The sequence below is a fragment of the Heterodontus francisci genome, chromosome 2 (assembly GCF_036365525.1).
Source record: "Heterodontus francisci isolate sHetFra1 chromosome 2, sHetFra1.hap1, whole genome shotgun sequence".
Taxonomy (NCBI): Eukaryota; Metazoa; Chordata; class Chondrichthyes; order Heterodontiformes; family Heterodontidae; genus Heterodontus; species Heterodontus francisci.
The window spans coordinates 89,933,353-91,046,504 of NC_090372.1; the positions used below are offsets into that span (position 1 = coordinate 89,933,353).

General features: G+C 44.2%; 6 protein-coding genes and 1 long non-coding RNA gene across 17 annotated transcripts; 5 read left to right on the forward strand and 2 right to left on the reverse strand.

Annotated features, from left to right (window-relative positions):
* Positions 1-185,125: 185,125 nt before the first annotated feature.
* Positions 185,126-198,711, forward strand: LOC137345166 (sterile alpha motif domain-containing protein 9-like). 2 transcript variants are annotated; one of them, XM_068008641.1, is made up of 3 exons: positions 185,126-185,354; positions 186,435-186,560; positions 191,113-198,711. In XM_068008641.1, the coding sequence occupies exon 3, from the start codon at positions 191,127-191,129 to the stop codon at positions 196,092-196,094; it is 4,968 nt and encodes a 1,655-aa protein (XP_067864742.1). In that variant the 5' UTR covers positions 185,126-185,354; positions 186,435-186,560; positions 191,113-191,126; the 3' UTR covers positions 196,095-198,711. The 2 variants fall into 2 exon arrangements, with proteins under 2 accessions (XP_067864742.1, XP_067864736.1); XM_068008635.1 differs by lacking the exon at positions 186,435-186,560.
* A 218,031-nt stretch (positions 198,712-416,742) lies between these two features.
* LOC137380637 (putative uncharacterized protein ENSP00000383309) lies at positions 416,743-465,407 on the forward strand. Its single transcript, XM_068052791.1, has 3 exons — positions 416,743-416,848; positions 420,547-420,630; positions 464,728-465,407. Exons 1-3 carry the CDS (start codon positions 416,743-416,745, stop codon positions 465,405-465,407), a joined length of 870 nt encoding a protein of 289 aa, XP_067908892.1.
* On the reverse strand, positions 448,273-550,970 carry LOC137345183 (syncytin-2-like). The gene is made up of 2 exons (XM_068008652.1): positions 550,045-550,970; positions 448,273-450,451 (listed from the first exon to the last, which is right to left on the reverse strand). Exon 2 carries the CDS (start codon positions 450,325-450,327, stop codon positions 449,131-449,133), a length of 1,197 nt encoding a protein of 398 aa, XP_067864753.1. The 5' UTR covers positions 450,328-450,451; positions 550,045-550,970; the 3' UTR covers positions 448,273-449,130.
* cdk6 (cyclin dependent kinase 6) lies at positions 550,601-928,644 on the forward strand. Of its 8 annotated transcripts, XM_068008679.1 has the most exons (10): positions 552,369-552,591; positions 552,767-553,071; positions 611,219-611,354; positions 631,016-631,033; positions 706,087-706,254; positions 861,920-862,029; positions 903,606-903,656; positions 917,424-917,559; positions 918,754-918,931; positions 927,770-928,644. In XM_068008679.1, exons 2-9 carry the CDS (start codon positions 552,842-552,844, stop codon positions 918,898-918,900), a joined length of 996 nt encoding a protein of 331 aa, XP_067864780.1. In that variant the 5' UTR covers positions 552,369-552,591; positions 552,767-552,841; the 3' UTR covers positions 918,901-918,931; positions 927,770-928,644. The 8 variants fall into 8 exon arrangements, with proteins under 8 accessions (XP_067864796.1, XP_067864769.1, XP_067864788.1 ...); XM_068008695.1 differs by lacking the exon at positions 552,369-552,591 and adding an exon at positions 550,601-550,620 and having other exon boundaries at positions 918,754-928,644; XM_068008668.1 differs by lacking the exon at positions 552,369-552,591 and adding an exon at positions 550,631-550,777 and having other exon boundaries at positions 918,754-928,644.
* A 23,352-nt stretch (positions 928,645-951,996) lies between these two features.
* Positions 951,997-958,409, reverse strand: LOC137379670 (uncharacterized). The gene is made up of 4 exons (XR_010976886.1): positions 958,140-958,409; positions 957,780-958,024; positions 957,379-957,519; positions 951,997-957,251 (listed from the first exon to the last, which is right to left on the reverse strand). It is a non-coding gene; the product is annotated as an uncharacterized lncRNA (long non-coding RNA).
* Positions 958,410-961,857: 3,448 nt separating this feature from the next.
* On the forward strand, positions 961,858-1,008,662 carry fam133b (family with sequence similarity 133 member B). Of its 3 annotated transcripts, none has more exons than XM_068008724.1 (11): positions 961,858-961,972; positions 978,011-978,108; positions 981,318-981,396; positions 988,406-988,500; positions 993,585-993,614; positions 993,806-993,830; positions 995,880-995,978; positions 996,068-996,121; positions 997,278-997,352; positions 1,005,742-1,005,789; positions 1,007,971-1,008,662. In XM_068008724.1, the coding sequence occupies exons 1-11, from the start codon at positions 961,949-961,951 to the stop codon at positions 1,008,052-1,008,054; spliced, it is 711 nt and encodes a 236-aa protein (XP_067864825.1). In that variant the 5' UTR covers positions 961,858-961,948; the 3' UTR covers positions 1,008,055-1,008,662. The 3 variants fall into 3 exon arrangements, with proteins under 3 accessions (XP_067864825.1, XP_067864834.1, XP_067864819.1); XM_068008733.1 differs by having other exon boundaries at positions 993,809-993,830; XM_068008718.1 differs by having other exon boundaries at positions 961,861-961,972; positions 988,426-988,500; positions 993,762-993,830.
* A 39,346-nt stretch (positions 1,008,663-1,048,008) lies between these two features.
* LOC137379672 (progranulin-like) lies at positions 1,048,009-1,069,743 on the forward strand. Its single transcript, XM_068050851.1, has 4 exons — positions 1,048,009-1,048,386; positions 1,051,126-1,051,266; positions 1,068,155-1,068,409; positions 1,069,253-1,069,743. Exons 2-4 carry the CDS (start codon positions 1,051,126-1,051,128, stop codon positions 1,069,394-1,069,396), a joined length of 540 nt encoding a protein of 179 aa, XP_067906952.1. The 5' UTR covers positions 1,048,009-1,048,386; the 3' UTR covers positions 1,069,397-1,069,743.
* Positions 1,069,744-1,113,152: the final 43,409 nt, after the last annotated feature.

The following is a 1,113,152-nucleotide window of genomic DNA, read 5'->3' on the forward strand; positions in this document are numbered from 1 at the left end:
TGCCATCAACCACCACCCTCTGTCTTCTTTCAGCTAGCCAATTTCTGATCCAAAGCACTAAATCACCTTCAATCCCATACTTCCGTATTTTCTGCAATAGCCTACCATGGGGAACCTTATCAAACGCCTTACTGAAATCCATATATACCACATCCACGGCTTTACCCTCATCCACCTGTTTGGTCACCTTCTCAAAAAACTCAATAAGGTTTGTGAGGCACGACCTACCCTTCACAAAACCGTGCTGACTATCGCTAATGAACTTATTCTTTCTCTACTGTAAATACTGACGAAAAATATTAATTTAACGCTTCCCCTATCTCCTCTGATTCCACACACAACTTCCCACTACTATCCTTGATTGGCCCTAATCTAACTCTAGTCATTCTTTTATTCCTGATATACCTATAGAAAGCCTTAGGGTTTTCCTTGATCCTATCCGCCAATGACTTCTCGTGTCCTCTCCTCGCTCTTCTAAGCTCTCCCTTTAGATCCTTCCTGGCTAGCTTGTAACTCTCAAGCGCCCTAACTGAGCCTTCACGTCTCATCCTAACATAAGCCTTCTTCTTCCTCTTGACAAGCGCTTCAACTTCTTTAGTAAACCACGGCTCCCTCGCTCGACAACTTCCTCCCTGCCTGACAGGTACATACTTATCAAGGACATGCAGTAGCTGCTCCTTGAATAAGCTCCACATTTCGATTGTGCCCATCCCCTGCAGTTTCCTTCCCCATCCTACGCATCCTAAATCTTGCCTAATCTCATCATAATTTCCTTTCCCCCAGCTATAATTCTTGCCCTGCGGTATATACCTGTCCCTGCCCATCGCTAAGGTAAACCTAACCGAATTGTGATCACTATCACCAAAGTGCTCACCTACATCTAAATCTAACACCTGGCCGGGTTCATTACCCAATACCAAATCCAATGTGGCATCGCCCCTGGTTGGCCTGTCTACATACTGTGTCAGAAAACCCTCCTGCACACACTGGACAAAAACTGACCCATCTAAAGTACTCGAACTATAGTATTTCCAGTCAATATTTGGAAAGTTAAAGTCCCCCATAACAACTACCCTGTTACTCTCGCTCCTGTCGAGAATCATCTTCGCTATCCTTTCCTCTACATCTCTGGAACTATTCGGAGGTCTATAGAAAACTCCCAACAGGGTGACCTCTCCTCTCCTGTTTCTAACCTCGGCCCAGACTACCTCAGTAAACGAGTCCTCAAACGTCCTTTCTGCCGCCGTAATACTCTCCTTGATTAATAGTGCCACATCCCACTTCTTTTACCATCTTCTCTGTTCTTACTGAAACATCTAAATCCCGGAACCTGCAGCATCCATTCCTGTCCCTGCTCTACCCATGTCTCTGAAATGGCCACAACATCGAGATCCCAGGTACCAACCCATGCTGCAAGCTCACCCACCTTATTCCGGATGCTCCTGGCGTTGAAGTAGACACACTTTAAACCAAGTTCTTGCTTGCCAGTGCCCTCTTGCGTCCTTGTAACCTTATCCCTGACCTCACAACTCTCAACATCCTGTACACTGGAACTACAATTTAGGTTCCCATCCCCCTGCTGAATTAGTTTAAACCCCCCCCCCGAAGAGCACTAGCAAATCTCCCCCCCAGGATATTGGTACCCCTCTGGTTCAGGTGAAGACCATCCTGTTTGTAGAGGTCCCACCTACCCCAGAAAGAGCCCCAATTATCCAGGAAACCAAAACCCTCCCTCCTACACCATCCCTGCAGCCACGTGTTCAACTCCTCTCTCTCCCTATTCCTCGCTTCGCTAGCACGTGGCACGGGCAACAACCCAGAGATAACAACTCTGTTTGTTCTCGCTCTAAGCTTCCACCGTAGCTCCCTGAATTTCTGCCTTAAATCCCCATCTCTCTTCCTACCTATGTCGTTGGTGCCTATGTGGACCAGGACTTGGGGCTGCTCCCCCTCTCCCTTAAGGATCCCAAAAACACTATCCGAGACATCACGAACCCTGGCACCTGGGAGGCAACTCACCAATCGTGAGTCTCTCTCGTTCCCACAGAATCTCCTATCTGTTCATCTAACTATGGAGTCCCCAATGACTAATGCTCTGCTCCTCTTCCCCCTTCCCTTCTGAGCAACAGGGGCAGACTCTGCGCCAGAGACCTGTACCCCATTGCTTACCCCTGGTAAGTCCCCCCCCACAACAGTATCCAAAACGGTATACCTGTTGTTGAGGGAAACGGTCACAGGGGATCCCTGCACTGCCTGCTGGTTCCCTCTCCTTCCCCTGACGGTAACCCATCTACCTACTTCTTTTACCTGAGGTGTGACTACCTCCCTATAACTCCTCTCAATAACCCTCTCCGGATCCCGAATGATCCGAAGTTCATCCAGCTCCAGCTCCAGTTCCCTAACGCGGTCTGCGAGGAGCTAGAGTTGGGTGCACTTCCCGCAGATGCAGTCAGCAGGGACACTCTTTGCGACACTTACCTCCCACATTCTGCAGGAGGAACATTCAACTGCCTTAACCTCCATTCCCACTATTCTAAATTCCCAACAAATCTATTGAAAACCAAAAAAAAAGAGTCAAAACTTGTTAGCTTAGCAATCCGACGGACAGAACTTTTTTTTTTTGGTTAGAGGAGGAGGATGGGTGGGAGACACTACCCGAGTAGTGTTTCGGGTAAAGCAACCGCCCAAATATGTAACCTCACTTACCCAGCAGTCCCGTGTGCGCTCCGCCTATACACGAGAAATGCTCTGCTCCCGCTGTTCTCTCTCTTATGCTCAGAAAGATCCATAGCTCGACGTTCCCATGGTCGAGATGGAAAAGTTAATGACATTAGTGGCTCCTTTGTCTCACGATGATTGACGGCACATGTGATACACCTTGATATCATCTCTTCAATTTCTTTCAATATACCAGGCCACCAATCTGACTGTCTAGCCCTGGCTTTGCACTTTGTTATTCCTAAATGTCCTTGGTGTAATCTTTCCAAGATCTCAATCATAGTCTCCTGGGGATAGCTAATCTCTCATTAAATTTCAACAAATCATTGACAATACTCAAATGACCTTGCTGCTCATATTATTGCCTTAACACTGGGTTGTGTGGCATGTACTCTGGCCATCCATGCAAACAATATTCTCTAATTGCTGCACAGACTTCACTTTCTTTTTGAGCCTTCCTGATTTTGCTCAGTTTCTGGGTTGTAGCAGGTAAATACTCTGTAGTTGTTGGACCAAACACTCCTATTTCCTCAAAAAATAGAATGTCACCTTCATAAGGTGCTGCTTAAGTAATGCATGATAACGCTGTTATTTGCTGTTTCCTAGGAACATATTCGGCTTTAGTGTTGAATCTCATTAATCTTAATCGAAATCTCTGCACTCTCGGAGGTAACTTTGCCTGTTGTTTTGTAATCAGCAACGTAATTAATGGTTTGTGATCTGTTTCAATCTTAAATTGAAGACTTAGCACATAGTCAGAGAAGTTCTCACATGCCCAAGTCGCTGTCAATGCTTCCTTTTCTATGACTGCATCTTTGCTCTGTTTCTGTTAATGAACGACATGCAAAATATACAGGCCTGTGACTCCCATCGTTTTGTACCTGGAACAAGACTGTACCTAGCCCTGTTGCTGATGCATCCACTGCTATAATGGTTGGTAACTTTGGGTCATAATGTGCTAATACTTCTGAAGAAAGTAGTTTCTGCACGATTGTTTTAAAAAGATTCTTTTTGGAACTAGCTCCAACACCAGGCCTTGTCATTCTTTAATAACCTTTGTCGTGGTTCATTTATCATAGCTCGATTCGGCTGAAACTTTCCCACCTGATTGACCATGCCCATAAACCTTTGCAACTCTGTGATGTTTTTAGGCTCAGGAAAGTCTTTTATGATTTCCATCTTTTGAAGGTCTGCTCTGATGCCTGATCCATCAATAATATGACCTAGAAATCTCACCATTTGTTCTGAAAAGATACATTTCGTATTCAATGTTAGATCTGCTTCCTGCAATCTCTGCAACACTGCTCGCTCTCTCACATTGTGTTCCTGTCGACTTGCACCTTGGGTCAACACGTCATCCATGTGGCAGATAATCCCATCTAATCCATCCAGGATTCTGGACATCGTTCTTTGGAAAATTTCCAGTGCTGATGTAATTCCAAAAGGTAATCTGTGAAAACAGAATTTTCCAAATGGTGTTATAAAGTTGTCAATAGTTTAGATTCTTCATCCAAAGGTACTTTCCAAAATCCACTGTTAGCATCTGATTTAATGAAAGTTGTGCTTTTCCCTAGCTTTGCCAGACTCTCATCTACTGATGCCATTGGATGTTTTGCCCTCTCTACTGCCTTGTTTAATTGCGTAAGGTCTACACAAATTCGGATGGACCCATTTGGTTTCTTCACTGGAACCATACCTGAACACCATCCAGTAGGCTTTGTAACAGGTGAAATGACTCCGTGTTTAGTCATTAACTCAATTTCTTTCTCAGCTTTCCCTAGGCGTTGGTGTGGAACTTTTCTTGGTGTATATAAACACAATGGTTCTGCATCCTTTCTTAATGTGATGTGGTTGGCTGCTTTTAGTTTTCCCAATCCTTTGAAAGTTTAGGAAATTCAGCCTTAAAATTCCTTGGCTGTTCCTCTGTACCTTTAAGCTCTTCAACTCTGCATTTTAACTGTAAATCCATAGAAGCTTTTCTGCTTACCACTCTAACTTGGTTAAAATTACTAAAATACGTGACATAACTATGCTAGCATGCAAACGTGGTAAACACAAACACAAATAGATATAGAAGGGAAGAAAACAATAGGGGGATGTTGAAGTAGGGTAGGCAATAAATAGAATTCAGTTACTGTCTTTCGGTTTGGATGTAAAGCCCTTGATTGGAGATGAAGTCTTACAGTTCTCGCTGGGGCCCAGTGCACACTTTCAAACTTGTTTGCCTCTTACAAAGTCAATGGCTCTAAATGTCTTTTGATCATCACTATTGACAAAACCCATCTCGTTAATTGAATCAGGGACTCCCATTGTCTCTCTATGCAACTGTCTCTTGGAATGCAAATGTGCAACCATATTTTCAGCCCTTCAGCTCTGTGGTCTTTTTAAACAAGTCATGTTCAATATCCAGTAAAAAGTTCAAGTAGTGTTCCATATGACGAAATTAATATGTTTTCATTTGGCCGTTGTGGTTTTCATCACAACAGGCAGAATCTCCAATGACCTGCCAGGCTTTGTTCGCAGAGTGGATCCTGTCTGCTGCTGGTAAGATTCTGGCAGCATCCCCAATCTGGTCTCAAGTGGCCAGTTAATTGCCACTAACAGGCTACCTGCCACTGCCAAGCAGGTGGCTGCTTCCATTGCTCACCTGTCTCCGGCAAGATTGTTCAGGAATACAAATTAAAAGAGGTGGGAGGCGCAATTAGTCATAGTTAGTAGTACAAAATAGGCAAGAGCAAATCGGCAGTCCATTTTAGACCCTGCCCAAAATTTCGCCCATTGGTCTAAAATGGACTGCTGATTTGCTCTCGTCTATTTGTCATAGCAATGGGCAAACTGAAGAAAAAGTTCCCCAAAGAACCACATGTTTACTGGAATGCCAAAAAGGGAGCAATTAAAGCAGCACTGGCACCAAGAAAGGACAGGCAATTTTAATAAGCTTTAGGATTTATGAATTAATGGAAATGAATGAGAGAAGTGCATGTTTTTTTTCTGTATCTTACATATTTTCTCTCGACCCTTTTAATGAAATGCGCTTTTCTCAAATCACATTTCGTTCCCCTGGGTATGGAGGTTTCATGCAGGCCCCCACCTGCCAAGAATGAGGCACATTAATTTCGCCACACGGACATTAAATTTTAAATTGTTGCTGGGAAGAAGAGAAGGCCTGTGACAAGGGGTTGCCAGGCCCCTGAATGGAAAGACATTTTTGCATATTAACAGATAGTGCTTGGAACAAAGGAGCTATCACCTGCTCCAATACAATCCACAAACAGACGTGGTCAAACCAGCTCGTCACATGACCAAACTGCTTGGAGGTCTGGGTTTTTTTCTGAATTGTACAGTTTTAACTGAGAATATGAACAAAGCTGTTTGCCGCTGGACTGAGAAGATCTCTCTCCTGTCTGCTCCCATCTCTTTCTCATAAGCCTCTGAATCCACTGAAGACACATGAACCCCAAGAGAGAAAAGTCTCCTACAGTGAACAAGGCTTAAGAAGAATGCTGGGTCAGATCAATCAAGGACTCTACAGTGAGCTCATAGAACTGTAACAACAACTCTTCAGATATTGCCTCAAACCTTTCCACTTTATTTTTTTTCAGCTCTTTTCTGTCTCTATTTGCATGTGTGTATTGCATTTGCATGCTAGCTTGGGCACGTCAGGTATCCGTAGGCATTAACCAAATTAGAGCTTAAGCTTAGGTTTAATAAATTTCAACTTTTTTCCTTTAAACCTGAGAAAGCCTGTTTGTGCTGGTTTCTTTGCCTTGTAATTGGAAAGCGGTAAACAAGGATTCACCTTGGGGAAGCTAAAAAAAAATGGTGAGTTTAAAATTAAACCCTGTTATGGTTAGACCAGGCGAAGGCTGAGAGGGAACCCCTAGCCACCTTTCTCACCTGGCTGCAACAATAGGAAGGACATTATTTTCTTTAAAAGAATGCAGTGCAGGGCACCAAAATCTGGGTATGAGAACCAGTTAAGGTTAACAGGGCCATGTGAGATTTTTTTTCAATTACTTTACTTATTTCACAGTAAGAAATTGATTTGGGAAAATAAAACTATGACCGGTGTCCTGATCAGATCTGTCTTTTTCATTTCATTGCTAGATTGACTGAAAGCTGGATGCTAAGGCATAACTAACCTTTCTCCCTTCAGGTGGTTGCACTGCTTAATCTGTGAAGTCAGCGAGCTTGCAATAGCAATATGTATTCTGATCAACTGTTGCAGCAATTTTTACTGTCACTGGAAAGATTGTGCTCACAATGAAATCCTTCCTAATTGTTTCTCTGCTTCTAACAGAGGTCAAGAACTGCCAGGCGTAACTAGAATCTCTGCAGGTATTGGCTATTTATCAGTCATAGGAATAGATATGAATGCATAGGAGAATTTATATAAAATGTTTTATCTCCAGGTTAGTGTAATACCAGTTTTTCATTGGGTACTGTCAGCTGTTGCATTATAATACCCGTCTTCATGTGCTGTCAGCATCTGCTCGAGTCAAATTTTAATTCATGTATTTTATTTTGAAATAATCACAAAACAGAAGTCTGTCCATCCAGAAGTTTATAATTCTGAACATATCACATTACAATTATCATAATAATAATAATGAAAAGCAAGCATTTCACACATCACATTAAACCAAGGATAATGCAGGAGCATCTCATATCTTTGGATACATTTCCTTCTGTAAAAGTTCGAAAATGTCTTATAATATGATTACACACAGTCAATTCTAGTCCAACAATTTAGTTTTGGGTGTCCTGGTGACAGAAGTGGATATGTGGACTGAGTATTTTTTAGGAACTGAAAAAAGGTGTGAAAATAGTTTACCTTTGTGTTGAACTTATTTTAGTGTCACTTTAAACTCTATAAATTAACATAAAAGGGAACCCAAAGATTTTCTACTGGCATGTAAATAGTAAGCAAGTAGTAAGAGGAGGAGTGGGGCCTAATAATTGACAGAGAGGATACTATATGCTTAGAGGTGCAGGGCAAGGCCAATATACTTAATGAGTACTTTGTATCAGTGTTCACTAAGGAAATGGAGGCTGACAAATTATCAGTAGAAGCAGAGAGAGTAGAGGCAATGGATAGGATAAAAATTGAGAGGGGAGAGGTACTAAAAAGGCTGGCTATGCTTAGAGTAAAAGAAGTGGGGATGGAGATAGCGGAAGGGCTTGCCATAATCTTCCACTCTTCCCTGGACACAGGGGAGGTGCCAGAGGATTGGAGAGTAGCAAAGGTGACACCCCCCATTCAAGAAAGGGTGTAAGGACAGTCCCAGCAACTACCGGCCAGTTAGTTTGACATCAGTGGTGGGTAAGGTTTTAGAAACAATAATCAGGGAAAATATCAACAGACACTTGGAGAGGTTTGAGTTAAATAAGGAGAGCCAGCACAGATTTGTAAAAGGCAGATCATGCTTGACTAATCTAATTGAATTTTTTGATGAAATAACAGTGAAGTATAATAAAGGGAAAGCAGTGGATGTTGTTTATATGGATTTTAAGAAAGCATTTGATAAGGTACCACATAAAAGGCTGGTTAAGAAAATTGAGGCTCATGGAATAAGAGAGCCAGTGTCCAATTGGATTTTAAAAATTGGCTTAAGGACAGAAAACAATGAGTTGTAGTAAATGGGTGTTTTTCAGACTGGAGGATGGTAGACAGTGGTGTTCCCCAAGGGTCAGTGCTGGGACCACTGCTTTTTTTGGTATATATAAATGACTTGGATCTTAGAATACAGAGTAGAATCTCAAAATTTGATGACGACACCAAACTTGGAGGTGCGGCAAGTGAGGATGATATGAACTGCCTGCAACAGGACATAGATAGGTAAGCAGAATGGGTAGAGAGGTGGCAGATGGAATTTAATACTGACAAGTGTGAGGTGATGCATTTTGGTAGAAAGAATAGGGAGAAACAATATATACTTAATGGCACAGTTCTAAAGAGTGTGCAATAACAGAGGGACCTGGGGGTGCACGTGAATCAATCTTTGAAGGTGGTAGGACAGATTGAGAGTGTGGTTAGTAAAGCATATGGGATCTTGGGATTTATAAATAGAGGCATTGAGTACAAAAGCAAGGAAGTTATGCTGAACCTCTATAAAGCTCTGGTTAGGCCACAACTGGAGTATTGCATCCATTTCTGGTCACCACACTTCAGGAAGGATGTGAGAGTGCAGAGCAGATTTACCAGAATGGTTCCAGGGATGGAGGATTTTAGTTACAAGATTAGGTTGGAAAAGTTGGGTTTGTTCTCCTTCGAACAAAGGAGATTGAGGGGAGATTTAATAGAAGTTTACAAGATTATGACAGGCTTAGGTAAGTTAGACAAAGATAAACTGTTCCCATTAACAGATAGTACAAGGACTAGAGGACACAGATTGAAAGTTTTGTGCAAAGGATGCAGGGGGAATATGAGGAAGCACTTTTTTACGCAGCGGGTGGTAATGACCTGGAACTCACTGCCCAAAGGGTGGTGGTAGCAGAGACAATCACTGACTTCTAGAGGTTGGATGGCAACCGGAGAGAAATAGACTTGCAGGGCTATGGGGATTGAGTCAGGGGGAGGAACTGTCTGCATAGCTCCGTGGAGAGCCGGTGTGGACTTGATGGGCCGAATGTCCTCCTTCTGTGCTGTAAATGACTCTATAAGGCATACTCCTATATTTACAGAACAAAAAACATTCACAAAGACAAGACTATACATTGGGCTGAATTTAGTCAGCCTGGCGCCATACCGGCAATGGTATCTGCTTCCAGTGTCGCCGCCTGCTGCTCATGACATATGTGACCAGCCAATCAAGATCATGCTGCGGCCAGCCTATTAGCATAAATGAAGCATGCGGCCTGTTCTATAGCAGGACAGTGGTGAGCAACGAGGCATCAATAGCGGTGTCAGCTGACGCAGGTGCTTGCGCCATACTTAAAATGCTGCCAGCCCTGCTTGAATCATTGATTCTGGAGTGCTGCTGGACCCCACCCTTTATGTGTCCTCCACCACACTTCTAGAGATCTACATCACGCATGGTTGGCATGAGGATATCTGAACATCCTAACCCCTAAATATTTGTAATAAAAACAGAAAGTGCTGGAAATACTCAGCAGGTCTGACAGCATCTGTGGAGAAAGATACAGTGTTAATGTTTCAGGTCGATGACCTTTCATAAGAACTGGCAAAGGTTAGAAATGTAATAGGCTTGAGCAAGTGAACTTGCGGAGGGAGGGAAGAAGAACAAAAGGGAAGGTCATGACAGGGCGGAGGGCAGGAGAGATTAAATGAGAAAGATGTCATGGAATAAAAGGCAAAGGGAGTAGTAACATCTGTAGTGCAAGACAAAGCATTTGTCCAGAGAGAGTGTTAATGGCAGAATAATGAACAGCACTGTCCAAAAGCAAAAACATAAATAACAAGTTGAAGACTTGGTAAATGGTAAAAAAAATCAAAATGATGGTCATGGTCTGAAGCTGTTGAACTCAATGTTGAGCCCAGAAGGCTGTAAAGTGTCTAATCGGAGGATAAGATGCTGTTCCTCGAGCTTGCGTTGAGCTTCACTGGAACACTGCAGCAGGCTGAACACAGAAATATGGGTCTGAGGGCACGGTGGTGAATTAAAGTGACAAGCAGCCAGAAGCTCGTGGTCATGCTTTCGGACTGATAGGAGGTATTCCACAAAGCGGTCACCCAATCTGCGTTTGTAGAGAAGACCACATTGTGAGCAAGGAGCACAGTATACTAAATTGAAGGAAGTACAAGTAAATCACTGCTTCACCTGGAAGGAGTGTTTGGGGCCCTGTATGGTGAGGAAAGAGGAGGTAAAAGGGCAGGTATTAAACCTCCCATGATTGCATGGGGAAGTGACGTGGGAAGGGGACAATGTGTAGGGGATGATGGAGGAGTGGACCAGGGTGTCGCAGATGGAACCATCCCTTGGGAATGCTGAGGGAACAGGAGGGAAGATGTGTTTGATGGTGGCATGTGTCTGTGTTCTCTCATGCCGGTCATGGCACGTTGGAGGGACGCTTAGCTGCAGGAACCTGCACACGTACGTACTGAGGAGGAGGAGGAAGAGGAGCAGTCATAGAATGCACCGTCACATCATTCTCCTGCAACCTCCACCAGTGCAGAGACTCTCACATTGGTGAGTATGTGCTCTGGCTTAGATTCAGGGTCAGAAGCTGGTGAGAGCATCACACTGGCGCATGAGTAGATATCAGAGGCTGTGACAGGAAAGGCCGCTGACTGTGGGAGGCCAGGCCCATGCTGAGCCCCAGGCTGATGATGAGCCTCTGGTATTGGCAGCACAGAACATGCTGGAGTTACACAGAGAGGTAAGGGAACATCTGCCAGAACTACCAGAGGCAATCTGCAGTCATGAGCAGACAATGGAGGAGTCCATCCATGCCATGGGTGCTGCCACATCTCAGGTGTGTGAGCACATGGCTTCCTCCATCGAGAAGTTGGCAACTCTCATGGAGACCCAGATCCCACAGATATGTGAAAACCTACACATGATCGCCTTGGCCATGAACTCAATGCAGTAGTGGCAAGGCAAGAGGAAAACAAGGGGCCTGGACTCATCACCTGTCTCTCGTCCTTCGCTGGTCAGCAGGGCGGGTCAAGTCAGCCTTGGAAGGGAGGAGGAGAGGCTGACCTCCACATCTGGGAGCTCCCCTCAAGTGGCTCTGAGTTTGGACAGCAGCTCCTCAGCCCCTCTGCCAGTGAGCCCAGCTCCAGTAGCCACAATGACTGAGGAGAGTCCTGTACCTGGGCAGGTAGCCAGAGGACGCCCACCAAAGTCATCCAAGGCCAAGGGGCAGCCGGATCAGCAGCCTGCCTTCACCTCAGCTGCCAGTGCAGGAGTTGCACCGTGTAGGAGCACCCGAAAGCACATAAAGAAGAACACCTAGGCACACTTGGGTTTTCACAGGTTTGAAAAATTTGGCCGTGTTGTTGATTGTTCGAATAATGAAAATAAATCAATGTCAAAATCATTGTTGTCATTTGCTCATGCTTTCATTGCCACCTTGGCTGATGTCACCTTCATCCTTGTTCCAAAAATGGATTGCCAGTGTAGGGGCAGGCCGTATTTGGTCAGCATCTCAACTGTGTAAGTGCGCTTGGTGAACCTGGGTGCTAGGCACTGGAGTGCAATATAAGGGAGGAGACAGGTAGACTACACTGAGGTGAGTTTTTGTTGCATTGACTTTGAGAGGGCATCATGGGGGCAGGAAGTGGGTAAGTATGAGATTATCCTGAGCCTCCCTTGCAGATTTCTTAATGCCCCTCATCTCCGGTGCAAGGTGTTCATCATCCAGGATTGCTTGCTCAGCAGCGTCCTCCGCATCCTCCTCATTGGATGAGGACTAGTGATAAATCATGTCCTCTTGATGCAGGGCCTCCCTCCTCTGCAGTGCTAGATTGTGCAGAGCACTGCAGACCACCATGATACACGAGCCCTTCGCTGGAACATACTGCAGGGCTCCACCAGATTGATTGAGGCACCTGAAACTCATCTTCAGCAGTCTAAAAGCCCGCTCGATGGTCGCTCTGGTGGACCCGTGGAAGATTTTGTACCCCACCTCTGCTGTAGTGCAAGGGTTCCTCACAGGCATCAATAGCCATGTCTTCAATGGATGCCCTTTGTCCCCGAGAATCCATCCCTGAAGGCAAGCGGGTGGACAGAAATGCTGTGACACCTGTGACTGTCAAAGTATATAGGTGTTGTGGCTTCTTCCCAGGAAACAGGCACACACCTGCCGGATGCATTTCCAGTGGTCATAGGCCATTTGGATGTTGATTGAATGGAAGCCCTTCCTGTTGATGAAGGCAGCTGGCTCCTCCATGGTAGCTTGATCGCCACAGGTGTGCAATCTATCACACCTTAAACCTAGGGGAATCCAACAATGACCCTGAAGCCAATGGCTCTCTCCGCCTGAATGCGATGGTCGGTCTAGTACTGCTCATATTCGCTGGCCCTCTTGAAAAGGGCATTGTCACCTCCTTGATGCAACATTGGGCTGCTGCCTGGGAGACCTCACACATGTCCCCAGTGGATCCCTGAAAAGACCCAGAAACATAAAAGTTGAGTGCCACGGTGATCTTCAGGGCCACAGGCATTGGGTGTCCATCGAAGTCCAAGGGTTACAGCTCATCCTGCAGCATGACACATGTCTGTGATGGCCACCCTGGAGAGCCGTAGTCTTCGCCGACACTGCTGCTCAAACATTTGCAGGTAGCTGAGGCGAGTCTGGTACATTCCCTGCCGTGGATAAGCCCTTCATAACATGATCAGCTGCTGCCACTCTCCTACTCTAGCTTCACTGGTGTGCACAGCCAGGTTCTGGACCTTCCTCACTCTGAGACTCTGCTGCTGCACTGCACAGGGTCTACAAAGACTGTGTGTATCACAACCATGCCAGTTGGTCTCTCCCCCTCCAGTGCACGGTCCTTTGAGAGAAAGCTTGCCTAGAGAACTTCTCCTTGCTACCCCCTTGAACATGCGATAATGCCCCTCTGTGCCCACTCCTACAAAGAGTCCATCACCCGAGACAGCTCACACTTGAAGAGAACCTTCCACTGAAGGCCGACGATGGCCTCCGTTCCCTCCTCTTCCCCTATCCAGTGGTCACCATGGCTGACTTCCCATAGTGGTACTGAGGCCTCACCTCGGTGCCGCCATTTTTAAATGGCCAGAGACCTGAAGGCATGTGATCCCGGTGCAGCATTCATTAAGTTGGAAATGCCTCATAAAATCCGAGCCAGGCTGATGAAAATACATGCTAAATACCTGTTCAACAATTGTAATTGCAGCCCCGCTGTGTCGTAGTGGCAAGGGGAGACAGTGGCGTTGTTATAATGTCACTAAGCTAGTATTCCAGAGGCCCAGGCTAATGCCCTGGGGACATGGGTTCAAATCCCACCATGGTAGCTGGTGGAATTTAAACTCAATTAATTAATAAAAATTTGATTAATTAATTAAAAACTCTGGAATTGAAAGCTACTCTCAGTAATGATGGCTATGAAACTACCATAAATTGTCATAAAAACCCATCTGGTTCACTAATGTCCTTTAGGGAAGGAAATCTGCCGTCCTTACCTGGTCTAGTCTACAAGTGATTTCAGACCCACAGCAATGTGGTTGACTCTTAATTGCCCTCTGAAATGACCTAGCAAGTCACTCAGATGTCAATGGCAATTAAGGATGGGTAACAAATGCTGGCCTTGCCAGTGACATCCACATTCCATGAAAAAATTTTTGAAAAGGCTGCCTTGGACCTTTCCTGCAGCTGACAAAATCTGGAACCAAAGTCACACACGCAAACACACTCCATCCAGATTTTTTGGCTCCCTCACTCTTTCAACCCCACTCCAGCTGGCCGCACAAAATTCTGCCTATTATGTGCACTATATGATGGATTATACACCTTAAGAGAAATGTATATATGTATTTGAAAGCTCCAAAATATATATATATATATATAAAGGATTTCACTTGCAATTTTTCAATAAACACTATTGATGTTTTCATTTAGAAAATAAAATGATTTCACAAAATGTTTTAATGTACTTTAAGTAATATGTCACTTTTAACTGAAGATCACAATGAGTCACAGGCATTGGAAAGTCATATGGGTAGAAAGTACTATCAACAATGTTACCATATTTAGTGCATTAAGCTAATTTATATCAATTTTACATCACATTTCTCTGTCCACCATTTTAAGAGGTGTTAACCTATGGGTTAAATATTTGTAGAATAGCATAGGCCAGCTGCAATATTTATGCTTCCCTCATCAATATTTGGGGGAATGGCTCCACAAGTCAGAAAGACCCATTGAAGCTCTGGACAACACAAGAAGACCAACTGAAGGTCAAGGTCAACTTCAGGATCCATCAACTGAAACGGAAGCCTATAGACAACAGGCCAAAGAAACTATTGACCAGTTTGTTAGTAGGTGTTGGGAAAAAGGGAAAGATTGTGACTTCTCAGACGCAGAACTCTCCGAGTACCTTCTTTGCTGTTCAGGTCTTTGCATACCTCATGGACATGCCTGTGCTTAAACTGGTCTTGCCACTAGGTGGTGTCTGTTTCTTTTTCAGCTGTGGCTTCTCACTGCTTCTTCACTGTCAGATTTTCTGCACAGTCTTTCCCAGTGTCCCTTTAGACCACACTCCTTGCAGGTATCTTTGAATGCAGGACAGTTGCATGGCTGATGCATGAGACCGTACTTGCTGCATGCCTTGCCCTGTCGAGGTGTCTTGGCTACCTCACCTATGGTTGCTGCTGAACCAAGCGCTTGTATATGTTGCCTGCTCACAGCTATGACTTTGTATTGCCTGCCATCCTTGAGGAGACTGTCAATTTGGTATCCTTTTTCCTTATCAAGCAGAAATTTTTGACACACCTCTCTTGGAATTGAAGCCATTACCAGCTCCATTATTCTCTCGGAGAGTTCTATGCCTGAGAAGTGGTCAATAGTTTCTTTGGCCTGTTGTCTATATGCTATCAGGTCAAGTTGATGGATTCTAACATTGTCCAGAGTTTAGATGGGTCTTTCTGGTCTGCTTCTGACAGTCCAGAAGTGTTGATGCGATGGAGACCTTCATTGCCAATCGCAATCTTTATCTTAATCACTTGCTTGTCGAGTTCTGTGACTGCAAAATCTAAAAAGCATAACTCCATACGCTGCCTAAAGAGTAGGAATTCGTGAAAGATATCTGGAACCTTCCAGTACATCAAGAGACTGTGGGAGACCCTACCACCTCTGAGGGAGAGGACGGAGCCTCAAAGGGTCAAGCATCACTTCATACCCCTGCACCCTCCACCAGTGAAAATACTCACACATCAGTGGGTGTGCACTTGTGGTTAGACTCGGGCACACAACCTGCTGGACACAGCACACACATGCCCAAGTAGCTGACGGAGACTATGGCAGCCCAGGCCTCTAACAGTCGAAGGACTATAGGAGGCCAGGCCCATGCTGAGCCCCAGGTTCATGAGATGCCTCTGGTATTGCCAGCATCACGGGAAATGCTGCAGTTGCAGCAAGAGGTAAGGCAACATCTGGCAGAGATGCCAGAGGCAATGTGTGCCCAAGTGCAGACAATGGAGGAGTCCATCCAGCCTTGAACTCAACACAGTCTCTGACTGGTTCATGAATGGTGTCTTCCATTGAGAGATTGGTGGCTCTGATGGAGAGCCACATCAGCAGAACAATCAACGTCTGCAGGACATTCATGCACACTCACATAACCTAGTCATGACCATGGGCGCAAGGCAGCAGAGACAAGGCAAGAGGAGAAGAGGGGATGTGGAATCACCGACAGGTCCTCTACCCTCACAAATCTTACAAAAACTGCAGGGCTCATAACTGAATTGGAAGTGTCAGCAGCACCACGTGCATTTGTCCCATACTCCTATTTATTGAAACAAAAGCAAAATCCTGTAGATGCTGGAAATCTGAAACTAAAACAGAAAATTCAGGAAATACTCAACAGGTCAGACAGCATCTGTGGAGAGAGAACCAGAGTTAATGGTTCATGATGTTTCACCAGAACTGAGTTATGATGAAAGGTCATTGACCTGAAATATTAACCCTATTTTTCTCTCTCCACAGATGCTGCCTGACCTGCTGAGTATTTTCAGCATTTTCTGTTTTTACTCCTGTTTATTAGAGTCGTTTAAACACAATTCAGAAATGACAACATGAAACAAATTAAAAATTAAATACTATAATAAATGTCTTGAACTTATAGCAGCACCGACCACTCCATTTCGATTTACAGTGGGTCACCATGTGGCTAGAGCACCTTTTTGGTAAACATCATATAATCCTCTAAGACTCAGCGCCCTCTTCCATAAACCACCACCTCCCCGCCAACAACCCACTCCAACCGAGTACACCACCTAGTTGCTGGAGAAAAACTCAAATAATCTTTATATCCTCAAGGTTAAGAGTGGAGGGGAACAGAAACAGAAAACCTAAACATAAGAAAGGACGTCCATGAAGAGTGGCATATGAAAAGGACAAATGTAATAAATAAAGCAATCACTATCTCTGGATAACTGCCAGAAGAATGGAGTATAAATTCCAGGGAAGTGTAACTGCAGCCACTATACTACAGTGTTCACAACCTGGCATTTATAGAGGCAGTACACCAAAAGGCAACGAAATGACAGTTTAGATCAAGACTAGAATTGTGGAGAGGTTATGAAAACCACTGCTTCCTCCAGTGATGTGCAGTGTTATCCCACACTTTAGGGCTTTTCATGGGAGAAACCATCATCCTTGATGTCACTCTTGCGATCTCTGTCCCATGTCGATCACCTCTCTTTGCACGCTGAGATCCTCTGCATCGCTGCTACCTTTTGCGTTCCACTGCCACCATATTATGTGATTGGGTTCACAATACAAATGTGCCAAACACTCTAAGGATGAATGGTAAGTTAAATGAAGGGTTCTCTGTTACTAGATAACAGACTTACAGGAGACCGCTAAGATACACGTGCTGATTGTTGACTAACACTGCTCCAACTAATATATCACATGTTGGCTTGTGTCACTTCCTGTGCTGATGTATATAAACTATTTACATATTCAACAGTATATTAACTAGTACCCAAGCAATTAAAGCAATATCACAACAATTGTATCACTTCATTTCATCAATATTTTCTTTTTGTATGGCTTTGCATATTCGAGAAATAAGATATCGCTCGTAAAGGTTTTCTCTCACTAATTTTTGTTCCATCTTGTCTCTCATTGTTTCAAAAATCCTGGAAGATAACCTGAAAGACAAATGGAAATGTTCTTGCCAACAAAGTGAAATGGTCATATGGCCAGGTATCAGTGAGTTGTAATTTGCCTCATTCAGACAGGTGCAATTATGAACAGTATAATCAACATCATTTCAATTTCAATTGAACTGCTGCTTAATTTGAAGCATTCAAAAATGAGACTCGATTTTGTTATAAGTTTCAATACACCTTGCTTTTTTGACTTATGTTAGATGATCATATCACTAGTCATTTTTTTTTGGCTCAACAATCATTTTGATTCTGTGACAACAGCCATTTTAAAGTAACTTAAGTGCTGATTAGTCCAGCATTCTGTCCATGGTTTGGATCTGCTTGTCTCATCACCAGACTAGCATGTAACTGATCTCATCATTGGTGTGTGTTACTAAGAACCGACTTTAAAAAACTGCAAGAATTTGATATCTTCTACTTTTTTTGGTTTAAAATGGTTCATGAATTGAGTAAGTTTTACTATTGTCCCGTTTCAGTATTCGTTGTGCCTTTTGTTCCTTTATACTGTTTTATGTGTAAATAAATTAGAGTAATTCCTTTTAGCCTGTATGCATTGGTCTGATGTTGTGTTACTTTCCATCTTCATAAAGGATGGGAGACTGTGGTGGGCATCCCAAACATTCTGCATGAACAATATACTGACATTAAGAGATAATTCTTAAAGCTGAGCATGTTGTTCTGGTTTACCAAAAGAGGTGAGAGGAACTGATCCTGCTTGTGGAAGCTGCTGTTGAGCTGTAAACATGTAAGTATTGTCATGCAGACCTCCACCTGCCAAGAATGAGGCATATTAATTTTGTCATATGAACATTCAAATTGGCAGGCAGCACAAAATTTGCATGCTGCCTGCATCAATATGAACGGGCATGAGTTAATCGTGCATCACGATCCTCCTGCCTGTTATCTGGCCTAATCCAATTTTTCCCTCAGAGTTTTCAGTCTAGCCAAAAGTTAAAAAGCTCCTGGAAATCATTTATTAAGGTATAATTAGTCCAAAGATCATTAGTGTTTGAATCCATTTGAAAAGAACCCAGAATGCATCAAGTAACAGAACGTGTTCATCTTTATTTTAAGTACAGTAATTTGAGAATTTGAGTGTCAAACATATGAATCTAATGCTTAATGGCAATTATAGGAAAGATTCAATTAAATGATTCAGGATAGAATGCAATAACCAGCAAAGTCTCAAGGGCTCTGTGATAGGAGTCAGGGAGTACAATTTACAATTGCCATGTCATCAAACAAAATAATCAAACTTTGGAAATGGTTTATATGTACAATCATTAAAGCATAATAAGGTTGGGGTATAAATGCTTAGCTCTTCCCTTTCTAATGCATTGCTAATGGCATGCTTCTTCAATTTCAATTCTTTTAGTTTATTTGGCCTTTATTATGATCATTTAGTTTAAATTTTGAAAGTGATAAGGTGTCAATTTAATTACATTTTCCCTTTCAGAATACATAAAATTAAAGAAAAAAATACCAAGCTGCAGCAATAGGTTGACTCCTGATTAACAACATATGATTTTCGCAATTTATAGAGTAAAACTAGCTAGCTTCAGGCCAGCATAATAACTTGAGAAGATAAGCACTTGACTGTCACCCAGGGGGACTCTGAACTGAACCTCAGGACTGCAAGCTGATATCTGTCGGATAAGTTGATGAGGTACTCTGTACTAACAATTCTAAATACTGGTTCTGAAATGTTCACTGTAATGATAATTCTGCTGTTGTCATTTATTTAATGAAGACAATACTAAAGCCTTCAATACACTGAACAAAGCATAAGTAATATCCATATTTTACCTCCACAAGATTTTAGTACAAAAAATATTTTGGTCTATATTAGATAGTATACAACAACAGGACCAGAGCACAATTATAATGAAGAAAGAATGTTCTTCAGTTTGCTGCTGGTTGATAATAGCATAGCTAATTTTTGGAGGTTACAGATTTCCCATTGTTCTTCACATTTGCTAAAAACCCTGATTCAGCAGGCGATGCTTTCTTCTGCAGTTGAGGAACAGAGGTCCAGGTAATACTGTCTCAGAGAGAGTTCTACAAGCAGGAAGATCAGCGTGTTAATCTTTGCTGCTGATATTCCATGAGGACTTTGAATTACTATGTAATGTTGTTGTTCCTAGCACGGATATGAAGGCTTACTAGAAACTCATATCTCTTGTATTCCTGGTCCAATCCTGACTTGCAGAGTACTGACAGGCTTGCAGTAATCCCTCTCTAATGTTGCAGAAGATGGGTTCTGACATGGAGTAGGACTATTTTGAGGCCTGCAGAAATGGATAGGTTTTGTCTGTAACCTGTCTACAATATTCCATCAGTGGGTGGTTATTGGCTTGGCCTAACATTGAACAAATAGGCCGCGCTTTTCTGAGGAATTTATTTCTGGCCATCTTCATCATTTATTTGCCCTCTAATCTTTCAAATGTGATTATTAAGAAGACTGAGCATTTGTAACTTAAGAAAGCTTACAAGGACCAAATTTCTGAATGAACGCTTCCTGTTTGGAGCCATCTCCACCAGCACATATCAGGAGATTGGATACGCATTCTCCACGATTATCTGTCCCACCAAAACAGTAGAAGCATATATTAGGGAAAACTTCCCTATAGAACACAGGCAATTGGGAAACATCATGGTCAATCTCCCTTGATAGGGTTGTTTACTCGGTGATCAATTTTAACTTTTCCCATTGGGCGGGAAACAGTTAAAATTGACCCTATGATTTTCCCCATACGGAAGGCAAAGCAACACATGCTTACTAATTAATCAATCTTCCCTGTATCTATCTGGCAGAAATTGTATGGAATTTATGCTTAGGATTGTATTGCGGTGCCTAATTTAGATTTAGACCTGTTCCTACATAAAATCAATTCAATTTAAAGACATAGTCAGAGGCAGCATCAGTAGGAGTATAATGTAGAAATGATTTACCTTGTAATTCACTGGGAAGACATTCTGGATTTCTCAAGAATTAATTAATTTTATGCTGCTTTCAAGCTGTTTTATTGTACCTCCACATACGAAGATATTCAGCAGTTTAATTACTATATAAAAGTAAAATGCAGTAAGATATAAGATATAATAACAAAACCTTTGATCTGGCAACAAATTAAATACCTTATTGAAATAGTTCAGTCTGCTTGCGGTGATAGCAATTTCTTGCTGTCTGGTTTGATGTGCTGATGCAACACTCTGGTCCCGGTATTTATGGGGAGGTGGGGAGTGTGCATGAATGAGGTGGGAGACTGAAAATGGCCCAAGAGCCTGTCAAGACCAGGGAAGTGCAGGTCCTGCTGAACTTAACAGCAGAACCTCATTAACATTTTTGTTCCGTTTCCTGCTCGGCAGCAGACCAAATGGATAGCTTGGCCGGTAGGCAAGAGGAGTCACCAGTGGCAGGAGGCTGCAGTCAGGGACCTTTGGGGATGATCAGCAATCAGGTATGGGGAGATTGGATGTGATTGTGAGGTGAGGAGAGAAGCCAATAATTGGGAGGGAGGAGAGAGGTTAGCAATAGGGAGGCCCTGCCTCCCCTCTCAGATGGACGTAAAAGATTCCATGGCACTATTTGAAGAAGAGCAGGGGAGTTCTGCCTGGTGTGCTGGCCAACATTTATCCTTCAACCAACATTCCCTCAAATAAATCTGGCTATCAATCTCGTTGCTGTTTGTGGCATCTTGCTTTGCTCAAATTTGCGGTCACATTTCCCTGCATTTTAACAGTAATTACACTTCAGAAGTACTTAATTGACTGTAAAGAGCTTTGGGACATCTTAAGGTTGTGTAAAACACAATATAATTGCAAATATTTTTAACCACATTGGTCTAACAGCTTGGGGATTCATCCTGCACAAAGAATTTCTCACAGTTATTGGTTAAAAACAATTGTATAATGCAATCCTGCACTGATTTACTACCGAATCTTGCTACACTTGGGGAAACCTCAAGGATGTGACACAAAACTCAATGTACTACTAAAAGTTACTTGATTTAACTACATTTATAATCCTAAAGTAGCAACATTTGAATCTCCAGTCGGCACAGTAGAGGAACTTGATATTTAGCATAATTGACAGATTCTGAATCTTACGGTATCACAGCATTAATACATCCAACCTAGCACTGATAATTATACTCAACTTTGAAAGTTACACACTTGGCAGTGTGCTTACAGGTTAAGTTTGTAAATTTAATGTTCAGTTATAAAAAGGTATGATCAGTTTCATGTAGTTGAAGCTTGGCGGCGCCAAATGCTACAGTCAGTTTTGTTGGCACACTGACTCAGATTTAGTTTTTGTCTTTCTGCCTGATAGTCTTCTTCAATTCCAAAATCTTCAAAAAAAACACTATCTTAAACCTTCCCACCTCAATCTTCAATACTTTAAGCTGACACAATTAAATACGATTTTGGGCAACTGAACCAATCACCACAAATAAGCCTATTATCATCCGTTATTTTAATAGAGATGATTCAACTAGAATAGACACATTACAAAGCTGTAAATGCTGAAATAATTAGTATAATAGCTGTGTTCAGTTTCAAGGATTATATTACACTTTATTATTAGCCGAAAGACTGGAGAGAATAAATTTCTTTTGTTTGTCTTTGCCTGAACTGAATAGATGCACCAAAATCTATGAGGCTGATCTTAACACCCAATGCATTTGAGGGTGGGGGTGGGGGGATGCAGAGCAAGTGCAAAACATGCTGGCAAGCCCAGATCACAGACCCAGGGTATTTTAACCCCTCATCTATAAAGAAAGGCCAGTCATGCTGTGAAATTATTGAACTCAAGTTTGAGTCTGCAAGGCTGTCGAGTGCCTAATCGAATGTTCAGGTGCTGCTCCTCAAGCTTGCATTGATGTTCACTGGAACACTGCAGCAGGACAAGGACAGAAATGTGAGCATGAGAGCAGGGGTCTGTGTTGAAATGGCAAGCAACCGGAAGCTCGGGGTCATGCTTTCGGACTGAGTGGAGGTGTTCTGCAAAGCGGTCCCCCAATCAGTGTTTGGTCTCCCCAATGTAGAGGCGACCGCATTGTGAGCAGCCATTACAGTAAACTAAATTGAAGGAAGTACAAGTAAATCGCTGCTTCACCTGGAAGGAGTGTTTGGGGCCTTGGATGCTGAGGAGTGAAGAGGTAAAAGGGCAGGTATTACACCTCCTGCAATGTATGGGAAGGTGCCGTGGGAAGGGGACGAGATGTTGGTGCAATCAAAGAGTGGACCAGACTGTTGTGGAGGGAACAATCCCTTTGGAATGCTGACAGGGGAGGGGAGGGGAAGATGCATTTGGTGGTCACAACATGCTGGAGGTGGCGGAAATGGTGGAGACTGATCCTTTGGATGTAGGGGCTGGTGGGTTGGAAAGTGAGGACAAGGGGAACCCTCTCATAGTTCTGGGAGGGAGGGGAAGAGGTGAGGGCAGAAGTGTGGAAAATGGGTCGGACATGATTGAGGGCCCTGTCAACCACAATGCGGGGCAATCCTCAGTTGTGGAAAAAGGAAGACATATCAGAAGCACTGTTGTGAAATGTTGCATCATCAGAACAGAAAGGTCAGAGAAGCATCTCCCAGTTTCTCTGTCTCCATTGCATTTGTTCTGGTGATGCAACTTTCCACAACAGCGCTTCTGACATGTCTTCCTTATTCCTCAACTGAGGATTCCCCCCCCCCCCCCACTGTGGTTGACAGGGCTCTCAACCATGTCCAATCTATTTCCCGCACTTCTTTCCTCACCCCTTCCCCTCCCTCCCAGAACTGCGGAAGAGTTCCCCTTGTCCTCACTTTCCAACTCACCAGCCCCTACATCCAAAGGTTCATTCTCTGCCATTTCTGCCACCTCCAGCATGATGCCACCAACAAACACATCTTCCCTTCCCCTCCCCTGTCAACATTCTGAAGGGATTGTTCCCTTCGTGACACCCTGGTCCACTCCTCCACCACTCCCGACACCTTGTCCCCTTCCCACTGCACCTTCCCATGCAATCATAGGATGTGTAATACCTGGCCTTTTACCTCCTCTCTCCTCACTATCCAAGGCCCCAAACATTCCTTCCAGGTGAAGCAGCAATTTACTTGCACTTCCTTCAGTTTACTTTACTGTATTTGCTGCTCACAATGCAGTCGCCTCTATATTGGGGAGACCAAACACTGACTGGATGACCGCTTTGCGGAACACGTCCGCTCAGTCCGAAAGCATGACCCTGAGCTTCCAGTTGCTGGCCATTTCAACTCACATTCCCGCTCTCATGGCACATTTCTGTCCTTGTCCCGCTGCAGTGTTCCAGTGAACATCAGTGCAAGCTTGAGGAGCAGCATCTCATCTTTCGATTAGGCACTCGACAGCCTTGCAGACTCAAACCTAAGTTCAACAATTTCAGAGCATGACTGGCCTTTCTTTATATTTTTCTTTTTTTAAAGACTTGCAGGTTAATAGGTAAATTGGCCATTATAAATTGCCCCTAGTATAGGTAGGTGGTTGGGGAATTGAGGGAAGGTGGGGATGTGGTCGGAATATGGGATTACTGTAGGTTTAATATAAATGGGTGGTTGATGGTCAGCACAGACTCGGTGGGCCAAAGGGCCTGTTTCAGTGTTGTATCTCTGAAGAAATAAAGAAATAACCATGTGCCTGTTTTTCATGTGGAAAGAGCTGCTCATTATTCTACCATTATCACTCTCACTGGGCTAATGCTTTGTCTTTCACCACAAGCATTAACACGCTCATTACCTTGGTCCCGTGACATCTTTGTTATTAATCTCTTCTGCCTCTGCCCTATCACACACTTTCCCTTTCATTCTCTTCCCCACCAACTGTACCCCCCACCCCCTCACTTGCTTAAAACCTAATTCTTTTCTAACCTTTGCCAGTTCTGATGAAAGGACACGGGTCTGAAACATTAACTCTGCTTCTCTCTCCACAGATGCTGTCAGACCTGCTGAGTATTTCCAGCACTTTCTGTTTTTATTTCAGATTTACAGCATCTGCAGTATTTTGCTTTTATGGAATTTGGATGTGTTCGTCACGACCTGATCATTAACTCTATTTCTCTCTCCACAGATGCTGCCTGACCTGCTGAATATGTCCAGCATTTACTGTTTTTGTTTCACCTCTCCAAGCTCTGCTCAGCTCGGCACAGATACTGAACTCTAGGGGCTATCGTTGAGAAGTAGAATGCTAGAGGTGTATCAACAACTTTGTCAGCTACTTACAGACGTACCGCACTCACTGTCCACAATAGTGGAGAGGGTGGAATGTACAAGCTTGATCACTAGGGAATTGGTGGTGCAGAGAATTGCGAAAATGTCTGCAATGGAGAGAGTGGCCGCCTCCCTGGAGCTTCAAGCATGGCTCTCAAATAGATCCATACAGGACATCAGCGCAGTCATGCAGACTTTGGAAACCAACTTGTCTGCTGCCTTAAACAGGATGCCAGATACTTTATCCAGGGTGTACAATGTTTCACTGATTTGCATGAAGCTGCTCTCCAGCAGGATGGTAGGAGTGATGTGGTTCTGGCCCTGGAGATGGATGATGGCGAAAGGGGACATGGAAGTGGCAAGTCCACTCAAAGCCCTTCCATTTCTCACCTGTTGCCCACCCCACCCTAACCAGCCAGTAGGAAGGTTATGTCTGACTAACTTGATTGAATTTTTGAGGAGGCAATAAGGAGGAGCAGTGAGAATAGTGATTTGATGTAGTCTATATGGATTTTAGCAAGGCTTTTGAAAAGGTCCCACACAGCAGACTGGTCACGAAAGTAAAACCTCATGGGATCCAAGGTAAAGTGGCAAGTTAAATTCAAAATTGGCTCAGAGGCAGGAAGCATAGAGTAATGGTCGATGGGTGTTTTTATCACTGGAAGGCTGTTTCGTGTGGTGTTCTGCAGGGCATAGTGAATGTGGAGTCAAGGTTACAATCTGATCAGCCCTGATCTTATTGAATGGCCTACTCCTGCTCCTAGTTCATATGTTCATATGTATGTACTAGATCCTTGCTTTTGTGGTATATATCAATGATTTGGACTTGAATGTAAAGGGTTCGATTGGGAAGTTTGCAGACGATACAAAAATTGGCTGTGTGGTTGATAATGAAGAAAAAAGCTGTAGACTGCAAGAAGATATCAATGGACTAGTCAGGTGGACGGAATAGTGGCAAATGGAGTTCAATCCAGAGAAGTGTTAGGTAGTACATTTGGGGAAGGCTAACAAGGCAAGGGAATACACAATAAATGGTAGGATACTGAGAAGTATAGAGGAACAGAGGGACTTTGGAGTCCACAGATTCCTAAAGGTGACTGGACAGGTAGATAAGGTGGTTAAGAAGGCATAGGGGAAACTTGCCTTTATTAGCCAAGGCATAGAATATTAGAGCAGAGAAGTTATGCTGGAACTGTATAAAGCACTAGTTAGGCCACTGCTGGAGCACTGCATGCAGTTCTGGTCAATGCACGATACGAAAGATATGATTGCACTGGAGAGGGCAAAGAGGAGATTTACGAAGATGTTGCCCAGACTGGAGAATTTTAGTTATGAGGAAAGATTGGATAGGCCAGGGATGATTTCTTTGGAATAGAGGTGGCTGAGGGGAGACCTAACTGAAGCGTCTAAATTATGAGGGGTCTAGATAGAGTGGATAGGAAGGCCCTATTCCCTTTGATTTAGGGGTCCATAACCAGGTGCATAGATTTAAGGTTAGAGTTAGGAGAACTAGAGAGGACTTGAGGGGAAATTTTTTCACCCAGAGGGTGTTGGGGATCTAAAACTCAGTGCCTGAAAGGTGGTAGGAGCAGAAACCCTCATAATGTTGAGAAGGTACTTGGATATGTACTTGATGTGCTGTCACCTACAAAGCTACGGGCCAAGAGCAGAAAGTGGAATTAGGTTCGATGGCTCCTTATTGGCCAGCACAGACACAATGGGCTGTATGGACTCTTTTCGTGCTGTAAAATTCTGTGATTCTGTGATTCTATGAGTCAGTACCCAAAATGCTGCCTCGTTTCCCAATGGCCGAGACTGCTCTTACACAGGTTCATATAGAGCAATCTTTGGCTATGCGCTCAGGAGCTACAAAACCTAGAGGTCATCGGGCAAAAGTAACTCAGCTATCAGGGCAGGGATCTGAGCAGCCTGTCTCTATCTCTGCTGAACCCACACGGGATGTACTACAAGAAGCAGTAGGAAACATAAGGCCAAGAAATTGTAATTCATCAATGGAATACACATGGGATTTGACAATTTGCTATGCTGTTAAGTTTCTTCTTTTTTATAGTGGCACATCAAATCTATTGATTTACACCACTTCTACACCATTCCCATTATTGCATCCAGGTGTCAATTCGCCCTTTCACTTGTTTCATGATGAATGTCAATACATGCCAGGATCCATTAGGTGGATTTGCAATGGGTGGATGAGTAGTTGAAGGATGGTTTAATGCAAGGGTGGCTGGTGGTAAGGTGGGCTGGTGGTGGGTGCAGACCATGGGATTTCATTTCTTATCTTTCACACTAGGTAAACCTTCACGCTATTAAGGCAGCCCTGGCATCCCGGGCAGCAATGTAAGTAATTGGTCTGTGATGGGTGCCCTGTGTTCATCCTCCTCCTGATCCTCCTCCTCTATGTTATCCTCATCCAAAGATCAGTGATGAGCCCCTTCATCCTCTTCCACCTGCGATCCTCTCTGCTGCACACCACTTAAGGGCCCAACTAAGGGTCAATTCCCACCTGCACCACCCTGTGGAGAGACCACCAGGTAAACCCTGGTACCGGGTTCAAGGGGGGGACCCTCCTTGAAGGGTGCTCCATGGCTCATGGAGTGGCCCCCAAGCAGCAATGGCCATCCTGCAGCAATGGCAACACCAGAGCACCACGACCACCTCCCCGCCCACCAATCACCGGGACCTACCTGCCTGGTCCCAGCTTCTTCATAAAAGCCTACCTGCTCTTTGAGGACGCCTCATCATTGAAGTGAGCGGTGGCGTTGCCAAGGCTGCTGATTTGCTGCCCTCTGATTGGGCAGCAGCTCTGTGAAGCAGGCCGCCATCCTCAAGTGACCTGTTAATTGACCACTGCTGGCAAAATGCCGCCCCAAAACCCCACCACTAGTAGGAGCAGGGTCAGCTTCCACTTTCAGCCCCAGCAGCAGGACTTCAGTCTCCGCCGAAATATTCAACTCAAGGTTTCTCACTGGCATCCAGACACGCTAAAGTGGGAGCATTGGTGCCGGGTAGTGCTCCCACTCTAAAAATCTAAAAGTCTAACGCTCAATCCATCTGTTTTTGTGGTTTAAAATTCCACCTCTGTGTGTTGTCCAGCAGAAGCTGAACTGGTTGTTGATTGGGGCTGATGTCTTCTCTTTGAGTGACTGTTTGAATTTGACAACCTCTAAGGGAATCTGTAAACAGGACAAGCAGCAGGGAGGCTGATCAACCAACCAGATTACTGAAGTGATTTATGGCTTTAACCCCTTGTAGGGGCACATCCCCACGAATCTCTGATAATCAAGTTCAAGCCAGACAAATTCTCAGACACTTATTTGGGTCCAAAGAATTGAACCAGCTTTCCCTCAAAGAAAGAAAACCAACAGAGAATTTTACCATCTTTTGGTTAGCCTATTTCTAATATTTTTATGGCTAAATCATAACTATCACAGATATTATAAGGGTCTGGGAAACTCTCTTCAATACGTATCTCTCCACTTAAAGAGGCACAAGGGCGCTCTTGTAGTTGTATACAGAATATTACATGAGGCGATTTGTTAACTTTTATATATTTATTGAAGAATTTAACATGCAATAAACTGCTTAAGTGGATAATTATATCACAATATCAAATATTACTGAGAGATGTAACACACATTCTTATTTCTAACATAGAATCCAAAAGTTTAACCTTGTTAATGTTGCAGAAAAATTATCTTAGAATATCCAGAATATCCATCAAAATTTAAAGTAAACATGTACCTTAAATCCCCGAATAAGGCATGGGATGAGAAGTGTTGTTGAGGATTCAACACCCCTAAGTTTTTGCTTCAGAACCTTGTATTTTTATACTATTTCTAAGGTGTCATATGACTTTTGCATTAGATGTGACCTTCCTGTGTTCTTTTTAAAATCCATATCTTTAATGTTTTACTGGAATTTGAAGTTGTGAGCTTTTATCTGGTCAAAATGTTTATAATTGTGTTTACTTGACCTCTCTTGTTCCTGTGAGTATATTCCACTTATTGTTAATTGCCCTTTCCATGATACCCACACCAACCTCCGGAGCCGACCTGTCTGAACAACAACCCCATAGACTAATTAAGTTTTATTGCTACCTCTTACTGAGGTCATCCAGGATATTTCAATGTGTGTGTTTATCTTCCAATCCCCTGACAACAGCAATTCTATTCTAACAGAGACCTTGAAATGTTTAACTCTACCATCTTAAAGGGGAATGTGAATGAGCTCTGAAAACTAACCATTTATTTAATCTTTAACTCTAAAGGCATAATACACTAACTATTTCCAAATTCTACATAATCAAGCCGATTATACCTGTATTCCATCACAGAATAATCCTCAAGATGGCAAAGCAGTATGTAAAGACAAGAAGTACAAATTATAATTAAATCATTGCACAGAAAGCAAAATAAAGATTGGATTGTACACATGGGATTAAGGGAGAAACAAATAGAAAAGCACAGACATATAAAAAATATACTTTTTTAAAATCTGCAACATATATTTTCTTCTGTGGTAAAGAGCCTCCACAGTTGTAAAATTAATTTTTCAGGGCCAGAGATGTTGTTCATCAGTAATTATGGATGCTAAACTGTGGAAGCTTTCTATAGGCAAATCTAAGCAATCCCATAACCAACAGATCAGATCAAAGCTCGACAGTCCTGCCACATCCAGTCGTGAATGGTGGTGGACAGTTAAACAATAAACCAGAGGAGGAGGCTCCTTCAACATCCTGATCCTCAATGAGGGAGGAGCCCAGCACATGTTGATCAATATCAGCAGATTCCTGAGTTCCTCACCATCTCAGAAGCCAGACTTAATTGAATTAGATTTACTCCACATGATATCAAGAAATGTCTGAGCGCACTAGATACAACAAAGGTTAAGGGTCCCAACAACATCCTGGCAGAAGTGCTGTAGACATGTGCTCCAGAACTAGCAGTGCCTCTAATTAAGATGTTCCACTACAGTTACAGCACTAGCATCTAACCAACAAGGTCAAAATTGCCCAGGTATGTCTTGTCCACAAAAAGCAGGACAATTGAATCTGGCTACTACTAGCCCATCAGTCTGCTCTCAAGCATCAGCAAAGTGAAGGTGTCATTGACATTAATATCAAGTAGCTCTTACCTTTAACCTGCTCACTGAAGCTTAATTTGGGTTCCATCAGGACCGCTGGGCTCCAGATTTCATTACAGCCTTTGTTCAAACATGGAAAAAAAATAGCAGAATTACACAAGTGAGATGAGAGTGACTGCCCTTGACATCAAGGCAGCATTTGTCTGAGGACTCCTCAGGACCTAATCAAGGACCCCTAGAAAACTGGTCAAGAAAATCAGGGGGAAAGCTCTCTGCTGGTTGGAGTCATACCGAACACAAAGGAAGATCGTTGTGGTTGTTGGAAGCCAATTATCTCAGCTCCAGGACTTTGCTGCAGGAGTTCCTCAGGGCAGTGTCCTTGACCCAAACATCTTCAACCTCTTCATCAGTGATCTTCACTGTAAACAACTCACCAAGGCCTCTCCAACAGTACCTCCCAAACCTGCAACCTACCTAGAAGGACAAGGAAATACATGGAACATGGAAATACCACCACCTACAAGTTCTCCTCCAAGCAACCACCATTACTTCATCATCGCTGGGTCAATATCCTGGAACTCACTACTTAACAGTACTGTGGCAGTACCTACACAACACAGACTGCAAAACTTCAAGAAGATGGCTCAATATCACCTTAGCCAGGGCGATTAGGGATGGGCGATGAATGCTGGCCTTGCCATTGACACCCACATTCAATGAATGATTAAATTTTAAAAATGACTAACTACACCATTAAGAACTTAGTTACTGATTGAATAAGGCTTACATTTTTCATTGGTCTTTCTTGCAATAATAATGGGTAATTAGCTTAAGTTCACAACTTAACAGTGATTTCCATGCAAATTCCTTCGCCGAAGACCGCTACAGCATTCTTTTTTTTAAAGAGATACAGCACTGAAACAGGCCCTTCGGCCCACCGAGTCTGTGCCGACCATCAACCACCCATTTATACTAATCTGACACTAACCCCATATTCCTACCACATCCCCACCTGTCCCTATATTTTCCCTACCACCTACCTATACTAGGGGCAATTTATAATGGCCAATTAACCTATCAACCTGCAAGTCTTTTGGCATGTGGAAGGAAACCAGAGCACCCGGAGGAAACCCACGCAGACACAGGGAGAACTTGCAAACTCCACACAGGCAGTACCCAGAATTGAACCCGGGTCATTGGAGCTGTGAGGCTGCGGTGCTAACCACTGCGCCACTGTGGTTCTCTGTGGAGGAGCAGGATATCTCTGACAGGAACTTCCAATTTCCACGTTTAACTGGGCATTTACGGATGCTAGAAGTTGCTGTCAGTTTTACCCAATAATAACAGCTAGTGCTGACAGGTTAAAATTCATCTCTATGAAATTTCCATTCATACATTATTGATGTTTGCAATGGCACTAAGTGGCAGACTACTGGCAATAAGGATTCAAGCGCACAAGATTATTAGATCACCTAGACAAAATAAACCTATCTAGAGCTTTATATGAGAATCAACCGTGAAAACTGAACATATTTCACACGTTTCATGTTATGTGACTCTCAAGTAAAGCACTAGGAGGTTATAAAAGTGATTTTAACCCTACCTGCCCAGTGGAAGCAAGGCGGGTGGGCAGTTAAAATTAGTTTAGCAATTATGACCTCCCACCTGGATCCCATGGACTTATATTTTAACCTGCTCTTCTTGGTAAAGATCAGTCTCTTACAGCTGAGTATAACTTCCAAAACAGTAGCCACAGTTTGAAACTAACCCACCCAGTAGGAACATGATGGATTCAGATGTAAAATAGACATCTGAGACCAAACCTGCCCCATTCTCATTTGGCCAGTTAGGTTCAAATCAGGGCTACATATAATCATAGAAATTTATAACATAAAGGAAGGTCATTTGGCCAAACATGTACGTGTACACCAGCAGACAAGTCGGAATCTAGCCTAATCCCACTTTCCAGCTTGTGGCCCGTAGCTTTGTTGATCACAGCACTTCAAGTGCAAATCCAAGTACTTTTGACATGTTATGAGAGTTTTTGCCTCTATCACCCTTTCATACAGTGGGTTCAAGATCCTCACCACCCTCTGGGTGAAACAAATCCCCCTCCAATCCCCTCTAAACCTCCTTTCTCTTATTGTAAATCTATGTTCCTTGGTTATGGGCCCCTCAACCAAGGGGAATTGGGCCTTCCCAGCCACTCTATCCAGACTCCTCATAATTGTATACACTTCAATTAGGTCACTCCTCAGCCACCTCTGTTCCAAATAAAACAACTCTAGCCTATCCAATCTTTCATCATAACTAAAATTCTCCAGTTCAAGCAATATCCTCGTAAATCTCCTCTCTACCCTCTCTAGTGCAATCACATCTTTCCTATAGCACAGTGATCAGAACTGCATGCTGTACTCCAGCTGCGGCCTAACCAGTGTTTTATACAGTTCCAGCATAACCTCCCTGCTCTTATATTATATGGCTCAGCAAATAAAGGCAAGTATCCCCTCTGCCTTCTTGACCACCTTATCTACCTGTCCAGCCTGGGATCTGTGGACATGCAATCCAAGATCCCTCTGTTTCTCCACACTTCTCAGTATCCTTTATTGTGTATTCCCTAGCCTTGTTTGCTTTCCCCAAATGCATTACCTCACACCCCTCTGATTGAATTCCATTTGTCACTGTTCCACTCATCTGACTAGTCCATTGATATCTTCCTGCAGTCTACAGATTTTTCTTCATTAACAACTACATGGCCTATCTTTGTATTGCCTGCAAACTTCTTAATCAAACCCCTTACATTCAAGTCCAAGTCATTGAGAGATACCACAAAAAGCAAGGATACATCCCTGAGCCCTGCGGAACCCCACTGAAAACAGCCTTCCAGTGACAAAAACACCCATTGAGCATTTCCCTTTGCTTCCTGCCTAAAAACCAATTTTGGATCCAACGTGTCACTTTGCCTTGGATCTCATGGACCTTTACTTTAGTCACTTGGTAGTATAGAACTTGAGTATTGCTGAAAAAAAAGACATGGTGTTGAAGCTTTTCATCTTGCACTCATCAGGACAGATGCAAGAATGCCAAATTTCTCAGGGAGCAACAATTTATACTGCATGAGAAAAGGGTGCTAATGGTCGAGGTTTTGCCATGGAGAATGCACAAGGGAACTATTATCCCCTGTGCTTTTTTTAAAATTCAAAACAGGCACAATGCCTGCACATGTTCCTTTTGCCTGCAGAGGAGAGGTCCCTGCATATGAATATATGTAGCTTCTAGCAAGCGTAAGTGAGCCATATGACAAGCCTGACTGACAATCTTAAATTGGTTGAAAGTATAATTAAAAGCAGACTTGTGATTCTTCAGTAAGTTATGTCCAATCACAGAATCACATCTAACATTAGACAATGTGTCTCAGTTTTGCAAGTACAGGCTGGTTCGGTTTACCTTTTGCGAACAGCTGAAGGGATGTGCTGTTTGATACAATCCACCAATCATTGGGCATATGATCCATGTACCTGGCATGGCACCAGCACTGGAATTCATATCACACATTAGCGCAAAGGAAGATGGTTGTGGTTGTTGGAGATCAATCATCTCAGCTCCAGGACATCACTGCAGGAGTTCCTCAGGGTAGTGTCCGAGGCCCAACCATCTTCGGCTGCTTCATCAACGATCTTCCTTCAATCATAAGGTCAGAAGTGGTGATGTTTGCTGATGATTGCACAATGTTCAGCACCATTCGCGACTCCTCAGATACTGAAGCAGTACATGAAGAAAGGCAACAAGACCTGGACAATATCCAGGCTTGGGCTGATAAGTGGCAAGTAACATTCGTGCCACACAAGTGCCAGGCAATGACTATCTCTAACAAGAGAGAATCTAACCATCCCCCCTTGACAGTCAATGGCATTACCATTGCTGAATCCCCCACTACCATCAACCTGGGGGTTGTCATTGGCCAGAAACTGAACTGGAGTAGCCATATAAATACAGTGGCTACAAGAGCAGGTCAGAAGCTAGGAATCCTATGGTGAGTAACTCACCACCTGAATTCCCAAAGCCTGTTCCCCATCTACAAGGCACAAGTCAGGAGTGTGATGGAATACTCTCCACTTACCTGGATGGGTGCAGCTCCAACAACACTCAAGAAGCTTGACACCATCCAGGACAAAGCCACCTGCATGATTGGCACCCCATCCACAAACATTCACTCCCTCCACCACCGTGGCAGCAGTGTGTACCATCTACATGATGCACTCTAGCAATGCACCAAGGCTCCTTAGACAGCACCTTCCAAACCCGTGACCTCTACCACCTAGAAGGACAAGAGCAGCAGATGCATGACAACTCCACTACCTGCAAGTTCCCCTCCAAACCACACACCATCCTGACTTGGAACTATATCACCGTTCCTTCATTGTCGCTGTGTAAAAATTCTGAAACTCCCTCCCTAACAGCTCTGTTGGTGTACCTACCCCACATGGACTGCAGTGGTTCAAGAAGGCAGCTCACCACCACCTCCTCAAGGACAATTCGGGATGGGCAATAAATGTTGGCCTGGCCAGCGATGCCCACATCCCATGAATGAATCAAAAAAATTACTCATTTGTGTGGTTGGCAGAACGTCTCTTCATCTGTCCAATCTTCTCCAGGCCCACAACCCTCCGAGATTTTTACACTGCTCTTTTTCTGACCTCTTGAGCACCCCCAATTTTAATCACTCCACCATTGGTGGCTGCACCCTCAGCTGCCATGGCCCTAAGCTCTGACATTCCCTCCCGACACCTCTCCACCTCTCTATCTCACTTTCCTCCTTTAAGACACTCCTTAAAACCTACTTCTTTGCCTAAGTTTTTGTTCATCTGCCCTAATACCTCCTTTTTTGTCTGGGTGTCCAATTATGTTTTATAACGCTCATGTGAAACACCTTGGGACATTTTTAAGAACAAAGAACAAAGAAAATTACAGCACAGGAACAGGCCCTTCGGCCCTCCAAGCCTGCGCCGATCCAGATCCTCTATCTAAACCTGTCGCCTATTTTCTAAGGGTCTGTATCTCTTTGCTTCCTGCCCATTCATGTATCTGTCTAGATACATCTTAAAAGACGCTATCGTGCCCGCGTCTACCACCTCCGCTGGCAATGCGTTCCAGGCACCCACCACCTTCTGCGTAAAGAACTTTCCACGCTTATCCCCCCTAATCTTTTCCCCTCTCACTTTGAACTCGTGACCCCTAGTAATTGAATCCCCCACTCTGGGAAAAAGCTTCTTGCTATCCACCCTGTCTATACTTCTCATGATTTTGTACACCTCAATCAGGTCCCCCCTCAACCTCCGTCTTTCTAATGAAAATAATCCTAATCTACTCAACTTCTCTTCATAGCTAGCGCCCTCCATACCAGGCAACATCCTGGTGAACCTCCTCTGCACCCTCTCCAAAGCATGTACATCCTTTTGGTAATGTGGCGACCAGAACTGCATGCAGTATTCCAAATGTGGCCGAACCAAAGTCTTATACAACTGTAACATGACCTGCCAACTCTTGTACTCAATACCCCGTCCGATGAACGAAAGCATGCCGTATGCCTTCTTGACCACTCTATTGACCTGCGTTGCCACCTTCAAGGAACAATGGACCTGAACACCCAAATCTCTCTGTACATCAATTTTCCCCAGGACTTTTCCATTTATTGTATAGTTCACTCTTGAATTGGATCTTCCAAAATGCATCACCTCACATTTGCCCGGATTGAACTCCATCTGCCATTTCTCTGCCCAACTCTCCAATCTATCTATATTCTGCTGTATTCTCTGACAGTCCCCTTCACTATCTGCTAGTCCACCAATCTTAGTGTCGTCTGCAAACTTGCTAATCAGACCACCTATACTTTCCTCCAAATCATTTATGTATATCACAAACAACAGTGGTCCCAGCACGGATCCCTGTGGAACACCTCTGGTCACACATCTCCATTTTGAGAAACTCCCTTCCACTGCTACTCTCTGTCTCCTGTTGCCCAGCCAGTTCTTTATCCATCTAGCTAGTACACCCTGGATCCCATGCGACTTCACTTTCTCCATCAACCTACCATGGGGAACCTTATCAAACGCCTTACTGAAGTCCATGTATATGACATCTACAGCCCTTCCCTCATTATTACATTAAAGGTGCTATATAATTGCAAGTTGTTGTTGTATTTCTTTCATCTCACTCATTGATACATTTTTTTCTGCGCTAACACGTCTACCATTTAGACATCATTATTTTTTTTTGCTGGCAAAAGCAAACCTGACTGTAATTTCGCAGACAGATATACATGATTCAGATTCGTAGAATTATTATTGAACTAATGGGGAAATGTTAATCTACCGTGTCCAGTGGGAAACTGATGGGATGGGAAGAGGCTTGTGTGGAACTGGCATAGATCAGCTAAGTCAAATGCCATGTTTCTGCGCTGTAGATTCTATGTAATTAACACCTCCATTAAACTAGCAGGGAGAGGAATTTGATACAGATGTGTTAGTATAATAAGATCCACTAACAGTAATTATATTCAGGTTTATGTTAGCAGATTTTCCCTTTACCAAAATTAACTGTTACCCCTGTGTTACAACATAACATGGTTTTAAATGTTTGCTGTTTTCAATAGTTTCCAAGTTTATATGTTAAAGTGTATAGTGTAAGAATAGTAATTGATAGAACAAAAGATGCTCTTATGTTAATGGTGAGTCACCTAACTATAGAGTCTTCTCCATGATAACTGTTCTGTAAAAGATGGCAATCTCAATTAAATATAATTTAAAAAAGCAGTGGTAATATATTTTAGAAACACGGGCTTGTTGCGAGCTAAGCACAGGGAAAAAGCCCTGCACCAGAATGGCAGGCCCTAGGCATACCCGATATTAGGCCTTGTTTACATGAGACCCTACACCGGCACTCATTCAGGGCAGACTAATTTCAGGAATAGGGGCTGAAACAGTCGATAGGTCCCTTATTTGCATATGCAAATGATCTAACTCTCGCATCGGTCACGGGCCCTCCATGCCTTTTTTTCCTATCTTTACCAATCTGTCAGTAGCCCATTTCTGGAATGGAATGAGCATGTACATGACATCTGCCATAGTGGATGCTTAGACACCCATAGGGGCAGCATCAGCCAGTTTCCAGGGCTATACTTTTTTTTAAATATTCGAAAAGGAATTATGCTTAATTTCCTGAAATACCAGTATAATTAACACCCCAATAAATGTTACACATCAATTGAAAGAAATAATGATAAGCTTCACACTTTGGTGGATAACTGCTCTTCTGTGTATACGATTATTTTAAGATTTTTCAATTCTTTGGAGTGAAAAGTATATCTTGTTATTAGATTTTATGCAATGTCATGCATACTTTTTTGCATACTTATGTAATTAATTATTGCTTTAGGTACTTGGTTTATTCCAGAATTTCAAATTAATTACTTCAATCTTTTTTTTTACAAAGAAATCACAGAATCACAGAATAATACAGTGCAGAAGAAGCCCTTCAGCCCATCAAGTCTGCACCGATGCATTAAAGACACCTGACCTGTCTACCTAATCTCATTTGCCAGCACTTAGCCCAAAGCCCTGAATGTTATGACGTGCCAAGTGCTCATCCAGGTACTTTTTAAAGGATGTGAGGCAATCTGCCTCTACCACCCTCCCAGGCAGTGCATTCCAGACTGTCACCACCCTCTGGGTAAAAAAGTTCTTCCTCAAATCCCCCTTAAACCTCCTGCCCCTCACCTTAAACTCATGTCCCCTCGTAACTGACCCTTCAACTAAGGGGAACAGCTGCTCCCTATCCACCCTGTCCATGCCCTTCATAATTTTGTACACCTCGATCAGGTCACCCCTCAGTCTTCTCTGCTCCAGTGAAAACAACACAAGCCTATCCAACCTCTCTTCATAGCTTAAATGTTCCATCCCAGGCAACATACTGGTGAATCGCCTCTGCAGCCCCTCCAGTGCAATCACATCCTTCCTATAATGTGGCGACCAGAATTGCACACAGTACTCCAGCTGTGGCCTTACCAAAGTTCTATACAACTCCAACATGACCTCCTGCTTTTGTAATCTATGCCTCGATTGATAAAGGCAAGTATCCCATATGCCTTTTTCACCACCCTATTAACCTTCCCTTCTGCCTTCAGAGATCTATGGACAAACACCCCAAGGTCCCTTTGTTCCTCGGAACTTCCCAGTGTCAGGCAATTCATTGAATACTTCCATGTCACATTACTCCTTCCAAAGTGTATCACCTCAGACTTTTCAGGGTTAAATTCCATCTGCCACTTTTCTGCCCATTTGACCATCCCGTCTATATCTTCCTGTAACCCAAGACACTCAACCTCACTGTTAACCACTCGGCCAATCTTTGTGTCATCCGCGAGCTTACTGATCCTACCCCCCACATAGTCAACTATGTCGTTTATATAAATGACGAACAATAGGGGACCCAGCACAGATCCCTTTGGTACGCCACGGGACACTGGCTTCCAGTCACTAAAACAGCCGTCTGTCATCACTCTCTGTCTCCTACAGCTAAGCCAATTTTGAATCCACCTTATCAAGTTACCCTGTATCCCATGTGCATTTGCTTTCTTGATATTCTCCCATGTGGCACCTTGTCAAATGCTTTGCTGAAATCCATGAAAACTACATCAACTGCACTACCCTCATCTACACACCTGGTCATATGCTCAAAGCATTCAATCAAATTTGTTAGGCATGACCTCCCTCTGACAAAGCCATGTTGACTATTCCTAATCAAATTTTGCCTCTCCAAGTGAAGATAGATTCTCTCCTTCAGAATTTTCTCCAATAGTTTCCCTACCACTGACATGAGACTCACTGGTCTGTAGTTCCCTGGCTTATCTCTACAACCTTTCTTAAATAGTAAAACATTAGCTGTTCTCCAGTCCTCTGGCACCTCCCCTGTGCCAGAGAGGAATTAAAAATTAGGGTCAGAGCCCCTGCAATCTCCACCCTCTCCTCCCACAGCATCCTGGGACACAAATCGTCCGGACCTGGATATTTGTCCACTTTTAAGCCTGCCAAAACCTCCAATACCTTGTCACTCCCTCCGACAATTTGCTCAAGAACCTCACAGTCTCTCTCTCTGAGTTCCATATCTACATCTTCATTCTCTTGGGTGAAGACAGATGTGAAGTATTCATTCAACACCCTACCAATGTCCTCTGGCTCCACCCATAGATTTCCCTCTTTGTCCCTAATGGGTCCTACTCTTTTCCTGGTTATCCTCTTCCCATTGATATACTTATAGAATATCTTGGGATTTTTCCTACTTATACCAGCCAGAGCTTTCTCATATCCTCTCTTTGCTCTCCTAATTGCTTTCTTAAGCTCCATCCTACACTTTCTGTACTCCATTGATTTGCTCTCCTTGTATTTGCTAAAAGCCTCTCTTTTCCTTCTCATCGTACCCTGAATGTTTCTGGTCATCCATGGTTCTCTGGGCTTGTTGGTCCTACCTATTACCCTAGAGGGAACATGTTGGGCCTGTACCCTCCCCATTTCCTTTTTGAATGCCCCCCACTGCTCTTCTGTAGATTTCCCGACACATAACTCTTTCCAGACTACCTTGGCCAGATCCTGCCTTATTTTACTAAAATTCACTCTCCTCCAATCCAAAACCTTTTTTTGCAACTTGTCTATTTCTTTCTCCATAACAAGCTTTAATTGTACCATGTTGTGGTTGCTATCACCAAAATGCTCTCCCACCAACACATCAACCATCTTTCCGGCTTCATTCCCCAGAATTAGGTCCAGCACTGCACCCTCCCTTGTTGGAACCTCTACATATTGAGCTAAAAAGTTCTCCTGTATACATTTTAAGAACTCTACTCCATCTGAGCCCTTAACACGATGACTATCCCAATTTATGTTGGGAAAGTTGAAATCACCTAATATAATTACCCTATTATTATTTTTACACACCTCTGCGAATTGTGCTCATATTTGCTCCTCAATTTCTCGCTGACTGTCTGGGGGTCTATAATAAACACCTAGCAATGTGGCTGTCCCTTTTTTATTCCCAAACTCTACCCATAAAGCTTCATTTGATGCCCCCTCCAAGATATCATCTCTCCTTACTAAAGTAACTGACTCCTTAACTAGTATTGAAATGCCGCCTCCTCTTTTACCCCCTCCTCTGTCTCGCCTGAAGATTCTATATCCCGGGATATTGAGCTGCCAATCCTGCCCCTCTCTCAACCATGTCTCCGTGATGGCTACTATATCACAATTCCACGTGTCAATCCTTGCTCTTAACTCATCCGTTTTACCTGTAATACTCCTGGCATTAAAGTAGAGGCCATCCATCCTGGTCTTACTCCCTTGAAACTTACTTCCGCTGTATTCCCTCTGACTTGTTTGCTTTCCTGTGGTTAGCTGTGTCTCTATTCTGCTCGGAGTCTGCACCCCCTCCCCCTGCCAAATTCGTTTAAACTCCTCCCAACAGCACTAGCAAATCAACCAGCAAAGATGTTAGTCCCCCTCTGGTTCAGATGTAGACTGTCCTGCTTGTACAGGTCCCACTTTCCCCAGAAACGGTCCCAGTGGTCCAGGAATCTAAAACCCTCCCTCCTGCACCAACTCTTCAGCCACGCATTCATTTGTGCTATTCTCCTATTTCTATACTCGCTAGCACGTGGCACTGGGAGTAATCCAAAGATTACAACCCGAGAGGTCCTGCTTTTTAGTCTACTGCCTAATTCCCTGAATTCTTGATGCAAGACCTCATTCCTCTTTCTACCTATGTCATTGGTACCAACATGTAGCATGACCTCTGCCTTATCAAATTAACTCATTTTTATTTTTGGTATTTCTACCTGCTCTTTGCTTACAGGTAATGTCCTTGACTTGAATTTGTTTTCTTGCACTGTGAGCAGCTGGATATGCCATTGTGAATGACATGAAATTGTTTGAATGAGGTGCCAAATTTACCATTATTATACCCTTCACAGCCATGAGTTGCTTGAATAATTCATGTAGAAGGTGAGCAGTTGCCTGATGGTGAACTGAAGCAGAACACCTCTCAGCTTGATTTCCTTTCACCTGGTAGAATTTCCAAGCTATTGCTGTAATGTGAGTCAACTTGCTTCTAAGTAAATTATTCCACTGAGACAGTGGATGAGATTCCTGTGCTAGTGCAAAATGAATAATATTTTAAGCAGATTCTCCTTACAAAAACCATCAATTTAATTTCAGTAGATACAAGAAGGTTTTATGGGAACACCAAAGTTGTTGGATTGCTACCTTGTTTCTGAGATTCCAAGCTCTGGTTTCATAGGATGATGTGATCAGGTCAGATTCAAAACAAAGTGTCATTCAGATTGGAGAATCAGATTTATTCCATTGATGTGAATAGTAATTTCACCATACACAAGAAAAATAAATAATGTGAAATAATGCTTGTGGATTGCATATATGAGTCTCCTTGATGATGCACAGACATGGAATGAAGTTGTTGAGTTACAGACAGTTACATTCACAACAACATAACAAGGGTTATGTTCCCTCATCCTGTTGTGATTATTTGAAAGTTTTTTTTTTACTCCAAAAGACATTGAAACAAACTGGGAACTGAATGCTCAAGGCTTTTATTTCAGGCAATTGCTGTATTTATAGCAATATGTTACAATGGTATATTTCTATTATGAACTCCACAGAGAAAAAAACAGGAGCTGCATGTTCACAAGAACAGCTGTTTGCAATTTTCTTTTGTTGCTGGTTAGAAAACAGAAACTGTTTATATTTTTAGTCAATCATCATTTAAAAATTTTCTCCTGAACATTTTGTGAGGATTAACTATTTTTAATGAAAACCTACAAAGCGGGTAAATAATTATAATTGGCCGGGACATTTACTTCTAATGTCCCACTCCATTGTTTTTCTATTTTAATCTGCTCTTCTGAGCAAGTGACAAGGGCACCTAACTAAACCAGCGAGTCCTTCTTCAAATATGTAGATGATGCCATTGGGCTGGACTGTAATTTTAACTGGTGGCTGGAGCAGGGAATCCATTGTGGCTTTCTCGCCAGGTGAAGACAGTAGGAAGGGGTGTCAGGGCATGAAGTGGCTCAAACAGGGTTAGGTTTCAAAGTTTATTTGGTGTTCCTCCATGCTCCAAAAGGAAAGTAAAGGTTACCTCTGCCCCAGTCACCCCACTTACTGAACGTGAAACCATCTCCGAAGCACCCTTCCGACTTACTTGAGTACCAGCTACATCCCTTTGGTCCCAGCTGTCATGCTGGGCCCCCACCTGCCAAGAATGAGGCATATTAATTTTGCCACATGGACATTAAATTTCAAATTGTTGCTGGGAAGAACAGAAGGCTTGTGACAAGGACTGCCAGACCTTGGCTGGAAAAAAAAAACATTTACATACTGACAGTCATTGAAGGTAGGGAAGTGCATTCCATTCCCTGCTAAGATGATACAATCCACAGAGCCAAGACATGCTCAGACCAGCTAGTCACATGATTAACCTGCTTGGCATCCTGGGGGTTTCTGAATTGGACAGTTTGAACTGAGAAAGCAGAATGCTCCTGGACTGAAGAAGACCTCCTGTTTGTCTGTTCCCATCTCTTTCTCACAAGCCAATGAATCCACTGATGACACATGAACCCCCAGAGAGAAAAGTCTCCTACAGTGAACAAGGTTTAAGAAGAATACTGGGCCCCAACGAAAAGTAAGATCTACCTACAATCAAGGACTCGACAGTGAGCTCAAAGAACCATAACAAAAACTCTTCAGATATTGCCTCAAACTTCTTACCTTCCAACCCGAGGATCGAGGCCCAGTCTCTTACCTTCCGGGAGAGGAGCTCTTCCAGCGCGCCGGAGTTTTGAAAAAACAAAGCCAATAGTGACGTCAGAGGAGAGCTGCAAGGTGATTGGTTGGTGAGTAGCAGCTGTTAGTGCATTTAAATATCTTAAAAAAAGGGGAAAGTTTTTTTTGTTGAAAAAACAAACCTCTGGTGATAAGGTACTATTAAAGTGTTTTTTTTTTAAGGACTTTAGATTGGAGTGGGTAGAACAAGGCCCCTAGAGTAATTAGTATTTTTTAATTAAGGGAATAACTAATTAACCGAAGGGTAAGTCATGACAGGAGAGCTCAGCCCCATGATATGCTCTTCCTGCGCTATGTGGGAAATCAGGGATGCTTCCAGTGTCCCTGGTGACCATGTGTGCAGGAAGTGTATCCAGCTGCACCTACTGGCTACCCGCATTACGGAGATAGAGCTGCGGGTGGATTCACTGTGGAGCATCCGCGATGCTGAAGACGTCATGGATAGCACCTTTAGTGAGGTGATCACTCTGCAGGTACTGGCTGCAAAGGCAGAAAAGAGATAGGTGACTACCAAACGGAGTAGTCAGCACAGGCAGGTAGTGCAGGAGTCCCCTGTGGCCATCCCACTCTCAAACTGATATACCGGGGTACCGATCCTTCCGGCATGACAGAGGTGAAGGTAAGAGAGGAGGGGGAGTTGCACTATTGATTAGGGAGGACATCACGGCAGTACTTAAAGAGGATATCCAGGGGGGAATGTCCAGTGAGGCCATATGGGTAGAACTTAGAAATAAGAAAGGGGTGATCACTTTGATGGGATTATACTATAGGCCCCCCAATAGTCAGAGGGAAGTGGAGGAGCATATATGTAGGGAAAACACAGATAGGTGTAGGAATTAAAGGGTTGTAATAGTAGGTGATTTTAACTTCCCTAATATTGACTGGGACTGCCTTAGTGCTAAGGGATCAGATGGGGAAGAATGTGTTAAGTGTGTCCAGGATAGTTTTCTGAAGCAGTATGTGGATGGCCCTACTAGAGAAGGGGCTACACTCAACCTCCACTTAGGAAATGAGGATGGGCAGGTGATTGATGTGTCAGTGGGGGAGCACTTTGGGATCAGTGACCATAACTATTAGCTTCAAGATAGTTATGGAAAAGGATAGGACTGGTCCTCAGGTTGAAGTCCTAAATTGGGGAAGGCTAATTTCGAAGGCATCAGACAGGAACTCTCAAAAGTTGAATGGGAGAGGCTGTTTACAGGTAAAGGGACGTCTGGCAAGTGGGAGGCTTTTAAAAGTGAGATAGGAAGAGTTCAGGGCCGGCATGTTCCTGTTAGATGGAAGGGCGTGGCTGACAAGTTCAGGGAACCTTGGTTGACAAGGGATATTGAGGGTCTGGTCAGGACAAAGAAGGAGGCATATGTCAGGTATAGGCAGCTGGGATCAAGTGAGTCCCTTGAGGAGTATAGGGGATGTAGGAGTACACTTAAGAAGAAAATTAGAAGGGCAAAAAGGGGCCATGAGATTTCCCTGGCAAATAAGATAAAGGAGAATCCTAAAAGATTCTATAAGTATATTAAGAGTAAAAGGGTAGCTAGGGAGAGAGTAGTCCCCTTAAGGATCAGTGTGGCAATCTATGTGTGGAACCACGGGAAATGAACGAGGTCTTAAATAAATATTTCTCGTCCGTATTTACCGTGGACAAGGTCATGGAAGCTAATGAGTTCAAGGGAGGGAACAGCGATATCCTGGAGCATATCAACATTACAAAGAAGGAGGTGTTGGAGGTTTTGAAGTGCATTAAGATGGATAAATCCCCAGGGCCTGACCAGGTGTATCCTAGAATGCTATGGGAAGCAAGGGAGGAGATTGCTGGGGCCCTGGCAGAGATTTTTGTATCATCGTTAGCCATGGGTGAGGTACTGGAAGACTGGAGGATAGCTAATGTTGTGCCTTTATTTGAGAAGGGCAGCAGGGATAAGCCAGGGAACTACAGGCCGGTGAGCCTTACATCAGTGGTGGGAAAGTTATTGGAGGGGATTCTGAGAGACAGGATTTATATGCATTTGGAAAGGCATGGTCTGATTAGGGATAGTCAGCATGGCTTTGTGCGTGGGAAATCATGTCTCACGAATTTGACCCCTCCCCCCCCCCACCCCCAATGAGGTGGCGAGGTGGGCAAGCCATCACCGGCAACGGTATTCGGCACCAATGCGCAGGCGCCGGCGCCATTTTTAAAGGGCTTACAGCCCAAATAAAACGTTAAATTTTTAAAGGGCCAGTTAGTATACATTGTAAAAATGAATTTAAAAGTCTTCCCATGCCCTCTCCCATGCCCCCCACCCACCCGCCCAATGGCATTAAACTTCATTTTAGCCCTTTCCTCCCCCAGAATACCAACAGTCATTAAATGACCTTCCCCGCCCCCCCCCCGCCAGGTTCAGACCCTTTGTCCTTTACCCCTTCCCATCACCCCCCACAACCAATCCGAGGCGTTTGATCCCACTCCCCCCCTCCCGCGCTGAAATAAGTTCCTCTTCCCCCCTTTCCACAGGAATCGAGCCTCGTTTCCTCGAACAGGGATTTGAAGGTGCGGCATTGCCAGCCGCCCGAATGAGGATCGGTGCAATGATTAAAGAGGCGACAGGACCTTCACTAAATCAGGTACGTAAATTAATTTACATATGGAAATCGTGGTCCCATCGCTGAGCAGTGAGGTAGCCGCCAAGAGGCCTTGCAGCCATCGCTGAGATCGGTACGGGGCCTGTCGGCATCATAGTCAGTGACGGGCCTCCTCCGTTGCTATTTTTATTGCCCCCCCCCCCACCCCGCCACAGTTCCCGGTGTTGGAGAGGCTTTAAAATCTATCCCTTTATGTCCTCTTCACATACTCTCCTACCTATCTTTGTGTCATCAGCCCCAGCACTGATCCCTGTAGCACTCCGCTGGTTACAGTTTGCCAACCTGAAAATGACTCATTTATCCTTACTGTCTGCTTCCTATTAGCTAACCAATTCTCTATCCATGCTAATATGTTACCCCCTACACCATGAGCTCTTATTTTGTGTAGTCACCTTTGAATAGGCACCTTATCAAATGCCTTTCAGAAATCTAAGTACATCACAACTACAGGTTCCCCTTTATCCACATTGTTTGTTACTTCCTCAAAAACTCTAATAAATCAGTCAAACATAGTTTCCCTTTCACAGAACCATGTTGACTGCCTGATCACAATAAGAGTTTCTAAGTGCCCTGCTGTAATAGATTCTAGCACTTTCCCTTTGAAAGATGTTAGGCTAACTGACTGGAGGTTTCCTGCTTTCTGTCTCTCTCTTTTCTTGAATAGAGGAGATACATTCTATTTTCCAATCTGATGGGACTTTTCTAGAATCTAGGGAATTTTGGAAAATTTCAACTAATGCATCTACTATCTCTGCAGCCACTTCTTTTAAGACCATAGGATGCAGGCCATCAGGTCCTGTGGATTTGTCAGCCTTTCGTTCTAATGGTTTTCTCAGTACCCTTTCTGCAAGGTGGTTGCAAGGTGAGCAAGGCTGGGACCTGAATATTCAAGGATACTTGACATTTTGGAAGGGCAGGAAGCTAGGAAAAGGTGTGGGGTAGCTCTGTTAGGTCTTTCTTCACCTCTCAGGATTGCTCTGTTCCTCTTCTGGACCTCTGCTTATCTAACCAGGTGAATAACCAGTTGGGCGGCACAGTGGCGCAATGGTTAACACCATAGGCTCACAGCTCCAGTGACCTGGGTTTGATTCTGGGTACTGCGTGTGTGGAGTTTGCAAGTTCTCCCTGTGACCGTGTGGGTTTCCGCTGGGTGCTCTGGTTTCCTCCCACAGTCAAAGACTTGCAGGTTGATTGGTAAATTGGCCATTGTAAATTGCCCCTGGTAAAGGGAGGTAGTAGGGGAATTGAGGGAAGGTGGGGATGTGGTAGGAATATAGGATTAGTATAAATGGGTGGTTGATGGTGGGCCAAAGGGCCTGTTTCAGTGCTGCATCTCTAAATAAAATAGCTTTGTTCAGGGAGTGGTATTTTTTAGACTGCAATAAATCTGATAGGAATTCATCAGCAATACATACCACAATGCAATCTCTATTAATTCTACTTTTAGGTCTCCATATTCATATCCTTCAGCTAGTCTGTAAAGGTCATTAATAAAAGTATCAACTATTTCACCTGGTTTCTGGACCCTTCTGTTAAAAAAATTGTCCTTTCCAGAATCTTATTGCTCCTCAGGTTGAAATAACTATCAAAGGCTTTTAAAACTTCATCAAATTTGTCTGATGTCACATTAATGCCTTGTCTTACAATAACATCATCTGCTAATGCTCCAATGGGATACTGCAATATGTTAAATGGCTGTCTAATTTGGAAGCAATTCTGTATCTCCAAAATCTTTTACACCAGAGTGACCTATTTTGAGTTTGATTTGGTCCTTCCATGTGTCTAAATCTCTCTAGTATTGTGAATTTAAGATCCATGGCTTTCTATTTGATTTACTTTCATTTTAAAATTTTCCCTCCAGTATTGGAAGTTTCCCTTGCTTTTCAGCCTCATGCTGATTCCCACTATGGTCGCCGTTTCTGCCTGTAATGTCTCCCCGCTAGACTATTTATTTATTTTTTCTTTAAATGCAGTTTTGTAGCATTTTTGCGGCACTGGTACATGAATCACAAAAAGTTAGTATGCAGGTACCGCAAGTGATTAGGAAGACAAATGGGATATTGTTGTTTATTGCAAGGGGAATAGAGCAGAAAGGTAGGGATGTTTTGCTACAGTTGTACAGGGCGTTGATGAGACCACATCTGGAGTACTGTGTGCAGTTTGGTCTCCTTATTTAAGAAAGGATACAATTGCTGTATGAGATGAGTCAGGAGTCTGTCAATTTCCATAGTGGTAGAAATGCATTTCTTTACTGTAAAAGTCTTGGTGGTCATACTAAGGTGGGTAAGGGCAAGAAAATTGCCATTTTTGGATCTGAGCAGTACCCTCTTCAACAAACTGCTCTCAGGGCTGCCTGGGAAGAGGTGACTGAACAAATAAATATAGCTTCGGCAATAAAGAGGCCACCCTCCCAGATGAAGAAGCAGTTTGTTAATTATAAAATATCCAGCTAACCAGTGAATACATATGATTTATCTCAGAGCAATGCAGAGATGACACTAGTTTTAAATCAATAACTAGTTTATTTACAGTACTTGAAAATATCTCAGCATTTTCAAGACATCAGTACAATGTCTCTATTAGAAAACACTGTTTACTAGAACCTTCCAGCCTGTCTCTTTAGTTCCAGTTTCAAAACACTTGGCTTAAGCAATCAAGCACAGTGAACACTGATCACTGCGCAGGCTAATACAATCAAATCCATATTAATTAACCCATTGAACACTACACAGTTCAATACCTTGAAGAAGTTTGTTATAGTACATGACTTGTTTCACGGGTCTACAGCAATGAGATTTCATCAATTGCACAATAGGAATTTGCAGCTGTATAAGGATATGCTTTAACAGATGCACCAGAAAACCAGGGCAATTGAAAAGCTAGCACATAACCTCTGCACTGTCCCAACCCCCACTGTCCATCCTATTGTGTCCGACATCAATAAGGGCAAAGGAGCTGAATTTCAGCCCCTTTATAATGAAGAGTGAAATAAATACTAAAAATGGATACCATATATTTGCGATGATGTTCAAGATGTACTAACAATAGACTCATCAACTGAATTGAGCCTATGATGGGGATTCACGCAACATATTTTATCCTTTCAGGTGCCTTTGTTAATGAAATGTAACCTAACTTAAAAGAGCATTAAGGCAAAATGAAAAAGCTAGATTGCTCACCTTTAGATTGTGTTATCACCCTTTAAATAATACACTCTACTTTAGAGAAGAGACAAGTACAGCTGGGGTAGTCAATGCAAGATTGAAAGCCAGTGTAAACTTACAAAAGATTATTATACTTCTTTAGTTTACAATAATAATAGCCTGTGAGGCACAGTGAGTCAGACAATGGTCCCTCTGTCTCTGGGACCTGGATTGATTCCAACCCAAACTGACAAATGGAAGCCACCTCTGTCTGACAGCTTTAAGAGTTCCAAATGAAATGAGTTTGAGCATTTCCACTCCAGTCTCTATTTGGTGTGAGTACACAGGACAAGTCTTCCCAATAATTAAGCACTAACTGACATTCCCACTCAGAGAAAGCACAAGAATGGCTGGTATGGGAAATGGAAATGTCAGTCAGGCACAATAGGGTTTGTCTTCTGAGATTGGGGTCATGTCACGTTGCTGAAGCAATGTGACAAGAATCTTTACATTTAATTTAACCCATGATAAACATTTCTGGACGTACTCAGATTAAAAGTAGGTATTTAACGAGGAAGAGAAAATATTCCACAGCACTGGTACCACACATTTTTTTTGTTTCATTTTCTTTGCCTGTTATATTTCTCCATCAGTTTTCCATCCTTCATTCCTCTTCTTGCTAGGGAATCATTGTCATTTGGCCTCCAGTACCTCAACCAAATGCCCATTGTTTACTTGTGAGCCTGGAAAGAGTATTAGCAGGCTATTTGTTGCTGGAAGCATCATAACCGACCCCAATCCTGTTCTCACAATTGCATAGTCAACAAGGCAAACCTATGGGGTTTTGCTAGTGCTCTTGGGACAGTTTAAATTAGTTTGGCAGGCAGATGGGAACCGGAGAGTAGATTCAGAAGGGAGCACAAAGGTTAGAACTATAAAGGTGGAAAATTAGTAAGTGTGTTTGGAAGGCAGAGGAAACAAAGGCTAGAAAATAGACAAGGTAGTTTGGCAGTTCTAAATGATGTATACTTCAATGTAAGCAGTATAAGGAATAAGGCAGATGAGCTGAGAGCACAGATTGACACATAGGAGCCTGATATCATAACTATTACTGAGACATGGCTGAAAGAAGGGCAGGAATGGCAGCTCAACATTCTTAGTTTAGAGGGTTTTCAGACGAGATAGAGCGGGGATAGAAAAAAGAGGGGGTTGCAATATTGGTTAAAGAAACAATTGTAGCTGTGAGGAGGGATGATATAGCCAAAAGATCATCAAATGAGGCCATATGGGTTAAACTGAAGAACATAAGAGAGGCAATCACTGCTGGGTGTACTATGGACCCCCCAAACAGTCAGAGGGAGATAGAAGGGCAAATATGTTGGCAAATCTCTGAGAAGTGCATAAACAATAGGGCAGCAATAGTGGGAGATTTCAACTATCCTAATATTAGCTGGGATAAAATTAGGGAAAGGCACAAGGGAGCAGAATTCTTAAAATGCATTCAGAAGAATATTTTTAATCAGTACGTAGCAAGCCCGACAAGAGATAAGTAAGGTTCTGGATTTCGTTTTAGGGAATGAAGCTGGGCAGGTGGAAGGGGCATCAGTTCACAGAATTATTACAGCACAGAAGGAGGCCATTGGGCCTGTCGTGTCTGCGCTAGCTCTCCGAAGGAGTAATTCACCTAGTGTCACCCCTGACCTTCTCCCCATAGCCCTGCACATTCTTCCTTTTCAGATAACAATCCAAATCCCTCCTGAATGCCTCAATTGAATTTGCCTCCACCACGCTCTCAGGCACTGCATTCCAGATCTTAAGTGCTCACTGAGTGAAAACATTTTTCCACATGTCTCTATTTTTTCTTTTGCCAATTTCCTGGAAACTATGCCCTTTCATTCTCAACCCTTCCACCAGTGGGAACAGTTTTTCCCTATCTACTCTGTCCAGGCCCCTCATGATTTTGAATGCCTCCATCAAATCTCCTCTCAACCTTCTCTTCTCTAAGGAAAACAGTCCCAACTTCTCTAATCTATCTAGGTAATTGAATTTCCTCATCCCTGGAACCATTCTCATGAATCTTTTCTGCACTCGCTAATGCCTTCACATCTTTCCTAAAGTATGGTGCCCAGAACTGGACACCATACTCCTGTTGAGGCTGAGCTAGTGTTTTATAAAGGTTCATCATAACTTCCTTATACAGGTTTAACGTAACTTCCTTGCCTTTGTACTCTATTCCCCTATTAATGAAGCCTAGGATACTGTATGCTTTTATAACCGCTCTCTCAACCCGTCTTGCGACCTTCAATGATTTATGCACATATACACCAATTCCCTCTGCTCCTGCACCCTCTTTAGAATTTCAGCATTTATGTTATAATCTCTCAGTGTTCTTCCTACCAAAATGAATCACTTCACACTTCTCTGCATTAAATTTCATCTGCCATTTGTCTGCCCATTCCACCAACTTGTCTATTTCGTTTTGAAGTTCTACACTATCCTCCTAACTGTTCACAATGCTTCCAAGTTTTGTATCATCTGCAAATTTTGAAATTGTGCCCTGTACACCAAGGTCTAGTTCATTAATATATATCAGGAAGAGCAAAGGTCTTAATGCCAATGCCTAGGAAACTCCACTACAAACCTGCCTCCAGTCCAAAAAACATCCATTAACCACTACTCTGATTCCTGTCACAGACTCAAATTTTGTATCCATGATGCTACTGTTTCTTTTATTCCATGAACTATAACTTTGCTCATAAGTCTGTTAAGTGGCACTTTATCAAATGCCTTTTGGAAGTCCATGTACACCACATCAACAGCATTACCCTCATCAACTCGCAGTTACCTCATCAAAGAACTCCGGCAAGTTCATTAAACACAATTTGCCCTTAACAAATCCATGCTGGCTTTCATTGATGAACCCGCATTTGCCCAAGTGACTATTAATTTTGTCCTAAATTATCATTTCAAGAAGCTTCTCCACCACAGATTAAACTGACTGGCCTGTAGTTGCTGGGCTTATCTTTACACCCTTTTTTGAACGAGGGTGTATCATTTGTAGTTCTCTAGTCCTCTGGCACCACCTTTGAGTCTAAGGAATGCTGCAAAATTGTGGTCAGTGCCTCCGCAATTTCCATTCTCATTTTCCTCAGTATCCTTGGATGCATCTCATTCGGTCCTGATGCCTTATCAAATTTAAGTACAGACATTTTTTTCCGAAACCTCCTCCTTATCAATTTAAAACTCTTTGATCACCACAACCTGCACAATATCTTCTTCCTTGGTAAAGACAGATACAAAGTATTCATTTACTACCTCAGCCATACCCCTGCCTCCATGTGTAAATCCCCTTTTTGGTCCCTAATCAGCCCCACTCCTCCTTTTAATATGTATTCCCTTTTATGTTAGCTTCCAGTTTCTTCGCATACTCTGTTTTTGCTTCTCAGCAGCAGAGTACTGTGCACCCGTCTGGCATAGATCAACACACACACACCACACACACACACAAACAAACACCTTGTTGATACTCAATTGAATGCAACAATGCACATCATAACTGTCTGTCTCCGTCTGTTCAACACTCTACCCTGACTTCCTGTCCTTGCAAACATCATTTCCCCACCAATGTGCCAACTAACAAAAACACACAAGCTGGTTGAAACCATCCGTGCTGCACCTCACTTACCACTCCATAATGACATGTTCAATCCACCTACTGCCGACCTTCCATCTCGGCACCCCATATGGAGCAACCTTCCTGAGTAAGACCTACTAGCAGACATCCTTTGGATCAATGAATGGGAAACACAGGAAGTCACTAACAAGTTTCTTGTGACAAACCCCTTCTGTCAAATGGCAGGCTTTGAACTAACATGATGAGAGTGGTCCTTGCTAAACAGGTTCAGGACAAGCCAGGGCCCCTGCGCAGCCAACCTCCACTGCCGGGGCCTCAGTACAAACCCCTTCTGCATTTGTGGAGAGACACACAAACAATGCTGCACATTACCAAGGAGTGTCCCCTCTACAGACTAAGTGGCAGACTAATCACCTTAAATTCAGTGAATGAAGAGCTGTCGCTTGGCTCCAGTGATTCACATTTGCTAAATAAATAAATCTGTTATAAGCACACTTTTTCTTCATCTTAATCTCCATCTGTCATCTAGGGAGTTCTAGATTTGTTTGCCTTACCTTTCCCTTTCGTGGGAATATACCTTGACTGTGCCGGAATTATCTCTTCTTTAAAGGCAGCCCATTGTTCAGTTACTGTTTTGCCTGCCAACGTTTGGTTCCAATTTATCTGGCCGAGATCTATTTTTACCCCATTGAAGTTGGCTTTCCCCCAGTTAATTATTCTTATCCTGAATTATTCTTGTCCTTTTCCATAGCAAACCTAAACCTTATGATGGAATGATCACCTGCCCCTAAATGTTCCCCTCCTGACACATGATCTAATTGGCCCATCTCATTCCCAAGAACAAGGTCTAGCACTGCCTCCTTTCTCATTGGACTGGAAACATACTGCTGTAGAAAATATTCCTGAACACACTCTAGGAACTCTTGCCCCTCTCTGCCCTATACACCACTACTATGCCAGTCTATATTTAGATAATTAAGGTCCCCCATTATAACTACTTTCTAATAATTGCACCTCTGTGCAATTTCCTTGTAAATTTATTCCTCTACATCTTTCCCACTAGTTGGTGGCCTATAGACAATACCAAGCAATGTAATTGCTCCATTTTTGTTCCTTAGTCTAGTCAAATAGATTCTGTCCCCAACCCCTCTAAGACATCCTCTCTCTCCAGCACTGCAATGTTCTCCTTAATCAATACTGCTACCCTTCCCCCTTTCCTATCTTTCCTGAATGCCTTGTATCCAGGAATATTTAACACCCAGTTCTGCCCTTCTGAGCGAGGTCTCTGTTATTGCTACAACATCATATTTCCAGATGGCAATCTGCAACTGTAACTCACCAATCTTATTTACCACACTCTGAACATTCACATACATGCACAGTAACCCTAATTTAGACTTTAATTTCTCCCTTACTCTGCACCCACCTAATAACTTACCATTCCCTACTCTAGTGCTATCTATCTCAGTATTCTGTGCACCTTGGTATTCCTCTGATATTACTTCCTGGCTCCTGCCAAGTTAGCTTAAATCCTCCCACAAGGAAATTGATCCCAGCTACGTATAGGAGCAACCTATCCAGCCTGTACAAGTCCCATCTCCCCCACAGCTGGTCCCAATGTCCCAGGAATCTAAAGCCATCCCTCCTGCACCATCTTTCCAGCCACACATTCATCGGATTTATCCTCCTATTTCTATACTCACTTGGTACTGGGAGTAATCCAGAGGTTACTACTTTTGAGATCCTGCTTGCTAATTTCCTACCTAGCTCCCTAAATTCTGACTGCAGGACCACATCCCACTTGCTGCCTATGTCATTGGTACCAACATGGACCACGTCTGCTGGTTGTTCACCCTCTGTCCTCAGGATGTTCTGCAGCCTTTCAGTAACATTGCTGACACTGACACCAGGGAGACAACACATCATCCTGGATTCATTCTCCTGGAGCACTTTGGTGGACGTGAGCATAATTCAGTTAGATTTAGGGTAGTTATGAAAAGGGACAAAGATAGACCAGGGACAAAAGCTCTCAATTGGGGAAATGCTAGTTTTACTAAGCTAAGATGTGATTTAGCTAAAGTGGATTTGAAACAGCTACCTGAAGGTAAATCAATGCCATATCAGTGGGAGGCATTCAAGGAAGAGATAGTGAGGGTCCACAGCAAGTAGGTTCCCTTAAAGAAAAAGGGTTGGGCTAACAAATCCAGAGCCCTTGGATATCAAGGGGCTTGAAGGAGAGGATGAAGAAAAAGAGGGAAGCTTATGACAAATATCAAGGGCTCAATACTGCAGAAAACTTAGAGGAGCATAAAAAGTGTAGGGGTGAAATTAAAAAAGAAATTAGGAAAGCAAAGAGAGGGCATGAAAAAATATTGGCTCTAAAATCAAGGAAAACACAGAAAAAAATTTATAAAGATATAAAGAGCAAGAGAATAATTGAAGGAAAAGTAGGGCCTCAGACCATAAGGGTAACCTGGGTGTTGAGGTGGAGAGTGTTGGTTTGGTTCTTCATGAATATTTTAGATTGGTTTTCACAAAAGAGAGGGCTGATACAGACAATACAATTAGGGAGGAGGTGAGTGAAATATTAGATGAAATTAACAGTGAGGGAGGACGTATTAAGGGATTTAACATCTTTGAAAATGGATAAATCCCCAAGCCTGGATGAAATGTATCCTACACTGTTAAGGGAAGCAAGAGAAGAAATAGTGGAGGCTCTGATCATAATTTTACAATCCTCTCTGGTTATAGGTGTTGCACCACAGGATTGGAGGACAGCTAACTTTGTACCATTGTTTAAAAATGATCTAGTAATTACAGATCAGTCAACCTAACCTTGGTGGTGGGAAAATTATTCATTATTTAGAAAGATACAGATCAAAAACAGTCAGCCTGGAATTGATAATGGAAGGTTGTGTATAACTAACATGATTGAATTTTTTGAGGAAGTAACAAGGAAGGTCGATGAGGGTAGTGAATTTGATGTAGTCTATATGGATTTTAGCAAGACCTTTGATAAGGACCCACATGGCTGACTGGTCACAAAAGTAAAAGCCTATAGTATCCAAGGCAAAGTGGCAAGTTGGATCCAAAATTGGCTCATAGTCAGGAAGCAAAGGGTTTTTGCCCTGGTGGCTTAAAGGTGGCAGCACAAAGGCAAGGCTTAAGCACCGCCATGGGAAGACAGCCATGGGAGTGTTGGATGATTGCAGGAAGGGGAAAAGAGGTGCAACCACCACAGCAAGAATGGGTGTAGAGGGGTTGCAGCTCACACAACAAGTAGGATAGTGGGCTGTATGCAAGGGTAGGTGCTGAGGGGCATTAGCCTGTGTTCAGAGGAGAGTGGCAAGAGGAGGGTTCCTAAGGCAAGGTCCTCTCTCCAGAGACAGCACGCAGGAGGGAGAGCGACCAGCTGGAATGTATCTCATACACTGTCTTTGTAGATCCCATGCTGTGCAGCAGCGACTCAGAGGGAGACAGGGCCAGATGGCGGCTGGGCAAACCGGTGAAGATTGACTGGGGAGCCAAAGCAGCTGGCCATGCCAAGAAGCCGATCTGTGGCAGAGGGTGCACTGGTCTTGCATCAGCTACCTCCAAATGTCTGAGTGGCAGTGTCAGCCAAGACTGTGGCTCTCCAGAAAGGCCGTCACCGACTTACCCGCCATGCTGCAGGGCGAGCTGCGACCCATGGGCTTTATTTATTTATTCATTCATGGAATGTGGGCATCGCTGGCTCGGCCAGCAGTTATTACCCATCCTTAATTGCCCTTAATTTGGTGGTGAGCTGCCTTCTTGAGCCGCTGCAGTCTTTGGGGTGCAGGTACACCCACAGCGCTGTTAGGAAAGGAGTTCCAGGAGATTGACCCAGCGACAATGAAGGAACAGCAATATAGTTCCAAGTTAGGATGGTGTGGCTTGGAGGGGCACTTGCAGGTGGTGGTGTCCCCATGCATTTGCTGCCCTTGCCCTTCTTGGTGGTAGAGGTCGTGGGTTTGGAAGGTGCTGTCGAAGGAGTCTTGGTGAGTTGCTACAATGCATCTTGTATATGGTACACACTGCTGTCATTGTGCGTCAGTGGTGAAGGGAGTGAATGTTGAAGGTGGTTAATGGGGTGCCAATCAAGTGGGCTGCTTTGACCTGGATGGTGTTGAGCTACTTGAGTGTTGTTGTAGCTGCACCCATCCAGGCAAGTGGAGGGTATTCCATCACACTCCTGACTTGTGCCTTGTAGATGGTGGACTGGCATTTGGGAGTCTGGAGGTAAGTAGACATTCAATGTCCATGGCCCTTATTTTTACAGTGTCACTCTACTTGTACACCCAACTCTTTCCAGGGATCCACTGGGGATATGCGTGGAGTGTCCCAGGCAGCAGCCCACCACTGCATAAAGAGGTGACCAATGTCTGCTCAAGGGATTTGGTGACAATGTGCAGTATTGGACCAATCCTGACAGTCAGGCTGAGAGGACCATCAACTTCAGAGCCTTGCTGGATTCCTCCAGGTGCAAGATGTCATTGATTGCACGCATGTGGCCATCAAGAATCCCATGGAGCAACCAGCCGTCTTGATCAACAGGAAGGGCTTCCATTCCATCAATGTACAATTGGTCTGCAACAACCGAAAGCATTTCTTGCAGGTGTGTGCTTGCTTCCCGGGAAGCAACCAATAGGCCATCGCACTTCGACAGTCCCAGGTGCCACAGCCTTTCTACACCCGCATCCCCCCCGCTCCACCCCCGCCACTCGCCTTCAGGGATGGATTCTCAGACCCAAGGGCTACCCACTGAAGATATGGCTACTCACCTGTGAGGAACCCTCGCACTGCAGCATAGGAGACGTACAACACCTGTCACCCAAGCAACAATAGGGCAGGCCATTGGGCTACTGAGGATGAGGTTCCAGTGCCTGGATTGATCTGGTGGAACCCAGTAGTATGCCCCAGGCGTGGTGGTCTGCTGTGATTTGCACAAACTAGCACTGCAGAGGTGGGTGGCCTTGCATGAAAAGGACATGATTGAATGTCACCCCTCATCACGGGATGATGAAGCTTTTGTACCAGAGGCGAAGACCATTGAGACACACACAAGGCAGGCTCAGGACAATCTCATGCATACCCGATTTTTGCCACCTTCATACCCGTTCCAAGTGAACTCACTAAATACTCACCTCATTGTATTCCACATGTCACCTCTTATACTTCCAATTGCCCAAGTCCTCAAACTTCTTGTTTCTTCCTTCCTACATACTCTCCATTAACCTATCTGGCTTCTTTCTCTTCCTGTCTGGGTATCCTCTGCCATTTCCATTTCCATGAGCTTAACTCTGCTGTCTCAACATCTGACTGTGTCAAACTTGAAAATTGACTGACTACCAACTCCACTTAATGGTTGGGATTGTGGCATTGACTGATTAGTCTTAATTAAAGCACCTGGCTCACTGAGATACCAGCAATTTACAGTTTCTTTGTGACTTATGCTTTCTTCCTGACTTCCACTTTGGACTGTAGGAGGAATTTGGACTATAGGAGGATTATCATGCTCTCCTTTCATCAGACACCCTCATTCAAGCAAATGATCTACCTGACACTGACAGAGTCTCTCTCCAATCTTAACTAGATATGTAAATGCACCTAGTCTCTTTACAACAGCTCCAAACATATACTTCTCCTTACCACCTTGGTGGTTTTTCACCATGACCTACTGACCAGCACTGAACTCTAATTTTTATGCCTGGTATATCATGACTTATCTTCACTTTGTCTTGCTTTTCTCTTACTTTGCTATCGGTCAGGCTAAACCAAACTAAACCTTGTCCTAGGAGCATGTTTAAACACTACCTCATAAGGTTGTAGACTATGGGATTGTTCTGTAAAAGAACAGAAAATTGTCTACCCTGGGTCGAAGAGAAACATGGGATTCACTGACTCGATTGTCACCAAGCAAATACTTTAGTTAAGACCTCTTTACAATTTTCACTCCTTTCTGCAGCACCATTCAATGCTGGGTGCTATGGTGGGATTAGCGTGTGAGTATTTGTTACTCAGAAATATTCTGAACTCTTCTGAAATAAACTGGGGGCAGTTATCTGACACCAACACCTCTGGCAACCCATAAATTGCAAACCAACTCTCAAAATCTCAACTCTTGGCACTTGGGGTATTGAGTATAAACACAACATTTATCCACTTTTAGCTATCGGCCAAAACAAAATACTCTTTACCTTCCACTTCAATGAAATCAGCATGTATTCATTCCTATGGCTTTCTTGTGTTTGACCATGGAATAAAAGGAACTTTGGGTGGATCATTTCTCATTCTGAGACACACTTCACAACTTTTCACCAACTCTTCAATATCCCTGTCTAACAAGATACCCAAACCAGCTTCTTACTACTGCTCTTGTACAGACTATCCCTGTGTACTCTTGATATAGTTCCTCTAACAATCTCTGTAAATCTTGGCAGAATATTGACTCTTAAACCCCAAAGAAGATAGCCTTGAGCTACACTCAGTTCATTTCTACATGTGCAATACTTCTGCAGTCTCTCATCACACTGTTTAGGCTAGCCATTCATGAGATAATTTATCACTTTACTGAGCACCACATCTGTCTGACTTTCTTCAGAAATTTTTCTGGAAGACTCTGTCATTTGTGTATGTAAAGTAATTCACAAGTAACTCTGGCTAAAAATGAATCAGTCTTCATGGGAAATCTTGAAAGAACATCCACATTAGCATAATCTGATGACTTACGATATTTAATATTGTTTTGATGAGGAATCAAAGTCAATGCCCACCTCTAACATCGTGCTGCCACTAGGGATGGTACCCCCTTCTTTGAACCAATTATGATCGTAAGGGCTCGATGGTCAGTTAACAAAGTGAATTTCCTACCGCACAGGTACTTGTGGAACTTTGTAACACTGTATGATTGCTAATGCCTATTTTCTCAACTTGAGTAATTTTGCTCTAACCTTGTTAATGTACAAGTAGTATTTGCTACAGGCCTCTCCACACCATCTTCCATTATGTGAGGTAACACCACAACTAAACCTTGTGGTGAGGCATCACACGCTAAAACCAGTTGTTTCTTGGAATCATAGTGTGCCAAAACAGCATCAATAGTTAGTACATTCTTCACTTCTTCAAATGCTTTCTGGCACTCAACAGACCACTCCCAAGCAATTCCATCTTTGAGCAATTTATACAGCTAAGTCAGGGATGAACTTAGAATAATATACAACAATCCTTATGAATGCTGCAAGTTCTTATTTGTTCTCTAGTCTCTTTGCTTTCAAAATCCCCTCAACCTTCTCCTGCATTGGGTGGATACCATCACCATCTATTTGATGACCCAGGTATGTTACTCTTGACACCATGAAGCAGCAGTTGTGCTTTTTTTACTTTGATGCCATAGTCTTGAAGTCGATCTACGACTTCGTTCAACCTTACAATGTGCCATTCCTCTGTCTTACTATTAATTAGAATATCATCTAAGAAACAGCACAGTGCCTTCATCCCACTTAGTACCTGATCCATGATGCTCTGAAAAACTGTAGGAGCAGTAGACACTACAAATGGTAACCTTTCATACTGGTATAACTGTTTGTGAGTATGAATGGTAAACAATTCCTTGCTCTTGTCAGTTAATTCAAATTGCAAGTATCCATTTGGCAGATCTACCTTACTGAACATCTTCTCATTGGCTACATTATAAAACAAATCTTCACTGGTAGGCAGTGTTTAGGTATCATTTTCAATCACCTTATTTACTGTTTGCTTGTAATCTCCACAAATCTGAATGGACCCATCTGCTCTTTTAACTACCACAATGGGTGCAGCCCATTCACTGCTCTTCATCTTCTTAATTGCCCCTGATCTTTCTAACTATTCACTTACTTCTTGTAACTGGGTGGAAGGCACTGGCCTGGACTTGCAAAATGTTGGCAGCACATTGTTCTTTATTTCAACTAATTTTATCATTTGGTCCTCCTAGCTCAAAAAAACACTTTGTGCTCTCTTAGCACTTCCTCAATGTCAGACATGCTCTTCCTGATCCTACTGTAAATAATGCAGCTCAGTTTAACGGCATCTTCACAAGCCAATTCCTTCCCATCAGGGAGACTTTGTTCTTTCCAACTACTAACAATGACAATAATAAGATGCATCATCATATTCCACCCTAACTTAACCTATCCGTGGAATACTATTATTAGAATAACTAGTCAGTTTCATACCAGTTTTGCATTAGGGAATGTGGCTTAGGGATTTCCTGCACTCTCCTTCTGAGATAATAAACACTGCTGCAGCTGTACCAATGATGAAAGTAAGTTGTGAATCTTCTACTTTCATTTCTACTATGGGCACTGGAATTATGTCTTCAGCCCTATTACTCTCATCTTCCATGTGTTGTTTTTGTTGCTCTCTGACAGAGTATGATTCTTGATCTCCCGACGTGATATCAAATTTTGTTTCCACATCTATCATATGCGCATATGAGGATGTCCAGGCTCCCGAACTAGCTTTTGATCTACCCTGACCTTGACCTGTTCCATGAACCAACACTTGGCCCTGACCTGGTGCTTGACTGCGACCTGGAGCATTACTGTTTCCTTTACTCCTGCATGCCAACTGGATATGACCAACTTTCCGACAGGCATTGCACTTTGACTGGAAATGGAGACATTGAGATGGTTTGTGACTACCATGGCAATGGCAATATCTGAACTCTGAATCAGACTGTGGACTTGGCTGCTATGGCCTGGATCCTGCTGAAACCCAATGGACCTCACCACTGGTTTGGACAAAGAACTCCCTGTGAGTGGTGCGAACTTGGAGATAAACCTTCAACAATTTCATCGGAGGCCTGAAGAACAATAAAATCTAGGCCAAGCTGTTGAGTAAAGCAAATAAGCTGACATGGAGGGAGGCCTGCAGTTAGGCCATGGCCATGGAAACTGCAGAAAGAGATAGCTATAAATTGCAAGGCGAGGGTATGCAGGTCTGCATCTCTGGGATCTGGCTCTCCAGGAGATTCGCCAATGTCTCAGTGGAGGAAGCTATGTGCTCACAAGCCTGAGACATGGAAGCACTCATGGCATGGATGGACCCCTCCATTGTCCACCCATGACTGTGCATTGCCTTTGGTAGCTCCACCAGATGTTCCCTTACCTCTCTGCAACTCTAGCATGTTCTGTGCTGCCTACACCAGTCACTCTATCAGCTGGGGGCTCAGCATGGGCCTGGCCTCCCACAGTCCTCTGACTATCAATGGGTTGACCTGTCATGGCCTCTGTCAATAGCTTGGATGTGTGGGTGATATTCTTACCCACTCATATCCCTGCATCTAAGCCCGAGTGCATACCAATCGACAGGACAGTATATGGTGGCAAGAGCAGGGGAATGGTGTGACAGTGCACCCTCTGAGGATTCTTCTTCCTCATCCTCAGAGGACAATGGGATTTCACCAGACGATCTTCCCTCTGAGGTGTCATGACCTGCAAGAGAAAACAAACATTTAGCAGTTCTGCTGCATGGATCTGCACATAGGAACATGCATGATGTGGTTCTCTATAAGAGTGGTGGTGGGTACATGAACAACCTGCTCCCTAGTTGACTGTAGAAAGTACTGCTCTAAAAAATTGTCCCAAATACACTATGAACTCATTTCCCAGGCTACCTTTGCTAATCTGATTCATCCAATCTACATATATGGTCACCCATGACCTTTGCGGTACCTTTCTTACACAGCCCATTTCTCTTCCTGTATACTCTGTCCTACAGTGTAGCAACTGTTAGGGGACCCATAAACTACACCCACTAGTGTCCTCTTACTTTTCCTATTTCTTATCTCTATCCAAACTAATGCTACATCCTGCTCTTCTGAGCTAAGGTCATCTCTCGCTACAGTACTAATGACATCCTTAATTAACAAAGCTACCCCACCAACTTTTCCTAGTTTCTTGTCTTTTTAAAATGTCAAATACCCTTTAATAGTCAGGTCCCAGCCTTGGTCACCTTGCAACCATGCCTCTCTAATGGCTATCATGTCATACATATTTATTTCTATCAGTGCTAACAACTCATCCATTTTGTTATGAATGATGCACACATTCAGATACAGAGCCTTAAGACAGAGTTTATCATCATTTCTGCAATCTTTGGCTTTCTCGGCTAGTGCAGTCTTACATTTGTATGTGCTGTCACTTCCTTCCACACTCTGATCATTACCCAAATTGCTACCCTGCTCTATTACCTCATTGGTTCCCTTTGTTTCACCACATTTACTCTCACATGATCCTTCCCCCTCACTATTTAGTTGAAAGCCCTCTCTACTGCCTTAGTTATAAGACTCGCCAGAACTCTGGTCCCAGCATGGTTCCGGTGAAGACACAACTCCCACTTTCCCCATTCCTGGTGTCAGTGCCTCATGAATTGAATCCCATTTCTATCCACCAGTCTTTGAGCCATGCAGTCACCTGTCTCATCTTATTTACCCTATGTCAATTTGCTCATGGCTCAGGTAAAAATCCAGAGATTATTACCTTTGAGGTTCTTCTTTTTAATTTATCCCCCAGCTGCTCATACTCCTTCCTAGACCTATCTATGTCATTGGTACTCATGTGGACTATGACAACTGAATCCTCCCCCTCTCACTGCAAGTTCATCTCCAGACCCGAGCAGATGTCCCGAATCCTGGCATTGGGCAGGCAACAGTCTTCTGGACTCTTGTTCTGGGCTGGAGAGAACTGTGTCTATCCTCCTGACTATACTATCTCCTACTACCACTACATACCTACTTACTCCCTCTGCTTGAATGGCTTCCTGTACTATAGTACCATGGTCAGTTAGCACATCCACCCTGCAGCCCTCACTCTCATCCATACAAACTGAAAGAACCTCAAACTTGTTGGACAATTGCAAATGCTGAGGCTCCTCCATTTCAGTCTTCTCAAGCCCTGTACCTGCCTCACTCACAGTCACATTTCCCTCTCTCTGACCATTGACCAAATCAGAAAATACTATCCTATGGGGTGTGACTACCTTCTGGAGCAAGTGCCCAGGTAACTTCCCCCCCTCCCTGATGCATCACACTGCCTGTAGCTCAGCTCCAGCTCATCTACTCTGAGCTGAAGCTCTTCGAGCCATAAACATTTACTGCAGACATGGTTGCCGTGGATCACATTGGTATCAATGACTCCCCACATACTGCAGCTGCAACAGATCACCTGCCTTGCCATCCTGATTAGTTATTTAAAACACAATTATTTTCTTAATTTTTGAATTAGTGCCTCTCCTCACTAGCACTTTCTGTACTAATTTATACCTTGGCAATACAATAACCAATTTTAAAAAAAGTAGACTCACCAGCTTCTTACTTCCCTTCTGCTTGCATGTCTTAATTAATTGGAAGATAGCAACTTAAATTTTTATTTTACACTTTTCTAATTTCAAGCTATTAACACACACACCCTAATAGCAGTGTGCTAACCTAGCTGTTTACAGATGCTCCCTAACAGCAGTTACTCACCAACAAATCACCTTACAGCATTCCTGTGATGTCACTGTGTCAAGGTTGCCCTCTATTTCTGAGAAGCAACTTGCATCTTCTACAGCTACCAAAGGCTGAAAAAGAAACAACTTTTTCCCCCTCTGCATTGAATTCCCACATGCACCAAACTCCCACATGCACCAAACTCCCACCTTTGTACTCTGTCTGCTTCTCACTCAGGCAAAGTCTCCTCTCTGTGCATCCTTAGTCCATGCAGTTTGAAAACTTGACTGCTTTTATAGAGCCTCTGATCAGTCACTAGCTGTTCAGTTTCCTGTTACAGTAATTAACACCTCTTGAACCAACTATTTTCAGCTGATTGGAAGGTAACTGCCACTGGCAGGCAGCTCCCTGTTTAACAAGGCAATTTAACTAACTTGAAGTTTGAAAGTTCTATGTCAAAGGATAGGGTAAACAAAGAGAAGCTATTCCCATTAGTTGGTGATACAAGGACTAGGGGACACAGATTGAAGATTTTGGGCAAGAGATGCTGGGGATATGTGAGGAAGAACTTTTTTACACAGCAAGTGTTAATGACCTGGAACTCACTATCTACGAGTGTAGTGGAAGCGGAGCCGATGAATGATTTCAAAAGAAAATTGGGTGGGCACTTAAGGAAAATAAACTATGGGGATAGAGCAAGGAAATGGAACTGATTGGATTGCTCTGCAGAGAAGCAGTATGGCCTCCTTCTGTGACGTTATGACTCTATGACCTCCAAACAGGAATAGAATCTTGCAAAATAAAAAAAAACTGTAATCCTGGAAACCGGAATTAACATAGACAATGTTAATACTGATAAAGGGTAGAACCTATCTTTGTCTTGAAAGATGCTGCCCGACCAAATGTGCATTTTCTGTTCTTATTTTAGGAATACTTCCTTGTGAGAGATAGGAAGAAGGAACAGAATTTGTAATACTCAATTCCAAACTCTATCACAGGCTCTGCAGGAGGGCAGGCACACCTGCTATCAATTTTTAGCTATCAATTTAAAATTGCCAGAGAAGCTGTTTCAATGATTGGTATGTTTTTTACTGCCAATTTTTACAGAATCTCATTACCATAGTGATGGGAGCCATTAGAAATCACTAGGCTTCCTTTAAACAATACAGAGAAGCACATTCATTATTCAATATAGTCTTGGTCTTTCGTCTTTCATTAAATGCATTCAACTATAGTGTGCATGTTGAGCTGTCTGCCAGCGCATTAGTCGAAAGTGAGACTTAATCCTTGCTTCCAAAACCTTAAAAAGAATTGCATAGTACAAATGAGAACAGAACAGAAATTTTGAAACATTATCATCTGGCTTCAAAAGGCATCACGAAAATTACTGATGAAACCAAGGAATATCTTTGTGTGGATAGCCTAATTTGAAATGTGATATAACACTATTGGCTCCTCTGATGGTGCTGCAGAATTCGCAAAGTGTTTTCAATTTCAACAATGTGAGGTAAAAATTTCAAGTCTTCAGATTATAGAAACCTGCACCTGTCATTATTTAATCCATTCCAAATAAATATTTTGAGTAGCTGTTGTCTGACTGCTCCAACGGTTTGAACAAAGACACATTAGGCACCCAACTTTAGGATGGATGTCAAGTCTATGGAAAGGGTACAAAAAGGATTCACTAAAATGATACCAGGGATGAAAGGCTTTCGTTCTGCGAAGAAACTAGAGAAACTGTGATTCTTTTTTCTACACCAAGTAGGTTAAGAGAAGATCTCATAGAAGCATTCAAAACCACGAGATTATTGACAGGGTAAATAGGGAAAAACTACATCCACTGGTTAGTGAGTTGTTAACTCAAGGGAATAAATTTTGAATCATCATAGACATTAGTAAAGGCACAGAATGCCAGAAACAGTGGAAGAACCAAATATTTGTAATAATTTATCAATAAGAAGTCAATAAATATTTGAAAAAGAAAATTTAGCAGGATGGAAGGAAAGGGCGGGACAATACAACTAAATGGGTAGCTTTAACAGAGGGCTAGCACTCTGTACTATAGAATTAGTTAACCTATTGTTCTATCATATTAAATATTCATGCACAATTTGAAAGTCTAACAACGTGAACTGTCTCTTATAGCTTAGGAATGTAGGAATGAACAGGTGTAGGAAAGATCATTGTCATCTATTTGATCAGTCTGAGTTCTCCACAGAAAATGTCAGCAGGTCAATTATTGAGTCGCTGCGGTTAGCCATTACAGTTTCTGAAGAAAGTAAAGGCAGCACTAGTGAATCTCCTGCAGTACTGCTCATTGGACGTTGAAGGATATGTTGTCTTAACACCTCCTGTGCTTTTCTAGTAAAAGGGTTGATGGATGCAGGATGTTTCCATCTTCATTTTAATATATTAATGCTATCCTGCTTATGTCACTTGTACATCAACTTACTGTCAGGACATAGATTCACATAATCACAGAATCATTACAGTGCAGAAGGAGGCCATTTAGCCCATTATGTCTGCACTGGCACTTTGAAAGAGCAATTCTCTCAGTTCACAGAATCACAGTGGCATTTGTCACTCATAACTGGTCTAACCACTGACCACCTCCAGGCGCGTATCCATTGTCTCTCGAGATAAGGAGGCCCAAAAGAAGAAGAAAAGAACTGGTCTGAGCAACTTACTTCTTTTGGAGGTTCACTCACACTGTCCTTTTAGAGTTCAAATGAATAATATTATTTCTGCTAAACCAGCTTTCATTGTATCCAACACACTTTAACCCTTTGAGTGCAAAGTTTAGTTTTGTGGTTGCATTTTATCCTTTATTACACCAAGTTCCCCTGTGGTGGTATAGTTAGCAATCTCAAAATGTGACAGTGCATAACACTGATTCATTTACCTGCCAGTGTAAAATGAGATGAAACTGTTGTCATGGTCCTGTGTTTTTTTTTCTCTCCTCGGAAATATTGCAGTGCGCCTTTAAGACTGTAAAAAGAACAGTGCACCTTTAAGAACTCTCCAGAGGCACAGTGAGCCAGGGTGCATTCTGGTTTCCAAGCAACAGCCACAGAGAGAGAGAGGACACGAGATTCAGTGTTGCAGTTTGACTTTTGAAAACTGGCTGACTGAGACCGGTTTGCAGAGAGAGAGACTGTTCCAGCAATTGAAGGAAGAAGCAGAGCTCTGAAACAATTTAAACTGAAGGAGGAAAACCTGTGTTATTTCTCTCTCAAAATCCTACAAAGCTTCAAGCCAAATTAATTCCATAAAAAATAAGAAAAAATCTTTTTTCTTTCACAACAAATTATTGATATCTGCTATGTTAATCACTAGGAAAAAAGAGTTTAAGACTATAACAGCTGAACTGTTGAACCCCGATCTTTGGAAGGACCTTCTGTTTTCATCGGGCCTTGGAAGACTGCAAGTGAACTTTGACTGTGTTGTATTGGAAGACCATTTATCAGGAACATAATTTGCAAAGACTTTATTTTTTTCTATTTTGTCGGTCAGCTAATTTAAAACCGAGTGTATGTATGCGAATGCGGGAGATAGATTTTTAAATAAGAACTTATACGGTCTTTAGATATTGGTTATCTTAGTAGTGTCTAAGATTTTAGTTTTTTTAATGAATAGTTTATTTGTTGATCTCCAAAGATACCTGGTTTGGTTCGCTTCATTCAGGGGTTACTAGACTGTTCAATTTGGCTGCTTTTTTCTTCGATTTGGAAAGCTTAAAGAAATATGATGCGACCTGTGGAGCAACAGGACTGAATTAACAGTGTGTTGCTCCCGCCACAATCAAAACTATATATATTGATTGGGGGCTTTGTCCTGAGCAGTCGTGACATATTTTAATTGGGGGCTTGTCAGCCATCGCATCATATTTAATTAGGTGGCTTGTGTCTGGGATCAGAATCAGACTCATTTTGAGAGCTTGCATTTGGAATCATAATTGCTCGTCCCTGGGATCTTGCGTCTGGCATCATAGTAATTGCTCTCGCGTCTGGGATCATATCAATTGGAAACTCTATGGTTCAATTATAAAGAAATAAAAGGAACCAGGTCTCTTGTATAATAAGGTACAGTCTATACCATGGTAATGGCATTAGCAGTTGCAGCAGAGTTTTTAGGAAAGCAGAATGTTTCCCTCAGTAACTTAATAATTTCAACTAAGAATAAATTAAAAGAATTGGCTGCAAAATTGGGGTTAGAATTGAAATTAGGTGCCAAAAAAACAGAGATAATTGACATAATATCCCAACATCTGGAATTAGAAGAATAGGAAGAAGGGGAGTACAAGAAACAAGAAGGTCATAAGTCAGAGAGTGATGCAGTGGTATTGGCTAGGATTCAATTAGAAATGAAAAAACTTGAGGCTGATAAAGAAAAAGCAACAGCAATAAGAAAACTTGAACTTCAGAGAGAAAGTGAAAGAGAAGAGAGAGAATTTAGGCTATAAGAGATGGAACTAAGACAAAGGGTTTGTCTTGAATCCAGGGAAAATTCAGGTCAGGAAGAATCTGAATTTAACTCAGGACACAGCAAAAAGCTGTTTAAATTTATTCAAGTTCTTCCTAAGTTCGCAGAAAGGAACGCAAAGGCATTTTTCATCTCTTTTGAAAAAATAGGCAAAGGGGTGAAATGGCTGAAGGAAAGTTGGACACTGCTTATACAAGGCAGGTTAGTAGGCAGAGCTCATGAAGTTTATGCCATGCTTCCTGAAGAGGCTTCTGCAGATTATGAGATGGCAAAAAAGGCTAATCTCGCTGCGTATGAGTTAGTCCCTGAAGCTTACCGTCAGAAGTTTTGGAACTTACGGAGATTGGCTGGGCAGACATATGTAGAATTTGGCAGGGTGAAGCAAATTAATTTTGACAGTTGGATACAGTCATTAAAGATGGAAACCACATATGAGAAACTTCGGGAGTTGATTCTCTTAGAGGAGTTTACAAACTCCATTCCTTCAGTAGTGAAAACTCATGTAGATAACTTGAAAGTTTTGAAAGCTAGGCAAGCAGTGGAAATTGCTGATGATTTTGAGCTTGTGAATAAGCCAAAACCTTTTGTCTGCCACCCCAATAAACCCGAGAAGGATAGAAAGTGGGATAGTGAAAGGAAGGCAAGTGGCCCGGAACAAGAAGGAACAGCTGGGAATGTCCCAGGATCATCTCCTCAGGTCAGAAAGGAAGGTACTGAGTGTAGAAATGAAGTTCGCAAGCCAAAGTGTTATCATTGCCACAAAATGGGTCATCTTCATTCAGAATGCTGGAAATTGTGAGGTAAACCCATAGGACTTGTTGGAATATGCAAAGCTAGTGCAGAGGAATAGACTCTGACTGAGAGTATAGCAGACTAGGCTATAGCTTTAATGACAGTTGTAAAACTAGATACTAAAACTAAAAGGAGTGTAGAGGTTAAGAATAAAATACCCGAAAGTTGTAATGAATTTCTGTCAAAGGGGAAAGTAACTCCACATCCTGTAAGTGAGGCAGGAAAACCTATCATTATACTCAGGGATACAGGAGCAACCCACTCTTGCTGGGGAAAGATATAACGTTTCTACCAGAGAGTGCCTTGAACGCTAAAGTTTCAGTTAATGGAATTGGCGAGGAGTATATACCCATACCTTTATATAAAGTATGCCTAGAGACTGACTTAATATCTGGGATAGTAACTGTAGGAGTTGTCCATAGTTTGCCAGTAGAGGAAATTGATCTACTCCTTGGAAATGATTTGGCAGGATCAAAAGTATCAGTTTCTCCTATAATTACAGAGGAACCAAGTGAAATTGAGGAAATGGAGCAATTACAGGAGCAAGTTCTGAGAATATTTCCTGTGTGTGTAGTTACCCAAGCAATGGCTAAACAGGATCCATTGTCAGAGATAATAGTGGCACCACACACAGATAGCCAAGTATCTGAAACCTTATTTGGGGATTTAGAGAGTCTAAATGAGATGTTTAACAGATCTTCTATAATCGCAGCACAGCAAGCTGATCCAGAGCTATACCGAATGACACAGATGGCTCTGACAGAAGCTGAGGCGAAAGGAGTTCTGGAAGGCTATTATATGGCAAACGGGGATGTGAGGAGGAAATGGAGACTGCCTTATAGACCTGCAGACGAAGACTGGACAATTTTGGAACAAATAGTGGTAACACCTAAATATAGCCAAGGATTAGTAAGGTTAGCACACAACATTCCTTTTGCAGGACATAGGGGAATTCGGAAGACCAAATCACGCATAAGCCAACATTATTACTGGCCAGGTCTTACAAAGGATGTGAGACAATTTTGTAGGACATGCCATACATGTCAAATGGTGGGAAAGCCACAACCTACCATAAAACCAGCACCACTAGTTCCCTTATCAGTGATTGAGGAACCATTTAGCAAGGTATTAGTAGACTGGGTAGGACCCTTGCCAAAAACAAAAGCAGGACATCAATGCATACTTACTATCATGGATATGGCTACTCGATTGTCAGAGGCCATTCCTTTAAGGAATACTGCTAGACTAGTAGTAGAAAAGTTAGCCCAGTTCTTTATGAGATATGGGTTACCACTTGAAGTTCAATCAGATTAATATCAGATCAGATATTAAGGTTCTAATTTCATATCTAGGATATTTCAAGAAGTCATGGGCAATTTGGGGATTAGACAGATGAAATCTTCAGCATATCACCTACAGTCACAGGGAGCTTTAGAGATATTTCACCAAACTCTCAAAACAATGATTAGAACATACTGTCATGAATATCCACATGACTAGGATAAAGGACTAGACTGTCTTTTATTTGCCACCAGAGACTCATCGAATGAGTCTACAGGCTTTGGTCCTTTCGAATTGGTTTACGGACATGAAGTAAGACACCTGATGATGTCACGTAAGTTGGTCACTGAAATTTGTGCGCTCATTCAGTGTGACCTGCAATCGTGTGGTTCTGGTGGGATTCCCATGCCAGTTGCCCTCAAAATTACTGCTGCACTCAATTTCTTTGCTAGCGGTGCTTTCCAGGGATCAGCAGCTGAAATATGTGGCATCTCACAAGATGCTACTGATAGGTGCATCAAAGAGGTTACCAGTGCCCTATTCTGTCATACCAATGATTTAATCTAGTTCCAAGGCTTCAAGGTCAACGACCTTCGACGCCATCGCTCATTTCCCTAGAGTGCAAGGAGTGATCACTTGCACTCATGAGGCCATTACAGCTCCCTGGCACCGGCCAGGTGCATTTGTCCATCACCACGGCTTTCACTTTTTGAGCATTCAAGGTTTGTGACCACATGCAGGTCTGTGCGCACTTTCCAGAGAGCTGTCACAAATCATACATTTGAGCAATTCACACCTATGAGCGGATATAGGCATAAAAGCCTTAATTATGTAGAATTTGGAAATAGTTAGTGTATTATGCCTTTTAGAAGTAAAGTTGAATGGAAGATCAGTTTTCAGAACTTACATTCTCCTTTAAGAAAGTAGAGTTAAATATTTCAAGGTCCCTGTTAGAATAGAATTTCTGTTGCCACGGAATTGGAAGGTAAGCACACATATTGAAATATCCTGTGTGACCTCAGTAAGAGGTAGCAATAAACCTAATTAGTTTATGGGGTTGTTGATGCAGACAAATCAGCTCCGGAGGTTGCTTTAAGGTACCATAAAAAAGGCAATTATAGAAAATGGACTCACAGGAACAAGAGGTCAAAAAAACACAATTATAAACATTTTGACCAGATAAAGGCTTACAACTTCAGAAAACAGGGGGTTTCCAGTAAAACATTAATTGGAAATGGTAATTAAAGATGTGGATTTTAAACACACACAGGAAGGTCACATAAATACTGGAAGGCAGATGATACCTTAGAAATAGTATAAAAATGAAAGGTTTTGAAAGCAAAGTTTAGGGGTGTTGTATCCTCAAACAACACTCTCATCCTATGCCTTGCTTGGGGGATTTAAGGTAAAAGTTTACTTTACATTTTGATGGATATTCTGGATATTCTAAGATAATTTTGCTGTAACATTAGCCAGGTTAAACTTTTGGTTTCTATGTTATAAATAAGAATGCGTGTTACATCTCTCAGTAATATTTGATATTGTGATATACTTAACCACTTAAGAAGTTTACTACATATTAAATTCTTTACTAAATATATAAACATTTATAAATTGTCTCAAGTAGTATTCTGTATACAACTACAAGAACCCCCTCTCTGTGTTTCTGTAACTGGAGAGATATGTATTGAAGAGAGTTTCCCAGACCCTTATAATATCTGGGATATTTATGACTTAGTAATAAATATTAAAATAGGCTATCCGAAAGATGGTAATATTCTCTGTTGGTTTTCTTTCTTTGAGGGAAAGCTAGTACAATTCTTTAGACCCAAATAAGTGTCTGAGAATTTGTCTGGCTTGAGCTTGATTAAAGAAGATATATAGGGATGTATTCCTGATTTGGTTTAGTCCTTATAAGGGGTTAAAGTCATAAATCACTTCACATCTACCAGGAATTTTTGAAGCAAAAACTCAAGTTGACTGCTGGATCCTGGGTGACAAGGGATACCCCCTTTGGACATGATTAATGACATGAATGCGGCATCCCCAAAGCACAGCTACTCACTCATCCACCTGAACCATCATCGAACACAGCATTGGCTTGCTGAAAATGCACTTCCGCTGCCTTGACTGCTCTGGAGGGGCTCTTCAGTACACACCACAGAGGGTCTCACGGATAACCGTTATCTGCTGTGCACTGCACATCTTGGCAATGCAATGCGGACATATTTTGCATGCAGAGTAACGGAGGAGCAGCACTCCTCCTCAATTGAGAATGAACAAGCAGCTGTCATTGAAGACTGAAAGCACAAATGTCAACTATAGCAACACAATGGTGATTCTCTTAAATCCTTTGAAAGCATAAGTGCGTGCCAGCCATAAGGTGACCATAATCATTATCCTATTCAGATCACCTCAAATGATCAACGAGAATGTATGAAAAAGTAAATCAAATAAATGTATTTCAAACTATTATGCATTGTTTTTACACTATCATAACCACCTATGCCACCATCGTACTCATAATTCCTTTATTTTTATTTTTCTACAACTGCATCTTGGTGCTGCCCTGACATTAGTAGCTGAGGTGGAGGCAGTCTGCTCATTGTGCTGCCTTGTTGCCCTGGATGACTGTGGCGGGTGCCCGCTGAAGGTATTGGGCATTGAGGGATTCATCCTACTAAGGGTGTCCAGCACTGGTGCTTGAGCAGCCCCCATGGCCTCGTCTGCTGGAGGTATGGGGGTCAATGTTGGGGGAGGGAGGGAAGGGGAGAAGCTGCTTACCCTAGGGCTGTCCTGAGAGGAAGTCCCTGGGGCAGCTGGCATGTGCTCCTCCTCCATCTGGGTGCCTGTCTTTCTGAGGGGAAGGGGCAGCCAGAGGGTGGTCAAGTTTCCTTGTCCCCCTCTCGCTTAGCCACTGCTGCATAGAGCCCATGGCCAGAGTGATGGAGTGCAGGTCAAAGTGCTCTTATGAAGATGTGCTATGCCGAATTATGATTTTTTTAATCCATCAGTTGGAAGCCTGAATTAAACTTTAAGAAAACAGGAGAAAAAGGAACTTTTACAAGATGACTGCTAGCTGTTAAAATGGCCAACGCAATTTGCATTACAATACCCTACATTCCAACGTATTGAGGTGGAGATATGAGGGCGGGTTAGTCTCCACCAGAACAATGGCCTGAGAATTTTGAATGGGCTACCTGCCCTACGTTCATTAACAAGACATTAAAGGCAATCTTGGAACATGAACACTGGTGGAGACGGACCACTCAAAGGATAATCACTGAAACAATGGGACCCTGAGAGAGACTGGAATTCTTTGACATGATCTAATTAAGTTGCAAGGGAGAGAATACACTGGGCCATCATGTGACAGACCCACAATCTGTGTGAAACAAGCTGCTCTTTCCATCTCCAAGGAGACAAACACCGGACACTGACCAGTAAAGGACCCAAGTGGGGGAGGGGGTGTCTCTCTCTCACTTTTTCCAGGCCACCTTGCACGTTCAAACCCTGCCTGCTGGCTGTAACCATCCAAGCCTATCATTGCTGCAGATGGAGACCCCATGAAGAAAACCATCTGCTCACTGTCTCCAAAAAAAACCCTGAACCAGTTGGCCACGTCTACAAGCCAGAACCCTCAAGACCACCAAGTTCATCTAGAAGACAACTGAGTTACCAAACTCCACAGACTGTATGCTGTTTTTTTATTGCTACAGACCCTAATCCAACCAATCTACTCTCCTCCACTCTGTAACCTATTTATGAGTGTGTGATTCGCATATGTGTGTGTGTATGTGTGTTTGTGTGTGTGTGTGTGTGTGTGTGTGTGAACGTTGGAGCGTACTTTATTACTTTACTGAGATCAGGTTTTGTTTCTAAGTACCATAAATATAACATTTTTCTTGTGTTACGACCAGGTGAGAAAGAGGTCTAGGGTTTCCTTTCAGCCTTCACCTGGTCTTAGCATAACAGGCTTTTATTTTTAAACATACTGTGTTTTTAGCTCCTCCAGGTGAATTCTTGTTCACAGCTTTCCAATTATAAGGCAAAGAAACCAGCACAAACAGGCTTTTTAGGTTAAAAGAAGAAAAGTTAAAATTTATTAAACTTAAACTCGAATTTGGTTAACGCCTACGGATACACGACGGATACACACATGCAAATAGAGACAGAAAAGAGCAGAAAAAAAATAAAGTGGAAAAGTTTGAGGCAGTATCTGAAGAGTTTTTGTTACAGTTCTTTGAGCTCACTGTAGAGTCCCTGATTGTAGGTAGATCTTGCTTCTCGTTGGGGCACCGTATTCTTAAAGCTTGTTCGCTGTAGGAGACATTTCTCTCTTGGGGTTCATGTGTCTTAAGTGGATTCAGAGGTTTGTGAGAAAGAGATGGGAGCAGACAGGAGAGATCTTCTCAGTCCAGGAGCAAACAGACACTCAATTCAAACTGTTCGCATAATTCAGAAAAACCCAGATTGTCAAGCAGGTTAGTCATGTGACTAGCTATTCTGACCATGTCTTGGATTTTATCACCTTAGCAGTCTCTGGAATGCTCCTCTTACACACAATACCTGGTGATCAAGGTCCATTGTGGGTTGAATGTGTCAGGGAATGGTCCTTGGTTCTTCCAATCACTGTCTGTTAATATACAAATATATTTTCCAGCCACGGCTGATCAGTTTAACAAGTCCTTTCTTCATTCCAGTAACAGTTTAAAATCAACATTCATGACAAAATTAATATGCCTTATTCTTGACGGGTCAGGGCCTAGCATGACACTTGTTTAAACTCAAGAAAACCCGTCCGATTGGTCCTTTTATGATCATGTCACATAAGGGGTTAAACATTCACTGAATTGGTAAGCCTATCCACTGTTCAAAAAAAATAAACCCTGTTGTGGTCAAACAAGAAGAGGGACAAGAGAGGAGCCTTTCGACCCCTCCTCACCTGTAACAGTGCATATGGCTTGAATGCTCAACCAGACTCGCTATGGACTTGCCAAAATCTCCACTTAGGAAGCCATACGCTCATATGCCTGGGACATGGCAGATGTCATGGCTTGCATGGACTCCTCCATGGCACGTGCAATGCCACACATGCCCTCAGGCATCACCAACATATTTTCCCCATGTTTTCTCTGCACTTCTAGCAGACTTCTTGTAGCCTCAAACAGAGGATCATCATCAGTGTGAGGTCAAGCACAGGCCTGGTCCCCAGCAGTCCTGCATTTGTCAGGGGACCTGGCTGTAACATGCTCCCTCAGCTACTGGGACATGTCTGTGTCATGCCCACCAGATTGTGACCCTGATTCTAATCTGAAACCCCACTGCGAACTGTGTGGATGTATCTTTGCTGGTGAAGCTGGAAGAAGAGGCAGGTGACAGTGCACCCTCTGGAGCATTGGCAGCACCTTCTCCAGAGGTGGCTGCTTGTTCCTCGCGGCATTCAGCTGGTTGAGTGCAGGCACCTACAATGGCAAAACAAACAGAGACACATTACATCATGAGGTCAAGACCTTAACACACATTCCTCCTATGTTCACATACGGCAGCAACAGTAAATTTAACAATTCATCCTTACTCCTTTATGATCGTGCCTCGCCATCAGCAGTTGCTCTACCTCCTTGCTCTCCATCCAACTCTGCTGCCTCCTCCTCTGCTAATGTTAGTATTCTTCAGTTGCACACTACTCCACCCGTTCATGCTGATTATGGGATTGTCCATCCTGCAGCAGAAGGTGCTGATTTAATGAGATGTCAAATGATGGCTCAGAAGCATTGTCCAAATGCATCAACATCACTCAATCTGGACTCTCATTCATATGCTGCATCCAAGCACAAATATACGCCACACTTATACAATCTGCACAATCATGTGGTACTTGGTATCAAGGCTGATCACGTATTCAAACGCATGCCATGACTGCCCACTGTCATAAATAAACTCTCACAGAGCCAAGTACAGCTTCAGCAACATCATTTACCCTTGTAGATCTGAGAAAATCATTGACACGTTTCTGACACTGGGCCCAGGTTCTGCGTGCGACCCCTGGTTCAATACCTCCTTCGCCACCTTCATCCAGGCTGCCTTGACCAGGCGGGAGGGTTTTTCTGAGTCCATCCCTTGGGAGGAGGACCTCCTACCTTTTCCTGACAGCCTGGAGAAGTGGGGCGGAATGCTGGCTGCCATGACAGTACTGGTGTGGATGGTAATGGTGAGAGGAGTCAACCATAAAGGGGGTTGGTGCTGGGTGTGGGAGAGATTCTCAGAGATGAATACTTGATTTAAGCAAAATGGAAAACGATGTCCTATGTGAGATGAAAGTCCAGGCAGGCTGCTGAAGCTCCAGGCTTGCACTGTAGAATGATTTATAGCCGTGGCATTAACAGTGCTTTGCAGATTGACAGCGTGTTCCATCAATGTAAATCCGTCCCCGCTGCATGATCGCATGTGTTTCCCATGCTCCCACCGCTACTTAAATTTACATATGTGATCGCATGAGAAATGGCAGAAAGGGCCGAAGCAGAACTGCCCCCAATTTCCGGTTCCGCCATTGAAGCTGCCGTGAGATGCATAAAATACTGCCTTATATTTGGATGAGCTGTATGCAGTCTGTCAGTGCTTATTGCACCTACACAGGCAGCTCAGCCATATTAGAAATATGAACACCGGGCCATTAGCCCCGCTGGCAGTAGCCTGCAGGTAAGTCCCACGCGAAAAAAGTTGAACAGGAGGGGGTCTGATCGTAGGTTGACAGTGGCAATCTGCAGTGTTGTAGAGCTGGGAGGGACATTCATTCTCCTCCCGGCTTTACATCAAACTGAAAGAAAATCTATCTTTTTGGTGGTGGCTGCATCCCAGCAGGAAAGCCTGAGCAGAGCAGAATAGCTTCGCTGAGGTCAATCCAATTGCCCCAAGGGGTCCTAAAACGACTGTTAAATCCCTCATTAGCATATGTAAGAGTCCTAACTCCTGTTTTAGGTCACTGCACTAGAAGCCTACATAATGGCCCGACTCAATATTGTGTCAGGCGTCTTTCAGGTCTCATTGGGGTGTAGAACTTTGATCGCTGAAATTGGCCCCCAATGCACCTGTTTTATGCCTGGAACAACTTTGTACATCACTGGTAATGTAATTTCAATTCAGGAACAGGCATACCATAAAAATTAGAACGTTGCATGTGAGAGGAGGTAAAGTGATAAAAATACTACAATTATATAACTAACTAAAGTTATAAAAGTCAATTATATTGAAATCGGAACATCACAAAGCGGTCTCTCTGTTATGGTGCTCACACAAACTAATTTGGGATTGAGTCCCTGCATGAAGTCATGATATTTCTTCCATAACAAATAGACAGTTGGCAGTATGATTTGTGCAGTATCCATTCAAAGCTTTCTGCAGGCAAGTAGTTGTAAGCACATTTGTTGTAGCGTGCAGTAACAAATTTAGATGTGCAGCAATTGACATTGATCACTAAATCTCCCTGTCTGTCTGATATCACTGTAATGAATTAATACTTAGTTTTAAGTGGAATAATAATGTTGCTTGCCTGCAATGTCCAAGGTTTTGTGGCATTATCAAAGAGTGGCTAGCCATATATTGGCCTGGTTTCATCAAAGGGACTTCAACTGATGGCTGGATCATGATCTTCTTTAATTTCATACAGCATCTTATTTTAAGGAGGATTTTCAGAGAGGAACAGGACATGTAAAGGATTTTAATTCACCTATAACCATGAAAAACTTCATCAGTCAAACCTCTGGCAAGAATAAAAAATACATTGGGCCTGATTTTCCACTTGCTTTGGCTGGTTGTGCTGGAATGAAATAGGAAATCTGGAGCCAGGAAACTTAGCACAGATTGCTTTTCCTTTGTCCTTGCCCATCCTGAAATGAGACATTTAGGGCAACCTAAAGTGCTCATAATAAAATTCTGATAGATTTATTCTTCATTTTTTTTGCCAGTTTCTTTATTTTTGGAAGTGTTTGCCTGCAAAATTTATGATTGCTACAATTAAAGTTCTGAATATGAGAATCCAATCATGATTCCTCTATTTTTGTGTATTTGGAGGAGGAATAAGTGGCTAATTAGAAGGGATACAAAACAAGGTCAATTACAATAAAGGTCCCACCCTAACCCACACCACTGTATTGACAGACACACCTGGTTTCTGGTGAACTAGTTGGAATTTGATAGACTGACTGGTGGCTTTGTTGGCCTGTGAGGCTCAGCTGTTCACTGAATAAAATCACTGAAGTTTGAAATATGTTTCGAGTGCTTCAATCTTTCTGTTAAATTTTGCGATTTGTGATTTAAAACTGAAAAGGACTCCATGGATGTTTTTTTACAAGAGTCACTCAGAAGTCTGGACTGTAAACAATTACTGGAAAGCATGTGTCTTCAAATAATTACCCATCGAGGGTTGTTTTTGACTTGGGGAAGATGTTTACAGAGAAGTGACAGGCCAAGATTTATAGGGGGTCAGGAGGCTTGACTCCTGAGATGTTTTTAGTTTTGCTTTGACAGGCAGTTAGGATATGGACGATGGTTTGAAAAGACAGTTGGAGGAAACTTGCAACCAAGCTCAATCTGTTCCAGCTCTTTGAAAAAGCCTGTCAGTTTTCCATCTCTTAAGAAGCTGAAAAGAAAGAGTATGAAACTGCCAGAAACTCCTGTTGCTGCAGTTTTTCCTGGAAAGCCTACCCAAACTGATTCTTCAATGTCACCTGTCAGGAACTGTTCTAGGAAGATCCCAGTGATAGCTGTCTACATGTATTTAGGGCGCCAAACCAGAAAAGGACTTCTAACATCTTTTCATGCCTTCTCCTTTTTTCTTCAAGAATTAGCAAGTATTTTGGCCAATATTTGTTTTTTTGTTGTACTAGAGTTCTAAAGAACAAATCTCTTTTTTTTGGTTAACTCGTGTGTGTGTGTATGTGTGTGTGCGTATGTGTGCACGTGTGTGTGTGTGTGTATGTGTGTGTGCGTATGTGTGCACGTGTGTGTGTGTGTATAAGGGGCTAAGGTAAAAAGGGAACTTTTATATTTTGATCTGTTTGTTTATGCTTTGCTTCCTTACTGGTTAAGCCTTTTATACTGAACTGACTATTTTGTTGTTTATTAAAGAAACCTGGTTGGCATGTTGTATTCTGGAATAAAAATAGAGTCTATGATTGACTGTTAACGGTAAATGGGAAAACATTTAAATATATTTTGTGACCTGTGGAGGAGTGGAACTAGAATTTCTTTTTTTATTCATTCATGGGATGTGGGCATCGCTGGCTAGACCAGCATTTATTACCCATCCCGAATTGCCCTTGAGAAGGTGAATAAGCAGTGCACTCCTCCCACCTCGATCATAACAATTATTTCAGGTTTTTTTCTCATTCTCTTGAAGATTTCCCTTTTAAAGTTGAATATCTAGGTATTGATTTGTGTACCGGTTTATCTTAAATACCCATAAGGTCATTATTGTCACTATTTATATGTAATTTAGTCACATGGCATAACCAGAAGACACTGATTTAAGGTGTGAAGAAAAAAGCAGCAGCAACATGAGGAAAATCTTTTGAATGCAGTGAGTGGTTAGGATCTGGAATGTACTGCCTGAGAGTGTGGTGGGGACAGATTCAATCAAGGCCTTCAAAAGAGAGCTGGATAATGATATGAAGAGAAAATATTTGCAGGGCTACAGTGAAAAGGCCTGGTATTGGGACTAGGTAAGTTGCTCTTGCAGAGAGCTGACATGGACACAATGGGCCAAATGGCCTAGTTCTGTCCTGTAACCATTCTATGATTCTAGGTTAAACCTGAGTTATCATTAATGGCATCCCTAACACACTAGGTTAGAGTGTACTATATATGCATCATAAATGCATAACACACAACAGCCCTGAATTTTAACAGGCCTTTCAGATTCACATCCGGCATAAGTCTGCCAGCAGTGCAGCAAGAGAATTGGCAATTATGCCATGATTGTCAGTTTCCTGTGGAGCTGTATAGGACTGAACTTCCAACTACCTGAAACATGGTCTATGAAATCAGAGGAGCCAGGGAGGAGGAAGAAATTCCAAGGCCAGAAATTTCATTGGTCCTAGCATGGTTTATAATGGGTAGTTGATATGAGAGGATGAATGAAGTGCACAGGCCTGCTCAGCAGCACAAGTGGGAAGTATTTAGAGATCCAGACCTGAGACCTGGTCTGTAGAAAGGAAGAGATCAGTCGTCTGACGGGCCATCCTAGAGCCAATCATAGAATGAGACAGCACAGAAGGAGACTATTCGGCCCATCGTGCCTTTGTTGATCCTCTGAAAGAGCCATCCAATTAGTCCCATTCCCCTGCCCTTGCCCAGAGCTGTGCAAATTGTCCCCCCCCCCCCACCAAGTGTACTTCCAATTACCTTTCAAAAGTTACTATTGATTCTGCTTCTATCACCCTTTCAGGCAGTGCATTCCAGATGATAACAACTTGCTACATAAAAAAACCCCATCATCTCCCCTTTGACACTTTTGCCAATCATCTTAAATCTGTATCTTCTGGTCAGTCTGTCACTGGAAACAGTTTCTCCTCATTTGCCCTTTCAAAACTCCTCATAATTGTGAACACTTCTAATAAATTTTCCCCTTAACCTGAGCTGCTTTAAGGAGAAAAATCTCAACTTCTCTAATCTCTCCACATAGCTGAAGTTCTGAATGCCTGGTATGATTCTAGTAAATCATCTCTGCACCCTCTCTGAGGCCTTGACTTCCTTCCTAAAGTATGGTGGCCAGTATAGGACATAATACTCCACTTGTGGCCTAACGAGTGATTTATAAAGCTTTAGCACAACTTCCTTGCTTTTATAATCTTTGGGAATGGATTTTAACCCTGCCACATTGGGTAAGAGAGGGTTGGGGGGGGTGGGGGGGAGTGTTAACTCAGAAAATATGGGAAACCCAATCCCAAACTGTCACAAAGACACCTACTGCTATTTAAATTGTGGATGTTTGGCAGTCTTCAGTTAACCCACTCTGGAGAGGTGAGTCCTTGATTATACTATGTTAATAAGGCCCCATTCTTCAAATTTGGGCAGCCATTTGAATTTAACAACTGTGTGTCCCAACGCTCCGGAAATCTGGCAGATAAACAAAGGTACAAGTAGCAGGATTAAGCAGCTAAATGCTTCCTAGAGCACTGCTTGTGAGCCAGGATGAGCAAGAACTCTCCCATCGACCCCTCAAGTAAATCTTCTGCTGCAATCGTCAGCCCTCACCTCCAATCAGGCTTCCCTCCCTCCTGATTGTCAGTCCAATACTCCTCACCAAGCTCTCAATTTTTGCCAGTTGCTGGGGACCACGCCCAATGCACCAAAGAAGGGTGACTAAAGGTGATCCAACAGTAAAAACACAGACGCTCACTCCTTGAAGGGAGCTTGCCAGCCAAATCAATCCCTTATACTTGGCCGCAAATGTGGATGAAATGTGTCAGGAAAAAGGTGAAGGAAAAAGTGCTTTTTACTTCTGCTGACATTTCTTGTGAGACCATCAAGTATAGCACAAAACCTAAGTTGGAAAGTATTGACATATTGGCTGCCTGTCCGAGAAAACTGGACAATTATCATTTCCATAGAAATCAATTGAAAAGAAAATTGATCAGTTTCTACAATTGCAGACCAATCTGCAACAAAGGTTTTGAGTCATAAATTTAACATCATTCAGCAAAAGCAAAAAAAATAGGGCTGAATTTTTAAAAATTGCGAGGCGCACGTGCGAAGTTTACTCCGCAGAGCCGCTGCGATATTTAGCGCAGTGGCTCATTGAAATGGACAGGGCGAACTGACCCCCGCACCCCCCGCACCAACCTCCCCCACCCTGATGACATGCAGGGGGCGGGCACTCCGTCCCCAGCAATGACATCTGGCACCACTGCGCAGGCGCCAGTGTCATTTTTAAAGGGCTGCCAGCCCTTCAGTTTAATTTATATTTTTAAAGTTGCAGGAGTTATAAAATTAAAATGAAATATTTGTTAAAAGTTTCAATTCCCTTTCCCATCCCCCCAATGACTAAACAATTTATTAATTGTCCTCTTCCCCCCAAAAAAAACTTACCTTCTGATCCTGACAATTCCCCCCCCCCCCCCGAACTTTATTAACTTTCAGCTTCAACCCCTTCCCACCATCCACTCCACCAATCACAATAGTTTTCCTCGCTCCCCCCACGCACCCCCCTCCCCCACTGCCCTGAAAACATACCTGCTCTCCCCATCCGAAGGCATGGGAGTCCCGGCAACCGGGCAGAATATGGCAGCGGGACAGTTGGCGCGACGTGGTAAGTATTGATTGAACTTATGAACTCGGCAATGTGTGCAGTTGGATTCAGTTTTAACAGCACCATGTATGCCCAAATAGCTGGTGTTGTCATGGGATCCCTTCTAGGCCCAGCTCTCAAAAACATCTTTGTTGGGTTCCATCAGAAACTTGTCTTCGAAGGAATGACCCCTAACCTCCTACCTCTTGCATATTTCCCGATATGTAGATGATACGCTTGCTACATTTGAATCTGCAGCTGCATGTAATAATTTCCTTACGCGTCTTAATGAGCTCCATCCTGCGCTCAAATTCATCTTTGAAATGGAGCAGCCAAATGAGCTCCCTTTCCTTGACGTACTAGTTGAGAAATCTGCTAAGGGGTTCTCTACCAAAGCCTAGCGCAAACCTACCTTCACTGGTCAATACACATGTTGGGATTCTTACAGTTCCACGCGCTATAAGATTGGCCTTATCGGCAACCTCGTAAATAGGGCCCGTGCCATTTGCTCACCATGAAAGCTTGATGCTGAAATAGGGTGAATCAAAGGCATCCTGTGTGACAATGACTACACTGATCAGACCATTTCTCGCTGTATATCGCGCAAACTTATGAACGGGCCTAAGGGAGTAATATTTGGCCCTGAAAAGTGCCCAGTCTAACTCAGCTTACCCTGGAAGGGAAATGTCTCCTAAAAATGTTAGATGTTTCACACTGCTACTATGCAGTAGCAACACGTGTGGTGTTCACCACTAACAGGATGCTGCCGTCAAGCCAAAAAGGCGTCCTGCCTATCACACAAATGAGTAATGTGATGTATGAATTTCAATGCCAGTGTGATGTTAAGTATACAGGCCATACATCCCAAAGACATGCCCTTCCGCTGTTTGCAATGGGAAAGGTACAGACCGTACCCAACCAGCCCTTGCTTGCAAAACTCAAAACATAGTGCCAAACATCAGATGTGATTCCACAATTGGACAACATTTGCTAAATAATCTTCAATGTGCTGAGAATTACACTGACAGCCAATTTGAGATTATCAGTCAGGCTTGCAGTGTGGCGCATTTGCGTGTACTGGAAGCTACATATATTAATACACAGGGCCCTATTCTTTGCAGACAGAAAGAACATGTACACACATTGCGCCTGTTTCAGCTAAACAAAATGAATTATAGCCATTCGCTGGTTCAGTCCTCAGAGCAATGCCTTGACCAATCAGAGTCAAGCTGCCTGGTTTCAAATTTCAAACTAAGCTTGGCAGTTAACTGTCAGTCACCAAAAACAGGTGCATTCTCCGCGGCAACACTTCTACCAATGACAGTCCACTTGCCAACCAATCATCACTCTCTTCTCATATGGTATAAATTTGTTGCTTTCCCTTACATTGGTATTCTTGTGAATTGTCCTGATAAGTGCAAGACGAAAAGCCTTGACAAAATGTCTTTGTTTTCAGCAATACTTAAGTATTAATTCTTAAATTTATGCAATTATATGCATTAACATATTTTAATTATGTTCCCATTGCCGACTGGTGGGGTGGCCAACATGAGGCCTCGCCACCGCTGGTAATATGGGGTGGGGCCTTCTCGGCATTGAGGCCTGTGGCATGCCTCTCCTAGAGGTATTTTCCAGGCTCCCCCACCCCCCACCCCGCCAGGACCCCCAGCGTGGGGGCCCAGTAAAATTGGCCCCATTGAGGCAGAGGCTAGAAGAACTTTTTTAACATTCCATATTAGGCCAAGGAATAGCCTATGAGAGACATAATTGCTTCTAAAAGGGAAGAAAATAAACACTTGCACAGGAATAATTACGTTAAAGAGTATAGATAAAATGTCGGAGAATGTCTGTAGTTAAAAAGAAAATTGCACCAGCACAGCCAGCTGAAGACCAAGTGACTAGTAAGTGCAATTTTACCTGCCCCCTGCTTTGGCAGGAGACTGAGATGCACACACGGTGGTGTGGGTACCCAGCAGTTAAATTCAAATGAGAGAACCTCCCTCTGAATCTAATACATTGGCAGGGTCAAGAGTGGAAGTTCCCAGCACTAAGATTGGGAAATGCAGCCCGCAGATCTTCAGACCCAGCAACTTCTCCACTACAACAGATTCAGTTGTCTAGCCATGTTGAATGAGATGTAGCTGGAAGGTTTCACTTGAAGTGTTCCAGCTACTCTCTGAGTAACTGAAGGGATACTTTGATTTGTTATGCAGCACCTGCAACAGTGAAGGCCTCAACTTTAATCACACAGGTCTCTTCCCAGGAACCCTTGTGGACTGGTATAGTTCAAGTTATTTCTACAATTTCTGACATGTTTGCAGAAAACTGCAGTTTCCATATAAAAAAAACAACTTATATCTACATAGCACATTTAACAGAGCAAAATGTCCCAAGACACTAAACAAGAGTGATAACAATAAAAATATTTTTGACACCGAACCATAGGAGGAGATATCAGGACAGATGACCAAAAAACGTGAACAAAGAGGTAGGTTTTAAGGGGTATCTTTAAAGAGGAGATAGAGGTTTAGGGAGGGAATTCCAGAGTTGAGGGCCTAGGTAGCTGAAGCTGCCAATGATGGAGCAGTTAAAATCAGGGATGTGCAAGAGGCCAGAATTAAAATAGTGTAGGGATCTCGAAGGCTTGTAGGACTGAAGGAAGTTACAGAGAGAGCGAGGGGTGTGGCTATGAGGGATTTGAAAACAAGGATGAAGACTTTAAAACTGAAGTGTTACCAATCAGGAGCCAATGAAGCTCACTATGCACAGGGGTGATAGGTATATAAAATTTCGAGTGAGTTAAGATATTTTATTATTTTTTTTTATTTACTTAGTGATACAGCACTGAAACAGGCCATTCAGCCCACCGAGTCTGTGCTGACCAACAACCACCCATTTATACTAATCCTACATTAATCCCATATACAGACAGCAGAGTTTTGAATGAGCACATGGAGGTGGAATTAGGCAGCCTTGGGTGATGGTGTGGGTATGTGGTATGCAACTCATCCTGGGGTCAAACACAAAACCAAGCTTGCAAACAGTCTTGCTTAGCTTAAGACAAAGCCAAGAATGAAACAGTGATCAGAAAATGGAGCATGTGATGGGAACCAAAGACAATGGCTTCATTCTTCCCAATATTTAGTTGGAGGAAGTTTCTGCTTTTCTAGTACTAGATGTCAGAAAAGCAGTATGACAAATCAGAGACCCTGGAGGGGGTCCAAAGAGGTGGTGTTGAGATAGGGCTGAGTGTCATCGGCGTACATGTGAAGCCTGATATGTTTTCGGATGCTATCACCAAGGGGAGGCATGTGGATGGGAAATAGAAGGAGGCCAAGGATAGATCCTTGGGGGACTCCAGAGATACCAGGGCAGGAGTGAAAAGACATTCTCTGACTACCATTAGAAAAGACTGGAACCAAGCTAGAGCAGTTCCATCTAGCTGGACGACCGACGAGAGGCATTGGAGGAGGATGGTGTGGTCAACTGTGTTGAAGGCTGCAGAAAGGTCAAGAAGGACAAAAATAGATAGTTTATCACCATCATAGTCAGGTATGACTTTGGTAAGGGCTGCTTCAGTACTGGCCAGAAACCTGATTGGAGAGCGTCAAACATGGAATTGCAGGAAAGATGAGCATGGATTTGACAAGGGACAACACATTCAAGGACTTTGGAGAGGAAAGGGAGGTTGGAAATGGGATGGTAGTTTGCAAGGACAGAGCAGTCAAGGGTAGGTTTTTTGAGGAGAGGTGTCATGACAGCATCTTTGAATGGGGGTGAGGGGAGGGGTGGACAGAACCTGAGGAATGAGAACCATTAACAATATCAGCTAACAAGGGATCCAGGAAGTGAAGTTGGGTGGTCATCAATTTGGTCAGAATTGGATCAAGGGAAAAGGAGGTGGGTCTCTTGGACAAGATGAATTCGAAGAGAGCATTGTAGAAGATCAGATAGAATTTAGAGAAAGACGTGAGTTCAGGGCTAGGGCAGCAGGGAACATTTGGGAAGTTTATCTCAATGAGCTAGGGGAAGGCAGGGAAGTGGCCGAACAACTGGACAGATGGTCTCGATCTCTGTGACGAGAAGTCCATGAGCTCTTCACACTTATTGTTGGAGATGAGGGTGGAGGATTCAGAAAAGGTGGTTTAAGAAGACAGTCTGTGGTGAACTGAAACCTAAGCCTTTACTCTCTGCTATGTGCATGTGTACATCGCATGAGTCTAATTTATCAACCCTGAACATAGGTAAATCATTTACTGGAGAATATGAGGGGTGTCCATCAAATGAACCCATCAACTCAGAAGGTAGAAAGCAACTCAACTCTAGAACACTGCAATAAAAATAGGAAATACTGGAAGTACTGAACAGGTCAGTCAACATTTGTGGAGGGAGGAACAGAGTTAATGCCCTGAATTTTACGTTGGGCGAGAGGCCCTGCCCACCAGCTGAAAAGTCGGGGGGTGATCCCGTCTTTGCCAGGCCTGGGGTGCCATACTGGGATTTTTCGCTCCACAGGCCCTTAATTGGTCTTGGGCGGGACTTCCACCTCCTTGAGGCAGGAAGTCCCACCTAATGGAGCTGCCGACCAATCAGCGGGCCTGCATCTCTTAGTCCCAGCAGTGCCACTGGGAGCAGTGGTCACTGCTAGGACTACACCCAGCCATCAGAAGCAAGAAAGACGGCAGCCCCCGAAAGACGGTAAGTTTTTGGGGCCTCACAGGGGGCAATCGGCCAGGCCCCTGCGATGCAAGGGGGGGGTCAGTTGGGGGCTGGTGTGGAGACTGTTTTGCGGTGGGGGCGGTTGGGGTTTCGGGGGATGCCCTCCATTGGGTACAGGGTGCCCGATCAAGAGGGCCCCCCCCTCCAACCCCCAGCCCACAAGAAGGCTGCCAGGTTTTACATGGCGGTGTTCTTGGTGCCTTTTCCATCCGGCCGCCAAGGGTAAAATACCAGTGGCAGCGGGAGAATGCCCTTAAGTGCCAGTTAATTGGCCACTTAAGGGCTTTGATTGGCCTGGGGCGGGCAGGTCTATTCTTGCTGCCGCCGCCCCATGTAAAATTGCAGCGGGGGCAAGAAGGCATCGGGAATGGCCCCCTCCACCACCCCGCTCTTTTCGGGGTCTGTAAAATTCCAGCCAACATTTCAGGTCGATAGCCTTTCATCAGAACACTGCATATGAACGAAACTACGTGAGCAGATTTATTTTAAAATAAAAGAACATATTAAAGAAAAAGGATTATACTAATGCAACATTATGCCTAAACTTATTGGAGGATTTTCCAATTTTTCCTTTGAATAGCTTGGAAAATCAGGCATTTTGCATGCCCAGAATTCTGATGTACACTGCCAGTGTGTGAAGATGCATATTGAAATGCAAAGTTAGAAAATGACCCGCAATATCTAAACAAATTTGATGTTTACAACAAAGAAAAGACAGTTGGGAGTTCCAACAGCTCTTTGCAAATGGTAGTAATTTATGTGAGATGATTGCCCAGTGTCACATTTTAGGGTTTTTTGATTATTTCTCTAAAGAAATGAATTGGAAAACTTGTTACTTAAAATCCTGGGCTTTAAAGCATAGTGGTTTCAAGCAAGTTAACGTAGAGAGAGCATCTGAGACAGGAGGTTCCTAAAAAGCAAAAGAGTGGGTTTTAGACTAAATAATAAGCAGTTAGTTAGCTTGTCTCAGAAATGAATAATTACCTAACACCCTGATGTATGGCTATTCTTGCTGCAAATAGCCAGAGATAAATTGCATGGAGACAGGCAGTCAGGAGAAGTTTTTAAAACAGAATGCTGCAAGGCAGTCAGCCAGCAGACGGTTGCAAAAAGGTTGGAGTATTGGTGAGAATGTTCAGAAATGATTCTAAGGCAAGCATGGCAACCCACTGAAGTTGCAAAACATGGCATGGTCTTTATTTTGTATTATTTTAAGTTGTTTGAATTAAGAGAATTAATTATACCTGCTTTTCTGTATGTTAAACTTACAGTGGAAAAGCAGCTTCTTAATTTGTATCAAGTTTCTTCTCACCAAGTGCTTGCTCAGTTTGCCTCTGAAGAAATGTTTGCGCAGTCAGTAGGAATAGGAGTGGAGGAATGGGGGACCAAAAATAATGATGGACATGCTCGCCCGGAAACTCGATGTCGTGACATTGGTTCTGGAGTTTGTCAGCAGTGGGAAAGCAGCAAGGCAGCATTGCCAGCCTGACACGGTCGCACTGTAATTTAAATTGCAGAACAGCTAGTCATAATATATTTTCATTTAACTGAACAAAATGTTATGGGGGTTTTAAATTTAGTGGACGACATGCGGGGATCACATGCCTTCTGATCTCCAGCTATTTAAAGGTGAAGGCACCAAGGCAAAGCCTGAATGATGCCACTGGAAGACAGCCATGGGGAGCAGCAGATAAAGGAAGAGGGGGGAGCAGAGGCCATTGTAGGCCTGCAGTGCTGGGCACTCAGCAACAGTGGGCTCATTGCAGGGCGCAATGGAGGGGAGTGGGGTGCGGTTTAAACTAATTTGGTAGGGGGATGGGATACAGAGTGCAGGTACAGTAGGGAGTAATGCACACATGCAAATATAGAACAGAAATTAAGTCACTCTGGAAGGCAGAGCAAATATAGACCTGTTAAGGCGCAAGCAAATAGTGCAGAGCTGGATTGCATCTATTTTAACGCAAGGAGTCTTACAAGTAAGGCAGATGAATTGAGGACGTTGATTAACACATGGGAATATGATATTATTGCTATCGCAGAGACATGGTTGAGGGAAGGGAAGGACTGGCAGCTCAGTATTCCAGGATATAGAATCTTCAGGCGTGACGCGGGCGGGGGGTGGGTGGCGGTGGCAGGTGGTGGTGTAAAAGAGGAGGTGGCATTGCACTATTGATCAAGGAGTCAATTACTGCAGTAAGGAGAGATGACATCTTAGAAGGTTCCTCAAATGAGGCCATATGGGTAGAACTTAAAAACAAAAAGGAGGCAATCAATTGGCTGGGAGTGTACTACAGGCCTCCAAATCGGCAGGGAGAGATAGAGAAGCAAATATGTAGGCAAATCTCAGAGAGGTGTAAAAATAATAGGGTCATAATAGTAGGGGATTTCAACTTCCCCAATATTAACTGGGATAGTCTTAGTGCAAAAGGCTTAAAGGGGGCGGAATTCTTAAAATGCATGCAGGAGAGCTTTTTGAGCCAGTACATAGAAAGTCCTACAAGAGAAGGGGCGGTACTGGACCTAATCCTAGGGAATGAAGCCGGACAAGTGGTAGAAGTGTCAGTGGGGGAGCACTTCGGGGATAGTGACCATCACTCTGTAAGATTTAAGGTAGTTCTGGAAAAGGACAAAGATGGACCGGAAATAAAGGTAGTGAATTGGGGGAAGGCAGATTTCAATATGATAAAACAGGAACTGGCCAAAGTGGACTGTGGGCAGCTACTTGTCGGAAAATCTACATCAGACCATTGGGAGTCATTCAAAAAGGAAATAGTGAGAGTTCAGGGCCATCATGTTCCCGTAAAGGTGAAGGGTAGGACCAACAAGTCCAGGGAACCCTGGATGTCAAGGGATATGGAGGATTGCATCAGGAAAAAAAGGAGGCTTATGGCAGATTCAGAGTGCTGAAAACAGCGGAGGCCCTAGAGGAGTATAGAAAGTGTAGGAGGGTACTTAAAAAAGTAATTAGGAGAGCGAAGAGGGGGCATGAAAATCATTGGTGAGCAAGATAAAGGAATTTTATAAGTATATTAAGGGCAAGAGGATAACTAGGGAAAGAGTAGGGCCCATTAGGGACCAAAGTGGCAATCTGTGTGTGGAGCCGGAGGACGTAGGTGAGGTTTAAATGATTACTTTTCATCTGTGTTCACTATGGAGAAGGACAATGTAGGTGTAGAGATCATGGAGGGGGATTGTGATATTTTTGAACAAATTAGCATTGAAAGGATGGAAGTATTAGTGGTTTTATTGGGCTTAAAAGTGGATAAATCCCCAGGCCGAGATGAGATGTATCCCAGGCTGCTATGTGAGGCAAGGGAGGAGATTGCAGGGGCTCGGACACAAATTTTCAAATCCTCTCTGGCCACAGGAGAGGTGCCAGAGGACTGGAGGACAGCAAATGTGGTGCCATTATTCAAGAAGAGTAGCAGGGATAAACCAGGTAATTACAGGCCGGTGAGTCTAACATCAGTGGTAGGGAAAATATTGGAAAAAATTCTGAGGGATAGGATTAATCTCCACTTGGAGAGGCAGGGATTAATCAAGGATAGTCAGCATGGCTTTGTCAGAGGGACATCATGTCTAACAAACTTGATTGAATTTTTCGAGGAGGTGACTAGATGTGCAGATGTGGGTAAAGCAGTTGATGTAGTCTACATGGACTTCAGTAAGGCTTTTGACAAGGTCCCACATGGGAGATTGATCAAGAAGGTAAGAGCCCATGGGATCCAAGGCAATTTGGAAAATTGTATCCAAAATTGGCTTAGTGGCAGGAGGCAGAGGGTGATGGTCGAGGGTTGTTTTTGTGATTGGAAGCGTGTAACCAGTGGTTTACCACAGGGATCGGTGCTGGGACCCTTGCTGTTTGCAGTGTACATTAATGATTTAGATGTGAATATAGGAGGTATGATCAGTAAGTTCGCAGATGACATGAAAATTGGTGGTGTCATAAATATTGAGGAGGAAAGCCTTAGATTACAGGACAATATAGATGGGCTGGTAAGATGGCAAATGGAATTTAATCCTGAAGTGTGAGGTGATGCATTTTGGGAGGACCGACAAGGCAAGGGAATACACAATGGATGGTAGGACCCTAGGAAGTACAGCGGGTCGGAGGGACCTTGGTGTACTTGTCCATTGATCACTGAAGGCAGCAGCACAGGTAGATAAGGTGGTTAGGAAGGCATATGGGATACTTGCCTTTATTAGCCGAGGCATAGAATATAAGAGCAGGGAGATTATGATGGAGCTGTATAAAACGCTAGTGAGGCCACAGCTGGACTACTGTGTATAGTTCTGGTCGCCACACTATAGGAAGGATGTGATTGCACTGGAGAGGGTGCAGAGGAGATTCACCAGGATGTTGCCTGGGCTGGAGCATTTCAGCTATGAAGAGAGAGTGGATAGGCTAGGGTTGCTTTCCTTACAGCAGAAAAGGCTGAGGGGGGGACCTGATTGAGGTATACAAAATTATGAGGGGCATAGATTGGGTAGATAGGAAGAAACTTTTTCCCTTAGCAGAGGTGTCAATAACCAGGGGGCATAGATTTAAGTTAAGGAACAGGAGATTTAGAGGGGATTTGAGGACAAACATTTTCACCCAGAGGGTGGTTGGAATCTGGAACAAACTGCCTGAAGGGGTGGTAGAGGCAGGAACCCTCACAACATTTAAGAAGTATCAAGATGAGCACTTGAAATGCCATAGCATACAAGACTATGGGCCAAATGCTGGAAAATGGGATTAGAATAGATAGGTTCTTGATGGCCGGCATGGACATGATGGGCCAAAGGATTTGTTTCTGTGCTGTATAACTCTATGACTCTAAGGGTTCAGTGGGCTGTATCACGGGGGCTGGGCTCTCTGCAAGGGTGGGCACTGAAGGGCATTAGTGATGTCCCGAGGGGAATAGCAAAGGGAAAGGTACCAAGACAACTTTGTCTCTGCAAGGACAGTGTTCTGGAGGGGTAATGGACAGATGGCATGGGTCTTAGACATCTGGTCTTTGTAGACCCCCATGTCGCACAGCAGTGGATCAGAGGGAGAGAAGGCCAGGAGGCAGCTGAGCCCATCTGTGTAAAGCCCCAAAAGGTGAATGACAGCAGCCAGCCATGCCAAGAAGAGCCTACCTGTGCCAGATAGGGTAAGGTACTCAACTCAGCTACCTCCAAATGTCTGAGAGGCAGCATCAGCAAAGACTGTGGCTCTCCAGGGAGGCCATCATTGATGTATGCACCATGCTGCAGGATGAGGTGCGACCAATGGGCTCCAGTGGATACCCAATGCCTGTGGCTCTGAGGATCACCGTGGCATTCAATTTCTACATGTCTGGCTCTTTCCAGGGATCCACTGAGGACATGTGTGGGGTATCCATGGCAAGCAGCCCACCACTGCATTATGGAAGTGATCAACGTCATGTTCAAGAAGGCCGGTGACTATGTGTGCTACCGGACCAACTACGGCAGTCAGGTAGAGAGGGCCATCGACTTTGGGGCCATCGCTGGATTCCCCCAGGAGCAAGGTGTCATTAATTGCACGCATGTGGCCATCAAGGTTCCCAACGAGCAGTCAGCGGCCTTCATCAACAGGAAGGACTTCCATTCCATCAACAGACAACTGGTCTGTGACCACTGAAAACATTTCCTGAAGGTATGTGCCCGCTTCCCGGCAAGCAGCCACGACACCTATATACTTCGACAGTCTTAGGTGCCACAGCTTTTCAGGCCCCCGCATGACTTCAGGGATGGATTCTCGGAGACAAAGGCTACCTATTGAAGACATGGCTACTGACACCTGTGAAGAACCCACGCACTGCAGTAGAGAAGAGGTACAACAGCTGCCGTGGATCCACTTGAGCAACCATTGAACAGGCCATTGGGCTGCTGAAGATGAGATTCCAGTGCCTCAATTGATCCAGTGGAGCCCTGCAGTATGCTCCAGTGAAGGTCTCACATATTGTGGTGGTCCACTGTGCTCTGCACAATCCAGCACTGCAGAGGGGCAGGCCTTGCATGAAGAGGACATGATTGATCACCAGTTCTCATCCAATGAGGAGGATGTGGAGGCAGATGCTGGGCAGGCAGCACTGGATATTGAATCCCTTGCCAGGATGATTGAGAGATGCTCAAAGGACCTGCTTGTTGCCACCATAATGGCCTCTCAAACTGAACTCAATAATTCAATAAAGACTCACCTCACTGTATTCAGCCTGTTTCCTGTTTTCTATCTCGATTCCATGCCTAGTGCCCAACTTCACCATGCACTCTGGCACATATGAGACACTGACCAAATGCAGCCTGTCCCTACACTGGCAGCCCATTGAGGGAGCAAGAGTGAAATCTCCTAATTCAGGCTTGAAAGAATTAGCATTTTACAACAATGAATGTGAACTCTACTTATGACACCAAGTGCAGTAAACAATACAAAGGCCACAAATAATATACCTTTGAATCCCCAAGTCCGTCTAGGTGCTTTTCTTTCTGTGCTTTCATGTACTTCTATGCTGTGTGACCCCTGTGCTGGCAGCTGAGGTGGAGGGAGACTGCTGATCAGGATGCCCATTGGCCTGTGATGTCTTTGGCAGTCGTCCTCTGGGTGTCTGAGGTCTGGAGTCCCACAGCTGGCTGAGGGGTTCCTGCATGGGTGCAGGAGCCTCCTCAGTCGTTGCGGCTACTGGAGCTAGGTTCACTGGCGGAGTAGCGGACAGGCTGAAGAGCCACTGTCCACAGTAAGAGTGTCCTTAGGGGAGCCCCCAGATGTGGAGGTCAGACTCTCTTCCTTTTCAAGACTCACTTGAACTCCCTGCTGACCAGAGAAAGACAAGGACCTGGAGACGACTTCAGGTGTCTCACTCTTCTCTCCTCTTGCCACTGCTGAGTTGAGCTCATGGCCAAGGCGATGGTGTGCATATCTGTTCACATCTATGGGATCTTGCTCTCCATGAGGGTTGCCAACCTCTCAATGGAGGAAGCCTTGCGCTCACATGCCTGAAACATGACAGCATTCATTGCATGGATGGACTCATCCAACGTCCACTCATGGCCACACATTGCCTCTGGTATCTCAGCCAGATGTTGCCTTACCTCTCTGTTCAACGCCAGCATGCTTTGCTCTGTCGACACTAGAGGCTCGTCGTCAATTTAAGGCTCAACATGGGTCTGGCCACCCACAGTCCTCCGACTGGCAGAGGCTTCAGCTGTCACAGCCTCTGTCAGCTGCTCAGGCACATGTGTGGGGCTCTCACCAGCTTGTGACCATGAATCTAATCCCAAGCGCATACCCACTAATGTGGAAGTGTCTGCACTTGTGGAGGGTGCAGGGGAATGATGTGACCGTGCATCCTCTGACTGTGCTCCTCCTCAGAGCTTGATGGCAGGCTCCCTGTCCCAGCAGCAGTGCTTGCCTCTGGCATTTAATGAACTGCATGAGAGAACACAAACAATTGTGGGTTAGGTTGTGCAGATCACCTCATGCCAACCATGCATGATGTGGATCTCCAGAAGTGTGGTAGAGGCTTTATGAATGCAATCCTCACAGTCTCACAGTCCATGATTGCACAGCCACCCTGTGCCCCCGCTAGCTCTCGAGCCTCCTCCTCAGCCGACGTTAGAGGATGATGATCAGGGATGCCTCTGCCAGTCCTCAATGTCTCCCTGGTGTTATGAGCCCATTTGTCCTGTAAGTGGAAAGAGGGACATAGTTAGACATCACAGGAAGAGCAACAGAACAGTTATGCCAGTTATGCTATTGGCAGTCCATCGTCTCCTGATTGGGGTTTCCTAAATGGCTCCTCCCCACATCCGCTATCAAGAGAAGTAAAGGGGGTGAGCTGTGAAAGAAGGCGGCCTGTTGCTGAGGTGCAGCCATGCATCTGACACCTACTCCCCTTTTTATCGCCTTTGTGGTCACTCCCTCCCCATGTCGTACTCTCTCCTGCATTGCCACACACAAGCCCCAAAGAGGAGAGAGTTATGGAGGACTCACCTTAGCAGAGCAAAGGAGGTCATTGACCCTCTTGTGATGCTGAACCCAATTCCGGAGAGTGACCCCATGGCTGCTGACCTCCTCTGCGATCTCCATCCAGGCTTGTTTGGTCAGGCGGGAGGATCTCTTCTTGCCATCCCTTGGAAAGATGACCTCACGTCTTTTCCTTGCAGCCTGGAGAAGAATCTCCAGTGAGACATCACTAAACTGTGGGGTCACCCAGTGTCTTGCCTCAGACATGGTCCCAGTTCACTCCCGCTCTGTCCCAATGGTTGACAGTCCTTGTGGCGGGGTCCAGGAGTTCCAAAAAGCATCTGAGGACTCCAGCAGCACTCCAGCTTCACTGCCTTTCTCAAAGGCAGCAGTACAAACAGGGCTGGCTGATTCAGATTAATGAGAAAACACCATTAAAAGCATTCAGAGCAGGCATCCGCAGAGGTGAACACAATTCATATTGAAAAACCCCTAGTATGAGATGTAACTGTTTATCCTTGACCGGTTACTCCAGGGTTCGAACTCAAGAATTACGAGAAATAAGACGATAACACTCAAAGCTCAAATTAAACACTAACAACGTTACTAGGTTTGGTAGGAATACTAGATAACAATACAATACACCCGTCAGCAATGCACCCCTTAGCATTACACCCGTTAGCAATCCAGCTGTTGTTCACAAATGCATTACAAGGAATCATACATACACGATCACCCAGTGAGTGGCCACCTTTTCAGTAGCTGACCAAGCTACCCAACTTAAGCACTAAATCAGTCTTTGCAACGGTTTTTATACCTTTCTTTCCAACTTGGGCAGGAAGTTTCATTGACAGGATTGTACTGTCCTATCAAAATCCACCTTAAGCTATTATTGTCCAAGGAGGCACCTAATTCTTTGTTCAAACTACAATAGCAGAGACAGCCTTGACAATGAGTGTATTTTTAAATTTCTTTCAGTAATTTCATCACTCCTCATGGATATTACAGATGTCTTCAAGATCTTTATCAGTAAATATAACAGCAGCTTCTTTCCTGGTCACACACATGTTTTAAAACCACAGGACAATTAAATAATCCAAGTCCCATAAAGTGATGTCTTCTTGCAAACTGTTACTTGGAGAATTTCTAGTTTCTCTGCATTTCAAAAGAAGGCAAACTCTGACATCATCAATCAACATCAGTTTGTGTCACCATCTCACAGCTTTTCAATACACTTTGGACCACTTAGGCCAGCTGAATTAGCATTCTTTGTAAACGTGTTCAGTTATGTCAATCTTTTATCTTTGTGTTTCCAGACACAATGATTCTATGTTTTTGTGTACATGAAGCTTCTCCAAAGTTCTAACCTGGCCTCAAAGTGAAACATAGCTTTGAAGTATGCCTGTTTATTGGTTTTGACTGGATTTTTATGACTTTTCTGCTTTTTGCTAAACATTCTGTAGCCTTAAAGTGTTTATTTTTACCAGTGACTCTTTATCTGTAATGAAAAAAGCTTGCAGCCATTAACAGGTTACTTTAGTTCAAAGAGCTCTTTTGGTCTTCACAATGCATGCTGGTCATGTTTGGTCAGATTTCTGTACACCTGAAAACAGCATAGCTTTCTGTATTTCATTTAAACTATCAATGCTCCATGGTTGGATAGCCTCACAAGTCTCTGCCACAAATTTTGATTAAAATAATATTAACATCATTTACAGTAAACAATGTTCCCATAGGACCTTTGAATGGTGTCATGCCCAGTAAAGATATATATTCCTATTTTTAAGATATGAATTTTATTCAAGGTGGACTCTTTAAAATTGACTTTACCTTTTTTTTAAAAGTTGAACAATGCAGCAGAAGATGGCTTCCAAAGGATAGACAACCTGGTCTGTGTATTCGAACATTGCCTCATTGTCTTGAAAGGACAAAAGGATACATTCCAGACCAAGAGGTGTCAATTACGCCCATCCTGAAACCACCGAGACATTTCTGAATTGAATGGGTTCTTCTGAAACAAAGAAGGCATAAAGTAGCCACATCACAATAATATTATACTGATCCCAACATTAATGGATGGCCATGAATACCACTTACTGGTCTATTGTGTGGTCACACCAGGGGAGAAGACTATGGGCTAGATTTTGTGTTGGAGGCGGGGTTCCTGGCACCTGCCGAAAAGGCAGGGGAAAACCCATCTCTGCCTTTTCATGCCCTCAACCCGCCGCCCCCCGCCCCCCCCAAAGACAGGTATCCCACCTTCAAGAGATGTCGGCCAATCAGAGGGCTAGCAGCTCAGCAGTATCGGCAGTGCCACCGGTAACAGTGGCCACAGCAGGTATGTCAGGTACCTTGATCCAGGCCCAGCACTGGAACCCCAGACCCAAGGTAAGTGAGGTGGTGTCACCGGGGCCAGTCTGGAAGGCCCCAGCAAAGGGGGATGGAGAATGGTCATGCAGTCCAGAGAGAGGTATGTTCCGAGGGGTAAAGTGGTTCCTGGTGGGGTTCTCTGTAGGCCACAGATTGTCCATAGAGGAGAGACCACCCCACCAAGCCCACCGGGAGTACACTTCATGTTACAAGGCACCCTCCCTGTGTGGCAGAGGCACCCCTCGCCACTAGTAAGATCCCAGTGGTGGCAGGAAGAGGTCTTTAATTGGCCATTAATAGGCCACTTAAGGGCCTCAACTGGCCTCTGCACAGGAAGGCTATCATCGGCCTATCCTGCCCTCGGAAGATCACTTGGCGACAGGAGACAATGGGCTCTTCGCCATCCTATCGCAATACTCCATGCCCTCGCTGCCTCCCTCTGGAGAGAGACAGAGCGAAATCACAAGAACCTGACAGAAGGAGTGCAGCCACAGTCTGTGGAAAGATCCAGCTAAACAAGAAGAATCCCTACTGCTGATTCTACACTTCAACCTGGTTCGGCAGGGAACAGAAAGTGACCGCCACCTCCAATCTGAAATCTTAACCACCAGAAATCTACAACACCTCAACAAGTTCAAGATTACAAACAACCCAGGCCTGCACCTTTAAAAGAGACTTTCTACTTAGAAGATTCAACAGGTTTACCATAAACCATGAATACCTACCACACCATAAACTCTTACCCTTTTCTTTTAATCTATCTTCTCTTGAGAGTGCATGTGAGAATGAATGCATGCATTAGTGGTGAGTGCGAGATTCACAACATATATTAATGCCTTGGGTGAGGGAACTAAATGTAACATTTCCAAATTTGCAGATGACACAAAGCTGGGGGGGAATGTGAGCTGTGAGGAGGATGCAAAGATGCTCCAATGTGATTTGGACAAGTTGTGTGAGTGGGAAAATGCATGGCAGGTGGAGTATAATGTGGATAAATGTGAGGTTATCCACTTTGGTTGTAAAAACAGAAAGGCAGATTATTATTTGACTGGTGATATATTGGGAAAGAGGGAGATGCAACGAGACCTGGGTGTCCTCGTACACCAGTCGCTGGAAGCAGGCATTCAGGTGCAGCAAGCAGTTAAGAAGGCGAATGGTATGTTGGCCTTCATTGCAAGAGGATTTGAGTACAGAAGCAAGGATGTCTTACTGCAGTTATACTGGGCCTTGACGAGACCGCATCTGCAGTATTGTGTGCAGTTTTGGTCTCCTTATCTGAGGAAGGATGTTCTTGCTATGGAGGGAGTGCAAAGAAGATTTACTAGGCTGATTCCTGGGATGGCAGGATTGACATATGAGGAGAGATTGGGTCGACTAAGCCTATATTCACTAGAGTTTAGAAGAATGAGAGGGGATCTCATAGAAACCTATAAAATTCTAACAGGACTAGACAGGCTAGTTGCAGGGAGGATGTTCCCGATGGCTGGAGAGTCCAGAACGAGGGGTCACAGTCTCAGGATACGGGTTATGACATTTAGAACTGAGATGAGGAGAAATGTCTTCACTCAGCGGGTGGTGAACCTGTGGAATTCTCTACCGCAGAAGGCAGTGGAGGCCAAGTCATTAAATATATTCAAGAAGGAGATATATATATTTCTTAATGCCAAAGGGATCAAGGAATATGGGGAGAAAGTGGGAACAGGGTACTGAATTAGATGATCAGCTATGATCTTTTTTGAATGGCAGATCAGGCCTGAAGGGCTGAATGGCTGACTCCTGCTCCTATTTTTTATGGTACTATGTATTGCGAACATTTTGGGAAATGAATATTGTTCAATAAATAGTTAATCTTCTATTTTAAACCTACTTGAAAACCTGTCACTGTTTATTTGGCAAGTAAAACACTCAGGGGCTAACTCATCATCATTGAACAAAACACGGTTGCAGTCATTAGGGAGGTGAACAGTGGGAACCACCCACATCCCTTACAAGCTGTCCGCAACAATGGAAAGATGCCAACAACAAAAACAACTTGTATGTACATCCAAAAGAAAAATACTATGGATGCAAGAAAACTAAAACAGAAACAGTTCTAAAGATAGGTAGTCGGAGCTGGGATTAGTGTCAGGCGGGCTGGGAAAATTGTCAGTAAACCGATATCTTTCTGCCTCTCTCCAGTTTTCCTGGGTCGGGTTGGCAGTATGATTGGGAACGCCTGCGGGTGAAACACGCAGCCAATTATGGCAATTAAAGAGCCAATAAAGAGTCATTTTACGGGTGCCATGGCTCTTTTCGCAAGCCGCATGGGTCGCACGCTGGGACGGCATTGATACATCAAGCCACCATCATTGCAGCACAAAAGGTGGAAACTGGCAGTAAATGGGCCAGCCATTGCACTCTGCAGTTCAACATCTTCAATGGCAAGGGCACCAAGCACCACAGGACCAGCAACTGCAGCATCCAACACAGCAATCGGCATTTGGATGCAGCAGAGGGAATGGAAGAAGGTTTGCACCTAGAAGATGCTGCAGAGGATCTACAAGGGTCAGTTTCTATGACCGCAGCACACAAATATATTAGCCAGGTGACGGATGCCTTGTGTCAGAAAGCTACCCCGTACATCAAGTTTGAAACAGATGTGAGCAGTCAAGCCCAGAAGGCTATAGGCTTCACCTCAAAGGCAGGCTTTCCACAGGTCCAGGACATCATCGGCTGCACCCAGGTGGCAATCAAGATGTCTTTGCTAATCATAAGGGCTTCTACTCATGCAAAGTGCTGCTGGTATGTGTCCACCACAAGAGGATCTTGCAGATGTGTGTGTATTTTCCAAGGAGCTTCCATGACACCTTTATGCTTCAGCAGTCTCAGGTGCCTCAGGTCTGTAAGACCCTCTCTGTGGTCTAAAGGTTCTAGCCTTTACTCTGGATATTAATGGCACACAACAACTTGGATACTGTTCCAATAAATATTGTACATCTTTATTAACCTACAAAGTGACAGCATGTACTCACAATACCAGCTGCTTAGTAATCCCACGTGCTGGAGTTCATCCCTGGGTGGTCGGACTGCAGAATGATGTCTCCGCACATCTTCCAGTGACTGAGCAGGTCACTATTCTTCAGCTGCAGCAGCGATTTCTTCATGGGCTCTGACTTTACTACCATTTTTTGACTCTGGCCCTTGACATATCAGGTAAAACCCAGAATTGGTTACTCCGATTGGGTTTCGATACCTTAGCAATTTAACCAGGGCACCTCATCACCCCCCCAAGACCACCTAACATATGGTCATTTCCTGCTCTCCACATTGGGGGGTGTAGGGGATGGGGCTCTAGATGCACAATAGCAACAGATGTCTTTTGGTTATGATGCCTCCAGTCAGATAAGGCAGGAAGAAAGCCGTTTACACATTTCCATGGAAGCCATTGTCTATAAGGGTTGTTGCAGACAGTGTCTGGTGGTGTGATTATTCTGGGCCGCCACCTTGTTGACATGTCCCGACATGTCCATATGTGTATCCTTGTTCAGTTAAAACTATCCTTATTTTCGAAAGTCCAATGTTTGGCTTGTTCAAAATCCAATTCGGATGCCTTCACCATCCTGTGGACACCCTTCAATATGGGCCCGCAAGGGTGTCACATGTAGTGCTCCCTGCGGCACACTGCACAACTTGGCACTCCAAAGAGGAGTGGAAGTGGTGCCAGAGGATGTTGGGGACAGACAGGATTTCTTGGAGGAGGAGGAGGACAGCCCGGTGGAGCATGAACATTCAGAGGTGTTTGTGATGGCTCCTAGCATAGACCTGCATCACTTACCCATGACACCCTCATCCAGGCACACTTCAACTGATGGCAGTTCACTCATCAATGCCCTCGTGCCAGCCGTTGCTCGCACAGCATCGTCACACACCAGCCCCTACCTGCAAACAAAAGACTCCCCTCCAATAAGTCCCCCACGTGACATTCTCTGCCTTGTATTGAGGACGTACAGGCTTGTGCCACTTCCGTACTTTATCTTACCCATCGTCAATGTGGGATTGGAAATGAGATTGACCATGGCACTTCCCAGGGAGCAACAAGACATGGCTCTTTGAAATAAAAGTTTATCATCCCTGAATAACATTAGAAGCTGCAGCCAAGTGAATTCCTTTGAGCCATTAAGACTTTTTTGACGTCCTCTTTCTCTTAATTCTACATGGTGCTACCCCTTTGGCTGCAACAGAGCTGGAATCAGCCTCCTTGTTTCCTGCTCTGACACCTTAGATGTCCGTGGCAGGCATCCTCTGGGTTGTTGAGCTCCTAAGGGCCCCTCCAAAGACTGCCCCACCTGCGTACACGTAGGGGCAGCCTCGGTCATGGGGCTTGGAGTCAGTTGTTGTGGCTCTGTAAAGGGACCACTGGGGCCGTGACCTGGGGCACCTTGCAGAGAGCCTTCAATGCCATCATCCCTGTCTCCCTCTTCCCTTTCAGGGCTGACCTGCAGCTCCCTGCTAACCAAATGTGGGTGAGCACTTGGATGCATTTGAATGTAGTGTTCGGCCTTCAAGGTGGCAGGTCACTGAATGCTTTTCATGGCCGGGATGGACTTCTTCATCTTCAGTGCTAGGAACTGCACTGCCTCTAGGACTTTTGAAAAATGACTGCATAGTTCACTTTGCTGCTCCACAAGTACATGCTTAGTGTATAACCCCCCCGAGTCTCAGCATCTGTGTCCAGCCAAGCATAGCTGGATGGCTTCCTCTCTCCTCCGAAGGGGACTCTCCACAGCTGTCTCTGCCACCCGCACCTGCTCTTGTTCACATGTGAAGTGCTTCTCACCTTATGCCACCCTTTCTACCTGTGATGCTGGATTGACTGAGGTGAGTAAATCTGTGCTGGTGAAGAATGTGCATGAATCATGTGACGGTGCTTCCTCAGAGTGCTGCTAATCCCCTGAAGACATCCCTCGTCTCTAGCTGCACCTCCAGCAATGCTGCTGCAGGAGATAAAAGACAATTGTCAGTGCTGCATGTAGGTGACAGAGAGATCAATGCCTTGCATTTTGCTGATCATTATATTTCTCATCAGTGAACAGGGCTCTACATAAGTCACATGTCAGAGCCATCTGCAGTGTCATATGTAACGTTTTCACCCACATTCTGCAGAACACACATCTCTCCATCAGCGACAGCAAGCACTAATTCCACCCTGTCAATTTCCAATGCATCCGCCTCCATTGGCATCAGTATGGACAAAGAGGCTACTCCACACTGCTTCTGTGCCTCTCCTGGGAGTTGCATACTCTCTTCTCCTGCAATGAGGAAATAAATAGAGTGAGGGCTCTTGTTAGGTCCATCTTTGTTTAGGACGTAGGCACTGCTTTTGAGGGGCCTCACTGTGCGATAGGGAGTGCTGGGTCAGCAAATTGATGGTGAATGTCATTGCTATCTGTGGAGATGTAAAGTTAAGGTGCAGCCTGGGCAGACATTCTTAAGTGTGGTTGCAAAGAGAGAGCTTCAAAGATTTTGTGTGTTAGAGAAGGCTACGGAGATGAGAGAGTGATGGTTGCCACCTGACACTTGCATGTCCTCACCTTGCCAGACCTGAAGAGGTTATTGATGCATTTCCTGCACTGGATCCATGTTCTCCCCACCACACTCTGGCTGCTCACCTCCTCTGCGACCTCTTTGTCTAGCCAAGGCTGTCTGACCTCCTGCCATCTTCTGGAAACATCCTCCGTGCCTTCACAGCTTCCAGCATCACCTCAAGTGCTGTGTCCATAAATCGTGGGGCGGTCCTTCCTCTTCTGGAATCCATCTTCCTCTTTGTTTTGCTTCTGCAGCTTTGTTGCTCAAAACACACAATTCTGCGTGTGCTGCCTGTGTCTCTTTAAATATTCTGCCCTCAATCGGGCTTCTGATTGTTCCTCCAGAGACGCCAAACCCGGAGGCACCCTCTTAATTGGTTGGACCCCAGAAACTTCACTCAGAAGGCCTGCTACTCACAGCGTCAGGTTGACGACCTGGATATGATCCCCATGCTCTGTCAGAATGCAAGTGCAAGATTCCACCTGTTAACTCTGGCCTGGATTTAGTTCTCAGCCCACCGTCAGGTTTTGTGCTGGGGGGGTGCCCAGAGAATCGGAGCAGCAGCGGCCGGCACAGAACCCCACACCAGGATTGCCGGGTCCGATATTCCGGCGGCGAAGCTTCATGGTGGCCCCACTGCCGCTCAGCGATGGGACCTGGTTTAAATATTTAAAAGACCTCTCTGCATACATTACCATGTCATCCGCCGTGATCTTCCCATCCGTTCTCGATCTTCAGCACGACATGCCGCACTCACGTGCCTTCACTTTCCCATCCAGGAGAAGCTGGCACCCCCGAAGAGGGGAAGGGGTCACCGCTGCATTCTGAGTATAGATGGGGTGGGGGGTGGGGTCAACTCTGCATTGTGTGTAAGAGTAAGGGGGGACAGGAGAAACTCTGCATTGTGTATAAGGATAAGGGGGGACAGGGGAAACTCTGCATGGTGTATAAGGATAAGGGGGGACAGGGGAAACTCTGCATTGTGTATAAGGATATTGGGGGGACAGGGGAAACTCTGCATTGTGTATAAAGATAAGGGGGGACAGGGGAAACTCTGCATTGTGTATAAGGATAAGGGGGGACAGGGGAAACTCTATTGTGTATAAGGATAAGGGGGGACAGGGGAAACTCTGCATTGTGTATAAGGATAAGGGGGGACAGGGGAAACTCTGTATTGTGTATAAGGATAAGGGGGGACAGGGGAAACTCTGTATTGTGTATAAGGATAAGGGGGGACAGGGGAAACTCTGCATTGTGTATAAGGATAAGGGGGGACAGGGGAAACTCTGTATTGTGTATAAGGATAAGGGGGGACAGGGGAAACTCTGCATTGTGTATAAGGATAAGGGGGGACAGGGGAAACTCTGTATTGTGTATAAGGATAAGGGGGGACAGGGGAAACTCTGTATTGTGTATAAGGATAAGGGGGGACAGGGGAAACTCTGCATTGTGTATAAGAGTAAGGGGGGACAGGAGAAACTCTGCATTGTGTATAAGGATAAGGGGGGACAGGGGAAACTCTGCATGGTGTATAAGGATAAGGGGGGACAGGGGAAACTCTGCATTGTGTATAAGGATAAGGGGGGACAGGGGAAACTCTGCATTGTGTATAAGGATAAGGGGGGACAGGGGAAACTCTGCATTGTGTATAAGGATAAGGGGGGACAGGGGAAACTCTGCATTGTGTATAAGGATAAGGGGGGACAGGGGAAACTCTGCATGGTGTAGAAGGATAAGGGGGGACAGGGGAAACTCTGCATTGTGTATAAGGATAAGGGGGGACAGGGGAAACTCTGCATTGTGTATAAGGATAAGGGGGGACAGGGGAAACTCTGCATTGTGTATAAAGATAAGGGGGGACAGGGGAAACTCTGCATTGTGTATAAGGATAAGGGGGGACAGGGGAAACTCTGCATTGTGTATAAGGATAAGGGGGGACAGGGGAAACTCTGTATTGTGTATAAGGATAAGGGGGGACAGGGGAAACTCTGTATTGTGTATAAGGATAAGGGGGGACAGGGGAAACTCTGCATGGTGTAGAAGGATAAGGGGGGACAGGGGAAACTCTGCATTGTGTATAAGGATAAGGGGGGACAGGGGAAACTCTGCATTGTGTATAAGGATAAGGGGGGACAGGGGAAACTCTGCATGGTGTGGAAGGATAAGGGGGGACAGGGGAAACTCTGCATTGTGTATAAGGATAAGGGGGGACAGGGGAAACTCTGCATTGTGTATAAAGATAAGGGGGGACAGGGGAAACTCTGCATTGTGTATAAGGATAAGGGGGGACAGGGGAAACTCTGCATTGTGTATAAGGATCAGGGGGGACAGGGGAAACTCTGTATTGTGTATAAGGATAAGGGGGGACAGGGGAAACTCTGTATTGTGTATAAGGATAAGGGGGGACAGGGGAAACTCTGCATGGTGTAGAAGGATAAGGGGGGACAGGGGAAACTCTGCATTGTGTATAAGGATAAGGGGGGACAGGGGAAACTCTGCATTGTGTATAAAGATAAGGGGGGACAGGGGAAACTCTGCATTGTGTATAAGGATAAGGGGGGACAGGGGAAACTCTGCATTGTGTATAAGGATAAGGGGGGACAGGGGAAACTCTGTATTGTGTATAAGGATAAGGGGGGACAGGGGAAACTCTGTATTGTGTATAAGGATAAGGGGGGACAGGGGAAACTCTGCATTGTGTATAAGGATAAGGGGGGACAGGGGAAACTCTGCATTGTGTATAAAGATAAGGGGGGACAGGGGAAACTCTGCATTGTGTATAAGGATAAGGGGGGACAGGGGAAACTCTGCATTGTGTATAAGGATCAGGGGGGACAGGGGAAACTCTGTATTGTGTATAAGGATAAGGGGGGACAGGGGAAACTCTGTATTGTGTATAAGGATAAGGGGGGACAGGGGAAACTCTGCATGGTGTAGAAGGATAAGGGGGGACAGGGGAAACTCTGCATTGTGTATAAGGATAAGGGGGGACAGGGGAAACTCTGCATTGTGTATAAAGATAAGGGGGGACAGGGGAAACTCTGCATTGTGTATAAGGATAAGGGGGGACAGGGGAAACTCTGCATTGTGTATAAGGATAAGGGGGGACAGGGGAAACTCTGTATTGTGTATAAGGATAAGGGGGGACAGGGGAAACTCTGTATTGTGTATAAGGATAAGGGGGGACAGGGGAAACTCTGTATTGTGTATAAGGATAAGGGGGGACAGGGGAAACTCTGCATTGTGTATAAGGATAAGGGGGGACAGGGGAAACTCTGCATTGTGTATAAGGATAAGGGGGGACAGGGGAAACTCTGCGTTGTGTCTAAGGATAAGGGGGGACAGGGGAAACTGCATTGTGTATAAGGATAAGGGGGGACAGGGGAAACTCTGCATTGTGTATAAGGATAAAGGGGGACAGGGGAAACTCTGTATTGTGTGTAAGGATAAGGGGGGACAGGGGAAACTCTGTATTGTGTAGAAGGATAAGGGGGGACAGGGGAAACTCTGCATTGTGTATAAGGATAAGGGGGGACAGGGGAAACTCTGTATTGTGTATAAGGATAAGGGGGGACAGGGGAAACTGTGCATTGTGTATAAGGATAAGGGGGGACAGGGGAAACTCTGCATTGTGTATAAGGATAAGGGGGGGAAGTGGTCAACTTTGCATTATTTTGAACTGTTTACAGGGCTGGCAGCCTTTTAAAAACCCCAGCACCTGCTCTGGCATCAGGTGACGCCGTGAATGGCGTTGCCAATGCTACCCTCGCCACACTATTGGTGAGGGGCAGCCACTGTCAATATGTTAAGTGGCTGTCAGCCACATAATCACAGCAGTGCGCCTCCCATGCAGGGTGGCCTCAATTTTCTGCACATGATAATCCAGTCCTCTGTTTTTCTCTCCGTAGATGCTGCCAGACCTGCAAAGTATTACCAGTATTTTCAGCTTTTTTTGGATTTATATAGCACCTTTCATGTAGTAAAACATCCCACAGCACTTCACAAGAGAGTTAGCAATCAAAATTTGACACCGAGCCACAGAAGGTATCAGAACAGCTGACAGAAACCTTGGTCAAAGGGGTAGATTTTAAGGAGCATTTTAAAGGAGGAGAGACAGGTAGAGATGCAAAGAGGTTAAGCAAGGAATTTGCAGAGCTTAGAACCAAAACAGCTGAAAGCATGGCCACCAATGGTTGTGCAATTACAATCAGAGATGCTCAAGAGCCCAGAATTGTAAGACTGCAGAGATCTTGGAGTTTAGTAGGACCAGAGGATGCTCAGAGGTAGAGAGGGGTGAGGTCATGCAAAGATTTGTGAACAAGAATATGAATTTTAAAATTGAAGCATTGCCAGATTGGAAGCCAGTGTAGATGGTAAGCACAGGAGTGAAGGGTGAACAGGATTTGGTGCGATTTATGTTACAGGCAGCAGAACTTTGGATGAGCACAAGTTTACGCAGGGTGGAGGAATGGAGGCCACCAGGAGAGCATTGGAATAGTCAACTCTGAGGTAATAAAGGCACATATGAGGGTTTCAGCTGCAGATGAACTGATTCGGAGTCGGGTGATGTTACAGAAATAGGCAGTCTTGGTGATGGACTGAATCTGTGGTCAGAAGTTCATCTTGAGGTCAAGCTCAACCTCAAGGTTGTAAATGGTCTGGCACAGTTTCAGACAGTTACTGGGGGACGGATGGAAACAGTGGCCAGAGAACAGAGTTTGTAGCAACACATAATGCTTTTAATAATAAAATATAGATAGATTGTAAAAGAGAAAGTTAATCTAACAAAATTTGATGGATGACATTATAAATTTTAGTTATTGCAATTTAATTTTCACAAGACCTTGTAATTTTAAGTATTTGGCATACCTTTATTTAAACAGTTTCCTGTTACATTATATTTAACAAAAAGACCAGCTTTCATTAGCTGCAGACTGATTCATAGTGTACCTTGCGATGCGACGATAATGTGTTCTGTGCCAGTGTCAATGGAGACTCTGATCATAAAGCATTGGATTGATTTTGCAGTTGTGTCTCTAAGGATATATACATTAGTACTGTTCAAGTAAGTCCTAACAGGCAATTCAGAAAATAATAAGATTTTGACCTCCAAATAAATACTGTTACATCATAGGTGTTAAAGGGGTCTGTAGGTTATTTATAATGTGGGGATGCAACTCTTTCCAGTTTCCAAGTTGTTAGTTAAAGCCATGTTAAACTAAGAATAAAGGATATATTTTCAGACTATTGGTTATTAAGGCATTTTAGATAAATATTTGTATGTAAACCATTCTGGGCTACTTCAATGTACATGTGATGCATTTATTAAAACATGTTTAGTTAATTGATAGTAATGTTTGTGGGTGGAAGGCTCACCCTCCAGGGCCATGATTCCATACTGTGGGCCCTGCTAGATGTTAAACTCAGCTGTGCTTGTTGCAGAGGCACAAAACGCTGCAGGGGAACCAGCAAACAGGGCAAGCTGGTCTCAAAATATATTTTACATCCAATTTTTTGGGCCTACAATTTTGTGTGCGAAAGTGCTTTGGCACATTTCATGCCTAGCTTCATTAGGAATACATGCAAGAACATATAAATGATTGGCACAGTTTTCCACCTTCAGTGCCAACATTGTTCTTTTTGCCTTCACAGCTCATTTTGAATAAGTGCAAGGAAGCGCCATGTATGACGGAGGTCTCACAGGGGAACTGGTATTGTATGGGTTTTTTTGCTACAATATCTACAGTACCTTTTCAGTACTGTGTTGTTTAGATAAGGGAATTGTTCAATATTTCTGAATTTTTAATTAAGGATATGTATTAATGCAATCATTTTTCAGTGGACAACATTTATACTCATTACAGTAAGTTTGGTTATAAACATCCTCTCCGCCTCCCCACATTCCTATCAAAAAAGAGCATTATTGTCTAGTAAGTTACCAGAAAGAAGATATACAAGTAAAGCATTTACAGGACGTCAGAAGAACAGGAACACATAAAAAAGGAAGCGCATGAAAAGGAGATCTTTCACTACTAATCTTCACAAGAGCTCAGGGGACCATAAGGCATCTCGGTGGAAGCTGCAGAGATGTGTGGCAGGTTGCAAGTGAAGACACAGTTTATAATGGAGGTTGGATTGAGAGCATGCCAAATAAAGGATTGATGCGGAGCAAGACAAAACAAGGCGTGTCAAGCAGATCAGCAGGCACCAGAGGTAGCGTATCTGCATGTCCTGGTAGATGTATCTGGCAACAACCGTAATAAACAGAATCTTCCGTCTCCAAGTCAGCAGGGAGTCAGTCACAGTTCTATGCTGTCTGCTGCAAAGACACCTGCAGCCAACCTACACACTGCTGTAGCAGTGCAATTGACGGTCCAGGTCATTTCTGCCCAGCTCCTGCCAGGCATGTTGAATTGCTGTTCTCTGGGAAGGGCCCCCTGAAGCCCATTATCAACAGTGGGTTGTGTTACTTTGGGGCTTCACTTGCCTGCAGACTCAGTTTCCTGTTTCCACATTTATTTTACCAACAACTGGGTTTTTCCAGCTGCATTCTTTGTGCTCAAGCAGCCTTTGGAAAGTCCAAAAGCCTTCCTAAAGGTTAAAATTGTGACAGCTATGGCCGTTTATTTTTAAGGGCTGCTGGCGCATGCAAATTCCTACCCTTCCCTAATTAGTTCCCTTTCTTGGTATGGGTGGGGAAGCTCGCCATGAATAAATGACAGTGGCCCACACTGGGAAACTGTGAGGCATTGGTCCTACTGAAAACTGGTGAGCAATGCGTCTGCTGCATGAATATTTCACCAGCCCACATGATAATTAACCTTAACATCTGCAATGAAGAGACTAACGAGTGATATTTGATTCCCATAAGAATGGGTTTGCTAAGGTGATCAGTCATCAATGCAGAATGAGATGAGATAGCATTGCCTTTAGTTAACAATGATAGCATCTCAACTTGGTTTACCCAAATAGAAAGCTCAAATTCAGATTGTGAAATTATAATGGCTGTAGTTTCTTATTTTTGGAGCCAGAAGCTCTGAGCTGATTCTTTTTTCCAAGCTGAATTCTAGGAGGCCAGTGTGAAATAGTCCTGCAGATAATTATTTGATTCACATGAAACAACAGCGCCGACTATCATCCGAAAGCATGAACTACAGCTGGGCTGAAATGAGGATGACTCCAGAACAGTTCTTGTGTGCACAAGAGATTGTTGGTAATTGGCCAAAATAGTTGCAAATACTCTTGAAATAGCAAAAGTAACATTCATGTCTCTTAGCAACTAAAGGCATTGCTAACAGATAGATGTTCTTTTCAAATAAAAGTATCTGTAAATATATTTAGCAAATTATGTGAGATATGAAAACACTGACCCCTGTCATTGATGCAGATCCATTATTGTAAATAACAGATATAGGTAGAGGATTATGCAGCTTGCTAGTTTGCTATGGTAATGCTACTCCTGCAACTGGAGGAACACCTTGTAGCAGAGCACATCTACAACCATCATAGAGAAGTTCACAAAATACAAAAGATAAACATATTATAATAGTAAATTGTGTTAAGCATGTAAATTTTATAATGTAATAAAATTAATTTATTTTTAATATATCTTGCAAATTTTTATTCTTCCTTTAGCAGAAAATGTTAATATATGACATTTGTAGCCAAAACATATCGGGGATAGTAGATAGTTCTGTAACTATAATTATTACCAAAATTAAATAAGAGTGTCCTGTTCCAGATTCCTGGAGTAATATCTGTGCCCAGTTGTGGGCTTTTTATTCTCTGTGTGCTTCCAGACACTCGCTCTTCCTTCTCCCATTTACTCTATTCTGATATACATGCTAAAGCCACGACAGCCATATTGTCAATGTGAAAACTCCTTTTAGTGTTCATTTCCCTCACTATCATGGTGATAGTTTCAAATCTCGTCCTTTATTAAGACCAGTAATGCCAGTTGTGATCAGGTGACAAATATTTTACTTCTTGTTGTGATTCAGTAGTTGTGGACATATTCAGCAATAAAGATCTTGAACAAATTAAATTAGCCTTATTTTCATTTTTCACTGGCCACTTTTTTTTGATAGGTAAGAAGTCTTAAAGGGTACGAAACATCAATGATTCATCCTCCGGTGACTTTTTCTAATATTCCTCCATTCTATTCTCTATCATTTCACTAAAATTAGGAAAAAGAGGCTCCAAAGAAGCTCACCATCAGGCTGCTCCCCATGTTGTCCCAACAAGAACAACCACCTACACTTACCTGGCACCTTTAATGAAAAATGTCTGAAAAAACTCCCAGAGTTGTCTGCTTGTTATCACACTTGTGTTTCAGTCTGCCCATTCAGTGGCCCAAAGATTTACTTGGAGCCAGGAAGAGAGTGGGACAAGGGTTTTTGGATGGGAAACCCAGAAGGAATGGTTTCCTGCAGCTATTGCTGAATATTTGTAAAGAAAACACCAATCTAGGAAAACCTAACAAGTTATTGGGTTGTATTAAATGAATGATTCAGTGTAAATTAAAGCACATCATTTTGACACTGTACAGGTTGCTAGTCAGACAGCATTTTGCTCAGTTTTGGCCCCCCACTTGGTAGGCAGCATAGTGGCCTTGGAAAAGGTCCAGAGAAGAGCTGCAGAATGAAAGAACCTTAACTATTCTTTTAGGCTCAACAACTTTGATCCATTTAATTTAGAGCAGTGTAGACTTTGAAGTGGCCACATTGAGGTCTATAAAACAATCAAAGGGATGGTTAGCGTCTCTATTGATAGATTATTGCAATTTAATAGATTGAGGAGAACCAGGGGATATGAACTTATACTGTGTAAGAGTAGGAATAGACCACATATTAGCCAGTTCTTCTTTTCAAAGCGAATTGTGAGTCTTTGTAATACATTGCCGGATGGTGTGGTGGGGGCTGACTGTGTGCTTTCAAGAGAGAGCTGGACTGGTGCATGACTAGGGTAGAGACTGTATTATATCTAAGCAGGTGTCTTTGTAAATAATGGTCATAGAGTCATAGAGTCATACAGCATTGAAACAGGCCCTACAGCCCACCGCGTCCATGCCGACCATAATGCCTATCTATACTAATCCCACCTGCCTGCATTAATTCCATATCCCTCTATGCCTTGCTCATTCAAGTACCTGTCCAGATGCCTCTTAAATGTTGCTACTGTTCCTGCCTCCACCACCTCTTCTGGCAAATCATTCCAGATACCCACTATTCTTTGTGTGAAAAATATACCCCTTTGATCCCCTTTAAACCTCCTCCTTCTCACCTTAAATCTATGCCTTCTAGTTTTAGTCACCTCTACCATGGGAAACAGACTCTGGCTATCTACCCTATCTATGCCTCTCATAATTTTATATACCTCTATCATGTCCCCTCCCAGCCTCCTTCGCTCCAGAGAAAACAGACCCAGCCTATCCAATCTCTCTTTATAACTCAAGCCCTCCAAACCATGCAACATCCTTGTGAATCTTTTCTGCACCCTCACTAGCTTAATCACATCTTTCCTGTAGTGCAGCGACCAGAACTGCACACAGTACTCAAATGTGGCCTAACCAACGTTATGTACAACTGTAACATGACGTCCCAACTCTTGTACTCAATGCCTCGGCCGATGAAGGCAAGCATGCCATACACCTTCTTCACCACGCTGTCTACCTGTGTTGCCACTTTCAGGGAACTATGTACTTGCATCCCAAGGTCTCTCTGCTCAACAACACTCCCCAGGGCCCTGCCATTCACTGTATATGTCCTGCCCTGGTTTAACTTCCCAAAATGCATTACTTCGCACTTGTCTGCGTTAAATTCCATTTGCCAATCGCTTGCCCACTTTCCCAGTTTATTTATATCCTGTTGTAAACTTAGACAACTTTCTCCACTGTCCACTATACCACCAATTTTGGTGTCATCTGCAAACTTACTAATCATGCCCCCTACATTCACATCCAAGTCATTAATATAAATGATAAACAACAGATGGCCCAGCACTGATCCCTGCGGCACACCACTCGTCACTGGCCTCCAATCTGAAAAACAACCCTCCACTACCACCCTCTGCCTCCTATCACCAAGCCAATTTTGTATCCAATCGTCTAGTTCACCCTGGATTCCATGTGTTCGAACCTTCTGGACCAGCCTACCATGCGGGACCTTGTCAAAGTCCTTGCTAAAGTCCATGTAGACAACATTACATTACATTTTAACATTAATCAGCCATTCACTTCACATCCTTTCGTACTAAAATTCATTGCAATAACATGTACTGCTTAGTTTGAAGGTAGTTAGCCTTACAGCACGCCTCTAGGGATATTTTAATCAGTGACGTGTAATTTTACCAAAGCATCCCCACAATCATAACAAAGTATCCGCAGTGCTTTAGTGTTGCTCTTTTTCAATTCTCATTAATATACAGATATTCACAAACACTGATTTGTTGCTAATGGCAATCTAAAATAAATATGCGATGATATTGCAGCTTCCAGCTTGACTCTTTCAGCTAACCTGATCTTGTTCTCAAAAGCAAGTTTGGATGCAGTATCAGTCACAATTGGATAAAAACTTATTGAATCATGGAAAATAATACAGAATCAAACTTGATAATATGCATAATTAGGCCTATGACATGTGAAAGTATGGAATTAGAAAGGTTATTTAGAAAGCTTCACAAATGGACAAGGCAAGTTGAATCATTTAAATATGAAGTGAATTGTGCCCCTCCTCCTGTGGCTGTTTGCCCCTGGTTAATGAGTGTGAGCTTGACCTGCAAGAACTTTGTCAGTGTTCGAGTAGCAAGAACTTATGAGGATGTACATGTGAGTGTAAAATGGTGTTGTGGTGTGTGAAAGATTGCAGAGGTGTGAGTAGGTGAAGAAAGTAATAGTGAAAAGAGTAACAGGCGCAGAGTGCTGCATCAGGAGCAGACAGAGTAATTGAAGGAGAATGCCAGTAATCAAGGGAGGGAAAGGTTGTGAGTGCAGGGCAACAGGTAGTGCATGGTTAAGCAGTGTAATAAGAATTATGAGTTAAAGGAAGTGAAATTTGGATCTGTCAGAGGCCCTCCGAGTGGGCTGCGCAAATCCTCCGGCCACTTCCAACACGGTCACATGGTGCCATGTGCTGGAAAGGGCACTGGTGCAGACATGCTGTACAAGCACCGGAAGCTTTCTAACTGGCCAGATCATGACATCAAACAGTCTTACCGGCTGATTTAACATATGGTTTACAAAATTGGACCATGCAGGCCCATTCAACATATTCACCTGTCACTCACCAAAGAACATGCACATAGCAGTAAGACAGACCCACCACTAGCATTATTTAAAGGAACAGGTACCAAACTTGCAAGTAAGGTGACTTACATGAACTTCTGCTATTGAAAAGTCTCTGGAAATATTATGAAATATTTTTGGAGGTGTTGTGGTGAGTTCCTGGATTTGGCAGTGAGTGTTGCTACCTCCTCGCACAGTGGGGAGAAGATTAGTTGCTCTGTCCGCACAAAGGCTGCAATAGGTATGGGGGCAGCAATTTCAGTGTCTCTGGGTTCACAGCACAACAGCAAGGTGGAGCAGAGGCTGCAGAGAGGGCAAGCTCTGCATGATGGCCTCTGCCAAGTTGGAGACAGACTCCTCTATGTTCCTTGACAGTGACGGGAGGCTGCCTGATGTTATGTATTCGCTGGTTTGCTAGATATTTTATATATCTGATTTATCTCAGAGCAATGCAGAGAGGACACCAGTTTTATGTCACAACTGGTTTACTTACAGTACAAGATTTCTACACATTGTCTTTACTAGAACACTGTCTCTTTTTACCAGAATATGCTTGTATGTAGTTTCAGTTTCAACACCCTTAAGCTCCACCCACAGGCTTAAGCAGTTCTGATGAAAGATCACAGACCTGAAACATTAATGCTCTTTCTCTCTCCACAGATGCTGCCAGACCTGCTGTGTATTTCCAGCACTTTCTGTTTTTATTGTCTTAATACCTTCCTGCTGTCCGGTGAATGGAAAATGTCTGTCTATTTGCTGACCTCCTCCGCCAAAATTTCCAATGTAGCTTCTGCTAGCTTGGCATTGTGTTGAACCTTTAATGACAGTGCCTGCAGCCAAAATGTACCTCACCTTTAGAAGCTACAGGCTGCCTTTTTAAATGGCATCAGCAAAGGGTGAAATTGATACCCTCAATTAGGTAAGCTGTCAATGAACAGCACAAGTAGCACTACCAGCCCACCTATTTAATTTAAGTTAATGAAGTGGCTGAATTTAGGACTTCTTTGCGACCACATGAACAGGTGTGTGCTCCAAGTGTGACACACAAAAACACACTTATAGTAATTTCCCCCATAAAGTCAAGAAGAAACAGTCAGGTCACAGCAGAGATGAGGAGGATTTTTTGTACAGCAAGTCGTTGTGATCTGGAATGCATTGCCTAAAATGGTGGTGGAAACAGATTCAATAGTATCTTTCAGAAGGGAATTGGATAAATACTTAAAAAGGAAACACTTGTGGTGCTATGGGGATGGAGCAGGGAATTGGGCCTAATTGGATCGTTCTTTCAAAAAACCAACACAGGCACAATAGGCTGAGTGGCTTTCTTCAGTACTGTACAACTCTCTGATTTCAAAGTGTTTTGGTAACTCATGCAGAGGCAGACTTTCACTTTTAATAATAGTTTTGCTAATATGCTACTAGAATAAGAATAAATTACTAATACAGATGTTCTCTTGTCTCAGATTGAAGCAATAGGTCTATTGAAATTGAAGAGGTTGTAATCGAAATATTACCTTGATAGTTATTACAACATTCAGTCTGATAAGTAGCTAGTATTGTGAGATAAGGGATTTATTTTTCCAACCAATTGTCTTGGTATGTTTAAAGTGCAACACTCAATAGCAGACATGATTGAGGTTTTCAGCTTTAGAAAGCTACTCGCCTGATTGTAAAGCCATGTTAGACTCTACAGCTATCAGTTTTATTCAACATCCAGCAACAAAAAGCCCCAGAGCTTCCACTTATTCTCCTTGATTTGGTAAAATACTTTTGTTTTATGTTTTTCAGGTTGACAGCTTATTGAATACCTTTCACTTGAAAATTTTCTTTTTAGCTGAATGTGTCAAAGACCAAATGGATGTTTTCAATTTATTAAAGTAAAGGGTTGATGGGTTGTGAGAAGAATGCATAGAATGTGACAACAAAGAGGTTCAATGTGGCTTTTTTCCAATTGCATAGAACTTTAGCAGCTCGCTTCAGACAGTTAAACAATACACTGAGAGCGAATGAAAGGAAGTGAATTCACCACCAAAATCAAAAAGGTTACGTGCTAATGCTGTCAATGTAGGAGTAACACTATTTCTGCAACTAACAGCTTTAGGCCAGCCAGGAAGGCTGCATTGAAAATAAATTCTATGTGGGGAAGCTGCTTCTAACAAGTTATATAAAATACATACCACAATTGTGATAAAATTGTAGGAGTCCATGCTGGGCATAGATGGGGAGGAAGGAGGGGAGGGGGAAATGGAATAGGGTCAAGTGGTTCAAACAAACCCCGAAACTGGCAAGTGTTTGTATTCAAAAGGCAGCTGTTTCCATTATTAGCTCTCTATCCATGTTAGTTTCCAGCTTTAAATCTCAAACTGTGTTGTTCATCTTCAGCAAGTATCACTCTCAGAATAAAATAATTTGTTGATAGAAAATGCGCAATTGAAGTCCATGATTTAAAGGGACGATACAGAAATGGAACTTGGAGGAGCCAAGAGATGTTTAGGATGGATACACTGATTTTGAAATGTGTGGAAATAACTCTAAGGAAGTAGAGAATGAAAAGTATGTGACTATATGAGGTTCAAGAGGAAGAAGAAGCAGATGTAACAATTAAATGAGCTTCTTATCACATCATGCTCATGCTGGCCAGTACTCATTTCTGTTAAATATATGGAATATTTTTGTTGTACTGTAGGTAAGAGAGTGACTTCATGAAACTAGATGCTCTTGGTTCTCCCCGCATAGTCACACTTTTGAAATCAAGACCCTGATATTTATGCGAGGGAGGGGCGGTGTTGTGGTGAGGGACATTACAAGCACGATAAATGGAAATATTACTGGGTTAGATTCTCCAATTTTGAGTTGATTAAATCTTTGAATTCATCCTTCCAACTTTGTATTTCCAAGTCACGCAGTGAGCATTATGTGCTCCCACATGACACAATTTGAAGGTGAATATTTAAAAGACCAATGCAGGAGTGGAATTTGCAGGAGCAAGGAAGTGTTCAGGATGAATTCATGAATAGCAAGGCCAACATCCAGATCCAAAGATATGTCCCTGGAATTACTGCTGGATGTAGTCAGAAGCAGAAGGGCTATCCTCCCCAGCAATAGGAGGAAGAAACCTTCAGCTCTCACCATAAAGATGTGATTGTATTGGCTGAGGAGGTGAGCAGCATCTTTGTGGCGCCCCAGTTTTGGATGCAGTGCCAGAAATGATTTTGTGACATAATTTGGTCAGGAAAAGAGAATATATTTGCTGATCCACCAACATCCTGTGGTGTAAACTCTCACATCACCCAACTCATTCTGTCCCAGCAAGCGCAACTCCTTACTCCTCACACACACACTAAGGGCTGAATTTAATAAAGCTTTTTGGAGTGGGAATGGAGCTGTGGGGGGGCCAGAGAATGCGACAGGACGTGTCTGACTTCGTGACATCAGATCCTGATTTAGTCAGCGCCAGGAAAGCATCAAGGTGGCATCACTGCCCCAATGCAACAGAACTGCAACTTAAATTGTACAACAGTTAGTTTGAATACATTTGCATGTAATTGAAAGCGATTCAATGGGGATCTTTGAATTATGTGGATGACGGGCAGCCCTCACGTGGCTTTGGATCTCCAGCCGTTGAGAGCTGCCGGCACTGAGGTGAGACCTTAATGCCATGATGGGAAGGCAGCCATGAACAGCACTGGATAGGGGAAGAGGGGGAAGCAGAGGCCATTGTCAGCCTGCAGTGCTGTGCACTCTGCATGGGTGGGCTTGGTCTTGAGTGATCGGCACAGGTGGCCCTACTGTTGGACGAGAGGGTTGGCTATCAGCCAGGGTGGGCACTGAGAGCCATCAGCATGTAAGCTGAGAGGAGTAGTAAATGCAAAGATGCCAAGGCAACTTTGTTACTGCAAGGACAGCGCTCTTGAGGCTGACCGATCACCCAGCATGGGTTTCATACACCCTGTTTTTGTGGACACTCGTGGCCTGATGCAGTGTCTCTGATGGAGGGAGGCTCAGGAGGCAAGAGATAGTCTCATACTTACCTGCTTCCAGCCATCATCATGGCCTCTCAGAGTGAAAGCAATAAAGACTTACCTAAAAGCATTCAGTCTGTCACTTCCTTTCTCTTTGGGTTCTGTGCCTAGCGCCCAGCTTAACCACATGCTCAGACACATCTGAGACGCTTACCAAAGGAGAGCTGTGCCTACACTGGCAGCCCACTAAGGGTGAAGTCAGCGTCTCACAATTAAGGCATGAACGAATAAGCATTTTCCACAATGAATGTTAACTTCAAAATGAAAATAACTTTCTAACAGAACACAACTGGCAAATTTCAAGCACCCTTGAAACCCCAAGTGCGTCTAGGTGTTTTTTTTTATATGTTTACGAGCGCTTCTACAAGGTGTGATCCCTGCGATAGCAGCTCGGCTGCAGGCAGACTGCTGATCAGGCTGCCCCTTGGGTTGTGATGACTTTGGCAGCCATCCTCTGGCTGCCTGAAGCCTAGAGGGCCCCAGCTGTCTGAGAGTTTTCCTGCACTGGTGCAGGACTCTCTTCAGGCATCACGACTACTGGAGCTGGGCTCACTGGTGAAGGGGCTATGGAGCCGTTGTCCACACTCAGAGCGCCCTGATGGGAGCTCCCATCTGTGGAGGTCAGCCTTTCCTCCTCCCTTTCAAGGCTCACTTGAACCTCCCTGCTCACCAGAGAAGGACAAAGAGTGGGAGAAGCCTCCAGGCTCCTGTTCCTTCTCTCACCTTGCCACTGCTGCATTGAGCTCATGGCCAAGGCGATGGTGTGCAGGTCTGTGCGCGTCTGCGGGATCTGGCTCTCCATGAGGATCATCAACCTCTCGATGGAGGAAGCCATGCACTCACACGCCTGAGACATGTCAGCACTCATGGTATGTATGGACTCCTCCATCATCCACTCATGGCTGCACATAGCCTCTGGCATCTCTACCAGATGTTGCCTAACCTCTGCAACTCCAGCATACCCTGTGCTGCCACCACCAAAGGCTCGTGATGAGTTTGGGGCTCAGCATGGGTCTGGCCACCCACAGTCCTCCAACTGTCAGAAGCCTCGGCTGTCTCAGTCTTAGCCACCTGCTCAGGTACATATGCAGTGCTTTCACCAGCTTGTGATCCTGATTCTAAAGCTGAGCACAAACCCACTGAGGTGAAAGTATTTGTACTCGTGGAATATGCAGGAGAGACATGTGATGGTGCATCCTCTGTCTGCTGCTCCTCAGAGGTTAATGGCTGTTCTCCTTCTGATGGAGTCACCTGTGGACACCGACCTGCATGAAAGAGCACAAACATGTGTGGGTTAGACCTTGCAGACCTTGTCATGATATCCATGCATTATGTGGATCTCCAGAAGTGTGTTGGATGTCGATGGAAGACAATCCTCATTCTCTTACAGGGAGACTCCAGCCTCACCATCCGCTATTGAGTGGCTGTCCTGGGTCCCTGCTAACTCTAATGCTTCATTCTCAGCTGCTGAGAAAGGCTGTATGTCAGCAATTTCTCTGACGTGAGATCTTCCTGTTGTTTTAGGCCCATTTGTTGTGCAAGTGGAAAGAGGGAGGTCGTCATTCTTCACAGGAAGAGCTGCAGGACAGTTGTGCCCCTCGTCCTGTGCTGGGATTTCCTATATGGCTCATCTCCACGTCAGCTCTCACGGGAGCTAATGGGGGTGAGCTGTGAAAGAAGGTGGTCTGTGGCCAAGATGCCACCATGCATCTGGCAGGATGTGTTGATGCCTAACCCTCTTTGCCAGTGCCTTTGTGGTGCTTCCCTCCCCATGTTGTATAGCCTCCCACATAGTCACATTCAATCCCCAAAGAGGAGAGAGGTATGTAGCGTTCACCTTGGCAGAACAAAGGAGGTCGTTGACTCTCTTCCTGCAATGGGCCCATGTTCAGGGGGTGACCTCCTGGCTGCTGACCTCCTCTACTTGGTCAAGCGGGAGGACCTCTGCTTGCTATTGCTGGAGAAGAGGACCTCCCACCTTTCACGCAGCCTGGAGGAGTCTCCCGGTATCTTGTCTGTGCCATACTACGGTTTCCTTGTCAGGGTAGTGGGAGGTACAGGACTCACTCCAGCACTAGCTTCAGCAGTAAACAGCAAGTGACGCTAAGGCAGCAATGAAAGCAGGGCTTTAAATATGATGCCAGCACCTGCTCCAGAGTCATCCGGCACCGTATTCGCCACTTTGAATCCCGCCCCCGTCGTTTATTTGACCGGGCCCCACACCTCCATTACTACAATTTTCCACCCACTACGTGATTGCGGTGGGCCTGCCACACATGTGATGAGTGGCAACGGCGCCCACTTTCAGATCCGCCATTGGAAGCCATAAAAGGAACACTAAATCCAGCACTACCAATCCTTCCATTTCTGTGTACTTCCTCATCTTTCCATGTATCCATCTACCACTGACCTCAATCCTTTTGCAATGTGATTACAGGGATATACAGGTAGAGGAAAGTACAGTGATACACATATGAGGAAATTACAGGGAGATACAGATGGAGGAGATTATAGGAAGCTACAGGTAGAGGAGATCACTGGGGTATACAGTAGTGGAAATTACAGAGATAAAGAGGTGGAGAAGATAACAGGAACATACAGATAGAGGAGATTTTAGAGATATAAAAATGAAGATCACAGGGGTGTACAGATGGAAGAGATTACTGGGACATCCAGATAGAGGAGATAACAAGGACTTATAAGTAGAGGATAACTAGATAGCTAGAGTGAATAAGGTGCTGATCTTTATTCATAGGGCAATTGATTATAAGATGAGGCATACTATTTTGACCTTGTACAAAACCTAGATCAGACCTCACTTGGAATATTGTGTCCAGTATTGGTCTCCACATGGTGAGTGATAGTGAAGCTTTGGAAAGGTTGCAGAGGTGGACCACAAGACTATTTTCCAATGTACAGCATCTTAGTTATCCAAATAGGTTGAAAGAGTTGGGACGTTACACTTTAGAGAAATGTAATCTGAGGGGTGATCTGATTAGGAACATAGAAACAGGAGTAGATCTTTTTGTCCCTCAAGCCTGTTCCACCATTCAATGAAATCATGGCTGATCTGCAACCTAACACCATATACTCTATTAAGGTATGAACATTAATAAAGGGAACAGATTGTGTTCCAGTTGGCAATTTGTTCCAATTAAATAGATTAGGGAGAACGAGTGGTTATAATCTTAAATTGCATGAGGAAAGATCTAGATTGGATGTCAGGAACTGAAGTGATTTATGATCTTAACCCCCTATAGGGGCTAAACCAAATCAAGCGTACTCCTCTGTTAATCTCTCAATTACGTTTAAACCAGACTGATTCCCACAGACACTTGTTTGGGTCTGAAGAACTGAACTAGCTCTCCCTCAAAGAAAGAAATCAACAGGGAATATTATCATCTTTCAGATAGCCTTTTTTAAATAAGCAATAGCTAGGTCATAAATATCCCAGATATTATAAGGGTCTGGGGTGCTCTCTTCAATAATGTATCTCCCCACTTAAGGCGATACAGAGAGGGCTTCTTGCAGTTGTATACAGAATATTACATGAGATGATTTACTAACTTGTTTATCAATTTATTAAAGAATTGAACATGCAATACATTTTAAGTGGCTAAATATAGCACAACATATAAGATTACTAAAAGATGGAAAACATAATCTTATTTCTAAAATAGAATCCAAACTTCAACCTTGACAATGTTACAGCAAAATGTCTTAGAATATCGATCAAAATTCAAAGTAAACTGTTACCTTAAATTCCCCGAGTAAGCCTCCTAATGTATTAATTATATCAGAATTCTACCTAATTAAGTGCATGTATTAATTATCTATATTCTTCCCTAATTATCCCTATTATACCTATATTTCATCACAAGGAGGTGAATCTTTTCACAGAGAATATCCAGATTGCCATCTTATGTGGCGGATGATGATCACTGAATTCCTTCAAGTGAGATCTGAACCTAATTCTGGCTGGGTCAAATGTCAACTCTTACAAATGTTAGGTAGTACAAGGAGGTCAGGGCCAGAGTGATACCCTGGACTAGTTTTGATCACCTAAATGGGTTAGACAGGAAATTCCCAGATTCTTCTCCCCAAATTGCTAGGAGATCAAACAAACTTGATTGAATTTTTTGAGGAGGTGACTAGATGTGTAGATGAGGAGAAAGCAGTTGATGTAGCCTACATGTAAGGCTTTTGATAAGGTCCCACATGGGAGATTGGTTAAGAAGGTAAGAGCCCATGGGATCCAGGGCAATTTGGCAAATTGGATACAAAATTGGCTTAGTGGCAGGAGGCAGAGAGTGATGGTCGAGGGTTGTTTTTGCAATTGGAAGCCTGTGACCAGTGGTGTACCGCAATGTTGGTGCAGGGACCCTTGCTGTTTGTAGTGTACAATAATGATTTAGACGTGAATATAGGAGTTATGTTCAGTAAGTTCGCAGATGACATGAAAATTAGTGGTGTCGTTAATAGTGAGGAGGAAAGCCTTAGATTACAGGACAATATAGATGGACTGGTAAGATAGGCAGAGCAGAGGCAAATAGAATGTAATCCTGAGAAGTGTGAGGTGATGCATTTTGGGAGAACTAACAAGGCAAGAGAATATATAATGGTGGTAGAACCCTAAGAAGTACAGAGGGTCAGACGGACCTTGGTGTACTTGTCCATTGATCACTGAAGGCAGCAGCACAGGTAGATAAGGTGGTTAGGAAGGCATATGGGATACTTGCCTTTATTAGCCGAGACATAGAATATTAGAGCAGGGAGGTTATGATGAAGCTGTACAAAACGCTATTTAGGCCACAGCTGGAGTACTGTGTACAGTTCTGGTCGCCACACTATAGAAAGGATGTGATTGCACTGGAGAAGGTGTAGAGGACATTCACCAGGATGTTGCCTGGGCTGGAGAATTTCAGCTATGAAGAGAGAGTGGATAGGCTAGGGTTGTTTTCCTTACAGCAGAGAAGGCTGAGGGAGTCCTGATTGAGGTATACAAAATTATGAGGGGCATTGATAGGATAGATAGGAAGGAACTTTTTCCCTTAGCCGGGGTGTGGGGGGGGAGTGCGGGTCAATAACAAGGGGGCATAGATTTAAGGTAAGGGGCAGGAGATTTAGAGGGGATTTGAGGAAAAATAATTTCACCCAGATGGTGTTTGGAATCTGGAACAAACTGCCTGAAGGGGTGGTAGAGGCAGGAACCTTCACAACATTTAAGAAGTATTTAGATGAGCACTTGAAATGCCATAGCATACAAGGCTACGGGCCAAGTGCTGGAAAATGGGATTAGAATAGATAGGTGCTTGATGGCCAGCACAGACACGATGGGCTGAAGGGCCTGTTTCTTTGCTGTATAACTCTATGACTCTAGTTGTGGGAGGGGTGGACAGTGTGTATATTTTGATACGCAAGATCTCACAATTGTGTGGGACAAACTGAATGGACCAGAGGGTCTTCACCTCTCCATCACTAACAAGACAAAGCACTCTTGGTTCAGAGGAGAATTCTTTTGTCATGCAGTCAGCCTCCTTTACCATGGTTTGAGGAGCATTGTTGAGGAATTCAATACTTCTAATTTTTCAATTCAAACCTTTCACTTTTATACTGTTTCTAATCAATTAGCTCATCCTTTGCTAATGTAGGTGTTACCTTTGTGTGAATGTTCCTCCCTCTTTCATTACCCATATATGGTTGTATCATTCACCATTCGTAAGTATTTAATTTGCTGAGAATTTCCTTATCATGAAGTTGTGAGCTTTTATCAGGTCAACATGTTTGTGGTGTTTTATAGTAACACTATGACTTTGTTTTGTTGGTTACTTAACTTCATAAATGTGTTTTATTCTTCAAAGCTTTTTTAAATGAACATTGTGCAGTAACTTTTTTTTTTCTTTTTGGGTTAATTTAGGATGACATGGCATCTGTTTTTTGTATGTGATGTGTTATTTTGTGATTGATCATTCGCAATGGTTTTTTGGTGCTACCTTGTACCATCTTCTCAAGACAGTCTGTCTATATTATATATCATTATCAGGTAATTAGGACTATAGTTATCAGTGTGTACCTTGTACAGTGTGTCTCATTTTCTAAATACTTTATAAATTCCAATGTCGCACAATTGGGGTGGATTTTTAACTAAAATGTGTTTTTGTTACACATTCCAAAGTAGCAGAGATGTTGGGAAGAACTTTTTGACTAAACGAGAATCATGAATTTTTAACTCTGCTCTTAAAGGGGAATCCAGTGAATCTTGAAAACTGACAATTTATTCAATCCTTAATTGGATTCAAGGAATCTTTGTTCCTAAAGTGTAATGTATTAATTATATCTGAATTCTACCTAATTAAGTGTATGTATAAATTATCTATATTCTTTTCTAATTATCCCTATTATACCTATATTTCATCACAAGGAGGTGAATCTTTTCACAGAGAAGATCCAGATTGCCATCTTATGTGGTGAATGATGATCACTGAATTCCTTCAAGCGAGATTTGAACATGATTCTGGCTGGGGCAAGCGTCAACTCTTACAAATGTTAGGTAGTGCAGGGAAGTCGGGGCCAGAGTGATGTCCTGGACTAGTTTCGATCACCTAAATGGGTCAGATAGGAAGTTCCCAGATTCATTTCCCCAAATTGCCAGGAGATCACATGGTTGTGGGAGGGGTGGAAAGTATATTGTAATACAATTGTGTGGGAGAAACTGGATGGACCAGAGGGTCTTTACCTCTCCATCATTATTTGTATGTTTGAAGGAGATTACATGGGAGGGTTTAAACCAATTTGGCAAGGGGAGGGGAACCAGGATGAAGCATTAGAAAGGAGAAACAAGGTGCAGAGAGAACTGGGAGAGACAGACAGATTATAATAAACAGTAGCTCAGAAATAGGAGGAATCAGAGGGAATGGGGAGGAAATGTAAGGCAGAAGATCATGGGCTTAGAATGCATGTGCATAAAAAATTGGAGCATGGTAAATAAAAAGATTGGTATGCTGCAGGCAAAAGTGGCCACATAAGATTATGAGATCGTGGCAATAACAGAGACCTGGCTCAAACAAGGGAAGGAAAAAGCACTTAATATTCCTGGCTACAGTGTATTCAGATAAGATAGGGAAGGAAAAAATGGAGAGGAGTATCCCTTGTCTCCTATCAGCCAGCCTTGAAGTCTGTTTTTTGGCAGGAAAAGGTCTGGAATGTTGAACTGTGTGGTATAAAAGCATCATGAAAGCTGCTGACGCACACCTGCATGAATCGTTTCTTTTGGTTGCACATTCAGGGCTGAATTTAAAAAGCCCACTGGTGGGCCGTGTTGTGTGATTGTCTTTAAGAGTGTTGACCCTTTAAGATCTTATTATGCTAATGAGCTAAGTACCAGGACATGGCCATGTAACTATATGACAGTCTCGCTCTGCTACTGTAACACCTAGAAGCAAGTCATCTAAATAGTTAGCTCTGCACTGTATATACTTGTTAGCTGGTAATAAACCTATTTGAGATCGTCGACAACCTGGACTCCACGCATCTTATTTATGTTGTATCTGACAACATAAAAAGCTTCTCCTTACTTGGTGGAAGCTGTGGTAAAAAAACAAGATCTAAGATTGAAGGCCACAGGAAAACAGCTTTAAAAACTATCTACAGCTAAAAGAGAGAAAGCTAAAGTAACACTGGCTCAAATGGTGCAAAGAAGACACCTCCCACTGTAGAAGACAGAGCTGAATGACAGGCTGCAAATTAATCACTGTGAGCGAGTGAGTCAGTGTGCCGTTGGTACAGGAACTCCGGTTAAAAAAAAAGCTTTGAGGTGCTTGCAAAGTTGATTGTTTTAAAAGGCTCAGTAAAAGAAAAAATAGGGAAAACCTAAGCCCTATCTCAGGCTGATCGATTGTTTTCAAAGGCTCCCCAAACTGATCAGGTCCATGCCATTACAGGAGGCACCCGACAGCAATAAGCACAGGATTCCTCCATTCACACAGCTGGCAGCTGGAGCTATAAAAAGAAACACATTCAATCACTCCAGTGTGAAGAGTTGTCATTCACTCAGCCAGAGTTTTAAAAATAATAAACCACTCAAGCGTGAAGAATTGCCTCTTGAACGACTGTATAAACAAACCCTAGTCAAAAAAACACTTGAACTGCCTGCTCAACAGCTGTATAAACAGACAGAGTGCTGGAAGCTAGATAAACAGACAAGCACTGGTAAACACCTGCTTCGGTCAATCAAAGCAGCCAGTCTACAGAACAGAGAATTTTTTTCAAGAGAAAGCGGTACAGAGTCACAGAACCAGGTTTTAAAGCAAATTCTTAAAGCAAGTTTTAAAGCAAAATAACAGTAGGAACACGGATACCAATTTTCCTGGCATGAACTGGAAAGCCTTGAATATGCTATCCGAGTTCAAACTGTTCCAACAGAGAATGCAAGTATGCTTTACAGACCAAGTAATTGTAGAACAAGAATACAGGCTGTAAACATAATGATAGTGATTGGAAATGAGGGATTACAGGGAATCAACAGCTCAGGCTTATCTGACAAGGACCAGAAAGATCCCACAAAGATATGGAAAGTGCTGTAAGATCAGCTCCGATTGAGAGTGAATTTTTGAATTCACCACCTGGAATTGATATCCAACACCCAACAAGTCCTTGACCTTGCGTCCCAAGCCTTCAGACACAGAGGATGAGGAGAGGTGAAGGACATGCAGTTCCCTGAAGAGGCCAAGGAGGAATGAGTTGAAGCATTGTCTATTGGTTCTTTGAGATGAGGAGCCGGAGCTTTCCAAGCATGACAAGGCCTCAAAAGTGGTCATTTTGAAAAAAGCAACAAAGTATGTTAACAGGCTGAAGGCAGAGCAACAGAAACTGAATGCAGAGGAAGAAATTTCAGAAAAAACAGCAACAGATGAGATGCAAATTCTCCGAGCAAGAGTTGTCAAACCACCGAGACTATATATGGACTTTTGAGTCTCTATACTTGTAAAGTTAATAATCTCTATCCAAGTGTAAATAATTTTGATGTTATCTAATTTTATATGTTTCTTACTTTTAGCATATGAGACTTATATTTGGAAAGAAGGAGATTCTTGAAAAGCAAGGGGGTGAAAGGTTATTGGGGGTAGGTAGTAATGTGGAGAAATCAGTTCAGCCATGAACATTTTGAATGGTGCAGCAGGCTCGAGGGGCCAAGTGGCCTACTTCTGCTCCTAATTCGTATGTTCGTATGTAGTGTGATTGCCTTTAAGTGTGATGTCCCTTTCAGATCTTAGTATGCTAATGAGCTAAGTACCAGGACATGGTCATGTGACTACATGCCAGTCTCACTCTGTAATTGTAACACCAAGAGGCAAGTCATGTAAATAGTTAGCTCTGCACTGAATATACTTGCTAGCTGTTAATAAACCTGTTTGAGATCTTCAACAATCTTGACTCCATGCATCTCATTTATGTTACATCAAACAACATAAAAAGCTTCACATTACAGGCCATTAAATGGATGCCATTTCCATCCATCACCTGTGGTCACGCAGCAGGTGGCCCCTCCAGTCACATGACACGAACAGAATATGAGTTGCCGATTATGGTGTCTGACGATGCCGGTGTAGGTACTGGCGCCATATTTAAAAGCCTGCCAGCCTGCATTCCCTCCTGTCTTTGAGTCATTGTCAGCTTATGCAGCTGAAAATGTTGCTGGACTGATCCCTGAACCACCCTCCCCCTTTCAATCCCCCCGAGGAGGACAGCACAGGATGCAGATTCTCCTCCAGGCTGCAAGGGAAGGTGGGAGGTTCTCCTCCCCAGTGATGGCAAGACCAAATCCTCCTGCCTGACCAAGCAAACCTGGGCGGAGATCACAGAGGAGCTCAGAGCCATGGGGCCACCCACTGGAACTGGGTGCAGTGCAGGAAGAGGGTCAACAGCCTCCTGCATTTGGCCAAGTTGAGTGTTCCATATCACTCTCCTTTTTGGGGAGTGTATGTGACTATGCGGGAGGATGCCTGACATGGGGAGAGTGGCACTACCACAGCGATGGCAGGGGCTCTGGTATTATCCAGAGCAGCAGGTGGCCCCTATCATCCAGATGGATGCATGGCTGTACATTGACCACAGGCCACCTTCCTTCATAACTCAACACCATTAATTCCACTGGCAGCGTGTGTCAGCATAAGATAGATCAAATCCCCCAGTAGGGGATGAGATGCTGTCATTAGCAGAACTGTCATGTTGATCTCTCTGAGAATTTTTACTGTCTCCATCTTTTCTCTTGCAGGACAAGAGGGCCCTCAACAGGAGGGAGACAGTCCGGACTGGCAGAAGAGTTCCAGATCTGCATCCTCTCACCACCGCCGAGGAAGAGGCCTTGGAACAGACAGGGACCCAGGGCAGCCACACAATATCAGAGAGAGAGAGAGAGACCAAAGTCTCTGCACAAGAGAGTGAAGATTGTCTTCCATCAACATCACATATGTTTGGCATGACGAGATCTGCAGAGCCTAACTCACACATGTTTGTGTTCTCTCATGCAGGTCAATATGCGCAGGAGACTGCAGCTACAGGGGACAGCTGTCAACCCCTGAGGAGGAGGACAATTCAGAAGATGCACCATCCCATGACTCTCCTACACCTTCCACCAGCACAGATACTTGCACCTCGGTGGGTAACCACTCGGTGTCAGAATCAGGGTCACACACACCCGAGCAGCTGGCTGTGGGTGGCCAGGCCCATGCTGAGCCCCATGCTAATGATACAGGGCGTGCTGCAGTTGCAGAGAGAGGTAAGGCAACATCTGGCAGAGATGCCAGCGGCCATGTGCAGACATGAGAAGACACTGGAGGAGTCCATCCATGCCATGACTGCTGCCATGTCTCAGGCATGTGAGTGCATGGCTTCCTCCATCGAGAGGTTGTCGACCCTCATAGTGAGCCAGATCCCACAGATGCTCAATGGCCTGCACATCATCGCCTTGGCCATGAGCTCAATGCAGCAGTGGCAAGATGAGAGAAGGACAACACACCTGGATTCTTCTCCAGCTCCTCTTCCTTCTATGGTGAGCAGTGAGGTTAACGCGAGCCTTGTAAGGGAGGAGGAGAGGCTGACCTCCAAACTGGGGGATCCCCTCAGGACGCTCCGAGTGTGGACATCGTCTCCTCAGCCCCTCTGCCAGTGAGCCCCACTCCAGCAGCCGTGACGCATGTAGATAGTCCTGCATCAGTGCAAGAAACCCTTAGGCAGCTGGGGATCTCCAGGCCTCTGGCTGCCAGAGGACGGTTGCCACAGTCATCACAGGCCAAAGTGCAGCCTGATTAGCAGCCTGCCTCCAGCCCAGCTGCTAGCACTGGATTCACACCGCGTAAGAGCACATGAAAACATGCAAAGAAAAGAACCTAGACATACTTGGGGGTTCATGGGTGTTTCATATCTGACAAGTGATGCTTCATATAAAGTTCTTTTGTTCAAGCCATTACTGTTCATTGTGTAAAAGTGATTATTCTGTCATGCCTTCATTGTGAGCTGCTGACTTCACCCTTCCCCCTTAGTGGATGCCAATGTAAGCGCAGCCTCATTTAAATATAATCTCCCATGGGCACAAGCATGTGTTTCAGCTGAGCACTAGGCAAGGAACACAAATGAAAAGGAGGTGACAGACTGCTTGCATTGAGGTGGGTCTTTATTGGTTTCTCTGTGAGTGGGCATCATGGTGTCTGGAAGCGGGTAATTATGAGATTGTCTCTTGCCTCCTTGGCCCATCGTTCAATCTGCATGACCTCCGGGTGCAAGGGCTTCAACATCCAGCGCTGCTTGCTCATCTCCCCTCTCTGCGTCCTCCTTGTCGGTGGAGGAGTGTTGCTCAGGCATCTCTTCGTCGTGCAAGGCCTCCCCCTCTGCAGTGCTAGATTGTGCAGCGCACAGCAGACAACAACAATACAGAAAACCATTACTGGGGCATACTTCAGGATTCCACCGGATCGATCAAGGCAGCGAGATCTCATCTTCAGCAGCCCAATGTCCTGTTTAATGGTCGCTCGGGTGGAGCCATGGCAAGTGTTATCCCTCTCATCTGCTGCATTGCAAGTCTTCCTCACAAGCGTAAGAAGCCAAGTCTTGTCCTCAAGATTCCACCCCTGAAGGCAAAGAAGGGTCCTGAAAATCTGTGGCACTTGGGACTGTTGAAGTATGTAGACGTCATGGCTGTTTATGACAGATGCCAGGTAGAAAATACTATTGGGAATCAGGCTGAATATAGAAAGTCCAGAGGGGAAGTGCAAAGCAAATAAGAGAAACAAAGAGAGAGCATGAAAAGAGACTGGCAGCTAGCATTAAAAGGAATCCCAAAGTTTTCTATAAACATATAAATAGTAAAAAGGTGGTAAAAGGAGGAGTGGGGCCGATCAGGAACCATAAAGGGGATTTACACATGGAGGCAGAGGGCATAGCTCAGGTATTAAATGAATACTTTGCATCTATCTTTGCCTGAGTTGCATCTTCTTCCTTGGTAATGGTGAAAAAGGAGGTAATTCAGACACTAGAAGGGTTTAAAATTGATAAAGAGGATGTATTAGATAGGCTGTCTATACTTAAAGTGGATCAAGCACCAGGACTGGATGAGATGCATCCAAGGATACAGAGGGACGTGAGGGTAGAAATCGCAGAGGCACTGGCTATAATTTTTCAGTCTTCCTTAGATTCAGGGGTGGTGCCAGAGGACTGGAGAATTGCAAACGTTACATCCTTGTTCAAAAAAGTGTGTAAAGATAGGCCCAGCAACCAGAGTCCAGTCAGTTTAACTTCGATGGTGGGGAAACGTCTAGAAAGAATAATTCAGTACAAAATTAATAGTCACATGGACAAATGCGGGTTAATTAAAGAAAGCCAGCATGGATTTCTTAAGGGAAACTTGCTGGAGTTTTTTGTGGAGGTAACAGAGAGGGTTGATGAGGGCAATGCTGTTGATGTGGTGTACATGGAATTTCAAAAGGCATTTTGATACAATGCCACACAATAGACTTGTGAACATGGAATAAAAGGGATGATAGTGACATGGATATGAAATTGGCTGAGTGACAGGAAACAAAGAGTAGTGGTTAATGGATGTTTTTGTGCTGGAGGAAGGTTTATAGTGATGTTCCCCAGGGGTCAGTGTTTGGGACCCTTGTTTTTCCTGATGTATATTAATGACCTAGACCTTGGTGTACAGGGCACAATTTCAAAGTTTGTAGGTGATACAAATCTTGGAAGCATTGTGAACTGTGAGGAAGATAGTGTAGAACTCCAAAAGGACACAGACAAGTTGGTGGAATGGGCAGACAGGTGGCAGATTAAGTTCAATGCAGAGAAATGTGAAGTGATTGATTTTGGTAGGAAGAACATGGAGAGACAATATAGAATAAAGGGTACAATTCTAAAGGGGGTGCTGGAGCAGAGGGATCTGGGTGTATATGTGCATAAGTCATTGAAGGTGGCGGGACAGGTTGAAAGAGCGGTTAATAAAGCATACAGTATCCTGGGCTTTATTACTAGGGGCATAGAGTACAAGAGCAAGGACGTTCGTATGTTCATGTGTTATGTTGAACTTGGATAACACACTAGTTCGGCCTCAGCTGGAGTACTGCGTCCAGTTCTGGGGTGCCACACTTGAGGAAAGACGTGAGGGCATTGGAGAGAGTACAGAGAAGATTCACGAGACTGGTTCCAGGGATGAGGAACTTCAGTTATGAAGATAGATTGGAGAAGTTAGGACTGTTTTCCTTGGAGAAGAGAAGACTGAGGGGATTTGATAGAGGTTTTCAAAATCATGAGGGTTCTGGACAGAGTCGATAGAAAGAAACTGTTCCCACTCATCAAAGGATCGAGAACAAGAGGGCACAGATTTAAAGTATTTGGTAAGAGAAGCAAAAGTGACATGAGGCAAAACCTTTTCACGTAGCGAGTGGTTAAGGTCTGGCATGCATTGCCTGAAAGTGTGCTGCAGGCAGGTTCAACTGAAGCATTCAAAAGGGAATTAGACTGTAATATGAAAAGGAACAATGTGAAGGGTTACAGGGAGAATGCGGAGGAATGGATCTGAGTGAATTGCTCTTTTGGAGAGCTGGTGCGGACACGATGGGCCGAATGGCCTCCTTCTGCACTGTAACCATTCTGTGATTCTTTGAGAGGCGTAGTCTTCGCTGGCAATGCCGCTCGGACATTTGGAGGTAGCTGATTCGAGTCTGGTACACTCTCTTGCGCAGGTGGGCCCTTCTTGGCTGGCTGCTGCTGCTCTTGTTATGGAGTTTCACAGGCAGGCGCAGCTACCTCTTGGCCCTCCCTCCTTCGGAGGTAATGCATCACACCACGAGGGTCCAAAAAGACAGGGTGTGTGAGGCCCCTGCCAGGTGATCAGTAGGCCTACAAAACCCTGTCGATGCAGAGACGACCCTGCCCTGGCAACTGAGCTTTTTCTACCTCTCCCAGCAGAATCCCTGATGACCCTCTGCGCCCACCCTTGCTGATGGCCGACCCTCTCATCCAGCAGTATTAGTAACTACAGATCTCACCTAGCAGTTTGTTCACCCAAACCCAAGCTCCCTACTGCGGAGCGCCGGAGACCCTACCCAACATCCCCCCCACCCCTTGCAGAGCTCCTGAGACCCCAACCCTCCTCCCCTTTCACAGCGCACAACACTGCAGTCCAAACATTGTCTCTATACCCCCTGTTCCCCTATGCAGTGCTGTTCATGGCTGCCTCCCCATCATAGCAATGAAGCCTCGCCTCGGTGCCGCAAGCTTTTAACGGTCGTGCACCTGAAGGCATGTGAGTGCCGCTTGCTGTCCACTTAATACCAAGCCCCCCATTGAATCATGACGTATTAGATGCAAATGCATTATAATTAACTACTCAGCAACTTAAAATACATTCCCATCATGTCGGTGCAGCAATTCAGCCTTGGTGCTTTCCTGCCGTTGACTAAACCTGGAACCGACGTCATGACGCTTGATTTCCAGATAGACGCTTCTGATACGATTCTCTGTTCACCTCACCCACCATTCCCGCTTCAAACAGCTGCACAGAACTCTGCCCAGTGAGTCACCGGGCTCTAGTGGGCTGCAGCCAAGTCGGAGGAAAGGGTAGCTCATGTGCCAGCTTCCCTGAGAGCAAAGTCTCAGACGAGTTCTGCTGCAAGAGGCTCAGATGTGGACTTCAATGGGGTGAAGCACAGAAAAACACTGATGACAATGCACACACTGAGATGCAATGTCCAAAGATATGGCTTTCTCTGTTTTCTGTTGTTTTTCTTACTGTATGAGAAAGTCTGTGGTTTATGTTTAGTTGGCAGCCTAGGTTTTCCATTAATCAAAGAGTCAAAAGTTCCTAACATTTAAATGACCAAACAATTCTGTACCTTACAGAACCCCTGGTTATCTGCCTAAAATAAGTTTCCACCACACTTTCGGTGAAGTAACATCAGTGGAGCAGGAGCAGCTCCATAAAATTTTCCAGCCAATGATTTTCTCTTCACTCTTCTTCAGTCTTTACTGGAGTTTAACTCCTTGCTGCATGGGGTGTTCCTTACATTCCCTTGCCAATTAAGACTCTTGCTCCATTTGAACCACCCTGAGCTAAGCAGCCACTTCTTTAAGATGCTGTTGGAGGCTCACATCAGTCTAAGCTCAACCATCAATCCCACCCTCAGCTCTGGCAGCTTGTGTGTTCTATTGAAAGGGCCACCTGTCAACATCATTGCACCTTATCCTCAGAATCTTCATGTACTTCACTAACTTCACATTTATGATGTTTACTGCTAATAAATATTTACAATGTGTCAGAGATGGTGCAATGATTCATAAAAATATCTAATCAGCTGGGAATACATAATCAGTCATGAAGAGGTGAAATTACTCATTGAAATTTGCAACAAATGCATGAGTGAACTTGCATTAACTTCCTCTATTGAATATTTATTTTAAAGTATTCATTAACCCATGGGTTAAGCCATACTTTAAAATAGTGCAATGAAGAATTATAAATATCTCAATCACCAAAGGGCCAAAGACGGAAAGCAATTATAATTAAAGTGCACCACCCTTTCTAACAATGCTAATGCAATAATGAAAGCGGTGTGACTGAAGTGGCTGAATTTTCCTGGGTGACCAGGGTTACCCTCTTTGTACGTGGTTGATGACACCAGTGCAGCATCCCCAAAGCACAGATGAACAGCATTACAATGCTGCTTAAGCATCCACTAGAGCCATCATCAAACACAGGCAGGCTGAAAATGCGCTTCCGCTGCCGTGACCAGTCTGAAGAGGCTTTTCTGTACATGTCACAGAGGGTCTCATGAATAATCATTGTCTGCTGTGCATTGCACAACCTGGCAATTAGACGCAGCAACATTCTGCAGGCAAAGGGACAGGAGGGACACCAGTCCTCCTCAGATGAGAATGATCATGAAGAGGGTGAGGAGGAGAACAACAATGCAAACAATGCCATTATAGATATTAGGGCCATGAAGAGAAATGCAAGGGACATCAAGGAGCACATTTCAGCCTACAGTAAGCCCCTTCATAAAGGAACACTGGGAGGAGAAAAAATTGCTTTCTCCAAATCTGTTCACATCTGCCTGAGGTCTTATTTATTGCTGTAATCAAAAAGAAGAGCTCTTCAGAACCTGCAGTGCAGATGTGCTGAACAGCCTGTATGTTATCAACACATAGGAAGCTACGATGTTGTAGCACTTTGAAGTGACCAGCCGATCAAATCTTCCCTGGGCTACAATGGAACAGAAAACACACCAATGCAAGGAAAGTAATGGTGCAACCGCAAAACCACAAATGTAAGGTATGTTGGTAGTGAAAAAGTGAAAAATCTTCAAACAACAACCAGCCATCATTGAAGACTGAAGTGTCATGAAGACCTCACCTGCCAGGAATGAGGCATATTAATTTTATCATATGAACATTGATTTTAAACACGAGTGAAGCGAGGACTTGTTTAAAGAGATCAGCTGTGGCTGGAAAACATTTGCATACTAAGAGACAGTGCCTGGAGCTCCCTGATCCAATTAACCCAAATGGACTTCGATCACCAGACATTGAATGTGGAAGAAAGCCAACATTCCAGGGTGTCTGCTAAGATGATGAATCCACAAAAACACAGGAGTTTGTTAAAAAAACAACTAGTTACATGACTAACCTGCTGTCCCAGGCCTGGTTTTGAACTCACAGAACAGTTTGGGTCAGATTGCAACTGAACTTGAAAGAAGAGAGCCTCTCTCCTGGCTAGTTCTCTCTCTCTCTCTCATGAATTTCCAGATCCACTGAAGACACTTAAACATTAAGAGAGAAGACTCCTACATCAAAGCAAGTTTGAAGGCTTCCACTGGGCCCCAAAAAAAGGGCAACATTTACCTGCAATCAAAGACTCTACATCAAACTCAAAGGACAGTAAATAAACCCCAGCTGTTGCTTCAAACTTTTCCCCTTTATTCTTTCTACTTTTCTGTCTCTATCTGCATGTGTGTTTATCGCATATGCACGCTAGCGTGGTCACGTCACGTATTCGTAGCTGTTTTAACTGAATTAGAGTTTTAAGGTTAATAAACTTCCACCTTTCTTGTTTAAATTTAAGAAAACCTGTCTGGTTGATTTCTTTGCCATTTCAATTTGAGAGCAGTGAACAAGGATTCACTGAGGGGGAACTAAAAACACGGTGTTTTAAAAATTAAACCCTGTTGCGGTTAAACCAGGCAAAAGCTGAGAGGGAACCCCTAGACTCCTTTCTCACCTGGTTGTAACAGAAGGCTCAAATGTCAATGATAAGGGGACACTGAACACTTTCTGAACTGCTTCGCAAGCATCAGTGCGTTCCTGCCATAGGCCTCCGATAAACATTTTCCTTTTCAAATGAAACAAAGAAAATAATTCATGAGAGTGCATCAAATATTAAAGTAAATAAATATATATTTAAACTTCAACAATATGTGCACAATATTTACACCACCTGTGCCACCTTCGTGCTCAAAACTATTTCTTTTTATGTTTTCTACCACTACATCCATGTGCTAGCCCAGCTTTAGCAGCTGAGTGGAGACAGTCTGCTCAGTGCACTGCCCCGTTTCTGTGGATGACCATGGCGGGCGTCCTCTGGAGGAACAGAGCCTTGATGGCTTCATCCTACTGGGGGTGTGCAGGCATGGTACAGAGTATCCCCCGTGTGCCCACCTGCTGGAGGTAAAGGGATCAATGTCAGGGACGAGAACGAGACGCCGCTTACCTTGGGGTTTTTCCTGAGAGGAAGATCCCGGGGCAGCTGGCACATACTCGTCCTCCATCTGGGTGCATGATGGCACCTGGCTGACTCCTTGTGGGGAAGGAGCACCTGTAGGGAGGTCCAGGTTCCTCGTTCCCCTCTCGCTTAGACTGTGCTGCATGGATCCCATGGCTACAGCAATGGAGTTCAGGTCAGAGCGCATATGGTTCAACTGCTCAACCAGATTCGCCACGGAGCTCACCAAACTCTCGACTGAGAAAGCCATATGCTCTGGGATATGGCAAATGTCATGGCTTGCATGGACTGTTCCATGGCACGTGCAAAGCCACGCATGACCTCAGGCATCTCCAACATATTTGGGCGGCACAGTGGTGCAGTGGTTAGCACCGCAGCCTCACAGCTCCAGCGACCCGGGTTCAATTCTGGGTACTGCCTGTGTGGAGTTTGCAAGTTCTCCCTGTGTCTGCGTGGGTTTCCTCCGGGTGCTCCGGTTTCCTCCCACCACCAAAAGACTTGCAGGTTGATAGGTAAATTGGCCATTATAAATTGCCCCTAGTATAGGTAGGTGGTAGGGGAATATAGGGACAGGTGAAGATGTGGCAGGAATATGGGATTAGTGTAGGATTAGTATAAATGGGAGGTTGATGGTCGGCACAGACTCGGTGGGCCGAAGGGCCTGTTTCAGTGCTGTATCTCTAAATAAAATTTTTTTTAAAATATTTTCCATATGCCTTTGCTGCACATCCAGTAGACTTCTCATAGCAACAAACAGAGGATCATCATGAGCATGGGCTGAGCAGGGGCCTGGTCCACAGTGGCTCTTTGATTGTCAGGGGTCCTGGTTGGTACCTGCTCCCTCAGCTGCTAAGATGTGTCTGTGTCGTGACCACCAGCTTGTGACCAGATTCTCATCTTAAACCCCCCGCAGACCGTGTGGATGTATCTGCGCAAGCAGAGGTGGAAGAAGAGGCAGGTGATGGTGCACCCCCTGGGGCATTGGCTTCGTCTTTCTCCCCAGAGGAGGAGTCTTGGGCCCAGCAGCATTCTGTGACTCGAGTGTGGGTACCTGCAGCGGAGACACAGACAGTGGCACTTTAAGCATCAGCTGAACATGAGATCACACACTTTCCTTTTGTTTGCACAAAAGGCTACAAGACTGAAGATAACACTTCATTCTTACAGCTTGAGAATCCTGCCTCGCCATCTGCGATAGCTCTGCCTCCCTCCTCTCACTATTTCTGATGCTTCCTCCTCAACCAATGTCAGCACCCTGATGCCTGGTACACCTCCACCTGTCTTTGCCCACTCGCATTGGTTGTGGGTGCATTTATTCTGCAGGAGACAGTGCAGATTTAATGACATGTCAAAAGATGCATCACATCCATTGTAATACATGCATCAACATCACTCATTCCGGAATGGCTTTTGCAGGACACATCCAAGCACATAAAAAATGCCAATCGTCAACTTTGTGCACAATCAGTAAGGGTCTGCACCAAGGCTGCTCACACATTCCACTGTATGCCTTGTCTACCCTTTGTTTTAAAGACATGGAACCCGGGAGAAAAACAATGGAGCAGCTTCGCCAAGACCACTTAACCTAGCCGATCTGAGCAAGTCATTGATCCATTGGTGACACTGAACCCAGGTTCTCCACGTCACCCCACAGTTCCAGACCTCCTCTGCTACCTCCATCCAGGCTGCCTTGGACAGGTGGGAGGGTCTTCTGACTCCATCTGCAGGGAAGGAGACCTCCCACCGGTCCCTGACAGCCTGGAGGAGAAGCTGCTGGAGGGTATCACTGAACCAGGGGGCGGGACATTGCCTGCTGCCTGACATTTTCTTTGTTGTTGCTGCAGTGAAAAAAAAAATGATGGGGAGTTGGTGCTGGTGCAAAATCAAGGAAGGGAAAACTAATAAAAATAAGTGAAAGATTTAATTTTGATAACTCTGACGAAACTTACATAACACAAAGGCTGCTGCTCCTTGATGCTTGAAACACAGGATGCTTTATAGCCGTGGCGTTCATGGTGTTTGACCGAGTGACGGCCGGTTCCACCAATGAAAGGCTGTCCCCACTGCATGATCGCAGATGTCCCCCATGCCCATTGCTGCACCATTCATTTACAAATAGAATTGCATGGGATATGGGAAAAATGGCAGAAGTGAAAGATCACCAACTTCCGGTCCCACTGTTGGGAACGCCACAGGACTCATAAAATCCTGGTGATGTGAATCAGTTTTGCTAACTAATAAGACGCTCAGAGAAAATGATAATCCAACAAAGTCCTGGTCCTGAATGTAGTGTCTTTTATCTCATCACCCTTTTTAAAAGTTAAAGTCACTTCAAAAAAGTTGCTTTCAGAAGTACTTCACATTACTGAAGAAAACACAAGAGAGGTAAATGGGTTTGTGCCCGTTCCCAGGCATGAACTGGGTGGCACGCACACTGCACGCATCAGAAGCGATCGGTCCAACAGCCTCCAGAGACAGCTGACCACTCTGGTCACCTCTAATTTCAGATTTGCAGGCTGAAATTTTTGCACCCCCCGCGGGAATGGGCTGGAGGCGAGGAGTGGGCGCAAAATTGAGTGGGAGGTGGTGGGGTGGGGGGGGGGTTGCCATTCCTGTCGCCTTCCCACCCCCACTGCAATTTCAGGAGCAGCGGTGGCTGCGGTCGACCTTAGGCCAATTAAGGCCTTTAATTGGCCTATTAACTGCTACTTAAGTACTCCTCCTTCTGTCACCACTGGTATGTTACCAGGAGCAGGCTGGTGGCTCAAGCCTCAGGAGGCTGCTCAGTAAAACCTGGCAGCCTCCTTGCAGGCTGTGAGGGGACCTCCAGATCAGGCACCCTATGCCCCACGGAGGGCCCTCCCCCACAGCACAAGCCACCCCCAATGCACTGAATTCCCATATCTCCCAACCGACACCCCTTTCCTCGCCAGGGCTGGGCCAATTGTCCCACACTTACCCTCATCCTGGTGTCCCTCTTCTCCTCTCTCCAGCTGCAGTCCCAGCAGTGGCCACCCCTCCTGGAATCGAGAGCTGCCAGCCCGCTGATTGGCCGGCGGCTCTTGGAGGCGGAACATCCTGCCTCAGAGGGGCTACGTACAATCACAGCGTGGTTTCCAGGTCCGGTGGAGGCGGATTCACCACCAATTTTTTTGGCCAGTGGTCGGGGCCTCCAGCCCAACATAGAATTCCGGCCGCAGTGTCCCGAGGTAAATGCTGGGGGTAAGGGGTTTGGAAGTAGAAAACTGGGAGGGGGTTGGGGTAAGCGAGCAGTTTGAGGAACTTCTCCCCCTGATAATTAAGGTAATTTTTCTTTTTATTACCTGTTTTGTGGTGGCCTCCAGTAGTCACTTTTAGGATCGCTGGTTAGGCTTCATCTAAACCAGATAAATCTGAAAAGCATTTATGGCGCAGGACAAACACATTACTGACATGTGTCCTAAAAGATGTTGGATCCCCATATTCAAGGGACTTAGAAGCAACTCCCCAGGGCCCCAACCAGTATAGTGTCAAATGTATTTCTGATGCTGTTCAGGAGTGGGAGATCTGCCGTCTTAATCGGGCTTCTGTGCTTTCATTGTCCGCCTGGAAAACAGGCACAACAAGGTTTAATTTCATCCTGAAGTAGTGCTCAATTGTAACTCTGCTAGTCACCTGAAGTAAAATTTACTAAAAGGATCAGTGTGTAAACTATCACAGACTTCATACATTGACAATCATTTCTAAAGAGAATGTTCAATTTCGTTAGAACTTCGTAGTTTTGTATTATACAGCAATAGCAACAATCAAGGAAATAAAACAATGAAGAAAAATATAAATTAAAACAAAAAAAAAGAGATCAATATAACATTGTGCGTAGTAGAATAGCAACATTGCAACAAAGATAATTGCAAATTGATAATGGTTAAACACCCGAGGCACTCTCCCTTTCAAAAACTGATTTTTAATGTAGTGTAAGAAGGATTCGGAGGAGTCATGAGACCTCACACCAACTCTACCTAAAGACAAGGCAAGGACCATGTGACCAAGGAACTCAGATCAAAGACCCTTTTGAAAGCAGAATGCAGGGTTGTAACACTTGAAGAACAATAGATTTCGGTCTCCCAGTCTTTCAGATCATAAACAGGGAGCCAGGGTCTCTGAAAGTGCAAACTCGAGTTTAATTTTTTAACACCTGAAAGAAAGCATGGCCTGGATGTTTCTGCTATGGCCACACTTGTGGACTCTGCATATTGAAAAAAGCAAATGACTATTGACTTTTGATTCTGGATAAATTCAACGTGTTTTCAGAAGTCTGGAAGCTGTAAGGAAGACCGAAAGACAAAGATCAGGAGTAGCAACCTTAGAAGAGAGAAAAAAACATCTGTTCTCAGAGTAGTATAAGGTTGTAAAGGGTTAATACTGAAGACAGTGAGAGACACTCCTCCCACAGTATGAGTGATTCTGTAAAAGTCACATGAGATAGGCTTGAGGAGAAGAAGGTATAGCAGCACAAAAGATGCTAGCTTGGGTGGCTCGTGGATAGTATATATAGTAGTTGTAAATAGTAGAATTGTCAGTTAACCTTTACCAGTGTCTAAGGGCTAAATTTTATCAGCTCGCCACCATTCTCGCGCAGGGGCTTATTTAAATGGAGGGGACGGAACGGCCACCCCCGATGATGTAGAAGGGGCAGCCGCTCCGTCCCCAGCAACGGTGTCCAGTGCCATTTTTAAAGGGCTTTAAGCCCTTAGAAAAAAATTGAATTTTTAAAGTTATCTTATTGTGCATTTTCTTTAAAAAATAATTAAAAGCTGGAGGCCCTTTCCCAACCTGCACCCTCTCCCCCTCCCCCTATGTTTTTCTTTGGCCAAAATCTCAAAAATTAACTTTATTCCCAACCCGAACTTCCCCTCCCCCCCCCAACCTTTGCCCTTCAACCCCTTCCCACCATCCCCACAGCCAATACAAAGTGTTTTCCCACTCCAGCCCGCCCTGATAATTTCACTCTTCCCCCTTCCCCACCAGTGTCTCACCTCGGAATTCCGACCGGAGTTCCAAAGGCGTGAGAGCTCTGGCTGGTGGCCGGAATATCGGTGTGTGATGGCTTCTGGGCAAGGTGAGTTCATTTGCATTCATTAATCTTTATTAACATATTGAAATGAAGTCCCCGCCTCTCAGCATTGAGGCCTCACCGCCGCCGGTAAAATGTGGCGAGGCCTTCTCAGTGTCAGGTTCATGGCGGGCCTCTCCTGGAAGAATTTTCCAGGCCCCCCCCGCCACGATCCCCGATGCCAAAGGGCTAGTAGAATTCTGCCCTAAGACTTTCTCTAGAACACCCCACAACGCTACTAATACAAATACAACTAAACCCAACACTAAGAACACTGATACAGTGAATGGCTGCTAAGACTTGAACTCAATTCAAAAGCTGAGGTTTGCAGAGGGAAAAAAGACCAACAGGGTCACCACAGATCGCCTTATTCACAAAAGCCCAGATCAAAAGAGTTCGGAAGAAGTGAGCGAGAAGGACATTAACTTTGAGAAGGACTGGAAGATCCAACCCATTGCAACTGGAAGGAGTTTGAGACTTTTAACTGCAAAGATAGTGCTTCAATGAGGACACTGTGCAATGTATAAATGTGTTGTAGGGTTTCAGCTGTTTTAATAAGTTAAAGGAAAATACCTTTCTCTGTAATTTAGTGTATTTGCTACTTACAAAGTAATGTTTAGTTAATATTGATTCTTAGTTTAGTTGTTATAGTAATAGTCTTAAAACGTGAAATCTTGTTATGTAGTTCTTTTAATTGGTCTGGGGAGTTCATATCTCTTGTTTTAAAGTTAACGGTTCTCACTGAGATAGTAACACTTGCTCTTATTAAAAAAATAATGGATTCTGCTTCTGCTACTGTTTCCAAAGGGGCATTCGTACAGAAAAATTCGATAGCATTGGAAAACAGATGCTGGGATAGAATGTGTGATTCACCCATGCCCATAGCTTCTAATGCAGGGAACATGCAAACGTCATACTGCCTGCTAATTTGCATGATTGCTGCATGCAGCCAACTCTTGGCACGCTGTTGAATGACTGCATGCTTCAGCATGGAGCTAAAATTGTCAAGGCTAGTATCACTCAAAGCTAGCCTGCACTACTACATCTCTTAAAGAGGAGGAGCATTCTGGCTGAAGCAGGTGCTGAAACTGTTTATGGAAGAGAGTATGAGCAGGAAGAAGAGTAAATTATGGTGCAACAGGGAAGAGAGTGCGTTTCAATGTGGAGAGGAGGAGAAATGTGATATATCCACAGAGAGCCAGATGGCCTTCCAGACAAACTTTCCTAAAGTAGTCATACCAGATAGTCGTGGCGAAAAATGCCAGGAGTCAAGCCCGCAGGACCTGGATGGGGTGCTGCAAAAGGTTCAATGACCTCACATGAGAGATCAAGGTCAATGACTGTATGTTCAAAAGTCATATTCTATCAACTGCACCACTAGCCTCACATACTGCTCAATGCGCCACATCTCCATCACTCACCTACCAACAATAATTCACAACCACAGCATACAGCTATTCAACCATGACAGCTACATCACACAAACAGATTGCACCACACTCACTGGCACATTTCCTTCTCACTTGTAGGACAAGACGGTGCATAAGTCAAGGCAGCAGGACCAAACTGGCGAGGGACAAATGCAGCTGCATGCCCTTATCTATTAAGGGTAAATGGTGCTCTCCAGCATTGGAGTTGCCATGAATGAGGCCCTGGCCTGCGGCAGGGCTGAAACCATTGTAGATCACGGCATCCCCATAACTAATCCTCCTTCTCATATCCCACTTTCCCTCATTCCACAATCTCTTCTGATGTGCAAGCGACAGATGGCATAAGTTTGCAGCTCCTGTTTACCCCCACCCCTCATCACAACCCTATTCTTGTGCCTTTCAGATGTCCAAGAACTGCACCCTGGCCAGGCAGTAGTGGACGAGCAAGAAGTGGAAGAGCGGGAAGTCAGTGCTGAAGAAGAAACACCATTAATCCCTCTCACACTCGTGGCTGCCAACTCAAATACTGACACTGTGTGCAATTAAAAACATAGCATAAAGGCCAGATCTGCACGTGGTGAGAGCCCAGACATGAGTGGCCTGCAGTCAGGGCAGAGATCAAGAGTAGTACAGGTGCCAATTTGTCTGAATGGAAGATCTCACGCATGTTCTGTTACAGAGGACTCAGATGAGCACTTCAATGGGGTAGGCTACAGAAGGACATTGATTGAAGAACATGAACAATGAAATTCTTGGTGCATTGGCAAGCCTACCAGAAAGCCTGCATGCAATGTCAAGGAGCATGGAGGGGACTGGCATCAACATTGCACAGAACTTTGTGAAAAACTGGGAGCCCATCCTTTCTGGCATGGAAGTGGTGGGCAACTCCATCAACATATTGGTGGACCCAGTAGATGAGAGGAGGGATGAAAGATAGGACCAATACACTGAAAGAGGCAGATTTAATTGTAATATACATGGTAAAACGTCCCAAAGCACTTCACAGGAATAATATCTGATAAAATTTGATCCTGAGCCACATCAAGATATATCAAGTCAGGTGACAAAAGTTGGTTTTGAAGAGCAACTGAAAGGAGAGAGCGATAGAGAGGTGAAGATGTTTAGGTAGGGAATTCCTGAGCTTAGGGCTAAGGCAGCTGAAGGTTTTACACATGCAGTAATGTCCATAAACCCAGATACCCCTTCCTGATGATGATGAAAACTGCAGCAGGCAGCCAGCGACAGAGTTGTACCGCCTTCTTGAAGTTCAACTGCAGACAGACTGGCTGTCCTGTACTTTAGGTCACAGGCTCATTCCAATCTGCACAGTAACATCAGTCATTCTACAATTCACAGATGCTTCAAGCAGGTGACTGACACATTGGCACGATATTTATGGGGATGTGGTGAGGGAGTAGGGGAGCACAGTTCTGGAGCAAACTGGAAATTTCAGAAATGTGGAGGTCCCTGTTGATTTAACAGCAAGCCCTCATGTTCATTTCTTTATTCTGTTTTCCGCTTGGCACCAGCCTAATTGGCAAGCTGGTTTGCTGCTGGGAAGGAAAGCAGAATTAGAGAGACAGTCCCCTGCAATTGGAAAAGATCAGGGGATAGTGATGGTGGTGGTGGACTGGTGGCCAGAATACAACATCGAGGAGAGAGGCGGCAGGAATGTTTGGGAGATGGAGGGGGGAGGTCTGCTGACCATGGCAATGAGGAGAATCCACATTCGGCAGAAGATTTGCTTAAGGAGCCAGGGGAAATACCCCTGCTCCTCCTGGCCCACAAGCAATGCTATAAAAAGCACTTGCTTGCTTAATCTTGCTGCTCCAGTCTGCACTTGACTGCCGGATTTCCTGAGTCCTGGGAAACCGGGTTGGCCAGTGTTAAATTTAAATCTGTGCAATGGGAGCCTGAGTTAAAGACTGTAATGATCAGTTCCACCTCTCGAGAGTGTGGCACAGACATGCCATGCAACCCACCAGTGTAAAAATGGCAGCAGATAAGTACACAGCGAGTTAGCATCACGTTTCATGATTTTTCATTCTTAACCCCTCCGACTCTCTCCCGCCATCATCAGGGGTTAATATCAACCCCAGTATTTGCCAGGGTTCTTCTAGTGTACAATATTAACTCAGGAGCCAGCAGAGGTAGTACAGGGCCACTTCAAGCACCTCCAACTGAGACCCATCAGCCAGTCATGATACTTGCTGGGAAGTGTCGAGTTTGGGGTATAAAGAAAGACTGCATTTGCTGACAACGATACCGCTAGGGGGCGCTGTTGTGGTACATGCGCAAATGCAGCATGTGCCACTAAAACGTCACAGACTGAGACTTTAGGCAGCTGCCAGGACTAAAGATGGCGCTGCTCAAATAAGCACACGGAGGCAACCTAACAAACACATGTCAGCACACAATGGCGGAGTGAGAGAGTGAACGAGCTGGCCGGGGCGTGGGCCGGTGGGGGGGGGGGGGGGGGGGAGGGAGGGAGGGAGGAGGGGGAGGGAGGGGGCCGGTGGGGGGAGGAAGAGGGGGAGCGGGCCGGGGGGGGAGCGGAGCGGGCCTGCGGGGAGCGGAGCAGCCGGCAAGTGGGCGAGCGAACGGCCCAGTGACGGAGTGAAGCGGAGTGGCCGGAGACAGCAGCGTGAAGGGGGGGGTGCGTTTTTCTACGCATGCGCCATAAATTTGCAACGGCAAAAGACTTACCAAACTTACCCGCACCCGGCGGCACCAAGGTCTTCGGCCGCTCGCTCCCCGCGGCTCTCTACCACCTCTCGCTTCCAGCCCTTTCCATCCAGCCGTTATCTCCAGCTGCAGATCCCCCATCCAGCCGCTTTCTCCCCAACTTCTCAACTGTACTTCAGGCATTGCAGCTCTCTGGTCCCTGCCTTTTGCATCCCTCTCTTCAGGAGCTTCTGAATTTAACTCCCTCCCACTACCCCCCCACACCCCCTCTCTACCTCCCCCCACCTCCCCACTCTTCCCCCACCTCCCCCCCACCCCTTCACAACCCCCTCCCTCTTCTCCCTCACAAGCCCTTCCCTCTTCCCCCTCACAACCCCCCCTCTCCCCCCCCACCCCTTCACAACCCCCTCCCTCTTCCCTCTCCCCCACACCCCCTCATACCCCCCCCCACCCCCCCCAAGGACAACACCACAGTTGAATATCTGAAGTGCAGTTGCAAAGTCGGGAAAATAACATCAAAAACCTCAACATTTCCAGGTTTAATTATTGAGAAATTTTATTAAGTGCATTAAACATTCGAGGCACTGCTGTGCATGGATACATGAGTGTTGTGTTGCCAGCATTCCCGTGAGACAGACAGGCCGAGTCTCTGCTATGCAGAACTAAAGAGATTGTTCCTGGAGAGCCTTGTGGTGAATGAACGCTTGGCTCTCTATTCCACTACTGTATTGTTCATGTGAAGAAGGCAAAGTCACAAGAGTCTGAGCTCAGTCTATTCTTGGTGAATGTTCCCCAAACGCATCCCAATGTGTATTCCCAATTCATCCATAAATGCAAGGTTCCTTTCCGTATCGTGACATGCTCCGCAGCATGATCCAGTTACCTTAGTTGCTTGAATGCTGACCTTAAGTCTCAAGGATTGTTTTCTCAAGGGCATGATTTACATGAAAAGAAATAAGGAAAGAACATCAGTGTCAGAGCTTCCCTCCTCCAATGAAATTACTGTTGAGCATGCTTTATGTTCTGCAGTGAAGGCATGTACTGGTAACACCGCCAATGAATCACTTAGTACCCAACTCAGCTGTAGGAGTCAGGATGATGTAACTGCCCCTATCTCGTGATGGTTCAATGCTGCTCTCAGGGAAAACATGAATGGTGTGAGGGTGCTGGAAAAAGCACATTTCTTTTGGACTATGAACATAAAGCAGGCCATTTAGCCCAGCTGTTCCCTGCTAGTGGTTATGCTACTCGTGCGCCTTCCCATCCACTCCCATTTAATCCTGCCTACTGCTATCAGCATCACCTTCCATTTCTTTCGCTCTTATCTACCTTTGCTTTCAAGCAACACTGAGGATGGAGAACGGTGTGGCTGCACTCCCACCTCACCAGTTGTGTACTCAGCAAGAGCATTCACATTTGTGCTACCACTGGACACGGCATGCTTGTTTCTGTCAGTGCTCAGTCTCTTCTTTCTGAATGTTCCCCAAGTGCTTGACCGCTTTGGATGCCGTCTCTGCTTGACAGGCAGCAGCTGGCAATTGTGGAGTCTCACAAGGCTCTGCATGGTTGTTTCAAGGGTGGATGGGGAAACATGTGGCTGTGTGTCCATGTGCACGGCTCTAATGGGTGCAGGAACAGAGCAACTTACAACAGGGACTGGGGCACATGTACTGCCTGCACACAGCCCCAGACAATGGAAAGGATTTTAGTGCAGTGCAGTGGACTGGAGCACATGCAGTGCCCCAGACAATGGAAATGTTTTCAGAGCAACTTACAACAGCAGAGCAACTTACCTTGGAGCAATCTCCTCTTTCTAATAAAAATGAAGCAGACTGAAATCTCCAAAACGACTAAATAATTGCGATAAAATGCCCGACGAAACCTCTCCTCCTTCCACTTTCAGAAACTCGCGCCGAAGCTTTGATGCATGCGTGCATACCCATTGGCGTTGCATAAAGCGCATGCGCAGAGGCCAACCAGGCGCGTTGCCCGAAGAAGCACATGTCACGCGATGACGTCATCGACGCATGCGCTAACCAGTCCTGGCAAGCTGGAACGCAGCGCATGCGCAGAGACCAGGAGACCGTCTACGCATGTGCGCACCTCGGCGCAGCCTGATGACATCAGTGGCAGGCTGCGTTGTCAGGAATCACTTTGATAAAGAAATGCGCACCTTACACTCTCACTAAGGGGAAGCACCTGAGCAAAAGAGACTCAATTGGTTATGGCTGAAACAAACAACAGAAATTGCAGAAATACATTGATTGCATTTCATTCATCGTTTGACCAGCAAAGGATGGTTACTCAAAAAGCCAGCTCAGGCACTTGTAATGAGAAGCTTTTTATGTTGTCTGCTGCAACATTGATGAGATGTGTGGAGTTCAGTTTGTTGAAGATCTCAAAACAGGATTATTAAACAGCTAAACTATTATACAGCACAGAGCTAAATATTTACAGAAGCTGCCTCTTGGTGTTACAGTTACAGAATGAGGCTGGCAAGTAGTCACGTGACTGCATCCTGGCACATAGCTCATTAGCATACTAAGATCTTAAAGGGATATCACTCTTAAAGGCAATCACACAACAGCACTTAAATGAATTGGCCAGATTTTGCTCTGAGCGGCAAATTACCACTCTCCTCTGCTGAGCTCTCTACAGGGCACCTGAGCAATGTGTGGAATCAGGCATGAAAAGTTTGATCATGTGGGACAATAAACAGTAGATAGAGCCACACCCATCAATTCAGCCAGAAATGTTACAGGGATCTGATTCGAGTCTTCAAATGGCCTCTCAATTATAGAAAGTTGATTGAAATATAAGTAAACTTTTTAATGCTTTTTATGAAAAAGCAAAGTAAAATGAAGTCTTTAAAAACAAAGTGACATGAACGGATATTGAAAAAGAAAATAAGAGAAGCAAAGAGAAAGTCTGAAAAGAGACTGGCAGCTAGCATAAAAGGGAATCCAATAGTCTTCTATAGGCATGTAAATAAGAAAAGGGTGGTAAAAGACGGAGTGGGGCCGATTTGGGACTAAAAAGGGGATTCACACATGGAGACAGGTGGCATGGTTGAGGTAGTAAATGAATACTTTGCATCTGCTTTTACCAAGGCAAAAGATGCTGTACAGGTCATGGTGAAAGAATCAGATAATTGAACAATTTAAAATTGATAAGGAGGATGTTTTGGATAGGCTGTCTATATTTAAAATTGATAAGACATCAGGACCAAGTGAGATGCAAACAAGGATATCGAGGGAAGTGAAAGTGGAAATTGCAGAGGCACTGGCCATAACTTTCCAGTCTTCCTTAGATTCGGGGCTGGTGCCAGAGGACTGGAGAATTGAAAATGTTACACCTTTGTTCAAAAAAAGGTGTAAGGATAAGCCCAGCAACTACAGGCCAGTCAGTTTAACCTCGGTGGTGGAAAAGCTTCTTGAAACGATAATTCGGGACAAAATTAATAGTCATTTGAGCAAATGCAGATTAATCAAGGAAAGACAGCATGGACTTGTTTTGGACAAATCATATTTAACTAACTTGCTGGAGTTTTTTGATGAGGGTTAATTAGGACAATGCTGTTGATGTGGTGTATGTGGCTTTCCAAAAGGCATTTGATAAAGTGTCACATTAGAGGCTTGTGAGCAAAGTTATAGCTCATGGAATAAAAGGGACAGTAGCAAAATTGATACAACATTGGATGAATGACAGGAAACAGAGAGTAGTGGTTAATGAATGTTTTTAATAGAGGAGGAAGGTTTGTCGTAGAGTTCCCTAGGAGGTTGGTATTAGGAGCCTTGCTCTTCCTGATATATATTAATGACCTAGACCTTCATGTACAGGGCACAATTTCAAAATTTTCAGATGATACGAAACTTGGCAGAATTGTGAACTGTGAGGAGGACAGCATAGAACTTCAAAAGGACATAGTCATGTTGGTGGAATGGGCAGACAAGAAGTGTGAATGATTAATTTTGGTAGAAAGAACACAGAGAGACAATATTAAAATAAAGGGTGCAATGCTAAAAGGGGAACATGAGCAGAGAAAACAACACAATCCAGGAGAGTTGGGAAGCCTCCTGACAGATTGAATCTGTGATGTCAGAAACTTGGGGGGAGACGGGTTAGAATGTAAAAATAAAAAAGCATGTAAAAATAAACGTAAGTGAATGTATAAATATATATATAGATAAAGACTTGGGGGGAGATGTAGTATAGGGTTAATGTTGAGGCAGTGTAAGGAATACTTCCCACCATGACGATGTAAAAGATCATGTGTGAGAAAGTCTGAAGGAAGATGCAGCATGGCTTCAGAGGAGTCACATAGATTGGTGTGAAGCTGTCCATAGTTAGAATGTAATAAAGAGTTAATGTTCAAAGTACAGAAGACTCAATAATCTCTCTATGCTAGACTAACTAAGTATATTAATGTGGCAGCAGACAAACCAATACTTTCCATAGGCCAAAGTTGTGTAAGAACAGCAGAACACCACAATCCTCTCTGCTTTGACAGGTGAGCATTGCAAAGTATCCCTGATCTGTCCAGGCACCCGAAACATGATTTCAGCACCATGATTGTTCTCTCCACCACTTGGCGCTACACACGTGTGCACGATGTTACCCGCTCCTGTGTTGCACTATTGGTCCTTTGGTAGGTGTCATCAGTTGCGGCTTTCGCAGGCAGACCTTGTCATCTAGGATCCATCCAGATCCTTGAGTGCTGCAGAATAAAGGTATCATGAGCACTTGCTTGTTGATCTGCATTGACAGTCGTTATCCACAATTTGGCATCACAAAGAATCATCACATTTAACAAATGAAATTTGCAACAAATGCATTTGTGGACTTAACTGGACCAACCATATAAATACTGTGGCTACAAGAGCAGGTCAGAGGCTGGGAATTCTGAGGTGAATAACTCACCTCCTGACTCCCCAAAGAATGTCCACCATCTACAAGGCACAAGTCAGGAGTGTGATGGAATACTCTTGTCACGCACACAAGAAGTACAGCAATGAAAATACAGAAACAAACGGAAGAATTATAAAAAATTAGAACTAATTTAAAAGACTGGTACATTTGCTGTCAACAAAATGGAGGACACAGTCACATGACAAATACCACCTCCTGCACTAAAATACACACCCATGTCTACTAGAACTAAAATTAATTAACCCTGTCTACATGGAAATGAGATAGCTTATCACACATGGATGTGAGCTAAACAGAAAATGAACGAAAACAAAGTCACACCTAGACTTTACATCTCCAGCTACCCTTCACCACAATAGAGTGTGAACAACCCTTATGTTATCAAAATGGGGACATTAAAATGCAACTTCATTCATAATAATACTAATTTCAACAATGAAACTGGTGTGACTGAAAGATTCTTACTATAGCTGAAGTCATGATATGAACCAGTTTTGCTAAAAATTAAGACGCCAAATACAATCCAGTAAAGCTTTGATCCTGAAAAAAGTAGCTTTTACCTCATCACCCTTTTTAATAGTTAAAGCCATTTCAAGAGAAATAATTTCATAACCACTTTACATTATGAAAGAAAACACAAGGCACGATAAATTGGTTTGCACCATTTTTCAGGCACAAACTGCATGAAATATACACTGTATGCATCAGAAGAAACTGGTCCAAGAATCATCCAAAATTGGTCCTTGGGCCTCCAGACACTGGTTACCACTCTGGAAGCTGACAATGGCCCCAAGATAAATCCTGGGGGAATGGGGGTATAGAGGTAGGAAAATCGTAGTGGGGCTGAGCAGCCTGCAATCATGTTAAGGAACCATGAGGAATACTCCTGCTCCTCCTGGCTCCACATTAAGGCAAGTTTCTTTTTAAATTACCTTTATGGTGGCAGCCTCCAGCAGTCCATTATACAATTGCTGGTTAGGTCACATGTAAACCAGATACTCCTGAACAGCAGTCACAATGCAGAGCCAACAAAGTTCTGGAATGGGTCATTGAACAGGTCCCTTATTAGTATATTCAAGGGACTTAGCAGCTATTTCTACAGGGCCCAATCCAGAATGGTGTTGAACGTTTTCCCACTGCTGTTTGGGTGCAAGAGATTTGCTGTCTTAATTGGGCCTCTGTGCTCCCATTTTCTGCCTGGAAAACAAGCACAATAAGGTCTAATTCCATCCACAAGCAGGTCACCTGAGTGGAATTGATTAAAAGGCTCAGTGTGTAAAATATCATGGTCTTTATACACTGGCAATCATTTCTAAAGAACATGCACAGTACTTTTAGTACTTCTTAGTTGTGTATTATGCAACAATAGCTGCAATCAAGGATAAAAAATATAAATTAAAACAACAAAACATAAGATATTAGCACAACATTGTGCACAGCAGAATAACAACATTGCAACAAACATAAGTGCAGGTTCATAATAGTTAAACACCTGAGTCAGGATTAAGCACATTATCATTAATATTGAAAGGTCAGAGAAGCATTATATCTGACTGCATTAAAGGATGCCACTCGGTCCACTGCACCTATACTGGCTCTCTGGAAGATATATCCACTTTGTTGCACTCCCTTGCCCTTTCCCTATACATTGTCATATTTTTCTTCTTCAAATATTTATTCACTTCCTCTTACTAAAAGTAATTAAGGATTCTGCTTCAGCCATTGTTTGTGATAGGATATTCCATGCCCTAACAACCCCCTGTGTAACAAAATACCTTGATGAGGAACAAGTCAAGGAGAATCATCCATCCAGGCCTTTATATAGGAGTGGTTGGAACCAGGTGGGTAAGTCATGTATTTCACATTAAAGAGGTTTGTAGCCACTATCTTGAGGACTCTGAAAATCCAAGGCAGAGTGAGTGTTTGGAGCAGTTAAGTGAGCATAGAGGATATTTGCCTGGGCCTGCTCCATGGCACACCAGGGGCTGGATTTTGTGATGATGGCAGGGCTCCTGGCGTCAGGCTGAAAAGTGGTGTGGATTCTCACCTTGGCTAGCTGTAACCCACCCCGCCCCACCCCCGAGTGATTCTATGGCACCGGGCCAATTAATAGCCTGGCACTAGGATCCCCATCCCTTTAAAGATGAGATCCTGCCACCAAGAGCTGCCAGCCAATTACAGGACTGGCAGTTCAGCAGTATCGGCAGCACCAAGGTAAGTGAGACAGGGTTGCCAAGGCAAGATTGGCAGGACCGCTGTGGTTGTGGGGGGGATGGTGTGGGGAGGGGAGGATGGGCATTTAGTGCAGGGGGAGAGTGGTTCAGGGAGGTGCAGGTTTCCACAGGGGGGCCCTCCATTGACCACAGATTGCCCACAGAGAAGGGTACCTCACCCAAGCTCGCAGGAATGTCACCTCATTTTACTGGGTGACCTCCCCACGTGGAGGAGGCACCCTGCCCGGTACTGGTCAAATCCCAGTGGTGGCAGGAAGAGGCCTTTAAATAGCTGTTAGTAGGCCACTTAAGGGCCTCAATTGGCCTCTGGACAGGAAGGCCATCTGACAAAACTGTGTTGCGACAGGAAGTTGAAGGGCCCTCCAGTCCCTCATCTCCCGTCGCAATTCTATGGGCCCCCCGCCTCTGTACTTGTCTCAGCGGGACCAATAAAATTCAGCCCCAGATCACCTGGGTGCTGTGAATACCGAAATATTGGAAAGCCTGTAAAGGAACTTAATTGATCTTCCTCCATTTTTTTGTGCGAGTTGCTGGGGCCAGTCATGCCTCCACTTTCTGATAGGGGACGTACATCAGGCATTGGGCCCCTTATTTACATATTTAAAGGAAATGATGCTTGTTTTATGTGACTACCAGGGACTCTTGAAAAATGGACCAACCCAATTGCAAGTCGGATATATTCTAGACAACCTTGGGAGTAGGGTGTCAGTAAAACAAGTGGAAAAACATTCAGTTTGTGTAATAGTATTTAGCCAAAAAAACAATATAACTTGCAGTATTCATCCAATAATGTCATTGTAGTGGAGGAAGTATTGGGGAGCAGTGGTGTCTTGATCAAAATTGACTTCTCGGTTTCACATCTCCAAGCTGCACAAGTGCGTGATGCACACCCGCAGGACGCAAGCTCAGCTATATTTAAAGGGACAGTCCACAAATGTACATTGGAGGTGTTCAGGATGAATGATGGACATAGAGCAAAGGCAACACCCCAATTCAATGATGCCTCACTGGAACTACTGACGAGTGCAGTCAGGAACAGGAGGAATTTGCTTTTCCCAGCAATGGGAGGCAGAAACCTGCTGTTCTTCCCAGCAGGCATGGTTAGAGGTGGCTGAGGAGGTAAGCAGCAGGAACATTGTGTCCAGCTTATGAATACAATGTAGGAAGCAGTTTAATAACCTAACCAAGTCAGGCAAAGTGAGTACATTTGGTGATTCAACTACATCCTGTGCTTTAAGCCTGCTTCTTTTTCATTCTGTCTTGCTAAGTGTTCTCCATCACATCACTCCTCACACCCAAATTTCAGCAGCACCCAGCCTTCACTTGCTATGTACTTCATCACCTCCCCATTTATCCATCTACCATTTCCACTCATCGCAATCCTGACGCAATGTGATGCATGTGTCATCTAATCACCCTCACTGAATCTGCTGCAGCCATCGGGTGAATACCTCACCTTCACTCACTCACATGTCTGTTTTTTACTCCTTGTGGAAAAGAGTGCCAAACGCAAGGGAAAAGGATCAGGAATGGAGGTGGATTGGGACAAACAGTACAGCTCACAGAGGAGGACGCTCTGGAGAGGAATGATACACCTGAATCCCTCTCAGAGATAGAGAGACAGGGAGCTCATAGATAGCTGGTGAGAGAATTACAAATTTCCCTGACACAGATATACTGACTTCATTTTGCCAAGGACTGAACTTTTAGAAGAGTGAATATGGTAATCATCAAGATTGTGACTATGCCGGAACTGTTTTATATCTGTTTCTTTTGTCTTCTAGGGTCTTCATGAATATAGCAAGTGTCACAGGACATGCATGAGGACCTCATTCTTTCTGAGGGCGCACGATCAAAGGAAGGACAGTTACGCACCAGCACAGATACTCACACTTCATTGGGTCCTCTTAGACAATTGGTTGGGTTTTCACTTGATGATTCAGAACTCACAAGTGAGCACGAGCAAACACTGGTGACAGAAACAGCTGTGAAGAGTCCACAACTTGAGGTGCAATCTTCTCCAAATGCTACTCAGCTGGACGGGGGTACTGAAGACCAGGGGCTATCATTGAGAAGGGGAATGCTAGATGTGCATCAGCAACTGTGCCACACACACTCTCCACAATAGCAAAGAGGGTGTAGTGCTCCAACTTGATCGCTGATGAATTGGAAGAATGTCTGCCATGGAGAGAGTGACCATCTCCATGGAGCTTCAAGCAAGGCTCCCACATGAGTCCATGCATGTCTTGACCATGACTATGCAGACTTTGGATATCAACTTGATTGCTGCCTTAAATTGGAATGACAGATACTGTATCCATGGCCTTACAACATATCTTTAATCTCTACCAAGCTGCTCTGCAGGAGAGTGGTAGGAGTGACGTGGCACTGACTGAGGAAATGGATGATGATGAAAGGGGACATGGAAGTGTGAACTTCTCTCAAAAATCCCCCACTTCTCTCCTGTTGGCCCGCCCTTCAGCCAATACCCCACATGCTGCCTTGTCTCCCGATGGCCGAGTCTACCCTTGCACAGGGGCAGGTGGAGAAGTCTTTGGTCGGACCCTCACGGACTCAAAACCTCCAGGTCATAGGCCATACGTATCACAGAACTCAAAGCAACTATCTGAGCAGCCTGCCTCTGTCTCTGCTGAAACCGTATGGGATGCATCACATTGAACCGGTAGGAAGCGTAAGTTGAAGAAATTGTAACTCATTAAAGGTATGCTCATGGGAGTTTGACAAAATGTTGTGTTGTTAAGTTTCCTTTCTTTATAATGTTATATAAAATATAATGATTTGCACCAGTTCCGCATCTTTCCTATTATTGCATCCCGAAGGCTTACTTGCCCTTGCCAGTTCTCAGAATCCGGAGCAGTTATGTGTGGACTCAGCTCTATGGAGGCGGAATGCGTGAACTCTGCCTGGGGCATCAATGTCGACCTCATCAAATTTGCAAGAGTCTTCCACTGACGTGGGATAGTTTAGTTTAGTTTAGTTTAGAGATACAGCACTGAAACAGGCCCTTCGGCCCACCGAGTCTGTGCCGACCATCAACCACCCATTTATACTAATCCTGCACTAATTCCATATTCTTACCACATCCCCACCTGTCCCTATATTTTCCTACCACCTACCTACACTAGGGGCAATTTATAATGGCCAATTAACCTATCAACCAGCAAGTCTTTGGCATGTGGGAGGAAACCGGAGCACCCAGAGGAAACCCACGCAGACACAGGGAGAACTTGCAAACTCCACACAGGCAATACCCAGAATTGAACCCGGGTCGCTGGAGCTGTGAGGCTGCGGTGCGAACCACTGCGCCACTGTGCTGGACTGTTCTGATCTGACCTCTATTCCTTTGCAATATTGCACCCATAGAAGTAGTAAGCTCGTACAAATGTGGTTCTGGCCAAACCCTGGTGAACTGTGCAGTACTCCATGTACCAGTTGCAGGATTCTGTATCGTGACCTGTTGTCCCACTGTTAATTTGGAAAGCTCGCTTCCAGCATCTCTTTCATCTTTCCCCATTGCTCCAAAAAAGCGTCCCTAACTTCAGGGTAGATGGAATGATGGAAACTAGGAAGATTAGCAAGCAGCTAGTGCCCGAACATAAGCTTGGCTGGAGATGGAATCGTACAACTCAACGGAATTGCACGTAGATGGAGCATAGCAATTTGCAAATCCTGACCCGTCTGCTGGCATTTATTAACAAGTGATTTGACTGTACAAATCATATGTTCTGCAAGACCATTGGAATGTGGATAATGAGGTGAAGATGTGGTATGCGCAACACCCCATTTCTGACACATGTCACAAAACTATTTCCCAGTGTACTGAGGCTTATTATTGGAAATCATCTCCTCGGGTGCCCCGCAGAGACTGAAGATAGCACTTCAGTAGAGTTTGACGTGTCACTACTGTAGAGTTCGACGTGTCATGTAGCCGTCCGATGATTGGCTATTTGGAGATATAATCTGTGACAACGAGGTAGTCAGCGCTATTAACGGGGAACAAATCTGTGGCAATTTCAGCCCATGGGACTGCAGGAATCTCGTGAGGGCTGAGAGCTTCTCGACGTTGACTTGGATGGTAAGCTTGACATGTCTGAACAATGGATGCAATATCGTCGTGAATACTCAGCCAGTAGACAGTCTCCCTGGCCAACCGCCTGGTATGGTCAATACCCATATGCAATTGGTGGATCTGTTGGAGCATGTCAGCTTGCCGTGATGCAGGGATCATGACTTGTCTGCCCTTGAAAATGACACCGTGTGCGATTCCCAGCTCATCTCTGAAGGTCTAGAACGACCTGATGGATTCAGCCATGTCCTGAATGGAAACCAGCCAGCCTTTCACTATGATCTTTCAGAGCTCCTGGAATGTGGGATCCGCTGCCGTCTCTGCTCGTAGCTGGTCACATTTTCCCTGCCCGAAGTGGACCAGGTCGATATACATTACATCCTCTAGTTCCACATTGACGAGGTCAATCTGCCATTTGACTGAAATACCTTTGGCCAGCGCCAGGTTAGGCAACTGGCTCAGTGTGTTTCAGGTGACCAGTTTATACTTCACTGCACAAACATATCCCTGTATCTTTACCAGCAACCGCTGAAGGCACGGTGGTGCTCTCATCAGTGTTGGGACCCTTGTTTTTCCTGATATATATTAATGACCTTGACCTCGGTGTACTGGGCACAATTTCAAAGTTTACAGATTATACGAAACTTGGAAGCATTGTGAACTGTGAGGAGGATAGTGTAGAACTTCAAAAGGAGATAAAAAGTTAGTGGAATGGGCAAATTGGTGGCAGATGAAGTTTAATGCAAAAAATGTGAAGTGATTCATTTTGGTAGGAAGAACATGGAGAGACAATATAAAATAAAGGGTACAATTCTAAAGGGGGTGTAGGAGCAGAGGGACCTGGGTGTATATGTGCATAAGTAATTGAAGGTGGCAGGACAGGTTGAGCGAGCAGTTAATAAAGTATACAGTATCCTGGGCTTTATTAATTAGGGCATAGAGTACAAGAGCAAGGAAGTTATGTTGAACTTGTAAAAGACACTAATTGGGCCTCAGTTGGAGTATTGCGCCCAGTTCTGGGCGCCACACTTGAGGAAAGATATGAGGGCATTGGAGAGAGTACAGAAAAGATTCACGAGAATGGTTCCAGGGATGAGGAATTTCAGTTATGAAGATAGATTGGAGAAGTTAGGAATCTTTTCCTTGGAGAAGAGAAGGCTGAGAGGTGATTTGATAGAAGTATTCAAAATCATGAGGGGTCTGGACAGAGTAGTTAGAGAGAAATTGTTCCCACTGGGTACTGCCTGTGTGGAGTTTGCAAGTTCTCCCTGTGTCTGCGTGGGTTTCCTCCGGGTTCTCCGGTTTCCTCCCACATGCCAAAGACTTGCAGGTTGATAGGTAAATTGGCCATTAGCAATTGCCCCTAGTATAGGTAGGTGGTAGGGAAGTATAGGGACAGGTGGGGATGTGGCAGGGATATGGGATTAGTGTAGGATTAGTATAAATGGGTGGTTGATGGTCGGCACAGACTCGGTGGGCCGAAGGGCCTGTTTCAGTGCTGTATCTCTAAACTAAACTAAACTCGTGAAAGGATCAAGAACGAGAGGGCACAGATTTAAAGTATTTGATAAGAGAAGCAAAAGTGACATGAGGAACAACTTTTTCACGCAGCGAGTGGTTAAGTTCCGGAATGCGCTGCCTGAGAACGTGGTGGAGGCAGGTTCAATTGAAGCATTCAGAAGGGAATTAGACAGTTATATGAAAAGGAAGAATGTGCAGAGTCACAGGGAGAAGGCATGGGAATGGAACTGAGGGAGTTGCTCTTTCGGAGAGCCGGTGTGGACATGATGGGCCAAATGACCTCCTGCACTGTAACAATTCTGTGATTCTGTGATTCAATGGCTTCCACCAAATCATCTCCAGAGGCTTGTGGTCGGTTTCCACCACAAAATGCTTAGCAAAGAGGTATGTGTGGAAACGTGTAATATCAAAAGCGAGAGCCAGGGTTTCCTTACTGGCCTCTCCTTTTGTAGTAAACAGGCACCCAAACCCTTCTGCGAAGCATCCACCTCAAGTGTGGTAACCTCCGCTGGGTCATAGAACTGGAGATTCAAAGCGTTCTCCATCTGTGAGGTCTTCAACTGGTCAAAGACGTGCTGTTGGCATTCATACCAGAGGAAAGGGGTGTCCTTTTTCAGCCAAAGAAATTGATTTGTTGAACATGTATTTCACACATGCAGCTGTTAAAGACATAGCCTTCCTTCCATGCTGCATGAGAGCATGTAGTTTACAGTCGTTCTCTGCTCTGGTCCTGCCCACCACAGCAATATCGTCGGCACAACACACACACCTTGGCACCTGGCTCGTGATGCAGGCCATATGTAGCTGAAACACATCTTGGCTGGTGGACAAACCAAAAGGAAGCCACTGGAAGCAATACCTACCAAAAGGTGTAGGAAGGTGGTGATCTCTTGGGAGTGTTTAGCTAAGTGTACTGACCAATAGCCACTCTTGGCATCTAGTTTAGAAAAAAATGAGCACCTACGAATTTGAGGTTCAACTCTTCAAGGGTTGGAATCCTATGCTGGCATCTTTTGAGAGCCTGGTTCAGCATACCTGCAAGGAGCTGTTCCTTTCTTACTACTTTTTCAAGTAAGGGAGCTGCATCAGTCGGTGTGGTCCTGGACCTGTCATATGATACCATCCGCCTCCATCTTATCCAGCTTGGAGCTTGGCCTGGATATGGACAACTACACTTATGGGGTGGGCAGATGGTGGGTGTGGCATTGTCCCGGAGGTGTATTGTAGCGTCTCCCTTGAAGCTACCTACCTTGTAGAAACAGTTGGGTAAATTGACATGAGATCCTCAACAAAGCGAATTGTTTTGTCCTCTATGCTTGGTTCATTCTTGTGGTGATGCCCAATGCCATGAATGGTTACCAGGGTCAGATCCCTGTGTGCCTGTAGTTCTGCAATAGCAAGTCCATCCATTTTGACGATGTAAAAAAAGTTGGGTATTTCCAATCTGAATCAATGTATTTGCATTTAATCTTGATGGATCCTACACATGGGATCGGGAACTCATTGTATGCGGTTAGTTGGCCATTTGTCGGTGTCACCATAGCTCGCCATTTACCCCGATACATGATTTTTAAGATGAATAGAGGTAAAATATTCACACTAGCACCTGTGTCCACCTTCACCCAGAGAACATGTGCCCTCCTTTTTTGGCCATCGAACACGAATAGGTGCGAACACCTCGAGAAGAGTAATCGAATCAATGCATTCGGTGACAATGACAGTGTGAAATGACTGTTCCTCTCGTGCACTTCAACTTGGGCTATCACCATCATCATCGCTAGTGTTGACGTCATCAACATCTTTGTGGATGTATGGATTGTGATATGAAGTACAACTGCTAAACTTGCCAGGGCTTCTTACAGTCTGTCTGACTGTGGTCAGGACTCTTATCAGCAGCTGTCTTGGCTTTCCAACACTAATGCTTCCAGTGACCCCTGACACCAGATACTTTGCAAATGTTATTAAATGCTGCGCAACCCTTAGGCATACATAAGAACCCATACCTTTTACATAGTTTTATGTACTTGGAATCCTTACTCATTGCAGCAATGGTATTCACAGCACTGAGGGATTGTAATCTCTGTTGGCCCACAATGATAGATACAGATTTTTGACCATTTTTGAGCAAGACATCCTCTGTATACCCATGGGCTTCTCTAAGAGATCACTCTGGTATGCCTCTATCATTGTGATACAATCGCAAGCTCGATGATGCAGTCTGCCAGCTCAGTCTCAGTGAAGTCATCAACTGACAAACTGGTCAATGGACTCAGTCGGCTGCTGTCGAAAGGACATGAATTCAAGCCGATGGACCCAAAAATTGAGTCTGACATGAAGTTGATCCTCTAATGTGAACCAGATTTTTGCGGGATTCTTCTGCTTTTCTTCGGTGAGACCAGAAGTGTTAAGGCAATGTAAGCCTTCATTGTCAATGGCAATGCATATTTTCACTGTCTGCTTCTCTGATTCCGCGACTGCTAATTCATCGAAACATAGCTCGACTCCTTGCTTGGCATGCTGAAATTCTGATAGCAGGTCAGATACTTTCCAGTTGATGGTAGGAAACTGTGCTGTCATTCTTGTAATGACTCATTCCTTTGCTCTTCAAAGAAATCTGCTATATAGGCAAAGAGAAATAACTGCTTGCAGTTCCACTTGTGAACAGGCTTGGAAGGCGTGGTGCTGTCTCTTCCTAAAGAAACTGGCTGCAGTTCCACTTGGAGGTTGTGGCACAGCTTTTTTTAACTTTTGGCTGGGTCAGAATGGGCTTTGGATGGCGCGATCCTGGAGTAACCTGCAGCAAACTTGGCCAGCATGATCCTGGACCGGCCTGCTTCTTCTTTCAACCACCAGTTCTGCAATTTTAAAACCAGATACTTACAGTTTTAAAGAAACTTTGCCTTTTTCTGTGTGTGGCTCTTCCTGACTTCAGGCTGGTTCCTCTCTGCGACCTAGAGCTGAGGTAGAACACCATGATCCCAATCTTCTGCTCCATGTTTCGACTTTAAATTTTTTAAATTCTGAAGCATGGTCCGGTCTTCAAACACGCACTGTTGCCACCATGCTGCATGTTGTTTTAAACGCTGTGTTAGATGCTACTATACACAAAGCACTGATCACTAAAGACGGGATCAGTAATACAGTAACGTGGACGCTTTATTTAAGGATGGTTCTGCATATACAGTCAGGTTTTTACTGTACAGATACTTCCGAAGACTGCCCCAACCCAGAGGTCGCATTGTGTGTTACATCACAGCTCTTACCCTGTTGGCCTGAAAAAATAGCCACACCTCTTAAAGATGTACACACACAACTGAGTTAAGGCCACAATCAGATCACCCATGATCTTATTGAATGGCAGAGCAGGCTCGAGAGGCCAAATGGCCTACTCCTGCTCCTATTTCTTACGCTCTAATGTTCTTATGTAACTGAAACAGCAGCTGCAATAAGTGAGGTTATGTTCAGATGGGACAATGACAAGTTTAAAACCCACTTGAACTGCTGCTCAAACTCACTTCCATTTCCCTTGCCAGTTAATCTGTCCTGCACAAATAGAATTTGGAGCCAAGATAAACATAATCTAAAAATACATCATTAATGACTCCTAAGGTGCATTAATTGGCCTCATAACTACCCACATGCATCCAATTAGGAAATCCCCAACTTCACCAAGTAGGTTTCTCATTTGTATCCAAACGCACCTACTTTATACCCAACATGGGTGCATCACAGCACTCACTCAATCATTTTTACACTCTAGCCAAAACAGGTCCTTAAACCTTATTAACATTTTGTGTGCGAGTTGCTGGGGCCTGTCATACATCCACAGGCAGCTTTCTTATTTAATTAAAAGTTTATCAAGCTGGCAGCAGCCCAAAGCTAGGTCCTCGGAGGGAGAATGGAGTGGGCAATGGTTGGAGGTGGTGGATGTGATACAATCATGACAGATGTATATTCAGGGGAACACTCCCATTGCTCCTGGCTTCACAGGAACTTTTGTAAAGAGTGATTTCTCAAATACTTACCTTCAGTTGGCGGATGCTGCTTAAGCTGTAAAGGACTGCTGAAGAATCTTGAGTGGGACACGTCCAATGCCTGCCTTATCATTAATTCCCACTTTCTGTGAGGGGATGTAAAACAGGCATTAGACCCCTCATTTACCTATCTAACTGTTTTAGGTGGCCACCAAGGATGTCTGAAAAATTACCTGACCCAATTTGGGGTTAGGCATTTACCAGATGTCCTGGGGTGCCAGTCGTTGGTAAATATCTACCCCTCAAGTTTGTGTAATAGTGCTTAGTTGAAAAAAATGGTACATTTTACAGGTTCCATCAAGTACAAGCTATTGCCTTAATAGGGAAGTCAAAATAGAAGACAATTACCAAATTGTAATTTTAACTCTGTTTCCATCAGATCTGGGTTTCTGAAATCCAGCATCTTTTCCCCAACCCTTGCATTACATTAACGAAATTATTTTTGTTATACTTCAAGCCATTCTACCGGGAAATTCTGTATGCAACTGTTGTTGCTGTGTTCAAAGTTGATGTGGGTGTGCATTGTTTGAAGGCTGAAAAATTCAGTTTTATTCTTTGGCAAATGGCAACTCCCTTCTGAAAAATGCTGTCTCGGTGTGTACACTAAGGAGAGGAAGTACAGGGAGTTGTACAAGCCACAGCATCGAGCTTCTGCATAGCAACTGTAAATGATAACACAGCAATGCTGGGAGCCAAGCGTAATTCGGGCATAAAGCAAGTGGCTGAGCTAAAAGATCAAGCAAACTCAGACATTGTTGGCTTTGTGTCCAATTTTAAACCCTTTATGAATTCATATTATCACAATAGCTGGTCAAGACTTTATGCCCAGCTTGTTTATTTTTACATCATTGATGGCCTGAGATATCATATTTCATAGAATTACATATAATTTACAGCACAGAAGCTGGCCCAAGTAGACCTGCTGGTTTTTATACTCCACACAACCCTCTTCCCACCCTACTTCATCTAATCCTATCAGTTTAACCTGCTTTTCCTTTCTCATTCATCGTGTTTATCTAGCTTCCCCTTAAAGGAATCAATACTACTCACCTGAATTGTCCCTGGTGGTAGCGAGTTCCACCTTCTATCCATTCTCTGGGTTAAGAGGCTTCTCCTGAATTCCCTATTGGATTTATTGGTGATGTGTTTATATTTATGGCCTGATGTGGTGAGGGCATAGAGGAGTTAATTGCTACTTGTCTACCTTCAGCAATTGTCCCTTGGTCCATTTGTAAGGCATTTGGATATCTTTTTTTTTGATGCTGTGAGGCAGTTGTTAATATCTCCTGTATTTCTGTTCATACATAAAATGTAAACAGTTGTAGTGTGGACCAGCGTTTGCAGCTCACCCAGTGGTGAAGACGTGAAGGCGAAGGACATCAAGACGAAGAAAGAAGAATTCTGACCAAAGACATCATCGCTGGGGTTCATATTGGACTTTTAAAAAATAAAAGACTATGTAACTGAACAAGGATCCCCACGTACACACACAGACAGACAATTCAGGACATGCCACTGATGTGGTAGCCTGGGCTGTTAAAACATCAGACAGCCCGTCAACAACAACTCTCATGGAAAATGGCCTGTTGATATATGTATGAATGGTTTCCTTCTTGCCTTATCAAGATGCAGATATCACATCCATGGGTGGTATGCACCTAAGAACGCCCCCTGCTGAGAGCAGGATATGAGCACATGCAGGTGGTCCTGCATAGCCAGGGTGGGATTGATAAGACACTGAAACCCAATCGGATGACCCAATTCAAAACATTACCTGATAGGTCAATGGGCCAGGGTCGGAAAGGGGTATAAGCCACAGCTCAAATGGGCATTGTTGCTGCAGCTGGGAAGTGTGACTTGGTCAGTCACAGGAAGTCATGCGGGAGAAGTCATTCAGCAGACCTGATCACCCGGGAATAAGTCATGTATGCGGGTCTATTAAGCAACTGGTGTTGTAAGTATATGCTATTGCTTGGTGAGTTAATAAAGGTGTTTCACATAAAGTGGAAATTGTATCCAAAGTCTGTTTCATGCGATTGCTACTCAGTACGGGGTCAGGACATTCGAGGGAAGTGAGACCCTCTTTTTAACGGTCTTACAGATTTCTGGTGACCATGATCAGGGACCCCAAAAGATAAAGAAATGGCAATTCAGACTTTGCATGGGCTTGTCACAAAATTATTGCAAGGAAAATTGCCTCTAAACCAGAGGTGAGTACAGGTCATCCTGGGGGAGGGGGGTTGCGGTGGGGGAGTGGAGAACCAGTATAGGGGACTGAACAGTGGACACAGGAGTCCACTTGTAGGCGAGCCTTGGAAACAGCAATTTGACTGATGGCACATCAGCATCAGCATAGGAATTATGAGGCCAAGACAGTAAAAGTTAGTCAGGAGCTTGATGAGAGAGATAAGAAGCTTAGCAGGTATGAGACGGTTATGAAGGGGTTAATAACACAGCTAGAGGAAGAGAGAGGGCCAGAACCCCTGGACGATAAGGTGGGATAGGGAGTTGGGGGTTTCTCATAGTCATAGAGTCGGACAGCATAGAAACAGGCCCTTCGGCCCACCGTGTCCATGCCGACCACAATGCCTATCTATACTAATCCCACCTGCCTGCATTAATTCCATATCCCTCTATGCCTTGCTCATTCAAGTACCTGTCCAGATGCCTCTTAAATGTTACTATTGTTCCTGGCTCCACCACCTCCTCTGGCAGCTCATTCCAGATACCCACTATTCTTTGCGTGAAAAATATACCCCTTTGATCCCTTTTAAACTTCCTCCCTCTCACCTTAAATCTATGCCCTCTAGTTTTAGTCACCCCTACCATGGGAAACAAACTCTGGCTATCTACCCTATCTATGCCTCTCATAATTTTATATACCTCTATTATGTCCCCTCTCAGCCTCCTTCGCTCCAGGGAAAACAGACCCAGCCTATCCAATCTCTCTTTATAACTCAAGCCCTCCAAACCAGGCAACATCCTTGTGGATCTTTTCTGCACCCTCTCTAGCTGAATCACATCTTTCCTGTAGTGCTGCGACCAGAACGCCACACAGTACTCCAAATGCGGCCTAACCAACATTATGTACAACTGTAACATGACGTCCCAACTCTTGTACTCAATGCCTCGGCCGATGAAGGCAAGCATGCCATACGCCTTCTACACCACGCTGTCTACCTGTGTTGCCACTTTCAGGGAACTATGTACTTGCACCCCAAGGTCTCTCTGCTCAACAACACTCCCCAGGGCCCTGCCATTCACTGTATATGTCCTGCCCTGGTTTAACTTCCCAAAATGCATCACTTCGCACTTGTCTGCATTAAATTCCATTTGCCAATCCCTTGCCCACTTTCCCAGTTGATCTATATCCTGTTGTAAACTTAGACAAACTTCTTCACTGTCCACTATACCACCAATTTTGGTGTCATCTGCAAACTTACTAATCATGCCCCCTACATTCACATCCAAGTCATTAATATATATGACAAACAACAGAGGGCCCAGCATTGATCCCTGTGGCACACCACTGGTCACCAGCCTTCAATGTGAAAAACAACCCTCCACTACCACCCTCTGCCTCCTATCACCAAGCCAATTTTGTATCCAATTGGCTAGCTCACCCTGGATCCCATGTGTTCGAACCTTCTGGACCAGCCTACTATGCGAGACCTTGTTAAAGGCCCTGCTAAAGTCCATGTAGACAACGTCCATCGCCCTGCCCTCGTCAATCCTCTTGGTCACCTCCTCGAAAAACTCAATCAAATTCGTGAGACATGATTTCCCACGCACAAAGCCATGCTGACTATCCCTAATCAGACCTTGCCTTTCCAAATGCATGTAAATCCTGTCTCTCAGAATCCCGTCTAATAACTTTCCCACCACTGATGTAAGGCTCACCGGCCTGTAGTTCCCTGGCTTATCCCTGCTGCCCTTCTTAAATAAAGGCACAACATTAGCTATCCTCCAGTCTTCCGGTACCTCACCCGTGGCTAACGAAGATACAAAAATCTCTGCCAGGGCCCCAGCAATCTCCTCCCTTGCTTCCCATAGCATCCTAGGATACACCTGGTCAGGCCCTGGGGATTTATCCACCTTAATGCGCCTCAAAACCTCCAACACCTCCTCCTTTGTATTGTTAATATGCTCCAGGATATTGCTGTTCCCTCCCTTGAACTCACTGGCTTTCATGACCTTCTCCACAGTACATACAGATGAGAAGTATTCATTTAAGACCTCGCCCATTTCCCATGGCTCCACACATAGATTACCACACTGATCCTTAAGGGGACCTACTCTCTCCCTAGCTACCCTTTTACTCTTAATATACTTATAGAATCTTTCGGATTCTCCTTTATCTTATCTGCCAGGGAAATCTCATGGCTCCTTTTTGCCCACCTAATTTCCTTCTTAAATGTAGTCCTACATCCCCTATACTCCTCGAGGGACTCTTTTGATTCCAGCTGCCTAGACCTGACATATGCCTCCTTCTTTGTCCTGACCAGACCCTCAATATCCCTCGTCAACCAAGGTTCCCTAAACTTGCCAGCCTTGCCCTTCCATCTAACAGGAACATGCTGGCCCTGAACTCTTCCTATCTCACTTTTAAAAGCCTCCCACTTGCAAGACGTCCCTTTCCTGTAAACAGCCTCTCCCATTCAACTTTTGAGAGTTCCTATCTGATGCCATCGAAATTAGCCTTCCCCCAATTTCGGACTTCAACCTGAGGACCAGTCTATCCTTTTCCATGACTATCTTGAAGCTAATAGAGTTATAGTCACTGGTTCCAAAGTGCTCCCCCACTGACACATCAACCATCTGCCCATCCTCATTTCCTAAGAGGAGGTCGAGTGTATCCCCTTCTCTAGTAGGGCCATCCACATACTGCTTCACAAAACTATCCTGGACACACTTAACAAATTCTTCTCCATCTGATCCCTTCACACTAAGGCAGTCCCAGTCAATATTAGGGAAGTTAAAATCACCTACTATTACAACCCTTTAATTCCTACACCTATCTGTGATTTCCCTACATATATGCTCCTCTAATTCCCTCTGACTATTGGGGGGCCTATAGTATAATCCCATCAAAGTGATCACCCCTTTCTTATTTCTAAGTTCTACCCATATGGCCTCGCTGGATGTTCCCCCTAGGATATTCTCTCTAAGTACTGCCGTGATGTCCTCCCTAATCAATAGTGCAACTCCCCCTCCTCTCTTATCTCCACCTCTGTCATGCCAGAAGCATCGGTACCCTGGAACATTGAGCTGTCAGTCCTGCCCATCCCTCAACCACGTTTCCGTAATAGCTATAATATCACAATCCCATGTACCGATCCATGCTCTGAGTTCATCTGCCTTACCTGTAAGGCTTCTTGCTTTAAAGTAAATGCAGTTTAGCCTACCAGACCTTCCACGCTCCCTGTCCTGCCCCTGCCTGGCCTGCCTACTGGACTTGCTTGCTTTAACCTTACATTTGCCTCAACTATCTCCTCGGAGAGACTACTACTTTGGGTCCCCCTGCCAGACTAGTTTAAACCGTCCCGAGTAGTACTAGCAAACCTCCCCGCAAGGATATACGTCCCCTTCCAGTTCAGGTGCAACCCCCGTCCCTCTTGTACAGGTCACCTCTGCACCAGAAGAGATCCCAATGATCCAAGTAGCTGAAGCCTTCCCGCCTACACCAGCTCTTCAGCCATGCATTCATTTGCCTTATCCTCCTATTCCTACCCTCACTAGCACATGGCACAGGAAGTAATCCTGAGATTACAACCCCAGAGGTCCTGCTTTTTAACCTTCTGCCTAACTCCCTATATTCATTTTGCAGGACCTCATCTCTCTTCCTGCCTATGTCGTTAGTACCAATATGGACCACGACCTCTGGCTGCTCACTCTTTTCTGTAAAAAGAAAAGTAAAAGCAGTTGAAGGAACGAGGAATCAAAACCGCTCATGTAATTTATTTATCTTCCTTGCTTCTGTTTGAGTTCTGACTTAAGTTTCAAGTTGTCAAGACAAATGTTGTAAGAATGAAGAATGCAAAGGAAGCTTCCAGTAATAATGCATGTATGTGAGTTTTAATGTGTTGTTTGGCACCTTGAGTTAATAACTCACCTAGGAATTCATATGGGCGCATGGGGATATAAAAGTGTGCATGTGTTTATTGAGTGTACCTGTATCAACTTAATGTTCTGTAAAGTTAAGTTGTGGGTGTATGGGAAGCAATTAGTGTTGGGATGTTTATTGTCTTATCACGTCTCGCAGGTAAAAGAAGAGAGCTGCAGTGAAATGTAAGAAGTCCTAGTGTTCTGTCCCTTTAAGAACCTGTGAGGGCAGGCTGCAAAGGCTTTTGTGTGCATGCAGGCTTCCTTTTGTTTTGGACAAAACTCTTTAAGGTGTTTCTTGGGAATTAACCTTTTGTATGGACTTTTAATTACAGGCACTTCAGAAATTTAAAGAAAGAAGATATATGTAATTTGTTTTTTTAAAGCACATGCTATTTTTCTCGGCTTGTGTGTGGATGATATTTTGTGTGCTTCAATCTTCAGTGTTTTCTCTTCCCTTTAATTTTGAAAACTCACTATAAAATTGTGAGATGGATTGGATGGGAAGGTTAAATTAACAGAAGCAGATATTCGAAGTTATGAGATTTGAGGTGGGATTGCTGGCCAGGATCCCAACTCAAATGGGGTTTATTAAACATGTGGGGATTCTAATCTGGATACGAATACAAACATGTTAGTACGATGCAGTTTTAATTTTTTCTTAATTCATCCATGGGATGTGGGCATCGCTGGCTAGGCCAGCATTTATTGCCCATCCCTAATTGCCCTTGAGAAGGTGATGGTGAGCTGCCTTCTTGAACCACTTCAGTCTATGTGAGGTAGGTACACCCACAGTGCTGTTAGGAAGGCAGTTCCAGGATTTTGACCCAGCGACAGTGAAGGAACGGCGATATAGTTCCATGTCAGGATGGTGTGTGACTTGGAGGGGAACTTGCAGGTGGTGGAGTTCCCATGCATTTGCTGCCCTTGTCTTTCTAATTGGTAGAGGTTGCTGGTTTGGAAGGTGCTGTCTAAGGAGCCTTGGTGCGTTGCTGTAGTGCATATTAAACTGCATAAATTAGAATTTTGGTTGGAGACTTTTTCACAAAAGTTAAAAGTTTGTTTTGGGAACCATTGGAGTTCTTGCTCTGACACAATTGGGACAAGGAATTGGTAAAAGTTTAAACAAAAATTCATCTTTGTTCAGAAGGAAACAGGTTGAATTGGTTTATCTAAGCATGGAATGCATTTGTTGTTTGATTTTAAAAAAGAATGGAGAGCTTGGAATTTTGGAGCAAATGAAAGAGTGGTTTAAAAATAGCGAGCAGAACGTTCTAAAATCGGAGGAAGTTGTAGGAAAAGAAGTTTGAAAAAAAGAGTACAGTCTAATAAGAAAGATTTAGGTATTTTCATTGTTTGGAAAAAGACCCAGTTCAAATTAACAACAGCACATGACAATAATTTGTTCTTTTTTTTTAGAAAAAGGAGGGATGACAACGATATCACGAATCAATCTGAGAACTTTTGTCCTGCCCACTTTCAAAGCAGCCAAGAGTTAACCCTTTCTGCTAGCAGCTTAAGCTTATAGATATTGGACATTATAAAAATTTTTAAGTTTTTGTGTTTGTCAGATATTAACCCATTCAGTCACGAGCAGAATGGAACCTTTGTTTTTGTTCAGGTTACAGACAGCTGCAAGTGCAACGAGATTTCCGACAGCTTCAAGAATTTAAGGACATTTGTCACAGCATTGTGGCAATTGGGAGTCTGGGAACAAGAAATTAGAATTAAAAATTACAATCATATGAGCTGGTATTTTAAACATTTAAAGGAAACAACAACAGTACGGACTCATATACTTTCGGTGGTTTTTATGGATAAATAAAAATTTTAAAGTTTCATTTGAAAAGAATTAAATAAATTGATCTTAATGTTAAGTGATCTGCAGGTGGAGAAACCAGTGTTGAACTGAAAGGAATGTCAATCTAAGTAATGCAAATTACAGAAAAGGGAAAAAGAGTGAAAATGTCCCTAAAGCTGCAAGTAATAGAGTCAGGGATAGGGAGGCCGCTAGACTATGAAAGGGTGGGTATGGTTGGCAACACCAGGGGAGACAACAAGACATTTTGTTGGAAGTGAAAGCGCTGGCCTTTACTCGCACAGATAGTACTGCGAGGTGTCTCTAACAGACCCCAAGCCCAAAGAATGGTTTAATTTTGATACCTATTGGGAAAATATTACATCCTGATGTACACCATGAGGTGGCACCAGTGATGTTGAATTCAACAGAGATAGGGTTCCCTAGGTGAAGTGGGAGAAAGAAGCAGAGCCTGTATGCCAAGGTATTGGGCAAAGTGTTGGTACACGGAGTAAGGACCAGTGGTGATGGGTCTGGTCTCTGGAGACAGGTATATCTCCCATTCGAAACAAAAGGGTGCAACACGAAGGAGGAAGCGAGGACTAGCTACCGTCTTTAATACTGGGACCTCGCTGGTGTATAGTTTGGCATCTCTGGACGCAGAGATGAGGGGTTTCAAGGGAAGGTTAAAGTACATTCTTACGAATAAGAATACCAATTAGGATTCCCAGCTGACGATAGATGTAAGTATGACAGTCTATTTAAAGGATGTAGCAGAGCGATTGGAAGACCATGTTAAAACCATAAATGAACTAATCCGGGAGGATAGGAACGCTTCAGATGAGGCTACCCAGAATGGTGTGCAAATTATGTATGGCGTCTGGTCAGTAGAGTAGGACAGGGAAAATCTGAGGCAAATTCACACAGGGAAGTGCCCTCTTGGGTCACTAATAATCATCTGGACATGTTGATGAGGGATAGAACAACATCGCTGTGTGCCAACTCAGAGATTTGTCATGGGCATACCCTGTACAAACAGATTGTAAAAGGGAAGATCTCAAAATAAAGGGTTTGGTGATGTATCTTCCGGTCTCGCTACAACTGTACAGGGTGTTGGTGAGACTACACCTAGAGTACTGCGTACAGTTTTGGTCTCCTTATTTAAGGAGGGATATAATTGCATTGGAGACAGTTCAGAGAAGGTTCATGAAGTTGATTCCTGGGATGAAGGGGTTATGAGGAAAGGTTGATCATGTTGGGCCTATACTCATTCAAGTACAGAAAATTGAGAGGGGTTTTTATTAAAATTTATAAGATGCTGAAGGGGCTTTACAGGGTAGATGTTGAGAGTATGTTTCACCTCATGAGGGAATCTAGAACTAGGGGGGCACAGTTTCAAAATAAGGGGTCTCTCATTTAAAAATGAGGTGAGGAGGAATTTCTTCTCTCAGAGGGCCATTAATCTTTGTTCTCTTCCCTAGAGAACAGTGGAGGCTGAGTCATTGAACATATTCAAGACTGAGTTAGACATATCTTTGATCTACAAGGCAGTAAAGAGTATGGAGGGCAGGTAGAAAGTGGAGTTTGTTGCATGTTGTCTTAACCTCTGTGTTAGATGCTACTATGAACAAAGCAATGATCACTCATGACGGGATCTGTAACGTAGTAACATGGACTATTTATGAATGGTTCTGCATGTACAAACAGGTTTTCACTGTACAGGCACTTCTTAAGACTGCTCCCAACCTAGAGGTCTCATGGTGTGTTACATCACAGATCTTACACTACTAGTCTGATAACATAGCCATACCACTCAAAGGTGTACACATATAACAATCCCCCCTTTCCCAAACACAAACAACTCGCCCCATCAAATAGCTAAAGTTTAACTACATAAAATTCAACAACAGTAATATTAACTATATTGCTATGACCAGGTGAGAAAGGGGTCTAGGTTTCCCTCCCAGCCTTCACCTGGTCTTACCCTAATAGGGTTTAATTTTAAATCCACCTTTTTTTAGCTCCCCCTTAGTGAATCCTTGTTCACTAACTTTCAATTATAAGGCAAAGAAACTGGCCAAACAGGTTTTCTTAGGTTTAAAGAAAAAAGGTTGAACTTTATTAAACTTAAACTCTAATTCGGTTAATGCCTACAGATAAGCAATGCGCCCACGTTAGCATGCATACGCGATACATACATGCAGATAGAGACAGAAAAGAGCAGAAGAAATAAAGTGGAAATATTTGAGGCAATATCTGAAGATGGTTTTGGTTACTGTTCTTCAAGCTCGCTGTAAAGTAGGTCTTGTAGGTAGGTCTTGCTTTTCATTGGGGGCAAGTATTCTTCTTAACCCTTGTTCGAAGTAGGAGACTTTTCTCTCTTGAAGTTCATGTGTCCTCAGTGGGCTCCGAGGCTTGTGAGAAACAGATGGGGGCAGACAGAAGAGGTATTCTCACACCAGAAGCAAACAGTCTTTCTGAGTTCAAAAACTATGTGGCTAGTTCCAAAAACCCTGGACCAGCCAGTTAGTCATGTGACCAGCTGGTTTAATCTGTCCTGGCTTTTGTGGACTGTATCACCTTAGCAGTCTCTTGAATGCTCTTCCTTACACCTTCAATGTCTGGTGGGGGTTGAATGTGTCAGGGATTGGTCCTCTGCCTCCACAAGCACTGTCTGTTAGTATGCAAATATTTTTCAGCTAAGTGTCTGGCAGCCCCTTTAACAGGCCTTCTCTTCTTCCCAGCAACAGTTTAAAATCAATGTTCATATGACAAAATTAATATGCCGCATTCTTGACAGGTGGGAACCTGCATGACACCTCCACACCCAGCAGGATGAAATGTGATTTGAGAAAAGCACATTTTATTAAAAAGGGTCGAGAGAGAAAATATAAGATACAGGAAAAAACATGCATCTCTCTCTCTCTCTCAGTCATTCACATTTATTCATAAATCTTAAAGCTTATTACAGCCTATCTTTTCTTGGTAGCAGTGTTGCTTTAAACTGCCCTTTTTGGCATCCCAATAAACCTGTGGTTCTTTTTCTTCAGTTTGTCCATTTCCATGCCTGTCGAGGATCTTTGTTCCTGTTGAGGTCTGCAAAAAGGTGGGGGGAGGAGAGGGGGTGGTGGGGGGGGGGGGGCGGATTGGATTGGAATTGGATTTCAGTGCTTTGCTGAGTCATGCAAAGGCTTCTGACTTCAGGAGATGGGTGGTTCTCTTTTTTTCTGACAGTGGGGGAGGATTTTTTGCTAATCTCTCCTTTGTCCTCTGGGACACTCCTGCCTGTAGGTATTTGTGCAGACTGCACTGCACTCCCCTGTGACACCTTGACTAGGTGAGGCATCACCTCGATGGTTTCTCTGCCCCCTAGAGGTCTCTCTTTGTCTCTGCAGGTTCGTGAAAATGCTGTTAGCCACTCTGGTGGGGTGCTTCTAGTGTCTATATTTACACAGGAGGATGTGGGATCTAACTTTTCAAATTTTTGGGGGTTGGCTGACCAGAGAGTCGGGGTTTCCATTTAGGATTTCTCCCGGACTTCCTTTAACCTGCTCTCTTCGTCCCTTTTTCACCTTCCCTTTCAGTCTCCAATTCAGTACTAATTCAGTCTCCTCTGGGAGAGCTGGTTTGATCATGGCCTCACTCATTACACATTCAGGGAAACTGCTGGGGACTGTCTCCTGCCACCGCCCTGTCTCTCTGACCTCCTGCGGTCTTTCTTTCACTACTGGGGAGGGCTACCACCTTTACCCCTGCCAGATCATTACCTAGGAGCAGGTCAACCCCGTCCACAGGCAAACTAGGGACAATCCCTATGGTCATCGGTCCCAAAACTAGATTGCACTCCAGGTGCACCCGATGAACAGGTACAGGCATACACTGCCCTCCAATACCATTTGCCACCATTCTGGTGTTCACTGCACTCTCTGGGGGAAAGGTCAGGCCTTTTCCCAGTAAAAGGGATCTAGTGCCCTCTGTGTCCCTGAGAATTACTATGGGTTTGCTTGCCCCACTCGAGGGGTATGGGTTACTTATCTTTCAAACAAAAAACCCTGATAGCTTTCAGGAATCCTATTAACTTTTCCTGCATCTGTAGGAGTAAGCCTCCTGGGTCTCATTCTTACTGCAGTTTAGCTTGCTTCTTGAGTGTTCTAAACTGGTGATAGGCTTTTGGTACTAATTCATACGCCCCGAGGATAGCATTTTTTGTCAGTTCATAATTTGATAAACCTTATGGGCTTTTCTGGTTAGCTTGCTTTGTAATAAAAGAAGCCAGGTCACAGCTGGCCATTTTAGCTGCCTTGCCAGTTTCTCAAAGGACACAAAAAACACTTCCACATCTTCCTCATTGAATTTTGGGATTAGTTGAAATAGTTTTAATAATTCAGTACCCATCCCTGAATTACGCTCCTCCATAATGGCCATTCTGGGTTTACTCTGTCACCCCCTAGTTAACTCAAGCCACTTCAGCTCTCTTTCTTTGCATTTTTTCTGGAAGGTTCTCTCTCTCTCTTTCCTGCCTCTGTTTACCTTCACGTTCCTTCTGGAAGGCTCTTTCTTTCTCTCTCTCCTGTCTCTCTCTTTCTCTTTCCCTGTCTTCTAATTCAAGTTTCCTCTGTTCCAACTGTACCTTTGCTAGCAATACCCTGTCGGAGTCTACTTCTAACCCTGTTTCTGCTTCTTCGGATTCAAGGGAAAAATGGTTGGCCACTAGCCTTAGGAGTTCAGACTTCCTAGCCTTGCCACGTACAATGATCCTACACTGCTCAGCCATTTTTCTCAACTCCTCCATAGACAGTGCTTTTAACTTATCCCAAGTTACTTCACCCTGGCTTGCGAAGCTACTAGCTTCAATTGCAGACCTGGTAGTATTCAATCACACAAAGCAGTCAACCTGGGAAAGGACTCTGCAATGGCAGCCAGCCCTTTACCTTTAGCTGGGTCAGAATGAGCTTTGGACGGTGCGATCCTGGAGTAACCTGCAGCCAACTTGGCCAGCATGATCCTGGACCGACCTGCTTCTTCTTTTGACCACCAGTTCTGCAATTTTAAAACCAGATACTCACAGTTTTAAAGACACTTTGCCTTTTTCTGTGTGTGGCTCTTCCTGACTTCAGGCTGGTTCCTCTCCGTGACCTAGAGCTGAGGTAGAACACCATGATCCCAATCTTCTGCTCCATGTTTCGACTTTAAATTTTTTAAATTCTGCAGCATGGTCCGGTCTTCAAACGCGCACTGTTGACACCATGCTGCATGTTGTTTTAAACGCTGTGTTAGATGCTACTATACACAAAGCACTGACCACTAAAGATGGGATCAATAATACAGTAACGTGGACTCTTTATTTAAGGATGGTTCTGCATGTACAGACAGGTCTTCATTGTACAGATACTTCCTAAGACTGCTCCAAACCCAGAGGTCACATCGTGTGTTACATCACAGCTCTTACCCTGTTGGCCTGAAAAAATAGCCACACCTCTTAAAGATGTACACGCACAACTGAGTTAAGGCCACAATCAGATCATCCATGATCTTATTGAATGTTGCAGCCGGCTCAAGAGGCCAAATGGCCTACTCCTGCTCCTATTTCTTACGCTCTTACATTCTTATGTAACTGAGACAGCAGCTGCAATAAGTGAGGTTATGTTCAGATGGTGCAATGACAAGTTTAAAACCCACCTGAACTGCTGCTCAAACTCACTTCCATTTCTTTTGCCAATAAACCTCTCCTGTACAAATAGAATTTGGAGCCAAGATAAACATAATCTAAAAATACCCTATTAATGGCTCCCAAGGACATTAATTGGCCCCATAACTACTCACATGTATCTAGTTAGGAAATCCCCAACTTTGCCAAGTAGGTTTCTCGTTTGCATCCAAAAACATCTACACCAATCCCAACATGGGTGCATCACAGCACTCACCCAATCATTTTTACACCCCAGCCAAAACAGGTCCTTAAACCTTATTAACATTTTTTGTGGAGTTGCTGGGGCCTGTCATAAATCCACAGGCAGCTTTCTTATTTAATTAAAAGTTTATCAAGCTGGCAGCAGCCCAAAGCTAGGTCGTCAGAAGGAGAATGGAGTGGGCAATGGTGGGAGGGTGGTGGATGTGATGCAATCATGATAGCTGTAGAGTCAGGGGAACACTCCCATTGCTCCTGGCTCCACAGGAACTTTTGTAAAGAGTGATTTCCAAATACTTGAGTGGGAAACGTCCAATGCCTGCCTCATCATTAATGCCCATTTTCTGTGAGGGGATGTAAAACAGGCATTAGACCCCTCATTTACCTATCTAACTGTTTTAGGTGGCCACCAAGGATGTCTGAAAAATGACCTGACCCATTTTGGGGTTAGGTGTTTACCAGATGTCCTGGGGTGCTGGTTGTTGGTAAAACTAGGTCCAATATCTACCCCTCAAGTTGGTATAATTATGTTTAGTTGAAAAAAAAGGTTCATCTTACAGGTTTCGTCAAGTACAAGCTATTGCCTTATAAAAGATTATTGTGCAAAGTAGAAGCTCATGGTGTAGGAGGTAACATATTAGTATGGTTAGAAGATTAGCTGGCTGGCAGAAAACAGAGAGTATGCATAAATGGGTCCTTTTCTGATTGGCAGGAAGTTACGAGTGGAGTCCCGAAGGAGTCTGTGCTGGGGCCTCATCTTTTAACAATTTATATCAATAACGTAGATGAGGGGAGTGATGGCAAATTTTAGATTATGTTTATCTTGGCTCCAAATTCTATTTGTGCAGATGACACAAAGATAGGTAGGAAAGTATGTTGTGAAGAGGACATAAGGAGGTTGCAGACTGATATAGATAGGTTGAGTGAGTCGGCAAAAATCTAGCAATGGAGTGTAATGTGGGAAAATGGGAAGTTGTTCACTTTGGCAGGAAGAATAAAAAAGCAGAGCATTACTTAAACGGAGAATGACTGCAGAATTCCTAGGTGCAGAGGGATCTAGGTGTCCTAGTGCATAAGTCACAAAAAGTTAGTATACAGGTACAGCAAGTAATAAAGAAGGCTAATGGAATGCTATCCTTTATTATGAGAGGAATTGAAAATAAAAGTAAGGATGTTATGCTACTGTTATACACGGCATTGGTGAGACCACATCTCAAATATTGTGTTCAGTTTTGGTCTCCTTATTGAAGGAAGGATATCAATGCATTGGAGGCAGTTTAGAGGAAGTTTACTAGATTGATACCTGGAATGAGCAGGTTGCCTTATGAGGAAAGGTTGGACAGACTGGGCTTGTTTTCACTGGAGTTTAGAAGAGTGAGGAGAGACTTGATTGAAGTTTATAAGATCTTGAACGGTCTTGACAAGGTGGATGTGGAGAGGATGTTTCCTCTTGTGGGTCAGCCCAGAACTAGGGGGCACTGTTTTAAAATTAGGGGTTGCCCTTTTAGGACAGAGATGAGGAGAAATTTTTTTTCTCTCAGAGGGTTGTGCGACTTTGGAACATTATTATGGCGAAGGTAGATAGATTCCTGCTAGGCAAGGGAATCAAGGGTTATCGGGGATAAATGGGATTGTGGAATTCAAAACACAAACAGATCATCCATGATCTTATTGAATGGCAGAACAGGCTCGAGGGGCTGAATAGCCTATTTCTGCTCCTAATTTGTATGTTGTATGTTCGTAAAAGGGAAGTCAAAATAAAAGATTATTACCAAATTTGTAATTTTAACTCTATTTCCATCAGATCTGGGTTTATGAAATCCAGCAACCTTTCCCCAACCCTTGTGGTTGCTAAATTATTTTTGTTATATGTCAAGCAATTCTACAGGTAAACGCTTTACACAACTGTTGTTGTTGTGCTCAGTGTTGATGTGGGTGTGCATTGTTTGAACATTGAAAAATTCAGTTTCATTTTTGGCAAATGCCAACTCCCTTCTGAAAAATGCTGTCTAGGTGTGTACATTAAAGAGAGGTGTTGTGCCTAATACGCACTTAGAACATAGAACAGTACAGCACAGTACAGGCCCTTCGGCCCACGATGTTGTGCCAAACATTTAACCTACTCTAAAATCAAACTAACTACCTACCCTTCATTCTACTATCATCCATGTACCTATCCAAGAGTTGCTTAAATGCCCCTAATGTATCTGCTTCTACTACCACCGCTGGCAGCGCATTCCACGCACCCAACACTCTCTGTGTAAAGAACCTACCTCTGACATCTCCCCAAAACCTTCCTCCAATCACCTTAAAATTATGTCCCCTGGTGATAGCCCTTTCCACCCTGGGAAAAAGTCTTTGACTATCCACTCTATCTATGCCTCTCATCATCTTGTACCCCTCTATCAAGTCACCTCTCATCCTTCTTCGCTCCAATGAGAAAAGCCCCAGCTCCCTCAATCTTTCTTCGTAGGACATGCCCTCCAGTCCAGGCAGCATCCTGGTAAATCTCCTCTGCACCCTCTCTAAAGCTTCCACATCCTTCCTATAATGAGGCGACCAGAACTGAACACAATATTCCAAGTGTGGTCGAATCAGGGCCTTATAGAGCTGCAGCATAACCTCGCGGCTCTTAAACTCAATCCCCCTGTTAATGAAAGCCAACACACCATACACCTTCTTAACAACCCTATCAACTTGGGTGGCAACTTTGAGCGATCTATGGACATGGACCCCAAGATCCCTCTGTTCCTCCACACTACCAAGAATCCTGTCTTTAAGCCTGCATTCCGCATTCAAATTCGACCTTCCAAAATGAATCACTTCACACTTTTCCAGGTTGAACTCCATTTGCCAATTCTCAGCCCAGCTCTGCATCCTGTCAATGTCCCGTTGCAACCTACAACAACCTTCCACACTATCCACAACTCCAGCAACCTTCGTGTCATCGGCAAACTTGCTAACCCAGCCTTCCACTTCCTCATCCAAGTCATTTATAAAAATCACAAAGAGCAGAGGTCCCAGAACAGATCCTTGTGGAACACCACTGGTCACTGAGCTCCATGCTGAATACTTTTCATCTACTACCCCCCTCTGACTTCTATGGGCCAGCCAATTTTGTATCCAGACAGCCAGCTTTCCCTGAATCCCACGCCTCCTTACTTTCTGAATGAGCCTACCATGGGGAACCTTATCAAACGCCTTGCTAAAATCCAAATACACCACATCCACTGCTCTTCCTTCATCAATGTGTTTTGTCACATCTTCAAAGAATTCAATAAGGCTTGTGAGGCATGACCTGCCCCTCACAAAGCCATGCTGACTGTCTCTAATCAAACCATGCTTTTCCAAATAATCATAAATCCTGTCTCTCAGAATCCTCTCCAATAATTTGCCCACTACCGACGTAAGACTGACTGGTCTATAATTCCCAGGGTTATCCCTATTCCTTTTCTTGAACAAGGGAACAACATTTGCCATCCTCCAATCATCCGGTACGACTCCAGTGGACAGTGAAGACGCAAAGATCATCGCCAAAGGCGCAGCAATCTCTTCCCTCGCTTCCCATAATATCCTTGGGTATATCCCGTCTAGCCCCGGGGACTTATCTGTCCTCATATCATTCAAAATTTCCAGCACATTCCCCCTCTTAACCTCAACCTGTTCGAGCATATCAGCCTGTTCCACGCTGTCCTCACAAACGACCAGGTCCCTCTCACTCGTGAATACTGAAGCAAAGTATTCATTTAGGACCTCCCCTACCTCCTCCGACTCCAGGCACAAGTTCCCTCCACTATCCCTGATCGGCCCTACCCTCACTCTGGCCATCCTCTTGTTCCTCACATAAGTGTAGAATGCCTTGGGATTTTCCTTAATCCTACCCGCCAAGACTTTTTCATGTCCCCTTCTAGCTCTCCTAAGTCCATTCTTCAGTTCCTTCCTGGCTACCTTGTAACCGTCTAGAGCCCTGTCTGATCCTTGCTTCCTCAACCTTAAGTAAGCTTCCTTCTTCCTCTTGACTAGCTGTTCCACATCTCTTGTCATCCAAGGTTCCTTCACCCTACCATCCCTTCCCTGCCTCATCAGGTCAAACTTATCCAGCAGTCGCAGCAAGTGCTCCCTAAACAACCTCCACATTTCTGTCGTGCATTTCCCTGAGAACATCTGTTCCCAATTTATGCTCCCCAGTTCCTGCCTAATAGCATTGTAATTCCCCCTCCCCCAATTAAATATTTTCCCATCCCGTCTGCTCTTGTCCCTCTCCATGACTATAGTAAAGGTCAGGGATTTGTGATCACTATCACCAAAATGCTCTCCCACCGAGAGATCTGCCACCTGGCTTGGTTCGTTGCCAAGCACCAAGTCCAACATAGTCTCCCCTCTAGTCGGCCTATCTACATATTGAGTCAGGAAACCTTCCTGGACACACCTGACAAAAACTGCTCCATCCAAACTATTTGCACTAAGGAGGTTCCAATCAATATTAGGGAAGTTGAAGTCACCCATGACAACAACCCTGTTACCTCTGCACCTTTCCAAAATCTGCCTCCCAATCTGTTCCTCCATGACTCTGTTGCTATTGGGGGGTCTATAGAAAACTCCCAACAAAGTGACTGCTCCTTTCCTGTTTCTGACTTCCACCCATAATGACTCAGTAGACAAACCCTCCTCGACGACCTCCCTTTCTGCAGCTGTGATACTATCCCTGATTAACTATGCCACTCCCCCTCCTCTTTTACCTCCCTCCCTATTCCTTTTGAAACATCTAAACCCCGGAACATCCAACATCCATTCCTGCCCATGTGATATCCAAGTCTCCGTATGGCCACAACATCGTAGCTCCAAGTACTGATCCATGCTCTAAGTTCATCACCCTTATTCCTGACACTTCTTGCGTTAAAATAGACACACTTCAACCCATCATACTGGCTGCAACTTTGCCCTGTCAACTGTCTAACCTTCCTCACAGACTCTCTGCACTCTGTATCTGCCTGTTCAACAGCTACCCCATCCACTGATCCGTGGCTCTGGTTCCCATCCCCCTGCCAAACTAGTTTAAACCCTCCCGAAGAGCTCTAGCAAACCTCCCGCCCAGGATATTGGTGCCCCTCCAGTTCAGATGCAACCCGTCCTTCTTGTACAGGTCCCACCTTCCCCAGAAGGTATCCCAATGATCCACATATCTGAATCCCTCCCTCCTACACCAGTTCTGTAGCCACGTGTTCAGCTGCACTCGCTCCCTGTTTCTAGCCTCACTAGCACGTGGCACCAGTAACAATCCTGAGATTACTACTCTGCACGTCCTGCCTTTCAGCTTCCAACCTAACTCCCTATATTCGCTTTTCAGGTCCTCATCCCTTTTCCTAGCTATGTCATTGGTACCGATATGTACCACGACCTCTGGCTGCTCCCCCTCCCCCTTAAGAATCCTATAGACCCGATCCGAGACATCCCTGACCCTGGCACCCGGGAGGCAACATACCATCCGGTACCACTTACTCTTAATGAACTCGTGAACACCGATTGGCGAAGGTTATATCAATAGTTTATTCACACACTAAATTATCAAGTACAAGCTCTCACTAACTTGTACAGTATACTACCCGTCAAGGCATGAGGTGATCAGTCTCGGACTTGCAGCTGCTCTCCTACGTTCTCTGAGTCCCTGACTCAGGGGTACCTTCTTGAGTGTTGTTCCCAGTTTCTCATGCCTCCCTAGATTCGGACAAGGGTTAAATCTTGTTTCCAAGACCCTCCCCTCTTACTTACTCATCGGGGTCTGGTACAATGATAATTCCTTATTTGGTTCAGTGACAGCCTGGTCAGCACTTCCCCTTTCTCAATACTAATGTCTAAATGTAAGTCTAATTATGCCTCGTATCCAAGGTGACTTCTTTGTCTGATACGGGCAAGGACACTGTCTGGTGCCATCATGTTTTCCTGTTATTGTCTACAACTTCTTGGACATCTGTGTCTTGTTCCCCTTTTCTACCCAACCTTCCTGTGTTTCAACACACTATGTAATTATTTATAACTAGCCCCATTCTTATGTGTTTTTACTGGGTCTACAGTTTTTGCTGCGTTTGGTAGTGGCATCACGCTGGACGTGGCAGAAATGGCTTCCAGTTGCTTGCCATTTTAACACACACTCCTGCTCTCATGCCCATATATCTATCCTGGGATTGCTGCAGTGTTCCAGTGAACATCAACACAAGCTCGAGGAACAGCATCTCATTTACCGATCTGGCATGCTACAGCCTGCGGACTAAACATTGAGTTCAATAATTTCAGAGCATGATGGGCCCCCCTTTTTATTTTTATTTTTAGTTATTTTTTCTTTTTATTTGTTTATTTTATTTTTGTTTTTTTATCATTCATTTTTTTACCATGTGCCTACTTTCATGTTTATGCTTTGAGCCAGGGCTGTTCATTTTTCTGTCAATCAATACCCTCTCTGTACCAACGCTTTGTCTTTCAGCACACCATTAACATACCATTTGCCTTTGCTCCATGACCTTCTGGTCAGTTATTCTCTATGACCCTCTATCTTATCAACACCTTCCCTTATGTTATCTCTTGCCCCACCCCCACTTTATTTGCTTAAAAGCTATTACATTTCTAACATTAGCCAGTTCTGATGAAGAGTCACCGATCTGAAATGTTAACTCTGCTTCTCTCTCCACAGATGCTGCCAGATCTGTTGAGTATTTCCAGCACTTCTTGTTTTTATTTCAGATTTCCAGCACCTGCAGTACTTTGCTTTTTTTTTGATGGGGAAGGTGTGTTGGGGAAAACTGTGAAGTGGACCAGGGTATCACAGAGGGTCAGTGCCTTCAGGATGCTGAAATGTATGGGGGTGATGGTGGTGGCATCATGCTGGAGATGGTGGGAATGGCTGAAGACGATCCCTTGAATACTGAGGCTGGTGGGGTTAAAGGTGAGGACAAGGGAACTCTATCTTGGTTCTGGGGGTGAGGGGAAGTGGTGAGAGCAGAAATACGTGAAATAGAATGGACACGGTTGAGGGCCCTGTTTATCAGAGTGGGGTGGGAATCCTAAGTGGAGTAAAAAGAAAGACATATTGGAAGCGCTGATATGGAAGGTTGCATTGTCCAAACGGATACAACCAAGATGGAGAAACTGGGAGAATGGAATCGAGTCCTTACAGGAAGCAAGGTGTGAAGAAGTGTAGTCAGGTAGCTGTGGGAGTCAATGAGCTTATTGTGCTGCCACCATCAAACACACCTTCCCCTCCTCTAGATGTATATAGGTAACTTTCTTTGTGGTCAGTGGTGAGAGCTGTTGCTTTGCTGCTCAGTGCAAACTCCGGGTTGAAATCTTTGTCATGTACAATCTGAGTCAATAACAGCTACTTAAGCTTGAATTATTTCACTCTCCAGCCTTAAACTGTTGAAACATGCAATATTCCATTGGAGTTAATGTACAGAAAACTTGAACTGTTTTTTAACTGTGTCAGGGTTGTTATGACATTTGAAGGAGCACCCACTAATTCAAAATTGGACAAAAATATCTAATTTTTGTCACAAGTTTTCCTTAGGTCAGATCACGACCTAGCATTTGAATTGTGCTGCCACTTTGGAGTGGATACATAGTTGAAACTGTTTTGCACTGATGCAAAAAGCTGCTTTCAAACAGTTTGACAGAAAAATGGAAACATTTCAAAGAGGTGGAACCTTCTTCGCTGACTTGTAAAAACCACAGCCAGGAAATACTGTAGGTGATATTACTGGAAGAAAGCTTAATATTTTCACAAGACATTCCTCTGTCTGTTATTTTCATATAAACAGATTTTTAGATAAACCAAATAATATTATATACAGAGGTGTGCCATATGAACGTGCAACATTTTCATCTGCAAATATTATCAGGAGAAACAATAGGCTCATATATGTAAAACAAAACTGAAACTACTATAATCCATATTACAAAAAGGACAAAGAAGCACAGGAAAATGTGCAAAAATGAGTTACAATGACGATATCGGAACAGACAGGGTACAACTATCAGGAAAAATTGAACAGGTTTAGGCTCTTCTCTCTAGAAAAGAGAAGGCTGAGAGGTGACCTGACAGAAGTCTTTAAAATTATAAAGGGGTTCAATGGAGGGGGGGGGGGGGGCATTGAAAATTAGGGTCCATCAATTTAAGATAGTCACTAATAAATCCGATAAGGAATTCAGGAGAAATGTTGTACTCAGAGGGTCGTGAGAATGTCATTATTACCTGGAGTGGTTTAGGCGATTAGCGTAAATGCATTTAAGGGAAAGCTAGACATGTACATAAGGGAGATAGGAAAAGGATATTTTGATAAGGTGGGATGAAATAAGGTGGGAAGGAGTTTGTGTGGAGCATAAGGACCAGCATAGACCTGTTGGGCTGAATGGCCTGTTTCTGTTCTGCATGTAATTGTATGTAATAGTCCTTAGATAGATCCAAACAGTTGACTTCAACCAGTCGTTACAGTTTCAACAAAATATTTTAATGGATAACTCTGTATTTAATCTGAATTAATACTCGACACAGATACATTATTATTCGCCCATTCAATGATTTGAGCAGCACTTCCGTGTCGTACACTCTCGCAATGTCATCACGCAGTCAAGTAAACTAATGTGAAAGGCGCTTTGTAGGGAGTATGCGGAAACCAGAAGCTGTTTCCAGGACTTCCGCGGATCTGCAGCAGATTGCGCAGCAGAAATACCAGTGAAATAAATCTCTTTTTTTCCTCCATCCTTTAAGGTGATTTGTCAGAGGATAGGAGAAAGACACGAGTCAGGAGGACATGAGCTGGAAATCCAACAACTCACTGGTAACCTGAGAGGATACAGATCTGCCGTAGGTAAATAACAGTGAAATAGACAGGTCGCTACAATTGCCACCAGTTCCGATCCAGCGCTGTATCTGTATTATTTTGACTTTCATTTGTGTGTTAATTATTCATCCATTGTTTTAAAAATGGTGTTTCTTTAAAAAAAAAACACCAATTCCGATCCAGCGCTGTATTTGTATTTTATTTATTTAGAGAGACGGCACTGAAACAGGCCCTTCGGCCCACCGGTCTGTGCCGACCAGCAACCACCCATTTATACTAACCCTACAGTAATCCCATATTCCCTACCACCTACCTACACTAAGGGCAATTTATAATGGCCAATTTACCTATTAACTGCAAGTCTTTGGCTGTGGGAGGAAACCAGAGCACCCGGCGAAAACCCACACGGTCACAGGGAGAACTTGCAAACTCCACACAGGCAGTACCCAGAATCGAACCCGGGTCTCTGGAGCTGTGAGGCTGCGGTGCTAACCACTGCGCCACTGACTTTCATTTGTGTGTTAATTATTCATCCATTGTTTTAAAAATGGTGTTTCTTTAAAATAAACACCAAAAATGGATGGGAATTCATATTTGGCAGGACAGAGGATGTAATGTGTGGGATGAGGAAAGGATATCCCAGCTGTCAGTATGGACATTTTGCCAGACTGTGGTCTCCATTCAGTTTCCTGACAGACAGACAGCCACAGGCAAACACATGTAGTGGAATACACAGCACTGGGCATTTCAACAAAAACTCCGGGGCTGGGAGAGGATAACATTTTTGTTTTGCTTAAAACCTTGGTGTTAAATTCCTGTAAGCAATATTTAACAAATTGGTTGATATGTTTATCTTAAGTTACTATAGCAGCCCACTAAACTCAGTTTAAACTCATCATTACAGGAGGTTAGATGTTACTTAACTGATACTGACTTCATAGGACAACAGAGAATTTTCAATAGTCATAGTGTATCATACACAATTTAAAGAAATGGCTGACAACACTGAACATTGATATGTAGCTATTTGCTGTGGCTGAACCCCAGGTTGTGACAAAATACAGTATTTTATCTTGGGTATATTTATATTCTATTTTTTCATTGCAGTTACCTCTGGGGTTAAACAAGCTGGTTAATACACAACAACCCCAGAGTCAAAGAGTGAATTCTAACTTTCTCTGTTGAGCGGTATACTTGGTGTTGCAGACCAACCTCCTGGCTGGATATTCCTTGGTTCGTACAGCACAGATGGATGCTATTCAAATGAACATAAGAAATAGGAGAAGGAGAAGGCTATATGACCCTTGGCGTCTGTTCCGCCATTCAATAGGATTATGGCTGATCCTTGACCTCAACTCAATTTTTCCATCCAATCCCTATATCCCTTGGTTCCCTTAGAGAGTTCCAAAATCTGTCAATCTCAGCCTTCAATATACTCAGCGACTGGGATCGATAATCCAAGATACACAACCCTTTGAATGAATACATTTCTCCTCATCTCAGTTAAAAATGGCCAACCCCTTATCCTGAAACTATATCCCTTTGTTCTAGACTCGTCAAGGGAAACAACCTCCGAGCATCTCTTCTGTTAGTCCCTCTCAGAATCTGAACATTTCAATGAGATCACCTCTTATTCTTCTAAACTCCAGAGAGTATAAGCCCATTCGACTCAATCTCTCCTCATAGGACAACCCTCTCCCCTCTCACCCCAGGGACCAGTCTAGTGAATCTTCACTGTACCCCCTCTAAGGAAAATATATCCTTCCTTCAGTATGGAGACCAAAACTGTTCACAACATTCAAAATGTAATCTCACCAAAGCCCTGTACAATTGTAGCAAAACTTCCTTACTCTTGTACTCCTTTCAATTTTCTTTCAAAAAAGTCCATGATCTCCAGCATGGCGGTTGGCACTCCCACGCTTTCAATTCCCTGCCCGGGAAAAGGCGATGTGACACTGGTGGGGAGGGGAGAGGAGTGAAGATTTTCAGTGCGGGGGAGGGACACGAGGTCAAATACACGTCATGGGTGTAGGGGATGATGGGAAGTGGTGAACTTCAAACCTTGTGTAGTCTGGGGGTTGAGGGGAGGGCAGATTTGAAAGCTGTGTGTTTTGGGGGGGCAAGAGCAAATAGTTAAGGTAATTGTTATTGGGGGGTGGGAAAGGGGTATTAGAGATGTATTTAATAAATTTTTGGGGGAGTTTTTCTTTAAAAATTCAAATGTGCCAGCAGATTTGCTCCTCTATCGCTCTCCCACCATTTTGAGGCCTATAGAATACCCCCAGTAGTGTGACCATAAACCTTTTGCTTCTCAATTCTAACCAAATGGATTCTGTCCTTGCCCCCTCAAGGACATCCTCTCTTTTCAATACTACAATATCTTTCCTAGTCAGTCTTGCCACCCCACCTCCATTTTTACCTTCCCTATCCTTTCTGAACACTTTGTATCCTTGTATATTAAATGCCCAATCTTCAACATTTTTAAGCCACGTTTCCATTCTTACCACGGCATCATATTCCCATACAGCTATTTGTGCTTGTTGCTCACCAACCTTATTCACCACACTTTGTGTATTTACATGCATGGATTCTAAACCTTTTTATTCCTTGTAGTCCTTCTTAGCCTGCTCCTATCTGGCATGGTACTACTTCTTTTTCTAGTACTATCCAACACTCTTACTTTATGCACCTTAAACCTCTTTACTACTTTTATATGTTAATGCCTACACCCTTGCCAATTTAGTTTAAACCCTCTCCAATCACACTAGTGAACCTCTCCATGAGGACATTGGTCCCAGTCTGTTGAGGTGCAGCGCATTCCTTTGAAATAGGTGCCTCCTGGTCCCAATATCCCAAGAATCAGAATCCCTCCCTCCTGCACCATGCCTGAAGCCATACATTGATCCTCCCTAACTTCCTATTTCAATTCTCACGAGCGCATGGCATTAGGAGATGATTATCTTTGAGGTCCTACTCTTTGACTTCCTCCCTAGTTCCTAAAATTCTGACTGTAGGACCTCAATACCTGTCCTCTCTGTGACATTGGTACCACAACCTCTGGCTCACTCCCATCCCCCTGCAGAATATTCTGCATCCTCTCCATGATGTTCTTTACCCTGGCACCAGGGAGGCAGGACTCACAATGACGGTTACAGAAACGCCTGTCTGTCCTCCTGATTATGGAATCTTCTGTAACAACTGCATTTCTACTCTTTGCTGTGCTCTCCTGTGCAGTCCCTTGCCCATTGGTGCCATGGTCTGGTCTGCTTTCCTTGCCAAGTACCAGTTTGAGAGTGGAACATACCCCAAAGATTTCTGCTCTTCCTAGCTCTTCCTACTTTTCCGGATGGCCACCCACCCAGGGCTAGATTTTGTAGTCCAGAGCCGGGAGCAGCAGCGGACGCAGAACATGGCAGCCAGCCCCTACGGGACCTGCGCCACCGCAATTATATGGCAGGGGGCCATATAGCATATTCCTGGCTGCTGTGCCGCCCCAATCATGTGGCAGGGGCAGCATTGGCGACGCTGTTCACTGCGTCACCTGATGCAGAAGCAGGTGCTGCCGCCATTTTTAAAAGGCTATCACTGAGCTTTCAGGTCATGCATTCCCGATCAGAACAACTCGATGTGTAAAATAATTTTCCTCATCTTCCCCGTTTCTTTTGTCAATTATCTTAAATCTGTGTCCTCTGGTTACCAACCCACCTGCAAGTGGAAACAGTTTTTTCTTATTTACTCTATATTCTATGTTATATATTTTACTATAAATCAGTTGTTTGCCTTTGCTGCTGTTTAACGATTTATTCTTAAAAAATATATACTATAGATTATAGCCTCGACCACGGTTTATCTGACAAGTCAGGAGTTCACAAAGAGGCTCACGACATATCCAAATAACCCCTGTGCATGCTACATTATCAGATATTTGTACATTTTAAGTCATAGTGTGACTTGTAACAAGTGAGGTCTTGCCTATGAGTGCTGAAGATGAAAATAATGTCTTACAGCCCAGTGATGTAATATAGACTCAACCTGAGTTATGTAATATCTCGCTTGGATGGCTGTAAACCTGTCTGGTGGAAGACAAATGATACTCTTGAAATAAACTCATATGAAGACAAATGTTGTGCTGGGCACAACTGGGATTTTTTTCCATTGATCACAAATCTCAAATGTTCCATCAGCAGCTGGAACTGATGGGACAGAATCTTCCCGTTTCCGCGGGGGAATGCTGAAGGCTACAGCTGCAGCTGCTGGCTGTCCTGAGGAAGGGTTCCCTCTCCTTGCAGCTGTGCCCAGAGTCTTTTTTAAAACAAATCCAAGCCTCCTCAGAGGCTGCCTGAAGATGGAGGCACCTGGACATTCCCTATCCTGCAGTGGCAGCGCCCACCTCTTCTTGGGCTTGCAGCCTTGGGAACCCACCTGTTATCCTTAATTGGCTGGCAGGTCCTATGGCGGCCATTCAGGAGGGCGCCTCCCAGAAGATCGGTATGTTGTTGGCAAGTGCGGGGGCGGGACCCAGAAATGGTCCCACCCCTCCATTAGTCTTAAAGGGCACACGATTTCACCTTCAAAGAGTTTTTATATTTGTAAGGCTGCTGCAAAAACCTGCTATCAAGGTATGAGTAGATCTGCAGTTCTTTTTGCCTCAGAAAGGTTGCCACAATCAGCAAGCACTTTATAAAGAATGAAGTCACTCGATTAATGTATTCTGACAATGCATCATGCCAGTGTTGAAGCAGGGACACTTCCCTTGGGTCTTTCCTATCCCAGTGTAAAGATATACATTATTTCAGTGACTGTATTTTGGCTGCAATGCCTACATTAAGATTGAAGGGTTCAGGACCCTGAGGTCAAGAGTCGTGAGTGAGCTTCCCATTTTTCTGGGGAACTACGTATAATGGGAGAAAGAGTCTAAGATTTTTTGGCCTGGTAGAATCCTTTCTGTAACCTCAGCAGTAGGCAGGGGTGATTTGCTTTAGTTGTAGCATTACCATCTCTGAGTTAAGAGGTGCAGGTTTAGAATCCCATTCTAGACAGTCAGGGTGAGTGAAGACCAGAACTCTGGCTCTGCATTTTGAGTTATTATCCAGCAGGATACTTGCACATCGTGGCCTCATCATATGGGTTGTGATTGACCCCAGTAGCAAATAAGCCCCAGAGGCCTTATTAGAGTCTTGTCACTTTCTAAATCACTATATTTTGTTTGTCTTTATTTTATCGAGACAGTACTGCAGTCATTGCTGTTATTTTATTTTTTATTCTTCCATCAGCTTCAACTATAACATCCTACATTTTCTTCTCTACATCCTCACTACTGCAATCAAATATCATTGCACCATTTTCTGTCCATCTCTTCTGTTTGCAGGACCTGAAAACTAAAATTACTAACCTTCAACTTCCCCTTCCTTCTACAATCCATGATAATTTGAAATTCAAGTTTTCCATTAACTAACTAGAACTTAATTGCCAATAATTTCACTGAGGCTTCTCTCAATCTCCTGCTGCAACTTCAGCAGAAGTTAATCAGTAATCGAGGAGAAATGGCATAAATTAAAAATGTTTCCTTTGCTAAATTTACAGTGGGAGATTGGGGAAGTCCCATGAAAATTCTACTCCCCCTGTTTTATCTTGCCATCTTTTTTCAACTTTGATAGTGTCCTAAACTCTCGGTCTTAGAACTACAGAATATTTTCTCAATTAATAATAATATAAAAGAAAACATGATCGTTGCACAAAATTTACATCTTAGTAAATAATGCTACAACTTGTATTTCTATTAAAGGTGAAAAACCGAAGATGAGCAAACAGTGCAATTTACCTGGTACCTTAACTGAATGGACCAAAGAGCACGTGAAAGACTGGGTAGTTGATCAACTGAAACTTGATCAGAAATGTGGTGACATACTGTACAATGAAGATGTCTGTGGAGTGGTATTGGTGGACCTTACTAAAGCAGACATAAATGAAATGGGCATAAAGGCTGGACCGGCTGCTGTGATAATACGTAAACGTGATGAATTCATCAAGGGCTCAAAGTTAGACACAAAACTCGCAACTGTTGCCGATGAGCAGCAAACAAGTTCAGAAAGATTCTCTTCTGCAGGAGCAAATCGTTCAGATTGTAAGGTGGTTGTCAGTAGTGAAACAGAGAGTCTGAGCAGTGAAAGAGATTCCATTGAATCCTTAGAACAAAAACCCAACACAAAGAATAGAAAAGGCAAAACTGAACCTGATGGCATTACCATTAGATGTCGAGTAGACACAGAAACACAATCTAACTTGGCTATTTCTACAAAATCAGAGGGAAACAAAACAAAAGAAAAGCAATGTTCACAGCAGACTTCTGCTACTGATGCAAAGGTACAACCTGCCATAGAATCAGGAACAAGAAACCAGAAACAGCAGAAGGAACAAAATGCATCAAAGCCAAGATGTGAAACATATCCATTTGACCAACGTCACACAGGCACCAGCTACATACAGAATTATATTCTTTCTCCTGAAACTGGACCCTCCAATCTAATTGACCCAGTACATGAGTTTAAGCTTTTTAATTTGACAGAGAATGCAACTGAGGAGGATATGAAGAAGAAGTTTAGCAATGAAGTTTTTAGATTCTCAGCTGCATGCATGAATAGCAGAACAAATGGTACCATCCATTTTGGGGTCGGCGACACAGGAAGTGGATATGCGCATGGTGAGATTATAGGTGTGTCTGTGGATAGCACAGATAAATATGTCGACTATCTTCACAACAATTTTGTTCATTACTTTGAACAAAAAGACATTACAGATGCAAAATTTTCCATTAGACCACCTCGATTTGTGGAGGTTTTGAACCCAAATCAAACATTGTCAGCAAAGTTTGTCATTGAAGTTGATATTGTACCAAGCTACATGACTTGTGGTTCCAACTTGTATCATATTTACATGATGAATAAGACTGACAAAAGATGGATGAAGAGTAAAGAGAAACACCTGTTCATACGTGATGGAAGCAGCTCCAGAGATATTCTGGGAAATAAAAATTTCACAGAAAAAGAGGCTGAATACAGAAGGTTCCTCACTGAGACAGTACAAACCTTGGTGGAGAAACGGAAAACTGCTGAAGAAAAGCCACAAAAGCAGACAAAAAAACAAGAGGGATACAAGCTGGCTAGGATGATTACAGGTGGCTCAGAAATGTTGGACACATCCTATTACCAGTGGTATATATTAGTGACAAACAAATCCCAGCAGACTCAAACTCAAAATTTAGAATTTCTAAAGGAAATGAATTGGTTTTGTGTGCTAGAATTTGATCCTGAGTCTGTTACCAGTGGTGCATGTAAGTCATATCGTGAGGAGAGAATAGCAAATCTTCACTTCCCTAGTCACTTCCAAGATATTGATACAGCAATTAGTGAAAAGATTGAACAACTGAATTTGTACAAGCAAACAAGTTGGATATTTTGCAATGGAAGGTCAGACCTTGAAAATCAGAGCTATATGCCACTACTGCCTAAAGTGTGGTATAAAGAACGAGCTGCAGATGTCAGGAAACTGGTTTCCTTTTTGTGCCGACCAGATATAATGCCAAAAGGGAAATTTCTGGTAGTTTTTTTGCTCCTGTCTAAAGTAGATGATCCTAGAGACCCCATTTTTGAAACTTTCTGTGCATTTTACCAAGAACTGAAAGGAACAGAAGACATAATGTGCATCTGTGAAAGTGAACAAACATTCTTGCGATGGAAGGACGTCATGCTGTGTACGTGTGAGTCACAGGAACTTACAGATAGATGTATTTCTGCCCTAAGCCTTGAGGAAGTCAATGCTACTGTTCTGAAATTAAAATCAGTTACTCGATGTACAAGACGATTCTTACCCTCAGCAAATTTAGCATCTGTTATTCTTCAGAAAAAAGAGGAGGAGCTTCTGACTGCACTTGAAGTCCTGTGTGAAAATGAATGTGAGGGCACCGAAATAGAAAATGATCAAAATCGTTATAAGGAATTTCAAAAAGGCAAAGAGGAGCAGTTTTACAGAGGTGGCAAAGCATCATGGTGGAACTTTTACTTTTCCACAAAAGTCCCTTTTATCAAACGAGACAGTTACAGCAAACTTGATGAACTGATTAATGCAAAATCACCTTCTGCAACATGTGTGAAGATTATCAATTTATTTCATCATCCAGGCTGTGGTGGGACAACTTTAGCCATGCATTTTTTATGGGAGTCAAGGAAAAAATTCAGATGTGCTGTATTGAAGAACAGTAAAGAAGACTTTGTAGAAATTGGAAGGCAAGTCATTCATCTGGTCACTTATAGAGAAACATCTAACTCAGATTACTTACCTGTATTACTTCTGGTAGATGACTTTGAAGAATTAGAAAATGTTCATGTGTTACAGAACGCAATTCAATCTACTGTTGCAGAGAAAGGCCTGCGATTCGAGTGGCCCTTGGTAATCATACTAAACTGTATGAGATCCCAGGATCCAGTCAGAAGCTCAAAAATGAGTGTTTTGGACAGCGTTGCTCTAAAACATAAACTGTCTGTAAATGAGCAACAGTCGTTTGAGTTAAAGCTTGAGGAAATTGAGCAACAACACGCAAAACCTGAAAACTTCTACTCTTTCATGATCATGAAGAGTAACTTTGATAAAAAGTACATTGTAAAGGTGGTCCATAATAGCTTGAAGGACCTGAATATTGTAAGCAAACAAGGACAGCTGATTTCAATTTTGGCTTTGCTGAACTGGTATGTTAAAGATTCTTCAATTTCAGTTTCAAAATGTGAAGAATTCTTGGAATATGGACAAGTGAAAACATCATTCTGGGGTCCAGAAAAGTTTGAGGATGTGATGGGCACTTACTGCAACCTTCTTATTCATATAGAAGTGGAAGAATATGGAAGGTATGAGGGAATTCGAATCATCCACCCATTGATTGCAAGTGGTTGCTTGGAAGAATTGAAGCATTCCTACAATCTTCCCAAGAGTAAAATTGCCACAATGTTGCTCGGTCAAAACATGTTTTTCCAGCGTAGCATTGGAAAAGAAAAACTCCTCCAAGATACATGGAGTTTGTTGATTACCAGGCAGCGAAAAGAACATGGGGATGAAGCAGACACTTTGTTCTCCCCTTTAATTGAAGCAATACAGGTAGAGGAAGGAAATGATCAAGTCACAAATGTTTTGACTGAAGCATCAAACAGGTTTGACCAAAATCCCTTTATTTCCCAGGTCCTTGCAAGACATTTCTATCTGATAGTAAAGGATTTTGATTCTGCACTTAAATGGGCTTTTAAAGCTAAAGATCGGGCAAAAGATAATTCTTACATAACTGATACATTAGGCCAAGTTTTCAAAAGCAAGTTAAAACACAGAATGGAGCGTATTGAAATCGACAAACAAACTGTAGCAACTCCTCATCAATTGAGGGAGCTCCTGGATCTTGCACAATCTGCTTCAGATGCTTTCAGACAATCCCAGCGTCTGACAGAACAGAAAGGAGAAAACAGAACTGAATGGCATGAACAGAGGAATAAACGGAAATCTGATGTGTACAACACTTCTGGTTATTTGGGAGAGATTGAAATTGCTCTGTACGTTATAGATGTCCTCAGAATGATACCATTCTTTAGTAGAAAGGATGAAATAAGTACAAAGCAATTAATGTATTTACTGTCAGGTAACTTGAATCTTGGGCACATTGAAATGAAAAACATTACTGATGAAGAGTTGTGTTCAGTGGTTGAAGAATATAATCGATACCTGATTAATATCCAGATCACTATGAAAACAGCTTTTGACTTTTTTGAAGACTATTTTGTCCATTTCAAAACAAGGAGTATTGAGAGAGAAACAGCAGAATATAAGATTCGCAAAAAGGTTTCAGAAGGTTTTTCAAAATACACAAAAATATTCTGTCCGTCACAGGGTGAAAGTAAGGCTGCAAGGATGAACAAGCCAAAACTCAGTATGCCACTTGAGTTGGAAGAATGCAAAACGTTTCTAGAGTTCCACAAAGCTGACCGCTTTGCGGGTTTGCTTGAGTTCCTTACAAATAATCATGAAAATGGACAAAGAATGGAAGAAATTGTCCGTAAGTACCAATTTATCCTTCAGAATTCAACAATGAAAATGTTATCAAGACAGAAACAAAACTTTATCTTGGCTAACATTGTACTTAACTGTGTTAAACCAAAGGCCAAGAAAATTGAAACTTATGATAAACTTCGAGGCCTTTTGAAAGAAGTACTGCAAGATGTGGGGTTTGATTATGGTTATGTTGAACCATATTTCTTGGCTTCCCTATTATTTTGGCCGACAGACTGTAACAAAATTAATGAAGATTCCAGTTTTCTTCTGAAATGCATGACTGCAATCAAACAGACATTTAGAGGACGATACGGGCGAATGAGTCGTTCCAAACATATTGTTGCACATTTCTATCTCGGCAAGAAAGAAGGTTTGAACAGGTTTGTTCACAAAGCAAAAATTGATTATTTCTTCAATAAAGTGCCACAACTGAACAGCTTGTGGCAATCTGGAGAAATCTGGAAAGAAGAAGAAGTCAAAAAGCTTCTCCTTCGTGTGAATGGTAGAACAGGGGAAGATAACAAGGTGTACGTAGAGTTTGGCAGTGCTGAAAAAATCAAAATCCCTGTGCGTCCTGTATATTTGGGCAAGCTGAGAAGTGGTCTAAGCATTGAAAAAATATCCTTTTACCTGGGATTCTCTATGGATGGACCAATAGCATATGACATAGAAACTACAAATTAACATCTATAGACTCGGACTGATGGATAACATTAGAATACACCTTGTTCTGATGTCTACGGTGTATGTATTTTTCAGTATTACAGTTACATTATTGAGGTCTTGCATATGTATCAGGTCAAATATAGATTTAGGGAGACATTTTTCCAAGTAGTTTCTGATCCTGAAAATCTGTGAGGCCTGTCATTCTCTTCCACTGCTAACCCCACCAAAGTTTAGAGGGTTAAGGGGATAGGGTGGGGTATCAGGCTCTCCAGAAAAAAAATGGGAGCCAGCAGCAGCCCATTAGGGGGTTGCTTAAAAAAAATACAATTTAATGTGCACAGATTCAGTGGTCCAGACCTCAACCCTAGCCGAGTCCCTACTGCCAACATTGGTTTGTGCTGGTATATCTAGTCTGATCAGGTGTTCCTGGGCTAACCATATTTCAGGTCTTTAAGAAGGTATAGGGCGTGGGAACTCCAATGTTCAGAGTCCCTGCCCCAGCTGTTCCCTTACATTGATGGCCTTATAGTATGCTGCTGGGACCTCTGATACCACATAGCCATCCATAATCTTTGGCTCAGTGCTGAAATCGGGCATGGCTGCTGCCAGCCATGTTTCCAGACACTCTGTGCATCCCCACCAAAGTTAGGATGTGAGATTGTGATTTTTTTCAGGGCCTGTATGTCAGCTGTGGCTCAATTTGTAGCACTCTTATCCAGAAGGCTGTGAATTCAAGACTCACTTGAGCACAAAAATCTAGACTGACACTCCAGTGCAGTACTGAGGGTGTGCTGCACTGATCGAGCTGTCTGTTATGGGGTGTTAAATTGAGGTCCTATCTGCTCTCTCAGGTGGATGTACAAGATCCCATGGTATTATTTTGAAGAAGAGCAGGGAATTATCCCCATTGTCCTAGAGAATATTTATCCATCAATCAACATCACAACAAAAACAGACTATCTGGTCATTATCACATTGCTGTTTGTGAGAGCTTGCTGTGCACAAATTGGCTACCACACTTCCTACATTACAACAGTGCCAATACTTCAAAACACTTATTGACTGTAAAGTACTTTGTTACATCCTGAGGTTGTAAAAGGTGCAAGATAAATGTAAGTTTTTTATATGCTTAGAGATGTATGACAGATAGTGTCAAGAAAATAATGACTAGATGTCTATACAGAGTTGGTTAGGGTGTTGGAATATGCAGAATGCGATGTTATATTTGGTTAGTATTCAATACATGTTTCTGTATAACAGTTATAAAATCCTAGAAACATGCAATAGATTAGTCAGCATTTGAAAGAGGAAAGACAGATTAACATGTTGCTTGGAACGCTTCATCATAATTTTATCAGAATCTGGTGAAAGGCCCAATCAGTCATTCTGTATATCTTCAGCATTTTTAGTTTATTTTAGATTTCATAATTTTAATTCTGATTTCAGCACTTTCATCCACAAGTCACTTTAAATGCCAGAGCTTAGGGGAGTAATTTTCAACTTCAGCAGAATTTTCTTCATTGATTTATGAGTTTATTCTGAAAATGATTTCATGAGGTCATTAATGTGATGTGAGCCATCCAATGTCTAGAGCTCCAAAGCTTGCAACATGTCTCAAGTGGTCAGCATCCCAAATGCGGACGACCAGTGCATGCTCCAACTTTGCACAAGGCTCATTGAATATTCAAATTAGACTGCACCAATGGGACTGGAGTACATTAAGCAAAACTATACTCACTCAATGCCCTCTAATAATTGATAGGGAAGCTCTGGGTGGGCCTGGCTTTGCACTTGGACCACCCAACCTACCTTTTCCGTCAGCATTGGCCAATTCTTCCCCAGTGCAGAGCTCTTTCCCCCAACAAAAGGAACTTTCTGGCTTAGTGCTAGCAGCCATTTAGACGCTTCTAGTGCCTGAAATTTTGCCATACAAGTTTGCTACACTCCCAGTGCACCATGTGCTACACACTGGAAGTGTCCAAAGTATATTCAAATGAGCTGACCTCACAATATGGTGCACAATCATTCCTCTGGACATTGAGACAACAGGCTGAATCCTCTCACCTAAGCTCTTTTTCAGATGTCAGGACCATTTTTCAGTTTGTGAATCCAATTGCTGGTGTAGCAGGCCATCGAGTTGTTCTTTACCAGAGGAAACCAATTAAGAGCCCACCTCCGAGCTCCTCGACCAATTAGGGAGGATGGGCAGAGGAAGGATTTCTAATTAAAAGGATCACGGCATGTGTCAGAGAGCCTGACTGACAACAAAGGGAGTGATGCTAATCTCATTAGCCCAATGGAAAAAGAGCTTGTTAAGGAAGAAAACTAGTTCATTAACTCAGGTTAGTGATAAGAGACAAGTTCAGTTACATTCTCCTTATATGGAGTTGCATTGTAACTTTTTGTATAGTCATGTAATGGAGAAATATATGAATTGTCATTTAGAGGGGGTGAGAGAAACATATAAATGTTTTTACAGGCATCTTGGATTCAAAAAACCTATATGCTGAGTTTAAAACTGGATCATGTTTGAGTCCCCACCTATCTATGCCCTGGTGCATTTGTAAATACTATCTGTTAAATGTGTGTTAACCACTATTGCATGTACAATATCTTTAATAAACTATGAACAGTGGTTTCAGGTCCAATAAATTTACTGATTTGAGGAATAAATAGAACATCTATCTAATCATCAATAAAAACCATTCTCTGACCACTACCGTGGCAAATGTTATTCCACCCCAGCAGGGTGTTAAGTACATGTGAGGATACCTTAATTAAAGTTCTGGTCAATTAAAACCTGATTAATAACATTTAAAGGCCAGTAACTTATTGTGGTGCACAATTGCTTTGTTTCATGGTCAGCTCCATCTTCTGTTACTTGTCCTCTTCTCCTGATTGCTCCACAGTCAGTTCAGTTTGCTTGGCAAAGTTGTGCAGATAACAGCCAGCAACTATACTCTTAGAGATCTTGGCAGGGCTGTACAGCAGCATTCTGCTTGATCTGTCTGAACAACATTGGGTGGTGGGACCAGGAAAACACACTCTCAGTGGTGGATGAACAAGTGTTCCCAACTCCATGGGGAAGGCAGATGACAGCAATGCAATAAGTGGCACTTACACTCACATGCTTCATGCTAACTAGGTGCTCTCCTATTAAACTGAAAGCCTCTCCACCACCTGCAAGGCATAAGTCAAAAGGGTGATGGAATTCTCTCCACTTGCCTGGTTGGGATCAACTGCAACAACACCACCCAGAACAAAGCCATCTACCTGATCAGGACATCATCCACCACCTCATTCAGACCTTTGTTACCTTTAGACTTGACAATTCCAATGCACTCCTGGCCAGCCACTCTTTCACTCTCCGTAAACTTGAGGTTATCCAAACTCTACTGCAATGTTCAAACTCGCACCAAGTACCATTCATCCATCACTCCTGTGCTTGTTGACCTATATTGACTCTCGATTGAGCAATGCTTCGATATTAAAATTCTCGACTTTGTTTATCAATCCCTCCATGGCCTTGCCGCTCTCTGGCTCTGTAACCTCCTCCTGCTTACAATCCTCCGCGATATCTGCGCTCATTCAATTTTGGCCTCTTGAGCACCCCGATTTTTATCACTCCATCATTGGTGACCATGCCTTCAGCTGCCAAAGTCCTGGTGACTTGACCACTTTAAGTACAGCCAGCCTTTCTAATATCTCCTCCCTGCCTAGACACCACCTGGTTTATACCCCCATCCAGTCTACAGACCGCCCGGTTTATACACTGCCCAGTCTACACACCACCCGGTTTATACTCTGCCCAGTCTACACACCACCCGGTTTATACACTGCCCAGTTTACACACCACCCGGTTTATACTCTGCCCAGTTTACACACCACCCAGTTTATACTCCGCCCAGTCTACACACCGCCCGGTTTATACTCCGCCCAGTCTACACAGCACCTGGTTTATATGCTGCCCAGTCAACAAAGCGCCCAGTTTATGCTCCATCCAGTCTATAGACCGCCCAGTTTATACTCTGCCTAGTTTACCCACTGCCCAATTTATACCTCGCCCAATCTACACACTTCCCGGTTTATTCTCCATCCAGTCTATAGACCGCCCAGTTTATACTCTGCCCAGTTTGCCCACTGCCCGATTTATACTTCACCCAGTCTACAGACCGCCTGGTTTATACTCCGCCCAGTTTACACACTGCCCAGTGTACACACCGCCTGGTTTATACTCCGCCCAGTTTACACACCGCCCAGTGCACACACCACCTGGTTTATACTCTGCCCAGTTTACACACTGCCCAGTGTACACACCACCTGGTTTATACTCCGCCCAGTTTACACACCGCCCAGTTTATACTCCGCCCAGTTTACACACCGCCCAGTTTATATTCCGCCCAGTTTACACACTGCCCGGTTTATACTCCGCCCAGTTTACACACTGCCCGGTTTATACTCCGCCCAGTTTACACACCACCAAGTTTATACACCGCCCAGTTTACACACCACCAAGTTTATATTCCGCCCAGTTTACACACTGCCCAGTTTATACTCCACCCAGTTTACACACTGCCCGGTTTATACACCGCCCAGTTTACACACCACCCAGTTTATATTCCGCCCAGGTTACACACTGCCCAGTTTATACTCTGCCCAGTTTACACACTGCCGAGTTTATACTCCACCCAGTTTACACACCACCCAGTTTATATTCCGCCCAGTTTACACACGCCCAGTTTATACTCCACCCAGGTAACACACCGCCCAGTGTACACACCGCCTGGTTTATACTCCGCTCAGTTTACACACTGCCCAGTGTACACACCACCTGGTTTATACTCCGCCCAGTTTACACACCGCCCAGTTTACACACCGCCCAGTTTATATTCCGCCCAGTTTACACACTGCCCGGTTTATACTCCGCCCAGTTTACACACCGCCCAGTTTACACACCGCCCAGTTTATATTCCGCCCAGTTTACACACTGCCCGGTTTATACTCCGCCCAGTTTACACACTGCCCGGTTTATACTCCGCCCAGTTTACACACCACCCAGTTTATACACCGCCCAGTTTACACACCACCAAGTTTATATTCCGCCCAGTTTACACACTGCCCAGTTTATACTCCACCCAGTTTACACAATGCCCGGTTTATATTCCGCCCAGTTTACACACGCCCAGTTTATACTCCACCCAGGTAACACACCGCCCAGTGTACACACCGCCTGGTTTATACTCCGCTCAGTTTACACACTGCCCAGTGTACACACCACCTGGTTTATACTCCGCCCAGTTTACACACCGCCCAGTTTACACACCGCCCAGTTTATATTCCGCCCAGTTTACACACTGCCCGGTTTATACTCCGCCCAGTTTACACACCGCCCAGTTTACACACCGCCCAGTTTATATTCCGCCCAGTTTACACACTGCCCGGTTTATACTCCGCCCAGTTTACACACCACCCAGTTTATACACCGCCCAGTTTACACACCACCAAGTTTATATTCCGCCCAGTTTACACACTGCCCAGTTTATACTCCACCCAGTTTACACAATGCCCGGTTTATACTCCGCCCGGTTTACACACCACCCAGTTTTTACTCCGCCCAGTTTATACACCACCCAGTTTATATTCCGCCCAGGTTACACACTGCCCAATTTATACTCTGCCCAGTTTACACACTGCCGAGTTTATACTCCACCCAGTTTACACACCACCCAGTTTATATTCCGCCCAGTTTACACACTGCCCAGTTTATATTCCGCCCAGTTTACACACTGCCCAGTTTATACTCCGCCCAGTTTACACACCACCCAGTTTATATTCCGCCCAGTTTACACACTGCCCGGTTTATACTCCGCCCAGTTTACACACTGCCCAGTTTATACTCCGCCCAGTTTACACACCACCCAGTTTATATTCCGCCCAGTTTACACACTGCCCGGTTTATACTCTGCCCAGTTTACACACCACCCAGTTTATACTCCGCCCAGTTTACATACCACCCAGTTTATATTCCGCCCAGTTTACACACTGCCCAGTTTATACTCCGCCCAGTTTACACACTGCCCAGTTTATACTCTGCCCAGTTTGCACACCACACAGTTTATACTCTGCCCAGTTTACACACTGCCCGGTTTATACTCCGCCCAGTTTACACACCACCCAGTTTATACTCCGCCCAGTTTACACACCACCCAGTTTATACTCCGCCCAGTTTACATACCACCCAGTTTATATTCCGCCCAGTTTACACACTGCCCGGTTTATACTCTGCCCAGTTTACACACCGCCCAGTTTATACTCCGCCCAGTTTACACACCACCCAGTTTATATTCCGCCCAGTTTACACACTGCCCAGTTTATATTCTGCCCAGTTTACACACTGCCCGGTTTATACTCCGCCCAGTTTACACACCACCCAGTTTATACACCGCCCAGTTTACACACCACCAAGTTTATATTCCGCCCAGTTTACACACTGCCCAGTTTATACTCCACCCAGTTTACACAATGCCCGGTTTATATTCCGCCCAGTTTACACACGCCCAGTTTATACTCCACCCAGGTAACACACCGCCCAGTGTACACACCGCCTGGTTTATACTCCGCTCAGTTTACACACTGCCCAGTGTACACACCACCTGGTTTATACTCCGCCCAGTTTACACACCGCCCAGTTTACACACCGCCCAGTTTATATTCCGCCCAGTTTACACACTGCCCGGTTTATACTCCGCCCAGTTTACACACCGCCCAGTTTACACACCGCCCAGTTTATATTCCGCCCAGTTTACACACTGCCCGGTTTATACTCCGCCCAGTTTACACACTGCCCGGTTTATACTCCGCCCAGTTTACACACCACCCAGTTTATACACCGCCCAGTTTACACACCACCAAGTTTATATTCCGCCCAGTTTACACACTGCCCAGTTTATACTCCACCCAGTTTACACAATGCCCGGTTTATACTCCGCCCGGTTTACACACCACCCAGTTTTTACTCCGCCCAGTTTATACACCACCCAGTTTATATTCCGCCCAGGTTACACACTGCCCAATTTATACTCTGCCCAGTTTACACACTGCCGAGTTTATACTCCACCCAGTTTACACACCACCCAGTTTATATTCCGCCCAGTTTACACACTGCCCAGTTTATATTCCGCCCAGTTTACACACTGCCCAGTTTATACTCCGCCCAGTTTACACACCACCCAGTTTATATTCCGCCCAGTTTACACACTGCCCGGTTTATACTCCGCCCAGTTTACACACTGCCCAGTTTATACTCCGCCCAGTTTACACACCACCCAGTTTATATTCCGCCCAGTTTACACACTGCCCGGTTTATACTCTGCCCAGTTTACACACCACCCAGTTTATACTCCGCCCAGTTTACATACCACCCAGTTTATATTCCGCCCAGTTTACACACTGCCCAGTTTATACTCCGCCCAGTTTACACACTGCCCAGTTTATACTCTGCCCAGTTTACACACCACACAGTTTATACTCTGCCCAGTTTACACACTGCCCGGTTTATACTCCGCCCAGTTTACACACCACCCAGTTTATACTCCGCCCAGTTTACACACCACCCAGTTTATACTCCGCCCAGTTTACATACCACCCAGTTTATATTCCGCCCAGTTTACACACTGCCCGGTTTATACTCTGCCCAGTTTACACACCGCCCAGTTTATACTCCGCCCAGTTTACACACCACCCAGTTTATATTCCGCCCAGTTTACACACTGCCCGGTTTATACTCCGCCCAGTTTACACACCACCCAGTTTATACTCCGTCCAGTTTACACACCACCCAGTTTATACTCCGCCCAGTTTACACACCGCCCGGTTTATACTCCGCCCAGTTTACACACCACCCAGTTTATACTCCGCCCAGTTTACATACCACCCAGTTTATATTCCGCCCAGTTTACACACTGCCCAGTTTATACTCCGCCCAGTTTACACACTGCCCAGTTTATACTCTGCCCAGTTTACACACCACACAGTTTATACTCTGCCCAGTTTACACACCACCCAGTTTATACTCCACCCAGTTTACACACCACCCAATTTATATTCCGCCCAGTTTACACACTGCCCAGTTTATATTCTGCCCAGTTTACACACTGCCCAGTTTATACTCCGCCCAGTTTACACACTGCCCAGTTTATATTCCGCCCAGTTTACACACTGCCCAGTTTATACTCCGCCCAGTTTACACATTGCCCAGTTTACACACTGCCCAGTTTATACTCCGCCCAGTTTACACATTGCCCAGTTTACACACTGCCCAGTTTATACTCCGCCCAGTTTACACACCACCCAGTTTATATTCCGCCCAGTTTACACACTGCCCAGTTTATATTCCGCCCAGTTTACACACTGCCCAGTTTATACTCCGCCCAGTTTACACACTGTCCAGTTTATATTCCGTCCAGTTTACACACTGCCCAGTTTAAACTCTGCCCAGTTTATATTCCGCCCAGTTTACACACTGCCCAGTTTATACTCCGCCCAGTTTACATAATGCCTGGTTTATACTCCGCCAAGTTTGCACTCCGCCCTGTTTACACTTTGCCCAGTGTACACACCGTCCGGATTGCACTACGGCCAGTTTACACACCACCCGCTTTATACTCCGCCCAGTGTACACAATACCTGGTTCATACTCCACCAAGTTTTCACACCACCCGGTTTATACTTGGTCCAGTCTACACACCGCCCGGATTATATTACGGCCAATTTTCACACGGCCTGTTTTATACTCTGCCCAGTCTACACACCACCTAGTTTATATATGCCTAGGTCCCCTTTAAGGTTCCTAATTGGCCCACCCCTCCTCTTAATATGCATATAGAAGACTTTTTGATTCCCTTTGATATTAGCTGCCGGCCTCTTCTCAAAATCTCTCTTTGTCCCTCTTATTTCCTTTCTCACTTCTCCTCTGAACTTTCCATATTCAGCCTGGTTCTCACTTATCGGCCTGATATCTGTCATGTGCACAATTTCTCTGCCACATCCTACTCTCTGTCTCTTTCATTATCTAGGGAGCTCTAGTTTTGGTTGCCTTACCTTTCCCCCTCTTGGGAATGTACCTCAAATGTATCAGAACTATCTCCTCTTTGAAGACTGCCCATTTTTTGATTATATTTTGCCCGCCAATCTTTGAATTCAATTTACCTGGGACAAATACTGCGGTATATTGTAAAGATCGGCTACCCGACCAGAAACCGACGGGACCCGACGACATGTGTCGTGTTCGGGTCGGGTCGGGGCGCACTTCCGGGTCCGGCATTCGGGGTCGGGTCGGGCTGGTTCGGACACGCTCCATCACAACCTCAGGTAAGTAGCTGTATGTTAATGTAATTTTTGGACTAGAAAGGTCGTTTTGTTACAGTCATTTTAAGCTTGTGCAGATCAGCAACAAAGTGAAAAACGGAAAGTAGGTTAACTGATGGTCGGGTCCGGTTGGATTGGGTCCGGGAAAAAAATGGAAGGACTCGAGCTGGGTCAGGCTTGGGGTCAGATGTGGTTCTGTCGGGCTCGGCTTGGGTTTCGTTTGCAGACCTGAGCTGGCCTTTAGTATATTGTAATATATTTTGTATATGTCCTCTCTGCTGCCCTCTGTGTTGGGAGGTGTAAATAAAGGTTTCCAGCATGGCTGCTCCCAGTTAAGACCTCATGGTAATTTTACTCTGAATACGCAACAGAAACATGACGATGAAAGAATAGAAATTTTTTTTCAACATTTCATTCAAGAGATTACCATCTGAAGAAGATTCTGACACTTTTTAGAACACTCAAAGTCAATTTAAGGAAGTTTGAGTGATGTTCAGCTACAATTCATTAAGTACATCATTTTAAAAACATGGCACTATGACAATGGGGGAATTCAACCCAAACAAAGAGAACTGGTGTAATTATGAATGGAGGTTACACATTTGGCTTAAAACTAACAAAATCAGAGATCAGGATAAAGTGAATTTTTTTCCTCACGTTGATGGTGCCAGATGAGTGTGAGGTGATGTTTAATCAATGTTGCCCATGAGACCCCAATACTTAGGACTATTCTGAAATAAAATAGATTCGGGACTCATACCATGGCTTGACTAATGTTACGACCGAGGTGGGAGGAGTGCACTGTCTTTTCTTGCCCCACTTCTCTGCAGGTCACAACACATATTTTAAAAATGTTTAACCAGTTACCAATTTATTCAATCATATACTCTACTTTTTATCCCAGAATAAAATACACCAACCAGGTTTCCTTAATAAACAACAAAATTATTGGTTTATTATCAAACAAAACTTATCCAGAAATGAAGCAAAGCATTAACGCACAGATTGAAATATGAAAGTTCCCTTTTTAAATTCCCCGCCTCCTCACACATACACTGAAAAAAATGCAGAAATGCTCTCTGCAGAGATCTGTCACAAAAAAGACCCAAAAAAAATACTCTGGCCAAATACTTGCTAATTCTTGAAGACAAAAGGGAAGATATGGAAGGATAAAAGCAAAGGGTCACTGACCCGAAACGTTAACTTTGCTTCTCTCTCCACAGATGCTGCCAGACCTGCTGAGTATTTCCAGCATTTCTTGTTTTTATTTAAGATATGGAAGGAAGTTAATTGTCCTTTTTGGTCTGGCATCTGAGTATATGGAGACAGGTCACTGGGATCATTTCTAAAGCAGTTCTTTTCAGGCGGCGTTGAGAATTAATATGGCAGGTTTTTCCAGCTTCTCAGCAGAGATGCAGCATCAGGGATTCTAGTTCTCCCACACTGGATCTTTGCAGGGTTTCTTCAAACAGGTAGAGAAAGAGGTGAGCGAGGTTTTTTTTTGACTTGGCAGGCAGAACACCAACTGTCTTCAAAACAGTTCACACCCCAACTGAACAAAAACAATATCTCAGAAGCGAAATCACAAACAGAACGTCAACCTCCTGATCTCCATAAACCTTGGCATGTAAACATCTTCTCCAGATCACCAAGGTTTCTGTTGTTTATTGAGCTTAAAGCACATGATTTCCAGCACAGGTTGTTTTCAAACAACATCTCAAGTGTCCTTTCAGTGAACTTAGTAAAAAAAAAACACATCCATGGAATCTTCCAGTTTTAACACAAGTAGTCAAAAAATAAAATATAAAAAAATGGAAGCACTTTCATAATACTAAGAACAAAATTGCACTCAGGAATTGCATTTCGTGGAAGGAGGCAGTTAACAAATGAGTCTATTGCAGATTATATTCTTAAGAAACTTTCTTGTCACTGCTTCTGGTGCCTTTGTGTTAACCTTAGAGACACATTCATTGGAGGTCTAAAAAGCAGAAAAATCCAGGCTAAGCTTTTGTGTAAAGACATTAAGCAGACATGGCAGGAGGCCTGCTATGAGGCCGCAGCCATGGAAATGGAAGGAAGAGGTAGTGGCCAATTGCAAGGAAGTTCTTTTCCTGAGGTGTCAGGGGAGGTCCACCAGATTTCAGCAAGAATCAGGCAGCCATGTTCATAGACTAAGAGTCAGAAATTTAGATGCTATCGTTGCCATAGTAGCCACCAACTATCCAAAGGCTCCCATTTCTAGTCAAACTGCTATTCCTGTAAGAAAGTTGGTCATATTCAGACAGCACGCAGGAGTAGAGGAAACAGTAATGCTCCAGGTCACAGTAAAGCTTCAAGTCACAGCAATGCACCAGGTCGAGGTCATGGTAGACCTAAAGTTATATCAGGCTCTTTGGAAGCTTTGAAATGCACACATGATTTAGAAACAGAAATGGATGTTATCGAGCAGACAGATCAAGAGTTTTACTCAATCAGAGAGCAAGAAAAACAGCACTTGGAAGTTGTGGGTAAAAGGGTTGAATATAAAATTCTAGCACCCATAGTAAAAATGAAAATTGGAGATTCACAACTTGCTTTCGTAGTCGATATTTCTGCAGCAGTATCTGTTATCTCAGCAGAGTCAAGCTAATGAAAATAGAAGAAGATACCAAGACAAAAAGGGAAAGAAGTCAGATCAGTTAATTTTCGGAAGGAAGAAGAAATAAGTTGTTCTTTTCGTTACTTGTAGTCAATGACAATATTTTTAGGAACATAGGAAGTAGGAGCAGGAGTCGACCATTCGGCCCCTCGAGCCTGCTCCAACATTCAACCAGATCACGGCTGATCTTCTACCTCAACTCCATTTTCCTGCACTATCCCCATATCCTTTGATATCTTTAATATCTAGAAATCTTATCGATCTCTGTCTTGAACATACTCAACGACTGAGCCTCCGCAGTCCTCTGGGGTAGAGAATTCGGCCGATTCTCCACCCTCTGAGTGAAGAAATTCCTCCTCATCTCAGTCCTAAATGGCCCACCTCTTATTCTGAGACTCTGTCCTCTGGTTCTACACATCCCCAGCCAGGCGAAACATTCTTCCTGTATCAACCTTGTCGAGCCCTGTAAGAATTTTGTATGCTTCAATGAGATCACCTCTCATTCTTCTAAACAACAGGCCCAGTCTCCTCAATATCTCCTCATAGGACAATCCCACCATCCCAGGCATCAGTCTAGTGAACCTTCGTTGCACTCCCTCTATGGAAAATATATCCTTCCCTAGGTAAGGAGACCAGAACTGTACACAAATATTGCAGGTGCGGTCTCACCAAGGCTGCAAACATACCATTTGCCTTCCTAATTTCTTGCTGCACCTTTCAGTGACTTATGAACAAGGACACCAAGGTCCCTTTGAACATCAACATTTCCCAATCTGTCACCATTTAAGAAATACTCTGCATTTCTGTTTTTCCTACCAAATTGGATAACTTCACATTTTCCACATTATATTCCATCTCCCATTTTCTTGCCCACTCATTTAGCCTGTCTAAATCCCATTGAAGCCTTTTTGCATCTTCCTCACAACTCACATTCTCACCTAGTTTTGGTGTCATCAGCAAACTTGGAAATGTTATGGCCGGGATTTTGTTGCGGTCCCGATGTTGGGCTCCATGGCGGGGATGCTGCATGGTCGTACCGGCAGCTGCCTGCCACAGAGCCCGATGTTGGGATTGCCGGGGCCCGATCTTCCTCACGGTGGCGAGGCACCGTGGTGCACCTCCCCCGCCCCCCCCACAACTTTACATATTTAAATAAAGGAAATGCATATATTTACATACCTTTCACCACGATCTTGCCGGCTGTGCGCGATCTGCCAAGCGACAGCTGGCACTTCCGTGCCTTCACTTTCCCGTCCAGGGAAAGCTGGTGCCACCAAGATGGGGAAAGGGGGATCTCTGCATTTGTAGTGAAATGGGGAAGGGGTCAACTCTGCATTGTCAGTGCAGTGGCGGGGGAGGGGGGCTGGGGGGAAGGGTTGAACTCTGCACTTAGTGCAGTTGGGATGGAAAAGGGTTAATCTAGGGATGGGTGGGTCAAACTTTATTTTTTTGTTGCATATGTTGGGGGTAATGGGGACAACTTTCATCTGTCACCGCAGGCCTGACAGCCCTTTAAAAATGGCACCAGCACCTGCGCAGAGGCAGCTGACGCCATTGCCGGCATCACAGAGCCCACCCCGACACGAGATTACGGCAGCATGGCAGACATTTTTATTGTCCACTACCTATTCTCTGTTTTCTGTCTGTTAACCAATTTTCAATCCTGCCAGTATATTACCCCCAATCCCATGTGTTCTAATTTTTCTTACTAACCTCCTGTGTAGGACCTTATCGAAAGCCTTCTGAAAATCCAAATACACCACATCTGCTAGTTTCCCCCTTATTTATTCTGCTAGTTATATACTCAAAAAACCCTCACAGGTTTGTCAAACATGATTTCCCTTTCATAAATCCCTGTTGACTGCCCAATCCTACCATTATTTTCTACATGTTCAGTAATAAAATCCTTTAGAATAGATTCTAACATTTTTCCTACTACTGATGTCAGGCTAACAGGTCTGTAGTTCCCAATTTTCTCTCTCCCTCCTTTCTTAAATAGTGGGGTCACATTTGCTACCTTCCAATCTTCAGGAACTGTCCCAGAATCTATAGAATTTTGGATGATGATCACCAATGCAATCACTATCTCTGCAGCCACCTCTTTCAACACTCTGGGATGTAGATCATCAGGACCAGGGCATTTATCAACTTTCAGTCCCATTAATTTCTCCAGTGTTACTTTTTTACCAATTTCTTTCAGTTCCTCATTCTCGCTAGTCCCTTGCTTCTTTAGTGTTTTTGAGAGGTTATTCATATCTTTCTCTACGAAGACAGACACAAAGTATTTCTTTAGTTTCCCTGCCATTTCCTTACTCCCCATTATAAATTCCCCTGTCTGTCTGTAATGAGCTGACATTTGTCTTTGCTAATATTTTGCTTTTTACATACCAGTTTTTACAGTCTGTTTTTATGTTTTTCGTTAATTTACTTTTATATTCTATTTTCTCTTTCTTTATCAGTCTCTTGGTTCCCATTTGCTAAATTCTAAAATGCTCCCAATCCTCAGGTTTACTATTTTTTAGCAACTTGATAAGCCTCTTCCTTTGATCTTATACAATGTTTAACTTATTGTGTTAGCCATGATTGAATCACCTTTCCTGTTGGGTCTTTGTGCCTCAAAGGAATGTAAATTTGTTGTAAACCACTTATTAATTCTTTAAATGCTAGCTATTGCTTGTCCACCATCATACCTTTTAATGTAGTTTCTCAATCTACCACAGTCAACTTGCCCCTCATACCTTCATAGTTTCCTTTGTTTAGATTTAAGACCCTAGTTTCAGATTTAACTATATCACTTTCAAATTTAATGCAAAATTCGATCATTTTATGGTCACTTTTCCCTAAAGGCTTCTTCACAATGAGATTATTAATTAGCCCTTTCTCATTGCACAGTGCCAGATCTAAAAATAGCCCATTCTCTATTTGGCTCCTCAACATACTGTTATGGAAAGCATCTCATATACATTCCAGGTATTTGTCCTCCACAGTATTAGTACTAATTAGGTTTACCGAGTATATATGTAGATTGAATTCCCCCATTATTACTGTATTACCCTTGTTACATGCACCTTTAATTTCCTGATTTATACCATGACCTACATTACCACAACTGTTTGGTGGCCACAAACAATTCCTACCAATGTTTGCCGCCCCTTGCTTTTTCTTAGTTCTACCCAAACTGATTCTACGTCTTGATCCTTCTCTCACAAACATACTGATCTCATCCTTTATGAACAGCGCTACCTCACCTCCTTTTCCTTTTTGCCTATCCTTCCTAAATCGAATACCCTTGAACATTCAGTTCCCAGCCTTGGTCACCCTGCAGCCATGTCTCCATAATGGCAATTCGATCATACCTGTTTACTTCTATTTGTGCCATCATTTCATTGACCTTGTTGTGAATGCTGTGTACATTCAGATAGAGTGCCTTTAATTTTGTCTTTTTATTATTTTCACAACCTCTAGCCTTATTTGCTGATGCAGTCTTAGGTTTGTATGCTCTGTCCCTTCCTGTCACACTCTGATTATCATTAACCTTATAGCTACCTTGCTCTCTTGCCTTCTCCTCTCTCTGTAAAATATCACATCTTCCCCTCACTTGATCCCTCGCCCCCACTATTGAGTTTAAAGCCCTCCCTACTTAGTTGTAAGATTCTCCAGAACACTGGTCCCAGCACGGTTCAGGGTGAAGACCATCCCATTGGTACAGCTCCCACTTTCCCCAGTACTGATGCCAGTGCCCCATGACTCGAAACCCATTTTTCTCAAACCAGTCTTTGAGCACGTATTTAACTCTCTAATCTTATTTACCCAAGCCAATTTGCTCGCGGCTCAGGTAAAAATCCAGAGATTATTACCTTTGAGGTTCTGCAATTTAGCCCCTAGCTACTCATACTCCCTATGCAGAATCACTTTACTAGTCCTTCCAATGTCATTGGTATGCACATGGATCACAACAACTGGATCCACCCCTTCCCACTGCATGTTCCTCTCCAGTCCTGAGCAGATGTCCCAGACCCTGGCACTAGGCAGGCAACACAGCCTTGTGGGCTCTCACTCTTGACCGCGGAGAACTGTGTCTATCCCTCTGACTATACTATCTCCTACTGCCACTACATTCCTATTTAATCCCCCCACTTGAATGACTTCCTGTGCCACGGTGCCATGGTCAGTTTGCTCATCCACCCTGCAGCTGTCGTTCTCATCCATACAAGCTGAAAGAACCTCAAACCTGATAGACAATTGCAAGGGCTGAGGCTCCTCTACTTCTTCCTTCTCGATCCCCTTACCTGCCTCACTCACAGTCACACTCTCCTGTCCCTGACCACTGACCAAATCAGAGGACGCTATCCTAAGGAGTGTGACTCCCTTCTGGAACAAAGTGTCCAGGTAACTTTCCCCTTCCCTGGTGCATCGCAGTGTCTGTAGCTCAGCCTCCAGCTCACTGACTCTGAACCGAAGCTCCTGGAGCTGCAGACACTTACTACAGATGTGGTTGTTGTGGATCACACTGGTGTCCACCTGCTCCCTCAACTTACAGTCACACCACATGGCCTGCCCTGCTATCCTGATTGTGTTTTCATTAATTATTTGATTAATTTTTTTTTATATTTAATTAATGCCTGTACTCACCAACCACTTATGTTACTAATTTAAGCCTTAGTGATACTAATAAATCCTACCACTTACTAGGTAGATACTTTAGGGTTATTTTTAAAAAGAAAATTTTACGTTTTTCCAATTTTCCAGCTATTTACACACAAACCCTAACAGCAGTTACTCACCAACCAATCAACCTACGGCTTTAATGGGATGTCACGTTTAGATTTTTTTTCACTCTTCAAACCCAGTGCACGCCAACTTCCAGCCCTAGTCTCTCGGTCTCAGTCTGTCTCTCCACCTCTCACTTTTGCTGATTGGACTGGCAGTTCTGGACAGCAGCCCCAATGGCAGCTGCCTGATTGGCTGCCGCCAGCAAAATGAGGCCCCGGGTTCTGCTGCCCCTGAAACAGGGTTGCCATCTGCCCCCCTGATTTCGTCCCTGGCAGTGGGAATCCTGCCGACTCCGCAAACCTCCAGTCTATGCTCGGTGAGATCTTTAATAGCTGTGGTTCCTGTGTGAGCCACTTGGTGGCAGCACCATTCTGGATCTGATCACTGATATTAAACACCAGCTTTAATTCATGTAAGCATATCTTTTGAGGACTACTTGAAACCTTCTCAAGGATCCCTAGGGGCTGTTGAGAACCACTGGTTTACAGGGCTCTGATAGTCTAAGTAAATACACTGCAAGCAACATCATAATTTACCCTTAAAGCTGACCAATCTGCAGCAACTTTCTATGCAGTATTGGTAAGGATTTAAACTCAGATTTTATTGCCAATTTAGGAAGCTGCATCTTTTCAGTTTCTATTTGTGGTATAGAAAAAGGGGGAAAAAACCACTGGTGAGCAAACAGACCTCAAAAACTGAAGCAAATTTGTGGAAGATCAGAAAAAGCAGTTTTATTTATTTTTTTATTAATTCATGGGATGTGGGCATCGTTGGCTAGGCCAGCATTTATTGCCCATCCCTAATTGCCCTTGAGAAGGAGGTGGTGAGCTGCCTTCTTGAACCGCTGCAGTCCAAGTGAGGTAGGTCTACCCACAGTTAGGAAGGGCGTTCCAGGATTTTGACCCAGTGACAATGAAGGAACGGCGATATAGTTCCAAATCAGGATGGTGTGTGACTTGGAGGGGAACTTGCAGGTGGTGGTGTTCCCATGTATTTGCTGCCCTTGTCCTTCTAGTTGGTAGAGGTCATGGGTTTGGAAGGTGCTATCTAAGGATCCTTGGTGCATTGCTGCAGTGCATCTTGTAGATGGTACACACTGCTGCCACTGTGTGTCGGCGGTGGAGGGTGTGAATACTTGTGGATGGGGTGCCAATCAAGTGGGCTGCTCTGTCCTGGATGGTGTTGAGCTTCTTGAGTGTTGTTGGAGCTGCACCCATCCAGGCAAGTGGAGAGTATTCCATCACACTCCTGACTTGTGCCTTGTAGATGGTGGAGAGACTTTGGGGAGTCCGGAGGTGAGTTACTCGTCTCAGGATTCCTCACCTCTGATCTGCTCTTGTAGCCACGGTATTTATATGGCTACTCCAGTTCAGTTTCTGGTCAATGGTAGCCCCTAGGATGTTGATTGTGATGCTAATGCCAATGAATGTCAAGGGGAGATGATTAGATTCTCTTGTTGGAGATGGTCATTTCCTGGCACTTGTGTGGCGTGAATGTTACTTTCCACTTATTAGCCCAAGCTTGGATATCGTCCAGGTCTTGCTGCATTTCTACACGGACTGCTTCACTATCTGAGGAGTCACGAATGGTGCTGAACATTGTGCAATCATCAGCGAACATCCCCACTTCTGACCTTATGAGTGAAGGAAGGTCATTGATGAAGCAGCTTTGAACATCATTATAACTGAAACAAGCAAGGGAGTTGAGTTCAAAAAGCTGGAGTTAAGCGAAATGACAAATCATCGTTCACAGGCACCACTTTTATGGGGCTCATCATCAGACTCTCACTTAAAAACAAATCAAAATAAAATTGAAGAACCTGACCTATAAATTCGACAGCTCCTGACGAGGAGGTGGCATTTCAGCGGTACGGGACTTCCATCCCCATTAGGGTCTCACGAGGACCATGTCCTAAATCGCAGCTATAGGTTATTTTAATAATTAGGGAAGGTGACATATTTGCTATAATTCTCAGTGCAATTTTATAAATTAAGCAAAACGCATTACAATTCCACCTTCACTCCCTATTTTATTTCCAGCCCTTGGCAATGCAGCAAATGGAGTGATAGGACTTCTCAAATAAAGCCATTTATTGCATTTATAACAGAGAACGTCCTATTTCTTTCAAAAAGTAGCTAAAACTTCACATAAGGCGAGAGCTGGCCATGCCCAGAAAGTTCCTTGGAAGCAAATCTGAAGTTTTTAAAAACTGCATTTTTACTGGTTTTCTTCATAAAATACTAGAAATCTAACCATGGTTTGAAGCCCTGATGTCAGTTTAAAATGTTTATAGTTGCGGGGGGGGGGGGGGGGGGGGGGTGCGGGGTGTTACTGCAGGGTGCTTTTGCAGTTGCCCATGTGATTCTGTAAAACAGAATATTACTGTTTGCAGCTCTTTAAAAATGCACTAGGTGGCAGCAACATCATTGCAATCAAAACCAAAAATTCTAATTGGTTTGCCAAATATATATGAGGGCAAAGCTAACAAATTTGTATACCAGCTGAGCATATCAGGAATTCGTGCAGTGTGCTCAGTGATCCATGTAGGAGCTTCTGTCCATTAAAATTAGCAGCTGGAGTATCCTGCAGGGTTTGCTTATGCCCCCACCAAGACCTTCCTATGAACTGGCAGCAGGTAAATTTATAAGACCTACCCGACGTAGTCCATTTTGTGAAATTTTTCTCCCGTGGCTACTAACTGTATGGGCTTCCATCTCTGCCCAGTTCTTTGGTTTGTGCTCCGGTAAAAACAAAGGTCTGTGCCCTAGGAACAAAGGCTGCAAAATTGATCCTTGTAATCCTTCAAAAACATCTCTGTGGGTGTGAATGTTTGCTTCCTTCTATAGAATAATGTGAATCTCTGTCAAGTATGGAACAATTCTATATATGAGTTATGGATCACTGTTTAGTATTGAATATATCCTTCTCAAGCTCAGCAGTTTCACTTGGGAGGAGGGTGATGCAGAGGAGAAGCAGGGGATAAGTTATTTTGATTTCTGTCCTGTTAGGTACAGGTACTATTTCTCTGCCCAATGGGTTGGCAATCTGTTCCCAGGTCACTGATAAGAAAAATCTATTAAAGAATCTTTCTCTTTCTTTGGCCTCCTGATCTCGAGAGACAATGGGTAAGCGCCTGGAGGTGGTCAGTGGTTTGTGGAGCAGCGCCTGGAGTGGCTATAAAGGCCAATTCTCGAGTGACAGACTCTTCCACAGGTGCTGCAGAAAAAATTGTTTGTCGGGGCTGTTGCACAGTTGGCTCTCCCCTTGCGCTTCTGTCTTTTTTCCTGCCAACTGCTAAGTCTTTTCGACTCGCCACACTTTAGCCCCGCCTTTATGGCTGCCCACCAGCTCTGGCGAATGCTGGCAACTGACTCCCACGAATTGTGATCAATGTCACAGGACTTCATGTCGCGTTTGCAGACGTCTTTAAAGCGGAGACATGGACGGCCGGTGGGTCTGATACCAGTGGCGAGCTCGCTGTACAATGTGTCTTTGGGGATCCTGCCATCTTCCATGCAGCTCACATGGCCAAGCCATCTCAAGCGCCGCTGACTCAGTAGTGTGTATAAGCTGGGGATGTTGGCCGTCTCGAGGACTTCTGTGTTGGAGATACGGTCCTGCCACCTGATGCCAAGTATTCTCCGGAGGCAGCGAAGATGGAATGAATTGAGACGTCGCTCTTGGCTGACATACGTTGTCCAGGCCTCGCTGCCATAGAGCAAGGTACTGAGGACCTATTAAAGAATAGATTTTACATATTAGCAGTTGATGCAACACCATGTTACAGAGAATGTAGAGCATAGAAATAGCCCATTTGACCCAATTAGTACATACTGGTGTTTATACTCCACACGAGCCTGCATCCATTTCTCTTCAACTAATCCTATCAGCATAACATTCTATTCCTTTCTCCCTCATGTGTTTATCTAGACTCACTTTAAATGCATCTATGCTCTTCTCGCCAACTACTTGTGGCAGCAAGTTTCATATTCTTACCATTTTGTGAATTCAGGCAGGGAAGTTAGTCTGTCTCAAATGGTTTTCTCTCCATTAATTTGAAATTTGGAATGAACTTAATCATCGTTTACTGCCAGAGGAAATCTAACAGCTGGGCACAGTCCAGAGTCCCCAGCTCGATATCCATTGACCTACTCAACAGAAGCAGTTGAAACATGAGGACCAGCTACTGAGCAAGGAGACGTGAAGAGTAAAGCAGGTGCTTGGGAACCAGAAAATCTGACTCAAATCCATATAGCTGGATCAACACGATGTTAGGGCCAAGAATGTTTTTGGCAATTTATCTTGACTGTCCGAAAGGTGTCAGCTGTGGCTCAGTGGTAGCATTATCGTCTCTAAGTCAGAAGGGTGTGGGATCACATCCTATTCTTGAGCACAAAATCTAGGCAGAGACTTCAATGCCCTACTGACAGGGTGCAGCATTATCAGAGGTGTCGTCTTTCTGAGGAGACATTAGACCAAGGCCCTCATTATGACTATATTTCTTGTACCTCTCTGTAATTTCCCTGCAAATTTGCTGTACATTTTTCCCACTATTTGATGGTCAATAGAATACACCCAGTAACATAATGGCATCTCTATTTCTTAACTTTTTAACAAAATAAATTCTGTTCCTGGCCCCTCCAGGACATCCTCTCTCTCCAGCAGTGTTATATTCTCCTTAATCAATGCTGCCACCCCTCCTTCTTTCTTTCCTTCCCTGTCTTTCCTGAATATTCTGTATCCAGGAATATTTAGCATCCAGTCCTGCCCCTTTTTGAGCCAGGTCTCCGTTATCACTACATCATCATATTTCCGCATAGCTATTGTGCCTGCAGCTCACCAAGCTTATATACTGCTCTGTATGTTTGTGAGAAAAGGTAGGTAGAGAGGAAAGCAAAAGGTCCTCGGTCAATCTATCTCCATTTCATGGCACCTTTCAGGATGAGGGTGAGAGGTTAGTGGAGAAGGTGCATAAGGCAGCAACTCAGTATCATCCAGGGTGGCCTTGGCAGTGCAGGGTACCACAGGCTATGTTGCATTATTGCCCATAATCCTGAGGCTGCTGAGGAAATGGATCCTAAGCGATCCTTCATGCATCATCTGCCCCCTCCGCCTTTTGTGGGCCACCTTCTCCTGCAAGAGAAAGGGCAGACTGTCAGTGGCTTTGTCAGTATGGTTGGGTGATGTGGCTGCCATCGCTGAATGGCTATAGGTTTACAGAGTTGTGTATGCGGCTGGCCTGATTGGAGCGTGCATGTGTTTGCTTGAGGTGTAATGTAAGGATGTTAGGTGAGGTGAGTTCTGAGTGCTAGGGTGTGCTGCTGGGTGAGTGTTGGGGTTGTGCTCTATTGAGTAGTGTGTGAAATGGGTAGCGTGGTGAGTCTGAGATGTGATGTGCTGATGCATTCACTGACCTTGACCAGGTGGATGAGGTCATGAAACTTTTTCCAGCAGTGCTGCCACATTTGATGTTGTTTCCGGTGCACAGGTTGATGCTGGGTGGTCCGTTCGGTTTCATTCCTTATTGACATTGTAGCGGTTGGATATAACTAAGTGGCTTGCTGGGGCATTTCAGAAGGTATTTATGAGTCATGCACATTGCTGTGGGTCTGGAGTCACATGTAGGCCAGACCAGCTAAGGACAGTAGATTTCCTTTCCGAAAGGACAGCAGTAGACAATATGGCCTCCGCCATTCAATAGGATCCAGGCTGATCTGATCTTGGCCTGAACTCCACTTTCCTGCCCATTCCCCAAAACCCTTGACTCCGCTGTAGTTCAAGGATCTGTCTATCTCAGCACCGAATATATTCAATGACCCACCCTCCACAGCTCTCTAGGGTAGAGAATTCCAAAGATTCACAGCTCTCTGAGAGAAGAAATAACTCCTCATCTCCATCTTAAATGGGAGATCCTTTATTCTGAAACTCTGCCCCCTAGTTCGAGATATGCCCACAAGGGGAAATATCCTACTCTGTCACAAGCCTCCTCAGAATCTTATATGTTTCAGTAAGATCACCTCTCATTCTTCTAAACTCCAATGAATATAGGCCCATTCTGCTCAACCTTTCCTCAGAAGACAACTCCTCCATACCAGGAATCAACCTAATAAACCTTCTCGCAGACTGGAGCAGCAGCAGTCAACGGCAGACCTGGAAGGAGGCTGATCTGGAGTGGGACCTGGTGAAATAAAGAGCAGGGCTCAAGGCCCTCACCTACCTTAGGCCGGAGCAGCAGCAGTCGGCAGGCTCTCTCGCTGTGTCGGCGCACGCTGGGTTTCAAAAGAGGGAAAAAAACTACCAGTGACATCACTGGAAATCTGTAAGCTGATTGGTTGGTAAATAACAGCTGTTATTACCTGTATATAGCTTTAAAAAATCAGGGAGGAAGTTCTTTTTTTTAAACCCTCAAATAGCTACCTTGTAAGTGATAAGGCTAGTACTACTAAGGTTTTTTAATTGGTGTAATTTATTAATAATTACTAATTAGAATAGTGCTGTCTGGACAGAGTCAGGCTGTGAGTTGTGTCTGAGAGATTTTACTGATTAGGGGAAAGAGGTGCTCTTTGCAGTCTTTCTTTCTTTTCCGCCTTTTCAGCCTCCACGGTACAGGGGAAGAAGTTGATTGGCAAGCAACTGGTAAGGTGTTCCACTTATATAAGCAATAGTTAGTTTGTAAAGCTAAGTAATGGCAGGGCAGCTCGGCCAAGCAGAATGAGCCTCCTGTGGCATGTGGGAAGTCATGGACGCACCGCATGTCCTTGACAAACACATCTGCAGGACGTGTCACCGGCTGCAGAAGCTTGAGCTCTGGGTTTCGGAACTCGAGCGGTGGCTGGAGTCACTGTGGCGCATCCGTGAGGCAGAGAACTACCTGGGTAGCACGTTTCAGGAGGGAGTCACCCCAGAGCTTAAGAGAGCACAGGCAGCGAGGGACTAGGTGGCTGCCAGATAGACAAGAAGATCAAGGCAAGTCGTGCAGGAGTCCTCAGAGGGCATCCCACTTTCTAACCGGTATTCAGTTCTGAGTACCAATGGGAGAGAGGATTCCTCTGGAGAGTGCAGCGAGAGTCATGACCACAGGTGGCTCAGCTGTGCAGGGAGGGAGGAGAAAGGACAAGAGAGCAATAGTGGTAGGGGATTCTATAGTTAGGGGAACAGATAGGTGTTTCTGTGTTGCAGCCATGATTCCAGGACGATATGTTGCCTCCGTGGTGCAAGGGTCATGGAATCGCCGAGCAGCTACAGGGCATTCTGGAGGGCGAGGGTGCACAGCCAGAGGTTGTGGTCCACATTGGTACCAACGATATAGGAAGAAAGAGGGATGAGGTCCTGCAGGCTGAGTTTAGGGAGTTAGGAACGAGATTAGCAAGCAGGATCTCAAAGGTAGTAATCTCCGGATTACTCCCAAGGCCACATGCGAGTGAGTATAGAAATAGGAAAATACACCAGATAAATGCGTGGCTGGAGAGATGGTGCAAGAGGGAGGGCTTCATATTTATGGGACATTGGGACTGGTTCTGGGGAAGGTAGGACCTGTACAAGCTGGACGGTCTGCACCCAAACAGGACTGGGACAAATATCCTTGCAGGAAGGTTTGCTAGTGCTGTTGGGGATGGTTTAAACTAGCTTGGCAGGGGGATGGGAAACTGAGCACAGTCTTAGATAGGACAATTTCAGGGCAGGGAACAGGACGCAGAAAATTAGCAAGTGACTCTGACTCGGAAAGACAGAAGAAGCAAAGATTAAAAAGTGTGCAGCACAGGAATTTGGCAGTGTTAAAGGGTATTGATTTAAATGCAAGGAGTATAGTAAATAAAACCGATGAGCTGAGGGCACAGATAGGCCCAGGGCAACATAATATCGATGCTATAATGGAAACTTGACTTAAAGAGGGGCAAGATACAAATATCATACCAGAAATGTTGGAGAACACAGGGCTCAGTGAGAGAGAGGAAATGAAAGAAATCAGTATTAGTGAAGAAATGGTGTTGGGGAAATTGATGGGATTGATGCCGATAAATCCCCAGGGCCTGATGGTGTGCATCCCACAGTACTTAAGGAAGTGGCCCTAGAAATAGTGGATGCATTGGTGGTCATCTTCCAAGATTCTATAGACTCTGGAACAGTTCCTACGGATTGGAGGGTAGCTAATGTAACCCCACTATTTAAAAAGAGAGGTAGAGAGAAAGCAGGGCAATATAGACCAGTCAGCCTGACGTCGGTAGTGGGGAAAGTTCTAGAGTCCATTATCAAAGATTTTATAGCAGAGCACTTGGCGAACAGTGGTAGAATTGGACAGAGTCAGCATGGATTTATGAAAGGGAAATCAGGCTTGTTAAATCTACTGGAATTCTCCGAGGATGTAACTGGTAGAGTTGATGAGAGGGTGCCAGTGGATGTGGTTTATTTGGACTTTCAGAAGACTTTCGACAAAGTCCCACATAAGAGATTAGCATATAAAATTAAAGCGCATGGGATTGGGGGTAGTGTATTGCGATGGATAGAAAATTGGTTGGCAGACAGGAAACAAAGAGTCGGGATAAATGTGTCTTTTTCCGAATGGCAGGCAGTGACTAGTGGGGTACCGCAGGGATCGGTGCTAGGACCCCAGCTATTCACAATATACATTAATGATTTAGATGAGGGAACTAAATGTCATATCTCCAAATTTGCAGATGACACAAAACTGGGTGGGAGGGTGAGTTGTGAGGAGGATGCAGAGAGGCTTCAGGGTGATTTGGACAAGTTGAGTGAGTGGGTTAATGTATGGCAGATGCAGTATAATGTGGATAAATGTGAGGTTATCCACTTTGGTAGCAAAAACAGGAAGGCAGATTATTATCTGAATGGCTATAAACTAAGAGAGGGGAATATGCAGCGATACCTGGGTGTTCTCGTACACCAGTCGCTGAAGGTAAGCATGCAGGTGCAACAGGCGGTAAAAAAGGCAAATGGTATGTTGGCCTTCATTGCAAGAGGATTTGAGTACAGAAGCAGGGATGTCTTGCTGCAATTATACAGGGCGTTGGTGAGGCCACACCTGGAATATTGTGTGCAGTTTTGGTCTCCTTATCTGAGGAAGGATGTTCTTGCTATTGAGGGAGTGCAGCGAAGGTTTACCAAACTGATTCCTGGGATGGCGGGACTGACATATGAGGAGAGATTGAGTAGGTTAGGATTATATTCGCTGGAGTTCAGAAGAGTGAGGGGGGGATCTCATAGAAACCTATAAAATTCTAACAGGACTTGACAGGGTAGATGCAGGAAGGATGTTGTCAATGGTGGGGGAGTCCCAGAACCAGGGGTCATAGTCTAAGGATACGGGGTAAACCTTTCAGGACTGAAATGAGGAGAACTTTCTTCATCCAGAGAGTGGTGAGCCTGTGGAATTCGTTACCACAGAAAGCAGTTGAGGCCAAAACATTGAATGTTTTCAAAAAGGAGTTAGATATAGTTCTTGGGTCTAAAGGGATCAAAGGGTATGGGGCGAAAGCCGGAACAGGCTACTGAGTTGGATGATCAGCCATGATCATAATGAATGGCAGAGCAAGCTGAAGGCCAACTGGCCTACTGCTGCTCCTATTTTCTATGTTTCTATGTAAGAATGGCAACTCAACATCCCTGGATATAGAGGTTTCAGGCAGGATAAAGAGGGAGATAAAAAAGGAGGGGGTGTAGCATTATTAGTTAAGGAATCAACAACAGCTTTGAGGAGGGATGATATGCTAAATGAATCGTCAAATGAGGCCATATGGGTGGAGCTCAGAAATAAAAAAGGGGCAGCCACACTACTAGGAGTGTACTATAGACCCCCAAATAGTGACAGGGAGGTGGAAGAACAAATTTGTCGGCAGATTTCTGAGTGCAAAAACTGTCGGGCAATAATAGTTGGGGATTTCAACTACCCCAATATCAACTGGGATACAAACAGTGTGAAGGGCACAGAGGGGACAAAATTCTTGAACTACGTTCAAGAGACCTTTTTCAGTCAACACGTAACAAGCCCAACGAGAGGGGGTGCAATTCTAGATTTAGTCTTCAGTAATGAAGCTAGGCAAGTGGATGAAGTAACAGTGGGTGACCATTTTGGAGATAGTGACCATAATACAGTTAGTTTTAGCACAATCATGGAAAAGGACAAAGATAAAACAGGAGTAAAAGTTCCACATTGGGGGAAGGCAAATTTTAAGAAACTGAGAAGTGACCTAGCGAAGGTGGACTGGATACAACTACTTGAAGGAAAATCAGTGGCAAACCAGTGGGAGGCATTCTAAAGCGAAATACTACAAACACAGTGTAGGCATGTCTCCACAAAGATAAAGGGTGGTACTACCACATCTAGAGCCCTCTGGTTATCTAGAAGCTTACAGAGCAAGTTAAAGCAGATAAAGAAGGCTTATGAAGATCACAAAAACACTTGATACTTTAAAAAGCCTAGAGGAGTATAGAAAGTGCAAGGATGAAATAAAAAGAAAATTAGAAAAGCAAAGAGAGGACATGAAAAATTATTGGCAGGTAAAATCAAGGAAAACCCAAAGATGTTTTATCAGTACTTTAAGAATAAGAGGATAACTAAGGAAAGGGTAGGGCCTATCAGAGATGTAGAAGGGAACTTATGCATGGATGCATAAGGCAAAGGTCCCAATGAGTTTTTTGTCTCTGTCTTTACAAAGGAGAGGGTTGATGTAGACATTGTAGTTAAAGAGGAGCGTGAAATATTAGATACAATAAGCATAATGATCGAGGAAGTACTGGGAGGTCTGACATCCTTGTAAGTGGATAAATCACCAGGGCCGGATGGATTGCATCCCAGGTTGTTGAAGGAAGCCAGGGAGGAAATAGTGGATGCGCTGAAGATCATCTTCAAATCCTCATTAGATACAGGAGAGGTACCAGATGAATGGAGGTCTGCAAATGTTGTACCATTATTTAAAAAGGGTGCGAGGGAGAGGCCAAATTATTAAAGGCCAGTCAGTCTGACCTCTGTGGTGGATAAATTGTTAGAATCTATTCTGAGGGACAGAAATAAACTGCCACTTAGAAAGGCACAATTAATCAGGGATAGTCAGCATGGATTTGTTCAGGGAAGTTCATGTCTTACTAACTTAATTGAGTTTTTTGAGGAAGTAACAAGAAAGATTGGTGTGGGTAGTGGAGTAGATGTGGTCTACATGTATTTTTGTGAGGCATTTGACAAGGTCCCATATGGCAGACTGGTCAGTAAAATGAAAGCCCATGGGATACAGGGAAATGTGGCAGGTTGGATCCAGAATTGGCTCAGGGCTAGGAAACAAAGGGTAGTAGTCGACGGATGTTTTTGTGAATGGAAAGCAGTTTCCAGTGGCATTCCACAGGGCTCAGTGTTGGATCCCTTGCTGTTTGTGGTATATAGTAATGATTTGGACTTAAATGTGGGAGGCATGATTGAGAAATTTATTGATGACACAAAAATTGGCCGTGTAGTTGATAGTGAAGAGGATGGCCGTAGACTCCAGAAAGATATCACTAGTTTGGTTGAGTGAGTGGAAAAGTGGCAAATGGAATTCAATCCAGGAAAGTGTGAGGTAGTGCATTTGGGGAGGGCAAAAAAATCAAGGGAAAACACAATTTTGTAAATTGGATCCAAAATTGGCTCAGTGGCAGGAGGCAGAGGGTGATGGTCGAGGGTTGTTTTTGCGATTGGAAGCCTGTGACCAGCGGTGTACCGCAGGGATCGGTGCTGGGACCCTTGCAGTTTGCAGTGTACATTAATGATTTAGACGTGAATATAGGAGGTATGATCAGTAAGTTCGCAGATGATACAAAAATTGGTGGTGCCGTAAATAGTGAGGAGGAAAGCCTTAGATTACAGGATGATATAGATGGACTGGTAAGATGGACAGAGCAGTGGCAAATGGAATTTAATCCTGAGAAGTGTGAGGTGATGCATTTTGGGAGACTAACAAGGCAAGGGAATATACAATGGGTGGTTGGACCCTAGGAAGTACAGAGGGTCAGAGGGACCTTGGTGTACTTGTCCATCGATCACTGAAGGCAGTAGCACAGGTAGATAAGGTGGTTAGGAAGGCATATGGGATACTTGCCTTCATTAGCTGAGGCACAGAATATAAGAGCAGGGAGGTTATGATGGAGCTGTATAAAACGCTAGTTAGACCACAGCTGGGGTACTCTGTACAGTTCTGGTCGCCACACTACAGGAAGGATGTGATTGCACTGGAGAGGGTGCAGAGGAGATTCACCAGGATGTTGCCTGGGCTGGAGCATTTCAGCTATGAAGAGAGAGTGGCTAGGCTAGAGTTGTTTTCCTTAGCGCAGCGAAGGCTGAGGGGGGAACTGTTTGATATATACAAAATTATAAGGGGCATAGAAAGGGTAGATAGCAAGAAACTTTTTCTCTTAGCAGAAGTGTCAATAGCCGGGGGTATAGATTTAAGGTAAGGGGCAGGAGGTTTAGAGGGGAGTTGAGAAAAAAAAATTTCACCCAGAGGGTGGTTGGAATCTGGAACACACTGCCTGAAGGGGTGGTAGAGGCAGGAACCCTCACAACATTTAAGAAGTATTTAGATGAGCATTTGAAATGCCATACAAAGCTACAAGCCAAGTGCTGGAAAATGGGATTAGAATAGATAGGTGCTTGATGGCCCACATGGACACAATGGGCCAAAGGGCCTGTTTCTGTGCTGTATAACTCTATGACTCTTTGACAATAAATGGGAGGATATTGAGAGGGGTAGAAGAAGTGAAAGACCTTGGAGTGCATGTCCACAGGTCCCTGAAGGTGGCAGGACAGGGTGATAGAGAGGTGTGGAAGGCATATGGAATGCTTTCCTTTATTGGCCAAGGTATAGAATTCAAAAGCAGGGATGTAATGCTGGAACAATGTAAAATGCTGGTTAGGGTACAGCTGGAGTATTGCATACAGTTCTGGTCACCACATTACAGAAAGGACATAATTGCTCTGGAAAGAGTACAGAGGAGATTTACAATGTTGCCAGGGCTCGAAAGTTGCAGCTATGAGGAAAGATTGGACAGGCTAGGGTTGTTTTCCTTAGAACAGAGGAGGCTGAGGGGTGACTTAATAGAGGTATACAAAATTATGAGGGGCCTATATAGAGTAGATAGGAAGGACCTGATCCCCCCAACGGAGAGGCCAGTTACCAGAGGACACAAATTTAAGGTGATTGGTAGAAGGATTAGAGGGGATGTGAGGAAAATCTTTTTCACTCAGAGGGTGGTGGGTGTCTGGAGGTCAGAACTGGTATCTGGACCTGCACCTGAAGTGCAGGTTCTGAAGAAGGGTCACTGACCTGAAACGTTAACTCTGCTTCTCTCTCCACAGATGCTGCCAGACCTGCTGAGTATTTCCAGCATTTCTTGTTTTTATTTCTGATTTTCAGCATCCACAGTATTTTGCTTTTATTCAACAGAATCAATCTGACTTTAGAGTTTTTGAGGGAAAAGATTGTCACAGTCTAACTTCCCTTCCTTCAATTTAAGTTACCAGAGATCTCTTTCTTGGCTTGACTTTCTTTTAGAACTTTGAGAGATAATAATTAAAACAGACTAAAATCCTCTTCTATCGGAGACTTTTCTCTCTCAGAGTAAAATATGTCTTCAATGGATTCCGAAGCTGGTGAGAGAGATGGGAGCAGACAGGAGAGGCTGCGGCGAGCCAGCCACGAGAGGTCTTTTCAGTCCAGGAGCAAACAGCTTTCTGAGTTCAAATTCTCTGTGGCCAATTTAAAACTCTCAGTTCACAACTCTGCAACAGCCAGTTAGTCATGTGACTAAACTGGTCTGACCATGTCTTCTGTGTATTGGGGAACAGGGACTGGTTCCTTTTGTTCCAACACTGTCTGCAAGTTTGCAAAAAATGTCTTTCCAGTGAGGGGCCAGGCAATTTCTTGTGTTGGGCCCTCTTTTCTTCCCAGCAACAATTTTAAGTTTCATGTCCATGTGGCAAAATTAATGTGCCTCATTCTTGGCAGGTGGGGGCCTGCATGACACTTTTCTATTCTTCCTACCAAAGTGGATTACCTCACATTTTCACACATTACACTTCATCTGCCAATTTTTTGCCCACTCACTTAACCTATCTATTTCCCTTCGCAGACACTTTGTGTCCTCCTCGCAACTTGCTTTCTCACCTATCTCTGTATCATCAGCAAATTTCGCTACAATACACTTGGTCCCTTCATCCAAGTCATTAATATAGATTATAAATACCATATATACTCATATAAAAGTCGAATTTTTGAGGCTAAAATTTGGAGGTTCGACTTTTACATGAACCATATTTTTGAACTTTTATTAACAAAATAATAGCCACCATGGAGACAGACAGACCGATACTGACATCTAAAGGTTTGACCATGCTGGTAAGGCTGCTGGGAACCACTGCAATATCAGTTTTATGTGATCAAACCTCAGCGACATCATCATCCACTAGGTTCGATTTAAACATGTCCCAGATGAGCAAAATTTTTCCTTTACGTAATCCATCCAGTCTTGTTGTTCTTCCTTGGTGCCATATTGAAAAAATGTGGGGGTCCGGGCTGAATGTTTGGGTATTTATACTCATGCATGATTGGAATGTTCTGTCTGCGCTCTGATAGTTAAGGTTGACATTTACATGAGATAAAGGAAAGATTCAAGATTTTTTCACCTAAAGTCATGGGTCGAATTTTACACAAGATCAACTTTTACATGAGTATATACAGTAGTAGAGGCCCCAGCACTGATCACTGTGACACCCCACTAGTTACAGTTTGCCAACCTGAAAATGACCCATTTATCCCAACACCCTGCTTCCTGTTAGTTAGACAATCCTCTATCCATGTTGTTACGGCCACATGGTAAAATGTGAATGGTTCCCACTGTTCAACTCCCCACCTGACCACACCAAGTATTTTGTTATTAGAGTTTAACTCCTTGGTGTTGAAATTTTCAAATAAATAGAGAGCGACAGGTTTTCTTGTAGGTTTTAAAGAAACAGAAAATCAAATTGTTTATTGATCAATATGCCTTATCCTGAAATTATCACAACAACATCCACGCACAGATTCACTCACGTGTGCACTCATACAAGAGACAGATAGAGAGGGAAAAAAGGAAGGTGAATTCGAGTGGTGGGGAGGTCATGATAAACCTGTTGAATTCTCTTGAAAATCAAGTTCTCGATGGATGCAGGCCGAAGATTTCCCTTTTGATTGAAGGTTCAGTTGAAGACAATGGGACAATTCTGGTTTACTGCTTTCTAATGTAGATGTGGGATTTTACAGCGGGGCATGTGCCTTCTGGCTAGCTGGAACACAAGCTGTTAGATGTTGTTTCACACTCTCTCACCCTCAGCCTCTCTCACTCTTTAGGCTGTCTTTTTATAAGGTAAAGCTGTGTTACTTCTTACCTCCTGGTAGGAGATATTCTGATCTCCTCCCCATGGTGATTGCGCAATGGCCCAGGACATGGCTACTTCACACCTTCTTTATTTCAGAAGAAGACATTCAATTCCAAAATGTTTTTTGGGAAGGAGTGCAATTGGCATCACTTAGCTTTTAAGATTTGTCCTTTGCCTTAGTCAGACAGTTTGAATACAAAAAGGCCAATCCCTTTTTCTTTGGTGGCCATTTTAGACCATTGTTCACTTCTTAAAAATAAAGGTTCATTTTTTTTAAAGACAAAGTCGGTTTTTCATAACTCTTCAGAGTTAGTCTATATTTTGAATCATCACACGTCCGGTGTGCGTGACAATGCTAATATATTACCCCCATGAGCTCTTATCGAACCTTGCTCATTACATCCTCAAAGACTTCTAATAAATTTGTCAAACATGATTTCCCTTTCATAAAATCAAGTTGACCCTGTTTGATTGTGTTATGATTTTCTAAATGTCCTGGTACTACTTCCTTAATAATGGATTCTAGTTTTTTTTCCATATAGATTGGAAGAATCAGGTGGGCAAAGGTACCCTGGATGAAGAGTTCATAGAATATTTTAGGGATAGTTTCTTAGAACAGCACATTCTGCAACCAATCAGAGAGCAGACTAAACTAGACCTGTTATTGTACAATAAGATAGGATTAGTTGATGACTTCATAGTGAAGGCGCCCCTAGATAGCAGCGATCATAATATGATTGAATTTTACATTCAGTTTGAGGGAGAGAAGAATGGGTCCAAGACTAGTATTTTAAACTTAAACAATGACAATTATGAGAGCATGAAAGCAGAGCTAGCTAAAGTGAACTGGCAAATTAGGTTAAGGGATAGGTCAATAGAGATGCAATGGCAGACATTTAAGGGGATATTTTAGAATACACAGGATATATACATTCTAACGAGAAAGAAAAACTCCAAGGGGATCCACCAACCGCGGTTAATTAAAAAAGTTAACGATAGTATCATACTTTTTTAAAAAGCTAATTGCGGAAAGATGGGTGGCAGGTCAGACGATTGGACAGAATATAAAAAACAGCAAAGAATGACTAAAAGATTGATAACGAGGGAAAAATTAGAGTATGAGAGAAAGCTAGTTAGAAATATAAAAACAGATAGTAAGAGTTTCTATAGATATTTAGAAAAGAGTTAACAAAGTAAGTGTTGGTCCTATAGAAAGTGAGTCTGGGGAATTAATAATGGAAAATAAGGAGATGGCAGATGAATTGAACAGGTATTTTGCATCAGTATTCGCTATAGAGGATACAAGTAACATCCCAGAAATCGCTGTAAATCAGGAAATGGAAGGAATGGAGGGACTCAAGAAAATTACCATCACCAGGGATGTAGTACTGAGCAAATTGTTGGAGCTGCGGGCCGGCAAGTCCCCGGATCCTGATGGACTTCATTATAGGATCCTAAAAGAAGTGGCTAGTGAGATAGTTGATGCGTTGGTTTTAGTTTTCCAAACTTCCCTAGATTCAGAGAAGGTTCCATTAGATTAGAAAATAGCGAATGTAACTCCTTTATTAAAAAAGGGAGACAGAAAGCAGACAACTACAGGCCAGTTAGCTTAACATCTGTCTTCAGGTAATGTTAGAAGCTATTATTAAAGGCATTATAGCAGGGCACTTAGAAAAATTTAAGGTAATCAGACAGAGTCAACATGGTTTTGTGAAAGGGAAATCATGTTTAACCAATTTATTGGAAATCTTTGAAGAAGTAACATGTGCTGTGGATAAAGGGGAACCGGTGGATGTACTGCACTTAGATTTCCAGAAGGCATTTGATAAGGTACCACATCAAAGCTTATTGCAGAAAATAAAGGCTCATGATGTCAGGGGCTAACATATTGGCACAGATAGAAGCTTGGCTAGCTAACAGGAAACAAAGAGTAGGCATAAATGGGTCATTTTCTGGTTGGCAAGATGTAACGAGTGGTGTGCCACAGGTGTCAGTGCTGAGGGCTCAACTTTTGACAATTCATATAAATGACTTGAATGAAGGGACCGAAGGTATGGTTGCTAAATTTGCTGATGACACAAAGATAGGTAGGAAAGTAAGCTGTGAAGAGGACATAAGGAGGCTACAAATGGATAGAGATAGGTTAAGTGAGTGGGCAAAGACTTGGCAAATTAAGTATAATGTGGGAAAATGTGAAATTGTCCATTTTGACAGGAAGAATTAAAATAAAAAGCATATTACCTAAATGGTGAGAGATTGCAGGGCTCTGAGATGCAAAGGGATCTGGGTATTGCCATGCTAGGCCCCCACCTGCCAAGAATGAGGCACATTAATTTTGTCAAGAACATTGCTTTTTTAACTGTTTTTGAAGCGAGGAAATGACTTGTAAAACAGATCAGCCGTGGCTGGAAAAAAACATTTGCACACTAACAGGGCCTGCTCAGGAGGATACAATCCACAAGACTGGTTAGACCAGTTGGTCACATGACTACCTGGCTGTTCCAGGGCTTTCTTTTGAACTGGCCCAGAGAGTTTGAAGGCAGAAAATCTGTCTGCTTCTGGACTGAGAAGATCTTTCCTGCCTGCTCCCATCTCTTTCTCACAAGCCTCTGAATCCACTGAATACACATGAACCCCAAGAGAGAAAAGTCTCCTACAGCGAACAAGGGTTAAGAAGAATACTGGGCCCCCATGCAAAGCAAGATCTACCTACAATCAAGGACGCTACAGTGAACATGAAGATCCATAACAACAACTGTTCAGATATTATCTCAAACTTTTCCACTTTATTTTTCTTCTGCTCTTTTCTGTCTCTATTTGCATGTGTTTATTGCGTATGCATGCTAGCGTGGGCACGTTGTGCATCCATAGGTGTCAACCTAATTAGAGTTTAAGTTTAATAAATTTCAAGTTTTCTTCTTTAAACCCAAGAAAGCCTGTTTGTACTGGCTTCTTTGCCTTATAATTGGAAAGCGGTGAATGAGGATTCACCAAGGAGGAGCTAAAAACATGGTGTGTTTAAAATTAAACTCTGTTACAGTAAGACCAGGTGAAGGCTGAGAGGGACCCCTAGACACCTATATCACCTGGTCATAACATTCAGTGTCCTAGTGCATGAATCGCAAAAGAATAGTATGCAGGTTCAGCAAGTAATTAGGAAAGCTAATGGAATGTTATCATTTATTGCAAGGGGAATTGAATACAAAAGTAGGGAAGTTATGCTTCAGTTATGTAGGGCATTGGTGAATGAGTTGGAAGCAGTTCAGAGAAGGTTTACTAGACTAATATCTTCAATAGGCGGGTTGTCTTATGAGGAAAGGTTGGACAGGCTGGGATTGTATCCACTGGAGTTTAGAAGAGTAAGAGGTGACTTGATTGAAACATATAAGATCCTGAGGGGTCTTGACAGGGTGGATGTGGAAAGGATGTTTCCCCTTGTGGGAGAATCTAGAACGAGGGGTCACTGTTTAAAAATAAGGGGTTCCCCATTTAAGAAAGAGATGAGGAGAATTTTTTTTCTGAGAGGGTCGTGAGTCTTTGGATCTCTCTTCCTCAAAAGGCAGTGGAAGCAAAGTCTTTAAATATTTTTAAGGCAGAAGTAGATAGATTCTTGATAAGCAAGGGTGAAAGGTTATCAGGGGTGGAGTTGAGGTTATAATAAGATCAGCCATGATATTGAATGGCGGTGCAGGCTCGAGGGGCTGAGTGGCATACTCCTGCTCCTGATTCGTATGTTCGGATATGGTCGGGGGGAAGGTTGAGACTTAGGGTTGGGTATTTGTGGCCATCATAGGGAGGTGTTTGGGAATCTGTAACTATAACAAGGTGGATTCTTGAAGGCTCAAGGGTGAGAGTCGGCAGTTGGACAGTGACGGGAGTAGGGACGGGGGGAGGGATGGCATTTGTAAATTGATGATGAGCCGGTCCATGGTAATGGGGGGGAGATTCTATTGTAACAGGGGGAAGGGTGAATGTTAATTTGGGTTGCATGTATGATGGGTGCAGGCTGGAAGGTATAGCAGAAGCAATATTTTCTGGAAGAAGAATGCAAACAACATGTCCAATCAAGGAATGCAAGTCGATTGGGAGGAGATTAATGATGGTGGGTGGGATCTCCTGTATGCAAATATAAGGCACATAACAGCGATCTGCTCATGACTTTCATGGTTCTGCTGAATGGCAGAACAAGGACGGTTTTACAACGCTCTTTTCATCTCAACAATTGAAAAGCTGCAAAGACATGAGTCTCATACACGTAATTTGACCTCTAACAGGTGAACAATTGCAGACGGGGGAGACTGAGGAGGTATCTTGGCAATTAATAGATGATGTCTCAACAGGAGCAGCAGACAGCACAGGAGAGGGAGGCTGCTCAGAATGAAGCCATATAGGAAAAGCATTATCAAAGACAGGCACTGGCATGTCATTGCATCCTCAGGACAAGGACACATAACCCTCAGATGTCAGAGAGGCAATGCCAGAGAAACATGAGGATGTGACTTCCAATGGTAACAGTCATGTGTCCGATCCTTCAGCATTACCTGCAGCCATTTTCATTGGGAACCCCATGTCACTTACCCTCAAGGCTACTATTGCACTCAATTTCTTTGCTACCGGGGATCAATGGACGACATATGTGGCATCTCCCAGTCTGCAACCACATCAGCGAGGTAACCAATGCTCTTTTTTTATGTGCCAATGATTTCATCTACTTACCTGTAGACGGGGACAGCCAGGCAGCAAGGTCTGCGACCTTCAGCGCCATTTTGCTGGCTTCCCTGGAGTGCAAGGGGTGATCAACTGTACTCATGTGGCCATCAGAGCTCCCTGGGACCAGCCTGTTGTCTTGTTTAATGGCAAAGGCTTCAACTCTTTAAACGTGCAACTGGTTTGTGACCACAGGAGAAGAATCATGCATGTTTGCGCACATTTCCCAGGGAGCTGCCATGACTCCAACATTTTGAGGAACTCCAGCTGCCAGCAGTTTTCAGGGAACCAGCCGAAGTGGACGGATGGATCCTGTTTGACAAGGTTTACCCCCTTTGTACATGGTTGATGACACCAGGACGTCATTCTCAAAGCGCTGCTGAAGAGAGGTACAATGCTGCACACGCATCCACAAGAGCCATCATTGAGCAAACCATTGGCATGCTGAAAATGTGATTTCATTGCCTTGACCAGTCTGGAATGGCTCTTTAGTATATGCCACAGAGAGTGTCATGAGTAATCATCTTCTGTGCCTTGTGCAACTTTGCAATTAAATGTGGCAACATTCTGCAGGCGGAGGAACAGGAGGAACATCAGTCCTCCTCAGATGAGGATGACTGTGAAGAGGGTGAGGAGGAGGACAACAATGCCGTTATCGATATGAAGGCCAGGAGTGACATCAGGGAGAACCTTATTTATGAAAGTTTCAGCCAACAATCAGCCACATCATCAAGGAATGTTGGGAGGAGAATCATAACAATTCCCCACAGAAATTCCCTTTTGCATGAGGTCTTAATCATCTCTGCAATCTTAATGAAGCATGGCTGCTCTTTCATGTGATTGGCATTTGAAATTATCCATTGGGTACAATGAATGCGACTACACACCACTGCAAGCAGTGTTAATTTATGACCATAGAAAACAAAAGTAAGGCATGACAGTATTGGAAAAAGTTATTAATCATCAACAGGAAAGCAACCATCATTGAAAATTGAAGGCTCAAATTCCAAAGAGATATGGGCACTGGACTTTTCCTGAGATGCTTTGCAAACATCATTGTGTTCCTGCCATAGGCCTCCAAAAATCTTCATTGTCTCCATCTGTAATCAAGTAAAATATGACTGAGGGTGGATCAAATTTTGCAAGAAATAAAAATGTTTTAATACATCTTTGCATTTGTTAACATTTCTACATCACCCATGCCACCTTTGTGCTCAAAACTTGCATGATCGCTTTAAGAGTGTTGTCCCTTTAAGAACCAGGATGTAGTCTTGTGACTAGAAGCCATAGTCACTCTGCGTTGTAAAACCCTGGACAAAGGTTCCGTATATAGTTTGCTTTGTATTATATGTATTAGTTTAGCGGTTAATAACCCCTCTAGAGATCTTCAAGGAACTGGAATCCACATACCTCATTGTGTTGCTTAAGATAAAACAAAGAATCTCATGATATCGTGGCAGCGGTGGTGAAAAGACAAGATATAAGCTTGAAGACTATGGGTAAAGTAGCAAACAAATACCTGAAAAGAATGAAAGAAAGCTACATACCTTAGAAGGCTGAAAAGCAAGTGATCAGGTGAGTCTTTGTGCCAACAATCGAGAAATCCCAGTTTTAAAAAAAGAGCCTTTGAGGAGCTTTAAAAAATTCATTTTCTAAAGGCTCCATGTGAGTGAGAGGGAAAAAAAGGGGGAAACCTTGAAAAGCGTGCGAACTAAAATGAAATAAAAAACTCATTAAACAAGTCAAGCATGAACAAATAAATAAACTCAAAGTAACTTGATCTATGGAACAGTTTTGTGAATTCCAATAAGCAGCTGTGTAAACATTTCAGCAAAGTGTTGAAAGAGAAATAAACAAACAGGAACACTGTCAAGCACTTGTTACACTCCATTAAATCACCCTAGCCTAAAAAAAGAAAATATTAAAGGGGAACAGGGCTTAGACTCTGCTGCATGAAGCCAATTGCAACAGTGATGGAGTGCATGTAAGAGGGCATATGGCTCAAGTGCTCAATTGGACTTGCCACAGAGCATGCCAGACTCTCTACTGAGGAAGCCATATGCTCAAATGCCTGGCAGACGTCATGGCTTGCATGGACACCTCCATGGTATGCATTAAGCCACGCATGACCTCAGGCATAGAACAGAATATAAAACAAAATACAGCACAGAAGGAGGCCATTCAGCCCATCGTGTCCGCACGGCCGAATAAGCTATCCACCCAAACAAATCTCACTTTCCAGCATATGGTCCATAGCCCCACAGGTTACAGCACCTTAGGTGCTGTCCAGGTACCTTTTTTAAAAAATTGAGGGTCTCTGCCTCCACTGGCGATCCTGGCAGTGAATTCCAGACACCCACCACCCTCTGGGTGAAAAAGCTTCTCCTCATGTTCCCTCTAATCCTTCTACAAATCACCTTAAATCTGTGTCCCCTGGAAACCGACCTCCCCACCAGGGGAAACAGGTCCTTTCTGTATACTCTATCTAGGCCCCTCATAATCTTGTACCCCTCAATCAAGTCACCCCTCAGCCGCCACAATTCCAGGGTAAACAACCCCAACCTGTCCAATCTTTCCTCATAGCTGCATCCCTCAAGCTATGGCAACATTCTTGTATATCTCCGCTGCACTCTCTCCAGAGTAATTATGTATTTTCTGTAATGTGCTGACCAGAACTGCACGCAATACTCCAGCTGTGGCCTAACCAGCATTCTATCCAGCTCCAGCATCATATTCCTGCTTTTGTACTCTAAACCTCAGCCAATAAAGGAAAGCAATCCATATGCCTTCTTCACCGTTCTATCTACCTGTCCTGCCACCTTCAGGGACCTGTGGACATGCACTCCAAGGTCTCTCACTTCTTCTACACCTCTCAATATTCTCCCGTTTATTGTATATTCCCTCACTTTATTTGCCCTCCCCAAATGTATCACCTCACACTTCTCAGGATTGAACTCCATTTGCCACTTTTCTGCCCACTCAACCAAGCTATTGATATCATTCTGGAGTCCATGACTCTCCTCATTATTAACTACACGACCAACTTTTGTGTCATCAGAAAATTTCCCATTCATGCCTCCCACATTTAAGTCCAAGTCATTAATATATACCACAAACAGCAAGGGACCCAACACTGAGCCCTGTGGAAAACCACTGGAAACCGCTTTCCATTCATAAAAACATCTGTCAACTACTCCCCTTTGTTTCCTGTCATTGAGCCAATTTTGGATCCAACCTGCCACCTTCCCCTGTATCCCATGGGCATTCATTTTACTGACCAGTCTGCCATGTGGGACCTTGTCAAATGCCTTACTAAAATCCATGTAGACCACATCCACTGCACTACCCTCATCAATTCTCTCTGTTACCTCCTCCAAAAACTGAATCAAGTTAATAAGACATGACATTCCCTTAACAAATCCATGCTGACTATCCCTGATTATTCCTTGCCTTTCTAAGTGGCAGTTTATCCTGTCCCTCAGAATAGATTCTAATAATTTACCCACCACCAAGGTCAGACTGACTGGCATATAATTACCTGGCTTATCCCTCACACCCTTTTTAAAAACAATGGTACAACATTCGCAGAGCTCCAGTCATCTGGTACCTCTCCTGTATCTAGTGAGGATTTGAAGATGATCCTGAGTGCATCTGCTATTTCCTCCCTGGCTTCCTTTAACAGACTGGAATGCAAAACATCCAGTCCTGGCAACTTATCCACTTTCAGGGATGTCAAAACCTCAAGCACTTCCTCTCTCATTATGCTTATCGTATCTAATATTTCACACTCCTCTTTAATTACAATGTCTGCATCAACCCTCTCCTTTGTAAAGACAAAGACAAAAAAACTCATTAAAAACCCTGCCCACATCTTCTGCATCCATGCATAGGTCCCCCTGTACATCTCTGATAGGCCCTACCCTTTCCTTTGTTATCCTCTTACTCTTAATGTACTGATAAAACATCTTTGGGTTTTCCTTGATTTTACCTGCCAATAACTTTTCATGTCCTCTCTTTGCTTTTCTAATTTCCTTTTTTACTTCACCCCTGCACTTTCTATACTTCTCTAGGCTTTTTAAAGTATTAACATATTTGGTGATCATCAGAAGCGTTCTTTTTTTGCTTTAACTTACCCTTTTAGATAACCAGGGGGCTCTAGATTTGGCCGTATCACCCTTTATCTTTGTGTGGACATGCCTACACTGTGCCTGTAGTATCTCGCTCTTGAATGCCTCCCACTGGTTTGCCACGGAATTTCCTTCAAGTAGCTGTATCTAGTCCACCTTCGCCAGGTCACCTCTCAATTTCGTAAAATTTGCCTTCCCCCCATTTAGAATCTTTGCTCCTGTTTTATCTTTGTCCTTTTCCATGATTGTGCTAAAACTAACTATATTATGGTCACTATCTCCAAAATGGTCACCCACTGTTACTTCATCCATTTGCCCAGCTTGATTACCGAAAACTAAATCTAGAATTGCGCCCCCTCTCGTTGGGATTGTTACGTACTGGCTAAAAAAGGTCTCTCAAGAATTTTGTCCCCTCTGTGCCCTTCACACTGTTTGTATCCCAGTTGATATTGGGGTAGTTGAAATCCCCAACCATCACCGCCCTAAAGTTATGGCACTCAGAAATCTGCCTACAAATTTGTTCCTCTATCTCCCTCTCACTATTTGGGGGTCTATAGAACACTCCCAGTAATGTGACTGCCCCCTTTTTATTTCTGAGCTCCACCCATATGGCCTCGTTTGATGATTCGTTTAGTATATTATCCCTCCTCAAAGCTGTTATTGATTCCTTGACAATAATGCTACAACCCCCCCACCCTTTTTTATCTCCCTCTTTATCACACCTGAATACTATAAATCTAGGGATGTTGAGTTGCCATTCTTGCCCCTCTTTAAGCCAAGTTTCCGTTATAGCAATGATATCATGTTGCCATGTGTCTATCTGTGATCTCAACTCATCTGCTTTATTTACTATACTCCTTGCATTTAAATAAATACCCTTTAAGACTGCCAAATTCCTGTGTTGCACACTTTTTAACCTTTGCTTCTTCTGTCTTTTAGAGTCTCTCGCCAATCTTGCTAATTTTCTGCATCCTGTTCCCTGCCCTGAAATTGTCCTATCTAAGACTACGCTCAGTTTCCCATCCCCCTGCCAAGCTAGTTTAAACCATCCCCAACAGCACTAGCAAACCTTCCTGCAAGGATATTTGTCCCAGTCCTGTTCAGGTGCAGGTCATCTGGCTTATACAGGTCCCACCTACCGCACAACTGGTCCCAATGCCCCAGAAATCTGAAGCCCTCCTTCCTGCATGATCTCTCCAGCCACACATTCATCTGGTGTATTTTCCTATGACTAAACTCACTAGCACGTGGCCTTGGGAGTAATACGGAGATTATTACCCTTGTTGTCTTGCTTGATAATCTCTTTCCCAACTCCCTAAACTTAGCCTGCAGGACCTCATCCCTCTTTCTTGATATATTTGTTGGTACCTCTGGTTGTGCACCCTGGCCCTCCAGAATGCTCTGTAGCCGCTTGGTGATATCCATGATCCTTGCACCAGGGAGGCAACATACAATCCTGGAATCACACCTGCGACCACAAAAACACCTATCTGTTCCTCGAATCATAGAATCCTCTACCTCTACCACAGACTCGGTGGGCCGAAGGGCCTGTTTCAGTGCTGTATCTCTCTATGACTCTATGACTGTTGCTCTCTTGTCCTTTTTCCTCCCTCCCAGAACAGTTGAGTCACTCACGATATTCCGGTCATGACCCTCACTGCACTCTACAGCGGAACCCTCCTTCCCATCAGTTCTCAGAACTGAATACCAGTTAGAAAGTGGAATGCCCTCTGGGAACTCCTGCACTACCTGCCCTGACCTCCTTGTCCATCTGGCACCTATCCAGTCCCTCTCTGTCTGTGCTCGCTTAGGCACTGGGTTGACTACCTCCTGAAACGTGCTATCCACGTAGTCCTCCACTTCGCGAATGCGCCACAGTGACTCCAGCCACCGCTCGAGTTCCGAAACCCAGAGCTCAAGCTTCTGCAGACGGAGACACTTTCTGCAGACATGTTGGACGAACTACCCTGCCATTACTTAGCTTTACAATGAAATTTAGCTAGTGTACTAACTTACCAGCTATTTGCAATCAGCTTTATCCCCTGTACCTTTGAGGCTGAAAAGGCAGAAAAGAAAGAGAACAAAGAGCACCTACTCCCACGCACCCCGCCTCCCGCTCCCCCCACTCTGCAAACAGCACTATTCCAGCTAGTAATAACTAATACATTACAGGTAGCTATCCTCGGGCTTTTTTTTTAAAAGACCCTTTTTATTTACTCTGCTCTATCTCAGCTATCCACAGGCAACAACAGCTGCCACCCACCGACCAAACAGCCCACAGAATTTCAGTGATGTCACTTCGGTTTTTTTTCCACCTACCAAACAGAACGCGCGCCGACATAGCCAGAGAACCTGCCGCTGCCCCAGACTTCAAGTAAGTAAGGGCCTCGAGCCTCGCTCTTTATTTAAACAGCTCCGCTCCAGTCCCAGTTCCTTCCAAGTCCGCTGCTGACTGCCGCTACCCCAGACTTCAGGTAAGTAAGGGCCTCGAGCCCTGCTCTTTATTTAAACAGCTCCGCTCCAGTCCTGGATCTTTCCAGGTCCGCCGCTGCCCCGGACTTCAGGTCTCGTATATAACTCCAACATATTTTCCGCATGGCTTTGCGACACATCCAGGAGACGTCTCATAGCAACAAACAGAGGATCATGACCGTGGGGCTGAGCAGAGGTCTGGTCCCCAGCAGTCCTCTGATTGTCAGGGGACCCAGCTGGCATATGCTCCCTCAACTGCTGGCATGTGTCTGTGAAGTGCACATCAGCTTGTGACCCAGATTCTAATCTTAAACCCTCCACGGACCGTGTGGATGTATCTGCACTGGCAGAGGTGAAAGAAGAAGCAGGTGACGGTGCACCCTTTGGGGCATTGGCTTCATTGTGCTCTCCAGAGGAGGATTCCTGGGCCACGTGGTGTTCTTTGACACATATGTGGGCACCTGCAGTGGAGACACAAACAGAGGCACTTTAAGCATGTGCTTCACATGAGTTCACAGAATTCCCTTCAGTTTCCACATATGGCTGCAAGAGCAGAGATGACACTTCATCCTTACGCCTTGTGGCTTCTGTCTCACCATCTCTGCTCGCCCTGCCTCCCTCCTCTCTCACAATCTGTGAAGCCTCCTCCACAGCCATGGTTGGCAGCCTGATGTCAGGGACCCCTCCACCCATCCTAGCAAGCTCACACTGGTTGTGGCTTTGTTTCTCCTGCAACAGGCAATGCAGATTTAATGACATGGCAAATGATACATCACAACCAATGCATACATGCATCAATATCTCTCATTCTGCATTGGTTTTCGCACGACACACCCAATCACATAAACAATGCCAATCTTCATCATTCAGTAGATGATACCGAGGCTGCTCAGCATTCCTCTGCATTCTTTGCGTACCCTGTGCCTTAAAGACACGGAGCCATGGAAGAAATCAATGGAGCAGCCTCGGCAGGAACACTTACACTCGCTGATCTGAGAAAATCATTGATTCGCTTGCGGCACTGCACACACGTTCTGAGAGTTACCCCATGGTTTGAAACCTCCTCTGCTACCTCCATCCAGGCCACCTTGGTGCGGCAGGAGGGTCTTTACACTCCATCTACAGGGAAGAGGACCTCCCGTCTTTCCCTGACGGTCTGGAGGAGAACCTGCAGGGAGGCATCACTGAACTGTGCTGCGGGGTGCTACCTACTAGCTGCCATTTGATTCACTTTGGCTATAGGGAAAATAAATGATATGAAGTTGGTGGTGACTTTCATGAAATAAGGGAGGCAAAAACATTTTCATTTAAATGAAAGCTTCAACAAAGTTATTCTGAAGATACATGAGAAGAAGTCTCCTGCTCCTTGAGGCTGCAAGCACTGAATGTTTTATTTCTGTGGCGATCATGCTGCTTGGGGCAGTGACGGCGGATTCCACCAATGAAAGGCCACCCCCGACACATGATCTCTGTGCCCATTGCCGTACGGCTAATTTACATACAAAATCGCATGGAAAACAGGATTTCTGGCGGGAGCAGAAGTTGCGACAACCTCCGGTCCCAACATCGGGAACACCGCATCGCTCATAAGATTCCACCCGTTAACTTTGTTTTTCTCTCCACAGATGCTCTTTGACCTGCTGAGTATTTCCAGCATTTTCTGTTTATGATTCTGAGCTGTCCTTTTCTTCTCGACAAGACTTGCCCAGCTGCTGCAACTAACTCTTTTGAGAATGTTACTTACAAATGGATCTTGACATCATATTGGTCCAAAAAAGAAACATTAAATTCAAAATTGAAACTGTTCCCCATATATTTACTTTCCTATCTGCTCCATTTGTGGCACACGGCTTCTTGATTATTTCCTTTTCATCCTTTTACCTTTAGTATCATAACGCTGCAGCATCTTATAATACTGAGCTTTATATGAAATTAATATATAAAATAAAATGCATGAATGTGTTTATGTTCAACCTGTTGAATTAGTCTCCTTGAAATGAATAAAGGGCTCACAATGTGTTCCAGGTACTGTGGCACCAGGCCCACTGCTCTTTAATTGTTGCAAACAGCAGTATGCTGTCAGCTGCCCTCATAGTGTTATATGAGGTCAGCTCCTTTACCTAATGTTACAGTGCTCTGGGTGAATGAAGCCAAAGTCCACATTGTGCATTATGTATTGCCAGCTGTTCTCATAGGATTGTTGGCCCCATTAAAGCTGTGTTGCAATGAGGGTAGAAATTATTGCAGCAAGACTAAGACAATGAATAGAAACCTTCAAACGATGCATTTTCAGAGATCCTACTGCAGCGGCTGCTGGAGTGAACTCTAATTTTTTTTGGAGCAATGGAACATTTCCCACTGAAGAGTAGCGTGGAGGCAGCTGGACGAAATGAACAGAAAGATAAAATGCTATCTGACCTGTCACCAGATCCTGAGAGCAGGCAAGGAAAATATTTGCAAAGGTTAATATGTTCATAATTTTCCAATGCTTCCTTTCAGATCATCTTCACAGCACTTCACTGTAAGCTGGATAGAGGATCAGAGAGAATGTACAGCCCTCTTGACAACTGTTCACCTACTTTCTGAAATGACAGTCATGCTCTTACTTTGAGTTGCTGCCTTGTCAATGTATTTTGCCGTATGTCCCATGAAGTGTGGCAAGGAGCCAAACATGAAGACAATACAAGGTACCAGCTTGTTGCAAATTCACAGACTTGCATAAGGTTGCTGATAGCTGGGATCCTCTTCTGTGCATGGGTGATGCTGGTACTCTTCTCCATCTGTTGCAATAGTGCATTCCAAGGCACTGTTGTGCAGAGGACAACAAACTACAATTATCTCTTATATGTAGGCAGCCCTGTACTTCTGTGACTGGGCCCTTCTCCATCCAGAACCAAAAGACAGAGACAGATGGCCTAGCTGTCCTATTTAGGTAAAGCTCAATTGCAGTTCCCTCTGATAGCACCCACAGATGGCGGGTAGAGTGCAGCTCTAATAAGATAGAAATAGCTGCATTTAGTGAAACCCAAAAATACTATGAAATAAGCAATGGCATTTCTGGGTTAACTACCAAACAAACTCTCCTATAAGTAACAGGAACTAAAATGGCTGAACCATGCCCCTTTTTATAATGGTAGCAGCACTGTTTGGGCACTGAAACCACATTAAAGGAAAAAGAGCTCTTTGGAAGCCTTATTGAGCCTCATTGTCACAGTTGTTTCCTCACTGCATTATCTTGTCCTACGTGCCTGGGTATTTGGTGAAACTACTAAATCCAATTTAGTTGCAAGTTAATTAATATGTAGAAGACCAAAGGTAAGGCAAAATTCTGAAGCAACCCAAACTTGAAAATAATTTTTTTTAAAAGAACCAATTGATTAGGAATTAATATATTCCTTTTTAGTATGTGGCTCACCGAGTCTGATAATCAATAGAATTATGGGATTAAAAAGGCATCAGCTCCCGACGATGTGAGTTGCTGACACCAGGTGTACATTGTCACTCTTGGCATAGATCAATGCATTATCGGATTCCAATATTTTTACATCATTTTACAAAAAATATATTAATTGGGCAAATGGGAGTGATATCTTAATGTAAAAATGACTTCTTATAACTCAATCTCCATAACCTCCTTATACTTGTGGCACTTAAAAAGTTATTTGACTTCATTTAATTTTGTAGTGGGTTTCTCAGTTATCCACTGAATCTAAAATAGGAACACTGCCTGCTGTGGTCAGCAGACAGAATACACTTGCCTTAGTTCTTTAAAAGTTATACAATGCAGTGCTTGTTCTGATATTTTAAAGATGCCAAATACAATGACGTGATTTGGAGGTATCAAATAATATATGGATTTTACATCCTATTATTAAAGAAAATCTGCTCTCATTGGGACCCAACTTTTCAGAGACCATTATGTTTTTGGCACTGCTCCTTCACATCTTTGAGTTAGTATTCTTTCACAACATAGCCACTTACAGCATTTAGGTTTCTCCCCATTTACATGGAAATCACATTTCTATCATGTGCAGCCAGTCAGCTGTTATTGTAGGTCAAAGAAATACAAAGCATGATTCTCATCCTCTTGCTGAAAGCATTAAACAGCTGTAATCAATGGCATTTCCTTACTCACTGAAATACTATTTCAGCAAATTTCAGTGTTTTGCTGAAAAATGTTCTCATCACAAAGGACGCTGGACAAAATATGGAGCTTTTTTTAATCTTCCCTCCAAGAATGCACGGTCTTGCTTTGCTTATTTTCCTCCTCAATGTACAATGGTTAATAATAATATAATATTTTAATTTTATTCCTATTTCTTCTTTGTTTCAATAGGGTTATAAAGTGACTATTGCCATGTTCAAAACAGGAATTAATTTTACCTACACTGTGAGATGGGCACCGACATGTTGCAGCAGGGACATTTGAAAAGATTATTGGCTCAGCCACGGACATGGGTGCAATTAATCCGTATATAAAGTGTATAACCAACTAATGCCATCAAAATGCAGTCTGATTTAACACACATTTCTCCCCATTTAGTGAGATACCTGGCATTGATTTTGCTTGCACAAGTAGTCAATGTCTGCCCGCACACTTGATGAGCGACGCAGAGAATTTGGTTAGATGTCCATCTGTCAGGAGAGAACTTAACTTCTTTCTCTCTCTCTTGCTATCCTTCTCCCCTCGCCTTCTCTCATCTCTGTGCCAATCTCTCTCCCCTCTCCCTCTCTCTCTCTTTCCCTTCCCCCCCTCTCTGCCACCGCCCCCCCCCCCGTCCACTCCCTATGCACGAGGAGCAGAAACACATTGCTGCTCAGCGCTGGCCCCACACTCTAAGAGGAACCAGTGTGTTTGGAGAACTGAGAAAGTGGACTGTCTGCCTAAAATAAAAAGCTTGCACTGGCTCAAAGAAGTCTTGCCTTTCCAGTTCTATCATTTATTCCTGTGCGCTATCCGATCAGTTCAGACACGGCCAGGGAGCAGCTGATTGACGGCTCCAGTCTTCCCAGCAAATCCTGCCTCACCTGCACTCCAATTGGACAGAGATCTGCGCACAGGCAAATCATTTGCGCTTTTGATTGGTGGGCCAGATACAAAGCTTTGGTGGGCTGTAGGAACTAGCCCGATGCCCCGATCCTTTGTAATTACTTTCACTCCTGATTATTATAAATGTCTTGCTCCAAGTTTAAAAGCTTGGTGCACGACATTTAAAATTACCATGGACCTCAAGGTTTTTACCACGGACACTGGTGTCCATGTACGGACAAGTTGCTGACCCCTGCTGTGAAATATAAGCTTTTGGTTTGGCTGAGACTCGTACAACTTTTGTAAAACCTTTACAATATGAAGGATGTAGGACATATCACTATAACAACAACTTACATTTATATGGCATCTTAAATGTGGAAAAAAATCCCAGGATACGTCGTAGAGGTATTTGGAAAACAGACGACAAGCCAAAGAAGAAGAGATTAAGTCAAATAAGTGAGTTTATGGATGGTATTAAAGCAAGAGAGGGGGAGGAATTTAAGGAGGGATTTCCAAAGATTGGGACATAGTTGGTTGCAGACAGCCACCAAATGTGTGACGAAAGAACATGGAAAAGAGATGAGACTGGAGTCAAAGGACTGCAGAGTTCAATGTGGGTTGTCAGATTGAAGGTGGTTACAAAGGTAGGAGGGCTGAGACAAGGACAAGAATTTCAAATGTGAGATCATGAGGCACTGGGGGTCAGTGTAGGTCAGCAATGATAAGGTTGGCAGATGAGTAAGACTTAGTCCTGGATAGGATATGAACAGCAAAGTTTTAGAAAAGTTGGAGTTTATAGATGGTGCAGCACATGAGGCTGCCGAGGAGAAAATTGAATTAATTTAGGCTGGACATGCCAAAGACTTGGTTAAGGATTTCAGAGGCAGATGGGATTAGGTAGTGGCAGAAGAGGATTGTTAACAGATGGAAAACAGAGTGTAGGAATAAGAAGCATTTTTGGGTTGGCAGGCTGTTACTAATGGACTGCCACAAATATTGGTGCTGGGGCCTCAGCTATTTGCAACCTATATGACTGAGGCGAAGGGACAGTGTGTCATTTATTCAAGTTTGTTCATGATACAAAGCTAGGTGGGAAAGTAAGCTGTGAGGAAGATACAAAGGGCAGAATCTCATCAGCCTCATGGAGGCAGCTTTGGAGCTGGGGGCGAGAGTCAATTTGGAAAGGTGCACGTCAGGTCGGCTTCCCAAACGCATTCCCATCTCTGCATGCTTTTGCTGGAGACAGGTAGACAATTAAGGTAATATAAATGTCAATTAGAATGGTTGAACTGAGTGCCATGAGACCTTGTAAACAGTGCACGGCCCCCCCCCCCCTGCTGTGTCAGCTCCCCAGTAGGTGAGAGGAGGCGGCCTCAGAGCATTGCTAATGTTTAGGCTGTTGAAGAGCTCACTGGCAGCCAATGACAAGGCTGCTGTTTGCTCCTATTGCAGCCTGGCCACTGAGCTCTGAAATAGTGCAATTGGCTGTCTCCAATGGCCACAGTAATTACACTTTTCAGCTGTTCCAAGGACAGCAGTGTCTCCCTGCCAATTCATCAGTGTGGCCCTCTGTAGTGGTTCCACAGGTCTCATAGTGAGGGCTGCTGGCCTGCATTGGAATGTCCCATGATGTCCTGTGCTCCCACCCCAGGAATTCACCCCCATCCTTAATTGGACGGTGAACGCGGCAGTGACCTCTTAATTGGCCACCTCCCGTAAGATTCCCCCTGTTGGTACACCTCTGACCCATGCAAGTTTGGGACCCAGAAATAGGGCTTGAGCAGGACAGTGGAGCTGAGGTTGAGGATTTTATTAAATGGAGGAACAGGCTCGAGGGACTGTAAGGCCTCCTTCTGCTCTTATTTCTTATGTTCTTGTATCCTTATAACTATCAACATCAGAACATTTACCTCTCTCCATAGATGACAAAAAAGATGGATGGATTATACTCATTCCAAGGTCTCCTTTCCTTGTTGATTAGACATCAAGAATCAGTTTAACATATTACCATCAAATAGTTACAAACCCACAAAACCACAGTTTGCACTCTGTCAGGCTGTCAGAAATTCCTGTGTTTAGGATTGGCATATGTTGGCAATTACAACTTTTCGGGTAGGAATTTCTGGAGGGGTCAATGTATGCTGGGATTTTGCTGGAGAAACACCCAAGCATAAATTCTGTGGATTTTCAGGAAGCATTGAAGGAGCCGCCTGCAAATGACATTAACCAACCTAAATTCCAAAACTTCTTCCTTCCTAACTGCCCTGAGAATTCTGCAGTTAGCCTGGACCTTTCAAAAAAGTGGAAATACTTGTTTGAAGGGATACTGCACAACCAAAATTGTTCAAGAAGACTTTTGTCCAGATCTTGGAAATCACTCCAGACTCCAAATGATTGTCTCCCTGTGTGGACATTCTTCATCATGTAGTGTGGCACTACCAATGTGCTAGGTAGGACAGACTAAGAACAGAATATGACATCCATGCTGCAATGTTGGCCACTATCTTAGAATCATAGAATGATTACAGCACAGAAGGAGGCCATTTGTCCATTGTGTCCATGCTGGCTGTCTGCAAGAGCAACTCAGCTATTCCCACTTTTCTGTTCTTTCCCAAAAGCTCCACAATTTTTTCTCTTCAGCTGCTTACCCAATTCCTTCTTGAAAGCTGTACTGTTGGAGGTGCCGTCTTTTGGGTGAGACGTTAAACTGAGGTCCCATCTGCTTGCTTGGGTGGCTGTAAAAGATCCCATGACACTACTTCGAAGAAGAGTAGGGGAGTTAACCCCGGTGTCCTGGAAAATGTTTCTTCCTCAATCAGCATCACAAAAGACAGATTATATGGTCATTATAACATTGCTATTTGTGGGAGCTTGCTGTGTGCATACTGGCTGCCATGATTCCTGCATTACAACAATGATTACAATTCATAGAGTACTTCATTGGGTGTAAAGTGCTTTGAGATGTCCGGTGGTTGTGAAAGGCACTATATAAATGCATATTTCTTTTACAGAAGACTTTTGGATTCCCTTTTATTTTAGCTGCCTGTCCCTTCTCATGCTCTCTCTTTGCCTCTCTTATTTCCTTTTTCACTTCCCCTCTGAACTTTCTATATTCAGCCTGGTTCTCACTTGTATTATTAACCTGACATCTGTAATACGCATCCAGGGAGCTCTGGTTTTGGCTGTCCTACCTTTCCACCTCGTGGGAATGTACCTCGACTGTACCTGAACCATCTCCTCTTTAAAGGCAGACCATTGTTCCGCTACAGTTTTGCCCGCCAATCTTTGATTCCAATTTACCTGGGCCAGATCTGTTGTCACCCCACTGAAATTGACCCTCCTCCAATTAAATATTTTTACTATAGATTGCTCCTCGTCCTTTCCATAGCTAACCTAAACCTTATGATCCTATGATCACTGTTCCCTAAATGTTCTCCTACTGACACTTGATCCACTTGACCCACCTCATTCACCAGAAGCAGATCTAGCAATGCTCCCTTCCTCTTTGGGCCAGCTGATCAAGAAAATGCTACTGAACACACTTCAAAAAGTTTTCCTGCTCTCTGCCCCTGACACTAATATGATCCTAGTTTATTTTAGGATAATTGAAGTCCCCCAATATTGCTATTTTATAATTTTTGCACCTCTCTGTAGTTTATTCTTCTATATCTTTCCCACTAGTTGGTCACCTATAGAATTCACCCAGTAGTGTAATGGTACCTCTATTGTTTCATAATAACAGAATAAGCAGCAGCAGAGTTGTATAATGTCACAATCTGTAACCTCAAGGCTTGAAACATCTTTCATTCCTTAATAATCATCAAGCCAGGAGACTACCCTAATAACCCTGTTTCAATGCAAAGTGTAGAGGAGCATTCCAGGAACAGAAACAGGCATTGCAGTGTTTTGAAATTGCAATTGCAATTGCTCATTGTGTACTCTAGAGGCTGCTGTAGTACACACATGCTAGCAAAGTGAAACTAAAACAGAGAATAAAAGAGGAGGAGCCTTTATATTCTGCTGCTGCAGTCTTTGTCACTCTGTCTTTGCCTCATACCTTATGCTAAACTCATCTAAACCTCACTCAAGTCCCAAAGACATCGCAATGGTGAAATGGTCAACAGAAAAAGAATGGAAAAAACTGGAAACATTACTTTCAGGTCTGAAAATTTTGGAAGCTTTTGTCTACTTTCACAGTCAGCATTTTAACTTGGAGACTGTATAAGTGACACACAGAAAGATTACAATGTATACTCACACACTGACTTCTCCAAACAAATTACCCAAGCCAAAGAAAACATATAAGCAAGAATTTTACATTGGGCAGGAGGCCCCGTCCACCAGCCGAAGAGTCAGTGGTGAGCCCGCCTCTGCCGGTCCTGGGGAGCCAGGCCAGGATTTTTCACTCCCCAGGGCGGCACAGTGGCGCAGTTGGGTGGCACAGTGGTGCAGTGGTTAGCACTGCAGCCTCACAGCTCCAGGGACCTGGGTTCAATTCTGGGTACTGCCTGTGCGGAGTTTGTAAGTTCTCCCTGTGACCATATGGGTTTTTGCCGGGTGCTCCGGTTTTCTCCCACAGCCAAAGACTTGCAGGTGATCGGTAAATTGGCCATTGTAAATTGCCCCTAGTGTAGGTAGGTGGTAGGGAATATGGGATTACTGTAGGGTTAGTATAAATGGGTGGTTGTTGGTCGGCACAGACTCGGTGGGCCGAAGGGCCTGTTTCAGTGCTGTATCTCTAAATAAAAATAAAGTTAAAAAATAAAGGACCTTAATTGGTCTTGGGCCAGACTTCCAGCTCATTGAGGCAGGAAGTCCCACCACATGGAGCTGCTGGCCAATCAGAAGGCCGGCAGCTCTTCGTCCCAGCAGCTATATAATTTTCTTTGTAATTACAGAGCAACAACTCACTCGACTACTAGAAAACCTCCTGCTACACTCATCCTTGCACATCCTATGCACATACGTCTACCTGAGTCACCCTGTAGAGCTAATGATCAACATGTACGCATACGCAATCAGGAACAGAAGGATCAAATGAATGTACATGCAGAGCAAAACATGAAACTTAGAGTTACACCGCTATAGCCAGGAGATAAAGTACTTGTGAAATGTGAAGGTCATATTGGAAAGCAAACAACCCCTTATGACATCCAACCATTTGTTGTGACCAACACAAAGGGATCAATGATCAGTGCTAATCGCGGTTCACAAATCATCACAAGCAACGCGTCATTCGTCAAAGCACTGAAAACACCGCTCGCAAGCATTGAATCTAATTCCGACATCAACAGTTGAGATGAAGAATATGAGTCAAATGAGACTACATCTGATGTCCTATTCATGAGAGAAAATGCCCACCATACTTAAGTGACTATGTTACGAAATCAACTATTTATGTTTAAGTTTATTGTTTACAGTTTTAGAAACAAACCATTGAAACATGCTATGTCTCTCATTTACTAAGAATGGGAGGGATGTAGTGTTGTAGTGTTTTGAAATTGCAATTATATTGTTCATTGCGTACTCTAGAGGTTGCTGTAGAACACACATTCTAGCAAAGTGAAAGGAAAACAGACAGAATAAAAGAGAAGCCTTTATATTCAGTTGCTGCAGTCTTTGTCTTTCTGTCTTTGTCTCATACCTTAAACTAAACTTGGCTAAAACTCATTCAAGTCCCGAGGACACCACAGGCATCCCGTTGAATGAGATGTAAATGTAATGAAGCTACCACACAGGGCTAGCTGCATACTAAATACCAAGAGCATAAGGCTATAGACAGAGCTAAACTGTCCCACAACTACGGATGAAAACAAGGGGTCGATTTTAACTCCCAGCAAAATGTCCTCCTAGGCCCTGATTTCAAGCCGGGGAGATTTTAACTCGCAGGCCTCATCTGAATGTCACTGGTTGGCTGCCTGCCCAAAATGTGTGGAAAGCAGAAGCTGGTCAGTGGGCAGGTGCTGAAGTTTGAGCAGCTGGAGGCCGCTGGCTAGTACCAAAGGAAGAAATTAGGTGGAGGGGGTAGTGGGAGTCTGGAGCAGAGAAGGCCACGACTTTCCTAGAGGGTCCCGAAGGAGCACTCCTGCTACTGCTGGCCCCACAAAGAAAAACTTCCAACTTGACTTGGATGGCCTCTTCATCTTCCTGACAGTTACTAATCTGCCTTCAACTGGCGGGAAGGATATAGTAGTTTCCTCGCTCAGACCCCAGTTAGCATCCAAATGGTGTCCCAATGAAAGAAGGCGACCTTGCTTTACATAAATCATTCATTTTTTCTTGCAGCGCCCTTTCAGGGTCAATCAGGCAGAGGAGACTACACCCACAAAGCAGGTACATTAATCTCAAATTTCTTTCCCATAATGTCCAGTTTAAGCTGGGCATTTGCAGCTTTCAACTTACACGCTTTAGCATTAATTTGAAAGAGAACTATAAATGGTCACTAAAATTAAACCAGCTGCCAGAACCATCTAAACCGTTAGTCAGTGTTGCTCAAAATAGGTGTTGAATGAATCAGAGGGAAACAGGAAAAGGAAATGCCAGGCTTCTTATGTTGGTGGAATTTTATATGTATAGCTAATTGTTTCCTGCATGTGGACTTGATGCTTCTTCAGCATGGTGCTTTTTAATGGAAATGCCTGTTGATTTTCATAATACATTTCCTGCATCACATTATCAAAACCACAATGCAATGAGCTGGTGAGTTGAGGTTGAGAAAAACAACAAGAATCTGGGAAATTCCCACAAAATTTTGCAGAATTTAATAAATCCCTTCTTTTAAAAAAAGAATATGAGTTTTTTTACCTCTTTTAAATATAAAGTTGGCACAAAAACAAGAACAAAATAGCTGTCCTTTCAGTTTCAATTGATTGTTTTCCAATCTTTCATTTTTTAGTACCAATAGATGGTTGACTAATATAATAAGGGCATTTGAAACAATGTTCAGGTACCTACAGACCTTAGTTATACTACCAGTTCCACATGATTCTGTGGCCAGGGAAAACCAGGGTTTCCAAATGGGAGCCAGCATAAATGCACAGAGCTCCAACTCATCAGCATCTGAATGTGAGTTCAATTTCCAATGTTAGAAGAGAGCCGATAATATACTGCACTGATCGCCTCTAGTGGGTGGTCTCAGTCCACCAGAGCTGACAACACAGCAGAAGTCCAAGTATGAGATTGTCAGTCATGAACCAAATACCTGAGGTGTTAGATATTTACTATTATGGAATTAGAGTGCTTGGGGCTTTCATGACCCCCAAGATAAACTGATTTTTCAGTGTTGAATTCATGTACATAATTTTGGCAGACTCCTTGGTAGCTGCCAATGTGGCTAGTGTCCAGCCCATCACTCTGCAATCGAGTGCAGGCTGTACATTTTGAATTAGAGCATGGCTACCCAACCCGAACCCGACGGGACCCAACGAGATAGAGTCATAGAGTCGTACAGCATAGAAACAGGCACTTCGGCCCACCGCGTCCATGCCGACCATAATGCCTATCTATACTAATCCCACCTCCCTGCATTAATTCCATATCACTCTATGCCTTGCTCATTCAAGTACCTGTCCAGATGCCTCTTAAATGTTGCTACTGTTCCTGCCTCCACCACCTCCTCAGGCAGCTCATTCCAGATACCCACTATTCTTTGTGTGAAAAATTTACCCCTTTGATCCCCTTTAAACCTCCTCCCTCTCACCTTAAATCTATGCCCTCTAGTTTTAGTCACCCCTACCATGGGAAACAGACTCTGGCTATCTACCCTATCTATGTCTCTCATAATTTTATATACCTCTATCATGTCCCCTCTCAGCCTCCTTTGCTCCAGGGAAAACAGACCCAGCCTATCCAATCTCTCTTTATAACTCAAGCCCTCCAAACCAGGCAACATCCTTGTGAATCTTTTCTGCACCGTCTCCAGCTTAATCACATCTTTCCTGTAGTGCGGTGACCAGAACTGCACACAGTACTCCAAATGCGGCCTAACCAACGTTATGTACAACTGTAACATGACATCCCAACTCTTGTACTCAATGCCTCGGCCGATGAAGGCAAGCATGCCATACGCCTTCTTCACCACCCTGTCTACCTGTGTTGCCACTTTCAGGGAACTATGTACTTGCACCCCAAGGTCTCTCTGCTCAACAACACTCCTCAGGGCCCTGCCATTCACTGTATATGTCCTACCCTGGTTTAACTTCCCAAAATCCATCATTTCACACTTGTCTGCCTTAAATTCCATTTGCCACTCCCTTGCCACCTTTCCCAGTTGATCTATATCCTGTTGTAACCTTAGACAACCTTCTTCACTGTCCACTATACCACCAATTTTGGTGTCATCTGCAAACTTACTAATCATGCCCCTTACATTCACATCCAAGTCATTAATATATATGACAAACAACAGAGGGCCCAGCACCAATCCCTGTGGCACACCACTGGTCACAGGCCTCCAATCTGAAAAACAACCCTCCACTACCACCCTCTGCCTCCCATCACTAAGCCAATTTTGTATCCAATTTGCTAGCTCACCCTGGATCCCATGTGTTCGAACCTTTTGGACCAGCCTACCATGCGGGACCTTGTCAATGGCCTTGGTAAAGTCCATGTAGACAATGTCCATCACCCTGCCTTCGTCAATCCTCTTGGTCACCTCCTCGAAAAACTCAATCAAATTCGTGAGACATGATTTCCCACGCACAAAGCCATGCTGACTATCCCTAATCAGACCATGCCTTTCCAGATGCATATAAATCCTGTCTCTTAGAATCCCTTCCAATAACTTTCCCACCACTGATGTAGGGCTCACCGGCCTGTAGTTCCCTGGTTTGTCCCTGCTGCCCTTCTTACATAAAGGTACAACATTAGCTATCCTTCAGTCTTCTGGTACCTCACCATGGCTAACGATGATACAAAAATCTCTGCCAGGGCCCCGGCAATCTCCTTCCTTGCTTCCCATAGCATCCTAGGATACACCTGGTCAGGCCCTGGGGATTTATCCACCTTAATGCGCTTCAAAACCTCCAAACCTCCTCCTTTGTAATGTTGATATGCTCCAGGATATCGGTGTTCCCTCCCTTGATCTCATTAGCTTCCATGACCCTCTCCACGGTAAATACGGACGAGAAATATTCATTCAAGACCTCGCCCATTTCCCATGGCTCCACACATAGATTGCCACACTGATCCTTAAGGGGACCTACTCTTTCCCTAGCTACCCTTTTAATACACTTATAGAATCTTTTCAGATTCCCCTTTATCTTATCTGCCAGGGAAATCTCATGGCCCCTTTTTGCCCTCCTAATTTTCCTCTTAAGTGTACTCCTACGTCCCTTATACTCCTCGAGGGACTAGCTAGCTCCCAGCTGCCTATACCTGACATATGCCTCCTTCTTTGTCCTGACCAGACCCTCAATATCCCTCATCAACCAAGGTTCCCTAAACTTGCCAGCCTCGCCCTTCCATCTAACAGGAACATGCCGGCCCTGAGCTCTCCCTATCTCACTTTTAAAAGCCTCCCACTTACCAGACGTCCCTTTACCTGCAAACAGCCTCTCCCATTCAATTTTTGAGAGTTCCTGTCTGATGCCATCGAAATTTGCCTTCCCCCAATTTATGAATTCAACCTGAGGACCAGTCCTATCCTTTTCCATAACTATCTTGAAGCTAATAGAATTATGGTCACTGGTCCCAAAGTGCTCCCCCACTGACACATCAACCATCTGCCCATCCTCATTTCCTAAGAGGAGGTCGAGTGTAGCCCCTTCTCTCGTAGGGCCATCCATATACTGCTTCAGAAAACTATCCTGGACACACATAACAAATTCTTCCCCATCTTATCCCTTAGCACTAAGGCAGTCCCAGTCAATATTAGGGAAGTTAAAATCACCTACTATTACAACCCTATAATTTCTACACCTATCTGTGTGTTGGGTTCGGGTCAGGTCACACTTCTGAGTCCATCATTCAGGCTCGGGAAGGGCCAGGCCGGGTCGGAAACACTCTCTCACCAACTCCGGTAAGTGACTCCAATGTTAATGTATTTTTTGGACTTGAAAGGTGGTTTTGTTACAGTTTTTAAAATCTTGTGCAGATAAGCAACAAAGTGAAAAACGGAAGCTAGGTTAACTGATGGTCAGGTTGGGGGTCGGGTCGCGTCGGGCGCGGGAAAAAATGAAAGGACTCACGGGCTGGGTCGGGCTCGGATGTGGTTCTGTCGGGCTTGGGTCGGGGTTCATTTGCAGACCCGAGCCGGCCTTTATTTTGAATACCCTTATCTGTTGCCACAGTACCCTGGACACTCTGGAACAATAGCTATCCCCAGTGACCAGCACTGTTACAGTACAATTGAATATTCTTACAATGCACCCGCCCATATATGGATGTATCTCCCATATATCTCCTGACACTTCTGATAGGAAATGGGAGGACTGAAAAAATGGGCAGACATATAAAGGAACAGCAGACAACCCATTTTCCAACCTTTTCTGCTAAGCCCAAGTTCTGACTGGAAATATCATCAGGGGGAGAGTGGAAAATCCCAGCTAAGGAGTCCACTTGTAGTGAAAAATATAAACCTGACTAAAAGTCATAATCTGCATCCCTTGCAAGGGTTAGCCATTTGAAATTAACATATTTTTCTTGCCTCTTTTTTCTCATTCTCTTTTTCCTGTCTTTCCTTTTGTTCTGTTCCAGATGTATGAAGATAAATGTAGGCCAGCATGCCAGCATTCTTAATCAAAAGCAAAACCTTCTACTAACACTAATGGGCCTAGTATTTAACAGAGGCTTTTCATTGTACTTTAAATGCTGGGATAGTTACTCCTTCATATTTTTTCTTGCTCTCCAGCAGTAGAATGCAATACAAATGCAAGTCATTGCTTGCATAGTTCATACTCAGATGATGATCCTGAGGCGAATGACTGTGATCACCCAAGGGAGAGTTGGTAAACCTCCATACCATTTGCTTAATCTCAGTTTCTGCAACCACATGCCCAAATTACACTATAAGTGTAATTATTTTGCATAAACACAAATAGTGTTGTATAATTAGCTCATTACTAATTAATAAATAGCATTTATTAGTAATTTGAATCTCTGAGATATGTGATGATTTGTAATTGTTAATTGTTTTCAACTTGTGTTAATATTGTACTTTACTAATACTTATGCATGTTTTTACCAGATTTAATGTAAGCTGACAACTTCTTTCAAAATATTGTGCTTAATTTAGAACCAGGATCTTCATATCAGTATGCAAATTCAATATTTCAAGACTTAAAGGGAAAATATGTTTTCAAGTTAAAATTATCACTTTCAGTTTCGATTTACTTTAAGAGAGCACAAAAATTGTTTCCTTTTATCATTTATTGTTAACAGGATAGCACTTTCATTAAAATAACAGAGAAATTTCATACAAATGTGTAATACATTGGATGCTAACATCGCACAGTATAAATTCACTCTATAAGAACCTTATGATACTTTGTCACATTTCAGCTAAAAATTTGTTTCAACTATAGAAAATAAGCAGAAACAGTAATAATAAGAAAGAACTTGCAATTATATAGCACTTTTCACAACTTCAGGACATCCCAAAGTGCTTCACAACCAATTAACCACTTCTGAAGAATATCCACTGTTGTAATGTTGGAAACATATATACACCAGGAACAGTACCATAGTGGTAATGTTACTGAATTAGTAATACAGAGGTTAGGACAAATGCTCCAATGCTGCGAGTTCAAATCCCACCATGTTAGCAGACCTGAACAATATTCAGGCTTGGGCTGATAAGTGGCAAGTATCAACAATGTTACATAAGTGCCAGATGTTGACCATCCCCAACAAAAGAGAATCTAACCAACGGCCCTTGACATTCAACAGCATTACATCGCTGTATCCCCCTCCATCAACATCCTAGGGGTTACCATTGACCAGAATCTGAATTGGACCAGCCATATAAATACTGTGGCTACAAGAGCAGGTCAGAGGCTGGGAATTCTGCGATGAGTAACTCACCTCCTGACTCTCCAAAGCCTACGCACCATCTACAAGGCAATAGTCAGGAGTGTGATGGAATACTCTCCACTTGCCTGGATGAGTGCAGCTTCAACAACACTCAAGCTCAACATCAGCACCCAATCTGCCATCTTAAACATTCACTCTCTCCACCACTAGCGCACAGTGGCAGTAGTGTCTACTATCTACATAATGCACTGTAGCAATTTGCCAAGCCTCCTTCGACAGCATCTCCCAAACCTGCGACCTCTACCACCTAGAAGGACAAGGGCAGCAGACATGTGAGAACACCATCAACTACAAATTCCCCTCCATGCCACACACCATCCTGACTTGGAGCTATATTGCCATTCCTTCACTGTTGCTGGATCGTAATCCCTTCCTAACAACACTGTGGGTGTACCTACACCAGAGGAACTGCAGCAGTTCAAAAAGAAAGCTCACCGCCATCTTCTCAAGGGCAATTAGTGATGGGCAACAAATGTTGGCATAGCCAATGATGCTCACATTCCATGAACGAATAAAAAAAATTATATGGCAGCCAATTTGCATGCGGCAAGCTCCCACAAACATCAATGTGATAACAACTGACTAATCTCTTAGTTATATGGGTTGAAGGATGAATATTGGTCAGGACACTGGGGAGAACTCCATTGCTCTTCTTCAAATAGTGTCATGGCATCTTTTAGTCCACTTGAGAGAGAAAGCAGGGCTTCAGTTTGACATCTCATCCAAAATAGTGCACCTCTAAAAGTGCAGCACTCCTTCAGTACTGCACTAAAGCGTCAGCCTAGATTATGTGCTCATGACTCTGGAGCGGGATTTGAAACGAGAACCTTTTGACCCAGAAGTAAGAATTTTACAACTGAGTCACATATGACACCATGTTGTTTGTTTAGAAACAAAGGTTGGAATTTTACGCCCCCCAGGAGCGGCTTGGGAGGTGGGAGGGGGGGTCGTAAAATTGGGTGGGAGGTGGGGGGGGGGGGTCGCCATTCCCGTCATCTACCCACCTTCACTGCTATTTAACCAGTGGCAGGGGAGGTGGAAAATAGGCTGCCTGCCCCAAGAAAATTGAAGACCTTAAGTTGACAATTAATGGACAATTAGGGTCTCCTCCCACCACTGCTGGTATCTTACCAGTGATGGACAGGCACCTCAGCACATGAGGAGGCTGCCCAGTAATACCCAGCAGCCTCCTTGTGGGCTGGGGTGGGCCTCCTGATCGGGCACTCTGTGCCCCATGGAGGGCCCTTCCCGGCAGTTCGGGCCTCCCCCGTTAAAACTACCTCCCTGCCCTACAGTCCAACCCCCACCCCCCTCACTGGGATCAGCTGATTGTCCCCGGCGAGGCCCAAACCCCATTTACCTTTTTGAAGGGTGACATCCATTGTCCTCTTATTGCTGGCTGCAGTCCTAGCAGTGGCCACCATTCTCGGTGGAGCTGCTGGGACTGAGGAGCTGCCGGCCCTCTGATTGGTTGGCAATTTTTGGAGGCAGGACTTCCTGCCTCAGAGGGGTGGAAGTCCCAACCAAGGTCAGGTATTACAATTAAGGGCCTGGGCCACATAAAATTGCTGTGTGGCTTCCTGGCCCAGCAGAGGCAGACTCTCCCATGACTTTTCAGCTGGTGGGCAGGGTCACCGCCTCAATGTAAAATTCCAGCCAAAATTTGAATATACATTAGAAGCTAGCATGTTGCTAACAATGGTGAGGGAAAGTATGATTAGAAGTATTAGTAAAAATGCTGAATTGCGGTAAGAATTAGTTTTCATTTCTGTAATTCAAAACCTGAGAGAGGAAGTGGCTTAGAGCATCCCTTCTGCCTGCCTTTACAAACTGCTTTCATTCCCCTTTTCTGCTGATAGTCTGCAAAATGCAGCAGCGGAAGCTTAATCTCCATATTGGGCTCCAACAGCTGGTGTAAACCCTGGACAAGTTCCAATCAGAAGAAGCTTTGATTCAGTTTGTTGCTAGGTCAATGTAGAAGTGGGTGGGTGCATTGTCTGATGATTGAAAAGTTCCTCGAAAAACTTATCGGAGCTTCCAAATTCATTCATACCAAAGCAAATGGACAAAGAACCATCGACAAATTGTGCACTTTTATGCTGTCATATAGAAGCCAATGCCATGCTTAAGTGACAATTTAGAAAGAAATTCTGATTTCTTAATCCTTCACTAACTAAAATAGCATTTTACTTAGATTAAAGACTACTCTTTTTCAACTGTAATCTGTCTAGTTCAGCATTTAATTGTTACCATATATCATCTTTTCTGTCACATGCCGCTCTTTGCTATAGACGACCAAGAGTATAGATTATATCATTAGATAATGTTGCATGATATATTATGCTGTAGTCTTTTATTAATTACAATACACTCTTATATTAAACCTTTACTAAAATATGTGGTTTAAAACAATGGCCTAGAAATTAATTCCTAAAGGTGGGACTCCCAAATCGAGAGCCTCCTGGATGTCAGGAAGCATACAGATAGGATAAAGTTAAAAAGGGAAGCTTACGTCAGCTGACAACTGAATACCACAGAAAGCCAAGAGCAGTATAGAAAGTGTAGGAGTGAAATAAAAAAGGATATTAGGGAAGCAAAGAGAGGGCATGAAAAAGCATTAGCAAGTAAAATCAAGAAAAACCCAAAGATGTTTTATAAATACATAAAGATCAGGAGGATAACCAAGGAAAGTCCAGGGCCCATTAGAGACCAAAAAGATAATCTGTGAGTGGAGGTGGAAGATATGGACATGGTTCTTCATGAATACTTCACGTCAGTGTTCACAAAAGAGGTGGACGATGTAGACATTTTGATTAAGGAGGAGGAGTGTGAAATATTGTATGGGATAAACATAGTAGAGATGAAATGCTAAGGTGTTTAGCATATCTGCAACTGCACAGATCGCCAGGCCCAGATGAAATGCATCACAAGCTGTTAAGAGAAGCAAGGGAGGAAATAGCGAAGCCTCTGACCATCATATTCCAATCCTCTCTGGTTAAAGGCATGGTGCTGGAGGACTGGAGGACTGCTAACATTGCATCATTGTTTAAAAAGGAAGAAAGGGATAATCAATTAGGTAGCCTAACCTCAGTGGTCGACAAATTTTTGGAAAAAGTTCTGATGGACGATATTAATCATCATTTAGAAAGGCATGGATTAATCAAGGACAATGAGCATGGATTTGTAAAGGGAAGGTCATGTCTAACTAATTTGATTGAATATTTTGAGGAGATAACAAGGAAGGTTCACAAGAGTACTATGTTTGATGTAATCTACATGGATTTCAGCAAGGTTTTTGACAAGGTCCCACATGGCAGACTGGTCAGAAAAGTAAAAGCTCATGGGATCCAGGGAAAAGTGAGAAGTTGGATGCAAAATTAGCTCAGTGGCAGGAAGCCACTGTTTTTGTGACTAAAAGGCTTTTTCCAGTGGGGTTCTGCTGGTCTCAGTACTCGGTCCCTTGCTTTTCATGGTATATATCAATGATTTAGACTTAAATGTAGGGGGTATAATTAAGAAGTTCGCACACAATATAAAAATTGGCTGTGTGGTTGATAATGAAGAAGAAAGTTGTAAATTGCAGGAAGATATCAAAGGACTAATCAGGTGGGTGGAACAATGGCAAATGGAGTTCAGTCTGGAGAAGTGTGAGGTAATGCATTTGGGGAAGGCGTACAAGGCAAGGGAATACACTGTAAATGGTAGGATACTGAGAAGTGTAGAGGAACAGAGGGACTTTGGAGCCCACATATCCCTGAAGGTAGCAGGACTGGTAGACAGGTTAAAAAGGCATATGGGATACTTTCTTTATTAAACAAGGCATAGAATATAAGAGCAGGGAGGTTATGCTAGAACTGTATAAAACACTAGTCAGACCACAGTTAGGACTCTGCATACAGTTATGGTTAGCATGTTACAAGATACGCAGTAGAGAGATACAAAGGATATTTACAAGGACAGAAAACCATGATTTTTCAATAAGCCACTTGCTGCACATGTGGCCCAGACGTTGGTGTGGAGTCTCCAGTAATTTTTGTATGGAAGAGAAAGACCATTTTGCCTAACCTACATCATTTATCCAGAAAAAACCCAAGGAGGTGCACGGGAGTGGGAGGGTGCAATATTGCGTGGGAGACCCAAAAGTAATGTCAGCGCATCTGTCAGAGAATTTTAACTTGGAATCATAAAAAGTTTAAGACACAGAAAGAGGCCACTTGGCCGATTGTGTCTGTGCCAGCTGAAAAACAATCCACCTATTCTAATCCCTACTTCCAGCATTTGGTCTGTGGCCCTGCAGCTTACGGCACTTGAGGTGCATATCCAGAATCCTTTTGAATGAGTTGAGGATCTCTGCCTCAACTACCCTTTCAGGCAGTGAGTTCCAGACCATCACCACCCTCTGGGTGAAAAGATTTTTCCTCATCTCCCCTCTAATTTTTCTGCCAATCACTTTAAATCTATGCCCCCTCGTCACTGACCTTTCTGCCCAGGTGAATAGACCCTTCACCTCCACTCTATCCAGGCCCCTCAAAATGTTGTACATTTAAATCAGATCTCCCCTCAGCCTTCTCTGTACCAAGGAGAACAACCCCAGCCTATCCAATCTTTCCTCATAGCTGCATTTTTCCAGTCCTGGCAACATCCTCATAAATCTCCTCTGTACCCTCTCTAGTGCAATTACATCCTTTCTGTAATGAGATGACCAGAACTGCACACAGTACCCAAGTTGTGGCCTAACCAATGAGTTATATAGTTCCAGCATAACCTCCCTGCTCTTATATTCTATCCTGCATCTAATAAAGGAAAGTTTCCATATGCTTTCTTAACCACCTTATCGACCTGTCCTGCCACCTTCAGGGATCTGTGGACATTCACTCCAAGGTCCCTTACTTCGTCTACACTTCTCAGTCTTTTCCTATTAATCATGTATTCCTTTGCCTTGTTTGACCTCCCCAAATGCATCACCTCACACTTCTCCAAGTTGAATTCCATTTGCCACTTTTCTGCCCAGCTGACCAGACCATCAATATCTTCCTGCAGCCGACAGCTATCCTCCTTGCTATCAACCGCACGGCCAATCTTTGTGTCGTCCGCAAACTTCTTGATCATGCCCCCTACATTTACGTCCAAATTGTTAATACACACCAAAAAAAAGCAGGAGACCCAGTACTGAGCCCTGTTGGAACGCCACTGGAAATAGCACTCCAGTCGCTAAAACAGCCATTAATAATTTTGTATCCACCTTGCTGCATTTCCCTGGATCCCATGGGATTTTATCATTTTAAACAGTCTGCCATGTGGGACTTTGTCAAAAACCTTGCTAAAATCCATGTAGACCACATCAACTGCACTACCCTCATCTATCTTCCTTGTTACTTCTTCAAAATTCGATCAAGCCGACATACCATTTGCCTTTTTTACCGCCTGTTGCACCTGCATGCTTATCTTCAGCGACTGGTGTACGAGAACACCCAGGTCTCGCTGCATATTCCCCTCTCTCAGTTTATAGCCGTTCAGATAATGATCTGCCTTCCTGTTTTTGCTACCAAAGTGGATAACCTCACATTTATCCACATTATACTGCATCTGCCATGCATTAGCCCACTCACTCAACTTGTCCAAATCACCCTGAAGCCTCTCTGCATCCTCCCCACAACTCACCCTCCCACCCAGTTTTGTGTTATCTGCAAATTTGGAGATATTACATTTAGTCCCCTCATCTAAATCATTGATGAATATCGCATCAGAAAACCCTGTAACCAGGAACGTTGAGCTGCCATTCCTGTCTCTCCTTAAGCCATGTTTCTGTAATAGCTATGATATCCTACTGCCACATGTCTATCTGTGCTCTGAGCTCATCTGCTTTATTTGCTATACTCCTTGCATTGAAATAGATACCCTTGAGCCCTGTCAAACTATTTTTTATATTTTCTAACCCTCATTTCCTCTGTCTTCCAGACTCATCCATTAATTTTCTGCCTTCCACTTTCATTTCTGATTTTGTCCCAGCTGAGTTTATCTCCGGTCCCCATCCCCCTGCCAAACTTGTTTAAATCCTCCCCAACAGCACTACTAAAATGTCCAACAAGGAACTCAGTCCCGGGTCTGTTCAGATGCAACCCATCCGGCCTATACAGGTCCCATCTCCCCCAGAGCCAGTCCCAATGTCCCAGGAATCTGAAGCTCTCCCTCCTGCACCATCTTTCCAGCCACACATTCATCTGTCTTATCCTTCTATTTCGATACTCACTTGCGCATGGCACTGGGAGTAATCCGGAGATAACTAATTCTGAGGTCCTGCTTGCTAATTTCTTACCTAGCTCCCTGAATTCTGACTGCAAGACTACATCCCTGTTTCTACCTATGTCATTGGTTCCGATATGGACCATGACTACTGGCTGTTCAGCATCCCCCTTCAAAATGCTCTGCAGCAGCTCAGTGACATCCTTGACCCTGGCACCAGGGAGGCAACACATCATCCTGGATTTACATCTGCGGCCACAGAAATGCATGTCTGTTCCCATGACTATTGAATCACCTATCACGATGGCTCTTCCAGTCTTCCCTGTACCCGCCTGTGCAGCTGAGCCACGCATGGTGCCATGGACTTGGCTCTGGCTGCACACCCCAGGTGAAGCATCACTTTCCTCAGTATTCAGAATTGAGTACCTGTTGGAGAGTGAGATGGACTCAGGGGTCTCCTGCACTACCTGCCTGATTCTTTTTGACTGTCTGTTTTTGACCCATCGCCTCTCTCCCTGCATACTCTTAAGCTGTGGGGTGACCACATCTATAAACATGCTATCCACATATCCACGTATCTGCTGCTCAAGTTCCAAAATTCAGAGCTCAAGCTGCTTCAATTGACAACACTTCCTGCACAAATGGTTCTCCAGGATACGGGAAGCATCCTGGAGCTCCCACATAGCACAGGAGGTGCACTCTCGAGGTTGAAACAATCCTGCCATTCCTTTATTTAGTAGTTGACCCTTTTCTACTGCTAAAAAAAACCTTACCAATACTACAACAGCTTAGAATTATTAATAAAACCTTACGAGTACTGATAAATCCTACTAAAAATCAATACAGTTCACTAGTTAAAATAAACCTTACTCCAAAAAAAAGCTACTCACTAGTTCCTTATTATTAAGCTATTTACATACACACCCTAACAGTAGTGTACTAACCTAGCTATTTACTGATACTCCCTAACAGCAGTTAGGGGCGGCACAGTGGCGCAGTGGTTAGCACCGCAGCCTCACAGCTCCAGCGACCTGGGTTCAATTCTGGGTACTGCCTGTGTGGAGTTTGCAAGTTCTCCCTGTGTCTGCGTGGGTTTCCTCCGGGTGCTCCAGTTTCCTCCCACAAGCCAAAAGACTTGCAGGTTGGTAGGTAAATTGGCCATTATAAATTGCCCCTAATATAGGTAGGTGGTAGGGAAATATAGGGACAGGTGGGGATGTGGTAGGATTAGTATAAATGGGTGGTTTATGGGCGGCACAGACTCGGTGGGCCGAAAGGCCTGTTTCAGTGCTGTATTTCTAAACATAAACAAACTAAACAGTTACTCACCAACCAATCACCTTGCAGCTTTCCTATGACGTCACTGTTCACTTTGTTTTCTAACTCCGGTGCACCTGGACTCCTCTCCATTGCTCTCCGGGTGGGTATGTGCTCTAGGCTGTGATCATCGGGCTCTATTTAACTGCTCCCCGCTCCATGTTCTTCCTGCAGGTCCGCTGCTCTCCCGAAAGGTAAATGCTGTGTTTAGCATCAATTGCATGGCTGCAGGCATGATGAGGACCCAAGGGCCAAGGCAGCGAAGGAATTTGGAGGAGTTTGGAGTTAGAAGAAATAGAACACACGGTGTGCCAATGGATTCATGATGGTCAAAGGTTGTGCCCCCTTCGATGACAGCTCCTCTAATGTGCTGATGGGGGGCAATGAGGAGTCAGAGAGAGATCATCTACCCCAGCAATGGGAGGAGAAAACATGCTGCTGCCACAAAAGAGGCATTCAGTGCAGGAAATGCTTGAATGACTTAACCAGGTCAAGAAAAATGAATACAAATGCAAGTTCACCTACATCCTCCTGTTTCCATCAGCCCATCCCCTTACACTGCCTTCTCAAACCTGCTCCATCACGTCACTCCTCACAGCCACTTACCTTCCACCCATCCGTCTCTTTCTACACAGTTCCTCACATCATCATCTATCCATCCACCACTGACACTCATCTTCATCCTGGAAGTACATTCCATGTGTTGATTACTCATTGTGGTAGATTTTCACTTTCGGCAGAGGCAGAAAGCACTTTGGTTGCCCGTTACACGCCCCATTCAATTTTCCTTTTCATTAACTTCAATCGGGCTGGTATATAACTGGCAGCTGATCGACTATCACTTGTTTCCCACCATCCCCAAAATTGAAAATCTACTCCTTTGTACAAAGAAGAATTTCCTGAAATCAGCCTTAAATTTGCCTTTTGCTAGTATAAACTTGTGCCTCTTTGTGTCCTGTCATAGCCTTTAATGTGAGGTAGTGGTCTCGATTTCCATTTTCTATACCATTTACCATCTTATATAAATCGATTAGCCTCCCTTTCAGTTTTCTCCTTTCAAGACTGAAAAGGTAAAGTTTCCCCAGTCAAACCCAGGTTGTGGATTCCAGCTTCCTTTCCAAGACTTGAGTTTGTAATCTGAGCAGACAGTTTGGTACTACTACTGTAGGGGTACTTCATTGTCTGGGGTCCTGTCCTATGGATAAGACGTTAAACAAATGTCTCCTTTATCTGTAATCCAGGTCTTGTCGTTCAGATAGACATTATAAATCCTATGGCACTGTTTAAGAAGAGCAGGAAAACCTCCCAGTGTCCTGGACGGCATTCTTCCCTTAGCCAACATCACCAAGAAAAGATTGACTAATCATTCATCTTGTTGCTGTTTGTGGCTGTGCAAAATGGTTCCACATTTGCTTACAGAGAAGTAATGTATTGCACTTCAGTGTTATGGCACCTTACCTAAGCTGGCTTACGTGTGACTCTGGAAAAGTATCCTGATAAATGCACCTGCATACAATATGCAACGTAAGAACAAAGAACTCAATGAGTTCAGAACCAGAGTAGCTCACTTTAACTACTTTTGGCAACATATTGGTAAAGGCCCAATATAAGAACATAGAATCACGGAATGGGATAGCAGAGAAGGGGATCATTCAGCCCATCAAATCTACGCCAGCTCTTTCGAAGAGCAATCCAGTTAGTCACACTCAGCACCTTATGTCCCTATAATGTTTTCTCCATCGAGAGTTTATCCAATTCCTTTTTGAAAATTTATTGAATCTATTTCCACCACCACTCTATCAGGCATGGTTCTCCAAATCCCAACCAATTGTTACGTACATTTTTCCTCTTGTCACCTCTGCTATATTTTGCCAACCACCTTAAATCTGTGCCCTCTAGTTATTGACCCTTCAGCCACTGGAAACAGTTTCTCTTTATTGACTCTATCTAAACCCTTCATGATTTTAAACACCTCTATCAGATCTCCTCATACCTTTCTGTGCACTAAGGAGAGCAACACCAGCTTCTCCAATCTATCCACTTAACTGCAATCCCTTGTCCTTGGAACCATTCTAGTAAATCATATCTGCACCCTCTCCAAAGCCTTCACATCCTTCCTAAAATGTGTGCCAAGAATCGGATACAGTACTCCAGCTGGAGTCAGAATAATGTTTTATATAGGTCGCAGCCTTCCCTGAGATTCTTATTACCACACCATTTCTCAATTATTAAATTTCCAAATTTTACAATAGGTTTTCATATTCTTGTTGTCTAGACTAGTGGTTTATATTCAATAAAATAATTTGATAAATTTTGGTGCTGATCTATATCTAATCAACATTATTGGTAATAATAAACAACTGAGAAGTGCCTTTAAAAAATTGAAGGATGGTTCATAGAGAAAACAAAGGGAATATTTTTGCAGGATGAAACTTTCTGATCATTAATGTGCTTAAAGGGACACATTTAACAGAACCGTATGCAAACTCAGGCTATAATAGTTTTAATGTTACAGTAACTGGCTACAATTTGAAAGCTTTGCTTATTTAATGGTGTGACAGTGGAATGTTCGTTAATATCTTTCGAACAGCCTTTCTCCAATGAATAATAAACATCAGGCTGTAAGACTACGTCAGAAATAAGCAATTACCATGGATACTATTCAACCGAAAGCTTACCTACAAAAGAGGTATGAATGTTCTGGATTATAATGATGATATCAATAGCTGAAATGGCTGTAATATCCCTCTTTCTGCTGAGAAATGTTGAAACAGTAGCCTACAGATAGAATATGATTAGAAACATCACCATTGCGGCTTTTGATCCCATGGGACCGATAATATGATCGTGGCCAGACGATTCACTGGATCACATTAGGCATCTGCTCCGTGGAAAATTGGGAAATTATTGGCAATCCATTATTTTGAATGGATGGAATTCAGAATTTGTAAAGAGTTCTCCTTACGATTGTAACTCCTTGCCAGGAGCATCCGACGATGAAATTAACCCTGCCGTTTCTAGAGGTGTGGCACATGTGCATGAAGAGAAGGAAGGACTATAAATAGAAAAAACAATACAATTGGCAAGCCACTGTATTCACCTCTCTCAATTCCCTACCATGATCAACATCTCCTGAAATTCCCTCAGTGATGAATAGGAGAAACGCAGGGTATTCTCCCTCCTTTGTTGAGATGCTCAATAAACGCCTTGACCTGTGTGGAACAACTTTCATTGAGCCAACTGCTGAAGGGGCAGGCCCAAGATGGTGTTGAAAAGTGTGGTATCCTCACTGTGTGGTATCTTGGAGTAGCTGAGTGCTGGAACCTGTGCCACTACTGAGTTCCTAGTGTGAGATGAAGGTACTGTGCTGGAGCTCTGGTCCATTGCAGGTTGTGTGAGTCTGACCCAGACACCACTGTTCCTCTGAAAATAGCTTACTGAAAGTGATGGAGACCAAAAGCCATCACAAAGATTATGTAGGTACTTTTAGTGGGAAAACTTTAAATTATTTTCTTTCATGAGAAATTTTTTGAAAAAGTATAAACCATGGTATACTCATCAATTGGAATTGGACATAATGAGCTGGATCTTGTGCAGGAGGCAGGGGTCCTGGCACTGGGCTGAAAAGTCAGGGTGATCCCTGCCTCTGCACTTTTTCAGGCCCCCGGAGCGATCATTGGCAGTCAAAGTTGAATGATGCAGGATCCTCGTCCTTATTAAGTTTTTAAAGGGACGGGGATACAAACCCCAAGAGCTGCTGGCCAATCACAGGGCCAGCAGCTCAGCAGTATCAGCAGTGCCACTGGGAGCGGTGGCCACTGCCGGTACTGCAGAGACCTCGGACTTAGGCCCAGCGGTGGAACCCTGGAACACAGGTAGGTGAGGCAGGGTTGTCGGGGTGGGAAGAGGACCTTAATTGGCCGTCAATAGGCCACTTAAGGGCCTCAATAGGCCACTGGGCAGGAAAGCTGACATCAGCCTACCCCTCCCCTGGGAAGATTGGGTCCAGCAATCCCGTTGTCAGTTTCCATGGCGGCTGCTGCCACTCCGATTCTCTGGCACCAACCCCCCCACCCCCCCCCCACCACGGAACCCGCCATCGGGAAGACAATAAGATCCAGCCTAATATCCTAGAGGTTGAATGCTTAGCATCGACATGTGGCATTCTACTATCTGCTATTTTTGGATGGATTATTGTGTTCTATTAAAATATCAGATGCAGAATATCACATCAACATATAAAACATTTTGGCAAGATTCCGAAGACAGACATTAAGCTCTCATTTACATATGTAAGGGACCTAATGTCTGTTTTAGGTGGACACAAGGAACTCCTGAAAAATGTCCCAACTTAATATTGGGTCAGGCAGCTTTCAGGATTACTTTACGTATGGAACATTGGCTCTCGTTACACCCATTTTACACCCAATGTCTGTGCAATTTTGGTGATGTATCTTAAATGTCAACAGTCTGATTCCATTACCAGAAACATCTTCAACATATTATTACACATTGTTCCTGAATTAATACAATTGGATCAAAAATTGAATTTTTGGCCATGGAATTGGACAGGCCTGAAAATGGGTGGGGTTTCACAATCAGTAATTAACCAACGCCTTTGCTTCTGATAGTACAGGCAGCCCACAAACTTTGTGCTGCCTTGCATGATAGCTGCATGCAGCCAGTGCTAAATGCACTACTGAGTGGATGCATGACTCAGCAGGGGGCCCAAGTTTGTGAAACGTTAGCACCACTTAAAGCCAGTCTACACCTCTTTGTGGAGGGGTGAATTCTGGCTGGAGCAGGTGCTGGAACTGGTTACAGAAGAGCGTGTGAGCAAGAAGAGCATAAACTATGGCACAACAAAGAGTGTCTGTTCCAGTTTTCTTAAACACTACATTGGATGCCTTGGTGGCAGAGAAAGACGGAACAAGAGAGGTCCACTATGTACAGGGACCAGGAGGTCCTCCAGTCAAACTTTCAGAAGGCAGAGTAAAATAGCCATGCTGGTCAATTCCAGGAGTCCAGCCCCTGGATGCAGTGCTGCAAGAAGTTCAATGACCTCAATGAGTGATCAAGGACAGTGAATTCATCTTCAAATGCCATAATCACTAACTGCATTACTAGCCTCACATGCTGCTCAATGGATCACAAGCCCATCACTCACCTACTTACATTCTCTATCAAGCACAACTCATACCTAACATACATCACTTCACTAAAATAAAAGCAAAATACTGCGGATGCTGGAAATCTGAAACAAAAACAAGAAATGCTGGAACCACTCAGCAGGCCTGGCAGCATCTGTGGAAAGAGAAGCAGAGTTAACGTTTCGGGTCAGTGATCCTTCTTCGGAACTGACAAATATTAGAAAAGTCACAGATTATAAGCAAGTGAGGTGGGGGTGGGGCAAGAGATAACAAAGGAGAAGGTGCAGATTGGTCAGCTATGTGGCCTGGTCCAATCTGCACCTTTTCCTTTGTTATCTCTTGCCCCACCCTCACCTCACTTGCTTATAATCTGTGACTTTTCTAATATTTGTCAGTTCCGAAAAAGGGTCACTGACCCGAAACGTTAACTCTGCTTCTCTTTCCACAGATGCTGCCAGACCTGCTGAGTGATTCCAGCATTTCTTGTTTTTGATACATCACTTCACTTCAGCCTCACACACTTCACACTGCTGCAAGTCTCACACCCACACCTCACAGTTTACACACACTGCCAGCTATTTAAACATGACAGCCACACAACCCAAACTGTTTGCACCACATTCATTGACACACTTCCCTGTCACTTACAGGAAAAGGAGGCGCATAATCGGAGGCTGCAGCACCTAACTGGTGAAGGAAGGCACAGCTGTCAGTCCTAATCCTGAAGGGAGAGTCAGTGGTTGCCATCATTAGTATGGCCATCGCTGAATCAATTAAAGATGATGGTATCTTGACATCTAATCTTACCTCTTACATCCCCTTCATTCCACAATCTCTACCGATATACAAGCTGCAAATGGTGTAAGCATGTTCCTCTTGCTTTCCTCCCTGTCCACATCACAACCTTACCCTTGTGCCTTTCTCCTTTCAGATACCCAAGAACTGCAACCTGATCAGGCAGTGGTGGAGCAGCAAAAAACTGGAGGAGCAGGAAGACACTGAAGAAGAAACTCTATGGCCTGCTCTCACACTTGTGGTCACCCACTCAGATACTGACTGCACATACTTTGGAGGTGGGATCTGGACATGGTGAGACACCAGGCATGAGTGGTCTGCAGCCAAGGCACGGTAAATGGATGGTGTAGGTGCCAGCTCGCCAGAGGGTGAAGTCATAGGAGAGTACTTCAGCAAAGCATTCAGATGAGCACTTTAACGGGGTGACCTAAAGGAAAAGGCAGACGGGTATGCACAGTTAAATCCTTAGTGCATTGGCAAGCCTGCCAGAAAGCCTGTGGTCAATGTCAAGGAACATGGAGGAGGCCGGCACCAACTTGGGACAAGGCTTCCCGCAGAACTTGGAGTTTATCCTTTCCAGCATTGAAATGGTGGCCAACGCCATTAGCACAGTTGCAAACCCAACCATGATGTGATGTATGATGTATGATGTATCAGGATCCATTGCAGCACAAGCAGAAGCCACCCAACATGTGAGTGCTGCAGTGAAAGCTCAGTCAGAAGTCATACAAGGTCAGCTTGCTGCCATGTAAGCTCAGACTGCTGCCATCATGGCTGCATATACCAGTGTTCAAAGGGGTTTGAAGGGTGTCACAGCAGCCCAGCAAACTGTCCTCCAGCACATTACTAGGTTTACTGAGGTGCCAACTCAGGGAAGTAGTAGTGGTTATAATGAGCAGAAACCTGCTGTTCTCTCTCAGGATGACAGCATTCATTCTCCCACCACTGCCTCTCCACCACTATTCTCTCTGCTGTTGCCTGTCAGTCAGCCATCCTAGACTGTTGCCACCACTGCTGAGGTGGTGCAGTCCAAAGCTGGGCCTTCTAGGGCTAGAACTCAAGATTGTTCTGCAGTGCTAGCTCCCCTCTGAAAGTCTGTAGCCTTCCACCAGCCATTCTGTAGGCACAGAGGTGGTACTATGTAGGAGGATTAAGACAAGCAAAGGCACAAGGAACACAGGCACTAAGGGAATGCACAAGGGTGATTATTATCTGTTTGCATACAATAAGGCATGGTTTGATTTATACATTTGGTTTGGAATGTTTATTTTGTGGTAGCTTTTACTTTAGCATTGTAGCCAAGCGGATGCAATGATGGTCAGTAGCAGTGGGAAGGAAAGATGTGGAACTTTTGGTGAATGAAGAATTGAGGTTATATTTACTGGTATTGCCTAGCCAGAAAGGGGCTGTGTTGGCTGCCTCCTCTCTCTCAATACTCCTCCACCTTCTCTTCCTCCTCCTCTTTCTCCCCCTCCTCCTCAGCTGTTCACAGTATAGCTGGAGGCAAGGGCTCTGTCCTCATGATGATGAGGTTGTGCAGCATGCAGTAGATCATCATGACTCTAGACACCTGCTCTGCAGAGTACTTCAAGATTCCTCCAGAGTGGTCCAGGCCGCAGAAGCATTGTTTAAGCACCCAAATGGTTTGTACTATTACATTTCATGAGGTAGCCTGGCTTTCATTACATGCATGCTCCTCATGTGTGTGGGTTGCCACTGAAGTCATAAGCCATGTCACCCAGTAGCCACTGTCTGGTTTCACATGGTGGCTCAAATGCAGATACACAGCAAGCTGCCACAAAGTTAAGGCATAATGGCTGCTGGCAGGATACCAGACATCGACTTGCATGATACACTGCTAAACACCAGCTAGATGTTGAGAGAGTGGAAATCCTTTCAGATGTGGTACATCTCAGAGTTAACATGAGACACCCGCAAAGCATGTGTGTGCAATCAATGGCACCATGCACAATGGGGAAGCTTGAAATCCTCGTGAAGCTGCATGCTCGCTCTGCCTGTTTCTCTCTGGCAAGAGTGGATGAAATGTTTCCAGTTTTCTTGGAATAAAGAGCCTCAGTGACCTCCTTTATGCAACAGTGGTTGGCAAACTGGGAGATGTTGCAAATATCGCCTGTTCCAGCCAGGAAGGAGCCTGACACATAAAAGTTCATGGCCACGGTCACCTTCACATCCACTGGCTGTGCCATCCATGCCCTGCTCTGAGGTTCTAGCTGTGGCTGCAGCAGGTGGCAGATTTCAGTGAGAAAATCCTGACTGAAGTAGAGACATCTGACACACAATTCCTCACCAAGTTTCAGATAAAAGAATTGCTCTGTGAACACGCTGGATCAATGTGATCTCTAGTTGAGAGCCCTTCTCCCACTCCTCCTCCTCCCTCTTCAAGAAACTTGCCCTGCTTTGTATCGCCTCTGTTCATTCTTCCTGTGATGTTATAATCCAAGGGTTATGGAAGCTACTGCACTGATGTCTGGGAGCAACTGGTTTGTGCAGAATCCTTGAAGTCTGGACAAAGTTCTACAGCACGTGCCACACCACTCCCTGGAGACTTTACAACTTTAAACAGCCCTGGAAACTACCAAACACTCCTACCATTACAGCAAGCACCAGTAGAAATCAGTCAGCAACAAACTTGAAACTAGTTGATGATCCCTTTAGATAATTCTGGGCTGGGAGTGGGGGGGTGTTGGGGGGGGGGGCATGCGGGTTGGTGGCGTTATTCCTGCTGCTGAACACATGTTCAGCTGTGCAAGGCTAGCAGAGGGCATTAGCTGGAACATTGAGCTGCAAAATGGCAGTGCTGGCAGCAAATCAGTGTTCCAGTCACAGCCACCCTTAGCACTGCAGAGGACGACACACTGGAGATATCTGGTGACAGAATTAGATATCACACTGCCACAGGGAATACAACACACACTCATGTTGACTTGATGTCAGCAGCCATTGAAAAATGATGATCTGTGCAATGATGACTTTGAACCCTTTCATCTTATCAGTTCTAATTCATGCCTTTCATCTCCCACAGGTCCTGCAAGTGTCACTCAGGAGCTGGTGCTAGAGGAGGAGGAAGAGTCCTCAGAGGAGGTTTCACACTCTGATGAAGCTCCATTACACGAATCATGCGCACCCTCTGCCAGTTCAGATATGCACACCTCGGTGGGGCATCCAAGACGGGTTTTTGGGTTGTCACATGGTGAGCCACCTATCACAAGTGAGCAGGTGTAGGTGTTGGAGACAGGGAACATTGATGGAGAGTCCCCGTCAGAGGGCAGAGGATGCTCCAAGGCCTCAGGCCTTGATGTCTCAGGCCTTTGTGCTGTTATCGACCTCATGGAAAGAGTGGCCATCTGTGTGGAGCAACAGGCAACCAAATTTATGCTGGCCCTAGTCAATGGTCTGCACACTCAGTCTGCCATCTTAAATAGGATCGAGGAAAGCCTCACTTTGGCTATTCAGCCCCCCACCGAAATGCAAGAAAGTTCTCTTCAGCTCTTGCCCAGCAGGGAAGTGTGCATGGGCTGTGGGCCATGGGAGGGAAGATGGAGAAAGGAGACATAGAAGTGAGGACTCTGCTCAAACCATTTTCACTGCTCCCCTCTTGCTCCCCTCTTGCTCCCCCTACTTCAGTCAGAACTGCACATGCTGCCTCGTGTCCCAGTGGCTGAGTCTGCCCCTGCACAGGTACAAGTGGGACAGCCCTCACGGGCTCCAAAACTCAAAGGACATTGGCCATGCGCATCTCAGCAGTCAGAACAGGGGAACATGCAGCCCATCTCTAGCTCTGCAGAAGCTATAGGCGTAGCACCATGTAGGAGTAACAGATAAAGGAAGAGAAAGACTTTGTATCTCATAAGAGAAATCACTTGGGTGTTTAAAATTTTATTAAAGTGTCACTTTTATAGTCAATGTTTATGTAAAATAAACTTCCTTTCAAAGCTCCATTGTCCAGTCATCCACATTGTTGCTTGTCACCTGTGGCCTTCAGTCTTGAGGCAAATGGTACGATAAGAGTAAAAGATGAGCAATGGGTGTCAGTGATAGGGTAGATTGTTGACTGTGAGAATGCTTTAGGATGGGGGTGGGCACAGTGAGTTCAGCATTCACATGTTATATGGCTATACTGCCTCAGATCAGCTAAAGCCTGCCTGAATGAATCTGTCCCTGCATCCTTGGCAGCTAAGCAAGTGGCTGCAGGTACCCTGGCTCCTCCTTCTCTGCCTCCTCCTGTGGCTCCTCCTCTTCCCTCTCCTCCTCCTCAGATGCAGAGTGGTCATCACCATCCTCCTCCTGCAGCTCTGTCCTCTCTGCTGTGCTATGTTGTGCAAGGTGCAGCACACCACAATCATTCTGGACACCCTTGCTGGTGTACACTGAAAGGCGGCCCCCAGGTCTGTCCAAGCACTGGAATCACATCTTCACCATTCCGATGGCCTGCCCAGTGACTACTTTTGTTTTCATGTGGCTTCTGTTGTGCCTTTCCTGTGGGTCAGTGGTAGGGGTTTTCACAGGTGTCATCAGCTAAATCCTTAGAGAGTAGCCCTCCTCTCAAAGGAGCCACCCACTGACTCTGTTTGGAGATGTGAAGATCTGTGGAGACTTGACTGGCACAGAATGAAATCATCTTGGCGCAGACATTCATGATTATCTAATGGTGGTTACATACCAGCTGAACATTAAGGAGTAGAATCCTCTTTGATTGATGAGTCTTGCTGGGGGTGGGAGCAGCTTGATTGCCACATGCGTGCAGTCTATGGCCGGAATCTTCCCAGCCCCTTGAAGGTGGCTTTGAAGGTGGGGAGGTCGGGAAAGTAGCTGAAAATCCCATCGGGATGGCTCCCCGACATGGTCCATCCTCTGGACAAGTTTCCCAGGGGCTGGCTGCCACTGGAATCAGCAATCTGCTTGATGGAGACGGGCAGGTAGTCAACATCATTCAGGCCTCAATCAAGGGCAATTTTCTGACATTAATGGAATTTTCTGACATCACATGGGCCTCCCACTGTGTTGGGAATTCAGCAATGCTTCGGAGGTGGCCTCTTGGCAGGAAGTCGGAGGCCCAACAGAGGCTGAATGAAATGTCGGTATCAGTGAGCTGCAAGGCTCTCTGAAGCCCCTCACAGTTCTGGGCCTTGTATTTTTAAACTGACTTTGGAGTCTTTTGTGAGCGCCTCCATTCTCAGGAGACCTTAGGTCTCCCACTTCTTCAGCAGGGCTCACCTCTTCCGGAGGGGCTGCCAGCTGGACATTGTTGTGGGCCTTCCCATGTCCCTGTTCCACCCACTGTCCTTAATTGGACAATGAATGTGGAGGCAGTCAGCAAATTGGCCACCTCCTGGAAGATCTCCCCGACGCGCACGGCTGACCCGAGTGGGGTCGGGACCCAGAAGCAGTCCAAATTCCCAAACATTTTATGTATAGGAGATTCCGCTCCATGACTCCCTGCACCTGTGGGAATTCAACCACCGCAGAAACTCCAACGGGCCTTTCATTCTGACTGGCCTCATCAGTGGCAAAATACACGTAAGTGGGAGTCCTGGCAAACATAGGGCTGAATTTTGTGCCCGCTGAGAGGTTTCAGAAACAGGTTCAGAAGGTTGGGGGTAACCGCGCCTCGGCCATTCAGGAGACCCCTGCTGAATCTTTTGGTGCTCCGGCAATTAACTGCCTGGCGTTGAGGCTTTTAGCCCTTAAAAAGATGGGACCCCGCCTCCAAAAGCTGTCAGCCAATTGGAGCACCACTGGGAATGGTGGCCACTGCTGGGACTGCAACAGACCTGGATCAGCCAACATGGAGGAGGCCCCAGAATGGAGTGTGTGGTCCTCACTGCGGCCATTCAGGCAGTCTCCGGTACAGCGGCAGGGCGGGTCAGTTGTGAGGGTGGGATGGTGTCTTCCCAAGGAGGCAGCCCTTGCCGCTGGGAAAGCCCCCGGTGGGCCACAGAGTGCCCAATCAGGAGGGCCCCTCCAAATCAAGTCCACAGGGAGGCCGCCAGCTTTTGCAGGGCAACCTCACCGCTGGTAAAATAACAGAAGGGGTGGGAAGAGGCCCCTTAAGTGGCCCTTAATTCACCACTTAAGGGCCTCAAATGGCCACTGGGCAAGAAGGCCATGCTCGAACCTCCTCGACCCTGGTACCATTCCATGGTGTCAGAAAGCCAATGGGCATTCCACCTCTTCACCTTCTCTTGTCATTTTATATCCTCCCCACCTCCCAGCCCATCCTTACAGTGCTGGTAAATCCAGCCCATAGCATGTGTCATAAAACCAATAAGTGATGGAAATACTCGGCAGGTCTGGCAGCATCTGTGGAGAGAGAAGCAGAGTTAACGTTTCAGGTTAGTGAGATGCACTTGTGGACAGCAGATTGTAAGATGCTCCATTTGTCACCAGCAGATCCTTGGAAGGAACCAGAGGCAAAGAAACCTAGAGTTGCAGTGAGCTTGATGGTTACTGACAATGCATGCCACCTGGATCACTTGGCAGGATGTCTTCTTCCAGGAGACTACAAATGTCAGCAACCACCTGATGGGAAGTCTGAACCTCCTGAGGTACTGGTGCTCAGTCATGTCTAGAAAGCTCATCCTCTTCCTGTATTCCGTTTGTTGGGTGTATCACTTCTAGCGAGCTGTAGCTCTGTGTTCATTTCCTCTGTCCTGTGGAGCAGCAGGTATTTGAGGAGAAAGTTGCTGCTGTTCCTGTTGATGGTGCTGTTGGTTTTGTTTTTTTTTTGTTTTTTGGTGCTGCTCTTCTTGTTCCTCATCTGAGGTCCAAGGTAAAGCTCCGTGTTGCGGTGAAGGCTTTCAGCTGGGGAGTACAGATCAAAATCAACAAAGTCCAAGGTAGCAGAAATGACCTCCAAAGTCTTAGAAATCAACTCCAAAACAGTGAAAGCACACTCTCAGAACAAATCCTGTGAGCAAAAGCCTTTCAATTAGGCCATGCATAGTGGGAATGTTACTAGACTCGTAACCCAAAGCGCCAGTCTAATGCTCTGGGGACATGGGTTCGAATCCCACCATGGTAAATGGTGGAATTTGAAATCAATTAAGAATCTGGAATTAAAACACTAGTCTCGTGGTGACCATGAAACCATTATCAATTATTCTAAAACCCATCTGGTATCATGAATGCCCCTAAGGGAAGGAAATCTGCTGTCCTTACCTGGTCTGCCCTACATATGACTCCAGACCCACAGCAATGTGGTTGACTCTTAAATGGCCAAGCAAGCCACTCAATTGTATCAAACTGCTACAAAGTCTAAGAAAAGGAATTAAACCCGAACAGATCACCAGAAATTGACCTTGGCACCGGAAACAGCAATGGCAAACCCAGCCCTATCAACTCTGCAACGTTATCCTTACTAATATCTGGGGGCTTGTGCGAAGATTGGGAGAGCTGTCTCACAGACTAGTCAAGCAACAGCTAGACATAGTCATACTCATGGAATCATACCTTACAGACAATGTCCCAGACACCATGCTCACCATTCCTGGGTATGTCCTGTCCCACCAGCAGACCAAACCCACTAGAGGTAGCGGCACTGTGGAATACAGTCAGGAGGGAGTTGCCCTGGGAGTCCTCAACATTGACTCTGGACCCCTCGAAGTCTCATGGCATCAGGTCAAACATGGGCAAGGAAACCTCCTGCTGATTACCACCAACCGGTCTCCTCAGCTGATGAATCAGTGCTTCTCCAGCTTGAACACCAATTGAAAGAAGCACTGAGGGTAACAAGGGCAGAAAATGTACGCTGGGTGGGGGGCTTCAATGTCCATCACCAAAAGTGGCTCGGTAGCACCACTACTAACCGAGCTAGCCGTGTCTTAAAGGACATAGCTGCTAGATTGGGTCTGTGGCTGGTGGTGAGGGAACCAACAAGAGGGAAAAACCTACTTGACCTCGTCCTCACCAATCTACCTGTTGCAGATGCATCTGTCCATGACAGTATTGGTAGGAATTACCACTGTACAGTCAATGTGGAGACAAAGTCCTGTCTTCACATTGAGGGTACCCACCATCTTGTTGTGTGGCACTACCACTGTGATAAATGGGATAGATTTCGAACAGATCTAGCAATGCAAAACTGGGCATCCATGAGGTTCTGTGGGCCATCAGCCACAGCAGAACTGTATTCAATCACAATCTGCAACCTCATATCCCCCACTCTACCATTACCATCAAGCTGGGGGACCAACCCTGGTTCAATGAAGAGTGCAGGAGGGCATGCCAGGAGCAGCACCAGGCATACCTCAAAAGGAGGTGTCAACCTGATGATGCTACAACACAGGACTATTTGCATACCAAGTAGCAGAAGCAGCGTGCGATAGACAGAGCTAAGCGATCCCACAACCAATGGATCAGATCTAAGCTCTGCAGTCCTGCCATATCCAGTCATGAATGGTGGTTGACAATTAAACAAATGACAGGAGGAGAAGGCTCCACAAATATTTCCCATCCTCAATGATGGGAGAGCCCAGCACACCAGTGCAAAGGATAAGGCTGAAGCATTTGCAACCATCTTCAGCCGGACGTGCCGAATGAATGATCCACCTTGGCCTCCTCCTGAGGTCCCCAGCATCACAGAAACCAGTCTTCAGCCAATCCAATTCACTCCACGTGATATCAAGAAGTGGCTGAAGACACTGGATACTGCAAAAGCTCTGGGCCTGACAACATTCCGGCAATAGTACTAAAGGCTTGTGCTCCAGAACTGGCTGTGCCACTAGCCAAGTTGTTCCAGTACAGCTACAACACTGGCATCTACCAGGCAATGTGAAAAATTGCCCAGGTATGTCCTGTGCACAAAAAGCAGGACAAATCCAACCCGGCCAATTACCGCCCTATCAGTCTACTCCCGATCATCAGCAAAGTGATGGAAGATGTCATCAACAGTGCTATCAAGCGGCACTTGCTCAGCGATAACCTGCTCAGTGACGCTCAGTTAGGGTTCTGCCAGGGCCACTCAGCTCCAGACCTCATTACAACCTTGGGCCAAACATGGACAAAAGAGCTAAACACCAGGGCAGCATTTGACCGAGTGTGGGATCAAGCAGTTCTATCAAAACTGGAGTCAATGGGAATCAGGGGGAAAACTCTCCATTGGCTGGAGTCATACCTAGCGCAAAGGAAGATGGTTGTGGTTGTTGGAGGTCAATCATCTGAGCTCCAGGACATCACTGCAGGAGTTCCTCAGGGTAGTGTCCTTGACCCAAACATCTTCAGCTTCTTCATCAATGACCTTCCCTCCATCATAAGGTCAGAAGTGGGGATGTTCGCTGATGATTACACAATGTTGAGCACCATTCGTGACTCCTCAGATACTGAAACAGACCATGCCCATATGCAGCAACACCTGGAAAATATCCAAGCTTGGGCTGATAAATGGCAAGTAACATTCGCACCACACAAGTGCCAGGTCATGACTATCTCAAACAAGAGACAATCTAACCATCTCCCCTTGACATTCAAAAGCATTATGATCGCTGAATCCCCCGCTATCAACATCGTGGTGGATACTATTGACCAGAAACTGAACTGGACCAGCCATATAATTGCTGTGGCTCCAAGAGCAGGTGAGAGGCTAGGAATTCTGCAGTGAGTAACTCACCTCCTGTCTCCTCAAAGCCTGTCCAACATCTACAGGACACGTCAGGAATGTGATGGAATACTCTCCACTTATCTGGATGGGTGCAGCTCCAACAACACTCAAGAAGTTCAACACCATCCAGGACAAAGCAGCCTGCTTGATTGGCACTCCATCTACAGATATTCACTCCCTCCACCACCGAAACAGCAGTGTGTACCATCTAAAAGATGCACTGCAGCAGCTCACCAAGACTTCTTCGACAGCACCTTCCAAACCCGCGACCTCTACCACCTAGAAGGACAAGGGCAGTAAGTGCATGGGAACACCACCACCTGCAAGTTCCCCTCCAAGCCACACATCATCCTGACTTGGAACTATATCGCCGTTCCTTCACTGCCGCTGGGTCAAAATCCTGGAACTCCCTTCCTAACAGCACTGTGGGTGTATCTACCCCTCATGGACTGCAGCAGTTCAAGAAGGCAGCTCATCACCACCTTCTCAAGGGCAATTAGGGATGGGCAATAAATGCTGGCCTGCCAGCGATGCCCACGTTCCCAGAACAAATTTAAAAAAAGTAGTTGTCAAATCTCAGTATTTAAAAGTTTTCCAGCCTGTCAATTGCTCATCCCATCAATCCCCTCTGTTGTCTCACCTTATTCATCCTGGCAAGTTTCGGGCAGAGTGGGAAACCCGTGTATTGGCAGTTAAAACCAGAATTCATGTTTAAAGATGCTGAAATTTGCCTTTTAACATATGTTAATTGCAGACCCGCCTATTCCACAGGGGTTTCCCCGCGCTAACAAACACATACAAGTCAAATACAGAAGTCAATGGGTTCCTACCGACTTCCTGAAACACTGGCATTTTTTGCTTCTTTAACCACCTCCCCTCTGGACACACTGACACCTGCCCACTCTGGCAGGTTAAAATTAAGCCCTACGTTTCTGACAATAACTTTCAGCCAACTCGGTTCTTAGGTGTCATGGCTCTTCCCTGCCAACAACAAAAAAACAAATGAGCCATTGAACTATAAAAACTTGCAGCCATTCGGCCCATTATGTCTGTGCTAGTTTTTTGTTAGTGTAATGTAAAACTAATATGATCATCCCACTCTCTCCCCATGATTTTATATATTGCACTGTTTCATATGTTCATCACTTTTCCCTTAAATTCTACAATAATCTCTACTCAATTGTTCTTTGTGACATAGCAAACTATGTTTTACTCTCCCTCTGCATACAGAAATTTCTCTTAACCCCTTCGTTCACTCTCAGTGACAATTTTATATTGATAACTCCTCATTTTTGACTCCAAACCAAATGAAATAATTAATTAAAACCTTTCAGACCTTTAACCCATGGAAATAGTTGCAGCATCTCAAGTTTCCCCTCATGACTATATGGGGTGCCCAAAACTGAACGTGATACTCTGTAACCTAGGTCTTGCCTTGAAAATGTTATCATAATCTTTTTGCTCTTGTATCTTTGCCCTTATTTATAATGCACAAAATGCAATTGCCTTTTTATGTCGTTCTATTCCTGCACTCATACGTTCAGATGAGTTTTCTCTTATTCCTCCACATCCGGCAGCATCGCTCCATCTATACTCCCATGTCCTGATTTTCTTCTCACTTCACACACACTTCTCGGCATTAAATTTCATTTTCCCCCATCTTTCCAATCCGCTAATCCAGCTGCCTTCCTGACGTTCTTTATAGTTCTCCTTGCTGTCTCTCAAACCTCCTTACTTTTGTGTCAACAGCAAATTTTGTGATTGTTCTCCCAATGTGCATGGTAAAATCAGCTGCATATCCATACAGCAACTTGATCAATTCTTCCCCTACAATGATGCCTCTTATGGAATACAAGTATACCGTCATACCTACCGATTGGAAAGATGGCAGGCTTATCGTTGGTACCACTTAAATGTTGTGCAAAGCAGTACTGCATTTGAGTCCTGAATTAAGCTGACAGAAGGTTTTCACAATATTTCCTTATTTTTGGTTGTTGTTCATTTTATCGTTATCGAGCAGTTACAGCTATCCCTTGACAATTAGGGAAACCACAGCTCCAAGGTCTTTTCATACGGGCTTATAGATTACTAACTGTATCCCTAACATCTGTGCTCTAAAACAAGCCAACAGTGCTTTAATAAATATAACATTGTATAACTTCCTAAAGATATGCCATTCTCTGTCCTTAATTGACACAGCTGTGTAATAGGTCATAACTTGGAAGAGATTCACATTTTATGCATTGCTATGTTATGATGGATTAGCCAGAGGCATTTTTCCCAACTCTCTTCCCAATATAAATACACATATATTGCACATTTTATGTTTTTATAATTGTGGTTTTTCTCAGTTTGGCATTACATTATATTAGACAAACTATTTGACCAGATCTTATTCCAAACTATCTGCTGATTACTGTATTCATCAATGTTTTGTGTAATGTTTTGTGTTATCATTTGTAAGGCAAACATATTCTCAAGGATAGCTAGTTTATATGTTCACTGGATTCTTTTCTGGCTTGCTCCACATGGAGTAACTTTCAAAAATGTCAGAAATCTTTGGATGCACTGGGGTGAAATTCATCTTGGGTGGCAGCACAAACAGAGGTGACAGCAAATCAGGAGGCCAGTTTTACACTCTGCCAGGTTTTCAGAACATCATGTGGAATGTAAAACGGGCTGCAGATTTGCCATTGCCTGTTTTGTGCGAGTACTAATTATAACATAATCATAACACAATGTATACATTTACAGCAGAAAACAGAAATGCCAAATTGATTTGCTAACATTAGTAAATGGCAGAATATCTATACATAGTAGTTTAACCCAGTCTGCCAGCCAGCACCCAATATGCTATTCTAGCTTTCAGCAAATAACTTTGTGTCACTAATAAATGAAAAGAAATAGTAGCATATAGGAAAATATGTAACAGCTCATTTGATGGGAAATCAAAATATACCTTGCTTGTCTTTTTTGAGCAGTATTTATGATTTTACTACATAGCATATCATAAATCAAATTGGTGGCAGCCAACATAATTTATAGCAATCCATTTATAAACCCACCAAAAAAGCCCACCAACATTACTGTCAGGCAGCAGGAGAAGCCCAAAGAGCACACTGAGAGAATCCAGTGTTTATCTGAGAGTTACACTCAGATTTTCCATGCAGAGATTTCCATAGTGGGGTTGGCTGGACTGCTGGTTTCTGTTTCTACTCTGAAAAGCACTTTTTCTCACCTAAAGCTGGTGCATGTACAGGCATTTATTAACCTAGATTTTCCAGCTTCTGAGGGTGTTGGGGAAAATACATGTAACTTGCACATGTTGAGAACAGTAGTTTAATAGTTATGGTACTGTACTAACAACCCAAAGGTCATGAGCTCAAATTGCACCATGGCAAGTTGTGAAAATCAGTTCAATAAATTTGATCATTTATGGAATAGCACCAGGAAAAATTATTACTAAAACTGGCAGATTGTTATAAAAACCCAGTTGGTTCACTGATGTCCTTTTGAGAACCTTTCATAACATGTGGTTGATTCTTAATGTTCTTTATATGACCTAGTTGACCACTCAGTTATCAAAAAATAATTACCAGAGAGCAAAATTATGAAAGAAAAAATTGGACTAAACAATCACTTTAGACTCAGATAAGACTTAGGCAATCCCAATACAGTCAACACTCACTAACATCTGTGGATTGGTATTCAATTGGGAAAGCTGTCTCATGGACTATACAAGTAACAGCTAACAGTCATACTCAGAGAGTTTTATATATATATATACATAAATATATAATAAACACCCCGGAATAAGTCCTGTCCCACCAGCAGGATAGACTTACCAGAGATAGTGGAACAATGGCTTACAGTTGGATGGATTTGGACCCTGGAGTACTCTGTGTTGACTCTGGTATCCTTAAATACACAGGTTCAAGTGAAAATAGCCAAGGAAACCTTCTATTGATCCCTACCTTCTACCGCTGCAATCCCATCCCCACATCTGCCCACCCCCCCCACCCCCCAACCCCACAAACACACACAGCTGATGATTCAGTACTCTTCCATGCTGAACACCACTATGCCTAAGCTCAGAGGAAAGCAAGAGCACAAGACGTACTCTGGGTAGGGAACTTCAATATCCACCAATTTAGCAGTAACTGACTGAGCGAGCTAAGTGCTGAAGGACACAGCCTTAAGTCCAGGCCTACATCTGGTTGTGAAACAACCAACACAAAGGAATAACCTACTTGACATCATCCTCATCAGCCTCCCTGTCATTGGCACAGCTGTTCACAACAGCACTGGTGGTCGTAGGCACAGAAAGAATGCTTTCCATGTTTTGTGACACTGACACCGTGCTAAGTGCAGTAACAGGCATAGCATAAAATAAGAAACCAATCTAGTGAAGCTACTGCACAGGGTTACCTGCATGATAAACATCAAAAGGAGCAGACTACAGGTGGATCTAAGCCATCCCACAACCAATAAGAGCATAGAAAAGATCTATAGTTTCACCACATCCAATCAAGAATTCAATCAGGTAACAAATGAAAGGAGCAAGCTTGAAGAACATCCCCACTCAACCACAGTAGAGCCCAGTATGCATATGAAAGACAAGGCTGAAGTATTTGCAGTTTCTTCAGTAGACGATTCAACTTGATCTCCTCCCAAAGTCCCCAACATCAAAGTAATCAGTTTCCAACCAATTCAGTGAATTTCACTTGATATTAAAAGGCAGCCAAGTGTACTGGTCACAGTGACGGCTATGGGCCCAGACAACATTCTAACTATGAGGCCTGCACACCAGAACTTGCTTCCCCCCTGCCACAGGGAATGTCATGTTGCTTCAGTACAGCTAATATACTGCCATCAACCCAACAGTGTGGAGGATTGCTCAGATATGTTCTATCTACAAAAGGCAGAAAAAATCTAGGTCAGCCAATTAGCGATCAGGTTCTTTCCAATCATTAGCAAAGTAATGGACAAATCATCAAAATGCTATCCAGTGACACCTGCTCACTGTCAATCTGTTCATCAACGTTCAGCTCAGGTTCAAGCAGAACTATTTTGCTCCAGACCACATCATAGACTTTGTCCCTAGAAAATTTGAGGTTAATGGTGGGTTGGATGAAGGAGAAAACCCTGGAGTCATATCTCACATAAAGGAGAATGGTCATGGTTGTCAGAGACTAATCATCGTAACCCCAGGACATTGCGGCAGGAGATCCTCAGGGAAGCGTATTCAGCCCAACCATCTTCATTTGCTTTATCAATGACCTTTCCTCTGGCATAAGGGCAGGAGTGGGGCTATTTGCTGACAAAGGAAAGTGAAGGAAAGCAAGAAATATTATCTATTGGAGCATCTTCTGGCCCTGGCTCCTCTTCCCACTATCTTCACCTAGCAGGAAAGCCAAAGCGGCTTCCCCACTCAGGCCACCCATTAAAATTGCAGTCAGGTCCTAATGATATCATCAGTTCCTGATATGCATATGCAAAGAAGAACCCTGCCAGATTTAGTTGGGTGTACTTACTGCAGGCTTTCCAATTGATAAGTAACTTGTGTGATTTTGACTGCCCACTTTCCCAGTGTTCACCGGGCAAGAGGGTTAAAATCAGCCCTGTTGTTTAGTTCACTTTTCCTAACCATCACTCTTTTGTATTAAATGTTTATTATAGCGTTATATCTCTTCCTCTATCATCAGGCTTTGAACTATCAGCCCTGAGCTTATAAGGCTTGTTTCAAAACCAATTGAGTTATCCCAGCAGCTCGAACTGTGGCTCTTTCAGGTTTCCATATTCTTGTTAATCATTTGATCGTAACAAGACACACAAAGTAACACACACCTCATGTGTTTTGGGTCAATGCACAATTTGTTGTTACAATGTCTGAAGAAAGAAGGTTTAAGATTTTCCCTTGAGCATGTTTTCACTCACACAATCAGTTGTTATAACCAATATGTCCATTGTCACTCTTCTACGCATTGTCCTCCTGTATACAGATCCGCCATCTCAGCTTTGATCTTATACCTAGTTCCTCTCCATTGACTGTTGTGGTTATAGGTCTTCAGCTATTTGACAAATCTGTCTTCTATCACAATTGGGCAAGGATTCACTATATGTAGTGAAATGCCTTTTGAAGATTTCCTCTGGTCAGAATACATTCTTTCAAAACATGTTTACAATTTTGCTAAGCGTAACAATCGGAGGAAACATCACTGTTACATTACTGATGTCACTATACGTAAGTGATCAGAGAAATTTGTCACTTTGTGTCTTAACCCTATTGACACAATACATTTTACACTTAACAGTGACCTTGTGTGGAAGAAACAAAATATGCCATCACTAACTATGTGTTAGTTATATTTTTTCACTTGTGATCAAGGCTGTCAGATTAAAAAGTGCTTGTGAGTTTTGTATTTTCATACTCCTAAATAAATGTTCATGATCACCATTGTAAGGCTGTGAGCTATATTTCAGAAAGAAGACTTGTGTAAATCCGATAGAAATTACCATCTACTCACCTTCAGGCAGTTTACAATTTCTCTAGGTATGTTAGATAAGCAAATTCAGTGGATCTGTTTTGTCTTGAAATATGGATACGTGATCTTGTATAAACTAAATGCAGAGCAAAGATAAATGTCAAAAACTAAACAGGAAACCAGCTGTTCACTCTAAAAAGGATTTTTTCCCCATACTATCAAGTATTTTCTTACTGTTTCTTGGACAGGTGCTATCACATGGAATTTACTTCAGACATAGTTTACATTTTTGTCAGATAATACCTCTTATGAAAACAGGCCAAAGCATGCAGTCAAACATTTTAAATACCATTTCCCACAGAAAATCATAAAAATACTTACAATTATAGGAGGTATGAGTATTAATAATTGCACCGCAAAAATAAACAACTCAGTAAATGTTTGCATCTTGCATTTGCTTTTTATCATTTATAAATATATGTTGACCTTACATCACACTAATGTTCCACACTTAGTAAACATTGTCATATATTGCAATGTGGGCAATGTAATTCTGGGGCCTTAGCCTCGATTTTTATGGGGGAGGGTGATTGGGTGGTATTGCAGCCAGGTATGTGGGAGCCAGGCAGCTGACAATGAACCTGGCAAAGTCAGTGACCTGTGGGAATGGTCCCCAGCAGTCACTGAGTCTGGGGCTGCAGTGTAATCGTGTTGGGATCAGGGAGAGATCTGAGGATTTTCTTTGCACAGCCAGAAGTTGGGGAAGGCTGGGGATTCCCTTTGTGCTATTGGGGAATACTGGGGTTAAGATCAATAGCCCGGATACTCGTCCTGTTGGCAGATTAGCAGCTGGTGTGTCATCCACCAATGTGGCACTTCCGCTAACCTGCTCAAATTTCTTTAGAACGACTTCATTAAATCGCAGCAGTAGAACCACTGCTGGATAGAGGGAAAATAATTTTTTGCTGCAACTTTTAAAGTGCTCCAATACTGACAAAACCTGTCAGAAGAGGTTCCAAAGGAGGAACCAAATGAAGCTCACATCAGCAGCAACAGTGGGCAGCAGGAAGTCTCACCATCTGTTCTATGCCTAGGGTTAAAATTGGCCCTGCTGTGTTACTCAGTGTTAGGATATCAGTACAATATACCATCGACACCCCTGGAAATGTTCTTTATTTTTAAAAAATGGCGCTAAATTGGAAGAGGTTAGTAATTTCATATGAGCCTCTTTCAGCTGGCAGGGGGGTGGGAACCAGGAGGTAATGGAATAAAAAATGATGAAAGATGTAAAATGGACTGCTGATTCATTATCACTCACCCACTTTACACTGTTGCACAAGATTAAAATTACTCCTTTTGAGTTTAGGAGCTCCAGACAAAAAATAAGGACTACACATTCATTTCTGAATTGTAAAATAAATTGTTGAAATGTACCTCCAAAACTATGTGATTAAATAGATTATTTTTCAGTTTTGTTTCAGTCTACTTTCCAACAAACTAGGACAGTTATACCAACTGCTCCCAGGTTTCCTCCAATGTTAGCCATCAGCAGCTGTGCCAGAAGTTCACTGAAAACTCCCCCTTTGACTTCTTCTTCCTGCAACAGAGAATTCCCTGGGCTTTGCCTCACACCATCCCACAGCAGCACAACTGGAACCAGCAGAGTGACAGATAATGGGCACAAATCCAGGTCTTACCAATTTATGTCATCCTTGTCTGAACAATCATCTATCCAAACCTTGCACTACAACACAAAGCTCATTTAAAATTGATCAGGAATGATATATAAGACACACGTTTTTTAAAAAAAGCTCATGGTAAGAATAAGCATTCCAAGAGAATATGAATACTTTGCTGGGTCAGTAATTCTCTCTGTTACAGCAATTTTATTCAACAGGCCCTGAGCTCAAATCCTGAGTGACAATAACATGATGCCTTAAATGAAACGGTCCAAAATAACTTTCATTTGGTGAGGCTAAAAACCAGATTTACTTACACTAAGGAAGACCATGTTAAATATAATATTCCATTTCTTCGCTGTGAGGCCAATGAATTTAAGTGGAACTCTCTATCAGATAATTGGAGTACTCAGATAGATCTCTGTTATTTTCTACACCTATCCCAGATACAAAATGAAAAGGGGTAGCATCTTTAACGGGAGAAACAAAAGCAGCTTCTTCATTTTTGACAGACACTATGGGCTGGATTTTGTTCCCAGCCCATCGTCGGGCTCCGTGGTGGAGTGTCCAAAAAATCCGATCGGCAGTGGCCACCACAGAACCTGACGGCGGGATTGCCGGGCCAGATATTCCCGACAGGGGGGAAGCTTCAGATTAGATTAGAGATACAGCACTGAAACAGGCCCTTCGGCCCACCGAGTCTGTGCCGAACATCAACCACCCATTTTATACTAATCCTACACTAATCCCATATTCCCAACAAACATCCCCACCTGTCCCTATATTTCCCTACCACCTACCTATACTAGTGACAATTTATAATGGCCAATTTACCTATCAACCTGCAAGTCTTTTGGCTTGTGGGAGGAAACCGGAGCACCCGGAGAAAACCCACGCAGACACAGGGAGAACTTGCAAACTCCACACAGGCAGTACCCGGAATCGAACCCGGGTCCCTGGAGCTGTGAGGCTGCGGTGCTAACCACTGCGCCACTGTGCCGCCCCTTTTTTTTCTTTTCTCCTTTCTTTTTTCATGGCGGCACCTCCGTCGTTCTGCAATGGGACCCGAGTTAGCATATTTAAATTACATAGTTATATGAAGTAAAATCTAAACCGCAGTGATCTTACCTTCAGTTCCCAATCCTCAGCGCGACATGTGGAACTCACACACCTTCACATGCCTATCCTGGGAAAGATGGTGCCAACGAGATGGAGAATGGGTGAAGTCTGCACTCTGATGGGTGGGGGGAAGGGTGAACTCTGCACTCTGATGGTGGGGGAGGAAGGGGTGAACTTTGCACTCTGATGGTGGAGGGAAGGGTGAACTTTGCACTCTGATGGTGAGGGCGGAAGGGGTGAACTCTGCACTCTGATGGTGGGGGAGGAAGGGGTGAACTCTGAACTCTGATGGGTATCGGGGTGAAGGGAAGGGGCGATCTCTGCATTACGCTGTACCATTTGTAGGGCTGGCAGTCTTTTAAAAATGGCACCAGCACTTGTTTCTTCAACAGGTAATGTCGTGAACAGCGTCGGTGAGGCTGCCCCCATCACGTGATTGTGGGGCGGGGGGGTGGGGTGTGGGTGGCTGCAGCCCCTGTCAATATTTAAAGTGAATGCCCGCTGCGTGATCGTGGCAGCGCAGCACACAGTTCCCATGGGGACAGCTGCTATGTTCCACGCCCGCCGCCTTGAGTGGTGATGGGACTAGAAAAATCCAGCCCTATCTATGTACTTGTCTTCATGATCACTATGTTTAGTTTAGAGATACAGCACTGAAACAGGCCCTTCGGCCCACCGAGTCTGTGCCGACCATCAACCACCCATTTATACTAATCCTACACTAATTCCATATTCCTACCTGTCCCCACATTTCCCTACCACCTACCTATACTAGGGGCAATTTATAATGGCCAATTAACCTTTCAACCAGCAAGTCTTTGGCATGTGGGAGGAAACCAGAGCACCCGGAGGAAACCCATGCAGACACAGGGAGAACTTGCAAACTCCACACAGACAGTACCCAGAATTGAACCCGGGTCGCTGGAGCTGTGAGGCTGCGGTGCTAACCACTGCGCCACTGTGCCGCCCTATGTCCAGATAGTCTTGTCCAAAATAAAGCTCCATAAGATTTGGATAGAAAAGTTGAAAAGGATATGATTAGGACCAAACACCATTGAATTTTTTAAAACCATAGGTTCCTTAACCGGTTCAGGATGATTTTGAAAGCACAACATAATCCTAAAATGCCTTACTATTAGCTGTGATAATAGCGAGTAACAAAAAAAGGAAGAAGCAAAGATCATATTGCAGAATCCTTTCGAGAAAGAAAGGCCATTTATTTTCCATTCAGGGCATTGTCAGCTGAGCTTTTGAAGACCATACTTCTTATCAGCCTTTGATTCAGCAGATTATAAATATGCAAGTGCAACAGATGTCGAACAAAAGAATAAGTTCACACATCTATATCTCTGCAGGCTGCACTGTCAATGAATGGAGCTATGAAGGATACCCCAATTCATTCAAACATGATGATTACTCAATGTAATATGCTCTGATGTCTTCTCTATGACTAGAGTTAATGTAATTGCCTGGCCTGCTGCTCAGTATCCTTTACTGCAATAGTAAAGTTTCTGACCCAAATACAATGAAACATTATTAAATCAAACAATTCAATATTGACCAACATAATAATGTTAACATGAGGCATTCTGGAAGTTCACAAGAAACACAATAGGGATACAAGTATCTTCTTCTTCTCAGGCAGTCTCTTGGGAATGAGAATAACTTTCTTCCACTCCAGGGTTGTGGGCCCTTAGATGACTGAACAGTCCAATTCTGGATATGCACACTCTGCCACAGGTGGGGCTGGTGGTGTTTGGTGAGTGAATGGGAACCTCGAAATTCCAAACGCTGTTTCCATTGTTTGCAGGTGGTCGCTGCCTGGGCTTGTCAACGCTGTTCAAAGTGACTGGAACCATCGCTGATGCTTCTTCTCCATTTTGGGTGGTCGCAGGCAAGAGATTCCCATGAATCAGTGGAGATGTCACATTTTTTCAGGGAGGCTTTGAGGACATCCTTGTAGTATTTCTTCTGCCCTCCTCTTGCCGTGACGGAGCTCAGAGTAGAAAGCTTGTTTTGGGAGTCTTGTGTCAGGCATGTGGACGATGTGGCCCACCAAACGTAACTGACTAGACATGACCAGTGTCTCGATACTGGGGATGTTGCTCTGAGAGAGGACACTGATATTAGAGCACCTATCCTGCCACTGAATTTGCAGGATCTTGCGGAGGCACCGCTGGTGATATCTCACTAGGGCTTTGAGATGTCTACTGTACAGTGTTCATGTTTCTGATGCATGCAGGAGGAAAGGTAACACTGCGGCCCTGTAGACCATGAGCTTGGTGCCAGGTTTGAGGTCTTCATCATCAAGCACTCTTTTCCTCGGACGACCGAATGCTGCGCTGGCACACCGGAGACAATGTTGAGTTTCATTGTAGATGTCTGTGCTTGCTGAGAGGAGGGTCCCAAAGTATGGGAAGTGATCCACATTGTCCAGTGGTTTGCCATGGATCTTGATAGTCGGGGAGGGGAAGTGTTGTGCTGCAGGAGCAGGCTGGTAGAGAACCTTTGTCTTCTGATTGTTTAGCTTAAGGCCCATTCTTTCATACACCTCTGTTAATGCATCATCAAGGGTTTGAAGCTTGGCCTCTGAGTGTGTGCATACGCAAGTGTCATGCAGGCCCCCACCTGCCAAGAATGAGGCGCACATTATTCCGCCACATGAACATTAAAAGTTCAAATTGCTGCTGGGAAAAAATAAGGCCTATTTCAAGGGGTTGCCAAGCCCCTGACAGGAAAGACATTTGCAAAGTAACAGACAGTACTTGGAATGGACAAAGGAAACACTCCCTGCTCCAATTTAATCCACAATGGATTTTGTACCAGATGTTGAAGGTGGAGTGGCTAGCATTCCAGGTTAACTGCTAAGATGGCCGAACATACAAACAGACATGTTCAGACCAGTTTAGTCACATGACTAACTGGCTGTTGTTTTTTTTTAATTTGAACTTGCCACAGTGAATTTGAACTCAGAAAGCTGTTTGCTCCTGGACTGAAAAGGTCTCTCTCCTGTCTGCTCTCATCTCTTTTTCATGGAACTGAAGACCCATTGAAGACCCATGAACCCCAAGAGAGAAAAGGTTCCTTCAGTGAACAAAGTTTAAGAAGAATACTGGACCCCAACAAAAAGCAAGACTACCTACAATCAAAGACTAAAGCGAGTTTGAAGCACAGTAAAAACCCCTCTTCAGAGATTGCCACAAACTTCTCCATTTTATTTTTCTTCAGCTCTTTTCTGTCCCTATTTGCATGTGAGTATCACGTATGCATGCTAGCGTGGGGTGCAGCGTGTATCCATAGGCATTTTTCACAGACCTGAAAGTTAACTCTGCTTCTCTCTCCACAGTTGCTGCCTGACCTGATGGGTTTCCCCAGTACTTTCTGCTTTGCTGCCACATACTTTCCTTGCTGTGTCCCAGTGTCCTGTGAAGTTACGATTCTCTTCTTCCACTCAAGTGTAACATTCCTCCTTGTAGTTGTGCCGCACCTGGGTGAATAATTTTAATTTTGCACATTCCAGACATAAGACTTAAATGTACCATAAAAGGCAAATACACAACAAAAATAAAACCATAGAACATCGAACATAGAACAGTACATCACAGTACAGGCCCTTCGGCCCACGATGTTGTGCCGAACATTTAACCTACTCTAAGATCAAACTAACTACCTACCCTTCATTCTACTATCATCCATGTACCGATCCAAGAGTCGCTTAAATGTCCCTAATGTATCTGCTTCTACTACCACCGCTGGCAGCGCATTCCACGCACCCACCACTCTCTGTGTAAAGAACCTACCTCTGGCATCTCCCCGAAACCTTCCTCCAATCACCTTAAAATTATGCCCCCTGGTGATAGCCCTTTCCACCCTGGGAAAAAGTCTCTGACTATCCACTCTATCTATGCCTCTCATCATCTTGTACCCCTCTATCAAGTCACCTCTCATCCTTCTACGCTCCAATGAGAAAAGCCCTAGCTCCCTCAATCTTTCTTCGTAGGACATGCCCTCCAGTCCAGGCAGCATCCTGGTAAATCTCCTCTGCACCCTCTCTAAAGCTTCCACATCCTTCCTATAATGAGGCGACCAGAACTGAACACAATATTCCAAGTGTGGTCGAACCAGGGCCTTATAGAGCTGCAGCATAACCTCGCGGCTCTTAAACTCAATCCCCCTTTTAATGAAAGCCAACACACCATACGCCTTCTTAACAACCCTATCAACTTGGGTGGCAACTTTGAGCGATCTATGGACATGGACCCCAAGATCCCTCTGTTCCTCCACACTACCAAGAATCCTGTCTTTAAGCCTGTATTCCGCATTCAAATTCGACCTTCCAAAATGAATCACTTCACACTTTTCCAGGTTGAACTCCATCTGCCACTTCTCAGCCCAGCTCTGCATCCTGTCAATGTCCCGTTGCAACCTACAACAGCCTTCCACACTATCCACAACTCCAGCAACCTTCGTGTCATCAGCAAACTTGCTAACCCAGCCTTCCACATCCTCATCCAAGTCATTTATAAAAATCACAAAGAGCAGAGGTCCCAGAACAGATCCTTGTGGAACACCACTGGTCACCGAGCTCCATGCTGAATACTTTCCATCTACTACCACCCTCTGACTTCTTTGGGCCAGCCAATTTTGTATCCAGAAAGCCAGCTTTCCCTGAATCCCATGCCTCCTTACTTTCTGAATGAGCCTACCATGGGGAACCTTATCAAATGCCTTGCTAAAATCCATATACACCACATCCACTGCTCTTCCTTCATCAATGTGTTTTGTCACATCTTCAAAGAATTCAATAAGGCTTGTGAGGCATGACCTGCCCCTCACAAAGCCATGCTGACTGTCTCTAATCAAACCATGCCTTTCCAAATAATCATAAATCCTGTCTCTCAGAATCCTCTCCAATAATTTGCCCACTACCGACGTAAGACTGACTGGTCTATAATTCCCAGGGTTATCCCTATTCCCTTTCTTGAACAAGGGAACAACATTTGCCATCCTCCAATCATCCGGTACTACTCCAGTGGACAGTGAAGACGCAAAGATCATCGCCAAAGGCGCAGCAATCTCTTCCCTCGCTTCCCGTAATATCCTTGGGTATATCCCGTCTGGCCCTGGGGACTTATCTGTCCTCATATCATTCAAAATTTCCAGCACATCCTCCCTCTTAACCTCAACCTGTTCGAGCATATCAGCCTGTTCCACGCTGTCCTCACAAACGACCAGGTCCCTCTCACTAGTGAATACTGAAGCAAAGTATTCATTTAGGACCTCCCCTACCTCCTCCGACTCCAGGCACAAGTTCCCTCCACTATCCCTGATCGGCCCTACCCTCACTCTGGCCATCCTCTTGTTCCTCACATAAGTGGAGAATGCCTTGGGATTTTCCTTAATCCTACCCGCCAAGACTTTTTCATGTCCCCTTCTAGCTCTCCTAAGTCCATTCTTCAGTTCCTTCCTGGCTACCTTGTAACCCTCTAGAGTCCTGTATGATCCTTGCTTCCTTAACCTTAAGTAAGCTTCCTTCTTCCTCTTGACTAGCTGTTCCACATCTCTTGTCATCCAAGGTTCCTTCACCCTACCATCCCTTCCCTGCCTCATCAGGTCAAACTTATCCAGCAGTCGCAGCAAGTGCTCCCTAAACAACCTCCACATTTCTGTCGTGCATTTCCCTGAGAACATCTGTTCCCAATTTATGCTCCCCAGTTCCTGCCTAATAGCATTGTAATTCCCCCTCCCCCAATTAAATATTTTCCCATCCCGTCTGCTCTTGTCCCTCTCCATGACTATAGTAAAGGTCAGGGAGTTGTGATCACTATCACCGAAATGCTCTCCCACTGAGAGATCTGCCACCTGGCCTGGTTCGTTGCCAAGCACCAAGTCCAACATAGTCTCCCCTCTAGTCGGCCTATCTACATATTGAGTCAGGAAACCTTCCTGGACACACCTGACAAAAACTGCTCCATCCAAACTATTTGCACTAAGGAGGTTCCAATCAATATTAGGGAAGTTGAAGTCACCCATGACAACAACCCTGTTACCTCTGCACCTTTCCAAAATCTGCCTCCCAATCTGCTCCTCCATGTCTCTGTTGCTATTGGGGGGTCTATAGAAAACTCCCAACAAAGTGACTGCTCCTTTTCTGTTTCTGACTTCCACCCATAATGACTCAGTAGACAAACCCTCCTCGATGACCTCCCTTTCTGCAGCTGTGATACTATCCCTGATTAAGAGTGCCACTCCCCCCCCCCCACCACTTTTACCCCCCTCCCTATTCCTTTTGAAACATCTAAACCCCGGAACATCCAACATCCATTCATGCCCCTGTGATATCCACGTCTCCGTAATGGCCACAACATCGTAGCTCCAAGTACTGATCCATGCTCTAAGTTCATCACCCTTATTCCTGACACTTCTTGCGTTAAAATAGACACACTTCAACCCATCATACTGGCTGCAACTTTGCCCTGTCAACTGTCCAACCTTCCTCACAGACTCTCTGCACTCTGTATCTGCCTGTTCAACAGCTACCCCATCCACTGATCCGTGGCTCCGGTTCCCATCCCCCTGCCAAACTAGTTTAAACCCTCCCGAAGAGCTCTAGCAAACCTCCCGCCCAGGATATTGGTGCCCCTTCAGTTCAGATGCAACCCGTCCTTGTTGTACAGGTCCCACCTTCCCCAGAAGGTATCCCAATGATCCACATAATTGAAGAATATCTGCATACTATGGGCTTCTAATTATCTGACTGTGAAAAGATGCAAACTATTATGCATTTGGAATCTGTATTCATTTCTCTGCTAACTGTTATGTGAAAAGACATGTAACTGCAATTTAATGATCTTTGTGAAAAATAGGAAAATATTGGCTGTATTGCCAACTAGAAATATTACACCAATAATTATGATGAGCTGCTGCAGAAGCAAAGACGTGTCATGGTGTAATAGTTGAAAAACCATGACAACAGCACAGATTTCCTCACTATTCCTGCATTCGTTTCCAAACATGTGCAAGGCAAACCTGGCAGCCAGAAGTTAGAGCAGTTACACGTTGGAGTCACCTTTGCATTTAAAGGACCACGCCAAAAACCAAGGATGGCAGAGGGGTGGCCCCACAGTTCTGCAAAGCCTTCCTGATCACTCTCCTCCAGGCTATGAGGGCAAGGCGGGAGGTTCTTTTCCCCAGCGATGGTAAGAAGTGGCCCTCCCGCCTGACCAAGGCAGTCTGGCTGGAGGGGGATGAACAATCAGTCTCCCAGTTAGCCAGGGCCTTCAAGGCCTTGTGCACAGCCAAAGTCATCCACACTGAAAGGGCAATCATATCCTGCAGTCAGGATGCTAACGCAGAGGTGGCACCGCGTAGGAACATCCGCAAGCATTTCCAAAAAGCACCATGACACAAATGGGTCTGCATGGGTGACACAACAATGTAGAAAGGCCGAAATCAAAATCGTCTTCACTAACATGTGTGTTGCTTTTACTGTGTGAATGAAGTGTGCCAGCATGTACCGATCATGGCTCCTCCCATTGCATCATTGGCCTTTCAGAACTGACATTGAATGGAATAACATCATTGTTATGCCAGTATCACTCATGTGCGTCTCCACGGATGAAGTAACATGGACAATGGCTCAGTCTGCTGCTGCCAGTAATGGTGGATGCAAAGATGTTGCCGATGCAGACTGCTGCACAACAGGTGAATGAGGGTGCTGTGTGGCTTGACGAGCCCACAGTGATTCCTATGGAACTGGTTCCTATGGACCGATATCCTAGGGGGAGTATTTGCTAGAGTGGTTGGGGAGGGTTTAAACTAAAATGGCAGGGGGATGGGAACCTTTGCAAGGAGTCAGAGGAGGGGGGATCAAAGACAAGAATAAAAGACAGTAAGGGGAACAAGAAAAGTGATAGGAAGAGAAATCAAGGGCCAGAATCAAACAGGGCCACAGTGAAAAATAGTGGGAAGGGGACAAGTAATGTCAAAAAGACAAGCCTTAAGGCTTTGTGCCTTAATGCGTGGAGCATTCGCAATAAAGTGGATGAATTAATCGCGCAAATAGATGTAAACAGGTATGATCTCGTCGGGATTACGGAGACATGGCTGCAAGGTGACCAGGGATGGGAAATGAACATCCAGGGGTATTCAGTATTTAGGAAGGACAGACAAAAAGCAAAAGGTGGTGGAGTTGCATTGCTGATTAAAAAGGAAATTACCACACTAGTGAGGAAGGATATTAGCTCTGATGATGTGGAATCTGTATGGGTAGAGCTGAGAAACATTAAGGGGCAAAAAATGTTAGTGGGGGTTGTATATAGACCCCCAAACTGTAGTGGCGATGTTGGGAATAGCATTAAACAGGAAATTAGAGGCGCATGCGATAAAGGAACATCTGTAATTATGGGTGACTTTAATCTGCATATAGATTGGGCAAATCAAATTAGTCACAATACCGTAGAGGAGGAATTCTTGGAGTGTATACGCGATGGTTTTCTGGACCAATACTTGAGGAACCAACTAGAGAACAGGCCATCCTAGACTGGGTATTGTGTAATGAGAGAGAAATAATTGACAATTTAGTGGTGCGAGACCCCTTAGGGATGAGCGACCATAATATGATAGAATTCTTCATCAAGATGGAGAGTGACGTAGCTGATTCTGAGACTAGGGTCCTGAATCTTCGTAAAGGAAACTACGAGGGTATGAGGTGCGAGTTGGCTATGACAGATTGGGAAACATTACTTAAAGGGATGATGGTGGATAGGCAATGGCAAACATTTAAAGAGCGCATGGATGAATTGCAACAATTGTTTATCCCTGTCTGATGCTAAAGTAAAACGGGAAAGCTGGCCAAACCATGGCTTACAAGGGAAATTAGAGATAGCATTAGATCCAAGGAAGAGGCATATAAATTTGCCAGAAAAAACAACAACAGTGATTGGGAAACTATTGGAAAAAATTCTGAAGGACAGGATTAATCTCCACTCGGAGAGGCAGGAAATAATCAGGGATAGTCAGCACGGCTTTGTCGGGGGAGATCATGTCTAACTAACTTGATTGAATTTTTCGAGGAGGTGACTAGATGTGTAGATGAGGGTAAAGCAGTTGATGTAGTCTACATGGACTTCAGTAAGGCTTTTGATAAGGTCCCACATGGGAGATTGGTTAAGAAGGTAAGAGCCAATGAGATCCAGGGCAATTTGGCAAATTGGATCCAAAATTGATTTGGTGGCAGGAAACAGAAGGTGATGGTCGAGGATTGTTTTGGTGAGTGGAAGCCTGTGACCAGTGGTGTACCGCAGGGATCTTTGCTGGGACCCTTGCTATTTGTAGTGTACATTAATGATTTAGACATGAATATAGGAGGTATGATAAGTAAATTCGCAGATGACACGAAAATTGGTGGTGTCGTAAATAGTGAGGAGGAAAGCCTCAGATTACAGGACGATATAGTTGGGCTGGTAAGATGGGCGGAGCTGTGGCAAATGGAATTTAATCCTGAGAAGTGTGAGGTGATGCATTTTGGGAAGACTAACAAGGCAAGGAATATACAATGGATGGTAGGACCGTAGGAAGTACTGAAGGTCAGAGGGACCTTGGTGTACTTGTCCATAGATCACTGAAGGCAGCAGCACAGGTAGATAAGGTGGTTAGGAAGGCATATGGGATACTTGCCTTTATTAGCCGAGGCACAGAATATAAGAGCAGGGAGGTTATGATGGAGCTGTATAAAATGCTAGTTAGACCACAGCTGGAGTACTGTGTACAGTATTGGGCACCACACTATAGGAAGAATATGATTGCACTGGAGAGGGTGCAGAGGAAATTCGCCAGGACATTGCCTGGGCTGGAGCATTTCATCTATGAAGAGAGAGTGGAAGGGCTAGGGTTGTTTTCCTTCGAGCAGAGAAGGCTGAGGGGGGAACTGATTGAGGTATACAAAATTATGAGGGGCATTGATAGGTTAGATAGGAAGAGGGGTCAAAAACCAGGGGGCATAGATTTAAGGTAAGGGACAGGAAGTTGAGAGGGGATTTGAGGAAAACTTTTTTCACCCAGAGGGTGGTTGGAATCTGGAACACACTGCCTGAAATGGTGGCAGAGGCAGGAACCCTCACAACATTTAAGAAATATTTAGATGAGCACTTGAAACGCCCTGGCATATGGCCAAGTGATGGAAAATGGGACTAGAATAGTCAGGTGCTTGATGGCCGGCGCAGACACGATGGACTGAAGGGCCTGTTTCTGTGCTGTATAACGCTTGGCTCTATGACTCTATAACAGACCTGAGGATTGGGAACAGTTTAGAATTCAGCAAAGGAGGACCAAGGGATTGATTAAGAAGGGGAAAATAGAGTACTTGCGGGGAACATAAAAACTGACTTTAAAAGTTTCTATAGGTATGTGAACAGAAAAAGATTGGTGAAGACAAATGTAAGTCCCTTACAGTCAGAAACAGGGGAATTTATTATGGGGAACAAAGAAATGGCTGACCAACTAAATGCATACTTTGGTTCTGTCTTCACAAAGGAGGACACAAATATCATACCACAAATGTTGGAGAACACAGGGCTTAGTGAGAGAGAGGAACTGAAGGAAATCAGTATTAGTAGAGAAATGATGTTGGGGAAATTGATGGGATTGAAGGCCAATAAATCCCCAAGGCCTGATGGTATGCATTCCAGAGTATTTAAAGAAGTGGCCCCAGAAATAGTGGATGCATTGGTGGTCATCTTCCAAGATTCCATAGAATCTTGAAACAATTCCTACAGATTGGAGGGTGGCTAATGTAACCCCACTCTTTAAAAAGGGAGGTAGAGAGAAAGCAGGGAATTATAGACCAGTCAGCCTGACGTTGGTAGTGGGGAAAATTCCATTATCAAAGATTTTATAGCAGAGCACTTGGAGAACAGTGATAGAATCAGGCAGAGTCAGCATGAATTTATGAAAGGGAAAGCATGCTTGACTAATCTACTAGAATTCTTCGAGGATGTAACTAGTAGAGTTGATGAGGGGGAGCCAGTGGATGTGGTTTATTTGGACTTTCAGAAGGCTTTTGACAAAGTCCCACATAAGAGATCAGCATGTAAAATTAAAGCACATGGGATTGGGGGTAGTGTATTGCGATGGATAGAAAATTGGTTGGCAGATGTGGCGCAGTGGTTAGCACCGCAGCCTCACAGCTCCAGTGACCCAGGTTCAATTCTAGGTACTGCCTGTGTGGAGTTTGCAAGTTTTCCCTGTGTCTGCTTGGGTTTCCTCCGGGTGCTCCGGTTTCCTCCCACAGCCAAAAGACTTGTAGGTTGATAGGTAAATTGGCCATTATAAATTGCCCCTAGTATAGGTAGGTGGTAGGGGAATATAGGGACAGGTGAGGATGTGGTAGGAATATGGGATTAGTGTAGGATTAGTATAAATGGGTGGTTAATGATCGGCACAGACTCGGTGGGCCGAAGGGCCTGTTTCAGTGCTGTATCTCTAAAGATAAAGATAAGGATGGGAAACAAAGAGTAGGGAAAAATGGGTCTTTTTCTGAATGGCAGGCAATGACTAGTGGGGAACCGCAGGGATCGGTGCTAGGACCCCAGCTATTCACAATATATATTAATGATTTAGATGAGGGAACTAAATGTAATATCTCCAAATTTGCAGATGACACAAAACTGGATGGGAGGGTGAGTTGTGAGGAGGATGCAGAGAGGCTTCAGGGTGATTTGGACAAGTTGTGTGAGTGGGCTAATGCATGGCAGATGCAGTATAATGTGGATAAATGTGAGGTTATCCACTTTGGTAGCAAAAACAGGAAGGCAGATTATTATCTGAATGGTTATAAACAAAGAGAGGGGAATATGCAACGAGACCTGGGTGTTCTCGTATACCAGTCGCTGAAGGTAAGCATGTGCTAAAAAAGGCAAATGGTATGTCGGCCTTCATAGCGAGAGGATTCGAGTACAGAAGCAGGGATGTCTTGCTGCAATTATACAGGGCGTTGGTGAGGCCACACCTGGAATATTGTGTGCAGTTTTGGTCTCCTTATCTGAGGAAGGATGTCCTTGCTATAGAGGGAGTGCAGCGAAGGTTTACCAGACTGACTCCTGGGATGGCAGGACTGACGTATGAGGAGAGATTGAGTCAGTTAGGATTATATTCGCTGGAGTTCAGAAGAGTGAGGGGGAGATCTCATAGAAACGTATAAAATTCTAACAGGACTTGACAGGGTAGATGCAGGAAGGATGTTGTCAATGGTGGGGGAGTCCCAGAACCAGGGGTCATAGTCTAAGGGTACGGGGTAAACCTTTCAGGACTGAGATGAGGAGAAATTTCCTTACCCAGAGAATGGTGAACCTGTGGAATTCGCTACCACAGAAAGCAGTTGAGGCCAAAATATTGTATGTTTTCAAGAAGGAGTTAGATATAGCTCTTGGGTCCAAAGGGATCAAAGGGTATGGGGAGAAAGTGAGAACAGGTTACTGAGTTGGATGATCAGCCATGATCATAATGAATGGCGGAGCAGACTCGAAGGGTCGAATGGCCTACTCCTGTTCCTATTTTGTATGTTTCTATGGCGTGGAGAACCTATCATTACTGAGTCGCTGCCGTGCATCCCTAGCTCGCTGCTCGCCCTGCATGCGGTGCCTGGTTGTCCCCTCTCCTCCCATTTGCCTTTCCTGCTGTAAGTCCTCAGCATCCTCATAGTCCGAGGATGAGTCCTACTCATGTCTCTCCACATCCTGCAAGGCCTCCCCCCTATTGAGTGTGTCATTGTGCAGAGCACAGCAGATGGCAACGATGTGAGCTACCCTTTCCGGTTCGTACTGCAGGGCACCCGATCTATCCAGGCAGCGGAATCGCATTTTCAGCATGCCCATCACCTGCTCAATGGTGGCTCTTGTAGCTCTGTGACTGGCGTTGTATCTCTCTTCTGCAGCATTGTTGTGGAGTCTCACTGGTGTCAGGAGTCATGTCGGAAAAGGGTAGCCCTTATCTCCAAGAAGCCACCCCTCCATCTGAACCAGTTCAGTGAACAGCAACGGCAACCGGCACTGGCGCAGAATGAAGGCATCACGGCAGCTGCCTGGAAAGCGGACACAGATTTGCATGATATGTTTCCGGTGATCACATACGAGCTGCACATTGATTGAGTGGAAGCCCTTATGGTTTATGTATTCAGCTGGTCACCCAGCGGGAGCCTTGATGGCCACATGGGTGCAATCTATGACGCCATGCACCTATGGGAATCCCAATAAGGAGTCGAAATCAGTGACCCTCTGGGCTTGGCTTTCAGGCTCCGTCGTGAAGCAGACATAGTCACCAGTCCTCTGGAAGAGGGCATCGGTGACCTGTCTGATGCAGTGGTGCACTGCTGACTGTGTGATCCCACAACAGTCTCCAGTGGGCCCCTGAAATAATGCAGAGGCGTAGGTCATCATTCACAGAGATGTGTCACTGCCTCTCTCGACATCCGCAGTTGCTCTGACACTGCTGCTCTGACATCTGCAGGTATGTCATGCGGGACCTGTAGATGCGCGATGATCTGTCGTGGCGAGCTCTCCTTGGAGGCTGCTGGCGCATATGGATCCTCACAAGAAGCGCATCAATGAATTTAGGGTGAACCATAACCATCTCCAAGTTGCAATTCAACTCGGTTCCTTCGAAGGTTCCTGACAGGGCAGAGATTGATGTTGAGTGGTACATCAGGGGCTTTCATGCAGCAGCTATGTGGCATGGCATGGTATTGCCTGTCTTTCTCCCACTAAGAGTGTCACTGCATGACCACATAAAGATTGTACAATTTGCATCGATTAACCCACCAGACATGTAAGCTTCACACGCCCACCATCTGTGGCACTCTCCCCAAATACAGGGTAACTCGAGTTGCCAACCTTTACAGAGGGAAGAGTCGCAGTGGCTCCCTACATGTCTGCAGACGTGGCCCCTGTAATCCCATCCCCCCTCCCTCTTCCCTTCAAGTATGCAGAGTGCAAACCCCCGATTATCTGGACTTAGCTTCACTGTCGAGTACTTCTGCTTCTGATGTCCCGTCGGCTTTTCTGTTCGTGAACGGGACGGCACGTGACGGCCGCCCCATCAACGTAAAATGCAGAAGTATGGAGCCAGAGGCGGCGGGATGCATAATCTGGAGGGGTAAGTAATGTTTTACATATGCTAATTGGGGTGCCACCGCTAAGCGGCAGGGGAGCTACACCGAGGTCCCCCGGCTGCCGGTAATATGTGGCGGGCCCTTCTCGATGTCGGGGTCGAGGCGGGTCTCTCGCCGTAGAATTTTACGGGCCCCCTCTGTCATGACCCATGGCATCGAGGGGCTGGTAAAATTCAGCCCATACTTACTGCACATACTGCAGTGATGGAAGCTTAGGCAGATGCCATCTTGGCTCTGGGTGTCACTGGGTTTCCAGGGCATCACAGCAGTCCAGCAATCTGTTCTCCAACAGATCTCTAGGGTTGCTGAGGCAACCCCCCGGGTGAGTGGCATTGGATCCATGGAACAGGAATCTAGTGTCCCCTCTCAGGATGACAGCATTTGTGCTCCCATATCCTGTCATTCCAACAGTACTCTTGCTACTATCTCTCAGCCAGATAGCTCAGACACCAGTAGCCCCGGCTGAGATGGCATAATCTGAAGCAGAGCCTATAGGTCCAGAGCAGCTTGAGGTCGTCTTCCAAGGCTCTCTGTGATCTCCTCAGTGGAAGCTCAGCAGCTTTCCATCTCTCAAGCTGCAGCCACTGGGAAAGCACCTCATAGGAGCAACAGAATAGGGAAAGGTGCATGAACAAGGATGATTAGTTTCATTTTTGTATGCATAATGCAATAATTACTTCAATAAATTTAGATTTGATATTGCATTTGATTTTTTTTTAATTTCTGCAATCAAAGAACAAAGAACAAAGAACAGTACAGCACAGGAGCAGGCCATTCGGCCCTCCAAGCGTGCGCCGATCTTGATGCCTGCCTAAACTAACACCTTCTGCACTTCCGGGGCCCATATCCCTTTATTCCCTTCCTATTTATATATTTCTCAAGATGTCTCTTAAACGTCGCTATCGTATCTGCTTCCACCACCTTCCCTGGCAGCAAGTTCCAGGCACTCACCACCCTCTGTGTAAAAAACTTGCCTCGCACATCCCCTCTAAACTTTGCCCCTCGCACCTTAAACCTATGTCCCCTAGTAACTGACTCTTCCACCCTGGGAAAAAGCTTCTGACTATCCACTCTGTCCATGCCGCTCATAACTTTGTAAACCTCTATCATGTTGCCCCTTCACCTCCGTCGTTCCAGTGAAAACAATCCGAGTTTTTCCAACCTCTCCTCATAGCTAATGCCCTCCAGACCAGGCAACATCCTGGTAAACCTCCTCTGTACCCTCTACAAAGCCTCCACGTCCTTCTGGTAGTGTGGCAACCTGAATTGCACGCAATATTCTAAGTGTCGCCTAACTAAGGTACTGTACAGCTGCAGCATGACTTGCCTATTTTTATACTCTATGCCCCGACCGATGAAGGCAAGCATGCCATATGCCTTCTTGACTACCTTATCCACCTGCGTTGCCACTTTCAGTGACCTGTGGACCTGTACGCCCAGATCTCTCTGCCTGTCAATACTCCTAAGGGTTCTGCCATTTACTGTATACCTCCCACCTGCATTAGACCTTCCAAAATGCATTACCTCACATCAAGTGAAGGAAGTACCAATAATTGTGTTAAGAAAGAGGGCGATATGCTATTTATTGAAAAAGAAAAGGTACGGAGGGTAGTGAATGGGATGTGCAGTTGCAGTTAGTGGGAGCGCTCCTCAGCGAACTGACCACTTGAGACCTGGCAGAAAATAAGTTGCTGCCTCTCTTCCTCTTTCTAATCGGTTCATCAGCTGGCAGGTGAGGTGGCGAAGCTGGTGGGGTTGTATAGCATGCAGAAGACAATCAAAAATCTGGTACCTGCTCAGTGGTGTACTGCAAGAATCCTCCTGAAGGTTCATGCAGCAGGAACATTGTTTCAGAATACCAGTTGTCTGCTTGATCAGGTGGCAGCATGGCTGTCACTGTACTTCTGCTGTACATGTGCACATAATTTCCTAACCTGATTATGATGCATGTCAGGGATGATTAACCCTTGTCAACCAATAGCCAGCCTTTAACTCAAAGGTCCAGTTGGAATATAGGAAGCACAAAGGATCAGCAATGAACGAAAGGGTCATGATTGCTGCTGGGACAGTGGGCACAGACCTGCACAATGCTGCGCCTGTGGTCGCAAACCAGCTGCACAGTGTAATTCCTTTTCTATTTATAAAGACTGCAGCGTTCTCATGGGGAGCCCATAAGGCATTGTGCATGCAGTCAACGGTGCCTGTAAGATGTAATCTTCTACCCCTTTACAAGTTACTCTACTGTTTGGATATGAGAATTAGGAGAAATAATGAGACCATAGTCAAAGCTCAAGTTAAACACTAGTGTCTTTACTAGGTTTGGTAGGAATACCAGTTAACGATACAATACACTCATTAGTCACAGAAATGTTACAAGGAGTTATACATATAATCACCTAGTGAGTGGTCACCTCCCATTGATCATACTCTTCAGCAACTGACCAAGTTGCTTAGCTTAAGCACAAAATCACTATTTACAATGATTTTTATACCTTCTTTTCCAAGGTAGGATGTTTCATTGACAAGATTGTACTGTCCTATCAAAATCCACCTTAAGCTATAATTGTAGAATGAGGTATCTAATTTTTTGTTCAAACTATGATATTAGAGATTATCTTGACAATAAGCATGTGTTTACATTTCCAACGGTAATATCTTTATCAGTAAACACAATAGCAGCTTCCTTTCCTGATTAAACACACATTTTACAACCACAGAACAATTAAATAATAAAAAATCCTTCAAATTACTGACTTCTTACAAGTTGTTGCTTGTAGAATTTCTAGTTTCTCTGCATTTCAAAAGAAGAAAAACTCTGACATCATCAATCAATTATAGTTTGTGTCACACTCTTGCAGCTTTTCAAAACACTTTGGACCACATTAGGCCAGCTGAATTGGCATTTTTAAAAACATGTTCAGTCTCTTATCTTCATTTTTTCAGAGAACATGACTCCATGTTTTTGTGTGCATGAAGCATCTGCAAAGTTTTAACTCAGCATCAAAGTGAAACATTGCTTGGAAAAGAAGGTATAAAAATCATTGTAAATAGTGATTTTGTGCTTAAGCTAAGCAACTTGGTCAGTTGCTGAAGAGTATGATCAATGGGAGGTGACCACTCACTAGGTGATTATATGTATAACTCCTTGTAACATTTCTGTGACTAATGAGTGTATTGTATCGTTAACTGGTATTCCTACCAAACCTAGTAAAGACATTAGTGTTTAATTTGTCTGTTTATTGGTTTCAACTCGATTTCTACGACTTTCTGCTTTTTGCTAATCATTCCATAGCCTTAAAGTGTTTTTTCACCTCTGACTCTATTTATCTGTAATGAAAAGAGCTTACAGCTGTTAAGGTTACTTTAGCTCGAAAAGCCCTTTTGGCCTTCGCAATTCATGCTGGTCAGGTTCAGTCAGTTTTCTGTACAGCTTCCTGTATTTCATTTAAACTATTGATGCTCCTGGGTTGGATAGCCTCGCAAATTTCAACCACAAATTTTGATTCAAATAATATTACCGTCTCTTACAGCTTTACACCATGGAGAAGCTTATCAAGTGAGAAAAACATTGTACTTACTTCTCCTGCTTCTCATTGGCAACAGGGAAGGATATTAACTATTTTTCTTGGTGCCAGTGACCACCTTGATACATCAGTGCATTGTGATCTGCGAAATGCTGCTAATTTCATTTGTTTCAGCCTGGAATGAGCTCATTGCATATCAGTTGAGAATGACAGTACCTAGACAGCCACAGACAGTGCTGCCCATGCCTTGCTTTGTGGCTGCAGCAGTTGATATATCTCAGTAACAAAGCGAAATTGCCCATCACTGAAGTTGAGGTCGGAAAAGTGCTCCCTGAAGACCCTCCTCTTGCTTCCTGTTGAACACCCTGCTTCTCCATCTCTTTCAGTTTTTTCTGCTCTGTGGTGTCTTCCTTCATGCCCTCTGTCATGCTCGATTCTGAGAGGTAGTCTTGCCAAGCCTCCAATGTCTGGAGATGAATAATTATGAAGGATACAACAGCAACAGGACTGCAAGAGCAGAAAGGCCACTCTCTGTTAATGAATTAAACTTCCAATAGTCCTAGACCTAAAAAAAAAAATTATAATTTGAGCAAAAGCCAAAAGTAATAATACATCAATTTACCTGTATCTCTTGCACAATTCTTTAAATACTGCTGGTGATGGGTCCTTCATGACTTTAACATCATGCCCTGATGTGCAAGGTCAGCAAAGGGCATCTGACTGACTGGGGCCTTCCAAAATAATAACAGCAGCCTCAATTCAGCATGGCACACAGATCCATATCATGCTCTACATATTGCCACCGTTCAATCGGCATGCGCGCTGTTGAAGTGTGCATGCGCATCTTGGAGGCTATTTTTGGACCTTAGGTGGTGACACACTGACTGAAAAATGAGCATTACACAGCCCAATTTAACTCCCAGTACCTCTAACAGTGCAGCATTCCCTCAGTACACCATGATAATGAATTTGTATTCATCTGACTGTCACAGTACCAAAATGGCTCTTATCAAAGTCACAAATGACAACCTATGTGACTATGATAAAGGCAAACTATTCCTCCTCGCCTTTCTTGACCTGTTTGCAATTTTGGCATGGTTGACCACAGCATTCTTCTCCAAAGCCTCTTCACCATTGTCCAGCTGGGTGGGACTGCATTCACCTGTTTCCATTCCTATCTATCTAGTTGTAGTTAGGGAATCACCTGCAATGGCTTTTCTTCCCACTTCTGCAGCACTATCTCTGATGTCCCCCAAGGATCTATCCGTGGCCCCTCCTATTTCTCATCTACCTGCTTGATAAGGAGCATGTTCGTCATGTCCAAAAATGTATTAACCTCTCAGCGTTGTTGTATGATTGCCTTTAAGAGTGATGTCCCTTTAAGATCGCAGTATGCGAATAAGCTAAGCACCAGGATGCAGTCATGTGACTACATGATCATAGTCACTATGCAACTGTAACACCTAGAGAAAGGTTCTGTAAATAGTTTGCTCTGTACTGTACATAATCGTTTAGCTGTTAATAGATGCATGCTTGCCTACATCGGTCGGGGTATAGAGTATAAAAATTGGCAAGTCATGCTGCAGTTGTACAGAACTTTAGTTAGGCCACACTTAGAATATTGCGTGCAATTCTGGTCGCCACACTACCAGAAGGACGTGGAGGCTTTGGAGAGGGTACAGAGGAGGTTTACCAGGATGTTGCCTGGTCTGGAGGGCATTAGCTATGAGGAGAGGTTGGATAAACTCGGATTGTTTTCACTGGAACGACGGAGGTGGAGGGGCGACATGATAGAAGTTTACAAAGTTATAAGCGGCATGGACAGAGTGGATAGTCAGAAGCTTTTTCCCAGGGTGGAAGAGTCAGTTACTAGGGGACATAGGTTTAAGGTGAGAGGGACAAAGTTTAGAGGGGATGTGCGAGGCAAGTCCTTTACACAGAGGGTGGTGAGTGCCTGGAACTTGCTGCCGGGGGAGGTGGTGGAGGCAGGTACGATAGCGACGTTTAAGAGGCATCTTGACAAATACATAAATAGGATGGGAATAGAGGGATACGGTCCCCGGATGTGCAGAAGGTTTTAGTTTAGGCAGGCATCAAGATAGGCGCAGGCTTGGAGGGCCGAATGGCCTGTTCCTGTGCTGTACTGTTCTTTGTTCTTTGTTCTTTATTCCTGATCTGTTTGAGACCGTCAACAAACTGGACTCCACACATCTCATTTATGTTGCCTAAGACAACATAAAGAACATAAAGAACAAATGTCACCTTCCTCAATATCATCTTCAGCCCTCTCTGAGAAAAGGAATCTTGCAAAATGAAGAATTTTCTGAAAACAGGAAGTGCAGGTTAAGCATAAGGAACTGCATCAACACTTTCAATGCTCTGCACAGGAAATCCCAGCCGTGAACTGGGATTCCCAGTGAGCAATGCCAATTGCACAGGATGCAAATACCCACATTCAGCGAAAGGATCTGGGCCCCCACTCTGTGCCAGAGCACAAAATGCAGCATACAGAATGAGCATGGGAGAGAAATGTCAGCCTCAGGGAGATATACAGGAAAGAAAGTTGAGGTGGAAAAACAGACATGAAGAAAGAAGAGCGGAACAGAAAGGAAAATTATGATTAAACTGAAAAGCAAAGACAGGGAGACAAAGGGAAACACAAAACAAAGACATAAGAAAGAGAAATGCAGAATTTTAGATGGATGTCATAAAGTACTTTTTTATTCTTGTTTCCTGAATTACAGTCAGCTAGCCAGCAGGGAGGGTCAGATGATAGCAGATTCTAACCTATTTCGGATCAGCTAATTTTTCGACTTTAAATTATTAGTTTTGATTTTTACAGTTCTGTAATATCACTTTTATCATCATTCACACCCATATAATAAATGTACAGACCTCCCTTATGACACTTTTTGATACAATGTTATCTCATTTACTATGCTGGTTTATGGTTTACTCCCTATTATTTCTTTGACCTTCTGATACCATACATCCGGAATTGGAAGATCAAAGGAGCAATCTGGTTTACATATATTAGCTATAACACAGAGAGCATTGAAGCTATCCCTGCTTTTCTGTTTCATAGATTAGAATGGTATCTTTCCATTTCTCTGATCTCTCCGTGTCTCCAACCCGCAGCAAAATATTTCCTGAAAGGCCTAAAGGGCAGGCAGACCATCTCAATTCAGGTGCAATTGGCAAAAAGAGAATTACAGGGCAAAGTTCCAAGAAAATGTGGTTTTGCTTGACTCAACATGTTTTCCATTTGGAAACTATTGCAAGTTTCTGAAGCATATTCATTTTTAATATTAAAATTATTTAATTTAACAGGGCATAATTTTTTCACCTTGCATCTAAAGTTTCTGCTCAATGTTTCCATATTGGTGAAAACTTTGGTTCTTATAGGGATCAAGAAGCGCCTTTCCAGTTTGTTGAAGTGCTAAAGTGTGATAAATTCTGTTATGTTTGGTTGAAAGCTGTTTCATGAACTTAGTATGTAGTTAATATCATGTGGATAATGAGAGAAAACGTCAGATTTTCCACCCCTTCACCAATTCTATGCATCTGACAACAAGTAGGTCGATGAGAAGCCATAAATTTCTAACATGCCCCCCCAAATGCCAAAAAGAATTCAGTTAGAGACAAGAGCTGATGTGAAAGATGGAAGTTGACCCAATATCGATGTAGTGAGTGGAAGCTTTGCAGGCAGGATGGAAAAATTGACCAGGAAAGCATATTTACCTAACCCAGTGGTGAATTTAATTCTGGTGGAGGTACTGGCCATGAAAGCGTCAGTGCACATTACCTAATTTGTATTTAATAGAAGAAGACTGGGAAGATCAATGTCCTGTCCATGACCCATAGAATGTGTGATGTTAAGCAACACAATGAGATATGTGGATTGCAGTGCCTTGAAGATGTCTAACTGGTTTATTAACAGCTAAACTAGTATGTACAATACAGAGTAAACTATGTACAGAACCTTTGCCCAAGGGTGTTACAGTTGCAGAGTGACTATGGCTTCCAGTCACATGACTATACCCTGGTACTTTGCTCATTAGCATACTGAGTTCTTAAAGGGACATCACTCTTGAAGCGATCATACAACATCCCCTTTCTTTCCAAAGATAAGTCTCATATGCTATAAGTAAAAAGACATAAAATTGTATAACATCAAAGTTAGTTCTACAGGGATAGAGATTATAAAATTTACAAGTATGAGGATAGGGATTGTGAAATTTACTAGTGCAGAAGCTTAAGAGTCCATATATCATTTTGGTGGTTCGACAACTCTCAGATCTTCTTATGGTATAACTTTCTGGGGATGTGGATTTCACCGTTGGCTGTTTATGCAGACATGTTGTCAATGTGTTGGTTGTTGTCCTGTTGTTCCATCACACCCTCATCGTCAGAGCATGTTCTTTCAAGTCCGCTGTGCGCAATTGGAGTATTGCACACTTCTCTTAACTGGTTTCAGTTCCTCCTCAACACTGCTCCACTAGATGTTGTAACCTCATAGGACCTCGACACAGCATACTTTGGATACCTCTGCGGGTAACCATGTTCTCATTGTGGGGTGTATGACCCTGACCTTTTGTTCTATGTGTAGTTGAGGTAGTTCCACCCCTGCATGTTGGTCATGCACCATCTTCATTCTCCCCTGTTTTTCGAGCAGTGTCTCCTGCATCTCGGAGAATTTGGACTGATGCTGGCATGGCAGAATCGTTCGCACTTGTCTGACAAACATGATCTCTGCTGGTGATAGCCACGCCATATCCATAGGTATAGCTCTGTCACATGGCAACATGAAAATCTTCTTTCGTTGCCCTACACTTCAGGATAGTACTTTGACTGTGCGAACCATTTGCATGGCAAGACCTTTAGACCGAGGGCAATGTGGTGAGGACGTCACATGGTTTACGCCCCATTTGGCACGCATATCCCTGAAAGGTGTGCCCGTATACTGTGGCCCGTAGTCCGAAATAATTTCTTCAGGTGTACCAAATAGACTGAATATGGCACTCAATGTGTCTGCAGTGACAGCACCTGAAGTGTTTTTTTCCTGTCTGACAATTGGAAATTTGGAGAAGTAATCGGTGACTAAGATAAAGTCGTCTCCATTCTCGGTAAATGGATCAATGACGATTCTGGACCAAGAGACTGATGGACTCTCGTGAGGGTGTAAAGGTTCTTTATGTGGTTGTGGTTGGTGGTTCTGGTATGCCTCGCACATCCTCACTAACTTTTCGATGTCACCATTGATCCCTGGCCAATAAACAGTGTCTCGTGCCAGTCGTCTCGTTTGCTTTATGTCCATATAGCCTTGGTGACGTTGTGACAAGATATCCTGTCGGAGAGCTTTGGGCACAATCACTTGTTTTCCTATGCCTCTCGCGATATCGAGTTCCTCTCTTTAAGGCCAAAAGCATCTGAGTGTTTCTGGCACCTCTTTTACTGTGTTAGGCCAACCTTCTATGATGACTCTCCACAGTGCCTTCAGTTGTGGGCCATTGGCTGCTTCTGATTGCAGTTGGTCACATTTGTGCTGACAAAAATGCAATAAATCGATTTCGAGCCCATTTTCCACCTAGATGTCTATGCTGTCTACTTTTAGATCCAGAGGAACTTCTTCAGTCTTGCTTGGGTTTGGCCATCTGCTCAGCGTATCCAAGGTGACCATTTTGGTACCTGGCTTGTAGCAGACGTCGAAGTCGTACCCCTGTACTTTCACTGAGAGTCGCTGTAGTCGAGGTGGTGCGATTGTCAATAGTTTGCACCAGATCATCTCCAGTGGTTTGTGGTCAATTTCCACAGTGAACTGCTTACCGAACAGGTAGGTGTGGAACCTTGTGATCCCAAACACCAGAGCAAGTGTCTCACGCTGTGTGTTTGAGTAATTGGATTATGCTGAGGATAAACACTTGGATCCGAATGCAATTGGTTTGCCATCCTGCAGGATGCACGCTTCTAGCCCTTTCTGTGAGGCGTCGGCTTCCAGGATTGTCTTCTTCCTTGGATCATGGTACTGCAGGGTACAGGTTTCTGCTGACAATGCTTATTTGAGTGACTCAAACATATGCTGATGGTCCTTCTCACATAGATATGGTACATCTTTCTTTAAGAGCTCTCTCAATGATGAAGCTTTATTAGAAAAATTTGGAATGTAAGGTGTCAAAAAGTTTAAAAATTCAAGACATCTCTGTAGTTCTTCCTTGTCTTGTGGGGTAGGCATATGCCTCACATCTTTGACTTTGCCTGGGTCAGGACAGATACTGCAACCCGAATAGATGGAGCCAAAGAAATTGATCTGACTTGCAGTTACCTGGCACTCCTTGCTACTAAAAATGAGCCCTTCACGACGAGCTATTGCCGTCAGTGAATGAAAATTTCGATCATTGTTACAATCAGGTGAGAAAGGTGTCTTTCTGAGTATCCATCTGAGTATTCACCTGATCTTACCGTAACAGTGTTTAATTTTAAACACAGTGTTTTTAGCTCCCCCTTGGTGAATCCTTGTTCACATCTTTTCAATTATAAGGCAAAGAAACTATCACAAACAGGTTTTCTTAGGTTTAAAGAAGAAAAGTTGAAATTCATTAAACTTAAACTTAAACTCTGATTCGGTTGACGTTTAAGGATACACGACACACCCACGTTAGCATGCGCACGCGATACACCATGCAAATAGAGACAGAACATAGCAGAAGAAAAATAAAGTGGAAAAATTTGAGGCACTATCTGAAGAGTTTTTGTTATGGTTCTTCGAGCTCACTGCAGAGTCCTTGATTGTAGGTAGATCTTGCTTTTTGTTGGGACCCAGTATTCTTCTTAAACCCCATTCGCTATAGGAGACTTTTCTCTCTTGGGGTTCAATTGTATTCAGTGGATTCAGAGGCTTGTGAGAAAGAGATGGGAGCAGACAGGAGAGATCTTCTCAGTCCAGGAGCAAACTCTCCATTCAAACTCTCTGTGGCTAGTTTGAAAGACCCCTGGAACAGTCAGTTAATCATGTGACCAGCTGGTCCAACCAGTCCTGGCCCCTGTGGATTGCATCACCCAAACAGGCCCTGGAATGTGCTTCCTCGCCCCCTCACTGTCAGGTGATCAACATCCATTGTGGGTTGAATGTGTCAGGTCTACACAAGCACCGTCTGTTAATATGCAAATGTTCTTCTCCAGCCACGGCTGATCTGTTCAACAAATCATTTCCTCACTCCAACAACAGTTAAAAATTAATGTTCATATGACAATGTGCCTCATTCTGGGCAGGTGGGGGCCTGCATGACATCATGCTCTTCATTGGTTTTGCCCATTACCACAATATCATCGGCAATGCATATACATCCAGGCACGTTTTCTATAATACTGTCCATATGCTGTTGAAGCTCATCTTGACTGACAGATAGGCTGTAGGGTAGTCTGTGGAAGCAATATCTTCCAAATGGTGTTCTAAAGGTGGTGACTTCCTGAGATTCCTTAGCTAGGTGTACCGACCAATATCCATGTTTAGCATCCAACTTGGAGAAGAATTTGGCTCCTGTGAACTTGGGATTCAATTCCTCTAGTGTCGAATCTTGTGAGGGCTTATCTTTAGGGAGAGGTTTAGACACCTCAAATCTAGACATACCCTGATTGCTCCATCCTTCTTTAGCATGCACGTAATTGAGCTGCACCAGTCTGTGTGATGATGCATACGACGGACGATGCCATTGCGTTCCATATCATCCAACTCGCATTTAAGCTTTTCGTGTATGTGCATGCTACACTTTCTGGGAGAGTCAATTGACGGAATTGCATTCTTTCTGAGGTGCAGTACGGCATCGCCTTTGAAATCTCCTATGGCGTCACACCCTTGATCTCTTCTGCTGTAGTGAGTACCTTGGTGACCTCGTGGATCATCATAATGTTGAGGCCGTTACATGCTGGTAGTCCTGCCACTGCTGGTCCACTCGTGTCTACCAGGTAAAATATTTGTGGTTTCCATGCCAACTTGCCACAGCTGCATTGCATTGTTAGTGTGCCACTGCAAGGGATGGGTGACCCATTGTATGCAGTTAGCTTTGCAGTTGTCAGTTGTACCATTAATTTCCAATGACCCCAGTACATAGAATCATAGAGTCATTTATGACATAAAATGAGGCCATTCAGATGCTTCAGAATTTTGATTGGGAGGATATTTGCACTAGCTCCCGTGTCAATCTTAGTCCTGAATGTGTGCTTGCCAATTTTCTTTGGGCACATTATATTGATAGTAGCAAAAGCTTCCAGTGTTTGACTTCATTAACACAATGTGTCAGATTCACAATGTGAAATGCCTGATCGTCTTCTGGCTCAGAATCGCTCCACTCTGAGTCTTGTCTCAGGTCTGTTTCACTGTGGACTTCGTGTATCGACTTGCATTTATGCAGGTCTCTGACACTCTCCTTGCTGTTGTTGCCCTGTTGCTGCACCTTGTCTTCTGTTTGTTTGTGTCCTATTGTGACTTCTGGCTGCGTCTTTGGGGCCACATTTCTTGCATAGGCAGGCCCAGTGTCCTTTTGCACTGCACGCCTTGCACAGGTCTTTGAAATGCAGAACAACTTCGTGGTGAGTAGGACAAACCACACTTAACACACAGCTTGTTTACTTTTTGCAACCCGGTTGTTGTGCTGATACTGTTGGCTGAATCTAGTGCTTGCAGATGCTGTTGTTCAGCTACAATGGCTTCGTATTTCCTGCCATCTTCTAGCAGCACATCAATGCTGTGACCTTTCTTTTTCCCCAAGAGGTCTTTTTGAAAGGCTTCAATAGGCATTGATACAATCACCAGCTCCATTATTCGCTCTCACAGCTCAAGTTCTGAAAAATCACTTTTGTTGTCCTTACTACAGCATCTACTGACAAATTGATTTATTGATTCAAGTGGCTGTTGCCTGTAGGACATCAATTCCAGGTGGTGAATACTAAAATTTATTCTTGCCCGAAACTGATCTTCTAGCACTTTCTATATCTTTGCAGGATCTTTCTGGTTCTGTTCAGGTAGACCAAAGGCATTGATTCTGTTCCTCCCCTCATTTCCAACTGCTATCAGTATTTTCACAGCCTGCTTCTCTGGTTCTACAACCGCTTAGTGTATGAAGCATAACTGCATTCTTTGTTAAAAAGTTTGACCTCATATAGGAAATCAATGGCCTTCGAGTTCATGCTGGGAAATTTTCTATCCACCTTTCTGGTGTTTTTTTGCTTTCTGCTCTGTATTTAACTTTGTTCAGCTCTGTGTGTGCCTGCAGCACTGTATTTGTTATGACTTCTATTTGTGGCTTGAAACTGATTTTAAAACTTTTTATATTAACTCTGTACTTTAAGAAATTATCTTTTATTTAGACTAGTTGCTTTGATACAGAGTAACAGGTGCTTGATAGTGTCCTCTGTTTATTTTGCTTTCAGTACTTCAGCTTGTACGTTTGCACAGTTGTTGACTGGCAGTTCAAGGGCTTTCCCCGTTGCTTTTTTTTGTGAGAGTTTACTTATCTTCTTCACGGTTGAGTGGTTTAATAATCTTTCAGCTTGACTGCTTCATTGGATACTCTGCAGCATTTGTGCTTTTCCCGCACTTTTTATTTGGACACCTCCTGTAATGGTGCTGACTTCAATCAACCTGACAGAGGAATTGGGTTTCCCCATAGAGGTTTTTTTAAAAAATCAATCTTTTAAGCACTTCAAAGCTTTTTTTTTAAACAGAGATTCCTCAACCATTGGCACAATGACTCACCGGATCACAGAAATTTATTTACAGCCTTTCGTTCAGTGTTCTGTCTCCTACAGCTGGAGGTAAGTTTTTTCTTCTTTCCACTGTTTGTCCAGTATTTCTTTCACTCTTTTCAGGTACTTGTTTTAAAGTTTATTTACTTGATTACTGTTTTGCCTGTGGTCTTCAAAGTTGTAGTTGGTCTTTTCATCACAGCTGACACCATGTCATGTGTTCTTTGTGCGATGTTAAGCAACACAGTGAGATATGTGGATTCCAGTGCCTTGGAAATCTTTGACAGTTTTATTAACAGCTTCACTAGTATATACAATACAGAGCAAACCATGTACAGAACCTTTGTCTAGGGCGTTACAGTTGCAGAGTAACTATGGATTCTAGTCACATGACCACATCCTGCTACTTAGCTCAGTAGCATACTAAGTTCTTAAGGGGACGTCGCTCTTGAAGTGATCACGCAACAATGGAGGTCCTGGCCATGAAAGCGTCAATGCACATTCCTTAATTTGTATTTGATAGAAGAAGACTGGGAGAATCAATGTCCTATCTATGACCTGTAGAATGAGGCATGAAGTCGGAATAGGTTACTGGTGAGATTTCCCTCATTGTGGCAGAGTAATAAAACTGTGAAACTTCCACCCACCCCTCCGACCCTGGCTTAACCTGAACCATTTTCCTGCGTCAGGTTTCTTAGACATGCATGGTGGGATTCCTGCCATCAAGAAGAAGCATGTTGCTGCATCTGATTGCAATGGTTTGCTGACCTCCCACCCCAGGAACCACAGGAATTCAAGCTGGAACCAATTGTAGCTGGATCCTCCCTCAAAATCTTCCCTCCAACATCCTGATTGCTCCTAATATCCATCCAAAATATTGCAGATTTTTAGTACCACAGATTTAAGGACATAATTTCCATGGGGTCACTGCATATTCAGGGCAAGCACCCATGTCTGAACGACCCCAGCTGGAATTACATTCAACTTGCACCACTTGTTTTGCCTAAATTCTATTCTTACTGTGGAATGCTCCATTATGGTATGGGAGTTAATAGGAAGCTCCAACTGCAGTAGTTTGTTACAGCAGTGGTGACGCAAGTGTGCAGAGTTTAAAAGTACAGTATGTGTAAACACTCCAGGTGGGAGTCATTGTGAGACTTGCCTGAGTTTGGTCACTTGGATTCATGGTATTATAGTCACAAAATGTCACTTTAAACACTGTTGGTCAAATATGTTCAGTGCTTTTTTTGCCACAGCCAGGTGACCTGTTTCTGTTACCACTCTTCAGCATAACTTTAAGAAGACTAGTTCAATATATTTTACTACTCAATGGAGATGCATCCACATTAAGGGCCTTGTGCACTGTCAGAAAAACAAACTTTCTTTTGCAATTTGATCCCAAAAAACTAAAATAAATCCTGAAATCCAATATAATAAAAAGGAATTTAATTCATTCAGTCCCCTTTCAGCAGTGTCCTTGGACATAACCCTTTTATCAACGCTGTTTTACAGGCATCTGTTGTTTTATGATTTGTCAGCTTCTCTGAGTTTTGTAAGTCGGCGTGTGTGACTTTTACACTGTACAGCGCATGTGCGTTCAATGTTTCTTCCCTCAGCCATTGCACTTAGTAAAAATGTGCAGTGTACGTCTGTTACTTTGTAACCGTGGGTGCCTTTTACATGTTCCTCCACTGTGAGGACAAAATGAAGTGGTTATCTGTTGTATATCAGTGTCTGAATCTAGCGATTAAGGTGGTCCTTGTATTTCCTTGTGCTAGGTCAGTAGGTGGCCCTGCAGCGACAGGTACAACATGGGGTGGGGTTGGTGACTGCCTGGGCCTACATGCTTTGTGGCAGATTAATAATGATTGCAGTGAGACGAATGGGTGCTACTAATGTGCTATAACCCTGAGAGATGTTTCCATCATCCATCATCATCCATGCAAGCCCTCGTTGTTGCTGGCCATTCATTTAGCATGGCTAGAGATCTGTGTCAGTTCAGACTGCTGAGCCACAATGGGGTTGCTGAAGCTTTATGTTCTCTGGTCTTTTTTGAACTTCAAAAGCTGCTTGTCAGTCTTAACATGGCTACATGAAATATTGATGCTGAGCTATTGTGCTCTATTTGCAGGCAGACCCTCTGAGGTCTAATTTCCTGCTGATCAAGGCGACTTCAAGCAGGCACTTGAGCCAGTAGGGACTGCGGCACCTGTAATTCCACCTGCACTTGCTCCTCTTTGCACGTGTCCTGTGCTTCATTCAGCACCTACAACTCATAAACTGAACCCCATAGAGTGCATTTATCCATGACTGCTTGTCACAGATTTAAGGTGATTGGTAGAAGGATTAGAGGGGACATGAGGAAACACTTTTTCACCCAGAGAGTGGTGGGTGTCTGGAATTCACTGCCTGAATCAGTGGTGGAGGCAGAAACCCTCAACTCATTTAAAAGGTACCTGGACATGCACCTGAAGTGATGTAACCTGCAAAGCTATGGACCAGGTGCTGGAAGGTGGGATTAGATTGGGCTGCTAGTTTTTTTTTAGCTGGTGCAGACACAATGGACTAAATGGCCTCCTTCTGTGCCGCAACTTTTCTATGGCTCAATGGTTCCACTATATGACTGATTGATCCGGGCAGTGTGGAATGCTCAGTTGAGGCTTGTCAGTGGGTTGTGGCCCATCCTTCTCTTTGTTGCCCATAGGAGCAGAAAAAGAACATATTTTACAATTCTGGCAGCAAGACATCTCTTGAAACAGAGCTTATATGGTAAGACATTCCAGTATGCGAAGCTGCAGTGTGAGCCTGTGTGTGAGAGAAAGAATGAGTGATAAATAGAATAAAAATGCAATGTGAGGATGATACTGCTACAAGCTTGGGAGGCTTCCAAAGTCCCTGACCCTCACACCTTTAAATGCCTGCAGGATCCCCAGTACATTCATCCTTCATAAAGAGCCAAGGGTCGTAGTTTAGGTGACTCGCTTCCTTTCATACAAACATGCAGAAATGACAGGTCCATCCAGCTTGTCCAATATAGTTGTGATGTCTTGTACTTCATAATACAAACAATCCCCACCCACACATTACCATGTAATCTCCAGGGAGGGATGAAAAACCCAGATAAAAACCAAGGCCAATTAGGGGGGAAAAAAAGAAAAATTCCTCCCCAACACCTTTAGGCAATCATAACTAGTTCAGGTGATAGAAAGGGATTTGGGTGTTTTAATGCATCTATCTCCAAAGATTCATAACAAAGCTGTGATTTTTTTTTTATTCATTCATGGGATGTGGGCGTCGCTGGCCAGGCCAGCATTTATTGCCCATCCCTAATTGCCCTTGAGAGGGTGGTGGTGAGCTGCCTTCTTGAACCACTGCAGTCCATTTGGGGTAGGTACACCCACAGTGCTGTTAGGAAGAGAGTTCCAGGATTTTGACCCAGCGACAGTGAAGAAACGGCGATATAGTTCCAAGTCAGGATGGTGTGTGACATGGAGGGGAACTTGCAGGTGGTGGTGTTCCCATGCGTTTGCTGCCCTTGTCCTAGTTGGTAGAGGTCGCTGGTTTGGAAGGTGCTGTCTAAGGAGCCTTGGTGCATTGCTGCAGTGCATCTTGTAGATGGTAAACACTGCTGCCACTGTGCGTCGGTGGTGGAGGGAGTGTATGTTTGTGGATGGTGTGCCAATCAAGCGGGCTGCTTTGTCCTGGATGGTGTCGAGCTTCTTGAGTGTTGCTGGAGCTGCACCCATCCAGGCAAGTGGAGAGTATTCCATCACACTCCTGACTTGTGCCTTGTAGATGGTGGACAGGCTTTGGGGAGTCAGGAGGTGAGTTACTCGCTGCAGGATTCCTAGCCTCTGACCTGCTCTTGTAGCCACGGTATTTATATGGCTACTCCAGTTCAGTTTCTGGTCAATGGTAGCCCCTAGGATGTTGATAGTAGGGGATTCAGCGATGGTAATGCCATTGAATGTCAAGGGGAGATGGTTAGATTCTCTCTTGTTGGAGATGGTCATTGCCTGGCACTTGTGTGGCCGAATGTTACTTGCCACTTATTAGCCCAAGCCTGGATATTGTCCAGGTCTTGCTGCATTTCTACATGGACTGCTTCAGTATCTGAGGAGTCACGAATGGTTCTGAACATTGTGCAATCACCAGTGAACATCCCCACTACAGCTATAGCTAACATAAACAGGGTTCTAGGTTGCACTCAAAGGACAGTTCACTATAAAAAAAATACACCATTTTATCCTTGTACGAGATTACCTCACCTCCCTCCTTCCTCCACCATTTCCAGGGACAATTTCCTTGGGTCTCCGAATGCAGCCTGCAACCATGGGATATCCCACTCCTACTTGCCAGCCTCCACATCATCCCCACTGTCTTCAACAGAAGTTGGTATGGACCTATTGACTGCAGACTATGCTGTGCTGAAAGAGCCATGGTGCCTCTGCACTGCGAAATTATGATACATTTAAGGAAAAGTGAGGTAAGTATATAAGGGAGAAAGAAATTGACGGTTATGCTGATAAGGTGAGATGTAGAAGGAGACTTGTGTGGTGCATAAACACTGACATTGACCAGATGGCCAGAATGGTCTGTTTCTATGCTGTCATTTCTATGTAATCATCCCCATTATTCAGTTCAGGTGACTGTATAAAAGTATTGCAATTCTAAATATTATTTTTTATAGTTGTTTTTGATTTGTTTGCAGTGGGCTAAAACTGAGACACTGACAGATGTCAAGTCGTATGGCCCAATTAGGTTTCAGTTATATTTAAATGTCAGGATATAAATAATAGAAAGTCAGTGTATTGTTTGGCAATGTTTCATTTGTACAGTTATTAAAACTACTGTAGGGAAGCACCTGGTCACACTTACCACAGATGTGTGCTATTATGCATCAAAACATAAGATATAACTAGGGAATAACCAGACACTGTAAGGAGCAGCATGTAAAATAGTGGCCAAAAACCCAATATGTTGGCAGACTAGAGAGCAAATGAGGCAGCCAAAATATTAGTTTTAACTTAATAATGCTGGCCCGAAACAACAATAATCTTTGTTTATTTCTGTTTTTTCTACCTATATCAACGTATTAGAGGTATTAGCAGACCAAAGTGACTGAAAGGCACAAAGTTCTAATTGAAACCTTTCAGCCATGTTGGCTTCTGATAACTGTCCTGTTACTTGCTGAAGTACGTAGATTTCCCCAGTGGCTCAGTAAATTTATCAGTACGTGGCAGAGCTGTACAGACTAGCAACCTTCCAGCTTTGATACCTGTCCGTGCTGAGCTTGCTGATCTTAGGTGGGGGGGTCAGTAACAATGTTGCAAATAGCCTCAGTGTTCCTGAATCAGGGAGGTGGAAGTTAATCTGGGTTCCTGCTCCTGATTGCTATCCATTGATCCCTGCAAGTGTGCATCATGACTGGGTTTCGTTCTGATGTCCAATTGTTAGATTACTCTCCCAGCATTTGCTGTCAATAGACAGTTGCATAAGGTATTGGAGGGTAGCTCGTACCTGTGGAGTTGTATCCCAGACTGAATTAACACCTTCAAGTGAGGAGGTACGTGCAAAATTGGTGATCAAAAGAAAGGAAATAAACTTCTGTTGCAGTGTTAATATAATTATTGTTCAGTTCCATGTGAAAATTTTCTAGGGAAGTCATGCCAATAGAAAATAAATGTCATACGCATCCATCTATCACAAATTTCTAAATTCACTACTAATGCAATTTTTGAGGGGCACATCGCCTTCAGAAGCTGTTTGTTATTATTTATTTAGAGATACAGCACTGAAACAGGCCCTTCGGCCCACCAAGTCTGTGCTGACCATCAACCACCCATTTATACTAATCCTACATTAAGCCCATATTCCTACCACATCCCCACTTTCCCCTACCTATACTAAGGGCAATTTATAATGGCCAATTTACCCATCAACCTGCAAGTCTTTGGCTGGAAACTGGAGCACCCGGCGAAAACCCACGCAGTCACAGGGAGAATTTGCAAACTCCACACAGGCAGTACCCAGAATTGAACCTGGGTCGCTGGAGTTGTGAGGCTGCAGTGCTAACCACTGCGCCACTGTACCACTGTTAGCTCTTGCTGGTTTTCGAGGTGGGTGTGTATACAAAGTTTCAGTGGATAAAAGCACCATGAGCTGTACTACTGAGGCATATGAACCATGAAGGTCCAAGTTCAATCCTAGTCTATTCTGAATTTACTGACCTCAGCCAGGACCTTAAAATTAGAGCTAGGCCATTCAGGAGTGATGTCAGTAAGCACTTCTTCACACAAATGGTAAGGAATATCTGGAACTCTCTCCCCCAAAATGCTGTTGAAGCTAAGTCAATTGAAAATTTCAAATCTGATATTGCTGGACTTTTGTTAGGTAAGGGTATTAAGCAATAGGGAACCAAGGTGTGTTGGCAGAGTTAGGATGCAGATCAACCATGATCTAATTGAATGTTGGAATAGACTGAAGGGGCTGAATGGCCTACTCCTGTTCCAATGGCAGTGGTGCACCAAATGGCCATTACTGTCTCCTGAGATAGAAAAATCACCAGAATTCCTGCTTTGGATTGGTATCTAGTGTCAGGGAAACCCTATATGCCAAATGGGAAATATTAATTTAATCAGTTGGAAACTTACCTTGGACTTTTAATGGGAAAAAAACAAAAAAATAACTTTTAAAAAACTAGCATCCAAGATGGCCACTGCCATTTACATCTGAAATACCAGGAGATTAGACTGGAAATAAGAAGTCTAACAAGAAGCCCAGCCAGGAAAATGGTTTGCTCTAAGTGATTGAATTACCTAGAATGGCTTCATTAACACAGCCGTCAAGGTCATCCCCAACCATTGACTTTGAAAGAGCCAACCCCCTCCAAGTGGTGAATGGACATCCTAGGACATGTAGAAACTTGAATTTCATTAGAAGATTCCAGAAAAACCTCATTGAAAACCATGTGACCACCTGTTCATCTCTGAAGAAACAAGTTTTGCTACACAGACAAGCAGACAAGCAGTAACCGAGTGGACATTAGCTGAGAAGCTGCTGCTCCCCTGTCTCTCTCTCTTCTCTCTCTCTCCCCAGAAAATATCAAGTGAAAATTATCTGCGACTGGGGGACCCTCCAAGCCTGCAGACTGCTATAGCTAGCAACCAGGGGATGAGTGCCAACTACAAATTCTGTCTTTAGGAAAACCCTGAGCAAAGCAAGCCAGCCGAAATACACTTTGACCAGCAAGGACTTCAAGAATACAGTTTCAGCCGAGGACTACTGGATCACCCACTTTACAGACTGTATTTCAGTTCTATTTATTCTGGACTTTAATTCAACCACCAAATCTATGTTTCCCTCCTGTAATCTTTTGTGTGTGTGATTCTTGTGTGAATGTGTGCCTGAATATGTGCCTGAATATGTAGTGTATTTTTAGTACTTTTTAAATTGGGTTCAAGTGTTAAGTATAGTAAACTTACCTCTTTCTTGTTTAAACTCAAGAAAACCTGTCCGATTGGTTCTTTCACAATCACAGTAAAGGAAAAAGGTAAAACACTCACAGAGGTGTTAAGTACAACCACTGTTTAAAAGGAAAAATAAGAGGAAGGGGCAAGAGGGAAGCCTGAGGCCCTCTCCTCATCTGGGCGTAACACTGGTAATCGCGACCCCTCCCACACTGTGTACATGCTCACCCCGGCAACCATCTCCACCTCACTGGAAAATTAAGATGCTCAGATATTGATGAAGAAAGGCTTTGGCTTTCTGTATGTCTCCATGCTAAAGAAGCAAGCTGATACTCACCTTTTAAACTGAAACATGAAGAATGGTAGTAAAGGGCTACCGAGACAAGGGAACCGTACCTCAGCATGAGCTACTTGTCTGCAGTGGAAGAGGGGAAATTGGAGATGGCCTTATTGAAATTCAGCTTAGAGATTTGGTATAGTAGAGGCTGGAGACACATTCTGGACTAGAGATATACGAACATACGAATTAGGAGCAGAAGTAGGCCATTCAGCGCCTTGAGCCAGCTCCGCTATTCAATGAGATCATGGCTGATCTGTTTGTGTTTCGAATTCCACACTCCCATTTACCCCCGATACCCCTTGATTCCCTTGCCTAACAAGAAACTATCTATCTCCGCCTTAAAAATATTCAATGACCCCACCTCCACCGACGTCTAAGGCAGAGAGTTCTAAAGTCGCACAACCCTCTCAGAGAAAACATTTCTTCTCATCTCTGCCCTGAAAGGGTGTCCCCTAATTTTAAAACAGTGCCCCATAGTTCTGGACTCACCCACAAGAGAAAACATCCTCTATACATCCACCTTATCAAGGCCATTCAGAATCTTATAAACTTCAATCAAGTCTCCCCTCACTCTTCTAAACTCCAGTGAAAACAAGCCCAGTCTGTCCAACCTTTCCTCTTAAGACAACCCACTCATTCCAGGTATCAATCGAGTAAACCTCCTCAGAACTGCCTCCAACGCATTTACATCCTTCCTTAAATAAGGAGCCCAAAATAACTGAAGGATAACATCCTTACTTATATTTTCAATTCCTCTCATAATAAAGGATAGCATTCCATTAGCCTTCTTTATTATTTGCTGTACCTGCATACTAACTTTTTGTGCATCCTTCACGAGAACACCTAGATCCCTCTGCACCTTGGAATTTTGCAGTCATTCTCCATTTAAGTAATACTCTGCTTTTTTATTCTTCCTGTCAAAGTGAACAACTTCACATTTTCCCACATTATACTCCATCTGCCAGATTTTTGCCCACTCACTCAACCTATCTATATCAGTCTGCAAGCTCCTTATGTCCTCTTCTCAACATACTTTCTTACCTATCTCTGCAAATTTAGCTACCAAGCCATCGCTCCCCTCATCTAAGTCATTGATATAAATTGTAAAAATTTGAGGCCCCAAAACAGGCCCCTGCGGGACTCCACTGGTCACATCCTGCCAATCAGAATAGGACCCATTTATGCATAATCTCTGTTTTTTGCCAGCCAACCAATCTTCTATCCATACGAATATGATACTCCTACACCATGAGCTTCTACTCTGCAAAATAACCTTTTATGTGGCACCTTGTCAAATGCCTCTGGAAATCCAAGTACTGTATGTCAACAGGCTCCCCTTTCTCCACAGCATATGTCACTCCTTCAAAGAACTCCAGAAAATTGGTTAAACATGATTTCCCTTTCACAAAACTATGCTGACTATTCCCAATTACTTTGAGTTTTTCTAAGTGCCCAGCTACAACCGCCTTAATGATTCTTTCGAACACTTTCCCCATGACAGACTTCAAGCTAACTGGCCTATACTTACCTGTTTTCTGCCTTGCACCCTTCTTGAATAGAGGGGTTATATTTGCTACTTTCCAGTCTGACGGAACCTTTCCAGAATCTAGTGAATTTTGAAAAATTAACACCAACGCATCTATTACCTCACTAGCCACTAGAATGACCCTAGAATGAAGTCCACCAGGATCTGGGGACTTGTCAGCCTGCAGCTCCATCAGTTTGCTCAGTACTGCTTCCCTGGTGATTGTAATTTCACCAAATTCCTCTTTTCCACCTCCTGATTTACAGACATTGCAGGAATGTTTTGTGTATCCTCGGTAGTGAAGACAAAATAAAAATATTTCTTCATTTCATCTGCCATTTCCTTATTATCTACTATTAGCTCCCCATTCTCACTTTCCTTACTCTTTTCATTTTTAACTACCTGTAGAAACTCTTTCTATCCGTTTTTACATTTCTAGCTAGCTTCCTCTCATACACTAATTTCTTTCTCCTGATTAACCTTTTAGTCATTCTCCGCTGTTCTTTATATTCTGACCAATAATCTGAACTGCCACTCATCTTTGCACAATGATATGCCTTTTCCTTAAGTTTGATGCTTTCCTTAACTTCTTCAGTTAACCTTGGATGGTGGGTCCTCCCCTTAGAAATTTTTCTTTATAGTAGGAATATACTTATTCTGAAATATCCCCTTAAATATCTGCTACTGCTTCTCTATTGATCTATCTCCAAGCCTAGTAACCCAGTTCACTTCAGCTAGCTCAGTTTTCATACCCACATAGTTGCCCTTATTCAAGTTTAAAATACTAGTCTTAGACCCACTCTTCTCTCTTTCAAACTGCATATAAAATTCAATCATATTGTGGTCACTGCTACCTCGAGATGCCTTTACTCTGAGGTCATTAATAAATCCTGTCACATTACACAATACCAAGTCTAATACCAGTCCTGTTTGAACCAATTCAGACCGGAGTGCAGACCAGACAAAATGCGAAACTACCTCAATGTGTGTTTAGATCCAAAAATATCCAACAAGGAGCAGAGAATAATTTGCATCAGGGAAAATCCGATTTTACTCGTGCTGCAGTAATAGCAGTTACAGGATGCAACATAACATATAAAATAGGTTTTTCAACTTGTTTATTTCTTCAGCGATAGCAAACAAATACAAGGAGGACAGTAGTGGGTAGAAAGTAAAACCTCTTGTCTGTGCACAGTTCTTTCCAAGTTTGTAGATAAACCACCACATACAAACACTACACATTTCTTGGTAATTTTGTGGACTAAGCAAAACCACACATAAGTCTGTATTAGGTAAATAGTGGAAAGTAGGGTTTTTTCTTCTAAGTACAAAGTAAATGGTGCAGCTTCTAGCAATAGCAATACTCTATAACTAACATCTAAACCTGCTGTCTCTTTGGATTCACTTTATTCTTTAAAAATAAATATCGGCCAAAAATGTGCTGACAAAATAACGACGTATGCCATTTTTAATGTGCAAATCAGCCAGCAGCTTGAGGCAAGGAATAGATACTCCATGAATTGAGAATTGCTACGAGTTGCTGGACGATTTGTGCAACTCTGCCATTAAAATAGCATCTCACCCTTAACCCCTTTGTGAGTTTCATGTTATTGCTGCATTTGCACATTAGTTGTCCATTAAACATATCACAGAAAGGGAAGTCTGGCAATTAATAGCATAACTGCTCTTTTAATGATCTGATAATTGTTAATGACTCACAATCAACCTCTCCATCCCAGAAAGTGAACAATTAAAAGTGTGGAATCTCATTCCTTCAGGTAGTGAATTGTTGTTGGAGATATTGAAAATTTCAAATTTCAAATTTTTAAAAACAATTCTTATTTTACCTTTCTGCCTCTGTTTTCTACTTCAGTGTATCCCATGGTCTGGAGGCCAGCATAGTCACTGTTTGTCTGCCACACAATTTGACAGCTCTTCCTGTGTCACCGACAGCTCATCTTAAAGGAACTGAATTCTGCAGTGAAACCATTCACCACAGTGTAACCTTCAACTCTACTCAGTAATAAAGAGAGCAATCAGGCAAAGGTAATAGCCTCCTACACAGTAGGATTAAAAAAGAAAAATGAATAGAATTAAACTGTTTAGTTTGCAGTACAGAGGAAGTAGAAGTGTCCTTCAGTACTAGCAGTGATTCTAACTTATATTCATTTTGCTACTGTCTCATGGGAGAGAACATAATCTCCCACAGCCCAGCTGAAGAGTTGCAAAGTCACTGTGTAAGTATTTACCAGCATTTTTCCTGCTTTCTCTCATTGATTCATGTTGCAGTGCAGTTCCCTCTGTGCCAGTCACCTTTCCTGACTAACTATTCTTCACATGCAAGCTTAAGCAGTCAGCAGAATTTATTATCATTAGCATTACACCGATGGCTGCCAACTCTGATTGGACATATTCCTGAAGATGTCATCACATGACCGACTGCCTCCAACCACCTGACCCCATGCTCCCGCCATTGGTGCCCTGTCTTTGTATGCCAATCGAAAAGTGAACAGACTCTTCATTATCTCTGGATGATTCTTGACTGTCAGTCAAACAACCTTTTTCCCCATGTTTGATATCTTTGTATCAGATTTTTAAAAAGTGTTCAAAGAATTCATTTGTAAAAAGCACAATTTTTAGTGCCGTAATGATTTTTCTTCTGGGTTGCTCGCAGCAGTGTCCTAGAGATTAATCTTTAATTCTTGGAGATTCCAGAGCAATCCTGGAGGGTTGGCAAGCTTAATCAAAGCCTTACCCAAAACTGCTCTCACATACACATACTTGCATGCTTCTGATCATTAGATAGTGGTCTGGAGCAGGACGCTCCTTAATCCAGGGGCCCAGCTGAGCTCAGCAAACCAAGGGCAGTCGGAGATTGAAAGTAGGACCTTGCTATACTGTAGGTTCAAAAGCACATAGAGCAGTGCATTTATGCATCAAGGCACTGGAGAAGCTGCAGGTCATCTCTCAGTATGATCTAAATATACACGTAGTACTTCATTATTTGTGGTTACACAACAGTACTTAATAATATTTGCTGCTATGTAATGGCATGATTACATTTGTTTAATGGGTGGGCTGTGACTAATTATTCTCCCTATTATTTGGCTAACCCCAAATAAATCCAGTATTATTGAAGAATAGATGGTGGGAGAATTTCCTGTGAATTAAGTGTAGCAAAATCATTCTCAATAATGAGCAGTGGCCATCTATGTACCTAGTTCTAGTCAGACCTTAGCTACATTTCCTATGTTACAACAGTGACAATACTTCAAAAAGTACTTTATTGGCTGTAAAATACCATGGGATGTCCTGAGATCATGAAAGGCACTTTATAAATGCAAGTCCTTCCTTCAATAATCTTGGATGGAATCATTTCTGGTTAGCCAAATAATAGGGAGGAAAATTTGTTACAGCCCACCCATTAAACAAATGCAATCATGCCATTAAATAGGTAGAACTATTATTAAGTACTGTTCTGCACAAATAATGATTATATTGCTGCACTAAAAATAGTTATGCTACATAATACAATATTCTGCATGTATCTCAGGACCTGGGTGAATGTTTCCTCCAGAAAATAAGTTCACTTTACAGTCCTTTAATATGAAATAAAAATGCAAGCAAAAAAAAATTATTTCCCAAGTCATCATATTCTTCTACTATCAACCTTTTATCCAGTGTAGAGACATTTCCCTTGGCTCAACCTCATGCTCAGTTATTGAGCTTTGAGCTAATGCTGCGACTGGTATGAAGACTGTTTGTTGGCGGCACTTTCCGTCTGGGAGCCTGGTATGGCCAACTGCACTGGAGCATATCCAAGCTGAGTGGATGATTTCTCCATTGCTGCATTACCTGAAGGTTCTCAGGCAAGGTTTGCCAAAGAAACGTCATGGGCAGAAATACACAATGTGTGGCCTGGATCTGAGACACCATGTTGACACAAGTGGCGACACACTGGCTCAATCCAGCCACATATTTATTCTATCCTGCCAATCTAAACTGCATGGAGCCTTGTAGAAGATCAGCTTCAGTATGGAAAGAGATTAGCAGGGCAGGTTTTCTGTTGCTGACCTTTTTTTAAAGCCAGATGCTTAAGCCTCGGCATGGCTGACCCTGCAGAATTTCTGGTGTGAGTCCTAATTAAATGTTCACTCTGAACCCCTGATCAGTATTAGGGTTACCACTAGGAGTTTGTTTGATGAGGTGGGTGGGTTCTCCTGCAACTCTCAAAGGGACTGGAGAGGAGATTTAATTTTGCAATCAAAAATTGTATCGATTTTGGAAATACCACCAATGGCACAGCAACAGGCGGGAACCACATAGCTACAGATGTGGAGCTGTTGTTTCAGAAAGTGGACTAAAGGAGGGTTATCTGTTTTGGAATGTATCCTTCTGATAGGGGTGTGCAGCTAATTGTGTGGGAAATGTGGCAGAATAGTGAATGGTGTGACCAAATCCCAGGAAAACCAGACAGAAGTAAGAAGTCGGTTTTCTATCCTGAGAACTTTGCCAACATAATGCTACCAAGCATTTCCTTATACCAAGTAAATAGGCATGGAGTATGTATGCTATAAGGTGTTTCCTCACAACCTATCACACCTTGGCTGCTTTGCACGCAAACAACTAGGACAACCGCATGTCTCTTTTATAACTTCACACAGACCCTACTGCACCTGCACATGTAACAATGCACCATTTATCCCATCCAATATTTCCCACTCTTCCTCCTTAACTACGATGCTATCATTGCCCCTTCTTTTGTGAAGATATCCACAAAGTATTCATTCAGAACCTTATCCACATTCTTTGTCTCCTCACATAGGTTATCTTTTTGGTACCTAATCGGCCCTACTCTTTCTTTAGTTATCCTTTTGCTCTTCATGGACTTAAAAAACATCTTTGGATTCTCCTTGCTTTTACCTGCCAATATTTTTTCATGACCTCTCTTCGCTTTCCTAATTTCCCTTTTAATTTCACCCCTACACTTTCTGTACTCTTCTAGGCTTTCTGCAATATTAATCTCTCGGTATCTGACATAAGCTTTCTTTTTTTGCCTTATTTTAGTCTCAGTGCACCTCGTCATCCAGGCGGCTTTAGATCTGGCTGTCCCACCCTTTTTCCTTGTGGCAACATATTTAACCTGAACCCTTTGAGTCCCCTTCTAGGATGCCTCCCATCGCTCTGACACCGATTTACCTTCAATGGCTGTTTCCAGTCCACTTTTGCCAAATCTCTTCTCAGCCTAGTAAGATTGGCCTTCCCTCAATTTAGAACCTTCACTTCTATCTAATCTTTGTCCTTTTCCATAGCTATGCTAACTTTAACTGAATTATGATCATGACCACAAATATGTCCTCCCACTGCTACTCCTTCCACCTGCTCAACTTCATTCCCTATAACTAAATCCAGAATTGCTCCTGTCCTCTTGTTGGGCTTGCCACATACTGGCTAAAAGGTTTTCCTGATGCAATTTAGGAAATCTGTGGCCTCTGTGCCTTGACCGTATCCCAGTTAATGCTAGGGTAATTGAAATCTGCCACGATTTCTGCTTTATTGATTTTACATTTGTCAGAAATTTGCCAAGAATTTGCTCTCCTATCTCCCTCAGACTGTTTGGACGTCTGCGTACATTCCCAGCAGTGTGATTGCCCATTTTTTGTTTCTTAGCTCAAAGCATATAGCCTCATTTGATTATCCCTCTAACATATCATCCCTTCTCACATCTGTAATTATTTCTTTCATCAATATTACCACTCCGCCTCCTTTTTTATTCCCCTATCTCACCTTAAAACCTTGTAACCAGGAACGTTAAGCTGCCATTCCTGTCCCTTTCTAAGCCATGTTTCAGTAATAGCTGAAAAATCATACTTCCACGTGTCAATCTGTGCCCTCAGCTCATCTGCCTTATTCACTCTACTCCTTTAGATACTTAGGTATATATCATTAAGCACAACCAGACTCCTTTTTTGTCCGACGCTTGTTTGCTCTGCCTTCCAAACTTGCTTGCTAATTTTCTGCCTTTCATTTCCAGCTCTGCTTTTCTCCCTTCTGAATCTATGCTCACCTTCCCATCTCCCTGCCTCGCTAGTTTAAACCCTCCCCAACAGCACTAGCAAACCTGCCTGCAAGGATATTGGTCCCGGCCCTGTTGAGGTGCAACGCGTCCAGCCTGTACAGATCCAAACTTCCCCAAATATGGTAAGCCTTAAGGGGGAAAAAAGGCTGTCATCTAAAAAGAATACCATATAAAGTGATAGATTCAACATTACAAATGAATGTGCAGATAAGCTATGTAAAACTGCAGCAGGGAACAGCTGAGCACTTTATGCATATATGGGAGTACAATGTGATGATAACATTGGAACATTTTATTATGTTAAAGGTGCTATATAAATAAAAGTTGTTGCTGATGTTCAAGGGCAAGGAAGCTAATCTTCTTCAACATAAGTTTTGTGGAACTATCAGAAGCAAAATGGAATTGGTTTAGCAACTATGGCAAAGCTTGTGGATATGAATACCTGTAGCATTGTCAATCTGGCACTGATAGTGCAGGAGTTTTGCAATATTAGATTTGCAATATCAGGCCCACTGTGTGCATGGAACACACATGCCTAGAATTTCGTGCCTCTCAGCTGGGTTTAAACAAAGAGTTCTCATCCTTAAAGCTGAGTTATTTTTCAGGTGTGTTAAGCAACAATGCAGTTGCTGAATTATGGAGCAGCATGGACAAACTGCTTCATTTCCTTCTGAAGTCCTGGAGACCCCTGCCGTGGGAGGAGGAGTGAAGGTTGGCAGAGAGGGATCTTTCATGAGCAGCGAGCAACCTTCCTAAAAAGACAGCAGTGTAAGTTGCGTGAAAGAAGATTACAGAAGCAATCAATGGGCTCGGCAAACCTGGGAGCAAATAAGAAATATGTTTTCGGATATCTGCAGACGTGGACTGTCCTTCACATACATGTACGCCACAAAATTCGACTCCTCAGCACCCGTTTTATTGGCTCCAAAATGGCATCCAGGGAACACAAGCACACATTTCTGGTGCAAGCCGTGTTGGATGCCATTTTGGTGAGGATGTTAGCGTTCGCAAGGAGCATTCATAGGAATAATGCAGAATAGGCAGATCATGATGTCAATCAACATGTAATGCTGATTTGACACCAGCACTTCCATGTGGAACTCAATGCTCCAATTGATGCCTTTACTTAAACAAACACAGCTGAACATGCATTCAGCCGCAGGAAGAACTCCCCACCAATTCTACTTAAAGGTATTATCAACTGCTTACAGGTTAGTTGCTGATTAATTACCACTGACTCTTGCTGCATTTATAGAAGTGTTTAGTGGTCTTTAGAGTTCTTTAGAATTGTGATACATGTTAAAGGACTTTGTCCTGACTTCAAGGATACTGCACAAACCAATTTCTCCCAGATGTCAGTGCAGTGTTTGCATTCCCTTTGGAATATAATATGACAAGGAGAATGAGCCGAGACGGTACTGAGCAGAACAAACTGCTGGAAGAGGGAGGAGGAGGAGGAGAAGAAATTCTCTCAGCAGGAGGCCATATCCACCCAGGGTGTTTATGGAGTAATTTCCCTACCTGAATCTCAGCAAGGAACAATGTGTAAGACATCGGCACTTCACTAAGAATATCCTCACTGAAATCTGCTACTGGCTGCAGCCACAATTGCAACCACAGAGCAAGGCAAGAACCGCTTTGTAGTCATTATGAAGGTGGACTGTGAACAGGTGAACTTTTATGTATCTTGCTTCTTCCAGGCTGGAGTGGGTGATATTTGCAACATCTTCTAGTTTGCTGTCCATTGTTGTATAAAGGGCTCATATTCCAAATGAAGCAGACAGAAGCAGGCAGAGTGAGCAGATGGCTTTGAGAGGAATGCAGGCTTCCTCAAGATGCAGGTTGCCATTAACTGCACGCTGCTTCCTGGGTCTCTCAGCTTACCTGGAGGTCCTGCTGTGGGATCTGAGAGGCTGCAGTGAGGTGAGATCTCCAAGGACGGGAGGAAGAGGACAACTTCTCCAACCAAGAAGGCGAGGATAAAAGTGGCCGAGGATGCGAGCAGCAGAGGTGTGGTCCCTCCAACATGGTGACAGTGCACCGAGCATCCAGGACCTCAGGAGGGCGGGAAAGGTGTGACATCCCACATTCAGGCCCATCTGCTCCAATGGGAGGGAGGTCTTGTTCCAGGAGGCTGCAGATTTCAGCAGCGATCTGCCAAGAGAGCCTGAGCCTCCTGAGGCACTGGTGCTCAGACATGTGGACAAAGCTGACCCTCTGCCTGTAGACCCTGTTTTGGGGTTTCTCCTACTTCCAGCTGGATCTTGGTGGTCATCGCCTCTGCCCTGTGAAGGAGCATACTGCATGGAGAAGTCAGCTGGTGCTGCTGCCTGTATTGCTCCTGCTGCTGCTGGTACTGTTGGTGGTCGTGTGGTTTCTGCTCTTGTCCCTCATCAGTGGGAGGCCTTCACAGGAGCAAGAGCCCCATGACAGCCTCAGACCACCACCACCACAATTAGCCAAGTGGCGGGCAACCCTGTCATGCATGGGAAGCATGGCAGGAAAAAACGGGGTGGGTGTGGGCAGGGGGGGTCCCTAGTTAAAAAGCACTTAGTGCCTGAACAAGGGGCATGGCATCAGGAAGGGGAGGACCCACTGAGAGTCAACCCCCTACCCTTGCTACCGACCCCCTTACATCCCCTTCTCTCATGATCCCCACCCCGCGAGACCCCTCCCGCCCCACCCCACATGTGGCCTGGGTCCAGTGTCACTCCTGCGCCTTGGGTAGGTGCTCCATTGGCAGCATCCACCACCTCCACAGCAGCGCTGCTCAGTTAAAGAGCTTCCAGCCTCTGACTGGCCGGTAGCCTTCAGAGGGCGGGACTTCCATCATGGGGCTCGATCCTGTGAAGGCCTCCAACTGACCAGTTAAGAGACTAATTAGCACTTGATTCAGCAGACTTCCCAAAGAGGAGGTGCCACGGGGTTCTCGGTGTCGCTTTTGACAGACATCGAGACCCCTGTCACCCAGATAAAATCTCAGCCAACCTTTCAGGTTGATGACCTTTCATCAGAACTGGGATAAGTTAGAAATGTAATAGGTTTTAAGCAAGTGAAACGGGGGAGGGTGGAAAAAGAACAAAAGAGAAGGTCTGTGATAGGCTGGAAGACAGGAGAGATTAAATGACAAAAGAGTTGGTGGTGCAGGGCCAAAGGGAGTGGTAATGGGACAACAGCTGCCATCTGACAGAAAACCAAGAGAAAAACGAAAGTAAAACCAAAACCTGCAAAGAAAAAGGAAATAAAATGGAAGCATAGATTATGGTCTGAAATTGTTGAACTTAATTTGAGCCCAGAAGGCTGGAAAATGCTTTATCGAAAGATGAACTCACTCTCGTTTCTCTCTTTTGCTTTCAGACAGTAGCTGTGCATCATTCTGCCATTCACACCTCCTCCAGGCACATCTTTTGTTGTACTTGTTCCATATCCCTTCTGCCTGTGTCTTAACTCACACCAAGTCCCGTTCACCTATCACTCCTGTGCTCGTTGACATACATTGGCTCTTGGTCAAACAATATCTTGATTTTAAAAGTATCATCATTGTTTTCAGATCCCTCCACAGCATTTCCCCTCCTTACCTCTGTAATCTCCCTCAGCCCCACAACCCTCCGAGATAACTGCGCTCATCTATTTCTGGCCTTTTAAGCACCACCTATTTTAATTACTCCACCATAGTTGGCTGCACCTTCAGTTGCCTGGGCCCTAAGCTCTGGAATACCCTACCTACATTTCTCTACCTCTCTACTTCACTTTCCTCCTTTAAGACACAACTTAAAACCTACCTCTTTGACCAAGCTTTTGGTCATCTGACCTAATATCGCCTCATGGGTATCAGTGTCAGATTTTGTTTTCTGATGCTCCTGTTAAGCACCTTGGGACATTTTATTACATTAAAGGTGCTATCTAAATGTAAGTTATTGTTGAAACAGCAACATGAGCTGATGAGCTTAGCATTCAGTGTCAGTGTCATGCTAGGCCCCCACCTGCCAAGAATGAGACACATTAGTTTTGTCATGAACATTGATTTTTAACTGTTACTGGAATGAAGAAGACTTGTTAAACAGATCAGTCATGGCTGGAAAAGGCATTTGCATATTAACAGACAGTGTTTGGAAGGACAAAGCAGCCATTCCTTGACATTCAACCCACAATGGAATTTTGATCACCAGACATTGAAGGCGAGAGAGCTCGCATTCCAGGTTGACTGCTAAGATGACCGAATACACAAAAGGACATGGTCAAACCAGCTAGTCACATGCCCTGCTGGGCAAGCTGAGTTCTTTGAATTTATACAAAACGTTTGGGCAGAAGCTGTTTGCTCCTGGACTGAGATGATCTCTCCTGTCTGCTCCATTCTCTTTCTCACAAGCCTCTGAATCCACTGAAGATACATGAACACCAAGAGAGAAAAGTCTCCTACAGCGAACAAGGTTTAAGAAGAACACTAGACCCCAACGAAAAGCAAGATCTACCTACAATCAAGGACTCTACAGGGAGCTCGAAGAACTGTAACAACAACTCTTCAGATATTGCCTCAAACATTTCTACTTTATTTCTTCTGCTCTGTTCTCTCTCTATCTACATGTGTCTATCGTGTATGCATGCTAGCGTAGGCACGTCGTATATCCGTTGGCGTCAACCGAATTACAGTTTAAGTTTAAGTTTAATAAATTTCTACTTTTCTTCTTTAAACCTAAGAAAGCCTGTTTGTGCAGGTTTCTTTGCCTTATATTTGGAAAGCGGTGAACAAGGATTCACCAAGTGGGAGCTAAAAACATGGTGTGTTTAAAATTAAACCCTGTTACAGTAAGACCAGGCGAAGGCTGAAAGGGCCTTTTTCTCATCTGGTCATAACATTCAGTGACAGCTGAACTGTGCTAACTATTGCTTTTCATTGGTATCCTTAGAACCAGCAAGCCACAATCAGGGACAGGAAGCAGCTAAGGACAAGGTACTAGAACATTAAAATCTGATGCTAGGTGCAGAACCTCACCCTCCCCATCACTTTCATTCAGCAGCCCAGATAGTCTTTGGGGATAATCCTGATAACTATTTATCCTTCATACTCAGTAATATGCCTTTAAAAGTGTTCCACTTATCCTTTACTGAAAATGTTGTTGAACAATCTCAATTTTATTTTATTCCTTCATTTATTTGAGGTTAGCCTTTTTAACATTTCAGGTAGGAGGTAGGAATGACATTTGGGCATGACTAGCTGCACCCCCAATGGGTTCACACTAGCCAGCATTTTAACTCATGATTTTTCAGCAGCATTGAGGCTGCCCACCACAGGATACTGGGGGCCCCAGTAATATTGAAATGTCAAATCAGAGGAGGCAGAAGGTCTGAAAGAGGGAACCCAAGTCCAGAAACAGGCTAAAGATGGGGTAAATTATTATTTTAATTCTCTTCCTATCTTTTGGCCACTCCTCTTAATACCGGGGCCTTCCCTCTATTGAAGTAGAAACCTATGACTGCTGTGAGCAAATGTAGGATCTACTGGGTGTAGTAAAGATGAGCTGAGCCGAATTCCTGAGGTAGTCTTGAGATGTCCACAGATATGCCTCCAAAGCGGGATTGTAATGGGGCAGGTCTAAGAAGTGTACACCTCCCTGCACAATTTCTTGGAGAAAATAAGAAGAGTACGAACCTACCAGATTTATGTCCCACCAACCAGAATTTCTACTCTTTTATTTCTAAGGCTTCTATCATTTGTGAATATACAAGCATACCAACAGGACTCCTGCTCTGTTGTTCATGGTGAATTGGAAGTCTTATAAAAGACAGGAGAATTATGCCAAGCAGTATTACCTGGGATGAAGATAAATCAGCATTAAGTCAGCTCAGAGATCTGAGAGTACTTGGATAGGGGAATTGAGGTGTGACTGTACTGGGATGCAATCTTTGGACCTAGCAGTACTTTGAGGTTGTCCTAGGATCTGGCGCCCTGGGTTTCAGTAACAATAAACAGAAACATTCTACCTGGGATCTGGGAGAATATGGGTAAATCCAGGATCAATGAGCATTCAGAATTTGGTTTAGAGGTTTGTAGGCACAAGGGGTTTCTGGGAGTGGGAAGGGTAATTCTGGGTTGGGAAGGGGCCATGGTTCTAAGCTGTAGCTGAGCTGCCATGGGGCATTTGGAGCATTGTGCAGGGTGGTGTGGTGAGCAGAGTCTGTTGGAATGAGGAGGTTGTTGGGAATTGGAGGGGACAGAGTCTCAGAGGTCTGTGGGTGAATGGGGCACAGGAGGCTAGGTAACAAACTGCCCTTGGACCATCAAATAACATGTTCCCACCATCATTAAAAATTGTTGGGCTATCTCCATCCTGGAAGCCAGCCAAATTGACAGCCTGGCTGGCTCCCAGTTGGGAGGGAAAACTAGCATCAGGAGGATCAGGAGGTCTCAGCAGAGGACCCGTGGGGACCTAGCCCTTTATCATCGAGCCAGTGAGCTCTGGAAAATGACAGCAGGCTGGAAGATCAGGACACAGGGCTTCCAGCAGCGACCCTCAAGAAAGCAATTAAAGGAACAAAGGGATCAATCAGGAAAGGGGGCAATTAGATCAAGAGGTAGCAGTGGCCTTGGGGGAGGTAGCAGTCTGTATTCTTTGAATGTGGGGATTGGGGGAATCACTCTTGGTCCTCTCAGCTCCAGCTGCAGGTAAGTATATTTTAAAATCTTACTTTGTTGATTGTGACTAACATGTGTTTGCATGTACACATGGTTTTCCTGAGTGCAGCTGCTGCCAGTTGCCTCAGGGAAAAATCATTTCTACAGAGGTGACATCAAACAGACATTAGGTGCCTTATTTGCACATGCAAAGTGCCGAAGGCCTGTTGAAGGCACAGGCACTTCACACCAATTTTCTGACCTTTACGAGTATGGTAGGCTCCTCATTAAGAGCCTGCACTTCCTGCCCACCACATTGGAAGGCTAAGGAGGCCATTTAATGATGGGAAAACAGATTCTGCTGCATGCCTCAGTTTCTAGGCCCACAACTTTTATTAAGTTTTCCTTGTAAAATGTTTTATCACTATCTCTCCCCACCCTGTGTCAACAGACATTGTTGCATGTACATTTACTGCCTTCATTGTAGTATCTTGAATCACTTACAAAAATTGCATTTTTATAGTGCTTCTCATAGAAAATAGAAGACCATTTTAGTGCATCGTGCAAGGAAGAAAAGGATGCTAAGCAGAAGATGATAGGAGTTACGAACAGAAAGACTGTTGAAGAGTTAGATTTTTAAATGATTTTTGAAGAAAGGGAGAAAGAGTCAGCAGGATAAATTGGTGAGTTTCCAAAATCAGGAGTATGCTGTTTGAAAGTTGAGTCATTAACAGAGGCAATGTATAATTTTGAATAGTTGGAGAAGTGGCCACTGGTAGCAACTACAAATCATCCTTCTGGGATCAATGGCTATTTGTCTTTTGAACCTTATGCCCCAATATAGGCAACTTTAAAGATTGAAAGATCAGTGTGAAGGTGGGCAGTCTTTCAATATGTGCTGTCAGTATGTACCCTGAGTGTAAAAGCAACCAATTTACTCTTAAATGCTTTGAAACCAGGAATCTAAGCATATGGACTGCTATCAGTGCAAGGGTTGGGTGCAAAAGGGACTGTGGATGGATTACAAAAGAAGGTTGATGGATGGAAACATGGTGGGCACATGTTATTTAATGGTCCAAGGGCAGTTTGTTACCTAGCCTCCTGTGCCCCGTTCACCCACAGACCTCCGAGACTCTGTCTCCTCCAATTCCCATCAACCTCCTCATACCAAGAGTATCAACACGTCCTCGGCCCTGCCAGGTTCTGTGCCTGATTCTGGGCTCCCCTATACCCTCCCTGGCTCCCAGTTAATATCGGGGCCAAAATAATTCATGTCTCCATGTATATGATCAAAGTAGAACTCCATGAGTTAGATATTGGTCCGTGACACCATAAGGCCGTAGCCAAATTTGATATTGGGCCTTGTCTGCATTTAACTAATGAGTTTAGATGTCAAGAAAAAATCTAAAAAACCCACAGCAATGGCCTTCAATTTACGTCCTGCATGGAATGAGAGGTGAAACTAAGAGTGAGTGAGTCCGGGCCAGCCATGGTCCACAACTGTTTTGTGAAGACAGGAGGAGCACTCCTGTTCCTTCTAGTTCAACAAAATACAAGAACATTAAGGACTATTAGTTAAATCACTCCAAACCCAGAAGAACTAGTTGGTGCTTGCACCATCAAAACTCTGCCTACCTCGGTATCCAATTTCACATCAGGATGCTATAAACATTGTTTTATTTTATGGATCCCGATTTGAGTAACCAAATCAACCTGTCACTGGTGATTCAAAGGGATCTGATTCAATTTTGCATGAAACACACTTCCATAGTCAATCTGGCTCCCGAGATCACAATCTAATTTTGGATTTTGTTCACCATATTTCGTGCCTGAAAAATGGGCACGTCGATGTCTAATTTCTTCCCTCCACGAGTCAAGTTCCCTGATGACAACATTTGAAATCAGTTATCCTATCCTTCTATGAAAGCAGTTTGCATCTGTTGAAAGCAAGCAAGTTACTTCCACTATCTAGAGAAGCATAAATAAACATAAAGTTATTTTTTCCCTGCCAAGTTACTGTAATTATGGGCCTCTCAGGCTGTGTCGTGCAAATGGAAAAAAAACGTCTGGCATATGAACTGAAAAGTGGAAAAGGTAGTATTAAAGCAATCTGAGGTATTTGTTTGACTTCACGATGAAGGGTGCCTTGTTTCCAGAGTGCCAAACAGAAAATGCAAAATTCCCAGTGGCTATAATCACTGTCTGGCTGATTATTTTAAGGTTAATGTCAAGCAATTGGCCTCATTCCCAGCCACTGCCTTACCCTGAGAAAATAGATTTAGTCAGACATACAGACATCATCACTGGCCCTCACATTCCTAACATTTCACTACAGATTAAGGCGAAATGGTTCTAGTGTTTACTGAAATCTCCTAGGTGTTGCATTTTTCTCATGGTTTTATTCATCCAGGTCAACTACCTAAGGCCAAGACCTCCGAGAATCTAGTATTCCTTCAAAGCAAAAAGAAATGTATAGTTATTTACACAAACCTTGCATGTAAGTGCATATCAATGGTACTTGCTCTGACTTATCCTACAAAATAGGTAATGCAGCTAAAAAGCTGTTTCCTTGAGCACATAGCTAGGAATAACAAACAATAGTGACCACATACATTCCTGAGAATAGTGAAAAGTTAATCTTCTTAATCGGGATACAAGCTTACAATTGAAAGTGCTTCACATCTTTGAGAAGTTAAAGAAACAACAGGGAGAATGTAATTCCTTAATCTTACTCTGTTGTGAATGCATAGTAATCCCTCAACATGGAACGCCTGGGTTTTGTAATGTGCATTTTTATGTGGACTGCCCACTATTGAAATTCATACTTCCCAGTGCAACCACTAAAGGCCACTGCCACATCCTGGCAACAGCTCTAGCTAATCCAGCTCAGAAAAGAAATCTGGGATATCTGGAAAAATAAATAGCAAATCAAAAAATTCCAAGTTCATTTTACAAATTAGCGGAGTGGGTAGAAAATTATGCAGAGTGCTCAGACTTCTGTGCCTGTGCAAATTGATCTTCTTCACTGGAATTCTGTGTTGATGAAAAAGAAATCTGGGAATTCTAGAAATCAGAATTAAGAACAAACAATGCTGGAAGTATGTAGAAAATCCATCAGTTGACAAAGCATCTCTCCCAAAACATGAATCTATTTTCAAATGCTAGGGCTGATATTGAGCTCCAAGAGCAAGAGCTCTCGGACATGTACTCGTTGGGCGCAGTGCACATTTGTGACACACGCAGATTGCCCTTGCACCATTATGCAAGGTCAGCTCATTAACATATTGTTGTGACAGCCCAGGCACACAGTGGATAACATGCTGGGATTGTGCCAGGGTCAGTTGACAGGTTATCCAGTTCCAGCAGCTCTGAAAGGGCTGTTGGTCACTGTTAAACCTGTTTTCTGACTGAAGAAGGGGGAGAATTGCTGCAAAGGCTTGCATTAGAGCTGCCTGATTCAGTTAAGTGCCTTTTATTGTTGGAGGTAGTAGAGAGAAATGTAGTCTTTAGATTTTTATGGAGCTGAGGCCATTTCCAGAGAAGGCCAACACCACAGAAACCTAGGTGGAGGTGATTAAAGACTAAATGCTGTCTCACCTGTGCTGGGAGGTTGCTATGTTTAGTTGGGAGGTTGCTATGTTTAGTGCCCTTACATTTTTATACATTTTAACTGCCCTCTGAAATGACCCAGCAAGCCACTCAGTTGTATTGAACCACTGCAAAAAAGTCCAGTAAGAATAAAACTGGATGGATGCACCCGGCATCGCCCTAGGCTGCGGACACGACAAAGGCACAGTCAGCATAGTCAACCCTGAAAAGTCCCGCTTACTAACATCTGGGGACTTGTACCAAAATTCGAGAGCTGTTCCACAGACTGGTTAAGCAACAGCCTAATATAGTCATATTTACCAACTCATACCTTTCGGCCAACATCCCAGACTCCTCCATCACCATCCTTGGGTATGTCCTGTTCCACCATCAGCACCGACCCACCAGAGGTGGCAGAACAGTGGGGGTATACAGTCAGTAAGGAGTGGCTCTGGGAGACCTCGACATTGGCTTCACAGTCCTTTCAGTTCTCCTGGCATCAGGTCAAACATGGGCAAGGAAGCCTCCTGTTGATTACCAGCTACTGCCCTCCTTAAGCTAATGAATCAGTACTCCTCCATGTTGAACATCACTTGGAAGAGGTGCTGAGGGCAGCAACGGCACAGAATGCACTCTGGGTGGGGGACTTCAATGTCCATCACCAAGGGTGGCTCAATAACACCACTACCAATCAAGCTGGCCAACTGCTGAAAGACAGAGCTGCCAGATTGGCTTACGGCAGGTGGTGAGAGATCCAACACAAGGGAAAAACCTACTTGACCTCGTCCTCACTAATCTACCTACGCTGATGCATCGGTCCATGATAGTATTGGTAAAAATGACCACCGCATAGTCCTTGTGGAGACAGTTAGGACCAGGTGAGGAGGGGGTCTCAGGCTCCCCTTTTGCCCCTTCTCTGGTTTGACCACAACAGGGTTTATTCTTTTAAACACAGTGGTTTAACTTCCCAACTCAGTGAGCATTTGCTGCTGTTACTCTAATTACAATTGCAAATGAACCAATCAGACAAGTTTTCTTGAGTTTAAACAAGAAAGATGTAAGTTTATTAACCTTATCACTCTAAACTGGTTAAAATTACAAAAATACGTGGCACATCCATGCTCACATGCATACGAGAGGCACACACACATATACAAATGAATACAGAGGGGAAAAGTAGAGTTGGGCGGTTGAAGTAAAGTCTGTAATAAATGGAATTCAAATACTGAGTTTCAATGTCCTTTGTTGAAGTTAAAAAGTCTTGAAGTCCTTGCTGGGGCCACGTGCACAATTCAGGCATGCTTCTCTGGTTCCAGGAGACTGAAGAGAGGCGTTATCTTTCTTCTTGGTTGTTGTCTGTAAAGTTCTGTATTCTTGAGGTTTTGCTGCAGCCGAGGTTCCCCTGGGACTTTGCTGCTGAAGAGGGAGACAGAGAGAGAGGTGCTTTTCTCTTGGAGTTCAGTTGCAATCTTTCTTTCTTTCTGAGGCACAATTCACAAATTCAGTGCTACACCATCAGGTATGTCATGCCACCTCTTTGTTTGAAAACAGAAGTCTCTGGAAGGTTGTTTGAAATTCAAAGTTCTTTAGACATACTTGGTGGGAGGGGGTTGTCTCTTTCAAAGTCAAAGGTTGTCGATGGTTTTTGATCACTACTATTGACAAAACTCTTCTCATTAATTGAATCAGGGAGCACCCCCATTGTTCGAGTTAGACTGGGTAATTTACCTCTATCTCTCAACCACTCTTTGGCTTCTCATATGCAAATTGTGCATGGCCATCTTTCGCTATTCTGCTCAGCTTTTTAAAAGTTATTTGTAATGTTCAGTAAAAAGTTCTCACAGTTTCATATGACAAAATTAATATTTTCCATTTGGCATGTGTGGTTTCCGTCACAAGACGAAGTCCTGTCTTAACACTGAGGAAACTCTCCATTGTGTTGAATGGCACTACCACCGTGCTAAATTGGATAGAATTAGAACAAATCTAGCAGCTCAAAACTGGGCATCCATGAGATCCATGAGGCACCAAGGACCTTCAGCAGCAGCAGAATTGTATTCCATCACAATCGGTTAACTTATGACCCAGGATATCCTTGACTCTACCATTACCATCAAGCCAGGGAATTAGCTCTAGTTCAATGAGGAGTGTAGAAGAGCATGCCAGGAGCAGCACTAGGCATACCTAAAAATGATTAAAGGTGAAGCAACAACACAGGACTGCATACATGCTAAACAGCAGAAGCATCATGCGACAGAGCCCACAATCAACAGATCAGATCAAATCTCTGCAGTCCTGTCACAACTAGTAATGAATAGTAATAAAAACAGAAAGTACTGGAAATACTCAGCAGGTCAGCAGCATCTGTGGAGCGAGGAGCAGAGTTAACGTTTCAGGTCTGTGACCTTTCATGGGAACTGGTTCTATGATCTATCTCAGTCTCCTCCTGAGGACCCCACAAGTTCTCCCTGTGTCTGCGAGGGTTTCCTCCGGGTGCTGCGGTTTCCTCCCACAGCCAAAAGACTTGTTGGTTGATAGGTAAATTGGCCATTATAAATTGCCTCTAGTGTAGGTAGGTGGTAGGGGAATATAGGGACAGGTGAGGATGTGGTAGGAATATGGGATTAGTGTAGGATTAGTATAAATGGGTGGTTAATGGTCGGCACAGACTCGGTGGGCCGAAGGGCCTGTTTCAGTGCTGTATCTCTAAATCAAAATCAATAAATCAATCACAGAAGCCAGACTTCAGCCAATTTGATTCACTCCAGATGATATCAAGAAACAACTGAGTGCATTGAATATGGCAAAAGCTATGGTCTCTGACAACATCGCAGCTGTGGTGCTGAAAATTGTGCTGCAGTACAACAAACATCTCTAGTCAAGTTATTCCAGTACAACTACAACATTGGCATCTACCCAACAATGTGGAAAATTGCCCAGGTATGTCTTGTTCACAAAAGCAGGACAAATCCAATCCAGCCAATTAACAGCCCATCAGTCTACTTTCGATCATCAGCAAAGTTGCTGGAAGGTGTTGTCGGCGGTGCTATCAAGCGGCACTTGCCCAGCAATAACCTGCTCACTGATGCTCAGTTTGAGTTCCACCAGGGTCACTCAGCTCCTGACTTCTTCACAGCTCTGGTCCAATCATGGATGAAAGAGCTGAATTCCAGAAGTGAGGTGAGAGTGACATCAAGGCAGCATTTGACCGAGTGTGTCATCAAGTAAAATTGAGGTCAATGGGAATCAGGGGGAAGATACTCCACTGGTTAGAGTCATACCTAGCACAAAGGAAGATGGCTGTGGCTGTAGGAGGCCAATTATCTCAGCCCCAGGACATCGTTGCAGGACATCGTTGCAGGACATCAGCCAGCACAGACACGATGGGCCGAAGGTCCTGTTTCTGTGCTGTATAACTCTATGACTCTATGAGTTCCTCAGAGTATTGTCGTAAGCCCAACCTGCTTCAGTTGCTTCATCAATGACCTTCCCTCCAACATAAAGTCAGAAATGGGAATGTTCCCTGATGATTGCACAGTATTCAGTTCCATTCACAACTCTTCAGATACTCAAGCAGTCCAGGCCCACATGCAGCAACATTCCGGCTTGGGCTGATAAGTGGCATCACACAAGTGTCAGGCAATGACCATCTCCAACAAGAGAGAATCTAACCATCTCCCCTTTCCATTCAAAGGCATTATCATCGCTGAATCCCCCACCATCAACATCCTGGGGGTTACCATTGAACAGAAACTTAACTGGACCAGCCATTTAAATACTGTGGCGATAAGAGCAGGTCAGATGATGGATACTCTGTGGCGAGTAACTCCGCTCCTGACTCCCCAAACTCTTTCCACCATTTACAAGGCACAAGTCAGGAGTGTGATGGAATACTCTCCACTTGTCTGGATGGGTGCAGTTCCAACAACACTCAAGAAGCTCGATACCATCCAGGACAACATAACCCATTTTATCGGCACCCCATTTACTACCTTAAGTCTTCACTCCAACCACTACTGACACACAGTAGTCGCAGTGTGTACCAACCACAAGATGCACTGCAGCAACCTGCCAGCACTTCTTTTACAGCAGCTTCTAAACCCGCAACCTCCACTACTTAGAAGGACAAGGCAAGAGGTACATGGGAACACCACCTGCAAGTTCTCCTCCAAGTTACGTACCATCCTGATTTGGAAATATATCACCATTCCTTCACTGTTGCTGGGTCAAAATCTTGGAACTCCCTCCTTAATAGCACTGTGGGTGCACCTACAACACATGGATGGCAGCGGTTCAAGAAAACAGATCACCACCATCTTCTCAAGGGCAATTAGGGATGGGTGATAAATGCTGGCCTTATCAGTGACACCTACATCCCATGAACAGATTTTAAAAAATTCACAGTTTTGCCTTTCGCAATGTATGTTGACAGAAATTTGTTACATGCTTGGTGGAGCATCACACAGGAAGAATGTACAACATCCTAACAACAGTTCATGTACTTTCAAATGCACAGGCATGTCCATGTTTCACCACAGATCTCTGTATAGCTGTCCTGCCAATGCCTTTTCCTGTGTCCCATTAAATGTGGCATACAGCAAGCACACTGCCAACTGAAGTTCTGCATAGATCACAGACTGATATAAGGCAGTTGCAGATGGGCCCATTGCTTAGTGGGGAGACCGCCAAGTAAAATCTGGTGGCCTCCCAGCGGGCTTGGAGGGGATGCTCCTATTCGGGCACTCTTTAGTGCAGGTAGGGGCCCCCCAGTGGCACTTACAGCCCCTGTGGCAATGGCACCACCTGCCCTCGCCAACAACCCCCCCCCCCTCCCCTCCTTACCAGGGGCTGTCTGACTGGCCCAGTGCCCCCATGCCCCACTTAGCTGGTTGTGAGGGCACTGTCCATTCATTGTATCCTTTTCTTCCATGTGCAGTCCCAGAAGTGGCCACTGTTATGAAAGTGCTTCTATTTTTTAATATTTTTTGAGGACTCGTGTTTTAGAATTGTGGAGATGGATTCATTGGAGGTCTGAAGTGATTCCATAGATACTCAACTTTGTTTTTTTAAGAGTCACTGGAAGGACTCTGTTTAAAAACATTTACTGGATGTCACATGTCTTCAGCTAAGTAAACAACAGGTGCCTTCTGACGATGGGAGTTGTTTACAAGAGAAGTGACATGTCAAGATGTATGGTGCTCAGGAATGGGTTTTTGAATACTGTTTCGAGCCAGTTTGGAGGTCAGCCTGCTAAAAGAGAAGACCAGTTCATCTTTTCTCCATCTCTTTGACAAACCCTGAGTCTCAAGTGTACGAAATAGAGAAACCGAAACAGCATTTCTCCTGAGAAACTTCTGGAAGACTTCCTCTCGCCATCTTCTGAACGAATTGCTTCTGAAAAAATGCCAGTGACTGCCCCACCCCACCCCCTCATCTACGTGTACTCGGACGCCAGACTGTATGCCATCTTGAACATTTCTTTTCCTTTTTCTTCAAGAATTAACAAGTACTTTGGCCAAAGCATCTTTATTTTTCCTTGTGTGTGTGTGTGTGTGTGTGTGGTGGGTATTTAGAAGGGAATATATATATTTACTGTCATATTTCAAACTGTGTATTAAAGCTTTGCATCTTTATTGACTAAGTCTTATTCAATAATAAATTAATACTTCTGTTGTTTATTAAAGAAACCTAGCTGGTGGATTTTATTCTAAAATAAAAATAGAGCATATAATTGGTCGTATCAGTAACTGGGCAAACATTTAAATATATGTTGTGACTTGTGGAGAAGTGGAACTAGAGAAAGACAGTGCACTCCTCTCGCCTTGGTCATTAGGGCGGCACAGTGGCGCAGTGGTTAGCACCGCAGCCTCACAGCTCCAGCGACCCGGGTTCAGTTCTGGGTACTGCCTGTGTGGAGTTTGCACGTTCTCCCTGTGTCTGCGTGGGTTTCCTCCGGGTGCTCCGGTTTCCTCCCACATGCCAAAAGACTTGCAGATTGATAGGTAAATTGGCCATTAGCAATTGCCTCTAGTATAGGTAGGTGGTAGGGAAATATAGGGACAGGTGGGGATGTGGTAGGAATATGGGATTAGTGTAGGATTAGTATAAATGGGTGGTTGATGGTCGGCACAGACTCGGTGGGCCGAGGGGCCTGTTTCAGTGCTGTATCTCTAAACTAAATTAAACTAATAACAGCACCATTCCCTGTGATGCTGCCAATTAATTAGCCACCGCAAAATGTGGCCCCGGTCCTGCAGACTGCCGAAGCAAGGTTCTCCCCCGCTTTCCGGCTCATTGGCAGGATCCCCTCCATGATGACTAAATCCAGCCCAATGTTTCAGGTCGATGAACATTCATCAGAAGAGTATTTTGCTCTTGTAGAGACATGACATTCCCTTAATAAATCCATGCCTTTATAAATGATGGTTAATACTGCCCTTCAGAACTTTTCTCCAATAATTTTCCCACCAACAAGTTAGGCTGACTGGCTTGTAATTACTCGGTCTATCCCCTTCCCCCTTTTTTAACAACGGTACAATGTTAGCTGTCCTCCATTCCTCTGGCACCACACCTGTAGCCAGAGAGGATTGGAAAGCGATGGTTAGAGTCTCTGCTATTTCTTCCCTAGCTTCTCTTAACAGCCTAGGATATATTTCATCCAGGTTTGGTGATTTATCTACTTTCAAAGATGCTAATACCCTTACTAAAATAAAAACAAGAAATGCTGGAAATACTCAGCAGGTCTGGCAACAACTGTGGAGAGAGAAGCAGAGTTAATGTTTCAGGTCAGTGACTCTTCATCAGAATACCCTTATTTCCCCTCTCAGTATGTTTCTCCCATCCAATACTTCACAGTCCTCTCCCTTAAACTCAATGGGCTGAATTTTACAATGTCCCAGCGGGTCGGATGGTGGCGTGGGGGTGGCGTAAAATTGAGCAGGAGGCTCTGTGAGGCCTACTCGCCCTGCTCTCGCCTCCAATCAACTTTACGGCGGTCGGGCAGGGGAACGGCCCGTCTGCCCGAGGCCAATCAAGGCCCTGAAGTGGCCACTTAACGGCCACTTAAGGGCCCTCACCCGCCTCTACGGGTATTTTACCCATGGCAAGTAGGAGTGCTGGGGACCTGAAAGGCCACCCAGTGAAATCTGCTGGCCTTTCCGCGCCCTGTGGGAGGGGGGGGCGGGGGGGGGGGGGGGGGGAGGTGCATGGCAGTTGGGCACAGGGTGCCCAATTGAGGGCCGACCACACCTCCCAACCCACCCCCGGGACCCAAGACACCCCCCTCCCCCCAAACGACCACTCCAGCCTCACCAGGGACGGACCGATCCCCCGGTGATGCAAGCCCAATTTACCTTCGTTCCTGGATCCCTGTCATCAGCTGGGTTGCAGTCCCAGCAGTGGCCACCGCTCCCGATGGCGCTGCTGGGACTAAGAGCTGCCAGCCCGCTGATTGGCCGGCAGCTCACTGAGGTGGGACCTCCTCCCTCAAGCGGGTGGAAGTCCTGCCTCGGGAAAATTAAAGCCCGGGGACCCGTAAAATACGGGACGGATCCCCGGGCTAGGCGGAAGCGGGTTCACCACCGACTTTTACGTCGGTGGTGAATTCCCATCTGCCTAAGGTAAAATCCAGCCCAATGTCAGCATGTCCCCCTATTTTGTGAAGACAGCTAAAAGTACACTGGGTCCCTGCTATAATGCAGTCCGCTAGAGCATGGAACTTGGTATAATGTGGTTCCATCGACATGTATATTTATCATTTCAAAATGTATTTCAGAATATCATTGAAGTACAAATGCTCCACAAATAATTTAGAACCAGCCAATGAGATGGCAGCCTTGTGACTAATTAAGGAGCCAGTTTTCTCTGTAAGAATACTGGTCAAACTTGCACTGATACCATACACTGAGCAACCCGAAATCATGAGTGCTGAATCACGAAAGAGAAAATCTTACACTATTGCCAAGAAGCTGAAAATCATTACCCAGATCAAGGAAGGTACTACACAAGCATCTGTTTTGCAATGAATGGGGATCATTGAATCAATGCTTCATTATTTATTTAGAGATACAGCACTGAAACAGGCCCTTTGGCCCACTGAGTCTGTGCTGACTATCAACCACCCACTTATACTAATCCTACATTAATCCCATATTCCTCCACATCCCCACCTTCCCTCAATTCCCCTACCACCTACCTATACTAGGGGCAATTTACAATGACCAATTTACCTATCAACCTGCAAGTCTTTGGCTGTGGGATAAAACCGGAGCACCCGGCGAAAACTCACACGGTCACAGGGAGAACTTGCAAACTCTGCACAGGCAGTACCCAGAATCAAACCCGGGTCACTGGAGCTGTGAGGCTGTGGTGCTAACCACTGCGCCACTGTGCCGCCTAGTGACTTAAAGATGAAGAGAAGTTGAGAAGGGTCTCGATGGAGATGGATGAAAGTGGCCAAGCAAGAAGGAAATGCTGACAACACACCTCTTGACAAGGCCGTTCACACTTGTTTCACCCAGAAGAGAACCGAGGGTGTACCCATATCCAATCCTGTTATTGAAGTTCAGGCTAAGACGTTTTGCCATCAAATGAATGTAACTACCAAAACCCCAATGGAGTTTGGAGCCAGCCAAGGATGGTTAGCAAGATTCAAGACAGCACGGCATTTCATAAGTTACTATAAGAGAACAATGGTCTACGGATGAGCCAGCCACAAAATCATTTCCCACTGAATGAAAGAAGATTTTACATGAAGGGGGATACAATAAAAGAACAAATTTATAACTGTGACAAGATGGCCCTGTACTACAAAAAGTTACCAGAAAAGACAGTAGCAACAAGAAATGGCACCAACAAAATGTCTGGATTTAAACAGATAAAGACAAGATTGACAGCCCTCCTTTGCTCCAATAAACCTGGTCTTGACAAGCTTACTCCATTCGTCATTGGAAAATTCTTCAAACCACACTGCTTCCATCATCTAAACCTAAAATCACTACCACGCTAATACTCAAGAAGCACCAAAACCTGGATAACTTAAACAATTTTTGAAGACTGGTTCCACCATGAATTGTACCAAATGTCAGAAAACATCTCAGACAGAACTACAGAAGAAGGCCATCTTGCTGCTTGACAGCTGCCCTGCACAACTACCCCCAGAGAGCCTGATAACACGAGATGGGAACATCAAATGCATCTGTACACAACATCAAAAGTTCAACCCCTTAACCAAGGCATCATATCGACCTTCAAATGTAACTACAGAAGAGAACCGATCAAGAGAATGGTGGTCAGTAAGGACAACATGACAACTTGCCTGAAGAAACTCAATATGAAAGTGGGAATTTACATATGCTGCCATGTCTGGCAAGAAGTGTTAATCAACTGTATCAAAAACTCCTGAAGACATGCCCTGGGTGCTGCATTCGAGACAGAAACCAACAACAATGACATGGAGAATTTTGAAGGCTTCACTGAAGAGGAAATATTTGAAAGCAAGAAGAGAGTCGTGGACTACAATAGATTCAATGCCCAGGATCTAAACAACATCAGGTTCATACCTGGAGCCAAATTAGATACTGACAACATCAATGCATGGCTGAATAGAAACATAGAAACATAGAAAATAGGAGCAGGAGTAGGCCATTTGGCCCTTCGAGCCTGCTCCGCCATTCATTATGATCATGGCTGATCATGCAACTCAGCTGTTCCCACTTTCGCCCCATACCCTTTGATCCCTTTAGACCCAAGAGTTATATCTAACTCCTTTTTGAAAACATACAATGTTTTGTCCTTAACTGCTTTCTGTGGGAGTGAATTCCACAGGCTACACCCAAGATGTTACCAATGAGACGATGACAGATGATCAAATATTGGCCAATGTAACAGATCCAAACCCTAAAGAGGTCCAGCAAACTGAAAAAGACGATGGTGCTGACGCTGCCAAAACCAAAGTCACTGCCATCATCCCATACTGTCATCCATTGAAGAATCGCTGAGATGGTTGGAAGCCAATGAAAAATCAACTGCTGCAAGTGTGACACAACTTCAGAACATAGTACATCTAACAGAGGCAGAGGCGAGGAGTAAATGTGAACAGTTAAAAATTACTGACTTCTTCAACTCACACCCATCTGTTCAATATTGATCAATTGTACATGTATATTCACTTTTTGTTACCAGAAGAAATTAAATTAAATTTATTTAAATTGATTGTCTTCATTTTGTTTGTTTTATTATTCTGGCTACTGGCTTTATGCTTTTGAAAGGACTTTGTTATAATATGGTCTCACCTATAATGCAGCCTCGTGATGTGGACCCCGTGGACCCCAGTATATTCATTGAGAACCATGCCCATGCCTTCCTCCTCCACCCAGGTTACCTTTTTGGCCTCTAATAGGCTCTACTCTTTACTGAGTTATCATCTTGTTCTTTATGTATTAATGAAAGATCTACGAGTTTTCCTTGATATTAGTTGTTCATTAGTGTGAGACTGGAGGCATGTGCAGGCCAGACTGGTTCAGGACGGTAGGTTTCCTTCTTTAATGGACACTGGCAAACCAGTTGAGCTTTATACAACAATCCAAAAACTTCATGGTCCCTTTTATTGATGACATCTTTTTATTTACAGATTTTTTGTTAATAAATGCAAGTTGTTGATATTGTCTTCATCATTGAAATATCATGGAGAAGTGTAGGCCTCCTGCTATCCCAGTGGAAAACCCCAGACAGCACTTCTTGAAAGTAAATCAAGAACAAAGCTTCTGCCCTGGTATTTGGCCCCTGTCCCAATGGCACATTCAATGGACTTCAGCTCCCTGATATTATACCTGGCAGTCATGAGCTGGCCTCGATGAAATCATCTCTGTCACTGAATAAAAGTAATTGTTTTAAAAAGGGCTGATTCCTGTATCCAATCATGTGTGGGCAGGAGAGAAGATAGAGATATGGGGAAAATATTCATTCAGGCCCCTTTTCGGACACAAGGCTTGTGACGCACGATCACCCCACGTCCGGTCCTGTTGAGACAGGCAGCATGCAAATGTCAAGAGGGCTCCCAGGTTTCCGATGTGGCATTGGTTCAGGAGGTAGAAAACAGGAGAGACACCGTGGCCTGATCTTAATTCTGCATAAGCAAATGAGTGTTGAATAAGTTAAAATGTCACCTCATGTTTTCACTTGGGGCCAGGAGGCCCACAAGGCACACCCTGAGAGGGGAATGGGAGCACGTGGACAGAGAGATCAATTCCCGGAGTCTGGCCCCAAGGATCTTGCAGCAGTATCAGAAGTTCAATCATCTCATACAGGTGGTCAATGTCGGTGGATGCATCTTTTAAAGCCAACATTTCTGTTGCTGCATGGCTGTCGTTATGGGCGTCCTGTCCACATATGATTAGGCACAGGTATGACAGGATATCCCTTGTCACCCAGCAGCCAACCTCTGGCTCTTCGTTGTGGGCCAAAAATGGCAGGTATGGCTGACTGCCTTTGGATAAGGCATCGTGGCTGCTGGTGGGATAGAGGGCATTCACCAGGAGGATCTTCTGGTTATGGTCACACACCAACTGGACATTGATAGAGTGGTAGTCCTTGCAGTTATGGAACACACACACCCACCCCCGTTAACATATGGTGCCCGCAGAGCCACATATGCATCTTGCACCATTGGGAATCCCGCCAGCCTGGCAAGTCCACGTGCTGTCTGCTCCTGTTTCTCTCTAGTCAGTGTGAAAACAATGAAATCTCTTTGCTTATATATATATGGCCATTGTCACTGATGGATGGCAAACTGTGAGATGCTGCTGATCTCTATTTTTCAGTTCGGTGCTCCTGTAGCATTGGCACCAGCGATGCCAAGGTGCCCAATTTCGCAAACATATAGGGCTGAATTTAGTGTTCCCGTCGTGGGTCTTGGCGGCGGTCCTGGAAGTGGATGCCGTCGCCGCTCGTGATAAATGCGGCTAGCCGACCGCAATTATGCAGCAGGTGGCTACTTACCATAATGGAGACACATAGGACTTCCAATTACATGATGGAGGTGGGCTTCAAGCTGCTGATTGTGGCGTCAGATGACTCCAGTGCAGGTGCTGGCGCTGCTTGCATTGCTGCCTTTGAGAGAGTTGCTGATTCTGGTTTTCTACTGGACACGGTGGTTTAACTCCTGGATCACCCCACTCCGGAGAAGGACACCACACTATGGCAGAGGCCCCACAGTTTAGTGATGCATCCCTAGAGATTGTCCACCAGACTGCAAGGGAAAGGCAGGTGGTTCTCTTTCCAAATGATGGCAAGAAGAGGCCCTCCCGCCTGACCAAGTAAGCCTGGATGGAGATCACTGAGGAGGTCAGCAGCCATGGGATCACCCACCGAGCATGGGTACAGTGCAGAAAGAGAGTCAATGACCTTCTTCAGTCTGCTAAGGTGAATGCTCCATAGGTCTCCTGTTTGGGGCTTGCATGCGGCTACATGGGAGACAGCGAGACATGGGGACGGAGGCACCACAAAGGCACTGGCTAAAGGGGTAAGCATCCCCACATCCTGCCAGATGCAGGGCTGCATCTCGGCAACAGGTCACCTTCTTTCATAGCTCACCCCCATTACTTCCCCTGAGAGCAGCCATGGGGAGGAGCCATGTAGGAAACCCCAGCAGGGGCTGAGGGGCTTCCACCAGCAGAACTGTTCTCGCGCTCATCCTGGCAAGTCTTACTGTGTCCCTCTTTCCACTTGTGGGACAAATGGGCCAATAACAACAGGGAGACCTTGTGGTCTGGCAGAGAAATAGCCAATATCCAGCCTCTTTCCATGGCTGATGAGGAGACACTGGAGGTAGCGGGGGCCCAGGGCAGCCACTCAATAGCAGATGGTGAGACTCCGCCCAAGCATGAGGATTGTCTCATTCAAATTCCAACACATTTTTGGAGATTCACGCATGGTTGGCAGGACAAGATCTGCACAGCTTAACCCGCACATGTTGTCATGCAGGTCATTGTCCACAGGAGGCTCTAGCTGAAGTGGGACAGTTGTCAAGCTCTGAGGAGGAGGAGTCAGAGGATGCACCATCACATAACGTTCTTGCACCTTCCACCAGCACCGATACTTTCACCTCAGTGGGTTTCCACTCGGCTTTAGAATAAGGGTCACAAGCTGGGTAAGAGCACCGCACACGCATCCGAGCAGCTAGCTGTGGCTGTGACAGCCGAGGCCTCTGACAGTCAGATGACTGTACATGGCCAGGCCCATGCTGAGCCCCAGGCTGATGACGAACCTCTGGGGTTGACAGCACAGGGCATGCTGGAGTTTCAGAGAGAGGTACAATTTATCACACCTTGCACCCGGGGAAATCCAGCAATGACCTTGAAGCCAATGGCCCTCTTGGCCTGACTGTCAGGGTCAGTCTGGTAGCTCTAATTGTTGCCAGCCCCCTTGAACAGGGCATTGGTGACCTCCTAATGTAGCAGTGAGCTGCTTCCTGGGAGACCCCACACATGTCCCCGGTGGATCCCTAGAAAGACGCGTAAAAGTGAGTGTCACGCTAACCTTCAGGGCCACTGACATAGGGTGACCACGGATTCCACAGGCCGCAACATGTCCTTCAGCTTGGCGCTTAAGTCAGTGACAGCCTCCCTGGAGAGTCGCAGTCTTCACTGGCAATGCCGCTCAGACATCTGGAGGTAGCTGATTCGAGTCCGGTTCACGCTTTGGCACAGGTGGGCTCTTCTTGGGATGGCTGTCTACTGTCGCTCTGGTCGTGGAGCTTCATGAGCAGGTGCAGCTGCCTCCTGGGCCTCCCTATATCAGAAGCTCTCTATTACGCCATGGGGGTCCACAAAGATAGGGTGTATGAGACACATGCCAGCTAATCAGTAGGCCTCCAGAGCGCTGTTCTTGCAGAAACAAAGTTGCCTTGATATCTTTGCCTTTGCTACTCCTCGGCTTACATGCTAATGGCCCTTAGTGCCTATCCTTGCTGAGAGCCAGCCCAACACCCAGTAGTATGGCCACCTAACCCTCTCACCCAGTAGTATGGTCACTCGTCCCTCACACCTGAGACCAAGCTCACCCAGTCCTGCCACCTGGGACCAAGCCCACCTGTGCAGAGTTCACAGCACTGCAGGCCAACCATGGTCTCCACTCCCCCACTTCTTTCAACCAGTGCTCATTGTGGCTGCCTTCCCGTCGTGATACTGAGGCCTTGCCTTGGTCCTGAGGCCAGGGATCCGAAAGCGCTTGAGGCCGTATCTCGCCGTTTACTTCATTCCAAACACCCCGTAGAATCGCGATCAGTTGCATGCTAATATGTTCCAACGACATTTTCAGCAATTCAAATGGCAGTCATGTTGCGTTGCAGCGGCAACACCGCCTTGGAACTTTCCCGCCACTACCTAAATCCAGAACCAATGTCATGACAACGTATTTCTGTCCGGGCACATCCAATGCTAGTCTTTGGCCCCTCACACCTCCTTTCCAGCTCCATACAGCCTCACAAAATTCCACCTATAGTTAATATTTATATCATGAGTAAAAACCATAGGTTGGACATAAGCAATTTGCCAAACACAGGAGCAGGCGTGGACTATTTTACCCTTTGAGCCTCTATAGCCATTTAATTTGGCGGCACAGTGGCGCAGTGGTTAGCACCGCAGCCTCACAGCTCCAGCGATCCGGGCTCAATTCTGGGTACTGCCTGTGTGGAGTTTGCAAGTTCTCCCTGTGACCGTGTGGGTTTTCTCCAGGTGCTCCGGTTTCCTCCCACAAGCCAAAAGACTTGCAGGTTGGTAGGTAAATTGGCCATTATAAATTGTCCCTAGTATAGGTAGGTGGTAGGGAAATATAGGGACAGGTGGGGATGTGGTAAGAATATGGGATTGGTGTAGGATTAGTATAAATGGGTGGTTGATGGTCGGCACAGACTCGGTGGGCCGAAGGGCCTGTTTCAGTGCTGTATCTCTAAACTAATTTGATCATGTGGGAGCTGTGTCTCAACTCCATCTGTCTGACATTGTCCTACAGGATACTTCACTGCAACAACAGGTCCCCCTTTCAAGATCACTGTCCCAGAACCATAAGCTCCAAATCCAACGAGTCACAGATTGGGAATTCTAATCAAATTCATATTTCATATTAAGTTTGAAATTACTTGGTAATCATGAAGAAAAGTTATTTCAACTTAATAGCACATTCAAATATTTCAGAACGTTATTTTTCTTTAACCTTATCAAAATTATTTGCCATGCGATACCGTTTTGCTTATTGTATGATACAACCTTACTATAATGTTACGCTTACGAGAAGTGTGACAACGAAAAAAATGCAGACTCAAACTGAACAGTTATAAAAAATTGACTTTACCTTTTTAAAAAATGGGCAATACTACAAAACATGGCCACATGTGTATTTGAACATTGCCACACTGTTTAGAATGCAGGATGTCTAACCACGTTGAGAAGTGTCAATTACACCCATCCTGAAACATTCCTGAATTGAATGGGTTCTACTGAAACAAAGAAGGTATGAGTGGAAACATCATAACTGGATTATTGTCATAAGGGCCATTGTGTGACCACCATGGGGAAGAGACCAAAGCATCTCCTGCAAGGATTTGATGTGACAAACTTTTAACTCAAAAAGGCAGCCCTCGAGACAGACAGAGAGAGACACCCAGAAAGAAAGCTCACCAAAAAGCTTGTCCAGCTAAGAGTTGGGAGAAAATCCAGCAAGCCAGAAGGGAAGGCACCCTGTTGTAAATTCTGCATTTTCAACTTATGCAACAGTGAATTGGAAGTAATCCTCTGTCTTCTTCTGAACTTTCAACCAAGTGAGTTATCCACGAACACCTCAGACCTGCAACTAATAAGAACTTCACTTCTGAGAGAACTCAACAGGTTTACCATGAACCTTGGACCCCTACCTCACTTGAAAACTACTCACCCCTTTTCCTCTTTAGTTGTCGCTTCTTGTGTGTGTGTGTGAGAGTGAATGTGTGAGTGGCTGTGGCTGTGAAAATTTGGGATAAGGCATATCTCTTAATAAATAATTAATCTTTTGCTTTAAACCTACAAGAAAACCTGTCGCTGTCTGTTTATTTGATAAATAAAATACAAAGGGGTTAAATCCTAATAACAAAAAAGACTTGCTGCGGTCAGGTGGGAGTTGAACAGTGGGAGCCACACATACCCCTCACCACGTGGCCATAACAAATTGGGGGCTCGAAGCCAGGATCTGAACCGCCAGACAAACAGGACAAAAATTGAGCTCTAAAATTGTGGAAAAGTATACAAACAGGTTTTCTTGTATTCTTTGGTTAGAACACTCATATGAAAATTTGAGAGAAGTGATGTTGCTGGAAGAATTTAAAAATTGCATCCCAGTTAGTATAAGGACCCACAATGAAGAACAAAGAGTTACAAGCATAAGAGAAGCAACAAAAATGGATGATGATTATGAGTTAATAACAAATCTCTAACTCAGAATAAATTTGGGCCTAATAACTTTTATAGGCTAGGGAGAGATAGCAGGGATGCAGAGGAAGCAGAAATGGGCTGGAAAGAAAAGGAGAGCAGGGAAGGAAAACCAGATCAGCCTCCAACTTTTAAAAGAAGAAATCCAGGTGATAAGCCAGTCGGGATCTGCCTGATGTGCTTCCAGTGTGGGAAATCTAGGCACGTCCAGGCAAATTGTTGGTATGCCAAAAAATCCAACAGGAGGCACTGCAGTCAAACCAGTGTCTGTGGCTATGAAAGTGGGTAAGTACATGTTCTAATATAGCACAAGAACAGAACACATACCAGAACTTTTTACAAAAAGGAGAAACAACTCCTTTTGTATCCCAAGCACCAGGTAAAGAGATAACCATCCTCATGGATACTGGTTGTTTTCAAACCCTACTGGCAGCCAGGTTTACAGAAATGCCACCCAAAAGCAGAACAAATTCCACAGTATTGGTAAAAGGGCTTACTGGCAAATGCTTAAAGGTTCCCTTAGTTAAAGTTTACCTGCAGAGTACGTTGGTCACTGGTGTAGTGACAGTCGGGATCATTCCCAGCTTATCAATGCAGGGGATTGACCTATTGCTGGGCATTCACTTGGCAGGAAGCACAGTATTGTACCCAAAGGCTCCAGAGCAGTCCACAGAGACTGCAGAAGCTGAGGGGAATAAACAAAACACGGCACAGTTGCAAAGGACTGAGGAACCACCCACACTCCTCACCATGTGGCTGTAACAATAACCATAAAGTTTAGTCCATAATTACCTGGTTTATGAATACTTTTAATATTGCTATACAGTAATAGGCATGAATAAAAAAAAACTAAAAATATCTTGTGCATAATTGCAAATACTAGGATAATGGAAGTGGGTCAAAACCAGATGCAGTTTCATAAGATCTGAAGTACCAAGCTTGTAAATTAAGCATCTGGAAGCATGCACATCCGAAACAGCATATGGACACACTTAGTAATCTATAAAATTAAAAAAAAATTCTGTGGCTTAAAAAAATCCGAGGTATAGAAATATGCCGCTAATATCCCTTGTCCGTATACCAATTCTGTGTGTGGGTTAAACATTTGCATGTGAGGAGGTCTTGGCTTGTTTTAATCTCTGCATCACAGCCATTAATTAATAGGAAATTGCTCATGGTCTCTTCTGATTATACACCCTGTGTTTAACTGCACGAATGTCAAATTGTCACTACAGAAAATACATTGAGAAGCCACCCACATATTTAGATCATTGAACTCCAACACTGTAGCATATTATACTTTGCTTTTAAGTATACTTGCAACTAAATATATTAAACCATGGTTATGATTGTGTTCTTATTTAATGCCAACTCCTTTGCTGATCTCTTCTTAAAGAGAATTGTTCCCTGCTTAAGAACATAAGAACGTAAGAAATAGGAGCAGGAGTAGACCATGCAGCCCCTCGAACCTGCTCCACCATTTGTAATGCAGGCCCCCACCTGCCAAGACTGAGGCACACATTATTTCATCACATGAACATTAAAACTTGAAATTGTGGCTGGAAAGAAAAGAGGACCTATCACAAGGAATTGCCAAGCCCCTGACTGGAAAGACATTTACATGCTAGCAGACAGCGTTGGAACAAGGGACTCAGTCCTTGCTTCCCCAATATACAGAAGAAGTGGTCAGACCAGTTTAGTCACATGACTAACTGACTGTTGGTGTATTTTGAATTTGAACTTGCTGAGAGAAAGAACTCAGAAAGCTGTTTTCTTCTGGACTGAGAACACCTCTCTCCTGTCTGCTCTTATCTCGCTCTCACCAGCTTTGAACAAAGAACAAAGAACAAAGAAAATTACAGCACAGGAACAGGCCCTTCGGCCCTCCAAGCCTGCGCCGATCCAGATCCTCTATCTAAACATGTCGCCTATTTTTTAAGGGTCTGTATCTCTCTAAGGGTCTGAACCCCAAGAGAGAGAAGTCTTCTACAGTGAACAAGGTTTAAGAAGAATATTGGGCCCCAACAAAATGCAAGACTACCTATAATCAAGGAGCGTACAGCGAACTCGAAGCACAGTTAAAAAAAACCCTCTTCAGAGATTGCCTCTAACCTCTCCATTTTATTTTTCTTCTCTTTTCTGTCTCTATTTGCATGTGCGTATCATATATACATGCTAGCGTGGGGCATGGCATGTATCCGTAGGTGTTAACCGAATTAGAGTTTAAGTTTAAGGTTTAACAAAATTTCACTTTTCTTCTTTAAACATAAGAAAACCTTGTGTGCTCATTTCTTTGCCTTATAATAGGAAAGTGGTGAACAAGGATTCACCAAAGGGGAGCTCAAAACACATTGTGTTTAAAATTAAACCCTGTTACAATAAGGCCAGGTGAAGACAGTAAAAGTCCCATAGATACCTTTCGCACCTGGTCGTAACGCATTCAATACGATCATGGCTGATCTTCGGCTTCAACTCCACTTTCCTGCCCACTCCCCGTATCCCTTCATTCCCTGAGAGACCAAACCTCTATCTATTTCAGCCTTAAATATCCTCATCGATGGAGCATCTGCAAAATTTCCAAAGATTCACAACCTTTTGAGTGAAGAAGCTTCTCCTCATCTCAGTTTTAAATAATCAGCCCCTTATTCTGAGACTCTGCCCCCCTGTTCTAGATTCCCCAGCCAGAGGAAACAACCTCTCAGTGTTTACTCTGTCAAGCCCCTTCGGATATTGTATGCTTCAATAATTTTAATTCCCATTTTCATTTCAAAGCTGCCAATATTTCTTCTCCTTCACATCTAACGTATTAACAAATAGACAAGTAGTTCTAGTACAACTATGACACTCGCATCTGACCGACAATGCAGAAAATTATCATGGTATATCCTGGTCACAAAAGCAAGACTAAATCTAACCCAGCCAATTACTGCCCAGTCTGCCTCCTTCCAACCATTAGCACAATGATAGAAGAAGTTATCAACTGTTGTATTAAAAGCTGCCTATTCACCAAAAACCTGCTCAACGATGCTCAATTCGGGTTCCGCCAGAGCAACTCAGCTCCAAAGTTAATCATAGCCTTGATCCAGAAATGGGTACAGTATCTGAATGCCAGAGGAGAGATGACAGCAGCTGCCCTGAGCTGGAATGGGTAAGCCTGAAGCTCATCTGAAACTGGGTTTCTGGTCAAAATTACAGCAGACCAGTGAGGTGCAGACACCTGCTGGACATCCTTGGGAAGACCAGAAAACCCCCAGCCACTGTACACCGGCAGCAGCCCTCAGGTGTGTCTTACAAGAGGAGGGTTGATCGGGAAGTCTGGATAACTAGGAGAAGGAGACAAGGGTGGTTGAGGCTGCAATCTGCAGGGGTCGGGTGGAGAAGGGAATGGGACAAGCAGTGGCCAACAATAGCCCAGGGTTTTAATGTGGAGCTGACTAAAGCTCTCATGCGCTTCTCAGTTCCACATTCAGATATCATTTTTTAAAATTTACCTTTTTGGTGTTGGCCTGTGGCAGCCCCTTTCAAGACCACTGGGTAGACCTGATTTTCTTGATCATTGCTGATCTGGCGCCAGCTACTTTCAGAACAGCCCAATTTGCTAAAGAAGACATTAAGCCCTGTAGGTGTTAAGTCCTTTATTTGAAGAAGCAAAGGGACTAACACCTGTTTCAGGCTTGGGCCCTGGATGTCTCTATTGATTCCTCTACCATAATGCGGGGCTCAGAATGTGCACATGCACACCACCCACCATACTTTGAATACTTTGCATTAGAACATAAGAAATAGGAGCTGGAGTAGGACATTTGGCCCCTCAAGCCTGCTCTGCCATTCAGTAAGATCATGGCTGATCTGATTGTGGCTTTAACTCCACTTTCCTGCTGGCCACCCATAACCCTTTACTCCCTTGCAGCCTATTTTTCATCTGTAATGGGCGCAGCCTCGTCACATTTCTAGGCCAATGTGTTTATAGCATTTTCTTTCATATATGATAGTGTCTGTATACATGTGATCCCTAAATGCATACAGATTACATTCTCATTGTGCCTGCCTTAAATACTTGCCATGACCTGTGAATCCACATTGACATACTTATGTGTACTGCTACTTGCCCTGATCCACATGCTGCTCTGAGCAAATGGCTAGGAATTGAGCATGACTATATTGTCTGAAATGATGAGTTTTCTCATATCAGAGCAGTGACTACCCCAAGGTTCACTAGACTGATTCCTGGAATGAGAGGATTGTCCTATCAAGAGAGATTGAGTAGACTAGGTTTATGTTCCCCAGAATTTAGAAGAATGAGAGGTAATCTAATTGAAACATATAAAATTCTTAAGAGGCTTGACAAGGTAGAGGCTGGGAGGATGTTTCCCAAGGTTTGGGAATCTAGAACACATGGTCACACTCTCGGAATAAGGGGTCTGCTATTTAGGACAGTGACGAGGAGAAATTTCTCGAGGGTTGTGAATCTGTAGAATTCTGTAACCCAGAGGGCTGTGAATGCTCAGTCGTTGAGTGTATCCAAGATACAGATTGATAGATTTTTGTATACTAAAGGAATTAAGGATATGGGAATAGTGCAGGAAGGTGGAGTTGAGATCAATGATCAGCCTTGATTTTATTGAATGGCAGAGCAGTTTTGAAGGGCCATTTGGCCTACACCAGCTCCTATTTCTTATGTTCTTATGATGTGCCTTCATCACAGTTAGGAAGCTCCTGTGCTGGAGTCACTGAAGTAGCCTTAATTTCAGAAGTACCCAAGAAATTATCTGTGCAGGACATGGAATTGCCCCATAAATCAAAATAACATTTCAGTCACTCAGCTGCACTTGTGTTAATGCTTTTGGCCACTACTGGAAGTTAACTTCTCAGAAAACATGATCATCTGCCAGAAGGTAGAAGAGTACACAACTCAGATGCTCCCGAATCCTTTCTGGACAGTTTCCAGTAGTCCTTCTTTCATGGGCTTCATGCCATTGACTATTGTGATGGCAGTCTGAAGTCATATATGATGTTGGTACTTGATCACTGGCAGATTCCACACTAGTCAACTGTCTATCCATCCTTCGCATTACCTGAGGGATAGAGTCATGGGTCTTTTCCATTCTGTACATATTTTCGGTCAGATTCAGAAATTCCAACAAAACTCTGAATTCCAGCAGAATATACCTGAATTTGTAACCTGTTTTTCTCATTATAGATGCTGATGGATATGCTGAGTACTTGCAACATTTTTGAGCATTTAGTTCAGTCAGCCTCTCTTGGAATGTTTCCTGTGCCCCCCACTTGCCCAGCAATGGCACGCACAAATTTCTAGGCTCTTAAGTCCTCCACTCCCATCACCTGATCTTCTCCAAACTGTATTGGTTCCCAGTGCCTGAGCAAATTGAGTTCAAGATTCTCATATTTGATTTTAAATCCCTCAAAGGCCTCACCCTACTTTAGCTTAGCAAGGTCCACCAGGCTTACATACCCACACAAGGCCTCCATTCGTCTGATACTCACCCCTCCGAAATCTCATTTTTTTCCCCCTACTGCCCACTGTTTTCTTCCACTTCAATGTAATGTGTTTTGGGATGCTTTTCTGCAAACGAATAGTATTATGGAGATGCAAGCTTTTGTTGGAGGTAGCATGGACTGATAACATACCTGTGTCCCTCTGAACTATTGAGAAGAAGTGTCTTTCACTGTTTCAATATCAATTGTATACCAATATCTTTCATTCAAAGGCTGTCATAGTTGTCATTATGTTACTGTCCCTATTGGTACTACTCTGACTCTTTAGTTTGCCACATTCTTTTCTGTGACATTGACATGTGTGGATACAATTAGTAGGATCATTCAACAAGATCTATGTCATATTGCAGTACATTTTCTGTACTATCATGGCATATACAATGCAAATTTTATTCCAAAGAGTTTATCTTGTTTCTCATGCATGTCTTCGAGAGTTCATGATTAGAAAGTTGTGAGTAGCCTTTGCTTGTGCATTTTGAATTCCACCCTGTCAACCGATTCTTGTTAGGTTAAGGTATCAAGGCATATGGAGTAAAAGCTGGTAAATGGAGTTAAGGTGCAGATCAGCCATGATCTGTTTCTAATGTGTCGATGTACAATTGCAAATACAGCCTCTTTGCAAGTCCTGTTAACCGGGAAGTGAGAAAACCAGCATCAGTCCTGGTGCATACCAAATGGCCATTTTCTGTTGACCACAATTATTGAATTTATAAGATACTAATCCATCTGAAGACTCCCCAGACAGACACGGGGTCTGTCTCATTGACAGGTGGTATGAAGAGAACTGGGTGAGAAATATTTATTTCTGGAAGAGGAAGATATATCCTGACTTGGAACCATTCATTCACTGTCGCTGGATCAAAAATCTGAAACTCCCTTCCTAACAGCACTGTGGGTGTACCTACACCAGATGGACTGCAGCGGTTCAAGAAGGCAGCTCACCACCATCTTCTCAAGGGCAATTAGGGATAGGCAACAAATGGAACAGATTTGTTCAAGTCATGAGGTGACTGGACAGAACAGATAGCGAGAAACTGTTCCCATTGGCGGAAAAACAAAGAACCGTACAGCACAGGAACAGGCCATTCGGCCCTCCAAGCCTGCGCCGATCTTGATGCCTGTCTAAAGTAAAACTTTCTGCACTTCCGGGGACCGTATCTCTCTATTCCCATCCTATTCATGTATTTGTCGCTATCGTACCTGCTTCCACCACCTCCCCCGGCAGCAAGTTCCAGGCACTCACCACCCTCTGTGTAAAAACTTGCCTCGCACATCCCCTCTAAACTTTGCCCCTTGCACCTTAAACCTATGTCCCCGAGTAACTGATTCTTCCACCCTGGGAAAAAGCTTCTGACTATCCACTCTGTCCATGCCGCTCATAACTTTGTAAACCTTTATCATGTCGCCCCTCCACCTCCGTCGTTCCAGTGAAAACAATCCGAGTTTATCCAACCTCTCCTCATAGTTAATGCCCTCCAGACCGGGCAACATCTTGGTAAACCTCTTCTGTACCCTCTCCATAGCCTCCATGTCCTTCTGGTAGTGTGGCAACCAGAATTGCACGCAATATTCCAAGTGTGTCCTAACTAAGGTTCTGTACAGCTGCAGCATGACTTGCCAATTTTTATACTCTATGCCCTGACCGATGAAGGCAAGCATGCCGTATGCCTTCTTGACTATCTTATCCACCTGCGTTGCCACTTTCAGTGACCTATGGATCTGTATGCCCAGATCTCTCTGCCTGTCAATACTCCTAAGGGTTCTGCCATTTACTGTATACTTCCCACCTGTATTAGATCATCCAAAATGCATTACCTCACATTTGTCTGGATTAAACTCCATCTGCCATTTCTCCGCCCAAGTCTCCAACCGATCTATACCCTGCTGTATCCTCTGACAATCCTCATCACTGTCCGCAACTCCACCAACCTTTGTGTCGTCCGCAAACCTACTAATCAGACCAGCTACATTTTCCTCCAAATCATTTATATATACTACAAACAGCAAAGGTCCCAGCACTGATCCCTGCGGAACACCAGTAGTCATAGCCCTCCATTCAGAAAAGCACCCTTCCACTGCTACCCTCTCTCTTCTATGACCAAGCCAGTTCTGTATCCATCTTGACAGCTCACCTCTGATCCCGTGTGACTTCACCTTTTGTACCAGTCTGCCATAAGGGACCTTGTCAAAGGCTTTACTGAAGTCCATATAGATAACATCCACTGCCCTTCCTTCATCAATCATCTTCGTCACTTCCTCAAAAAACTTAATCAAATTAGTGAGACTCGACCTCCCCTTCACAAAACCATGCTGCCTCTCGCTAATAAGTTCATTTGTTTCCAAATGGGAGTAAATCCTGTCCCGAAGGTCGAGAACCAGAGGACACCAATTTAAGGAGAATGACAAAAGAACCAATGGCAACATGAGGAAAATTATTTTTACATAGCAAGTAGTTAGAATTTAGAATGCACTGCCTGAGAGTGTGGTGGAGGCAGATTCAATAGTGGCTTTCAAAAGGGTATCGGATAACTATTTGAAGAGAAAAAATTTGCAGAACTACAGGGAATGGGTGGGAGAGTTGCCATCAATGCTCACATCCCATGAAAGATTTTTTTTAAATGTAAGCCTCTAACTAAACAACTTCTACTGTACTTTATCATATTTATGGAATCATCGGATCATAGAATGGTTATAGCACAGAAGGAGACCTTTTGGCCCATCATGCCTGTGCCAGCTCTCTGCAAGAACATCTCAGCTAGTCCCACTCTCCCACCCATTCCGTGTAGCCCTGCAAATATTTTCTCTTCAAATCTTCTCTCAACCTTCTCTTCTTTAAGGAGAACAACCTCAGCTTCTCCAATCTATTCACATAATTGAAGTCACTCATCCCTGGAACCATTCTCATAAATTTCTTCTGCACCTTCTCTAATGCCTTCATATCCTTCCTAAATGTTTTGTCCAGAATTGGACATACTGCTCCAGTTGTGGCCGAACCAGTGTTTTATAAAGGTTCAGCATCACTTCCTTGCTTTTCTACTCTCTGCATCTATTTATAAAGCCCAGGATCCCATATGCCTTTTTAACCAATTTCTCAACTTGACCTGCCACCTTCAATGATTTGTGCACATGTACCCCCAGGTCACTCTGTTTCTGCACACCCTTTGGAATTGCACCCTTTATTTTATATTGCTTCTCTTCCAAAATGTATCACTTCACACTTCTCTGCATTAAATTTCATCTGCCACATGTCTGCCCATTCTATCAGCCTGTCCATGTCCTCTTGAAGTCTATTACTATCCTTCTCGTAGTTCATTATACATCCGCGTTCTGTGTCATCAGCAGATTTTGAAATTGTGTAATTGTGTCCTGTCTAGGGCATCAATTTACATCAAGAAAAGCAGTGGTCCTTGTACCAACTGCTGGGGAATCCCACTCTATAGCTTCCTCCAATCTGAAAAACAGCTTCTCACCACTACTCTCTGTTTCCTGTCACTCAGCCAACTTTGCTTTTATTCCATGGGATTCAACTTTTCTGACAAGTCTATTATGTTGCAATTTATCAAACGCTTTTTGGAAGTCCATATAAAGCACACCAATCACACTACCCTCATCAGCCCTCTCTGTTACCTCATCAAAAACTCCATCAAGCTAGTTAAACACAATTTGCCTTTAACAAATCTGTGCTGTCTTGCCTTAATTCATCCACATTTGTCCAAGTGACAACTAATTTTGTCCAGGATTATCATAGTTAAAAGCTTTCCACCACCGAGGTTAAACTGACTGCCATGCAGTTGCTAGGTTTATCCTTACACCTTTTTTAAACAAGAGTGTAATATTTGCAGTTGTCCAGTCCTCTGGCACCACCCCACTATTCAAGGAGGATTGGGAGGTTATGACCAGTTCCTCTTGCAATTTCCACCCTTACTTCCCTCAGCATCCTTGGATGCATACCATCCAGTCCTGGTGACTTATCAATTTTAAGTACAGTCAGATGCAAAGTACTCTTTTAGTACCTCCGCCATGCCCTCTGCCTCCATGCGTAAATCCCTTTAATTGACCCCACCCCTCCTTTTACTACCATTTTACAATTTATATGCCGATAGAAGATTTCTGAATTCCCTTTTATGTTGGTTGTCAGTCTGTACTCATAGTCTTCCCTTGTTTCTCTTATTTCCTTTCCCACTTCCCCCTAATGGAAATTCAGCCTAGTTTTTCCACTTTTATTATTGATCTGACATCTGTCATATGCCCCCTTTTTCTGCTTCATCTTACGATCTGTTTCATCATCCAGAGAGCTCTGGTTTTGGTTGTCCTACCTTTCCCCCGCCATGGAAATGTACCTTGACTGTCCTGTGCCAGCTGCTCTTTAAAGGCAGTCCATTGTTCCCTCACAGTTTTGCCTGCCAATCTTTGACTCCACTTTACCTGGTACGGATCTGTTGTCGCCCCACTGAAATTGGCTCTCCTAAAATTAAGTGTTTTTTCTCCAGATTGCTCTGTGTCCTTTCCATGGATAACCTAAACCTTATGACACTATGATCACTGTTCCCTCAATGTTCTTCCACTGACATAGGGCGGCACAGTGGCGCAGTGGTTAGCACCGCAGCCTCACAGCTCCAGCGACCCGGGTTCAATTCTGGGTACTGCCTGTGTGGAGTTTGCAAGTTCTCCCTGTGTTTGCGTGGGTTTCCTCCGGGTGCTCCGGTTTCCTCCCACAAGCCAAAGACTTGCAGGTTGATAGGTAAATTGGCCATTAGCAATTGCCCCTAGTATAGGTAGGTGGTGGGGAAATATAGGGACAGGTGGGGATGTGGTAGGAATATGGAATTAGTGTAGGATTAGTATAAATGGGTGGTTGATGGTCGGCACAGACTCGGTGGGCCGAAGGGCCTGTTTCAGTGTTGTATCTCTAAACTAAACAAACAAAGACATTTGATCCACTTAACCCACCTCATTGCCCAGAACCAGATCCAGCAATGCTTCCCTCATTGGGCTGGAAACACACAGATCAAGAAAATTCCCCTGAACATGCTTCAGAAACTCTTCCCTCTCTCTGCCCTTTACACTATTATCATCTCAGTTTATATTAGGATAATTGAAGTACAATCCAGGACAAAATTAACAGACACTTGGACAAGTGTGGATTAATTAAGGAAAGCCAGTAAGGATTTAATGTACAAGTAATCAACTATGTCTCCTTTTGTTTATTTTTGTGCCTGTGGTTGTACAGTAATCGGACTACTTCCTGTCGGGATTTCCTCCAGCTCCTGAACTCAAACTCACATTGGTGAGGAATTCATTGGTAATGTGAAGCAGATTTTTAATTTATCCCAGTTGAAATGCTCATTGTGCAATGAAAGAAAATGTCTGACTTAGTAATAAAGTTTGGTGACAGTTTGTCTCTTGAATTCAACAAACAGGGAACAATACCCGGAAAACCACAGCTACTAATTGTACTTGATTTGGTATAACAGAAAACTACAGTGCCAGGAATATGCAATGAAACTGAGCCCATTAATGCCATTGCTGCAAAATGATATATCATAGCAAGCAACGGCAAACCAGGACAATGGTCAAAACAGGACATTTTGGCTAATTCCTGGTATATCTCCCATTGCCAACAGAAAACTTTGATTAGCAAGCTTTTTTTTTGAAAGCCTGGAAATTTCTCTTCCCCAACTGGGGGTAAATAGTGCCCTGCAAGTCGCCTCCATGACTGCATACACAGGGTTGCTTAATCCTGATATCCAGAACTTGCACAATTTGTCTGTTCTAGTGCATGGTCTCTCCTCGCAATCCCTACTCCATCCTCTCAACCCAGCAGCTGATGCTGCAGGAAGTGAGGGGCAACAGGACCATCCTCTGGTACCGAGGGAGGTGGTGGAGGATGAACAGAAACCTGTTGAATGAAAATAAAAAGGCTTGCATTTATATGATGTCTTTTACAACCACAGAACATCCCAAATTGCTAATGAAGTACTTTTTGAAGTATAGTCACTCATAACATAGGAAATGGAACAGCCAATTAGTAGAAACCAATTAACAGAAAGCTCCCACAAGCAGCAATGTGATAATGACCTGATAATCTGTTTTTGTGATGTTGTTAGAGGGATAAATATTGGTCAGGACATGAAGGGTAACTCCCCTGCTCTTCTTCGAAATAGTGTCATGGAATCTTTTACATCCAGCTGAGAGGGCAAACAGGGCCTCGGTTTAAGGTCTCATCTGAAAGATGGCACCTCTGACTGCAGCACTCCCTCAGTATTGCACTGGAGGACTGAATTCTGTTCTCAGCACGACGTTGGATTTTGTGGCGGTGGGTGGAGGAGGGTATGGGGGGTGGTGCTGGAGAATTGGAACAGCAGCGGCCACCACAGAGCCCAACACCGGGATTGCCAGGCCCGATCTCCTTGGTGGTGGCGAAGCTCCATGGCGGCACCTCCATCGCTATGCGACAGGTCCCTACTTTAAGTATTAAAAACACCTCTCTGCATAAATTTTAATTTATTTCCCTGCGATCTTACCTTCAGTTCCCAATCTTAAGCATGTCCTGCAGCACTCACACCCATTCACTTTCCTATCCAGGAGAAGTTGGCACCACTGAGGTCAACTCTGCACTCTGTACTGTATGGGGGGAAGGGGTCAACTCTGCATTATTTAACGTATGGTGGGAAGGGGTCAACTCTGCATTATGTATTGTACGGGGGAGGAAGGGCTCAACTCAGCATTGTTTAGTGTATGGGGGAGGAAGGAGTCAACCCTGCACTATTTTGAACTGTTTGCAGGGCTGGCAGCCTTTTAAAAATGGTGCCAGCACCTGCTCCTGCATCTGGTGGCACCATGAATGGCATCGCCAATGCCACCCCCACCACGTGATTGGGTGGGGTGGCTGCCATCAATATGTTAAGTGGCCGCCTGCTGCGTAATTGTGGCGGCATGGAAACACGGCTCCCGTGCGGGTCAGCCACAATTTTCTACACCCACCACCTCTTCTGATGGTAAGTCAACAAAATCCAGCCCTGAGCATCAGCCTTGATTTTTGTTCTCAAGTCCTGTTGGCTCAAAGTCAGCTCATTCCCTTCCACAATTCTAGTGCCTATGGATTTAGACTTCACTCAACATGCTTAAAGATGGCAATTGCTGTATGAGCAGGATTGACACTTAGACTGGTCTAAAATATCCTTCAGGATCTGACCAGAAGTGTAGAAGAGTCCATTAGCCACAGCTGTTTAGTCACACAGGGAGGCTTCTCAGTAATGCATTGAATACATGTCAACTCCACAAAATCATATTCGTAAGATCTCCAATGATACAGGCCTTAGTGCAGTGGACCATCTGTTGTGAATGTTCAGACTACTTCTATGGAGGATTTAGTCTCCAATTTATAAGGGGGTCTCTTGTCCCACCCTTACAGCTTTCTGTTTTTAAATATCCTGTCACTGAGTCTTTTTGTTTCTATGGTTGAATGTAGTGTGAATGCTCAGCTATTGTTGTATGGTGTAGATTTGGAATATTTACACTTTTAGCATCTGCATATGAATTTTAAAAGCAAAAAGAGTGATGGTAATTGTAGTTTGAGTAGGGCCTTACCAAATTCACGGCCATGAAAAAAGACCTTGAAATCTTGGGTCCTCTGTGAAATTGCAGGTCCTCCATAAAATCGGCCCTCGCACATTTTAGTGATTGACACAAGGCTCACCTTGCTAACTGGTAGATGAGGGAGGCCTTCCGGTGCAGTTTTGAGTGAAGCAGTCTCAAGTATTAGCGGACAAGTGAGAATGCCATGATGAGCAAATCAAAAGTAGCCACAACCATTACTGCAACACATTGAGTGAAAGAATGTGGAAGCTAAATTCGGCATGCCAATGGTGGAATACTGTTTTGTACAAACTGCCATGTTTCATTGGATCATACACAGCGGGCAATGGTTTATCACCACTTAGAGTCCAAAAGCCATTGCAGCAGAAAGAGAGCATCCGACACTGCACTGCTAGAAAACGAACGCACAAAAAAACAAGCAACGATTTCATCTCTTTTTAAGAAGTCAACAGAGAGCTCAGAAAATCGTCAATTAGTTACAATGGAATTTTTGCAAGTGCCAACATACCACTGGAAAAGCTTGATCACCCAAAGTTGCAGGTAATCATTCAACATAATGTGCAAAATGGTAGTTGCTTGCCAAGTGCAAATAAACTACGACAGAATTACTTACAGAAGGTTTTTGCTACACATTGTGAGGAGACGAAATTTCAGATTAACACATGTGAGTATTTTGCAATTATTTGTGATGAGTCCACCAATGAGCAAGACAAACTATGTGCTGCATGTTTGTTTTGATTTTATGTCTGGCAAGGCCAAAGAGGTACAGTCAGGAAAACTAACAACAGTGCTCGTAGACTGCGCCCACTTAGAAGCTGTTATTTACACCAGTTTCCCAAGCAATAATCAAAAACGCTTCAAAAAACAGAGCAGATTTCAACAAAGTGTCTGCTTTCATTAGTGACAATGTAACCTACATGACAAAATCTTTCAAATCTGTGCTGCAAGGTGTAATGCCTAATGTTGTCCATTTTACATGTTATATGCATAAAATTTCACTTGTCATTGAGCTGTGGAAAAGCGAGTTTGGTAAAGTCAACAAACTAGTCAGCCAGATTAAAATGATCTTCAAATACTGCCCTAGCTGCAAGCTTTGATGCAGGCAACACATAGCAAATGCAGCTGAAATGGCTGAAATTGGGGAATGAAACATCACCTTTCCTCCAGAGCCAGTAATTCCACAATAGAATTCTTGGTTTCAGACAGTAATGTATTATGCAGCTCACCTGAAATACTACTCAGACTTCATCTCAGAAGAACTCACACTGACACAGAAAACACAGGTTTTAACAGACATTGTAACCCTTCTAAACGATGTTCAGCTGAATGAGGAGATTCAGTTTGTTGCCAAGAATGCTACATGATTGATGGATTTAATCAATTGGTTTGAATCTTGACAAGTCACAATCCACAAAGCTTACAATAAAGTAATGGATGTACTGTTCTGGGCTGAAGCACAGTCAAATGAACAACACTCTGATGATGCTGAATTAATTACCTGTGCTCAACAGTGTTTTCTTGCATGGAAAAAAAGCTCAAACAATGGACGGAATTTTATGCCCCCCCAGCGAGCCGGATGGTGGCAGAGGGGTGGCGTAAAATTGAGCGGGAGGCCTTCCCGACCCGCTCCCGCCTCCGCCCCACTTTACATGGGCTGGCGGGATGGGAAACCAGCTGCCCACCCCAGGCCAATCAAGGCCCTTAAGTGGCCACTTTACGGCCATTTAAGGGCCTTCGCCCACCTCCACGGGGATTTTATCCGTGGCAAGCAGGCATCCAGGAGAACTGAAAGGCCACCCAATGAAACCTGGCAGCCTCTCAGCACACCATTGGGGGAGGGGGGGGATGGTGAGCGGACAAACGGGCACAGGGTGCCAATTAAAGGACACACCCGCTTCCCCAACCACCCCCAGGACCCGAGATGCCCCCTTCCCCCCAAACGACCATCATTGCCTCGCCAGGGTGCAGCAGATTAGCCTGGCGAGGCAACCCTATCTTACCTGGACACCTGGCTCCATGTCCTCAGCTGGGCTGCAGTCCCAGCAGTGGCTACCACTCTCGGTGGCGCTGCTGGGACTAAGAGCTGCTGGCCCGATGATTGGCTGGCAACTCAATGAGGCAGGACTTCCTCCCTCAAGTGGGTGGAAGTCCCGGCTGGGAACAATTAAAGCCCGGGGACTCATAAAATGCAGGTTGGATCCCCGGGCTGGCCGGAAGTGGGTTCACCACTAACTTTTACGTGGGTGGCCAGCTCCCGTCCGCTCGACGTAAAATCCAGCCCAATATTAGTGTTATGGGGAAGAGTCAAGCAGTGAATAAAAAATGGCTCAGAGGTTTCAGCAATCTTCTGTGGTGTTCCCAAAAGCTGTGTGTATCTTTGACCTTGCATAAATGTACATGTTGATGGTGGATTTAAACTTGTTTGATGCGATTCCTGGCTTTGAGAAGAACTCTAGTCTACTCATAAAAGCTTTGCAAAAGAAGCATATTATACTTTGCCTGTGCTGTACTTTTGGAACTCTGTGGAATGCCAAATTCCCCTACTGCGCAAGGCTAGCACGGTACTGTCTGACAATTCCAACAAACTCTGTGGACATGGAGAGAGCCGTGTCTATACACAGGCAGTTGTTCACAGCACAGAGACAGGGAATGAAGAAAGAGACAGATGCAGGTTGCTCCATATTCACGTTCAACCACTGACTTCAGTGATTAAAGAATGTGATTTGTTTATAGACAGCTTTTTACAATCGTTTTTGAGTGTACAGTATATGCCATTGGAAACCAGAAACCTCTCATCTTTTTTTCGTTTTAAATAGATCATTTTCATGGTTTGTTGCGACAGTGAAATTTACGATTTAAATACATGAAATTGTGAAATTCATGAATCTTAAAATGCTGTGACTGAAATTTGTAAAATTTGACCGTGAATTTGGTAGGGCACTGTGTCTGAGGTATGAAAATATGGTACGATAAAGCTTTTAACACAGGCACTTGCAAAAACAATCAAAACAATTTTTGAAGTATGAAATCTTACAAATGATATAATTAAATCAACTCAATGTGGTACTGAGCCCCAAAAGTCAGGAAGGTCCCATATTCACTCTTTTGAAGAAGCTGAATTCATTGTTTTAAGCTTGGACAGTGGTGCAGATAATTAGTGTACAGTGGCTAGAAGGGGGAGAAAAAAGCTCTTCCGGAGATCTCAGTGCTCATTGTTAACTCTAATCCATGGTGGAAAAGTGTTCTATGTGAACATTGGTTGAGGTGGTCTTTGGGATCTGCTGTACTACCTACTTAAATTGAATAGATTTGTGCCATTCTCTCTTTAGGCTCATTCATGAAGAATAAGAACATAAGAAATAGGAGCAGGAATAGGCCATTCCATCTTCGAGCCTACTCCACCATTCAATAAGATCATGGCTGATCTGATCGTGGCCTCAACTTCATCTTCCTCCCTGCCACCCCATTATAGTCACTTTGGCAAGGTTCCAGAGGACTTTACCACAGCATAAGTTATTATATTTCAGAGAGAATGGAAAATATTACATTATAACAAAATAGTAAAGAATTAAATACGAAAGACAAAATATCATTGTGGGGATGGGATTGCATACTTAAATTATTAAACCTTTTCAGTAGTCCCATGTAAAAAGGTAAATTTAAAAAAACAAAGAAATTCAGCTCCTGTCTGTTTCCTTAAAGATAATTTTCTTCTTGCACTGTCTTGCTATATAACACACATATAGCATTTTTAAGTATGCATAAACTAACTCCAGTTCTGAAGATAATTTTTACAGCAGTCTCCAGAACTGGTATTCCTGAAATGTACCAGGTATATGATAAAACCCAGCCTTACACAGGCTAGGTGATAAGATCATGCTGGGGGGAACTGTTGATGGATGGTTTTATAATTCGATCATTATGTATTCTAATTCCCACCCCCACCCCCACGCCGCACAATCCTAGGTGCCAATTGAGGGGCCAGGATTAAAATCTCCCTAAAGGCATCTTCATTTACCAGCTCCTTTGATACTAAGAGTAGGAAATCATGTAGCATTGGAATGCCAAGTATTTTCTCTGGGTTTTGTGTTCTATTTACTTGCTTTTGCCTATTGGGGATACTATTCAAATTTTAGTGTGCTTTGTAACACAAAAGTTAGCTAAAACAATTGCTAATTCATCATATTTAGACCTGATTTCCATTCAGTCATTCAAACAAAATGTTCAGTGAATTAGCAGCCTAGATAATGTGGAAATGTTCTTTTTATATCTTTCTTTCACATAGATGTCATTCTTTCTTTATGGAATTTGAGTTCCGTTTCTTCAAATATTCAGTTAAATCTCGAGTTTAATTGTGGAGAGCAATTGATATTATGACACCTTTGTTATTCATAGCCAGTGACCTAATGGAATAACATATATCTGTCCTGCTGCTCCTCTCACTCCCTCAGACACACAAACTTTTTCCTTATTTGTAAACTTATTTTTGAAGTCCATAATTTTAGACATCATCAAGTAGGACACACTAGGCAAATCAAGCAATAGAATAGCCTGGATTCTCTTCTGAATTACCGCCTGATTTGGGGCAGTAAGCAAAGAAATTGTGTTTTTAAAGCACATACTACATTCAGTGTCTGAGAGTGATCTACACACAGACTGAGAGAGGGCTAAACATTTATTGAGAGAGAGAATAAACATCGACTGGGAGTAAACATCGACTGAGAGAGAGCTAAACACTGACTGATAGAGAACTAAACTTCAACTGAGAGAAGGTTAAAAATGACTGAGGAGCTACACACTCACTCTGAGAGGACAACACTTTGACTGAGAGAACTAAACATCGACTGAGAGAAAGCTAAACATCAACCAAGAATAAGCTACATACCAACTGAGAGAGAACTTAAACACGACTAAGAGCCAAACATCAACTGACAGAGAGTTAAACACGACTGACAGAACTAAACACCAACTGACATATTTTCTTTTCTATCCCCCGCTGACTGTTTGGGGATCTATAGTACACTCCCAGCAGTGTGATTGCCCCTTTTTTGTTCCTCAGTTCAACCCATATGGCCTCATTTGATGATTCTTCTAACATAACATATCTCCTCACAGATGTGATTGTTTCTTTAATCAGTATTGCGACCCCCCCACTCTTGATTATCCTTCTCTCTATGTGTCTGAAAACCCTGTAACCAGGAATGCTGAGCTGCCATTCCTTCCTTTCTTTAAGCCATGTTTCAATAATAGCTATGATATCCAAGTGACTACCTGTGCCCACAGCTCATCTGCCTTATTCACTAGACTTCTTGCATTCAAGTATATACCATCACTGAACAACTCCTTTTGTTGTCTATTTTCCAGCCTTTGTTTCTTTATCTTCCATACTGCTTGCTAATGTTCTATATTCCATTACTAACTTTGCTTCTCTCCCTTCTAAATTTACACTCTGGTTCCCATCACCCTAACCAATAACACTAGCAAACCTCCCTGGGACGATATTGGTCTTGGCTCTTTTGAAGTGCAATCTGTCTGCCTTACATAGGTCCCACCTCCCCCAGAACCGGTCCCAATGTCCCAGAAATCTAATGCTCTCCCTCCTGCTCCATCTCTCTAGCGACACATTCAGCTCCACTATCCTCCTATTTTTGTACTCACCAGTGTACAGCAATGCAGCCCAGTCTCTGCCAGTCATGGACGAACAGTCAACAAAATCGGAACTCAGTGATGCCATTGATTCTCTAGCCAGTGGAAAAGCCCCTGGAAAGGACAAAATTACCCCAGAAATAATCAAGAATGCCAAGCCTGCTATACTCACAGCACTCCATGAACTGCTTTGCCTGTGCTGAGATGAGGGAGCAATACCACAGAAAATGCGCAATGCGAATATCATCACCCTCGATAAGAAGAAGGGTGTCCCTGGTGACTGCAACAACTACTGTGGAATCTCCCTGCTCAGCATAGTGGGGAAAGTCTTTGCTCCAGTCATTTTAAACAGATTCCAGAAGCTGGCTGAGCATGTCTACCCTGAGGCACAATGGGGCTTTCGAGCAGAGAGATCCACCATTGACATGCTGTTCTCCCTTCGCCAGCTACAGGAGAAATGCCATGTACAACAGATACCCCTCTACATTGCTTTCATAGATCTCACCAAAGTCTTTGACCTCGTCAGCAGACGAGGTCTCTTCAGACTACTAGCAAAGATCGGATGTCCACCAAAGCTACTAAGTATCATCACCTCATTCCATGACAATATGAAAGGTACAATTCAGCATAGCCTCATCAGACCCTTTTCCTATCCTCAGTGGCGTGAAACAGGACTGTGTTCTCACACCTACACTGTTTGGGATCTTCTTCTCACTGCTGCTCTCACATGCATTCAAGTCTTCAGAAGAAGGAATTTTCCTCCACACAAGATCAGATGGCAGGTTGTTCAACTTTGCCCGTCTTAGAGTGAAGACCAAAGTACGGAAGGTCCTCATCAGGGAACTCCTCTTTGCTGACGATGCTGCATTAACATCCCACACAGAAGAGTGTCTGCAGAGACTCATTAACGAATTTGGCCTAACCATCAGCCTCAAGAAAACGAACATCATGGGACAGGACATCAGAAATGCTCCATCCATCAATTGCGGGGACCACACTCTGGAAGTGGTTCAAGAGTTCACCTACCTAGGCTCAACTATCACCAGTAACCTGTCTCTCGATGCAGAAATCAACAAGCACATTGGAAAGGCGTCCACTGCTATGTCCAGACTGGCCAAGAGGGTGTGGGAAAATGGCACACTGACACGGAACACAATAGTCCGAATGTATCAAGCCTGTGTCCTTAGTACCTTGCTCTACGGCAGCGAGGCCTGGACAATGTATGTCAGCCAAGAGCGACATCTCAACTCATTCCATCTTCGCTGCCTCGGAGAATACTTGGCATCAGGTGACAGGACCATATCTCCAACGCAGAAGTCCTCAAGGCGGCCAACATCCCCAGCATATACACCGTACTGAGCCAACGGCGCTTGAGAAGTCTTGGCCATGTGAGCCACATGGAAGATGGCAGGATCCCCAAGGATGCATTGTACAACAAGCTCGTCAGGGTATCAGACCCACTGGCCGTCCATATCTCCACTTTAAAGAAGTCTGCAAACACGACGTGAAGTCCTGTGACATTAACCACAAGTCGTGGGAGTCAGTTGCCAGTGATCGCCAGAGCTGGCGTACAGCCATAAAGGCGGGGCTAAAGAATGGCGAGTCAAAGAGACTTAGCAGTTGGCAGGAAAAAAGATAGAAGCGCAAGGAGAGAGCCAACTTTGTAACAACCCCGACAACCAATTTTATCTGCAGCGCCTGTGGAAGAGTCTGTCTGGCCTTTCTAGCCACTCCAGGTGCTGCTTCACAAACCACTGACTATCTCTAGGCGCTTACCCATTGTCTCTCGAGACAAGGAGGCCAAAGAAGAAGAGTGCACAGCCCTGGGAATGATCCAGAGATCCTGCTTATTCATTTCTGTCCTAGCTCCCTAAAATCTATTTTCAGGACCTTATCCCTCTTTCTACTTATTTTATTGATACCAACAGGGACCACGACCTCTGGCTGTTCACCCTCCCCTCTTCAAATGTTCTTCAGCCGCTCAGTGACATCCTTGACCTTTGCACCAGGGAGGCAGCATACCATCCTGGAGTAATGTCTGTTCCCCTCTTGAATCCATGTCATCCTTTATTGGAGATCACATTATAACTGTGTTTGTAGGTTATGTGTTGTGTGTATGTCTTTGTGGCAAAGAGTGAGAAGGGGATGGTACAAGTCCCTAGCTTGTGGGAGACATGCAGTTCCACATTTTCTTATTTCTTCATTATTTCCTGAGGCAATGTTGTCCAAAGAAAGGGTACGCTTACTGTTAACTGGGTTGGCCCCTCGCATAGGAGGAAGAAAGTGGGCATAATGTAGTCTTGGAGGGGTTCTAGGCCATTTGCCTAGTGGTGGGTAGGTGGCGGATTTTCGGATTTTTTAGTTGCATGAAGAAAGTGAGCCCCAGAAATGCCTCTGTAGTGGCCGGGGTGCCCACCATATAGAAGTGTAGTAGTCCAATATCCCAGCACTAAAGTAAGTGAACTGCCAACCAGCAGAAACTTTGGTCTTGCTCTTAAGTCGCTGAATCAGTGCTTGGGGTTCAGAAGTTGAAGCCCATAGAAATTTTAGCTACCTGTCTGCATTGAATTATATCAGGTCAGACACTTGCCTGAGCCCAACAGAAATCACTGCAGATATATTGAAGAGAGATTATTATTATTCATTCCAGAAGCAGGCAAAAGTTGTTCTAGCCATAGTTCCCTAAACCTCTTCCTCCATTAGAGGCAGACAGTTGGTGATGTACATCTTGATGGCCACCACTCCTCAAGCATGGGGCAAGGTATGGAGGCAGGACTCCACCACCTACCACAGCCAGTACAGGGATTGAACCCACACTGTTGGTGTTTTTCTGCATCACACTTGAGCTGTCTAGCTAACTGAGCTAACCAACCCCCCCTGCAGCCAAATGTACACCAAAGAAAATCCCTGTTAAAGATTAACTGATCCAGGCAACCAAGACCACCTGCTGCATATAGGTGTACTTAACCTTCTATGTAAGTAAAATGGTAATAATGGAAATTCTAATGTACAATCTCATACTGTCAAGAGTGCATCACTTGTTGGCATTCGTTCAGAAAGGTGTAGGCAGCTTTGGTCCTTGTCCTGACATCTAGCAGAAATATTAGTAGTAGTGAAACAGGGCAGAAATACATTGTATCCATGTCTCACCCCATAATCCACTCATTTTCAATCCCCATAGATCCTCAAATTCAAGAACGTTTGGACTGGTGAATTAAAAGAAAGCAGAATGAGCTGCCCATTTGAAAATTCTAAAATCTCAGTTCATATTGCTACAGTGTCAGGATCCAAGCATAAAATTGCAATGACAATGCTTACAAACTCAACTACCTCATAACCACTCTGCAAACACTTTTCACAGATTTACTTGTGTATATGTATCTTCAAAATCCTCAGGATGCGATACTGGCAATTCCAAAAGGATCATGCCCACTGATACCTGCCTGCTCTGACATTTCCAGATCTTAAGGGGTCAGTGGGTGAGCATCGAATTAGCAAGCGGTAAGGAGACACAAGCACCACTATGGACATACCTGCCCCATGTGGCCTGAAACTCTGGCATCCACCTGTCTTGGGGGACATGGAGTTGCCAATCCCTCCCAACCCCAGGCACCAGGACAAGAGGACAACCGAGGAAGCATTTTCAAACATGATATACAGTTTCTCCAGGGCCCAGGAAAATTCCTGGAAATAGGGAAAGTATAGTGCAATTGGATCTCTGTCATTTTCCAAGGGGTTCTGCCAGTCTCCCTTACTTGCAAAAAGTTACTTTAGGGGATAGAAGGAATCTCTGAGGAATTGCAGCCCCACTGTGTCCATGTGATCGGTGCTGGTAAAAACTTTTATTTTGAGTCATTTTGACACTTTTAGAGACATGGAAAAGGTAATCTTCTCCCACAAAATGGCAGGCTAGCAGTGGTCATGCTTCTCACTGTACAGCTATGTTTTCTCTCCTGTTATCGAATCAGCCTACTGTGGAAAAATAATTTATTTATACTCTCTAATTCTAAGGAATGTAATATGGCGATTATAGGTTTCTGTGGAAAGATGAGCTAGATGGGCCAAATGGCCTCCATTATCTGTACTTACCTTCACTGAATCCCCCACTTTCAATATTCTGGGGGTTACCATTGACTGTTAATAGACCACAAGGGCCTCAATTGGCCTCTGGATAGGAAAGCCATCAGCAGCCTATCCTGGCCCCGGAAAAATCTCTGGAAGACGGAGTGACGATGGCCCCCCCCTGCTCTGACCCCACCTCGGGGGTCCATAGAATCCAATCCTATATTCAATCTATTTAACAAAAGTTTAAGAAGTAGAAATATGCTCGAAAATGTATTTGGAGTTACCTTAAATATTTCCCTGACAACGACCTCACATTTGTCCACAGAGAGAGAGGCAAGACCCCCAACAGAGGATCTACAGGCAGAGGACCAGCTATCCTGACATGTGCGAGCACCAGTGCCTCAGGAGTGACTCTTGTGGCAGATTGCAGCCGACATCTGCAACCTCATGGGGCAAAACCGCCTTCCCGGTGGATTGGTGGGCATGCACTGCCAGTGACCAACAAGATGCCTGTCACTAGAGGCCTGCCCCCTGCTGCCTCCCTCAACCACGGTTTCTGCCTCTTGCCAAATTGTTTGCTGTCTTCTCCTGTAAGCAGAGAATGCAGGGAGGTGTGAGAGGTCATCATGGCTTGTGTACAGAAGAGTGAAGGCGACTATTTGTGGAGGGTGACTGCAAGGCATGGTGCAAGAAGGCAATAGGCTGACTGTGAGTGTGAGGAGTGCTCACCTTGAAGAAGTCCTACTCTTGTCTCTGATGGGAGTTCCATTTGTCTCTTTTACCTTGTTAACCTTCATTGCTTTCTATTTCCCTTCTCGTGTTGGGCTGAATTTTAAAGAGACAATGTGGACAGGAAAGGAGGCATGAGGGACAGGACATGTTGGACAGGAAATCCAAGGTTGTGACGTCCCATCCTGACTTTATCCATGCAGTAAACACATGGAGGGGGAAGGTCCGACGGCGATGCGGCAGGCAGGTAATTGAGATAGTTGACAAGCCAATTGAATGCAATTTTATGGACTGGATTGGAAGTTATAAACATTGCATGAGTCTCACAAGATGTCAGAGGTTCACCTCCATCAAGCAGGCGACATGGAGGTGGCACAGCATGGCTGGCTGCAAGGGGAGGCCATTGGGAGGGAAACCATCAAGGGCCTGGCAGGGTCATGAAGGGAGGGCTGGGCGCATCGCATCAGGAGTGAGGGGATGGTTGCCTGAGTGCAGGGAGTCCACTACAAGGAAGGCAATGGACAAGTGACATCTGGGCAAGTGTTACAAGTGGGGACAACAAGAGAGAACCACTGGCAGGGAAGAACTGCTTTTCAGGGAGAGGCCACCTATCATGGGCTTCATTCATCCAAGCTTCAGGGACCACGTCTGTTGTATGTTTGGTTAGGATAGCTAGGAGAGATTACTGAGTCTTCGGTAAGTTTTAACAATAACTAGCTTATTACATATTAGAGAACTATATACACCTTTATACAAATATGTCTGACTTCATTGATGCCATGCTGCTTCTCCTTCAAGTCTCTCTCATGTGATCTCTTACATCATCATAGTGGGAGGTATTACCCTTATACTACATCTCCCTAAGTCTTTGTCCATATATTTTTTTATACATTCATCTTTACTTTTACATCCTACCCCATCTCCCCCAAGTCTCTGACATCACAGATTCAGTCTGTCAGGAGGCTTCACACCTCTCTCTGATTGTGTTGTTGTCAAATGCGGAAGATTGGAAGTTTTTCTCTGAACTCTTGGGTCTTGACTTTGATGGCCTTCATTGAGGTTTGTAGTACCTGGTGCTTTCTGAGTTTCAGGTTCAACATCTGGTTCATCCAAATATATGACTGATTGACGTCTTTGATGAATAGAAGTAAGATTTCTCCTGTTTCTTCTTATAGTACCTTCTGAAGTATGTACTAAATAAGATCTCTGTTGATTATCATTTCTTGATATTCCCGGCCACCACATAGACAACTGAGCCCATGCTCTGCATTTCGTGATACCCATGTGACCCTGGTGTATTTTTTCCAAGATGTCTGCCCGGACTGAGACCAGATCAGCCTCTCGTCATATACAAGCAAATCATCCACAATAGTAAAGTGCTTTCTGTACTCAAAAGAAGATTTTCATCACCTTACCACTGGGATGCTGTTGTGGCCACACTTGCGTGCATTATTGGAGAATATGGGTGCATTCCTCATGTTGCATATGAGCATGACAAATTTCTTGGAGCTTTATTGAGCTTGCCAGCCATTGTGATGCAGTGAACTGAGAATATGACTCAATGTCATTAATGAAGTTAACATCCTGTTGTGTAGGATGGTCAACAGTAGCTCTGGACAATGCATCTGCTGTCATTTACTGCTTGCCCTGCACGTATACTGTTTCATAAATAAATCTCATTAGCCTCAACCGGAATCTCTGGATTCTCAAAGGCATTTTAGCGATTTCCTTTTCATCAAGTAAGGAAATTAGGGGTCTGTGGTCTGTCTCTATAATAACCTTTAAACTGATGATATTATCTGAGAACTTTTTGCAAGCCGCTGTGACTGCAAGAGATTCTTGCTCTACGACAGCATACCTCATTTCAGTCTCAGACAATGTTCAAGATGCATAATAAAGTGGTCTGTGACATCCATCTAGCTGTTCTTAAAAAATGGCTGCCCCATCCCTGTAGATAAGGCGTCTGCTGCAATTGTGGTCAGTATGTCCTTTAGGAAAGGAAATCTGTTGTCATTACCTGGTCTGGCCTACATGTGACTCCAAACCCACAGCAACGTGGTTGACTCTTACATGCCCTCTGAAATGGCCTCGCAAGCCACTCAGTTGTATCTAACCACTACGAAGTCAATAAAAAGGAATGAAACCAGATGGACCACCTGGCATCGATCGAGGCACCGGAAACGACAATGGCAAACCCAGCCCTGTCGACCCTGCAAAGTCCTCCTTACTAACATCTGGGGGCTTGTGCCAAAGGTGGAAGAGCTGTCCCACAGACTAGTCAAGCAACAGCCTGACATAGTCATACTCACAGAATCATACCTGACAGACAATGTCCCAGACACTGCCATCACCATCCCCGGGTATGTCCTGTCCCGCCAGCAGGACAGACCCACCAGAGGTGGTAGCACAATGGTATACAGTAGGGAGGGAGTTGCCCTGGGAGTCCTCAACATCGACTCTGGACCCCATGACGTCTCATAGCATCAGGTCAAACACCTGGAATCCTCCTGTTGATTACTACCTACCGCCCTCCCTCAGCTGACGAGTCAGTACTCCTCCATGTCGAACAGCACTTGGAGGAAGCACTGAGGGTGGCAAGGGCACAGAGTGTACTCTGGGTGGGGGACTTCAATGTCCATCACCAAGAGTGGCTCGGTAGCACCACTACTGACCGAGCTGGCCGAGACCTAAAGGACATGGCTGCTAGACTGGGTCTGCGGCAGGTGGTGGGGGAACCAACACGAGGGAACAACATACTCGACCTCATCCTCACCAATCTGCCTGCTGCAGATGCATCTGTCCATGGCAGTATTGGTAGGAGTGACCACCGTACAGTCGATGTGGAGACAAAGTCCCGCCTTCACATTGAGGATACCCTCCTTCATGTTGTGTGGCACTGCCACCGTGCTAAATGAGATAGATTTCAAACAGATCTAACAATGCAAAACTGGGCATCGATGAGGCACTGTGGGCCATCAGCAGCAGCAGAATTGTACTCAGCCACAATCTGTAACCTCATGGCCCAGCATGTTCCCCACTCCATCATTACCATCAAGCCAGGAGACCAACCCTGGTTCAATGAAGAGTGCAGGAGAGCATGCCAGGGGCAGCACCAGGCATATCTCAAAATGAGGTGTCAACCTGGTGAAGCTACAACACAGGACTATTTGCGTAAGCAGCATGCAATAGACAGAGCTAAGTGATCCTATAACCAACGGATCAGATCTAAGCTATGCAGTCCTGCCACATCCAACCGTGAATGGTGGGAGACAATGAAGCAACTAACTGGAGGAGGTGGCTCCACAAATATCTCCATCCTCAATGATGGGGGAGCCCAGCACATCAGTCCGAAAGATAAGGCTGAAGCATTTGCAACAATCTTCAGCCAGAAGTGCCAAGTTGATGATCCATCTCGGCCTCCTCCTGAAGTCCCCAGCATCACAGGTGCCAGACATCAGCCAATTCGATTCATTCTGCGTGATATCAAGAAATGACTGAAGGCACTGGATACTGCAAAGGCTATGGGCCCTGAAAATATTCCGGCAATAATACTGAAGACCTGTGCTCCAGAACCTGCCGTGCCCCTAGCCAAGCTGTTCCAGTACAGCTACAACAATAGCATCTACCCTGCAATGTGGAAAATTGCCCAGGTATGTCCTGTACACAAAAAGCAGGACAAGTCCAACCCGGCCAATTATCACCCCATCAGCCTACTCTCAATCATCAGTAAAGTGATGGAAGGTGTCGTCAACAGTGCCATCAAGCGGCATTTCCTTAGCAAATAACCAGCTCGGTGATGCTAAGTTTGTGTTCCGCCAGGGCCACTCGGCTCCTGACCTCATTACAGCCTTGGTTCAAACATGGACAAAAGAGCTGAACTCCAGGGGTGAGGTGCGAGTGACTGCCCTTGACATCAAGGCAGTATTTGACCGAGTATGGCATCAAGGAGCCCTAGCAAAACTGAGGTCAATGGGAATCAGGGGGAAAACCCTCCATTGGCTGGAGTCATACCTAGCGCAAAGGAAGATGGTTGTGGTTGTTGGAGGTCAATCATCTGAGCTCCAGGACATCACTGCAGGAGTACCTCAGGGTAGTGTCCTAGGATCAATCATCTTCAGCTACTTCCTCAATGAACTTCTTTCAATCATAAGGTCAGAAGTGGGGATGTTCGCTGATGATTGAATAATGTTCAGTACCATTTGTGACTCCTCAAAAACTGAAGCAGTCGTGTAGAAATGCAGCAAGACTTGGACAATATCCAAGCTTAGGCTGATAAGTGGCAAGTAACATTTGCGCCACACAAGTGCCAGGCAATGACCATCTCCAACATGAGAGAATCCAACCATCTTCCCATGGGCATTACCATCAATGAATCCCCCACTATCAACATCCTAGGAGCTACCATTGACCAGAAACTGAACTGGAGTAGCCATATAAATACCGTGGCCACAAGAGCAGGTCAGAGGCTAGGAATCCTGCAGCAAGTAACTCACCTCCTGACTCCCCAAAGAGTGTCCACCATCTACAAGGCACAAGTCAGGAGTGTGATGGAATACTCTCCACTTGCCTGGATGGGTGCAGCTCCAACAACACTCAAGAAGCTCAACACCATCCAGGACAAAGCAGCCCACTTGATTGGCACCTCATCTACAAACATTCACTCCCTCCACCATCTATGCACAATGGCAGCAGTGTGTACCATCTACAAGATGCACTGCAGCAACGCACCAAGGCTACTTAGACAGCACCTTCCAAACCCGCGACCTCTCCCAACGAGAAGGACAAGGGCAACAAATGCATGGGAACACCACCACCTGCAAGTTTCCCTCCAAGTCACACACAATCCTGACTTGGAACTATATCGTCGTTCCTTCACTGTCGCTGGGTCAAAATCCTGGAACTCCCTTCCTAACAGCATTGTGGGTGCACCTACCCCACATGGACTGCAGTGGTTCAAGAAGGCAGCTCACCAGCACCTTCTCAAGGGCAATTAGGGATGGCAATAATTGCTGGCCTGACCAGCGATGCCACAACCCATGAATGAATTTTAAAAAAGTGAGGGGTTATAATGCACTGTTATCTGGAAAAATCAGGACTCCTTGATCATTTGAAATGCCTGCTCCTGATGTGCATCCCAATACCATGCTTAAGCCTTCCTTAATAGTTGTCGTAAGGGTTTAGTAACAGAAATTCTGCCAACTGATTAACCATTCCAAGGAATCATTGAAGAGCTTGGACAGATGTAGGAATTGGGAATTCACTAATGGCTTTCGTCTTTTGTGGGTCTGCTATTATACTCTTGCTACTTACAATGTGCCCTAGAAAATGAATAGACGTTTTCAAGAATTCACACTTTTCATTAAGTGTCTGGCCTTCTTCTTGTAGACAACTCAAAACCGCTTTAACTCTCAGGTCATGTTTTTCGATGGATTCCCGATGGACTAAGATGTCGTCCGTATGGCATATTACTCCTTTAACACCCTGTAGAATGTTTGACATAGTTCTTTGGAATATTTCAGGTGCTGATGTTATTCCAAATGGTAAACGATTAAAACAAAACCGTCCGAACAGAGTAATGAAGGTTATCAATAACCTTGACTTCTCATCCAATGGGATTTGCCAAAAGCAATTATTCACATCGATCTTTGTGAACATGTACTTTTGGATAACTTTGACAAGCTTTAGTCTGATGAGGACATAGGATGGATTTCTCTGGTTACCGCCTTATTAAGTTAAGTCTACACATATGTGAAATGTACCGTTAGGTTTATGAACTGGAACCATTCCAGAGGACCACTCTGTAGGTTCAGTGACAGGAGAAATGACTCCCATCCTGGTCAACTCTTCTAGCTGATGTTGGACTTGCTTCATTAGTGGGTGTAGTATCTTCCTAGGTGTGAAATGACGTACAGGTTTAGCAACTTTTCGCAAAGTAATACTATATTTGGTCTTAAGTCTTCCTAGACTAATAAATAATTTTGGAAAGTCTTTTTGGAAGTGACTCCTGGATTCTTGCTGCTTAACTTCTTCGACTTTCCTGATTAGATGAAGGTCTATACAATCTCTTCTACTTGAGAAAATTCTTGATTCGGTAGAACATAAAATGTTTCCAATATCTGCTTTCCCGTGTACTGGAGTGTTGCCTGTAGCTTTCCGTTGACTATTAGTTCAATTTCACCCATACTGTGTAACTGAGTTTCTGTTGGTTGCAGGCAATGCGTTGATAACCACAGGTTGTTGTCTGATAAAACTGTTATGCTTGCTCCACTATCTAGTTCAAAGTTGACATATATATCTGCAGTCCAAAATATGTGATTAGGATGATTGATCTCACCAAGGAAGTTTTCTGATTTCTCTTCTGATGGAGATTGTTCTACTTCACTAATAGCTCTATGCATGAAGTCTTTTCCTTTAGAATCTGTGAAAGTAGAGGTTTTACTTTGGCACATCTTATCATAAAAGCCAACTTTCTTGCAATGGAAGCATTCTACTTTGTTTGCAGGACACTGTTCACACCTGTGGGTCTTTTTTGCACCATAGCACTGGCAAGGTTTCATGGCATTTTGCACTTTCTTTTACCTTCTTTTACAGTCTTGTGCTGAATGAACTGTATGGTCATTGGAGGTTTCCTGAACCAAGGTTTTCCTTCACCTCTCAGGATTGCTCTGTTCTGCTTACAGACCTCTGCTTGTCTCACCAGCTGGATTGTTTTTTCTATGGTGAGGCCTTCCTTAGACTGCAATAAATCTGTAGGAATTCAACAGTAATACCTACTCCAATCCGGTCTCATATTAATTCTGATTTTATGTCTCCATAATTGCATATTAACCAGCCTGTAAAGGTCATTAATAAAAGCATCTATCGTTTCACCTGGTTTCTGGTCCCTTCTGTTGAATTTGACCCTTTCAAGAATTTTGTTGCTTCTCAGTTGAAATAATTATCAATGGCTTTTAAGACTTCAAATTTATATGATGTCTCATTAATGCCTTGTCTTTCAATGACATTGCTAATGCTCCTATGGAATAAAGTAATGTGTGACTTGCTCTGCTTCAGACTGGCTGTCTAATTTTGAAGCAGTTCTGTACCTCAGAAATCTTTTTCTCCAAAGTGACCAGTTTCGAGTTTGATTTGGTTCTTCCATGTGACCAAACCTCTCTGGTAGCGTAAATGTAAGATTCATGGCTTTTTAATCTCTCCAGGTAGTATACTTTCTTTTTAAATTTTTCTTCCCGTACTAGAAGTTTTCCTGTGCTTTTCAGAAGTTTTCCTGCACTTTTCAGAAGTTTTCCTGTGCTTTTCAGAAGTTTTCCTGCACTTTTCAGAAGTTTTCCTGTGCTTTTCAGATGTTTTCCTGCACTTTTCAGAAGTTTTCCTGCGCTTTTCAGAAGTTTTCCTGTGCTTTTCAGAAGTTTTCCTGCACTTTTCAGAAGTTTTCCTGCACTTTTATTTTTTATTTTGTTTTTATTTATTTTTTTTATTTTTATTTAGAGATACAGCACTGAAACAGGCCCTTCGGCCCACCGAGTCTGTGCCGACCATCAACCACCCATTTATACTAATCCTACACTAATTCCATATTACTACCACATCCCCACCTGTCCCTATATTTCCCTACCACCTACCTATACTAGGGGCAATTTATAATGGTCAATTTACCTATCAACCTGCAAGTCTTTTGGCATGTGGGAGGAAACCGGAGCACCCGGAGGAAACCCACGCAGACACAGGGAGAACTTGCAAACTCCACACAGGCAATACCCAGAATTGAACCCGGGTCGCTGGAGCTGTGAGGTTGCAGTGCTTTTCAGAAGTTTTCCTGTGCTTTTCAGCCTCACAGTCATCTCGTGTAATGGTGCTGACCTTGGATCCACCCTTGCTGAGAATTTTTGGTTTTTCCCAGTGCTGCCTGCCCAGTGCGCCAGAAGAAACAATTTTGTACCTTTTTTAAGGGCTGCTCACCAGATCCCGACCGTTGCTTGGTTCACCAACTCAAAGTCTGCGATTGCTGGACTTGGATTTTTTTCACAGACCACCATACCTCTGTGCTGCAGCCAGAATGCCTCGGCAAGCCAAATCGCTGACTGTCTGTGTCGCACTCGTCCACGGAGCAGCTCTGGAGCTTTTCACAGCCTCTTCTCGAGTTGTGCAGTCTTGGTGCAGTTTTGATACCACTTTTTTCAGTTTAGCCTTCTTCAACGTATTTTTTAAGAACTTTCTGGGTGTTGTATGACAAAAACTATCACTATTCACCAGATTGTATGTTTGGTTAGTCTAGCTAGGAGACATTACTGAGTCTTTGGTAAGTTTTAACAGTAACTAGTTTATTATAAACTAGAAAACTATATACAACTTTATACAAGTATATCTGACTCAACTGATGCCATGCTGCTTCTCCTTCAAGTCTTTCTCTCATGTGATTTCTTACATCAGTATAGTGGGAGGTATTACTCACACTGTCCCAAACGTTAACCCTTCCATACCCATATAACACAGCATTGAAGATGAGGTGCAACTGACTGGGAGGGAGGGCCAGGCAGCTGCAGAAACATCCAACGGCCTGTGAGCCCACCGGAGGGTCATGTGAAGCCTCTGGACATTGCAAAAGGGTGCAGAAAAGAAAGAGAGGGAGCTGCCCTATGTAGAACGAGGTACCCTCCAGAGAGAGTCTACAGGTTGAGGCTCAGCTACCTGATGATATACAAGAGGCTGTGCCAACATAGACTACACCTCTCCAAGGAGGCTGTAACGTACTTGTGTGCCATGATACAGGATGAGCTGAACCCCAGGGGACTTGGTGGGAATCTAATGATGATCGCCGTGCTGCTAAACGTGCACACCACCAGATCATTCCAGGGATCCACAGAGACAGTCGTGGGATCTCACAGTCAGCGACACATTAGTGCATCAAGAAGGTCACCAATGGCCTGTTCAGAGGACCAGAAACAATGTGTGCTTTTGCACAGACCCCATCAGTGGATTCCCCCAGGTGCAGGGGCTCATCGGCTACACACATGTGGTCACCAAGGCTCTGGCACACTAGCTAGTGGTCTCCATCAGAAAGGAGGGCTTCCACTCCCTCACTGTACAACTGGTCTTCAACATCATAAATGGATCCTGCAGGTCTATGCATGCATCCTGGGAAGTTGCCACGAAGCCTACATTTTAAGGCAGTCCCAGGTGCCAGAACTTTTCCGCCCTCCATCCAGCCTTCAGAGAGATAAGAACAACCCACTGAGGACCTGGAAACTGATGCCTGTGAGGAGCCCACACGCAGATGCAGAGGTGAGACACAATGCCTGCCATGGGACAACGCGAACTATCATTGAGGCCATTGGTCTGCTGAAGATGAGATTCAGGTGCATGGATCAGTCAGATGGAGCTATTCAGTATGTCCCAGAGAGGGTCTTGCGTATCGTCGTGGTCTGTTGTGTGATGCACAACCTGGACGTGCAGAGGGTGGAGCTGACGAGCAATGAGGAAAGTAAGGACAAGACTGCCTCCTCAGATGATGAGGATATGGAGCAGAAAGATTGGCAAGCCAGGGCAGATGAGGGACCCCAGGGGCAACAGGAGAGTGACCATGAGAGACGCCCAAAGGAGGCTTGTGATGCCGTTATACATTTGTGTTTCCTTTGATCCTTACTTCCTCTTGTACCTTCACCAATAAAGACCTACCTTTATACAGCCATGTTGTCACCTTTCTTTCTTAAGGCTGATTGGCTTATTGAACATTTGCGCAAGCAGATCTGGTAAGGCTCCAGTGTTGATCCCTCGCAGCATCTTCAATCTCCTCCAGCTTCTTCATAGAGACTGGGATGCAGCGAAGGACCAAGCCCTTGATAGAAGAGAAAGGGAGGGAGTCCATGCTTAGCAGAAAAGATTTATTTACATTCAGACTGCAGACTTCCATTTTCATCTCAAACATACACTCACCTGTGAAAACCCCGTGATTCTACACGCACTTTTTAATTCTCTTTCATGACCTTCTAAGCAATGCTGCCCCTGTGATGTCAGCTGAGGGAGACACTGGCTGCTGACCTTGCTGCTCCGTGGCTATGGATGACCTTGATAGTCGTCCTTTAGATGCCTTGAGCCTGGCGAGCCCTGGCATGTTGAGTGCCTTCTACACAGAAGCAGTACCATCCTCTTTTGGCAGAGGAACTGGCGACACTGGCAGAGGGGCAGAGGAGCATCTCCCCGCAGCAGGAACACTGACAGAAGCTGCGGGGAGTAGCCACTCCTCCTCCTGCGGTTGCAGCATTTCCCATGATGCTAGTGAAACCAGAGGCACACCATGAGCCTGGGGCCTCCAACTGTCAGAGGCCTGGGCTCTCACAGCCTGCATCAGCACGTGTATGCTGCGCTCACCAGGTTGTGCGCCCAGATCTAAACTCACAGTCAAACCCACTGAGATGCAAGTATTTACGCTGGTGGAGGCTGTAGATTATGAGGTGCTGATGAACCCGCTGAGGCTCCTTCCTCCTCCTCGGAGGTGGCAGGCTCTGCCGTGGATTCTGAGGCTCACTGATTTAGCTCCATGTGACCTGCACGAGAGAAGAGAGACATGCAAGGATCAAGGGCCTACCCTCCTGTCATAGCGTACACTCCTACGATGCACCCCACTGTGGGCACAAGATGCCTGTTGAGCAACATGGCTCCATTGCTCCAGATGCAGCCTTGTGCCCCACAGTGACCTTACTTACTGGCTTGGGAAGGTGCTTCTGCCTCTCCGTCTGTGATGCTCCAGCCATCTTGCAGTCCAGCCAGCTCCATGGCCGCCTCCTCCATTGGTGTTGCAATATGCTGCATGGGCAGCCCACCACCGGTCTTGGACTGCCCTCGAAGACTATGTGCTTTATTTACCTGCAGACAGATGGAAGGGAGATGTTGTTCCCCAAGCGACATCAATCCCAATGCACAGGCTGCTGGCAGTTCAGTTACCGCTGATGGGGACACACAGACCTCTCCTATATGTGTTCCCTTTCCTGGGATCTTGCAAGATTGCGCTCTCACAGGGGGCCTCCTTTCAGGGCCAACTCACCATGGTGCTGTCAGTCATCTTGCATCACCTGACCCTTTTACTGCATCTGGGAGGTTGATCCCTCCTCCCAATGAACCCTCCTGCTTCATCAGATGCAAGGGCCAGGAGGATGAAGGCATGAAATGATACTCATTTTTGCAGTCCGAATGAGGTCGTTGAGCCGTTTGCAGCATTGAATCAGTGTAGGTGGCGTGACCCCACAGCTGCTGACCTCCTCCACAATCTGCAGCCATGTCTGCTTAGTTTGGCTCCCAGGTCTCCCCTCCCATTCCTCAGGAACAAGATGTCCATCTTCTCCTTGGCAGCCTGTAGGACACCTGGAGAGAGGCATCAGGGAAGCATGAGGCCATAAGGTGTCTCCTCTCAGCCATCTCTAAATAACCAATATGACCTCCTCCTCTTCCAGGCCTTCCAATGTTGAGTTCAATGCAGGGCTGGCAGCCCTTTAAAAATGGCGCCCAGCACCTACTGAGGCATCACCTGACACCGTGTTCCCTGCCTTCGACCCCAACCACACAATTGATTGGGTGTCACAGCTCATTAGGCTTAATTGACCGGCAGCTGGCTGCTGCTGCCCCCGATGTGGCGTGCCAGTTCCAGTCCCGACAACGGGACCGGTGTCTCTCTAATAAAATCCAATCCATTGTTTCAGCCTATTCCTGACCCACTGACCTGATTTCTTCCTATCTTGACTTTATTTTTCTCCCCTTGTTCAGTCTCTTCCCAGCTACATCCGTGACTCTTCCAATGCCCTCTGTCACTTCAACAGTTTCCAGTTTCCTGGCCCTACCTGTTTCCTTTTCATCCTTTAATCTCACTACACCTCCATCTCCCATCAGGATGGTCTGAGAGCTCTCTGCTCCTTCCTTGAATGGAGACCCTATTAGTTCCCATCCACCACCACCCTCCACCTGGCTGAACTTGTTCTCACTTGCTTGTGATTGAAATGTGTCACTTTCAAATTTAACATGAAATTCAATAGTATTATGATCACTATTTCCCAGTGCATCTTTTATAATTACATTGCTTATTAACCCTGCTTCATTACACAGTGCGAAATCTAACACAGCTTTATCCCTAGTCGGTTCTACAATGTATTGCTCCAAGAAACTGTCACGAAGACATCTACAAACTCATCGTGAACACTGTTGCCGATTTGATTGTCCCAGTCTCTATGCAGACTAAAGTTCCCCACAATTAATACATTACCTTTTTTACACACTCCAATAATTTCCCATTTTATGTTCTGTCCAATAATATAACTACTGTTAGGGGGCCTGTAAACAGCTCCCACCAGTGTTTTCTGACCCCTGCTATTCCTAATTTCCACCCAAACTGATTCTACTTCATGAGGCCAGATCCCTTCTTATTAATATCCTTATGTCATCCTTTACTATTAAGGTCTACCCCTCCTCCTTTGCCATTCTGTCTGTCTCTCCAAAATATTGTGTACCCTGGAATATTCATTTCCCAACCTCGATCGCCTTGTAACCATGTCTCGGTAATGGCAATTAGATCTACATCATTTGCCGCTATTCGTGCCACTAGTTAATCTATCTTATGACAGATGCTTTGTGCATTCAGATAAAGGAACTTTAATTTCATTTTTTACCTCTATTTCCTGCAATGACCTTGTTTGCTGATGTACAATTTTTGTCAAACTCTCTGTCCCTTCCTGTCACATTCTATGGAGAGTTACCCACATCACTATCCTGCTCTGATGCCCTGACCTCTCTCTTTGGATTTCTAAATTTCCCTTTACCCAAACCCTCCCCCACACATGGGGAGTCCTGCAGTACACATTGGAGCCTGTGTCCAAGTTTGAGGTGGTCTGCTTTGTCCTTCACAACCTTGCTTTCATTAGGACATAGCCCTTGTAGGACATTTCAGTAAGAAAAGAAAATGAAGGAGGAAGAGAAGGGAGGAGGCATCTGGGACCCCTTGACTCTGGTTAGGTTGTCCATGACTGACTACTCAGACTCCGGTTCCCCTGAAATCTCATCCCCACATCACCCTCACTCCACAATTCTTTCCATCCCTCTGTAATGGACAATCACAGTGTCCTCTTGGCCAAAATCTTGAAATGGGAGGCATCACAAAAACCATCCCATAACAACTTCATTCAACAACGCTTCCAATAATTATACATTTAATACTCAACTATTCACTCTTGTGCATTTCCTTAGTGCCTGTCGTGCGGGTACGTTTGCCTGTCCAAGTGCTCCTATGCTGTGCTATCCCAGTGGCTGCAGCATTGCTGGTGGAAGGCTACTGACTCTCACTGGGGAAGACTACAAATGGCCTCACAGGACGCCCTCAAGCAGCTTTGGGCATTGAGGGCCCGGCTTCGGACTGCACCACTTCGGCATAGGGAACAGCAGTCTGCACTGGCTGACTGAAAGGCAACAGCAAGTCACTGTCGGAGTGGCAGTGGTGGGAGCACGAATGCTGTCGTCCTGACAGAGGAGTGCAGGTTCATACACCATGGAGCCACCACCACTCCCTGTAGTGGCGCCTGTGCAATCTTGTGAGACACAACATGCCCCTTTGAGCACTGGTATCCTCAACTTATTTTTTATTCATTTCATGGGATGTTGGCATCACTGGCTATGGCAGCATTTATTGCCCATCCCTAATTGCGCTTGAGAAGATGGTGGTGAGCTGCCTTCTTGAACCACACAGATGATCTGCAGATACACTCACAGTGCTGTTTGGAGGGAAGTTCTAGGATTTTGATCCAGCGGCAGTGAAAGAACAGCGATATATTTCTAACTCAAGATGATGTGTGGTTTGGAGGGGAACTTGCAGGTGGTGCTGTTCCCATGTGTCTCTTGCCCTTGTCATTCTAGGCGGAAGAGGTCATGGGTTTGGAAAGTGCTGTCGAAGGAGACTTCGTGAGTTGCTGCAGTGCATCTTGTACATGGTACACACTGCTTCCACTGTGCGTCAGTGGTGGAAGGATGGAATGCTTAAGGTGGCGGATAGGTTGCCAATCAAGTGGGCTGCTTTGTCCTGAATGGTGTCAAGCATCCTGAGTGTTATTGGAGCTGCACTCATCCAGGCAAGGGACAAGTATTCCATCACATTCCTGACATGTGCCTTGTAGGTGGTGGACAGGCTTTGGGAAGTCAGGAGGTAGGTTACTCACTGCAGAATTCCCACCGTTTGACCTGTTTTTGTAGCCACAGTATTTATGTGGCTGGTCCAGTTCAGTTTCTGGTCAATGGTAACCCCCAGGATGTTGATAGTGGGGGCCTCATCAATGGTAATGCCGTTGAGTGTCAAGGGATGATGGTTAGATTCTATCTTGTTAGAGATGGTCATTATCTGGCACTTTTGTGGCACGAATGTTACTTGCCATTCATCAGCCCGTGCCTAGATATTGTCCAGGTCTTGCTACATTTCTACACGGACTGCTTCAGTATCTGAGGTGTCGCAAATGGTGCTGAACATTGTGCAATCATCTGCGAACATCCCCACTTCTGATGGAGGGAAGATCATTGATGAAACAGCTGCAGAGGGTTGATCCTAGGACACTAACCTGAGGAACTCCCGCAGTGATGTTCTGGGGCTGAGATTATTGGCCTCCAACAACCACAACAATCTTCCTTTGTGCTAGGTATGACTCCAACCTTTGATGGCAGCAGTCTGAACCTATATGGCTTACATGGCAAATAGCATGGATCTGAAAGAAACACAGAATTACAGAATCATTACAGGGCAGAAGAAGGCTATTCGGCCCGTCATGTCTGCACTGGCTCTCTGAAAGAGCAACTCCCTCAGTTCCATTCCCCTGCACGTTCTTCTTTTTCATACAGCTGTCTAATTCCCTTTTGAATGGTTCAGTTGAACCTGCCTCCACCACGTTCTCAGGCAGCGCATTCCAGACCTTAACCACTCGTTGTGTGAAAAAGATTTGCCTCATGTCACTTTTGCTTCTCTTACCAAATACTTTAAATCTGTGCCCTCTCGTTCTCGATCCTTTCACGAGTGGGAACAGGTTCTCTCTATCTACTCTGTCCAGACCCCTCATGATTTTGAATACTTTTATCAAATTACTTTTCAGCCTTCTCTTCTCCAATAAAAACAGTCCTAGCTTCTCCAATCTGTCTTGATAACTGAAATTCTGCATCACTGGAACCATTCTCGTGAATCTTTTCTGCACATTCTCCAATACCCTCATGTCTTTCCTCAAGTGCGGTGCCCAGAATTGAACGCAATACTTTAACTGAGGCTGAACTCGTGTCTTATACAAGTTCAACGTAACTTCTTTGCTCTTGTGCTCTCTGCCCCTATTACTAAAGCCCAGAATACTGTGTGTTTTACTGACCGCTCTCTCAACCTGTCCTGCCATCTTCAATGACTTATGCACATATATACCTAGGTCCCTCTGCTCCTGCAGCCCTTTAGAATTGTACCCTTTATTTTATATTGTCTCTGCATGTTCTTCCTACCAAAATGAATCGCTTCACATTTCTCCGCATTGAACTTCATCTGCCATTGGTCTGCCCATTCCACCAACTTGTCTATGTCCTTTTGAAGTTCTACACTATCCTCCTCACAGTTCACAATGCTTCCAAGTTGCGTATCATCTGCAAACTTTGAAATTGTGACCTCAGTCTGAACTTCTCTGCAGCACTGAGATGTTGGGTGGTTTCTGCCTGTGCTGCAAAGGAAGCTGAGACATCGGCCATTCTGCATCACTGTTGTGTCCATAGGTGTTGTCATGGAGTTGGCCACCACTTCCATGCTGGAAAGCATGGGCTCCAAGCGTGTGCAAACCCCTGTGCATAGTTGGAGCCAGACTCCTCCATGCTGCTTGGCAGTGACAACAGGCTGTTTGGCAGGCCTGCCATTATCTCTGTGTGCATTCTCATTAGCTTTTTGCTCCATGCCACTCCATCAATGACCTCATCTGAATCCTCAGCAGCAGAACTCGTCTGCAACCTCATCCTCCAGTGAGCTGGCACACATGCTATCCTTTCCCCCTGTCCTGGCTGCAGTCCACTCATGCCCGGTGACTCACCACATGTTGATCTTGAATTTATCCTACCCCCTAAGGTATATACAGTGTCAGTAGCTGAGCTGGTGCTTGTGAGTGTCAGATCAAGTGATGGTGCTTCTTCAACAGCCATGTGTTGTTGCACATGCCCTTCATGCTGAGGCTGCAGTGGCTGGGCGACAGCTGTTGGGTACCTGAAAGCAAAAGTGCAGAAGTGGAGGGTTGGGGTGGGGGAAGGGTGGCTGGGAAGAAAAGCAGGGTGTCCATGGTCACACTATCTGCAGCTTGTACTTCATGCCAGATAGCAGTATGAGAGTGAAGTGGTATTTGAGAAGGGGCATAAGACAGGAACATACTGTCATCCCTGTATGTTCTAGGTGACACTGGATGCAATGGGCTCAATGACTGCTGGTCTCATGTTTAGTTTAGTTTAGAGATACAGCACTGAAACAGCCCTTCGGCCCACCGAGTCAGTGCCGACCATCAACCACCCATTTATACTAATCCTACACTAATCCCATATTCCTACCACATCCCCACCTGTCCCTATATTTCCCTACCATCTACCTACACTAGGGGCAATTTATAATGGCCAATTTACCTACCAACCTGCAAGTCTTTTTGGCTGTGGGAGGAAACCGGAGCACCCGGAGAAAACCCACGCAGACACAGGGAGAACTTGCAAACTCCACACAGGCAGTACCCAGAATTGAACCCGGGTCACTGGAGCTGTGAGGCTGCGGTGCTAACCACTGCGCCACTGTGCCGCCCATGCAGAACATCTCCTCCAAAGGTATCAGGAGATGCAGGTATATTTGTCCCCCAGTGGTTCTCTGCTGCTCCCTGCAGTTAAGTGCACCCTTGTCCTGCAAGAGAGAAAGAAGAATGTCAGTGAGTGTGTTGCTATGTGTTTGGGTGATGGGCCTGCCATAGCTGAACAGCTGGTAGTATGTGGAAGCTGCAAGAGGTGAATGTGAGGCTGGCAGCATTGGTAAGTGTGCGAGGGTGAGGTGGAGCATCTGAATGTTAGGGATGAGTTCTGATTGCTGATGGGTGAGTGATATGGGTGCATTGAGCACAGGAGAGGTTGATGGAGTGGTGGGTAGGGGATTTCCTGTGGAGATACATTCACTGACCTTGACCACCTGTTGAGGCCATTGAACTTTGACCGGCACGGCAGTCAGGTCCTCAGGGCCAGACTCCAGGAATTAACCTCTGTGCTCACCTGTTCCCATTCTCTTTGGAGGATGGGCCTTGAGGGCCTTCTGTCTCCCTGTGGAAACATCACCTCTCTCCTCCTCTCAACATCCTGCAATAAGGCTTCAAGCACCACTTTAAAGCACTTGGGAGCCTCTCTCTGGTCTGTTGCTCCATTTGCAGTCTCCTTCCTTCCAGAAAAGCCTTTCTGAGACTGTAGTCTGAGTGCATCTCGCCCTTAAGAGAGGCAGGCTTTAAGAAGTGCAGGCTAGCTCTATTATGCCGTTTTAGCCATGTAAAGTTCTGGGCTTCCTGCTGAGGTTGCAGACAGTCAGGAGCATGTTTTGACTGGGCTGCTCACTATAATCATGTTGATGAGCAGGCAGTGTGAAGTTTGCGTGCTGCCTGCATCACCTCAACCAGGTGTGGAACGATCATGGCTGATGTGACTGGAACTTCAACTCCACATTATTGCCTACCCCCGATAATCTTTCAACCCCGCCTCACCCCCCCCCCCCCCCACCCACCCTTGCTTATCAAGAACCTATCTACCCCTGCCTTAAAAATATTCACAGACTCTGCTTCCACCACCTTTTTGAGGAAGAGAGTTCCTCATCTTTTTTTTAAATGGGCAACCCCTTATTTTTAAACAGTGACCCCCTAGTTTTAGATTCTCTCACAACAGGAAACATCCTTTCCACATCCAGGCTGTCAAGACCCTTCAGAATCTTGTTTCAATTAAGTTGCCTCTTACTCTTCTAAATTCCAGCAGATACAAGCCCAGCCTGTCCAACCTTTCCTCATCAGACAATCCGCCCATTCCAGTTATTAGTCCAGTAAACCTTCTCTGAACTACTTCCAATGTATTTATATTCTTCCTTAAATAAGGAGACCAGTACTGTACACAGTACTCCAGATGTGGTCTCACCAATACCCTACACAGCTGAAACATAAACTCACTACTTTTGAATTCCATTCCCCTCGCAATAAACAATAAAATTCTATTCGCTTTCCTAATTACGTGCTGAACCTGCATACTAACCTTTTGCGATTCATGCACTGGGACACTCAGGTCCCTCTGCATTTCAGAGCTCTGCAATTTCTCACCATTTACATAATATGCTTCTTTTTTATTCTTGCTGCCAAAATGGACAATTTCACATTTTCCCACATTATACTCCATTTGCCAAATCTTTGCCGACTCACATAACCTATCTATATCCCTTTGTAGCTTCCTCATGTTCTTTTCACAACTCACTTTCCGACTTATCTTTGTGTTATCAGCAAATTTAGCAACCATACCTTTGGTCCCTTCATCCAAGTCATTTACATAAATTGTAAAAAGTTGAGGCCCCAGCACTGATCCCTGTGGCACACCACTTGTTACATGTTGCCAATCAGAAAATGAACCATTTATGTCTGCTCTCTGTTTCCTGTTAGCTAACCAATCTTCTATCCATGCTGTTACCACCCGACCACTCAAGACAAAGCCCCCAATCAAAATATTTGATTCTGATTGTGATGGGAGCTGTGGATAAATGAGAACCAGTTGATATATTGTACTTAGATTTCCAGAAGGCATTTGATAAGGTGGCACATCAAAGGTTATTGCGGAAAATAAAAGCTCATGGTGTAGGGGGTATCATGTTGTCACTCCACCAATCACCGAACATTTCACTTTAAACTTTCCAAATTAAAGAAAGCCACTGCCGAATTGAACCATCTATTAACCCCTGAATAAGGCGAACGAAACCAGGTGTCTTTAGATCAACAAATTAACTGCTTATTAGAAAAAACTAAATTCTTAAACACTACTAAGATAAAGACAACATTTAAAATAGAAAAAATTAGTGTCCTTGCAGAATTACACTTCCCAATAAACAATCCTCTGATTAAAGTTCATTCACAATCTTCCAGGGTCTGATGAGGAAAGGAAAACAGTCCGACATCCGAAGCTTCAAACTTTTCTTTCTTCCAGCAATGACTACAGCAGATCAACAACTCGCAATCACTTTCAATAGAATCAATCTGGCTTTAGAATTTTGAGGGATAATAAAAGTCACAGTACAAATTCTCTTCCTTCAGTTTAAATTAACAACGATCTCTGTTCAGTTCATGCTGGTCCAGCTGTCTGTGTCTGTTAGAACAGTCTGTCTCAGATATAAAGCCAGTTTAAAAGTTAATCGCAATATTGTATATCGATCCTCAGTCTCTGAGTGACTGTATCCAAGGCATCCAGGATGAACCTTCTGAAACTGGTTGGTTCCCTCTCTGTATGGTTGTATCCAACGACAACCAAAATGCACCTTCTCTGTGATTCCTGAGGCTTGCTTGTTCTTAAAGCAGTACTGATCCTTTGCTGTCTTAAGGACACACCACATATTTCCTGGAAAAAAACCACTATCATAACAATGCCAACATGTAACCCCTACACCATGAGCTTTTATTTTCCGCAATAACCTTTGACGTGCCACCTTATCAAATGCCTTCTGGAAATCTAAGTACAGTACGTCAACTGGTTCTCCTTTATCCACAGCGCATGTTCACTCTTCCAGACCACAGGACAGTGAATTTTCCTTGCATTTGTAGAAACATTTTCTCTTAACGAGGCTGTCTCTTACCTCATTTGTTGGCCAAGATTACTTAGCTGCACAAGTGGAGCTTTTGCCTTTTAGCGGCATGTATTGGTTTTCTATTGTCCCAACTACTTCCCACTGTTTGCCTGCAGGTTTACCTGTTAACAGTTTGCCTAGTTTACTGTGGTTAATTTATGTTTCATTCCTTAGAATTTCAGAAACTGCAGATAAGTTTGCCGTTTCATATTTTTTCACCTTTGTTGTAGACTGGGTTTCAGGAAGCAATGTGCTTTCCTCTGGCCTCCCCAGTTTTTCTGCCATGAGGAGGAAGTAAAGGAGGATCAACCACACCAGCATAGTAATCCTGGGCTGAATAAGTAGTCTCTACTGCTGACACTCATGCTTCTTGCTCTGCAGATCTAAACAGGAGTAGTTCACTATAACCCCTTGACAGTGCTGAAGAAGGTTGTAATCAATTCATGAGGCAGTACATGAGTTGTGCTAGCTGCTGGACAAATGTGGGCATAGCTTATAGTGACTAGTCCAAAGGAATTTTTTTGATTTGTTCTTGACATTTGGATTACACTGATAGGGCAGTATTTGCTGCTCCCTCCATAGTTGCCCTGAGGGCATTAGAGTTAACTACATAATGTGGAACTGAAGTCATATGTAGCCCCAGTCAGGTCGGGACAGCAGGTTCATAAATGAATCAATTGAGTTTTTAAGGCAATCTCATAGTTTTTATTGTCATTTTCCTACTGCGAGCCACAATTTAACAGATTTGCTGAATTCAGTTTAGCAAGTTGCCATGTTGGGATTTGAATTAATTGTCTGAAAAGTGCTTGGGACATCCTGAGATGTGAAAGATGCTAAATAAAAGCAATTTCTTTCTATTTATATTACAGAATCACTTTCTATAGTGTTTCGCTAGTACCAGCCACCACTTTTGATGTTTCTCTTTCATGTTGCAAGGCAGTTTCTACAATGGCCTATTCCATTTTTAAAACAGAGATACATGCACGGTAAATGTTTTTTTCCGAGGCCAGCACTTTCCTCAATAGCTGGGAAGCTTTGTACAGGCCAAATATATATAACGATATAGCTACTCTGCCCTCCACAGGAAGAGCACCTTAGCCATTCAGACAGCCAGAGCCCAAGTTATTTTGCTGCATTTGCTTCTGACATCAGCATTTACATTTGCGCCTGAGGCATGGCCGAAAATCATTCATATTGGTGTATACACTCATTCAATGGGAGGACTGCCACCTTACTTTGTTTGCAAGTTTGCCACCAGCAATGGAGATGCTACCAGCAACAAAGCTCATACATAAACATGTTACAAGATTGCATTTCTCAATAAATAGCAGCTGGGCATTAGTTCGTGATGATAACGAATATCAGAACCTTAACCACCATTTAACTACCAAACTACAGAATTCAGCCTCAGCAGAAACATTCCTTGCTAATGACTGGAATCCAATGACTAAAAACTCTAACAGATGTGCTGCAGAATTTGGATCCTGTCCTGCTTTCTGTTTTCATTCAGGGCAGCTCTGCGTTTATCTGTCACATGATACAATGCTCCTCATCATAGGAAGTATGATTACAAAATTAAATAAATACAATTTCAGAAACTTGGCAAGAAGGTCAATCAATATTTTAATGAATTCTGGGAGCCAAAGAAGAACTATTAAATGGTACAGACACATTTTCAAGTTTCAAGCAATCCATCTATCATCTATATGAGTAAGACAGTTTGAGGCCAATCCTCTAGTATTATTTATTAACTATAAACATTTTAAAATGGTCCAAAATGATTTAAAGATCAAACCTGCCAGCTGTTCACCTTGTAACAAACAGGATTCAATCCAAACACCTTTATTTAACAAAAAAAAAATTTTTTTTACTGAATGTAGCATGGACTGAAAAACTGGTGACTTGTTAATGAAAATGCCCTGATTGTAGTTGCATTGTGAGCTCTGTGGGAATTTCTGTTTGACATGTGGTTTAAATTGAATAAAGAAATCCCTGTTTACTGGTAGTAATTACTGTAGGTTATGGATTTCAAAGAATGCCTTGATGATCGGTTACATGCTTGCCAAAGTGACATTCCTTAAAATCCATAGCCTACTGCTACCCATCAATAGAGATTCATATAGTAAATTTAATTGAAACATTGTAAACATTTATAAAATACAGTGTAATATAGTAAGGTAAGCAGACACCTGTAAAAATGCTTGATTGAAAAGTAGCCTCAAAAAAACTAAATTTTTTTTAGCCATCTTAACTTTAAAATTTATTAATTACCATTCTTCTCTCTGCTCCCACTATGCATTTAGAGGTGCAATAAACCTTTTTCTAATAAAATACAGTTTTACATTGCCTGAAACCAGCTTTCAAGGATGGTTATGCAGCCTATGAAAAGCCTACATTGAGGAGATGAATGTGGTTGCACCACTGATATGAAGATTGTGGTAAAACAAGAATTCAATTATTTGTCAGTTGTGTCCACAGCTTGACAGTCAACCTGTCTGTGATGGTTGGATGGTTAACTAAAGCTATTCCAATTGCCATACTTTGCACTGTTTGTATTTTAATTTGATAAAGAACATTAGCTTCAGGTGAAGAAATTGGCAATTACGTTTGAGGAAAGCTTCAATAAATCTGGTCAAGTAACTAAAACCATAATGCATGTCTTGTTTGTTTAAAAATAGAATAAAAACACTGTGTGATATATTTTCCAGAGTGTAATGTTCAGCTGACTTCTTGTTGGGAACTCCCAGAATTTTCCACAGCCATTCTAATTAATTTTTCATAGTGAGCTCCCAACCTATATTGAGCCTGGCAATAGGAGCTCACCAATGAGGGGTGGGGGTGGAGGTAAGGTTGGGGGTAGGGGGTGGTGTTGTAAGCTATGGACTTGATCAACCCTTAAAGGCTACCGCTACTGATTAGGCTACTTAAAGATAAATGGCCACATAGAGAGTCAAATTTACCAAGACTAAATATTTTAAGCGTTCATGCTCCAGCTTTTTCAAGGCTACCTAGAACACAAATTAGTGAGGAGGCAGGACTTGGAGTCTGTGGACAATTGGTGAAATGGTGCAGCACCTGAATGGATAGCAAAGCAAGACGTCATTGCACAGCAGGAGTTCCCTGTTTGGTATCCAGGGAACAGTACCCATCAAAACAGTGCAACCTTACAGCGGGACATGGTGGAGAAGCTAATTGCCGCATGCACTATGTGCACAACTTGGGAATAGAATGGGAGGGGAAAAAATGGGAGATCCTAAAGAAGTTGCCAAGACAAGACTATCCAATAGTATTATTTACTGCCAGCTCATGCCAAGCCCTCACACAAAACTACAGTTCCATCTTTGCTTAGCATGGATGGCAATACACCAGTAGGGCTGGCACTCGGCAGCAATTTACAACTGGCATCTTGGCACACTTACATCTTCATTCCGAATGGTCACCTACTAATATATGGGATTGGCTATAAGTTGGCCAAATGGCTGTCATCAGTAACTACTTTACTTTGGGAAAAAGAGCACTGAGGCAACATTGGGCAGCCATGTCAGACTGCTGTTGCTATTCAGTGAGAAAGGAGCTGAACGTACAAGCCATTCTAACTAATGCAGCAGTCACCTGGTTAATACACCCGGTTGATCCCTGTGCTCATCTGGACAGAAGTGAACGTAAGAAGGTTAAGGGAGAAGGTGATCTTCACTGCTATTGGCAGCAGCATCCCCATGCTAACAGTTGGCTGCAGATGTTCTTAAACAGGTGGCACAGATCTGCTATCTGCTTTGTGCTGACAATGAGCCTGTGGAGTCATTTCTCTGCAGTCATTGCCAAGTAGCTGTGTCAACACAGGCAAATAAGATTGTGGCATAATGGGAACAGACAGTCCAGGTCTGGTGCTTGGTGAACTGCTTGACACGCCTTCTTTCATCCTGTACTATTAAGATCATGAAACATTTATTTGCGGCACTTCAAAATCAATCCCCATCATTAATATTAACTTGACTCACAAATTGCCATGACACCCTTCATTTAAATGCTGCTGTGAAATTTTGTACTGTAAAAGTTCCTTTTTCATGTCTCCTCTTTTCTTCAGTTGTTCCTGTTCTGCTGAAGTACTTCAATTACAGTTAACTTTCCAATTAATTATCAATCTTCTCATGTTAGATTCCACAGAAACATTACTTACTGTTAAAGGGAAGAAAAGTATCTTTTAAAAAGTATTTGAAAGCACATAAATGTATATTTAATGCAAATACAAAAAATAGTAACAGAGGCTGTACTAAGAATGTGCTGTAAAATTGGACACTAAGAAGGCAAATAAGCTTTAAATCTTCTGAGAACTCCATTACTCATGAAGCTCCTCTTAGGCCCACCCCAAGTGGGCAAAAATCCCCTTCTAGTCAGATAGAAAGTCACTCTAGGATTCACTGAATCTCTTGAAATATTTTAATGAACTGTGGCTTCTTTTTGGTTTGTGTCAAAGGTCTGCTAAAAAGTCACCAGCAACACTAAAGTGGCATATATCCAGCTATGGAGATTCGAACCATCATTTTCCATTCCCCTACATTCCTCCTGCTTCTGTACCAGCAGCTCATTAGCGATTTGAAAATACACCCTTGTGTGGTGCTGTAGTGAGATATATCTCAGGAAAGCATTGGTCAATTTTGAATTTTGGGTGGCCGCCAAGCAGAGTATGCCAACCAGCACCCGTTCCCGCAATGAGGTGACTGGAGCCATTTTGAGACCCATGGCTCATTTATATCACACTGGCAAGCTTCAAGGTACCACACAGGTATGCCAATGCAGCTTGGTGGAATAAGGCTCATTAATATGTAAATATGCAGAACGGAATTTGCCTATTTCAATCAGTACAGCCTGTTTTCATGTAATAGTTCAAAATAATGAACATGCCCTGCTACCCCACATCAATGGGTCTTCTTGCTTAACTTAAACAGAAATAATTTCTACTACCTCCTGCAGTCCACCATTCTTGCAGTTTTGGCAGTCTTCAGCCTGGGTCCCTATCTGTCTTTTACCTTCTAGTTATAACTAGAAGAAAGGGATTAGTGGATGCAATTTTCAATATTTGCCCATGCTGGGCAGACAGTAGGTGAAGCAACTGCTTGGCCTTCCTGATACCAGTTGCGTAATGCACGAACCATTTGAAGTTCAGGCCTCATTTGCACTGGATCAGCGAGAAGTTGAGTGTTCAATGAGTTGTGACAAACTGCTAATCAACTCAGGAGATGTGGGAAATCCAGCTGGAATAAACCTGTAAAAGGAAAGGCTAAGACATGCAGAGGGGCCATGAGTGGTTAGCAGCTGCTGCTTTTACATATCCTTCATTACCACCTTGATGAGTTCACTGATTAAGTTACCCAAGGTCTAATACTAGTGGGCACAGCAGGGGCTGAATTTAATTGTGCCAACAGGGTTTCTGGCGGTAGGCTGAAAAGACGAGGAGAATCCTGCCTCAGCCTTTCAGAGCCCCACAACGCGATTCAAAGACGCTCAGACACTTAAGTGCTCGGCACCATGATCCTGCCTCCACGTGCTGCCAGCCAATCAGAGGGCCGACAGCTCAGTAGTATCGGCAGTGCCACCAGGAGCAGTGGCCACTGCAGGTACCAGACCAGCCCCGGACCCAAGGTAAGGGAGGCGAGCTCGCCCGGGCCAGTCCGGCAGGCACCGGCGGGGGGTGGGGGCGAAGGAGGGTGCTGAGGGCAGGGAATGGGCATGATACCGGAGGGGCGGCCACAGATTGTCCATGGAGGATATCCACACCCCCACCCCACCACAAGCCTTCAGGGAGGTGGCCTCGATTTACTGGCTGACCTTCCTGCATGCCGGAGGCCCCCTACCCCCACTGCTGGTTTAATTCCAGCGGCAGCAGGAAAAGGCCCTTAATTGGCCACTTAAGGGCCTCAATTGTCCTCTGGGTGGGAAGGTCGTCGCCCGCCTTTCCCGCCCTGACTTAATTGCAATGCAATGGGAAGGCAACAGGCCCTCTGCCCATCGCATCCCATTGCAATTTTATCCCCCCCCCCCCACCCCTCTTCCTAGTCCATCTCCAAGGGGGCCTTATTAAATTTATAGAATAAAAATTTTTTAAAAATAAAAAATTTCGCCCCATATGTGGCACCCGCACCACTCATTACTTCTGAAAAAGGCAAAGTCTGGTAACAGGTGTAGGACCCTGATTTGCATAGTCACCTGTTTTGGCACGGCATACTGGCCACTCTTTGGACATTCACCTGAAAATTGCAACAGATGGGCCTTGGAGGTCCAAGGAGTGGACAGCCACCCCATTTTCTAGTTTAAACAGGATGGGTAGCAGTTGGAAATTGTCCCCAGTGAATTTCCAATGCAACAGATGTGAGGCAAATATTGAATGCCAAGACAGGCTAACAAATTTCTTAATATTTGTAGTGGAGAAACTACATCACAGAGATCTTGTCAGCTACCTAGCATCTTAACTATCTATTTTTTGTTCTATAATCCCTGTGTGGATTAGACAGCACAGTGGCGTAGTGGTTAGCACCGCAGCCTCACAGCTCCAGTAACCCGGGTTCAATTCTGGGTACTGCCTGTGCGGAGTTTGCAAGTTCTCCCTGTGACCGTGTGGGTTTTCGCCGGGTGCTCTGGTTTCCTCCCACTGCCAAAAACTTGAAGGTGATAGGTAAATTGGCCATAATAAATTGCCCCTAGTATAGGTAGGGAATATGGGAATACTGTAGGGTTAGTATAAATGGGTGGTTCTTAGTCGGCACAGACTCGGTGGGCCGAAGGGCCTGTTTCAGTGCTGTATCTCTAAAAAAAAAATATTTAGGTACATCAGAAAAATCAACTAAGCCAATGGTAGAGATTGTAACTTTTGTTACAATGATTTCATTTCTGAATAACACTGACTAAAGGTATTCAAAAAAAAGCTCATGAGTCCCATAATTTCTCTTTTATTGAAAAATATAAATGTTCCTGTTTCCCTTGTAATTAATGATCCACAGCTGAAATCAGGGCAATATGCCACTTTGTAGCATACATATTATGACAATATGATATTGTTAGTAATTTGTGAGCTTTACATTAATTGACGAATTTCACTGCCTCTGAACTACATTTGCAAATTTTGTGTTGGACGAGAGGCCCCACCCACTGGCTGAAAGGTTGGGGGACGCGTCCACGTCCACCAAGTCTGGGGAGCCACACAGGGATTTTTCGCTCCCTAGGCCCTTAATTGGCCTTGGGCGGGACTTCCACTTCCTTGACCAGGAAGTCCCGTCTAATGGAGCTGCCAGCCAATCAGCGGGCCAGCAGCTCTTAGTCCCAGCAGTGCCACCAGGAGCGGTGGCCACTGCTTGGCCTACATCCACCCATTGGAAGAAAGAAGGGATGATGGCCTCCGAAAGTTTGTAAGCATTTGGGGCCTCGCTGGGGACAATCAACTGGGCCCTGGCAAGGCACGGGGGTGGGGGTGGGGGGGGGGAGTGTTCGGTTAGTGTGGGGCTTGGGAGTGTTGTGCAGTGAGGGCAGTTGGGGCTTTAGGGGCGGCCCTCCATGGGGCACAGTGCTTTTTCCATCTAACCGCCGAGGGTAAAATACCTGTGGCAGCAAGAGAAGGCCCTTAAGTGCCAGTTAATTGGCCACTTAAGGGCCTTGATTTGCTTGTGGCAGGTGGGCCATTTCTCACTGCCGCCGCCCCGCGTAAAATTCCAGCAGGGCGGGAAGGCATCAGGAATGGCCCCCTCCACCTCCCACCTCTGTTTTATGCCCCCGCCACCCCTGCCACCAGCCTGCTCATTGGGGGGGCCATTAAGTTCCAGCCAAAGGTTCTTTGATAAACCATAAAACCTTTAATCTCATCCAGAGTATCCTTGTCACAATTTTGTACAGGATTGAGCTGGAACTAAGGTGATGCCTAAATACAATAATGTTATCACCGATATTATTAGTTAAAGTTTTCAACTGAGCAAAAACATTGATTTGTATTTTTACAACAACAACTTACATTTATATAGCATCTTTAACCGAGTAAACCATCTCACTGTAATCAGACATCAAATCAAAGAACAGAACATTTGGACAGGTAACCAAAAGCTTAATCAAAGAGATGGGTTTTAAAGATCAAATTAAAGAAGAGGAGCGAGTTGGTGAGGCTGTGATAGAATATAGGTCTCATAGCCTTAATTAAGTAGAATTTGGAAATAGTTAGTGTGTAGTGCCTTTTAGAGTTAGGGATTGAATGGATGGTCAGTTTTCCAGACTCACTGAGATTCCCCTTTAAGAAGGTAGAGTTAGAAAATTTCAAGGTCCCTGTTCTGAACCAGAAACAAGTTGGGAAATCCATTTGTGTCTCTGTTGTCAGTGGCTTGGAAGATAAACACACACATTGAAATATCCTGTCAGTAAGAGGTAGCAATAAACTTAATTGGTTGGTGCAGACAGATTGGCTCAGGAGGTTGCTTTGGGGTGCCATGGAAAGGACAATTATAGAATAATAAAACAATAAATGGAATGGAAGAACAGGAAAAAGAGAGATTAAGTAAACACAATTATAAACATTTTGACCAGATAAATGCTCACAACTTCAACAGCAAAGGAAGTTCAGTAAAACATTAAGTGGAAATGGTAATTAAAGATATGGATTTTAAATGGAAAATAGGAAGGCCACATCTAAATGCTAAAAGTCAGATGACACTTCAGAAACAGTATAAACATGAGAGGTTTTTGAAGCAAAGTTTAGAAGCGTTGAATCCTCAAACAATACATCTAAACTAAGGGGAATTTAAGGTAAAAAGTTAACTTTAAATTTTGATGGATATTCTAAGATTTTTTTCTGTAACATTAGCAAGGTTAAACTTTTGGATTCTATGTTAGAAATAAGATTATGTGTTACATCTTTTAGTAATATTTGATATTGTGATGTACCTATCCACTTAAGAAGTGTATTGCATGTTAAATTCTTTAATAAATATATAACAGTTAATACATCATCTCATGTAGCATTCTGTATACAACTACAAAGAACCCCCTTTCAGTGCCTCTTTAAGTGGAGAGATACATATTGAAGAGAGTTCCCAGACCCTTACAATATCTGGGATATTTATGACTTAGCCATAATTATTAAAATAAGCTATCTGAAAGATGGTAATATTCTCTGTTGGTTTCCTTTCTTTGATGGAAAGCTAGTACAATTCTTTGGACCCAAATAAGTGTCTATGAGAATTGCCTGGTTTGAACTTGATTAAAGGAGATTGATAGGGATGTACTCCTGATTTGGTTTAGTCCCTATAAGGGGTAGAAGTCATAAATCACTTCAAGGCAGAAAGGTTTAAAGGGAAAATTCCAGAGCTTAGGATCTAAACAACCCAAGACACTAAATAATGTAATTTATTAAAATGCTACAATTGTGAGATGGCTATATAACATTAGCACTAGAAACTTTCATTCTCAACTAGAAGTTACGAGTTCAACACCCAGTTATGTCAATCACTTGATTGGGCTGTACTCAAGCTGATGTAATTCACCTGAGTTTACAGCATGCTGTGAAACAAAATAGCATGTTTCAAATGGGTTCCTGTACAATAGTTCCCAGGCATACTTCCATACCGATGGTGGTGAGATCTGAAATCTATAATAATAACTTGTATACGACTGTCTTAGGTGCCTACAGAAGCTAGAGAATAAACCAAAGCACTGTTGGAGTTCATTTAGCTATAATATTAACTAATCAACAGGTTTTACATCATAACTCATTTACTATATCATACATTTTAACTCAGATCTCTATTGGATAAGTATCAATGGGATCTTAGAGTATATTTAGTCATAAATATAAAATGCATTTCCCCACCTTTTACTTACACCATCCTTTTTGTTAATATTACCGAGCAGAGGAAAATATACCCATTAGGAAACTAATACAAAAGCTAAATACTGTGGATGCTGGAAATCTGAAACAAAAACAGAAAATGCTGGAAATACTCAGCAGGTCAACTAGCATCTGTGGAGGGAGAAACAGAGTTAACATTTCAGGTCATGACCGAAAGATCACAACCTGAAAAGTTAACTCTTGTTTTTCTCTGTCCACAGATGCTGCCAGACCTGTTGCGTATTTCCAGCATTTTCTGTTTCTGTTTTTGTCACCCATTAGGAAGCACTGGCTTGAAACAATACAAAACTGATATCACTTACAATAGAGGTCTTTAACATATTAAAGAGGAAAGGCGCAGTTGAGTGAATTCCTTACATGTAGGGGCTAGCTTAACTGCATGGGAAAGTGTTTCCGGGGGTTTCCATCAAAGCACGTTAAACTGGATTGCTAAGCATGATTTTTTTTAACTGCATGGCTTTTCAAGCCCCAACATGAAAAGTGTGTACAAATGTTTTATTTTTTATGTTGATGCTTTCTGATTAGCAACAGTTTAACAAGGTGCACTTTAAAGTATTTCAAGTACTGTACAATATGCATTTATCCATGCCTTTGTCTTTTCACCTCTATACACATCACAAATATCTGACATTGTTCTAATAATGGTATAGTGCAGTGAAAGTAGCTTCAGCATCAGTCATTCAACTGCATGTACACAGTAATCCTGGATTCAAATAAATGGTTCTCAAGCGATCTATTTACCTCTATTCATAAATGTTGATGAACAACTTTATACTCTTGACACATAATGCATTTTTCATTAACATTGGCAGACAGAGGACAATATATTTGCAGATTTTCATGAACACAAAATAGTGAATGAGAACCTACTCAAAATATTCATTTGAATTGTTACTAATAAAACCTGTAAAATAATTTCAGAGAGAATTATCCCAGTTCCCAGAGCACACCAACAACAGCATTCATTTATATAGCTCCTCCAACATAGAAAAACATCTCAAGTGCTTCACAAAGAAGTAATCAAATAAATGGACACCAAGGCTGGAATTTTTCACTTGTTGGACCGGAGCCGTCCACCGACCAAAAAGTCGGTGGTGGTCCCGCCTCCACCGGGCCTGAGGATCCAGACTGGATTTTATGGTCCGCAGGCCCTTAATTGGTCTTAGGCGGGACTTCCACCTCATTGAAACAAGAAGTCCCGCCTAATGGAGCTGCTCTTAGTCCCAGCAGTGCCACCAGGAGAGGTGGCCACTGCTGAGACTGCATGTAGCTTCAAAATGAAGAGGAAGGACGGCCCGGAAAAGAGGTAGGCTTTTGGGGCCTCGCCGGGGGTGATCGGTCAGCCCCTGGCGAGGCAAGGGAGGGTCAGTTGGGGGGGCAGGGGTCGTGTTGGGCATTGGGGGTGGTTGGGGCAGCGTGGCCCACCCCTCCAGGTCTTCAGAAGGCTGCCTATTTTTGTCAGGCGGCTTTTCTCAGGCCTGGGCCGCCTGCCTGCCAATGGTAAAATCCCCGAGACGGCAGGTGGAGGCCGTTAAGTGGCCATCAATTGGCCACTTAACAGCCTTGATTGGCTTGGGGCGGGTTGGCGGGCTGTTTCCTACTGCTGCCTCCCCATGTAAAATGGTGTGGAGGCGGAAGTTATTTTTTATTTCCAAAATATACTTTATTCATAAAAATCTGAAAAAATTACATGCCCAAACAGTTTAAACCAGCATCAAGTCAAAAAATACAAACAGTGCAAAGGTGATCAGTTTCCTTCTATACAATTATGAGTTGCCTCACAGCCCTTCCATTTCATTGTCATGCCATATACATTTTTACATTTACAGCACACAAAATTTTCCCGATACAGTTCGAGGGGTTTTCCATGGATCCAGCCCCTCAGTTCAGCTTGGTGGGGGGACCTTACACTGTGGTCTTTCCCCATTGAGCCTTTGCTGCGGCTGTCCCAAGCTTTAGTGCGTCCCTCAGCACGTAGTCCTGGACCTTGGAATGTGCCAGTCTGCAACATTCGGTGGTGGACAACTCTTTGCGCTGGAAGACCAGCAAGTTTTGGGCAGACCAAAGGGCGTCTTTCACCAAATTGATAGTCCTCCAGCAGCAGTTGATGTTTGGCTCAGTGTGCGTCCCTGGGAACAGCCCGTAGAGCACAGACTCCTGTGTTACAGAGCTGCTTGGGATGAACCTTGACAAAAACCACTGCATCTCTTTCCACACCTGCTTTGCAAAGATACATTCCAGGAGTAGGTGGGCGACCGTCTCTTCCCCACCACAGCCCCGCAGGGGCATTGCGCGGATGGGGTGAGACTTCGGGCGTGCATGAAGGATCTGACGGGGAGGGCCCTTCTCACCACCAGCCAAGCTACATCTTGGTGCTTGTTTGAAAGTTCTGGTGATGAAGCATTCCGCCAAATGACTTTGGCGGTCTGCTTGGGGAACCATCCGACAGGATCCCCCGTCTCCTTTTCCCGTCGGGCCTTGAGGACATTCCGTGCAGACCACTGCCTGATGGACCGGTGGTCAAATGTGTTTTCCTGCAGAAACTGCTCCACGAAGGATAGGTGGTACGGCACGGCCCAACTGCATGGAGCGTTCCGCGGCAATGTGACCAGGCCCATCCTTCGCAACACCGGGGACAGATAGAACCTCAGCACGTAGTGACACTTGGAGTTAGCGTACTGGAGGTCTACACACAGCTTTATGCAGCCACACACGAAGGTGGACATCAGGATGAGGGCCACGTTGGGTACGTTTTTACCGCCCTTATCCAGAGATTTGAACATCGTGTCCCTCCGGACCCGGTCCATTTTAGATCCCCAGATGAAGCAGAAAATGGCTCGGGTGACCGCCACAGCGCAGGAGTGGGGTATGGGCCAGTCCTGCGCCACGTACAGCAACAACGTGAGCGCCGCGCACCTGATGACCAGGTTCTTACCCACAATGGAGAGAGATCGCTGCCCCCACATGCTCAACTTTTGTTCTACCTTGGCTACTCGCTCCTCCCAGGTTTTGGTGCACGCCCCGGCCCTTCTGAACCATATCCCCAGCACCTTCAGGTAGTCTGACCTGACGGTGAAGGGGACAAAGGATCGGTCAGCCCAGTTCCCAAAGAACATGGCCTCGCTCTTGCCATGGTTAACTTTGGCTCCCGAGGCCAGTTCAAACTGGTCGCAGATGTTCATCAGTCTGCGCACAGACAGCGGATCCGAACAGAAGATGGCGACGTCGTCCATGTACAGGGAGGTTTTTAACCTGAGTGCCTCCGCTGCCTGGGATTGTCACCCCTCTTATGCTCGCATCCTTCCTAATAGACTCAGCAAAGGGTTCAATACAGCAAAGAAACAAGACCGGGGAGAGAGGACAGCCCTGTCTGACTCCAGATTGGATCAGGAAACTTTCCGATTCCCACCCATTGATTGAGACTGCGCTATTGATGTTTGTGTAGAGCAGTTTGATCCAATTGCAGATTCCCTCCACAAACCCCATTTTGGAAAGCACGTCCATCATGTAGGTGTACGATATCCTGTCAAAAGCCTTCTCCTGGTCCAGGCTGATGAGGCAGGCGTCCACCCTCCTGTCCGGAAGTGAGTCAGGCAGGGTCCCCCGAGCCTCCCACTCCATTTTATAGCCATCCCTTACCCCCACCACCCTCACAAAACCATAAACCTGCTCTTTGGGGAGACATAAAATTTCGGCCCAAGCTAAAGAAGGAGGTATCAGGAGAGGTGACCAAACACTTGGTGGGTTTTAAAGAAGGTCTTGGGGAGGGCAGGGAGGTGGAGATGCTGTGCAGTTTAGTGAGGAATTGCAGAGCATGATGTCTAGGCAGCTGAAGGCATAGCTGCCACTAAAGAATGTGAAAGGAAAGAAACATGCAGAAGAGTCCAGGCAGAGGAATAGAGGGTGCAAAATTCATTCACCCGAGTTTTTGAGCATGGGGCCCCATGCTCATTGGAAACAAAGTGGGTAAGACACTAAATTCTTCTAACCACTTAATTTCCCTGATTGTAGAGTGACCCCGAGCAGCTCTGGCACAGCTCCATGCTCCATTTCAGTGCAGGTATCCTCTGCACACTCCAGGAGGCCGAGTACCGTTCGTTTGAAACCATATGCTCCAGGCAGCCTTCCCTTTCTTAAAGGCACAGTCCCTATAAAAGGGCAAGTTTCAGCAATGCACTGCAGGCAGCTAGATAATCGCTTTTTACCAGGCAGGGAGAAGCAATAGCACAGCAAGGGAAGTAGAGGGCTCCCAGATTTTGTGACTCTACCCTGGACTCACTCTGTCAAGAGGCCCCGGCCAGAAAGGAGACCATGCTTCTGGCAGGAGACAGGAAGCTTTCCAGACTGATCTTGTGAAGGGAGTGGGAACAAGTGGCAAGAGTAGTGAAAGCCCAGAGTGTAGCAGCACAGACATGTCAACAGTGCTGAAAACATTTAATGACCTCACTCAGGTGGTTAAGGTGAGTGGAGGCATCTGCAATTTTTGTTTTATTGATATATTATTGCTGAATAAAGTTGCTGCTTGTAGGGTTTTGCTGTTGGCCTTTATTGAGTGATGTAAGCCAAGGGAGCTTTGTGATAGGGAGTCTGATATGGATGTACTGTAAGGGAATGGTGGGTCTACGTTGGAGGTGAAGTTTCTTTCAACTGAAGCAAAGCCTCACAATGCAGTCCCACTCACTCTGGCCAGTTGCACGTGGTGCATGTGGTCTCCTCCCCTCTTCCTCCTCTTCCTCCTCCTCATCCTCCTCCTGAGGTGGCCTCTGGATCCCAGGAGGTAGTGGATGGCCCCTCAAAGTTGCAAGGTTGTGGAGGACACAGCACCACAAACATGGGGACAGTCCTGGGTGTGTACTTCAAAGATCCCCCGAGTGATTTAAGCAGTGACATCTGTGCTTCAGGACCTCAATGCCTTGCTCTATAAATGGGCCCATGGCTCTCGTCAAAGGCCCTCTGATGATGTCCAGTAGGATGGCGGAAGAGGCTCATGAGCCGTGTGTGGAGCGGGTAACGCTTGTTGCCGAGCAGCTATCTTGGAGTCTGTCTTGGAGGCCCAAAAACAGTGGGAATTGCTGACTGTGGCAGGATAAAAGAATTGTGGGTGCTGCCAGGATAGTGGACATTTGCTGAGATGAATTTCTTTGCGTGGTCACATTGACAGAGTAGTAGCTCTTGCAGTTGTGGTATCGCTCCTTGTTGAAGTGGGAGGCGTGCAGAACCACATGTGTGCAGTCAATGGTGTCCTGGTGAACCCGTGTGTTCTCTAACCCTGGTCTTCCCTCCTCAGGGAGAAAAGGATGAATTCCCCTCCCCTCCTGTAGACTGCCTCTATCAACTCCTGGATACTTCTATGGCCAGCAAATAATGACATGTGCTAATGTTGCCAGCTGCCACCTGGAATGAACTGGTTTTGAAGAATAAAAGGGCGACTGTGATCTGCACAGGCACCATGAGGGCCATCCTTGCCCTGGTTTGAGGTTCTAGGTCTTTGTGAAGGAGGTGTCACAACTCCGTCACGACCTCATGAGGCACTGTTCTTGGCTCATCTCAACGTAGAGCTGTCGCTCCTCTCATTCTAAGCGGAGCCCTCCTTCTCCTCCCTCCTCACAGAGCTTCCTCTCTCTGCCTCTCCCTCTACGTGTCCTGTTCATTTTGTCGAACAAGTGGCACTGCAGATACTGCTCCCATACCTATGTAAGGCAATGTAATTCTGTGGTCAGCAGAAACATTCAAATTCCTCCAGCAACTCACCACAGTGCTTCCACCAACTTTGTATGAGCACAAGTAAGTCAAAAGTATCTTAGCTGCAATTTGTTGAGTAGACCTTTAAATAGCCCGAGAACAGAACCCATCTTGCTTCCTCATGCTTGTTGCTTCAAGAGTGAATAAGGAAGGCTTTCCCTGCTAGAAACTGTGCCACATGGATGAATTTCACAGCCAGGGAAACAGTTTATAAGGCTGGAGGTGGTTTACTGAAATGGGCATGAGTGAGGAATTTAAACACAAGGATGAGAATTTAAAATTTGAAGCACTGGGGACTAGGAGTCAACTTAGATCAACAAAGGCAAGAGGAATGGTGAGTGTGATTTGCTGTAGGTTAGGTTATCATTAGATATATGAGTTGAAATTTGCAGAGGGTGGAGGATAGAAGAATGGCAAAGAGAAAATGAGTTTGGAGGTAACAAAGGCTTGGATGAAGTTTTCAGCAGCAGATGGGTTGAATTGGAGTGGAGGCATACAATTTTACAGAGGTGGAAGTAGGCGGCCTTTGTGATAAAGAGGATATGGAGTCAAAAACTCAACATGGTATTGAATAGGATGCAGAGTTTGTGAGCAGCCTGGTTCAATATGATACCATGTCCAGAGAAGTGAATGGAAAAAGTGACAAGGGCAGGAAATTGTTGGCAAATGCTATGACATTGGGTCCTAATTTGCTATGGCAGCATATCTAATGATGTCTGCCTTCAGTCAGGCTTACCCTTGCATGTTTAGGTTTTTAAATTTTTTGTATGTCAAGTTGCTGAAATGCAAGTTGATAATGTCACAGTGAGGAAAACAAAGCATCTGGGAATTGCATGAACAGGGCAAACGACTGTATCTCCTTAATCAATCAGATTAAAGGATTGTGAAATTAACAGCACCAGAACTGAGGAGGAATTGTATATTAGAGGAGGTGAATTCAGCGCCAAATCAGTTAGAGGAAGGTAAATAAAGAGTGAGAAAGTGAGCTAGAGCAAAAAGAGATGGAAAGGAAAACTAAAAATAAAATACATATTAATTCTGACAATTTTAAAATCACCAACAATTAATACCTGAAGGAATTAGACTCTATATTCATAACAGTTAATTTTCAGTGCTGAAGAGGATGACAATTAATTATGTTACAACAGGTTTTATTTTTGTACTAAAATCTTAGGTTTCTTTGTGTTTTAAAAAAAAACTGAGAAAAGGATTTTTAGTAGACTTGGACACCTGCAAATAGCTGGAAATTTTGTTTGTTGACTTTGTGTGCAAAATAGTGGAAGCAAGCAGTTTCAAGGAAACAGCAAGGGGTCTTGACCTTCCTTTGAGTGACAGAGGAGATGCTCTGTCTGGTCATGTGATCAGCTCAGGAAGGGTTTTTTTTCACTTTTGACTCTTTTAAAAACCAGTGAATTGGACAAAGGGAAGCATTTGAAATCTTGCTTTGACCTACCTGGAGCAAGAGAGGAAGACCCAGAAAAGTGTTATCTCTCTCTGAAAGAAATCCTACAACTCTTAAGAAGAAACCCTGCATTTGAAAGGTGGCACATTCTTATTGCCTCCAGTCTCTGAAGAATTCCTGCATTCAAAGTAGTTCCTGTTGCCTCCTGTGTTTTGGGAAACCCTGGAACCTACAGAAAGCTTCTACTGTCGGACTGCTGTTTTAAAACTCAAGCAGACCTGTTGCTACACCCTTTGCTGAAAGATCTGTGTGACGCCTGCTGCAGACAAATTACCTTGAATGCCTACCCATCAAAGACAGTTCATCAACCTCACCTGGAGAGACTTTGAGTGGCATCCAACTATTCGACTCTGGGACACCTCACCATTCTGAAAACATCCTACCAGAATGTGATAAATGCAATCATTTTTTTTTCCTTTTTATTCCTTAAAAACAGCTGTAAACCAAAAATCCTTTTCCCAGTTAACTGTGTTTTTTAATATATGCATGTGTGCATGAGGGCGAAGGAAATAAGGAGTTTTTCATATATATTTATCCCATTAGTAGTTAAAACCTATTATTTCTTTTCTAATAAATAGTTAATGTTGTTGTTATTTAAAGAAACCTGGTTTGGTGTGCTTTATTCTGGGCAACAAATAAAGTGTTTAATTTGGCTATTCTCCAGTAGGTGATAAACTTTATTTTGATATGCTGTGACCTGTGGAGTAGTGGAACTCAATTAACAGTGTATTACTCCTGCCTTGGTCTTAACAATAATTAACACTATTGAGGCAGTTGGCTGGCTGGGCATGAATAGGAGGTTCAGCAGCAAAGGCTGCTGAATGGATGATCTCAATCTCAAAGAAATCCATGAGTTCCCCGACTTATTGGAGGTAAGACTGAAGGGGGCATTATTCAACACAATTTAGCAAAAAATGGGCAATCTCACTCAGACAAGTTGTAAAGATCTCCCCAGTCATACCTTACCTGAAGTACTTGATGTTGAAATGAGATGTTAGATTATATGAATTTTTAATGAATTTATTAAAATAGACAGAAGATCTTGCAACGTCTACTATCGTGCCCAAATACCCAATATGCAAAATCAGCCCTTAGATGTCAGAAAGGAATGGGACTCCTTCCTTTAACTATGACATTTCTCCATTCGATGATTATAGAAATGATTTTCTCACATCTATGTAATAGTGCCATTTAGTTATTTACACTATATATGCGATCAGAGCAAGTCAAAAGCCATGTTCTCATTCGCTACCCTGCAAGAAAATGAAGTGGGGTATAAACATCTGGCTAACCCCATTACGCTCTGGGCCATCCCACTTTCTCTGCAGAATTATAGTCCAACCTTCACTGAAATAATACTAACAAAAGAACAAAAATTCTCCTTTTGGCACAAGTCCACTGTTTGTATTTAAAAAGGGCTGGCCGCACTGCACTTCAGATAACATTTTTCCTTTGATCTACAAGACTGTAGTTAAATATTAGCAAACTTTTTTTAGCTTCCCTTTTTTATTTTTTTTTCTGTTTCTTACTAGCTCACAAGTTAGTTACTTTGCATCTTTATATCCCTTTTCAATTTGAGTGTCTAGTAAGAGCATATCTCCACAGCGGCTTAAAAGGTAAAATCCTTTGTTAACCTATTAGAAGTAAATGATTAAGTAGGGCACCTGTTTGACGTTGGCTTTTACTCAGTCTTCCAGGTGACTTTTTTTCAGAAGTTATGCTGATGGCCAATGAAAATAGTGCAGGACACCATCAAGGTTAGAAACAGAGACAGAAGACAAGGCAAATTGGGGAGTTTTTATTCAGAAAGCAGAGATTAAGAAATTCTCCCATGGAGGAAACATGGGTGGGAATAACTATTGAGATAGATTTTAAAATTTGGATGTCCACGTTGAAATTTCAACATTCTATTGTGGAGGTTTTATTAAAAATAGGCAACAGGATGCTTTTCTATCTGCTTTCACGCAAATCAGGAATGCTCCTCCAAGCTCCACAAAAATAATGCAGGCTGCTGCTGGCCCAGCATCGCCCCTCCCCCTCGCTTCACCCGAGTGGCAAGCGACATCAGGATGGCGTCCTTCCGCAGATCATCGCTTTCATGCAGATGAGGCCCAAAGTCCACGTTCGAATTGGCCTCAGGTCGATATTTTCAGGCACGTAGTCGCATCGCACCACCCGTTTCACATTGGAAACCAGCACACCCTGGATTTCTCCCCTGCATTGTCAGGGCCCATTATGTCATCTGCTCCATTGTAGCAGATAATAGAAGCCTTATGTCAATAAATCATCCTAATATGTACAGTCTATACTGTTCATTGCTCCTTCCCACGTGCCTTACTTCTTTTAAAGTTTGAAAAACATTTTTCTGCACATTAGCCAAATAAGAAATGTTCTGCTCTTTATCAGAATCATCCCACAATAACTGTAGACTGAGTTTAAATTTTTCATCATTCAGCCATTATAAAGTTAAATGTCTCTCCTTAAAATATAATACAACAGTGACAACCGATAACCTCTGTTTCTCGGAAATGTCTTTGGCAATAAACGGCTCCTGTGCTTTGATTAAACGGTTTGGGCAGCAGACCTGTCAACAAATCAGCCGCAGAGACGTTTATTACCTAATGCAGTCCTGATGAACGGAAGTTATTGCTCAACCCTGTCAATGTAAAGAAAGTTTGTTATCTAACAACAGAATGTTTTCAAAGACCACTCAATGTTAAAATGCATACATTTTAATAATTCTTTAACAATTAGATTTTATATAGTGCACACTTGCCGTGGTTATCCAATAAATACATGGTGGCAATGCATAAAATCCAGTTAACTGCTGTCTTAACTGCCAATTGCAAAATATTCATTTCTATTAAATCACAGGCAGCTGGTGTCCTTAAATTTTCTTTTTAAATGATCAATTTTCAGTAAACGTCACAGAGAGTGGGAGCTGCTCTGAGTAGAAAATTAATCTAACAGCACCTGCCCTTTGGCTTTCAAATGCAATTATTTAATTTCTGAGAAAACAGGTGTATTTGTTGTAAACTAACCGGCGCTGTTCTTTTATAGTTCCTGTGACTTTTACTGACTGCCATATGCTCGATGTTTGTTTTGAAAGATTCCTTTCACTGTTGAACTGAATGTCATTTAAGGGATGATTGTCACCTTCAGTACACTGTTTTACAGTCAGAGAATTACTGTTGATTTTAATATTTTTTTTTTATTGCTGTCTCTTTGGATTTTTTTTTTCATTTGTTAAATAGAAACTGCTATCACATCCTCAGTGACTGTTTGGAGGCATTTTTGAATCCTGGATGATGTGGAGACGCATTTGATGCTGGAACATCTTTGGGTTTATGATAATGGATGAGCATTCCATTGATTAACTGCAGTACCTGAACATCAATTTACTACAACACTTAATACAAATTTACTGCAGCATGCTACTGGCAATTTTTTGCAATGCACTAACATCATCATCTAGATTTCCCTCATGCCCCTACCATTTTTTTGGATGGATCTGGGAGGGAGCAGGAGCAGAAAATGCTCCACCATGTGCTCACCCCCTACTGCTCACTACCATTTCACACCCACTGGCTTACATGCCATTAATTAGCTCATCGATATGTGGGCGTATTGAAACAACACACATTCAAGGGAAACATGCCCTACAAAGTACTTCTTTCTATTTTGTTATGGACAGGTGGTAAGGGGCGAGTCATTCCCACTGTTCACCTCCCAACTGACCACAACCGTGTTTTCTTTAAAAATGATGAGTTAGTCCCTGAGTCCATTGGGTCCAAATAACAGACAAATGACAGGTTTTCTTGTAGGTTAAAAAAAAGATAACAATTTATTTTTACACAATTCCCGAAATGGCCGCAACCTCACCCACGCACATATTCACTCACACACATGCGCGCACACATACACACACAAGAACAGATGGAGAGAAAAGGGTAGGCGATTTAAAGTGAGGTAGGTGTTCATGGTTTACGGTAAACTGTTAAATCTTCTCAGAAGAACAGTCTGTTTTAAAGGTGCAGGCCTGTGTGTTCGTAGTCTTGAACTTGTTGAGGTGTCTTAGATTTCTGGTGGTTAAGACTTCAGACTGGAGGTGGTGGTCATTTTCAGTTCTCTGCTGCAGCAAGTTGAAGGGTAGAATTAGCAGCAGGACTTCTTCCTTATTTAGGCTGGATCTCTTTCCACAGCCTTTCACTGGACTGCTTTCTGTGATGTTGTTGTAATCTTTCCTCTCTCTCCAGAGGGCTACTTTCTAAGGTCAATCCATCAAATTAGAGTTTCTGTTCGTTGATATATGGCCATCTCCCCTGGTGTGACCACACAATGGACTAGGACGTGGAATCGATGGCTATCTATTGATGTCTGAGGGATGTGGGTGTCCTAGTGCATGAATTGCAAAAGGTTAGTATGCAGGTCCAGCAGGTAGTTAGGAAAGCTCATAGAATGTTATTGTTTATTGTGAAGTGAATTGAATACAAAAGTAGGGAGGTTAAGCCTCAGCTATACAGGGCATTGGTGAGACCACATCTGGAGTGCTGTGTACGGTATTGGTCTCCTTATTTAAGGAAGGATGTGAATGCATTGGTAGCAGTTCAGAGAAGGTTTACTAGACAAATACCTGGAATGGGTAGGCTCCATCCATCAATATTGGCGTCCACGCTCTGGAAGTGGTTCAAGAGTTCACCTACCTAGGCTCAACTATCACCAGTAACCTGTCTCTAGATGCAGAAATCAACAAGCGCATGGGAAAGGCTTCTACTGCTATGTCCAGACTGGCCAAGAGAGTGTGGGAAAATGGCGCACTGACACGGAACACAAAAGTCCGAGTGTATCAAGCCTGTGTCCTCAGTACCTTGCTCTACGGCAGCGAGGCCTGGACAACGTATGTCAGCCAAGAGCGACGTCTCAATTCATTCCATCTTCGCTGCCTCCGGAGAATACTTGGCATCAGGTGGCAGGACCGTATCCCCAACACAGAAGTCCTCGAGGCGGCCAACATCCCCAGCTTATACACACTACTGAGTCAGCGGCGCTTGAGATGGCTTGGCCATGTGAGCCACATGGAAGATGGCAGGATCCCCAAAGACACATTGTACAGCGAGCTCGCCACTGGTATCAGACCCACCGGCCGTCCATGTTTCCGCTTAAAGACGTCTGCAAACGTGACATGAAGTCCTGTGACATTGATCGATCACAAGTCGTGGGAGTCAGTTGCCAGCGTTCGCCAGAGCTGGCGGGCAGCCATAAAGGCGGGGCTAAAGTGTGGCGAGTCGAAGAGACTTAGCAGTTGACAGGAAAAAAGACAGAGGCACAAGGGGAGAGCCAACTGTGTAACTGCCCCGACAAACAAATTTTTCTGCAGCACCTGTGGAAGAGCCTGTCACTCTAGAATTGGCCTTTATAGCCACTCCAGGCGCTGCTCCACACACCATTGACCACCTCCAGGCGCTTACACATTGTCTCTCGAGACAAGGAGGCCAAAGATGAATGCATTGGAAGCAGTTCAGCGAAGGTTTACTAGACGAATACCTGGAATGGGCAGGCTGTCTTATAAGGAAAGATTGTGCAGGCTCGGCTTGTATCCGCTGGAATTTAGAAGAGTAAGAGGCGACTTTATTGAAACATATAAGATCCTAAGGAGTCTTGACAGGGTGGATGTGGAAAGGATGTTTTGGGAGAATCTAGAACTAGGGGTCACTGTTTAAAAATAAGGGGTTGCCCATTTAAGACAGAGATGATGAGAATTTTTTTCTTTCAGAAGGTCGTGAGTCTTTGGAACTCTCTTCCTCAAAAGGCAGTGGAAGCAGAGTCTTTGAATATTTTTAAGGCAGAGGTAGATAGATTCTTGATAAGCAAGGGGTTGAAAGGTTATCAGAGGTAGGTGTGAATGTGGAGTAATCAGTTCAGCCATGAACTTATTGAATGGCAGAGCAGGCTTGAGGGACTGAGTGGCCTACTTCTGCTCCTAACTCATATGTCTGGATCAGTATCATTTTGTTATGATGTGGCAACTTCACACCTTCTTTGACTCAGAAGAAACACATTCAATTCAGGAATGTTTCTCCATGGTTTCAGACACCTCTTAGTCTGGAATGGATCCTTTTCTCCTTTTGAGGGTGAGGCAGTTTTTGGATACCAGGCCAGGTCATCTAACCTTCGGTGGCCATCTTTGCAGCACATTGAAATTGACTTTTCCTTTAAAAAGTGGACAGAGTCCACATTGAATAAAGTTCATATCTTAAAAGTTAGGAATATGATTTGTCTTTATATTGCTTCAATGCTTGATACAAGGGATGACTGATAGGTCCAGGCTTCTCAGGTTCTATAGCAGGCAGAGTGGATTTTGTTTTCAAATGATACGGGTTGTACCATTGCTGTCAGAGTGCTGAAGTGCACAGGCCCAAAAGGTTAAATCAATTGCCCATTTCACAGCCAGCACAGAGGCTGACTGCATTTCTAAGCTGCAGCAGGTTAGAGGTCGGCCACAGCACCACCCTTGTCTGCAAGTTTGCTGACAATGTCGGGGTTAGACCTGAGAGAATGGAGTGCAACAAGTTCAGAGGGGTACAGGTTAGAGTGAGTGAGGGGGGCAGAGAAATTGAGACAGCCGATGTCTCACCGACAGTTTTCAATGAAAAGATCAAGAGCGGGTAAGAGGCCAGAGGGAGCGGTCCGGGTGGAGGGAGAATGCTGGAGGCGGGTGAATGGGTCTGCTAGTCGGGAGTGGAGTCCAGGTCAAAGAAGTGAACCCGGAGGCGGAGGCGACGGAAGATGAGCTCAACGTCATGCCAAGCCCACAATTCATTGAGGTGGGGGCATAAGGGGATAAAACTGAGTCCTTTGCTGAATACAGAATGTTCAGCGTCAGAGAGGGGAAGGTCAGAGGGTATAGTGAATACATGGCGAGGGGTCAGATCAGAAGGGGAAAGTGAAGGGGAAGAAGGATCTGGCGGGGCATTAGTCCCCATCAGCTGCTGGAGCTTGTGTTCCTTAACACCTGAAAGGAAGAAACTATAAGAGTGGCCAGGTTTAGCGGTGCATATGTATTGTGGACAGATAGCGTGGAATTCCACAGAAGTGGAAAACCTCCCAGAATTTCCAACTTTTGCTATTATGCTACTACCATTAGCAGAGTGTTAAGCCACCCAATCACATACATTCGAGTCAGGTAAATGAGTCAATCTACCCCAATGGAAACTTGTTGCTTCACATTTTCTGAATGAACTCTGCATTGTCTTCAAAGTTAGCAAATGTTGAAAGTTGACAGAGAAAGGCTTGCAAGAAGCACTCTTCAAGGAAACAGACGTGCAACTTCTTGTGAACGACATTTTGCAACAGTACAAAAATATATTTGGCTCGCAAAAACATCTTCCCACGTTGGCATGTATACAAGGAAAGATCATTTTTTCAAAGCACTAACTTACTATGTATAAATGGTTTGTGTGCTTTTAAATTGCTAAATCTAATAGGGTTGTGGAATACCTCTTTGTTCCTCTTGATACTGTAGGGCTCCAGTACTGTCCTGTCTCCCAGCCTGGACAGAAATGTCTTATAATATTATAATAGTCTCCTAGAGAAACGTGATGGGAAAGACTGTTGCAAGTGTCACAATCTCTGACGTGGAAGGTTGCCCAAAAAGAAGAATTGGAAAAACAGTTCAAGAAGTTATCAGGCTCCATCATCGTACTTGCTGGAACAGAGGACAGTATCTGAGCACTTCAGTATGAAATGGGCATCCTGTTACATCTTGCCAGTTGTGGCAGGGTAGGAATCAGCCAACTCCCACAAGAGCCATTGATGATCAGCTTTGGGAAAGAGGTTGAGAGGTGAATCCAGAGGAACCCGCACACAGACTCCACAAAAAATAAAAATTAGAATTTTCATGTGCTGTTTACTGAGCAACTTTCAGACTTTAAGGGTGGCTGGTTAGTCTATTCAAACCTGACACAGCATAAATTCCAACTAGTTGTACCTGAACATTGCAATCAGAGTCCTACAACCAGCGTAGGTCCTCGATTTGCTTATTTAAGAAGCCTGCACCTGTTTCAGGAGGTGGCATTTTCAGAATAAAAAGATCTTTTCTGAATAGGGTTCAGGACATGAGGGGCTCCTCAACATATATTCTTGTTGAGTTTCAGGGCTGTTCATGTAATATGTTTCTTTTTTCTCAAGAGATCTCATGTATTATTTCTGGAAATTTTCTTGGTAGCTCTCACGATTTATCCACCATAATTTCCCATTTACAGAGTGTATTCAGGGTTTCGGTCATATTTACAGCAGCCAATTGGGACAATCAGAGAGAAATTCCCTGTGTTTGTACATATGATAATATACTGGAGCGTCTTCTGCCCAACTAATGAATATACTGTTCATCGGCACTGGAATTCTCCATCTGAAATTTCTGTGATTGGCTGTCGTATCTTCAATCGAAGATCAGTAAAATCCCATTTATAATGTTTCTTCAAGGTTTCTGCCAATCTTCCACCAATGTTTCAGTAGATGATCATGAGAATCCCCATGGAAATTCCAGATGTAGACATTGTCATTTGTCACTTAAAAGATTCAGGCCAGAAGTCAGCACTTTCATCCAGAATGTTCATAAGACTGACAACCTTCTATAAGATGAAACAGAAGAGATGGATAACCATCTGACACATCATCCTGACTTGGAACTATATCGCCGTTCCTTCACCGTCGCTGGGTCAAAAAACTGGAACTTCCTTCCTAACAGCACTGTTGGTGTACCTACACCCAGAGGACTGCAGCGGTTCAAGAAGGCAGCTCACCACCACCTTCTCAAGGGCAATTAGGGATGGGCAATAAATGCTGGCATAGCCAGTGACGTCCACATCCCACGAAAGAATTTAAAAAACTGAAATGTCACTGAGAGATCAGAAGGGATAAAGAAAGATTCACTGATAATGAAGATGAAATTGGAGAAGTTGGTATCTGAGGAATGTAATGAATGGACTATTCAGTAGGAGAAAGGTATCAGGCTGCTCAGAAAACTATTTGGAGATAGCCAGTCAGTTGTGCAATGCATATCAGAGGCTGTCCATTTTGGAGCAGATAGAAGCCATGGTGCAAGCTGCCCAAGTAGGAATTATCTTGACAAAGTGGTCGAAGATGCAATGCCAAAAGGAATGGTATAGGGATAAGTAAGGAAACTATAGATTTGTCCAGAATCATGAACTGCTGCCATCCAAATCACAAAAAAGAGAAAAACAAAAGAGGAAAAACAAAATCAACAAAGAAAAAGGAAACAAAATGGAGACTGTGGTTGTGATCTGAAATAGTTGAACTCAATATTTTTTTTTTAGAGATACAGCACTGAAACAGGCCCTTCGGCCCACCGAGTCTGTGCCGACCATCAACCACCCATTTATACTAATCCTACACTCATTCCATATTCCTACCACATCCTCACCTGTCCCTATATTTCCCTACCATCTACCTACACTAGGGGCAATTTATAATGGCCAATTTACCTATCAACCTGCAAGTCTTTGGCATATGGGAGGAAACCGGAGCACTCGGAGGAAACCCACACAGACACAGGGAGAACTTGCAAACTCCATGCAGGCAGTACCCAGAATTGAACCCGGGTCGCCGGAGCTTTGAGGCTGCGGTGCTAACCACTGCGCCACTGTGTCCAGAAGGCTGTAAAGTGCCTAATCAAAAGATGAGTTGTTGTTCCTCAAGCTTACATTAGGCTTCATTGGAACACTACAGGAGGCCGAGGACAGAGAGGTGAGAGTGGGATCGAGGTAAAGAATTAAAATGACAGGCAACTGGTTATGGACTGAATGGAGGTGTTCCGCAAAGTGGTCACCCAATCTGCATTTGGTCTCTCCAATGTGGAAGAGACTGCATTGGGAACAGTGCATATAGTCAATTAAATTGAAAGAAGAACAAGGAAATTGCTGTTTCACTTGGAAGGAGTGTTTGGGGCTTTGGACGGTGAGAAAGGAGCAGATAAAAGGGTAGGTGTTGCATCTCCTGCACTTGAATGGAAAGGTGCCGTGGGAAGGGGTGGGGGAATACGAGAGGTAACTGAGGAGTGAATCATGGTGTTCCTTTGCAAGGCTGAAAGGGGAGGGTAAGGAAAAATGTGTTTGGTGGTGGCAATCACAAGAGAGGTGGTGGAAATGGCAAGGGATGATCTATTAAATACAGACACTGGTGGGGTGAAAGGTGATGACAAGGGGAACCCTATCAATCTTCTGGGAGGGAGGGAAAGGGGTGAGAGCAGAAGTGCGTGAAATAGAATGGACACAGTCGAGGGCCTTGTCAACCATAGTGGGGGGGATTCTTCGGTTGAGGAAAAAGGAAGACATATCAGAAGTGCTAATGTGGAAGGTTGAATCATCAGAACAGACTTGACAGAGAAAGTGGAAGAAAGGAATAGAGTCCTTAAAGGAAGCGGGTGTGAGGAAATGTAGTTAAGGTAGCTGTGGGAGTCAGTGAATATTCGTTGATAGCCAATCCCCAGAAATGTTGACAGAGAAGTCAAGGAACGGATGAGTCAGAGAGCACTATGTGAAGGTGAGAGAAGGATGGAAGATGGAAGCAAAGTTGATTAAATTTTCCAGTTCAGGGTGAGAGCAGAAAATGGCATCGATACAGTCATCAATGTATCAGAAAAAGGTGAGGGAAGGGGCCTGAGTCAGACTGGAACAAAGAATGTTCCACATATCCCATAAAAATGCAGGCATAGCTTGAACCCATGAGGGTATACATTGCCACACCTTTTATTTGGAGGAAGTGAGTGGAGTTAAAGGAGAACTTGTTCAATGTGAGACCAAGTTCAGCCAGGCGGAGGAGGGTGGTGGTGATTGGGAACTGGGCACTTCACAGCCTTCTGGACTCAACATCGAGTTCAACAATTTCAGATCATAACCCCTGAACCCATTTTGTGACAAGAAAAAAAGTAAGCCTTTGTAGATAAGAAATGTGCGTTGACATATGGGGTAGAATTTCTGGGGTTCTTGTGATTGTCCACTGTAACCCCAGGGAAGCAGTGTACATATAAACATACATACGAACATACAACTAGGAGCAGGAGGAGGCCACTCAGCCCCTTAAGCCAGCTCTGCCATTCAATAAGATCATGGCTGATCTGATTATGACCTCAACTCCACATTCCCATCTACCCCTGATAACGTTTCACCCCCTTGCTTATCAAGAATCTATTTACCTCTGCCTTAAAAACATTTAAAGACTCTGCTTCCACTGCCTTTTGAGGAAGAGCGTTCCAAAGACTCATAACCCGCTGAGAGAAAAAACATCTCCTCATCTCTGTCTTAAATGAGCAACCCCTCATTTTTAAACAGTGACCCCTAGTTCTAGATTCTCCTTTCCACATCCACCCTGTCAAGACATCGAAACATAGAAAATAGGAGCAGGAGTAGGCCATTCGGCCCTTCAAGCCTGCTCCGCCATTCATTATGATCATGGCTGATATGATCATCTGCTATAACGTCTTTAATAATAGCTTCTAACATTTCCCTAAGACAGATATTAAGCTAACTGGCCTGTAGATTCCTGCTTTCTGTCTCCGTCCCTTTTTGAAGAAAGGAGTTACATTTGCAATTTTCCAATCTCATAGAACCTTCCCTGAATCTAGGGAATTTTGGAAAATTAAAACCAACGCATCAACTATCTCACTAGCCACTTCTTTTGGGACCCTAGGATGAAGTCCAAAATGTAAATGTCATTCACGCCGTTTCTCTGGGATTTCATTGGATTTTCCATCAAAGTTGCAGCAGTTGATTGGGGAAACTGACACAAAATTTAATGGCAAAGGATTTTTAATAAGGTGCTAATAAATTTCTTAAGGCATTGCAAATGATAAATCAGAGAATTTGCTGAATTATAAGAATAGAGGTCCTTATGTCACGTATGAGATAATATCAGGCCAATTATTTATGATGACTGCTTAAGTGAATTTCTATTTTCATTAAATTGTATTCTGTGATTTTTAAGACAGAGCTATACCATCCTGAACCAATTGCAAAACACTAAATTCAATGATTACAAAGGTCCCTTAGAAAGTCAAAAACCAGTGCTGCCAGACGTAATAGCTGGTAGATATTCTCTAGTGTTAGAGTGACACCTGTTACACCTATAAAGTAGACTCTGCATCTCTGGCATTCCAGAGTTAAATCACAGTGCCCAGTGCCTACTTAAATAAAAGCATAATCTGGGGCATATGACAACATATCCACTCTTGTCATACTAACTGGATACCATGGGGTAGAAATTAGTTTGGCCCCGCATTGGGGCTTCAGGCGAGCAGCCAGTATCTGTGATGTCTCCACAGGCAGCTTACCCTTCTCCAGAATGAATCAGGTAAGTTCAAGGAGGGAGGGTTGGAGTGGCTAAATGAAGGAGGGATGATCGTTTGGACTGAGTTGGGGGGAACCACTCCTGCTCCTCCTGCCTCTGTGGAAAGGTTTTTTTACAATCAAAAAAACTCCTAGCCATAGTTGGCAGTCATGGAATCACTGAAGAATTTGGATTGGGCAGGCCCGATGTATGCATCCACCTAATAAGCCTAAACAATGGCCCCCACAAATTTAGCAGTGAGACCAACAATTGCACAGATTGTGCACACACTGGTCCATTGCTAAATTGATATGCTTTTGTTTGTTTAACACCCATAAAACAGGTGCAGTGCATATCTATTTCTACCCCTATGTCTTTACATATGTCTTTTATATATACTCTCACATACATTTCCCCAATCATCAAGTAGGCAGAACTGATAATGACTTTGGTGAGATAAAGTTGATATAAAATCAAGCAGCTGGATTTTTCAACACATTGGGCTGGACTCTCCAGTGGGCATCTGGAACCTGACGGCAAGCCCATTTGGGGGTCCTGAGTCGCCTGTCAGGTCAGCGCACCCACCGCAAGCTTTCCGGGAGGCGGCCTCCTAATAGGTCATCTCCATGGTCGCCATCCCAGGAAGAAAGATTGGTGGGCTCCCGAAACTGCAGGCCCAATCAGAGGAGCCATAATGATGTCAGGTCAGCATCCCACTGGGAGAAGCGGGCGCTGCTGAGTCAGGCAGGCGCGCGTAAGGGCTTCTCAACATGGAGGCTCCGACTCTGATGGCCCCACCTCACACCAGGAGGCCAATTCGATTGAGCTGGCAGCCTCCGCACATGGGGTGGGGAGGCGGGATACCCCAACATTGGTAAAATACCGGCGCCAGCGCAAAATGGCCCCAAGTGGGGCCTTAATTGGACAAATTGGCTGTCCACCTCCATGGATTTGCAGCCGACCTGGTTCCCATACCGCCCCTGGGAAAGTCCCCCAAAGCTGGGAATGCACCGGGGAGCTATCCCGATGCGGCAGCTCCCCACTATTTCTCACCCCGCCACTGCCTCCAACCCCCGTCTCTACAGGGCTGGGAAAATCCAGCCCATTGTGTGACTGAATGGTATAATGTTGCCGGACAATTTTTAAAACCTCTATGTTGTCTCCTGTGACACATAAAGCAACAAAACTGCAATACACTATCCCAATTGTGGGGGAGAAATGCTTACTTTTGAATTTTTCTTTCCTTCTGGTCAGCCTCTAGCTGTAAAACCCACCAGTAAATATTAATTTTCAGCATGAATAACTTGTATTTATACAGAACCTTTAATGGACTAAAACATCCCACAGCACTTCACAGGAGCATTATAAAACAAAATATAACACCAAACCACATAAGAAGATATTAGGGCAGTGGCAGGTTTTAAGGAGTGTCTTGAAGGAGGAAAGTGAGGTTGAGAGTCAGAGAGGGAATTCCAGAGCTTAGGGCCTTGGCAGCTGAAGGCACATCCACCAATGAGGAAGCAATTAAAATCAAGGATGTTCAAGAGGCCAGAAATAGAGAAGCCAAGGCCTACCTCATGCAACATCATGTTGGCAATGATTCCCTGGGTACGCTCTCTTTTTGTGGTTTCTCAGTACAAAAGAAAGGACTAATTTCTGATCCATCCCCTGTACAAGGGTTGGCCAGCAGAGCTACCAATCAAGACTTCTATCCCATCTGAAGAGTTTATTCTCACCAGAACACCAGGGGGTGACTGAACCCTGTCATGATCAAATGAACAGGGTCATCCCAAAAATAGCATATGTGGATGTTTGCTGGGAGCTCTGAGATGAAATAATGGCCATCCTATTGTTTCAGATCATAAGGTAGAGCTGCTGCGGTCTTCATCCATATGTTTTGATTTTCTTTTCATTTTTAGCAGCAGGCATAACTTTATTCCTTTCTGAAGTCACTTTGGCTTCAACATAATCACTTCAGTATAATTAATTCGCAAATCCTTTCCATGTACAAATGGTTGAAAAATACCAACATGTAACATTCTGTAATTTTATGCGTCTCTCTCACGCAGCTATAAGAAAATGTAAGTATTCTAATTACTAACATTGAATTTAGCATTGATTGGTTCCTGGATGTGTATTGCTGTGTCTGATTCTCTATATCTTCTTCTGTCTCTGTCTCTTTCAGCTATAAGAAAATGTAAACATTCTAATTACTAATTCTCAATAAAACATACATAATAATTAGAGCTTTCAAAATTCAACTAATTGATTTAGATGAATAAAAGAACTCAAATTAAGACAATGAAAGATTCTTTCTCTCTCTGACAGCTGTTACTAATTAGAAAAGCAATACATCCTAGCTGTCAACACAGCACAGATGATAATCGGGGATAATTAGATGCTGTTTGCTTCAAGTTTCAACTTTCTTGAAAAAAAATGAACTCAAATTAACAATAGATTAAACAGTCTCTTTGTCAGAGCCTGGCATTCTTTCTGATATTTATAGAACACAAATAAAAAACTGCAACAGAGCTGTAATCAGTAATTTGTGTTTTTCCAACATCTATACACCCTTTAGTTTAGTTTAGAGATACAGCACTGAAACAGGCCCTTCGGCCCACCGAGTCTGTGCCGACCATCAACCACCCATTTATACTAATCTTACACAATCCCATGTTCCCTACCACATCCCCACCTGTCCCTATATTTCCCTACCACCTACCTATACTAGGGGCAATTTATAATGGCCAATTTACCTACCAACCTGCAAGTCTTTTGGCTTGTGGGAGGAAACTGGAGCACCCGGAGAAAACCCACGCAGACACAGGGAGAACTTGCAAACTCCACACAGGCAGTACCCAGAATTGAACCTGGGTCACTGGAGCTGTGAGGCTGCGGTGCTAACCACTGTGCCAACAAAGTTTCTGAAATTTGTCTTTCAGTTTTTCTTCAAATGAATTTGAAAAACAAATAAAAAATGGTGGAAATATTCCAGCAGCACAGAAGACCTAACAGTACTATTACATCCTGGGAAATTAGGTACAGTGCACATGCTCAGACTTCAGAAGCCAAAATGGTTTACGACTTCATCAGTTGAGACAAAAATATCAAGTCCATGTCCAGACATTTGGGAGAGAATGAGACCTTCAGGTAAAAACATTAATAAAAGTATTTAAAAGCACAAAGGACAATTCAATTGATACATTTAAAAATAACGAGTAAATCTATATAATTCTTTGATTTTTTTTTACATTTTGGTTAAACCTCTATTTTAGACATTAGAAATATCAGTTATTGAGGAAAAATGGCATTCAGAATTTTTCAAAAAGCACTCTATGGCTCTATTTTGAGTGATTTTGAGGATACTATAGTACAGCAGCACCCAATGACCAATTGTTTTATTATAAAGTGATGAGCCAGAATGTACTATCAAAATTTATACCCAAATTAAATAGCAACTTCAGGCAAGAATAGCTATATAGTTAGACACAAAGATCTGGAAGTTGCTGTCCTAGAGGCAACATATTGCCATTAGCATCAAGAAAACAGTAAGTCACTGTCTGACTCACAAATCAAATGCAGTGAAGATCTTATACTTGCATGGCAGATACAAACTAAACTTGCCATGGAGGGTTAGGACTTGTCCATTCCAGTCTATGTACCCATTTTAGTAGCATGGTAAGTGTTAATTGTGGGAGAGCATCAAGCGCAGACTGAGAGATGTCCGATTCACAGGAGTACAGCTCACAGTAGTGTTCACTCCAGCGGGACATCTGTTTACTTCTGTCAGTGAGTACTTCACCATCTGCCAACTTCGGCGGAGCAACTTAGGTGATGGAATGACCAAGAACCCTCTTGATCCTTCATACATAGCTCATAGATTTCCTTTGTCACATGCAGTTTGGATTTCTTGCTCACACAGTATCTCCCTCTTCTTTGCATGGCTGTTTTGGCTACTTTCAGGTCGTGCAGTGTTTTAGCTGTTGAGTTTATGATGTGCATCATGTAGGCTTTGTTTTTTGCATCAATGACAGATATCATCTCAGCTGAGCAGGACTCAAACAATTACTGCCAAACAACCTCTCTGGCACTGGCTTTCTGGTAATTATTACAGGTGTGGAATCTCATTCCTTCAGCTTTTAATTGTTGTTAGAGATTTTAAATAACATTAAGTGATTTTGTTTTACCTTTTCTTTCTATCTTTTTTCCTCTCTCTTAATCTGAACATTCTTTCCCTCCTCTCTTTTGTTTGCGTTCTGCACCTGATTTGACATTGAATTCACTATTCTAACTTACACTTCCTGGTTCAAAGTGCAATAGTTCAATCTCATTAGTTAAGGAGATACACAATCGTTTGCCCTGATCACACCAATCCCAGATGCCCTGTAGAAGGCACCGTATCATTCCCACCTCCCACTTGCAAAGTTTCATGGAAAAGAAATGGGCAAGGACATGTCTAACAAATGACAGGCAGCATTCATTTGCTGGCAGCAGTAAATTCTAGCCTGACAAGTTTACATTGGTGGTTTTAATGATAAAGGTGGGCATAAGGCTTTACTATAGGAAAAAGTTCACACAAAAGCATGACAAAAACTACTGAGGGAAATGTTAAATACAAAAACCTTGTCCATCCTCTTAGGTGGACATGGCACGATTCGAAAAACAGCATGGGAGTTCTCCACTGTGTCCTTGCCTATATTTATCCCTCATCCAACACCACAAAAGCAAATTATTTGGTCATTCCCACATGCTATTTGTGGGAGATTGCTATGTGCAAATCGATTGCCTAATTTCCTACAATATAACTGCGATTACACTTGAAGAGTATTTTATTGCCTCTAAGGTGCTTTGGTACATCCAGAGATTGAGAATGGCACTATTTAAATGAAAGTTTTTTCATGTAAATTTAGCTTGGTGTAGGCAGCATGACTGCCATCCAAAATGACTTAGATATGGAAATTCTTGTGAAGATGGCCCCAACTGTCATCACTATGCCATCACCATGCCACTGGGCCCCTGATCTGTGTGTCCACACATCAGTGGGCTGACTGGCCTAATGGAAGCTATCACATCCTGAAAGCCCTAACAGAGAGTGGACTGGGTCCCAAGTTCCAGAGTCTGGAAGTTGGGATACAGAACACTTTCTAATCTGTGTTCCACAGAGGCAGAATCACTAACGGATCCCTGGCTATTTCTAAGGTGGTGAGCTACTGCAGATTTCAATGCAGTTGCTGCATACTCATTTCATAACTGCAATAAGGAAAAGGATTCCCTGATGTTACTTCAAATGAAGGCAGTTGACTCCAGAGTCACAATTGTCTGTTGACACAAGCCCTGGAGAGTGTCTTTAGAGACTCCAGGTAGATATGGGACCAGATTTTATTCCGGTGACAGGGGTCCCGGCAGCCAGCCAGAAGGCGGAGGGAGAACCCACCGCGGCCCTCCGTCGGATTCCTGTTGCAACCTTACGGTGGGCAGCCAATTAACTGCCCGCTGTCGGGGTTGCCATAATGCCACCAAGAGTGTTAAGTGGGGTGGGGGTCACTGGGGCCATTCAGGCAGGCCCTGGTGACAGGTTGGAGGCGGTCTTCTGCGGGGGGGTGGATGGGGGTTTGGTCATAACTTCTGTGGGGGCCTTCCACGGTCCCTAGATTGCCCTCAAAGGAGGGAGCCCCCACAACTCTGTTTGGAGGCCACCAGACTTTACTACCCCATGTCTCCCCATGGCAGCAGGCTCCTTCGCCTTCAATAAAATTGAAGTGGAGGTGGGAAGAGGTCCTTAAGGGCCTCAATTATCCTGGGGCAGGAAAGCTGTCCTCAGCCTACCCCGCCCTGGACAAAATGACTGGGGTCCCAGGCCATGTCGGGAATAAAATCACGCCTACGATGTTCCACAAGCATCTTTCTTGGCAGTCAAATACCTTAAAATATGGATCCCATTGCAGAGTCAACTGGACAGGGTATGCCTTTGTTGTTCCCAGTGCCTACCAGTGCACCAAGGAGGTGACTAATGCCCTATTCAAGAGGACCAGTTATATGTGCTACCAGACCAACCCTGACAATCAGACAGAGAGAGCCATTGGGTTCGGGGCCAACGCTGGATTCCCCCAGGTGCAAGATGTGATAGATTGTACACATGTGGCCATCAAGGCTCCCGTGGACCAGTCACCCACCTTCATCAACAGGAAGGGCTTCCATTTAATCAACGTTCAACTGGTCTGCGACCACCGTAAGTGTTTCCTGCAGGTGTGGGCCTGCCTTCCAGGAAGCAGCCATGATGCCTACATACTTAGACAGTCCGTGGTGCCACAGCTTTTCAGGCCCCCTGGCCCCCCGCTTGCCTTCAGGGATGGATTCTCAGATCAAGGGATACCCATAGAAGACTTGGCTTCTTACACCTGTGAGGAACCCTTGCAATGCAGCGGAGAGGTACAACAATTGCTACGGCTCTACTCGAGCGACAATCGAGCAGGGAGTGGACTACTGAAGATGAGATTCCGCTGCCTTGATCGATCTGGTGGAGCCCTACAATATGCCCCTGCGTATCATGGTGGTCTGCTGTGCTCTGCACAATCTAGCACTGCAGAGCGGGGAGGCCACAAACACAACTCAACCACAATCTGTAACCTCATATCTCCCACTCGACCAATACCAACAAGCCGGGGGACCAACCCTGGTTCAATGAAGAGTGCAGGAGGGCATGCCAGGAGCAGCACCAGGCATACCTCAAAATGAGGTGTCAGCCTGGTGAAGCTACAACATAGGACTACTTGCATGCCAAACAGCAGAAGCAGCATGCAAGAGACAGAGCTAAGCGACCCCACAACCAACGGATCAGATCTAAGCTCTTCAGTCCTGCCACATCTAGTCGTGAATGGTGGTGGACAATTAAACAACTGACAGGAGGAGCAGGCTCCACAAATATCCCCATCCTCAACGATGGGGGAGCCCAGCACATCAGTACAAAAGACAAGGCTGAAGCATTTGCATCCATCTTCAGCCAGAAGTGCTGAGTGAATGATCCATCTCAGCCTCCTCCTGAGGTCTCCAGAATCACAGATGCCAAACTTCAGCCAATCCAATTCAGTCCATGTGATATGAAAAAATGACTGAGGGTACTGGATACTGCAAAGGCTCTGGGCCCTAACAACATTCCAGCAATTGTACTGCAGATTTGTGCTCCAGAACTAGCCACGCCCCTAGCCAAGCTGTCCCAGTACAGCTACAACACTGGCATCTACCCAGTAATGTGGAAAATTACCCAGGTATGACCTGTACACAAAAAGCAGGACAAATTCAACCCGGCCAATTACCATCGCATCAGTCTATTCTTGATCATCAGTAAAGTAATGGAAGGTGTCGTCGACAGTACTATCAAGTGGCACTTGCTTAACAGTAACCTGCTCAGTGATGCTCAGTTTGGGTTCCGCCAGGGCCACCCAGCTCCTGCCATCATTAAAGCCTTGCTTCAAACATGGACAAAAGAGCTGAACTCAAGAAGTGAGATGAGAGTGACTGCCCATGACATCAAGGCAGCATTTGACCGAGTATGGCATCAAGGAGCCCGAGCAAATCTGGAGTCAATGGGAATCAGGAGGAAAACTAATCACTGGTTGAAGTAATACCTAGCACAAAGGAAAATGTTTGTGGTTGTTGGAGGTCAATCATCTCAGTCCCAGGATATCACTGCAGGAGTTCCTCAGGGTAATGTCCTGGGACCATCTTCAGCTGCTTCATCAATGACCTTTCCTCCATCATAAGGTCAGAAGTGGGGATGGTCGCTGATGATTGCACAATCTTCAGTACCATTCGCGACTCCTCAGATACTGAAGAAGCCCGTGTCCAGATGCAGCAGGACGTGGACAACATCCAGGCTTGGGATGATAAGTGGCAAATAACATTTGCGCCACACAAGTGCCAGGCAATGACCATCTCAAACAAGAGAGAATCTAACCATCTCCCCTTGATGATCAATGGCATTACAATCGCTTAATCCCCCATTATCAACATCCTGGGTGGCACCATTGACCAGAAACTGAACAGGACCAGTCACATAAATATTGTGGCTATAAAAGCAGGTCAGAGGCTAGGAATTCTGTAGTGAGTAACTCACCTCCTGATTCCCCAAAGCCTGTCCACCATCTACAAGGCAGAAGTCAGGAGTGTGATGGAATACTCTCCACTTGCCTGGATGAGTACAGCTCCAACAACACTCAAGAAGCTCGACACCATTCAGGACAAAGCAGCCCACTTGATTGGCACCCCATCCACCACCTTCAACATTCACTACCTCCACTACCAACGCACAGTGGCAGCAGTGTGTACCATCTACAAGATGCACTGCAGCAACGCACCAAGTCTCCTTCGACAGCACCTTCCAAACCCATGACCTCTACCACCTAGAAGGACAAGGGCAGCAGATGCATCGGAACACCACCACCTGCAAATTCCCCTCCAAGTCACACACCATCCTGACTTGGAACTATATCTCCATTCCGTCACTATCACTGGGTCAAAATCCTGGAACTCCCTTCCTAACAGCAATGTGAGTGTACCTACATCCCAAGGACTGCAGCGGTTCAAGAAGGCAGCTCACAAGCACCTTCTCAAGGGCAATTAAGAATGGGCAATAGATGCTGGCCTAGCCAGCGATGCCTGCATCCCATGAACAAATAAAAAAGGGCTTACATGACAATGAGATGCCTGAGTGACACTCATCCACCAACGAGGATGACGCAAAGGAGCGAGGGGCAAGCAGCAATGGATGGTGAAGACCATGGGCTGGAGGCCAGATAGATTGAGTGATGTGCCAAGGAGGCAAGAGACAACCTCATAATTACTCACTTCTAGCCATCCCAATGTCCACTCACAGAGAATCCCATAAAGAATCACCTTAATCCATGTAGTCTGTCACATCCTTTCCATTTGTGTTCCCTGACTTGCAACCAGCTGCAATGCACACTAGTGTCCATATGAGAACATATATTAATGAGGGCTGTGGTCATATTGGCAATCAACTAAGGGGGAAGGGGGAAGTCAGGAGCTCACAATTAAGGCTTAATGGAACATGGCTTTCAGACATTTGCACAAAAGAACTTCTAATTAATCACTACATCACATTTTTCCTACACCTATGAGTCCCAAAATGTGACTAGGTATTCTTCTTAATACGTTTGTGAGCGCTCCTACACAGTGAGATCCCAGCGACAGCAGCTGGGCTGAAGGCAGGCTACTGATCAGGCTGCCCCTTGGTCTGTGATGACTTTTGCGGATGTCCTCTGACTGCCTGAGGCCTGGATGGCCCCGGCTGCCTGAGGATGTCCTGTACTGGCGCAGAACTCTCCTCAGGCATTACGGCTGCTGGAGCTGGGCTCACTGGCGAAGGGGCTCAGGAGCCAGTGTCCACACTTGGAGTGCCCCGAGGGGAGCCCCCAGATGTGGAGGTCAGCCTCTCCTCCTCCCTTTCAAGGCTCACTTGAACCTCTCTGCTCACCAGAGAAGGACAAGGAGGGGGAGAAGTCCCCAGGCTCCTGCTCCTTCCCTCGCCATTCCGCTGCTGCATTGAGCTCATAGCCAAGGCAATGGTGTACAGGCCTGCATGCATTTGTGATATCTGACTCTCTATCAGGGAGCCAAACCTTTCAATGGAGGAAGCCATGCACTCACATGCCTGAGACATGGCAGCACTCATGGCATAGATGGACTCCTCCAACGTCCACTCATGGCTGCGCATGGCCTCTGGCAGCTCCACCAGATGTTGCCTTACCTGTCTCTGCAACTCTAACATGCCCTGTGCTATCAACACCAGAGACTCATCATCAGCCTGGGACTCAGCATGGGCTTGGCTACCCACAATCAGCTGACTGTCAGAAACCTCAGTTGCTTCAGCCTCAGCCAGCTGCTCGTGTGCGTGTGTGGTGCTCTCACCAGCTTATGATCCTGATTCTAATGCCGAGCGCAAACCCACTGAGGTGAAAGTATCTGCACTGGTGGAAGGTGCAGAAGAGTAAGGAGATGGGGCATCCTATGAATGGTCCTCTCCCTCAGAGGTTGACAGCTGTCCCCCTATAGCTGCAGTCTCCTATGCATGCTGACCTGCATGAGAGAACACAAATATGTGTGAGTTAGGCTCTGCAGATCTCATTATGCTAAACATGCATGATGTGGGTCTCCAAAAGTAAAGAGTATGTTGACGGAAGCCAATCTTCACTCTCTTGTTCAGAGACTCCAGTCTCCCTGTCCGAAATTGCGCAACCGCCCTGGGCCCCTGCCAGTTCCAAGGCCTCTTCCTTGGCAGTGGTGAGAGGACGCAGATCAGGACCTCCTCCGCCAGTCTGGACCATCTCCCCCTGTTGATGGCCCTCTTGTTCTGCAAGAGGAAATTTGGAGATAGTAAAAATTTGCAGAGTTCAATATGACAGTTCTGCTAATGTCAGCCCCTCCTCCCCGACTGGGAGATCTGATATCCCTCATGCTGACAAACACTGTCAGGAGAGTTAATGGGGGTGAGCTATGAAGGAAGGTGAGCTGTGGCCAAGATACAGCCATGCATCTGTTAGCATGAGGTAAAACCCTAGGCCCTGCCATCGCCATGGTAGTGCCATCCTCCCCATGTCACGCACCCTCCTGCGTAGTTACATGCAATCCCCAAAACAGAGAATGGTATGGAGCACTCACCTTAGCCAAATGCAGGTTGTTGACCCTCTTTCGGCACTGGACCCAGTTCCGGTGGGTGGCCGCATGGCTTCTGACCTCCCTAGCGATCTCCGTCCAGACTTGCTTGGTCAGGTGGAAGGACCTCTTCTTGCCAACACTGAGGAGGAGAACCTCCCACCTTCCTTTGCAGCCTGGAGGGGAATCTGCAGGGAGGCATCACTGAATTATGGGACCGCCCTTTGTTTTGCCTTGGCCATCCTGTGCTGTCTTCCTCGAAGGGGTGGGGAGGGAGGGGGGCCAGGGGGAGGGGTGGTTGGGGGCTCCAGGAACCAGTCAAGCAACATTTTCAGCTGTACAAAGCTGGCAAAGCCTCTAAGGCAGGAGTAAATGCAGGGCTGGCAGACTTTTAAATAACGCGGCAGCATCTGCACCGGAGTCATCTGACGCCATAATCAACAACTCGCATCCTGCCCTGTTATGGTACTTCTTTAAGAAGCTGTGGTTATGTTTTCTAAGTACAACAGTGTAAGGGAAATTATGCAATATACCACGTGACTTCTACTCTGTGTGTGAGTCTGTGTAGAGTAGTCGTCCAGACCAGACCTATGTAAGATTAATAATAAATAAAAAATAAATAAATAAATAAAAATAAATAAATTACACACACTTGTGCCCATGCAAAATAGTCGTCAATAAAGATCCTACGTTATGTTAACCAACGCGTTATGCGTGGTTGGTACTTGTGTATAGTCAACAATAACACAAGGAGAAAAACACATTATGGTAGCAGCGGTAGAGATTTTCCAATTTTAAATTCCACCTTCTCCAATGTGGTGCCAGTTCACAGACATCGGAAGATCCTCCAAGACTCAGAGGGACATGACTTCTGACTTTATCATTTGCAACACCACGGCAGTTTGTGTAGGCAGCTCTGCATTTATGTAGGGTAAGGTTGTTTGCACTTTCACTGTGAAATCAGACCATCGCAGAGTCGAGTTGAGGGCTCAGTTCCGACAGGGAGTCGAGTTCTCAGACAGCTCTCACATATAGGTGTACATCAGGGTAATTCTGGACCTATAGGTGGAATCTGTAATTTAGGGCAGATCCTCTACACGTTACATCGAGAGGTGCTGCGGCAAAACAGTACTTGGCCAGAGACACCAGATAGCTGTATCAGGCCACTGGATCGGCAGTGGAACAGAGCAAGCCATATCTTTAATTGGGTGATCGAATGAGGGAATCAGGCAATCTCCAAGGGCTATAAGAAAATATAGCACCATTACTGTCTTTTTGGTTGTCACGCTGTTTCGAGTGCTGTGCCACCAGAAAGAGTGTAAACTTGACAACAGTGCCACGCACACCAAGCCTTACAATACCATTCTATTGAGCTGTGGCAACTTGTGGAACTGCAGGCAGTTATTGCTGTAGTAATTTTTTTTCCTGAACAGCAAAGAAATTTCTTTTTACTGCGGAGAAAGCTGGTATTCTCAGAAACCTTGCAAGGACAACTACCAAGTTTCCATCCATCAATTGGAAAACAAGTTCAAGTTGTTCAAACAGTGAGTTGAGTTCTGGTTTGTCGACTTAGCAGTATCTGAGCCACACAAGCAAGCTGTGAAGATTCACATTGCTATCAGCAACAAAGGTTTTCACCATCTGAATACATCTGGGCTCACAGAAGAGGAACTGTAAGATCCCAGCAAGATTTGGTCTATGCTGGAAGATCAACTGAGGATCAAGCTTAATTTCTGTATGTCTTGAGTTCATGTCTTTCATCAGCAACTGCACAAATCTACTGATCATTTCGTGAGCAAATGTCAAGACATGGGACATGACTGCAACCTCTCAAAAGCAGAACTCGTACTGCGAATCACTGAATTACTCATTGCATCAATGCTGATTGAGGCATACCAGAAGGATCTCTTGGAGAAACCTAAAGATGACACCATTGATTCACTATTCAAGGACAGACACAGGTACGAAGCGATTATAGCAGGACAACAAAGTTTGCAATCTTTATGTTCTACACCAATGATTGGTACATTGACCAAAGGTTTTAAGTCTGGAAAAACATGTAAGAGATGCAGACTCCTACATGCACCAAAGAGCTGTCCAGCATTCTATGACGTGTGCAAAGCATGTGGCACAAAGGGGCACTGGCAGCTGGGTGCAAGAGAGCCAAACCTGATGGGGTGACCAAGAATCATGATAAGAGTCAAACGGACAACAAGAAGGTAACACACCCTCATAAGCACAGGGGCTCTGCTAGATACAAAAGAAGACAAATACATGAGGTAGCAAATGAAAATGACCATAGCGTTGATGACGATGGTGGTCAGGGTTCTATGGGGAGTGAGGAACAAATTTTTCACACAGTGAATGTCACTGAATGTATTGATTCCATCACACATTGGAAGCATTTGCATCTGTACGGATTATATGTCCTAGGAAAGAAGGCAAACGTGTACTATGGGCAAAGGTTGATACAGGGGCAAGTGCAAACATACACCCTCTGCGAATTCTCAAGAATATGTACTTGATCACGTGGCAAGCCATGATGACACCTACGAGCACCCATCTTGCAGCTTATAATGGGTCAGCAATACCATATCAAGCTAGACTGTTGATACAAGCAGTCAGCGTGGACATCCCAAGTATTCAATATCATTCAGATGATCAGCAATTGCAGGCCTACCAGTGTGTAGGGACTTAACCAGAGTTACAATACATGGGATTAGCCATCAACAGAGAAGTAGACCAATCATGGAAGACAAACTGATCAGTTCCATCAATGATCTTACTTCACAGCATCCTGACTGCTTTGACAGGTTTGGCAGTTTCAAAGGAGACGCCACATTGCAACTCCATGATGATACAACACTGTCAATTGATCCACCCCACAAGTGCAGTGTGCACAAACAGAGCAGACTCAAGATTCAGCTTGACATAGGAACATGGGAAATAGAAGCAGGAGTAGACCATTTGGCCGCTCGAGTCTGCTCCGCTATTCAGCTAGATCATGCTCTGATCTTCTACCTCAATGCCATTTCCCCGCACTATCCCCATATCCCTTGATATCTTTAATGTCTAGAAATCTATTGATCTCTGTCTTCAACATGTTCAATGACTGAGCCTCCACAGCCTTCTGAGGTAGCAAATTCCAAAGAGTCACCTCCCTCCGAGTGAAGAAATTCCTCCTCATCTCAGTCCTAAATGGCCTACCTCTTATTCTGAGACTGTGTCCCCTGGTTCTAGACCCCCCCTCCCCACAAGCCAGGGGTAACATCCTTCCTGCAGCTACCCTGCCAAGCCCTCTAAGAATTCTGTATGCTTCAATCAGATCACCTCTCATTCTTCTAAACTCTAGAGAATATAGGCACAGTCTCCTCAATCTCTCCTCATAGGACAATCCTATTATCCCTGGGATCAGTCTGCTGAACCTTCGTTGCACTCCCTCTATGGCAAGTATATCCTTCCTTAGGTAAGGAGACCAAAACTGTACATAATATTGCAGGTGCAGTCTCACCAAGGCTCTATATAATTGCAGCAAGATTTCTTTACTCCTGTAATCAAATCCTCTTGCAATAAAAGCCAAAATACCATTTTCCTTCCTAATCGCTTGCTGCACCTGTGTGTCGACTTTCAGTGACTTATGAACAAGGATGCCAAGGTCCCTTTGGATATCAACACTTCCCAATCTGTCACCATTTAAGAAATACTCTGCATCTCTGTTTTTCCTACTAAAGTGGATAACTTCACATTTTTCCACATTATATTCCAGATACCATTTGGCCCACTCACTTAACCTGTCTAAATCCCCTTAAAGCCTCTTTTCATCTCCTCACAACTCACATTCCCACTTAGTTTTGTGTCATCAGCAAACTTGGAAATATGACATTTGGTCCCCACATCCAAATCATTGACATAGATTGTGAATAGCCGTGGCCCAAGCACTGATCCTTGCAGTACCCCACCGCTCACATCATATCAACCTGAGAAGGACCCATTTATTTCTATTGTTTTCTACTTGTTAACCAATTCTCAATCCATGCCAGTATATTACACCCAATCCCATGTGCTCTAATTTTGCTTACTAACCTCCTGTGTGGGACCTTATCAAAAGCCTTCTTAAAATCCAAATGCACCACATCCACTGCTTCCCCCTTATCTATTATGTTAGTTACATCGTCAAAAAACTCTTAACAGGTTTCTCAAACATGATTTTCCTTTCATAAATCCATGTTGGCTCTGCCTAATCCTGCCATTATTTTCTAAGTGTCCAGTTATCACATCCTTTATAATAGATTCCAGCATTTTCCCTACTACTGATGTCAGGCTAACAGGTCTGTAATTCCCTGTTTTCCCTCTCCCTCCTTTCTTAAATAGTGGGGTCTCATTTGCTACCTTCCAATCTGCAGAAACCATTCCAGAAGCTATAGAATTTTGGAAGATGATCACCAATGCATCCACTATCTCTACAGCCACCTCTTTCAACACTGGGATGTAAAAGGTCCAAGTCCCATTAATTTCTCCAAAGCTACCTTTTCACTAATACTAATTTCTTTCAGCTCCACAATCTCGTTGGTCCCTTTGTTCTCTAGTATACCTGGGAGGTGTTTTGTATGTTCCTCTGTGAAGACAGACACAAAGTATTTGTTTAGTTTCTCTTATTTCCATTATAATTTTCCCATTATAAATTCTCCTGTCTCTGCCTGTAATGGTCCCACATTTGTCTTTGTTAATCTTTTCCTTTTTACATACCCGATAGAAGCTTTTACAGTCTGTTTTTATGTTTCTCACTAGTTTGCTTTCATCTTTCTCTTTCTTTATCAGTTTCTTAGTTCTCCTTTGCTGAATTCTAAAATGCTCCAAATCCTCAGGTTTACTACTTTTTTGGCAACTTTATAAGCCTCTTTGATCTTATACAATCTTTAACTTCTCTTATTAGCCATAGTTAGATCAACTTTCCTGTTGGGTTTTTATGCCTCAAAGGAATGTAAATTTGTCGTAAACCATGCATTAATTCTTTAGATGCTTGCCATTGCCTGTCAGCCATCATACCTTTTAATGTAGTTTCCCAATCTACACAACCAACTTTCCCCTTATACCTTCGTAGTTTCCTTTGTTTAGATTTAAGAGCCAAGTTTCAAATTGAACTACATAACTTTCAAACTTAATATAAAATTCTATCATATTATGGTCACTCTTCCCTAGAGGCTCCTTTATAATGTGATTATTAATTAGCCCTTTCTCATTGCAAGATCAAAAATGGCCCATTCTCTAGTTGGTTCCTCAACATACTGTTCCAGAAAACATCTTATATACATTCCAGGAATTTGTCCTCCACAGCATAAGTGCTAATAGGTATACCCAGTCTGTATGCAAATTGAATTCCCCCTGTAATTACTGTACTACCCTTGTTACATGCACCTCAAATTTCCTGATTGTGCCCGACATTACCACTACTGTTTGGTGGCCTATAAAGAACTCCTACCAATGTTCGCTGCCCTTGCTGTTTCTTAGCTTCACCCAAACTGATTCTACATCTTGATCTTCTATTCTAAGATCCTCTCTCACAAATATCCTGGTCTCACTCTTTTATTAACAGCGCTAACCCGCCTCCTTTTCCTTTTTGCCTATCCTTCCTAAATGTTGAATTCCCTTGGACATTCAGTTCCCAGACTTGGTCAACCTGCAGCCATGTCTCCGTAATGGCAATTAGATCATACCTGCTTACTTCTATTTGTGCCGTTAATCATCTACCTTGTTGTGGATGCTGTGTGAATTTAGATAGAGTGCCTTTAATTCTGTCTTTTTATTATTTTCTTACCTCCAGTCTTATCTGCTGGCACTCTCTCAAGTTTGTACGCTCTGTCCCTTCCTGCCACACTCAGATTATCAATTCCCTTATTGCTAACTTGTTGTCTTGCCTTGTCCTCTCTCTTTAAATAATCACATAATACCTCGCCCCCACGATTTAAAGTCCTCTCTACCACCCTAGTTACATGACTCACCAGAACACAGGTCCTAGCATGGTTCAGGTGAAGACTGTCCCAACGGTACAACTCCCACATTCCCCAGTGCCAGTGCCCCATGAATCAAAACCCTTTTTTCCTCACACCAATCTTTGAGCACACATTTGACTTTCTAATCTTATTTACCCTACTCCAATTTGCTCATGGCTCAGTGTTGAAGAAATTTGATTGTCAAAGAAATTCTCCGGACTCAGACCTTGAGCATTAACAAATTTTATTGCATGATATCATGGGGAGCACACCTTTCCTAATCACGGTCCGGTGCTACTCCAAAGTGCTCCAGAGTGCCACGGATTTATATAGTACAACAGATGCCGAGCTGACAGTTTCCCAATTAGTTACAGAACTACGAGATAGACACAGGACGGCCTTCGTGACTATACACCATGTAGAATCCGAGGTCAGCTTCGCATAAGGCTGTACATAACAAGCTATTATTTTTCTTAAGTTAATGCATACTCCAGATACCACATTCGCCCGTTGATAACGTCTGTGTGGGTTGCAGTTTTGCTTAGCAGGCTGCTGCAGACAAACGAGTCATAAAAGCAAAGAGCTATAGACCCCAAGGTCAGCAAAACTGCTGCCACAATCCCTCCTTTTTGATCATAAGATCAAAGGAACAGGTCAGGATCCCCTGCAAAAGGGGTAATGTAGCCGGAGCCTGGGGGATTATCCGGCGGTGGAGGCTCGGAATCAGAGGGGTACTCCTCAGGGTCCGATGTGTCGGAACCGGCAGGTTCCGGATCCTGGGGTTCTGTGTTGGGGTAAGGGCTTTCAGCGAGGGGGACCTTGACCAATTGGGAAGTTAATGGGACGGAGGGTAATAACAGCGACCCAAAGCGCGCACAGAAAAAAGAAATGGCTCGGACAACAATATATAGGAGTAAGGCAAGACCCATGACAAGATATTTGAGGATAGTTTTAAAAAGGCTCCCAAACCACCCGCCGACATCGGGAAGCCACCCCCACCAGTCGAAGGGCTTTTCGTGAGCCACTAAGTCAAGAAGACGCACCCGATCTTGGATAGCATGCACGTCCGTCTCAATTCTCTGATCCTCATTGACGTAGAAGCAACATGTCTCATTAATGGCTGCACACACCCCCCCCTTGGGCTGCTAATAAAAAATCAAGAGCCATTCGGTTTTGTAGCACTACCTTGGACAGAGAGGTAACTTCCGACTGCAGACCCTGGATGGCATCCACAGTTTTATTCTCAATAAATTCCATGGTAGCGGAGATATTAACAATGGCCTTTTCAAGTTCTGACACCCCTAGACCCGGGATGAGGGTCCGGACAAACTGGTGGAACTCGGAATTACGGGTAACTAAGGGGTTTGGGACCGATCGTGCACGACACTGCGCAGGTCCTAGGTGATTATGACGAGAGTGGATGGTAAGGTGCTTAACTCCAAAGGCCTCAGGAACAATATTACCAAGGGTGCAGGTACCTGCCCAGTCGACGGGGAGGGTCTTGAACGCCCTGTTCCCGCAAAGCCAGAACGAGCCATTGCGAACAAGGGTTGGGTACCAGTACGTAAAATTTTGGCAAAAGTTAAGCCACCTCCAGACAAAAGGAGATTTCACCTGGGCATACCAGCGGATGCGACAGGACCGGCTGAGTCGCAACGCCCTCAGCACCAGCAAGTCGGGGCACCCGGACCGGTCCTTGTAATTGCAAGGGCTAGACCCCCCAGCATAGTAGCCATCAGAGGCCCATGTGGAGGTGTAATTGTTTAAGGTGAGATTGTATGCTCGCTGACAGTCACACCCACTCTTACTAGAATAGGTGAGATTGGCCTCTGAGCTAGGGGTTTTTGAGAGACATGCTAACTCATTATCCTTACACTCCCAAAAGGAGGCCATAGGGCCAGATTGATTGTGGAACTGGAACCGAGCTTCCCGGTAGTCGTAATCTGCAAGGTAGGCGCAGGAATCCAAAGGCAACTCACCCACCCAAGTACTACCCCTGGTGTAGTTCCTTCTGACACATAACCAGGCTGGTCCCCTAATGGCCACCGGGGTGGGCTGTCGCCTCCAAGGGGGCGCACGCTTAATGAGATCTCCCGTATCACCTTGGGACCATGTGGAAGCTGAGGGGAGAGCCAGAAAATGCATCTCTGAAGAGGAGGAGTTAGTGGGGAAACGAGTACAAATCCAACATTCAGTCCGATTGCCCTGCGAGGCAACGGCCTGCATCCTTCGGACCGCAGAATTGTCAGTCCATGCCCTTACAAAGGTCACGCAGAATAAGGTCAGGATCACAGTCCACGTCTCCAGCATCCTCTACTCGTGTCCCTCCGGGGATGGCGCTCTCTTGCAGCGGGTTCCGTGCGTCCACTCAGGTCTTCCCTTGACCTTGACAGCCGTCCGGGTTACCAGGAGGACGAGGTACGGGCCTTTCCACCTAGAAGAGAGAGAAATCTTTTCCAATGATTTTATCATGACATAGTCCCCAGGTTGGAAGGGATGCATTGGGTCATCACTAGGTGCGGGAATGGCCTCCTTTACCAGATCATGGTTGCGGGTAATCATCTTATAGAGTGCTTTGACATAATCTAGAAGAGCCTCCTGTGTCAGGAGTAATGCCGCATCCACAGGAAATTTAGGAGGTCTTGCCCCTGTGGGCATTGGTCTTCCCATCAGGACCTCAAATGGGGTAAGTCCTGTGGTTCTGTTGACCTGGTTTCCTATGGTATACAGGGCTAAGGGTAGGGCTTCTGGCCAAGGCAGGCCCGTGTCCTGTGGGATCTTGGTCAGAGTGGTTTTAAGGGTACCATTCATCCGTTCCACCATACCTGAGGACTGGGGCTGATATGGGATATGATATTTCCATGCGATGCCTAGTGCTTTACTAACATTTTCTGTGACTGCCGCGGTAAAGTGAGTGCCTCTGTCACTGTTAATGCTCCCTGGAATTCTAAACCTAGGGATCACATCCTTCATGAGGCATTTGACCACTGTTCTAGCATCATCTTTCCTTGTGGGGAAGGCTTCTACCCATTTAGAAAACATGTCGACAATTACCAACATGTACTTAAAACCCTGTTTAGCTGGCATGTGTACGAAATCAATCTGTAAGTGATTAAAGGGTCCGTCTGGGACTGGCAGATGATCATACTTGGTTAAAGGTTTAGCATTATTTGGTAGGAATATGGGATTAGTGCAGGATTAGTATAAATGGGTGGTTGATGTTCGGCACAGACTCGGTGGGCCGAAGGGCCTGTTTCAGTGCTGTATCTCTAATCTAATCTAATTATTATTTTGTAGACATATTAGACATTTTGATACTAGCGCTTGTGCTGCTGCTGCAAAGCCCGGGGCGTACCAAGCTTGTCGTACTGCATGTATCATCCCTCCTTTTCCTGCATGGCCGACCCCATGGGCAGCCAGTGCGAGAACACGCAAGTGGGCTTTAGGGCAAATGAACCTTCCGTCAGGGTGCACCATTAGCCCTAAGGGGGATTCCTTAGCTCCTATGTGCGTCCAGCTGTCTTTCTCGGCTTGTGGAGCGTGTTGCTGTGCTGCCCGTATTTCCTCTACTAGATCTAAAACCTTTGTTACATCCCCCGTCTTGGGAGCTTGCAGCTGCTTGTCTAGCAGCTTGGTCAGCACAAGCATTTCCCTGGGAGATTGGGTCGTCAGCGGTGGTATGGGCGACGCACTTTATTACAGCTACGACGGAGGGGAGCATAATAGCCTATAAAAGATTGTTGATGAGCAGGGCATGCTGCAAGGGCCGTCCAGAAGAGGTAATAAATCCTCTATGTTTCCACAGGGTTCCAAAATCATGGACCACTCCAAAGGCATACCTGGAGTCAGTGTAAATGTTAACAGACCTTTTGTCAGCAAGGATACAGGCTCTGGTAAGGGCAAACAGCTCGGCCGCCTGCGCAGAAGTCCCTTCTGGCAGCGCAGCGGATTCTAGGGTTTCAAAAGGTGTGCATATCGCATAGCCAGCTAACATTTGGTGATCTGAGGGCTGAAAAGAGGAACCGTCTGTGAAAAGGATCATGTCTGGGTTGTCTAACGGAATTTCAGAGAGGTCGGGGCGCGGGGTGACAACCTCTCGGACTATATGCAGACAATCATGGTCCTCTGCCGGGGAATCTTGTATAACAGGGAGAAGGGTGGCAGGGTTTAAAGCGGGGGCGCGCTGAAGCGTAAGATTAGTGTGAGAAGGTAGGACGACCTCATAGCCAGTTCTTCTTGACGCTGTAAAATGCTGAGTCGCTGCTGAATTTAGCAGCAGGGAAACCGAATGAGGAACGAAAACTGTGCAAGGATAATCCAGTACTATAGGGGTGGACTTTTCTACCATTACAGCGGCAACCACCACAGCTTGTAAACAGGCCGGCATTCCCCTTACAACAGGTGGTAATTGTACAGAATAAAAGGCTACAGGGCACCGGAGATCCCCATGCATTTGTGTTAGAATACCGGACGCATATCCCTCCTTTTCGTTAACGTAAAGCTTAAATCGCTGCTTATAATCAGGAATGCCCAGAGCAGGTGCTGAGGTTAAGCATCGTTTAAGTTCCATAAAGGCCTGTCCCATTTCCGGTGTCCAGTTCACCTGGGTTGGCTGTTTTGGCGAGGATGCCTCGCGGAGAGGCGCGTCAATAACTCGATAGTCTGGTATCCAATGTCTGCAGTAATTTACCATGCCCAAAAAGGACAAAAGTTCAGTTCGTGTATTGGGAGGAGAGAGGTTAATGATGGCTGCGATGCGATCTTGAGACAGTGCTCTGAGACCGTGCGAAAGGTCGTAGCCCAAATATTGTACTGTCTTTTGACAGAATTGCATCTTTTCAACAGAGACCTTATGTCCATCCTGAGCCAGACAGCGGAGCAATGTAACAGTGTCGTGCATACAGGCATCAGGTGAATCGGAGGCCACTAATAAATCATCGGCATACTGAACCAAGGTGCTTTTACATGGCAGGTGGAGGTCTTTCAGGGTCCGGTGTACCGCAGAGGCATATTGAGTGGGGCTCTCCGTGTACCCTTGGGGAAGCCGTGTCCATGTATATTGGCGGCCGCCGTAAGTAAAAGCGAAAAGGTATTGGCTGTCCAGTGGCAATTTAATGGAGAAAAAGGCTGAGCAGAGGTCAATAATGGAAAAACAAGTGGCCGTAGCAGGGAGGCTAGTAAGGATGGCATTGGTGTCTGGCACCACTGGGGAGCAGGGGACAACAATGGAATTGACTGCCCTCAAGTCCTGCACAAATCTCCATCGTCCCGGTTTTCCTGGTTTAGGAATAGGGAGGATAGGGGTGTTACAGGGGCTAGTGGTAGGCACCAGGATGCCTTGTTGTAGGAGGGAATCAATAACTGGTTTTATCCCTTCCTTGGCATTTGGTGACACGATGTACTGTCTAATAGATGGTAGGATGGCCCCTTGTTTCACAGTGACCGTGTGAGGTGGAGCCGCTCAGGTAATAATTCAGAGATTATTTCCTTTGAGGTTCTGCTTTTTAATTTAGCCTCTAGCTGCTCACACTTTCAAAGTAGAACCTCTTTCCTAGTCCTACCTATGTCATTGGTACCTACATGGACGACGACAACTGGATCTACCCCTCCCACTGCAAGTTCCTCTTTAGTCCAGAGCAAATGTCCCGAACACTGACATCGGGCAGGCACCGCAGCCTTCTGAACTCTCACTCTCGGCTACAGAGAACTGTGTCTATCCCCCTGATTATACTGTCCCCTAATACCACTACATTCCTATTAACTCCCCTGCTTGAATGGCTTCCTGTACCATGGTGCCATGGCCAGTTCGCTCTTCCACCTTGCAGCCTCTGCCTTTGTCCATACAGGTTGCAAGAACCTCGAACCTGTTGGACAATTGCAAGGCCTGAGGCTCCTCCACTTTTACCTTCTCGATCCCCATACCAGCCTCATTCGCAATCACATCCTCCTGTCCCTGATCATGAACCAACTCAGACGACCCTATCCTAAGGGGTGTGACCACCTCCTGGAACAAAGTGCCCAGGTAACTTTCTCCCTCCTTGATGTGTTGCAGTGTCTGCAATTCAGCCTCCAGCTCAATGACTCTGAGCCAAGGTTCCTCCAGCAGCAGACACTTACTGCAGATGTGTTTGCCTTGAATTACACGAGCTCCCACATTCTGCAGCTGCCACACATTACCTGCCCTGCCACCTTTGTAGCATTGAATAATTAATTATTTTACTGATTAAATTTTGATTAATGTCTCTGGTCCTGCCAGAGTGGAAGCAGATGGAATCATTCGGAAGGTACAAAAGCACACTGATTGCTCTGCTTCCATTACCTGTGTCGTCAAAAAGGATGGAGCTATCCATGTTTGTTTGGATCCTCTCAGATTGAACAGGGCATTCAAATGTTGTGCACACAAGATCCCCACTCTGGAAGAACTAAACCCAAGGTTTGCGGGAATGCAGTTCTTTTCCAAACTTGATGCGAAAAATGTTAATTGGTCGGTCCACCTGGCAAAACACTCGCAGGAATTGACCACATTCTGCAGTCCGTTTGGTCATTACTGTTTTCAGTGACTTCCTTTTGACCTTTCCATAAGCCAAGATCTATTTCAACAGAACATGGACTGCATTATCAACCAAATACCAGGACATATCTGCATAGTGGACGACATTGCTGCTGTGGGGAAGACCAAACAAGATCAAGACCGTAGTTTACACTCTCTCATGCAGGTGGCAAGGAGAGAGGAGCTTATATTCAATAGTCACAAGCGCAAGATCAATATTCACCAGATCAAAATGTTTTGGGTCGATTTATTCGAATCAAGGTATTCGACCTGAGCCCAGCAAACTAAATGATCTTTGTGCTATACCAATACCTCAGGACCAGGAATATCTTCAAAGATGTTTGGGTCTTTTCAACTTTCTATCTCCATATATCCCAAATATTGCACACAAAGCTTCATCACTTAGAGATTTACTTAAAACTTATATTCCTTTTAATTGGGGGGAAGAACATCAGTTTGTATTTGACCAACTGAAGAACTCATTGTCTGAAGATGTGTCAGTTCTTCAATTTTATGACCCAGCAGAGGGTGACCACTGGAAGTTGATGCTTCTCAGACAGGCCTTGGGAGAATTTATAATGGGGAATAGAGAAATGGCAGTGAAGCTAAATGATTACTTTGTGTCTGTCTTCACTGAGGAAGATACAAGAAATCTCCCAGAATTAGAGATCCAAAGGATTAGGGGGAATGAGGAATTGAATTAGTATTAGTAAGAAGGTTATATTGGAGAAATTAATGGGGCTGAAGGGTGATAAGTCCCCAGGACCTGATATTCTACATCCCAGAGTGTTGAAAGAGGTAGCTATGGAGATAGTGGATGCATTGGTGATCACCTTCCAAAATTCTATAGATTCTAGAGATTGGAAGGTTGCAAATGTCAGCCCACTATTTAAGAAGGGAGGGAGAGAGAAAACAGGGAATTACAGACCTGTTAGCCTTACATCAGTCATTGGGGAAATGCTAGAATCTATTCTAAAGGATGTGATAAATGGACATATGGATAATAATGATCTGATTGAGCATAGTCAACATGGATTTATGAATGGGAAATCGTGTTTGACGAACCTAGTGGAGCTTTTTGAGGATGGGCGGCACAGTGGCACAGTGGTTAGCACTGCAGCCTCACAGCTCCAGGGACCCGGGTTCGATTCTGGGTTCTGCCTGTGCGGAGTTTGCAAGTTCTCCCTGTGTCTGCGTGGGTTTCCTCCGGGTGCTCCGGTTTCCTCCCACATGCCAAAGACTTGCAGGTTGATAGGTTAATTGGCCATTATAAATTGACCCTAGTATAGGTAGGTGGTAGGGAAATATATAGGGACAGGTGGGGATGTTATTGGAATATGGGATTCGTGTAGGATTAGTATAAATGGGTGGTTGATGGTCGGCACAGACTCGGTGGGCCGAAGGGCCTGTTTCAGTGCTGTATCTCTAAACTAAACAGATTTGATACAGGGGAGTCGGTGGACGTGGTATACTTGGATTTTCAGAAGGCTTTTGATAAAGTCCCTCACAGGAGGTTGGTTAACAAAATTAAAGCACATGGGAAAGGAGGTAATATATTGGCATGGATTAAGGATTGGCTAACAGGCAGAAATCAGAGAGTAGGAATAAACAGGTCATTCTCACGTTGGCAGGCTGTGATTAGTGGAGTACCGCAGGGATCAGTGCTTGGGCCCCAGCTGTTCACAATATATATCAATGATTTGGATGATTGGGGACCAAATGTAGCATTTCTAAGTTCGCGGATGACACAAAACGAGGTGAGAATGTGTGTTGTGAGGAAGATGCAAAGCAGCTTCAAGGGGATTTAGACAGACTTAGTGAGTGGGCAAGAATGTGGCACATGGAACATAATGTGGAAAAATATGAGGTTATCCCCTTTGGTAGGAGGATTAGATGTGCAGAGTATTTTTTAAATTGTAAGAGATTAGCAAGTGTAGATGTACAAAGGGACCTGGATGTCCTTGTTAATAAGTCACTGAAAGCTAACATGCAGGTGCAGCAAGCAATTAGGATGGTTAATAATATGTTAAACTTTATGACAAGAGGATTTGAGTACAGGAGCGGTGAAGTTTTGCTTCAATTGGATGGAACCTTGGTTCGACCGCACTTGGAGTACTGTGTGCAGTTTGGTCCCTTTACCTTAGGATGGATATTATTTCCATAGAGGGAGTGCAAAGATGGTTCTCGAGACTTGTTCCCGGGATGGGGGGACTGTCCTATGAAGAGAAATTGGGGAAACTGGGTCTGTATTCTCTCGTATTTCAAAGAATGAGAGGTGATCTCTTTGAAACCAACAAAATACTACAGGGAAGATGCAGCTAAGGTGTTTCCCCTGGTTAGGGAGTCTAGAACCAGGGGACATGAGTTCAAAATAAGGGGGAAGCCACTTAAGACAGAGATGAGGAGAAATTTTGTTACTCAGAGGGTTGTGAATCTTTAGAATTCTCTACCCTAGAGTGCTGAGGAAGCTCAGTCATTCAATATGTTTAAAGCAGAAATTAACAAATTTCTAAATAGAAATGACAAAAGGGGATATGAGAATAGTGTGGGAAAAAGGCATTGAAGTGGTTAATCAGCCATGATCATATTGAATGGCAGGCTTGATGGGCTGAATGGTCTACTCCTGCTCCGATGTTCCTATATTGCAGAAGGGATATTGCTTTCAGCTCCAAAATGTTATCACTGGCTCAAGCCAATTATTCTAATATTGAAAGGGAAATGTTAGCTTTAGTCTCTGGTGTTATGTGCTTCCACACATACCTATTCTGCAAGAGATTTGTGGTAGAGACAGACCACAAACCACTCAAAATTATATGGAAGAAACCATTAACGAGTGCACTGCCAAGACTGCAACACTTACTCGTCAAGATACAGGGCTAAGACTGTGAGGTACGGTACAAAGCAGACAAGCTCATGGTTACATCTGATACACTCAACAGGTTACCCAACCTGGCAAAGACCGAGGATGTATCGATTGATTTACAAGTTGGCTTGACCAACGTCGAACTTGAAGACGTTCTACGTGTCAATTTGGTACATTTCAGACAACAGAAATGTGATCAGTTGCAAGCTGAAACGGCAACTGATTCTATTTTTCAAGAGCTGTGGAGGACCATTATAGAAGGATGGCCAGACTCTATTCATGACATGAACAAAAATGACAGACTGTTCTGGGCTTATAGGAATGTGCTTGGGATTTCCCGAGGAGTCATCTTCAAGGGGAAGCAAGTTCTTATTCCAGAATCGTTGCGAGCTAACATATTTGAACAATTGCATCAGTTACATATGGGAATTGATAGGACCAGAAGATGATCCAGGGAGACAAGTCTATTGGCCTGGAATGAATGATGACATCGAATCCATTGTCAAGGAATGTCAGGCATGCCAATGTAACATGCCTAGTCAGCGTAGCGAACCACTTCTACCACACAAAGATCCTACGTATCCATGAGCCAAAATAGCCACTGACCTCTTCTACATTCATGGTTGTGATTATCGGCTTATAACTGATTATTTTTCATTATTTGTCAATTGCAGGGCATATCTGGTTCTACATACATTGAGTGCAATCTTCAGTCTGTTTGGAGCACCCAAAAGGGTAATCTTCGACAATCGGCCTCAATATACCGGAAAGCCATTCCATGATATGTGTCAGAAATGGAGAGCACTGCTTCTTCACCTCATTACCCAAGATGTAACAGCTTATCTGAATGTATGATCCGCAAACAGCCTCCCACCGCAATCATGCAGTGGGGCAGGCCGCCCACGCGATGGACAGGAACGGCACCCATTTCCAGGCCAGCTGCCATTCAGCCCATTCTGTCTGTAAATACTCTTTCATAATTTAACGACCTCTGTTAGGTGGCCCCCTCAGCCTTCTGTTTAAGAGAAATGAGACCCAGCCTGTTCATCCTACATCCTAACAGATATACCCCCCACATTCCTGGTATAATCCTTGTAAATTTTTTTGCACCCTCTCCAGTGCCTCTATATCTTTGCCTGACCCCATTGCTATGATGGTTCTGCAGGGAAAGAAGGGATAAGCTACAAGTGGATAAGTATTACTCTCTTGGGATAAAGGTGACAGAGAAGACTGTCGTGTCACTGGGATGCCAGAGTAACTGTCTAAGTGTGCTCCCACTAATCGTCTGCCTGCAGTGTTCTACCAATCTCACTCTCTCGCACAGCTAGAGTAGTGTGTTTTTCCAGCACCTCTGTAGCCTGTTCCTCATAGTGGGTGAGCTCTCTAACCACCTGACTTTCATGGGCATTATGCTGTAACATCTTCTGTAACAAGGTGAATTAAGTTCCATTCAGCATTTGTTGGGGCATGTCTCATGGGTGGTATCAGGAATCTGAAGTTATACATTTTGTTACGACTGAGACGGGAGGAGTGCACTGTCTTTCTATTGTTGCACTTCTCCACGGGTCCACAACATATATTTAAATGTTTACACAGTTACCGATATAACCAAGTGCATACTTTATTTTATTTCAGAATAAAATCCACCAATCAGGTTTCTTTAGTAAACAAAATTATTAATTTATTAAAAAACAAGACTTAAAGATGCAAAACATTACCATACAGATTGAAATATGAATATTCCCTTAAATTAGCCCAACATTTACGCACGCACGCATGCACGCACACACACACACAGGTTAAAGAAAAAATAAAGAAGTTTTCTCTGCAGCGATCTCTTTACAAAAAGACAAAAAAACACTTTGGCCAAATACTTGTTAATCCTTGAAGGAAAAGGAGAAGACATGGAATTATATCAGTTGTCCTTTTATTTGGGCATCCCAAACATGCGTAGGTGGCTGTCACTGGGATCTTTTTGGAGAGTTCTCTTCAGGTGATGTCGAGGATTAATCTGGCAGGCTTTTCAGGTGAAATGCAGCATCAGGGGTTTCAGCTATCACACACTGGATTCTCAGGGTTTCTCAGAGAGGTGCAGAAAGGATAAACTGGTGACGTCTCTCTTAGCAGGCTGACCCCCAACTGACTCAAAACAATACCCAAAACAAAACCAACTCTTGACCACAATAAATCTTGACATGTCACTTCTCTGTAAACAACTCCCCTTAGTCACGAAGGTTCTTGTTATTTACTTAGCTGAAGACGTTACTTCCAGAAAGTGTGTTTCTAAACCAAGTCCCAAAGTCCTTCCAGTGACCCTTTTTTAAAAAAATGTCCAGCATCTATATAATCTCTTCAGTCCTCCAAAGGAATTCATTTCCACAATCTTAAAGCACGAGTCCTCGCAAAATATTAAAAAATGGAAGTATTTTCATAACAACTTGGTGGTATCACTCAGTTAAAGTGGAGGAAGGGGGTTTAAAATTCAAAAGATTGTTACAACCAAGGGGGGTAGGAGTGCACTGTCTTTCTCTAGTTCCACCTCTCTAGGGGTCACAACATATATTTAAATGTTTACCCAATTACCAATATGGTCAATTATATACTCTATTTTTATTTCAGAATAAAATCCACCATCCAGGATTTTTTTCAATAAAAAACAAAATTATTATTTTATTATAAAACAAGACTTATTCAGTAAAGAAGCAAAGCATTAACACACAAATCAAATATGAAAGTTCCCTTCTAACTTAGCCCAAACATATGCGCACACACGCATACACACACCTGTTAAAGAGAAAATAAAGAACTTTTCTCTGCAGAGATCTCTTTACAAAAAGTTAGAAAAAGATATTTTGGCCAAATACTTGTTAATTTGTGAAGAAAAAAAGGATAAGATAGGCCAAGTTCTGTGCCGGCACTTTTTAGCCTGGGGTCCAAATACTCGTAGACAGCTATCACTGGGATCTTTTCTTGGAGTACTCCTCTTCAGGCAACGTTGAGGATTAGTCTGGCAGGTTTTTCAGGAGAAATTCAGCAACAATTTCTTCAGTCCACTCACTGAAGTCTCAAGGTTTCTCAAAAAGTTGGAGAAAGAATGAGCTGAAGTCTTCTCTCTTATCAGGCTGACCCCCAACTGGTTCAAAACAATATCCAAAATGAAACCAACTCTTGACCACCATAAATCTTGGCATGTCACTTCTCTGTAAACAACTCCCCTAGACACCAAGGCTCTTGCTGTTTATTTAGCTTCAGGCATATGACATCTAGTAAGGGTTTGTTAAGTGCACCAAGTCCTTCCAGTGACTTTTTTAAAATTTAAAACAAAAAGTCCAGCATCTATGGAATCTCTTCAGTCCCAAATGAATCCATCTCCACAGTCTTAAAACACGAGTCCTCAAAAATATTTAAAAATGGAAGCACTTTCATAACACCTCCATCCTTGGAGGAATGAAACACCATTTTTAAATCCGTTGCATTACAAAGAATGGAAAAAAACAGAAGATGAAAAAATATTAAAACACATTTACACACTCATTCTCATTCACTCTTTACCTGTAACTAATATAGTTAAGCCCTGGAACATCTTTGTACTCAGATAATTCAAAGGTTAAATCCTAAACAAATGATCAGCAATTGCATTGTTTTTCCCCACAATGTGGATAATCTTTAAGTAATAGAGCTGCAATAGTAAACTCCATCAAAATACTCTGGCACTCAGGTTTTTGAATTTTTCCACAAAGGCTAGGGAGTTATAATCAGTATATACCAGTGTCTTTCTGTACTCGTTGCGGACATATACTTCAAAATGTTTAAGAGCTAGTAATAAGCCCAGGGTTTCTTTTTCCACTGTTGAGTATCTCTTTTGGTGTCGATTTAGCCTCTTGGAAAAGTATCCCACTGGCTTTTCTATGCCTGATTCATTGTCTTATAACAGGACTGCACTGACCCCCCAAGTCACTGGCATCAATTGCTACCTTGAAGACCTTGATGACATTTGGGGCAGCCAACACTGGTTCATTGATCAAAATGGCTTTCAGCCTCTCAAAAAGATGTTTGGCACTCTCCTGTCCACACTACCTTAGCTTCCTTTTTTTGCAGCTACACCATCATTGCAACAATAGTGCTAAAATTTGGTTCAAACTTGCAGTAGAAACCACACACCCCAGAAATCTCATGATTTCTCATTGAGTCTTGGGGCAAGGAACTCCATCAATGCTTGTACTTTTGCTGCTCTTGGAAACACGTGCCCTTGCCCTAGGTAGGTTACCCACACTTTTGTAAATTTAATTTGGCAAGGTTTACCACCAAATCAGCCGACTGTAATTTTCCAAATAGAGCTTCTAGTTGTTCCAAATGGTACTTCCAGTGTCACTGTAAACCAGCACATTATCAAGGTAAACCACACAGTTAGGTACACTGGCTACCACTTGGTTCATTAGTCTCCGGAAAGTTGCTGGGGCATTTTCCAGCCCATCACTCGGCATTGGAAAAGACCGTCTGGTGTAACAAAGGCTGATATTTCTTCAGCTTGGGATGTTAAAGGAACTTGTCAGTCTCCCTTTAATAAATCTATTTTGATAAGAAACATGGCAGTGCCAACTCTGTCAACAGTCTTCCATTCACCTTTCTGTCATTTATGCAAAATCTAGTTGAATCATCAGGTTTAAGCGCTAACATGATTGGGGAGGTCCGGCTGCTTTGACTGGGGTTTTCCAACATGTATTGAATTTCTGCTTTCACCTGGACCTGTTTCTCTGGACTTTAGCTACAAGGATGTTGTTTTGTAGGCTAAGGTTGTTCATCCTGATTTATCCCTACAGACTCCTTTAAATGCTGTGAGTAGCTTTGTTCAGTCTTCTCGTTGTTCTTCATCTAAATATGAAAGCATAGTGTCTAATCTCCCTAACAATTCAGTATTAACTAACCGGACAGTAGGAGGTTCAATTTGGGAATTGTCTAGGCCTCCTTCTGCCTCATCCTCACTATCCTTTTCATCCTTCACTGTCCCTACTACCTGATATACCTGTGCGGGCTTAACATCCTCCCAGTGGTGATAATGTTTCCACATATTGATATGACACAGGCGATTCTTTTTCCGGCGATCTGGGGTGCCAATCAAATAATTTACTTTACCAATCCTTTTGACTACTCTATATGGTCCACTGAACTGAACTTCTAGCAGTTCACCCTGTAAAGGCAATAATACTAACACCTCATCCCCTGGTTGAAATGTTTGGGTCTTGGCATACTTGTCTGCCCATTTCTTCATGGTTGTTTGAAAGCTTTTAGGTGTTCCTGAGCCAACTTGCAGGCTCTCGTGAGTCGCTTCCTGAACACGGATACATAATCTAACACAGAAGATTCGTCCCTCTGTTCCAAAAACTTTTCTTTGATTAGTTTTAGAGGACCTCTGACATCACGTCCATAAACTAATACAAAAAGACTAAAACCTGTATACTCATTAGGTGAATCTCTTGTGGCAAACAAAACAAATTGTAGCCCTTCATCCCAATCATGGGGATATCACAGAATCACAGAATTGTTACAGTGCAGAAGGAGGCCACTCGGCCCATTGTGTCCGAGTGTCATATTCATGACAATATGCCCTAATCATCGTTTTGAGGGTCTGATGGTACCATTCTAAAGCCCCTTGTGTCTGTGGGTGGTAAGCTGAAGACTTTAACTGTGTTATACTCAGATTACTTATAACGTCCTGGAAAAATTTAGACATGAATTTGGAGCCTTGATCCGACTGGATCTCAATGGGTAATCCATATCTGGTGAAGAACTGGGTTAACTTTTCTACCACTTTCTTTTTTTTTCTTTTGGGCCTCCTTATCTCGAGAGACAATGGATACGCGCCTGGAGGTGGTCAGTGGTTTGTGAAGCAGTGCCTGGAGTGGCTATAAAGGCCAATTTTAGAGTGACAGGCTCTTCCACAGGTGCTGCAGAGAAATTTGTTTTTCGGGGCTGTTACACAGTTGGCTCTCCCCTTGCGCCTCTGTCTTTTTTCCTGCCAACTACTAAGTCTCTTTGACTCGCCACATTTTAGCCCTGTCTTTATGGCTGCCCGCAAGCTCTGGAGAACGTTTGCAACTGACTCCCACGACTTGTGATCAATGTCACAGGATTTCATGTCGCGTTTGCAGACGTCTTTAAAGCGAAGACATGGACGGCCTTAGCAGAAATTGTTCTCAAGGGAATGGCCTCTGGGAACGGAGCAGCCGTATCCATGATAATGAGTATATATTAATGGCCTGCTTTTGTTTTCGGTAAAGATCCAACAACGGCTACCAACACACTAAATGTTTCCCCAAAAACTGGTATGGGAATTAGAGGTGTCAGTTTTATGGCAAGTTGCAGTTTTCCCACAATCTGGCACATCTGGCACATTTCACAAAACTGCACCACGTCCTTGTTAAGACCTGGCCAGTATAAATGTCAACTTATACGTTATTAGATCTTCCGGAGCCCCACATGTCCCACCATAGGAATTTCATGGGCTATCCTTAACATTTCCCAGTGATACTTGAGCAGTACCATGATCTGATGAACTACCATCCATGCTTCATCCGCAGGTCTGTGAGGAGGTCTCCACTTCCTCATCAGGATCCCATTTTTAATATAGTAGCCGTCCAGAACTCCCTTTGCTTCAGTTTCAGTTAGAGCTGACTGTGCCACAGGGGATTCCTGCACTATCTGCCTGTGCCTACTACTCTGCCTGGTGGTCACCCATCCCTTTTCTGCCTGTGCAGCTATTACCTGCGGTGTGACCACCTCACTAAACGTGCTATCCACAACGTCCTCAGCATCGCGGATGCTCCACAGTGAATCCACCCATAGCTCCAGCTCCATAATGCAGGTAGCCAGTAGCTGCAGATGGATACAGTTCCTGCACACATGGTCGTCAGGGACACTGAAAGCGTCCCTGTTTTCCCACATAGTGCAGGAGGAGCATATCACGGTTGCGAGCTCTCCTGTCATGACTTACCTTTAGATTGATTAATTACTCCCTATAAAAAATACTAATTACAGTAGGGACCTTGTTCTACTCCAAACACTACCCACTACAATTTAAAGTTCTTAATAAATTGCACTAATTTTAAAAAACACACACTTTAGTAGTACTCACCTTATCACTTATATGGTAGGTGTTGAGGTTTTTTCAAACAAACAACTTTCCCCTTATTTTGCTAAGCTATTTAAATAGACTAACAGCTGTTACTTACCCAACCAATCACCTTGCAGATTTCCCATGATGTCACTAAGCTTTTTTTCCCCCTCTTTCGAATCTCAGCGCGTGCCGGCACACAGAGAGAGAGAGAGAGAGAGAGAAAGCCTGCCGCCGTTCCTGATCAGCCTCCTCCCAGATCCACCTGCCGCCGCTCCGGATCAGCCTCCTCCCAGGTCCGCCTGCCGCCACTTCGGATCAGCCTCCTCCCAGGTCCGCCTGCCGCCGCTCCGGATCAGCCTCCTCCCAGGTCCGCCTGCCGCCGCTCCGGATCAGCCTCCTCCCAGGTCCGCCTGCCGCCGCTCCGGATCAGCCTCCTCCCAGGTCCGCCTGCCGCCGCTCCGGATCAGCCTCCTCCCAGGTCCGCCTGCCGCCGCTCCGGATCAGCTCCCTCCCAGGTCCGCCTGCCGCCGCTCCGGATCAGCCTCCTCCCAGATCCGCCTGCCGCCGCTCCGGATCAGCCTCCTCCCAGGTCCGCCTGCCGCCGCTCCGGATCAGCCTCCTCCCAGGTCCGCCTGCCGCCGCTCCGGATCAGCCTCCTCCCAGGTCCGCCTGCCGCCGCTCCGGATCAGCCTCCTCCCAGGTCCGCCTGCCGCCGCTCCGGTCCTAACAAACATCCTGTAACCCATGTAGAATCTATGCAGCCAAGACTGCAACTGTCTTCTTCAAATTTCCTGTCACCTGTCTATAAAAGCAATTGCTCAATCAACATATGGTGGCAAGCATTTTTATTTTGTCATTTCTAATCTGAGTTCCATTGCCTAGGAATATTAAAACCTTAAGTGAATGTGTCCTGTAGCAACTATAAAAGTTGTGTAGATGGTAGAAAGACTTGTGTTTTTTTAAAAAATAGTGATATTGTCAAAAGGTCATTTAATTGCAGAACTGAAGGCACTGTCCAAAAATATTTGCAATTGTTCACACATTTAAACTAGCAATAAAATAATCAACTAAAATTATAAAACTGTAAGGAAAATTACAGCGTGTTAAAATAAGGAAACAAATTATAATGAAGAATTCCAATTACAGCAAATATATGCACTTTGAACTTATAGAAGCGCTAAATTGTGTAGCCTCTGAAAACAGGCGGAGGGATTGCGATGCACGATTAACCTGGGCCTATTCAATGTAATTCAGGCAGCATACCAACTTCGTATCACCAGTTTATTTGAATAATTGCTGTCTGTAGCCAGAACTAACTGTGTTGTTCATTGCCTACAAACATCAGCAGGGGCCAGTTAGCTAGAGCAAGTGCTGACAGTCATGTAGGAAGTGAATCTGACCTGAGAAACATTGGAGAATGGCACAACATGGGAGAAAACAGGCTCCAAGGTCGGGAACTGCACTGGAGGCTTTGGTGGCGAAGGTAGAAAGTAGGGGAGATGTCTTTTACTCACAGGGGACCAGGAGGCCCTCCGGACACATGGTCAAAATGTAGTGGAAGCAGATAGCCATAGAGGTCAATGCCAGAAGTCAAGTCCCAAGAACCTGGATGCAATGCCACAAAAAGTTCAATGATCTCACACGAGTGGTCAAGGTCAGTGAATGTATCTTCAAATGCCATATCCTACCGACTGCACTGCTAGCCTCAGCCACTACTCAATTCACCACACCTCCATCAATCATCTGCTTACAATCTCTATTAATCAGGGCTCATAATTCACAGTAATATGCTTCACCTTACTCTCACACACTTAGCACTGTTGCAAGCCTCAGACTCATATCTCACAGCTTGCACACACTGCCAGCTATTCAATCATGACAGTCACATCAGGTTGCACCACACTAACACACTTCCATCTCTCGTGGAGTAGAAGGTAGCGCACAAACAGAAGCAACAGAAGCTAACTGTAGGGGACAGGTGCATCTGCATGTCCTGATCCCCATGGAAGAGGCAATGCTGGCCTTTGTTGGTACACCCATTGCTGAACCGTGGCCTACAGTGGGTCTGAAACCATCGAAGATGATGGTATCTTCATACCTAATCCTCCTTCTCACATTCTATCTCCCCCTCATCCCACAATCTCTTCTGATTTATACCTGCTGTTGGTGTGAACATGCACATTATGCTTGTGCCTTTTTCCATTCAGATACCCAAGAAGTGCTTCCTGGCCAGGCAGTGGAGGAACACCAACAAGAGAATGACGATAAAGACACAGAACTGTCACCTATTTCACACTCACAGCCACTAGCTCATACATTGACACTGCACATATCTTAGAGGGTAGATCAGAGGTGGGATTTGTATGTAGTGAAACACTGAGCACCAGTGGACTGCACCCAGAGCAGGGAGCAAGGATAGCACAGGTTCCAGCTCACTGGAGAGTGAGGTCACACATGAGTTCTAGTGAAGTGGACTCAGATGAGCATTTCGATAAGATAGACTACAGAGGAATTCTGATGGGTATGCACAATGAAATGCTTGGTGCATTGGGAAGCCAGCTAGAAAGACTGCGTTCAATGTCAAGGAGAATGGAGGAGTCCAGCACCAACTTAGTACAGGGCTTTGTGCAGAGCTTGCAGCCAATCCTTTCCAGCATGGGAAAGGTGGACAACTCTGTTTACACACTTGTGGACCCAACCATGAAGCGGCACCTGATGGCATATGTCAAAGCTTCCATTACAGCACAAGCAGCAGCTATCCAATGTCTGAGGGCTGCTGTACAAGCTCAGACTGTTGCCAGCATGGCTGTGGAATACAGCATGTGAAGGGTCTTTCAGGGCATGTCAACAGTCCAGCAATCTATCCAACAGATTACTAGAATTGCTGAGGCATCACCCTGGGGGGAGTGGCATTGGCTCCATGGAGCATGAATCTGCTGCCCTCTCAGGAAGACAACATTCATTCTCCCATCCCTACTGTTATACTCCAGAAAGCCAGTGGTTGAAGGATAGAACTGGAGCCAATCTTTGCACACTTTTATATTTATTTACAGAGTTATACATTACAAGCACATATTTCGTAATCCTACCACCACAGTTTCAGTCTGTCTATTTATATGGATTCAAGTGAATCACCAGTTCATGCCCACCATCTGAATATAATTAAACATAATTAATATACAATTAACAGATTCCCTTCCTCCTTTAAATAAAATTAGAGTTAACATGTACAACCAAATTTTAAAACAAATTAAATCAAGATGTTCCATATTCTGTACAAAACATTATATTATGAGATGTCCCTCCTCAATAATCCCTAACCATTTCTTCTTGCATGCATTTCTTTTGCAAAGAAATCCGACAGCTGATGACTTGCATCCACCCATTTAATTTTAGAGATTTCCTTCCGCTCCAGCATTTGTTTCAAGTCAGCAAGGTCAATCCATAAGCTTTTCTCATTCTCACTTTTTGTAGAGTGTACATTATCCCACATTTCAATGGGTATACTATCTTCAGTAGACCCTGTGTACAGAAACTCACTGAAAATATTTGGCAAATAGAATCCCATATCTACTGCTTCCACAAGAGCCACAGTCTCAGAAACCAATGTACTTTTAATATCCCAAGCTAAAAGACAACATTTCCCATTTTCATCCAACAGAAATATTACAAAACATCAGGAAGAAAGATTAGAATGTAAAGCATCAATAAAAATGACTAGTTGGTGTTTTTTGGGTCACCTAAGGGGCTGCAAGAAGTACAGAATCTGTTACAAACTGCTGGATAGTTCATGAACTATAGTAACCTGAGCTCAGACGCTGGCCTGTGCTGGTAAAAACCAGTTTGAATGAATTAATTTATGTGACAAGACAAGGGAGAGATCACAGGAATAGAGCCTTATTTGGACACAGTGTGATACCGGGGTCTTTGGGCCTGGGCCAATAAGGAGAAGATACGAACGAGGTGAGCAGGCCTAAACCAACCGGAAAGAAACATCACAGTTTGAAGAGATAAGAAAGAGAATAAGTATGGAAAATCTCGGGCATAGAGCCAGCGAGAAACTCCGGAGATCAACCATCGCGGAAGTGGAAGACCCTGCGTGAGCAACGCAGCGACGACGTAAAAGAGAGATAGAGCGGAACGCCTGGCCAGCGTCAGCTCTCCCCTTTTTCGGGTATTATCCTTTGTTTTCTCTGCCTAGGTCAGGGAAGGTCAGAGGAACCTAGTGGGTGCACGTATCAATTCTAGCTAGCTTTGTTATTAACTGTATAACCCAGTTTGAGTTGCATACTTTTGTCTAACCAAGTGTATAAGCCTTATTCTTACATTGTACAACAACGTGAATAAAGTAAATTGATAGTTAAAGAAAGGACTGAGTTTCTTCCTCTTTGTACTAAGCCATTAGGTGTAGTCGGTGGATTAGGTGGAGGGTGACTCTCCTGTAACCCCAATATCCCAAACACCCAGCCTGAGCCTGAATTAAGAGGACTTAGTCCCACGTGATGGCCAGGATCAAGTGGGTGAAGGGAATAAAGGAGCCAAGGGGGAGTTGACTCCGCGCCACGGTTTACAGCATTTTTCCGGATTCAATTTTTTAATGTATTGTTTGCCCTTAAAACATTCTCGACTTTAGGGTGTTTCATCATAGTACTTAACTCCAACACATCAAAACTAGCATCTGGTCTAGTCTGAGTGCACAGCCTGTCCAATTGACCAATCAAGCTTCACAACTGCTGTCGCTTTTTTAGATATATTGGGCTTAACGGCGGAGAGCTTGAAAAAGTGTGCAGCGCACGCACGAGACGTGGGTCGTGGAGCCGCCGCAATATTTCACATGGAGGCTCATTAACATAGAGAGGACGGAACCACCTGATGATGTAGAGGGGGCGGGCTGTCCATCCCCAGCAACAGAGTCCGGTGCCACTGCATCAAGCCCTTCAGCTGAATTTAACTTTTGAACGAGAAATTCATTTCACAAGGAGATAAAAAAACTAAATAAATGCTGGATGCCCCTCTCCCCACCCCACCCCATCCCATCACCCCCACCCCCATGACCACAAACCTTATTTTTGGGCCTATCACACCAAAAAAATAAATTTTTCCCCAACGTGAACTCCACCCCCCCCCAAACCTCATTACCTTGGCCCTTCAACCCCTTCCCACCATCCCCTCAGCCAATAGAAACAGTTTTCCCCACTCCCCTACCCCACCCACTCCCCATCACCCTGAAAATTTCACTCCACCCCCTCCCCACCAGTGTCATGCCTCAGATCTCCAAACGAAGATCCGAAGGCGCAGGAGTTCTGGGCATCGGCCAGAATATTGGTGTGGGACAGCCGTCGGGACAAAGTAGGTGTTTTTGGATGCATTCAAATTTATTTAAATATTGAAATGAAAGCTCCATCGCCGAGCAGAGGTGGGGGGGGGGGGCGCCCTGAGGCCTTGCCGCCACCAGTAAAATGTGGTGGAGCCTTCCCGGCATCAAGGCCATGGCGGGCTTCTCCTGGAAGGATTTTCTGGGACCCGCTGCCATGACCCGATATTGTGGGGCTTAATAAATTCAGCCCATCATTTCTGTGCGAAGATTACTTTTTTAGCAATAGGAAAATCCACTCTAACATCTCTATCACCCAGTCACTCTTCAAAACCCCTAGCAACTAGCCTTGTTTTAGCCTTATAAGTCACAACTGCAAGGATTTTCCGTACAAATCCACTTGTGTGGCAAAGCTGGTTGCCCCTTATCTAGTATTGATAACAAATTCCGAATTCTCTCCAAACATCTAACTCCCTTTGTTTTGCCTCTCATATTAGTTTATCCTAAAGTTTATTGGCAGCCACCAAAACTTCACAATCATGAGGGCCTCTGCTTCTGGATCTATTCTGAGACTGTTTCTGGCCTTTATTTAATTGTGTTATCTAATCCAGCTATGGCTTCTACTTGCACTTTTCTGTCTGTCCGGACTACTACTGTGAGATTTTCCTCTTGCACGATTGGAGAGTTAATCTCAGAGTTGTAAGATTTTTGTGTGTTTAGGTGGGTTGTTGACAAGCTTTTGACCCACTAGGTACAAACTCTGGCTTCTTAATCAAGGTAGAAAGTTTATTAATTACAGCAAGAATATACAAGCAATACTTAACCAACGGCAGTAATTATACAGCAGGATGTAGGATGTCCTCGGTCCTTGCCTTCCGAGCTGCTGTGGCACCGTCTTCTTTCATGAGGTGTTCTGTTGACTATAGGTTGATTTCTTGAATCAGTGTGCCTCAAATTGTCCCAGCACCTGTCACTTATGGCCCCCTCCAAGGGTTCCTTCCTTCCATATTAGGTTATAGTCCACCTTAACCTTTTGATTAGTCAGGTTTAACCTCACTTTCTGCACATTGTCTTTTCTTGATAAGTTTATAGTAATCAGATTACAGCAGATATGACCCTACCCTCTGTACATTGTCTCTGCAGACAGCATTTTGATGGCCCAGTCATTGTCACACAATGGGGAATGTCGGCTGTCAATTCATGTCTTGAATGTTCTCTGAATATCTTTATTTGCATTATCATCCTAGGTGTGGCCTACCAAGTCTATCCCTTATTGTGACTGAATCTGTCTTAGTTTGAAATGCATGATGGGCATCCGGTCTCACAGCAACGCTACTTTTGGTATGGTAGTGAAAACAAAAACTGCCTTCCACCTTCTCCCCACTACAGTATACCAATATACATTTCATTTTTAACAACATGATTCTAAACACAAAGTCCACAACTTAGTTCTAATCTAATATATTGATATATATATATATATATATAAAGTATAACTATTCTCATTGTACACACATTGTACAGCGAGCTCGCCACTGGTATCAGACCCACTGGCCGTCCATGTCTCTGCAAACGCGACACTGTGACATTGATCACAAGTCGTGGGAGTCAGTTGCCAGCGATCGCCAGAGCTGGTGGGCAGCCATAAAGGTGGGGCTAAAGTGTGGCGAGTCGAAGAGACTTAGCAGTTGGCAGGAAAAAAGACAGAAGCGCAAGGAGAGAGCCAACTGTGTAACAGCCCCGACAAACAAATTTTTCTGCAGCACCTGTGGAAGAGTCTGTCACTCTAGCATTGGCCTTTATAGCCACTCCAGGCGCTGCTCCACAAACCACTGACCCCCTCCAGGTGCTTACCCATTATCTCTCGAGACAAGGAGGCCAAAGAAGAAGAAGAAGATTCTCGAGCACAACCATATCATTTGAAATCATTCTAATTTAAAACATAGGATCTCATGTGAGTTTTATCAGACCATAATGTATATAAATTCATCCAACAGATAAAACATGGCAGACGTTAACCCTTTAATTCCTACAGAGTCACTTCTGGAACCACTATCCGTATTGCATTGCACTTTCTTACTCACCACTCTTTCACCTCATTCTGCCAATCCATAGACCTCACTTCTTGGCCACCATACAAAATATTTAACCAATATTTAAACATGCCAGTAGCATTTCCTGCATATCCGAAAATTGTCGCATTTCTTCATTCACTGGAGCCCTCTGGAGCCGAGTACCAGGGCAATTCGGCAGTGGATGTGATAACGCTGCCCTGTGTGTCATGATCACTCTCATTACCACTATCCAGCCCTTGATCTTCCGTATTCTGTTTGTCAGGACCTTCATCACAAAACACGTGAGCATTTGAGGTACAAGATGCCTCATTTACATTATTCAGCTGCTCAGGGTCCAAGATTTGAAATTAATTCCAGTTAATCATGAGGAATGAACCTTAATAGTTTGATTACTATGTTGGATAAATACTGTCGTACCAATGTTACGAGGGTTTCTATTTTTTGTTAAAACTTGAGAATCTATATTTTAAAAACTGAAAAAGGATTCCATGGATGCTGGAATCTTGAAGAAGTTGAACTTTGGGTGTTTTTCATTAAAAGATGGTCAACAGAAGGTTAACCAGTAAACAAATCTTACTGGAAAGCATCTGTTTGCAAATAACCCAGCAGGGGGTTTGTGCTTATGACCCTGAAAAGGAGGTTTACAAGGGAATAACAAACTAACCTTTATGGTTGTCATACGACTTGCCTCTGGAAAGGTTTTAGTTTCATTTTGAACTGTTAAAAAAGCCAGTGGGTATATGGCCAGAACTGCAAGGAGGAGTTGCTGTTTGCCTGCCAGCAGAAGACAGCTAATATCTCTCTTTCTTTGAAGAATCCCTGCATCTTTAAAGAATTCCTGCCTCAAGTTGTACTGTTGCCTCCTGTATTTGAAGAAATCCTGCATGTTTGCAGAAACCTTGCATCTTTGAAGGAACTTTGCATCAGATGTGTGAGAATTGAAATCTTTGTTGATGCACACCTGATGTAAGACCTATGTGAAGCTTTCTGTAGCTGTATCTCTTAAAAGCCTACCCAGACTGTTCATCAACATCGCCTGAAAATAACTGTTCTAGGGAAATTCCTCGTGGCAGCCACCTATTCACCCTTGGGACATCTTGCCAAAACAAAGGATTTCCATACCTTCTGTTCAGTTGAAGTTTTTTTATTCCTTCTATTTCTTTATAACAGCTCTAAACAAAAACCCTTTTCCTGCTTAACCGGTTGTGTATGTGAGTGTGTGTGTGAGGTCTAGGATAAAAATAAGGGGCTTTAATGTTTCAATTTGTGCGTATGTTTACTTTATTATTGGTTAAGACTTGGGATATAATAAATGGATAATTTTGTTGTTTATTAAAGTAATCTGGTTGGTGTGCTTTGTTCTGGGGAAAAATAGAGGGCTAGATTTTACAGCCTGCCCGACGTCAGGGGTCATGGAGGGTGAGTGCCGGAAAATGTCTCTGCCAGAGGCCCGCTCAGTGATGGGAGGCAAATTTGCATAGTTAAATTTATTTAAATAAATGAATTAAGTATTTACCCACTCCCACCGAGTATCCGAGGCAGAACACTGGTGGGGAGGGGGTAAGCAGGTAAGTTTTACAGTGCAGGCAGGGGGGAGTGGGGAAGATTAATTTCATTGGTCTAGGGGTGGTGCAAAGGGTAAAGTTTAAAGTTGATGAACTTTGCGGGGAGAAGGTCAGCAGCTCAAGGTAAGTGTTTTTGGTGGGAGAGGGCAGGTAATTACTTATATGCTTATTGTGGGGGGGGGTGGCAGGGAAAGAGAGGGTCAGATCACTATGTATTTTTTTTTTTAAATGCGTAGTCCTTTAAAATTTAAATTACAATGTAGGGCTCTAAGCCCTTTAAAAATAGCATCAGCACCTGCATAGTGGCATCTGGCGCCGTTGCCAGGGACGGACTGACACCCCCTCCACATCATCGGGGGGGCAGTCCGCCCCAGTCATTTAAATGAGCCGCCGTGTTGAATATCATGCCAGCTCCGCGAAGAGCGGCCCGCGCGACAAGCCGCCATTGTTTACGGCCACCGCTGTGCATAAATTTCAGCCCAGAGTATCTGATTGACTATTCTGGTAAGTGGGAAAATTTAAATATATGTTGTGGCTTGTGGAGAAGTGGGACTGAATTAACAGTGCACGCCTCCCGCCTCAGTCGTAACGTATTAATTGAGGGCTCTTGTCATGATTAAACCCAACGCCGACAATGTTCAATTGTAAGTGGGGTAATAATAATTGAAAAAGGAAAATAAAAGAACTAGGTTTCTTGTGTAATAGAGTAAAGTTTACACCACCAGAATATCTTTAGCAGTTGCTGAAACTTTTCTGGGGAAGGAGGATGTATTCCTCAGTTACTTGCAAAACTTAACTAAGGTTAAGCTAATAACACTGGCAGTGCAATTGGAGTTAGAATTAAAACCAGGAGCTAAAAAAGCAGAGATAATTGAAGTAATATCCCAACAGTTGAAATTGGAAGAAGGAGGAAAATCAGAGGGTAGTGCAGTTGAAATAGCTAAAATTCATTTACAGATGAAAAAACTTGAGCAGGAACAGGAAATGGAAAACCTTAAGCTTCAACAGGAAAAGAAAAAAGAAACAGTAATTAGAAAACTTGAACAGGACGAAGAACAAAGAAAACTTGAACAGGTAAAAGCACTAAGGCAACTTGAGCAGAAACAGGAAATAGAAAAACTTAAATTTGAGTTGGAAAAAGAAATGGCAATGAAAAAACTTGAGTTTGAGGTAAAGGAAAAGGAAAGAGAGGGAAAAGAATTCAAATTAATAAAAGATGGAACAAAGACAAAAGAGTGATTTTGAAGCCAGTGGAGATTCTGTTGAGGAAGAATTTGAGTCCAGCCCAGGATTCAGTGAAAAACTGTTTAAATGTATACAAGCTCTCCCTAAGTTTGAGGAAAGGGATGTAGAGGCATTTTTCATTTCTTTTGAAAAGATAGACAAACAAATGAATGGCGAAAGGAAAGCTGGACACTGCTTATGCAAAGCAAGTTGATGGGCAGAGCTCATGAAGTTTATGCCATGCTTTCTGAAGAGGCTTCTGCAGATTATGAGATGGCAAAAAAGGCTGTTCTCGCTGCTTATGGGTTAGTCCCTGAAGCTTACCGATAGAAGATTCGGAATCTCCGGAGATTGGCTGGGTAGACTTATATAGAATGTGAGAGGGTAAAGCAAATTAATTTTGATCGTTGGATAAGGGCACTCAAGATGGAAGCCATGTATGAGAAACTTAGGGAACTAATTCTTCTGGAAGAATTTAAAAATTTACTCCCTCCAGTGGTAAGAACTCATGTAGAGAACCTGAAAGTTTCAAGGGCCAGACAGACAGCAGAAATTGCTGATGATTATGAGCTTGTGTATAAGCCCAAACCCTTTGTCTGTCACCCCCACAAACCCGAGAAGGATAGAAGGTGGGAGAGTGACAGGAAGGCAAGTAGATGGGGACAAGAAGGAACATCCAGGAACGCCCCAGGATCCCCTCCTCAGGCCAGAAAAGAAGGTGCTGAGAGTGGAAGTGAGGTCTGCAAGCCAAAGTGTTCTCATTGTCACACGGTGGGACATCTTCATTCAGAATGCTGGAAGTTGCGAGGAAAACCCATGGGACTTATTGGGTACACAAAGGCAATGCAGAGAAAGGGGCCCTGACCGAGAGTACAGCACATCAGACTATAGCTTTGATGGCAGCTTTAAAGCCAAAATTAAAAAACAATTTGAGTGTAGGGGTTGTGTGTAAGATACCTGAGAGTTATAGGGAATTCTTGTCAAAAGGAAAAGTAACTCCTTATCCCTCAAGTGAGGCAGATAAACCTATAGTTTTTTTTTATTCATTCATGGGATGTGGGCATCACTGGCCAGGCCAACATTTATTGCCCATCCCTAATTGCCCTTGAGAAGGTGGTGGAGAGCTGCCTTCTTGAACCGCTGCAGTCCATGTGGATTAGGTACACCCACAGTGCTGTTAGGAAGGGAGTTCCAGGATTTTGATCCAGCGACAGTGAAGGAACGGCAATATAGTTCCAAGTCAGGATGGTGTGTGACTTGGAGGGGAACTTGCAGGTGGTGGTGTTCCCATGTATTTGCTGCCCTTGTCCTTCTAGTTGGTAGAGGTCGCGGGTTTGGAAGTTATACTTTGGGATACAGAAGCCACCCAAACTCTTTTGCTGGGGAAAGGCACAACATCTCCACTAGAGTGGCACTGAATGCTAAACGTTTAGTGAATGTTAATGACGGGGAGTATATACCCATATCTTTGTATCGCATGCACCTAGAGTGTGACCTAATGACTGGCAGGGTAACTGTACGAGTTGTCCATAGTTTGCCAGTAGAAGGAGTTGACCTACTCCTGGGAAATGATTTGTCCGGAGCAAAAGTAACAGCTTCTCCTGTAGTCACCGAGAAACCAAGTGAACTTAAAGAGACAGAATAGTTACAGGAAAAGGTTCCAGGAATTTTTCCTTCGTGTGTAGTAACCTGAGCAATGGCTAAACAAGCTCCATTGTCAGAGGTAAAATTGACACCACAGACAGATAGCTGAATATCTGAAATTTTCTTTGGGGATTTAGATAATCCAAAGGAAATGGTTAAAAAATCTTCTCTGATCACAGCACAGCAAGCTAATCCAGAGTTAAATAAAGTGACACAATCAGCTCTGACAGAAGCTGAGGCAAAAGGAGTTCCAAAAGGATATTATATTAAAGATGGAGTTCTGATGAGGAAGTGGAGACCACCTCACAGACCTGCGGATGAAGAATGGACGGTTGTTCAACAGATAGAGGCACCTCCTAAGTGTCACTGGGAATTATTGAGGTTAGCGCATGAAATTCCTATAGTGGGGATCCGGAAGTTCAAATCACTTATAAAGCAACATTATTACTGGCCAGGTCTTTCCAGGGACATGGTTCAGTTTTGTAAAACATGCCATATATGCCAGATTGTGGGAAAACTGCAACCTGCCATAAAACTGGCACCTCTAATTCCCATACCGGTTATTGAGGAACCATTTAGTAGGGTGTTGGTAGACTATGTAGGACCCTTGCCGAAAAGAAAAGCAGGACACCAATATATACTCACTATCATGGATATGGCTACACAATTCCCAGAGGCCATTCTCTCGAGGACAATTTCTGCGAAGGTAGTGGTAGAGAGGTTAACCCAGTTCTTCACTAAATATGAATTACCAATAGAAATTCAGTCAGATCCAGGTTTCAATTTAACATCTAAAATATTTCAAGAAGTTATGGGTAATTTGGGTATAACACAGTTAAAGTCTTCAGCATACCACCCACAGACACAGGGAGCTTTAGAAAAATACCATCAGACCCTCGAAACAATGATCAGGGCATACTGTCATGAATATCCCCATGATTGGGATAAAGGGCTAGACTTTCTTTTATTTGCCAAAAGAGATTCACCTAATGAGTCTACAGGTTTTAGTCCCTTTGAATTAGTTTATGGACATGGGATAGGAAATAAAATTAATTAAAGAAATGTTTTTAAAACAGAGGGATGAATCTTCTATATTAGATTATGGCCGGAATTTTACCTTAAGCAGATGGGAGTTCGCCACCAACGTAAAAGTCAGTGCTGAACCCGCTTCCACCTAGTCCGGGGAACTGTCACGCATTTTACGGGTCCCCGGGTATTAATTGTCCCAAGGCGGGACTTCCACCCACATGAGGGAGGAAGTCCCGCCTCATTGAGCTGCTGGCCAATCATCGGGCTGGCAGTTATTAGTCCCAGTAGTGCCACCGGGAGCGGTGGCCACTGCTGGGACTGCAGCCCAGCTGACCAAGGAGGATGCCATGGAACCGGGATCCAAAGTAGGCTTTGGATGCCTCACCAGGGTAATCGGTCGTGCCCCGGCGAGGCAAGGGTGTTCTTTTGGGGGGTGTGCGTCTTGGGTCCCGGGGGTGGGTTGGGAGGTGGGGGTGGCCCTCAATCGGGCACACTGTGACTGATTGTCAGGGCACACCTCACCCCTCCCCCGGGACGCAGAAAGGCCAGCAGCTCTCACTGGGCAGTCTTTCACGTCCCCAGCACGCCTGCTTGCCATGGGTGAAATACCCGTGGAGGCAGGCAAAGGCCCTTAAGTGGCCGTTAAGTGGCCACTTAAAGGCTTTGATTGGCCTGGGGCAGGCAGACCGTTTCTCACCACCCCCACCCCCCACCAACCTCCGTAAAGTTGGCCAGAGGCGGGAGCGGGTCGGGAAGACCTACCGGAGCCTCCCGCTCAATTTTATGCCACCCGCACGCCACCATCCGGCTCGCTGGCGTGGTGTAAAATTCTGGCCTATGTATCTGTATTCCGGGAACGGCTCACAAGAGCTTGCAATATGGCTCAGGAACACCTTAAAGCATCCCAAAAAACTATGAAAAAAATGGGCAGACAAGCATGCTAAGACCCAAACAATTCAACCAGGGGATTAAGTGTTAGTATTACCATCTTTGCAGGGTGAACAATTAAAAGCACGGTTCAGTGGTCTGCAAAAAGTGGTCAAAAGAATTAGTAAGGTAAATTATTTGATTGACACCCCAGCTCGCCAGAAAAAGAGTCGACTGTGTCATATCAATATGTTAAAATAATAATATTGCCGGGAGGAGGATGAGCACAGGTATGTCAGGTAGTAGGGACAGTGAAGAATGAAAGGGATAGTGAGAATGTAGCTGAAGGATGCCCAGACAATTCTCAAATTGAACTTCCTACTATCCGGTTAGCTAATTTTGAATTGCTAGGAAGATTGGGCACTATGCTTTCATATTTAGATGCAGAAAAATGAGAAGACCTCACAAGGCTATTCACAGCATTTAAAAGAGTCTGACGGAATAAGCCAGGATGTACAATCTTAGCCACGCATGATGTGGATCTAGGGGAATCCGTTCCTATAAAACAGCATCCTTACCACTTCTGTCCAGACAAACACGTCCAAGTAAAAGCAAAAATCCAATACATGCTGGAAAACCACCAAATTAAACCTAGGCAAAGCAGCTGGAGTTCATCAATCGTATTAGTGCCAAAACCTGACAGTTCAACTATTCTTTGCATAGACTACAGAAAAGTTAATACAGTCACAAAGGCAGATTCCTACACAATCCCTCGCTTGGAAGACTGTATTGACAGAGTGGGCCACGTTTCTTACAAAGAAAGATTTGTTAACAGGATACTGGCAAGTTCCTTTAACAACCAGAGCTAAAGAAATATCAGCTCTTGTCACACCAGACGGTCTTTACCAATGACGAGTGATGCCATTTGGGCTAAAAAATGTCCCAACAACCTTTCAGAGACAAATGAATCAAGTGGTAGCCAGTGTTCCTAACCATGTGGTTTATCTTGATGATGCGCTGGTATACTGTAACACTTGGAAGGACAACTTGAAACAACTACAAACTCTTTAAAAAATTACAAGCAGCTGATTTAGTGGTAAGCCCGGCCAAAAGCGAATTCGCAAAAGCAAGAGTGACCTAGCTGGGGCATATAGCAGGGCAAGGATAAATGTTGCCAAGAAGGGCAAAAGTACAAGCATTGGTGAAGTTCCCTACCTCTAAGACTAAATGAGAAATCATGAGGTTTTTGGGGATGTGTGGTTTCTACCGAAAGTTTGTAACAAATTTCAGCACTGTAGCTGCTGCACTAACAGATTTGCTACAGAAAAAGAAAACCAAGGTAGTGTGATCAGGGGAGTGCCAGGCTGAAGGCCATTTTGAATAATGAACCAGTGTCGGTTGCTCCAAATTTCACTAAGCTCTTCAAGGTAGCAATTGATGCTAGTGACCTGGGGGTCGGTGCAGTCCTGTTACAAGTTAATAAATCAGGCACAGAAAGACCAGTGGGATACTTTTCAAAAAAACTAAATCGACACCAAAAAAGATATTCCACCATGGAAAAAGAAACCTTAGGTCAATTATTGGCTCTTAAACATTTTGAAGTCTATGTCTGCCACAACTACAGAGAGACACTGATATATACTGATCATAACCCCCTAACCTTTGTGGAAAAATGTAAAACCCAGAATGCCAGAATATTCCAATGGAGTTTACTGTTGCAGCCCTATCACTTAAAGATTATCCACATTTCGGGCAATAATAATGTTATTGCCAATGCATTGTCGTGAATCTAATTCTGTTTGAGTTATATGAATAAAGATGGTACAAAGCAAAATTGTATTAACTAAAACTAAAGAGTGAATGAGGGGATGAGTGTGAGAATGTGTTTTAAAATGTTTTCAACTACTGATTTTTTTTTATACATTGTAATGAAACGCATTCGAAAATGGCATTTCATTCTCAAGGGCAGAGATATTACGAGAGTTTCCAATTTTTCTTAAAACTTGAGAATCTATATTTTAAAAACTGAAAAAGGATACAATGGTGGTGGAATCTTGAAGAAGCTGAACTTTGGGTGTTTTTCATTAAAGGAAGGTCCACAGAAGGTTAACCAGTAAACAAATCTTACTGGAAAGCTTTTATTTGCAAATAACCAAACAGGGGTTTGTGCTTGTGACTCTCAAAAGCATGTTTACAAGGGAATAACAAACCAAGATTTATGGTTGTCATACGACTTGCCTCTGGAAAGGTTTTAGTTTCATTTTGAACTGTTTAAAAAACCAGTGGGTGTTTGGCCAGAACAGAAAGGAGGAGTTGCTATGTGCCTGCCAGGAGAAGACAGCTGACATCACTCTCTCAGAGAGTCATAGAGAGTCATAGAGTCATACAGCATAGAAACAGGCCCTTCGGGCCACCGTGTCCATGCGGACCATAATGCCTATCTATATTAATCCCACCTGCCTGCATTAATTCCATATCACTCTATGCCTTGCTCATTCAAGTACCTGTCCAGATGCCTCTTAAATGTCGCTACTGTTCCTGCCTCCACCACCTCCTCTGGCAGCTCATTCCAGATACCCACTATTCTTTGTGTGAAAAATGTACCCCTTTGATCCCCTTTAAACCTCCTCCCTCTCACCTTAAATCTATGCCCTCTAGTTTTAGTCACCCCTACCATGGGAAACAGACTCTGGCTATCTACCCTATCTATGCCTCTCATAATTTTATATACCTCTATCATGTCCTCTCTCAGCCTCCTTCGCTCCAGGGAAAACAGACCCAGCCTATCCAATCTCTCTTTATAACTCAAGCCCTCCAAACCAGGCAACATCCTTGTGAATCTTTTCTGCACCCTCTTTAGCTTAATCACAACTTTCCTGTAGTCCGGCGACCAGAACGGCACACAGTACTCCAAATGCGGCCTAACCAACATTATGTACAACTGTAACATGACGTCACAACTCTTGTACTCAATGCCTCGGCCAATGAAGGCAAGCATGCCATACGCCTTCTTCACCACCCCGTCTACCTGTGTTGCCACTTTCAGGGAACTATGTACTTGCACCCCAAGGTCTCTCTGCTCAACAACACTCCCCAGGGCCCTGTCATTCACTGTATATGTCCTGCCCTGGTTTAACTTCCCAAAATGCATCACTTCAACTTGTCTGCATTAAATTCCATTTGCCACTCCCTTGCCCACTTTCCCAGTTGATCTATATCCTATCGTAACCTTAGACAACCTTCTTCACTGCTCACTATACCACCAATTTTGGTGTCATCTGCACACTTACTAATCATGCCCCTTACATTCGCATCCAAATCATTAATATATATGACAAACAACAGAGGGACCAGCACCGATCCCTGCGGCACACCACTGGTCACAGGCCTCCAATCTGAAAAACAACCCTCCACTACCACTCTCTGCCTCCTATCGCCAAGCCAATTTTGTATCCAATTGGCTAGCTCACCCTGGATCCCATGTGTTCGAACCTTCTGGACCAGCCTACCATGCAGGACCTTGTCAAAGGCCTTGCTAAAGTCCATGTAGACAACGTCCATCACCCTGCGCTCGTCAATCCTCTTGGGTCACCTCCTCGAAAAACTCAATCAAATTCGTGAGACATGATTTCCCACGCACAAAGCCGTGCTGACTATCCCTAATCAGACCATGCCTTTCCAGATGCATATAAATCCTGTCTCTCAGAATCCCTTCCAATAACTTTCCCACCACTGATGTAAGGCTCACCGGCCTGTAGTTCCCTGGTTTATCCCTGCTGCCCTTCTCAAATAAAGGCACAACATTAGCTATCCTCCAGTCTTCCAGTACCTCACCCATGGCTAACGATGATACAAAAATATCTGCCAGGGCCCCAGCAATCTCCTCCCTTGCTTCCCATAGCATGCAAAAATATACCTGGTCAGGCCCTGGGGATTTATCCACCTTAATGTGCTTCAAAACCTCCAACACCTCCTCCTTTGTAATGTTGATATGCTCCAGGATATCAGTCTTCCCTCCCTTAAACTCACTAACTTCCATGACCTTCTCCACAGTAAGTACGGGTGAGAAATATTCATGTAAGACCTTGCCCATTTCCCGTGGCTCCACACATAGATTACCACATTGATCTTTGAGGGGACCTACTCTCTCCCTAGATACCCTTTTACTCTTAATATACTTATAGAATATTTTAGGATTCTCCTTTATCTTATCTGCCAGGGAAATCTCATGGCCCCTTTTTGCCCTCCTAATTTTCTTCTTAAGTGTACTCCTACATCCCCTATACTCCTCAAGGGACTCGCTCGATCCCAGCTGCCTATACCTGACATATGCCTCCTTCTTTGTCCTGACCAGACCCTCAATATTCCTCGTCAACCAAGGCTCCCTAAATTTGCCAACCTTGCCCTTCCATCTAATAGGAACATGTCGGCCCTGCACTCTTCCTATCTCACTTTTAAAAGCCCCCCACTTGTCAGACGTCCCTTTACCTGTAAACAGCCTCTCCCATTCAACTTTTGAGAGTTTCTGTCTGATGCCATCGAAATTAGCCTTCCCCCAATTTAGGACTTCAACCTGAGGACCAGTCCTATCCTTTTCCACAACTATCTTGAAGCTAATAGAGTTATGGTCACTGGTCCCAAAGTGCTCCCCCACTGATGCATCAACCACCTGCCCATCCTCATTTCCTAAGAGGAGGTCGAGTGTAGCCCCTTCTCTAGTAGGGCCATCCACATACTGCTTCAGAAAACTATCCTGGACACACTTAACAAATTCTTCCCCATCTGATCCCTTAGCACGAAGGTAGTCCCGGTCAATATTAGGGAAGTTAAAATCACCTACTATTACAACCCTATAATTCCTACACCTATCTGTGATTTCCCTACATATATGCTCCTCCACTTCCCTCTGACTATTTGGGGGACTATAGTATAATCCCATCAAAGTGATCACCCCTTTCTTATTTCTAAGTTCTACCCATATGGCCTCGCTGGACATTCCCTCCGGGATATCCTCTCTAATTATTGCCGTGATGTCCTCCCTGATCAATAGTGCAACTGCCCCTCCTCTCTTACCTCCACCTCTGTCATGCCGGAAGGATCGGTACCCGGGAACATTGAGCTGCCAGTCCTGCCCATCCCTCAACCACGTTTCCATAATAGCTATAATATCACAAACCCATGTACCGATCCATGCTCTGAGTTCATCTGCCTTAAAGTAAATGCAGTTTAGCCTACCAGACCTTCCATGCTCCCTGTCCTGTCCTGCCCAGCCTGTCTACTGGACTTGCTTACTTTAACCTCTACATTTGCCTCAACTATCTGATCTGAGAGACTACTACTTTGGGTCCAACCCCCCTGCAAGACTAATTTAAACCCTCCCGAGTAATACTAGCAAACCTCCCCACAAAGATTTTGGTCCCCCTCCAGTTTAGATGCAAACAGTCCTTCTTGTACAGGTCACCTCTGCACCAGAAGAGATCCCAATGATCCAAGTAGCTGAAGTCCTCCCGCCTACACCAGCTCTTCAGCCACGCATTCATTTGCCTAATCCTCCAATTTCTACCCTCACTAGCACGTGGCACAGGGAGTAATCCTGAGATTACAACCCTAGAGGTCCTGCTTTTTAAACTTCTGCCTAACTCCCTATATTCACTTTGCAGGACCTCATCTCTCTTCCTGCCTGCGTCGTTCGTACCAATATGGACCACGACCTCTGGCTGCTCACCCTCCCCTTTCAGAATGTCCCGCAGTCGCTCCAAGACATCCCTGAGCCTAGCACCGGGGAGGCAACATACCATCCTGGAGTCTCGTTTGTGGCCACAGAAATGCCTATCTGCACCCCTTACGATAGAATCCCCTATCACTTTAGCTCTTCCACCCCTTTTCCTCTCCTGCTGTGCAGCAGAGCCCTCCGTGGTGCCACGAACTTGGTTGTTGCTGCTTTCCCCTGGGAGGTCATGCCCCCAACAGTATCCAAAGCGCTATATCTGTTTGAGAGGGGGATGGCCACAGGGGACTCCTGCACTACCTGCCTAGGCCTACTACTCCGTCTGGTGGTCACCCATCTCTTTTATGCCTGTGCAGCCATTACCTGCGATGTGACCACCTCACTAAACGTGCTATCCACGACATCCTCAGCATAGTGGATGTTCCACAGTGAATCCACCCACAGCTCCAGCTCCGTAATGTGGGTAGTCAGTAGCTGTAGCTGGATACACTTCCTGCACACATGGTCATCAGGGACACTGGAAGCATCCCTGCTTTCCCACATAGCGCAGGAGGAGCATATCACGGGGCTGAGCTCTCCTGCCATGACTCACCCTTATGTTAATTAGTTACTTCCTTAATAAAAAAGTACTAATTATACTAGGGGCCTTGTTCTACCCACTTCAATCTGAAGTCCTTAAAAAAAAACACTTTAGTCGCACTTACCTTATCACCAGAGACTTTTTTTCAACGAAAAAACAACTTTCCCCTTATTTTTTTAAGATATTCTAACAGCTGCTACTCACCAACCAATCACCTTGCAGCTCTCCTCTGACATCACTGTTTGCCTTTTATTTCAAAACTCTGGCACGTTGGAAGAGCTCCTCTCTGCACCCGGAAGGTAAGAGACTGGGCCTTGATCCTCGGGGTCGATTTATAGTCTTGCTCCCAGCGTTCTCCCCACAGCTCCACTCCGCTCCCGGAAGGTAAGAATCCCTGCATCTTTAAAGAATTTCTGCCTCAAGTTGTACTGCTGCCTCCTGTGTTTGAAGAAATCCTGCATGTTTGCAGAAATCTTGCATCGAATGTGTGAGAATTGAAACCGTTGTTGCTGCACACCTGATGTAAGACCTATGTGAAGCCTTCTGTAGCTGCATCTCTTAAAATCCTACCCAGACTGTTCATCAACCTGGCTGAACTTGTTCTCACATTGAACAATTTCTCCTTCAACGCCACTCACTTCCTTCAAGTAAAAGGTGTTGCAATTGGTCCCAGTTATGCCTGTCTTTTTGTGGGATATGTCAAACATTCCTTGTTCCAGTCCTACTCAGGCCCCCTCCCCCATCTCTTTTTCCAGTACATTGATGACTGTATCAGTGCTGTTTCCTGCTCCCGCCCTGAACTGGAAAATTTTATCAACTTTGCTTCAAATTTCCACCCTTCTCTCACCTTTACATTGTCCATCTCTGACTCTTCCCTTCCCTTCCTCGACTTCTCTCTCTCCATCTCTGGGGATAGGCTATCTACTAATATTCATTATAAACCCACCAACTCCCACAGCTACCTCAACTACACTTCTTCATGCCCTGCCTCCTGTAAGGACTTTATTCCATTCTTCCAGTTTCTCCATCTCTGACGCATCTACTCTGATGATGCAACCTTCCATGACAGCACTTCTGTTATGTCTTCCTTTTTCCTCAACCGAGGATTCCCCCCCACTGTGGTTGACAGGGCCCTCAACCATGTCTGGCCCATTTCCCGCACCCCTACCCTCACCTCTTCCCCTCTCTCCCAGAATCCTGATAGGGCTCCCCTTGTCCTCATTTGCCACCCCACCAGCCTCAACATCCAAAGGATCATCCTCCACCATTTCCGCCACGTCCAGCATGATGCCACTACCAAATGCATCTTCCCCTCCCCTCCTCTGTCAGCTTTCCGAAGGGATCGTTCCCTCCGCGTCACCCTGGTCCACTCCTCCACATACCCCCAACACCTCATCCCCTTCCCACGACACCTTCCCGTGCAATTGCAGGAGGTGTAACACCTGCCCTTTTACCTCCTCGCTCTTCACTATCCAAAGCCCCAAACACGCCTTTCAGGTGAAGCAACAATTTACTTGTACTTCTTTCAATTTAGGATACTATATTCGCTGCTCACAATGTGTTGTCCTCTACACTGGGGAGACCAAACACAGATTGGGTGACCGCATTGCGGAACACTTCTGCTCAGTCTGGAAGCATGACTCTGAGCTTCCGGTTACTTGCCATTTTAATACACCCTACTGCTCTCATGCCCACATATCTGTCCTGGGCTTGCTGCAGTGTTCCAATGAACATTAACGCAAGCTCGAGGAACAGAATTTTATTTAACGATTAGGCACGCTACAGCCTGCCAGACTGAACATTGAGTTCAATAATTTCAGAGTATGACAGGCCCTTTTTATTTGCAGTTATTTTTTCTTTTTTATTATTTATTATTTTTTATTTGTTTATTTGTTTTCAGAATGTTTCATCATTCATTTTTTTACCATGTGCCTACCCACTGTTTTGTCATGTTTGTGCTTTGGGCCAGGGCTGTTAATTTTTCTCTCAATTAACACCCTCTCTGCACTAACACTTTGTCTTTCAGCACACCATTAACATACCATTTGCCTTTGCTCCATGACCTTCTGGTCAGTTATTCTCTGTGACCCTCTGCCCTATCAACACCTTGCCTTTTGTTATTTCTTGCCCCGCCTCTGCTTTATTTGCTTCAAACCTATTACATTTCTAATATTTGACAGTTCTGATGAAGGGTCACTGACCTGAAATGTTATCTCTGCTTCTCTCTCCACAGATGCTGCCAGACCTGCTGAGTATTTCCAGCATTTCTTGTTTTTATTTCAGATTTCCAGCATCTGCAGTATTTTGCTTTTATGTTCATCAACATTGCCTAGAAAGAACTATTCTAGGAAGATTCCTAGTGGCCACCTATTCACCTTTGGGACACCTTGCCAAAACAAAGGACTTCCATACCTTCTGTTCAGTTTAAGTTTTTTTTTATTCCTTCTATTTCTTTATAACAGCTGTAAACAAAAACCCTTTTTTCCTGCTTAACTGGTTGTGTATGTGAATGTGTGTGTGAGGTCTAGGATAAAAATAAGGGGTTTCAATATTTCAATTTAGTATTGGTTAAGACTTGGGGTATAATAAACAGATAATTTTGTTGTCTATTAATGAAACCTGTTTGGTGTGCTTTATTCTGGAGAAACATAGAGTATCTTATTGATTGTTTCGATAAGTGGGAAAATTTGAATATATGTTGCGACCTGTGGAGAAGTGGGACTGAATTAACAGTGCACTCCTCCGACCTCAGTTGTAAAACCACCATTACCTTTACCCCTCCATTTTATAATACACCAAATCCCGAATTAAATTCTGTCTCAGATGGTCTTATATGAAACCTCAGTACGCTCCAAGTCTTCACCAAGACCTCAGCCTTAATAAAAGATGGTCTCCCTGCATGTAAAGCATTCAAATGTGAAAAAATAACTGAACTAATTGCAGTACATTCTAGCGCAGGAGGACTATTGTACAGCACAAAAGGCAATTTGGGATTTTGCCCATAGGCTAATTTATAGGGACTATAACTGCCAACAATCTGGACTGAATTTTTTCACCTGAACCAGCCAAGCCAGGGTAGTTGTCAAGTTGCAGTCTGGTTGATCATCTAAAAGTTTGTGCAGCATTTCATCGATTATTGCATGATTCCTTTCAAAGAGCTCATTGCTGAAAGGATTTTCAGCTGCAGTATTCATAACCGTAATGTTCAGATTTTTACACATGTCTCTAAACTTATCATTGGCAAATTTCCCTCCATTATCAGTGTCAGGCAAACCCCCCACCTGCAAGACTGAGGCACACATGATTTCGCCACATGAACATTAAAACTTAAAATTGCAAGCCCCTGGCTGGAGGGATATTTGCATAGTACCAGACGGTATTGAAACACAGGAACCAGTCCCCACCCCAATACACAGAAGAGATCTGGTTAAACCAGTCGGTCACGTGACCACCTGCTGGCCAACTAGGGGAGTTTTAAACTGGAAAAACAGAGTTTGAACTCAGAACGCCGTGTGCTCCTGGAACTGAAGCAAGAATGACCTCCTCTCCTGTCTGCCTGCTCATCTCTCAGGGAACTGAATCTTGTGAAGACACGTGAACCTCAAAGAGAAAAAAGTTTCCTATGTGAACAGGTTTAAGCAGAATACTGGGCCCCAACAAAATGCAAGAGTTACCTACAAAAGGACTATATCATGAATGAAGCGCAGTAACAAGATGTTCCCTCAAACTGTTCCACTTTATCTTTTCTTCTCTTTTTTGTCCCTATCTGCATGTGTATAACGCGTGTACATGCTAGTGTGGGTGCTTTGTATATCCATAGGTGTGAACCGTATTAGAGTTTAAGTAAGTTTAATAAATTTCACTTTTCTTCTTTAAACCAAAGAAAGCCTATTTGTGCTCATTTCTTTGCCTTATAATGGAAAGCTGTGAACAAGGATTCACAAAGGGGGAGCTCAAAACACAGTGTGTTTAATATTAAACCCTGTTACAATAAGACCAGGTGAAGATAGTAACAGACCCCCTGACACATTTCTCACCTGGTCGTAACATTGGTCAGAAACTTCACTGGTGCCCCAAGTTCAGTCCCTATTCATTTTTCCATGCTTTTATCTATAATAATCCTTTTGTCCTTACTAAATATGATTGTAGAAAGACTAAATCTGGTCACCAAGTTTGTAAAATGTAGAAAGAAAATATTTCTGCCTTTCGATCTATGATAACTACCTCGTTAAAGTCATGTGCCAATGGGAGGCTTACAATGACCTTTGATACAGTGCCACACAACAGACTTGTGAGCAAAGTTATAGCTCATGGAATAAAAGGGACAGTAGCAATATGGATATGGAATTGGCTGAGTCACAGGAAACAAAGAGTAGTGGTTTATGGATGTTTTTCAGACTGGAGGAAAATTTGCAGTGGAGTTTCCCACAGGTCAGTGTTGGGAACCTTGCTGTTCCTGATATACATTAATGACCTAGACCTTGGTGTGCAGGACACAATTTCAAAGTTTGTAGATGATACAAAATTTGGAAGCATTGTGACCTGTGAAGAGGATGGTGTACAACTGCAAAAGGACATAGACAAGTTGATGGAATGGGCGGTTAGGTGTCAGTTGAGGTTCAATGCAGAGAAATGTGAAGTGGTTCATTTTGGTAGGAAGAACAAGGAGAGACAACATAAAATAAAGGGTACAATTCTAAAGTGAGTGCAGGAGCAGAGGGACCTGGGTGTATATGTGCATAAGTCATTGAAGGTGGCAGGAATGTTGAGAGCGCAGTTAATAAAGCATACAGTATCCTGGGCTTTATTAATAGGGGCATAGAGTACAAGAGCGGGGAAGTTACGTTGAACTTATATAAGACACTCATTCGGCCTCAGCTGGAGTACTGCGTCCAGTTCTGGACATAGCACTTTAAGAAAGATGTGAGAGCATTGGAGAGAGTGCAGAAAAGATTCCTTAGATGGTTCCAGGGATAAAGAACTTCAGTTATGAAGATAGATTGGAGAAGTTGGGACTGTTTTCCTTGGAGAAGAGAAGGCTGAGAGGTGATTTGATAGAGGTATTCAAAATCATGAGGAGTCTTGACAGAGTAGATAGAGAGAACCTGTTCCCAGTTGTGAAAGGATTGAGAACAAGAGGGCACAGGTTTAAAGTAATGAGTAAAATAAGCAAAAATAACAGAGGAAAAACTTTTTCACACAGCAGGTGGTTATGGTATGGAATGCGCTGCCTGAGAGTGTGGTGGAGGCAGGTTCAATTGAAGCGTTCAAAAGGGAATTAGACTGTTATATGAAAAGGAAGATTGTGCAGGGTATGGGCAGAAGGCGGGGGAATGGCACGAAGCGAATTGTTCTTTTGGAGAGCTGGTTCAGACACAATGTGCCAAATAGCCACCTTCTGCGCTGTAACAATTCTGTGATTCTGTGACTAGGACAAGCGGTGTCTTCCAAAACTTTTTATAGATTTCACACTTCTCACTAATCTCTTCTATTAGCCTTGTATACTCTTTTTCAACCATACCAACATCCTTTTAGCAAGTTGGGTGGGAAAATTGTCCATGGCAGGAATTTAGCGAACGGCCCGCCCTCAGCAGCAGCACCAGAAGTGAGTACCATTGCCGTACAAGTGAAATGTGGCCGGCCAACCACCATCACACGGCAGCCGGCCAATTAAGGAAGGGGAGGCCTGCAACCTGTGCAATCAAACACAAGAGATGGGAAACAAGGCTCCGATGGTAATGCCATCAGTCTCAATGGCAAGTGCTGGCATCATATTTAAAGGGCTGCATTCACTGCTGCCTGGTTTAAAGGAGCGCCTTCCTGAATACCCTGAAGAACCCTGCTTCTGCCTCTGCTTCCTGAAGAAGCATGCTGTTGTCTCTGCTCCCTGCCTGTAGTGATCATGGCTGAAGGAAGACCCCAGATGTCCCCACAGTTTAGCAATGCCTCCCTGCAGGTCCTCTTCCAGCCTGCATGGGAAAGGCAGGAGTCCTCCTCCCCAGCGACAGGAGGAGAAAATCTGCCCGCCTGACTAAGCAAGCCTGGCTGGAGATAGCGGAGGAGGTCAGGACATGGATTCAGTACAAGAAGCAGGTCAATGACCTGATCTGGGCTGCTGAGGTGAGAACTGCAAACACCTTTGGGCACTGCCTGTGGCAGAGTGAGAGGAAGCATTTGGAAGAAAGGGAGTGACCAGCCAGTCATGTGCATTGGGGAGGATCTGCAGGACATGCTGCTTGAGGCTTGGCTGCATCTTGGTAAAAGGTGCGTGTCAGTCATTGTATAACCTGCACACAGTCCTTTGAGAGGGTCCGCATGCAGGAAACTTATGTGTGCTCCCATCATGGACTGCTGGACTATCACCATTATAGGTCTTGAGCTTGTCCTCTGGGAGACTAATTTTGTTTATCATTGTGTCTGCAGAAGACAGCCCATAATCGAAAAGAGCGGTGGTGGAGTACCTTAACTCCATGTCTTGAGCCCAATGGAGGAGGAGACCATGGAATTGGCAGGGCAGCAAGGCGACTGCTCCATAGCAGATGGCAAGACAGGGATGTCTACTCAAGAGAGAGAGTGAGCATCTCTTGGGACACAATTGTAGCCATGCTGCTCATGTGTTCACCACTGCATAAATGAAGCTCCACAGAAGGGCTGGTTGGAATGTCATAAAGGGCAGCTCTTAACCCTTCAATGTCTCTGTTCTCTCCTACAAGTCAAGATGAATAACAAGAACAAAGAACTGAAGAGACTGGGGGACAGCTGGCCACCTCTGAGGAGGAGGAGGGGGGAGCCTCAAAGGGTGTACCGTTACATCATTCCCCTTGCACGTGCCACCAGTGCAGATACTCTCATGTTTGTGGGTATCTGGTCACGATTAGATTAGGGCACGCAACCTGGTGAGCACAGCACAGATGCACCTGAGCTGCTAAAGGAGGCTGTGGCAGCTGAAGGCACTGGCAATCGGACAACTGTGGGAGGCCAGGCCCATGCTGAGCGCCAGGCTGCTGATGTGCCTCTTGTGTTGGCAGCAACACGACAAATTCTGTAGCTGGAGCAAGCGGTAAAGCAACATCTGGCAGAGCTGCTAGAGGCTATGCACGCCCAAGCACAGACAACGGAGAAGTCCATCCAGGCCTGGAGTGCTGTCATGTCCCTGATGGGTGTGCATTTGGCTTCCTCCATTGACAACCAGATCCAGCAGACCAATCAGTGGCTGCCGGAGATGCGCGCAGACCTGCACACTATCATATTGTCCATGAGCTCAAGGTGGCAGTGGCAAGGCAAGAGGGGGATGAGGCACCTGGAGTCTCTGACATCTTCTTTCCTGATTTTATGCCCCCAACCACCTCTGTTCCCATCCCCAACATTCCCATAAAACTCAGCCCTATGTAACTAAGATAATTTGCTTTTTATCATACTGATTTTTATCAGCTGATGCCATTAATACTTGACTAACACGCTGACGAGCAACATCCAGTTTTATTAAGGGGATACAATAATATCCTGACTGGCTAAACTACAGATCCACAGACTTTCCAAAAATAATTGTCTTATCATGTTCCATGTCAAGTTTCATATCAAGTTTCATTTGTGCCTTTTTCATTGAAGGTTTACTCAACAGAAAAGATATCTCACTAGTGAAAATGGTGAGAATTTAACGTGACGAGGCAGGGCCGCAGTCCAGGAAGTGGAAGTAGGTGCCAAAGGCTCTCCTGCTCTGCATTCAACTGCCACCACAATCGAGTGCTAGGTATTCAATTGGTGTCACGCCGGCAGACTTTTGAATAGAAAAGGCGCGCGCAGACAGGAAGGTCAGCGTCGGTGGAAGTGGGGAAAGAGCCGGAAGAAGGTGCTGACAGTCATTTAACTGTCAGCACCTTTAGTGACCCTGAGAATGTTGCCTGCTTCTCAGAGTCTGGTGAGAGGTGCAGGAGCTACATTGAGAGCACATATAGCAGGCTGAGGAGAACAGGAGCTGTCCTCTGACCCTAAAGGGTGACCCTTCGGACTTTCACAGTTACCAACCTGAGACCTTGGTGGACCAATACCCACTTGCAGCAATGGCAGAGAGAACCAACCGGATGGCTCCATGATTCACCGATGACTCCCTGCATGTCCTCCTCCAGGCAGCTGAGGCAAGGCGGGAGGTCCTCTTCCCACCGGACAGAAAGAGGAGGACTCCCCAGATTACCAGGAAGGCCTGGATGGAGGTTGCGGAGAAGGTCAGCAGCAGCTGGGTTGTGAGGAAGACATGGATCCAGTGCTGAAAGTGTATCAACAACCTCCTCCGCTTTGCCAGGGTGAGTGGCATATTTCAGTCCTTGTTGCTTTGTACTCAGGGTGGGCATTCAGGTGATGATGCTGCAAAGTGGAAACCCTCCATCTGGATTGAATGGCTGCAACTCTGTCATGGGGCATATGCTGGACACATCTGACCTGCACAAGGTTCCAGAAATGTGCCAACCTTACACTTGAATGGTAATGGTCCCAGAGGCAGCATGCAGCAAGAGGGATGAGCGGGTGCTCCTTCAGGTCTAGTGACTGAAATGATTGTCATGTGTCTCCACAGTAGAAGAGGGCTCAGAATGCCTGTGAGAGGGCATGGACCTGTGGCAGTGTCCCAATCATTGTCATTCTCACTGCTGTGGAGGAGGAGTTTTTGCTACTTGCTGGTGAGGACGGAGGCCGGTCAGTTGCTGATGGTGAGGCCAGAGCACCTGGCCAGGAGTTCCCTAGAGTGAGGGTGAGGGGGGCGGCTTCAAGCAATGAAGGTTGTTCACGCGTTCACACTCACAGACATGTGGCCAGACTGCAGTCTAAGACATGTCCTTCAGTCCGGAGTGTCGTATAGACCTGACCATTCTGTTTTCTACAGCAAGTGAATCTCAGCTGCTGCCAGGCAATGTATCTGAGGGACATCCGACCACCTCTGAGGACACATCCTATCCCACACCAAGCACCAGCTCAGATACAGTCACCTTGGTTGGGCTAATAGCGCATTCAGATTCGTGGTCACACCTGGTTCTAGCACCGCACAAGTGGCGGACAAGCGGCCAGAGGCAGTTTCGGCCGATGCCTCTAACACTCAGAGGACTGTAGGAGGCCAGGCCAGTGCTGAGCCCCATGCTGATGTTGAGCCTCTGAGGTCATCCATTCGGCAGCAGGTGCTGCAGATGCAGTGTAAGGTGTGTGAAGATCTGGCAGAGTTACCAGAGACGATGCGTACTCTGGCTCAGACTTTGGAGGTTTTCTTCCAGTCATGAGTTCTGCACAGTCCCTGTCACTGAGCGAGTGGCTTCCTCTCCTGACAGATTGGTGGCTGCTGTGGAGAGGCAGCTCCAGCAGGCCACCCAGTGCCTGCCGGAGATGTGCAGAGACTTGCACACCATCGCAGTGTCAGTGAGTTCCATGTATCGGTAGCAATGCGAGAGAGGGACAAAGCACCTGGGGTCTCCTCCAGGTGGTCATCCCTCCCAGGTCAGCAGGGAGGCCTAAGTGAACCTTGTGATGGCACAGGAGCAACAGCAGTCTGCATTTGAGGGCCCCTTTCAGGGCACTTCTGATGTGGACAGTGGTTCCTTGGTACTAGCAGCTCAGAATGCCAAGATGACAGAGGGTGTTCCTGAGACTGCTCAGGGTCACCATAACATGCCGGGGCCCTCACAGTTGCCAAGGTCATCCCAAACCACGGGACAGCCTGATCAGCCATTTGCCTCTGCCGTAGCTGACGGCAAAGGGGAATCGACATGCATGAGCACTCAAACAATTTAAGAAATCACTGTAACTGCACTTAGGTTTTACTGTTATGATTTTGATCCATGTTAACTTTTGTGCGACTTTCAGCAAACTTTATTAAAGTTCTCCTTTCGCTTATTTATTTCTCAAGTAACTAATGATGTATGAGGCAAACTTTTTCTTCTGCATGAGATGGAGACGTGGGGGAGGTGCACCAGTGGGCCATGGTGTGTTAGAGGGAAAGGTGGACCAGAGCAGCTGAGATTAGCGCCTGCAGGTGAGCACTTTTGGGATTCCAGCAGATGTGAATGCCTAAATTTAGATTGACATGTCAGTCGCTGGCAGACTGCATGGCACATGAACTTCAGGTCAGGAGAAACACATGAGTATTAGAGCCTCCCGAGCATCCCTTGCACCCAACTCCTGCAAACCTCCAACTGCTTCCCCAGACGTTCAGGTGGCTGCACCCCCTCCTCAAACCCTTCATCCTCCTCGTCTGAGGACGCCTCATGCTGGGCAATTTCCTCAGCATCCAGGGCCTCCCCCCTCTGCAGCGCCAGGTTATGTAAGATGCAGCAGACAACCACAATGCAAGATACCCTTGCTGGTAAATACTGAAAGGCACCACCTGAGCAATCCAGGCACCTAAATCTCATCTTCAGAAAGTCTTATGGTCTGTTCAATGGTGACTGTAGTCATCGCATTGTACTGTTCCTCTGCCTCATTCCGTGGGCTCCTCACAGGTGTCATCAACCATCTCTTCAGCAGGTAACCCCTGTCGCCAAGTATCCATCCTTGAAGGCACTCAGGGACGTTGAAAAGCATTGGCACCTGGGAGTTCCGGAGAATGAATGCATCGTGACTGCTCCCTGGATAATGAGCACACATCTGCAAAATACTTTTAAGGTGGTCACAGACAAGTTGCACATTTGAGTGAAATCCCTTTCGATTAATGAAGGCCCGTGGCTGACCTGCAGGAGCTCTAATGGCCACATGTGTACAATCAATCACTCCTTGGACCATGGGAAACCCAGCGATTGCACTGAAACCTCTGGCTCTCTCAGCATGACTGGCAGAATCAGTCTTGATGAACTGGTTGGCCTGCCCGAATATGGCATCAGTTACCACTTTACTGCAGTGATGTGCAGATGATTGTGACATTCTGCACATGGCTCCTGTCGTAGCCTGGAAGGAGCCTGATGCATATAAATTCAGATTAACTATGACCTTTAGTGCCACCGGCATTGGATGGCCAACCACGCAGTTAGAGCTGACCTCCGCTGCCATCATCTCAGGCAGAGATCTCACAGTCTCTCGGGACAGGTGCAATCTTCTAAGGCACCGGCACTCTGACATCTGCAGAAAGTTCAACCATTGCCGGGACATGCTGCCTACTGGGTAGATTCGGCTCCTCACAGATATTTTCTCCCGGTGAACTCTGTGACCTTCTGCCCTCCCACGTTACCAGGCTGAAGCTGGCCAGCAGGTCCCTGATTTCCTTGGCCACTTGCCCCCTGTCCCTCCTTGTGCCATTCTCTTCTTCACTGGAGGACCCTCCTCCAGAGGGGACAATGCCCATGGCAGTAGCATCTCAAAGATGTATTGCGGACAGTTTTTTGCTGCCTGCTGCAAGGATAGAAACTCGCAACCCCCCCTCCCCTACCCGGGATAAATCACAGAAGCTGTGGCCCTACCAGGAGTATTATTCACTCAAGTGAGCCCTGGTGAGCCAACAATATCAGCCCCAACTTTGGAATTTTCTGCTAAATAAAACACACAAAACAGAAAATTCCAGTCCCTTCAATTCCTTCAGTGAGACAGAGGTTGCTGCTCATTTAAAGCTGCTGGGTCTGCGACTCCCATGTGACCAGTGCACAGAATGTAAAATAGCACGAGCGACGTAAAATGGCTGTCAATTGGCTTTGTCGTCATTTCAATTGGCCGTCAATTGCCTTAAGTCGAACGACGAGCAGCGTCTCCGTCTCGCCTGCCGTCCGACAAGTGTAGCATGGCAATCTGGCATCATGATATCGGGAACCCGTTTCAATGTCATTGCCCGCCATTTTTCACTGCAGCCGCCTCTGAGGCTGCCCGATTTGAGAAAGTAAAATTCCAGCCGACATCAGGAGTGATAAAATGGCTTACTCCAGCTATTTTACGTGGAATTACAACTCTCATTAGTGACCTCAATGTGTTGTCATCACCAAACCTAAAGAAAGTAGTACTTTTATAGTCCTTCACCTTGCATCGAACCTCACTACTCAGGGAATCAAGATAACATTTTAAGCAATCTGTCCCACATACTACACAGTTAAACGAGCCCATGACCAACACATTCATCACAGGACTAAAATTACTTGTGACCAGTATAATGTGTTCAGATTTATCATTATTTTCAAGCTGTTTTTCAGAATTCTTTTCATCTTGTGTTATTTCAAGGACCCTGGCTCTATGCTTTGGGCTGTTCACCGCATAATGGGTACTTTGGGTCGCATCTGAAGAACCAATTAACTGTTCTTTGGGTATTCCTGGGATTCCTTCATCTATTGCTGCTGTTCCAATTCTGTCTTCTGCTGGAATAGCCAGATCTGCTAAAGATGCTTTCATCCTCATTCTGCCAGTCTTTAATCCTTTCAGTCTATTGCCACCTGCATCCAGAATCTGGACCATTCGGAAATCTGGGAATCTTTGAGTCGTCTATTCTTTGTGTCACCATGAAATGTCCCATTTCTTTAACGACATCTGAAGAAAATGACTGTTTCCTCGGGAATTTTTTTCAAGGCGGCTGACTTTTATTTTAGCATTGTGGCCAAGTGGATGCTCTGATGGTTAGTGACAGAGAAATGGTAAGGTGTGGGACTGTTGGGAAATAGGAAATAGGGTTGCAGTTACTGGGCTGAGTTCACCAAGCAGAAAGGGGCTGTCTAGGTTGCCTCCTCCCTTCTTCTTCTAACTCCTCCTTCTCTCCGCCTCTTCCTCACGCACCTTCTCCTCAGCTGCTCACCAACAGCTGGTGGCAAGGGCTGCTCCCTCGTGATGCGAGGTTGCGCAGGATGCAGCAGATGCCCACGAATCTTGGCACATGTTCTGTTGAATACTGGAGGTCAAGCCCATCCATTGAAAGCATTTCTGATTTTATTTGGAAGCCGCAGGTCCCAGCATCAAGACCAGAAACAGGTGCGGCTTCCGTTGGGGCCATGAGAGGCTGGCAATTAAGGTGAATGAGGCAGGGAGGCCGTCTAATACAGAGGACAGTGGCAGTGGCGGGGACAGAGACGCCAGCGTCAGCTGACGCCATGGCAGGTGCTGTTACCATACTTAAAGGGTTGCCAGCCCTGCATTTAATGTTTCATTGCCAAGTATAAGGACTTCTTCAGGGGAGAAAGACTGCAGAACGATGGCAGAAGGAAAAACCCGGGTGGCCCAACGCTTTAGTGATGCTTCCCTCCAGGTTCTCCTACAGGCTGCCAGGGAAAGGTGGGAGATTCTCTTCCCAGGGATAGGAGAAGAGCTGGGCACCTGACAGTTGTGGGGTAAAACCAAGGACTTGAATTCAGTGGCATGAGCGACTCAATGGCCTCATCCGGGCGGTGAAAGTGAGTACCTCTTCAAGCATTCTCCTCTTGGCTCTTGCATTTGTTAGAGAAGGAGGGTGCAATGGGTCGAGAGGGAGTGCCCACCCAGATGTGGGAAAAGCATCAGGGCATACAGACAAGTTACCTGAGGCATGGTGAAATGGTGCTGAAAGCTGGCCTTTTGTCATTGGAAACCCTCACAAAGTCCCTGGAAAGAAGTCGAGTAGAGGAAGCATCTGTAGTGTCCCCCATCAGTAACCGCTGGACTACCACCGGTATATGTCTTGGACTTGTTCCCGCTGGGAGACCCACAATTTCATCTTTGTGTCTGCAGGAGAAGATCTGTTCAGCTGGACGTAGATGCTAAGCCTTGGGAGCATTCCACAAAGAGGACAATTCTGAAACAGCAACAGAAAATGTCTGAGGTTCTGTTAGAATTTCCAGAGACACTGCATGTGGGATGTGGAGAGAGATTGAAGAAGTCCATCACAAACGTGTGTGCCATGATGTCTCTGGCCTTTGTATTGATATCTGCCTCCATGGAAAGATTGACTATCTGCATGGAGAATAAGATGTGGCTGGAAACTGATTGGATGTTTGCCCTCACCAGCTGGCTGCACACTCAGTCTTACACTTTAAATAGGATGGAGGAAAGCCTTACCTTGGCCATTAAACTGTAGCAAAGTGTTCTTCTACTCTTGTTTGGCAGAGAAGTATGGGTGGGGCATGAGGGGGAAGATGGACAAATGGATGCGGGGACACTTCCAAGGCACTCTCACTGCTCATCCCTTGTCCCCCCCCCCCCCCCACCCCTCACTGCAGTCAGAGTCCACATGCTGCCTCTTGCCCCAATGACCTCTGTACAGGTGCAGGTGAGGCAGTCTTTGGCAGGGCCCTCACAGACTCCAATACCCAGAGGATACCTACCATGGACATCTCAGCAGTCAGAGCAGGTGATTGAGCAGCCTGACTCTAGCTCTGCGGAAACTACAGGGGTAGCACCACACAGAGGTAATAGGAAACAGAATAGGAAGACGTCTTAGTTGCACACGGGGAATCACTTGGGTGTTTATAACAGTACCAATCTCGTAATGTATTAAAAAAATTTCAATGAATCAAGCTCTTTATTTCAAGTCTCCACTGTCCAGCCATCTCCATTGTTGCCTCCTGCATTTCAAGAGGGCATCAGCCTTCAGGGGAATTGTATGACAAGAATAGAAGACAAGCAAAGGGCAGGAATGTGATGGAGGGATTTTGACCGTGGGGGTGATTTGTGTAGTCGGGGGGCAGTGGGTTTAGCATTGTTGTGCCATTTGGCTTCCCACATGCAGAGGTTAGCAACTGCCTTGGAGAGCCAGGTAGATTACTCGACCCATATGCGCTCTGACTTGCATTCCATTGGACTGCCCTCCGGGTGCCCCGACACCTCAGAGTGTTAAAGTGGAAGTTTGGTGACTGAGGATAATTAAGGGTTAATTTTACCTTAAGTCTAGTTTGTCTTTTATTTAGCAGATTAACTTAACAGTTGCTGTTTGGGTTGGAGAAGGTGAGTTTTAGACCAGCTTTAAACAGAGTTCACTCAGGCTCTGCTTGCAGCTGCACCTTGTTAATTAGAGAATTGGCTTAAACCAATTTTCAAGGGCTAGAGTCAGACAGTATAAAAGTGGGCCATCTTACAGTGATGACTTTGTTTGCATTGGAGTGCTGACTTGCGTTGCATTAGAGTGTTAAAGTGGAAGTTTGGTGACTGAGAAAGTTCGGTGAGGAGGGGTGAGGAGCTCCTTTCATTTCCTACCAGTCCTCAGAGTGAGGGGAGCTGAGAGTTTCCAAAGAGCATAGCTGACTGGTGAGTAAGTCCTGGTGGGTATTTTTCAAAGTGGATTGAATTGTAAGTTATTGTTTTAGCAAGACTTAGTTGTTTTTTTAATTATAATCTTCTAAAGTTTTAAATTTAAAGGGTTTAGTCATGGTGGAGAGCTTGAAGCCATGGTTTGCTCCTCTTGCTGCACGTGGGAATCCGGGAACATTTCCAGTCCCCGGGACCAGCATGTGTGCAGGAAGTGTGTTCCAGCTGCAGCTCCTGGAAGCTCGGGTTTCAGAGCTGGAACGGCGGCTGGCAACACTGTGGAGCATCCGCGGGTCTGAGAGCATTGTAGATAGCACATATAGAGGTGGTCACACCGCAGCTGAAGGGACTTGAGGAAGGAAGGGAATGGGTGACCACCAGGCAGTCCAAGAGAATCAGGCAGGTAGTTCAGGAGTCCCTGGGGTCCCGCTTGCAAATTGGTATTCCATTTTGGAGGCTGATGAGGCTGGTTCCTCCAAGGAGTGCGGGCAGAGCCAAGCTTCTGGCACCACAAGCAGCCTGTCTGCACAGGAAGGGGGAAAGAGAGGAAGAGCAATAGTAATAGGGGATTCTATAGTCAGGGGAACAGATAGGCGCTACTGTGGCCATCAACGTGACTCCAGGATGGTGTGTTGCCTCCCTGGTGCCAGGTTCTGGGATGTCACTGAATAGCTGCAGGGCATCCTGAAGGGGGAGGGTGATAAGGCAGAGGTCATGGTACATGTTGGTACAAATGACATAGGTAGAAAGAGGGATGAGGTCTTGTATCAAGAATTCAGGGAGTTAGGCAGTAGACTAAAAAGCAGGACCTCTTGGGTTGTAATCTTTGGATTACTCCCAGTGCCACGTGCTAGCGAGTATAGAAATAGGAGAATAGCACAGATGAATGCGTGGCTTAAGAGTTGGTGCAGGAGGGAGGGTTTTATATTCCTGGACCACTGGGACTGTTTCTGGGGAAGGTGGGACCTGTACAAGTGGGACAGTCTACATCTGAACCAGAGGGGGACTAACATCCTTGCTGGCAGGTTTGCTAGTGCTGTTGGGAGGAGTTTAAACTAATTTGGCAGGGGGAGGGGATGCAGAATCCTCGCAGAATAGGGACACAGCTAAACACAGGAAAGCAAACAAGTCAGAGAATACAGCGGAAGTAAGTTTCAAGGGAGTAAGACCAGGATGGAAGGCCTCTACTTTAATGCCAGGAGTATTGCAGGTAAAACGGATGAGTTAAGGGCAATGATTGACACGTGGAATTGTGATATAGTAGCCATTACAGAGACATGGTTGAGGGAGGGGCAGGATTGGCAGCTCAATATCCCGGGATATAGAATCTTCAAGCGAGACAGAGGAGGGGGTAAAAGAGGAGGGGGCATTGCAATATTAGTTAAGGAGTCAGTTACTGAAGTAAGGAGAGATGATTTCTTGGAGGGGGCATCAAATGAAGCTTTATGGGTAGAGTTTAGGAATAAAAAAGGGACAGCCACATTGCTAGGTGTTTATTATAGACCCCCAGATAGTCAGTGGGAAATTGAGCAGCAAATATGTGTGCAATTTGCAGAGGTGCGTAAAAATAATAATAATAATAGGTGATTTCAACTTTCCCAACATTAATTGGGATAGTCATCGTGTTAAGAGCTTAGATGGAGCGGAGTTCTTTAAATGTATACAGGAGAACTTTTTAGCTCAATATGTAGAGGATCCAACAAGGGAGGGTGCAGTGCTGGACCTAATTCTGGGGAATGAAGCCGGACAGGTAGTTGATGTGTTGGTGGGGGAGCATTTTGGTGATAGCGACCACAACATGATATAATTTAAGCTCGTTATGGAGAAAGAAATAGACAAGTTGCAAAAAAAGGTTTTGGATTGGGGGAGAGCGAATTTTAGTAAAATAAGGCAGGATCTGGCCAAGGTAGACTGGAAAGAGTTACTTGTCGAGAAATCTACAGAAGAGCAGTGGGGGGGCATTCAAAAAGGAAATGGGGAGGGTACAGGCCCAACATGTTCCCTCTAGGGTAATAGGTAGGAGCAACAAGCCCAGAGAACCATGGATGACCAGAAACATTCAGGGTATGATGAGAAGGAAAAGAGAGGCTTTTAGCAAGTACAAGGAGAGCAAATCAACGGAAGCATTAGTGGAGTATAGAAAGTGTAGGATGGAGCTTAACGCAATTAGGAGAGCAAAGTGGGGATATGAGAAAGCTCTGGCTGGTAAAAGTAGGGAAAATCCCAAGATATTCTATAAGTATATCAATGGGAAGAGGATAACCAGGGAAAGAGTAGGACCCATTAGGGACCAAGGGGGAAATTTGTGGGTGGAGCCAGAGGATATTGGTAGGGTGTTGAACGAATACTTCACGTCTGTCTTCACCCAAGAGAAAGAGGATGTAGATATGGAACTTCGAGAAAGAGACTGAGGTTCTTGAGCAAATTGTCATAGGGAGTGACAAGGTATTGGAGGTTTTGGAAGAGGCTTAAAAGTGGACAGATTTCCAGGTCTGGACGATTTGTGTCCCAGGATGCTGTGGGAGGCGAGGGTGGAGATTGCAGGGGCTCTGACCCTAATTTTTAATTCCTCTCTGGCCACGGGGGAGGTGCCAGAGGACTGGAGAACAGCTTATGTGGTCCCACTATTTAAGAAAGGTTGTAGAGATAAGCCAGGGAACTACAGACCAGTGAGTCTCATCAGTGGTAGGGAAACTGTTGGAGAAAATTCTGAAGGAGAGAATCTATCGCCACTTGGAGAGGCAAAATTTGATTCGGAATAGTCAGTATGGCTTTGTCAGAGGGAGGTCATGCCTGACAAATTTGATTGAATTTTTTGAGCATGTGACCAGGTGTGTAGATGAGGGTAGTGCAGTTGATGTAGTTTACATGGATTTCAGCAAAGCCTTTGACAAGGTCCCACATGGGAGACTTATCAAGAAAGCAAATGCACATGGGATACAGGGTAACTTGATAAGGTGGATTCAAAATTGGCTTAGCTGTAGGAGACAGAGATGACAGACGGCTGTTTTAGTGACTGGAAGCCAGTGTCCAGTGGCGTACCACAGGGATCTGTGCTGGGTCCCCTATTGTTTGTCATTTATATAAACGACAGAGATGACTATGTGGGGGGTAGGATCAGTAAGTTCACGGATGACACAAAGATTGGCCGAGTGGTTAACAGTGAGGTGGAGCGTCTTAGGTTACAGGAAGATATAGACGGGATGGTCAAATGGGCAGAAAAGTGGCAGATGGAATTTAACGCTGAAAAGTGTGAGGTGATACACTTTGGAAGGAGTAATGTGTGACAGAAGTATTCAATGAATGGCCTGACACTGGGAAGTTCCGAGAAACAAAGGGACCTTGGCGTGTTTGTCCATAGATCTCTGAAGGCAGAAGGGCAGGTTAATAGGGTGGTGAAAAAGGCATATTGGACACTTGCCTTTATCAATCGAGGCATAAATTACAAAAGCAGGGAGGTCATGTTGGAGTTGTACAGAACTTTGGTAAGGTCACAGCTGGAGTACTGTTTGCAATTTTGGTCGCCACATTATAGGAAGGATGTGATTGCATTGGAGGGGCTGCAGAGGCGATTCACCAGGATGTTGCCTGGGATGGAACATTTAAGCTATGAAGAGAGGTTGGATAGGCTTGGGTTGTTTTCACTGGAGCAGAGAAGACTGAGGGGTGACCTGATCGAGGTGTACAAGATTGAGGGGCATGGATAGGGTGGATAGGGAGCAGCTGTTCCCCTTAGTTGAGGAGTCAGTTACAAGGGGTCACAAGTTTAAGGTGAGGGGCAGGTGGTTTAAGGGGGATTTGAAGAAGAACTTTCCAATCCAGAGGGTGGTGACGGTCTGGAATGCCCTGCCTGGGAGGGTGGTAGAGGCAGGTTGCCTCACATCCTTTCAAAAGTACCTGGATGAGCACTTGGCACGTCATACCATTCAAGGCTATGGGCCAAGTGCTGGCAAGTGGGATTAGGTAGACAGATCAGGTGTTTTAATGCATCGGTGCAGACTCGATGGGCCGAAGGGCCTCTTCTGCACTGTATTATTCTGTGATTCTGAGATAGGCCGGAGCCATTGCGCACCCAGATGGATGAGGATGGTTGCCAACTGCCTTGGGGCCATCATCTCCGGACACCCCTGGGGTAAGCAGCCTCTCCTCATCACCTTTGACATTGACCCCATTGCATCCAGTAAGTGAGGCCACAGAGGATGACCCTGCACCAGTGCAGTAAACCTCCATTAGGCCATAACCCTCAAGGCCTCGGATCTCCAGAGGACACCTGCCACGATCGCTAAAAGCATTGGGGCAGCAGACTGAGCAGATGGCCTCCATCTCAGTTGCTGATGTCGGGCTTGCACCAAGATGTAGTTATTGAGAGCACAAAGGTGTCATGGATGTTCTTCAACTATATGTAAATATTTCATAAATATCTATTTTAAATTACTCATGTATGCATTATCTTCATTTTGTTTCGACTAGCTTAGAGGGAGAGCTAAATGTAATGGAATGCCTCGTGGTTGGCACACTTTGATGGTTACAGAGGAGGTACAGATATTGCATTTAATGTGGAAGTCATGATGTCGAGTTTCAGATCAAATTTCAATGAATATTTGTTACTGTCCAGTTTTGTACTTAACAGACTGTGGGGCATGGCTGCACATACAGGCCCAGCTGGCACTCCCATTTGTGCACTGTCTTGCTGCCTGCTGCTGGTGCTGAGGACTCAGTTGTTGAGCAGCAAGAGACCTCCATAACAGCATCCTCTCCACCTGCTCCCGGGTTTCCACAAGAACCAGGTTATTCTAACAACATAACATTGTTCAGAAGGCAGACAGGGAAATGAAAACTTCCTTGTCCATTGCTTTCATCCAACCAACTAGAGAACAGGCCATCCCAGACTGGGTATTGTGTAATGAGAGAGGAATAATTGACAATATAGTTGTGTGAGACCCCTTGAGGATGAGCGACCATAATATGATAGAATTTTTCATCAAGATGGAGAGTGACGTAGTTGAGACAAGAGTCCTGAATCTTAATAAAGGAAACTATGAAGGTAAGAGGCACGAGTTGGCTATGATGGATTGGGAAACGTTACTTAAAGGGATGACGGTGGAAAGGCAATGGCAAACATTCAAAGAGCACAGGGATGAACTACAACAATTGTTTATTCCTGTCTGGCGCAAAAGTAAAACTGGAAAGGTAGCCAAACCATGGCTTACAAGGGAAATTAGAGATAGCATTAGATCCAAGAAAGAGGCATACAAATTTGCCAGAAAAAACAACAGACCTGAGGATTGGGAGCAGTTTAGAATTCAGCAAAGGAGGACCAAGGGATTGATTAACAAGGGGAAAATAGAGTATGAGAGCAAGCTTGCGGGGAACATTAAAACTGACTGTAAAAGTTTCTATAGGTATGGTGGAGACAAATGTAGGTCCCTTACAGTCAGAAACAGGGGAATTTATTATAGGGAACAAAGAAATGGCTGACCAGCTAAATGCATACATTGGTTCTGTCTTCACAAAGGAGGACACAAATATCATACCAGAAATGTTGGGGAACACAGGGTTTAGTGAGAGGGAGGAACTGAAGGAAATCAGTATTAGTAGAGAAATGGTGTGGTGGAAATTGATGGGATTGAAGGACGATAAATCCCCAGGGTTTGATAATCTACATCCCAGAGTACTTAAGGAAGTGGCCCTAGAAATAGTAAATGCATTGGTGGTCATCTAAGATTCTATAGAATCTTGGAACAGTTCCTACAAATTGGAGGGTAGCTAATGTAACCCCACTATTTAAAAAGGGAGGTGGAGAGAAAACAGGGAATTATAGACCAGTCAGCCTGATGTCGGTTGTGGGGGAAATTCTAGAGTCCATTATCAAATATTTTATAGCAGAGCACTTGGAGAACAGTGGTAGAATCGGACAGAGTCAGCATGGATTTACGAAAGGGAAATCATGCTTGACAAATCTACTAGAATTCTTCGAGGATGTAACTAGTAGAGTTGATGAGGGGGAGCGAGTGGATGTGGTTTATTTGGACTTTCAGAAGGCTTTCGACAAAGTCCCACATAAGAGATTAGCGTGTAAAATTAAAGCGCATGGGATTGAGGGTAGTGTATTGCGATGGATAGAAAATTGGTTGGTAGACAGAAAACAAAGAGTAGGAATAAACGGTCTTTTCTAAATGGCAGGCAATGACTAGTGGGGTACCACAAGGATCGGTGCTAGGACCCCAGCTATTCACAATATATATTAATGATTTAGCTGAGGGAACTAAATGTAATATCTCCAAATTTGCAGATGACACAAAACTGGGTGGGAGGGTGAGTTGTGAGGAGGATGCAGAGAGGCTTCAGGGTGTTTTGGACAAGTTGAGTGAGTGGGCAAATGCATGGCAGATGCAGTATAATGTGGATAAATGTGAGGTTATCCACTTTGGTAGCAAAAAGGCAGATCATTATCTGAACAGCTATAACCTGAGAGGGGAATATGCAACGAGACCTGGGTGTTCTTGTACACCAGTCACTGAAGGTAAGCATGCAGGTCCAAAAGGTGGTAAAGGCAAATGGAATGTTAGCCTTCATAGCAAGAGGATTCGAGTGCAGGAGCAGGGATGTCTTGCTGCAATTATACAGGGCGTTGGTGAGGCCACACCTGGAATATTGTGTGCAGTTTTGGTCTCCATATCTGAGGAAGGATGTCCTTGCTATAGAGGGAGTGCAGCGAAGGTTTACCAGACTGATTCCTGGGATGGCGGGACTGACATATGAGGAGAGATTGAGTCAGTTAGGATTATATTCGCTGGGGTTCAGAAGAGTGAGGGGGGATCTCATAGAAACCTATAAAATTCTAACAGGACTTGACAGGGTAGATGCAGGAAGGATGTTCCCAATGGTGGGGGAGTCCAGAACCAGGGGTCATAGTCTAAGGATATGAGGGTAAACCTTTCAGGACTGATGAGGAGAAATTTCTTCACCCAGAGAGTGGTGAGCCCATGGAATTCACTACCACAGAAAGCAGTTGAGGCCAAAACATTGTATGTTTACAAAGAGGAGTTAGATATAGCTCTTGGGGTGAAAAGGATCAAAGGATATGGGGGGGGAAAACAGGAACAGGTTACTGAGTTGGATCATCAGATATGATCATAATCAATGGCGGAGCAGGCTCGAAGAGCCGAATGGTCTACTCCTGCTCCTATTTTCTATGTTTCTATGTCTACGTTTCTATCCATGGAGTTGATGAGCAGTGAGTTGTTGAACTCCTCCCATTGTCCACACACACAACTCCACCCACCCCTCTCTGCCCTCCTCCCAATTCGGTCTGCAATTCTTGCAGCCTCACGTGCATCTTCAGATACTGTGAGAAAATGGTGCGTGTGAGCTTTCAGCTCGAGGCCGTGACACTCCACCCTCCTCCTGTCACCCTCAAGCTTTGTATCCATCACCCTTAACCCTCCCAATATCAACTTGTGCCTTCCCTCTTTAAATGTTCAAACAAACTCGATTACCCTGTCACCATCCAATTGGACGTACCCTCTCTCCCCCCACTAAGCCTACACCTATCCCCACCGACATGCCCCCTCTGATCCTAAACCCTCCCGGCATTATCCTTGGAATACTTGTTAGATCCCCTGACCTGCTCCATGAGACCTTTGTTTACCCCCATCTCAGACTGGACCTGCTCTCCTACCGAATTGAACTTCCCTCTGTGAATGTGATCGTTCCCTCTGCCAGCCAGCAGCCTGAGTTTGACCCACAGAACCCCAATATGAATAGTACTGACCCCTCATTAGGCCCCTCATTTCCCTTAACTTGATTGACTGCCCCCACCCCCTCACCCCACAACACACCCAGGACTCCAGGCCCTTCCCACCTCACTGAAGAGCTGAACTCAAGGTGAGGTAAGAGTGACTGCCCTTGACATCAAGGCAGCATTTGACTGAGTATGGCATCAAGGAGCCCTAGCAAAATTGGAGTCAATGGGAATCGGGGGGAAACTGTCCGCTGGTTGGAGTCATACATAGCGCAAAGGAAGATGGTTGTGGTTGTTGGAGGTCAATCATCACAGCTCCAGGACATCACTGCAGGAGTTCCTCAGGGTAGTGTCCTAAGCCCAACCATCTTCAACTGTTTAATCAATGACCTTCCTTCAATCATAAGGTCAGAAGTGGGGATGATCACTGATGACTGCACCATTCGCGACTCCTCAGATACTGAAGCAGTCGTGTAGAAATATAGCAAGAACTGGACAATATACAGGCTTGGGCTGATAAATGGGAAGTAACATTCGTGCCACACAAGTGCCAGGCAATGAATATCTCAAACAAGAGAGAATCTAGCCATCTCCCCTTGATATTCAATGGAATTACGATCACTGAATCTCCCACTGACCAGAAACGTAACTGGACCAGCCAAATAAATACCGTGGCTACAAGAGCAGGTCAGAGGCTGGGAATTCTGTGGCAAGTAACTCACCACCTGACTCCCCAAAGCCTGTCCACCATCTACAAGGCACAAGTCAGGAGTGTGATGGAATACTCTCCACTTGACTGGATGGGTGCAGCTCCATTAACACAAGAAGCTCAACACCATCCAGGACAAAGCAGCCCACTTGATTGGCACCCTATCTACAAACATTCACTCCCTCCACCACCGATGCAAAGTGGCAGCAGTATGTACCACTTACAAGATGCACTGCAGCAACGCACCAAGGCTCCTTCGAAAGCACCTTCCAAACCCATGACCTCATTGCAGTTCCTTCACTGTCACAGGGACAAAGTCCTGGAACTCCCTTCCTAACAGCACTGTGAGTGTACTGACCCCTCATGGACTGCAGCAGTTCAAGAAGGCGGCTCAATGCCACCTTCTCAAGGGCAATTAGTGATGAGCAATAAATGCTGGCTTAGCCAGTGACACCCACATCCCATGAACAAATAAAAAAAAAAAAGTACTCCTCCGTTCATCCAACTCCTCCCTCTGTCCTCCCTTGGATCCCTCTGCCACTCTTCCGTTCACCAGAACATAAGCCCCCCTCAACCCCTGTTTCACCCTTACTGTTCCCGTGTCTCCAGCCAAACTGCCATTCTCCTGTTGCCCTTCCTTGTGGCGCTGAGTTCAAACTAAATCGCTGACTTCAGACACAACTGCATAAACACGACTTGAATCCCATCTTGAAACGATTATGAAGCAGGTGCCATGAGATTCCCATACACCCCTCAGTTAATCTACGAGGTTGAACTTACTTGCAATAAGCTAATGAGTAATCATCGCATACAAATGTATGCAAAGTTGGAACCCACCATGGGATGGCTTGAGGACCCATCCACCACAAAGACGCCGGTCACTTAATCTCCAATTCTCAACCCACCATCAGGAAAATGAAATTTCAACTCCAGCCTTATAAAGTCACCCCACCCACCACGTTTCCCACTCTTACAGGCCCCATAAAATACCACCCAAAGTGGTGTAGGAAGTTAGTGATCATTCCTTTGATGGAAATTATGTCTTGTATAGTCTTACTTTTCAAAGGATTAGATACTAGTGGGTGGGAAATGTTAGGGTTCATGATACTCAACACAACTTTAGTACATGCAACAGGCTAATGGACAATTTATATTATTGGATATAGTTTTTTTTCAGGTTTTATGCACTTCCCCAGGAGTTAGCATTACCAATGATTGGGTATGATGTTGCATAATCTAAAAACAAGGTTACTATTGATGGGTTTCATGGACTTCCCTCGTCTTCTTTTCATATGCTTACATCATGTTTCATTGTTTCAGTTGAGAGTTATATCCAAAGTTCACAACCAATCAGCAGAACAAAAATCAAAGTTGGCACTCCATTGGAATATGGAGGTGTTAGAGGTGACATCTTTCAGCTAAGACATTAAACTAAGGCCCTGACTGCCCTGTCAGGTGGACGTAAAGGATCACATGGTATTTTTTTTGAAGAACAGCAGGGAAGTTATCCCTGGTGCCCTGGAAAATATTGATCTCAAACAACATCACAAAAAATAAATGCAGAGATTAAACAAACATGTAGCAAAGGCAGAGTGGTTATAATGGGGGATTTTAAATTTCATATACATTGGAACAAGCAGACTAGCACATGTCAGAAAGGAAGTGAATTTCTTGAGTGTGTTGTGATAGTTTTCTACAACAATGGGCTGGATTTTGCCATGGGTTTCAGGACCATGACATCGGGACTAAATGTGGGTCCTGAGCCCGTACCTGTCGGCAGTGAGACCAGTTCAGCAATCTTCCGGGAGATGGCCTCCTAACTGGCCGCCTCCATGTTCACCATTCTATTAAGGACTGCAAGTGGGTTCTTGATGCTGCAGGCCCAATCACAGGGCTGGTTGCTCCAACCAGGAGAGGTGGGAGCTGTTGAGGCAGGTCAGGGACCACGAGGGAGCCTCAATGTAGAGGCACACTCAATGGGCTGCATAGCAGTGCAGAAATTATTAAAATCTAGGCCAGCAGGTCCATGGGGATGGAGGGGAATGTTAATTTTGTATCTGGGGGTGTTAACTGGGGTCTTTCTTGAGCACTTATAAGGAGACACTTACTGAGACTGGTGGAGGTTTTAGGAGCTACATGTTTATAATCCTTTTACTCTATACAATAAATGTGAAACTGAGTAAAGACAGGCTCCAGCATCATCCTTCCACAACAAGCTTTCTGGAATATAATATGGTAGCAGAGGATGGTTGCCTACAGCTGAAGGTTGGAAACTAAGAATTTTTTTTCCAAACTAAACTCTCACTGGCTATTGTGGAAAATATGGCAGAAAGCAAGTGTAAATTGTCAGGCTATGATTATCCACTGATGATCTGTGAGTCTGAACAATATGACCAGCAGAAGAATGCAGTGGATATGTGGACACAGATTACGTCCCTACCAAAGAGGAAACAAAGTATGGTCTTGGCGTTGTCGCTTCCTAACAAAAGTAAAATCAGAAGTAGTGTTTTGTGAACTGGATGCTCATCAGTTGGATACTGATGAAGGTTTAGATCTTCTGTTAGAATTCTTGGATGAAATTTATAAGAAAAATGACGTATTGAATGCATATGTGGCATGGTCAGATTTTGATAGATTTCGAAAAACAGATGGTTATTCAATGGAGGAATATGTAATGGACTTTAACAGACGGTATTGAAGATTGAAGAAATTCAATTTGGAGATCCCTGGTTCATTTAGATTGTGTTAGGGTGTCACATATGGACAGGCTCCTGGTTCTAACTGGGGTTTGGTTCTTGGAAAAAGACTCCGTTAGATCAGATGTCTGCTGCTTAACGACATTCCTGGGGAAAGTCATTTTCTGCAGCCCTGGTGGAACACAAAGGGCATTCTGTGGTGACACAAAGAATGGAAGACTCAATGATTACTGGACTTTGAAATGATCCAGATACTGGACATGGGCATAAGTACAATGGAAGAGTTTGACAGGAGGAATGAGGACAAAAGCACCTTTAGCAGCTCTGATTATTCCAGGAGAAGATAGAATTGGAAGAGCAATCATAGGCGAATGAATTCCAGGAACAGTTAATAGCTGTTTCAGATGTGACTCAAAGTATCATTATGCAATGAACTGCCCAAAGTGGAGGGGCAGAGTCCTCGAAATAACACATGATACAGATAATTCTGAGGCAGAAGAGGAAGATACTGATGAATCTAAACAAATTGTATTAGTCACAGGGAGTTTTAGTTCTGTGATGAATGTGTTAGTTGCAGAGTCATTCAACTGTGCTGTATTAGATAATGCTTATACGTCAACAGTATGTGGAATTGATTGGTTACAATGTTATCTGGATTCACTCAGTAGTGAGGATCAATGCAAGGTTAAGGGGTATAAAAATACTAAAGCTTTAGGTTTGGTGATAACAAAACATTATAGTCACTAAAGAGAGTAATAATTCCATATAAAATAGCTAGAGAAAGTCACTTTATCAGTACTGATGTAGTCTCTAGTGAGACACGTTTTACTTTTGAGTAAACCTTCAATGTAAAAGGTACAAATGAAACTTTATATGCAGCTTGACAAGGCAATTGTTTTTGGAAAGTCAGTGAACTTGCAGTTTACCCGGTAAAGGCATTATTGTATTCCGTTAACAAAATCTGATGTTTCTAATCAAAGTGTTGGAGAAGTGTTAATGGCATCAGGTGAAAAGAATCAGAGAAAAAGAAAACAAATTGTCTTAAAGCTACACACAATTTTCTCACCCTTCTTGCCAAAGATAATAAAAAGCCCTGCTAAAGGATGCAGGTGTGATTGATGAAGAATATGAAAGGATCATAGAAGAGATTAGTAAAAAGTGTGAAATCTGTAAAAAGTATCGGAGGACACTATCACGTCCTATTGTAAGCACTCCATTGGTACGAGACTTTAATGAGGTCATTGGCATGGATTTAAGGTATGGAACAAAGAGCAGATTATTTTCAATCTACATTTTATAGATTTAGCAACTAGATTTAGTCTTTCGACCATAATACTTAGCAAGACGAAAGGGTGATTATAGATAAAATCATGGAGAAATGGATAGGGACTGGACTTGGGGAACCAGCTAAGTTTCTGATTGATAATGGAGGGGAATTTGCCAATGATGAACTTAGAGACATGTGTGAAAACATGAACATTGTTATGAATACCGTAGCTGAAAATCCTTTCAACAATGGGCTCTGTGAAAGGAAACACGCAGCGATTGATGAAATGCTGCATAAAGTATTAGCTGACCAAGCAAACTGCAAGTTGACAACTGCCCTGGCATGGGCGGTTCTTGCAAAGAGTTCGCTTCAGATGGTTGAGTTCTGATGAAAAGTCGCAGACCTGAAACGTTAACTCAGCTTCTCTCTCCACAGATGCTGTCAGATCTGCTCAGTATTTCCAGCACTTTCTGTTTTTATATTAGGGAATCTGTTACTTGTGTATCAATTGTTTAATTATATGCAGTTGGAGGGTGTTAATTGTGTCTTACTTGAGCACTTGCAAGGAGACACTTACTGAGACTGGTGGAGGTTTTAAATGAGGAGCTACATGTTTGTAATCCTTTTATTCTATACAATGAGTGTGAAACTGAGTAAAGATAGGCTGCAGTATCATCCTTCCACAACATTTCTGGAATTTAACAGGGAAACCCTTTTGCTTCATCAGGTTCAGCCGCGATTGCAGCCTTTCATGGTTACGATACCGTCAATGGGTCATGGAGTCTCTGGTTCCGATGACCACGCAGCTTGCCACAAGGAGGCCGCCTACATTGAGCTGGCGGCCTCTGCACACAGCAGGAGGCCACTGCACCATTAGCAAAATACTGGTGAGGCTACAAAATCGCCCCTAATTGGGGCCCTAACAAATGTAACTAGCTGCCCACCTCCACGGAGCAGGTAGCCAATCAGATTCCCAGCCTGGCCCTGGAAAGTTCCCCGGCAGTGGGAATGTATTGGGGAGCTTTCCCAACACAGCTCCCACCGCCATTTTCCCAGCTTACCCATCTCCTAGCCCGTTATCACGGAGTTGGGAAAATTCAGCCAAAAATGTCCTAGAACCAACAACATGTTAATTGTATATAATTGTGTTTAATTGTATGCAGGTGGTGGGAATTAACTGGAGATTCACTTTGGCCTTACAAACTGCTTGTTGGGTTTGGAGGTGTATGCTTGTAATGTGTAATTCTGTAAATAAGTATAAAAGTATGTAAAGGTTGGATCCAGTTCTATCCTTCACCAACTGGTTTGATAAAGTAGAACACAAGAGGCCATGACATACTCGTTTAAGTAATGAGCAATGAGCCAGATTTAGTTAGCAGCCTAACAGTGCATGAACATTTATCTACTAGCGATCATAATATGATCAAATTCAATGTCGTGTTTGAAAGGGAGAAGCATGAAATAGCTACGAAGATTCTAGATTTTCGGTAAGGCTGACTTCAATGCAATGAGACAGAGACTGTCCACAGTAAGCTGGGCATGTTTATTAATGGGTAAAAAAAAAAATGAAGATCAGTGGGAGGTGTTCAAAAAAGAATTTCATGTGATACTGAACTTCCAGAAGTCATTTGATAAAGTCCCTCATAAAAGACTGTTAGCTAAATTTAAAGCCCATGAATGTGAATGTAAATTATTGACCTGATTCAGAAGTTGGCTGAGTGGCAGGAGACAGAGCATAGGGATAATTGGCAGGATGTGACTAGTGGTGTCTTGCAAGGATCTGTGTTGTGGCCTCAACTATTCACTGTATTTATTAATGACTTAGATGATGCGATGGAAAGCCACATATCCAAATTTGCCAATGACACAAAGATAGCAGTATTGTAAGCAGTGCAGTTGGAAGCTTAATCTATCAATATTTCTTTGTAATTTTAAGTGAATGGGCAAAACTGTGGCAAATGGATTTCGATGCAGGCAAATATGAGGTCATCCATTTTGAACCTAAAAAGGATAGAACAGGGTGCTTTCTAAATGGTGAGGAGCTAGAAACAATGGAGGTCCAAAGAGACTTTGGGGTCCAGGCACACAAATCATGAAAATGTCATGAACAAGTACAGAAATTAATCAAAAAGACAATGGAATGCTGGCCTTTACATCTAGAGGAATAGAAGTGGATTAAAGTCATTCTTCAGTTATACGAAGCACTGGTTGGACCAAACCTGGAGTACTGTGAGCAGTTCTGGGCACCACACCTTAGGAAACATATATTAGCCTTGGAGGGAGTTCCACATAGGTTTACCAAAATGATACCTGGACTCCAGGCGTTAAACTATGAGGCAAGATTACACAATTACTGTGGTTGCATTCCCCGGAATTTAAAAGGTTAATGGATGATTTGATTGAAGTTTTCAAGATATTGAGGGGAACAGATAGGGTAGATAGAGAGAAAATGCAACAAGAACTGGATAACATCCAGGCTTGGGCTGATAAGTGGCAAGTAACATTCACACCACACAAGTGCCAGTCAATGACAATCTTCAACAAGAGAAAATCCAACCATCTTCCCTTGATATTCAGTGGCATTACCATCACTGAATCCCCACTATCAACATCCTGGGGGTTACCATTGGCTAGAAAGTGAACTGGACAAGCCACATAAATACTGTAGCTACAAAAGCTGGGTCAGAGGCTGGGAATTCTGCAGCAAATAACTCACGTTCTGACTTCCCAAAGCCCGTCCATCATCTACAAGGCACAAGTCAGGAGTGTGATGGAATACTCTCCACTTTCCTGGATGAGTGCAGCTCTAACAACACTCCAAGCTAGACACCATCCAGAACAAAGCGGCCTGCTTGATTGGTACCCCATCCACCACCTTAAGCATTCACTCTGTCCACTACCAAAGCACAGTCGCAGCAATGTGTACCATATACAAGATACACTGCAGCAACTCACCATGCCTCCTTCGGCAGCAGCTTCCAAACCTGTGACCTTTCGCACCTCAAAGGACAAGGGCAGCAGACGCATGGGAACCCCACCATCTGCAAGTTCCCCTCCAAGCCACACACCATCCTCACTTGGAAATATATTGCCGTTCCTTCACTGTTGCTACATCAAAATCCTACAACTGCCTCCTAACAGCGTTGTGGGGGTACCTGCACCAGATAGACGGCAACAGTTCAAGAAGGCAGCTCACCACCACCTTCTCAAGGGTCATTATAGAAGGGCAGCACTGCCAGCGATGCCCACATCCCATGAAACAAATAAATTACTGGAAAACCTTCTGATGGTTGGGGAGTGTAGGACTAGGAGGCATAGTCTACAAATTAGAGTCAGGCCTTTCTGGAATGAAATTAGGAAAAACTTCAACAAATAAAGGGTAGCAGAAGTTTCGAACTCTCCTGCAAACGACAAGTGATGCTAGATCAATAGTAAGTTTTAAGTTTGAGATTGCTAGATTTTTGTTATCAAGGGATGGAGTTAGATCACAGATCAGTCATGATCTCATCGAATGGTGAAACAGGCTTAAGGGGCTGAATGGCCTACTCCTGTCCCTATGTTCTTATATTCCTATGTTCCTAGATTATCTAGTCATTGTCACTTTGCTTTTGTGGGAGTTCGCTCTACACAAATTGGCTGCCACATTTCCTACGTTACAACAGTGATTAGATTTCATCAGTATTTCTTTGGCTGTAAAGAACTTTGGGCCTACTGTTGTCATGAAAGGCTCTATTGAAATGCAAGTCTTTCTTTTCTTTTTCACTTTTTATTTCTCCTTGTAAGCACTTTACATAATAGAACACTAAAAAAAAATTACTGCATAAAACAAAATGTATACAGCACTTTATATTCATAACAGCAGTAATAGGGGAAGATTTACTCTGAGATCTGTAACAAAATTTTGAACCTGTTCTTATAAATGAGTTTATGACTTAGTTATATGTAGTGCATAGAGGAAATCTTAGGGAAAAATAAACAAAAGGGGCAACCTTATGGCATGAGCTCTTACAGATCCCTGCTAGCATTACTTTAATGCAGGTGTAAAATGTTTATTAAATGAATCTACTTATTAAATTGGTTAATAATTGGCAGAATTTGATTAGCATGCTATCAAAAAATGGTCATTGGAAAATTCCACCTCCTCTCCTTTATGGTCACTTGAACTAAATGAAGAAGCCATCTTAGGCAAAGGTTTTCTGTGTGTAGCAGATTGAACATTGGACGAAAATAGACAACCGTTTGCTCCAAACTCTTTGGCACAGTGGCGCAGTGGTTAGCACCGCAGCCTCACCGCTCCAGGGACCCGGGTTCGATTCTGGGTACTGCCTGTGCGGAGTTTGCAAGTTCTCCCTGTGTCTGCGTGGGTTTCCTCCGGGTGCTCCGGTTTCCTCCCACATGCCAAAGACTTGCAGGTTGATAGGTTAATTGGCCATTATAAATTGACCCTAGTATAGGTAGGTGGTAGGGAAATATATAGGGACAGGTGGGGATGTTATTGGAATATGGGATTAGTGTAGGATTAGTATAAATGGGTGGTTGATGGTCGGCACAGACTCGGTGGGCTGAAGGGCCTGTTTCAGTGCTGTATCTCTAAACTAAACTAAACAAACATATAAGGGAACCAAGACCACTCACACTAAAAACTGAGCTGGCTTAAGAAAGCCAATAGATCCTTGGTTTTCTAAGTTTACTCAACCAGGCAGCAAGGGTAGGGGGGTGTGGTGGGATGCGGTAAGTAATTTATTAAGCGTTGCTAGTAGTATATTAAAAGGAGATAAGACCTGGTTGGAATTTACTTAACCCCTTCTACCCTGTGGCGGTACATAGATACAAAAGAATTAAGAGAAGCTAGAATGTGAATCAGGACTTATAATAAAGGACTGCATTTTTACCCTTGAACATCCAAGTATATCTTTTGAATTATGTAAAGAAGGTTAATGATTTCCAACATTTTCCCATTTGTAAAGAAAATCTGAACATTCTGCTGGGAAAGAATCTATTCCTTTTAACTTCATTTTATGTCAGCAATTGAAGAGAATTCTTTACTCTGATAAATTGCAATGCAATTTATGACCAGATAATCTATCAAATTTGCCAAATCAAGTATGTGCTTGAAATGTAGCTTTCAGTCAGCAGGGCATATAATTCATGCAATGGGTTATTCTTGGTGACTTATCCTTCTTCATTAACTGAGGGCTCTCATGCTAATTAACAGCATTTCAGAAGTTAAACCAAACAAAAGGAATAAAGCAAAGTTTTGTTGTGCTTTTCTGTCAGCTCAAGGGCATCAGAATTGAAGGGAGCACACATACATCTATCAAGTAATCATTTTTCTGCACAAAAGCACAATAAGCCATATATTTTATTTTATGCTTCATTTTTAGAGTTATTTTCTGCTCTATCATTTCTTACCATACTGTTATGATTCCATGCTTTGCTCCCTGGATGATAAGAGGGGCAGGCAACTTGTGCTTAGTCTGTGTCAGTACTGCTTTGTGAGCACTCATTGGGAGGGGTATGACAACCTGAGCTGACTATTTTTCCTCCCCCCCCCTGCTTTATGGGCCCAACTGAGATCAAGGACTTGGTGCGTGATAAAGCAGAAACTTGCATTCTACGATGCCAATGATAAACCATCAAGGTATTCCAACAGGCTACCTTGAAAATGAGCCAGAATTCGCTTCGCTGTGACTGTAAAGGCCTTTTTGATGGTAACTATATTGATTGATCTCTTAATTGCCAACATTTGATGCGGGCGGGGTGTTGGAAATTGGTCTATTCAAGCAGCGCAAAATAGGCTTCTAGCAAATCTGCAGCTGATTTTTCACTGAACCCATTTTTATTTTCCATTGGATTAGAAAATAGTGCCAAGATTTTTAATTTCAAACCAAGTCAAAATGACAGTGAAACTCGTAAACAAGTCTGCAAAAAGAGGTTGAACTATTTTTCTGTGAATCCCAGTGGAAAAAGATCGGACGCTGGGAAAAATCAGCTGCTTATTCGCTGCGAGCCCATTTTGCACTGCTGACATTATTTCACCCCCTTGCCTTTTTTATTTAATACATTGTTTTATTTTGGGCTGTATCCCATAAACCTTTAAAAGGAAAAATGACTTCAGTGTCTGAAGCCACAATCTTAAAAATTATTTCCATTCCAAAGACGTGTTCATAAATCATACATTCACAGCTTGCTTCTTCTAAAGTTGCCATCATTATGTCTGAATAGAAGAAGAAAGATATTAAGGAAGAGGTGGAGGAAGGGGATAGTTGGACTTTGCTACTTTGCTAGTTCCAGACAGTCAACACAAAAAAAATAGCAAGATCATCCCCAAAGCCACTTCTAAAACACCTGAGGGAAGAAAGCAGTCACAGAAATCAGCAGTTGCCTCTCAACTGATATGAAGACAAAAGACAGTGGATAGTATTTTACGCCACCCCAACGAGCGGGATGGTGACAGGGGATGGGGGAAAATGGAGCGGGAGGCACCGGGAGACCTTCTCGACCTACTCTTGCCTCCGCCGTCACTTTACGCAGGGCAGCGGCGGCGATAAACGGCCCACCCACCCCAGGCCAATCAAGGCCCTTAAGTGGACAGGGAACCCGCAAAATACGGTGGCCGGGTCCTGTCCGCCTACCGTAAATTTCCGGCCAGTGTTTGGCGAGGACTCAACACAAAAAATAAATTTGATGGTATAGCTTATACATGCTGCATAAAACTATTAAAGCCTTGTACTGAACGATACAAGTTGACTTGGTATAATTAGCCGTAAAAGGTTGGCTTTATTGTTCACAATCAGCCATGCTTCACATACCTTTGGCAGACAGCCAATCAAAGGTCCTTAGAGTCTTCTGACTGCCAATCTGGCAATATCAATGGGGCACCTCCGTTTCTCTGGAGGTGATGGGCCTTTCCACTCAGAGGCTGATTTGTGAAGATCCGTCATGCATTTGCCCTTCTTAAAGTTGCTCAGCATAGAGTCATAGGACTGAATTTTTGCAGCCCCTTGATGGTGGGAATGGAGGCAGGGGTGGGGGGGAGATGAAGCTTGAAAATACAGGTGCCAGGCGGTGTATCAATTTCAAGGTGCCAATCCCAGCGCGGGCAATAATCACCAGCGTGGTTGGAGGAGGAGGAGGTTGGGACGGAATTCTGCTGTCCTCGCAATTGAGGCCTATTAAATTTGCTAAATAGCTCATTTAAAGCTGGTTGAAGGGAGAATAGGAATATTTAAAGAGCCACATAGGTTTCAGAAGCTGTCAGTTTCTAAACAGCTGAGGCGAGGTGGGTACATAGTGGGCAGCCAGTCATGGCTGCCCCAGGGCATCACCCCAGCCCCTTAAGAGGGTCATCAGGGCAAAGGGGTACTGGGCACTTGGTAATGGGGGTGCCCTTGGCACTGCACAAGTGGCAGGGAGAGTGGGTACTCAGCATCCTGGCTTTGAACAGGGTCAGCACCCCCCTGGCATTGTAGCGGCAGAAGAGCAGGGGGGCAAGGCAGCCAAGGACAATTGAGTGACGAACTGCCTGGAAGGAAGGCTGCAGCTGGCAATGGGGGCACAACTGTCAGATTTCGGGCCCAATGGCAATGAGGGGCAAAACCCTCCACAGAAAAGGCAGAACCCCAGGCATCAGGAGGACATGGGAAAGGAAAGAAGGGCAGGAAGGAAACAGAGGCCAAACCCTCAACACAGGATCTACTGCAGAAGATGGAGCTACCTGGAGATGACCAAGAACCAGTGTCGCAGGAGACTGCATCTCTCCAGGCTGATGGTCACAGACCTCTGTGCTCCCATCGCAAAAGACCTTGCACCTTGCAGCACTGGTTGCTATGCCCTGCCAATGGCCATCAAAGTCACTGTGGCCTTGAACTTCATTGCTTCTGGCTCCTTCTAAGGATCAGCTGCGGACTTTATTGGCATCTCAAAAACGGATGCAGATCACTGTATCTCACTGGTCACCGATGCCCTCTTTGGCAGAGCTGAACAGTACAGTCATTTAACAACAGACACAGCCTCGCACAGACAGTGGGCATTGGGTTTCGCCTCCATTGCTGGATTGCCCCAAGTGCAGGGCACTTTCGACTGCACCCATGTGGCCATCAAAGCACCCAGTGTTCGACCAGTGAGATCCATCAATAGGAAGGGCTTCCATTCCCTCAACTTGTAACTGGTCTGCGACCACAACAAGAGCTTCCTCCAAGTATGTGCTCACTTTTGTGACAGCTGCATGACTCCTTCATTCTTCACCAGTCCAGGCTGCTTCAGATCTTCACTCCAACCCCAAAGTGAGTGGATGGATCCCAGGGAGCAAGGGAAATCTCTAGGCTTTCTGACACCTCTATGGAAGCCCCAGAGGTGATACGACCAATACCATCTGCTCAGGAGGACAACCATTCAGCAGGCCATCTGGCTTCTTAAGTTCTTTTTTATTCTTTCATGGGGATGTAGGCATCACTGGCAAGGCCAGCATATGTTGCCCATCCCTAATTGCCCTTGACAACTAAGTGGCTCGCTAGGCCATTTTGGAGGACAGTTAAGAGTCAACCACATTGCTGTGGGTCTGGAGTCACATGTAGGCCAGACCAGGTTGATCAATTGGCAGAAATCCATTCACCAAAATCAAGAAGCAGGTGACAGTCTGTGACCTACAACTGCTTTATTCTCAATCCAGTTTAGTGCAAATACCAGTTTCCACTCCTCCCTTCTGGACTAACTCCCTGACCAGAAGTAACTCCCCCGACTAGGGAAAAACCCAGACCTTAAATACAAGCTGCAATGAGCATCACCTGCTCTTTATTAACTTTGAAGTAAGTTCTGGTTAATTAAAGAGACCAGCATTTTCAACATTGTCACAGGTGAGGACGGCAGATTTCCTTCCCTAAAGGACATGAGTGAACCAGACGGGTTTTTACAATAATTGATAGTTTCATAGCACCATTACCGAGACTAGCTTTTAAATCCAGATTTTTAAAAATTAATTGAATTTAGATTTCATCAGCTGCTGTGGTGAATGTGGAACCCATGTCCCCCAAAGCATTGCCTGGGCCTCTGAATTACTAGTTCCATGACATTACCTTTTATGCCTCCATCGCACCATGATGTGATTCCGGTGCCTGGACGAGTCGGGTGGCATCCTCCAATACCCTCCTGCAAGGGTCTTGGTCATTGTGCTGGTCTCCACAGCATGACCCTCCACAGAGGTGTGGACCTTGAGGATGGTGGCACCCTGGAAGGAGACAGCTCATTGGGGAAGAGTGAGAGCAGGAGGTGAGAGAGGGTGAGGAAGAGGAGGCAGAGGGCTTGATGCTGAACAGAGAGGTGCCCCTGCTGTACAATGCGGTGCCCTACTCCTGCCACCCTCTGGGAAGAGGAGCCCCCTTCTCTCCCTCACGGACTCCAGCATTAGATCCAGGTCGGCACTGATGAAGCTAGAGTCTGCCCTGCCCTGGGTGCCAGGCCTCTGGCTTTCCTGTGACATCTCGCTTCACTCTGGTGCAGTGGAAGGCTTTGGCACAAACTGCAGATCTCTCCCTCAGGACAACCAGCAGCCTCAGTGACAGCTGCTGTGGGGTGTCTAAATGAGTGCCACACCATCTGACCCGCCTCCGTTCCTGCCCCCACTGGATCGAGGTGGATAAGAAACCCATCTCCATATCAATTAAGGGTTCACCCCATGAAAATCTGAACTTTAATCAGTACAAATTGCTGTTGGAGGCCAATTAAGAGGCCGCCAAGGCACCGCCATCCAATTAAGGATGACAGCCCGCCCCCAAAAGCAGCCAGCTCAATCGGAGGGCCGGAGGCTCAGCAGCACCACCACTCATGGTGGCCAGTGCTGAGGCTGCAGCTACAGGGAGAGGGAGCCTCAATGGTGGGGTGCCCTCGATGATAGGTGAATTGAGTTGGGGGAACGTCAGGCCAGGCAGGCAGGCCCTGGCGATTGCAGCGGGGGTAGGATCGTAGTGCACTCCGGGCTCCGTTGCCGTGGGTATAGCCATTGCCGCTGAGGGGTCCCACCCTGGGACATGGAGTGCCCATAAAGGAGGGCAACCCCAACCCAGAACCTGCAGGGAGGCCACCAGTGTTTCCCCCGGGCCCTCTGGACACGGGCAAAATGCCCGTGGAGGAGGGAAGTAACCTTTAATTAGCCTTCTCTTTATTTCATCAAAAAGTTCAATCAGATTAGTCAAGCACAAGCTGCCCTTTACAAATCTGTGCTGACTCTCTTTAATTAACACAAACCTCTCCAAGTGCCTATTGATTTTTCTTTCCCTGATTTATTTGCACCACACAAGTGCCAGACAATGACCATTTCCAACAAGAGAGAATCTAACCATCTCCCCTCGACATTCAACAGCATTACCATCGCTGTATCTCCACCATCAACATCATAAGAGTTACCATTGACCAGAAACTTAACTGGACCAGCCATATAAATAATGTGGCTATAAGAGCAGATCAGAGGCTGGGAATTCTGCGGTGAATAACTCACCTCTGACTCCCCAAAGCCCATCCACCATCTGCAAGGCATAAGATGTTTAGTTTAGTTTAGAGTTACAGCACTGAAACAGGCCCTTCGGCCCACCGAGTCAGTGCCGACCATCAACCACCCATTTATACTAATCCTACACTAATCCCATATTCCTACCACATCCCCACCTGTCCCTATATTTCCCTACCACCTACCTATACTAGTGGCAATTTATAATGGCCAATTTACCTACCAAGCTGCAAGTCTTTTTGGCTTGTGGGAGGAAACCGGAGCACCCGGAGAAAACCCACGCAGACACAGGGAGAACTTGCAAACTCCACACAGGCAGTACCCAGAATTGAACCCGGGTCGCTGGAGCTGTGAGGCTGCTGTGCTAACCACTGCGCCACTGTGCCACCCATGTAGTCTGATGGAACATTCTCCACTTGCCAGGATAAGTGCTGTTACAACAAGACACAAAAAGCTTGACACCATCCAGAACAAAGCAGCCCCCATCCACCACCGCAAACATTGACTCCCTATTGGAACCATCTACAAGATGCGCTGCAGCAACTTGCCAAGGTCTCCTCCGACAGCACCTTGCAAACCCGCGACCTCTACCACCTAGAAGGACAAGGGCAGCAGACGCATGGGAACACCACCACCTGCAAGTTCCCCTCCAAGTCACACATCATCCTGACTTGGAACTATATCGGCGTTTCTTCATCGTCACTGGATCAAAATCCTGGAACTCCTTTCCTAACAGCACTGTGGGTGTACCTACACCAGATGGACTGCAGTGGTTCAAGAAGGCAGCTCACCGCCACCTTCTCAATGGTAATTAGAGGTAGGAAAAAAATGCTGGCCTTGCCAGCGGTGCTCAGATCCCATGAAAGGATAAAAAGAAACCTTACCCACCACTGATGTTAAACTGACTGGCCTGTAGAATGTCCTTATGCCCTTCCTTGAGTAAGGGTGTCCATATTTGCCACTCCCCAATCCTCCGGCACCTCCCCCCGTAACTAGGGAAGATTAAAGGATTATGGCAAGCCCTTCCACCATCTCCATACCCACTTCATTTAACAACCTACATATGAACTAGGAGTAGGAATAATGCCATTCGGCCCCTTGAGCCAGCTCCACCATTCTATAAGATCATAGCTGATCTGTTTGTGGACTCAACTCCACATTCCTGCCTATTCCCAATACCCTTTGCCTCCATTGTTTGTCAAGAATCTGTCTACCTCTGCCTTAAAATCATTCAATGGCCCTGCCTCCACTGCTGTCCGGAAAAGAGAGTTCCACAGACTCACAACCCTTCCAATACAAGATATGTGAGACGGAGATTAAAACAGAAGCAGCAAGCTGTTGAACATAAAGGCTTCTTCTTTATTCTGTTTTACTTTCACTTTCCCTTTGCTAGCATGTGTGTTCTATAGCTGCCCCAACTGTATACAAAGCACAATGCAATTGTAATCTCAAAAGTCTAAAACACTACATCCCTCCCCTTCATCATAAATGAGAAACATAGCATGTTTCAACATAAAGGGCTGAATTTTAACAGCTCACCGCCAAGATCGATGTTTCCAAAATGGCGCAGCGCACGCACAAGATGTGCGCCATGGAGCCGCCATGATATTTAGCATGGCGGCTCATTTACATGGAGGGGGTGGGATGACTGACCCCAATGATGTAAAGGGGTGGGCACTCCATATCTGGCAACGGCATCTGGTGCCACCGTGCAGGCGCTGCTGCCACCATGCAGGCGCCGGCGCCATTTTTAAAGGGCTTCAGGCCCTTCCGAGGCATTTAAATTTTTAAAGGGACAGTTTTTTAAAAATTTAAATTAAAATTTTATTCAAAGTTCCAATCCCCTCTTCCCCCCCCCCATGACTAATCAGTTTATTAATTGCCCTCCCCCCCCACCCCAAACAAATCTTTCTTCCGATCCCAAACTTTCCCCCACGAACTTTCTTCAGTTTGACCTTCAATCCCTTCCCACCACCCCCTCAACCAATAGCAAGAGTTTTCCCCGCTCCCCCACCACCCTGAAAACTTCACTCCTCCCCTTCCCCCCTCCCCACCAGTGTGCCGCATGGGAGTTCTGGCAACCAGCCAGAATATTGGAGTGGGACGGCTGTTGCGACATGGTATTATGCATTAATTTAGAATTTATTTAAATATTTTAATTAAGTTGCCATCACCAAGCAGCAGGGAGGCCACATCAAGACCTCGCCACCGCTGGTAATATGGGGCGGAGCCTTCCCAGTATCGAGGCCCGTGGCGGGCCTCTCCCAGAGATATTTTCTGGGCCCCCCTACTACGATTACCAACATTGGGGGTCTGGTAAAACCAGCCCAAATAGTTCACTTTGTAACATAGTCACTTAAGTATGGTGAGCATTTTCTCTCATGAATAGGATGTTATCTGACATCAGATGTAGTCTCATTTGACTTATATTCTTCATCTCAGCTGTTGATGTTGGAATTCGATTCAATGCTTACGAGCGGTGTTTTCAGTGCTTTGAAGAATGACGCGTTTCTTGTGATTGGTGAACTGCGATTAGCAGTGATCATTGATCCTTCCGTGTTGGTCATAACAAATGGTTGGAAGTCATAAGGAGTTGTTTATTTTCCAACATGACCATCATGTATCACCAGTACTTTCTCTCCTGGCTTTAACAGTGTAGTTCTAAATTTCATGTTTCATTCTGCATTTACTTTCCTTTGATCCTGCTGTTTCCGATCGAGTTTGCATACATGTTAGTCATTAGCTATGTAGGGTAGCTCGGAAGACGTGTGCAGATAGGATGTGCACAGATAAATTTAGCTGGAGGTTTTCCAGTAGTCAAGTGAGGAGTTGCTCCGTAATTACGAAGAAAGTGATATCGCTCTTGCTTCCATGACTTGTTCTCAGCTGTAACTATACATATCACCTCTTTCAAGGTTCGCATAAATCTTTCGAACTTCGCCATTAGCTCTTGGCCAACGGGGTGTGATTTTCCTATGAGTGAACCTTAGGTAGTTTGTGAATTTCCTGAATGGGGGTCCACTGTCACTTCTTACTGCTTGAGGAATTCCAAACAGGGCAAAGATCTGGTCAAGCTTTGGAATGACTGCTTCCGTTGAAGTTGACATAACTAATTCCATGATTGGGAATCTGCTGTAGTTGTAAGTGACAACAAGCAGGTGCCACCTGTGGGCAAATCTGCGAAGTGAATGCTGCCTTGAATCCATGGTCCTGCAGGTAGTTTGGACACCTTGAGAGGACCATGAAGATTTGATATTGTGGTTGCTTGGCATGGCAAACATTGATTGATTTTGTGCTCCACCATGCGGTCAGTTCCTGGGAACCATACCTTTTCCCTAAGGAGCTGTTTGACTATTCTCAGTTGTCCTTCATGTGCTATATCGACAACAATGAGTGTGGAATGACAATACAGTTGTGTAATAGGAGATCAGATGTGGTTGTAATGGTGAGCTCATTTTGTTTGTAGACGCTTTCTCGATCAAGTCTTTTCAGTTTCATGATTCCATAGCCTTCATACATAATTGCAAAGCCTCATCTTGTTTGTTGCTTCTTCGATGTCGGCTAGTTTTAGCAACTTTGGCACTGCATTTAGAGTTACGTAATTATGATGTTGTTCAGAAAACTTTTCCTCATGACTAGTAGGACAACTGTTGGCAACAGATGTCGCGAAAGGTAATCCACTGGGTTGAGCTTGCCTGGGTGATACTCAACATGGAACTTGTACACTTGTAGTTTGAGCATCCGACATTCTATTCAAGTCTGATGAGTTCTGATGAAGGGTCACTGACCTGAAACGTTAACTCTATTTCTCTCTCCACAGATGCTGTCAGACCTGCTGAGCATTTCCAGCATTTCTTGTTTCTCTTTTTATTCGATTCAAGTCGGTGGTTTGCTATGTGGATTGTTGAACAAGCTCACTAGTGGTCTATGACCAGTTATTACCTTAAACTCACTTCCATATAAGTAAAGATGAAAGTGTAAGATACCCCAAGTGATTGAGAGTGCTTCTCTCTCTCTTTGCGAATAATGTTGCTCTACAAGCATTAGTGATCTGCTCGCCGTTGCAACGATTCATGGGTTACCTGTCTTGTTCTTCTGTACAAGAACTGCACCTAAGCCAACCAGGCTTGCATCCACGACGAGCAGGGTGGTTTTCTCAGGGTCGAAATAGGCATTTGTGCAACTAGCTGACAAACGTTGTTTGATCTGGTGTATTGCCTCTTTGTGTGATTTAGTCCATTCCCAATTGGTGGTTTCTTTTTATCAGATCGCGTAGGGAAGCAAATAGCGTAGTAAGATCAGCAATGAAACTACTGCAGTATGTGACGAGTCCTAGCAGACTCTGGACTTCTTGCACATGTGCAGGATCCGCAGAATTTGCAATGGCTTCAACTTTCCGTGGATCTGGTGATACTCCTTCACCAAAGAACACATGACCGAAGAATTCAATTTCACTTTCATTGAACAGACACTTGTTTTTGTTCAAGGTGAGGTTACATTCTCTGAGACATTGTAGGCTTGCATGTCAATGTATCTCAAGTTCCTTTTCGGTGTGGCCATAGATGAGAATGTCATCACTGATGTTCAGCATGCCTTCAAGACCTTGAAATGCAGATTGAATCAAGTGCTGAAGTACCTCAGCTGCTGGACTAACTCCAAAGTTTAACCTCTTGTATCGGAAAATTCTGATGTGAGTAGATAATATATAAGATACCTCCATTCTTCTGCAAGCTCAATTTGATGGTAGCCTGCATTGAGGTCAAGTTTAGCAAAGCGTTTAGCACCATTCGCTTTCTCTACGATGTCATCGATTGTCGGTGTCAAGTGTCTATCTCGTTGTATGGCTTAGTTTGGTGATCACATATCAACACTGATTCTAATCTGGTTCTCACTCTTGAGTTTCTTGATGACTTGTATGGGAGAGACCCAAGGGGTAAGCTCATCCTTAACTTTCTCAATAATGTCAAGGTCAAGTCAGTGTTGAAGTTTCTTCTCTGTCTCTTTCCTGACATGAAATGGTATTCATTGCTGTTGATGTGCAACTGGGGGCCCATTGGGGTCTACATGCAACTTGTACGCAACACCTTTCAGTTTTCCGATATCAGAGAAGCGATCACCATACAGTTCAAGAATGTTTTTGTTATGCGAAGGAATCGCATATGTGGATGCAATAATGTGCAGATCTGTTGCTGTGTGGAAACTGATAAGTGTGTCACATTCTCCAGATATGACATGGAATACAGAATTAATTCTAGCAAATTCTTATAACTCATGTTTTTAGCGCTTTAAAGTTTCCAAAATTGACAAGATGCTTGTGTATGAATGAGACTGGCATTTCAAATGTTCTGAGAATTTTCAGCGGTTTGTCACTGTTGTAAGGGAAAACTTTTGTATTCCCTGGTTTGCAGAGAATGGGGCAATCCTGAAGTTTGTTGAACGTTATGTCTCCCATGCCATTGACTGATACTCCTGTGTCTATGAGAGCATCTACATCCGAGCAGCCAATGGTCACTGTCACACGTGGCTGTTTGCTGTGTCTGAGAGAGAACTCAAAAGTATCCTCCTCTACTTTGTCTACATTCTTTCCCCTTTTTGATGTGGTACGCATACGTGACATCCTTCTGTTGGTATTGGCCTTAGTGGTTGATTTTGCTGATGAACGACAAACACAAACAAAGTGGTTGGGTTTTCCACAGGCTTTACACTATTTACCAGAGGCAGGACACTCAGTCCGGTGTGGGTAAGCACTGCCACAGTGGAAGTATTCTTTGCACAAGTTGCAGCTCTGTGTGTGAGAAGGCTGTTGTTGCGTTGCAGGCGGTTTCCTGACATGTGTGATGAATAGTGTTCACAGGAGTTGAACTTGCAGTGTAGTACTTATTGTTAGCAGCCTCACCTTCAGTAGCTCTGGACTCCTAGAACGATAGTGATGTTGCTCTGCAGCTCTGACACCTTTCTGTCTTTCTCGAGTACTTTTCGGCATAGTTGACTGGAGAGACAGCCTTCGATTATTTGTGTTTTGATTTTCCGTTCAACATGTTCAACATCACCAAAGTCACATTTGGTTGCTAACGACCTCAGTCACATGCAATGTTGGTCAATTGTCTCATTTGCTTCTAGCTTAGTGCATCGGAATACAATGGTTTCATATTTGGTCTTTTTTCCTAGGCGTGAAGTAGGTCATCAGTGCATTTTTTGATGAGTTGTAGTCATTTTGCTCAGGCGTAAGCGTCTCAAAGATAGCTTCTAATTCTTCAACTCCATAGTATAGAAGTAAGGCCTTTTTCCCTGTGTCGTCTGTGATTGTGAAACCTGCCATTGTGCTTTCAAAACTCCACAGCCACTTTTGTCAATATGGGGATACGGATGATGGCTCTGAGTGCACCCAAAAGGTAGTAGGTTGGGCATAGACATATGAACATATGAATTAGGAGCAGGAGTAGGCCACTCGGCCCTCGAGCCTGCTCCGCCATTCAATAAGATCATTGCTGATCTAATTGTAACTGCGACTCCACATTCCCGCGAAACCATATAACCTTTCACCCCCTTTCTGATCAAGAATCTATCTACATCTGCCTTAAAATATTCAGACCCTGCTTTCACTGCCTTTCGAGGAAGAGTGTTCCAAAGACTCACGACCTTCTGAGAGAAAAAATTCTCCTCATCTCTGTCTTAAATGGACGGCCCCTTATTTTTAAACAGTGAGCCTCTAGTTCCAGATTCTCTCAAGAGAAAACATCCTTTCCACCCTGTCAAGACCACTCAGAATCTTATATGTTTCGATCAAGTCACCTCTTACTCTCCTAAGCCCCAGCGGATACAAGCCTAGCCTGTCCAACCTGTCCTCGTAAGACAATCCACCCATTTCAGGTATTAGTCGAGTAAACCTTCTCTGAACTGCTTCCAATGCATTTACATCCTTCCTTAAATAAGAAGACCAATAGAGTACACAGTACTCCAGATGTGGTCTAACCAATGCCCTGTATAACTGATGCATAACCTCCCTAATTTTGTATTCAATTCCCCTCTCAATACATTCTATTAGCTTTCCTAATTACTTGCTGAACCTGCATGCTAACCTTTTGTGATTCATGCACTAGGACACCCAGATCCCTCTGCATCTCAGAGCTCTGCAATTTCTCACCATTTAGATAATATGCTTCTTTTTTATTCTCCCTGCCAAAATGGACAATTTCACTTTTTCCCACATTATACTCCATATGCCAGATCTTTGCCCACTCACTTAACCTATCTATATCCCTTTGTAGCCAAAGCCATACTGATTAGCAATGCAGTGATAGAAGATCTGGGGTCGTATTCCTTTTTGAGGAAAATTCTCTGCAGTGACCTGAGATTATATGTATTTTTTTTGATAGGATGATGATTTTGGAGAGATCAGTGTATGTGTAATACACTGTACAAGCTTCCTGTGTGTCACTCTAACACAGTCTGAAACTGAAAATGCCGTCTGTAAAAGTAGACAAAAACCTTCAAAAATTTTCATACTTGAAAGCAATGTTTCAGGTTTTTCACCATCCTTTCTCTTTCTTTTCTTTTTCAAACTCATCGTCATGATGATGTCTCTTGGGACTGGAGTGAGGTTCAGCCAAGTTTAGTATAATATATGTGAGACAGAGATTGCGACAGAAGTTGAACATAAAGGCTTCTTCTTTCTTCTGTTTTATTTTCACTTTCACTTTGTTAGCATGTGTGTTCTATAGCTGCCCCAAGTGTACACTAAGCACAATGCAATTGCAATTACCATGAAGCCAGGAGACCAACCCTGGTTCAATGAGGAATGCAGGAGGGCATTCCAGGAGCAGCACCAGGCATACCTCAAAATGAGGCATCTACCTGGTGAAGCTGCAACCCAGAACTACTTGCGTGCCAAACTGCGTAAGCAGCATGTGATAGACAGAGCTAAGCAATCTCATAACCAACTGATCAGATCTAAGCTCTGCACTCCTGCCACATCCAGTCGTGAATGGTGGTGGACTAGGACACCCAAACAACTAACTGGAGGAGGTGGCTCCACAAATATCCCCATCCTTAATGATGGGGGAGCCCAGCACATCAGTCCGAAAGATAAGGCTGAAGCATTTGCAACAATCTTCAGCCAGAAGTGCCGAGTTGATGATTCATTTCGGTCTCCTCCTGAAGTCCCCAGCATCACAGATGCCAGATTTCAGTCAATTCGATTCAGTCCGCGTGATATCAAAAAACAACTGAAGGCACTGGATACTGCAAAGGCTATGGGCCCGGACAATATTTCGGCAATAGTACTGAAGACCTGTGCTCCAGAACTTGCCGTGCCCCTAGCCAAGCTGTTCCAGTACAGCTGCAACACTGGCATCTACCCTGCAATGTGGAAAATTGCCCAGGTATGTCCTGTACACAAAAAGCAGGACAAGTCCAACCCGGCCAATTACCGCCCCATCAGTCTACTCTCAATCATCAGTAAAGTGATGGAAGGTGTCATCAACAGTGCCATCAAGCAGCACTTACTTAGCAACAACCTGCTCAGTGACGCTCAGTTTGGGTTTCGCGAGGGCCACTCAGCTCCTGACCTCATTACAGCCTTGGTTCAAACATGGACAAAAGAGCTGAACTCAAGAGGTGAGGTGCGAGTGACTGCCCTTGACATCGAGGCAGCATTTGACCAAGTGTGGCATCAAGCAGCCCGAGCAAAACTGGAGTCAATGGGAATCAGGGGGGAAAATCTCTGCTGGTTGGAGTCATACCTAGCGCAAAGGAAGATGGTTGTGGTTGTTGGAGGTCAATCATCTGAGCTCCAGGACATCACTGCAGGAGTTCCTCAGGGTAGTGTCCTAGGCCCAACTATCTTCAGCTGCTTCAGCAATGACCTATCTTCAACTAATTGCTAGAGTTCTTTGAAGCTGTAACACGCAAAGTGGATAATGGGGATCCTGTAGATGTAGTATATCTGGACTTCCAGAAGGCATTTGATAAGGTGCCACACAAAAGGTTAATACACAAGGTAAGATCACATGGGGTTAGGGGCAATTTATTAGCTTGGATAGAGGATTGGCTAACCAACAGAAAACAGAGAGTCGGGATAAATGGGTCTTTTTCTGGCTGCCAAGATGTAACTAGTAGGGTGCCACAGGGTTCGGTCCTCGGGCCCCAACTATTTACAATCTATCTTAAGGACTTGGATGCAGGGATAGAAGGTGCTAAAGCCAAATTTGTAGCTGACACTAAAATAGGTGGGATAGGAAGTTGCAATAAAGAAATAAGAAATTTACAAATGGATATGGATAGGTTAGGTGAATGGGCCAAAATTAGGAAGCTGGAGTTTAACGTGGATAAGTGTGAGGTTATCCATTTGGGTCGGAAGAATAGAAAGGCAAATTATTATCTAAATGGAGAGAAACTTCAGAGTGCTTCGGTGCAGAGGGATTTGGGTGTCCTCGTGCATAATTCGCTGAAAACTAGTATGCTGGTACAGCAAGTAATAAGGAAGGCAACTGGCATTTTGGCATTTATTGCTAAAGAAATAGAGTATAAAAGTAGGGAAGTGTTGCTGCAACTGTGCAAGGCATTAGTGAGACCACACCTGGAGTATTGCATACAGTTTTGGTCCCCTTACTTGAGGAGGGATGTAGTTGCATCAGAGGCAGTTCAGAGGAAGTTCACTGGATGGATTCCAGAGGTGAGGGTCATAGAGTCATAGTCATAGAGAGATACAGCACTAAAACAGGCCCTTCGTCCCACCGGGTCTGTGCCGACCAAAAACCACCCATTTATGTCAATCCTACATTAATCCCATATTCCCTACCACATCCCCACCATTTTCCTACCACCTACCTACACTAGGAGTAATTTACAATGGCCAATTTACCTATCAACCTGCAAGTCTTTGGCTGTGGGAGGAAACCACAGCACACAGCGGAAACAGGGAGAACTTGCAAACTCCGCACAGGCAGTACCCAGAACCGAACCTGGGTCGCTGGAGCTGTGAGGCTGCGGTGCTAACCACTGCGCCACTGTGCCACCCTCAGGGGTTTATCTTATGAAGAGGGATTGAGCAGTTTAGACCTTTACTCTCTGGAGTTTAGAAGAATGAGAGGAGATTTAATTGAGGTATATAAGATGATTAAGGGGATTGACAAAGTAGACGTAGAGAGGATGTTTCCTCTTGTGAGGCAATCTAGAATGACAGGTCATAGTTTTAGGATAAGGGGTAGCAGATTTAAAACAGAAATGAGGAGAAATTACTTCTCTCAAAGGGTCATGAGTCTGTGGAATTCACTACCCCAGAGTGCTGTAGATGCCGGGACATTGAGTAAATTTTTAAGGAGGAGATAGACAAAATTTTAATAACTAATGGGCTGAAGGATTATGGAGAATGGGCCGGAAAGTGGACTTAAGGCTGAGATGAGATCAGCCATGATCATATCGAATGGCGGAGCAGGCTCGAGGGGCTGAATTGCCTACTCCTGATCCTAGTTCTTCTTAGGTCAGAAGTGGGGATGTTTGCTGATGATTGCACAATGTTCAGCACCATTCGCGACTCCTCAGACACTGAAGCAGTCCATTTAGAAATGCAGCAAGACCTGGACAATATCCAGGCTTGGGCTGATATGTGGGAAGTAACATTCGCGCCACATAAATGCCAGGCAATGACCATCTCCAACAAAAGAGAATCTAACCATCTCCCCTTGACATTCAATGGCATTACCATCGCTGAATCCCCCACTATCAACATCCTAGGGGCTAGACCAGAAACTGAACTGGAGTAGCCATATAAATACCGTGGCTACAAGAGCAGATCAGAGGCTAGGAATCCTGTGGTGAGTAACTCATCTTCTGACTCCCCAAAGCCTGTCCACCATCTATAAGGTACAAGTCAGGAGTGTGATGGAATACTCCACTTGCCTGGATGGGTGCAGCTCCAACAACACTCAAAAAGCTCGACACCATCCAGGACAAAACATCTTGCTTGATCGGCACCCCATCCACAAACATTCACTCCCTCCACCACCGATGCACAGTGGCAGCAGTGTGTACCATCTACAAGATGCACTGCAGCAATGCACCAAGGTTCCTTAGACAGCACCCTCCAAACTTGTGACCTCTACCAACTAGAAGGGCAGAAAAATGCATGGGAACACCACTACCTGCAAGTACCCCTCCAAGTCACACACCATCCTGACTTGGAACTATATCGTCGTTCCTTCACTGTCACTGGGTCAAAATCCTGGAACTCCCTTCCTAACAGCACTGTGGATGTACCTACCTCACATGGACTGCAGCAGTTCAAGAAGGCAGCTCACCACCACCTTCTCAATGGCAATTAGGGATGGGCGATAAATGCTGGCCTGCCAGTGATGCCCACATCCCCTGAATGAATTTTAAAAAATTTCAAAATATAACAACACTGCATCTCTTCAAAACCTCTTTGCAGAAATCAGTGTATTTCGATGAACTCAGGTGGGATATTAAACTGTCCACGGAATCAAACCATTTTGCGTGACAATCTAATTTTAAAGCTCTTCGAAAACATAAAAAGCAATAATAATTTGATGTTTTTGAAAATTATTTTTGCTTAGCAATAAATTATTTGCCTAGATTTCCCTATAATGCAACATATTCTCCATTGATAGTTTTAAACTTAATCCACAGATGCCCTCTGTGCCCTCTTCTCCTGCGCAGACACATGACAATCATTTCAGTTACTTGGCTTAAAGGAGCACTTGCTCATCCCTTGTGCTGCATGCTGCCTCTGGGACCATTGCCATCCATGTGTACGGCTGGCACATTCTGGTCCATTGTGCGGCTCAGATGTACCCAGAATATGGTCCATAACAGGGCAGCAACCATTCACTCCAGATGGAGGGCTTCAACTTTGCAGCATCAACACCTGGTTACCCACCCGTATGTGTACAATGCAACGAGGACTGAGACATGCCCCTTACCCTGGCAGAACGAGGAATATCGTTGACCTGCTTGCGGCATTGTATCCATGTCCTCCTGTCTACACCCTGGCTGCTGACCTCCTCTGCAACCTCCATCCAGGCCTTCCTGGTGATCTGGGAAGGCCTCCTCCTTCTGTCTGGTGGGAAGTGAACCTGCCACCTTACTTCAGCTGCCCGGGGGAGGACATGCAGGAAGTCATCGGTCAATCTTGGGCCATGCAGTTGGCTCTCTCTGCCATTGCTGCAAGCAGGTTTTGGTCCTCCAACATCTCAGGTGGCTTTATGGAAAATGACGGTGGGTCGCCCCTTTAAGTTACAGGACAGCTCCTGTTCCCCTCAGCCTGGTATCTCAGTGACAGGACAGCTCCTGTTCCCCTCAGCCTGGTATCTCAGTGACAGGACAGCTCCTGTTCCCCTCAGCCTGGTATCTAAGTGACAGGACAGCTCCTGTTCCCCTCAGCCTGGTATCTAAGTGACAGGATACCTCCTGTTCCCCTCAGCCTGGTATCTAAGTGACAGGACAGCTCCTGTTCCCCTCAGCCTGGTATCTAAGTGACGGACACCTCCTGTTCCCCTCAGCCTGGTATCTAAGTGACGGACACCTCCTGTTCCCCTCAGTCTGGTATCGAAGTGACGGACACCTCCTGTTCCCCTCAGTCTGGTATCTAAGTGACAGGATAGCTCCTGTTCCCCTCAGCCTGGTATCTCAGTGACAGGACAGCTCCTGTTCCCCTCAGCCTGGTATCTAAGTGACGGACACCTCCTGTTCCCCTCAGTCTGGTATCCAAGTGACAGGATAGCTCCTGTTCCCCTCAGCCTGGTATCTAAGTGACAGGACAGCTCCTGTTCCCCTCAGCCTGGTATCTAAGTGACAGGACAGCTCCTGTTCCCCTCAGCCTGGTATCTAAGTGACGGACAGCTCCTGTTCCCCTCAGCCTGGTATCTAAGTGGCAGGATAGCTCCTGTTCCCCTCAGTCTGGTATCTCAGTGACAGGACAGCTCTTGTTCCCCTCAGCCTGGTATCTAAGTGACAGGACACCTCCTGTTCCCCTCAGCCTGGTATCTCAGTGACAGGATAGCTCCTGTTCCCCTCAGTCTGGTATCCAAGTGACAGGACAGCTCCTGTTCTCCTCAGCCTGGTATCTAAGTGACAGGACAGCTCCTGTTCCCCTCAGCCTGGTATCTAAGTGACAGGACAGCTCCTGTTCTCCCCAGCCTGTTATCTGTCTGCTATTGCATTCTTGCTTCTCCCACCATCCTCTGAGAACATAGAACATAGAACAGTACAGCACAGTACAGGCCCTTCGGCCCATGATGTTGTGCCGACCCTTTAACCTACTCTAAGATCAAACTACCTACATACCCTTCATTCTACTATCATCCATGTACCTATCCAAGAGTTGCTTAAATGTCCCAAATGTATCTGCTTCTACTACCACCGCTGGCAGTGCATTCCACGCACCCACCATTCTCTGTGTAAAGAACCTACCTCTGACATCTCCCCGAAACCTTCCTCCAATCACCTTAAAATTATGCCCCTTGGTGATAGCCCTTTCCGCCCTGGGAAAAATTCTCTGACTATCCACTCTCTCAATGCCTCTTATCATCTTGTACACTTCTATCAAGTCACCTCACATCCTTCTTCGCTCCAATGAGAAAAGCCCTAGCTCCCTCAACCTTTCTTCATAAGACATGCCCTCCAGTCCAGGCGGCATCCTGGTAAATCTCCTCTGCACCCTCTCTAAAGCTTCCACATCCTTCCTATAATGAGGCGACCAGAACTGAACACAATATTCCAAGTGTGATCGAACCAGGGCCTTATAGAGCTGCAGCATAACCTCGCGGCTCTTAAACTCAATCCCCCTGTTAATGAAAGCCAACATCCCATATGCCTTCTTAACAACCCTATCAACTTGGGTGGCAACTTTGAGGGATCTATGGACGTGGACCCCAAGATCCCTCTGTTCCTCCACACTGCCAAGAATCCTGTCTTTAAGCCTGTATTCTGCATTCAAATTCGACCTTCCAAAATGAATCACTTCACACTTTTCCAGGTTGAACTCCATCTGCCACTTCTCAGCCCAGCTCTGCATCCTGTCAATGTCCCGTTGCAACCTACAACAACCCTCCACACTATCCACAACTCCATCAACCTTTGTGTCATCGGCAAACTTACTAACCCAGCCTTCCACTTCCTCATCCAAGTCATTTATAAAAATCACAAAGAGCAGAGGTCCCAGAACAGATCCCTGCGGAACACCACTGGTCACCGAGCTCCAGGCTGAATACTTTCCATCTACTACCACCCTCTGTCTTCTATGGGCCAGCCAATTCTGTATCCAGACAGCCAAATTTCCCTGTATTCCGTGCCTCCTTACTTTCTGAATGAGCCTACCATGGGGAACCTTATCAAACGCCTTGCTAAAATCCATATACACCACATCCACTGCCCTTCCTTCATCAATGTGTTTTGTCACATCCTCAAAGAATTCAATAAGGCTTGTCAGGCATGACCTGCCCCTTACAAAGCCATGCTGACTATCTCTAATCAAACTATGCTTTTCCAAATAATCATAAATCCTGTCTCTCAGAATCCTCTCCAATAATTTGCCCACCACTGACGTAAGACTGACTGGTCTGTAATTCCCAGGGTTATCCCTATTCCCTTTCTTGAACAAGGGAATAACATTTGCCACCCTCCAATCATCTGGTACGACTCCAGTGGACAGTGAGGACGCAAAGATCATCGCCAAAGGCGCGGCAATCTCTTCCCTCGCTTCTCGTAATAACCTTGGGTATATCCCGTCTGGCCCCGGGGACTTATCTATCCTCATGTCTTTCAAAATTTCCAGCACATCCTCCTTCTTAACATCAACCTGTTCGAGCATATCAGCCTGTTTCACGCTGTCCTCACAAACGATAAGGTCCCTCTCACTAGTGAATACTGAAGCAAAGTATTCATTTAGGGCCTCCCCTACCTCCTCCGACTCCAGGCACAAGTTCCCTCCACTATCCCTGATCGGCCCTACCCTCACTCTGGCCATCCTCTTGTTCCTCACATAAGTGTAGAATGCCTTGGGATTTTCCTTAATCCTACCCGCCAAGACTTTTTCATGTCCCCTTCTAGCTCTCCTAAGTCCATTCTTCAGTTCCTTCCTGGCTACCTTGTAACCCTCTAGAGCCCTGTCTGATCCTTGCTTCCTCAACCTTAAGTAAGCTTGCTTCTTCCTCTTGACTAGCTGTTCCACATCTCTTGTCATCCAAGGTTCCTTCACCCTACCATCCCTTCCTTGCCTCATCGGGACAAACCTATCCAGCAGTCGCAGCAAGTGCTCCCTAAACAACCTCCACATTTCTGTCGTGCATTTCCCTGAGAACATCTGTTCCCAATTTAAGCTCCCCAGTTCCTGCCTAATAGCGTTGTAATTCCCCCTCCCCCAATTAAATATTTTCCCATCCCGTCTGCTCCTATCCCTCTCCATGACTATAGTCAAGACCAAGGAGTTGTGATCACTATCACCGAAATGCTCTCCTACCGAGAGATCTGCCACCTGGCCTGGTTCGTTGCCAAGCACCAAATCCAACATAGCCTCCCCTCTAGTCGGCCTATCTACATATTGAGTCAGGAAACCTTCCTGGACACACCTGACAAAATCTGCTCCATCCAAACTATTTGCACTAAGGAGGTTCCAATCAATATTAGGGAAGTTGAAGTCACCCATGACAACAACCCTGTTACCTCTGCACCTTTCCAAAATCTGCCTCCCAATCTGTTCCTCCGTGTCTCTGTTGCTATTGGGGGGTCTATGGAAAACTCCCAATAAAGTGACTGCTCCTTTCCTGTTTCTGACTTCCACCCATAATGACTCAGTAGACAAACCCTCCTCGACGACCTCCCTTACTGCAGCTGTGATACTATCCCTGATTAGCAATGCCACTCCCCCACCTCTTTTACCTCCCTCCCTATTCCTTTTGAAACATCTAAACCCCGGAACATCCAACATCCATTCCTGCCCCTGTGATATCCAAGTCTCCGTATGGCCACAAGATCGTAGCTCCAAGTACTGATCCATGCTCTAAGTTCATCACCCTTATTCCTGACACTTCTTGCGTTAAAATAGACACACTTCAACCCATCATACTGGTTGCAACTTTGCCCTGTCAACTGTCTAACCTTCCTCACAGACTCTCTGCACTCTGTATCTGCCTGTTCAACAGCTACCACATCCACTGATCCGTAGCTCCGGTTTCCATCCCCCTGCCAAACTAGTTTAAACCCTCCCGAAGAGCTCTAGCAAACCTCCCGCCCAGGATATTGGTGCCCCTCCAGTTCAGATGCAACCCATCCTTCTTGTACAGGTCCCACCTTCCCCAGAAGGTATCCCAATGATCCACATATCTGAAGCCCTCCCTCCTACACCAGCTCTGTAGCCATGTATTCAGCTGCACTCGCTCCCTGTTTCTAGCCTCACTAGCACGTGGCACCGGTATCAATCCTGAGATTACTACTCTGCTCGTCCTGCCTTTTAGCTTCCAACCTAACTCCCTATATTTCCTTTTGAGGTCCTCATCCCTTTTCCTAGCTATGTCATTGGTACCGATGTGTACCACGACTTCTGGCTGCTCCCCCTCCCCCTTAAGAATCCTGCAGACTCGATCCGAGACATCCCTGACCCTGGCACCCAGGAGGCAACATACCATCCGGGAGTCTCATTCGCGACCACAGAATCTCCTGTCTGTTCCTCTAACCATTGAATCTCCTATCACTATCGCTCTTCTATTCTCCCCCTTTCCCTTCTGAGCCACAGAGCCAGGCTCAGTGCCAGAGACCTGGCCGCTGTGGCTTTTCCCTGGTAGGTCGTCCCCCCCAACCGTATCCTAAACGGTATACTTATTATTGAGGGGAACGGCCACAGGGGATCCCTGCACTGTGCGCCTATTCCCTTTCCCTCCCCTGACGGTCACCCAGCTACCTTTATCCTGTAACTTAGGTGTCACTACTTCCCTATAACTGCTCTCTATCACCCCCTCAGCCTCCTGAATGATCTGAAGTTCATCCAGATCCAGCTCCAGTTCCCTAACGTGGTCTGTGAGGAGCTGGAGTTGGGTGCACTTCTCACAGGTGAAGTCAGCAGGGACACAAGTGGTGACCCTTGCCTCCCACATCCTGCAAGAGGAGCATGCAACTGCCCTAGCTTCCATCCCCTCCACTCTAAATTGACAAAAGAGCTTTTAAAAAAATAAAGGAAAACCTTACCTTACCAAACCCTCCACACAAGAGTCCTTTTTTTTTGGTTCGAGGAGGAGGATGGGTGGGAGACACTACACGTGTAGTGTTTCGGGTTTAGCCACTGCCCGAATATATAAGTTCACTTACCCAGCAGTCCCCGTGTCCGCGTCCGCCGAATCACGAGGTAAGTACTTTATAGCTCAACTTACCTTCCCGGCTGCCCCCTGGCTTGCGCTCTCACCGCTCCCGCTGCTCAAATGGAAGAAAGAAATACCCACCAATCACTTACCAGCTCTCCTGTGAAGTCACACTTCAATTTTTGATGGTCAAGCAGGTCCACAGAACAGAACAGAACAGAGCGCTCTCACTGTTGCTTCTGGTCTCTGGCTTTGGCTCCTTTTATCTCCCGGCTCCTCTCGCCTGTTCCCGCTCTCGCTGCCGCCGCTCTCGCTGCTGCAAGCAGCATTCTCAGAGCAACAAAAGGTGCTGACAGCCTTTTTAAATGGATGTCAGCACCTTCTTCCAGCTTTTGCCCTGCCCCCACCAACGCTGACCTTCCCACCCACGCATGCCTTTTCTATTCAAAAATCCGCCGACGAGATGCTAATTGGTCACTTAGCGCTCAATCACAGCGGCAGCTGAGCACGGAGCGGGAGTGACTTCAATACCCACCTCTACCACTGGGACGGTAAAATTCTGGCCTATGTATGCAATATATCTATACTATATGAGGTTGGGTTTCCATGGAGGTTCTTTTGCTTGATGCCTACAACTTTAGCAGAAGAACTGCTGAAACTCTGAAAAATGGAGTAAACAGTTTTGATGCTATTTTTCCAGGGTTTCCATGGCTCTTCTGCCAAAGTTATGGTGGATGAGCAGGAGAAACCTCACAGAAATTCACCCTGCACCCTCCCCCCTCCCAAATTTCAAAAGTTCATCGAAGTGTCCTTTTTGTAAAATGCGTAACTAAAACTACTTTAACTTTCTGCTATTTTTCCCTTTGCCCTAATTTAACTGCAACATTAATTACTTTTTCTCATCTCTTATTCTGCGTTTTCCATGGATTCACTATTTTTGCATTGATTTTATGATCTATAGTTATTTTACCATAATTTTGTTGGCAACTGATGATTTATTTGTAAAATATAAGGGTTCTGTTTGGTTGGAAGATTAGATATTGATAATGTCAAACATGAGCTATTTGTAAGGGAAGAAAATAGAATAATAGATTATGTAAGAAATATATGTCGAAATGCTTCTAAAGTGTTTAAACAAACAAGTTTAATAGTCTTTTTTCAATAACAGATATATTAGCTATTAGAATAATTGTGCCAGCTACAAGATTAAAATAAAAATAATTAATCTAATAGAATGAAACGCAGGTTGAATAATAGTTTTTAAAAAATTTTAACTGAAGCACATTTCAATATTCTAGCTCAAAATAACACCAATGTTTGCCAACTTTACACTTCATGGAGTTTACTAAAACATTTTGAAAAGAGATTATGGGGATTTATCAACTTTATATTTTGCTGTTAGACAGTATCTTTAAAGGTTCCTTCCATGGAGAAAAGAATCATATATTAAACATTTAACACTGGCATTCATACACCACCATTATGTTTGTAATGTTATTTAAAATGTTTAAATTAATGTAATAAACAATAACGATGCATTTAATAAATATTGTTAATATTATAGTACCTGCAAAATTAAAACAAAAATCTACTTAACAGATCATAAAGGAATAATTGTGGACAAAATTTCTCAAGTGTAAGATTATGAGTTTGCTTAAGTTAATTAAAGTTTTATTTGTTTTGTCTTCAATCAATATACACCAATTAATTTCTTATAGAGAGAGCTCTTTTAAGGTAAAGTGGATAAAGGGATATGCGAGACATTTTACAGCATGTATATGTAACATTGATTGAAGGATAATTTGTCTTTCAAATATTTTTTCTTGAAAGGTAGGCTGTTCATATAGAGTCATAGAGTTATACAGCACAGAAACAGGCCCTTTGGCCCATCGGTCATCAAGCACCTTTCTATTCTAATCCCATTTTCCAGCACTTGGCCCGTAGCCTTCTATGCTAATGCGTTTCAAGTGCTCATCTAAATACTTCTTAAATGTTGTGAGGGTTCCTGCTTCTACCACCCCTTCGGGCAGTGTGTTCCAGATTCCAACCACCCTCTGGGTGAAAATGCTTTTCCTTGAATCCCCTCTAAACCTCCTGCCCCTTACCTTAAATCTATGCCCCCTGGTTGTTGACACCTCCGCTAAGGGAAAAAGTTTATTCCTATCTACCCTATTTATGCCCCTCATAATTTTGTGTACCTCAATCAGGTTCCCCCATCAGCCTTCTCTGCTCTAAGGAAAACAACCCTAGCCTATCCAGTCTCTCTTCATAGCTGAAATGTTCCAGCCCATGCAACATCCTGGTGAATCTCCTCTGCACCCTGGCCAGTGCAATCACATCCTTCCTATAGTGTGGTGACCAGAACTGTACACAGCACTCCAGCTGTGGCCGAACTAGCGTTTTATACAGCTCCATCATAACCTCCCTGCTCTTATATTCTATGCCTCAGCTAATAAAGGCAAGTATCCCATATGCCTTCCTAACCACCTTTTCTACCTGTGCTGCTGCCTTCAGTGATCGATGGACAAGTACACCAAGGTCCCGCTGACCTTCTGTACTTCCTAGGGTCCTACCATCCATTGTATATTCCCTTGCCTTGTTAGTCCTCCCAAAATACATCACCTTACACTTCTCAGGATTAAATTCCATTTGCCACTGCTCTGCCCATCTTACCAGCCCATCGATATCGTCCTGTAATCTAAGGCTTTCCTCCTCACTATCTACGACTCCACCAATTTTCCTATCATCTGTGAACTTACTGATCATACCTCCTATATTCATGTCTAAATCATTAATGTACACTACAAACAGCAAGGGTCCCAGCACCGATCCCTGCGGTACACCGCTGGTCACAGGCTTTCAATCGCAAAAACAACCCTCGACCATCACCCTCTGCCTCCAGCCACTAAGCCAATTTTGGATCCAATTTGCCAAATTGCCCTGGATCCCATGGGCTCGTAACTTCTTAACCAATTTCCCATGTGGGACCTTATCAAAAGCCTTACTGAAGTCCATCAACTGCTTTACCCTCATCTACACACCTAGTCTCCTCTTTGAAAAATTCAATCAAGTTAGTTAGACACGATCTCCCCCTGACAAAGCGATGCTGACTATTCTTGATTAATCCCTGCTTCTCCAAGTGGAGATTAATCCTGTCCCTCAGAATTTTTTCCAATAGTTTCCCTACCACTGATGTTAGACTCATTGGCCTGTAATTACCTGGTTTATCCCTTCTTGAATAATGGTACCACATTCGCTGTCCTCCAGTCCTCTGGTAACTCTCCTGTGGCCAGAGAGGATTTGAACATTTGTGTCGGAGCCCCTGCAATCTCCTCCCTTGCCTCACATAACAGCCTCGGATACAACTCATCTGGGCCTGGGGATTTATCCACTTTTAAGCCCACTAAAACCACAAATACCTCCTCAATGCTAATTTGTTCGAGTATATCACAATCTCCCTCCCTGATCTCTACACCTACATCGTCCTTCTCCATAGAGAACACATGAAAAATAATTTTTTAAAACCTCACCTATGTCCTCCAGCTCCACACACAGATTGCCACTTTGGTTCCTAATGGGCCCTACTCCTTCCCTGGTTATCCTCTTGCCCTTAATATACTTATAAAACGCCTTGGGATTTTCCTTTATCTTGCTCGACAGTATTTTTTCATGCCCCCTCTTCGCTCTCCTAATTATTTTTTTTAAGTACCCCCTTACACTTTCTATACTCTTCTCGGGCCTCCACTGTTTTCAGCCCTCTGAATCTGCCATAAGCCTCCTTTTTTTCCTCATCCAATCCTCAATATCCCTTGACATCCAGGGTTCTCTGAACTTGTTGGTCCTACCCTTCACCTTTACGGGAACATGATGGCCCTGAACTCTCACTTTTTCCTTTTTGAATGACACCCACTGGTCTGATGTAGACTTTCCTACAAATAGCAGCTCCCAGTCCAGTTTGACCAGATCCTGTTTTATCTTTTTTAAATTGGCTTTCCCCCAATTCAGTACCTTTATTTCCAGTCCATTCTTTGTCCTTTTCCATAACTACCTTCAATCTTACAGAGTTATGGTCACTATCCCCAAAATGCTTCCCCACTGACACTTCTACCACTTGTCCGGCCTCATTCCCTAGGATTAGGTCCAGTAACGCCCCTTCTTAGTTTTAGTTTAGAGATACAGCACTGAAACAGGCCCTTCGGCCCACCAAGTCTGTGCCGACCATCAACCACCCATTTATACTAATCCTACACTAATCCCATATTCCTACCATATCCCCACCTGTCTCTATATTTCCCTACCACCTACCTATACTAGGGGCAATTTTTAATGACCAATTAACCTATCAACCAGCAAGTCTTTGGCATGTGGGAGGAAACCGGAGCACCCGGAGGAAACCCACGCAGACACAGGGAGAACTTGCAAACTCCACACAGGCAGTACCCAGAATTGAACCCGGGTCGCTGGAGCTGTGAGGCTGCGGTGCTAACCACTGCGCCGCCTCTTGTAGGACTTTCTATGTGCTGGCTCAAAAAGCTCTCCTGTGTGCACTTTAAGAATTCCGCCCCCTTTAAGCCTTTTTCACTAAGACTAGCCCAGTTAACATTGGGGAAGTTGGAATTCCCCACTATTATTACCCTATTATTTTTACACCTCTCTGAGATTTGCCTACATATCTGCTCCTCTATCTCTCCCTGACCATTTGGAGGCCTGTAGTACACTCCCAGCCAAGTGACTGCCCCCTTTTTGCTTTTAAGTTCTACCCATATGGCCTCATTTGAGGAACCTTCCAAGATATCATCCCTCTTTACTGCATTAATTGACTCCTTGATCAATAGTGCAATGCCACCTCCTCTTTTACACCCCTAGGTTTCAAACTCTGAACATATTTTACAAAGACCTTGAAGAAGATAAATAGAGAGTAAAACTAACCAAGAAAGCAATTTAAATACTTTTCGCAGGCTGTGTAACAATCAAATAAAAAAGCCAAAAATTGCAGATGCTGAATATTTAAAATGGTAAAAGAAAAAGCTGGAAACGCTCAGTAGGTCAGTCAGTATCTGTGGAGAGGACAAAGGAGTTAACCTTTCTGTGTACCTTTCACCTTAACAGTTTTGACAAATGAGCCAAAACATTAATTTATCTACTCTCACCATAGATGCTGCCTGACCTGCTGAGGGTTTCCAGTATTTTCTGTTGTGCAACAATCAAATCTTGTTAAGTAATTTGAACAAACAAAATAATTTACCTTAGGAAGTATTAGACTCCAACAAGTATGATTGTTGCAAACATAGGAATGTAAATAATTTAGTTACATTCACCATCCCATTTGAGGGGAGTCAAGTTTTGGAAATATCTCTGTTCCAACAGAACAAGAAATAAGACACAAATTAAAAATCAAATCCAAATAAAGGTAGAATATATAGCTTTGTATATACAATTAGACACTTAGGTTGAATTCATCCAAAATGCAACTACACCTTTAAGGCAAAACAAATAATAAGGAATTGAATATGGGTGAACTATACAAAGCAATGGAAATAAGAAAATAAACTTCAGTTTGTTTAAATATATTGAAGTTGTTCCCCCTCCCCCTCACTTATGAACTCAGCCTTAATTCCAAAGAACAATAGTTTGAGTCTCGTCAGCATATTTCAGTGCTTTCAAATAATTTTAAAGGTAATTTTAACTACAGGTCCAAGAAGGCTAATGAACAGTAAGATGTCATTATATCATATCATCAGGTTTAAGTGATATAGTATATTAGGTTTCAGACAGATTTTCAACATTGAGATTAGTCGATATTGAAGTACCTTATAAACATTACATTCCAAAGGTATTTAAAACTAAGCATTAAACAATGAGGAAAGATTGTATCTGCTCACTTGTTTCCATGTTTACAAGAACAGAATTTTGAATACTGTTGAGCAGAGAATATAATACTAAACCTTATTCAGTCATTAAATAACTAGTTCTTGCACAGTTAAAGAGATTTCATTCTAGGAACACAAACATGACTGAGGAAACTAAAATAAACACTGAAAGATATTCATTCTACACGTCTCCACATTTGAAAACTCTTTATTTAATTACATGGTATACAAACACTGTGTGTTAGCACTACATCTAGCTTCGAGAAGAAAAGTCTTCTACACTATAAAATGAAGCAATTCATGTTTTATGGTAAATTCCCCAAAATGCTCTTTATAGTTATGGATGCTTAGAAACACTAATTGCCTTTCAGCCATTCATAAAAGGCACCTAATTCAGACCAAACACTGTTTTCAACAGGAAATATTTGACTACAAGATGGAAACTGCAATGTTTCTTTTCAAGTTTGGTGTTTTTTTTTCCAAGAATGAGGAATAAAACATTGCATCTTTGACACATTGGCCTGCATTTACAAAACACTTTCATTGTCTATAAACATACTGAGATTCGAATCATTATGAATTCTTTGGGTGTTGGTGGTGGTGGTGGTGTTGGCAGGGAAGGCATGACCTGAAATCAAAACCTATAATATTAATTTGCAACATATAACTCTTTCTGTGCCCATCCAATCCTGAGTTTTTATGAAGCAAACTTTGTAGAACAGATTTACTTCTCATCACTAAGCATATAAAAATTAAGTAGGAAAAGAAGGGATTGTTCTTATAAGATTATGAAGTATTTAGTTGCACTGGATTATAAATGTAGAAGTACAGCAATTGTGAGCATAATAAACTTAAAAAGGCACTTGATATTAATGAAAATATTATGCATTAAAATGTATCCTTATAATGAGTAATTCATGTAAGTTTAATGCTTCATTTAATAATTTATTGAAACTATTAATTATTAGAAGCATTTTTTATAAAATATAGTTTGTTATGGGTGTTAGAAAATGTCAACTTATGGAAATGTCAAATAATTATATTTTTTACAATATTTCTTTTAACATATGAATTAAATATAGCTGTTTATTTGATTATGCCTTTTACTATGGATTATTTTTCATATTATGCATGTAATGTGTGTTTATATTTTGAGTATATTGGAGGAACTATTATAGAATGGAATTATTTGACACCTCCACTATTTGACACTTCTGTAATGCCCAAAACATAGATAGTGTTATATGTCAAAAATATGTACAAATATACAAGTACCATTGGTATTTAATTACAAAGCAATAAACTTACATAAATTACTCATTCAAAAGACATCTTTTACTACATTACATTTCAATTTATAATAGCAGTTGTGACATAACGGAATATTGTTTATAGAGATCTGGTTCGAAACATGAAATGAAAGAGTTTTCCAGCATCTACTGAGTTAACAATCAGCAGTGAAATCTGTTGAGGTAACAATCAGGAGTGAAATATATGACTTATACTCAAGCCCCAGCCATTCATCCTCAGCAAAGAAGCTGGAGAAAAACCACATTATTAAATCAATTTACCCATCCTATAGGATGTAATGTGTCAGTAATTTTTTTGCATTACTTAGATGCGAAAGGTCAGAATAACAACAATTCAAATTCCAAATGCCAAGGGTATTCAGGGTTTGTTTCACAACTAAATTGCTTATCCTGACTACACAATGGATTAAAATGGTCTGGTTTTCGAAATCAGCGCTTATCTATATCCTGGATCTTTGACCTCTGAAAAACAAAATTAGCAACTTAATCTAAAACATTTAGTCATGTTTCAAAAACATCATAAACTCTTAATTGCAATAAAAGTTATATCTTCTAATGGAATTGACCTAATTCAATTATTTCATACAGAATGTTAAATGACAAGGAGAGTAGATATGGTAAGTATCTGCTTCTTTACAGTGAAAAGGGAAGACAGATTATATGATGCACATTAACATCCACTATACATACTGAGAAGATACTTTTAGGCATATTCATAAATAATACTAATGTGTTTTTGCAGCTCTGTTTTCTATGTTATCTATAGCACTCACTTTATGCAGCTGAAATGTGTTCATTTTATAGAGGCTACAAAGCATACCACAAACATTTGGTGTTGACATGCACATTAAACACTATTTATTGCTGCATGTCAGTAAACTACTGAAGGCTAAATGGTTACTTTTTAAAGTACATAGATTTCTAATTCAAATAGTTTCTAAATGAATGTGCTACTTTCTTTGAAAGTTACAACGCATTCTAATAGTAACAAATGAAATGGCAGTTACAAATCACAATAAATTATGAGTATATTTGAGACTGCAAACAGTCATAAATCTTACAAAACAGTTGCAGTGTCACTGTCACTTTCCTTTTATGATTGTTATTTTTATTTTTAAAAATCTACAACTGGTTCTGTAATTATTCTGCACAAAATAAAACATTCATTTAATTCAATCCTGTAATGATAGGTATCCATACCAACACTTTCTTTATTACTTACTCAGAAATAGATAATATTAATATTACATTGTAATGAAGTGTGCATGAAAATAGTTTTTTTAAAATCATATTAGCTATATTAATTTCAGAAGCTATTCCTCTTATGAACAAAAGGAATGACATTTAAGAATAACTTTGAACTTTTGTTTTTCAAAGGTGGGGTCAATTAAATATTCAGTAATGTGCATATTTATTTTGATTTTCTGAACAAGCAAGAGGCTATGTTTTGAGTATGTCAAACTAATAAAATATTGGGAAAACACAGCACGTAATAATGTCTGTAATTGAATGTAGTTTTATAATTCTGTTACATATTGAATGTGCACAGCTTTAATTGAACTGATTCTATGAACCATGACATATGGTATACTTTGCAATGTAATGTGTGCTTTCAAGCATTATTATTCAGGATATTGTCTAAGATGTTAACACCACCTTTTTCCAAATTTATGAATTCATTTTATTAGGTAATTATTAACTTGATAATTTTAAAGTTTTCTTATTGAAAAGAATTCACATTGTTTCTCAAAATCAATAGACTTCTCTAAGGAATAAAAACTTCTAACAAGAATCAATTACTAAACCAATGTATTGCATGTTTGTCATTCTCTCTTGCATAAATAATAAAAGCTCACAATATTGATGTTTAATGCTACTATGTCCCATAAAGCCTATCATGTCTACTTATGTAAAATGACTTTCCAAATTGGATCTATTTTAAAATATATTTGCTCTTATAAGCATTAATATCAATAATGTGAGGTTTGTGTACAAATGCCACTGACCTCTGCTCTTTGCCCCTGGGAACCTGCCAGGATCTTTGTAGGGTGGAAGTGAGCATGGAGGAGAAGGAAAGGTCAGCTGCATCAGTACAGGGACTAAACTGTATTAATATCTTTGGATTCTTCACCAAATTTTTTAAATGAATAAAAATTTGCAAAGGTAATTTTCATGGTATGATTCTTTAAATCATACCATAAATATACAGAAAAAAGATTACTGTAGCTTTAATCATGATTTCTTTGAAACAAGCAGTGTATTAATATCTGAAAATTGAGTATTGTTTTATTTTGCAAATCGCATAAAAAATCTTGATTGCTTTCAGAAATATCAACAACTTAAAGAAAACACCATTTTAATTTTACACATTTTATTTATGATTTTTAGTTTTGGTTATCAAATCCTTTAATGTACTATAAAGCAGTGGATATAAATAAATTACTAATTTTGACATTGAGATCACGTGATACTTAGGTTTTGAATGCAACAACATAAATGTTAATGTTCTCAGTAAAAACAAAAATTTGTGTTAATTTTGTATTTCATGACAGAATCAATGGAAGAGAAATTGTCATGAAATGATTATGCTCACAAAGCTTATTTTGAAAAACAGTACATTCTAGTTTATATATATGTATACAACTTTCACCTATTGTCAACAATTCAACTATTATGCATTTGCCATGTGATTTTAAAGAAATATTAATTGATTAATTTCTCACAGTTACTCATAAACTTCGAAAACAACATTTCAAAAGTTTTCCAGTGAATTCAGGAATGTAAAATCAACGCAAACTTTTACTGTTAAGTTTTTCTGCACAAAGCCAAAGACCTGCACCATTCATTTTCCATCTCTCATTTTCATTTAAATGTTGTTGTAAACTATAAACAAGAAATCTGGACCAAAGACTTACCAAAATAAAAAACTCCAGCCACAGTACTGTGTCTTAATGTGCTAGATACGAATGCATCTTTTTTGAATAAAGGTGCAGATTAAGTTGATCGCTGGAGTGTAGATTATTTTAAATAACTGCAGCGGTAGGCTCAGGCTGGAATCTAGTTTCTGATTCTATATATACATATGCACGCATAAATCATCGTGACAGATAAATGAGCAATCTTTGAAGTTTTTTTCCGGAGAAATAAACCGATTCGCTTTTCCTGGAATGGAGCAATTTTTAAACAAGTTCGAGGTTTTCAATGCAGGTATTGATGTTTTACCCCCCTCTGGCCCCACTTGATTAGTGCAGTTTGGCCTCAATAACATTAAAGATCTGAATGCTCACGTAAAGTGAGTGATGAACTGCAGAGGTTTTGAACTTAGAAAAATGTTCAATCTTTCTTCCGCCGTAAGTTAAATCTATACATTATATATATATGTAGTTTACTGTTCATATTCTGAAACGTGATCTATTTCCCTTTAAGTATTGTGGGTAAAAGAGCAACTGTATGACAGACCCTTTGGACGTGTTGGTTTGGAGAAAGTAAACGTAGGTTTAGTTTTGCCCTGTTTACCGATTATTTGTGTAGGGTTTCAAGTGCTTACTTTCACATCACTTTCGGGAGGCAAAAGAGTAAAATCCGACAAAGATCTTTTGCTGACAACGTTAGCAACGGCAAAATGAACTGGAAGTAACAGGATATGCGGTACGTTCACTTCGTGAACTTTATCACTTTTGATTGTTGTTCGCAGTATACTTTGCAAGTTCACGATCAAGATTGATTATATTATCTTGTTCAATTCCAACACTTTTGCAAGCGTACGAAACAAAAGGATCGGAATCCAGCGGGACAGTAGCCAAGGTTTTAACTGGTTTAACTTTTCCAGAAGTTAACTGAGCTGAACCGTTAGCATGTTGGGATCCAGGAAGTTGGTTTGGAGTTTTTTCATGTTTTTTTTTAATGAGGAGAAAGTGTGTCGGTGGTTGGCGGCGGGGAGAGGAGAGGGGGGTGGGGGAGGCAGCTTTTCTTGCGTTGTGTAGTTTTAGGTTTCTTTTTCTTTCGGCTGCTGGAACTTGACAGTGAGGAACGAAAGATTCATTGAGCTCAGAGAGTGCGAAAGAGAGAGTGAATGAGTGAGTTGGGAAGAGAAAAAGGCCAGGCGGCGTTTCGCCTTTGTTGTTTGAGGAATGCGGAAATGTTGATGTTCTCTGTCAGCTGCTGAAGGGGGGTCACATTCAGGCGTCGTGGGAAAGAAAAGGCAGCATCGTTGCTCTCTGCTCTCACTTTCTGTGACAAGGGCTAGTGGGGGAACAAAATCCTCAGGGTAAAAAGAGAAAGAGGGCAATGGGGAGGGGGAGAGAAACTTTCCGCCCAGTCTCCACATATATGTACACATTGCTGATCGCCAAAAAAATCTTTTTTCACATTACATGCTTTGCGCCGACTGTTTTCTTTGCATGAATTACAATTCACCGCCCCCACCCCTCGACGATGGATATCCTCGTTCACACGTTACAAAGTGTGGAGCATCTACCTGTGTGGCCCAGTCTGTACCGTCCCACTGTGAACAGTCTGCTCTGTGCGTTTTTAAACACGAAAAATCAGTTCAGGGCTTGAGCTTAACCATAATTTTAGCAACCGAAGCTGCGTCCAGGCGGGCGATCTTTGAATATATGTTTATAATCAGGTACAGTGTTTTGGTTAAATAAGTGCTGGACCTTCGACGCGGTCTTATATATATTAAATTGATCATTGTAAATCTTCATGGTGCTTCAAATGTGGGATCTTGAGTCTCACAAAAAGTGCACTTGATGAGAAATGGGATCGAGCCGTCGATGTTTGCTGATAAATGTATTGTTCTCCTGATTGCAGCATTTGCCTTGTTCCACAATCCCATAAACAACATTGGCAACAACTTGAACTGCTGGCACTGAGGAGCTGGCTGTCAGTCTCGGTGACAGATCCAGATTTGAAAGAAACGAAAGCCTTTCGCTGTCCCTGTTTATTTATAATGGAACAGCGGAAAGTTGTGGGGGCTGCAGTGGGCACAGTGGATGTGAGAGGAAAATCGTGCGGAAGACGGAGGGAATTCAGGCGTTAACCGATGATTCCCTCCACCTCCCCCCCCCCCCCCAAACTCACAATTGAAGTTGAAGTGTCTGCCATTAGGAAAAAAATGTTATTATTGGAGGTTCAATAAAAGCTGTTTAACCAGGCGGCTCTCTAACTGCCTGTTAGTTTGAACTATTTGTTTTGTACACAATATTTTGGCAGTAGCACGTGTTGAAGGTGGTCGCTGTGCGCATGCTTTGAAAGGCTGGGCTCCCGGGTGGCCGCTGCGCTGAGCGGGAGCCGGAGCTGCAGCCGCTCTGGGTTGACCGAGAGACGGTCTCCGTATACCGAGCGAACCCCGGGGCTGTGGCCGCTCTCCATTTACCCAGGGGAGCTGGACACCAGATTTATTGATGTCTTTTTGTGGGAAGCCCAGCTTTCCAGGCATCGCTGCACAACTTTTAATGGTACAGCGTCGTTCTCATGACTGGAATCATTAACTTTCTGTCAACTCTACCGATGAGTTGCTTTTTTTTTAAAAAAAGAAAAAGTTTCTTTAACCCCTCATTCGCGACTATCATACATTTTCATTTTTCCGGACTCGCATTTTGTTTATCCATGTTTCTTTTTTTTACTTTCCAGATGTGATTGGCCCGAATATCCAGTCTTGTTTCCGTCTATGTGTGACAGGCAGCGCGGGGATCCGAACTTGGCACTATGGAGGGGAAAGAGGCCAGTTTTTCTGACCGCTACGAGCCGGTGGCCGAGATCGGGGAAGGGGCATATGGCAAGGTTTACAAGGCCAGGGACAGGAACAACGAAGGTCGCTTCGTGGCTCTGAAGAAAGTGCGAGTTCAGACCGGGGAAGAAGGGATGCCTTTCTCCACCATCCGGGAGGTGGCTGTACTGAGGCAACTCGAGTCCTTCGAGCATCCCAACGTGGTCAGGTGAGGGGGGAAAAAGTAGCTGCTTATTCAATCGGGGGGCGGGGACACACTGCCTTTAATAAACCCACACGCACACGGCGTTGGAACATACGTGCAACTTGCTCACGCTAACTGGAGAGAAACTAAAATCAGATCTTTAACATTAACCCCGTGGCAATGTGGTAGGGATTTTGTAGATACCCCAGCCTAAAAGTTTCATTCCAGACTGGGATTCGGTTGAGAAGGGAGCCAAATGTGAGAGATTTAGATTTGAGTGCATACTCACTGGTGGAAAACAGAAAAAAAGATGTGTCGTGTGGTCAGTCAGGTGCGAAAAGATCAAATGTTCACCAGTCCCACCCACAGAAATACTGCATTTCCTCTGAAGTAGCCGGCAGACATTTATTGAAATAGCACCAATAAAACAAGGCAGCGTGTGTGCATCACTTTCTTCCTGATCAAGTAGGGAGAGTCTCCTCCAACTGGGATTGTAAACCTGGCCAATAATATGGAACTGTCTTGCACATTTGACATAAAAATAATTTTGGGGGCGATTTGTCCATTCACTTTCCAAGTTAAAATTATAAGTTTAACGCTTCACTCTACGGATTGTGTATACTTACATGTTTTGATGTTTGGGGTATAAATAGATTTTATGTAATTCCTACCGCTTCGATAACCTTTGTTATTTTTACAAATACAACCCATACATCCTTCCGCCTCCAAAAACTTGTAGTTTAATTTAAACTGCCCGCTCGCGCCATTTCAGGCAGAGCGGGGGGCCGAGAAACACAAAGCTGATGTTGTGACATAAGGGACGTTTTGTGTGCAAATTAGGTGAAAATGCAGCAAGTTTCTGATTTACTGACAAGCAACAAAAAAACTCTTGTTACCCGTCTGGATACCGGCGATCCTTTTCAAAGTTTACTACTGAAACTACTTTAGTTCACAACTTTAAAATAATAATTGGAAGAGGGACGGACGTGTCATGATCATTTAAAGGACGTTTGGAAATTCCTAGTTTGGAAGCTGTTGAAGGTCTCGCGTAATTAGCGCGAGAAGTGAGCGGGAAGGCGCTGTTTCTCCCTTTCCCGTCCGCTTTGTGTGGGTTGCTTCTATCCCGTCCGCTTTCATGCCTACACGTTTTGCTGGTGTTAATCTGTCAGCCTGTTTATTTTGTACAGGTTAAGAATTTCCAGCAGTACCAAGTGCCACCTTTATCGTTCTGTAACGGAGCATGCAAAAAAGTACGCAAATGAGTAATTGCCAGAGATAAGATTAATTTTAGCTGACAGAGCTATTTAGGGAATTTCCCTAAAAGTCCTATTTTTGGGGATTCTTGAGTTCTGAGTGTACTTTTTTTACAAAGGCCTTTTTTGGAGACGTTTCGTGTAGGTACTTGGATGACTGTTAACATTTCTTTGTTTCTGTTTTCCTTTAATTCTTACTGTAAGTCAGAAGCAGCAGAACTTCTTTTGTTGGCGTTTTCCTCATTTCATGTCATTTGCATACAGCTGCAGGGTAGTCTGTTACCTTTGAATGCACATTTGGATTTTAATTTGATTGTAGAAACCACCTTAAGTCACTTCTAGAATAGAGGTTTTCATTTTAACTTGGCAGTGGAAGTTTCCAACTTCTTGGCTGCAGAGACTTTTTTGGGGGTGGCGAGTGAGTAAAACATTTTTGGCTCTCCTTATTAAATGCCTTTTTTTGTAATGTCTCACATCATTGCAAGTGTCATATCCTTCTGTTGACTCATCATCTATTCTAAGTTTCAAAAATTTACTTCACTTCCTTTCTCAGTTTACTTTTTTACTGAAAAAACGTGAGTTAGCTATTTAAATATGAAGTACTTTGCAGTTTTTTTAGTTTTGTTTCTTTTTTGCCTGATCTAAGCAGAAGTTATTTTCTGCAAATTTAAAGGGACAAAGTCTTCATGAGAAAAGCATGATGAGCCCATATTTATTTGCAGATATGTGATTTGATGATGCAAATTGTATCAGAGAATCATCACGAATGTGAAGTTATATGTTGTAAATGGGCTGCTTATCTTTTCCTACTTTCTCCTCCAGTTTTGTAAAGGAGTTTGCATGCCTTCCTGTGAAGGCAGTCACCTTTTTAAAATTAGCGGAAGGAGCTGAGTCATAATAGGAAAAGGAAGAATATCTTTTTGAAGGTGCAGAAATACTTTTTTGTGTAAAATGGACTCCACATAATATACTTTTCCACTGATGTGAAATAAACAAGATTTCCTCTGCTGATTTGGAGCAAGATCATATTTGTGTTCTTTATATGCACATGCTCAGGAAATCAATTCTTATTGTGCTTGCAGCAGTCTGAGGAAATAGATCATGAGTTTGTCAGTGAGCATTCTCGGTTTTCACTTTAAAAAAAAAAAGGATTGCATTTATATATGGAACCATTCATGACCTCAGGGCTTACAGCCAATTCAGCATTTTGAAGTGTAATCACTGTTGCAAAATAGGAAACAGGGCAGGCAATTTGTGCACAGCAAGGTTCCACAAACAGCATTAAGGTAATGGCCAAGCAATCTTAGTGATGTTGGTTGAGGAATAAATATTGGACAAGTGGGATACCTCCCCTGCTGTTCTTCAACATAGTGCCATGGGATCTTTTATGTCCACCTAAGAAGGCAGACAGGATCATCCAAAAGATGGTACATCCTACATGCAGCACTCCCTCTGTACTGCACATGAATGCCAGCCCAGATTATGTGCTCAAACCCATAACCTTCTGACTCATAGGGGAAAGTGCTACCAATTGAGTCACAAATGACACATTCTAGGGGCTGGATTTTAAGAGCCTGCTGCCTCTCTTGGCGGCGGGCTCAAAAAATGATGGCCAGTACGTGTGGGCTGCAGGCTAAAGAGCCTCTGCGATCTCCTGTGCAGCAGATCATTTAAATTGCCGAAGTGGCCAGGGGCCGCTGGAGGCGGCCAGCTTTCTGTTGCCAGCAATGACATCAGCTGCCTGTGTGCAGACGCTGGTGCCATTTTCAAAGGGCAGCCAGCCTTGCCGGCAAATTTGAATTTTTAAAGTGAGACTCCTCCAAAATTTACAAAATAAAATTGTAACTCCCCTTTCCAACCCCGCAACATAAAATACATTAGGTATTTGCCTTCCTCCCGCGCCCCCCCCACTTACCTTCTAAATCTGACCTTCTCCACCCCACCCCAAGGCTGCACAAATTTAAAGTTTACCCCTTCCCACCATCCCCTACATTTGTTACATTTATTTGACCCCATTTCTCCCCCACTCTCCCCGCACTGAAAATCTTAGCTCCTCCCCACCAGTGTCAAGCCAGTTTTCCCCAGATGGGGAATTGAAGGCACGAGAGTGCCAGCCGCTGCACTGAGGATCATGACGGGCCTGGAAATTTGCAGGTAAGTTCATTGAAATTTATTCATGTCATTGATTTAAATATTGAAATTGACTCCTGTTGCCCAGAGGCGGGGGGCCGCCACGGAAGCTCATTACCGCTGGAAGGATTGGGCTGGGTCCTCCCGGCGTCGGCCTCTGTGGCGGGCCTCTGCCAAAGCGATCTTTGGCCCTCCACGCCACGGAGCCTGACGTCGTAGGCTTTGTAAAATCCAGCCCTAGGTGTGCACATTGACATCCTTCTTGATCTCGGAGCTCTAAAATAATTTCAAAATTCAGTTCTAGAACCAATTGAATTTATGGTTAGGTTCAGTCTCAAACTTGATTTTCATGTTTTTGCTTTTGGACGGAGCTGTTCATCATTATTCTGCCATTAACACTCTCTCTGGACTAATGCTTTGTCTTTTACTACAACTATTAGCACTCACTTTGCCTTTTATTCCATGACAACATCTTTGTCATTTAGTCTCTCCCACCCTCTGCCCTATCACAGACCTTCCCTTTTGTTGTTCTTCCCCACTCCCTTTCACTTGCTCAAAAACTATTACATTTCTAACCTTTGCCAGTTCTGATGAAAGGTCATCAACCTGAAACGTTAACTGTTTCTCTCTCCCCAGTTGCTGCCAGACCTGCTGAGTATTTCCAGCACTTTCTGTTTTTAATTATGGTTAGGTTGGTTCTGAGATCAGCATCCAGGACTGGGAAGGTTGCTGATATATTCTGTTATGATAAAAGACACTTACTAAATATATCTCCAAAGCAATTTCCTTGCAATTTTGGGCTGTAAAATCCTGTTTTTCCATTGGTCTACCAGCAATTCATCTGAACAAGGTGGAAGATAAACAATTTGTGAGTTAATTGGTTTTAATCTAGTCGAGATAAAAATGTGTTGGCGATCTGAAATAAAAATAGAAAACGTTGGAAAGACGCACGATCCATAAGCAGCTGCGAAAAGAAAAGATCAATTTAATGTTTTGGGTTTGTTTGTCAGGCTCCTGATGAAAATCTACAACTTAAATATAAATCTGCTCTTTGTAGATGCTGGTGAACCTCTCATGCATTTCCATCATTTTCTAATCTTAACCCAATTATTGTAGGCTTGAGTTCATGGCACAGATTCGATAATCTCATTCACCCATAAGTTAAAATCATATTGTGTGGTATAGGGATTGTTCTTTTGAGATTGAGGTTCATTCCATTTGGGTAGTTTACATACAAGTCTGTATCTTGCTTGGAAACATTTGATGCTGACATTCCATCACTTTTATATTAATGAGCACCAAAATAAATTTTTTATGAGCTATACAGGATAGATATTTCACAACAACACTTTCCCCTTCTCCAACAATAGCTTGCATTTATAAAGTGCCTTTAACGCAGTAAAACGTCAAATCAGAAAAGTGCACACTGAGTCAAAGAAGACAATATTGGTTGGAGTGATCAAAAACATGGTCAGAGAGGTGCATTTTTAACAAAGATCTTAAAAGAGGAGAGATAGGCGGAGAGGGAGCGGAGTTTAGGAAACAAATTCCAGGAGCATGGAGCCTAGATAGCTGCAGGCTTGGCCATCAATGATGGGCAAATTGGCTGGAAGGAGGGTTGGGGGAAGACTGTTAAGGGCCAAAATCAGAGGAACTGAAGAGGTTGGAGGTAGAGGTTACAGAAATATGGAGGGAGGTGGAGAGACTCAAAGCCATAGAGAGAGTGGCAGACACAGAGAGTTAAAGATGTATATAAATGCATACAGAATGAGAAAGTATGAGAGGTATACAGAGGTAGCGAGAGATATACAGAAGATGGATGAGACGGCACATGAGAGATTTATAGGAGGAGGAAGAGTGAATAAAAGTGTTGGAGAGAAAGAGGAAAAGTGTTTTGAGCCATGCAAAGAAAAACTGGAAGACAAGAGAGGAAACAAACAAAGAAGTATTGAGAAAGAGAGTGGTAGACAAAAAAAAACAAGCCCTTGCATGAACAGGCTCAGTTTTATAAAGAAATTGTTAATGAGTAATGCCATGGAGAAATCTTTGTAATTTTAGGGAAATTTGTTTCCATGTTCTTAGAAGCATCCAGGCAGGTGTATGTGCCTACATTTGGTAAGCTTCTCCATTGGACATGTATGTACATTGGGTCTGTGCCTACACTTGGCAGCCTACATTAAGTGTGATGTTACAAGTAGGTATTAAGGTCTGTTTTATAATTTCTAACATCTACAGAAATTTTGTACTAGCTCCAGCAGTAGCTTGTCATAGCAAAATATTTTTCAGAGTTCCTTCTAGTGTTGGAGGTCATACAGCAATACATTTGTCAGTGAGTTATTGTGAGCAATAACATCATAGCCCCTTTACTGATATAATTTACAATCCAGAACAGCTGATATTAGTGGGTGAACATGAAATATGCAGATAGTTTAAGGTTGTAAGAAAATAGATTCTGATAACTGACAGATTTTAACTGCTACTATCACAATATACAATGGAGATTTAGCAAATGAAATGTATTATTAATCCAATGATTAAATTCTGGTTAATTTTATGGCTATAAATTAGGAGAAATGTGAATCTAACTTTCCTCACTTAGTTTTCAGTGAGTGCTGTAATTAAAAAGAGATTGAGTTTCCAGATTGTAAACACTTTCTGCCTAATAAAGGCTACACTACATTTAAGCTAAGCGATTTTCGCACCAGGCAAGTAAATGCGGCCCATCCTGCGGGTTGCACGCCAATAGCTGCCGCAAGCGTGAGTGCGGCAGCTCATTAAAATAGTTGGGGTGGACCACCCCCCCAAACATGTGGTGGTGATTTGGGGGGGGGGGGGGGGCTGTCCGTCCCTGGCAATGGTGTCACCTGCCTCTGTGCAGGCACTGACGCCATTTTTAAAGGGCTGTCAGCCCTAAGAGTTAATTTAAATATTTAAAGAGAAATTGAATGAAATTCAATAAATACATTTCACTTGCCCCTCTCCCACACCCCTAGTAACAATTAAATTAATTATTTGCCCTTTTCCCCCCAAAAAACTTACCTTTACCATCTGACCTCCCCCAAACTGCACAAACTTTAAACTACAGCCCTTCCCACCATCCCCTACACCCATGGTGTTACTCTGACTTCATTATCCTTCCTCCCACCCCCCCCCCCCAACACCCCAGCACTGATAAACATACCTCCTCCTCCCCCCTCCCCACCAGTGTTGCGCCTCATTTCCCCGAACGGGGATCCGAAGGCGCGAGAGTGCCGGCTGCCTAGCCAAAGATTGTGGTGGGCCATCAAGATTAATGGTAAGTACGTGCAGATCTATTCATTTACTTTATTTGCACATGGTCATTGTGCTCCTGTTGCCAAGCAGCGGGTGGGCCGCCACGGTGCCCTGCTGCCGCCTGGAGGATCGGACTGGGCCTTGCTGGCGTCATGGTCCATGGTGGGCCTCATCCTAGGCCATCTTTAGGCCACCCCCCCCCCCCCACCTCTCCGCCACGGATCCCGACGTTGAGGGCTGCTTAAAATCCAGCCCATAAATTTTTAATCCAAAGCTATTAAGAGATGTGGAGCAAAGGTGGGTATATGGAGTTCATCTGTGGTCTCATTGAATAATGGAACTGGCCCAAGAGGCTAATTGGTTTACACGTATTCCTATGTCCAGTATCAATTTTACTGCAATTTGAAATTGTTTCATAATTTATTATTCAGAAGAAAGACATACAGCAGATTACACATATTGAACATGTCAAGTTAACCCAGGTATCCATTTCTTAAACGTGAAATAGTCTCTCCAAAAAAATCTTTACCAGGATTAAAAAGGGAACAGCTATAAATGTACCAAATAGGACAATGTTGTTACAGGTCAGATTATTAAAAAGTTCCAAGTAACTTACCACTGAGTTTTAACAATCCACTCTTCAGTATTTAAAGTGGAGAAGTTGTTCAGAAATATACCATTTCTAGTGTAGTTCGATGTCTCAATATTTTACAGTATTGACAGCAGTGCTGTCTACATTAAGCATAAATCATTGCACTGAGTTTGCATTTGGTTGAAATGGAAATCTACAGTCTTTCATTTTCTTTTGATACTGGCTGAGTTATTAAAATAATAAGCACGTGTAGTTGAATCATTACTGTAAAACAACTAAGGTTAAAACAGTGGAGCCTTTACGTGTTCAAATAACTTCACAAGTTTTTAAAGGCAGGTTTATTTGAACCCCAGGATTGTTTAACAACTTTAACATACTATCCAAATCATTTTTTTTTAAATAGAAAAATGAATGCTTTTTATATCTGTATAGTTTCTGACATTGCTATTCATTGCCATTTTGGGGGTTTGTTTCTCTATCTCTCATAGTGTGACAACTGAATGTAATAGTGAGGCAGGGTGAAATAGCTTTTTATTTTCAATATATGAACAATACATTTTGCTGCCTAGTACGCAATTAATATTACTTCATAATTCCTGATCACTTAACAGCTAATATGCAATTTAAAAAGTTGCATAATCCATTTTCAAACAGATAACTATATCAGAATTACTGTTCGTTTGATGGTGCGTTCATGCATCTGAAAGAACTCACAATGCATTAATATTGATGTAATAAAATTACTGGGGTAAAGATTTGAGACAAATCTGACCTGTTTCACATTTTGTTACATGTGCAGATTTCTGTTCCACAATTGTCAAAAATTCCAGAAAGGATTGATTGTCATGGAAATGAAAATTGGGGGAGATGTAAAACAGGCTGCTGATTCATCCATTTTACACTATTGCTCCAATCAGTATTACCCACTGTGTTTCAGGGCTGTAAACCTATCATTGAGTTCAAATGAACCAGCCCATTAAAAAAAAACTCCTACCTATTTCTTCCAACTTCTGGTAGACTTCGGGATCAAGAGAAATTAGCCTCTAACTGACTTCAGAAAGGCACACCAATTAAGCCTTGTGATCTTAAGGGGACACACTAGGCCTGGTGTTTTACTTGCCCATTATCAAAGTAGACCGGTTTTTATATAAATAAATGGAAATTAAATATGTGTAAATTATGTAATGGTTGACTGATGCACATGCCAGTTTCATGTCAAATTAACCTGATATTTACAGGTACCCATTTCTTAAATATAAAATTGTCTCTTCAAAAAATCTTTACCAGCATTAAAAAGGGAAACTCTATCCCATCAAGTGCCACACAGCTGCATTGTAGCAGCAGTTTACTACCTTGTACACTACATGATGTAATACTTTTGTTCTTATAAAAACTGAACAATGAACAAAGCCCCAGGAGATTTAGTTTTTTATATTTTATGCTTATATACTTTTTGTATATAAAATACAATGAACTACAACTTATCACTACATTTCAAATCACAAATAAAATGACACTTCAGTTCTTAGCAGACGACTTGTATCACATGAGTTTGCATTTCCCATCATGATACTAATTACAGGTACATATGAATTGAATTGAAAGCAGAACATCTCAGTTTAGATTATAAAGAATGGCACAAGCTTCAAGCATTTAATAAACCATGGCTTCAGGCAATACTGATAAACTGCCTTTGTACTTTCTTAAATTTGCCTCCATTGCTTTCTTACTGCCTTATCACAAACTCCTTTTGTGTTATTCTGTAGTTATGTACTTGCTCTAAATGGTTTTCTTATGAAATTATTAAAATTCTTACTAATTTTTCAGAAAGTTTTGTAGAAACTGTTATGGTTTGTAAAGTCCTTTAACACAAAATTTGATTTTTATATTAAAAAAAAATATACATTGTGGACCTTTCTGGAACATAGGTATCATACACCATCTTTAATGGCTAGAAAAACAGTCAGAATAAACAATATAATTTTTGTACTAGCATCTCCCTCTTACCTCCATTTATTGGCCTCTATTGATACTGATAGTATATAATTTTAGTGTTCTTTTGTCTTTTTAGGCAAAAAAAATCAGGCAAGTAAGATGTACTGTGCACCTCTTTTTATAAAATAGGTCAGAATTATTCCCATTTGGTGCACAGGCAATGCTGAGATATAGGTTTGGCTCCCAATGCCATTGAATACCCACAAGCAGATACAAAAAGAAATCCAGGCTGGCTTACACACATTCTAGCACCTTAGAGAGCAGATTGCCCTCTGAACTGTAGATGCTGCATGGATCAAGGGAAACAAATAAAGGGAGTTTATTATCAATGGGAACAAGTTGTTTTCAATTTCATTTGTTAATAGTTCAGAGCAATAAAGGTGATGTTGTAAAAATACCCAGGTACTTTATTTGACCATATAATGAATGTGATGTAACTGTCTCTAGAAACAAACTTATTTGGGACTTTTTGTGCTTAAACCAAAGTTGAGAGTTGTTTTTGGATTGCATTTATTGTTATAATATGCTGAATATGAAATGATTTTGAACCCCTGTAAAATAGAAATAATTATATAGAGAATAGTGGTTATCTGCAATTGATTACAAAACGGAAATCTTGCCAAAAGGTTCAGCTGCTAGCACAAAAAGTAAAAGCAAACATTAAATTATACGAACTATCACTTAAAGCCTGAAGTGAAAGTTACAGCAATCTACCTTATCTGGTCCCCTCAATATCTTGAAAACTTCGATCAAATTACCCCTTAACCTTCTAAATTCCAGGGCATACAATGCTAGTTTGTGTAATCTCTCCTTGTAGCTTAACTCTTGAGTCCAGGTATCATGCAAGTAAATCTACACTTTCCAAGGCCAAGATATCCTTCCTTAGGTGTGGTGCGCAGAACTGCTTGCAGTACTCTTGAGTGTGATCTAACCAGGGCTTTGTATTGCTGTGTATGAATCTACCCCCCTTGTATTCTAGTCCTCTAGATATTAAGGCCAGCATTCCATTAGTCTTTTTGATAATTTTCTGTACCTGTTCATGACATTTTAATGATTTGTCTACTTGGACCCCCAAATCTCTTTGGACCCGCACTGTTTCTATCTTTTCAGCATTTAGAAAGCACCCTCTTCCATCCCTTTTTAGGTCCAAGTGGATGACCTCACATTTGTCTATATTGAAATTAATTTGCCACAGTTTTGTCCATTCACTTAATTTATCAATATCTTGTAATTTTATGCTTCCATGGTCATTGGCAAATTTGGAAATGTGGCTTTCTAAGTCGTGATAGTTGAAACCCCAACACCGATCCCTGTGAACACCACTAGTCATATTCTGACGATTAGAGTACCTGCCCATTATCCCTACTCTGTCTCCTTCCAATCAACCAATTTCCAGGTCAATAATTTGCCTTCAGTTCCATGAGCTTCAAATTTAGCTGAGTGCAGTATATTGTAATAGCTGAGCATCTTGTTATACTGCCCTCTCTGTTGGGGAGGAGTAAATAAAGTTAGTTCAGTAATGGCTTCTTGCTGTGAGTTCACATGTTAGTGTTACTCAGTGAAATACCCAGCAGAAAGATGACAATGAGGATGGAACTGAATTCATTTTTACATTTCATTTAAGAAATTGCAGTCTAAAGAACACTGGGACACACTTTTTGGAATTCCCCAAGTTGATTTTTGAGGAAGTTTGGGGTAATTTGAAAGATTGCTCCGCATGTGTGTGCATCGTGTTCAGGTACAACACAGTATGTAATTGGAAAAAATGTTACTGAAGACATATTTTGGGAGAATGGGGGAATTCAACCCTAACAAAGAGGACTGGGGTAATTACAGACAAAGGCTACACATTTGCTGAAAGGTTAAAAAAATAAAAGATGAGGATAAAGTAAATGTTTTCCTCATCATGATTGGGCCAGATGCTTTTGAGTGATGTCTAACCAAGGTTGCCTGCAAGACTCCAGTACTATAGAAATTAATGAGATTCTGGACTCACGTTATGACACGACTAAGAATGAAATTACACTGAGAGTTGCATTTCGTGAAAGGAAGCAGTTGCCAAGTGAGACTTTTGCAGATTATATTCTCGAATTAAAGAAACCCGTCACTGTGGGTATGGCACAAACTTAGAAATTAACCTCAGAGACGTGCGTTGGAGGTCTGAAGAACAGTAAAATCCAGCCTTCGCTTTTGAGTAAAGGTAGTAAGCTGATGTGGAAGGAGGCCTGCGATGAGACCACAGCCATGGAAATGGCAGGAAGAGACAGCTACAGATTGCAACGAAGTTCTTTTCCTGAACTGCCAGGGGAGGTCCACCAGATTTCAGTTTGAACCAGGCGAGGGCAGCCAAGTTCTCAGACTCAATCAGAAATTAAGATGCTACCATTGCCATGGTAGCCACCAACCATCCACATGCCCCCATTTCCAGTCAAAGTGCTATGCCTGTGGGAAAGTCGGTCATACCCCAACAGCATGTAGGAGTAGAGGAGACAGCAGTGCACCAGGTCAAGGTCATGGTAGACCTAAAGCTAGTTCAGGAGCCTGGAAGTCCTCGAATGCGCATATGATAGATATGGAAACAGAAGTGGTTGTTGTTGAGCAGGAAGATCAAGAGTTATACTCTGTCAGACAGCAAGAAAAACAACACTTGGAAGCTTAAGTAAAAGGGCTTAATATATAATTCTAGTGCCCACAGTAAAAATGAAAGTTGGGGATTCACAACTTACTTTCATTGTTGATACAGCTGCAGCAGTGTCTGTTATCTCAGAAGGAGGGTACAAGAAGTCCCTAAGTCACATTTCCTTACGCAAAACTGGTGTGAAATGTCTAGTTATTCCAATAACAGTATTCCAGTGTTGGGTAAAGTTAAGGTGGAGTATGATTACCTGCCATTGGTAATAGTAGGAGGGAACAAAGTCTCCCTTATGGGAAGGACTTGGCTGAAGAAAATACAGTTAAATTGGGCTGATTTACAGTAGGGATCAGTAAGAGTATGTCTGACATTTGCAAAAGTGCTAAGAGAGCACAAAGCAGTCTCTAAGCAAGGAAGACCAAATGATAAAATTAGACATCACAAGGCCGAAGTCAAGATAAAGGACAATGTACATTTGCAAAGCTAGGCCAGTGCCTTATGCACAGTTGGAAGCAATAAGTAAAGAGCTGGATAGATTAGAAAGAATAGGGGCAATTAAAAAGGTGAAGAGCAGTGAATGGGCCGCACCATTGTGGTAGTTCAAAAAGTAGACAGGGCCATTCGGATTTGTGCAGATTATAAACAAATGATAAATAAGGTGATTGAAAATTATACTTACCCACTGCCTACTAGTGATGATTTATTTTCTAATTTAGCAATTGGAAAGGTGTTCAGTAAGATAGATCTGTCAAATGCATATTTGCAATTAGAATTAACTGACGAGCAAGGAATTGCTTACCATTCATACACAAAAAGGGTTGTACCTTTGGGTATGAAAGGTTACCATTTAGGTTGTCTACTGCTTCAGCAGTATTCCGGAGCATTGTGGATCAGGTACTAAGTGGGATGAAAGGAGTGTGCTGCTTCTTGGATGATATTTTAATTATCAAGAAGACAGATAGAGAGCACATTGTAAGGTTGAATGAATTCCTAGATCGACTTGAAGAGTATGGCATCAAAGCTAAAAAGCACAAGTGTTTCTTCATGGTGTCAAGTGTAACATACCTGGGTCACCAAATAGATGGTGAAGGTATCCACCCAACGCAGGAGAAGGTTGAGGGGAATTTGAAAACAAAGAGGCCAGTGAACATTGGGAACTGAGACCATTCATCTGAATTTTTGTGTATTATTCTAAGTTCATCCCTGACTTGGCGAACACAATTGCTGCATTGTATCAACTGCTCAAAGATGGAATAGATTGGGAGTGGTCTGTGGAGTGTCAGAACGCATTTGAAGAAGTGCAGAAAGTATTGACAAGTGATGCTGTTTTGATTGACCTATGATCCCAAGAAACAGTTGGTTTTAGTGTGTGATGCCTCACCACAAGGGGTAGGTGTGGTGTTATCTCACATAATGGAAGATGGTGTGGAGAGGTCTGCAGCAAATGCTTCAAGTACTTGTATGAAGTGTCATGAAGACCCCCACCTGCCAAGAATAAGGAATATTAATTGTCATATGAACATTAATTTTAAACTGTTGTTGAAGTGAAAAAATGATTTGTTTAAAGAGATCACCAGACATTTGGCTGAAGGACATTTGCCTACTAAGAGACGGTGCTTGTGGAGACAAAGCAACTGCTCCCTGGTCCAATTAACCCAAATGGATTTTGATCACCAGGCATTGAAGGTGTAAGGAAGCTCGCATTCCAGTGTCTGCTAAGATGGAGAATCCACAAATGCAGGAGTGGTTAAACCAGCTGGTCACATGACTAACCTGCTGGCCCAAGCTTTTTGAACTAGACACAGTACAGTTTGAAGACAGACTACAGATTGCAACTGAACCTGGAACATGGGAGCCTGTCTCCTGGCTGGCGTGCTCTCATTTTCTCAAGCCTCCTGACCCACTAAAGTTGCTTAAACCTCGAGAAAGAAGACATCGCAACAAGTTAAAGCGTGCTCTGGGCCCCAACGAACAGCAAGACTTACCGGCAACCAAAGACTCCACATTGAATTCAAAGGACTGTAAATACACCCAGCTATTGCCTCAAACGTTTCCCCTTTATTCTTTCTACTTTTTTCTGTCTCTATCTGTGTGCATGTTTATCGCATATGCATGCTAGCGTCGTCGCGTAGTCGTTAACCGAATTAGAGTTTAGGGTTAATAAACTTCCAGCTTTCTTGTTTAAATCTAAGAAAACCTGTCTGATTTCTTTGCCTTACAATTGGAAAGCAGTGAACAAGGGTTCACTGAGTGAGGAGCAAAAACTGTTTTTAACATTAAATCCTGTTATGGTTAAACCAGGCAAAGACTGAGAGGGAACCCCTAGACCCCTTTCTCACCTGGTCATAACAGAAGTCAGAGCAAAATTACTCAAGTTGAGAAGGAGGCATTAGCGATCAGATATGGGGTTACAAAGTTCCATAAATACCTGTACAGTAGGAAGTTCATTTTGTTAGCTGACCACCAAGCCCTTGTGTTCATGTATCTTTCAGAGAAGGGAGTGCCATCTCTAGCAGCAGCACAGCTTCAGCGATGGGTGTTGATTTTTATGGCCCATCAGTACAATATTAAATATCGTAAGACAGATCATGCAAATGTGGACATTCTTTAGAGATTACCTGTGAAGACGGTTCATTTTTCGCCAATGAGTTACCTGTGAATTACTTTACATACACAAATGACATGCCAATGTCTGCCAGAGAAATTAGTGAAGGCACTTGCAAGGCTGTGGTGCTCAGTAAAGTAATCAATTATGTCATGAATGGCTGGCCTAAAGAGTGTGATGAGAAATTGTAGGAGTATGTCACACATTGAAATGAACTGAGTGTAGATCTATCTTTTATGGGGTTTAAAAGTCATTATTCTGCCAAGGTTTAGAGAGAGATTGTTAGAGGAACTTCGTCAAGAGCACACAGGGATAGTCCATATGAAAGCAATAGCAAGAAGCTATTTTTGCTATCCAAAGGTAGATTGAGATAGTGAAGAATTGGTGAAAAGTTATGAAGTGTGTTTCAGAATGAGAAATGGTCCAACCAAGGTTTCTTTCATTCCATGGTCAAACACAAGAAAACTGTGGGAACGAGTACATGTCGATGTCTTTGAAGTGGAAGGGAAAGAGTGCTTTGTTTTGGTTGATAGCTATAGCAATTGGATAAATGTTGAGTCTATGCCCAATACCACAAGTGCCAAAACTTTTGCAGTTTTGAGAAGTTGGTTTGCAATTTATAGGTTATCAGAGGTGTTGGTGTCAGATGATGGTCCACTGTTTATGTCAGAGTTTGAAATATTTGAGTAAGAATGGAGTCAAACACACGCTAATACCTCCACATCACCCAGCATTGAATAGTGCTGCAGAAAGAATTGTACAAATTGTGAAGAGGTCTTTGCAGGAATATTTGCGAAGTGACAAGCTAGGCAGTAATTTCCATGTTTCTCTTCGACACAGGCTAGACAATTTTCTGTTGTCTTACAGAATAACCTCACCATCTACAACAGGTTGCTCACCTTATGAATTAGTTTTTAAATATGCTTCTAGGACAAGGTTTAATTTGCTTAAGCCAGACATCAATAGCAAAGTAAGAGAAAAGCAAGATAAAGTGAAGATGAGATGATACATGAGGCATGAAATTTAGAGAGTTCAGTGCAGGTCAGAAGGTCATGGTGAAAAACCACCGAGGTGAGATGGAGAAGTATGTGTTTGAAGTTGTTGTAAAAAGTCTAGGTGCATTCACATATCTAGTGAAGATTGGAGAGAAACTCCATTCATGTCATGTAGATCATTTGCTTGAAAGAGGAAATCTGACAAAAGGTGAGCATGAGAAAGCTCCTATAATCCAAATTCCTACAGTCCCAAGTCAAAGTCACAAAGGTAACTGAAAGTTTGCCAATTATCACAGACTCCACCAGTAGAGCAAAATGAGTCAGGGTCTTTGATTAAGACTAATCAATCAATTTCACAGTCCCGCCATTGGAGTTGGTAGTCAAAGTCAAAGTTCAGGGTTGACATAGTCTGAGATGTTGAGAGCAGGGTCAAGCTAATGGAATTGGAAGGAAATGCCCAGACAGAAAGAGAAAGAAGCCAGTTAGGTTAATTAAAAGTATGTAGGAAAGAATAAATAAGTTATTTTCATTATTTCTCATCAGATTATATTTTTGTTAAAGACATACTGGTATTCAGGAAAAACAATTTTTTTTACATGTAAATTACTCTGGAAATATTGGTCATATATGCCTGAGTTGTGATTACAGTAACAAGCATAACAACCCAACCTCTTAAATTTCAGGTATTGGTGTATTCTGGGAAATTATATACATGTACTATTTTACATTTTAATGTATGTTTTTTTTAAAGTCAGGAGGGAGTGTAGTATATTGTAATAGCTGAGCACTTTGTTACACTGCCTTCTCTGATGCCCTGTCCGTTGGGGAGGTGGTAAATAAAGTTAGTTCAATAATGGCGGTTTGCTGTGAGTCCACATGTTAGCCTTACTCAGTAAAATACGCAACACTAACAGTCTCTTCTGAGGTACTTTATCAAATGCCTTCTGGAAGTCCATATAAATAACATGCATAAACATTCCCATCTGCTACTTTATTCACCTCTTTATAAAGTTTAGCTTTGTCAGGCATGACTTATCCTTTACAAATCCTCATTGGCTCTCTGAAAGCTGAAAATGTTCACGGTGTTCAGTTATCCTATCCTTAATTATGAACTGCAGCAATTTCCCAAAAACAGATGTAACAGGGTAACTGGTCTATAATTCCCAAGTTTCCCGCTGTCAACTTTCTTAAATAGTGGAGTGACATGCACAATTTTCCAATCTAAAGTCGTGGTTTTTGAATTAAGAGAACTTTGGAAGATTATAGTTGGGGCATCTGTAATCTTTTCACTCCCCCTACTGTCTTTACAACCCTGGGATGGAAACCATCTGGTCCTGGGATTTTGTCGCACTTAAGTGTCATTAATTTCTCTGTTATTGTTAGCTTGCTTAAGTTAATGTTGTTGGGCCCTGTCTCTGATTCAGTAATAGTTTCCTCGGGATGTCTGGCATGCTGTCCCCTTCCTCTACTGTAAATACTGACAAAGTAATCTGTCTATCTGCCATTCCTTGTTTTCATCGACAGCATCTCCTTTATCAGTTTTCAAGTCGCCCACGTTGCTTCTGGCTACCCTCTTTTTTTCCTAATGCAATTGTAAAAAGTTTTTGTGCTGATTTTGATATCCCTTGCATGTTTCTTTCATACTCCCTTTTTGTAGCCCCTACTATCTGCTTTGTCACTCTTTGTTGCTCTTTGTATCTTTGCTAATTGCTGGGATCTGTGCTTTTTTTTTGTATTTTTGTATGCTTTTTCTTTTAGTTTTCTATTGTCTCTTGCCTCTAGTTCATGAATGTATTTTTTTGATAAATATAACTTCTTGAGGGGTATAAACTGATTCTCTATAACATTAAATTCTTTTTTTGAACACCTCTCTCTGATCTTCGGTGCTGGACCCATCAACCTAGATAAATATGAAAATATTAAAGCAAAAAATGTGAAGTGATATAGAAGTTCACTACCTATGAACGTGATAACTAACTGTAGTTAATTTAAAATGACACCTTCAACTGAAAGAGTATGAGAAAAGACTGACAACTATCATAAAGGGGAATTCAGACATCTTCCATCGGCAAATAAATAGTAAAAGGGTAGTAAGAAGAAGGCTAGGGCCAATTAGAAACCAAAAAGGGAATCTGTACATGGAGGCAGAGGGCATGACTGAGATACGAAATGAGTGGTTTGCACCCGTCTTTACCAAGGAAGAAGATGCTACCAAACTCTGAGTGAAGGAAAAGGTAATGAAGACACTGGATGAGCTAAAAATTGAGGGAGGAGGTATTATAAAGGCTGGCTGTACCTAAAGTTGATATGTCAACAGGATTGGATAGGATACATCCATCGATGTGGGGGTAAATTGCAGAGCTACTGGCTATAACCTTCCAATCCTCCTTAGATACTGTGTGTGTTGGGGGTGGGGGGGTGGTGCCAGAGGACTGGAGAATTGCAAATGTCATAAAAAGGGGTAGAATAAACCCAGCAGCTACAGGCCAGTCAGTTTAACCCCAATGGTAGGAAAATATTTAGAAATGATAATTGGGGACGAAATTAATAGTCTGTTGGACAAATGTGGATTAATTAAGGAAAGCCAGCATGGATTTCTTAAAGACAATTCGTATTTAACTAACTTGTTTTGAGTCTTTTGTTGAGGTAAACAGGGAGGGTTGATGAGGTAATGTGGTTGATGTGGTGTATATAGACTTCCAAAAGGTGTTTGATAAAGTTCCATATAATGGGCATATCACCAAAGTTGAGACCTATGGAATATAAGGGATAGTGGGAGCATGGATATAAAGTTGGCTGAGTGACAGGAAACAGAGGGTAGTTTTTGGCTTGGAGGAAGGTATACAGTTGTGTTCCCTAGGGTTCAGTACTAGGGCCACTGCTTTTCTTGATGTACATTAATGGCCTAGACTTGGGTGCACAGGGCACAGTTTCAAAAATTGCAGCTGACACAAAACTTGGAAGTATTGTGAACTGTGAGGAGGATAGTGATAGGCTGGTGCAGTGGGCGGACATGTGGCAGATGAAAATTAATGCAGAGATGTGTGAAGTGATACATTTTAGTTGGAAGAATGAGGAGAGGCAATATAAACTAAAGGTTGTGCAGAAACAGAGACACGTGGGGGTAAAGGCCTGCTATCCGACCCGAACCCGACAGGACCCGCGACATGTGTCGGGTTTGGATTGGGCCGAGTCTGGGCTCGGCTCGGGTTGGGCCGAGTCCAGGTCAGGTCGGGCCGGACACACACGGTAAATGCTCTGTTGGTAGGTACTGAAATGAAAAAAAAAATGACCTGAGCTGGGAGTCCAGGACGAAACTGAGTCTGCGCATTGGGTGTGTGATGTCACTTGGAGGTTCCAAGTCCGAAGGTAAGTAAAGGGATGGTCTGGTCGAGTCGGGTCGGGTTCGGGGCAAAATAGGAGGGACTCGGACCGGTTCGGGCTCAGGTCCGCTGTGGTTCGGTCGTGTTCGAGTCGGGTTCTTTTTCCCGACCTGAGCAGGCCTTTACGTGGGGGGTACATATTCACAAATCATTGAAGGTGGCAGGACAGGTTGAGAAAGTAATTAAAAAGGCATACAAGATTCTTGGCTTTATAAATCGAGGCATAGTGTACAAAAGCAAGGAAGTTATGATGACCCTGTATAAAACACTGGTTTGGCCTCAACTGGAATATTGTCTCAGGTTCTGGGCACCGCACTCTAGGAAGGATGTGAAGGCTTTAAAGAGGGAACAATAAAGATTTACGAGAATGGTTCCAGTGATGAGTAACTTCAGTTATGAGGATAGTTTGGAGCTGGGGTGGTTCTCCTTAGAGAAGATTGAGAGGAAATTTGATTGAGTACTCAAAATCATGAGGGATCTAGACATAATAGATAGAGAGAATCTGTTCCCATTGACGGAAGGGTTGAGATGACCCAGATTTAAGGTGATTGACTAAAGAACCAAAGGCAGCAAGAGAATTTTTTTTAGGCCAGCGAGTGGTTAGGATCTGGAATGCACTGCCTGAGAGGATGGTGGAGGCAGGTTCAATTGTGACTTTCGAAAAGGAATTAGATAAACACAAGAAGATAAATTTGCAGTGTTATGGGGAAAAGGCAGGGAAGTGGGACTCGCTGAATTGCTCTTGCAGAGAGCTGGTGTGGATTTGATGGGCTGAATGGCCACCTTTTGTGCTACAGCTATGAACTGGAACTGGTTATCACATACATGTGCCTTATCTTGGAGTCCATCCATATGATTAATAGCACATCATATCATAAAAATACATTGATAGTTCTCTCTTACATGAAAGACCATTTTTAAATTCCTAATTTTTGCATTTGTGGTGCTATGAGAATTGTGGACACCTATGTATGGTAACTGGAATTTCCTCTTTTTTTTCATCTTGATGACCAACACTAGCCACTTGGATGCCTAAATCTCCTCCTGGTCTTCCTCCACCACTTCTGATCTCCATCCCCTTATTGAACCTCGCATCACTCAGTAGTTTCTCTCCCATGTTCATTCTTACTCTTATTCCTACAACTGACTTCCAAACTGCATAGACTACAATCCCATTTAAAACTCCACAGCTCTCATTCTGTCCCACACTAATTCCTGATACCTGTAGATCATCACATTTAATTCAAAACTTTTCTCCTCCTCTACCAGGTCATTCATGGCCTTGGCCGTTTCTCCCTCACAGCCTGCATGCCAGAACGTGGCCCGCCAAAGTGGGGAGGGAGAGGGGAAGGTGGGGAAGTGGCAGAGGGGGAGAAAGACAGAGGCACACAGAGAGCACGGGGAGAGGGGGGAAGAAATCCAGATCTACCCTGACAGATGGACATTTATCTCGAATGCACTACATCAGGTGTGTGGCAGAGATTGACTATTTGTGCAAGCGAAAACAATGCCAGGTATTTCATTGTCAGTGTTCAACACAGTGACAAGAAATTAAGTTAATAAATGTAATCTGCTCATTTAAAGCTTCTTCACAAAAATGTACATTTGTTGTTTTGATCAATAGTAAGAAAGCATTTATCTTTCTGAAATTTTCTCATGAGCTCCCAGTGTAGGACAAAAATTATAATGTGGCCCCTCATGTGAAAATGTTGGACACCCCTGCTCTAAAGCTTCCTCCAACTCTGGGTACCATCATGCATCATTTGATCTTCTAACTTTAGTCTCCTTTGTACCTCCCTTTTCTTTTGGTCTACTTTGGGCTGTCTTAGTCTGACAATCTAGAATGCTCTTTCTAAACCCATATGCTGTGTGAACTCTCTGATCAAAATCTTCTGCAAAACCTACCCCTTTGTCCAACCTTTGTTTCTGCTGCTAATTCATCACTGCTTGCTGCCCAGATTTTGTCTCTGAAATGCTTTAAGATGTTTTATTACATTATGTATGTCCCTCAATGAACATTACCAAAACAGATTATTTGGTCATTATCTCATTGCTGTTTGTGGGACCTTGCTGTATACAAATTGACTGCAACATTTCCCTACATTACCACACTGACTACACTTCAAAACTAATTCATTGTGGATATCCTGAGGATCTGAAATGCAAGTGCTTTCTTCACATTAAGGGCACTCTAAGTGCAAGTTATTGTTGCAAGCAAATCGGATCAGAAGGACTTTCTCAATTTATCTTGCCAGTGTGGTTTATTGAACATGACAAAGATAGATCACTAACAAATAACGTTTTGTATAGTCTTGCCATCTGATTAATTGCCATGAGCTGACTTCTGATCAGTATAAGTCATGCTCACTGTTTGTGAATTTAATTTTGTGAAAAAAAAATTCAGCTTGGAAAATGGCACAGGACAGTTTTTCTTCCTGATTTGAGGAAAACTTTTGGCCCAGCTGCAAATATGTCTGTAAGATTTAATGTTTTCAATAATATATCTTGTTTTAACTATTTATACAACTGTTACCAGAAATACTGATTTCATGCTCTAATTCTTCATGCTTAGCTGATGGTTATTGCTCAGGTTGTTGGGGCTATTTAATTTCTAAACTAATTTTTTCCAGTAAACTATATTTTCAATATCACTTGAAATCATGGCCCCAAGGATCTGTGGGCCTTCTGGCATGCTCCCCCCATAATCCAGTGGTCAGATTGCTATACTTCATATAAAATAGCGACTGTTGTGTTACAAAGGCATGCCTGGCAACCATGGCGTCTTTAACATCGTAAAGCCCTATCACAGTTTTAGCTACATGTGTAACAGGTACTGCAGATATTTATAATGAGTTTTCAATGAAATGTGCATAATGAGGAGCAGTAGTAATGCTGGGGCTATAGTTCTTGATGCAGCCCCCACATCAATGTCTGCACAAGTTATATAAATAAACAGAAGTGAGATGTGCTGGAAAGCATAATGTTGTATTTGACTTACCTTACCTATCTTGTGATATTTGAATATATTTGAATAGTAGGTGATGAAATATCGTTTGTGGTAATTATTTATGCTTACAGAAATGCTTGGAATTTAGATCTTTTAAAACATTGAATTATTTCATAGACGTTTTTTTTAAAAAAAAGCTGTGGAAGAGATTTCTTCTGTCTGCTCTGCTCGATTTACAATTGTAGCCCTGTTCTTTCTTGAACGAGTTTACAATTTATTACGCATGGTACACAGGAATTTTTGCTCTGTAATGTTAATTACAGGGCTAAGACAAATCAAACCTTCTGTCTGGATTTACCAACTGGGTAGCTGTCATATTTCTGAAGTTGGTGATAACTTGCTTTATTTTTAAATCTATAGTGTGGGAATGTTTGTCTTTTTCTCTGTACCAACCTGTTGCTGGCCTCCGGGTGTGTGTACTGTACCACGGCCTGGCATTTCTCGCGTCTCTTATTTCATGTTCAGCCAAATAATCCTTAGTAATTGTTTTACAAAATAAAATTGGAACATTCTGCTTCTCTCAGGACAAGCTGAAAATTTACTATCGAAGTTTATTGAGCTATCGCCTCTTTATAGTAATTCTTCTTCCATTAGTATCTATCGGAGATTGTTTGTTTTCCCAGAGACCTAAGATTCAGCTTGATTTTAATTTCTCTGTCCCCTCTACCCAACATTAAAAGCCATCCTATTTTGGAATAATTGGTCTTGAATATCTTCTGTATTAACGTTTCAGTTTTGACTACCTCGCATCTTCACTCCAATGACAGCTGATAAAGTACCTGATGCTTAAAATGATTTATAACAATCTAGTTAATCAATTTACGCATTACTAAGCTTACATTTAGATTTACACATAAATAAGCATTGCACACAGAGGGCTGAATTTAGTGCAGCTGTTTGGAACGGAAATGAACACATTGAGGGGGGGTTGCCGGAGAATCATGTTGGAAGTGTCCGCCTGGAAATCCAGCATTGTGACTTTTAATATATTAGCATCTAATTCATCGCAATTCAGTGGCGGGGTATTGGACTTAAGTCAGGCGGCCCTCATGTGCCTTCGGATTCCCAACCGTTGAAAGCTGGCGGCACAGTAGGCAGCCATGACCAACACTGCACAGGGTAAGAGGGGGGAGCGGAGGCCATTGTTGGCCTACAGTGCTCTGTGCTCTGCAAGGGGGGTTGTGATCTCAGGTGGTCTGCTATTGGGGCCGTGGTCTCGGGTGCTCCGCAAAGCGGGCCGTGGTCTCAGATGCTCCGCAAAGCAGGGTCATGGTCTTGGGTGCTCTGCAAGGCAGGGTCCTAGTCTCTGGTGGAGGTGCCGGCTCAGCAGGGTGTCAGGTGGGAGTACTGTGCAAGGTCTCAGGTGGTCTGCACTAGGGATCAGGCTTGGGTTTGGGTGGCTGTATCAGGAGACCAAACTGTTGGGTTATATGTTTGGCTGCCCACACTGCTGGATGAGAGGATTGGCTATCATCAAGGGTGAGCATTTGGGGCCATTGGGGAGTCTGTTCGGAGAAGTAGCAAAGGCACAGCGGCCAAGGCAGGGTCGTCATTGCATCAACAGCACTCTGGAGGCCCACTGATGATCTGTCATGGGTCTTATAACTCTGTGTTTTTGGAGCCCCTTGGCATAATGCGGTGCCTCCAATGGAGAGGGCCAGGAAGCTGTTGTACCTGTCCGTGAAGCGCAACAATGAGATCAGCAGCAGCTGGCCGTGCCAAGAAGGGCCCCTCTGCACCACAGAGTGTACATGACTCAAGTCGGCTACCTCCAGGTGTCTGAGCAACATTGTCAGCAAAGACTATGGCTGTCCAGGGAGGCTGTCACTGACTTATGCGCCCTGCTGCATGAAAAGTTGCAATCTATGGGATTCGGGGGTCACTGCTGCATCAAGGAGGTGCCCAATGTCCTGTTCAAGAGGACTGACAACTATGTGTGCTACCGGACCGACGCTGACAGTCAGGCCGAGAAGGCTATTGGATTCGGGGCCAACGCTGGATTCCTCCAGGTGCAAGGTGTGATAGATTGTACGCATGTGGCCATCAAGGCTCCAATGAGCCAGCCAGCCACCTTCAACAGGAAGGGCTTCCATTCAATCAACGTGCAACTGGTCTGCAACCACCAAAAGTGTTTCCTGCAGGTGTGTACCCACTTCCTGGGAGGCAGCCACGATGCCTACATACTTCGACAGTCCCAGGTGCCACAGCTTTTGATGGTCCCCCTTTCGCCTTCAGGAATGGATTCTCGGGGACAAAGGCTACTAATTGAAGACTTGGCTACTGACGCCTGTGACGAACCCTCTCAGTGCAGCAGAAAAGAGGTACAACACTTGCCAAGGCTCCACCCGAGAGACCATTGAGCAAGCCATTGGGATACTGAAGAAGAGATTCCGCTGCCTAGATCGATCCAGTGGAGCCGTGCAGTATGCTGCAGTAAGGGTCTAGCATATCATAGTGGTTTGCTGTGCGCTGCACAATCTAGCACTGCAGAGGGGGGGAGGCCTTGCATGACTATGACATGACTGAACGACACGCTTCCACTGACAAGGAGAATGCAGAAAAGGGTGATGAGCAGGCAGCATTGCATGCTGCAGCCCTTGCACCCAGAGGCCAGGCAGATTCAGCAACAGGCCAAGGAGGCAAGAGACTTGCCTGCGTCCAGCCACTCTGATGGCCACTCGGAGTAAAAACCAATGAAGACTCGTCTCAATGCATGCAGTTTGTCACTTCCTTTCTATTTGTGTTTTGTGCCTAGCGCCCAGCTGTACCACGTGCTACTGCCCATGGGGGATCATATTCAAATGAGGGCTGTGACTACATTGGCATCCACTAAGGGGGAAGGATGAAGTCAGCAGCTCACAATTAATGCCTGATGGAATAATCACTTTTTTAAACAATGAAGCTTAATAGCTGGAACAAAATAACTTTATATGATGCAGCACATGTCAAATTTCAAACACCCATGTACCCCCAAGTGTCCCCGTGGTTTTCTTTATATGTTTGCAAGTGTTTTTACAAGGTGTGCCCCAGTTGCCTGAGGGTTTCTTGCACTGGTGTAGGACTCTACTCAGGTGTTACGGCTGCTGCAGCTGGGCTCACTGGTGGAGGGGCTGAGGAGCCGGTGTCCACATTTGGAGCACCCTGAGGGGAGCCCCAGATGTGGAGGTCAGTGCCTCCTTGTCCCTTTCAAGGCTCACTTGAACCTCCCTGCACACCAGGCATACTTCAAAATGAGGTGTCAACCTGGTAAAGCTACAACACAGGACTATCTGCGTGCCAAACTGTGTAAGCAGCATGCGATGGACAGATCTAAGCGATCCCATAACCAACGGATCAGATCTAAGCTCTGCAGTCCTGCCACTTCCAGCCGTGAGTGGCGGTGGACAATTAAACAACTAACTGGAGGAGGTGGCTCCACATATATCCCCATCCTCAATGATGGGGGAGCCCAGCACATCAGTGCGAAAGATAAGGCTAAAGCATTTGCAACAATCTTCAGCCAAAAGTGCCAAGTTGATGATCCATCTCGGCCTCCTTCTGAAGTCCCCAGCATCACAGATGCCAGACTTCAGCCAATCCGATTCACTCCCCGTGATATCAAGAAACGACTGAAGGCACTGGATACTGCAAAAGCTATGGCCCCTGACAACATTCCAGCAATAGTACTGAAGACCTGTGCTCCAGAACTTGCCGTGCCCCTAGCCAAACTGTTCCAGTACAGCTACAGCACTGGCATCTACCCTGCAATGTGGAAATTTGCCCAGGTATGTCCTGTACACAAAAAGCAGGACAAGTCCAACCCGGCCAATTATCGCCCCATGAGCCTACTCTCAATCATCAGAAAAGTGATGGAAGGTGTCATCAACAGTGCCATCAAGCGGCACTTGCGTAGCAATAACCTGCTCAGTGACCCTCAGTTTGGGTTCCGCCAGGGCCACTCAGCTCCTGACCTCATTACAGCCTTGGTTCAAACATGGACAAAAGAGCTGAACTCCAGGGGTGAGGTGAGAGTGACTGCCCTTGACATCAAGGCAGCATTTGACCGAGTATGGCATCAAGGAGTCCTAGCAAAACTGAGGTCAATGGGAATCAGGGGGAAAACTTTCATCTGGCTGGAGTCATACCTAGCACAAAGGAAGATGGTTGTGGTTGTTGGAGGTCAATCATCTGAGCTCCAGGACATCACTGCAGGAGTTCCTCAACGTAGTGTCCTAGGCCCAACCATCTTCAGCTGCTTCATCAATGACCTTCTTTCAATCATAAGGTCAGAATTGGGGATGTTTGCTGATGATTGCACAAAGTTCAGCACCATTCATGACTCCTCAGATACTGAAGCAGTCCGTGTAGAAAGACTTGGACAGTATCCAGGCTTGGGATGATAAGTGGCAAGTAACATTCGTGCCATACAAGTGCCAGGCAATGACCATCTCCAACAAGAGAGAATCTAGCCATCTCCCCTTGACATTCAATGGCATTACCATTGCTGAATCCCCCACTATCAACATCCTAGGGGCTACCGTTGACCAGAAACTGAACTGGAGTAGCCATATAAATACCGTGGCTACAAGAGCAGGTCAGAGGCTAGGAATCCTGCGGCGAGTAACTCGCCTCCTCACTCCCCAAAGCCTGTCCACCATCTACAGGGCACAAGTCAGGAGTGTGATGGAATACTATCCACTTGCTTGGATGGGTGCAGCTCCAACAACACTCAAAAAGCTCGACACCATCCAGGACAAAGCAGCCTGCTTGATTGGCACCCCGTCTACGAACATTCACTCCCTCCACCACCGACGCACAGTGGCAGCAGTGTGTACCATCTACAAGATGCACTGCAGCAATGCACCAAGGCTCCAAAGACAGCACCTTCCAAATCCGCAACCTCTACCAACTAGAAGGACAAGGGCAGCAAATGCATGGGAACACCCCCACCTGCAAGTTCCCCTCCAAGTCACACACCATCCTGACTTGGAACTATATTGCCGTTCCTTCACTGTCGCTGGGTCAAAATCCTGGAACTCCCTTCCTAATAGCACTGTGGGCGTACCTACCCCACATGGACTGCAGCGGTTCAAGAAGGCAGCTCACCACCACCTTCGCGAGGGCAATTAGGGATGGGCAATAAATGCTGGCCTGGCCAGCGATGCCCACATCCCATGCATGAATTTAAAAAAACTCTCAGATGTCTCGTCCTTCTCTTGCCTTGTCACTGCTGCATTGAGCTCACGACCAAGGCAATGGTGTGCAGGTCTGTGTGCATTGTGGAATCTGACACTCCATGAGGGTCGTGAACCTTTCGAGGGAGGAAGTCATGCACTCGTGACTGAGACATGGCAGCACTCATGGCATGGATGAACTCCTCTATTGCCCACTCATGGCTGTGTATGGCCACTGGCAGCTCTGCCAGATGTTGCCTTACCTCTCTCCGCAACTCCTGCATTCCCTGGGCTGTCGACTCCAGAGGCTCGTCATCAGCCCGGTGCTCAGCATGGACTGGGACACCCACAGTCCTCTGACTTTCAGAGGTCCCGGCTTTCTCAATCACAGTCAGCTGCTTATGTACGTGTGCGGTGCAGCTTGTGACCCTGATTCTGAGGCCGAGCGCAAACCCACTGAGGTGAAAATATCTGCGCTGGTGGAAGGTGCAGGAGTTTCATGGGATGGTGCTTCCTCTGATTGCAGTTCCTCCTCAGAGATTGACGACTGTCCCTCTTCTGCTTGAGTCTCCTGCGGTGGCCAACCTGCATGAGAGAGCACAAATATATGTGAGTTCAGTTGTGCAGATCTTGTCATGCCAACCATACGTGTTGTGGATCTCCAGAAGTAAACAACTGTATGGCGATCAAAGCCAATCCTCATTCTCTTGTGCGGAGACTCCGGTCTCTCCATCAGATATGGTGCAGCCGCCCTGAGTCTCCACCAATTCTGATGCCTCCTTCCTCTACTGTGGAGAGGCCAAAAATGTGGGATGCCTCCGCCTGTCCGTGCTGTCTCCCTCTTCTTATGGGCCCTCTTGTCCTGTAAGTGGAAAGAGGGAGATAGTCATAATTCGCAGAGAGATCAACATGACAGTTCTGCTAATGGCAGCCCCTCCTCCCCTACTGGGGTTTCCTATATATCTCATGCTCCTGTCTGCACTCAGGGCAGTTAATGGGGGTAAGCTGTGAAAGAAGGTGACCTGTGGCTGAGATCAGCCATGCATCTATCAGGATGAGGTGAAGCCTAACCCTCTCTGCCAGTGTATTTGTAGTGCCTCCCTCTCCATGTCCTGCTACCTCCTGCGTAGACACTTGCCATCCCTAAAAAGGAGAGATTTATGGAGCAGTCACCTTGGCAGAATGAAGGAGCTCATTGACCCTCTTGTATCCATGTCCGAGGGGGTGGGGGTGACCCCACGGCTGCTGACCTCCTCTGCTATCTCCATGCAGGCTTTCTTGGTCAGGCGGGAGGACCTCTTCTTGCCGTTATGGGAGGTCCTCTTCCCCAGCGTTTCCCTTGCAGCCTGGAGGAGAATCTGGAGGGAGGCATCACTAAAATGTGTGGCCACTCTGTGTCTTGCATCTGCCATTCCTGCGGGGTCTGCCTCTGGAGGGGTGGGGTTCCAGAGTCACTGCAACACTGGTTTCAGTTGTGAAGAGCTAGCAGCAAGTGAGTCCAAGGCAGTAATGCAAGCAGGGCTGGCTGGGATTTAAATATGGCTCCAGCACCTACTCTGGAGTCATCTAACGCTGCATTTGGCGTATTGTATCCCGCCCCTGCATTCGGCGTCGTGTATCCCTCCTCTGCCGCATGATTGGCTGGGCCCTGCACCTCCATTATGTAAAGTGGCCGTCTGCCCTTGATTGCGATGGGCCGGACGCCCACGTGACTAGTGGGAACGGCATCAACTTCTGGGTCCGCCACCGGGACCAGGCTCACTAAATGTAGTCCAAAGTGTGAAAAACATAAATTACATGTATTGCAATTTTGGTTTTGAGCACCTGCCAGTTGTATCTGTGTTGATTATACTAAAGAACACAGTGTGACTAAAAAAATCCTTGGTGGTCTGGTTTTCCAGTTGCACTGTAACCTTGCAGACTCTCTTCCTCTAATCTGCCTCTGTTCCAATTTCACTATCCCTGAGTGCCATGTCCATCTGACCGCTCTATTTCACCGTAGATTGGAACCGCTTTCCTATCTGATCTACCCCTCTGTACATCAGCCTCCTGATGTGCCCTTTGATTTGCTTTGTCTCTGAAACCCTCTCTTTCTCAATCTGCCTTTCTCTCTTCTGATGTGACTTCAACTCATGTCCAATATGTGTCTTTTAGCTCTTTTCTGCCTCTTTTCTATTATACATTTGAGCTCCCCTCTCTGATGATCTATGTTTTTTCCTCTCAACCTAGATCAGAATGGAGAGGGACAAAAAGCATATTGGGAAGAGAAGTAGAAGGTGAAACAGACAGAAAAAGAATACAAGTACATGAGAATGGTAATTGAGGAACGTATATTGGGAGAGGAGTGCAAAAGCACTTCAGGACGATGATTGGATAGTGAGAGAGCTTCGAAGTATGGGGACATAAAAGGAAGTAATGGTTGGTTCCTCAGATGCTTTCTTATTACAATTGGACAGTACTGGAAGGTGATTAGGGCAACTGAGCCAGGGAGCATCAGAGGCATGGGTAGAAGGTAGAAACATGAGGAGTGGGAGAATTACAGACATAGTGGGCTGAATTTTTCTAGCCCCTCGACGTCTTGGGTCATGGTGGGGGTGGTGCCCTAAAATACTTGCGGGAGAGGCCTGCCAAGACTTAAGACGCTGAGAAGGCCCTGTCGCAATTTACCAGCGTTGGTGAGGCCTCGGTGTGGCCCCCTGCCACCAAGTGGCGGAGTCTTCATTTAAATATTAAAATTAATTAAAACAACATGCAAATAAACCTACCTGGTCCCGGCAGCTATCCCACGCCGATTTTATGACTGCCAGCCACAACTCGGGTGCCTTCGGAACTCTGTTCCGAGTTCTGAGACAAGACACTGGTGGGGAGGGGGGAGGACTGAAATTAGTAGGGTGGGGGGAGGTGGGTGGTGGGAAACTTCTTTTATTGGCTGTGGAGGTGGTGGGAAAGGGTTGAAGAGCAAATGTGATGAGGTTGGGGGACAAAGTTTAGGTTGGGAATAAAATTAATTTTCTGCATATAGGGTAATAAAAAATTGTTTTTTTTTAAGAAAATGAATAATATACCTTTAAAAAATTCAAATCTTTGCTAAGGGCTTGAAGCCCTTTAAAAATGGTGCCTGTGCAGTGGCACCGGATGCCATTGCTGGGTACGGAGCGGCCGCTCCCTTGAAGTCATCGGGGGTGGCCGCTCCGCCTCCTCCATTTAAATGAGCGACAGAGTGTGCTGCTGCGATTTGCGGCGCACTCAAAATTCCGCCCAATGAGTCAGGGGAAAGCTTAACAATGTTTATTATTTACCCAGTTCATGAAATCCCAATGTTCAAGGAGTTCCACTTGTTATTATGTACTTTGTTACAAAAGTGCAGCCGTTAGGTAGCATTGTGACAAGAAGTCAAGTTGAACTCTGGCAATTCAATTTATTAAGAGCAGTTTTAATATAACTGTTGCTCTACACTTATTAATTCAGATGATCATATCTTGTGGCTACTACCATGAACCATATACTTAATAAAATTAGTATTGAGTTCTGATTTCTATGCTGCTAATTCCTAATTCTAATTCAAGTAGTGGTGGAGATTGCTCTCCAGGAAGTGATTTAGGAGGGATTCATTCATCAATTGCTCAAGTGAATTTTTTTTTGGAAAGCAATAAATTTTGTTACTTAATTATCTAACAAAACCCTATTAAATACTACATTCCAATAGAAACTCAGATCAGTTAATGTAGTAATACAGACTGTAGCAAATCACAACCCACAAGAGATTGGCTATTACTCTTTTAAGATTCTTCTTTTTCATGCAAATATCTAATTCCGTTTTTGAGGATTGATGGACTCTGCTTCAACAACAGTTTGTGACTGAGAATTCTATATTCTAACCAGTTCTTTAATGCTTTTTACAATTATTGTAAATCTTTACCCCTTCATTATCAGCTTGCTGACTGGGAAATAGTCATGTTGCCAATTAACATTGCCATAACTCTTCATAATCTCGAAGATCTTTATCGTCACTACCTAACCTCAGGTCCTGTGAAAATAGTGTTAATTTCTCAAGTCTGCCTTCATAACTATAATCCTTCATCACCAGGGTGACAGCACCCTAATAAATCTACACCTTTTCCATTGCTTTATAGCTTTCATATAATAGTGTTCCAAAACTGCACACAATACTGTGGGCTAATTAAGGTCTTGTATAAGTTCAACATGGCTGCTTTACTTCAGTATTCTATAGAGTAATTTTTTGTTTTCACTGCATATTCTTGCAAAATGAAGCTTTCTTTTACCTTTCCTTATGTGTTTATGTACTTGCGCTGCTAAGTTTAATAACCAGTGTATCTGCATGATTTCCTTGATCAAAGCCTATGTGACACTGAGCGACATGGGTGTCAGGCCAAATCCAACATACAGGTTTGTTCAGCTCTGGTTTTAGGACTCACCTGTGGGGTCCAGGCTTGGGTCATCAATCAAAATACTGGCACCAATATTCTTTTCAGCCAGTGGGGCAGATGGAAAATCATGTATCTTGTTGCCTTGTAGTGCTAGCTGCTTGCTGCTCTAATGGCTGGCCTATTCCCACTCTCCTCCTCTGGAAACCACTCAATATATGCCCATAGTAGCATGGGTGCCTGTCGTGGTTGTTTAAATGAAGTGATCTCCTCCCTTGATCTTGGATACACTGATGGGGTCAAGGACAGAGGTCATTGGCCCCTGTTCAGTTACACTTTGGCTGAGGGAGCAGGTTGGTGTAAATTCGACAGAAAAATTTACCAACAACTGAAGCATGACTAACTGAGGGCAATTTTCAACTGTCCTCTCCCGGTTTCTCACCTGAAAAAGGGGCAGCCAGAAATTGAAAATGGGAGTGGAGTGAGGAAAATTGGTATCTCGGACGCCCAATTAATACCCAAGGTTCACTTGATACAATTTATGCCAATTGTAGAACCCCGGTAGCAATTTTCAGATACTTGTACTAGGCATTGAGCAGCCTAGCCAGTGATCTTCCTTGGCCTGCAAATATTTTGAGCTATCTCAATATACCCCCGGGATTGTTCCTGGCCACACAAGGGGAGTTTAGTTCTCACCTGCTCCAGACTTCCCTGATTCTCCTTGATTAAAAGGTCCTCCCAAAACCCCCTCCCTGCGACTTATCTGTGGGTTGTAGGCATTTCCTTTGGACCCCAGTGGTGACCTCGTGCTGTCCAACTCCTGCCTGCAGGCCAGCTGCCAGTTTCCAGGGGGCGGGGTGGGGGGGGGTGGTGGGGAACGCAGGGGGACAGTTGCCGTATGCCACTGCCTCTGCTAGCCCAATTTTCACCCCTCACCCTGAGTTAAAATCAGGGCTATAGTATAAAGGTAAGATCACTGGCACATTTTGTCCTCTCCTTAACCCCAGCGTTTATTGCCCATCTCTAATTGCTCTTGAGCTGCCATCTTGAACCGCCGCAATCTGTGGTGTAGTTACACCCACAGTTCTGTTAGGGAGGGAGTTCTAAGATTTTGACCCAGCTACAGTGAAGGAATGGTGATTAGAGTTCCCAAGTCAGGTTGGTGTGTGACATGGAGGAGAACTGGCAGGCGGTGGTGTTTCCGTACATTTGCTGCCCTTGTTTTCCAAGTGGTAGAAGTTGCATCCACATCCACATTGCCATCTCAGCTGGCATTGAATTTGGGCTCTTCCTAGGTCTGTTTGGCTGAGTTGCACACCTGACTATTTGTGTATCCACTGAGCCATTGGAAGCTGGATGTATTTTTTTATTATTTTATATATTGAATAGAAACATGTGGTGTTTAGGTATATCATGATAGTGTTTGATAGGTGTCTGCAGAGAACAATGTTTTGTTTTTGGTCATGGTTATTCATGTGTTTTGTGACTGTGGGCCACCATGCCAAAGCTGCCAGATAGGGACTTCAAAGTCGTAAAAATACAGATGCCTTAACACTGCTTTAACTTGTGATTAACTTGCACATTTTGAAATCAACAGTAAGAAAGCGTATTCATGCACAAAGTTCACCTCAATCTTTATTCTGGTATGAAACATACCAGATCACTTTTGATAAATACCAGTAACCTACAGGTTAAAAACATTTGGTATAGTATTTTGCTTTCAGTGTTACTATCAATCACCTACTGAACATGAGATGGACATACCCCCAGAAAATTTATCAGAAGGAGGCACTTTAAACTTGCACCCAAAGCAGTTGCGAAGTTTGCAGAATGGCCACACTGCCAATCTGCCTAAAGTTAGTTTTGGGCTGCATCAGCAAAATTCAGGCGAACTGCCGAGTGCTTAGTGAGAGTTAGCGAGTGGTTCGCCACACCAGGAGGAGGAGGGTATGGAATCTGGTGGCTACATGAGTGAATTGACCTAGTATGGCTTATTAAAGGGGCATTCCTGGTCTTGCTGGCCCCACAAAAAGTTCTACCTAAAAATTGGAAACAGGATCCTACAACTGGCGTAGGACCCCGGTTTGCATATGTAAGCATCCTCTGGCCTACGAGTGGCTGGCTTGCTTCGCATGTAATTACATGCCTGTCAGAAAATTGCATCAGGCGGACTTTGGACGTCCAAGGAGCAGCTGAAATGTCACTCAGTGTGGCCAAGAGGCTCGCTGTTCAAATTCACCGAGCAGAATAATTATTTTAATTGCAATTCCTGAAAAAGAAAACTATATAGAGATAGGATTCTATTACAAGATGATCTGATATGCCTTATAGCAGGTTTTAAAATCATACTTTGCAATTATTATACTCTGTCTCATTGTAATTTTCAGATGTTTTTATTGGCCATTGGGTGCCTAGACGTAATAGACCCAGATTTTTCTAAATTTGTGTAACCGGCAAGCTATGCCCTAATTTTGGATGTAAACCACACCAATCTTGCCCATGTGAACTTGTGCTAAAGGTTCCCGAGAAGCTAATTGGAATACTCCGCGATGTAATAGAGGTGTAAAACGGAGCTATTTTGTGGTGTTACCAATGGTAGGCTTCAGGAATCCAAGAAACTCAACTGGACCAGCCAAATAAAGTCATGGCTATTACAGCGAGTCAGAGACTGGGAATTCTGTGGCGAGTAACTCACCTCCTGATTCCCCAAAGCCTGTCGATTCATTTACAATGCACACATCAGGAGTGTGATGGAATACTGTCCACTTGCCTGAATGGGTGCAGCTGCAACACCCAAGAAGCTCAACACCATCCAGGACAAAGCAATCTACTTGATCCACTAGCAGAAACATCCAACCCCTCCATCACTGGCCTGCTGAAGCTGCAGTGTGTGTTATCTATAAGATGCACTGCAGCAATTTATCAAGGTTTCTTTAGCAGCACTTCTCAAACATGTGACCTACACTACCAAGAAGGACAAAGGCAGCAAGTGCACAAGAACACCTTCCCCTCCTTGTTACCCTCCAGATTGCATACCATCCTGAGTTGGACATATTGCCCTTACTTTGTTGCTGCTGGGCCAAAATCCTGGAATTCCCTAACTAGCAGCACCATGATAGTGCCTTCACCACATAGACTACAGTGGTTTAAGAGGAAAGACAGCACCATCTTCTCAAGGGGAACTAGGGATAGGTAACGGATGTCTACTTTGCCAGTAATGCCCAGAAGCAAAGAATGAACAAGGTTAAGTAACAACCAAAAAGAAGGGGAAAACAATTTATTTTAACCTCCAAAGATGATACTATAAAGTTTGTACTGATCTCTCAGGCTGAGAGTCATAGATTATGCCAGTGTCAGGTGATCCTGGGCCCTGCTGTTCCTAGATTTATTGGAATAACTATGAAGACACCAGAAAGCTGGTGCAAATGCAATAAGATTGCATTTTCTGGTCTCTTCGAGATCTGTGTTAATAAAGTAGAGAAGGTATTAGCCATGGCTTCATGTATGCATTGCAAAATATTGAGGAAATGCTGGTGTAAAGAAACACTAAAGTTACTTACATCAAATTTCCTGTCACTTGCACTAAGGATCAGCATTATGCCTTACATATGTTGTTTTACTGGCACTAGAATTCGCCTGAGTCATTTTAAACAGGCTCCAGAAGCTGTCTGAGCGTGTCTAACTGAGGCCAGTGTGGCTTTCGAGCAGAGAGATCCACCATTGACATGCTGTTCTCCCTTCACCAGTTACAGGAGAAATGCCGCGAACAACAGATGCCCCTCTACGTTGCTTTCATAGATCTCACCAAAGCCTTTGACCTCGTCAGCACAAGTGGTCTCTTCAGACTAGTGGCCAAGTTTGGATGTCCACCAAAGCTACTAAGTATCATCACCTCATTCCATGACAATATTAAAGGCACAATTCAGCATAGCGGTACCTCATCAGACCCCTTTCCTATCCTGAGTGGCGTGAAACAGCACTGAGTTCTCGCACCTACACTGTTTGGGATCATCTTCTCATTGCTGCTCTCACATGCGTTCAGATCTTCAGAAGAAGGAACTTTCCTCCACACAAGATCAGATGGCAGGTTGTTCAACCTTGCCCATCTAAGAGCAAAGACCAAACTACAGAAGGTCATCATCAGGGAACTCCTCTTTGCTGACGCTGCTGCATTAACATCCCACACAGAAGAGTGTCTGCAGAGACTCATCGACAGGATTGTGGCTGCCTGCAATGAAATTGGCCTAACCATCAGTCTCAAGAAAATGAACATCATGGGACAGGACGTCAGAAATGCTCCATCCATCAATATCTGCAACCACGCTCTGGAAGTGGTTCAAGAGTTCACCTACCTAGGCTCAACTATCACCAGTAACCTGTCTCTCAATTCAGAAATCAACAAGCGCATGGGGAAGGCATCCACTGCTATGTCCAGACTGGCCAAGAGAGTGTGGGAAAGTGGCGCACTGACAGGGAACACAAAAGTCCGAGTGTATCAAGCCTGTGTCCTCAGTACCTTGCTCTACCTGGACAACGTATGTCAGCCAAGAGCGACATCTCAATTCATTCCATCTTCATTGCCTCCAGAGAATCCTTGGCATCAGGTAGCAGGACCGTATCTCCAACGCAGAAATCTTGGAGGCTGCCAACATCCCCAGCATATACACCCAACTGAGCCAGCGGCGCCTGAGATGGCTTGGCCATGTGAGCCGCATGGAAGATGGCTGGATCCTTAAGGACGCATTGTACAGCGAGCTCGTCACTGGTATCAGACCCACCGGCTGTCCATGTCTCCGCTTTAAAGACGTCTGCAAACGCGACATGAAATCCTGTGACATTGCCAGTGATCGCCAGAGCTGGTGGACAGCCATAAAGGCAGGGCTAGAGAGTGGTGAGTCGAAGAGACTTAGCAGTTGGCAGGAAAAAAGACAGAAGCACAAGGGGAGAGCCAACTGTGTAACAGCCCCGACAACCAATTTTATCTGCAGTGCCTGTGTAAGAGTCTGTCACTCTAGAATTGGCCTTTATAGCCACTCCAGGCATTGCTTCACAAACCACTGACCACCTCCAGGCACTTACCCATTGTCTCTCGAGACAAGGAGGCCAAAGAAGAAGAAGACTTTAGTATAATCTGGGCTATAATATCCTACCAATTGTCTGATAAATGTTCACATGGATCTTAGATTTTTATCTGGTTTCTTTGAGGTTATTCCTTTGTAAACTCTCCAGACACTGTGGTTTATCACGTATTCTGCCTGTGTATAGAGTGCTGTGAATGTGTTTATATATCGTGACTTGGATTTCTAAGAAGAAGGATTAGTGATAAATATATGTTTCATGTTAAACGCAATGTGGTATATAATAGGTAATTTGAATGTTTTATTGCTCCATACTGCTGCATTGTAAAGTTTCAAATTAGCTGAACTGAACTGCAATTTCTGAACATTTAATGAATGATTTAAAACCTTGAACAGTTTTAAGGAAAGCTTTAGCAATGCATGTGTTGATTTGATGCTTCAACTGAACATCTTTTGTGAACTTGTAACTTTTCTGACCCATGCCACCAATTGTTATCTTGAGTTATCTTGCGAGTGATGTTAATAATTCATCATATATGAGAATAGGATTATTTACTAACAGATGGGGTTGAATTTAGGAATCTAGTAGAATTTCTGTTGTTTTGACTGAAAGTTTGTTTTGGCCCTTTTTCTTTGCAATTGAACTTTACAGAACTCTTACTTCCTCACTGCTGGGTGATATGTTGTCGACACTGTCAAGTATTTGATATCATGTCTATCGATTAGATTAAATGTCTCAATATACTACTGTGACTAATTTTAGTCTACACTAAATATGTTTGCAGGTTTAGCTTCACTGGTCCCTCTCTTACATGGACCATGTTTCCTCTATTACCTGGAAAATACCTTTTTACTGTCTAATAATTAGTAAAATAAAAGCATGATCCTGGGGATCATAAAGTGAGAACCATCATTGTTTATTTGTACTGGATAAGAATATAAGAAATAAGAGCAGGAGTAGGCCATTCAGCCCCTCAAGCCTGCCCAGCCATTCAATAAGATCACGGCTGATCTGTCCCAGTCCTCAACTTCTCTTTCGGGCCTGCTCTGCCTAACCCTTGACTCCACAACTCTCTGAGGCAGAGAATTCCAGAGATTCACCACCCTCTGAGAGAAGAAATTCCTTCGCATCTCAGTTTTAATAATAATAAGGATATTCTCATCTTGCAACTGTTGCCATTTGCATTTCTTCTACCTCGTGAAGTCATGATTACAAACTGACAATCTGGTTTATTTATGTGAAATACATGAATGAACAGAATGCAGTTTTCCAGTGAAATACTTCTGTTTCATATTGTTTCTCGTACAATGGAAAGTAATGAAGTCATCACTCTGCAACTCTTAATGGGCTACACAGACTTTACAGGCTAGAATCCCTGAACTAGTCAGCATGAGCCCTTCTCTTGCAAGACAATTTGTGTTCGTATTTCAAGCAGGAGACCCTCCATCTTCCTCTCGCTAATCAGAAAATTAAGCCCTCTCTCCTCCTCAATGGTCCAGATTCAAGCCCACTGCAGATTGCCTTTTCCCCATTGAGAGAGGAATCTTAACCTCTCAGTCCTCTCTCAGCTCCCCATCCAAGGATTGACTTAGTTAAGCTGCTAATCAAAACTGCTTCCTTAAATGAAGAACTTCTCTGACTCCCTCTCCCATATTAAGGTTATAGCAAATATACTGCCTGTTTAGCTCAGACTCTTGATGATGCCTTTTGAATGGAAAAATCAATTTGATATTATAGTAATATAAAATCCTCGCTGGGCTCTGCTGATGACATCCTTGCTGTCTCAAAACTGATGTTCATGACTGTTTTAATGGTGAACCCAAAGTCTATCTGGTGTCCTAGACATCCTTTTTTTTTGTGTGGCTGCAGGATTTCTTGCTGTCAAGTCAGAAAAGTATGTGCAAACACTCAGTATTAACACAAACTTAATTTTATATCAGAACCATATTATAAATTAAACCAAAATTACTTTCCAGGCCAAAAGCATAAAAATCACAATGTTACAATTAAATAAGAGGTACTTTTATTAATTGCTTTATAATACAGACTTTTATCAGTCAGGGCCATCTATTGGGAATTGGGGTACATTGTATCCTATGTTTTTACATTGATTAAAAAGCAAGGACTGAAAGTTATGCAACATATATATCTGAATGCTCAATTTGCACTCCTGGTTGATGAGGCTGTTTGTGACAGTAATTTCATAGAAGTACCCCTAAGGAGTTTGAAGCATTTATACATTTAGCCCCTCAGGAATTCGAGGGACCAAAAGTACATCAAATCCATACCAAGGGTCAAAACATCCACCCCTTGAAATTCCATGCACAGTATTGGCATGATGAATGATTAATATGTCATATAGAATTCCGTTGTTGACTATTTTTACGGTGGTACCCTGTTTAAATGACAAAATGGGACTTTGCCACTGCTAGTGTCAGGTATATTTTCCAGGCAGTGGATCATTTTTGTGGAAAGAAGAAATAGTTACTTAAATGTTAGGTTTCCAATTTGACTTGTAATCCAGTTACTGGGATTAATAGCTTTTTTAACATTTGCAATATAAATCTTAACAAAATTTGGTCAAATCCACAAGAATTTTTTACCAACTAAATCAATTAACAATTTCACTTTTTCTAAGGACAGTGAGGCGTTGATGCAAACATTTAGATGTCATTAAAAAAAAACTGGTTGTTTAGGTTGTAAAGTAATAATGAAAATAATAATTCTCCTCGGGAAGAGATGCGCCACCATTTTCTGTTGCCCCCATCAAACCGTGACTTCTCATTAGATAGTAAATTTAACTATTATTGAAATGTAGCATAATGTATTCATTAACAATGTTGTAACTTTCTGAAACCTGTAGTGCTTGAGGCAATTATGGGCTGCTGCTGCACATGCACATGCCTACATGCGCACACACACAGCAGTTTAGTAAAGGTCTATAAATTTAATATAAACCACAGACTTCCATTTCTGTTTTATTGCAGCTAATTCCTCTTAATTCAAAATGGGGTAATTTGAATTATTGGATAATTTGGTTTATTTATGCAATAGTGTTTGAATTGTTAGGAGTATGGTATTAGAAAGAAGGAAATCCTCAATGAGGATGTCTAAACCACATGTTCACGCTGCAGCCAGTAGCCTTTGTAACTTAAGATAACAATTACTGGTTAATGTCAACTGATAACCACACCTTTCGGTAACATTTGCATAATTTTGAAGTATTTGAATTATTGCTGAATTCTTGACAACTTGTGTGCACAACCTGTGCAATTTTACAGTGTATTGTTTCACATTAAAATGCACAGGATATGTGGCACCTAAGTGCCTAATAAGGTCAAAACCAGATTTAAAGGCTGTTCTCCATTTTACATTCAATTTTCAAAAATGTTATTTAAATTTGACCCTAAAGTTTCTGAAGGTTTGATAGCATTGAACAGCTCAGAGAAATAGTTCTGTTTATTCAATCTTCATATAACTAGGGTGGCGCACCTTGGGCTGGATCTTGTTCTCCTCCCAATGGCGGAGAATCAGAGTGGCAGCAGCCGCCACATAACCCAACGCCTGGATTGCCAGTTCCAATTCTCCTGGGGGCAGGATAGGCTGACGACAGGCTTCCGTCCAAAGTCCAGTTGAGGCCCTAACGTGGCCTATTCATGACCACTTAAGGGCATCTTCCCGCCACTGCTGGTACCTTACCAGCAATGGGGGGGGGCTCCACCATGCACGGAGCATACATGGGAAAATGAGGCATCCCTCCTTCGTGGGCAATTCACCGGGAACCAATTCACCCCCAAATGCCCATCCCCTGCTTGCCAGGGCCTTCCAGACTGGCCCTGGCAAACCCGCCTCACCAACCTCTTTTCTCTGGCGTTCCAGCGCTGGGCCTGGGTCCAAGGCATCTGCAGTGGCCATTGCTCCCAGTGCCGCTGCTGGCCCTGTGATTGGCCGGTAGCTCTTGGGGCTGGGATCCCCGTCCCTATTAAGTCTTTAAAAGCATGGGGCTTCCGCTTCCGTTTATATTTTCACCCCAAAAGACCAGAGGATCGCTCCAGGGGGTTGAAAAAAATGCAGAGGCGGGGCTCCCCCCCACCTTTTTGACCCAGCGCTGGGAGCCTCGCCTTCTACACAAAATCCAGCCCTTAATTCTAGTACATCCTGCCTGCCTCCATGATCCCTTGGATCAGGTATTGGACACCATAATGAACTTACCCTGCCTGTCTCTGATTAATATGCTATATTGGAAGTGTGGGCAGAGACTCCAGATGGAGGAAGGGGATGTTCGCAACTCCTGTTCCCTCAGCCCACTGACGCTTGCAGCTCAAACAGTCATGCAATCAGCTCTCATTAAAACTGTGGTCTTTTAAAAAAATTGTTCCAGTAAGAGAAAAACAAAAGTTAATTTAAGAACGTCCTTTTTAGAAATAGAATCACAACATTAGCTGCTGTGCTACTATCGAGTCAAGGGTTAGAAATCCTGGCCCTTTAATGGATGCTCTCTGTTGTCTGCTAAAGTAGAGTTATGACAGATCATTTTTCACATTAACTGGATGACTTAAGTGGAAGAAATCATTTGTCATGTCTGTGTTTCCATGTTTGTGCAGAACCAAGTCATTTTGGGCAATTAATCACGTCAATAATTCTGCATTAAAGAAAAAAAATCACAAATTCCCGCAACCTTTTTTGCACAGATGCCCGCCAGTTCATTGGTAGAGACTGATCCACAGTTACCAGGATATAAATGTCATCCTCCTTTTAGAATACCATAAGTTGTTTTGGTTAACAAATATGAATTAGCTTCAGCCAGCATTTCCCCAATTAAAAATATATTTCATAATCATGCTTTGGTAAATCCGGAGCCACGGCCTGACTGGTAACATGCATCCAAGAATTTCTGTAGTACGGATGAGAGGGGAAGTAGGTCCAAGGCTTGTGCAGGATTGCCAGCTGGCATCTCTAGTGGGATCCAGGGTTAGGAAGAAGCAGAGTAGGAATTGGAGTCCAAAACTTGAACAGAGAGGGAGCACAGTGGAACTGCAGAACTGAAGCTAAAGCTGGACTGAGAAAGAGCTGAAGAGGGTGGGGTGGGGGGGGGGGGGGGCAGAAGCCAAAGGTGAGAAAAGCATAGGGAACTTCTATAATGCTGATGTTTAAATGTTTAAGACCAGAGAAGCATTGCTGACACCAGAGTTGGGACTTAAAAGCTGCCATTGCAAATCAGCTGCATGAGTTTTAACAGCACAAAGGCTCAATTGACATCAAGGCTGGCTGATTCCGTGAGTGCTAACCCTACTACTTCTCCATTTTAATTTTTGGAAGCAGCAGAAACAGCAATCAGAACATCCATTTTTGTACCTGAAATTAAGCAAACTTAAGCAGACACTGGACAAAGCACTCCCCCTGTGCCCTTTGACTAGAGAAACGGTGGCGTGATGGGAGGGATATGAAGTTGTGGAAAGTTGGGGTGAACCTGAATTCCTACAAGGAGGAATGGAGCTGGAATTTGGGAAGCCTTGTTGGCTGAGAAGGAGCAGAGCTGGACCTAAAATATTTGGGTGTGCCTGGAAATGAAGCAATGAAGCAGAAATTAAATGTTCAGAGGAGGCCTTGTGAGACGGATGGTGTGGAACTGAAGCACTGGTGCAAAGGGGACAGCTGAGAGGAAGTGGATGGACTAAGCAGAGGTTAGTTAAAATTGGTAAAATGCGAGGTGGAGAATTAACGAAAGTGGGGTGGGAGTGAGGGTAGAAGGGTAGAAACTGACCTGTATTATGTTGGCCAAAAGCATATTGAACATTTTGTTCTCTGATCTAGTTAGTACTGTTACATGATTAACAAGACCAATGTTGGTAACTGAGTGATCTTGGCTGGCACATGATTACTTTAGACCAATCAGCAGTGGTCATACTATTTATGCATTGCCGTTCAGTTTCTATAATTACTGTTCTGAATGCTACAGTATTATACTTGCTGTTTACAGTATCAGATTGTTACATTGATAGATGCATAATCATATACATAATTATATACTTACCCAAGTAGCAAACTGTAATTTATTAGTGGACTGTCGACTGTGGTTCAGTTGGTAGCACTCTTGCCTCTGAGTCATAAGGCTGTGGGTTCAAGTTCCCCTCCAGAGGTTGGAACACAAAATCTAGGCTGACACTCCATTGCAGTACTGAGGGAGTGATGCACTGTTGGAGCAGATGTATTTTGGATGAGACATTAAACTGAGGCCCTGTCTGCTTTCTAAGATGGCGTATTTTGGAGAAGAGCAGGGGAGTTATCCCCAGGGTCCTGGCCAATACTTGTCCCTCAGCCAACATCACAAAAACAGATTATCTGCTCATTATCACATTGCTGTTTGTGGGAGCTTGCTGTGCACAAATTGGGTACAGTGTTTCCTACATTACAACAGTGATGACACATCACAAAGTACTTAATTGGTTGTAAAGTGCTTTGAGACGATCGGAGGTTGTGAAAGTTGCTGTATAAATGCAAGTTTTTTTTTATAGGCTTGTTGTTTTAATAGTGGATATTTTGCTGTTCTCAGTGTTTAAGGTATTGTCTTACTACAGGTAAATAGATGCGGGGGAAAGCACAGCACACCCACAAGCATCTGTAAAGATATAAGGCAGGTTATTGTTTTATATATAGCTGAAACATTAACCTTTCCTTTTTCTTTATAGATCCTAACAAGCCTGTTGTGTATTTTTAGCATTTCCTGTTTAGTTATACTGCAGGCACTGGTCTGAGAAAATGAGGTGCTGTAATACTCCAGTCACTGGCGTTTGAATATCGCTTAATTGGTAAGATTAACAGGAAGCCAACTGTCCCAGTAACTTTCTGCTAACTTAAATGAAGTTTAGCACTTTTCCAGGCTGACCATTTGATCACATGGGAACTTTTAAAGTTTCAGTTCACACCTGCTGTAATTACAATACAGTGGTTGCAAGTGCTTCCTGAAGGTGCTCTCACACCACTTCCATAAATTACGGTTGAGCATCTTGGCACTCAAAATTGTTTTCCGTCAAAAATATCCATGTGCCAATTTTGGCTCAGTGGTAGCAACAACTGGCACTTAAGTACTGCCTTTAACAACATGCGCACAGTATCAAATGCGCAAGAGGCCAGAATTGGAGGAGCGCAGAGATCTTGGAGGGTTGTAAGGCCGGAGGAGGTTACAGAGATAGGGGAAGGATTTTAAAACAAGAAAGAGAATTTTAAGATCAAGGCATTGCCAGACCAGGAGCCAATGTAGGTCAGCAAGCGCAGGGGGATAGGTGAACAGGACTTCTTGCGAATTAGTATACAGGCAACAGAGTTTTGGATGAGTTCAAGCTCAAGATGGGAGACCATCCAGGGGTGTGTTGAAACAGGATAGCACTCTGGCCTCTGAGTCAGAAGGACTTGGATTCAAGCCCCACTTCAGAGACTTGAGCACATGATCTAGATTGGCAATTCAGTGCATTACTGAGGCAGTGCTGCATTGTTGGATGTGCTTCATTTCAGATGAGACATTAAACCAAGGCCTTGTTTTCCTGCTGAGGTGAGTGTAAGGATCTTATGATACCATTTGAGGAAGAGCAGTGAAGCTTTGCCAGTGTCCTACTCAACATTTATCCATCAACCAATGCCACTAAAAACAGATGCAGGTAATTCATCACATTGCTGATTGTGGGACCTTAACTAATGCATTTATCTACATTACAGTAATGACCATCACCCCGTTATTTATGGGGAAGTTGGCCCCAATATTTATGGGAAGTGCAGTTGCAGGGTAACCTGGAAATCCCGGGAACACGGAGGTCCTGCTGAATTTATATATTTTTTAAACATTCCATTTCCTGCCTGGCAGGAAGTGCTTTGGGATATCCTGATTGGCTGGCTGGCTGGCTGTTGAGATATGAAAACCTGAGGTAGAAGAACAATCGGAAGAGATCAGGGAGTGGTGGGTGGGGGGGGTGGCGGTGAAGAGGAGAGTCTTGGAGCATGGCAGAAGGGAAGGAAGGAAGCAAAGTTTGGGGCTTGATGGGAGGAGGTTGGAGGGCAGCTTGTGGCAGAAGATTTGCTTGAGGGGCTTGGGCGAGCATTCCTGCTACTCGTGCCTCGCAAGTGTGCTTTTTAAAAAAAAATGCACTTGCCTTCTTGATCTGACTTCCTCTGTCTACATTTAGCTGCTGTGTTTCCCAAGCCCTGAGAAACCCAGCTGGCCAGCATTGAATTTAAATCAGGCTTCCTACTGCACAAACTTCTGCCCATCTTTGGTCGGGGTTTTCTTAATATCGATCCTTATGTTTCAAAGTAATTTATTGGCTGTGAAATGCTTTGGGATATCCTGAAAATGTGAAAGGCATTATATAAATGGTAGTTTTTTTTTCCTGATGTGTATAGCCTGTGCCTGAGAGTGACACTTCCATGGCTTGAAAGTAGGCTCATCAAATATTATTAAATTACTTGGTTATTTCCAGATGAGCGGCGCTAAGACATTTACTGTAAACATTCATATGCTAATATTCAAAGAGGTTTATTTGAAGGTAGTAATTTCTAATTCATCAGGAATTACATGGCAATGCATAAATTATAGTATTATGTTGTGCATTTACTTTTTGCAAAAAGATGTGTAGCATTTCTGTTCTTTTTGCCTAGAAGCTCCTATCTGAGGAGTTCTTAAAGCATGTCACCATGATTGGGCCCAATGTTTGGAGTATGTAATAAAAACAGAAAGTGCTAGAAATACTCTGCAGCTGTGGCAGCATCTGAAAGAGAGAAACAGAGTTAATGTTTCAGGTCTGTGACCTTTCATCAGAATCATTTCAGATTTCCAGCATCTGCAGTATTTTACTTTTAGTTTGGGGTGTGTAGTTCATTTAAGAAATTATGTGCAAGTTCCCAATTGTGAAGGTATTTCTTTGAGCTTGTATTATGCTGGGTAAATGACATTCGTAACGGCTTGTCAGAAAAGAAAATCTTATCTCCCCGAGAACATGGCACAAGACATTGTTGATGGCCATTAGCTTTTTGCTATAATAGTGAAATTAGAAGTTTACAGATATGCCATTGAATATTACATAAACAATTCTTGGCCAGTTGTGAACCCTTAATGGCTAATAAATTACTATGGATTATTGAGGTAATAAATGCAGCCTTGGCTGAGTCACTCATGTCGTGTAAGTAGATTAAGATATAATTTCAGTTACGGCTAGTTCACGCCGATAGGAAGTTAGCATTTACAGATCTTTTTTTGAATTACTGTCTGTCATTTAAAGATTGTTGCTTTTGATTATTTTACAGGGATTTTTAATGTTTTGCATCAAGTCTTTCGGCTGAAATATTTTTCGTTGCTGCTATTCTAATTTACAATATGGGCATTTCAATGGGAATTCCATTATACTGGAATTATTTTGAGGAAGAAGAGGAGGATGAAAGGTTGAACTCCTTCCAAATAAACCATTAAGGGTGATTCTGTCAGGTCTGTGCCCAGGCATATTGGATTGCCTAGCTATTGTGAATATTGGAAAATCAGCAGAGGGAACATCTGTAATTTAAAAAAAAAACTGATTTTGCCTCATTCATTGATTATCTCACTTTCCTAACAGTAACTGATGACTCTGAGATCGATCTGCAGTTGGGAAATGATATTATGGATCCCACTTATAGCACTTGTATGGCAAGTGCATGTATATCATGCAGGTGCACTTTTCATTGTCTAAGCACTGGTTGAAAGTGACTGGATTTTTGACACAGACTTTATTCTGCAAGTTCCACTTCCAACTATAGTGTCACAATTAAAGGTGAGAAGAAGCGCATAGCCTCTTTTTGCAATAGACAAGGCTGAAGTGTTTGCAGCCATCTTCAGCAGAGTGCCAAGTGGATGATCCATCTCGGCCTTCCCCTGAGATCCCCACCACCACAGATGATTCTTCAGCCAATTTGAAACACTCTACAAAAATTCAAGAAATGGATACAGCAAAGTCTATGGATCCTGACAACATCCCAGCTGGAGAGCTGAAAACTTGTGCTCCAGAACTAGCCGTACCTCTGGCCAAGCTGTTCTGGTACAGTTACAACACTGGTATCTACCTGATGATGTGGAAAATTGCCCAGGTATGTCCTGTCCACATAAAGCAGGACCAATCCAATCTGGACAATTACTGCCCCATCAGTCTACTCTCAATCATTAGCAAAGTGATCAACAGATCTATCAAGCAGCACTTGCTCACCAATAACATGCTCACTGATGCCTAATTTGGGTTCCACCAGGACCACTCAGCTCCAGACCTCATTACAGCCTTGGTCCAAACATGGACAAAAGAGCTGAATTCCAGAGGTGAGGTGGGAGTGAATGGGCGTAACATCAAGGCAGCATTTGACTGACTGTGACTGAAGACAATGGGAATTTTTTCTTAACGTTTTCTTAAAGATGTCTTTGGAATTCTCTTCCTCAAAAGGTGGTGGAAGAAGAGTCTCCGAATATTTTTAAGGCAGAGGTAGACAGATTCTTGATAAGCCAAAGAGGTGGAAGATTATTGGGGGTAGGTGGAAATGTGAAGTAATCAGTTCAGCCATGAATTTATTGAATAGCGGAGCAGACTCGAAGGGCCGAGTTGCCTATTCCTGCTCCTAATTCCCATGTTGGTATGTATGTTTGTAATCAGGGGAAAAATTCTCCACTGGCTGGAGTCATACCTAAACACAAAGAAAAATGGTTGCGGTTGTTGGAGGCCAATCATTCCTAGCCCCAGGAAATCCCCACAGGAGTTCCTTAGGGCAGTGTCCTAGGCCCAACCATCTTCAACTGCTTCATCAATGACTTTCCATTCATCATAATGTGAGAATTGGGGATCTTCGCTGATTGCACAGTGTTCAGTTCCATTCACAACTCTGCAGATAATGAAACAGTCCATGCCTGCATGTAGCAAAACCTGGACAACATTCAGTTTTGGGCTGCTAAGTGGCAGGTAACATTCATGCCACACAAGTGCCAGGCAATGATCATTTCTACAACGAGAAAGTCTAACCATCTTCCCTTGATGTTCAACAACATTACCATTGCTGAATTCCTCCATTGTCAATATCCTGGGCATCACCATTATCAGAAACCCAACTCTACCAGCCACATAAATACTGTGGCTGCAAAAGCAAGTCAGATCTGGATATACTGCGGCGAGAGATACATGTCCTGACTGCCCAAAGCCTATATACAAGGCACAATCAGGAGTGCGATGGAATACTCTACATTTGCTTGGATGAGTGCAGCTCCAAACTCAAGAAGCTCGACAGCATCCAGGACCAAGCAGACCACTTGATTGGCACGCTCTTCACCACCAGTGCACCGTTGCTGCCATGTGAATCATCTGCAACATGCACTGCAGCAAATCACCAATACTTCTTTGGCAGCACCTTCCAAACCTATGACCTCTACCTGCTAAAAGAACAAGGGCAGCAGGCACATGGGAACACCACCACCTGCAAGTTCCCCATCCAAGTCACATACTATCTTGTTAGTGTCTAATAAGTTCCATTAATGGATGTTAAATACCTAGTAGTTGAAGGTAATAGGGTGATCAGGTGTTGGGTATTGATTAGTTAATTGTACTCATGTATATATAAAGAAGGGCCAGCCAGCACTGGCTGGTTGTTAGGAGTGGGGAGTTAGCTTTGTGGCAAGCAATAAACAGATTCCACCAAAGCATCCTAGTCTCAATGCCTTCTTCACAAACAGGCTTGGAAGTTTCTCTAACACATCTGACTTCAAAATATATTTCCGTTCCTTCAGCATCCTTGGGTCAAAATCCTGGAACTCCCTATATAATAGCACAGTGAATGTACCTAAGGATGGCAGCGGTTCAAGGTGGTGGATCACCGTCACCTTCTCAAGGGCAGTTGGGGATGGACAATAAATATTGGTCTTGTCAGCAACACCCACATCCCAAGAATGAATAAAACAAAACTTCAGAATATGGCTAGAAAGGGGCAGATAGCTGGCAGAAATGGATTCCAATTCAGATTCTGCAGCCCCATGCCTAGACTGTCCCATTTCCCCCCACCTAAAATGCACCAGAATTTCTAAAACATTAGCATTTATTTATCTATATACCCTTTATAATTTTGAAGGCTCCACTCCAATAAGATTGTCCTTCTGCCTTCTCTTCTGCAGTGTGAAATTCCCAGCTTCTATAGCCTCTCCTAATCGCAGTGGTTAGCACCGTAGCCTCACAGCTCCAGGGACCCGGGTTCGATTCTGGGTACTGCCTGTGTGGAGTTTGCAAGTTCTCCCTGTGACCGTGTGGGTTTTCGCTGGGTGCTCCGGTTTCCTCCCACAGCCAAAGACTTGCAGGTGATAGGTAAATTGGTCATTGTAAGTTGCCCCTAGTGTAGGTAGGTGGTAGGGAATATGGGATTACTGTAGGGTTAGTATAAATGGGTGATTGTTGGTCGGCACAGACTTGGTGGGCCGAAGGGCCTGTTTCAGTGCTGTATCTCTTTAAAAAAAAAATCTATTTAATTGCTGTTCACTGCACCCCCTCCAATATCTGGATGACTTTTCCCAAAATGTAGTGAACAGAATTGTATATAGTACTCCAGATGGGCCAGACCAACATTCTGCACAAACTCAATCACGTATCAGATGCTCAATTTCTCTCTCTCTACAGCTCAAGATCCTATTTGCTTTCAATATTTCTGTCACACACTGCGCTAATGGCTTCAGTGATTTAAACCAGTACTGCCATATCCCTATCCTGTGCCGTATTCTGTAGAACAATATCCTTCAATTTATATTGCCACTGTCTATTATCCTTATCCAATTTCATTTTTCTGCATTTGTCCACATTTATTGACTTATGGAAATCATCAGCTCAACTTCCCAGTCTATCCTAGGTCCTTCTGTGTTCAGTCCTAGTTTTGTAACATCTCCAATCTTGGATGGTTTAGTTTCTAATCTCCCTTCCAAATCATTTATGTGCTTTTGTGAACAGTCTGTCCAGCACCAATGCCTGAGGCAACCTACTTATTACTTCTTCCCAAGCCAATCCAGCTCCAGGTACAACCACTGTTTGCTTCCTCTATTTAAGTCAATTTCAAAGCCATTTCAGAATCACTCTGCCTATCCTGTTCCTTCAAATCTTATGGACCAGTCTCCTATGTGGCACTGTATGAAAAGACACCATGTTCAGAAACATGTTTTCTTTCCTGTTATTCCCATTGTAATCAACCGAATTTATCCCTACTATGTTGAAGACTCTCATGACAATTCTGTTCAATCCCACACATACTTCTCTGAGTATAAAGTCTCAAGTTAAATGACTCTTCTCGACTTGGTGGCCAATACCAAATTCCAATCATTAGTTTTTTTCCCCTTTGATTTAATTTGGACCACTTTATCCAATTCTGATTTCTCTTAACACCGTTATCCTCATTAACATAAAGAGTCACGCATTACCTAATTTATTTCTATTCCTGTGTTCTTTATTACTGTAAATTTACCTTTTTATATTGTATTATGATTTAGCCACGTTTCTGTGATGCTTATAGAGTCATAACTGTCCTTTTTAAGAGTCGACAGCAAGATCTCTTGTTTTATTCCTAAGATTCCAATACTTGTATACCCAGTTTTGAAAACTCCCATCCCTTTATACCTCAGCCCAACATGTCCGTTAGTGCTACCATCCTCCATTACAGTCATACCCCTCACTGTACCCCTTTCATTAGTTGTCATCTTGGTTTCACATGTACTGCATTCCACTGTTCCTTCTGCACCCCATCTCTGTTATTCCTACATCTAGTACTCTAAAGCTTGTGATTTGTAGCTCTCCTTGCAGTAATAATTGACGTCCACCCACATCACTCCAAATTCCTTTGCAGCAGGCAGATTGATAGGTATTTAGTTTAAGTAACGCATTACCCTCCCAAGCAGGTACTTCTTTCCCCAGAAGTCTACCTGTTGCCTGAAATATCTGAACCCCACCCATCTACGCCATCCCTCAAGATATGTATTCACAAACCTTATCCGTCTGGTGGAGACCATGATACAAGTAATAAACTGAAAATTACTAACCTGGAGTTCTTCCACCTTTAATATAATTCCTAGCCCTTGAAACTGACTTGTCAAGGCCTCAATCCACTTTTTCTGATGTTGATTTCCATGTGAACCACTACATTTAGCTGCTCAACCTTTCTTCACAAGAGTTTCTGCACCTCTTCCAGTAATTCTATTGGGAAGTGACGTACCATAGTTGGTTCTGCAGTCATGGCTGAGAGTCAGTCTCCTTAATCAGAGATGTGTACAAGTACTGATTTTCTGTTTTTCTGCTCAGTCTCCTTCGCCTTCTATAACGTGGCTCTTTCTCCTTGCCTTGGCATTGTGCCTTCCTAATTCCCCTGATTTGCATCATTGTTCACATTGTAGCAATTGAACTCAATGCACTGGGGAGCAGGAGTGTGGGGTGCAGCAGAGAGAGAAAAGAAGAAAGGGAGGCAGAAGTAGCGTTACCCTACCAAAGGTTAATCAAACACATGTGGATGGGGAGCAAGTGTTTGACTTTCCTGGTCTGACTGGCTCAGTTTTTTTTGTGTGTATTTACACTGGTCCACACTGTTTTGAATTCACAGGAATGTAATTAAATCTATAATGTCAACAAGGTGATCCTGGAAATGGTCACATGATTAAACCTCCAGGGATATGTTCAGCCAGAGTTGGCAACCCTACATATACCTATCAGAAATTTAGACCTCCAGGAATTTTCTGTACTGACTGAGTTTATGTTCCCTTCAGTGCATGGTCATCCACTTTCCTTCCTCTGCCTCACTATTTCTGTCCAGCTGTGGGTGAACACCTCGCATAATGTACACTGAGAAAGCTGTCTGCAGGCCTCCACCTGCCAAGAGTGAGGCACATATATTTCGCCACATGGACATTAAATTTTAAAATTGTTGCTGGGAAGAAAAGAGGGAAGAGAGAAAAGGAATTGCCAGGCTCCTCGCTGGAAAAATCTTTTTTGCATATTAGCAGACAGCGTTGGAACAAAGGAACCAATCCCTGCTCCCCCAATACACACAAGGTGTGCTCAGACCAGTTTGGTCACATGACTAACTGGCTGTTGTAGGAATTTGAACTTGCCACAGAGTTTTGAACCGAGAAAGAAAGCTGTTTGCTTCTGGACTGGAAAAGACCTCTCTCCAGTCTGCTCTCATCTCGTTCTCACCAGCTTTGGAATCCATTGAAGATATGTGAACCCCAAGAGAGAAAAGTCCCCTACAGTGAACAAGGTTTAAGAAGAATACTGGGCCCCAACGAAAAGCAAGGTCTACTTACAAGCAAGGACTACAGTGAGCTCGAAGCACAGTAACAAACCCCCTTCAGAGATTGCCTCAAACTTTTTCACTTTATTTTTCCTCTCTTTTCTGTCCCTATTTGCACGTGTGTATCGCATGTGCGTGCTCATGTGGGCACCTCGTGTATCAATATGTGTTAACTGAATTACAGTTTAAACCTGAGAAATCCTGGTGTGCTGGTTTCTTTGCCTTATAGTTGGAAAGCGGTGAACAAGGATTCACTAAGCGGCAGCTCAAAACACTGTTTAAAATTAAAACCCTGTTACAGTAAGACCAGGTGAAGGCTGAAAGAGACCCCGAGACACATTTCTCACCTGATCGTAACAAACCCTTCTTGTTCTGCTTTGTGTAGTGTCTCCAACTGTCACTCAAGCTCAGTAACTTTCAGCTCAAGCACCTGTTGTTGTCCTGTACATCCATATGTTTTCCGAATCTCCGACATCATGCAAGTTCCATACAACATACATTTCTACTCTTCTGCCATGGTAAATGGTTCATAAACTAAAGCAACTCAAAGTTTGCTTGAAACTGCTTTGCTTAAGTGCCAAACTCCCTGTATTCACTTAGCTGTCTTATTCTGCTGATCTCTTAAAATTTGAACATCTGTTGGTTGAACAAGCTACTTACATCCACTCAAAACAACAGTCAACATGAAAAAAACTCAATTCGGAAACATGTACTACTTTCAGATTAGCCGATATCAAAGAAAAGTCACACCTAACCAATGATGTTTTCAGTTACTAGCTAGTTTGAGAATCAAACCAGTCCATTCAGCACTTGCAAAAAATGACTATAGTTAACAATTGTTGTTTATAATTTGGCTCTTAGCCACTCACTGCAGGTCAGGCTAAGCAGTTCTTATTCAGCTGTCTTATAACTCAGTTTTTTGAACTCTACAGTCATTTAGAATCTACAGAAAACCTCTCCAGGAGCAAAAAATACCAAATCCACAACGGCTGCAGCCTCTCAATTGACCTTCCCATAAATAAATAAGCAGAATAATACATTGTGCATTGCATGGTCTTAACTCCTGTCCTTCTAAAACAGCATAGCATCCAACCTACTATAAGGAAGACCATAGAAGATCTGCTAGTTCTTACATAACATTAATTTATCAACCAGCTACAAGTTTTGCCTGCTATCATTACTGTTGAGTACGTCAACAAACTGTAGTAATGAACTGCTGTTGCCATCCATGTTGTTGAATGAGGAGCATTTGGCACCCTGCTGTTCAGAGAGGCACCAGTGTCTGGCAAATTCTTAATATTTCAGAGAGGGAGAAGAGCCAACAGAGCTATGGTTTATTTTTATCATGGTAACGTCACATGCAAGTAATGCAATGATATGTTTCAAAGTGATTTGCATAATCACTTCTTTTGCAAACAAATTTAAGCATTGTTTGGCTAACACCCAGTAATGAAGATGAGTCTTTAAGCACAGCACAAACAAATCATTCACTTGCTACAGGGCATTTCTTAAATACCTGTTCAGTTCTCTCTCCAACTTGATCCCTCGTGTCACTGTAAGAAAATTTAAGTTGTTCTCTAGTTGTTTTCCCCCCCCCCCCCCCTTTCCTCTCCTGAAGGTGGGGATTATGCTTGGTATGAGGACTGATTTTGTTTCCCAAATATATACTGTCAACTTGGTGCCTTGCCCACCAGGAGCGTAATTTCAGAATTCTACAGTCTAATAGAGACAACACTACCAGGATTTGATTTGCTTCCTTTCTCCGTGATTGTTTTAGCTTCCATTTAACTTGGCATTTAAATTTTTTTCTTCCTGGTCTATGCCTTGAGCCATTCTAAAGAGTGTGACTTTCTTTGAACTGATGCATTGCACAGCATTTTCTGCTTTCTGTCATCTCTCTTTCTCCACAAAAGACAAAACAGAATCAAGAACAGAAACATAGAGGGTGAAACCAAAGCATTGGAAAGATTTGTTTTAGATAAATATATGAGAATACATAAGGTCGTTACACAGGATGCAATCCATGCTTTCTAAACAAGGCTGGAGTGGGTACATGGAACAGACGATCACCAAAAGCTGTTGCTACTGTTTAAAAATGAATTTGATAACTATCTGATCGGAAATGTGATTGGACAGTACAGGAATTAGTATAGATTGAGATACGTAAAAATACATAGAAGTTACAACACAGAAACTGGCCATACAGTGCAACTAGCCTTACAGGCGTTTCATAGGATGAGGCAGCACATGAGGCCGTTCGGCCCATCATGCCTTTGCCAGCTCTTTGAAAGAACTAGCCATTTAGTCCCACATTCTTGCCCTTTCCCCACAGCCCTGGAAATTTTACCCATCAAGTGTTTATCCAATTTCCTTTTGAAAGTTTTTAGTGAATCTGTTTCCATCACCCTTTCAGACAATGCATTCCAGTTCATAATAAATGGCTGCAAAGAAAGGTATTCATGATCTTGCCTCTGGTTCTTTTGCCAGTTTATTCTCTGCATGACCAAATAGTTCCAATAACATTTGCCCACCTTGTTCACATATTCTTTCTTCCACTTTTGCTTGATCCACCATGAACCCCAGATCTGAATACCATAGTCTCACAACTCTCTAAAGAAGTTCCTCCTCCCTTTATTCTAAATGTCTTGCATGTAACCTTGATTCTATGGCCTCTTGCTCTCAACCCCACAGCTACTGGAAACTGTCTTCTATCTGTCCTGTCCAATTCTTTAATTATTTTAAATACTCATGATCAAATACTCTACAGAACATTGTCATTCCGGCAGCACTTCGCTAGAGGAGCAAGAGTGAAGATGCATAAATATTGCAATGATCTTTGATCTTTTGCAGATTGGGATATTATTATGCACAATCTCCTTCAGACAAATAACTAGATGGAATAGAACCTATGGCAGAAGGGATTGTGTGTTGTCTTTGAAGGAGTGAACTTAGTGGCCCAAATATAGGGTGCAGGTAACAGCTTTTCTTCCACGCTTTTTTCTGTTCTTATGTTAGCCCCACGATGATGGAAGAAATCAATGTCCATTGGTTCAATGCCAAAATAACTAAATGGGAGTAAATAATCATTTGGTAGTACAGAACTTGAGTATTTCTGAAAGTAGAGACATGTTGTCGAAGCTTTTCATCTTGCACTCATCAAGACAATCTGAAAGAATACCAATGCAAGGGAAAACAACAACTTTATACTGTATGAGAACAGAGTGCTGATTGGTTGGCAAGTGAACTCTGATTGGTAGAGGCTTTGCCATGGAGAATACACCAGTCTATGGTGATTGACAGTTAACTGCCAAGCTTTGTTTGAAATTTAAACCAGACCAACCAGTTCAGTACTAGGTCCCTTTCTTTTTGTAGTATGTATCATTGATTTGGACTTGAATGTAGGGGATTTGATTAACACGTTTGCAAACTATACAAAAATTAGCCGTGTGGTTGATAATAAAGAAAGCAAATGGAGTTCAGTCTGGAGAAATGTGAGGTAATGCATTTGGGGAAGAATAACAAGGCAAGGGAATATACATTAATGGTAGGGTACTGAGAGGTATAGAGGGACCTTGTACTGCAAGTCCACAGATCCCTGAAGGTGGCTGGACAGGTAGATTAGGTGGTCAAGAAAGAAAACCGGATACTTGCCTTTATTAGTTGAGGCATAGAGTATCAGAGCTGGGAGGTTAGGCTGGAACTGTATAAAATTAATTAGACCATGCTGGAGCACTGAATGTAGTTCTGATCACCACACTATAGGAAAGATGTGATTGCACTAGAGAGGGTGCAGAAGAGATTTACGAGGATGTTCCCCAGACTGGAGAATTATAGTTATGAGGAAAGATTGAATAGGCTAGGGTTGTTTTCTTTGAAACAGTGGAGGCTGAGGGGAGACCTAATGGAAGTGTATAAAATTATGTTCAGATAGGGCCTTCCTGTCCACTCTATGAGGGGTCCATAACCAGGGGCATATATTCAGGGTAAGAGGTGGAGGTTTACAGGGGATTCGAGGGGAAATTCTTTCAACCAGAGGATGGTGGAACTTACTGCCTGAAAAGGTGGTACAGGCAGAAACCCTCATTTAAAAAAAATATTTGGATATGCACTTGAAGTGCATAACCTACATGGCTCTGGACCAAAAGCTGGAACGTGGGATTAGGCTGGATGATTCCTTGTTGGCTGGCACGAATATAATGAACCGAATGACCTCCTTCCATGCTGTAAATTTCCATGATGCAATGATGGTAAGCTCCAGGATATTGATGGTAGAGGATTCAGTGACGGTAAAGCCGTTGAATATCAAGGGGTGATGGTTAGATTCTCTCTTGTTGAAGATGTTCATTGTCTGTCACTTAAGCGACAAGTAACATTTGTGCCACACATCAGCCCAAGCTTGAATGTTGTCCAGGTCTTGCTGCATGTGGGCATGGACTGTCTCATTATCTGCAAAGTTGTTAATGGAACTGAACAATGTGCTATTATCAGCAAACATCTCCATTTCTGACCTTATATTGGAGGGAGGTCATTGATGAAGCAGTTGAAGATGGTTCGGCCTAGGACACTACCCTGAGGATTGCAGGCAGCGATATCCTGGTGCTAAGAATGATTGGCATCCAACAACCACAACCATCTTACTTTGTGTTGGGTATTACTCCAACTAATGAAGTTATCCCCTGATTTCATTCAATTTTGCTCGGTGTCCTTGATGCCACTCTTGGTCAAAAGCTGCCTTGGGGCAGACACTTTCACCTCACCTCTGGAATTCAGCTCTTTTGTCCTTGTTTGGACCAAGACTGTAATGAGGTCTGGAGCTGCGTGGCCCTAGCAGAGCCCAAACGAGCCATCAGTGAGCAGGTTATTGCTAAGTAAAAGTGCTGCTTGATAACACTGTCAATCATTTTGCGAATGGTTGAGAGTAGGCTGATGGTGCGATAATTGGCCAGATTAGATTTGTCCTGCTTTTTGTGGACAGTACATACCTGGGCAATTTTCCACATTGTTGGATAGATGTCCGTCTTGTAGCTGTACTAGAACAGGTTGGCTAGGGGTGTGGCTAGTTCTGCAGCACAAGTCTTCAGTACTACAGCCAGGATGTTGTCAGGGTCTATAGCCTTTGCTGTATCCAATGCTTTCAGCCATTGATATCAGGTGGAGTGAATCAAATTGGTTGAAGACTGGCATCTATTATGCTGGTACCTCCATGAAGAGGCTGAGGTGGATCATCCACTGAGCACTTCTGGCTGAAGATGGTTGAAAATGCTTCAGCCTTGTCTTCTGCACTGATGTGCTGGGCTCATTTGTGGATTGGGATGTTTGGGGAGCCTCCTCCTGCTTAGTCGTGTATTTGTCCACCACCATTCACGACTGATGTGGCAGGACTGCAAAGCTTTGATCTGATCTGTTGGTTGTGGCTTTGCTTAATGTTGTATATAGTATGCTGCTTCTTCTGTTTGGCATGCATGTAGTCCAGTGTTGTAGCTTCAACAGGTTGGTACCTCATTTTTAGGTATATCTGGTGCTGCTCCTAGCATGTTCTCCTACACTTCTCATTGTACCAGGGTTGGTCCCCTGGCTTGTTGGTAATTGTAGAGTGGGAGATATGCTGGACCATGATGTTACAGATTGTGATTGAATACAGTTCTGCTGCTGCTGATGGCCCACAGCACCTCATGAATACCCAGTTTGGAACTACTAGATCTGTTTTGAAGCTATCCTGTTTTGTAGTGGTAGTGCCACATAACACGATAGAGGGTGTGCTCAGTGTGAGGACAGGAAGTATTCTCCACAATGACTATGTGATAGTCACTCCTACCAATGCTGCCACATACAGATACATCATCTTCTCTTGTCCCATCTTATCTCTGCACCCAGCCCTATTATTTTAAACATACAAAACAGGTGTAACACACATCAATTTCTACCCTGCAACCAGAAGGCATAAATTTAAGATAATCACAAAAAGGAGAGGTTGTGTAATTTTTTAATTCAGGGGATTGTAAGGACATGGGAGTGGGGAAGCAGAAACTTTTAAATAGCTTTTAAAAGGAAAGTACATAAATATCTGATAAAGAAAATGTATAAGAGTATGGAAAAGGGGTAGAACAATAGGTTGAAATGGATAGCTCTGAAAACTGTCATAGGCATGAAATTCCCCTTTTTGTACTGTTAAATTCTATGATTCTATCCTGTTAGAATTTTAATGTAAATTTATTATTGAGTGAAGTTGGGAATAATCAGGCCTGTAATTGTGTAGTGTTGTGTTGAACTTTCTGTGAAATGTTTTAATTTTACCCGAAATACACAATAGTGAATGGTTTTGATCTGCAAAGTTGCCTCCCACTGACTTTCATCTTCCCCACTTTTTTCTTTTCTTTTGCTGTTAGGTTGTTTGATGTATGCACCGTGTCTCGAACAGACCGAGAAACTAAATTGACTCTTGTTTTCGAACATGTCGATCAAGATTTGACTACCTATTTGGAGAAAGCCCCAGAGCCAGGAGTGCCCCCAGAAACAATTAAGGTATAAAGAATGATTTTTAATACAGTAGTTTCTATTTTAGATCATTCAAAACAAACACTATCTGAAAAGTGGGCAGAAAGATATGAAACATTTATTCTACTCACATTGCTAAGATTTTACTTGATTTTATTATGTGAAGTTCTTCTACATCAAGGGGGCCATTTTGACTTTGGCCGATAGTGAATAGCGGGCAATAATGCATCATCTACCTCACAAAATCACAGAATTGTTACAGCGCAGAAGGAGGCCATTCGGCCCATTGTGTCTTCACTGGCTCTCCAAATGAGCAATTCACTTAGTGCCATTCCCCTGCCTTCTCCCCATAACCCTGCACATTCTTCCTTTTCAGAAAACAGTCCAATTCCCTTTGGAATGCTTCAATTGAACCTGCCTGCAGCACATTCTCTGGCAGTGCATTCCAGACCTTAACCACTCGCTGCATGAAAAAGGATTTCCTCATGTCGCTTTTGCGTCTTTTACCAATTACTTTAAATCTGTGCTCTCTTGTTCTCGATCCTTTCACAAGTGGAACAGTTTCTCCCTATCTGTCAAAGACCTCTCATGATATTGAATACCTCTATCAAATCTCCTCGCAGCCTTCTTTTCTCCAAGGAAAACAGTGCTAACTTCATAGCTGAAGTTCCTCATCCCTAGAACCATTCTCCTGAATCTTTTCTGCACTCTCTCCCATGCCCTCAAATCCTTCCTAAAGTGCGACACCCAGAACTGGATACAGTACTCCAGCTGAGGACTACCTAGTGCCTTATACAAGTTCAACATAACCTCCTTGCTTTTGTACTCTATGCCCCTATTAATAAAACTCAGGATACTGTATGCTTTATTAACTGCTCTCGCAACCTTTCCTGCCACCTTCAATGACTTATGCCCATATATACCCAGGTCCCTCTGCTCCTACACTCCCTTTAGAATTGCACCCTTTATTTTATATTGTTTCTCCATGTTCTTCCTATCAAAGTAAATCATATTTCTCTGCACTGAACTTCATCTGCCACGTCCCCCCATTCCACAAACTTGCTCTTGTCCTTTTGAAGTTCTGCACTATCCTTCTCACAGTTCACAATGCTTCCAGGTTTGGTATCATCTACATACTTTGAAATTGTGCTCTGTGCACCAAAGTCTAGGTCATTAATATTTATCAGGAAAAGCACGGATCCCAACACTGACCCCTGGGGAACTCCATGACAAACCTTCCTCCAGCCCAAAAAACATCCATTAACCACTACTCTTTGTTTCCTGTCACTCATCCAATTCCGTATCTATGTTGCTACCGTTCCTTTTATTCCATGGGCTATAAGAAGTCTGTTGTGTGGCACTGTATCAAATTTCTTTTGTATTTCCATGTACAACTGCATTACTCTGATCAACCCTCTCTGTCACCTCTTTTTTAAAAAAAACTCCCGCATGTTAGTTAAACATGATTGTCCCTTAAGAAATCCATGCTAGCTTTCTTTAATTAACCAGCTTTTGTCCACGTGACTTTTAATTTTGTCCCAAATTATTCTCAGTGGTAGGGAACTACTAGAAAGGTTAAACTGACTGGCCTGTAGTTGCTGGGCTTATCTTTACACCCTTTTTTGAACAAGGGTTTAACATTTGCAGTTCTCCAGTCCTCTGGCACCACCCCCAAGTCTAAGGAAGACTGAAAAATTATGGCCAGTGCCTCCACAATTTCCACTGTCACTTCCCTCAGTATCCTTGGATATATCTCATCCAATCCTGGTGCCTTATCAAATTTAAGTATAGCTGGCTCATTCAATACCTCCTCCTTATCAATTTTAAACCCTTCTAGTTTCTGAATTAGCTCCTCTTTGACAATTGCCTGTGCTGCATTTTCTTCCTTGGTAAAAACCGATGCAAAGTATTCATTTAATACGTCCGTTATGTCCTCTGCCTCGATGTGTAAATCCTCTTTTTGGTCCTTAATTGACCCCATTCCTCCTTTGATCATTTTTTTATTGTTTGTGTCTGTGGAAGACTTTGGGATTCCCTTTTATGTTAGCTGCCAGTCTCTTATCATACTGTCTATTTGCTGCTCTTATATGCTTTTTCACTTCCCCTCTGACCCTTCAATATTCAGCCTGGTTCTCAATAGACATTTGTTATGCATTTCTTTACAACAGAAATGAAAATCAGGACAGAAATATAATGGGTGCATGACCTGATATTGTCTATTTCACACTGTTGCTCGAATTCAAAATTAGCCCCAAGAACTAAAGGGGATGTAATTTTTTAAGTACAAAGTGTGCATATATAGATTAATTGTGGCATTGCATACATTGAGTTGAAGGATGTGCTGTTATGTAATAAAAAGGTGTTCAGGCCATGTAGGAGATAATATCCTGCTCTTTCCTTCATCCTCTCCCATCCCCTCCATGTTTCTTCTATCTCCATCTGTATATATCCTTCTATCTCCTCATTCCCTTATTCCTCTTCCTCCTGCGCCCCCCCCACCTCCCCCAGTTGTCCCCTGAAAACCCATATACATGTATGAATCTCCCATGGGGTCATAGGATACACTGCGGAGCAATGGGAGCATTATAACATGTCTCAGTGTTTAATTCTGCTGATAAAGTGTATGTATGCAACATGCTTGTGTCCCTTTGTGAGCTCACTCACAAGCTAATTGCTCTTTGGCAGATTTTCAGGTCAATTAGTGACTTCTTTCATTTCTTTTAAGAATAGTTCCTTACCTTTAAGAAGCTTTTTCTGTTGTTGAGAAACTTTCACTCCTGGCTATAAAATGATAGATTTTTTTTTTATATAGTTATTTTTTAAAACTTGCATGTGTGATGATGTGGTATCTAAAGTGGGATAGAAGCGTCTTAAAACTTTCAAAAGATAAAGGTTGAAAAAAAAGTAACTGCATCGCTTGGTTCTTTTTTGGTGTTGATTTGGCTCTGGTCACCCATGTAAGAAAGGTATAGGGCTGGATTTTGTTCTCCCCAGGCATCGTGTTCCGTGGCGGGGGGGCCTGAAGCTGGCTCCTGATGCGGCTCTCTTTGGACCTCGACGCCGGGGGGCCTGGCCCAATCCTCCCAGTAGCGGTGAGGCTCCGTGGTGGCCCCCCTCCCCCCGCCACTAGGCAACAGGACCCCAGTTAACATATTCAAATTAATAAAATGAATACATTTAAATAGACTTACCTGCAACCTTGAGAGCTCGCCGTGATCTTCGGTACAGTGGCTAGCACTCCCGTGCCTTCATATCCCTGTCTGGGGAAACGCAGCGCCACACTGGTGGGGAGGGAGGAAGAGGTAAGTTTGTCAGTGCGGGAGGGAGGGGGGAATGGGGTCAAATAAATGTAATGGGTGTAGGGGGTGGTGGGAAGGGTTGAACCTTAAACTTTGTGCAGTTTGGGGGTGGGAAGGTCAGATGTAAAAGATAAGTGTTTTGGGGGGGTGGAGAGGGAAGAGCATTTAGTTAATGTAATTGTTATCGGGGGGTGGGAAAGGGGCATTATGAATTTATTTATTTAATTTCGGAGGTTACTTCTTCAAAAATGTAATTGTGCCGGCAGGGCTGGCTGCCCTTTAAAATTGGCGCCTGTGCATAGGCAGCTGACACAATTGCTGGCGACGGACAGCCCGCCCCTTCCACGTCATTGTTGGGGGGGGGAATGGCGGGGGTGGGTGGTGCCTTAAATGAGCTGCCGCGTGGGTTATTGCGGTAGCTCTTTGGCGGCAGCCTGAGTGGGCGGGCAGCCATTTTCTGAGATTGGCACCAAGATCGGAGGCGGGCTGTTAAAGCCCAGCCCCCGGATTCTACTCAAGCTGGGCAAAGAAATGCTTGCTCCTTTATCAGTTTAAGTAAACCAATTCCGGTTAGTTTAGGCTCAAGTGAAACTAGTTAAACAAATGGCTGCTCACCTAGGCTCTGATCTGACTGCGTAAATGAATCCTTCTTCACTTAAGGAGAACTTGCGTGGAGAGAGCATCATTCACGACCTCAGAATTTCCCAAAGCAGTTAGATACTTTGAAATCTAGTCACTAGTGTAACGCAGCAAATGCAATATGCTTCGGGAGTGACGATTAGAGCTTTTCTTCGTTGGGGTGCCCAAAACTATAGGCAGTACTCTTGCTGTTTCCTGACTAAGGTCTTGTATAAATTCAATACTACATCCTTGTTCTCTGGTCATGTCCATCTACTTTGTCATTTTTAACGCCTGTGTATCTGCAACTTTAAATTCTTCCGCTTCATTTAAAAGCTTGTCATTTAAATTCCAGTCATTTGTGCAATTTCAAGTCCAAATTGGATTGGTATTGGAATCCTCTTGTCCCAGTGATAATTACATAAAATCTAAGGCACAGAAACAGGCCATTTGGCCCAATGGTCTAAGTTGGTGTTTGTTTATAAAGAACTTTGGAAGTAAGAGTAAGGCAAGGAAACACATTTTAAATGTTTTTACTCCACAGGGCCTCCTACCACTCTAATTACATCTTCCCACCCTGCCCGCTATCCCTCTATTTCTTTCTCACTCATGTATGCATCAAACACCCCTTAAATCTGTTAATGCCATCTGCTTCAACTACTCTCTGACAATAACTTCCACCTTCTCACCACTATCTCCGTGACTCCTCCTTTTTTTATCTGTTCGTGTTTGTCTTATATCTTTACCGCCTTGTTCTGGACTCACCCACAAGTCTTAACAGTTTGTCCATATCCATCGTATCAAACCCCTTTATAATTTTAAAGGCCTCTATCAGATCTTTGTCTTCTCTTTTCCAGAGAAAAGAGGCCCAGCCTACTTGATATTTCCTGAGAATTGCACTCCTTTTATAGAAACATAGAAAAATAGGAGCAGGAGTAGGCCATTCGGCCCTTCGAGCCTGCTCCGCTATTCAATACGATCATGGCTGATCATCCAAACTCAGTAACCTGTTCCCGCTTTCTCCCCGTATCCCTTGATCCCATTAGCCCTAAGAACTTTATCTAACTCTTTCTTGAATATATTTAATGATTTGGCCCCAACTGCTTTCAGTGGTAGAGAATTCCACAGGTTTACCACTCTCTGGGTGAAGAAATCTCCTCCTCATCTGAGTCCTAAATGGCTTACCCCTTATCCTTAGACTATGACCCCTGGTCCTGGAGTCCCCCGCCATGGGGAACATCCTTCCTGCATCTAGTCTGTCCAGTCCTGTTAGAATTTTGTAGGTTTCTATGAGATCCCCTGTCATTCTTCTAAACTCTAGCGAATACAAGCCTAATCGACCCAATCTCTCTTCATATGTCAGTCCTGCCATGCCAGGAATCAGTCTGGTGAACCTTCGCTGCACTCTCTCCATAGCAAGAACATCCTTCCTCAGATAAGGAGACCAAAACTGCACACAATATTCCAGGTATGGCCTCACCAAGGCCTTGTATAATTGCAGCAAGACATCCTTGCTCCTGTACTCGAATCCACTCACTATGAATACCAACACACCATTTGCCTTCTTAACTGCCTGCTGCATCTGCATGCTTACTTTCAGCGACTGGTGCACAAGGACACCCAGGTCTCGCTGCACCTCCCCCTTTCCCAATCTTTCGCTGTTCAGATAATCTGCCTTTCTGTTTTTGCACCAAAGTGGATAACCTCACCTTTATCCACATTATACTGCATCTACCATGTATGTGCCCACTCATTCAACCTGTACAAATCACACTGGAGCTTCTCTGCATCCTCCCCACAGCTCACACTTCCACCCAGCTTTGTGTCATCTGTAAACTTGGATATATTACATTTAATTCCCTCATCTATATTATTAATATATGTTATGAATAGCTGGGGTCCAAGCACTGATCCCTGTGGTACCCCACTATGGAGGCCTGCGACCCGACCCGAACCCGACCAGATGTGTCGGGGTCGGGTCGGGCCCATCTTCCGGGGCCGGATTTCAGGCTTGGGTCGGGCCGAATCCAGGTCGAGTCGGGTCGGGCCGGACACACACGGTAAGTGCTCTGCTGGTAAGTATTAAAAATAAAAAACTTACCTGAGCTGGGAGTCCGGAACGAAACTGAGTTTGCGCAGTGAGTGAGTGACGTCACTATGATGTCATCACCCATGCGCTGCAGCTTCATGGAGCTTCCCAGTCGGAAGGTAAGTAAAGGGATGGTCAGGTTGGGTTGAGTAGTGGCGGGGTCGGGTCGGGCTCGGGTCCGTTGTGGTTCATTTGGGTTCGGGTCGGGTTCTTTTTCCCAACCTAAAGCAGGCCTGTACCCCACTAGTCACTGCCTGCCACTCAGAAAAAGACCCGTTTATTCCTACTCTTTTTTGTTTTCTGTCCGTCAACCAGTTCTCTATCCATGTCAGTACCTTACCCCCAATCCCATATACTTTAATCTTTACGCTAATCTCTTATATGGGACCTTATCGAAAGCCTTCTGAAAGTAACTGGTCTATCATTCCCTGTTTTCTCTCTACCTCCTTTTTTAAATAATGGGGTTACATTAGCTACCCTCCAATCTGTTGGAACTGTTCGAGTCTATAGAATTTTGAAAAATGACCAGCAATGCATCTACTACATCTCGGGCCACTTCCTTTAAGTACTCTGGGATGTAGATTATCAGGCCCTAGGGAGTTATCGGCCTTCAATCCCATCAATTTTCCGAACACCATTTCCCTGTTCCGAAGAAGGGTCACTGACCCGAAACGTTAACTCTGCTTCTCTTTTCACAGATGCTGCCAGACCTGCTGAGCGGTTCCAGCATTTCTTGTTTTTATTCCCTACTAATACTGATTTCATACAGTTCCTCCTGCTCACTAGACCCTATGTTCCCCAACATTTCTGGGAGGTAATTTGTGTCCTCCTTAGTGAAGACAGAACCAAAGCATGTATTTAATTGGTCTGCCATTTCTTTGTTCCCCATTATAAATTCCCCCGTTTCTGACAGTAAGGGGCCCAATTTGTCTTCACTAATCTTTTTCTCTTCGCGTATCTATAGATGGTTTTACAGTCAGTTTTTATGTTCTCTGCAAGCTCATTCTGGTAATATGCTTGTAAATCTTCTCTGCACTTTCTTCAGTATCTTTTTTGTGGTGTGGCGACCAGAATTACACACACTACTCCATGTGATCTAAGCAAGGTTCTATATAATTTTAACATTACTCCCTTCTTTTATATTCTATTAATCTAGAAATGAACCCCACTACTTTGTTTGCACTCTTTATGACCCTATCAGTTTGTGTTGCTACTTTTAGCGATTTATGTATCTGTGTACCCAGATCTCCTTGTTCCTCTACCCATTTAGTTTCTTACCTTCTGAGGAAAAAAGGGCATCCTTATGGCTCCTAAAAAATATACCACCTCACACTTCGCTATATTGCATTTCATTAGCCTTTTATCTGCTGACTCTGCAAACCTATTTATGGTGAACTGCTCCACATTATTAGCTATTTGGTATCACTGCAGATTTTGACACCATATTACCTTTGCCCGGTTCATTTTAACATTAGAGAAAGTCTGCTCTTGGTCAAAACAGTTATATAGTTAATGATTCAGTTACCTAGTAACCAATAATTCACAAGGTTTTACTTACAGAAACTCAATATGTACACTTGATGGATATTGTTACGACCAGGTGAGAAAGAGGTCTCGAGTTCCCTTTCAGCCTTCACCTGGTCTTACTGTAAGAGGGTTTTATTTTTAAACACACTGGGCTGAATTTTATTGGGGCGCTGCTGTCTGTAGAGTCCTAGAGCATGCATTCAGGTGCAGCAAGCAGTTAGGAAGGCAGATGGTATGTTGGTCTTCATTGCAAGAGGATTTAAGTACAGGAGCAAGGATGTCTTACTGCAGTTATACAGGGCCTTGGTGAGACCACATCTGGAGTATTGTGTGCAGTTTTGGTCTCCTTATCTGAGGAAGGATGTTCTTGCCATGGAGGGAGTGCAAAGAAGATTTACTAGGCTGATTCCTGGGATGGCAGGATTTACATATGAGGAGAGATTGGGTCGACTAGGCCTATATTCACTAGAGTTTAGAAGAATGAGAGGGGATCTCATGGAAACCTATAAATTTCTAACAGGACTAGACAGACTAGATGCAGGGAGGATGTTCCCGATGGCTGGGGAGTCCAGAACCAGGGGTCACAATCTCAGGATACGGGGTATGCCTTTTAGAACTGAGCTGAGGAGAAATTTCTTCACTCAGAGAGTGGTGAACCTGTGGAATTCTCTACCGCAAAAGGCAGTGGAGGCCAAGTCATTAAATATATTCAAGAAGGAGATAGAAAGATTTCTTAATGCCAAAGGGATCAAGAGATATGGGGAGAAAGCTGGAACAGGGTACTGAATTAGACGATCAGCCATGATCATTTTTGAATGGCGGAGCAGGCCCGAAGGGCCGAATGGCCAACTACTGCTCCTATTTTCTATGTTTCCTTTTGTAGGTAGTTCTTGCTTTTTGTTGGGGCCCATTATTCTTCTTAAACCTTGTTCACTGTAGGAGGTTTTTCTCTTTTGGGGTTCATGTGTCTTTGGTGGGGTTTTGGAGTTCCGCGAGAAAGAGATGGGAGCAGACAGGGCAGGAGAAGAGGTCTTTTCAATCCAGGAGCAAAGAGCTTTCTCTGCCAGTTCAAACACTGTCTCTACAATTTAAAACTACCCAAGTTGGCCAGCAGGCTGGTCACGTGACCAACTGGTATAACCACTTCTGGCTTTGTGTATTGTATTGGAGCAGGGGATAGCTCCTATGTTCCAAGCAGTATCTATTAATATGCAGAAATGTCTTTCTACCCAGAGGCCTGGCAACTCCTTGTAACAGGCCTTCTCTTCTTCCCAGCAACAATTTGAAATTTAATGTCCATGTGGAAAAATTAATATGCCTCATTCTTGGCAGGTGGGGGCCTGCCTGACAGATATTCATACCATAAGTTCAGGTAAGTCTAAACTTAGGTTGGTCGCCAGGTTTCCCAGATATCACTGAGTTGCTGAGCACCTTTAGTCTTCAAATTACTGATACAATTAATTAATTACCAGGGAAACTGTTTGTCACAACTGACTCGAAGACTATAACAAAAGCAAAATACTGCGGATGCTGGAAATCTGAAATAAAAACAGAAAATGCTGGAAATACTCAGCAGGCCTGGCAGCATCTGTGGAGAGAGAATTTTAATGTTTCAGTTCGATGACCTTTCAGCAACTGGAAAGGTTAGAGATATACTAGAGTTTAAGCAAGTATAAAGGTTAGGAATAAAAGCAAAATACTGCGGATGCTGGAAATCTGAAATAAAAACAAGAAATGCTGGAACCACTCAGCAGGTCTGGCAGAATCTGTGAAAAGAGAAGCAGAGTTAACGTTTCAGGTCAGTGACCCTTCTTCGGAACTGACAAATATTAGAAAAGTCACAGATTATAAGCAAGTGAGGTGGGGGTGGGGAAGAGATAACAAAGGAGGTCTAGATTGGACCAGGCCACATAGCTGACCAAAAGGTCACGGAGCAAAGGCAAACAATATGTTAATGGTGTGTTGAAAGACAAAGCTTTAGTACAGATTAGGTGTTAATACACTGAATATTGAACAGCAGCAAGTGCAAACCTGAAAAAAAACAGTGGGTAAGCAAACTGAACAAACTAAGATGAAATGAAATAAATGCAAAAAAAAGATGGTAAAAAATGTAAAAACAGAATGTTAAAAAAAAGGAAGAAAAAATAACTAAAAATGAAAGTAAGATGGGGGGCTGTCATGCTCTGAAATGATTGAACTCAATGTTCAGTCCGGCAGGCTGTAGTGTGCCTAATCGGTAAATGAGATGCTGTTCCTCGAGCTTACGTTGATGTTCACTGGAGCACTGCAGCAAACCCAGGACAGAGATGTGAGCATGAGAGCAAGGGGGAGTGTTGAAATGGCAAGCAACCGGAAGCTCAGGGTCCTGCTTGTGGACTGAGCGGAGATGTTCCGCAAAGCGGTCACCCAGTCTGCGCTTGGTCTCCCCAATGTAGAGGAGACCACACTGTTCCGCAAGCAGGACCCTGAGCTTCCGGTTGCTTGCCATTTCAACACTCGCCCCCCCCCCCCTGCTCTCATGCTCACATCTCTGTCCTGGGATTGCTGCAGTGTTCCAGTGAACATCAACGTAAGCTCGAGGAACAGCATCTCATTTACCGATTAGGCACACTACAGCCTGCCGGACTGAACATTGAGTTCAATCATTTCAGAGCATGACAGCCCCCCATTTTACTTTCATTTTTAGTTATTTTTTCTTTTTTTTTTACATTCTTTTTTACATTTTTTACCATCTTTTTTTTGCATTTATTTCATTTCAGCTTAGTTTGTTCAGTTTGCTTACCCACTGTTTTTTTTCAGGTTTGCACTTGCTGCCGTTCAATATTCAGTGTATTAACACCTAATCTGTACTAAAGCTTTGTCTTTCAACACACCATTAACATATTGTTTGCCTTTGCTCCATGACCTTTTGGTCAGCTATGTGGCCTGGTCCAATCTAGACCTCCTTTATTATCTCTTCCCCACCCCCACCTCACTTGCTTATAACCTGTGACTTTTCTAATATTTGTCAGTTCCGAAGAAGGGTCACTGACCCGAAACGTTAACTCTGCTTCTCTTTTCACAGATGCTGCCAGACCTGCTGAGTGGTTCCAGCATTTCTTGTTTTTATAAAGGTTAGGAAGATTGGGGTGGGGGGAGGAAGGAACAAAAGGGAAGGTCTGTGATTATGGTGGAAGAAGGGAGAGATATAATTTAATTATTGATTTAATGACAAAAGGGATGGTGCAAGGCAAAAGGAGATGGTAATGAGACAATCGAAGAAACAAAAGTTGGTTTTGAGGAGCTGAAAATTACAAAAGCAGAATCAATCCCAGCAACTGTTACCCAAAAAAAATGGGAGCAGTGGTTATGATCTGAAATTGTTGAAAGAGAGATAGAGGAGCAAGTCTTCAGGGAAATCATAGAGATGTTTAAGAGCAATAGAGAGGTGTTATTGGAGGACTTAAATTATTCAAATATTGATTGATTGGGATAATGTTAGAGTAAAAGGAAAGGAGAGGGAAGAATTTCTGAAATGTTTTCAGGAGAACCTCCTCGATCAATATGTTTGCAGTCCAACTAGGAAGGAGGCATTGTTGGATCTGATGCTGGATAATGGGAAGGGGCAAGTGGACCAGTTTCCTGTGGGAAAACACTTGGGTAAGACTGATTATCGTATTGTAAGGCTTAGATTAATAATGGATAAGCACAAGGAACAATGTTAAGTAGAATTTCTAAATTGGAAGAGGACTAACTTCAATGGGATGGTAGGGGATCTAGTCAGGGTAAAATGGAACCAAAGCTTGACAGGAACAATGGGTGATTTTTAAGGACGAGACATTTCAGGTACTGGCTAGCTATGTTCCAAAAAGAGGGAAAGTCAGGGGAACCAAAGCCAGGGCTCCTTCGATGATGAGGGAGATAGAGAATATGATGGAAAAAAAAGAGGGTATATGATGCATGTCAAGCGAGAACCAGGCCAAATACAATAAGTTGAGTGGGGAAATGAAGAGGAAAACAAGACTAGCAAAGAGAAAATATGAGAATAGAATGACAGTTAACATAAAAAGGAACCAAAAAATCTTCTACCAGCATGTAAATAGTAAGCAGGTAGTAAGAGGGGAACACCGCTACTTACCATTTCCAGTTTGAAAAACAATAATTTACCACGACTCGCTGTTTTCGATCCTTAAGCCAAAGGGGTGGGGCCTATTAGGGACAAACAAGGTAATATATACTTAGAGGCGCAGGGCAAGGCTAGAATACTTAGTGAGTACTTGTATCGGATTTTACCAAGGAAGAGGATGCTAACTAAATATCGGTAGAAGCGGAGATGGTAGACATAATGGATGGAGTGAAAATTGATAGGCAGTATGGACTGAAAAGGCTGGCTCTGCTTGGAGTGGATGAGTCACCTGGTCTGGATGGCTTGTATCCCAGGTTGCTAAGGGAAGTGGCAGTGGAGATAGCAGTTGGGCTTGCCATGATCTTTCAATTTTCTCTAGATACGGGGGAGGTGCCAGAGGATTGGAAATTGGCAGATGTGCCACCCTTGTTCAAGAAAGGGTGTAAGGACATTCCTAGTAACTACAGGCAGGTCAGTTTAACGTCAGTGCTAGGTAAGGTTTTGGAAACAATAATCAGGGAAAGAATTAATAGGCACTTGGAGGGGTTTCTGTTAATTAAGGAGAGCCAGCATGGATTTATAAAAGGCAGATTGTGTTTGACTAACCTAACTGAATTTTTTGATGAAGTAACAGAGGTTGATGAGGGGAATGCAGTGGATGTTGTCCATATGGATTTTAAGAAAGCATTTGACAAAGTACGATACAAAAGGCTGGTTAACAAAATTGAAGCTCATGGAATAGGAGGGTCAGTGTCAACTTGGAGAAAAAATTGGCTTCAGGACCGAAAACAGCGAGTCGTGGTAAATTATTGTTTTTCAAACTGGAAATGGTAAGTAGCGGTGTTCCCCAAGGGTCAGTGCTAGGACCACTGCATATAAATTACTTAAGTATTGGAATAAAGAGTAAAATTTCAAAATTTGCCGATGATACCAAATTTGGAAGTGTGGCAGACAGTGAGGATGATTCTAATTGACTACAACAGGACATAGATAGGCTAGCAGAATGGGCAGACAAGTGGCAGATGGAATATAATAGAGAAGTGAGAGGTTATGTATTTTGGCAGGAGGGATAGGGAGGCAGTCCAGACAGTTCGAAAGAGTGTGCAGGGACAAAGGGACCTGGGGGTTCTCATGCATTGATTAGGGGTTGGCAACTGCTCTGGAGCCGCAGATTGCTCCTTAACATCTCATTTGTGGCTCCCAACCTTTATTGGCTGGTTCTCATTTTCATGAAGTCTAGAAATATAGAGAGACAGTCAACTAAAAGAACTAGAAAGTTACACAGTTTTCCTGTGGGAATCAAAGGTTAATAATTATGATAAATTTCAGTTTCAAATTATTTTTTAAATGAAAAATGGCATTGTGGAGTCAGAGGAGCCAGTCTACCCTAACCGAGGCCGCTCCTGGGTGTCAGCCTGCCAGCTCTCCCTCTGTAGCCCTTGTCCTCGCTCACAGCTGTACCCCCAGGACGCCAGCACAGCACCCACTGACTGGAGTCCACCACCAAGATCCTTGATCCGATATCCAGAGCGGTTTGTTGCTATGGCAATGGTGCTTAGTGTCGGCACAGTGCATGCGCAGCGCCTTTCTGTACTGTATGAAATGATGGCCAAAATTTTATGCCACCTCAGCGAGCCGGTAGGGGGTGCGTAAGATTGAGCGGAAGGCTCCAGGAGGCCTTTACGACCTGCTGCCGCCTCCGCCCCGCTTTACGTTGGATGAGGGGGATCGAAAAACGGGCCGCCCGCTCCAGGCCAATCAAGGCCCTTAAATGGCCACTTAACAGCCAATTAAGAGCCTTCACCCACCTCCACGGGAATTTTACCTTGGCAAGCGGGCGTCCTGGAGCTGGGAAAGGGCGTCCGTGAGAGCTGTTGGCCTCTCCTCGCCCCGGGGGCGGGGGGGTTCCTGACAATGGGGCACAGGGTGCCCGATTAAGGGCTGTCCCCACTTCCCCAACCACCCCCAGGAAGCCAAAACAACCCCCCCCTCCCCCAATGACCACCCTTGCTACACCAGGGCCCGACCAATTTACCCTGGCGAGGCAACCCAAACTTACCTGCAGTCCTGGCTTCATGTCCTTGGCTGGGCGGCAGTCCCAGCAGTGGCCACGGCTCCCGGTGGCGCTGCTGGGACTAAGAGCTGCCAGCCCGATGATTGATTGGCCAGCAGCTCAGTGAGGCGGGACTTCCTCCCTCAAGCGGGTGGCAGTCCTGCCTCGGAACAATTAAAGCCCAGGGACCCGTAAAATGCGGGACGGATCCCCAGGCTAGGCGGAAGCAGGTTCGCCACTGACTTTTATGTTGGTGGCCGCCCGATGTAAAATCCAGCCCAATGCGTTAGCGTGTAACCATGTGTGACGCTATGGCTGCCCAGGAGTGAGTGAGATCTGTCAATCAAAGGAGCTGCAGTTACTGTGTTTTTAGAATTTCTTTTAAAAGCAAAATCTGTAATATTTTGAAATATAAGCAGAAATGACCTATGAAAGGAAACTGTAAATGACCCAACCTAAAATAAAAATGTACAAAAGGGGAGAAAACTGCAAATACAACAATCTGAAATAAAATTAATAATGTAAACCTGACAAGAGGCCAATGATCTTCCCAACTTTTTGCATAAAATGAGCAAAATGCTTGGATGTTACTTTTAACACACAGTCTGCTGGATATGTGGAATGAAACACCAAGAGAGTCTGTGGGACTTGATAGTATCAGCAAATTCGAGAGACTTGTCCATGTCCCTAGTAGTGGGAATGATTGGTAGCTTGGGTATGATAGCTTAGAGTCTTACTGACAAATTTAAAGTAAAAAAAAATTATTCTAAAGTCTATTATAAAAACACAAAGACAAAAAACATTTTTACAAGTAAATTTGTTATTGATTTATTCTGAGTAGAAAATTGTCGATGTGTTAATTTTCTGTCTTGCGGCTCCGAACAGATTGTATTTTAGGCAAATTTCTTAAAGACTGTTCAGGTAAAAACAGTTACTGACCCCAGCACAGATCTTTGAAGGTAGAAGGAGATATTGTGGGAATAGCTAGCAAAGCTAATGGGATATTGGGCTTCATAAATAGAGGTATTGAGTACAAAAGCAGGGACGTTATTTTGAGCCTTTATAAAGCTCTGGTTAGGCCACAACTAGAGTATTGTGTCTAGTTATGGTGACCACACTTTAGGAAGGATGTGACGGCCCTTGAGAGGGTAGGGAGGGAATTTGCAGAATGGTTCCAGGGATTAGGAATTTTAGCTGCACAGTTAGGGTGTAGAAGCTGGGGTTTTTCTCCTTGGAGCAAAGGAGATTGAGGGGAGATATGACAGAGGTGTATACAATTATAGATAAGGTAGACAAAGAAAAACTTCCCATTAGCTGATGGTACAAGGAGTAGGGGGACACAGGTTTTGGGCAAGAGGTACAGGGGGATGATAAGAACTTTTTTACGCAGCGAGTGGTAATGAGCTGGAACTTGCTGCCTAAGAGGGTGATGGAAGCAGAGATGATCAGTGATTTCAAAAGGATATACAATGGGCACTTGAGGAAAATAAACCTGCAGGGCCATGGGGATAGAGTGGGGGAATGGGACTGACTGGATTGCTCTACAGAGAGCCAGCATTGACTTGATGGGCCAAATGACGTTCTTCTGTGCCATAATGGCTCTGTGATTTGATGTTGATTCCAGTAGGCTGTAAAGTGCCTAATGGAGGGGCCAGGTGCTGTTTGTTGAACTTCATTGGAATAGTCTAGGAGGCTGAGGACAGAGTGGGTGGAGAATTAAAATAACAAGTGACTGGACGCTTGGAGTTACGCTTGCAGACTGAATGAAGCTGTTTTGCAAAGCAGTCACCCAATCTGTGTTTGACCTCCCCACTGTAGAGGAGACTGCATTGTAAGCAGTGAATAGAGTATACTAAATTGAATGAAGTACAAATAAATTGTTGTTTCACCTGGCAGGAGTTTTTTGGGGCCCTGGATGGTGGGGAGGGTGGTTGTAAAAGGGCAGGGGTTGCATCTCCTGTGCTTGCATGCAAAGGTGCCATGGGATGGGAAGGGGATGTTGAGGATGATGAAGAGTGGACCAGTGTGTCAAGGAGGGAACAGTCTCTTCGGAATGTTGAATGGGAAGGGAAGATGTTTTTTGGTGGCATTTTTCTGGGGTTAGCAAAAAATGGCAGCGGATGATTCATTGAATGTGCAGGCTGGTGGGGTGGAAGGTGGGGACAAAGGAAATCATATTGTGGTTCTGGGAGGGAGGAGAAGGGATGAGAGCAGAAGTGTGGAAATGGATGAAATGGTTGAGGGCCCTTTCAGTCATGGTGGGGGGGATCCTCTGTTGGCGAAAAATGAAGACATATTAGAAATACTAGAAGGTGGCATCATCAGAACAGATGCGATAGAGATGGGGGAACTGGGGGAATAGAATAGAAGCAGGCTGGGAAGAAGTGCAATCAAGGTAGTTGTGGGAGTCAGTGAGCTTGTCGTGGATATTGGTTGATAGCCTATGCCAAGAAATGGAGAAAGAGAAGTCAAGATAGGGAACAGAATAGTTGGAGATGGACCATGTGAAGATGAAGTAAGGGTGGAAATTGAAAACAAATTTGATGAAATTTTCCAGTTCAAGCAAGAACTGGAAGGGGAAGATTATAACTTACATTTATTTCTGCATATCAGTAATAGCAGTTAATATTCAGGAATATTTCCATTATTCAAGCCAGAGACGGTGAATTGACTTTTCTTCTTATCATAAAATGTTACAGCACAGAAACAGGCCATTAGACCCAGTAGGGGCAAAATTCCATAGCCCTCAAAAAGGGCTGCAGGAATCTTCTTGCAGGATTATCCTGCCCCCATTGTTCCTTCCGATGAAGACAGCATGCAAACTTTGTGCTGCTTACTAACTTAAAATAAAGTGCCATGCAGCCCCACACTAAAGGTGCAGTTGAATGGGCTGTATGCCTCAACGGGGGGCCCAAGTTCGTGCAGGGCTAGCACCATTTAAAGCTTGCCTGCACTACTTAAAGCCAGCTTACACCTCTTAAAGGAGAGGCTGTCTGACGCAGTACTGCTGGTGCAAGCAGCGTAGGCATGAGGACCTGGATGCAGTGCAGGAAGAAATATAATGATCTCACAAGTGGTCAAGTTCAGTGAATTAATCCTGAAATACCATATCCTCACAACTGAACCACAATCCTCACTCACTGGTCAATTCACTACACCTACACTCACCTACCCATAGCTATCAACCTTGACTCAGCTCACATTGATAGTTTCATCTTACCCTTATACACATTGAGCACTGCTGCAAGCCTCACACTTACAGCTTGCACACATTGCCAGCCATCCAAACATCACAGGCATATCATCCAAACACTGCGCCATACTCACTGACTCACATCCCTCTTTCTTGTAAGACAAGGTGGCTCAGAATCATAGGCAGCAGGAGCAGGGGGTGGAGGAGGGGGTGGGTGGTGGTTGCGGGGGAGACACACAGGCGTGGCTGCTTGGTCTCCTCCTGATGGAGTCAGTGCTCACCATCATTCAACTGAGGCTGTGGCCAGTAACGGGTCTGAAAAAATTGAAGATGACGGTATGCTCATGCCTAATCCTCCTTCTCACATTCCATTTTCCCCTCATCCCACCATCTCTTCTGATTTTCAAGCTGCAGATGGTTTATGGAGGCACCGGTGGCTTTTGTCCGCTCCCCTCACCATAACCCTACCATTCTGCCTGTCTCCTTTCAGATACACAAGAACTGCAACCTGGCCAGGTAGCGGTGCAGTAGCAAGAGGTAGTAGAGGAAGAAGAGACTTGTGATGAAGCAACACCGTCGCTTGTTATCTTACTCGCAGCCAGCAGCTCAGATACTGACACTGCCTTAACTTTAGAGGGTAGCTTAGAGGTGGAATCTGTATGTATTACAGACCCGGGCAAGGGTACGATAGGTGCCAACTCACTGGAAGGCAAGGTTGCTCATACATTCTGCTGCAGAGAACTCAGATGAGGAGTTTGATGGCGTGCAGGGAAAGGCTGATGGGCATCCACACAGAAATACTTGGTGTATTGACAGGCCTGTCAGAAAGCCTGATGTCACTGTCAAGGAGCATGGAACAGTCTGGCAGCAACCTTGCACATGGTTTTGCGCAGAGCTTGAACCCCCCCCCATCCATTCCAGTGTGGAAGTGGTTGGCAACTCCAAATGAACTCTTGCAGACCCAACCGTGATGCAGCACCTGATGGCCGACGTCTCAGATCCCATTGTAGCACAAGGAGAACCCACCCATTGTCTGAGTCCTTCACTGGAAGCTCAGACTGAAATTAGGCAATCTCAGCCTGCTTAGATTTCTACCATCATGGATGTGGATACCACTGCTCAATAGGACTTGCAGGGTCTTGCAGCAGTCCAGCAATCTGTACTGCAGCAGTTTGCTAGGATTGCTGACGCACCAGTTTAGGGAAGTGGCAGTGGCTTAATGGAGCACGATTCTGTTGTCCTCTCTCAGGACTGGTGCAGAATAAAGGTATCATGTTTGCTCCCATTAACCTGTATGATGCACTAAGGTTGGTTGCACACCAGCTGCATATTTAGTGAGTTAAACCCTTTGCGAATGCGGTACATCTCTGAATTTAGTTGCGGCATCTGCAAAGCCACGTGTGTACAGCCAGTGGCACCCTGCACCATAGGGAAGTCCAGTATCCTGGCAGAGCCACATGCATACTCTGCCTGCTTCTCTTTGGAAAGAGAGAAGGTAAGGAATTCCCCTCTGTTTGCATATAGTGCATCAGTCACATCCCTTGTACATTGAACTGTGAAATGTTAGAGACGTTCCCTGCTCCAATCCAGAAAGAATCTGGTGCAAAGACGTTCAGAGCCACAGTCACCTTGATGGCCCCGGCAGTGCCGTCCTTGCCCTGCTCTGAGGCTGTAGGTCTGTCTGCAACAAGTGGCAGATTTCACTGAGCACCTCCTTAGTGAAATGGAGTCATTGCACACACTGTTCCTGGCTTAGGTTAAGGTAGAAGAATTGCTCCCTGAAGACTCTGGTTGGATATGGAAATCTTCTGAGACCCTTTCTCTTGCTCCTCTTAGTCCTCCTCTGTGTCTCCTTTGCTCATTCTCCATCATGTTGCAGGTCAAGGAGAATGGAAACTACAGCACCCATGATTGAGAGCAAGTGGTCTGAGTAGAACCCCTGACGTCAGAACAAAAGCCTTTTCCAGGTGGTATACCACTTCTTGTAGAGTTTCACCAACTTTAAATACAGTACAAACCTACTAAACTCAGAAGCAGCCAATAAAAATCAAGCTGCAACTAACCTGAGAATGGTCGATGGTCTCTGATAGAGCTGGTGGGGTGTGGTCCTTTCTGCTGCTGAACACATGTTCAGCTGTGCAAAGTTAAGAGAGGGCATTTGGTGAAGCGTTGAGGTTGAAAATGACATTGCGAGAGTCAGATCATTGTTACACGCTGACAGACATCATGATATGCCTGTTCTGCGTACTTCTGAAACAGACTCCTAGTGCCTGTGCTACTGATCTACCCAAAATGCCATATGGTGCAGCCTGCACCAGAAGTGTACACATGTGGCATAGACACCATTTTGGCTGTGAAATGGCACCTGTAGCACCAAAAATATGAGTGCTAAAGAGCCAAAATTGCGGCCATTATGTTTCTCTTCGTACAAAACCAAAATACTGCCATGCTGGAAATCTGAAATGTAAGCAAAATGTTGGAAATACTGAGCAGGTCAGACAGCATCTGTGGAGAGAGAAACTGAGCTAACGTTTCAAGTTTGTGACCTGAGAAGTTGTTTAATGTACAAATTTCCCTTAAGTATGGAAGTGAAAAGCAAGACCCCTGAGTGTGTTTACATAAGACAAAAGTTTCAGAAGAGTAAAAATACCTGGTATGTCATCTTGCATTACTTCTTGACAACTACATTTTGTTGGAATTATTGTAAAGAGAGGTAGTTAAATACTTCTGAGGCTTTTGTAAGCCCTAAATTGTATAGGAAGGTGTGACCCACAATTTACCTTTTATTTTCTTTCCTCTTCCAGACACACTCAAGAACACAGGTCTGTATGTCTCACTCATTACTGGGTTAGAAAATGAATGGCAGTCCTAAATAAAAATCCAGGAAGAAAATCTTAGGATGTTGTGATGGCATTGAGGGTTGGAGCATGAACATTCTTAAATCCATGGTGAGGGATGAATATAGGGTCAGTCTCAGCTCTACTCCGTTCCTGATGTGAACCATATTGAGGGAAATGTACTGAGTGGAGGCTGTCCATTTGCCTGGTGGGGAAGGGGAATTCAGAAAAGAAAGTCATACCGCGTTGCGCCTTTTGCTGGTAAACAACTAAATGGCTACCATTTAATCATTTGATAGAGAGCTAGGAGAAGAGCTTCCAGACACACTATTGGCAGAAGTAGAAAGACCAATGAAACCAAAGGGGGAGCAAATTCTCAGAAGAAAAATTCATAAAATTATCAAATTTCACAATGCAGAAACAGGCCACAAGTGCTCATCAAGTCAATGCTGCTCTTTTTCTCCACATGAGCCACTCCTGAGTACTCCCCACATCTTTAATATTATTCTTTTTTGCAAGCAACTTTTTTTTTAAGTATTTATGAGCTGTGCTTCATCAATGCATTTGTGGCAGAGAATTTTACATTCTAACAACCCATTGTAAAGTTTGCTTTCTAATTGCATCCTTTTATTCCTCCTTGTGATTTTCTTAAATTTGGGATCTTTCATACTGTTTTCCCAACCAATGGTAGTAACTTATCACGATTTACCTTTTCATAATCTTTAATCAGGTTACTTGAAAAAGAAATTAAACCAGGTTCTGATGTGCTCTGTTTGGAGCTCACTGTTCACCTCTCTCTGGCCCAATAATGTGTTTCGTTCCCTGACTCAGAAAAGGACTCGTCTAAACGGTGCTCCAAGCCCCAGACTGCGATTGGAAAATGCCATGGGAAATCAACTAGTATTTATAAATATACTGTTTATTAGGTAAAAAAATCTTTTAAACTTACATTTAAACATACACAACAGAAATATTAACCTCACTGCTAGTCCAGTTATAAACAAAACTACTGATTTTAGTGTCATCTTCAGCTGGATTTTATGTTCCGTTGGAAGGCGGGTTTTTTGGCAGGGTGGGGTGGAGCGGTGCCGGAGAATTGATGTAGATTTGTCCGCCACGAAACCCGACACTGTAATGCCAGTTTCCGATTTTCTCGGAGCGGCCGACGTTCCGTGGCAGCACCTCTGCCGTGATGCGATGGGATCATAGTTTAAATATACTAAATACTGTTTTGCATGTATTAGTATCTAATTCGTCGTTATCCTACCAGCCATTCACAATCTTCTGCATGACATGCGGCACACGTGCTTTCATTTTCCCGTCTTTGAAAAGCTGGGGCCACCGAGGCAAGAGTCATCAGTGCTTGCAAAGGTTAGATAAATTATCCATTGTTATCTTGTGAAAGTTTTTTCACATGGGACGTAAAAACATAGAAACTTAGAAAATAGGAGCAGGAGTAGGTCAATCAGCCCTTCGAGCCTGCTCCGCCATTCATTATGATCATGGCTGATCATCCAACTCAGTAAACTGTTCCCGCTTTCCCCCCATATCCTTTGATCCCTTTCGCCCAAGAGCTATATCTAACTCCTTCTTGAAAGCATACAATGTTTTGGCCTCAACTGCTTTCTGTGGTAGAGGTTCACCACTCTCTGGGTGAAGAAATTTCTCCTCATCTCAGTCCTGAAAGGTTTACCCCCATATCCTTAGACTATGACTCCTGGTTCTGGACTCCCCCACCATCGGGAACATCCTTCCTGCACCTACCCTGTCAGGTCCTGTTAGAATTATATAGGTTTCTATGAGAACCCCCCCTCACTCTTCTGAACTCCAGTGAATATAATCCTAAGCGACTCAATCTCTCCTCCTACGTCAGTCTCGCCATCCCAGGAATCAGTCTGGTAAACCTTCAGTGCACTTCCTCTATAGCAAGAACATCCTTCCTCAGATAAGGAGACCAAAACTGCACACAATATTCCAGGTATGGCCTCACCAAGGCCCTGTATAATTGCAGCAAGACATTCCTGCTCCTGCACTCGAATCCTCTCGCTATGAAGGCCAACATACCATTTGCCCTTTTTAACACCTGTTGCACCTACATGCTTCCCTTCAGCGACTGGTGTACTAGAACACCCAGATCTCGTTGCATATTCCCCTCTCTCAGTTTATAGCTGTTCAGATAATCTGCCTTCCTGTTTTTGCTACCAAAGTGGATAACCTCACATTTATCCACATTATACTGCATCTGCCATGCATTTGCCCACTCACTCAACTTGTCCAAATCACCCTGAAGCCTCTCTGCATCCTCCTCACAACTCACCCTCCCACCAAGTTTTGTGTCATCTGCAAATTTGGAGATATTACATTTTGTTCCCTCATCTAAATCATTAATATATATTGTAAATAGCTGGGGTCCTAGCACCGATCCCTGCGGTACCCCACTAGTCACTGCCAGCCACTAATCATAATCTATAGTTGTGAGGGAAGGATGGACCTCTGAGTGCATACAGTTTGGGGGAAGGGGGGAATCTGCAAGTGGATACAATTGCTGGGGGCAGGGGGGAAGAGACTGGAGGCAGGCTGCTGATCAGGATGCCCCTTGGCCTGACATCGGCAGTCGTCGTCTGGGTGCCTGAGGCCTGGAGGGCCTTGGCTGCCTGACAGCTTCCTGCACCAGTGCAGGACTGTCCTCAGGCACCACGGCTGCTGGAGCTGGAGTCGCTGCGGAGTCCGTGTCCACATTCGAATTGCCCTGAAGGAAGACCCCAGATGTGCAGCGGTGCCTCTCCTTCTCCCTCTCCAGGCTCGTTGGAACCTTGCTGCTCTCCAGAGAAGGATGAGGAACAGGAACGCTCTCCAGGCTCCTGGTCGTTCTCTCGCCCAGCTGCTGCTGATTTGAAGTCATGGCCAAGGTGAGGGTTTTCAGGTCATCGCGCATCTGTGGAATCTGGCTTTCATGAGGGTTGCCAACCTCTCGAAGGCTGAAGCCATGTGCTCACATGGCTGGGACATGGCAGCAGTCATGGCATGGTTGGACTCCTCCATCATTTGCTCAAGGCTGTGCATGGCCTCTGGCATCTTCGCTAGATGTTGCCTTGCCTCTCCCTGCAACTCCAGCATGCCCTGTACTGTCGATACCAGAGGCTCGTCATCAGCCTGGGGCTCAGCATGGGCCTGATCACCCACAGTCCTCCGACTGTCAGAGGACTCAGCTGTGTCAGCCTCAGCTAGCATGTACCATACTGTCACCCTGAAACTAATGCCAATCGGATACCCATCGAGGTGAGAGTATCCGCGCTAGTGGAAGGTGCAGAAGTGTCATGGGACAGTGCATCCTCTTAAGTGTTGCTCATCCTCAGAGGTAGTCGTAATTTCCTCATTGTCTCTAAGCATTTGCGAGTGCCACCCTGCAAGATACAATGTAACGAACAGACATTTGGGTGTTATGGTACACACATTGCAATGATGACAGCATTGCGTTTCTCTATAAAATGTAATTTTGATTCATTCTGTGTTTGTTAATAATCACTCTCTTCACCTGGAACCCTGAGCTCGACATCCAATATGACATGTCCTCCTTGACTCCTGGCTAACTTGAGAACCTCCTCTTTGGTCTGAGACAGAGGCTGCAGGTTGGGCACCCCACCCTGGTCCTGGCTGCCTCCCTGCTGTTGTGGGCCCTCTTCTCCTGAAAGATTAAGGAAGTAGTTACGTCCAAAAGACTCTACATCACGTCAATGCTAACCCCTCTTCTGCACCTGCGGGATGTCGCTGCTCTTGTACTGACTCTATCTGTCATGGGTCTCAATTGGGCTAAGATAGAAACGAGGGAGACTGGTCTCACATATGCAGTCAGTAATCTGCTATCATTACGCTACAACCTTCCTATCATTGGAATGGCTGTGTCAGCCGTGCGTCTTTACGCTTGTGGGCAAGCAGATCGCAGAAAGATATGTGGAACTGTGCAACTTGGCTGAGCGTAGGAGGTCATTGACTCTCTTCCTGCACTGCACCCAGTTACGATGAGTGACCTCACAGCTACTAATCTCCTCTATGATCTCCGTCCAGGCTTGCTTAGTCAGGTGGGAGGACTGCTTCTTGTCATCGCTGGGGAAGAGGACCTGCCATCTTTCCCTTGCAGCCTGGAGAAGAATCAGCAGGGAGGCATCACTGAACTGTGGGGCCACCCTTGTTGTGACATCTGACATGGTCAGAATGATGCCTGGAGGGATGCATGATGAGTTGGAAAATTATGGCAAACCACTGAAGTGTTACTGTAGTAATCTGATATTCAATGCAAGGAGAGTAAATAGAGGGCTCCCAGCCTTTAAAGATGGCGCCAGCACCTGATCCAACATCAGGTGATGCCATTAACAGTGTCAGCAGTGCCGCCACTGTCACGTGGTGGGTGGGGAACAACTGATGTCATTCTGCTAAATGGCTGCCTGCCGCGTATACACAGTGGCGTGGCTGCAAGCATCGCAGGCGGGAACGCCGCCATTTTTCGCACATGCTACCGCTCATGGCCGCAGGATAGTAAAATCCAGCCCCTTGTCTCAGTTGGTAATGTGCTTGCTTCTGAACAATAACCCACATTGTTGATTCAGTCCCCACTCCAGGACCTGAGGTTATCAACCTAGATTTGGGGGAGAGGGCATAATGGTAATATCACTGGACAAGTAATGCAGAGGCCCAGGCTAATGTCCTGGCGACACAGGTTCAAATCCCACCATGGCAGCTGGTGGAATTTAAATTCAATTTATTAATTTTAAAAAATCTGGAAATGAAAGCTAGTCTCAGTTTCATGACACCATTACAATCATCGATTGTTGCAAAAACCCATCTGGTTCACTAATGTCCTTCAAGGAAAGAAATCTGCAGTCCTGACCTGGTCTGGCCTACATGTGACTCCAGACACACAACAATGTGGTTGACTCTTAACTGCCCTCTGAAATGGCCGAGCAAGCCACTCAGTCGTCAAGGGCAATTGTGGATGGGCAACAAATGCTGGCCTTGCCAGTGACACTTGCATCCCATGAAAGAATATTTAAAAAAAAAGACTGACACTTCAGTGCATATTGCCAGGTGTCACATCAGAGGTTCCAGCTTTCAGAAAAAGGCTAAAGAGAGACCTGTCTGCCTCAGGATGACAAAAAAAATGACACTATTTGAAGAGCACTGAATTCTTCCAGTATCCTGGCCAACACTCTTCTTGCAATCGATACATCAAAAAGAGATTTGTATAGTTATTGGTTCATTGACTGTTCATGAAACCTTGCTGGCTACTAAATTTGCCTATATAACAAACATGACTGCCCTCAAGATGGCTGGAATACATGGATGAAATTTGTTTATAGCTGTTCAGAACTCTAGTTAGATCCCATCTACAGTATTGCATTCAGTTTGTTTTCATTTGTTCTTGAGAATATGGGTGTCGCTGGCAAGGACAGCATTTATTACCCATCCTGAATTGTACTTGAGAAGGTGGTGACAAGCTACCTTTTTGAACTGCTGTAGTCCATGTGGTGTAGGTACACCTACAGTGCTGTTAGGGAGGGAGCTCCAGGATTTTGACCCAGTGACGATGAAGGAGCGGTGATATCGTTCAAAGTCAGAATGATGTGTGATTTGGAGGGGAATTCGCAGGTGGTGGTGTTCCCATGCGTTTGCCGCTCTTGTCCTTCTAGGTGGTAGAGGTTGTGTTTTTGGAAGGCGCTTTCGAACAAGCCTTGGTGAGTTGCTGCAGTGCATCATGTAGATAGTACACACTGCTGCCACTGTGTGCTGGTGGTGGAGGGAGTGATGATTTAAGTCCTGATCAAGCGGGTTGCTTTGTCTTGGCTGGTGTTGAGCTTCTTGAGTGTTGTTGGAGTTGCACTCATCCAGGAAAGTGGAGAGTATTCCATCACACTCCTCACTTGAGCTTTGTAGAAGGTGGGTAGGCTTTGGAGAGTCAGGAAGTGAGTTACTTGTCCCAGAATTCCCAGCCTCAGACCTGCTCTTGTAGTCACAGTATTTATGTGGCTGTTCCAGTTAAGTTTCTGGTCAATAGTAACCCCCAGGATGTCGATGGTGGGGGAATTCAGCGATGGCAATACTGTTGAATGTCAAGGGGAGGTGGTTAGATTCTCCCTTGTTGGCGAAGGTCATTGCTTGGCACCGATGTGGCGCGAATGTAACTTGCCACTTATCAGCCCAAACCTGAATGTTTTCCAGGTCTTGCTGCATGTGGAGATGGATTGCTTCAGTATCTGACATTGGCTCCTGGTTAAGCAACACCTTGATTTAAAAATTCTCAACCTTGGTTTTAAATCCCTTCATGGCCTCACTTCTTCCTATCTTTTAAATCTCTTCCAGCCTGCAGCCTCGAAGATATCTGCGCTCCTTTAATTCTGGCCTCTTGAGCATCCCTGATTTTAATCCTCCACCATTGGTGGCAGTGCCTTCAGTTACCCAGGCCTTTTAGCTCAAAAATTCCCTCCTTATACCTCTTTGCCTTTCAATCTTGTTTTGCTGTCTTAAGTGTTATGAAGGTGGTTCTATTTTTAACATTTTTTTTGTGGATTCATGTGTTAGAATTGTGGAGATGGATTCATTTACATCTGGGGAGATTCCACAGATGTTTGACATTGTTTTTGTTTGAAGGGTCACTGAGAGGTCTTGTTTGAAGGCAAACCTTTGCTGGATGTCACATGCCTTAGGCTCAGTAAACAGCAGAAGCCTTGGTGACTTGGGGGAGATGTTTGCAAAGAAGTGACATGTCAAGATTTATGAGAGTCAGGAATTGGTTTTGCTTTTGAGATATTGTTTTGGTTCAGTTGGGGTGTGGACTGTTGTTGAAGGGAGTTGGAGATTGGCCTGTCAAGAGAAAAACACCCAGCTCATCTCTTCCTCCTGTCTCTGTGAAACCCTGCAAAAATCCAGTGTATGAGAGCTAAAAAGCCTGATCCCGCTTTTCTCCTGAGATGCTCCTGAAGGCCTGCCAAATTAACACTCTATGTCGCCTGAAAAGAACTGTTCCAGAAAAGATCCCCGTGATCCATCTATGTGTACTCAGACACCAGTCTGTATGCCAATTTGGGATGTAACATATTTCATCTGTTTTCTTCAAGAATTAACAAGTATTTGGCCAAAGTATTCTTTTTTGGCTTTTTTTTGTAAAAGAGCTCTGCAGAGCAAATTTCTTTATTTTTCTTTAACGTGTGTGTGTGTGTGTGCGTTTTTGAGCTAACGTAAAAAGGGAACTTTTTTCAATCTGTGTGTTAATGCTTTGCTTCCTTACATGATGAGTCTTGTTTCATAATAAACTGATAATTTTGTTGTTTATTAAAGAAACCTGGTTGGTGTATTTTATTCTGGGATAAAGAGTAGAGTATATGATTGACCGTATTGATAACTAGGTAAGCAATTAAATATATGTTGTGGCCTGTGGAAAAGTGGAACTAGAAAAGACATTGCACTCCTCCTGCCTCGATCGTAACATAAGGCACTCCTTAAAACCTATCTCTTTGACCAAGCTTTTGGTCATCTGCCATGTTATCTACTTGCGTAGCTTGGTGTCATATTTTGCTTTATAACGCTCCCATGAAATGCCTTGGAACATTTTATGACATTGAAGGCGCTATAGAAATATGGCATTGTCATCCAGAGCAAGGGGCATAAGCTTACAATTAGAGCTTGTCCATTAAGGAATGATGTCATTGAGCACTTCTTCATACAAAGGGTAATGAAAATCTGGAACTCTTTCTGTTTGAAAAAAAAAATACAGTTGAGGCTAGGTCACTTGAAAATTTCAAAACTGAGATTGATGGAGTAATGTTAGGCAAGGGAATTAAAGGTTATGGAATGAAAACAGACAGATGGAGTTAAGGTACAGATCACCTATGATCTAATCAAAAGTAATTAATTGGTTATAAAACCTTTGAAGAACTATATAATTCATTTTATTCCCACTTAGGGTTAAACTTTTATTGACCCAGAAATGCCAGCATTGTGTTTGCTATAGGGAGCCCTTTTTTCTCGATATCAGTAAAAAGTATTGACATGGAACTCCCTGATGGGAGAAAAAGTACTGAAGCAGCCACTGAATACAAAGTTTTCTGATTACAAACAGTCGGTTCTATTTTTGACTGACAGAAGCACTGATTTTCTCATTCCTGATTTCACATTTTTTTAACCCAAATTCAGCAGAAATATAACACACAATTGAGTGTGCCTGTTAATTAGCAGCTGTATAAGACTGATTCTGCACTCCCAACTCCAAGTGAGGAGCAATGCTCAGAGTGAGTCCGTTGCAAATGCAAATGCAAAATTTTCAGATCATCAATATTAATGAGCAAAAATAGGAGCTGGAGTTGGTGATTTGGCTCTTGGAGCCTGCTCTGCCATTCAATAAGTGCATGGCTGATTTTCTACTTCAACTCCACCTTCCCACACTTCTCCCCATATGCATTACCCAAAAATTTAACAACCTCTGACGTGAATATACTCAACAACTGAACAACCACAGCTCTCTGGGGAAGAGAATTCCAAAGATTCACAACCCTTTGAGTGAAGAAATTTCTCCGCAGCCCTAAGTGGCCGACCCATTATATTGCGACTGTTGTAATGAACGTTTTTCCATTATAAATATTTTTTGAGGACTTGTGTTTGAAAGACTGTGGAAAATACATGAGGAGATGCTGGACTTGTTTTTTTTTGAAAGGGTCAGTGGAAGGACACTTGGGACTTTGTTTAAAAACACTTACTGGAAGCTACATGTCGTAAACATATGAACACATGAATTAGGAGCAGGAGTAGGCCACTTGGCCCCTTGAGCCTGCTCTGCCATTCAATAAGATCATGGCTGATCTGATTGTAACTTCAACTCCACATTTCTGCCTATTCCCAATAACATTTCACCCTATTGCTTATCTAGAATCTATCTACCTCTGCCTTAAAAATATTCTAAGTCTCTGCTTCCACTGCTTTTTGAGAGGCAGAGTTCAATAGCTGGAGCCTTATGAGCTATGGAACTATTTGGAGTTGTTTACAGAGCAGTCACATGTCTGTATGGGGGTCAGGAGTTTTGGTTTCGTTTTTGGATTGTTTGGAATTCAGTTGCTGGTATTTATCCTGCTAAGAGAGAAGCCACACAACTCATCCTTTGCCACCTGTGTTGAAAAATCTTCTGAGAATCCGGTGTGATAGCTGAATCCACTGATGCAGTAATTCTCCCAAAAAGCTTGCAAGACTATTCCTCGACGTCTCCTGAAAAGAACTCTTCTGAAAAGATCCCAGTGACAACCACATATGTCTAGTGACACCTGTCTGTGTACCCAGATGCCAGACCGAAAGTCATCTGAAACATTTCATATCTTTTCTTTTTCTTCAAGAATTAACAAACATTTGGCCACAGTATTTTTGTTTTTATAAAGTTGATCGCTGCAGAAAATGCTTCTTTAATGAATAGACCTATAATGTATAGGACAGCATCTGTGGGTTACATAAATGTAATGGTGTGCATGCTGCAAGCACTGCTGTATGCTGGGAATGTGGATTGTTTACTGCTGATCTCTGCTTGTTCCAGGTCCCGTTTACCGGGTGGTGGCACCCCTCCACCGCCTTTGTTCGGCGGAGAGTTTCATCTGTTGACTTTTTTTTATTAAAATAAAACCACCCAGTTTGTAAGATGAGGCAGTAAAATCAATATTTTTTAACAAGTTCTGATCAAAGTAGGTAATTTTGACTTTGGACAGTAGTATAAAATGGTTAATAATGATACCACAATCCAATTAACATCTCTGTCATTGAAGCTTTCTATTTAAAAAACAAAGTTTTTTTTTTTGCGAAGTGGGTGATGGTGGTGAGGCCGCATTCATTGCCCATCCCCAGTTGTCAGGAGAAGGTAATGATGGTCCTTCGCTTTAAACAGCTGCAGTCCTTATTTTGATAGTGCATCCACAATGGTGTTGGTTAGCAGACTCAACAATACTGGCAGGGTGACCATGGAGACAGGGACACTGATTGAGTTAACTGTTCTGACCTGGATGGTGTCTAGCATCTTGAATGTTGCTGTGGCTGCATCCATCCAGGTGAGTGGCAGGTTTTCCATAGCGTTCTTGATCTGAGCCTCGCCTCACAGATGGTGGAGAGGTTTTGAGAGATCAGGAGGTGAGCCACTCATCATAAGTAACGAGCTGTGCTTTGTTCTTGTAGCTGTGGCGATAATATGGCTGGTCCAGTTAACCTTCTGGTCAGTGGTCACTCCCAAGTTGATAATGGTAGGGAAATCAGCAATGGTGATGCTTTTGAAGGTCAGGGGTGCATAGATGATCATTAACTGGAACTTAGTGGCACAAATGGTATTTGACATTTCCCAGCCAAAGCCTGGTTACTTTACAGGCCCTATTATAGGTTGGCATGGGCAACTTCATCATTGGAGAAGTTCTGAATATGGCTTAACACTGTGGAGTTGCTAGCTAACAGCCCAACTCCTAACCTTATGAGAGAGGTCATTGATGAGGCAGCTAAAGACAGTTGGGCAAAGGATGCTTCCCTGAGGACCTTGTGTAAGTGATATTCTGAGGCTGTGATGTCTGGATCTGACAGCCAAAGCCATCTTCCTTTGTGCCAGTTCTGACTTCAGTCAGTACATGGTTTTTCCCTAATACAAAAGCAAAATACTGCAGATGCTGGAAATCTGACATAAAAACAGAAAAACACTGGAAATACTCAGCAGGTCTAGCAGTATTTGTGGAGAGAGAAACAGGGTTAACATTTCAGGTCGATGATTCCCATTTTCTATTATTATTTCAGGGTTTCTCCCTTTGACCCCAATTGATCTCAGTTTTTGAGGGGTGCTTGGTGTCGGTCTCAGTCAAATCTTCCTTTGATGTCATCTGTACTCTAACGTTAAGCTGCTTTTGAACCTCTTAAAATTGCTGATAAATTTTCCACTTTGTTGCTTTGCTCAGGACAAACAATATAAGGGTAATTTTACAAAATCTGATGAGAAACAAAACTCAGGGAGCACGCACCTGAATTTCAGATAATGATCTTGGCGAGGCTATATGCCATGGGAATGATTTATTAAAACTGTCTCGCTCTTTTATTCATTCGCGGGATGTGGGCGTCTCTGGCGAGGCCAGCATTTATCGCCCATCCCTAATTGCCCTCGAGAAGGTGGTGGTGAGCTGCTGCCTTGAACTGCTGCAGTCCTTGGGGTGCAGGTACATCAACAGTGCTGTTCGGAAGGGAGTTCTAGGAATTTGACCCAGCGATAGTAAAGGAACGGCAATATAGTTCCAGGTCAGGATGGTGTGTGGCTTGGAGGGGAACTTGCAGGTGGTGGTGTTCCCATGCATCTGCTACCCTTGTCCTTCCAGGCGGTAGAGGTCGCGGATTTGGAAGGGGCTGTCCAAGGCGGCTTGGAGAGTTGCTGCGGTGCATCTGGTAGATGGTACACACTGCTGCCCATGTGCGTTGGTGGTGAAGGGAGTGAATGTTTAAGGTGGTGGATGGGGTGCCAATCAAACGGGCTGCTTTGTCCTGGATGGTTTTGAGCTTCTTGAGTGTTGTTGGAGCTGTACCCATCCAGGCAAGTGGAGTGTATTCCATCACACTCTTGACTTGTGCCTTGTAAACGGTGGACAGGCATTGGGGAGACAGGAGGTGAGTTACTCGCCACAGAATTCCTAGCCTCTGACCTGCTCTTTTAGCCATGTATTTTAGCCATAGTCCGAGTGTATCAGGCCTGTGTCCTCAGTACCTTGCTCTATGGCAGCGAGGCCTGGACAACGTATGTCAGCCAAGAGCGACATCTCAATTCATTCCATCTTCACTGCCTCCGGAGAATACTTGACATCAGGTGGCAGGACCATATCTCCAACACAGAAGTCCTCGAGGCGGCCAACATCCCCAGCTTATACACACTACTGAGTCAGCGGCACTTGAGATGGCTTGGCCATGTGAGCCGCATGGAAGATGGCAGGATCCCCAAAGACACATTGTACAGCGAGCTCGCCACTGGTATCAGACCCACCGGCCGTCCATGTCTCCGCTTTAAAGACGTCTGCAAGCGCGACGCTTCACAAACCACTGAACACCTCCAGGTGCTTATCCATTGTCTCTCGAGATAAGGAGGCCAAAGAAGTTATGTGGCTGGTCAAATTCAGTTTCAGGTCAATGGTAACCTCCAGAATTAGATACTGGGGGATTCAGCGATGGTGATGCCATTGAACATCAAGGGGAGATAGTTAGATTCTCTCTTGTTTGAGATGGTCATTGCCTGACACTTGTGTGGTGCAAATGGTACTTGCCATTTATCAGCCCAAGCCTGGATGTTGTCCATTAAGCATCTACTGTAATATCAAGCTAGCATTTATTAAACAAAGCAGTATTCTTAATTTGGACATTTACTACATGTGGACATGGGCTGCTTCAGTATCTGAGGAGTAGCGAATGGTGCTGAACATTGTGCAAACATCAGCGAACATCCCCACTCTGACCTTATGATGGAGGGAAGGTCATCAATGAAGTAGCTGAAGATGGTTGAGCCTAGGACACTACCCTGCAGAAGTCGTCCACTGATGTCCTGGGACTGAGATGATTGTCCTCCAACAACCAAAACCATTTTCCTAGGTATGACTCCAACTGATTCCCATTGACTCCAGTTTTGCGAGTGCTCCTTGATGCCATACTCTGTCAAATGCTGCCTTGATGTTAAGGGGCAGTCACTCTCACCTCACCTCTGGAGTTCAGCTCTTTTGTCCATGTTGAGACCAAGGCTGTATGAGATCAGAAGCTGAGTGGCCCTGGCGTAACCCAAACTGAGCGTCAGTGAGCAGGTTATTGCTGAGCAAGTGCCATTTGATAGGAATGTCGACAACACCTTCCATCACTTTGCTGCTGATTGAGAGTAGACTGACAGGATGTTGATTCACCGGGTTGGATTTGTCCAACTGTTTGTGTACTGGACATACCTGGGCAATTTGCCACATTGCCGGGTAGATGCCCATGTTGTAGCTGTACTGGAACAGCTTGGCTAGGGGCGCGGCTAGTTCTGGAACACTAGTCTTCAGTACTATTGCTGGAATGTTGTCCGGACCCATAGCTTTTGCAGTATCCAGTGCCTTCAGCCGTTCCTTGATATCACCTGGAGTGAATCAGATTGGCTGAAGACTGGCATTTGTGATGCTGGGGCCTCATCCACTTGGCACTTCTGGGTGAAGATGGATGCTTCAGCTTTATCTTTCGCACTGATGTGCTGGGCTCCCCCGTCGTTGAGGATGGGGATATTTGTGGAGCCTCCTCCTCCTGTTAGTTGATTAATTGTCCAACACCATTCATGACTGGATGTGGCAGGACTGCAGAGCTTATATCTGATCCGTTGGTTATGGGTTTGCTTGCCCTTTCTATCACAGGCTGTTTCCACTGTTTAGCATGCAAGTAGTCCTGTTTTGTAGCTTCACCAGGCTGACCTCTCATTTTTAGGTATGCCTGCTACTGCACCTGGCATGCCCACCTGCATTCTTTAGTGAACCAAGGTTGGTCTTATAATAACTATATTTATTCAGTCCTTAACTTGCTCTCAAATAAATTTTGGCTTGATATGGCACAACTATCAGCAAACAACACATGCAGTAAATGTCCCAAATTAAGAATACTGCTTTGTTTAATGAATGCTTGATATTGCAGTAGATGCTTAATATGTTCATATGACATTCTGCTTTCTACTATTTAATGGAGCTGTTAACCCATTTAATTTAAGCAAGTTAACATCTCCATGGAACTAGGGAATAGATGAATATCATGCCAACACATTAAGTAATCATCCAATAATATCGCAAACAGTAATATTTAGGCTCAAAAACTTCCTCAAAGCAATATTAACATTGTGAATTGATTAGCTTTTCTGGTACCAACAACGTAACAGTCACACATAAAATTCTGCTGCAAATGTAATATTGTTCAGCATGAAATATTATCAACTTAAGTTTACATTTTTCCCCATGAAGAGGGCACTGAATTGCATTCAAAATAGTTGAACCATATGTCAATAATACTTCCAACATAAAATGGAACTGTAATCATATAAGTAAGTGCCTTTCCTCACTCCACAACTGCTTTAAAATAATTTCCTAATATGATTTTAAATATGAAAGACTCCTGTCACACATGCTTCATACTTAGAGAAACCAGCTTGTGATTACCAATTTTGTTATCATTTGGAAAATATGAAAGACATGTACGATGATAGCAGAGGCCTTTCAGATATAATAAATGAAAATAAACATCTATCAAGAGGGATGGCTATAGGAGCTAATAGGTGAAATCATCTGTTAAATCATCAACTACAGATTTTCTTGCTTCAGAAATACGTGATAACACGCTTCTGTCTGAACAGACAGATTTCTTTTAGTCATGATAATGCTTTAATGAAGCATAAGGAGCGATAACAAAATGACATAAAATGGGTAGATATCTGCTGTGATTTGTGCCTGGCTAAAGAAAACAATGTTGCTGCTTTGAGCAGTTTAATCATCAAAAAATGTTTTCAAAACAGCAAATGCTCCGTCATTTTACCGTGTGGTAGTTTTTGTTGGCTTTATTACGGTCCTTTAAGTGTAAGCACAATACTTGCTTGTGCAATGCACCACCTTTTGCTTTCATTGAGTTCATCTGGGTAAATATTCGCAACTTTATTTCAACTTTCCAGTCACTTCTTAACCATTTACAGAATGAAGTAATGGGCCTCTCACAACCTTCAATGTGGGATCTTGGCAGAGTATCTAAACAGGCCTGTTGCAACCAGTGTCAAAGCCATTTAAAAAGAATTGGCAGTACAGCATCCCCATTAATTTCTGCATGTCACATGCAAGTTACACCAGAGGAAATGACCGTTAAAATGTATGGTTACAGCACTTAGACCCCCCTCCAGACGTTCGCCCTTAGGTTAAACAAGTGGATACAATTAGCTGCTATCCACGAACAGCTGCAGGATAAAAGAGCTTGTTGCTGGGGCCTCAGTACAAGGCTAGAGCTGAAGTATGAATGCATCTGGCCTGCTAGCAGTAATGTAGGATATAAACTTTTCCATTGTTTAAAGGTTGCGGGAAAAAATATTTTGTTACTCAGGCTCTTCCCATCCTGATAGTCAACACGTTTTATTTTTGCAATTGTACTGTCTTGGAAGAGCATGACCTGATAAAGTAATCCAGATGAAATTGCAGTTTTGTTTGCTGGCAAGCCAAACACAAAAATATTTTGTTCACTGGTGAGGTAATGTGAAGAGTTACAATAATGTTTTCTCACTCAGAAAATATGGGTTTTGCGTGGAATGTCCGAGAGTGAGCATTTAAGTTCAAAATGAAAGGAGACAAATCAGGAGACAGCATCTCACAAATCCACTAAATGACTCCAAATGTATAAAATTTAAAATGAGCTTTGTTTTCTCTTCACACTGTTGTAAGAAAGTTGTTTGTGAAAACACTTGGTTCAGTAAGAAATATTAATTTGTATTTGCAGAATGCCTCAAAATTTTTTTTATTAAAATGTATAGATTGAGGCAACCAAAGATAGAAAATGGATTCATTTTGAAGGTTGCCTTTGGATTTCTTTATACTTGTTAAATTTCCTTTTACCTGAAGACACCATTTTACTAATATTCTACCTGTGTGCAGTGAGAAAAACACAAATGATAATGCAGTCAGCTACTTCTGACCAATGAAATACTTGTGCTGCAAATTAGCTGGGAATGAAAGTTGGAAACGGCAATGGCAGGTTTGACTTTTTAGTTGAATACTGTTATATATCGGGTGGCACTAATAACGACAACAACAACTTATATTTATATAGTGACTTTAAAGTAATAAAATGCCCCAACGCTCTTCACAGGAGTATTATATAACAAAGTATGACATGTGCCACAAAAGGAGATTTTAGGTCAGATGACCAAAAGCTTGGTCAAAGAGGTAGGTTTTAAGGAGTGTCTTAAAGGAGGAAAGCGAGGTGGAGAGGTTTAGGGAGGGTATTCCAGAGCTTAGGGCCTAGGCAACTGAAGGCTCAGCCATCAATGGTGGAGAAATTAAAACCAGTGATATACAAGAGGCCAGAATTAGAAGAGCGCAGATACCTTGGAGGGTTGTGGGGCTAGAGGAGATTACAGAGATAGGGAGGGGTGAGACCATGAAGGGATTTGGAAACAAGGATGCAGATTTCAAAATCAAGACATTGCTTGACTGGAACCAATGTAGGTCAGCGAGCATAGGGGTGATGGGGAATGGGACTTAGTGTGAGTTAAGACACAGGCAGCAGAGTTTTAGATGACCAAGTTTATGGAGAGTAGAATGTAGGAGACAAGCCAGGGTGCGTTGTAATAGTCAGTAACGAAGGAATGAGTGAGGGTTTCAGCAGCAGAAGACAGACTCTAATCCTGGCCAGTTCAAGTGATGTTTATTATGTAATTGAGTTATTATGTATTATGCATCCTCTGATGTCATATAGCATTAACACCATATCTGAATATATTATAGAAACTATAGTTTTTACTCTATATACCGCACCTCAGATAAATCTTTCCATTGGATTAAGTAACAATTCATTGTATTATTTTTTCGATGTGTTTACTTATAGGACAGTTATGTTGCCTATTTTGCCTTGTAGCTTCACATGTGCAACATAAGAGCAGCCAAATGAGTATGAATTATGCTCTGCCATAGATGGCTGGACTTTGCACTAAATGTAGTATAATAGCAACTGGTTTGAAACTAATTCTTTTAAAATTTAAAACTAAAGTTCCAAAAATGCCTGAGCAGTCTACTGAAGCTCTCTTAAAGTTCCTGCTGTTGAAAAAGAGCCAACAGAACAATGACAGAAAAATAGGCTGTTTATTTGTGTTAAAAAGTTTTGATGTTGGTTAGCAGATGTATGTGCCTATGGGGTTTGGCTTTGCCCCAATATGAGTACAGTTCAGAGCCTCCTTTGGGGAACTGGGAGGTAAAAATACTCTTCTGAAGGTTGAGAATCATTCCAAGATGGCACGAAGATGATAGTTTGGAACTAAGTTAACACTCTGATGTATTTTGTGATCCAAAACCTGAGCCAGGCATATCCGCTATAATCCAGGGCACTGTTGATGGTCAACCAGCCTGGCTCATTATGAGGAACTGGGGAGATAACTCTCTCACTAAGAGCTGGGATTCTTCAGATAACCTTGCAATCCAGTGCCCTGAAGGGCAGAATGGTCCTGGTTGGACCAGCAGGAGGAATCTCTCCAAGCGCTCTATACTGGTAGGCCGAGCAGTTTTAGCTAGGTAAACTCCAGCAGTATCTCTCGGCGCATTTTGTAGTGCCAACTCTTGGCTCTGCCAATCTTTGGCTAACCAAACTGGATTTAGATAAGTCAATAGCGTTTCCACAGTGAAAAAGTGTACACTCCACACTAGGTAAACAGAAACTCTACCTGTGTGGATTTCTCGGTAGTTTGGTTTGGGCACTCTTAACACAATATTGGAGTTCCGTGGGCCAGACAATCATCTGACCAAAAAAAAACACAAGAGCCAGGAGTGTATTTCAGTGTTGCCCGCTCATACCATTCTATGAGCAGACACATTTCTTAAAAAGTAATCACATTATTCTAGAGAACCTGAACTATCCAAACTAAATGGTATAATTCTGCAGAAAGCATAAGGATTTTTGAGATTTTCCGTTTGAGAATGTGGTGGAATTGTTAATTTTACAGAACAATAAGAATAAAATTCTATTTGGCTGATAATGCTGGTGAATGATTTTTTTTTAAAAATCCCACTTTGCACTTAGCAACATTTTGAAAGACTCTCCAGTCAGGTAAAACATATGTTAAATGTACATTACACTTCCCCAGAAATAGGCACCTTTAGAGGTGTAATGGAAGAGAAGTATGGATGAACATTCTGCTGATGAAGATGGTATCAGTGCTACGGAATGGAACATTTTCTCACTTTTGTCACTCACTGCCAACACAAGCTCTGCAAAGCCATAAATGTAGCAGATACAGAATGAAGACCCTGTCACGATACCCATTGCCCACAACCATATCTCTGAATGTGTTGAAAAGGTAGAATTCAGATTGGCGCTTGAGCTACAAAGATTTTTTTTTTAAGAAGGAGGAAAAGATTGGAACCTTTAGTATTGGATAACACCAGTTTAAAACAAATCGATATTTCTCGTGCTCAGTACCAATAATATCAAGAGGACACTCAGTCTCAATGTGCCTTTTCTCCAATCTGAGAAAAGTGTCGCCTTTCAGTCCCCATGTATTACACATTTTCCACTTCAGCATCTTTATAGTGTCGGAGTGACATTCCCCAATTAGTGCTGAATTATGGCTGTTCTGTGCTATGGGCTTAGATCCAAAAAGGGCTGGAATGAGTCAACTTAAAACTTGATATTTAGGACTGCTGAACAGCTGTTACAAAAAGACTTTCATCTCAATTTTTCTAAATTGGATGCATTTCCCAGACTACCATCCATTAATCTTCTTTTAAAAATACAATATAGAAAACAGAAATGAAGATGTCATGATGAATATAGCCTATTGATTAAATATGTTACTATTCTGGTACAGTATGTGAAAAAGGATGCAGCTTATCGGTATGCTTTGACTACATGTATTGTTTATAGTACAATGCACTGTAAGTACTGTGTGCAGCACGCCAATGGATTGAAATCATGCAGTATTAGTAACAAATATGTGAAATCCTCTGCTATTTTATGAAAATATTTATTTTCAAAAGGCTAATGTTTTTATTAAAGTAATGTCCAAAAAATTTCATATGTCCATTATTAATATCGTACTTGTACAGGATGATTTCAACCCACAGGAATATTCAGCAAACATATCATAGAGCATTGTCTGGTTAAATTTATAGGACAGTGTTGATGTGGTACATTGCCTGTATTTTTTGCTTTTGAAATTCAGAATGCAACAGTGTTACATAAAGAGTAATTTCTCCTCTTGGCCTACTGTATTACATTCTGTATAAGTTACAACTTGTCCAAAATTCCACTACCACATCTTATCCCACACCAAGGGCTCAATTTTAACTTTGTATAAATGAATGGGTTTTGAGATGAGTTAAAATATTGCCCTAAGACCCACTTCCCTTTTACTCCTGTTCTTGACAACATTCATTGGCTCCCCAGCACCCAACAAATTAAACTCAAATTCTTAATTGACATTTATAAATTGCCTCGCTCTTCACTATTTCTGCACCCTTCTTGAGCCCTACCTGCCAATGTATACTCTCTGTTCTTCTGATTCTGGTTTTATTTGCATGCTGTTCTTCTCTGTTGAATTACTGGTGCCGGAGCCTAGGCTGTCTAGGCCTTATGCTGCCAAACACTCCCTAAGCCCAAGATACCTCTCTCCCCTCCTTCAATAGCTTCCACAAAACATGACTCTTTGACTATGCTTTTAGCCATTCCCCCAACACTTTTCCCCATCACCTCTCATTTTCATCATGGTGAAATTCCTTGTGATCTTTGAGTATCTTAAAGATGTCGTGACGTCCCATCTGTATTTTGTCCATGGCGGCAAACGTGGAGGGTGGAGGTCTGACTGCGATGTGGTGGCCAGATAACTAAGGTGGTTAACAGGCCAATTGAATGCGATTTACTGGATCGGATTGAATGTTGTAAATGCACATGGGTCTCATGGGGCTTCAGAGGCTCGCCCCCTTCAAGGAGGCAATATAGAGCCAGCAGAGCATGGCTGGCTGCAAAGGGAGACCATCAGGAGGGCAACCATCGAGGGCCTGACAGGGCCACGAAGGGAGGGCTGTGCATCACGTCAGGAGTGAGAGGAAGATTGGCTGAGTTGCAGGGGGGCCACAACAAGGAGGGAAACAAATGAGTGACACCTAGAAAAGGCTTACATGTGGGAGCAACAAGAGGAGTCAGTGGCAGGGAGAAGCCACCTTTCATGGGCCTCATTCATCCAGGTTTCGGGGACCACATCGAAGACGAGGTGCAGCTGAGTGGGAGGAAGGACCAGGCACCTGCAGTGGTACCACAACGGCCAGTGAGCCCACAGGAGGATCAGCAGCGGCCTCCAGATGCTGCAGGAGGGCACAGAGGAGAGAGAGAGAGGAAGCTGCCCCTTGCAAATGGAGTTACCCTCCAGAGAGGATCTGCAGGTCAAGGCTGCATTGTCCAAGAGGTAATGCCAAAGAAGACTACGCCTCTCCAGGAAGGCTGTAACATACTTGTGTGCCATGATGCAGGATGAGCTGCACCCCAGGGGACTTGGTGGGAATCCAATGCGAGTGTCCCTGTAGGTCACCATGGCGCTCAACTTGTACACCACTGGATCATTCCAGGGATCCACAGGGGACATGTGTGGGATCTCATAGTCAGCAGCCCATCAGTGCATCAAGGAGATCACCAATGCCCTGTTCAGGAAGGCCAGAGTCTGTGTGCTTCTGCACAGACCCCATCAGTGGATTCCCCCAGATGCAGGGGGTCATCAACTGCACGCATGTGAGCACCAAGACTCCTGCATACCAGCCAGCAGCCTTCATCAACAGGAAGGGCTTCCACTCACTCAATGTGCAACTGGTATGCGACCACTGTCCATGGATCCTGCAGGTCTGTACATGCTTCTCGGGATGTTGCCATGATGCATGCGTTTTGAGACAGTCCCAGGTGCTAAAAGTTTTCCATCCTCCCGTCACCCTTCAGGTATGGATCCTTGGAAGTGAGGGCTACCCACTGAGGACATGGCTACTGATACCTGTGCGGAGCCCTCACACAGATGCAGAGGAGAGATACAATGCCTGCCACGGTACAACGCAAGTTACCATTGAGCAGGCCATTGGTCTGCTGAAGATGAGATTCAGGTGCTTGCATCAGTCAGGTGCAGCCCTTCAGTATGCCCGGAGAGGGTCTCGTGTAACTTCATGGTCTGCACAGCCTGGCCCTGCAGAGGGAGGAGCCAATGAGCGACAAGGAAATTGAGGAGTGGACTGCCTCCTCAGACAATGAGAATGTGGAGCGGGAAGATGGGCACGTCAGGCCAGATGAAGGACCCCAGGCGCAGCAGGAAGTGGCCATGAGAGACGCAAAAGAGAGGCTTGTGATGCTGTTATACATTTGCGTTTCCTTTGATCCTTACTGCCCCTTGTACCTTCACCAATAAAGACCCCTCTGTATACAGCCTTGTTGTCACCTTTGTTCCTTAAGGCTGATTGGCTTATTGAACATTCAAATGAGCAGATCTGGTAAGGCTCCAGTGTTGACCCCTCGCAGCATCTTCAATCTCCTCCAGCTTCTTCATAGAGTCTGGGATGCAGCGAAGGACCAAGCCTTTGATAGAAGAGAAAGGGAGGGAGTCCATGCTTAGCAGAAAAGATTTATTTACATTCAGACTGCAGACTGCCATTTTCATCTCAAACATACACTCACCTGTGAAAACCCCGTGATTCTACACGCACTTCTTAATTCTCTTTCATGAACTCCCAAGCAATGCTGTCCCTGCGCTGTCAGCTGAGGCAGACGCTGTCCGCTGTCTGCTGTCTGCTCCGTAGCTATGGATGACCTTGGTGGTTGTCCTCTAGACGTCTTGGGCCTGGCGAGCCCCAGCATGTTGAGTGCTTCCTGCACAGAAGCAGTACCACCCTCTTCCGGCAGAGATGTTGGGTGAACTGGCGACACTGGTAGAGGGGCAGAGGAGCAGCTGCCTGTACCAGGAACACTGAGAGTAGCCCCCAGCTGCAGCAGTCATACACTCCTCCTCCCTAGCAATGCAGACTTCTGGCACCCTTCTGACCTGGTGGTAACTTGAAGTCCCCTGCCTCCCTCTCGCCTTGTTCCCATGGTCAGGACAAGGGTATGGAGGTCTGTACAAAAGTCCTGCAGACACTGATTGCGTTGCTGGATGTGGCTCTCCATCAGAGCTGCCAATCACTCAATGGAGGACGCCACTCGTGAACCAGTCAAAGCCAATGTCGAGCTCGAGGCTTGGATGCAGTCCTCCTTTGTCTGCGCTTGGGCATGCATTGCCTTTGGCATTTCTGCCAGATGTTGCTGCACCTCTCGCTGGGTCAAGGGTCAAGGGCCTGCCCTCCTGCCATAGTACACACCCCTACGATGCAACCGTCTGTGGGCACCAGATGCCTGATGAGCAACATGACTCCATCACTGCAGATGCAGCATTGTGTCTCATGGCGACTCTACTCACTGCCTTGGGAAGGTGCCCCTGCCTCTCCATCCACAATGCTCTGTTCGTCTTGCAATGCAGCCAGCTCCATGGCCGCCGCCTCCATTGGTGTTCGAGCACAGGCCCATGCTGCATATTCTATGATTATGTGCTTTCTTCACCTATAGACACATGAAAGGGAAATGTTGGGCCCTAAGCAATATTAATCCCAACACATAGGCTGCTGGCAGTCCAGTTACCATTGATGGGGGCAGACAGACCCTCCTATATGTATTCCCTACCAGGGATCTCGCAAGATAGTACTATGACGGGGCCACCTCGCCATGCCGCTGTCTGTCATCTTGCATCCCCTGACCCTTTGTCCGTGTCTGGGGGAGTTGATCCTTTCTCCCAATGCTCTGGCCTGATTTGGCAGATGCAAGGCCCAAGAGGATGAAGGCATTAAAAGGTACTGACATTCGCAGCCCGGATGAGGTCATTGAGCTGCTTGCGGCACTGAATCCATGTGCGTGGGGGCACACACACAGTGTACACCACAGCTGGTGTCCTCTGCAGTCTGCAGCCATGCCTGCTTGGTTTGACTCCCAGGTGGTCGTCTCCTATCCCTCAGGAACCAGATGTCCATCATTTCTCTGGCAGTCTATAGAAGCAGCTGGAGGGAGACATCAGGGAAGTGTGGGACTGCACAGAGTCTCCTCTCAGCCATCTCTAAATATCCACTATAACCTCCTCCTCTTCCAGGCCTTCAGAATACAGAGTTCAATGCAAGGCTAGCAGCCCTTTAAAAATGACACCAGTACCTGCTGAGGCATCACCTGACACTATACTCCCTGCCTCTGGGCCTGACCCCAACCACACAATTGGTCAGGTTGCATGGCTCATTAGGCTTAATTTGTCAACTGCCGCTGCCTCTGACATGCCTTGCTCCCAGTTCCAGTCCCGATGGCAGGACCAGCGTCTCGCTAATAAAATTTGGCCCATATTTTTCTGTGGATAATTCTTTCTTTCTTGGTTCAGAATAATGATGATCAACTTTATTAGATCAGACAGCTTTTTACTACCAGAACATAGATGTCCTGACCTGAGACCTGTTGATGAGAAGCTGGCTATTGTCCATATGAAGCAGCCTGAGCATTAGGATGGTTAATTCCATGTTTTAGTATTTAACTGAAGGTCACTTATTCTTTATTTCATTTTATCTCTGACATAATCAGTCAGATGGTAAAAACACAATAGTGCCAGAGGCTTTAGGTTTATAAGAATAATAGTATTAATAATCCCTTCCTGTTTAAAGTCATGTGTTTCAAATAGTAATAAATACACAGAGGAGTGGATGACCTGAAGTTGGACTTTATTTAACATTGCCCTCCTGGGTATTAATTCTTTTCCATGCTTGCTGACAGAACAATTATTTCCTGAGTGGCTAGCAAGGCTTTTAAAACAAATGCTTCAATTCTCTGAGAAGAGACATGGCTCTCTGAACAATTCTGTAAAGAATAAACAATGCCTGGGAGTATGCAACACAGCTGTAACAAATCCAAGAAATTTGGATGATATGATAAATGTAAAGAGTGAAGCTGGAATGGCTTACAGATATTACATGAATCCTGAGAGGGTGTTGCAGCATTGAGCATATTCCCAAGGATTGTGCTCTTTTTACGTTATAGTTAGATGGGTGCGACATAGATTACTGTCTGCTAATTGTGTGTTGATTTGACTTTGTCTTCTAATCACACTATGCAGAGTCTGTCAAAGAACTTTAGTTTAAATCCCTGAGTGCAAATTGATTTATCAGAAGAGGCCAGAGTGCACCTCAAGGGTAGAGTCTCTCACTGCTTCAGCTTCGCACCAGCTGCAGTATAACTGTAATCTGTATAGAGCCAACTTTTGAAGCTCTTAAAATTAAAACCAGGTGGTTTTTTTGGCTCAATTTTAAAGTTTCTAAAGTTAATGTTAATAAAAAGCTGAAAAGGTAGTCTGACTATTAATAATGTTAAAAGCTTCACCAGCATTTGGATGCCAGTCAGTGGAGCTCTGCACGTGTATTTAAGCACCTAGGCACAGAATTCTACATCACCAATGCAGAAAGTGAAATGAGTAGGGCACTTGCCCGCCTCTCTGGACATCACTCACCTGTAGATAATGAGACTAGAGTTTATATCAGCTGAGAAAGTAAAGGGTTTTACTGAGGGATGGTACTAAATTTAGTAACCTTGCCCATGTCATCATACCTTATTCACAGATTACCCTGTATGGTGTTCAATCAAATTTGTAAATTTCCCCCCGCCATGGGGGAATTCACCTTCACAATCCCAGCTGAAATTTGGTGGGATTGTAGCAAAGGATGTTGAACAATTCAGGTGATGAGGCCTATCACTGCCTTGCAGATTTGCCTGCTATCAGCAACCTTCAACTTCCCAGATCTGTCATGTGGAAGGTGGCAATAGGTTAGAGGAAACAATCAAATTAAATGACACAGCCTTGTAACAGCCTTCCCAAGCAGCTCCAGAGCCTGAGTTGCTAAAGACCTTGGTCTGGGCTGAAGCTGTCAGTGGGAAATTTTGCTCTGATTTTCGGGGCACTTCTGTCCTAAGTCTCTTTTCGGACCTTCAAATTCTGCAGCACCACTGGAGCTTCCTGACTGTCACTAATGGGATCCCTCTTGATGGAGGAAATCCTGGGTGGTGTTTCATGAAATGCTAAATGAGCATGACCCTGGAAAATGGGTCACGTCTGGGATGGGCAGAAGTATTGCAGCACTGAATCTCTGTTCCTAAGTCAGTGCCTTTCTAAGATACCACATTTAATAATAAGTGAGGAAGAATTCAAATGAATGCTGACCAGAGCCATACAGATAAGCTAGAGAACGATAAGAAAGGGGTTGGACAAATGACAGCCTATGTGACTATGACAAAGGTAAACTATCCCTCCTTATCCTATCTGTAGTCTCCTCCAAAGCCATTTCACCATCGTTCAGCTGGGTGGGACTGAACTCGCCTGATTCCATTTTTATCTATATAGTCACTAGAGTATCACCTGCAGTAGCTTCTCTTCCCACTCCTGCACCTTTGCATCTGGGGTACCCCAAGGATTTATCCTTGCCCCCTTCTATTTCTCATCTACATGCTATCCGTCAGTGACATCATCTGCGAACATAACATTAGTTTTCATATATACACTGATGATACCCAGCTTTACTTCACCACCACTTTTCTCAACTGCCCCCCACCCCACTGTCTCTAAGTTGTCAGACTGCTTGTCCAACATCCAGTACTGGATGAGCAGAAATTTCCTCCAATTAAACATTGGGAAAACAGAAGTTGTTGTCTTTGGTCACAGTCACAAACTTCGTTCCTTAGCCACCGACTCCAGCCTTCTCCCTGGCAACTAAAGTTTTTTAAACTCGAGCTTCGTATTACCTAATTATTACTTCCTGATTCATTTCAGCTTTTCTCTCCACTCAAAGATCAGTTTACAATGCATTGAGCAGGGAGGCTATGATGGAGCTGTATAAAACGCTAGTTAGGCCACCGCTGGAGTACTGTGTACAGTTCTGGTTACCACACTATAGGAAAATGTGATTGCACTGGAGAGGGTGCAGAGGAGATTCACCAGGATGTTGCCTGGGCTGGAGCATTTCAGTTATGAAGAGAGACTGGATAGGCTAGGGTTGTTTTCCTCAGAGCAGACAAGGCTGAGGGGAGATCTGATTGAGGTATACAAAATTACGAGTGGCATCGATAGAAACTTTTTGCCTCAGCAAGGTGTCAATAACAAGGGGCTTAGATTTAAGGTAAGGGGCAGGAGGTTTAGAGGGGATTTGAGGAAGGATTTTTTCACCCAGGGGGTGGTTGGAATCTGGAACACACTGCCTGAAGGGGTGGCAGAGGCAGGAACCCTCACAACATTTTAGAAGTATTTAGATGAGTACTTGAAATGCCATAGCACACAAGGCTATGGGCCAAGTGCTGGATTAGAATAGATAGGCTTGATGGCCGGTGCAGACACGGTGGGCCGAAGGGCCTGTTTCTGTGATGTATAATTCTATGACTGTGTATAAACCCACAAAGTGTGGTGAATAAGGTTGGTGAGCTACAAGCACAAATAGCAGTATGGGAATATGATATAGTGGCAATAACAGAAACGTGGCTTAAAAATGGTGAGGACTGGGCACTTAACATACAGTGATACAGAAAAGATAGAGAAGGAAAAAAGGAAGGTGGGGTGGCAGCACTGATTAGGGAAGGCATTGTTATGTTGGAAATGGGGATGTGCTTGAGGGGGCAAGGACAGAATCCATTTGGTTAAAGTTGAGAAGCCAAAAGAGTATGATCAAGCTACCTAGGGTATGCTATCGGCCTCGAAATAGTGCGAGAAAGATAGAGAAGCAAATCTGCAGGGAAATCAGAGATGTGCAAGAACTATAGAGTGGTGGTTTTGGGGGACTTTAATTACCCAAATATCGATTGGGATAATGTTAGAGTAAAGGGACAGGAGGGGGAGGAATTTCTGGATTGTGTTCAGGAGAACTTCCTTGATCTGTATGTTCTCAGCACAACTAGAAACATAGCATCTGGTGCTGGGAAATGAGGTGGACCAAGTGTCTGTGGGGGAACACTTGGGCAAGAGTGATCATGTCATCATAAGATTTAGACTCGTAATGCAGGAAAGCAAGGAACGATATAAAGTAGAACGGCTAGATTGGAAGAGGGCAAATTTCGATGTGATGAGAAGGGATCTAGCCAGGATAAAATGGAACCAATGACTGACAGGCCAAATTGTAATGGAACAATGGGTTACCTTTTAAGGAAGAGATGCTTCAGGTACAGGCTAGGTACGTTCCAACAGGGGTGAAAGGTAAGGACACCAAAAGCAGGGCTGTGTGGATGTTGGAGATAGAGATTATGGTGAAAAAAAAAGAGAGGCTGTTTTATGTATGTCAGGTGAATTCTTCAAGTGAGAACCAGGCTAAATACAATGGGGGGAATTTAATGCTGGAGGCGGGGGTCTCAATGTCAGGAAGAACCAATGCTGAGATCCCCGCATCGTCTCTTTTCCAGAAAGAATGCCAAATTTAGTGCTGATCAGGCACTTAAGTGGATAGCGGCAGGCCTTCCATAGGATTTAGGACCCCATCGCCAGAAGCCCCGCCCTTGGAGAGCTGCTGGCCAATCGGAGGCTGGTAGTTGCAGTGTCACCATGAAGGCGGTGTCTGCTGCTGGAGGTGACCATTCTGGAGGCTGAGGAGCATTGCTGGAGCCAGGCTTCAGGTAAGTCAGGGCGGGAGGGATCTTGTGGGGTGGGGGTTGTGGGGGAGGGAGGAAGAAGGGGCTCGGCAGCAAAGGCAGGGGGGTGGCCCTCAGCAGCCCTGTCCCCCCCCCCCCGCCACTCGCCCCCAGCAACCCCAGGAGCTGGGAGGCTGCCGCACGGTATTTCCAACTGTGCTTCCCTTGCGGTTGCGGCGGGAAGGGGTCCTTAATTGGGGGTTAATTGTCCAGTTAAGGGCCTCGATTGGCCGCAGGGCGGGAAGGCCTTTCACAGGTCTTCCCCGTCCAGATTAAATTTCAGTGGTGGCCTGGATTTTACATTGCCGCAGATGTACTTCGTGGAGCTGCCGCGATATTAAATGCGGCAGCTCATTTAAATGGCTGGGGCACTCCCCCACCAGGCGATGAAGAGGGCAGGCCGTCCGTCCCTGGCAGTGGCGCCAGCAGCCTTTGCGCAGGCGCTGACACCATTTTTAAAGGGCTTCGGACCCTATCATTACATTTAAATTTTTTTAAGGAAAATGGTTTTTAAAAAATGGATTACTTGAATTTGCCCCTCTCCCACCACCCCTCCAAACAGCCATAGATTTAATTCCTTGCCCTTTCCACCCCCAAAATACTTACCTTGTACATCTGACCTCCTCCCCCACCCCCTCCAAAGATCGTAAACGGTAATCTTAACCATCTTTACCCGTTCCCATCATTCTGTACACCAATAAAATCACTCTGACGCCACCCCCTGCACTGGAAAACTTATCTGCTCCTCCCTCCCCACCAGCGTTCCACCTCAGATACCCAGACGGGTATCCCAAGGCATGGGAGTGCCAGCCACCGGAACCAATATTGCCCCAGAATGGATGGCGGGAGTAGGTAAGTAATCAATTCATTTATTTAAATAAATTCTAATATTTAAATGGGGCTCCCATTGCCGAGCAGCAGGGGTGGGGGGGTGGGGCAGCCAAGAGGCCTTGCCGCCGCCGGCAATATTGGGCCGGGCCTTCCCAGCATCGAGGCCCCTGGTGGGCCTCTGTCAGAGGCATTTTCCGGACCCACCCCGCCACAGCCCCTGACATCGGGGGGGGGGGGGGGGGGGGGGGCGGTCTGTAAAATTCAGCCCAATAAGTTGAGGGGGAGGTGAGGAGGAAAATAAGGCTGACCAAGAGAGAATGTGAGAATAGAATGGCAGCCAACATAAAAGGGAAGTCAAAAATCATCTTCTGGCATTTAAATAGTAAGCGGGAAGTAAGACGTAGAGTGGGGCCCATTAGGGACATAAAGGGTAACATATACTTTGAGGTACATGGCAAGGCTAATATACTTAATGAGTACTTTGCATCGGTGTTTACTAAGAAAGAGGAATCTGACAAAATAACAGTAGAAGCAGAGAGAGTAGAGTAAGGAGGAGGTACTGGAAAGGCTGGCTATGCTGAGGGTAGATAAGTCACCTGGCCCAGTTGGTTTGCATCCCAGGTTGCTAAAGGAATTGGGGGTGGAGATAGTGGAAGGGTTTGCCATAATCTTCCCTAGATATAGGCGAGGTGCCAGAGGATTGAAAAGTGGCAAATGTGATAGCCTTATTCAAGAAAGGGTGTAGGGATAGTCCCAGCAGCTACAGGCAAGCTAGTTTAACATCAGTGTTGGGTAAGGTTTTAGAAACAATAATTAGGGGGAAAAAAATCAACAGGCACTTGGAGTAGTTTGAGTTAATTAAGGAGTGCCAGCAAGGATTTGAAAAGGCAGATCATGATTCAATAATCTAACTGAATTTTTCGATGAAGTAACAGAGAAGGTTGATGAAGGGAATGCGGTGGATGTTGTCAATATGGATTTTAAGAAAGCGATTGATAAAGTACCATATAAAAGGCTGGTTTAAAAAATTCAGGATCATGGAATACAAGGGTCAGTATCCAATTAGATAAATAATTGGCTTAAGGATGGAAAACAGTGAGTCGTGGTAAAAGCTTGAGCCCAGGTTTCGGAACTCTAGCGGTGGCTGGAGTCACTGTTGCGCATCTGTGAGGCGGAATCTACATGGATAGCACCTTTTAGGGAGGTGGTCACACCACAGGTTAGGAGGATGCAGGCAGATAGGGAATGGGTGACTGCCAGGCAGTCTAAGAGAACCAAGCTGGTAGTGCAGGAGTCCCCTGATATGATCTCACTCGCTAATCGGTTTTCCATTTTGGATACTGGTGAGGGTGATGGTTCCTCAGAGAATTGCAGTCAGAGCCAAGTTTATGGCGCCACATGTGGGGAGGAAGAAGAGTGGAAGAGCAGTAGTGATGGGGGATTTGTTAGTTAGGGGAACAGACAGGCGTTTCTGATGCAGTAAATGTGACTCCAGGATGCTGCGTTTTCTCCCCGGTGCCAGGGTCAAGGATGTCACGGAGCAGATGTAGGACATTTTTCTGGGGGAGGGTGAACAGCCAGAGATCGTGGTCCTCATTGGTACCAATGAAATAAGTTAAAAAGGGGGATGAGGTCTTGAAAGCAGACTTTAGGGAACTAGGAAGGAGATTAAAAAGCAGAACCTCAAAAGCAGTAATCTCAGGATTACTCCCAGTCCCACGTGCAGGTGAGCATAGGAATAGGAGAATTGAGCGATTGAACACGTGGCTGGTGTCGGAAGGAGGGCATCAGATTTCTGAGACATTGGGGCCGGTTCTGGGGCAAGTGGTACCTGTACAAGATGGACGGGTTGCATCTTAGCAGGACTGGGACTGATATCCTCGCAGGGAGATTTGCTAGTGCTGTTGGGGAGGGTTTAAACTAAATTTTCAGGGGGATGGGAACCTGAGAGGGAGCTCAGATTGGAGGGAACCTGTCAGGGGTATGGGAACCAGGAGCAAATATCAGAGGCATACCAAGGTGTACAGAATACTGGGGGAGATAAATAGCACCGTCTAAATTCCTTAGACAGCACCTTCCAAACCCGCGACCTCTACCAACTAGAAGGACAAGGGCAGCAAATACATGGGGACACCACCACCTGCAAGTTCCCCTCCAAGTCACACACCATCCTGACTTGGAACTATATCGCCGTTCCTTCACTGTCGCTGGGTCAAAATCCTGGAACTCCCTTCCCTAACAGCACTGTAGGTATACCTACCCCAAATGGACTGCAGCGGTTCAAGAAGGAAGCTCCCCAACACCTTCTCAAGGGCAATTAGGGATGGGCAATAAATGCTGGCCTAGCCAGTGACGCCCACATCTCATGAATGAATAAAAAAAAGCATGAGAGTAGGGAATAGTAAGTTATTAGGTGGGGTCAGAGAAAGGGAGAAAGTAATAAAGTCTGAATCAGGATTAATGTGCTTGTATGTGAATGCACAGAGTGTGGTTAATAAGACTGATGAGGTACAGGTGCAGATTGCCATGTGGAAATATGATGTTGTGGCTATAACAGAGACCTGGCTCAAAGAAGGGCAGGACTGGGTGTTGGATATTCCTGGATACAAGATGTTCAGGAAAGATAGGAAAGGGAAAAAGGGAGAGGGGTGGCGGTATAGATTAAGGAGAGCATTGCAGTGCTGGAGAACAGGATGTCCCAGAGGGGTTAACGACAGAATCAGTTAAGGTGCGGTTACATTGCTCGGTGTTGTCTATAGGCCAACAGCTAGTCAAAAGGAAATGGAGGAACAAATTAGAGAGGTGCAAAAATTATAGGGTAGTTATAATGGGGCACTTGAATTATCCAAATATAGACTGGTATAATAGTAGTGTAAAGGGCAGTGAGGGGCAAGAGTTCCTAGAGTGTATTCAGGAAAATTTTCTACAGCAGTATGTTGCTAGTCCAACGAGAAAGGCGGCACTGCTAGACCTGGTTCTTGGGAATAAGGAGGGCCAAGTGGATCAAGTATCAGTGGGAGAGCATTTAGGGGACAGTGATCATTGTATCATAAGGTTTGGGCTGACTATGGAAATGAACATAGAGCAAACCAGGGTAAGAATAATTAACTGGGAGAAGACCAACTTTAATGGGATAAGAATGGAGCTGGGTCGAATAAAATAGAGTCAAAAGCTGGCAGGAATAGTGGCAGATTAACAATGGGCTACCTTCAAAGAAGAGAGAGTTCGGGCACAGTCAAGGTATGTTTCCCTGAAAGGGAAAAATAGGGCAACAAATCCAGAGCTCCCTGGATGACGAGAGGTAGAGATTAAGATAAAGAAGAAAAAGTGTGCTTATGACAGATGCCACGTAGAAAATATTATTGAGAACCAGGCTGAATATAGAAGATCCAGAGGGGAAGTGAAAAAGCAAACAAGAAAAGCAAAGAGAGAGCATGAAAAGAGACTGGCAGCTAGCATTAAAGGAAATCCCAAAGTTTTCTATAGGCATATAAATAGTAAAATGATGGTAAAAGGAGGAGTGGGGCCGATTAGGGACCAGAAAGGGGATTTACACATGGAGGCAGAGGGCATAGCTGAGGTAGTAAATGAATACTTTGCATCTGTCTTTACCAAGGAAGAAGATGCAACCCAGGCAATGTTGAAAGAGAAGGTAAGTCAGACACGAGGGGTTTAAAATTGATAAAGAGGAAGTATCAGATAGGCTGCCTCTACTTAAAGTGGATAACACACCAGGGCCGGATGAGATGCATCTAAGGATACTGCGGGAAGTGAGGGTGGAAATTGCAGAGGCATTGGCCATAATTTTTCAGTCTTCCTTAGACTCGGGGGTGGTGCCAGAGGAGTGGATAATTGCAAACATTACACCCTTGTTGAAAAAAGATAAACCCAGCAACTATACGCCAGTCAGTTTAACTTCGGTGGTGGGAAAACTTCTAGAATAACTAATTCGGGACAAAATCAAAAGTCACAAGAACAAATGCGAGTTAATTAAGGAAAGCCAGCATGGATTTCTTAAGGGAAAATCATGTTTAGCTAATATGTTGGGGTTTTTTGAAAAGGTAACAGAGAGGGTTGATGAGGGCAATGCTGTTGATGTGGCGAGTCGAAGAGACTTAGTAGTTGGCAGGAAAAAAGACAGAGGCGCAAGGGGAGAGCCAACTGTGCAACAGCCCCAACAAACAAATTTCTCTGCAGCACCTGTGGAAGAGCCTGTCACTCCAGAATTGGCCTTTATAGCCACTCCAGGCGCTGCTTCACAAACCACTGACCACCTCCAGGCGCGTATCCATTGTCTCTCGAGATAAGGAGGCCCAAAAGGTGTACATGGACTTTCAAAAGGCATTTGATACAGGGCCACACAACAGACTTGTGAACAAACTTGTAGCCTATGGAATAAAAGGGACGGCAGCAACAGGAATACAAAATTGGCTGAGTGACAGGAAACAAAGAATAGTGGTTCATGGAAGTTTATCGGGCTGGAGAAAGGTTTGTAGTGCAGTTCCCCAGGAATCAATGTTGGGACTCTTACTTTTCCAGATATCTATTAATGACCTAGACCTTGGTGTACAGGGTAAAGGCTTGCTCAGGTGTACAATTTAAACCCGACCCGGGCCCGAGTCCTTTGGTTTTTTCCCGTGCCCGACCTCACCTGACCCAACTTGACTACCAGAAATTAAAGACGCTTACTCTTACTCCTACTTCCCTTTCCCTCCCTGACCAAAAGGCAGCACTGCCACTGTGTCTGGCCCGGCCTGATCCGACCCGACCCAACCCGAGCCCGAATGCTGGATCCGGAAGAGCAACCCGACCCGAACCAGACACATGTCGTCGGGTTGGGTTGGGTAGCCATGCTCTAGTACAGGGCACAATTTCAAAGTTTACAGATGATACAAAAGTTGGAAGCATTGTGAACTGTGAAGAGGATAGTGTAGAACTTCAAAAGGACATGGGCAGGTTGGTGGAATGGGCAGACAGGTGGCAGATGAAGTTCAATGCAGAGAAATGTGAAGTGATTCATTTTGGTAGGAAGAACATGGAGAGACAATATAAAATAAAGGGTACAATTCTAAAGGGGGTGCTGGAGCAGAGGGACCTAGGTATATATGTGCGTAAGTCATTGAAGGTGGCAGGGCAGGTTGAGAGTGGTTAATAAAGCATACAGTATCCTGGGCTTTATTAATAGGGGCATAGAGTACAAGAGCAAGGCAATTATGTTGACCTTGTATAAACATAGAAACATAGAAAATAGGAGCAGGAGTAGACCATTCGGCCCTTCGAGCATGCTCTGCCATTCGTTATGATCATGGCTGATCATGGCGGCACAGTGGCGCAGTGGTTAGCACCACAGCCTCACAGCTCCAGGGACCCGGGTTCGATTCTGGGTACTGCCTGTGCGGAGTTTGCAAGTTCTCTCTGTGTCTGCGTGGGTTTTCGCCGGGTGCTCTGGTTTCCTCCCACATCCAAAAGACTTGCAGGTGATAGGTAAATTGGCTGTTGTAAATTGCCCCTAGTGTAGGGAGGTGATATGAAATATGGGATTACTGTAGGGTTAGTATAAATGGGTGGTTGCTGGTCGGCACAGACTCGGTGAGCCGAAGGGCCTGTTTCAGTGCTGTATCTCGAAATAAAAATAAAACTCAGTAGCCTGTTCCCGCTTTCCCCCCATACCCTTTTGATCCCTTTAGACCCAAGAGCTATATTCTTCTTGAAAACATACAATGTTTTGGCCTCAACTGCTTTCTGTGGTAGTGAATTCCACGGGCTCACCACTCTCTGGGTGAAGAAATTTCTCGTCTTCTCAGTCCTGAAAGGTTTACCGCATATCCTTAGACTATGACCCCTGGTTCTTGACTCCCCCACCATTGGGAACATCCTTCCTGCATCTACCCTGTCAAGTCCTGTTAGAATTTTATAGGTTTCTATGAGATTCCCCCCTCACTCATTATAAGATACTAGTTTGGCCTCAGTTGGAGTATTGCATCCAATTCTGGGCACCGCACTTTAGGAAAGACGTGAGGGCATTGGAGAGAGTACAGAAAAGATTCACGAGAATGGTTCCAGGGATGAGGAATTTCAGTTATGAAGATAGATTGGAGAAGTTAGGACTGTTTTCCTTGAAGAGAAGGCTGAGAGCTGATTTGATAGAGGTATTCAAAATCATGAGGGGTCTGGACAGAGTAGATAGAGAGAAACTGTTCCCACTCATGAAAGGATTGAGAACAAGGCAGCACAGATTTAAAGTATTTGGTAAAAGAAGCAAAAGTGACATGAGGAAAAACTTTTTCTCGCAGCAAATGATTAAGGACTGGAATGCGCTGCCTGAGAATGTGGTGGAGGCAGGTTCAATTGAAGCATTCAAGAGGGAATTAGACAGTTATATGAAAAGGAAGAATGTTATGGGGAGAAGGCAGAGGAATGGAACCGAGGGATTTGCTCTTTCAGAGAGCCAGTGTGGACATGATCGGCCGAATAGCCTCCTTCTGCACTGTACCGATTCTGTGGTTTTTTAGACTGAAGGATGGTGGACAGTGGTGTTCCTCAAGGGGTCAGAGATAGGATCATTTTTTTTTTGCTACATGTAAATAACTTGGATCTTGGAATCTCGAGTACAATTTCAAAATTTGCTAATGATATCAAACTTGGAAGAATGGCAAACACTGCGGATGGTATGAACTGCTTGCAACAGGACATAGGTAGGCTAGCAGAATGGGCAGACACGTGGCAAATGGAATTTATTACAGACAAGTGTGAGGTCTTGCATTTTGGCAAAAGGGACCGGGTGAGGCAATATAGGCTTAATGGCACAGTTCTAAAGAGTGTGCAGGAGCAGAGGGACCTGGGAGTGCATGTGCATTGATCTTTGAAAGTGGCAGGACATACTGAGAGAGTGGTTAGCCAAGCATATTGGATCTTGGGCGTCATAAATAGAGACATCGAGTACAAAAGCAGGGAAGTTATGCTGAATCTCTATAAAGCTCTGGTTAGGCCCCAACTAGAGCGTTGCATCCAGTTATTGAGAGAGTGCAGAAGAGATTTGCCAGAATTGTTCCAGGGATGGGGGATTTAGTTACAAGGTTAGGTTGGTTCTCCCAGAAGCAAAGAAGATTGAGGGGAGATTTGATAGAGGTGTGCAACATTATGACAGGCTTGGATAAGTTAGACAAGGAAGAACTATTCCCATTAGCTAATGGTGCAAGGACTGGAGGTCACAGATTTAAGGAATAGGGCAAGGGATGAACGGGGAATGTGAGGAAGAACTTTTTTCTGCAGTCCATGAGAGTGGCAGAAGCGGAGACAGTCAGTGATTTCAAAAATAAATTTGGATGGGCACTTGAAGGAAGTAAACTTGCAGGGCTATGGTGATCGAGCAGGGGAAATGGGGCAGACTGGACTGCTCCGTGGAGAGCTGGCATGGACTCGATGAGCTAAATGACCTTTTCCTATGCTGTAAATGACTCTGACTCTTGAAGTAACCTGTGCTTAGCTTTTCATCTGGAGTCTCTCAAATTAAAAAAAAAAGCCGCAGTTTGGTACTTTCACACAATGCACCACTGCACTGCCTACATACCTTTAGAACTAGTATCCAGATTATGCTGCCAGGAGTTAGTGCTGACCATATACGTATTACATTTACAATTCTTCTATGACTTTACACTGGCACATGCCACTTGTGATAACTTATAATCCTAATCATTCAGATCTCATGAGATGTTATGATAAACAAACCAGATGTCATGTCAGAGCAGCATATAAGAAGAGAAAGAGTGGGTTGTACAGTGCAATAATGCAAGCTTACAGTAGTTTAGTTCAATAATAAAAGGGTGCAGCTGTTATTCATTGGTGAATGGGTGTAACTGTTTAGTTCAATAAGGTGTGGTTGAATAAGACAATAATAACATGCCACGAACTTGTATTAGCAATATTTTGATTAAAACAATTAGTGCCATGTTTCAGGAGATTTGATTCACCTTTTTGTTCATTTTTCTCTAATTTCAGTAGTTTAAAGATTCTGTTTGCACTTTCTGGAATACAGTACTGATTAATGCTTCCAGTGATAAAACAGAGTACTTTTAATCTGGCTTAGTGTATTCCTGGTAATTAATGCAGTCCTCTGTCATTAAACTACTGACTTTGGTTCCACTGCATATAAACTGAGATATGGGGCTGAATCCGGCCTAGTGGTGGCAAGCTTAGAGGTGGGGGAGCCAGGAAAATAGTGGGAGAGCTGTTTCAGAACTTTCCCGGGGCAGGCTGGGAATTGGATTGGCTAACCATTCCAAGGAGGCAGGCAACCAGTTATACTGGCAAATTTTGTGGCCTCACCAGCATTTTTCCACTGGCAGAGTGACTCCCCCGCCACATGCAGAAGCCACCAGCTCAATGAAGGCAGCCTCCCTGCAGCAGACCAGGTAGCCATTGGAGCCAGAAGCGCCATGTCTGTTGACAGGGCCGTGAGCATGAAAGACCACAATCTCAGCTGAGACTGATCCAGTGGAAGGGTTTCCCTCCATCATGATGGACCTGCTGGCCTAGATCTTGTTTATTTCTTCACTGCTGTACAAGCCAGTGAGGGTGCTTCCATGTTGAGGCGCCCTTGCAGTCCCTGTCCTGCCGCAGCAACATCCACTTTTCTTGGCGGAGCTGCCAGCTCACTGATTTTGGGCCTGCAGCGCCAAGAGCCCACCTGCCATGCTTAATAGGACGGCAAACGCAGAGGGGGCCAATTAGGAGGCCGCTTTCCAGAAGATTGCTGAGTTGGTCTTGCTGCCTGCAAGTGCAGGATCAGCAGCCCTATTTGGTCCTGACATGTCAATATCCAGCCCATTGTGTTAAAACTGATATTGGAAAGTCACCTTTGTCATGGAAAGGCGTATGCCTAGTTTCGGGGGTAGGCGGGAAAGTGGAGTTGAGGCCACAATCAGATCAGCCATGATCTTATTAAATGGCGGAGCAGGCACGAAGAGGCCGAATGGCCTACTCCTACTTCTAATTTGTATGTTTGTATGTAAGACAGTCAATAGAAAGAACAAACTTGCATTTGCCAAAGCATCACATCCTCAAGATGTTCCAAAGCACTTTTGATCAGTGGATTATTTCTGACTATTCTTGTGTAGGCAAATATGGCAGCCAATTTGTACATCGTAAGGTCCCTTAAACAAAAAAAAACAAATGGCTGAATAGTTTGTTTTGATGTTGTTGGTTGAGGAGGGATAATAGAAAAAGTTCCTGCTTTTCTTCAAAAAGAGCCAGGTGGGAGATGTGGAGGGGGTTTTTTTTGCAGTGAGTTGTTCTTATCTTGAATGTATAGTCTGAAAAGATGGTGGACGCACATTTAGGAGCAACTTTCAAAAGGGAATTGGATAAATAGTTGAAAACAAAAGGAAAATACAGAGCTGTGCGTAAAGAACAGGGGAATGTGACTAACTGAATAGCTTTAAACAGCTGACACAGGCATGATGGCCTGAATGGCATCCTTCGGTCCTGTATGATTGCGTGAAATTTTTGGTGTCTCTTTGAGAAAGCAGAGCCTAGTTTTAACATCACGTCCAAAGCTGGCATCTCCAACAACGTTAGCCTAGTTTATATCCTCAAATGGGGCTTGAACTGACAACAGCCTGACTTAAAAGCTAATCTTACAAGGGACATGCTTCTACATAAGGAACACATGTTTCATGCTTAAGGAGTAGTTTTATAACCAGGGATGAATTACTGGAACAATACCATTTGTTGTCTCAGATACTTTTGATGGTTTAGCATGGTGAGGTTGCAGCTACAAAGGGGGTGGCAGAATAGTGGGAAGTTGTAGACCTAATTTGTTTCACAACAATTTGTTACTGTTTTATTTGCCTTCTGATGAGCAGTTCTTCAGTTATGTCTGCACATAAGATCTTTTACAAAGTCCTTTTTAGTTACTCTCATGTATATCAGTGTTTGAAGATTCTGGAAACATGAATTTTTAAGTAGTAAAGGGGGCTGAGATGTTCAAAAATGCACAACTGGGTAGTACAAGTGGAAGAGAGCAGCAGATTCCAGTCATGCTAGTTTGCAGTGTCAACTGACACAGATGATGCTGCCCAAATTTGATCTGCAGACAGCAAAAAATTCAATTTTCAGATATCACTGTCACTACTCTGGGAAAAAAAAAACTAATTATAGCTGCTGATAAGATTGTAGCACAAATTAACTTTGGAGAAAGAATTGCGGAATCATAAATGTACTCAATAAGAACATGTTTTTCCATCTTAATAGTCCATTGATACCAAAGTTAAAGAAATTTATTTTTTAAAAAGTGGCAAATGCTTTGCAAACTCAAATTGTATTCACTTGTGCATGTGCTAGGAACACAACAGTCAATTACAGAAAATCGAAAAGTATAACTCATAGATTATAAACAGAATAATTGAACCATTTGGATCATCTCATAAACTGCAAGAAGAAAACTAGAATGCTTCATACTCAACGTCTGAAACTCCAGAATTTATTACAGCCTTGAAATTCTTTCAGTCATATTTATAATATATAAGAGGGGCAGTTTAGCTTATGGTAAGTTTTTTTTTTTAATCTTATCATTTGTGGCCACGAATCATGTCTGGAAATTCAGAAATTTCAGTCAGTATTTTTTTAAGTAACATGTTGCAGTCAGCATATAAAATTACTCTTCTCCTCTCTTAATTGTTAATATTGACAAAGGAGAATTGAAAAGATCTTTGATTTGATCCCCAGTATAGAGTTTTGGTTCTACCTCTTTTTATCTCATCCAAATTTAATCAGTTCTTATCGTTGCTAAAATAATTCTCCAAGGGATTAAGGCTCATTTGTGAAGTTATTTTTTTTCATTTACTATAGCTCAGAATAATAAAACAGGATTATGCAGAGAATAATACACATATCCACTATAAATCGCATTTATATAGTGCCTTTATTGTAGTGAAACTTCCTGAGGCTCTTCACAGAACCATTAGCTTTTAAAACTTGACACGAGGTATTAGGATAGGTGAGGTAACTTTTAAGGATCGCCTTGAGGGAGAAAAGAGAGGCAGAGATGTTTAGGGAGGGAATTCCAGTACTTGAAGCCTAGACAACTGAAGCTATGGTGGTGGTGAAGGAAATCAGGGAGGCAAAGAATCCAGAATTGGAGGAATACAGAGTTCTTGGAGGGTTATAGGGCTGAAGGAGGTTACAGAAATATGGAGGGGTGTGGCTGTGGAGGGATTCAAACATTAGAATGAGGATTTTAAATTTGCGGCTTTGCTGGACTGGGAGTGATTTTTCCCCTTAAATCATTTCTGTGTATTTATTTTTTAATATAACACTAGCTGATCTCCCATGGCAATTACATGGAGAGTCAAGATTAAGTGTATTCTTAAGATGAAGTGGGGTTGGACTGTGGGAATAATTGGACAAATTTGCATGTATATAATTTAGTCCCCATTTTAGTTTAGTTTAGTATAGTTTAGTTTAGAGATACAGCACTGAAACAGGCCCTTTGGCCCACCGAGTCTGTGCCGACCATCAACCACCCATTTATACTAATCCTACACTAATCCCATATTAGTGTCCCTATATTCCTCTACCACCTACCTATACTAGGGGCAATTTACAATGGCCAATTCACCTATCAACCTGCAAGTCTTTTGGCTGTGGGAGGAAACCGGAGCACCTGGAGGAAACCCACGCAGACACAGGGAGAACTTGCAAACTCCACACAGGCAGTACCCAGAATTGAACCCGGGTAGCTGGAGCTGTGAGGCTGCGGTGCTAACCACTGCGCCGCCCCCACAGTTTATATGGAAGGGAGTTTATATGGAAAAACAGATTAAAAGAGTAGGAGGGCAATGCACTCAAAAGGAGAGAGCACAAGAAGAATCGAGGAGATTGAAATCAAGGATGAGATGTCACTCAGTGCAGAGGCAGAGAGAAAGCGGCAGTGAAGAGATCTCGGTGAGAAAGATTGGGTGGGCAGTAGAGAATGAGGATTTAAAATGAGAGGCAAGGGAGGCGGAACAAGGTGGTGCTCTCAAAGGAGGAGAAAATGCCAGAGGTGTACGGGGAACAGATCACGGTGTGATTTAGTGGCAAGAGCTACACCACCGCCACAATGATCTGGGAAAGGCCAAGTGGTAGAAGGGATAGCCAGGCAGGGAGGCTTCAGTTAGAGGAAAGGCATCATCAACCCTCAGCCAGGAGGGCAAGGGTCTCGTTCACAAACAAACGTATATTCCAGAGGGAGATGCGGAGAGGGGCAATGATAGTCGATTCACTGGCAGAGTGTACAAAGTCAGAACTGGGAGGGGCGAGTTGGACGAAAGGACATAATGCCCTGGAACGGGAAATACCGGAATGGGTGGAATTTCTCATGAGGAAAGATTGGACAGGCTAGGCTTGTATCCGCTGAAGTTTAGAAGAGTAAGATACGACTTGATTGAAACATACAAGATTCTGAGGGGTCTTGACAGGGTGGATGTGGAAAGGATGTTTCCTCTTGTGGGAGAATCTACAACTAGGGGTCACTGTTTAAAAATAAGGGGTCGCCCATTTAAGACAGGGTTGAGGAGAAATCTTTCCTCTGAAGATTCATAACCCTGCACATTTTTCCTTTTCATATAACAGTCTAATTCCCTTCTGAATGCTTCAATTGAACCTGCCTCCACCACATTTTCAGGCATCACTTTCCAGACCTTAGCCACGCGCTGTGTAAATTTTTTTTTCCTCATGTCATTTTTGCTTCTTTCATTCCTGGAACCATTTTTGTGAATCTTTTCTGTACTTTCTCTCGTACTTTCACAAAAGGTGCAGATTAAGATCCAGAAATGAATAATCATTTTAAAGTCATACATTCTGTCTTTATTTTGTATGCAACACTGTTGGCGATTTGTACTTAAACAGTAAAACATAAGGCAATTTGGGAAGCAGAGTTGGTTGGAGGATAGAGTTTTCTGCAGTACAGTCTGAAGAGCTGAGATGCAAACTGAGGTGCTACAGTGCCATCATTGGCAGAAGAGTGTAGTAACAGAGTGACACTCTACATAGTTTCATTATAAATGTGGATTTATGAGTTTATAATGGTAAAGGTTGACAACAGGTAATGCGCACATACGTAAGATCTTTTATATATTGTAGGTACAATCTGTAGAGTTTATTGGGATGGGTAGAGTGTATTGTGTGTCAACTTTATTTCTACTATCAGCAGTTATGACAGCCAGTACCTTCAATTACTTGATAGTTGAGGGCATAAATTCTGAAGGATTACGAATGTGATATATCAATATGTCTTGGTTTAAATATATTGATATTAATAGTTGATTACTGTGAAATAAGGTTTTCAATACAAATTATAATAGGATTAATTTGTCTTCACTTTGTGTCACATTTGTGGATTGAGTGGAACACACAGTGGCAAGCTGTTGAATATGTAATTATGAATTGCTTGATCTTACCACTTATGGAATTAAATTTATGTTCAGTGGCTTCATATCTATTATCATATTTGCAGTTTCACTGTGGATTTATATTTATAGTTTACATTTTACATTGCAATCATTTGCAGTTGATTATTGGAAGGCTGCCAGATCTTCAAGTCTATACATGTGAAAGATAATGTATATTTCAAAATGAATTACAGTAATTCAGTCAAGGGTTTTAGGTAAGATGATCTGTGAGAATTTGCATTAGGAGGTTGAATTACAGTAATATATAGCTACTGGTTATTGTTTGTAGTAATTGTTAAATGATAAGTTTCTATTTAAATAAAACTATTTGTTTATTTTGCAGCTACCTATATAATTAAAAGTATTGTGTCACAACTTTCAAAAGCAAAGCACCTGAAGTGAAGCACTGTGGCACTGCACCTCAGGGTGCCATACCTCCAAGTCATGACATGTCCATTCAGTTATCTGTTAAGTTACAAGGCAGATGTTGGGTTGACTAAATGTGAGAAAGTCGAAAGTAACAAAAAAGTATCAACGAGAAACAAGTGGCCAACACAAAATGGGGCATTCAAGTCCTTCTAATTTTTTCAAAATTGCCATTCACAAACCAGCAAGTATCACACAGCTAATCAATTAAATCACTCGAACATTTTCAACCACATTTCTTTCTTCATTGAAGTGAATGTATATAGCTGGTAATAACAATTACAGCATAACAAATATGTAGGAAGTTTCATAATTCTGAAAAAGCATTAGGCTTACCCATTTCAACCTTCCTTTCTGGAGGAGGCACTAGCTTGAGTTAGAAATTTCACCTGGATTTGGATGATGATAACTTGCAGCCATTCTGCGTTTGAGAGTGTGTATGTGTTTGTGCCAGTATGAGATACATCATGGGAGTTGTAATTTCCATCCTTTCGATGTAAGCCTAGAATACTTGAGAGTGCACCGTGACAAACCACATTACAGATAATCTTAGGAAAGCCACGAGGTAGTTTGTGTGAAGCAAAGCATGGATATGGCCTGTTTCTGTAAAAAGGTCTGATTATTTCTAACTCCTGTTGACAAGTTCTGTCTTTATGAAAGTGATATGGGAGTTGCTCCATTACAACAATAATACTCGATGTGTTATGTGACATGTAAACAAAATGTTTACTGATAATGGTTGTGATGCAAGCAGAAAATATCAACATTAAAAATAAATTTCCCTTACAGATTTTCATATTTTATACAATTAAATAAAATGTTTAAACGAATGGGTATATTTTGGGATGAGGTTTTTTTGTGTCACTAAGGTTGGCGCACAGCTAGAAGGAAATGGTTATGATGCTTCTAAGTGTAGATTATCTTCGAATTTGAAAAATAGGATCTAGGTTCAATCATAGTGTTACGACCAGGTGAGAAATGTGACGAGGGGTCTTTTGCTCTCTTTACCCGGTCTTATTGTAACAGGGTTTAATTTTAAACACACAGTGTTTTGAGCTCCCCTTTTGTGAATTCTTGTTCACAGCTTTCCAATTATAAGGCAAAGAAATGAGCACAAACAGGCTTTCTTTGATTTAAAGAAGAAAAGTGAAATTTATTAAACTTACTTAAACTCTAATACAGTTCATGCGTATGTATATAGGACACGCCCACGCTAGCATGCGATATACACATGCAGATAGGGACAGAAAAGAGAAGAAAAGATAAAGTGAAACACTTTGAGGCAATATCTTGTTAATATGCTTCGCATTCGCTGTAGTCCTTGATTGAAGATATGGTCTTGCGTTTTGTTGGGGCCCAGTGTTCCTTTTAAACCTTGTTCACATAGGAGACTTTTCTTTCTTTGAGTTTATGAGTCATCAGTGGTTTCTGAAACTGGTGAGAGTGAAATGAGGGAAGATGGAAGAGGAGGTAATTCTTGCTTCAGTTCCAGGAGCACACGGTGTTCTAATTTAAAATCTGCTTTTCCAGTTTAAAACTCCCCTAGTTGGCCAGCATGTGGTCATGTGACTGACTGGTTAGACCAGGTCTCTTCTGTGTATTGGGGCAGGGACTGGTTTCCTTTGTGTCCAACCATCTGGTACTATGCAAATGTCCTTCCAGTCAGGGGCTTGCAATTTTTAAGTTTTAATGTTCATGTGGTGAAATAATGTGTGCCTCAGTCTTGGCAGGTGGGGGATGTTTGCCTGACACCTCCACACCCAGGGGAATGAAATGAGATTTGAAGAAAAATGGTGCATTTCATTACAAGAGTTTGACAGAAATATTAGATACAGAAAGAAAAACCATGCATTTCTCTGATTCATTTCCATTCATTCACCATTCCTAAAGCTTAGTAAAAATGGTCTGTTCTGGGTACCAGGGCTGCTTTAATTTCCCCTTTTTTTTCTCAGGAGTGTTAAAGGGGGGGGGCGGGGTCTATCCTGAACCCTCTGAGTCATGCAAAGACTTTTGACTTCAGCCGATGGGTGTTTCCCTTCTCCTCTGACTGTGGGGGAGGAGTATTTGTTAATTTCCCCATTGTTCTCTAGGACACTCCTACCTGCAGGTATTTGTGCAGACTTGACTGCATTCTCCTGTGACACTTCGACTAGATGAGGCATCACCCTCACAGTTTCTCTGCCCCCTTAGAGATCTCTCTTTGTCTCTGCAGGTTCCTGTAAATGCTGTTAGCAACTCTGGTAGCGTGCTTCTAGAGTCTGAATTTACATAGGAGGATGTGGGGTCTAATTTTTCACATTTTCCGGGGTTGGTTGACCAGGCGGTAGGGGTTTTCACCCGGGATTCTTCCCAGACTTCCTTTAACCTGCTCTCTTGGTCACTTTTTCCCCTTCTCTTCCTAAACTTTTTCCAGCTATGTGCCTGCCTGTCCCCTTTTGTTCTCAACAGGGGTCCCTTACAGTTCACCAGCCCTCTGCTGGAGGGTCCTCCTAACATCAGTACTGGACTTAGGGGTGCAGGTTTCACTGTAGGTTGGGGTTTCCCCTCAATCTGGCACATTGTGGCTACTCCTGCAGTACTCCACCACATCCGTGTGGACTTTTGGCCAGTCAAACTGCTTTCGTATGCGGGCTTTGGTCTTTTGTATACCGGCAAGTACAGCCACTGTACTCTCGTGGGCCCTTCTTAATATTTCTCTCCGGTACCTCGGTGACACCACTAACTGGTGAACTACTGTCCACTCCTTGCCCTCAGGTCTGTGAGGTGAGCTCAATTTCCTCATCAGTACCTCATTCTTTAAATAGTAGCAATAAGGGACTACCTCTGCTTCACTTTCAGACTGGGCAGCCTGTGCTAACTCTCGCAGTACGAGGTCGGCTCGCTGAGCCTCAGCTAGGGAAAATCCATTTAATTAATTCCCTGGGTCTCCTAACTTTCCAAAGAAAGTCTCGGACAGGCAGACCTTGTGGTCATTTGCCTGCTGTCCCAATGCAGTCTCTTCTGGGGGAGCTGGTTTGATCATGGCCTGATCCACTACACATTCAGGGACTCTGCAGGGGAACGTCTTCTGCCACTGCCCTTTCTCTCTGACCTCCTGCGGTCTTCCTTTCACTACTGGGGAGGGATACCACCTTCACCCCTGCCAGATCATTACCTAGGAGCAGGTCAACCCCGTCCACAGGCAAACTAGGGACAATCCCTACAGTCACCGGTCCCGAAACTAGGTCACACTCCAGTTGCACCTGGAGTACAGGTACAGGCATACACTGCCCTCCAATACCACTCACCACCATTTTGGTGTTCACTGCATTCTCTGGGGGAAAAGTCTGGCCTTTTCATAGTGAAAAGTATCTAATAGCTCCTGTGTCCCTGGGAATTACTATGGGCTTGCTTGCCCCACTTGAGGGATATGGGGTTACTTTCCCTTCAAACACAAAACCCTGATAACCTTCAGGAATCCTATTAACATTTCTTGTACTGGCTGGAGTAAGCTTCCTGGGTCTCGCTCTTACTGCAGTCAAAGACAAGCTTCCATCAGGGTCCCATCTGCACTGAGTGGGTGTGTCCTGACTAACCCTACCGGTTTCCCCTTTAATTTTCAGCAGTCAGCTTTTAAATGCCCTACTTTATTACAATGGAAGCACACAGGTCCCCAGGTCTCACTCTTGCTCACAGCCCCATCCTTTTTGACTGGAGGAGGGCCTCCTGTGTCTCCTGCTTTCCTTTCTCTTCCAGAACTGCCTGGACAGATATCACCTTCACACCCTTTGTCCTTTTCGGATTTGGGGGGTGGTGATCAGGAAAGATTCTCCCCTGGGAAACCAACCTAGAAAGCAAACTCATCGGCCAGAACGGCTGCTTGCCAGGCTCCCTGAACCCGCTGCTCCTCTACATGGGTTTTTATTGAGAATGGGAGAGAGTTTTTAAATTCCTCGAACAGAATTACTTCTCTGAGAGTCTCATAGCTGAGCTGTATTTTTAAAGCCCTCAGCCACTGGTCAAAAGCCAGCTGCTTACTTCTTTCAAACTCCGGATAAGTTTGATCGGCTCGCTTTTTGAGGGTTCTAAACTTTTGGCGATAGGCTTCGGGTACTAATTCATATGCCCCAAGGATAGCATTTTTGGTCATTTCATAATTTGATGAACTCTCATCTGGCAACAAGGAATAAACCTCAGGGCCTTTTCCAGTTAGTTTGCTTTGCAATAAGAGAGACCAGGTCTCAGCTGGCCATTTTAGCTGCCTTGCCAGTTTCTCAAAAGACACGAAAAATGCTTCCACATCTTCCTCATTGAATTTGTGGCGAAATAATGTGTGCCTCAATCTTGGCAGGTGGGGTGGGGGGTTGCCTGACAATAGCAAGGTAGATGGCAGGAGGGTTGTCCTGTCAGAGTGGGTCAGTGTGATCAAAAAGACAGGGTGTACAGGCAGAGAAGGAATGGGTGATCACTAGGAAGTCAAGGAGGACCAGGCAGGTAGTGCAGGAGTTCCTTGAGTGCATTTCACTCTCCAACCAGTATTCAGTTCTGAATACTGGTGGCAGTGACGGTTCCTCTGGGGAGTGGCGCCAGAGCCAAGTCCATGGCACCACAGGTGGCTCAGCTGTACAGGGTGGGTAGGAGGAAGACCGGGAAAGCAATTGTGATGGGCGTTCCATAGTTAGGGGAACAGACGGGCATTGCTGCAGCCACAGAAACTAAAAGGAATGAAACCGGACAAACCACTTGGCATCGACCTAGGCACCACAAACGACAATGACACACCCAGCCCTGTTGACCCTGCACAGTCCTCCTTATTAATATCTGGGGGCTTGGGTCAAAACTGGGACAGTTGTCCCACAGACTAGTCAAGCACAAGTCTGGCATAGTCATACTCATAGAATCATACCTTACAGACAATGTCCCAGACACCACCATCACCATCCCTGGGTATGTCCATCTCTGCCTCCTCCTTCATTCCTCAGCATCACAGATGTCAGTCTTCAACCAATTTGATTTACTCCACATGACATCAAGAAACAACTGAAGGCACTGGATACTGCAAAGACCATGGGTCCTGACAACAATCCAACAATTGTACTGTGGACTTGTGCTCCAGAACTGGCTGTGCCCCTAGCCAAGCTGTTCCAGAGCAGCTACAACACTGGCATCCACCTGACAATATGGAAAATTGCCCAGGTATGTCCTGCATACAAAACCAGGACAAATCAAACCTGGCCAGTTACCGCCCTATCAGTCTACTGTCGATCATCAGCAAAGTGATGGAAGGAACATCAACAGTGCTTTCAAGTGGCACTTACTCAGCAATAACCTGCTCACTGACAGTAGGTTTGGGTCCCGCCAGGGCTACTCAACTCCTGACCTCATTACAGCCTTGGTCCAAACATGGACAAAAGAGCTGAACTCAAGAGGTGAGGTGAAAGTGACTGCCCTCGATCAGGTGAGAAAGAGGTCTACAGTTCCCTTTCAGCCTTCAGCTGGTCTTACTGTAACAGGTTTTAATTTTTAAACACACTGTGTTTTTATCTCCCCCTTGGTGAATCGTTGTTCACCGCTTTCCAATTATAAGGCAAAGAAACCAGCACAACACGCTTTCTCAGGTTTAAAGAAGAAAAGTTGAAATTTATTAAACTTAAACTCTAATTGGTTAATGCCTACGGATACACGACGCACCCATGCTAGCATGCACATGCAAATAGAGACAGAAAAGAGCAGAAGAAAAATAAAGTGGATAAGTTTGAGGCAATATTGGAAGAGTTGTTGTTACGGTTCTTCGAGCTCACTGTAGAGTCCTTGATTGCAGGTAGATCTTGCTTTTCGTTGGGGCCCAATATTCTTCTTAAACCTTTTTTGATGTAGAAGACTTTTCTCTCTTGGGGTTCATGTGTCTTCAGTGGATTCAGAGGCTTGTGAGAAAGAGATGGGAGCAGACAGGAGAGAGATCTTCAGTCCAGAGCAAGCCGCTTTCTGCCCAAACTGTTTGTACAAATTCAAAAAGAACTCAAGTTGTCTAGTAGTTTAGTCATGTGACCAGCTGGATTGACCATGTCCGTTTTTGTATTCGGTCATCTTAGCAGTCAATCTGGAATGGGAGCCCCTCCACCTTCAATGTATGGTGATCTAAAGTCCATTATGGGTTGACTGTCAGAGAATGGCTGCTTTGTCCTTCCAAACACTCTGTTAATGTGCAAATGTCTTTTCCTGCCACGGCTGATCTGTTCAACAAGTCCTCTTTTAACAGTTTAAATCAATGTTCATGACTATATCAATGTGCCCCGTTCTTGGCAGATGGGGGCCTAGCATGACAACTGGATGTGGCATCAAGGAGCCCTAGCAGAACTGGAGTCGATGAGAATCAGGGAAAACTCTCTACTGGTTGGAGTCATACCTAGCACAAGACAAAATGGCTTTGGTTGTTGGAGGTTAATCATCTTAGGCCCAGGACATCACTGCAGGAGTTCCTCAGGGTAGTGACCTAGGCCCAGCCATCTTCAGCTGCTTCAGTGGGGATGTTCGCTGATGATTGCACAATGTTCACATTCGTAACTCCTCAGATACTAAAGCAGTCCATGTCCAGATGCAGCAAGACCTGGACAATATCCAGGCTTGGGCTGATGTGGCAAGTTAAATTTGCACAAGTGCCAGGCAATGACTGTCTCCAACAAGAGAGAATCCAACCGTCTCCGTTGACATTCAATTGGATTACCATCACTGAATCCTCTACTGTCAACATCCTGTGGGTTACCATTGACCAGAAACTGAACTGGACCAGCCACATAAATACTGTGGCTACAAGAGCAGGTCAGATGCTAGGAATTCTGTGGCAAGTAACTCAGCTCCTGACTCCCCAAAGCCTGTCCACTGTCTACAAGGCATAAGTTAGGAGTGTGATGGAATACTCTGCACTTGCCTGGATGGGTGCAGCTCCAACAACACTCAAGAAGCTTAACACCATCCAGGACAAAGCAGCCCACTTGATTGGCACTGAATCCCACCACCTTCAACATTCCCTCCACCACTGACGTACCGTTTGTACCATGTACAAGATGCACTGCAGCAACTCACCAAGGCTCCTACGACAACACCTTCTAAACCTGCGACTTCTACCATCTAGGAGGACAAGGGCAGCGGAAGCATGGGAACACCACCACCTGCAAGTTCCCCTCCAAGCCACACACCATCCTGACTTGGAACTATATCACCATTCGTTCACTGTCGCTGAGTCAAAATCCTGGAACTCCCTTCCTAACAGCACTGTGGGTGTACCTACACCACATGGATTGCAGCAGTTCAAGAAGGTGGCTCACCACCACCTTCTCAAGGGTAATTAGGGATGGGCATTAAATGCTGGCCTAGCCAATGATGCCCACATCCTGTGAAAGAATAGAAAGAAGACGTGAATCTAGGATATGTTGCCTCCCAGGTGCCAGGGTCAAGGATATCACTGAGCCACTACACAGTATTCTGTGGGGGAGGATGAACAGCCAATGGTCATGGTCCATATCAGTACCAACAAAATGGGTAGAAAGAGGGATGAGATCCTGCAGGCAGATTTTAGGGAGCTAGGCAGTAGACTAGCAAGCAGGCCCTCAAAGGTAGTAGTCTCTGAATCGCTCCAGTACCACGCTCTATTGAGTATAGAACTAGGAGGATAGAGCCAATGAATGCATGGCTGGAGAGTTGGTGCACGAGGGAGAGCTTTAGATTCCGGGCCATTGGGACCATTTCTTGGGGATGTGGGACCTATGCAGGATGGACGGGCTGCACCGCAACAGAGCTGGGACCAATGTCCAGGCTAGTTTTCTAGTGCTATTGGGGAGGGTTCAAACTAACTTAAAAGGGGAGTGGGAACCAGGATGTAGCATTAGAAAAGATAATCAAGGTGCACAAAGGATTAGGAGAGACATTTGGGACTAGAGTAAGAAATAGTAAGGTATTAGGTGGGGTTGGAGTAAGAGGGAATGCAATCAGGTGTAAATTAGGTTTACAGTGTATATATGTTAACACACAAACCATGGGAAATAAGCTTGATGAGCTGCAGGCACTGATAACCACATGGGAATATGATATTGTGGTGATAACAAAGATCTGGCTCAAAAAAGGACGGGACTAGGTACTAAATATTCTTGCATACACAGTGTTCAGAAAAGATAGCGAAGGAAAGAAAGAAGGAGGGTTGGAAGTATTGATTAAGGACAATATTACAGTGCTGGAGAGAGAGAATGTCCTGGAGGGGTTAAGGTCAGAATCTATTTGGTTAGAGTTAAGAAACAGTAGAGGTACCTTTACACTACTGAATGTATGCTATAGGCCACCAACTAGTGGGAAAGATATTCAGCAGCACATTTGCAGGGAATTTACATAAGAGGTGCAAAAACTAGAGTAATGATAATGGAAGTCTTCAATTATCCTAATATAAACTGGGATAATTGTGTAAAGGGCAAAGTGGGGAAGAGTTTTTGAAGCGTGTTCAGGAGAACTTTCTTGATCAGTACGTTTCCAACCCAACAAGGAACGAGGCATTGCTGGATCTGGTTCTAGGAATGCAGTGGGTCAAGTGGATCTGGGGAACATTAAGGGAACCGTGAGCATAGTATCATAAGGTTTCGATTAACTATGGAAAAGGACAAGGAGCAATCTAAAGTAAAACTATTTAATTGGAGGAGGGTCAATTTCAGTGGGGTGAGAACAGATCTGGCCCAGGTAAATTGGAATCAAAGATCGGAAAGCAAAACTTTAATGGAACAATCAGCTGCCTTTCAAAAGGTTTGGATACAGTTGAGGTACATTTTCATGAGGGGGAAAGGTACAGTAAGCAAAGCCAGAGCTCCCTGGATAATGAGAGAGATAGAGAGGAAGATGAAGTAGAAAAAAGATGCATATGGTAGATGTCAGGTTGATATCACAAGTGGGAACCAGGCTAACTATAGAAAGTTCAGAGGGGAATGGAAAAAGGAAATGAGAGGCAGAGACAGAATATTAGAAGAAACTGGCAGCTAAAATAAAAAGGAATCCAAAAATGTTCTATAGGTATATAACTACCAAAATGTTAGGAAGAGAAGGGATGGGGCCGATTAGGGATCAGAAAGGAGATTGACACATGGAGGCAGAGGCATGGCTGAGGTATTAAATGAGTACTTGGCATTTGTCTTTACCAAGGAAGAAGATGCTGCCAAAGTCCAGTGAAAGAGGACGTAGTTGAGACACTGGATGGGCTAAAAATGATAAAGAGAAGGTATTGGAAAGGCTGGCTGTACATAAAGTGGATAAATCAACAGGACAAGATGGGATGCATCTTAGGATATTGAGAGAAGTAAGGGAGGAAATTGCAGAGGCACAGGCCATAATCTTCCGTTTCTTCTTAGATAAGGTGGTGGTGCCAGAGTACTGGAGAATTGCAAATATGTCACCCTTGTTCAAAAAAAGGTGTAAGAATAAACTCAGCAACTGCAGGCCAGTTTAATCTCTGTGGTGGGAAAACCTTTAGAAGTGATAATCTGGGATAAAATTAACAGTCACTTGGACAAATGTGGATTAATAAAGGAAAGCCAGCACTGATTTTTTTAAAGGCAACTCGTTTAACTAACTTGAGTTTTTTGATGAGGTAACAGAGAGGGTTGATGAGGGTAATGCAGTTGATGTGGTATATATGGACTTCCAAAAACCACACAATAGGCTAACTAGAAAAGTTGCAGCCTATGAAATAGAAGGGACTGTGGCAGCATGGATACGAAGTTGGCTGAGTGACAGGAAACAGAGTAATGGTGAATGGTTGTTTTTCAGACTGATGGAAGATGTTTAGTGGGTTTCGCCAGGGGTCAGGACTAGGGCTACTGCTTTTCTTGATATATATTAATGACCTAGACTTGGGTGTACAGGGCACAATTTGAAAATTTGCAGATGACACAAAACTTGGAAGTATTGTGAACTGTGAAAGATAGTGATAGACTTCTAGAGGGCATAGTGTCACGATATTTTTTTCTCTTATTGGGAAATCAGCGGTGTGCCTTTAAGGCTGTAAGAGGTCAGTACATCTTTAAGGCAGCAAGCTCCAGAGACTGAGCGAAAGTGCATTCTGGTTGCTGAGCTACAACCATACAAATTGAAGAAACAAAATACAATGTTGCCATTTGACTTTGAAGCTGGCTGGCAGAGACACACAGTTAACAGATTTTGGCACGTGAAGGAAATAGGAGCTCTCTCAGTCTATTTAAACCCTATTTATTATACTCTCTCAAAATTCTAAAGAAGCTTCCAGCCAGATTCATTTCTTAAAGAAATAGCAAATTCTTATTCATTGTTCATTGCTGAAAATGAAGAGTTTAATACTGGAACTGCTGAACTGAATTGCTGAACTGGAACTGCTGAATTCCCATCTTTGGAAAGATCTTTGGACTCATCAGGCCTTGAAAGACTGCAAGTGAACTTTGAATCAGAGGACTGTTCGTCAGGAAGCGTAATTTGCAAAGACTTTAGCTGCCCAAAAAAACAGAAACAATAATTAAACACCAAACTACTGTTAGTTTGGGTATATGTATGTGAATGCGGGAGTTAAATTCTTTAAATAAGTTATAATGTCTTTAGATATTGGTTTACCTTAGTGTTTAAGATTTTAGTTTTTTTAGTAAACAGCTAATTTGTTGATATCTAAAGATACCTGGTTTCGTTCGCCTCATTTGGGGGTTACTGGATTGTTTCAATTCGGCTGCTAATTTCTTTGATTTGGGAAAGCTTAAAGATATGTATGATGTGACCTGTGGTGTGGCGGAACCGAATTGACAGTGCGTTGCTCCCACCTCAATCGGAATCATATATATTGATTGGAGGCTTTGTCCTGAGCGGTAGTACCATAACAATAGACACACTGGTGGAATGTGTAGACTCAAAGCAAATGAAATTTATTGCAGAGAGGTGTGAAGTGATACATTTTGGTAGGAAGAACAAGGAAAGGCAACATAAAATAAGGGTGCAGTTGTAAAAGATGTGCAGGGACAGAGAGACCGGCAGGTATATGTGCACAAATCATTGAAGGTGGCTGGTCAGGTTGAGAAAGTGGTTAAAAAGGCAAACGGGATCCTTGGCTGTATAGATAGAACCATATGGTACAAAAGCAAGGACGTTATGATGAATTTTTATAAAACACTGGTTCGATCTCAACTGGAGTATTGTCTCCAATTCAGGGCACCACACTTTAGGAGGGATTTGAAGGAACTGGAGACGGTACAGAAAAGATTCAGAAAAATGGTTCCATAGTTGGGGGACTTCAGTTACATGGATAGATTCCCCCCCCCCCTCTCTCTCTGTTCCCCTCTCTCCTTGTCTCTCTCTCTCTCTCTCACACAGTTGCACTGAGCGTGAGCGCTCAGCAAAGCAGCTCATTTTGTTTAAAAACATCCGCTGAGTTTCACAGTTGACCGCTACTGAAGCAGGAATGCGTTTCCCAACATCGGATAGATTTAGGGTTTTCCGGCAGGCTTTTAAAAAAAGTCAGCAAACCTCGAATCTGTCCAATGTTGGAAAGTGCGTTCCTGCTTCAGTAGCTGTCAACTGTGAAACTCTCTGTGATGTTTTTAAAAAAGCCACTCTGCAAAAAGAAGACAGTGGGAAATTTCCCATCCCCAGTCGCGGAGCCCTGTGAGGATGGGGAACGACCCAGAGTATAGTTTACACCCGCGGACTGGATGGAAACCTTTGGCGGGCCAGATTCTGGCTTGCGGGCCGTATGTTGGACAACCCTGAGATAGAGAGAAACGGTTCCCATTTGTGGAAGGGTCGAGAACCAGAAGACACTGACATAAGAAGAATGGCAAAAGAATGGACGGCGATATGAGGAAAAATCTTTTTATGCAGCACGTGGTAAGGATCTGGATTGCACTGTCGCAGAGTGTGGTGGAGGCAGATTCAATTGTGGTTTTCGAAAGGGAATTGGATAAGCACCCAAAGAAGGAAAATTTCCAGGGCTATGGGGAAAGGGCAGGGCAGTGGGACCAGCTGAATTGCTCTTGCAGTGAGCCGGCCTTAACATGACTTGCTGAATGGCCTCCTTCTGTGCTGCAACCGTTCTATGATTTTATGATATCATAAATGGTTACAAATAAAATTGTTGCCATTTATGATATTGTTAGTCTAATTACCAGTTAACAAGGTGGTTGTTGAAGAATCCTTGGAAAGTTGCTGCAGTGCATCCTGTAAATAATACACACTGTGCGCCAATGGCGGAGGGAGTGGATGTTTAAGGTGGTGGATGGGCTGCTGATCAAGTGGACTGCTTTGTCTTGGATAACATTGAGCTTCTCGAGTGCTGTTGCAGCTGCACCCATCCAGGCATGTGGAGTATTTCATAAACTCTCCTGACCTGTGACTTGTAGATAGTGGAGGGATTTTAGGGAGTCATCAGATGCACTACTTGAATTTTGTCTTCCATTACTGTGCTCACTGTTCAAGCTAAATCAAAGCTTACCTCCATGTTATTTACACTAATTGCTATTCAATAATTTCACTATTTCAAAGACTTGTTTCTTGTCTTTGCTAAGCTGCTCCTGTGGCTGGTTATGCAACCTGTAATATGTCTAATTAGTTAATAATTGTGAAACCAAACAGAACTTGGCCAGAATGTATTTTTTCTGTCCTAGTTTCTGAACTTATTTTTACGGAAAGACTTTGGAGGAGGATGGTGTGGTCAGCCTTTTTAAAGGTTGCAGACTGGTTAAGAAGGATGATGAGGGATAGTTTCGCCATGGTCATAGTCACATAGGTTGTCATTTGTGAGTTTGAGGGCCATTTCAGTACTGTGCCTGGGACGGAAACCAGATTGGAATGGTTCAAGCACAGAGTTTCAGGAAAGATAGGCATGGATTTGGGAGGCGACAACACATTCAAGGAAAGGAAAGGGATATTGGAGATGGGCAGTAGTTTGCAAGGACAGAGGGTCAAGGGTGCATATTTTGAGAATTGAGTGGTGACAGTAGATTTGAAGGGGAGGGGAACAGGTACCTGAGGTGAGAGAACTGATAACAATATTAGCAAACATGGGGGCCTGGAAGGGAAGTAGAGTGGTCAATAGTTTGGGAATAGGGTTGAGAGAGCAGGAGGTTGGGCTCATGGGCATGCTGAGCTTGGAGAGAATGTGGGGAGATAGGGGAGAAACTAGTGAAAATTGAAAGTTCAGGTGTAAGCAGCTGGAAACCTTGAAGGAAGTTTGGTTTACTGATCTAAGGAAAGGGAGGATTGCAGCAGAGGCAGTTGAGCAGAATCTTAGTGACAAAGAAATCCATAAGCTCCTTACATTTGTTGGAGGTGAAGATGGAGGAGGTAAGGAAGAGGGGTTTAAGGAGACCCAAGCAGAATTTGTGTGAGGGGAGGTCATCATTTACATATACGCAGTGCACAATATGCACAGGTACTTCTTTGACAGTTGGCTATCCTCAGCTTTTCCGAAGGGAATGTTGGTTTCCTTCACCCTCACACCCCCAGGAACGATGTTTGTCTGGCCCCCTTTGTCAGGACACAATGTGACAGTGTATTGCTGAATGCAACATGAAAATTGGGCATTTTTTCTAAAAACACACTTCTGCCATGAACAAAATACTTATCACTTTTAACTCAGATTGAACTTCCGAGGAATGAAATTCTGTCTGCCACGGCTTTGGGAGTCCTGACCATGACTCAGGCTTGCCCCTTGAGGGTCCAAGCTTATCATTGAAGAGGTCAGTGCATCTCTCTCTTAGTGTACTTACCTTTGAAAATTCAACAGTCATCTTACATCCTCTGTGCCAGTGGCCTTATTTGGGCCAAGTGGAAACAAGGGCATTGAAAACATCCTGTGCTAAGTCAGGACCTAGGATATCTGGGTCCAAGCCTAAATTGCAGGCCATTCTCTGGTTTACTGTTCAAGTTTTCAATCTTTTATTACTGACACCAATTTTCCATAACCACTGCAATTTTCATCATGTGACAGGAAAGAAAGAACTTGCAGAAATATAGCACCCTTCACAATTTCACAACATTCCAAAGTGTTCATTTGACAGGAAGAGGACGCCTTATTGGAAAAGGAATGTGACTCACATAATAGGAAAGAGTTGTACTGGATAAAATGAATCTCCCTTTCCTATGTAAGTTGCCACAAAATGTAAATGGGGTTCTGCGCATTTCCGCTGCAGTTACGGCAGCAGAATGGGAGGAGCTCTGAGGAAATTCGCCCTCCAAAGTCAGAAGTGTTAAGGTGTATTTTTCACACTGGTTGTAGCGGCTGCGCTGTCTGAGCTCACTACACATAAAGCACACAGCTGCCCTGAGTCACTGATTTTCTTCAGTTGCGATTATTGCCACTGAGTCTCATCTCTCAGTAAGTGGAAGAGGAAGTGCCTTCAACCTATCAACTGTCAGGAATCATCTGAAAGTAGTGATCTCACACCAGGAGGAATTGTTATTGGCTATATTGTAAAAGCAACTGGTGTAAAAACCCACCAAAACAGATGAGCTTTCAAAATTAGGACAAATCCTGGTAGACTATTGTGCAAATTATCAGCATCTTAATTTGGCCACAGAATAGTCAAGGCACATCATTGTGCAATGCACTTTGAAATATTTTGGCATGATAATGTATTACACAAATGTAGATAATAATAATGATTGAAGTGCTTCCCACTGGTCCCTCATGTGAACTTTCTGCTGCGATCTCTTCTCATGCACCCCCCACCCCTAACCTTGCGTGGTCTCTCCCCTTCCCACGATGTGTCCTTGCTGCTAAACTCCAAGCCACCTACCCCCCCAATCTTGTTTGCTATGACCTTTCCTGCCTGGCAGCTGGTCAGCCTCTCAATGTTTAACAAAAAAGTTCTAATGGGGGTGAAAATCCCTGTTGTTAAATTCGCTGGTCGCCCCGTCGCACCTTGTAAATATCGGGGCCATACATTTCATTTCACAAGGGGTAATGCATCCTCTGTTTCTTTTGCATTTCATTGGCAGCTATAGCATAATTATAATAATACCTGCTGACATATCCCTACTGTATTAAGGTAACCTTATCTGCCATTAATTGCCCTTTTATTGTACTTTCTGCATTGTTACTTTAAAATCTGACATGTAAATGACACTATTGTTTTGTTTTCATCTGCTTAATGAGCTTCAGCATTTTCTAATGTTGAATAGCAGTGGCTTAAAGCTCTTCTTGCACTTGTTCATCTAGACAGGGACCCTCATCATCTTGGTAATTTTTTGAAGAATTCCTCTGAAGCTTCCTTGATTATGAGATGAATGCCTTAATTCCACTTGCTTGGAGACAAAGAGAAACATGACTTAAGATCCTCAGGAACATATAGCAATATATCCGAGGTAGTGCAGGACTGCTTGCAAATGTGTAGTTGAGAAGGAAAGGTTAATTTTCCCCTAGGTCTAATGTGCTAAATCCCTATGTTCAACTCACTAATTTGTTCTATTAACTATCACAAAAACCACAAGAAACTCGCACTTGATGAAGGCCATTTGACCCACCTTAATTCATCCATCTAGAGCAACCCTACTCCTCTCTCCCCCCCCGCCCCCCACCCCACCCCGCCCCATTACTACATCTAGTTGCTTTAAAAATTATCCTTGGGTTTCCAGCTCCACCCACATAAATATGCATAACAAAAGAATACAGTTTTATGACTGGATATTTATTCCAAGTGATGATCGTTCTATGCATTAAGAACCACCTTCTGATATCAGTCCTAAAGTTACCTTTTACTAGTTTGAAACTGTGTCATCTTGTTCTGCTCCCACTGTTTAATTTAAAGTCATATTCCAGATTAATCTTTTGCATAACATTTACTATCTTGTATGTCTCTAGAAAATCATCCCTTACTTTCCAGGCTGAAAATCACTTGTCTTTCCTCATAACCGAGATCCTTGACACCAGGGCTGCCACTTGGCTGATTGTGGTGGCAGGATAAGGCCTTTATATGGGCATTAATTGCCCACTTAAGGGCCTCAATTCGTACTGTGGCAGGAAGGCTGTTGACAGGTCTTCCTGTCCCGGACTTAATTTCGGCAGAGGCGGGAAGGTGGTGGGGTCCGCCCCCACCACTATCCCAATCGATTTCTATGCTCTTCCTGCCTCCAAACTCGCTATGGGCAAGGACTTAAAATTCCCTCTGAGATCTCTCTCAACCTCATTCTTAGAAGAGTTGTAAAGCTGTTATTTCTGTATTGTCTCTGGTTGGCAGTTGAGCAATTAGAATAAACTAAGAAAACAGAGTTTCTTTTTCTTTGAATGTAGTACATCAGGCATTAGGACCTTAGCAAAACCCTCACTGCAGTGATGATATCTGTTCTACCTAGAACTGCTGTAGGGGACAGGTGTATAATGGCATTATAGTTAATTTAGGACAACAAAACAAAATAGCAGCACAAAACATCACAAACATGTTTAAGCATGCATTAACATGCCTATGAAAGAACACAATTTATCTATACCCGTACAAGTAAAATGAAAACCTTGAGTAAAATGTTGATTTTAAAATTATGTCAATTCATGCTTTCCACAAAGCCATGGTGGGAAAGGAGCACAAAATGGATACGAGTGGATCAGCCGCCCATTATACACTCGGACAATTTTCTTTTACATTGACGTCAATAGATGGGGAAATTTGGTGGGCTTTCTAACAAGCAGCACCCATTTTGTACCCCACTGAAGTTGAATTTAACCCCCATAATGTGTTGTATTAACTCTGGATGTGTATATTAAAGGCATGTATGTACCAAGATCCTGATTTGGTTTGTATGAAAGGTTAACAATATTGTAGGAGCAAAACCTGATGTGGCTGCAGTGTAACCAATAAGTGGAAGAGCATTCCAAAACAAATTCGGAAGTGACACAGTCAATGTCCAAGATAGATCCAAGGTGCTGGCGAAGGTCTCAAAATGGAGCAACAGGCTACATTTCCATAAAGTAAAAGAGCTAAGCAATTTGTTCAGGTTTCCATCTTCATATTTTAAAAATCTCCTTTACTTGAGTTTGTTAGTATATCAAAAAAAGTTTAAGTAGATTAGTATAAACAGAATTTATTAGTATAGAATATCAATTTTACCCAATTTACTGGTGACAACTGTGCACAGTCAGAGTACTGTCTACAATTCTGGTCTCCATATTATAGTAAAAACCATATTATAGTAAAAATACCAAAAAAATTGGACTCCCTCACAAGTCACAACATCTTCTCTACATCTACATGGGTGGCATAGTGGCGCAGTGATTAGCACCGCAGCCTCACAGCTCCAGGGACCCGGGTTCAATTCTGGGTACTGCCTGTGTGGAGTTTGCAAGTTCTCCCTGTGTCTGCGTGGGTTTTCTCCGGGTGCTCCGGTTTCCTCCCACAAGCCAAAAGACTTGCAGGTTGGTAGGTAAATTGGCCATTATAAATTGTCACTAGTATAGGTAGGTGGTAGGGAAATATAGGGACAGGTGGGGATGTTTGGTAGGAATATGGGATTAGTGTAGGATTAGTATAAATGGGTGGTTGATGGTCGGCACAGACTCGGTGGGCCGAAGGGCCTGTTTCAGTGCTGTATCTCTAATCTAATCTACCCTTTCATAATTTTTCATAATTAGGTCATCCATCAGCTATCTCTTGAGAAAAGAACTTTAGCCTGTTCAATCTTTCTTGATGGGTATAATCTCTAAGTTCTGGTCAATCTTTTTTTTTGCACCTTCTTTAGTTCCTCCAAATCTTTTTTAAAATATGGAGACCAAAACTGTAGACAGTCCCATGTGATCTCTCCCAAAAAACAGATTAAAACTCAGGCCAATTTAAGAAAAAAAATCTGAGAAATTTCTCTCTGTCCCACCCAAGTGAGCAAACAAACTGAGAAATTAGTTGAAGTGAAAAGCAATGGGAACATAGGAGCAGGAGTAGGATATTCAACCCATCTAGCCTACCCTGCCATTCAATATGATTAAGGCTGATCATCCACTTCAATGTCTTTTCCCCACACTATCCCATTTGTATTTAGAAATCTGCCTATCTCTGCTCTAAACGTACTGAATGACTGAGCATCCACAGCTCTCTGGGGTAGAGAATTCCAAAGATTCAAAACCCTCTGAGTCAAGAAATTTCTCCTCATTTCTGTCTTAAATGGCTTCCCCTTATTTTGAAATTGTGTCCCCTAGTTCTAGACTCCCCAACCAGGGGAAACATCTTAGCTGCATCTACCCTGTCTATCCCTTTAAGTGTTTTGTAGATTTCAATGAGATCACCTCTCATTCTTCGAAACTCTAGAGAATACAGGCCCAGTTTCCCCAATCTCTCCATACAACAGTCCTGCCATCCCGGGAACAAGTCTGGTGAATCTTCGTTGCACTCCCTCTATGGCAATAATATCCTTCCTAAGGCAAGAGGACCAAAACTGCACACAGTACTCCAATTGCAGTCTAATCAAGGTTCTATACAATTGAAGCAAGACTTCACTACTCCTATACTCAAATCCTCTTGTGAAAAAGGCTAACATACCATTAGCCTTCCTAATTGCTTGCTGCACCTGCATGTTATCTTTCAGCAATTTATTGATAAGGACACCCAGGTCCCTTCGTACATCTTGCTAATCTCTTACCATTTAAGCAAAATAGAAACAAGACCAAGATGGTTATCTGACACAAAGGAAGTGTAATAACTGAAAGTAAAATAAAAACTATGCAATAATGTTACATGAAATAGGTTAACTACAACATTAAAGAAGTAGCGAAAGGAATTTCAGATGATCATATAAAACATTTGTAGCTTAGTATCCCACAGTGTAATTTCAGGATCAAAGCATATTCCCTCCCTGAAAATTAGAATGGGAGGCCATAAATGTTCAGTAGTTCATTCATTTTATAGCTAAATGTTTGTGCATTAATTTTGTTTATGTTGTAATCATTTTTGCATAACTGGATTTCTGTTTGTTTCATAATCAGTAATTTTTTTTAGTAAAGTTAATGCTTGGCCAATTCTAGTGACATAAAGCAGAAAAGTGAAACCCATAGACAGCTATACCAATTCCACTTGTAATAATTTCTATCAATAAGTCAAGAACTGATTGTGTTTATTGGCTTTATCATTTTTATTATTCAGTGTATATTCGTCACAAAACTGCTGACCAGTGCAGTGAAATGTACCGTTAAGTTCCTAAATGAGCAATATCAGCAAGCATTCCAGGGGGGAAAAAAACATATTCTATGCTCTTATAATAAAAGCAAAATACTGCAGATGCTAGAAATCTGAAATAAAAACAAGAAATGCTGGAATTGCTCAGCAGGTCTGGCAGCATCTGTGGAAAGAGAAGCAGAGTTAACGTTTCGGGTCAGTGACCCTTCTTCGGAACCGAAGTTCCGAAGAAGGGTCACTGACCCGAAACGTTAACTCTGCTTCTCTTTCCACAGATGCTGCCAGACCTGCTGAGCGATTCCAGCATTTCTTGTTTTTATATTCTATGCTCTTGTCTTGCATGGATGATATTGTTTGTTTGGTTTAGTAAGTTAATGGGTTGTGGAGTTCATAGTCATTGGCCGGAATTTTACTGTTAAGAATCGGGTCCCGTTGGGGTCGTGCGGAGGGAAAAATGGTGCGCGAAGATGTCGGGCAGGGTCCCTGGCGTCATTACGCGCTGACACAATTTAACCAGCGTGGGAAGTCGGGCGCGATCGAGTTTGCGCTCGCCGACGGACTAACATCAATTGAGAAGTACTTAAGGTAATTCAGAATCCAGTTGACAGAGATTTTACGCTACGTATCTGATTTTACGGCCGTTAATTGGGTCGTGGGGCGTGTCGGGAACCCGACATGTTCAAAAGGGCGGCAGGCATTGATTCATGAGGGAGTTGGAGGTAAAAATGAATTTATTGAACTTTATTCATGCTGATGTTATTTGTGTGCCCTAACAAGGGGTGTAACTTGCAGGTTGTGCAGAAGGTTTAATCTGAATGTTATGCACTGCTGATAGGGACCCATGTAATATTAGGTATTGCCTGAAGGAAGTACCTGAAGTGAGCCAGTCACAAAAGCTGGAAGCTATTACCTGTGGTCAAAGCATTTGTTCTGCTGTTCAACAATGGGAATTGTTCACTCTGGAGGTGGATCATCAGATGAGGAGTTGTGTGATTCAATGAGTGACAGAAGTACAAATGGTCAGGGGAACGTACAGCCAGCTGCACCAGTGCATCCTCATGCTGTTGGAGTAGTAGTTTGCAGAGTCGCCCAGCGACCAAATGTCAGGACACGTACCTACCCAGTAGTAAGGGCATACCGAACGCGTCTGAACTACCTGCAGCTGTCAGAACGCCAGTGCGGAAGAAGACTGTGGCTGTCATGGGAGACTGTCGCATCTCTTTGTGAGATGTTGGCAGTTGATGTTGCATCAAACTGTCTCGGTGACCATCCAATGCCAGTCGCTCTAAAGGTCACAGTAGCTCTTAACTTCTATGCGTCTGGCTCCTTCCAAGCCTCAGCTGCAGACTTGTGTGGTGTCTCACAATCAGCAGCGCACCATTGCATAAAGGTTGTGACTGATGCATTGTTTCAACGTGCTGAACATTTCATCATGTTCAAGATGGACAACACCAGTCAGGCTGAGAGAGCCAGAGGCTTCAGAATTATATCCGGCTTCCCAATGGTACAGGGCGTGATGGACTGTACTCATGTGGCCCTTAGAGCACCAACTGCACAGTCGGGGGCATTCATGAACCGCAAGGGATTCCATTCAATGAACGTTTAGCTCCTCTGTGATCATCGGAAGCGAATCATGCAGGTGTGAGCACGTTACCCTGGTAGTTGTCATGATTCTTTCATTCTCCACAACTCACAGGTGCCTGCAATTTTCAGTGCTCCCCACAGAATGGACGGATGGATACTTGGCGACAGGGGTTATCCTCTGAAGACATGGCTCATGACACCAGTGAGGAACCCAAGGGGTGAGGCGGAGGAACGATACAACGGGAGCCATGTGGCCACCACAGTGACAATCGAGCAAGCTATATAGGTGTATAGTGTATATTAGGTGTATATTTAGGTGTCTTGACTGCTCTGGTGGAGCACTGCAGTACGCACCGTCGAGGGTTTCCAGAATCATTGTCGTCTGCTGTGCCTTGCATAACCTGGCAATTGAACATGGAGATGCCCTAGAGGATGATCAATGTCAGCGCGATGTGTCATCAGATGATGACGACGTTTCTGATGAGGAAGATAGGCATCAGTCTAATGATGATCGTGGAGAGGAAGCTGAATGTAACTTGGCTCTAACTGCTAGAGAACCATGGGAATCTCTAATAGGTACATGTTTCAGTTGAAATGATATAAATCTTCACACATTTCAATCTGCTTTATGACGTTAATCATTGTGAGGATCTGACTGTGCAAAATCTCTAACCTTTAGGGGGTGAGACAAAGCGAATAACCAATCCATCACATCATAAGGGACGCGACCCAAGTGTGTGGCCTCACATTTGAGACAACTTGAGTTGACTAACTATGTAATATCTGACTTCAGGAATGACATGTCCAATGATAAAATCTCCAATTTAATCAAACACTATTGTTTTACAAATCAAATAAATGTACTTCAAGTCACCCAGTGCACCAGTAGTGAAATTAAAGTGTTTTCTTAATCCGTTTACGCGTGCTAATTCGTGTGCATGATCCCTCACCACTAGACTTACCAGAGGCAGGTGGCTGATCTTGTTGCCGCCCTGCTTTTGATGACTTGGGCGGACGTCTTCTGCATGCTCGCGGCCGTGAGGACCCTGGCATCTCAGGGTTCTCATGACAACTATCATGAGCACCCTCGATCAGCCCGGGATTCAGCAGTTCACATGTCCCTGGCGAAAGGAGCAAGGAGCTGCAGGATGCATCAGAAGCGCAATGAGAGGAGCTCCCATATGCGATCTGCTGCCCTGTGCCCTCGTGAGGTTCTGGTGGTCCTCAATGGTGGCATCAGAGCGCTGAGTGTCCTCAACCTGGCGCAGTCACATCAGATTATGCTCTCTGATGCTCTGGTCCAGGGAGGCCACAGTCGTTCTGAGGTCCCGAATTGCATGAAGAACTGGTCCCTCCACTGCAGCCGCCAGTCTATCAACGGAGGAAGCCAGATGTTCAAATGCCTGTGAGTTTGCTGAACTCATACACTGGATGGATGTCTCCAGAGTATGAGTCATAGCGCGCAACGGCTCAGGCAACTCCGCCAGATTTCCATGGACCGCATTCTGCACCTGCAACATCGCCCGAGGAAAGGATGATCTCAGAGGCACGTCATCAGCTTGCGGCTCTGCACTGGCCTGGCATCCCACTCTCCTCCAAGTGTGTGATGCATCAGCTGATTCTGCCTCTGGTGTCTGGCCCGGCATCTGTGCTGTGCTCACACCAGTATGTGACATTGATTCCCCAGACACCGTCATCCCAACCAAAGTGTCAGTATCTTCTGTGGTACTTGGTGCGTCGCGATGATGTGACGGTGCACCCTCTGAGGCTCCCTCCTCTACCTCAGAGGTGGATGGTCGGGCAATGGAAATGCTTCCTTGTACATGCTGGGTTTCACCTGTTGGGAAAAGCATTGTGATCAGTTTCATCATCAATCCAGAGTTAATCACAAGTTTGTGCCTCCAGCATTGTTACATCTGGGTGATGTTACAATTGAGGGAAACATTCAGTGCATTTGACATTCACCAAATCATTGGCACAGTAGCGCAGTCTCACCACTCGCCCCCCCCCCCCCCCGCGCCCCATAATGAAGTGTTACACCACATTCTGGAACACTCACTCTCATGGCCAGGTACACCAGCCTCGCCATCTGCCACGGCACGTCCTCCTTCCTCCCCTGCTATAGTTAAGGCATCCTCCTCCATCCTGGTGAGGAATGCCTGGGTGGCTACACCACCACCAATACGTGACCTCTCCCGGGCATTGTGTGCCCTCTTTTCCTGAATAAACAAAGATACTTATTTTATACATAGTCTGGCATATGAGGCTGTCACCCAAAGGGTTGGTGTTGCATTTCACTGCGGTGACAGTGTTGGGCACAACTTTAACACCACAGCATCAGCGTTCATCTCAGACTTGCCCAGCATGCGTCCCATTTCAAGGCAGCAGCCAGGCATTGATCATACAGGGTTTCCACATTGCATCATGGGTACACAAAAAACCTCCCTTGGCACATAACCGATTAGATGAATGAGGAATGCCCCTTACCCGAGCAGAATGAAGCAGGTCATTGAGGCGCTTGCGGCACTGCATCCATGTACGCCTCACAACGCCTCGGCTGCTGATCTCCTCTGCAACCTCCAGCCAGGCCCTCTTGGTCACTTCGGAGGGTCTCCTTCTCCCATCTGAGCTGAACAGAATGTCTCTCCTCTCCTCAACGGCCTGGAGGAGGACCTGCAGTGAATCATCAGAAAATCGGGGGGCAACGCGATTGCTTCTGCCCTCCATCACCTCTAACAGCAATATTTTTGTCTCCCAGTCTTTCTTGGTTTCAATGAATGGAGCCTTTGAAATCTCCAGACCTTAACACAGTTGTATCTTCCTTACATCAAATGGGGAACTCAGTGCTCTGTTTCAAATCCTTTATGTAGGGCTTACAATCAGCCTTCCGCGTATGTGGCCCCGACCCCAATGATGCTGAATTCCCGCCCGTGTGCGCCATTTCTTTTCAGAGTTACGCCGCGGGCCCGCTGATTAGCTGATGCCGGCGGCCAGGCGACGCGGAATGGGATCGGGGACCTGATCTGCTTCGGGCGGATCGGCCCTGGGGCCACCGGTAAGCGAAAAATTCCGGCCGTTATATTTGCATTAATTACATTTTAAAGAAGTGTGAATAATGGGTTTGCTTCTCTAAGAAAAGCCTTTAAAAATTGTTGGTTACAAAATATTGCATGGAGTGTATAACTTAATCTTTGCTTCCCAGATTTTTAATTGTGGTTTATATAGTTAAAATTGTCTTTTATAACTTTGATTTATATATCTATATATATTTTATATACATACATATATTGCATATAATAGTTAAATGCTAAAATATTAGCTAATCAAAAAAGTCAATTCATAAAGTTAAAAACAAACACATCCCTCAATTTCAAAGTAAATATATTTTAAATAAACATAAGCTTTTCCCTGCTTCCCTCCCCTAGCCACTGTAAATAAAACTCAAATAGCAGCATTAGCAGCGTGCATCCGGGTCAAGATAAGTTTGATCAGAACTAAGAAGAAGGCTCCCATTCTTTGAGCCGTTTCCGTGTTAGCTTAGGTCTATTATCTGTGTTCTTACAACATTTGATTTTCATTCCCCACTCAAAGGTTAGGTAGAAGAAAAGCCTTTATGGCAGCTGTGGTTCTTTCACTGAATGAGATGAGTGATTTATAGTATTAGATTGACAGTAGATTGTGTAGCCCTGAATTAAGCAAGGCTGGGTCCTTCTATAATTTACCCAAAACGTTAAAATGTGACCGCAGTTAAAACAACAACAATTTACATTTGTAAAGCACTCGTCATGTTCATAAAAAAAACATTCACTCTGCTTTGTAGGCCAGTGGATAATTAATGGACACCAAGCAGGAGAAAATGAGAGAGGTATTTGGAAGGGAGAAAGCATGATAAGAAGGAAGGTTGTCTGGGGCACAGGGGAGCCAATGTAGCCTAACCAGGACTGTGTCAATGGTGAAAGTGAGAACACAAACCAGAACCTTTTTGACTGGCTTTTAGTTTGTGGAAGGTGGAATGGCCCAGGAAAGAAATACTTGCATTCCTAACCGTGATTAGAAACCGTACACCTGAAGTACACTGCCCCTGTCTAACATTAGTGAAGAAGGGAAACCAGTAAAATCTGACCTACTGACTTATGTTGGGGTACGATACTTCTCCAAGTCTTCATTTGTGAGCCTTGACACAGTGCCCGGATGGTATTTAGGATTGGGAATTTTTCTGTTCTCTTTGCCTCAGTACCTGCGGCACAGTGGTGCAGTGGTTAGCACCGCAGCCTCACAGCTCCAGCGACCCGGGTTCAATTGTGGGTACTGCCAGTGTGGAGTTTGCAAGTTCTCCCTGTGTCTGCGTGGGTTTCCTCCAGGTGCTCCGATTTCCTCCCACATGCCAAAGACTTGCAGGTTGATAAGTAAATTGGCCATTATAAATTGCCACTAGTATAAGTAGGTGGTAAGGAAATATAGGGACAGGTGGGGATGTGGTAGGAATATGGAATTAGTGTAGGATTAGTATAAATGGGTGGTTGATGGTCGGTACAGACTCGGTGGGCCAAGGGCCTGTTTCAGTGCTGTATCTCTAAACTAAACTAAACTAAACTAAACCTGGAGACTCAGGATAACTGTCACCCTTTTTCACTGTCTATTTTTAGTTTTGCACAAAGTGTAAGGGTAGATTTTATAAATTCAGACTTTTTTTACAAGTTTAGGAATGCCTTAGATAGTCCCTTAAATACAGCTGGCCACTCCCATAAGTTGTCCGAACATCTTGCATTCAGGAGGGTGCCAATACTGCCCAATATCTTACTATATGGTGGCATAACTCAGGGTTGTAATAATAGGATTCCCTTGTGACCTGAACTGGATATTGTGGGGTGGATCTTCAAGCCCGCTCAGGGCGGGAATGGCTGCGAGTGTGATTTGAATATTTCGTTCTCAGAGGTTGGCAGAGGGTCCCACCACCTCCAGAACATGCTATTTTTAAAGTGCAGTCAGCAGGGAGGGAACAGGTTGGGTGCTTGTGTCCAATTAATTGCCTGTTGATCTCATTAAAGAGCTCATTAACAGGCTAGTCAGTTTTAAAGGCTCAGAACGGGGAAGATGCCATGTGGGAAATATGACAAGGTTGTGAAGCTGCGAACAGTGCGCAGGGCCTTGGGGTCCATGGGAAGGCCTGATTTAAAATAAAGCAGAGGCAGCATATAAAGCTCAGCTGCTTCAGAGGTGCTTCAGTGTGGATATTGCTACAGCTGGAAGAGTTGAATTTCTCAGTAGTGAGTGGCAGGAAATCAGAGAGGGGCACGAGGCCATTGGTATCACTGTGGCATCTGGGGTTGGCAGGGGAAGGTGTGGTCAACGTACAAAGCCCAGCTGAGGGAGATCAGATGGGAACAAGCTACTCTGACGTTGGACAGAGCAGCCAAGATGAGCTGTGTCAGATGCAGCCTCCTGGAAAGCAGGAGGCCAGAGTAGCACAGTGTGCGGCTGCAAAGGGAGGAAGGCGCTACCCCAAGACATTGAGTGCACAGGCCAAGAGTCAGCTACCTGCAAATGACAGTGTGCCAGTGCCATAGGAGGCTGTGCCTATCCAGGTAGATAGTCTTGGTCCTGTGTGCTCTGATCTACAGTGACCTGAGCAATGGCAGTTCCCTACCTGCAATCATCAAGGTCTCTGTCGCCATGAACTTCTATGCAACCGGTCGTTCCAGTGATCATCTGTAGAGCTGATCTCACAGTCGGCATCTCATTAGGCTATCAGGCAGGTTACAAATGCCCTTTTCAGGAGGGCAGGGACTACACCCCTTTGACACAGATGGGCCTGCGCTGGCTCAGAGGGCATTGGGTTCAGATTCCATCACTGGATTCCCACAGGCGCAGGGCATCATCACTTGTGCCCATGTGGTTGTCAAGGCACCTAGCAACAGGCCAGTGAGATCCACCAACAGGAAGGGCTTCCACTGCCTCAACGTCGAACTAGTCTGCAGCCACACCAAGAGCTTCCTCTCTGTATGCACTCGCTATCTTGGTACCTACCATGACTCCTTCATCCACCGTCAGTCCAAGCTGCTTTGGTCCTTCACTCCATCCCTCCAAGGAGACAAGGGAAATCTCTCCAAAAGATGGATACTGACCCCTCTCTGGGAACCCCAGACAGAAGGATCACACTCAACAGAGAGGTGCCCCTGCTGCAAGACGAGGTGGCGTCCTCCTGCCACCCTCTGGGAAGTCTCCCTCATGGCCTCCAGCATTAGATCCAGGTGGGCATCAATGAAGCGAGGATCTGCCCTGCTCCTTGAGTCAGGCCTATAGCTCCCTGTGACATCTTACTTCCCTCTGGTGCTGTAGAAGACAGATCTCTCCCTCAGAACAATCAGCAGCCTCAGTGATGGCTGCCATGGAAGTATGCATGAGCTTCATACTTGATCTGACCCACTCCCATTTTCAATCCCACTGGCTCTAAGTGACAGGAAACTTGTCTCCATACCAATTGAGGGCTTTCCCACTTGAAAATTGCAATCTGACTTAGCTTCTCAGAGGATGCAGATTTCAGACCAAAAACCAGATCCAGTTCCTGTTTCCCTACTTCCATTTTGAAAATCTGGCCCTGTGTGTTCAGTAAGTGCTTGCACCATGCACCTTTCCAATCTTTCGGAGGGCAGAGTGAAACACTTTAATGAGGCTGGATTTGAATCAGGAGCACCAGGTTTGTGTTACACCTGATCTTGTACTCCTGCCCATAAGTGGGATATAGTAATTTATTAGTCCTTTCTCGTTACAGAGATTAAGGCCTGTATATTTGCCGGGTGAGTTGTGGGGGTGGGGGTGGGAGGGGGTGTGGGTGGGGAGATGGGGAGGACAGAGTTTCAGAAAAGAAATCCATCTGGATTTTCCTGCATGTTGTGGAGCTTTAATCCCTCAATGTGCGTCTTTTGACCCTGATAGGTTCCCAGAGGTTAGCCTGATTGACTGGATTGGCGTCCAGTCAGGTGGGGAGCAGTCTAGAACAGCCTGCAGGACCAAACAAGTTGATCCCAGACCTGGGTTGGGAGGGGGCTGTCTGATGGGGCAGAGCTTGGAGGGTTGTAGGGAAGCTCTCCTGGTCCTCCTAAGCCACAAGCAGTGCTGTAAAAGGACTTGCCTTCCTCTCAAAGCTGTCCTCACCTCCCTCCAGCTGTCCAGTTTCCTGTAGTCTGGGAAATTCAGCTGCCCACAGTAAAACCTAAAAAGGAGGTTAAATCTAAGGCTGCCATCCTCATTAACATAATTAAAATGCCAACGCACCTCCTTGGAGTGGGTTGGCTGCCCACCCTGGTAAAACCCAGAAGTCAGCAGGTTGGAGCCAGCTTCCTGGCGCACTTGGGAATTTTCCCACTTTACCTCCCCCCAACTACACCCAATCCCAAGTGTTCACCCACGTTAAAATTCCCCACTAATAGTGCTGCCTGTATTTGCATGTTTCTCAAGGATCAATTCACTCAAAAAGGTGTTTTAACCTTTCAAACATTTTCTATTTTATTCATAACCATGTTTTTCTGTTTTTTGCTAATGATAGCTTTCATCTCTTATTAGGAATTGCAAATTCAGTTAATCATTGTTCTGTATTTTATTGACCAAAGTAAAGATACAAGAAGACTGCTGTTCAGTTACTGTGCTGATGGATAAGATGTCATGGAATTAATATTCACAACCTAACAGAAACTAGTTTTGGCTATTCTACAAAGAAGAAATAGACCACCAAAATTGATCTACTTAACATTTTTCGATTTACTTTATTCAAGTAAACAGAATAGAAGACTTGTTGGATTTAATTTTGAGGTATTCTGCACTCTAAAGAATTAAAAGTGTTCCATTATAGTTTTTTTTAAAAGTGTGCCACCTGAAAATGCAGTACTGTTAAAAATGGCACCTATGGACCTGAACAGCTTCAATTAAAAACACTTTCCAAAAACACATTAACTCTGAAAAATTATTGAAATTAATATGTAAAATGATTTGGTTTCCTGTTCAAGCAGTTAAGTGATTTTTATTTTTTGTAATATTGTGAATTCAATATTATGTTGCACTAAATCACTATAGTTTTGCAACAAGAAGGCTGTAACGTATTCTGATGAGCAATTGTGCTCCAAAGTTCTCTTATTTTGTACCGTTGATATCGCAATTGCAAACTGCCTGGTGACTTTTGTAGTTCAGTCATTCCAATGTAATACTGACCATTTAAAAAGCAAGTTAATGAAAACAATAGTATGCACATATTAGAAAATCAGTAAAAGTCAGCCAGCGCTTAAAGTATTCTGACACAGCCCCAAAAACTGTTACTCAAACATAGCTTATGACATATGAAAACAAAAGTGCTGAAGTGTAAAGAAGCATAGAAAGACTTGCATTTATAGAGCACCTTTCACGACCACAGGAAGTTCCAAAGCACTTTACAGGAATGAATTTCTTTTGGTGTGTAATCATTGTTGTAATGTGGGAAACGCAGCAGCCAATTTACACACAGCAAATTCCCACAAATAGCAAGGTGATAATGATTTGATAATCTGTTTTTATGAAGTTGATTGAGGGATAAATATTGACCAGGAGAGCAGAGATAACACCTCTGCTCTTCTTCAAAATAGTGCCATAGGCTCTTTTACATTGATCTGAGGGCAGACGGGGCCTCGGTTTAATGTCTCATCTAAAAGATGGAGGAACAGGAGTAGGCCATTCAGCCCTTAGAGCCTGTTCCACCCATCTAATTACATCATGGATAGTCTGTATCTTAACATCCATCTACCTGTCCTGGTTCCATAACCCTTAATACCCCTCAGGGTAGTGTCCTAGGTCCAACCATCTTCAGCTGCTTCATCAATGACCCTCCCTCCATCATAAGGTCAGAAGTGGGGAGGCTTGCTGATAATTATACAATGTTCAGTACCATTCACAACTTCTCAGATACTGAAGCAGTCCATGTCTGCATGCAGCAAGACGAGGATCACATTTAGGCTTGGGCTGATAAGTGGCAAGTAACATTCATGGCACACAAGTGTCAGGCAATGACCATCCCCAACAAGAGAGAATCTAACCATCTCCCCTTCACATTCAACGGTATTACCATTGTTGAATCCCCTACCATCAACATTCTGGGGGTTACCATTGACCAGAAACCTAATTGGACCAGTCCTATAAGTACTGTGGCCACAAGAGCAGGTCAGTGGCTGGAATTCTGCAGCAAGTAACTCACCTCTGACTCCCCAAAGCATGCCCGCCATATACAAGGATACTCCACACTTCCCTGGAAGCATGCAGCTCCAGCGACACCCAAGAAGCTCAACACCGTCCAGAACAAAGCAGCCTGCTTGATCAGCGCTCCATCCACCATCTTAATTCTTCACTCCATCTACCTCCGGTGTACAGTGGTAGCAGTGTGTACCATCTACAATAGGCACTTCAGCAACTGGCCAAGGCTCCTTCGACAACACCTTCCAAACTGCAGCCTGTACCACCTGCTCCTATTTCTTATGTTCTTATGTAGCTGTCTTCCAGCTTTGAGTGATTTCCGTACTGCGATCCCTAAATCTACTCCACCATAGTTCCTAGCTTCTCACTGTTCCGGCACTACCCTGATCTATCTTTCTTAGGGCCAAAGTGGACAGCTTCACATTTCCCCACATTGAACTCCATCTACCATAGTTTTGCCCACTCACTTAATGGGCTGATCTTATACTCCGTTAGAAGGCAGGCTTTTTGCGGGTGTTGGGGGCGGGGGGAGTGGGTGGCGCAGAGCATTGCGCAGAGTCGTCCGCCACAGAACCCGATGCCATAATGTCTGTTTCCGATTTTCTTGGAGGCAGCAAAGTTTTATGGTGGCACCTCCGCCGTGACGCGACAGGATCGTAATTTAAATCTGTTACATAGGGTTGGATTTTACCGCCACCACCGCACCCCCCCCCCCCCAACGACGTCTGGGGTCATGATGGGGGGGGGAGGGGCCCGAAAAATGGCTCCAGGAGAGGCCTGCCGTGGGCCTCGTGCTGGGAAGGCCCTGCCCCATATTGCCGCTCGGCGAAGGGACTGCCAATTATGTTAATTAATTTAAATGAACAAATTAATGACTTATCTGGTCCCATTGGCTGTCCCGCTCCGATATTGCAGTCGGTGGACAGCACTCCCACGCAGTCCGATCTCTGACCAGTGATGTAAGGTGGAACAATGGGGGGGAGGCAGGAACAGGTACGTTCCTCAGTGCAGGAGGGTGGGGAAGCAGGGTCGAACAATTTTCATTGGTCTAGGGGCTGCTGGGAAGGCGTAAAGATTGGTGAACTTTGGGGTGGGGAGGGGGAAGGTCAGGTGCACAAGGTAAGTATTTTGTGGGTTGGGGAAAGAGTGCAAAGAATGAAGTGTTTGGTCATTGTGGGGGTGGGAGAGGGGCTTGAAACTTTTCTTACATTTTTTTCAATAAAGTGAAAGTTTCTATTCCTTTAAAAATTTAAGTGAACTGTGAGGGCTGAAAGCCCTTCAAAATCGCGCCTGCACAGTGGCGCCAGACACCATTGCTGGGGACAGAGCGCCCGCCCCCTCCCCATCATCATGGGGAGGGGGGCGGTCCGCCCCGCCCCAGCCATGTAAATGAGCCGCTGCATTTAATATTGTGATGGCTCCGCAGAGTAAAGCTTGCTTATGCGGGTTGCCATCTTTGACTCTCAGTGGCGAGCTTGTAAAATGCAGCCCATACTGTTTTTCATGAATTTGTTTCTAATTCGCCTTGATCTTACCAGACGTTTGCAATCTTATGCATGACGTGTAGCACTCATGTCCCTTCACTTCCCTGACTTTGAAAAGCTGGCATCACCGAGGTGAGAGTCATCGGTGCCTGCAAAGGTTAGATTAATTATCCATTGTTATCTTGTGGAATTTATTTTCACATCGGACATTGCCGCTGAGCTCAATATATAGATGTGAATGAAGGAGGGACCTCTGCATGTGGATACTGTTGGGGAAAGGAGGGAACTCTGCAAGTGGATACTGTTGGGGGAAGGAGGGAACTCTGCAAATGAATACTGTTGTGGTGGAAGGAGGGATCTCTGCAAGTGGATACCGTTGTGGGGGAAGGAGGGATCTCTGTCAGTGGATACTGTTGTGGTGGAAGGAGGGAACTCTGCAAGTGGATACCGTTGTGGGGGAAGGAGGGATCTCTGTCAGTGGATACTGTTGTGGTGGAAGGAGGGATCTCTGTCAGTGGATACTGTTGTGGTGGAAGGAGGGATCTCTGCAAGTGGATACCGTTGTGGGGGAAGGAGGGATCTCTGCCTGTGGATACTGTGTTGGTGGAAGGAGAGATGTCTGCAAGTGGATACCGTTGTGGGGGAAGGAGGGATCTCTGCCTGTGGATACTGTGTTGGTGGAAGGAGGGATGTCTGCAAGTGGATACCGTTGTGGTGGAAGGAGGGATCTCTGCAAGTGGATACTGTTGTGGGGGAAGGAGGGATCTCTGCCTGTGGATACTGTGTTGGTGGAAGGAGGGATGTCTGCAAGTGGATACCGTTGTGGTGGAAGGAGGGATCTCTGCAAGTGGATACCGTTGTGGGGGAAGGAGGGAACTCTAATTCAACATCAGGAGACGCCGTTAACTGCGTCACAAATGCCACCCTCCACGTGATTGGGGGGAACTGCCGCCGTCATTGTGCTAAATGGTTGCCCACCGCGTAATCATGGCAGCACAGCCACTAACTTCACAGGTGGGACTACCGTGGCGGCGGGGTAATAAAATCCAGCCCAACGTATCACTGACCCTTTGCAACTTTCTGTTCACATCTACCCTATTTACTGTATTTACTGTTGTCAACAAACTTAGATATATGGCTCTCCATTCCTTATTCCAAGTAATTTATAAATATAGTGAAAAGCTGGAGCCTCAGAACAAGTCCCTGGGGGTCACCACCAGTCAATTTGAATGCATACCCAAATATGTCATAATTTAAGACCCAGGTATCTTCAATGGCTTTGATCACTTTGTAGTAGTGGTAGACTTAGAAATTAATGAAGGTGATGTAAGTACCAAAGATAAGATTTGTTTTTTACAGGGAGAAGGAGCAAAAATCAAAATATTAAACTCTACAATATTTGAAATTTTTAAAGCAAAAATAGAGCATTAATAGGAATTTTTTAAATATTTTGTACATTTTTTAATGTCCCATTTTCCTTTCCTTTTATATAGGATATGATGTTCCAGCTGATGCGTGGACTAGACTTCCTTCATTCACATCGTGTGGTTCATCGAGACTTGAAGCCCCAAAATATACTTGTAACCAGCCGTGGCCAAATCAAGCTGGCTGATTTTGGCTTGGCACGCATCTACAGTTTTCAGATGGCACTTACCTCAGTGGTAAGTTCCTTAATGATTTCTATGAGAATACATAACCTTGCAACCAATGGAAGCGAATTAACGTTTTATCTTACAGGTAGGTTTCAATTGGAAAACAGGTAGTGCTCCTTCTGATAGAAAAAACTGGCTGCCTTGCAATAGTTAGTAAAAGGAACTAAAGTGCAGAAAGTCCTTTTAAATTAATTAAATATTTTTTGTCCCTTTATGTATTGTAATTTATTTTCTTAGCTGTTTCTGTGCCTTCACTTCAGACAACTTTATGTTCACTTATCAAGTATTCCTGGTTGCCTGGCTATACTTACTTTGATGTATAAAGGGTTATATAAGACAAAGCACCCAATAGTTCCTAGCAGAAGAACAGGCCAAGGCAACCCAGATGGCATATACTAGCAAATGAACATGGATAAAAGTTTCTCATATAAATGTGTGAATACTTTAGCAACGATTTAGTGACTTTTCTTCATTTTAGAACCAGAAACAAGTTCTGCCGAGCACTTGTTTTCAATACTCAGAATTTCATTAGCTGTATTGTTTCACTGGTAAATATTATTCACTGTAGTCTGGAAAAGACTTCGGATGATAGCATATGTTTAATGTATTCATATCAAATTTCTTTGTTTACTGTTTTATTGAAGGTGTTAACCCATTTATTTTTATGGTTAATGTTCCATTAAAATAGTGGAGAGAAGAATTTGAAACCAGTAGAATTAAGTATTTGAACAATAACATTGTTCAGGATAACTTCCATGTTTATATTTCTGAAACAAATATAGTCAGCTACCCTGCTCTACAAAGATTTATAAGGTTATCTAAGATGAAATAATGGAACTGATGTATTTTGATTTTTCGATTACATTATAAGCATTTTTGTAATTATATAATGAGTATCTTATATATCCGGAAAAGTTGGATCAACAACAAAAACAATCTGTATTTATATAGTGCTTTTAATATAGAAAAATATTGCAAAGTGCTTCCCAGAGGTGTAATCAAAACAAATGGACGCTGGCGTAGGAGTTATTAGGAAGGGTAAACGACAGCTTGGTCAAAGAAGTGGGCATTAAGGAGAGCTTTACACTGGCGAGGGGAGTGGAGAGACAGAGGGGATTAAAAAGGCCATTCTATATTATTGGCGTTGGTGGATGAAGGCACTGCTATAATTGGTGGAATAATTTGGAGCAGGGGAATATACAAGAGGTCGGAGTAAGGGGAGCAGAAAGTTCAGGGCAGTAGGTTAGTGTTGGATGGTGTTAGAGATAAAAAGGGGCAAAGCCTTCAACAAATTTAAACATAAGGATAAGAACTTTTAATCTGAGGTATTGAGAGGTCCAGAAGCCACTGTAGACCTTTTGATGACAGGGATGATGGGTGACGAGGACCTGGTATGGGATAAAATACATGCATTAGAGTTTTGGATGAGCTGAATGTCGGTAGCATGCATGTGAAAGCTGACCCCATCTATCCTTGGTCCCTTTCATCTCATCTAAATTCTTCGCCTTGGGGTCAGCTTTGCACATTACCTCCAAAATCGTCCAAGAATCTATCCTTGGTCCCCTGCATCTCATCTACATGCTTCCGCCTTGTTGTCATGCTGACCTCTCTGTCCTCAGCCCACTGCAGTGTTCCAATGAAGCTCAACATAAATGCGAGGAACAGTACCTCATCTTTCGATTAGGTACTTTTTTAGCCTTCTGAACTCACATTGATTCAACAATTTCAGACCGTAATCTCTGCTCCCATTTTGTTGCATTTTTCTTTGCATGTTTTAGTCTTACCCTTGTTTTTGCTTTCAGATGGCAACTGTTCATCATTCTGCCATTCATACCTCCTCCACTCACATCTTGTGTTTCTTTACTTGTCCTGTTACCACTCGCTTTGTCCTGGCACAACCAACGCTGTTGTTATTTAATTTCTCCTGTCTATCACAGACCTTCCCTTTTATTCTTCCACTCTTCCCCTGTTTCGCTTGTTTAAAATCTATTAGATTTCTAACATTTCCCAGTCCTGATGAAAGGTCACGGACTTGAAACGTTAACTCTGTTTCTCTCTCCACAGATGCTGCCTGACCTAAGTATTTCTAGCATTTTGTTTTTATGTCATTTGTGGAACCTCACTGGAGAAATTCAAGTAAAGAGTTGGGGGAAAGATGGGTAAAGATTTGGGGTCTAGGAATTGCCTTTGAGCTGGGCACAGGGAATGATTCCTGAAACAGATTGACGCCTTGGGCCTCATTTACATCAAACCGGCACCCATCATTTTTATGGGGCCTTTCCCAGATTGCCTGAGCGGTCATCTGTTTCAGGCAGTAAGCCTCTTGATTCTGCAAATTCAGATCATGTGACATAGTTAGGACACTAAGTGCCACAATCAAGAACACTTTGAGTGGGGTATGCATTGTGTACATTCCACTCAAGTCTCCTGCTGTTATGTAGCCGACCAGCAGTTCTTAAAGAGACCACACTAAAAATGGTTATACCTTTGTGAAGTCAGGAGGATCAGGATGTCTCACAAGAATGCTGTAAGTTTCTGCCGGCCCAGGTTCATGCTCTCCACAATTGCTTCCTACCCATTACCCGCTGCCACCGTCCCCGCCTCCTCCATCACCTCCCCCCCATCATCCAGCCAACAGACCTAGCTGCAGGCTAGCACAACTTTCAAGTTGCCTAATATTGCACTGGCTCAGAGCCAGTGAGCTGCACCATGAAATCCATGCAGGTTGTGCAGCTCGCCAGTGAGGTTTAACTGAGTTCCAAGTTCCAAATGGCTGTGGCCTCCTTGCCCACTTGACGGGCAGCACACTCTGCTGGTCAGCCACCCAGAGGTGAAAACCTGACTCTGATCTTAATTTTATTGGCAAAGAGGTCCATAAGCCCCTTCCAGATTTTCCTGCAAGTGCGAGTGGAGGGTGCAGGGGAGTGGCACTTAAGGAGATGGTTGGGAGGGGAGAAAGAATGCTGGGCTTCATATTTGCTCTCTAGGATGATCCAGGAGTAGAAATTTGTGTGATTTCAGTTCATCAGGTATTCTGCACTTTTACCAACATGTTTGTTTTGTTAGTGTCATGGGAGTTAATCATGGCAGTAAAATTGATTTTTTAAAATTCATTCACGGAATGTCAACGTCGCTGGCAAGGCCAGCATTTATTGTCCATCACTAATTGCCCTTGAAGCTGAATCTTCTTAAACTGCTCCACCCCATGTGGTGAAGGTACTTCCACAGTGTTGTTAGAGAGGGAGTTCCAGGACTTTAACTCAGCAACAGTGAAGGAGCAGTGATATATTGCCAAGTCAGGATGGTGTGTAACTTGGAGGAAACTTGGAGATGGTGATGTTACCATGTGCCCGCTGCCCTTGATTTTCTAGATGGTAGAGATCACAAATGTGGGGCTGTTGAAGACTCCTTGGTGAGTTGCTGAAGTGCATCTTGGGTGGTACATACAGAAACCATGGTGCGCTGGTGGTGGAGGAAGTGTATGTTTACAATGGTGGATGGGGTGCCAATCAAGCAGGCTGCATTGTCCTGGATAGTGCTGAGCTTCTTGAGTGTTGTTAGAGCTGCACTCATCCAGGCAATTGGACAGTATTCTGTCACACCCTTGTGTCTTGCAAATGGCATAAATCTTTGAGGAGTTAAGGAGGTGGGTCTCTAGCTGCAGAATACCCAACTTCTGACCTGCTGTTGTGGCCACAATATATGGGACTGGTCCAGTTAAGTTTCTGGTCAATGGTGACCCCGAGGATGTTGATGGTGGGGAATTGGATGATAATGCAATTGAATGTCAATGGAAGGAGGGGAGGTGGAGACAGTCATTGCCTGGCATTTGTGTGGTGTGAATACAGTCCTGTCTTTGAGTTGGAGTTTGCAGACTAGGAAATGTTCCTGCACTTTCAATTTGTTTCTGCCAAAAGTGCAACCAGCAACAAATTTAATCCATAGCTTTAATCAATTATTTTTTCCCCCACAGTCCATAGTCTCCAAAAAGCATGGCCTGTGTAGTCTCCAGGCCATGACCCCAGCAATTACACCAACGCCATGCCTGTTGGTGCCTTCCAGCCGAACTCCACTAGAGTTTGTCAGGGCACCTAATTAATACGACGATAACTGGCACTCACCACTATGTGAACATCCCTGGTGCCTGCTTCTGTGGCCATTATTAAAACTAAATTGTTTCCATCAGTATTTATAGAGCATGTATATCTTCATTAGATGCACAGAACTTCTATCAACAAGCTCCACAACTTTAACTTTACAAAAATCCTTCAAACACAGCATGAAATTGGAATCAGAAAAATAATTGCAAATTGTGGCATTTTGTTTATTTTTAAATGAATCATATTCTTGTATCCATTGATGTGTTTACACTGTTTGTGCTCTAGTTTCTACTAATAGTGTTATTGAACAACATGCTTTATTAAGGATAGATATATTGGCTTTCTTTTGCCATTTGCCTTTTTCATTATAAAATGTGAAGAATAAGAAAGTTCAATATTTGATCTGTGAAGCATGGTTACTTGCTATGATGGTCAAGTGTTTTTGTTTTTATATGTTCACTATTTTTCACAAGTAGCACCTATTGTGCCACAGATCCTGTGCTGCATGTGAATTTGTATCCTTAGTGCCAAATTTCCTGTATATTTTGTGCCAAATATTGTTTTTTATTGACACACAAGAATATAGGGAAGGTGATTCTTTAAAGACAAAGATGTGGGGTTGTGTTTTCATTTGCTGCACCATCCGAAATCAGAATCTGGAAGGAAAGAGGGTGGGAAGATCTACAGCCTTAACCTCACCCCACCAAGAAAAAATACTTGCATTTATATTGCATCTTTCACAACCTCATGATGTCCCAAAGCACTTATAGCCAATGAAGTACTTTTGAAGTGTAGTCATTGTTGTAATATAGGGCATGCAACAGCCAATTTTCACAAGGCAAGGTGCCACATATAGCGAAAAGATAATAACCAGGCAATCTGTTTTAGTGTAGTTGATTAATGAATATCAGTGACTGAATTTTTTTTTAAATTACTAAAACCCTAATTACTGCAACAATTAGACTGGATTGAAGAATTTCTTACCATTATCAATATATTTACTCTCTTTGCCCGCCTTCTACTTTTACACTTTTTACATGCAGAAAATTTCTTAGACCGTGAACCAGGTATTATAGAGGCAAAGGCCCTTCTAAGCACAAATTAGCTGGTTATATTTTTCATTTTCTATATATTCATTGATTTTAACAACACAGCACACAAGTCATATAGCTGTTTAAAACAAATGTCCTGTCATACTGGACCATGAGTCCTACCTGCAGGTTTGCACCCGCCCACTCTAATGTCCCAGTAATTCGCAGTTCAATTGTTGAAGAGCAGAAAATGCCAACATATGAATTGTAGTGGTTTCCTGAAAAATGTTATTTCAATTACATGATCCACAGGGTGAGCTACATTACCTTTGACTTATCAGTACATGTGAGAAAAATATTCCAGGAATAAAGAGGAATTATGAAAGGTTTGGGGAATAAATGTGCTAGTACCCGAATACAGGTACAAGGATCACAATGTGCAGTTAACTCGTTTGTTGATTGCGATGCAGACAGCATGCCAACTTTTTACATGCAGGAATTTCTGAGACCATAAACCAGGTATTATAGAAGAAATTTCAGCATCCAGCCATCCCTAACTGCACTGTTGATTGGCTGGATGCATCAGAAAGGGGGCAATATCATGAGTGGCTAGTGCCTCTTAAAGCTAGCCTGCACTGTTTAAAGCTAACCTCTTAAAGTGGCTGCAACAGGTGCAGGCGGTTATTCAGGAGTGACTCTGAACTCTGGAGCATTGATGAATGACACAAGAAGGGAGAGAGCAGGCTCCAAGGTATTTTGGCACAGCACTGGCACCATTGGTGGAGGAGGTAGAACATAGGAGAGATGTCCTGTATCTGCAGGGGGCCAAGAAGCCCTCCAGACACACACTGAGAAGGCAGTAGGAGCAGATATCCGTGGAGATCAACGTCAAGCCCCAAGGACCTGGATGCAATGCCGCAGGAAGTTCAATGTCCTCACATGAGTGGTCAAGGTTAGTGAATGTATCTTCAAATGCCATATCCTAACAAATGCACCACTAGCCTCAGACACTGCTTAATTCACCACAGCCCCATCACTCAATTACCAACAATTTCTATCAATTAGGATTCATACCTGACATTGATATACTTCACCACACCCTCTCACACTTAGCACTCCTGCAAGCCTTACACCCACATCTCACAGGTTGCACATACAACCAGTTATTTAACCATGTCAGCCACATCAGCCAAACAGTTTGCATGACACTCACTGACATACTTCATGCTCTCTTACAGGACAAGGTGGTATACAACTGGGAGGACCAAGAGGAGTGGGAGATGAGCGAGAGCGTAGCAAGAGAAAAGTGCGGTAACAGAGAAGGCCCGAGACTAGGAAGAGTGGGAGCTGAGTGAGAGCAGAGCAAGCTAAAAGGCGCGGTGGCAGAGGAGGCCTGAGACCAGGAGGAGAAGGAACTGAGCGAAATTAAAAGGGCGGCGGCAGAAGAGGCACCAACCCACGAGGAGTGGGAGCAGAGACCAACTCAGATACAGGTAAGAACTTGAAAGAGTGACCTCAGAATGAAAGCAGAGGGGAAGGAGTGGCAGAACCTGAGCAAACTAAGATCAGTATCAAGGGTAAGTATTGAGGTATGGATCTAAGATAAAGAGATAGAATAATTAAACCTGGTTGAGTTTTTAGGTTTTAAGCCTTAAGTTTTATTTCTGGTAAGTTACGTCAGTAGTCATAAATAAAAATGACAGAAGAGCTCAGTCACGCTGAATGTACATCCTGTGCCATGTGGGAACTCCTGGATGTTTCCTGTGTCCTGGCCAACCACATGTGCAGGAAATGTCGTCAGCTAGAGGGGCTCAAATTAAGCAGCAACTGGCAACACAGGAGTGCACCTGTGAGGTTGAGAGCTTCATAGATAGCATGTTTCATAAGGTGGTCACCCTGCAGCTTAAGAGTGTGCAAGCAGAGAAGGAATGGGTGACTGCCAGATAGACGAGAAGGACCAGGCAGGTAATGTAGGGGTCTCCTGAGTGCATCTCGCTCTTCAACTGGTATTCAGTTCTGGATACTGGTGAGGGTGATGGCTCCTATGGCGAGTACAGCCAGAGCCAGGTCCAAGGCACCATGGGTGGCTCAGCTGTACAGTGGGGACAGGAGGAAGATTGGGAAAGCAATTTTGATAGGGGATTCAATAGTTAGGGAAACAGGCAGGCATTTCTGTGCTTATAGACGTGACTCCAGGATGGTATGTTATCGCTCTCGTGCCAAGATCAAGGATGTCACTGGCTGCAGAACATTCTGTGGGGGGAGGGTGAACAGCCAGTGGTCATATTCATATTGGTAGCAATGACATAGATAGAAAAAGGGATGAGGTCCTGTAGGCACATTTTTGGGAGACAGGAAAGAAATGAAAAAGCAGTACATTGAAGGTAGTAATCTCCGGGATTACTCCCAATGCCATACGCTAAAGAGGACAGAAGTGGAAGAAAGTGCAGATAAATGCATAGCTGGAGAGATGGTGCAGGACTTACCAACATACGAATTAGGAGCAGGAGGAAGCCACTCGACCCCTTGAGCCTGCTCCGCCATTCAACAAGATCATGGCTGATCTGATTGAAACTTCAACTCCACATTCCTGCCTACCCCCTGTAACCTTTCACCCCCTTACTTATCAAGAAGCTATCTACTTCTGCCTTAAAAATATTTTAAAACTCTGCTTCCACCGCCTTTTGAGGAAGAGAGTTCCAAAGACTCGCAACCCTCAGAGAAAAAATTTCTCCTCGTCTCCGTCTTAAATGGACGAGCCCTTATTTTTAAACAGTGACCCCTAGTTCTAGAGTCTCCAACAAGAGGAAACATCCTTTCCACATCCACCCTGTCAAGACCCCTCAGGATCTTGTATGTTTCAATCAAGTTGCCTTTTACTCTTCCAAACTCCAGCAAATACAAGGGGGTGGGTGGGGAGGGGTGCGGAAAAGGGTCAATTCTGCATTCAGTGACCTCCTGCTGAGAGCCCTTCTACCCCTCCTCCTCCCTCTTCTCTTGTGCTGCGTGCTCTCTGTCCATTTGCCAGGTCAGGTTGTACCTCAAGGGAATGGCCTACTAGTGCCTCCATGTCTGGAAGCAACTGGTTTGTGCAGCAGCCTTGAAATCAGGAAAAACAACTTTAGCACCTACCACACCACTCCCTGTAGACTTTTGCAACTTTAAACAACTAAAGGAAACAACAAAAAAATTGTAGAACCAAAGCCACAGCTAGAAGAAATCAACCTATGAGTTGTTGATGATCCCTTTAAATGGCACTGCTGGCGTGGTCTTTCCTGCTGCCGCGTGCATGTTCAGCTGTGCAAGGTTGAGAGGGCGCTGCACGCTGATTGATGTCGTGATTTACCTGCTCTACATACTTCCAGTGGTTGTTCATTAATGACCTCATCAATATGGAGTCCAGCACAATTTAGTTCAAAAGTGTTTTTTTGTGCTCTGCCATCACCATTTTAGAGCTCCATATTTACTCATTAGGTCCAAAACAATGGGTGCAAACCATTTGAATTTCTTGACCTTTCTGTCCAAAGTATATTCCCTCCCCATTTCATCTGTATGTAGGCTCCCTTTGGAATGAAGTTGGCTCCAAGGTTGCATGCCAGACAATGGGCTATGAGTTCTCTGTGATACTCTCAGTAATCTGACATCTGATCCAAGCAGGTCCACAGTATTCCGAGGCACTGTCATTGGTTTCCTTGGTTCATTGATTAGAGGTTAGACTATAACTAGGGCTGGAATTTTCCTACTCATCTCCAGAAAACCCTATAAATCAATGTTCTAATGGGTTCAATGCTTGCTGTGAAGAGGATAGTGTAGAACTTCAAAAGGACATAGACAAGTTGGTGGAATGGGCGGACAAGTGGCAGATGAAGTTCAATGCGGAGAAGTGTGAAGTGATTCATTTTGGTAGGAAGAACACGGAGAGATAATATAAATTAAAGGGTACAATTCTAAAGCAGGTGCAGGAGCAGAGGGACCTGGGTGTATATGTGCATAAGTCATTGAAGGTGGCAGGACAGGTTGAGAGAACAGTTAATAAAGCATACAGTATCCTGGGCTTTACTAATAGGGGCATAGAGTACAAGAGCAAGGAAGGTATGTTAAACTTGTATGGAACACTGGTTCAGACTCAACTGGAGTATTGCATCCAGTTCTGGGCACCCCACTTCAGAAAAGATGTGAAGGCATTGGAGAAAGTACAGAAACGATTCATGAGAATGGTTCCAGGGATGAGGAACTTCATTTAGGAAGATGGATTGGAGAAGTTGGGACTGTTTTCCTTGGAGAAGTCAAGCTGAGAGGAGATTTGATAGAGGTATTCGAAATCATGAGGGGTCTGCACAGTGTAGATAAGGAAAAACTGTTCCCACTCGTGAAAGGATGAAGAATGAGAGGGCACAGATTAAAGATAATTGGCAAAAGACGCAATGGCAACATGAGGAAAAACTTTTTCACGGAGTGAATGGTTAGGATCTGGAATGCACTGCCAGAGAATATGGTGTGGTGGAGACAGATTCAATCGAGGCATACAACAGGGAATTAGACAGTTATCAAAAAAAGAAGAATGTGCAGGGTTACGGGGAGAAGGCAGGGGAATGGCTCATTCAGAAAGCTGGTGCAGACACAATGGGCCGAATGGCCTCCTTCTATGCTGTAACAATTCTGTGATTCTGTAAACAGCAGGAATGTTACCAGTGTCTTGCACTAATCTGCAAGGGCATTTTTAATTCATTCATGGGATGTGGGTGTCACTGCCAGCATTTATTGTCCATCCCTCATTGCCCTGGGGAAAGTGCTAGTGAGCCACCTTCTTGAACTGCTGCATTCTGTGTGGTGTAGGTGTTCCCACAGTGCTGTTAGGTAAAGAATTCAGATTTTTAACCCAGCAATGATGAAGGAACAGTGATATATTTTCAAGTCAAGATAGTGGGCTAGATTTTTAGGAGCTCTCGGCGTCGGGATCCATGGCGGGTGTGGGTCCCGAAGATGGCCCCATTGAGGCCCGCCACGATAAAGTCCGGCTCGGGTCTGCAAGCAAAACCCGACCCGAGCCCGACAGAACCACATCCAACCCCGAGCCCGACCCAGCCCGAGTCTTTCCATTTTTTCCCACGCCCGACCCGACCCGACCATCAGTTAACCTACCTTCCATTTTTCACTTTATTGCTGATCTGCACAAGCTTAAAATAACTTTAACAAAACCACCTTTCTAGACCAAAAATTACATTAACGGTGGAGCCACTTACCTGAGGTTGTGATAGAGTGTGTCCGACCCGACATGACCCGACTCCGAATGCCAGACCCAGAAGTGCGACCCGACCCGAACCCGCCACATGTCTGGTTCGGGTCGGGTAGCCGGCCTTTACGCCATGGGCCTCGACACTGACAGGGCCTGGCCTGATCCTCCCGGTGATGACGAGATACAGTGGCAGCTTCCCCACTGCTGGGCGACAGGACCACAATTTGAATATTTAAACCAATTAAAATAATTAATTTAAATAAACTTGCGTCGCCTCCTGTAGTCCTACTGCGATCTTCGGTCCGGCAGCCAGCATTTCCATCCGGGGAAACGAGGCGCAACACTAGTGAGGAGGGGGGAGGAGGTAGGTTTCTCAGTATGGGGGATGGGAGGAGTCAAACTAACGTCATGGGTGTAGGGGATGGTAGGAAGCGTTGTAGTGTAAAATGTTTGCAGTGTGTGGGGTAGGAGGGGAGGGTCAGATGGTAAAGGTAAGAGCTTTTGGGGGGAAAGGGCAAATAATTTAATTGTTATTGAGGAGGTGGGAGAGGGGCAAAAGAAATGTTTTTACTTAATTTAATTCATTCTATCTTTAAATATTTAAATTAGCTGGTAGGGCTAACAGCCTTTTAAAAATGGCATCAGTGCCTGCGCACAAGCAGCTGATGCCATTGCCGGGGACGGCTATTTAAATGAGCTGCCATGCTTTGATTGGCAGCAACCCACACAGGCACGCCACCATTTTTGAAGCTCGCCGCTGATACATCCAGCCCAATGTGTAACTTGGGGAACTTGCATATGGCTGTGTTCCCATGTGTCTGCTGCACTTGTCCTTGTCCCTGGGAGGTGCTGTCAAAGCAGCAAGTTGCTGCAGTGCACCTTGTAGATGGCACACACTGCTGCCAATGTGCATCAGTGGTGGAGGGAGTGAATGTTTAAGATTATGGATGGGGTGTCAATCAATGGACTGCTTTCTCCTGGATCGTGTTGAACTTCTTGGGTGTTGTTGGAGCTGCACTCATCCAGCAAGTGGAGAGTATTCTATCACACTCCTGACTTGTGCCTTGTAGATGGTGAAAAGGCTTTGGGGAGTCAAGGGGTGATTCACTTCCTGCAGAAAACCCAACCATTGGCCTGCTCCTATAAACACAGTATTTATGTGACTGGTCCAGTTAAGTTTCTGGTCAATGACGACACCCCACTCCCGCACCAACCAAGGTGATGATGGTGGGGAATTCAGTGTTGGTAATACCGTTGAATGTCAAGGCCAGATGTTTAGACTCTCTCTTGTTGTATATGGTCATTGCCTGGCACTTGTGTGGCACGAATGCTACTTGTCACTTATCAGCCCAAGCCTGGATGTTGTCCAGATCTTGCTGCATTCAGGCACGGACTTATCTGAAGAGTTGCGAATAGAACTGAACAAAATGTTTAATCATTAGCGAAAATCTCCACCTGACCTTATGAAGGGATTAAATTCATTGAAGCATCTGAAGATGTTGCGCCTAGGACATTTGCCTGAGAAATGTCTTCAGTGATGTCCTGCAAAATTTTGGGTCACCTAAGCTTTTCCATCACTCTTTAGCTGCATTTATGAAGAGGGGCCATATGTGTTCTGCAGTAGACCCATTTGATCTGATGATGGCTAGAACCATGGACCAACGTAGTGCATTTTTGTTTCTGTGCTCAGCTGACTCTGAATGAACTCTCAGGGATTTCAAAGTTACGATTCCCATTTTAAAGCAAAGGGTTCATTCCTGGGGTGTAGACATGCCATATCCTGTGACTGGGAAAAGAAGAATTCCAAAATGGCTGATGACCCCAACCAGAAAATCACTTTTATTTTAATAAATGTAAAATATCTATTTATTCTTATTTATTACTTGGAGATTTACAGAAGGGAGTACACTGAATAGAAAATATTCCTCTTAGTCTGTTCTTACCCATAAAAGGGATTCCCCATGATTATGTTATGGTTATGTTACTGGACTAATAATCCAGAGGCCTAAACTAATAATACTGAGAAAATTCAGTTAATTAATTAAATCTGGAATGAAAAGCTAGTATCAGTAATGGTGACCATGTAACTACCGGATTGTTGTTTATAAAAAAAAACCCATCTGGTTCACTAATGTCCTTTAGGGAAGGAAATATGCTGTCCTCACTCAGTCTGGCTAAATGTGACTCCAGGCCCACAGCAATGTGGTTGACTATTAACTGCTCTCTGAAATGGCCCAGCAAGCTAATCAGTTAAGATGAATGAGGGATGGCCAATAAAAGTTGGCCTTGCCAGCAATGTCCGCTTGCCAGGAATGAATAAACAAAAAAGGTCTCAATGCAAAACTGGAAAATTCTCAGTTGTGTCTACTGAATGAATTAAAATCTAAAAGTACAGACTAGTCTTCACATCACTGCAACAACAATACTTTTCAACAGTTAGAAGGTTTGTTCTTTTCCAAGAATATGTTTAGTCACAACAAGATATTTTAGTGACATATTTACTAACAGCATTGTTTCATTTTGACTTTAGATATTTTGTGATTGAAAACAGCAAGAATGTACAAGAAGTAAATTCACTAAATCCCTGCTGGCAATCATAAAGATTAATGTATATATTTTCACAAGTTATTTGAAATATTAACTATTTGAAAATTGCAAACATTTCCACAATTCTGAACACTAATTGCCAACAATCAATTAAAAATCAAAAGTAAATCCAACTGGCTGTTCATAAAGCTCTGCAGAAGTTGAAGAAACACTTCATTAAATAATTGATGCTGAGGACAGATACTAAGCACCCAGTTCAAAAAAATTGTGCCTATCACTAGATCTGTTGAAAGAGTCCTCTTGCTTTCCTCATTCATTCACAAGCTACTGCACCCACATTCTCTTCTGACAAAGAGACTGTTCATTTGGGACAATGAGCTTTGCCAGAGAGCCTTCCACTGAAAAATCCGATCTGACCCATTAGATGTTGCAAGTCTAGATTATCAAAGCAAAAGCTTTCTGGCGGAAAACGATTTCTGAAAAGTCCTGAATGCCAAAGAATTCTTGCTGGCAGGTCACAAGTGCAGCAGGTTTCTGCTGTGAAAAGGCTAGTCTCTCAGGACAGCCCAAAATCCTTCCATGATATTCATCTAGGATGCAAGCTAATGCTGTATCTGTAAAGTGAAAGCGATGCAGCAGCTGCAGTGAGAACTAGAGAGCCATCCTGTCACAACTGAAATAGCTGATCTGAGTCAGGCCCTTTTTACTCATGGGAAGATGATGGTACTTTTCAGTTTACTTCAGAAGTTAGATTATTCTGCAGATGCTTTTGTCCACCTAGATATGAGTAGGCTTTGTACTGATTAAAAAACTATGGTTAAGTAACAGTTAAGAGTAAAGTCATAGCTGTTTTTCTTTTTGTTTTTAACTACAGTTGCAATAAATTAATTGCTAAATAACGTTATCAAGGACATTACTCTTTTTACTCAGGTGCTCCTTTACTGCATTTTAAAATTTTGAACCTTATTTGATTACTCTGATGTGGGGAGCCCATGCCATCTTTATTCTGACTTCATTATTTTACAGCAGTATTGAATGTTCAGAAAACTATAGACAGAGCATAATATCTTGGTCACAAATTTCATTCGTTCTGATGATTTCTGAGATTAATTTTATAATCTGCAGACAAATCCCGTGATTTCATTTTAAGGTCTCACATATTCTCCATCACTAGTTTCTTCAAAATAGTTATGCTGCATATTTTGTGGATTACATCAGCACAAAATATGTGGTACATTAACTTTGGCCCATACATTGCAGTCAAAATAATGGTAAGGCTAAAACTGCTCACCGTTAATTATGCTGAAATGCTATCGCAACTTCAGCTGAGGGCAGATGCACAGTTAACTGCTGAAATCCAAAAGTTGCTTTCTGAAATGCACCGTTCCATTGCTCGCTGCACAAAGGCAAATCGCTGGTCTGCCTCACAATTGAAATGCATTGAAGTTGCAGCATTTGTGCTGTAGGATCAAACTAAATTTGCCACAGAAAATTACCCATTTAGCAACACGTTAAGTGTTGTTTACTGCCAAATAACCTCTCTGGCACTGAAAATTAACTTTTACAAGTGTGGACTCTCATTTTATCATTTTACTTACTGAAGAGGGAGACTTTCGTGAGCCCCCTCGGTGTCCCTCTTCTCCAGCAGCGCTCACCTCTCCATATGAGTGGGGCTATCATTCGGACATTGCTGTGTGCTCACCTATTGGGTCTCCGACTTTCCTGGTCCACATGCAATCCTTAATTGGACAATGAACACGAGACGGCCAATTAGGAGGCCATCTCGTAAAATTGTTCCTGCAGGCGGCTGAGGCCATGTGTGAGATCGGGATCTGCGCATGGTCCGATGTCGGGTTCTCAACGTCTGCAGTAAAATTCAGCCTCCTATTTCCCTCACTGCAACGTTATCAGCTCACACTTTTAGCAATTTGTGATACAAAATTGAAAAGCCTAAGCGTGCAAGAACAAATCTAATTAACAACAGATGCCATTAGATGTCCTGCCACAGCAAATTATGGCTCAATATATTTTAATGACAGATGAGTATGACACCAGGAGGCAGCTTTTCATCAACTACAGTAAAACTGAAAATGGTTCACAGCAAGCATTATGAAACTCCAAAATTTCTCTGGGTCACGTGAACTTTTTAATAAACTTTTTTAATATTAGTGAAAAGCTGTTTTTTCACTAATGCTAAAACTTAACTGCCATTTGGATACTGTTGAGTAGTGTGCTGTACTTGCTTCGAAGCACACTTGCACAGAGCTCTGTTTTCTCTGGACAAACAACAATACAGAACTAGTAGTATAATATGTGCCTGCTGACTTTCTATCAGTCTAAGTAAGGAGCAATAATATAACTGCATTCTTCATTCTTGCCTTTCATCATGTATTTTTAATCCCTGATAGAATGGCAAAGCTTGCACTGAACTGTAGTACTTGCTAAACCTTGGTGCATTAAATTGGTAATCTACATTGGCCTTCAGGTTCACTGATTCTACAATGTATTTTTCCCTCTTTCAGATACCCTCCTATTTGAGGAGAACTTTGGACCTAACTTTGGTTTTGGAATTGTTTCCTTGCTGATTTTGAATAGTTTGTGCTTCAGAGTGGCATTCTTTGCAGCAAATTCACTCCAAAAATCCAGATTTGCCTTGGATCTCAATTATTGACATAGTTTTAATAACACACAAAATTCATATTCATCAGACTACAACCAAACCGTATAAATATTGACATGAATGAGACCCATCTCAGAGCTTGGTCTCACCCTAGCACTGAGATGAACAACTAAAACAAAATACTAAAGGATTCCCAGTCACTTTCTCTTCATCTGTTGTGCTCAAATTGATCAACGCATTCAGCGTGATCGTGGAAATTAAGTCTGTTCTTCTCAATAACAACAATACTGTATTATTTTGTTCACAACTCTGCCTTAACCAATATTATTAAATGAAAATCAACATAAAATAAAATGCACATCATCAGTATTTACAGAGCCTGAATAGCTATTGCCGCTAACATGTATATAGCATTCTAAGCTATCTGCAGACACTCTACCTTTGCAGCAGGCATCCCTTAGACGCATGTAAATTTATAATTGTATTCTGCCACCATGTGGTAGCTTGAAAGTTTGTCGTCTTGATTCCCCCACTTGGGAAGTTCCAAATCTCGGCCAGACCACCCAGGATAAAATGTAGATACGCTCTCTAAGAATCACATCTGACTGTTCCATTTCATTTTGGTGGCAAAGTTGGAAGAGACTTCGAAGCAGATTGCCTGCCAATTTTTTTTCAGCCAGTGAATAATACCCATGAGGAGATTGAGGAGAAAAGGGAGGGGATCTGAAAGAGGGAAAAATACTTTGTAGAATCAGTGAACTTAAAGGCCAATGTAGATTCACAATTTAATACTCCAAGGTTTAGTAAGTATTACAGTTCAGTGCAAGCTTTGCCAGTCTATCAGCATTATGCTACTGAGGAGTGAATTTATTACCTGCAATGAAGTAAATATTGCTATTCTTGCTCCTGATTTCTGCAAGGTGTCATATCGTGTATGGCATTATACTGTATTTGGGGCGGGGTGGGGGGGGTGGGGAACAACAACAAGAGGTTCACTGCAATAGCCTTTTATTGTATGAGAGGCCTTTTCAGGCCAAGGCTCAGATTGTAAGTGTGATTGTTCACAAACCATGTGACAGTAATCAGAGTACAGTGTGGGTCAATTGCCAAAGTAAAATGTAAAAGTCAAAGTGGCCTCTTTATAGTTCGCTTGACTATAATGATGAGGACTGACTTCAAAATTCTTTCTTTTATAACAGAGAATCTTTCATTGGAAGATGATCTTAATGGCATTATTAATTTAAATAAAGAATTTCAGTGCTGGTTTTGCTGTTTTGCCCTGACCATTGTATATTAATTTAGGCAGTTCCAAGAACAAATTATGTCTGAATTACCACAGACATTTTTATATTAGACAATGAATTCTGCATCTGCTTATCTGTCTGTAATTTCTAAGTATATATCAGATGAAAGTTGTCCAAGGATAGTACACAAAAGTGTTTGTTTTTTAATTGCATAACTAATGGCAAAAGTGGAAAGACTTCAAAGGATTTGTGCACTGCTATCCACTTCCAAAAACAGACTTCAATGTCAACAACTTAAAAATAAAGACTTCTAAAGAAAATTGTTTCCATTTATACCAGATCTTTCCTTTCCTAAACCCTGTTCCCACACTGTATTTTAGCTAAAGGATGAGCTTCAACATTGGTACTACTTTTAAAAATCAAACTGCTGCAAATATTAACATTCATTCTGTTTCTATTGATTTATTTTTTTGTTTGACACTTGGAATGCTGATGATATTGTGGAAGTATTGAATAAGCTTGGGTGAGTTGCTTATTCTGGTTGAGCTGAAAGTGTGGCACATGGTTGGAAATGGCACCCTGGCTGAAGTGTTGTGTCAACAATGATATTCGGATGTAAGTACTTCACGTCAACAGCATATGCCAGTTACAAAATATTCTTAAAATATAAGGAGGAGAAATAAAATGGAAGGATGCTAAAATTAGTCCTAATCCTGTGCAGCTGAGTTTATAAGCAGGCTCCGGACGGAGAGGCTCCCTTTTAAACTGAACCTCTTCTCATTCTATTCTGATCTAACAGTGTCAGAAACTTCTGCAAAAATTCGAATTGAAATGAACAATTGCATTTAGTTTTCTAATGTAATAAAGTGGCAACATGTCAAAGTGGCTCAAAGCTTAATGGTAGTGCACAATAATGTTTAAAAGCTTCAAGTAACACGTTTTTAAAAAAACACCTTCAATTGGGCGCAAATCTTTGTATTAAAATTTGGGCTTTTAATTGCTTTATCACATTTGTGAGCATATTCTTTCTCACAACATTTTAGTAATGTTCTACAATTTGAGTGAAGTTTATCAGAATTGCTTAAATTTCTAATTTGTTAATCCTTCCAGATTTATTCCACAAAAGCTTTTAATTTAACTGCATTGCAAACTGACCCATTTCCCACATTTCTGAAGGACACTAACTCATAGACAATAGTTATTTCTCTAAATTAGCAGCAACAACAACTTGCATTTATAGAGCCATATAACATTATAAAACATCCCATGGTCCTTCACATGTGTGCTATCAAACAAAATTTGACAGAATGACAAAAGGAAGTTATTAGGGCAGATGGGCTGAAGCATGGCTAAAAAGGTAGGTTTTAAGGAGCCTGTTAAAGGAGGAAAGAGAGGTGGAGAAGTTTACGACGGAATTCCAGAGTTTGCCGATGGTGTAGCTGTTAAAATTGGAGATGTGCAAGAGGCCAGAATTGAAGGCGTGCAAAGATCTTAGAGGATTGTCGGGCTAGAGAAGGGAGGGGCGAAGCCATGGAGGGATTTGAGCGTAGAGTGTAGGTCAACAAGCACAGGGATGATGAATGAACGAGACTTAGCGAGTTAGCATACGAAAATCAGAGTTTTGGATGAGCTCATGTTCATGGATGGTAGAACCTGGGAGGCCCGCCAGAAGTCAAACTCGAGAGGTAAGAACAGCATGGCTGAGAGTTTCAGCAGCAGATGGGCTGAGGCAGGGGCAGAGTCGGGGCATGTTAGCGCAGATGTATCTACGGCAATTCAAGTCCTTAAATCCCAAACCTAGATTGGAGTTGCTGTGCATGAGCGACCCAAGTGTAGACTGATTGCAACTAGTTTGTAATAGGCAGTGATTCAAAATGTTAAACTGATCCTAATTAGCCCCAAATTGGCAGTCTTGCTGAGAACACCCGCAGTAATGAGTGGTGTCAGAATTTCTTACATCTAAAAATAAACTCACTAAAAACTAGATGGTACATGATCATATCTTATAAATACAAACTCTTTAATAACCTCTACTGAATGCTGGTGTGCCACATGTATGTTAACCACCTGCATTTGGAAGACAACATTTTCGATGGAATGCCGATTTGTCTGTGTTCCCAGATAAAAATCATTTTTCCTGGTTCCTACCAGTACCCAGCTCCTGCTCCTGCCTCTTGTTAAAACTCAAAAGGATTGAGCACTAAAAGTGTGTGTGAGAATCATTGTAAAATCAGGACCTAAGCAGATGGGGATATAGTATCAGTTTGAATTGAGGGGGAAGAAAGGGAAGACGGCCATTATGAAAAAGTTATTACCATCCCTTGCCCTTTGTTCATTTAGTATAATAGCATGTGTCTTTGGGGATCCTGCCATCTTCCATGCGGCTCACATGGCCAAGCCATCTCAAGCGCCGCTGACTCAGTAGTGTGTATAAGCTGGGGATGTTGGCCCCAGGATGTCTCCGTTATAAAGACGTCTGCAAACGCGACATGAAATCGTGTGACATTGATCACAAGTCGTGGGAGTCAGTTGCCAGCATTCGCCAGAGCTGGCGGGCAGCCATAAAGACAGGGCTAAATTGTGGCGAGTCGAAGAGACTTAGTAGTTGGCAGGAAAAAAGACAGAGGCGCAAGGGGAGAGCCAACTGTGCAACAGCCCCAACAAACAAATTTCTCTGCAGCACCTGTGGAAGAGCCTGTCACTCCAGAATTGGCCTTTATAGCCACTCCAGGCGCTGCTTCACAAACCACTGACCACCTCCAGGCGCGTATCCATTGTCTCTCGAGATAAGGAGGCCCAAAAGAAAGAAAAAGAAAAATAATAGCATGTCCTTTCAGGTATGTTTTAGGTTTGTCATTTTTTATATTTATTATTCACCTTTCTCTAGTTTTCCAAGTTGGTATGTTTGATGAGACGGCCCAGCAAAAGATTACTACTTGTTTGACTTTAGGAAAGCACCTCACTGGCCCCATTTCTTGATACTGTCAGATACAACTTAATCTCCACAGGACTGAGCACACACTGGAAAGATATACTCAAACCTAAAATATATTTTGAAACTGTCCAGTTTCACAACACATTACTGCTATATGATGTGTGAGTGTGGGAGACTGAAAAAGATTCTATATTGTCTTGATCAGAAGGTAACACAATTATGAATGAAGGGTTTGTGGACTGTACAGTCAGTTCATCCTGAAATTTTTGTGTAATCAATTGTCATTCACCATGAATAATATCTGGTATTGTGTGAAACAAAGAACTATATTCCATATTCATTTTTTTCAGGTTTTTGAAATTAGATTGGTTTATAAGTTTGAAAGGATCAGCAATATTACATAAATATGGATATCAGTTTGTATCAGATTTTAGGTAGGGCTTGTCAAAACGTTATTCATCTTAAAAGAAATGATTCCTGTGCTTCGCCCCCTTCTAATTAAAATAAATGAACTACTGCTTTCACTAAAATGGCAGAGAGGAATTTTAGACAAAATCTTTAAATATTCTTACACTTGTATCCCACAATGTAATTTCAGGCCAGGTATGAGCCCTGCAAAGACCAAACATATCTTCACAGTGATGACCATTGCTATCTTGTTATCTTGCACTATTCTGTAAAAACTGAGAAAACTTTAGAGAGTTTCTACTGATGAATTCTTATCTATCTGTACAGTGGTCTAAGTTCAGCTGTAACCACATTTACTGCACTTGATTGCAACCCTGCTGGGTGCGGACACTAGTGCATATTACAGCTGAGCCTTAAAGGCTCAAAGTGTAATTTTCAAATAATACAGGCACTTTTAAACTATGCTAATTTTAACCCAATGATACAGACAGTAGATTTGAAATGCTGTTGTCTATGCAAAATGTCAATGGTTGCCAAGTGAATTGAATTCAATAAGTTTGGTCATTTGTAGGCTGGCATCAGGGAAAGTGGCTACAAAAGCTACTGGATTGTTACAAATGGTTCACCAGTGATCTTCAAGAAAAGGAACCTGCTACCCATACGTGGTTTGGCCTACTTGTGACTCTACATGATTAACACTTAATGCCCTCCCTTCTCAGGCCAGTGGAGAATAGTGAATAAATGTGGCCTTGCTAGTACCACCCACAACAACATTTTAAAAAAGAAATGTATAGCCAAGGCTCACACATGAATAAAGAAAGAATCATCAAGGCATGCACTTGGAACAATAACCTAAGCGAGTAAAAGCCTTCACAAAGGATAAGAAAACTGGGTGAGGGGGAAATTAACAAGAAAAAAAAATGTGAACTGACCTATATGTCTCTTCCACAAGAGTTGGTGACTGGAGTAACAGATTTTATATTTCCACTGGAGAAAACTATTTTCTTGTAGAAAGGTAAAAACGTAATGAGAAAGTAGCAAAATGATAAAAAAAAAGAAACAAAACACACTGAGCCTAACCGTAAGCAATAACTATATGAAAGCAATAATATCTATAGTAACTGATTGAAGCTTCATAATGAGTCAACCAGATACAGTTCTGGTTAAATCTAGTCATTTTTTGCATTTTGGGGGCAAGCAGGCAATAGAAACTAGAACATCAAATGTCCTGACATTTTAACTGATGAATTTTCAGTTACTCATAAAAATTTCCAAAGATAATTTGACCGTTTTTAGTATATAATGCCATGTTTCTGAAACATTTATTAATTAGTAGTCTTACCAGGATTTCAGTAAAATATAATGCTGGGTGCTGCCCAGCTTTACACATCATTGCTTGGCAGTGGCACAGCTAACTATCTGAAGTTTGTAAACAGCCAGTCGATTCATTGACCCGCAGACTGTTCTCAAGATCAGCATTACAAAAATGGCATCGCCAATATGAGAAAAATTGATGCTTTCTGATTTATCTCTTTGCCACTGTAAAGACAAAACTGAAATAAATGTGTACGCCACAATAGTCTTCCTCTGATCCTCACCCAGTGTTCCAATCGAGCCCTTTTCAAAAATGCGAACATTTGTATTCTTGCGAAATGGCATACAGAAATCTTTGAACAATCCATGAGTAAATGCATGATTGTCATTTTATTGTTGATATGTATTTTGTTTTATTACCATGGCAAAAGCAATCTTCTGCATTTATTGTAATTACAGGCATTTGGTGGTTTGCATATGTAAATCAAGGTCCTAATAGTGGATGTAGGACCCGATTGAAATTTGTCTGAAGATGCATGAAGATTGCATAGTGCATGCTCCCCTAACTTGTTTTGAGCCTTTAGCAACCTAACTAGTGGTCATTGAAGAAATTGCTTACAAATCAGTAAGGAAACCTTTTTTTAATAGTTTCATTTCTGTGGAAAATACTATGGCTGCTGACAGCCTGGTCTGCTACCCTTCAGCGACTCACACCACCCCCCACTCCCCCTGCCACAAAATTCCATTTCAACAACAACTTGTATTTATATGTCACCTTTAACACAGTAAAATGTCCCAAGGTGCTTTACAGGAATGTTACAAAACAAAATTTGATGCAGAGCCACATAAAGAGATATTAGGGCAGATGACCAAAAGCTTGGTCAAAGAGTTAGGGTTTAAAGAGCATCCTAAGATGGAAAGAGAGGTGGCAAGCTTTAGGGAGGCAATTCCAGAGCTTAAGGCTACAGCATGGCAGCCACTGGTAGAGTGATTCAAGTCGGAGATGCGCAAGGGGCCAGAATTGGAGGAGTGCAGATGTCTCAGAGGGTTGTGGGCCTGGAACAAATTACAGAGATGGGGAGGGATGAGGTCATGTAGAGATTTGAAAACAAGGATGAGGATTATTAAAATTGAGGCAGTACTTAGCTGGGAGCCAATATAAGTCAGCAAACACAAGGTTGATGGATGAATGAGACTTGGTGCCAATTATGATACGGGCAGCAGAGTTTTGGAGGACAGCAAATTTAGGGAATTCATCCAAAGTTATGCCGACTTTATACCCACTGATTGGCCATAACTAATCAACAGATCCACGCTGTGTTCCCCATGACCTGAAAGCTATATTTCTATTGTTAATCTGTCCTGCAGAATTGCATTACCCTGTGAATTAACAATTATACATTGTAATCTGGCTGGTTTAACTGCAGACTGCAGTACAATATCACTGTCTTCAGAATGGGCATGATATTAAACTCGGATCAGATAAAAGCGACAACATTTTTTTATTTACAAATACATGGAAAATGAAGCAGAGATAAATTTCACAATATTAATCAGTATGAAAATACCAAGCAAAAATATGTAGTCTTATCGATGCATTGACACCTGTCCCAATTTTTGGGCAGACCTCCACACTTGCAACCAGAGCTTCTGTCGGAAATAGGTGGTGTGGGTTCGTACATAAATGGAAATCCGGGTCAAATGACACAGCTAATACCTCAAAGCCATTTTCGTCTTAACCCGTCTTGCTACAGCCATTACCTGCTCCCATCCATCAGCCGTAGGTGAACTTAAGCTGTGCTATACTGTAAATGTATAATGGATTGTATAGTGGATACAGGATTAACTATACCTTCCTATAAAGTAGAAGATTACATACACACTAGATAGTATAAACTCCAGGGTAAACTGGGCTTCATTGTTATGTATTAACCTTTATGTGGGTTAGTCATTATTGCTGATTCTTTAAGAGAATCTGTCTCTGGCCTCCTGATCTGTCTCTGATGACTGACAGTCAATTACCTCATTTTAATAAGACATGGAAAATCTGTTTCAAAGTGATTGAGACAAAGCACATTTTAATATGTCTCTTAAACTCAAAGAGCTGCCAGTCAAACAGATATACCAGAACAGCTCACAAAGTGCTTGTATTTGAATTAAAAATCTTTGCCTTTCCTGAGACACCTGGTAATATACAACATTTAGATTCTCAGGTTACCATATCAAAACCAGCTGGACCATTTTCTGTGGTTGAGCCTAGTTTTTAACCCCTTGTGTTCTGTGACAAGGAAAGAAGCAACTAACATGATGCATGATAGACAAATTTTGTCACACCAGCTACTATATAATCTAATATAGAATTATTTTTCTTTTTTCCTATTAATTTTCATCCCCACTCCCTCCCCCACCCCCCCTCCGCCCCATCTCTTGAAAGCTGGTTATAGTTCATTAGTGCTCACCAGTGCCTTACCCAAACCGTCATTCTTAGTGTCCAATCCGCAACCTGCATGAACATGCTTACTTACAGCCGTGGTTGCTGGATAGTAATTAGGAGTTGGCACTCTGGCTTGTGTTCCTTCCTCTAGCCCAACAGCTGATCAGTAGCTCAGCTGCTTTGTTGTTTCGTTCTTCGTTTTCTTATATTACTGCATCTAAATATATGAAGAGTGGAACTAGAGGAATTCTGGCAAGTAACTTGCACACTTAGAGCAGAATTTTGGGCCGCTGTTTAAAGCGGGGATGGAGAATCATGTCAGAACCGTCCACCCAGAAATCTGGCATCGTGATGTTGGATCCGGATTTCGTCAACAGCAGGAAAGCACCAATTGCTGCCCTGATGCAACGGGAATCTATTTTAAATCACAGAATCGTTATAGCACAGAAGGAGGCCATTTGGTCTTCCATGTCTACTTTGATTGAACCTGCCTCCACCACACTCTCTGGCAGTGCATTCCAGATCCTAAGCACTTGTTGCATGAAAAGGTTGCTTCTTTTGCCATTTATCATAAATCTGTGCCCTCTTATTTTCGATCTTTCCACCAAAAGGGAACAGTTCTTCCTTATCTACTCTGTCTAGATCCCTCACGATTTTGAATATCTCTATCAAGTTAGTTAAATATGATTTGCTCTTAACAAATCCGTGCTAGCTTTCCTTAATTAACCCGCTTACAAGTCTGTTGTGCAGGACTTCATCAAATCTCCTCTCAACCCTCTTTCTCCAAGGAAAGCAGTCCCAACTTCTCCAATCAATTCATGTAACTGAAGTTCCTCATCCCTGGAAGCACTCTCATGATTCTTTTCTGCACTCTCTTTAATGTCTTCACATCTTTCCTAAAGTGCGGCACCCAGATCTTGATGCACTACTCCAGTTGAGGCCGAACCAGTGTTCTATACAGGTTTAACATAATTTCCTTGCTCTTGTACTCTATACCCCTATTAATAAAGCCTAGGATGCTGTATGCTTTATTAACCGCGCTCTCAATCTGTCCTTCCACCTTCAAGGATTTATGCACATATATACCCAGGACCCTCTGCTCCTGCACCCCCTTTAGAATTGTACCTTTTATTTTATATTGTCTCTCCACGTTCTTCCTACCAAAATGAATCACTTCACACGTCTCTGCATTAAATTTCATCTGCCACTTGTCTGCCCATTCCACCAACCTGTCTAAGTCCTTTGGAAGTTCTACACAATCCTCATCACAGTTCACAATGCTTCCATGTTTTGCATAATCTGCAAATTTTGAAATTGTGCCCTGTACACTAAGGTCGAAGTCATTAATATTTATCAGGAAGAGCAATGTTCCTAACACCGTCCCCATTACAAACCTTCCTCCAGTCTGAAAAACATCCATTAACCACTACTCTTTGTTTCCTTCAGCAGGTCTGGCAACATCTGTGGAAAGAGAAGCAGAGTTAACGTTTCGGGTCACTGACCCGAAACGTTAACTCTGCTTCTCTTTCCACAGATGCTGCCAGACCTGCTGAGTGAATCCAGCATTTCTTGTTTTTGTTTCAGATTTCCAGCATCCGCAGTATTTTGCTTTTATTTACTCTTTGTTTCCTGTTACTCAGTCAATTTCATATTCATGTTGCTACTGTCCCTTTTATTCCATGAGCTATAACTTTGCTTACAAGTCTGTTGTGCAGGACTTCATCAAATGCCTTTTGCAAAGTCATGTGCAGCACATCAACAGCATTACCCTCATTAATCCTCTCTGTTACCTCATCAAAAAACTCCAAGTTAGTTAAATATGATTTGCTCTTAACAAATCTGTGCTGGCTTTCCTTAATTAACCCGCATTTTCCCAAGTGACAATTTTGTCCTGAATTATCGTTTCTAGAAGCTTCCCCACCACCGAGGTTAAACTGACTAGTTGCTGTGCTTATGTTTACACCCTGTTTTTTGAACAAGGGAGTAACATTTGCAGTTCTCCAGTCCTCTGGCACAACCCCTGAGTCTAAGGCTGGAAAATTATGGCCAGTGCCTCCGCAGTTTCCACTCGCACTTCCCTCAGTATCCTTGGATGCATCTCATCCGATCCTGGTGCCTTATCATCTGGAAGTAAAGACAGCCTATCCAATACCACCTCCTTATCAATTTTAAACCCTCCAAATGTCTGAATTACCTCCTCCTTCATCATGACCTGCACAGTAGCATCATCCCTGGTAAAGACAAATGCAGAGTATTCATTTAATACCTCCGTCATGCTCCCTGCCTCCATATGTAAATCCCCTTATTGGTCCCTAGTGGCTCCCACTCCTCTTTTTACCACCCTTTAATTATTTATATGCCGGTAGAAGATTTTTGGATTCCCTTTTATGTTAGCTGCTAGTCTCTTCTCATACTCTTTCTTTGCTTCCTTTATTTGCTTTTTTTCACTTCCCCTCCGAACCTTCTATATTCAGCCTGGTTCTTGGTTGTCTTATCCATCAAACATCTGTCATAAGCACACTTTTTCTTCATCTTAATCTCTATCTCTTTCATCATCCAGGAGCTCTGGATTTGATTGCCCTACTTGTCCTCTTCAGGGGAATAGACCTTAACTGTGCCCAAACTAACTCTTTAAAGGCAACCCATTGTTTAGTTACCGTTTTGCCTGCCAAACTTTGATTCCAATTTATCTGGGTCCGATCCATTCTTACCTGATTGAAGTTGGCTTTCCCCCAGTTAATTATTCTTACTCTGATTGTTCCTTGTGCCTTTCCAAGCCAAACTAAACCTTATGATACAATTATGACTGTCCCCTAACTGTTCCTCTACTGACACTTGATCCACTTGGCCCACCTCATTCCCAAGAACCAGGTCTAGCAGTGCCTCCTTCCTCGTTGGACTGGATACTGCTGTAGAAAAATTTCCTGAAGACACTGCAAGATCTCTTGCCCCTTTCTGCCCTTTACACTACTATTATATTTGGGTAATTCAAGTCCTCCATTATAATTGCTCTATAATTGCACCTCTATGTAATTTCCTTGCAAATTTGTTCCTCCACATCTTTCCCAGTAGTTGGTGGCCTATAGACTACACCAAGCAATGTAATTACACCTTTTTTGTTCGTTAGCTCGAGCCAAATAAATTCTATCGTTAACCCCTCTGGGACATCCTGTCTCTCCATCACTGCAATCCTCTCCTTTAATCAATACTGCCACCCCTCCCCCTTTTCTTCCTTTCCTATCTTTCCTGAACACCTTGTATCCAGGAATACTTAATACCCTTCTTCGAGCCAGGTCTCTGTTATCGCCACAACATTATATATGCACATGGCAATCTGCACTTGTAACTCACCAATCTTATTTACCACACGCTGTGCATTCATATACATGCACAGTAACCCTAATTTAGACTTTATTTCTTCCTTACTCTGAACCCACCTAATAACTTATTATTTCCTACTCTAGTGCGAGCTATCTCTCCCAGTATTCTGTGCACCTTGGTAATTCTCTCTGATATTACCTCCTCATTCCCACACCACTGCCAAATTAGATTAAATCCTCCCCAATACCATTAGCAGATCACCCCACAAGGAGATTGGTCCTGGCTCTGTTTACATGCAATCTGTCTGGCCTGTACAGGTCCTATCTGCCCCAGAGCTGGTCCCAATGTCCCAGAAATGTGAAGGCATCCCTCCTGCACCATCTTTCCAGCCACACATTCATCTGCTTTATCCTCTTATTTCTATACTCACGCATGGTACCAGGAGTAATTCGGAGATTACTATTTTTGAGGTCCTGCTTGCTAATTTCCTACTTAGCTCCCTAAATTATGACTGCAAACCACATCGCTCTTTCTCCCTATGTCATTGATACCAGTGTGGACTATGACTGATGGCTGTTCACTCTTCCCCAACTCAGGCTGCTCTGCAGCCATTTGGTGACATCCTTGACCCTGGCGCCAGGGAGGCAACATGTCATCCTGGATACACATCTTAGGCCACAGAAACACCTGTCTAGTCCCTTAACTTTCGAATCTCCTATCACAATTGCTCTTCCAGTCTTTGTGCCCCCCTGTGCAGCTGAACCAACTAAACCAACAGGGGTAGGCGGTCGCATAGTGGTATTATCACTGGACTAGTAACCCAGAGACCCAGGGTATTTCTCTGGGGACATGGGTTCGAATCCCACCACAGCAGAAGGTGGAATTTGAATTTAATTAATAAATCTGGAATTAAAAGCTAGTCTAATGATGGCCATGAAACCATTGTCGATTGTTGTAAAAACCCATCTGGTTCGCTAATGTCCTTTAGGGAAGGACATCTGCTGTCCTTACCTGGTCTGGCCTACATGTGACTCCAGACCCACAGCAATGCGGTTAACTCTGACATGCCCTCTGAAATGGCCTAGCAAGCCACTCAGTTGTACCTAACCGCAGAGTCCTCCTTACTAACATCTGGGGGCTTGTGCCAAAGTTGGGAGAGCTGTCCCACAGACTAGTCAAGCAACGACCTGACATAGTCATACTCACAGAATCATACCTTACAGACAATGTCCCAGACACTGCCATCACCATGCCTGGATATGTCCTGTCTCACCAGCATGACAGACCCACCAGAGGTGGTGGCACAGTGGTATACAGTAGGGAGGGAGTTGCCCTGGGAGTCCTCAATATCAACTCCGGATCCCATGAAGTCTCATGGCATCAGGTCAAACATGGGCAAGGTAACCTCCTACTGATTACCACCTAGCTCCCTCCCTCAGCTGATGACTCAGCACTCTTCCATGTTGAACACCACTTGGAGGAAGCACTGAGGGTGGAAAGGGCACAAAATGTATTCTGGGTGGGGGCCTTCAATGTTCATCACCAAGAGTGGCTTGGTAGCACCACTGCTGACCGAGCTGGCCAAGTCCCAAAGGACATAGCTGCTAGACTGGGTCTGCGGCAGGTGGTGAAAGAGCCAACACGAGGGAAAAACATACTTGACCTCGTCCCCACCAATCTGCCTGCCGCAGCTGCTTCTGTCCATGACTGTATTGGTAGGAGTGACCACCGCACAGTCCTTCTGGAGACGAAGTCCCGCCTTCGCATTGAGGATACCGTCCATCGTGCTGTGTGGCACTATTACCGTGCTAAATGGGGTAGATTTTGAACAGATCTAGCAATGCAAAACTGGGCATCCATGAGGCTCTGTGGGCCATCAGCAGCAGCAGAATTGTACTCAACCACAATCTGTAACCTCATGGCCCGGCATATCCCCCACTCTACCATTACCATCAAGCTGGGGGAACCAACCCTGGCTCAATGAAGAGTGCAGGAGGGCATGCCAGGAGCAGCACCAGGCATACCTCAAAATGAGGTGTCAACCTGGTGAAGCTACAACACAGGACTATGTGCGTGCCAAACTGCGTAAGCAGCATGCGATAAACAGAGCTAAGCGATCCCATAACCAACAGATCAGATCTAAGCTCTGCAGTCCTGCCACATCCAGCCATGAATGGTGGTGGACAATTAAACAACTAACTGGAGGAGGTGGCTCCACAAATATCCCCATCCTCAATGATGGGGGATCCCAGTACATCAGTGCGAAAGTTAAGGCTGAAGCATTTGCAACAATCTTCAGCCGGAAGTGCCGAGTTGATGATCCATCTCGGTCTCCTCCTAAAGTCCCCAGCATCATAGATGCTAGACTTTAGCCAATTCGATTCACTCCGCATGATATCAAGAAACGACTGAAGGCACTGGATACTGCAAAAGTTATGGGCCCTGACAATATTCCGGCAACAGTACTGAAGACCTGTACTCCAGAACTGGCCGCGCCCCTAGCCAAGCTGTTCCAGTACAGCTACAACACTGACATCTACCCTGCAATGTGGAAAATTGCCCAGGTATGTCCTGTACACAAAAAGCAGGACAAGTCCAACCCGGCCAATTACCGCCCCATCAGCCTACTCTCAATCATCAGTAAAGTGATGGAAGGTGTCATCAACAGTGCCATCAAGCAGCACTTACTTAGCAACAACCTGCTTAGTGATGCTCAGTTTGGGTTCCGCCAGGGCCACTCAGCTCCTGACCTCATTACAGCCTTGGTTCAAACATGGACAAAAGAGCTGAACTCAAGAGGTGAGGTGAGAGTGACTGCCCTTGACATCAAGGCAGCATTTGACCGAGTATGGCATCAAGGAGCCCTAGCAAAACTGAGGTCAATGGGAGTCAGGGGGAAAACCCTTTGCTGGTTGGAGTCATATCTAGCGCAAAGGAAGATGGTTGTGGTTGTTGGAGGTCAATCATCTGAGCTCCAGGACATTACTGCAGGTGTTCCTCAGGGTAGTGTACTCGGCCCAACCATCTTCAGCTGCTTCATCAATGACCTTTCTTCAATCATAAGGTCAGAACTGGGGATGTTCGCTGATGATTGCACAATGTTCAGCACCATTCGTGACTCCTCAGATACTGAAGCAGTCCGTGTAGAAATGCAGCAAGACCTGGACAATATCCAGGCTTGGGCTGAGAAGTGGCAAGTAACATTCGCACCACACATTTGCCAGGCAATGACCATCTCCAGCAAGAGAGAATCTAACCATCTCCCCTTGACATTCAATGGCATTACCATCACTGCATCCCCCACTATCAACATCCAAGGGGCCACCATTGACCAGAAACTGAACTGGATTAGCCATATAAATACCATGATTACAAGAGCAGGTCAGAGGCTACGAATCCTGAGGCGAGTAACTCACCTCCTGACTCCCCAAAGCCTGTCCACCATCTACAAGGCACAAGTCAGGAGTGTGATGGAATACTCTCCACCTACCTGGATGGGTGCAGCTCCAACAACACTCAAGAAGCTCGACACCATCCAGGACAAAGCAGCCCGCTTGATTGGCACCCCATCTACAAACATTCACTCCCTCCACCACCGACGCACAGTGGCAGCAGTGTGTACCATCTACAAGATGCACTGCAGCAATGCACCAAGGCTCCTTAGACAGCACCTTCCAAACCTGCGACCTCTACCAACAAGAAGAACAAGGGCAGAAAATACATGGGAACACCACCACCTACAAGTTCCCCTCCAAGTCACACACCATCCTGACTTGGAACTATATCACCGTTCCTTCACTGTCACTGTCAAAATCCTGGAACTCCCATCCTAACAGCACTGTGGGTATACCTACCCCAAATGGACTGCAGCGGTTCAAGAAGGCAGCTCACCACCACCTTCTCAAGGGCAATTAGGGATGGGCAATAAATGCTGGCCTGGCCAGTGATGCCCACATCCCATGAATGAATTAAAAAAAAACTGTGGTGCCATGGCCCTGGCTGTGGCTGCACTCTCCAGATGAACCATCACTTTCATTAGTAGTCAGAACTGAATATCGGTTGGAGAGTGAGATGTACTCAGGGGACTCCTGCTCTAACTGGCTACTTTTTCTTGACAGCCTGGTGGCTCCCCATTCCCTCACTCACTGCATACTGTGATGCTGTGGGGTGAGTACACCTATAAACGTGAAATCCACGAAGCTTACAACCTCATGGATGCACCGCAGTGATGCCAGCTGCTGCTCAAAATACGGAGCTCAGGCTGCTGCAACTGACGAGATTTCCTGCACATATGCTTATCCAGGACACTGGAAGCATCCTGGAGCTCCTACATAGTACAGGATGTGCACTCTAGTGGTCTGGGCAGCCCTGCCATTCTTCTATCTATTAGCTAATAAACCTTACTACTACTAATAAACCTTACTACTTAAAAATAAAAGAGCAGACTCACTAGCTACTCACTTCCCTTTGTTGGCGTCACTTAATTTTTTCTTATTTGTTCATGGGATGTGGGTGTCGTTGGCTAGGCCAGCATTTATTGCCCATCCTTAATTGCCCTTGAGAAGGTGGTGGTGAGCTACCTTCTTGAACCACTGCACTCCTTGTAGGGTAGGTACACCAACAGTGCTGTTAGGAAGGGAATTCCAGGATTTTGACCCAATGTCAGTGAAGGAACAGCAATATAGTTCCAAGTCAGGATGGTTTTGGCTTGGAGGGAACTTGCAGGTGGTAGTGTTCCCATGCATCTTCTGCCTTTGGCCTTTTAGTTGGTGGAGATCATGGGTTTGGAAGGTGCTTTCGAAGGAGCCTTGGTGAGTTGCTGCAGTGCATCGTGTAGATGGTACACACTGTTGCCACTGTGCATCGGTGGTGAAGGGAGTGAATGTTGAAGGTGGTGGATGAGGTGCTAATAGGCTGCTTTGACCTGGATGGCGTCGAGCTTCTTGAGTGTTGTTGGAGCTGCACCCATCCAGACAAATCGAGAGTATTCCATCACACTCCTGACTTGTGCCTTGTAGATGATGGACAGGCATTGGGGAGTCAGGAGGTGAGTTACTCGTCACAGAATTCCTAACCTCTGACCTGCTCTTGTTGCCACAGCATTAATGTGGCTGATCCAGTTCAGTTTCTGGTCAATGGTAACCCCCAGGATGTTGATAGTGGAGGATTCAGTGATGGTAATGTCATTGAACATCAAGGGGGGGAATGGTTAGATTCTCTCATTTGAGATGGTCATTGCCTGGCACTTGTGTGGTACGAATGTTATTTGCCACTGATCAGCCCAAGTCGGGTCTTGCTGCATATGGACATTGGCTGCTTCAATATCTGAGGAGTCGTGAATGGTTCTGAACATTGGCAATCATCAGCAAACATCCCCACTTTTGACCTTAGGATGGAAGGAAGGTCATTGATGAAGCAGCTGAAAATGGTTGGGCCCAGGTCACTACCCTGAGGAACTCCTGCCGTAATATCCTGGGACTGAGATAATTGACATCTGACAACCACAACCATCTTCCTTTGCCATAGCTATGACTCCAACCAGCGAAGAGTTTTCCTCCTGATTCCCATTGACTCCAGTTTTGCTAGGGCTCCCTGACGCCATACTCAGTCAAATGCTGCCTTGATGTCAAGGGCAGTCACTCTCACCTCACCTCTTGGGTTCAGCTCTTTTGTCCATGTTTGAACCAAGGCTGTAATGAGGTCAGGAGCTGAGTGGCCCTGGTGGAACCCAAACTGAGCGTTACTGAGCAGGTTATTGCTAAGCAAGTGCCGCTTGATAGTACTGTTGATACCTTCCATCACTTTGCTAATGGTCAGGAGTCAACTGATAGGGCGGTAATTGGCCGGGTTGGATTTGGCCTGCTTTCTGTCTACAGGACATACTTGGGCAATTTTCCACATTGTCAGGTAGATGCCAGTTTTGTAGCTGTACTGGAAAAGCTTGGCTATGGGCACATCTAGTCTGGAGCACAAATCTTCAGTTCTTCTTCTTCTTTGGCCTCCTTGTCTCAAGAGACAATGGGTAAGTGCCTGGAGGTGGTCAGTGGTTTGTGAAGCAGCGCCTGAAGTGGCTATAAAGGCCAATTATAGAGTGACAGACTCTTCCACAGGTGCTGCAGATAAAATTGGTTGTCATGGCTGTTATGCAGTTGGCTCTCCCCTTGCGCTACTGTCTTTTTTCCTGCCAACTGCTAAGTCTCTTCGACTCGCCACACTTTAGCCCCACCTTTATGGCTGCCCGCCAGCTCTGGAGATCACTGGCAACTGACCCCCACGACTTGTGATCAATGTCACAGGACTTCATGTCGCGTTTGCAGACGTCTTTAAAGCGGAGACATGGACGGCCGGTGGGCCTGATACCAGTGGTGAGCTCACTGTACAATGTGTCCTTGGGGATCCTGCCATCTTCCATGCGGCTCACATGGCCAAGCTATCTCAAGCGCCGCTGGCTCAGTAGGGTGTATAAGCTGGGGATGTTGGCCGCCTCGAGGACTTCTGTGTTGGAGATACGGTCCTGCCACCTGATGCCAAGGATTCTCCGGAGGCAGCGAAGATGGAATGAATTGAGACGTCACTCTTGGCTGACATACGTTGTCCAGGCCTCGCTGCCGTAGAGCAAGGTACTGAGGACACAGGCTTGATACACTCAGACTTTTGTGTTCCATGTCAGTGCGCCATTTTCCCACACTCTCTTGGCCAGTCTGGACATAGCAGTGGAAGCCTTTCCCATGCGCTTGTTGATTTCTGCATCTAGAGACAGGTTACTGGTGATAGTTGAGCCTAGGTAGGTGAACTCTTGAACCACTTCCAGAGCGTGGACGCCAATATTGATGGATGGAGCCTACCCATTCCAGGTATTTGTCTAGTAAACCTTCTCTGAACTGCTCCCAATGCATTCACATCCTTCCTTAAATAAGGAGACCAATACCGTACACAGCACTCCAGATGTGGTCTCACCAATGCCCTGTATAGCTGAGGCTTAACCTCCCTACTTTTGTATTCAATTCACTTCACAATAAACAATAACATTCTATGAGCTTTCCTAACTACCTGCTGGACCTGCATACTAACCTTTTGCAATTCATGCACTAGGACACCCACATCCCTCAGACATCAATAGATAGCCATCGATTCCACGTCCTAGTCCATTGTGTGGTCACACCAGAGGAGATGGCCATATATCAACTAACAGAAACTCTAATTTACTAATGTACTGACTCATCAGCTGAGGGGGGGGGGGGTTGGTAGGTGATAATCAGCAGGGGATTTCCTTGCCTGTGTTTTACCTGATGTCATGAGACTTTTTGGGGTCCGAGTCAATGTTGAGGACTCCCAGGGCCAGTCCCTCCCGTCTGTATACCACTATGCCTTCACCTCAGGTGATGGTGGTGTCTGGGACATTGTGAAGTATGATTCCATGAGTATGACTATGTCAGCCTGTTGCTTGACTAGTCTGTGGGACAGCTGTCCCAATTTTGGTACAAGCCCCCAGATGTTAATGAGGAAGACTTTGCAGTTGTCGTTTCCAGTGCCTACGTGGTCCGTTCAGTTTCATTCCTTTTTTTCTTAGACTTCGTAGCGGTTTGCTACAACTGAGTGGCTTGTTAGGCCATTTCAGAGGGTATTTAAGAGTCAACCACATTGCTGTGGATCTCACGTGTAGAGCAGCAGATTTCTTTCCCGAAAGGACATTAGTGAACCAGATGGGTTTTTACAACAATCAATGATCACCTTTAGATTCGCTTTTTAATTCCAGATTTAGTAATTGAATTCAAATTTCACCATCTGTCATGGTGGGATTCGAACCCATGTCCCCAGAGCATTAGCCTGGGCCTCTGGATTACTAGTCCAGTGATAGTACCACTATGTCACCATCTCCCCTTCAAATATAGGAAGCTAACCTTTATTATCAAAAAATTAAATTTTTAGTTTTCCAACTCCTTAGAATCACTTCCTAACTTTGAAGAAAGTGAAACAAAGCTGCAGTACTCACCAGCCAAATAACTCATAGCCTTCCTGTGATGTCACAGTTTGATTTTTTTCTCACTCACTTCACTCCTCCCGGTCCGCTGCACAGCGATCCTGGTCTCCCGGTCCGCTGCACAGCGATCCCGGTCTCCCAGTCCACTGCACAGCAATCCCGGTCCGCTGCACAGCGATCCCGTTCTCCCGGTCCGCTGCACAGTGATCCCGGTCCGCTGCACAGCGATCCCGGTCCCCCGGTCCGCTGCACACCAATCCCGGTCTGCTGCACACTCCTGATCATTCGTTTGTAAAGCACTTACATCTAATTATCCTCGATTTAGTGGTTGGCTCTTGATTTGGTGGATAGCAGGCACTCACCTGCCTTCGGGTTCACAACAGTTAAAACCTGGTGGCACCGATACAAGAGGCTTCAGTGCCATGAACGGGGAGGCAGCCGCGAATAGTGCTGCATAGGGGAAGACGGGGGCTTCGGATGCCATTGTCAGACTGTGTTGCTGTGTGACATGCAAGAGGGATCGGGGTTTCGGTGGCTCGGAGGGGAGGTTTCAGGGTCTCAAGGTCTCGGAAAGGGGGTTTGGGGGCTCGGAGTCTTGAGTGCTTGGAAAGAGGGGTCAGGGTTTCGGGGGCTCGGCAAAGTGGGGGCCTGGGTTTGGTGGGCTTTATTGGGTGGTCAAACTGCTGTGTCGATGAGAGGGTCAGCTGTCACTAAGGGTGAGCACTGCGGGCCATCAGGGAGCCCGCTGGGAGACTTGTTAGAAGCTCAGTTGCCAAGGCACAGTTGTCTCTGCATTGCCAACGATCTGTCAGCCCACTGGTCACCTGGCGTGTGTCTCATCTACTCTGTCTTTTTGGACCCCCATGGCATAATGCGGCACCTCCGATGGAGGGGGGCCCAAGAGGGAGCTTTGCCTGACCGTGAAGCTCCACGACGAGAGCAGCAACAGTCAGCCATGCCAAGAAGGGCCCATCTATGCCAGAGAGTGTACTGGACTCGAATCAGCTACCTCCAAACATCCGAGTGGCATTATCAGCAAAGACTATGTCTCTCCAGGGCCTCGTCACAGACTTCTGTGTCCTGCTGCAGGACGAGTTGCAATCTCTGGGCTTTGGGCGTTACCTCATGCCACTGGCCCTGAAGATCACCATGGCACAAAACTTTTACACATCTGGATCTTTCCAGGGATCAACAGGGGACATGTGTGGTGTCTCCCAGGCAGTAGCCCATCGCTGCATTAAGGAGGTGACCAAAGCCCTATTTAATAGGGTTTGCGACTTTGTGCGCCACCGGACGGACCCCCACAGTCAGGCCTAGAGGGCTATTGGGCTCAGGACCATCACTGTCTTTCTCCGGTACAAGCTGTGATAGATTGCACGCATTTGGCCATCAAGGTTCCCGTGGTCCAGCCAGCTGCCATCATCAACAGGAAGGGCTTCCATTCCATCAGCGTTCAACGAGTCTACGACCACCGAAAGCATTTCCTGCAGGTGTGTGCCTACTTTCCAGGAAGCAGGCACGATGCCTACAAACTTCGACAGTCCCTGGTGCCACAGCTTTCCAGGCCCCCCACTCGCCTTCAGGGATGGCTTCTCAGGGACAAGGCACCCATTGAAGACTTGGCTTCTGGTGCCTGTTTGAACCCTCGCACTGCAGCAGAGGAGAGGTAGAACAATTGTCATGGCTCCACTTGAGCAGCAATTGAGCAGGTCATTGGGATACTGAAGATGAGATTCTGCTGACTCGATTGATCCAGTGGAGCCCTGCAGTATGCCCCAGCGAGGGCCTTGTGTGTTGTGGTGGTCTGCTGTGCTGTGCACAATCTAGCACTGCAGAGGGGGTAGGCCTTACATGATGACAAGATACCTAAGTGACACTCCTCCACTGACTAGGAGGACGCAGAGGAGGGAGAAGAGCAAGCAGCACTGGATGATGAAGACCTTGTGCTGGAAGCCAGGCAGTTTGATTGACATGCCAAGGAGCCAAGAGACAACCTCATAATCATCCTGCTTCCAGCCACCCTGATGCCCACTCACAGTGAAACCAATAAAAACTCAGCTAAATGCATATAATCTGCCACCTCCTCTCCATTTGTGTTCTGTGCCTAGCACCCAACTGTAAAATGCATTAGTGCCCATGGGAGATCGTATATTGAGGGCTGTAGTTACATTGGCATTCCAGTAAGGGGGAAGGGTGAAGTCAGCAGCTTGCAATGAAGGCAAAATGTAAAATGGCTTTCAGAGAATGATCGTTAATGATTGTAACAAAAGAACTTCTAATTAATCCATACATATAAGATTTCAAACATCCGTGCATCCACAAGTGTGACTAGGTGGTTTTAATATGTTTGTCCATGCTCCTCCGAAGTGTGATCCCAGTGACAGCAGCTGGGCCGGAGGCAGGCTGCTGATCAGGCTACCCCTTAGCCTGGGATGATTTCTGCAGCTATCCTCTGGCTGTCTGAGGCCTGGAGGACCCCGGCTGCCTGTGTATTTCCTGCACTGGTGCAGGACTCTCCTCAGGCATCACGGCTACAGGAGCTGGGCTCACTGGCGGAGGGGCTGAGGAGCCGCTGTCCACACTTGGAGCACCCTGAGGGGAGCCCCTAACTGTGGAGGTCAGCCTCTCCTCCTCCCTTTCAAGGCTTACTTGACCTCCCTGCTCACCAGAAAAGGATGAGGAACTGGAGAAGATTCCAGGCGCCTGGTCCTATTCTCACCTTGCCACTGCTGCATTGAGCTCATGGCCAAGGCGACTGTGTGCAGATCTTCACGCCTCTATGGCAGCTGGCTCTCCATGAGGGTCGCCAACCTCTCAACGGAGGAAGCCATACACTCGCATGCCTGAGACATGGCAGCAGTCATGGTATGGATGGACTCCATCGTCTGCTCTTGGCTACGCATGGCCTCTGGCATCTCTGCCAGATGTTGCCTCACCTCTCTCTGCAACTCCCGCATACTCTGTGCTGTTGGCACCAGGGGCTTGTCATCAGCCTGGGGCTCAGCATGGGCCTGGCCGCCCACAGTCCTCCAATTGTCGGAGGTCTCGGCTGTCTCAGCCTCAGCAAGCTGCTCAGGCACGTGTGCGGTTCTCTTACCAGCTTGTGACCCTGTTTCTAAAGCCAAGCGGTAACCTGCCGAGGTGAAAATATCGGCACCGATGAAAGGTGCATCTGAGTCATAGGATGGTGCATCCTCTGAGTGGTTCTCCTCCTCATAGGTGGACGGCTGTCCCCCTGCAGTTGTAGTCTCCTGCATCTGCCAACCTGCATTAGACAACACAAACATGTATGCTTTAGGCTCTGCAGATCTTGTCATGCCAACCATATGTGATGTGGGTCTCCATAAGTGAACTGTATGTCGATGGAAGCCAATCCTCACTCTCTTATACAGAGACTCCAGTTTCTTCATCTGATATTGCGTGGCAGCCCTTGGTCCTGCTAATTCCAAGCCTCTTCCTCGGTTGGGATCTGGAATGCCGCCACCTGTTCGAGCTGTCTCCCTCCTATTGTCCTGCAAGAGGAAGGTTGGTGATCGGAGACAAGAGCAGACAGATCAACATGACAGTTCAGCCCCTCGTCCCCTACTGGGGATCTGACGTATCTCATACTGACACGCACTGTCAGGGGAGTTAATGGGGGTGAGCTGTGTTGGAATGTGGCCTGTGGCTGAGATGCAGCCATGCATCTGTCACGATGAGGTGATGCCCAATCCCTTCTGCCATCGCCTTGGTAGTGCCACCCTCACCATGTCAGGATGCAATCCCCCAACTGTATTTCTCCCAGTGCTGCAGGTTTTCCTTTAAATCAAATAATTGTTCTTTTTAATACCAAGAAACTGACACTGTTAGATCTGACTTAAGATGGCTAGAGACAAGTATCTCAGAGGTACTTTGATAAAATATATGTTAGGGATAGCAATGAGAAAACCATAAGTATTTATAATATTTAAATTCATTCTCAGGATGTGGGCATCACTGGCAGGGTTGTCATTCATACCCTATCTCTAGTTGCTCTTGAAAAGGTAGTAGTGAACCGTTGCAGTCTGTGTGATGAAAGTGCTCCCATAATGCTGTTATGCAGGGAATTCCACGATGTCGTCTCAGCGACAATGAAGGAGTGACAGTTTTCAATGACGTTCATTTTTCTTCCATTTTTTTCTCTATTAAAATATTTAGAAATTAAGTACGATTTCGAGCATATAGATATTACTATATGGAGAAATATGTGTAATGGATTATAACTTAAACAAGTGCATGGAGACTTTTCAACGTATTGTTGGAATCACTTTCTTAAGTCCTTGCGCAAAGTGCTAAGATCTCATAAATGAACGGTGGTCTGTGAATGCATTGAGAGGATGTCAGAAAGTGAATGTGTGGGTTTCATTGAGTAATAATGTCAGTGAATATGGGTAACTTTGGCTGAATTGCTAGGGTGACTCTGATTTGTAAATCAATGCAATAAACTTAAAGTCTAAACTAACTACAGGAAAACATCAATACATTTTAAATACTACTGATCATCAAATACCATATACCTACCAAAATAAAGCCGTTGCCCTCTAAAACTTTGGTAAAGTTTTTTAAAGTTGTATCATGAAATATAGTTGAACATCTGTAGTTTTTAATTAAGTGGAAAATTGTTATTTTTCGGTTCGTAACATTTTTTTAACCAGTTTGCAAGGGTTCCTTTGGGGCATCATTAAAATAGATGAATTCTTTATCTCTGCCCCTAACTGTACATTTAGTGACGTATGGTGCCTGCGAATCTGAGGTCGCACACACTGGCATGGACCAATAGGAACAGTCTTGGGACGATTACACCTTGTGATATTAGAACAAGTATGTAAACATGTTTGCCTAAAATAACTGGATTATTGCCTTTACTAAAATAGCAGGCAGCAAATAGCTTGCTGCTAATGGGATGACTGTGCATGTGTAAGTTTCATTGGTACAGCATGGTTACAAGCATTGGCTTTCAAGTTTCAATCTATTCAGTTCACATAAACCCTGAAAGACCTAACTGCTCATCTCCAGTACGTTATGTAGCTCTTGCAACTACTGGCTTACTCATCACTGTTGTTAATTAAATCATTATGAATGGCTTTGAGAAGGTGTAATTATTAGAATGCATAAGGAGACTCTTAAAGATGTGTGCTGTCTTAGCTACTATTTTTAAACATGATTAGGAAGTGGAAAAAAGTTCTAATGCACAACTTAATATGGACAACCAGTGAATAAATAAATGATTACCAAGTATAACACAAAGAAGGAAAATGCATCTTTGGAAATGATACTTTGATCTAGTCACAGACTGTTGTGTCATGATGTGCTGTAAGATTTGCTAGTACACTGCTGCAGAAAGATTGATGATCAAAAAAGGGCTTGAAATTAACTCTTCTGATTTGTGGTTCTATAAAATGCTTTTTAAAATTAATTTGTACTCCTTTCCCAGCTCACGTTCCTCGTAAATCTTGCCATTGGCCAAAATTCTTTTTTAGCTCGGTAAGTTCTCTCTTCGTTATACTCCCTTGCTGGCTTTGTTCCTGTTAAGTGACATTCCTGGTCACACTTCCTTTCTGTCTTGGTATTCACTCATTTTCTGATCACAATAATGTGGCTTTCCAGCTTCACTCATCCTCCCAGTTCCTGATTCTGCTTGAATTTTCATTACATCCAAATTCATAGTTATCCTATTGCGGACCATTCTGTCCTTTTAATCTGTTTCCCTTCCACCCTCTCTGCCAGGCTATTTTTCTTTCCGTAATAGTTCCTCGTAGCTCCTTGAAAATTATTTTGCTTCCTTCCTATTGTCAACATCAATTTTGTTCCCTTGCATTCCTAATCACTCTGTTCCTGACCTCTAAACTAAAAATATGTTGAATGTAAGATTAAAACTAAGAAAGAAAATCTATTCCTAGTTCTATTTTTACATTGAATTGCTGCAGTGCTGCAGAAAATAGGAAACTGAATGGCTGGTAGTAGATTACAAGGCAGTAATATAGCTGAGAAAATCAAATGCCATTGTAAAGCACTAGAACAAAGCTCAATTTGCTCATTGGATGAACCCAAAGATTGAATTACTGCCTTCAGTCCCCCGACAGACTTTTCTTTTTCCCTCTCTTTCCATATACTTACATAAATGGAACTCGTTTCTTTAAAAATAAAGCCTCGCCATATCTTTCACATTCTTTCCTAAAGGTGCTGACAAATATTTTCGTTCTGTTTTACGGGGACTGGTAGCCCTCCGGTACCTTTCCTGAGTGGTTACTTGAGCCTGGACAATGACTGTCAGTGGGATATTCAAACAAGGAGGGCATCACAAACAGATCCTATTTTTACTTAATATCAACACACAAGCAATTTCCAGAAGTACCTGTTGAATAGAGATCAGGCGTAATCCAGACTAATTTTTCCATCCTAGCCCAGGGACCCTACGGTAAATTCCATCACCCCTGCTGCCTCTCTAGCTGAGAATAGCTGACTGAAACCTGAGCAAGGAACAAATCTAAGTCCATCCCAGAAAGACTATACAGATCAGTGCAAGTGCTGTATTTACTGGATCATCAAGGAAGTTAGAAAAATTGACTGTGCTCATTTCCTTTGATATTTCGAATAAGTGTCAAATAATCTAAGACCTGATGGGATATTATGATGTGATAAAGGAATTCTCAGAATACTGATGGTGAAGTATTGAAGAATTGTATAGTGGGGTTTAATTTCCTGAAGTATTGTTGGGTTTTGATGTCATGAAGAAACTGCTATTAATATTTGTCAATTGACTGAGGCATTGCCCATTGCAACTAAAGACACAGTGGGGGTTAGAAGCAGGGGATAATTGGACCACGATACACAGATATAATTCAGTTGTCATTTAAAAGCATATGTTCTGCCATTATTTTTTATATAATACTTTGATTTTGTTTTTTTTTTATAGTTGTACAGCAAAATGTATAGCAGAGAAGTAGAGTTTGTTAGAGAATAGGGACAGAATTTTCACCCCGGATAGGGGCGGGAATGGAGGCACATGGGCATTTAAAATTGCACCACCAGCTGTCGTGCCGTCAAGTATTTTGCATGGAGCTGGGAAATGGCAACCTGCCCGATTTGGGGTAAAGGCCAATTAAGCTTGTTAACGAGCTTGTCAGTTCATTAAGGGCCAGTTTGCTATTTTTGTGGGAAGATACGGGTTCCACGATAGATCTGGAGCAATCCAAGAAGAAGGATGTGGCAACAGAACAGCGAGCCAGTTATGACCGCACCATCCAAACAGGTAGACCCATAAAAGGGTACACAGCTGAGAAGGGCACTCGGCCTCTGGCTCACAGTTGCCATTGGGTGAGCCAGTTAGTGGCAAATGTGTGCTCAGTCACTTGAGGGGGTCGTGAACCTTTAGGGATCCCAGAGCCATCAGAGGGGGGTCCAGTAAACATTGTGAATGCAGCTGACCGCAAGCAAGACAACAGCTGGACATGGGATTAAGGTACTCGGAGATAGAGACCAGTAGCAATGAGGATCAACATCCTCAGTAGCAGATGCAGAGCCCCGGGGATGAGGAGGACATAGGAGAGGAATGAGGGGCAGGAAGGCAACAAAGGCCATACCCTCAGCACTAGGTGTACTGCCGAACAAGAAGCTACCCAGACATGTCAGAGAATCAGTGCCGTCTCGCGCATTGTGGTGGTCTGCTGCACTGTCCAAAACATGGCCTTCCAGAGAGGTGTGGACCTTGACCGGGGTGCAGTGTGAGATCAACATTGTTCATCGGAGGAGGAAGGTGAAGATGCAGAGCAGAACAGTGCCTGTGCTATGCAGGAAGGTAACCGGGGCCAGCTCAGAAGCCAACGCTGTCATCAGGATGGCGTGAATGCCAGAGCACATCTGATCCAGGCACGTTTCACCTGAGTGCTACTCATCCAGCAGGACTGCATGCTCTGGCACTTATTTTGATCTGCCTGTGAGAACACATTCATTAAATGCACAACCTTCAACAGATCCACTCTTACCACCAATGCATAGTGTACATCTATTCAGCTGTTCATTGTCCCTGTTCAAAGACCATGTCTTCCTTTCACCACTTCTTCCCTCTTCTGCAGTTGTGCCATTAAAGAATGGAAGCTCACATGTCTGGGATCATAGTTCAACGTTTTCAGTGTTATTAATAAATTACAATGTGCACATTCACAAGTGAAATAAACCCCATTGAACCACTCATGGTGGCCTTCACTCAGCCACTTCTTCACAGTCCTCCCCATGTGGCGTCAGATGAGGTGGAGGCAGTCTGCTCGTGTGTGTCTGCGTGCAGCTAAGTTGCCTGCGGCAGTCGTCCTCATCATGGAGGTGCCAGTGGGGACACCTTCAGAGGCTGCTCCATTCTCCCTCTCCTACAGAATTCAATATCACTTCACCCTCTATTCCAGGTATTTCCATCTCTCCGTCGCCAGTGTCGTCATGCGGTGTCAACCTCGCGATATCCATTGCAGCCACCTCCATAGTTTTGAGGATGGTGAACTGGGGCACTCCTCCTCCTCCTCCTATGCACGCTATCTCCCTTGCATTCTGCACCTTTTTCTCCTGCAAGGATGAGGGAGAGAGATAAGTCAATGCTGGCCTCTCTGACCAATGCCAGCAGCTCCATTAAATAAGAGGCTGCATGTATCATTGCTGCCAGGTCCTCAAAAGCATTGTTGATGGGTGATTAATTACCCTGGGCACACAACACACCCATGTTCAGGAGTATCATGCATCAACCAGCTCCTCTGCTGGTGGCTGCAGACCTGGAGGCCTGTCATCTGGGTTCCGCGTTGCACTCACCATGCCAGAGGAAAGAAGGTCATTAAATCTTTAGTGGCAATGCAGCCAGGTCCTCCAGACGACATTGGGGCTACTGATATGTTCTGCCACCCTCCAGCCAGGCCTGCCTAGTTTGGCTGGTGGCCTTCTCCTGCCACCCTCTGGGAACAACACTCTTCACCTCTCGCATACTGCCTCCAACATCAGCTGAAAGGTTACATCAGTAAACCGTGGGGCAGCTCTACCACAGTTGCCAGGGTTTTGCCTCTCTTCTTGCTGACCGTGCACATCTATGCAAGACAGCTGCTACTACAATGGCTGCTGTCAGGTCTTTTAATCAGGCCTTCTCTTTAAGTTCCACCTCCATTCCGCGTTCACTGCAACACAGAATAATCTCTGCTAATTCACCAGAATATCAACTATACTTAAAATATTTCCACGAGTTCAGAGGAAGAGCTGACAAAGAAGTAAAATTATAAAGAGCTCCTACAGTCCCAACTTTTACAGAAGCTCAGGATTCCACAAGTATAAGCTACAGTATATCTTGGCAGTCAGCACGTCAAATTAAATTTAATGATGGGTTTTGCTTTGTAGTTTCTGAGCCCTCCTCCACTTCTGGTCTGTCTACTTGTGCTGCACACCATTCTTTCAAGTATTCTAGAGATGTAAGTTGAAGGTTTACATATAATAGCTGGAATTTTACTTTTGGTGGGGTGATGGGGGGTTGGTGGGGAGGTGGCCTTCTGAGGAACACAGGTTGCCTGATCAGGAGGTCCCCTGCCCACCCCCCACACCGCCCCCCCAGCCCACAAGGAGGCTGCCAGGTTTTAGTTGTCTGGCTACTGGAGGGCCTGAACCACCCACTGGTAAAATACCAGCGGCAACAGGAGAAGGCCCTTAAGTGGCAGTTAATTGGCCAGTGAAGGGCTTTGATTGGCGTGGGGCGGGTGGGCCATTTCTCGCCCCCATCACCCCTGGTAAAATTGCAGCAGGGATGGGAAGGCTTCGAGAACGGCACCCCCCCACCTCCCACTCAATGTTATGATTTTACGGCCCCCACCCGCCCCCCGGCCCTCCATTAGCCTGCTCCTTTCAGGGGGTATAAACTTCTGGCCACAGTGACAGATGTGTACCCAATCTAAAACTGTGCTAGTTGGTATTATTGTGATTTTATATGTCAATACCTTTGAAGATGTGAGTTGGTCAATTGTAAATTGCAGCTCGAGTGTGTGACTTGCTGCACTACAGGCAGCAATAAGAAGAAATGAAAGAGGTGCATGGTTGTATTAAAATTTGACATGGGTTAGACGTAAATGTGGAGCAGGTCAACAGGCAACATTTTGTGGCTTGCATACTTGACTTTGATTTGGTAAATGGTGCTGTGATTAATTTTACCTCGGTAGCTTCCTTAATGTATGCTATCTTCTGATGCATCTGTTCTTTAGTTATGCAGGTAGTATATTCCAGGCATGCTGCACTGCTACCCTCTTGGGAGTGTCCTGGAGTGTCTACTTGCACCTACTTCATGTAGCAACACTGCCACTTCGCTAACTATCAAACTGGTTGGGGAGGGTTTAAACTAATGTGGCAGGGGGATGGGAACCAAATGAGGTCAGTGGAGAGTAAGGATGTAGTAACTAAAGCCTGTAAGGAACTAGATAATGAAGTCAGCGTGACTAAGGGAAAGAGTAGGCAGGGAGCAGATGATGAAAGCAAAGGGACTGGTGGTCTGAGGTGTATTTGTTTTAATGCAAGAAGTGTAGTAGGTAAGGCAGATGAACTTAGGGCTTGGATTAGTACCTGGGAGTATGATGTTATTGCTATTACTGAGACTTGGTTAAGGGAAGGGCATGATTGGCAACTAAATATCCCAGGATACCGATGCTTCAGGCGGGATAGAGAGGGAGGTAAAAGGGGTGGAGGAGTTGCATTACTGGTCAAAGAGGATATCACAGCTGTGCTGAAGGAAGGCACTATGGAGGACTCGAGCTGTGAGGCAATATGGGCAGAACTCAGAAATAGGAAGGGTGCGGTAACAATGTTGGGGCTGTACTACAGGCCTCCCAACAGCGAGCGTGAGATAGAGGTACAAATATGTAAACAGATTATGGAAAGCTGTAGGAGCAACAGGGTGGTGGTGATAGGAGATTTTAATTTTCCCAACATTGATTGGGATTCACTTAGTGTTAGAGGTCTAGATGGAGCAGAATTTGTAAGGAGCATCCAGGAGGGTTTTCTAGAGCAGTATGTAAATAGTCCAACTCGGGAAGGGGCCATACTGGACCTGGTGTTGGGGAATGAGCCGGGCCAGGTGGTTGACGTTTCAGTAGGGGACTACTTTGGGAATAGTGATCACAATTCCATAAGTTTTAGAATACTCATGGACAAAGACGAGCGTGGTCCTAAAGGAAGTGTGCTAAATTGGGGCATGGCCAACTATACCAAAATTCGGCAGGAGCTGGGGAATGTAGATTGGGAGCAGCTGTTTGAAGGTAAATCCACATTTGATATGTAGGAGGCTTTTAAAGAGAGGTTGATTAGCATGCAGGAGAGACATGTTCCTGTGAAAATGAGGGGTAGAAATGGCAAGATTAGGGAACCATGGATGACAGGTGAAATTGTGAGACTAGCTAAGCGGAAAAAGGAAGCATACATAAGGTCTAGGCGGCTGAAGAAAGACGAAGCTTTGAAAGAATATCGGGATTGTAGGCGCAATCTGAAACGAGGAATTAAGAGGGCTAAAAGGGGTCATGAAATATCTTTAGCAAACAGGGTTAAGGAAAATCCCAAAGCCTTTTATTCATATATAAGGAACAAGAGGGTAACCAGAGAAAGGATTGGCCCACTCAAGGACAAAGGAGGAAAGTTATGCGTGGAGTCAGAGAAAATGGGTGAGATTCTAAACGAGTACTTTGCATCGGTATTCACCGAGGAGAGGGACATGACGGATGTTGAGGTTAGGGACAGATGTTTGATTACTCTAGGTCAAGTCGGCATAAGGAGGGAGGAAGTGTTGGGTATTCTAAAAGGCATTAAGGTGGACAAGTCCCCAGGTCCGGATGGGATCTATCCCAGGTTACTGTGGGAAGCAAGAGAGGAAATAGTTGGGGCCTTAACAGATATCTTTGCAACATCCTTAAACACGGGTGAGGTCCCGGAGGACTGGAGAATTGCTAATGTTGTCCCCTTGTTTAAGAAGGGTAGCAGGGATAATCCAGGTAATTATAGACCGGTGAGCCTGACGTTAGTGGTAGGGAAGCTGCTGGAGAAGATACTATATAGGGATAGGATCTATTCCCATCTGGAAGAAAATGGGCTTATCAGTGATAGGCAACATGGTTTTGTGCAGGGAAGGTCATGTCTTACCAACTTAATAGAATTCTTTGAGGAAGTGACAAAGTTGATTGATGAGGGAAGGGCTGTAGATGTCGTATACATGGACTTCAGTAAGGCGTTTGATAAGGTTCCCCATGGTAGGCTGATGGAGAAAGTGAAGGCGCATGGGGTCCAAGGTGTACTAGCTAGATGGATAAAGAACTGGCTGGGCAACAGGAGACAGAGAGTAGCAGTGGAAGGGAGTTTCTCAAAATGGAGACGTGTGACCAGTGGTGTTCCACAGGGATCCGTGCTGGGACCACTGTTGTTTGTGATATACATAAATGATTTGGAGGAAAGTATAGGAGGTCTGATTAGCAAGTTTGCAGACGACACTAAGATTGGTGGAGTAGCAGATAGTGAAGGGGACTGTCAGAGAATACAGCAGAATATAGATAGACTGGAGAGTTGGGCAGAGAAATGGCAGATGGAGTTCAATCAGGGCAAATGCGAGGTGATGCATTTTGGAAGATCCAATTCAAGAATGAACTATACAATAAATGGAAAAGTCCTGGGGAAAATTGATGTACAGAGAGATTTGGGTGTTCATGTCCATTGTTCCCTGAAGGTGGCAACGCAGGTCAATAGAGTGGTCAAGAAGGCATACGGCATGCTTTCCTTCATCGGACGGGGTATTGAGTACAAGAGTTGGCAGGTCATGTTACAGTTGTATAAGACTTTGGTTCGGCCACATTTGGAATACTGCGTGCAGTTCTGGTCGCCACATTACCGAAAGGATGTGGATGCTTTGGAGAGGGTGCAGAGGAGGTTCACCAGGATGTTGCCTGGTATGGAGGGCGCTAGCTATGAAGAGAGGTTGAGTAGATTGGGATTATTTTCATTAGAAAGACGGAGGTTGAGGGGGGATCTGATTGAGGTGTACAAAATCATGAGAGGTATAGACAGGGTGAATAGCAAGAAGCTTTTTCCCAGAGTGGGGTATTCAATTACTAGGGGTCACGAGTTCAAAGTGAGAGGGGAAAAGTTTAGGGGGGATATACGTGGAAAGTTCTTTACGCAGAGGGTGGTGGGTGCATGGAACGCATTGCCAGCGGAGGTGGTAGACACGGGCACGATAGCGTCTTTTAAGATGTATCTGGACAGATACATGAATGGGCAGGAAGCAAAGAGATAAGACCCTTAGATAATAGGCGACAGGTTTAGATAGAGGATTTGGATCGGCGTAGGCTTGGAGGGCCGAAGGGCCTGTTCCTGTGCTGTAATTTTTCTTTGTTCTTCTTTGTTCTTTGGTAGTCCTGGTGTTGCCTCATTTCATCACTTGCCCACTGACTCCGTTTCCTGCCTTTACATTTATTTTGCCTTCTCTTGTTCTTTTTTGTCAGCTACTGCTTTTTCCTGATAAACTCTTTGGAAAGACTGTACCTAATTTTATACCCATATGTGACTATTTATTATGCAGCCTCATCCCTTTAAATGCTACTTGTGACCTATTAAGGTACAATGATGCACCCATATACCATCCCTGCCCCAATCTTTTGTGAGCTCCCAATACCAGGTCCTGTTTGTCAAGAAGCTTGCCATGCATAGCTAATTAGGACTGACCTCAAGAAATTCTGAAAGATCAGCACAGCATGATGTTAGTAAGCACTATTCTCACCATGCTCCAGTTCTACTACTTCAGCATTGGCACCAGAAATTTACCAAATATTTTTAGTTGAGAGAAATTTCATGGACAGTTTCTTAAGAAAGTTTTTTTGAATAGCTTGGGTTTTTATATTTTTCCCCTTTGCCATAAGAAAGATTAGAATTCAGAAGCTGGTTGTCGTCTTTGCTCCCTGCTGCGTAATAATAAGTGGACACACTGAATGCTAACTCTCTGACACCTATTCCTATCTCCCCCTGGGTCATGATCCCACCACCAAACATCAAACCATCATTTCCCAGACTGTCACAGATCTCCTTTGGAGATCTTCCCTTCAAAGCTTCTTACCTCATACTTCCCCATCCCCACACAGCCCGCTTCTACCTCCTTCCCAAGATCCACAAACGGGACTGCCCTGATAGACCTGTTCTTGCACCATGGAACTCATTTACACATGAGCATATGAATTAGGAGCAGGAGTAGGACACTCAGCCCCTCAAGCCTGCTCCGCCATTCACAAGAGCATGGCTGATCTGATTGTAACCTCGACTCCACATTCCCGCTCACCCCCGATAACCTTTCACCCCCTTGCTTATGAAAAATCTATCTACCTCTGCCTTAAAAATATTCAAAGACTCTGCTTCCACTGCCTTTTGAGGAAGAGGATTCCAAAGACTCACGACCCTCTCAGAGAAAAAATTTCTCCTCATCTGTCTTAAATTTATTTATTTTTAAATAGTGACCCCTAGTTCTAGATTCTCCCACAAGAGGAAACATCCTTTCCACATCCAACCTGTCAAGACCCCTCAGAATCTTATGTATTTCAATCAAGTTGCCTGTTACTCTTCTAAACTCCAGTGGATACTAGCCTAGCCTCTCCAACCTTTCCTCATAAGACAAACCGGCCCATTCCAGGTATTAGTCTGGTAAACCTTCTCTGAATTGCTTCCAACGCATTTACATCCTTCCTTAAATAAGGAGACCAATACTGTACACAGTACTCCAGATATGGTCTCACCAATGCCCTGTATAACTGTTGCATAACCTCCTATTTTTGTACTCAATTCCCCTCGCAATAAACATGCCAGAAATAGCTGTAAATCAGAAAATGAAAGGGAGGGAGGAAGTCAAGAAAATTACAATCACCAGGGAAGTGGTACTGAGCAAATTGTTGGAGCTGCAGGCTGACAAGTCCCTGGGTCCTGATGGACTTCATCCTTGGGTCTTAAAAGAAGTGGCTAGTGAGATAGTTGATGCGTTGGTTTTAATTTTACAAAATTCCCTGCATTCGAGGAAGACTCCATTAGATTGGAAAATAGTGAATATGACTCCTTTATTTAAAAAGGGAGGGAGACAGAAAGCAGGAAACTACACGTCAGTTCTATTAGCTTTCCTAATTACTTGCTGTACCTGCATACTAACCTTTTGCGATTCATGCTCTAGGACACCCAGATCACTCTGCATCTCAGAGCTCTGCAATCTCTCACCATTTAGTTAATATGCTTCTTTTTTATTCTGCCTGCCAAAATGGACAATTTCACATTTTCCCACATTATAGTCCATTTTCCAGATCTTTGTCCACTCACTTAACCGATCTATATCCCTTGTGGCCTCCTTATGTCCTCTTCACAACTTACTTTCCTACCTATCTTTGTGTCTTCAGCAAATTTAGCAACCATACCTTTGGTCCCTTCATCCAAGTCATTTATATAAATTGTAAAAATTTGAGGCCCCAGCACTGATCCCTGTGGCACATCACTCATTACATCTTGCCAACCGGAAAATGACCCATTTATGCCTACTCTCTGCTTCCTGTTAGCTAGGCAATCTTCTATCCATTATCCATGCCAATATGTTACCCCCTACACTATGAGCTTTTATTTTCTACAATAACCTTTGATGTGGCTCCTGATCAAATGCCTTTTGGAAATCTAAGTACAGTACATCCACCAGTTCCCCTTTATCCACAGCACATGTTACTCCTTCAAAGAACTCCAATAAGTTGGTTAAACATGATTTCCCTTTCACAAAATCATGTTGACTGGCTGATTACCTTGAATTTTTCTAAGTGCCCTGTTGTAACATCTTTAATAACTTCTAACGTTTTCCCTACGACAGATGTTAAGCTAACTGGCCTGTAGTTTCCGGCCTTCTGTCTCCTTTTTGTATAAAGGAGTTATATTCGCTATTTTCCAATCTAATGGAACCTTCCTCAAATGTAGAGAAATTTGTAAAACTAAAACCAACGCATCAACTATCTCACTAGCCACTTCTTTTAAGACCCTAGGATGAAGTCCATCAGGACCCGGGGATTTGTCAGCCCGCAGCTCCAACAATTTGCTCAGTACCACCTTCCCTGGTAATTGTAATTTTCTTGAGTTCCTCCCTCCCTCCCATTCCTGATTTACAGCTATTTTAAATGTGCTGTCTGCTCCCAGCTCTGCATCCCTCTCTCCCAAGGTTCATAGAATCTTACATGATAGAAGGAGGCTTTTTAACCCATCAGGCTTGCATTGACTCTCTGAATAGGCTGTCCAATTAATCCTATAATCCTGCTTTTTCCCCAAATCCTTCAAAATGCTCTTTTTAATGTTTATCTGTTAACCTTCTGAATGTTGTTTTGGATTCTGCTTTCACCATTTCTTTTATTTCTAACTAACCTGTGCATTTCTCCTGACTTTTCCCTTCATTCATTTGATGCTGATTTAAATGAATGCCTTCTAGTTGCTGACTCAGCAAACCGTGAAAACATATTTTTTAATTTTTTTTTTATTATTTAGAGATACAGCACTGAAACAGGCCCTTCGGCCCACTGAGTCTGTGCCGACCAACAACCACCCATTTATACTAACGCTACAGTAATCCCATATTCCCTACCACCTACCTACACTAGGGGCAATTTACAATGGCCAATTTACCTATCAACCTGCAAGTCTTTGGCTGTGGGAGGAAACCGGAGCACCCGGCGAAAACCCACGCAGACACAGGGAGAACTTACAAACTCCGCACAGGCAGTACCCAGAATCCAACCCGGGTCCCTGGAGCTGTGAGGCTGCGGGGCTAACCACTGCGCCACTGTGCCGCCCATATTTTCCCGATTTACCTGATCAAAATTCTTCAATTTCCTCATCTACTTTGTTATAATGAGAAAGTTCTGATTTTTGTGGGCCTAGCAGGAGTGTGAATTCTCACAACCGGTCCCTCCATGCTTCCCTCACCTGGGATTGCCTCCCCCCTCTTCTAATGCCTCAGTTTCAGCTTGACTCTGAGGATTCCCAGATATCCCATCTCCCCACCCCACCCCCAATTGGCAAGCTGCCTGTGGATGCTCATTCAGCAATGGCAGCTCCCCAATTTTATTGTAGTGAGGAATGACCATGAAAATGGTCCGGGCGTCTTACTGATGTCATCAGACATTTTAAAGTTCTTGTTGGTTGTCCTGAATTAACACCTGACTTTCTAGATGAGTATTAATTGTATTCTGTATTGTGGCCTCTAGAAACCTACTGACTACCAACATTAGGAATACTGTGCTCTTGTTACCTTTATCATTTCTCTCTTTTGGAAGAGAGGTGATACACAGGCACAAATTCCATATCAGCATGTTTGAAAGATTCTGACTCCCTTCAACATTTTTAGGCTGCCTGGCATCAGAGCTTAGTGCCTTTTCCAGTTTGATTCCCACCAATTTGTTCAGTACCACTTCCTTATCTATAATTATCCAATGTAATTTCTGCACCTTCACCATCTCACTTTTATCTGAAAACTGAGGCAAAGGATTCATTTAATATATCGGCCATCCTCTATACGATTATTTCCTTTTTCATCTCTAATCATCCCTACCTTTCTTAATTATAAGTTTACTTTTTCTGAGTTAAAAAATGGCTTTACTATTTGCCTTTATGTTATGATCCAGTCATTCTTTGTAGTTCCTCTTAGCCTTTCTAAGCTTTTTTGCTTCTATCTATATTTTCTGTGCTCCTCTTTTTAATATTAATCCTAGATTTGTCATAAGCCTTATTTTAATATTTTTCCTACTCATCCAAGGAACTCCAACTTTTGCTGCACCACCTTTACTTCTCTGAATACATCCATCCTAGTCATCTTTTGTTTGAACATTTCCAAATGTATGCCCATTGTCTTTTTTACCAGTTTTTCCTTCCAGTTTAGAGTCATAGAGTTAAACAGCACAGAAACAGGCCCTTCAGCCCATCGTGTCCGTGCCGGCCATCATGCACCTATCTATTCTAATCCCATTTTCCAACGCTTGGCCCATAGCCTTGTATGCTATGGCGTTTCAAGTGCTCATCTAAATACGTCTTAAATGTTGTGAGGGTTCCTGCCTCTACCACCGCTTTAGGCAGTGTGTTCCAGATTCCGAGTACCCTCTAGGTGAAAATTTTTTTCCTCAAATCCCCTCTAAATCTCCTGCCCCTTACGTTAAATTTATGCCCTTGGGTTATTGAAACCTCTACTAAGGGAAAAAGTTTCTTCCTTTCTACCCTGTTTATGCCCCTCATAATTTTGTATACCTCAGTCAGGCCCCCCTTAGCCTTCCCAGCTCTAAGGAAAACAACCCCAGCCTATCCAGTCTCTCTTCATAGCTGAAATGTTCCAGCCCGGGCAACATCCTGGTGAATCTCCTCTGCACCCTCTCCGGTGCAATCACATCCTTTCTATAGTGTGGTGACCAGAAATATACACAGTACTCCAGCTGTGGCCTAACTAGCATTTTATACAGCTCCATCATAATTTCCCTGCTCTTGCATTCTGTGCCTCGGCTAGTAAAGGCAAGTATCCCATATGCCTTCCTAACCACCTTATCTACCTGTGCTGCTGCCTTCAGTGATCTATGTACAAGTACACCAAGGTCCCTCTGACCCTCTGTACTTCCTAGGGTCCTAACATTCATTGTATATTCCCTTGCCTTGTTAGCCCTCCCAAAATGCATCACCTCACACTTCTCAGGATTAAATTTCATTTGCTACTGCTCTGCCCATCTTACCAGCCTATCTATATCATCCTATAATGAGCTAGTTTCCTTTTTATCTTATTGAAATTGGCAGTCAAGTACCTTTATCTTTAACATTTCTTCTCCTTTTCAATTTATATATCAAAATTATATTATGTTCATTATTCCTATTAGTTCTCCCACTCCTACCTTACCTACTTGGCCCATTTCCTTTCCTAGAATTAGATCCAGCACTGCCCCTTTCCTTGTTAGATTATAAATGCACTCATCTAGAAAATAGTCTTAGGCACATTGTGGAAAATCAGCTCGTTCTATATCATGTGCATTTCTCTTAACCCCCCCCCCCCCCCAGTCGATTGGAGGATAATTAATGTCAACCATTAATATAGTGCTGTTTTCCTAAATTTTTATCTAATTTATCTCCATGTCTTTTCCTGTAAGTCCTTTTCAGTCAGCGGTCCTACTCCAAAAAGTGTAACAGTTCCCTCTTTTTTCCTTAATTCTAGCAAAATAGATTCAGCTTCTGCACCATCCCATATCATCCCTATATTGTAGTTTTGTAAATAAATCTTTGATTAATGCCCCTCCTCACTTTTTGTTTGCTCTTACTTTCCTGATTACTTTGTAGCCAGGAATGTTCAGCCCCAGGTCTGCCCTAGCATAGGCTACAGCCCACAATTTCTTTGAAGCTTCTCTCGCTCAAACATTGTTACTTCTCCAAAAAACCTATTTCTGCATATAAAGGAGGTGTCCTTTTTACTTATGGAAAAGTTATGCAGTAGAATGGGGGTAACCTCAAATAAATTCAAGGCCCATGTCTCTGCTAATGCAATTATATCATTAAACTGCACAGCAATTTATGCCTGTAACTCAGCAATTTTATTCACAATACTTTGTTTGAATATGTGCAGTCCAGCTTCTGCTCTTCTCACAGCACTGAAATGACTCTAACCAAAGTCACAAATGACATTCTCTGTGACTATGACAGTGGTTCTTTATAGGAACAGAAGTAGCCCATTTAGCGCCTTGAGCCTATTCTGCATTCAATGAAATCATGGCTGATCTGCAGCCTACCTCCAGATACCCGTCTTTGCCCCACATCCCTTCATATCTTTGGTTAAGAAAAATCTATCAATCTCAAATTTAAATTTAGCATTTGATAGCATCGATTGCCATTTGTGGAAGAGAGTTCCAAACTTCTATCACCCTTTGTATATAGAAGTGTTTCCTAATTTTACTCCTGAAAGGTCTCGCTTTAATTTTAAGACTATGCCCCCTAGTCCTAGACTCCCCAACCAGTGGAAATAGTTTCTGTCTATCTACCCTACCTGTTACCCTTAATATGCTGAAAGCTTCGATCAAATCACCCCTTAACCTGCTAAATTCCAGGCAATACAACCCAAGTTTCTGTGATCTCTCCTCGTAATTTAACCCTTGGAGTCCAGGTATCTAGGAGATGTACTCCCTCCAAGGCCAGTTTATCTTTCCTAAGGTGTAGTGCCAGAACTGCTCACAGTACTCCAGGTGGAGTCTAACCAGGGCTTTGTATAGCTGCAGCTCTATAGTATACCCCCTTGTAATCTAGCCCTCTAGATATAATTGCCAGCATTCCCATTAGCTTTTTTGATTATTTTCTGTATCTGTTCATGAAATTTTAATGATCTTAAGTACCTGGACCTCCAAGTCTCTTTGGACCTCCACTGCTTCTAGCTTTTCACCATTTAGAAGTATCCTGTTCTAGCCTTTTCCGGTTTAAAGTGGATTATCTATACCTGCCTACACTGAAATCCATTTGCCACAGTTTTACCATTCACTTAACCTAATAACATCGCTTTGTAATTTTATCCTTCTATCTATACTGCTTACAACGTCCTTATGTTTGTGTCATCAGCAAACTTGGATATGTGACATTCGGTCCCATATCTAAGTCGTTAATAAATACAGTTAAAATTTTATCTCCTCTCAACCTTTCTGCAGTGATATGTAATATAGTTGCCCATTCCATCCTCCTCAAATACATCTCCACCATGATAATAAAAGCAAAATACTGCAGATTCTGGAAACTAAAACAGAAAGTGCTAAAAATACTTGGCAGGTCTGGCAGCATCTGTGGAGAGAGAAGCAAAGTTAACATTTCAGGTCTGTGACCTTTCATCAGAACTGGCAAAGGTTAGAAAAGAATTAGGTTTTAAGCAAGTGAAGGGGGAGGGTGAGGGAGAGAAAAAGGGGAAGGTATTTGATTGAGCAGAGGGAGATTAAATCACAAAGCTGTCCTGGGACAAAGGCAAAGCATGTGTTAATACTTGTGGTGAAAGACAAAGCATTAGTCCAGAGAGAGTGTTAATAGTGGAATAATGAGAATAGCTCTGACTACATGAAAAGCAGGCACATGGTTAAAAAATAAACTATTAAAAAAAGGCCAGTCATGCTCTGAAGTTATTGAACTCAATGTTCAGTCAGCAAGGCTGTAGAGTGCCTAATAGAAAGATCAGGTGCTGCTCCTCGAGCTTGCGTTGATGTTCAGTGGAACACTGGAGCAAGCCAAACACAGAAATGTTGACATGAGAACAGGGGAGAGTGTTGAAATGGCAAGCAACCGGAAGCTCGGGGTCATGCTTTCGGACTGAGCGGAGGTGTTCAGCAAAGCAGTTACCCAATCTGCATTTGGTCTTCCTAATATAGAGAATACAGAATTGTGAGCAGCGAATATAGTATACTAATTTGAAAGAAGTACAAGTAAATTGTTGCTTCACCTGAAAGGAGTGTTTGGGGCCTTGGAGAGTGAGGAGGTAAAAGGGCAGGTATTACACCTCCTGCGATTGCATGGGAAGGTGCTGTGGGAAGGGGAAGATGTGTTGGGGGTGATGGAGGAGTGGACCAAGGTATCGCGGAGGGAATGATCCCTTCGGAATGCTGACAGGGGAGGGGAGGGGAAGATGCGTTTGGTGGTGGCATTACGCTGGGGATGGCGGAGGATGATCCTCTGGATGTGGAGGCTGGTGGGGTGGAAAGTGAGGACAAGGGGAAACCTGTTGTTGGGAGGGAGGGGAAGGCGTGAGGGCAGAAGCGTGGGAAATGGGCCGGACACGGTTGGGGGCCCTGTCAACCACAGTGGGGGGGGAATCCTCGGTTGAGGAAAAAGGAAGACATATCAGAGGCGCTGTTGTGGAAGGTTGCATCATCAGAACAGAGGCGTCGCTGAGGGAGAAACTGGGAGAATGGAATGGAGTCCTTACAGGAGGCAGGGTGTGAAGAAGTATAGTCGTGGTAGCTGTGGGAGTCGGTGGTCTTATAATGAATATTAGTGGACAGTCTATCCCCAGAGATGGAGACAGAGAAGTCGAGGAGGGGAAGGGACGTGTCGGAGATGGACCATGTAAAGGTGAGAGAAGGGTGGAAATTTGAAGCAAAGTTGATAAAGTTTTCCAGTTTCGGGACGGGAGCAGGAAACGGCACCGATACAGTCATCAATGTACCGGAAAAAGAATTGGGGGAGGGAGCCTGAGTAGTACTGGAACAAAGAATGTTCGACATATCCCACAGGCATAACTAGGATCCATGCGGGTACCCATAGCAACACCTTTTACTTGAAGGAAGTGAGTGGAGTTGAAGGAGAAGTTGTTCAATGTGAGAACAAGTTCAGCCAGACGAAGGAGGGTGGGAGTGGGGACTGGTTGGGCCTCTGTGCAAGGAAGAATCATAGAGCCCTCAAACCATCCTGGTGGGGGATGGAGGTGTAGAGAGATTGGACATCCATAGTGAAGAGGAGGCGGTTTGTGCCAGGAAACTGGAAATGGTGAAAATGACATAGGGCGTCAGAAGAGATGTAGGTGAGAAGAGACTGGACCAGTGGAGCAAAGATAGAGTCAAGATAGGAAGAAATATGTTCAGTGGGGCAGGAACAGGCTGAAACGATGAGTCCTCCAGGACAGTCTTGTTGTGGATTTTAGGAAGGGGGTGGAAGCGGGCTGTCGGGGTTCCAGGACTATGAGGTTGGAAGCTGTAGAGGGAAGATCTCCGAAGGAGATGAGGTCAGTGACAGTCCTATGGACAGTAACTTGATGTTCGGTGGTGGGGTCATGGTCCAGGGGGAGGTAGGAGGAAGTGTCTGAGAGTTGGCCCTCAGCCTCTGCCAGGTAGAGGTCAGTACGCCAGACAATAGCACCACCATGATCTGGATTTATGGGACTTCTCTTCCGTGGTTCCATTCCTATTTATCTGAATGGCACCAATGCATCTCCAACTCTGTTACGTTTCTGGGTTTCAATAATTGATATATTTTCTTGACTTCAGTGTCACAATCCACCATTAAATGAGTGCATTACACAATGATGTAGTGTGCTCCTTTTACTGCTGGGTTGTATCTTTAATTATGCAGATTGGACTGCAGTGATGTCATCGAGGCCCGACTGCTATTTTAAGCAATGGTCTGAGCAGGGAAGCTATTGTGGCTGTCCTGCTGGGTGAACCTAGCAGTAAAAGGAGCTTGGGCCAGAAATGGCCCAAAGAGTTAATTGTTTTTAGCTTTGATTTACTTTCCTTGTGGGGCCAGGAGGAGCATGAGTACCAGAGAACGTTCCTTTGGTCCCTGCTGGTGGTTTCCTTCTGTCCAACATTGTGATTCTATCCGCTGGCCAGCTGCTACCATCCTGCCAGCTTCAGGTAGGAAACTGTCCAGGGATATGCAGGTGAGGTCCAGGATTTGAAATCGCACAAGTATCACAATGCCGAGGTATGGACGGTTCTTCACCAACCTCAGCCCACACCTGCCTGATACTCAGCCCAAGCTAAAATCAGGGCAGAAATTTGTAATTTGTAAAGTAATTATGTATATGGTCAAATATTGTCTCACACATAAACTATTTCACTAAATAAACCTATAACTTTACCAATGGCTACTATTATAATACTTGAACTTGAAAAGTTTACTTTTAAACTGTATCTTAAAAAGGTTAATGTGTCACCAATCAAAAGTAAGGAACAGGGTGTGGTGGTAACAAGTATTCTGTGGATTCTAGTGAGAAAATGTGCCTCATTTTGTTCACTGCTTTTAAGCAGTGTTGGAATGTGCCATTTGATACCACCTTTGTCCAGTGAGAAAGAATCAGGTCAAGGATAAACAATCTAATCCTGGTAAACAGGGCAAAGTGCACTCAGCAGTATGAATTCAATTTCTGACCAACCATATTTTGTTCTAAAGTTTCATCGGAACTTTATTTATTATAAAGTGCAGATAACTAGAGATTACACAGAACATTGCCTAAATATAAATAAGTATAAATGTTGCTTCACAAGGTTTTTAGACATTACAGTTGTGTCTGTCGGCCTTGATACAATTGAATGAAAAGTACATGTAAAAAAGGCATGTTCAGTTATCTGGTGAATAGTTAAATGTTACTCAGTGGAAGGCAGTTCTCTACTAAGCCAGAAGTGCCACCTGACTCTTTTATTTATTATCTGTAGCATTTCTTAATTAGTTTTATTTTATTTTTCTCTCTTAAGGAGCTTATTGCATTAATTATAGAGGCTGGCCAATATTTCTCCCTTAACCACTGCCACCAAAACAGAGTAGTTAGCTGTTTATCTTTTCTGTTTGTGGGTTTGTGCTGTGCACAAAATGGCTGCTGCATTAACTTATCTATCATAACTTATTGTATGCAAGTGCTTTTAAATTTTTCACAAGATAGGTTAAGGTGTAACCTGAATGCAGGCTTTTCTTTTTCTAGTATGCCTTTCTATCTCTTTAAACCAGCATCAGTATAGGAGAATAAACAACATCAATCGGCAGTAGGATTTTTTTGTTTTCCCTCATCTCTGCCAAGTTCCCATCCTTCCCCCATCCAACAGTAGTGCACTCTATTACTGTGAGGTGGGAACCCATAGCACCTGAGCAAATTCTAACTGTCAAAGTTGATAATCACTCACGTCTTTTGAACAAGACCCCACTGACTAATGAAGGCAATGAAAAGAAAGAAAAACTTACATTTGTTCATCACCTTATATATTTGACAAGTGTCTCAAGGCACTTAACATACAATTAATTACTTTGAAGTACAGTTATCACAAGAGGGAATAGGCACCTTGATTTTCCTCTAAAACCTTCGCTGTCGCTGGGTCAAAATCCTGGAACTCCCTTCCTAACAGCACTGTGTGTGTACCTACACCACATGAACTGCAGAGGTTCAAGGAGGTGGCTCACCACCACCTTCTCAAGGGCAATTAAGGTTGGTCGTTCTGTCCACCTATTCATGCCAGCATGAGGCCCAAGCCATTTTGAGGCCCGTTTTTTCACTGAAATAATGTCATCAAGTTGATTTAATTATTTAATTATAAACTGGGATAGTAGTACTGTAAAGGGCAGAGAGAGGGAAGAGTTTTTGAAGTGCATTCAGGAGAATTTTCTTGATCAGTATGTTTCTGGCCCAGCAAGGAAGGAGGCATTGCTGGATCTGGTTCTGGAGAATGAGGTGGGTCAAGTGGATCAAATGCCAGTAGGTAAACATTTAGGGAACAATGATCATAGTTTTGTAACATTTATATTAACTATTGAAAAGGACAAAGAGCAATCTGTAAAGTAAAAATACTTAATTGAAGGAAAGCCAATTTTAGTGGGGTGAGAAGAGAATCTGGCCCAGGTAAATTGGAATCAAAGATTGGCAAGCAAAACTAATGGAGCAATGGGCTGCCTTTAAAGATGAGATGGTGCGGGTACAGTCGAGGTACATTTCCACGAGGGGGAAAGGTAGGGCAAGCAAAGCTAGAGCTTCCTGGATAACAAAAGAGATAGAGAGATTAAGATGAAGCAGAAAAAAGTTGTATATGACAGATGTTCGGTTGATGATACAAGTGAGAACCAGGCTGAATATAGAATATAGTTCAGAAGGGAAGTAAAAAAGGACATGAGAGAGGCAAAGAGAGAGTATGAGAAGAGACTGCCAGCTAACATGAAGGGGAATCCAAAAATCTTCTATAGGCTTATATATACTAAAAGGGAAGTAAGAGGAGGGGTGGGACTGATAAGGGACCAAAAAGGGGATTGGCACATTAAGCAGAGGGATGGTTGAGGTATTAAATGAGTACTCTGCATCTGTTTTTACCAAGGAAGAAGATGCTGCCGAAATCATAGTAAAAGAGGAGGTAATTGAAACACTGAATGGGCTAAAATTTGATGGAGGAGGTATTAGAAAGGCTGGCTGTACTTAAAGTGGTTAAGTCACCAGGACTGGATGTGATTCTGGGATCAGGACTGGGATCACTGCCTTTCATGATATATATGAATAACCTAGATTTGGGTGTATTGACCACAATTTCAAAATTTGCAGATGACACAAACCTGTATTGTGAACTGTGAGGAGGATAGTGATAAACATCAAGAAGGCATAGACAGCCTGGAAGAATAGACGGATATGTGTCAGATTAAATTTAATGCAGATAAGTGTGAAGTGATACATTTTGGTAGGAAGAACGAGGCAATGCAATTATAAAATAAAGGGCATAATTCTAAATGGGATGTAAGAATGGAGATACCTGGAGATTTGTGTGCATTAATTGTTGAAGGTGGCAGGGCAAGTTGAGAACTTGGTTAAAAAGGCATACGGGATCCTGGACTTTATAAATAGAGGCATAGTGTGCAAAAGCCAGAACTGGTTCTGCCTCACTTGGAGTATTGTGTCCAATTCTGGGCACTTTAGGAAGGATTTGAAGACTTTAGAAATGATGCTGGAAGATTTATAAGAGTGGTTCCAGGGATGGGGAACTTCAGTTATGTGGATAGATTGGAGAAGCTGGGGCACTTCTACTTAGAGAAGAGAAGGTTGAGAGGACATTTGATAGAGGTGTTCAAAATCATGAGGGGTCTAGACAGAGTAGATAGAGAGAAACTGTTCCCATTGGCGGAAGGGTCGAGAATCAGGGGACACCGATTTAAGAGGAATGGCAAAAGAACCGGAGGCGACATGAGGGAGCAAAATCAGCCAGGAGACGGAGAATGCCTTACTCTTCTTTGAATAATGCCATGAGATCTTTAATGTTATCCTGAAAAGCCAAATGGGACCTTGGTTTAGCATTACTTCTGAAGAACAGTGGGCCACTAAGAAAGATCACTTTTTTTCTCTTCATCCAGCCGATATACCTAATGAGTCAGATTCACACAGCACATCGAGTAACATATCTGGCTACCATTACAGTAAAACTGGAGCAATGCCAATATATTTAAAAGTCTTCATCTGTATTCACTACTTTCTGCAAAGACTTAGGGGACAAAATTCAGTGAGGCCTGTTGGCAGGTTCAGGGATTGTGATGTGCAATTACCTCACGCCCGATGGGAGTGATGCAGGCAGCCCGCAAACCTCATGCTGCCTGCTCATTTGTATGATTGTGGCATATAGCCGGGTGCTAAATGCACTGCTGAGAGGCTGCATGCTCAGCACAGGGTCCAACTTCATGCAATGCTAGCACTAATCAAAATTAACCTGCACCTCTTAAAGGAGAGGTGCATTCTAGCTGCAGCAGGTTTGGAAGTGGTTGGAAAAGACATTCTGAGCAGGAATAAACTGGAATATTAAACCACATTCCAGAGAGAGGTTATCAGGTGCAACACTGTAGGCCTTAGTGTAGGAACTGGAAAGAAGGAAAGAGGGTCCAGCACAGGGGTCTTTCCACAGGGGTCCAGCAGGCCCTTCATACAGACATTGCAAAAGCAGTGAGAGCAGATAGCCATGGAGGTCAATGCCAGGAGTCTGGCTCCGAGGACCTGGATACAGTGCCGGAAAAATTTCAGTGATGTCACACAAGCGGTCATGGTCAGTGAATGCATTTTCAAATGCACTTCTGACCAACTACACCACGAGCCTCAGACACGGCTCAATTCACCACACCTCCATCATGAACCCATCAGCAATCTCTAGCAATCAGAACTCATGATTGACATTCATATGTTCCACCTCATTATCACACACTTACCTCTCTGAGGATATCAGCATTCATGCTGAGCTGTGGGCCATTGCCCTTGTTGCCTTTAGCCAGCTGCCCATGCCAAGGTGACACAGTCGAAGCAAGGCCCTCAAGGCCCAGACTGCTCAAGGACATGCAGCAAGGCCATCTGCAATCTTCCCCATTGAAAATCAGCAGCCTTCCACCAGCCGTGCTGAAGCCACTGGGGTAACATTGCATAGGAGCAGTAATGCACCTGAAAAACAAGCACCAAGGGAATGCACAAATGTAAATAGTTGAGCATTTGATGTATTATTGCAAGTGTTGTTGGATAAAGTTGTTATGGAATGGTTGTTTTGTGGTGTATTTTATTATAGGATTGTGGCCAAGAGCAATCTGTGATGGTCTGTAACAGAGGGATGGTAAGGTGGGGAATTGTTGAGCAACAGGGGATCTGGAGATTTCTTCAGGGGAACCAGAGTCTGATGAGACATTCACGGACAGCTGTCTAGAGTGTGGATGTGCTGACTGCCTTCTCGCTTCCCGCTCCTCCTCCTCTTGCTGCTGAGTGGTTGTCAATGACCTGATGGCAAGGGCAGTGCCCTCATGTTGGCTACGATGTGGGGGACTCAGCAGACCACCACAAATTGGGAGACAAGCTCCAGCGAGTGCTGGAGGGCTCCCCCCAAGCAATTCAAGGAGCTGAACTGCTACAGGTCTTGTTCGAGGAGGTGACACAGTTCTGTAACCACCTCTGATAAGTGCACAGACCCCGGATGCACTGCTCCTGGTTGAGGTGCAGGTAGGAGAAGTGCTCTTAGAAGACCATAGGTGGGCATGGCCTCCTGCTGAGAGCCCTCCTCCTGCTCCCTCTGCAAGCAGCTGGTCTTCGCTACTGCCTGTATGCCATTTCCGTCATGCTGCATCCCAAGACAAGACAAGACAAGAGACTGGGAGTAACTGGTGTACTCGGGGGCCATTCAAAAGCACTCAACTCGTGCACGGCTCCCTTCTGACTTACAGAATTTCTGTCACTCCTCCAACTACACAGTACTTCCACTAACTCTGCAGCAGCAAGTAAACACTCAACAGTGTAATGAGTTCTTTATGTTGTCTGATGCGATATAAATGAGAAGCGTGGAATACAATTATGCTGAAGATCTGTAACAGATTTATTGCAGCTAAACTATTATATACATTACAGAGCAAACTATTTACAGAACCTTCCTCTAGGTGTTACAGTTGCAGTGTGATTCTGGCTTCGAGTCACATGACTACATCCTGGTACTTAGCCCATTAGCATACTAAGATCTTAAAGGGACATCACTCTTAAAGGCAATCATACAACTTCCCCTTTCTTTCCAAAGAGAAGTCTCGTATGCTACAAGTAAAAACACACAAAATTAGATAACATCAGAATTAGTTATATGGGACATAGATTTTTAAATTTAGAAGCGTAGAACCTTAAGAGTCCACAGATTGTTTTGGTGGTTTGACAACTCTTCCCAATCTGGTTATGGTATAACCTTCTGAGGATGTGGATTTTACCCTTGGCTGTTTTGGGTTTGCAGGCATGTTGTCAATGTGTTGGTTGTCGTCCTGTTGTTCCATCACACCCATATCATCGGATTGTGTTCTTTTGAGTCTGCTGTGCGCAATTGGAGTATTGCACATTTCTGTAGTTGGTTTTGGTTCCTTCTCAACATCGCTCCGTGAGATGATGTAATCTTGTAGGACCTAGACTCACTGCATACTTTGGATACCTCTGCGGGTAACCATGTTCTCATTGTGGGGTGTATGACCCTGACCTTTTGTCCTACATGTAGTTGAGGTAGTTCCACCCCTGCATGTCAGTCATGCACCATCTTCATTCTCCATTGTTTTTCGAGTAGTGTCTCCTGTATCTTGGAGAATTTGGACAAATGATGGCTTGGCAGAATCGTTCTCACTTGTCTGCCAAACATGATCTCTGCTGGTGACAGTAAGTCCATATCCATAGGTGTAGCTCTGAGGTGGAACATGGCAACATGAAAATCTTGTTTCGTTGTCCTACACTTTAGGATAGCTGATTTGATTGTGCAAACTATTCGCTTAGCAAAACTGTTTGATCTAGGGTAAAATAAAAGCAAAATACTGCGGATGCTGGAAATCTGAAATAAAAACAAGAAATGCTGGAACCACTCAGCAGGTCTGGCAGCATCTGTGGAAAGAGAAGCAGAGTTAACGTTTCGGGTCAGTGACCCTTCTTCGGAACTTAATGTGGTGAGGATGTCACATGGTTTATGCCCCATTTGGCGCACATATCCCTGAAAGGTGTGCCCGTATACTGTGGCCCATTGTCAGAAATAATTTCTTCAGGTGCACCAAATAGACTGAATATGACACTCAGTGTGTCTGCAACAACCGCGCTTGAAGTGTCTTTTACCTGTCTGACAATTGGAAATTTGGAGTAATAATCAGTGACAAAATAAAGTCATCTCCATTAATGGAGAATAGGTCAGTGGCAATTTTGGACCAAGGGACTGACGGAACCTCATGAGGGTGTAGAGGTTCTTTGCGCTGTTATGGCTGGTGGCTCTGACATGCCTCACATCCTCACTAACCTTTCAATGTCACTGTTGATCCCTGGCCAATAACAGTGTTGTCTTGTTCGTTCTATGCCCATATGGCCTTGGTGAAATTGTGTCACGGTGCCCTCTCGGACAGCTTTGCGCATAATCACTTGTTTTCCCTTGAAGGTGATGCCTCTCGAGATACCAAGTTCCTCTCTATAAGGCTAAAAGCATCTCAGGGTTTCTGGCACCTCTTTTACTGTGTCAAGCCAACTTTCTATGGTGACTCTCCACAGTGCCTTCAGTTGTGGGTCATTGGCTGTTTCTGATTGTAGTTGGTCAGATTTGAGCTGACCAAAATGCAATAAATCGATTTTGAGCACATCTTCCACCTCGATGTCTATGCTGTCTACTTGTAGATCCAGTGAAACATCTTCATTCTTGCTTGGATTTGGCAATCTGCTCAGCATATCCGAGGTGACCATTTTGGTACCCGGTTTGTAGCAGATGTCAAAGTCGTACCCCTATACTTTCACTAAGTGTCGCTATGGTCGAGGTGGCGCGCTTGTCAATGGTTTGCTCCAGAACGTCTCCACTGGTTTGTGGTCGGTTTCCACTGTAAATTGCTTACTGAGCAGGTAGGTGTGGAACCTTGTGATCCCAAACACCAGAGTAAGTGTTTCACGCTCTATGTTTGAGTCATTGGACTGTGCTGAGGCTAAACATTTGGACCTGAATGCAACTGGTTTGCCATCCTGCAGGGTGCACACTCCTAGTCCTTTCTTTGAGGAGTCGACTTCGAGGATTGTCTTCATTCCTTGGATTGTAGTACTGCTTGGTACAGGTGTCTGCTGTTAATGCTTGTTTGAGAGGCTCAAACATATGCTGATGGTACTTCTGCCATACAAATTGTACTTCTTTCTTTCAGAGCTCTCTCAGCAATGATATTTTGTCAGAAAAATTTGGAATGTATGGTGCCAAGAAGTTCAAAAATCCAAGACATCTCTGGAGGTCTTCCTTGTCTTGTGGGGTCGGCATATGCCTTACATCTTTGATTTTGCCTGGGTCAGGACGGACTCCGCAACCGGAATAGATGGAGCCAAAGAAATTAATCTGACTTACATTCATCTGGAACTTCTTGCTGTTATAAACAAACCCTTTGTGATGAGCTACTGCCTTCAGGGAATGGAGATTTTGATCATGTTCTTCTTTGGTTTTGCCCATTACGGCAATACCATCAGCAATACAGATGCATCCAGGAACGTTTCCTATAATTCTGCCCATGTGCTGCTGAAACAGATGTTGACTGATAGATAAGCTGAAGTATAGGCTCTGGAAGCAGTATCTTCAAATGGTGTTCTGCAGGTGGTGACTTTTTGAGGTTGCTTAGCTAGGTGTACCGACCAATTACCTTGGTGACATCATGGGTGGTTTTGATGTTGAGGTCTTTACACGCTGGTAGTCCTGCCACTGCTGGTCCACTCGTGTCTACCAGGTAAAATATTTGTGGTTTCCATGCCAACTTGCCATAGCTACATTGCATTGTTAGTGTGCCACTGCAAGGAATGGGTGACCCGTTGTATGCAGATAACTTTGCAGTTGTCAGTTGTATCATTGATTTCTGACGACTCAAATACATATCCTTCAGGATTTGGACTGGTAGGATATTTGCACTGGCTCTAGTGTCAGTCTTAACCCTGAGTTTATGTTTGCCAACTTTCTTTGGGCACGTGATGTTAATGGTAGCAAAAGCTTCCAGTTGTTTGACTTCATCAACATGATGTGTCTGATTCACAATGTGAAACGCCTGCTTGTCTTTTGGCTGAGAATTACTTCTCTCTGAGTCATGTCTCAGGTCTGTTTCACTGTAGACTTCATGTATCAGTTTGCGATAACGCAGGTCTCTGGAGCTTTCCTTGCTGCTGTTGTCCTGTTGCTTTTGTCCCGTTTTCTGTTTGCTTGTGTCCTACCGTGACTTCTGGCTGGAGCTAGATTTCTTGCATAGACGGGCCCACTGTCCTTTTGCACACCTTGCACAGGTCTTGAAATGTAGGACAACTTTGCGGTGAGTGGGACCAACCAAACTTAAGACACAGCTTTACGACCTGGTTATTGTGCCGATACTGTTGGCTGCATCTAGTGTTTGTAGATACTGTTGTCCAGCTACAATTTCCTTCATATTTCCTGCCATCTTCTCGCAGCGCATCAATACTGTGACCTTTCCTTTTCCCCCAAGAGGCCTTTCTGAAATGCTTCAATGGGTGTAGATACAATCACCAGCTCAATTATTCACTCTGATAGTTCAGCTTCTGAAACATCACATTTGTTGCCCTTACTACAGCATCTGCTGAAGAACTGATCTATTGATTCCTGTGGCTGTTGCCTGTAGGACATCAATTCCAGGCGGTGAATTCGAAAATTCACTCTTAATTAGAGCTGATCATTGAGCACTTTCCATCTCTTTGCGGGATCTTTCTGGTCCTCTTCAGATCAGCCACCGGTATTGATTCTGTGTAATCCCTCATTTCCAACTGCTATTAGTATTTTTAGAGCCTGTTTCTCAGGTTTGACAATCACTTAGTCTGTAAAGCATAACTGCATTCTTTGTTTGAAAAGTTGGAACTCGGATAGGATATCCATGGCCTTCCAGCTCATGCTGGGAAATTTGGTATCCATCTTCCTTCTATTCTTTTGCTTTAAAACTAGCTTTAAGACTTGTACTATGATTCTTTGCTGTTTCCCCATTAAGAAATTCTGTTATTTAGACTAGCTGCTTGGATTGAAAGGAATGGGTGTTTGATCGTGCTCTGTGTTCATCTTGCTTGCAGCACTTAAGTTGGTCTGTTTGCACAGCTGTTCAAAGGCAGTTCACTGCTGCCACCATAAAATGAGTTCTTTATGTTGTCTGATGCAACATAAATGAGATGCATGAAATCCAATTATGCTGAAGCTCTCTAACAGATTTATTACAGCTAAACTATTATATACAGTACAGAGCAAACTGTTTGCAGAACTACCTTCTAGGTGTTACAGTTGCAGAGTGCTTCTGGCTTCGAGTCACATGACTACATCCTGATACTTAGCTCATTAGTATACTAAGATCTTAAAGGGACATCACTCTTAAAGGCAATCATACAACAAACAGCACCTCACCTGAAAGTTGAATGATGATGCCTTTAAATGGTGCTGGTGGGGGTCCCTCATGCAGCTGAATGCATGTTTAGCTGTGCATGTTTAAGAGCAGGTATTAACAGCTGTAGTGAAGATCAAAATGGCAGGTCAGTTGCCAAATCATCATTAGATGCTGGCTAGCATCGTGATTGTCAGTTCTTGCATGTTTCCGGTGCATGCATAGGGCGCCTTCGGTGTTGGCTTTCACAGTATGGCAGTATGGGGTCATTATTGCCTTGGAGAAGTGGCCCAGATTATTTTTGTGACACCTAGAGGAGCACTGCTATGTACATCATTAACCCCTATTTGCATATTAAAAGGGACTATCGACTGAAACAGTAGGTGTTTCATTCACTCAGCAGTAAGCCCCTTTCAAAATGGCAGCAGATGCTCAGACAGGGCAGTAAGTATTAAACTGCCATTTTAACTGTATTGTCACTCCATTTGCACCAATTAGGGCTCCGCTATTTTTAAGTGTTTGGTGAAACATGAAAACTTAATTGTAAGTCAGAATATCACCAGTACTTATGCAATTGATGGAGTTTAAGGTATGTGGCTTTAAATCGGACAGATAACATTTTAGATAAATTTTATTCATGTGCCTTGAGGTATGCTTTAATTATCTAATCTTGATTGACATATTCCTGCAGGACAATGTTGTCTTCTATCAATATGTGGTTATTAATCATTGCTAAATATTATATACAGTCTTCAAAGTTGATTTAAATACTAGTAGATTTCCAATGACATTGCTCACAGTGAGTCAGCAGAATCTTTCTGTTACCTGGTTCTGTCTATTTTCCTTTTGCTGGTTCTCATATTTTACCTTCTTTTGCTTTTCTTGGTCTTATGGATTGAGAGTTGGTTGACGGACAGAAAACAGAGAGTAGGAATAAATGGTTGGCAGGCCAGTATTAGTGGGTACTACAAGGTACAGTTCTTGGGCCCCAGATATTCGCAATCTATATCAATGATTTGAATATGAAGACCAAATGTAATATTTCCAAGTTTGTTGATGACACAAAACTAGGTGGGAATATGAGTTGTGAGGAGGATGCCAAGAGGCTTCAGGAGAATTTAGACAGGCTAAGTGAGTGGGTAAGAACATGGCAGATGGAATATAATGTGAATAATTGCGATGCAGAGTATTTCTTAAATGGCGAGAGATTAGGAAGTGTTGATGTCCAAAAGGACCTTAGTGTTCTTGTTCATAAGTCACTGAAAGCTAGCATGCAGGTGCAGCAAACAATTAGGAAGGCAAATTGTATGTTGGCCTTTATTGCAAGAGAATTTGAATACATGGGTAAAGAAATCTTGCTGCAATTGTAAAGAGCCTTGGTGAGTCTACACCTGGAGTACTGTGTACAGTTTTAGTCTCCTTACTTAAGGAGGTGATGTGAGGATAGTGTGGGAAAAAGGCATGAAAGTGGATGATCAGCCATGATCATATTGAATGGCGGAGCAGGCTCAATGGGCTGAATGACCTACTCCTACTCCTATGCTCCTATGGCTATACTTGCCAGAGTGCAACGTAAGTTCACCAGACTGATTCCTAGAATGGCGGATCGTCCTATGAGGAGAGATTGAGGAGACTGAACCTATATTCTCTAGAATTTCAAAGAATGAGAGGTGACCTCATTGAAGCATACAAAATTCTTACAGGGCTTGACAGGGTTGATGCAGGAAGGATGCTTCCCCTGATTGGAGGTGTTCTAGAACCAGAGGACACAGTCTCAGAATAAGAGGTAGGCCATTTAGGAATGAGATGAGGAGGAATTTCTTCATTCAGAGGGTGGTGAATCTTTAGAATTCTCTACCCCAGAGGCTGTGGAGGCTCAGACATTGAGTGTATTCAAGACAGAGATTGATAGATTTCTAGATATTAAAGATATCAAGGGATATGGGGATACTGCAGGAAAATGGCATTGAGGTAGAAGATCAGCCATGATCTGGTTGAATGACAGAGCAGGCTACTCCTGCTCCTATTTCCTATGTTTAAGGAATAACATGACTGACAAGTTTATGACACAGGAAGTAAACATGACACAAACAGAAACTCTCAAAACTTTGAATATATCACAGATTGTAGAAACTGTTGTGCCCAGAACACAGTTCAGTAATAGAGATCCATTAATTTATTTAAAATTGATGTACAATACAAGCATACTAATGATTTAGTTACTGAAAGCATACAAACAGTGAAACAGCATTCATATTTTCAGGTATTATTTGAAATCACCTCTGTCTCAAAAAAAAACATTCTAATGTAGCAAATAAAGTTTGAGGGGAGCACTACTGCCAAGGGTGGATTCAAAATGCCATACTTAGGAAGAACGGAACTTTTCTGAATCACTGGCAGTATGTTGAAAACCTGATCTGCTGCTTTTGGCCAGGAGAGGGGTAGTCCACTGTCATTTGCAATAGGTCTGACAGTGGATGGCTTTCACTGATGGCCTGTGGATCACAATTTTTCTATGTCTATTTTATGCAACAACAACAATGTTTCATTTATATAGCTTCTTTAATGTATTAAACATTCCAAGACACTCCTAATGAGCATTATCAAACAAAGTTTGACACTGAGCCACATAAGGAGATATTAGGATAGATGCTTGGTCAAATGAGTAGGTTTTAAAGAGCGTCTTAAAGGAGAGAGAGGTAGAGGGGCCAAGAGTTTTAGGGAGGGAATTCCAGAGCTTAGGGCCTAGGCAGCTGAAGGTACAGCCACCAATGATAGAGCAATTAAAATCAGGGATGGGCAAGAGGTCAGAATTGGAAGAGCACAGCGGTCTCAGAGGGGGCTGGAGGAGGTTACAAAGATAGGGAGGGGTGAGGCTATGGGCGATTCAATTTACATATAGACTGGGTAAACCTAATCAGCACTGATGCTGTGGAGGATGAATTCCTGGAGTGTGTACGAGATGGATTTCTGGAGCAGTACATTGAAGAACGAACTAGGGATTGGGCTATTTTAGAGTTAGTATTATGTAATGAGAAAAGGCTAATTAATGAGTTCTGATGAAGGGTCACTGACCTGAAACGTTAACTCTGCTTCTCTCTCCACAGATGCTGCCAGACCTGCTGAGTATTTCCAGCATTTCTTGTTTTTATTTTAGATTTCCAGCATCTGCAGTATTTTGCTTTTAATTAATAACCTTGGTGTTAAAGAGCCTTTGGGAAATAGTGACCATAATATGCTAGAATTTTACATTAAGTTTGAATGTGATATAGTTCATTCTGAAGCTAGCGTCTTAAATCTGAACAAGGGAAACTACAAAGGTATGAGGGGAAAGTTGGCTATGGTGGATTGGGATAATACACTAAAAGATTTGACGGTAGACAATGGCTAGGATTTAAAGAAGTATTACGTGGTCTACAACAGATATATATTCCTCCAAGGCACAAACATCCAATGGGAAAGGTGAATCAACTGTAGCTAACAAAAGAAATTAAAGATTGCATTCAATCAAAGGAAGTGGCTTATAAGGATGCCAGAAAAAGTGGTGAGCCTGAGGATTGGGAGCAATTTAGAATCCCGCAAAGGATAACCAAGAAACTGATAAAGAAAGGGAAAAGAGAATATGAATGCAAACTAGCAAGAAACAAAAAGGCTGATGGTAAAAGCTTCTTTAGGTATGTGAAAAGGAAAAGATTAGCTAGAACAAATGTGGGCCCATTACAAGTGTGAAACTCTTAAGTGTTGAAGTTCAGAGAGACTTGGGGGTACTTGTACAAGGAACGCACAAAGTTGGCATGCAGGTGCAGCAGGCTATTGGGAAGACGAATGGCATGTTGGCCTTTATTGCAAGGGGATTGGAGTACAAGAATAAAGAAGTCTTAATAAAATAGTACAGGGTTTTGGTGAGACCACACCTGGAATACTGTGTGCAGTTTTGGTCTCCACATTTAAGAAAGGATATACTTGTACTAGAGGAAGTGCAGCGAAGATTTACTAAATTGGTCCCTGGGATGAGGGAGTTGTCCTATGATGAGAGGCTGAGTAAATTGGGCCTATATCCTCTGGAGTTTAGAAGAATGAGAGGCGATCTAAATGAGACATACAAGATTCTGAAAGGGCTTGATAGGGTAGAAGCTGAGCGATTGTTCCCATTGGTCAGGGAATCCAGAACGCGGGGACACAGTCTCAGGATAAGGGGTCAATCATTCAGGACTGAGATGAGGAGAAATTACTTCATTCAGAGGGTTGTGAATCTTTGGAATTCTCTACCCCAGAGGGTTGTGGATGCTCCATCATTGAATAAATTTAAGGCTGGGATACATAGATTTTTGGTCTTGCAGGGAATTAAGGGGTATGGGAGCGGGCAGGAAAGTGGAATTGAATCCCAAGATCAGCCATGATCTTATTGAATGGTGGAGCAGGCTCCATGGGCCGTATGGTCTACTTCTGCTCCTTATTCTTGTGACAGCAGAATTTATAGTGGAGAACAGGGAAATGGCGAAGAAACTAAACAATATCTTTGTGTCTGTCTTAACGGGAGAAGATACAAAAAATCTCCCAGAAATACTAGGCAACCAAGGGACTGGTGAAACCGAGAAACTGAAAGAAATTAGTATTAGTAAAGAGGTGGTACTTGAAAAGTTAACTGGATTGAAGGTTGATAAATCCCCTGGACCAGATGAGCCACATCTCAGAGTGTTGAAGGAGGTGGCTTTAAGCGATAGTGGATGAATTGGTGGTTATCTTTCAAAATTCTGTAGATTCTGGCAAGATTCCTGCAGACTGAAAAGTAGCAAATGTAACCCCATTATTTAAGAAGGGAGGGGGAGGGAGAATGGAGAACTACAGACCTGTTTGTTTGACGTCAGTAGTAGGGAAAATGTTAGAATCTATTCTAAAGGATGTGACAACTGGACACTTAGAAAATAATGGTAAAATTGAGCTGACTCAACATGGATTTATGAAATGAAAATCATGTTTGACAAACCTGTTGGAGTTTTTTGAGGATGTTACTTGTAGCATAGATAAAGGAGAACCAGTGGATGTGGTGTATTTGGATTTTCAGAAGGCTTTCGATAAGGTCCCACATAGGAGGTTAGTAAACAAAATTAGAGGACGTGGGATTGGGGGTTTACCCCATATGGAGAACTGTATTTCTGGCGGACAATATAACCTTTGCTGATAACACCAAACTATTTTGCTGGAGGATTGATAATATTCAAAGGGATTAGAAAAAAAGGTATTAGAACCAATTGACCAAATTTGTGAAAAAATGTGAAATGGATTCTGACATGGGGAAATTTAACATTGTGCACAATGGAGCTGGAAGCACAAAACACATGATGAAAGGGTGCCAGTCAGCAAAAACGAAAATGCTTTTGGATCTGATCATTGACCATTTACCGAGGATTTACAGAAATTGTAAAGCTGCTATCGACAAGGTTCATCAAGTACTTGGATACATCTCGGAAGTCTAAAGACTGGAGGTGATTTCCATATTGAGGTGTAAACGAGTATTAATTTGGTTTGCAGTTCTTCAAGGCTCGTCCGAAGCACATGTGGTAATAGCACTGAATTTTCGGTCTAACCATATTGACATAATCACTTACATCTCTTTTAAGAAAAAAACTTATTCATGCTCAGGATGTGGACAATGCTGGCATTTATTGCCTATCTCCAGTTGCCCTTAAGAATGTGAAGGTTGACCACCACCTTGAACTACTGCAATATAGAGGTTTGATACAACTGAGTGACTTGGTATAAAAACAGAAAGTGCTGGAAAAACTCAGCAGGTCTGGCATCAGTGACCTTTCATTAGAACTTGGTAGGCCACTTCAGAGGGCAGTTAGAGTCAACAACGTAGGTTTGGAGTCACATATAGGTCAGACCAGGTAAGGACATCTGATTTCCTTCCCTAAAGGACATTAGCTGAGCTTTTACAACAATCTGACCGATGCATGCTCACTTTTACTGATGCCAGCTTTTTATTTCTATGTTTTTTTTAACTGAATTCAAATACTCAAACTGCTGTAGTATGATTTGAATTCACTTTCTCTGGATTATTAGTCCAGGGCTCTGGATTACAATTCCAGTAACGCACCCACTACACTACCGTACTCTCTGGAAAAAAAATATTGGTAATGGTGCCTTTGCTCTGTGACACCACAAAAGCAATTGTGCTATGAAAACTGTTTAACAGACTACTCCTTTCACAATGTCTGAAGGCTCCATCATTCTTGAACACCACGTGTTGTGGTTAACAGTTCGCCTATACATGCACCATTCTAATTGGGGAAATGTGGAAAACATGGCAGAAACAATGGCCCCAGTATTTATGGTAAGGCAAGTAGAGAGCAGTGGAGGCAGAGAATGGCTGAAGAATCTGGCAAGGCCATTTTTTTCTTTTGTTCCCCACACGGTAGTGGCCAAACTGGGTGGTAAACCGGCAGCAGGAAGCCACAACATGGGACCCTGAGGGACAATCTCCAAAAATGGAAGCTGGGAAGGTCAACATTCAGAGCTTGGGGAGGTCTGCCACAATCTGGATTTGCAGGAGTTGTGCGGGAAGGGGACAGAAATCACAGCAGGGTGGAAAGAGGGTCCGTGATCGGAAGAGGGGAGGCCCAAGTCTTCCTTGAGGGACCACGTGATCTCTCCTGCTCACAAGGAGTGCTGTAAAACACACTTAATTTGTGAAGCCGACAGCTTCCACCTGCCTTTCATTGTCGGGTTTCCATAACTTTTAAATTGGGTTTCCAATTGCACTGTGGAAGCCCAATTTAAATATGTTAATAACGAGTCCTACTTCTCCATGGCAGGGCACTCGGATGCCTCAAAAGCCGCCTCTGTAATAACAGTAACAGATGTGTTCTCGGTGGATTGGGGATGCATTCACAGATTTTTCATTTTTAAACTCTGACCATCGTGGTGAGGTTAATATCGGAGCCCATGTTTCTCTCTCTGTACCTGAGTAGGCACATTCTAGTGGATAGCTCCCTCTCCTGGAAGATGGATGTTGTCCCTGAGTAACTTTCCACCCTGGCCACTGCAGATCTGTTGAAAAATATGAAGTTAAACATAAGTGATTTTTTTGACCCCCACGCATGCAGCTATAAGCCAAGCCAAGTTTAGCTTCCCTTTTCAGAGCGGTCTTGAGTTGCATCAACTCTAGATTGACAGGATCTCATATGTAGCAATGCAGCTCATCACATACTTTTAAAGGGATGAAGTATGACTGTTCAAGATTGTGATCCTGCATTAACCTGCTGTGCTGGTCTGCTGCAAAGGGTGAGTGTGATATAAAATGAAAGTGCTTTTGGAGATAATTCTATTGGTTATTCTGTAAATTTATCCTCTTTAAGTTTTTGAATAACCTTATCTAAAATAACATACTGTACTTGTCATCACTAATCCACTGTATAATGTACCAAACATTTGGAGCTTTGCCACTACCTCTTTCACAGACAGAAACTCGGACAAATGCCTTTGCATGACATATTCTGGGAATGACAGATCTGCTCAGTGTCATAAAAATGGAGTGTGCCAATGGATAAATTACACTTACAACAGAGTGGCCTACAGGCAAGCAAAATGGTTGAACAACGCATAATAAAGTTTTTATTTGGTATTTCCTGTCAGATTGCCAGTTGCCAGGGAGTGTACTGATTTTTTTTCTGGTGCATTAATTATTCGCCAAGGTTGGCAACAAGCCACATTCAAGAGGGATAAATTGGGAAAATGTCATCTGGACATTAAGGCTTTGACTGTACTGGGGATAAGAAGCAAAAATTACAGCATATCTCAGGAATTTTCCACTAACGATGTGCGGATGTGGTAGCAGTTGGGGGGGGGGGAGGTGGATGTTGTGGGGACGGGAGTGAGGAAGAGCCAAACTGAGCTGTCTTTGTTCACAAACTGGGGCCCCCAATAACATTCCTTTTGAGCTGTGCTTATTAAATTTTGCAGATTTTTGAACAGAGCATATTTTCTATGGCAATTTTTTTTTATTGGTGCTTCTTTCACTTTGTAGCACTGGTAATATTTAATTTTTGAGCTAGTACTTCCCTTTTATTTTTTAGTTTTCTTTAAACTTTAGTTTATAGCATGAACTGATCTTTTTATTAGTATAATTGGATTTAGGATTAACTCTTATAGGGAAAGAAAATGTTTCAGTAACTGGAAGAAGCACATCAACAGGATTCTCATTTTTATTTTGTCGCTATGCAGCAGTATTTGAACGGTTAAATAGAGAATTCCTCTGAAAGTATGAGAGCAGAGGGGTCACAGGCAGCTACAGTTGAGAATTCAAAGGCCTGCCATCAAAGGCCTTTCACCCTGTATTTCCCACCCAGGGGGAATATAAACATTGGCACATTACCAAGAGTCCTGGAGAAGCTTTATGTGCATTGAGCACCACTTTCCTGCTTTTAATTAAGAAAAACTGAAGAGTATAAAACATATATTTATTTTTATAGCATTAGGACCGGGGCAGGAGGAAACATCATATTTATAGAAGTTCATTTGGGGTCTCCTGTCAGTAGTTTAACATGCAGGAGTATGCATTCTCAATAGTGCTGAATGTCTGCTATATTGTGGCTGCCTGTCTCTGGCTGAGTGGGACAACTTTCTCACCAGAAAAGAATGCATAAAATGTTGTCATTTAATCATAACTGACTCAAGCTCTTTATCTGCCATTTATTACTAGCCAACATTATTGTTCTTATCTGTCCGTCCTTCAGCCTGCTTCACTGCCCTCAGACATGGGAGCTTATAATTTGAAAGAACCCTGTTATTACTAAGCAACATTTGCATATTTGTATTGTATTATTTAATCTAGTCTCACGTACAATTAGCCAGAGGAGAGAAACTTGAAAGAGTGATTTTTTTAATTTCCTGTTGGATTAATCTGGTGTTCGGTGTATCACCACAAGCCATTTGGATTAAGTCACCAGAATGCCCTTTATTAAAACATTCAAGCGATGACGAGTTGTGCCAAGTTACTTATCTTTGTCTCTCAACTTACCCTTCTGCAGCAGTACATCTGATCAATCCAGTAGGTTAGTACTTTAACTAAAACACTGGCCTCTTTTTCCCCATTTCACAGCACACATGGCAATATTGTGCCAAATTGTATTCTGTTTGTGTACAGCACAGACCAGCAGGTTGTCACTTATTAATCTAAACCTGAATTTGATATGAAAACATTAAGCATTTGTACAGTAACATCACTGACAGTAATTTCCATGCTTTTGTTGTTTAGTCCTTGAATCATGGAAAATTGTATTTCAGCCTCCATGTTCATTGTCTTTCTCTGCTAAATGGACTGGAGTGCAACTATTCATTTGCCCAGTATGCAAAGTATCTCTGAGTTGCAGGTGTTTATCTCTCAATACTGTGTCCTTTAGATTAGGAGTGGCCAACTCATGTCTTGGAAGCTGCACATAGTTCTTCTGTAGCTAAAGAGTGGCTCTTTATTTATTTGTGCCAGCACATACACTTAAACCTGCCTAGAACCCAACGGTGGAACTAACAGGAAGCAACACTGCTGCTATCGGTACAATACAGGCTTTAAGCCTGTCACTGGTCTGTGCAGCAGAAAATAGGTGGAACCTTCTGAGGCCCTGTGCCACAAGCAGGATGTCTCATACAGTAGGAAACTTAGCAGAAAATCACAGGCGGTTTCCCCAGCAATTATTCACTCATTGATATTAATGGGAGGAAAAAGCATACATGAGAAAATGCATCCGCGATTTTACCAGTAAGACATCCATGGCATACCAGGACCTGCCAGAACATGGAGCCTTGGAAAGTTCTGCCATCAAGTCAGGTGGAATGAAACAGCCACTGTTGGGTACTGAGAGATAATTTGTGTCCATAATTTTTTCATTGAAATGGTGGAGTGTTTTGGGCCCCAGTCAAAGACAACTAGGAATAGCCAATAAATGCTGACCTTGTCAGCAACGCGAACATTTGGAATTTTTTTTGAAAAAACATACCAACGGATAACTGCATAAAGACCTTTAATGCTGGCCAAACAAAAAATACTCCAAGGTGATGGATGGGTTGAGCAAATATAGCTTGCATAAAAGAGGTCACATAAGAAAGGGCTACTTTTAGGACATGTTGTTAAGGGATAGAAATAGAAATCTTAGAAAATTTGCAACTTTCCATCCCCTCTGGGATGTTCCCAGGCTACTCTATAAACTCTGGCAGCTAGAAGATTGCACGTTCTCATGGAGTCAGTTACTTTCAGTAGTTACACAATAGTCTTGGATACAGAAAGCATTTTCTCATGGTTTCAAATGTCAATGTTTAAGACCTTTAGGCAAAGTAATACACAAAGGTATTAATTTTGGCAGAAGAAAATTAGTGTGTTTAATGTTTTACCACCCTTGATTTCCTGAAATGTTATCAGCCTACCTTTGTAGGAGTAGATTACACCTTTGGTTAACAAAAAAATTGATGCAGCTTGTACATTTTAAATAAATACTGAATAATCTGATAAATTATAGTAATCATAAACCTTAAGGCATATGAATCATTTGTACAATATTGATAGTACAGTGCTATTCTTTCTGCTGTGTGGATTTGAAACCAGTCTAGTAGGTAGAATGTGAGACTCGGTGCAAAAATGGAATCCGATGTGCGCGCGCATACTTCTGCTGCAAATCACGCCGGATGTGGTCTTAGTTCGGTTTTAGTGCGCACGTAGCTAACGTCTGCAGGAAATATGCAGATCATATTGTCAGTCAGCATGCAAAGATGGTTTGATGCCAGTGGTGCCATTTTGAAGCTCAACGCTCCAGCCAGCGCACAGTTGAACACATGTTAAGGAGTGAGAAGGATCCCCACCACCAATGCTATTAAAAGGGATAATCAGCTGCTTGCAGGTTAGTTGCTGGTTGATTTCTTCTGGCTGTGGTCAGAGGCCTGCTACCCGACCCGAACCCAACGTGTGTCGGGTTCGGGTTGGGTTGGGCCCATCTTCAGGGTACGGCGCTCGGGCTCGGGTCAGGTCGGGACGAGTCCAGGTCGGGTCGGTTCGGGCCGGACACAGTAAGTGCTCTGCTGGTAAGTGTTGAAATTAACAAAAACTTACCTGAGCTGGGAGTCCGGGACGAAACTGAGTCTGCGCAGTGGGCGAATAAAATCACTACGACGTCATCGGACATGCGCTGCAGCTTCGTGGAGATCCCGAGTCCGAAGGTAAGTACAAGGATGGTCGGGTCAGGCACGGGTCGGGGCGGGCTCGGGGCAAAATCGGAGTGAATCGGGCCGGGTCAGGCTCAGGTCCGCAGTTGCTCGGGTCGGGTTCTTTTTTCCCGACTTGAGCAGGCCTCTAGCTGTGGCTACAATTGTACAAAGGTTTGATGCTTTCCACAGTTCCTTCAAGTTGCAAACTTTTACAGGGAGTGGTGTGATGGTTGCTGAAGGACTTTTTCCTGACCTGAAGGCTTTCGCACAAACCGGTTGCTCCTATACATGGGTGCACTAGTAAGCATTCCCATTGGAATACAGCGTGACTTGGAGAATGACAGCAGAGTTCACACAGAGCATGACAAGCTGCTAGAAGGGTGAGAAAAGCTCTCAACAGGAGACCATATCCACCGAGGGTGTACAGCAAGCAATTTTCTTACCTGAACCTCAGTGAGACATCTGCACTTCATTAAGGACGTCCTCACTGAAATCTGCCACTTGCTGCAGCCACAAGTTCAACCTCAGGGCAGGGCAAGGACCGCATTTCTAATGGCCGTGAAGGTGACTGAGGCGATGTACTTTTATGTGTCTGGATCCTTCCAGGCTAGAGCTGGAGATATTTGCAACATCTCATAGTTTGCCATCATTTATTGCATAAGGGAGGTTTCTGAGGCGCTCTATTCAAGAGAGCTAACGACATTTCATTCTGTCTTGCCAGAGACCAGCAGGCAGAGGGGGCATGCAGCTTTGCCAGGATTGCAGACTTCCCAAGGAGTAGGGTGCTGCATTTCAGCTCTGTCATATACTAGAACTGAATGGAAATCTACTCCCTCAGTATCCAGCTGGTGTGCAACCAGAGGCAGTGAATCATGCAGATCAATTCCTGGTATCCTGGCAACAGTCATGATTTCTTCAGTCTGCGGCAGACTGCTGTGCCATCTGCATTTGAGCCACCGTGGCAAAACCAGAGGGTAGCTACTGGGCGACAAGGGCTATCTGCAGACTACATATCTCATGACTCCAATGTGCTGAGCACACAGACAATGAAAGCTATGCTGCCACACGAAATGTGATGGAGCAGACCATTGGCATGCTGAAATAACAGCTCTAGAGGAGCCCTGCAGCACTCTGCAGAGCAGGCATCAACATTTGCGGTGGTCTGCTGCACACTGCGCAACCTTGTCATCATGAGGGAACAGCTCTTGCCAACACCTGTACAGCAAGAAGCTGTGGAGCAGGAGCATAAGGAGGAGGCAAAACTTGAGGAGCAGGAAGAGGAAGGGAGGAGGCAAACAAGACAGCACCTTTCTACCTGGGCTGACCATGACGAGCTAATTTGAGTGTGATATAAGTAACTGCAGTCACAATTCACCATTCATCAACAGCCCCCCACCTTAACCTTCCCTCTGTCAATGACTGCCACAGTGTCTGCATGGCCACAATACAAAAAGTAAAGCCACCATATTCGAAACCAAATTTATAAATTATATCATGCCATATTGCTACAAACGTAAATGAATTACCCTTGTGTATTCTCTTAGTGTCTGTCTTTCATGTACCTTTTCCTTTCCTCGCCCTCCTAAACAGATGCTACCCCAGTGGCTGCAGTCTGGCTGATAAAAAGCTGCTGGCTTTCAGTGGGGGATCACACTGGAGATGATCTTTGAGGATGACCTTGGGAGGCACTGGCTCTAGAGGGCCCAGCTTTAGACTGCATCACCTCAGCATGGCTAGCTGGCTGGATGAAAGGTGGCAGCAAGGGCATTGGCGTAGCAGCAGAGGTGGGAGGACGAATGCTGTCATCCTGAGAGCGGACAAAAGTTTTATGCACCATATGGCCACTGCCAGACCCCTAGGGTGGCGCCTCAGCAATCCTAGTAATCTGTTGGAGGACAGATTGCTGTACTGCTGTGACACGCAGCAAGCCCCTTTGAACATTGTAATCCAGAACCATGATGACTACAGTTTGGTGGCTGTTGCCTGTGCTGCAATGGAAGTTGCAATGTCGGTATCATGGTTGGATCCACAAGTGTGCGAATGAAATTGGCCACACTTCTGTGCTGAAAAGGATAATCTCTAAGCTCTGCGCAAAGCCCTGTACCAAATTGGTGCTGGACTCCTCCATGCTCCTTGCCATTGAAAACAGGCTTTTTGGCAGGCTTTGCAATTCACCAAACATTTTGTTGTGCATACCGATCAGCGTTTCCTCTATAGGCTGCCCCATCAAAGTCCTCATCTGAGTCTTCTGGAGCAGAACCTCTGCTGCTATGCCAATGCCCTTGCTGCCACTTTTCGTCCAGCCAGCTAGCCATGCTGAGGTGATGCAGTCAAAAGCTGGGCCTTCTAGAGTCAGAGCTGCCCAAGGTCATCCTCCAAGAGCATCTCCAGTGTGATCCCCCACTGAAAGCCAGCAGCTTTTCACCAGCCATGCTGCAGCCACTGGAGTAGCATCTGTGCTATTCTGGTTCCCTGCCCTGTCTGCAATCCACTCATGCCTGGTGTCTCACCACGTGCTGATCCCATGCCTCTAATCTATCCATTAAGACATAAATGGAGTCAAGGGTTATGGGGAGCTGGCAAAAAAGTAGAGTTAAGGCCACAATCAAATCGGCCATGATCTTATTGAATGGCGGAGCAGGCTCGAGGGACTGAATGGCCTGCTCCTCCTATTTCTTATGATCTGTCTTATGATCTTATATACATGCATCTGCTGAAAAACCTGTTTCTTAAGTGATATTTATGAGTAAATAACAAATTTATCTTGGAAAAAATAAAATAAGCTGAAGGTTTATCTGAATAGAGAATTGAATGATAGTAATAAGTGTAGCAACTGAACCATTCTATAATGAGCTTTTTTGTAGAATCAGTACTATTGTGAACAGTTTGAATGGTGATGATATCAGATTCCTGCAATTCAAATTATTTGTTATAAAATCACAATTGTGGGGCTGTATTTTACCGGGCCCTCGAACCGCGGGTCCCCCCACCGTCCACAAATGGGAATGCACGGGTGTCACAGCAGTGTAAGTGGTCACACATTCGCTGCAAGCATCTGCGGTGTTCACATACCAGCTTCACATAGATTGATGATGGTGATGTTTGCAGGTTGTAGCCTGGCATTAGGCCTGATGGCCACATGAGTGCAGTCTATGAACATTACAACCTATGGTTCTCCGGCAATGTTGCGAGAACCGATGGCTCTCTGGGCCTGGCTGTGAGAGTCCGTCCTGAAGTGGACTTACTCGATGGCCCTCCAATGCAGGGCATTGGTGACAACCACCGCATGGTGGCGGCACCACAATTAGCATATGGTAAGGAGTACTTACTTATGCTGACTATGCAGCCCACTGCCTCTCTACTGACACGTCCAAATTTTTTGCTGAACGGGCGGCCGTCACATGCCATCCCGTTCATGATATGAAAAGCTGGCGGGTCTTCAGAGACAGGAATTGTCTCCAGCAAAGGTAAGTTGTGTTATTCAGGGGTCCCACGCTGCATTACGAAAGGGAGGAGAGATGGGGGGTGGGGTGCAATACACAGGGGACTAACTCTGCATTTTAGGAGGGAGGGGGGAGATGCAGAGGTCTGACTCTGTATTCCGGAAGGGAGGGGGTGAATACACAGGGATCTAACTGCATTCTGGAAGAGAGGAGGGAGAGGGGGATATGCGGGGTTCTAACTCTGCATTCTGAAAGGGAGGGGGGAAATGGCAGGTTCTAGCTCTGCATTCGGAAAGGGAGGGGGGATATGCAGGGGTCTAACTCTGCATTCTGAAAGGGAGGGGAGATATGCGGGGTTCTAACTCTGCATTCTGAAAGGGAGGGGGATATGCTGGATTCTAACTCTGCATTCTGAAAGGGAGGGGGATATGCCGGGTTCTAGCTCTGCATTCTGAAAGGGAGGGGGATATGCCGGGTTCTAACTCTGCATTCTGAAAGGGAGGGGGATATGTCGGGTTCTAACTCTGCATTCTGAAAGGGAGGGGGATATACCGGGTTCTAACACTGCATTCTGAAAGGGAGGGGAGATATGCCGGGTTCTAACTCTGCATTCTGAAAGGGAGGGGGGATATGCAGGGGTCAAACTCTGAATTCTGAAAGGGAGGGGGGATATGCAGGGGTTCTAACTCTGCATTCTGAAAGGGAGGGGAGATATGTGGGGTTCTAACTCTGCATTCTGAAAGGGAGGGGGATATGCCGGGTTCTAACTCTGCATTCTGAAAGGGAGGGGAGATATGCCGGTTCTAACTCTGCATTCTGAAAGGGAGGGGGATATGTCGGGTTCTAACTCTGCATTCTGAAAGGGAGGGGGATATGTCGGGTTCTAACTCTGCATTCTGAAAGGGAGGGGGATATGCCGGGTTCTAACTCTGCATTCTGAAAGGGAGGGGGGATATGCCGGGTTCTAACTCTGCATTCTGAAAGGGAGGGGAGATATGCGGGGTTCTAACTCTGCATTCTGAAAGGGAGGGGGCTATGCCGGGTTCTAACTCTGCATTCTGAAAGGGAGGGGGATATGCCGGGTTCTAACTCTGCATTCTGAAAGGGAGGGGGATATGTCGGGATCTAACTCTGCATTCTGAAAGGGAGGGTGGATATGCCGGTTCTAACTCTGCATTCTGAAAGGGAGGGTGGATATGCCGGTTCTAACTCTGCATTCTGAAAGGGAGGAGGGATATGCAGGGGTCTAACTCTGCATTCTGAAAGGGAGGGGAGATATGCCGGTTCTAACTCTGCATTCTGAAAGGGAGGGGGGATATGCAGGGGTCAAACTCTGCATTCTGAAAGGGAGGGGGGATATGCAGGGGTTCTAACTCTGCATTCTGAAAGGGAGGGGGTTATACAGGGTTCTAACTCTGCATTCTGAAAGGGAGGGGGGATATGCAGGGTTCTAACTCTGCGTTCTGAAAGGGAGGGGGGATATGCAGGGGTCAAACTCTGCTTTCTGAAAGGGAGGCGGGATATGCAGGGGTTCTAACTCTGCATTCTGAAAGGGAGAGGGGATATGCGGGGTCTAACTTTGCATTCCTAAAGGGAGGAGGGAGGCAGGGGATACACAGGGGTCGCTCTCTGCATTTTGGAAGGGAGGAGGGTGGGGGTATATTTGGGGGTCTAACTGCATTCCAAAAGGGAGGAGGGAGGTGGAGGGAATACACAGGGGTCTAACTCTGCATTCTGGAAGGGATGAATGAGGGGGGATATGCAGCAGTCTCACTCTGCATTCTAGGAGGGAGGGGAGTATATGCAGGGGTCGCACTCTGCATTCTGAAAGGGAGGGGGATATGCCGGGTTCTAGCTCTACATTCTGAAAGGGAGGGGGATATGCCGGGTTCTAACTCTGCATTCTGAAAGGGAGGGGAGATATGCTGGGTTCTAACTCTGCATTCTGAAAGGGAGGGGGATATGCCAGGTTCTAACTCTGCATTCTGAAAGGGAGGGGGATATGCCGGGTTCGAACTCTGCATTCTGAAAGGGAGGGGGATATGCCGGGTTCTAACTCTGCATTCTGAAAGGGAGGGGGATATGTCGGGTTCTAACTCTGCATTCTGAAAGGGAGGGTGGATATGCCAGTTCTAGCTCTGCATTCTGAAAGGGAGGTGGATATGCCGGGTTCTAACTTTGCATTCTGAAAGGGAGGGGGATATGCCGGGTTCTAACTCTGCATTCTGAAAGGGAGGGGGGATATGCAGGGGTCAAACTCTGCATTCTGAAAGGGAGGGGGTTATGCAGGGTTCTAACTCTGCATTCTGAAAGGGAGGGGGGATATGCAGGGTTCTAACTCTGCATTCTGAAAGGGAGGGGGATATGCCGGGTTCTAACTCTGCATTCTGAAAGGGAGGGGGATATGTCGGGATCTAACTCTGCATTCTGAAAGGGAGGGTGGATATGCCGGTTCTAACTCTGCATTCTGAAAGGGAGGGTGGATATGCCGGTTCTAACTCTGCATTCTGAAAGGGAGGAGGGATATGCAGGGGTCTAACTCTGCATTCTGAAAGGGAGGGTAGATATGCCGGTTCTAACTCTGCATTCTGTAAGGGAGGGGGGATATGCAGGGGTCAAACTCTGCATTCTGAAAGGGAGGGGGGATATGCAGGGGTTCTAACTCTGCATTCTGAAAGGAACGGGGTTATGCAGGGTTCTAACTCTGCATTCTGAAAGGGAGGGGGGATATGCAGGGTTCTAACTCTGCGTTCTGAAAGGGAGGGGGGATATGCAGGGGTCAAACTCTGCTTTCTGAAAGCGGGGGGGGATATGCAGGGGTTCTAACTCTGCATTCTGAAAGGGAGAGGGGATATGCAGGGGTCTAACTTTGCATTCCTAAAGGGAGGAGGGAGGCAGGGGATACACAGGGGTCGCTCTCTGCATTTTGGAAGGGAGGAGGGTGGGGGTATATTTGGGGGTCTAACTGCATTCCAAAAGGGAGGAGGGAGGTGGAGGGAATACACAGGGGTCTAACTCTGCATTCTGAAAGGGAGGGGGATATGCCGGGTTCTAACTCTGCATTCTGAAAGGGAGGGGAGATATGCTGGGGTCAAACTCTGCATTCTGAAAGGGAGGGGGGATATGCAGGGGTCAAACTCTGCATTCTGAAAGGGAGGGGGGATATGCAGGGTTCTAACTCTGCATTCTGAAAGGGAGGGGGATATGCCAGGTTCTAACTCTGCATTCTGAAAGGGAGGGGGATATACCGGGTTCTAACTCTGCATTCTGAAAGGGAGGGGAGATATGCCGGGTTCTAACTCTGCATTCTGAAAGGGAGGGGGGATATGCAGGGGTCAAACTCTGAATTCTGAAAGGGAGGGGGGATATGCAGGGGTTCTAACTCTGCATTCTGAAAGGGAGGGGAGATATGTGGGGTTCTAACTCTGCATTCTGAAAGGGAGAGGGATATGCCGGGTTCTAACTCTGCATTCTGAAAGGGAGGGGAGATATGCCGGGTTCTAACTCTGCATTCTGAAAGGGAGGGGGATATGCCGGGTTCTAACTCTGCATTCTGAAAGGGAGGGGGATATGCCGGGTTCTAACTCTGCATTCTGAAAGGGAGGGGGATATGCCGGGTTCCAACTCTGCATTCTGAAAGGGAGGGGAGATATGCGGGGTTCTAACTCTGCATTCTGAAAGAGAGGGGGCTATGCCGGGTTCTAACTCTGCATTCTGAAAGGGAGGGGGATATGCCGGGTTCTAACTCTGCATTCTGAAAGGGAGGGGGATATGTCGGGATCTAACTCTGCATTCTGAAAGGGAGGGTGGATATGCCGGTTCTAACTCTGCATTCTGAAAGGGAGGGTGGATATGCCGGTTCTAACTCTGCATTCTGAAAGGGAGGAGGGATATGCAGGGGTCTAACTCTGCATTCTGAAAGGGAGGGTAGATATGCCGGTTCTAACTCTGCATTCTGTAAGGGAGGGGGGATATGCAGGGGTCAAACTCTGCATTCTGAAAGGGAGGGGGGATATGCAGGGGTTCTAACTCTGCATTCTGAAAGGAACGGGGTTATGCAGGGTTCTAACTCTGCATTCTGAAAGGGAGGGGGGATATGCAGGGTTCTAACTCTGCGTTCTGAAAGGGAGGGGGGATATGCAGGGGTCAAACTCTGCTTTCTGAAAGCGGGGGGGGATATGCAGGGGTTCTAACTCTGCATTCTGAAAGGGAGAGGGGATATGCAGGGGTCTAACTTTGCATTCCTAAAGGGAGGAGGGAGGCAGGGGATACACAGGGGTCGCTCTCTGCATTTTGGAAGGGAGGAGGGTGGGGGTATATTTGGGGGTCTAACTGCATTCCAAAAGGGAGGAGGGAGGTGGAGGGAATACACAGGGGTCTAACTCTGCATTCTGGAAGGGAAGAATGAGGGGGGATATGCAGCAGTCTCACTCTGCATTCTAGGAGGGAGGGGGGATATGCAGGGGTCGCACTCTGCATTCTGAAAGGGAGGGGAGATATGCGGGGTTCTAACTCTGCATTCTGAAAGGGAGGGGGATATGCCGGGTTCTAGCTCTACATTCTGAAAGGGAGGGGGATATGCCAGGTTCTAACTCTGCATTCTGAAAGGGAGGGGAGATATGCTGGGTTCTAACTCTGCATTCTGAAAGGGAGGGGGATATGCCAGGGTCTAACTCTGCATTCTGAAAGGGAGGGGGATATGCCGGGTTCTAACTCTGCATTCTGAAAGGGAGGGGGATATGCCGGGTTCTAACTCTGCATTCTGAAAGGGAGGGGGATATGTCGGGTTCTAACTCTGCATTCTGAAAGGGAGGGTGGATATGCCAGTTCTAGCTCTGCATTCTGAAAGGGAGGTGGATATGCCGGGTTCTAACTTTGCATTCTGAAAGGGAGGGGGATATGCCGGGTTCTAACTCTGCATTCTGAAAGGGAGGGGGGATATGCAGGGGTCAAACTCTGCATTCTGAAAGGGAGGGGGTTATGCAGGGTTCTAACTCTGCATTCTGAAAGGGAGGGGGGATATGCAGGGTTCTAACTGCGTTCTGAAAGGGAGGGGGGATATGCAGGGGTCAAACTCTGCATTCTGAAAGGGAGGGGGGATATGCAGGGGTTCTAACACTGCATTCTGAAAGGGAGAGGGGATATGCGGGGTCTAACTTTGCATTCCTAAAGGGAGGAGGGAGGCAGGGGATACACAGGGGTCGCTTTCTGCATTTTGGAAGGGAGGAGGGTGGGGGTATATTTGGGGGTCTAACTGCATTCCAAAAGGGAGGAGGGAGGTGGAGGGAACACACAGGGGTCTAACTCTGCATTCTGGAAGGGAAGAATGAGGGGGGATATGCAGCAGTCTCACTCTGCATTCTAGGAGGGAGGGTGGGATATGCAGGGTTCTAACTTTGCATTCTGAAAGGGAGGGGGATATGCCGGGTTCTAACTCTGCATTCTGAAAGGGAGGGGAGATATGCTGGGTTCTAACTCTGCATTCTGAAAGGGAGGGGGATATGCAGGGGTCAAACTCTGCATTCTGAAAGGGAGGGGAGATATGCCGGGTTCTAACTCTGCATTCTGAAAGGGAGGGGGATATGCCGGGTTCTAACTCTGCATTCTGAAAGGGAGGGGGATATGCCGGTTCTAACTCTGCATTCTGAAAGGGAGGAGGGTTATGCAGGGGTCTAACTCTGCATTCTGAAAGGGAGGGGAGATATGCCGGTTCTAACTCTGCATTCTGAAAGGGAGGGGGGATATGCAGGGGTCAAACTCTGCATTCTGAAAGGGAGGGGGTTATGCAGGGTTCTAACTCTGCATTCTGTAAGGGAGGGGGGATATGCAGGGTTCTAACTCTGCGTTCTGAAAGGGAGGGGGATATGCAGGGGTCAAACTCTGCATTCTGAAAGGGAGAGGGGATATGCGGGGTCTAACTTTGCATTCCTAAAGGGAGGAGGGAGGCAGGGGATACACAGGGGTCGCTCTCTGCATTTTGGAAGAGAGGAGGGTGGGGGTATATTTGGGGGTCTAACTGCATTCCAAAAGGGAGGCGGGAGGTGGAGGGAATACACAGGGGTCTAACTCTGCATTCTGGAAGGGAAGAATGAGGGGGGATATGCAGCAGTCTCACTCTGCATTCTAGGAGGGAGGGGGGGATATGCAGGGGTCGCACTCTGCATTCTGAAAGGGAGGGGAGATATGCGGGGTTCTAACTCTGCATTCTGAAAGGGAGGGGGATATGCCGGGTTCTAGCTCTGCATTCTGAAAGGGAGGTGGATATGCCGGGTTCTAACTTTGCATTCTGAAAGCCAGGGGGATATGCCGGGTTCTAACTCTGCATTCTGAAAGGGAGGGGAGATATGCTGGGTTCTAACTCTGCATTCTGAAAGGGAGGGGGATATGCCAGGTTCTAAATCTGCATTCTGAAAGGGAGGGGGATATGCAGGGTTCTAACTCTGCATTCTGAAAGGGAGGGGGGGAAATGGCAGGTTCTAGCTCTGCATTCGGAAAGGGAGGGGGGATATGCAGGGGTCTAACTCTGCATTCTGAAAGGGAGGGGAGATATGCGGGGTTCTAACTCTGCATTCTGAAAGGGAGGGGGATATGCTGGATTCTAACTCTGCATTCTGAAAGGGAGGGGGATATGCCGGGTTCTAGCTCTGCATTCTGAAAGGGAGGGGGATATGCCGGGTTCTAACTCTGCATTCTGAAAGGGAGGGGGATATGCCGGGGTCAAACTCTGCATTCTGAAAGGGAGGGGGGATATGCAGGGGTCAAACTCTGCATTCTGAAAGGGAGGGGGGATATGCAGGGTTCTAACTCTGCATTCTGAAAGGGAGGGGGATATGCCAGGTTCTAACTCTGCATTCTGAAAGGGAGGTGGATATACCGGGTTCTAACTCTGCATTCTGAAAGGGAGGGGAGATATGCCGGGTTCTAACTCTGCATTCTGAAAGGGAGGGGAGATATGCGGGGTTCTGACTCTGCATTCTGAAAGGGAGGGGGATATGCCGGGTTCTAACTCTGCATTCTGAAAGGGAGGGGGATATGCCGGGTTCTAACTCTGCATTCTGAAAGGGAGGGGGATATGCCGGGTTCTAACTCTGCATTCTGAAAGGGAGGGGAGATATGCGGGGTTCTAACTCTGCATTCTGAAAGGGAGGGGGCTATGCTGGGTTCTAACTCTGCATTCTGAAAGGGAGGGGGATATGCAGGGGTCAAACTCTGCATTCTGAAAGGGAGGGGAGATATGCCGGGTTCTAACTCTGCATTCTGAAAGGGAGGGGGATATGCCGGGTTCTAACTCTGCATTCTGAAAGGGAGGGGGATATGCCGGTTCTAACTCTGCATTCTGAAAGGGAGGAGGGTTATGCAGGGGTCTAACTCTGCATTCTGAAAGGGAGGGGAGATATGCCGGTTCTAACTCTGCATTCTGAAAGGGAGGGGGGATATGCAGGGGTCAAACTCTGCATTCTGAAAGGGAGGGGGTTATGCAGGGTTCTAACTCTGCATTCTGTAAGGGAGGGGGGATATGCAGGGTTCTAACTCTGCGTTCTGAAAGGGAGGGGGATATGCAGGGGTCAAACTCTGCATTCTGAAAGGGAGAGGGGATATGCGGGGTCTAACTTTGCATTCCTAAAGGGAGGAGGGAGGCAGGGGATACACAGGGGTCGCTCTCTGCATTTTGGAAGAGAGGAGGGTGGGGGTATATTTGGGGGTCTAACTGCATTCCAAAAGGGAGGCGGGAGGTGGAGGGAATACACAGGGGTCTAACTCTGCATTCTGGAAGGGAAGAATGAGGGGGGATATGCAGCAGTCTCACTCTGCATTCTAGGAGGGAGGGGGGGATATGCAGGGGTCGCACTCTGCATTCTGAAAGGGAGGGGAGATATGCGGGGTTCTAACTCTGCATTCTGAAAGGGAGGGGGATATGCCGGGTTCTAGCTCTGCATTCTGAAAGGGAGGTGGATATGCCGGGTTCTAACTTTGCATTCTGAAAGCCAGGGGGATATGCCGGGTTCTAACTCTGCATTCTGAAAGGGAGGGGAGATATGCTGGGTTCTAACTCTGCATTCTGAAAGGGAGGGGGATATGCCAGGTTCTAAATCTGCATTCTGAAAGGGAGGGGGATATGCAGGGTTCTAACTCAGCATTCTGAAAGGGAGGGGGGGAAATGGCAGGTTCTAGCTCTGCATTCGGAAAGGGAGGGGGGATATGCAGGGGTCTAACTCTGCATTCTGAAAGGGAGGGGAGATATGCGGGGTTCTAACTCTGCATTCTGAAAGGGAGGGGGATATGCTGGATTCTAACTCTGCATTCTGAAAGGGAGGGGGATATGCCGGGTTCTAGCTCTGCATTCTGAAAGGGAGGGGGATATGCCGGGTTCTAACTCTGCATTCTGAAAGGGAGGGGGATATGCCGGGTTCTAACTCTGCATTCTGAAAGGAAGGGGAGATATGCCGGGTTCTAACTCTACATTCTGAAAGGGAGGGGGATATGTTGGGTTCTAACTCTGCATTCTGAAAGGGAGGGGGATATACCCGGTTCTAACTCTGCATTCTGAAAGGGAGGGTGGATATGCCAGTTCTAGCTCTGCATTCTGAAAGGGAGGTGGATATGCCGGGTTCTAACTTTGCATTCTGAAAGGGAGGGGGATATGCCGGGTTCTAACTCTGCATTCTGAAAGGGAGGGGGGATATGCAGGGGTCAAACTCTGCATTCTGAAAGGGAGGGGGGATATGCAGGGTTCTAACTCTGCATTCTGAAAGGGAGGGGGATATGCCAGGTTCTAACTCTGCATTCTGAAAGGGAGGTGGATATACCGGGTTCTAACTCTGCATTCTGAAAGGGAGGGGAGATATGCCGGGTTCTAACTCTGCATTCTGAAAGGGAGGGGAGATATGCGGGGTTCTGACTCTGCATTCTGAAAGGGAGGGGGATATGCCGGGTTCTAACTCTGCATTCTGAAAGGGAGGGGGATATGCCGGGTTCTAACTCTGCATTCTGAAGGGGAGGGGGATATGCCGGGTTCTAACTCTGCATTCTGAAAGGGAGGGGAGATATGCGGGGTTCTAACTCTGCATTCTGAAAGGGAGGGGGCTATGCCGGGTTCTAACTCTGCATTCTGAAAGGGAGGGGGATATGCCGGGTTCTAACTCTGCATTCTGAAAGGGAGGGGGATATGTCGGGATCTAACTCTGCATTCTGAAAGGGAGGGTGGATATGCCGGTTCTAACTCTGCATTCTGAAAGGGAGGGTGGATATGCCGGTTCTAACTCTGCATTCTGAAAGGGAGGGGGATATGCCGGGTTCTAACTCTGCATTCTGAAAGGGAGGGGGATATGTCGGGTTCTAACTCTGCATTCTGAAAGGGAGGGTGGATATGCCAGTTCTAGCTCTGCATTCTGAAAGGGAGGTGGATATGCCGGGTTCTAACTTTGCATTCTGAAAGGGAGGGGGATATGCCGGGTTCTAACTCTGCATTCTGAAAGGGAGGGGGGATATGCAGGGGTCAAACTCTGCATTCTGAAAGGGAGGGGGTTATGCAGGGTTCTAACTCTGCATTCTGAAAGGGAGGGGGGATATGCAGGGTTCTAACTGCGTTCTGAAAGGGAGGGGGGATATGCAGGGGTCAAACTCTGCATTCTGAAAGGGAGGGGGGATATGCAGGGGTTCTAACACTGCATTCTGAAAGGGAGAGGGGATATGCGGGGTCTAACTTTGCATTCCTAAAGGGAGGAGGGAGGCAGGGGATACACAGGGGTCGCTTTCTGCATTTTGGAAGGGAGGAGGGTGGGGGTATATTTGGGGGTCTAACTGCATTCCAAAAGGGAGGAGGGAGGTGGAGGGAACACACAGGGGTCTAACTCTGCATTCTGGAAGGGAAGAATGAGGGGGGATATGCAGCAGTCTCACTCTGCATTCTAGGAGGGAGGGTGGGATATGCAGGGTTCTAACTTTGCATTCTGAAAGGGAGGGGGATATGCCGGGTTCTAACTCTGCATTCTGAAAGGGAGGGGAGATATGCTGGGTTCTAACTCTGCATTCTGAAAGGGAGGGGGATATGCAGGGGTCAAACTCTGCATTCTGAAAGGGAGGGGAGATATGCCGGGTTCTAACTCTGCATTCTGAAAGGGAGGGGGATATGCCAGGTTCTAACTCTGCATTCTGAAAGGGAGGGGGATATGCCGGTTCTAACTCTGCATTCTGAAAGGGAGGAGGGTTATGCAGGGGTCTAACTCTGCATTCTGAAAGGGAGGGGAGATATGCCGGTTCTAACTCTGCATTCTGAAAGGGAGGGGGGATATGCAGGGGTCAAACTCTGCATTCTGAAAGGGAGGGGGTTATGCAGGGTTCTAACTCTGCATTCTGTAAGGGAGGGGGGATATGCAGGGTTCTAACTCTGCGTTCTGAAAGGGAGGGGGATATGCAGGGGTCAAACTCTGCATTCTGAAAGGGAGAGGGGATATGCGGGGTCTAACTTTGCATTCCTAAAGGGAGGAGGGAGGCAGGGGATACACAGGGGTCGCTCTCTGCATTTTGGAAGAGAGGAGGGTGGGGGTATGTTTGGGGGTCTAACTGCATTCCAAAAGGGAGGCGGGAGGTGGAGGGAATACACAGGGGTCTAACTCTGCATTCTGGAAGGGAAGAATGAGGGGGGATATGCAGCAGTCTCACTCTGCATTCTAGGAGGGAGGGGGGGATATGCAGGGGTCGCACTCTGCATTCTGAAAGGGAGGGGAGATATGCGGGGTTCTAACTCTGCATTCTGAAAGGGAGGGGGATATGCCTGGTTCTAGCTCTGCATTCTGAAAGGGAGGTGGATATGCCGGGTTCTAACTTTGCATTCTGAAAGCCAGGGGGATATGCCGGGTTCTAACTCTGCATTCTGAAAGGGAGGGGAGATATGCTGGGTTCTAACTCTGCATTCTGAAAGGGAGGGGGATATGCCAGGTTCTAAATCTGCATTCTGAAAGGGAGGGGGATATGCAGGGTTCTAACTCTGCATTCTGAAAGGGAGGGGGGGAAATGGCAGGTTCTAGCTCTGCATTCGGAAAGGGAGGGGGGATATGCAGGGGTCTAACTCTGCATTCTGAAAGGGAGGGGAGATATGCGGGGTTCTAACTCTGCATTCTGAAAGGGAGGGGGATATGCTGGATTCTAACTCTGCATTCTGAAAGGGAGGGGGATATGCCGGGTTCTAGCTCTGCATTCTGAAAGGGAGGGGGATATGCCGGGTTCTAACTCTGCATTCTGAAATGGAGGGGGATATGCCGGGTTCTAACTCTGCATTCTGAAAGGAAGGGGAGATATGCCGGGTTCTAACTCTACATTCTGAAAGGGAGAGGGATATGTCGGGTTCTAACTCTGCATTCTGAAAGGGAGGGGGATATACCCGGTTCTAACTCTGCATTCTGAAAGCGAGGGTGGATATGCCAGTTCTAGCTCTGCATTCTGAAAGGGAGGTGGATATGCCGGGTTCTAACTTTGCATTCTGAAAGGGAGGGGGATATGCCGGGTTCTAACTCTGCATTCTGAAAGGGAGGGGAGATATGCTGGGGTCAAACTCTGCATTCTGAAAGGGAGGGGGGATATGCAGGGGTCAAACTCTGCATTCTGAAAGGGAGGGGGGATATGCAGGGTTCTAACTCTGCATTCTGAAAGGGAGGGGGATATGCCAGGTTCTAACTCTGCATTCTGAAAGGGAGGGGGATATACCGGGTTCTAACTCTGCATTCTGAAAGGGAGGGGAGATATGCCGGGTTCTAACTCTGCATTCTGAAAGGGAGGGGAGATATGCCGGGTTCTAACTCTGCATTCTGAAAGGGAGGGGGATATGCCGGGTTCTAACTCTGCATTCTGAAAGGGAGGGGGATATGCCGGGTTCTAACTCTGCATTCTGAAAGGGAGGGGGATATGCCGGGTTCTAACTCTGCATTCTGAAAGGGAGGGGAGATATGCGGGGTTCTAACTCTGCATTCTGAAAGGGAGGGGGCTATGCCGGGTTCTAACTCTGCATTCTGAAAGGGAGGGGGATATGCCGGGTTCTAACTCTGCATTCTGAAAGGGAGGGGGATATGTCGGGATCTAACTCTGCATTCTGAAAGGGAGGGTGGATATGCCGGTTCTAACTCTGCATTCTGAAAGGGAGGGTGGATATGCCGGTTCTAACTCTGCATTCTGAAAGGGAGGAGGGATATGCAGGGGTCTAACTCTGCATTCTGAAAGGGAGGGGAGATATGCCGGTTCTAACTCTGCATTCTGAAAGGGAGGGGGGATATGCAGGGGTCAAACTCTGCATTCTGAAAGGGAGGGGGGATATGCAGGTGTTCTAACTCTGCATTCTGAAAGGGAGGGGGTTATGCAGGGTTCTAACTCTGCATTCTGAAAGGGAGGGGGGATATGCAGGCTTCTAACTCTGCGTTCTGAAAGGGAGGGGGGATATGCAGGGGTCAAACTCTGCTTTCTGAAAGCTGGGGGGGATATGCAGGGGTTCTAACTCTGCATTCTGAAAGGGAGAGGGGATATGCGGGGTCTAACTTTGCATTCCTAAAGGGAGGAGGGAGGCAGGGGATACACAGGGGTCGCTCTCTGCATTTTGGAAGGGAGGAGGGTGGGGGTATATTTGGGGGTCTAACTGCATTCCAAAAGGGAGGAGGGAGGTGGAGGGAATACACAGGGGTCTAACTCTGCATTCTGGAAGGGAAGAATGAGGGGGGATATGCAGCAGTCTCACTCTGCATTCTAGGAGGGAGGGGGGATATGCTGGGGTCGCACTCTGCATTCTGAAAGGGAGGGGAGATATGCGGGGTTCTAGCTCTACATTCTGAAAGGGAGGGGGATATGCCAGGTTCTAACTCTGCATTCTGAAAGGGAGGGGAGATATGCTGGGTTCTAACTCTGCATTCTGAAAGGGAGGGGGATATGCCAGGGTCTAACTCTGCATTCTGAAAGGGAGAGGGATATGCCGGGTTCTAACTCTGCATTCTGAAAGGGAGGAGGGATATGCAGGGGTCTAACTCTGCATTCTGAAAGGGAGGGGAGATATGCCGGTTCTAACTCTGCATTCTGAAAGGGAGGGGGGATATGCAGGGGTCAAACTCTGCATTCTGAAAGGGAGGGGGGATATGCAGGGGTTCTAACTCTGCATTCTGAAAGGGAGGGGGTTATGCAGGGTTCTAACTCTGCATTCTGAAAGGGAGGGGGGATATGCAGGGTTCTAACTCTGCGTTCTGAAAGGGAGGGGGGATATGCAGGGGTCAAACTCTGCTTTCTGAAAGCTGGGGGGGATATGCAGGGGTTCTAACTCTGCATTCTGAAAGGGAGAGGGGATATGCGGGGTCTAACTTTGCATTCCTAAAGGGAGGAGGGAGGCAGGGGATACACAGGGGTCGCTCTCTGCATTTTGGAAGGGAGGAGGGTGGGGGTATATTTGGGGGTCTAACTGCATTCCAAAAGGGAGGAGGGAGGTGGAGGGAATACACAGGGGTCTAACTCTGCATTCTGGAAGGGAAGAATGAGGGGGGATATGCAGCAGTCTCACTCTGCATTCTAGGAGGGAGGGGGGATATGCTGGGGTCGCACTCTGCATTCTGAAAGGGAGGGGAGATATGCGGGGTTCTAGCTCTACATTCTGAAAGGGAGGGGGATATGCCAGGGTCTAACTCTGCATTCTGAAATGGAGAGGGATATGCCGGGTTCTAACTCTGCATTCTGAAAGGGAGGGGGATATGCCGGGTTCTAACTCTGCATTCTGAAAGGGAGGGGGATATGTCGGGTTCTAACTCTGCATTCTGAAAGGGAGGGTGGATATGCCAGTTCTAGCTCTGCATTCTGAAAGGGAGGTGGATATGCCGGGTTCTAACTTTGCATTCTGAAAGGGAGGGGGATATGCCGGGTTCTAACTCTGCATTCTGAAAGGGAGGGGGGAAATGCAGGGGTCAAACTCTGCATTCTGAAAGGGAGGGGGTTATGCAGGGTTCTAACTCTGCATTCTGAAATGGAGGGGGGATATGCAGGGTTCTAACTCTGCGTTCTGAAAGGGAGGGGGGATATGCAGGGGTCAAACTCTGCATTCTGAAAGGGAGGGGGGATATGCAGGGGTTCTAACTCTGCATTCTGAAAGGGAGAGGGGATATGCGGGGTCTAACTTTGCATTCCTAAAGGGAGGAGAGAGGCAAAGGATACACAGGGGTCGCTTTCTGCATTTTGGAAGGGAGGAGGGTGGGGGTATATTTGGGGGTCTAACTGCATTCCAAAAGGGAGGAGGGAGGTGGAGGGAATACACATGGGTCGAACTCTGCATTCTGAAAGGGAGGGGGATATGTCGGGTTCTAACTATGCATTCTGAAAGGGAGGGTGAATATGCCAGTTCTAACTCTGCATTCTGAAAGGGAGGGTGGATATGCCAGTTCTAGCTCTGCATTCTGAAAGGGAGGTGGATATGCCGGGTTCTAACTTTGCATTCTGAAAGGGAGGGGGATATGCCGGGTTCTAACTCTGCATTCTGAAAGGGAGGGGTTATGCAGGGTTCTAACTCTGCATTCTGAAAGGGAGGGGGGATATGCATGGTTCTAACTCTGCATTCTGAAAGGGAGGGGGATATGCTGGATTCTAACTCTGCATTCTGAAAGGGAGGGGGATATGCCGGGTTCTAGCTCTGCATTCTGAAAGGGAGGGGGATATGCCGGGTTCTAACTCTGCATTCTGAAAGGGAGGGGGATATGCCGGGTTCTAACTCTGCATTCTGAAAGGAAGGGGAGATATGCCGGGTTCTAACTCTACATTCTGAAAGGGAGGGGGATATGCAGGGGTCTAACTCTGCATTCTGAAAGGGAGGGGGATATACCCGGTTCTAACTCTGCATTCTGAAAGGGAGGGTGGATATGCCAGTTCTAGCTCTGCATTCTGAAAGGGAGGTGGATATGCCGGGTTCTAACTTTGCATTCTGAAAGGGAGGGGGATATGCCGGGTTCTAACTCTGCATTCTGAAAGGGAGGGGAGATATGCTGGGGTCAAACTCTGCATTCTGAAAGGGAGGGGGGATATGCAGGGGTCAAACTCTGCATTCTGAAAGGGAGGGGGGATATGCAGGGTTCTAACTCTGCATTCTGAAAGGGAGGGGGATATGCCGGGTTCTAACTCTGCATTCTGAAAGGGAGGGGAGATATGCGGGGTTCTAACTCTGCATTCTGAAAGGGAGGGGGCTATGCCGGGTTCTAACTCTGCATTCTGAAAGGGAGGGGGATATGCCGGGTTCTAACTCTGCATTCTGAAAGGGAGGGGGATATGTCGGGATCTAACTCTGCATTCTGAAAGGGAGGGTGGATATGCCGGTTCTAACTCTGCATTCTGAAAGGGAGGGTGGATATGCCGGTTCTAACTCTGCATTCTGAAAGGGAGGAGGGATATGCAGGGGTCTAACTCTGCATTCTGAAAGGGAGGGGAGATATGCCGGTTCTAACTCTGCATTCTGAAAGGGAGGGGGGATATGCAGGGGTCAAACTCTGCATTCTGAAAGGGAGGGGGGATATGCAGGTGTTCTAACTCTGCATTCTGAAAGGGAGGGGGTTATGCAGGGTTCTAACTCTGCATTCTGAAAGGGAGGGGGGATATGCAGGGTTCTAACTCTGCGTTCTGAAAGGGAGGGGGGATATGCAGGGGTCAAACTCTGCTTTCTGAAAGCTGGGGGGGATATGCAGGGGTTCTAACTCTGCATTCTGAAAGGGAGAGGGGATATGCGGGGTCTAACTTTGCATTCCTAAAGGGAGGAGGGAGGCAGGGGATACACAGGGGTCGCTCTCTGCATTTTGGAAGGGAGGAGGGTGGGGGTATATTTGGGGGTCTAACTGCATTCCAAAAGGGAGGAGGGAGGTGGAGGGAATACACAGGGGTCTAACTCTGCATTCTGGAAGGGAAGAATGAGGGGGGATATGCAGCAGTCTCACTCTGCATTCTAGGAGGGAGGGGGGATATGCTGGGGTCGCACTCTGCATTCTGAAAGGGAGGGGAGATATGCGGGGTTCTAGCTCTACATTCTGAAAGGGAGGGGGATATGCCAGGTTCTAACTCTGCATTCTGAAAGGGAGGGGAGATATGCTGGGTTCTAACTCTGCATTCTGAAAGGGAGGGGGATATGCCAGGGTCTAACTCTGCATTCTGAAAGGGAGAGGGATATGCCGGGTTCTAACTCTGCATTCTGAAAGGGAGGAGGGATATGCAGGGGTCTAACTCTGCATTCTGAAAGGGAGGGGAGATATGCCGGTTCTAACTCTGCATTCTGAAAGGGAGGGGGGATATGCAGGGGTCAAACTCTGCATTCTGAAAGGGAGGGGGGATATGCAGGGGTTCTAACTCTGCATTCTGAAAGGGAGGGGGTTATGCAGGGTTCTAACTCTGCATTCTGAAAGGGAGGGGGGATATGCAGGGTTCTAACTCTGCGTTCTGAAAGGGAGGGGGGATATGCAGGGGTCAAACTCTGCTTTCTGAAAGCTGGGGGGGATATGCAGGGGTTCTAACTCTGCATTCTGAAAGGGAGAGGGGATATGCGGGGTCTAACTTTGCATTCCTAAAGGGAGGAGGGAGGCAGGGGATACACAGGGGTCGCTCTCTGCATTTTGGAAGGGAGGAGGGTGGGGGTATATTTGGGGGTCTAACTGCATTCCAAAAGGGAGGAGGGAGGTGGAGGGAATACACAGGGGTCTAACTCTGCATTCTGGAAGGGAAGAATGAGGGGGGATATGCAGCAGTCTCACTCTGCATTCTAGGAGGGAGGGGGGATATGCTGGGGTCGCACTCTGCATTCTGAAAGGGAGGGGAGATATGCGGGGTTCTAGCTCTACATTCTGAAAGGGAGGGGGATATGCCAGGGTCTAACTCTGCATTCTGAAATGGAGAGGGATATGCCGGGTTCTAACTCTGCATTCTGAAAGGGAGGGGGATATGCCGGGTTCTAACTCTGCATTCTGAAAGGGAGGGGGATATGTCGGGTTCGAACTCTGCATTCTGAAAGGGAGGGTGGATATGCCAGTTCTAGCTCTGCATTCTGAAAGGGAGGTGGATATGCCGGGTTCTAACTTTGCATTCTGAAAGGGAGGGGGATATGCCGGGTTCTAACTCTGCATTCTGAAAGGGAGGGGAGATATGCTGGGGTCAAACTCTGCATTCTGGAAGGGAAGAATGAGGGGGGATATGCAGCAGTCTCACTCTGCATTCTAGGAGGGAGGGGGGATATGCTGGGGTCGCACTCTGCATTCTGAAAGGGAGGGGAGATATGCGGGGTTCTAGCTCTACATTCTGAAAGGGAGGGGGATATGCCAGGTTCTAACTCTGCATTCTGAAAGGGAGGGGAGATATGCTGGGTTCTAACTCTGCATTCTGAAAGGGAGGGGGATATGCCAGGGTCTAACTCTGCATTCTGAAAGGGAGAGGGATATGCCGGGTTCTAACTCTGCATTCTGAAAGGGAGGAGGGATATGCAGGGGTCTAACTCTGCATTCTGAAAGGGAGGGGAGATATGCCGGTTCTAACTCTGCATTCTGAAAGGGAGGGGGGATATGCAGGGGTCAAACTCTGCATTCTGAAAGGGAGGGGGGATATGCAGGGGTTCTAACTCTGCATTCTGAAAGGGAGGGGGTTATGCAGGGTTCTAACTCTGCATTCTGAAAGGGAGGGGGGATATGCAGGGTTCTAACTCTGCGTTCTGAAAGGGAGGGGGGATATGCAGGGGTCAAACTCTGCTTTCTGAAAGCTGGGGGGGATATGCAGGGGTTCTAACTCTGCATTCTGAAAGGGAGAGGGGATATGCGGGGTCTAACTTTGCATTCCTAAAGGGAGGAGGGAGGCAGGGGATACACAGGGGTCGCTCTCTGCATTTTGGAAGGGAGGAGGGTGGGGGTATATTTGGGGGTCTAACTGCATTCCAAAAGGGAGGAGGGAGGTGGAGGGAATACACAGGGGTCTAACTCTGCATTCTGGAAGGGAAGAATGAGGGGGGATATGCAGCAGTCTCACTCTGCATTCTAGGAGGGAGGGGGGATATGCTGGGGTCGCACTCTGCATTCTGAAAGGGAGGGGAGATATGCGGGGTTCTAGCTCTACATTCTGAAAGGGAGGGGGATATGCCAGGGTCTAACTCTGCATTCTGAAATGGAGAGGGATATGCCGGGTTCTAACTCTGCATTCTGAAAGGGAGGGGGATATGCCGGGTTCTAACTCTGCATTCTGAAAGGGAGGGGGATATGTCGGGTTCTAACTCTGCATTCTGAAAGGGAGGGTGGATATGCCAGTTCTAGCTCTGCATTCTGAAAGGGAGGTGGATATGCCGGGTTCTAACTTTGCATTCTGAAAGGGAGGGGGATATGCCGGGTTCTAACTCTGCATTCTGAAAGGGAGGGGGGAAATGCAGGGGTCAAACTCTGCATTCTGAAAGGGAGGGGGTTATGCAGGGTTCTAACTCTGCATTCTGAAATGGAGGGGGGATATGCAGGGTTCTAACTCTGCGTTCTGAAAGGGAGGGGGGATATGCAGGGGTCAAACTCTGCATTCTGAAAGGGAGGGGGGATATGCAGGGGTTCTAACTCTGCATTCTGAAAGGGAGAGGGGATATGCGGGGTCTAACTTTGCATTCCTAAAGGGAGGAGAGAGGCAAAGGATACACAGGGGTCGCTTTCTGCATTTTGGAAGGGAGGAGGGTGGGGGTATATTTGGGGGTCTAACTGCATTCCAAAAGGGAGGAGGGAGGTGGAGGGAATACACATGGGTCGAACTCTGCATTCTGAAAGGGAGGGGGATATGTCGGGTTCTAACTATGCATTCTGAAAGGGAGGGTGAATATGCCAGTTCTAACTCTGCATTCTGAAAGGGAGGGTGGATATGCCAGTTCTAGCTCTGCATTCTGAAAGGGAGGTGGATATGCCGGGTTCTAACTTTGCATTCTGAAAGGGAGGGGGATATGCCGGGTTCTAACTCTGCATTCTGAAAGGGAGGGGTTATGCAGGGTTCTAACTCTGCATTCTGAAAGGGAGGGGGGATATGCATGGTTCTAACTCTGCATTCTGAAAGGGAGGGGGATATGCTGGATTCTAACTCTGCATTCTGAAAGGGAGGGGGATATGCCGGGTTCTAGCTCTGCATTCTGAAAGGGAGGGGGATATGCCGGGTTCTAACTCTGCATTCTGAAAGGGAGGGGGATATGCCGGGTTCTAACTCTGCATTCTGAAAGGAAGGGGAGATATGCCGGGTTCTAACTCTACATTCTGAAAGGGAGGGGGATATGCAGGGGTCTAACTCTGCATTCTGAAAGGGAGGGGGATATACCCGGTTCTAACTCTGCATTCTGAAAGGGAGGGTGGATATGCCAGTTCTAGCTCTGCATTCTGAAAGGGAGGTGGATATGCCGGGTTCTAACTTTGCATTCTGAAAGGGAGGGGGATATGCCGGGTTCTAACTCTGCATTCTGAAAGGGAGGGGAGATATGCTGGGGTCAAACTCTGCATTCTGAAAGGGAGGGGGGATATGCAGGGGTCAAACTCTGCATTCTGAAAGGGAGGGGGGATATGCAGGGTTCTAACTCTGCATTCTGAAAGGGAGGGGGATATGCCGGGTTCTAACTCTGCATTCTGAAAGGGAGGGGAGATATGCGGGGTTCTAACTCTGCATTCTGAAAGGGAGGGGGCTATGCCGGGTTCTAACTCTGCATTCTGAAAGGGAGGGGGATATGCCGGGTTCTAACTCTGCATTCTGAAAGGGAGGGGGATATGTCGGGATCTAACTCTGCATTCTGAAAGGGAGGGTGGATATGCCGGTTCTAACTCTGCATTCTGAAAGGGAGGGTGGATATGCCGGTTCTAACTCTGCATTCTGAAAGGGAGGAGGGATATGCAGGGGTCTAACTCTGCATTCTGAAAGGGAGGGGAGATATGCCGGTTCTAACTCTGCATTCTGAAAGGGAGGGGGGATATGCAGGGGTCAAACTCTGCATTCTGAAAGGGAGGGGGGATATGCAGGTGTTCTAACTCTGCATTCTGAAAGGGAGGGGGTTATGCAGGGTTCTAACTCTGCATTCTGAAAGGGAGGGGGGATATGCAGGGTTCTAACTCTGCGTTCTGAAAGGGAGGGGGGATATGCAGGGGTCAAACTCTGCTTTCTGAAAGCTGGGGGGGATATGCAGGGGTTCTAACTCTGCATTCTGAAAGGGAGAGGGGATATGCGGGGTCTAACTTTGCATTCCTAAAGGGAGGAGGGAGGCAGGGGATACACAGGGGTCGCTCTCTGCATTTTGGAAGGGAGGAGGGTGGGGGTATATTTGGGGGTCTAACTGCATTCCAAAAGGGAGGAGGGAGGTGGAGGGAATACACAGGGGTCTAACTCTGCATTCTGGAAGGGAAGAATGAGGGGGGATATGCAGCAGTCTCACTCTGCATTCTAGGAGGGAGGGGGGATATGCTGGGGTCGCACTCTGCATTCTGAAAGGGAGGGGAGATATGCGGGGTTCTAGCTCTACATTCTGAAAGGGAGGGGGATATGCCAGGTTCTAACTCTGCATTCTGAAAGGGAGGGGAGATATGCTGGGTTCTAACTCTGCATTCTGAAAGGGAGGGGGATATGCCAGGGTCTAACTCTGCATTCTGAAAGGGAGAGGGATATGCCGGGTTCTAACTCTGCATTCTGAAAGGGAGGAGGGATATGCAGGGGTCTAACTCTGCATTCTGAAAGGGAGGGGAGATATGCCGGTTCTAACTCTGCATTCTGAAAGGGAGGGGGGATATGCAGGGGTCAAACTCTGCATTCTGAAAGGGAGGGGGGATATGCAGGGGTTCTAACTCTGCATTCTGAAAGGGAGGGGGTTATGCAGGGTTCTAACTCTGCATTCTGAAAGGGAGGGGGGATATGCAGGGTTCTAACTCTGCGTTCTGAAAGGGAGGGGGGATATGCAGGGGTCAAACTCTGCTTTCTGAAAGCTGGGGGGGATATGCAGGGGTTCTAACTCTGCATTCTGAAAGGGAGAGGGGATATGCGGGGTCTAACTTTGCATTCCTAAAGGGAGGAGGGAGGCAGGGGATACACAGGGGTCGCTCTCTGCATTTTGGAAGGGAGGAGGGTGGGGGTATATTTGGGGGTCTAACTGCATTCCAAAAGGGAGGAGGGAGGTGGAGGGAATACACAGGGGTCTAACTCTGCATTCTGGAAGGGAAGAATGAGGGGGGATATGCAGCAGTCTCACTCTGCATTCTAGGAGGGAGGGGGGATATGCTGGGGTCGCACTCTGCATTCTGAAAGGGAGGGGAGATATGCGGGGTTCTAGCTCTACATTCTGAAAGGGAGGGGGATATGCCAGGGTCTAACTCTGCATTCTGAAATGGAGAGGGATATGCCGGGTTCTAACTCTGCATTCTGAAAGGGAGGGGGATATGCCGGGTTCTAACTCTGCATTCTGAAAGGGAGGGGGATATGTCGGGTTCGAACTCTGCATTCTGAAAGGGAGGGTGGATATGCCAGTTCTAGCTCTGCATTCTGAAAGGGAGGTGGATATGCCGGGTTCTAACTTTGCATTCTGAAAGGGAGGGGGATATGCCGGGTTCTAACTCTGCATTCTGAAAGGGAGGGGGGAAATGCAGGGGTCAAACTCTGCATTCTGAAAGGGAGGGGATTATGCAGGGTTCTAACTCTGCATTCTGAAATGGAGGGGGGATATGCAGGGTTCTAACTCTGCGTTCTGAAAGGGAGGGGGGATATGCAGGGGTCAAACTCTGCATTCTGAAAGGGAGGGGGGATATGCAGGGGTTCTAACTCTGCATTCTGAAAGGGAGAGGGGATATGCGGGGTCTAACTTTGCATTCCTAAAGGGAGGAGAGAGGCAAAGGATACACAGGGGTCGCTTTCTGCATTTTGGAAGGGAGGAGGGTGGGGGTATATTTGGGGGTCTAACTGCATTCCAAAAGGGAGGAGGGAGGTGGAGGGAATACACATGGGTCGAACTCTGCATTCTGAAAGGGAGGGGGATATGTCGGGTTCTAACTATGCATTCTGAAAGGGAGGGTGGATATGCCAGTTCTAACTCTGCATTCTGAAAGGGAGGGTGGATATGCCAGTTCTCGCTCTGCATTCTGAAAGGGAGGTGGATATGCCGGGTTCTAACTTTGCATTCTGAAAGGGAGGGGGATATGCCGGGTTCTAACTCTGCATTCTGAAAGGGAGGGGTTATGCAGGGTTCTAACTCTGCATTCTGAAAGGGAGGGGGGATATGCATGGTTCTAACTCTGCATTCTGAAAGGGAGGGGGATATGCTGGATTCTAACTCTGCATTCTGAAAGGGAGGGGGATATGCCGGGTTCTAGCTCTGCATTCTGAAAGGGAGGGGGATATGCCGGGTTCTAACTCTGCATTCTGAAAGGGAGGGGGATATGCCGGGTTCTAACTCTGCATTCTGAAAGGAAGGGGAGATATGCCGGGTTCTAACTCTACATTCTGAAAGGGAGGGGGATATGCAGGGGTCTAACTCTGCATTCTGAAAGGGAGGGGGATATACCCGGTTCTAACTCTGCATTCTGAAAGGGAGGGTGGATATGCCAGTTCTAGCTCTGCATTCTGAAAGGGAGGTGGATATGCCGGGTTCTAACTTTGCATTCTGAAAGGGAGGGGGATATGCCGGGTTCTAACTCTGCATTCTGAAAGGGAGGGGAGATATGCTGGGGTCAAACTCTGCATTCTGGAAGGGAAGAATGAGGGGGGATATGCAGCAGTCTCACTCTGCATTCTAGGAGGGAGGGGGGATATGCTGGGGTCGCACTCTGCATTCTGAAAGGGAGGGGAGATATGCGGGGTTCTAGCTCTACATTCTGAAAGGGAGGGGGATATGCCAGGTTCTAACTCTGCATTCTGAAAGGGAGGGGAGATATGCTGGGTTCTAACTCTGCATTCTGAAAGGGAGGGGGATATGCCAGGGTCTAACTCTGCATTCTGAAAGGGAGAGGGATATGCCGGGTTCTAACTCTGCATTCTGAAAGGGAGGAGGGATATGCAGGGGTCTAACTCTGCATTCTGAAAGGGAGGGGAGATATGCCGGTTCTAACTCTGCATTCTGAAAGGGAGGGGGGATATGCAGGGGTCAAACTCTGCATTCTGAAAGGGAGGGGGGATATGCAGGGGTTCTAACTCTGCATTCTGAAAGGGAGGGGGTTATGCAGGGTTCTAACTCTGCATTCTGAAAGGGAGGGGGGATATGCAGGGTTCTAACTCTGCGTTCTGAAAGGGAGGGGGGATATGCAGGGGTCAAACTCTGCTTTCTGAAAGCTGGGGGGGATATGCAGGGGTTCTAACTCTGCATTCTGAAAGGGAGAGGGGATATGCGGGGTCTAACTTTGCATTCCTAAAGGGAGGAGGGAGGCAGGGGATACACAGGGGTCGCTCTCTGCATTTTGGAAGGGAGGAGGGTGGGGGTATATTTGGGGGTCTAACTGCATTCCAAAAGGGAGGAGGGAGGTGGAGGGAATACACAGGGGTCTAACTCTGCATTCTGGAAGGGAAGAATGAGGGGGGATATGCAGCAGTCTCACTCTGCATTCTAGGAGGGAGGGGGGATATGCTGGGGTCGCACTCTGCATTCTGAAAGGGAGGGGAGATATGCGGGGTTCTAGCTCTACATTCTGAAAGGGAGGGGGATATGCCAGGGTCTAACTCTGCATTCTGAAATGGAGAGGGATATGCCGGGTTCTAACTCTGCATTCTGAAAGGGAGGGGGATATGCCGGGTTCTAACTCTGCATTCTGAAAGGGAGGGGGATATGTCGGGTTCGAACTCTGCATTCTGAAAGGGAGGGTGGATATGCCAGTTCTAGCTCTGCATTCTGAAAGGGAGGTGGATATGCCGGGTTCTAACTTTGCATTCTGAAAGGGAGGGGGATATGCCGGGTTCTAACTCTGCATTCTGAAAGGGAGGGGGGAAATGCAGGGGTCAAACTCTGCATTCTGAAAGGGAGGGGGTTATGCAGGGTTCTAACTCTGCATTCTGAAATGGAGGGGGGATATGCAGGGTTCTAACTCTGCGTTCTGAAAGGGAGGGGGGATATGCAGGGGTCAAACTCTGCATTCTGAAAGGGAGGGGGGATATGCAGGGGTTCTAACTCTGCATTCTGAAAGGGAGAGGGGATATGCGGGGTCTAACTTTGCATTCCTAAAGGGAGGAGAGAGGCAAAGGATACACAGGGGTCGCTTTCTGCATTTTGGAAGGGAGGAGGGTGGGGGTATATTTGGGGGTCTAACTGCATTCCAAAAGGGAGGAGGGAGGTGGAGGGAATACACATGGGTCGAACTCTGCATTCTGAAAGGGAGGGGGATATGTCGGGTTCTAACTATGCATTCTGAAAGGGAGGGTGGATATGCCAGTTCTAACTCTGCATTCTGAAAGGGAGGGTGGATATGCCAGTTCTCGCTCTGCATTCTGAAAGGGAGGTGGATATGCCGGGTTCTAACTTTGCATTCTGAAAGGGAGGGGGATATGCCGGGTTCTAACTCTGCATTCTGAAAGGGAGGGGTTATGCAGGGTTCTAACTCTGCATTCTGAAAGGGAGGGGGGATATGCATGGTTCTAACTCTGCATTCTGAAAGGGAGGGGGATATGCTGGATTCTAACTCTGCATTCTGAAAGGGAGGGGGATATGCCGGGTTCTAGCTCTGCATTCTGAAAGGGAGGGGGATATGCCGGGTTCTAACTCTGCATTCTGAAAGGGAGGGGGATATGCCGGGTTCTAACTCTGCATTCTGAAAGGAAGGGGAGATATGCCGGGTTCTAACTCTACATTCTGAAAGGGAGGGGGATATGCAGGGGTCTAACTCTGCATTCTGAAAGGGAGGGGGATATACCCGGTTCTAACTCTGCATTCTGAAAGGGAGGGTGGATATGCCAGTTCTAGCTCTGCATTCTGAAAGGGAGGTGGATATGCCGGGTTCTAACTTTGCATTCTGAAAGGGAGGGGGATATGCCGGGTTCTAACTCTGCATTCTGAAAGGGAGGGGAGATATGCTGGGGTCAAACTCTGCATTCTGGAAGGGAAGAATGAGGGGGGATATGCAGCAGTCTCACTCTGCATTCTAGGAGGGAGGGGGGATATGCTGGGGTCGCACTCTGCATTCTGAAAGGGAGGGGAGATATGCGGGGTTCTAGCTCTACATTCTGAAAGGGAGGGGGATATGCCAGGTTCTAACTCTGCATTCTGAAAGGGAGGGGAGATATGCTGGGTTCTAACTCTGCATTCTGAAAGGGAGGGGGATATGCCAGGGTCTAACTCTGCATTCTGAAAGGGAGAGGGATATGCCGGGTTCTAACTCTGCATTCTGAAAGGGAGGAGGGATATGCAGGGGTCTAACTCTGCATTCTGAAAGGGAGGGGAGATATGCCGGTTCTAACTCTGCATTCTGAAAGGGAGGGGGGATATGCAGGGGTCAAACTCTGCATTCTGAAAGGGAGGGGGGATATGCAGGGGTTCTAACTCTGCATTCTGAAAGGGAGGGGGTTATGCAGGGTTCTAACTCTGCATTCTGAAAGGGAGGGGGGATATGCAGGGTTCTAACTCTGCGTTCTGAAAGGGAGGGGGGATATGCAGGGGTCAAACTCTGCTTTCTGAAAGCTGGGGGGGATATGCAGGGGTTCTAACTCTGCATTCTGAAAGGGAGAGGGGATATGCGGGGTCTAACTTTGCATTCCTAAAGGGAGGAGGGAGGCAGGGGATACACAGGGGTCGCTCTCTGCATTTTGGAAGGGAGGAGGGTGGGGGTATATTTGGGGGTCTAACTGCATTCCAAAAGGGAGGAGGGAGGTGGAGGGAATACACAGGGGTCTAACTCTGCATTCTGGAAGGGAAGAATGAGGGGGGATATGCAGCAGTCTCACTCTGCATTCTAGGAGGGAGGGGGGATATGCTGGGGTCGCACTCTGCATTCTGAAAGGGAGGGGAGATATGCGGGGTTCTAGCTCTACATTCTGAAAGGGAGGGGGATATGCCAGGGTCTAACTCTGCATTCTGAAATGGAGAGGGATATGCCGGGTTCTAACTCTGCATTCTGAAAGGGAGGGGGATATGCCGGGTTCTAACTCTGCATTCTGAAAGGGAGGGGGATATGTCGGGTTCTAACTCTGCATTCTGAAAGGGAGGGTGGATATGCCAGTTCTAGCTCTGCATTCTGAAAGGGAGGTGGATATGCCGGGTTCTAACTTTGCATTCTGAAAGGGAGGGGGATATGCCGGGTTCTAACTCTGCATTCTGAAAGGGAGGGGGGAAATGCAGGGGTCAAACTCTGCATTCTGAAAGGGAGGGGGTTATGCAGGGTTCTAACTCTGCATTCTGAAATGGAGGGGGGATATGCAGGGTTCTAACTCTGCGTTCTGAAAGGGAGGGGGGATATGCAGGGGTCAAACTCTGCATTCTGAAAGGGAGGGGGGATATGCAGGGGTTCTAACTCTGCATTCTGAAAGGGAGAGGGGATATGCGGGGTCTAACTTTGCATTCCTAAAGGGAGGAGAGAGGCAAAGGATACACAGGGGTCGCTTTCTGCATTTTGGAAGGGAGGAGGGTGGGGGTATATTTGGGGGTCTAACTGCATTCCAAAAGGGAGGAGGGAGGTGGAGGGAATACACATGGGTCGAACTCTGCATTCTGAAAGGGAGGGGGATATGTCGGGTTCTAACTATGCATTCTGAAAGGGAGGGTGGATATGCCAGTTCTAACTCTGCATTCTGAAAGGGAGGGTGGATATGCCAGTTCTAGCTCTGCATTCTGAAAGGGAGGTGGATATGCCGGGTTCTAACTTTGCATTCTGAAAGGGAGGGGGATATGCCGGGTTCTAACTCTGCATTCTGAAAGGGAGGGGTTATGCAGGGTTCTAACTCTGCATTCTGAAAGGGAGGGGGGATATGCATGGTTCTAACTCTGCATTCTGAAAGGGAGGGGGATATGCTGGATTCTAACTCTGCATTCTGAAAGGGAGGGGGATATGCCGGGTTCTAGCTCTGCATTCTGAAAGGGAGGGGGATATGCCGGGTTCTAACTCTGCATTCTGAAAGGGAGGGGGATATGCCGGGTTCTAACTCTGCATTCTGAAAGGAAGGGGAGATATGCCGGGTTCTAACTCTACATTCTGAAAGGGAGGGGGATATGCAGGGGTCTAACTCTGCATTCTGAAAGGGAGGGGGATATACCCGGTTCTAACTCTGCATTCTGAAAGGGAGGGTGGATATGCCAGTTCTAGCTCTGCATTCTGAAAGGGAGGTGGATATGCCGGGTTCTAACTTTGCATTCTGAAAGGGAGGCGGATATGCCGGGTTCTAACTCTGCATTCTGAAAGGGAGGGGAGATATGCTGGGGTCAAACTCTGCATTCTGAAAGGGAGGGGGGATATGCAGGGGTCAAACTCTGCATTCTGAAAGGGAGGGGGGATATGCAGGGTTCTAACTCTGCATTCTGAAAGGGAGGGGGATATGCCAGGTTCTAACTCTGCATTCTGAAAGGGAGGGGGATATACCGGGTTCTAACTCTGCATTCTGAAAGGGAGGGGAGATATGCCGGGTTCTAACTCTGCATTCTGAAAGGGAGGGGAGATATGCCGGGTTCTAACTCTGCATTCTGAAAGGGAGGGGGATATGCCGGGTTCTAACTCTGCATTCTGAAAGGGAGGGGGATATGCCGGGTTCTAACTCTGCATTCTGAAAGGGAGGGGGATATGCCGGGTTCTAACTCTGCATTCTGAAAGGGAGAGGAGATATGCGGGGTTCTAACTCTGCATTCTGAAAGGGAGGGGGCTATGCCGGGTTCTAACTCTGCATTCTGAAAGGGAGGGGGATATGCCGGGTTCTAACTCTGCATTCTGAAAGGGAGGGGGATATGTCGGGATCTAACTCTGCATTCTGAAAGGGAGGGTGGATATGCCGGTACTAACTCTGCATTCTGAAAGGGAGGGTGGATATGCCGGTTCTAACTCTGCATTCTGAAAGGGAGGAGGGATATGCAGGGGTCTAACTCTGCATTCTGAAAGGGAGGGGAGATATGCCGGTTCTAACTCTGCATTCTGAAAGGGAGGGGGGATATGCAGGGGTCAAACTCTGCATTCTGAAAGGGAGGGGGGATATGCAGGGGTTCTAACTCTGCATTCTGAAAGGGAGGGGGTTATGCAGGGTTCTAACTCTGCATTCTGAAAGGGAGGGGGGATATGCAGGGTTCTAACTCTGCGTTCTGAAAGGGAGGGGGGATATGCAGGGGTCAAACTCTGCTTTCTGAAAGCTGGGGGGGATATGCAGGGGTTCTAACTCTGCATTCTGAAAGGGAGAGGGGATATGCGGGGTCTAACTTTGCATTCCTAAAGGGAGGAGGGAGGCAGGGGATACACAGGGGTCGCTCTCTGCATTTTGGAAGGGAGGAGGGTGGGGGTATATTTGGGGGTCTAACTGCATTCCAAAAGGGAGGAGGGAGGTGGAGGGAATACACAGGGGTCTAACTCTGCATTCTGGAAGGGAGGAATGAGGGGGGATATGCAGCAGTCTCACTCTGCATTCTAGGAGGGAGGGGGATATGCTGGGGTCGCACTCTGCATTCTGAAAGGGAGGGGAGATATGCGGGGTTCTAGCTCTACATTCTGAAAGGGAGGGGGATATGCCAGGTTCTAACGCTGCATTCTGAAAGGGAGGGGAGATATGCTGGGTTCTAACTCTGCATTCTGAAAGGGAGGGGGATATGCCAGGGTCTAACTCTGCATTCTGAAAGGGAGAGGGATATGCCGGGTTCTAACTCTGCATTCTGAAAGGGAGGGGGATATGCCGGGTTCTAACTCTGCATTCTGAAAGGGAGGGGGATATGTCGGGTTCTAACTCTGCATTCTGAAAGGGAGGGGGGAAATGCAGGGGTCAAACTCTGCATTCTGAAAGGGAGGGGGTTATGCAGGGTTCTAACTCTGCATTCTGAAATGGAGGGGGGATATGCAGGGGTCAAACTCTGCATTCTGAAAGGGAGGGGGGATATGCAGGGGTTCTAACTCTGCATTCTGAAAGGGAGAGGGGATATGCGGGGTCTAACTTTGCATTCCTAAAGGGAGGAGAGAGGCAGGGGATACACAGGGGTCGCTTTCTGCATTTTGGAAGGGAGGAGGGTGGGGGTATATTTGGGGGTCTAACTGCATTCCAAAAGGGAGGAGGGAGGTGGAGGGAATACACATGGGTCTAACTTTGCATTCTGAAAGGGAGGGGGATATGTCGGGTTCTAACTATGCATTCTGAAAGGGAGGGTGCATATGCCAGTTCTAACTCTGCATTCTGAAAGGGAGGGTGGATATGCCAGTTCTAGCTCTGCATTCTGAAAGGGAGGTGGATATGCCGGGTTCTAACTTTGCATTCTGAAAGGGAGGGGGATATGCCGGGTTCTAACTCTGCATTCTGAAAGGGAGGGGAGATATGCTGGGGTCAAACTCTGCATTCTGAAAGGGAGGGGGGATATGCAGGGGTCAAACTCTGCATTCTGAAAGGGAGGGGGGATATGCAGGGTTCTAACTCTGCATTCTGAAAGGGAGGGGGATATGCCAGGTTCTAACTCTGCATTCTGAAAGGGAGGGGGATATGCCGGGTTCTAACTCTGCATTCTGAAAGGGAGGGGAGTTTTGCCGGGTTCTAACTCTGCATTCTGAAAGGGAGGGGGGATATGCCGGTTCTAACTCTGCATTCTGAAAGGGAGGAGGGATATGCAGGGGTCTAACTCTGCATTCTGAAAGGGAGGGGAGATATGCCGGTTCTAACTCTGCATTCTGAAAGGGAGGGGGGATATGCAGGGGTCAATCTCTGCATTCTGAAAGGGAGGGGGGATATACAGGGGTCAAACTCTGCATTCTGAAAGGGAGGGGTTATGCAGGGTTCTAACTCTGCATTCTGTAAGGGAGGGGGGATATGCAGGGTTCTAACTCTGCATTCTGAAAGGGAGGGGGGGAAATGGCAGGTTCTAGCTCTGCATTCGGAAAGGGAGGGGGGATATGCAGGGGTCTAACTCTGCATTCTGAAAGGGAGGGGAGATATGCGGGGTTCTAACTCTGCATTCTGAAAGGGAGGGGGATATGCTGGATTCTAACTCTGCATTCTGAAAGGGAGGGGGATATGCCGGGTTCTAGCTCTGCATTCTGAAAGGGAGGGGGGATATGCCGGGTTCTAACTCTGCATTCTGAAAGGGAGGGGGATATGCCGGGTTCTAACTCTGCATTCTGAAAGGAAGGGGAGATATGCCAGGTTCTAACTCTGCATTCTGAAAGGGAGGGGGATATGTCGGGTTCTAACTCTGCATTCTGAAAGGGAGGGGGATATACCGGGTTCTAACTCTGCATTCTGAAAGGGAGGGGAGATATGCCGGGTTCTAACTCTGCATTCTGAAAGGGAGGGGGGATATGCAGGGGTCAATCTCTGAATTCTGAAAGGGAGGGGAGATATGTGGGGTTCTAACTCTGCATTCTGAAAGGGAGGGGGATATGCCGGGTTCTAACTCTGCATTCTGAAAGGGAGGGGAGATATGCCGGGTTCTAACTCTGCATTCTGAAAGGGAGGGGGATATGCCGGGTTCTATCTCTGCATTCTGAAAGGGAGGGGGATATGCCGGGTTCTAACTCTGCATTCTGAAAGGGAGGGGAGATATGCGGGGTTCTAACTCTGCATTCAGAAAGGAAGGGGGCTATGCCGGGTTCTAACTCTGCATTCTGAAAGGGAGGGGGATATGCCGGGTTCTTACTCTGCATTCTGAAAGGGAGGAGGATATGTCGGGATCTAACTCTGCATTCTGAAAGGGAGGGTGGATATGCCGGTTCTAACTCTGCATTCTGAAAGGGAGGGGAGATATGCCGGTTCTAACTCTGCATTCTGAAAGGGAGGGGGGATATGCAGGGGTCAAACTCTGCATTCTGAAAGGGAGGGGGGATATGCAGGGGTTCTAACTCTGCATTCTGAAAGGGAGGGGTTATGCAGGGTTCTAACTCTGCATTCTGAAAGGGAGGGGGGATATGCATGGTTCTATCTCTGCGTTCTGAAAGGGAGGGGGGATATGCAGGGGTCAAACTCTGCATTCTGAAAGGGAGGGGGGATATGCAGGGGTTCTAACTCTGCATTCTGAAAGGGAGAGGGGATATGCGGGGTCTAACTTTGCATTCCTAAAGGGAGGAGGGAGGCAGGGGATACACAGGGGTCGCTCTCTGCATTTTGGAAGGGAGGAGGGTGGGGGTATATTTGGGGGTCTAACTGCATTCCAAAAGGGAGGAGGGAGGTGGAGGGAATACACAGGGGTCTAACTCTGCATTCTGGAAGGGAAGAATGAGGGGGGATATGCAGCAGTCTCACTCTGCATTCTAGGAGGGAGGGGGGGATATGCAGGGGTCGCACTCTGCATTCTGAAAGGGAGGGGAGATATGCGGGGTTCTAACTCTGCATTCTGAAAGGGAGGGGGATATGCCGGGTTCCAGCTCTACATTCTGAAAGGGAGGGGGATATGCCGGGTTCTAACTCTGCATTCTGAAAGGGAGGGGAGATATGCTGGGTTCTAACTCTGCATTCTGAAAGGGAGGGGGATATGCCAGGTTCTAACTCTGCATTCTGAAAGGGAGGGGGATATGCCGGGTTCTAACTCTGCATTCTGAAAGGGAGGGGGATATGCCGGGTTCTAACTCTGCATTCTGAAAGGGAGGGGGATATGTCGGGTTCTAACTCTGCATTCTGAAAGGGAGGGTGGATATGCCAGTTCTAACTCTGCATTCTGAAAGGGAGGGTGGATATGCCAGTTCTAGCTCTGCATTCTGAAAGGGAGGTGGATATGCCGGGTTCTAACTTTGCATTCTGAAAGGGAGGGGGATATGCCGGGTTCTAACTCTGCATTCTGAAAGGGAGGGGAGATATGCTGGGATCAAACTCTGCATTCTGAAAGGGAGGGGGGATATGCAGGGGTCAAACTCTGCATTCTGAAAGGGAGGGGGTTATGCAGGGTTCTAACTCTGCATTCTGAAAGGGAGGGGGGATATGCAGGGTTCTAACTGCGTTCTGAAAGGGAGGGGGGATATGCAGGGGTCAATCTCTGCATTCTGAAAGGGAGGGGGGATATGCAGGGGTTCTAACTCTGCATTCTGAAAGGGAGAGGGGATATGCGGGGTCTAACTTTGCATTCCTAAAGGGAGGAGGGAGGCAGGGGATACACAGGGGTCGCTTTCTGCATTTTGGAAGGGAGGAGGGTGGGGGTATATTTGGGGGTCTAACTGCATTCCAAAAGGGAGGAGGGAGGTGGAGGGAACACACAGGGGTCTAACTCTGCATTCTGGAAGGGAAGAATGAGGGGGGATATGCAGCAGTCTCACTCTGCATTCTAGGAGGGAGGGTGGGATATGCAGGGTTCTAACTTTGCATTCTGAAAGGGAGGGGGATATGCCGGGTTCTAACTCTGCATTCTGAAAGGGAGGGGAGATATGCTGGGTTCTAACTCTGCATTCTGAAAGGGAGGGGGATATGCAGGGGTCAAACTCTGCATTCTGAAAGGGAGGGGGGATATGCAGGGTTCTAACTCTGCATTCTGAAAGGGAGGGGGATATGCCAGGTTCTAACTCTGCATTCTGAAAGGGAGGGGGATATGCCGGTTCTAACTCTGCATTCTGAAAGGGAGGAGGGTTATGCAGGGGTCTAACTCTGCATTCTGAAAGGGAGGGGAGATATGCCGGTTCTAACTCTGCATTCTGAAAGGGAGGGGGGATATGCAGGGATCAAACTCTGCATTCTGAAAGGGAGGGGGTTATGCAGGGTTCTAACTCTGCATTCTGTAAGGGAGGGGGGATATGCAGGGTTCTAACTCTGCGTTCTGAAAGGGAGGGGGATATGCAGGGGTCAAACTCTGCATTCTGAAAGGGAGAGGGGATATGCGGGGTCTAACTTTGCATTCCTAAAGGGAGGAGGGAGGCAGGGGATACACAGGGGTCGCTCTCTGCATTTTGGAAGAGAGGAGGGTGGGGGTATATTTGGGGGTCTAACTGCATTCCAAAAGGGAGGCGGGAGGTGGAGGGAATACACAGGGGTCTAACTCTGCATTCTGGAAGGGAAGAATGAGGGGGGATATGCAGCAGTCTCACTCTGCATTCTAGGAGGGAGGGGGGGATATGCAGGGGTCGCACTCTGCATTCTGAAAGGGAGGGGAGATATGCGGGGTTCTAACTCTGCATTCTGAAAGGGAGGGGGATATGCCGGGTTCTAGCTCTGCATTCTGAAAGGGACGTGGATATGCCGGGTTCTAACTTTGCATTCTGAAAGCCAGGGGGATATGCCGGGTTCTAACTCTGCATTCTGAAAGGGAGGGGAGATATGCTGGGTTCTAACTCTGCATTCTGAAAGGGAGGGGGATATGCCAGGTTCGAACTCTGCAGTCTGAAAGGGAGGGGGATATGCCGGGTTCTAACTCTGCATTCTGAAAGGGAGGGGAGATATGCGGGGTTCTAACTCTGCATTCTGAAAGGGAGGGGGATATGCCGGGTTCTAGCTCTACATTCTGAAAGGGAGGGGGATATGCCGGGTTCTAACTCTGCATTCTGAAAGGGAGGGGGATATGCCGGGTTCTAGCTCTACATTCTGAAAGGGAGGGGGATATGCCGGGTTCTAACTCTGCATTCTGAAAGGGAGGGGAGATATGCTGGGTTCTAACTCTGCATTCTGAAAGGGAGGGGGATATGCCGGGTTCTAACTCTGCATTCTGAAAGGGAGGGGGGGAAATGGCAGGTTCTAGCTCTGCATTCGGAAAGGGAGGGGGGATATGCAGGGGTCTAACTCTGCATTCTGAAAGGGAGGGGAGATATGCGGGGTTCTAACTCTGCATTCTGAAAGGGAGGGGGATATGCTGGATTCTAACTCTGCATTCTGAAAGGGAGGGGGATATGCCGGGTTCTAGCTCTGCATTCTGAAAGGGAGGGGGATATGCCGGGTTCTAACTCTGCATTCTGAAAGGGAGGGGGATATGCCGGGTTCTAACTCTGCATTCTGAAAGGAAGGGGAGATATGCCGGGTTCTAACTCTGCATTCTGAAAGGGAGGGGGATATGTCGGGTTCTAACTCTGCATTCTGAAAGGGAGGGGGATATACCCGGTTCTAACTCTGCATTCTGAAAGGGAGGGTGGATATGGCAGTTCTAGCTCTGCATTCTGAAAGGGAGGTGGATATGCCGGGTTCTAACTTTGCATTCTGAAAGGGAGGGGGATATGCCGGGTTCTAACTCTGCATTCTGAAAGGGAGGGGAGATATGCTGGGGTCAAACTCTGCATTCTGAAAGGGAGGGGGGATATGCAGGGGTCAAACTCTGCATTCTGAAAGGGAGGGGGGATATGTAGGGTTCTAACTCTGCATTCTGAAAGGGAGGGGGATATGCCAGGTTCTAACTCTGCATTCTGAAAGGGAGGGGGATATACCGGGTTCTAACTCTGCATTCTGAAAGGGAGGGGAGATATGCCGGGTTCTAACTCTGCATTCTGAAAGGGAGGGGAGATATGCCGGGTTCTAACTCTGCATTCTGAAAGGGAGGGGGATATGCCGGGTTCTAACTCTGCATTCTGAAAGGGAGGGGGATATGCCGGGTTCTAACTCTGCATTCTGAAAGGGAGGGGGATATGCCGGGTTCTAACTCTGCATTCTGAAAGGGAGGGGAGATATGCGGGGTTCTAACTCTGCATTCTGAAAGGGAGGGGGCTATGCCGGGTTCTAACTCTGCATTCTGAAAGGGAGGGGGATATGCCGGGTTCTAACTCTGCATTCTGAAATGGAGGGGGATATGTCGGGATCTAACTCTGCATTCTGAAAGGGAGGGTGGATATGCCGGATCTAACTCTGCATTCTGAAAGGGAGGGTGGATATGCCGGTTCTAACTCTGCATTCTGAAAGGGAGGAGGGATATGCAGGGGTCTAACTCTGCATTCTGAAAGGGAGGGGAGATATGCCGGTTCTAACTCTGCATTCTGAAAGGGAGGGGGGATATGCAGGGGTCAAACTCTGCATTCTGAAAGGGAGGGGGGATATGCAGGGGTTCTAACTCTGCATTCTGAAAGGGAGGGGGTTATGCAGGGTTCTAACTCTGCATTCTGAAAGGGAGGGGGGATATGCAGGGTTCTAACTCTGCGTTCTGAAAGGGAGGGGGGATATGCAGGGGTCAAACTCTGCTTTCTGAAAGCGGGGGGGGATATGCAGGGGTTCTAACTCTGCATTCTGAAAGGGAGAGGGGATATGCGGGGTCTAACTTTGCATTCCTAAAGGGAGGAGGGAGGCAGGGGATACACAGGGGTCGCTCTCTGCATTTTGGAAGGGAGGATGGTGGGGGTATATTTGGGGGTCTAACTGCATTCCAAAAGGGAGGAGGGAGGTGGAGGGAATACACAGGGGTCTAACTCTGCATTCTGGAAGGGAAGAATGAGGGGGGATATGCAGCAGTCTCACTCTGCATTCTAGGAGGGAGGGGGGATATGCAGGGGTCGCACTCTGCATTCTGAAAGGGAGGGGAGATATGCGGGGTTCTAACTCTGCATTCTGAAAGGGAGGGGGATATGCCGGGTTCTAGCTCTACATTCTGAAAGGGAGGGGGGATATGCCAGGTTCTAACTCTGCATTCTGAAAGGGAGGGGAGATATGCTGGGTTCTAACTCTGCATTCTGAAAGGGAGGGGGATATGCCAGGGTCTAACTCTGCATTCTGAAAGGGAGAGGGATATGCCGGGTTCTAACTCTGCATTCTGAAAGGGAGGGGGATATGCCGGGTTCTAACTCTGCATTCTGAAAGGGAGGGGGATATGTCAGGTTCTAACTCTGCATTCTGAAAGGGAGGGTGGATATGCCAGTTTTAGCTCTGCATTCTGAAAGGGAGGTGGATATGCCGGGTTCTAACTTTGCATTCTGAAAGGGAGGGGGATATGCCGGGTTCTAACTCTGCATTCTGAAAGGGAGGGGGGATATGCAGGGGTCAAACTCTGCATTCTGAAAGGGAGGGGGTTATGCAGGGTTCTAACTCTGCATTCTGAAAGGGAGGGGGGATATGCAGGGTTCTAACTGCGTTCTGAAAGGGAGGGGGGGATATGCAGGGGTCAAAGTCTGCATTCTGAAAGGGAGGGGGGATATGCAGGGGTTCTAACTCTGCATTCTGAAAGGGAGGGGGATATGCAGGGTTCTAGCTCTGCATTCTGAAAGGGACGTGGATATGCCGGGTTCTAACTTTGCATTCTGAAAGCCAGGGGGATATGCCGGGTTCTAACTCTGCATTCTGAAAGGGAGGGGAGATATGCTGGGTTCTAACTCTGCATTCTGAAAGGGAGGGGGATATGCCAGGTTCTAACTCTGCATTCTGAAAGGGAGGGGGATATGCAGGGTTCTAACTCTGCATTCTGAAAGGGAGGGGGGAAATGGCAGGTTCTAGCTCTGCATTCGGAAAGGGAGGGGGGATATGCAGGGGTCTAACTCTGCATTCTGAAAGGGAGGGGAGATATGCGGGTTTCTAACTCTGCATTCTGAAAGGGAGGGGGATATGCTGGATTCTAACTCTGCATTCTGAAAGGGAGGGGGATATGCCGGGTTCTAGCTCTGCATTCTGAAAGGGAGGGGGATATGCCGGGTTCTAACTCTGCATTCTGAAAGGGAGGGGGATATGCCGGGTTCTAACTCTGCATTCTGAAAGGAAGGGGAGATATGCCGGGTTCTAACTCTGCATTCTGAAAGGGAGGGGGATATGTCGGGTTCTAACTCTGCATTCTGAAAGGGAGGGGGATATACCCGGTTCTAACTCTGCATTCTGAAAGGGAGGGTGGATATGCCAGTTCTAGCTCTGCATTCTGAAAGGGAGGTGGATATGCCGGGTTCTAACTTTGCATTCTGAAAGGGAGGGGGATATGCCGGGTTCTAACTCTGCATTCTGAAAGGGAGGGGAGATATGCTGGGGTCAAACTCTGCATTCTGAAAGGGAGGGGGGATATGCAGGGGTCAAACTCTGCATTCTGAAAGGGAGGGGGGATATGTAGGGTTCTAACTCTGCATTCTGAAAGGGAGGGGGATATGCCAGGTTCTAACTCTGCATTCTGAAAGGGAGGGGGATATACCGGGTTCTAACTCTGCATTCTGAAAGGGAGGGGAGATATGCCGGGTTCTAACTCTGCATTCTGAAAGGGAGGGGAGATATGCCGGGTTCTAACTCTGCATTCTGAAAGGGAGGGGGATATGCCGGGTTCTAACTCTGCATTCTGAAAGGGAGGGGGATATGCCGGGTTCTAACTCTGCATTCTGAAAGGGAGGGGGATATGCCGGGTTCTAACTCTGCATTCTGAAAGGGAGGGGAGATATGCGGGGTTCTAACTCTGCATTCTGAAAGGGAGGGGGCTATGCCGGGTTCTAACTCTGCATTCTGAAAGGGAGGGGGATATGCCGGGTTCTAACTCTGCATTCTGAAATGGAGGGGGATATGTCGGGATCTAACTCTGCATTCTGAAAGGGAGGGTGGATATGCCGGATCTAACTCTGCATTCTGAAAGGGAGGGTGGATATGCCGGTTCTAACTCTGCATTCTGAAAGGGAGGAGGGATATGCAGGGGTCTAACTCTGCATTCTGAAAGGGAGGGGAGATATGCCGGTTCTAACTCTGCATTCTGAAAGGGAGGGGGGATATGCAGGGGTCAAACTCTGCATTCTGAAAGGGAGGGGGGATATGCAGGGGTTCTAACTCTGCATTCTGAAAGGGAGGGGGTTATGCAGGGTTCTAACTCTGCATTCTGAAAGGGAGGGGGGATATGCAGGGTTCTAACTCTGCGTTCTGAAAGGGAGGGGGGATATGCAGGGGTCAAACTCTGCTTTCTGAAAGCGGGGGGGGATATGCAGGGGTTCTAACTCTGCATTCTGAAAGGGAGAGGGGATATGCGGGGTCTAACTTTGCATTCCTAAAGGGAGGAGGGAGGCAGGGGATACACAGGGGTCGCTCTCTGCATTTTGGAAGGGAGGAGGGTGGGGGTATATTTGGGGGTCTAACTGCATTCCAAAAGGGAGGAGGGAGGTGGAGGGAATACACAGGGGTCTAACTCTGCATTCTGGAAGGGAAGAATGAGGGGGGATATGCAGCAGTCTCACTCTGCATTCTAGGAGGGAGGGGGGATATGCAGGGGTCGCACTCTGCATTCTGAAAGGGAGGGGAGATATGCGGGGTTCTAACTCTGCATTCTGAAAGGGAGGGGGATATGCCGGGTTCTAGCTCTACATTCTGAAAGGGAGGGGGGATATGCCAGGTTCTAACTCTGCATTCTGAAAGGGAGGGGAGATATGCTGGGTTCTAACTCTGCATTCTGAAAGGGAGGGGGATATGCCAGGGTCTAACTCTGCATTCTGAAAGGGAGAGGGATATGCCGGGTTCTAACTCTGCATTCTGAAAGGGAGGGGGATATGCCGGGTTCTAACTCTGCATTCTGAAAGGGAGGGGGATATGTCAGGTTCTAACTCTGCATTCTGAAAGGGAGGGTGGATATGCCAGTTCTAGCTCTGCATTCTGAAAGGGAGGTGGATATGCCGGGTTCTAACTTTGCATTCTGAAAGGGAGGGGGATATGCCGGGTTCTAACTCTGCATTCTGAAAGGGAGGGGGGATATGCAGGGGTCAAACTCTGCATTCTGAAAGGGAGGGGGTTATGCAGGGTTCTAACTCTGCATTCTGAAAGGGAGGGGGGATATGCAGGGTTCTAACTGCGTTCTGAAAGGGAGGGGGGATATGCAGGGGTCAAACTCTGCATTCTGAAAGGGAGGGGGGATATGCAGGGGTTCTAACTCTGCATTCTGAAAGGGAGGGGATATGCGGGGTCTAACTTTGCATTCCTAAAGGGAGGAGGGAGGCAGGGGATACACAGGGGTCGCTTTCTGCATTTTGGAAGGGAGGAGGGTGGGGGTATATTTGGGGGTCTAACTGCATTCCAAAAGGGAGGAGGGAGGTGGAGGGAATACACATGGGTCTAACTCTGCATTCTGAAAGGGAGGGGGATATGCCGGGTTCTAACTATGCATTCTGAAAGGGAGGGTGGATATGCCAGTTCTAACTCTGCATTCTGAAAGGGAGGGTGGATATGCCAGTTCTAGCTCTGCATTCTGAAAGGGAGGTGGATATGCCGGGTTCTAACTTTGCATTCTGAAAGGGAGGGGGATATGCCAGGTTCTAACTCTGCATTCTGAAAGGGAGGGGAGATATGCTGGGGTCAAACTCTGCATTCTGAAAGGGAGGGGGGATATGCAGGGGTCAAACTCTGCATTCTGAAAGGGAGGGGGGATATGCAGGGTTCTAACTCTGCATTCTGAAAGGGAGGGGGATATACCAGGTTCTAACTCTGCATTCTGAAAGGGAGGGGGATATGCCGGGTTCTAACTCTGCATTCTGAAAGGGAGGGGGGATATGCCGGTTCTAACTCTGCATTCTGAAAGGGAGGAGGGATATGCAGGGGTCTAACTCTGCATTCTGAAAGGGAGGGGTGATATGCCGGTTCAAACTCTGCATTCTGAAAGGGAGGGGGGATATGCAGGGGTCAAACTCTGCATTCTGAAAGGGAGGGGGGATATACAGGGGTCAAACTCTGCATTCTGAAAGGGAGGGGTTATGCAGGGTTCTAACTCTGCATTCTGTAAGGGAGGGGGGCTATGCAGGGTTCTAACTCTGCATTCTGAAAGGGAGGGGGGGAAATGGCAGGTTCTAGCTCTGCATTCGGAAAGGGAGGGGGGATATGCAGGGGTCTAACTCTGCATTCTGAAAGGGAGGGGGATATGCCGGGTTCTAGCTCTGCATTCTGAAAGGGAGGGGGGATATGCCGGGTTCTAACTCTGCATTCTGAAAGGGAGGGGGATATGCCGGGTTCTAACTCTGCATTCTGAAAGGAAGGGGAGATATGCCGGGTTCTAACTCTGCATTCTGAAAGGGAGGGGGGATATGCAGGGGTCAAACTCTGAATTCTGAAAGGGAGGGGGGATATGCAGGGGTTCTAACTCTGCATTCTGAAAGGGAGGGGAGATATGTGGGGTTCTAACTCTGCATTCTGAAAGGGAGGGGGATATGCCGGGTTCTAACTCTGCATTCTGAAAGGGAGGGGAGATATGCCGGGTTCTAACTCTGCATTCTGAAAGGGAGGGGGATATGCCGGGTTCTAACTCTGCATTCTGAAAGGGAGGGGGATATGTCGGGATCTAACTCTGCATACTGAAAGGGAGGAGGGATATGCAGGGGTCTAACGCTGCATTCTGAAAGGGAGGGGAGATATGCCGGTTCTAACTCTGCATTCTGAAAGGGAGGGGGGATATGCAGGGGTCAAACTCTGCATTCTGAAAGGGAGGGGGGATATGCAGGGGTTCTAACTGTGCATTCTGAAAGGGAGGGGTTATGCAGGGTTCTATCTCTGCATTCTGAAAGGGAGGGGGGATATGCAGGGGTCAAACTCTGCATTCTGAAAGGGAGGGGGGATATGCAGGGGTTCTAACTCTGCATTCTGAAAGGGAGGGGTTATGCAGGGTTCTAACTCTGCATTCTGAAAGGGAGGGGGGATATGCAGGGTTCTAACTCTGCGTTCTGAAAGGGAGGGGTGATATGCAGGGGTCAAACTCTGCATTCTGAAAGGGAGGGGGGATATGCAGGGGTTCTAACTCTGCATTCTGAAAGGGAGAGGGGATATGCGGGGTCTAACTTTGCATTCCTAAAGGGAGGAGGGAGGCAGGGGATACACAGGGGTCGCTCTCTGCATTTTGGAAGGGAGGAGGGTGGGGGTATATTTGGGGGTCTAACTGCATTCCAAAAGGGAGGAGGGAGGTGGAGGGAATACACAGGGGTCTAACTCTGCATTCTGGAAGGGAAGAATGAGGGGGGATATGCAGCAGTCTCACTCTGCATTCTAGGAGGGAGGGGGGGATATGCAGGGGTCGCACTCTGCATTCTGAAAGGGAGGGGAGATATGCGGGGTTCTAACTCTGCATTCTGAAAGGGAGGGGGATATGCCGGGTTCTAGCTCTACATTCTGAAAGGGAGGGGGATATGCCGGGTTCTAACTCTGCATTCTGAAAGGGAGGGGAGATATGCTGGGTTCTAACTCTGCATTCTGAAAGGGAGGGGGATATGCCAGGTTCTAACTCTGCATTCTGAAAGGGAGGGGGATATGCCGGGTTCTAACTCTGCATTCTGAAAGGGAGGGGGATATGCCGGGTTCTAACTCTGCATTCTGAAAGGGAGGGGGATATGTCGGGTTCTAACTCTGCATTCTGAAAGGGAGGGTGGATATGCCAGTTCTAACTCTGCATTCTGAAAGGGAGGGTGGATATGCCAGTTCTAGCTCTGCATTCTGAAAGGGAGGTGGATATGCCGGGTTCTAACTTTGCATTCTGAAAGGGAGGGGGATATGCCGGGTTCTAACTCTGCATTCTGAAAGGGAGGGGAGATATGCTGGGGTCAAACTCTGCATTCTGAAAGGGAGGGGGGATATGCAGGGGTCAAACTCTGCATTCTGAAAGGGAGGGGGTTATGCAGGGTTCTAACTCTGCATTCTGAAAGGGAGGGGGGATATGCAGGGTTCTAACTGCGTTCTGAAAGGGAGGGGGGATATGCAGGGGTCAATCTCTGCATTCTGAAAGGGAGGGGGGATATGCAGGGGTTCTAACTCTGCATTCTGAAAGGGAGAGGGGATATGCGGGGTCTAACTTTGCATTCCTAAAGGGAGGAGGGAGGCAGGGGATACACAGGGGTCGCTTTCTGCATTTTGGAAGGGAGGAGGGTGGGGGTATATTTGGGGGTCTAACTGCATTCCAAAAGGGAGGAGGGAGGTGGAGGGAACACACAGGGGTCTAACTCTGCATTCTGGAAGGGAAGAATGAGGGGGGATATGCAGCAGTCTCACTCTGCATGCTAGGAGGGAGGGTGGGATATGCAGGGTTCTAACTTTGCATTCTGAAAGGGAGGGGGATATGCCGGGTTCTAACTCTGCATTCTGAAAGGGAGGGGAGATATGCTGGGTTCTAACTCTGCATTCTGAAAGGGAGGGGGATATGCAGGGGTCAAACTCTGCATTCTGAAAGGGAGGGGGGATATGCAGGGTTCTAACTCTGCATTCTGAAAGGGAGGGGGATATGCCAGGTTCTAACTCTGCATTCTGAAAGGGAGGGGGATATGCCGGGTTCTAACTCTGCATTCTGAAAGGGAGGGGGATATGCCGGGTTCTAACTCTGCATTCTGAAAGGGAGGGGGGATATGCCGGTTCTAACTCTGCATTCTGAAAGGGAGGAGGGTTATGCAGGGGTCTAACTCTGCATTCTGAAAGGGAGGGGAGATATGCCGGTTCTAACTCTGCATTCTGAAAGGGAGGGGGGATATGCAGGGGTCAAACTCTGCATTCTGAAAGGGAGGGGGTTATGCAGGGTTCTAACTCTGCATTCTGTAAGGGAGGGGGGATATGCAGGGTTCTAACTCTGCGTTCTGAAAGGGAAGGGGATATGCAGGGGTCAAACTCTGCATTCTGAAAGGGAGAGGGGATATGCGGGGTCTAACTTTGCATTCCTAAAGGGAGGAGGGAGGCAGGGGATACACAGGGGTCGCTCTCTGCATTTTGGAAGAGAGGAGGGTGGGGGTATATTTGGGGGTCTAACTGCATTCCAAAAGGGAGGCGGGAGGTGGAGGGAATACACAGGGGTCTAACTCTGCATTCTGGAAGGGAAGAATGAGGGGGGATATGCAGCAGTCTCACTCTGCATTCTAGGAGGGAGGGGGGGATATGCAGGGGTCGCACTCTGCATTCTGAAAGGGAGGGGAGATATGCGGGGTTCTAACTCTGCATTCTGAAAGGGAGGGGGATATGCCGGGTTCTAGCTCTGCATTCTGAAAGGGAGGTGGATATGCCGGGTTCTAACTTTGCATTCTAAAAGCCAGGGGGATATGCTGGGTTCTAACTCTGCATTCTGAAAGGGAGGGGAGATATGCTGGGTTCTAACTCTGCATTCTGAAAGGGAGGGGGATATGCCGGGTTCTAACTCTGCATTCTGAAAGGGAGGGGGATATGCCGGGTTCTAACTCTGCATTCTGAAAGGGAGGGGAGATATGCCGGGTTCTAACTCTGCATTCTGAAAGGGAGGGGGATATGCCTTGTTCTAACTCTGCATTCTGAAAGGGAGGGGGATATGCCGGGTTCTAACTCTGCATTCTGAAAGGGAGGGGGATATGCCGGGTTCTAACTCTGCATTCTGAAAGGGAGGGGGATGTGTCGGGTTCTAACTCTGCATTCTGAAAGGGAGGGTGGATATGCCGGTTCTAACTCTGCATTCTGAAAGGGAGGGGGGATATGCTGGTTCTAACTCTGCATTCTGAAAGGGAGGGTGGATATGCCGGTTCTAACTCTGCATTCTGAAAGGGAGGGTGGATATGCCGGTTCTAACTCTGCATTTTGAAAGGGAGGGGGCTATGCAGGGGTCAAACTCTGCATTCTGAAAGGGAGGGGGGATATGCAGGGTTCTAACTCTGCATTCTGAAAGGGAGGGGGATATGCCAGGTTCTAACTCTGCATTCTGAAAGGGAGGGGAGATATGCCGGGTTCTCACTCGGCGTTCTGAAAGGGGGGCGGATATGCAGTGGTCAAACTCTGCATTCTGAAAGGGAGGGGGGATATGCAGGGGTTCTAACTCTGCATTCTGAAAGGGAGGGGAGATATGCGGGGTTCTAACTCTGCATTCTGAAAGGGAGGGGGATATGCCGGGTTCTAACTCTGCATTCTGAAAGGGAGGGGAGATATGCGGGGTTATAACTCTGCATTCTGAAAGGGAGGGGGATATGTCGGGTTCTAACTCTGCATTCTGAAAGGGTGGGTGGATATGCCGGTTCTAACTCTGCATTCTGAAAGGGAGGGGGGATATGCAGGGGTCAAACTCTGCATTCTGAAAGGGAGGTGGGATATGCAGGGGTTCTAACTCTGCATTCTGAAAGGGAGAGGGGATATGCGGGGTCTAACTTTGCATTCCTAAAGGGAGGAGGGAGGCAGGGGATACACAGGGGTCGCTCTCTGCATTTTGGAAGAGAGGAGGGTGAGGGTATATTTGGGGGTCTAACTGCATTCCTAAAGGGAGGAGGGTGGTGGAGGGAATACACAGGGGTCTAACTCTGCATTCTGGAAGGGAAGAATGAGGGGGGATATGCAGCAGTCTCACTCTGCATTCTTGGAGGGAGGGGGGGATATGCAGGGGTCGCACTCTGCATTCTGAAAGGGAGGGGAGATATGCGGGGTTCTAACTCTGCATTCTGAAAGGGAGGGGGATATGCCGGGTTCTAACTCTGCATTCTGAAAGGGAGGTGGATATGCCGGGTTCTAACTCTGCATTCTGAAAGGGAGGGAGATCTGCCGGGTTCTAACTCTGCATTCTGAAAGGGAGGGGGATATGCCGGGTTCTAACTGCATTCTGAAAGAGAGGGGGATATGCCGGGTTCTAACTCTGCATTCTGAAAGGGAGGGGGGATATGCCAGGTTCTAACTCTGCATTCTGAAAGGGAGGGGGCTATGCCGGGTTCTAACTCTGCATTCTGAAAGGGAGGGGGATATGCCGGGTTCTAACTCTGCATTCTGAAAGGGAGAGGGATATGTCGGGTTCTAACTCTGCATTCTGAAAGGGAGGGTGGATATGCCGGTTCTAACTCTACATTCTGAAAGGGAGGGGGGATATGCCGGTTCTAACTCTACATTCTGAAAGGGAGGGGGGATATGCAGGGTTCTAACTCTGCATTCTGAAAGGGAGGGGGGATATGCCGGGTTCTAACTCTGCATTCTGAAAGGGAGAGGGGATATGCGGGGTCTAACTTTGCATTCCTAAAGGGAGGAGGGAAGCAGGGGATACACAGGGGTCGCTCTCTGCATTTTGACAGGGAGGAGGGTGGGGGTATATTTGGACGTCTAACTGCATTCCAAAAGGGAGGAGAGAGATGGAGGGAATACACAGGGGTCTAACTCTGCATTCTGGAAGGGAAGAATGAGGGGGGATATGCAGGGGTCTAACTCTGCATTCTGGAAGGGAGGAGGGAGGGGGTATATGCAGCAGTCTCACTGCATCCTAGGAGGGAGGGAGGGATATGCAGGGGTCGCACTCTGCATTCTGAAAAGGAGGGGGTCTGGGATTACTGGAGGGAAAGCTTTGCTGGCATGAAGGGAGGGACTGTGTACCATCCCTCTGTTACCAGTGTCCGCTTTGTGTTTGTGAGGGGGCAATGGCACACTAGGCACCCTGTGTGGGAAGGGTGCCAGAAAGGGCAGTAGCATTAAGGTTATATGGATGGTGGGGGCAATCGATTCAGCTAGTAGGATCTTGATGTGGTAATGCTGTGCCACTCTGAGTGTTGGCCCAGATGGACATGCCATGGCATGCCACATAGTTGATCCAGGAAAGTAGCTGATGTACCCGTCAACACCAATCCTTGCCCTGTTAGGAACCTTCGAATACATGCAGGGTTCAACTTTATTTATCACATGGAAATAGGTATGGCTCATCCTACATTGTGTGATCCTCTGCACTTGAGGATCCGTATGCGCCAGAGGCAACACCAACATGCAGGTGTGATCCACGTAGAGGCCCCCGATCGTGAGCAGCAGCCTCCAAGGAGAGCTCGCCATTACGTTTGCCGTGCATCTACAGGCCCCACATGACATGCCATTGGATGTCAGAGCACCAGTGTCAGGAGATTGCGCCTCTGTGCCCTGCTCAAGGATGACCTGCAGCGCATGGGCTCCGGTGGACATCCCATGCCTTTGTTCCTCATAGTGGCAGCGGTTCTCAGGCCTGATGCCTCTGCAGCCTTTTAGGGGTCCACCAGAGACCTTTGTGGGGTCAGACAGTCAGCAGTGCATCGCTGCATCAGGAAGGTCACCAATGCCCTTCACCGGAGGACCAGTGAGTAAGTCCGCTTCAGGACGGACTCTCACAGCCAGGCCCAGAGGGCCAGTGGTTCTGGCACCATTGCCGGAGAATCATAGGTTGTAATGTTCATAGACTGCACTCATGTGGCCATCAGGCCTACTGCCAGGCTACCACCTGCAGACATCACCATTAAAGGAGCCCTCTCAATCTAGGTGAAGCTGGTATGTGAACACCGCAGATGCTTGCAGCGAATGTGTGACCACTTCTCAGGCAGCTGCCATGACACCTGGGTCATGCACCAGTCCCAGCTGCCAGTGTTGGTCACTGAACTGGCTCAGATGGAGGAGTGGCTTCTTGGAGATAAGGGCTATTCTTTGCAGACATGGCTCCCGACACCAGTGAGAGACTCCACCACTGCTGCAGAGGAGAGATATAACGCCAGCCACTGAGCTACATGAGCCACCATTGAGCAGGAGATTGGTATGCTGAAAGAGCACCTCCAATGCCTGTATGGATAAGGTGATGCCCTGTACTACGGGCCAAAAAGGCCAGCTCCTTTCTTTGCTGCTCTGCACAACTACCCACCCAATAGGGGCCAGGCCTGGCATGATGAGGAGAGATGTCAACAGGATTCCTCCTCAGACTAAGGACGCTGAGGATCTACATGAAAGATGCAAGGGAGTGGAAAATGGCACCCAGGCTCTGCACGCAGGGCTAGCAGTGAGCTAGGGATGTACAGCAGTGGCTTATCAGACAAAGGCTGCCTGCTCCATAGGAACTGACATGAGCTCTGCAAGCCACACACCACCCTCGCTCACCTGCTGTGCACCAGTCCACATCTGCAGCATCCCTGTGTAAGCCATTAGAGGCAGCAGCTGACTGAGCCAATGTCCATGTCAATGAGTCCATGGAGACGCTCATGAGTAATGGTGGCATGGCAATGATATTGCATACGTTGGCTCTTCTGAAGAGTCAATGGTGCAAAGGAATGTGACATTGGCACTACATGCTGGCACACATCATTCGCACAGAGAAAAGGACACACGTCGGTGAAGAACTTTCAGTGAAAGACGTATTTACATTGCTGTGACACCTGTGCATTCCCATTTGTGTCAGTGTGTTCTCTGTAATACATTTTAAGGTCCATTTAAGTCTCATATCCTGGAATGTGCAAATTTAAGATTATTCACCCAGGTGCAGCATGCCTACAAGAAGAAATGGTACACTTGAGTGGAAGAAGAAGATGGCAACTTCACAGGACACTGGGACACAGCAGGGTAAGTATGTCGCCGCACTTAGCCCGGAAAGTGCTGGGGTAACTCAGCAGGTCAGGCAGCATCTATGAAGGGAGAAGCAGAGTTAACTTACAGGTCTGTGAACTTGGAAAGGTATCTCTGCTTCTCTCTCCACAGATGCTACCTGACCTGTTGGATTTCTGCAGGACTTTCTGCTTTGCTGCCAGATTGATAGCAGCCCCACTCTTCAGTAGCCAGGTAAGTATTGACAGCTGTCCGGAAGCAGGTGCTGGGGCACTTAAAATAGGGCCCCAGCGCCTGCTGCACAACTGTCAAAGGGTTCCTCACTGCACTGAATGCTCCGCCTCTCCCCATGTAATATCGGGGGGGAGGCTAGGCGTAGTGATGCTAATGAGCCCCCGCGCGATATTACATACAGGGGCTGTCCGGCGGCCGCTAAATGCCGGCGTTGCGCTGTGTTGAAAGGGCACCACCGTGCAGTATGGCACCCGAATAAAATCCAGCCCGAGGATTTCTAATGAGACTACATTAACTAATTTCTGAGTTACTGGTCTTGATTGGGCTTTCTGGATGGGAATATGCAACAACGTGAACAGAATACCAAGTGTGCGGAAGGGAATGGAGAGCTTATGATGGGAAGCCAAAGGTACGGTCAAGGAGGAGGGTTTTGAAAATGGTGAGAGAGGTGGTGAAGTAGAGATGACTAAAGGACATGTGTGGCCAAATCAAATTTGGATTGGAGGAAGAGAAAGTTGTAAAGTTCAATGTTAGATGAGTACAGTAGCTAAAGGCATGGGAGGATGAGTGATTTGAAAAGTACAAGAAGAATTTGGAACTCAACTAACTGGGATACAAGGGGCTAATTTAACTTGGAGAGGATGAGAGTGTGGAATAATTTGAGCAGGAACGCAGGCTGCAAAATTCAGAATGATTCGAAGCTGGTGGAGGCTTGATACAGTGATAGCAAGAAGTTGGAGAAATCAGAATGAGTTTAAACATTTCCATGAGTTTAGATGGTTGAGCTATGATCTAATTGAGATGTTAAATATTATAGAGATTTAATAGGGTAGATAAAGAGAAACTATTACCTCTGCTGAGAGAATCCAAAACAAGAGGGTTTAATCTTAAAATTAGAGCTAGGCCATTTAGGAATCAAATCAGGAAGCACTTTTTTCACCCAAAGGATAGTGGAAACCTGCAACTCAGACCCCCATAGGTTTTCAAGATGAGATCAATAGATTTCTGTTCGGTACTGGTATCAAGGGATATGGAGTAAAGTGGGTAAATGGAATTAAGTAATCTAATTGAATGGTGGAACAGCCTATGTTCCTATGCAAATGTAATGAGATTGCAAATATTCCTACCTCCATTCTTGATATATTTTATGATTTAATGGCTGTGGAGTGGAATGACAAAATTGGAATTCTGGTTTTTGTTTAGTGATTTTAAATGGAATAAATGCATATTACAGATGGCATTGGCCAGTTTTTACCTGGATATTTATTGTACGAATTGTCAGTTTTTCTGTGTCATACATAGTCTGTGGATAGCCAGTACACATATACAACTAACTCTTGTGAACATATTCAAAGTGAAAGTCTATCCTAAGTGTATGTTTGGTGGTGGTTTCATAACCATTTTGGCCTACCCAAGGCAGGACCAACTGCTTGTTTCCAAGGGGCCCACCACAGGCCTAGTTTATCGTAATTTCTCTTGTTGAATGCAGCCTACAAATATGAGCCTAGCACCTCTGTCCCTCCTAGGGCAGAAGTTAGACGTGATGGTGGCATAGAGCCCAGAAATTGGGGGCTATCCTGCGACGGACTTCTGCCCACGCAAGTAGTCACAGAAAATTTACAGAATTGTCCAATAATTTAGCACTACATTCCTGTGTTATTTATGTTTATTTCAAAGTCCTCAATAATTCAAGAAATTTTGGGGGGTGGGGGTTACTTCGAACTTCCTAGCAAAAGATCGGACTCTAGGAATCAATTGCTATTCTTAAAAATACATATTTGCTCCCTTATAAACAGTGAAAAAAATTGGCATTTTCTTCTGCCCATCAAGGGCCTATGTTGGAGTGGCATGGTGCCATTTCCAACTACCAGTTACACAACCATGAGTACATAGAGGCACAGGCCTCTTGCCCCAATTATGATGGTCATTACATGTTTAAGGATTTCCCCTGCCTTAGCTCAGTTATATCCAAAATGGTTGACTATCCATAAATGTTTGACTACAGCATCGCTGTTTTAACAAACATCATTCAGTGAGCAAGCAAGTAAAGTACTCGCAATGATCAAAAAACACTTGCACAGTCATTTTTTCTCATCATTTTACCAACAAGTGCACAAAAAGGTTAACGTACACGTGCATACAGCATGTGAATATAAAGTGTTAAGATCACAGGCCCAAGGATGGTGTCAATTAATCATTTTTTAATTTACTAATCAGAAATGCAATTACCCACATCTGGATTCCCAATTAATCACATGTAGCTAGTAGCTTATGTATTGGAAAACATTGCCCTAATCATTTTAGTTGTTCCAAAATTTAATACACTTGTAATATAATGCTCTATTTTGGGGTCTTTTTCTACAAAGCAGAAAATGCAACATGACATTGACATTAGTATTAGCTATAGGAATAGTCACACCAGGTCTACTGTTCTCTAATTAGCATAAACTTGGCAGAAAGTTACCATTGCTGTGAAAGTAATTCTTCTACTTGGTGAATCTTCTAACCTTTGGAACCTCTGCAGAAAACTCCATCTCCAATCATCTTAATGGCAAAAATATAGTTTTTATTGCTGTGTATTCAACTCACTGGTTGTAGGGCCACAATATGGGGGGGGCAGGGGGAGGGAAGCAAACAACATTTCTTGAGAAGCATCAAATATATTTGACACGAACAGACACTTCCTTTCCTTTTAAGTGGTAAAATGATTAAATTTTATGAGGAAACCTTGAATCACAGGTAGCATGAAACAGCCACACCTCTGCCTTTGTGTTTGTGGTGGCTCCCAGTGGTTTTATATCTAGGCAATGGATGTACCTAGAAACACAGTGCAGTTACTTAGAATCTGTGGTTCTACCTAGAAATGAAGATGACAGTAAAAGCTCCAATGAAGGGCCTTGGCTGGCTAATAAGTAATTACGTAATTTTAACAAGCTAGTACAAGTTTCTTTGTGACTTATTTTCATACTTGCGGCAGCTGAAGTTTATATTACCATATTTCATTCTATATGCCAATCTTCATGATTATTTTTTGCTTTTCTTTGTTGGTCAGTCAATATTAAACCATTGAAGTCATGTTCTACTATATGCATACCACTGCTCGGGTTCAAAATGAATATCGTAGGAGCAGTTTGCTACATTCCCTGTGGCTCATTTGAAAAGCACCGAGCTATATTTAGTAAAACATGCAGCTTGTTTTGACGGCTTGATTTACCATTTTGAATTAAGTTTCATATTCATATAAGATAATCCAATGGAGGTGCTAAACTTTGTTATCCAGAGAAGTACTGAAGAGCTACAGTGTTCATCAAAAACTGCTTGGCAGACCTTTTTACTGGCATAGAAAATAGTACAATTGCATCAATATACATCTTTGGTTTAGAGAAGCATCTGTACATCATGTTGCACAGAACATGACATACTGCTGTTGTGGCTTATTTCTCTCTTCTTGGTGAAGATAATGGCCGCAAAATTCATCTCCTTAGTGCCAGAAAATGGCAGATGCACTGCTTCTAATCACTTCTGCACAGCACTGTTTTTAAGGGTGATGATGCAGGCTCGCCATGCATGCACTGGAAGCATGCAGAGTGGGCAGATCATGATGTCTAACAGCCTTTAAGGCTGACTTGATGCATGTTCTGCAAAATTCGACTGCAGTTAACACCTTCTCGTAATTAATCCCAGATGAACGTGCATTCAGTTTAGGAGGGACCTCCCCCCTTCCCCCGATAGTGGTATTATTTAAAGGGACAGCCATCCAACTTGGCAGATGAAGTGCTTTTGACTTAGTTTTGCTCTTGCAAAGTTTGTGGAAGTACTCTGTTGTGTTCTTGGAGGAGTTTTGGTGTCTTGTTGGATTTTGAAGGAAGTATTGCTGCATCCTGACAGGAGGTCAGAGGAGTTTTCTGCCCTGTCACCTCAACAGGATTTCTGTTATGGAGGCTACAGTTGCAATCCCTCTTGGGCTGCAACACGACAGGGACATTGAGCACAGCTTGCAGAGTGGGGAAAGTGTGTGCAGATGGAGGAGGACATTCAATAGAAGGCCATACCTACCTAGGGTATTCAGAGGGTACTTCTCCTACCACCACCTCAGCCAGGAGCAATGTCTGAGGTGGCTAAAATTTAGCAAGGAGGTGATCACTGAACTGTGCCACCTCCTTCAACAGGATTTACAGCCACACAGCAGAGCAAGGACCACACTGACGGTCACTATCACCCTCAATATCTATGCATGCAGATCATATCAGGTGGAAGCAGGTAACAGTTCGCTGTCCATCGCTGCATCAGGAAGATGACAGAGGCCCTGTACACCAGGAGAGGGGACTTCAAAGACTTCTCTGCAACCAGATAGAAGCAGGAGGATTTTTGTGGCTTTTTGATGTTAGCGAGATTCCCAATGGTGCAGGGAGCCATCAGCTGCAAACCCAGCATGTAAACTGAGAGATGTACTGGAAACACAAGGGCTACAACTCCACCAACATGCAGTTGGTGTGCTTCATGCAGAGAATGTTGCATCAATGAATGACCCCCATCCTGGCAACAACTACGACACGTGCATTCTGAGGCAGTCAGCTGTACTCACCATCTTTGGACACCACAGTGAACCAGAGGCTGGTTGCACGATGATGTGGGATTTTTTTATTATTCATTCACAGGATGTGGATGTCGCTTGCTAGGCCAGCATTTGTTGCCCATCCCTAATTGCCCTTGAGAAGATGGTGGTGAACTGCCTTTTTGAACCATTGCAGTCCATCTGATATAGGTACGCCCACAGTACTGTTTGGGAGGGAAAAAGAACAAAGAACAGTACAGCACAGGAACAGGCCATTCGGCCCTCCAAGCCTGCGCCGATCTTGATGCCTGCCTAAACTAAAACCATCTGCACTTCCGGGGACCGTATCCCTCTATTCTCATCCTATTCATGTATTTGTCAAGATGCCTCTTAAACGTCATTATCATACCTGCTTCCACCACCTCCCCCGGGAGCAAGTTCCAGGCACTCACCACCCTCTGTGTAAAGAACCTTCCTCGCACATCCCCTCTAAACTTTGCCCCTCTCACCTTAAACCTATGTCCCCTAGTAACTGACTCTTCCACCCTGGGAAAAAGCTTCTGACTATCCACTCTGTCCATGCCGCTCATAACTTTGTAAACCTCTATCATGTCAGCCCTCCACCTCCGTCGTTCCAGTGAAAACAATCTGAGTTTATCCAACCTCTCCTCATAGCTAACACCCTCCAGACCAGGCAACATCCTGGTAAACCTCTTCTGTACCCTCTCCTAAGCCTCCACGTCCTTCTGGTAGTGTGGCGACCAGAATTGCACGCAATATTCTAAGTGTGGCCTAACTAAAGTTCTGTACAGCTGCAGCATGACTTGCCAATTTTTATACTCTATGCTCCGACCGATGAAGGCAAGCATGTCGCATGCCTTCTTGACTACCTTATCCACCTGCGTTGCCACTTTCAGTGACCTGTGGACCTGTACGCCCAGATCTCTTTGCCTGTCAATACTCCTAAGGGTTCTGCCATTTACTGTATACTTCCCACCTGCATTAGATCTTCCAAAATGCATTACCTCACATTTGTCTGGATTAAACTCCATCTGCCATTTCTCCGCCAAAGTCTCCAACCGATTTATATCCTGCTGTATCCTCTGACAATCCTCATCACTATCCGCAACTCCACCAACCTTTGTGTCGTCCGCAAATTTACTAATCAGACCAGCTACATTTTCCTCCAAATCATTTATATATACTACAAAGAGCAAAGGTCCCAGCACTGACCCCTGCGGAACACCACTAGTCACATCCCTCCATTCAGAAAAGCACCCTTCCACTGTCTTCTATGACAGAGCCAGTTCTGTATCCGTCTTGCCAGCTCACCTCTGATCCCGTGTGACTTCACCTTTTGTACCAGTCTGCCATGAGGGACCTTGTCAAAGGCTTTACTGAAGTCCATATAGATAACATCCACTGCCCTTCCTTCATCAATCATCTTCGTCACTTCCTCAAAAAACTCAATCAAATTAGTGAGACACGACCTCCCCTTCACAAAACCATGCTGCCTCTCGCTAATAAGTTTGTTTGTTTACAAATGGGAGTAAATCCTGTCCCAAAGAATCCTCTCTAATAATTTCCCTACCACTGATGTAAGGCTCACTGGCCTATAATTTCCTGGATTATCCTTGCTACCCTTCTTAAACAAAGGAACAACATTGGCTATTCTCCAGTCCTCTGGGACCTCACCTGTAGCCAATGAGGATGCAAAGATTTCTGTCAAGGCCCCAGCAATTTCTTCCCTTGCCTCCCTTAGTATTCTGGGGTAGATCCCATCAGGCCCTGGGGACTTATCTACCTTAATGCTTTGCAAGAAACCCAACACCACCTCCTTTTTGATAATGAGATGACTGAGACTATCTACACTCCCTTCTCTAGGCTCATCATCCAACAAGTCCTTCTCTTTGGCGAATACTGATGCAAAGTACTCATTTAGTACTTCGCCCATTTCCTCTGGCTCCACGCATAGATTCCCTCCTCTGTCCTTGAGCGGGCCAACCCTTTCCCTAGTTACCCTCTTGCTCTTTATATATGTATAAAAAGCCTTGGGATTATCCTTAATCCTGTTTGCCAATGACTTTTTATGACCCCTTTTAGCCCTCCTGACTCCTTGCTTCAGTTCCTTTCTACTGTCTTTATATTCCTCAAGGGATTCGTCTGTTCCTAGCCTTCCAGCCCTTACGAATGCTTCCTGGTTCCAGGAGTTCCAGGTTTTTGACCCAGTGACAGTAAAGATACGGCAATATAGTTCCAAGCCAGGATAGTGTGTGACTTTGAGGGGAACTTGCAGGTGGCAGTGTTCCTATGTGTCTGCTGCCCTGTTCGTCTAGGTGGTAGAGATCACGGGTTTGGGAGGTCCTGTCAAAGGAGCCTTGGTGAGTTGCTGCAGTCCATTTTGTACATGATGGTACATACTGCTGCCACTGTGCACCGGTGGTGGAGGGGGTGAATGTTTAAGGTAGTGGACGGAGTGCAGATCAAGCAGGCTGCTTGGTCCTGGGTGGTGTTGAGCTTCTTGAATGTTGGTGCTGTATTCATGCATAACACTCCTTACTTGTGCATTATAGATGGTGGAGAGGTTTAGGAGACTCAGGAGGTGAGTCACTGCAGAATTCCCAGTCTCTGGCCTGCTCCTGTAGTCACAGCATTTATATTGCTGGTCCAGTTAAGTTTCCAGTCAATGTGGTGGGCCCCCAGAATGTTGATGGTGGGGATTCAGCAATGGTAATGCTGTTGAATGTCAAGGGCAGATAGTTAGATTCTCTCTTCTTGGAGATGGTCATTGCCTGGCACTTGTGTGGTGCGAATGTTCCTTGCCACTTATCAGCCCAAGCCTGAATGTTATCCTGGTTTTGCTGCATACAAGCACAGACTGCTTCAGTATCTGAGGAGTCACAAATGGTACTGAACACTGTGCAATCATCAGTGAGCATCCCCACTTCTGACCTTATGTTGGAGGGAGGATCATTGATGAAGCAGCTGATGATAGTTGGGCCTCGGATATTGCCCAGAGGAATTCATACAGCTACGTCCTAGGGCTGAGATAATTGGCCTCCAACAACTACAGCCATCTTCCTTTGTGCCAGATATGACTCTAAGCAGTGAAAAATTTCCACCTGATTCCCATTGACTTAAATTTTGCTAGGGCTCCTTGATGCCACATTCGGTCAAATGCTTCTTTGATGTCAAGGGCAGTCACTCTTACCTTACCCTTGGAATTCAGTTGTTTTGTCTGTGTTTGGACCATGGCTGTAATGAGGCCGGGAGTCAAGTGGCCCTGGCAGAACCCAAACTGAGCATTGTTGAGCAGATCATTGATAGCACTGCCACAAACACCTTCCGTCACTTTGCTGATGATTGAGAGTAGACTGATAGGGTGGTAATTAGCCGGATTGTATTTGTGCTGCCTTTTGTGGACAGGACATACCTAGGCAATTTTCCACATTGTCAGGTAGATGTCAGTGTTGTAGCTGTACTGGAACAGCTTGGCTAGGGGCACAGCTAGTTATGGAGCACAAGTCTTCAGTACCATAGCCTGGAGAAGGGATGCCTGCTGTATAGTTGGCTCATGACAGAGTAGATAGGGAGAAACTGTTCCCACTCATGAAAGGATCGAGAATGAGAGGGCACAGATTTAAAGTAATTAGTAAGAGAAGCAAAAGTGACATGAGGAAAAACATTTTCACGCAGTGAGTGATTAAGGTCTGGAATGCATTGCCTGAGTGTGTGGTGGAGGCAGGTTCAATTGAAGCATTCAAAAGGGAATTAAATCATGGAGCAAACCATCAGCATACTGAAGCAACAGTTCCACTGCTGGACTACTTGGGTGGAGCCCTGCAGTACTCACTAGAGCGTGTGTCCAAGTTCATGGTGGTCAGCTATGCCCACCACAACCTCATTATTATGCGCCCTTGCCACCAACATTCGGAGGCCACCTCGGAAGGAGGAAGAGGTGGACGGGGTGAGGCACCTAGGAAACCTTCACTGAGCTGTCCATGAGTGGCTACAGACACTCCAGTTCCCCTAAGAGGTCAACCCGTCATCATCATTGCTCCACAATTCCCCATCGTTCTATCCATCTGCTGTGGTCCATCACAGTGTCCCATTGGCCAAAATCCTGAAATAAAAACCACCAATGAAAAATTCCGTAACAACTTTATCCAGCAACACTTCCAATAATAAAAACAAAACAGAACTCATCACCCTTGTACATTGCCTTAGTGCCTATCTTTTGGGTGCCTTTGCCTGACCTAATGCTTGTGCACAGCGCTACCCCAGTGGTGACAGCATGGCTGATGGAAGACTGATGACTTACACTGGCAGAGACTGCAGATGACCTAACAGAACAACCTTGAGCAGCTCTGGGCCTTGAGTGCCGAGCTTGGCATGAGCCACAGCAGCCTGGCTGACAGGCCACAGCAAGGGCACTGGTAGAGTGGCAGTGGTGGGAACACAAATGCTGCCATCCTGAGAGTGGACAGCAGGTTCGTGCATTACAGGGCCACTGGCACTCCACCAGGACTGCACTTCAGCAATCCTAGTCATCTGCTAGAACACCTTTGGTCCCCTGCTTCTCTCTCCTTTCCACCTCCCATGCTACACATCAGAAAACTTGGGAGCCCTCCCTCTTGCCTGGTGCTCCATTTTCTGTGCTTCTCCTTGTAGACAATTCCTCCACAGACAGTCAGCAACAGCTTCTGTGCAATGAGTGCAGCTCCCCTTCAGGAGGTGCTGCTTCTTCTTTGGCCTCCTTGTCTCGGGAGACAATGGGTAAGCGCCTGGAGGTGGTCAGTGGTTTGTGGAGCAGCGCCTGAAGTGGCTATAAAGGCCAATACTAGAGTGACAGACTCTTCCACAGGTGCTGCAGAAAAAATTGGTTGTCGGGGCTGTTACACAGTTGGCTCTCCCCTTGCGCTTCTGTCTTTTTTCCTGCCAACTGCTAAGTCTATTCGACTCGCCACACTTTAGCCCCGCATTTATAGCTGCCCGCCAGCTCTGGCGACCACTGGCAACTGACTCCCACGATTTGTGATCAATGTCACAGGACTTCATGTCGCATTTGCAGGCATCTTTAAAGCGGAGACATGGACGGCCGGTAGGTCTGATACCAGTGGCGAGCTCGCTGTACAATGTGTCCTTGGGGATCCTGCCATCTTCCATGCGGCTCACATGGCCAAGCCATCTCAAGCGCAGCTGACTCAGTAGTGTGTATAAGCTGGGGATGTTGGCCGCCTCGAGGACTTCTGTGTTGGAGATGCGGTCCTGCCACCTGATGCCAAGGATTCTCCGGAGGCAGCGAAGATGGAATGAATTGAGACGTCACTCTTGGCTGACATATGTTGTCCAAGCCTCGCTGCCGTAGAGCAAGGTACTGAGGACACAGGCCTGATACACTCGGACTTTTGTGTTCCGTGTCAGTGCGCCATTTTCCCAAACTCTCTTGGCCAGTCTGGACATAGCAGTAGAAGCCTTTCCCATGCGCTTGTTAATTTCTGAATCGAGAGACAGGTTACTGGTGATAGTTGAGCCTAGGTAGGTGAACTCTTGAACCACTTCCAGAGCGTGGTCGCCGATATTGATGGATGGAGCATTTCTGACGTCCTGTCCCATGATGTTCGTTTTCTTGAGGCTGATGGTTAGGCCAAATTCGTTGCAGGCAGCCGCAAACCTGTCGATGAGACTCTGCAGACACTCTTCAGTGTGAGATGTTAATGCGGCATCATCAGCAAAGAGGAGTTCCCTGATGAGGACTTTCCGTACTTTGGTCTTCGCTCTTAGGCGGGGCAAGGTTGAACAACCTGCCCCCTGATCTTGTGTGGAGGAAAATTCCTTCTTCTGAAGACTTGAACGCGTGTGAGAGCAGCAGGGAGAAGAAAATCCCAAACAGTGTAGGTGCGAGAACACAGCCCTGTTTCACGCCACTCAGGATAGGAAAGGGGTCTGATGAGGCGCCGCTATGCTGAATTGTGCCTTTCATATTGTCATGGAATGAGGTGATGATACTTAGTAGCTTTGGTGGACATCCGATCTTTTCTAGTAGTCTGAAGAGACCACGTCTGCTGACGAGGTCAAAGGCTTTGGTGAGATCAATGAAAGCAACGTAGAGGGGCATCTGTTGTTCGCGGCATTTCTCCTGTATCTGACGAAGGGAGAACAGCATGTCAATGGTGGATCCCTCTGCTCGAAAGCCACACTGTGCCTCAGGGTAGACTCGCTCGGCCAGCTTCTGGAGCCTGTTTAAAGCGACTTGAACAAAGACTTAACCCAATATGCTGAGCAGGAAGATTCCACGGTAGTTGTTGCAGTCACCGCGGTCACCTTTGTTTTTATAGAGGGTGATGATATTGGCATCGCGCATGTCCTGTGGTACTGCTCCCTCGTCCCAGCACAGGCAAAGCAGTTCATAGAGTGCTGAGAGTATAGCAGGCTTAGCACTCTTGATTATTTCAGGCGTAATGCCATCCTTCCCAGGGGCTTTTCCACAGGTGCAGGTTGCCTTAAAGACATACAGGCTAGTTGAAACACATGCCAGCTATGCATGTTGCTTGGCCCCTGTTGAATGTTTGGTGCTGGGCTGCCCACTACAAGCATTCAAATGAGGAGGCAACACAAATTTTGCGTCCTGCCTGCTTCAGTGGGACCAGCCATAGGTTAATCGCGAATCATGACCGCAGCGCCCAAGGTCTCTTAAGAACATAGGAACAGGAGCAGGCAATACGGCCCCTTACGCCTGCTCCATTATTAAATAAGATCACGGCTGACCTTCTGCATCAACTCCAATTTCCCACCCTTACCCATATCCCTTGATTCCTTTAGTACCCAAGAATCTATCAATCTCAGTCTTGAATATACTCAACGACTGAGCATTCACAGCTCTCTGGAATAGAGATTTCCAAAGATTCACAACCCTGAGTGAAGAAATTTCTACTCATCTCAGCTGTAAATGCTCGACCCCCTCATAATTAGACTATGACCCCTGGTTCTAGACTCACCAGGCAGGGAAAATAGCCTCTCAACATGTACCCTTTAAGCCCTCTGAGAATTTTATACATTTCAATGAGATAATCAATCATTCATCTAAACTCCAGAAAATGTATGCCCATTTTACTCAATCTCTCCTCGTAGGATATCCCTCGCATCTCAGCTATTCATCTCCTGAACCTTCTTTGCGCCCCTCATTGGCATGTATGCCCTGCCTTAGGTACGGAAACAAAAACTGTACACCGTACTCCAGGTGTGGTCTCACCAAAGGCCTGTATACTTGCAGCAAGACTTCCTTACTCTTATACTCCAACCTCCTTGCAATAAAGGCTAACATACCATATGGCTTCCTAACTGCTTGCTGTACTTGCATGTTAACGTTCTGTGATTTGTTTAGAAGAACACCCAAATCCTCTATATTCTGCTTTGCCATTCTTCCTACCAAAGTAAATAATTTTGCCCTTCACCACATTATACCCGAACTGCCACCTCCTTGTCCACTCAGTTAACCATTTATATCCCTTTGCAGCCTCTTAGCGTCCTCCTCACAGCTTACTTTTTCACCTAGCTTTGTATCATCAGCAAACTTGGATGTACTACACTCAGTTCCCTCATCTAAGTCATTCCACTAGTTACACCCTGTCATTCTGAAAAAGACCCATTTATTCCTAAACTTTGTTTTCTGTCCTTTAACCAATCCTCAATCCATGCTAATATATTACCACCAATCCTGTGATACCCTAATTTTGTGTCACATCTCTTATGTGGCACCTTATTGAATACCTTCTGAAAATCTAAATCTACTAAATTCACTGGTTCCCACCCTATCTACCCTGCTAGTTACAATCAAAAAAACTCAATTTGTCAAAGAATTTGTCAAAAAATTCATGAGATTTCTTTCAGAAAATGGTGATTCTGCTGAATAATATTGTTATTTTCCAACTGCCCTGTTACCACGTCCTTAATAATAGATTTTAGCATCTTCTCTACTAGTGATCAGACTAACTGGCCTATCGTTCCCTGTTTTGTCGCTCTCTCCTTTCTTGAACAGTGAAGGTTACATTTGCTACCTTCCAATCCATCTGGGCCATTCTAGAATTTGGAGAATTCTGGAAAATCAAAACCAAAGTATCCACTGGGGGTGTTTTCCCAGGCAAGGGGAAACGGATTTGCATGGGTGTGGGAAGTTTAAATCCCCTGAAATGGAAATCAGAGTGGGATCCCGACATCCCACCCTGTTCCAGGTTTCAGAAGGGTGCGCTAAAAGGTGAGCAGGGAACTTTCTTGGATCTGCTGGGTAGGTTATTAAGGTAATTAAAAAGCCAATTAAGACCACTTTTAGCCCTAATTTTTGGATTTCCAAACCAGGGGACCTGTTTCCTGACCTGTCAGCAACTCGCCAGGGTCACCAAGGCGAGTGCACGGTGGGAAGAGCTTCGTCAGTGAAACTGACAAGCTGGGAAGGCTTTGATTAGTTACACTGAAGGGCTCCAGCCATGGCCATTGAGAGGCTGCTGTTAAAGCACTTCTACTCTTAGAGCATGCTATCACTGCTTGAGAGGTGATTTCATCTGCTTGGAAGGTACTCCATCTATCAATCACTTCACACCTTCAGCTGCATTTCCTTGCTGCCAGCATTCATCACAGTATGGGAGCAGCTTTTGCAGCTGCACATTGCACCCCTGAAGGGGGGGCAAGAGCAGAAACCACACCATCCCCAATAACACCACCAGCAGCGGCTGCCTACTCCTCAGCTGCATGCCGTCCACACGACAGAGGGAATGGATACTGAGATCCAGCTGGAAGGAGGCAAGTGAGAAAATCAGCACCCCTGACATTTCTGAGCAGCAGTGCCTCAGGAGGCTCAGGTTCCCATGGCAGGTCACTGCTGACATCTGCAGCCTCTCAAAGACTTGCTTCCCAGTGGAGCAGATAGACATGCATTGCCAGTGGTTGGCAAGGTGCTAGTTACTGGAGGGCCACTCCCTCCCCCACCCCAGTTCCCAGCCTCTCGCCAAGTTGTGTGCTGTCTTCTGCAAGGAGAGAAAGCAAAGAGGTATGAGTGTTCGTAATGGTTTGTGTGGAGAGGAAGGATGGACAGAATTTGTAAAGGGTGACCGTGAGGCATGGGTGTGAGAAGGCAATAGGATGAGGGTGAGTATGAGTTTAGGCTGTTCAGATGTGGATATGAGGTGCCTGGAGAGAGAGGAATAAGTGGAGCTGTAAGGTGTGTTCTGAGGGGCGTTATGCAGGAGAATTTTGGAAAAGTCAGAATGTGGGGCTTGGCACCTGAAAGTGTTATGCCACTCACCTTTCATGTCCTCCTGAGGTCCTGGATCCTCCTGGTGCACTGTCTCCAGGTTGGAGGGACCACACTTCTGCTGACTTCTTGGCCACATCCACCCACACTTGCTTGGTTGTAGAGGCTTTCCTCTTCCTTTCATCCTTGTGAGCACTCACCTCACTGCAGCTCCTTGGATCCCACAGCAGGACCTCCAGGTAAGAGTGAGAGACCCAGGGAACAGTCTTTTCAGGTCTCCTCTTAATTCCTGTGGTTGCTGAAGCCTCAAAAATCTAACTGCTGGTGAGCTATTGTAGCCCATGTCATAGTCCCTTTAATTAGAAATCCTTCCTTTGATTGATTGGATGCTTCATCCCACCTACCCTCACTAATTGTTTGGGCAACCTGAGGCTAGATGCTAATATCGTGGCTGAGTTCAAGAGCCACAGCTAAGCCCACCCATTAATAAATTGGGTTTCCGACCCGAAAATGGTCCCGGCATTCCAGCAGGGACTAAGTCCAGAAGATTCTGCCCACTATCTCTGCAGGCACCTATTTTAAAACTCAAGGATGTAGGCTATCAGGTCCAGGGATGTGTCAGCTTTTAGTCCCATTAATTTCTCCAGTACTATTTCTTTATTGATATGCTTTAAGTTCTTTATTCTCCATAGGCCCTTGTTTCCCCATATGTCTCATATCTCTTTAATAACCTACACAGTATAGAAGAAAAATATACATGTTATGGGCACATGGTGAGGGGTGTGGGTGGTTTCCACTGTTCAACTTCCACCTGACCGCAGCAGCTGTTTTTGTTATTAGGATTTTAACCCCTTTGTGTTTTATTTATTAAATAAACAGACAGCGACAGTTTTTTTTGTAGGTTTGAAACAGATTAGTTATTTATTGAGCAATATGCCTCATCCCGAAATTGTCACAACTACATCCATTCATGCATTCACTCGCGCACACACACACACTAGAAGAGACAGATAGAAAAGGAGTAAGCGGTTTGAAGTGGGGTAGGGTTTTGGGGTTCACGGTAAACCTGTTGAATTCTCTCGGAGGTCAAGTGCTCTTTAGTTGCAGGCCTAAGGTGTTTGTAGATTTCTCTGTTTATTGAAAGTTCAGTTTTAAGACAGAGGATAATTTCCAGTTCACTGCTGCACAAGTTGAAATGTAGAATTTACAGCAGGGCACCTTCCTTGATGGATTTTCTCCCAGATGCCAGCTGGACAAGCTTTGGTGATGCTTCTTCCTGGGTCTCCCTCCTCTCTCACCAGAGAGCTACTTTTAAGTTAAAAATTGTTTCACATCTTTGCCTCTGTTGGGAGACAGAGATTTTCCTCCCTGTTGTGACTAACAGTGGCCCAAGATATGGCTACTTTGCACCTTCTTTGTTTCAGAAGAACCCATTCAATTCAAAAATGTCTCTTGATGGGTTTAGGGTAGCTTGGAATGTATTCTTTTATTCGTACCAGAGAGTAGACAGTTTGAATATACAAAGCCAGGTCTTTTGACCTTCAGCAACCATTTTTTTTAGCACATTGTCCACTTTTTTAAAGGAAAAGTCCGTTTTTATAATTCTTCAAGTTGAGCTCTTGTACATTCAATCACTGCACTTTACGTGAACGTCAACCTCCCCCAAAAGGGAAAAAACACAATTCTTTGGATTTCATTTTTATGTTGTTTAGTTTTTTACGAAAGAAAGAAGGCATAGGAGTCACACCACTGCACACATGACACCCACACCTCAATCTCACAACTGCTACAACTGATATTGTCTGTAACAGCCATTTCTTGTTCAAGTTTGAGTTTTACATCATCCTTTCTTTGAATGAGGCACAATTGTAATTTAATTTTCATTTTTGCCCCATGAAAACTTCTGTTTAGAACATTTGGTGTTTTCTTTTATCTGTGTCCCACTTTTACTGTTCAAGGCTTGTCATATGCAAATTTCCATTACTGCATTATTCTGGGTTTTTTGTAACTCCCACTGTTTGGTCAAGCTTTACCACCTTAACTGCTATTTCCACAACACATGGGTTTAAATAGTTCAGGTTCTGACACATTGATGATTCGTAACTCTAAGGTGCTAGTGGCTAATAAATTATTTTTTTAACCCCTGTGAGGTGTCTGGGTTCTCCACTTGCACTTTGTTCTTAGTGAGTTCTGAATCTGTTTGGCTGGGTCTGATTAGCTCTGGATTTAGAGCCCAACCCTTTGATTTTTCGGTGGGCACATCCATACTGACCTCACTTTTAGTTTACTGGTGGCTTTCATAAATGTTGTTTACTTTAGGTATTTTATTTTCCCTTTTCCATTTACTTCAGGGATGGGTTTTTCCTAATCTGCCCCATGTCCTATGGGACACTACTGCTCGCAGATGATTGTCGAGCTTCTGCTGCACTCACCTGTGGCACTTCAGCTAGGTGAGGCATCTTCCTCACTCTTGGTTTGCCTGTTTGGGAACTTTTCTTGTCCCTATTTAAATCTTTAAAGAAGGTTTCGACTACCCATATCTCTGGTGCTTTTCCTTCAATCTTTGCTGCTTTTATCTCAGCTCCTTTAAATTCATCTGGCTCTATCTTGGCCTTTTTAAATTCTACTGGCTTTCCTTTAGCCACCTTAATCTTTACTGGCCCTATCACCCCCTGTGGGAATTTTGGGACTTCCTCAGCCCTCTGCAGCTGTGCAGGGTTTTGTTTGTTTCCCTCAGTTTCTGCAGTCTCCATGGACTGTTCTGGACCCTCTGGATACAATACTGTGCTTCCTGCCAAGTCATTGCCAGCAACAGGTCAACCCCCTGCATTGGTAAGCTCGGAATGACCCCGACCATCACTATCCCGATGACCAACTTACTCTGTAGGTAAACTTTAACTAAGGGAACCTTCAAGCATTTGCCAGTAAGACCTTTTACCAATACCATGGTATGTGTTCTGCTCTCAGGTGGCATTTCTGTAAACTTGGCTGAAAGTAGTGTTTGAAAACAACTGGTATCCCTGAGGATGGTTATCTCTTTGCATGGTGCTTGGGTAACAAAAGGAGTAATTTTTCTTTATTGTAAACAGTTCTGGTAGGCAGGCGCTTTATTCTTGTTACGTTGGAACACATGCTTATCACTTTCATAGCCATGGACACTGGCTTTACTGCAGCGTCTCCTGTTGGTTTTTTGGAATACCAACAATTTGCCTGGACATGCTCAGATTTGCCGCACTGGAAACACATCAGGTGTGCCCCTATTGGTTCATCACCTGGGTTCCTTCTTTTAAAAGTGGGAAACTATCCAGTTTTCCTTCCCAACTCTCCTTTTCTCTCGAGCCCATTTCTGCTTCATCTGCATCCCTGCTATCTCTCCCATCTCTCCCTAGCCTGTAAGAGTTACTGGACCCAAATTTAACCCAAATTAAGGATTTGTGTATTAACTCATAATCGTCAGCCATTTCTGCTGCTTCTCTTACCCTTGTAACTCTTTGTTTTTAATTTAGGTCCTTTTACTAACTGGGATGTTATTTTTAAATTCTTCTAGCGACATTACTTCTCTCAAATTCTCATTTGAGGGTTCCAGTTTGAGATCATATCCAGCGATCGAAAGCCATATGTTTAAGTCTTTCAAATTCAATGCAAGTCTGTGCGGGTCTTTTCCTAGTGTGTCTGAATTTCTGTCTATGGGCTTCAGGTACTAACCGATGCATTTAGAATTGCAGTTTTAGTTTGTTCATAGAGGCGGCACAGTGGCGCAGTGGTTAGCACTGCAGCCTCACAGTTCCAGCGACCCGGGTTCAATTCTGGGTACTGCCTGTGTGGAGTTTGCAAGTTCTCCCTGTGTCTGCGTGGGTTTCCTCCGGGTGCTCCAGTTTCCTCCCACATGCCAAAGACTTGCAGGTTGATAGGTAAATTGGCCATTATAAATTGCCCCTAGTATAGGTAGGTGGTAGGGAAATATAGGGACAGGTGGGGATGTGGTAGGAATATGGAATTAGTGTAGGATTAGTATTAATGGGTGGTTGATGGTCGGCACAGACTCGGTGGGCCGAAGGGCCTGTTTCAGTGCTGTATCTCTAAATAAATAAATAAAAATAAACTCTCTTCTGATAACAGAGAAAAAACTTCTCGTGCCCTACCTATGAAATTGCCTTGTAAGAGGAGAGTCCAAAATTCTTTCAGCCATTTTAGCCTGGTAGCTATTTTCTCAAAAGAGATAAAATATAAATTTTGGCACTAACCATGAGTGGCTCAGTTCATCAAAGTTTTGCTCTGAATTGCGGATAATTGGCTGGTGGCATTTTCATCTTGCTCTCATAGCCTTTCTAACTCAAGCTGTTTTGCCTGTCTTTCCTCTTTTTCCTTCTGAAACTGCATCTCCTCCTCTCTATTGAACTGTAGCTCTCTTTCCTCTTTTTCCTTCTGAAACGTTCTTCCTTTTTAATCTGCAACTAAATTCTAGCTAGAATTATTTTTTCAGACTCTGATTCCATGCTTTCCTCTTGTTCAGAGGTAAGTTTAAAATGGTTAGCTCGACTCTTCACCAGTTCAGGTTTCCTTGCTTTTTGTTGAAAGTGATTCCCACCTCTATAGCTAAGCTTTTTAAATTATTAATACTTATTTTAATTGACTTATCATGGGATATGTCTCCCTATTGTGCAAACTGCTTAGCACTAAATATTGCCATCTCTTTTGTTTCTAGCACCATAGAGTAAAAACAGAAGAATACAAGAAAACCTGTTTTTTCACTTTTCCACAATTTTAGAGGTGAATTTTCCTCCTGTTTTCAAATCTCTCGTTTGTCTGGTGGTTCAGATCCCGGGCAAGCACCCAACTTGTTCTGGTCACCTGGTGAAAGTACATGGGAAATTTTCATAAGTTTCGACAGATGTAGCATGATGGGCAGAGGCTTTGTGCAGCAGAAACCTCAGTGCTTCAGCAGCATCTCTATGTCAGAATCATCTATAATTATGAAAACATTATGAAAATTTGTTAATGGTCCTCTCATCAAGTTTTATTAGCAGCAAGTTTAGAGCAAAAAAATTCTCCTGATGTGGCATGATAGGAACACAGAGGTAAATTGTGAATAATGTATCATAGTTCAGGCGTTATAGAATCTTAGGGCACAGGAGGCCATTTGGCCCATCATGCCTGTTCTGAAAGAGCTATCCAATTTAGTTGAGCGCTTTAACTTTTTTTCATTGTAATGCTGCAAATGAATCCCCTTCAAGTGCACATCCAGTTGCCTTTTGAAAGTTCCAATGGAATCTGTTTTCACCACCCTTTCAAGTTCTAGATTGCAACAACCATCTGTGTGAAAAACAATTCTCCTCATTCCCCTCTAGTTTTTTTGCCAATTATTTTAAATCTAAGACCTCTGCTTACCCACCCCATTGCCAGAGGAAACTGATTCTCCCTACTTACTTTATCAAAGCCTTTCATAATTTTGAAGATCTCTAATAGTTTTCCTACTACTAGTGTTAGACTGACTGGCCTGTAGTTACCAGGTTTATCCCTTTCCACCATTTTGAATAGATGTGTGACTTTTGCAGTTCTACAGTCCTCTGGAACCACTCCTGCATCCAAGGGGGATTGAAAGATGTGGTCAGGCCTTCTGCTGTCTCCAAGCTAACTTCCCTCAGCAACCTTGGATGCATTCAATCTAAACTAAGTGACTTATTAACTTTGACTGATGCCAAACTATTTATCACCTCTTTTCTGCCTAGTTTTATCCTGTCCAATAGCTCTACTCCCTCCTCCTCTACTGCGACATTAACTTCATCCTCTTTTGTGAAAACAGATGCAAAGTATTCTCTCAGTACCTCAGTCATGCCCTCTGCTTCCACAGGAAGATTTCCTTCTTTGTCCCTAATCAGCCCTATTATTCCTTTATCTATCATTTTACTTTTTACATGTTTACAAAAAAGTTTTTGGGTTCTCTTATGTTACCTGCTAATCTTTTCCCATATTCTCTTTTTGCCCTTATATCCTTTTTCAATTTTCCCTGCACTCTTTGGGCTGGATTCTATAGAGCCCTTGATGTTGGGGTCGTGGTGGGGGGGGTCCTGAAGATGGCCCTGGATGAGGCCCGCCACGAACCTCGATGCTGGCAGGGCCCGGTCCGATATTGCCAGTGGCATCGAGGCCTCGTGGTGGCCCCCCTGCCGCTCAGTGACAGGACCACAATTTAAATATTTAAATAAATTAAAATACTTGCATTAATGAATCTCCCGTCTCCTCCTGACGTCCCACCGCGATCTTCATCCCAGTGGCCAGGACTTCCATGCCTTTGGATCCCCATCCAGGGAAACGACGCGCAACACTCGTGGGGAGGGGAGAGGAAGTATGTTTCTCAGTGCAGGAGTCGGGGGGACAGGGTCAACTCAACGTCATGGGTGTAGGGGATGGTGGGAAGGGTTACAGTTTAAACCTTGTGCAGTTGAGGGGTCGTAGGTCAGATAGTAAAGGTCAGTGTTTTGTGCGGAAGGGTAAATAAATAATTTAATTGTTATTGGGGGTGGGAGAGGGGCAAAAGAGATGTATCTATTTAATTTCATTAAATCGCTCTTTAAATATGTAAATTTGCCAGTAGGGCTATTAGCCCTTTAAAAATGGCACATGCAGCTGACGCCATAGCTGGGAACGGACAGACCGCTCCCTCCACGGTGGGGGTGGCCCTCTCCACCCCGCCCCAGCTATTTAAATGCCCTGCCACGCTTGCAATCGCGGCAGCTCTTTGGCGTGCGGCCCGTTTTTTTCACCTGCCGCCGATTTCGGTGGCGGGCTTACAAAATTCATCCCTTTGTATTCTGCCTGGTTTTTGATTGTATTCTGTACCTGACATTTGTCATAAGCTTCATTGTTCTGTTTTATTTTGATCTCTATTTCCTTTATCATCCAGGGATCTTCAGCTTTGGATGCCCCATCTTGCCCTCTTATGGGGGGGGAATATGCTTGGTTTGTACCTGAACTTGAAGGCCTGTCATTGCTCATTTATTGTTCTCTTGGCCAGTCTTTGTTTCCAGGCTAATTGTGCTAGATCCATTCCCAAATTGCTAAAATTGGCTCGATTCCAGTTGGATATTTTCATAATTGATTTTTCTTCACCTTTTTCCATAACTACTTTACACCTATTAAATTATGATCACTATTACCCAGATGTTCTCCCACTGAAATATACTCCACTTGATCTACTTTATTCCCCTAGAAACGAATCAAATGCTGCTTCATTCCTTGTTGGTGCAGAAACATTATGATTAAATAAATTCTCTTGTACATATTTTATGATATTTTTTCATCCCCCTTGCCCTTACATTGTTGCCCTCACCCCCCCCCCCCCCCCCACTCTAATTTAGGGTAATTGAAGTCCTCTACTATTATTGCTCTAATATTTTTACATTTCTCTAAAATTTACCAATAGATTTGCTCCTCAATCTTCTTGCTGTTTAGGGTATGTAATCCGCACCCAGCATTGTAATGGCTGCTTTCCTCTTCCTTAACTCTAACAACATGGATTCAGTCTTTGAACTGTCGAGTATATTGTCCCTCTATATATACTGCCACCTCCTTCCCCCCACACCCCACCTTTCATTTTTAACTTCCCTGCCTCTCCTGAATACATTGTAGCCAGGAATCTTTTGTTCCTATTCCTAGCCATGTTTAAGACACTATATTATAACTCCCTGTGGCAAATTGCACCTGTAGCTCATCAATTTTGCTTGTAACACTCCTCACATTAACACACATGCATTCCAACACCATACTAGTCTGAATGTTTGTTTTTTTTACCTCCCTCTAATTCCTGTTCTTTCAACACTTCTTTATTTTTTTTTGTTTGACCTCCTAGTTTTCTACTACATTCTGCTGCTATGTCCTAATTCCTCTCCCCCTGCCAAATTAGTTTAAACCCTTCCCCACAGCATTAGGTTAACCACCTCACAAGGATGTTGGTCTAGCCATGTTCAGGTGCAACGTCTCTGGCTTGTATGGTTCCAATGCCCCAGGAATTTGAAGCTCTCCCTCTTGCACTACTTCTCCAGCCGCCCATCCACTCGCACTTCTTCGTCCTTCTGTATTCACTAGCACATGGCACTAGGAGTAATCTAGACAGTTTCATCTTTGAGGTCCTGTTCTTGAATGTTTTTGTTAGCTCCTGAAACTCCGCCTGCACAACCTGAATCCTTTTCGGTTCCAACATGGACCACAACTTCTTGCAGTTCCACTTCCACTTCGTCCAATGTACAGAAAGTCCTCATCAGGGAACTGCTCTTTGCTGACGATGCTGCTTTAACATCTCACACTGAAGAGTGCCTGCAGAGTCTCATTGACAGGTTTGCGGCTGCCTGCAATGAATTTGGCCTAAGCATCAGCCTCAAGAAAACGAACACTATGGGGCAGGACGTCAGAAATGCTCCATCCATCAATATTGGCGACCACGCTCTGGAAGTGGTTCAAGAGTTCACCTACCTAGGCTCAACTATCACCAGTAACCTGTCTCTAGATGCAGAAATCAACAAGCGCATGGGAAAGGCTTCCACTGCTATGTCCAGACTGGCCAAGAGAGTTTGGGAAAATGGCGCACTGACACGGAACACAAAGGTCCGAGTGTATCAGGCCTGTGTCCTCAGTACCTTGCTCTATGGCAGCGAGGCCTGGACAACATATGTCAGCCAAGAGCGACGTCTCAATTCATTCCATCTTCGCTGCCTCCGGAAAATACTTGGCATCAGGTGGCAGGACCGTATCTCCAACACAGAAGTCCTCGAGGCGGCCAACATCCCCAGCTTGTACACACTACTGAGTCAGCGGCGCTTGAGATGGCTTGGCCATGTGAGCCGCATGGAAGATGGCAGGATCCCCAAAGACACATTGTACAGCGAGCTCGCCACTGGTATCAGACCCACCCCGGCCGTCCATGTCTCCGCTTTAAAGACGTCTGCAAACGCGACATGAAATCCTGTGACATTGATCACAAGTCATGGGAGTCAGTTGCCAGCGTTCGCCAGAGCTGGCGGGCAGCCATAAAGACGGGGCTAAAATGTGGCGAGTCGAAGAGACTTAGTAGTTGGCAGGAAAAAAGACAGAGGCGCAAGGGGAGAGTCAACTGTGCAACAGCCCCGACAAACAAATTTCTCTGCAGCACCAGTGGAAGAGCCTGTCACTCTAGAATTGGCCTTTATAGCCACTCCAGGTGCTGCTTCACAAACCACTGACCACCTCCAGGCGCATATCCATTGTCTCTCGAGATAAGGAGGCCAAAGAAGAAGAAGAACTTCCCCTCATAGATTGTCATCCACCTATTCAGTGATATCCACGGAGTTCTGTTTGCCATAGCTACCTGCAGACCTTCTAAGATGATTTAAGCATATAAATTTATTTCTATAACCAAATTTTCAGGGATGGTGAAAATTAGTGCTCCAAAAACAAATGTTTATTAACCTATAAATTTCTTACAGGACTAGACAGGCTAGATGCAGGGAGGATGTTCCCAATGGCTGGAGAGTTCAGAACCAGGGTTCACAGTCTCAGGATACGGGGTATGTCATTTGGAACCGAGATGAGGAGAAATTTCTTCACTCAGAGGGTGGTGAGCCTGTGGTATTCTCTACCACAGAAGGTAGTGGAGGCCAAGTCATTAAGTATATTCAAGAAGGAGATATATATAATTCTTAATGCCAAAGGGATCAAGGGATATGGGGAGAAAGCAGGAACAGGTTACTGAATTATATGATTAGCCATGATCTTTTTTGAATGGCGGAGCAGGCCCGAAGGGCTGAATGGCCTTCTCCTGCTCATATTTTCTATGTTTCTATGAGAACTCTAATTTAGGAGCTGAGAGCAGATAGCACTCATTTAATCTGTTGTCCTGCTAAAACTACAAGTGCATCATGAAAGGGGCAAAGGATTAATATAATGAATAAAAACAGTTATGATGTAACTGGGTTTAGATTTTTACCTATATGCATGTGGTTGTGGGCATCTTTTTAATTCATGGAAATGCTTTTGAGCATTAACTGCAAGAGCTGGTAAACCAAAATGACCTTGATTTCCTCATTTAAGAGAGTTTCCTCTTCATTTCTGGTTATTCAGGATGATAAAAGTATAAATGTTCTTTTGTGCTTTTTTTAATACTTTTTGCCCTGTTACTTATCTTTGATCAGTATGGTGTAAGATTAAGAACTCTACTATGCCTATCAGTTAAAATCTTATGAAAGTGGTTTAAGCAGAACTGGAAACTGACACATTTAAATTTTGCATTAGCAGTTTTTCCTTGATGAATGGGTATTAATTTATTTGAGATCCCTGGAGTGTGTGCTACAGAGACATGTATTTCAGTCAAATCCTGGAATGGAATCTGTTCCAATTTCACTTCATTGTTTAAGCTAATCCGTTACCTCAGGGGTTAAAATTAATATTTCTGCAGGAGAACTTGACATGAATGAAATCCTGTTAGATGGTTGGACAGTTCCATATTTACCATTTATATGAGCCAGGGAAATTCATCTCATTTGTACGAAATGATTTAAAACGTAACTTTTATATATTTTAGAAAAATAAATTATATGGAATGTAACTGTTAAAGGGGCATCATCATGTTTGCCAAATCTTTTTTTACTTTGCTTACAAAGTCAGTGCACAGCTCTTTTCATTCCCTAACCAAAAGCAGGTTTGCCAACAGGCTCAAGGTGCTGAATAGTTGCAAACATTTTATATATAGATGGTGCTTTTTTAATTTTGAAATATTAAAAATAATTTATTTTGGTTTTCTTACTGATGGCTTCTTGCATGATAGCATGGTGAAAAATAGCATTGTTGGGATTCAGTAGTTACAAGGTAGCATTCTGTTTTGTGGCTTCAACCTCATGTCTATCGTAGCATACAGTAGGAACTAATAGTCACAAAAAAGGGTGGTCCATCTTCCTTGGGATGGGAGGTGGGGAAATCTTTGAAGTTAGGGGTGATGGGATTTGAGACCTTACGTACTGAGGTAAGATGCCACATAGGCATGAATGTGAATGTAGAGAACTGTCAGGCCTTGAGGGCACAGCCTGCCAATATTTTTCTTTGAGGGAATATATTGCAGAGAGCGACTGTACTTCTGTAATGCTTATTTTAGAAAACTGTGATACAGTTATGGGGTGGAAGGTAGTTTCTTTTAAAGTTTATGGAATACATTTGGAACTGTGTTGTGTTTATATGTCATTTAAATAGCCAGAGAAGGTATGTAGTACTGCTTCTTGTACGTAAAACAATTCTGTGCTAAGATGTCACAAAAACTATAGATTGACATAGTTTGAAATGTATAGCTCTTCTGATGTGCACTAAATCAGACTTCTTGAATTTGCAGGTTGTCACTTTGTGGTACCGGGCACCAGAAGTTCTGCTGCAGTCTAGTTATGCAACACCAGTTGACCTATGGAGTGTTGGCTGTATATTTGCAGAAATGTTCCGTCGAAGGTAAGGCTTTGGTGCAGGCATTTTACATTTATTTAAGGAAAACAGCAGGATATAACCTCTTGTTAGGTTAGCTCTTACATGGAGATCTGTAGGGGAAAGTATTCTTCTTGTCTCTATGTGCAGAAGCATTGTGTTAATTTTAATTAATGGGCTGGAGGGCCAGTCCAGGTTGAAATCAGGGCCATATTAACATGGTGCTTGTAAACTATGTGCCCTGAGCAGGTGGCCTGCTGCATTGCATTGTCTCCAGGTTAGTGCCATATTGGGTGGTCCAGAGACCAACACAGCTGCAGAATGGTTGATCTGGGTAGGGAGCAATCCTAGAATGGGGGGAGCCCAGGTGATAGCAGCCTACACTATTCTTGTGAAGCACCGAGGAGAACTCCTACTGCTCTTGGCCTCACAAAAATAATTTTATACTTATAGTTTTTGGCCTTTTTCTCTTGATTGCCAGGTTTTTCTGAGTGCTCAGTGTGCCCTCAAAACTACATTGGGATCCTGTATACTTCACATACTCCACTGACCACCTGCAGGCGCTTACCCATTGTCTCCCGAGACAAGGAGGCCAAAGAAGAAGAAGAAGAGAAAAGAAGATACTTCATATGCTTATTATTTGCTTTAATTAATGGGAATCCTGCTTGTTTTAGGCCACCTAATAGAATAATCAAGATAAAATGGCAGTGGAGCAGGAATGGGGCTGTAAGTCGACAACCTTGATTTTATTCTGCTATCATCCCATTTCAGTAGAGCAGAAGGAACTAAAATTCCCCATACGCTCTTCATTCTCGTGAAATCATAAACATGTTTGGAAGGTACTTACAATTCTGCTAGGAATAGCAAAAGTTGGGCTGAATTTTATGTTCGCTGCAGGGATCCTGAGGACGGGCCAGAAAGCCAGGGATGTCCCTGCCATTTGCGGGACCCCCGGCTGCATTTTACGGGGGTCAGGCAACGAATTAATGGTTGTAGGGGCTGCCATCCCTTTAAAGGATTGCCGCCCACCCTCTGGGGCTGCTGGCCAAAAGAAGGACAGGTGTGGGGGGTGGGGATGTTTCTGTGGGTGCGGTCATTGCCACCAGGTGGCCCCTCCATGGATCAAAGAATGCCAATAAGAAGGTCCCGCCCCGAGCCCACAAGGAAACAGCTCGGGGTAACCAGGCGGTCTTCACAAGCGGCGGAGGGCCCACCCACGACTGGTAAAATGCCAGCGCGGCGGAAGAGGCTCTTAATTGGCCACTTAAGTGGAGCACCACTTTCCACCTTCCCTAGCACTGGTAAAATGGCACGGCAGCAGGACAAAGACGGGCACTCCATGCCCCCTCCTTCCCTCGCCATTTTATGGGCCACCCCCACCTTCCAGCCCGTCCCCAGAGGGCTGGTAAAATTTAGCCCATTGTTTCTCAATATGATACCAGATGTTTGACTTAATTGGTTGTGTGCCTTTTTGTATATAATGTGGAATAACTCAGGGAAGATTGAGGGGTGATCGGATCGAGGTGTTTAAAATGTTAAAAGGATTTGATAGGGTAGATATGAAGAAACAATTTCTTCTGGTGGGGGACCCATGAACAAGGGGATAGAATAGTTAGAGCTAGACAGTTCAGGAGCAAATCGACAAGCACTTTTTTACACAAAGTAAGTCTGGAACTCACTCCCCAATAGGAAATGGATCATGGGTCAATTGGAGCTTTCAAAGTTGAGATAGATTTTGTTAGCTAAGGCTATTGAGGGATGTAGAGTTGATCAGCCATGATCTGTTTGAATGGTGGACCAGGCTCAAGGGGCGGAATGGTCTGCCTCCGTTCCTAACCCATTAGGGAAGGTAAGCACTCTTTTGGTTTGCTTTTTGGTACAGGAATTATAAATCCAAATATTCTGATTTGTTCAACGTGCCTAATAGTTTTGGCGTTTTGTGCATGATCTGGTTTTTTCTCCTGTCTGAAATGTTAATTACACTAGGAGTGAAGGTAGTAGTAACAAAAGAAAGGCCAAGAAATTAGTCCAGGCAGTGGCCACTAGGACTACTAAGGTCCCAATATGGCAGGCAGGAATTGCACTGTCTGCCAATTTAGATGAGGACAAAATATATGCATCCTTTACTCATACCTAAAGCAGGCGTTAGACCCTTTGTATATGCAAATAACTGATTTGCCCTGAGGTGCTTATCTGAGGGCAGTTGCGATGCTAACAGCAGCCTAATCTTGCACTAGGGTACCTGATGCCTCACCATTCAGGCACAGGGTACATATTCTGCACCCTATCCCTATGCACCCAAAAATGGACACGTCCGAATTTCTGGACCAATCTCTTCTCCAAATTAGCCAGCTATAAGATTAGACATCTGCTCTATGCATGTGGCCTTTTTGTATTTTCTAAGAATACTGCTGCAGTTGTTGAGGATATCTTCATTTTGATGCCACACCTCATATTTGTGAGGCAACAGGAGGCTGTGACTTGCTCTTTATCGCAGGCCAGTTGCCTGGACATAACAAATGTATTGTTATCTGGTGTTTTACAGTAAAGCACTGTCATGCATGTCTGCGTGGCTCAAAACCAGGAAGAAATTTTTGCAGCACATTTGAAGTTTCTGTCATCTGTTCAGGATGATAATTCTAAAATGCAGGAAAGCTAATAAAACCTTGGTGGTAACTTCCATTTATGTCTTTCAACATAAATATTCAAAAAAATTATTTAAAATTGTTCTTGGCCTCAAGAACAATAATTCTTCAAAAACTGCATTGCACACATTGAGATTCCTGAAATAAATTGCAAATTAATGTTGCAGTATTTTGAAATTGCAATGAGTTAAATACCTCATTCATAGTGGCAAACAGAACTGCTGAGACTGATTCAGCTCATGTTTACCACTGCAGACATGAAGGCTGGAATTTGCTGCTTGTCAGTATGCCTGCATGTGATTTCCATCACCGCCACCCCACCCCACCAAACCCTCAATTCATTTTTAATGAACAGGAAAATTGAAGGCTGATGATTGCATCAGCAGAAAACTCCAGCCAGAAAATGAGGAGATTTCAGAGTATACAAAATCCACACACTCCTCAAATGTTTTTCCCAACTAAATTAACCTGAGTGCTCCCGGCTTGCCCCTTTCCTGTACCTATTCAGACTAAACCTCGGACATACTGGGGGTAATTAATAACAGTGGAAATAAAAATCGGGAGAGATGTAATATGGGCTGCTGATTCGCCATCACTTGCTTAACACTATCACAACAGTCAAAATTACCCCCATTCAGACTTTAGGAACTACCCCCTGTACTCTTCTTAAAAGCAAGAATTAAATAAAGTGGGGGAGGGGGGACAACAGCACTCGCAAAGTATTGGACAGTGTCAGGCAAACCCTCACCTGCCAAGACTGAGGCACACATTATTTTGCCACATGAACATTAAAACTTAAAATTGTAGGTTTAGTCTGAATAGGTACAGGAAAGGGGCAAGCCGGGAGCACTCAGGTTAATTTAGTTGGGAAAAACATTTGAGGAATGTGTGGATTTTGTATACTCTGAAATCTCCTCATTTTCTGACTACAAGGACATTTGTAAAGTACTAGCATTGTTGGAACGGGGTCCCAGTCGTTGCTTCCCCCAATACACAGAAGAAGTGATCAGACCAGTTTTAGTCACATGACTAACTGGCTGTTGCAGAGAATTTGAACTTCCAACAAAGGATTTGAACTCAGACAAAGCCATGTGCTCATGGAGTGACGATCTCTCCCAGAACTGAAGCAAGAATTACCTCCTCTCCTGTCTGCCTGCCTCCATCTCCTTCCCAATGAACTGAATCTTGTGAAAACATGTGAAACTCAAAGAGAGAAAAGTTTCTTACATGAACAAGGTTTTTAGAAGACTACTGGGCTCCAACAAAAAGCAAGGCTACTTATAAAAGGACTACAGTGAGCTCGAAGCACCCTAACAAGATATTGCCTCAAACCCCTCTCTACTATATTTTATTCTCCTCTTTTCTGTCTCTATCTGCATGTTTATGTCGCATGTACATGCTAACGTGGGTGTGCCGTATATCCATAGGCCTGAACCATATTAGAGTTTAAGTTTAAGGTTTAATAAATTTCATCTTTCTTCTTTAAACCAAAGATAGCCTGTTTGTGCTCATTTCTTTGCCTTATAATTGGAAAGTTGTGAACAAGGATTCACAAAGTGGGAGCTCAAAACATAGTGTGTTTAAAATTAAACCCTGTTACAATAAGACCAGGTGAAGATAGGAACAGACCCCTAGACACCTTTCTCACCTGGTCCTAACAGAAATTGGGTGCTAGCGTCCTGATTGTTACCCACAGATGAACGAGTGAAATTGGAAGTGGGAAGCCAAATTGTTCCCAATCAAAAAGAGCAAGATTAATACAGGTTTTCTTGTGGTTGTGTATGATTGAAACCTAACATGTCTGCAACTGAAGTGTGTTGCTCTCCAAGCCAGGGTGAAGTAACTTGGGATAAGTTAAAGGCATTGTCCATGGAAAAGTTGAGAAAAATGGCTGAGCAGTGCGAGATCACGGTACATGGCAAGGCTCGGAAGTCTGAACTAAGGCTAATAGCCTTGAATTTGAAGAAGCAGAAACAGTGTTAGAAACAGAATCTGACAGGGTATTGTTGGCAAAGATACAATTGGAACAGAGGAAACTTGAATTTGAGGAAAGGGAGAGGGAGAAAGAGAGAGCCTTCCAAAAGGAACGTGAAGAAAATGAAAGGCAAGAGAGCGAGAGACAGAGAAAGAATATTCCAGAAAGAATCCAAAGAGCGAGAGCTGAAGTGGCTTGAGTTAACTAGGGACGACAGAGTAACCCTAGTGAAAGCATGGACAATATGGAGGAGCAGAATTCAGGACTGGGTACAAGATTGCTAAAACTTGCTCAATTAATCCCAAAATTCAATGAGGAAGATGTGGAAGCGTTTTTCATATCCGCCTGCCTGAGGCCAATCAAGGCCCTTATGCGGCCACTTAACGGCCATTTAAGGGCCCTTACCCGCCTCCACGGGTATTTTACCCGTGGCAAGCGGGCGTGCTGGGGACGTGAAATGCTGCCCAGCGATAGCTGCTGGCCTTTCCAAGCGCCAGGCGGGGTGCATGGTAGTCGGGCACAGGGTGCCTGATTGAGGGCTGCCCCCACCTCCCAACCCACCCCCAGGACCCAAGACATCACCCCCCGCCACCCAAATGACTGCCCTTGCCTTGCCGCCACGACCGATCACCACCCCCCCCCCACCCCCTCGGTGAGGCAAGCCCAACTTACCTGAGGTCCGGGCTCCATGGTGTCGACTGGGCTGCAGTCCCAGCAGTGGCCATTGCTCCTGGTGGCGCTGCTGAGAGTAAGAGCTGCTGGCCTGCTGATTGACCAGCAGCTCAATGAGGCGGGACCTCCTCCCTCAAGCGGGTGGAAGTCCCGCCTCAGGACAATTAAAGACTGGGGATCCATAAAATGCAGGTCGGATCCCCAGGCTAGGCGGAAGCGGGTTCACCACCGACTTTTATGTCGGTGGCAAAAATTCCCATCAGCCTAAGGTAAAATCCAGCCCCTGGTTTCTTTTACTGCAAAGCAAACTAGCTGGAAAAGCCCATGAGGTTTATTCCTTGCCGCCAGATGAGAGTTCATTAAATTATGAACTGACCAAAAATGCTATCCTCAAGGCAATTGAATTAGTACCGCCAAAAGTTTTGAACCTTCAAAAAGCAAGCCAATCAATCTTATCTGAAGTTTGAGGGAAGCAAGCCGCTGGCTTTTGACCAGTGGCTGAGGGCTTTAAAAATACAGCTCAGCTATGAGACTCTCAGAAAAGTAATCCTGTTAGAGGAATTTAAAAACTCTCTCCCATTTTCAATAAAAACCTATGTAGAGGAGCAGTGGGTTCAGGGAGCCCAGCAAGCAGCCGTTCTAGCCAATGAATTTGCTTTCATTTATAAGTCGGTTTCCCAGGAAAGAACCTTTCCTGATCACCCTCTCAAATCTGAAAAGAACAAAGGGTGGGAAGATGATATCCGTCCAGGTAGTCCTGGAAGAGAAAGGAAAGCAGGGGACACAAGGGGCCCTCCTCCAGCCAAAAAGAAAGGTGCTGTGAGCAAGAGTCAGAGCTGGAAACCTGTGTGCTTCCATTGTAATAAAGCAGGGCATTTAAAAGCTGGCTGCTGGAAACTAAAGGGGAATCCGTAGGGTTAATCAGGGCACACCCGCTCAGTGAAGAAGGGACCCTGATGGAAAACACAGAACAAGGTGTGGCTTTAACTGCAGTAAGAGTGCAACCCAGGAAGCTTACTATGGCCAGTGCAGGAAAAGTTAATAGGATTCCTGAAGGTCATCAGGGTTTTGTATTTGAAGGGAAAGTAACCCCATATCCTTCGAGTGGGGCAAGCAAGCCGATCGTGATTCTCAGGGACACAGGGGCGACTAGATCCCTTTTACTGGGAAAAGGCCTGACCTTTCCCCCCCGAGAGTGCAGTGAACACCAGAATGGTGGTGAATGGTATTACAGGACAGTGTATGCCTGTACACGGGGTGCACCTGGAGGGCGACCTAGTTTCAGGACTGGTGACCGTAGGGATTGTCCCTAGTTTGCCTATGGACGAGGTTGACCTGCTCCTAGGTAATGATCTGGCAGTGCTGAAGGTGGTAGCCCCCTCAGTAGTGAAAGAAAGACTGCAGGAGCTGAGAGAGACAGGGCAGTGGCAGGAGACGGTCCCCTGCAGAGTACCTGAATGTGTAGTGGATCAGGCCATGATCAAACCAGCTCCCCCAGAGGAGACTGTATTAGCACTGCAGGCAAATGACCATGAGGTCTGCCTGTCCAAGACTTTCCTTGGAAAGTTAGGAGACCCAGGGAATGAATTAAATGAATCTTCCCTAGTTGAGGCTCAGTGAGCTGACCCAGTATTGCAAGAGTTAGCACAGGCTGCCCAGTCTGAAAGTGAAGCAGAGGGAGTCCCTGACTGCTACTATTTAAAGAATGAGGTACTGATGAGGAAATGGAGTTCTCCTCACAGAGTTGAGGGCCAGGAGTGGACAGTAGTTCACCAGTTAGTGGTGCCACAGAGGTACCGGGGAGAAATATTAAGAAGGGCCCACGAGACTACAGTAGCTGTACATGCCGGTATACAAAAGACCAAAGCCCGCATAAGACAGCAGTTTGACTGGCCAAAGCTCCACAAGGATGTGGTGGAGTACTGCAGGAGTTGCCACACGTGCCAGGTTGAGGGGAAACCCCAACCTACAGTGAAACCTGCACCCCTAAGTCCTGTACTAGTGTTAGGAGTTCCCTCTAGCAGAGGGCTGGTGAATTGTAAGGGACCCCCGCCGAGAACAAAAGGGGACAGGCAGGCACATGGCTGGCAAAAGTTTAGAAAGAGAAGGGGAAAAAGTGGCCAAGAGAATGGGTTAAAGGAAGTCCAGGAAGAATCCCGCATGAAAACCCCTACTGTCTAATCAACCAACCCCGAAAAATGTGAAAAGTTAGACCCACATCCTCCTATGTGAATGCAGACTCTAGAAGCACCCCACCAGAGTTGCTAACAGCATTTACAGAAACCTGCAGAGACAAAGAGAGATGTCTAGGGGGCAGAGAAACCATGAGGGTGATGCCTCATCTAGTCGAAGTGCCACAGGAGAATGCAGTTAAGTCTGCACAGATACCTGCAGGTAGGAGTGTCCCAGAGAACAAAGGGGAGATTATCAAAGACTCCTCCCCCACAGTCAGAGAAAAGGGGAACCACCCATCCCTTGAAGCCAAAAGTCTTTGCATGAATCAGCGAGTTCAGGATAGACCCACTCCCTGCCACTAACTCTCCTGAGAAAAAAAGAGAGAAAATTCAAGCAGCCCTGGCACCCAGAACAGACCATTTTTCATAAGCTTTAAGATTCATGACTGAATGGAAATGAGTGAGAGAAATGCATGGTTTTTCTTTCTATATCTTCTATTTCTCTCAAACTCTGTAATAAAATGTGCCGTTATTCTTCAAATCGCATTTCATTCCCCTGGGTGTGGAGGTGTCAGGCAAACCCCCACCTACCAAGACTGAGGCACACATTATTGCGCCACATGAACATTAAAACTTAAAATTGCAAGTCCCTGACTGCAAGGACATTTGTATAGTACTAGCAGTGTTGGAACAATGGGCACCCAGTTGTTGCTTCCCCAACACACAGAAGTAGTGATCAGACCAGTTTTAGTCACATGACTAACTGGCTGTTGCAGAGAATTTGAACTTCCAACAAAGGATTTGAACTCAGACAAAGCCATGTGCTCATGGAGTGACGATCTCTCCCAGAACTGAAGCAAGAATTACCTCCTCTCCTGTCTGCCTGCCTCCATCTCCTTTCCAATGAACTGAATCTTGTGAAAACACGTGAAACTCGGAGAAACGTTTCCTACATGAACAAGGTTTTTAGAAGAAAAGCAAGACTACTTACAAAAGAGCTCGAAGCACCATAACAAGATATTGCCTCAAACCCCTCTTTACTACATTTTCCTTTCTAATAACTCTAATAACCATATTAGAGTTTAAGGTTTAATAAATTTCATCTTTCTTCTTTAAACCAAAGATAGCCTGTTTGTGCTCATTTCTTTGCCTTATAAATGGAAAGTTGTCAACAAGGATTCACAAAGGGGGAGCTCAAAACACTGTGTTTAAAATTAAACCCTGTTACACTAAGACCAGGTGAAGGTAGTAACAGACCCCGAGACACCTTTCTCACCTGGTCCTAACAGACAGCATCACGATGAACAATTTAAAGACAGCATCATTGAATTCACTTGAAAGGCAGCAGGACAGAAACATAAGGGTGGGGGACAGGTGGGTTGCAGTACTCCAGTGACTTGAGCACAAAATGTAGGCTGACACTCGCACTGAGGGAATGCTGCACTGTTGGAGGTACCATCTTTTGGATGAGGCCTTGTCCTCCCTCTTGGGTGGACATAAAAGATTCCATTGCACTATTTCTTAGTTACCTGATAGCAACTTGCCTGAAAAGCATCACCACTTTTCCCTCGTGCATAAAGTAACACTGAACACAACACTTATCTGCCCAATGTACAGGGAGAGTAACCTCAATTTTTCACCTGGCAATGTAAGCTTTACTCAGAGCAAAAATATACAGATAAATGTTATGGATGTATGATCCTGGTTGCAGAGTTTCAGCACCCATATCAGGGATTGGAGCCCATTCCCATCCCTCCACCTACTGCCCACCTCCACCAGTTTTCCATTTGTTAATTTTAGTGTTCACACAGAGTGTTCAAAGCTTACTGCAATTGTGGTAAAAGAGTTTCTTCCCTTACACCTTCCGTCCCTTTGGCAGCTGGAGCAATAATGATTATTACCACTGCGGAAAGACAGGGGCACAGATGTTTAACACATCTAACTGTGTTATGATGGGTCTTCCACTGCACACCTGGTAGAGCTATGTGGGGCATGCGCAAAATAGGGTTTTGGGGCCTAAATGTTATGGTATTGTTTTATTCCCAACTTAAATAAAAATACTCAACTGCAGAAGTTAAAGTATTAGAGTGGACACATTGTCATCCAAGATATTTTGATGCATATTTGCTGTAGTTATGCAATGTTCTCGGTATGAAATGTCAGTTGTCATGTCTGGAAATGATTGCAATGTGCAGAAAAACTTAAGGACCACGGTGGCAAATTGCAGGCATGAACTTCATTTGAAAATTGTATTTATCTAAATATGGCTCAAATAGAGCAATTTATGGTTTTTCTTGATTTCTGTTTAATAAAGCAGCTTATTATCCATTATATTGAAGTTATGACCTCAGTGAGACTGTTCATATTAAAATTTATAGAATTACATGACAGAATTTCACATTTTAAGATGTTTATTATAGCAATTAAACTAAAAGAAATCCCCATTAACTAAATAGTACTTTGTAAGTATCTGATAGCCCAAATTACAAAGAGAGGAATTTTGTTTACTTATTAAATCACTTGAAAACCCCACACCACACTAATATGTTACACAGTCCTTTTTGATGGCAAAAACTTTGTGGTTAAAAGGCCCAAACTCCTCCCAGTTGCTTTGGGTTGGATCTCCCAGACCTTTCTTAAAGTCAATGTCCTCTTCGCTCACTTCCCTGAGCAGTTTTGACTGGGATGTCTGTGAATAAGGCGATTCCTGCTGATCCTGCTGGTCTTTTCTTCTCCCAACTTTCAAAACAGGTTCAAGTCTTCGCAGCCTTTTACTGTATATCTTCTGAGAGCAGGTGTTCCCTCTCTCTTACCCTTGAGGCTGCCACCACTGGTTGTCTTCTTTCCTTACCACCTCTCTGCCTTCAGAAAATCTGTTAAATGTATCTGGAATCACAAGTCAATACCCTATTATCCTTTTTGAATATGAAAGTCCACAAGTCTGGCTTCAGCTGGGCCACCTGGGCTTTTCATTGTTTCCAGGTGTTAGCAGCTGCCATACACATTTGTATCCTCTGAATCACTGACTCCTTGTTTATGACTCGAAAGTCTGGGAGGATGAAACCCATTGTTCTTCAGGTGTTATACCCCTGCAGTCTCTGCTTTTCAAAAAAAAGTATTATATCTGTGTTCTCTATTATCCTGGTAACCAAGATTTCTGTCTTTAAGCAGAGGTGATGGGAGGTCACTCGACTTCTCTGACTCCATCTTAAACTTTTGAAAATCATAATTTTTATAACATAATCATGTTACAAAGTTCAGCGTTCATAACAATTGATAACCTGTGTGGCACATACTGTGGCATAGTGTTCCTAGTATATTTTGTTGTGTTTTAAATTCCTTTATCTCCCTCTTATCCATTTTTGAGGATGTTGCTTTCCACCAAGCATCATCTTTTTTCTAGGATAGTAAAACAACTTGAATCTATTTGCTCCTCCTTATTCCTCTTCATCATCATTCTGCCATCTTCACCAACACCACAATGGAATATTTCAGCTCCATCAGTTGCCCACAGCAAATACTCAGCAACAACAACTACTTGCATTTACATAGGGCATTTAATGTAATGAAGTGTTTCAGGGTGCTTCACAGGAGCATTATTAAACAACATTTGACACGGAGTCACATAAGGAGATATTAAGATAGGTGACCAAAAGCTTGGTCAGAGGTAGGTTTTAAGGAGTATCTTAAAGGAGCAAGGAGAGGTAGAAAGGTGGAGAAGTTTAGGGAGGGAAATACAAAGCTTAGGACCTAGGCAACTGAAGGTATGGCCACCAATGGTAGAGCGTTGAAAATCGGGGATGCTCAAGAGGTCGGAATTGGAGGAGCACAGAGATCTTGCAGGGTTGTAGGGCTAGAAGAGGTTACAGAGATAGCAAGGGGAGAGGCCATGGAGGGATTTGGAAGCAAGGATGAGAATTTTAAAAATCAAGGCATTATCAGACCGGGAGCCAGTGTAGGTGGTGGTTGAACAGTACATGGTATGGTAAGTTAGGGTAGGATACTTGGTAGGATTTGGGCAGTAGAGTTTTGGATGAGCTCAAGTTCATCAGACACCTGATGAAACAGGTCTAACGAAGGCAAGTGAAAAGAAAAACACTGCAAGAGACTAAGATTTGTGATTTGTTTAAGCAGTTTTAGCCACTCAATGTTGTCATTATACATTTAACATTCTGAGTACCAAATCTTCAATTTAAATTTCTGGGCAAAATGTGTTTGCATAGATGGGATAGCTGTTCAGGGTGGAGGTGATTTCATTTCTTTATATTTTCTCTCTGTCAAAAAGTAGTAGTTGGGCAGACTGCTCAAAAACTAAATGTGAATTTCTTTTTCCACCAGTTGTTGCTAGGGCCTCAGAAATATAAAGTATGAGAACTGCAGAAGAAATAAAAATAGAAGATTGTGGAAGAGCGAACATCCAGCACCAGTCATGTTATAATTTAAAGGGAAATGTATCTGGTGGGTACTTAGTATTATTAACGCCTTACCCGATTTTCTGTGGTGGATCCCAAATATCACTGAACATGGGATAAGAATCAGAAACATTGCAATTCAGTTCCTAGAAGTCCATCCAGATGTGTTGATCACTCTCTATAATCAAAAGAACTAGCTGACATCAATTTATTTACTAGTTTGAAACTATGGCCCTTGTCCTACTCTCATAGTTTAGCTTGAAATCATTTTTTGGATCTGCTACCACTATGTGTTTACTTTCATATACTTCGATAGGTTTACCTCTTGCCTCATTTCACAGTTGAAAAGCCCAAGCATCTCTGCCTCAGACCTCTGACACTAAGGATTAGCCTCATGGCTCCCTTGTGCCATGACACAGTGCCAAGGAATATAGGAGAAAATATACAAAGTAATGAGTGAGAGGAACAAATTACCAGCATGAGTGGTGAAACAAGAAACCTCAATGGGTTTCAAAAAAGAACTAGATATATTCTTGTCAACAAATGAGATTCAGGGTTTTTGAACTGCATTTGAGGGAATATTGTGGACTGGAGAGCTAGAGGGAATCAACGGTCTTCTGCATGAAACTGTTAATATATATGTTCTGACTAGAGCACGCTACAGTTTGAATGTGATTTCCTTTAAATTGTATCCTCCATTTTTACAGTTCCCACAATTTTCTTTGCTATTACTCAGTGTTTCATTGACAAGTCTGATGGTAATCCTGAAATAAATCCAATTTCTACTCTACACAATTCTTTTTTTTCTTTCTTCTGCAGCAAATGAACCAGTAATAGCAGTAAAAGTAGTGGTAATAATGAAACTGCCTTTTCTTTTTCATTGTTTTGAGAGGACAGAGAATAGCACTGAAACTGTAATGTTTTAATAATTAAGTATAGTCACTAAATCAGACAGGAACTTGAAATTACTCACAGCTGAGTTACTGTATAATCTTCTGAGCTGTCCCTCACAGTTTAATGATATGGTAAGAAATGAAGTTCTAAAGTTAAGAAACCAGGAATAGTTCTCTCCACATCTGCTTCCCCAGATGGTAACAGATATGAATCTTTTGGTTTAAATGAGTCCTCAGCTGCGTGTACCAAAGAGAAGGTAGTTGAAACCGTTAGCTTCGTTACCTGTGGTTAAACTAATATTAGTGTGTTACATTTTGAATGATTTATCGTTCTGTGGTTTCCCTTTATATTATCTCCACATACTTCTGATGCACCAGAAAACCATCAAGTCATCCTGATAAAGCTATAAGTAGACATAATCAAACACGTAACACTTAACTCACATATTTCTTCCGAGAATTTGTTACAAATAGCAAGTTGCCAGTGATTCCATTTTTTTTTTTAAAAATGCCAATTATATTTGAATATAAGAATCTAAGGGCTGAACATTTAGGCCTGGTCGGGGACAAGAACAGAGGCAGATGGAGGCTGCAAAAATGGTGCCAGTCAGCATGTCAGTTTGAAGACACCATTCCCGGTGCCAGCAGTGTTCACCAGGTAGGGTAGGACTGCGATCCCGCTCGCTGCCCAATTAAGGCAATTAAAGTAGTTAAAGAGGTCATTATGAGCTAGTTAAAGGGGGTTGTTGAAATCTTCACTGGGGTGCATGGGTTGCACGTGCTGCCTGAGGCTGACCAGCTAAAGGGAGGTGGGTACAGAGTGGGGAGTCAGTTATAGCTGCCCCAAAAAATCACCTCGGCCCCATAAAAAGGTCAGTGATGCAGAGGGGCACCGTGCCTTTGGGAAACAGGTGCCCATGGTGCAGTACAGATGCAGGGGAGAGTAGACAGTCAGCACATGGGCAGTGCAGGGGGTCATCACCCTCCTGGCATTGCAGGGGTAGAAGAAGAGGAGAGGGCATAGCAACCAAGGAGAAATGGGCAACCAGCTGAGCACAATGAAGGCTGCAGTTGGCAGTGGAAGAATAACTGTCAGATTTTGGGCCCAGTGGTGATGAGCAGCAACACCATCCATAGGAAAGGCAGAACCCCAAGCATCAGGAGGGCATGGGAGAGGAATGAGGGGCAGGAAGGCAAAGGAGGCCATACCGTCAGCATAGAATCTACTGCTGAAGATGGAGCTACCTGGATATGACCGAGACCAGGTGCTGCAGGAGTCTATGACTCTCCAGGCAGATGGTCAAAGACATCTGTGACATCGTCCCATCAAAGTCACTGTGGCCTTAACCTTCTTCGCTTCTGGCTCCTTCTAAAGATCAGCTGAAGACCTTAGTGGCATCTAGCAGATTGCTGCCACCACTACATCTCACAGTTTACTGATACCCTGTTTGTCAGAGCTGGACCATCCATTCATTTCATGACAGACACGGCCTCGCAGGCACAGAAGGTAGTGGGTCTCGCCGCCATTGCTGGACTCCCCACCCCCACTTCGGTGCAGGCCATCATCGTTTGCACCCATATGGCATCAAGGTACCCAGCAACCGCCCAATCAAATTTATCAACACAGGGCTTCCACTCCCTCAGTGTTCAGCTGGTCTGTGACCACAACAAGAGCTTCCCGCATGTGTGCACTCACTTTCCTGGCAGCTGCCATGACTCCTTCATCCTCCACCAATCTACGTTGCTGAAGTTCTTCACTCCAATGCCCAAAGTCCTTGGATGGATCATATCCCTTGAAGAGTTGGCTGCTCACCTCTCTACAGGAGCCCCAGACAGAAGCACTGAGACAATATGACCCAATGCCACCTGCTCCCTAGGACAACCATTGAGCAGGCCATCGGGCTTCTGAAGATGTGCTTCCAGCACCTGGACCGGTCAACTGTTGCCCTCCAATACCCTCTTTCAAGGGTATTGGTCATTGTGGTGGGCTGCTGTGCTCTTCATAACATGACCCTGTAGTCAGATGTGGACCTTGAGGATAGTGGGGCCCTGGAGGCTGCTGATTGGAGGAAGAGCAGAAGCAAGAGGTCAGAAAGGATGAGGAAGAGCTGGTCTCCTTATTTAAGGAGGGATATACTTGCATTGGAGGCAGTTCAGAGAAGGTTCACGAGCATGATTCCTGGGATAAAGGGGTTGTCTTATGAGGAAAGGTTGAGCCTATACGCATTGGAGTTTAGAAGAATGAGAAATGATCTTATGATTCTGAGGGGCTTAACAGGGTAGATGCTGAGAGGATGTTTCCCCTCATGGAGGAACCTAGAACTGGGGGGCACAGTTTCAAAATAAGGGGTCTCCCATTAAAACAGAGATGAGGAATTTCTTCTCTCAGAGGGTTATTAACCTTTGGAATTCTTTTCCCCAGAGAGCAGTTGAAGCTGGGTTAAATAAAAACAAAAAATGCTGAGTATTTCCAGCATTTCTTGTTTTTATTTCCGATTTCCAGCATCCGCAGTATTTTGCTTTTATTATAGTAGAAGCTGGGTCATTGAATATATTCAAGGCTGAGCTTGACAGATTTTTGATCTATAAGGGAGTCCAGGGTTACGGGGAGCAGGCAGGAAAGTGGAGTTACGGCCAGAGGATGCTGAACAGAGAGTTGCCCCAGCTGCACAAAGAGATGGGCCGGCATGGGGGGAGGGGGTGGGGGGAGGGCATGAAGGGATCCGGATGCCATGTATGTCAGGAATCATTTGATATAGGTACATTTCACCTGAGTCCCTCTAACCCAGGATGAAGGGCATGGCATGGAATTGAGTCCGAGATACCGGTGCTAACACGTCCATTGAAGATACATCCTGAAACATCGAATCTCTTACAGCCAATGAAGGATGCACATCCACCCAGGGGCTTTGCCCTCACCATGGAGAAAGGCGTAATCTCCTTCACTACCTCATAACATCTTTTCCTGTCACACAATAAAAGGAATCTCAGATTTGTAGCTTGAAGTGTCATCATTTATATAGTGCAAAGAAAGGAAAACAGTAGACAGAGACAGTAAGAAAACACCTCAGTGACCCACTCAATGCTCTGCACGATCTGGTGGCCTCCGCGCTTGGCTATACCTACACGGTGCTCCCCTTATGGCCTCGGAGGAGATGAAGGCAGCCTGTTCGCTCATCTCGGTTTGTGGCTAAGATGCATGTGGCTGTTGTCCTCATCGCGGAGGTGCTCGTGGGGGGCATCTCCAGAAGCTGCTGTGCCTGCATTATTGCAGGAGCAGCCTCTGTCATTTGGCCCTGCTGCACAAATGGTCCCTCAGTTGGGGGGGGCTAAGGAAGCCAAGGACAATGAGGCCACCCCATGAGGGTGATGCCCTCATTCTCCTCTGTGACATCCGCAGCTGTTGCTGGGCGCTCTGGATCTCTGGATGCCTGAAGGAGGACAGCAGCTGGGGCGCAACTGGCATCCATTCCAAGATCTCGGCACCACCAGTGCCACTAACTGGTCTGTGCTGTATAGTGTTGCACGCATACTGTGAACATCAGTGAGCAGTTCCTGTGGACACTGAGTGATGCCGCATATGTCTCTCCATGAGGATGGCCACTCTCCCAATGGAGGAGCTCATACGCTTATAGCTCTGTGCCATGATGGCACACATGTGCTGGATGGACTCTCATCTTATACCCAAGACCCCGCACTGCCTCAGGGAACTCCGGCATGCAGGAGCACATCTCCTGCTGCTGTTCAAGTTAAAACCTCCTTTCTTGTGACTCCTGAGGCCCTGCATCTGTGTTAAACTAAGCAGGATTGTGTCTGCCCACCCTCCTGTGAAGGGAACTGCCCACAGCTGGTTCTGCCTCTGGCACCTCCTCCTGCACACTAGTGCCACGGTCCTCACCCAGTGGCACCCTTTCTACTCACATGCGAGGACCCACTAAGGTGAGAATATCTGCGCTGGTGGCTGGTGCATTTGTAAGTGCTTCTTCTTCTGCTTCCTTCTCTGGGGCTATGGAGGGACAGGGAGAGGGTGCACTGGGTTGGACACATGCACCTGTGGGAGACATAAGAAGGGATGACAAGAGCTAGCCTACAAGAGTAGAAGCCTCTGTAGTGTACAGGCTACTCAGTACGCAACACACTTTTGGATGGGATGGAGTGCACTGTACCCCCTTAATGACCACGTTGCCCTCTGTAATCACTCGCTCCACCTTGAACTCCCACCTCACCAGGGCTGACTTCCTCCTCATTTGCAATTCTGGCTATCTCCATTGCTGCTTCCTCCATTTGAATAATGTGGTGGAAAAATGGCACCCCTCCTGCTGTTGTGCCCTTTCCCGGACATTGTGAGCCCATTTATCTTGCAAGCACAAAAGAGAGAAAGGTAAGGCACTGTTGTCCTTTTGTGGCTTATGACATGTGACCTAATGCATTAGAAGCTGCATGTCTCAGTGGTGACAGATCCAAAGCAGCACTTTAGCTGTGAGCCATTCTGAGGGATGAATAAGTGCCTAAGGCATACACTCCTCCCATGTTTAGGAGCAGTATGCGCCCTGAGACTCCTCAAGTGGTGTGTCTGTTGGAGGGTGAATACCCAGAGCCCTGTCCGGGGGTTGGGGGTTTCACTCACCTTACCAGAGAGCATGAGGTCATTGAACCTCTTCTGATACTGGATCCATGTCCTTCTCACCATGCTCCAGCTGCACTCTGAGGCTGACACCTCCACACACGCCTCCTTAGTCTGAATGGGTGACTTCTTCCGGCCACCGTCCAGGAAGAGGATCTTCCTTCTCTCCTGCTTGGCCTCAAGTATGACATCCAGGTCCGTATCTGAGAATCTAGGGGCAGCCCTGCTCCGGGTGTCAGACCTTTGGCTTTCCTGTGATATCTGGATCAATTCCAGTGCAGTCCAAGGCTTTGAGAAGCTCTGCAGTTTTCTTCCTTCTGTCAAACGGCAGCCTCAGCAATGGTTGCCGTGGTGAGTTTAAAACAGGCCCGCACTTCAATTGACCTGCCTCCATTCCCGCTGCCGCCTCTAAATGGAGAGCAAACCCGTCTCCATATCAATTAAGCGGTCACCCCCGTGAAATCAGGATGCTAATCTATTTCCCCCTAGGGGCAGGTTCAGGACCCAGAAACATTCCCAACTACTGTTTCATATCCCCAATGCGAAAATTCAGCCCTAAAACAAATCCTCTGAGTTTCTGTCATATTTTTAAGAAAGTTTATTTTCTAGCTCTAGTGCCTTGAACCTGTTAGTCCTCATGTCCTTTTATTTGGGTCCTAAAATGGTGCAAACTGCACTGTGTATGACATGCAACTGTCCTCCTGGCAAAAGGTAATGGGGTGATTTTAACATTGTTTACAAATTCCTCTTACATAAGTTTATAAGATCATTGGTTGGTTCTTGTTCAGCCTTCTAAGACAAAAATTGCTTCAGACAGATACTTTATGATGACTAAAATCAACTAAAAGTTAATGTATTAACACATAAGGTCCTGGCATGGTGAATATGAGTAAGAGCTTACCACATAGGTTGGGTTGCATTTTACTAGCTCGCCGCCAATCTCGGCAGCGAGCTTCCAAAATGGCGGTCCACCCGCACAGACCGCCCATCGCCGAGCTGCCGCAACATTCATCGTGGCGACTCATTTAAATGGCCGGGGCAGCCCCCACCCCCGATGACATATAAGGGGTAGGCACTCAGTCCCCAGCACTGCGCACACACCAGCGCCATTTTTAAAGGGCTTAGAGCCCAAATGGCAAGCTAAGTTTTTAAAGAAACGGTTAATCTAAAATTATTAAAACTAATTTAAAAAATCTTTCCAGCACCTCTCCCACCCCCCAATAGCCTTACATGTCATTCCTGCACCCTCTTTCCCCCACCCCCCCCAAAATACTTACCTTCAGTACCTGACCTATCCCCGCCCCCAAAGTTCAGACACTTTTACCTTTACCCCTTTCCATCACCCCCTTGACCAATCAGAATTGTTTAACCCCGCTCCCCCCCCCCCCCCCCCATCTCACGCCCTGGAAACTTACTAGCTCCCCCCTCCCACCAGTGGTCCGACATTCTTCAATGGTCAGGAATCAGACGGCGTGGGAGTTCCGGCCACCGACCATAATATGGGAGCGGGCCGGCCGGCGCAACGAAATAATTATTCCTTAATTTTAATTAATTAATATACTTAACATTTCTCCCCCATTGCCGAGCGGCGGGGGTGGGCCGCCACCAGTAATATGGCGGGCCCCCGCACATGACCCGCAATGTCAGGGGGGCCAGTAAAATTAAGCTCATTAACTTGGAAAACACTGGTGGTCGGGTGCTATTTTATCCATATTCTGATTATCAGGCCAGAACCTACTTGGATTATAATCCACATCTGGCTACTACTACTTACCCAAACTGGAACTCTGCCATGATCTTTTGGCATTTGGTCTCCCTTGGCTTGGCTAATCCATTGAATGATGTGGAGTTTCTGCCTTCTAGTGATATATTAAAAAATCACTGCTTTAACCAATGTGTTGACTATCCTTTTGTTTTGAAAGGTGGGATATTATCTGAGAGATCTTGCCATTGCTGGTGTTTTGCTTGACAGATGTGGATCGCGTAGAATTTCCACTGTTAATTCTTCCTTAGGTCTCCAGCACATTCTGTCCTTTCATATGCCCTATATAGCCTTCAGAGGATTCAGTCGACTCTGAGAGTAATTGTCTGGATATGGCCAAGTGCAGGATTTTTTGGTTGCCGGGGAAATAGGACATACCTGGCCTACCATCAGCCATTCTCTTACACCCTTGTGCTAGGTTCCACCATGATTTAGAATGAAATATTTATGCGCCTTAAGCAATAATGATTATATCTGTTGTACATGGTTTATACTCTGTTCATTTGAAGAATATTGTATGTCCGAAGTGGCATTTGAGAAACACATGACTTTTCATTTGATTGTTTTAAGATACAAATGGCTTTGAAGAAGCCTTATGTTAGAATTCAAGGAATATTGTACCTCCGATACATCATGAAACATTTTACTGTTAATCTTTGCACACATTGGTCATCTAATTGACCTTAACACTATTCTGATCTGCAATCTAAGATTATCTTTCCACTATCCAGGCAAAACAACCAGCTCCATTTTGAGTCCTTGATCAGTTTCTGTCCCTCAGTGGCAGTTCCTGCTAGCACTTAAGCAAACATACTCTTTGACCTGAAACATTAACTCTGTTTCTCTCTCCACACATGCTGCCAGACCCGCCGAGTAATTCCAGCAAGTTCTGTTTTTATTCCAGATTTCCAGCATCTGCAATATTTTGCTTTTAAGCTCTCAGACAGAAGTACGTTGAGAAAACACTAGCTCCTTGGTCAGTTCTTATAGTTGTGGTTTGGCAGCCAAGGAAGCCCATTCATGGCAAAATCATAAGCATCGTGTGAAAGGACTTTCTCTTTTGTCACTTACAAAATTACCTGAATACTTTCAGAACTGTGGAAGAGTGGTGAAGACTTGTATATATCTGGCACACAGCCATTTATTGCCAGCTCTGGTTGCACCACATAAAGTGTAATCGGGCGTCACTCACCTCTGACAAACCCAACTACTACCCCAGGGTCATCATGGAGAACGATAACCTCCAGCTCCTTTTCTCCAATACTATCTATCATCTTAATCTTTCTCCCTGACCCTTCCATTCTCACCTCCAAAAACAAGTGCAAGCTCATTGACTTTTACATGTGTTGACAGAGTTTCCTGAGTACTTCTGGCAAAGTTATGGCAGAGCAGTGGCACAAAGTTCAAGGAAATCCAGGGCCCAGTGAGTTTAGGCAGCTGTAAGACATTACAGCTGGGTTTGATCCAAAACTCACCTAACATTCACATGTTCTTGTCAGCAGGGACACTGAAATACGATCAGAAGCAGGAAGCACAGCAGATACTTTTCCCATCTCTAGCCTGGGGAACTGAGAGCTTGTACTTTCCACCATGACCCAAGCTGAAATCAGCTAACTTTGTACAGACCAGAACTTGACCCGCAAACCTTTCTGCTCTGTATAGATCAATGCCACACTTACTGGTACACAAGGAAGGAGTTGAAGAAGCCGAACTTATGAAGATTTTTAAGCTTTTAATTCACAAGGCATTTTGACAGAAGTGCCAATACGTCAAATCAATTTTTAATCCACATTAGCCCTTCTTATTTAAAGTTCAACATGTTGACTGTCAGCTAGTTCAGTCTAAAGTAAGATGATTTATTAATTCAGCTGCATTGCTGATGTTTTGTTGACTCATTTTATGTTGACAAATGTAGAAATAACAGCAAGTCTGGAATTTCCTGACATCTGGTGTGTGCATGAAGCCAGAAACATAACGGCTAATATCTGTTACAAACACATTCTGATGTTTTAGTTTAGTCATTAGCTTCCATGATTTATCAACACTGTATAAACATGAGTAGCCATTTTCTGCAGATTCCCCAATCATGCCAATTAAATGGATAATTGCATGTTCCAGTGAAACAGTCATTAAAGTGCACTTCAATTTGATTCACTCCACGTGATATCAAGAAATTGCTGAATGCACTGAACACAGCAAAGACTACAGGCTGCAACAACATCTTGCCAGTAGTACAGAAGACCTGTGCTGCAGAACTAGGCGCTCCCCTTTCAAGCTACTCCAGACCAGCTACTACACTGGCATTTACCCGGCCTTGTGAAAAATTGCCCAGGTATGTCCTGTCCACAAAAAATACAATGGGCTGAATTCTACTAGCCCTCCGACGTCAGGGGTCATGGCAGGGGTTTCCTGCCACGACCCCCAATGCTGGGAAGGCCCTGCCGCATTTTACCGGTGGCGGCAAGACCCCCCGTCCCTCCCAGCCATCGCCTTCATTTTCATATGCAAATGAAATTACAATTAAAGAATAATTACTTACCTGGTAGCGACGGCTGTCCCACACCGATATTCCGTCCGCTGGCTGGTACTCCCATACCTTTGGAACTCCATTCGGATGGGGAGGGGAGGAGGAGTGAAATTTTTACAGCAGTGGGGAGTAGTGAAAACTGCTCCAGTTGGTTGTGGGGATGGTGAGAAGGGGTTGAGGGTCAAAGGTGCTGAAGTTGGGTGGTGAAAATTGGTCATGTAAAAAATTGGTTTTCTGGGGGCATAGGTTATTTTATTTACTGAGGTTGGAGGTGGGTGGGAGAGGGGATTGAAAATTTCAATAAGATTTTATTGTGCATTTCAGCGCAGCGGCACCTTTAAAATTTTACATCTATCTGAAGGGCTTGAAGCCCTTTACAATGGCGCCGGATGCCATTACTGGGGATGGAGTGGCCATCCCCTTTACATCATTGGGGTGGCCACTCCGTCCCCTATATTTAAATGAACACCCACGCGAAATATCGCTCGCTCTCTGTCTCTCGTTCTCGTTCTGTAGACAGTTTGAATATACAAGGCCAGGTCTTTTGACATTCAGCAGCCATTTTGAAGCACATTGTCCACTTTTTTTTAAAAAAAGAAAAGTCAATTTTTATAACTCTCCAGGTTGAGTTATTGTATTTTCAATTGCTGTGACTTACGAGAACGTAACACTACACTAAAGTCAAACAATGAAAATCTCCAACAGCATCTAACCGCAACTCAATGACATTATCATCGCCAAATTCTCCATCAGTATCCTGGGGTCACCAAGGTCCAGAAACTCTACTGGGCCATCACATAAATGCTATGGCTACTACAATAGGTCAAAGACTGGATATTCTGCGACAAGTGTCTCCTGACTCTCCAAAACCTGGGCGGCACAGTGGCGCAGTGGTTAGCACCGCAGCCTCACAGCTCCAGGGACCCGGGTTCGATTCCGGGTACTGCCTGTGTGGAGTTTGCAAGTTCTCCCTGTGTCTGCGTGGGTTTCCTCCCACAAGCCAAAAGACTTGCAGGTTGATAGGTAAATTGGCCATTATAAATTGTCACTAGTATAGGTAGAGGTGGTAGGGAAATATAGGGACAGGTGGGGATGTTTGGTAGGAATATGGGATTAGTGTAGGATTAGTATAAATGGGTGGTTGATGTTCGGCACAGACTCGGTGGGCCGAAGGGCCTGTTTCAGTGCTGTATCTCTAATCTAATCTAATCTAAAAAAAAACCACTTCACCACCTAAAAGGCACAAGTCAGCAGTGTGATGGAATACTCTGTACTTGCCTGAATGGGTGCAGCTCCAACAACACTCAAGAAGCTCGATATCATCCAGGACAAAGCAGCCCACTTGGTCAACATCCCATCCACCACCTTAAATATTCACTTCCTCTACCGCTGGCACAGAGTGGTAGCAGTGTGTACCATCTACTGCAGCAACTTACAAACGAATAAAAAATAAACATACCAAGGCTTCTCTGGCACTTCCCAAAACCTCCACTGAAACATCAACATCGTGGGCTAAGAAGAAACACTGTCATTTGCTCTCACATTTGCAGCCATCTGCTCAGATACCAGCATTGCACAAACCTCAGAGGGTAACATAGAGGCAGGATCAGCATGAGTTGGCTGCATCCAGGGCAGGTGTGAAGGATAGCACGGGTACCAGCTATCCACAAGATGAGATCACACATGAGCTCTGCTGCAGAGTACAACTTTGATGGGATGGCGCACAGAAAAAAGTTGATGGGCGTGCATGCAAAAATGCTTGGTGCATCGGCAGGCCTTCCGGAAAGCCTGTTGACTTGTCAAGGAGTATGGAGTCCAGCTCCAACCTGGTACAGTGACTCCATGGAGCATCACTCAGGATGACAGCATTGTTGCTTCCACCACTGCCACTCTGCCAGTGGCCCTGCTATTGCCTGTCACCCAGCTAGCCCAAACTGATGCTGCCCATGTGGAGATGGTGCAGTCTGAAGTCAGACTTTCTAGGCCCATAGCTGCAAGGCCATCTGCAGTCACCTCCAGTTGAACGTCAGCCGCCTTCTACCAGTGATGCGGCAGCCACTGGGGTAATGTCACTGCATAGAAGCTATAGGTTAGACAAAAGCACTTAGTGAATGCACAAGGGTGATTAGTTGATTTTTGTATGCAATATTGGACATTTTTGTGGAATAGTTGTTCTATGGTGTCTTTTAATTAGGAGTTTTGGCCAAGTGGACACTGTGATGTCCATAATAGAAGGATGGCAAGGTGTGAGACTGTAGCACAATGGAGATTTGGGGCTGTGTTCACAGGAACCATAGTCAATTGAGCTGCTCACTGTACTCCTGGTGGCAAGGGCTGTGGCTAGGTTGTGGAGGATACAGCAGATCACCATGAAACAGGACACACATTCCAGCAAATACTGTAGGGCTCCTCCGAGCAGTCCAGGCATGGGAATCATTTTTTTCAGCACCCCAGTGGTCTGCTCTATGATGTTCCATGTGGCAGCATAGCTCTTATTGTATGCATCCTGGCCACGTGTTGTTGGGTTGTAGACTGGAGTCATGAGCCAGGTGTAAAACAGATAGCCCTTGTCACCCAAAAACCCCTATCTGATTTGACATGGTAACTGAAAGACTGAGGGAACAGCAAATTTCTGCAGATTGAAAGCATCATGACAGCCGCCAGGATAGCGGGAATTCACAAGCATAATGTGCTAGCATGGTCGCACACCAACTGTACATTCTCCGAGTGTTATCCTTTGCAGTTGTGATACATCTCAGCATTTAGATGTGGTACCTGCAAAGTAAAGTGCATGCAGTCGATGGCACCCTGCACCACGGGGAAGCCCACTATCTTGGCAGAGTCATGTGCATATTCTGCCTGCTTCTGTTTATGCAGAGAGAACATAATGAATCTCCTTTCTTGGCATAAAGAGCATCTGTCACCTCTCGGATGCAGCAGTGAATGGCGAACTTGGAGATGTTGGGGCGAATTATACCAGACCCCCGATGTCAGGGGTTGTGGCAGGGGAGCCCGGAAAATATCTCCGAGAGAGGTCCGCCACAGGCCTTGATGTCGGGAAGGCCCTGCCCCATATTACTGGCAGTGGTGGGACCTCATGGCTGACCCACCAGCTCGGCGGCATCACAACTTACCTACGTTAGTACATTATAATTAATGAATTTATCACTTACCTGCTGCCGCTGGAGATCCGAGGCAGAACACTGGTTGGAAGGGGGGAGCAGGTACGTTTTCAGAATCAGAGGGGAGGGGAGCAGGGAAATCTATAGCGATTGGTAGTGGGGATAATGGGAAGGGTTGAAAGTAAAAGGTTTTAAACTTTAGGTGGGGGAAAGATTGACATCGCAAGGTAATTTTTTTTTGGGAGGGGAGAGGGCAATTAGTAAATTGTTATGGGGAGGTGGGAGAGGGGATTGAAACTTCTATTAAATTTTTCATTTTAATTTTATAGATCCTGTAACTTTAAAAATTTAACTTAAACTGAAGGGCTGGAAGCCCTTTAAAACTGGCACCTGTGCGGTGGGAGCGGGGGCAGTCTGCCTTGGCCATGTAAATGAGCCGCCGCGACTCCATGGAGTGAATCTTGCATGTGCACTCCATCATTTTTGAAGCTCGCCACCACTGGAAAAATTCAGCCCATTACCTACCTCTCGTGCTCCAGCCTGGAAGGATCCCGATGCAAAGAAATTCAGAGCCACAATCACTGGCTGCACCATCCTAGCTTTGTTCTGAGGCTGCAGGTCTGGCTGCAAGAGGTGGCAGAGTTCTGTGAGCTCCTTCTTCATAAAGCGCAGACGACACACACAGTGCTGCTGGAAGTAAGAGAAGTACTCCCAGAAGACCCTAGGTGGAAAAGGCTTCCCGCTGAGAGCCCTTCCCCCCCCCCCCCCTCCCCCTTCCCCAACCATCTCGTCACTCTGTGAGCAGCTTGGCAGCTTGTCCTCTCTTTGTTGTTTGCTACCTCTGCTCCATCTCTTTCTCATGCTACAGTCCCAGGGGATTTCAACAACAGACCCATGATGGGAAGCAAGTGGTCTGACCAGAATCCTTGTAGTCACAACCAAAGCCTTCTCCACGTGCAGCACCACTCACTGCAATCTTCACCAACTTTTCCTACTGCCAAACCCTTCCACAAATTCAAACTGAGCTGGTACAGATTAATCAGCAACTAATCTGCAAGTTGTTGATCATCCCTTTAAATAGCACTGGTGGGGGAGTCCTTCCTGCTCCTGAACGCATTTTCAGCTGTGCATGTTTAGGAGATGGCATCAGCTGAAGTGGCGAGGTCAAAAATGGTAGTGCTGGCATCAAATCAGCGTTACATGCTGACTGACGTCATGATCTGCCGACTCTGCATACTTCCGGCACACGCTCCAAATACATGTGCCAATGCCCTCACCAAGATGGCATCGAGTGTGTATCATGCCAGAAGTGTGCACCGTGCTGGAAGTATGCATGTGTGGTACAGATGCCATTTTGGTTCCAAACCGGCACTCATGCCAAAACTAGGGGTGCTACAGAGCCAGATTTCACAGTCCTTATATTTGTGCAGCACCTTTAACATAGTAAAACATTCCATGGAGCTTTACAGGAGCATTATCAAACAAAAGCTGACTCCGAACCACTTAAGGAGATATTGGGGCAGATGACCTAAAGCTTGGTAGGGGTAGTGGAGATTACATAGACAGGAGGGGCGAGGCCATGGAGGGATTTAAAATTAGGATGAAAAAATTAAAATCAAGTAATTGCTTAACCAAGAGCCAATGTGGTTCAGCTGGCACAGGGACTTAGTGCGAGTTAGAACTGGGGCAGCAAGTTTACAGAAGATAGAACATGGGAGGCCAGCCAGGAGTGCATTGGAATAGTCAAGTCTAGAGGTAACAAAGACAGGGAGGAGGAATGCAGCAGCGGAGGCAGGGGAGAAGTTGGGTGATGTTAGAGGTGAATAAGGTGGTGTTAGTGATGGTGCAGATATGTGGCACTGTCTTGAAAGACAAGACAGTAAGAGCATGGTAACACTATCACCTCCAAGTTCCGGGGGTATCAGCCCTTTTCTGTGTGAAGGTACAGGGTTTAAAATGAAACTTTTCTAATCTGTACAGTTGAATCTCGCATCAGATAGTGCATATATCCAGGAAATGAAGAAATGAAGTACTTTGGTCAAATCTTGTGACAGAAGTTCAGATTATGGGGGAAATTTTCATAGGCCGTTGTAGATGGGATTGGGGGAAGGGGGTGCTGGGAAAATTTGAAAAAATGCCAGCAGCCAGATATCCTGATGTGCTCGCGTCTCCTCCCACTTTTCGCAGGACGACATATGCAGATGGCAATCCACCCGTCAGCAGCGGGAAACCAATTAAGGTAGTTATGAGGCAATTAGCGTGCATTTTTGGAAGGCTGTGGAATTTTGCCAGTAGCACATGGGAACCCTGCTGTGTCTGCAGCACATCTACTCACAGGCAATGAGAGCACAGCAGGAGGTCCGAGTGCCATGAGATTCATATGCAATGGTCACTTTAAAGGACAAAATTGGCAATGCTCAGGACATCTGCAGGCAAACATTTGTATTTGTTTGATTGTCACCTGCAGACAGATCTACCAGATCGTACTGGGCATGAGGAATTGGCTGCAGGTCCCATCAGTAGTATGACACCTCCATCTTGTGCCACCCTCCCCTCCATTCACTTCAGCAGTGCACAGCATTCACAGTGGGTCTGCTGGCTTCTCTTCACTTCAGGCACTCTGATTGGCCCTCCTGCAACCTTAGGCCATTTTGGACATCGCTCCTGGAGGCAGTGGCTTAATTGGCCTCCTCCAGGGAGATCACACTCAATGTCCCGTCACGCACACATCAGGGTTTGCCACTGGGAAATCAGCTCACGTCAGGCTCCTGACTCAAATGGAAAATTCAGCTCCATGTGTCAGTTGCCTTCTAGTGCACCCTTGCAAATCTTCTGCCCAGTCCTACTTTTGTTGCAGATACAGTTTGGCCACTGAATAGCTGTGAATGAACAGCATGGCATATCCCAGCAGCACAATTGTAGAAGAAAAACTCTAACAATACACCAAGGCCAAACATTATGTACAGGGTGACAGGCTGGGGAAGCTCTTGCATAAGTTCTAAAACGGGTGTCAAGCAGAACCATTACGTAAATTAAGAAAACATGGTAAACTAACCTCTGACCCTATTGAAATCAATAGAAAATTTGTAAACTACAACACCTCACCCAACACCAGAGACTTCCAGACCATCCAAAATGCATAATGCCTCGCCAACCTTCCCATCTCCTCAACTTTCTCAGGAAAACATGCAGCCACTGCACCCTGCAATCTTAGTGAAATCCAGCTGGCAGCAAAATATCTGCAATCCAGAAAAGCCCCAGAGCCTGATAGCTACCTAGACAAATTGTACTATATAAATCAGCATTCCACCTGCTCAAACCTACACACCCACGCTAGAGAGAAATTCCCTCCCAGCCACTTACAAGACAGCTGCTGGCAAGAATAACAAATAGGAGCAATTCCAAATTATTTTTTAAACTGTCTTCCATCAATAATGAACTAATTGTAACAGAATTCTAAGAATGCAATCATTTTGATGGCACTCTACTTATCAGGTTACAATACAGTTTTGAATAATATTTAGTTTTGCTTCTCTATGCTGTCCAATTTAGGATTATTTTTCAATGTATTAGCTAAATTTCACTGAATAGATGGATGCAATTATATTATTGTGCTTTGGGACTTGCAGAATTTTCAGCCATAGATATTTGTTTCTCCAGCAATCCTTTGCCCCAGGATTTCCCAAAGTTATTGGCTCATGGATGACACCCATTTGTCCATGTGGGTTATTTGGACAAAATGATATGGCCTACATGATTGGAAAGGGCTTCTGGTCAAGGATCAAAAACACTTCTTCATGCAGGCCAGAGACCAGGAGTCACAATGCTTTTATTTTAAGGCAATCGTCTACGCAGATTTTTTTGAATGCAAAAATAACTTGGAAGGATGTGCTCATCAGAGACCAAGACTATCTTCTTCATCCTTGGACACATTTGCATTAGCCATGGACAAAAGCTGACAGAATGCTACCAGGTCGTTTTAGAGCCTTGAAGCACTGTGTTATGTCTGTCAATAGGATAGGGAATGCTTTACAATTTTGCTTCATTACTCACTGTAAAAATATGCAGGCCCTTTCCAGTAGAACAAGCAACAGTAACCTCCACTCCTGACCCTGCTAGAGAATCCAGGTCTGGGGAAGATCACCTCATTTGTATGACCCAAATGGACGCCTGCACTATTATGGGCACAACTTGCACACCTGCCAAAGGAAGATGGTGAGAAAAGTGGCACCAGATGTATGTTAGTGCCAGATAGGGCTTAGCTGGCAAGCCACTGCCAGGTGGTACTGGAGCGAACATAAGTTCGCCGATCAGGAAAGCTCCATGGCGCATTTATAGGGTCTTGCAAATGACCTCCTCAGACTCTGGTGGGCCCCACCACCATCTCTTAGTTGACCTTTAGACCAGTTTAACCTCAGCATCCAGGTGAATGGAGTCTAGGGTCAAGGAATTTCCCAGTGCAACATATCCAGGTCCCAATCAATTTTCTGCAGCTCTGACTTACGCCAGAATTGCGCACAGAAATGTAGGGTACTGTATCTGCTTCACCAATTTCAAACATTGTCAGTGCTATTTTCATTATTAGAGGGAAAGTTTCAGCTACAAGCAGTATATGCAGTCAACAAATTTATCGTGTCAACAGTATCCCTTTTAAATCTGAACTATCTAGTCAAGTACCCTTATGCAGGACATGATGTTAGGGTTTTATATCATACAGGAAATTAGGGGAGTTTGGATTAAAAACAAACTCTAGCTGTGAACACTTTCAATCCACTGGTGGATTTTTCCCATTCAGTTCTCTGGCACAAATTTCACTATGATTTTTTCCAGCTTCAGTACATTGCGGGCAGACAAATAAAAACAAGTCTAATAGTCCATGATCAAATAGGTGCATTTGCAGTGTTCAAAGGGGAATGGCATTAATATTTTGGGTCCTAGGACCTATCTATTGTGTATGAAAAGAGACTGAATACAATATTTTACACCAGATGAATGGAATTAAATGCAACCTTTTGAAAAGATTTGGCTGTAAGCTCCCTCCATTGTGCGTGTGAAGTCAGAATAATATGCTTGAGGAAATGTGAGCATACTTATTATTAACAGTTACCAGTGCCAGGTTTCTGTGAATAGTAATTTTCCACCTTTCTGGTGGCATTTTGCAAAATTGATGGTTCTTTCTACTAAACAGCGACAAATTAATTAAAAATGTCAACCTTACCTAAAGGCAAAGAGTAACACAGTTTGCGTTGTCATATAATGAGAAATAATGAACAATACATCCTTACACATTTCTAATTTGCCCAAGCCAAAATACTTTGGTTGCTACGCCCCACCTTCATTACCCACACAAACATCAAGCTGCACTTCATAACCAGCACACATTAGGGACTGATTTTGTAGGGATTAAATGATGCATTCACCTTTATTCTGTGTTGTCAGATAATGAATACAATAGATAATCATAGTTTGGTTTTGGACTGAAAGAATATAATTTCCAGCAAGTTACTAATTAATATCTACGAAGCAGTGGTGGGAAAATTCCTTCAGAATCTCAAGCATTGTATTTGTTTGGCATGGCACTGCTTAAGGTGATGTGAGAATAGAACTGGTTTGCCCTTCTGAGATTAGCATTTTTGTAGCACCTTGGAATCTATTTAGTTGTCCCTTTTTGTTGTCACTTTCTATCTCTGGCCACTGTTTCATAATGTTCCAGTTCTTTTTATTGGACCCTTGGTCAATTTTATCTGATAAGGCAGTTGCCCAAATATTATTCTTTGTCATTCCTGTCTTTTTATTACTGTTTTACACATGTACACTGTATTCTTACTTTATTACTCCAAGTTAACTGATCATTGAGTGATCTTTTTTGGGATTTTTTTTCAAGGTATCATTTGTGATTATTCCATACCTATTGCATTTTATATTGTTTTTGAAATCATCATAGTTTGTGAACAAAATGCCATTTTTAAAAGAAAAGCTGCAGCAATCCACTTAGACAATATTCGCATATTTGTCTGCCCTCACATATTGGGCTAGATCTTGTTCTCCTCCCGACGGCAGGTTTCATGGCGGGGGGGCTGGAGAATCGAAGCAGCAGTGGCTGCCATGAAATCCGATGCCAAGATTGCCGGTTCCAATCTTCCTTGGGGCAGTGAAGCTCCGAGGCGGTATCTCTGCCGCTCTGCTACAGGAACCTACTTAATTAAGGTAAGTACCTCTTTGCATCCATTTGAATGTAATTTGCCGCAATGTCACCAGCAGTTTCCAGTCTTGAGTTCGACATGCGGCATTCACGTGACTTCACTTTCCCGTCCTTGAAAAGCTGGCGCTACCGAGGCGAGAATCCTCAGTGTACACAAAGATTCATAAGTAATGTTGTGTTCTCCTCCATTTCTGTTGCAAACTTGGACACGGTAAAGTTAAATCACCAGAAGTAAGGGGTTTTGGAACTCTGCATTGGTCTATTGTGACAGGGTGGCGGCTGTGGTGGGGGTGGGGGGCGGCGGGTGGGGGGGGTCAACTCTGCATTGGTCTATCGTGAAGGGAAGGGAAGGGGTCGACTCTAGAAATGAATAAACTGTTTGGTGGGGAAGGGGGGCACAACTGGGAAACTGTATTGGTTGCTGCTATCGATGATCCAGGCAACTCAAATGATGTAATGATGGTCAGGCTGGCTCGCACTTATTTAAAGTTTGTGTGGGCAAACACATGCCATAACATACAGTTCATGCTGGAACACTGCTGAAACAGGAATTAACACAGCTGTCATCCCAGATAGGTGTAATTGAACTTTTGAAGGAACCCAAAGTTACCAGGAGCATAGAGATGGGTGTGATCCACCCTGTCTTCCTGGATCCCCTTGCCACGATGAGCCATCTCTGTTGGAGGTGGCCCAAGAGGCAGGTGCAGCCCACGAGGAAGCTCCCAGACACGAGAGTAGCCCAGATACTCCAGCAAGTCTATAGGATTCGAATAACATACCTCCAGATGTGGCAGCACCAGTGTCAGAAACTTCTACGGATGTCCAGAGAGGTCATCACACACCTCTGTGCACTGCTGAATAATCAGCTGCAGCCACTGGGCTTTTTTGGTCACTCTAGGCCTGTGGCCCTCAAAGTTACTGCGGCCCTAAACCTTTACACCTCTGGATCATTCCAGGGATCCACTGACGATATGTGTAGGGTCTCTCAATCCACAGTACACAGCTGCATCAAGGAGGTCACTGATGCTTTGAACAGGAGAGCTGGCGACTATGTCCACTTCAGGACAAACCCTGTGAGTCAGGCCAAGAGGGCCGTTGGATTTGGAGCCATTGCGGGATTCCCACAGCTGCAAAGAGTCATCGACTGAACACATGTAGCCATCAAGGCTCTTACAAAACAATTAGCCACCTACATAAACAGAAAGAGCTTTCATTACATCAATGTGCAACTAGTGTGCAACCACAGAAAGCACTTGCTGCAAGCATGTGCCCACTTCCCAGGCAGCTGCCATGACTCGTTCATCCTGCGTCAGTCCCAGGTGCCGCTGCTGTTCACTTCCACCTGGTCACCTTCAGGGTAGATTCTTGGAATAAGGGCTACCGCTTGATGACATTGCTTCTGACGCCAGTGAGGAACCCCAGCAATGATGCAGAAGAGCGCTACAACGCCTGTCAACACCAATTATCAGGGAAGCAATACTGAACAAATTGTTGGAGCTGCGGGCTGACAAGTCCCCGGGTCCTGATGGACTTCATCCTAGGGTGTTAAAAGAAGTGGCGAGTGAGATAGTTAGTTTTAATTTTCCAAAATTCCCTAGATTCAGGGAAGGTTCCATTAAATTGGAAAATAGTGAATGTAACTCCTTTATTCAAAAAGGGAGGGAGACAGAAAGCAGGAATCTACAGGCCAGTTAGCTTAACATCTGTCTTGGGGAAAATTTTAGAAGCTATTATTAAAGATATTATAGCAGGGCATTTAGAAAAATTCAAAGTGATCAGGCAGAGTCAACATGGTTTTGTGAAAGGGAAATCATGTTTAACCAATTTATTGGAGTTCTTTGAGGGAGTTACGTGTGCTGTGGATAAAGGGGAACCAGTGGATGTATTGTACTTAGACTCTAGAAGGTATTTGATAAGGTGCCCAGTCAAAGGTTATTGCAGAAAATAAAAGTTCATGGTGTAGGGGGTAACATATTAGCATGGAAAGAAGATTGGCGAGCTAACAGGAAGCAGAGAGTAGGCATAAATGGGTCATTTTCTGGTTGGCAATCTGTAACAAGTGGTTGCCACAGGGATCTGTGCTGGAGCCTGAACTTTTGACAAGTTATATAAATGACTTGGATGAAGGGACCGAAGGTATGGTTGCTAAATTCGCTGAAGACACAAAGATAGGTAGAAAAGTAACGTGTGAAGAGGATATAAGGAGAGTATAAAGGGATATAGATAGGTTAAATGAATGGGCAAAGATCTAGAAAATGGAGTATAATGTGGGAAAGTTTGAAATTGTTCACTTTGGAAGGAAGAATAAAAAAGAAGCATATTATTTAAATGGTGAGAGATTGCACCAGTGCAGGCTGTCCTCGGGCGTCATGGCTGCTGGAGCTAGATTCACTTGCGGAGGGGCTGAGGAGCTCGTGTCCACACTCGAATCACCCTGAGAGGAGACTGCAGATGTGGAGCACAGCCTCTCCTCCTACCTCTCAAAGCTCATTGACACCTCCATGCTCTCCGGTGAAGGGCCAGGAGTGGGAACAATTTACATGCTCCTGATCCTTCTCTCACCCTACCACTGCTGAATTGAAGTCATGCCCGAGGCGAGGTTTTGCAGGTCATGGCACATCTATGGAATGTGGCTCTCCATGAGGGTTGTCAACGTCTCGATGGATGAAGCCATATGCTCATATGCCTGGGACATGGCAGCAGTCGTGGGATGGATGGACTCCCCCACTGTCCACTCAAGGCTGCACATGGCCTCTGGCATCGCCGTCAGATGTTGGCTTACCTCTTCCTGCAACTCCAGCATACCCTTTGCTGCTGACACCAGAGGCTAATCATCAGCGTGGGACTCAGCATGGGCCTGGCCACCCACAGCCCTCCGGCTGTCAGAGGCCTCAGCTGTGTCAGCTTCAGCCATCTGCTTGGGTGTGTGTGGTGCTGTCACCAGTTTGTGAAGCAGAATCTAATGCCGATCAGATACCCACCAAGGTGAGGGTATCTGTGCTGGTGGAAGGTGCAGGAGTGTCATGGGATAGTGCATTCTGAGTGCACCTCTTCCTCAGAGGTGTTCGTCCTTTCCTTGGTCTCTGGTGGCATTGCCGAGTGTCGCCCTGCAAGATACAATGTGAAGAACAGACATTTAGGTGGTATGATACACATGTCGCAATGATGACAACATAGCGTCTGCGAATGAGATGTTTGGCAATAATCACTCTTTTCAACTGGGACCCTGAGCTCCGCATTCGATGTGGCACGTGCTCCTTGGCTCCTGGCTAACTCCAGCGCCTCCTCTTCAGCTTTCGACGGAGGCCTCCGGTCAGGCACCCCACCTCCGGTCTTGGACGCCTCCCTACTGTTGTGGACCCTCTTCTGAAAGATCAAGGATGCAGATATTGAAAATTGCCAAATATCATATCACGGTTGTACCAACATGAACGTTATATCGACACCTGACATTGTCTGAGATACGGATTTACCCTGTAATGGGTCTGACACGCTGTGAGGTACTAACGAGGGAGACTTGATTCACATATGCAGGCAGTCATGTACCTTCAATCCTCCCTGATGTCCCCATCTCTGAAATGGCAATGTCACCCATGTGGCATACTTTGTAGAGATAACCAGATCACACCGAGAAATTTTGAAATGTGCCACTTACCTTTGCTGAATTCAGGAGGTCATTGGCCTTCTTTGACACTAGACTCGGTCTCATCGGGTGACCCCATGGCTGCTGACCTCCTCTGCGATTTCCGTCCAGGATTGCTTGGTCAGGCGGGAGAACCTCTTCTTGCTATCTCTGAGGAAAAAGCCTTTCTCTTGTAGCCTGGAGGAGAATCAGCAGGGAGGCATCACCAAACTGTGGGGCCACCCTTGCTCATACCTCTGTCATGACCAGAGGGATGCCCAGTGGTGCTGTTTGCTAACTGTTAGATTTCTGGAACACTCCTGAAATGTTGCTCCAAAAAGCTTCACTGCAGTGCAGGTAAAGATTGAATGCAGGGCTGGCAACCTTTTAAAGGTGGCTCCAGCACCTTCTCTACATCAGGTGACGCTGTTCATGGCGTTGCCAATGCCACCCCCGCCACCTGATTGGGGGGGGAGTGGGGGGGGGGGGGGGTGGTCGGTGGGCGATCACCGTCAATATGTTAAGTGGCCACTCGCCATGTAATCGCAGCGGCGCGGTTGCGTGTGGGACAGCCACCATGCAGAGGGGGGACTACAAAATACAGCCCATTGTGTGGACTGCTTGTCATCTTCTATTCATATCTGGGCCAACCTCAGCCCTTGTGACATATTCTCTCTATAACTCCAGCATAGTGCAATGGATGGCCCACAATCTAGGGCAGCACCTGCATATAATAGTTCCTGTCTTTCCCCCAGAATTTCCAAAGACTTTGTGATGGAGCCTCCACCAGACAAGGCCATTGACACAGATTGGATGAGGCCATGGGCAGGATCTCACTACATTGGAAGTTCCCATTTCCCAAGCCTAGGAGAAAGTCAGTGGCATGATCAGAAGGTTGTATGCCCAAGTGAGAAGGGGTGTACCAGCCTGCTGAATGGCAGTTCTGGGCATACCTTTGCAGTACAGGCAGAGGACTGTGCCTGAACCCCCAAATGTAGAGGTCAACTCCACCCCTTACTATTGTATACAAGGCCGGACTGGGTGTACCTGGGTCCTGGTCTACAGTCTTGCCCTTCCAGTGCACTCAAAATATGGAATTTTAGCCCCCATGGTTCTATTTGAGTTGTATTTCCACCAGCTATACTGTATTTTTTCTGTGAAAACTGCTATCCTCACACATTACATCCCTCCTCCCCGAAGAACAGTGATGGGGACCAATCAATGGGGCTTATGATTAACATGGATATTAGTCTATAAAGGATTTCTTCTTGTCCATCATTCCTCTTCTTGCTGGGTGCAGCTCCCGGTGTCGCTTCTGGAACTGAAGAACTGCCAGCCCTCTGATTGGCCAATAGCCCTTGGAGGCAGGACCTCCTGCATCAGAGGGGCGGAAGCCCCGACCAAGGCCAATTAAGAGCAGGGGCCACATAAAATGGCAGCGTAGCCTCCAGGCCAGGTGGAGATGGGTTTACCCCGACTTTTCAGCCAGTGGGCAGGGCCACCTGCCATTTACTCTAAAAATGGACAGGCAGGAAATCATAAAGTATTCAAGTTATAGAACGATTTTGCTGGCCATCCCCAAAAGTGTTTACACTTTATAACATTGATTGTTAGCTCCAAGGTTTTTTTCCCCTAACTGCTAAATTCTAGAATAAATTGGCCAGGGCATCCAGAAAATTCCATTTGAAATCTAACACAGATTTTCTGAGAGGTCAAAGGAAAATAGTGTAGCTTTCTGCAATTTCTAATTTTATGCCTCATTTGCATAATTATTTTTTGTTACCAGGGTAAATTGATGAATTCTGAATGGTTTTGATAGAGTAAATGGGAAACACTGTTTCCACAGAGCTTGCAGATTTAGGATGATTGGCAAAAAGAACAAGGGTGGAGATGAGGAATATTTTTACGCATTGACTGGTTACAATCTGGAATGTACTGCCTGAATAGGTAGTGGAAGCAGATTCACTGGTAACCTTCAAAAGGAAATTGGATATATACTTAAAAAGGAAACATTTACAGAACTATTGCAAAGAGCAGGGGTGTGGGACTAATTCGCTAGCTTTTTCAGGGAGCCAGCACAGACATGATGGGCTGCATGGCCTCCTTCAGTGCTGCACAATTCTAAGATTTCACTAAACATCTCCACAAAATTGCCACAATGATCACTATTTTAATCCAGCATAGAAAATATGATAAAAATCTCCTCCATCGGAAAGGCATCTCAAAGATGGAAGATGGGAAAAGTGATGTGGCAACAGGTGCTCATGTAAACGTGAGTTACAGTATTATGTTGGAGCAGAGTAAAGGGAGCTTTGTTCTGCATTTTTATCTAACCTAAGCATGCTCGAAGCTGACGATGCCTAAAATGGAAAAAAAAACATTCCTCAGCTTGGTGAGTAGAGAAAGTTACAAAATAAAATATATGGATATGAAGACACGGATAAATATGGGGATATATTTAGCAAAACTTGTCAGAAGTGCTAGGCTTTGTAGAACTTGCCCTATACCTCTCTAAAAGGTATATTACCTTTACATATTTGTGCATCCTAGTTTGCAAGTCTGTGGCATCATGACCAGAATTTACCTCATGCTGAATTCCTGATCCTATTTAGGCCCGATAGGGGAAGACTAGGGGCAAAGTTAATATCAGCTGCATTCATGAATCCTCTATCAAGGAGTTCTGTAAGTTGGCCAAGTGCCTATTCTTTTCAGCCAAGAAATGGCAAGTGATGAAAATGGTGAATAATAAAAAGGAGAAATCATAGGGAGAAGAAGAAAGAAGATCAAGGTTAGCATACAGTCTACAGAATAAATTTCAAATTTGCCCAATTTTCATACCAACTTTCATGGACTGTTAAACTTAGAACGTGGAGATGCAGTGAAAAACTATGTTGGTCATTTTGTACCTTGTTAGGCTCTTTTGCCTACTGTACTTAAACTCCACTGTACAGTTTCTAATAATCATTCTGTACAACCATGGCTGATTTCCTGATATGAATGGCTGAAAAGATATAAACTAAACTATGATCAGAGTTAGGCGTATTGGAAGTTGATAGACTTGTATTCTGCTGTGAGACTGTGGCCTGCCAAGGATTAATAATACGACATCGTCTCCAAAGTTCATTGAGTACCACCGACTTTTAGAAATCTTTGATAATTTTAGAATACTCTGAAGAGAAATGTGTTATGTTTATTCAGGTAGCCTGTTTCCTAAACCTAAATATCTTAACACAAAAATAATCCATTTTCAATCATTTGACGGTAGCTGTTTAAAATAGTAATACGGGAGCTAGAAATGGCAACATATACAAAGTTTGCACTGCAGTTGAATAATTTACTGCTGGTAATTCAAACAACTAGCTTTTCCTCATATCAAATTGATTTCCAAATGTGATTAATCTTACATGTCAAGTTCTCTCCATCTTGTTTGTCTGTGGAGACACCCAGCGCATATGTTAGTAATGATGTTCTTATCCTTTCCTGAAGCCTCTGACTCATGATAGAATATGGAGACAAGTTATACAATTTAGTGCAGAGCTAATTGGTTAGATTTTATTGGCTGCTTGGGGATCCTGATGTCAGACGAAATGTGGATCCTGAGTCCGCACTTGCCATCAGCGGGACCAGCTCAGTGACTTTTCCGTAGGAGGGCTCCTGATTGGCTGTCTGTGGGCCTGCCATCCAGTTAAGGATGGTGGGTAGCTCCTGATGCTGCTGGCCCAATCAAAGGGCTGGCAGCTCTGAAACCTCAGCAGCCCCACCGGGAGAGATGGGCACTGCTGAAGCAGGCAGTAGACCTCGGGGGCAAAATGCTAGCCCTTAATAGGGCTTTTAATTAAGCAAATTGGTTGCCCGCCTCCTTGAAGCGGCCGGCTGACCTGCCTCGCAGCCTGCCACTGGGAAACTTCCCTGGTGATTGGACTGCATGGGGAGCTGTCCGGACGGGGCTTCCCACTATTTAACCATCCCAAACCCCCGGCCTTCGTTCCCACCACCTGGTAAAATTCTGCCCAGCAAGAGCACATGTTGGGAATCCAGGCACAGAGACCCAGGCACCGGATTCACAACCAGCACAATTATTCAGTTACATCCTGAATCATGCATTCTGACCTCCACATTTGCCCCCACTTGTGATATTTTTATTTACATTTTATAAATCCTCTTTCAGAACTCAAGTAAATTCTCTGCTGGACAGGAAAAAAAACTTACTTTCAACTGGAGGTTGTCCTTCAAAAGAGTAGTTGGCTTCTGCATGCCTTCCCAGAACCATCTCTTATTCTGCAGAACCTGAGGAGATATGTAACAGGAACATCTCACTTCTCAATTTTTTTTTTATTCATTCATGAAATATGGGCATCACTGGCAAAGCTAGCATTTATTGTCCATTCCTAAATGCCCTCAAGAAGGTGGTGGTAAGCTGCCTTCTTGAATCACTGCAGCCTTTATGGTGTAGGTACACCCACAGTGCTATTTGGGAGAGAGTTCCAGGATTTTGACATAGTGACAGTGAAAGAACGGCGATATAGTTCCAAGTCAGGATGGTGTGTGACTTGGAGGGGATCTTGCAGCCGCTGGTGTTCCCATGCACCTGCTGCCCTTGTTCTTCTAGGTGGTAGAAGTCGCAGGTTAGGAAGATGCTTTTGAAGGCGCCTTGGCGAGTTGCAGTAGTGCATCTTGTAGATGGTACACACTGCTGCCACTATGTGCTGGTGGTGGAGAGAGTGAATGTTTAAGGTGGCGGTTGAGGTGCAAGTCAAGTCGGCAGCCTTGTTTTGGATAGTGTTGATCTTTTTGAGTGTTGTTGGAGTTGCACTCATCCAGGCAAGTGGAGAGTATTTCATCACAGTCCTGGCTTGTGCCTTGTAGATGGGGGACAGGCTTTGGGGAGTCTGGAGGTGGGTTACTCGCCACAGAATTCTCAGCCTGCTCGGTAGCCACAGTACCTATATGGTTGGTCCAGTTTATTTTCTGGTCAATGGTAACCCCCAGGATGTTGATAGTGGGGGATTCAGCGATGGTAATGCCATTGAATGTCAAGGGGAGGTGGTTGGATTCTCTCTTGTTGAAGATGGTCATTACCTTGCACTTGTGTGCTGCGAATGTTACCTGCCACTGATCAGCACAAGTCTGAATGTTGCCCAGGTCTTGCTGCATGAAGGCACTGACTGCTTTATTATCTAAGCAGTTGTGAATGGAATTGACACTGTGCAATCATCAGCAAACATTCCCACTTCTGAACTTATGATGGAGGGAAGGCCATTTCTGAAGCAGCTGAAGATGGTTGGACCTAGGACACTGCGCTGAGGAACTCTGCACTGATGTTCTGGGGTTGCGATGATTGGCCTTCGACAACTACAACCATCTTTCTTTGTGCTAGGTATGGCTGCAACCAGTGGAGAGCTTCCCCCCTTATTCCCATTGACTTCAGTTTTACTATGGCTCCCTGATACCACATGCAGTTAAATGCTACCTTGATGTCAAGGGCAGTCACTTTCAATTCACTTCAGGAATTCAACTCTTTTATCTATATTTGGACCAAGGTTGTAATGACGTCTGGAGTGAAACGGTCCTGGCAGAACCCAAACTGAGCATCGGTGAGCAGGTTATTGGTGAGTAAGTGCCACTTGATAACACTGACCATGACACCTTCCATTAGTTTGCTGATGATTGAGAGTAGACCGATGGAGTAGGCCAGATCAGGATTTGTCCTGCTTTTTGTGGACAGGATATACCTGGGAAATTTTCCACAATGTTGGGTAGATGCCAGTTTTGTAGCTGTACTGGAGCAGCTTGGCTAGGGACGCGGCTAGTTCTGGAGCACAAGTTTTCAGTATTACAGCTAGGATGTTGTCGGGGCCCATAGCCTTTTACTGTATCCAAATTGAGATCCTGAGGCTTGCTGTCTCAAAAAGACAAAATCCTTTCACAAATGTTGCATCTTGGTGTAATGGAGAAATTGTCCTATTCCACAATGTGGTACAGGGCAACATTGTGGGGGATGCAGAGGGTGGAGCAGCTACGTTTGGGTCCAACAATTGTCATTCTCGTATTGGTGAAGGGAGGGGAATTCTATGTTTGGGCCTGAGTATTTCTCATCTTCCTAGCCTCAGAAAAATAAATGAAAATGGGTGTGTACTGTTTGATCAGCGTCCGGCAGTCCCGTTAAGAACCATTTAGAACAAAAAAGTTAGGTTGCTCAACACCGACACAAATGGTTACAGAGGTACAGCACGCAACATAGAACCATGATATGCATATTAAAAGTAGCCTCCTGCCTGAAGCAGGCAAATGCTTAGGCTGCCCATCTAAAGACTTCTACCTGGATAGTGATGGCCAGAATGCTATCATAAACAGAGTGGTAAGTGGCCCAACATGATTTGCAGGCTACTACTGTCCTGTTTATGCCAGGCGGCCACAGTTAAAATCATCCCTTTTTTTATTACTCGGCAGCTGAGGGTTCAGTTACATTTACAGCAAACCTTTTATATCCATCTGCGGTTTGGTGCAATTTGCTTTAGTTGAACGGATCATAAAACTGGCACTGCAAAAACGTAATACAGTAAAGCAAACAAATTTGAGAGAAGGCCCATTGGTCTGTGGATGAAGCCTGTGGTATAAAATTATATGTCCATCACAAAAAACAACCTCTGAATTTTTTGCAGAAATGCCAAATTTAGAGTCATCAGGCTGCATATTTTCAATTAGTAATGGAATCTGAAATTTGTATTTTTGGATGCTAAGTAAGAAATGTTTCTCTAACTTGTGTAAGTGTACAAGAGGCAATACAAAACTGTCAAACAAAGTTGGCCTGACTGGTGATATATTTACTCATTCAGAGCTAAATTATTGATTTAAATGGAGAAATTCATTCAATTATTTGAGTGCACATTGTGCTAATTCTTGTATCTAAAAAAAAAACTGTGAATTAACAGTGAATATCATTTTGACTAATAATTTGTTTCTATTTTTCCAGTGCCCTTTTCCGTGGTAATTCAGATATTGATCAATTAGGACAAATTTTTGAGTAAGTTATCAGTCTTTTACATTGAATTTATGTGGTGATTATGGATTAAAATAATGCAATTCTGGAAAAAAGTTTTGATTGCCCTACCCAACTTTTTTACTTGAAGAGCTGTAAATTCACAGCTATAGTCAAAATACCAGTGTCTTTCCTTTTTTATGGTATTATTCTTCTCCTAGTCTTTCTTAGACTCCTTATACCAACAGATCAAGTCATGGAGCATAAACTTCTCCCTGGCTTCTACAAACTCTGCCTTGAAACTGGGAAGTCTTGGAACAACCTTCATTTGCTCTGTCCTTTGTGGCATAATGTCTAATTTCTTGTTGGTGTCCATTCATGAAAACTGAGATTCTCAATTAAAACTGTTGGGATTAAAAGATGCTCCCAGGGCACTGAAGGTAGCACAGATTGGAAATGTGTGTATGTGCACTCCCCATGATTTTCTGTAAAAGATGTAAAGTCATGGGGAACATGCATCTGAATTTCCAAATTGTGTTCTTGGTCAGGAGCTCAATTTCATAAAATCGGACCTTAAGTGTCATGAATCCAGATCCCTATGCTCTGTTTTTCTGTCCCACTGATTTTCCATTGTTAAATTTTTGCCATTACCAACATTTACAACTCCCTCTTAAGTCATATAATATGCAAAAGATTTTTAATATCTGTGATTTGCTTGAGAAGTTTAAATGTAGCTTTCTACATGTTTACGTCTTTACTGTAAGAATTATGAGACCTAAAAAAATAAGTTCTAAGAATCGCAAGACTCGTAAATAAATGGAAAAGTGTTGGCATTGCTGCTGTTATCATTCATTGTTATTCCCATCTACGAACAATTAAGCACAACTTTGAAAAGTATTCAAGTTGTAAATCCGATTTAAAAGAATGCTCATGTGCTTCACTGTAGCTGAACTTAAGAAATGCAGGACTGTTATGAATTTTAGTGGAACAGAGATCAACTTATTATGAAGGCAGAAATAAATCCTGAATAAATGTGGTAAATCCTAAACAAAAGCAGTCTCTCAGTTTTTTGTTGAATTTTTCATTGAAATATTAAAAAGTAAAATTCCTTTTGGAATTCTCAACTTTAACTTCATTCCACAGAATAATTATTTCTGAGGCCTGCTGAAACTACAAGGGGAATTTTAACCCTAAAAACAGGTGGGTTTGGGTTTTGGTCAGGTAGGATTTTTAAAAAATTTTAAATCCCAAACCTCCGACTTCCAGTTTTAATGGAAATGGGACAGAGGGTCTCAAGAGGCGGGTTGCTCATTTGAATATTTGAATGAAGCTGCATGCCTCAGATTTTATCTCCATTTTTAGTTTAATGCTGGCTGGCCAGGTTTTCTGGGCCTTGGGAAATCCGGTAGCTAAAGGCAAAGACTTCTGCATGGAAAGGGTATGTGCCTTTCCTACACTGTCTGTGGGCCAGGTGAAGCATGAGTGCTTCCTCAAGCCCTCCAAGTTAACCTGCTTGCTCTCCCACGGTCAGGCCCCCCCCCCTCCCCCACCCACGAAACATGCCATTGCACCGCCCCTGCCCTTGTGAAGTCTAATTTCCCCCACCCCCCCAATCTCTGCCCCCTTTCTGTCTCTGATACCCTCACTCCCCTCCCCCACAAATTCTCCAAACCATTCTTATCCCCCACCCCCAACCGATCTCTACCTCGGCAGCACGAACTGACCTGGTCCTGAGCTGCGGCCTGTGCTGCAGCATTCCCCACCTAACAGGGAGCCAAGCCTGTCAGGCTAGCTTCCGGGTGGGGATGCGGTTTAAAAAAAAAAATGTACACTTCAGGGAAACCTGGGACTTCTGGGTTTAGAATCCCACCACAGTAAATATCAGAGGTTATGTACCGTTGGTAATTTGACAGTTTGTGAGCCAGTCAGAATCCTAATTTAGGGCTGCCCAGAATCTGAGAAGAATAATCATCTCGAGTAAGCATGACGAAAGAAGTATATTTTATCCCTCCTTTCACAATGAAGGGGAAGAATATAATGATGCTCCCCAAAATCCTGCCATCCATGTCAAAGATGATGATGACACCATCTTAATATTGAAACCTTATAACGTGCTGTTTTCATAGTAAATCATCAAATTTAATAGCACAGAAAGAGGACGTTCGGACCGTGACACCCGTGCCTTGCTCTTTGAAAGCCGTATCCAATTTAGTCCCACACCTCAGCTTTTTCCCCATAACCCTGCAAATTAGTCCTTTTCAAGTCCTGTACATGTCCAATTGCCGTTTAGAAGTTTCTATTGAATCTGATGCCACTCTTCTTTCTGGTAGCAAATTTCAGATTTTAACACCTCTCTGTGTGAAAAGAATTCTCATATTCCCTCGAGTTCTTGTGCCAATTATTTTAAATCCATGACCTCTGGTGACCTACCCACTGGCCAAAGAAAACAGTTTCTTCCTACTTGCTCTATCAAACCCCTCATAATTTTGAATTTCTATATTAACCTTCTCTCTTATAAGGAGACCAAACACAGCTTCTCCAATCTCTCTACATAACACCACCCTCATTCCTGGTATCATTCTGGTAAACCTCCTCTGAACCCTCTCAAAGGCCTTGACATCCTTCATAAAATGCAGTGCCCCGAATTGCATACAATACGCCAGCTGAGGCCTAATCAGAGATTTGTAAAGATTTAGCAGGACTTCCTTGTTTTTGTATTCAGTACCCCTATCTTTTGGGCCTCCTTATCTCGAGAGACAATGGATACGCGCCTGGAGGTGGTCAGTGGTTTGTGAAGCAGCGCCTGGAGTGGCTATAAAGGCCAATTCTGGAGTGACAGGCTCTTCCACAGGTGCTGCAGAGAAATTTGTTTGTTGGGGCTGTTGCACAGTTGGCTCTCCCCTTGCGCCTCTGTCTTTTTTCCTGCCAACTACTAAGTCTCTTCGACTCGCCACAATTTAGCCCTGTCTTTATGGCTGCCCGCCAGCTCTGGCGAATGCTGGCAACTGACTCCCACGACTTGTGATCAATGTCACACGATTTCATGTCACGTTTGCAGACGTCTTTATAACGGAGACATGGACGGCCGGTGGGTCTGATACCAGTGGCGAGCTCGCTGTACAATGTGTCTTTGGGGATCCTGCCATCTTCCATGCGGCTCACATGGCCAAGCCATCTCAAGCGCCGCTGACTCAGTAGTGTGTATAAGCTGGGGGTGTTGGCCGCTTCAAGGACTTCTGTGTTGGAGATATAGTCCTGCCACCTGATGCCAAGTATTCTCCGAAGGCAGCGAAGATGGAATGAATTGAGACGTCGCTCTTGGCTGGCATACGTTGTCCAGGCCTCGCTGCCGTAGAGCAAGGTACTGAGGACACAGGCCTGATACACTCGGACTTTTGTGTTCCGTGTCAGTGCGCCATTTTCCCACACTCTCTTGGCCAGTCTGGACATAGCAGTGGAAGCCTTACCCATGCGCTTGTTGATTTCTGCATCTAGAGACAGGTTACTGGTGATAGTTGAGCCTAGGTAGGTGAACTCTTGAACCACTTCCAGAGCGTGGTCGCCAATATTGATGGATGGAGCATTTCTGACATCCTGCCCCATGATGTTCGTTTTCTTGAGGCTGATGGTTAGGCCAAATTCATTGCAGGCAGACGCAAACCTGTCGATGAGACTCTGCAGGCATTCTTCAGTGTGAGATGTTAAAGCAGCATCGTCAGCAAAGAGGAGTTCTCTGATGAGGACTTTCCGTACTTTGGACTTCGCTCTTAGACGGGCAAGGTTGAACAACCTGCCCCCTGATCTTGTGTGGAGGAAAATTCCTTCTTCAGAGGATTTGAACGCATGTGAAAGCAGCAGGGAGAAGAAAATCCCAAAAAGTGTGGGTGCGAGAACACAGCCCTGTTTCACACCACTCAGGATAGGAAAGGGCTCTTTATACAAAGCAAAATATGCCATATGTTTTCTAACCCTTTCTCAATTTGCCCTGCCATCTTACAAGACTTGTTAACATAAACACGAACCCCCTGCTCCCACTGCAGGTCCTTCTGTTCTTGGATCCCCCTCAAAATTATACCATTTCGATTATATTGCCTTCCAATGTTATTTCTCCCAAAGTGCATAATTTCACACTTACCTGCATTAACTTGCATTTGCCATGTGTATTTCTAATTTCACCAGTCTGTCTATGTCCTCCTGAGGTGTGCTACTGTCATGCTCGCTAGTTATTATGTTGCCAGGTTTTGTATTGTCCGCAAACTTCAAAATTGTACCTATGTCAGGTCATTATATATAACAAGGAAAGCAATGGTCCTAATAATAATTCCTGGGTGGACCCCACTGCATACTTCTCTCCAGTCAGAAAAACATATGTTCGCCACTACTTTCTGCCTCCTATTCCTTAGCCAATTTCATACCCAAGTATACAATGGGCTTCTATTTTTCAGATAAATCTGTTATGAGGTACTTTATCAAATGCCTTTCCAAACTCCATATATACAACATCTACTGCGCTACTTCATAAACCTTCTCTGTTCATTCATCAAAGGTCTCAGTCAGGTTAGTCAGACACTATTTGCCTTTAACAAATCTGTGCTGCCTGTCCCTTAATAACCCATGTTTCTCCAATTGAAAATTAATTTTGTTCTTGACAATTGGTCAATAACCAGGGGGCATAGATTTAAGGTAAGAGGCAGAAGGTTTAGAGGGGAGTTGAGGAAAAAAATTTTCACCCAAAGGGTGATTGGAATCTGGAACACACTGCCTGAAGGGGTGGTAGAGGCAAGAACATTTAAGAAGTATTTAGATGAGCACTTGAAATGCCATAGCATACAAGGCTACAGGCCAAGTGCGGGAAAACGGGATTAGATTGGATGGGTGCTTGATGGTCAGCGCAGACGTTGGGCCGAAGGGCCTGTTTCTGTGCTGTATAACTCTATGACTCTAATTGTTTCCAGTAGTTTTCCCAATATTGGCTTTATACTGATTGACCTGTAGTTACCTGGTTTATTCCTCTCCGCTTTTTTGAACAGGGGTGTAACATATGCAATTCTCCAGTCCACTGGCACCACTCCCATATCAAAGGAGGATTGAGAGATTGTGGTCAGAGCTTCGGCTAACTCCATACTAACATTCCTGTGGACCAGATGATTTGTTGACTTTGAGTGATGACAAAATATTTAGCATCTGTTTCTATCTATTTTTATCCTATCCAATATCTCTACTGCGACATTAACTTCATCCACTTCTTTTGTGATGACAGATGCCAAGTACTTATTTGTTACTCCAGTCATGCCCTCTGCCTCCACAGGAAGATTTCCTTTTCTCCCCCCAATCGGCGAACTATTCCTTTAACCATCCTTTTTGTTTTCTATATGTTTTTAAAAGATTTTTACATTTCCTTTTATGTCACATGCTAATCTTTTCTCATACTCTTTGCTCTTATATCCCTTCTCAATTTTCCCTGCATTTTCTGTATTCTGCCTGGTTTTTAGTACCTGCCATTTGTCATAAATCTCCTTTTTCTGTTTTATTTTAAGCTCTATTTCCTTTGTTATCCAAGGAGTTCTAGCTTTGTTCTTTGTTTGGATGCTATATCTTTCCTACTTATGGAAATACACTTGGTTTGCTCATTTACTGCTTTCCTAGACAATCTTTGTTTCCAGTCTACATCTGCCCTTCTCAAATCACCAAAATTGGTTGTGTTCCAGTAGAGTATTTTCACGACTCATTTTTCTTTGTCCCTTTCTAGACCTACTTTAAACCTAATTATATTATGATCACTAGTACCCAGATATTCTCCCATTGAAACACACTCCACTTGCTCTACTTCATCCCCCCAGAACTTCTTCATTCCTCTTTGGGCTAGAAACGTATTGATAAAGAAAATTCTCCTGTACACATTTTCAGAATTCTTCACCTGCCTTTATCTTTACTTTTTTTTCCCCAGTCTGTGTTAGGGTAATTGAAGTCCCTGACTATTACGGTGTTATTATTTTTGCATTTCTCTGAAATTTACCTACAGATTTTCTCCTTCAATCTCCTTCTCATTATTTGGGGTCTAAACATGCAGCAGTGTAACACCTCTTTTTCTCTTCCTTTTCTCTAACCAAATAGATTCAGTTTTTGAACCATGTAGTATGTCATCCCTCTGTAGCACTGTAACATTATCCTTAATCTATCCTGCCACACCACCTCCCCCAATTTTCTCTTTGCCCCCTACCTCCCTGAGTACATTGTAGCCAGGAATGTTAGTTCTGATTTCTGTCAGTGTTTAAGCCACCTCTCCCTTATAACCAATACATCATAACCCATGTGGCAGCTTGCACCTGTAGCTCATCAACATTATTGGTAACACTTCCCTCATTTCCATAAATGCATTCCAATACCATGCTAGTTTGATTTGCTTTCTCCCCCTATCTGATTCGTGCTATTTTGACATAATTCTGTTTTGTTGCTGTTTGTCCCTCCTAGTTTTCTTTGCACCTTGTCTCTCCTCTCTGCTGCTCCATCCTAATTTCTCTCCCCACAGCACGTTAACCTTCTCACAAAGACATTGGGCCCAGCTTGTGCAAGTGCAACCCATCCAGCTTATATAGGTTCCTCCTGCCCCAGAACTGGTTCCAATGCCCAGGAATCAGAAAACCTCCCTCTTGTGCCACTTGTCCAGTCTTCTATTCAATTGCACTCATTTCCCCTTTCTGTACTCAGCAGCATGTGGCATTGGGAGTAATCCATAGAATACCATCTTTAGGATCCTGTTCTTTGATCTTTTTCCAAGCTCCTGAAACTCTGCCTCAACCCTTTTACTGCCTATGTGATTGGTTCCAATATGGGCCACAAATTCTAGCTGTACCCCTACCCCGTGCAGAATGTCCTGCACTAACTCAGTGATATCCTTTACCCTGGCACTGGGGAAGTAACACACCATTCAGGACTCACGTCCTCGATTGCAGATATGCCTGCTTATCCCCCTGGCTATCAAATCCCATGTAACAACTGCATTTTTACACTTTCTTATGCCCCACACCCGCCCCCTTCCCCAACTCCGGTCTCCCACAGTGCCGTGCATTTGCTTGTGACTGTACTCCCCAAGGTGTCATCACCCATACTGCAATTCAATACTGAATGCCACTTTGTGAATACCACACACCCAGGGGATTCCCGCACTGCCTTCTTTTTCCTTCTAGTTTGCCTGAAGTCTCCAGGGTGACCAACTCCTGAAAAGTGCTATCCAAGAAATTCTCAGCTTCCCATGTACACTGTAGTGATGTCAGTCACCTCTCAAGTTCAGAAACTCTATATGTGGTTTTCTGGGATACACAGTGTTCTAGAGTTCCCACATTGCCCAGGATGTACATACAATGGACCCCAGCTGTCCCGTCATGTTAGTTAGTAATTATTTAAAATTGTTTGTTTAGCTTTAAGGCTATCTAACTGTTTAGCTAACATTAAAACTCTAACCACTAAAAACACTAACCAATAAACTAAAAACACGAACCAATAAACTAAATACTTAAACTAACTTAACACTAACCACAAATATTTATCCTAAATGTTTATCTGTAATTCCTCAAGTTCCACCCTGATTGTGACACACTTCTTTAGACTTTCTGCCTGTAGTTGTTTGTGTATGCCCTCTGCCACTCCTGCACTGTTTTAATGCTCCTCCAAAATCTCTTCTGTGATGGAGATAAAAGTCGCAGGGGCAGTGTGATCAGATGAAAGTGACACCTAAACGTAATGTATGCCTTTGCACTATGGCCCGGATTTTGCAGTAAAAATACTGTGAGACTTTCGGTGCTCTCCGTTATTAAGGAGTAAATCAGACAGCAACTTTGCCGACAGCACATGCTCAGTTAAACTCGGAAGTCAGGAAGTTGCTGTCCGAGTTGTCCTGCTCCTCCAGAAGCTTCACTATAACAGCATCGGCATTAAAACAATGAAATTGTGGTCTTTATTACAAGGGGGATGGAATATGAAAGTAGGGAAGTCTTGCTACAACTGCACAGGGCATTGGTGAGACCACACCTAGAGTACTGTGTACAGTTTTGGTCTCATTATTTCACAAGGGATATACTGGCATTAGAGCAGTTCAGCAAAGGTTCACTGATTGATTCCTGGAATCAAGGGGTTGTCTTATGAGGAAAGGTTGAGCAGGTTTGGCTTATACTCATTGGAGTTAGAAGAATGAGGGTTGATCTTATTGAAACATAAGATTCTGAGGGGGCTTGACAGGGTAGATGCTGAGAGGATGTTTTCCCTCATGGAGGAATCTAGAACTAGGGGCACAGTTTCACAATAAGGGGTCACCCATTTAAGATGAATTTGAGGAGGAATTTATTTTCTGAGGGTTGTGAACTTTGGAATTCTCAACCCAAGAGGCTGAGTCTTTGTCTATCTTTGTTTCCAGCCTTGAGTATATTCAGTTTTTTGAATCATAGGAGATCAGGCAGGCAAGTGGCGTTGAGGCCAAGATCAGATCAGTCATGATCTTATTGAATGGCGGAGCAGGCTTAAGGGACCGAATGGCCTACTCCTCTGATTTCTCACGTGCTTATGTGGTACTTACCCACTAGATGCCAGAAAAATTTAGGGCTTGTCCATTCAAGTGTAATTTAATTTTTAATGGTGCCTAACAACCTCTCTGGCATTGATAATTATCTTTTACAAGTGTGAAGTCTCATTCCTTCAATTTGAAGTATTGTTGGAGATTTAAAAGTTGTCTCTTTTAAATCTCTCTGTTAGTTCCATCTTTCTTTTCCTCTCTTTAATTATTTTCTGTACATGATTGGCATTGAATTAAATATTGTATCTTACACTTCCTGGTTCAGACTGAGTGTTGGATAGCAGAGAAAAATCTTGTGCACCACCAGGCGTCATTACTAAATGAATATTAAAATTAATGTAAAATCAATACAAACTGACCATCAACAAAATTAAATGTGGACTATCTTTCAACAGTGAGATGAAAGGCATCTGCCTGGTGATATCAATTCATAAACAGATACTTAGCAGGAGGACAGGTCACATTAGGTAAAGAGTTTGTAATGGAAGTTTTTGGGCAACTTGACCTATAGAAGATTCTATTTGAAAATGCAAAAGTAAATCTTACACCTTTGTGCTGCCGGTGCAGAGCTGCACATGTTGTGAATTCGGGTGCAGAGGTCAAGGGGCCACACTAGATTTTCCATACATTAAATTTTGTGGGGAGTGCAAATTCAGAAAATTTATCCTGTAATATTCTAATGCTATTGTCAGACAGTGTTTCTGCTCAGTGCCAGATGCGCATTATAAATGCAACAGCATCATACCAACCTGTAATTTACTATCTCATTTCCAACTCAAGACCAGCCTCCTGTAATGACATTCTCTTTCCAACAGTTGAAAGTGACAAGCTGGCCTGTCCACACTTCTCAATCAGTAGATAATAGACTAGCAATACAGGAGACCAGCAAATGATATGTGCGCTTTGGAGTACTACATGAAAAGCTCTGTCTGCCACCCTACCTCACCCCGTGGAAGTACATGCAGCCAGTATATCCATATTCTGCCTATCAGTACTGATGCACACAAAATGCCAGTAATGTGCCAGCAGGTGCAGTACATTGAGTAGCACAAAAATTAAAATCACAGAAAGAGCAAGCTATACATTTTTGGGGCAACCATCTGCAGGCAGGTCAGGGCTGGAGTGGAACTTATGCCCGGCCAATGATGCATCCCTGAGCCCATCCAAAATACTGAGGTCATGGTAATTTACATGGCAACCCAAGTGCCTGCCCCAATAGGAGGGGCACATATCACAGTGACACCTTGCTGCAGCAGGTGCCACTGTGATAGCTATAAATCTCTGAAAAAAGTTACATTTTAAAATTGCCCTTAGGTAACCGGCATTTCACAAACTTGCAAGCTCCACATCCACCAGGATTAGAACCTACACAGGCAGGCTTATTTAGTGTTGAAGGCAATGGAGGCAGACGTGGGAGAAAGAAAGAATTGCATTTATATAGCACCTTTTATGAATACCGGACATCTCAAAGCACTTTACAGCCAATGGAGTACTTTTGAAAAGTAATCCCTGCTGTAATGTAGGACAGGGAGGGGGAGGTATTCCTGCCAGTCCTACCTCTTCCAGTGATGTCTACACGGAGTCGTGGTTTGACACAGGAAGTGCCCACCACTGTCTGAATTTCAGATGGATACAAACTTATCCAAGACTTGCCTCAATTCCTCCACCCCCCCACCCAGAAAGTTCTGCAACTATACTTGCAGTTCAGAAGTATTTCCAGGCAACCTTTTCACTAAGTATTGCTTATGCTTTCATAAAAGGCATGTTCGTCCTCATATAGGATAATCAAATTATTTGATTCTAGTATAGTGCCTAGTAGCTTGATCTTAGCACAAATAGCTCATATCTTTAGTGTGGTTAAGGTGAATAATATATTTTTATTCGGATATCTATATTTCTAGTCATTTGTATCGCATATATATCAGTTAAGGCAAATGACAGAAATGTCACTTTTTCACTGGCTTTGGACAATTCACATTCACCTTCCGATAGTTTGACAAAAGGGATAAACACTGCCCTCAAGTGGCACATCTAAATGTTGCAAATGCAACTAAATAGAATTCAGTTAGACTTTAGCGTTCCTTTCCTGACTTCTTATTCCTAATACAGGCGTTCAGTTTTGACTTTTTTTTTTATTCATTCATGGGATGTGGGCGTCACTGGCCAGGCCAGCATTTATTGCCATCCCTAATTGCCCTTGAGAAGGTGATGAGCTGCCTTCTTGAACCGCTGCAGTCCATTTGGGGTAGGTATACCCACAGTGCTGTTAGGAAGGGAGTTCCAGGATTTTGACCCAGCGACAGTGAAGGAACGGCAATATAGTTCCAACTCAGGATGGTGTGTGACTTGGAGGGGAACTTGCAGGTGATGGTGTTCCCATGTATTTGCTGTCCTTGTCCTTCTTGTTGGTAGAGGTCGCGGGTTTGGAAGGTGCTGAGTAAGGAGCCTTGGTGCATTGCTGCAGGGCATCTTGTGGATGGTACACACTGCTGCCACTGTGCGTCGGTGGTGGAGGGAGTGAATGTTTGTAGATGGGGTGCCAATCAAGCAGGCTGCTTTGTCCTGGATGGTGTTGAGCTTCTTGAGTGTTGTTGGAGCTGCACCCATCCAGGCAAGTGGAGAGTATTCCATCACACTCCTGACTTGTGCCTTGCAGATGGTGGACAGGCTTTGGGGAGTCAGGAGGAGAGTTGCTCGCCTCAGGATTCCTAGCCTCTGACCTGCTCTTGTAGCCACGGTATTTATATGGCTACTCCAGTTCAGTTTCTGGTCAATGGTAGCCCTTAGGATGTTGATAGTGGGGGATTCAGCGATGATAATGCCGTTGAATGTCAAGGGGAGATGGTTAGATTCTCTCTTGTTGGAGATGGTCATTGCCTGGCACTTGTGTGGCAAGAATGTTACTTGCCACTTATCAGCCCAAGCCTGGATATTGTCGAGGTCTTGCTGCACTTCTACACGGACTGCTTCAGTATCTGAGGAGTCACGAATGGTGCTGAACATTGTGCCATCATCAGCGAACATCCCCACTTCTGACCTTATGATTGAAGGAAGGTCATTGATGAAGCAGCTGAAGATGGTTGGGCCTAGGATATTATTCTGAGGAACTCCTGCAGTGATGTCCTGGAGCTCAGATGATTGACTTCCCAACAACCACAACCATCTTCCTTTGCACTAGGTATGACTCCAGCCAGCGGAGGGTTTTCCCCCTGATTCCCATTGACCTCAGTTTTGCTAGGGTTCCTTGATGCCATACTCGGTCAAATGCTGCCTTGATGTCAAGGGCAGTCACTCTCACCTCACCTCTTGAGTTCAGCCCTTTTGTCCATGTTTAACCAAGGATGTAATGAGGTCAGGAGCTGAGTGGCCCTGGCAGAACCCAAACTGAGCATCACTGAGCAGGTTATTACTAAGCAATTGCCGCTTGATGGTACTGTTGACACCTTCCATACTTTACTGATGATTGAGAGTAGGCTGATGGGGCGGTAATTGGCCGGGTTGGACTTGTCCTGCTTTTTGTGTACAGGACATACCTGGGCAATTATCCACATTGCAGGGTAGATGCCAGTGTTGTAGCTGTACTGGAACAGCTTGGCAAGGGCCGCGGTAAGTTCTGGAGCACAGGTCTTCAGTACTGTTGCCGGAATATTGTCAGGGCCCATAGCTTTTGCAGTATCCAGTGCCTTCAGTCGTTTCTTGATGTCACGCGGAGTGAATCGATTTGGCTGAAGTCTGGTATCTGTGATGCTGGGGACTTCAGGAGGAGGAGACTGAACAACAATTGACGTATCCACCGAGAGAATCTTGTCTGAGATAGCTCTGAGGGTTCAGAGGTAACAATGTGAAAATGTTAAGTTTATTCATGTTACTGATATAACCTTGCTGTCAGTTGCTGTTTTATTTTACTCTAACAAGCTATTAAAATAATTACTGTACAATGTCATTAAAGCTGCCCTTTTCCACTAGGAGGAGGGGCTCTCTCAGATCCCATTGATAGTTATTTGAACATTAATAATTGAATCCATCAATCAGACTGCCTCTATTCATTTAAATCCCATTATATTTTCATTGCCCATTAAGACTGTTGTAGGCGATAGCATGATATAATTAACACCCACAGTTACCCAGACTGAAGGTGAAATTCCTATAGTAAAAAAAATGGAACAGCCATTTTTTTCTCAATAATATACAAATTGCTTCAGTCACAGGAACTCACAGCTTTGAAACCTGTGATTTCTGAGACTGTGGGCTGGATTTTGTTCCCAGCACGATGTCGGGTTCCGTGGCAGGGGTGGGGTGAGGGCTGGAAAATCGGACCGGCGGCGCCACCATGGAACCCATTCTTCCCGGCGGTGAGGAAACTCTGTGGCAGCCCCTCTGCCACTCTGCGACGGGACCCAACTTAGCATATTTAAATAACACATTTGCATGAATTACAATATAAACTGCAGCGATCTTACCTTCAGTTCCCGATCCTCAGCACGACGAGCAACACTGGAAAGCTGATGCCACCAAGGTGGGGAAGGGGTGAACTCTGCACCCTGATAGGTAGTGGGGGGGGTGGCAAGGGGCAACTCTGCACTTTGTTGAATTGTCTGCAAGGCTGGCAGCCTTTTAGAAATGGCTCCAGCATGGCTTCCACATCAGTGACACCGTGAACAGCAATGCCAATGCCGTCCCTGCCACATAATTGGTGGGGGGGGGGGGGCGGTGGGGAGGGTGGCCTCAGTGAATATTTAAAGTGGCCGCCCGCTGACGAATCATGGGTCTCGTGAGGGACGGCAGCCATTTTCTACGCCTGCCGCCGCTCCCGGCAGTGGGACTACAAAATCCAGCCCTATATTTTGTTAGCAGGTTGCTAATTAGAGGAAGAAATCAGCTTTTCATCAAGAGGAATTTCACCCCTTCCGATGTGTGGCCGACTTCAGGTCTGCCACCTAGAGGATGACTGGGCACTTCTCTCAGCAAGGGAGGGAAATTCAAAAAAATCACCCAAGCTACTTAAGTGCACCTCCAAAAAGACAACAATAGAGTGGTTTTGATAGATATCTGACATAAAGCAGCCTATCCATTCTTTTGGCTGTGGAATGGCACATTACATGGAAGAAACAAACTAAAAAATGACAGAAGGAAATATAAATATGTCCCATTATAAAACACAACTTCACACAAGTGAGTTTTTATGAATGTGGTTTTGTTCTTGAATGCGTTTTGCTCCTGAGTTAAAATATTGTTCTTTTACACAGTGTACTTGGTCTTCCAAGTGAGGATGACTGGCCTCGTGAAGTGGCCCTACCAAGAGATGCGTTTTCTACAAGATCTCCACAACCAATACAGGACTTAGTACCAGAGATAAATGAACCAGGGAAAGACCTGCTGCTGGTATGCTTGTGTTAATATATTCTTCATGAAGGCAATAATCCCTTTTTGTCAGCAAATCAAATATTTATAACTGAAAAATGTGGAATCGACGGAATGAAAACTTACCAAAATATATCTATGAATATTTTGAATATATCTATGAATATTACGACCTGGTGAAAAAGACATCTAGGGGTTCCCTCTCAGCCTTTGCCTGGTTTAACTGTAATAGGGTTTAATTTTAAAAACACCGTGTTTTAAGCTCCCCCTCAGTGAATCCTTGTTCACTGCTCTCTAATTGTAAGGCAAATAAATCAACCAGACAGGTTTTCTTAAATTTAAACAAGATAGGTGGAGGTTTATTAACCTTAAACTCTAATTCGGTTAACGACTACAAATATGTCACGCAACCATGCTCGCGTGCATACGCGATAAACACACACGCAGATAGAGACAGAAAAGTAGAAAGAATAAAGGGGAAAACTTTGAGGCAATAGCTGGGATTTATTTAAGGTCCTTTGGGTTCGATGTAGAGTCTTTGATTGCCGGTAAATCTTGCCGTTTCGATGGGGCCCAGTGCAGGCTTTAAAACTTGTTTCAGTGGAGGAGTCTTTTCTCTCTTGAGGTTTAAGTGACTTCAGTGGATCGGGAGATTCGTGAGAGAGGGAGCTAGCCAGGAGAAAGGTTCTCTTCTTCCAAGTTCAGTTGCTGTGAGCAGTTCAAAACCAAAAACCTGAGCCAGCAAATTAATCGTGTGACTAGTTTTTTAACAAACTCCTGCATTTGTGGGTTCTCCATCTTAGCAGTCACCTTGGAATGCTGGCTTTCTTACACATTCAATGTCTGGTGATCAAGATCCATTTGGGTTAATTGGATCAGGGAGCAGTTCTCTTGTCTCCAGGCACTGTCTCTTAGTATGTAAATGTTTTCCAGCCACTGCTGATCTCTTTAAACAAGTCATCTGTTCACTCCAGCAACAGTTTAAAATCAATGTTCATAAGATGAAATTAATATGCCTCATTCGTGGCAGGTGGGGTCTTCATGACAGTATATTTCATATTAAAAGTTCTATGTCTGTGACGAAATGTTACAGCAGGGAATTTCTTTGGAGCTGCTGCTGTAACTGCAACAGGGGCTTTGGCAAAAAACAAGTATTTACTGAATCTTGAGCTAATTTTAATTTGGAACTTTATTTCTAATCTTTTTTTTCAATAGAAATTTCTGACCTTCAACCCAGAGAAGAGAATATCTGCTTTCAGTGCACTGTCCCATCAATATTTTATGGGCCATGAGAAATACACTGAGAACCAGAACTTGTGTCCATCTCCAAACCAATCATCTTCAGCGGAGAATAGAGCTTAACGTCTACCAGGAGTGGACAAGGCTGCGTGACGTACGGATTTTTTTTACCGTATTTTTATTTGTCAAGCATTGAATTCTTGGTTAGACTTTATACTCTTTCAAAGATTACTTGACAAATAAGTATTTTATATTATGACACAATCTCATCCATATGCTGCTTTTGAAACATGTGTCCGACTTGTGCTTTCATGATTTAATACCCCAGTGGAGATTTACTGTTATTGATACAATGCAAAAACTGTTGCGGCTTCCCCCTCCACTCCCTCCCAACCCAGGAAAATTCTGGACTCGATTAGCTGCTGTCAATTCACAAATGCTGCAAATTGTTACCTGAATGTGGAGTGCTACAAATGTGAACTATTTGGAACATGTGATAAAGTCACTGCCAAACCTACCGAATACAGTCACTGCCAAACCTGCCAGAGTTTTTAATCATCAGCTGCTAAGGCCAGAATTCAAACTTTAAACAAAATAGATGCAAAATCTCCTAACTGACAAATGTAGTTATTAAATGTTCTTTGAATTATGCACCGGGAAAAGTGAAATGTATTTCTTCAGCTGTCATCCATGGTGCTGCGAACATTTTGGGTATCAACAATCTTCAACATCAACAAATTTGGAAAGAAGTTTCAGAACCCATTGAAAAGATTGCTTACTTGCTTTTTATACAGCTCGGTGGCTGTGTCCTTTGCGGAAACAAAGATTTTAAAAGAAAAAATGGGATTTAAAGAACTGCTACATATTTTGCAAACAAGAAAGAAAAATTTAAAAAATCAGGACTACTTTTTTGCATTTATGAAAGTTGCTTGTGCTAGATGGTATTTTTATATATGCTGCAACAGAATAGAAAACAGTGCTACACAGACTTTGGGAAATATATCTTTTGAATTATAAAATGCTTAACACATCAGTATGTTTAAATGCAAAGTGAAGGAGCTAGTGAACGGATCACATCAACTTTTCAGCCGATGATGCTTTTCAGATCTCACAGGAACACTCCTCATACCTAGCACTTGCAGAACATGATTATGAAGTCATGTCTGTTCAATTTAGGGTTGCCACCATTTGCCTAATCTAAAACTGGATAGTCATTTTTAGGGGCAGGGTAAGGGTGATGTGATCTCTTTGTTGTTTTGTTGATGAAATTAATTGCAAACTTGAATAGGCTTGGAATCTGATTCCTGCAGATAAAGGCACAGAGAAGTATGTTGAAACAAATGAATTTGTGTGCAAAAACAAATCTGACTTTTTGTCACAAGTTTACATTTAGGAAATTGCCAGAAACACCACTGATAAAGCAGACTGTCCAGCATAAACTGGATGCGTGGCATCCCCAGTCAACTGCAATGTTACATATGAGTGGATAAATACCCCATCATAGTTGAATTATTGTGGTGTGATACAGCACTGATGAAATGATCTAGTCCAATGCATATTAGTATCTTCCTTACAAACAGTACTGTAGTGATTGTGTTGAAGTGGAAATCCATCTGTTCCGATGACTCCAGTAATATTACAGATTTGCAATCATAAAGTGCTTGTTTTTTGGATATAAATCTGGATAAGTGTTAAAGCAGATTAAGAAGTTATGGTTTCATATAGTAGCTAATATTTATGTTTGCCTTAAAGACAGATATACTTAGTAAGATATCATTGATGGATGGCTTTTCAGACTGTATTGGTGAATAAGTAGAATACATTGCGTATTGAAACTCTGCAGTTTACAAAAACTAAAACATGATGAGAAAGGTATATTGACTTTGATTTACTACGAATAAAGAGGGTTTAACATGCTAAAGTAACATAATATTGCAAGGAACTTTTATATAAAACATGTTGTATTACTAATTTTGCTATTTTAGCAACTGATGAAAAGCAAAGCGATAAAATACTGATTAGAATATATATTAGGATGAAGTTCAGTGTTGAGGAATATGTAATCTCAGCAATTAGGATATGAATATATGGTCAGGCTGAAGTTATTAAAATGAATATTATGCACCAACTCAATATGTAAATATTGCTTTAAAAACTACACAAAACAAAGGGGATAATTTTAATCTGTATTTTAACAAGGCACTTATGTTAAACTGAAATGATAAACTTTCTAACACGTCAGCATCAGGTGAATTAATAGAGTTTGAAGAAATGTACCTATGTGATACCAATGCTCAGAAACTAATCTGACTATGGTGCTTTTAGATAATATTTTTATCCTTCAAGAGATCCCTAAGGCTGTATTTTCTAAAATGGCTGAAGTAATTTCGAGCAAGCATCTCCCTATTATGTTCAAGTGGCTTTTTGTTTTCATTTGAATGATAGTTTTTAACACAGTATCATTGTACTATAATTAAACCACTGTCTCCAGCAGAAATATGAACATGAAAAGTATGGATGTAGATTAATAGATCGGCAAAGAGAAAAAAGAAAATAAAGTTCAAAAGAAATGGCAAAAGGGGCAAGGGATATCCCTCATCAATGGAACAATGGTTATGGCTTTAATTTATTACAAAACTACTAATTCATGGTTTCCTGCTTTTAAAGCTCTGCTAGTTTACAAATACATTTTCATTCAAGGAAATAAAGTGACCTACAATATTGCAAAATGCAAATGTGCTTGTTAGATGCCTATCTGTTTCTCAGATACTGCAGTGCTACAGCCCCCTCCTCTAAACTGTGGTTATCCCCACCTCCACACCAACATATCACCAATGGAAGTCCCACTTCTGGAAAAAAAATATTACCCTAATGACATTTCTGTACTTTTGGTTGTCTGTTTTATTTTTAAGAGGTACACAACAATGAAACAGTCCAGTGCTCATATTAGTTACAGTACTGTGTTTGGTTTCCTATAAGCAATATAAAGGAGTTTTATCCTTGCTGTCTCACATTCTACCTTATACTGCCAACTTTTTTAAAACTCAGATTTAAAATATTCCTAAACAAGAGTCACATTATATATTTCTACTTTCACCAAGTGCTTAATAATTGGAATGCAGACAGCTGTATTTCCAAATAAAATTAGTAGCAGTTGTGGAGTTCCCATATGTCTCTAAGCTCACATAACCAGAAAGTCTTGTTTTTTGCAGTCTATGTGAAAAGTAGAGTCCTCTTTGTAGTTTAATTTGTACTTCAAACTCTCAAGTTTCTATGCAAAATGTCTAGTTAAGGATTTCATGGGTTGCTGTCCATTAAGTGCTTACATGGCAAAGCATCTAGTGGATGTTTGTGTATCCAGTGAATATCACTACCAAATTGTGATAGCCATGTATGATTTATAATATCGTCATCCATAACTATAATCGCTAGCCAGCCATAGTTGCGTAGCTCAGGCTGCAAGCCAGTTACAGCTGTTACATTGTATAATAGTAATTTGGATCTCAATTGTCCGTCCCTGAGACTATTGTATCTTGCTTACTCATTGATACTCTCAGTCTTACCTATAATTAAACATAATCGACTTGTGGCCTTAAACATCCATCACTATAGAGTTTTCTGTATTGGCTTCAAATCTAGGTTAATCGGTGGATTAGAGTGACATCTCAGTTAACACGTCTCCAAATAACATAATAAACACTGTGCTGTATATTCACAAATAAAATTGAAAGGCAAGAGCTATTGTAATACAGGTTACATTGCCACAGCTACAACAAACATTATCAAGACATATTTCCTTGTAATCAAATCTGTAAATATTTAAAGAAGCACATTCTAAATGAAAAAATGTTTAACAAACTTTTATTCTTCTAGGATAGAGGAGACAGAAGAGCTATGTGTAATTTTCAGTACAGTTATATTGGGCAAAACTGATGTAATTTTGCATTCTGTCTTGATTTGTGCCATTTCATTACGTATTCATTGCCAAACAAAAAAGCTTTGTAAAACTATTTTTCATGAAGACTATGATCCCTTAATCACATCTTTATAATACTTGCAGATAGCTAAAGAATAACCTACATTTATATAGCACATGATTGTGACTCTCAAATGTCTCAAAGCACTTCATGACACTAAATTAATTTGATGTGCAGTGGTTGTTAGGCTATTGAGTTTTCTCTGAAACATTGGCCATAGCCATTTTTAATACTGATATAAGTGTGAATAGATTCTGTTGAAGTGATAAATTTGCTCTTTATTTCAATGGCAAGGATTATCACATACATGACAGCCAATATAATTCACATTTTTCAGAAAATATTGCAGATAGTAAGTATTGTGTCAGTACTTGTTTTGTGAGAACTTCCCATTTCCTATCTCAAGACCAATATAACCAAATACTGGAACAATTTGTTGATATCAACATTTAAAGGTATGGATGGATATTTCAACTTTAAAAGTGCTCCTTTACTAAAGGTTTCTTGTTTTAATAGGGTTCTGGAAAAATATAGCTTCACCTTTAATGTCAAAAAGATCTGAAATGAAGATATGACAGTGCATAAACTGCTCAGATGTAATACAAATGCAGACGCTCAGATATGGCTGAGGGATGAACTAGTTGAAGCATTTGATAGTTACAGCAAGCAGTAAAAAATGGTTTGTTTTCTTGTAATTGTACTTCTTAACAATGAGCAAAATTATTACTTTAAACTGCAATTACTGCACAGTTACTAAAAAAGACAAATGATCCAATTCTAAAAATAATCAGAATATTTAGGAAATATGCTGCTCCTCCAGACATTATTTAGTATTGAGAAGGAGAGAGACAGGGAATGTGATAAAAGAGAATTGAGAATGAGTGTTCAAACATTAAGAAATAAGCGCAAAATACTGCGGATGCTGGAAATCTGAAATAAAAACAAGAAATGCTGGAACCACTCAGCAGGTCTGGCAGCATCTGTGGAAAGAGAAGCAGAGTTAACGTTTCAGGTCAGTGACCCTTCTTCGGAACGTTAACTCTGCTTCTCTTTCCACAGATGCTGCCAGACCTGCTGAGTGGTTCCAGCATTTCTTGTTTTTAATTAAGAAATAAGCATTTTGTGAGCATTGTGAAGATGCAGAAATTGTGGGAATGGATGGCAACTGAAAAGAAATAAATGTCAAAATAATAACAATAGGAACCAAAGAGTTCAAGGTGTTTAGAAAAAATAAATGGTGCATACAATACCCTATGATCTAAGAATTAGTAGCTGCAAATAGCAGAATCTAAACAACAGAAAATGCAAGAAAATATATATTCTATTAGCAACTGTGAAGGGGGAAAATGGTTAATGTATTGGTTAATAATTCAGATAAAGACCCTTTGCCAGAATGGATAATGCATCTATTAAAATAGCAAAGAGAGGAATTTGGTATGAATGTATGAAGCATTTGTATAATATCAAGCAAGCTAATTTTTGTGCTCTCATGTCCATAGAAAAGGATTGAAAACGTGGACCAAAAGCCTGATTTATTGAAAAATATGTCACCACCATGACGTGTGGCCATGCAGGAATGGATCATAAGTAGCTGTTTTTTTCAGTGGAGCACAATGGCTCAGCATGTGTCTGATTTCTATCATGAGTTTAAAAGGGCTGCAATGTAAAATCATGGGACTCGATTGGATATGACAAGATAGTTTCGGAAGGCTCATGTGAAGTGACGCTCTGATTTGGATAATGGTTGGCTATATACTGTTTCAGTGTTATGAGTCAACTTGTACTTATAAATGAAATTTTATAACAATTATGCCAGCTATGTCCAATGGTTCAACAAGTTGATAATGAATAGCTGAACCATAAGGACCAGGAAGGTCCCAAATTCAATCCCCAGTGTGTATAATGTCAGCTGGGGTGGAAATATGAGACACTACAGTTAGTATCCATGGGTTAAAAAGGAAAACATCAACCAGGATTCCTATTTCTGATCACTATCCAGCAACTCCAGAAGGAAATGTCAGTGTGTGGTTAGCAGGTGAGAAGATTGTGCTTAGTGATGATAGCCTGCAACATTCACTATGAAGGTTCTCACATCAATAACAAGTCACTTAAGTGAGGTATCAAAGAGTGGTCAGTATCTACAGAATGAAAAACATATTTTAATCACATTGTTACAAAATTTGATAATTGAGGCGGTAGCATCAAGATAAGTTGTTTTACAGAGCTCTTGGGCTGGATTTTAAAGCCCCACCGACGTGAGCAGACCCCGTGCCAATCTCTGCGGTGGAGGCGAAGCCTCACTGCAGCCACCCTGCCGCTCAGCGACGGGACCCGCATTAAAATATGTAAGTGCCTACTTACCGTGCAGCCCGCAGTGATTCTGCCATCACGTTGCCATCTTCATTCTTGCTGCCGGCAATGCTGCACCTTCAAATCCCCGTTTGGGGAAACGTGGCGCGACACCTGTGGGGAGGGGGCAGGAGGTTTATTTCTCTGTGCGGGAGGGGAGGAGCGAGGTTAGAACGCCTCGGTTTGGTGATGGGAAGAGGTAAAGGACAAAGGTGCCGGACTTTGGAGGGGGGGGTGAAAGGTCAAATTTTCAATATAGGAATTCCGGGGTGGGGGAGAAGGACAGGAATGTTGTGATATGCCATTGTTGGGGGGGGGAGAGAATGCACGGAAAGGTCATCTCATTCATTTTTCCAAAACTTCACATTAACTGGCCCTTTAAATTTTAAATGTACATTGAGGGCTGTAAGCCCTTTAAAAATGGCACCTGCGCATTGGCGCTGGACACTATTCTGTCCCCGCTATGTCATCGCGGGGGGTGGCTGCCGTGGCCATGCAAATAAGCCGCTGCTTTTAAAATTGCAGCGAAGTCTTAAAATGCAGAGCCTTATGTTCACAAATTGAGATTCTGAAAATTCCAATTTTAGCAAAAAAAGAAGGGAGAATGCCTGATTTACCTTTTTTCCCCAAAGATGGGCATTCCGACAATTTCATTAAGAGGTCATTGAATATGGCAAAGCGACAGGCATTCTGCCATATTTTACCTTAAATATGGTGCTGTTGCCCTGTTTCTGGTGCTTAAAACATAACTTCTCTTTTTTTGTAATTAGAGTTATGATTAAAAAGGTGAAAACCTTATACCTAGTCTGTTATAGTGTAAACGATTCCCCAGTGGAAAAATATGCCAGTGACAGAATCAGCGGTTTAAGGATCAAAAGCCTCCTAAAGCCCTTTAAAACTAAAGAATTTGAGGTAGAGTTTTCACTCGTTATCAGTGCAGAAACCCAAGCATAAATTACGCTAAGTGTAAATCGAGATTTCACAATCTTTAAAGCTGATCTAAAAATAATTTCGGTTTAATTTGGCCTCACCCACAAAACTGGCCAAGCCCCCAGATCGAAATAAGGATGGTGAACTTCCACTAATTGCGTCCATTTGCAATTGTTAAGTACACCAATTAATATCTTCTAACGCAAAGGTAAAAAATTAAGAATTAGATTCTATTATGCTGACCAATTAATTGCGCTGGTTCATGGAAGATTTTACATTTGTGATTATGCAAATAGATTTTAGCCAAAACTTGAACTTTAACCTAGCCAGTGCAGTTTGAACCCAATTTTGCCCAAAGTGGAAACTCCACCCTTGAATATATTCCATATTGAGTGTTGATGGGTGAGAGTTCTGCTGGTACTATATGACTTTACATCACACATCACATCAAAGTGAAAAAACAGTCTCAACAAAGCACAATCTTAACAACCTACCTTCAAATTACATAGCTTCTTATATTTATTCAAAAGTGTATATGTGTCATCCATAACAGGGGTATTGTTTAAATATATCAAATAACAATATCAGTTTTACAGTGTACAATGGTTTCAATACTTGAAGCTAAATAATGCTTAGAATATTTGACATTGAAAATATATCTGGCCAGTTTAGAATATCCACCATGTGTAATTGTAGAACTGCTACAACCTGAAGTGTTGCAAAATTTGCAAGACACACTGCAATCTTTATTTGTATCTTTAACTTGCAGTTATAACAAATGCTTTCCTAATTCACCAGAACATGGCAATTTATAATTTTTGTCTGTGCCTGTTTCAGTCATAAGATAATGTGTTGTATTTAGAGCATACAATTTACCATGGGCTTAGCCTTAATGTTATGCTGTGGTCACTGACAACAATTATTAAGCTGTCACTTCTGAAAATTAACATTTATCATAGAAATATGATATGTGCTTTATATCTGAAGGTATCACAGAAGGTATAGTTATCCAACAGCTAAATCATAAGTCAGTCTAAAGTGCCATAAGTTATTGTGGACCTCAGGTTTTGCAAAATGTGCATGTCATACTGCAAGTTTTATTTGTGTATTTAACCTGCAGTGAGTAAAACACTTTCCTGTTGCTATTTAATGCACATTTGTGCATTTTAGGATTAGTACATTTTAAGATGTTCCATTAGCTATGATTTTTATTGCTTGCTTAACCTTGCACTGTATTTTTTTTATTTTACACTGAATTAAATCAGAATACCAGTGCTTTGCAGAAATAGAGACAAAACTAGCTTGTATGCACCTAATAATCAATTTCCTTAAGTTTACTTTAATGCAAATCAAATTATAATGTTTGAAATAACTTTCTGAATTTTGGTTCACAACTGCTTTATAAACAGGCTGCTCGTATTTAATAACTTCAGTTAACCACAGCAAAGTATTTTGTGGACTGAGGCCCTGACATTCCTTGATGCAATCCCAGCAGTTATGATGGAATCGCATCCAGTGCTACCCTCCAGTTCTAATACCCCAGGACTTTGCAGGGTCAATGGGAAGACACCTCATTTTCCACGGAGTAAGCGGCACTTTGTATGTATTCCTGCTGCTCATTTTCCCAGTGCCCATAAAAACTCACACATTCTTCTTCTCTTCAATCCAGCCAACGTTCCTATAAGCCCAGTGAACAATGGGAGTACACACTATAAAAAATACTTTTTATTTTTCAGGCTTTCACCCTTGCAGAAGTTGATATGCCTCTACTCACCATACTGCTGCTGCATAAATGCTGAGTCCCAACTGGAACAGGAGCAGGAACTCTCCAAGGTGCACGCACTCCTGGATTAGAGAATTCCTCCTCCAGCCCCGCTCTCCCTACCTGCTATTTGTCTCTTAAGGAACAGATAGAAGTTCCACCCCTTATTCATGGATATAGCAAAGACCTGGCAACTGGGTCTCAAACATTTCCCTGAGGCCTTCCCAGAGTTAGAGACCAGCAGAACCCCTGTGGAATTTCAACCATATTTCCTTCTGGGTCCACATAGTACTCTACAGACCTACAGAATTTTATAATATGGATAGTAAAGGTCACAGAAAAATGATAAAATAACAAAGATATTTTCTGTACAGACTTGTATGACAATTGAGCTCTCAACTTACAAGTTAAATTCAATTCATTTGTAAAGCTTACAGATTATTTTTTGGTTAAACAATCTTATTGTGTTGCATCAAATTATATTTATATGTTCAAGTACCTATATAACTGGTTAAGTTTGCAAAGCACACGGTTGCATTAGTTTGAATGCCAAAAAGGTTTCATGGAACAAATATGATTTCATATTTATAGTATTTTTTGTTGTAATAGCTTTGTACTTAGAGCATTCCTGATTCATGTTTGCTGCTAATTTTATGCCTTGCCAGGGTCTACAATTTAGAATGTGTTAAATAGGGAACAAGAGTGCATTGGCAAGATACACCAATGCTATTACAGCTTGTGGTGGGTGGACTTTTGCTGTCTGTACCTTGTGTCTTACTTTAGCTTGAACTGTTCTTAGCTGCTATGTCTTTTTATTTTGGAAATAAATAAATATTGTAGTGTGTACAATACTGTATGAAAGTGTGTTACTTAACTTCCAAAAGATTTTTAATAATTCTATTGAGGTGTTAAAGTATGCATTATTCCAATCTCAGAATACCAATGAATAAGACCGGATCTGTCACCCCAGCTGGTAGGTGAGAGTTGGGTTTGCGGGATCAGATGGCAGGGAGGGGTGAGTGGCGGCACTGGGGGGAGAGTAGCACCCCATGTCCTTTAAATGTGGGGGTCAGCTAAATAAATTTCAAAAACTTAGCGTTTTGTAGCAGCCACAGTGTGTCAGCCATGGCACAGATGGATCATCCATGGATGGATGTACTGTTCCAGTACAGCTACAACACTGGCATCTACCCGGCAATGTGGAATATTGCCCAGGTATGCCCTGTACATAAAAAAACAGGACAAGTCCAACCCAGCCAATTACAGCCCCATCAGTCTACTAGCAATCATCAGTAAAGTGACGGAAGGTGTCGTCGACAGTGCTATCAAGCAGCACTTGCTTAGCAATAACCTGCTCAGTGACGCTCATGTTTGGGTTCCGCCAGGGCCACTCAGCTCCTGACCTCATTACAGCCTTGTTTCAAACATGGACTAAAGAGCTGAACTCCAAAGATGAGGTGCGAGTGACTGCCCTTGACATCAAGGCAGCATTTGACCAAGTATGGCACCAAGGAGCCCTAGCAAAACTTAGTCAATGGGAATTGGGGAAAACTCTCCACTGGTTGGAGTCATACCTAGCACAAAGGAAGATCGTTGCGGTTGTTGTAGGTCAATCATCTCAGCTCTAGGACAGCACTGCAGGCATTCCTCAGAGTAGTATCCTAGGCCCAACCATCTTCAGCTGCTTCATCAATGACCTTCCCTTAATCATCAGGTCAGAAGTGGGGATGTTCGCTGATGATTGCACAATGTTCAGCACCATTTGTGACTCCTCAGATAATGAAGCAGTCCATGGAGAAATGCAACAAGACCTCGACAATATCCAGGTTTGGGCTGATAAGTGGCAAGTAACATTCGTGCCACACAAGTGCCAGTCAATGACTATATCAAACAAGAAAGAATCTAACCATCTCCCCTTGACATTCAATGGCATTACAATCACTGAACCCTCACTATCAACCTGGGAGTTACCATTGACCAGATACTGAACTAGACCAGCCGTATAAGTACCATGGCTACAAGAGCAGGTCAGAGGCTAGGATTCCTGCGGCGAGTAACTCACCTCCTGACTCCTCAAAGCCTGTCCACCATCTACAAGGCACAAGTCAGGGGTATGATGGAATACTCTCCACTTGCCTGGATGGGTGCAGTTCCAACAACCCTCAAGAAGCTCGACACCATCCAGGACAAAGCAGCGTGCTTGATTGGCACCCCATCTACAAACATTCACTCCCTCCACCACTGATGCACAGTGGCAGCAGTGTGTACCATCTACAAGATGCAATGCAGCAATGCACCAAGGCTCCTTACACAGCACCTTCCAAACCAGGGACCTCTACCAACTAGAAGGACAAGGGCAGCAAATGCATGGGAACACCACCACCTGCAAGTTCCCCTCCAAGTCACACACCATCCTGACTTGGAACTATATCACCATTCCTTCACTATCGCTGGGTCAAAATCCTGGAACTCCCTTCCTAACAGCAGTGTGGGTATACCTACCCCAAATGGTCTGCAGCGGTTCAAGAAGGCAGCTCACCACCACCTTCTCAAGGGCAATTAGGGATGGGCAATAAATGCTGGCCTGGCCAGTGACACCCACATACCTGAATGAATTTTAAAAAATATACCCTGTCAAGCCCCCTCAGAATCTAACATGTTTCAATAAGATTACCTCTCATTCTTCTAAATTCCAATGAGTATAGGCCCAACTTGCTCAACCTTTCCTCATAAGACAAGAGACTGAATTTTATACTCCCACCCTCAGGCCAAAGAGTGGGCTCATTTAAATAGCCGGGGGTGGGGGCCAGCTGTCCATCCCCGACATATTTAAATATTTATAAAGATAGATTTAATGAAATTAAATAAATACATCTCTTTTGCCCCTCTCACACCCACCCATAACAATTAAATTAATTATTTGTCCTTTCTCCCCTCAAAACACTTACCTTTGCCATCTGTCCTTCGCCTGCACCACACCCCCGCCACCCCATCCCACCAAACTGCACAAACATTAAACTACAACACTTCCCACCATCCCCTACACCAATGCTGTTAATTTGACCCTGTTCCCAACCCCCACTCCCGCACTGATAAACTTATCTCCCCCCCCCCCACCCCACCATGGGGATCCGAAGCCCCCCCCACCCCACCATGGGGATCCGAAGGCACAAGAGCCGCTGGGCTGAAGATCGCAGCGGGACATCTAGATTAATGGTAAGTACATGTTAATCTATTAATTTACTTTATTTGCATATAGTGATTGTGTTCCTGTTGCCGAGAGGCGTGGGGGCTGCTACGGTACCCCACTGCCACCGGGAGGATCGGGCTGGGCCCAGCCGCCGTCGAGGTCCATGGGGGGCCTCATCCGGGGCCATCTTCAGGCACCCCTCCCCCCTCCGCCATGGATCCCGACATTGAGGGCTCCTTAAAATCCAGCCCAACTTCTTTATCCCAGAAGGAATCAGCCTAGTGAACCTTGTCTCAATTTTTATACTTCACACCCTTGCAATAAATGCCAACATTCTATTTGCTTTCATAACTACTTGCTGCATGCTAACTTTATGATTCATGTACAAGGACATCCAGATCCTGCTGTACCGCAGCATTCTGCATTCTCTCTCCATTTAACTAATATTCTGCTTTTCTATTCTTCCTGCCAAAGTGGACAACCTCACACATTCCCACATTTTACTCCATCTGCTGAATTTTTGCCATTCACTTGAACTATCTATATCTCTTTGCAAACACTGTGTCCCTGTCACAACTTGCTTTCCTACCTATCTTTGTATCATCTTGGCTACAATACATTCAGTCCCTTCACCCAAGTCATTAATATAGATCATAAATAGCTGAGACACAAAGACACAAGAAAAAGTCATCCGTGAACTTTTTGTCACTGATGATTGTGCTCTGCTGGCCCAGTCGGTCAGACCTGCAGCATATAACAACAGATTTTTCCGAGGCGGCACAACTCTTCGGACTAAAAGTCAGTTTAACGAAAACTGAAGTCCTACATCAGCCTGCACCCCAAGAAAAATATAGACCACCAAGCATTGTCATCAAGGGAACCGAGCTGAATGCCATCAAGCAATTTACTATTTGGGGAGCGTCATCTCATTTGATGCCACCATAGACAAGGAAGTGGACAATAGGCTCTCAAAAAGCAAACAGTACATTCGGCAGACTCTACAAACGAGTGTGGAGCAACCACAGCCTCAGAGCACAGACCAAACTCAAAAGTGTACAAAGCCGTAGTCCTCACCACCCTTGGTTATGGCGCTGAGTCATGTGTCCAATACCACCATCATGTATGCCTTCTAGAGCACTTCCATCAGTGCTGCCTCCACAGCATCCTCAAGATCTGCTGGCAGGACCGCATCACAAACATTGAAGTCCTGGAAAAAGCCAACATCACCAACATTGAGACCATCCTCATGCAAATCCAACTGCATTGGGCGGGTCACGTTGCCCGAATGGATGACAGTCGCCTGCCCAAGATCGTGTTGTATGGAGAACTGACCACTGGTAAAAGGAACAAACGGGTCCCATGCAAACATTTTAAGGACTCCCTGAAGAAGTCCCTCTCTGTGTGCCACATCGACCATCGCCAGTGGGAAGCGCAGGCCATAGATTGTGATGCCTGGAGATGCTGCATCAGGAGATGCTACACCTTTGAGACTGAGTGAAGAACCAGCATGAAAGAGAAAATGAGGAAAAGGATAGATCCAATTGCCCCCAGCAGCGACTACACCTTCACTTGTACCTGCTGTGGGAGAATCTGCCGGTCACGAATAGGCCTGACTCGCCACCAGCGGCCCTGCAACCGATGAGTACAACCTTCCCAAAATCTTTGTCCGCAACGAAATGTCAAGAGGAAATAGTTGAGGCACCAGCACTGATCCCCGTGGCACTCCACTAGTTACACTTGCCAACCTGAAAATGCTCCATTTATCCCAAATCTGTTTTCTATTAGTCAGCCAATCCTCTATCCATGCTAATATATTACCTCCAACACCTTGAGCTCTTATCTTGTGTAGTAACCTTTTATGTGGCACCTTTTGGAAATCCAAATACACTACATTTACTGGTTCCCCTTTATCCAAGCTGCTTGTACATCCTCAAAGAACTCTAATAAAATTGTCAAATGCAGTTTCCCTTTCATAAAACCATGTTGACACTGCCTGATTCCATTTGGATTTTCTAAATGTCCTGCTAATTCTTCCTTAATAATGGATTCTAGCATTTTCGCAATAATAGATGTTAGGCTACCTGGCCTATAGTTTCCTGTTTTTTGCCTCCCTCCTTTCTAAAATAGAGGTGTAACATTTGTGTTTTCCAATCCACTGGAACCTTTCCACAATTGTCTAGTTTCTGGAGATTACAAGCAATGCATTCACTATCTCTTCAGCCATTTCTTTTAAGAGTCTAGGATGCAGGCCATCAGGTCCAGGGGACTTATGCATACGCATATACGAATTAGGAGCAGGAGTAGGCCATTCAGCCCCTCAAGCCTATGCCACCATTTGATAAGATCATGACTGATCTGTTTGTGACCTCAACTCTACTTTCCTGTCTACCCTCTATACCCTTTGACTCCCTTGTCAATTGAGAATCTATCTAACTCAGCCTTAAAAATATCCGATGACCCTGCCTCCACTGCTGTCTGGGGAAGAGAATTCCACAGCCTTACGAACCTCTGAGAGAAAAAAATTTCTCCTCATCTCCATCTTAAATAGGAGACCCCTTATTTTTAAACTGCATCTCCTGGGTCTAGTCTATATCATAACGGGAAACATCCTCTCAGCATCCACCCTATCAAGACTGCTCAAGATCTTATATGTTCCAATAATATCACCTCTCATTCTTCTAAACTCCAATGGATTCTTGTCAGCCTTTAGTCCCATTAGTTTTCCTAGTACTTTTTCTCTAGTGATAGTGATTGTTTTAAGTTCCTCCCTCCTTTTTGCCTCTTGATTTTCTATTATTCTTGGGATGCTTTTTGTGTCTTCTACTATGAAGATAGGTGCAAAATACTTGTTCAAAGTCTCTGCCATTTCCTTGTTTCCCATTATTAATTCCCCAATCTCATCCTGTAAGGGACCAAAGCTTGCTTTAGCTACTCTCTTCCTTTTTATATATTTGTGGTGTCATGCTAGGCCCCCACCTGCCAAAAACGGAGCACATTGATTTTTGTCATGAACATTGATTTTTTTAAATTTACTGGAGTGAAGAAAGAACAGATCAGCCGTGGCTGCAAAGGACATTTGCGTATTAACAGACAGTGTTTGGAAGGACAAAGCAGCCATTCCCTGACATTCAACCCACAGTGGACTTTTGATCACCAGATGTTGAAGGTGGGGGAGCTCGCATTCCAGGTTGCTAAGATGGCCGAATATACAAATGGACATGGTCAAACCAGCTAGTCACATGACTAACCTGCTGGGCAACCTGATTTTTGAATTTGTGCCAGCAGTTTGGGCAGAAAGCTGGACTGAGAAGATCTCTCTCCTGTCTGCTCCCAGCTCTTTCTCACAAGCCTCTGAATCCACTGATGACACATGAACCCCAAGAGAGAATAGTTGCATAAAACGAACAAGGTTTAAGAAGAATACTGGGCCCCAATGAAAAGCAAGATCTACCTACAATCAGGGACTCTACAATGAGCTCGAAGAACCGTAACAACTCTTCAGATATTGCCTCAAACCTTTCCACTTTATTTTTCTTCTGCTCTTTTCTGTCTCTATTTGCATGTGTGTACCGTGTATGCATGCTAGCGTGGGCGCATCGTGTATCTGTAGGCGTTAACCAAATTAGAGTTTAAGTATAAGTTTAATAAAAACTCAACTTTTCTTTTTTAAACCTGAGAAAATCTGTTTATGCAGGTTTATTTGCCTTATAATTGGAAAGCGGTGAACAAGGATTCACTGAAGGGGAGCTAAAAAAAAAAGGTGTGTTTACAATTAAACCCTGTTCCAGAAAGACCAGGTGAAGACTGAAAGGGAACCCTAGACCTCTTTCTCACCTAGTCGTAACAGTAGAATCTTTTACTGTTTTTATATTTCTTGATAGTTTACACTCACACTCCAATTTCTCCTTCTTTATTTTAAATCATCCTCTGCTGACTTCTAAAATTTTCCCAATCTTCTGGCCAAGCAGACCTTTTGTAGACCTTTTCTTTCAATTTGATGCCATCCTTAACTTCCTTAGTTAGCCACGGATGGTGCATCATTCTCATAGTCTTTCTTTCTCAATGCAATATATCTTTGTTGAGTTATGAAATATCTCCTTAAATGTCTGCCACTGCTTCTCTACCGTCTTATTTTCCCAGTCCATTGTAGCCAACTCTGTATTCATACCTTTGTAGTTGCCTTTATTTAAGTTTAAGACACCAGTTTCAGACTCAAATTTCTCACCCTCAAACTGAATGTAAAATTCTATAATGTTATGATCACTGTTGCCGAGATCCTTTACTATGAAGTCACTTATTAATCCTCTCTCAGTATACTTAACTAGGTGTAAAATAGCCTGCTCCCAGTTTGGTTCCTGAATGTGTTGTTCGAAAAAACAGTCCCTAATACAATGTATGAACTCAACCTACAGTCTTTGCCAATTGGATTAGTCCAATCTATATGAAGATTAAAATCATCTACGATTATTGCAGTACCTTTCCTACAAGCCCCCATTATCTCTTGATTTGTACTCCTGGGGTGTAGCTACTGTTAGGTGGCCGATAAACTACTCCCATCAGTGACTTCTTTCCTTTGCTATTTCTTATCTCTACCAAAACTGATTCTACATCTTGATTTTCTAAACAAGGATCATTTCTCATTACTGTATTGATCTCGTCCTTTAACAGAGCTCCTCTGTTAACTCTGTCTCTCTCCACAGATGCTGCCAGACCTGCTGAGTATTTCCAACATTTCTTGTTTTTATTACTTTAACAAAGCTACCTCACTTCCTTTTCCTTTTTTCCTATCCTTCTGAAATGTCACATAGCTTTGAATATTCAGGTCCCAGCCTTAGTCACCTTGCAACCATGTCTTTGTAATAGCTATCATATAGAATCATAGAATGTTTATGGCACAGAACGAAGCCACTTGGCCCATCGTGTCTGCGCCAGCTAGAAAACGAGCCATCCAGCCTGATTCCACCTTCCAGCATTTGGTCCATAGCCCTGCAGGTTACAGTATTTAAGGTGCATATCCAGCCACCTTTTAAATGAGTTGAGGGTTTCTGCCTCTACTACCCTTTCGGGCAGTGAGTTCGACCACCCTTTGGGGAGTATTTTTTTCCTCATCTCCCCTCTAACTTTTCGACCAATCACTTTAAATCTTTGCCCCCAAGTCACTGCTAAGGCAAATATTCCTACACATCCACTCTATCCTGGCCTCCTTACAATTTTGTACATTTCAATCAAATCTCCCTCAGCCTTCTCAGTTCCAAGGAGAACAATCCCAGCCTATCCAATCTTTCCTCATAGCTGCATTCTTCCAGTCCTGGCAATATCCTCGTAAATCTCCTCTGTACCCTCTCTCGTGCAATTACATCCTTTCTGTAATGAGGTGACCAGAACTGCACACAGTAATCTAGTTGTGGCCTAAACAATGATTTATACAGTTCCAGCATGACCTCTCTGCTTTTATATTCTATACCTCAGCTAATAAAGGAAAGGATTCCATATGCCTTCTTAACCACCTTATTGACCTGTCCTGCTACCTTCAGGGATCTGGGGACATTCACTCCAAGGTCCCACACTTCCGCTACACCTCTCAGTATTCTCCCATTAATCGTGTATTCCTTTGCCTTGTTTGACCTCCCCAAATGCATCACCTCACACCTCTCTGGGTTGAATTCCATTTGCCACTTTTCTGCCCACCTGACCAGTCCATCGATATCTTCCTGCAGTCTACAGCTATCCTCCTCGCTATCTACCACATGGCCAATCTTTATGTCGTCTGCAAACTTCTTGATCATGACCCCTACATTGACGCCCAAATCATTAATATATGCCACAAAAAGAAGGGGGCCCAGTACGGAGCCCTGCGGAATGCCATTGGAAACAGCCCTCCAGTTGCAGACGCTTGTCAACAATTACCTTTTGTTTCCTGCCACTGAGCCAATTTTGTATCCACCTTGCTACATTTCCCTGGATCCCATGGGCTTTTATTTTTTTTAACCAGTCTGTCATGTGGGACCTTGTCAAAAGCCTTACTAAAATTCATGTAGATCACATCAACTGAACTATCCACATCAATGTTACTTCCTTGTTACTTCTTCAAAAAATTTGATCAAGTTAGTCAGACAAGACCTTCCCTTAACAAATCCATGCTAACTATCCTTGATTAATCCTTCTAAGTGACAGTTTATCCTGTCTTTCAGAATTGATTCCAATAATTTGACCACTACTGAGGTTAGACTGACTGGCCTGCAATTACTCAGTCTATCCCCTCCTTTTTTAAACAACACTACATTAGCAGTCTTCCAGTCCTCCTGCACCAATCGGAGGGTTGGAAATTGATGGTCAGAGCCTCCGTTATTTCCTTACTTGCTTCTCTTAGTAGCCTGGGATACAATTCAGCCAGATTTGGCAAGTTATCCACCTCCAAAGCTGCTAACCTCCTAATTATTTCCTCTCTATGTTTATCCCATGTAATATTTCACACTCCTCCTCAACTACAATTTCTGCATTGACCCCATCCCAGCCCCTTTTTTGAAGACAGATTGAAAGTATCCATTAAGAACCATGCCCACTGAAATACACCCTACTCTTTCCTTAGTTATCCTCTTGCTCTTTACATGTTTATTAAACAACTCTGGATTTTCCTTGATGTTACTTGCCAATTTTATTTCCATGCACTCTGTTTGCATTTTAATTTCCTTTTTAATTTCACCCTGGCACTGTCTATACTTTTCTAGACTATTTTTTATTCATTCATGGGATGTGAGCATCGCTGTCTAAGCCAGCATTTATTGCCCATTCCTAATTGCCCTTGAGAGGGTGGCAGTGAGCTGCCTTCTTGAACCGCTGCAATCCATGTGGGGTAGGTAAACCCACAGTGCTGTTAGGGAGTTCCAGGATTTTCACCTAGCGACACTGAAGGAATGGCAACATAGTTCCAAGTCAGGATGGTGTGTGGCTTGGAGGGGAACTTGCAGGTGGTGATGTTCCCATGCATTTGCTGCCCTTGTCCTTCTAAGTGGTAGAGGTTGTGAGTTTGGAAGGTGCTAAGGAGCCTTGGTGCATTGTTGCAGTGCATCTTGTAGATGGTACATACTGCTGCCACTGTGTGTCGGTGGTGGAGTTAGTGAATGTTTGTGGATGGAGTGCCAATCAAGCGGGCAGCTTTGTCCTGGATGGTGTCAAGCTTCTTGAGTGTTGTTGGAGCTGCACCCATCCAGGCAAGTGGAGAGTATTCCATTACACTCCTGACTTGTGCCTTGTAGATGGTGAACAGATTTTGAGGAATCAGGCGGTGAGTTACTCGCCGCAGGATTCCTAGCCTCTGACCTGCTCTTATAGACACAGTATTTATATGACTACTCCAGTTCAGTTTCTGGTCAATGGTAACTGAAGTGGAGAATTTGTTCTCCCTTCCCCATGGTAATCAGACGAGACAGAAGTTTCTTCCTTGACCGGTTTATTCAAGCATATGCAGTGGAGACCGCATCCATACAAGATGACATGTGAACTCTCCGAGTAATTTCAAAACAACATTCTTATACCATTTTACAGATAACAGTTCGTTTGCATTTACCAACCATTCTGTTACACATTCTTATTCTCTTATCTCTATCCAATTGTGTCTACTTGTACATAGCTAGGTTACCCTATTACACGCTAAGCATGTATATATTATACTATCCAATCATTAGCAAGGCACGTACACATGAAACTTTGACTCTTGTCTGGTTTTTGTCACTTATGACTACTTGTGGTTCATCAGGCCTTCTCATTTGTTCACTGTTCTTGTCCTTTTCCATTTCAAATCCCCCCTTTTGGCCCTTGGCTGATGCCCAAGCTTGCCAAACTTGTTTTGATCCTTTGGGTGGCCAATCCTCCAGATCTGGGTAACCCTAAACGGCTAAATATATTTCCACATACCGCTGTCTATCTATCTTTTGTTCTCTCCTCCATTCATACATCCTCTTAACCTTCTTGATCAACTTCTTGAGTCTCCAGGTTCGACAGGCCAAATACAATACGCATTAAAGCCACATTTAGACTCCTGTGTTTTATATATAGGGTGAGGACATATACAACAGAGGCACCTATGCTACACCTGTCAATAGTGGTCCCTATCATCTCCCCCTCTATTTCCAGTGCATTTGGTGGTATGCTGTGGTATTTCACGTAATGATCTTCCCTTATAACTCCGATATTTTTAACCTTATAGAGTACCTTCTTATGGGTTGATCTTGGTATAATTGGTTTCACCAGGACCACACCTATCAACAGACTACTATTAACAATACAATTATCAATAGTTTTGTACACCCAGGTTAAAGCCTTGAGCTGGCAACCGGTCAAATTTGTTCAATTTCCTGTCTTATTAAGGCCTCATACAGAGCTCGGGTCTCTGCAGGACACCGTTGGGGCAATTTAATGTCAGAAATGTTTAGAACTATGGGTACCAGCTCATGGTGTACATTGTCATACAAGAATGTTATTTTTTGTTAGCACCAGTCCATTCTCTGGTCCAGGACTCAATGCTGGACACATGGGGTCTTTGTCCATCGTTATTGACTTCAGAGGCACCGAGGTAGTTGTGGGGTGTGTTGTGGGCATTGACGCTTCTTTTACTTTGACTTGGGTGTCCTTATCATATTTACTGTCCTTTGAGCAGAGTACCGAATAGGCACCCTCGCTTTCACGTATATTGAACGATCCTTACAGGAGTTGGTGATGGTGGTACCTGTTTCTGTAAAATCTCCTGTTCTGGTCACATCTTTGATGAGGCCATACCCCCAGGGACACATAATGCTAACTTCCTCACCCATGCTAATAGTTACTTGTTTTTTTTTAGGGTACCTCCTTGATGCAAACTCGTCGTGATGTTGCGACCTCCGCTTATCATTACCTCATCGTCCTGACAGTGGTCTCATCAATCTATTCTCCTCGGTTCCCTCCGTGAGTGCACGGATGGCACATATTAACCACCTGCGTAAACATAAGGTTTCTTTCTTCTGGAGTTATCAATCCGCATATATTTTTAACTGGGTGTAATATTTCCATTTACTCCCTGCTTTCATGTCAATAAGAGCGCATGTGTCACCTGTCATAATTATCTCATACGGTCCTGTCCATCGTGGTGCAAAGCTCGGTTTCCCTGGTAACTCCTCTACCATTACCAAGTCCCCCACCTTTGGGGTGTTCTTAGATTAATTTACCTGATCAGTTAACCTTAATAGTATAAACTTAATTCAGACTTATTAACTTATAATACTTATTAACTACACACAGAACAGAATAGCACGTGCCTTTTTAAAAAAAAAGATAGGTAAATTACGTCATTTGTCTTGTTCTTTCTTCAGGCGCCTTTTCAAATGACTGTAATAAAACCAAAAACTAAAGAAAAAGTTATTTAACATTCTTACACTTAAGGATTTAACACCAGCTTCTTAAACAAACTTTAATCTTTCCAATATTTCCTTTGCCTATCCTTCTCTCCCTTAAAAAAATATCTAATTTCTGACATGTGCCACTTAAAAACAGTCAGTAAAACATGTCTTCAAGTTTAAACTGCAAAATAAAGTAATAGCAGATTTTAAACGTTGGTCCAATTAAAGCAGTGTTTTAAACTTCAAATTAGATTTCTGCCAGACATCTTCAGACTTTCAAGGCTGAAGCTTTTAGCTCTTAGAAAATTGTTCATTGCCTTTTTACAGTTGCAAAATCAACTTTTAAAATAAAAATAAAACTTTAACTTGAGATATAATTCTATTTTATATCCTATTCCTGGCTGCACAATCTTAAATTGAAATGAACACACTCAACAATCACTTTTCACACTCATTCAATTCCAAACAACTTAGAAAATAGATTTCTGTAATGGGTTATGAATTCAAAGTACCAAAATCTGTGTCAAATTCCCGGTCCCGATGCCAAGGAACACACACAGGTTCAACTAGTTCACAAGCAAAACATGACTCAAGTTTCCCACAAAATATACATATGTAAAAATAGAATAAGTAACAGACTAATGCTTTCAACATTAAAGTCAGACAACAAAGAGTTAATGACTGTTAGTTCTACCGAACACAAGCTGCACATCCCAAGGACATTCATTTCATATGTGGAGGCTTCCAACATTCATACATTCGAATCAAAAGACACAGTCACTTGTTTATTCCTATCTTTTTGAGCGAGGTACCGGGACATACTGCCTTCCCCTCCCCATTGTTCTGCAAAGTCCAGCTGTGCTTTCTCAGCTGCAGCCATCCTTGTGCACTCGTCTCCCTTAATCCGCGCACCGGAGAACCCCTTGCCTCCCTTTTCTGCGCATCCCGGAAGACCCCTCTGTCTCTTGGTTACTGCTCGAATATGCCTTTACCCCACGCACACTTACTTTTTGGAGTATTTTTCAATAACTTGAAATAATACTCACCAAAGTGTCATCCCGTCTTTTCGGACCAAGAGGGTTGGAGATCCTGCTGACTATGCCAAACTGAAGCAGAGAATTTGTTCTTCTTTCCCCTTGGTACTCAGATGAGACATAAGTTTCTTCCTTGGCCGGTTTATTCAAGCATATGCAAGGGAGACTGCATCCAGACAAGATGGCATGCAAACTCCCCGAGTAATTTCAAAACAACATTCTTATACCATTTTACAGATAACAGTTCATTTGCATTTACCAATCATTCTGTTACATATTCTTACTCTTATCTCTATCCAATTGTGTCTACTTGTACATAGCAGGTTACCCTATTACACTCTAAGCATGTATACATTATACTATCCAATCATTAGCAAGGCACGTACACATGAAATTTTGACTCTTGTCTGGTTTTTGTCACTCATGACTACTTGTGGTTCATCAGGCTTTCTCATTTGTTCACTGTTCTTGTCCTTTTCCCTTTCAGTAACCCCCAGGATGTTGATAGTGGGGGATTCAGTGATTGTAATGCCATTGAATGTCAAGGGGAGATGGTTAGATTCTCTCTTGTTGGGGATGGTCATTGCCTGGCACTTGTGTGGCGCGAATGTTACTTACCACTTATCAACCCAAGCCTGGATATTATCCAGGCCTTGCTGCATTTCTACACGGACTGCTTCAGTATCTGAGGAATCGCAAATGGTGCTGAACATTGTGCAAATGTCAGCGAACATCCCTACTTCTGATTTTATGATTTAAGGAAGGTCATAGATGAAGCGGCTGAAGATGGTTGGACCTAATTCAGGCATTAAAGGGGAGGCAGTTTATTGTGTGGACTGATTACAATCTCCTGACAAAGCCAAAGCTAGGTTTTCTTGAACAGTGCAGTTAAGCTGTCTAAGCTTTACCTTTCGATTTTGAACTAAAGCATGTTCCAAGTTCTAACAATGTGGCTCTAGGCTGCCTTAGCATTGTGCTGTTTGTAAAGAGATTGAGTTATTGCCTAATTACCTTCCCTTGCAGAGACCTGTATGTGGTGGCAGATGCCAAAGAAGAAGGAATGATGCAAAAAGTGTCCTATTGCAGCTTGAATCATTGCATGACTCTGCAAGAGAAGGAAGGTGTCAATTAGATGAACGTGTGTAATGTGAAAGGGATCCAATAACAATCAGGCCTGATTCAAGAGGCTCAGAAGATGCCACTGTAATATTACAAGATATGGGAAGCAGGTAGTCTGTGGAAGATTAATGTCTGCAGGGCAAAATGTAATTGCTCCAAAAACCAGATTGTACCTGGTTATTCCATAAAGCTTATCAAGATAAATGAGACAGTGAACCCACTATAATAATACTCTCCAGAGGTAAGAGGCACCAGCAGAAAATGCAAGAATTAAGCCTATTAAAACACTGGGTAAATTTACAGGTTAATGATGGAATCCTGTACTCCCAGTGTAAAGACAGAGCTATATGGAAGTGGTAATTCCCTTCAGTGATGCCTTCATTTCTTAAAGTGAAATTACAAAAGCAATTTATGGTCAATTAGAACATGAGAGGGGAGGTGAGAGTGACTGCCCTTGACATCAAGGTAACATATCATTGAGCATGACATTAAGGAGTCCTAGTAAAATTGAAGTCAATGGAAATCAGTGGAAAGGTTTCCAGTGGTTGGAGTCATATCTAGCACAAAGGAAGACAGCTGTGGTTGTTGGAGAATAATCATTTCAGTGCCAGGATATTACTGCAGGAGTTCCTCAGGGCAGTGTCTCCGCCAATGCATCATCAGCTGCTTCATCATTGATCTTCCCTCCAACATAAGGTCAGAAGTGGGGATGTTCACTGGTGATAGCAGTGTCTTCAGTTCAATTCACAACTCCTCAGCTAATGAAGCAGTCCATACAGTCATGGTCCTATAGTTTTTTTTTCGGAATATGCGGTTTGCCTTTAAGGCTTCCAAGGGATCAGTATTGCTTTAAAAGTTGGCAAGCCTTAGGAGTTATAAGAAGGTGCATTTTCTTTCCTTAGAAACAGCCATTTGGAGACTGCAATTCAAAGGGTGCATTCTCATTACCATAGTTATAGCCACTGGGAGTGAGCCTGATGCAATACATTTGTTACAATTCAGTTTTGAACTGGCTTATGAGTTGAAGACAGTTTGTCCTAACAGAATACACTGACACACAAACACAGACACAGACAGCTGTGGTGTTCAGACACCTGAACAAAAGCTCTCAATCATTAAAACTGAAGGAATAGGATTTTAGTCTGTTTATTATTTTCTCTCAAAATTCTAAGCAAAGGTCAAGCCAAAACAGAGATTTTTTTAATATTCATTCATGGGATGTGGGCATCGCTGGCCAGGCTAGCATTTATTGCCCATCCCTAATTGCCCTTGAGAAGATGGTGGTGAGCTGCCTTCTTGAACTGCTGCAGTCCATGTGGGGTAGGTACACCCACAGTGCTGTTAGGAAGGGAGTTCCAGGATTTTGACCCAGCGACAGTGAAGGAATGGTGATATGGTTCCAAGTCAGGATGGTGTGTGACTTGGAGGGGAACTTGCAGGTGGTGATGTTCCCATGCATCTGCTGCCCTTGTCCTTTTGTCCTTCCAGTTGGTCGAGGTCATGGGGTTGGAAGGTGTTATCTAAGGAGCCTTGGTGCATTGCTGCAGTGCATTTTGTAGATGGTACACTGTTGCCACTGTGCGTCAGTGGTGGAGGTAGTGAATGTTTGTGGATGGAATGCCAATCAAGTGGGCTGCTTTGTCCTGGATGGTGTTGAACTTCTTGAGTGTTGTTGGAGCTGCACCCATCCAGGCAAGTGGAAAGTATTCCATCACACTCCTGACTTGTGCCTTGTAGATGGTGGACAGGCTTTGGGGAGTCAGGAGGTGAGTTACTTGCCGCAGGATTCCTAGCCTCTGACCTGCTCTTATAGCCACGGTATTTATATGGCTACCCAGTTCAGTTTCTGGTCAATAGTAGCCCCTAGGATGTTGACAGTGGGGGATTCAGTGATGGTAATGCCATTGAATGTCAAGCGGAGATGGTTAGATTCTCTCTTGTTGGAGACAGTCTTTGCCTGGCACTTGTGTGGTGCGAATGTTACTCTGGTAATCTCTGGTCATTTAAATTGAAGAAAGGGAAGTTAGACTGTGGCAATCTTTTATCCCTCAAAAACTCTAAAGTCAGACTGATTCCATTGAAAGTATTTGCAAGTCGTTAATTGTTAAAATTCGCTGGAGAAGTAAAGCAACATTCTGTGAGGACTTCGAGCGACATTGGACTGTAAATTTGCAAGGACTCTATTTTTTTCTATTTTAAATGTTGTTTATATCTTCATAGTGTTTAATAATTTAGTTCTTCTAATTAAAGAGTTAATTTATTGATTTAAAGACACCTGGTTTGGTTAGCCTCATTGGGGGGTTAATAGATGGTACAATTTGGCTGGATCTTTCTTTAATTTGGAAAGTTTTATATGATATGTTAGGCGATCTGTGGAACAACGGGATTGAATTATCAGTGCGTTTCTCCCACCACAATCAGAATCATATGTTTTGATTGGGTGCTTTGACAGGAGCTGTCGGTTGTAACATATTTATTGGAGGCTCGTCTGCAACCTGAATGACATATTAATTGGGGGGCTCGCTCAATATTTGAATCACATTTTAATTGGGTTTCTAGATTTGAATTATATCTTAATTGGGGCCTTGCTCGCAGTTGAATTAGATTTCATTCAGTGGCTCACGTCTGGGATCAGAATCAGACACATTTGGAGGGCTCGCATTTGGAATCATAGTAATTACTCGTCTCTGGGATAACATATTTAAATTGCGGACTTGCGTTTGGCATCAGATTAATTGCTCTCGAGTCTGAGATCTTATCAATTGGAAACTTGATTGTTGGGATCTAAATCTGACACCAATTACAAAGAAATTAAAAGAACCAGGTCTCTTGTATAATAAGGTACAGCATTACCCCTGAAATAATCAAGAGTGCCAAGCCTGCTATACTCTCAGCACTCCATGAACTGCTTTGCCTGTGCTGGGACGAGGGAGCAGTACCTCAGGACATGTGCAATGCCAATATCATCACCCTCTATAAAAACAAAGGTGACCGCGATGACTGCAACAACTACCGTGGAATCTCCCTGCTCAGCATAGTGGGGAAAGTCTTTGCTCGAGTCGCTTTAAACAGGCTCCAGAAGCTGGCCGAGCGCGTCTACCCTGAGGCACAATGTGGCTTTCGTGCAGAGATCAACCATTGACATGCTGTTCTCCCTTCGTCAGATACAGGAGAAATGCCGCGAACAACAGATGCCCCTCTACGTTGCTTTCATTGATCTCACCAAAGCCTTTGACCTCGTCAGCAGACGTGGTCTCTTCAGACTACTAGAAAAGATCGGATGTCCACCAAAGCTACTAAGTATCATCACCTCATTCCATGACAATATGAAAGGCACAATTCAGCATAGCGGTACCTCATCAGACCCCTTTCCTATCCTGAGTGGCGTGAAACAGGGCTGTGTTCTCGTCCCCACACTATTTGGAATTTTCTTCTCCCTGCTGCTCTCACATGCGTTCAAGTCTTCAAAAGAAGGAATTTTCCTCCACACAAGATCAGGGGGCAGGTTGTTCAACCTTACCCGTCTAAGAGCGAAGACCAAAGTACAGAAAGTCCTCATCAGGGAACTCCTCTTTGCTGACGATGCTGCTTTAACATCTCACACTGAAGAGTGTCTGCAGAGTCTCATCGACAGGTTTGCGGCTGCCTGCAACAAATTTGGCCTAACAATCAGTCTCAAGAAAACAAACATCATGGGACAGGACATCAGAAATGCTCCATCCATCAATATCGGCGACTACGCTCTGGAAGTGGTTCAAGAGTTCACCTACCTAGGCTCAACTATCACCAGTAACCTGTCTCTCGATGCAGAAATCAACAAGCGTATGGGAAAGGCTTCCACTGCTATGTCCAGACTAGCCAAGAGAGTGTGGGAAAATGGCTCACTGACACGGAACACAAAAGTCCGAGTGTATCAAGCCTGTGTCCTCAGTACCTTGCTCTATGGCAGCGAGGCCTGGACAACGTATGTCAGCCAAGAGCGACGGCTCAATTCATTCCATCTTCGCTGCCCCTGGAGAATCCTTGGCATCAAGTGGCAGGACCTTATCTCCAACACAGAAGTCCTTGAGGCGGCCAACATCCCCAGCTTATACACACTACTGAGTCAGCGGCGCTTGAGATGGCTTGGCCATGTGAGCCGCATGGAAGATGGCAGGATCCCCAAAGACACATTGTACAGCGAGCTCGCCACTGGTATCAGACCCACCAGCCGTCCATGTCTCCGCTTTAAAGATGTCTGCAAACGCGACATGAAGTCCTGTGACATTGATCACAAGTCGTGGGAGGCAGTTGCCAGCGACTGCCAGAGCTGGCGGGCAGCCATAAAGGCGGGGCTAAAGCATGGCGAGTCGAAGAGACTTAGCAGTTGGCAGGAAAAAAGACAGAAGCGCAAGGGGAGAGCCAACTGTGTAACAGCCCCGACAACCAATTTTTTCTGCAGCACCTGTGGAAGAGTCTGTCACTCTAGTATTGGCCTTTATAGCCACTCCAGGTGCTGCTCCACAAACCACTGACCACCTCCAGGCGCTTACCCATTGTCTCTCGAGACAAGGAGGCCAAAGAAGAAGAAGATACCATTGTTACGGCATTAGTGGTTGTAGCAGAGTTTTCGGGAAAGCAGAATGTTTCCCTGAGTGCCTTGATCATTTTAACTCAGAACAAATTAAAAGAATTGGCAGCGAATTTGGGGTTGGAATTAAAATCAGGTGCCAAAAAAGCAGGGATAATTGGATTAATAGCCGAACATCTGGAATTAGTAGAAGATGATGATGGGGGTAATACAGATGAAGGGCAATACGAGGAACAAGAAAGGGAATATGAAAAACATGAAGGGTAATAGGTCTGAGACTGATGCAGTGGAATTGGCTAGGCTTCAATTAGAAATGAAAAAACTGGAGCTTCAGCAGGAAAAAGAAACGAAAAAACTTGAGGCAGAAAAAGAATTAAGAAAACTTTAATTGGAAAAAGAGGAAAAGGAAAGGGGAAAAGAAAAATCAATAGTAATAAGAAAACTTGAATTGGAGGAAAGGGAGAAAGAGAGAGCATTTCAAAGAGAGAGTGAAAGAGAAGAGAGGGAATTTAAATTAAAAGAGATGGAACTAAGACAAAGAGGTAGTCTTAAATCCAGGTCAGGAAGAATCTGAATTTAGATCAGGACCAAGTAAGAAGTTGTTTAAATTTATACAGGCTCTTCCTAAGTTCGAGGAAAGGGATGTCGAGGCATTTTTCACATCTTTTGAAAAAATAGCCAAACAGATGAAATGGCCGAAAGAAAGCTGGACATTGCTTATTCGGGGCAGACTAGTAGGCAGAGCTCATGAAGCTTATGCCATGCTTTCTGAAGAGGCTTCTGCAGATTATGAGATGACAAAAAAGGCTATTCTCTCTGTGTATGAGTTCGTCCCTGAAGCTTGCCGTCAGAAGTTTAGGAACTTAGAGATTGACTGGGCAGACATATTTAGAATTTGAGAGGGTGAAGCAAATGAATTTTGACTGTTGGATACGGGCATTAAAGATAGAAACCACATATGAGAACCTTTGAGAATTGATTCTCTTAGAAGAGTTTAAAAACTCCATTCCTTCAGTAATGAGAACTCATATAGATAACCTAAAAGTTTTGAAAGCTAGACAAGCAAAAGAGATTGCTGATGATTTTGAGCTTGTGAATAAGCCAACCTATTTTGTCCGTCACCCCCATAAACCCAAGAAGAATAGAAAGTGGGAGAGTGAAAGGAAGGCAAGTAGCCGGGTACAAGAAGGAACAGCTGGGAATGCCCCAGGATCACCTCCTTAGGTCAGAAAGGAAGGTGCTGAGGGTAGAAGTGAGGTTCGCAAGCCAAAGTGTTTTCATTGCAACAAAACAGGTCATCTTCGTTCAGAGTGCTGGAAATTGTGAGGTAAACCCATAGGACTTGTTAGGGTACGCAAAGTTAGTGCAGAGGAAAAGACTCTGACTGAGAGTATAGCAGACCAGGCTATAGCTTTAACGACAGCTGTGAATGTGAAACCAGATACTAAAACTAAGAGGAGTGTAGAGGTTAAGAATAAAATACCTGAGTGTTATAATGATTTTTTGCTAAAGGGGAGAGTAACTCCGTATCCTGTAAGTGAGGCAGGAAAACCTATCATTATATTCAGGGATACAGGAGTGACCCAAACACTCTTGCTGGGGAAAGATATGAGGTTTCAACCAGAGAGCGCCTTGAACACTAAAGTTTTAGTTAATGGAATTGGTGGTTTGTGTGTACTTGTACCTTTGTATAAAGTACGCCTAGAGAGTGACTTAATAACTGGGATAGTAACTGTAGGTGTTGTCTACAGTTTACCAGTAAAGGGAATTGATCTACGCCTAGGACACGATTTGGCTGGATCAAAAATGGTTACAGAGGAACCATGTGAAAATAAGGAAACGGAGCAATTACAGGAGCAAGTTCTGGGAATATTTCCTGCGTGTGTAGTTACCCAAGCAATGGCTAAACAGGATCCATTGTCAGAGGTAAAAGGGGCACCACAAATAAATAATCAGGCATCTGAAACCTTATTTGGGGATTCAGATAATCCAAATGAGATGTTTAACAGATCGTCTATGATTGCAGCACAGCAAGCTAATCCAGAGATCTACCAAATAGCACAGACGGCTCTGTCAGAGGCTGAGGTGAAAGGAATTCCGGAAGGCTATTATATGGCACACGGGGTTTTGAGGAGGAAATAGAGACTGCCTCATAGACCTGTTGACGAAGACTGGACAGTTGTTGAACAGATAGTGGTACCACCTAAATAGCGATAAGAATTATTAAGGTTAGCACACAACATTCCCCTTTCAGGACATGGGGGAATTTGGAAGACCAAATCACACATAAGCAAACATTATTACTGGCCAGGTCTTACAAAGAATGTGAAATAATTTTGTAGGGCATGCCATACCTGTCAAATGGTGGGGAAACCGTAACCTACCATAAAACCAGGGGATCAGGTATTAGTGTTGTTACCGCCACAAGGAGAACCAGTGAAAGCATGGTTCAGTGGCCCATATAGAGTGATCAAAAGAGTGGGTAAGATAGACTACTTGATTGATACCCCTGATAGCTGGAAGAACAACCAGTTGTGTCACATTAATATGCTTCAAACCATATTACCGCAGGGAGGAGGATAAGCCAGTGCAGGTATGTCACGTATTGGGACTGTGGAGAAGGAAAAGGAAAGTGAAGATGAGGCAGAAGTAGGTCTAGGAAATTCTCAGATTGAACCTCAATTATGCCATTCGTGAATGCAGAATGGCTAGGGAAACTAAATAATAGGCTTTTACACAGAGGCAAAACAGCGTGAAGTCCTAACTAGAGTTTTCACAACGTTTCAAAAAGTTTATAGGGATAAGCCAGGATGTACAACCTTAGCCACACATGATGTGGTATAGAGGGAACCATTCCTTTAGGTCCAGACAGACAGGCCCAAGTGGAAGCAGAGGTACAATGCATGCTGAAAGGTAGCGTCGTTGAACCTAATCAGGACCGCTGGAATTCGCAGATGGTCTTTATGACGATACCTGGTGGGACGGCTCAAACTTGCAAAGACTCTAGAAAAGTCACTGTGGTAAAGAAGGCAGACTCCTACCCAAATTCTCATTTAAAGAACTGTATGGACAGAGTGGGCAACACAATGTGTCTTAAAGAGACAGTTGGAAGGATACTGTCAAATTCCTTTGACACCCCAGGGTAAGAAAAAAAATCAGCTTCTGTTACACCAGACAGGGTTTTCCAGTGTCATGTGATGCCACATAGGTTAAGGGGTACTCGAGAAACTGCTCAGAGATTAGTGAACCCTGTAGTGGTCAGTGCTTCTAGCTGTGCAGTTCACCTGGCAGAGGTGATGGACAATAGGGACACTTAGAAGGAAAACACAAGACAATTGGAAGACTATGCTTGTAAATTTAAAATGGGTAAATTAGAACAACCTTTTGAAAATTTAAAGCCAAAATGTTCGGGTGGAACTTGTTGCTGTAATCTAAACATTTTTTTTAGAAATGTGTACATCTATAAATACGTGGGAAAAAAATGCTAGCGTTTTTTTCAATTTGTATTTTTTTTAACCCATTGTAATGAAACATATTTCAGGAATGGCGTTTCATTCCACCAGGGGCGGAGGTGTCATGGTCCTATAGTTTTTTTTTCTCGGAATATGCGGTTTGCCTTTAAGGCTTGCGAGGGATCAGTATTGCTTTAAGAGCACGCAAGCCTTAGCAGTTATAGGAAGGCGCATTTTCGTTGCCGTAGAAACAGCCATTTGGAGACTCCGATTCAAAGGATGCATTCTCATTACCATAGTTGTAGCCACTGGGAGTGAGCCTGATACAATACATTTGTTACAATTCAGTTTTGAACTGGCTTATGAGTTGAAGACAGTTTGTGCTAACAGAACACACTGACACCCAGACAGCTGTGGTGTTCAGACACCTGAACAAGAGCTTTTAAACTGAAGGAATAGGCTTTTAGTCTGTTTATTATCATCTCTCAAAATTCTAAGAAAAAGTCAAGCCAAAACAGAGATCTCTGGTAATTTAAATCGAAGAAAGGGAAGTTAGACTGTGACAATCTTTTATCCCTCAAAAACTCTAAAGTCAGATTGATTCTGTTTAAAGTGTTTGCAAGTCGTTAGTTGTTAAAATTCACTGGAGAAGGAAAGCAACATTCTGTGAGGACTTCGAGCAACAGTGCACTGTAACTTTGCAAGGACTTTAATTTTTTCTATTTTAAATGTTGTTTATATCTTCATAGTGTTTAAGAATTTAGTTCTTCTAATTAGAGTTAATTTATTGATTTAAAGACACCTGGTTTAGTTAGCCTCATTCGGGGGTTAATACATGGTTCAATTTGGCTGGGTCTTTCTTTAATTTGATATGTTTTAAATATGTTAGGCGATCTGTGGAACAACGGGATTGAATTATCAGTGCGTCCCTTCCACCACAATCAGAATCGTATATTTTGATTGGGGGCTTTGACAGGAGCGGTGGGTCATAACAATACCCACATCCAGCAAGACCGAGACAACATCCAGGCTCAGGCTGATAAGTAGCAAGTAACATTTGCACCGCACAAGTGCCAGGCAAAGACCATCTCCAACAAGAGAGAATCTAACCATCTTCCCTTGACATTCCATGACATTACCTTTGTTGAATGTCCCACTATCAACATCCTGGGGGTCACCATTGACCAGAAACTTAACTGGACCAGCCATATAAATAGTGGCTATAAGAACAGGTTAGAGGCTTGGAATGCAGAAAGTAATTCACCTTCTGAATCCCCAAAGCCTGTCCACCATCTACAAGAGTTACAACCGAGGCAGGAGGGGTGCACTGTCTTTCTCTAGTTCCACTTCTCCACAGGTCACAACATATATTTAAATGCTTACCCAGTTACCAATACAGTCAATCATATACTCTACTCTTTATCCCAGAATAAAACACACCAACCAGGTTTCTTTAATCACAGTATCAAAGAATCATTACAGTTATACAACAGTTATCATTTTATGATAAAAAGTTATCCAGTAACAAGGCACTGCATTAACATACAGTTTGTAATATGTAAGTTTCCTTTTTAAATACCCAACATATACATACACTGGGAAAAAAAACAAAAAATAAAGAACTTCTCTCTGCAGAGGTCTTTTACAAAAAAAATAAATAATTTGGCCAAATACTTGCTAATTCTTGAAAAGGATGAGATGCGTTATGTCCAAAAAATAGCATACAGTCTGGCATCCGAGTACACATAGGGTCACTGGGATCTTTTCTGGAGCAGTTCTTTTCAGGCAGTGTCAAGAATTAATCTGGCAGGCCTTCCAGGAGTGTCTCAGGAGAAATGTGGCATCAGGGGTTTTAGGTCTCAACACACTGAATTCGCAGGGTTTTTACAAAGAGGTAAAGAGGAGCTGGGTGTTTTTCAGCAGGCTACAAAACCAACTGCTTTCAACAACAGTCCACACCCCAACTGAACCAAAACAATATCCCAAAAGCGAAACCTCCTGACCACCATATATCTTGACATGTCTGTAAAAATCTTCCCCAAATCACAAAGGTTTCTGTTGCTTATTGAGCTTAAGGCAGTAAAGGTCTGTTTCAAATGAGACCTCTGTGGCCCTTGTTAAAAAAAAACACATCCATGAAATCTTTGCATTTTCCCAAATGTACCAATGTCTATAATTCTAAGAGTCCTCAACTATTTTTTTTAAATAGAAGCACTTTCATAACACAAGGCACAAGTCAGGAGTGTGATAGAAAGCATTCCATTTATCGGCATGAGTGCAGGTTCAGCAACACTCAAGCAGCTCGGTACAATCCAGGACAAAGCAGCTGCTTGATCAACATCACAACCACAACCTTAAACATTCACTCCCTTCACCGCCAATGCTCCCTCCCTCACAGCACTGTGGATGTACCTACCCATAAGAACACAAGAAATAGGAGCAGGACTAGACTATATGGCCCATCGAGCCTGCTCCACCATTCAAAATGATCATACCCCACATGGACTGCAGCAGTTCAAGCAGCTGGCTAAGCAGCACCTTCTTGAGAACAATTAGAGATAGGCAATAAATGCTGGTCTTGCCAATGATGCCCACATCCCATCAACACATTAAAAAAAGAGCCAGCAGAGCACTTTCCACAGGTATACAGTGATTTGTTTGAGTAACCGAGAAGAAAATGTCAAAGAATACACGATGTCTAAAAGATGCACTATAAATATAATTTGAGAGCTAAAGGGCAGTATTCCATAGGAACCAATTCAAGCTACATGCCTACTAGAGATCATGGCTGTGCAAAAGTGGATTTGGTGGGGTGCAGAGTGATTTAATTAGGCTGGAGGTGTTTTTTCAGATTCCCGACGGCAGGATATTTTAGAGAAATTAAATTGGTGGCATATTTGCAGCGCTCCAGGGCTCCCCCAGCATGGTGGCAGATTGCAGCTTACATTCATTTAAATAACATGAACACTCATTACCCCAGAGTTACAATTTAGACCTATCTGCCAGATTAAGTGAACAGTGAGCAATAGTCTCATGCCACCCAGTTCATGATTGTTTCACCGTGGCGTGCAGCAGTTGGATTTGTGCAGTTGAATCTTAGGTCTGTGCTGTTCTCTCTTTAACTCATCCCCTAAACTAACAGCAGCATTGAAATGGACGTTTGGCTCTAGGCCAGCATTAGAATTGATGTATGCCTCCAGGCTCAGCACCAGAAAGGGGAAATTTTTTCAGGGGACGGCAGCGAAGGCATGGGTGGGGGGGGGGGGGGGAGAAGGTGTACATCGAGGAGCAGGGGAGGGTACTCGGAAGGGAAGGGTGGGGTTGATCGGGTGCATAGAGGAGCAAGGGTGGTGGAGTGAAGCGTCCAGGGTATGGAATGGTTGCTTTTGATGCTGAAGCTGCATATTGTCAGCTGCAGGTCTGGTGGGTGGATTAGAGCATTAGAGTCTGAAGATATTTGGCAATGGCCTAAAGGGAGGGATGAGTGCTGTCAACATCGGGGATCTGAGGAGCAAATTGAGGGTACTGGCTAGCAGAGGGAATAGTCACAGTCAATGGGGGCAAATGGGTTCGGTGGGTCAGGGGGAGGTCAAGCCTAACGGGTGGGTATGCGACAACTTCATATGGAAGGGAACGGGACTCAGCAATGTCAGGTTGATTTGAGGAGGATCAAGGGCAAGAGTCAACATGTTGATAGTAATGTGAGTAGGAACAGGGGGAGGGATGGCATGAAACAATTGATGATTACACTGTGCACGGTAATGGGGTGAGGCTCAATGTTAACGGAGGCAAGGGTAATGGTAACATTGGGTGGGTCGAGTGATGGGTTCAGGCTGGGAAGTTGTAGGAGGTTGGAAGGTGGAATGACTTGCCCTGAATTTCACACGCACCATTTTCTCCAACGATAATGGATATCACGTGGCCACTCAAGGATTGCAAGTGTAAGGAGATAAATGACAGCGAGTGTGTCTTCTACCTGTCAGCAATTTGAAGGCAGACATTAGGGAATTGCTCATTGCCTCGCTGTTTTAGCTCACTAGCAAGAGGCTTGACTTGCCACGTTCTGCTTAATTATTGTTGAGAAAATCCACAGCGACATGGGTCTCATACACCAAATTTGTCTAGTACCACGGGAAGAGCAACAAAGGGAGAGATAAGACGGGCTCTTTTCCCTCAACTCATAATGCCAGAACATCAGCAACAGGCAGAACAGGAAGGTGAGGATGCTCCGAATGATAACATCCAGTAATGGCATTATCGAAAACGGGCACTGACACATCATCACATCCTCAGGATAAGGACAAATTACCTTCAAATGTCAGAGAGGCAATGCCAGAAACACATAAGGAGGTCACGTAAAATGGTCACATATATTTGTAGGCTCCTGCAGCATGACCTGCAGGCAGTTGGCTTTGATGGGAATCCCACGCCAGTTGCCCTCAAGGTGACAGCTGCACTCAGTTTTTTTGCTCGCCGGTCCTTCCAGGGATCCACAGGCAACATATGTGACAAATCGCAGTGCGACCCATAGGTGCCTTTTTTCAATGTGCCAATGATTTCACCTACTTACCTGCAGACGAGGACAGTCCGGTAGCAAGGTCTGCGGCCTTCAGCGCCATCACTGGATTCCCTAGAGTGCAAGGGGCGATCGACTGCACTCAGGTGGGCACTAGAGCTCCCTGGGACCAGCCTGCTGTATTTGTGAATTACAAAGGTTTCCACTCTTTAAACGTGCAACAGGTTTGCAACCACAGCAGAAGAATAATGTATGTTTGTTCACATTTCCCAGAAAGCGGTCATGACTCCTACATTTTGAAGAACTCCCAGCAGTTTTCGAGGAACCAGCCTAGTGGACAGATGGATCCTGGGTGACAAGGTTACCGCCTTTGTACGTGGTTGATGATACCAGTACGGCATCCCCAAAGCATTGCTGAAAAGACGTACAATGCTGCTCACGCATCTAACAGAGCCATCACTGAGCATGTCATTGGCATGCTGAAAATGTGATTCCGTTGCCTTGACTGGTCTGGAGGGGCTCTTCAGTACGCGCCACAGCGGGTGTCGCAAATAACCGTTGTCTGCTGTGCCTTGCACAACCTAGCAATTAGACGTGGCAACATTCTGCAGGCAGGGGAACAGCATGCCTCCTCAGTTGAGGAAGACTACAAAGAGGGTGAGGAGGAAGACAACAATGACAACGATGCTATTATCGATACGATGACCATGGAGAGACATGCAAGGGACATCTGGGAGAACCAAATTAATGGGCATTTCAGCCAACAATAAGCCACATCAAGAAACGTTGGAAGGAGAAATGTAACAATTCCTCACAGAAATTCACATAAGCCGGAGGTCTTATTCATTGCTGCAATCTTAACGAAGCGTTGCTACACTTTCATCTGATTGGCAGTTGAAATCATCCATGGGCTACAATGAATGCAACACCACTGCAAGCAGCGTCAAGTTATAATCACAGAAAAACAAAAGTATGGCATGACAGTAGTGGAAAAAGTGAATGATCATCAGTAGGAAAACAACCATCATTTGAAGACTGAAGGCTCAAATAACTATGATAAATGGACATTGGAAATTTTCTGAGATGCTCTGAAAGCATCAATGCGTTCCTGCCATAGGCCTCCAATCTTTGTTTTTATCTGAAACCAAGCAAAAAACTTACAAAGGTGCATCAAATGTTAAAGTAAATAAAGATGTACTGAAAATTATTGACCAGGTGCACAATATTTACAGCACCCGTGCTACCTTTGTGCTCAAAACTGTTTCAATTTCCTTTTTCTCCCAATACGTCTAGATGCTACCCCGACATTAGCAGCTGAGGTGGAGACAGCCTGCTCAGTGCGCTTGCAGGTTTCTGTGGATGACCATTGTAGGTGTCCTCTGGAGGAACGGGGCCTCGATGGCTCCATCCTACTGGGGGTGTGCAACCATGGTGTTTGAGTATCCCATGTGCTCGCCTGCAGGCGGTAAGGGGATCCAAATTGGGCGGGAGGACAAGACGCCACTTACCCTTGGGGTGTCCTGAAGATGGACCCCGGGCAGCTGGCACGCTCTCTTCCTCCATCTGAGTGCACGATGGCACCTGCCTGGCTCCGAGGGGAAGGAGTACCTGGAAGGAGGTCTAGGTTCCTCATACCCCTCTCACTTAGACTCTGCTGCATGGAGCCCACGGCAATAGCAATAGAATGCAGGTCAGATTGCACATGGCTCGAGTGCTCAACCAGACTCACCACGGAGCTTGCCAGACTCAACTGAGGAAGCCATACACTTAAATACCCGGGACATGGCAGACATCATGGCTTGATTGGACACCTCCATGGCATGCGCAAAGGTAGCACGGCCTCAGGCATCTCTGACATATTTTTCATATGGCTTTGCTGCACATCCAACAGACTTCTCATAGCAACAAACAGAGGATCACCATGAGCATGGGGCTGAGCAGGGGCCTGGTGCCCAGCAGTCCTCCGATTGTCAGGGGATCCGGCTGGCACATGCTCCCTCAGCTGCTGGGACGTGTCTATATCGTGACCACTAACTTATGACCCCAAATTTAATCTTAAACCCCCAACAAAACATGTGGATGTATCTGCGCTGGCAGAAGTGGAAGAAGCAGCAAGTGACGGTGCATCCTCTGGGGAATTGGCTTCATCTTCCTTCCCAGACGGTCCTGGGACTCGCAGCATTCTGTGACTTGAGTGTGGGCACCTGCAGTGGAGACACAAACAGAGGCACATTAAGCATCTGTTTCGCATGAGTTCAGACACTTTCAGTGGGTGTGAACACATGTCTGAAGATGACACTTCATCCTTACACCTTGAGGAACCTGCCTCACCATCTGATATGGCCCCGTCTCCCTCCTCTCTTGCTATTTGTGCAGCCTCCTATTCAGCTGGTGTCAACCAACACTCTAATGTCTGCTACACCTCCTCCTGTCCTCGCTCGCTCACTCGTGCTGATTGTGTGTGTGTTTGTTCTGCAGGAGACAGTACAAATGGAATGAGAACTTTTTTGTTAAGAATCACAACCATTGTAAACATGCACCTGACATCACTCATTCAGGACTGGCTTTCACAAGACACATCAACAATGGCAATCGTTAACTTTGTACGAATTAATTTAGTGTATGGCTCCAAGGCTGCTCATGCAATCCAATGCATGCCTTGTTTGCCCTCTTTCTTAAAGAGATGGAGCCAGGGTGACAAACAATGGAGCAGTTTTGCCAAGACCACTTACCCTCGCCGATCTGAGAAAGTCATTGATACGTATGCAATACCGAGGTTCTTTGTATCATCCAATAGTTCAAGACCTCCTCTGCAACCTCCATCTAGGCCACCTTGGTCAGGTGGGACAGTCTTCAGACTCCACCTGCAAGAGGACCTCCCGCTTTTCCCTGGCAGCCTGGAGGAGAACCTGCAGAGAGACATCACTGAACCATGGGGCGGGACGCTACCTGCTGCTTGACATATTCTTTTGTGTAGCTGCAAAGATAAAGCACATGATGTGAATTTGATGCTGCATTACAAAAATTAAGGGAGACAAAAACATTTTGCATTGATTTCAAACTTGATTTCAGGCTCCTATGCAGAGAATTACATGACACGAAGGCTTCTGATCCTGGAGGCTGCAAGCACAGAATGCTTTATATCCGTGGCAATCTTGGTGCTTGGCTCAGTGATGGAGGGCTCCACCAATGAAAGGCTGGCCCCGCCGCCGAATCCCACGTGTCCCCTGTGCCTGTCACCGCAAGTTTCATTAACATATGTAATCGCGTGGGAAACAGGAAATCTGGCGGAAGCGGAAGTTACGCCAACTTCCAGTTCCGTCGTCGTGAATGCTGCGGAACTCATAAAATCCCGATCCATCTGTTTGGGCTTCTAGACAGAAGAAAAAGCTTGAATGAGCATGTAATAATGAAGCAGTTTATAAAAGATTGTTCAGGCATTTCTCTATACCAACCAAACCACTAAGCCAGTGGCATGAAAATGTGGGTCTACTAATTTTGCACATCTGAATTTGTATTGTGTAGTCTCAGCACATGTACCCAATTTCTCAGGATGCACCACCACCATTTAGTTTGCTGGAATGGCTTTTGTTAGCATCTCGCAGTTTCTGCCAAGTTATTTTTCAAAATGATTTGAAAAGAGAAAATTTCAAAAAGGCTGACACGGAGCCGAGTACACATACTGTCTTGTCTCTATCCCATGGCCTGGTTTACTCTATCCTTCTTCAAAGTCTTTGATAATTGCCCTCGGCAGTCCTCACCTATCCTGCTCACTCCCTTGTCTCCACAAATTGTCAGTACATGGCCACAATTTCTGTCAAATATCCACTCCCTCCTCAAAGGATTGGCAGATGCTGGCTGCCAGTCAACTGTTATACTTCTTTTTAAATTGGAGACTTTAGGCAGTTCATGCTAACTACTATCTCCTTTGTTCCAGAAACAGTTCAATGCCTTATCGTCAGCCACAGCCAGACAGGTTATTTTAGTATATGCCACACCGTGGCCTGAATGGGGAAGGAGCATAAAATTGGTGGCTTGCAACTATGCAATTGTGTACTTCATTTCCCCAAGAATACAACAGACAAAATAGTGACAAGTTCATGTCCCACTGTAACTATTTACTTCCGTGTCATGTGCAAAATGTGATCTAAACATGAATAAAAATACTGAAATTCAATGTTAATAGAAAGAATTTTAATTTTTCTGTCACCTTGAAGTAGTGGTCTTGGTTATATAACTTCATTAATGGCTGTTTTTCAGTGATATGGTGTTTTGAGTTTTCAACTTTTTGCGGACTCAACCTTTTCAAACTTGTTTGTCAGCTTTTGAGTTTTGCAGATTAGCACATATGCTAAAGCACAAAACAGGGAAAAAGCTGTCCACAATTTTGTACTGGAAATTTGAAAGTACCTAATCATCACTAAGATACAAAGAATGAACTGTTGAGTTGAATACTGGAATCATGAAGAAACAATTGCATATTACGATTAAGGAAGTTAAAGCACAGTCTTCCATTTTGGATGAATGAACTAAGATGGACGCAATGGTTTTCCTCACCTGTATTTATCTGACTATATGTAATTTGTATACTGTCAATTAGATTCCATAAGTAACACTCTCATTCAAGCTCCATTACAAACTTTAACATAATCTAAACTGAGAGATTGCTTACTCAGCTTATTGCCTGCTGAGGCGGATACAAAAGATCCCAAGGCACTATTTGAAGACAGCAAATTCTGCCACTGTCCTGGCTGTTATTTCTTCATCAACCAACATCAGCAAAACAAATTATCCTGTCATTAATCCATTTACTGTTTGGAGCCTTTCTTGGGTAAAACTGGCTGCAACATTTACAGAATTTCCAGAGTAATCCATTGGCTGTTAAGTGTCTGGAATGTCCACAGGATATGGCAGGGTGCCACACAGATACAAGTTCTTTCCTATGCACAGCAGCAATATAAACCTGTTTTTTTTTTAAATCAATGTAGGTTTTTAAACATACCCAGAGCACAAAATCCCCCACTATTTTTACAGCAATAATTTCAGGGCAAATTTTCATTGATGAAACATTAACAAAGTTTACAATTTAAATATCAGAAGTGGTTCATTCCTCAGTGACATTATTATTTTTATCACAGAATTGTTACAGTGCAGAAGGAGGCCATTTGGCCCATCATGTCTGCACTGGCTCTCCGAAAGAGCAACTCCCTCAGTTCCATTCCCCTGCCTTCGCCCCATAACGCTGCACATTCTTCTTTTTCATATAACTGTCTAATTCCCTTTTGAATTCTTCAATTGAACCTGCCTCCACCACGTTCTCATGCAGCACATTCCAGACCTTAGCCACTCGCTGTATGAAAAAGATTTTCATGTCACTTTTGCTTCTTTTACCAAATACTTTAAACCTCTGCCCTCTCCTTCTCGATCCTTTCACAAGTAGGAACAGTTTCTCTCTATCTCCTCTGTCCAAACCCCTCATAACTTTGAATACCTCTATCAAATCACCTCTCAGCCTTCTCTTCGCCAGGGAAAACAGTCCTAACTTCTACAATCGATCTTCATAACTGAAATTCCTCATCCCTAGAACCATTCTCATGAATTTTTTCTGTACTCTCTCCAATGCCCTCACATCTTTCCTAAAGTGCAGTGCCCAGAACTGGATGTATTACTCCAGCTGAGGCCAAACTAGTATCTTACACAAGTTCAACATAACTTCCTTGCTCTTGTACTCTATGCCCCTATTAATAAAGCCCAAGACACTGTATGCTTTATTGACCATTCTCTAAACCTGTTCTTCCACCTTCAATGAATTATGCGCATATGCACCCAGGTCCCTCTGCTCCTGCACCCCTTTTAGAATTGTACCCTTTATTCTCCATGTTCTTCCTACCAAAATGAATCACTTCACATTTCTCTACATTGAGCTTCATCTGCCACCTGTCTGCTCATTCCACCAACTTGTCTGTGTCCTTTTGAAATTCTACACTATCCTCCTCACAGTTCACAATGCTTCCAACTTTCATACCTTCTGCAAACTTTGAAATTGTGCCAGTACACCAAGGTCTAGGTCATTAATATGTATCAGGAAAGCCAAGGGTCCCAGCACTGATCCCTGGGGAACTCCATGAAAAACCTTCCTCCAGCCTGAAAAACATCCATTAACCGCTACTCTTTGTTTCCTGTCACTCAGCCAATTTTGTATCCATGTTTCTGCCATCCCTTTTATTCCATGAGCTACAAGTTTGCTCACAAGTCTGTTGTGTGGCACTGTATCAAATGCCTTTTGAAAGTCCACGTACACCACATCAACAGCATCGCCACCATCAACCCTCTCTGTTACCTCCCCAAAGAACTCCAGCAATTTAGTTAAATATGATTTCCCCTTAAGAAATCCAGGCTGGCTTTCCTTAACTAACTCGCATTCGTCCACGTGACTATTGATTTTGTCCAGAATTATTTTTTCTATAAGTTTTTCCACCACCAAAGTTAAACTGACTGGCCTCTCATAGCTGGGTTTATCTTTACACCCTTTTTGAACAAGGCAATAACCTTTATCCCAGTCTAAACCCTGGCAAAACACAGGAAAACGGATGTTCTACTTTCTATTAGTAACTGTGACTCGTGCCTCCAAACTTACAAGAGAAACTAAAATAACTGAAAGGGAATCGAATCCAAATTGAAAGCCGACTTTTACTGCGCATATCCCACTCACCGGAAATCCGCTCAGCCAAGCGCGCTCCGCGCCACCGGTCATAATGACGTCATAAGGCAAGTGCCGCGCAGGCGCACTGGGGGCGGGCGGTTACTCGTTAAGGTGCTGAGGCACGTTTGCGCAGGCGCCGAGGATAAGTAGGGCTGGTTCCAAACGGACCGTATCTGTTCAGCTTGTGGAGTAGATAGTATGGGGAAGCGGGACAATCGAGTGGTGAGTACCTGCCCCCGGGCCTAAACCCGAACCCCGGATTAATAAACTGGAGCCGACCTGAAGTATTAGAGGTCAGTGAAGGGAGCACTGACTGCGGGGTAGCCTCGGCCCTGCGGGAGCCGCTCCCTTTTGGAGTCCGCCGGGGAAGTCAAGGGTAATGTGGGCCCTTTAAAAACAGATCAAGCGGGTAATATTGCAAATACAGATAAAGAAATGATAGACTTGTTGATTAAATACGTTATGGCTTGTGCCATAAGGGTTGCTAAAGGAAGTAGGAGTGAAGGTAGCGGGAGGCCTTGTCATAATGTTTCAATCTTCCCTGGTTACTGTGGAAGTGCCAGAGCATTGGCGAGTGGCAAATGTGATACTGTTGATCAAGAAAGGGTGTAAGGACAGCCCTAGTAACTACAGGCCAGTCAGTGGTGGGTAAAGTAGAGCCCTACCAAATTCATGGCTGTGACAAATGTGTCATGGATTGTGAAATCTCAGGTCCTCCATGAAATCAGCTGTTTTCTGAACTATGTGTGTTTTATTTATTGAAACTGTACTCCCCTTCCTGCTGAACATATTGCAAACATTGTGCATTTAGGTGATTGACACAAGATGCACCTTGCTGATTGATAAATGAGGGAGGGCTTCCAGTGCAGTTTGAGAGAAGCACTCTCAAGTATTAGCAAACAAGTGAGAATGCCAGAATGAACAAATCAAGAATGGCCACAACCAATACGTTAGCTCATTGAGTGAAAGAATTTGGAAGCCAAATTCTGCCTGCCAGTGGTGGAATACTGTTTTGTACAAGTTGCAGTGTTTTGTTGGATCACACATGGCGGGCAACAGTTCAGCATCACTTCGAGTCCGAAAGCCATCTCAACAGAAAGAACATTTGACATTGCACTGCTGGAAAATGAACACACAAAAAACAAGCATCGCTTTTTAAGAAGTTGACAGAGCTCAGAAAATTGTCAGTTGTGTACAAGGAACTTGTGGACGCTTTTGCCAGCGCCAACATACCATTGGAAAAACTTCATCATCCAAAGCTGCGGGTAACCATTCAATGTAATGTGCAAAATGATGGTTGCTTGCCAAGTGCAAATAAAATATGATAGGACGACCTGCAGAAGGTTTTTACTAATAGTTGTGAGGAGATGAAGTCTCAGATTAATGCATGTGAGTCTTTTGCAATTATTTGTGGTGAGTGCACCAATGATCACAACAACTATGTGCTGCATGTTTTGTTTGATTTTATGCCTGGTACAGTATATGTACAGTCATAGTCATAGAGAGATACAGCACTGAAACAGGCCCTTCGTCCCACCGAGTCTGTGCCGACCAACAACCACCCATTTATTCTATCCTACATTAATCCCATATTCCCTACCGCTTCCACACCATTCTCCTACCACCTACCTTCACTAGGGGCAATTTACAATGGCCAATTTACCTATCAACCTGCAAGTCTTTGGCTGTGGGAGGAAACCGGAGCACCTGGCGGAAACCCACACGATCACAGGGAGAACTTGCAAACTGCACAGAGGCAGTACGCAGAACTGAACTGTGGTTGCTGGAGCTGTGAGGCTGCTAACCACTGCGCCACTGTGCTGCCCTGACAGGGAAGCTAACAACAATGCTCACAGACTGTCCATTCAGAAGCTGTTAATTACACCAGTTTCCCAAGCAAAATCAAAACCATTTCAACAATTTGCTGTCTTTAGTGGCGATGCAACTTGCATGACAAAATCTTTCAAATCTGTGTTGCAAAGTGTAATATAATATGAACAGCATTAGGCAAATAATATGAGCCACCTGTGTCTTTTTTTTTTGTTTTAAATAGCTCATTGCGGCATTGTGAAATTCATGATTCTTAAAATGCTGTGACTGTGAAATTTGTTAAATTTGGCCATGAATTTGGTAGGGCCCTATTTATAAGCAATATTCAGGTAAAAGAGTTAACAAACACTTCGAGGTTTGAGTTAGTTAAGAGCCAGCACGGATTTGTAAAAGACAAATGTGCAGAATGAATCTAACTGAATTTTTTGATGAAGTAACCGAGAAGGTTGATGAAGGGAAACTAATGGATGTTGGCTATATGGATTTTAAGAAAGCATTTTACGAAGTGCCACATAAAAGGCTAGTTAATAAAATTGAAGCTCATGGAGGATCAGTGTCAGCTTGGATAAAAAATTTGGCTTAAGGTTAGAAAACAGTGAGTCGTGGTAAATGGTTTTCAAACTGGAGGATGGTAGACAGTGGTGTTCTCCAAAGATCAGTGCTAGGACCACTGCTTTTTTTGATATATATCTGACTTGGATATTGGAACATAGAGTAAAATTTCAAAATCTGCTGCTGATAACCAAACTTGGAGATGTGGCAAATAATGAGGGTGATGCCAAACTACTGCAACAGGACATAGATAGGGATAGCAGAATAAGCAGACAAGTGTGAAGTGCTCCCTTTTGGCAGAAGGGAGAGGTAAAATAGACTAAATAGCACAGTTCTAAAGATTGTACAAGGACAGAGGGATCTGAGATTTCATGTGCATAGACCTTTGAAAGTGGCAGGACATATCGAATAGTTAGCAAATCTTATGGGATCTTGGGCTTCATAAAATAGAGGTATTGAGTACAAAAGCAGGGAAGTTATGCTGAACCTTTATGAAGCTCTAGTTAGGCCACAACTAGTGTATTGTGACCAGTTCAGATCACCACATTTCAGGAAGGATGTGAAGGCCCTTGAGAGGGTGCAGAGGAGATTTACCAGAATGGTTCCAGGGATGAGGGATTTTAGCCTCAAAGTTAGTTTGGAGAAGCTGGGGTTGTTCTCCTTTGAACAAAGGAGATTGAGGGGATATTTGATAGGTGTACAAGATTATGACCGGTTTAGGTATGGTAATGACCTGGAACTTGCTGCCTTGAGGATGGTGGAAGCAGAGACGATCAATTATTTCAAAAGGAAATTGGATGGTTACGGGGGTCGAGCGGGAGAATGGGACTGACCGATTTCTCTATAGAGAGCTGGTATGGATTTGGTGGGCCAAATGGCCTCATTCTTTGCTGTATGTGAGTATGATTCTGTCAGTCTTCACATTGTCAGGTATATTTTCCTCTTCCTCCAATCAACGGAAACTAATAACTTTAGTGAATTCCAATTCATTAACATAAGCCAGCAAACTGGTATTTGGGGAAAAAAATGACACATCCTCATGACTGATAGTTTCCACCCTAGGGTTTTAAAGGAAGTAGGTGAGGAAATTGCAGATGTTTCCACATGATTCAGGAATTGTCCCTTTAGATTGGAGTTACATTTGCTGCAATTTTCCTTTGTTTGAGAAAGGTGAAGGAGAGAACTAGGAAATTATAGACCTGTTAATCTGACATCTGTTGGGAAAATATTGGAATCTAAAATTAAGGACAGACTGGCCTGAGAAATTTCAGCTGATTAGAGAAAACCAACCTAGATATGTAAAGGATAGGTCATTTCTAATGAACCTAATTGAATTTTTTGGGGAAGTAACCAAAATAGTAGATAAGGAGGATGTCTATGCATGTAGTTTTATTTGAAATTACGGAAGATGTTCAATAAGGATCCATATAAGAGGCTGCCTTCAATTCCAAGAGGCTAGTTTTAACAAATTATTGACCTGTTTAGGAGATTGCTTAATTTGTAGAAGGGGTGTAGGGATAATGTGTATGTACTCATTGGAAGGAAGTGACTAGCGGTGTCCTACAAGTTTCTGTGCTGGGGCCTTAATTATTCAGTATATTTATTAATGAGTTTGATAATACAATAGGGAGCCATGTATCCAAGTTTGCCAATGACACAAAGATTGCTGGCATAGTCAGTAATGTAGATGGGTGCATAAAATTAAAAAGACACTGAGATTACGCAAGTGGGTGAAACTGTGACCGATGGATTTCAACGCAGGCAAGTGTGAGGTCAACCATTTTGAACCAAAAAAAAATAAGTCTGAGCATCATTTAAATAGTGAAAAACTAGGAACGGTGGAGATTCAGGGTCCATGTATACAGATCATGAAAATGTAGTAGTCAGATACAAAAAATAATCAAAAGGACTAATGGGTTGTATTCCCTGGAATATAGATGGTTAAGGGTTGATTTGGGGATTTTGAAATGAATTGATCGGGTAGATAGGTACAACCTTTTCCACTGTTGGGGAAGCCTAGAATAAGCAACATAATCATAAAATCAGAGACAGGCCATTCAGGAGAGGTGAGGAAACACTTTCATGCAAAAGGTGGTAGAGTGTGGAACTCTCCCACAAATAGCAGTAAATGCCAGCTTAATTGATAAATCTGAGATCAATAGTTTTTTTTTTATAGAGCCAAGACAAGTGGATGGAGTAGGATTCCGATCAGCCATGATCTCATTGAATGATAGAACAGGCTCGGGGGGCTGAATACCCTACTCCTGTTCCAGTGTTGCTGAATGAGTCCAGCTCCCTCTGTTCCCTTTATAACACCTCTTCCCCATTTTATGTAGATCGTAGGCTGCCTTCAATTCTGCATGGAACTATTTTGAGTGAGGCCTTTTGGTATATTTCTACAGCTCCACTGCCATAGCTTCCCACTGTCTATCCTGCTTTTGGTGTCATTTGATCTGCATTTAGTGTCAATGATCTCTAAGTAGCCTTGGTCAGCAACTAGATTTTGATATTCTCTGATATTCCTATCAAGCAGATAACTGATGGATTTATCATTCTCGTTAAATCAATTTTTGTTAGATTGTTGCATTTCGCGCTGATGCCAATAATCTGCTTGATCACCTAATATACCAGATTCTAAAGATCAATTCATTCAATCTCTTTGCTGCTGCCAATTGTTATCCTGGCACCAACAATAAGGACAACTTTGAGCATACTATTTAATGATTTGTTCAGCAGTCATTTCCTGTCTTGCTGGAGGTTATTCTGACATTGCAAAGATCTCTCTGACCCACAGTGACGTAGCCTATTGGGTCCCATTGTCCGGACCCTCAGTGCGTCCACAATGTTTTTACTCATCTGGCTGTCAAAATACAGTGTTTGTGATAACTAGTTGGATCCTAGCTCGTGAATCGAGGATCGGGAAACCATTCCTAGTTACACCACCAATCTGATGCCTACCTACAACAAGACTGTTCATAACCTTGCTGTCATATTTGACCCTGCGATGAGCTTCCAATCACATGCGCTCCATCATCAAAACCGCCTGCTTCAACCTCCTTAATATCAGCTTATCAATTCCTGAATCATGCTGAAACTCTTGTCCTATGCCTTTATTACCTCCAGACGTGACTATTCCAATGCTCTCCTGGCCAGCCTCCCATTTTCCATCCTCTATAAAATTGAACTCTATCAGAACTCTGCCCGCATCCTAACTCCCACCAAGCCCCATTCACCCATCACCCCTATTTTCAGATCCCTCCATGACCTTATCCCTCCCTGTGTTTGTAATCTCCCAACAACCTTCTGCGATCTCTGTGCTCCCAAATCTGATCTTTGGCTTTTCTTGGGTTTTAATTGTCCCATCATTGGCAGCTGTACCTTCAGCTGCCTAGGCCCTAAGTTCTGGAAGTTCCTCTCTAAATCTTTCCATGTCAAGCTCTTTCTCCTTTTAATACACTCCTTTAAAACCTACCTCCTTTCACCAAGATTTTGCTCACTTATCCTAATATCTTGTTATGGGGCTAGGTGTGTAAATTTGTTAGTGCTCCTATCAAGTGGCTTGGGATGTTTTATTGTGTTAAAGCTGTTCTATAAATGCAAATTATTGTTGTAAAACATGTCACAACATTCCTGCCATGGCATGCGTTGAAGTCGCTCAATGATTGGCATATCCAAAAAGGGATTGCAGTGATGAGGATAGTGATGTACTTCAAAAGGGCATAGACTGGCTAGTGGAATAGTTGGACAAGTGGCAAATGAAATTTAATGCAAAGAAATGTGTAGTGATACATTTTGGTAGGATGAACAAGGAGAGGCAATATAAAGGGTGTGTAGGGACAGAGAGACCTGGGGTTATATGTGCACAAATTGTTGAAGGAGGCATGTCAAGTTGAGAAATTGGTTAAAAAGACATACAGAATCTTGGGCTTTGTAAATAGAGGCATGGGGAGCAAAAGCAAGGACATTATGATGAACCTTTATAAAACATTGATTCGGCCTCAACTGGAGTATTGTGTCCAGTTCTGAGCACCACACTTTAGGAAGGATGTGATGGTATTAGAAAGGGTACAGGAAAGATTTACAGGAATGGTTCCAGGGATGAGGGACTTCAGTCATGAGGATAGATTGGAGAAGCTGGGGTTATTCTCCTTAGAGAATCAAAGGTTGAAAGGAGATTTGATCCAGGTGTTCAAAATCATGAGGGGTCTAGGCAGTAGATATAGAGAAACTGTTCCCTTTGGCAGAGTGGTTGAGATCCGGAGGACACTAATTTAAGGTGATTGGCAAAAGTAGCAAATGCGACATGAGGAAAAACTTCTTTACGCAGCAAGTGGTTAGGATCTGGAATACACTGCCTGAGTGTGTAGTGGAGGCTGATTCAATCGTGGCTTTCAAAATTGGATAAGTGCCTGAAGTCAATCCATCCCACATAGAATCAGCTTTCTGGTGACCAATGCTGTTCTCCTCCAATCATGTCAGCACTCAAATTGTCCAACAAAGTTCAAACATTGTACAATTAATAGTCAAAGTCTTCCTCAATTTCTGATTTTGGACTACATACTGAGTAACCTACCAGACATTATAATCTGACCCAGTTAGTCAAAGCAGAAAATATCTAGGATAACTTTCTAGTCCCCTCCAGGGTGAGAAGTGTGATTGCAAGAAGCATTGCTTAGTCACCTAGGGACTAACAAACAGTGCTGCTTCAAATCTGGCACTGAATGTCTTGAATTCTGGGCAACCTGCGCACAAGTCCACAACTACAAATACCAGCATCATCATGCCTGTCACTTTGACACTCTCCCATCGCTACGGGTCTTTGATCCTTCCTACATTTGCTGGCAGATACCGTGTGAATGGTTTATTGTGACAGTGGTTTGCGCTGAACCACCACCGTTGTCTCTTCTAATATTCTGTAATCCAGTGGTTTGTGAGCGCAAAGCAACTGGCATGGCTAGAGATGCAGTTTATGGCCACTGACTGTTATTCGAGTGCCTTTCATGGCAGTAAACACCGTCCCACATTAGGTGCAAAGGCACATGCACCACAGCTACTATAGAGGTTCGGCTTATGGGACATTGCTGCTGATTGATTATTTTTCCACGTCATCGTTGCTCGCCTTGGCGTTCTTGCCATTGGCTGCATGCAACCTTTTATGGAACAGCTGCACCACCATCTATCCTACCACACCACAATAAAAATGTCAGTTTGGTCCACAACTGCTTCTTTGTTTGGCAAGCCTGCTTATATCATAACTGCAGTGTGTTCTGCACCTGATTGGACATGGTCACTCCTTGGCCAAAGAGAGCAGCTGTGATCTTTGCACACACCCTTGGGCAGTCTACCAATCAGTGGAGTATCAAGGTTACTACTCAACTGAAGGTTTGTAAGGTCCTTACCACTGTCCTGTATGGATGCAAAACATAGACATTGTATGGAAGTCACACCCAACAGGTGGAAATGTTTCACCAAAGATACTGTCGTACCTTGCATATGTGACGAAAAAAGATGACTAATGAGAGTGCGCAAACATGCTGTCACTATTAAGTTATATCTCTGTTTTGGAGTTGTAGAAATTTTGTGTCGATCCTGTTTAATTATAAGTATTTGAAACTGTGGGGGAATTTTACGGGCCCTGCAAGAGCAGCTTTCATGGCGTGCAGAGAGATTTAATTAGGCGCGAGTTTTTTTTTTGGATTTCCAACAGTGGGTTTTTGCAATTAAGTCAGCGTATTTGCGGAGGTCCTGGGTTCCCCCCGCACAGTGGCGGATTGCAGCTTTGCATTCATTATCATATCATGAATACTCATTACCTAACACTTAGATCAAATTAAGTCCTACCTGCCAGATTAAGTTGACAGCAAGCAGTATTCCCATGCCACCCAGTTCATGTTCGTTTAAATGTGACGTATGCCAGTCGGCTTTGTGCAGTTTTGTCTGAGGTCAGTGGTATACTTTCTTGAACTGATCAGCACAAAGAAGGCCAACGTTGGAATGGATATTTGGCTCCAGACTCAGTACCAGCGAGGGCTAATATTCTCAAGGGAAGGCATGGTGGGGTGTGCATGGAGGAGCAGGGCAGTGTACTCTGAGGACAAAAGGTGGGGTTACCAGATGCATGCAGGAGCAGGGGAGGGAGGAGGGTGGACAAAGGGTGGGGTTATTGGGTGCATGGAGGAGCAGGGAGGGAGGAGGGGAGCGTCCAGGGTGTGCAGTGGATGTTGCTGTTGGAGCTACCTGGACGGCTGTGGGGGTGGTGGGTTGATTTGAGCATTGCAGTCAGCAGATGCATGAGGGCCCTAGAGGGAAGGATGAGTACTGTCACTGGGTCCTGTGGGGCAAATTCAGGGTACTGGCCGGTAGAGGGAATGGCCGCAGTCAATGAGAGAAAATGGATTCTGTAAGGGTGGGGGGAAGGTCAAGACTTGGGGTTGGGTATTCTACGGCATCGTAGGGAGGGCAACGGGACTTGGTAGTAATATTAAAGTGAATTTGTGGAGGATCAAGGGTCAGAGTTCAGCATTTGGATGATAACGGGAGTAGGAACAGGGGGAGGGATGGTATGAATAAATTGATTATGACCTCGTCCAAGGTAATGGGGAGAGGTTCAATGGTAACAGAAGGAAGGTGGAAGGTTAAGGGTGATGGCAGGAGGAAATTGGAAGGTGGGAAAACCTGCCTCAAATTGTACACACACCGTTTTCTCAAATGATAATGCAAACCACGTGGTCGCTCAAGGATTGCAAGTTGAGTGAGAGAAGACAAATGATGGTGGGTGGGATTTCCTGTTGGGTGCAATTTTAAGGCACATGAAAGCAATTTGATCATTACCTTTAAAATAAAAGCAAAATACTGCGGATGCTGGAAATCTGAAATTTAAAAAAATGCTGGAAATACTCAGCAGGTCTGGCAGCATCTGTGGAGAGAGAAGCAGAGTTAACGTTTCAGGTCAGTAACCCTTCTTCAGAACTGTCCTGAAGAAGGTTCACTGACTTGAAACGTTAACTCTGCTTCACTCTCCACAGATGCTGCCAGACCTGCTGAGTATTGCCAACATTTCTTGTTCTGAGCATTACCTTGATGGTTTAGCTGATTGGCAATGGAAGGCTGAATTAGAATGCTTTGCTCATTTCATTATTTGCAAAGACATGGATCTCATATACCCAGTTTGTCTCCGATCATGGGAAGAAGAGCAGAGGGAGTGACTAGGGAGGACTCTTTTCGCTCAATGGATGATGCCTGAACGCCAGCAGCAGGCAGAACAAGGTGAGGATGCTCCGAATGATGACATCTAGGAATGGCATTATTGAAGACTGGCACTGGCACCTCTTTGCTTCCTCAGGACAAGGACAAATTACCTTCAGATGTCAGAGGCAATGCCAGAGATGCCTAAGGATGTCATGTGAACTAGTCCCAGAACAGAAATTTGTAGGATCCTGTAGCATGACCTGCAACTGCTTAGGTTTGGTGGGAATCCCATGCCAGTTGCCCTCAACGTTTTTCTTTTCCCCAGTGATGCCTTCCAGGGATCAATAGACGATGTATGTGGCATATCACAGTCTGCGACCCATAGGTGCATCAAAGAGATGACCAATACCCTATTTCGTCATGCCAATGATTTAATCTACTTCCCTGTAGACAAGGACGGACAGACAGCAAGATCTGTGGCCTTTGGCGCCATCACTGGGTTCCCTTGAGTGAAGGGGCAATCAACTGCACTCGTGGCCCTTGGAGCTCCCTGGGACCAGCCTGCTGCATTTGTGAATTGCAAAGGCTTCCGCTCTTTGCATGTACAACTGGTGAAGAGGGTGATGACAGCAATGCAAATGCTGTCATTGATAAGGGCCATGGAGAGACGTGCAAGGGACATCATGGAGAACCTCCATATTTGTACATTTCAGCCAACATTGAGGCACTTCATAAAGAAGTTCTCCAAATATGTTCTTATTCATTGTTGTAATCAAAAAGAAGGGCTCTTCTGACAACAGCACTTGGAGATGTACCTAACAGCCTGAATGCTATCAACTTCTTTGAAAGCAATCTGCATCTTTTTAAAAAATTTTATTTAGAGATACAGCACTGAAACAGGCTCTTCGGCCCACCAAGTCTGTGCCGACCAACAACCACCCATTTATACTAACCCTATAGTAATCCCATATTCCCTACCACCTACCTACACTAGGGGCAATTTACAACGGCCAATTTACCTATCGCCTGCAAGTCTTTGGCAGTGGGAGGAAACCGGAGCACCTGGCGAAAACCCACACAGTCACAGGGAGAACTTGCAAACTCAGCACAGGCAGAACCCAGAATCGAACCCGGGTCCCTGGAGCTGTGAGGCTGCGGTGCTAACCACTGCACCGCCCATAAATATTTCCATCTCCTTGGAAATATTGTCCTTCATCAAGGCATTAACCTGCACATGCAGGATGTTACAACATTGTAGCACTTTGATGTGACTGGCATATTAAACCTTTTTCTGGGCTGTGATGGAACCTATGCAAGGAATGTAAAGGCATGTTGGTAAGGACAAAAGTGCCAAAGCTTCAAATGAGAAACAGCCATCATTGAAGACTGAAAGCTCAAATGTCAATGATAAAAGGACGCTGGACAGTATTTTTTCAGAAATACATTGCAAGCATCAATCCGTTCCTGCCATAGGCCTCCAAAAATCATTTTCTTCTTTTCAGATGAAAAATGATTTATGAAAGTGCATCAAATATTAAAGCAAATAAATATATATTGAACTGTCCTTAATATCTGTACAATATTTACAACACCCGTGCTACCTTCATAATTTTTTTTTTCCCCGTTTTTCTACTGCTATGTCTAGGTGCAGCCCTGACATTAGTAGCTGAGGTGGAGCAGCCTGCTCAGTGCACTGCCCCGTTGCTGTGGATGACCGTGTTCGGCGTCCTCTGGAGGAAAGGGGCCTTGATGGTTCCATCCTACTGGGTGTCTGCAGCACTGGTGCTTAAGTATCACCCGTGTGTTTGCCTGCTGGAGGTAAGGGGGTAAATGTCAGTGGAGAGGACAAGAAGCTGCTTACCCTGGGAGTGTCCTGAGAGGAAGGCCCCAGGGCATTTGGCACACGCTCATCCTCCATCTGCGTGCATGAAGGCATCTGCCTGTCTTCCTAAGGGGCAGGAGCACCTGTAGGAAGGTCCAGGTTGCTCGTTCCCCTTTCGCTTAGACTCTGCTGTATGGAGCCCATGGCTACAGCAATCGAGTGCAGGTCAGAGCGCAACCAGACTCCCCACGAAGCTCGGCAAACCCTCAACTGAGGAAATCATATGCCTGGGACATGGCAGACATCGTGGCTTGTATGGACTCCTCCATGGCACACGCAAAGCCATGCATAACCTCGAGCATCTCTTAGATTTTCCACCTGGGATTGCTGCACATCCAGCAGATTTCTCATAGCAACAAAGAGAGAAACATCATTAGCGTGGGGATGAGCAGGGGCCTGATCCTCAGTAGTCTTCTGATTATCAGGAGCTCCAGCTGGTACTTGCTCCCTCAGCTGCTGTGTCGTGTCTCTGTCGTGTACACCAGATTGTGACCCAGATTCTAATCTTAAATCCCCCACAGAACATGTGGGTGTGTCTGTGCTGGTGGAGGTGGATGAAGAGGCTAAAGTGAACTGGAAAATTAGGTTAAAGATAAGGTCAATAGAGATGCAGTGGCAGACTTTTAAGGGGATATTTCAGAATACACAGAATAGATACATTCCAATAAGAGAGAAAAATTCCAAAAGGAGGACCCACCATCTGTGGTTAACTAAAAAAGTTAAAGATCATATAAAACTTAAAAAGCAGATAAATGCACAAAAATGGGTGACAGGTCAGAAGATTGGCTAGAATATAAAGAACAGCAAGGAATGACTGAAAGATTGAAAAGGAGGGAAGCGTTCGAGCCTGAGATAAAGCTAGCTAGAAATATAAAAACAGTGAGTTTCTAAAGATCTTTAGAAAAGAGTTAACAAAGTGAGCGTTGGTCCTATAATGAGTGAGTCTGGGGAATTTAATAAGGGAAAATAAGGAGATGGCAGATGAATTGAACAGGTATCAGTCTTCATTATAGAAGATACAATTAACATCCCAGAAATAGCCCTAAATCAGGAAATGGAAGGGAGGGAGGAACTCGAGAAAATTACAATCACCTGGGAAGTGAATACTGAGCAAATTGTTGGAGCTGCGGGCTGACCAGTCATGGAGAGATACAGCACTGAAACGGGCCCTTCGGCCCACGAGTCTGTGCCGACCAACAGCCACCCATTTATACTAATCCTACATTTAATCCCATATTCCCTACCACATCCCCACAATTCTCCTACAACCTACCTACAATGGCCAATTTACCTATCAACCTGCAAGTCTTTGGCTGTGGCAGGAAACCGGAGCACCCGGCGGAAACCCACGCGGTCACAGGGAGAACTTGCAAACTCCGCACAGGCAGTACCCACAACTGAACCTGGGTCGCTGGAGCTGTGAGGCAGTGGTGCTAGCCACTGTGCCACCCCAAAATAATTCAAATTCCACCTTCTGCTGTGGTGGGATTTGAACCCATGTCCCCAGAGCGATACCTTGGGTCTCTGGGTTACTAGTCCAGTGACAATACCACTACGTCACCGCCGCCCCAGGTCCTAATGGGCTTCATGCTAGGGTGCTAAAAGAAGTGGCTAGTGAGATAGTTGATGCGTTGGTTTTAATTTCCCAAAATTCCCTAGAATTTGGGGAAGGTTCCATTAGATTGGAAAATAGCAAATGTAACTCCTTTACTCAAACAGTTGAGGGGGGGGGGGGTTGTGGGGAAGAGTCAGAAAGCAGGAAACTACAGGCCCGTTAGCTTCTAAATTTTCCCCAAGACAGATGTTAAGCTATTATTAAAGATGTTATACCAAGACACTTGGAAAAATCCAAGGTAATCAGGCAGAGTCAGAATGATTTTGTGAAAGAGAAATCATGTTTAACCAATTTATTGGAGTTCTTTGAAGCAGTAACATGTGCGATGGATGTACTGAACTTGGATTTCCAGAAGGCATTTGATAAGGTGCCACATCAAAGGTTATTGTGGAAAATTAAAGCTCATGCTATAAGGGGTAACATATTGGCATCGATACAAGATTGTTTCCTGTTAGTTAGCCAGAGAGTAGGCATAAATGGGTCATTTTCTGGTTGGCAAGATGTAACAAGTGGAGTGCCACAGGGATCAGTTCTGTGACTTTAACTTTTTTTTTTACAATTTATATAAATGACTTGGATGAAGGGACTGAAGGTGTGGTTGATAAATTTACTGATGATGCAAAGTTAAGTAGGAAAGTAAGTTGTGATGAGGACATAAGGAGGCTACAAAGGGATATAGATAGTTTAAGTGAGTGGGCAAAGATCTGACAAATGGAGTATAATGTGGGAAAATGTGAAATTGTCCATTTTGGCAGGCAGAATTATAAAAAAAAAAACATATTATCTAAATGGTGAGAGATTGCGGAGTTCTGAGATGCAGAGGGATCTGGGTGTCCTAGTGCATGAATCTCAATAGGTTAGTATGCAGGTACAGCAAGTAATTAGGAATGTTAATAGAATGTTATCGTTTATTGCAAGGGGAATTGAATACAAAAGTAGGGAGGTTATACTTGAGCTATCCAGGGCATTGGTGAGACCACATCTGGAGTACTGTGTACAGTATTGGGCTCCTTATTTAAGGAAGTCTTATGAGGAAAGGTTGGACAAGCTAGGCTTGTATCCGCTGGAGTTTAGAAGAGTAAGAGGCGACTTGATTGAAACGTAAGATCCTGAGGGGTCTTGACAAGGTGGATGTGGAAAGGATGTTTCCCCTTGTTGGAAAATCTTGAACTAGGGGTCACTGTTTAAAAATAAGTGGTCGCCCATTTAAGACTGAGATGAGGAGAATATTTTTTTCCTGAGAGTTCTGAGTCTTTGGAACTCTCTCTTCCTCAAAAGGCAGTGGAAGCAGAATCTTTGAATATTTTTAAGGCAGAGGTGGTAGATTCTTGATGAGCAAGGGGGTGTAAGGTAATCTGGGATAGGTGGGAATGTGGAGTCGAGGTTACAATCAGATCAGCCATGATCCTATTGAATGGTGGGGCAGGTTCGAGGGGCCAATTGGCCTATTCTTGCTCCTAATTCGTATTTTCATAGGCAGGTGACAGTGCATCCTGTGGGACATTGGCTTCTTCCTCCCCAGAGGCGGAGTCTTGGGTTTCGCAGCATTCCATTGCTCGAATGTGGGCACCTGCAGTGGAGACAAAAAGAGAGGCACATTAAGCATCAACTGAACAAGAGTTCACATGCTTTCCTTTGGTGTGCACGTATGGCTGCAAAACTGAAGGTGACACTTCATCCTTATGCCTGAGGATTCTGCCTTGTCATCTGCAACTGCTGTGCCTCCATCCTCTTTCGCTATTTCTGCAGCCTCTTCCTCAGCCGGTGTCAAGACTCTGATGTCTGGGACACCTCCACTTTTCCCACTCCCGCTGGTTGTGGGTGTATTACTCCTGCAGGAGACCAGTGCAGACTTAATGACATGTCAAACGATGCATCGCACCCATTGTGTACATGAATCGACATCCCTCATTCCGGACTGGCTTTCGCATGACACATCCAAGCACACACAAAATGCCAATCAGTAAGTGTATGGCACCAAGGTTGCTCACGCATTCCACTGCATGGCTTGTCTGCCCTCTGCCTTAAACACATGGAGCCAGGGAGAAAAACAATGGAACCGCTTCACCAAGACAACTTAACCTCACTGATTCGAGCGAGTCATTGATGCACTTCCGACACTGAACCCAGGTTCATCGCGTAACCCCATGGTTCGAGACCTCCTCCACTACCTCCATCCATTGCCACTTTGGTCAGGTGGGAGGATCTTCTGACTCCATCTGCAAGGAAGAAGACATCCTGCCTTTCCCTGATAGCCCCCTGCAGGTTCTCCTCCAGGCCATCACTCATCTGTGGCTGACATTTTTTTTAGCTATTGTAGTCAAAAAAAAATGATGGAGTTGGTGCTTGTTTTAAAAGAAATTTTAAGTAAGCTATTTAATTACGGTATGTCTTAAGACACTTACACCACAAAGGCTGCTGCTCCTTGAGGCTTAGAACGCAGAATGATTTATAACCGTGCTGTTCATGGTACTTGACCGAGTGACGGCGGGTTCCACCAATGAATGTCTGTCCCCACCGCCTGATCATACGTGTCTCCTGTACCCATTTCTGCACCATTGATCCGCATGTAAAATTGCATGCAAAATGGGAAAAATGATGGAAGCAGAAATTCCGCCAACCTCTGGTGCCGGTATCGGGAATGCCACAGGACTCAAAATCCCAGCCTGCATGTTGAGGAAGGGATTGCCTTGCAGCTCACAGTCCTATTAATATTGCAGGGTAGATTTAGCAACAAAAGTTATCTGTGCAAGTGTGAGATTGTAGGCGTCTATTTATTTTCTGGAGTTGCAAAAACAAATGTAAAGCAGCTGGGCACATGTGAATCTTGCCATTCTGGCTGCAGATGTTCCCCATGACCCTCTATCCCCTTGGTTACTGTTAGCCATCATAGAGGATGGATAAACTAATTCCCAAAGTCTTAATGTTCCGAGCAGAATTCACATTCTTTCTCGTAACTTTACTGGTTCCTTCAATAATGCCTTTACTGCTGGAGGCAACCCTGTGAGGTAAGTGGGCTATGAAAATATAACTAAATCGACAGCATAGATTAGGTAAATGGACAGTGAATGTCTTCTTACTTTGGATAAACAAATATCTAGGTAGCACCTTCTTTTACTATTTAATGTTTGCAAAGATTACTATTTTTTATAAATCCTTGCTTCAGTTATCTAAATATTCCTCCCGTTTTTAGGCCTTCGTTAATCCAGTAGCTCTTGCAAGAGCTCGAGGCCCTGCTCCTTCTTCAGGACCATCTATACAAGATTACTTGAGTAGACCAAGACCTACTTGGTAAGAAACACAGAAAATTATTGCACTTATGCAATATTATTTGAATTGTCTTTTGCTTCAATTCTTTTATTTGTATTGAGTGATAAATTTGTGGATTACTTTGATATTTCAATGTCAAAAATATAAATGCAAATAATATATGCATGCAATGTATAGTACTATATGTTGTAACTATTTTTCCAGAAACTTGTTAAACTCTTTGTTTAGAATGCAGTTTTTTGGTTACTGAAGGTGTTTATTTTTTTGAAGTGTAAATTTATCCACTTGTATGCTGTAGAACTAAATTGTCTCTGGCAAATCAGTTACTGTAAGAAAAACTAATTTGCTTAGTCATTCTGACTTTCCAAAATGATATTTAATCATTAGCGCTGCACTTATTGATTTTCATCCAGTATTGATAAGTAATCTCATTTTTGAATTCTACGTTATACCACATGTGAACAGCTTGGGAGCTGCTGCTAGAGTTATACATCTGTTCCATTACAACTTCTGTTAAATGTGTAAATAACTTGCCTGATTTGCATCACCCATTTACTGTTTCAGTTTGTCACTCTCACATTTTTCAGGAAGCATCCTATATTTCTGAGACATTGTCATTTACTTTAGTGTGTCTGCTGCAGTGCATATTGAGGGAAGAATTTGGGCCAGGGTGATAAAGCTTGTGATATGTCTTTAATACTAGTAGAGAGTTGACGGGGAGACATGCCAGCTGCTTGAAAAGAATCCATAGAAAGGACATATAAGGGCAGTATGCTATGAACTGTGCTGTGGTTAGGGGGGTGTGAGATTGGTACGTGTTCCATGCATGCATGTCTATTAGTCATCCCTGACTCTAATTATATTCTAAGACCTTTCTTCCTCTTTGCATAAAGTCCTGGGATGTTCTTGATCTAGGATTAAAGGTGACTATAAATCCAAAGTGAGTTGACTTTATTCAAAGCACACCCCTTTCTATAGGAAATAGAAACTACTGAAAAATGGGGGATTTTTAAAACTGTAATCTCATCAATTTTTTTTATAGATCATTGTTTCCAAGGTTAAACTGCTCTTGGTGGTTGGACAGCTCATTTGTCCCCATTGTTTGCCACAAAACTGGTCTGGGATGAAGGAATTTTCACTGTAGGAACAGGAGTAGGCCATTTAGCCCTTCAAGCCTGTTCTGCCATTCAATGACTGATCTGTGACCTAACTCCATATACTCACCTTTGCCCCATATCCTGTAATACCTTTTGGTTCACTAAAGACTATCCATCTCCGACTTAAAATTAACAATTGATCTATCATCAATTGCCATTTGCAGAAGAGAGTTTCAAACTTCTGCCACCCTCTGTCTGTAGGGGTGTTTCCTAATTGCACCCCTGAAAGGTCTGGCTCTAATTTTTAATCCTAATCCTAGACTCTCCTATAAAATGGCAATAAGTACCCTATATATTTCCCTTTAATATCTTGAAAACTTTGATCAAATCACCCCTTAACCTTCTCAATTCCAGAGATTACAACCATAGGTTGTGTAATCTCTCCTCATAATTTAACCCTTGGAGTCTAGATATCTTTTCACTATAACTAGCATCACTTACTACCCTAGCAGAGATTGAATGCCTTCAGGGTCTCCGTGCTGGCAAGAAAGTTGACATTTTTTTTTTAAAGAGTTGAACTAATTGGTGTGCGTATCATCATCATTGGCAGCATCTGCAAAAAGTTGCTGTATTTTGAAGAAAAGATAATGGTCGAGCCTTTCCATTTTCTTTATCTAATGGAGATCTGTGCATCTTTTTGCTATACTGAACAGATACAGGTTATTTGGTCCCTGTATTCTGGTCCTTTTTTTTAAAAAAGGTCAGTATTTCAACAATTTTTGTTTCATTGTTATGAATATTTCAGGCCACCTAAAATTGATCTCCGGATTTCTGTGTCTCCACATGCATGCTAGATTAAAGTGATATTAATTTCTAATTTTCTTTATGTAGAATATTTCCTTATGAATTTTCCCTTCAAGCACCTCACTCAAATTGTCATTACTTATGTTGGAGTCTCACCTGTACATATTGACAGTTTGCAACTGATACATCCCAATCCTGTCATTGGCTGACATTGTGTGCTCCTCCTGCAGTGATGACTGGATAGCAATCAGGATTCCCGCTATATCTTTCACTCTCCCTCTCTTTGGGCATACAAGCCAATTTATAGTCTGTTATCAGCTAATGTAGCACCAGCTGTGATTTGCACCAGGAACCTTCCTAGCCTCTGTGGTTCAACATATTCGTAAGCTTGCTGACCATCAGCAGAAACTTGTTTTATAATACAATAAAGTAATGCTTAGAGCGCCAATTCAACTTGCAATAAACACTTATTTGCTAACGCTGAAAGAGTCTGATTTATTGCTTTATACTGCAATTACAAAAGATATTATTTACTATGTTTGGGATTCTAGCAATTGTGCTTTTATTTGAAAAATCATTTTGCCATCCCCCGCCCTTATATTTAGCATTGTTTTGAATGGTATGTTGCAAAGTGTACGTATCCCAAGGTTGCTTTTCATTAGGTCACGAAAGAAAATAGTAATCTTGAACTATTTTTTAACTTCGTTAAAAATGCTGTTAAATATGAAGAGCAGAACCCTAATTCGCTAACTGAAAAATCTAGGCAGTGTGTAGAATTGGTCTTATTAGCAGTCACTTGCTAGTAACTAGGAGATGAAAAGAATCTAAACTAAATCCAAAAAAAAATATTGGTGCAAAATTAGAAAAAAATTATTAAAACAATATGTAATCCACTGCAAAAAAAAATTTGGACTTCAGTAATCCTTCCATGTATGAGTGGGGGGGGGAAGCTTGTGTTGACACTAATCTATCAGTTTCGGATGTGCATTTTTGTTGGCTGTTGAGGGATTGGATTAAGCCGATTGCACATCTGACTTTTTTTTATATTAAAGCCAAAGTATAAATTGATCCAACATTTTCCCTGGGGTTGCAGTAATTTGGATGTATGTGCTCCAGTTAAAATGTTTGTGTATCTGCTCCTCCAATGGTTGTATATAACTGCTGCATAATGTGGCCTGGCCTCAATGGAGAATACAAAGGGAGTCCTTGACTTCTCCTTTTAATATTTACTCTAAGCATCCTTTGGGATTACTTCTGGGAACACATATCAAACCTTGGTCTATATATGACCAGAGAAATAGATTAATAACCTGTTTTATATTCTTCCAGGGAAGAATTAAAAGAGCAGCTTGAGAAAAAGAAGAAGGGTTCAAAAGCTCTTGCAAATTTTGAAGAGAAAATGAATGAGGTTTGTTAACATTTTATAGGATGACTCGACTTTCTATGAAAGATAGTAACTTCAGGTAGTTTACTCATTATTAAGCACTTTTTTGCTCAAACTGTAAACATTTTCTAATTTCAGATTATTTGCCTTATTTTTCTCTACTGTTTGCTATTTCTCTGACAGGTTAATGTTGCAGAGAATTTATTGGTCTTCATATATAATCTATTAGATGTTAAATTTGGTTCCCTGGGTGCACATTTCATTGAAAGCTCATTATATATGCACACAGTTTCTTTTGCACTTGGAAGTAATCCTGCAAACAGTATTTACAGTGTTAAGTGTCAGTACTACCTGTAATATCTATGTGGCACAGAATAGTTGGCATTTTATACTGACAAATGTTTTTTAAAAAATCTTGTGTTTAGTATGCGATTGCAATCTCTGGCTACTGGGTGGTGTTTTGAACACTTTTTCATGGTCTAATTTAAGAAATTTTCTCCGCTGTCCGGTTTTCTGTTCAAGTAAGTCTTTTTTTCAGTTTTTCAGCTTAATTTTATTTACCCTCTTTTTTTCCCCCAAACTCCTTTTAGCCTCATGCTTTTTATTTTAAAAATCAAGTTCCTGCCTGCTGCCTCTGCTCTCCTTTCAACCCACCGCTGGGGCCTCAAGGTATAGTCACTCTGGAATGGCTGCAATTTTAATTTTGAACTTTTTTAAAAAATCTTTATTTTTCATCAAAATTATGCAGCTATTAGTGCCTCCCAGTATGGGTGATCTCTGATTAGACCCAGTACCTCCTTGGCACTACTTTGCTGTCTTCCCCAACCCCCAGTGTTACTTTTGGGTATTATCGAAGTGTCCTATGGTTTGCAATAAAGCCATTTGCCTTCTGGTTTGAACATTGTAAATTGCCTATTGTTACTTTTGGGTAAGTATCAGCCTGAAAGCTTTTGAAGTGTGTAAAAGTTTTTTTTAATTGTTTCATGGGATGTGGATGTCGCTGATAAGGCCAGCTTTTGTTGCCCATCCCTAATTACCTTTGAAAAGGTAGTGGTGAGCTGCCTTCTTGAACCACTGTAGTCCATCTATTGCGGGTACATTTACACTGCTTTAGGGAGGCAGTTCCAGGATTTTGATCCAATGACAGTCAAGGAACAGCAATATACTTCCAAGTCAGGAAGATGTCCTGGCTGGGAGGGCAACTTGCAGGTTGTGGTATTCCCATGCATCTGCTACCCTTGTCCTGTTAGATGGAAGAGGTCGCAATTTTGGAAGGTGCTGTCGAAGGAGGCGTGGTGAGTTGCTGCAGTGCATCTTGCACGGTGTCAGCAGTATGTACCGTCTACATCGGTGGTGGAGGGAGTGAATGTTTGTTTGCGCTGTTGGATAGGGTGCCGATCAAGCAGGCTGCTTAGTCCTGGATAGTGCTGAGCCTCCTGAGTGGTGGTGGCGCTGCAACCATCCAGGCAAGTGGAGAGTATTCCATCACACTCCAGACATGTGCCTTGTAGATGGAAAGGTTTTGGGGAGTCAGGAGGTGGATTATTCACCACAGAATTCCTAGCCTCTGACCTGCAACTGGATGATTAATGAGAGAGCTGTATGAATGTTTTTCAGGTTTGTTGATTTATGAAATGAATATAATGTCTATTGTGTATAGGAGTAATGATCCTTGGTGATATAATACACTGTTCTAAGTAGCTTCAGCAAGTTGGCCTGCATTTTGCTGTTGGCAGTGAATGAGTATCGCCAACTGTTCATTAGACTTAGACTTACCACAAACTTTTTCTGGGCTTTTTCACTGGAACTTGCAGTGATTAGAAATCCGTTTAGCCACTCTTCCCTGTACAAGAGATCAGGAGCATGTATGAACAGGACAAGTAGCTCTGTGTCTCCTAAACCAATCCAATTTGAAGAACCTTACTGAGGCACACAGTCTGAACTAGGACAAGTTAAATCTACGTCCACTCACGCACAAAAAACAAACAATAGGATTAACAGAGGGCAATAAAACAAAAAAAATGTTTTAAATGTATTTTAATTTAAAAAAAAAAAATTATATCTCAACAATTAAAATCTGAAGGAACGGGACTCCACACTTGGGAAAAGTTAATTTTACAATGCCAGAAAGGTTGTAATTAAGACTTTTTTCAAGCAGTTTAAAAAGAAAATTACTTATACTGGAATGAATAAGCCGAACTCTCTCTTTTTTCTGGCAAGTTTAGTAGGTATGTATCACAACCTCACACCTTTTTGTGTTCAATGTCGAGTTTCTCAGAAAGCTACTGTTAGAATGAAGCTTCTGGAGGAGCAGGACAATTTGAACACCAGCTTCCTACTTTTCGCGTTTAAGTTAGCTTGTACAGTCCCCAGAAGTTGTTGTCCAATTTACTGAGTGCTCATAATTTCACCTAGTTTTTACTGCAAAATCCAGGCTGTTATTTTGAGGACAATGTTGTTTACTGTTGCTACCTTAGCATTTTGTTCTAGTAAATATGAGAATATTTACTTTGCATGACACTCCTTACCATGCATACTGCTTCAATAATATTGCAAGTATATGGAGCAAAGATCTCAATAAATCACTGACACCGATGGAAAATCTTTTTTTTAAATTAAGTCTGAATGATGCTTGCCACAAGTTTTTCTGTACAATTTCAATAACATTCTTTCACAGAAGCAGCAATACCAGCTTAATAGACAAGTGAAGTAAAAAGTTATTGTCAGGGATCATCAGCCGAGCCCATCGCTCTATTTTCACTTTTTCTGTTCTTAACTTCTTTCTCCTTACCCCTCCTAGATCCCTCTTCTATCATCATGCCTCCTTTCACTTCTCCTCTGTTACTCCACCCTCCCATTTCCTTACCCAAACCCTTCAGTACTCCCTGAACTTCCTGCTCTCATCCCAAGCTTGATTTCCTATTAAACAAGCCTCTGCACCTCTCACTAGCATTCTCATGGAGGCACTTGGCGCTGGCACATTGAGCAGCAACCTCAATTGCCCCATCTCACTTTCAGTGACCTTCTTGCTAATCATCTTCCTGTCAACTCACCCCTCCCACTGCTGACCTTGTGGACTCTGCCAACGGATCAGCTGTCACCACACATCTATGCACCTCCCTTCAGAATGTCCATTCATTTGTGAACAAGGCCCTTGCCATCCTTGAATTTACTGTAGATGATTGCATCGACATCATGGCCTTAATAGAAGCCTGGCTGAGAGGTGATGACACCTTGCCACTTAATGGAGCCTCCCCACTGGGCTACATCTTCCACCACTTGCCCTGCCAAGATCATCACGGTGGCGGCGTAGCGCTTATCACCAGATCACGGCTTGACCTGACCCCTTACTCATCTGACACTTTCTCCTCTTTTTCCACCCCTCTCGCCTCTTTCAAAATCCTTGTTCTCTAACCCCTCGCAAATATGGCAAATATTGTCTCGCCAAGATATCTTCACTACTTTGCTCCCTCAGCCTCTGCTGAGAATCAGAACGACTTCTGATTCTCTGATTTCAACCTCCACCTCAACTCATCGTTTTCTCTCTCCTCTTGAATTCACTGCCCTCTTATCCTCCCTAGATCTCTCCCTCCATGTAAACTTCCCAACCCATATTCACAGCCACCCCCTTGACCTTGTCATCTTGTGTGGTCTTGCTAGTCACATATCAGTTACAGATAAGACCATCTCTGATAACTTTCTTGTATCACTCACTACCCACTTTCCGTTCCCACGCCCCACCCCTACCACCCCCTCTACCCATCCCTCGAGAAAACTATTCCCCAAGTCACTTAGAATTCCACTTTCAAAATCCCAACTGTCTAGTCTCTGGCATTCCTTTTGCCACAACATTTCTGCAGCTACTGACTTGTTCAATCGCACCCTTACTTGCACCTTTTTGAAGCACTAGTTCCCAATAAAACCATTACTCTCTCTTGCCCTCATCCTTATCCCAGTACAGTTCTCATCTCTGCTCCTTTAAGTCAAAGGGACTTGAAAGGAAATGGCAGACAACAGATTTAGCCATCTTCCAGATTTGGCTGGACCACTTAAAACACTATCAGGTCCTCCTGTCATCTCGTAAAGCTGCTCGCTATTCCAGGATGATCCTGGAATGCATAGACAATCCCCTGGCTTCTTTATTCTACTGCCAACCATCTTCTTAAGCCCCTCTCCCCTCTCATCTTCAACTGTAAGTGTGAGGAGCTCATGGACTTTTTTGTCACTAAGATCGAGACCATCCGAGTAGCTGCCTCTCCCGTGTCCCTCCCTTCCGCTTGCCTTCCTGGCCAAACTTTCTCTAACACTCCCCTGCCATAAGCCTGAACACCATGGGCTGAAATTTATACTCTTGCCACCGAAATCGGCAGCAGGTGAAAACAATGGTGGACTGTCGTGGTATTAAGTGCAGTGGCTCATTTAAATAGCCAGGGCGGACCCCCTGCCCCCTCCCCGGATGATGTGGAGGGGGTGGGCTGTCCATCCCCAGCAATGGCATCAGCTGCCTGTGCGCAGGCACTCACGCCATTTTTAAAGAGCTTCAAGCCTTATTGCTCCATTTAAATGGGGCATTTAATAAAATTAATTAAATACATTATTCTGCCCCACTCTCATCTCCCTCCCTGAATAACAAATTAATTACTTGCCCTCTTTCTCCCCACCCCCAAAACACTTACCTTGTCCACCTGACTTTTTTTCCGCCCCCACCACAAAGTACATAAACTTTAAACTATAACCCTTCCCACCATCCCCTACACCGATGATATTACTTTGACCCTGCAACCCCCACCCCCACCACCACCAGTGTACCGCTTCGATTCCCCGGATGGGGATCCGAAGGCGTGGGAGTGCTGGCCAGCGGCACGAAGATCGCACCGGGACAGACGGCGGGAACGTAGGTCTCATTAATTCATTGATTTTAATTTATTTAAATATTTAAATGACGGTCCCGTCGCCAAATGGTGGGCGGCCACCACGTGGCCTCGCCACCGCCGGCAATATCTGGCCAGGCCTTCCTGGCATCTGGGTGCATGGCAGCCCTCTCCCAGAGGCATTTTCCAATTTCTCTTACCCCCGCCACAACCCCCGACATCGAGGGGTCTTTAAAATTCAGCCCCATCTTTCACTTGTCCCCCTTCATGCCCTTTCTGAGCTCCTCTTGTCCATGAGACCCACCTCCTGTCCCATGATCCTATTGCCACTAAACTGCTGACCATCCAACATCCCCTCATGGTCCCCATGTTAACCTATATTGTTCTGCCTCTCTCCTTTTAAATCTGCCATCAAAACTTCTCTCCTCAAAAAAAAAACCCTTGACCCCACCATTCTTGCAAACTACTGTCCCATCTTCATCCTCCCTTTTCTCTCAAGTCTTTGAATGGGTTATCACATCCTAAATCTGTGTGACCATCATCTTTCCCAGAGCTCCATGTTTGAATCCCTTCAATTAGGTTTTTCATCCTGCCACAGTACCAAAACAGCTCTTATCAAAGTCAGAAATAGCATCCTAAGTGATGGTGAGAAAGGTAAATGTTCTCTCCTCCTAGTGCTTCTCTACCTGTCTGTAGCCTTTGACACAGCTGACCACAACATCCTCCTCCAATGCCTCTCCACTGTTGTCCAGCTGGGTGGAACTGCTCTCGCCTGGTTCCATTTTTTATCTATCTAATCGTAGCTAGAGAATCACTTGCATTAGCTTCTCTTCCTGCTCCTGCACAGTTACCTCTGGCGTTTCCCCGCCCCCACCCCCAAGGCCCCATGCTGTCGCTCACCTACATGCTGCCCCTCAGTGACATTCTCTTCCCCAGACAGCAATGGAGGCTGGGTCGTTGAATGTATTCAATGCTGAGTTGGAATGATTTTTGATGATCAAAGGAGTCAAGGGTTATGGGGGACAGACAGGAAAGTGGAGTTGAGGCCATAATCAGATCAGCCATAATCTTATTGAATGGCAGAGCGGCTCAAGGGGCCGAATGGCTTAGTCCATCTCCTAATTCTTGTGTTCTGCTATCGTCTGAAAGCAGGCGGTTAGTTTTCACATGTTCACTGACGACACTCAACTCTACCTCACCACCACCTCTCAACTCCTCCACTGTTGCTAAATTATCAGACTGTTTATCCAGCATCCAGTACTGGATGAGTAGAAATTTCCTCCTATTAAATATTGGGAAGACTGAAGGCATCATTTTCAGTCCCTGCTCCAAACTCCGTTCCCTTCGCTTCCTGGCAACAGTCCAAGATTAAGCCAATCTGTTCGCAACCTTGGTGTCACATTTGACCCCAAGCTAAGTGTCCGACCTCATTCACGCCATCACTAAGATCACCTGTTTCCACCTCCGTAACTTTGCCCAACTTGTCCCTGTCGCAGCTCATCTATTGAAACCCTCATTCATGCCTTCCTTACCTCTAGACTTGACTATTCGCACACATTCATGGCTTGTGTCCCACATTCTACCCTCCATAAACTTGAGATCATCCAAAACTGCCCATGTCTTAACTTTCACCAAGTCCCATTCACTTATCCCCCCCTGTGGTCACTGGGCTGCATTGGTTTCCGATCAAGCAAAATTTAGATTTTAAAATTCTCATCTTTTGTTTTCAAATTCCTCCAAGGCCTCACAACCCTCCAGGATATCTAGGCTCATCTAATTCTGGCCTCTTGTGCATCCTCGATTTTAATCGCTCCACCATTAGTGGCTGTGCCTTCAGTTGCCTAGGCCCTAAGCTCTGGAATACCCTCCCTACACCTCTCCGCACTTCTACCCCACTTTCCTCCTTTAAACGCTCCTTAAAACCTACTACTTTGGCCAAGCTTTTGATCATTGACTAATAGCTGCTTATGAGGCTTGGTGTTGTATATTTTGTTTTATAATGCTCATGTGAAGTGCCTTGGGACATTTTATTACATTAAAGGCACTATGTAAATATACGTTGTAGCTTTACTAAAATTGTTAACAATATAGAAGTCCTGAACAATAGTCTGTGCCTCATTTATTTAATAGTAATGTGAAAATTGTCCTATTTTTTGAAAAAGGTTTGTTTTACTACTTTCAGAAATGGAGAAGAGAACTTGATAAGAATAGGGAGAAGATACTTGCTGGAAGTGAAAGTTCATCCAAAAAGAGAGAGGTAAAACTTGCATAAAGCTGTACAAACCTCAGGGTTGGATGGGCATAGTGGTTTTGGTTTGCGCTTGCATTCAAACCTGAGGGATTGAAATTCAATCTTCTGCAAGGTCCTAATTAAAATTAATTTGAGCAATCTCAGTTAAATTCCTAGTTGGCATATGGCCTTATGGAAAACTCTCTACAATTAATAACTACACTGAGTCTGAGATATGTAGAAATAAGAGCAATGTAAGTTTTCCATTGACATTTATCACTTCTGTACCTAACGTGAGAATGTTATCTGATGCTGTGTGCAGAGTATTTAACGGTTCAATTTCCGAAAGCTGCTGAAGACTAGTTTGCATTAAAGATTTCCCATATCCGCAGTATTTTTATTTTGGTTGCTTGCTTCCTCTCCCCTGCTTTGTTTTTGTTATTGTTTTTTCAGTCTGCGTTTAAATCTCTCAACCAAGTTATTGAGAAATCTGCTCAGTACAATTTCTGATTCACACCTTTGCCCGAAGGGCATAGTCCACTTAGCCTGTTCCTGAGCTCCCTGGACTCAGGTTAACACAGCTAAAGCTTGAGAACTTTGAAGTGTGTGTGCAGGGTTACTGTTGGACTTTAGCTAAAGACTGGCAAACTTCCTGCTACTTGTCCAGCTAGGACTACCCTACCTGTTCAGGCATTATTTTGCAGGCTTGTCGTTTTCTTATTTATTCACTCATGCTGACAAGGCCAGAATATACTGCTCATCTCTAGCTGCCTTTGAGAAGGTGGTGGTGACTACTCGAACTGCTGAAGTCTGTGTGGTGAAGTGCTTTTAGATAGTGAGTTCCAGACTTTTAAGAAACATAAGATATAGGAGCAGGAAAAGGCCATACAGCACCTTGAGCCTGCTCCACCATTCAGCATGATCATGGCTGATCTGACCTTGACTTCAAGTCTATGTTCCTGTCTGTTGCCGATAACCCTTCACTTTCCTATAGTTCAAAAATTTGTCTATCTCTTCCTTGAATATATTCAATGACTCAGCCTTCACAGCTGTCTGGGATAGAGAATTCCAAAGATTTACCAAGTGAAGAAATTTCTCCTCATCTCCATCTTAAATGGGTGACCCCTTATTCTGAAACTATGCCCCCAATTTTAAATTCTCCCATGAGGGGAAACATCCTCTCAACATCTACCCTGTCAAGCCTCCTCAGAATCTTTTGCTTCAGTAAGATCACATCTCATTCTTCTGACCTCGAATGAGTATAGACCTAACCGGCTCAACCTTTCCTCAGAAGACAACCCCTTCATCCCAGGAATTAACATAGTGATCCTTTTTTGAACTGCCTCCAGTGCAAGAATATCCTTCCTTTAAATAAGGGGACAAAACTGTACGCAGTACTCTAAGGCTGGTCTCACCAACGCCCTGTACAGTTATAGCAAGACTACCCTCTTTTATCGTCCACCCCCTTGCAATTAAGGCCAACATTCCATTTGCCTTTCTGATTACTTGCTGTACCTGCGTACTAACATTTTCTGTTTCATGTACAAGAACATCCAGATCCCACTGTACTACAGCATTCTGTAATCTCTCTCCATTTAAATAATATTTTACTTTTCTATTCTTCCTAACAAAGTGGATAACCTCACATTTTCCCACATTATACTCCATCTGCCATTTTGACCCAGTGATGATAAAAGACTGGTGCTAAATGTTTAAGTTAGGATGGTTTGTAATTTGGAGGGAAACCTGAAGGTTGAGGTGTTCGCATGCATCTGCTGCCCTTGTCCTTCTGGGTGATCGACATCGCAAGTTTGGGAGGTGCTGTTAAGGAAGCCTTCCCGAGTGCTGCAGTGTATCTTGTAGTTGATGCATGCTACAGCCACAATGCGTCTGTGGTGGAGGGAATGAATGTTTAATGTGGTGGATGGGATGTCCTGGATAGCGTTCACTTCTTGAATGTTGTTGAAGCTGCATTCATGTAGGCAAGTGCAGAGTATTCCATCACATTCCTGACTTGTGCCTTGTAGGTGGTGGAAAGGCTTTGGGGAGTAAGAAGGTGAGTCACTTACCACAGAATAGCCAGCCTCTGACCTGTACTTGTAGCCACGGTACTTGTGTGACTGGTCCAATTATGTTTCTGGTGAACAGCTGAGTAAGTACCACTTGAACTGGCAACAACGCCTTCATCACTTTGCTGATGATTGAGAGTAGGCTGATTGGGCTGGATTGGATTTGTCCTGCTTTTTGTGGACAGGACATACCTGAGTAACTTCCCACTTTGTTGTGTAGATACCAGTGTTCTAGCTGTACTGCAAGAGCTTGGCAAGAGGCGCAGCTAGTTCTGGAGCATAAAACTGGGATGTTATCTGGATCCATGACCCTTTGCTGCATCCAGTACACCTGGTCATTTCTTGACATAGAATGGAGGAAATCGAAAAGGCTGAAGACTGGCATCTGTGATGTTGAGGAGGCTAAGTTGGATTATCCCTCCAGGACTTTGGGCTGAAGATGGTTGCAAGTGCTTCAGCCTTGTTTTTTACACTTGCATGCTGGATTCACTGTTGGTGAGAGCGGGGATATGCATTAATTGTTTAATTGTCCACCATTCACAACTGGATGTGGCAAGACTGTAGAGCTTTGATCTGATCAATTCTGGGATTGCTTCACTCTGTCTATAGCATTCTGCTTCCACTGGATAACAGCCATGTAGCCCTGTGTTGTACCTTCACATCAGTTTCAAGTATGTCTGGTGTTGCAACTGGCAAGCTCTTCTACACTGAGTTGATTGCCTGGCTTTATGGTAATTGTAGAGTGAGATTTGCAAGGCATGAGGTTCCAGATTGTGGTGAAATACAATTCTGCTGCTGATGGTACACACGGCAGCTCATGCATGCCCAGTTTTGAGCTGCTAGATCTGTTCTGAATCTATCCCAATTAGCACAATAGTAATGCCACACAATGTGATGGTGGAGGTCCTCAGCGTGAAGATGGGACTTCAGTTCCAAAGACTGTAGGGTGGTCACTACTACCAATATTGTCATGGACAGGATGAGGTCAGGTAGGTGTATCCCCCTCGTATTGGTTCTCTCTCCACCTGCCCAAGCCCAGTCTGGTAGCTATGTTCTTCAGGACTTGGCCAGCTCAGTGGTGCTATCAGGCCACTCTTTCTGATTGACATTGAAGCCCCATGTTAGTTGTGTATCAGTTGGATGTTAATTGTATTCTGGTGATGGTATTAATTGTAAACTCGCCTGTGCTTTTCTTTATTATGTGTATGTGTGTGTGTGTATGTATAAAAGAGAAGTAAGCTGAAAGAGGGGTTTGTGTGTAGGTGCACAATATGCAATGTGTATTTCTAAATGAAAGTTTTTAAGTGAATAGATACAAGGCTCTAGTATTTTATCTTTCACTACGTGGCCATTTGAGTTTTGACGCCCTACCCAGTGTACATTCTATGCGCTTGCTACCCTCAATGCTTCTTCCAAGTGGCATTCAATATGGAATGCTGATTCATCAGTTGAGGGAAGGTAGTAGGTGGTAATTGGTAGGAATTTTCCTTGCTGTTGTTTGACCTGGTGCCATGAGACTTCATGGTGTCTAGAATCAATGTTGAGGACTCCCAGGATCACTCCCTCCTGACTGTAAACCACTGTGCTGCCCATTTCTAGTAAGTCTTTCCTGCCAGTGGGACAGGACATACCCAGGAAGGAGTCTGGGACGTTGGTTGATGGGTAGGGTTCTGAGAGTATGACTGTCAGGCTGATGCTCGACTAGTCTGTATCAGCTATCCCAACTTTGGCACAAGTCCCCAGATGTTAGTGAGGACTTCGTGATATCAACTAAGCTGTGTGTTCTTTTGCCTTATCCAAATCCACTGCCTAGGTCTGTGCAGGGTAGTCGTTCAGTTTTATTCTTCTTGCACTTTATTTTAGCGGTTTGATACAACTGAGTGTCTTGCTAGGCCATTTCAGAGGGCAATTAAGAGTCTGTGGGTGTGGAGTCACACATCAGTCAGAATGGGTAAGGATGGCAGGTTTCTTTCTCTAAGGAAGATTATTGAACCAGTTGGGTTTTTACAACAATCCGTTGGCTTTGTGGTCCCCATTACTCATTGTAGCTACTTATTCCAGATATTTTCTTTTTTAAAGTTTCAAATTCACAGACTGTTATAGTGGGTGAAGTTACATCTCCAGATTATTAGTCCAGGCTTTTGGATTACTAGTTCACCTACACTACCATGCCTTTATATTGGAGCTGTTTTGTATGTGCTGTCAGAACACCTGCTTGTTTGAAAGGCAAATGTCCAAGTTAATATTGAAACAAACACCGTAAATGATGTCATCCTGCCAGTCGGACATCTATTTCTGGTATCAGATGCAACATATGTACACCTTCGCTTCCGCAGTAAACTTCAACACATCATTGCTGGTACCTGACCATCTCAAAATGCAGTCAAATCCACTGAAAAGATTGTGGATTGTCAGGATCTATGTGTGGAATGGATCAGTCTTGTAGTGTATGAGTCAAGAAAGGAACTTACGAGATGGTATTTTTAAAAACCATCAGCCTAGCACATGGCTGTCGTTGAAAACAAAACAAAAAGTCACTGGATTATTTTTGTGTGGTTAGCTGGGTGTTTAAGGAGTTATCTATGGTTTTGCTTGAGTTTCTAGCTAATTTTCCATCCATTTATTTAAATGAGTAAAACTTCTTTACAGGTGCATGACCTTTTCCACTGTGTTTTTGCCCCTATTCTGCATTTAGCTGATCAGTATATAGGAGCAGTAAATTCTGCCCCATCATCCCTACAGTGATGTGCTTGAGATCAGGAACTTGCTGTGTACTCTTGTGGTGCCAATTCTTGTAGCTGCAATTAAAATTGTAAACCATTTTGCTAAACTTGTACATAATTTGTGGAAGTTCAAATGTTTTCAGTGGGTGGGGGGGGGGGAAGCATTTTAAGTTCAAACATTCAGTATTTTCTCAATGACCGTTGTTATTTTAATGAAAAAGTAAATAATAACCCTAATGTAAACTGCATAAAGTGTGCCCTGCTTTGAAGAAATATTTCATTGTGCATTCAGTAATTCTTTGATATTCTTCCTACATAGAAAAAACGAAAGGAAAAGAAGAAAAGTAGGGTGAGCAAATTTTCAAAGAAAGTTTTTTTTTCCCCCAAGTTCCTGTTCATTTGCTTTTGCTCATTCCTGTTTACTTTTAACTGTTTTAATTTATATGAAATGAGTGATAAATCTCACAAGCTGTACTTTTTATTGTGTTTGGTCAAGCCGTCTTCATCTTCCTCCTCATCATCAAGCTCTGATTCTTCCAGCAGCTCTTCGGACGCTGACAATAAGGTGAGTATGTCGCAACAGTTTTGAAGCCCTAAGGAAGAAGGAAAGTTTAATGCGACTATTTTTTATTCAAAGCATGTTCAACATTTTATTTTTTAAAATGGGATTATATCAAAATTGGATATGGTTTTTTTTATTTTATTGGCATGCATCAGAGCTGTTTCGATGCATTCTGTAATGGGAATTGCACTTGTATCTTCTAGAGCAATAGCACAGGAAATGGGGTTTATGACCAGACCAATCTGACATTGCTTAAGAGCTGTGGAACTATTTTGGCAGTGGTTTTGTTTTCAAGGATCCTGCAGTGAGGGTTAAAATGGGGTTTCTACTGTTTACTGTGGACTCACTATCAAAACCATGGCGATGCTCTCTGCATTTGATGTCACTGCAGAGGCCTCGTATGGAAGGCCAGATGCCAGCTGATGTCTGTTTTTTAAAAATAAAAGTCAAGCTCAATTTTCTTAAGTATACCCTTGTTTTCCTATAAAATTGAGTATTTTAAAATACCCATCTTAGACTTCCTTTTGCTTTTTTTAAACCTTCAAGGACTACTGTTACATTTGTGTACTTCATTTAAAAGCTCTTCAGGGATTAAGGTTTTCTAATAAAATCTTAGTCTTTGGAGGATTGAATATGAAATTAATTTGTTAGGAATTTTAATAAGAAACTTTATTCCCACTGTAGTGTTTCAAAGAATAATTACATTTACAATTTTATTCTACTACATTGCAGTACCACTGGCCTTTCTCATTCAAATTTTGGATGTTTTCTCTGCAGCAAAATTAATTTTTATGGAATTAACTCGCCATAGGAAATAATATTGCAGTTTTATTTACAGCAGAAACCGGTTAATCAAGTCATATCTTGAACCCTAAATTTACCCAATTATGCATTCACAGCTAGGGTGAAGCATTTTGGTTTGCACCAATGATACTGTTACATTGTAACTGCAGCCTGAATCCAAATTCAGATTTGCATATGCGACTCGAGCAACGCAGAGTGAAACTCCCTGGAAGAGTTGATCTTGCTGTTTTACTTCAGTGTCAGTTTGGGTCTTGATTGCACATGGCACTGATACTAAACTTGTAACAGTTGTACAATGCTCGCCACACTGTGTCGTTAATTGGTGAACTGCAGCCTTGCGCTTGTAATTCCATTTGTAGTGACTTGCTCTGAACCAGTGTAGAAGTAGTAGAGTGCTTTTGTACAAGGCAGGATACAATCAGGAGATGACTATATGTATTAATTGGTGACTGGAATGAGATTGGCAGAGATCTAGGAACAAACAATGTGTCTTCCTTCTTGATTACCGTAGGTTATTGGGGGAAGAAAGTGGATTTCATGGTACTTCTTTTCACTCCCTTCTTTAAAAATGTATCTGTTTTCTACTGAAATACATTACTTTTGTCAATTATACAAAAATATAAACTGACGTGGTGACAGCCAATCCCAAAATAGATATCTGGGAAAGAACTGAAAGCTTGACTTGAGAGGTTAAGGTGTGATGAGCAATGAGAGCAAAGCTCCAGCAATTTCTAAACATTTAACTGAGTCTTGAACTTGTTCCCTGATATTTTATATGGTGAATTTTTTTTTTTAATTAGCATTTTTGTTGCGAGAAGCTCACTTGCGTCTGCCAGTTAAGAGATCAGTAAGCTCCTTTCTGATGCCATAACTGGATTGTTCTAGGGAAGAATTTGGAGTCAGTTACACAGATTTTATTTTTAAAAATAAAATAGATTGTAATTAGAATTTTTTCTGACTTAATTTGCGAACAGTCTTTGGAGTAAAATAATATAGGAAGTGTTAAGTTTGAGTTGAAATATTACTGTAAGTTTTTATTATACAAGTCTAATTGTTCAGTTTCTTTGGATGTCAACATGAAAAGCTTTTAGATAATTTTAGCTAAGCTTTGAGCTGTGCGAACTAAACTTTTGGTCTGATCATAATCTCTAATGTAGATAGCACAACTGTCACAACCATCAGCACAAGTAAAATGTTTTAAAGTAAATCGGTGTGGTATTAAAGTACAGAAATTATGTCTTATTACAGGATGAAAAGAAACATGTTAAGAAGAAACGCAAGAGAAAGCATAGTACTGTAAGAAAATCCTCCGATGATTCCCAAATAGATTGTGACATGGATAATCGGGTATTTACCATAATTTACCATATACTTTGTTTTAATATGGCTGAGAGTTTATTAAGTTGATTTAAAATTATTCGTATATTTGTCTTAAGGAAACCACAAAGAAGAAAAAGAGAAAGATCAAGGAGGAAACTGAAAAAGAAAAAGTGAGTAAAGTTTCATTTATACTACAGTAACCTGTTCAGTTTAATTGCAACACTGATCTGAAAAATTTCTTGAATATACAATACAAGTCTAATCTATGCAGAAAATAATTTTGTTGACTCAGACAAGAAATTCTATCAGAGTAGTCACATCTCAGACTTTGAGGGCCTAAGCTGGAATATTCCTTCAAATCAACCACCAGCTTATCATTTTTTCTTTAGTTTTAAAATTCCAGCTTACATTGGACTAGTCAGGCCAATATCTTCATTCCAGACGTAGGTGCTAAAAATAACATTCAATTGCTCAACCTTGCCTCCCAGTACCCAAATGACTTCCTTTTATATAACCAGTGGCAATAATGTTGGAAGCCAGCATTAGATAGCCAAAAGTTATCAACAGCAAAAAAATGGCAGTCCTGAAAACTGACTTATCTTAGAATGAGTTTGGCACAAGCACCTTCAAGTATTCTAATAAAAGCAGAATGCTGGAAATCTGAAATAAAATCAGCGCGGGAAATACTTAGCAGGTGACCACTTTGCGGAACACCTCCGCTCAGTCCGCAAGCATAGAAAGCTTCCAGTTGCTTGTCATTTTAATTCGCCAGCTTGCTCGCATGCCCACATTTCTGTCCTTACCTGCTGCAGTGTTCTAGTGAAGCTCTATGCAAGCTCGAGGAACAGCACCTCCTCTTCCAATTAGGCACTTTACAACCTTCTGGACTCGACATTGAATTCAATAATTTCAGACCACGAACCCCATTTTGATTTTTTTTTTACCAAGTGCTGGTCTTAAACTTGTTTTTCATGTTTTTTGCTTTCAAACAGAGCTGTTCATTATTCTGCCATTTCTCTCTGAATAAATGCTTTGTCTTTTACTATAACTATTGCTACTCCCTTTTCCTTTTTGTTCCATGACATCTTTGTCGTTTAATCTCTCCCGCCCTATCACAGACTTTCCCTTTTGTTCTTCCAACTCCCCCTTTTTCGTTTGCTTAAAACCTATTCCATTTCTAACCTTTGCCAGTTCTGCCAGACCTGCTGAGTATTTCCAGCACTTTTTGTTTTTATTATTGACTTCAAGTATTGTTTGTTGTTGGTTTTGAAGTTGCTGAATAAACAACGTGGATTTACTCCACTTGTAAATTCCATGTTCTATTAGGATAAAAAGAAGAAACGTGATCATGTACAGAGAAGATCTTCAGAGGAAGAGTCAGACTCAGCTGAAGAGAATAAGGTCAGTAAATTGGCATTTTATTTACCTGGTTAACCATTTATTTTTTATTTAGAGATACAGCACTGAAACAGGCCTTTCGGCCCACCGAGTCTGTGCCGACCAAGAACCACCCATTTATACTAACCCTACAGTAATCCCATATTCCCTACCACCTACCTACACTAGGGACAACTTACAATGGCCAATTTACCTATCACCTGCAAGTATTTGGTGGTGGGAGGAAACCGGAGCACCCGGCGAAAACCCACGCGGTCACAGGGAGAACTTGCAAAGTCCGCACAGGCAGTACCCAGAATTGAACCCGGGTCCCTGGAGCTGTGAGGCTGCGGTGCTAACCACTGTGCCGCCCCGTTGTTTTGTTCCCAGATGTCATGAAGTTTTTCTTGTAATTTGTTTTATCTACTTGAGAGGATTCTCTTGTGTTCCAGTTGAAAAAGAATCTTGTTGGCAATGTTGCATCAGTCAACTTGCAGAGAAAATCTGGGTGCTGTATAATATTTGAATGGCTGCTGTTTTGTTGAACAGGGATTTGGGATTTTATTTTGTCATACTGATTTCCTAGTGCTTCAAAATAACTTTGAAAGTTTAGTTCAGGCCTGTTATGGAAGTTTTCCATCTGGGTGAGAGACTTGGTTCATTGGTAGCATCTCTTGCCTCCTGAAAAGTGAAAAGATTGTATTTTCAAGCCTCATCCAGGACTTGAGCACATAATCTCAACTGACATTCCAGTGCAGTATTGAGGGAGTGCTCCTCCATTACAGGTGCAATGTATTCACTGGTCTGATGTATAGAATGTAAATTCTTCTGATTTTTTTTTCCGCATGTAGTGAGTTCTTGATGTTAGAGAATGCATGTCCATGAAGACTAGGGGTCTTAAAGCACCTCATCATCTTGAACCTGGGTGGTGCAGAAGAACTGTTGGGGATATGTTTGTTTATAATTTTTTTTTTAGAACTAGGTCACCAGTTGGATAGGAATGGGAATGAGGGTTATGACAGTAAAAATAGAACGTATCAAACACTGCAATATCTTGCACAGTAGCAATGTCATGTCAAAGAAGCTGTGAGGTTCCTCAACCAGCATAGGGAACATTCAGCAGAGTTCACAAATAGCTTATTGCTGTTTCTGTCTTGACTCATGAAGCCTTCTTCACCACTTTTGTTATCTGTGGCAACTTTTAATTCCATGCCTTTTCTCCATTTTCATTCATACACTTTACCAAATAAGTATCTTTCATCGCAAATATTTTTGTTATGGTTATTTAAATAATTTTCCTTTTGCCTAGGTTGAGTTCTTTTTTTAAATTTCCTTGTGGTGTAATGTACACTTCGTTTATAAACGTGCAACCTTTTCATTCCATTTTACACTGAGCCAACAGAAGTTCTTCAATGTGGTTTTATACATTTCATCAGTTTTCTGCAGTACCTAGTTTGTGCCCCTATGTGGCAGTATATTCCAGTGTCAACCAAATTGTACTGTGCTGAAACCAAGAAAAGCCACAGTGCCAGCAAGTTGAAATCAGTAATAGAGCAAATTTTTTCAGTAGAGAAGTTATGTTTCTTCAGTGGCAAACTATGGTATTAAATTTAAAGGAAAATTTCAGGGTAAAAGCCTTCAGGTGATCTTATCCTGTAGTTTTTCTAGAGATAAGAAATGTTTAGTTTAGTTTTAGTTTAGAGATACAGCACTGAAACAGGCCCTTCGGCCCACCAAGTCTGTGCCGACCATCAACCACCCATTTATACTAATCCTACACTAATCCCACATTCCTACCACATCCCCACCTGTCCCTATATTTCCCTACCACCTACCTATACTAGGGGCAATTTATAACGGCCAATTTACCTACCAACCTGCAAGTCTTTTGGCTTGTGGGAGGAAACCGGAGCACCCGGAGAAAACCCACGCAGACACAGGGAGAACTTGCAAACTCCACACAGGCAGTACCCGGAATTGAACCCGGGTTGCTGGAGCTGTGAGGCTGCGGTGCTAATCACTGCGCCACTGTGCCGCCACTGTGTCTTTACCTTGACATTCCAAGCTCATTACATTCAGTGGAGTAGTTGGAAAAGTTGACACCTGCTGTTAAGATAAGGAGTGTGTCTAGGTTTAGCACTCTGGTTTAGCAAAATATTGCACATGTGGCTGCCCATTTAGGATGCCAGCCCTTGAATGGTAAGTTTCTTGCATTTTTAAAGTTAGATCTGGGAGGGAGAAAACAGTATTTTTCCGATAAATACTTTTAAGATAAAGATATTTTAGCAGCTTATCTTACCAAGCTTCAAAGAAGGGAAGTTGCTCAATACATGAGGTTCTGGATCCTCTCTTTCCCCCGCCCCCCCGCCCCCCTTGTTCTTCCAAAGGTACCCTCAAAGATGGCTTTCGGAAAGCATTTGGAGATGTTGGATGTATAATACACTTATTGAGTCAACAATCTCAGCGGTGGCAGAATTTGCATCTATATAGGGTCATAATCTGCAAGGGGTGCTCTGTGTATGTCCTTAGTAGGGACAATAACCATTTTTACATAAGTGTGAGAGGACATCTTTATTGAAAAGTGCATTATTATAAGCAGTAATTATGGTATAGATGTACAGAATAGAAATTCTTTTTGCACTTTAATTAGAAATTCTTGGGTCCATGTTTCTACTAGGATATGATAGCACAATAGTTATGGTACTGGACTATCAACCCACAAGTTGTGTGTTCCCTCCCCCCTTCCTCTCAGCAAGTTATGAAGTAGAATTTAATGCATTTGCTATTTTGTGGGCTAGGACAGAAATTTGATGATGTCAGGATGTCATTTAAAAAAAAAACTAAACTGGTTCGCTAATCTTCAGGAAAGAAAACTTGTTGGCCTATGTGCATCTCCAGACCCACAGTATGTGATTGACTCTTAGTCCTTCTAAAGTTCCCCACCATCTTCTCAATCCAGCTAAGGGTAGATCCAAGAACAAGTGGGAAGAGAAAAGCTTTCCTTAATGTAACTGCACCCGCATGTTCCTCCAGGCCCCACAAGAGTAATGTGGGCCTTTTCCCTGATGTCACGTCCACCATCATCTCCTAGACCGCCTGTTGCCCATGGTCATTCCCTTGCCTTCCTTATCCAGCACAAAAACAACAGAGAAGCACATAGCTGAAATTGAGCAACTTCTGGTCCAATGTGGAATTGAAACATTACCTCCTGTAGTTGACGCCTCCCCATATCTGCTCTCGCTCTTCTTTACTCAAGCAATAAGCATGCAGATGTACCAGAAGGAGGGAGAAAAACCTAGACTGACACAGTGGAAATGGAGATTGGGCAAAGAACCAGATGAGTAGACATGGAATTAGCAAATGAAGTCAAATACATCTTGACTGCAAATATGGGGGATAAAAACAGAAATGTGGCCAAAATTATTATTCTTTGGCCTCCTTATCTCGAGAGACAATGGATACGCGTCTGGAGGTGGTCAGTGGTTTGTGAAGCAGCGCCTGGAGTGGCTATAAAGGCCAATTCTAGAGTGACAGGCTCTTCCACAGGTGCTGCAGAGAAATTTGTTTGTCGGGGCTGTTGCACAGTTGGCTCTCCCCTTGCGCCTGTCTTTTTTCCTGCCAACTACTAAGTCTCTTCGACTCGCCACATTTTAGCCCCGTCTTTATGGCTGCCCGCCAGCTCTGGCGAACGCTGGCAACTGACTCCCAAGACTTGTGATCAATGTCACAGGATTTCATGTCGCGTTTGCAGACGTCTTTAAAGCGGAGACATGGACGGCCGGTGGGTCTGATTATTATCAAACCAAAGAGAGACAATCAAGAGAAAACAGCAATAACTAATTTACATGTAGCAATGCATCAAATACAGATCAACAAAGGCAAATCTATCATGAGCTTAAAAACAAAAGAATGCAGAGTACAATTTAGCACCATCTTGTACCAGATTAGACGATGGAAAGATGGCCATATCAAGCATGGTTTTCCCCCCAGACCTCCCTTTTTAAAGAAGAAACGGCATCAACCTCAGTGACTCCATTCACTAAGTATGCCGCATCAGTTGCTTCCCAACCAAAATGTAACAAAAAAAACAAAAACATCAATCCTCTGGCCTTCAGTGGACAGCTAGTCATTTATTGAAGTTCTTGAATTTAGTGTTTGTTGTACCTACTTTCACACTGCACTTTGATTAGCTCGAAGTAAAGCAGTGGCAAATCAGAAATGAAGAGACTGACGTTAAATGTTTCTGTTCCATCTCCTAAACTGTGTGTTTCTCCCTTTTGTTCCTCCAACTTTAGGGGAGATGGTGGTATAGTGATGTGTTACTAGATTATTAATCTAGAGGCCCAGACTCATGCCCTGGGGACACTGGTTCAAAACCCATCATGACAGCTGGTGGAATTTTATTAATTAATTGAATTTAATCTCCTTTAGAGAAGGAAATCTGCTGTCCTTACCTGGTCTGGCCTACATGTGACTTCAGCCCCACAGCAATGTGGTTAACCCTTAACTTCCCTCTGAAATGACCTAGCACGCTACTCAGTTCAAGGGCAAATAGGGCTGAGCAACAAATGCTAACCTTGCCAGCAATGCCCACATCTCATGAAAGAAAAAAAAAACCACATTGAGTCAGCTGCGTCTGATACCATGAGGGAGGAATTCCACAGTCTGGCAATACTGGGATTGGGCTAGACCTAGGAATAGTGATGAAGGAGAGTACCTTGATCGGAAGAGCGGAGAAGTGAGCTTGAAGTCTTGGGAGTACTGGGTAGGGAGCGGAGTCATTCCAGCATCTGGGAGCACTGGAGGAGGGGAGTGCAGGGGAATGTCCTAGTATCAGGAAACTTGGGGAGGGAGGTTTGAAAGTCTGGGAGGAATGTCCAGGGCATTGTGGAGCAGGTTCCAAGCATTGGCACTATAAGTGAAGAGGCGGGGCCTGGCACCATTAACCGAGAGGAGGGGCTCAGGATAACAGGCTTGATCCACCCTCGAGTTCGCGCCCATCAGTGCATCTTTCACTTTTCCCAGACTGTTAACCCAGTTCAAAGCCTGGAACAGTTTTGTGAGGGGAAAACAGTACTTTAATACTGCTAATTTGTGACTATTTACTGCTATACCTCTGCTCTAATTGACTAGCCTGTCTAGAATTGGATAACTCAGGTGATTATCTTTTCGAGGGCAAAAAATACAGGTGACATAACAAAAGAAACAACGAACCAGCAAGCTTGCATTTATATCCTCCGGTATCCCAAAGTCCTGAATGATCAGTTCATTATTTTTGAAGTGTTGTCCCTTATTGTGTAAGTAACTGTAGGAGCCAAATTTCAGCAGAGTAAGGTTACACAAGCAGTAAATAAATGATCTGCTAAGTTGGTTTGATAAACTTGAACTTAAATCTGGAATCTAGCTCACAGAATCTGTTTTTAGGTAGTACAGGGCAGGATTCCCAATCAGCCTGCAAGAATCCACTTTTTATTGAAAGCCTTCCGACTTAAAATAAAATGTGCCATTTAGCACAGTGTAGGAAAACAACCAGAGGGTTGTGGATGCTCCATCATTGAATACATTTAAGGCTGGGATAGATAGATTTTTGGTCTCGCAGGGAATCAAGGGATATGGGGAGTGGGCAGGAAAGTGAAATTGAAACGCAAGATCAGCCATGATCATATTGAATGGCGGAGCAGTCTCCATGGGCCATATGGTCTACTTCTGCTCCTATTTCTTGTGAATCTTATGAGACCCTCAACATTGGGGGTCGTGGCAGGGGTGCCCATAAGATTCTGCCGTGAGAGGCCTGCCTCGACCCCCGGCGTCGAAGGCCCTGCCTGATATTGGCGGCAGCAAGGGCTCGGTGCGGCCTCCCCACCCCCTGCTGCTTGGCGGCAGGGCCTTCATCTAAGTATTTAAATGAGCATTAATGAAATGCAAATTAACTTGCCGGCCGATGGCGGTCGTCCCACGCTGATTTTACATTCAACCGGCTGCGACTCGCACGCCTTTGGAATTCCAAGGCAAGACACTGGTGGGGAGGGGGAGGAATAAAATTATCAGGGCGGGAGGGGTGGGGAGCGGGGAAAACACCTTTTTATTGGCTGTGGGGATGGTAATAAGGGGTTGAAGACCAAAGGTGAGAAGGGTGGGGGAGGTCAGATTGGGAATAAAATAAGTTTTGTGAATATAGGACAGTGAAAAGACCGTTGTGGGGTGCTTGGGAAAGTGCCTGCATCTTCTAATTATTTATTGAAAACAAATTAAATCTAATATACCTTTTTAAATTTTTGCCAAGGGCTTGAAGCCCTTTTAGGAATTCTTAAATTGCATACAGGAAAGCTTTCTGAGACAGTACATAGATAGTACTACAACAGAAGGGGCAGTACTGGACCTAATCCTAGGGAGTGAAGCCGAACAAGTGGTAGAAGTGTCAGTGGGGGAACATTTCGGGGATAGTGACCATGATAGTGGGCGGCACAGTGGCGCAGTGGTTAGCACCACAGTCTCACAGCTCCAGCGACCCGGGTTCGATTCTGGGTACTGCCTGTGTGGAGTTTGCAAGTTCTCCCTGTGACCGTGTGGGTTTTCACCGGGTGCTCCGGTTTCCTCCCACAGCCAAAGACTTGCAAGTTGATAGGTAAATTGGCCATTATAAATTGCCCCTAGTATAGGTAGGTGGTAGGGAAATTGAGGGAAGGTGGGGATGTGGTAGGAATATGGGATTAATGTAGGATTAGTATAAATGAGTGGTTGATGGTCGGCACAGACTTGATGGGCCGAAGGTCCTGTTTCAGTGCTGTATCTCTAAATAAAAAAATAAATAAATAAAAGTGGCATCGGACGCCGTTGCCGGGGACGTGGCGGCCGACCCCTCTACATCAGCGAGGGCAACTGCTCCATCCCCTCCATTTAAATCAGCCCCTGCGCGTAATATCGTGGGGGCTGTGCGATGGCACTTCCGTGTCGGAAGGCTTTCACAGCGCGCCGCTGAGGAGCACAGTGCGCTGATGAAATTCAATCCACTGTCTAAGGCCCTACTGATTTCCCCAAAATGGAACTAACCTCATGGTTTTGCATGATTTTCTTTCTTTCTGGCAACGCTTGCCATGATGCCCTTTGTGGTTAAACTTGCCATCAGTGTCTGACTTACAAATATAGTTGATTGCTACAATATCCAGCTGTATAAAGTGTACTGTTGACTTTATTTCTTTTTTGCTTTTTTTAATCCTTGCATGATGTAGCCACAGCTCTGTTTCGAGAAAAATTTGTATTGGGGTGAAAATAGTTTCCAACAAATTGGTAATTCATAAGCCTAAAGATACAAAGGCATTATTTTTAGTGAATCAGAAGTCCCAAGACTGAAGGTTGACAGGAACAGGTCACTGTTAAAACCAAATCAATCCATAACCCAGAATCTGATGGTACCCCGGTAAATAGACCAGTCTGTGGAACAATAAGGAATGAAATTTAAATCTTTAAAGGTGTTCCTATTTGGGATGTGCAGTCTTGTGTTGGAAAACGTGATTATATTTCTTACGTGATACAATAGTTTATTCTGGTTACTAGACTGTTGTACATGTTTAGCAAATGGGTAAACCACTGAAGAAGTGGAAGGTAGGCTTGCATTTTATACAGTTCTGCCTTGCATCTCAGAAATATCCCAAAACACTTCCTTTCTCGAGTAAAGTAACTTGCATAAGCAACCTTGTCAATCATTGTGTGTACAGCAGGATCACACATATCAAAAAGGTGAATGATTCGTTAATTTAGTTTTGGTGATGGTTGAGGGAGGAATATTGGCCCAAACAATGGAGAAAAAAACTCCTAACTCAAGTGCCATGTGTTACTTGTATATTAATTGGGTGTTTAATTGTATTTAAGTGGTGGGCATTAACTGAGGATTCACTTGGGCTCCTACATATAAGAGCAGACAAACTGTGCTTGGTGGGTTTGGAGGTGCATGTTTATAATTTGTGTCTCTGTAAATAGAAGTTTATAAGTGTGTAAAGTGTAGACTCCAGTTCCATCCTTCACTGTCTGGCTACATAAAATAGAATACCATTTTTTAAAAAAACATCTATCTGAATAACTGAAAACGGCAGACAGAACCTTGTTTATTTGTCTCATTTGAAGGGCAGTATCTCTGAGTGGGGTATCAGCCCAGATTTTTATTTTGAACTTGGAGTGAGTTGAAAATACAACCTTTACTATCACCCGAACGATTTTATTAAAAGGTATTTAAAACATGCCTACAGTAAATGTGAAGATGAGCAATGAAAGAAAGAATGAAAATAATTTTGACGATCAAAACTAAATAACATTATGGATGTTATGGATAAATGTCCCTTGAAATTGTATTTGAGGTGTATAGATTTCATATTTATATTTCCTGTAGGTAGTTAACTGTATTTCACTTATTTTTAAGGTACAGTCAAGGAAAAAGAAAAATAGTGAAGACAGAGAGAAAGCTGCAGTAAGTACTAAACCTTCTCCTTACAATGTAAAAAAAAAAATTGGCAGTACACTGATCCCTCATTATAGATTTTTTATTTTATTTCATGGGATGTGGGCATCACTGGCAAGGCCAGCATTTGTTGCCCATCCCTAATTGCCCTTTAACTGAGGGGCTTGCTAGGCCATTTCCGAGGGCAGTTGAAAGTCAACCACATGACTATGGGTCTGGAATCACATGTAGGCCAGATCAGGTAAGGACGGCAGATTTCCTTCCCTTAGGGACATTGGTGAACCAGATGGGTTTTTACAACAATTAGTGATTAGTTTCATGGTAGCATTACTGAGACTAGCTTTCAATTCTGAATTTCTATTAATTAATTGAATTTAAATTTCACCAGCTGCCTTGAAGGGTTTTGAACCTGTGGCCCAGGTATTAGCCTGGGCCTCTAGATTGCTAGTCCAGTGACATTACCACTATGCCATCCTCTCCCCACTAATGACTGTTTCCTTTTTTTCCCCCTCTCTCCACCACGCAAATGTATTCAAGGTGCTGAGAGCAAAAATGATGCACTGTTGCTATTTAAATTCTGCAAAAATATGTTCGAGGAATACAATTGTTATTCTGGTTACTTGGCTATTGAACTTGTCTGCATTCTCGCTATTTGCTGGGGGAAGGAGTGGAAATGAATACTGTGTACAGTATTGAGTTACCTGTTAATAAGATTTTTGTTAAACTAATGCACAATGTCTGACCTGAGATGTCAGTTGCAACCTATTTTCCCTACATGGTGAGTTCCTGATTTTGGCCAAGCTATTAAAGTAAATTGCCAAGCTATTAAAGTAAATTGCCAAGTAGTTGCTGGGCCTTCCTCAGTCCTGGGAGCAAGGGAGAGAAAAGTTAGTGAACCACAAGGTATCCACTTGTGCAGCAACTAAGAATTATTAGGCAAATTATGCAGCTCCTAAGACTTATTAAAGAAACAATTAGGGAACAGCAACATTAGGTGATAAAGATTATGATTGGACACTAACACATTAGCAGATTAAACTCTAGATTTTCTTTACTAATCTGAATATTTCTGGGAATTTATCTTCAGTTACCAGATTTTGCTCAAAACCTCAGTGCTGTTTAATAAAGGGATTTTTGGAAATTACTTGTGATGCAGAGTGCACATGACTTTGTTGGAGCTTAGTCTAATGTCACTTAGTGAATATTCCTCTTGTATAAAAAGCTCTGTAATTCGCTATTTTAAAAACTAATGTCTGCCTCAATAACACTCTGTGGCAGAGAACTGTACATTCTACCTCACCACTGTGTGTAAAGATTATTTTATAATCTTGCCTTTCTGTGGTCATAAAATTTTCCCTCTTATTTACTGTCTTGTATTCCAGTGAAAATAGTCTGACTATTCATTTTATCTAACCCTAAATATCTCGATCACCTTTTCGCCTACCCACTTGCCAATGAAAAGTAAAAATAGTCAATGACTTGTATTGTCCAGGTATATTCTCTCTCCCAATGCCTTTGCCACTGATTTCATGATCCTTGCTGCAAAAATTTAAAGTATCTGAATTCTGTGAGCGTATAATACTACGTGGTGACTTTGTGTACTGCAGTAGTTATTTGTTTATGACCTGTTTTCACGATGCAAACTACATCTCTGAAATGGAGCAAGATTGTTTGAAAATGTAATTTAAAAAATTAGCTGAAATTATTGCTTGAGCTTGTTGTATAAAACTGCTATTGACTATAAGGAAATGGTCTATCAAAGCTCAGTCCAAATTTTCATAAAAAACTTAGATAATGCTCAGTCCTCCAGTTCATCAGGGATACTTTGCTCTGTATAACACACGTATTTGGAGAGGGATTTGAATATAATTGCTGCAATATATTATCCAGAATGAAAAGATTAAAGTTTCACATCAAGACTGATGAGTTATCAACTAATTGGTTATTTAAGAGTCTGATTCAGGAGTTGTGTGGATACTAATGGGAGTTTGGAGAGTACCTAAACGTAATTGCTACTATGTGCAGAGCAGAATACATGAGCTTACCCCATGCTAGTTACTTAGACCAAAACAGACTCCTATTTCTATGACACTTCAAACAGTATTATAGGATAAAGTACCAATCTGAATTACATGATCTCAATATTGTCTTTTACACTGATGGCATGTTTTTTTTTCAACTTTTATTAAGGAGAAATTAAAGAAGAAAAAGAAGCATAAGAAACATGGGAAAAAGAAAAAAAAAGTATTCAGTTCAGATTTAGATTCAGCATGAGATAAGAATGTATAAAATTATTTTAAAAAGTGGATCTTTAAGTTCTTCTTTGAATTCTGCAACCTGCATGGCGAAGACCTGAAGAGTTGAGGTGGAAAAGGACTTGAACACTACTTAATGCATGATTTTCCAAATTCTGCTTGCATTTGCAAACCTCTGTAACTTTGCAAGTTGCTTTTATTTATCTAAGGTGATGAACAACAAATAAGCCTCTTGATTTTTTTTTGTAGGGTTTAAGTTTAACAACTGTGAACATTTTTGATAAGTAACATAGTCCCTTGTTAACTTGTTTAAATGTGAGATGATCCAATTGTATGTGCCTGTAGTGTATGAATCTAAACTTAACTGATAATTTCCAACTTATCAGCAGTTCCATATTACTGTGTTACTGGTTAACTCTACAGAAAGTGATGCCTGATGATATCTGACCTACATTAGAAAGTTATTTTTGTATAATTTCTTGACCCTTTTAGCTCAACAGACTTAAGTTTTCTGTTGTGTTTAGTTTGCAATTTGTTTCTGAATGGGAAGTGGTATCGTTCCTAATAAAGTATTGAGCTGAGTGTTTTTTAACTTTGTAAAATATATAAAATAAACCCTAAAATATCTGTCCTATTTGTCTGCAGTTTGTCATCAAGTGGGGGAGCATTTAAAATGTCAGTTACTGTTGATACACTTAGTGATTTTAATAGTCAGCCATATTGCTAAAAGTAATTTGATACTTTTATCTTAACTTGTCTAGGGAAAATGATCTTTGTGCTATTAAGAGTGTGTACTTTTTGTTTTCCATTTGAAAAAGAAGTGGCTTTATATTTTTTGCACAGCAAAGTTCTTTGTAATCATCTTAAAAACATGGCACTTTCATTTAGGCATATAAAAGTGATGGTCAAAAAAAAACAGCTGGTCCATCAATCCTCTCCCATTCAGTTGCCTTTAAGCATCGTCAACCCACATGCTCCCCAGGCACCAGCAGCCACATAATCTCCTTGAGAGGTAAGCACAGATTTATTTATTTTTAAATACCCAGGTTGATTCAAGGGGAAAAAAGAATTGAGAAATTCCTCTTCATCTTTCCTAAAGCTGGGAAGATAAAGTAAAAGGAACTTGAACATTCCTACACAACATTCACACTGACACAACTTTCTATTTGCATAGTTATACACGTCTGAATCTTGACTCATCAAAACTTAAATTTACAGATCCTCCTTGAGCAATCTGCTCTTAAATGTAAGCAAATATTGAAATATGTTTTTGTTTTCCTCAACCTGCTCTAACCCCAAAATTCCCTGCATTAACAAAAGAGATGGTAAGAGCATAAATAGAGCAGGAGAGAAAGCCGAGAACGAAAACATGGATCTGAGTCAAAATGGCAGGAGCATAAATAGAGCAGGAGAGAAGGCTCAGGACATGATCACTGATCTGAAAAGCTGGACCTCAAAGGTAGTAATCCCCATATTACTCACATGCTGGTGAGTCCAGAAATAGGATAGTGCAGAAGGGAGGGTTGGCATCCTTCCATCTACGAAAGATGATCTATTTAGGTGGGCTGTCTCGGTGCACCTTTTTCTGATGGCTGTGAAGGCCAATCCTTGAGAGGCAGGTTCTGCCACAGGTGCTGCACATGAAGCTGCCAAGTTTCGCTGAGTTGTTTTTGACATTGGCACCTGTTACCAAGCTGCTCTAGCAACTGGTCAGCGTGGTAGTGCATACCAGTCCACAGGATGTGTCTCCAGCTAGTGACCCCCAGATGCGATAGTTGACATTTAGGGCCTTCATGTCACACTTGCAAGCATCACTGAAGCAGAGCTTTGGGTGCCCCGGCTACCTCATCATACAGAAGATCCTTGGGTATGCAACCACCTTCCATCCTGTGGACATGTCCGATCCATCGAAGCCGCCTGTGTTTGATTCGTGCCAACTCACTTGGGAGCTCAGCCTTTTGAGAGGACTGCCACATTCATGATTTTGTCCTGCCAGGAATTATCCACATTGTGTCGCAGACAGTGAAGATGGAAATTGTTGAGCTTCTTTCCCTGGTAGCTGTAAGTCACCCTCGTTTCACAGGCGTACAGCAAGGTGCTGAGAACAGAGGCCTTATAAACCGTCAGCTCGGTGTTATTCTATGTGTGTTTCGAAAGTCAGCGAAAGGTGCTAGCTGCTTTCACTATGCACGTATCGAGCTCTGCATCAAGGAACAGATTGTTTGTCACTATGGACCCAAGGTAGCAGCATTTGCTAACCACTTCCAGTGGGGTGTTATTTAGTGTGATCAGGGACGGAGATGCAACACCTTGTCCCAAGACCACGGTTTTGTTGACGCTTATAGTCAAGGGGAACAAGTTACAGGCGCAGGAGAGACAGTCCATGAGTCTTTGTAGCTGAGTTTCCATGTGAGCGACTAACGTAGCATCCTCAGCATTGAGGAGTTCTCTGATCAGGGCGTGATGTGTTTTTGTCATTGCAAGCTCTACACTCTATCAAGGCTGAAAGCAATCTGACCTAGTGTGCAAATAGACTCCTTCCATATCTGCAGATAGGCAAAGGTCAGGAACACGGAGAAGAAGATGCCAAACAGAGTGGGGGCTAGGACACAACCCTGTTTCACTCCATTCTTCACTCCAAATGGAGCCATCAAAACTGTGCAGTGCATGTTGTTGTCATGGAAGGAGTGGATGAGACTGAGGAGCTTCAGTGGACAGCCAATTTTTCCCAAAATCTTGTAGAGCCCTTCCCTGCTGATGGTGTTGAATGCCTTAGTGAGATCTATTAAAGTAAGGTAAAGGGGCATACTCTGTTCCCTACACTTCTCCTTGTGGCTGGCATATGGAGAAGATCCTATCCACAGTAGATCTGCTGGCACGGAAACTACACAGTGCTTCTGGGTAGGCTCGGTCTGCAAGTAAATAGAGTCTTTTCAGTATGACCCTTAGCGCCCTGTGGTGCTAAGGAGTGAGATGCCTATGTAGTTGCAGTCTCCTCTGTTGCCTTTTGTTTTCGTATCATCTCCTGTGGAACAGAGCCTACCTTCCAGCTGAGAAGGAGAAGGTCATAAAGGTGTGGCAATAGATTGTTAGGCCAGGCCCCCACCTGCCAAGAATGAGGCACATTAATTTTGTCATGAACATTGATTTTAAGCTGTTACTGGAGTTACCTGTTAAACAGATCAGCTGTGGCTGGAAAAGACATTTGCATATTAACAGATGGTGATTGGAACGACAAAGGACCATTCCCTGACACATTCAACCCACAATGGACCTTGATCACCAGGTATTGCGTGTTAGAGGAGCATTCCAGAGACTGCTAAGGTGATGCAATCCAAGACGTGGCCAGACCAGTTAATCACATGACTAACCTGCTTGGCAATCTGGGGTTTTCTGAATTGTACAAACAATTTAAACTGAGAATGTCTGTTTGCTCCTGGACTGAAGATCTCTCTTGTCTGCTCCCATCTCTTTCTCACAAGCCTCTGAATCCATGGAAGACACATGAACCCCAAGAGAGAAAAGTCTCCTACAGTGAACAAGGTTAATGAAGAATATTGGGCCCCAACGAAAAGCAAGATCTATCTACAATCAAGGACTCTACAGAGAGCTCGAAGAACTGTAACACAAACTCAAGTATTGCCTCCACTTTATTTTTCTTCTCTTTTCTGTCTCTATTTGCATGTGTATATTGTGTATGCATGCCAGTGTGGGCTCATCGTGTATCCGTAGGTGTCAACCGAATTAGAGTTGAAGTTTAATAAATTTCAACTTTTCTTCTTTTAAACCTAAGAAAATCAGTTTGTGCTGGTTTCTTTGCCTTATAATTGGAAAGTGGTGAACAAGGATTCACCAAGGGGGAGCTAAAAACATGGTGTGTTTAAAATTAAACCCTGTTACAGTAAGACCAGGTGAAGGCTGAGAGGGACCCCTAGACACCTTTCTCACCTGGTTGTAACAAGATGCTTGAGCAATTCACCTGGGATTCCATCCATGCCCAGTGCCCTTTTGTGTGCTGGGCAATCTACGGCCTTCTCGAGCTCCAGTGATAAGGGTTTTTCATCTAACTTATCCATGACCAGAAGTTGTGGGAGAGCATTGAGTCACAGACTGGGAGATATCCAGCTCACAGTAGTGTTCAGCCCAGCGGAACATCTGTTTACTTCTGTTGGTGACCTCAAAGGTAGTAATCTCCGGATTACTCCTGATGTCATGTGCTGGTGAATCCAGAAATAGAAGGATAGAGCATGAGAGAGGGCTTTAGATTCCTGGGGCATTGGGACCGGTTCAGTGGGAGTTGGTGTCTGTACAAGCTGAACAGATTACAACTCAACAGGGTAGGGCCAGTATCGTGCCAGGGAGCTTTGCTAGTGCTGTTGGGGAGGGTTTTAAGTTAGTTTGGCAGGGGAATGGGAACCTGAGCATAGATACATAAGCGAGGGGAGCAAAGCTGGAAATAAAAGGCAGAAAATTAGTGAGTATGAAGGCAGGGGAAACAAATGCGAGAAAATAGATAACAAAGGAGTTGTTCAGTTCTTAATGGAAGGAGCCTCATGAATAAGGCATTAGCTGAGAGCACAGATAGACACTGGGAAGCATGATGCCATAGCTATTACTGAAACATGGCTTAAAGAAGGGCAGAAATGGCAATTCAACATTCCTGGTTATAGGGTTTTCAAAGAGGAGATAGAGGGGGATTAAAAATGGAGGGGTACAATATTAGTTAAAGAAACAATCACAATTGTGAGGAATACTAGAGGGATCATCAAATGAAGCCACATGGGTTGAATTGGGGCAATCACACTGAGTGTATACTATAAACCCCTGAACAATCATGGGTATAAAAGAACAAATAGGTTGGCAAATTGCTGAAAAGTGCAGAAATGATAAGGCAGTAATAAAAAGGAATTTCAAATACCCTAATACTAAGTTGGATAAAATCAGTGTAAAAGGGATAGAGGGTGTGTTCTCCCAGTTTCTCCATGTGTGACGCATCTGCTCTGATACAACTTTCCACAACAGTGCTTCTGATATGTCTTTTTTCCTCGACCGAGGATTCTGCCCCACTGTGGTTGACAGGGCCCTCAACCATGTCTGCCCCATTTCCCACACCTCTACTCTCACTCCTTCCCCTCCCTCCCTCCCAGAACTGCAACAGGGTTCCCTTTGTCCTCACTTTCCACCCCACCAGCCTCCACATCCAAAGGATATTTCTTTGCCATTTCCGCCATGTCCAGCACGATGCCACTACCAAACACATCTTCCTCTCCCCTCTGCTGTTGGCATTCCCTCTGCAACACCCTGATCCACTCCTCCATTACCCCCGACACCTCGTCCCCTTCCCACGGCACCTTCCCATGCAATCGCAGGAGGTGTAATACCTGCCGTTTTACCTCTTCTCTCCTCACGATCGAAGGCCCCAAGCACTCTTTTCAGGTGAAGCAGCGATTTACTTGTACTTCTTTCAATTTAGTATACTGTATTCGCCGCTCACAATGCGGCCTCCTGTACATTGGGGAGACAAAACGCAGATTGGATGACTGCTTTGCGGAACACCTTCACTCAGTCCGAACACATGACCCCAAGCTTCCTGTCACTTGCCATTTCAACACACTCTGCTCTCATGCTCACATCTCTGCCCTGGGCTTGCTGCAGTGTTCCAGTGAACATCAACGCAAACATGAGGAATGCATCTTATTTACAGGTTAGGCACTCTACAACCAACTGGACTGAACATTGAGTTCAATAATTTCAGAGCCTGACTGGTCCCACTTTTTTATTTTTAGTTTTCTTTTTTATTTCAATTTGTTTCGTCATTCATTTTTTTACCATGAGCCTGCCCACTTTTTTTTTTCATGTTTGTGCTTTTGGCCAGGGCTGTTCATTATTCTGTCATTTAACACCCTCTCTGCAGTAACGCTTTGTCTTTCACCACACCATTAACACACTCTTTGCTCCATGACCTACTTACAGTTATTCTTTGTGACCCTCTGTCCTATCAACACCTTCCCTTTTGTTATCTTTTGCCCCAACCTTGCTTTATTTGCTTAAAACCTATTACATTTCTAACTTTTGCCAGTTCTGATGAAAGGTCACTGACCTGAAACATTAACTCTGCTTCTCTCTCCACAGATGCTGCCAGACCTGCTGAGTATTTCCAGCATTTTTTGTTTTTATTGCTATAGCAAATAGCAGATGCTCTGCCCATAATTGTATAATCCTCTCTGCCCGTGTTGTACCATTGTTTAAAGAGAAAGCAAGGGATAGACTAAATAATTATAGGCCAGTCATCCTAATCTCAGTGGTTCAAAAATTATTAGAAAAAATTGAGACCATATGAATCATCATTGAGAAAGGCGCGATTTAATCCAGGGCAGCCAGCATGGATTTGTTAAAGGAAGGTCTGCCTGACTAACTTGATTGAATTTAGTAAGGAGAATTGATTAGGGTAGTATGTTTGATGTAATCTAACTGGATTTTTGCAAGGCTTTTGACAGGCTGCTTCCAGTTGGGTTGCACAAAGCTCAGTTCTAGGTCTCGTGCTTTTCATGCTATATATAAATGATTTAGACTTAAATGTAGAGGGCATGATTGAGAAGACAGGCTAGGGTTGTTTTGACTTGGGCTATATAAAATTATGAAGGGTCTAGATAAAGTGGATATGAAGGATCTATTTCCCTTAGCAGAGAGGTCAATAACTGGGAACATAGATTTAAAGCACAAAAGCAAAATACTGTGGATGCTGGAAATCCAAAACAACGACAGAAAATCTGGGAAGTACAGGACAGGCGCTCTCTGTGGAGAGAGAAATAGAGTTAACGTTTCAATTCGATCAACCTAAAATGTAAACTCTCTTTCTCTCTCCACAGTTGCTGCCTGGCCTCCTTCTCTGCTATAAATTTTCTATATTTCTATCACATGACTGACTATAATTTCTGTCTTAAATTGTTTAAATAAAGTTATTGACCATTGATATGGAAATATTTGCAATTTTACAAGTTAGATTAATGTAAGCTTGTCTTTAAACAAGCTTAAATAGTTATTTTGAGTTTATTCAACGTTTTGCCTACAAATAGAATTTTCTTTTCATTCTACCAGAAAAAGATAAAAGCCTGTTTTCATTTTTTTAATTATACCTGTATTATATACTGAAACAAAGACATGACAGGAAACAAGTGTTATATTTATTGAAACTGTGTGCTATGCTGAAAAAATAATCTATTATAAATACAAATAGAGGTCCTATGGAATTGCTCATAGTAAGTCAGAGAATTCGCCATTTGATCTCTGAACTAATGCTTTTTCTTTTATTGCAACTTTTAGCACTCCCTGTGCCTTTTGTTCCATGATATTTCTGTCATTTAATCTCCCCTGCCCTCTACCTTTTCACACACTTTCCTTTTTGTTCTTCTTCCTCCCTCCCCCCCCCCCCCCCCCCCCACCCCCCACTTTCACTTGCTCAAAAAACATCACATTTCTAACCTTTGCTAGTTCTGTGAAAGGTCACAGACCTGAAACGTTAACTCTCTTTCTCTCTCCACAGATGCTGCCAGACCTGCTGAGTATTTCTGTTTTTATTGATTGCAATGGGAGCGTTTCTGGAAATAGGAATTTTCAGGATTATGTCATTCCACTTTTATCACATGATATTTACTGGGTCTTTGGGGATTGAATTTCACAACTCAATCCAATATTCTATGAAAACTAAATGCGAATGGTGGTATATTGCCATTTTTAGCTATTTACAGTACATTTGGGAATTCTATCAATCTCTCTTGAATTTACAGCACCAGATTAGGAGACCCTGGTAGAAATTCCAGATGCTGGCATTTAGCAGTACCAAGAATGAGGAATAAAAACAAGAAATGCTGGGAATACTCAGTAGGTCTGGCAGCATCTGTGGAGAGAGAAACTGAGTTAACGTTTCAGGTCAGTGACCCTTCTCCAGAACTGACAAATATTAGAAATTTAAAAGATTTTAAGCATTCCCCAGGAATGGGGAATTGGGTTTAGCTGTAACTTGGGCAGACCTGAACTGTGCCTACATTTCTTTCTGTTTTTTCAGGGGCAAGCTAGCAAATGGTTTGGGAAGGGAAAGCAGGGACAGCTCCCTTTTCCCAAGTATCCATAAATGAAAATCTTCTTAGTCCCATAATGTATAAATGATTAACAAGACCTTGTAGAGTTACTTAGAAATACAGACAGCAGTAGTCAGCCTTTTTCAAATATTTGAGTTTTAACTTTTCTTTTGCCTTAGTACAGAAATGCAGAATTGATAGCAATTGCAGTTTCAGTTCCATGTAAAACTGCACAAGCATTCACTTCTAATTTGATTTAAAAAAGGAAGCATAACTTGACATTGTAATAACTCTTCTGCATTATAAATGTTTCTATCTCCAGAATCTGGTAAAAGGTAAAATTTACCCATGTGATTGATTACTTGAATGTCCTCATGTCTTAAACTTTGAATTGATGTACATGTGAGATCTACATTGGCATCCAGTTACTTTCTTTTTTTCACTGCATTCCCCCACCCACCCCTCCCATGATCATCATGAACATTGCATTGTCACAACCATGAAACTGCCTTTGTTTTTAACAGCTGCTGGGAAGTTACTAAAAATCAGGAAAAGTGATAAGTTTGCAAAATTAAGGTGGACAGATGTAAAGAAACTGGACAATTCCCTTGGCCTGGAGGCTATAAATTTGCTCTCTGTATGAGATGCCCAAATGATCCTTCCAATTATGCATCAATGTTTTTATTATCTCCTACAACATTGTTAACGATGAGCTGAAGGAAATGCTATTTTACAATGGGGTGTTATGACATGTAAGATGTGATGTACTTTCATGAGGACAATTGAAATTCTGAGTAAGTGGAATTACATTTTTTATTCTGGGATTTTTTATCATGTTTTGGAATTCAATTCTACGTTTCAGTTCGTTTTCCCATTTTAAAAAAATGCTTAGCTGTTTAGTTTTGTACTAAATCTTAATCATATACACCTTGAAAAGCCCAGCATAAACAGGAAGGTGAGTATCAAGTTGCAACTAGTACCAACATGTAATGCACTGGAGAATAAAGGATATTGGGGATTAATAATACTTGGATTGGCATCTGGGCTAAATAAGACCAGATGGCAGTCCTTGGTTTAGTAGAATTACGGTGGAGGGCTGGAACTTGAATGCATTGTGAGGGTGACTTTTGACTGTTAGATTGGTGGACGGGGGGAATCTTAGATTACAGAAATCTTTGAAGGACTGGGAGCTATGTGGGTGGTGTCTTAAGGTCCGGATGTGGTGAGAGATAGACCATGGCCTGAAAACACTGGAAGAAGGGTCCTGAAATCTATGGAGAAAAAGCAAGGAAGCAGGACTAATTGGATAACTTTCCAAGAGCATGATGGGCCGAAAGTCCTCTTCTGTGTTGTATCATTTTATGATTCTATGAAAATTCCCACAAGTAGTTTAATTTTCTTTCAGTGAGGGCACACTATCTGCAAGTGTGGTGCCAGTGTGGAGCCTTAACCACTCGTGCATCTTGGGAAATAGCAGGCACCTTCCCTGTGATTTTGTCTATTCATAATTATATCAATTTTAACAAAAATAATTGTCTTCCTAGTAAGATAATATTTACCAATGCTCTCAATCGGCTCACAATTTCTGTAGTATAGATGAATAATAATTAAAGAAAACCAAGAAAATAATAGAAATAAACAATGTTACGACCAAGGTGGGAGAAGTGCACTGTTAATTCAGTCCCACTTCACCACAGGTCACAACATATATTTAAATTTTCCCACTTACCAAAACAATCAATCATATACTCTACTTTTCCTAGGATAAAGCATACCAACCAGGTTTCTTTAGTAAACAACAAAGTTATCAGTTTATTATAAACCAAGTCTTAATCAATAAGGAAGTAAAGCATACACACAAATGGAAATATTAAAGCCCCTTATTTATCCAAGCCCTCACACATGCACACACATACATACACAACCATTTAACTGGGGGGAAATAAAAGGGATTTTTGTTTGCAGCTGTTACAAAGAAATAGAAGGAATTAAAAAAAACACTTAGACTGAAAAGTAGGTCCAGAAGATTACCTTTGTTTTGGTGAGGTGTCCCAAATGCGAATAGGCAGCTGTCACTAGGATATTCCCAGAACAGTTTTTTCCAGGCGGTGTTTAAGATCAGTTGGGTAGGCTTTCAAAAAGATGCAGCTACAGAAGGCTTCACATAGGTTTTACATCAAGTGTGTAGCAGCAAAGGATTCAATTCTCTCACATTTGATGCAAGGTTTCTGCAAACATGCAGGATTTCTTCAAATACAGGAGGCAACAGGTAATACAGATTTGCACAGGATTTGCTTTACAAGAGAAAGATGGTCTGGCTGGATCTTCTTCTGTGTTCTCCTGGCAGGTCAATAAGCAAACTCCAACTGCCTGTTTTTAACAGTTCAAAAACGAAACCAATACCCTTTCAGAAACAAGTCTGTGATAACCGTAAATCTTGGCTTGTCACTTCTTTGCAAATAGCTCTTCAAGCCAAAACACAACCCCCTGCCAGGTTCTTTGTGAACAGGTGCCATCCAGTAAAACTTGTTTGCATTCAGTCCAAACCTTCTGGTAACTTTTAAGAAAAACTCTCAGTTCAGTTTCTTCAAGATTCCAGCATCCATGGAATCCCTTTTCAGTTTTAAAATATAGATTCTCAAGTTTTAGCAAAAAATGGAAACCCTCATAACAACAATGTTAATATCTTATAACAGATTTAATAAAGGTGGAAGTCCAAGTCACTTTCAGTTCATCTATTTTATGCTTTTATTTTTATCGACTGCATCACACCCACATTTGGAATCTTTCACAATTTATGTTGGAATTCAGGCCATCCTAGACTGGGTATTGTGTAATGAGAGAGGAATAATTGACAATCTAGTGGTGCGAGACACCTTGGGGACAAGCGACCATAATATGATAGAATTCTCCATCAAGATGGAGAGTGACTTAGTTGATTCTGAGACAGGGTCCTGAATCTTAGTAAAGTAAACAACGAAGGTATGAGGCGCGAGTTGACCATGATGGATTGGGAAACGTTACTTAAAGGGATGACGGTGGATAGGCAATGGCAAACATTTAAAGAGCGCATGGATGAACTGCAACAATTGTTTATCCCTGTCTGGCGCAAAAGTAAAACAGGAAAGGTAACCAAACCATGGCTTACAAGGGAAATTAGAGATAGCATTAGATCCAAGGAAGAGGAATATAAATTTGCCAGGAAAAACAACAGACCTGAGGATTGGGAGCAGTTTAGAATTCAGCAAAGGAGGACCAAGGGATTGATTAAGAAGAGGAAAATAGAGTACGAGATCAAGCTTGCGGGGAATGTAAAAACTGACTGTAAAAGTTTCTATAGGTATGTGAAGAGAAAAAGATTGGTGAAGACAAATGTAGGTCCTTACAGTCAGAAACAGGGGAATTTATTATGGGGAATAAAGAAATGGCTAACCAACTAAACGCATACTTTGGTTCTGTCTTCACAAAGGAGGACACAAATATCATACCAGAAATGTTGGGGAACACAGGGCTTAGTGACAGAGGAACTGAAAGAAATCAGTATTAGTAGGGAAATGGTGTTGGGGAAATTGATGGGATTGCAGGCTGATAAATCCCCAGGGCCTGATGGTATGCATCCCAGAGTACTTAAGGAAGTGGCCCTAGAAATAGTAGATGTATTGGTGGTCATCTTCCAAGATTCTGTAGACTCTGGAACAGTTCCTACAGATTGGAGGGTAGCTAATGTAACCCCACTGTTTAAAAAGGGAGGTAGAGAGAAAGCAGGGAATTATAGACCAGTCAGCCTGACGTCAGTAGTAGTGGGGAAAGTTCTAGAGTCCATTATCAAAGATTTTATAGCCGAGCACTTGGAGAACAGTGGTAGAATCGGACAGAGTCAGCATGGACTTAAGAAAGGGAAATCATGCTTGACAAATTTAGTTTAGTTTAGAGATACAGCACTGAAACAGACCCTTCGGCCCACCGAGTCTGTGCCGACCATCAACTACCCATTTATACTAATCCTACACTAATTCCATATTCCTACCACATCCCCACCTGTCCCTATATTTCCCTACCACCTACCTATACTAGGGGCAATTGCTAATGGCCAATTTACCTATCAACCTACAAGTCTTTGGCATGTGGGAGGAAACCGGAGCACCCGGAGGAAACCCACGCAGACACAGGGAGAACTTGCAAACTCCACACAGGCAGTACCCAGACTTGAACCCGGGTCACTGGAGCTGTGAAGCTGCGGTGCTAACCACTGTGCCGCCCTATCTAGAAATCTACTAGAATTCTTCGAGGATGTACCTAGTAGAGTTGATGAGGGAGAGCCAGTGGGTGTGGTTTATTTGGACTTCCAGAAGGCTTTCGACAAAGTCCCACATAAGAGATTAGGGTGTAAAATTAAAGCGCATGGGATTGGGGGTAGTGTATTGTGATGGATGGAAAATTGGTTGGCAGACAGGAAACAAAGAGTAGGGATAAATAGATCTTTTTCCAAATGGCAGGCAGTGACTAGTGGGGTACCGCAGGGATCAGTGCTAGGACCCCAGCTATTCACAATATACATTAATGAGTTAGATGAGGGAACTAAATGTAATATCTCCAAATTTGCAGATGACACAAAACTGGGTGGGAGACTGAGTTGTGAGGAGGATGCAGAGAGGCTTCAGGGTGATTTGGACAAGTTGAGTGAGTGGGCTAATGCATGGCAGATGCAGTATAATGTGGATAAATGTGAGGTTATCCACTTTGGTAGCTAAAACAGGAAGACAGATTATTATCTGAATGGCTATAAAGTGAGAGAGGGGAATATGCAGAGAGACCTGGGTGTTCTCGTACACCAGTCGCTGAAGGTAAGCATGCAGGTGCAACAGGTGGTAAAAAAGGCAAATGGTATGTTGGCCTTCATAGCGAGAGGATTTGAGTACAGAAGCAGGGATGTCTTGCTGCAATTATACAGGGCATTGGTGAGGGCACACCTGGAATATTGTGTGCAATTTTGGTCTCCTTATCTGAGGAAGGATGTTCTTTCTATAAAGGGAGTGCAGCGAAGGTTTACCAGACTGATTCCTGGGATGGCGGGACTGACATTTGAGGAGAGATTGAGTTGGTTAGGATTATATTCGCTGGAGTTCAGAAGAGTGAGGGGGGATCTCATAGAAACCTATAAAGTTCTAACAGGACTTGATAGGGTAGATGCAGGAAGGATGTTCCCGATGGTGGGGGAGTCCAGAAACAGGGGCCATAATCTAAGGATACGGGGTAAACCTTTCAGGACTGAGATGAGGAGAAATTTCTTCACCCAGAGAGTGGTGAGCCTGTGGAATTCACTACCACAGAAAGCAGTTGAGGCCAAAACATTGAATGTTTTCAAAAAGGAGTTAGATATAGCTCTTGGGTCCAAAGGGATCAAAGGGTATGGGGCGAAAGCCGGAACAGGCTACTGAGTTGGATGATCAGCCATGATCATAATGAATGGCGGAGCAGGCTTGAAGGGCCAAATGGCCTACTCCTGCACCTATTTTCTATGTTTCTACTGACTAAGCTGGCTGAGTCTTAAAGGACATAGCTGCTAAACTGGGTCTGCAGCAGGTGGAGAGGGAACCAACAAGAGAGAGAAAAACATACTTGACCTCGTCCTCACCAATCTGCCTGCCGCAGATGCATCTGTCCATGACAGTTTTGTTAGGAGTTACCACTGCACAGTCCTTGTGGAGACAAAGTCCTGTTTTCACATTGAGGATATTCTCCATCATGTTGTGTGGCACTACCACCATGCTAAATGGGATTGATTTCGAACAGAACTAGCAACGCAAAACTGAGCATCCAGGAGGTGCTGTGGGCCATCAGCAGTAGCAGAATTGTACTCAGCCACAATCTGGAACCTCATGGTCTGGCATATCCCTCATTCTACCATTACCATCAAGCCAGGGGATCAGCCCTGGATCAAACGAAGAGTGCAGGAGGGCATGCCAGGAGCAGCACCAGGCATACCTCAAAATGAGGTATCAACCTGGTGAAGCTACAACCCAGGGCTACTTGCATGCCGAACCGTGTAAGCAGCATGCAATAGACAGGGCAAAACGATCCCACAACCAACGGATCAGATCTAAGCTCTGCAGTCCTGCTACATCCAGTTGTGAATGGTGGTGGACAATTAAACAGGAGGTGGCTCCACAAATATCCCCATCCTGAATGATGGGGGAGCCCAGCACATCAGTGCAAAAGATAAGGCTGAAGCGTTTGCAACAATCTTCAGCCAGAAGTGCCGAGTTGATGATCCATCTTGGCCTCCTCCTGAAGTCCCCAGCATCACAGATGCCAGTCCACCCAATTCGAATCACTCCATGTGATATCAAGAAATGACTGAAGGCACTGGATACTGCAAAGGCTACGGGCCCTGACAACATTCCGGCGATAGTATTGAAGACCTGTGCTCCAGAACTTGCCACACCCCTAGACAAGCTGTTCCAGAACAGCTACAGCACTGGCATCTAACCAACAATGTGGAAAATTGTCCAGGTATGTCCTGTCCACAAAAAGCAGAACAAATCCAACCCAGCCAATTACCACCCCATCAGTCTACTCTCGATTATCAGTAAAGTGATGGAAGGTGTCATCGACAGTACTATCAAGCAGCACTTGCTCAGCAATAACCTGCTCAGTGACGCTCAGTTTGGGATCCGCCAGGGTCACTCAGCTCCTGACCTAATTACAGCCTTGGTCCAAACATGGACAAAAGAGCTGAACTCAAGAGGTGAGGTGAGAGTGACTGCCCTTGAGATCAAGGCAGCATTTAACCGAGTATGGCATCAAGGAGCCCTAGCAAAACTGGAGTCAATGGGAATCAGGGGGAAAACTCTCTGCTAGTTGGAGTCATACCTAGCACAAAGGAAGATGGTTGTGGTTGTTGGAGGTCAATCATCTCAGCTCCAGGACATTACTGCAGGAGTTCCTCAGGGTAGTGTCCTAGGCCCAACCATCTTCAGCTACTGTATCAATGACCTTCCTTCAATCATAAGGTCAGAAGTGGGGATGTTCACTGATGATTGCACAATGTTCAGCACCATTCGCGACTCCTCAGATACTGAAGCTGTCCATGTAGAAATGCAGCAAGACCTGGACAATAGCTAGGCTTGGGCTGAAAAGTAGTTAGTAACATTTGCATTACACAAGTGCCAGGAAATGACCATCTCTAACAAGAGAGAATCTAACCATCTCCCCTTGACATTCAATGGCATTATGATTGCTGAATCCCCCACTATCAACATCCTGGGGGTTACCATTGACTAGAAACTGAACTGGAGTAGCCATACAAATACTGTGGCTACAAGAGCAGGTCAGAGGCTAGGAATCCTGCGGTGAGTAACTCACCTCCTGACTTCCCAAAGCCTGTCCACCATCTACAACGCACAAGTCAGGAGTGTGATGGAATACTCGCCTGGATGGGTGCAGCTCCAACAACACTCAAGAAGCTCAACACCATCCAGGACAAAGCAGCTCGCTTGATTGTTTCTGGATGGAGAGCCATTCACTGGGTCCAAATGTTTAGGAATCTCTTTTGGCTGGCTTCAAATTGTTGCAATTTTGAGGTGGGGATACACAGAGCCTATTGGCACCCAAAGTTCTACTCTTGGACAGAACAGTGGATAGGTTGAGGCAATGTTCAGCAGCAGTGCCATGCCTGGCGCCGCCATGGATGTGGTGGTTGACTATGAAGCTGAGGGCACGTCCAGGCCATCAAACATCCCTAATTAAGAGACAGAGAAGGCACCAGAAAGTGGGCAGACCCAGGCAGTCACCAAAGCATAGATGTGAATGGTGTTAATGTACATGGCAGAGAGGGCTGGAACAAAAGATCCTAGCATGCAGTCAGTGAAACCTTTACACATTTCTGGCACATCTACAGCATAATAAATAAGGGTTTCACTAATAGCCTGCTGTGATCTCATGGCTCTAAACTAATTTGCAGTGTGCATTGAGAGTACTCAGCATCTGTGTCAGCCATGTCCCATGCCATGGTGGCTGCTTGGTCCTGCCTCCTTTCTAGCACTTAGAAGACATCACACATGATCCACCCCGGCACAAAAAGAAGCATCTTTCAAAATTGGTGAGCAATATTTCTCACCTTTGTCCCCCTCAGCTGCCTAATATTTGGCCGCAAAGGTCAGGAAAATGGTGCTGTGCTCTATGCACAAGTGGAGTCTATGTACTGGCACTTTAACCACCAGTTGCTGGAGTATGAGTGGTACTGGTACTCAGTCCGTTGCTGCTGGACTGACGGGAGAAGGAAGATAGGGGGTGGCCTCCCCTCTTTGAGGCTTTGCTGGGACATCCTTCTCTTCTGCCAAGAATACATAAAGGAGTTGACTAAGAGGCAGGAGTCAAAAGTCAGGCAAATGGAGAGGGAGGTGCTTGACCTTGAGTCTCATCTTGGTCAAGTCATCAAGGATGCGGCCCTGTGGCAGATATACAAAAAGAAGATAGGTATGGTGAAGTACCTATAACTTGTTGGGTCCCAAGCAATGTACATGAAGTCCCTTCAAGACCTGGACCAGAGCCCCACCTTCAGTTTACTGGGGCATCCATAAGCAGCTTCCTGGGCTGCTGGCTGATGATGGATCCCTCATCTCTGATTCACGGGGATCAGTGCTAGGACCTGTGGGCTGAATTATATGCCACCCCAACAGGTCAGATGGTGGCTGTGGGCAGCATAAAATTGAGTGGGAGGCTCCAGGAGGCCTACCCGCCCCGCTCCCGCCTCCAGTTAACTTTACGGTGGTCGGTGGTGGGAGGAAACGGCCCACCCGCCCTAGACCAATCAAGGCCCTTGTGGCTACTTAAGGGCCCTCGCCCGCCTCCACGGGTATTTTACCCATGGCAAGCGGGCGTGCTGGGGACATGAAAGGCCACCCAACGATAGCTGCCAGTCTTTCCTCGCGCCGGGAGGGACATGGCAGTCGGGCACAGGGTGCCTGATTGAGGGCTGCCCCCCCACCTCCCAACCCACCCCCGGGATCCAAGACACTCCCCTCCCCCCAGATGACCACTCCAGCCTCACCAGGGAACGACCGATCCCCCTGGTGAGGCATGCCCAACTTACTTGAAGTCCTGGCTCCACGGCGTCAGCTGGGCTGCAGTGGCCACTGCTCCCGGTGGCGCTGCTGGGACTAAGAGCTGCTGCCCGCTGATTGGCCGGCAGCACACTGAGGCGGGACCTCCTCCCTCAAGCGGGTGGACAAAGCCTAGGAGCTGATGGGCTAACCGGTCCTCTTCACCAGCTCAAGGGGCAGAGCCTGGGGTGGAATGGTCTGACTAATGTCCTTTTCCAACTCTTGAGCAGCAAAGCCCTTGGGCTGGATGGACTGACCAGTGCCCTTTGCCAGCTCTCAAAGGTTAAAGCCCTTGGGTTGGATTGGATGACCATGGAATTACACAGGTTGTTCTGCGACTTCCTAGGGGAACGACTATGTGCAGGTCCTGGGGTAAGTCTGGCAACCGGGAAGATGCCCCTTTTTTGGCACCGAGCTGTTTTTGTCCTGCTGCTGAAGGAGGAGGATATCCACCATTTAAAAAAAAACTGGTTCCTGGTCTCTCCTTAGCATGGAGTATAAGATCTTTGCCAGGGCAATGTCTGCTCATCTTGATACTGTGCTGGTTCACATGATCCATCTGACCAGTCCTCCATAATCCTGGGCCACACCGTCCATGACAATATGCATCGGTCTGGTACCTGATCACCACTACCAGGAGGCTAGTCTGTCAGGCATTTTCCTTTCCCTGGATAGGAGAAGGCAATTGATAGGGTGGATGACAAATATTTATTCGGGCTCAGAACGCATTTCATCACCCAGATCTGACTTCCATATGCGGAGCCTTTCCTGCACCTCTTGCAGAAGAGGTTGTTGGGTCTGTCTCTGAATGAGTCAGGAATGGAGGTCGTTGTTTCGGCTTGCGCTGATGATGTGTCATGGTCATGGACCACACTGTCTCACAGAGGATGCATGAGTGCCAGCAAGTATTCTCGGCCATCTCCTCTACAAGGATTAACTTGGACAAAAGTTCTGGTCACCTGGTAGGTCAGTGGCAGGTGGACTGCCTGACAGAGAAGCTTTGGTTCTTTGCTTGGAACGCCACCCACTTCCTAAACCTGGGACTCTACCTTAGCCTTGTCAGGAAAGCCTGGCAAGCTAACTGGCAACAGCTAAAGGGCAAAGTCACCACTCACCAAGGGCACTGGACAGGTCTGCTGCGAGTGCTGTCATAAGGGGTCGAGCACCGATCATAAACCAACTGGTGGCCACCATGCTGTGGTACCAATTGGTCACTTTGATCAAAAGGAAGTGTTGGATCACTGCTGCAGTTATGAGACTCCTGCTTAGGCAGAGACGTCAGGCACTGATGTGCCTCTGCAGTCACGTTGCAACTTTCCATCCTTCGACCTTGCAGAAATACCTATATGTTGAGGATGTTACTAGATAGTGTGTGCACTGGTGACAAATTTCTTTCGTTAGTTGCACGCCCTGAATTATGACATGAAGCTCCTGTTCGTTAACTCTTTAATGTCCTTAGGGGGGGCTGCATTTCTTTTACCGAGATCTAACTATGGTCTGGAATATGGTTGCCTCCAGCCAGACCTCAACCACCTCAGGGGTGGCAGCTATCCTAGGGGAGCTGCTGCTTTAGAAATGGAAATTCTATGTGGTCAGCTTCGGCGACATGTGGCTGACGAAGAGGGGGTCCCTGACTGCTCAGGTAACCAGAGTCAGCAATGGCGGAGGAGTGGGCTGGATAATGGCGGAGGAGTGGGCTGGATGTTGCCGGAGATATTGGAAGCCCTAATATAGTTGCATTGCCTCCAGCCGGTAGCTAAAATCATCCAGGTGCTCCCAAACTTCATTATGTGTGCTAAGGAGGCTCAAGCATATGGAGCAATCCTGTTCGAACTGATCCTCATTTGGATGGAATTTCTTATCAGCTTGAGGCCCCAAAATCTCTCTCAGGAGCTTGCACTTCATCACTTGAACCATGTCTGCATGGAGGGATTTCCTGTACAGGCCGCTCCTGCACACTCTCCATTTCCTTGCCCTTATCTTCTGGCTGGATTATCTTGTTGTCCAGAGAAGATGGAAGTCCCAGTGGAGGGCTCTCTACAGGGGAATTCACCCCTGCACCATTGGGGATTGGGAATGGAGAGTTTTGCACGAAGCAGTACTGTCCAATAAGTTTTTAAGTCACTTCACGGTCACCCAAGCCACCTGTAACGTTTGTGGCTTGGATCACTCTGTGTTTCACATTTAGTTGGAATAAAAGAATTGCAGTCTTTTTCCGTTATTTTATGGGACTGCTCTTTAATTTCTGGCTCCATTTCAGTCCCACGCTCCTGATCTTTGACCACACAGTAAAGTGGGGAAGTGGGCAAGTCTGAGGACCTCCCTGTGGTTCTGCACCTGGGCATGGCCAAGATGGCACGACCGATGAGGTTTTCTGTTTTTCTTTCTCGGCTTTGTCCGCGCCGAAGTGGCCCTGAAGAAGGAGCACAAGTGCCGACCAGTATGTTCGAAGCCTTCTGCGACCAGAGATAGGAATTGGAGTGCTTGATTGACTCTGGTGTTAATATTTAGTTCGATAAGTTTCCGCTTTTGGTGATTTCATTCTATATTCTATTCTCTTTTTTTAAAAAAAGGGGGCACTTTTGTTAGGCTTTTTGTTTAATGACACTGGTGTAACCCAGTGTCTTTTTATCCTTTTAGTTAAAAGAGGCATGCCAAGCTATAGGTTTGCCTTCCACCATGATTTCAGATTAAAGGACTCACTCCCCCAAGCTACCAAATTTAGCAACCTCACTGCAGTTCTATCAAGCTCCAGGACCATTCCCCAAACCGATCGAAGCCTAGGACTAAACCAAGTGTTACCAAAGTGTAAGTAAGAAAGTAAGGCTAAACTCCATTACCTCAGTATTGCTAAATGCCATATAATAATCCCCAGTTGACACATCTTGCATACTATTTTGCTGGTCATTATCAGTTTTAAAAATGGTAAGAGAAAAAATAAAAGGGTGAATTTCCACAGTGATTCTCCCAATCGCCTGCTACAACTTTGGTGCAAGTTTAGAAATCCTAGAAAATAGCAACAAAACTATTTTAACACAATGTTCCAGGGTTTCTGTGGCTCTTCCATGAAGTTACAATGGACAATCAGAAAAACCTCCACAGAAATTCACAGCCTAAATATATAGATCATGGAGTGTAATAAATGTCACTGATTTATATTTTTCACAGAATAATGGGCAAATTTGTGGAATTCAATCCCCAAAACACCAGTAAAGATCATAGAATAATAATGTCCCTTACATGGCATAAATACTCAGGCTCACCATTCTCTCAACCCAGACAGACATCATGGGATCATAGTACTTTCTAAAGTTTCAGTTATATTCTTAACTACTAAGTCCACCCCTTCATTTGTTCCTTCTTTATCTTTCTTGACCATTTTATAGTAAGGAGCATGCATGCAGCTGGGTTAAGACTCCATTCTGGCTGAAGCGAAGGGGGTAATTTTAACCCTTAAAAATGGGTGGGTTTGGGTCAAGTGGGATGTTAAAAAATTTTCAAATCTCAAACTCAAACACAACCTACCTCGAAGCTGCCCAATTCTGGTTTTAATGCAGACAGGATGGAAGGTGGGCAACCAATCCACTCCCAGGAGGCAGGTGGCTCATCTAAACATTTAAATGAAGCTGTATACATCAGATTTTGTCTCTCTTCCAGCTTTAACACTAGAAGACCAGGTTTCCCAGGGCTCAGGAAACCCAGCAGCTAAAGAGAGGCCAAGAATTCTGTGTGGAAAAGGTAAATGCTTTACCAGCACTGCTTGTGGGTCAGGAGGACCAGGACTTCTTCCCCTGGCCCCCAAGCTAATCTACCTCGCTCCCCATAATTGGACCCCCACCCCCATCTCCCCCCCAGATCTCTGACCACCCCCCACCCCCCACCCACCCCGCTGCAATCAATCTCCGGCCCTCCAAACTATGCTGGACGCACCTCCCCTACGCGATCTCGACGCCAAGGAGGAGGAAACCTGCCCCTGGTCCTGAACTGTATCCTCTTCTGCAGCATTCCCTGCCTGATAGGGAGCCATCATGTCCCTCCATATTATTAATTCATCTGTTCCTAACTTTATATCTCATGTTTTGCATATTATTCTATAAACACTACAGCCCTGATTCTTTTATACTCTTCATTTCAGCTTCCTTACTATTATTTCTTCTTCTTTCCTTCACTATATTTTTCTTTAACTTCTCTCACAACTGTTCAGTACTATTGCTCTTGATACAACACCTCACCTCTACTACTTGAGATTATTTTGTCCCTTTGCTATAGTTATTTTTAACCTCCCTTCATATACTCAAAAATTTCCCTATCCCTGCATTAAGCACTAGGTCATATAAATAGAGTAAATGAAGGAAATGCAGACATCACGAGAATGTTTCTGACTCAAACACATAAGCAATGCTCGTTTCCACATACTGAGCACATATTAAGAAAATATAACTGAAAAGCATAATGGTTTAATTATGCCAGTCTTCTTTGACCAGCTATGTATGGTATGATACAGCACAGAAGGAGGCCATTTGGTCCATTGTGCCTATGCTGGGTCCTTGGTAGAGCTATCTAATTAGTCCCACTCCTTGCTCTTTTCCCATCAGCCTGTAAAAAAAATATTCAATTATTTATCCTATTCTCTTTTCAAAGATCTTAACAACACACTGCGTAAAAAAAATGTTTCCACACGTCACCTCTGGTTCTTTTGCTAATCAGCTTAAATCTGTGTTCTCTAGTTACTGATCCTTCTGTCACTAGAAACAGGTTCTCCCTATTTACTCTATTAAACCCTTCCTGATTTTGAACAACCGCTATCAGTCCATTAACCTTCTCTGCTGTAAGGAGAACATCCCCAGTTTCTCCGGTGTTACCAGGTAACTGAATTCTCTCGTCCCTGGTACAATTCGAATAAATCTCCTGTACTCTCTCTAAAATGTGTTGCTCAGAATTAGACAAAATACTCCAGCTGAGGCCAAACCAGTGTTTTATAAAGGATTACATTGAATTCAAACCACAGAAACAGGTCTTTTGGGGATTTGGGGGGAATTTGAGGAAAATTTTTTCACCCAGAGGGTGGTTGGAATCTGGAATCTGCACTGCCTGAAGAGGTGGTAGAGGCAGGAACCCTCACAACATTTAAGAAGTATTTAGATGAGCACTTGGAACGCCATAGCATACAAGGCCCATGTTGGTGTTTATGCTCCACAGGAGTCTCTTCCCATCCTTCTTCATCTAACTCTATCAGCATGACCTTCTATTCCTTTATTCCTCAAGTGTTTATCTAGCTTCCACCTAAATGCACCTATGACATTAGCCTCTTCCATACTCTAACCCCTGGCCCACAAGCTAACCTACTTCCCTCCCCATGATTGGACCCCCAACCCCATCTCTGCTCCAGATCTCTGAGCCCCACTGCAATCAATCTCGGGCCCTCCAAGCTATGCTGGACCCACCTTCCCTATGTGATCTTATCTTTTGAACTGGCATTTTAGTTGAAAACAGACTGTTCTAGTTGGACATAAAGGGCAGACAGACAGCTGGTGTTAGCACCTGAAAGAAGAGCTCTCAGCCATTTAAACTGAAGGAAGAAAATTTAGTCTGTTTAATTTATTAGCTCTCAAAATTTAAAAAAAAAGTCAAGCCAAAACAGAGACCTCTGATAATTTAAACTGAAGGAAGGGAAGTTAAACTGTGACAATCTTTTGTACCTCAAAAACTCTAAAGTCAGATTGATTTTATTGAAAGTGTTTGCAAGTTGTTAATTGTTGAAAATCATTGCTGGATAAGGAAAGCATCACTTGCTGCTAGAATTAGACTAGGAACTGTTCTACTGTTGAAGAACCTTCTTTCCCCCATCGGACGGCTGTGAGGACTTCAAGCAACATTGGACTGTAAATTTGCAAGGACTCTAATTTTTTCTATTTTAAATGTTGTTTATGTCTTAGTGTTTAAGAATTTAGTTTTTCTAATTAAACAGTTAATTTGTTGATTTAAGGACACCTGGTTTGGTTAGCCTCATTCGGGGGTTAATAGATGGTACAATTTTGCTGGGTCTATCTTTAATTTGGAAAGTTTAAAATTATATGTTAGGCGATCTGGAGAGGGACGGGATTGAATTAACAGTGCGTTTCTCCCGCCACAATCAGAATTGTATACTTTGACTGGGGGCTTTGACTGGAGCAGTCGGTTGTAACAAGAGTAAATGAAGGAAATGCAGATATCACGAGAATGTTTCTGGCTCAAGCACATAAGCAATTCCATGTGGTAGCAAGTTCCATACTCTAACCACTCTCCGTGTTAGAAATTTGCCCTGAATTCCTTATTGAATTCATTAGTGACTATCTTATATTGATGGCCCCTGGTTTGGGACTTCTCCAAATGTGGAACCATCTGTTTAGTGTAACTTCCTTGTTTTGGTACTCTATGTCTCTGTTAAATATGTAATCACACTTACTTTTTTAACCGCCTTCTCAACTTGGCCTGCTGCCTACAAAGAGTTGTGTGCATACACTCCCAGGTCTTTCTGTTCCTTCAACCCTTTAAGATTGTACTACTTAGCTTATATTGCCTCTTCTATTCTTCGTACCAAAAGGTATCACTTCACATTGTTCTGCATTAAATTGCATCTGTTAAATTGCATATACTCCTGTTGCAACAAATCCAAACAATTTAATAAGTATGCTGAATTAGCTTTTACTGAAAAAAGGAAGTTCTAGAATGTGCCACAGCTAGTCATTGACATGCAATTTTGTATCACGAGTCTCAGAATGAAATCTTTTAAAATCAAACGATGCACAGAATTAAGATTAACATAACTGTTATTTTCCAATGTCCATATGAACAGGCAAATGAGTCAGTTCAACATTTCATTCAAAGGACAGCTGCTCTGACAGTACAACACTCCCTCAATACTGAGCCATAGGGATACCATAGATAATCATGTGATTCCTCACATATAGCGAGGTACTCCACAAGCATGCACAAAAAAATCACTGCTTACAGTTTACCAAAGCACAGCTATATTTTGAGGTACCTTGCCCCTTTGCAAACTCTTGGTAATTCGCCCCTCATTTGCTCAAGTGGGCCATGAACCAGAGGATTCTGCTTTGGAGGTGAGAGTGCTACCAGTTGAGCCGTGCTTGTGATAAATACAAATACTGATAATACTTCTCTTTGTCTGGTTTGGAATTCCTAGGAATACAACAAATGGGCATCCTCTGGCCCACCTATGAGATCGTAACAAATCTGTGAGGTGAAATTGGAGTTTTTTAAATTTATTCTTTTCATGGAATGTGGGCGGCCCTGGCAAGCCCAGCATTTGTTGTCCATCCCTAAATGCCCTTGAGGAGGTGGTGGTGAACCACCTTCTTGAACCACTGCAGTCCATCTGGTGTAGGTACACCCCAGTGCTGTTAAGAAGTGAGTTCCAGTTCCACAGCAACAGTGAAGGAATAGCGATATAGTTCAAAGTCAGGATGATGTGTGAATTGGAGGGGAACTTACAGATGGCGATGTTCCCAAGCTTCTGCTGCCTTTCTTCTTCTAGGTGGTAAGGGTCACAGGTTTGTCTGCCCCTTGTAAATTGGGATTTTAAACAACTTCTTTTTGAAGTTTAGTTTTCATGGGCTTAAAGCACCACAGGGTGGGCCTTCTGCATGAAGAGTGGAATAATAAAGAAGGACTCATTAGCATGCTGGATGCATAATTAATTAGACTTCTGCTCAAAATGAGCAGAAGTAAAGGAAAGACACAGTGTCCAGTTTTGGCTGGGATCAAGCAGATACACTGGTGGTAGAAAGTCAACAGTTGGAAAATCAACCTTTCTGTTACCAATGGGAAATGGGGAAAAAAACTATCACAGCTTACTGGAAAACATGGGAAAGAAAATGGAAGGCAAGGTAACCAATGTATTATTTGATCCAGGTTTCACCTGCAGCCAAAATGTGAATAGCCTATCAGCTATGGTAGAATGGAAGGGGGTGGATATAATTGAAGGGAACTTGCTCTGACTCATTGTCATGCACATTCTATCAGTTAACTAAAATGATACATTCTAGTTAATTATTATATTTCACAATTAGTAGATTCTTAATCTAAAAAAATGAAAAACTAAGTGACATTTGGATTTTCAACAGACCAACCAGATATCAATTCCTCAAAAGTTACCTCAGCAGTCACAGTTCCACATCTAATCCCTCCTCCCCAGTTCAGAGTCTCTCTATTTACAGTAATACTGTACCCCCATTCAGTGCCCTACTTTTCACTGGGACACTTGCTTCTCCTCCAACTGTCTCAGAGCATACTGGTACTCTTCTTCATTCCCACTATCTGTTCAAACAAGCACTCTTCACCCCCAACCATCACCCATTCAAGCTAGCACGCCACTTTCCAACCTGTTCAGTTCAAGCTGGTAATTCCCCTCCCCTTAATTCATGCTGGTACTCTTACCCCACCACCATCATTAACACTGCACTCTCGCTACACATTCTCCTCAATTAATACTGGTATTTTTCTTCTTTTCTCACCCCAAAGCACTGCCCCCAGCTTCTACCCCTCCCTTCCCACCATTGCCATCATTTCCATTCCTTATTGACATCTATTCTCTTCTTCATTGTTGTCCATTCCACTTTCATCGCTATCCATTCCTCCATCATTGACATCCATTATTCCTTTCATTGCTGACAAATGCTCCCCTTCATCACCTTTCATTTTCTTCCATCACCATCTGACTCTGGCTGCTAATGGGCTCTCCTCTTCTAAATGCTGCTAATAACAGTGATCTTGACCACTGTATACTATAGATGGGTGCTTCTGGTCTCGTGAATGTTCCCACCTACAGTGTACAACAGCTGAGATCACTGCTATTCGTGGCTTTTAAGAGGGAGGAGCTCGGTCTAATCCATAAGCAATTAGGCTTGGGTAGGAACAGAGGAGAACAGGAAAGAGAAGGGGCGGCAAGAAAGAAAGGGATACTGGATCATGCTAATCATCATCAGTAAATGGCAACATGCTGACTAAATCCCAAAAACCACGGCCATCAGCACAAAACACTGTCAGCTGGCATGTTTGGGTAGATATTCTGTTGTGGGTGCAAGTAGCAACTTGCAGTACAAATACTGTCAGTGACATGGCAATATTCACACAACCAATGATAAAGCTAAACAATGGCAAACTAGGCAACATGTAAAGTTTAATGTGACCAGGAGATAATAACATGCTTCATCTGAAACTTAGGGATCTTCCAATAATTTTATCAATTGAGGGATCCAGGTTAATGTTCCACATATATTTGTCTGTGCATATTACAAGTTAAGGCTGCTGTGATAAAAATGTCATATTTTGTTTGTAATCATAGAATCATGAGTTCATTCAGCCCATCGCATCTGTGCCAGCTCTTTGAAAGAGCTATCCAATTAGGCCCACACCCCAGCTCTTTCTTCACAGCCATGTAAATTTGTTCTCTTCAAGTATTTATCCAATTCCCTTGTGAAAGCTACGATTGATTCTGCTTCCACCACCCTTGCAGCCAGTGCATTTAAGACTATAACAATTTGCTTTGTAAAAAAATCCTCATGTTCTCTCAAGTGCTTTTGCTTATCACCTTAAATCTGTCTCCTTTTGTTACCAATGCTTCTACCACTGGAAATAGTTTCTCGCTATTTACTCCAACAAAACTATGATTATGAAAAACCTCAGTCAAACCTCTTAATCTTTTCTAAGCAGAAAAACCTCAGCTTCTCCAGTCTTTCCACATAACTGAAGTCCCTAATCCCTGGTAGCATTCTAGTAAATATTTTGTAACTGTCTTCGCAATGGAAAACACAGAACACATACCAGAAATAATGGAGAACCAAGGGTCTAATGAGAGTGAGGAACATAAAGTAATTATATTAGTAAATAAAAACTATGGAGAAATTGATGCGGCGAAAAGCTGACAGATCCCCCTAGATCTGATGGCCTGCATCCCAGAGTTTTTAAAGTGGTCACTGCAAAGATATTGAATGCAATGGTTGAGATCTTCCAAAGTTCCCTGGATTCAGGAATGGTTCCAGTGGATTGGAAGGTAGGAAATTTACCACCACTATTCAAGAAAGGAGAGAGAGATAAAACAGGGAACTACAGGCTACAGTTGACCTACATGAATTGTCAAGAAAATGCTGGAATCCATCATTAAGGAGTGGTAACAGGACCCTTAGGAAATCATAACATCATTAGGCAGAGTCAACATAATTTTATGAAAGGAAAATCATATTTGACAAATCTATTAGGGTGTTTGATGTTGTAACTAGTAGGGTAGATGAAGGGGAAGCAGTGTATATTTGGATTTTCAAAAAGCATTTGATAAGGTGCCACACAAAAAGTTGTTAATCAAATGAGGGCTTATGGGGTTGTGGGGTAATTTATTGGCATGGATAGAGGATTGGTTAAAGGACAGAAGACAGAGGGTAGGAAGAAACAGGTTATTTTTGGGTTGGCAGGCTGTTAGTTGTGGGAAGCCATAAGGATCAGTGCTGGAGCCTCAGCTATTTGCACTCTATGGACTGGATTTTGTTCTCCTGCTGCCGGGAGCGGCGGTGGGTGCAGAAAATGACGGCCGCGCCGCCACGATTACACGGCAGGTGGCCACTTAACATATTGACGGTGCCCCCCCCTTCAGTGGCGCCAACTTCTCCTAGACGGGAAAGTGAAGGCACGTGAGTGCCGCATGTCATGCTGAAGATCGGGAATGGATGGGAAGACCGTGGCGGATGACATGGTAATGTATGCAGAGAGGTATTTTAAATATTTAAACCAGGGTCCCACTGCAGAGTGGCGGAGGGGCCACCACAGAGCTTCCTCACCGCCGGGAAAATCGGGCCCACCAATCCCGGCGTCGGGTTCCGTGGCAGCTGCTGCTGCTCCGATTCTCTGGCCCCCTGCCACAAAGCCCAATGTCGGGCTGAGAACAAAATCCAGCTCTATATTACTGACTTGGATGAAGGGACCGAGTGTAATGTATCCAAGTTTGCTGATGATGCAAAGCTAGTTGGGAAAGTGAGCTGTGAGGAGGATTCAAAGAGCCGAAAAGGGATATAGACAGGTTAAGTGAGTGGGCAAGATGTTGGTACATGGAGAATAATGTGGAGAAATGTGAGGTTATACAATTCGTTGGGAAGAATAGAAAAACATATTTTTTAAAAATGTTGAGTAACTCTTAAATGTTGGTGTCCAGAGGGATTTGGATGTACTTGTACATGAAACAAAGAATGTTAGCATGCAGGTACAGCAAGCAATTAGGAAGGCAAATGGTATGTTGGCCTTTATTGCAAGTGGATTGGAGTACAAAACTAAGGAAGTCTTATTACAATTGTACAGGGCTTTAGTGAGACTTGGTGAGGTATTATGTACGGTTATGGTCTCCATACCTAAGGAAGGATATACTTTCATTAGAGGCGTTGCAACAAAGGTTCACTAGATTGATTCCTGGGATAAGAGATTTAACTGATGAGAAGAGATTGAGCAAACCAGGCCAATACTCTCTGGGGACTTAAAAGAATGAGAGGTGATCTCATTAAAACATATACAATTCTTAGAGAACTTAACAGGGTAGATGCTGAGAGGTTGTTTCCTCTGGCTGGAGAGGCGAAAACTAGGGGGCAAAGTCTCAGGATAAGGGGTTGAGATGAGGAGAAATTTCTTCACTCAGAGAGTTGTGACTCTTGGGAATTTTCCACACGAGAGGGCTGTAGATGCTCTGTCGTTGAGTATATTCAAGGCTGAGATTCATACATTTTTGGGCATGAAGAGAATCAAGGGATAATGGGTCAGCTGGAAAAATGGAGTTGAGACCAAAGATCAGCCATGAACTTATTGAAAGGCAGAGCAGGCTTGAGGGACCATATGGCCTACTCCAGCTCTGATTTCTTACATTTTTATACTCTTAAATCTCTTCTGCATTCTCTCTCATATATTCCTCCTGAAGGGTGGTGCCTGGAATTTTTTTTTATTAGTTTCATGGGATGTGGGCGTTGTTGGCAAGGCCAGCATTTGTTGCCCATCTTTAATTGCCCTTGAGAAAGTGTGGTGAGCTGCCTGCTTGAACCGTTGCAGTCCACGTGGGGGGGTGGGGGGGGGGGTGTTCAACCACAATGCTGTTAGGGAGGGAGTTCCAGGATTTTGACCCAGCGACAGTGAAGGATCGATGATATAGTTCCACGTCAGGATGGTGTGTGGTTTGGAGGGGAACTTGCAGGTGGTGGTGTTCCCATGCATCTGCTGCCCTTGTTCTTCTAGGTGGAAGAGGTCGCGGATTTGGAAGGTGCTGTCAAAGGAAGCGTGGCACGTTGCTGCAGTGCATCTTGTAGATGGTACACACTGCTGCCACAGTGCATCAGTGGTGGAGGGAGTGAATGTTTAAGGTGGTGGATGGGGTGCCAATCAAGTGGGCTGCTTTGTCCTGGATGGTGTCAAGCTTCTTGAGTGTTGTTGGAGCTGCACCCATCCACGCAAGTGGAGAGTATTCAATCACACTCCTGAATTGACCCTTGTAGATGGTGGACAGGTTTTGTGGAGTGAGGAAGTGGGTTACTTGCTGCAGAATTCCCAGCCTCTGACCTGCTTTTATAGCCTCAGTATTTATGTGGCAGCTCTTATTCAGTTTCTGGTCAATGGTAACCCCCGGGATGTTGATAGTGGGTGATTCAGCAATGGTAATTCCATGGTTGGTTAGATTCTCTCTTGTTGGAGATGGTCATTGCCTGGCATTTGTATGGTGCGAATGTTACTTGCCACTTATCAGTCCTAGCTTGGATGTTATCCAGGTCTTGCTGCATCTGGACACGGACTGCTTCAGTATCTGAGGAATTGTGAGTGGTACTGAGCATCGTACAATTATCAGCGAACATTCCCACTTCTGACCTTATGATGGAGGGAAGGTCATTGATGAAGCAGCTGAAGATGGTTGGGCCTAGGACACTCCCTAAGGAACTCCTGCAGCAATGTCCTGGGACTGAGATGATTGGCCTCCAACAACCACAACCATCTTCCTTTGTGCTAGGTATGATTCCAACCAGTGGAGTGCTTTCCCCTCTGATTCCCATTGACTCCAATTTTGCTCAGGCTCCTTGATGCCACATTCAGTCAAATGCAGCCTTGATGTCAAGGGCAAACACTCACCTCACCTCACCTCACCTCTTGAGTTCAGCTCTTTTGTCCATATTTAGACCAAGGTTGTTACGAGGTCAGGAGCCGCATGGCCTTGGCGGAATTCAAACTGAGCATCAAAGAGTAGGTTGTTATAGTTTAAGTGGTGCTTGATAGCACTGTCGACAACACCTTGCTGATGATTGAGAGTAGACTCTCACTAGGGTTGAGGGATGGTAATTGGCCAGATTAGATTTGTCCTGCTTTTTGTGGACAGAACATACCTGGGCAATTTTCCACATTGTTGGGTAGATGCCAGTGTTGTACCTGTACTGAAACAGCTTGGCTAGGGGCACAGCTAGTTCTGCAGCACAAGTCTTCAGTACTACAGCCGGGATGTTTTCAGGACCCACCACCTTTGCTGTATCCAGTGCCTTCAGTTGTTTCTTGATATCTCGTGGAGTGAATCGAGTTGGCTGAAGACTGGCGTCTGTAGTGTGAACACCATACACCATCTGAGGCTTAACCAGTGTTTTAGAAAGGTTTAATATAATTTCTTCATTTTTGTACTCTATGCCTCTATTAATAAATCCAAAAATCCCATATATCTTTTAACAGCCTTCTCAAATTGTCCTTCCACCTTCAAAGGTTTGTGTACATACATCCCTTAGTCTCTGTTCTTGCGCCCCATTTAAAATTATAGCATTTAGTTTATATTGCCTCTTATTCTTCTCACCAAAATATATTACTTCACACTTCTTTGTGTTAAAATTTCATCTGCCAAGTGTATGCCCATTTCAACAGTCCATCTGTATCCACCTGAAGTCTGTTGCTATCCTGCTCATTGTTTATTACATTTTCTGTCATCAGCATACTTTGAAATTGTTCCCTGTGGTACCCATGTCCAGGTCATTCATATATATCAAAAACAGCAGTGGTCCTTATAATGACCCCTGGGGAGCACCACTGGATAATTTATTAAACAACTATTCAATTGCTGGAAACCTGAAATAAAAACAGAAAAATCTGAAAATACTCAACCGATCTGTCAGCATCTGTGGCGAGAGAAGCAGAGTTAATGGACTGAATTTTACAAGCTCGCCACCGAACACAGCGGTGAGCTTGAAAGGAGGCACAGCGCACGCATGACTTTTGCACCGCTGAGCCCCCACAATATTTCGTGCCAGGGCTCATTTAAATGGAGGGAGCGGAACGGCCACATCTGATGACGTAAAGGGGGCAGTTGCTCCATCTCCGGCAACAGCGTACGCTGCCACTGCACAGGCACCGGTGCTATTTTTAAAGGGCTTCAGGCCCTTCAGTCTCATTTGAATTTTCAAAGATCCCATTTTTTTAAAAACTGCAGAATAATTTTACTTTTACTTTAATTCCCCTCTCCCGCCCTCCCCTCCACTGAGTCTTGACATATCCCCCCCAAAAAATCATTTGATATTCTGAACTCCCCCCCACACCCTGACTTCAGCACCTTTGACCCTCAACCCCTTACCATCATCTCCATAACCAATAACAACAGTTCTCCCCGCTCCCAGCCCACCCCCCTGCCCTGTGAATTTCACTCCGCCCCCCTCCCCACCAGTGTCACGCCTCGGATCTCTGAATGGAGATCCAACGGCACAGGACTTCCGGCAACCAGCCGGAATATCAGCCTGGGACAGCAGTCGTTACCAGGTAGGTGATTATTCATTTATTGTAATGACATTAGCATATTGAGATTAAGGCTCCACCGCCAAGCGGTGTGTGGTGGGGGGTGGGGGGGGAGTCGCTTCAAGGCCTCATCGCCACCATTAAAATGCATTGGAGCCCTCCCAGCTTCAGGGGTAGTGGCCGGCCTCTCCTGGAAGGATTTTCTGGGACCCCGTCAGAGGTCTGGTAAAATTCAGCCCAATATTTCAGATCAATGACATTTCATCAGAACAGGAAAAAGTTAGAGGTGTAACAGGTTTTAAGCAGGTACAGAGGCAGGGAAAGGGAGGAGTGGAGGGGAAAGAACAAAAAGGAAGTTCTGCGATAGGGTGGAAGGCAGGAAAGATTAAATGACAAAAGGAAATGGTAGTAGAACAAGGAAAGAAACAAAAGATGTGTCTAGAAGAAGTGTAAATGGTAAAAGGAGAATTACCAACTGCCGTTGACCAAAAACAAAAAAAGGAGGGCAGAGGTTATGATCTGTATTTGTTGAACTCAATGTTGAATCCAGAAGGCTGTAATGTGCCTAACTGAAACTTGAGTTGTTGTTCCTTTACCTAATTTTGATCTTCATTGGAGCAGTGTAGGAGGCTGAGGTTAGAGTGGGAGTGGGGCAGAAAATTAAAATGAATGCGACCAGAGGCTCAGGATCACATTTGTGGACTGAATAAAGGTGTTCCGCAGAGTGATCACCCAATCTGCATATGGGTTCCCCAATGTAGAGGAGATTGCATCGTGAGCAGTGAATACAGTATATTAAATTGAAAGAAGAACAGAGAACTCACTGATTAACCTGAAAGGACTGTTTGGAACCTTGGACAGTGAGAAGGGAAGAAATAAAAGGGTAATTGTTGCATCTCCTGCGCTTAGGTGGGAAGGTGCCGTGGGAAGGGGAAGGGGTGTTGAGGTGAGTGAGGAGTGGACCAGGTTGTCACAGAGGCAACAGTCCCTTCGGGATTCAATAAACGCTCTCCATACACGGCAGGCTGCGTTTGCTGACAATGCAACCACTAGGTGGCGCAGTACTTGCACATGCGCAAATGCAGCCTCCTGCACTGAAAGGTCACGGTCTGCAACGTTTTTTGCAGCTGCCAGTCGCAAAGATGGCGCTGCTCAATTTATCACAAAAAACAAAAACAAATAAAATCCAAATGGCCACAGTGGCTGTGATTGTCACCTCCATCCAACCCCCAACAGCACCCCGCTCCCTCCTGCCATCGCACTTCTCTTCTCCACTGCCTCCCACGCCTGTCTGCTTGCCGCTTGCTCCGCGCCTCAGCTACTCGCTCCCCACTTCACCACACCCCGCACCCAATCCCCCTCCACCTGTGGGCCCTCGCTCACGGCCTCGCTGCTTCCTCCCCTCTGCTCTGCCTCTGCTCCCCGCTCCCTCCCGCTTCTGGTCCCACTCCCTCCTGCTCCTGCTCCCCGCAACGGGTTGTTTAATGAATTTTATTGACAATTATTTCTGGACACAAACCCGAATTTTAAACCAGTGAGCATTTTAAAAAAAGATTTCTAACATTTTGAAAGTTGGACCAGTTAAATCCTGGGAGCTCGTGTTCAGCATGAACACCGGCAGAGAGCTGCTTCTGTGTTTTAATAAGAGCCAAATGCACAACTTAATCCAGGTCACTTCAGTGAGCTTTGTGTTTAGACCTGTGCCGATATAAAACAACTCGTTTGGTTTTTCATCTCGTTGTTGTTTCGTAAACCTAAATCCAATGGACATTTTATTTTAATGTGAGAATTTTAAATGGATCTGGTTGGAAATTGAATCCTTGGGTTATTACTGAGTCTGTGAAATACACTGGGGCCTCTCCAATCTCTACCAGACCAGGAGAGCAGCTCCGAGGATAGCTGCATGCACGGGATTGTGTGTGCAATTCAACAGAATCCATGGCCCCGCCACTTCTTCCCCCTCGGCCGCTCGCTCCCTGCTCCCTCCCACTTCTGCTCCCTGCTCACTCCCGCTCGTAGTCTCCCTCCCCTCCCCTGCCTATCTTGTCACTCTCTCGCCCCACTTCCCCTGCGCAGGGAAGAAAGAAAGCGATCACAGGAACGAGTGGTGAGCAGAAGTGGGAGGGAGCGGGGAGAAGAGGCATAGCAGAGGGGAGGAATTGGCGAGTCTGCAAATGAGTGGTCCAAAGGTAGGTTGTGGGGGTGTGCGTGTGAAGTGAGGAGCGAGCAGCCGAGGGAGGAGAAGTAGCAAGGCCGGGAATGAGTGGCTGACCAGTGGTGGGGGGTGTGGGGAGTTTAGATGAAGTGGGGAGTGAGCGGCTGAGTGGGGAGAAGTGGCGAGGCAGGGAGTGAGCGGCTGACAGGTGGTGGGGGGCGTGGGGGGTTTAGATGAAGTGGGGAGGGGGCGGCCGAGTGGGGAGAAGTGGCGAGGCAGGGAGTGAGCGGCGAGCAGACATTGCAGTACGTGATGACGTTTTTGCTCGTACGCGCAAATTAGCCCTGGCAAGCGGGGTGCTGAAATAGCAGCACCAAAGTGACAGCAAGGTTCTGTTCTGCACATGTGCAAAGCTGGGAGTGCTCTGATGACGCCGGCGCTGGGCTGCGTTGTCAGGAGTCACTTTGTACATGGTACCTGTAATTGTTTCAGATATCTTCTGGTCCCAATAATAGTCAAACTGAAAATTTCATTGATTTTATCCTTTACCTTGTATGTGGCATCTACTAATCTTTTACTGATAATATTGCTTTTAGTCCTTGTTCAAAATTGGAGGGCATATTTCATCTAATTCTTTACCTGCTTGATTAAAATCATGCACAATTTTCTGGGTCTAAGCAGAACAAAAACAATTGTGCACTGGATTACATAGTTACAGTTGATATATTAAAACTACTAGTACAATCTGGTAATGCACATCAGTATGGAAATCTTGATAACTACAAGTCCATTCTTTGGTTGTTGGGTACTGCCCTTGTTCAGAATATAGGGGTATGGGTTCATCACACAATCAATATTTGCTTAAAAACAGAAAATGCTGGAAATACTCAGCAGGTCTGGCAGCATCTGCGGAGAGAGAAATAGAGTCAACGTTTCAGGTCTGTGTCCTTTCATCAGAACATATTTGCCTGGGTCACCAGTGTCTCCAGGTTTAGGATTATCTATAAGAAATCTATTGTTGTTCTTCTGGTTTGATCTGTACAGCATGCATGTAATTGTCAATTTTCCAATTTCTTTCTGTCACCCTTACTAGGTTCATTGATGGTCTACATTTTGAATCACGTGGCATAAGCATTCTACAAAAGAAAACCTGTTGTCACTGTCTATGACCTGTCGCTTTCTCCACCTAGAGAACATGTGCTCTACCAGGACTTTGGCTGTGAATTTACTAAATCTGCTGAAATGAATTTAATGTAAAATAAACTGATACAAAGATTGTAATACTCTACAATTCCAAGAATGATTTGCCCAATCAAATGCAAATAACTTTCAGCCTAAACGGATCGAGGCTACTCATTTTAATTTAAAATCTCTAAGGTCAATTTCCAAACACTGTAGTGAAAGCACAAAACATTTCCCAATTTATAATTTCTCCGTTAAATAATATAACCACAGCTAGACATGTTCCAAAATTGAAAAAACTGTATCTGTAAATTTTACTTTGTTCATCTCATTTAAATTGAGAAGTGGTCTTTCCTAACCCTGCTTCTGTACACAAAATGATCTGAGATGAAATAGGGCCACCTTAAATCTCCCAAGATTTTGAAGATTGAATATTAAATTGACATAAATGTGATGAAATTAATTGATATTTATTAGATATTAACTGTATTCACATTGTTATGATCACCTGGTTCGTGGTTTGTATTAATATTTTTAGAGGTCACTTTTAGTTTTGGGAAATTAAATATATACTTGTAAGAATTTCAAAAGGTTGCAGACCACTCAAGATTTAAAGTCCGAAAATCGCTCCATGAGTGCTTACAAAGACAGAGAGGTGAAAGCCATCAAACCACAGGTGGCCTCATTTGGTTGGGCAGTTGGAACCAATAAGCCTAGAAGAGTTATGGGGTGTTATGGGGTGATGAACTCAAAAGTGCCAATTATTACATGACAATCCCATCTAGCAGATCTTTTCATTTTGTGCCAAGGTTCACCCCGCCACAGACCTGACCTTGCGTCACGCTCTAGTTTCTCTCCTATCTCCCCTCGCATGCTCTCCAAGCTTATCTTGAGAATGAGACCCACCTCCTGCTCTGTTGATCCTATTCACACTAAACTGCTGGCCATCCAACTTCCCGTCCTGAATCTACAACAGATAACTTTGGTTACAAATACCACATTGTCAATCAGCTTCTTGTTACAGCTTCCTTAACTATCATGTAAGCATTGACAATGATTTTTTTAAGCTTACTCCTTGACATGTGTTAACTGTAAATCCTATTGGCTAACAATTTCACTTAATTAATCACCTGCATTGTGCCACCGTCAATTGAGGAAACACTTTATAAGAACAACTCACAGCTAGCCTGCATCTCAGCAGAGATTGACTGGCACAGTAAGCATTGCATTCTTCTTTGAATTTCAGTTTGACTAAAAAAATTCTGCATATTTAAGTGGATCTCTTGCTGAAGGTCAGCTGGCATGACCTGTAATTGGTATTAGTGTGGAAGTGTGTTTTATAATTAAATTATTTAGCAAATTGCATCAATTTTATACTGTTAGATCCACATCAACTGAAATATTTAATCAGATAAAAAAAAATGTTAATGGTATTTGGCATTGATTCTAAAATGGATGAAAAGAAGTACTTTGAAAACTGGAAGTTTGAAATGAAAATAGTGCTTGAAGGTTTTATTTCAGAACAATTAAACATTCACCTGAAATAGATGTTTTAAAAATTTCAGAACTTAGCATAGAAATTTCTGTTCCTGACATGAGGAAATGAACACCTATTACTTTCATAGGCCATTTCTCTGGTCTTTAGGTGTCAGATTTAGCCCAGTGATCGCACACTCACCTCTGCATCATTGGGCTGCTGATTCAAGGCCCACTCCATGCCAGACAGTCAAGAAGAAACAGGCAGGTAGTGCAGGAGACCCCTGAGTGTGTCTCACTCTCCAACAGGTATTCAATTCTGAATACTGAGGAAAGTGATGGTTCACCTGAGGTGTGCAGCCAGAGCCAAGGCCATGGCACCATGGGTAGTTCAACTGCACAGGGGGGCACAAGGATGACTGGAAGAGCAATTGTGATAGGAGATTCAGGCGGCACAGTGGCGCAGTGGTTAGCACCGCAGCCTCACAGCTCCAGGGACCCGGGTTCAATTCTGTGTACTGCCTGTGCGGAGTTTTCAAGTTCTCCCTGTGACCGTGTGGGTTTTGCAGCAAGGCCGATTTTATTAAGCTGAGGAGTGATTTAGCGAAAGTGGACTGGAAACAGTTACTTGAAGGTAAATCAGTATCACAACAGTCAAAGGGGAAATTCAAGGAGCTCAGAGTAAACACGTTCCCACAAAAAAAACGGGTGAGACAGCCAAATCTAGAGCCCCGTGGGTGTCAAGGAGTTTACAGGGTAAGATAAGGCAGAAAAGGAAAGCTTATGTCCGACACTGAGAACTCAATACTACAGAAAGCCGAGAGGAGTATAGGAAGTGGAGGAGTGAAATCAAAAAGGAAATTAGGAAAGCTAAGAGAGGGCATGAAAGAATATTGGCAAGCAAAATCAAGGTGAACCAAAAAATGTTTTTTCAATACGTTAAGAGTGCAAGGATAACTAAGGAAAGAGAAGGGCCCATAAAAGACCAAAAAGGTAACCTATGTCTAGGGAGCGGAAGATGTTGGTGGTGTTCTTAATGAATACTTTGTGTCCCTCTTCACAAAAGAGGAGGGCAATGCAGATATTGTAGTTAAGGAAGAGGGGTGTGAAGTATTGGATGTGATAAACATATTGAAAGAGGACGTATTAATGGGATTAGTACCCTTGAAAGTGGATAAATCACCGGGGCTGGATGAAATGTACCCCAGGCTGTTAAAAGAAGCAAGAGAGGAAATCGTGTAAGGTCTAACCATCTTTTTCCAGTCATCACTGGATACAGGTGTAGTGCCCAAGGATTGAGTGACTGCTAACGTTGTACCGCTGTTTAAAAAGGGTGCAAGGGATAGACTGAATAATTACAGGCCAGTCAGTCTAACCTCAGTAGTGGACAAATTATTGGAATCAATTCTGAGAGACAGGATAAACTGTCACTTAGAAGGGCACAGATTAATTAAGGATAGTCAGCATGGATTTGTTAAGGAAAGATCTTGTCTGACCAACTTGATCGAATTTTTGAAGAAGTAACAAGGAAGATTGAGGGTAGTGCAGTTGATGTGGTCTACATTGATTTTAGCAAGGTTTTTGACAAGGTCCCACATGGCAGACTGGTTAAAAAAATAAAAACCAATGGGAACCAGGGAAATGCAACAAGGTCGATACAAAATTGGCTCAGTGGCAGGAAACAAAGGGTACTTGACAGCTGTTTTTGCAATTGGAGGGCTGTTTCCAGTGGCGTTCTGCAACGCTCAGTACTGGGTCCCCTGCTTTTTGTGGCACATAAGTGATTGGGATGTAAATATAGGGGGTATGATCAACAACTTTGCAGATGACACAAAGATTGGCTGTGTGGTAGATAGCGAGGAGGATAGCTGTACGCTGCGGGAAGATATCGATGGACTGGTCAGGTGGGCAGTAAAGTGGCAAATGGAATTCAAGCTGGAGAAGTGTGAGGTGATCAATTTGGGGAGGTCAAACAAGGCAAAGGCATACATGATTTAATAGGAGAATACTGAGACGTGTGATGGAAGTGAGGGACCTTGGAGTGAATGCCCACAGATCCCTGAAGGTAGCAGGACAGGTCAACAAGGTGATGAGAAAGACATATGGAATCCTTTCCTTTATTAGCTGAGGTACAGAATATAAGAGCAGGGAGGTTATGCTGGAACTGTATGAATCATTGGTTAGGCCACAACTTGAGTACTGTGTGCAGTTCTGGTCACCTCATTACAGAAAGGATGTAATTGCACCAGAGAGGGTACAGAGGAGATTTACGAAGATGTTGCCAGGACTGGAAAAATGCAGCTATGAGGAAAGATTGGATAGGCTGGGGTTGTTCCCCTTGGAACAGAGAAGGCTGAGCAGAGATCTGATTGAAATGTACAAAATTGTGAGGAGGCCTGGATAGAGTGGATGTGAAGGGCCTATTTACATTAGCAGAGAGGTCAGTGACTAGGGTGCATAGATTTAAAGTGATTGGTAGAAAGATTAGACGGGAGATGAGGAAATATTTTTTCACCCAGATGGTGGTGAGGGTGTGGAATGCACTGCCTGAAAGGATAGTAGAGGCTGAAACCCTCAACTCATTTAAAATGTGTCTAGAAATGCACCATGCACCTCAAGTGCCGTAAGCTGCAGGGCTTCAGACCAAATGCTGGAAGGTGGGATTAGACTGGGTGACTTATTTTCTGTCCGACGCAGACACGATAGGCCAATTGGCCACTTTCTGTGCCGTAAACTTTCCATGATTTGATGATTCCAGAGTCTTGAGCACACAATTTTAGTGAGGGAGTGCTGCACTGTCAGAGGTACTGGCCCTGATCTGAATTGGGAGTCTGGGAGGATGAGAGAGACCATGGGGAAAACCTGGCAAGAGTGAGAACATGGAGGCCCTGCTGAGCTTAATGGCGAGGCCTCATTAATATTCCGTGCCATAGTCCCCCACACGATAGGGCTAACAATTGGCTGGGGATGTGTGAGCATGGTCCCCAGAAGTTCGTGGGAGGCCTTGCTGTGATCAGGGAGAGAGGTAGCATTACTAACCCTGCAGAATTGCCCTGGAATCTCCAAAAATTAAAGATTAATCTCCAGGACACTGCTCCTGGGGGTGGGGGATGTAAAATTATGGCCCGCTTCTGCATATTTAAAACAGAACTAGCTTCCTTCCTGTGGATGTCCTGCTCACCTGCTCAAAAGAGCAAGTTGATCTGGAGCATGGCATCTCTCTCTTTAGTTTTTCTGCTGTCTCTGAGCTTTTGTCCATTTCCTGGTTTGTCAATCCATCCGTCACTAAACTGTTAACTACTCAACTTCCTTTCTTGGCTCTACAACGGGAGCGTTTGGTTATAAGCATCATTTTATCCATCTGCTCCTTGATACAGCTTCCTTTAAACTGTCACACAAGCAGTGAGACTGTTTGTTTTATTAAGCTTCCTTTTTGATTTGTGTTAACTGTAAATCCTATTATTTAACAATCTCTCTTCATAATTCAATCGCCTGCACTGTGCCACCGTCAACTGAGGAAACACTTTATAAGAGCAATTCACAGTTAGGCTGCAGCTCAGCAGAGACTGGCTAACACAGTAAGTATTGCATTCTTCTTTGAGTTTTAGCTTGATTTAAAAAAAAACTCTTCATATTTAAGTGGACCTCATGCTGCAAGTCATCTCACATGAAATGTAAGTAATATTAATGCTGAAATTATATTAAATTATTTAGCAAATTGCATACTTTTTTTTACTGTAACAGCCACATCAGTTAAAATATTTAATCACATAAAAACATTAACAGTTTCTGAGAATTACACTAAAATGGATGAAAAGAAGAACTTTAAAAGTTGGAAGTTTGAAATGAAAATAGTGCTTGCGGGTTTTATTTCAGAACAATTAAATATTCACCTTAAACTGGAGTTTTAGAAATTTCAGAACTTAGCCTAGAAATTACTGTTCCTGATATTAGCAGATGAACACTTAATACATTCATATGACATTCCTGTGTCCTTTATTTGTCAAGATTCATTCTTGGCTCAGTCGTAGTGCTTTCAACTCTGAGTCAGTGGTTTGCAGATTTTAAGCACCCTATAGAGATTTGAGCATGTAATCCAGGCTAATATTTCAGTGCAGTAACGGGGAGTGCTGCAGATGACACGGCAGGAAGGAAGTGGGTTCAGAAGGTTATCTGACTCGCATTATTTTAACTGCTCCTCTTCCCAGCTTCTGCTAGGTGGGGCCACTTAAAATCACGGTCACCACCTTTTCAGATGTGATGTTAAGTGAGGCCCTGCCTACTCTCTCTCAGGTGGACGTAAAAGATTCTATGGCATATTTTGAAGAAGAGCAGCAGAGCTCTCCAAGTGTCCTGGCCAACATTTATCCTGTAACCAATACCACTAAAACAACAGATTATCTGGTCATTATTTCATTTTGTAGGACTTTTCTGTGCACAAATTGGCTGCTGTATTTCCTACATTACAATAGTGCGACACTTCAAAAGTACTAGGCGTATATTCACTAGAGTTTAGAAGAATGAGAGGGGATCTTATAGAAACCTATAAAATTCTAACCGGACTAGACAGGTTAGATGCAGGGACGATGTTCCCGATGGCTGGGGAGTCACAGTCTCAGGATATGCCATTTAGAACTGAGATGAGGAGAAATCTCTTCACTCTGAGGGTGGTGAACCTGTGGAATTCTCTACTGCAGAAGGCAGTGGAGACCAAATCATTAAATATATTCAAGAAGGAGTTAGATATATTTCTTAATGCCAAAGAGCTATGGGAAAAAGCTGGCCAAGTATTGCATTAGCCTTGCATCTGAGTCAGCACCCCTGTTACTGTGGATTCACAGGATATTTACAAGCACTTGATGGCTCAAATGTGTCTCCAGCTTGAGAGCCAGCTGCCTACTAGCCAGCTGAAAACTCCAGGTATGGCACTGCTTTGGACTGTGTGTAGCCTTCGCTGCAGTTGCCACAGGAGTTTTCATGTGCTCCAGGACAATCAGCTCATCACTTCCTAGATCATGCATGGACACAAGACATTGGTGTTGAGACAGCAATCTGTATTTGTAAGGAAGCTTTGTGAGAGTTGCATTCTTAAGGACTGCAGCAGAAGCAGGAATTGCTTCCAATTAGCAAGTTTGTGGCTCTTCCTCACCCATACCCTGTGACATGCCCTGTGCTTCCTTTTTAAATGTTGCCTTTTACATTCTCTATCATGTGTTCAGATCTGCTGATGGTTGAAAAAGGTAGTAAAAGTGATGCAGGCTTCTGTAATGTGTGGGCTTGCTTGCAGACATCAGCAGTGGCTAGATTCTATTCGAATTCTGCAGAAAGCAAAAGAAAACAGAGCTTGAATTTCCACTGGGGCTTTTTTAGTCATTTGCTGTAAGCAGACAAAACCCAGGGAAATTACATAAACAGCTATGATATTATGAAGGATGGTTGAGTGCACCCCCTCTGCTGAAATTCAACTCCAAAATACCACCTTTAAGCACAACTTTGATTTTATGATACTCTGATATTACTCATATTCAGGCCTAACTGTGCTACAAATTGAAGGTACACCATTTAAAGACGTCTGCAAATGTGACATGAAGTCCTGTGACATTGATCACAAGTTGTGGGAGTCAGTTGCCAGCAATCACCAGAGCTGGCGGGCAGCCATAAAGGTGGGGCTAAAGTGTGGCAAGTCGGAGACTTAGCAGTTGGCAGGAAAAAAGACAGAAGCGCAAGGGGAGAGCCAACTGTGTAACAGCCCCGACAAACAAATTTTTCTGCAGCACCTGTGGAAGAGCCTGTCACTCTAGAATTGGCCTTTATAGCCACTCCAGGCACTGCTCCACAAACCACTGACCACTTCCAGGCGCTTACCCATTGTCTCTCGAGACAAGGAGGCCAAAGAAGAAGAAGATCATTTCCTGTGTGATGTCCCTTTAAGAATCATTACTGTGCGCACAGATTGTCATATGCATCTCCTATAAAATACATCCTAAGTTTCTCCATATGTATAAAGCATTCCTTGCATTGTACTGCTACTGTGTAACCTTCTCTTACTGTTTAGCATCTTCCAAAATGAAAGAACCAACACATTAGCAAAGATAACTTTTTTACATGTCTACCTGTGGTAAGTCTTTCTTAAAGTTGTTCTCCAAGGAAGATTGCTAAAATGAGCTGCATTCCAACTTGATCTGATATGTACCAGTTTTGTGATTAATTCAGATTTACTTTGTGATGAAAACATCTCAATTCAATGAATAATATTAATTGATAAGACAAATTCACAGAGGGTGCCTCACTACTTTATGGTCTTTAATTTCATTAAGATGTGGCCGCTAATGATAATTCTCCTGCTGGGAAACTCGGCTTCTGCTGCAGTGATGTGTCCAGATGGAAGTCCTTGCCCTGACCAATCAACATGTTGTAAACTTCAATCTGGTAATTATGACTGCTGCCCAGTGGAAAAGGTATGGAATAAATATTAAATAGAAATTTAATCATGCGTGGGCTGGGCATGACTCACTCCTGCTTACACGGACCAATGTCATCACAGTCACAAGAGTCAATGAGTAATGCCAAGAATGTGATTTTTCTGAATGTGGCAGTCACTAACAATGCTTCACAAGTCAAATTTGTACAGCATAGTGAAATGTTGATGTGCACTGTTTGACCTATCTCAGTTTCAATTACCTTTGATTGAACCATGTGACCAACAATCTCAAGTTTGTGGTCTTCACTTTTCTTTGGTTCCTAACTGACCGCTTCTGTTTTATACGGTCAACAGAAGCTAATCAATTTGTCAACATCAAAAACTTTCCCCATCAAATAGGAGAGCCAGTGCAGACACAATGGGCCAAATGGCCTCCTTCTGTGCTGTAACAATTCTGTGAAATAGGCTAACAATTCTTTAACAAAATCAAGTGGGTAAGTCTGAAATTACTGAAAACAATGGTTAAAGCAGAGAATTGCAGACTGCTGAGGAGAAACCTAAGATACTGTTCCTGAAGCTTACATTGAGCTTTGTTAGAATAGTTTAAGAGGACAAGCCAAAGATATCAGACTGGGAATGGAGAAGGATGTTAAAATGATGAGACATAAGAACTTTGGGTCATACTTTAACAGAACATAAAAGTGTTTGACGAAGTGGTCACCTACTCTGACTTGCATCTGCCCAATGTGGCGCAGACTGCGCTATGAACACATCGAAACTACTGGAAAGGAAAATCAGATGATGTCTGTAGCAGGCTCTTGACCCACAAATTCAGTTTTATGTTCAGATTTACCCACATTGCCTTTTTTTTACCTTTTTAACGTGCAACAGACACTTACGAGCCTTTTACATAGATTGACGTACAGATATAGATAGAAAGGGGCAGATAAATGCAAGACCTGGTGTAATAACTGAGTTTGTGCAGATAAGGAAGGTCCTAGATTCAGTTTCAGTGCTTGTTTAAGTTAGCTAATCACAGTTGTGATACTACAACTGGCTTCAGTATCCTTGGGTTCAGGAAAACAAAACCATCCAGAGTTTTGATTCCCTGGGGAAACCCGCCAGCTAAATTGAGGTGAGGGACTGCTGGGTCAGGAGGTAAGTGCCTTTCTACCTATCTGCTGGATCCATGATGCCTGCCGGGCCAACCCCCATGATCGTATATTCCCCAGGATCCTTCTGATCTCTCCCCTATCTCCCCTACAAGGCTCCTGACCTCCCCCCAATAGGCCTCCATCTTCCACCCCCTTCAAGGCTTCTGAACTCCCTCTGGCCTCCCCTCCCAGGCCTCCCCTCCAGGCTTCTGACCTTCCCCCTTCCAGGCTTCTGATCTCCACCCCCTGACACCTCACCCCAGGCCTCCAATCTACCCCTGCATGCCTCTGACCTCTCCTCCTAGGCCTCTGCTCTCCCCTTGCCTGAGGCCTCTGACTTACCCCCACAGGCCTTTCACCCCCCAACCCTCTTATCTCCCACTCCAAGGTCTCCAATTCCCCTCTGACCTCCCCACATATGGCCTCCATCTACAAGCCACACAGGCCTCCAATTTCCCCTGAGGCTTCTGACCTCCCCCCACCTCTAAGCTTGCGATACCCATGCCCAGACCCCAGGATCAAACAATCCTCCCACAGTCCAGGAGTGGGGGACGGGACCTTTTTGCCACGGGAACCAGCAATCGAGCCCTTCCCACCTCTGTAGGGGCACAGACCTAACTAATCCTGTGGTCTCCTCCGAACTGCTCCTCACCTGACTGGACCAAGCTTGTCATTAGGCTGGCCTCTAGGAAGGGAATGTGCCAGTGATGTCATGCACATGCTGTGAAGCATACAGGGGAAACCCAATTTCTGGGTTCCCACTCTCTACTGTTTGTCCACCCTCCCCACCCTGGCAGGTCAACAATGTTAAAACAACCCCTTTATCTCTCCCTAGCTGCCATTGCCAGAAAGTACCTGCATGTGGATACCTCGTGCGGTCACAATCACATTCAGTTGTGATGATCCTACCATAATCATAGGTTTGATGTTCATTGCTACAGTTACAGCAGGAATAATCACCACTTGGTGAGGCGTCAGAGAATGTCCAGTACCTAGATAAATGTACACTAAGGAATCAGCAAAGGAGAAAATTGAAGTGGTGAAAGAAATGTTTTATGATCTTCGGATTCTAGAGCACACACTCAGCACTTTATGCAGCCACGATCAACATCCTGGGGGTTACCATTGACCAGAAACTAAACTGGAGTAGCCATATAAATACTGTTGCTACAAAAGCAGGTCAGAGGCTAGGAAACCTGTGGCAAGTAACTCACCTCCTGACTTCCCAAAGCCTGTCCACCATCTACAAGGCACAAGTCAGGAGTATGATGGAATACTCTCCACTTCCCTGGATGGGTGCAGCTCCAATAACATTCAAGAAGCTCGACATCAGCCAAGGCAAAGCAGCCTGCTTGATTAGCACCCCATCTACAAACATTCACTCCCTCCACCACCGACGCACAGTGGCAGCAGTGTGCACCATCTACAAGATGCACTGCAGCAATGCACCAAGGCTCCTTAGACAGCACCTTCCAAACCCACGACCTCTACCACCTTAGAAGGACAAGGGCAGCCAATGCATGGGAACGCCACCACCTGCAAGTTCCCCTCCAAGACACACACCATCCTGACTTGGAATTATATCCTTCACTGCCGCTGGGTCAAAATCCTGGAACTCCCTTCCTAACAGCACTGTGGGTGTACCTACCCCACATGGACTACAGTGGTTCAAGAAGGCCACCATCTTCTCATGGGCAATTATGGCCTGGCCAGTGACGCCCGCATCCCCATAAACAATTTTAAAAGTCCCCAAGCTGAGCTGTTTTTATAACCATTCTGTTCTCATCTTCCTACAGTCCATGTTTTTGGAGAAATAAATATTTTGCCTACTAAAGCAATATTTGAACACTGAATTTAACAATTGTAGAGACATGGCTGCATGGACAAATTCTGGTGCAAGATACGGCTCAATGGTCAGGAATTTCTTTGGAGCTGCTCCTGCTCTGCCACCATAAGCTTCACCAGACGTATGGCTGAAACTCCATCTTCAGGTGGGTTTCAGGTGGAAACTTCAGGGTTTCTGCCAAACATTTAGCGAAGCTGCAAAGTGGGAGCAGGACCAAGGAAATCTCTAATAAAAAAGCAAAATACTGCAGATGCTGGAAATCTGAAATAAAAGCATAAAGTCCTGGAAATACTCAGCAGGTCTGGCAGCATCTGTGGAGAGAAAAACAGAGTTAACATTTCAGGTCTGTGACCTTTCATCAGAACATCCCTAGCCAATGTGTTTCTAAGTCCTGTTTTTACTAACAGGCTGTACCTAGTTTCTCAGATGCCATGGAATCCACGTGAAACTTATATTTTGAACTGGCAAAGGTGGTGAGGTAGAAAGGGAAGTAGTAATATAAGCCACATTCATTAATCTAATCAAGAGTCTTCTTTCCAGGTTTTAGAGATTGAATTTGTATGATTCAATCTACTGTTAGTAGTAAATTACAATGCAAGTATGAATAAAATTCTGTCTGTAAGGGTTTTGTCAATTTACATAGTTACAATTATGAAGAGTCAAAATACATATAAACAGGCTGCTATCCCACTATTTCCAACATTTTTCACTTCATAGCTTTTATTTTTTTCCTGCTGTTACATTGCCTGCTTTGGGACGAATCTTGAAGGAAGGGAGGGCAAAGTAGGAGCAATGGGAATAGGGCTAGCAAATGGAGAGGAAGGTGAAGTGGGGCGTGAAGAGTGAGTGCAGTAGAAACAGGCAGGCCTAAAGTCCCTAAATACAGGCGAGAAGAAATAGTGGCCAAGAAGTAGAAGAAAAGGCGTACCAGAATGGGAAGCAGAATGCATGAGAAATATGGGTAGGTTTAGGAAGCGAGGAAGAAGGTGGAATAAAACCTAAATGCAATAGAAGCAGCCCAGAGTGAGGATCAGAGGCAGAGTTAGGAAGTGGAGCAGGAGAATTCTAGATTATGATGGGAACTGTCAGGTGGCAAGTGGGGCTAGAAACCTCTGCAGCCAGCAGAAAGGAGTTGGATGAATGGGACAGGACGGTGCAATGTCATTGCCAAGTGGTGAAGGCCTAGCAATTATACTAATGGACAATTAGAATTTTGACATGGTAAAATGTTGACAGAGGAATTTTCCATTTTTGTGGGGGGGGAGGGGGGTCAAAATCCATGGGGTTTCTCTCCTTCATCCACCCTAACTTCAGTGGGAAAGTCGCAGAAACCCCAGAAGAAGAATGATGTAAAAGTACTTTTTTCATTGTTTCCATGGCTGTTTGGCCAAAGTTACAGTGAGTGAGCAGGAGAACACCCCACAGAAATTCACCTTATAAATGGTGCCATAAAAAAGTGTAACTCAAAAATCATACCACAGGAAGCAGGTAATATTGACAGTGCACGCTGTATGCAAGACATGGCATTGCAGATGGGGAATCAAAGAATATGCTGTTCCTTTATCATTAGGGTACTCTGCAGAGGAACTGCCAGTCCAACTGACCCCACCACCACATCCATCCACTCTGCCCTTACCACAATTTGCTTAGTCAGGTTAAGAAATACTTTCCAGAAAATAACCAAAATCAACCAAATTTAAATAGCTGTCTTTTAATTTCTAAAAGTCCTGCCAACCAACCATGTTTCGAAATGAATAAGGGCATAATTTTTTGTGGTTGAAGTGAGCTTTTAACCTTTTGTGCACTGTAATAGAATTAAAGAAAGGAATACCATGCTACATCTAAAAGAAAAATGCTTCATTTTTGTCACACCTTCTTCATTGTTACCCAATTAGGCAATATTCCCTCATGTTAAAGATTATGGCGGGCACCTTGTTGCTGCTTCAAGCTTGAATTATTAGAAATATGAAAACATAGGAACATAACCGGAATATGGATTACCAGAAAATGCATTTTGATCCATCTGGCCAGCCCTGAGTTCAAAAGCAGAATACACAGTTCACTGCCTACAGCCCTCAATTGAATTTCATGGCTGGTGCCTGTCCAATTCCTTCATAAAATTACTGGCATTGTTAGCACAGATTGCCTCCTTGGAAAGTCCATTCCAAACAATCATCAACCTCCATGTGAAATGACAGAACTGATCTATCAATTCAATTCTGAGTTCCATCCAACTCCCCCTCGTTGTCATTCTTGGGTTTAAGATAAGGTTTGTGAGGGTTTAACTTGTCAATATATTAAGGATCTTGAATACTACAATGGGATCCATTCATAATCTCTTGTGCAAGCAAACTTAGAAACTCGAGTCTGTCCTGGTAGCTCAGATGTCTGTCAAGTATCAGAAGGGCCGGGATTGTATCTGGGTGACAGGGGTCTCAACCTCTGACAAAGGAGGACTCTGCCTCGCCCCTTCTGTTGGAGGCCCACCAAATCAATTGCCAATTAGGCACTGAAGTGGACAACAGCACACTTTCCACAGGAACAAGGACCCCAACGATGCAAGTTCCACCCTCTGAGAGCTACCAGCCTATCAAAGGCTGGCAGCTCCTTAACTGAGCAGCATCACTGCGGAGGTGGTGGCTGCCACTGGTGGAGAACCCACCCTGGGCCCAGGAGCAGCACTGGACCCAGGCCACAGGTAGGTCGGGGGGCAGGGATCTCATGGGGTGGGGGTCATGGGGGAGGGGGGGGGTAAAGGGGTATCGGCAGCAAGGGCAGGGGTGTGGCTCTCCACGAGCCCCCTCCTTCCCGATGCAAGGATCCTCATTCAGGCACTAAGTGCCTTTTAACGTGGGTCACCCCCCGCCCCCCCCCACAACTCCCCGCCCCACTCCCCCCTCCCACCCCCACCACCCCTGGAGCCAGAAGACAACACGCACGGTTGTTCCTGCTGTACATCCTGTGCAGTGACAAGCTCACCCACCGCTGAGCTAATTGCAGCGGCATCGGGGTCAGGCCCTTAATTGGGCATTAATTGCCCAGTAAAGGGCCCCAATTGGCAGTGGAACAGGAAGGCCTGTGAACAGCCGCCCCACCCCAGACATCATTTTGGCGGAGGCAGGAGGTAGTGGGGTCCCTCCTCGCCACCATCCCACCCGATTATATGCTCTCCCACCTCCAAACCCACCACGGGGAGAGCACAACATTCCACCCCATGGGAAGGCTATTGTTCCACTTCTTCCAATGCCATGCTGTCCTTCCTCTAACATGTTGGCCTGAACTGCACACTGTTCTCCAAGTAGAGATAGGCTCAGTATCACTTCCCATTAGATTAGCAAGTTGAATTCCACATTCTGCAGTGAGGAATAGTGGAAGCTGGATAAGGTTATTTTTTTTTATTCATTCAGGGATGTGGGCGTCGCTGGCTAGGCCAGCATTTATTGCCCATCCCTAATTGCCCTTGAGAAGGTGGTGGTGAGCTGCCTTCTTAAACCGCTGCAGTCCATTTGGGGTAGGTATACCTACAGTGCTGTTAGGAAGGGAGTTCCAGGATTTTGACCCAGCGACAGTGAAGGAACGGTGATATAGTTCCTACTCAGGATGGTGTGTGACTTGGAGGGGAACTTGCAGGTGGTGGTCTTCCCATGCATTTGCTGCCCTTGTCCTTCTAGTTGGTAGAGGTCACGGGTTTGGAAAGTGCTGTCTAAGGAGCCTTGGTGCATTGCTGCAGTGCATCTTGTAGATGGTACACACTGCTACCACTGTGCGTCGGTGGTGGAGGGAGTGAATGTTTGTAGATGGGGTGCCAATTAAGCGGGCTGCTTTGTCCTGGATGGTGTTGAGCCTCTTGAGTGTTGTTGGAGCTGCACCCATCCAGGCAAGTGGAGAGTATTCCATCATACTCCTGACTTGTGCCTTGTAGATGGTGGACAGGCTTTGGGGAGTCAGGAGGTGAGTTACTCGCCTCAGGATTCCCAACCTCTGACCTGCTCTTTTAGCCACGGTATTTATATGGCTAGTCCAGTTCAGTTTCTGGTCAATGGTGGCCCCTAGGATGTTGATAGTGGGGGTATCAGCGATGGTAATACTGTTGAATGTCAAGGGGAGATGGTTAGATTCTCTCTTGTTGGAGATGGTCATTTCCTGGCACTTGTGTGGCACGAATGTTACTTGCCACTTATCAGCCCAAGCCTGGATATTGTCCAGGTCTTGCTGCATTTCTACATGGACAGCTTCAGTATCTGAGGAGTCGCGAATGGTGCTGAACATTGTGCAATCATCAGTGAACATCCCCACTTCTGACCTTATGATTGAAGGTAGGTCATTGAAGCAGCTGAAGATGGTTGGGCCTAGGACACTACCCTGAGGAATTCCTGCAGTGATGTCCTGGAGCTGAGATAATTGACCTCCAACAACCACAACCATCTTCCTTTGCACTAGGTATGACTCCATCAGAGGAGGGTTTCCCCCTGATTCCCATTGACCTCCGTTTTGCTAGGGCTCCTTGATGCCATACTCGGTCAAATGCTGCCTTGATGTCAAGGGCAGTAACTCTAACCTCACCTCTTGAGTTCAGCTCTTTCGTCCATATTTGAACCAAGGCTGTAATGAGGTCTGGAGCTGAGTGGCCCTGGCGGATCCCAAACTGAGCATCACTGAGCAGGTTATTGCTAAGCAAGTGCCACTTGATGGTACTGTTGACACCTTCCATCACTTTACTGATGATTGAGAGTTGACTGATGGGGTGGTAATTGGCCGGGTTGAACTTGTCCTGCTTTTTGTGCACAGGACATACCTGGGCAATTTTCCACATTGCAGGGTAGATGCCAGTGTTGTAGCTGTACTGGAATAGCTTGGCTAGGGGCGCGGCAAGTTCTGGAGCACAGGTCTTCAGTACTATTGCCAGAATATTGTCAGGGCCCATAGCTTTTACAGTATCCTGTGCCTTCAGTCGTTTCTTGATATCACGCGGAGTGAATCAAATTGGTTGAAGTCTGGCATCTGTGATGCTGGGGACTTCAGGAGGAGGCCGAGATGGATCATCAACTCGGCACTTCTGGCTGAAGATTGTTGCAAATGCTTCAGCCTTATCTTTCGCACTGATGTGCTGGTCTCCCCCATCATTGAGGATGGGGATATTTGTGGAGCCACTTCCTCCAGTTAGTTATTTAATTGTCCACCAGCATTCATGGCTGGATGTGGCAGGACTGCAGAGCTTAGATCTGATCCGTTGGTTATGGAATCGCTTAGCTCTGTCAATTGCATGCTGCTTACACAGTTTGGCATGCAGATCGTCCTGTGTTGTAGCTTCACCAGGTTGACACTTCATTTTGAGGTATGCCTGAGGCTGCTCCTGGCATGCCCTCCTGTACTCTTCATTGAACCAGGGTTGGCTTCCTGGCTTGATGGTAATGGTAGAGTGGGGGATATGCCGGGCCATGAGGTTACAGATTGTGGTGGAGTACAATTCTGCTGCTGCTAATGGCCCACAGCGCCTCATGGATGCCCAGTTTTGCATTGCTAGATCTGTTTGAAATCTATCCCATTTAGCACGGTGGTAGTGCCACACAACACGATGGATGGTATCCTCAATGTGAAGGCGGGACTTCGTCTCCACAAGGACTGTGCGGTGGTCACTCCTACCAATACTGTCATGGATAGAAGCATCTGCGGCAGGCAGATTGGTGAGGACGAGGTCAAGTATGTTTTTCCCTCGTGTTGTTTCCCTCACCATCTGCCGCAGACCCAGTCTAGCAGCTATGTCCTTTAGGACTTGGCCAGCTCGGTCTGTAGTGGTGCTACCGAGCCACTCTTGGTGATGGACATTGAAGTCCCCCACCCAGAGTATATTTTGTGCCCTTGCCACCCTCAGTGCTTCCTCCAAGTGGTGTTCAACATATGTTTTTAAAGTAAGGCATTCCCTCAAAATGGAATTCTGTAGTATATATCACTATTGTATTCGTATAATTCATTTTACAAACATACGAATTAGGAGCAGGAGTAGGCCATTTGGCCCCTCGAGCCTGCTCCTCCATTTGATAAGATCATGACTGATCTGTTTGTGGCCTCAACTCTACTTTCCTGTTTACCCTTTATACCCTTTGACTCCCTTGTCAATCAAGAATCTATCTGACTCAGCCTTAAAAATATTCAATGACCCTTCCTCCACTGCTCTCTGGGGAAGAGAATTCCACAAATTAACGACACTCTGAGAAAAAATTTCACCTCATCTTCATCTTAAATGGGGGAACCCTTATTTTTAAACTGTGTCCCCTCGTTCTAGTCTCTCCCATAAGGGGAAATGTCATCTCAACATCCACCTTGTTAAATCCCCTCAAAATCTTATGTTTCAATAACATCACCTCTCATTCTTCTAAACTCTAATGGATACAGGCCAACCTGTTCAACCTATCCTTGTAAGATAACCCCTTCATACCTGGAATCAGTCAAGTGAACCTTCTTTGAACTGCTTCTAATGCAATCCTATCCTTACTTAAGTACGGAGACCAAAATTGTACACAGTACTCCAAATGTGGTCTCACCAATGCCCTGTATAACTGTAGCAAAACTTCCCTACTTGTGTATTCAATTCCCCTTGCAACAAATGACAACATTCCATTTGCCTTCCTAATCACTTGCTGTACCTGCATCCTAACCTTTTGTGATTCATGTACCAGGTCACCCAAATCCCACTGAACTGCCAAGTTTTGGAATCTCTCGCCATTTAAATAACATACTGGTTTTTCTAATCTTCCTGCCAAGTGGACAAGTTCACATTTTACCATGTTATACTCCATCTGCCAAATTTGTGCCCACTCACCTAACCTACCCATTTTGCTTTGCAGACACCTTGGGCTGCATTTTAAGAGTCTGCTGACGAAGTAGGAGCTGGACATAAAAAAAAAATGCGTCCCGCCTGTACGGGCACCACGTCAGGGAGCCACCACGATTTCAAAAATGGCAGCTCATTTGCATGGCCATGGCACCCGCCCCCTGCAGTGATATGGTGGGGGCGGGCGAGCTGTCACCAGCAACGGCGTCTGGTGCCAATGCGCAGGTGCTGGCACCATTTTTAAAGGGCTTACAGCCCTTAATGGAGATTTAAAAATTAAAGGGCTAGGTCAGTTGAATAACCAAAAAGCAGAAATAAATTACCTTTAAATTCATTTTTCTACCCCCCCCCCACCCCCTGCCATGGCATCTGAAAACATTCCTGCTCTCCCCCCCCACCCCCCACCGAAATTTGTTTATTAAAAATTTGACCTTTCCCCCCACCAAAGATCGGCACCTTTGCCCTTCACCCGTTCCCATCACCCCCCGACCAATCTGCATCGTTGTTACCCCACTCCGCCAACCCCCCCAACGCACAGAGAAAAAATCCTCCTCCCCCCTCCCCACAGGCGTCACGCCATGTTTCCCTGAATGAGGATTCGAAGGCTTGCAATTGTCGGCCGCCCGAATGAAGATTGGTGCGGCAATTAAGGAGGCAATGGGATCCTCATTAAATCAGATATGTAAATTAATTTACATATTGAAATGGAGGTCCCATCGGCGAGCGGCGGGGCACCTGCCACGAGGCCTTGTCACTGCCGCCGAGATCGACACGGGGCCTTTTGCCGTTGAGGGGTCAATGGCGGGCCTCCGCCACATCAATCTTCACTGCCCCCCCCCACCCCGCAAACGTTACAGATCACGGAGAAGCTTTAAAATCCAGCCCCTTATATCCTCTTCACAACTTACTGTCCTACCTATCTCTGCGTTAACAGCAAATTTAGCAACCATACATTCTGTTCCTTCATCCAAGTTATTGATCTAGATTGTAAATAGTTGAGACCCCACTACCGATCCCTGTGGCACTGCACTAGTTACAGCTGGCCAACCTGAAAATGACCCATTTATGCCTACTCTCTGCTTCCTGTTAGCTAACCAATCTTCTATCCAAGCTAATATGTTACCCCTACACAATGAGCTTTTATTTTGTGCAGTGACCTTTGATGTGGCACCTTATCAAATACCTCTTGGAAATCTAAGTACACTACATCTACAGGTTCTTCTTTATCCACCTTGCTTGTTACTTCCTCAAAGAACTCTAACAAATCAGTCAAACACAATTTTGGCTTCACAAAATCATGTTGACTCTGTCTGATTGCATTAAGATTTTCTAGGTGCACTGCTATGACCGCCTTAATAGATTCTAGCATTTTCCCTATAACAGATATTAGACTAACTGGCCTTTAGTTTCCTACTTTCTGTCTCCCTCCTTTTTTGACTAGTGGAGATACAATTGCTATTTTCCAATCTGATGGGACCTTTCCAGAAACTAGGGGATTTTGGAAAATTACATCCGATGCATCTACTATCTCAGCAATCACTTCTTTTAACACCCTAGGTTGCAGGCCATAGGTCCTGGGGACATATCAGCTTTTAGTTCTAATAGTTTTCTCAATACCATTTCCCTGGTGATTGTAATTGTTTTAAGTTCCTCCCTCCCTTTTACTTCCTGATTGATAAGTATTTCTGGGATGTTATTTGTGTCTTCTACAGTGAAGACAGATACAGAAATGATCACTTTAGTTGCCCTTTTCCATTTTAAATACTTGTAGAAATTCTTACTATCTGCTTTTATATTTATAGCTAGCTATGTCTCATAGTCGAATTTCTCCCTTTTTTTTTTGTCATTCTTTGCTGGTTTTTAACTTCTGTCCAGTCTTCTGACCTACCACTAATCTTCACAGAATTGTATGATTTTTCTTTTAATTTGATACTACCTTTAACTTCCTTCGTTAGCCATGGATGGTGAATCCTTCTCCTTTCTACTATCTTTGCTGAATGTTATGAAATGTCTCCTTAAATGTCTACCACTGCATCTCTACTATCGTACCCTTTAACCTAATTTCCCAGTTCACTTGAGCCAGCTCTGTCGTCTTATCCTTGTAATTGCCTTTATTTAAGTTTAAAACACTAGTCTTAGACTGACTCTTCTCACCCTCAAACTGAATGTGAGATTTATTCAATTATGATCACTGTTACCAAGAAGCTCCTTCACTTTGAGGTAATTAATTAATTCTGTCTCATTCTACATTAGCCTGTTCTCTGGTTGGCTCTAGAACAGGGTTGCTCAACCTTTTCATGCAGAGGGCCGCATTACAATTTTTGTTCGGCCCAGGAGGCCAGTGAGCAAATTTTGAAAGGTAAAGATGTTAAAAATGTATTGTATTAATAAAAACAACAACAAATGTGCATTTTTGAAGAAGCTTTAAATGACAAGCCTAATTTATTGACTTGCTTTCTCATCACTATATTGAAAACTGATTTAATGACAAACCGAGCATTGTTTTTTCTTGCATAGGTATTCAATTTCTGCCCGCACACTTCATGTAATGACGCAGAGTATTCTGGATAAATATCCATCTGTCAGGTGTGATCTTGATCTGTCTCTGTCTCTCCCTGTGTTCCCTCCCTCTGTTGTGTTGCCCTCGCTTTGTGTTCCCCCACTCTGTCCCCTCTCGCGCTCTCTCTCTGTTCCCCCTGTTGGTTACCCCTCTCTCGCTCTCGCTCGCTCTCTCTGTTTTCCACAGCTCGCTCGCTCTCTCTCTGACAGTTGCACGGAGTGGGAGCGCTCAGCACAGCAATTTTATGGTTGGTCAAAGATACTGTGACAAAAATAAACCATTCTTGTCTGTGGTGGAATATTTATTCGATCCATTCGCTCTCATACACAGCATTAAAATTAGATAGAGTTAACTGATGCCTCAAATTGCAGTCGTTGTGGTGCACCTGCCCATTTAAGGTCCCTTGCTGCTCTGGGATTTTCCTCTATTGTAGCACGAGGCTCCTGTTGTTGACCATTATTCTGTTGGAAGCCTGTGTGCATTTGAAATGGCCCCTGACCCAGGAAACTGAGGCAGGTTACAATGGTGGTGATGCAGGAATTTGGCAGCACAATACTACCATAGAAACACCTAATGCATGAGTGTGAAACTGCTTGTGAGCTATTTTAACAGGGACATCACCCAGTGAAAAATAAGGCAACTGATACCTCCACTATAATAGTGGCTGTATGGCAATAACATAACGGTTAATTTCCTAGTTTAGATCACATTCTTAAACTCTAACTGCTGGTTCTGATGTACATAAAGCTACTGAATCGACTTTACAAAGTTTTAACAAAGACATTTTCCTTGATTTACATTTTGACTATCTGCTTTGGTGGTACAAAGTGCTGTCCAGCATCCACAACATAGAAGGATCTCAGCAGTCCAGTGGAAAGCAAGACACTTACAACAGAGACAAAAGCTTTGAGCACCAGTATCAGCAGTGACAGCTCGATTAATTTACAGTGATAGTGTGCATTACTGTCCAGATGGGAATACATGCTATAGATTACACAGTGGAGGTTGGAGCTACTGCCCACTTCCTGGGGTAGGTTACAATCTGCACCACTGAATTATAAATGATGCTTTTGCATTCATATTATCTTATGTTGATGAAACCTCCACAATACAGGGGAATTATCTTGTTAGCGCACTTATATATGATGCACATAAAACCATCAAAACAAGTTTAATATCCTTCTCCATAGTTAACCACAGGATATAGATGGAGGTTAGTGGAGGTTTCATACAAATTCCTTGCTGAGAGGATGGAAAAGACATGAGAGGAATTTTATAGTGTTTGCCAATGATCAAGTTGAAGGTTTCCTGCAGCTTAATGCACACCCATACAACCCTCCATCAGCATTTTAATTTTTGTCTAGTTTGGCAGAGTTCCAGCTCTCAACACTATCCATAAAATTCCACAGGTAGCATTTATGTGGGAAGCTTGATCAATGGTACTATGTGCTTCTTTCTTAGACTGATATCATATTGCATCAAACAGGATCGCTGATGTAAAAGTTCTCTGTTCATGAGAAGTTCTATGGTGTTCCTCAGCAATGGAAATTGGATTGTGATAGCCATAGCTCACTTCACTTAAGATTCTTACAAGTGCTTTATGTTTATTTCTGTATTTCTTATTACCTCTTTTTCTTACTGCTATCCAAATAGTTCCATTTGTGCCTCTACTAGACAATGACAAAGTGCCAGTTTGAATTTCCCATAGAAGTATACATCTTTACAGCTCATTGCATCTTTGCTAGAACAATGCAAAGCTAACCTTAGCCATAGCCAAAACAAAGTAAAACCAGTAGTGGTAAACATGGCAGCCCTAAATGTCATTGTCAGCAGCGACCTCTCACTTGTGCACTGTGGTGATTAGACACAACTCTCCTGATGGAGACACTTAGTGCAGGTTGTCTAGAACAGCATGGGCTTGTTATCCACATCTTAAAGTTCATTGACAATAAATTGAGCAGGGAAGTGAAGAGGAAAATAAGACTGAAAAGAGAAAATATGAGAATAGAATGGCAGTTAACATAAAAAGGTACCCAAAACTCTAGCAACTTGTAAATAGTAAGTAGTAAGAGGCATGCTGGGTCCTATTAGGGACAAAGAGGGTGATATATGCTCAGAGGTGCAGGATGCAATAAATATTGTAAGCTACAATATTTAATGAGTGCCTTTCACCAGTATTTACTAAGGAAGAGGATGCTGACAAAATATCAGGAGAAGCGAAGATGTTGGAGGTAAATTGATAGGCAGGAGATACTGGAAAGTATCTATGCTTAGATCAGACAGATTGTTTACATCACAGGTTGCTAAAGGAAGTGGGATGAAGGGCTTGCCATAATTTCCCAATCTTCCCTGGATATGGGGGGAGATGCCAGAGGATTGGAGAGCGGCAAACGTGACACCCTTGTTTAAGAAAGAGTGTAAGGACATTCCTAGTAACCACAGGCTGGTCAGTTTAACATCAGTGGTGGGTAAGGTTCTAGAAACAATAGTCAGGGGAAAAAATCAACAGACACTTGGAGAGGTTTGAGTTAATTAAGAATAGCCAGCATGGATTTGTAAAAGTCAGGTCGTGGTTGACTAACCTAATTGAAATTTTTGACCAAGTAACAGAGAAGGTTGCTGAATGAAAAGGAATGGATGTTGTCTATTTGGATTTTAAGAAAGTATTTGACAAAGTACCACATGAAGGCTGGTTAACAAAACTGAGGGTCATGGAATAGGAGGGTCAGTGCCAGCCTGGATAAAAAAAATTGGCTTAAGGACAGAAAACAGCGACTCGTGGTAAATGATTGTTTTGCAGACTGGAGGATGGTGGACTGTGGTGTTCCCCAAGTTTCAGTGCTAGGCCACTGCTTTTTTGATATATATAAATGATTTGGATATTGGAATGCAGAGAAAAATTTCAAAATTTGCCAATGATATCAAACTTGGAGGTTTGGCACAAAATGAGGACAATACCCAACAGGACATAGTTAGGCTAGCAGAATAGGCAGAGAAGTGGCAGATGGAACTTAATACAGAGAGGTGTGAGGTGATGAAATCTGGCAGAAGGTATAGGGAGAGGTAATTATAGATTTAATGGCACAGTTCTAAAGAGTCTGCAGGGGCAGAGGGACCTAAGGGTTCATGTGCATAAATCTTTGAGGATTGCAGAGCTTACTGGTTAGGTCACAAGTAGAGTACTGCATCCAGTTCTGGTCACTACACTTTAGGAAGGATGCGAGGGTCCTTAAGTGGGTGAAAAGGAGATTTAGCAGACTGGTTCCAGAGATGAGAAATTTTAGCTGCAAGATTACGTCAGAGAAGCTGGGTTTGTTCTTGGAGTAAAGGAGATTGAGAAGAGATTTAATAGAGGTGTACAAGGTAATAACAGGTTTAGATAAGGTAGACAAAGAAAAGCTGTTCCCATTGGCTGATTGTAAAAGGACTAAGGGACACAGATTTAAAGTTCTGAGCAAGGGATGCAGTGGGATGTGAGGAAGAATTTTTTTTTACACAGCAAGTGGTAATGAGCTGGAACCCGCTGCCTATGAGGGTGGTGGAAGCAGAGATGATGAATGATTTCAAATAGAAATTGGATGGACACTTGAGGTGCTATGGGATAGAGGAGGCAAATGGGATTGGATTGCTCTAGAGACAGCAAGCATGGACTCACTGGGCCAAATGGCCTCCTGTATGCTGTAATGACTCTATGGCTGGAATTTTACAGTGGGTGGGAGGCCCTGCCACCGGCCAGAAGTTGGGGAGAGCCCGCCTCCGCCAAGCCTGGGGAGCCAGGCTGGTATTTTTCCCTCCCCAGGCCATTAATTGGTCTTGGGCAGGTCTTCCGCCTCCTTGAGGCAGGACGTCCGGCCTATTGGACTTGCTGGCCAATCAGTGGGCTGGCAACTCTTAGTACCTGCTGCGCCTCTGGAAGCAGTGGCCATTGCTGGGACTACACCCAGCTTCAGGAGGAAAAGGAAGGTTGATCTGGGAAAGGAGGTTAGTTTTTAATGCCTCGCTGGGGACAATCGGCTGGGCCCCAGCAAGGCAGGGGGGGTCAGTTGGAGGGGTGGGGGGATAGTGTTGTGCGTTAGGGGTGCTTGGGACTTTGGGGGCAGCCCTCCGTGGGGCACAGGGTGCCCAACCACAAGGGCAACCCCCCCCCCCCCCCACCAAGCCTGCAGGAAGGCCGCCTGGGTTTACCTGGCGGGGTTCTTGAGGCCTTTGCCATCCAGCAGCTGAGGGTAAAATACCCGTGGCGGTGGGAGGTGGCTGTTAAGTGCCAGTTACTTGGCCACTTAAGGGCCTTGATTGGCCTAGGGCAGCAGGCTGTTTCTCGCTGCTGTCGCCCCATGGAAAATTGCAGCGGGGGTGTGAGTGGGTTGGGAACGGCAGTCCCCTGCCTCACACTCCCACAACACCAGACCACTCATTTGGGGGCCATAAAATACCAGTCCATGACTCTATGATTTTACAAACAGTTTTCACTTAAAAGTGCAAGTTACCTGCTTTACTAATAGAATAACTTTTTTGTTCTGTATTCCCAATTAGGCCGTTTGTAAAGATGGTGTCCACTGCTGCCCTCATGGCACAAAATGTGACCCTCAAAGGTCTGTGTGTAAAATGGATATGGTCAGCATCCCATGGCTCATAAAGAAACCTGCACTGATAGGGTCAGAAGCTCAGCAGAACAGTCTCAGCAGTGATGCCTCAGTGGTTCGTTGTGATGACACACATGTTTGTAAAACTGGGAGCTCTTGCTGCAAAATGTGGCACAATGGATGGGGATGTTGCCCATTCCCTAATGTAAGTCACTATTGATGCCCCAGACTGTGTATTTGTTAAAATGCTTGTTTATCTCAGCCATTTGAATTTGAAGATTCAGTCAGTGTCTATATCACATGACAATGTAATGGAAAAATATTATTGCAAATTAAAAAGACTTCTTTCCAATTTTGACTTATGAATCAATCTATTTTCATTTACATTGGTCAAATAGATCATTAAACATTTAATAGGAAGAATCTAAGAGAAATACTAATTTCTGAAAATGTTTTCAATGATTTCATAGTGCTGGAGACTGTGTGTTTTACTGTGACAAATTATCCAACTGTTTTGCCAAAATTACACTCTGCTTAATTAGATTCATTTACTGTAAATGTAACATCTAACATATCTATAAAATTTTAACAGGACTTGACAGGGTAGATGCAGGAAGGATGTTCCTGATGGTGGGGGAGTCCAGAACCAGGGGTCGTAGTCCAAGGATACGGGGTAAACCTTTCAGGATTGAGATGAGGAGAAATTACTTCACCCAGAGAGTGGTGAGCCTGTGGAATTCGCTACCACAGAAAGCAGTTGAGGCCAAAACATTGTATGTTTTCAAGAAGGAGTTAGATATAGCTCTTGGGTCTAAAGGGATCAAAGGGTATGTGTCGAAAGCGGGAACAGGTTACTGAGTTGGATGATCAGCCATGATCATAATGAATGGCGGAGCAGGCTCGAAGGGCCGAATGGCCTACTCCTGCTCCTATTTTCTATGCTTCTATGTTTCTATCTGATCAGAGCATCCATACTTATAAGATTTCTTTATTTTAGTCACTCAAAGGTCATTTTGTCCCATTGATATTTCTTGCATTTCCTTTTCAGGGTCACTGTTGTTGGGATGGGCTACACTGCTGTCCCAAATACCACTACTGCGATATGGGAAAACACCTCTGCAAAAGGTTTTTTGCTTCATACAATTGGAACCAGCTCTCAGTCAAAAATGCTGAAAAATATGAAGATTTTTAAAGCTGTCCTGGTCATGTAATGCTGCTGTGTTTAAGTTCACAAAGAAGGCTTGCTTTTAATAATTCTATATTGCAGCTATAAGTGTGTTGATTATTATTAGCACAGATTTAGTTCAAGCTATTTGTTTCTTTTTGTTAGAAAATTTCGATTTATTGGATTTAAAAACATTTAGTGTTACTTGGCTATTTTTGAAAAATTGCCAAATTTGTTCTTTTACTAGAATTTATAGAGGGGAATATAATCAGCTTCTCAAATTTATGATTTTTTGTTTTAAGGTAACTCTTCATTGGATATAAGCAGCAAATACATGTATTTTACAAACTGCTATTAAACAAACACTGAAAATATGGCAGGGTGATTTAATTATTAAAAATGTTAATTTTCTTTGCTTGGAAATGGATACTTTGGGCTGGATTTTAAGAGCCCGCCACCACTCCTGGCGGCAGGTGAGAAAAATGGTGGCCCGTATGTGCGGGCTGTGCACTGCCGAGCCGCCTCAATCTCCTGTGCGGTTGCCTGCGTGCAGGCTTTTTTAAGTTTTAGATTTTTAAAGAAATAGCACCCCCCAAAATGTACCCAATAAAATTCTAATATCTCTTTCCCACACCCCAATAACAATTAAATTAGGTATCTACCCTTCCTCCTCCAAAAACACTTACCTTTGCAATAGGACCTTCCCCCGCCCCCCAAACTGTACAAAGTTTAATGTTCACCCCCTTCCCACCATCCCCGACACTCATGATAATTATATGACCCCGTTCCCCACCCCTGCACTAAAAATCTTAACTTACCACTCAACTCCCACCTCGCCACCAACGTCATGCATGTTTTCCCCAGAAGGGGAAGTAAAGGCGTGGGAGTGCCAGCCGCCATTCCGAAGATCACAGCAGGCCTGTTAAATCCAAGGTAAGTTTATTTAAATGTATTCATTTTTTATTGATTTAAATATTTAAATTCCAGTCTCGTCGCCCAGTTGGGGAGGGGGGGGTGTTGCCGCCATGGAACTTCACCACCACTGGGAGGATTGGGCCCGGCCCTCCTGGCAGCAGGCTTCATGGTGGGCCTCTGCCAGTATGATCTTCCCCACCCCCCAACCAGAGAGCCAGATGTATCAGCCCGGTAAAATCCAGCCCCGCGCATCTATTCTGCCTCTACTGTTGTTCATAGTATACATAAATTATTATATTGTAAAGCCACCAAATTGAGATTAAAACCATTCAAAGAGAAGACATAGTATCATGATAACAGCACAGAAACAAGCTACTAAATCTCCACCAGTGTTTTTCTTCACATGGCCCATCTAATCTCATGCTTGCTCACTGTACCCTTTAATGTTCCTTTATTTTAAGCAATCTTTGAAGAACGTACGAACCAGGAAATTTCCTTCAAGCTGCTCCCACTCTGCTGCTATAACTTCGCCAGCAGTGTGGCAGAAGACTTGGTCAGATTTTATAGGGGCAGGGGGGTGGTTGACAGTGAACTGTCAGCATCTGCTGTCATTACCCCTAACCCTAACCCTAACCCTAACCCTCTGAAACTGACCCGCAACTTCAGGATATTAGGCATGCGGAGATTAGCAATGGAAATCCTGAAGCTGCAGTGGATCACTCAGTACTCCAACACAGGCTACACTGTGGCCACCCCCAGAGCTGGCAATCATGGAAATCAATGAGAATTTTGACTTTCCCACTCCCATATCGAATGTATATGTATCTCTGTTAGAAACCTCAAAGTTGCACATTATTAGATCAGGTGTAACTAGGTTTTTAACAGCAATATGATTAATAAAATTTGAACAACAGAACTTGCCCTGAAAAAATATTTCTTTATTATCTTTGAGTGCTGTTAAATGATTAATTTGTAGATTTTTAAGCTAATTTATAAAGTAGTTTTTAAGTTTTTTCAGAATATTTTAGCATCTACCTTCACTCCATGTGGATATCTCAATCTTTAATTTGATCTATGTAAGAATTTTTAAAAGTGATTTTATTTCAGTGCTCATTGTTTCTTGTTTGCGTGGCTGTGAAAATCCTTTAATGTGATTGGTTGCTTGGGTAGCCTGATGTCCAGCTCAATGCTCTGAATGCCTGTAAAGAACACTGCAATCAGTTGCAGTACAACTACACGGCAATAGAGGTGAAAATCTCACCAGAGAGAGCTCAACGAGACTTACTTCAAGGTCAATGGCGAGCTACCTTGATTCGCCGCTAACCGCAAACTCAGGGCCCATTGTAGTATAAGGAGGTCAAAGGTTAATACTGAAGACAGTGAGAGTGATAATGTAACAGTCACATGGCATGGGCTTCTGAAGAAGAAGAGATAGCAGCACACAGAATGCTAGTTTAGGAAGCTTGTGGACAGTGTATATAGTAAATGTAAATAAGAGAGTTGTTTGTAGACTTTATCCAGAGTCTAATACTTTCTCCAGAACACCCTACCAATGCTACAAATACAACAACAACACACAATATGGTGGCAGTAGTAAAAAAATGGTTAAACGGCGATAAAATGGTGGTGAACAACAGAGAAATTTAAAGATGAATACTGGCCTGCTACAGTAAGAAGACTACTTGTCTTCTGAAGAGGCTGTGAAGAGCTCTGGAACTGCAGTGAGTTAGAGCATAGAAATACAGGCTGCACCACAGAAGTGTGGTGGTCTGCAAGTAGAATCCAGAGATCGAATGAGTCACCATACCAAGGGTCTTGGGTTGGATTAAAAGCCCTTTGAAAAGCTTGAAGTAATTCTCTAAAGGCATTGTGCTCTGAAAGTGAAAATAATGGGGAAAAAATCCAACCTTTCATTCAGGCTGAATGCGAGAGTGAAGAGCAGATAACCCCCAAAAAGCATGGGACCTTCTGAAAATTGTGGGAATTCCCCAAAAACGGCAGAGACACATCCATTAAAGCAACCAGGCCTTTAAAAAAACTGAATTTATCAAAGAAATAAAATTAGTGAAATAAATACATGGCTCAAAGACCGGTGTGGGAAAAGTGGGTTTTGGTTTGTTGGCCACTGGTACCAGTACTGGGGAAAGTGGGGGCTGTACCATTGGGACAGTCTGCACCTGAACCATGCTGGGACCAGTGTTCTAGCAAACAGTATGACTAGGGAAGTAGAGACGGCTTTAAACTAAACAGGGGGGAGAAGGATCAAGCTTCAAGCTTGGTTAGATGTAAATAATCAAGGGGTAGAATCCAGACAAGACAGCAGAATAGTAACATGAGAAATGAAGGTCATAGAATGGCAGGAAAGGATAGAGAAAAATGGGTGGCACAGTGGCGCTGTGGTTAGCACCGCAGCCTCACAGCTCCAGGGACCCGGGTTCGATTCTGGGTACTGTGTGTGCGGAGTTTGCAAGTTCTCCCTGTGACTGCGTGGGTTTTCGCCGGGTGCTCCGGTTTCCTCCCACAGCCAAAGACTTGCAGGGGATAGGTAAATTGGCCATCGTAAATTGCCCCTAGTGTAGGTAGGTGGTAGGGAATATGGGATTACTGCAGGATTAGTATAAATGGGTGGTTGTTGGTCGGCACAGACTCGGTGGGCCGAAGGGCCTGTTTCAGTGCTGTATCTCTAAAAAAAAACCTAAGACCACACCAACAGTCAAGACTAGATGTTACAAAGATAACAAAAAGCCAAAACTAAAGGCTCTGTATCTGAATGCATATAGCATTCATAACAAAGTAGACAAACTGATGGTGCACTTTGAAATTAATAAATATGATCTGATAGCCATTACAGAGACGTGGTTGCAGGATGGCAAGGATTGGGTCCTGAATATTGAGGGGTATATGACATTCAAGAAGAATAGGAAGCTAGGTAAAGGTGGAGGGGAGCACTGTTGATCAAGGATGTTATTGGTGCAATAGTTAGAGATGACCTTGGTTGAGGAGATCAGGATGTAGAATCGGTTTGGGTGGAGATGAGGAATAATAGGGGGAAAAGTCACCAGTGGGAGTGGTCTACAAGCCCCTGAACAGTAATCACAATGTAGGATGAAGGATACAAGAAGAAATATTGGGTGCTTGTGATAAAGGGTCAGCAATAATCATGGGTGATTTTAATCTACATATAAACTGGAAAAATCAGATTGGCAATAGTAGCCTGGAAGAGGAGTTCATAGAATGCTTTCGAGATAGTTTCTTAGAGCAGCACTTGCTGGAACCAACCAAAGAGTAGGTTACATTAGACTTGGTATTGTGTAATAATTAATTAATGACCTCAGAGTAAAGGCACCTCTAGGTAGCAGCGACCAAAATATGATTGAATTTACATCCAGTTTGAAAGAGAGAAGAGTGGGTCTAAGACTAGTATAATAAACTTGATTAAGGGCAACTATGTGGGCATGAAAGCTGAGCTAGCTGAAGTGAACTGGGTTACTAGGCTTGGAGATAGATCAATAGAGAAGCAGTAGCAGACATTTAAGGGGATTTTTCAGAATACTCAGAATAAGTATATTCCTACTGTAAAGAAAAATTCTAAGGGGAGAACCCACCATCCGTGGTTAACTAAAGAAGTTAAGGAAAGCATCAAATTTAAGGAAAAGGCAAATAATTTTGCAAAGATGAGTGGCAATTCAGATGATTGGTCAAAATATAAAGAATGGTGGAGAATGACTAAAAGGTTAATCAGAAGAAAGAAAATAGAATATGAAAGGAAGCTAGTTATAAATGTATAAGTGGATAGCAAAAGTTTCTACAGGTATTTAAAAAGGAAAAGAATAAATAAAGTGAGTGTTGGTTTCCTAGAGAGTGAAAATGGGGAGCTAATAGTAGATAATAAGGAAATGGCAGAAGCAATGAACAAATATTTAGCTTCTGTCTTCACTATGGAGGATACAAAAAACATTCCCAGTAATAGCTGTAAATCAGGAGGTGGAAGGAAGAGAGGAACTTGGTGACATTACAATCACCAGGGAAGCAGTACTGACCAAACTGATGGAGCTGTGGGCTGATAGGTCCCTGGGTCCTGATGGACTTCATCCTAGGGTCTTAAAAGAGGTGGCTAATGAGGTAGTAGATGCATTGGCGTTAATTTTTCAACATTCGCTTGATTCTGGAAAGGTTTCATCTTGATTCTGGCAAGTAGCTAATATAACCCCTCTATGCAAGAAGGTGGCGGGGTGGGAGGGGTGGTGGTGGTGGGTGGGGAGGCAGAAAACAGGTAACTATAAGCTTAACGTCTGTTGTGGGGAGGTGATAGAATCAATCATTAAGGAGGCTGTAGCTGGACACTTAGAAAAACTCAAGGTAATCGGGAATAGTCAGCATGGTTTTGTGAAAGGATAATCATGTTTAACCAACTTGTTGGAGTTATTTGAAGGAGTGACATGTGCTGTGGATAAAGGGGACCCCGTTGATGTACTGTACTTGGATTTCCAGAAGGCATTTGACAAGGTGCCACATAAAAGGTTATTGCGCAAAGTAGGAGCTAATGGTGTAGGGGTAACATATTAGTATGGATAGGAGGTTGCCTAGCTGGCAGAAAGCAGAGAGTATGCATAAACGGGTCCTATTCTGATTGGCAGGATAGAAAAAATAGGAGCAGGAGTAGGCCATTCGGCCCTTCAAGCCTGCTCCGCCATTCGTTATGGTCATGGCTGATCATCCAACTTAGTAACCTGTTCCCGCTTTCCCCCATACCCTTTGATTCCTTTAGACCCAAGAGCTATATCTAACTCCTTCTTGAAAACATACAATGTTTTGGCCTCAACTGCTTTCTGTGGTAGCAAATTCCACAGGCTCACCACTCTCTGGATGAAGAAATTTCTCCTCATCTCAGTCCTGAAAGGTTTACTTCGTATCCTTAGACTATGAGCGCTGGTTCTTGACTCCCCCACCATCGGGAACATCCTTCCTGCATCCACCCTGTCAAGTCCTGTTAGAATTTTATAGGTTTCTATAAGATCCCCCCCTCACTCTTCTGAACTCCAGCAAATATCATCCTAACCAACTTAATCTCTCCTCATATGTCAGTCCCGCCATCCCAGGAATCAGTCTGGTAAACCTTTGCTGCACTCCCTCAATAGCAAGAACATCCTTCCTCAGATAAGGAGACCAAAATTGCACACAATATTCCAGACCTCACCAAGGCCCTGTATAATTGCAGCAAGACATCCCTGCTTCTGTACTCAAATCCTCTTGCTATGAAGGCCCAACATACCATTTGCCTTTTTTACCGCCTGTTGCACCTACATGCTTACCTTCAGCGACTGGGGTACGAGAACACCCAGGTCTCATTGCATATTCCCCTCTCTCAGTTTATAACCGTTCAGATAATAATCTGCCTTCCTGTTTTTGCTACCAAATGGATAACCTCACATTTATTCACATTATACTGCATCTTCCATGCATTAGCCCACTCACTCAACTTGTCCAAATCACCCTGACGCCTCTCTGCATCCTCCTCACAACTCAGTCTCCCACCCAGTTTTGTGTCATCTGCAAATTTGGAGATATTACATTTAGTTCCCTCATCTAAATCATTAATATATATTGTAAATAGCTGGGGTCCTAGCACCGATCCCTGCGGTACCCCACTAGTCACTGCCTGCCATTCGGAAAAAGACCCATTTTTTCCTACTCTTTGTTTCCTGTCTGCCAACCAATTTTCCATCCATCGCAATGCACTACCCCCAATCCCATGCGCTTTAATTTTACACGCTAATCTCTTATGTGGGTCTTTGTCAAAAGTCCAAATAAACCACACCCACTGGCTCCCCCTCATCAACTCTACTAGTTACATCCTCGAAGAATTCTAGTAGATTTGTCAAGCATGCTTTCCCTTTCGTAAATCCATGCTGACTCTGCCTGATTCTACCACTGATCTCCAAGTGTTCTGCTATAAAATCTTTGATAATGGATGTGACGAGTGGAGTCCTGCAGGGGTCTGTGTTAGGGCCTCAACCTTTTACAATTTATATCAATGACTTAGATGAGGGGAGAGATGGCATGGTAGCTAAATTTGCAGATGGCACAAAGGTAGGTAGGAAAGTACGTTGTGAAGAGGACATAAGGAGGTTGCAGACCAGGAAAGGCTAAGTTGAGTGAGTGGGCAAAATCTGGCAGACTGAGTATAATGTGGGAAAATGTGAAGTTGTTCACTTTGGCAGAAAGAATAAAAGAGCAGAGTATTACTTAAATGGAGAACTGCAAAATTCCACGGTGCAGAGGGATCTAGGTGTTCTAGTGCATGAGTCATAAAATGTTAGTATGCAGGGACAGCAGGTAATAAAGAAGGCTAATTGAATGCTATCCTTTACTATGAGAGGAATTGAAAATAAAAGTAAGGATGTTATACTTCAGTTATACAGGGCATTGATGAGACCACATTTCGAATACTGTGTGCAGTTCTGGTCTCCTTATTTAAAGGAAGGATGTAAATGTGTTGGAGGCAGTTCAGAGGAGGTTTACTAGATTGATACCTGGAATGAGTGGGTTGTCTTATGAGGAAAGGTTTGACAGACTGGGCTTGTTTTCACTGGAGTTTAGAAGTGTGAGGGAAGATTTGATTGAAGTTTATAAGATCCTGAATGGTCTTGACAAGGTGGATGTGGAAAGGATATTTCCTCTTGTGGGTGAGTGCAGAACTAGGGTGGCACTGTTTTAAAATTAAGAGATGCTCTTTTAGGACAGAGATGAGGAGGAATGTTTTCTCTCAGAGGGTCATGCAACTTTGGAACTCTCTGCCTCAGAAGGTGGTGGAGGCAGGGACATTGAATATTTTTAAGGCGGAGGCAGATAGATTCTTGATAAGCGGGGGAGGTGAAATGTTATGGGGAGTAGGCGGGACTGTGGAGTCAAGGTTACAATCAGATCAGCCATGATCTTATTGAATGGCAGAGCAGGATCAAGGGGCCGAGTGGCCTACTCCTGCTCCTAATTTGTATGTTCATATGTAAAGTTCAACATGGCTTTCTTGCTTTTGTATTCTATGGCCTTGATTTTTTACACCTGATTTCAGATGGGTTCAAAATGGGTAGGAGCATGAAGTTGGGTGAGAACACGTAATGCCATACTCCTGCCACAAAATCATTTGCAAGTTTTCCCACAAAGCTATAGTGGGCAGCACTTGTCCAAATATAAATAGGCAAATTTAAATAATGAAGTACTGATGTCAAACATTCAATTTTACGATTGAGTTTGCCAGCATAAAATGGGCATCTACCATTGCTAGGTAGTGACATTGAGGCATTTTTTACCTTTTTGTGTCTTCACTGTCATTCACCACCAAAGGGTTAAATTATGAGGAAAGGTTGTCTAGTATTCCATTGAATATAGAAGATTAAGGGGTGATCTAATTGAGGTGTTTAAGATGATTGAAGAATTTGATAGGGTAGATGGAGAGAACGTATTTCCTCTGGTGGGAGTGAACAAAAACAAAATGGCAAACATTAGAATTAGAGATAGGCTCTGCAGCAGTCATGTCTTTACACAAAGGGTATTGAAAATTTGGAAGTCTCTCCTCCAGAAAGCTGCTGGGGCTAGGTCAATTGAAAATTACAGAACTAATATTGAATGATATTAGTTAGTTAAGGATATTAAGGGTTATGGAACCATAGCGGGTAATTGGAATTAAGGTACAAGTCAGCCATGATGTAACTGAACTGCCGATCGAGGGGCTGCTTGGCCTACTCCTGTTCCTATCCTCATAATACAGCATCAAGATTGGGCTTCCTGACTTCTGCTGTGGAGCTTCAAATTGTGACCATGACATAGTCAATAGCATGGAGTATGTTTTATCCTTTAGGAAAACTCCTCTCTGTGTAATTTGGATGAACAAGAAGTGAAATGCAAGGAGGACAAGCTGGCCAAGAAACACAAGAATCATTTGCAGCCAGCTGCTGGGGTAGCCTCTCACCAGGATAAATTGACCAGGGCGCCTCTACCTCCAGCTAACCCAGAAGTAATGCTTGCATAAGATGCACTTTGCAAAAGACGCGATCAGTGAGTTATGCCACATGCTGCAGTGGCTGCAGATCATCTGCACTACAGGCATTGCAATGCCAGTAGCTATGAAGGTCACCACTGCCCTCAGTTTTTAAATCATTGCGTCATTTCAGGATGCAACATTAACCAATCAGGTTTGGACAGTGGCACCAAACAAACCAAAGGTGTATTCTTTGATGCTAGAATGCACATCAGTTTCTCCATGAACCTCTGGCACAAGAGTGACTGGTATAGTATATACAGAGGAACTGACATCCATCAGTTATATATAACAAATCCAGCCAGATAGATGCTGGATTCTGTTCCAGGGAGACAAATGCCAGAAGTATCACCTGGTCTCCTACTCAAAAACCATAACTCTGACCCTTTGATCAACATATGCTTTTGCCTTTCTTTGAGATTTCCCCAATTCTTTGGCCTTAGAACTGCTTTAGTCTGTCATATAGTTATTGATGTTAACCTTGTTGCTGCTTGGTGCAGTCAGGTCAAAGTACAGATGTTCTGGAATTCTCACTACTTCACTAGTCATCACCTCAAAAGGAGTGTTACGCTATAGCAGGGGTGTCCAATCTTTTCGCATGAGGGGCCACATTACAATTTTTGTCCTACATAAGGGACTGGTGAGCAAATTTTAGAAAGATAAAGGCATTAGAATTAGGGCATTCTGGGTAAAAAAAATTACAAACCTCTTTTTATCCAAAATCTTCCCATTGCTCACCATGCACCAGGAGCGGAAACACACTGTCACCCAGTGCGGCTCCCACTCTGAATCACGCATCACCTCCCTCCGCCAGCACTACCTCAGTCACTGCATACTCATCCCTGCCATCACTGCGCCCTCACCACCCCCCCTCCCCCCACCGTTTCCGAACTTCCGCTTCTGCCCTTTATCCCGTATCCCACGCGATTTTATGTTTAACTGAACCGTGTGGCAACGTGCAGGGGAAATACGTGGGATCATGCAGTGGGCGCGGCCTTTCATTGGTGGAATCCGCCATCACTGGGCCAAGCACCACGATCAACACAGATATAAAGCATGTTGTGCTAGTAGCCTCAACAATCAGCAGCCTTCCTGTCATGTAAGGTATAGGAACCTTAAGTAAAGCTTGTACTTAAGTCAAAATGCTTTGCCTCCCAAAATTTCTGTAACCCAGCACCAATATCACATCATTTATTTTCTCTGCAGCAAAAGTGAAGCAGATGTCAGGCAGCAGGCTGCTGCCCACCCCACAGTTCAGTGATGCCTCCCTGCAGGTTCTCCTCCAGGCCGCCAGGGAAAGGCAGGAGGTCCTCTTCCCTGCAGATGGAGTGCAAAGACACTCCTGCCTCACCAAGATGACCTGGATGGAGGTCACAGAGAAGGTCTCAAACTGTGGGATGACATGGCGAACCTGGGTTCAGTGTCAGAAACGGATCAATGACTTGTTCAGATTAAATCCTGGCTACCTGACCCGAACCCGACTAGACCCGACTATGTGTCAGGTTCGATCGGGTCGAGTCTATATTCCGAGTCCAGTATTCGGGCTCAGGTCGGATGGGGCTGGACAGTGCTGCTTCTGGGAATTCATGGGATCAGGCTCACCCATGATTTCCCACAACTCCATCTGCAAGAATAGCCTGCTGCCGGAATGGATGAAGGATATTCGTGTCGGGCCCAAAAAAAATTAAAGGTCTCGAGCTCGGGTCGGGTTCAGCTTGGGTTTTAATTTTATACCCGCACCAGGCTTTAGTTCAGATCGGCGAGGGTAAGTGGTCTTGGAAAAACTGCTCCATTGTTTGTCACCCTGACTCCGTCTCTTTAAGAAAGAGGGCAAACAAAGCATGCATTGGATTGCATGAGCAGCCTTGGAGCCATACACTAAATGATTTTGTGCAAAGTTGACGATTGCCATTGTTGATGTGTTTGGATGTGTCTTGCGAAAGCCAGTCCTGAATGAGTGATGTCAGGTGCATGTTTACAATGGTTGTGATTCTTAACAAAAAAATTCTCATTCCATCTGTACTGTCTCCTGCAGGACAAATGCACACATAAACAGCATGAGCGAGCCAGGATAGGAGGAGGTATAGCAGACATTAGAGTGTTGACACCGGCTGAAGAGAAGGCTGCACAAATAGTGAGAGAAGAGGGAGACAAGGCCATATTAGATGGTGAGGCAGGATCCTCAAGGTGTAAGGATGAAGTGTCATCTTCAGTCTTGCAGTCATGTGTGGTGGCCAAAGGAAAGTGTCCGAACTCATGCTTCTGATGCTTAAAGTGCCTCTGTTTGGGTCTACATTGTACTGTAATCGTGGAATGCCACGTGGCCCAAGACTTTTCTCCAGGACAGAAGATGCCAATGTCCCAGAGGGTGCACCATCACTTGCCTCTTCTTCCACCTGCAACAGGGCAGATGCTTAAATGCAGCAAGACTTGGACAATATCCAGTCTTGGGCTGATAAGTGGCAATTAACATTCGGACCACATAAGTGCCAGGCAATGACCATCTCCAACAAGACAGAATCTAACCATCTCCCCTTGGCATTCGATGGCATTACCATTGCTGAATTCCCGACTATCAACATCCTAGGGGATACCATTGACCAGAAACTGAACTGGAGTAGTCATATAAATACTGTGGCTACAAGAGCAGGTCAGAGACTAGGAATCCTGCGGCAGGTAACTCACCTCCTGACTCCCCAAAGCCTGTCCACCATCTACAAGGTACAAGTCAGGAGTATGATGGAATACTCTCCACTTGCCTGGATGGGTGCAGCTCCAACAACACTCAAGAAGCTCAACACCATCCAGGACAAAGCAGCTTGCTTGATTGGCACCCCATCTACAAACATTCACTCCCTCCACCACCGACGCACAGTGGCAGCAGTGTGTACCATCTACAAGATGCACTGCAGCAATGCACCAAGGCTCCTTCAACAGCACCTTCCAAACCCATGACCTCTACCAACTAGAAGGACAAGGGCAGCAAATGCATGGGAAGACCACCACCTGCAAGTTCCCCTCCAAGTCACACACCATCCTGAGTTGGAACTATATCGCCGTTCCTTCACTGTCACTGGGTTGAAATCCTGGAACTCCCTTCCTAACAGCACTGTGGGTATACCTACCCCACATGGACTGCAGCGGTTTAAGAAGGCAGCTCACCGCCACCTTCTCAAGGGCAATTAAGGATGGGTAATAAATGCTGGCCTGGCCACCGATGCCCACATCCCATGAATGAATTTTTTAAAAAGATACATCCGCACAGTCCACGGAGATTCAAGATTAGAACCAGGATCATAAGCACGGCACTGGAACGTCCCAGCAGATGAGGGAGAATTTGCCGGCCGGGTCCCCTGACAACTGGACTGCTGGGGATCAGGACCCTGCTCAGCACCACACTCATGCTGATTCTCTGTTCGTTGCAACAAGATGGCAGCAAGGCGGCACAGTGGCGCAGTGGTTAGCACCGCAGCCTCACAGCTCCAGCGACCCGGGTTCAATTCTGGGTACTGCCTGTGCGGAGTTTGCAAGTTCTCCCTGTGTCTGCGTGGGTTTTTGCCAGGTGCTCCGGTTTCCTCCCACAGCCAAAAGACTTGCAGGTTGATAGGTAAATTGGTCATTATAAATTGCCCCTAGTATAGGTAGGTGGTAGGGGAAAATAGGGACAGGTGGGGATGTGGTAGGAATATGGGATTGGTGTAAGATTAGTATAAATGGGTGTTTGATGGTCGGCACAGACTCTGTGCGCCGAAGGGCCTGTTTCAGTGCTGTATCTCTAAATATAAATATAAAATAAATATAAAGACGTCTGCTGGATATGCAGAAAAACCATGTGGAACATATGTCGGAGATGCCCGAGGTCGTGCGTTGCTTTGCACGTGCCATGGAGGAGTCCATGAAAGCCATGACATCTGCCATGTGCCAGGCATATGAGTGTATGGGTGCCTCAGTTGAGAGTTTGGCGAGCTCCATGGCGAGTCTGGTTGAGCACTTGAGCCACATGCAATCTGATCTGCACTCCATCGCTGTAGCCATGGGCTCCATGCAGCAGAGTCTAAGGGAATGAGGAACCTGGACCTCCTGACAGGTGCTCCTTACCCTCAGGGAGACAGGGCAGGTGCCATTATGCACCCAGATGGAGGATGAGCGTGTGCCAACTTCCTCTCGGGACACCCTCAGAGTAAGCGGCGTCTCCTCCTCCCCCACCTCCCAACATTGACCCCCTTACTTTCACCATGCCAGCACATGGGAGATATTCAAGCACCATTGCTGCAGACCCCCAGTAGGATGGAGCCATCAAAGTCCCTTTCCGCCAGAGGCTGCCTGCGATGGCCATCCACAGCAACGGGACAGCACATTGAGCAGGCTGCCTCCACCTCGGCTGCTAATGTCAAGGTTGCACCTGGACATAGTGGTAGGAAATGTAAAATGAAAAGCTTATGAGCACAAAGGCGGCACAGGTGCTGTTAATAATGTTCACATTTTGTTCAAATTTGAATACATCTTTATTTACTTTAATTTGTAATCCACTCTCGGAAGTCATTTGCTTGGTTTCATTTGAAGCGGAAATGTTAACAAGAGGCATATGGCTGGAACGCATTGTTACTTGCGATGTCTTTCAGAAAGTGTCCATTTCTGAGTTTTATGTTAGCCTTCAGTCCTTGATGATGGCTGTATAACATCTGTATATTGTTCAATGTCAAAGTGCAAACATGCAAACACAGAGCTGAACTCCAGAACTGAGGTGAGAGTGACTATCCTTGACATCAGGCAGCATTTGATCAAGTCTGGGAATCAGATATTGTCGTTAAGGACGAGGAATGTGAAGTATTGTATGTGATAAACATCGGGAGAGAGAAAGTATTAATGGGATCAGCATCATTGAAAGTGAATAAATCACCAGGGCCAGATGAAATGTACCCCAGGCTGTTAAAAGAAGCGAGAGACGAAATAGTGGAAGGTCTGTCCATCATTTTCCAATCCTCACTGGATACAGGTGTGTTGCTGGAGAATTGGAGGACTGCTAACGTTATACCTTTGTTTAAAAAGGGAGCGAGGGATAGACTGAATAATTACAGGCCAGTCAGTCTAACCTCAGTTGTGGGAAAATTATTGGAATGAATTCTGAGAGATAGGATAAACTGTCACTTAGAAGGGCACAGATTAATCAAGGATAGTCAGCATGGATTTGTTAAGGGAAGATCTTGTCTGACTAACTTGATGTGAATTTTTTGAAGAAGTAATAAGGAAGATTGATGAGGGTAATGCAGTTGATATGGTTTACATGGATTTTAGCAAGGCTTTTGACAAGGTCCCACATGGCAGATTGGTTAAGAAAATAAAAGCCCATGGAATCCAGGGAAATGTATCAAGCGGGATACAAAATTGGCTCAGTGGCAGGAAACAAAGAGTAATTGTTGATGGTTGCTTTTGCGACTGGAAGGCTGTTTCTAGTGGTGTTTTGCAGGGCTCAGTACAGGGTCCGTTGCTTTTTGTGGTATATATTAACGATTGGGTTGTAAATGTAGGGGAAATGATCAAGAAGTTTGGAGATGACACAAAAATTGGCCGTGTGCTCGATAGCGAGGAGGATAGCTGTAGACTGCAGGAAGATATCAATGGTCTGGTCAGGTGGGCAGAAAAGTGGCAAATGGAATTCAAGCTGGAGAAGTGTGAGGTGATGCATTTGGGGAGGTCAAACAAGGCAAAGGAATACACGATTAATGGGAGAATACTGAGAGGTGTAGAGGAAGTGGGGGACCTTGGAGTGAATGTCCACAGATCCCTGAAGGTAGCAGGACAGGTTGATAAGGTGGTTAAGAAGGCATATGGAATCCTTTCCTTTATTAGCCGAGGTATAGCATATAAGAGCAGGGAGGTTATGCCAGAACTGGATACATCATCAGTTAGGCCACAACTTGAGTACTGTGTGCAGTTCTGGTCAGCTCATTATTCTTTTTTTTTCTTTTGGGCCTCCTTATCTCGAGAGACAATGGATACGCGCCTGGAGGCGGTCAGTGGTTTGTGAAGCAGCGCCTGGAGTGGCTATAAAGGCCAATTCTGGAGTGACAGGCTCTTCCACAGGTGCTGCAGAGAAATTTGTTTGTCGGGGCTGATTATTATAGCTCATTATAGAACGGATATAACTGCACTAGAGAGGGTACAGAGGAGATTTATGAGGATGTTGCCAGGAATGGAAAAATGCAGCTATGAGGAAAGATTTGATCGGCTGGGGTTGTTCTTTTTGGGACAGAGGAGCCTGAGGAGGAGATTTGATTGAAATGTACAAAATTGTGAGGTGCCTGCATAGAGTGGATGTGAAGGGCCTATTTACCTTAACAGAGAGGTCAGTGACTAGGGGACATAGATTTAAAGTGATTGGTAGAAAGATTAGAAGGGAGATGAGGAAAACGTTTTCACCCAGAGGGTGGTAGGGGTCTGGAATGCACTGCCTGAAAGGATAAATTTAAATTTTTAAATTTAAATTTTAAATTTAGCAGAGGCAGAAACTGTCAACTCATTTTAAAGTTATCTGGATATGCACTTCAAGTGCCATAACCTGCAGGGCTACAGACCAAATGCTGGAAGGTGGGATTAGGCTGGGTGGCTCGTTTCTCGTCCGGCGCAGACACGATGGGCCAAGTGACCTCTTTCTGTGCCGTAAACATTCTATGATTCCTTTCAACGGCATTTTTTACATTGGGTTACTATTGTCCGAGAAGTGCAAATATGAGGTGATCCCTAATGTCCATTGCATATCTCTCCATGGTCCTTATGTCTATTATGCCATCGGTTGCATTGTTATCCTCCTCCTCACCTTCTTTAAAGTGATTCTCATCTGCATAGAACTGCTCTTCCTCCTGTTCTTCCACCTGCAGACGGTAGCTGCATCTAAGTGCCAGGTTGTTCAATGCACAGCAGGCAATCACTATTCATGATACCCTCTCTGGTGTTTCATGATGAGCCCCTCCAGACCTCTCAAGACAGCATAAGTGAATTTCAAAAATAACAATTTTGTTGTCGATTATAGCTCTGGTGGATGTGTGAGCACCTTTGCATCTAACTTCTGCTCCACTTTGGGGATGATGCACTTGTGTCACCAACAATTTGGCAAGTGGTTAACTCTTATCACACAGGATCCCAGCTTTCAATTCAGATCATTCTTCAATAACTTCACGCAGCTGTGTTTTCGTCGAAAAATATGAGTCGAGACAGATCCATCGGAAACATTTGCAAACCTGCAATAATTTTCTCCTGTCCTCGCAAAACAGTTGAAAGTTTAAATATTGAAAGCCTTTGCAACTCACACATGCAGCAGTCATCTTATGGGGAGCTCTAATAGGCCCATGAGTGCAGTCAATAACCCTTTGCACTCTAGGGAAACCAGCGATGGCAGCAAAGTCCACAGACCATGCTGCATCGCCGTCCTCATCTACAGCTAAGTAGATGAACTCATCGGCATGAAGAAAGAGGGCATTGGTCATCTCTTCCATACAACTATGTGTCGCAGACTGTAATATGCCACATATGTTGCCCATTCATCCCTGGAAGACGCCAGTACGCAATCAATTGAGTGCAGCATTCACCTTGAGGGAAAGTGACATAGATGTCCCACAAAACCCAAGCAGATGCAGGTCATGCTGCAAGGTCACAGATTTTTCTGTGGCCATTTTATGTGTCTCTGCATTGTCTCTCTGAAATTTGAAGGTTATTTTTTCTTGTCCTGAGGATGCGACCACGTGCCAGCACCAGTCTTCAATAATGCCATTCCTGCATGTTGTCAGTTGCAGCAACCTCACCTTCCAGTTCTGCCTGTTGCTGGCATTCAGCCATCATGCATTGAATGGAAAAGATCTATCCTTAGTCGCCCCATATGCACATCTTACTATGATATTAGAAAAATGGATGGTATGGCACCCATGTCGCTGCAGCTTTGCAAATAATGAAATGAGCATAATGTTCCAATACAGCCTGTTGCTACCAGTCAGCGGAAACATTCAGGCAAGGTGCAGTCTTTTTTTCAGTGCCTTAGAGATGCAGCCAGGTTGAGTACCCTTCCACAATTATTTGTCTCTTCCCATTCACCTTGCAATCCTTGAATCCTGCATGGTTTTCATTATTGATTGGGCAGCACAGTGGCGCAGTGGTTAGCACTGCAGCCTCACAGCTCCAGGGGCCCGGGTTCAATTCTGGGTACTGCCTGTGTGGAGTTTGCAAGTTTTCCCTGTGACCGCATGGGTTTTTGCCGGGTGCTTCGGTTTCCTCCCACAGCCAAAGACTTGCAGGTTGATATGTAAATTGGCCATTGTAAATTGTCCCTAGTGTAGGTAGGTGGTAGGGATGTGGTGGTGGGATTACTGTAGGGTTAGTATAAATGGGTGGTTGTTGGTCGGCACAGACTCGGTGGGCCGTAGGGCCTGTTTCAGTGCTGTATCTCTAAATAAAAATAAAATGGTGCTTGTGCAATTTAAGGCAAGTCTCCCCACCTTCCATCCTGAACTCATTACCCTCAACCCACCCAATGTAACCTTAAACCTTCTCTCCATTACCATTGAACCTCCCTGCATTACTGTGCAGTGTCACAATCAATTTATTCATGCCATCCCTCTCCCCCATTCCAACTCCTGTTACCATCAAAATGCCCACTCTGATCTTTGATCCGCCTGAAATCAAACTGAATGTTACTGCCAAATCCCCTTCCCCTCCCTCTGATGCTATGGAGTACCCAACCCCAAGTCTTGACCTTCTCCCCTACAGAATCCATTTGCCTCCATTGATTGTGACTGTTCCTTCTGCCAGCCAATAGCCTGACTTCACCCCACAGATCCTTGATGTCAACAGCACACATCGCTCCCTTTAGGCCCTTCATATTCTTCTGTTGACTGTAATACTCAAATCCATCCAACAACCCTGCAGTCTCCCACAGCCAACTTCAGCAGCAATACACACCTAGACATTCCCGCCTCCCTCTCTTGATACTCCATGCCGCCAATCAACCCACCCCCTGTTCTCCCCTCCTCCCTTCTCTGCTCTTCCAAGCACCCAGTAACTCCACCCTTTGTTCTCCCCTCCTCCCTTTGTTCTCCCCTCCTCCCTTCCCTGCTGCTCCATATACCTGGTAACTCCATCCTTCATTCTCCCCGGCTCCATTCCCTGCTTCTCCATGTAGACCCACTCCCCCCTGCTCTCATGCCAACATTTCTGTCTTTGGCCTGCTCCAGTGTTCCAGTGAACATCAACGCAATCTCAAAGAGCAACACCTGAGCTTTCGATTAGGCACTCTACAGCCTTGCGGACTGAATATTGAGTTCAATAAGTTCAGGGCACGATAGCCTTTTTTTAATATTTTATTTTTTATCATGTGCCTGTTTTTCATGTAGCTGCTCATTATTCTGCTATTAACACTCTCTCTGGACTAATGCTTTGTCTTTCACTACAAGCATTAACACACTCTTTGCCTTTGTCCCAGGACAGCTTTGTTATTTAATCACCCTGTGCTCTATCAAAAACCTTCCCCTTTGTTCTCTCCCTCGCCCCCCTCCCCTTCACTTGCTTAAAACCTAATTCTTTACTAACCTTTGCCAGTTCTGATGAAACGTCACAGACCTGAAACATTAACTCTGCTTCTCTCTCCACAGATGCTGCCAGACCTGCTGAGTATTTCCAGCACTTTTTGCTTTTATTTCAGATTTCCAGCATCTGCAGTATTTTGCTTTTATCCCTCTGCCTCAGCTTCAGTTTGGGTAGTCTGTGCTAATTTTTTTAACCCTGGATCGGCTTGCTGAGCCTCGAGCTGATGATTATTAGGGAAACCCTTCCCTCGTCACTTCCAAAACCCTGAAAAGGTGCGTGGCTGATAGGAGGATAAACAGCCATGAGCGCGAAGGGAGAATTGGAAACACACACCTGTTTAACCCATCCTTTGGGTCCTCCAAATTCCCAAAGAAGGTTTCAGATTACCAGACAGTAGGGTCATCTGTCTGCAGTGCCCATTCAGCCTCCTCTGACGGAGCTTGTTTGGCCATGGACCGGATCATCACACTTTCAGGAAAAATGCCAGGGACCTTTTCCTGAAACTGCTCTGTCTCCCTGACCTCTTTCAGTCTCTTTAAAATCACTGGGGAAGCTGCCACTTTTACTCCTGCCAGATCATTACCCAAAGCAGATTAACCCCTCCACAGGTAAACTAGGGACAATCCCCAGGTATACCGGCCCTGAAATAAAGTCGTGCTCCAGGTGCACCAGGTATAAATGTATGGGAATATACTTTCCTCTGATACTGTTTACTAGCACTCTAGCATTCAATGCACTCTCTGAGGGAAAGATGATGCCTTTTTCCAGCAGAAAGGATTGGGTGGCCCCTGTATCCCTAAGTATGACTATGGGCTTATTCGCCTCACTCGAGGGGTATGGGGTCACTTTTCCTCTGGACACAAAATCCTGGTAACTCTCAGGGATCTTATTAAGTTTTCCCAGACTCTCAGTGGTAAATTACTGGATTTTACTGCCACAGTTAAAGCCAAAGCCTGATCTGCTTTCCATTGGGGCCCCGTTTTCCTGCACTGGTGTACCCTGACCAAACCTATGGGTTTTCCCCATAACTTCCAGCAGTCAGCTTGAAGTTAACCTGCCTTGTTACAATGGAAACATACAGGCTTTTCGGCTTCACTCTTGTTCTCAGCACCTTCCTTTTTGGCCTGAGGAGGGTCCCCTGTGTTTTCAGCTCTTCCTTCTTGCTCGTGGCATTTATCCTCCTATCACCCTCCCACCTTCAATCCTTTTCAGTTTTTGGAGGTGAATAGCCCTTGGGGAAAGGGCTTGTGAATATGTATAATCATCAACCAGGATTGCTGCCTGCCTGGCTCTTGGAACTTTTTGTTCCTCCATGTGGTTTCTTATGGAAAGTGGAAGCGAGTTTTTGAACTCCTGAGGAGGATCACCTCTCTGAGGTTTTCATAGGTGGACTCTATCTTAAGTGCCTGTGTCCACTGGTCGAAAGCAAGTTGCTTAATGCTTTTGAACTCAATGTAAGTTTGTTCAGGCTGCTTTTGGAGAGTTCAGAATTTTTGGCGGTACGCCTCCGGTACTAGCTCATATGAGCCCAGGATAGCATTTTTAGTCATCTCATAGTCTGATGAACTCTCATCGGGCAACAGTGAATAAACCTCATGGGCTTTTCCTGCTATTTTTCTTTGCAATAACAGTGTCCAGCTCTCAGTTGGCCACTTCAGCTGTTTTGCAAGATTTACAAAAGAGGCAAAAAATACTTCCACATCCCCTCATTGAACTTTGGTATCAACTGGAAGAACTTTAAGACTTCAGAACCTGGTGCTGAGCTAGGGTAACTCCCTCACTAGAGGTGCCTTCACTGGATACATTTGGTCTTCCCCTATTCTGTTTGAGCTGCCTTAACTTGAATTCCCTCTCTTCCTTCTGTTCCTGGAATTCTCTTTCTTTTTCCCTTTCCTGGAAAGCTCTTTCTTTTTCTTGAAATTATAATTCTAATTTCCTCAGTTCTATCTGTATCTTAGGTAATGCTACTTTTTCTGCAGATTCTATGCCTGTCTCCAGTTCTTCAGTCTCTATTTTAAAATGGTAGGCCACAAGTTTTAGGATTTTGGGCTTCCTAGCTTTCGGCTGGACAGTGAACTCTAACTACATTCCTCAACTCTTCAACAGATAGGGCTTTTAATCTGGTCCAGGTTAGTTCACTCTGTTCTAGGAAGGTATTGGCCTCAAACGTGGACATTTTAGTACTCTGGTACTGAAAAGCACAAGAAAACCTGTATCAAAGTTTTTAAATCATTGCTAGGGATCAATTTGGTTTCCCATTTTCAATTTCCCATTTGTCTTTGGGTTTGATCCCGGATGTGAGTCCCAAATTTTTGTTATGGTTAAATGAGGAGGGTTTGAAGGGCTTCCCTCTTTTCCCTCTCCTTGTTTGACCACAACAGGTTTAATTCTTTCTTAAAGTGGATGTACTGGCCAATTCAGTAGGTGTTTGATTATTTACTTGCTATGATCATAACAAGACCCAATCGGACATGTTTTCCTGAGTTAACAAAGAAAGAGATTTACTTTATTGACCCTGAACCGAACTAACAAAATAATAAATCAAGCTAATAAAATAATAAACAAAGTGCCAACTTTCAGTCACACACACACCGGCAGTTTACACCCACACAAATAGGTTACTGAGTGGGGAAAGGTAGGTCGGTTGAGTTAGAGTCCATAGAAGAAAAAAAAGGGTATACAGTCTGTGGTGTTTGGTGATTTAGCTGGCTTCCAGTTGAATACAGTGGCCTGAGGTTTTTAGTTTGAAGAGGTAGATGACTGGTTTTGTGTGACTCTTAGAGACAACAATGCAGATGATTTTCCCCAAAGGTGCTTCTGATTGTAGCCAGAGTATGCAAAGATGGTCAGTCAACAGGCAGAATTTGAAAGCTTTCAAGCTGGAATGGAGAGAGAGGGAGACCCCCACTTGGGTCTGCAAATATCAGAGTCCAGTTGCTTCTCCTCTGCTGCAGTGAAAACACCAGCTTAAAACTACAGATGGGGAGGGGTTTGTCACACGACAGTCACACAGTCATTCAAACATAGCAGTTAGCAGTGTTTCTCTCTCTTAGGGCGGCACAGTGGCGCAGTGGTTAGCACTGCAGCCGCACAGGTCCAGCGACCCGGGTTCAATTCTGGGTACTGCCTGTGAGGAGTTTGCAAGTTCTCCCTGTGTCTACGTGGGTTTCCTCCCACAAGCCAAAGACGCAGGTTGATAGGTAAATTGGCCATTAGCAATTGCCCCTAGTATAGGTAGGTGGAAGGGAAATATAGGGACAGGTGGGGATGTGGTAGGAATATGGAATTAATGTAAGATTAGTATAAATGGGTGGTTGATGGTCGGCACAGACTCGAAGGGCCTGTTTCAGTGCTGTATCTCTAAACTAAACTAAAAAGAACTGTCCAACAGCCCCAACAAACAAATTTCTCTGCAGCACCTGTGGAAGAGCCTGTTACTCCAGAATTGGCCTTTATAGCCACTCCAGGCGCTGCTTCACAAACCACTGACCACCTCCAGGCGCGTATCCATTGTCTCTCGAGATAAGGAGGCCCAAAAGAAGAAAAGAAAGAATGGAATTAATGTAAGATTAGTATAACTGGGTGGTTGATGGTCGGCACAGACTCGAAGGGCCTGTTTCAGTGCTGTATCTCTAAACTAAACTAAAAAGAACAGGTAGTTCCTTTAAATTTCCTGGATCTTGGTTCTTGCTGGGGCAGGAGCAGACATTTCATCTCCCTCCTCACAAGCATTGCAGTGTAGGATACAGTGTTGCAAATTAAGTAGCCATCTTAAGCTGCCAGCAAAGTCGTCCTTTTAGCTGGTCTTTTAAAAATGTCCTTAAAAAATATAAATTCAGATTTTCAGTCAGTGGATTAAAGAAAATTATCATTCAACAAAGCACATTGGCATAACACTGTGTTGATCAATTTTCATCACATATTTTGCCATTTCAATATCCAACATTATAGAAATACTTCTTTGGTTCTGTTCACCACCTGCATAAATGAATCTTGCATTGTCACTTTCATAATCACCACAATCTCTCCATCTTACAGACGAAGAATGTTCAGGCTGTATCTTTCCATTTCCTGCTTGACTTTTTCCAGCTTTCCCTTTCTCATCATTGTCCTCACATTCCAAGTTCCCCTTCTCACTAATTTTCCATAAGGATTTTGCATGTTGATGATCTGGGAGGTCTTCTCTCCCCTGCCAGTCGCAACACCAATCATTTTGTTGGTCCTGTTTATGTCGCTAGTCTTATACCTTTGAGGTGTGTCAGCCATGAGCAATATAACTAGGGAAAATAATATATGAAGTGGCTTCTCATTGCCTTCCTCTTGTGGGTTTAACAGAACCTCCTCCTGGAAGCAGTCATTGTCCCATGAGGTTCAAGCTCTTCTGCCGTCACCACTGACAATTTGCTGGTTCCACCGTCGGTCATGGATTGTAACCCTGAGCATGGGGCCCTTACCTGGGCCCAAGGTGACACCCAAAAGGGCAGGGATGAGCACCCCTGAAGTCTCAAATGGCCCTGCTACCCTGTCAAAAGGAGTATATTTACTAAGTCGCTAAGGGATAACTGATGGCCATTAAAATCATAGGTATGCAGCTGCCTCAATTTTTGCCATTTAGGATTATAAATTAACTCATAATTTTAATGGTTCTACTTGCCCATTGTACTTGCCCAGATGATTGTGAATTATAATTAATATGGGCCCCCCATATTTACAGGGAGGTTGTGGGAGAGCTTGGTGGTACGGGATAAGAACAAAGAACAAAGAACAGTACAGCACAGGAACAAGCCATTCGGCCCTCCAAGCCTGCACCGATCTTGATGCCTGCCTAACTAAAATCTTCTGCACTTCCGGGGTCCATATCCCTCTATTCCCATCCTATTCATGTATTTGTCAAGATGCCTCTTAAACGTCTCTATGGTACCTGCTTCCACCACCTCCCCCGGCAACAAGTTCCAGGCACTCACCACCCTCTGTGTAAAGAACTTGCCTCGCACATCCCCTCTAAACTTTGCCCATCTCACCTTAAACCTATGTCCCCTAGTAACTGACTCTTCCACCCTGGGAAAAAGCTTCTGACTATCCACTCTGTCCATGCCGCTCATAACCTTGTAAACCTCGATCATGTCGCCCCTCCACCTCCGTCATTCCAGTGAAAACAATCCGAGTTTATCCAACCTCTCCTCATTGCTAATGCCCTCCAGACCAGGCAACATCCTGGTGAACCTCTTCTGTACGCTCTCCAAAGCCTCCACGTCCTTCTGGTAGTGTGGCGACCAGAATTGCACGTAATATTCTAAGTGTGGCCTAACTAAAGTTCTGTACAGCTGCAGCATGACTTGCCTATTTTTATACTCTATGCCCCGACCGATGAAGGCAAGCATGCCGTATGCTTTCTTGACTACCTTATCCACCTGCGTTGCCACTTTCAGTGACCTGTGGACCTGTACGCCCAGATCTCTCTGCCTGTCAATACTCCTAAGGCTTCTGTCATTTACTGTATACTTCCCACCTGCATTAGATCTTCCAAAATGCATTACCTCACATTTGTCCGAATTAAACTCCATCTGCCATTTCTCTGCCCAAGTCTCCAACCGATCTATATCCTGCTGTATCCTCTGACAATCCTCATCACTGTCCGCAACTCCACCAACCTTTGTGTCGTCTGCAAACTTACTAATCAGACTAGCTACATTTCCCTCCAAATCGTTTATATATACTACAAACAGCAAAGGTCCCAGCACTGATCCCTGCAGAACACCACTAGTCACATCCCTCCATTCAGAAAATCACCCTTCCACTGCTACCCTCTGTCTTCTATGACCGAGCCAGTTCTGTATCCATCTTGCCAGCTCCCCTCTGATCCCATGTGACTTCACCTTTTGTACCAGTCTGCCATGAGGGTCCTTGTCAAAGGCTTTACTGAAGTCCATATAGATAACATCCACTGCCCTTCCTTCATCAATCATCTTTGTCACTTCCTCAAAAAACTCAATCAAATTAGTGAGACATGACCTCCCCTTCACAAAACCATGCTGCCTCTCACTAATAAGTCCATTTGTTTCCAAATGGGAGTAAATCCTGTCCCGAAGAATCCTCTCTAATAATTTCCCTACCACTGACGTAAGGCTCACCGGCCTATAATTTCCTGGATTATCCTTGCTACCCTTCTCAAACAAAGGCACAACATTGGCTATTCTCCAGTCCTCTGGGACCTCACCTGTAGCCAATGAGGATGCAAAGATTTCTGTCAAGGCCCCAGCAATTTCTTCCCTTGCCTCCCTCAGTATTCTGTGGTAGATCCCATCAGGCCCTGGGGACTTATCTGCCGTAATGCTTTGCAAGACACCCAACACCTCCTCCTTTTTGATAATGAGATGACTGACTATCTACACTCCCTTCCCTAGGTTCATCATCCACCAAGTCCTTCTCCTTGGTGAATACTGATGCAAAGTATTCATTTAGTACCTCGCCCATTTCCTCTGGCTCCACACACAGATTCCCTTCTCTGTCCTTGAGTGGGCCAATCCTTTCCCTGGTTACCCTCTTGCTCTTTATATACGTATAAAAAGCCTTGGGATTTTCCTTAATCCTGTTTGCCAATGACTTTTCATGACCCCTTTTAGCCCTCCTGACTCCTTGCTTAAGTTCCTTCCTACTGTCTTTATATTCCTCAAGGGATTCATCTGTTCCTAGCCTTCCAGCCCTTACAAATGCTTCCTTTTTCTTTTTGACGAGGCTTACAATATCCCGCGTTATCCAAGGTTCCCAAAACTTGCCAAACTTATCCTTCTTCCTCACAGGAACATGCCGGTCGTGGATTCTAATCAACTGACGTTTGAAAGACTCCCACAGGTCAGATGTTGATTTACCCTCAAACAGCTGCCCCCAATCTAAATTCTTCAGTTCCCGCCTAATATTGTTATAATTAGCCTTCCCCTGGTAAATTCGTTGATAAACCTGGTAAATTCGTGGATTAGAGATCCTGCTGAATTTGACAGGGCCTCATTATAATACTTTACTTCCATTTCCTGCCAGGCTGTTGGTTGAATTGACAGATTGGTCATTCAGGACAACTGATGGCATGAAATTGCAGCTGCAGACCCTTAGAGATAGACCCTAGCAATTGAGAGGGGGAGGAAACAAGAGATATGGACTTTGTGGTGGGGTGGGGGGCCATTGCTGGAGGGAAGGAGAAAGAGCTTGTGGATTGTGGTGGTCTGGGCTAGGCCATCATGCAAGGGGGAGAGGGGTGGCTGAAGGCCCCTCCTGGCCTATGAGGAGTGCTGCAAAAGGCACTTACCTCATGGAGTGGCAACTCCTGCCTCCTCTTTACTGGCGGGCCCTAGGAAAACCACATGGCAAACCATTAAATTTAAATCAAGCTGCCGATTGAACTGTGGGAGCCTGATTTAAATATGTTAATGAAGTGTCCCACCCCTCGACAAAGGGGTACTCGCATACCTCAAAACCCACTGTTGTAAAAATAGCAATGAGTGTGTATGTGGCAGGTTTTCCAGTCTTTCACATTTAACCCCCTCTCTGACCCTTTCCTGCCCATCATGGAGGTGTTCAAATCGATGTCATGGAATTTCTGTTTGACCTACAAATCCTGCAAGCAAGATTTTATTATCTGACTCGTGAAATGTGTTCTTGATTTGTTACAACGGAGGAAGGGAGATCCCACCTGGTAAAAACCTGTTCCATGGGGGTTCAAGCTGTGCCAGGTTTGGTATTATTTTTCATTCAGAAACCCTCCATCCATTTATAAATCAAAGCAGTAATCACTAGAATATGAGGGAATGAAGATTTACCTCAGCTACCTTTGAGAGGTCATTGAATCTCTTACTATACCGCATGACGATTCTTCAGATGGTGGAGACTGCACAAACAGCTTCTGTCACCTCCCTCCATAAAGATTAGACCACCTCAATGGAGTTTCTTATCCTTAATGCCTAATGTCATGCTAGGCCCCCACCTGCCAAGAATGAGGCACATTAATTTTGTCATGAACATTGATTTTAAACTGTTGCTGGAGTGAGGAAATGACTTGTTAAACAGATGAGCTGTGGCTGGAAAAGACATTTGCATATTAACAGACAATGCTTGGAAGGACAAAGGACCATTGCCTGACATATTCAACCCACAATGGACCTTGATCACCAAGTATTGTGTGTAAGAGGAGCAATCCAGAGACTGCTAAGGTGATACAATCCAGGACTGGTTAGACCAGCTGGTCACATGACTAACTGGCCATTCCAGGGTCTTTTGAACTAGCCGCAGAGAGTTTGAATTCAGAAAGACTGTTTGCAACCTGGACTGAGAAGATCTCTCCTATCTGCTCCCCTCTCTTTCTCACAAGCCTCTGAATCCACTGAAGACATATGAACCCCAAGAGAGAAAAGTCTCCTACAACGAACAAGGTTTAAGAAAAATACTGGGCCCCAAAGAAAAGCAAGATCTACCTACAACCAAAGACTCCACAGTGAGCTCGAAAAACCTTAACAACAACTCTTCAGATATTGCCTCAAACTTTTCCACTTTATTTTTCTTCTGCTCTTTTCCGTCTCTATTTGCCTGTGTTGTATCGCATATGCATGTTAGCATGGGCAAGTCGTGTATCCATAGGTGTCAACCGAATTAGAGTTTAAATTCAAGTTTAATAAATTTCAACTTTTCTTCTTCAAACCTAAGAAAGCCTGTTTGTGCAGGTTTCTTTGCCTTATAATTGGAAAGTGGTGAACAAGGATTCACCAAGGGGGAGCTAAAAACATAGTGTGTTTAAAAAAATCCCTATTACGGTAAGACCAGGTGAAGGCTGAGAGGGACCCCTAGACACCTTTCACACCTGGTCGTAACAGAAATTTGGGTGCTAGTGTCCGTAACTGACCCACAGACGAATGAGAAATTGGAAGTGGGAAGCCAGATTGATCCCAATTAAAAAAGAGCAACATTTCAATACATGTTTTCTTGTGGTTGTGTGTGATTGAATACTAACATGTCTGCAACTGAAGCGAGTAGCTCTCCCAGCCAGGATGAAGTAACTTGGGATAAGTTAAAAGCACTGTCTATGGAGCAGTTGAGAAAATGGCTGAGCAGTGTGGGATCACTGTACGTGGCAAGGCTAGGAAGTCTGAACTCCTAAGACCAGTTTTCCCTCGAATCTGAAGAAGCAGAAACAGGGTTAGAGGCAGATCCTGACAGGGTATTACTAACAAAGCTACAATTGGAACAGAGGAAACTTGAATTAGAGGAGGGGGAGAAAGAAAGAGCCTTCCAGAAGGAACGTGAAGAAAAAGAGAGATAGGAAAGACAAAAGAAGGAACGAGAGAGAGAGGAGAGAGAGAGAAAGAACATTCCGGAAGGAATGCGAAGAAAGAGAGTTGAAGCAGCTTGAGTTAAGTAGGGGGAGACAAAGTAACCCCAGTGAAAGCATGGCCCATATGGAGGTGTGTAATTCAGGGCTGGGTACAGAATTGTTAAAACTAGTTCAACTAATTCCAAAATTCATTGAGGAAGATGTAGAATAATTTTTTGTGTCCTTTGAGAAACTGGCAAGGCAGCTGAAATGGCCAGCTGAGACCTAGCCTCTTTTACTACAAACCCAGCTAACTGGAAAAGCCCATGAGGTTTATTCCTTGTTACCAGATGAGAGTTCATCAAATTATGAAATGACCAAAAATGCTATCCTCGGGGCATATGAATTAGTACCCAAAGCCTATTGCCAAAAGTTTTGAACCCTTAAGAAGCTAGCTAATCAAACCTATCTGGAGTCTGAAAGAAGCAAGCAGCTGGCTTTTGACCAGTGGCTGAGGGCTGTTAAAGTACAGCTCAGCTATGAGAATCTCAGAGAAGTAGTTCTGTTAGAGGGGTTTAAACACTCTCTCCCACTCTCAATAAAGACCCATGTAGAGGAGCAGTGGGTTCAGAGAGCCCAGCAAGTTGCTGTCCTGTCCGATGAGTTTGCTTTAATTTATAAGACCCAGGGGAGAACCTTTCCTAATCACCCCCACAAATCTGAAAAGGACAAAGGGTGGGAAGGTGATAGGAGCCCAAGCAGTCCTGGGAGAGAAAGGAAAGCAGGAGACACAGGGCGCTCTTCTCTAGCCAAACAGAAAGGTGCGATGAGCAGGAGTGAGACCCAGAGACCTGTGTACTTGCATTGTAATAAAGCAGGGCATTTAAAAGCTGACCGGTGGAAACTAAAGAGAAAACCTGTAGGGTTGATCAGGGCACACCCGCTCAGTGAAGAAGAAGAGACCCTGATGGAAAGCAGTCCTGAAGCAGAGGTGGCGGTGGCGAGAGTGGGAACAGGCGAGAAGATCAGGGAGATAAAAGAACGCAGAGCCGAGACCAGAAGAGGCAGCGGCGCTGGTGAGAGCGCTTTGTTCTGTTCAGTGGACCTGCCTGACCAGCAAAAATCGAAGTGTGACGTCACAGGAGAGCTGGTAAGTGATTGGTTGGTATTTCTTTCTTCTGTGTCTCTTTTGGTGTTTATTTTTGGTTTTGGTCAAGTGATTTAAATCAGGAGACGTCATTACAAGTTAAGAGTACACTTAAATATTTTTTTTTTTAAATACTGAGATCCAAATTAATTAATTAAATAGAATAGAAATGGCTGGGCAGGCGATGAGTTGCAGCTGTAGTATGTGGTAGCTGGTGGACGCCGGAGCGATCCACCATGACCGCATCTGCAGAAATTGTTGGCTGCTCGAAGACCTTCGGCTCAGAGTTGATGAGCTGGAGTCCAAGCTGTGGACAATGCGACACATCAGGGAGGGGGAGAGTTACCTGGAAACTGTGTTTCAGGATACAGTCACACCCCTTAGATTAATTACATCAAATTTGGACCATGGTCAGGGACAGGAGGGTGTGACTGTGAGTTAGGCAGGTATGGGGATCCAGAATTTAGCTTTGGAGGAGCCTCAGCCAGTGCCCTTATCCAATAGGTATGAGGTTCTTTCTCCCAGTATGGGCGAGGGCACAGACTGCAGGGAGGATGAGCGAACTGACCACAGCACCGTGGTTCAGAGTGCCATTCAAATGGGGGGAGAAAAGAGAAATGTAGTTGTAATAGGGGACAGCATAGTTAGGGGAATAGGTCCTGTTCTCTGCAGCAAGGATAGAAAGTCCCGAAGGCTGTTTTGCCTACCTGGTGCCAAAGTTAAAGACATCTCTTCTGGGCTAGAGAGGAACTTGGAGTGGGAGGGAAAGGATCCAGTTGTCGTGGTCCACATAAGTACCAATGACATAGGTAGGACTAGGAAAGAGGTTTTGCTGAGGGACTATGAGCAGCTCGGGGCTAAATTAAAAAGAAGAACCACAAAGGTAATAATCCTTGGATTACTACCTGAGCCGCGTGCAAATTGGCATAGGGTAAATAAGATTAGAGAGGTAAATGCGTAGTTCAAAGATTGGTATGGGAGAACTGGGTTCCGATTCATGGGACACTGGCACCAGTACTGGGGAAAGAGAGAGCTGTTCCATTGGGATGGGCTGCACTTGAACCATGCTGGGACCAGTGTCCTGATGAATTGTATAACGAGGGTTGTAGATAAAGCTTTAAACTAAATAGGTAAAAATGGTAAAAAGTCAAAGCTTAAGGCTCTTTATCTGAATGCATGTAGCATATGAAACAAGATAGATGAGCTGACAGCACAGATAGAAATAAATGAATATGATTTGATAGCTATCACAGAGACGTGGTTGCAGGATGACCAGGACTGGAATCTCAATGTTCAAGGATTTTCGTTGTTCCGGAAGAATAGGCAGAAAGACAAAGGAGGTGGGGTAGCTTTGTTATTAAAGGAAGGGATCAGTGCAGTTGTGAGTAATGATTGTGTAATAGATTGTGATATCGAATCAGTTTGGGTAGAAATAAGGAATAGAAAGGGAAAGAAATCACGGGTGGGAGTGGTCTATAGGCCCCTGAGGAGTTGCCCTCTCTGTAGGACAAAATATTAATCAGGAAATAATGGAGGCGTGTAAGAAGAGCACTGCAATTATCATGGGTGATTTTAATCTGCATATAGACTGGACAAATCAAATTGGCAAGGGTAGCATGGAAGACGAATTTGTAGAGTGCATCAGGGATTGTTTCTTCGAACAATACATTGTAGAACCTACCCGTGAACAGGCTATTTTAAACTTGGTAATGTGTAATGAGGTAGGATTAATAAGAGATCTCGTAGTTAAGGATCCTCTAGAGGGAAGCGATCACAACATGGTAGAATTTCAAATTCAGTTTGACAGTGAGCAACTCGGGTCTCAAACCAATGTCTTGAAATTAAACAAGGGCAATTACAGAGGTATGAAGAAAGACTTGTCAAAAGCGGGCTGGTAATATAGAGAACAGGGGAAGTCAGTAGATGAGCAATGGCGGACTTTTAAGCAGATATTTCATAACACTCAGCAAACATTTATTCAGATCAGAAGGAAGGACTCAAAGAGAACGATGAACCACCCGTGGATAACAAAGGAAGTTAAGGAGAATACCAAATCAAAAACAAAAGCGTACAAAGCGGTGAAAGCTAGTGGTAGGCCTGAAGATTGGGAATTTTTTAGAAACCAGCAGTGGATGACTAAAAAACTAATAAAGAGGGAGAAAATTGTTTATGAGAGTAAATTGACAAGAAATATAAAAACAAACAGTAAAAGCTTCTACAGGTATATAAAAAGGAAGAGAGTAGCTAAAGTAAGTGTGGGACCCATAGAGGATGAGACTGGGAAATTAATGACAGGGAACAGGGAAATGGCAGATAATTTAAACCAATATTTTGCATCGGTCTTCACAATGGATGACACTATAAACATCCCACAATAATAGATGAGCAAGGTGTAAATGGGAGGGAGGAACTTGTAGCAATCTTTATCACGAGAGAAAAGGTGCTGGACAAACTGATGGGACTAAAGGCAGACATGTCACCAGGACCTAATGGCCTGCATCCAAGGGTTTTAAAAGAAGTGGCTACAGAGATAGTAGAGGCATTGGTTATAATATACCAAAACTCACTGGATTCCAGTAGGGTACCAGCGGATTGGAAAACTGCTAATGTGACACCCCCCTTCAAGAAAGGAGGGAGACAGAAAGCAGACCAGTTAGCTTAACATTTGTCATTGGGAAAATGCTAGAGTCCATTATTAAGGAAGAAATAGCAGGACATTTAGAAAAACATAATGCAATCAAACAGAGTCAACATGGTTTTATGAAAGGAAATCATGTTTGACAAATTTGTTACAGTTCTTTTAGGATATAACAAGCAGAGTGGATAAAGGGGAACCAGTAGATGTAGTATATTTGGATTTTCAGAAGGCATTCAATAAGGTGCCACGTAAAAGGTTATTGCACAAAATAGGAGCTCAGGGTATTGGGGGTAATGTGTTGGCATGGATTGAGGACTGGCTAACACATAAATGGCAGAGAGTCAGGATTAATGGATCTTTTTCAGGTTGGAAAGCCATAACTAGTGGGGTGCCACAAGGATCAGTCCTAGTACCTCAACTATTTACTATCTATATTAATGACTTGGAGGAAGGGACAGAGTGCAGTGTATCCAAATTTGCTGATGATACAAAAATAGGTGGGAAGGCATGTTGTGATGAGGACACAAAGAACCTGCAAAGGGATATAGATAGGTTAAGTGAGTGGGCAAAAACTTGGCAGATGGTGTTCAATGTGGGTAAGTGTGAGGTAATTCACTTCGGTAGGAAGAATAAAAAGGCAGATTATTATTTAGATGGAGAAAGACTACAAAATACTGCAGCACAGAGGGATCTGGGTGTTCTTGTACATGAAACACAAAAGGTTAGCATGCAGGTGCAGCAAGTAATTAGGAAGGCAAATGGAATTTTGGCCTTTATTGCTTGAGGGTTAGAGTTTAAAAATAGGGAAATCCTGTTACAGCTGTACAGGGTATTGGCGAGGCCACACCTGGAGGACTGTGTACAGGTTTGGTCCCCGTATTTAAGGAAGGATATACTAGCATTGGAGGCAGTTCAGAAAAGGTTCACTAGGCTGATTTCTGGGATGAAAGTGTTGTCTTATCAAGAACTGCTAAACAGGTTAGGCCTTTATTCATTGGAGTTTAGAAGAATGAGACGTGATCTTATTGAAACATCTAAGATTCTAAGGGGGCTTGACAGGATAGATGTTGAGAATATGTTTCCACTGGTGGGGGAGTCTCAAACGGGGGGACATAGTTACAGAATAAAGGGGCACACATTTAAAACTGAGATGGGAAGGAATTTCTTCTCTCAGAGAGTGGTGAATCTCTGGAATTCTCTACCTCAGAGAGTTGTGGAGACTAGGTCACTAAATGTATTTGAGGAGGAGGTAGATAGATTTTTGAAATCTCGGGCAGTCGAGGGTTAGGCAGAGCAGGCCCAAAAGAGGAGTTGAGGCCTGGGACAGATCAGCCATGATCTTATTGAATGGCGGGGCAGGCTTGAGGGGCTGAATGGCCTACTCCTGCTCCTATTTCTTATGTTCTTATGTTCACAGCAGAACAAGCTGTGGCTTTAACTGCAGTAAGAGTTCAACCCAGGAAGCTTACTACTACAAGTGCAGGAAAATTTAATGGGATTCCTGAGGGCTATCAGGGTTTTGTGTCTGAAGGGAAAGTAACCCCATACCCCTCAAATAGGGTAAGCAAGCCCATAGGAATTCATAGGGACACAGGGACCACTAGATCCCTTTTAGTGGGAAAAGGCCTGACCTTTCCCCCAGAGAGTGGAGTGAACACCAGAATGGTGGTGAATGATATTGGAGGGCAGTGTATGCCTGTATCTGTACACCGGGCGCACTTGGAGAGTGACCTAGTTTCGGGACCAGTAACCGTAGGGAATGTCCATAGTTTGCCTGTGGACGGGCTTGACCTGCTCCCAGGTAATGATCTGGCAGGGTTGAAGGTGGTAGCCCTCCCAGTAGTGAAAGAAAGACTGCAGGAGGTCAGAGAGACAGGGTGGTGGCAGAAGACAGTTTCCTGCAGTTTCCCTGATTGTGTAGTGGATCAGGTCATGATCAAACCAGCTCCCCCAAAGGAGACTGAATTAGCACTGCAGGCAAATGACCAGGTCTGTCTGTATCAGACTTTCTTTGGAAAGTTAGGAGACCCAGGGAATGAATTAAATGGATTTTCCCTAGTTGAGGCTCAGCAAGCCAATCCAATATTGTGAAAGTTAGCACAGGCTGTCCAGTCTGAAAGTGAAGCAGAGGGAGTCCCTGATTGCTACTATTTAAAGACTGAGGTACTGATGAGGAAATGGAGTTCTCCTCACAGACCTGAGAGCAAGGAGTTAGTGGTGCCGCAGAGGTAACGGAGAGAAATATTAAGAAGGGCTCACGAGACTACAGTGGCTGTACATGCCAGTATACGAAAGACCAAAGCCCTCATTAGATAGCAGTTTGACTGGCCAAAACTCCACAAAGATGTAGTGGAGTACTGCAGGAGTTGCCACATGTGCTAGCTTGAGGGAAAACACCAACCTGCAGTGAAACCTCCTTAAGTCCTGTACCGGCGTTAGGGGAACCCTCCAGCAGAGGGCTGGTGAACTGTAAGGGACCCCACTGAGAAAGAAAAGGGACAGGTGGTCATAAGGCTGGCAAAAGGTTAGACAGGGAAGGGGAAAACGTGACCGAGGGTAGGCTAAAGGAAGTCCAGGAGGAATCCCAGATGGAAACCCCTACTGTCCGGTCAGCCAATCCTGAATAATGTGAAAAGTTAGATCCCACATCCTCCTATGTAAATGCAGACACAAGAATCACCCCACTAGATTTGCTAACAGCATTTACCGAAACCTGCAGAGACAAAGAAAGACCTCTAGGGGACAGAGAAACCATGAGTGTGATGCCTCAACTAGTCGAAGTGCCACAGGGGAGTGCAGTAGAGTCTGCGCAAATACCTGCAGGCAGGAGTGTCCCAGAGGACAAAGGGGAGATTAGCAAAGAATCCTCCCCCACAGTCAGAACCAAAGAGAACCACCCATCCCCCTTTGAATGACCCAGCAAAGCACTGAAAGAGAATTCAGGATAGGCCTGCCCGCTACTGACTCTCGTGAGAAAAAAAAAATCCTATTTAGGGCTAATGAAACCTAACCATCTCACAGACCATAGGCAGCCATGGAAATGGACAAAGTAAAGAATAAAGTCCCCAACAAAACCACTTGTTTACTGGGTTGCCAAAAAGGTGGGGGGCAGTTTTAATAAATTTTAAAACTTATGAATGAATGTGAATGAATGAGAGAGAGAGACGTGTGTTTTTCCTTTGTATCTTATATTTTCTATCTCGACCCTTTTAATGAAATGCTCTCTTTAAGAATCGCATATCATTCCGCTGGGTATGGAGGTGTCATGCTAGGCCCCCACCTGCCAAGAATGAGGCACATTAATTTTGTCATGAACATTGATTTTAAACTATTGCTGGAGTGAGGAAATGACTTGTTAAACAGATCAGCTGTGGCTGGAAAAGACATTTGCATATTAACAGACAGTGCTTGGAAGGACAAAGGACCATTCCCTGACACATTCAACCCACAATGGACCTTGATCACCAGGTATTGTGTGCCAAAGGAGCATTCCAGAGACTGCTAAGGTGATACAATCCAGAACTGGTTAGACCAGTTGGTCACATGACTAACTGGCTATTCCAGGGTCTTTTGAACTAGCCGCAGAGAGTTTGAACTCAGAAAAACTGTTTGCTCCTGGACTGAGAAGATTTCTCCTATCTGCTCCCCTCTCTTTCTCACAAGCCTCTGAATCCACTGAAGACATATGAACCCCAAGAGAGAAAAGTCTCCTACAACGAATAAGGTTTAAGAAGAATACTGGGCCCCAAAGAAAAGCAAGATCTACCTACAATCAAAGACTCTACAGTGAGCTCGGAGAACCTTAACAACAATTCTTCAGATATTGCCTCAAACTTTTCCACCTTATTTTTCTTCTGCTCTTTTCTGTCTCTATTTGCATGTGTGTATCGCATATGCATGCTAGCATGGGCATGTCCTTTATCCATAGACGTCAACCGAACTAGAGTTTAAGTTCAAGTTTAATAAATTTAAATTTTTCCTCTTTAAACCTAAGAAAACCTGTTTGTGCTGGTTTCTTGGCCTTATACTTGAAAAGTGGTGAACAAGGATTCACCAAGGGGGGATCTAAAAACACAGTGTGTTTAAAATTAAACCCTATTATGGTAAGACCAAATGAAGGCTGAGAGGGACCCCTAGACACCTTTCTCACCTGGTCGTAACACTAACAATTGATCCCTTCTGGCCTTGATTTTGGCCAGCAACACTTTCACAGATGCTTATGAAAATCTGAGATCCTCTGCTACTGCTGGGCCTCCCCAAGGCTGCTGCTCCTTGACACGTCTTCCACTGTCTACGGCTGCAAAACAGTCATCCTCCTTTAACAGGCTGCAACTGTTTGGCTGTAGATTTATGGTGAAAAATAGTCCCACTCTGCCATTAACCTGCCAATAATAGAGTAGAAGAATTCTGAGGTTGATATTGCCATGATATACTGTAACACCCAAGTATCAGCATGCAGCTCAGTTGATGTGATAATATTTTTTTAGTTTAGAGATTCTTTTGGGCCTCCTTATCTCGAGAGACAATGGATACGCGCCTGGAGGTGGTCAGTGGCTTGTGAAGCAGCGCCTGGAGTGGCTATAAAGGCCAATTCTGGAGTGACAGGCTCTTCCACAGGTGCTGCAGAGAAATTTCTTTGTCGGGGCTGTTGCACAGTTGGCTCTCCCCTTGCGCCTCTGTCTTTTTTCCTGCCAACTACTAAGTCTCTTCGACTCGCCACAATTTAGCCCTGTCTTTATGGCTGCCCGCCAGCTCTGGCGAATGCTGGCAACTAACTCCTACGACTTGTGATCAATGTCACACGATTTCATGTCGCGTTTGCAGACGTCTTTATAGCGGAGACATGGACGGCCGGTGGGTCTGATACCAGTGGCGAGCTCGCTGTACAATGTGTCTTTGGGGATCCTGCCATCTTCCATGCGGCTCACATGGCCAAGCCATCTCAAGCGCCGCTGACTCAGTAGTGTGTATAAGCTGGGGGTGTTGGCCGCTTCAAGGACTTCTGTGTTGGAGATATAGTCCTGCCACCTGATGCCAAGTATTCTCCGAAGGCAGCGAAGATGGAATGAATTGAGACGTCGCTCTTGGCTGGCATACGTTGTCCAGGCCTCGCTGCCGTAGAGCAAGGTACTGAGGACACAGGCCTGATACACTCGGACTTTTGTGTTCCGTGTCAGTGCGCCATTTTCCCACACTCTCTTGGCCAGTCTGGACATAGCAGTGGAAGCCTTACCCATGCGCTTGTTGATTTCTGCATCTAGAGACAGGTTACTGGTGATAGTTGAGCCTAGGTAGGTGAACTCTTGAACCACTTCCAGAGCGTGGTCGCCAATATTGATGGATGGAGCATTTCTGATGTCCTGCCCCATGATGTTCGTTTTCTTGAGGCTGATGGTTAGGCCAAATTCATTGCATGCAGACGCAAACCTGTCGATGAGACTCTGCAGGCACTCTTCAGTGTGAGATGTTAAAGCAGCATCGTCAGCAAAGAGGAGTTCTCTGATGAGGACTTTCCGTACTTTGGACTTCGCTCTTAGACGGGCAAGGTTGAACAACCTGCCCCCTGATCTTGTGTGGAGGAAAATTCCTTCTTCAGAGGATTTGAACGCATGTGAAAGCAGCAGGGAGAAGAAAATCCCAAAAAGTGTGGGTGCGAGAACACAGCCCTGTTTCACACCACTCAGGATAGGAAAGGGCTCTGATGAGGAGCCACCATGTTGAATTGTGCCTTTCATATTGTCATGGAATGAGGTGATGATACTTAGTAGCTTTGGTGGACATCCGATCTTTTCTAGTAGTCTGAAGAGACCACGTCTGCTGACGAGGTCAAAGGCTTTGGTGAGATCAATGAAAGCAATGTAGAGGGGCGTCTGCTGTTCACGGCATTTCTCCTGTATCTGACGAAGGGAGAACAGCATGTCAATGGTCGATCTCTCTGCACGAAAGCCGCACTGTGCCTCAGGGTAGACGCGCTCAGCCAGCTTCTGGAGCCTGTTCAGAGCGACTCGAGCAAAGACTTTCCCCACTATGCTGAGCAGGGAGATTCCACGGTAGTTGTTGCAGTCACCGCGGTCACCTCTGAAGAAGGAATTTTCCTCCACACAAGATCAGGGGGCAGGTTGTTCAGCCTTGCCCATCCAAGAGTTTAGAGATACAGCACTGAAACAGGCCCTTCGGCCCACCGAGTCTGTGCCGACCATCAACCACCCATTTATACTATTCCTACACTAATTCCATATTCCTACCACATCCCCACCTGTCCCTCTATTTCCCTACCACCTACCTATACTAGGGGCAATTGCTAATGGCCAATTTACCTATCAACCTGCAAAGTCTTTGGCAAGTGGGAGGAAACCGGAGCACCCGGAGGAAACCCACGCAGACACAGGGAGAACTTGCAAACTCCACACAGGCAGTACCCAGAATTGAACCCGGGTCGCTGTAGCTGTGAGGCTGCGGTGCTAACCACTGCGCCACTGTGCCGCCCCAAATATGTATATCAACAACAAGAGCAATATTAATAAAGACATTTTTGATATTTTTACACAACCACAGAAGGAGATATCAGGAAAGATGACCAAAAGCTTGATCAAAGAGGTAGATTTCAAGGAACGGCTTAAAAGTGGAAGAGAGGCCGAGAGATTTAGGAAGGGGATTCTGGAGCTTAGGGCTAAGACAGCTGAAAGTATAGCTGCTAATGGGGGAGCCAGAATTGGGTGAGCGCAGAGCTCTTGAAGGCTTGTAGAGCTGGAGGAGGCTTCAGTGGATGTGGGTAGAGAGGGGTCATGTTGGGGTGCTGAGTTTGGTTGGGGGGGATGGCCATGGAAGGATTTGAAAATAAGGATGAGGATTTTAAAATTGAGCCGTTGGTTCAGGAGCCAGTGTAGGTCAACAACACAGAGGTGATGGTTGAATGATATTTGGAACAAGTTAAAATATGGGCAGGAGAGCTTTGGATGAGGACAGGTTTGTGTGGTTGGAAGATGGGAGGCCAGCCAGGAGAGCATTGGAATAGTAAAGTCAATAGGTAACAAAGTTATGGTTGAGAGTTTCAGCAGCAGATGGGTTGAGGCAAGGTTGGAGTCAAGCATTGTTATGGAGGTGGAAGTAGGCAATCTTGGTGATATGGTCAGAAACTTACTGGAACAAAGTGTTATGGCCATGTGGTGACAGGTATGGGTGGTTCCCACTGTTCAACTCCCAACTGACCGCAGCAAGTGTTTTTGGTATTAGGATTCTAACACCTTTGTGTTCTATTTGTCAAATAAACAGACAGTGACAGGCTTTCTTGTAGGTTTAAAATTAATTACTTATTGAGCAATATGCCTTATCCCAAAATTGTCACAACTTCATCCACTCATGCATTCATGCTCTCTCACACACACACACAACACACACATACACACACACACAAAAGAAGAGGCAGATAGAGAAGAAAAGGGGCAAGTAGTTTTAAATGGGGTAGGGTTTTGGGGTTCACAGTAAACCTGTTGAATTCTCTCAAAGGTCAAGTTTGCTTTGGTTGCAGGCCTGAGGTGTTTGTAGATTTCTCTGTTGGTTGAATGTTTGAAAACAGAGGATCACTTCCAATTCTCTGCTGCACAAGTTGAAAATGTAGAGTTCACAGCAGGGTGCTCCCTTCTTGCCTTGTTGGATTTTTCTCACAGCTCTCAGTTGGACAAGCTTTTGTGTTGCTTCTTCCTGGGTCTCCCTCTCTCTCCAGAGAGCTACCCTTTAACGTCAAAAATGGTTTCACATCTTTGCGTCAGTTGGGAGATACAGATTTTCCTCCCTGTGGTGGCTGACAATGGCCCAGGATGTGGCTACATCACATCTTCTTTGTTTCAGAAGAACCCATTCAATTCACAAATGGACAAGTTCCTGGTTCTAACTGGGATTCGGATCTTGGACAAAGACACCCTGTTGGACCAAATGTCTGCGGCCTTAAAAAAATTCCAGGGGAAACAGTAATTTCCTGCAGTCCTTGTAGAATAAGCGGGGCATTCTGTGATGACACAAAGAATGGAGGAATCAATGTTTACAAGATTTAGAAATAATCCAGGTAGTGGAAGCAGGCCTAAGTACAATAGAAGAGTTAAAGACAGGAGGAATGAGGATGAGACCACCTTTACCAGGTCTGACTATTACAGTGGAAGACAGAATTGGAACAGCAATCAAAAGCAAATGAATCCCAGGAATGCCCAAGGAAAAGTTAATAGGTGCTTCAGATGTGACTCAAAGTATCATTATGCAATGAACTGCCCTAAGCGGAGGGGCAGAGTCTTCAAAATAACACATGACGAAAAAAATTCTGAGGCAGGAAAGAAAGATACTGATGGATGTGAACTCCTTGTGACTAGTACAATTAGAATAGAAACATTCTATGTTTCTATTGTAATTGTACTAGTCACAAGGATGAATGTGATGAATGTGTTGGTTGCAGTTTCGTTCAACAGTGCGGTACTGGATAGTGCTTGTACGTCGACAGTATGTGGAACTGATTGGTTACAGTGTTTTCTGGATTCACTCAGTAGGGAGGATCAACGCAAGGTTAAGGAGTATAAAAGTACTACCAGCTTTAGGTTTGGTGATGACAATACATTGAAGTCACTGAAAATAGCTGGGGTAAGCCACTTTATCAGTACTGATGTAGTCTCCAGTGAGATACCTTTATTCTTGAGTAAGCCTTCAATGAAAAAGGCACAGATGAAACTTGACATGGAGCATGGTAAGGCAATTGTTTTTGGGAAGCCAGTGAATTTGCAATTTACCCACTCAGGTGGGTATCCCCTTAACAAAACCTGATATTCCTAGTCAGAGTGGTAGAGAACTATTGATGGCATCAGGAGTTCCGAATCAGAGAGATAAAAGGTAAATTGTCTTAAAGTTACACAGACAATTTGCTCACCCTTCTTGACAGAGATTAAAAACCCTACTCAAAGATGCAGGTGTGATTGATGGAGAGTATACGAGGATAAAAGAAGAGTGTAGGATCGGAATCCCCTCCCCCCACCCTCCAACTGGACTTTATGAAGTAGGGTGAAGGAACCCCAATCCCCATGGACAATAGTACTGTGAATGAGGGCCAAACTTCAACAAAAAGCACACAGAGGCAGGCTGCATTCGATGGGTCAATTTCAAACATTCCGACATCACAACAGAACTGATACTGTTAAAGGACTGGTATTTGGGACATTATCATAACAGTGATGCAGGATAACTGCCATCATATTAAGTAATTAGGGAGGCCACTGTTACAACTAACCAGCCCCAGATCACAACATTCACTCCTGTCAAGACAGGAAAGAAACCTTTGTCATGTATATTGGCTCTGGAGCCTGGGCTACCCCACCTTGGTGGAGTTCATTGTTCTCAGTCATGGAAATAACATCAGCACTAAATGGATCTGTCTGGACCAGACAGGTAACAGAGGAAAGAGATTAAAAGGTGCTAAGTGCTGACCATCCAGCAGGATGGCTTCAGGAGATGTGTTCATGATATTTTGATAAGGATCATCATAAAAGGGACAAGATCGAAGGGTTTGGCACTGCAGTTATGTGAAGAAGGAAGGAGACTGGTCATCTCAGGTCCAGGCCTACAATCAACATTGGTAATGACCAGCCATGTGGGTGATTGTAAGTTTTTCAGTCAAATCTTGAGGGGGTTTGTACTGCGGGGGTTGCAGACGGAAGAAGGGTCAAAGTTGATCATCTTGACTCAGGACCTACAATCAACACTGGGACCAACCGGCCGTGTGGGTGATTGTAAGTGTTTTCAGCCAAATCATAGCGATATTGGTCTGAGGGTTTTTGGACAAAGCGGAGTGTTTTGCCTGTATTTGTGGTTCAGCCAAATCATAGTGATTTTGGTCTGAGGGATTGGAATAAAAGCGTAGTGTTTTTGCCTGTATTTGTGTTCAGCCAACTTGTAGTGATATTGGTCTGAGGGTTTTTGGACAAAGCGGAGTGTTTTGCCTGTATTTGTAGTTCAGCCAAATCGTAGTGATATTGGTCTGAGGGTTTTTGGACAAAGCGGAGTGTTTTGCCTGTATTTGTAGTTCAGCCAAATCGTAGTGATCTTGGTCTGAGGGTTTTTGGACAAAGCGGAGTGTTTTGCCTGTATTTGTAGTTCAGCCAAATCGTAGTGATCTTGGTCTGAGGGTTTTGGGACAAAAGGGTAGTGTTTTTGCCTGAAATTTGTAAGTTTGAGCCAAGTCATAGTGACTTTGTTTTGGGTAACTAGGATCAGTGGTCAAATCACTGAAGGGTTAAACTGGGAATTGGGCTGTCAATTTTAAGTTACTGCAGAAGGCTTTGTACTGAGGACAGTTTTGTTTTATTTCTGTTTCAACTAACCATAGAGGTGTCTGGATTAGGGATATTATTGGATTCAATAAAACAACAATTCATGGATAAGCCAAATCCTGTGCCGTGTGCAATTTTGTTCTTGTAATTCCTAAAGTCCAAGAACTGTAGTAAGGGGGTAAGGAATTGAACCTCTTACAAGAGATTAGTGAAAAGTGTGAAATTTGTAAAAAGTATCGGAGTACACCATCACATCCCATTGTCAGTCTTCCATTGGCATGTGACTTTTTGAGGTAGTTGCCATGGATTTAAAGATATGGGACTAAAGACAAGAATATTTTCATCCTACATTTTACAGACCTAGCACTAGATTTAGTCTTTCTACAATAATAAATAGTAAGGACAAAAGGGTGATTATAGACCAAATTAAGGAGAAATGGATAGGGACTGGGCTTGGGGCACCAGCTAAGTTTCTGACTGATAATGGAGGAGAATTTGCCAATGACGAGTTCAGGGATATGTGTGAAAACATACACATTACGGTTATGAATACTGCAGCTTAAAGTCCTTTCAGCAATGTGCTTTGTGAAATGAATCATGCAGTAGTTGATGAAATGTTACATAAAATCTTAGCTGACCAGCTAAACTGCAAGTTGACAACTGCCCTGGCATGGGCAGTTCATGCGAAGAATTTGCTTCAGATGGTTGGAGGATATAGTCCCTATCAATTGGTCTATGGGCGGAATCCCAAATTGCCTTCTATACTGTGCAACAGTCCTCCTGCTCTAGAAGGTACTACAATTAGTTCAATTTTTTCTACACATTTGAATGCTTTACATGCAGGGAGATGGGCTTTCATCAAGGCTGAGGTCTCTAAGAAAATTCACAGAACTCTGCGGCATCGTATAAGGCCATCTGAGGCAGAATGTAGTTCAGGAGATTTGGTCTATTATAAAAGAGAGGGCCATAGGGAATGGAAGGGCTCTGGTAAGGTAATCAGTCGGGATGTTAAAACAGTAGTTATCAAGCATGGAAATCAAACTGTTAAGGTTCATTCTTCACAATTAATCAGGGTTGATTACAAAATCTCAGAATCTGAGCAGCTGACAGAGGGAAAAGAGGCATCTTGTACCTCAAATACTCATGTGTTTTGCGATGAAGGTCCTCAGGAACCAGTAAATCAAGAGTTGGATGGTAATGTTACCGATCATGATGCTCAGAAAGCGCTATTGCATCCAAAGGCCAATTGCCTTTAGTAGGTACTCAGGTGACATATATTCCAGAAGGGTCTGGTAAATGGAGGGATACGACAATTGTGGGGTGTGCAGGAAAATCTACAGGCAAGTTTAAATATTGGTTAAATATTCATGATGATGACCAAGAAGCCAAAGCCATGGACTGGTAGAATGGGGTGAAAGAGTGGAGGGTAAGAAAGCGCAGTGCAAGTTTTGATAGTGGGTTAGGAAGTGACTCTTGAGTAAAGAAGTGATCACGTACTGGAGAAAGAGCCTCCAAAAAACTGTGAGGGAGATCTTCTAGCAGTAGATGCGAAAGACATCAAAGTGCTATTAGAGGCTGTAGTATAAACAGATTCCACAATGAAATGAAGGCAAGAGGGCAGTCTCAGAATAGAACTAGAAGCAGAAGTTCTCATGATTGTGAAGTTTTAGTGGCTGCCAATAAACTTGAGGATAAACTAATAAGAGAAGGAAAACATAAGGAATTAGAGAGTTGGGGAGAGTTTGGAGTCTATTCTGAGGTACCAGATAGGGGACAGCCGGCCTTGTCACAGATGGATTTGTACTGAAAAAGTCCTTCCTGATGGAATATATAAGGCTAAAGCGAGGTTAGTTGCGAGGGATTTTAAAGAGCG

Bases quoted from the DNA above. Each gene is read 5' to 3' on its own strand.
- LOC137345166 (XM_068008641.1), top strand. From the start codon at position 191,127: ATGAGCAAACAGTGCAATTTACCTGGTACCTTAACTGAATGGACCAAA.
- LOC137380637 (XM_068052791.1), top strand. From the start codon at position 416,743: ATGGCTCTCGTCAAAGGCCCTCTGATGATGTCCAGTAGGATGGCGGAA. The intron at 416,849-420,546 runs GTCTGTCTTGGA...GTTTCTTACTAG, and splicing joins TGCCGAGCAGCTATCTTGGA to CTCACAAGTTAGTTACTTTG. The intron at 420,631-464,727 runs GTAAAATCCTTT...TTCGAATCTCAG, and splicing joins TCTCCACAGCGGCTTAAAAG to CGCGTGCCGGCACACAGAGA.
- LOC137345183 (XM_068008652.1), bottom strand. From the start codon at position 450,327: ATGCTGGAGACGTGGACTGTGATCCTGACCTTATTCTGCGTGACCTTT.
- cdk6 (XM_068008695.1), top strand. From the start codon at position 552,842: ATGGAGGGGAAAGAGGCCAGTTTTTCTGACCGCTACGAGCCGGTGGCC. The intron at 903,657-917,423 runs GTAAGTTATCAG...TCTTTTACACAG, and splicing joins CAATTAGGACAAATTTTTGA to TGTACTTGGTCTTCCAAGTG. The intron at 917,560-918,753 runs GTATGCTTGTGT...TTTTTTCAATAG, and splicing joins CAGGGAAAGACCTGCTGCTG to AAATTTCTGACCTTCAACCC.
- fam133b (XM_068008718.1), top strand. From the start codon at position 961,949: ATGGGGAAGCGGGACAATCGAGTG. The intron at 961,973-978,010 runs GTGAGTACCTGC...TCCCGTTTTTAG, and splicing joins GGAAGCGGGACAATCGAGTG to GCCTTCGTTAATCCAGTAGC. The intron at 988,501-993,584 runs GTAAAACTTGCA...CTTCCTACATAG, and splicing joins GTTCATCCAAAAAGAGAGAG to AAAAAACGAAAGGAAAAGAA.
- LOC137379672 (XM_068050851.1), top strand. From the start codon at position 1,051,126: ATGTGGCCGCTAATGATAATTCTCCTGCTGGGAAACTCGGCTTCTGCT. The intron at 1,051,267-1,068,154 runs GTATGGAATAAA...ATTCCCAATTAG, and splicing joins ACTGCTGCCCAGTGGAAAAG to GCCGTTTGTAAAGATGGTGT. The intron at 1,068,410-1,069,252 runs GTAAGTCACTAT...TTTCCTTTTCAG, and splicing joins GATGTTGCCCATTCCCTAAT to GGTCACTGTTGTTGGGATGG.